The sequence below is a fragment of the Chiroxiphia lanceolata genome, chromosome 3 (assembly GCF_009829145.1).
Source record: "Chiroxiphia lanceolata isolate bChiLan1 chromosome 3, bChiLan1.pri, whole genome shotgun sequence".
Lineage (NCBI taxonomy): Eukaryota > Metazoa > Chordata > Aves > Passeriformes > Pipridae > Chiroxiphia > Chiroxiphia lanceolata.
The window spans coordinates 89,277,129-90,430,561 of record NC_045639.1 but is presented as its reverse complement, the minus strand read 5'-3'; the positions used below and the strand labels follow the sequence as shown (position 1 = coordinate 90,430,561).

At 36.5% G+C, this 1,153,433-nt stretch overlaps 4 protein-coding genes and 2 long non-coding RNA genes across 17 annotated transcripts; 3 read left to right on the top strand and 3 right to left on the bottom strand.

Annotated features, from left to right (window-relative positions):
• Window positions 1–118,554: 118,554 nt before the first annotated feature.
• LGSN (lengsin, lens protein with glutamine synthetase domain) lies at window positions 118,555–180,499 on the bottom strand. Of its 2 annotated transcripts, XM_032682929.1 has the most exons (8): window positions 180,386–180,499; window positions 177,567–177,675; window positions 153,508–153,606; window positions 141,089–141,157; window positions 135,273–135,332; window positions 133,293–134,289; window positions 123,370–123,548; window positions 118,555–121,210 (listed from the first exon to the last, which is right to left on the bottom strand). In XM_032682929.1, exons 4-8 carry the CDS (start codon window positions 141,116–141,118, stop codon window positions 120,011–120,013), a joined length of 2,466 nt encoding a protein of 821 aa, XP_032538820.1. In that variant the 5' UTR covers window positions 141,119–141,157; window positions 153,508–153,606; window positions 177,567–177,675; window positions 180,386–180,499; the 3' UTR covers window positions 118,555–120,010. The 2 variants fall into 2 exon arrangements, with proteins under 2 accessions (XP_032538820.1, XP_032538821.1); XM_032682930.1 differs by lacking the exons at window positions 153,508–153,606; window positions 177,567–177,675; window positions 180,386–180,499 and adding an exon at window positions 149,476–149,497.
• A 31,701-nt stretch (window positions 180,500–212,200) lies between these two features.
• On the top strand, window positions 212,201–225,915 carry PTP4A1 (protein tyrosine phosphatase 4A1). Of its 3 annotated transcripts, none has more exons than XM_032681964.1 (6): window positions 212,201–212,476; window positions 219,165–219,714; window positions 221,213–221,305; window positions 221,687–221,817; window positions 223,403–223,477; window positions 224,292–225,915. In XM_032681964.1, the coding sequence occupies exons 2-6, from the start codon at window positions 219,610–219,612 to the stop codon at window positions 224,407–224,409; spliced, it is 522 nt and encodes a 173-aa protein (XP_032537855.1). In that variant the 5' UTR covers window positions 212,201–212,476; window positions 219,165–219,609; the 3' UTR covers window positions 224,410–225,915. The 3 variants fall into 3 exon arrangements, with proteins under 3 accessions (XP_032537855.1, XP_032537857.1, XP_032537856.1); XM_032681966.1 differs by having other exon boundaries at window positions 212,228–212,476; window positions 219,168–219,714; XM_032681965.1 differs by lacking the exon at window positions 212,201–212,476 and adding an exon at window positions 213,766–213,893.
• Window positions 225,916–233,204: 7,289 nt separating this feature from the next.
• LOC116784510 lies at window positions 233,205–235,495 on the bottom strand. Its single transcript, XR_004356102.1, has 2 exons — window positions 235,410–235,495; window positions 233,205–235,280 (listed from the first exon to the last, which is right to left on the bottom strand). It is a non-coding gene; the product is annotated as an uncharacterized LOC116784510 (long non-coding RNA).
• PHF3 (PHD finger protein 3) lies at window positions 235,100–287,051 on the top strand. 9 transcript variants are annotated; one of them, XM_032683203.1, is made up of 16 exons: window positions 235,100–235,235; window positions 245,017–245,285; window positions 254,777–254,938; window positions 256,096–257,917; window positions 268,163–268,487; window positions 269,538–269,715; window positions 271,991–272,141; window positions 272,263–272,419; window positions 273,452–273,568; window positions 275,744–275,875; window positions 276,341–276,473; window positions 276,966–277,158; window positions 278,743–278,890; window positions 279,984–280,073; window positions 281,381–281,576; window positions 282,728–287,051. In XM_032683203.1, the coding sequence occupies exons 2-16, from the start codon at window positions 245,042–245,044 to the stop codon at window positions 284,896–284,898; spliced, it is 6,219 nt and encodes a 2,072-aa protein (XP_032539094.1). In that variant the 5' UTR covers window positions 235,100–235,235; window positions 245,017–245,041; the 3' UTR covers window positions 284,899–287,051. The 9 variants fall into 9 exon arrangements, with proteins under 9 accessions (XP_032539094.1, XP_032539097.1, XP_032539100.1 ...); XM_032683206.1 differs by lacking the exon at window positions 245,017–245,285 and adding an exon at window positions 254,461–254,536 and having other exon boundaries at window positions 235,102–235,235; XM_032683202.1 differs by lacking the exon at window positions 235,100–235,235 and adding an exon at window positions 235,830–235,901.
• Window positions 287,052–287,807: 756 nt separating this feature from the next.
• On the bottom strand, window positions 287,808–1,140,205 carry EYS (eyes shut homolog). Its single transcript, XM_032683211.1, has 49 exons — window positions 1,140,162–1,140,205; window positions 1,050,373–1,051,230; window positions 1,048,105–1,048,218; window positions 1,005,868–1,006,061; window positions 1,004,014–1,004,141; window positions 999,781–999,895; window positions 985,845–986,004; window positions 970,237–970,341; window positions 969,833–969,972; window positions 963,585–963,751; window positions 955,838–956,091; window positions 945,554–945,658; window positions 858,198–858,320; window positions 847,184–847,288; window positions 831,056–831,178; window positions 829,225–829,338; window positions 827,972–828,085; window positions 827,409–827,522; window positions 819,249–819,260; window positions 811,023–811,220; window positions 808,925–809,046; window positions 772,342–772,463; window positions 748,962–749,221; window positions 739,691–739,787; window positions 737,740–737,847; window positions 736,948–737,093; window positions 712,291–712,462; window positions 711,690–711,768; window positions 699,839–700,038; window positions 636,533–636,657; window positions 633,038–633,162; window positions 626,385–626,637; window positions 563,270–563,460; window positions 561,475–561,566; window positions 542,587–542,737; window positions 517,903–518,015; window positions 491,187–491,416; window positions 442,843–443,007; window positions 435,898–436,051; window positions 407,162–407,270; window positions 404,122–404,342; window positions 343,008–343,180; window positions 329,950–330,132; window positions 324,659–324,825; window positions 324,338–324,482; window positions 318,764–318,938; window positions 311,703–311,875; window positions 299,618–299,779; window positions 287,808–290,147 (listed from the first exon to the last, which is right to left on the bottom strand). Exons 2-49 carry the CDS (start codon window positions 1,051,127–1,051,129, stop codon window positions 288,949–288,951), a joined length of 8,754 nt encoding a protein of 2,917 aa, XP_032539102.1. The 5' UTR covers window positions 1,051,130–1,051,230; window positions 1,140,162–1,140,205; the 3' UTR covers window positions 287,808–288,948.
• On the top strand, window positions 371,129–372,266 carry LOC116784511. The gene is made up of 2 exons (XR_004356103.1): window positions 371,129–371,171; window positions 372,050–372,266. It is a non-coding gene; the product is annotated as an uncharacterized LOC116784511 (long non-coding RNA).
• Window positions 1,140,206–1,153,433: the final 13,228 nt, after the last annotated feature.

The following is a 1,153,433-nucleotide window of genomic DNA, read 5'->3' as shown; positions in this document are numbered from 1 at the left end:
TTGTGTAAATAAATGTATATACTTCCCCCTTCCCCTACAGAAGCCTCTGGTCTGAAAGTTTCTCTCTGGTGTTAGGATAAATTGTGGGAAGGGGTGGGGGGAAGCCTGAAAATTGGATTTTGGATTTCTAATGTGGCTCAAACTGCCACAGGTACACAACATATCCATGTTCATACCTGGATTTTGCAGATAATGTGACTCCGTGAGCTTGTCAGAAAAACAGGGTCTCACTAGTATCACTGGTCCCTTAACAAGGGCAAATCCCTCCTTATATAAGAAACCAACAATTTGTATGCCTTCAAAAACTATTATCTACACGCAGCTTTTCAGATTCAAACATGAATGTTCACCTTTCCATTTCAATTTTTCCTTTGTATACTTTTTCCTTAGGGTGAAATAATGGGAATTGCTGTCTTGAAATATATTACCAAGAGCACAAAGCCATAAATAGTATAGTGTAGCAATTTTATATTATCTAAAATCCAAGTAGACTCTATAACCCAGATTTTTTTTCACTTAATAGATTTGTGAATTCTAGACTGTATCAGTTCTGCACATGGTAAAAATCTGCTAGCTGCTTTACTAACATTGGCATGTAGGATGCTGCCTACTAAGAGACGAGGGTGCCGAGGGACTTCTGATCTCTTCTTATGCTCCGCAAAATGGCATAAATCATTCACAGGACTGAGAAAGAACAATAGAATAGCTCACATGACAAATTGAAAAAACTTTTGAGTGCACCTTTAGAATACTTCAGGTATTTGTGCTCATGATTCACTGATTTAATCTATACAACTCCAGCAATTATTTTTTTGCACTAACATAGTCACCTTCTGTTGGGAAGAGTGGACATGGCTTCTTTGCAGCACATAAGTGAAAAAGCCTGTGGGTCAAAATAAAGACAGGGAGATCACCTAACAATTATTGTCAAGGGTGAAACATACTCAACTTGGGGAAAATTAGTGTAATTTATTGCCACTTACAAATAGAGTAGGATGGTGAGAAACACCTCCACCCCACTGTTCTCTTCTTCCTCGGCTCAACTTCACTCCTTCATTCCTGACTTTCCAGCTTTCAACCTGCCCTGTGAATGAGGAAGGGCAGGTAGGGAATGGGACTTTGTGGTCAGTTTATAACAGCTTCTGTTATTTATTCAGCATATTGAACTTGATAATGTCAGTAAGACTCTTACCTGTGAAATGACCACAGGGCAGGGGTGAAATGACCACTGAGGACTAGAACACTGAGAGTAAGTTGAAGAAGGAAGAAAAAGAAAAAAAAGTATTACTCCCTGGTAAATGACAGTTGTTTTTATTCTTATGGTTTTGTTTTCAGAGAGATTGAAAAATGAATATTCTAAAAATCCGTTTCTGGAATATGGAAGAAATCATGCTGTTCTATTTCTTTTCTGTGTTTTCATTAATGTTCTTGAGAGTGTTGCTTTTGTCCTTGCAGCTAAAATGAAAATTAATAAATGACAGTTTTCCTATATTTTCATATTTTATATTTTAGATTCCTTATATTCAGTTTTATGTGTATTCATAGTAAATCAAATGTCTGTCCTACAAGTCTAAAACAGTCCAGAGGAAACTGCCTTTGTGCACTACAGAATGAGTTATAATTGTCAGCAATCAGTGAATGAACTGCATGATTAACCAGCAGACAGCATGACTACATATTCTGGTTAATTTATGATCTTGAATCCAGGAGAAATAGTTCAAGAAATGGTTTTACTTTCCAAGTAAGAAGTTTTTGCAGCATACTGTTTTATAGTTTAAATGCTGTTACTTTGTATTTCACAATGATTTATATATTGGTAGATTAGACTTGGAGAAAGCCACAAAACCCAGTTTTCTTTCTGTTACTGGAATTTGAGAAAAACCTAAAACCTCCAAACAGTAGAAATCTACTTACAGCCTTTCTAGACTGATTAACTTCAGTTTGTCTGATTTCTGCTTGTTCCAGAAGATTCATAAAACATAATTTCATTACTTGTCTTAGAGTCTTCTATTTATTTATGTGAGAATCTGGCCAAATATTCTATTGAACAGCTTTTTTATGAGTTCTATTTCGCAAGAAACTAAATATCTTCTTTCCAATAGCAAGCAAAAATTGGGTTTGATATTATATTTACAACTGAAATAGCCATAGCTAATTTAGTTATTTTTAATGAAGTTTGTCATGGTTTGAGATCTCCAAAATCCAATTCTCTAGTCCAAACCCCCCCTCCCACATCTCAACCTAATGTGGGATGATTTTTTTCCAAACACCAGACTCAAAATGGGAGGAAGGGTTATATTACAAAACTGTACACATAAATAAATATTATAATACATTATACACACGATCACAACTATCTCTACCATGACATAAGTATTTACAATGGATCAAATCTCTTCTCCCTTCCAAATAAAAGTCCAGGAGGGAAGAAGGACAGATCCCTTCTTCAAAGCAGCAATGTCTCTAAGGCAGCAGGTTCTCTTCTTCTACGAAGCAGCTGATAGCTGGATCTCTGCCAGCACCCACGAGGGAGAAATTCAAGCCCCTTGGCCCCGTCGTCTCCAAGCGAGGGGTCTTCCGTTGGCTGCGTTCACCCCAGACAAAGGTCGCTCTCACCACGTCATATCACGAAGCACAGGAGTCTCCGTGATGGTCTGGTATCTTCAGGGGATTTCAAGCTCCTTGCAGAGCTTCTGTGCCCTGCCTCGAGATGACTGTGAGCTCCTTTGTAGCTTGCAGCAAGGGAGGGCCCCCAAGGTCAACCTCCCACACACTGTCCTGGCTGAGCTCTCAGGACAACCGAGCTTCTTAGCTCCTCCCCTGCAGTGCATGTCGCACTTCACCCCTCCCGTCTAGGACGTGAGGGGTCTCCAAGGAGTCTGGGGGATCTGGTTCAGTTCTTACTCCCAAAACTCTGTCTCTCAGCTGCTGGCTCTCATTCTCATCCTCTCTCTCTCCTTCCAGGAGTTCTTTCTGTGTTGCTGCCTACCTGTTGTTGCTGCTGGTCTTATCTCTCTTGGCTCTCTGCCACCATTTCTTCGGTTAGCGCAGTTCTGTCGCTGCTATTCACAGTGAAGAAACATCTCCCAGCTCAACTACAGACACTTAGCCCAACCTAACACTGTTCCCCGTTTCTCTGATCAGTGCTGTTCTGTCGCTACTCCTGCCGCTGCCCACGGTGGAGAAAACATCTCCCGGCTTAACTACAGACACTTAGCCCAGCCTAACACTGTTCCAAGTCTCTGCAGCCCCCAACTGGGGCTGGGGGGCCCCAGAGGCCCCAAGGGGCTCTGAGCCCCCTTCCTCGTGGTCTTACAACATGTCTACCTCTTCTTCTACCACCAAACTACAACTTTTCTCTTCCGGTCTGCTTGTGATATGTTTATATTTTGCAGAAGCACTCATTGGCTAAAACTTCAAAACTTCAAGGCTTACCACCCCCTGGGGTGCAGGGGGAAGACCTGGTTCAAACCACTACAAGCTCATTAATCCTGAAAAATTCTTTCACTTCATAAGTGTACTGCACTAAATAGTGTGCACTTCAAAATATTTAGTTTACAAACTTCAATAAAATTGAGTATTTACACTTCAGGCTAGTTTATATAAACTGTAGTTTATGGTCTGAGCCTAAGGTTTGAGTATGAAGAATATGTGTGTGTGTATATATATATATATATATATATATATATATATAAAGAATAAATAATAAAAAAGCAAATGGAAAAGAGTGACATTATTTATATGTTTCATAAAATAAGCCATACACTTATTGGTTTCTATTTCTGTTTGTCTGGAATATCCTTTTACATCACTTCTCTCATTCTTTCATAAATTCCTCTCAAATATCAAGATGCAAAATATATTTTGAAATAAACTTAATCTGATAAACCATTTGCTGAGAAAGACAGGTAGATAGCTGTTCTCTTCAAACAATCAAGACAGGGAGGGTTTTAAATGTTTCATGCAATGTGCAAAGTTCAGCCTTTAAAACCACCCCCATGCAAATCACTTGTATTAATACCTCCTTCTTACAGAACCTATCCTGGAAGAAAAAACAAAGCACAGACTGTATTTGTTGGAAAGATTCATCTCACATAAAGTTTGGTCTGTGCAATCCATATATCTTCACAGTCTATACAGCAGTGCCTTTTTCACTGAAGAATTATCTGTCATACTCCATAATGAGGTACACTTTCACAAGTATTTTGTATAGATTTTTGTAACAGCACTTCATTGGTTTTGTAATCCTTTTTCCTAAAGAGCGTCATACTTTTATGAAATGTTCAATACTTTGGAAAACAGAAAGGTTATATGGCATTCAAGTTTCTTTTGTGGTCCTTCAGATTGCAGAACCTGAAAAGTTTCTACAGCTTACTGCTTATGGTCTACCTCTCTGCTTATGTTTTCCTATTATATGCTGACAGGTACAATAAAAAACACTTCTGCTGTGGGTCTCATACCTAAAAATAAATCAGTGACTGAATGTCATTTTTTATGGGGTCCATTTTTTTTCCCAGGCTGAATATCCGTGGTTTCAGTTTGCCCATTAGAAGAGGTAAGGTACTCGTGTCGTCTTGGTCAATGATAAACAAAAGCTTAGCTTTTGGAGGAGTTTGAGGGAGTTCTGCTATACCAACTCTACAGACAGGAGAAAAGATTGTTTTATAGCAACAATAAGTCCTGACATCAGACTAATTCCCACTTTTGATGCTTATGTCCACAAAAGAAATCTTTAAAACTCTTTTTTCTGCAGCTGTTTAATTTGGCAGGTTCTTAGTCCACAGAAGCAGTGGTGTTTTGATATTGCTAAAGTTCTGCTTCCATCCGCACTAGAAATTACTTCCATCTTGGCATCACTGCACAGAGCTAGGTATATCCCACATTAAGTGCTCTTTATCCATGCTTGCCATTGAACATGATCCGTGCTCCCCATAGAAGACATATTGTGAACCCATCATGAGTTTCAAACTCGATGATTTCACACATGCACTTGCTTCCAGGGTCTTAATCAGACAGCCAATTGAGAATACATGTCCCTATACCATTGTCTTTTTAAGATTTTTCAGAAGATATTAAGACCACATGGGAGCGAGTAAAATCATAACAGAAAATGAACATCGGCTGAACAAAACCTGACATTTTGGGTAATTTTTCTTCTTTCTAGGTTTAGACTACTGTATTGAATCAACACCAACTCGTGTACTTCGAAGTTGTCCTGGTTTAGCAACTGTGTAATGTGGCATAAAATTTGTGTGATGATGATTCTGTCTTCTTAAAGCCAGATGGGGAACATCAGGCTGTTTTTTTTCTCAAAAGACTTTGAGATCTTTCCAAAACCGCTGAGGAGAAAACTATGTGAAGGGAACCTAAAATCTTCAGCTGAGATGAGAAGTTGGAATGAAAAGCTTTTTGTTAGCCTTGTGCTCACTGTTTCTCCTCAGCTTTAGCAACAGGTACCACCCTAGATAAATTTATTTATTTTTTTAATTTAAAGGCTCAGTTGTCGAGCTTCTTCTGGGATCTGTCAGATATGGTTTGCATTTCATTGTAGGTGTTCCAAGGCTATGTGTTTCAAGCTCTGGAATATTCTGATGGTCATAAAGGAAGAAGCATTCTTCATTCCCTTCTATGCAACATGTTTCACTTTGTCTAATGAGTTAAAGAATCACTGTGCCAGAAGAGCAACACAGGTATCATGATATAAATTAGGAAATTCATACAGGAAGAAACATCAAATAAATGTGGACTAAATATTACAATAATCTTTGCAGCAGGAACTAAAACCTATGTCTTCTCCACTCTATCAAAATAGTTTAATTTCAAATTACAGCAATAGTACATTTATTTGATTTGATTTAGAGACTTCTGCAAAATGTGAATGAAACAGTTCTAGTTGTTATTTTCTTACAAAACTGCGGTAAGTGAAATTTGAGTATTAACTTCTTGTATGTACCAAGAAATGTGTCTGTTCCACAGAGCCAGAGGAGCCAAGTCTGATTCATCTGGCCAGGTGAATCACTCGTGAAGGTTCAAGATTCTTGGGAAATAATTTATACCTCTGATCCTTATGGTGCTAAAAATAATCTGTATTATATAAACTAAGCATAGAATGATTCAATTTTTTCACCACAGCCTAGCAAAGACCTTGAAAGAAATGATTCCTTGAGTCATCTTAATGTGAAGCAAATTTGAATCCTAATTAAAATGTGAACACCATCATGGCTAGCTATTCAAATAATGATTAAACAGCATAAAATGAAAAGGAAAGATCACATTGTGATAATGTGATTTTGTCATTTGTGCATTTTGGCATCATATGTGGCTGGCCTTGGGTTATGAGTGGTTTGAGAAACCACAATAACTTATTTTTCAAGCTTCCTGGGGCATAAATTTTACCTCCAGAATGATCTATTTCTAGTCCTAGTTGTGTGAATTTAGGAGTAAAGGAAGAAAAAATATCTTTGGAAGCATCACTCTTATAGAGTGCTTTAATTTACAGACAATTTGTCCAATAATTTTCACTGTCTGTAAGAACCCATGTAGTATTTATACTACCAGAAATTTGCATTTCACACCGTTAATGTACCTTCCTTCCAAGGTAACTTGTTTGTTATGTTAAGCGTATAAAAATAAACATTTTGTTATACAGAAAAAGATTTGAAGGATTTATCTATGCTATGGTATTTTTATAACGACTTTATCTGTACATAATGTGCATGCACATATGCTTCAATTATGTATTTTCACTATATGTATTCTATTTCTGATGCAGTACAGTGTGTGAGGTGACATAACTGAGTCATCTACCCAGCTATCTATAATCATCATCATCATGGTTAGGCTTTGCAAACAAAGATTTAGAAAGGTTTTATCCACGTTTTATACAAGCATGCTGGTGGCTAATGAGGTCAATACGAGATAGACATGTCCGATTGCAAAAGGCACAGAGAAAGACTCCTTAGGTGGTAAATTCTGTAAGACACGAGTCTTTCTGCATTGCCTTTTCTCCTCGAGAGTGATCCTGTGTGCGTTCTCAAAGGAAACAGCAGCATTATAGATGGTGTGTCTCCAGGCCTCCCGATTGGAGGCCAGAGTAGACCAGCTATGGTGATCAATATGGCCAAGGCTGAGATGTTGTTTCAGAGAGTCCTTGTATCTTTTCTTCAGGGCAACCAGTGGCAAGTTCACCATAGAGCAAGATCTTAGGGAGGTGGTGATCTTCCATCCTGGAGACGTGCCCTGCCCAGCGCAGCTGTGCTCTCAGCAACATGGCCTCAATACTTGTGACAGCTGCTTGCTCTAGTACAGATGTATTGGTCACATAATCTGACCAGCGGATGTTTAGGATTGTACGGAGGCAGCATTGATGGAAGTGTTCTAGGAGACGCAGGTGGTGGTGGTAGATGACCCATGATTTGGAACCATACAAGAGAGTAGACAGTACAATGGCTCTGTAAACACTGATCTTGGTACTTTTCTTCAAGTGTTTATTATACTGTTACTACATATTACACTGCCGCGGTCCAAACGGGGGAGGGGAATGGGGCCGCGACATGGCACGGATCCCAGACACAAAGGTGGGGTGCAGGTAGAATCTTTAATCCAGCGTGCACATGGGGTTTTTATCTGGAGGGAAAGGGCCAGAACATAGGGTGCAGCAGGAGACAGACAGGCCGGGGGACAAACCGGGATCGAGCCATGGGCAAAAAAGGGGGGGGTGAAAAGCGCAGGAGGGACCAGGGGAGGAGAGGGCGAATGGGGGCTGTCTCCTGCCGCAGCTTCTCCAGCCAGTCGGCAGAGAGGACAGAGGTGCAGGGAGGTAACACACAATGTGTAAAGTCCATTCAATCGCTGTACATGTTTTTCCATCTCTGGAATCGTTCCCATTCGGATTCCTGGTCCTTGACATTACACAGTTTGCTCTTTGGTCTATTATTGTCAACAAACTGGCTTTTCTGGAATCTTCCCCTTAACAACTTGATTTGATGAGAAAATCTCATGAGATCAGAACAAAATGTATGCACAATTGTAACACACACTTGTCTGGGGTCAGGACAGAATGCAAACCTATTCTGGATGTCCCCAACATTTGCGGTGAGCAGGATACCTGGCAGACTACTGTTTACGAGAACGGACACAGAAGAAGAAACAGCAATAACATTATTTCAGGAAAGCTGTTTTTACTATAAATACTTCTAAGGATTCTTGGTTACCCCTCAGACCCAGACCCAAATACTGATATTTAATTAGCTACTATGAGGCAGATACACTGACAACAGCAATTTTAGAGGAGAAATTAAAGTTTAGGCAGATCATCCTTTTGTTTGGTCAAAATTCAGCCTCTCTGCCTATCATTTTCTCTCTGCAATAACTCAGAAAAACACCTCTGAGGAAGTTAAATCCCAATTATTTTTCTAAATGGCAGAGCATTGTAATGTAAGCTATATTATCACTAATACAACTTTTGGCAATGTTTAATAATTTCAAAAGTTTTTGCATCACAAATGTTTTGAACACTCTAATGCAATGGCCTAGAAATGTAAAGACCGGTTCTATGAGACAGTTTGCAGGAAATTTCTTGATGAAAAATATTGCTTATACTAATCATAAATACCTTATAGACCATGAACATCTAGGAAAAATCTTTATAATCTGCAGCATAAATTGAAGTTATGCGTATTGCCTTAATGACAAGAAAACAGTTGACCTGTGATAACAGTTCAATCAAAATGGCATAAAATCTAATGGTGCTCTTAAAATACAGCATGGTTCTTCTAATAGATGTTCCACCCCAGCTGCGAATTTTGGTTAAATTACCTTTCTGACTGGAAACAACTGAATTCTTGAAACCAAATGTCAGTATTTCAGTTTTTACTCAGTAAACAATCCACCATCAGCTACAAGGCAATGGAACACCTGTCTTCAGAACCCATGAGTTCACTCTAGCTATCATTTACTGTCTCAGAAATTCAGGTGACAAAGTACTTACTCTCATTTCAGTTGACACTCTCAGAGGCTTTGAGGCTTCTTAATCCTTAGAAAGCTCCTTCTGCTTATGTGAGATAAAGTAGTGATCCCTCAAGACTAAAAACTTTGTTTCTTTGTCCATCTTTATAAGAGGATGGACAGTCATTTCATACATTTCCCTCATTAAAATTTCTTGGCACTTACCTCAAGGTCCATATTTAACAGTCTTAGCCATAAACCAAGGTTTTTTGCATGGCAGCAAATTTTATTTCAGAGAATGAAGTTCACAACAAGCTTAATCTTTTTTAGCTAACACATTGAAAAAGAATATAGAGAGGTCTCTCCACATTTGTTGACCTGACAGTAATATTTGGCACCGCTGGCAGGATTTTTACTTTAGGGTTGACTGCTTAGACAATTTCATTCTGAGGTTTAGACAATGTCATGGCAGAATGAAGACAGGATTGGAGCAAGTCAGAATGGTTTCAATTCACTTCCTCCAGTAACACGAGTTTGTGTCATCTCACCAACACTTCTTAGTGTATATTTTGTCACGCTGCTCTAAGTTGATTTCTACGTGCTTCAGGTGTCCAGATTAGATTCAGAGCTTGATGGAGGGCTGTTAATTGCCACTGTTGTGAGCAACAAGACTGTCTGATGTCTGCTGACAAGTATACCATAGGTGTTCATTCCCAGAAATCTATGCAATTAACAGTGAATTGACTTTCCTCTGCATGTTCACCTTTTAGAATGATTAATGACCTTAAAATATCACTTTTCCTGGTAAGCCACCAGCCATTAGCTATAACAAAGAGGGCACATGCTTCCAGTTGCAGGGGAATCCCAGAATACCACAGTAGTGGGAACAGACAAAATTTTAAGCAAACCACATATGCCCAGAGCAGCCCTCAGAAAATAACAAAGATATCTTTTTGACAAGAAGAGAGCTATTTTTCAGATAAATTAAAATCTGAAAGGGGTGTGTCAGGGAGCAACAAGAGCAGATTACTCCCCTGGGAAGATGAGCTGGGAGCCAGCGTGACAGCAAGGTGACAGGGCACTGTCCTCACCAGCAAGGGGATGGTCCCACAGGGTCAGAACAAGGAGAGCAGGGCAGGTCTGGTGATGCTAATAGGGTCAGACACAGCCCAGAGATCCCCAGGCAAATTCCCGGTGATGAGGTAGGTCTGAGGTGCAAATTGGGAAGTGAATCATTGAATCAGGCTCTATATATCTGAGTATACTACACCCAGTACATTTTACAAATCTTTTATGCTTTCCTTTTGTTCTCCTTGCTGCCCCCAAAACTGATTTTTTCCAGATCTAGGTTTGTTTTCCTCTAAATTTTCTTTAAATAGTTAGACTCTGGTACCAGCCTGTTTCCCCTTCTCAAGGCCATCATTGTCATAGGAAGCCTCTGTTTCTCTACACTGTTTTGTCATGTTAGAGCCATAAATGTATTAGAGCCACAAATGTATTCCTACATAGAATAATTACTTGTAACTACCTTCTGTATAAAACTATGGCCATACCATATGAAGATAAGGAAAAGTGAAACAAATTAAGCATAGCTACCTATCATCAGCAAAACTGCTGTTGCAGCTAAACCAAGTAAAAATAGAGCTCTACACAGGTCAAAATAAGTTCAGATCAAGCAAGCTGGAGAAGCCTCATCCTGAGGTCTTGCAAACACAGTGCAAAGACTGTATATTGTTTCTATCAATGACAAAAAAATATTTGTTGACCAAAGGTCACAATACAGCAGCCTTGTTGCAGAAAAAAAATAAAAAGGAAAAAAGAGATATTTCTGCATTAGAAACTATTGCACATTCTTGCTGAAGAATCAATTGTTATCTTGATTTTGGAAGAAATTTCATTAATATATGGAGTTAAATAAAATATATGCTTTGCAAAGACTAGGGTCATGCAACTGCATAAAAATAGAGACTTGGGAGTGCTACTGAGAAATATATCTGCTGTAGTAACATTCAGGTTAAGGATCATGGCATCTATGAAGTAACTTAGTTCTAAAATTCATTAATGGATTCAGGAAGTTACACTTATAGGGCTGCAAATTGAAGAAGAGGTTTCTTATTTGGAAAAATCTTTGTTTAGTGTGCCACATCTAATGTCAATATTGGCACGCTGTTGTTGTGGTTTAGCCCCAGCCAGCAATTAAATACTGTGTAGCCACTTGGTTACACCCTCCCCTACCCTAGTGGGATGAGGAGGAGAATGGGAAATAATAAGTTTAAATCTGTGGGCTGAGATAAGAACAGCTTAACAAGTGAAATAAAAGCTAAAAATATTATAATAAGAGTTCTAAGGAAAATGGAGATAACAAAAAGCAAGACAGAAATAAAACCCAAGAGGAAGAAGTTGTGCACAATGTAATTGCTCATCATCTGCTAACTGAGCCCAGCTCATTCCTGAGCTGCGATTGGTGACTCATGGCCAAATTCCCTGGATTTATGTACTAAGTATGATGTTCTGTGGTATGGAATATTTCTTTGGCCTCTTTGGGTCAGCTATTCCAGCTATGCTACCTCCAACCTTTTTATGCAGCTTCTTACTAGCAGAGCATGAGACACTGAGAAGTCCTTGATTTAGAGTAAGCACTAATTAGCAATAACCAAAACCTCAGTGTGATCTGAACATTATTGTCATGCTAAATCCAAAACATGACACTCTACCAGCTACTAGGAAGAAAAGTAACTGTCCAAGCTGAAACCAGGACAGCTGTTTTTGTAATTTGTTAAGTGGCTGAAGATAAGAATGTAGAATTTAGCACACCTGCCCCTGCATGGTTCTCACAAGAATTTAATAATAGCTTCTAAAAGAGTTGATGGATTTGGGCTGGGAATAAAGCATCAATCATTTCTGTAAATGGTAGTAAATAAAGACACAAATATGCTTATGAACAGTTAGTGCATAGTGCTAAGACACTATGTTCCTCTCTGATCTTCCATAAGGTTAAAGAGAGAGCTGTACAGCAACTTCATCAAATTTACAGCTTAATATTTGTTAAGCCACAATGAGCCTGAGTTCAGCTAAGTTATAGAAAACAAGTTCAAAGTGGACGTTTTTAGAGGAAATGAACTATTGATGGACACATTTGAAAGTGCTTGGAGGCTTCTGTTCTGTGAAGAAAAAATCCATGAGTCTGGATATATACCCAAAACATCCAAGCTTTCTTACTTCGAGAGAAACAGACCAGAGATCTTAGTCTTTTTTTGAATATTTTAGCATTCTTATTCCGAAGCAGAAGTTGAGTTAGAGACACTCCAATGGAAATTCACAAATATTCTAAAGTTAAATAAAATGTTGCAAAACTCAGAAGTTTCACCTCTGTCTTGAGCTAACACTTCATAAATTTAGGACCTTACCCTAAATCAGAAGAGTTGTCTCATCTCTATTTTAATATTGAGTAAAGGATTTTTATCTCACCTGCTTAGAAGTAGTTGGAGTTGGAAACCCTGATTTCTTAGACCTTCCTGAAATAAGATACTATATTGCTTTTAGCTAAACCAAGGCTTACTTTTCCTAGAAATATACACAGATCATACAACTTTGACTGTCTTGATGGCAGAAAACTGTTTTTGCTCTATATACCCTGCATTAGATACACAAATAACAGATTTTATTTTCCTGAGAGGTGTCTGGGCGGGGCATGGTGACCCAAAAATGACTTATCAAAAAACATTTTCGTGAGCATAACAAACCAAACTCACTGCAGATTTCTACCTAGGAAGAATATTAATGGAAAACACAAATAATGAATTTCAAAAGAAACATAATAAACACAAATATATTAAGATGGAAAGGACTTAGGATATGTGGGACTCTATGTTAAACGTTGCTGAAAGGTACATACAAAATCCAGAAAAGTTACATGTATATAACTCTGTCGTGACTACAACTTTAATGATTCAACCACTTCTGAGTGTAACGTTACCTAAAATATTGTGTGAGTGAGACATCTATATAAGTAAAAACAATAAGGACAACAAATTAGTTAAGAGAACAAATAACAGCCTTAAAAATGCAAATATGTTTTAAGAGTATGCATTTTGCATACCTCATTGTAATCATTGACCACCATGGTTAACTGTCCTGCTCACACGGTTCAGTATTCAGCCTTATCATGTGTGCTTTGTTGGACTGGCCATAAATGAAACAGCTGTGTATTTTCCTAACAGAAAGCTAAAGAAAAGAAATTTAAAACCATACAGAATATTATTCTTATATGGCAATAATTATCTTTAAGAGGCACAAAATTATGTTACTAAAATCAATACAATGAAATTTGTAGAACAAAAATAGTGGTTATACTTTAGATAAAAATATTTTCACTCTGAGATCTACCAGTCTCTGGAATCATGTATTAACTGTGGTCCTACTTCAAGGAAGAAGAGAGAATTCTCATCTCTTTCACTGCTTCCTGTGGCTGATAAAATCAGACTGAAAAAGCCTTTAGAGAAAGTGCACTTGAGTTTTCAGCTCATTTTCCTTGTTATAATCTCTTCCACACCCTTTTTTCTGCTGTTAAGAGTGACTTACTGAAGTAAAAAAATATTCTTACTGTAGTAAAAATGCTTCCTAGGAAAAGAGGTAAACGCAGATAAATGCAACTGGAAAGGCACTCAGCAAATGTGTTTCTGTTTCTAATATTAACCTGACATTAAAAGGATAATGGAATATGTCCAAAGTGTCACGGAACCTCTCTTCTTGATAATGTAACTCTGAACAAGTTTGTAGATAATGGGCCCTCCAAAATAGCTTCTTACATGAATGCCTCTAAACACCTTTCGCATATCCCTAAAAATGTGTCAGGGAGATCTAACTGGTTCAAAGATAGATATCTATGCCTATCTAATATTGAAGACATTCAGCCAGACACATTTGGGAATTATATTAAATTTTTCTACATGCTAACTAAAAAAATTTTTCTTTTAGAACAGAAGAAAGTAACAAAAACTTAAATGGATATTTAATTAAAGTTAATTTTCATGTATAAAAAAAAGAAAAACATTGAAAATGGTCTTAATTAAGGAGCTGTGAGTTTTATTTGGAATGTAAATATGGAATATTTGTTTTCTAAACCAACCAATGGTTGAGGATTTTGTTCATTTGATCTTTCACTAAGAGTATTTGCATTTAATTATTTCTCACAAGTATTAGTGGCAATATGGGTTTCAATGTGATGTTGAAATTAAAATATTTCTTACTAAATACTAGATATGATACTGTACTTAGAAGAGGTAAATTAAATATTGCATAGAAGTCAAATTAAATCCTATGCTATGAAAAAATCAGTAACAATTTAATCATTAATTTCAATAATGCTAGTATTTCTCTATTGAACATAAATTCATATGCAATAGAAATCTAAGAACTAATGTTACATTTGAAATCATGTCTTGAAAAGTGTATACTATAGCTTATGTAGAATATACTTGATCAATTAACAGTACATTGTATAGACAAAGCTCTTCATATTAATTTAATTCAGTAGTATAAATGTGAAACACAACTTGGATTTATCTACTAAGAAAAACCAACATATATAATTGCAAAACAAGGTTGATGGTACCAATTAAAATAAAAGTAAAAATTCTTTTTAGTTAGTAATTTATGATGTAGTTGATGGGCATTGATAAAAATATTTATACTGTCCATAAATTCCTATGATGAAAACACACTGATTTTAAAATTCTTCAGCAATTCTTTGGTTTTATAGCCCATTTCACAGCCATTCTCATTGATACCAGTGATAATGGTTTAAAATAGTAGTCTCAAAAGTTTTAGAGGCAGGCCCACCAGACCATTTATTCTGTCAGAGTTCACAGCTCTAAAAAGAAAATGTGATATCTCTTCAGACCATTTTTCTGTGTAGTCCTGGGAAGAGAATTTTCAGTTCAGTTTTGCAGAATGTCATGTTCTCTCTACTGACTTTCAAAGTCATTTTTGGATTAGATATAAATAAAAGGCACAAAACATTTAGCTGCCATGGTCTGCGTGGAAAAGGGGGATGGGACTGGGCACTGCAAAAAGGGTTCTTGGCACAGTTGAAGGATAGTGCAGCAATGCCGTTTATTCAGGGAGAACAAGGGTTTAAATAAACGAGGTTTGAGGGGCGGATTCTAAACTGGGGAGGCGCAAGAGATTGACAGCTCAGGGAAAAATGTTATAGGGAGACAGGGGAAAGGTGGGTGGAACTCCCGGGTCTCTGAGGGAATGAGCCAATGGTAGCTCTCCCTGCACTGTGGTAACTGCAACCAGTCAGTGGCAGAGGAGCAGGAAAGCAGGGAGGACAGGGTGACAAACAACTTTTGGAGGAAAAGTCTGAGGGAGAAATGGGGACAATATGGAGGTATAGCAGAATTCATAAAATTTAACAATAAACTGGGGTGCATAAGAATTCATAAACACGCAGCAATAAACTGGGGAAAAACTGTCAGTCCGGTGGGTGAATTGTCCAGTAAGTAACAAGTCCATTTAGATCCCATTTATGCTTCTCCAGGCAACATATCTCTCCCATTCTGTCTTCTCATCCACTACATTTAGCTGTGCAAAGAGATCAAAAGATTAGATTGGACAGGATGACTATGAAGAACCTGAGGTGAAAAGAACTGAAAGTGGTCGGTCATTGAATGACAACTCAGAGCAAGCAGCTAATATCATTAATGTTAGACCTCTACATGGACCAGTCATCATAGTGCTGTACCCTCATGCTCCACTTTTTGGGAGGAATGATATGCATCATTAATGGAAGACAGTAAGTATAGGGATGGGATTCCTCTACCTCTTTGCCCTTCAGAGTCATCAAGACTATCTCCCTGTATCAAGCACACCTAAGTATCCTCTCACTTGAAATTCAGGCTGAGAAAAATTCGAAACAGTCCAAACCCATTCAAGCCACTTTTTCAGTGGAAGTACAAGCATCATTGATCTCCACACTCTGGACTTCCTTGGAAAAAACAAAGTCTCCTTCAAACTTCCACAGGTCCAGTTTATATAAAAGGCATGCTAGTATGTTGTATCCAGTCCAGGACCAAGGCACCATTGTAGGCACTCAGTGAACACAGAAGGGAAAACTAATTAAATCATAAACATACCCATAAACCAAGGGGGTATGTGCTCTAATGTACAATGATAGGCCCACTGATGGAATATTACAGGTAAGACACCAGATCAGTATCACATTCCCCTATCACATCAGTAGGGGAATCCTCAGTTTCCCAGTGCACAGCCAATTTCCTTATCTTTCCCAAATGGAGATGAAAAGAAAGAAGAGAAAACTTACATTGTTTTCTGATCCAGTAGAGAAGTCAGTTTTGCCTAGATCTTTAGATGTCTATGGGAATAAAGCTGAGTTCTTGATTTACTTTGAGGACTTAAATATACTCCTATTGCTTCCAAATGTTTTATTTTATTTTCTCTGCCTTGAGACTCCCTCCTATTATTCTTATCTTGCTTTAAGTATCTGTTATGGTCTAAACTCACTGCTTATATTTCACAACACCCTTTACAATACTATCTGCAAATGCAATTATGTTCCACGTTACATTTATCTGGGAGAAAGGGATCCTGTAGGTTACTCCTGAAGCTTCATCTTTTTCTCCTAATTTACAGACAAGGAAATTACCACCCATAAGATACTGCCTTGTTTGTTATGAAGGCTAGAAATGGAAGGAAGAATACTTTTCTTAGGTCTACAAGCCACTATCCTCCAAGCTAAGAAGTTTGATATTCTTATACTGTGCAATCTTGCTATCATATGTTGATTAAGTACTCTGAGCTACAAAGACTCTTAACTGTTCAAAACTAAACCAATAGAAATGTCTCTGTATGAACTTATGAAACTGGAATTTTCCCTCAAACTCAGGCACAACATTTGCTATGAAACTCCATTTATTATGGAATACCTGCGTATTGTTGATATTCTTGTCTTTAAAAACTATGATTACCCAGGGCTTCAAATTTATTTGCAGAAATTGTAATGGCAAACTGGATTTTCTCCTTCTCTTAGAAGACTTTTATCTGAGCTTGAGCTGGCATAGAAGGCTGATATTTTATAATTTATAGTAGATAAATTCTCTAGAATGTCACAGAGAAAATGCAATTGAAGATATCTCCTAGCTATACTGCTTTACTTCTTGTTATTGACGTGTTTTCAGCCTATTCATTGTTCTTTGAATACATCTTAGCAGCGTTAATTTTAAAAGCAAATTGAATATTTTTAAAATTCTGTTTGAATAACCAATTAGATGCAGAAATTTTGCTTATGAATTCATCAAGAATCTCCATAAGGTGTCCCTATGTTAATACCTTCCCACATTGATTGTGTAATGCAATATGACACTGTGTTAATAGGCTTTTCTTAAGCTGGATTCAGAGGTTGCATCCCTTGGAGATTAAAGAAGTTGTATAACGTAGTTTTCTCAATTCACTGATGTTAGAAAGAATATGGTGATCTAGTTGGGAAAAGTAATAACTGTCACCCATGTCTCAGCAGGCACCTATTTTTCATAATTTTTCACTCTTGTCAGACCCAAAGCACAAGATGTGCTTTGTTTCAATAAAATCAGCAGCCATATATTTAGTTGTTGTTTCAATAGTCAGTGTTTTCTTTCCATTTCATTCTATTCATTAAAAGCCGACTATAAAATTAACTCATTCAAACATATCAACTACAGTATTTAACATGATATACGTTAGGATATTCATTGAACACTGCTCAAATCAACTTTCTAGTTCACATTTCCTGTGTATAACTGTTCTAATCTATATCCAGTGGATTACTTTGGGCTTCAGCATAATGATCTTAGCTGTGGTACAGAGAAAAAAGGCTTCATTTCCCAGGGCAGCAACGGGAACTCTGCATTGGGCATCTAAGGTCAAAGTGTTACCTGTAGAGTAGAAAGAAAAGGTTAACAAACCAGACAGTCAATTATCACTGAAGTACAATTCATTGACCCAGTACAGTGCCTGGGAAGAGTTGGGTCCTTCCAAAAACTGAGCTACCTGATACTCTGAATTGATTGACATCACATAAGGAGCTCTGCATAGCTAGCCAATAAAGTAAGACAGTCTTCCAACTTACTTACTCTTCAAGGACTTAGAACTACACGGAGGTGATTTTGGTTATATGGGATACACAGCCTGGAAGCTCCTCCTGAGGATAGTTGTTATTTTATGGATACCAAACAATTATTTACCAGCTAGCACACGTTAGCTGACATGTTTCACACCTTGTCAAATCACACATTCAATGACTGACTGTATCTGACACAAAGAAACTTTACTTTCAAAGTTTTAATTAGGAACCTTAAGGCAATTGAAGGAAATAGGAAAATGTTATATGTACCTTTTCTACCTGTTGTCTTCTGACTTTTCTCTGGGATAATAAGGTACAATTGATGATTTATTAGAAAACTTGGTTTCTTCTCTCAGTGAAATTTATATCTAAAGGAATTAATTTTTTATGGAGGACATGTCATTAGTAGAACAACCTGAAGATTTGGGAAATACATTCTGTGGGATGCTAAAGGGGAGGGTCCTTCAAAACCAGACTACTTTAGTTTCTTTATAGTCATAGGGATGTGTCAATAGAAAAAGGATTTAATTTTGAGACTTTGATTTCTAGAAGTCTGGTGCCAAGGTCTCTGCCTTCCTACCCCACCTAGTTTATTTAACACTTTTTAAGCTGATGGGAGTTTAACTGTGTCAACATGAGGCACTTCTGCTCTTTCCTTTGAAGTCAGGCAAGATCTGTGGGGAGGAATAATACCTGTTATTAGACAGTCTGATATTGCTGGGAAAAAAGCAGAAAAGTTTGCTGAAGCACAAACTCTTATTCAGACCTGACAAAAACAAGCATCTTTCCAAACTAAATACACACTGAAAACATTGAGTCCAAACTGCCTGAAAGAAAAGCTGGCTGTTATCTGAGAGAATGTTAGCTGAGGGATAGTTGATAGGTGATCATTTGTGAGAAACAGAAAACAGGATGGCAATTTGTTGCCTGTGGAACAAGAAGGGGCAAACCTGGAAGGCAGAGAAAATTACGGAATGTCATAAAGCCATATCTCTGTTGAGTCCATTGGTTTTTGCATCCAATATTATGTAGCTAAATTTAGGCACCAAACTGGCACTGTTCCTGCTCCCTGAATTACTTCACTCCTTTGCCTAAGGAACTTCAGTCTTTCATTTCCCAAGAAATTGAATTCCTTAGACTTTCATGTCTTCCACTGCCTTGTTTAGGCTGGATGCAATCACTTTTATTCTGTTCTACTAGTTAAAGCTATATTACTGCACAAAACAGAATGAAACATTCACCTACACAGACAGATGCCATGGTAGGGTTGTCCTAAACTAGTGGGAACTTTTTTCATAGTTTATCAGTACTGTATGTAGTACCTATAATGCAAAATATAAATTCAATTCTTAAATCTGCAGATAGTTTACAGTGGTGATTTCTGTCTTTCAAGTGGTAATTACCATGTGGTGTTCTGTATCAGCAAGGATGTTCTCAGAAAGTTTCCAATTTACATGGTTAAAGCTGTTTAGGTATCAGCCTGGGAGGGATGAAGGTATTCTTTCCTGTCAAGAACAACCCAGAAGAGCTCAGGAAAAAAAATGTTATGCCCATATGCTGAGATAAGTGGGGATAGATTTTGACTTAATAAACATAGTCATATGCATACTTAGCCCATTCACTTGAATCCACTAAGCACACAGGTCCAAACTTCCTTCTTTAACAATCCCCAATCAGCCACAGTGAGAGACAGATTCCAGGCAAATCTTCAAACTAGACTCAAATACCAATCCCTAAATTCCACAGATACCTCTTCTGAAACACTTTGGTACCATATTAAAAACAGCATCCAGCAGTCCTTTGCAGAATCCTTAGGGTTCTCCTTCAAGAACAACAAGGACTGGTTTGATGAAAACAATCAAGAGATCCAGGAATTGTTGAGGAAGAAGAGAACCGCTCACCAAGCACACCTTGTACTGCCATCCTGTCCCATAAGAAAAAAACCCTTTTGTCTTGCATGCAGTAAGCTCCAACAGAAACTCCATGACATCCAGAACAAGTGGTGGATCGATCTAGCTGAAAAAACTCAATTATGCGCACATACGGGTGATCACAGAGGATTCTATGAGGCCCTGAAAACAGCATACGGGCCTACATACCAGACCCAAAGCCCTCTACTCAGCGCTGATGGTCGAACACTTCTGACAGATAAAACCTCCATTCTGAATCAATGGTCTGAACACTTTCAAAACTCTTTTCAGTACCAACCGTGTAGTCCAAGACTCAGCAATTCAGTCCATCACACAACAACCGGTGAAATATGACTTGGATATTGCCCCCACTTTGGGAGAAACCCTTAAGGCCGTACAGCAGGTGAAAATTGGCAAGGCAGCTGGGGTTGATGGAATTCCACCTGAAGTCTGGAAACATGGGGGCCTTGCACTCCAGGCTAAATTTCACAAGTTTGTGGTGCACTGTTGGGAACTAGGTGAACTACCATCAGACCTTCGTGATGCTGTCATCATCACTTTGTATAAGAAGAAAGGAACTAAATCAGACTGATCAAATTACCATGGTATTACTCTGCTCTCCATTGCTGGCAAAATCCTGGCAAGAATACTCTTGAACAGACTAATACCCACTATAGCAGAAGGAATTCTACCTGAAAACCAATGTGATTTCAGAGCCAACAGACATGGTGTTTGTTCTCAGACAACTGCAAGAGAAGTGTAGGGAACAGAGCAAAGGTCTCTATGTAACCTTTGTTGACCTCACCAAGGCTTTTGATACTGTGAGTAGAAAAGGTCTATGGCAGATTGGGAACGTTTAGGATGTCCCCCCAAGTTCCTTAAAATGATCATCTCACTCCATGAGGATCAGCACGGCCAAGTCAGATATGGTGATGCACTTTCTGAGCCCTTTCTAATAAAGAATGGTGTGAAACAAGGCTGCGTTCTCGCACCAACCCTATTCACAGTCTTTTTCAGCATGATACTCCAAAGGGCCACAGCAGACCTCGATGATCAGGACGGTATCTACATTCTGGTCATGTCTGGCCCCTCACCAGGCTGGATTCATGAATGGGCTGACATCCCAGCTGGGCCTTGGTGCCACTCTGACCCAAAGTAAAATGCTAACAAACACCCCCCCCACACCCACTGCTCCTCTGGGTTAGGGTAAATGAAGATCTGCAATGAGAGTGTTGGACTGTAGTCACAACAATCCCAGTGGTATTCCGAAGAGCTGCTCTGCACTGAGTGTACATTCCTCAGCTTATTTAGTGTCTCAGAGAAAAAGATGGTAATTGTGTTGCTCAAGCAATTTCAGAACTGCACTGGACAAATCCAAACTAATGAATTTTACACTAGAGAATGAGTCCAATAAAAAAATACTACATTTTGTGAGTAACTGAGAGAATAAGGAGCTATAAAAAGCATAATAGGTCTTTCTCATGTATAATTTCTGCAATTATATTTACCTAAAAGTCTTTTAATTAAAAAAAAGGAGGAAAACCAACCATGCTAAATATTAAATTTTTAAAAAATTCATATTGTACAAATAATACACATTGAGAAAATTATCATCAAAGGCTGATAACAACTGCCTGTGGATTGCTAGAAACCAAAGAGAAATACATTGTTATGACCCAAGGATCCAAGACTATTTAAGTTTTGTTTATGTTGACAGTTTCATTAATTTTTTGAGCTGAATGTACACATTTTGACTGAAATTTCTATTGAGCAGGAATTTTAATTTACCCATATTGACTTTTCTGATTAATAAAAAGTCCTTAAGAAAGAACTCGTGTTCTTTCATTTCACATCTTTGTCTGGTTTTGCTGAGTTCTGATAACTGCATTATAAGCAAACAAATAGAAAAACTTCAAGCAAATCAATACCACCATGCATATCTTTCCTCTTTTTATTTCTTTAGAACAGAAAATTTGCTGTTTTGCCTTGAAAAAATGTTGCAATTATATTGTCATTAAATACTCTGAAGCAACTATACATGAAATTAAAATTATATTCACACAAGGAACTGAATATGTACTTTCATTGCTACTTTTCACATAAAATTGACTGAAAAAAAAAACAATTTTCACACAATGGAGGTACAAGGCTGAATAAAATAGGAAGCATAAAATCAGTCAGATTCAATTTTTATGTTCACTGACCTTTGTTCATATTGTCAGATATATGACATTGCCAAGCTTAAAATTATATATTTTAAGAAGAAGAGAAATAGAGAGAAAAGAAGCTGTCTAAATTATTTATCATGCAGCATTATCTTACAAGATTCATAATTTAGGGATACCAGGGATTTCTTTTAGCAGGGAGAGGGGGCTAATTTAAAATATTAGTGAGTAAATGACATTTCTTTAATTTCAAGATTGAAAGAAAGCATTCAATATTTTTATTATCTATAGGTTTTAGGTTAAATCAGCTTTGAAGTTTTCTGAGTCTTACTATTTTCTAATGGAACTTGAAAATTCAATGACACTTGAATTTTGTCAGTCCTACTCTGTCTGCAACTGGGAAACAAAACTCGATATCGATGAGATGGTGGCTCCACTTGGAAAGAGACCATTTCTTGTACTAAAATCCTATTCCAGGACCAACAATGCTAACATTCATTTTAAAACTTCATTTTGATTTAGTATCCACCAAGTTTTATTCTCTGCATAATTGATTGAATGTCTGCTCAAGTCAATGGTTAACTTAAGCTTGAAGCAAGACAGGACCTGGGTCTTCAGCCTATGGATCTGATGTTCCTCTTCCTTACCCTTGGGCAAATCAAGAATTATTCCTGCCAATAGAAGCAACTTACTGTGAGCAAGCAGTGGATCAAATTCCAGACTACTAAACCCCAGAAATAAGCAAACCAATTGTGTTGTAAAATATCTACTTGACCTTGAAACTTGAAAAAAAAAATCAAATCTGAATGCCAATCTATTATATGTTAACATTTTGAAGGACTGTTTTCCTGTCAGGGTGGCTGGAATAAATTGTTCAAATATAGTACAAGGAAAAACTTTTTTAAACTTTGCACTGAAAAGAAGTATGCTCTTATATGCTAATCTATCAAGTGGGATTAAGAGATCAAGAGATATTAAAGGGCACTGAAGTTCTCTTTAGATGCTCCTGCACAGTTAATGGCATTGCCCTGAGAATTTTTTATTACCAGAACTGTCACGTATAATGTGTGACGGACCTAAGCTCTGCAGATATTCACCCTTTCCAAATTTGAGCTTGAACAGGAAGGCTGAACTGAGCTTTTCCATACACATAGTCCTTTCTTTTTCACTCTACTGATCCTACAGAGGTGCAGTATCTGTGTTTTTATTTATTATGTACTGTTTATATTATGACAGTGACAGCTTGACAGGTTTTTCATTGATGATTTTCCTCCCCCCTGAGAGATACCATGCAGGAGCGAGGTGCCTTTCCAGCAACTGTTTTGGGCTTAGATGTGGTACAGTGCTGGGCCACTTGTATGCACACTGTCCGCCTGCAACATGGGACAGAGGTAAGACTGTAAAAAGGCTGGAAATTTTTAAAGCTCTGATGGGGATAGACCCCAGTATCTCCAGTGCAGGAACTGTCTCTGCATTGAGCCAGCCCTTGGGGATCTCACACAGAGCTGTGTCCTCATTGGTCACAGGGTAATTCTGGTCCAGTCTGCTTGTGGGCAAAACGGAAACAAGGGCAGGAGAATTTCGATAGTGAAAAATCCCATGGAACAAAAAGTGCAACTGCACTGGTAAGATATGCTTTTACCAACGGGTATTGGAAAACTCAGTCTGAGGAAAGGAAAGAAGTATTTTTGTACTCTGTAGTGTGTCAGGAACTGAAGTAGGTGAATAGACCACTCAGTTCCCAGCTCTTTGTTCCTTCTATCTCAAATACAGGGCATAGGGGTTAACAATTCTGTGGAAGAAACCATGACTAATCCTCTGTGAGTGTCCTGAGATCCAAGGGAAAGGAGCAGAGATAAAGTCCAGTGAAGAACATATTAACTGGAATGTCAAAGGTGAGTGTAGTTTTAATATTACCATGTTCCTGTGTTTTATAATAAGAATCTTGTATTTTTATGACACCTTCTCTGACAAGGGAAAAATAACAAGCCAGTTATCTAACTGTTTAATAACAGAAATTTGGTCTACTTTTCAGCTATATCCATCTGCAAGGACTGTTTTGACTAATGAAATATATTTTAGGTTGTGTCACAAAATTTTAATTTATACTGTGTCCTTTTTCCTAGTCTCATCAGATCATCTCTCATTACCTTCTGGAACAATAAAGCTTTAACTTATTTTTTAAGTGGAATCTGTTTTAGGAAGGCAATTAAATGTGCATTTTGGTAACTGGTCTGCTGGACAATGATGTAAGTCTTAGAATTGAACAGATAATGCACAAGTTTGGGGCAATTTGTTTGTTTATTTTTTTTAAATATGTAGTTTATTTCTTACCATAGAGGAACCATGAAGAAAACCTAACAGGGAGCTACACAACCATCCTCGTTTGATGTTGAATACTCTGTGTCTCTTTTGACTGAATTAAACAGTTGTTGTGTTTTAGCACTTAAATTCACAATATTTTGTTGCTGATAGTATAAGACCATTTTTCAGTTACTTTTCTTACTCTGCTAACGAGTAAATCTGTTTTTTTACTGACTCAGAATCTTTTAGTTTTTAATTAAAATTATAACAAAGCATATATAAGTAACTAAACAATTTTAAACAAGTTCAAAATATTTAAGCATTCGAAAATAGCCAAATGGATAATGGAGAAAGAATCAAAGCTCTAAAATCAGCAAAAGAAGAAATTAAAATTACTTATAATTTATTCAGATTAATTTTAATTCCATTTGACCTTGCAAGTTATTTCTTAGTTATACACCTGTAAGTAGTTTTGCTGATATCAGAAACAATGTCAGCTAACTAGAGGACTGTGCAAAGAAAGTGGGTTAATACCATGCAAAGATCTGGAAATTCCACACAATCATGTAAGTAATTGTTTCTACAGGGTTAGTTATTCTAAAATATATGGTGAATGCTAATACAAAGCAGATTGTCCGTTACCTAAAAAATATCTTCTAAACTATTTTTAATTTGTGCCTCTCAAGTGAAATACAAAGGACAAGGATTTGTTCATATAATATTTCATAAAAATTTATTTTATTGTGTCTGTTTTTTCAGTTTAAAGTGATTGAGAAAATTTCTACCTGAAAGTGACTTTTGATGTTAAATATTTTTCATCTACTGTAGATATTTCGGCTACAAAGAGGTCACTCAAAACAGTCAACTACCTTGGAAAGGAACAGTGTTCTTAAGAGGAATAATGTTCTTTTGATGCAAATTCATCATAATAAAAAGTCAGCCATAATACTAGTACACTCAGGTTTCTGGATACCAAAATCAGCTATTACAGAGAGTTAGAACGGAAATAGGGTACTGAAGTGTTTGGCTGTGTGTTGTTCTTTTCCCTATAACATAGAATGAATTTTGTCTCCTTTAAAGGGTGATCAGCAGTGTTTGTGAGAATCCCCTTGCAGTTCTCAGAGGTCATTAGATCAATGCTAGTTTGTCCTTTTCCTATTGTTATTTGTCTCCATTGGTAACACAATGCATAGCTGATCATTCTAATAACTCTTTTGCCTGGTTTTTTCCAGCAGTTGTTTATAGTGTTGATAATTAGGGAATACATATTTCACTGATTTTCTTTTATGAAGTATTGTTCCCATTAGTTTCTTTCATCTTTCCAAGTGTTTTATAAGTAACATTATCCATCACACCTGTTTAAAGCCATGTTTATGCAGCTCAGAATGTTGACTGGTAATTAGCATTGCCAGAAAAAATTTCTGATAGAGTGTTTTTTCCACAGAATATGTCAGTTTGTCAACATCAAAGTGTACTGTGAGAAAGGGACAGTGCCATCAGTGGTCTGAGGAGCCTTCTCTGCCAAGAGGGATTTTGGATAGTTCACTGTCCAGCTGCTGACTAATGTGCTGCTGAGAAGCCCTACTCCAGTGGCGATTAGGTCCTCAGTCTCCTGACTGATGTGCCAGCCAGAATCCTGGAATCCCAAGGAGCCTGATCTCAGATTCTGGTTATATTTGGAAAATAAACCATTATGGAGCTGGGACTTGAAAACTAGGAAAGTCAAAAATCTTCCTTAGGTGAGATGGGCACAAGGATTGGGAAAGTTGCATTTGCAGTAATTCAACTTCTTGAGAAACTTGGCAGGTATTTTGCTGTATGCTGAATGATACTGTTCATGGAAAAAGCCCCAAATCTCTAAAGCTTCCCATTACAATCTAATTTTGATAATATTTTTTTTTTTTTTTTTAGATTTTGTATTCTCTGGATATTTAAAAATTTCTATAGCACATCAAATAAGTTCATTGCTAAAAATACAGTCACACAACTTTTGATATTTTTTGAGAAATATGTTTCTGTCATTTTTTCATCCTTTCAAATTGCTTATGCACTTTCTTCTCTTGCCCTCTCATTAGAAGAAGCCAGCTTCTTAATCTCAAAGTAGCACTGTCACATTTTCCTTCTTTCATACTCTCATTTTTTTAAATTGTGTCTTGTGTCTAATGATATACTTATTTTACAATTCTGAGAATTGATTTTGTCCTTTCTGGGCTCTCTGCATGTTTCACAGCAGTCTCCAAATTCTAGTGTCAGCTGATGAATTCGCAATGGTGTTTTCATATTAGCAGAATTTCTCTTTGTCTGGTGATTGAAGGGTGATCTTCAGCTTATGCATCACTTTTTTTTTGTGTGTGTGTAACAGTTTGCATTTTTTTTTTCTCTGGACAGCTCTGTGCTTGTGTTCCAAGGTTTCTTATCTCAAGCATTTCACTGCTCCGTGATCAAAGGATTAGCTACATAAAACATAAATATCTCATTTTCAGGCTGTTATCGGTAATGCATTATGTAAAATGGAGATTAGACTACTGCCTTCAGTATTAGACTACTGTCTTCAGTATTTGTGCTTTGTAGTATAAGGTAGAAGTCTAAAAGATGAAACTAACCTTAGGGACAGCTGTGTGTGTATAAAACAATCTCACCTTATGACACTCTGAAGCTTGAATCTTTTGATGCCACAGATCAGACTAGTGGCAGAGAAAGAAAGGAAGCTAAAAAGGCATTGAAGAAATTTAGAGATGAATTAAAGATATGTCTTTGAACTGAAAACCTAGTGTTTGCATCTCTTTCATAATATTTAAAATAGACTTTGTTAGATATTACTTACAAGCTTTACAGAATTAATGAATTGTTGTCGCTGCTCTTTTAGAGTGAAAAAAAATGTATCAATGTACATGTTTACAAATCCAGGAGAACAGAGTAAGTGTAGTCTTAAGCTTGTTTTCAGTATTTTAGAGAGTGGGGAAAACTCATATAGCATGAGCAAATGAAGCTCCGAAAAATCTTTTGTTTACTTTCCTCAGTGGAAATGCTTTTCATTTTTACTTTTTTCTATGGAACAGGCTGTGAAACAAACTTTTGATAGGAACCTTCTCTCCCTATAAAAAAGAACTTCTCTGCTGCTGTTTCTTGTAATTTTCCAGAAGGGAACAGAGTGTGTTAGGAGGAAGGGGTTAAAAGACTGTCAAGGTGGAATGTAAAACATTGAAGTGACTTTGCAGCTGGGAATAACTCTTGATAAGCCTGTGTGAATAGCAGGCCAGTGATCTTCTAACAGGGACTGAATGTAATGGGGCCTGCATCTCTATTGTGTACCTCTTCTTGGGTGTTGCTTCAGGGATCCCTTGGTTAGAGACCTAATGGAAATAAATTTACTCTTTGCATTCTAGCCATGAGTTGGTAGATGTTCCAGCCTGTGTTGACTCACACATTTGAAGTAGTCACCAGGATATAGGAACAACCATCCCACAGTTAGTGAAAAAGTTTGGGGCTGGGGAGGCTGTGACAGAGAACACTTGGTTCTCTTGGGGTTCCTCCTCACCCACTTTCTATTTTTGAGAAATACGATAAGAAACAACAAACAAACAATTGTCAGATATATGGCTTTGCTCTTGCAGTGGTCAAATTAGTTCCTCTGGTTTCTTCCAGCTGTTACTGCCAGAGCAAATAAGCATAACTCTTTTAAAGTCTTGAACTTATATTCATAGCAACTAAACATCTGCCTTCCATGTCCTACTTGATTTCTGAGGTAAGAACAGTCTCATGTTTTGTAAGAACATGTCCTGTCTTTAAAACTATGTCCTTTCTTTATGTCGGGATGAGAATTCACCTCTTCATTCTCTTCATCCTCAAGATCTGACCACCCACAAGTCCTGGACAAAATATATGTACAATCAAATGCACATCCCTGCAGTATGGACTCAGCCTCTATGTGGTCTGTTGCCTTGATCCCATGCTGAAGTACCCTAGTAAGCCCCAGTATGGTTACCCATTTGGAATTACATAAGCGTTTTCATGAAGTGCAAGTTTGTCTTCCAGAAGGCATATGGTTATGTATAGCTATATATATATATATGTATATCTCTATATATGGTTTCAGAAGAATTCTGCCTGGTTTTCTCCCTCTCTACCTCACTTTTCCCCTTCTATCTCATTAGATTGTATGGTTTTTGTTACCTTGCATATTTGCTGGCAACTGCATTTAGAATAACAGATTAATTTTTTTAAAAACAGATAAAACCATATTGATGCTAACACATAAATTTTCTTCCAGATAAGTCATTTCAATTACTATTACCACCAAAAATTACAGGTTTTTTCTCTTATTTGATACAATGACATACATGTCTTCTGCCCTGTCTGTAGTCTTAAATACTGGGTTCGAGCGCTGAAGGGCTGAAAGGAGCTGTCTGTGTCAGAGTGGTGGCTGGGGGTAATGCTCTGGTGTGGTGAACAAGGCCTCCTACATAAGTAAAAGACAGAAATGAGAAGATGTTACTGGGATCAAGTCACACACTGTAACATGGTAGCTTCAACCAAGGTCCGAGGCGTACCTGGAAGCCTGCAACAGACACCATGGCTTTTTCACTGCAGAGCATGATGAAACACTCCTGGATTAAAGGGGTACAAAGACATTTCCCAGACAGATATACATTGCACTTCTCAAACGTGTAGCACAGAGTACCAGAACAGTAGCTAAATTCTGTGTCCAGTAATGTGATTATAACTGATTGAAGAATTTACACTAGATTTACAGCCCTTAAGACCTTACAGGCAAGTCTCTATCGGCCTATAAATCTACCTGTGGCAGGAGGACTATAAGTTCCCAAATAGGACATCTACAGTGTGCTCGTGTTGCCTCCCAAAGTAATTATTCTGCAGGGATGAGAAAGAACAGGTTCCCTGAGGCTGCAGCTTCCCTGCAATGGAAAGGATAGGGCTGGCACAGGTGAACCAGCACTGCAAGAGAGGTGATTTGTATTTATTACAAGGTTTGTACAGACTCATCTCCCTAGAACAAGAAATAGACTGAGAAAGTCTTTGCTTTTTTTTCTAGCTTGTCTTTAATGGAGAAGATCTATCATTCTTTGCTCATGCTGAAATTCAAGTCAGCTTTCTGCTACACTGCTAGATACTGAAGATAATGATAACAAATGATCATCAGTGAATTTGTTTTATTCTTGAAAACAGAGGGGCAACTTATATGTCTGTTATTGTCCATCATAGCCTTTAAAGTTTCAGGAAAAAAACAAAATAAAGCTGTTATTACTAATAGTAATGACCCTAAACAAAACGGAAAGCTTTATTACTTTAACAACTCTACGTTCACATTAACTATGGGATGATTTAATTTTACAGTATTTAGAATTTAGAACAATCAAGTTACCTGTAATAATAAGCCTCTATAAGCCTTTCAATTTTAAACATAAATGTATAAAAATATAATACTTTCTGCTTTACCAAGCTAGGCATTCCACAATAGGTTTTATATGTTTTAGGATAGCACATCTTCCAGGTCCCAGATAAGAAGTTGTATTCAAGTATGCCAAGGTCTTGCCCTCAACTGCATGTCCTTTATGCAGTGTCCCAAAAAATATCTCAGAAAGCATGAGGTGGAGAGACTATTACAAAAATCATTTGTCCATGACAAGCGGGAAATGAAACAACCTCTGTCTTAACATATGTCAAGTCATTTAGTCTTGCTCCTGACACAACTACATCCAAGGTGGCTCTACAGTGTGTCAAGTGAAAAGGGATAAAGGGAAATATTATCTGCCACCAGAGTTCAAGAGAAGTGTTAGCTTGTATTAGATTTTATTTTGTGACTCTCTTTTTTAAATTATTAATCTTATTTGCAAAGATTCTTGCTTTATAAAACCAAGAATTAAAATAGAGTTTTGCAAAATATTGTGTTGCAAGAAAGGTTAATAAACAATTATTTCACTGGAGGTATAAAACTATAGCAAGAACACATCCTAGAAAAAACACCATTGCACAGAATTATTCCTTTGCTTACTAAAATCTAGCACGCAGTGTTGAGAATAAAAGGAAATAACTTTTAAAAGTTAGTAGCCATTCTGATAACTGTGATATCAAAGACTAAAGCAGTATGTTGAAAAGTATATAACAGCTTCAGTGACTCTGATAAAATTTCAGACTTTTCAACAAATTTACACTTAGCACATTGATCTCAACATTTATATTACTATGCTATGTGATTATATGGAGTGCTTCAAATGGGACTCCAACAATACCATTACGGACAGTCTGAACCCTTCTTGCTTTCAGACCTCCTCTTTCCATTTGCTGTATCTCACACTTTAAGTTCCAGGAGGTAATACCAACATATACTAGTCCTATTTCACCTCTGTTCATAGTTTTCTCTTCTAAGCCTAGGAATTTACTTCTGCACTACAAAATGCTGGGAGGTAAGGTTCTGCCTGGCAAACTCTGCAGCAGTGTGTTGAGATTATCAGAGTATTAAATCTAGACCTGCATGTTTTGCTCTACCGCTAAGCAGATCTAGAAGTACCTCAGCCTAGGTGAGTGTTTTGTTGCTGGATTTAATGAAGACAGGATTTCAACCCCAACCCAAATGTTCTCCCAGTTTATAATGGTCCCAAGGCGAAAGGGTTATCTTACTCCTGGCTGTCAGCAGAATAAGGTAGTGTCAACTGTAACACTAGATTGAGATAGAAAGGACCAATTAAATTCCAATTACTTCTCCTCGATCTGTCTGTGACCATCCACACCAAGATTCCTTCAAAAGTTCAAGTCATTATTAAGTAGAAATAAAAAGTTAAAAGTCAGGAACAAACATGCATCTTAAATATATAATTCTACTAGACACCATCAACTGATTTATCACCTTGCTATAAGAAAAACTAAGTGATCCTACTCCTAACTCTTCTTCCTCCCTTAGGGGAAGAATGGGAGAGATGAGATGTAAAAAGGAAGGAAGGATGAGAATATCCTTCAGCAGAGGAAACAATCTGATCAAGTCAGCTGCTCAGGCAACTGCAGCCCTAGAAATCACATAATTGAAGGAAATCGTCTTTAAATATGTCCTTCAATAATCCAACCTATTTTATCCACCTATTTATTTAAGGTTATCAACATATATACATATATATATAAACATAAGCCTCTAATAAATCATTTCCTTTACATTACTTCTCATAAAAAGCATTATTGGTGTTGTCATGACCTTAGAAACACTTTACAAAAATCTTTGATTTCAAAAAAGGTAAACCTTATACATCTGGTAAATATTAAAATATGCTGATTGTCACTAATCAACAGCTGATCCTCAGCTGTTCTAAACACCTTCTAGCCCAACAAATTACTTCATCACCTAGTTCCCTTGCCCTACTACTCTCTTAAAAAACAAATGTATTCTTCTCTACTAAATAAATTTCTAGTTATAATATCTGTTAAGCCAAAGATTCAAAGACTGAAGAGGTTCTGGCTTTTTTTTTTAGAAAAAGATGAAATGTGGGAATAACATTATTAACGTTATTGATCATTGGAAAAATTATGATAAGTACATTCTAGTTTTAGCTGTGATCTGTAAATACTCAGTTTCATCATAGACCAGTTTGTTAACTATTGTAAATTTTTACAGATCCATTTAAACCATTTTGTGTTCCCTAAGGATCTGTCCCAAAAAATGTATCTGAGAACTAATGCAATTCTAATACATAGCCTGTCTTCAGTGAAAAGACTTATGGAAAGTATTTTGTCATGACAATTTTTTGAGTTTCCCTTTTATCCTGAAAAAGAAAACCTATAACTTAAAATCTTCAAGCAAAACAGCTATTCTCCTTTAAATGAATCTAATAACAACAGCAAAAAAGTGCGATTTGCAAATTCAAGTCAATGAACAAAATCGAAGAAATATCTGGTAATTGGTTTTTTTGAATTAAAAGACTGTGTTCTTTGTATTTGAATGAGAAGCAGAAAATTGCAAACATTGTTTTCAGAACAGAAGCTATTCCCTTTATTGTTGGGAGAGTGCCCATCAGAGAACAATAAATTTCACTCACAGGGATCTCTTAGTACTCATGTAAGAAAAAAGAAAACCAAAAACCAAACCAAACAAAGAATCAAACCAAAACCTAGAAAATAGAAAACCAAGAAAATAGACTTCTTTTCTATAGCTAAATTATCACCAGTTTTGAGGCTTCGTGTATGTTTGCTGCATTCTGAAAACAAAATTAAAAGCAAATAATAAAAAAAGCTCTGTAAATAACATTAAAACACCCACAATTAAATGTATACACTGCTGAAAGTCTAGAGATTACAAAAACTGTTCTGTAAAACTGTCAAAGTATTCTGTGGAAAGTAATCAATCATGAAGTTAATTAGTTTTACCTTTACAATCATTATATTTAGGTAAAGAAATCTGGAACTTAATGAGCTCTTGAAACTAGACTTTTGTCCCCAGTTAATTTCTGTTAACTTCAATAGAGCTGCCTGATAGTGGTGATTGGCCTGTGTGCATTTGATTATCTGTTTAGGGCTGCATAATGTTGGCAAAAGTCAAAATCATCACATTTTTATTAGTCAGAGAATTGGGGGCTGAGATATTCTGTATAGTAGAATAATCTAAAACAGAAACAGTGCCTCTATGTTTGAGGTTCTCTGACTTAAAATGGCATAGTCTTGTCTATCCAGGGCTGTGACCACTTAGCAAGTTGTCTCAGACCAGAAAATATTGAAAGTACATATTAAAAACTTATTACCTGGTCATTTACACCCAGAAACTCATGGAACCCAAGAATATTTTAGGTTGGAAAGAAGCTCTGGCACTGAATCCATTGATCAAAACAAACTTCAAAGGTACATCAGGTTGTTCAGGGCTCTGTTCAGTCAAATACTGAATATACTCAAGGATAAAGGTTTCGCAGACTCTCTAGGCAACCTGGTTCAGTGTGAAAATGTCTTTTCTGAAATTTAGTCAGAATTTCCCTTGCTGCACTTTGTAACTACTTCCTCTTATCCTTTCTCTGACCCTTACCAGGAAGAGTCTGTCATCTCTAAAATTATGTACTTGAAGACAGCAATTGGATTTCCTGTCAGCGTGTTCTTCTTTAAGTTGCACAAACCCAACTCTTCCAGTCTCTTCTCTCATTGCGCACACCAGTCCTACAGTCACTGAGGTTGACTCTGTCCGGTTTATCTAAGCCTTTCTTGCACAAGGGAGCCTCAAACTGGCCACAGTTCTCCTGCTGTCTTTCACAAGTACTCAGCAGAGGCAAATAATTGTTTTTCTCAGCCTGATGACTACACTTCCACTAACACAGCTCAGAATGTGGGCAACCTATATAACCACAAGGACACATGGTTGACTCATATTCAACCTTTTCTGAAGAGCAGCTTGCCAGGCACTTGATCCCACAGCCTGTACAGCTGCATAGGGTTATACAATCACAGGTGCAGGATTTCATTTTTCACAGAATCACTGAATATGTCAAGATGGAAGGGACCCACAATTATCATTGAGTCCAACTCCTGGCCCTGCACAGGACCATTCCCAAGAGTCACACCCAGTGCCCTGAGAGTATCACCCAAACACTTCCTGAACTCTGGCGGGATTGGTGCTGTGGCCACTTCCCTGGGGAGACTGTTCCAGTGCCCAACCACCCTTTAGGTAAGAACTTTTTTTTCCAATATCCAGTCTGAACCTCCCTGGCACAACTTCAGGCCATGCCCTCAGGTCCTGTCACTGGTCACCACAGAGAAGAGATCAATGCCTACCCTTCTTCTTCCCCTCACAAGGAAGCCGTAGACTGCAATGAAATCTCCCCTCAGTCTCCTCCAGGCTGAACAGATCAAGTGACCTCAGCTGCTTCTCATACGTCTTCCCCTCAAGGCCCTTCACCATCTTTGTTACCCTCCTTTGGACACTCTCTAATAGCTTAATATCTTTCTGATATTGCAGTGACCAAAACTGCACATGATATTCAAGGTGAGGCCACACCAGTGCAGAGCAGAGTGGGTCAATCACTTCCCTCAACTGGCTGCCATTGCTTTGTCTTCATAGATGTTCATGAGGTTTCCTTCTCTCCCTTCCTTAAACCTAGTTCCAACTGCCTGGAAACCATGTTATGCAGCATGTCAGCTGCTTATTCTTATTTTGTGCATTCTTCCAACTCACCAAAGGAGTGATCCATGCCATTGTCCAAGTCCTTGCAAAAATAACACCATCAGGACCCAGCTATTCAAGCCACCCCTGCCTGGGGATAATCTGCCTATACCGTGTAGCTAGGTTAAAGATCTACTACCACTGAACTCATGTCTTCTTGGAGATATCACTCATGTTATTTCACTCCTGGAAGAGTTTATCTGTGAACCAAAAGATCCAGCCAGAGTCTGTGGGGAAGGTGCCTGCATTGTACCAGGATAAAAAAGTTAAACTTTCATATATTTAATTTGATTTTCCTAGAGTAATTTATTTTTTAGGTCAAAAGATTTTTGTGTGCGTTTACAATAAAATGAGATTATCTAGCACCTTGTCCAGTCACATCTGCTAACCCTTGAAAATGAAACTAAACCAAAACAAAACTGGCCTTTCACTCTTAGGAGCAAGTGTCAGTTTTCACGTCAGTTCACAAACAAGGCTGTGATTTATTCACTCTCAGGCTTTTTCTTACATTTCCAGCATTGAAACTCTATGGACAGTAAAGTAGGAAATCACAATCTTTTAAATAAAACCTTGAAGATTCATAGACAAAAGGGGAACACTTCATCTGACAACTTTACCAGACAAAAGGTAATGTTGTCTCACTTGAACTTTCTTTTGGATGTGTTCTCAAGTACATATGAAACGCAGGGAAGTGAAGTGTAGGAAATTATTTTAAATATATCGTTAGTAGGTAGTTTTAAGTTATCATCATTTCAAAGGGAAAATATTAATTGAAAAATCATCAGCTTTTTGCTTTTAACTTCCAAAAGGAGTTTCATAATCATCCTGTTTCCATTTCACATCCATGGATAACTACAATGCTTTAATTTTAACCTGAGCAGACAACTTGCAGAAATGTGATTTGATTGAACTCTGTTGTGACTGAAGATTTCTTTTGAAGATCCAGATTACTGAGAATATTGAACTCAAGTGAATAAATAATACACGAACATCAATAAGGATGAGGAAACTCAAAGTTAAATAAAATAAGATGTTATAAGACGACCACAGGGTATTTAAATGTGCAACACAGATTTTATAATGGAAAAAAAAAAAAGGATTATGATTAATTTAAAACTGCAGAAGCTGCAGATTTTTGCAGGAGGTAGAAGGAAAATTAGTTGCCTGTTTTAAAAAAGTTTTGTGACCATGACCACAGATAGGATAAAATGGTGCTGTGATACAACTCTCATCCTGATTTGCATGACAGGAGGATCTGCTGTAATGTTTTGTAATGTTTACAATTTATATCCCACATAATTACATTTGACTGTACGTCAAGAGGCCAACTGAGAGGTAACATTATTTTTTAGACCACACAGTGTAGCTGGAAAAAAATGGACTTGCCTTCAAGTCCATGAAATCATCCTCAGACTTTCTAAGAAAATTGTTTCCCACCGAACTTGCATATCAAAATGCAAGGGATTCAGCATTTTAGTTATACTTCTGGATTAGAAAAAGATCATATTTTGATTAGGTCTGCTGCCCTTGTCCATGTGGAGCACAGAACTTTCTTTCCTCCCTATTTCATTTGTTTTTGTCATATGTAACGTGCGAGTTCCTGTTGTTCTCTACAGGATAAATCTGTGCAACCGACACAAATTTTTACAGCTGGATCTTGCTGTCTTACAGGCACTTCAGAAATCACTTCTGTTTCATTTTCCATTGTACAAATTGTTATTTGCAGTGTATTGATAACAACCAGAAAATATGAACATAACTAGGAATAACTAAGAACCTTTCACACACCCATAAATTATGGCCCTCATCCCTTTGGATGAACAACAAAAACTGTTTTCTATGCTTCACAGGGAATGAGCTTCTACATGGAGAAAGAACTAAATTACTAACCACAATTGGCTAACAATTTTTTTCTTTTACTAATCTAATTTATTCTAAATTATGGAGCAATGACTATCACCGATATTTTACCATTGTAATTGTGATTGAGAACTTTAAAAAAATATATACCAAATATCTGGTCAGTCTAATAAATGCAAAAATATTTATGGCTGCCTGCTCCATTCTAGCAACGTACAATGCCTGATGGAGCTGACATTTTGATGTAAAATTTTGGAGATCCTCACTGAGAATTACTCACAGTGAAACTGCCACTGGAAGTCCCAAAAAGATTTAGTAGATACAAAGGCTACAATCAAAATAATAAAACAATGACCTGCAAAGGATACCCAACACCATATTTACGTTAGAAGCACCTTTAAGTACCAGAGAATGGATTTAGGACCATAACACAGCTGCTGGATAGGATTTTTGAGCACATCGGGTGTTCCGAGAGAAAAAAAAAACTGAAATTGAGTGCACTTCTAATTGTCCATATAAAATATTTTAACACTTTATCATAATACAGCCGCAAATATTATCTGAAATGTCAAGTTTCATCTGCCTACAAGACACATACTCATCCATGAGCTATGGAGACCTTTTGGCTGCATTTCACACAGCACTTGTTTTAACATACATAAAGTTTTTGAAAATTGCCTTGAGACAGTTGACCTGACTTAGGGAATTGTTTTGACAGAGAAGTGTTGCTAAAACATGATGACATGCCAGGGATATGTCAGAAACTGGAAGCATATCTGAATTGCATAGCACAGGACTTGGCTAAGGATCAGCTTGGGGGTAAACCTTTGTAGGTTGGCTGAAGTGCAGTCAGTGTAGGCAACCCTCAATGTGCTCTGAACTTAAACCAAGGACTAGGCAAGCCTGCAGTGCAACGAGAGAGATGAGGGAAGATTTTCATGTTAATAATTTTAGCACCAAATTAAATGTTCCAAAGTGGGATTCTCCAGTCGTCTAACACTTAAACATCAACAGCATGAGTCTCCAGAGAGTGTTTAGAAATCCTAAGCAACACATTCACTATACCCCGAACACAGAACTTCCTGTGGATGCACCCAACTCGGATTTAATAGTACGATAAGTCTAAGGATCCAAATCATGTCTAAAGTCAGATAGGATGAATGTTCCCTAAAGTTGTTTTCTTTTTAATTTCTGTTCAGACTCAGAAAGGAAAAGGAATACTGCTGGGGATGGGGAGGAGGTTTATAAAGCAAACTGATTTTTTTTACAACTTCCCCACTGTTTAGATTCCCCCCCCCTTAATTCCCAAGTTTTATTTATCTATACTCATCCCTGATTAAAAAAAAAAAAAAAGTATGTTGATTGTCCTTTTTGCCTTTGTAGTGAAAACTAGGTCTGTAGATTTTTACACTAGGGTAAAACCCTTGGGCAAGCAAAAGTGAACCTGACGTTGTCAACCTCAGGTAGTAGTAAAATCAGCTTTACGAAAGACGTTGCAGAAGCTTTTTACTTTCACAGTTTTTTGCAAACAACCCTAACAACCCTCTTGAGAGCAAGAACTGTCTCATACTGATCTTTTTAATCTGTTCATCCAGTAACAACAAATGAACATTATCTTGACATTCTAGGCATTGTTCTAGTTATTTTCAGTTGTTGTTATTGTCACCTGCTTTAAGGCATTGCTGAACACAATTTCAATTTTTAAAGCACCTGAAGCTACTGCCGTTATTGAGGAATCATGCCAAACTTACCATCAAGTACACTGCGAAGAAAGATGATGCAAAGCTGAGCTGCAAAATTAGGTATCTTCCGAAATGTTTGACACAAAGTAATGCAGCTGTAGGGGTTTAACCAAAGTAAACCTACTGTAGCAGTCACAGTGAAAATAGAAAAGTACATTCTGATTGTGTTCAGAGACTAGATTTTTTTTTATACAATTCCTTCCTGGAAAATATTTACGATTTGCTTGTATGAAGGCTGACACTAAAGACAGTGGCAAACCTAGAGGCTGCTTAAAGTATGTTTTGCATCAAAAAATTCATTGAAATATATACATCCCCCACCCCAGGGATATCAGTGTCTCCCTTCATAATGTTTGCTATCTAAGAGAAAGGATGTGATATTTAGCAAAATTTGCACTGAAAATAATAAACTCTTGCTAGTCAAATTTTCATATATTAACAAGACCCTAAAAAAACATCACTTAAGATTTTCAATTAAATTTGGTGCTAATGTAGATCTCCAGTAGAACTTCTTTACATTCTTGGGCTTGCATGGATTTAGTATCAAAAATAAAACCACTTAAGGTACAACATATACATAGACTTATTTTTATCTTGTCAAGGCTTACATGATGAGGACTTGTCAAGAAACAAGTACAGAGGTCTGTTACCCTCACTTCCATCATTGTTTTTATTAAGGAATCTGAGACACACAAGGAGGACAAACGGGTCTTCATGACTTCTTGTATTCTTTTATTTTCTTTAGTTGAAAATATAATTTTTTCTAGAATTTAGAAAGGGGTTGTTTTATGGTGTTGATTGCCAAGTAGTTACATTTTAAAAACAATTAAGCATCTGCAGTCTCTAGAAATCAATAATTGTATCTGCCAAGGCCATTGTAATTTTTTTTCTTAATGGAAGCCCAATAACCTGGTAATTGCTATAAAGTGTCACAGGACACTTTAACTATTAGTTAGGCTACTCACTTTCTAACAGTAAATAATCATCAATAAAGAAGAAACAAAAGGAAAGGAAAAAAATCCTAGTGTATAAACAAGCAATAAAAATTGTTGCTTCAGAGATAGTCTTCACATGTTTGTCAATGAAGTCCTTTTTATAGACATCACCATTTTCAGAGTAGGTTTTCCTCCCTTTGGGCCAAAATAAATACCACTAAAGTATTATTCCTTTCTTTTTTTTCTATGAAGTGAAGAAGAGAAATATGAAGCATACTGAAGTAGGACAGCAATGTGGTGAAGCAATATAACCAAACTATACTTGGGAATATTCTTTCCATATGTCCAGACAAAGGATTGCAGTAGAGTGTCAACAAACAACTCACAGCATCTATAGTTCAGCCGGAGCTACTGCATTCAACAGAGTTTAAAAGAAATATGAGACATTATTTTCTTATTTAGTGTCCCCAATGGACTGAATCTTTCTTTCTTGGAGTCACCCACAGTTCCATCAGAAAAAAGTGTGTATTAGTGCTGGGAATACCTGACAGACCAAAACCCAGGCTGCCTCCTGACTTACATATTTACAGTAAGCTGAAATACCACGGGAAAGTCAAAATCAAAAGCAGATAAACTTGGAAATTACCTTCTTGCAGAATAAAATTTACCTGAGCAGAAAAATAGGTCTAACTGCTGGTATTCCCCATGCTTTTGTGGAAGAGTTGCCTATGAATCACTGAAGTTTTGTTTAAAATCTATTTTGAAAATTTCTCGTAAAACCCCAGAAAACAGAATGTCAACCAAAACAATTAATTGACTTCTAGAAATAGAACTAGAGAAATTATATTACTTTTACCATACAAAATAATAATAATAATAATAATAATAATAATAATAATAATAATAATATCTTCTGTTAAAGTCCCAGCTGAACAAGCCCCTCCAGGGCCACAGAAACAATGATGGCTTCACTCAGAATTTACCTCTGTAGATAAACTCTCAGATCTGAAGCAGCATCCAGAAACCAAAGGAGACTCTCTGTTCTGGAGCTAATATTCAGGTCGAATGAAGGAGTAAGCAGTGTGCTGGTTTAAGCGTAAACCAGCAGGAGAAATGAACTCAACTCAAAAGAGATTGTAAATCAGAGTTACAATTTATTAACAATAATACAATAAATACAATTTTATGGACAAACAATTGGTTTTAACCCACAAAACCCAGATGTATAACTATATCAGGGAGAGTTCAGAAGGATGCTGAAACTGAAACCATACACTGTTGAAAACTCAACAAAAACCAATACTTATTACTAAGAGGTTGCCAAAAAGCGAAAACCTGAGAGAGAGGAAGGAGGAGGAAAATAAGCCCTCAGTACGACTCCCCCAGTCACCCAGGTGTTGCTTATGAAGTTATCTTACTGATCCAGAATGCCTAGAATTACCCATAGCAGAAGCCGCATCCTCGGAGAGCTGGCAGGCTCCCAAGATGGTAGGTGTCCCAGCAAAAGGCAATGTTGTCCTTTGATGTGAAGTTTGCATCATCCAAGCATGAGTTATCTGCTTTTTATACAATTAATTGACAACGTCTACCTAGGCAGATGTGGTCAGCATTGCCCAGCTAGAGGCCTTCAGTCTCACCCCTTGTTATGCAAGTGACATCTCTTCTGTGTGCGCATGGGTACCTTAGAATTCCCCCTGCACTTGCACACTAAACCTTAGGGGTCTTTTCTAAGTGAGTCTGGGGGCTTACTTCATCCTCCTCCTCTTCACTTCTTCGAACGCCCTTGGAAGGAAGTCAGCAATAATAAGACACCAATTAATTAGAGTTTGTACCAACTCTCCTTCAAGGATGATGTTCCTGTTTATCAGTGCTTGTTTTCTCATAACTCGGCAAGAAAAAGATGAACTCTCACAGGTGGCTAGGCCAAACACAGACGAAAAGTATCAACAACTAATTAAGCCCTGATACAGTAACCCAGCACCCTGGGGCACAAACAGAATGGTGTTTGTTGGCCCCTGTGCTGAGCCCCACATGGTCCCCCTGAGTCCAGAGTAAAAGGGGAGGAAAACTTGTTGGTGAGTGTGCTGGTTGTAGTCTGGTCGAGAGTACTGGTCGCAGTCTGGTCGAGAGTGGTAGTTGCAGTCCAATCGAAGTTCTGGTCCTCCTCTGGATCCAACTAGTGGGGCCCAGAAGTCCCAAGACCCCAGGATCATATACACTCAGGTTCGAGTGGGAATGCCCAGTACCTCCCCCAGGGCGGGAAGTTCCACAATGGGTGATTGTGAGTCGTGAAATATTTTTGGAATCCTTGATGGCCCACTAGCAAACATGACCCCTCAGGTTGGGTGTGGAGGTGCTAATGACTCCCTGGAGGGGAGTCATCACACCTGCATCATTGGTGTGAGGACAGGAACATCCTCCATCCTCCTGTCTCACAGGCTTTTTAACACCCAGCTTATAGCCTGAGGGATCAGGTGTGCTCTGGGCAGCTTCTGCAAAAGGTATATTGTCAACAGTTCCTGGGAAATGACATAGAGGATGTAGAACACACAGTTTGGATTACACCCACACAGTGATGAACTGGTCCCGGTTGCTCTAACTAGGACAGGCAGGTAGGTAATGACAGTAATAGGTAATGAAAAGCCAAAACTAAATGAGAAAAGAGCATAATGGAAGGAAGAAAAAGCCAGGAGAGGAGATGGGACTGTCTACCTAAGAAGATTGGAGGGAGCAAATGGGAAAAGAAAATGCTGGGATCTGAAGCTGGTCAAAAGTTGTAAAGGATGAGCTTCAGGTTAGATATTAGAAAATAATTTTTTCACTGTTGGGGTAGTCAGGTATTGGAATAGGTTGCCCAGTCGTCATCCCTGAAGGTGTTTAAGAGACATCTGGATCTGGTGCTGGGTGATATGGTTAGTGTTTAAGGCCTACCATGGTAGTGTTGGGTTGACAGTTGGACCTGATGATCTTAAAGGTCTCTTCCAACTTGGATGATTCTATGATTCTATCCTATGATTAATCAGCAGGTCCTGAAGGAGCAGGCAGACGAAGTTGTTAAACCACTATCCACCCTTTTTGAAAAATCATGGCAGTCAGGCGAAATCCTTAATGATAGGAAAAAGGAAATATAACCCCCATTTTTGAAAAGGGGGAAAGTGGAAGACCTGGAGAACTACAGACCTGTCAGTCTCATCTCTGATGCCAAGTGCCAGGTAAGATCATGGAGCAGATTCCCCAGAAATTTTGCTAAGGCACATGGAAAAAAAAGAAGTGATGGTAACAGCCAACATAGTTTTAAAAGGGGGAAATCATGCCTGAAAAATTTGGTGATCTTCTACGACAGGGCTACAGCATTAATGGATAGTGGCAGAGCAGCTGACATGGTCTACCTGGACTTGCGCAAAATGTTTGATACTGTCCTGCATGATATCCTTGTCTCCAAATTGTAGAGACATGGATATGATGGATGGACTACTCAGTGTATAAAGAACTGTCAGGATGATGGCACACAAGAGTTGTGGTCAATGGCTCATTGTCCCTGTGGAGACCAGTGACAAGTGATGTACTTCAGGGACTGGGGTCCAATGCTGGTCAGCATCTTGTCAGTGACATGGACAGAGGGATCAAGGGCACCCTCAGCAAGTTCAACACACTGTAGGAACGGATGGGCCATCTACAAGGATATTGACAGGCCTGGAGGTGGGCTGATGCAAACTTCATGAAGTTCAACAAAGCAAAGTGCAAGGTCCTACACCTGGGTCATGGCAGTCCCACGCACAGGTATAGGTTGGGCAGAGAGGTGACTGAGAGCAAGCCCTGCAGAGAAAGACTTGGGAGTGATGCTTGATGAAAAACTAAACATGAGCCATCAGTGAGCTTCCTGCCCATAAAGCCAACTGTGTCCTGGGCTGCATCAAAAGGAGCGTGGTCAACAGGTCAAAGAGATGATTCTGCCTCTCTATTCTGTTCTTGTGGGACCCCACCTGGAGTACTGCATACAGTTCTGATGCTCCCAACAAAAATAGGACGTGGACCTGTTGAAGCAAGTCCAGAGGAGGCCAGGAAGATATAAGTGGACTGGAGCTCCTACCCTATAAAAGACAGGCTGAGAAAGTCTTTGTTTCATATGTTTCATATTTTAAGTGCAGTAAGAAGACAGATGTTGGAAAATACATTGATCTTACAAACTGTGAAAGTGTAGAGACAATAATTCAGGAATCCTTTTTGTGTCAACATGGTTCTTCCGACACTTCAACAAATCTATTCTACCTTCTGCCTATCCCTGTGTTTTGCTCTGATTTGCTAAATAAAAGCCTTTCCCTTAGTGACCAAAATAAACACTTTGTATGCTACATGAGTAATGCTTTTTAATTTCTCTCTGCTATTTGACATGTATTAGAAAACAAATGGTCATAACTGTGCACTTATGGAAGCATAAATAAGAGTGCCACTTACTTACACCAGGAATATCCACAGTGAATAGCATTTAGTAAATACAGGAGGGGCTTTTGACCTGGAAGCAACTACTGTACTATGTAAGATAACACATGGGAAACAATTGTAAAAGCAAACTATTTAAAAGCTGCTCTCTTTGGTTTTGGGGTTTTTTTTTGCTTATGCCAGCAGAAATGCAGGTACAATAAAGAAAGGTGTAAGATTTAATGGCTTTATTGTCTTATCTTGACTCCAACAAAAATCGACATGCTGTCTTTATTAAAGACTATTGTTACACATATTGAACTACAAACATAAAATATATTGTTGTTTTATTTTTTATATCTTTATTAAGGTTACAATTTTTTTTAGGGCAGATGGAATATGCAAGTGTCTCGAGCACTCCAACACATTTCCTTGGGAATGGTCAAAAGTAGCCAAATCATGTACCAGAAAGCAAGAGCCAAAGTACTTTTTCAGTCGTACGTGTAGCTCCAGTATGAAACACTTTGCTTCTGTTTCTTAAGTCTTCCTAGCTGCCTTGATGAATGTGGAAGAATGTGGTCTGAAAAATGAAGTTTTATTTAATATATTTTAACTAAATTCTACATCAATAGTATCATCAGAGAGTTATGTCTTGCTGTTAGGTTTGATGAAGACAGATTTGGATTATTGTACTATCATCGGTTTTGATATCCCACTTGCAGCCCTGACAGGTAAGTAAAAAACACTAGGACCCAAAATTTCAAAGCTGTTTAGGATCTGCAGCCAATTGAAGTTGGTGGAACAGAACTGATGTCTGGAGGAATTCACAAATAAGTCATATTTTGTATTTCAGGTATTAATATACTGTTCAGTTACAATATACTGCTAATGATTAGTAGATAGTTCCATTTTTCTAGTATATAATTCTCAGTTCATTTCCCCTCTTTTATTTTAATGAAAAGGGTTGGTAACCCACCATGTTCCAGTGCATCAAGTACACACATAATTTAGTGGAGCTGTCAACACACATTAGTGGGAAACTACACCATGTTTTTCTTCATTTTCTAGTCATGTACCCAAAGTGGAAAGAACTAATACTGGCACAATAGAAACAGAGGAAACCAGCAGAACTGTTTTATAAATTTTTATCACCAGAAGGCAGCTCAACAGTGACTATGTAGTACTTCTGCCTTTAAATTGCTTTAACAAATCTTTTTGTGTGGTGGGATATTTAATGTACCCAGAATGGATATCACCATGCAATGAATGTTTTGGCACATCAAATGTCACTGAAATGTATATATGTGTAGAAAATACAACAAAGATTTTCAAAGATGCTTGAAGATAAACACTTACCTTGTAATTATTATATTTTCCTATTTTCCAGCTTATCTTCTGCTTTCTAATTCCTTATTTCTTTTTTCTTTGACTAATATACTTAAGATATCAGATTCAACAAACAAAGTAATGAGTAAGAGTCCTTTTCTGGGACTCTTTTGTTCTTTTTTTTTTCCTCTTGTATTACCTCTATATGTTTTAATACGCCACGTCCTATTCATTATGCATATAAGTAATTTGAAAGATTTCTGAGAAAGGTTTTTTTCAAGTTGGTTAACTGGACTGACTTCTGACATATACCTATCCATGAACTAGGAACTACAATATGAGAATTTCACCAATATCTTCCATGAAAAAGCAGAATGTCTATTGCTCCTCACCCTAGTTCTAAGCTATGCTCTGTTGGATCTAGTTGATACACCATGTTACAGTTTCCAATTGTGATTGCAAACAGGAGAAACAACTATGAAAAATTTTCACACAGTAAGGATTTTAGACCTGAAAATAGTCAATTATTTGACATGCTTTCAAACAGTGTTATAGAAAAATGAGGAAAGCTAATCATGAATTTCAATTGTTGTGCCACAAAATCACAAATTTCCATTTTATGGAAACACATATAGTCTAATTCAATTTGTTTTGATATTATTTTTCAGTGTGATTGAAAAAATAGCTCCATAAATGTTTATAATCTGATTTGTGTTAAGCAGTGTGATTTACTAACAGATTACATTTCATTTTTAAAAGTGAATACTACAGCATATCATTAGAGCATGCTTTCAGTGCTTTGTGGAAACCAGTGACCAACCAGATCTCAAAACACATTAGTTAATGTGAAATTATCAAAGAATTTCGTGATAGAAAAAAAATACAGTCTTGCAAAGGAATCCTCTTAGCTCCAGCATTATTCAACACCTTCCACCTGATAGAGCAGTGTCTCTTCATCAAAAGGCTGACTGCTGTTCAGATCTGAGCCCATTGATGTAAGGGAGAACCTTGCAATAATTGGCTTTTTCCATGAGTGTGCAGCCCCATGTAAGAGTACCAGTACCAGCACTCACCTCCTGCTACTCCCTGCACCAAGAATATGAAACTTTAGCTGCATAATTGTCTCTTCTCCTGTCTTCTTCCTCTTTTCCCTCCATCATCCCTTCTTCCTTGAATTGTGTTTTTCTTTGGATCTCCATACTAGGCAGCAACACGCTAATGGAGAAGTCATTCCAAATTTTGGACAAAGCTCTTTGAGAAGTCTTCTGTCATTGTGACTTAGTATTTTAAAGAATATTTCACTGAGTTAATTCTGAAGTCTCTGTCCATAGAAAGAAAGAGGTGCCTCAGTTTCTCATCCAAACTTCTTTAAAAATAACCTTACTCAAAGGAGAAGTTTTAGCTTGTTAAATAGTATTATATTGTCTGAGTTTCTCTCTCTCTAGCCGGTAAATCCTTCCAGAGGTCCTTTGGTTAGGCTTCTGAAACTTAGGGTGACTCTGAGGAGAGATTTACTAACAGTCTTCTGGGGCTCTGGGACTACAGCCTGGTAGTGCAAAAGAAGCACTTTGCTGCATTTTAATGCACTGTACAGTGACTACCCTCTCTTCTTAGTATTGCTGCCAATAAAGTGCATCTGCCAGTTTTCAAGGCTGAATGACAAAGGTATAAAATGGACTTCAGCACTTTTCTATCTTGTCCAGTATGCGTTGTTAGTTTGTCCATAAAGTGAGGATTTATTTGAGCATAAGCACGTACAGATAAGTATCATCTTTCTCATAACAAATAAATGTAGAAGAGAAGCTTTGAAGACTTTAACTACTTTCAAATGCTAAAGTAGATATAATATATACATTATTGAACTGAAACACATTCCATTTCCTAAGAAGAAAAATGTGATGGCAAACCCATCCACAACATAACAAAATTTATGTCATCAATAAAAGAGAAAAATTATTTTAAATAAAACATATGAAAAAAAAATCAGTTTTATACTGTACCATTTATAATAGAAATCTAAAAATATTTTTTTTAAAAAATCATGTGATTTGAAAAGAAATTACTCTCTTTGTGTTCAGGAGCATCAATTTGTTGTAAAATATGATCCAAAATCAATGTTCACTTCTTTACATTTATTGCCAGCATACAATACTGAAAAGACATCCATTCCTTCCAGTGAACCCTTAGGATATTATCTATTACTGACAAGGTAAGTACCAGTATTTTTCAACAAAATATATCCAACAGATATAGTAAGGAGAACAAAGACAGCCATATAAACCATAATCTGCATGTTCAGACTACCAATGTGGTTTTAGTTTAAATCATACATATCTGCAATTAAGGTACACAAAATGTATCTATGATCAAATCTGACTAGGCTGAATTTTTGCATGTAGGAACAGCTTTGTTCAAAACAGCTAATTACTCCATGAATAAAAGTATCCAATCAAACTGTCATTACTGTCCCTAATTCTAGAGTTAAGTCCTACTTAGATAGAAAAGAAGGTTGAAAGGCAGACCACAGTCAGAAAAGAAATACATGTTCTTCAGAGACATGTCAAAAGAAACCAACAACTTTCAATGATAAAAGTAAGAGTTCTAAAAAGCAAGATGGGAAAACCAGCTAACAGAAGTTTGAGTAATGCCACATGACACAATGATGATGGAAAACATTTCTTATGCTATTCAACGATGTAATTTTACAATATAAAAAATTTAAAACAATTAAAAATCTGTAATCTTACTTTCCTTGTAAAAAAAATTAAAATTAAATTCTCCCCCACAGATGTCTTCCAGATCTATTTCCTCTTCTTTAGAAACTTTTTTCTGCATTTTGTGCAATTAACATTTCTTATTTTCAATTCCTTATTAATTAATTCCATATTAGTGTTCAGCAATGTCAATCATTATTGTTCAGTTTTTTATGTTCTCCGGAAAAATCTAACTACTCAACCAGACAAAAAAAGTTGTAAGGATTCGGAAGTATTTTCTTTGTTTTCTTTAGTAATAATTCCATGGGATTCTTTAGATTGTTACAGGGATTGTTACGAGGAAAGGCTAAGGAAATTGAGATTATTCAGCCTGGAAGACAGAAGGTTCTGGGATGACCTAATTGAATCCTTCCAATAACTGAAGGGGGCCTGCAAGATGGAGAGAATGCATTTACAAATGCATGTAGTGATAGGACAAGGCAGAATGGCTTCAAATTGAAAGAGAATGGGTTTAGATTAGATATTATGAAAAAATTCTTTACTGTGAGGATGGCGAGGCACTGGAACACATTGCCCTAAGAAGTTGTGGATGCCCCATCCCTGGAAGTGCTCAGGGTCAGGTTGAATGGGGCCTTGAGCAAACTGTTCTAGTGGAAGGTGTCCCTTCCCATGGCAGGGTGGGGGGAACAAGATGGTCTCTGAGTTCCTCTTCACCCAAGCATTGTAAACCTTTGTAAGAGATATTTTCTGACATACAATTAATTGTATTCTAATGCAGTAAAGCTGATAACGACACCTGTTAAAAACAAAAATAAAAAAGCTCTGTAGCTCATAACCAATGACAACATTGTGATTTCCTCATGGAGGCTAAAACTTTGCTGGGATTCTGATCTGGGCTTTACTTACTGCTGTTACTATTGCCAATAAAAATCTTACTAATCATACATCAATAGATTCTGTAGCAGACAAGGATAAGAACAAAAAAATGTAAAATTTACTTTTGTCATTAACAATACTGTTGCATAATTATTTCCTACAATAAAAAAATCAAAGAAAAAGTATTTTAGGGGTCATTTGGGAAATATTTTAGCACTTTAATAGAATTTCATTGATTTTATTACTTCATAATATTTTACGTATTATTGGATTCTGTTACAGGCCATGATCATCTAGTCTGTCTGCTAACAAAACATAGGCTACAGAAACCCTTGTATTAATTCCTGTTTGATCTCAAACATATTGTTTAATAAAATATCCAATATAGATTTATAAATATTCTCTTGAGATGAAGAATCCATTAGCTGAATGCTTACTATAGGCAATTACTTTCCCTCTTTGGTAGTTCTCCACTAATAGATTTCTATTCACAGGAAATTATTTATCGATTATGCTGGGGTCACCCCCACAGACTTGTCTTTTATTAGACAAATTGTTTGAGCTATATATTTCAGTGAGTGTCATGTTTTTCCACCCCTTCATCATTCTCAAGGTTCTTCTCTGAATTTGCTCCAATTTCTCAACATCCTTCCTGCACTATAGATGCTGTACTCTGTCTCTCTTCCAGCACAAAATCACTCCACTCTCAGTATAAAATACATTCACTTGACATTTCTTTAGAATGTCTCTTCCTTTATATCCAAAAGGGGGTTTGTCTCAAGCTTATTAAGTAGTTCAAATCTGTACTTCCAGTCCACTGATCAAAAAAAAAAGGGTGAACGATCCATGGCCAAGAGCCCATTCTTCTGGGATTCTGTATAAAGCACATCTCAATGTAGACCTTGCTACCTGCCTTGCAGAAGTATAAGACATATTTAGCAAATAAATTACATTTTTTCAGTCACCTTGTGAATAGTTGGAAGCTTGTTTTTCAGTATAACAATTCTATTTCCTTATACTCCTGTTGATCAGTGTTTATTTCTTTATCCTACTTTGAATGTTAATTAATCCAACCCCATCTCAGCTCAGACTCAGTGTCATGTCAATATAGTTTACAATTAGCACAGTAATATTTTCCTTCCTTTTTGAATATTGTCACAATGTTGCCTTTCTTTTACTTTTGTGGTACTTCTAAAATCTTTTGAAAGCCAATCACGAAGTTCCAAGGAGTTCCTTCTAGGAGGCATACTTCCAGTAGTTGTATCTTATAATTTTTTATTTCTTCTATTAATTAAAATTTGGAGATCACTCTCAAAATCACATCTACTCACTCCCAAGAGGGCTAAACCAACATCACCTGCTGGGTGGATGGGTAGAGATCATTTAAACAGATGAATCAGATAGTGTTGGTCTCAGTCACAAGAGACAGAAAACTTACAGCATGGATAGTGTCTTAAACCAGACTGAGCTCCTTCTTCAAGTTTTCCTACTTTTGGATCAGACTGCTGAAAAAGGGTACAAGGAATGAGTAGCAAATGAGTGAGTTTGCAACCTTTTTAATGTACGTTCTACTTTTTGCTAATAGAAATGGATTCCCATCATTTGAAGCATTGGCTAAATAAGGCAGTCGTCTATAGTATTGACTTCCCATCTTTCCTGTGTCAGTCATTTTATAACACTTTTTATTATCAAGATGGCTTACGCACAGTTCAATTTAAACACCTTAAGATTACATCCACTCCAAAGTCAAGTGAGTTCATTGAAAAAGGTTCAGAATTTGGCCTTGGTATAAATTCTGCTAACAGAGCCTGAAAGAGCTCACCTTAATTCCGAGGAATCATATGTCCTAACAAAGCTGTGAAACATTAAGGCTCACATCAAAAACCCAGCCTCTGTCACTGTCATAGGCTCATCCATCCTATTCAGTGTTTCACATGAAAGCCTGAAGAACGTTTTGGCCGGAAAGAGACGAAGAGAAGTAAATGCGGCATTTTGTGTACTTTCTTGAAAAGGTCAGTCTTCAGTCTCAAATGATCTGCCTAATAGCATTAAATATAAATCATATAGACTATAATATTAGACAGAAATGTTTACTGAGGCAGGAATGGAGCTCAGCCTGCTTTCCTTATGCATGTCTTGGCCAGTGATGAACCCCTGTATCAGAAATACATGTGGCTCTTTTACCCTGAGGGGACCCTTTGCAATACGTGCCTCGAGTCAGGAGCCTGGAGCTTTATTTCTCCTCAAAAATAAAAGGAGTTCTTTACCTCCTGGGTGACTGCTTTATCCAATGAACTATTGTGTAGTAGAAAGTGAATGGGACCACTTGACCTCCAATAAAAATGATTCCCTGGGACTGAATTGTGTTATTTGCACGTAACAAAACCTTACTAGATCTCTTTTTAGACCAAGTAGTAAAAAACCAAAAGGAAATTTGAGACTCCTCCACCAATGTCGGTTGAAGTGCTCTGCAAAAAATTGTACTTGTAAAAATGTTCCTAATTCATTTGATTAAGTTTCTTGTGTGAAAACAGTTTTGTGATTTCTCTTGGAAGAAATTGTTACAAAAAGAATTTAATATTAGCAGTAAAAGAGAATTTTTAATTAAACATTCTAACCTGCTCAGCTAGCAATATAATCTTTTTGTGTTCAGACATTTCTGGACATTGAAAAAACATAACCTTTCCTAAATCTAATTATATCTACAAAGCCGGTAACAAAACCTGTCTTGGCTGCATTTTTCATTAGTATGGATATTAAAAATCATCTTAAACTTTCAAATATTTTTTTTAAGACCACTAAAATCAGCTCAGACTTTTCTATATCTGCTCTTAATACTCTTAGGGATTTTTATTGCTATTCTATTTCCTGTATAACTTCTCCAGACTCACTTAGCTCCAATTGGCAGTTGTGGAAGAATTTGTTTCTGCTCAGGATAACTTCTAGCTGTACATAATAATTACATGTATCCATCAAATTATCTTTTATAACATATTATGCATACGGCAGATCAAAGCTGAACCGAAGCCAATAGCTGGTAATGGTTGCCATACATATTCTTTTGTAAGAGCCAAATGCAGGATAGCTGTTTTGTATTAAACAGTTGAAGTTTTTGATGTTTCACTTCACTTCCAAAACTGGGAAGTGTAGGATGCATAATGAGGGAAAACAAGACAAGAAAAACCCCAGTCAGATAAGTTTCAAAAGCCTGACTGGACCTCAAAAATTGTTGTTTACAGTTGTTGCTGTTCACTCCATCACCAAGAAGTTTTGTGAATCCAGTGCAGAAAGTGTGCTTCCTCCCTTTCCAGTGAGTTGTCCATGTGACACACAGAGTCAGTACAGTCTCTACTCATGCCATGGGATCATCTAGTTGAAATTCTTACCATTGGGTCAAACACATAGCCTGCTGCTGAAATGTGCATGGGCTTGTATTGTTCATATGAAGAAATATCCAGCCTACTCCAATGGACCCCGTCACAGGGCATGGCTGAGCCCCTTGGACAAGGTAAGGCCCCCTCAGACCTCTGGGAAATCATATGTAAGTGTAGTGGGTTGACCCTGGCTGAATGCCAGGTACCCACTTAAGCCACTCTCTCACTCCTTTCTGTAACTGGACAGAGGAGAGAAAAAAAACCAGCAAAGGATTCATGAGTTGAGATAAAACTGGGAGAGGTCAGTTACTGATCACAATCACAGGCAGAACAGACTCAAAGTGGGGAAATTAATTGAATTTATTACTAACATGGTCAGAGCAAAAGAGTGAGAATAAAATAATCTTAAAAACACCTTCCCCCCACCCCTTTTTCCTTCCATGTTCTCCCTCCTCCCTCCAGCGGTGCAGGGGGACGGGAATGGGGGTTACAGTCAATTGTTGTTTCTGCCACTGTTCAGGGAGAGGAGTCCTTCCCCTGCTCCCGTGGGGTCCCTCCCATGGGAGACAGTCTATGACAGACCTCTCCAACGTGAGTCCATCCCTCGGAAAATAGTTCTTCCCAAACTGCTGTCCCGTGGGTCACTCCTCCATGGGCTGCAGTCCTCCACGGATGAGCTGTACCAATGTGAGTCCTCCACAGGGATCACAAGTCCTACCCGGGAAAAACCTGTTCCAGTGTGGGCTCTGCTCTCCACGGGCTGCAGGTCTCTGGTTAGAACCCTGCTCCATCTTGGGCTTCCCATGGGGTCACAGCCTCCTTCATGCATCCACCTGCTCCAGCGTGGGCTCCTCCATGGGCTGCAGGTGGGTCTCTGCACCCCGATGGTCCTCCATGGGCTGCAGGGGCACAGCTGCTCCACCATGGTCTGCACCACAGGCTGCAGGGTCTCAGCTCCAGCACCTGGAGCATCTCCTCCTCCTCCTACACTGACCTTGGTGTCTGTCTTGTTCCCATGTTCTCACTCCACTCTTCCCTGGCTGGAATTCTTTCTGCACAATACCTTTCTGTTCTTAAGTATGTTATCACATATATCTGTTTGTAATTCTGTTATTCTTAAATATTTATATATTATTCATATTCTTAATTTGCTACTGTGCCAGAACAAATGTATTAGAGGATTTTTGCAGTAAATTCTCCACTTCTGTAGTAGAACAAATGCTCCTTTGACAGTATAATTATTGAAAGAGAACTCTAGCTGTTTACAAAATTTCAGATATTTGGAATGTAAATGCATGTCCTGCAGACAGATAATGAGATTGTCAAATGTAGTTTAACATGTCTGATTCTTAGAGATAGCTTCACCGTGCTATCGCTATGTCTGTATTTATCTGTTTGAAAGTGATCAACTAAGTGTGACCCTGAGCCATCAAAAAATACTTGCAGTAAGAACGTGTTAGAAATTCAGGTCTAACACTTCAGAGGTTATTCTGTTTAATCCTATTGATGCCTTAGAATTTTTAGGATTTTTAGCTTTTTGTAGATGTAATGTAACTGGAGCTTTCTTTCAGTTTAGACCATTACTTTCTCACAGTTTCTATGTCAGATTCCTGAAGCTTCGGTTTAAATGTCTTTTAACCGTCCTTTCAAAGCGATAGATTTTTAGCAAGAACATTCCGTTGGGATGTGCACCTGGACAGGAATAACAAGAGATAAGGTAGACAAAATAAGATAGGAGGCTCAAGACGCTTGGAGGGACTCCAGTGGGGCAGTTCCGAGGGTAGTACTAGGGTAAAAGGGCTCTGAGGATTGGATGTCCCCATTAGATATGATAATTAGTAAAAGATATAAAAGTGTAAGAATTCTATATGTAGGTGCATGCCTTTGTACTCCTTTCCCCAGAAGACCTTCATTAAAGACCTGCTCTATATCTTATCTATACTAAATTTGCCTGGTGAGTTTTTTTCTCCCAGTCTTTAGGTAACACTATCTTTTGGCAAAAGGAGCCTTTCTGCTGTAATTAATTTTAACACTGCCACCAATCTAAAGTGACTAAAGTGATTGTCACTCCAGACTCTTCTTGTCTCAGCCTCACTGGTTATCTTGGAGCTAGTCATCATTAGCTTTTGCACCAAACTGTAATTTAGCTCCAAGTTCCTTTTTTTCCCCCACATTCTGAGTCTGGGGGTTTTGGAGGTTTTTTTGGATGAGACTAGAATAAAATTTCTTCTTAAGACAACAGACCTAATTTCCCTCATTTCCATTAATACATCAGCATTACAACAGGATAGACAATGCTTTCCTTTAGTTGTAAAATTGGTAAAAAACCCAGAAGAATCAAGGGTGCTATCAGTAAAAGTCACCATTTCTCAAAATCAAGATGTAATTACCAGTTTGTTTGTACAGCAGATTCAGAGTCACCTATTTGCAGCAGGATCCTGTGTAGTGTCAGGATTTAAATGGATGCACTTTATGAGTATGCATAGACTGAGATGGTTGTCAGATGTAAAAACATTTTTGAAACTTTCAAAATATCCTTTCCAGATATGTCAAGACAAGTCTTTTAGTCAGTCTGGGGGTTCACACACAAGACTCTCAATTCTTTAGTAATCCATGCAACAGCATATGAGTACTAAATTCAGTTATTCTATTTTAAAACCTAAGTCTTTCTGATATTGCACATTTTAGTCTGCTGGATCTCAGTCTATGAAAGGTTAGCCACCCCTGCCATTAGAAGCATCTTCTCACACCAGAACGACAGGAGAAAAACAATAGAACCTACTCAGAAAAATGGTCACTTTTATTTCTTTGTTTCTGTTAAGTGAAGGTTTGAGAATTATTATTTATTCTCCTCTTATTATTTATTCTCCTCTTGGAATAACATTAATATCTTGAATAATGATATATCCTAAATATGTAGAACAGTACAATAGATTTTTATGAACAATATACATATAAATCAAAGGAGTGATAAGAACTGACTACCATAATTGTAAAGTGAGAAGGAACTTGAAGCTGGGATGCAGTTCACGAACAATAACTTCTTCCAACCTATCATTCAGTATTTGTCATTTATGATTCATTCCCCTAATAGAAAGCTTAATTTTCCCAATGAGAGTTGACAGTTTTCTTGAACTAGTTTCACAGATGATATATCTGCCATGAGTATAGATTGATGTGTCTCAGGTGGCATTACAGATACCATTTTCTGTTGATCTGAGAAGGAAGATAGTAGAAAAATCACAACTTTATGAAAAGTGCATGGATTTTTTTTTTTTTTGCAGAAAATGAAAGAAATTTCAAACTGACCTTTGAGGAGAAAAGAGACAACACTTCAGAGCATTTAGCCCAGTAAACAAACTGACACTTTTGCAATAAGCATATACTGTGTAGATTGAAAGATTGCTTGATGTTTAAATTGTTCATCTAACAATAGTATGTCAAGATGTTATTCATAAACATGCAGTTCATTCTGTCCAAGAATTTTCTTAAGAATATCTAAGAATTTTAACTCAAACCTGTAATGAGTAGATGCTTACTGGTGCTTGAATATTAACCTTTGGACTGTCACAAATATCTGATCACCATTTAGAGATCAGATGTAAGTTGCTCAAAAAAAAAAAACCAACAAGGAAAAGCATAATCATATTATTAAAGTTAATATCAAGAAAAAAATGTTTATTTTGTGTTGAATACGCTTGCTTCATAATGTTAATAGGGCTTTTTCCCTGAAAAAAAAAAAGGCAAGTACATATTAAAATGTAAGAAATTAAAGATATAGATGAAGAAACTTTCCTAACATTTAATATCTAATACCTAAATCTCCCCTGACACTAGTTCAAGCCTTGGGTTCTGTCACTGGTCACCATAGAGAAGAGATCAATGCCTACCTGTCATCTTCCCCTCACAGGGAAGTTACAGACTGCAATGAGGTCTCCCTTCAGTCTCCTCTTCTCCAGGCTGAACAGTCCAAGTGATCTCAGCCTCCCCTCATATGGCTTCCCCTCAAGGTCCTTCACTATCTTTGTTGCCCTCCTTTGGACACTCTCTAACAGCTTAATATCTTTCCTATATTGCAGTGCCCAAACTTGCACACAATATTCAAGGTGAGGCAGCCCCAGGGCAGAGGAGAGTGGGACAATCCACTCCCTGGACGGGCTGGCGATGCTTTACCTGCTGCCCCCCAGGACATGGTTGGCCCTCCTGGCTGCCAGGGCACTGCTGACTCAGATTCAATTTGCCATTGACCATTTGTAATGCTGGGCACCTAACTAAGCCTGTGCTAAAACATTTATCTTAAAGATTCCTTTGAGTGAGATACTTTAAAATTTCTTTCTTTACAAGGAGGGAGAATTATTGCAAATCTATATGAAAAATAATATAGATACTATGCAGATATATAAATAATCAGACTTTCATATGCAAAATTTAACTGAAATTTTCCAGTTCTATGCAGTACGTTCCTTCAGCTGAATCAGTTCCATTGTATTGCTGAGGCTGAATGTATTCAAGATGTTTTAATTTCAGATGATGAATTGATTACAAATACAGAAAAATGTGCTCATTCTAAAAAAGAAACATGCTTGTCTTCTCAGTAAAGCAAGCAGTTCTGGCTGTTATCACTCATGAAAACCAGAAGGATAAACTCACCAGGAAATAATATGTAATGATTACCTTGTCTGTGCATGGCCTGTGAGCTGAAATGGGAGCTTACCTCAATGAATAGATTAGCTGCTAAGTTTTTATCTAGAGTCTTAAGTAAGAACTTGCTAACATATTTCTTTTCTTTTGAAGCACTGCATTCAGCATGAAAGCCACATTTTAAATCAGACATTTTCAAACAGCAGAAGGGTTAGATGAGAACACTAAAAAAGCTCACAAACTGGGACCTGTAGACCAGGACTGTTTATTCTGTTAAAAAACGCATAGAGACAGAACTGCTTAGAATTGTATGAGGTGATGTAATGATATGAACTGGGATCAATTATCTCCCTAGCCAACACGGAAAGAAAAGAATAATAGTAAATTTAGTTTATAGAAAGGACAATAAGATTAAATAGAACTTTTGATCAAGTACGGCAATTGCAAAGCATTCCAGGTGTGGTTTCACCATCTCTAGAGTTATGGGGTCTAGGAAAGATGTTATTCTTTTCAGATTTATTTAGAGATAGCTAAACTAATCCTATCATGGTTTGCTCCCTGTCAGGAGTGAAATAGTACTTCTGCAACCCAAACCAATTTGTGGTTGTTGAATTGTAACTACATTATTGCTGAAACAATTCTTGTATGTTAATAACATATCTGCATTATGACATCAGATAGCTTTGCCACTGAATGCTTGAAGGTACTACTTAATTTTACTGGTATTAGAATAAAATACAATGTTTTTTTCTGGAACAGATGCACTTCATTTGGTTTTTATAGCTTAAAAAATACTTACATGTAACTGTGATTTCCCAAGTTTTTATAGCCGTGAGGAGGACATTAAAATGTATAAATCTGACTAGCCTTTCAAATAGATTTGACCTCTTTACCTTACTATTCATGCATTTCTAAAGTGTGCTCAGGATACATTAATTATCTCACCCATCTGAGATTTATGTACTTTAGATAAAGCCTTTAATTTCCTATGAGAAAACAGTAGCAAAATCAATAACTATTTCTAGTTCCTGTGCTTACATGGAAAGAACCATTACTTAATAAAAAGAAAAGATACCCCAGCATTTTGGTCTGTAATAAAATGATAAATCTCTGTCATATATCTTTCGGAGACTGTTCACATCTTCAAATGAAACTAATACAAATTCACAGCAAAAACAAAGTTTCTGACAATACAGATGTACACAAGATTTGTTGTTTTCTTTTCATTTAGCTCCATAACACTGTAAGCTAATTGCCAAGAAGTTCTAGGAATTTAAATTTGCATCCTTGTGTGTGGTCTTTTTGTTTTCTGGATGTCAGCAAGATATTCTGATTTGCTCTGCTTTGTCTAAGCACAAGTTAAGTAGCAATTGAGAATCAAAAAATATATAATAAATATTGAAGTGTATTAAACTTCCTGAGATTATGTCACAAAAACCTGTAACAGTTTTTTTCTTTAATTTTTGATATTTTTTCCAATGATTAATTTTCTATTAATGCCAAATTTAAGATGATTCATTTTAAGCATGATTGTCCGTAGTTATCCTTTTGAATATTTTCCACTAGATAATAAAAAAAATAAACCTTCTGAATATAATCTCTATTTTCCTATCTGGAAAATTTGTTAGAATTTGGTAGAAATTAGGGTTTACTCAAATTATTGATTTTTGGTGGTTTGGTTTGGTTTTGGGTTTTTTTGCTGCAAAATTAGAGCCTAACTTTGGATTCTTTAAATCTGTGGAAATCAGAGACGCAGAATTTCAGTGGTCCAAAAAAACAGAAATGTCCATTTGAGCCTATGATATGTGAAATACAACCACAAGGTTAGGAAAGGTTCGGCCACAAAGTCATGATTTCACTTGAAAACTGATTTTAATGTTTGAGGTTTTCTTTCATTTTGTGTGGAGAAGTTTGAAATATTAATATTATCCCACCGCTGATATTTACTAGTTTGGTACTTGTATATTCTGTATTATCCAAGCCATGTTCCAGATATATATGTTTTTTGTCACTTTATTGTATAGTAGGCTCTGAGACTATACAAGAGTCAGACTATATTAATCAGTATGTGTCCTGGTTAGAACAGTTGGGACCGATTCATCACTGAATGGGTATAGCCCAAACTGTGTATTCTATAGCCCTCCATGCCATTTCCCAGAAACTGTTGTCAGTAGAGGCCTGCGAGGGGGGGGGGGAATGTTCCTGAGCACCCTCATACCCTTTTATGGAACGAGCACCCTCATACCCTTTTATGGAATTCCCTGCTCTGAGGGAAGGACTAAACACCCTTTTATGGAATTCCCCGCTCGGAGGGGAGGACTGAACATTCCTACCTAAACTGGAGAGTATATAAACCTGGAGTTTCGGAACCTTTTTACCACTCGTGGGATCCAGAGGAGGACTGCAGCTCATCGCTCTCAACCAGACTACAGCTCATCGCTCTCAACCAGACTGCAGCTCACCACCACCCTCGGCTGGACTACAATCACCACTTTTGGCTGAACTGCAGCAGTTCTCCCACCAGCAGGTTTTTCCCCTCTCCCTTTGCTTTGGACTCAAGGGGGGGGGGCAGGTAGCACCGCTTTGTTTGTGCCCCGGGGTGCTGGGTTGTACAGTTGGGCTTTGTGGGTTAGTGCCTGTTGCTTGTCTGTGTGGTCGTACTTATTGTATTATTTTATTAAATTGTTATTCTGACTTGTAATCTCTCTTTGAGTTGGCTTGGTTTCCTCTGCTGGTTAACTTTCAAACCAGCACAGTATGATAAAGCCACAATGTTTTTGTGTTTCAGTGATGTGTGTATTATAATTTTTGTGGCCTAGTAAAAAGAGGGAAAAATGTGAGGGTACATGAGCTGTAAAAAAGAAAGAACAAATATAAGCATACATTAAAGGAAATCTTTAGAAGCCTTTGGAAAGATTATTTGTACTAATGACACTTGAAATATATGCTTTAATATATGAAACTAAAAGAATGAACATGATTGGAATCCACTGCTTATGAGAATATGTACTACCTGACATGGTATCAGCTTGGTTTTGATTAAATAAAAAATCTGCTTGAAGTCAGGACTTACCTTAATGAGGACTTCCAAAACTAAATGGTGAAATACTAAACTAATAGCTCTGAGACATTTCTAAGTGTCAGAAATAAAGAAGAAAAAGACAGTAAATGAGTACATGAAAGCAATGTGCTACTTCCGTCTAGCGTCACTGATATAGTGAAAGCTTGACATATTCTTAAAATTATTTGTCATGAGGTATTACACTTCTGAGAACGCTTTTTTGAAAAAATGTATATTAAAAGATTTTTTGAATATTTATTGAATTCACTGTATACAGCTCTGTAAAGATTCAGATAATGCAACACTCATTTTCTGTATACTTTTTAGCTGTCATTATAATGAGTTTTTACTGTAAGGCAACAGAGTACCCCACACAGCTGTTTCTACTTCTGAAGTTTGTTAAGTTTGGCTTTGTAAGTGATAGCCTTATTAAGGATAGGACCAGCTTAAGACTTTACCACTTATAATATTGCTTAAGAGAGAAAAACAGTGTTAAATAATAACACTTCAGTTCACAAGTGCTATTAATTTGGGATGTGTTTAACTTGCTGAAACCTCTAATTTTGAGTTTAATCAGACTTTGCAGCAAAAACTGGCTGGACACATAGGATTCCTAGAGCGCTCTTGGAAAAGATACAGTAATACTTTACAGTATTTGTGCGATAAGTTGTAAATTAATGAAACAGTGAAGATTTTTCCTGGTCATTCTAAGAAGATATTTAGTGAAGCCTGAAGATAAACCCATCCAGTGGTGTCCCCATGCAAGACACAAATGTAATTATAGAGACTAGTCTCCTCAAGCATTCAGGTAGATTGAGTGCTTGTTACTCCACCTATGCAAAATGATGAACAACACAGAACTCAGCAAACATGCACATGGTATAATGGGACATACCTGTATTGAAATAACCAGAAGTCATGTCCCTTCATTCATAGTGAATTCACCTACAATTGTAAATGCAGTCCCTTCTTCATTGGCTATTATTTGTGAATTCAGTTGATAAACTCTCCATTTAAAAGTAATCTTCTCATTTAACTTAGTCCCACCAACTTGTATGTTTTTGCATTTTTCTTAGTGAGATCATGTGTTCAACCAGGGATGGCTATTCAAATATTGAAAAGCATGTGAGGTCAGTGTACTGTATTTGTGGAATATTTTGTTAATGTTCGTCCTAAAAGATGTGAAAAAGTGGCTTTTCAAACATGAATTTTTTTTAATATTTATTAGCTGGAAAAGTATGTGATCCATTGTCCCTGCAACATAAAAACCAAGAGAAAAGTGGTAAACTGACATGCAATTCAAATGTAAAACTTTCAACCATTCAGTTTCTGAAATAGAAGGAATTGCTGGGCAGCTGGGTAGGAATATAAAGTCTGTATTTTTAGCTGAAAATCTTTAACACTGTCTGTAAAAAGAAAAACTACTCTAGTTAAGACTATTGAACCATACTGACAATCCTTCCTCAGACAAGAATTTTAGTCGCACCTGTGAATTTTAAAATATCTATTCATATAAACTCCTCTACCTGCTGGACAGTGTGGTGTGTTTACTTATTTCTTTTGTATGTCAGTTTTTCTGCATACGGTTTAACATTGTAGTTTTTGTGGAACTACAGGAATTCAGTAGAAGTGCAAATAGGGTCAAGCTTAATGATAAAGCTGAAAATCTTATTTGTTCAAGAAATAGAGATCTGTACAGGTGGAAAAGAGGCATGCTAAAGTCCTCTCTGTAGAAACAAACTGACAGAGAAATAGAGCTGGAAGTTAATTTGTGTGCTTAAGCTTCTATTAACAATAAACAACATTTGTGTTGGGAAGTAATGTGGTATTACAGCTGTGTTTCAGTATGGGGCTTAGGAAGAACTGAAACATTCTATTTGTCTGTTGCATGAAAATTCAGCCTTCATTCTCAGGGAAATGTAGCTTGTTACCTGTGTTCTCTTTCCTGCCTTTAATATGAAACATAGTTACTCCTTTTGCTTTATGAAAGAAGTTGATTCACATTCACAGAATGCAAACAGTTTCCATGGTATGGCACTGTGATAGATTGAATCATAGAATCACAGAATCAGCTGGGTTGGAAGGACCTCTGAGATCATCAAGTCCAACCCTTGATCCACTACCACCGTGGTTACTAGACCATGGCACTAAGGCCACATCCAGTCTTATCTTAAAAAAATTTCCGCAGACAGAGAATCCACACTTCCCTGGGCAGCCCATTCCAATGCCTGCTTACCCCTTTCTGTAAAGAATTTCTTCCTAATATCTAACCTAAAACCTCTCCTGGCACAGCTTAAGACCATGCCCTCTTGTCTTACTGATAGTTGCCTGGGAGAAGAGACCAACCCCTACCTGGCTAGAACCTCCTTTCTAAGGGAGGTGAGGTCTCCCTTAGCATCTTCTCTCCAGCTTGAACAACCCCAGCTCCTCAGCCTCTCCTCATAGGACTTTGCTCAGGTCCCTTCCCCAGCCTTATTGCTCTTCTCTGGACCTGCTCCAGCACCTCAATATCCTTCCTGAACTGAGGGGCCCAGAACTGGACACAGGACTCCAGGTGTGGCCTCACTAGTGCTGAGTATAGGGGAATAATCACTTCCCTGAACCTGTTGGTCACACTGTTCCTGATCCAGGCCAGGATGCCATTGACCTTCTTGGCCACCTGGGCACACTGCTGGCTCACGTTCAGCTTCTTGTCAATCCAAACTCCCAGCTCCCTTTCTACCTGGCTGTTCTTCAGCCACTCTGTGCCCAGCCTGTAGCGCTGCATGGTGTTGTTGTGGCCAAAGTGGAGGACTTGGCACTTGACCTTGTTGAATCTCAAGCCATTGTAATCAGCCCAACTCTCCAGCCTGTCCAGGTCCCTCTGCAGAACCCTCCTGCCTTCCAGCTGATCGACACTCCCCCTCAGCTTGGTGTCATCTGCAAATGAGGGATAAAAATATCAAGAATTCTAAGTTTTTTCAAACCTGCCATTCCCACCATATTTCACACAACAGAAAGTTTCCCTGAAAACTCAAAAGGTTTATTGGTTTCAAGGACAACATTTTACCATTAGATTAACACTGAATCTAATTAACATCAACTAAATTTGCTGTAGCTGTATAGAGATTGCCTTCTAATATGCTGAGTAGCTCCTCAGTAATGTTGCGAAATAACTTTACTCCTGACCTACCCCAAAGCAGTCAATATCTAGCAAGGCATAATCTTGGGGGGGACAGGGGGCTAGGGAGGGGGGTAGGAGGGAGGAGGTGGTGTGCCATAACACTTTTAAAAGGTGTTATGGCCAAATAATCAAGTGCAAACTGGAATAAATTCTCCTGTCACCTGAGATACATTCAAATCAATGTGTAAATAATATGGCTATTTGATGTATTTGGGGTTTAGCAGTACGTATGCTGCCCAGAGTAACCACCTTGCAACACCTCAGCTGAACCACATTTCAGGACAGATTATACATCCTGATGTGGTATTTTTTAAGCTAAATAGACATATAAAAGTTTTAGAGAAAATTTGAAGATTCATAAAATAAGAGCAGTTTAAAAACATTTTGGAATTCAAAATTCTGTTCTCCATTGCATCACTACTACTTCCATTCACCTTAGTAAGAATCCTGAACCAAGTTGCCACAGTCTCTCCCTCGGCTTCTTATCATCCATGCTTATATATATACATATGCAGGATAACTACTCATCCCGAAAAGGTACTCCGCATGCAACAGCAAAAAGCAAAAATCTATTCCCTGGCTTTTAATTTCCACTTATGGAAACAAATGGTTCACCTTGCAGTTCTCTTTGGGCACCTGCACTGCTGTTTTGGCTAACAATTGCTGATCTTGTAGTTTTGCACTCAGTAAACCATGTCTCATACATTAATGTTTGGTCCACATAGACCTTCAAAGGCCAGTGTACTTTCTCAGGTCTCTGGATGATTGCAGACACACCGTATCTGGGAAAGATGAGAGATGATTAATAAAATCTAAGATAAAGGCATGGGATGTACAAAAGATAAAATCCCCACACTTAGTCTTTTTTTGAGAAAAACTTAGACAGTAATGTTTAAGAAAACAGATAAAAAACGAGAACTTGTGCATTACAAACTGGTCCATAGACTGTCTGGAAGAGAGAGAAGGACAAATCCCTTCACCTAACACAGGTTTTGAAGGGAAGTGGGGAATTTCTAGCAAGGGCTTGGATTGTTACAATACTACAGGCTTCTCTAGAGAGCATCCTGGGCACAGCCGGGGTGCAAGAGGTAGCCTGGCATTTGATGACAACTGAATCACAGAATCATGAAATCACAGAATGGAAGGGACCACCAGTAGGGTCATTTGGTCCAATCTCCCTGCTCAAGGGTCTTCCTAGAGCACATTGCATGTTCTATCATAGAACCATAGAATTATTAAGGTTGGAAAAGACCTCCAAGATCATCAAGTCCAACCTTTGCCTGAATGCCACCATGCCCACTAAACCATATAATGAAGTACCATGGCTATACTTTTTTTAACATTTTTTGAACACCTATGTCCACTACATAGAGATTTGAATTTCTTACAAACTATTTGTAGGAGGAGCAGATGTCACAAAAGAACAATTACCTCGGAGCTTAATGATGAAAGAAGTGAATGCAAAATGTGAACCAAGAGGGTTGCCATATAATAAAGTCATGGATGGAAAAGCAAATCCATTAGCAAAAACATAAGAGATACTTGAAGTAAGGGCTTGGATAATACCAGAAAGAATAGAATAGAATAGAATAGAATAGAATAGAATATAGAATAGAATAGAATAGAATAGAATAGAATAGAATAGAATAGAATAGAATAGAATAGAATAGAATAGAATAGAATAGAATAGAATAATGAAGTGGAAAGGACCTACAATGACTGCCAAGGCAACTGCCTGTCCATTCCAGGGATGACCAAAACTTAAAACACATTATTATGGGCATTTTCGACATGACTCTTAAACATTGGCAGGCTTGAGGCATTGATCACCTCTGTAGGACTACCCTCGATATAGAAATGATTCCTAATATCTAGTCTAAACCTCCCGTGATGCAACTTTGAACCATTCCTGTGCATCCTGATGCTGATTACCAGAGAGAAGAGATCAGCACCTCCCTCTCCACATCTCCTCCTAAGGAAGCTGTCGAGAGCAATGAGGTCACTCCTCAGCCTACTTTTTCTCCAAATTAGACAAACCCTAGACAAAATGGCCTAGGGCTTTTCAGCTTGGAAACAGACAAACAATGGGCAATATTATAAAAGAATACAAAATCATGAAGTTCATAGATAAATTAGTAGGGAAATATTTTCACTTATCATAACCCAAGATTAAATGGGGAGAGATAGATTTACAATGTGAAAAAAATTACTGTTTTATACAATGTGTCTTTAAATTATGAAACTCAAAGCTACTAGATGTTACTGATGTCAAAGGGATAAGATGAATCTGTCAATTGCTATTAAACACAAATGTGTAGATGCAACGCCTGACTTGGGAATCTCTAGGCTGGAGATCAGAAGACAGAAATCAGAGGTTGGGCCTGCATTTTATTTCACCCCCTTGAAATATCAAATGTCTGTTGCAGAAGATGAGATATTTGAATGATTGGCTTGTGACCTGAGATGAATTTTCAAGATCCTGAAAAAAGAGTCTCAAATGTGTTAAAACTGAGGAAGTATTTGATGTTAGTTTGAATTGAAGGAGTCTTAAAGCAAAACTATAATCATTATTGGGAAAGCCAGGCAGGAAATACAGGTAGAACATTCAAACCCTTATCTCAAAAAAGGAAAATTAATTATGTGTACCATTCAAATGAAAGGAATACAAAACAGAGAACTTCCATCATGCTGTATGTCCCATTATATTTCTATTCAGTTCCAAGTACAATACATTCTGTCCTTTTGCTACATCTTTATCTATAATTGTTTTTCTATTTCAAGGGATTTGTAGGGGTTTTTTTTCTCTGTCTGATGATTCCCTTACTTCACACTCAGCTTCTTTTACATTGCTTTATGCTTCTTTTACTCTGTTTCTTTTCTCTCCTCATTTAAATAATCCATCATACACTGGTATTACATGTGACAGCATTTTAAAGCATGATCTGAAATGTTTTTGTCTGATTTTAGCTCATGTAGATGCAGTTACTTTTACACAGTTATTTGACCCACTTACTTTCTTACAAATACTGTAAGAGATCCATTTTTCTTATCTTGCTGTGTTTAGGTTTTTTTCTCAAATCCGCCATTTAGTCTTCTAAATAATCAGGGGAAAAAATGAATAAATATGTGGATTATTATGCATAAAAAAATCTTTATACTGAAACTTAGAAGAGCTTTTTCAAAAACATAATTTTGTACCTACATATTCCTATTAAGCTGGATTAATTTCCCTAGGTTTATCTACCCTGTCAATGTATTCAAGGGACATAAAGCTAGACTGGTTTTTTTCAGTAGAAGTGATTTTTGACAGTTCCTTTTGGGGAGCAGTAGGAAAGAAAACAACATGAGGTAGTGCAAGGTGTGAACTGTTTTGCTCAAACTATTCCCCAAGATACAATAGAAACAAGTTAGCTTGCATGACAAAGCTCAGGACAAGCCCCTGAAACTCAAAATAATTGATATATCATTCATCTTAAGAAAGGAAGGAGAATTTGTGAGTTACTGCTAAAAGGTTCATTTTACTGATGTTTTTGTCCCAAAGGCTCTGAAGTATGCATAGTGCATGTTGACTATCTGCTGAAATCTAGTTAAAGAGTAAGATTAGACCAATGAGTCCTTTTATGCCTCAATTATATGGAGACACAAGTTTCATCCATCAATTTCATAATAGATAGCAATAACAAAGAAAGCGCCTTGGAGCCTGTAAGCTATGAGATAATCATCAAAGTGTATGATTGCACAAATCAGAAAATCAAAGAAGAATTTAACATGAGAACGAGCCCCAAAATCAGCAGGGTGACTCCAGATTTACAAACAAACGCACAAACTTTCCATGGAATAGATTTAGCCTGGTCTAATTATTGCACATTCCTTAGGCAGGGAAAAGAATGATAAATAATAGTGATTACAAAGTTGGTATCTACTATGATTAAAGTAGCCTTTGATTTTGTACAACTCAATGCTTGCTTCTGCAGTTGTAACACCTGGAGGCCCTAAGGAGGTGATATTGTGCTCGATTTTTATATGCTGTGGATGACCCGGAGTGTCGGGGTTGACAGAGAACCTGTCAGCAGCCTGGCAATTCGTGATGAGGAATTTAAACAACTTTTAGGAAATATTTACTGTAATGGTGGACGGAACAAACGTAATGCAGCCCAGACCAAAGGTCACCAATCAAAATGTGTATAGTGTCACCAATAGCATGTCACAGCATGCACAGTGTCTTCAGTGTCACCAATAAGAGTGTGTGCAGTGTCTTATGCTTGAGACTTTGACCAATTGTGTTGTGACACGATAGTGTACAAAGAATATAAAAGAAACACTTGAGAGTAATAAACAGCTTCCTGATCACCTTACACCTGGACTATGTCTGACTCTGATATCTGTGTCGCATTGGCCGTTCCGACATTATCAGCGACATATGGTGACCCCGACGTGATTACAGCGTTGAAGAAGGATTTCTCTCCAACTCCGAGAAAGAGTTTGGAGGGATTCCTCTCCGAGAGAGAGGGACTGCCGTGACTTCCCTCCTAGAGGGGGAAAGAGCAGAGGATTTTCTCTCCTAGAGAGAGATTGGACCTGTGGGGCGAGGCACAGGGGGAACGGAGCCCGGTGAAGCTTGAGAGCGGGTGGCTTCCCGCCAAACGGTCCGGACCTGAACTTTTTGAACCCTCATTAGGTAAGCTAACGGGGGTGCCACCGGGGACTATATTTTAACGACGGGTCAGCATATAACGAAGGAGGAAAGTGTAGTTCTATCTACGTGGAAATCCCTCCTTAATTGAAAGAATGTCAAGGTTGCTGAATTTAATTTACGACGTGTGCTGTTATAGTACTGAAAATAAGGCTTTGAAGCTACTACGTTAAGTTGCATTTCGTGTGTTTGCACACGAAAAGAAGTAAGGACCCCCCCCCTCCATTGCCACCGCTGCAGAAAAAGCAGGTTTTTTTCCACCAGATAACTCCACTGAGAAAACAACTAAGAAAAGAAATTCAAGTCAAGATATTTAAGCGAATGGAGAGGGACAGAGATAAATTAGAACAGTGGGAGCTGGGCAGAAAACAAGACAGCAAGGCCCATCCCTGTATAAGCCTTTGAACTTCTTCGCAGCCTGAGTTACTTATTTTTTGTTCATGTACTAATTGGCTGTTTCAGTCTCACAATGTGTGTAAGATAAAACACAGAAAAATATGCAACAAATCAAGTTTGGTGTCATGGAAGCCTGAAGACGACGATCCCTACCGGGGGGGGGGGGGAGAAAAGGGGGGCAAAAAACTGCCTTCTGATATTTCTGTTAATTCTTGTGTTAACTGTAGTGTCTGTTGAATGTTTTTGTGAGCTCACAATATTATTGTTACTGTGTGTGTGTATGTGAAGAAACAAAGTTCTTTGCCAGGACAAAAAAGGAAAAAAGAAAAGTAAAAAGCCCTCCCTTGAAAAGATTCAGCCTTGCCAGGGAGAAAAAACAGTGTGTCTTTCTCATGATAGAGAAGGTCTGTTGCTTGGTAACTAAGCAGGAGTGAAACTCTCCTACTTTGTAAAAATTGCAACTTTGTAACCTTCTGATTGGAGAAAGAAATTGTCTTACAATTTCATAACATAGTCTTACTAACTGTTTTCTGAAGTTGTTCATTAAAATAACCAAAATTGTTTTAAAATACATACATAAATGTAATGGAGAAATAGACTTTTTAAAGTAACTGTTGACAACTGCCTGTGATAAGAAAATTCCAAAGCGTGTGGGGGGAACGATTCTCAGGCAGAGCTGCTGGGCACAGCTGCTCTACCTTCCCTCTCCCCCCCCTGCTCAAACAGCTCTGTAAACATTCTTTTGTTGCTTCTGTATTTTACAGATAGGTTTTTTGAGATTGTTGTGGAAGCTTTAAGGTAGACTTATTTGGTGGAACACCTAGCTCAAAAATATCTTATTGGACAGGGGTAGTTTTTGCCGGAGAAAAAAGAGAAAAATAAATAAACTGTTTCTAGCTGGAAGTTTCCACCTTTGTGGAAGGAGAGATGAAATCTAAAGACATAATACAGGAAACTGCCTAACAACAGACAGCGTTTCAAGTTTAAACTGCATCTGTCCTAGTCTCTGTGCTAAGCAGCAGAGGTGTGTCTCTGTTATCAGGTGACAAACCAGAACTGTTGCTGCTTTGCAGGTGTGCATTCTGGATCCCCTGGTATACTCTTATGAGCAAAACCCTACTTTAAAGCAGCCTGAGTGAGTTTTACTATGGCTTTATGTGAATTGCTAAAGTTGAAAGCTACTTTACAAGTGTTAACTTCTTAAATACATCGATGTAAGTTAAACTGTTACATCTATTTTGTTTAAATAAGATGTTTAAAGTTTTCGTGCATATCCCAGAAAAATGTATAAATATCAGCAAAAATTCAGATTTAGCTGCTTATAAATCCTAGCTGATCATATAGTTTCAGAGGCTGGGTGAGACTCCTTAAGTTGTAAAAGGACGTGACTGTTCTCCAGTTTCATTTTTTACATTCGGAGAGGCAGGAATCTGCCCTATGAATTTGTGAATCCTGTTAAAATCCCAAGCCATGTGTGGCTTGATAAAAGAAAAGTAAAAGATGCAAAACTATATTTAATCCAATTATGCAACTAAACCCCTTATCAAAATCAGTAATTCCATCCTCTGAAAGATTTCCATATACTGGGATTTTGAACAGCCAATTGTTTCTTCATAATGAAAGCTGGTATTTGCTTTTATTGAAGTTACAGTGACCTTCCTGAAATTTGGTGTGTTTTACTTTACAATAGGAGAGAATTTTTCTGCAGTACAACATGATAAAATGCTGCTCAAAATGATAAAAGCAAAGTAAAAGGAAATACAGAAGTTAGATGAGTTAAAATTAAATGTGATTGTTCTAACCAATGTTATTTGAGAAGCAGGATTGAAGAATGCTCCAGGAAAAATTCAAAGAACCAAGCCATGGAACCTATCTCCAACGGAGAGAATTACACTGCAAAGAATCATCACTAGGCCTTCAACTTCAAAGAAAAACTGCGAAATTACCCACGATACCCACTTAAAACTGACTGAACTATTAATAACAAATTTGCGAGTTTTTTATTAAAGGTGAAGAACAACTAAAAGAAGCAGATGAACAAGAGCCGAGAGTTAATTACGTCCCAGATATCGGAGACAACTTGGACTGACTTCTCACAGAAGACACTGAATTTCAAGCTGTATTAGCAGACTGTAATAGTGATTTATCTATTCATTTTTCTAGGTACTGACTATAGACAGAAATCATGTGTTGCTGCCAATCACACATTACTCATTTAACTCAGACATTGATTTAACTTCTCCACAATTTAGGAAGTTTTGAAAAACTGTAAGGACAAGTAATGTTGTAATTTGCTGGTTTTTCAGAGCTAAAACAATTCTTGCAGGTTGGGGTGCATGTCACGCTGCAGACATCCAGCATAAATCTCTAAAAGTTACATTGTACTCAGTGTGAGGGGGCATGAACCTCTTTAACAGAATTATTTGCAATGTACTGCATGAATTCTAATACCTGTTTTGTTTTCCTTTAGTGACTACTGCTGTGAAGCTTCTCTTAGTATACCTAATGTAAACATTCAGAAATTCTTTTTCAGTATTAACACTGTTGAGTAGATAATCCCATGATAACGTATTGTACGGGCTAATTTAATCCATATTTGATACAATATTCCTTCAGTTCAATCAAGATGCGAATTATGAGTAACTAAATTCAAGAAGTGAAATACCATTTGTATTAATTTACAGTTCTTACAGCATGTTGCTAAAGGATGAACAAAAATATAGAATTAAATGATGTGCTAATAGAATAACAAAACCCTGAATTTTACCCATCAAATGAACATTCTAAAATATAAAAAGGGGGGAAAGAGACTATGCAGGCGCACAAACAGATGCTAAATCAGAATAGATCTCATTTAAATTTTTTAGGCCTTATATTCCTTGTATGTATTCCTTTTCAAGCCAGGTACAGTTGTTAGACATGAATGCCAAAGATGACAAACTGAGAAGTACACAGCCAATAACTACTTAAAAAGTAAACTGTGTAATTAAAATGTAAAAGTATAATAGAAATTCCAGCTATGTGTGAATGAAGAGCGACTGAGGTGGCCACCAATGAATGACTGAAGAGAGATTGTGTGAGAGAGAGAGACTGTGTAGATATATATGTGTGACAATATCTGTGTGTGCAAACTTAACAATGCTTTTGTATTGGAGTGTTGAGACTTTGGGGTAATGTATTACACAGATCTCTCGGACTGTAGTGGATCCTTGTTTTGAATAGTGGATGAGCTCTCTGGATTCTTTCTTGGTGAGATGTTGCTGTGTTTCTTTTTAGCTTTGGATCAGGGGTTGCCAATGCTGATGCCTTGCTTGATCAGCCTGTTGCAAAGGGCCCTGCAACAGACTGTCAAAGCCATCTTTGCGGCATAAAATAAAAAAAAGAGGGGGAATTGTCGGGGTTGACAGAGAACCTGTCAGCAGCCTGGCAATTCGTGATGAGGAATTTAAACAACTTTTAGGAAATATTTACTGTAATGGTGGACGGAACAAACGTAATGCAGCCCAGACCAAAGGTCACCAATCAAAATGTGTATAGTGTCACCAATAGCATGTCACAGCATGCACAGTGTCTTCAGTGTCACCAATAAGAGTGTGTGCAGTGTCTTATGCTTGAGACTTTTGACCAATTGTGTTGTGACACGATAGTGTACAAAGAATATAAAAGAAACACTTGAGAGTAATAAACAGCTTCCTGATCACCTTACACCTGGACTATGTCTGACTCTGATATCTGTGTCGCATTGGCCGTTCCGACATTATCAGCGACACCGGAGAATTAATAATCTATGCATTTTTTTAATTTGGAAGAAAAATGATGCTGTAAAGTGATAAATTCCTACCAAGAGGTATTTTTTAATGTGCTATCCCAACATTTAAGTAGCAAAACCCATAAACAGCTACTCACATAAAAGTGGTCCTGGATCTTAGTATCTCAGCAGAGAGTAAAAGTTTCAATGATAAAATGAAAAAGGTAGGCTTGGGTTGTGTAAACTATCAGAAAGAGGAATATTTAGATGGTTGGGATCTGTAATATCAGTTGTTAACGTACTCAGGATTGATACATAACTGAGAGTTTCCAGATTCAGGAGAATTCGAAGCGAATTATTCCCATACTGCATTTCTGAGAAGCATGTGGGAAATCTAAGGTATTACTTTCAAATACTTTCCATATGTTGATTTATCAAACAATTTTATCTTATCATGTAGCGTAAGGCTAGCTAGAATATGCTAAGTAAAGACTACTTAGGTCTATTGTAAATTGATCTATCTTCATTCTTATTTTTATTCTTTGTCATGAATAACCAAACTTCAATCCTTAACAGACAGAAATCAAGCCAGGTCTATCACAGTATTTTGGATGATCTTATATCCAAAGAGAGTTATAACAGAGAAGTCAATCAGAAGTGAAACCATAGCAAAGAAAGAGGATTGACAGATATTTCAATATCTTAATGACAGAGAAGGAAGAACTTCTAATAAGGAATACTCAAAGATACAGCTGATAAAGATTATTCTATGAAGGAGGTTCAACAGTAAAGCTGACTAAAGACAGAGAGGCTGAATCTGTGGAAGTCCTTGGAAGGAAGCAGAATTCTCCAAGCACTCTATCTTTTCCAGCCAAAGACAGAATCTGATGGTTTAAAGTAATCTGTCAAAATTTATCAGTAAAGGATTAAGAGAAAATATCCATACATAGATACGTGCATATCCTATAAACTTTGAGCTAAACAAAACTGTTTTCTTCTCAAGAGTGTAATCCAGCCATTGGCAATACTTGGAAGGAAAAAGATGCATGTTAATCATGTAAACTTAGGTCTGAGAGTATCATTACACCTTTGAGAAAGGAGCTACTTGGCCATGGGCTGTTGTGTTTGAACTGAATCTGAGTGATGCAAAGGTTTCAGGAGAACCTTACAGCTCATGCTCACCCTATATCCATAACATTGTTTCCTGATCCTTTCTGGACCAGGATAGATCTTTTAAATTTTTTTTTTCTAGATGCAATACTTGGATTCATTTTGGGATCCTTGAACTATTTGGTTTGCATATGAGGTCTAGTTATTTTGGGGGCCTTGCTGTAAAAGTACATGCAGTATGAAATAGAAATACTGGATGAAAATGTGGAATGTAAGAACAAACTTTATTCTAAATTGCCAGAAAAGTTCAAAAAGTGATGCCTTAGAGTAACAACTATGAAATCCTTTCTGTCATTTATAAAACTGGTCCAGCTCTCTGAAAATCCCTTGAGTTTAAGGATAACTTTTTGTACTGAATTAGTTTGCATATTGCTAGTTATAAAACTGGAAACCATATTATCAACCGTGAAACTATATAATTAGTTTCTTTATGGACCTGCAGTTTTTGCTAGATAAAATAAAAATTGTCTCCAAATGCAGATGCCATTATGAATATGACAGGTCATTTATGGAAAAAAGGTTATGTAAAATAACATCTGATAATTTGTTGGAAACATTAGCATATAGATGGCTATGGGATGTGTGAAATATTATCAGAAGAATTCTAATCTAAATTGTTGCAATGTCCAAATAGGATTTAATGTTTTGTTACTCTAATGCTCATAGCAATTCAGACTTAAACAATTTATAGACCTAGCACTGAGCTGTGAACAGAACCATGCATTCTTTCTCCCTGTTAAATATTGAGAGCTGTCGAGTTGAGAGCAGATTATTGTTATTATACAAGATATGTAATCAAATGTTCAAAAGTGACTAATAACCCTGAGGAAAAATTATGATTTTTTTGCTCCAGATATTTATATAGCAGAGGAAACTTTTTTGTAGTCATATTTTACTAAAACTAGTGAGAGTGCTTTTATAGTTCCTGCATGCAGAAGATTAGGTAAATACTTTCTGAAAAGGAAGAGTTTTCCTGTAACTGTGCTCCACTAGGATTTATGTTAGAAAGAAACAAAATCCCCTACGTATCCGCAGAGCCACTGTCTGTGAGGGCAACAAAAAACCAACAGATTATACCATTTCATGCGTAAATGAAGTGATTTTAGGCAGGCCACCCTGACCTATGGACTATGGTGGTTCACTGAAATGGGATCAGAAATTTCCTAAGCCTGAAATCTAAGATTGCCACCACCCCAAGAAAGTAATGAGATATCCAAAGCTGGAATTCTTTTCCTGGCTGCTCAGAGAACACACTACTGAACACACTTCATGTCCTCCACTGCCTGCATGGGCTGTGTAGTTCTCAACTTTGAACTCATTGCTAGGAGTCATGTCAGATCAGAGATTACAACTATTTTTCATAAAGATGCTTGACATTCTCCCTAAGAACTCCACAAGAGCATTTGTAGTAAAACCAATATTATAACAAGCTGCACATGTATATACTACTTCAATATCTTTGCTCTAAAACTCAATATGGGAAGATAAATTCTTTTGTCAAAATGTAAATGTCTCTTGCCAAATAGTAAACTTGAAAAATCCGTGGAAGCTATCAAAATATGGAAGCTATTAAAAATTATCAGCTTCACTTCTGCTGCTGAACAGGTTGCTCTATCTCCTCCAAATTTATGCCTTCTAGTTGAAATTTTTCTCCATGTGTTTCTTCGGGTTCTATGGGCCCTGTATTCAATACTAAGTAGTTTGCATTCCTTGATTTTTAAGTAAACACACATTCTTTCCAATGTCTGCAAAGATATAGGGAATACAATTTTCAGTAGTTAAGCATATCTTAAAAGAGTTGCACACTAAATCTAAAGAAACCAGATTTCTTCCAGCTTTTTTAAATCATGTCTTTCAGTAATGGGAAATAAGGATTAGTTTTTCAACAAATGAAGTAATTTTGCATATCTCTATGTGGGTCAGAAAAAAATTTAATTTTATCATGGGCAGGACCTAGTTCTTAGCTGACTGGGGGAAAAAAATAAGTTTTTTTATTATGAATGTAATTTACAGTGACAAAATATAAGTTCTGATTTTTTTCTAGATTAAAAATAATTGAAACCTTCTAAACTTTTTTCCTGTTACTTCCCTTATTTAGGATAGGAAAATTATTTTTGTGAAAGAGTGATGAAGGATATGTGCTGATTAGATTTTTTGTCTTGTTTTTAAGAAGCTGGCTAATTACTGAACTAGGTCTTACATAAGAAAGAAATACTATAATCAACTCCTTGTCATGCATCTCAATTATAGTCCATGTTTGTGTTCCTTGAAAAACACACACCTACACTACAGCTGGAAGAGCTTTCAGATCATTAAAATACAAAACGATTTAAAGACACTTCCATGATTACTTAGGGCTCAAAGACGGACCATTCTGAAATTACTGGGCTCCACTACCTGGATCTATCTGTTTGACTGCACATTATCAATATCTCAAACAAAGCAACACCATGCAGACTTGGAAAAGCAAGAATCTTCTCTAGAAGCACTGTTGTCTTCCCTGCAGCAGCTGTAATGTCAAACTGTGTGTCCTTCTCTACCAGGTAACCTAAGGGAACAGAAGATAAAAAAGCCATGTAAAACTGCTACTATTTTGAACGATATTGCATGCTTTCCTAATTCCAGACGTCTAGTGAAGAACCTGTATTATATTGGGAATAGGGGGGAAAAGTAGCCAGATACATGGAATTGCAAAGCTGAGGCCATAAAGGGAACTATTCAATTGGGTGCTCTTTCCTAACATGAAACAAGACACTGTTGCATGTTCTGTCCACAAAGCAAGCATACAAATAAAACAGGAACTTTTTCTTTCCTCTCTGACTTGGTTGACTAATCAGACCAGTTAATTACTTGGTTGACAGCAAGCTGAATATGAGTCAGCAGTGCCCTGGCAGCCAGGAGGGCCAACTGTGTCCTGAGGGACATCACAAAACAGTCAAGAGAGGGGATTGTCCTGCTCTGCTCTGCACTGGTGTGGCCTCACTTTGAATATTGTGTGCAGTTTTGGGCACTGAGGAGCAGCTGAGGTCACTTGGTCTGTTCAGCCTGGAGAAGAGGAGACCTCATTACGGTCTACAACTTCCTCATGAGGGGAAGAGGAGGGGTTGGCAATGATCTCTTCTCTGTCGTGACCAGTGACAGGACCTGAGGGAATGGCCTGAAGTTGTGTCAGGGGAGGTTTAAGTTCAATATTAGAAAAAGGTTCTTCACCCAGAGGGTGGTTGGGCACCGGAACAGGTTCCCCAGGGATTCAGTCACAGCACCAAGCCTGGTAGAGTTCAACAAATATTTGGATGATACTATGAGGCACATGGTATGACTCTTGCGGATGGTCCTGTGGAGGGCTAAGGGTTGGACTCGATGATCCTTATAGGTCCCTTCCAACTCAGCATATTCTGTGATTTTGTAATTCCGTGAATTGTTAAAATGAGTGACTTCTCTTTCGAATTTTCTAATGCAAGAGTAACACACAGTAATTTGACTTGATTACCTGCTGTATTAATTGGTGGTTTGAATGTGCTGATTTATTGATTCAATTTAAATTGTGATTTTGATTGTCATGGTTATGAGCATTACCCTGTGCCATTTTTAATTAGTTCACTGAAACTGTAGTGTATCAGATTGAGAATGTGTTTGTTTAGTTTTATTAGAAGGATGAGCAAGCAAATATAAAACCCATAAAAAGCACGAGTTTGTATTTCTTCCACCAAATTGCCACATGGGTCATGTACTCAAGGGCAAAAACAGCATTAATGTACTTGGAAACTACTTGCCTCACCTTCTAAATAAATATAAAGTCACTCATATTTGACTTGGTCAATAGAAATGGCAGTGGAATACATTTCTTTAAAGATTAGATCGTGCAGATGAAATATCAGGTATGCAGATTATTAGGTATGCAGATGTGTTCTTTAGACTATTTTAAAGGTACCTGGGTTTGGATCAAAATATTTTTTTAAATAAAATTAACTTTTTTATATTTTTGTCTTTTTTTCTGATCAAGTGGAAACTAAACTTAAGTTACCTTTGGGCAAAAACTCTGAAATCTCCCCAAAACTTGGAGCTTGCAACTATGAAATTGTTTTATTAGCTCCTGTTTTGAAAATCATCATTTTGACAATGAGTTTCTCTCAGAAAGTAATTCACTCACTGATCTAATGAATCTCAGGGAACAGAACCTAGAATTTCAGGCCCATCCAAAACAGCATTTTAATCCATTATTATTGCTCTTCTACTTCGGCCTCATCGTTACTAAGAAAGATGTTACATCTTCACAGAGCATGGCCATGATCCTCAGGGAAGAGTCCAAGTTCACTCTAATTATTACTATCAAGAAAAGAATCTTTCTAAGTAGGAAATTTCACAAATGTGAATAATCTCCTGGGTTTGGGTGCCAGAGGTGATGCTGGGAGGGAGCACCTACTCTGTTTCCTTCCCCTGTTGCTTTTTTGAGACATGAGGGTCATGTGAGGAACAGGAAACCAAGACCTCCCAGTGCCTTTTGTGTTTGCATCCTGATCTCATGCAAGAGCACACTAAGTACAACCTTAGCAGACTTCTTCATTCATTCTTTTACTTGCTTAAATATTTGTTTAAAACTACACAGCTTCAACAGATAAAATAGTAGATCTTATTTCAAAATGTCCTGTATTCTTGCAGCTTGAACACTCTCATGGAAATGGGAGACCTGCCTTTAAAATCTAGCCGGGGTGAGAAGTCCTAAATCCTGGTCTCCAGACAATAAAACCTGACTTTTTTTGGCAGAAATTAATGCTTTATTACCATTTTTTACCTCACTGACAAACTGACTTTGACACATTCATAGTACAAGTGTTAGAGCAGGCAACACAAACATTAAAACAAGCAGGACTAGGAGAATACTTACCTTATGTTTCTCATGAAGCTCAAATCTGAAACTGGCACCAGGTAGCTTAACCATCAAAGCCCCCATGCTTTTGCAAAGCTCAACAAATAGGTACCAGTATCTAATGAATTTCAATGATTGAAATTTTGTTATACAGAAAGTGTCCTAGATAGATGAGGGGTTCATGACATTTGCATGGGGTAGCCCAGCAGCACAGTGGGCTGACACCAGTACTTTTCTGTGAGGCAAATACAAGACCAATAAGACACTGACTTGTTTGCAACCTCACAGAGACCTGACTGTGTAGGGAACTGGGAACGGGGCACCTTGTCCTCTTCTTGTGCTCTCCCCTCAACAGCTGAAATGTGCAAGAACTGGGAACAGGCTGAGAACCCCTCACATGCTACCAAAGAGCAGTTTGTGGTGACCACCTCCACTACTCCTCCACCCTGCAAGGTGGTGTGAGGAGACATCTGAGGATGTGTTTCCGCCTCTTCATCCCATCATTGAAATATGTGTCAGCTGCAAATGATGATGTGCCGAGGTCAATTTCTAACAGGCGCCTCAAGATTTATCACTTGTCAAGGTACAACAGCACTGCTATTTATTCAAAGAACCCTGATATTTTGCCTACTTGTTAAATAAGACACTGCATCATTGCAGCATTATTACAGCTTTTGGCTGGATTTCAGGCTCAAGACAAAAGGAAAACATTGTTTCTGAAGACGTTAGCGAGGCTATTGATCTATTTCTCCTTTTTTCCCATTCATTTATATTATTACATTATGCAGTGTTAAAGCACCAATTAACTCACAGAAAACTGCCAGGTCCTCATGATTATTAATCTCTGGTTTTCAAAGAGCTAACTGAGTTACTGCTGTGAAAACCCAGAGCATTATTCATGAGGTTCTGGCTGTAGCAGCATTTCTTTCAGTCTTCAACAAGATCAACCATATCCTTAATGAATAAGAGCAAATGGGAAACAAATTCAATAGAGGATTTTGATATTGAATTTGAAAAGACTACAGTCTATCAATCTTGGTAAAAGAATTGCATAAAAAAGGGAGAAATATCATTTGAATTATGCATGCTGAAAAGAAAGACGGAATTGTGTTCTGGTTGCACGAAAATATTAGGAATGTTGTGATCAACTTTTGTATAAGCCTCAAAAATATCATTAGATACACCATTTATGCTTCAAAGTATATCATATCAGAAAAGTATAACTGATTATTGTGACTTCAAAAATCTTTAAATTTCCAGGAAACCTTGTTTTGTATCCTCAAATAAAATCTGACTGATTTTTTTTTTGTTTTCCCTTGGATCTTGTAGTATGCAACAAATCTGAGATGGAAGACTAAAATAAAAAAATTATTTCTCTACTGTTAAAGAGAAAAAATTAGGTATATTTTTCATCACATGCTTTCTGTTAAGCCAGTGTCTGCTGGGAGATGGTGTAATTCATGATTTAATAGGAAAATCTGCTTTTTCTCAAATTCCTTTTTGTTGTAAAAGTTAATTTGTCTCCATGATGACCATTTCTGCAGCATATGCACCATATCATAACACTAGACTAACTCACTGTTGTTAGTACCCACCAGTAAAAAGACAGCAGGCTTTTGCTTCAAGTAGCAGACAGGTCATGAGGGTCAGTGGCATTCAGTGCTACACTTCCACCCAATATGCAGTCAGAGGTAAGTGCTTGCCACTGATGCCAGGCTTTCATATGAAAGCTGGGGAGGGATGAGGTACTCCTGCAGGGCTACAGGAGAGGGTTCTGTTCCCCTCACTCTGATAGATAAGTTCTTCTTCTGGAGACCTACAGCCTCATATTGTGTCTGCACTGACTCTATGGGATTTTTCCGTACTTCCATGAGGACTTTACCACTGATAACCTGATCTTAAGGCAGAAATTATTCCCCACATAAAGAAAACTTGACTATATCCTTCAGTTCCTTAAGTACCTTTTTTTACCACACTATTAATCAACAGCAGCTAGCTATTCTACACTCCACTCAAAAGATATTTTTATTCACCTGAATTAACACCCCAATCACTTCTGTTAATCAGGTTTTCTCTGTACTGCTGCAATCAGAAAGCACTGTTGGGAAAGCACTTCAATCAGTGTTGCTGAGTCTGCACTTTTCACAGGAAAATAAATTTTTGGGCAAAATTTTCTATTTTTTCTATTTTCTCTTTTTTCTATTGGTGAAGAGTTAGGCTGGCGATAGACATGAAAACACAAGACATTCTTGTATGTCACTCAGATTTGTCACCTAGAGCACAATAATCATTCATAGCTGCTTTGGCAAACTGCCAGTGAAGGCTTATCCTCTGACAGGGGCAGTGATTTTATGTAAAGAAAATAATTAAATAGGTGTGAACTAAAACCAGGAAACAACATAAATGCAGAGCTGTCACCTACTGGATTCACCCTGTGTCTTTCCCAGCTTCCTAAGAGGTTTGGTTTTTAATGGTCTTTGCCTTTATGCCTAGGTAGGGTATACTACTAGGACACTCTACTAAGAAGAGAAAGAAAGAGAAAAATCCTGTACTGGGGGATTTAGTTCCAGCTAATTTGTATTATATTGCTACATCATTTGTACCCAATTCAGTGACAAGCTCGTAAGGGGACTTTATTACACCCTGTGCCTTCAACCAGTTAAAGGAAAAACAGCCTTTGTTCAGCTGATCATCTGAGTGTTATCAAAATGATCCTTCTGGGTCCTATTTAGAACTCTAAATACCTCTGGCAGTTAAACTGTAGTGCATGTAAATAATTGAAATTATAAATATCTCTAAACAAATGAAATTGCTAGTGATCTGATAGCTTGCCAATAAACTTTTGCTCAATGAATTCTTGGAGTTGAGAACAACAAAGAAGATGCTGTAATTGGACAGCATATGGCAAAGTTTTTTTAAAGTTATCGAGTAGTGTTTTTTTACTGACTCACTTTCAGATGGTGTGCTGTGGAAACAGAGGGTATACAACTCAGCTTATGGTAAAAGACAGATGTTCCAGGCAACAAGAAATTAAAGTATACTTCAGGAATCTGACTTTATATCTTTCTTTGTATTTTTATACCCCAAACTTAATACCACAGATACTAAATGTAGGACTTTCAATAATTTACTGATAGAAGTCATTTTACACTCTCTAGTAGAACACACCACTTGTTTAAAATAATTTAAGGAACTTAATGAATTAAACATTTTGCAACTGCAAGCTCTCAATTTTTGTTTACTCATACTATAAGTAGTAATAATATCTTTATATGCAGTAATATATGATGTACAAATATATCTGTTTATTGGAATAGCCAGAGCTGAATTAAAATCAGACAGGCATGGAAAGCACTTTGCACAATATTTATGAGATTGTCATTTAGTCTGGAGTGATGGTTTACAGGTCCAAAAATTTATTTCCATGTACAGTTTGGAAACATCTGTAGATTTTGGTATTCAAAGATGGGAAAATTCACTTCCACTTGAAATGCTTTACTTTTCAGGTGCTTGAGCAGCACCTTAAATAATTCATTTCTTTTTATATTTAAATAGATTTTTTTTCAAAGAGTCATCTGCCTGTGAAATGTAAATATACACACTACTAGTCTCAGAGAAAAAAGAAAACTTTACTATGTTCACATATCATTTCCATTTTGAGAAATTGTGATTACAAATAATGTTTCCAGAAATAAGATTTACAGCATTACATCAAATCCTGGTCACCTACAAACGACTATACTGGATGAGATAAATGACCCCTCATTGACCTATCCCCAGCTGTAGCCATGAGCACAAGTCAAGGGAAAAACAAAAACAGAACAAGCAAACACTTTTGATATCTCCCCCTCAGCCTTTGCCAGTTTTATGCTCAGGGGGATTAGTGAAACTGATGTGGATTTTATTTAGTTCTCCTCACCTGACCTCTCTTCCAAGAACTTTTTCAGTAACCTATGAATCCATATAAATTTTTAACTTCCACAAAGTCCTTTGCAAAGGACTTCCACGGGAGCAATACCCTTTGCACTGCCCTTGATCTTCTACTGAAAGAGGTAATGAACAGATTCTAACCATACTTTCTGTGTCTCCCACCATTCTACTGATCTGTCTCATATCCCCTTTACATCAGCTCTGTCTAGGCTACATCAGACTCATCAAGTGAGTCCTGCCTCACATAGAAACTGTTTCCTACTTCTGATCATTCCCATCACCTTTCCCTGAATCTTTTAATGTGTCTTTCCTTGGAATGAAGGGATCAAAACCGCACACCATGGGCCAGAGGAGAGTGGAGAAGTAAATAAATTAATTCCAGCGGCATAAATGAGCTTGTTATTTTCCAGGAACTAGAGGATGGAACCTCAGATATCCCTCCCGAGTGCTAACAGCCATCTCAAACACATTTTGACTAAATACATTATTTTGCATAAAACTAGGTTCCATTTCTTATTTGACTACCTAATCATAATATTTCATAAAGTCCTTTGTAATTCTTCACAACCTGTCCTTTACCCTGAATAATTACAAAGTACCAATAAACTTTCTTTTCTCACTTTACACTCTGCTCTATAGATCACTAAAATGCAACATCATTTCCTAGACCCGTCCAGGCTTCCTCTACCCAAGGTGGTATGACACGTTAGGATGGAGTAGGTTCCTAAGCCAGTGCTTTTCCAAGTCACTTCCTAGCAACACACTCTCCCATCACCATTTGCTGTTTTTTCTTATAGTTATCTTTGTTTGTTTCTGGATAAAGTCAGCACATGAGAAGCAAATATATTTAGCAGACTGCTTGAGAGGAACCTTCATCCCAGCTTCTGGTGATGAATGACCTTACAATTGCGAGTTCTTGCAAATGTATTTGATACATTATAGCCACACTTACAAGTCTGAGAATGTTAGAAACAAATTAACAAAATTAAGGAAAAGTTTGCCTTTATAATTGAATTCGAACAGTTGTGACTTCTATTATTGTGGAGAGGGTAGTTAGTTACATTAAATCTTTTAAGTCTTGGACAAATTTTGGTGCCATTGGTTGAGACAAAGTGGTATTTCTTGAAAACCTCTAAACAAATGTGTGCTGGAAGAGCTGTTATTCACCACCATTAACTGTCTGTCCCATATTATTCTGGTCAACATTCATATACATTTCTTTACTTCACAGGATTCTTCAGGCAGCTGATTAGATTGCTTCTCTTGTCTCTTTGCATGCCAGTGTGACCAGCCAATGTTATTCTTTTTGCTGCTTCTGTGCTACTTCTATAAATGAGTTGTTTTCTCTCTCATCTGTTGTTCTTGACAAATTTCCCCATAAGGGCCAAATTCAGTATTTTTTGTTTCTTTTTAAATAGAGACTATCATAGTTGTTTCCATCTCTTTTTATTATAGAATTAGATATAAAATTTTCATCAAACTGCAATTAAAATAGATACTGGAAAAAAATAAGGTAAAGAGCTTTACAGATTTAGCCTTTCAGAAGAACTTTGCAGAGCTGCTGACATTGGTTCTGCTACAGTTCTTGCTGTTGTTGCAATGTTATGATACATTTTTAGTTACTGATTTTTTTCACCCTGTGAAAATACAATATGCAAATGGTCAGGAATATGATAAAGAAAGAGCACAATATTTAAAAAAAAAACTTAAAAAATCTTGGTGAAATACTACCCTTTTGACATTTTGGCACAGGAGGACGACACTGATTTTATCTGTCATGAAATAATAACTCCAGAGGTCACATCAGATGTGACTGAATATAAAAGAGTTCAGTGTGACTTATTCCCTCAGAAGCTGAACAAATCCACAGGTCAAGGTTTTCAAAGAAGAGTTAAAGAGTTACAGAGGTCATGTTCTGAGATTTTATATATATATATATATATATATATATATATATATATATATGCATGCTGAATAAATGTCTTAGACCTTGTGTCCTAACTCCTACAATCCCATGAAGTCACTGAGCTGAGGTAGAGTTCCCAAGCAGTCCATACACAAAAGTGGAGTCTCACTGAGCTGCTTTTCAGAAGACTGACTATTCAGAAGTTCCCACTGAAACCAACAGAGCTTGCTGAAAACTTGGCACTTCTGGCAGTACTACTTTTTATAAGTCCAGCTACAAGTCAGGAGTTGAGTGAAAGATCTGATAACACATTCTCAATATGCTAGGAGAGGGTGTGGAAATTGATGATTGCGTTTTAAACATCTTTACAGATGTTTCAGAATTATTCATCCAACTTTCATTTAGTATGCTAACTCTTAAAACTAGATTACTCTCTTCATTTCCGCAAAACACTGTTTTCATTCTCCTAATCTAAATTGAACTGTGTGATGCAGCAAAGTACATTTCCTCAGTCATGACTGTGGACTTACATAATTTCCTCACATCCCAAAATTTAATGTGAGGGATATAGCATGAAACTCATAGATGGGAAAGTAAAATTAAGATTAAAATGTCATTACTTTACTTCTGGAAAAAATGTAATTGCAAGGCTTAAAAATGATTTGAATATTATTTGAGAAACTCGATGACTGTGTGCAGAGCTCCGCAGGACTAGGAAAATATACTTGTAACTCTCTCCCCTCTGAAAGACCAAAGGTAAAAGATGCCTGAAAGTGGAAGGCATCTGGGGTTCATTTACATTATTTTTATTTCATTGTCCACCTGAGTGTGAAGACAACAAATGTTTTTTCCCTGGAAAAATTCCTACTTTAAGTTTTATATGAAAAGGAAGATTTAATAAAGATGTTCGAGCCATAAATTAACAGGAATTTAAGTAGTCAAGGGATAGAAAACTTCAAGAGCCACAGTTCAGTTGCCGACCTACCTGTTTAGACAATAAGTCCTTATTAAGCTGTCATAACTATAATCTCAAAAAAAAATCAAAACTGTAATATACTGATCTTATATGCATGTGTCAGTGAAAAATGAAAGTAATTCTCCATATTAAGCAAGTAAGGAGCTGAATTATGGAGAGGTTAAAGTGACCTTCCTAAGGTCATACAGGAGTAGGGACTTTCTCATGGCCCTTCTGTTTTTTACTGTTTAGGCTACAGCCTCAAATGAGTAGGCAATTAACTAGAAAAAAAGAAGACTCAGTCCCTGATTTAGGAATATCCTAAGGAGATGACATATAGGTAAGAAAAAGAAGAAATAAAGCTGACTAACTAGTCAAGTCAAACATAACTTTCATGCTGGTGATTCAGGCTTTTCTGAGATGAAATTAACTTGACATGTTTAAATATTGAGAGTTTGGAGTCTTTATATCTGACATGCAGGCCATTACCCCAATTAAGCACCCTGTCCCTGTACTGCTACAGGAAGTAGTTACTGCATTTCACCCTATAATTTCTGTACTGTTATAACTTCTGTTAGGAAGTGAACATAACTACCCAGCTTTCTATGATTTTACGCTCAGTCATCTTCCACAACATAAGACCATCATAATGTTAGACATGGTATGGAGACATGGAAATACAGTTCTTCCTCTCAGAACATGATTCTAACATTCTTTTTCTTCTTAGCCTAGCAAGCAAACTGAATACTTGCCTTCCAAGATGTATTTGAATACAGAAAATAATTCATCTGTAAAAGCAAACAAATTATTCTGCCAACGTGATCTGCGGAAAGGAGAGCCAGAAAAAAGTCAAAAGAAGTGGTCCCAGATTTCAAACACCTTTGAATTCCAGAATATTTCAATGAACATAATGTAAAAGCACACACCAGCTGCAAAATTCACATTTCCCATAGACAGCAAAAGTTAATAGTTCATTCTAGATCAGGTGTGAATGGGTGGCAGATTTTGTTCTTTACAATATATTTAACAAAATCCACACTGACATTTTATAGTATTATCATGCCAGCACATGGCATTATGAGTAGAAGATTAAAAAACATTTAAGGCATTTAACTGACCTAATTGCAGCAAATGCCCTTTGCTGACATTACTTAAATTCTGTTTTGCAAAGAAAAAAAAAAAGTAACTTCTATCGTTCGCACCCTGTCAGCTTCTCAAATTACTTCAGGAACAAATTTGATTTTTCAGAAACCTGGCACATTTCCCACTGCCCTGCATAGGGGACTCTTGAACAATCTCATGCACTGAAGTAGTTAATATGGTGGTGTGGGAACACATTTAGCAAAAAGGTTTTCTCCACAGGCTGAATGCACTACTGTCCTCTAGGTAAGCTGAAACTTCAACACATTGCTAAATTTTTTCATCAGAAACCAAACTACTCAGTCTTTCCTTCAATTATTTTTGGTCTAATAATGCTGCTTGACATTTCCAGGTGTTTGTCCCAAATTATGCAACAACACTACAGCAGGCTCAAACTTCTGAACTCCTTCTCCTCGAATATTCTACTGAGAAAAAACGTAAGTGTAATTTATTCTAGCATTGCAAATGCAAACAGAATAAATAAGCACAATTTTAATGGTTGGTGGTGAGGTAATATACAGTTATTTAGACTAAAAATCAAAAGAATCCTCCCTCTTTTCTTTTTTTTAATTCAGAATATCAAATTTTTAAATAAATTCTTAAAAATGGAAAATGGTGGAATGGGTACTATATAAACTAACTTTATGTGAAGATTTAAAAGGCTGAGTTTCCTATTGTATCTTTAGTATGAAAAAATTGTGTTTATTCAGTTTGTTATAAAATTATTCTTACATTTATTTCCACATTTATATGGGGATTCTTTTCTTTCCTCCTACTTACTGTAACTACTTCCATTTCCTTACTTTCATATGCTTTCAGCAAAAAAGCATCATGAATAAATATCAATCCAGTTTCTCCTGGCATCCTTCTGCTCCTCTCATTTGTGGTAAAAAAAAACTTAAAGGAACCCTTTTTACAGTTCATACATCTGCGTTTTCTTCCGACAAATACATAAAATACATTTTTAAGCTTTAATTCTAGTCTATGTAGATTAACCTTTCAAACTTTCATTAGAATTTTTGTGTCTCAAATCTTACTGAAAATTAATATTTTTCTAAACTTGAACATTTGTGCCTGCAAGGATCAACCAAGTCGAGATGCACAGCATCAACTAGCATTTGTAATACCTGCACAGGTCATTAGACATCCTGTTTAACCCCTAACAACAATGATTTATGTGTATGATCTTCTTTTTCATTATCCTTGTCCATCTCCATAAGCTGTTCTGTCTTGCTAGAGAACTGCAAGCTTCAGTAAAATTTTCTTGAATAAAACTAAAGAGATTTCAGTGTATCATACTACTTAAAAAAAAGGATTTGCGCATATAGAAAGATGTGACTCTTCCAAGGAAAATTAAAGACAATCAAAGGCATAATGATGGGCTGTCTCCCTGCTAGTCTTTCGCTAGGATCTTCAGCTAAAGCAACACCAGTAACATGGAAGGTCTAACATTTCATTGTGACTTTAGAAGGGTTTATTTGGGCTTGCTTCTCATTTTTCTTTAAAATTTAAGTGAGAAATTAGAGTTTGTTAATTTAAAAAGATAATTTAAATGAGACACCTCATTTTTAATTTAAATGAGAGGCCTGGTCTGGTGGATGTGTATTGGCAAAATGGAAGTTCCTTTGTATTGGCAACAACCAGATGAAAATGTAGTGATTACTGATGTCTGTGTGTTTTAGGTTTGTTAAATGCTGCATAGCAGCTCAGCATTAATAGCTGTTCTGCCTGGTAGCTTTGTCTGTGTTAAGCTACAGTTAATGTTAAAAATAGTGATTTTTCAACCTTATGGCAACTTAAAGTGTGTGTTAGTACCAGGACATGCATCCTCTTTTAAAATCTTTGTGGGATCTCTCTACCTGCTGTACCTAATTTCAAAGTCCAATGCTATTATTAGCACAAGAGAGCTGTTCCCTCTTTTGCCTGTGTGCTTTACTTCACATCAATTTCATCAAAAACTTTCAAAAATTCTTGCTATAAATTGTTCCTGTGTAGCCCTGCCCGACCTTCTATTGACCTAACTCTGCGTATTTGATTAGACAAGATTTCAGTTGGAGTCCTCCTTTAATTATAATACTGTAGTCATGCCCACTTTCTCTGCAAAGTCAAAATGACATCATGGATTACTAAGCAAGCCCACTCCCATATCAGTGGATCCATGCAATATTTGCTCTTATATTTGCTTTGAGAATGTCACAGTAAGACAGATTGTGCAACAAGGTGGTTGGCTTTGATAAGTTACACCTTCTTTTACGACCTTAGAACATAAGGTCTCTGGCTATTTATTTCTTTTAATACATTTTCAACTGGTGAAAAAGTACTTCTTGTTGCTTGCATTGGAGCCCTTCTATGGCAGCAAAGTGTCTTTACAGGAGTATAGAACCACTTTGTTTATTTACTTGCGCTAATGGGACCGTATGACTTTTACTGTCAACTGGAAAATGATGCCACACTCCAGTGTGTTAAACAATATTGCATTTTGCACTCAACTGCTTTTTCTCAGTGAACTCAAGGAAAACTTGCAATGACAAATGTTCTGGCTAGTAATGACAACCTACCTTTTTAAATTAAAATAGAACATGTTTTATAAAGGAGTTAAGGGAAATAAATGATAAAATGTTCTAAGTGCTTCAGCTAAATTAAAGCTCTTGTTTCCAGGTGAAGCACCTTGATTTATTTCCGTAGACTACAAGGACTTTTTGACTACCTTCTGCCATCAGCTAAGAAAAAGGAGCTTTTAATTTTCACGGTAACACTCTAAGCTTTCCCAGACCTCTGCAGTGAGTGATCCAGATGCTGAAGGACACAGCAGGTCTCAAAGGGTTTTGAAAAAGACTGGCAAGTAGGTAAGGTCATGGCTCAAACTAAAGAGAAATGATAAGTCTGTCCAAGATTGAGAAGACTTAGCAGTACCCATAACTAGCAGAAACGTTGTCAGCCCTGAATAACCTGAGAATGAGCCTTTGATCCAAGGAAAACTCTCACATTTGGTGCAACTACTGAAAGTAAATGTCTCATGGAGATCCTACTAAAATTTCCTTCCATTTAGATAGTTAATAAGTAATCAGAAGCATTTCCTTAGTGCTGGGTCTTTTGCCCAAAGCAGAAAATTTTACTCTGTCAGTCAAAAGACTTTTCTAATCACATCTGAGCCTTCCACAGAATTCTGGGAAATATTCATTAGAGTCTATTAAAATCTAAAATATAAATTAGAGTTAATAACAGTTGGAAGAATTGCATATGTGATTTTTTAACATAGTTAGCATGAAACACATTTCATTCTAATAATTAGTTAAATTTAGCTGACTTTTCTAAAACTGAATTAGTAAAAAAGATCACTTTTTCAACTATTCATTTGTCAATACATTAAAAAATTAGGAGGGAGACTCTCAATGAAATTATATAGCCTTTTGTCTTTCCAGTCTTTTCCTCCAGTTCTTCAAATGCAAAAATCTTTCAAAAATTTTTGTATTGCTTGAAAATTATGCAGAACAGAACACCCAGAGTCACCTAATTTCCATTTTGCAGTATGTGTTCAGATTTCTACCCAAGTGCTTCACAGATGTGTCTCACCTCCAACACATCCAACATTGATAGTTGTGGCAGGGGATAATAGGGAAATGTAATTTGTTTAAAATCCAGAGAAAAAGAAGTGTCTCATGTCCAGCTGGCAGCAAAGATGGACATGCAGAACATGAAAACCTCTGTTCTTCCTTTTTCTTTTACACCTGCCTCCACAAACACACACACAGATCAACAACTTATTTCTCAGCTTGTTCTCAGACCAGCTGAGTGGTCATTCAAGACGAATTGTATGCTTTCTTTTAGTTTACCTTACTTCTTAATATCTTTTCATAGGAGAATCATACCTATTCACTGTTTCTCAGAATCAGCATCCACAAAACACACTGCACAAGGAAGTCCAAATCCACAGAAAATTAAATATATATCAAGTTACAGACTCAAAAGTAAAGGCACAAGGGAAGTATGTTCAGGCCTCACCTCTTAATACAAAACTTTGTAAACCAACAGTTTAAAAATACGTTCTCTATGTGTGTGTGATATACATGTATGATTCCTTTATATATAATTTCTACAGTCTTTATAAATGACGAGCTAAGTAACATGTTCAGGGAAGTGGACACCAGTAATTTTCCCCACATTGTGAACTGCAGATGTATCTGTTTTTCCAAAATTTTTTAAAATATCCAAGAAACTCAGAGAAGGTATAAATGGCCATGCATGTCAGAAATAAATGTGTCTAACAGTTATTGGACAAACATGTGACCAAAACACTTGCTCTCCTCGACAGGACGGGGTGAGGAAGTAAGATGAAAAAGCTCCTGGGGGAGGTAAAGATAGGGAGGTCACTAAGCAGTCCCCCTGCTACCAACACCTTGACCCTTACACTCAACACAGTATGTGAGTGTGGATCCATGTGCGTGATGGGACAGCCAAACCTCGCTGGGAGAGCCTTTGCCTCAAACTTATAACACTAAGGAGGAACTCCAGGACAACCATTGATTAGATTGAACAGTAACCATGAAACTAGGAAGAGATTATTTAAACTGCCCGAAAAGCAGTGTAAAAGAAATGGCGATTTCTATAATGTGTTGGGAGAGGTCTTGGAGCTGGAAAACCCTGCTGGCAATGCCATCACCCCACAGTATCCCCATCCCTGGGCCAGGCTCAGTAGGTCTCAATGGGGTGCAGGAGCAGCCTGCACCTGCCAGGGACCCACAGCACAGGGGGTATGGGGGTACTCCTGCTCAGCACGTAGGACCATGTGGGGCTCCTGTCCCGGGGCCCAAGCAGGGCACCTGTAACCACCCAGAGGGGAGGGAAGTTACCTGAAATGCCAGAGGGTGCAAGGGTGCATGTAAGAGCACCTACAGAAGGGGGTTTGGAAATCTGTAGGGTTATATTAACATATTTCAAGGATCTGGGACAGTAATTTATCTGTTCTGTCACCAATATCGATCCTGAATGTATAGTTCACTGATTGTCAGTTTACTGTGTCATTAATTAATCAATAGACCACTTTGATCCCTACTTGATTTAAACCATGTGACTTGAGCAGTTTTTCCCCATGACATACATGATCTATGCCTACTGATTCAGAGGCTGAATCCCACAGAGCAGGATACAGGACCCTCTTTACATCCATAAATAAATAAAGACTTGTCGCTCAAACGGTCCAGCAGTGGTAAGGTTAAAAATAGTGGAATACGTACAGTATTAAGTTCTAAGAAACAGAGCCTCTCGTTAAAACACTATTGATGGGGAGAGCAATTTGAGAAAATTATACCATATCTTTTTCGAACAAGAAGACTCCATATGTTAAGTAGTTGCCATTTTTTCAATTTATTGAAATACCACAATTTCCAGCTGATATTTGCTGTTAATTTATAAAGAATCTTAAATGTTTGTGACTGTTATGGCTTCTGCAAGGGCAGAATGGGTTTCAGATACTAGTTTTGAATGTCAGTGCTTTGTTGCTGAGTGTGATTTCAAACTGGCAAGTTTGATTATCCAATGCAACATGAATATGCAGTGGTAATCACCATGTAGAACAAACAGGTTCCACCAAAGAGAGGGTATTACAGTGAAATCTTCAGCATATCCTAGGGACAAACCAGTCCTACAACAGGGCAGAGAGTCAGCCCAACAGAGACATTAGTTAGAAGGAAAATATGAAACATGCTTCTCACTTGGAAATTGAATGTTTATGAAAAATTGTCAGAATATTTATTAGGGCAAAGAATCAAAAAGACAAGTAAGATAACTAAATTTTTGAAAATTAAATACTTAAGAAGGATTGAAATCTATACAGAAAATGTCTGCCTTGAATCATCCCTAATAGCACAAACTTTCATGTGAACAGAATTTCCCAGTGCTTTCAAAACACAGAAACAAAGAGATTCCTATTGACATCCCAGATCCTAAATAAGGTTTGCAGGGAATTTTGGTAGTTAATAGATAATTAGATCTTGTCTCCTACAGTAGGCTTTACGAGAAATGCTTGGATGAAAAACAAATATTTCCTGTAATTCCCTTGTCATACAAAAAAAGTGAAGCCAGAATTTAGGCTGTCTCTGCAAGGTTATTAATACTTATACTGTACCTATTGTACATATGTACATCTTGCACATATTCCACTATTTTTAACCTTGCCACTGCTGGACTGTTTGAGCGACAAGTCTTTATTTGGTAATACTTTAAACCTAGAGAGACCAAACCCAACCATGCATTAGGTTTACTTCTTATGTATATATCTCCTAGTAATTGCAACCCAGAGTATCCTACATGAATATAAGAATATAAGGCATTTAAATCTAGAAATTATTTAATTTCAAAAATTTGATCCTTAATAAATGCAAAATAAACATTCAAACTTGAGATTTTTTTTAAGCAATAGCACCTAAGATTTCTATTAAATAATTTATAAGAATATTTGCTTTTATTTTGGACACAGTCTGGTTTTGATAGTCAGTCATATGGCAGAAATGTATCTGTAATTAAGATTTTCTTTCTTACCAGTTTAATTCTGCTGCACTTCAACCCTAGATAAAGGACCTATTCATTGCCTGATGTGCTGAAAACCTCAGTTATAAATGCTATCCTCCCCTACAATCTAAAATTTTATAATTAATTAACTAATAATAGAACAAGATAAAAAGTTTTTGTGTTCTGATTACATTCAGATGAGAAAAGAGCTGAGTGTTTATTTGTGTTTTGACTTATAAATTCAAACAACTGGAAAATGCACAAGATGACAAAATTCTTCTGTAAAGGGGCTTCTGCATGTAATTATAATACTTATGGCTAGTGGTTGAGGTAAATAACCAGTTCTGTTGGACTTTGACATCTGAATTCTACAATAATACTTTCTACAGAATGAGAATTGTAGAATTACTGGCATTAATACTTATAAGAGATATTCATAGTTTCACGCCTCCACCTGAAATTTGTATTCAGATTACAGCAGGAAAAAAAAGTAAAAAAATAAAATGACATTTCAATGCCAAATTTATTATTGTTCTTTAAACACATAAGAACTGCTGATGAATTTTAATATAGCTCCCACTCAAAGAAAGAAAGCTGAGTAACTGCCAGTGCTATTGGAACTATGATCAGTATCCTCTGTGGCATATCAGGTATATTCAGTATAATATACCCAGTATATTCAGTACTAAAAATGCTACAAACTAATTCAGCACATTGTAGCAAAAGAAAGGTGAAAATAAAGTGTTAGAATAATAATTAAGTACTATGTCTAAAAAATTTGTCCCTTTAAGATCAGTTGGTTGTTTTGCAGAAGTCTTAGACTAGTTTAAGCCAACTTATTCTCACCTTATTCTTGGCTGTGAGTTCCCAATCTTTTTCTTGTGTACAAGCCCTTATGCAACCAGGCCCACAGCTACATCCTACTGGTCCTGCTAAAAAAATTATTTTCTGCATTAGTTTTTAGCAGAATTAATGGTCTGAGTTGGCTGGCTGGAAAGCTGTGCAAGTCGTGATGGCAGAAGTGCACGACAAAAACGCACCATGGAGAGTATGCTGAGGAAAGTCCATTGTGAAATCCCAGCCAACTAGACCAACTGGAACCAACTCTGTTTTTTAAATCAGCTTTTTTCTGAACTATATAGACTGTTATATCATCCATAACACATAAGTCCTGTGATAGTGTGATAAATAATATGGACAAGTAGAATAAATGTATTATGCCCTTTCATGCTCTGCATAAGAACTGAACAGTGTGTACAATATAAAATTAGGTCTGGAAAGGCAGAGGTTTATTTTCTGTTGTAAAAAGAGTTGCTTTCAAAAATATTCCAATACAACTTAGATTAGCACTAACCTTGTTAAGAAAGGAACTTTGCAACAGGATGAAATTTTGTTTTTTTTCATTTTTCTAGTGTCACTGATACATGCATCTACTTTTAAGGATCATAGGATGGAACGAGCTCTCCTTAATTCTTTCATTCAGTTCCTCAACACCGCAGACACCTATGTTACATAATTACTTTCAGAGTTTATCAGGCTCAAATTTTTCAATAAATTTTTTAGGTTTTTTGTCCCCAGTGCTCCTATAAGGAGAGTTTTAACCCAGATTTCAGCACTAGCTAGTAGTAGACAAAACAACTGAATACCTCCACAGAGTTCTCAAGTATTATTTTTAAATGTCAGAAAAAGAATCCTCATTTCCTTTTCCAAATCATGGTAAGATCTCTCATGCTGCCATTCTCATTCTTCCCTACAGGTTCTGTAGGTAAAAATAGCTCTTCGGTGTTTCTGTTTCTTGAACAAGCTATGTTTCTCTCATAATTTATTCAAACTCTTTCAGAATCTCAACTTCAGTGTTTTTTCATAAAATCAAACTGGAATTCATTAAGTATGTAATGTTCATAACACATACTGACTTTACTCTCCCATCAAATAAGAATATGGCGTCAGGTTATGTTCAACAATGGCTTTGCAAATTATAGTTTTAGAAGCAGATTTAGAAGATTTTCAAAGAAATCTTCTCTTAACTTTCTCAGACCCTGATATGCATTTCAATATGAGAAAAATAAAGAATTGTGCAAGTGCCTTTTCTTGAAGTCAGCAGGAAGTATGGTTTAATCAAAATTTATTATCATTTTGATTATCCTTTCACTGATTGTATTTCAATATCAACAGAAATAATAGTACATAATATTAAATAATTTGATCTATTTTTTAATTTAATCAATCATATAATCAATTATTTAAATAAAACATAACAATTTGTTCTCTGAAACCTTTAAACTGCTTGGAAGTCTGGCACAGATGTGTTTACAAAAGAGGGGAAAGGAAAATAATGAAATTCATGTATGCTATCCATCACTATATGTATGCAAAATGTTTCAAGTTGTCTGTTATTATACTGAAAATTCCTTAATTATCAGCAAATAGAAAAAATTTTAAAACAGCCCTGAACTATACAAAAGTCAACAAAACCCACCCCTCACTAGAATTATCACTGTAGCAAATAAAAGACACATACACCAAAAAAAATTCTTAAAATTTTCAAAAATATAACTAGTAATCTCATTTTAATAGAACAGAAATTATTTATAAAGTAAATTCTACTTTAATATAATATTGTGTAATAGTGGCATTGCTGCTACATAGTGCAATAGCCTCTGCTACTCTGTAAAATGTATATTTGGAAACCAATGTCCCAGAATTACTCAGGAATAGAAGGTAAAAGCTGTACACATTAAACGAGAAATAGTCTTTGTCAGAAGAAAAAATGGATGCTAATCTTCCGGGATCCTACACCTCTCTCTTCTATTTGCAATCAAGTGAGCCACTAAAGTGAGTTCTTCTAAGGCTTTTGATTCATTATTCATAGTACTAGCTGTTGTTGGCTCACCCAAAACACAGTACAGCTCATGTCTCACTTTGCAGCTTCTTGGAACAAAAAACATAGGGAAAGTGAAAAGAGAAAATATTTTCATGGCATTTTAAAAGAATGAGTTTTATGTACTTTCTTCTGAGGCCACAGAACAATTTACAGATGAGTTTCACAGTTCTGAGCTACTCTGTATTTCCATATTTGGAAGCAGAGCATTGCACCTTTGCAAGACATCATTTTCAAAGCACTTTCTCATTATCTTAATAAATGTGGACAGTTAATTTACTGTCCATTTTATGACAATGATGTTTGAACACTTGGAAGCACAAATCCTAGTTCGCATTGGCCTCAGCCTATCCTTTGAACCATCTACCTTTCTCATTCTTGCTTCACCCAAGCACAACAGAATGCCAGCTTCTGAAAGTTTCACTTGTTTGAATTTAGAAATTGCAAAGAATCCTGAGAGAACAAATAAAACAGGTCATCTCTATGAAGTGTACATTTCAGTCATCTTAAAAAAAAAACCTTCAAAACCTGTAATACACCTTTCATATCTGTGAGAGAAACATTATACTCATGCTTCATGGGTGAAATATTGAATATTTATAATGATTCATTAAGCCATACTCAAGAATTCTGGAGTGACAGGAGTAACTGGATTACTTTTTTCCCCAGCAATTAAGAAAAACAGAGCTGAAACATGATGAACACATATTGTGGTAGTTTTAACAGGAAATTCAAAACAGCAACTTGCATATTGCATGGTTATTTGGATACCTCTGTCAAGTTTTGTTTTAAAGAAAGAAAGGTTGAATTCCACATTAGATTTTGGCAGTTTGCTTCATGTTCTAGACATTTAAAAGTAAATACATACCTTTAAATCTGTGTTTATCAGTGTAGGAAATATTTGCCAGAGGCTGAAATGGTTAATGGCTTAAACATTGTTAAGATCACCAAAACACTTTTGTCCACTGTAGCAAATTGCAAAGAAACAGCTGCTCACCTACTGATGCCCACCCCTCCCTGAATATGCCTACTAATTTGGACTGCAAAAGGACCTTGAGATAAGATAGTACCATTGTCCAACTACCCCAGGTCAAAGGAGAAGGATGTATCCACCAAGTAAGAGATTGAACTGCTAACATTTGACCACCTGCCGTAACTGTCAGGTGCTGTAAGAGACTGGTGCTGATGGCTCACACATTCGGATGGCTACTTTGCTGGTGATGCACAGAGTAGCCTCACAGGTGCAGAAGGGTGTGCATAAACTGCAGCTACAAACTGGACTTCTGTTGGATTCCAAATTTTAGATATGAGAAAAGAAACTGCTAGGTTTAAATAGAAAACCTTGAGTCACAGAAGCTGGGGAAAAATGTCTGTTTGAGGGACAGACCAGATGTCACTTGTTTGGAATGCTCTGCCAAGGAACAGGGAGACGGTGCTCTGATGTTATCAGACCTCTGCCTAAACCCATTGTGTTCTCCCCTTCTGCATGTGTATACTCCGTAATACGTACGTATATCCAATACCTAATCTCCCTGTAAAATCCCCCAAGATAAAATAGGGTTTTTCGTATGAGGTAAGTGCTAAGCCCCAAAGTTTGTAATTTAGGATTTCCCCTTTACCTCATCCCTGGAAAGTCCTCAATTGTAATAGAATGAATATACAAGTCCCCTGTTAAATATGTAAATCCCAAACCCTTTAAATATGAAGTTGTGAACCCAATAAACCATTCCAGTTCCTGCCTCCAAACTGGGATTGTGATAGTTTATTGACCTTCCCAGACTTCAAGATAAGAGAAGAGGCTGATAAGAGGTAAATCCTGCAAGGTGGGATAGTCCTTCTTGTCATGCCAATGTCCTCCTTTCCATGATGATTTAACTGCGAAAATCTCTGGTGAGCACTGAAGACATTCACATGTAGCCTGAGCTGTACATCTGGGATGATGGACCATAAGAGGCCTTGTCTGATTCAACTACATCGACCTAAGTGACAGCTGAAACATCTTAGAAGGTGCCAAAGGCTTGTGAAATGTCCCATGATCCACTATTACATCATCCAGGGGAGGTACAGGGGCTGTTTCCATGTAGCCTCCACACTATAAAAACCCCATGAAATGGGAGTTTTGTGGACTCTTTCCCCCCACCACTTGGCAGCTACACCCTGCAACCACTGAGAATACCAGAAGAAGAGGATCAATCAAACGTCATTGGAATCTAGAGTGGTGACATCTTTTTTCTACTTAATCTGTTTCTCTGTCACTCTCTTTCTCTCCCTGCCCAAACCCCCTTTCCCCTATCTGTCTCTCCTTCCTTGAACCCCTGTTAAATAAAATCTGTACTATTGCCTTTAGGACATGGTCTTGTTTACACCTTAATTTGGGCAAAGGCATTTCTCTAATAATTTTAATAGAAACATAACAGTATTAACAAAAATTAAAAGATGTGGAAGACAAAAATACTTCTTTCACATTTTTTCTACACAGTAACTTTTTCACTTTCTGCAAAAACCTAGATTAACTACCACAGAAAAGACACACATAAGCAAAACAAAGCACTCTTTGCTGAAGATCAATCAATTGTATGATGTTGCAAATCATTATAAATATTAAGAATAAGGAGAAAAGTGCCATGGAATGCCTTTTGTAGTTGAAAATCTGAGTATTTGGAAAACAGGGTGATTTTGAGCCTTATTGTTTTGTTAATGTCTTGTCTGACATTTTTCCAGCAATGTGCAGTAGAGGATAATTTAACAGGACATGTATAATCTAAAAAGAAACACACTTTTTATTTGAATTGCCATTATTGATCACAATATCAGGTCTCCAGTCTGAATATATTTGGCTTCATAAGGAAAGTTGTCGTATCTTACATGTGTACTGGATAATTCAGTAATGAACAAGTGCTAAATAGAATTCTCTGGAGCTAAAATAGTACTGGCTGAGTTTTTACATATTGGTTTCAGCAATTGACTGTAATGGCATTATTCTTTTCATGCCCACATAAAATATACAGGTAGATTAGATGAGCAGAATTAATCTGTCCAAATGAAGATGCCTACAGTGTGAACATCTGAATGTCAGCTAGACCTTGTGGGATCTCTTTATGTTGAAAGGAGAGAAAATAGGTGTACTAGAGTACAATTAATTTAATGCTGAACTTGAAATCAGAAGGTTCAAAGCAGGTCAGGTGTATGAAAATCAAGGACTAGGAACCAGGACAACTAGGTTAGAGGTAAACATGCACACTGTGTACATCTAAGATGAGGTGACTGATATCCACTTCATACTGGAAGGACCAAGATTGATATAGTCCAGCCACATGTCTCAACTTCAGTGAAGTTGATGCCCAACAGAACTAGTTCAATGGAGAAAAGAAATTACTCAAACTAGCTCAGTCTGAATTCTGGGAGTTATTGATTCCCATAATACTCTTTTCATTGTTGCTTTCTTCCACAGATACACAAGAATATCCTCTGAGTTACAGAGTTTAATCAACTGGGATTATACTGATCTGCGGATTAGAAAATTGGAAAAACATGGAAAAATGTCTGAAAGCATCTTGGAACGTTTATGAAAAAAAAATAGAAGAAAGTAAAATTGCCAATGTGTCTATATAATGGTAAGCCTGACAGGATATAGAAACCCCTTTTCTCATTTAGATCTAATGAGCAAAGTCTTTTATGTCTGGCTAGACAAGGAGAAATTGCGACAGCGGAAAGAGTTCACATGTTCAGCAGAGTCACTGCTTACTAGGATAGGTAGCATCAAGTTCTGGGCTAAGTCTATGAAAAAGCTGGATGGAAACGATACAAGTAAGTACTGAACTCATTCACTGAAAAGGGCATCTCTATCTCAACCACTGAGGAGGGTTATGAATGTCTGATCTTGGCAGCAGCGATTCAGTTTGCAGTTAGCACATTCATGAAATATTGAGGATCAAAATACAGGTAAATACACTTTGGCTCCTAGGAGGGTAGGTTATGTCAGTAAATTGACACAGGAAACCATTCCCAATCTCACATGAGAAAGATATGTGTTAGCAGAAGATTTGATGTAAATTTCCTTAAGCAGAAATCCTACATCACTGTTCTACTTGCCAATCTAAAGGTTAGTGACTGAAATTCTTAACACTGTGTTAAATACTATGCTTTTTGGTTCAAGCAATTTCTGTTATGTGTCAGAAGTTAATGTGTGTGTGTGTGTGTGTGTGTGTGTGTGTGTGTGTGTATGTTTGTACACATGGTTATTTCAAGAGAACTATTTTGCTAAGAAAGCTGTAAAGGAAATTTTTGCTGGCAAACCCTCTGGAGGAATGTGAGGGGGTAAGCGTTTATACAACACTAATTAGTTCCACTCCTGTGCTGGGGTTTGTGGGTGTACTTCAGTGAATGAAGTCATTGATAAAGTGCTCCATAAAGCACTTTATGTTGTGCTGGGTTGAAAGCATAATGTGATATCACCAGGAACAGAAGTATACATGAGATTCAACTTTTCTGACGCACTCATTAGTGTGATTATTGCAAAAACTTGAATATGATAGACGCTGACCTGAGAATAAAAACTTTAGCAGCCATTTGTTGTTATCTTGCTCAATATCACAGTTAACCACATGCAAGCAGTGAGACTGTAAAATAAACACTTTAAAAACATACTCTTTTCATGAAACAACACAATTAAGCTCTCTTCTTTTATCAGCAAGAGACCATACTTCTACTACATGGCAGCCACATATAGATTTTCTTTTATGATAATCGAAAATAGTGTACAATGTGCAGAACCTACATAAGAAACATGAAATGTTCATTCCCCTTTTTCACTGAAGAGATGGGAAAGAGATGGAAATCCATCCTAATTTAGAATCTGCTTTTGTCTTCCTCAACATTTTGCACTCTGTGTGCTGTAACTCTTGCTTTAAAGCTTGTCAAGCTTGTTTACAGAAGCATCTCCCCAGAGTAAACAAGATAGCCAAAGCCAACCAGTTCAAAAGACAAGGAAGAAAAAACTCTCAAATGTACGATGATGCTGTTCTGTGGAGAGAACTTGGATTCCTTAATCACTCAGTATTGTTTCTCAGGGGAAAGTTTCTCATCTGTACCTTTTTTTCCCCCCTCTTCTTACCCACAGATAAAGGGTTCAGCCCCCTTGCCTTCTCACGCCTACCCTTTCCATCCTCCCCCAAGCAGGCAGTTCTGTAAAACACAAGAAATAAACTCAAAGGAGTGGGGGAAAAAAGAAACATAGTTACATAGGGACATTCCATTTTTCCCAAGCATTCCACTAATCATTTTTTTGGAAATGCCTACGTTTTGTTCCTTGTCCCTAGTTGCTTTCGTGGCCCTGTTGCAAGCTTTATAAGTTGGAGCCAAAGAGCAGGCCAGCTGACCAGGCAGAGCCTCATCTCCATCTGCCTCCTGCAGCCTCAGTCCTCCCTAAGAGAGATGGATTACTTAATCACAATTATATTGTGCCAGCTTTTTCCTTTGCAAGTGTAGTATCTTTTGGGAAAGAGACAATTACAATTTTAAAATAGAGCTGTTTGAAGCATTCTATTTAATTCAATAAAATGTAATGGCAAATGGTATTTTAAAATAACCTTCTTAAGATGGTATAAAAAAATCAATGAAAATCTATTTCCCTAGCTCAGTTGCATCATTAGAGAAGTTACACTTTTTGCATTCATATCTATGGGGCTTTATTGGTTTGATCCTAATTCAATCTTATACTATTCTTTCTTAAGGCAAGTAAGAAGGCTGACAAGGGAAGAAAAAAGACAAACCATTGCTATAAGGTCCCATAATCACATTTTACAAAAATATAGAGTCTCAGAACATAATGTTTAGTTTCAAATTTTTGTAAAATATTAGCTTACTGCCAAAGCAATAAGCTCTAATAATGAGAGAGGTCAAATTTCAAAAGTTATATTTTTCAGTGGTTAAATTACTTTTTTCTTAGTTGTTTTGTCAGGTAAGGCAAGAAGGTATATCAGACGTAAGATTTGAGCTGGAAATACCCTTATTTATATGAAGAAAGCTAACACATATAAGCTGTATCCTACAAAAAAAAAATAAAATTAAAAGGATAAAAAAACCTACCACTTTTTGTTTCCCTGTCCCCAGCATGGTATTCAACATATGACACAAAATGAACTTTCCAGCAGCATAACCCTCCCAGGTCTGAATTTGTGTTTGTTTACATTTTCGCACTAGTGCAGAGGAGCACCAAGTCTCCTGGCAGATATGACAGGTGTGTCATGCCAAGAGCTTTGCCGATACCCAAAGTCCCCTAGCTCTATCTAGTGGATGGAAAGGAGCATCTTGCTTTCCACATAAGAGCTGCTTAGTACTTTTTTTTACATATTTGACTGTAATATAAATACCTTCCCTTTTCATTTTGAATGCAGTTACACCTTCTATGAATTGATTCAGGAAACAGCAAAACTAGCTGTATTATTTTAGAATGCTTCTGTTTTGCTCCCCATGTAAAAATAATAATGAGATGAGTGTATAGAGAGAAATAGTATTTTTGTAAGTAACTGATATTATTGGACAAAAACAGGACTTTTTTTAGTCACATAAGTTCTTCTGTGGAGTTATAGAAGAATTTTTTATGTTTTGGATGAAACTAAATCTTCACCCAAAAATATTTTTTTCTTCATTTTCCCCCTCTTTTTTCCTTGCATTGCTAGTTATGGTTACGACTCTTTTGTTGTCAAAGATACTGTTTGCCTTCTCTTTACTCAGTCTTGCATAACTATCATAATGACAATAACACCAATATAATAAATAATATTTTTAAAATTTTCTTATGACAACTTAATATGGTTTTTTTCATAATTTTTATATATTATATCTATTAAAACAAAATTAAATGCAGTGGGAGAGGAAAATGTTTGCAGATGTCTATTAAGTAATAATAGTGTTTCCTCTTGAAACTTTCCTGTAAATCCAGCCCAGGCTTCCACCTACTCCTGCAAAGCCTTGTACAAGGAAGAAGACCTGTGTGTGGATTGCCAAGTTGGGAGCACGGCAAAGTTGGGCAGCACAGTGTAGCCCTCACTCTGGGCTCAACAGATGGCCAAAGGCCTGGCCTTTGGTAAGGGGGAAAGGTAAGGGGGAAAGACTTTGGTAAAGGTAAGGAATTCCTTCAAACCCCAAGGGAAAAAATCGCCTTTTTCATTAAATTTAAGAAAGTGGTTAAAATCATGTCCCCTCACAAAAGCAAGAGGAGTTCAATGAGATTTCAGGTGAGGTCCCTCTATACCTCCCTGAGCAATATACTCACTCATTTCTTAAGATACCTGTCAGAGTGAAGGATGTGAAAGGGTATTGTTGAGGTTTCTTTACCATTTCTTTGTTGTTGTCACACATTGCACAAGTTTAATGTATATTTAGGGTCTCCAGAATTAACTGATATTTGCCACATAAGCTATTTTTTAAGGTCTACAGGAAATCTATACTTGTGTTGAATGTAGCTGGAAACTTGTTTACTGAAGTGAGAAATAAGTCTTTGTCTTCCAAGAACTCTCGTTTAACTCTGCACAAAGTTTGGCCTTTACTTTTGATCAGTAAATCCCTCTATAGTTCAAACTTTCTCCACTACCAGAGCATTGATCTGCTGAAACATTTTAAATAACTTCCTTTAACTTCTCCACAGGAAGTCTTCCAATCTAGAAAAGGTTTGTTTGAGAAACCATCAACTTCTTGATGTATTGTCATGTCAGCAAAGGACCAGGGCTATAAAATCTTGGAAGCAGAACTACTCAAATCTAAATAAATTGGGATGATCTCAGGAAAGGAAAAAAGAAGTGAAAGGAAATGAAAGATCATTGCTCTAAACGCATCAGAAAAAGATATATTTTACAGCTGTAAGAAGAGGCATTCGTAAGTTACATACATTTTTAGTTGTGTAACATATCCATCTTCACTCCAACAAACTAAAATGCACCAGTGAAAATCTTTTTTCCCATTATAATTGTGTTTACACTAATATTTACAACAACAAATATTATAGAAAATGGTACTGCTAAGTATTGTGATTTTTTTAGTTAATATAGTAATTTTTGAGGTGAACTGGCATAGCTTTACAAAAATAGGCAAGCTTTACGTATTAAAAATATATATCATCTTTTTTAACATAAAAGTTTTTCTAACAAAGATACTCCTTCTTCTCCCAGGCTTCATACTCTCCAACCTGCAACTAGTATCACCATAACACAAAAAAGATTCTAGTATGGACCTAGCTTAAATCAGTACCTTTTAAATCTTCTTTTCCTAACATTTTTCAAAGTATAGACACCTTGAAAGGTCTTCTGGTAGAGATAGTGGTTCCACTAAAGCAAATTTTACCTTAATATCCTTAATCAGCTTTAGCAGATCTTGGTTTAGATCAAAGATCTTGATAGTCCCATGGAACAGCACATTTTGATTAATTTATTTTGAAACAGTAGACATATGCATCACAGTTTTCATAACATGTAATTCTACCCACAATCAATCTGAATAATTGCTGAAGATCAGAGATGAAACAACTCTCAAAGACGAGAAGAGGCAGTTTGGTTTAGTGTTTAGCTCTACACCACCCGAGTCTTATCATTAATTACTGTTTTTGCCTGAAGCTGAAGAGAATGTTAGAGGAAGTCTACTGAGAGCACAGTACTGTCTTGAGAGAGAATGCTTAGAAAAAATGTACTATAATGAAGATGTTATTATGCTGGGGGTAGGAACATCTCTGTTTTCTTTGGTGCAAGACAGTGATCCATCAGAATCATATCAATTCCAATATATAGTAATATTTTAATAAATTCTAATATTGATCTCTCCTATTAATATCGTACATGTATTCAGATGTTGTTGATTTAGCTTGTTGCCTAAATCAAAAAAATATACCCATTTACACAGTTGATATTATATAAGCAACAAGTTAATTTTAAAAGCCAGAATGAAAATAGGAATATTATCAGCATTTTGCAATTAAATATTTTCACAGTCAAAACTCTACAAAATGAGGAAGGACTGTGAAACTGGACACCTTAGAAACCTACTTTGATGAAAATTTTCAAAATTTCCAAGACTTTTTGTCCTTTGGTGAAATTCTGCAGAAAATCTAAAAACTCATAAATAGATAACAGTAATTTATTTTGCATAAAATGCCACTTAATTGAATCGTAACTTACATAGTTGCAACTCCACCATTGAAAATGATGAATGAACCCATCAGATTATTTCTTCTTCATTAGGAAAGAAAAAGAGTCTAAAAGCCTCTACAAATTCTGAGTCTTTTTGTTGACAACATGAAGTAGCTGTGCATAATGCGTAGATAGTGATTAGGCATTTATTTGATATACTGAAACACTGCTACCTAACAGTTTGCAGTGCATCAGCCTCCTGAATAGAGGCTCAAATATGATGTGTCCTTATAGACAAATTTTATTTGCACATTGTGAAAATACTGACTGAAAAACTCCCAGGGAAGTGAAATGCTTCCAGTCTTTAGCCAAAGTGTTTTCAGCATTTATTTCTTGGACCTTTATGTGACTATTCTTTATATTGCTGAAGGGCTATCATTTCACTCTCACCATGTTAAATTATATAAATAGCTACATAGATTGTAAACCATATATTTCTGCCTCTAAGTGCTATGTCTATTGCGCCTTGCCTATTAGGATTTAGTCATTACTAGAGATCATGAGCTTCATTTCCAAATTGTTTGTGACTGCAGTTTCTCTTGCTTGCCTCCAGACACACAACTGCAGACACAGTAAAAAAAACAACTGCATTTCTATACAACACTCCCTTATATCTCTTACTATCACTCTACTTCCAGTTGTAATTCCTGATTTGTAGACTGCTGCTACCGGCAGTCCGTCAATGCAAGTAATGAGTCATGCAGAGCAGTACAAAGTGCCAAGGCAAACAGGGGAAATCAGTTACACGCTCAAGAGTGCTGCAGCCAGGAAGGCAATATGTAGACTTTAGACAGTGGCCATATATCTGAGGCATAGCTGAAGACATAAGCCTTTTCTCTCTCATCTAGTCATAGCACAGCTGGCAAAGATAGAATTCGTGATGGGAACCCAGGTCATCCCAAGAGGGCTGTAACAACAAATCAACAAGAACAGACTGCCAAAGGGAGATCAGGCAAGAGGTCCCTGTTTAAAATATGCTAAATGAAAGGAGCAAGTGCATGGTAGGGACTAAATCCCTTGCATTCAAAAAGAAACAATTCCAAAGCAAGAAGGGAAAAGAAAGAAAGAAACTCTCTTTTTAAGGCTCAGTATACCACATGGAAGTTGATATATTGTATTGGCACACTTTTGAGTTGCAATTTATATGGAAAAACTAGTATGTTTGATTCCTCCCTCTCCTTAAGGCAGATGAATGTGACAGTGAAGGAACGGCTACCAGTGTGCCTCAGACATAGACATGGTCTCCAGGAATATGTCTAAACTGATAATTGCAAGAGGTCTTCTAGCCACCAGTACCTAGGCCACACCCTGTGTTGTCCTTTACTGGGATGAATACTGATCATAGATTAGTTTGGGTTGGAAGGGACCTTTAAAGGTCACCTAGTCAAACCCCCTTGCAATGAACAGCAACATCTGCAACTAGATCAGGTTGCTCAGAACCCTGTCCAACCTGATCTTGAATGTCTGTAGGGATGGGGCATCTACAGCCACTCTTGGCAACCTGTTCCAATGTTTCTCCACCCTCATTGTAACAAACTTCTTCCTTATATCTAATCTAAATCAACCCTTCTTCAGTTTTAAACCATTACTGTTACATTGATGTACACCAGCTTCCCCTCATCCTGCTTCGCCTTAGTTTCCGTGAGATGGAAACCTGGGCATCCTCTGCCAGAAATGAGCCAAAGCACATAATAATCTTTTCCCATTCTGGATGATCAAGGAACAAGACTCTTTTCCTCTTAATTCTTGTAAACACAAACATACAGATGAGTCATGGCTCATATTTACTTACCTTTCAACAGGAAAAATATAACCTACTCTACCAGTAAGCAGAAAAATCACTCCTCATCACACCTCTGACAGCATTACTGTGTCAATAATGCAAAGATTACAGATGGTATTTGTTCCCCGCTATTTTTGGAGACATCGGCTTCCCCTCAGTGGTGAACAGCATAAAAGACAAGAGTCTATACCACAAAGGGTGAGTATGACAAAGTCTGTCCTTCCTGAGAGCCATCAGTTTCAGTAGACTCATCTGATTGTGTATCCTGTTTGCTGTGCAGAGGAGAACAACTAAGTAGATCATATATGAAGATCAAATTAGGGGCTGAACTGTTGGGTTAAATTTTGTTATCACCTGTACTCACAGAGCAGCTCTACTTGTTGGTGGATTTAAGCTGACATAAAACGAGGGTAAGTACAACAAGGGGCAAGTCTCCAAACACTAAGGAGTCTTCCCACTCTTTAGGATAGTATTATGTAAAATGAAGGCATTCAGGAGAGGATTTTGAAATGGAAGGGTCTGAAAAATAGTGCCTCTAGATTTTCACAGTATAAGGTCCAATATGGAAAAGCTGACATTGTAGCCTACTATGTCAGGAATCATGTTTAAAGCATCAGATGAGCTAAAATAAATCTTATTAAAGCTAATAATTTCTTTCATTGTTATTATTTACTCAGCAAAATAATGTATCGATTTTGAAAAAGCAGAATGAGAGGGGTTTTTTCCACTTCTGTCTTTAAAAATGTAAAATCTTACAGGGCAACAGTTTAAAGAGGTTAAAAGGTATCTGGTAACCGAATGCTGTGATTATTTGGGGTCATTGCACTAATATAAATAAGATTACAGATATCTCACTGAATGTAAGATTTGGTTTCTGTAAGAATCTTATTTTTTTTTCTTTTCTCCATGTTTAAATTCTTAACCTTAGTGTCTATTCAAATTGGGTTTAGAATTAAATACACATAGATTGTGTCTACACTATAACAGGTGAAAGAAATGGTGGGGTTTTTTTAACAAAACTGCATTTGTGTCAGAGAGAACTAAAAGATATCTTTGTCTGCATGATGTAGAGAGAAACGGCTACGTAGTAACTCATCCAAAATCCCAAATAAAGATAGAAAATGTAGTCAATTATTATGCCCTTAGTTGGCAGAACAGCTCTTAGCAGAAGAAATGATACACAAGAGTAATGAAAAAAGGATATTTCAAAACTTTTTAATTTTACATAACCCATAACAGAATAATTAATTATAAATGTGGTAATTAATAGCTCTGATTTTGACTGGTATAAGAGAACACGTAAATATGAAAAAGTTCTTTTCTTGCATGGGAGAAATAAAGTATGTTTACAACACAGTGATTCACAGACAGAAGGCTAAGAAAATACTAATTTTATTTTTCTTCTTTCCAAGACAAGGATACAGCAAAACAGAAGGAAATTAATGAGAATAAAAATAATCTTGAAGTTTTTTTCTGTCTTAGTAAGTGGCAATTAAATTTTATGATTTTTTTAGGCTTGGTGCTATGCTGTTTAATTATCCATTTCTTCATGTTCCCATTTCCACTCATAACATTGCTGTAGGAAAAATATTTTCATGGCTCTGTTCCAAACAGTCTCACTTGAATAATTTGGTCTTACTAAAAAAAAGTACATAGATATTAGATAGTATTTTAAATTTTGCAAGTCAGCAAGAAACACTGCAAAGTTAAACCTCAGACTAATTTTTTCTATTAACCAAGAATATTTAAAATAAAAGTCTTGTCTGTGTTCAAGACTCTTGGAAGTATACTCATAGCCACCAGAAAAACCAAGCTGGATACAAATGTGAATGCCATCAAATATGTGAGTCTTCTCTCTTAACCTCTGAAATATGGCCAGTAAAACCAGCAAAATACCCAACTATATTGTCTCTCAACTAGATCTCTCAAATAAGAAATAAATTTCATGGGAGCTTTTGGGAAACAGTTGCTTCAGAAATTGTATGCTGTATTCTGAAATTTGGTAGATGAGCATCTTACCACAATGTCAGGTTGCACAGAACTGCTGGGATAGTCATCTACTTAATGAGACAAAATTAAGATGATGCCAGTGTTTTACTGTCAACTTGGATGTGTGTGTTTTGGAGTTTCCTAGTCGAATTTAAATTTGATTATCTAAATATTTTTTGCCCTGTAAATAAGATGTGATGTGGTAGAAGCAAACTATGTGAACTTTACTCCCATTTATTTTGCTCTGAGTTGTCCCCGCGCCGCGCGGAGCGGAAGCCCCTGCTGGGAGAGGGCTCCCGAGCCTCTAACCTCCTGGCCGGGACCCTCTGCGGCCGGGGGCCGTTCCTGCGGCGGCTTGGGCATGTCCCCGCGCCGCGCGGAGCGGAAGCCCCTGCTGATGATTTTGCTCTGAGTTTATGGGCATTTATCCTGTGTATGGCTCTGTCCAAACTCATTTTTAGTATAAATTATGATGTATGGGGAATCTACACTGTTCTGGATCCAGCAACCCAAGAGAGGTGAGGCTGTCACAGCTTCATTGCGTAAGTCCAACATGCACACAGAACACACATATACACCTCATAGGTACTCCTGAAACAGTCCTGAGAGGGGCCCAGTCAGAGTGTTCCTTCCTCTGAATACTTAATTTGTGTTCCCACATGCTGAGGGGCTCTATTCTTCTCTGGGGTTGTAGAGACAGGCTCATGGTAAACTGATGGATCCTGAGATTACCCAGAACAGGGTATTATTTGGGGTTCCCTCTAGGTACCATTACTTCTCTGTGTTTCTGTGTGTACAGACAAGCTTTTGTGACATAACATACTGATGCTGGTGCTCACACAAACTAATTTTGTGTCTAGTAGTTGATCAGCTTCAGGAAATGCCACACTGAGAATGTGCAGAAAGACAGAAGAGTTTGCCTTTGGGATTATCTTTGACAAAGCTGATGTTTCAATACCTCTTTCCATTTTGTTTCCATAAGGTCATGATTTTATGAAGCAACCAGTTTCCAGCTCACACAGTGCACCCAGAGAGACACAGCACCCTCTGCTATCACAGAAGAGCAAAAGTTGACCTCTGTCTTATCCCAAGATTTGTGGTTTCAAAGAGCAGGTAAAATGTAAGGCAGATATTGTGTGAATAATCAACTGGTTTCAACAAGACAAAAGAGATTTTGCTTTGCGTGCTGCCATTTTTGAAGGTGCCCAATGCAGTGCATAAATGGAGAATATATCTCATACAAGCGGTATGAGCTGCATGGTCAGTGCTGACAGGATCAATGTTACCCTGCTATCAGGATAAGCAGGGTAAGCAGCCAGTAATAACATCCACTTCTCTTCATTAAAGCACCAAGGTGGATAGTGCAGACCTTTCAACCATATGCTTCCCTCTGAGCAAGTAACCCAGACCCACAAAAGCAACCCACTAATACTTTGTGACATCTCAAGACTTAACAAAAATGATACCAGATGACATTGGTATTTCCTTTGTCATTCCACACAACTCCTTCTGAAATCAGCACTGAGCGTTTGGTTTAAATGGTACAACAGGAAAAATGACAGAGATGTTGCCGGCATCCAAAATTCTGGGCATACCGAAGACTACCCATAGGCTCCAAGAAACAGCCTGTATGGTTTCTAGGTTTTAACAATATATTAATCCCTTTTATTCCTACATGAGAATGAACTAAACTAAACAACCTATAGATCCATTGATGCTGCAAGTGACTTTTGCTGAGTCCTGATCCAAATGACAGGCTACACTGTCTTTTCTGGAGTCAAGCACATAGGCAGGGGGATTACAGCAGCATTTCAACTGCAAGGTCACACCCATGGGACAGAGCAAGGATCTTTGGACTTCTCAGATCCATCAGAACTCAGTTGAAGCAGCAGCTGAGCAGATGGAAAACTGCCATCTGCCAGATGCCATTGTAATACCAGCCTTTTTTCTTTTTGATGAGTTAAGATAGATTATACATTGGTCCTATAGCACGCAGTGACTCTTCCAGATCTTAGAGTCAGACCTTTATTAAAATGACAGGTTAATTCATCACTTAAGCCTACAGTAACTCCAGAGAAGCCAACAATTAGGCTGAGTGACCACTGGTCTATATGTGGCTTCTATAATTAGTATTCTATGTCTCAGTGCAATGATATCATTTGACACTGCTGGTCATGTGTACTTCAAGGTCAAAAACATTCTCTGAGTGGGGAAGCTCCATCAACATGCTGACCTTCCCAAAGCTTCGTAAGTCATCTCTAAAATAACTTCTACTTGGAAACTGCCTCTAGAGACATCCTTCATAACCATTTCTTCATGGTGGTTCATGTGCCAGGTATTCAGTTGGATGAAGGATGAAGCCCTTTGCCTGAAGCAGCCATATGATCTCTTTGTTTACATTTTCCCATGATGAACAACAGCTTTTCTTTCTTCTGGGTTTATTGATGACTGTACATCTGCATGAATGTTCCCTTTTCCCTTCTAACCCTCAGCACACCATATGCAGAGTGCAAACAGTTCTGTATGCATACATCCTTAAGAGCACTTGCCACAGTTTTCAGCGAAAATATTAGGAAAAGAAAATGCCACAGTGATCTGAAGCTACTCATCAAAACAAAACTAAAGTAAGTTTTAAATGGATGGTTTTGCTGAGTTTCCTCTGAATGCTGTTTTGTTTAGTGTCTACTGAAGACTACACTGAATGGGAAAGTATCCCCAAAAGAGAAGTGAAAGTTACTTTCAGCTATTTACTTAATAAATGCATATGCTGCTAAGGCAACATACAGAGTCTCGGGATTAGTTCATCCTCACTGTCAAGCAAGGTCAGTAGGTCAGCAGTGATGAAGCAATGTGCAGAATACCTACACTAAACAGACCACCTCACTGCCTTTTGATATTTAAAATTCTTTTGTTAATATGTCCCTGCGTGTTGCAAAGCTATCAGGTTTCCAAGCAGAATTGTGAGCATCCCAAAGGAAGCACAAATTTGAATCAGCAAAACGTGCCCACATTCCTTGTACACCCTCAAAGTCAAATTGATTTACCATTTTCCTTAACTTTACCAGTCAATGACAGATACCCCCATATCACTACAGCAATAATAATGATAGCCCAAATAAAGCAAGGTGCTTGATGGGCCTTGCTATAACTTAGTGATTTATTGTATATTACATGGGAACTTAAAGGTGAACCCTATTATGAATCTCCATGATTTAGCACATATTACAGAGAAGCTTAGCATGTAATTCAGTTGTAAATTTATATTGATCTGCTGTACAATATACAGAACCTTATGGTGTAGCTTCATTGTGAGATTTTTCTTTCTCATTTCCGATATCGTGCAGCTGTGACTGTAGCTCCAGTGTGAAATGCTCTGATTTACAGGGGGCACAGGCGACCTCACTGTGAGACTCTGCTGTGAACCTTTCATGATGAGCTCACTGAGTCTTGCTGGAGCATAGGCTGGACTTTAACAACCCACTGATGTTGCCACGTGCCAAAGTATGTTCAGCCAATGAAATATCTAGATATAAAAAACAGTCTCCAGAGCACAGATTCTGGATTAAAGCACATTTGCTTCTAATCCAGCCACTATGACACCCTATAGGTGTCGTACAGAAAAGATAATTTTCTCCAAGACATTTAATGCCCAGGCTTACTCAGTATGCTATGTGTGCCTCACATCCTCCAGTTCCCAAAACCCTCAGACTTGTCTACCTTTTCCACAAAACTCCTAGTATTATCAAGACTACACATCATTAGTTCCCCCTCCAAAAACTCCAAGATTTTTAGCTTATGCACTGTCTTTCACCTAGGTTTGTCTTGGGCCAGGAACATAAGTATTCAAATAGCAGTTTGTGGTGGGTTGACTGTGATCAGCAACCAAGCACCCCACAGCCACTCACTCACCAACCCTTCCATCAGGATGGTGGAGAGAATTGAAAGAGCAAACACAAGAAAAACCCATGAGTAGAGATAAAGACAGTTTAACAAGTGAAGGAAAGAGGAAATAAACCTCCAAGTGATGTAAAGACAACCACTCATCAACTCCCACAAGCAGATCCATGTACAGCCAATCTCCAAGCAATCTCTACTTCGAAAGACTACTTCCCAGTTTTTTTGCTGAGCACAGTATCATATTGTATTGTACATGATATTGCTTTGGTCAATTTAGGCCAACTGTTGCAGCTCTGTCCGCTCCCAATTTCTTGCTCACCTCAGCCTACTTGGTGGAGACACAGAGTGAGAAACGGAGAAAACTTTGATGCTGTCTAAGTCCTGCTTAGCAATAGCTAAAACACTGGTGAGTTACCAACACCGTTTTACTCACAGATCCAAAACACAGCACTGTATGGGCTTCTGTGAAGAAAATCAACTCCATCCCAACTGTTGAATAGTGTCTAAGAAAGCAGATTTCAGTAAGGTTGTCCTTAGCCTTAACTTCGGGAACTTAAACAATACAGTATAGAAAAGAATGTAATCTTTTATTTACTCTTTGGAGACTTTTATCTCTTGCCACTGAGTAACCAGTGGTGCTGTAGGAGCTAAGATCCTAATTGGGGTGTGCCACTTAATGCCTAAAATTCAGTGGGGTGAGTCTGTGCCCAACAGCTTTGGATTCAATTTAATATTTTACAGAAAAATCTACACACTCTACACCCTGTAGAGTGTGCATGGAAAAGACACAAAAAAAGCGTAATGTATTAACTGCAATTCTGTAAGTGGTGGCAGGTTACATCTCAGGTATACTGTAAGCCACACAAAACCCCAAACCAAAACAAAACAAAAAAAAGAGGGAAAAACTAAGGACATAACTTTTACCATGAGGGAATATCATAGCCAGTGTGAGAGGGTATAAGGCTCTATTTGTGGATGTTGTTATGATGAGAGCTTAGTGTCAGCAAAGAAATCAAAAAGCACTCTGAAATTACAGATTAAATTGAGCAATTGTTATTGTATACCTTCAATCAAAAAAAATTGCTTTGTAGTTGCAAACTCATCCAAGTGATTTCTCACTTTCAACCAGTCATTCTTCATCCAGGATCTGGTCTGTTTTTCTCAGGTGATGAATTAGAGCTTGCACAAAGCGCTCTCACTTGGTCAGCCCTCTTCACATCTTTCTACCATTACTCAGTATTAATGCACATGTTTAGTGGAATTCCTTGCAAATAGTTCCTGTCCTCTACTTCATTTACTGCCATGCCCTGAGACCACATTTGTATGTTTTCCACAGATGGTGTTATTAAAATCTGTCAAAACAGCAGAGTTTCAGAGCAGCTAAATTAATGCTCTTTAACAACCTTGCATGAACAACTTTATTTCAAGCATTTGAAGAATTGGGACATATTTAAGCCTTTCAGTTAAAAAAACAACCAAACAAACAATAACAACAAAAAAAGCCCTCCATGAGGATGTTGCAAAGAAAGGTTTGGAGGACAAGGATTGTTAAGACTCGAATATTGCAACTTTGGGAAGAAATTCGGTGTGAGAAAAATGTGAGTTGTGATAGAAGACTTGCAGGGCAAAGCCATATAGATATATGTAATCAGAATCACTGAAAAATGGCTATCCCATGTGCTGACTGATATTTAGAAGGTTTGTCTAAATTCCATTAATTCAAAGTCTGGGTAAAGTTATGTTTCTGCTCAGAAATAAAAAGGTGGTTGGAATAGATGTGTCTAGGGTGTGTTTATTCACTATGTATTTATGATTTTCTTGCAGCAGATATGAAAAAAATGACACAGCAGTATAGGTGAAATAGGAATCCCTATAAGCAAGCAGACTTCCCAAAGTACTTAAATAAGACGGAAATATGAAAAATATTTCAGTAATGGTCTACATTAAATTACAAAAACTGAAGACTTCCATTAAATGATTTGTGCTTTTGTTGAAATGTTATTTAAGAATACATAAAGATGATACACATACACATTAATATAGATACAAGCCTTTTACATTAAGATTTAGATGGTGTTAGCAAGAATGAAAACAATATTTTGAGTCTCACACTGCATCCTTTACCTGAAAAGGCCATGCAAATGTAATAGTTAATTAAGCTTAACTAAGCAAATGACAAAGATGTGCATTAAATTTCAGCTGCCACACTATCTTTTTTTAAAAATGTTGTAAGTACATATATAAAATGCGTGGGTATATTTTAATGGAGTGTCATTCAGTACATAGAGAGCTTGAGATCCCAGAGGAGCATTGCACAGTGCACTGCTGCCCTCTGGCTGGAGCCTGGAAGAAGAGAATCTGAATATTCACTTGGGTGTGTGGTATCAGCAGCTTGACATGCTAGAGAAATGTTGATTAATAAATCAAATTCTCTTTTCATATCTCTCAAAACCTGAAGCCTGATTAGGGGCATGATGTTTCCAAACTGAAAATAAGCTATTATATGGAGGGCTCTGTAGCCTTTGTGTTATTTTTATCATCCCATATCACTAAATAGATCAAGACATGTTGTGAACAAGGAGTGTGAGGTACTGTTCACTGCATACATTCAACATCAAATTTACCTGAGCAATGATAGTAAAGTGTTTCAATACGTTTTCACTTTTTCATTACATGATGTGACTAACTGCAGCTGTAAGCCAGCTTTTCTGATGGTTTTGCTAGTCTATATCTTCTGGTCTGTCTTCTTCCTGCATACAGTCATTATTGATGATTTCTCCTGTTAAAAATAATGCGATTTGGCTATTGTTTTATCTTCCAAAATAGAAAAAGTATTTTCTTTTCCTACAAACTCATGAGCAAAGTCTAACACTGTTTCATGATCACACAGAAACATGAGACCTCAACAAACAAGGAAAATTAGCCACCCTATTATACCTGTTAACATCATGCAGGTACCAATCAGGATGTACAGTCTTGGTATATCATAAAATACACTTTGGAGTCTCCTACCAAAATGCTACCACTTTCCTAAGACATCTACCAAATGTAGGTACTGGTTTCATTCTCCTTAACACTATGAAGTAGTTCAGACTGTCTTATCTCACCTTCCTTAATAAAAACCTGCTGTTCTGTTCTAACTGCAATGGATAGGAAGAAAAGATAATATTCTGCTCCTTAGCTACATCTTTTACACACCTGAAAACCATTTACTGATCTGCCTCTTCTTAGAAATTGCTGAGCTAGTGAAATGTACTCAACCCAGATGCCGCTCTGAACAAGCATGTACTGAGTTATTCACATCCTTATCTTAGTGTATTATGTTGCATTTACTCTTGTTCAAGTACATATTTTTTCCAGAACATTTCTGAAAGTTGTTAACACCATTTTTTTCTTTGTATCTTGTTCTCTGACATAAGTAGTGAAAACAACAACCACCATCACCACCCAAGTCAGGTGTTTTCAAGGACAGTATTCTTTTCTAGAAAAAAAAAGGTATTTCACTATTTTGAGGGAATGTTTTAGGAATGTATTAGGACAAGAGGGCATGGCCTTAAGCTGCACCAGGGGAGGTTTAGGTTAGACATTAGAAAGAAATTCTTTACAGAGAGGGTAGTCAACCATTGGAATGGGCTACCCAGGGAAGTGGTGGATTCTCCGTCCCTGGAGGTTTTTAAGATGAGGCTGGACGTGACACTTAGTGCCATGGTCTAGCAACTGTGGTGGTAGTGGAACAAGGGTTGGACTTGATGATCTCAGAGGTCCTTTCCAACCCATCTGATTCTATGATTCTATGATTTAATGATTATTAATGGTATTGATCAAAAACCTTAGCTAGCCTAGCAACTGTTTATTTACCTGCATATATTGAATTGCAAACTTCCATGATACCTTTAACATGCTGGCATTGCAAAAGGTTCCTTCCAGAATGTTAAATGGCTTACGAGTTTATAGAAATGCTCCTTGTAATTCTTCTGTGCTATGGAACCAAAGTCTAGCACTGAAAAACATGTAGAAAAAGCAGTCCTGGTGTAGTTCAGTGTCAAAAGTAGTACCTGTTTGTCAACAAAGATATAAATATCACAGGATCACAAGATCTTTTAGGTTGGAAAAGACCTCTGAGATCATCAAGTCCAACCTTTGACTAGTCACTAGATCAGAGAACTGAGGGCCACTTCCAGTTGTTATATATATATATATATATATATATATATATATATATATATGCTTAAAGCTGAAAAGATTAAAGGATGCTATATTAATATCAGAAAGTTCTTATACAAAGCTTTTCAACATCTGACTGTAATATACAACCAGTAAGTCTGCTTCATAGGGGACCTTACTTAAATGCCTCTGTGCAAATGTACACAGCCTGGGCAATAAACAAGAGGAGTTAGGGCTGTGCATATGCCTGTAGGGCTATGACTTTACTGGTATCACAGAGATATGGTAGGATGGTTCCTATGACTTTTGTAACAGAAATACTATGATTGGTATGGGCTTAATTACATACAAAAACCTTTGTGTGCAAAAGCATCACAAGAAGGACTTGGAGCTGTTTGCTGAAGAGAAGCTCAACATGACCCTACACTTGCAGTGCAGAAAGCCAACTGCATCCTGGACTGCATCAAAAGAAGCGTGGCCAGTGGTCAAGGGAGGTGATTCTCTCCCTTTATTTAGCTTTCATGAGACCCCACCTGGAGCGTTGTGTCCAGCTCTGGGGCCTCCAACGTAAGAAAGGCATGTGTGGGAACAAGCTGAGTCAGCCCCACACTTGCATTTAGCTGATGAGAACCAACAAAGGAGGATCGACTGGTGTTTTGACAGAGTGCTGTGTTCTCAGAGCTGAATACTGCTTAACAGTCTGCATGATCTGCATGGTTTTCTCATGGCTGAAAACAGTCACAACATGATATGAGCGTGAATGTGTGGGATCAAACACCAGTTTAGAAAGATCCTCGGAATTCTGGTTAACTAAAAGACACCACCAGGTGCTGTTTAAAAAGAATATGAATAAAACAGAAAGGCAGAAAGAGATCTGGGGAGAATATCGAAAACAGAATCATGGTGTGTGCAGCCTCATTTTTTCACTGCCTATAGGCATGGATCTCTTAGAGTAAGTCCAGAAGAGGCCATGAAGATGATCAGAGGGATGGATTGCCTCTCCTATGCAGACAGGCTGAGAGAGTTGGGACTGTTCAGCCTGGAGAAGAGAAGGCTCTGGGCTGACCTTATAGCCCCTTCTAGTACCTGAACCGGGCTTACAAGAAGGCTGGGGAGGGACCTTTTACAAGGACATGGTGGAATGGCATCACACTGAGAGGGGTTAGAATAGATATTATGAAGAAATTCTTTTCTGTGAGGGTGGTGAGGCACTGGAATAGGTTGCTCAGAGAAATGTGAATGCTCCATCCCTGGAAGCGTTCAAAATCAGGTTGGATAGGGCTCCAAGTAAACCCAGTCTAGTGGAAGGTACCTCTCCCATAACAAGAGGTTTGGAATTAGATGATGGTTAAGATTCCTTTCAACTCAAACCATTCTACGGTTCTATGATTCTATGATCCCGGAAAATCATCAGGATCTTATGCAAAAGTACAGATCTGAAATGTCTTTTTTTTTAAAATTTATGACACTGCACATGTTTACATTATCTAATTAGCAATGCTCTAGACACGGATCTCAGACCTGCAGAACAGTGAAGAGTATTTTCAGACAGCACTTGAGGACGAAATGTTAGTGATACGACAGTCAACAGCAATTAACTTCAGTAGAGCAGTACCAAGTAGTTATCTTTTTCTTATTGCCTTTCTAAGGAATATGTATAAAAATTTGGTTGGAGATGCACGCAACTTTAAAATTTCATAACTGCTTATATTGAAAGTAATGGGTTTTTGTTTATCCACAGAGTTGGAGTTATTTTATTTTTATTATATAGAATATATTTGGGAAACAGTATTGAACAACATATTGACCAAAATTTGGGATACACCAGCTTCAAACTGCATTTGTGAACTTTCTAGTTAAAAAAAAAAAGTATCTTTTTTCCAGAAACATTTAATCCATTTAATCATATAGTCACTGTCTTTTTAGAGTCTATGTCATTGAGTACTACATGTAGACTTATTGATTTACCTTATCTTGCTATAAAATAACATGTAAAAATCTGGTCTAGAGAGTTGGATTTTTTTTGTTTACAAATAATGGCTTTCTATGAATCTAATCAGGTAGTTGGACATATACAGCAAGAGGTTTAGGTCTGATGTTATTTCTTCAATGCTATGATAAGAAAACAATATGGATAATACATGTAGTGTATGTAATAAACTTTGTGTTAATTATATTCAGTTATAGGAGTTCATTATATATTATCTCTTTAAAAGTGACTATACACACTGACAGATAAATATAAATCCATGACAAGTGACAAAATGTCTTATAAACCCAAAACTAGGAATAGGTATTAATCTGTGTGACTGCTGGGACTAAATAATGAATATGGTAAGCAGGCTGTCTGAGCAAGGAAATAATTTTTATGTTTGTCTTCTGCCAAAAGTTTGTGAAAATGAAAGTGGGAAATAAACAGAATGAGAAGACAGAAGACAGATTTCCAAAGCCCCTGAAGAAGTGCCAATGCTGCAAAAGAGAAGCATTTTTTTCAGAATGGGAAGTTCTGTTTGACTAGACCTGGCCAATGCAAATCAGCATGTATCAAACAAAAACAGCCCCAATCTGGGGCATGCAAAAAAGGGGCAGGTAAGAGGGAGAAGCAAATCCACACACCAATCACAGATTGAGACAAGGGAATTTATTCATCGTGTTTCCTTAAATTATTTATTTCCTCTTGCCACCTGAGTATAAAATGAGTTCTTCTTTGGAATCACACAAAAAGCTTTAGCACACCACGTGTTACATTTCAAGTACAATACTATGTAGGGGAAAAGTGGAAGATCCATCAGTAGGCAACTATCACATTTCTGTTCAGACTTTCCTAGTTCTGCAAATTGACAGAGGCATTGACTGAATCTTTTTTTCATTCCGTTGATGACCAAACCTTTTTGCTCACAAAGTCCTACACATAGATCAAAATACTGTGACAAGATAAAGAACATCAGAAATCACTGTTAATGTGGAAGTGGGGTATGAAACAAGGTTTATCTTTAATAATAAAGGAAGACAGCAGCAACAGTAACAAAAACAAAGATTAAATTTAAATCCCACCTCTTGCCATTCCAAATAAATTATTTTTCTCTACACCAGCTGTCATTTTTAATTTTAGGGTGGGTCTTCTCTTCCTCTGTTTTAACCACAGTTTGTCAGTCTCTGAATGTGCATCTTCACTCTTTCTTTCTGGTTTTAACCTCTTTCTGTCCCGTTCTTCACAGTCATCTTCTTTATGCCTGATAAAATCAAGTTTTCCAATAAAGCACAGTTTAAGCTCTAAATTCTCTACCTTCTCTACCCTTTTTTTCCTCATTTGCCATTCAGCTCTGAATTAACCCATTAACTATCAAAACAAACAAAATACTAGTTCATTTTTTATTGCACAGTGGCGTGACACTGCTGCCTTTCTATGAATTATTCCCTCTTCAAGCCACCATTTGATTTCTTTTGGTATCTTTATTAACTGTAATTCTTGTGAATTTCATTCAGCAGTAGAATTCATGATGTATAGATTATTTTATAATCCTTTGTGCCTTTTTTATTTATGCCCACTAAGATACTGATTAATGGCTCTCAGGTTCTGCAGTTTAAGTTCTTTGCCCTTCTCTCTACTATGTTCATTGTTCTAGCCTATGTTTTAAATGAAACTCAGATTCTTCTGATTTAGCAACCTATCAGCTACTGAACAAGCTGGGATAAATCCCACAACCATGCTGAACAAGAAATTCCCCTCCTTCCTCAGTTATAAACCTCACTTCCTTCACTATCTCCGTTACTTCCACTTTTCTGCACATTATGGAGTGTTGCAGTTGTATAGTTGCTATTCTCCATTTCACCTTCTCTTTTTTTCTTTCCAACAGCAGGTCTGTTCAAAAAAACCCACCTGTTTTTTAAAAGCCTGTTAATGTTATTTCATTAATATATCAGCTTTGCACTACCATGAATTTACAAGGACAATAAGGTGTAATCACCATGTAATATACAAAGGAGGGGGAAAAAAATACCAAATCATTAAACCCCCCATTTTTAAATATATTTACTAATTTCAGGAATCTTAGCCATTCACTGTATGCATTTACACAGCACCACTACAAAAGAATGCTCCTTCTAAATAAAATACCCCAGGCATTTATTCCTTTCACTATCCATTTCTTCAGTTTCTAACTCATAATGTTTCATGGCAACAAAGTATCGGATAAAAGTTTCACCTAATGCTTCCTTAATGCAGGAGTCTTTCTCTAGTGCAACAAGAGCGTCTTCTAGTTTCAGAGGGACTGAGGAATGTTTCAGATCACCAGTGTGATTTTCTTCTTCGAGCATATCATCATACCTAAGTCCCCTCTTTACTCCATCTAGACCTGCAGCAATAGTAGCAGCAAGGACTAGGTATGGGTTTGCTGCAGCAGAACTTAATTTATTCTCTATGTGAGTGCCTTTTCCACCATGACATTTGACATTAAAGGCACAACTGTTATCATTATATGCCCATTTTGCATTTACAGTCTCTTTTGATTCTTTACTGTATTTGGAATAAGGCTTACGGCAACTGGTGGTAGGAGCCATCAAGCAGCTGATAGCTGCTGTGTGTGCCAAGAGACCTGATAACCAATTTTTTCCAAGCTCTGTTAGCTCCTCAACTCCATAACCAGCAGAAAACAAATTCTTCTGGCCATTCAAATCCCATAGGCTATGTGACAGAGCCCCTGAATTGTAGAATCCTGATTCTGAGAAAAAGCTAGCTACATAGTTATACTTCTTAGCCACCTCTTTAATGCCTGTTCTAAATGTGAAGGCACTGTCAGCAGCATCTATGCCAAATGCTGGATGAAAAGTGATCTCCATTTGCCCAGGCCCACTGGAAGAAGAAAAGCTTTCAATGTTGGCACCAGCATAATACATTCCTTCAATGAGCTCCTGAATGAAAGTCTGGTCATGGTTATTTAGTATTGTAGCTGCAGGAAAGGATATTGTCTTTGAATTTACAACCTCAGTAATACCATAAATACAAAATTCATAAGTGAATGCAGACTGCAGAGAAAAACCATTGTCCTGAAGCTGGCTCAGCTGTTTCTTGGCAATGTGCCTCGGTGAGGTCATTAGCGGGTTGCCCAGCACAGTGAAGGAATCACATATCACTCTTGCAGTCTGCTCAGTCCAGGGTAGTATTCGAAACGTTGATAAATCAGGATTCAGAATTATGTCACAATTAAAATTGGTTGCATTTATGTAATCTAATTCATTATCTTTAGGATTCAGCGTCAGCTCAAGATAACTTCTGGGCATGGCAACACCATGAATTGCTTTTTCCTAAACACAGAGCAGAATGACATATTACCAAAAGAGCTCAGTGGTATTTTTATATATGTAAAATATGTAAAACTCAGACTCTCAGCAAGAACAACAGTATTTTTCTTAAAAGAACACTAAAATGCAGCGATCACTAAAGTGGAAGGTAAGAGCCAGTTACTACATCATTATAAAGCAGAACAAGTTTCTGCAAGATTGGTATGAAAACTGTGGCATCAATTACCCTAACGATAATTTTTTAAATTTCCATAAAGTACTAAAACATTAGTTTTAGTTAAACTAAAGTTAAACACCTATCTTGCATAGTCTTTATGTAATTATGGGTTTCACCACTTAGGTGCAAATTTTGCAAGTCAAACTTCTATCTATAGTTAGTCTATTTTGCTTCTACCTCCTCTGAGCATTTTCTTCGCGTAGACCTAAGTCATTACACAAGATTCATGGAGATATGAATTCAGACCGTAACTTCTCTTTAAATGCCACAACACGTACCTCAGCATTTTCCAGCTGCAACATTTAACAGGAAAATCTTACTTTCTGGACTTTAAAAGTTTGGGATAAAATGCAAAGAAAGCACTTCCAAGTGAGAAAAACTCATAATGATATTTTCTTCTCCATTTGAACAGAAAGCTTCAACTGATGCAAATGAAATGCAGATAGAATCCCAACAAAGGTTTGTCTATTTTCAAACAAACACCTTTACAACTTACCTTACATTCAAATATTTAGCTGATGAAAAAGTTATGTCAAGTTCCATCAAGCGAAATTTGGCTCATGTTTACATCCTATCTTTATTCCTCTAAGTGAAAGGATTGCCATTTGAGTGAGCAGATGAGAATAAACATAGAAAGGGGCAAGCTCAGAACTGAAAAAAATCACATTTTGCCTATCCAGACGGAAAATTGTTGAAATAGTTCTAGCTGCATATGGTAGCTTCTTTTAGTATTACTGAATGATTGAATGAAGTCTGTCATCTCTTAAGTAGGTGGTAGTCAACAGTACCAATTCTCCCTGTGGGACAACCATAACCAAAACTGCACACTGTGGTGAATTCTGCTCCAAGATGTCTAAGCTGTCCATTTGGCAGTGAAAATGTGTTTTCACTGTTTCCTCCAAACACCTAACTGATACCCCAAAAATTGCTCTTTACATATGCGTATGTGTGCATGTGTGTACACATACACACTGTTTTAGTGTAAAAAAATTTACATAGTCACAGCTCCAATTTGTTCAGACCATAAGAAAGGTCAACACAAAAGCTGTCTTTGAACAAGCTGATCTAGACATTTGCATTTTGACATAGCAACTGAAAGAGAAGCAGCAATTAATGTACAACCCTTCACAAGAACTAAAATGGCTGAGAAAAAGTTTATTTTGATAAAATCCAAATTGCATCAGAGAGAGCAAATGATATGTAGATGACACAATTGCAGTTTGGTAATATCTAAAAGGGAAATAATGAAAACACAGCTTAGGCTTCAGAAGGAACTTGAAACAAGAGTGTTCTTCATCTCTTCTTGTTCATATTTTTTTTGCAATCACTCAGTAAAGTTTAAAATATTCATAGTAATATGTGAGTGAAAGTATAATGCAGTTATGCACATGAAGTACCACAGAAGCAATATACTGAAAAGCCTGATCGATCAAGGATACACATGGTGAGGATTGCTTCCTAATTTGATTCTTATTTCCTGAATCATTACTATGGCAAATATTGCTGCTAAGTCATCATGCAACTCAATGCTATTTTCCTATGCTCATGACAGCTATAAAATTTCTCATACATGAGAATGATTTTCATTCAGTCATTTTCTTTCTTTCAGTGTTTACTTCTTTCTTTTTGCAATTTACTGCCGTTCAGTAAACCAAACCTTTTATAATGCATTGAACCTGAGATGATAATTCTGAGGGAAGAGATTATGAGAACTCCAAAGAACTGAAATTACCAGTCTCATTTAATTAGATTACTATTTGGTGGAACAGAGGAATAGATTACTGTAATGATGAAAGAAGCCTAGATAATTTGGGAACATGGGCAAGTGGAGGGAACAGATAATTTGTTCTAAGTTTGAGCTGCTGCCTGCACTATGGAAAAAATATAATTAAAGCATGAGGGCATGAAAACACAAAAAGGTACAGCAAGAAACCAAAAAACTTACATGAAAAAATCGAGAAGGAACATTCTTTGATCTTGACACACCATGGAGGTCTATTGATTCAAATCTGACAAACTGCACGTTGTCCCTGGCCATCTGCTGCTTAATAAATTCAATATGAGAGAACAGGTGAAGGAGAGTTGAACTTCCAAGGCCGTTTACATCAGGGTCTCTGTTGAATGCTATAAGTGAAGAGAAATGTTCACATCAAACAAAATAATGAACACTGGAAATACAGGTTGTTCTCCTAAAAATAGTGGGAAATAGTGGCATGGAGTGTAAAATCAAAAACTAGAAAAAACTGTGGATGATGAAACAGTTTTGTAAATAAACACATACATTTTTCCCGGACAACCTGTATAAAATCCCTTATTTTTTGGAATGGCCTGTAACTTGAATTTTTTTTCAAGTTGAGAAGAGAACATGTGGTAAACCCAGGAATTTCTGAGGGATACCTCAACTGGTTTGTTGAGTGTTTTTAGGAGCACTAATAGCAACTGGATACCTATTTCCTGCTGAAAACTGACAGAATACAGATGCTATGTTTCTTCAATGACTTTGTAAACTGTATGGTTACAAAAGCATGGCAAAAAGGGCACCTGTCTTCTACTAAACCCTTCTTGCGACCTCCTGAGGAGGACCGTAGTCTCCTTCACTGCAGGCAGCAATTTTTAAGGGAAGTTTATGCATTTATGAATTTTCTAGTATGGAGTTGTCTTCTTAACTGCTTTACAGCAGTTGTAGGACCATATAAACTTCTTGACATGAAAGTCTGAGTATAACTTCCATAATGGAACAGAGAACTGGGCACTGTAACTTCCTTTCACCAACCTCTCTATTTCTCAGTCTACTTCTCTTTTGAGTATCTATGTATTGTTATTACTCAAGTTAAACTCCATAAGGTATTAATTTTCACTCTATACAATAAATGAAACAGACCAAGTGTAAAATTTTACATGAGACATAAAAAAATGTAAAAAAAAATATTTCTTTCTACATTTCTGGTAGAAAAGTCCTCCATTCTTCCTGAGGATTTGATCAGAAGAATTTTTGCAGATCTTTCAAATCCACAGTGGAAGATCACCATCAGCAGTCATTCATCACCACCCTTCAAGCAGAATTTTAAAGCTTGATGCTGAGGCACTCTGAAGGTTGGTGGGAGCAATCCTAATCTCTCCAGTAGAAAATTACCTGAACTAGAGAAAATCTCCTTTAGCGCTGGCCAGCAGGCACAATCACATCTTTTTGACCTCTCCTTTGGGGCAAGTGGGACTGACAGCTGTGAGGCTGTAAGAAGGCTCCCTAGCTGGCCCAAAACAAGGCTGTCAGATTATTCCCTGAGAAGGCAGTAAACTCATCCACAGTCATAGACTTCTCAGACTTTGAACATTACTGGAGCATCCTCCAGTTTCAGATGGCAAGGAGGATACTTTAGGCCAATAAAGTAAGAAGAGGTTAAGTAAGAACAGTGCTCCCTGACAAATGGCAGGTGAAAGCACAGAACAAAATTTTAAGTAAATAGGAAAACAGAGTAAAAATTGAATAGGTAAAAGCAAGGAAAGAATTTTGTCACGTCCATTTCTCTTTGTGACATCTTTCACTTTGGAAAGACTTACTAGATTTGACCTCTTTATGAACATGATCATTATCTCGAAGTTTATTAACAGCTAATAAACTGTGGCTGTTTAATAGATTAACAGAATTTTTAAAGATTCTGAAAATCTTTCCACAGTTTATATCAAGAGGAGTTTTCTAGAACTCCAGGGACAGAAATCTGAGGGTCTTGCCTTTGGAAAAGCAGTGCTCAATCCCTTATTCTATACATGTTTAATTTCCTCTGCAAAGATGGTAGACATTTTCTGCCTACCACCTGTCACACTGAGATTTTTATGTCTTTGTATTATTCAAGATAAAGTTTGGCTGGTAACATTTGAAATCAGTCAATTTTTGATGTAAATTTTGCAAGTATTTCCTAAAATTTCTTTAAATGTGGCCTGTTAAATTTCCATCTACTGAACAAATATTTTTCAAGTAAAAACACATAAATCATGAAAAACAGCAACTTAAATTTTTATCCAATTAATTATTTAAATCAATATTCCTAAGACATATAAATTATATAAATCAGTACTCAAGAAAAACATAAATGTGATGTGAGTTCATATTAATGATGCATACATTTATTTAAAAAATAAAGCTACAAATGTACTTAATTTAAACATCTACCAATTGTAGGTGATTTTCCAAATTTTATATATATATATGTTGTCCTCAGACTAAAGTTATTTGACTAAATACATAAATACATAATTACATTATATGAACTAACAGAAATTAACAGAAAATTCCTATAAAGTAATGTTTTTAAAGAATGTGAACAAAGCAAAATTATTAACTGAAGAAGTAAGAATTTGTCTTCTTCAGTTGGACTCGTTATGATTACAGATGTATCTTTTTAAATGATGAGTCTAAATTGTATATATTGGTCTAGTATTATTCTAAAATAAGTCTGTACACAAGTCTAGACCCCCCACTAGTCAAAAGAGAGATGCTTATTCATTTACAAGAGCCTTTATCCAAAATCTTTTAGAATCAATGGAAACAGCCATGCAGGCTTCACGTAATTTTTAGAGCTCATCTTTTATATTATTTGCAGATTACCTTTCCCATTGAAACAATAAGTTTCTGTAAATTGTAAGATAGCTAAAAATATCATCATGACTTAATATCTCTGATTGATTTTGGAAATATGAAAGGGGATTTGTTTCTTAAGTAATAATTAGTGAATAATTACTGACTATTTACTTTTATCCAGCACAGGACCCAAAATTTTTTGGTAGCCACTAAATATATCGCTGTCAAACTACATCCATGAAGCCAATTATTATTAAAGTTTGGAAAGGTATAGTGGGGAACTGAGTACTCTGTCTTTATCCAGTTCATATAATTATTATCCAGTAGTTACTGGTAGATAAGGTAGCAAATAAGCAAGTATTTGGCAGGCCTAGTTGATTTAGAATCACAGTCTTGAAGTCTTATATTGTTATGAGTGAGAATTTTCTTCATAAGTAGAACTGTTTCCCTAGCTTTCTGAACCTTTAGAAATAATGGTACTTTCCTTTTAATTTCAGAAAATCTACTTATGGAAACATTTAATTCAACAAGATGCTCAGATTTTTGTTCAAATTTTCATTTTAAAAATCAAATAAAAATCCAGACAGACCATCTTTCTTTAAGCAGATCCTTAGATATCTACACCAAATCATCAGGACACAGAAAAGAACTTGATGTTTTTTTGCCTATGGTTCTATCTGTATTTCCATTTAGGTTACCACTGTGAAATAATTAGTATTATTCCTGCTGCTATTGTAATTAGTACAAAATATCTACAAATGCAAACAACATATCTCCACTTATTTAAAACATATTAATAACACAAAACTAAAAATATTACCAAAAATTCTAAAAATATAAAAATTATTATTATTATTATTATTTCTAGCAGAGAAATGGTGCCATTCTTATATTATTAAAGTTGAAATCACTCAGATTGCTGACAGCAGTTGACATGGGAGTAGGGCAAATAGTTGACACAGCATTCCCTTCTCAGCAACATAAAAATGCCACAACAGAAGAAAGTGCGCATCCCAGATCAATCCCTCATTTTCTCTTTGTACAAAGGAATCCTTTCCCATGGTCCCTTATTAAATCACACCACAACAAAATCAAACAATTTCTCAGCTCTAGAAGAGGTGACTGTGTCAAATTGAAAATGAAATAAAAAGAACATGATGCACGTTGCCAGGGGACTGGACAACCACAGGCACAGGCTGTCTTAACAAATGTAGTGATACTGTAAACTCTTCACTGAGAAACAAGACCACCAAAGGAACATAAGGCAATAACAGCAGATACCAGCAAGTAGACTCCAGATACAAATCATGTGTTGGTGAAGGAGACGTTTCTATCAGTTCTCCCCCAGTCTCTTCCTCCTGCTGCCTCTCTAGCAGCACCAGCTGTGCCAGATCTGCTTCCTCCTGATAAGATGCTTTGCAGCCTTCTCCTGCCCCATGACACAGCTTGGGCAGGCCAGAGTCCTACACAGTGTCAGAGTGTCCTCCCTGTGCTCTGTGGCACTTTGTGGTACCTGTTACTGTCTCGGAGAGGCAGGGAAACAGAAACATTTGCAAGTGTTGAAATTGCTATGCCAGTCAAGGCAGGGTTTCATCATTCTAGAGCTGACTTTGGCACCAGCTAAAGGCACCAGTTAACAGGAAAGGCACAGTATTCTTTGCAAAATAATCTGTCTAAAGAAAATGAGGTTTGCAGTTCCTGACTAAAAAAATGGTCTTGTGGTTAGAAGTAGGAGGGTTAATACCTAAATTTGTTTTAATTTCTTCTCCATTCTCAGAAATCTAACACAGGGTGCTCTGATGATCTGTATCGAATCCCTTTATAAAAATAGACATGATGATATTCATTCATGATATAATAGTGCATGATATTCACTAGCAATGAGTCCCACAGGGTAATCACATATCTACACTCTTCTAAATTCTATGGAAATTCCTGTCAGAACTAATTTAAATACATCTGCTCTTCCTTATAGAACTCTGGTTTGTATTTTTAAGAATAGCCAATTTTCTTGGTTTGTACACCATGTTACTTACTGTTCTCACCTTCGCCTTCAAACATTAACCACTTCTATATCTCAAACCTTATATGACAGCTTTTCCTATATTAGGTATCTTTCTTACTGCTACTTTTCTATTCCCATCTGGTTTTTGACATGGCAAGTAGACATGAGTACTGGGTTGCATTTGAATGCACTATTGACGTGAACAGTGATCAGAAGCATTCTCAGCTGAAAACAAGCAATTTATATTTCTTTTTCACCTAAAAAAAGTTTCACTGAAAATATTTACTGATTTGATTTCTGTAGTAAAGTACATAAAAGATTGTTTCCTACCTTGTATTTTACTCCCCTAGAAGACCCTTAACAGGGAAATAAATACATAAGCATACCAGAAATTCCCAAAGCATGGGAGACACTAAAAATGTTTCCCAGATCTCTTTTAAGTGATACTTTCAATGGTTTTTTCCATCTGTTTCTTTGTCTCATGAGTCTGCTTTCTTTTTTGAACTTAACTGCAAAGTAGAGTTTTTACTCATTTGACCATGGAGAAGCTTACATTTGTCCTGAGTTTTATAGCTAATTTAGAGACCAACATACAGCTTCAATCATCCATGAATTATTCTTTCCAGTCTGAATGACAACAAAATGACTTAGCTTCTCAGAGGGGATACACTGTCAAGAATCAAATGCAAAGTCAGTTTTTACTTCTCAATAGATGAAAGATAAAATAAATAACCTACATTTTTTTACATTCCAGGGTCTTTTGTAGAAACGGTTCTTCTGTACTGAATAAGGAAATCATCATAGTTTTATAGAAAAGTTAGAAAATATTTTACTTAGGCAGGATTAGTTGAAAGCAAAATGTGCAGGTGAAAGAAAATTAAGGTAATATCCAATGGAACTACTTAACTAATAATCCTGAATATGATGAATCTACACTGGCATATCTGTCTTCAAACTCAAACAGAAATTTTGGATTTGAGGAAGGAATCATTGAGCAAAATTGCATGAACTGAGGTATAAAATAATACAAACTAGGAAACCCCCTTTGGCCTAAGAATAATTGACCTAATTTAAACAAATCAAGTGAGAAATATAGAATCACAGAATAGTTTGGGTTGAAAGGAACCTTAAAGATCATTTAGTTCCAGTTTCCCTTCCATGGGCAGGAACACATTCCACTAGAGCAGGACACTCAAAGCCCCATCTCACCTGGCTTTAAACACTTCCAGAATGAAAGAGAAAAATTTGCTGAATGTGAAGTAAGGTTATCTAGGGGAGATATTTTGCAGAGTATTAAAGGTAAGAACTAAACTCTTTTTGAATATGTTGTAGAAGGAGAGGCAGCTGGCAGAGAAATGAAGCAGAAAATGCATTTCACTTACATTAGGTCTAAGCTAACTCTTTTTGTAACCTTTCACTATTACTATAAAGAAAGTAAGCATCTCCAAAGGGTGGGAAGAATTACTGTCTGAATAAACTTTTCTCGCAAAGAATCATGGGATGATGAGCTTACTCCAGATACCAGAGATAGATGAGTTGAATCTCACCTGAAAGGCGACAAAATAGATCTGAAAGTTTGGATGGAAGTCCTATTTGAGCATTTTTGCTTTGCATACGTTAAGAGGACAAATGGAAAATCATACGGAGTCAGAGAACAGGAAGATTTCAGCTGTTGGTATGGAAGATAAAGGACTTAAGAGTTTTGGTTTGCTTTAAAGAAAAAGAGCTGCTCTAAGAGCTTGTAGGACTAATGAAATCCACTCTTAAGTATGAAATACAGCCTGTGTCTTCTTGATATGCTTTCCTTTAAAAAGACAAGTTAGAAAAGAAACTTAGTGTTTGGGGTCAGCAATCACATAACACTTCATGTGATTCTTGAAGCATTCAAACCTTCCTTTACTGTTCACTTGAAATTTCAACAGTCACTAGGTAGCTACTGGTGCCTGCAGCCATAGCTAAGACGTATCTTCTTTCTTCAGAAATTTCCCTCTCTCTCAAGCAGTTTCTGATCCCATGTTTGTCATATTTTCTCCTCAGCCTGTGTGATGACACCAGGCTCTGTAGGTCACTCTGACCATACCCAGTGCATGTGGTTGCCAAAACCATCTGCAGTCTCTGGTATATAACACTGTGACAGAGGGGAATGACACACCAAGTGTATGGTGTATCATGATCCTTGGATACTTCACATTGCTCGAATAGAGTTATGTCCTTTTGCCTCCTCTCTGGCTGCCATGGTATTAATATTCTAATTTAGTAGCATGCAGAGCAACATGCAATAAGATCTGAGTTCAGAGAGGTCAATATACAGTTACCTTATGTGCTATATATGCTATACATATAGCACATGCATACATTCATGTCCATGTGCATGTAATTACTATGAAGTGTTATATTATATTAATGAAATTTCATATTATTCTATACTGTTTGGAATCCTTCCTCTTTGTCTCCCAAGAATGCAAACACAGAACAGCTTAAGAAGCACCTGGTCATTAATTACTATGTACCAATTTGCAGAAGTGCATATCATTATCAGATATAGGCACTTAGGCAAATAAAATTCCTAAATCCATGTTAGGGCAGTTAGTATATTCACCTAATTAGCTACATGTGTTACCTTCTATGTTTCCACAGAAAACATCTTTAGATTAAAAGAATTTTATCTTTAGCTTCAGTTCCAATTTCTCTGACACTGCCCAAGTAACATTTTTCATACTGACCCAAATATCTGACCTATCTACCTCTTTTCTAATATTTTTCACACATCCATGCACTTATTTTACAAAAGAGCTGACAAGAAATGAACAAAATGCACATGCAGCAATATTTCCACATCTTTCAATTAGAATTTTGGGAAAAATGTAGGGATTTATTATTTTAGAGAGATGTTAACTCTGTAACTAGCATGGCTGTATATCAATTCTCTGAAGTACTCTCAATCATTGACGCTCAGCTAGGTTTCAACCACTCTGCTGCTGATCTCTAGAGATTGTCCTGAGCTGTGTACTTTTACAACCATAGTATATTCCTGTTTTGGCCATATCTCAACACTGAGTGGATCTCAAATACAACCTCTTGTAATTTTTCCCAACATTTTGGATTAAGTCTTCTGATTTGAGCAAGTTCAAATGTTTGAGAACTTGAAAATTGTAAGAGGTTGTATTTCGGATCTACTCAGTGTTAAGATATCTTTAGATTCAAGACTTCAGGCACTTTGTTAACTGAAATATTTAACATAATGTTTTAGTTATAAAAATAAAATATTTAGGACTTGATCTTATCAATCTTAATAAATTATCGCTGGCAGCAATGAAATACTGTTTATGCAAAGGCTCATTAAAGAGTGCAAAATTTCATCTAAAACTTTCTTCTCTTCAATTAAGTTACTGAATCTATTCAATGAAAATTAAATTTTGAACACATTCATTTCTTATTAAGAAACTATTTCTGTGCATTCCATTTATGAGTGAAAAAGGCATAGTAAGCCCTACAACTTGTTGGTCAAAGTCAAATGGAACCCAAGCCTCATGAGAATCCAAACTTTTTTATTTTTAATGCGTTTTTGATGAGAAAAATAGTTTTCTCCCATTTCCCTTCATATTTAGTTCTCATCTGTAGTTCCCTTACAGTCATTGCTGCCACCAGTGATACAGAGTAGGATTAACCCCAGGTAGCTTTAGGCATCTCAGAGTTAGACAAACAATTTTAATTAATCATCACAGGACTTCTTTCCCTGAGTGGAAAGATACCCCCACCTCCAGAGGTCAATTTCTCATCAACTTCCAGTATATCTTTGAAGACGTACTTTACTGACTAGGTGATAAATTTGGATTAGCTACTTCATGTTAGTGGCTAAAGCTGGGTTGAAATCTCCCAGTGGAATCTACAATTAATCTCATCAGCTCCCTGTATCTTGTAAATGATGCTATGACAAAGAATTCCTATGTATTGAAATATTTTGCTGGTTTTGTAGACAATGAGAAAACAGTCATAACCTAAATGTGACAATGCATTTTGCTAACCTTTCAGCAATGTGAAAACCAGTGTAGTGTGGAAAGGGAACAGCATCAAGTGTAGGCTGAACAATAATCCTCAAACCTCTTTATTCTAATAGATACGAATAAAGAGTGGTTCGAGTGTGAAATATTTTTTCAAAGCTTTATATTTCTCATGCAGTGCCCTGAGTTACAACTAATATTGTTCACGTGTATCGTATTTAGACTTGTTCAAACTGGGTAACACAGAATGTCTACTGAGAAATCCTACTGTAGCAAGAACAATTGATATGTTCAAATTGTCTGTTTTCAGAATATGTACAGCAATGGTTCTGCCCATCTGACAGGGGACTTGAGAAAAATCAGAATAAATTAATATAATTGGAAACATTTAATTTCTAATATTTTCTTTTATTACGTAGTTAATGATGGATGAAGCATTTTATCAATGAAGAGATTAGTATTTCTTGTATTAGTGAGATAAGTCAGAAGGTAAGATATCCGTTCTGGAAAGATAATAGTATGACCTCAGATTGATGCTTATGGAAATGTATTCATCTGATATCTATTCAACTAGCAAACTGGTTTTTGTGGGCTTCCTGGAAACAGAACAACAAACTGCTCAAGCCCATTGCATCATCACAGTTAATAATAGCTTTCAGTTTGCTGATCCAGCTAGCCCAGAAGTATAGCTTTTACACTTTCAAAGAAATCACAGCTTATTAGTAGCAATTGTCTCTATAAACACTTCCAAAATGAACTTATTGAACCGCATGAAAATAAGGGGGAGTTCTCTGCTTCATTTGCTTTTCTTCCCCTATAATTTATATGAGATGTTTTTGCACTCCAGTTCTCTAACAGGACAAATAATTGAAAACATCATCCCTATTAGGGAGCAATTTCTGCTGCTGGAAATGTTAACAAAAAAAGAAATTTTAAGAAACCCAGATGCCATCAGAGTTTTGCAGTGTCTAGCAGACTTTTGGGAAATTCTGCCTGCACTCAGTTTAAATGAGGAAATATTTCACTTTTAGTGAAAAAAATACACGACCACTTCTGCATGGCAGTTTTTGGCAGGCAGTTGGGCTTTATAAATACTTTGCTTTAAAAAAAAAAAAGCATCACAGATGTAGAACACAACTTCCAATCCATCCTGATCACACAGAAACCACAGGTGTCAGTTCTCTCATGCACTAGCTCTGACTCAAGTTTGCAGATTAACAAAACACCACAAAACAACAGGAGGATTTTCTTTAGCAGGAGAGTAGGTGATGTTTAAATATCCTTACCAGCGTTGCCTGTGGAGGAGTCAAACTGAATCTCAGGTGTTGAGTTTTCTGCAGGTGTAGAAGCTGCCGGTAGTCCCAGAATAAGTTGATCCACGTTGCTTCCCACTGGTTGCTGCTGATCAGAGCCGGCAGAGCTGAGGATCAGGAGACTTTTGCTCTGCTGCCCCACTCCCTGCTTGTGGAAGCTGTAATACTTTTGCTTGTCCTCTCCAAAATGGGGACTAAAAGTCTCAAAGGGTTGGCCCTGTTTGTCAGCTGCTTTCTCCCAGGGTTTCAAATTTTTCTGAGTAAAAGTGCCACCTGCCTTGCCACAGAAATAGGGTCCATGAGAAGGCAGAGGACCTTCACTCAGCAGGTTTTTCAACTCTTGTAGACTTTGTTTAGAAATGCCAGGTGCCCCTGTGAAGGACTCAGCAATATTGTTTCCTTGTGTGGATACAGCACCACCCAGGGAGCCCATCTTTGTCACATGAAACTTTACAACTTTTTCTTCCATACCACCCTGTTCTTCTGGCTTAGCCCCCACCTGCTCACTGCCCCTTTCCCTCTGCACTGCCTCTGTGCAGCCACCTTTCCCTGCACTCCTTGCAGGCTGTATGCCCGTGGGCTGCTTCATCTGAGCTGCTGTATCTATTTCCTCCTGCATTTTTCCCACTATTTTTTTCCCAGTGTCAGCATTTTCTTGGGTTTCTTGTGTTTCTCCAGATGTGTCTTCTTTCACAGCACTGCCAGAATTGGAACTGTCATCACCCCCTCTGTCCTTTTGTACTGGAGGAAAGGTAGTGGGGTTTTGGAGAGGCTGGTCTGATGGTGGTTCTGAGCAACCAGTGGTTCCTTTAAGGGGACAAGGATCTGGGATTTTTGAGGTGCGGGACAGCTCCATCTTCTCATTTTCTAAAGGAGGAACATACTTTGTAGGACCTTTGATTCCCTTTTTCTTTCTGAAACCACATATATTGTTGCCATCAACTTCATCACTGTCACTTTCAGATGTGTTCTGTAACCAGCAATAAAATATACAACCAAATAATATGCATGAATGAAACATGGCAATGGAGCACTACCACCAGCTGTATTAACCTTGTAGCACTTCCATTAGTACTTGCTGGTGCAGGTCTCTGTGGGCTCTTATTTTGATTCTTAAAAGTTCTCACAGAATTCTTTTTCTTACATTTTAGAAAAAAATCTGTGAAAATGCTTTCATAATATAGTTTTTAGGCAGATTTAGTAGATTGTAATATAAGACAGAGTACACTGTGTGACATCATTTGCCAAACATATGCCCTTTAAAGGTGAAAAAAAATGTATTTTAGTAGTTACATTTAAGTATATTCCTGTTCATATTAAAAGTGTTTGTATTTATAAAGGAAATGTATTACCCTGAAACACAGAATACAGACAATCCTTATAATTGTGAAGATTGAAACCTGAAAATAAATGGCATTTAAATTAATTTCAGAATCTAATTTGGGCAAATAACTGAACTTGCAGAGCAGTGGCCAAGAAGAAAATCTTATATTTGGATGTATAAACAGGAAAGAACCTGAAGATGATGTTTACCTTTATATATGACATAGATATAGTTTCTATTGTAGTGGTGAGAGCAGATTTTAAAATGGGTCAAAAAAATCAAAACCAAAAAAATCAAACCCAGACACATTTGAATTAAAAAAAATACCACACATTTTAATATTGAGGGTGTCTAATTATTTCACACACTGTCAAATTAGAGATTGAATTCTCCACCTCATATCTTAAAAAAAGACTCCCTAACAGTTTAACCAAAATATAAATCACTCCATAGCCAATCACAAACCGTTATATTGTTTATGAATCTACTCAACTGTAGACTCATTGTCTATGCATCTACTCAAGCATGCATTTAAGACATATTAACAGTCCTTGGTTTGCTTGGATTGGGTTGGAATTAACACCTGTAAGGAAATCAAGGGATATCCTCTGAATGAGATCATTCTTTACCTTTTCCACAAAGGAATAATCTGTACTCTCTCCAATTTCTGAATTTCCAGAAGAAGGGATCTGCACAAAAGCAAAGTGAATGCCAGTCTGGGTAAAGCAAAAGAGATTCCTGTTGGCAGACAAAAGCACGTAGAAGAAATGGCAGCAGCAGCTAATATGCATATGGAAGGAAACAGTTACATGACCCCCATTGAGGTAATTAACAATTCCCTTTCTCTACATTATTTTTCCCTATTTTCACTATTTTCCCATTATACTGTTTTCCATCATTATCTATTCAAAAAGGCTTATGACTTCTCTCCTCACACAGAACTCACAGAAATATTTCCTTCCTCTCCCCCCTTACCCCAATTTTCCATGACACGCTGTATGTGCACCTTCTCTGGGAGCTTGCCAGGACATTGCTGTTAGTGTGGAAGGCAGCTGGCCACCAGCTCTGATGGGAAGATGAGCCACTCTGTGCCTGTAACTCCCATGCACATATCTTGGCAGTGATGTGCTCATGATGCCCACTTGCAATCAAAAACAGCTATTGACACATTCACAACAGAAATCCATGTTTACCCCAGTTTTAGCACTCAGTTTTTAATGAACCCATTTCTTCATCCAAGAGCTTTTGTTTATTTCCATAACAAACCCCATGACAACCCATAAAATTATTCTGGGTGTTTGCCGATACCCCTACACATTCACTCATGCAGAATAGATCTAATTCCTACAGCTCTGCATCATTATGGAATAGAAATATAATAAAAGAACTCTTCTGAACAGCAAATCAGACAAAAACTGATTATTATTCTGAATTATAATGAAGAATTTTAATACCTCTCTTAGTAATACAAGAAAGGGGATGAAGCTCGGGAAGAAAAAGTAGGAATGGAGGATCAGTCTCTGCTAAATAGAAAAACACAAATAATCTTAAAATACTCATCATATTAAATTTCTAGATATATACTTTTTTTGAGATAACAGATAAGAGTTCCAACTATAAAAGCTATAGTCATAAAAATATTTTATCTTGCAATTAATTTATGAAAAATATTTATTTAAATATATTTTGTGGTAGAGGCTGCCATCACTAATATATATTGATTTACAACTTATGAAGTTTTCAGAATTCTTTTGTTTTCTTTGAATAACTTGAAACTAATAAGATAACCACAAGACTATATGCATTTCTGCTTTATAATGTATTTCTGCTCTCTGTCCTGATAACCACAAAAAATTTTAAAGTTAGATGAAGTTTTTACCTGTTGTCCCTATGGTATATCTTCGAAAAACGCTCAGTACAATGACTGAAGGAAAGTTAAGCACACCTTTTTTTTTTCACACCTCTGTACTGGTCAGATAAAAGGTCATGTATCTAAAGCAAAATGTCAGAAACCTGTCTATTCACATAATTAGCCATTCTAAAGGATTTAGTGAACACAAGGTAGCATTCCCACATTATAATCCTTACCAAAATAAATTCCTTCCAAATAGAGATGAGCAGGATAAGGACTGATCACTGGTAAGTTTGTTAATTCGTTCAAAACAGATCTCTAATAACTGATGTATCTGTAGTAGTTTGCAAAGAGTTTCTTTTTCATGAAGAGATAAACCATGGTACTTCATTTTGATTATAGACCCAAAGATATACTGTGCCCATTGCTCTTAAACGAAAACAGTGATAATTTTTACCTTCAAATAAACAAAACTCTTGCAATTATACAGAGAACAACCTATGCATTACTTTAGGTCCTCAGCACAAGACACACTGTAACTTTGTGCAGGAAAATGACTCTTTGTTTCTAAACAAACTCAGACATTTACGGACTTTCATTTAGAAATCATTCTCCATGTTTTCTGCAGTGAAATAAACAGGCCTGTTTATTTCAGTTTGTTGCAAGGTACCAATACAGCATCTCTTCATACTAAAGACAGTCATATGCACAAGCTATGACACAGCCTTACTTGTCTAGTAGGTTATGCAGTGTCTACCATTAGAAAAGGTTTACTACCTGGGCACAGAGGGGAGACCACCCAGGAACAAGACTTATGAATTATCTGTTTAATTTTTTATTTCTTGAAAAGTTTTTTTTTATACAGAAGACAGGGGTGGTTAAGTGAAATAGCACCTTGAGAGAGATACAGTGCAAGAGAGCTGGATACAAATTATTACTTAATTTCATTGAACCCTGTGTCCTGCTAAGCTGAAAGGAAAGCAAAACAGTCATGGCTTTAATACGAGAAAAGTTCTGACTACTTTCAATTTCCTGCCTGAATGTTCCTACATTTTTGTTACTCTTTGGCAACAGTACCAGGAGATATCCAGGCTACTTGAAAGTTATTTTACCCACATTTGTTTCATCAGCATTCAATTTTTGTGTGCTTATTTTCAAATATTTACTGGCACCTTAAGTCAGAGGTCTTAAGTTTTGCAATTTGCTTCTCTGTCTTAGCAAGTGAACGTTTGGGCAGTGACTCAAATATTCCCGCCAGAAGAATTAGGTCCAAAATATAAACAGTTTGGGCCACATTATGCAACAAATCTGAGATTTAGATTTTTCTTTCTAAAGTTTTATCTGACGTTATTTGCCATTGATAGGGTTTGTTACTCCCCCAAGGTCTGATTTCTGTTAGGACTACTTGTTCCAGTGTCGCTACTTGTGTTGGCACATCGATCCCCTCTGCACTGGAATTTGCGCCTGGCAGGACCTTAGGTAGAGGTGGACCAGCTCAAGTCCTGCAAGAGGCAGGAAAAGTGGTGGTGGATCAGACTACATTTCCCTTTATGGATAATCTCAACTCACACAAATAACAGCTTTGCTAGTCTTCACTGTGTACCTGCTGTGTCACTTTAAATACACAAGAGTCTGGACATCTCTGACTATCAACAGAGCATAAGGGCTACACTTATGCATTACAGCAACATATTAAGGCATCATGCAGGTAGGAAGAAGAGAGAATAGAGGACAACAGCAGCAAGCAAATATTTTTGCACTGTGCAGATGGAATTGCTTGTTCTACTTAATTACGTGCCACTTCTGACATGCGATCAGGATTCTACATTTGAGGGATATTTTATACCTTGTGGTAACAGAGAAAACAAAAATCTAAAGTAATTTTTCTTAAATAATTTGTGTTCACTTTTAGGCTTTGTACAGCTCTGGAGTGGAACATTAACTATACCATGAAATACGGTACTGCCAAAAGGCAGTTCATCTGTAAACCTGCCAATCCACAAGCTGAGAGTATTGTAAATGTAAAGTGTTGCCTTTGGGAGGAGTAACAAATGCTAAGGTTTTTGGTGTGTGAAGCAGAGGTGAAAATCCAGGGCAATTCTTGAACTTTTGCCTTAAAAAGATTTTACAGGTGACTGAAAATGTATCTATGGTGTTCTACGAGGCAAATTCAGAGGCTGCAGATGAGACTATCTATTTTCCTACTTTTTGTTTGTGTCATGACTTCAGGCAACAATGCAAACACTATTGTGGTTTATAAACCTCTCTCAAAAACATACTGACAAAAAGAGACAGGGAAATGAGAAAAAGAAACCCACAGTAAAGCTTTTGAAAGGGGAAAAAAGAGAGGAAGGGAGTTAGTTTAAATGCTGTGAGTAACTGTAGACAAATAGCTGCAGGATGATTTCTGTCACAGGAAAAGGTGAGAGAAAAGGTGCAACTCTATCAGGAGCTTTAGTATATCTAATCAACAAAATAACCCAATGTTCCTGCTACTGGTTACCCAATAAAATGAAGCAAGCATTCAATAAAATGCACTGGGGTCTCAGTCACATTCTTGTTTTTTTGTTTCAGATCATTAACTGATTTTAGCCATTATTTTAACTGACCGATAAGAGGTCAAATTCTGATGATCCTGAGCTGGTGCTATAGATTTTTCAAGAACATTTTGCAAAGAACATCAAAATGTCAAAATTTGGTATAACTAAGAAGTAAGAAAGCATGGGAAACTAAAACACAAAAAAAATGTCGAAATATATAAGGTTTGGTTGGCTAAATTTTTGTTTATGAAAAGTTAACTGTTTCACTTCGGTTTGATTTTTTTTTCTATCATATAAAACACTTGAGAAACTGAAATTAAATGTTTCCAGTCTAAAAAAATCTAAAACTATTGTTCAAGTAATGCTGACATGATATTATTCACATTGTTTGAACTTTTTTCCACTCCTAATTCAAAAGTCACAGTTTTCCAAAGTATTGCAAATGCTGTGAAACTCTAAATGATGAGGAACATTTTCTGTCCCACTCTAGTTGTTACTGGATTACCCTTTACAGCTCCCCCAGGTTGGTACATCAAATTTATTTAAACTTTATATGTAGTAATGAATTTCAAAAACTTGAAGCCAAGTCAGCAGGAGATGCTGTTTAAGACTTCACGCAACAGAACCCATAAAGCAAGTAGCCCCATGTCCAAGTGCTTTCCCTGCCCCTTCCCCTGGCATGTGGAAAGCATTGCTCAGCTGCTCCCCCAGCAACCATGGAGCAAAGGAGAAAACGATGCAGAAACAAATTACGTACTTGTGAGAATTAATGCAGCTCCACTGGAGTCACTGGAGCCACAAAGATTTAAAGCAGGAGAAAATTTGGCCATGGAGTTGTACCAAGGACAATACAGATATTTACACAAGGAGTATCTCCAGGCACAGAGAGGGATTTTGGCTCTTGGACACAATGTTAAAAGAATGCATGTGATGATAAACAGACACTGGTGGCTTGTAAGCTAGAAACATGAGGATCACAGCACATTGTCAAGATATTGCTGTGACTAATTTCTCCCTCAGTGACCTTGTTTGATGAAGTGGCTCTTTGAGAGTGATTTACTGCTACGAAAACCTCCTAGTGAAGGACCTGAAAGTTGTATAAATATTAGATACATCTGATTATTTTGCAGTTGGAGAAGCTGAAGCACAAATTTTCCATAGGTCAAGGGAGATGTGTGGCAAGGTGAGGAGCAGAAGAAAAGTCTCCTTCCTTCTTTAAAACTTTTAAATATAGTCAAGAGTATTAACATCCTTCATATAAAAATGGATGAAGTGAGGTTAGTTCACAATATTGTGCTACTTATTTGCAAATCCAACATCGGCCTTTATCCACTACACCCATTCAAAGCCTTCACACTACATATGCCATTTTCAGACAAGCTTCTCAAGGTCATTGATTCTCTTGCTGCCTCAAAGCAGTAGAGTTGTCCTTGTGACAAGATTATTTGCGATTACTTTCCCTTGGACTATGCCACCTGCACTGTGTTTAAAAAAAAATCCCTCAAGTAAGGCAGAGCCTTAAAATGCATAAGCTTATCCTGCCTTCACAGTGATTTGGGACCACAGAAGTACAAATTCAGGACTAGAATCTGTTTTAAAATAAAGTCATAGAAACTGAGCATCTCCACTTAAGAAAGTAGCCTAACTCAGGAGTGTCACTTTCTAATCCATGTAAGATCCTGGTCCACAAATTGTAGTGCTTTCATTTACACTAATGAAGTCAAAGCCAATCTGTTTTCCCAGTAATATTAATAGGATCAGATTTTGGACATCTATTTCTGTTAGTTTTGATAAACTTAGAAATTAAATCAATAGGAACTAAAAATGTGTTAGAGTTGCTTCCTAAAGAAAATGGGTTTTTTTCAGCTTAAACAAGAAGCATTTCTTTGACCTGCATTTCCTTCAGAATTAAACCATGCTCAACATACATGCATGAAGAACCTCCCAAATAATTCACAATTAAGTATGCACTCACTTGGAATCTTGAGATGCATGGTAGAAGTATTTTATATCAGTATATCTGCTCAGAAATCATTCATGATCAGCCTCTTACCTGCTGAGTAAGGTCTTTCTTTTTGTTCATGCCCACTTCATTCTAGTTCAGGTCACCATTAGAAATGGCCTAGTAAAAATATAGTAGAAAGACATCCCATATTTATAGGCACAGATACAATAAAGGTTAGTTCAAACAGAATTGCTGTAAAGTTCTTTTCCCAGAAGGCCATGCAGATAACGAGCTATGAAGAGCAACCCCAACACGTCATAATCAAGAGCACTGCTTTCTGGAACAGAGTTAAAGTAGTACACTGACAAACACACATTATTAGCTGCCTGCCTGCCTGGAAACAAAGACAACTGAGTATAAAACGGTTTTGCTCAACTCTTCTCCTCACAAAAGGCTTTTGTCCTGTAACAAGCCATTTCTGTTCTGGAATAGAAGCTATTGTTAGGCTCCTTAGAGGTAAAACCTATACTGGGCATTATAACAGCAGTATGTTTTTGAGGCACATGAACAGGGATTTGAAAGGCAAACCATACTGCAAGAACAGCATGCACCACCAGCCTGTTATTCTAGATGCTTGCATATTGCTAATTAATATCTGGTTGTATTATAACAGGGGAGGGGTCTTTTTTGAATTAGATCTCTAAAAATATTTCAAAGATTAGATAATGAAGCTTGTCTTTCTTAAGTTTTTTTATATATCAGGTTTAATATGAATTCAAACAACTGTGTTTAACTATCATTTCATTCATTCAAGTTCCTTTAGCTGACATAACATTACAGGATGGCCATATTGTGTGTCCTTACAGCAACCCTTCTTGACAACCCATCACTCAATACATTCAAGTAAATATGAAATTCAGATTGGCTTTTATCTATGTGAAAACTTGGGTTTGGCATTTTTTAATAATTTCAAAACAATAAAATTAAAAAATAAAAATAAAAAAAGTTTGTTAAAATATCAAAATAAAAATAATGACTATGCATTAGGAACTATAATTCACAAAAATCTAAGGCATCGACAGTCAAATGCATAAATATAATTGCTCCAGCCCCAAACTGGGATTCTGAAAATCCTTCCTTTTCCTGGAGACACTGAAAGGCCAGAAATCTGACATTTGTGACTCTATCTGTGCAATTTCTGTAACTACCCCATTCTGAACTGCTCCACTTGTCACAGAGAAGAGCGGGTAACAACTGAAAGTTTATTAGCACTCAAGAAACAGGCTACCTCATAAGACTTGATATTTTGTCAACCAGACATTAAAAAAATCAACACTCATCACTCAATAAGACCAGGCTCCTGCAAGATAGATGGGATGGAAGTCAGCATTTTGCTTTCAGAATACTTTTTCCAAAAATGTTGGCCTCAGGCTGTCATCATACAACAGTTAGCACAATTGCACAGTTCCTTTCAATCCTAACATTAGCATAAATGTGCTAAAAAATGTGGGTTTTTTCCAGTTTATGCTGGCTAAAAAGCTGGATTTAAGATCACTATTAGTAAACACAGTTCCTCAAGCGTGTATCATGTAGACTAATATTTTCATAGCAATATGTTCTTTGTGGCATCACAGGAAAGGGAGCCTCAGCAAAACAGCCCAGAACAGTGTTTTCTAGAGAAGAAACACGAAATGATCCCCTTATTTTAGAGTGTGCCTAATTATTTAATTTAAATATGCTGGGCTTCAACTACGATTTATCAAACACTGATCTAAAAATATAGACACTTGAAAAATATCACACAGAACAAACATCACAAAAGCGATTACTTAATGCTTAAACTACAGATACTTTGTATGCACTATGATGAATAAGTGGTAATGAGAAAGTGAAAACTGCTCGTTATCCCATTTGCGGCTCTTCATCAGCTACAGTAGAGACAGCTTGTCTGAGGACAGTAACTGTGGCAAACAACCGCCAGCTTAGGGAAGTGCCTGGCTGGTGAGTTGAGGGCAACCTTCAGGCACACAACTTCACCATTATCGTGGCTAAGAACTACTTCTGATTCCAGCTACTGGTGTTAAGGTGGGTTTTTTCACTGCTTGTACTCTCCTCCCATGCAGTCTGGTTCTTCCAAGGGGGAAATTTCTATATACTCTGAATTAACATCATTTTAAGCAGGAAAGAATCAGGCTTCAAGGTATCCACTAGGAATTTTTTTTTCCTAACTAGTTACCTTTAGCTGTGAAATCAAAAAATGTTTCTTCCACATACAGAAAGCTTCAAAATTAGAGGCCTTTAAAAGTCTTATAGTATTCTTATAACATGTGGAGATTTCCAAACTGGTGCCAGCTGGCTGGTGACAACTAACATCCACACCATACAGTACTGTATGTATATACAAAAAGGGTTTTGCCCAGACCTATCTCAAGAGAACAAAGACTTTTGAGCTCCCCAGTTCCAAGACTGGTAATTACATGGCCAAAAAAAGGAGATGTTCACTAAGTCTTCCCCACACCATCATAAACCTATAAAATTCTGTACTAACACCTAAAGGTATCTTTTTCAGGTAACATCTGGAATCCAAAAACAAGTCTGGAGGATATTATCTTTATTTTTGGAACAATTTTCAGCATTCTGCAGCTGAAAAGGAATTCTGTACTGGGCGTTCATGCTTACTTTAAACTTTAGTACTTCTGAGGATTAAAATTTGACCCAAGATTTATTAGCCTAATTACCTAGATCTTTTGATGTATTTGTGCGACTGCACCGTAACTCCAGTATCCTTTATTTTTATCTCTTCAGTAAATCTGTCCACTCTGAAAGTAAATTCTTCATGTTATCTGCATGCAGAGAACACTCTGTTTTACTTGTATTCATATGCGTTTATTCCTTTTCCTTTGGCAGATTATTTGCCTTGTTCTTTTACTCTTTTTTCATTCAATAAAGTATACTTATCTAGGGTACAGTAGATATATGGTTTAAAATCTACTTGTGTCTGAATGGATTTAAATATATAATTCTGCCCTCTATACTGACTCCCTTAATGATTCAAAGCTGCATTAGGAGAGGTTCAAACTCAAAAGTAGGAAACGTTTCTTTACAGAGAGGGGATCAAACACTGGACAGGCTTCCTAGAGAGGTGCCAATGCCCCAAGCCTGAAAGCGTTTGAGAGGCATGTGGGCAATGCCCTTAACAATATGCTTTAACTCTTAGTCAGTCCTGAAGGGGTCAGGCAGTCGGACTGGTTGGACCGTACATCCCTTCCAGCTAGAACTATCCTATCCTATCCCATCCTATCCCATCCTATCCTATCCCATCCTATCCTATCCCATCCCATCCTATCCTATCCTATCCTATCCTATCCTATCCTATCCTATCCTATCCTATCCTATCCTATCCTATCCTATCCTATCCTATCCCATCCTATCCTATCCTATCCCATCCTATCCTATCCTATCCTATCCTCTCCTATCCCATCCCATCCTATCCCATCCTATCCTATCCCATCCCATCCTATCCTATCCCATCCCATCCCATCCTATCCCATCCCATCCCATCCCATCCCATCCCATCCCATCCTATCCTATCCCATCCTATCCTATCCCATCCCATCCCACCCCATCCCATCCCATCCCATCCCATCCCATCCTATCCTATCCTATCCTATCCTATCCTATCCTATCCTATCCTATCCTATCCTATCCTATCCTATCCCATCCTATCCTATCCTATCCTATCCTATCCTATCCTATCCTATCCCATCCTATCCCATCTTAAATCATTCTATTCTAAATCTAACATTTAGCTGTTGCTAAATGAATAGGTTAAAAAACTGCTTAATCTTCCTTGTTAAAATTGTTCTGCTTGATGTAAATTGACTAAAAAATTATTGTGTCAGTTAAAGAGAAGAAATAAAAGCTTAAATCCATATCACTAGAGAGATTCTTCTAGATGGAGCAACAGGTTTAATCTCTGCCTTGATAAAAATCATATATTTTATGTAGAGGTTTTTCTCTATCTAGTTTTTCTGCCAGTTAGGTTTTGGATTCTATTAGCATAGAATAGATGTGGTGGGGTCCTTTCCATTTGGATGATACTCTTTCAATCCAAGGGGTTTACATCATGATCTCATTCACACCCAGGGGAACCCAACAACAGCTACAGGATTTCACCAAAATTATTGGGATGATATTAGTAACTCTATCCCAAATGCAACATTTCACTATCTTAAACACTTATGCAAAAGAGGTGCATCAAGGGCCTTTCTCTTCTAGTCCCCATAAGCTCTGGCCTGTGAGAAGTAAAGGAAAAGCAAAAAGTCATCCTATGCTTAGTTTTACTTTGACTGAAATTGTCTTCAAATGCTTTCTTAATTACTAGCAAGAAATGTAAACCAATCATAAGAACACAGAGGCAAACTGATCACAGCTGTAAAAAGGTAAGCCTAATTATATGAGTTTAACCAAAATTAACCTCAAAAATCCATTTGTTTTTCCTAGGGATCACTGGAATCAGAATACAGTTCTGATTCAATTATAGAGAATCAATAGTATGAAGAAATGTTTTCCTGAATTCCCATAGGGAACAGCATAAAGACACATTATGAACAGCACTCAAGAATATTGTGACAGCTGTCATAGAAGCTTTTGCATTTTCTTGGAGCCCCAGTGTGCCTGGAAAAGACAACTTAAGAATCTCTGCTTTCATTCAAAATATATATTTCTACCATATTTTCAAGGAAACCTTGAAAGCTAGCCAGTGCCAGAGGAAACAGAAGGGATAAAAGAGTACTAAATTCCTAAGCTTTCATTTCAGTCCCAGCTGGTAATTTAACAACGTCAAACAGAAAATAGTTGCCATGTTCTCTAGTTACTTTAGGTGGCACCATCCTCACAGATTTATTGCTTAGGTAAAAAAGCTGCAAAAGATTCACTCTGAGATCGAGTATGAAATACCTTGATAAAAGTAAGTACTTGAGCTGCAACTAATAGGAACATCCTACATTATTTAGACAAGAGACCCTGCTCAGTTTCAGTGTAAAAGATCTCCATTGCTGAAGAAAACTGAAAGGAGTAGCTAGCAGGAAAGTAGAAATGCCAAGGGATTTACTAGTAAACCTTGCTCTGTAATAGGTTTATTATGAAACCTGCAATGCACTCTTCATCTCTAAACAAGTTCTGTTCTCAGAAAAATAATAGCTAAAACCCACTTATAATTCAATTTATTTATCTGAGTTATGATAGTTTGCCATGACCCTTTCATTCTTCTCTTATTAATGGAGGAATTTCTCAAAAAAACAGACTGAGATTGCCAATTCCATTTTGCAGTATTTATCACTATTTCACAGAGTGGTTCTTGTGTTAAAATAAGTTAGAACTTTTTTAACACTTTTAGAAATGGAATGAAGGCGGGTGGGAGGTGAGTGGTGACAGCAACCAACATCAAATTCAATTCAGATCAGCCTCTTCTCAAATCATCTACATGTCAGGTATGGACTTAGGCATGGATGTTCAGTGTCTCTAGGTGGTGCCCAAAACCCAGTGGAAATACGTAAGAAGATTCCCTGTCTCTGAAGCGAAAAAAAAAACCCCTTCATATATCTTAAGCGCATTTCTGCTAAATGTTTTCACTCTGATGTACTTCAGTCCTTTGTAATGGTGTTCCAGCTGGCTGTAGTCCTGTTTCCATGCGGTTAATTTGCCATCACCGTTGAAAATCTCATTAGAAAGAAATTCTAATGTCATGAGAAAGACTCATGACACTAGTACTTCTGGTCTTGATGAGAACTCTTGGAAGAGCTAATCTTGAAAGCTCAGTGTTTAGTTTTACTAGATTTGGAAAATTACATACAGTCAAACAGACGGGAATAGATGAATGGGAACTATCTAAATATTTCAGGACCCCCAAAAAGATGTGTATTTCTTTTTCACTGCTCCATCTCTAGTTTAAAACACTAGTTTAGCTCACTAAATCAGTTTCAGTAACCTCTTTGTCATGGCCTGTGTAGTTAGGTCAAATTTATAAAAACAAGTAGATGTGATTTGAAATTTTCATCATGATGTCTTACAGCTCTTTTTGCTGGTGATCCTCCAATACCAAATTTCACCTCAGTGTGAACTCATACCCTTTGCCAATGCTCACAGAGACATGAGACCCAAACAGCCTGTGACTCAAATGGGAGTTAGATAAAAAAGTTGAGGTTTTTTAAATCTTCTGTGAACCAAACATGCAATTTCAGATACCAGATAAAAAAAGCCTCTGAATCCTATTACAACTGGTGCTGGTTGGTGATAGAGAGCTTTTCATAAACTTAAGATTAGACCCAGTAATGATAATTATCCTTCCACTCTGTTTACATCAATATAAAAAATCTATGACAATTCAAAGTTATGACTCAGGGTAGGTGGTTTAGGTAAAAAGTATGTTAAAGTATGGAAGGCCCTAAATACCTAGCCCTAAGTGTGTCTTTGGATGACATTATGCAATAGCCAGGCATGTAGTATTAAACACAGCATAGTATTTCAGTACCAAGCAAGACTGGACTGATTACAGGACGTGCACACTGTTTTATTGTTCTTATTGCTGCTTCAGAGTTGAATTAAGGATGACTGATCTAGTTATTAAGAAAAAAAAAAACAAAAAAAAAACCCAAAAAAAAACCAAACCGAAAACTTGTCTCAAATAACAGCAACAAAAGTTAGAAAACATTGCAAAGGAACTGAATATGCTTTTTCTATTGCTCTCAAGGAAACTATATTGGTTAAAGTGTTTTCAAAGATGTGTAGCAAAATCTCGCTCAAAATACTTTTAGACAGCAAGGGTTATCAGGTCACTCTTAAAGTGCCTTTCTGAGTTCCTTCCCACTGTCTGTAAGAGCCTTTATAGAGCAGATATATTGAGATTTTCAGTCAATTGGAGAATGAAAACACATAGCTGTCTAATGCATAGTATTTATAAAAGTTACAAGTAGTCTGGGTATGTTTTCAATAGAGCAAACCACAGTAGTCTTGGAAAACAGATTTACCCCTACACACTTGTGTATATCTTAAATACTTATGCAGGTAATAGTACTGTCCATATCTAGAATGCAAAGGAAAGAATCAGAGGCTTGTTCTGTAGTGTATGTTACTGGGACTATTGTTGATGGAAGGGAACGGACAGATGCTCTTACATCAATGTGATCAGGTAAAATGTCAGCTTTATTAGAAGAAAGACAAAATATATAGTGGTAATGACGCTTGGTTCTTGTTCACACTACATTGGTTACATAAGGAAAACATACTGTGGTGTCCGCTGTTAATTGGACCACAATAGGTGGTCATAGGAGATGAGAAAACTTTATTCACCTGCCAAAACTCCTCCTTGGCATCTGGCATGAATCCACCTTTGTTCTAACTTCAGGTCCTGTAGCTATCTTAATGGCGCAGTATTTTTACTGTCTGCACCCAGCCATGCCAAGGCAAAAATCTCAGAAATGCAATAGAAATTGTTCACACAATTTCTGCCTTATGACAGACTATATCTGCAACTGGGAAAAAAAGGTTTGGCTATAAAAAGACAATCATATCAGTTAAAAGTAGTTAATATGTACAGCAGCACATATTGCAGCTCAGAATATAGTGAATATTTCTTTTGCTGCAATTTTGCACATTTACTTGAGCCAGGTAATAACAGTGGATTTCACAAATGTCATTTATCATTTGTCACAGTGCTTCAAGCAAACATCCTCAAGGTTGAGTCACTTAATTAAATACTCATTATCTATAGGAGGAAAGGAACTGGACAAAGTGAAGCTAAGTGTGCTGCCTCTGATGCCTTCTAATACACATAATTAGTGTTTCTACCCTAACCACTGAAAGACCACTGGGTCAAGGCTATACAGATAGATTTATATATTGTCATTACTATTTCTTTAATCCATGAGGACAATTTAAACCATGACAGATGTCCTGACAACAGTATGGAAACTTCCATGTGCACAACAGATCAATGGATTGAAGCACATAGGAGGCTATCAAATGTGTGGCTCCTTTGATCTCTGCCATGACCCTTTGAAAGAATTCAGTTGCCAGATCATTTCCTGCAACTCTGATAAGAGCAGTGAGGGACTCACTGCTCTGTGCCATAGTCCAGAGGTCATCAGTTAGCACACTTTCAATCCCTGAAAGCTTTTTTTTAATAAGCTGAACAACATTGACATAAACTGGTAAATAAAGGCACTGTGGAGATTTAATTTCTGACTGACGTTCCTCACTGCCTTATCAGGCCGGTTCACACCTAACACGCTTCTCTCTTCTCCAAGCTGATTATAGTGTCATAGGCAAGCTCTTCTTTCCCATATCCAGTCCAGAGGTCCAAACTTCCACTCACAATACCTACCCTGTAGCTATTTTTAATGATGAATGAATACTTTTTGTAGACACATCTTCAACAAGTACCTGACCATCCTTCCGAATATAATGCAGAAAGGGTATGAGGAAAGACTCCCTACCTGCTTAGATGAAGAGGTACCAAATCCCCACTTCTTTGCTACTGATTCGGTGTAATTCAGAAGAAAAGGGTTTTTTTGCATTGATCTAGTCAAGCATAAGAACTCTAGATGTAGGAGCCCAAGGTGAAAGTCATTACAAAAAGAGCAGAGAGGAACCTGACCTGCATTTCAGCGAAGACTAAGGCAGACTGCATGAATAGAAGTGCTCGGCAATTGTTTCTGTTGTCAGCCAAGTACTATTCTATGTTGCTTCCCCTTCTAGGTAGAGAAAGCCAATATAGGGTTAGAAGTGTTACGGGACATGAAAAAATTTTCTGAGTTCCCCCAAAGTCAGTGACAGAAGCATATTTACTCTGTGAGAAAAGTACACATAATACACATGGCCAGCTAAGAGAAAAGCAACAGCTTAAAGTCACAATGAAGTTTGCAATGATCTGTAGTTTCTGTAGAAGTCTAAAAAGTCTAAAGCCACAGCTTTCTCACAAGTTCTGTATGAATTGCAGTTGGCATAATTATTAAAATTGGGATAATTTTCATGGGCATAAAGGAAGCCTTATTTTTTACGTGAGAGCTATACCTCTAACAAACTTAAAACACTTGCAGGCTTGTGCTGGGGAATTTTACAGAATAGACCTCCAAGTATTAATGTGAGCAAAGTGGCACTTTGTTCCTAGGTTCATTTACTGAAGGAGCTGAATTATTTGGCTGAAATATTATGGAATTCAGCCAGGGGCACAGGAAAGATATGAAACAGTTTGGCTTAAACTTGGTGCTTCAAAAATGTATAAACAATTAAAATCAGTATTGTATAATTGGAAGAGAGGCTGTTTTCCCTGGTGTCTTCAGTGGTGCATAATAAATGGTGCTTGTTGCACCATATGTAACAGACACACAGAGTTCTTACCCTACAACTTCTCATTCCATTATTGCAGCAGGGAAAATGATCTTTTAATAGAAATACCAAAACAGTTTAAAAGGTCATTAATGACTCATTCTATACAATATACATTTATTCTCCACCTAGCATTCCATTTTAATTAGGAGCTCAAGAAGCAACCAAGAAATAAACATCATCTGAGGGTATTCCTATCATTATTCTCTAGACATCTAGAACATCTCCAAAGTAGAACACAGTCCTCCCAGCCCCTGAGAGACAAGAAAAGATTTGAGGAGGAAGAGATGCCTATCAGGCCTTCCTGTATGCTAGCTGATGCTAAGATGTACATACCACTATGATTCAGCAACAACAAACCTGCAATTTCCTGCAGGCTTTGGGCATTTGACATTAGAATGACTCATTGTCCATATGGAGAGTCAAGTAGTCATTTGAACAACTGCACCAGAGCATCTTTAAAAGAATTTAGGATAAATAACTGTAGTTTCCAAGGTATCCTTTTTCTTATAACTTTTTTAGTTATTGCAGTAACCTCTCTGTGATTGTTTCAACAATGAGATGCAGCTGCAGTTATGACTCCACAACTCTTACAAAACAGCATTTCATCTCATCTTAGAAGTTCTTATGGGACCATTTTTCCACTAAATCTTCGATATTTGGCAACACTAAAATAACTAATACACAAATATTGCAATGGAGAGGTCATCACTTCTGGATCTCTTTCCCCCCATGGCGTGGGGCGGCCCAGTTCTAGTTCCATTTCCATCTGAGGAACCATTTCCGACGGCTTAAGTGGATGGGGGGGTACTCCAGGGGTTTCTTCAGGTCCTGAGCCTGGAGGGAAGAGGTGCTCTCCCCTCCCCACGTGGTCTCATGGCAGGCACAGAGACAGCACACAGGGCGCAGAGAGGAGGCAAGAGAGAGTTTATTGTTGGGGGGGTTACATTTATAGGGTTAGAAGGACTTACAGAGTAACCAATTAGAAGTCTCAAGGGGCTTACAGGAACACCCAATCACAGGAAGGGGTTAACAAGGTCCAATGAGAACACCTTAGGACATCTTCCCAGGACATTCCTGCATGGGATAACACTTGTCGTGGGGGGTCTTGGGAAGAAGAAAGCATGAGTTAGCAAAGAGACTACAAAAAGCCATTTTGAAACATGTTTAAACCACAGTTTTCTCATATACTGCAGATTTACTACCACAATCACTGAATTGTGGTGAAAGCAAGCTGAGCCATATCCTACAGGCCTGGGCATTTTACATGCCTGCAAATCAAGAAGCAAATCACACTTCACCCAGTGAACAGCCTGCCTTCAGCACTTGAGCAACCCCACACTTCCTAGCCCAATTACACAGCGGGTTCAAGGACCTCCTTGCTCTGAGTGAGGAGTTGAAATTAAAAACACATGCTAAAATGCACAAGATCTCTTCACCCCTGCTTTGAAAGGAGGCCACAGCTACCCATCCTCAGCCAAGAAGTCCCACACAGAGCACAAATTCATTCCATAGAGGAATCACTGTTAGTTATTCTTTCTCCTTCATAAGGGCATCTAAGAATTAGCACATGGACTAATAACACAAAAAATAACAGACCCTTATTGTCCAAAGGCTGCTTGCATTAAGCTTTGACATCAGTGATGTGAAAAACAAATGCAGGTTCAAATCTGATGATGGAAGTTCCTAAGCTGTTACATAACAAAAGGTTTCAGTCACCTTTTCAAACCAACAGATAAGGAACTAACTTCAAAACTAATGTTTGAAAATAATATTACTTAAGTTGCAAGTTCTTTTGCTGTCATTTACTATTTCAGACATACATGGGACTGCAGCTGGTATGTGACTATCCATTGGGAAATGCAGGCTGAAGAACTGAGGTCTGACACTGGAAGTTAGGAAATATCAGATAAATTATTTCCTGGTGACCTTTACTCTGTTCCTTGCACAACTGCATTTCAGTACAGTCTTTAATTATGTAATCATATCCTATTCTTCCCTTTTTTTTTTTGCCTCTAACATATATGTAGAAAATTAATTCCCATGGTAGTTAAATTAAAGTCTGAGGCAACTATTGTTTGTGGTGATCCCCAACTTCTGTGCAGCCTGATCTTTCATTTTAAACTATATTTTTGGCATAGATTTTTTTTAATATGTGATTTTATATAAGAAGATGACATCAAAGTTATCTGGGTTTGGGTGTCTTTTTTGAGTTCCTATTTCGAGTGTCTTCTACCACAGCTTTGCAGGTGGCTGGTAGAGGCACTCTGCTTTTTGTGCATCACAGGCTGGAACAACAATATGCAATGCCATGTGAAAAGTTTCAGTGCTTGATTGATTTGTTTCCAGAAGAAATTTTTTTCTACTAAACACTAACATGCAATAATTTTTTATGTGGGATGTTGCATTTTTACAGAAAATCATGAAAAAAAATGAGATATGAGCAGCTCAGCTGCAGTTCCCACGAGGCACGAGAGTAGCATTCCACATAAACCCCCCAGAGTTTTAAACACAAAAGTTTGAGGTTGAAAATTGGTGAGGTCAAGGTCACACCTGCAGCATTCGGTTTTTCACTGAAAAGCCAATACTTTCTTCAAGGGAAGAAAATCAATCCTCCTACTAATTCTGCTTCCAAGTGGTAGCCTACTTTATTTGCAAATGGTATTAGGCAATGGCAGAACAGCAGAGAATAAATGAAACAAAAATCTCTTTTCATTGTACTTTAACTTACATATGAATTCTAAGAGAAGAAACTGTTTCTAGTTTTGCTTACTTAGCCTGTATCAGCTCCTTTCTTTATAGTTATAATGAACTTTCAGAGGCGGAATGACCTCCCTGAAGAACACTGTGTTTCTGTCCCTACCAGTCAATGGCTCCAACTACTGAAAATACATCTTTCTTTTTTCTCTTGGCGATGCAAGAAACTTTGATATTTGCTGTTTATGTTTAATACCTATTCAAAAGCATCTTTTCCAGCATGTCACTGATCATACCTGAGAGCTTTTTTGCATTGTCCTGAGGAAGTTCATTCATTCTGGTTTAATCTACAGATAACTAATACAATCCAGATCTCAGTTTTGCACTTTATTGAACTGTGTGGCTCAGCTGCCATGGCTACTTCTATTCTGGTCTGTCCATACCTTCAGCCTGTGTTTCTGGGTTTGTCTACAGTGTGTGGTTGGCTGCATTCAGGAGGATGTTCTTCATTTTGGCTTCTCTTTTCAGTCTCATAACTAAGCCTAAAGCAGAAACATAAAAGAAACAAAATACTTGAGGATTGTGATGAAAAACAAAGCTTTCTTAGAGGTCATTAACCTGTGAACCTCTTTAATCAGTCAAGAAAGTTGATGCTACCATGGAACATGGGAAATATTTTAGACTTATAAAATTTTATTATGATATAAACTTTTGGCTGATGGCCTTTTTTATGAAATTCTTTTATGAATATTTAGGAGAACAGATTTTTCACTGTACAGCTCTGAGACTTTGTTATGGCTTGCACTAGACATCCTGTGCCTGGAGCTAATAAATAGCTGCAACAGCAAAATTTGAAAAGCAATACTGTAGATTCCTATGGGAGTCTTCCTTTCCAAAACCCCTTCATGCTACTGAAATGCCTTTTACTCCACTAAAATCATAAGTTTTACCAGAAGTGGCTTGTTATCTATACTATCTCAGTGCTGTATTAGTTTATGGGATAGGGAACCCACAGCACACAAGAGGCACCTCTAACTAAGCTGTTCAAGAAATGGCAATTAATAGTTGTTTTGCTCATCTGAATCAAATCCGCTACTGGGCACTGAAATTACTCTTTCAGACAATCTCTGTTGCTTTGTGGAAAAATTTCTTGAGAAAAACATTCTTTTTTTTATGGTGTAGTTACAGGATTATTTTGTTTTTATTATGGCTCTCATTTTTATTTTTATGAAAATAAACATATGCACAAAACCAGGATTTTTATTCTTTGAGAATTATTCATAACACTACCACGTTTTTGCATTAATTTAATGATTTTTATATTTGAAGGGCAATCTGTTATTTACTACTAACTAGTTACTATCTACCATAATACTACAGAACAAATGACTTGTTTCTCCATGAACATCATAGAGATATATGTGATGCTGCAGTAGACTGTCATGAAAAATACTATTATCACACTAATGTTTATGATAATTTTATATGGGAGATAAATGAGTGTTAGCAGTTGAACTTCACACAACTGTTTCTAATAAAACTGAGGAAAAACCAGCACACCACAAAAACTTACTGACCTTTGCTGCTTTTAGACTATTGTTGTTTCCTACAGTCCTGCTTTGGAGTTTAATGTCTTGTGTAAGTGAATTTAGGGTGCAGAAATATGGTTACTGCTCATAGAAGAAACCAAAGGAAAAAAAATATTTTACTAACTTGTTTTCATTTTGTTGCACAAGTCAGTGCAGCCATTGCAAAACTGCCATAAAGAAAGAAGCATTTTTAGAAATTAATTTTCTATGAGAATAAATCATATTGTTGGTTTTTAGTAAGCAAAATAACATAATGAAAATGCCTCTATCTTTGACATTTTTGTGCCTAATGAAGCTTCAAACACTTAATATTAATTTACAGAGGCATAATATTATAATCAAAGCTACCACTCCTTTAATCTTCATTTTCTCATAATCAAGGTCTTGAACTCAGTATTTAATTTTCAAGTACAGTCTTTTCTTTTTATTAATACAGACTAACTGTTGTTAAGGATATAAGAGGAAGTAGGGCCATATCATGTCCTCAGTATGATGTTTACTATCTCTCAGCACAGGCATAACTTAATCACCTTAAAAAGAACCCCAATTATAGATGCTTGAAATCCACAGGAAAAATGGATCATATGTTACAAAATAATATTTTCTTTACATTTATCAGTACATCCCCTTACATATAAAGCAAATATTTCAACATTTATCATCTTTCCTTTTTCTTTACTAAGGTAGGATTTCCATTTGAAGAATTTCCACATGACTTAAAATATCTTTCAGACTTTTCAAACAATTCCTCAAAAGCTTACCAAACTCCACATCCACAAGTCTAGTTTCAGAGATATCAAAAGGATCGTCCAGTTAGTTCTTCCTTCCCCAAAATGCTTCTATGGGCTTGAAAAACTAAAATCCGTTTTCTAAAAAGCTACAACTTCTTTTTGTACTAACCTTCTGAAATTCATCTGCCTAACAATTCTGCCTGTCAGTTCTGAAGACAGAGGATAAAATTACTGCAGAAAAGCAGTTCTTTTTCATAGAAAAAAAAAAAAAAGGAAAAAAGAAGAAAAAGAAAAAGAAAAAAAAAACAAAACCAAACCCATATTTAGTCCTATGGGAATGTAAAAATTTTGGAGCACTGAAGTGTCTGCTCCTGAATGTTTTTATTGTCATGTAAATTAAATCTTCTTGGCCTGCCTCTGATCAATGCACCTTCTCTAGAAAGTCTCCTGCTGCTGGTGTTTTGTAAAGGTAATTTGCCTACCAAATTTGAAGGTTGTAGGCAAGTCACCAAATTGTGTTTTCTGGCTGTTTAAGCTGTGGGATAGTTTCCAGTGGGCAGGTCTGAAAGCACCCTATCTAAATCTTTATCCAGTTGAAACCTGGGAATACCTCAGCTCCCACCAGCCTCCACCTGAAGGTAACCTGGACACCTGGTCCAGAACATGGTTCCTCTGGACACCTGCAGCACCCCAACTTGTGCTGTGGGTCCTCCCAGGGAATGCTTCTACCCCCTTTATCAGACATAGCTGAATCCTATGCATACATATGAAGAAGGAATTTTGTTAAAATAGCTTTTCATGGCAAACACAATTTCTGCAAAATCTGTGTGTTCCATGAAAAATTATCTTTTAATGAAAAACACTGAAACATGATATTTCCTTCATAGTGAACATAAAGTTGTTCTTTTCTTCATAATGAACCCTAACAATGTCTTCAGGAGCCTTGTGATCTAGAAGCTGTTATTTCCCCTTGTCTCCTACAAAGCTTCCTGGATAGACTCCATTTCCTATGACTACTGGAGACATCCTTTACTAGAATGAAGAATGGCAGTTCTTTATCAGAACATAGATTTCATCCGATGAGTTTTTAATTCTTTTCCTCTTTTCTCTCCTTATTAGACCATATTTCTGACGTGGAGGACTGAGACATCCAGGGCTGAAATTCATACAGACTTTGTGAAGTCTTCAGGCATTGTTGGGACTTGAAAGCCATGAGTTGCAGATCCATGTACCTTTCCTAGAGTGAATTCACAGCATCAACTGAGCACCCTGTCAGCTTTAAAGATTCAAGTCCTGCCTTAACCCTAAAGCCTGGATATAAATTAGAAAGCATACAACACATTTTCTGTGCCTTCAGGTTTCAGCACACCATCCATTGGGAAGTCCTGGATCTGCTTACAGATGTGGTGGTCGGAGGACATCTGGGGCACAGTGACCATGAAATAATAGAGTTTTCCATAGTCAAGAATGCAAAGAGGGCCATCAACAAAACTTCTACCCTGGACTTCTGCAGGGCAGATTTCAGCCTACTCAGAAGACTGGTTCAGAAGGTACCTTGGGAAACAGCCCTTGAAAACAAAGGGATCCAGGAGTACGGACATGCTTCAAGAAGCAAGTCTTGAATGCACAGGAGCAGGAGCAGGCTGTCCCAGTGAGTGGAAAGGTGAGCTGGTGGGGAAGACATCCAGTCTGGCTAAACAGGGAGATTTTGAAGGAAATTAGGGGGAAAAAAGAGAGCTTACCGACTATGGAAAAAAGGACTGGCTACTCATGAAGAGTTTAGGAATATAGTTAGGTCATGTAGAAAGAAAATTAGAGAGACAAGGTATAATTTAAACTCAATCTAGCCACTTCTGTAAGGGATAACAAGAAATTCTTCTACAAATACATCAAAAGCAAAAGGAAGGGCAAGGAAAACCTCCATTCTTTGTTGGACATAGGGGGGAACATAGTCACGAAAGACAAGGAAAAGGCTGAGGTACTGAACACCTCCTTTGCCTCAGTTTTCAATAGTAAGACAGGTTGTCCTCAGGACAACTGACCTCCAGAGCAGAGAGAGACAGGAAGCTGAATATTCCCCCTGTAATCCAGGAGGAAACAGTTAACGACCTGCTGAGACACTGGGATCCTTACAAGTCTATGGGACCAGATGGGATCCATCCTAGCGGGATGAGGGAGTTGGTGGAAGAGTTTGCCGAGCCGCTCTCCATCATCTACCAACAGTCCTGCCTCACTGGGGAGGTCCCAGATGATTGGAAGTTGGTGAATGTCACACCCATCCACAAAAAGGACTGCAAGGAGGACCCAGGAAACTACAGGCCCGTCAGCCCGACCTCAGTGCCTGGTAAGGTTATGGAGCAGATCATCCTAAGTGCAATCACACAACAGCTACAGGATGGACAAGGGATCAGACCCAGCCAGCATGGGTTTAGGAAGGGCAGGTCCTGTCTGACCAACCTGATCTCCTTTTATGACCAGATGACCCGACTGGTGAATGAGGGGAAGGCTGTGGATGTGATCTATCTGGACTTCAGCAAAGCCTTTGATACTGTCTCCCACAGCATACTCCTGAAAAAGCTGGCAGTCCACGGCTTGGACAGGGGCACTCTGTGCTGGGTTAGGAACTGGCTGGAGGGCCGGGCCCAGAGAGTGGTGGTGAACGGTGCTGCATCCAGTTGGCAGCCGGTCACTAGTGGTGTCCCCCAGGGATCAGTGTTGGGCCCAGTTCTATTTAATATCTTTCTTGATGATCTGGATGAGGGGATTGAGTGTACCATCAGCATATTTGCAGATGACACCAAGTTGTGTGAGAGTGTTGGTCAGCTGGAAGGCAGGAGGGCTCTGCAGAGAGTCCTGGACAAGCTGGAGAGATGGTCTAATTCCAACGAGATGAGGTTCAATAAGGCCAAGTGCTGGGTCCTGCCACAACAACCCCATGCAGCGCTACAGGCTGGGCACAGAGTGGCTGGAGAGCAGCCAGGCAGAAAGGGAGGTAGGAGTCTGGATTGACAGGAAGCTGAACATGAGCCAGCAGTGTGCCCAGGTGGCCAAGAAGGCCAATGGCATCCTGGCCTGGATCAGGAACAGTGTGGTCAGCAGGAGTAGGGAAGTGATTCTTCCCCTGTACTCAGCACTGGTGAGGCTACACCTGGAGTATTATGTCCAGTTCTGGGCCCCTCAGTTCAGGAAGGATATTGAGGGGCTGAAGCAGATCCAGAGAAGACCAATGAGGCTGGTGAAGGGACTTGAGCACAAGTCCTATGAGGAGAGGCTGAGGGAGCTGGGATTGTTCAGCCTGGAGAAGAGGATGCTCAGGGGAGACCTCATCACTCTCTACAACTCCATGAAAGGAGGTTGTAGCCAGGTGGGGGTTGGTCTCTTCTCCCAGGCAACTATTAATAAGACAAGAGGGTACGGTCTTAAGCCATGACAGGGGAAGTTTAGGTTGGATAGTAGGAGGAAATTTTTTACAGAGAGAGTAATCAGACATTGGAATGGGCTGCCCAGGGGAGTGGTGGATTCACTGTCCCTGGAGGTTTTTAAGATGAGACTGGATGTGGCACTTAGTGCCATGGTCTAGTTACCATGGCGGTGTTGGATCAAGGGTTGAACTTGATGATCTCAGTTGATTCTATGATTCTATGATAGCAGCCACACAATTCCCCCCACTTTAAAGAATTCAGGACCCAGCAGCCACGGAAAGCCAGCAGAATATTTTGACCTGCAGTTGAGGTAAAAAAAGATTAAGAATATCTCTGATGGGAGGAGCCCACCTACCATTTTTACTGCTTAGGAGGATTAATGCAGAGAATGGTATCAAATTTGGATGGGCTAGATAGATGGGGCAAGACCAACAAAATGAGATTCAACAAGGCCAAGTGCCAGGTCCTGCTCTTTGGCCTCAGTAATCACGGGCAGCACTACAGGACTGGAGAAGAGTGGCTGGAAAGCTGCCCAGAGCAAAAGGACCTGGAGGTACTGGTCCCTCTGAGATTAGTGCAGTTGGTTAGAGCATAGTGCTAATAACACCATGGTTGTGGGTTTGATGCCTGTATGGGTCATCCACTTAAGAGTTGGACTCTGTGATCCTTTTGGGCCCTTCCAGCTCAGAATATTCTGTGATTCTGGCCAAGAGCTGGCTGAATATGAACCAGCAGGGTGCCCAAGTGGCTAAGAAGGCCAAAGTCATCCTGGCCTGTATCAGCAATAATGTGGCCAGCAGGACTAGGGAAGTGATTCTTCCCCTGTACTTGGCTCTGATGAGGCCACGCTTGAACAGTGAACATCTGTTCAGTTTTGGGCCCCTCAATTCAGGAAGGAGAATGACGTTCTGGAGCGTGTCCAAAGAAGGGCAATGAAGCTGGAGAAGGGTCTGGACCACAAGTCTGATGGGGCATGTCTGAGGGAGCTGGGATTGTTTAGCCTGGAGGAAAGGAGGCTTGGGGGAGACCTTGTCACTCTCTACAGCTACCTGAAAGGAGGTTGTAGCCAGGTGGGGATTGGCCTCTTCTTCCAGGAAACTAGCAACAGGACAAAATAACCTAGTCTCAAGCTCTGCCAGAGGAGGCCCAGGTTGGACATCAGGAGGAATTTCTTCAGAAATTCAGAAAAAACAGAAAGGGTTGTTAAACAATCGAATGGGCTGCCAAGGGAGGTGGTGGAGTCACCATCCTTGGAGGTGTTTAAGGAATGACTAGACGTGGCACTTAGTGCCATATTGTAGTTGACGTGGTGATGTTTGGTCAAGGGTTGGACTCGATGATCTTGGAGGTCTTTTCAACCTTATTGATTCTGTGAAATGCAACTCTTTTCACTCTTTAGTCAAACTAATCATTAGTTCAGTAATATCCACTTATCTTCTTAATGGGTGATTCGTATCCACGGCTGAAGTGCCAAGTATTTCAGTCTGACTCATCACTGTTTAAGTTCTGAATTGTTCTGTCTCACAGTTTTTGCAGCAAAGCTACTAGTCTTTGCTTACTCACATTAATAGCTTTGCCATGGCCTCATGTCTCCCTCCTCAGTACCTTCCGAGCAACTGTGGGCAGAAGCCAATGTTTTCTGTCTGAAGAAGGCTGGAAGACTTACTGCCTCTTCCATGAAAGAGGAATTCTTGCTCCTCTGGAAAAGCCAGTCACAGCTTTATCACTCCTTGCTGCTGAGCATACACTCAACTGATCTAAAAAAGCATTGGAAGGTTCTTGAGAATTGGAGCTGCTGGCAAGGCAAAGAAGTGGCAGTCGCTCCCCGCTGCCTCCAAGAATTCACATTCTGCAATGGGGATTTTCCTCTCATTTAAGCCTTAAAACATTCCTGAGAGGAACAGTTTGTCCTCAAGTTGGCACAGTGTTGCATTAAACGTTTGCCACTTACTGTTCTGCAAGCTGTTAAGCTTCCTGTGAAAGCAATAAGATACCACAGAAGCACTCTTTTGTAAACAGAGTCCTACATCATTTTATTTAAGTACTGTGGCAATACTTTTTGGAACTAAACAAGGGGAAGTTGCATCACTATGTGGTCTGCAAATGAGGCAAGAGGAACTATTAGCCTAAATTAACACTGAAAAACAAATTATATTCAACCAGGAAGTCTTTTACAAGGAAGAGCATGTAGTAAGGAAAAAAAACACAACTTTAATTCTAAGCATAGGAGACACAGATAAAAAGAGAGGAAGGGTGTGATTTGAGAGTAGTCCTGACACACAATTACAATGGAAAATAAGGAGAAGAAGAAAACCAATGAAAATTGCAATACACTCTGAAAAAAGGCATAGAAAGAAAGGAGAAATGTACTTATTACGAAGATTCTGGACAACATTCCAAGTGAGCAAGACGACTCTTCTTTTCTAACTCTACAAGGACACCAGCATCATACTTGGTAACAAGGGTCCCTTGCTTTGCTAAGGCCATTGCTATAGCCTTACTCACTGAACTGTAGAGCTCATTTGAAGTCTTGAATCATAACCCTATTTTCTATTTGCTTTACGAGCCCCTACTGCTAACAATCCAGTTACAACACAAGAATTAACAGATAAACACAGATGAACATCATTCAGTGAATCTAGGTGGTCTTTTCTAGGCTAGCATCTCCATAAAAATGGGAAAACACACTGAAACTTTCTTGTTTGCCATGATAGACACTGTTCGAAAAACACCTGCATCCTAACTACCACCATCTGCACCCTAAATGCAGTTTTTGCCAGTTTCTGTTTTTCTGAGTGGATCTCAGTAAATGTAGCAGAATGAGAGTCCTGTACTTATTTGTATCTCTGCAAAAAGTGATCAGGCTGAACCTGCTCTAGAGGTCCCAAGTAAACAACTTGCTAGAATAAACCAGTTAAAGTACTACACTACTTTACAGAAGATTAAAGATTCCCAGAACTTCTCTGATACTGAAACTGGCTAGACCAGAGTGTCCTAGAATTGACCAGAATGTCCAGAATGTCAGCACTAGTGATCACTCTTCCTCTCCAAAGCGTGGTAGACTGCTTTCAAACCACCTAGAGGGAACAACGTCTATTCTGTACTAACTCCCAAGTAGCGTCCAAGAACTGCTGGGAGGAGTCTGAGCTTATCCAGCCCAAATCCGGGACAAAGTTAATGATTTAGCACTGTAGATGACTGAGTTTATTGCTTTGGAAGATCTAGTGTAAGAGACACCTTCTGTGGCACTAACCACAGGGAAGTCATGAGCAAGAATTAATCAGAGAACAATAGTGCTTTCAAGGATTTACTGCAAAAGCACATTAATTGGACTGCATCCTTGTAGGTACCCAAGGCAGGAAACAGATCAATACTTCAGAAAGCAAACTCCTGAAGGAACTCTTGTTCAGCAGAACACTGCTTGGACAGGCCGACTCAGGACTGTAAGCACAGAAATTATCTTCTTTTGTCTGTTTCTACTCAGGACTGTAAGCACAGAAATTATCTTCTTTTGTCTGTTTCTACAGCAAGGTGGTTGAGTGCTGCAGGGGGGAAGGCTGAGGAGGAAGACAAGGGCATCCCTATTTACACACAAGATTGCACCAAAAGTGTCTGACTTACATAAAAAATTTGTTCTCTTGTTCCTGTAAGCAATCTAGCTAGACCACAAATACCATCCTGAGTGCTCATATGAAAAGTACTTGCAAGTCATCATTCTGAGAATATGCTCTAAAAAGCAGAGCCCAAGGCTGTGACATCAACCACAGATCTCAGTATACCAGGACTGGATGCTGGTGAGTCACGGCATGCATAAAGCAGCAGCATTTGAGAAGCCCTTCATAACCAATCCAGTAAAATTTATTGTTCTTAATTTGCAATTAACTCAGCCTAAATTGACATAATAGGGAGAATCTGACTCTTAGCCTATTTATAATTGTATTTTTAAATCTTATTTATCGAATAAATGCATCTTCTGTTTCTGAAATGACATAAATGAGTATTACTTTTTTCTTAAATGAAGCAATGCTTCATTTCACCCAGTAAAGGAACCAAACCCTAGTTTGTTAGTACTTGGTCTGTGTCTGAGAGAGAAACAAATTGACACCCTTAAATCTTGCCCCAAATGAACTTTTGTGTGAAGTTGTGTCTTACAGTACAACTGAGGATTTACATCAACACACTGACTCAGATCCTGCCTGGAACCACAACTGGGTTTATGTTTCTGTACGAGAGATCAGAGTTTGGCCCCCTCCCTCTTTCTTTTTTTCTTATAAAATCATCAGCTCTAATTTTAATCTGATCTGTGGGATAACCGCAAAACAACTTCTCCTATGTCAAGGTAGCTGGCCCGGGGTGGCATCTGTATGGGGCTGCACTGTGTAGATCGGCAGGCAGGAGCAGGAGCACTCAGCAGCGTAAGGAGGTGTCGCTAGGCAACGAAGGTAACCATGGATACCTGCATCCTCAGCGGCCCTTGGGTTTCTGAGATTAGTCATTCATCTGGAAAAACACTTTAAAAAAATAAATAAAAATTAATGTGTTACAATACAACACTGTCTCTGCATAAATGTTGTTGTAATGACGAGATGCAATTTAATAGACCTTACTTTACTAGAACCTGTTTGCTCCACCTCAAGACTCCGAGAACTCTAGGTGATAGAATCATAGAATCACAGAATATTTTGGATTAGAAGAGACCTTAAGGATCATCTATTTCCATGACTCCTGCCATGGGAACCTTCCACTGGACCTGGTTACTCAAAGACCCATCCAACCTGGCCTTAAGCACTTCCAGAGATGGGGTGTGGTCGCTCATTTTCAAATATTTCAAGCTGCAGCATTAGTGACACAACCAGACCTTTGGTCAAGGGTCACATGTTTTAAAGCCCTTCATTAGGGAAATACCATGGAGTTTTAAATGCTGCAAAAAAAGCAGTAGAGTTCCTTTACATATAAAGTGCCCAGTGAGATTGACTCTCCCTTCCCCAGAAAGGTGACATTGGTGTTCAGTTGGTATGTATAATTGCTTGCTGATTAATACCAAAGTTGCCAGTAATCATATACCCACAACTAATGCTCTCCCACGTCATCTTTCATGCGCTGGAGATTTCCAGTTAGCAAAGGCAGCTCAGAGAAAACAGCATCCTGGAGGCTACAGTAGGAGGGTCAAAGAGAAACCAAGGTAACCAGCTCTTGCAGGAATGTGACTGTGTAAATACACATGCATGATTTTAACAAAGCCAGAAAACCTCCAAAATCGTTGGCAGTCCATGGCCACTACGCCCTGAGCAAAATTTCCTCCTAATTCCAAGCCTGGGAACCCATTACACCCTACACTTACATGTCTCACTGTACACATCACCTGAGATACTAGTATTACCAGTCTCTTTCCTACCACTTTTTTCACCTAATACTAAATAGTTGAGTCAATAAAATCAATTTGTAGTTAGTATAGGCATTCACAGGACCATGGATTTGCCCTCGCACAAATGGTATAATCAAAGTGATTAGCTCAGTTATTCCCTGTAGGGTCTTGTAAACAAATTATTGATTCTTGGGTGTTTGAGGGATGTTGATTAGAATTAGAGTTTACAGCAACAGCTCTACTTACTTCACCAGAAGAAATTGTAGAAACATATCAAGGAGCTCAGCTGGTAATTAAAAAGTAATCTTTCTTATCATCTGTGATATGTTGGCTACTTTAAATATGAATATAAAGAAATAAGTAAATGAAGTAATGATAATACACAAGCTGTATATATTACCTATCTTGCCTTAATTAAAGTAGTTCACTTTGTTTACCATTGGAATGAGGCAGGCCCTGTGACTTTAATCTGCTTATTCAAATTCTTTATTAAAATCATGCTTTTCAGCTGTGATCGCTAAGCCAAATAATACACAGTGTGAGCAAAAAGCTTATGAAAATCTGTATAAACTATTTTGATCAGTCTTAACCAAAAGCTGAATTTGCCTTCAAACAAGGAGCCTTTTTTTCCACGAAGCCCTTTAGGAAATCTCACTGCAAATATTCTTAAGCTTAAAAGGTAGCTGCTGAGGATACCATTTGCTTGCTAGAAACATTAAATTTGATTTTCTGTGCGTTTTAGAAAAACCGAGAATGGAGAAAAAAATTGTTTCACTCAGTCGTACATTTGCAATACTGGCACAATCATAAACTACACTTTGATCAATCTTGTGGCTGGGCTTCAGTGATGTTGACTTCCTTGGACTAAAGAATTTGGAAATAACTCAATAATTTAATAGATTCTGTTTCATGAAGTCTAAATGTATATGCACATCTATACAGTGTCCTTGTACCTTCACACATAGTTGCACAGTTAGCAGAGATTCTGATTTAGCAATCAGGAAAAGGTTTTTCCTCAGTCGGAGATGTAAAGAAGGAACAAAGTGGTTGAAGCCCCAGCCATGGGAGCTTTCATTGTAAATGATGAATCATAGAAAGAGAAAAGTCTTAGACTAGATAATTAGAATCAATAGATCTTATGCTAAAGTGACAGCCACCTGAAAACAACCCGAAGAAAGACTGGAACAAGACACACTATAATGGATGCATATTATCAAAACCCATTTGATTTAGTAGCTAGCCTGTAAATCTCATCACAAATTTATTTACACATGACTGCCCAGACTTTCTGCTTTAGACTGGCTCAGAAATGCCTTGGCCTTTCTCACAGTATTGCTACATTTCTGCTCAAAAACCCAGCCAAAGGCAGAAGTACCTCAGACTAAAAAAATGAAGGAATAAATTATTTATTAAGTAAAACAATTATATTCTGAACATTAGAGCTGATAAAGCTTAGTTTCCTTATAAATCTGTGCCTTGTACTTGTTTGACTTTGGTCAGACATGGGCACATGCAACTGCTTTTCACAAACTGTGTTGCCCAAGTGAAGTTTTTCATTCCAGGCTCCAGGCTTCTTTTTCATGCACATTCTAATAGACTATATATTTCTAGTGTAGGCTTTAATTAACAGACTTCCTCTCATCTAACTGTTCATTTATTTGCACAAATCTTGGAGTTTAATTATTTTTGAAATCTCTACCATTTTGCTAAACATAGTAGAAATCAGACAGAACTTTCCAGTTATTAGCGAGGATTCAGAAAATCACCATACGTGCAGAATTACCTCAGCACATGTAGTTGTATAAACCTCATTTCCGTTTGACAAACAAACAAACAAAAAGGCCCAAACCAAAAAGAAATAATTTAAAATGTTGATTCCAAGAGGGTTTTGACTGCATTAACCTGAAGGTTGCTAAATTAGACTGTGTCTGCACTGTAAAAGATGCAGAACTGCACCTTAGGACCTGGAGATGCTCATAGGAATCTACAAAATTTTTATTTAAATCTGGCTTTGACTTCTTTATGTCATTATCACCCGGAAAGTTTTTAAAGACTGATTCTTGGTTCAGATTCCCCAGTGACTGCTATTAATCTCTTCATATATAAACTATCTCCCATTTTCTCTTCATTATTATCTATTCACTGAAGTGTTGGAGTTGGTTCTGAATGCTAAGGAGGAGCACCTCTTAGCTTGCTAATGAGGACAAACACAACATTAATACAACTGTGACTAACTTTAGAAGAATTTTCTGAGGTGATAATATCAGTTCTTTAAACAAAGGGGTGGTGAATTTTCCCAGAGGATAAAAGGTTGTGTATGTGTTTCTTGTACAGCTCTGCTATATTTATTTTTGAACACAATGTTGGAGCGTACTGTTCATACAATGTGATTAAGTATGAGTGCTTTTACATTTCGAACTGCATTAAATGGATCATATTTCACCGTTGCTGAGCTTGTGGCTGAGCATAAAACAGATTTCTCCCCAAGACAATGCCTGCAATTGTCTGCTTTTCTTAATAATTTATTTCACCACTTAATATCCTCCAATTTAATAGGCCCCTATCTGTAATAAACTACTTTATTAACATCTGTTTTCACAACATTTTCCCCATGGGCTTCAGTGAAGTCCAACACTATTACACATAGCTTGTGAAATGCAACATTTCATGGACAAATTCAAGCAGACTAGAGTCATAGTGGCCAAACTGATCCCACCTACCTACAGTCTGGATTTGGAGGCTGAATGTGACTAGACCAGAAGCGATCTCTCATGCTGCTGAGATTCCCTCACCAGAAAGCAATTATGTTGCTGCTGGACTTGAACAGGCCTTATCTATACCAAGTTTGCCCACATTTGGTGCCTTACAGTGTGCACTAGCCAGAGAGGGCAAACAAGAGGGCACATCTGTCTACAACCTTTTTGAGACAGTGTTATCCTGTTTCCTGATCTGAGCTCTGCAATATCCATTTAAGAGACATGGGATTAAAAGTACAAACAGTATTGGGAATACATATTTCCTCACTTCACATGAGTTTTTCTCTTCTTGGTTCCAAGACTTTGCAGTCTTTTTGGCACAGTGGCCCAGCTTCATCCGCACTGTCGATTATGGAGCAGCCTGATGCTTCCCCAGACTCTGAGACAAGGAAGATGTGGTTTCAGCACCTCCCAGAACAAGGGTGATGGCCAAGGTCTTGCATTTCTTGGGCAAGTACACTAATTCCCAGGCTGTTGAACAAAGGCAGGTATTCCTTCAAAGGGAACTCAGGGCTGGGAAACTGCCAGGAGATGTACCTGCCTGCATTGAGTCCCTCTATGTCAGAGTTTCAGCCATGAACAACCAGTGTCCATCTTCCTGAAAATACTTTTTTGAATCTTAGGAAACCTCTGCCTTTCCTACAGAGGTCAAAAGCAGCTCTGGCTCATATAACAAACACAATGGAAAATTGCCAGAACTTCGCTCCTCAGTGACAGGCCTGCTACAGCGGCAAAGTAAAAACCTCCCACCTAAGATATTTAGAAATAGTAAGATGTGGCAACAAATCAAGCGTGGTCTTTTCTGACCATTGCAAAATACTCTAGAACACCAAACAATTCTAAATCAGATAATAGGGAAAAAAATTGGTCTTTTTTGTTGATTGGTTGGAGTTTTGTAGCTAATTTTTTGAGGCTTAATCTGTGTAGGTTGCTGACTGGCAGGAATGTGAATGGCATCTTTTAGGATGTGCCATCTGACTTACTTAGCTCTAAAAAGAACTTTTCTTTCTATGTGAAATACCAAACAAACCCAATAAATAAGTCCAAATAGACCCTTATGAGAATTCACTGCATTTAGCTAAATTTCTGAAATTCTTTTTCTCTGTGTAATTCATTTTGAACTCCTATAGTCACTAAAAATAATACTATTGCATCATCACAAATGTTATCTACTCATGGTAGCATATGCCATCTTTGATATCTGTAAGACTGCACACTAATTTTTTGTATGATAGTTTCTGTCAACATAAAGTGTTAATCTAACTTAACTGAAAAATTTTTAAGAGATCATAGAATCTTAAAATCATAGAATCAAAGACCTCCAAGATCATTAATACAACCTTTGATCAAACACCACCACATCCACTAAGCCATAGTCCTAATTGCCATGTCCAGTCATTTCTTGAACACACCCAGGGATGGTGCCCACCTCTCATTCCAATGACTAAACACCCCCAGCAAAGACATTCTTCCTGATGTCCTACTTGAACTTCTCCTGGCATACCTTGAGGCCATTTCCTCTTGTCCTGTCACTAGTTGCCTGGGAGAAGAGGTTGACCCCCAAACAGCTACAACCTCCTTTCAGGTAGTTGTAGGGAGTGATAAGGTCTCCCCTGAGCTTTCTTTTCTCCAGGCTAAACAACCTCGGCTTCCTCAGAGGCTCCTCAGAAGATTTGTGCTCCAAGTCCTTCACCAGCTACATTGCCTTTCTCTGGACACACCCCAGCACCTCAATGTCTTCCTTGAAGTGAGGGGCCCAGAACCAGGCAGAGGATTTGAGGTGTAGCCTCACCAATGCTGAGTACAGAGGGACGGTCACTTCCCTGCTCCTGCTGGTCACACTATTTCTGATACAGCCCAGGATGCCATTGGCCTTCTTGGCCACCCACACACACTGCTGGCTTGTGTTCAGCTGCTGCTGACCAGCACACCCAGGTCCTTTTCTGCTGGGCAGTTTTCTGGCCACTCTGCCCCCAGCTTGCAGCACTGTCTGGGGTTGTTGTGACCAAAAGTGCAGGACCCAGCACTTGGCCTTAATGAACCTCATACTGTTGACCTCAGTTCATCGATGCAGCCTATGCAGATCCCTCTGTAGAGCCTTCCTACCCTCCAGCAGGTGATAAATCAGATTAAATTTTCACTGGTATTTCAGAGAAATGTATAGAAGATTTGATATCTGTCCTGATATTTTATTCTTTATAGACATGAGTGACACACAACAGAGACAAGCAAATAGTCCACTTTTGTACATAAAAGCATCTGATATGTATTTATACATATCTAGTATTCATATAAACATAAGGAAAAAAGAGATTAAAAAATGCCTGTTCTCTCAATCTAGCCATCCTAAATTAGGAGACAGCCTCATACATTTTAACGCAGATGTGATATTGAGAAATCTGGAGGATGAGCAATTGACAGTTGAAATTTATTTAAATCAAATTGCAAGATAATTATTGTTTAATATTCCACTTTGATGTAGCTTATTTTCTGCTTGACACACCTGTTAAGCTGTAAATTCAGAACTATTCTCAGTTCTGAGAATCTGAAAGCAGAGATTACTCATCACCACCTAATTTGTTAGTGCCCACTAACACTGAAAAGCTAAAACAGGGAAAGTACATTTGATTTCCACTATATTTGTACTATAACTGAAACAAACATATTGCAGCTTAGGTCATAAAGTACACAAAAATGAAAAGGTAACATTACAAGTCTAAAAAATTAGGCAGTGGTAAACTTTTGTTAGATGAGTGAAAATATTGGCAGTCCCAAGTTGGTCATCTGTCTGTAGGAGGCCACTGGTGAAACCTGTGAGCAATCCCCAACTGATTTCAGGTAAAGGTGTTTGGGCCGGTTCACCTCTGTAACTGATTATCTTGTCAATCTTGCCTGAAAATAAGTTAGAAATTGAGAGCACAAGCATTCTGGCAGCCAAGTCACATTTAAGGCCATTAATGGCTTCAGCTGAGACAGGTAGATTCAGAAGGAATGTCTTCCCATAGCCTGATTGATTCCTTTCATGTAGTTTATGTTCCTCATCCAAAGAGTCTGTCTTCCACAGACAAAAGATTTGTATTGGAATATGTTTTGAGTACCTTTCTGAGGTCAGTAAAAAAACCCAGTTTTTTTGCTAAACAACCATCTCCCTTTCCTGTAAGCTTTCCAAATATTTTTTCTCGTTTTATTAAAGCAAATAGGAGCACACGTGGTCATATTCATATGACAGTACGTGATACAATGAGCTTCCTTTCCAGGAAATAAATGGTGCAAAGTTGGGGTATCATTTTCGAAGTCTCCTGCACACGCATAGATGACAACATTAGGCACAGTGCATTCCAGGATTTATGGCAGAACAAAGTAGCCAGCATTACTGAGGCAGAAACAGATTGCAAAAAGCAAAACAATGTGCTAAAGAAACACCACTCGTTCTGGTGGTCAAAGAAACTACTTTAGAGCAGCTTTCCTCATTGTTCAGACCCGAATATTGAATTGTTCATAAATGCTTCTGCCATAGCCACATCCCCGGACAGCCTATACTGAACTCTGCAGGAAACACTACTTGACACATTTTATTACTATTTCCTTTCAGATAGAAATATCTCCTTTTTTCATCTAATGTTTCAACATGACAGTATTAGGTTATGCAAAGTGAACAGTTAGTCAATAAAAAGTGGCACTTAAGCTTTCTGTGAATAAAATATGCTTCTTTTTTTAACTACCAGAAAACTATCATGTCTTCAAGGCTGCAGTTTTATTTTGCAATTCTGGCAAATATTTGCCCTTGAAATTACCAGTTCTAACTACAAACAGAGACAAAATCTATGCTCAGGTTTATTGAGAGGCAGCCAACACAGAAAGGTGAACTGGGAGCCAAGGGTGATCCCAATGTAGGTAGCATCCCATCAGTAGGACGCAGCCCCATGGGAGCTGGTAGCAGGGTTCCCCAACACAGACACAGCAAGAGATGTACCAGGTTCAGGGTCCATCCAGGGTATTCAGTTGGGAGTGAAGGAGACAGGCTCAGACACACATCTGAGGGATCCATCCAGAAGACCAGCCATCTGCAGCAGAGGTCTAAGGTCCATCCAAGAGACAGGCACACCAACACCACAGCTCAGGCTTCAGCAGAGAAATGAAGGACAAGAAGCCCTGGGGCAAAAGGTGAGGCTGGTCAGAGCCATTAAGGTCAGTTGGTGCTCTCAGGGTCCTGACACATCTCACCATGAAGGAGTAGCAATATTTATTACAAGTCTTTCTTTGTTATAGCTTTCCTACATGAAAAAAAAACATTTCAGTTCAAGGGTTATACCAGTATCAGTGGTATCAAAAACATTTCTTACAGGTCTGACAGCAGAAAGTTTTAACCGGTTATATTTCTTTTATCTATCTTGAAAATCTTCTAAAGGACTATTAGTCTTAGTACCAGATATATGGATCAACACTGGGCATAATTTCTTATCTTGCCATGTATTAAACCATTACTATTTATTTCTTATAGGTGTGTCAGTTAAGTTTTACTTTGCAGATGCTGAACAAGTATAAAATAGAACACCAGATTTTCCCCCAGCTGAAGTCGAAACGCTTTATTTCCAAAAAGAGCGTGAACAGAATGACTTGTTGCTTATCCCCACTGGGCTGAAAGCAGGCTGCAACGGAACAGGTAGGAATTATGCTTTTCTGCGATTTGCACATCTTTTAGACATAGCATCTGCCCTACAATAACTGGAAAGGAAATAATAACAATAAATACCATTTATTACCATGAAATCTGAAATAAAGCCATTCTGACTATTTTTGTTGGGACCTCTACTTACTTTATGTTTTTATGCTCCTGTATGTGTTTGCCTTATGCCCCACATCATCCACACGCTTAGTTGGTCTGATCCATCCATAGCAGCTGTACCCAGCTGAAGGGCAGGGAGCTCACTGCACTGCCTCTCACAGCAGGGGGAAAATCCCAGGCAAAAGCAAGGTTTTTTTGACCCTTAATACCTCAGGCTCTACTATATTTACTTTTGGCAGGAGGAAGATAAAGCACAGTTTAAATCTTGGGACTGAATACCAGTCTCAGAAATAAATATAAGTAGGTCAAAGAAGTAGTACTACAGAGTCCAGGCTAGCACAATCATGGATGCCAGATGACATTGCAGAAACCAGGTATCCCTAAAGTCAGTTTATATTCTCCAGAACACCAATAACAAGAACAAGGACAAAAGTGACTCAGTTTTAGATTCAAATTATTGCAGACTGAACTGCTGAGCTGTTTGAGCATGTAATTGTGTTACAAAACATTCCACTGTATAAACCTCTGGAACTGTGTATGCTTTTCTGAGGGAAAAATATATGTGATTACTTACAGGTCTCCAAAGTTGTTTCCTGGTATGAATCAAGCATATATTTTTTCCTTAGTTGGTTCTGAATGCAATATACACACCTATTTGCTGCCTCTCCAAAAATTGTGCAAGGCAGCCTGTGGTAAATGAGAAGCAAACAAGCCATGGTGCACGGCTAGTGACTTAAGCCTTTCTTAAATGAACATGGCTTATTTCAGTCGTGGCTGAGTTCTTTTATATCAGCTAACTCTTTCAGAAACTGTATTGAAAGTCAAGAAATAAAACTGAGTTAATTATACCTTGGTTTAGCTTTTCTCAAATAAATAGCCCTTCTTCATAATGCTCATGCAAGTAATAATACAAGGCACAGCTGCAAGGTAGAACAATAATTGCTTCTAATAGGAGGTTCAGCTGGTTTTCTAAATGTGGGATTCTACATATGAGCTCAAGAATCTGTGCCTGACATACCAGGAAGCTTTCAGCAAATCATGTAATTTCCTAGTGTTTCTTTATTATCTTACTTACTTTTTCCTTCTTCTTTCTTTACTCTCATTTCAGGAAGAGCCAGATGTACCCGCAGCGTTTAATAACATGGAATCTATATTTTTCCTCTGTTTGTATTGCTCTTCACACAAATGCAAAGGACTACAGATTGCTAAATCAAAAAACTTGTGAATTCTGAAAGTTTAATAAAATTTAGATGGAATTATGATTAAAGTTTTACTGAGAGTATATAATTTAGTCTTTCCCTTTCACTATACTCTTTATGTCTTCCAACCAGACAGCTGAAACAATATCTCATGACTGCAACCTCTACACATTCTCATCTATACTGATAGAAAAAGTAGGATTCTGTGTTTATTGGCCAGGGCTGTTAAGGGAATAAGGCAAAATTGGGAATTGCTCCAAATACTGGTTGAATAACAAACTGGTAGGATTTCCAAGTGGTAGTTTTCTGGTTGCCAAACACAGTGCCTAGAAAAATACTGGATGCAGCATCAAAGAGAGCAGTTTAGCTTACATATTATTTTTTGGCATTATTTGCAAAATATAGGAACCTTAAATATGTTTGGATAAATTAGTATTACTCTAGCAACAGGAACAGACTACATTTTGTCAGAGACCTTATTTAACAAGGGTATTACTCTGTCAGCAAGTCCTTATCTGAGGAAAAAGCCAATGAATGTGCCTCATGAATTTTTTATTTTTCTAATCTCGAAATTCAGTGTTGAAGCCAACAATTCCACTCTATTCCTGTAATGAATTTCTACCTTGTGTAGTGTCTTTGAATCGTATATGTCCAAGTTTAGGTGCATAACTGAAGTCCAAGAGGTGAAACATCACCATAGTGAGGCTCCAGAGGTTCGATAGAGTCAATGAAGAATAAATATCTAGACTTGTTAATGTTTCTTTTGTGTTGAATGGTAGCTTAAGAAGCAGTACGGCTTTACCACATATTGTCTTCTATAAATCATATTGAATTTCAGCCCCTTGAAATTCTTTTTTATTTATGTACATATATTATATATATTTGTGTATATTTTAGCAGACTTTAAGAAAATGCCAGTTATGGATATTTAAAACTGCTTTGTACTTCTAAGATGTAATTTCTTATGGATCAATCTCCAATTCCCATTACCTATCTAAACCTTCCTTGAGTTTGGTATTTTTCACCCAAGCATAAAAATTTCTTCTCATAACCAGTTGATATTTGACAGACATCATGTGCAATATTCTAGCATCTTTTCCTAGACAAAGATAATTCAGTTTCCACAACAGAGATGGGTCATAGCAAATTTTGTCTACTGCTCAGAGATTAAATTCTGTCTTATTTCCAATTAGGAATGGCTATCAGCCAGTAAAATGGCAAAGAAAAATATTGGAAGGTTTGGCAAAATTGCATCTGCCTCTCTGATTAAATTTAGAATTTCCTTGACTTCACACAGAGTGAAGCCAAGATAAAATTGGTAACTATTTCCTGCAGTTAAGACCAAATACATTCACATTTTGTGACATCTCTGCTTCTCTGTTATCCCACAATCCCAAATGGATCACTGTTATCAATGTATACTAGTATGTCTAGCCTATAAGGTTAAAGAGAAATAAAAGAAACCAAAAGAGGTCTACAGGAGAAGAAATATCTCTGTTGGGTAAACACAACATCTTGTGGAGACAAGAATATAAAATATAAAAACTGTAATTTTGATGTCCAAGAAAATGGGAAGAGATTCATCAGAATCTCATTCAGCCCAGCTTCCCATAAGTTTGCTGGGACCATTATAGGGCTATTGAATCTTCCATGAAGCTACTCAATTCTTGGAAACTACTTCTGTCTTCATAATCAAGACACATTACTGAAGATTTGCAGTGAAATTCACACTGAGATTTATCTCTGGTTACAGTGATATGCAAGTCCTCTAAATTGGTAGTTACTATCAATCTCTAGACACTAGCCATCTGGATCATGACTTTACAAAACATAGCTCCCATTTTTCATCCTCCTATGTCAATCACCTACATAGTTGCTTAGCCCACTGAACCACAGAAAGGTGACCAACTGAAAACATTGCTTGGAGTTATTAAAAAACCAGCTTTCTAGTACTTCCTTGAGCTTTTCCTCATGATAGATCAGAGACTGGCAGGTGTCAAGTCTGGACTTTTCAGCAGTGTAAGCATGGCTGAATGCTACTCCCTGACCTAGAACTATAAATTATTTCTATTATCATGAATGATAATTATCTTAAGGAATTATTATTTAATCTCCTCAATGAATTTAGATTTTCAAGAAGCTTTTGAAAAGATTCTGTCACAAAGGCTCTTTTAAAAGAGTTCAGTGTCAAGAGAGGAAGAAGGAAATTCCTCTCGTGGATTAGCAACTGATCAAAGAACAACCAAGTAATGCTAGAAACAAATGGTAGATTTTTCTCACAGAAGGAAGGTACCAGCAGAATCCCTCAGATATCTGCATCTAGACATATGATACTAAACATATTCTTAAATTATCTGATTAAGAGGTAAATAGCGAGGAAAAAAAATCTCCAAATGGTACAAGATGAATTACAAGAGTCAGCACTGGAAATGATAAGGACAAGCTGCAGAATGGTCTTATGATATAGAATATCTGAATGATAGAGGGGCAAATTAAATTTGTCATTCATGAAAGAAAATTCATATCTATCATTTTGAAGGAGAACAAACCACAAGGTGACAAACTTACAAACTTTTAAATATTAAATTTCAAATGACCATGAGGAAGGTAGGTCTTATGGAAAGTTCTCTGAAAAAATATTTTCAATGTTAAGAAGTGATCAAAGCAGAAAATAGATTAGCAAGAACTATTATGAAAACAGTAAAGAATGAAATGGAAATCAGGTACTGTGATTCTACCGCAAAGAGACACAGTAAAATCAGAAAATAGCTATAATTGGAGATTTGGAATTAAATAAACTAAGATTCTTCAGTATGGGAAAAAAAAATATGGGGAAATTGGAGAGAGTATACAGAAACTATGAAAACCATAGAGAGGGTGAACACTGTTTCCCATAACACAAGGATAAGGTGCAACACAGTGAAATTACAAGGCAGCTGGTTTAGAACAAACAAAAGCAAATATCTTTTCATGTGACACACAATAAAACTGTAGCACTCTGCTGTAGGACATTGTAGATGCCAAAAGTATAAATGGGCTCAGAAAGCAATTAGACAAAATTAATGGAAGAATAAATGCAAGATCTCCATTCTGAAAGTCCCAAAGCATCAGATTGCTAAAATTTATAATGTTATAACCATGGGGAGAAATAATTCTGTGCTTGTCTTTCCCAAAATATCTACTAGTAGCCATTGTCAGAGACAGATCAGCGAGCTAGACAGATCCATCAAAGTTGTTCTTACACTTTGACACAAGAATTCAACTGTTTTTTGGTTTTGGTTTTTTGGAGTCTTTTTGGAAGTATGAACTTTACTCCTATTCTAAAATGAGCATATTTTAAAACAAAAGTCATGGTTGGACTTTTTATTAGTAGTTGAATAGTGGTTGCAAGCTAGTGATGAAATTAGTGGTTTGATGCTGCCCCAACTCTGGCAATGAGTAGAAGCTTTTGTTATTTGATGGCTGATTTGTATGATGGGGTCAGTCTGATTCCCAGAGATTAGATGATTGCATCCTAAAACCATACTCACAAATGAAACTCCAAATGAAAAGCCCCTTAGTTCAGCCCTCTTCATTAGAAAGGCACATTGTTTGGGATACATCACAATGCTTGCACTGACAACCAATCATTGTGTGCAAGATCTTATGATGTGCTTCTGTAAACTCTTTGTAATGTAATTGGAGAGTAATTTTCCAAACATTATTGATACTATTCAGGATTACTCCCTGCTCCTAAGAGTTTTCAGGACCAGGGTCCTTGTCTAATTTTAAGTAGTCTAGGGAATGAAAATTTCTACTTTCAGAATCCCTGGAAGAGCTCCAATTTAGAACATAGCAAGCGACAAGACAGGTATTAGTGTAGAGAGTATCAATGGAACCCATGTTACGCGACTTCACTACTTTCGGTGGTGAAGCTGGAGTTTTGCCTTTTCATTTAACATGTGTTTTCCTAATGGATAAGGAGGCATTGTGCTGCTGAATAGCCAAGGGAAAGCGGTGGTGTAGGCAGCAAAAGGAAAAAAAAACCCAGAAGCAGAGATTCTTTCATATCTTTATTACTAATGCTTCAGTTTATACAGTGCCTCCTTAACATAGAGGAGGATTTATTGAAAACTCATAATTAGTTCAAAGACAAACACCACTCAGGTTCTTCTTCCTTGACTACTATGAGGAATTTAAACACTGTAATAATTATTTTGTGGAATAAACTTGGTTTTCATCAGTGTTAAATAGTATTCCTTAGAAGCCAGGCAGAATGCAAGACATGGACTCTGAGGAGTATTGTGCTCTACAGAAACAATCACTGCAGGATCAGATACCACAGATGATAAACCAGATACAGACATGCATGGGACTTTAGATCCCTGACATAAAAAGACATAGATCAAGCTTAAATGATTAGAATACTGACAAATCCATAACTACGAGGTTCCATGAGAACAGAACAAACAAGGTTGCTTACTCATAGTTTAATAAGTTTTGGTTGCTAAATATATGAGGAAGAGACAATCTTAGGTAGCTGCTAAATTGCAGATGGTCTGAGATATGATTATGCTTTCTGCCAGTTTGGTTTAGTCAGATTACCATACAGCATCATTTTAATTCAGGCACCAGACAGTTGTAAACTTGCCAACAATGTCAAATCTTTACTTACTGCTGAAATGAGGCTATGAAATCTGAGGTCAAGAAGAATAGGCAGCAGTGGGAGGATGGCAGGAATTGCTTGCACAGACATGCACAGGGATCATCATGGTGATCAGCACCTAAAAGATATCAGCAAGCAGCTAATTGTCTATAAATTACTGTATTTACCAATTCAGCAGGGCAAATTCTAACCTAATGATATTTAAATTTAATATGCCTGCTACACAGTCAGACAGATTGTAAATTAATTCTTTTTCAATTACAGTTTTCTCACAACAAAAGCAAACAAATAAATGAGAGAAAATAGTGTTTTCATTTCTTCTTTCAGTGTGAAGTTCATCATTTGTAGTGTTTGCACATTGATGGATTTCTGAGGTGTAGATTCAGTCAAATGCCACCGAACAATACTGCACTTGAACAGAAGAGAACAGATTTAGCTGAAATCTAGTAAGCGGTTTTCACTCCAGCTACCCATTTCTGCCCCCTCAGGAGATAACTGCTGACTTTGCACAAAATTGCAAGACCAGCATACCTCTAAACATTTTGATCATATTTTCCTAATGCACTTATTTTTCTGGTTTTAATTTTACTTGTGACTTGAAACTGAAGCACATCTGCAAAAGGGGTCAATTCTGTTCTGCAAATTTTTGCGACGCAGATACATCTATAAAATATGAAATAATATGTTTATATTCTATTTCTCATTCTCTGTCTAAGGGTATGAACATGTCACATTCCATCATGCTGCTGCCTTGAACCTTCCCCATTGGTCTGAAACAAGCTTGTTCTCCGGTTTTGTATTTCTATCCTACTGTGTCTTCTGTACCTTCAGAGGCACAAAAATAAACCATTTAATCCTGTAAATACAATAGAAGTATTTCTGATTATTCTTTGGTTACGCTTTATTGTCTCTGCCACATGATAATTGCTGATTTAAACTCTTTTCAACCCTGTTTCCAAGCCCCTAAGCAAAGAAGTAAGGCAACCACCTTTCCTCCCATTTTTTTCCTGTTAGATTATTAACACTGAGTTGTTTGCAATCACAACCTGTTGGCAACACATCTTGTTAGAATTTATGAGACATGAAATACTTCACTGACAAGGCAGGTCTACACTATACACTCAAACTGCTAATAAATGCATTCTGACAAATGTAACAATACATTCTGAGAAGATGGTAAATACAGTAAGATATAGCTGCATGTTGGTGTCTTTCAGATGCTGGTACCTCATTCAGAACACCTTCCTCTAAACAATTTCTTAGCTGATGCACAACTGGATTAGGGAAATTGCAGCTGTTCCCTGATAACTGAATAGCATAAGCTCTGAGATACAGTGTTGGTCTAATAGAAGTTTACACGTCTGCTGATGCCTTTTATCTCCATCCCCTGTGAGATATTAAAGACATATTCAGAATAGTAACCCAGTGCTCTTAAGTCTGATACCTGAGTGCAGAGGAGGATTAAATGAATGTTTGAAGCTATTACTGACTTTAGCTGTTTGCCTCACTCCTCTGAAGGATCACTATGGATACCTGAGGAGCTTCAGGAAAGAAAATGCATTTTAAAGGTCTGCAGGAAACCCTATGAAATCTTTCAGATTATGGTTTCATCCTTTCTGGGGACAATGACCTTGTTTCTGGATCCGTTAATGGCTTTTCTGAAGGGTGCACAAGCATCCCCTATTGTGTAAGGCTATTTGCTACAGCAGAGACCAAGGAAAATTAGCTACAGTGTCCATAGGGAACTCTACAGCTAGCCCAGCTGGGAAGTACTATTGTTCCTCCTCCAAGAGGAGTTGCATTCTAACTGTTATCCATTTTATGGGTACACAACCAGGCTCTGGGTGTTCTGCAAAGAGGGACGTCTTATAGGTTGGACTTCAATCCCATTCTGTTTCTAGAAGTATAGTTCTGAAGTTGTAGCAATGAAGTCCAGACCAGAACCCTACCCCCGGCTCCATTTCATCTCTGAAGCTGTGGTCTGTTTGTGCAAAGCTCATATATATCCCATATATCTATGCCCCTTTCACATTACAGCCACTCAAGGACTGATTTCACAAACTGAATGCTGTCTTTCCTTCATGTGGAGGGACCAAGCTTTTTCAAACAAATCACCACTCTCTTCCACTTGACCTCTCCCCAAGCAGAATCAGTTAATCTCCAGGGAAAAATAACCCCCTCCTTGCAAAAGGATATCAAACAGACGAAAACATATTACAAATGGTATGCACATTTTGCAAAACTTTGCTTTTCCAGTGACACACACAAGATAATATTTCTTGCCTGGCTGCTTGTCTGTCCCTGCAGAACCACATTTTGATACACTACTAGACATATTAATCCACTCTTCTCTTGGATTAAGAAAATAGGTGTTTTCATGTCCTTGCCTGAAACAGACCATTTGCCTCCCTTGCTGTGCTAGGGTTGACCATGGTCTTAAGTACTACAGAATATCAAGGAGAAAGACTCTTCTCAGCTCACAGCAGAGCACAGCAGGAAATAAAACCAATTCTCCAGGACCTAGGCTCAAGTAAAGAACTGCTAGCAGTCACTCATTTCTCCTTAGCATGTGATACATGGAAATGTCACTATCCCCATTTTAAACTTCTGCATCCATTCACAGCCATTACAGCATAACTGTCTGCTAACATCCATATTTCTCTTTAAAAACTCAGAAATTGAGTGGAATGAGGATGGAACCAACAGAGATGGTGAGGAAGTTAACAGGTCCCAACCAACCAGTCAGCCTGGACTGCACAATTTCCATGCTGTAAGTTTGCCACTGAACTCAGAAGTGATTCAGAGGCTGGGGACACATCAGTACTCACCTGCAAAAGTCCTTCCAGTGCAGTGTTTATGTTCTCACTCCAGCCCAGGTGGGAAGCCAAATAGAAACAGTGGCTACATCTGGCAGACTCAGCTTCCAGTGCTGCTGCCTCCTGGGGTAGAGAGAAGTGCTGGATATGGCAGATTTGTGGAAAGTAAAGGGAAGATTAATGTGTTGGTTTTGACTGGGATAGACCTAGACACAAGACAACAAAGATCACATGAAGTATACAAGGTAAACTAGCACAAAATCATAATAATTGATTTTTTCAATGCAGGCAGTCACCATTCATGACCTGACCTTGCAAGTACATGTTGAATAGGTCCTAATCTGCTCTACCAGATAATCTGGCTCTGCACAATATAGCATAACTGCTTTATCATTAGACTTCATAACTACGTCTAAAATCAAAGAAACCCTATGTTCTCAAACCAGGAAGTTTTATAAATTCATATTTAAATTTCACCAGACAGAAAATAAAGACTGTTGTGTTGACTGAAATCAGGGGTTTTAAAATAATTTTCTTTAAGTTCTCACAGTAAGTTTTTCTCCATAAATTTCCCACAAAGCTGAGGAGAAAAAGGATGTGATTGCACTATGACATTAAACACCTAATTTAAGTGTTATAGGTATCTAAGTTGTGAAGCTGTTATATTTGCTAATAAGATCATAGCTTTAATGTCTTCTCTAAGGTGAACTAAATTGCTCTTTTGACTCCAACTGTGTTGATTAGACTTCCATCAACTATAATGCGGCCATAGGCATGTCTGTATGCATCTACATATCAAAAAAACCTAAATTGAAGGGTCTTAATGTCTAGCCCAGTATCACTGTCCTGCATACATCTTGCTCTAGATGCCATCTGTCTTTCTTTGTATGTGCTTCTAAATCATATTTCTGCAATGGTTTTTTATTTAAGTCCCTCTATTTTTCATTATAGACATGTTTAATGTGACCAATTTGTATTTTTTCTGACTTTGTTCGAATAACAGCATTAAATATTCTTAATTCATGCTTAAATTACATATTTCTTGAATTCATGTTTCATTTCGTGTAGTAGAACTGCTAAAAATTGGCATATTCATAACTGCTCTAGTTGTTTGGTGTTATTTATACTTAGTGCAAGACGGTTAATGCATTCTGGGTTAATGCTTCCTGAAAGTTTAACAATGGACAGATTATGTAATGTGAAATTCAGTATACCTGGAGCAATTATTTACTGTTTAGGTCACATAAATTTTCCATTTTTCAGAGATAATGGGGCATGGAAAAATGTTTAGATATTTCCATTGAAACAGATCAGATTGCATTTTACTTTTTATAGTGAGAGTAAACTCTTGTTCTTGAAAGTCCTGACAACAATGATATCTGAAATCTCTTGTTTAGTCACATAGCAACATTCATATCTAATGATAAAGTAAATTTTCTCTGCATTTGGCTGATGATAGTTTCAGTGCTGAACTAAATACTCTCAGTTTCCAAAGAACGAGATTAAATCTCTCCTTTTTTCATGCTATTCTTGCTTGTAAGCTCATTATGACTATACAGTCGCAGGAGTACAAGTAGAAATCAAGGCTTTGGGGCTTCATTAGGTATTTTTTGCTGACTGTTTAGACTTGTGTGATACCTTAACTTTCATTTCTGTGTTTCTTTGTGCATAGTGTTCATCATATAGTCCAGAACGTCATAGAATTCAATATGCAAACAAATTTTAACAAGTCTTGTAATTTGTAAAATGTTGCTTTTTAAAATCTATTTTACTCATCTTAATCGCCAGTTGATTTTTGAATGAAGTCAAAATCACAGAATCACAGAATGGATAAGGTTGGAAGGGACCACAGTGAATCATCTGGTCCATCCTCCCTGCTCAAGCAGATCATGTCAGAGCAAATCGCACAAGGTTCTGTCCAGATGGTTCTTGAATATCTCCAGTGAGTCTCCACAACCTCTCTGGCCAATCTGTCCCAGTGTTCAGTCACCCACACAGAGAAGAAGTTGTTCCTCATATTCAGCTGGAACTTCCTGTGCATCAGTTTCTACCCATCTCCTCTTGTCCTATTGCTTGGCACCACTGAGAAGAGCCTGGCTCCATCCTCTTGACACCCTCCCTTCAGATAGTCATAGACACTGATGAGGTCCCCTTTCAGTCATCTTTTCTTGAAGCTGGACAGGCTCTACTCCTTCAGCCTATCCTTGTAAGAAGATGCTCCAGTCCCTGATTTTTTAAATATGTGATTTTTTTTTAAAATTGTAGATTTTATCCTCCGTAAATTGATTTTAGTGTCTTGCTCCATTTTGCCAAGCTCACAGGCTTACTTTTCAAAAGTTATAAGATATACTCATATTTTCCAATATAAGATATACTAAACCTGAAACCTAAGCCTGACTCTTTTATATCCCAGTTTAAAACTGCTATGTTGTCTTTTCTCTCTGTACAATTAAATAATTACTTCATAAAACTGAAACTGTTTCAGTGTGTATTTTTCTCTCCTTACCCTAACCCATATTTTATTGATTAAGGTGTTCTCACTCTGGAAGAGTGCTCCAGATTCTTATATATTAGAATGAAAACCTGAATATACATTTTTTTGCCTCTCACGAGTGAAAAAAAAAAAAAAAGGTAACATTGCTTTTTTGGAAAGAACAAATATATCCACTACCACATAGATTGTAAAAGTCTTCATATCATTAACTGGAAATGGTATGAGAGCATCTTCTAAATTGGTCCCCTAAGGAAAGATAACTGACAAGATGTCTGGTTTGGCAATCCTGCGGGAGATTTTAGTTTTTAGTGTAGGTCCCCAAGAAATGCAGTGACATCCAGTGTAAGGTGGTAGAAGCAGGGCAGTGGCAGAAGTTCACACAGTACATGAATTGCAGGATTATGTCTCTGCAAAGCTGAAGAAGCTGGCACTACCTGAGTGAAGACTTTTGCATTAAGCATCTTTTGGTCTTAGACATTAGTGACTCAGATAATGGAGAGAACTGTTATCTCCCCACCTTGCAGGGATTTTGGGGAAAATGTATGCCTGAAAAATTTCAAGGCTCTGAGACCAACAGATAAATAGTTGTTCATGTAGCTTTCTAGGGTAACACACTGTGTTCAGGACCTATGAGAAAATGCTGTATAAACAGATGAACAACGAAAAATAGGGGTGGAAAACTTACAGATGGCACAGAAATATTCTGAGGAATTAAGCCAATATTTTCAAGTGTAAATTCTCAGAAACCATGCACACAGTGAAAGAAGTGCCTTGTTTGAAAGAAGTTGCTCAGAAGTGTTGGCTCCACCAACATGGACTGCCCCTGATTATTTATTTCAGGATTAATTTTAGTTTTAGGAGTTAAGTGAGCATTCAAGCTTGAAAATGTCTGTCTGTTTCTCACTCTAATGCTCCAAACTAGGAGTAAGGTAGGTCAAGCAAGTCATATCATGAAATATTCGCATACAGCTACTCATAGAGCCTGACTCCCAGGTATCATAATCACTTTTCGTTATCTAAAGAAGCATTAGAGTATCCAGCACTTGTTATCCATGGGCATAAACTGATAACTTTGGACAAAGATTTGTTCCAGGAAAACAGCAAACATGACAGTCTGTGTTAAAATAGGAAAGACTTTACAGTAAGATTCTCTTTTGCTTCCTTTTGTTCTCTTATTTTACTCTACTTAGTTTATCTTCTCCATTTTGCTCATTTATTTTTTATCTCATTTAACTCCCTCCTGAAATTCCAAGCAAGCCTCCTATTTCTCTAAACTTCACTCAGTAACTCCTATAGTGGTGCAAATAAGGCTTTGGAATCAGTGTACTGAAATCCTCCTGTGACTGACAAGTCATTGGATCAACAGTACTCAGATTTCTGAAGGTGGTATTTCCTGTCTCTGACTGACATAACAAGTTCAGGATAGATGATATTAACTTCCTCTCATTTTTTTCTTCTTGCAACCTAGCCTAGATTTTTATTTTTACTCAATGCCTTATAAGACTAAAATTTCTCATTACTCTCCCTTTCTTCTTCCTGTCCTCTTTCCCCAGTCATGTCTTCACAATGTCTTCTTAGCTCTGCTTTTTCTTTTTTTCTATAAAAAAAGATAAAATTAACTTACACTATTTTTTCACTCTTTGTAGTCATATTTAAGAAATAAAGCACTCTGAAGATACAAGGAAGAGCTTTTTAAAAATTGAACACATTCATACATTTTTAGAAATTGATGACAAAAAATCATACAGTATTTCACTACCTTAGTTTAAGTAGTTCACAAAAAAACATTATACAGTTCAGAATATGTATCAAAACGTGGTTATATGTACACTATACATAAACATACACACATGTGGAAGGATGGGTAGGTTGAAACAACTCTTTAAATTTCAAGAAATCAAGTATGATTACTAGTAGTAATTAGAGAACCCTGCCAGAGATCCATCATAATATTAAAATCTGCAGAAGATTCATGAAAATGGACACACCTGAGAAATATTCCACCCACGGCAAACGTGGTTATTTCAACATATTTCTATTTTAATGAAAGCAGTTCTTGTAATTATGTAGAAAAGTAAGTCCTGTCCTGCAACAGTGTAACTAACTTATTAGTGTCACTAATCTTTTTGAGCCTAATCAGGCTGAACACCTAGGTCAAGACCTTGTTCCCTACGCAACAGGAAAAGATAAGCACGTCAAGGATGTCAGGTCACCCATCTAAAGAGAATTTCACAACAGCTCGTCCCACAATAGTTGAATTTAAACAACCCATTTCTCTCCCTCTCAGCTGTTCACTTCTGTTTGTGTGTTACCTGCATTGTTCTGTTCCTTCATTATTTTGTGTGGCCAAGAATAAAGCAGATTGAGAAGCTGACATAAATTAAAAATAAACCAAGGAAAAACAGATGAGTATTTTAACACAGTTATTTGTTTGATCCACTTCATCAGCTCCAGAAATTAAAGAAAATTTGCTTTTTTTAAAATTTCTGTCAGGATATGTCTGCATTGTGGGACACTCAAAGTGAACCCAGGATAGACAGCATAGTGGTTTAACGTCAGCCAACAACTTAGCCCTACACAGATGCTTGCTCACTCCCCCACTAGTGGGATGGGAGAGAGAATCAGAAGACTAAACCTTAGGAAATCCATGGGTTGAGATAAAGACAATTCAATAAGTAAAGCAAAAGCCACACAAGCGAACAAAGCAAAACAAGGAATTCACTCACCACTTCCCATGGGCAGGTGTTCAGCAATCCCCAGGAAAGCAGGGCTTCATCAAATGTAATGGTGACTCGGGAAGACAAACACTCTCACTCCGAATGTCCTCCCTTTTCTCCTCCTTCCCTCCACTTTATATACGTGATGTCGTATGGTCTGAAACACCCCTTGGGTCAGTTGGGATCAACTGTCCCAGCCGCGTCCCCTCCCAACTCCTTGTGCATCCCCAGCCTTCTCGCTGGTGGGGTGGGGTGAAGAGTAGAAAAGGCCTTGATGTTGTGGAATCCCTGCTCAGCAGTAAAGTAAAACACTGACATTTTATCAGCATTGGTTTCAGCACAAATCCCAAACACAGTCCCATGTTAGCTACTGTGGAGAAACTTAGCCCTATCCCAGCCAAAACCAGCACAGCCATACAGTAGCATGTATCACTTCTCAATATTCTACCAACATTATTTCATGAAGTGACTATGCCATTTCAAAACATTAACTGTTTTTAGATGAATATATATGGGTGAGGCAGAAAGGGAGCTAAGGCTTCTTATATTTATATACTCCTTCATAAAAAGAAACAAGCTCCACCAAAGTCTCAGAGTTCGCAGTTCACAGAAGCCTTGACAAATTACTTGACAGTAATACCTGCAAAGCCAAGCATTTCACCATATGCCTAAGATTTTTACCAGTTCCTGAAATAACTAATTTCACAGGAATAGAATATCATATATTTCCTGTGCACTTTTCCTATTATTAAAGTAACAGGATTTTAAAATAATACGTATAATTATTCCATGAGACTTGAAGTGGACTAATAAGGTTATTAGCAAAGAAAATAGACTGGATTTTTCTGTGAGAAACTAATAAGTCACAATTAAAAGAAAGATTATAGGAAAAGTAAGACACCTGTGCTCTGATGAAAAACCGCCTCAGTGTATGGTGTGACTCTTGGGGGCTAAGGGTTGGACTTGATGATCCTTATGGGTCCCTTCCAACTCAGCATATTCTATTATTCTGTGATTCTATGAAAGATGCAACTTAGTTCCAGATTCATACAAAGTCCAACATGCCATCCGAGACTTTTACTTTCCAGATTAGTGAAAAAATAAAGGCAACAAAACAATGAGTTATCTTAGTCTTGGTAAGACATTGTCGTGCTTGCTACAGTAGAAGTAAAGCAAAAGTCGGATTTCTGACTATAATTTTTCATCAAAATAGATTTTTCTGGAAAATGGAATTTTCATTACAGAGAGAAGACACAAATAGATAGTTAGCTTCTTTAGTATGCAAAAGGCAAAAAGAAAGAGGAAAGATATGCTTAGTTTATCATAATTCATATATTTTTTTGAGTTCAAACTCATGACTGTTCTTTTTTTTGACATACACTTAAGTATTATCTTCTTATCTGACATACAGTTGAAAATACAAATAGAAACTGTCTAACAGTGTTCACTCCATGTAAATTCATTAAAATTATTTCACTTCTCTGATTTGCTCCAGTTTTAAAACTAGGTATTTTCTTCTATGTCAGTGAAATAACTCGTGATCTACACAAAAAAGTGCAAGAGATCTCTCATCCTTTGGCATAGGATTTCATTCTAGAAGATATACAGGCACTTCTCCATGTGCTTTAGCTGAGGAATTGATTTCGTTTTGGAAAATAAAAATGACGATGTAAATTAAATTGCTTATCTGAGACTTCTGTTTGTCAGGATGCAGATAACTGAAAACAAGTTGGAAAACAAACTCGGCTTTCTCCTAGAAAAACTGCCAGAGTGTGTCTGGAAAAGCAATAGGACTTAGAAATATTTGTTAAATACTTAATGAGGCAAAAAAGCTATAATTTATTACCTCATTTTTAGCTGTTCAGCATTCATTACATTTATATTACGCATGTGTTTCTTATCTAAGTAAATGACATAAACTTTTTCTTATATGATATTATTTTTATTATTTTATATAACTTTTACACTGATGTTACTTCTTTTACAAAAAATGAAAATATTTTGGTCTTGTACTGGTGTAATTTAGAGCAAAATGAGGCCCTTAGAATTACTGGAAAGGTAGGTGGCTGAGATAACCATAGCCAATTCTTTCCAATAAAAGTTGGATCAGTTATTTTAAATATGCCCAACAACAGTTGTTTAAGATGGCAGTTTCCATACTGGAAATCTGGCTGAGCCTGGAAACTTTTAGAAAACATTAGCAATAACACTTTGGTTATTTATGAGAATAGAATAAGGAAAACTAGGTTGTTTTTCTACATATTAAAAAAAATCCGAGATTTTTTTTTTCAGCAATATTTTATATCCCTCACTCTTCCCCTGTCTTCCACTTCTTACTTTGGGCCTCAGTTTTGAACTTGAGCAAGATATAGATGTTTTAAGGATGAACCTGCCATTGTCCCTGTGAAATATCATCTTATATGGCCACATTTTAAAGCTTTAAAGTGCCACTTACACATACCCTGAGAGGCCCACGGAAGACAATCAAAATCCTTAGAAATTCTGTACTCACTCAACACATTAAAACTTTACAGGACTTATAGTGATGAGTAACCTGTTTCTGCACCATTTCCATAAAGTGACTTATAGATGAGTTTAGGAATTTTTTTCCCTTTCCTGGCTGTCCTAGCTGCTCTGCCTGGGACAGGAAGTGAAAACTGCAACGACATAATCTGTTTTTTGAAGTATTAAGCTCTCAGACTGTAACTGTTGTCAGAGGAACCTCTGCTCCAGACATACAGCTTACTAAAAATACCACCTTATTTGAAAAATGAGGCCTCAGTCTTCTCAGTTAGATATATGAAATTAATGGATCCCTTTGACCTTAAACTCTCCATACTTCAGCTTCCTACAAATCAGATAGGGATAAAATATTCCATTGTTTCACATGGCATAGAGTAATAAATCAATGAATTTTTGTGGTGATTCCAGATACAGGTGATAAGTTTCATAGCAAAATCTGTGAGAAAGGCAATGATTCAGAAAAGACTTTCAATAGTGTGCACTGTCAGCTGTAATGAATTATACATATTTTATATATGTGCTTCTATGTCATATGTTCATTCTGGCACTTACAAACTTTTTAGTGCTTGGTTCCTCAACCTTACATTTTTATGTCTGTGCATATGTCTGCAGTCTTTAAAGCAGTGAATTTGCTGCAGAAGTACTTTAAGTCTGTAGTTAATGTCAAATTCTACAGATTGAGAAGGACTTATTTCTGACTACCACAATTGTCTCTCCTTGTAATTGTTATTAATCGCTACTGACAGTAGTTTGCATTTACACTTTTCTCACTGTATGACCTGCCTTGCATGTTTGCAACCCTTGAGTGAGCTGAAGAATCACTGAAGAGACAATGTCCCTCACTGTTTTGCAACTTGCTCACTGCTGTGTAGTTGTGCTACCTGAGCACAAGGTTCTTAACCTTTCAGTTGCTGACCATAAGGAAAAATAAATTATCAATACACTAATGGAGAAAGGATTCACTCCCAGATTTTTGCCTACAGGTTACAAAATCACAAAAATGAACAGCAGAACAGATAACAATTTATCATTTCTTGCCCTGTTTCACCTCTAAGGGACATTTTTCTGCCCAGTTTGTTTTAGCATCACTTCATGTCCATACAATTTATAAGATTTTTAACTGTTGCCAGCTAAAAATGGCCATATAAAAATGTCCTTGAGGTTAAATCTAGGATATTAATGGGTTTATCAGGAATGTATTTTCAACTTTGTTTTGTCAATGTCTTACTTTTACAGGGGGGCTCTCAATTAATAAAGGAATAGATTTACTTCGTAATAAAGTGCCATATGTACATAAATAATGTCCAAGGAAAGTCACACCTTGATGTTTTAATTAGAATTTGAATAAACTGGAAATTGTAGTATTCAATAGCTTAAAGTTGATAGAAAAGAAAACCATACATTCATTTCAATACCATAGCTAAAGCCAACATAGAAAGACACCAAAATAACAGATGCTGTGGCAAATTCTGCATATCGCCAGAAAGGTGACCTGAACTGTTGTTTTATTTGTATGCTGTTCAAGCAAGCAGATTTCTAGAAACAGCCTATTAAAAAGAGCATAGCCAAAAAGACTGTCTGGACAATGTTACAGCCAAGTAGGTCACCAAGAAAACAGCAACACAACTAATGTAAACCAGAAATAATCCTGAGGATGAAAACTACGCACAAAAAAAACCCTCAGGGTTATAGCTGAAACAATCATTTAAATCCTAATGAAAAAAAAACAAAAACAGGTTATACAAAATAATTTCTCTAAGAGAGGTCACTATAAATCCAGATCAACAAAGATTAAAACAGCAGCAGGAGAAGTTCATAGCAAATCAATTTTACAAAGCAAAAGTCCTTTATCTCAGCGTTAAATTAGAGACAAACTAAAAACATTCAGGAGAAAATGATACAAAAAATAACTGCAACTTTTTGTGCAATATATCAAAGTTAAGCCTGGAATATCATTATATTTTAGTAACTTTACAGATCACAAACATAAAGAGAACATAAAACTTCTGATGAATCCTGTATGTTAGAAATGTTCCCAAATGCCAGATAGAAACAGCGTTCCATGCACAAAAAAAATTGTTTTAAGTAATGTAGTATGAACAAGATACAGAATGAACTTGTTTTATTTACTGGAACTTTTCCAAGACAAAAATTATGGGGTTTTTTTCAACAGATTTGTTTTCCTGTTGCAAATTTATCCATAATGAAAGTCATATAAATTATGAGTGTTACGATACCATTCAAATATATGCATAAGCATCAATTAGACATACCAAGCTGCTAGGGACAGAATACAACATCACAATAAAAGAACACCTTTTAAACATTACAGCCTAAACTTAAGAGATGTTAAAATTCAGTTAACTGTGTGCTGTATTGTGGTTCCCATGTTATATCAATAATGGCAATGTTGTAAGCTTTCCTGAAAAATACATAGAGATCAATCTGTATTACAGTTAGAAGAGAGTTTGAATTCAACATTACCAGCATCATAAAAAAAGTGTTCTATCTTGTCTCCTTCTAAGTGCTTCATCAGAACTTCCAAAAGATAAAAGGAGCTTTAAAAATATATTAAAAAATAGCAGAACCATGCCATCAGCATCATTATCTATAAATTCCCTGTAAAGATCAGCCAGCTAGATGTGCTGTTGCAGACCTGACTTGATCTTATTTCTAATCTGTCTATACAAACCTTCCTACAGAGACACAAACTATTTCATTTTGTCAGAATATTATCCAAAACCCGTTCCTCCTGTACGTTTTTCTATTTGATATCTGAATCAGATAATGATTGTGATTCCATCAAGTAATAATGTTTGCAACTCCAAATAGCTGCCATCTTATGACTTTAATTAATGAGAAGGTAACTAAATGTAGTACAGAACTAATAGTAAGGTAAAGTGAAAATTATTGTAAAGATGGACCAACTCAGCTCATGGACTAACAAATACTTGTAGGATCTGGTTCTAACGCAAACTTCAGAAACAGATTTCCTAAGAGGTTCCTGCCCCATTCTTCTCTTTTTTTTATAATAATTTTCTATTTACATCTTACTAACTGAAATACCAAGGTCCTGTCTCAGTAAGCTCTGACCACAACAGAAAACCTTCACTGAACGAAGTCTCCTTTGAGTCTTCAAAATTAGTTCAGGGACATAACATTGGTAGTCTACTCTTTCAGTTACTCAACAATTTATTAAAATTATGCTGGTCTTAAAATATGTCAATATTTTCTTCTCTCTCAAAATAGAAATGATTCAGCCTTGTCCAGAAGTATAGAGACCTTACTTAGGAGTAAGGAAGAGAAATACAACACATGTACAAGCACTGGTACATGAAAGCAATGCTTAAGCTAATTTGGGTAAGAAGTTCATAAGCTGTCAGCACTTCACTTCAGTGCCCCAGAAGGCCAGTAGTAAGACTTGCATTTGATTATGGATATAGCATTAAAAGAGCAGCTATAGGCGAATTCTAGGCTTTTCCAGCCACTAAAAAAGGTTTAGGAAGCCTTTGTTACAGATTGCTGATCTACATTAGCATTTAAGCAGGTAAAGAGCTACATGTAAAAAAATTGCTCAGCTTTTAGAATACTTTTTGTATTTGTAGCTTCAGAATGTTAAATAAGGGACTTGATTTCCTTTTATCAAAGAAGAAAGATAGTCAGTTTCAACAAGGCATTTTTACACACACACAGTTGTTTCTTCTCGTACAACCACAGTGACTTAAAAAAATCTTGATATGAAACTTTGCTAACTTTCTAATTAATCTAGCACTTTGCACTATTAATGAAATATTAAAATACTAACAAATAAAAATATTTCTTTAAATACTTACTGGAACAAAACCAGCTCTCTGTGAATATCAACATTTGTAAATTTGTATAACTTACTTGCAATTATCAGATAGTAACACCATTGATTTTTGTTTTGTAATTTTATGAGTACAAGTTTACTTAAATCCTCACATATATCAAAAAGGAAATTTACTCACTTTTCCTTTGTCTTCAGGTCTTTGTTCTACATTTCTTTTCTAATTATTTTTTTTGACAATCTGGACAGCTAAATTGAGTATCTCCCTTTGCCTTTCGCATCTCAGATCTCCAACTCACTAGACAGTGACAAAAGGCAATGGGCAATTATTAACTGGGAGTTGTCTGTACTTGATTCATATTTTACAAGTGCTGTATAAGTTACATTATTCTTAAATGGCATTTTGTAGAAATTGAGAAGCTATCCTTTTCTGAGCTATGCTTTCCTAGTCATAATCATGAAGAGTTAAAACCAGTAATTACTCTGGTGCTGACTCACTCATCATTGCCTCTGAAGACAATTGTGTTGAATGAGTACAAATAGTAGGTTTAAAATGTATTTTCACCATGAACTGAGCATAATGCATTGATTTTAATTCCAGTTCAAGAAGATTGCAAATCAAACCTGCAAACTCCTTTTCCATAACTTTAAGAAGAGAATCAGACATGTACTGTTATTTTGTTGCTATGTTGAAAGGAGAAGCAAGTATCTTGCCAAATTTGAATAAGAGTTTTGACAGATTCAAACTATTTCTTTAGAAAACTTAAAAGTATGTCTTTTAGTATATGGTTCCGTAACATCTATTTAGCAAATGCAGTTTTGGAATGATATCTCCCTTTAAAAAGAGCAAGACAGACTGGAAATTTTAGGTTCACCACTCCCTTGTGCACCGTCTTCTTTTAATCTAGAACAAAACAAAGGAGAAACAGAAAAATAATGTCCAAGATGCTCATTTGCAGGCACAGACAGACTTGCTAGAACTATTCTGAATTTTCTACCATTGTATGGTTTTTGGAAGACATGTTTTTTCCCTTAATGCATCTACCTGTCTTACCCACACCCCTAACTGTATTTTCTGGCCTGATTAATTTAATATAGCTAAAATTAGAGGTCAAAAAGCTTTACTCATCTTTGCTTTACTCAAAAAAAAAAAAAACAAAAAAAGTGGCAGCTTTCTAACATAACTTTTTTTATTTTTATATATAAGAAGAGATAAATTACATGAAGCTAAGCCCATATCTGTGAGATTTCAGTCCCCAGAATACCAGTAGTATTACAATCATAAAAATAGGACTCTGTAAAGGCCATCCCAATTTAGCTATAGTATTGCTCTCCTGACACTGTCATCCCATGAACACAAAGCTCTTCCTATTCTCAGCTCCCACTTACAGTTTATAAATAGCTGTGGTGCTCTGTGCAAAAACAGGTTGCAAACAAGTTGAAAGGAACCAGTAGGGGGAAACAATCTGTCTTTTTGCTGGAGTCTAATTACTGTTTGTACTGCTGCAATGACCAGAGTCAAAGCACTTGAGTGTCCTGTGTGCTTTATAAATGAACCATGCCCTTTTCCTCTTCTTCAGGATTTTGTGCAAATGATTCATAAAACAACATCAAATTGGCATCCAGTAATGGTAGGTTGATCAAAAGAGCAGTTGAGATTAAAAATAATTTTTCTTATTTTTTTTCTGCACTATCATTCATATTTCTTCAGGCAACATTTCTGCCTGGTACAAAGGTGGGAAGTGAAAGTTTGGTGGGATGAGGGCAAAGGAGTACCTAATGTCACTATAACAATTAGGAGGTACCCAATGCCCCCAATGGCAGCAGTAGTACAAAGAAGACCAACCAGCTACAGGTGCTGGCCCACAGCCCATGTCATCTGGCCTGCCTGAGGAAAGGCACTATCAAACTAGACTTTGTCTGGACAAGATCCGTGGGACAAAGAGCAATTTGTACAGGGAGCAATAATCTTAAAAATCCCAATAGAAAATTGCTGAACTTCTGCCAAACAGCATATTGGGAGTGTTGGGAGCTTCTAAAGACATAAGTTTCTCCTTGCATGGAAATTGACCTACGCATGTACTCCTTGACTTTTATGTTTTACAAAGATGCTATTAACCCTGCAAAAATCCAGTAAGCCCATAGTCAGACAGTTCTTCCCTCACAAAGCTCAACATAGTGTCTATCAGTTGTGCTCCCAAGACTGAATAGCACCTGTTTTTCCAATAGTTTGCTCTTGTGCCCTCCCTGCCTCTCGTATTTTCAGCTGGAAACCCTTAGCCTAAAATCATATTGCATCCTCTATTCCAAGAATATCTGACAAGAGAACAAACAGAAATATTCAAACAGTTGGCCCCAGAAGTATCTTTCCAAACCGAGGATTTGGCATCCATGTGACATATATAGCACACAGCAGAATGTAAGTGACTTAGAATGACAACACAGAAATGTGATACCCTGCTGCCCAGGCAATAAAAAGTCCTAGGATAGTGACATGTCTGAAAGCCATCCTCTCCAGAAATGTTACATATCATGCCAGACAACATGCCAGACAGGCATTCCTGTCTCCCTGTGGTCCAGAGTCATGAATTCTTTCTTGAGAGGAGGCTGGATCTAGATTTATTCCTTTCCTTCAAGATGCAATAAAATGGTTTCTGCATAACTGTCTTGAGGTTAACACACTGCTAAGGGAGGGAATTTCTTAGGTTTAAAATTTGTCTTAAGTCTCAAATCCAAGTTTTCTGTTTTCTAATTCTCATGCTAATTGTAGGTGGTAAATAAGGTTCCAGAAAGAATTCTAACACCTTTTAAAAGGAGGTATAGAGGGAATTAGGAACTTACAAACCAGTCAGCCAACTGTAATTCTCAGAAAAGTACTGCAATAAACAAGTAGATCATTTGAAGGTCTTTAAAGGGTAGCCTAAAAGTTTTGTAAGGAATACCTGGCATTAAACCAATTTCGTCTCTTTCTAAACCAGGCAATAGGCCTTGTGGATAGAAGTGGAAAAGATCATTGGTATTAATTTACAAAAAGTTTTCGATACTTGTATGAGACTTTATTACAAGCAATCAAATAAAAATATCTTGACGAAACTAAAGGAAGATGGGTGCAAAAGCACTTGGGAAAACATTTTAACTATTAAGTATCTTCTTAAAAAATTAAAATTACTAGTTCATTGTCCAAAAGGAGGGATGATTGAGTACAGAACCATGGACATTTTCTTTATACCTGGTACTACTCAATAATGTGAATCAGTAAATTAGATTATCAAATAAAAGAGCCATTTTTTACAATTGCACTTAATATCAGGCTTTGGAGGGTAAACAAGAAGATTAAATGGCAGAATTAGAACAAATTGGAGAATAGATCAATGCAATAAAAGAATTTAAAAAAGAAGTGCAAAGTATTATTCTGTTTAGGGTTTACCAAAAGTACAACTTCAAGAGGACTTTGCAAAATTTCTTCAAAATGAAACCTGCCAGTCACTGTGGTTTACAAGCCAAAGTGAAGCAGTGGCTGTCTTACCATGGCGAAAAAATAAGTCATAATGAGATGCATAAACAACAGTACTGCAGATGCTAAATATAAAGTAGAATTTCTACTCCTACAGACATGGATGGGTGCCTGAATTGGCTACTGGGCTTCAAGAAAGGAGCCAGGGTAAGAGGCAAAATACAATCTCTGGAGCAAAAGACTGAAGGAACTGGGTTTGCTTAATTCAGAAGAAACATACACCTATAGCACTCCAGCAATTATTTATGCAGATGGTCCATTAGTTGCTCCATAAAATGCCCAAAGATGTGTCTGAAGTGCTGTGAAGTATTTGGTTCCTTCCATTGTGCTTCTTCTGAGTGAGAAAACCCAAATTAAAAAGATTTGTTTTGGGGGGACCATGTCATCCATACCTAGGACTGAAAGAAAATTATTGCTATTGGGTTCTTTTTCCCATCTACAATATCTGGCTTACTTTCATAAATAGCCCCATTATTAGTAATGCAAAGTCTCACAAAATACACAGAAGAACACAGGGCTGAAGCAGACATCCCAGACCTCAAAACAGTAAATGCAAAAATGAAAACAGACCTGGAAAAAAAATGCAGTACATTTAAAATGAAATGCAAACTGGGGGAAAAAATACCAAGAGTCACACCATGTGCCTGAGAGCATTGTCTAAACACTTATTGAACTCATATTTAAAATATTTAACTATATTGATAAATATATTTTAAAAGTCATTAAAATCAATTATTTAACTATTAATCCTCAATTTAAACTTTTTAAAAATTATATTTCAAATTTAGAAAGGGATCAATACAGAGAATAGAAATTACCACATATTTTGTCTAGTGAGCAGCAGAAGTGTTTACTTAAATAAAGCAAACTTTATTTTGGATTATTGGACTTCCCTCCCAAATTACAGGGAGATGTCAAGACATTACTAATCAACAAACATAATCTATAACAGGCATCAAAATGTGTGGGAAATGGTGCTTCCTAAGGTCTGTATTTAGTGTCAAAAGGCATGACAAATATAAACTTATTGTTCAAAGTCATACCTGAAATCTTTTATTTCAATACCATGTATGGTTGAAACCATATTTTTAAAGGCATTTTTAAAGACTGAGCTATTGAACATTTTAGATAAACAGTGGAAGAGAAGTATTTGGTTTAGCTGATTGCCTCCACCAGAATCCAAATTTCTCTTTTTGTATCATACTAACTAAAGTTATGTCCATAGCTCAGGTCAAATACATTCACAGCACAGAGCTTCATTAACCCTACAGTCTAGGGATTTCTCCCTTCTAAATTGACATTAATCTCATTTCCAGTCTTTTAGTGTTCAGTCTTGTATTTGAAACATATTTTATGGAATCCAGCATAACATATTAGACCTCCTTGTCCTTTCAAATCCTGCAATACAAAATAAATTACTAGTTGTTAGTGCACTTTCCTGGAATGTTTGAGACCTCTACTTAAATCCTTATCCACAAACAAATAGACCTAACTTAAAATCCTGTTTCTTTAATCACTATTCTATCCTGGACCACACTGGACCACCAATGATACTGTTTCATTATGAATATAAACCACAAATAATCAATGAGTCAGAGACCAAAAAATAAGAAGGTAGACACTTTAATAGGTACAGTACATGTGTTTCAGCTAAGGTTTTTATATTTTGTTAGAGAGGCAATAGTCACTCATTATATCCTGAAGACGTGGTACAGTCTGAAGATTAAGAAAATCTTCTGAGAGATGCAGACTCAAATCCCAGAAGACAGAAGGTCTTAATTCTAAATAAAATTAAATTTAAGGTCTGGCAGTCCTAACAAGTGCCCTGACCCTGCAGTATTCGGCCAACACGGTGACATGGTTGTATTTGAAAACCATGTGAGGCCCTTATTTTCAAATGCAACTTTTAATTCTGTAAAAATGAAATTATGATGGATTCTGTTCTTTATAGTTTCTAAGAGTTTTCAAGGTAAGGATAACAAAGAACTACACCAGATCTCTAAGAGATTGTAGCATCCCAAATGTTGGAGCACAGGGCAGATTAGAAAAGCAACTGTGAGCAGTGGCATGTACTGATTTGTAACTCTTTGGGACAGGAAAACAAGCTAGGTGACTTCCTGAGCTTCTTAGCTAGGATCAGTTTTTGTGTGATCTTCTGTCCTTCAGAAGGGATCAGACTGGGTTTAACCTTAGAAAAAGCAGAAATTTCTTCCACAACTTGAAGATTACAAGTTCATTTAACATACAAGAAATTTAGATTCCACTGCATAATTTGACATATGAACATATGTTCTTAGGGCTTGTAAGCACTTCACCTGTGATTTTAACTTGACATCCTAAATACAGCATCGCTGTTCAACTTCAGGGTGAAGAGTCAAGAGAATGTATTGAAATCTTGCAGAAGAAAGGTAGAAAATCATGTCTTGTGGAATAGTAGATGCCTTGTTTCAACTGGTTGAATATATTGATCAATAGTAATATTTGATTTTGCTGCAATTCTATTGGTTTTCACAACCCAGGGGATTAAGGTCTACTTGGTATGTAGGACAACTTAAAACATCAGGTAGAGTATAGGAACAGATACTGTTCAGACCTAAGCTGGACACCTAGCATGGTTTTAGATACTGATGGGGTAATTTTTTCAGATGAGTGATATACTAGAGCCACTGGTAAGGAGAGTCCATGTCACTCTAGATTGGTAAGGTTCATGTTACCTCATGTGGCCAGTTTGAAATACAGGTGCTTACTCTAATTGTTCATTCTTTCTCTGCAGTCATAAGAAATACTGCTGAAAAGCCGTTTATCCCATCTTTAACACTTATTTCAAAACTGGATTTATCACCTTCTGGAAGGACTTTCTCTCTCTCTCTTTCTCTCTTTCTGAATTATAAAGGAAGCCTAGACCACTGTCTCACATTGGACACTTAACTCATGGTGGTAAAAGCTAAGTGTGATATATCCTATTACAGTACGTTTCTATATGGTGTGAAGCCATGTTAGAACTAAATAACCATGTTAGTTAGGTGTCTCTTCTTCCACTTGAATGGAAATGTTTCTGATTTAGCTTGAGTTAAATGTCTGATTTTGTGTGAATACCAATTCATAAATTCACCTTTGATTGGGGTGTTTTGTGTTTATCATTTTGTCTCCTGTTTTACATTATATCTTATATAATTTTCTCAGTTCGAAGAGACTGGAATGTTTGCTAAAGAGAATGAGTTATGAAATAGACCAAACTTCTCTCTCTCAGCAATTGTAAATTCAAAATTAAGGGGCTTTAATCGAGGAAGTGTGGAAAAACAGAAGAAATAACCACCCTTTATTAAAAGATATATGTATGTTGGCAAAAACAGTAACAGAACACAAAAAACCCCTAGACAATAGTCCTGTACCCAAAAGTTCCCTTCAAACAAAAGAAAAGGTCTGAATATTCCTCTGTCTTTTAATGCAGTTCTAATCACGGTCGGCAGGGGGCGCTGTTGGGTCGCTGGAGGTGCAGAGCCTGCAGTGCTCTGTGTTGACCTGCAGGGGGCGCTGTTGGGCTCTGGTGGTCACCACGCAGGGAGGGGTCTGGGGGTGGTCTTGGGTCTCGGGAGAAGCCGAAAAGAGAATGGGGACCCCTCCCCCAATGGAAGAAGGGGGAAAGGAAAGCAGTCCACCCCCATGTAACTCACTGTTGTCCTCACATGACGGTGTTTCAAGGCTCCTCCTTTCTTCTCCCAGTAAGCACAAAAACTCTCCAATGAAAACGCAGCAGGTCCGGGCCGGAGACAAAGACAACCTGCCCGCAAGTTGAGGCCAGCAGTCAGGGCTGACCAGGGTAAGAAGTCAGAAAGACCGGCCTCCAGCCTTCTCTCCAAAAGCACGCACACAAGACCCCCATCTCCGTCCCAGAGCGAGAGCTCAGCAAAAAACTGCTCTCTCCCTTCTGAGAAGAGCCAGCAAACCCCTCCCCCAAAACTCCTCCCCTCTCCCCCCATCCTCTGATGGGCCATCGTTTAGGAATGCGGTTCGGCCAGCTAGGTTCTTTTTCAAAACTAATCGCCCCCCCTTTCCATTCAAACTCCGTCTTTCCTACAGTGGGGGCAGGGGTAAGAAAAATTCCCCCCTCAGATTTCTAACCTATAATAATAATGCAACTTTAGATTAACGAGTTTCCTTGTAATTCAGTCTCTTAAAGCAATAACGGTTATTTTGAAGACAACATTTTACACCATTTTTTGCCATATAATAACATGGCAGAAGACAAAACATAAGGAACTGACAGCTCAGGTCAGGGAAACTTGATAAAGACAAAATAAGGGAAATATAGAGTATAAGGGAGAGGAAAGCCAACTGATCCCCAAGACTGAAAGTAAAACTGCATTCCTGAACATTCAGCAGGTGAAAATAGAGTAATAAATTTTCATCTTTGCTTCTGAGGTTGAAAACTGCAATCCTCAAAGAATGTTCTAAAAGAAGACTAAGGTAGCTTCATGCACAAGATGCAGGATTGAGATCACAGGAATAAATAAAAAATAAATATGCAGCCTTATGGCAAGTAAGATGAAGAAAACTATATTCTTGGTCTCTATAATGCCAGCAGAGAAAAAGCAGAAGGAAGGGTTGTCAAACAAGGGAAGTGAAAATCTTAAAAATAAATAACTTGTGCTGCAAGTAGAGAAAACAGTACACAAAAGTAGTTGACTCATAATTGTAATAATGAAGAATGCATGCTGATTTAGTTTCTGGAGAATTGATGGATTTGAGTGAAGCAGTGTGTGAACAAGAAAATTGTAAGTAGGAATCTTTAGTGTGGGTGAACGGCAGGATTACGAGACGTGGAAAGAACAGCTTTAGAAACAGGCCCATCACAGTGGCAGCTTCCAGGGACTGAGCAAAGCAGAAAAACAACTACTTGCGTTTTTATTGTACGGGTTTTCCCTGAGTTATGTACTTCCCCCGGTCCACGCGGTCCCCCCACTTGGAACCACGTTGTCTCCCCTCCCTGATTGCTGACTTCTGTTGCGCCCGCCTCTCCCCAAATCCCTGTCTCGGTTACTGGAATGCGGTCCTTCTGTATCTCCCATTGGTCAGTGGGCTCTCAAGCCACTCCCTTCCCCCCGTACCTCGACCCAATCACAGCCCTCTTTCTTGCTCTCCCCCCAAACCCATATAAACCACGCGAGTTTAAGATTAAAGGTATTTTCACCACGGAACACCCGGGAAAGCTTGGTCTCTCTCTCCTCCTGCCAAAGGAGGACAGCGCGGCCGAGCTCCTCCAGGAAAACCAGCGGAGAGTCCGCACTCAGATCCATTACTTTAGAAACATTCTTTTTTCTTTTCATGACTATGATGGATAAGGAGATAATTTAAAATATTAATTTGTTTCAAGCAGTATTATCCTGACGATGTTGCACATGCTGAAATGTATTTATGAATTGACTGGAGGAATTATTTACTTGGCTGACAATTTTCTTCACCTGCAGGTTATGATGATACCTCTTCCTTTTTTGTAATTATTCATCATTTTAATGATTTTTTTCTTAGAAACCATAGTATGTTTTTAAATGTTTCTCTTTTTAAAAAATATTAATGTCATGGTTATGTTCAATAACCCCCATGTTTGCCTATTTTCTTCCTTCCTTTTGATTGCATCCTGACTAAAGAAAGTCAGCTTAATTCCCCAAGAGTTGTCTGAGTTAATTTAAGTTTATTCCTCTACGGTTTTTGTCTGCTATGTGAGCCGTGCTGACTCCTACTGATTCTGTTTTTAGTCTCCTAGTCTTTCTCATGTTTTGAACAGGAATCTGTAACATCTAATTAAGGGTGTGAATTCCCTCATGATGGAACTGTCTAAAGCTGGGCATCCCCAAGTGACTATTGCCTTGACTTATGCTCTGAGATAATCTAGATGCTTTTGAAAAGTAATCTTTTAAACTAGAGGGCAACTTCCAAAGGCAAAATTTACCTTTTGTTCAGCTCTTTGATCACAGATGAAGTCATATTTATTTGTTTCCGAAATTGATTTCATATGTGAGAATGTGCCTGAATAAAGCACAGTAAAATCTAACTAAAGACCTTAGGTTATTTTCTGAAAGAAGACTAAAATAGCATTTTTTCTTCCCTAAATAAGGATAGTTACAAATTGGAAAATAGTATAGTAAAAAGCCCCAAAATATGAGTAGTGGAAAAATATTTATGGCCAGTTGTATTCACAATGGTACCCTTGAAAAAAACTAAGGATTCCTGCATTACCTTACAATGTATTTTATTCAAATTGGAGAGAGGTTAGTAGCCTTTATCTTGTACAAGCAGTGCTTGGTTACGAAAGCTTCTGTTCAAGTCCAGGCTTACTAAGTCACTAACAAGATTAGAGGCTTCAGAAAATGTATGGATCAGAGCTGTTTTATGAGCCTGACATTAAAGACAGCAGAGCATCCACTGAGCAGCATATTGTGCTTGTTTCCAGAGGTTGTCTCTAAAGTTTGTAGTCTTAATCCTTAGGAACGGTGTCTGCAGAGTTCATTGCCTAGACATTTGAAAATGTCTCCAGACTGTTTCTTGCTTGCTTGCAAATGATTAAATTAGATCTTGAAATGTACCTCAGAATTTTATTAGGTTTTCTACAATGGAGCTTATTTAAATACTGGGATTTCTAATAAAATTACAAGCTACAAAAAAGACATCAGTAAATTTTGGAATCTGATTTCTTTAAAAATTATACTTTATGTAAAGAAAATATGAGAGTCTGCTTCTAAGCTTCCTCAGTAATCCTAAATTCCTGCAGAAAAAAATTATTATCAGTTTTTCAATTATCTTGTCTGTATCCTAAGAATTTTCTTCTAATAAATAGGAGGTCTTTGCATCAAGTTTCTTTTGTTATACTGAAATCTTTCTGTATCTGACAGATAGTCTGCAGGAAATAATGGCTCTACGGACATCTTGGAGAGCTACTTTACTTTTTTCTGTCATTCCAAATATTGTTAGACTGAAATACTTGTTGTGACGTATTCAGTAAGACTAAGCACTTAGCTCCATATCTTTCTCCTCCTTTTCCCTCCCTTCCAAAGGTTTAGCTTCAAGGACATGAGTTTCACTATGCACAATTATCTGCCGTGGGTGCGTCACAAGACAGTATTTTCATATCTACTCAGGTAACCTTAAACCAAACTATCACCGATTATCTACAATTCCATAAACCAAGTACATACTGAATACACACAGGTGCACTTGCTTACTCCAGTGGTTCTGATGGTATTTCCCAGTTTACATATTGCCCTTCTGAGTGGTGTGTCTCTAGGAAGAAAGCAGTGAGATTACTTTTCCTTTATGACTGTAAGGGCAGTAGTTATTTTAGCTTGCTACCACATGCACCTGGGGTACTTCTGGCCCTTATAGCTTCACTTGCATCACAGACACATTAAACATGCTGCCCCAATTCTAAATGTTTATGTTATGATGGAGACACCCATGTGATGTTTCATGCCTTTTGGACAATACTGGAATGTGAGAAGATGCTGAAAATCAAAGAAATTAGTACCATAATATTTTCACTACAAACTGGACAGCCATGGAAACTGCTGGAATTGCTACTCTACCCCCAAGTACACAGTAGTGTTTCAGGCAGGAATTGTGCATTCTACAATGGGAACATTTAGACACAGAGAGGCAACAGTTGCAGAGGCTCCAGAATTTTGCATCTAAACAGATGTAGAAACAAATCTGTCCCATGCTTCTTGGTGAGGAGATGCTAACTCTCATTATTAAAAAAAGTTAGCCATGCAGTATCAGAAATATGTTGAAATAATAGTTTCAGAGAACAAGATTATTGCTGAAATGCATATGCCTACAGTTTGCAGTGCTGACAGTACATCTCACTCATATCTAGGCTTCGTGAACAAAGATTTGGGGAGGGTACTACCCATGTTTGTTGCAAGAGCGTTGGTGGCTAAAAAGGCCAATACGAGATAGGTATGTCCAGTTGTGAAAGGCACAGCAGAAAGACTCCTTAGGTGGTATATTCTGCAAGGCACGATTCTTTCTGAGTTGTCTTTTCTCCTCAAGAGTGATCCTACATGCTTTCTCAAAGGCATCAGCAGCGTTATAGATAGTGTCTCCAGACCTCCCGATTGGAGGCCAGAGTAGACCAGTTATGTAGATCAATATGGCCATGGCTGAGATGTTTCAGGGAGTCCTTGTATCTTCTCTTTGGGGCTCCTCTCATGCGGCAACCGATGGCAAGTTCACCATAAAGCAAGATCTTAGGGAGGCGGTGGTCCTTCATCCTTGAGATGTGCCCTGCCCAACACAGCTGAGTTCTCAGCAACATGGCCTCAATACTTGTGACTGCTGCTTGTTCTAGAACAGATGTATTGGTCACATAATCTGACCAGTGGGTGTTTAGGATTGTGAGGAGACAGCGTTGATGGAAGCGTAGGAGTCGCAGGTGGTGGTGGTAGATGACCCATGACACATACATGTATGTGAAGTGCAGGAATATTACACCCTCTGGTTTTGGGGTTGATGGTAGGTTCAGCAATATTAGTTTGAAGAATTTAAAAAGGTACATGGCTCTAGTGGTACAAAGGAGGCTGTTCTGCATAAAGAAATTTGAGCAAGCATATGGCAATGTATTCAGTCACATTCCCAGTGGGATACAGGGCCATACCATTAATTTGGTACGTATTATTTTGGACAACATTCTGACCGCTGACCAAAGTAATACTCTGGGAAAAGACAACTTAATTACACACATAACAAAGGCTAGTGCAGAGTTCATGTGGCAGACTGAAAGCAAAATAGCTGAAGACCTAGAATACCATTTGAATGTCACTTATATTGCAAAAAGTACATGTTTATTGATAGCCTGATACAGTCTATGCTTTAAGACCAACAACAGTCCTTTTTTATAACAAAGACTTAGCTTATTATTGTTTTGCTGGACCAGTTTACTCAAGTAAAAGGCAAAAGAAATTAGGGATCCAAAAGAATATCAGTACCAGGTCATGGAGGCCAACAGTTCTCAGATGCTTTCTTGTTGAAGTCCAAATAGAAAAGACACTACATTTTCTTTAGGACATGTACAGAATTACTAATCTTTTCCTTGTATTAGCTTAGAACTTCCATCCTGATTTTTAAATATATGTGATTTTCTCCATTTAGACTAATCCTAGTTAAACTCCCTGTGTTTGTGAGATTACACATATTTTGGCTTCCAAGTGATTTGTTTCTCCTGTTAAACTGAATACAGGTATCTCTTTCCTAACATACTGACAATTATAGCACTATGTAGGGGGCATGTTTTAGGGATGCTGGAAGGGGCATCCTGGGAGACGAAGTCCCAAATGTACTACTGCACACATGGGCATTGGGGTACCACATGGTGATTGGTTAAGAGACTCATGTGTTGTTTTTAAGTCCATATAAAAGGTGCTGTTTGCTTCCAATAAGCAGATTTGGTTGTTTGAACCCTCAACCAACTGGGTCGTGTGGGTTGGTTTCCTTGGCCATGCATATTTATTAAAAAATACTCTGAATTCATTATGAGGATTTAGCACAGGCCTTTTCACCCATTAATATAAACAGGCACTTCACATACAAGGTGTGGTGTGCTAAAGGTTTCTGGTATAGCATCATGATCTTGGGCTAGATCTTGTCTATATTCTTTCAAAATAAATATAATATTATTTATTATATTAATAAAGGCCACTGAACGATACAAAAGAGAAATGTTCACTAATCAAAGAAACAAAAAAAGGACAAAAGTTGTATGCCTTCCAGGAAAATATAATAATTTATACTTTCTATGTTATGTTCTAAATTTCCTTCTTGTATAATAATTTTGTCATTTAATTTAAGGTCATATTTGAGCATGGAATAGAACTGCAGCAGAGCTTCTATTACCAACTTTAGTGTCTATTTTTCAATTTTTAATTCAAATCTCATAAATAAGATGAAAGGCAATGATTTTTAACAAGAATGGAATTCCACTAGTAAATGACAAGATAAACTTTGAGTCTAGTGACAGTACAGCATATCAGCTGACAAAAAAAATATAGTGAGTTATACAAGTGGACATGCAAAGTTTTCCTATCTGAATAAATTGTTATTTTGCTGCACAAAAAAAAAAACAACAACAAAAAAACCCACAGAAAAATCAATGAACATTCCTGCCTAGCAACAGAGGGAAAAAACCCAGGAGCAGTGTGAAGAGGATGCTGAACAGGCAGTAAGTGAGTGATAGCTGCAGTAATCTGAACAGACTGAGCAAAGAGATCACTATTTAGTTTCAGCTGCAGCACTAATAGTACAAGGCAATAAAATCTGTGATTTTCATTTTAGAAAAAAAAAAATTCACGCTCATCCAAAAAAACTTTTCAAAAAGGAAAAGCTATGAGTCCTTGCAATTGCTGTATGTTCTTGTAATTGCCATTAAAGTGTCTGATATTACTATTAAGTAAAGTGTCTGATATTACTATTAAGTAAAGTGTCTGATATTACTATTATCAGTCTTCATGGGTAGCATTGTTGAAAAACAGTAACACAAAAAAATATTGCAGTATTTTAACAGCAGCTGTATAGGATCTTTATGCAAAAATTTCCTAAAAAATCATAGCAAATATGGAAAGCACTATCAGCACCAAAGACCCTGTTTGTTGTCCCTATGGCCTCTAGCACATCTTGAGAAAATACTACCAGGCTGTCAGCTCGAACAGCTTGCTCAGATAAACACTGTGATACATCCAGAATGTCAGAGCATTGGACTGTTCCAAAAAGTGTTCAGAGAAAATCCAACTTAAATGAAATCAAAAAGGTCCATCTTCCCTAATGTACAGGCTTAACTTACTTCAATAGGAATAAATTAGCAGATGTTGTAAAAGAGCCTAACAACAGAAAACTTACTTGTGAGTAATATCGTGCAAATATTTTCTAAAGCTACTGGGTTTTATAATTACTCCTGTAATATTTAAATACCATCAACTTGGATTATATGTTGCCTAAGGGCCAATTATGAATGTTAAACCTGCCAAGTGACAATTCCAGCATGTGCCTGTAAAAGATCACCACTTCTTCAGTCATGAAAAATCCTTCTTCAGCATATCTTTGAAGTTTTAACACCAACTGGGCATAAAGTCCATTATATGGACAATTCTTTTATTGAACAGACAAAAGCAACATGGGAAATGCACTGAGTTTTCCCAATAAACAACTGAAAAAGGGCTTCACAATGGTTGTATTTGTCGATTATCAGTAGCAGTTTTCTACTCCCTCTAATCAGTCCATGGTACTATCAGGGTTCCAGAAAGAAACTAAAATGACCTCTTCAAAAACCAGAAGCCGCTTTTGGAGCTGAAAATGGAAAATATCTCTCATTATCATGAAAGAATATGGACAAGATCTAGCCCAAGATCATGATGCTATACCAGAAACCTTTAGCACACCACACCTTGTATGTGAAGTGTCTGTTTATATTAATGGGTGAAAAGGCCTGTGCTAAATCCTCATAATGAATTTAGAGTATTTTTTTATAAATATGCATGGCCAAGGAAACCAAACAAATATGAAGAACCCACTGCAAACTCTTTCAGTTTTGATAACGTGCTAGAGCACAACTTGTAGATTTCCTACAATAAGCTTAATTCTGTATCCCTCTTCAACCACTTCATTCTACTCAAACTCACAAATACATCAAATGCATCTCCAGCAAATCAGCACAGAAATTTCCATAGCAGAAAGGTGCCCCTGTAGCACAGGTCTGTCCCATCAATCTCTGTTCCTCAGACTCTATAGACCAGCAGCTGAGGGCTGGAACGTGTGCTGTGACTATGCAGACCAGGCCATGGAAACAGAACCAGCTTCCTGATTGCACTATTGAGTGAGACTAGGACATAAGAGAGAAATGAACTGATGTTTAACAATTGTGAGACTTTTTAAAGAATTGAAGAAAAGGAAGAAGCTTGAAAACAGATTTTGACTGAAGACATCCATCAAAGAATAAAGAGGAAAATATGCTAGAGGGGAGAATAAATGAAACCAAGACACAGAAATGAAGCTGACATAGTGAAAACTGACAAGAATAAAAAACTAAGTAATTTAGAGGGTTTTCATAAACACAATGAAATTCTCATCAGTGAAAAAATAAAAAGAAGCACTCAGTTAAATTGTTAATATGAATGAACTTTAGAAATATTAAAAACAGAATTCCCAGGTAAGACACAATTTAAGAAATCTTACAGCTCCATTGAGACAAAAATACCATAAGGAGTTTGAACTAACTTAAAAATCTCAAATAAAGGATCTTCTAAAAGCCTTCTTTTCTGGCTAAATTCTCAAGATATGAAATATGATACCGTATTTTACAGTATATGGCCTCCTACACGTCACAGCACATGACATTTTACCCAGCAATTCCTGTACCAAAGCCAGTAACTTGTATTTGTCAGAGCAAGTGAATTTGTCACGTATTTATGAACCAACCTACCTTACTCTTCAAATTAAAAAACCTTTAGAGGCCTATATTTTCACCGTGTGAGATATTGCTGCATCTACTTTTTGAGTTAAATATGAAGAGTCCTTTATATGTCTCACTATTTCCAGTCTTTGAACATATGCTGCATCTTTGCATTCCCATCAGTACATCACTCTTCTATGACACAGCTGTGGACCTACCACTCTCAAACACAAATTTTACAGAAACAATTGACGCTGTCCTGTAGTCCTTTCCACTCCACTATTCTGTTCACCAGAAGATCACGGAATCTGAGAGATACCATGGCACTGAGCCTGAGAGAGAAAAAAAGGGCTAAGAAGTGGGGCAGTAAGTGTAGATGAAGTAGAAGGTAATAAGGCACATGAAAAATGCCACATACAGGCTCCCTACACCTTGACTGGGTTTCCTTATGTATCAGAAAATCAGGTAATTTGGAAAGTCTGTGGTCAACAGAGCTGCACATGGTAATTCAATAGTTAGCACTGATGCTATTTAAAAAAAAAAATCCCTCTACTCACAATTTCACATCAGACACCTAAGGATGACATAAGGATAATTTTTACTGTAACCACAGCACTGGCCTGGGAGCTCCTACTGTCTTACTTGCCTGCTAAAATCTCTTTTTAAACAGCACTTTAAAAACTCTCTTTAAAGTAACAAAAGCATTCTTGAAAACTTATAAATCTTGCTTGTATTCCTGGTTCTAGCTGTATGACTTTGCAAGTGCCTGTACACATTTTTGAGTGAATACAAGTTACTAAATAATCTAGATTACTCCGCAGAACTATGTTGGCATCATTGTTGCTTGTTACTCATCAGTTTTGCATCAGTCACACTTGTTTTTTAGAGTGATTTTTAATTACACTCCTTTGATAAAACTTTGAAAACATGAACATTTAGCATTACAACAATGCAATTACTTTTATGTCAATCTTGTAATCTTATCAAAGCATTAAATCAGCTTTCTTTGCAACAGCTGTTTTCCCTAGAACTACATTGATTTGCATTAATTATATTCCTATCCGTTAATTATTTTTTGTTTTAATCACCTTAGTCATGTATGAGTTTCCTATTAGATGACAGTCTAACCCAGTCATAGCCAACTCACTTTGCGTTTTTACATATTGGCATGACATGGGCATTAACACAGCCTTCAGGTTACATTTAATACCAGCAGATGAAAGATTCAACCAGCAAAGCCTTAAGTGTGTATGGTAATTCCATCCATACAGACTAGTAACAGCATGACATTGATAGCTATACAAAATCCCCAATTTCATTCAAATTTAAAACAGGACTAGTCCAGATAGACACTACATCCAAGTGATACTTTAACCAATTTAGATTCTGACATTTCTTTCCAGTATATGATACTTTGGGGTTTTTTGCCCTTATGTTATGATACATAAGACCCTCCACAAATGTCAGGGACAACTGACTGATTTCTGTCTAGTGGAACTAAGGAAGTTAAGTGTCTGCAAAAGACAAGCATATTGGTAACAACTACTTTTATTTAGTCTTTGAGTAATATTTATATTAGTTGCTACAAAAGGTACATATTTCAAACACAAAAGTAATATTTTAAAGTTTAATTTTCTTGAATCTCATAGAAGTAGCATTCTCAAACCAGAACCCATGTACTTGCAAGAAATTAATATAAACCACTTCAAAGTGATACATGGAACTGTGTGACTGCATGTTGAAAACTAGTCCCTGTTCAGGTCCCTGTGGCTAAAAAATAATATAATGGTATTTTTATACATACAGGAAGGTTGACAAAGATGATCAGAGGTGAAAAACTGCTTCCTCATCGTATTACGATTCTCCGTCTTGACAAAAATGGCTAACAAAGCATATCAAGTATTTACACTTTTACATAAATAAAGTTAATCAGGATTTTTTTTTTCACTATTGTACTTGGGGCAAAAAAAGTACTTATAAGGTAGAACTCACCGTTTTGATTTTTGAAACTTCAGTACCTTGAAATTGCCTGGTTTAATGCATAAGTGCCTATTAAAACTATTGATAATAGTCAACTAGGTAAGAACTGGACATTCAGGCCATGCCCACATTTTATTTTTTACTCCCACTTCTTCAAAAATATATTCAAACTTTGTCCTATTATAGCCTCTTATCATAAAAGTTGTATTAATCTTCCTAATACTGCAACAATGGTGATACTAGTAGTATCAGTCTCTTCTGAATATACCCCCCAGATTCCTCTTTTCAAACATTTACTTTTTTTGTTATTTTTTAAGTTCTTTAGGAGTCTCATCTCCTTCTGTTTCCTCAATCCACTTTGTTTCATAAGTTCCCTAGTTGGCACCCTGTAACTATGCACTTTTCTCTCTCTCCCCGATAAATATCTCTTACTCTGCTCTATGTTATATGAAATAAGAGATCTTTGGAGTCTACCTGTCTCTAATACTCCCAAGTATTTCTTGTTATCTCAGACCATGAAATACAGGAACTGCATCTTAAGTGACAACTAGTACCACATAATTAATCACTAAGGGGGCCAGATAGGAACTATCATAACAAAAATTAATATTAAACAGTTAAAATTACACTAAGAGTCTTTCCTCAAAAAGAAAAAAAATCCTTTTAGATTAAGTTTCCTGAGCTAAATTATTTTTTCTTATATCATTTCAAAGAAACTGCCCTGACTTATTTTCAGTGTAAACTACTGTGCTACAACACTGCAAGGATGTTTCAGCACAAAGTAACTGATCTTAAAATCCTGATCAGTTTAATGTGCAATGAAACAGTAAACAGATGCATGTATTGTTGGAGGGAAAAAAACCAAACAACACAAACACAAAAACAAAACAGCGTGGCTTAAAGCACATAAAGAGCTGTTTAATCTCAGAACTCTATCCAGAGCAAATTCCTCAAGCTTTATTAAGAGAGAAGATGTGTTGACTTTATTTCTTTTTTCCTCAAAACCTTCCTAACATTGCAACAAATAAACAATATTCCAAGCGGCCATTAACCTTGGGATCATATTCTTGTTTTATAGCATTCTGAGCACATTTTCAAGAAGTTTTATATGGAGAAGTAGAAACAGCTGCAAGTTCACCCCAGACACGTGTCCTCAGTCAGTAAACACAAAACGCAATGTAAATAAATATAGCCCAGATCTATTTATAGCCCAGAAAAGCTGAGTACATCATGCGAGCACAGACATGGTCTTATAGCCACGTGAAGCCAGATGGAGTGAAAGGTAATATAGTCATGTTCTGAGTAACAGACCTCACGAGTCAGTGACCATGAACACCTCTGGTTTATAGAGACTACATAAAACCAGGCCATTTGGGCAAAACCACAAACCAGCATACCTTTGTACAAGCCAATACTCACTGATGAGACTCACAATTGTTTATTTTTTAGATTAAAAAACAACTTCTGCAGGCTCTTGTAATTTGTAACAATACAATAACATGCAGTCGAAAGACTTAACTAGTTAAATACAACTAGAACAGTTTCAGACAAACTGAATCTAAAAATAGGCTGCTATTTCACAAAGCTGGCGCTGACCCACATCGAGGTGTTTCCCAGGTTGCCCGTGTCCAGCCGGCTGACGTGCCCGTATCCCTTGGGCATAGCAGTGACACTGTCGGTCGGTGCTTCCCAACGCTGGGCTCCAACTCCTGATCACGCTTTTCAGAAACCCCTGTGCTGTTCCCTAGGAGGGAGAGGGAAGGCTGAGAGAGCCCCTGTTGTTTCCCACACCACTTCTGGCCTACTGGGCTGATCTCCTATGTGTAACACCAGAAATCACCGTTTTTATCCCGACTTAAAGAACACAGGGTAATCCGCGGGCAAAACGCGCTAAGAGCTTCCTGCCAGCATTAAACTCGCCAAAGCGGTTTTGCGGCCCGCGGGCGAAGGGCCCGAGGGATTAAACCCGCCCGGGGGCCGCGCTGCGCCATCCTGCGTCCTACGGCCCCCGCGGGAGCGGCTGTCCCGCCTCGCCCCGCCGCGGCGGGAAGCAGGGGCTGCGCGGCAGAACCCAGGACTCGCTGCCTAAGGGGCTCCCGAGCTCGCCGCAGGCGCTCCCGGCGCAGCCGCCGGCATCGGCCCCGACGGGTGGGGCCACGCGGGGCGTCCCGGCCCGGCCCCCGGGGGCGCCCCCGCCCCGGCCCCATTCACGAACCGGTTCCCGCCGGCCGCCTCCGCCGCTCGCGCCGCCCGCACCCGGCGCCACCCCGCCCCCCGAGGCCTCGCGCCAGCCCCGGACGCGCCGACGGCGGCTCTGATTGGGTGGGAGCGACGCCCGTCAGTGACGCGAACGGGCGAGGGGCGGGGCTGGGGCGCTCGTGGGGGAGGCGGCGCCGAGTGTCGCTCCTGGTGCAGCCGCGTCCGCCCGGCGCTGCCCGCAGAGCCGTCCGCCCGCCGCAGCCGCTGTATGGTCCTGCCCCGCGCCGCCGCCGCCGAACCCCCGCCGGCAGCTCCGCGGCCTCCAGCGCCTCCGCCTCCTCCCCCTCCTGGTTCTGCTCCTCTTGCCCCCGGCTGTGGCGCCCGCACCCCGGCTGTATGATCAGGCTACAGTCTTCAATGAGTAACCATATTCCTGTGAGTGCCGCCCGCCCGCGCCCCCGGCCCCCTGCCCCGCGGGCCGCCCGACCGTGCCCGGCTCCCCGCGCTTCTCCCCCTGCTCCTCCATGTTATCCCTTTGTTCTCTCGCCCGGCTGCAGACGGCTTCTCGAAGCGCTGGGCTGCGGCTCCTCTCGGGCGGGCCGCTGGAGCGCCGAGCCCGCCGGGCTGCGGCAGGACTCGGCCTCTCTGCCGCCCCCGGCGCCCCTCTCCCCTCCTCAGCCGGGAAAGGAGGAGACGGCGACCTCTCCGCGGCTCCCGGGCGGCCCAACCCGGGCACAAAGCCGCTTTGTGAACCTAGCTGCCGCCTGCCCCGCCCGCCGGCCCGGCCTTCCCACCGCCAGGGTCTGTGTCTGCCGGGCCGGGTCTCCCGCCGGGAAGGGCAGCGCCCTCGGGGCCGGGGCTCCTCACCCACGGCCGTGCCAGGAGCCCCCTGCCGGGGGGAGGCCGAGCCGGGCGGCGGCTCCGGGGGACAAGATGGCTCCGCGTCGGGAGCCTGATCGAGGCGTGATGCGAACCCGTGACCGCCGCACCGGGACACGGCCCGGCCCGCGCGGCGCTGCCGCGGCCCGGACACCGTCACCTCGCCGGGGACAGAGGGACGGGCGGAGCGGGAGCCCGGCACCCCCCGGCTGGGGGCGGCCGGGGCCCGGCGCTGTCCGGGCAAGCCGGGGCTTGCCCGCGGGCGGTTGGCGGCCCGGCCCGGTGCCAGGCTCGGCTGCCGCGGCTGGCGCTCACCCCCCTCCGCGGCCCCACGTGCGCGGTCGCGGCGAAGGCGGCCCGGCGGCGGCTTTGTCTCCGCCGTGCTCGGGCGGGGAGGCAGCGCCGGCTGCGAGCGAGGACGTGAGTCCTTTCCAAAATGAGCTCTATGCAGTAGAGGTGGGGTATGCCCGAACTCGGGTGTGCAGCCTGTCTTGTTCGGCAGGAAAAGTCCACAGAGAAGTATTAAGTACACGTTGAAGCAGATATTTCTCTAACAATGTGCCTCGAACCTCGGAAGCTGACGATTGTAGTCAAATACCTTAATTTTGACCGAACCTGCTTTTAAGACCTTGCCATCTGGCTTTTCAAGGAAGGCATTTCCTTCTGGAGGTGGATCACAGTTCACCATTGGAAGATTTTGCTTTCCTCATATGCTTCCCGGTTTTTTTTTGTTTGTTTGTTTGTTTGTTTTTTTTGTTGTTGTTTTTTTTTTTTAACCCCCTCTAGTATCTCGGTACCTGTGCTGCCTAACATCTGTGACCACAGAGCGCTGTGTGTATTTAAGCACAATCAATCAAATAACACATGGCTTGCTGGTGGTAGCATGCCTTCCAGAAGCAGGGAAACAAGAAAGACAAAAAACTAACAAAATCAAGGAACCTACAGTAACAGAAGCAGGATTGTTTGCTCTCTGGTGGGCAGCTATGCGCATGGCAAGTATTATGAGCTGACAGTTGTACAGTTTTTGTGGCATGAGGTTCCTGTGATTCTGGTGTTTCCTATTTCTGCTGGAAACAACTTTCCAATATGTCTACCTGCATCTGCTGAGTCTTTCAAAAGCAGTGACTCAGAAGTATGAACCCTGTCTCTTTGTAATCTCATAAAACTGCCAAACCAAGAAAACTGAAAATTACACTTAAATGTCAGCTCATATTATTCTAGTGATGGAACAGAGAAGGGTTTTGAGATTGTCTTGCCAGGAACAGAGTCGTTTTGGGGAAAAATGTGGAAGAAGCAATATAGAAATTGCACAGCCATGAGAAGAAATAAAAGAGAGAAAGGAAAATGAGTGACAGATACAGCAGGAGCCAAGGGAGAAGGATGTCATTGTCTTACTGAAACTAAATGTGTCAGTAAGGCAGTAAATAAATAGAATTTAGCCTTATCTAATAACTTCCGTCAAGTGCAACTTCCCTTTTCTGGCAGAATATGTGGCACATAAGAATGCCGGATCTATCCCAGTGTGTAGGCTGACTGTAAGTGATGACTTTTAAACATTAACCTGAGTGCCCAGATAAGAGTATTACTGAATTGTAAACTAGCAGCAGATATTCACCTTCTTTAAAAAATTAAAACTTGCTCTATCGGATCAATAGAAGAGATATTTCTATATTAAATTCAAGTCCATAACTCCTTACCACATTCTTCTCAGTAGCAACTTCCTGTTAGGTGTTAATGGCTTTATTAAACTTGATGAAATACAGCAATAACTCTCTTTGTGTGTACGTACTAAATTTCTCATGTTATTGCTTAAAACATAATGGAATAATATTTTAGTAGAATGGTGGGATTTAAATAGTTGGCTATTGAAGTGGCATTGTTAAGTCATTTAAACAAGGGAATGAAATGGGTTTTGTGATGTCTTATTTTCCGCAATATCTGCTAAGGCTTCTTTGCATGTTGTTTCTGTGGTCCACACAGAAGAACTTTGAACGCAGTCACATGGCCTCAGTTTCATCATCTCTGGAAGTTGCATTGACTTGTTATACAGGAAGTTTTGTGATAATTTTTTCTTCCCCCTTCACTGCATATTTGAACCACGAGAACATCCTTCCGGCAGAGAGCATGTCGCAACAAATTTATGATAAACCTTTCCCTTCCTGTCAGTGAGATCTGAGTGTATCTTCTTAGGCAATGGGTTGCTGTCTGTGGCTAAAATGGACAATGCTGTCACTGTGGATGTTACAGTACAGGCATTCATCTGCCCAGTAGATAGGAGATACATCTTGTCAACAGCACCTTACAAAGGTGTGCCTCTGTCTTGCCTTATGGCTTCACAGTTTGTATCCCTTACCCTCCCACTCTTCCCTGACTGCTCTGGCAGTTGCTATTTAAACCTTGAGTAGTAAGAGGAAGTCAGGGCTATCTGTCATTCAGTAACTTTTTGTCAGGTAGTAAGTTAGAACAATGAACTTTCTTGCAGGTGTTCTCAAATTGTCATGAAATGTAGCTTATTTTAGTTCTCTAGTTCTGATCCTGTGGTTTTAGTAGGTGAGTGCATGTCAGGTCTTGACTTCAGAGGATGGAAGACCACACAGTTGGTTCTGTATGTAAATGTTTTTGGTCTGTGAGCTGGTGGATTGAGCAACTGTGAATCATCTTGCTCATCTTCTGAAGGTAAAGTGTCATGTAACTGCATAAGCAAGTGCTTTTGTTTGCATGTTTTTCAAGATGTCACTGAGTTGTGAATAAGGACGTCAACAGCACGGGATAACCTTACACCTCTTTGCTTTCCCCATATCAGTAACGATATAACAGATTACTTTCATAAGCCGTTTTTGTCAGACACAAGTGATTGTTTCAAACCATGAATTAACATACATGTGAATCTGTTGGTCAGTGAAGACGGATACTTTAGCATTCTGTCTCAAAGAAGGGCATGAATTAAAGCCTTTCTTTTCAAGATGTCTTCCTTCTACTTGAATAGACTGTTCTCTAACTTTTGCTAGCATGAATTATAGTAGGTGGTGCAATCATAACACAGCTGTAACCTATAATGGACAGGTTGCCTTCTCTTAATATGTGGCCCTGGCATATTAACCTTAGTTTTGTTTTCTAAGTTTATTTTGATGGCTCTAACAGTCTAAATGTTGTCTGGCTTTCTGTCATGATGGAAGCTGCTACTTTTTCCAAAATCCTTCAGTGTTAATTTTCCTCAAGGAAAACTTATATGTAAATTGAAAAGAATATGCTGGAGTACCCACCTTAATGGTAAAAACAATGAGTTGGTGTTGCTCTGTTAAAGAACCTTCTGCATACAACACTATGCATTTGAGTTTCACTTAGGCAACTTCATGCTTACCTGCCAAAACTGTATGAGACAATGTAGTAATTCTAAAGCCCTGTTTCCAAGCCTCTTGGAAGTTCCTGACATCATTTGAGTTCCCTCAAAGCCTGAGATTGTCTTAATTACTGCAACTGTATTTTTATAGCTGATTTCTCATCTTCCAGGTCTTTTTACGGAAGGTGGATGAAGCCTTGTACTGTAACTTAATGCCATAACACAAACAGCATGCCCATGTACTACTTGTCTTTAATTTTCATTTGACTCCCAGAACAGAACTAAACTAGACTGGCAGAGCTCTCTTAGTGTTGTACAGTGTGTTGCTGTCTAAAGGAGTTGGTGTGCATGTGAAGCTTTCCTGCTAGCATTGGTAAGAAGTGATGGCATTCACATCAAAGGAAAATATGAGCTTTGCTCCTTTATAATACGGCAGCAGCAGTTGCCAAGGCAAACAGTGAGGCTTAAATACATTCTTGGTTAGGTCCTTAGCTGTGTGAATTATTAAGGTGCTGATGTGTGTAATACTAAGTCAGTAATTAACAAAATGAATTGCTTTGTAAGGGTTAATAACACATAGAACTCAAATGTAACATTGCATAATCTACTTGCTTCAACTTTGTATAAGAATTTGAACTGTGCACCCAGTTTCTAGATGTGATTAGCAATTTGCATTAAAATGAATGGTTTTTTACTTAACTAATACTTTGCTGCCTGCCCTTTTCCTTATCCCCACGATGAGTTTGTCTGGTATCTCGAGTACTCCTAGTTGCATGCTAAGGGCAGCCTACCTAGCAGGCTGGATGAATTCTGATTATTTCTTTCTCCCTACCTGTCCTAGTATGGAGACATGTTAACTGCTTCCAATTACACTGTGTTCTTTTTTCCCCCATTCTGCGTCCTCAAGCTCACTTTCATGCATTTCTGTTTCTGACAGCCTCCACTCCCTCATCCTCTACCAGGGAAAAGGACTGTCTGTGATTCTTCTTAGGAAGAGATAAACATGAGATCTGCCAGTGCATGCAAAAAGTAGCACAAGACCTTGTGCAGCTGTATCTGCTTAAAGCTGTCCTGTCCCTTTTTGCTGTTCTGCTTCTTAAACTAATTGAAAGCGACTTTAAATAAGTTATCTTCAGTTCTTTTTTTTTTTAGTTGCTATTTTAGCTGTTTCCTAGGTCTGGTCCTAGGAGGCTTTTAAAAGTACACCTGCCACCTTCTGCTAGGACATGGCTGGTGAGTCAGATGATGATTCTTGGAGTTCTTCCGAGTCTGAATTCTCCTGGTTCCTGTTACTCTGTTGGCCTTTGACTTCAGAGGACCCTTCTTACTCCTTTTTCATGCCTATTATATTTAGAGTTCGTACTGTCTCTCAAGTTGTCAAAAATAAAAACTGAAATAGGTTTTTTGCAACTGACAAACTTAATCCTACAGTCTTTACTACCAGCTGATGGTAGTATCTGTGGAGTGGCAGCAAAATGCATGTGAAATTGTTATCTTAGTTTCTTCTGTTAACTTAATTCTCATATCTGTTAGCAAGTTGGGGGTTTTTTGTGGGGGTTTTTTGGTTTTTTTGTTTGTTTGTTTTTTACAAGTCATACCTGTGTTTAACACCTTAAAACTCTTACCAGGAAGCTGTCTGAAAATGAAAAGGGGTTGCCTGACTAACATAAATAACTTTTTTCTGCTAAACATTTGTGGGATCAATTATGTTTCTCTCTGGTACCTAAGTATATTTGGTGGGCATGTGGTTCAACTTGTACCTCTCTTTTGGGAAACAGAACTCCTCTCGTCTTCCCTTCTGTTCCCTACGCAGGTGTCCTCAGCAGGACTGGTGTTGTGTGGCTGGGTACAAAACTAACTCCTCTGCTGGAAGGGTTCCACAGTGCATAAAAGCATATCTTAGTGGTTCCTTTACAACATCTGCAAATGAATACCCAAGTTGAAGCAGTTCATTTGCTATCTTAATTCCTAGTTGCGTCTTGTAGTAATTATATATATAAATTTAACCATAGCTAAACAGCATACCACTGGACAGGAATAACCTGTTCAATAAACTTGCTTATGTATGGTTTTAGCTAGACTATTACTGCTATCTTGGTATAAATAAAGTCCTGGTGTGAAAAGACAGTTAAAAGCATATGAAGGTTGCCATGGGTCCTCAGCCTTTAGTATGTGAAATGTTCCTTAGTTAGAAATCTGTGTGCCTTGAAAGTCTCAAAGTGTTTGAAAGCTCACATTTTGTTGTTAGGCCACAAAGACTGCATTTGTTTTCATGGCCTCCTATTTAAGTCAGGTGGATTTATGTGCATTTTTTTCCTACTGGCTGTTCTGGATGTGAATTAGTGATACTTACAAGCAAAGTAAGTTTTTAGCCATTAAGACAAGTGATTCTACTTTTAAGTAGAGACTGATAGTTTTGTTCAGACACTAAAAATTGTCCACTGCTGAGCTTGAATATTCAAGGAATCTCATCCTTGCTTTCATGGGACTACGTAAAGTCACTGTAACTTTAGTAGATGTTGTGATGTCTCTTAATTCAGAATGGAAAAGGAAGTTGTATGGGTATCCTGGAAAAACTATGCTTTATATAAATTCTGGGGTTCTTAAAACTCGTTGCTATGTTTAGCACATCTGAATTGGTGTTTTAAAACATTTCAGCATTTGGTGTTGAAATAACCCTATATGGAAACTTTGTATTAAGTAAATGTATTTATTTTCAAATAATCCTTGCTAAGAAAGGTGACAGGATTCTTACAGAAACTTAGTTCTTGGAATAAAAAATAAACTTCCTGAAACTGCTTAGTTGCTGTGTTTTTATTTTTTCATTTTATAATGCATGATATCTTAAAAATAACCTTGTTTCACCTGTCCTCATTATGCTTTTTTTTCCCCCTCTCTTTACAGCAGTTCTGTGGTGTTCTTGGTCACACATTTATGGAGTTTCTGAAGGGCAGTGGAGACTACTGCCAGGCACAGCACGACCTCTATGCAGACAAGTGAACTGTAGAAATTCATTACTACTCCACCAAGAAGCCCCCCTAAGAGTGGTTGACCAGGATAAGAAGTTTTGAATTGAAATTGGCAGAGCATTTAACAACAGAATTCAGACCTGGATGGGGTAAACCTCAGTGCACTGCCTTTCTTTTGCCTCAGTATTACTGGATTGAAGAATTGCTGCTTCTTGTTAGGAGGTTCATTTCATTTCCCATTGCTCCCAACTTCATACTTCCAAGCACTGAGAATTTCACGTGGAGTATAGTGAAGTAGACTTCAGTTTCTCTACATCACTTCTGTATTAGAATTTTTTTTAATCCTTTCATAATCTTGTTGCATGTTTAACTAAATCAATATGGCCCGAATGAACCGCCCTGCTCCTGTGGAAATCACCTACAAGAACATGAGATTCCTGATCACACACAATCCAACCAATGCAACCTTAAACAAATTTATAGAGGTAAGGCCAGGACACAATTTTTACTGATGTGGTTTTTTAATGCCTGTGCAACATGCTGTATTTACAATTTCCTTCTTTGCTAGTTGCTAATGGCTGTGAAAGCCATATGAGGAAGTACTGAAATTGTTTGTATATTGACTTTTTTCAAATACTGATGCTGTGCTTCAAAGAGCTACAGACAAATCTATTCAGATATACTTTGGCCTTCACAAATGTAATTCTGAGAGTGAAGCCAAGTAATAGTTATACCGTAATGGTACATTAAGTACATTGTTTAGGTCTGAAATCAGGAATTATTTGGCAGAGTTATGTGTAGAACAAAACAAATATCTGCTAGTGATAGGAACTTGATTCAGATTGGACTAAAGTGGTGTAACATTTCCTTGCACTTACTGCATAGTGATTAAAAAGATAATAATTCACTATATGTCGTGGATCAGAACCTTAGGAACAAATAACAGGCTTGCAATATGCTTTCATTGCCTAGCTTCCTCCAGTGTTAGCAGATTATGGTTTTAATGTAGCTTAAGAGAATCGTCTGTGTCATAGTGTCGACTTGAGTGAAATTTGTGGCAGTAGGCTTACTCTGCATCCAGACCTGCTGAAGTTACTTAAAGTGTTTTGGTACGTGCTGAAGTTGTTTACTGCTAGGTAGCTTGGCATATATTGCTAATACTGCTGGTATCGAATTTATCATCTAAAACTTGTATCCAGCGTGTTGGAACTATAAAGTGTGCTGGTGTATAAAGTGTATGCTAGTTCCTGCAAAGTTACTTCCTGGTAAGGTTTGCAAAGTCCCTCATTAGCAAGATTTTAGGTGTATTATAGCTCAATTCTGCATTTGGAGTGGTATAACTTATGGGAAGCACAGTAGGATTACATTTGCTTGACTTTATACCGCCACACGTAGATAAAGTATGCTTAGGCTATGCTTCAGTCAGTCCAGTTCAGACAATGTGAAGGATGGGTTGTTGCAGGAATAATACAGAGTGAGTGCTTTTTTGGAAAGCTAAATTTTGTTGTTCTCTAGTTATGACAACTCATAGTTCTTAACAGTAAGTGGTCTTACAGACCTATTTTAAGCAGAGAGAGAGAAGGGGAAGATTTAAACGTCGCTCAGAGTGCTTTACTGAAGTATGTAGCTTTGCAAACCAGGAAACTTCCTGTTCCTTTAAAAGGAATGATCTTTTGGAGATGGACTGCTTGATTAATTAATATTTAGCTAGATGTGATTTTAGATTAAAAAAAGTCTGATCCAACATAACAAAACTCAATCTGCACATAAAACTATGTTTGCAGCAGAACTTAATGATATCTGGCATTAGCACATAGATTTTTAGTTATTTCAGCTTTCTCTGTTCTTCACAGGGTGGCAAGCATTTGTATGAGGTTACTTACTGAAAATTTTTGAATTACTTACTGAGTAAACTTACTGAGAAAATTAAGTGGTCAAGTGCAACTAGTTTGCTCTCACAGCAACTTTTTTTTCACTCCCTAGGAACTTAAGAAATATGGTGTTACCACAGTGGTAAGAGTGTGTGAAGCTACTTATGACACTGCTCCGGTGGAAAAAGAAGGCATTCAGGTTTTGGTAAGTAGTGTAAAAGCAGAGTTTAAAACCAACCCATTCCCCTCCACACCCCACCCCTTCCCAGAAAAATAATTCTTTCGATACCACCTTATTAACTCTATGAGTGTGTTCAAGCAGCTGATGGAGGAAAAAGCTGTGCAGTCATTCTTTCTTGTCAGGAAAAAATTTCAGTTTTGATCAAAATCATGTGCTCAATGAAAACTGATTGAAAGGAATGTATTCCTAATATTGCTATAGTTATACTGCTAGAAAATCATAGGTTTAAATGGTTTCCTTAGCTGTCAGCACTTTGTCCATTGTATCGCCTTCTTTTTTTGCCTATGCACCATCTTACAAGCAAAAAGAGTTCCATCTTTGTGTGTTTATCATCCTGTATTCTAGGATTGGCCCTTTGATGACGGTGCTCCACCATCCAACCAGATTGTTGATGATTGGCTAAACCTCCTTAAAGTTAAATTTCGTGAAGAACCTGGTTGTTGTATTGCTGTACACTGCGTTGCTGGTCTTGGAAGGTGAGTGAAGCTTTATAAAGATCTGTTGAATTCCTGGTCAGACTTGTTAAGATCTAGTACAGAAGTTTGAGGTAAATGTAGAATAGTCACATATCCCATATTGGAATGACCTCACACTTAAAAATAGTGAAGATGGCAGGAAACTGTTGTATGCATCTGTTAAGGCCTTTTGGTCAACACATGATACTACAATCACAGCTCTCACAAAATCTACTGCATTAAGTAAATAAGTATATTCTTGTACCAAGCATATTGATAAGTGTCCCACTAGTATTTCTGTTTTGCTATGTCTTCTTTTTTTTCTAATGCTTTTATTTTTATTGACTTACCTGCTTCATCTCCATTTCAGTATTATTGTCAGTCTCCTTGTACCATGGGTATTGTTACCATTATCCACAAACAAGTGGCTGGTTCTGGCACATCAAGACCAGCTTTTATCCACCACCTATCTGAGGGATGAAAAGTGTTCTCCAAAGTCTCAAACATCTGTTTGTCTCACATCTAAGTGACCTCAAAATTATTAGTGATAATGCTAAATATTCTCCTCTTAGCCTGGCTCCCTCTGTCTGCTGCCACTGTCTTACAGTTCCATCAGTTGGGACAACATAATGGTGTTTCTGTTATTGTTCTAGACTACCTAGGAACTAGATCTGTTCTAAAAGCAGTTGCTATATTATAGCCATGGATTTCAGTATGTCCAGTCTAAAATGGAAGTTTCTGATCTTGCTGTCCGTAAGCCTGGCTCATCCACTGCGTTATGGCTTCACATGTAACAAAGTTGACTGTAATGATGAATGTTTCCAAAACCGAAGTCTTTTTCTGCTGCTTAGAGTGCTACCTGTTGGGTTTTCTTCAAAATTGGGCAGCTAATTAGTTGAAAAGAATATTCTAGCTTTCTATCCTGTATGTTTTCTCTTAAATCCCTGAACTTACAAAATCACTTAAGCTTGCTACTAGATGCACAAGTCTGTTGCTCAGGTGTGGCATGATTTTTTTTTTTGAGCCATAAATTGCTAATGTATTTGGCCTTGATTTCTGTCAAGCTTTTCTAACTGAAAACTGTATTCTGTCAGATGAAGAATACTGTGGCAAGCAAGGAAATCCTCAGGGGAGTGCAGCAGCCTGTGGATTTCATCTGTTCCTAAAACTTGTTATGCTACTTCTACATTTTGTCAGCTTTTATTGAACCTGACACTCCTCTTCTTTCTGCTTTAATGATCCAGGCTGTTTCTAGGGATGCTTCATTGTGGGGGATAGAAACCCATATGCAACTCTTGCCCAGAATCAATTGCTTTGAAACAAATGGTTGAAGATTACTTTCATTTTATTCCAGTTGTACTCTCCTATACCTAAAGCCAAAAGCTAAGGTTGACCAGGGTTAATTTAAACCCCTATCTTAATGAGAATGGGTAACTTAAAAACAAGTGGTATAGTATCTCAGTTAATATAGAAATGCCTTCTGCTTTTTTTGCCTTCCCAGAGAGGAAGCATAATCTACACAGGACAAAAGAGAGAGCTGGGTAAAGGTTTTTCTGAGTATGCATTGACAAAAGCTAAACTGAATATAATTTCTTTTTTGAACCAGAGCTCCAGTCTTAGTTGCTCTTGCACTGATAGAATGTGGAATGAAGTATGAAGATGCAGTGCAGTTCATAAGACAGTAAGTATGAAGCTAATATGTAGCTGTTTCCAAGATTTAACGTGTTGGTACATCCTTGGGCACTAAAGGAAATTTTACATATGAGAGGCAGAATACCTTTAGAATTTAAGTTCTGTCTCCTAGCTAGAAGTAACACTCACATTGGTGGATCCTTTAGCACACCAAAGTGTGCTAAAATGTTCTTCCTAGTCTTTCCTGGTGGTCTACTGAAAACAAATATTTCCTTGGATTTTTTAAATAAGTGTAAGTTGGATGAGAAGAATTTTAGTCGCAATGTCTTAATTTTCAGGTTTCAATTCAACTATGTTTAAAAGAAGCTGCAGCTATTATAAACAATACCATAATACTTCTTGCATATTTGCCAAGTCTTTGAAGAGTTAAATTCAGCTTGTACTGGTTGTATATAAAATGAGGAACAGGAAGACTGGTATTCCAAACAGTCAATCAACATGTACCTTTTTTTCACGTACTTAACGGTTTGAGAAAACAAAGTTCAATTTCTGTTCAACTTCTTATTATGGGGACTTAAAATATTTATGTTCTTTCTTAATTTCTGGATTTTGTACATCAGAGGTAGAACACTGTCTTAAATGCTATGGACTCTTTTGAGCATGTGGTCCAATGAGGTATTTGTGAAAGGAAGCTACCACCCTCTTTCCTGGCACCAAACTTTCAATTATCCCTATTTTGGTTATAGCCTTGACTTAAAGGTGGCTTTTTTAAGTGACCTAAAAATATTTTTCTCTGGTTGGTGATATTATTTCACTGGGCAGGAGATTGATGTTCTGTTTAAAATATGTTTTCCTCCATCTAGGAAGCGGCGTGGAGCTTTCAACAGCAAGCAACTTCTGTACTTGGAGAAATACCGCCCCAAGATGCGTCTGCGCTTTAAAGACTCCAATGGTCACCGAAATAATTGTTGTATTCAGTAAAGCTTAACAGCCTATAGTACTTCCTTGGGAATAAAGGATGGAAACTAGAATTAAGCAGACTGCATGCCAAAGACATCAGTCTGGTATTTTTTAGTAGTAAAGGAAGCTTCCTTAGGGGTATTTAATAGGCTAAAGGCTAAGTAGAAATGCAACTTCTATGTTTAAGTAAATATCCATCTGTTTGGAGACCCAGTAAATGTTTTTGCTGTACCCTGTTTCTGAGCTGTCTCCTTGTTCATTGATTACCAGATCAAATATCCTTGAATCATGCTGTTGAGTCTTACCCACCTAGTTTCAACTACTAAAAATTGGGGTACTAAAATAAATCAATCTGTAGAGAGATTAGGTGCCAAAACACCCAGCATATCAGCTATATGTTTTTCCTTAAAATGAGCATAGTTCTGATGATGTGAGAACTACCAGCTTACCTGGACCTTACTATCTTTTTTTCTACAGTCATTTCAATATTGAAGAATACGGCCTCTAAAGTAGTCTTGCCTGCTCACTGTATGTTTTGTCTCCCACAATCGCACTAGAATTATCAGGATTTGCACAGTCTGTTTTTTTAATACTATTAATTACAGCAACTTTTTACCCTTGCATCTGTACTTTTCTGTTACCTGCAGACCTCTCCATTTTACAAGTCATTACTCTCTGGTTATTCATGTAGAAGATCTTTTAAATTGTACAGAAGCACACAAGTCTTTAATGTCTCCAGACAAAAAGCCTTACAGTAAAATTATTGTTGGCACTTCATGTGCAACTTAACAGAGGGCCTGAAAAGGTTGGGAGGGGCTATTTAATATTTCTAGTAAAATGTTGCCTTTGTCTTGTGCAGGAAGTATAGAATATGCCCTTTACTTTAGTAAATATTTTTTTAAAACTTAGAAATGCTTTGTTATTGTAGCTAAAAATTCTTAATCAGAAAATTTCTGAAAAATCTTGTAGTTTTCTTTTACTGTACCTATTGACAGTTGTTTACCAACTATCGCTTTGTTGAAAGTGTGATTATTTTTTTTTTCTTCTTCTTTTCATTTTTCCTCCTTGAGTTTCTGCTATGACTTGGGCAGATCTCTGTAATATTTTGTATGCCTTTCAAGCTGCGTAACTTAATATTTGGATACTTGATAATTTGTTTTATTATGTAATTGATAAAATGGTGATGTGTATTAATGTTAGTTCAACCATATATTTATACTGTCTTGGGAATGTGTGGTTATAGTTCTGTGGGAGAAATACTTTTGCCAGTGTTCACCAGCTTGTAAAATCTAGTGCGAGAGCTTAAAACATCTAAATAAATACTGAAATGCACTTAAAAGTTTGCTGAAATGCTCATCACTTTCACTTATTTTTGTGTACTTTGTCAGCAGTTTTGAGGTGCCTAAATTCAGAATCTAATCAGGCATCTGTTTTCTTTTTTTTTTTTTTTAATCTGGGTCTGAATGTCCCCTTTGTTGTAATGTTTGCTGTTTCTTTTACTCATAAATAAATGTGGACAAAAATTAATGATAGAAAGTACAGTATTTCTTTATGTAGCTTACTTGTGACTTGCCATACTAAAATAGGTTACTTCCTTAGTGTTCTTGAAGCTGTTTTTGCAGTAAAGGCAGAAGAGTATATGCATCAGTAAAGCTTTGTTTAAAGGGTATTTTGTTTAATGGAATACAGCTTCATTTGACTGAGGAAATAATCTCTTTTCTTTTGGAATGATGTCCAAAGACATCAATGTTTCTATTGTCAAGACGGACTAGATAATAGGAACAAGGGCAAAGACAAAATCTACAAAAATTCTGTAACTCAGTAGTACAGCAGGCTGATGTAAATACTGGTTTAACACAGATTAGTATCCAAATCAAGTTAAAAATAATGATTTGGTCAGTCATGAAACTAGGATGAATCTGTAAAACAGCTACCAGTAAAATGCCTGGAATTTTTTTACTTGCTTAAAATTATTAATGCAATTTCTATGCATAGATCAGATTTTGCTCTGTCTCTACAGAATTCATGTGGATAGGAAGGGTTGTGCTTAGGTGAAGAGCTCTTAACCAAGCTCCCATCACTAACATGTTCTTTAGAACTTTAGACTAGGCTTGAGTTCAGTTGATTTCAGTAAACAGGTTTCTGAAGAGGAAAAATCTGCATAACAAATGTCTGTTTAAAGCAAAGATCAAGTCAACTTTTGAACTGTTTCCATGTTTGGTCATGACTCTCTAAGGAACAGAAAATGTCTCTTCCTCTTTTGTCTAACAATTCCAGTACGCTTTAGGGACTAAAATGGTAATAACACTCAAAATGTGAAGATAAGATAGCAGATGGAAATACATAAAGCACGTTGAATAAAATCTATGTAATATATATGAATTTACAAATTCAAGGAAGAAAATAATTACTGTATCCTTAGGCAAAAGCCTGGCATGGAAAACAGGCTTTAATGTCACATCTAATTTTCGATGTTTAGAATGACTATATAAATGCTTTGTCTCTTCAAGGGTTATGTTGTAGCAGTATCTAATCATATGGTAGCACATTCTTGTCATCTGCTAGACTGTTTTGTGCTGTGGACTTAATGGCTTGTGTAATCTGGTTTGTAAATGGTGGTTGTATTTACAGAATTCCTTAGCATGTAGGAGAAATATATATGGAAAATGGGGTAAGAGGGGGAGAGTATGATCTTGCAATTACTGCAGAAGACTGCATATTGTTCTGTCATGTAGTCCCTAAATAATGCTGAGGAAAGATAGTCAAATGAGGTACTGTTAACTGGTTACCCAAAATCAAGGATAAAATTAAATTTGATTTTCTTGAATCTGATTCTCAAATGCTGAACATTTGAGACTTCAACTTAAGTCTATAAATACTTAAATATATATGAAATTATGTAGAACTACATGTTTCTGAACAGTCCTGAAAAATTTCAGATTGAGTACTCAAAACTATTTAATAGTTCTGATTGTTAATCTCCCTGGTCTTCAGTTCTCCTTGCGTAAAAATCCATTCCAGTCCTCACAAGTGGGGCTGTTGTGAAGATAAGCAATAATTTCTGAAGTAATCAGACCCATCTGCATTATTGCAGAAGGAACAGTGAGAACACGTGTAATTCTGTATTAAGGATGAATTCTGGGTTAGACTTAAGATCTTTGGCCATAAGAAAAGTAGTAAAGCACTGCTCATTCATGTGAGCATTGTTTATCCTTACAAGTGAGATGGGATAAAAAATCTTGTGTAATTAAATAAATGTATTTGAGAGAACAGACTGAGGGTTCATAGATGACCTTACCTTTATTGTTTTAAAACTTCTGAGTACTTGACTGCAGCACTAATTATGCTGCTTTTTTTTTTTTTTTATTAAATATGTGCAACATGATTTAAAGTTACTGAGAGATAGTATTCACAACAGTATTTTAGATTTGTGGGGATTTTGCTGTATCATTAAGCAAGTATTTTCTGTCAGCATAGGGAAAGTTGTCAAACCAGAGATAATAGTGATCTGTTTGGAACAACATTATTTTTTTGCATGTGTTTGTGTAATCCCACTGTAACAAAAAAAAGTTGAATTCGCAAGTTGAATTCAGATCTCAAAATCAGGCTACGTTGGGTTTTATTAATAGCTGGGATGGACTTATCTAAACAAATACAGATTTTTGCATGTGAGTAGAGGCTTCCCTTACACTTAGTGAAAGGAGTTTTGGACTTCTCAGGTGTATGTCTCATATCGCACATGCTAAGGGAGATCCCTAAATTGGTTAGATGAAGACCTCTTTAAGTGTGATAGTGTAGTCTGTAAAGCATGGGACAGCAAATTCAGTTCACAGTGTTGGTATCTACAGGTAGATTAAATGTCTCAGGTTCTTCGTGCAATAGTTCAAAATATCAGGTAAAGTATTTCTCTTAATGTACCCTGCTCTTAATGTATAATAAACATTGACAACTGTAACCTGATTTTTTTTATATGGATTTATGCTACAGGTAGCCACAGCAAGTCTTATTAGGCATTATTTTCCTCTTGATGATCACCTGCATGAATGCTGTTAATTTTGATGCATATTGTTCTAATGCATTGATAATTATCTCAATAACAACACAAGTTCCTTATCGGTGGAAAGGCTGTTTGCGAAGTAATAGTGGTTAAACAGTGGTCTGACAAGAAACGATAAGGACAGTGCCAGGAGATCAAGTTGCCTGCTTCAATTCCTGATTCAAATGAGAATTCTTAAAGTGTAGCTGAAGAAAACCAGATACCACAGTGTTTAGATACATAAGAATCCTCAAGGCAGAAATACTTAAATAGTAGAAGACATACAGTCTCAAACACTACATGTAACCTGTGTCAGTGTAACAAAACCTAAATGTATGAAAAGGGTATTTTTAGTGGACTGGAGCTTAATTCCACTTTATCAGTGGAGTAACATCAGTAACAGATCCTTGCCCTTCATATAAAATTGTACATGACAATACTATATCATCAAGTTTCACTGATGCTTGTTCTGAAGAAGAACTTGAATTACATTTGGGCTTTGGAGGAGAAAGAACTGAAGGTGGTAAACTCTTCTTCCCAATCCACAGGACCATAGTTATGATATTGATCTGAATAGGACAGTGCCACTTCAGCATTGTCATGCACTTCATTGGTACTAGTAGGAAGCTAAATGCATCTTAGTTTGTCTTCCATTCCCCAGTAAATCTGTGTGTCATTAGGTAGGGCGTGCAAATCCTGAACTTGCCTTTAAAATTTCAACTCTATAGCAACTTTCAGTTCATCATAATAAAAGCACATAAAGACAGTGGGGACATAGCAGATGTGCAAAACCATGAAGGAGTTCCCTCAAACTGCAAGTACAGTCATCCCTTTATGCTTGATAGATAAGGTTTTCCACAGTAACACACCCCCTGCCTATCTCAGGGATGGGCTACCCTTCTCTCCACAACTTTGTATGGCAGAATTCTTAATTCTCCCTTCCTTCTAACTTGAGTTCCTTGTAGGATGCTATGGAGAATGGGTACCAAGAGTTATGTAGCCTTGATGCTCTGTCCAGAAATTCTTGGTCATTTCTGTTTCACTTGTCTACTTCTCAAAACTCCCTTCTGGACTTCCTTAATTGGTACCTGGTTTTTTTCACTGGAAAAAAAGTAGTAATATTCAATGGCCCTTGATGTTTACATTCCTGTCTCAGTTGCCTTCCACCACCACCAAGTAGTTATGCTACTATGAACTTGGGTCTCAATAAGTTCTATTAAATGGCAAGCCCTTTCCCTTGGAAGTGGTTCTGAGCCAGGTCCAGGAAGGGAATTAGAATTATATATTACTGGGTTGAGGCATTAGGATGTTTTTGAAGGAAACCCCCTAATTGTGCCGTTTAGAACACAGAGTAATTTAGATAAAATCATTAAGAGGTGATCTAGTCCAACCCCATGCTCAACGCAGGGATAACTTCACAATTATATCAGATTATTAAGGAGTCTATATTGTCAAGTTTTGAATATCTTCAAGGATGGAGATAACAGATTCTTCCAAATCTCTGCCCTGCAGGTGACTATTCTTCCCCTGGGAGCTAGTGAGAATTTTCCTGGATGCAATTTCCTTGTTTCTCACATTTTTCACTGTGACCTCCAAGAGAGTCTGTCTCTTCCTCTCTACATCCACCTGCTAGGTAGCTGAAACAGCAGGAAATTTACTGCCTCAGCCTCATCAGGGTGAAGAAGCACAGTTTGGTATAAGCTCCAAGCCTCTAACAATCTTGGTGACCCTCCACCAGGGTCCATTCCAGTTTGTCAATATTTTCATGTACTAGGGAATTTAAAATTAGACACAGTACTCCAGATGTGGTCTGCAATCACTTCCCTTGACTTGTTTGCTTGCTCTCTTTCTCACGCAATCTTTGTGTTCAATTTGTCCATCGGGTCCTTTCTGCAAAGCCTCTTTCTTGCCAATTGAGCCCCAGCCTGTACCAGTGCATGGGCTATTACATCCCAAATGCAAGATTTAACAACATAAATGACATCTGTTGCTCTCCCTTCATTCCCTGAAGCCATCATCTCCTCTTGTGCTATCAGATTGGTCAGATATAGCTTGACCTTGGGAAATCCAAGTTGGCTTATACACAGTCCCTTCTTTTTCACGTGCTTCTAGGCTTCCAGAAGGATTTGCTGCATAACCTTCCCAGGAAAGGAAGTGAGGCTGACAGGTCTGTATTTCCCTGGATACTCTTCCTTGCATTTCTTGAAGGTGTGCAGGTCTCTCCTGTGCTCTCCTCTTTTCTGTTCTACTTGTGTACCGTGGCAACATCAGAGGCACACACCCAGCGACATAGTTTTTGTGTCTAGCTAAGGCTGGGATTGAGCCATGCGACTGCAGTTGTCTCTCTGCGTACCCATCCTCTCTGCCTGAGGAGACGTGGGAGCAGAGCGCTGCCCGTGTCAGCAGGACACTAAGGCTGAGAACGGATATACTGCAGAGCTGAGTGGTGCACAGCTGGGTCACTACGAGTGCTCCCACATCATATAATGTTAGTGATGCATAGCTGTGGACGTTCCCCCTCATTCAGCCTGCGAACACAGTACTGTATAGCTGGAGGTTTGCCAGTTCAGTACCTCTGCACAAGAACAGGGAAAAAAGGAGAAGGGCAGCTTTGGGCCTGTGACAATAACAAATTCTTAGGGGGAAAAAATAGGTGGAATAAAATGCAGAATGGATTTCCCAGAGGTTATTGTGCCACACTAAGATCACTAGTTAAACTGGAGGAGGAGACTTAGTAAAATAGTTTTAAGGTAGAAAAAATGGGAGACAATCACACATAATAGCAGAAGGCTGAAGACAGAGTGAGTGAAATTTCTCAACAATTGATTTGGAAACTGCACTTTTGTGTATGTGTATATATGATTGCAATAAATATATAATAATATATCACACATAAAACCACATCATAGAGATAACTATTTAATTGCACTTTAATAAAACCTAGAATATGATAAAGAATTATGCTGAGGAAGATCAGAATGGCATGCATAGTCCTTGTTATATTTCTCCAAGGTAGATGAATTCAAACTAAAACATGTGGTGCTTAATAAGATTTCTTCTCCAGCAGCCTGGAGGGCCATTCGCAATATCAAATTCAAACTTTTAATCTTCTAAGGTCTGTAATTTGATTTTTGCTTTTCAGAATGACATATTGTATGTACTTCATTCATAAATTATTTTATTGCATTTTCCCTTAGTCTTTATTTACATTTTTCTTTATTTAGAATCGTGATTAATTAGCAATTTGCATATTTCTGCACAGCGGTCACCTGAAGGTCTCTTGGTTCTGTGCTCTGCCATATTCAACACAACAGTCCCACAATCCAGCAATCCCATCAGAAAGGCACACTGCCAGTCTCTATGTCTCTGCCTGCTACTTGATGCAGTATCACACTTGTGGGCAGAAAGAACATGTAACTGGTAATTGTGGAGGAATGAATGGAGAACATGTGTGCAAAGGAAATACAGTGCTCAACCTTACTGGAAAAGCAGAGAGGAAATCTCACAAGTCAGAAGCCAGCCTCACAAAAAACTTGCACAGATTTTTAACGCAAGATATATCGTGTACATGTTACAATGTATATGAATAACGGTATAGTCTTTAACTGAAGGAGAGTAGGTTTCAATCACACATTAGGAAGACATTCTTTACTGTGAGGGTGGTGAGACACTGGAAAAGGTTGCCCAGAGAAGCTGTGGATGCCCCATCCCTGGCAGTGTTAAAGGCCAAGTTGGATGAAGCTGTGAGCAACCTGGTCTGGTGGAAGGTGTCCCCGTCCACTGCAGGGGGGGTGGAACTCAATGATCTTTAAGGTCCCTTCCAACCCAAACCATTCTACGATTCTATGACTTATATGAATAATGTTGTCTTAAAATAATAATTGATGGTCTCTCAGAATCTCTCCTTACAAATATAGAAGAAAAAAAAAAAAAGCCCTGGTGAATAAGCATTCATTAATTATAAAATTAAGTTTTTACTAATTTACTAAAATTAAGTTTTACTAATTTACCACCATATAATTGCCTCCACAGAAGATAAAAATTAAGGTGAATAGGACTGGAGTGAAATCTCAAGTATTCAGAGAATTAGTAACTCTAGCAGCAGTTCCATAAGCAAGTGTCCAAGCTAGTTTGATGGGTAAGTCTCAAAGGCCTGTTTTGTGCTGGCTATCGAAGTTTGTTTTCCTCCAGTGCTCCAAAACTTCATTCAAGGATTTTTTTTTCCCTGTTTTACACCAATCTCTGCAAATAACTGCAACTCCTCTTGTTTCTGGGATAAAATGTCTTTTTTTTCAGTCTTGAATCTGTGTATTCCATTGGATAATTTTTAGTAGCTTGTAGCTTCTGCACATTTCATCTCTCTACTAAAATCTACCCTTAGTCATAAAATCAGTGGCTAAACACCCTTCAGAACCTTGCCTTTGTTCAGCAAGCTGCATTGTTAATTTTAAAAGCCACAGTCCCTTTCACCTGTGGAACTGAATGTTTTTCTGCTGCTTTCTAGGTTAGGACATGCAACTGCTGTTTGATCCAACAGCTGACAGCTGATAACGAGTCTTTACATAGGGAAAGAGAATGGTCTTAAACTTGGTGGAAACTGGGTAAAGGGGAACATGTTCCAGTTCCTATACTAACTAATGCAAAGAAGGTTGACAATGAAAGGAAAAATAGCATCAAGACCAGATATTCTTAATCAAAAGATGTGGATTTGCACTATGGGACTCAAAAATTTCAGATTATTGGCTGTTACTGTTCTGCATTTGCAAAAGTCAAAGAATTCTTATTACAACAAGTAATTTATTTCAGAAGTCTAACTTTGTATGACATTCTAGGAAGTTATGCAATTTACAAAATCAATGAAGCACCTGGGTTTTAAAATAATTTAAATCAACTCTCTTGAGAAAATACATACAGACATACCCAGACAATAGAATGATGTTCCTGTGAGATGTTGTTTGAACAGTTATTGACCTACTGCTATAACATATCTCAGCTTTTGACAGTAGCAAATACTGCCCTGCAGCAGGGGAGAAAACCTGTTTGTCCACCACCAAACCCAATACATTCTTTATTCAGTTAAGCGTATTTCTAACTCCTTTCCACACTTTGACAACTGGAGAACTAGTAATTAACATTCAAAAGTGACCATGTTTAAGACCAGTATGATACCTGTGTATAGTGTATTTTCAAAAACTCCATTTAGAACAAAAAACATAGAAAGGTGGGGAAAGGCTGTAAGGAAAATAATTCAGGAACATCTTGGAAAGAGGCTAAGTAGAGACTTGGAACTATAAGCAAAGGAACTGCCTTCTACTGCTTTTTCTTGTGTTTGGGGCACTAGCAGACTGTTTCCTGAAAATAAATAGGTTGCTTTCCTCTGGAAAGTAAGATCTGGACTATTACCAAGGAGCTCATGTATAAAGGGACATGATAAAAATATTGCAAGGAAAGCTAGCAGATGGTGCAGTTGAAATTGTGTACACCTGGTCTGTCACTGTATACAAAGATCTCTGTAATACCTATGAAATTGGCCATTGGGGTCCATTTTTTTAAAATGTGAAATCAAACTGTTACATAGGTGCCACAGGTGGGCAAGTTCACTATATAAATGACACACAGTTGCGACTATAAAGGGACTGGCCCAGTGTGGTCACATCGAAAGTGCACACTGTTAAACTGAGATGGGTCACTGGAGTTATGTGACTTTTGACAGTGTAAAGAAAGAACTGAATAGGGCAATTAACAATGATCAGATTACCAACAGTGCTTTGCCTGCTGCTTGTGTCAAAAGCAATGAAATCAAAAGGGCTGAATGCTGGAAAATTTGTGCAATGCAAATGTGTTTAACCGAATTTTGCTCCAGATAGTAAAGACCTTCTGAAGCTGGGAGAAAACTGTAAAAAAACCCCTTGTGGTGATTTGCATAATGGTGATTTAAGAATCATATCACAAGGGAGAAAAAAAAATATGAGTGGGTTAAAAACTGTGCTCTGCTTCAAAGGTGCTACCGTTTTGTTGCAACTACCCTGTGTGGTGCCTGAAAATATTGCTGTGTTACCATGCCTTCAGTTTAATGCTTCCTTTTTACTGCGATGGTAGCAAGAGAAATATTTAATGTATTCCAGCCTTCATAGCACTACAGAAAGCCCTAGAGAACACACAACTCAAAGACTCAAAACAGAACTGAAAAAAAGAAACGAAAGGAAAACCAATGCATTTTAACTTCATCCTTCTTTGTCTTGAAATGATGTTTGCATTTCAATACAAAATATGAGGAATATGTAAAGGCAACATTAATATAGCCATCCATAAGATAATTCTAAATTTGATTTTTAGAAAGACCATTGTGTGTCTCTTTTGGGGGTGTTGAAACTTGATACATGCAGTAACCAGCCTGTACTGCACCTCATGCCAGCCATCAGAACTGAGAACAGCATAACCAGTGTTGCACTTAGCTAACGCTATAATGCAAACTAGAAAGACAGTCCTGCTCTTGGATAACATTACGTAACGATCAAACTACTCCAAGTTCGGATGCCCTGACAAACACACGTTAGCGGCCCCTCTGGTGTGGATTTATGTAAATGTGCGCCACGGGTCCCGCAGTGCACGTGGAGCAGCTGTTCCCGGGGAGAGGCGGCCGAGGCGAGAACGCGCGCCCACCAACAGGCAGCACGAGCCGTGTCCGCCCGGGGCCGACGGGCTCCGGAGGCTGTTCCTGTTCCACACGTAGGAAAGGACGAGCCCAGCATATCCAGCCCTGAAGGAATCCGCCCGGGACCGCCGGCGCACAGGATGGAATAACAAGCAGGTTGTGTAACGCGGGCCGCGCCGAGCAGGGGGTGGCAGCTACTCCCTGCAGACAAAAGGCCACATCATTGCGCACCCTCCGCTCAGAGCGTGTATATCGCCCACCGGGGCCGCGGCTTACGGCTCCCGCGCCGGGGCCTTACGAGGAAAACCCTCCCGGCCGCCCTCCACCCACCGTCCCGCAGGCTCAGCCAGGCCTCTGAGGCCACGGCCGGGCCCGCGGCTGCCACCGAGCGCCTCTCGCCGTTGCAGCCCGCAGCCCGCAGCCCGCAGCCCGCAGCCCCCAACCCCAGCAGGGCCGCCCGGGTCCGCGGGCGCTGCCGGCTCTCACGGCGCCTCCCGGGGCCGCCGGGCCGGGGCAGTGACGTCACTGAGCGGGGGGTCCCGGCCGCTCCCGCAGGGCGCCTGCGCGGCGCGCCCCCGCCTCCAACTGCCTCGCTCCAACGGCGCTGTCACGTGAGCGGCCTGGCCCCGTGCGCCGGACGCCGCGGGGGCGCGCACCGGCGGGGCAGCGGGCACGCGGCCGCCACCGGGCCGGGCGCGACCACGCGCGCGCGGGCCCCCGCAGAGCTGCGCGCGCCGCCCGCCCGCCCGCCCTCCCTCCGTTCGGCGCGGCCGCCGCGTCCCTTCCCCCGCGGCCGCGAGGCAGCACCGGGCGGCGGAGCGGGTGAGTGACCGCGGGCGGCGGCGGCGACCGGGGCGGGCAGGCAGGGAGGGAGCGGGCGAGGGTGGAGGCGGAGGGCCCCGCCGCGCTGCGCGGCCTCGCCCAGCCCTCGCCGGGCCGGACAGCGGTGGGCCGGGCCTGCCGCGGCGACGGCGGGGCCGCGGCCTGTGCTGGCCGGGCCTGTACAGGCGGAGGGGCCTACAGCACGGGCTGGGCAGGGAGGCGGTGCCGCCGCCCCCACTCGTGCGAAGGCGACCCACGGTCCGGCTGCGGGCCGCCAGCCGAGCCCCAGCCGCTCCGCTCCGTCGGCCCGGGCGCGGCCTGGCGGTGCTGGCGCGGCTGTTAAGGAGGCTGCGGCCCGCGGGCCCCGGTCCGGCCGTGCCCGGCTCCTCTCCCGGCCCGTGACATGGCGCTCCGGCCTCGGCCTCGTTACCTCGCCCATGTCCGTGCGGGACCTGCCGCAGGTTCCCTGCCCGGAGCTGTGTCGCTTCTGCTGCGGGCTCCCCCCACACACCGCCTGCCCTGCCCCGCAGGTGCCACGTTTTGACCCTTCTTAGCAACGCTTGTCCCTTGCCACCCTCTGAGCCGCCGATATCTTCTTGCCCCATACAAACCCGAGGAAGAAATACCAATTTAGATTCTGCTGTTCTTCCTACTCGTTCTGACCTGTTCCGGGCTCCTCCTCCTGTCTCCCAAACTTAGCATCACCAAAAATTTCTGCATTTAACTGTTGCATATAGTAACCCACAGTAGGAAGTGCAGGAGAAAATGTGGTCGACAGCAGTACCTGGGGGATTCAGTGGCCTGGTGGTATTTCCAGATCCTATTCTGAGATTAAGTGCTCTTTCTGAGGCAATGTGTCTGCACTTATTGCTTGCTATTGCAATGCAAATAATTGATAACTCTCAGGCTTTAGTAGAACCATGACTCCCGGGATTGTGAGTGTGCATTCTCTATGGTCTGCGCAATGGAGACCTGTTAGAGCCGTGTGAGGAGTGTTTGGAAGAAGAGCACTTTGTGCAGCATAGGTTGAGTTAGTAGAAATAGCCTGTAGAGTGAAGCATAAAAACGACAGGAGCCATACCATACAAATTGTAGTTGTGATATTGTCTTTTATGTAGCTGTTAATCCATTACACAGTTTTTATACGTTTGCTTTTATAAAATCATATGCTAGTGTTGCTAAACAGTGGAAATATTTTAGGATTTAATGTAAGGATGGTAAACATATGGCATCTCTGTAATACCACTGATTCATAGTTTGTTTTGCTTAATTAATCTGTTGCGGTTTGGGACACAATGTAAGGACGACCTGGAAAACATAGATATTTATATTTCTTCAAATAATTGGAGTGGTCCTTACGCTTAGTGTATATCCCACAATGAAGCTCTCCCTTTTTGCTGTACCAAGTAGCTTCTGCTTTTAATTTCTATAGTTGGCTTGAAAGACTATACATATAAATATGGAGTTCTGAACACCTGGTTTTTTTCAGCTATTATTACCTGTTACTCAGTCATTCAGTTTTTATGTGCATTTTACATTTGCAAACCCTCAGAAATTTCAAGCAGCTGAAAGGGCACCTTTTGGTGGTATGGCACAAACCATGTTGTCTAGATCTAATTCAACACAGTTAGCTGAAGTAATGCAATATAGTGGTAAGATGTTTCAAAGAGAACAGAAGCTCTAACACATCTTATCTGACATACCTCTTTAAAGAGGGGATTAGCTTTACTGCTGTTATTGTGCTAAGAGTTGAGCTGATGTATGCCATATGAATTTTTTATCTGTTATTTTAATGAGAGTTTGTATTTTCCTTGGTCAACCTAAATATTGTTAAACCCAAGCTTTAAAAATACTAGGGGGATAGGTACATTATATTAGAAGCTCTTTTTTTATGATAAGGGAATATTTTTGAAAGGTAATATTATGAAGTAGCAATGATGAAGTTCCCTAAATAGACATAGGAGTGCTCATTATATAGAAGCAAAAAGTGAGAAATGCAGACATTGTGTCACATCCACCTGAGTGGTGTCAGTATATAGCTATGTGATGGATAGTATATTTCCATTAGAAAACTTCATAAGGCTTAGCCATTAAGCTTTTAACAATTTCTAAAAGAATTAAACAAACCCTAATTCTAATGTGTGTTTCCAACGAACCATTATGGGAGAGACTGAGAAATTCAAAAGACATTACAAATTAAATTCTTCTCTGGGGTGACTGACAAATAATCAGTGTAACCTGTTACACAGTTTAACGCTTATACTATGTTGCAGGTGAAAATACTTGAAACAATTATTAAGGAACTCCAGGGTGGAAAGAGTTCAAGAGCATGACAGTAGTGATGGAAATATAATCTGCTTTTGTCTTTTTCTTTTTGGGAAATGTCTCTTGGTAGTGAGTTAAAAAATTCTAGAGGTATATGTAGTGATGAAGAGATTCATAAAATTATGTATAATCTTTAATTATGCTTAATTTTTTTGGGATTCAGGAGTACTTGCTGGTGGGACAGTCCAGCAAAGAAAAATGGTGTACTTAACATTTCACAGTTTAAAGACTTTACATTTCACATTTTATATTTACATATTCTACATTTCACAATGTTAAGACATTTTTAAGACGTAACACAATTTCTAGTGCAGCACTATGTACCTCTTCTAGCTATAAAGTGAGGGTGAGGAATATATTTTTTGGGGGAAGTTACACTGTTCAAAACATAACCGTTAAGATGATTTTCAGTGATCTGATAATTTGATATTGTATGATTAAGAAAAGGTTTCTTTGTACTCTTTCTGCATTTCTTTGTCTTCTAATTAAGTCCTTTTGTTTGAAATTTACTTTCACTTCCTGTTCACTGAAATGAGGTACAGTTATGAGTGGTGAATGTAAGTATTTCATATAGGGAAGGTTTAATAAAGCAAATATCTTGAGCTCTCTGTCCTTCTCTTACTCCTTGCTGTCATGATATTTCAAAGATCTGCTCTGTCAGTGAGGGGAGCAGCATATAACTTTAGGTTCTAGATAGATTTTTGGATGTGGTTGTTATTTGGTATGTCTCTTGAGATTTTAGTAGCAAGGTGTGAAGTTTGAGTCAGTTGGTGTCTGAAGACTTTAGGGTGGGGGGAACACAAAAATAGTATAGAAGAGCTGATTAAGAATGAAAGAAATGTTTAGATTTGCTTTCTTTGGTCTTTAGCGGGGCTTTGGTTTTGGTGCCACTGAAAGCTAGATCATAAATTTTAAAAGAGGGATTAAGTTAATAAATACTAAATAGGGGATTTACAGCATATGGATATTTATGGGTTGATGTTTCTAAGTTTGTCAGTGTACCTGGTCTTCCTTTACGGCAATGCTGATGTTTCAAATAAACCTGTTGCATACATGTTGCTGTTAGGCAGGTCTTTGCCAGTGTCCTGTTTAAGGAGAGATAGATGAATGAGGAAGATCAAATTTGATGATGCTTAAAGACTAAAGGTCAGTAAACCACAGAACATTTGTATGGAATATCAGTTTTTTGAGTAGGGACACTGAAATTTTCTTTTAACAGCTCCAGACATGTTTTTGTGGCTAGGTTGTAGTTCATGTGCTCATAAATTGTATTGTTTATTTCATCAAAAATGTTTTGTCAGTTAATTTAATTCTTGAAGACCATCTCAGATGATGGGTTTTGAGCCAGCGTGAACCAGAGTAGAAAGCAGATTGGTGTTCGAGTTCAAACTCGCCAGAAAGTTGTCAAGTTTGTCTTCTTCCACTGAAGCACTGTCTGGTATTGATTTGCTTTTTTGTCCAGTGATGTATTTAGACTGTGAACTCTGTAAAATCTGTTACTGCAGAAGACCTGGGTCTCAGTTGTGGCTTTTGGTGCTGTAATATCCATAAATGTTGTCACCAGGTGTGCGGCTTCTTAGTACTTAAAGCATAGATACACGGCAACTTAGCATTAATTTTCAATTAGGCGCTTGTGACCTTTCAAGTTTCGTGTACGAGGGACGAGGAGGATTGTATGAGAACCTGTTGTGCATCAGGGCTTTGAAGCAACCTTCATTGGTAGGTGGGTTGTAAGTGTCAAGGTATCAGTGAGCCCATTGGGTGGTCTGACATCACAGCTCCAGTGAATAAAGAGAAGCATTTGAAACTTTAGTGCTGTTTTTGGGTACAGTAGTTACCAAAAGACATGGGCAAGGTTTTTTTTTTTAAGATGCCTGTGTTATTAACTAATTTCATGTCAATGAAAGTGCAGTTTCCCTCTTTTGATGAAAAGTTTTTGTTGGTTATTGTTACTTACTGATTCTTTTGTAACAGTGCTGGGTCAGCTTTTCCCATTTGTTTTGACATTAAGGTGCTATTCATGCAAGTAGCTGCATTCCTTTTGTTTGCTTTTCTGACCGGAGTTTGCTACTACTACATGAAGAAATAAACATAATAAGGATTGTTTATTGAGTCTGTTACTGTTGTTATGACTAGTCCTTGCTCCCCAGTCACTTGGTGTGTGTAAGCACAAGAGACCAGGTCTTGTATTTTGAATGTTGTGATATTTCCTACATAATCCAGTCAATAACTAGATTTACAAAAGCTTTTAAAAGCACCAGGCAGATTCAGTGAATTGGAAATGACAGACACTATTCAGAAAGATACATCAATGAAATGGAAGGAATTCTAGTATTGCTATGGTATCTTCAGCAGTTTCAGGCTCACTGATGCAGGTGGGTCAGTAAAGTAGATGGGATCTTCAACATCTAGGATTTTGAGTTGCCCAAATAAGCAGTGTGAGCTTTTTTTATTTTTTTTGTTAGGTTCCTTCAGATTTTTGCCCCTCCTCATTCCCAGTTCTTGGTTGTATATACAATTTGTGATCATCCTTGCTTGAGGTGGATTTTAGATAAGAAACATGCTGAGGCAGTTGGATATCTCCACTAAACTATTTTTCTCTGTTGCAATAAGAAAATAATACAACAGGAACTGACGTAATTCTTTCCCTCTTTTGCAGACAAACTAAGAATGAAAAACCTTAAAGATGTACAGTATCTCGTGTCCAGATGCTAGTCTTCCTCCCCTTCTAAGATTAGTTTGAAAGGATATGCTTGTTTGAGATATCTGTTTCTTTCCTTAGCAAGTGACCATTCTGGCTATTTGCCTCTTAATTTTGGAAAGTCATGTAGAGCTGTTAGAGATATAATGAAAAAGTAGTAAATGGGGAGAAGATAAACGTGCATAGCGATCCTACTGCATGTTTATTTTGTACCAGTATTGGTTATGACATATCTAGCTTAATTAATTAAAAAAACTGAAGAAATTACTTCCTTAAGTTGGAAGACTTAGACTGTAAAAGAAAACGATGTTGAGAGTGTGAAATTTTATGGTAAACATAATGTGGGGAAAATTCCATGTTTAACTGTTGTGCTTTAACACATAGTTTATAATGTTGGATCAATCACTTAGTGATGAAAGATGTTGGTTGGTGGGTTATTTCTTTGTAATTGCTGCAGTGTTACTTCTGTAATTGTTGCTCTTATTTTTGCAGCGGAGGGGCTTATTGAATCAAATCAGTAGCAAAAGTGTAAGAGAAATGTACTTTATTTAAGGAACTGAGGAGAATGCTCTCTATACTTTTAGCTTTTCTTTATGGTGAGCTTTTATTGTACCCACCCTCTTTGTTGCTGTGCTGTGGCAGTCTCAGTACATGCCCTGATGCTCCAGGAGCCAGCAGGTGGGTTTCACTGAGCCTGGCTGGGCCTTGCTCCTTTGCCTCATTTGTGAACATTCCTCACTGGTTCTGCATGCAAATCACTTTTCATATTCTGTTGTTTCTGATTAACTACCCAGTGGGAAAGCACTTCTGAATTACTGTGCGATGGGAGTACACTTGGTATGCGTGTGTCTGCTGTGAGTGATGCTGAGGCACTGGCCATTAGGGTTCAAGTGGAGGACACAGCTGTGTTCCAGGGCAGTAATACATTATTCCTTTGAGGGGTTAGACTTATTTTTGGAAATAAGTGATCATGAAAAACTTTACTGTGCTTTTACTGGTACCTCTGGCTATTTTTCCTGTTATTCAAGGTGTTTCAAATGCAAAATAAACCATTCAAAATTCATACACTTGAGGCATTGTGTAAGGGAAGATTTTTTTTTTTTGCAGCAACTGTTTCTAACAGTCATCTGTATAGCTAAAGAACTCTGTCTTTAATCATCAATCCCACAAATTCTACACTTCATGTGGTAGTTAATCTAGTAATGTTAGAAATAATTTTCTAAAATAGCTTGGTACCGTACAAATTATGCAAAGAATTGCACAGTGGTTTCTTGAACCAGGTAAAGCAAAATATTGATTTCATGTGGTTTACTGAGACAGCCTCTCTATTTTAAAAATTGTAGAACAAATCCTTTAATCTTAGATTGTGGTGGTAGGACTTATGTGCAACCTCCCTTCTTTTATATCTGTACGATGACTTCTCATTGCAAAATTTGGATAGAACTTATACTTGATCATAGACTCATGCTTGAGAAATAAAGCTTTCAATAAGATTCCTCTTGAATTTTCTCTGCTAGCTGCTTGCGCGTCACTGGAGGTGGCTGTGGCCACTGCACGTATAGTTGCTTTGACAGTTACTTTGCAGTGCTTTTAGTGTTCTGAATGGCTGCGTGGTAGTCTTGCAAAACTGTAGGTAATCTTTTTTTTCATCGCATTACTGAAGACAGAAGTTAATTTCTGTCAGCAGCAATTTTTGTAGCAAGAGTTAACATTCTGCTCGAGGTTTGCTACTTAACAGCGCTCTTAAGTTCAGTGGTCAGCGCTGCTTTGGTAACAGTGATATTTGAGTAACAATCATGTAAATGTTCTCCTATCCAGAAGAAATCTTGAGATATTTAACTGTAAATGTGTTCAAAGCCTCTGTCACTTTTTAATTTTGGATACCAAAGGTTTCTTACATTCTCACAATACACAGGGGTTCTATTGCAGTGTCACTTATGCTTGTTAGTGTCAGGGTTCACCATCATGTGGCTGTTACTGTTGTGCTCATGTAATATTAATATGAAAAAAAACTGTAATTGCAGGAAAGTGCTTTAAAGCACTGTATTGGGGCATTTGTAATTATTTTCTTACTTGGAGCCACTGCACTTCTTGTAGTTTATGCTGTGTAGTATCAAATTGTTGTAACTGCCTGGCATAATAATAAAAACAGATTGTACAGTGCAGCACAGTACCTATTCTATCAGTTTACTGCTTCGTTTGTTGCCAGATTTGGAAATAATTTTTATAACTTCAAAAACAGTGTTGAATGCTATAGGTGCTAGTGGGTGTGGTGTATATATGTAGATGCATTGCATTGATTGATAAAAGCAGTCCATTTTTTGGTGAGGGAGCTTTCAAAGTATGATGTACCTGGTGCTTAAGTCTATTACCTGCTTGCTAAATGCACCTGATTTGACCAGACTTTCCTTCATGCTACCTGTTTGGTCAGTAGGACCTTGTGTATTAGAGTGTTCTGTTGTGGTTACTGTGTAGAAATTGTAAAGATGCCATGCTCTGCAAAGACACAGTACCATACCTGACCATTGTTTTCTTCTGAGCTGCCCTATGGGAGAAGGAAGAAAGACTGTCACGTTTAAGAAAAAACCCACCCAAAAAACAAAATCCCACAAGCGAAAAAAAAAACCCCACCCTAACGAAACCCACTCAAAATAAAACAACATGCTAAACCTGTAGTTTTTGTAAACTTGGAAATAAAATAAATTGCATAACTATTTATGTTATACAGGTTGAAATTGTAGCAGAGCTCTCATATGTATCTGGCTGAGATATTCCTGGTTGATTGCTAAAATAAAAATGTCCCATTGATGCATACAAGGAAGTATACTTACTGTTCTATTAAGCATGAGTAAGTACTGGATTTATTTAGTTGCAGGTTGCTGGAATAGTGATCTATAAAGTAATTCAAGCACTGCAAACTTTAATTCTCACTTGTCATTTTCCTTTAATTAGTGTGCTCATTCTAGGAAAAAAATCCTTTTTGGTCTGTGGGAGGAGGATGATAAAGGAATGAGTAGGAGAGTATGTGTCCTTTTTCTGTTTCCAAAACAGAACAGCTTTGTGTGCCAAAACCAGTCTCCCAGACTATTCTGTATGCCTAATTAAGCCAGGCACTATTGCACAACTCCATTTTCCTTGCGTGTCTCACCATGTTTATCATAATTATCTCTCACCACTCTAAGTATATGCTGAGGAAAAACTTCTGAAGAAATGTTTTGTTGACTTTTTTCCCTTCTGTTGTGTAGTTATACATTCTTATTAGTTGAATCTCTGCTGCAATAGTTGCATTTCTGCTGCATTGCAAAGAAGGTCTAGAAAACAGGGAATCCTTTGTAAAATGTAGATACCATCTTTGAATATAGTTCCTTAGGTAAACTTCCAGAAATGTAACTAAATTTCTTCAAAATTGAGGTTTTTAAGAGGCTACTGGCCCTTTTGAAGCCAGCTCAGAATTGTCAGATTTTCATATAAAATTTCTGTAATTTTATTGAATGTATTGATAGGTGAAAACTAAGAGAGAGAAAACCTTGCTGTATAAAAGTAGTAACTTCCTGTAAGTACTTGGTAGTTGCTCTTTGAACAGAAATACAGTGTTTCTTAGTAGTATGTAGTAGTAGTGTGGCAGGCTCCAGAACCTTGTCAGCTCCATTGATGTTAGTGGAAGCTGACCTCATGTTTTTACATTTAAAGGTGAGGAAAGACGGGTGCTCACAGTGCTACTGAGCACGTTCACTTGTTGATTTCCTACTGCTCTGATGTCCCACCCCCTTGGGTTGGTTAAGGTTTAAACAAATTTTAGAAAGGAGTTATGCACACTCTGTAGAAGTGACAGCACTCTGATGCTGATAGCAGAGATTGTATTTCTTAGCATGGAATTTCTTTTAAAAATAATCAGGGAGTTGATTTTTAGTTATGCAGTGGGCCATCCTAAGCCATAAGCAGATTTTTTTTCTAAATTTTTTTTTTACAATTCTGAAATACCTTAAGCATTTTTTATAAGACACAAAAACCAAAACAGTTTGCTGGTTTCTTAGGTGTTTTACAATTTGTAGCTTATTTTCTTATGGTATTTTTCTTGTCTTTCTATAGGGCTGAAAGACACACAGGAGTCTTCATGGATATAGTTGATACATTTAGCCATTTAATTCCTACTGAACAATTAGATGATGCCCTATTTCTAGGATCCAACCTGGAGAATGAAGTCTGTGAGGATTTTAGTGCAAGTCAAAATGTCTTAGAGGATTCGCTGAAGAACATGCTCAGCGATAAGGATCCTATGCTAGGATCTGCAAGTGCCCAGTTCTGTTTGCCTGTTTTGGATAGCAATGGTCCCAATTTCCAGATGCCTTGTTCTACAGGTAAATCTTACAATTTTTTAAGATTACAATTTAAACAATTTAAAATACAGCTGTACTCTACTTCTGACCCTTTTTTGTAATGTAGAAATAATAAGTTGGGATCTCTGTCTCCTTCCTGCCCTTTTTGATGCGCTGCTTACATGCTTGGCATGTAAACTGAGCAGTTCTTTTTAATTTTGTAGTGTAACAATAGAGGAGGGCTTCTTATGTGGATCACAAGTAACCTAGGCTTTGAGTGTGTGTAAGTTATTCCCAGTGAAAGCTGTGATTTGTTTAGTGTAAGTATTGTGCCTGATCACTGAAGTTACTAGTTGTCTTGAAAAATACCATATTTCTGGATTAGCAGTAGGAACATGAGAGTTGTACAAATTACTGCTCTAACCTCAGGATTATTCTGTTGGTGCTAGGCTGCCTGGTACTCAGCTGATTCAGGTGTTTTGCTTTGGTTGGCTTCAAAACCCTGGAAAGATAATACAATTTTGTTTGGAATACCTGATTTAGAACTAAAATAGAGTGAAGTTTTAAATAAAAATAATCTTAGGAGTTGTGGAGTAGTTTTGGAAGCTCACAATACCAAAAAGGGATGATAAAAGGGATGATCCAATCACTAAAATTATTTATATTTATGAATAGTTGGAATAATTATACTGAATTTGGTGTAAGAGACAAAAATATAGTCTATTCTTGGTAATGTTCTTTATTTGATTGGAAGTTTAAAAAATTTATTCATTAGGTTCATTACTGAGAAGTGTTATAGATTAATGCAGTTAAGTGATTATATCAACATTTAACTTTTTATCTAGCTAGTAATAGGTAATTTCTGACCTTCACTAAATTAAGTTGTATTACAGCATGGAAAAGTGTAAATCAAAGATTATACTGATTAAGTAATGAAAAAGTTAACTACAAAGCTAAAACAAGGTACTTGATTCTTTTACTACTTCAGTAGAACATTCTTGAGGCCATTCTTAATGCTTTTGTTTACCCTTGCTGTACACTTTCTTGTCTGTAACCCACCAAACAAAATTGTATCCCTTTTAATTTGCATAGGACTGTACAATGTACACGACCAAATCAAATTCCACCAAAGCCAATGATGCACATTCTTGTGTTGTACTGCATCCTGTGCATCCTCCAGTAAACCTGTAGTCCATTTAAAATGCTGGATTAATTAATAGGGTGTAGCTGGATATTTTGGAAGTTACGGAGAAACTTTTGGGGGCTTTTTGGCATATATTTCTCCTGAAAGTGATCAGTAGTCAATAATTAATACTATTACTATTTAAATCATCACAATTAATTTTTAAGGTCCATAAAAAGTAAGTGAGCTAATGCATTTACTTGGGGGATACTATTCCAGGGTGTCTGCAGACTAAGGGAATCAAAACTGATTTGATTTATGCTGAGTTTGTGAATTCAATGTTTTGTTTTTAAATCTGAAAGCAGCAAGAACAGAGCCACATTTCAGGAAATAAACTAAACCAAGCAATTTGGAATTAATATAGGTGTCCAAAAAGACATGAACTGTTCTTGCTGTTGTTCTTTGTAGGTCTCAATAACAACTGTCCTTATTCTGATATGATAGGACTGCAGTACATATAATTTTTCAGTTAAGAATAACAGTTATGACTTTGACATAAACTTTCTTTACTTGTCTTTCTTCAGAGTTCATATAGTTTGTGATTGATTTGATTTGTCTGATACTGTTGGTGATCTAACATGGCTGATGTAGTCTGCTGGTAAGAATGCTATCATGCAAGATGATGGTACCATTAAGAATTAACCCACACAAAACCTGTTTTTTCCAGACAGGTTAGATGGAAGCTCACCAATTTATTTAAAACTCTCACTCTCAATTTATTTATAACTCTCACCACAAAACTTGCCTTACTGTATTTTTAGAACTACAACACTGATGGCATTTCTTACACTCTTGATTTCATTCCTGAAGAAAAGAGTTAATTTTTCCTAGAGGCACAGATTTATTTACCACAATTTATTCTAGGCCTTCAAACAATACTTTGCACAACTCATGCCTAGACTATTAAACAGTTTAAGAATAGGAGTAAACTACTCATGAAAATTAATTCACAGGGCCAGCAGAGGACAGATTTATCATGCTTGCTGCTTCTTGAATAACTGGAATGTACTCTGCTTTGTAGAGTTGTTAAAGTGGTGAAGATTTCGTGCTCCAGCGTATTTGATTGCTGTGAGCAAGCTGAAGAGATAAAGGTAATAATAGTTGGACTGAAGAGGTGTTTTAGCTAAAATGGTATTAGGTCTTCTTGATAAAGTGGAGGAGCAGAAGGCATGGCTCACTAATACTTCTTTGAAAGCAGATTTGAGCAGAGTTCAAGAGTATTTGGAAACCTATGCACAAACAAGATACTATCTTTGTATACCTTCAACCCAGGCTGTTAACTGTGAAATTTCTTAAGTGAACATGAGTATGTGTGAGTAGCAGAAGCTCTGAGAAAGGATTGTTTCAGGCCTACTTCTTACCCACATACCTGATTTCTCAGGGTTGTGACAACATTTTCTCTGCTTTATTTCTGAGATCAGGTATTTTTGTCTAAGAACTCCTTCGCTCTTGGTCTTAAGTTGGTTTTGAGTGTGGGTTTGTTTTTTGCTCTGTTTGTTACTGTTGCACTGACATTAGTTTTTGTTGGGAGTTTTTACAGGCCTAATCCAAAGTTATTCATCAACATGTCTTGCTCAGCTCTAGGGTTTATATTGCATCATGGACTAAGCTTTTTGTTAATACTAAGATCTTTTTACAGTTATCTGACTGTATGTGATGGACACTTGTAGCAATTGGTTGTATATCTTTTAAACAGTTCAAGTGCATGTCTATAAGACAGAAACACAGATTTTTGTGAGCTGAAGTTCGATTTCCAGTCAATGCTTATTAGAGGCATCTATCTAAAAAATGCAGGTTTTGTAATTTGAATTATAAATGTGTCTCTTGGGGAGAACAGTAACAAAATCATAGAATGGTTTGGATTGGAAGAGAAATAGAATGTTTTGGGTTGGAAGAGAAAGGTTGTCTAGTCCAGCCCCCCTGCAATGAGCAGGGACATATTCAACTAGATCAAGTTGCTCAGAACTGTGTCCAGCCTGACCTTGAAGGTTTCCAGGGATGAGGCATCTACCACCTGTCTGGGGAACCTGTTCCAGTGTTTCACCACCCTCATAATAAAAAAAGTTCTTCCTTATATCCAGTCTGAATCTACCCTCTTTTAGTTTAAAACCACTACCCCTTGTCCTGTCACTACAGACCATGCTAAAAAGCCTGTCCCCATTTTTCTTAATAAGCCCCTTTTAAGTATTGAAAGGCCACAATAAGGTGTCCCCCTGTTCTCCATGCTGAATAACCCCAACTCTTTCAGCCTTTTTTCAAAGGACAGATGCTCCAGCCTTGCATTCATTTTTGCTGCCTCCTCTGGACTCACTTCAACGGGTCCATGTTTGTCTTCTACCGAGCATCTCAGTCAGCAGTACTGGTATATGACAAATAGCAAGGAATATGACAATGGATGTTTGTTGCCTGTCTATTTGTAGGAAGAACTATATCACTACCAGTAAAAATAATCTCATGTTTGTCTTGGCCTGAATCCAGATTGTTCTGGATCTCAGTAGTTTCTTCAGTTAGGTGATATTATTGGTCAAAGACCAACAAAAGCCAAAGACAGAGTTGACCAGACTTGCTGAGCTTGCTCTGTAATTGCCACTGAGTAATAGAATGGGATTGTCTTTTTCAGATCTGATTGAATAATTACATATTTAGAGAAGACAGGATTCTTTGCAGGTGATCCTGGTAATGGCTTTGAGCAGAGGTAGAAGTAACTTTTTATGACCCTCTCAGAAGCTGGATAGAATGGGGGTCAAATTAACAGAGGTTACGCTGAAATCCTTTTAGAATGTGTTTGCAAAGAGTGACTGCTAAACTGCAAAGATGAAGTTAAGCTGCTGCTATATGGAGTTAGACTGAGCAGATTGCTGCTCTTATGGCACAGTTAGGAAGTTCTCTGTTATTTTTGTGAATCAAGGTACAATCCACAGGTTTTACTCACTGCAGCTCATAGGAGCTTAGCAGTAATGGAGGCCATTTCCTGTCCTGAAGTAGGTATTAGCAGAAAGACCTCTTGTTGATACTAGAAATGGATATAATTGTTCTCCTTGACAGTTAAAGGACAGAATTTGGCAAAATGAGACTTTTGAGAAACAAATGAAATCCAAGTTCTTGAAGCAATCAGAAGGGTCTCAAATCGTATTTTAGATGCCTCTCTGCTTCTTTTTATCAGTTTAATCAGGTGTCTGTTCCTCCAAGCTCTGAATGACCAACATAGGAAAGCAGACAACATAGAACAGCTCTTGACCATCTTAAATGTTTTGATGGTGTGAGTGGATATGGAAGTGTGGGTTTGGGGTTGCTTTGTTGTTTGTTTTTTTTTTTTTTTTTCACTCTTTCTGAGCAATTCCTTGATGAGAAGTAGAAAATCTGAAGTTTAGATATGACATAACTCTTGAGAGCAACACATTTTTTTCATCTTTGTATGGTACCCTAGTGATGGGTTTTCTGTTTTGTTCTGTTCTTGCTGGAAGCTTAGCCACCTGTGAGCATAGCAGGTCAAAGTGGTCACATGCCAGTGAGCTAAATAATCAGCATTCTTACAAAATTGGTACTTCTCAGCTATCACAAGTTCTGCAGCTTTTCAGGATGTCATTTACTGGGGCAGTTTGATTTATTATACACATAATACAGGGACTGGAATTTTAATTGCCTGTCATCTGGAGACATTTCTGGATTTCGTATTAAAATAAAGCTTTTAACCAATTCAGTTTATGGATATGTTTATAAAATCGGGTATTTATCATAAGTGGTGAAGACTGAACCTGTAAGAATGTACAAAGTGTGTTAGGGACATCTTTTTATTTGCCCTTTTTTTCCTGTCCCTCTGGATTGCTGCTGGGAAAGCGTTTCTCCCAAGTGCAGTCTGCTCTTTCTAGTTTTAGCCTGTGTTTTCATGAGTACAGTTGAAAGCAGTGTTACCTCTGCTAAAATCATGATCACCTGCTGAATCTTTGGGGCCAAACCAGTTGTTCTGACTAGAAATACTTCTTTAGCTAGTGTGCTGTCTGACTGTTAGGCATTTCAGGCTCTTTTCAGTAAAACCAAAGGTACTTGTATTTTTCCTCCTGCATATGAAGTAATTTTAAACATAATCTTCAGATTCCAGCCCAAAATTGGGTATACAGTTGTTTCTCTCAGTTTTCTTACCTCCTTATGCCTTCCTTCCTTCAAGCTGTCCGTGTGAATAATTCCACAGTGTCTTGTGGCAAAGGTAGTAACTTTTCTGTATAAAATTTAAATTTACTGTATTGGTATTGAGAACTTTGAGAATGTTTATTTTGCATGCTTTTCTATTTGTAGGTGGAAAACCACCTGTTTCCCTCATTTTAGGTCCTTCTTTAGATAAGTTCTCTCATTTGTAAATGCATGAAGACTCCCTTCTTAATAAAATGATTTAAAGTGCTTGATTTGGTGCTTTTACTTGGTGTTTTTACTTTATTGTTGAAATTTGTACTTCACTGCTCTTTATTTCCAAAGTAATAGGCTTATGTGGCTAAAGAACTACAAATCAGTAGGCTTGTGATGTAGCTCCATCTTTTTATTAAAATGGATATGCAGTCTTCTGTCAAGATACATGCTGTATTAAGTTTATTAATCCTAGTTGATTTTCATATGTCTTTTTTATAAAGACAGGAAAAATACCTCTTTACAATGTAGAGATTAATGGAGAATGGGAGCAAATATTTAGTTAGTAATTTATACGATACTTTGATTCTTTCCTTGCACTGGGCAGTCAGTACAAGGTCTGTACAGGCAAATTCTCAGTTCAACAGGTTACAGGCAAACTCTTGTAAAAGAGTTAGGATTTCATGTTTCTTTCTTTAAGTTATGTCATTAGTCAACTAATTTTTCTTGATAATAAACTTTTTCTTAGAAAAGAGTATTTTTAATTCTGTTTCTTGAACATATGCATCACAAGTGTCAGTAGGAAAAAGGTTTTTATATAAAATATACCATCTTCATTTGCAGTCTTGTGACGTAGTGATATTTTCAGTATCTACATATGTTTCATTTCTTTACTGGAGTTTATTAGCTCTTCTGAAGACTTGCCTGGACAACTGTTAGTTGCTGTTTTAGATTGTAACTGGTTTTTTTTTTTCATTGAAGCATAATGTTAGATTATTATGTTGGTGTTCACATATAAAACAGTAGAAATTTTAAAATGTTCAACCATTTGTGATGCCTGTATGGAATCTACTGTGAACTTGCACATCCCTTCTGTTAGTGTGATTCATCTGGATATAGCATTTTACAACAATGCAAAGCAGAAACAGTGATATTCTGTTCCGTGTGGTTACCTAAGGAAAAGAAGTCCAGTGCTAACATCTACAAAAAAGAAATTTATTTCTACAGTTGAGATTTACCTTGATCAGTGTGTCAAAACTTTGAATATTTTTGTCTTAGTTGTGGCTGAGAATAATTAAGGGAATATTTATGTTAATAAAAATAAAGATTTATAAACATCAGAATTTTTGAGGATGTTTTGAGGGGTGTTTTCTTCTCCTTACCTCCTCTTTCTCCCGAAAGTAAGGCTTGTTTTTCCTCAGTTTTACATTACTAAAGAATTAAAAAATGGTTATGCTTTTGTTTTAGTACATGGAAAGTATTACTTTTAATTTGCAAGTAAACTATTTTTATTGTATGTTATTCTGTTATTGTATAACATATATAAAAATGAGTGAATAGTACAGTACAGTAGTTTGGAAATTTAGAACCTTCACATAGAGAGACTCAAAATAGTAAGTCAAAGGTCAATGGTGCCTTTTCCACTGTGTGGGAAATTCCACTAAATGTGATTCGTATTTTTCTTATTTTCAGTCCATTCAGTTGTACATTGGTGTACAACTTTCCCTATTCAGATATGTTTTTTCTTTATTTTTTCTTTTATCTTTTATTCTTCTGATTTCTATATTTATTACTGAGATAATCTTTAGATATTTGTTACTAAGATCATCTCTATCTTTTTTTAAGTTCTTTCCAGTTTTGCTTTTGTTGGTTTACTTTTCCCAGTGCTGTTTCTCTACCTCCACTTCTCTTTCATAATTTACTTTCCTAGTCTCCTCTGTGTCTATTGCTGTTTTCTGTCACTTCTCTTCCCAGCAGGGTCTGTGTCGAATGTTCCTCATCCGGGGGCCTCATGAGGCTGTCTGTACTAGCTGAGTTGTAGCTCAGGTGGTTTGAAATTAGCAGGATTCTGTGTTTCAAATTCCTCTGTAAAATTAAAACTACTGCACAGAGTCTTGTAAGTATGAAATTGCTTTAATTCTAATATTTCAGACTGTCTGTCAATGGTGGACTGAATTGTCCCTTCTGTTATTAATAAAGGAGGGTGTATAAATTCAGTAACTTGCACAAGAGCATTGTAAAACCTGAGGCTCTAATGTCAGCCTTGAAATATGCTGCAAAGCTGTTTTAGAAGCTGTCTGAATAGTTTTTATTTTTCATGTTGTCTTCAGTAACTTAGTAGTTTGTTTCTACACAGAAGAAACAAAATTGAATCTGAGTCTCGTTTGTCACAATCTGTTCCTGAAAACCAGTTTCGTGTTTTGTAGGAACATTATGAGAAAACTAATACCAAAGTGAGGACCTGTTGGGAGGACATAGTCTTTGGAAACATAAGAATGGGCAGCTGGAGTTAGGGTGAGGGTCCGTCTCGTTCAGTTTGCCATCTTGGACAATAGCCAGTATTAGATATGTAGGGGAAAATAAAGTCTAATGGGGCAGTAAAAATGCCATCTTTTTGCCAGTGTGTCCTTCCCAGTATGTAGCTTATAGCAAATAAGCGATTAAGGAACACTGCTGAGTGGAGTAAGCCCAACATTATCAGTCCCCTGCAGCTTGTGTGTTATATCTGTGTATGTCTGTACACACGCACAGACGTAAAGGTGGCTCTGGATTGGAAAGCGGAAGCTCCCAGTAGTTTCTGCAAACACACTTTTCCTTGTAACTGGTGTGTACCGTTCAGTGCCTAAAAATGATGGTTAAAATAAAATGAATGACGATGAGTTGTCAGCTTAAGAACCTTCTGGCTTTCAGCTCCTGGCAGCCATCTAATTACGGAGATCGAGAGTGCTGATTGCTGGGTGCCAAGGTCAACCTTCCTTAAGAGGCTGTTAAAAAACTTCCTAATATTTGAACTTCTGACAGGTTGCTTGGTTGCTTTATTTTTTTATTTCTTCATGGCAAGTGATTGTAGACTGAATTACAGTCTTGATCAACTTGGTTATTCATCACTCTTTGGCTTTAGCAGTGTTTTGCAGCTTCCAATTTTGTTATTTTCAAAGTATGTAAAGCCTTCACTAGAGCATTGTTTTTTTAAATTGCAGTAACATTAGACTTGAAAAGGAGAAGGAATTGACAGATTTTGTGAGATAAATTAAACCTTTGAATTTTTAGGCTAACTTCTTGCTTATTTTGACTTCTGTGGCAGGGGTATTAATTTATATCAGTTTTAAGTAAGCAATTGTTAGAATTTTTTAGATATCTTATATCTCTCCTATGAGTTTACCTTAAAAATGCTTCTAGGTAGGTGTCTGAATGGTAAAAAAAGGCATATTTGGTTGACTGGAGTCTGTGTTGTACTTGTCAGACCATCCTACATGTTTTGTAGAATCACTTGGGTGTTTGGCTTGATCTCACAAACTTTGCATCCCACGAGGACCAGGATTCATTAATCACACATAGGATCTTGGGACAGGAGAGGTTACCATTGCAGAACCAAACTTTAAGCAAGTGAGGAGAATGGCTCCTACAGTGGCCTGACTGCTTCTTAAGAAACCTGTTTTCAGGAGCAACTTCTGGGATCCTTCTCAGGTTAGTGGAAGATAGGAATTCACTGAAGACAATGTTCTCTGTCTCTCTTGGGAGACTAGGTGCTTACTGCACTTAATGCTCTTCCAAAAAGGCATTGCAGATCCAGATATGTGATGTGGTTGGGACTTAAAACTTTTAAAATTGTATCCTGTGAGAAAACTGTGATTTTAAACTATGCGCTCCTGGATCAGCTCTTTCTGCTGTTTACCTTTCTTCACTTTTTCTTAGGTGGGAAGGGACAGTGAGGGACAGCTGATCCTCTAAGACTGGGGACCTTCCTGTGGCAAAAAAAACCCCCAAAAATGTGAGTCCACAAAAAAGCTATAAGGACTACCTACAGAAATTTTAAGCTTTGGGTGATAGCTTCTTCTGCACTGAATCTGCCTCACATGGGAATTTTCTGTCCAGCATTTCTTCATTTTCCCCCCCTTTTGTTTGTTTTTCGGTGGCCACTTTATTTATTTCCCTGTTTTGCTCAGCATTACAGCAGCAACATTTTTTGATCATTTTAAGTTTTAGGCTCTTTCTTGTTTGTTTTTTCCAGTGATTAGCCTGGATGATACTATGGATGAAGAAGGAGTTAAAGAGAGTGGTAATGACACCCTTGATGATGATGAGCTTGTTTTACCTCATAGGAATTTGAGGAGTCGTGCTGAAGAAACATCAGTCACATCACCGAGGAAATCACCACGCTTAATGGCACAAGGTGATCACGGATTATATGTTTGCATGTTTGAAGTAAATTAAATCTTTACAATCCCACCCCCCAACATTTATAAATGTAAAGTAAAACTTTACTATTTGGTTGTGTGAACTCAAATACAGATACTTCCCTTTTCATGCATTGCAGCTAAAAGTTGGCATCCATAGGGTATGACTCAGTTAGAATTCTTCTTTAAAAAATACTTAATGTCTTTCTTATGCCTTGTGTCCTTAAACTAATTTTTGAGACTTTGATGCTTTTACCTGCATCAAATTAGCACTGTGGTTCCTCACCAACAAAAACATGATAGAGTAGCAGATCAGCATTGGAATATTATGCTAGCATGTCTCTATTTTCAATTAAAATTTTAATTCTATTTATTTTTATTTGGGTATTTTCTCTTTGCTTTGAATTCGATTATGGTAATTGCAGTTATAAACTCTTTCATCAAAATATCTCAATATACTTAATGAATATTTTAATAAAATATTTAAATTCTTTGTGGTAGCTAATTGGTTATAGTTAGGGCTTTTCTACCTTGTTGAACTACTGGAGTTATTTACCACTCTACTTTTATCCCCGATAGAGCAGGTTGAGTTAAAAAGATAAAATTACTCAATATGGAGATCAAAATTTAAATAAGAACCTGTGGTGCAAAGCTGGTGAATATACATTTTAAAAAGGCACTAAAATGGTTTCTTGTTTAGGAAATGTAAGAGATGTCGTCAAGTGAGAGTGTGACTGGATCTTGGATTCATAGACTGTGTTCTCTAAAAGCTTTTTAAACTTCATAGTTATACTTCTAATCACAGTAGAACTTGTGCAAATTTTGTTTGAGGCAGAAAAGATTGAGTGGTAGAAAAGTACAGTTGGTTTTGATTGTTTTTTTAATCATATATTCTGTTTTATATATACTACTAGGAACTTTCATAGCCTTTGGAATAACGAGATTTTACTTCCAAACTATGGCAGTGCAAAATTGAAATGCAAGTATTTTGGGTTAGTGGGGTTTTTTTAAGTTTAGTAAACAACTAAGTTTTAAGTTCTCTTTGTGTCCAGTAACCTAAATCGGGGTAAATCAGTTCTATTCTAGGTAAATCTTGTGTTTGCAAAGAGAAGAAAGATGAATAGCTAAGGCACTTTCCTTTTTCCCTTCCTAGAATCAGTACGGAGTCTCCGACAGAGCACCCTGGCCAAGCGTTCGAATGTTGCTCCTCCTGTTAGTACCAAGAAATCGTCTGTAAAAGGTGGATCTGCTCCAAAAAGTGGACAGAAACGAGAGAGAAGTCCAGTTAAAGAGACAGATGTTGCTGCACCCTCGAAAGTAGAGCAACCTAAAGAGGTTAGGCGTAGTACAAGACGATTAGGACAGGTAGAAGGAACAGCAGCAGTAACAGCATCCCAAAGTAATACAAAATGTCTGCCTGGTCCTGAAGATGTGAACGAAGTAAAGTCCGAAACCCTTCATCAGGCAAAAGTCCAGGAAACATCCCAAGAGTTAAGTTGTGCTAATTTTACAGGAGCCTGTTCTCCTTCTGGAGAAACAAAGGAAATAGCAGAGGTTGCAGCAAAGACTGAATCTGGGAATGATGAGCCAGTTTGTTCAGTATCTGCAGATACTGAAATGACTCCAGTTAAAAATGAGTCAAATGATGTGATTGATTCAATGGACTTGGGAAATTCTTCAGAAGAAAAAGCTGCTGATAATAAAGCAGAGGAATCAGAGAAGAAAACAGAAGAGCATGATGAAATTGGAGCTACTGGAAAAGCTAATGATCCATCTAGTACTTGCTTGAATCCAAGTGAAATTTGTGACACCTTTTCAGATTTGTCTAGCTCTATAAAAGAGGGGGTTGATTGTAGTTTAGGTTCCCACAATGTGGAAGTTCTTGATGAAAATACACTGTCAGTAAAGAAATGTGTAACAGAAACTGGAGATGATGACAAGGGAGTGGAGAAAACTGTAACTCCATCTGAGAAGCTATTGGACAGTACAGAGTTTGATAATAAAGACTTAAAAAGCAAAGAGTTGACTTCTGCCGACCCAGGAAATAGCATTTTAGAAAGCACTGTTCTTGACCAAACAAACCAAAACGTACAGCATCAGATCAGCAGTATTAAAGTAGAAGACCCAGAGGCATTAAAATTTCAGGATGATGAGAAACAAATTAGCATTTCAACAAAATGTGAAAAGAACATTAGGCCCCGGCACAGTAAATCTGTAATACAGAATAAACAAAATCTGACTGCAGATACTCGGCAGAAATCGGGTACAGTGCAACAAGAAGTGATGCGTTCAAGAACGAGAGCTGGTGTTACTGCTTCGGGTCTTCACAGTCCATCTTCAGCAGGTCTGAAGCGGAATGCAGATGAGCAAGAGAGTCATCAGCATCCAAATAACCCAGTTAAAATTAGGAAGAAACAATCTGATCTGAGTTTGAAAGCGAAGAGCTGTGTTTCAGGAATGACCATAAAAAAGCAGAGTAATACGTTGCTGAAGAAAATACCCCGAGTCCAGGCTTCTGGGCAAGCACAGAAGTCATCAGTTCAAAGAGCAAGTGAGAAATCTCCTACTCTTCAAAGCTGTTCTAAAGATACCCACCACTCTGGGCATTCGTTGTCAGGGCATGTTTCGAGTCTTGGTCAGAAGCAAGCCCACGGGCAGAAACACCAGCTTGCAACTGGGCTAAAAACAAATAGCTCCACAAAGGAAGAGACAGAGACAAAAGATCACCCTGTTGTAGAACATCTGAAAGAGGATGATAAAGAAAAAAACAAATCAAAAAGAAATGATAAGACTCTCCAACCTCGCCAGAGAAGAAGTAGCAAAAGTCTTTCACTTGATGAACCTCCATTGTTCATTCCAGATAACATTTCAACTGTTAGAAGGGAAGGCTTGGAACATACCTCTGCTAGTGAAAGTAAACATGTTTGGGTGCCCAGCAAGCAGTGTGGCTTTTGCAAAAAGCCACATGGCAACAGGTGTGTGTGGCTTTGTGTCTTAGGAATTTATTATTGGTCTCGAAAGATAATTTTTTTCCTCTCTTACCAAATGTTTCATGCTGCTGGTGCCAAAACAAAAAATCATAGCCTTGTAATGGAAACCTGTGTATCATACTGTCAGTTAATTTCCTTTGCACTCATACACTTTTTTTTAGTGTTTTAGATAGAGCGTTAGAAACTGGTTTAGCAAGAAGTTTGAATATAAAAGTTTTATTATATGAATACATTTTTTGATGAATGTATAATTCTGCTAGCTGTTAAATTATGCACTTTAAACTTGACATTTTTTCATAGAAAGGAAATGAGACTAAGATATCTATGTTCCAGATTGTAATTTCCTTCTTTCCAGAGACTTCTTAAGTTGAAGGATCACCATCAACCAAAAAAAAATCAAATAGTTGTTTACATGTGATTTTTGTCTGGTACAAGTACAGTTCTAATACCTAGAGATTCAGAGGGGTTTTTTTTCAATGTATGTAATCCTTGCTGTGAGACTTTCATGTAATAGTAATTAAGTAGTTGGCAGGGGGTGGGGAGAGGAGAAGGAAGAACATCAGTCTCAAAAAAACCCCCATAAAACATCCATGTGGGCATATCTGAAATTGCCTTTAAACCTAACGATGAGGGAGTTTTCATAGTTGCAGTTGTACCTGCTAGCTTATGTTTGTTTTTTTAATATCAAATTGAAGATGATTCTGATTAGTCCTTTGCTTATGTGAAAGTTTTAATAGTAATTTTCAGTGATTGTGCTTTAGAACTCCCTACATCACACTGAAATATGGAACAATTACCTTTGGTACCTGAGGGTTTTTCTTAGCATTCATAGTATTTAAGAAGAGCCCTTGTTAGCTTTGAGTTACTGTATCATATTTGATAAACAAACACCTTAAAATTCATTTACTGTGCAGCTATAATGACCACATCAATGTGGCCTATGAAAAGAATTAGCAGTAGGTTTGCTGGATATTTTTAAAGCAAAATATACATATTTAAGATTTAAACTTCTTGATAGCTGTTAAAAATTCAGCTTTGAGTTGAACTTGTCCTGCATTCTTTCTATATTTGCTAATATTTTAAGCATTCTATGGGTTTTCTTTTTTGCATGTCGGAGTTCAGAAAGTCTTATTTTTATTACTAAATGGATCTAACTGGTATGGGAAGATGCGGCGGTAACTCCGGACTAAATCTGCTTATTTTAGTTTATGAAGTCAAAGTAATGGTACAGAAGATACACATATATGCATTGATACAGTATTAAATGCAATTAACCCAATTTTGCATTGCCAGCTCTTAGTGCTGCCAGAATTGTGTAGTGGATGAATCACCAGCTGAGGTTGGATTGAGAAAGCCCATGAGTTGCCACAGGTGGTGGTTATGGGTATCCTCATTTTTGTGATGTCAGTCTTAAGTGTTTTAGGTTTTTTGTATTGTAATTGTGTTATTTTATGTGCTTTCGTTGCAAAACGACACAACTGGCCCTTTCAGCAGAAGATCAGATTTGCTAAATCTGTAGAAAGATATTTAGTACATAAACACAGAATTTTTGTGTATAGAATGTGACTGAGACAACGTGAGGAAACTTGTGATATTGAGCCCTGTACCTAATAACAGAAGATTTAAGACTGTCAGTGCAGCACTTTTTATCATCACTGGTCTTAAGTACTGAAGTTTTAATTTACTCAAATTACTTTTTTTTTGTAGTTGTATGCTACAAATAACTGAAACCTTTCAGATTCACTTGCTATGATTAAGATACAAGAGGAAGCAAAACTTTTATCTCAAGTGCCTTGTCATTTTGTCCTTGTTTAATTACTGATGGAAGAATAAGAAAACACTTCCAGTGCAGTGCAAAAGAGAAGAAGTGTAAGATGATAAGTTTCAGTTCCCTCTCTTGAAAAACCATCAAAACGATCAAAGTTTACTCTAGGGAAAGGTTTTTTTCATTTACTTTTTGGATTACTTTTCAAGCAGTTTTTGTTTCCCTTTTGAAACATCTTACCTAGCCTCTTTCCCTTTTTTCTCTGTTCATTGTGTAAGGGAAGATGAGAAAGTGTGAGACACAAATACTGTCAAACGACTGTAGGTTCAACAAATATCAAGGGCAGAGCGAAGGTCTGAAAAAACATATGTAGTTTTATCCTGATCTAATGTTATTTCACCTTTAAAAATTTTTACCAATGTGGCAGTACAAATTGCTTGTAGAAAAAGAAGTTGAACTGAAGTTGCAGCCCCAAGTTGAGAAATAATGTGCAAGGAGCTTTGCAGTATGTCATGTTAATGGAGCATGTTAAAAAATTCAGTGTGGAATAGTAGTCACTTGAATCTTTTTGTATTGCCTGTAATAAATGCAAAACCACTAACTTGTTGTTACTGTATTACCAAGCTTGGAAAATTGATTCAGGTTGAAGGTAATGTCTGGAGATCATGCTACCATGTGTACAGATTTTTTTCTTTGTGTACAGATTTCCAAAAGGGCCACGCTTACGTAGGCCTTATATGGCCCCAGAGTAATCTTACTGTGCCTGCTGGAAGCACAGTAGAAGGATGGTACTTGTATGTTGTTTTACTTCAGGTCAGCACCTGAAAGTTGGAGTCAATTTATATTTTTAGGAATACATGCAATAATTTGTTGGCCACATGCAAAGTGCAAATGCGCTTCCCCTGCCCTGCAGATACAATGGATTTGGCTGGGACAGGAGGAATCCCATTTTACAGACATTCAAATTGCATAATCAGAAAAGTGCACAAGTTATAACGTGTCTTGCTTTGTAAGAGACAATGCCTGTTTTCTTTCTGTTAATAGATCATCATTCTTTGGCATTTGGACTTTGAACAATGACTATTCATACTCTGTTTTCCACTTATCTTTGAGTTGGTAGCTGTAACCAGCATAGCTGTGTTGTATCTATGTTTTCATTACACAGAGAGTGGGTTGTCAATGTTTGGCTTTAGGACTAATTCTTTCAGTCTGTTTGCTTGATGTGTTTTGACAATTTCCATTCAGAGATATACGTTTTCTACATAACTAAAAGGAATTGTTTTTTTGTATGAAAACTAAACCTTGTGTTTCTGGGCAAGTCAAATAATGATGATTTAACTTTTTGTAATCTTCAGCACATCTGAAAGGTGTTTTTTTCGGTGAAAGGTTTGAATTGTTGTTACTCACAGTATTGTTTTCAGCATGTTTGACATTACCAGTGTGTTCCCATATTGCTGTCAGATGTTTTCTCATCAGCTAATAACAAATCATATGCGTAAATTTTAATTAATCTGTCTATATATGAAATGTGTATGGGTATATATACCACATAAAAAATGTTACAGACTGAAGTTACTACTCAGATTCTTAATGAATCCAAATGATGTTGAAAATATTAAGCTTTGTCACAGATAGTTACTTTTCCTGAACACAGATTAAAGATCTTTAAAGATAGTTGAATTTTAAAAATAATATTTAATTTCTTGGCAAAGTGCTAGATGAAGATTGTAGCTCTACAGACACTGAGAAATCTGCTAATGTAAGATTTTTTGTATGCATCCGTCTGGTATAAGGGCTCATGTTATAAATTTCTCTGGTTTTCAGTGAAGATGTTTGCGTTGTCTGCAAACTGGGGGGCTGAATAATTCCTTCCTTGTACAAAACCTTACTAATGTTTTTCAGATTATCTGAAAAATCTGTTAACTGTTTTTCAGTTTTGGATTAATAATTCATAGTACATAACTTGAGATGCTGTTTCTAAGCAAATGTTCTAGAAAGCATTATCTCAAGGAAAATGTGTAATTGTAGTTTGTTGCTAGTGACTTCCTCTTTTGATTACTACAATTCCAAGTGAAATTTTTTTTTTAATAGACTGTGGGAGTTTGAGGATTCTCTGTTACTGTTGTTTTGTGGGTTTTTTTTCTCTTTTTGTTTTGTTGTTTGAGATTTGATCATGCAGTTTGTGTGGTCAGACACAAACCGACCTTCTCAGACCTTGCAGAAAAACTAAGTGATGTAGGACTAGAGTTTTGCTTAGGGTCTTCCTTTTCCCCACATTTCAATTCTGCTTTAATATAGAGGAAAAGTTAGTAATGTTGTAAAAGGTGATTAATTGGGAAGTGCAGAGGTTGATTTAGCAAAGATATAGTATTTCTCATCTCTTGCTTTGCATGTCATCATTAAAAATTTTCTTCACAAATGTAATGCAGAAAAGTACTTTGACTGATGGTTGGAGTTAAAAAAAATCTGCAAACTGTTTTTTCCTGTACTAAGGATTATTGTTAGGACATTTGTATTTTGAAAATAGTACTAATTATCAGTAAACTATATTGGAATCAGGTTATCATACACTTTGCACAGCCAGTACAAAAGAGAAGGAGACTCCTTTGTAAAAAAGAAGGCTGAGGAAGGAGTTTAAGGCTCCAAACTTATTATGATCCTTAAATTACATGTGCACTTTTTTTTTAGGGTGGATCATATATAGTAAATGATCTGTTGTGAGAACATTATTCAAGAGGAACAATAATTATAATAATGATGGTGCCTTAATTCTAGTTAATGTTCATTGAATAGTATGAGTATGCTAAACTGCAGATTATGCAAGATGTCATCAGTTTACAGTTATGGATGATGCTTTTAAGTTATCTGCCTCTGTTACTACTTTCTTCCACTGTGAAAAGTCTTGCAATATTAAAAACTATCTTGCTTGTCCATCCACAGCTGAATGGCAGTATAAACAGAATAGCATTGTAATGTATAATTAACAAATGGAAGGACTCCACTGTGATTTATATTTAGTTATACAGATTATATTACTATGCTGTAGTATTGGTAGGATTATTATTAATACCTGTAGCATTAGGAAGTCAGGCAAATGGATACCATAAGTTGTCTAAAACAGGGTTTTATAGAAGATGTGCATAAATAGAAACTACTTACAAATGCAGTTCATAGAGTGTATGACACTGATCCTGCAAGATGCAACATGTGGATAGAATCCACTGGTAATGAAGCTTCCCTTAGTGATTTTTTTTTTGGTATAGATTTGTAACTAATTTTAAGAAATGTACTCATTTTTTCAATGTTTTTGGGAAATTCAGTGGTTTTGGTTTTGCTGTTTGGCATGTTTCATGAATTTACCTTTAGTTTAAAAAGCATAAGGTTGCTTGTCTTCTTCCTGCTTCCTTTTCGGAGAGGTTCCTGTAAAATGAAAAGCAAAGAAAATTATGCCTTTAAGAAAGAAAGGGAACTTATATTACATAAAAGTTGGATTATTGAAATTTAATACTTAGGAAATAAGTTTGCAGTGTCTTCTTCTGTGCTGCAAATTCTGTGCCAAAGATCTGCTGATAGTGTTTGCTTGAGATTGGTTGTTCTTTCTAGAAGATCTGAACCTGAAAAATCATGTCTTCTGTGTTAGAATTTGTCAAAAAGCAAATAGGTGGAACTACTCCGACAAGAGTGTTTTTTGACAGAACTTGAGCTTTTATTTGAGCTATACTGGTGTGGAGCATATGCTCTGCTAAAGCTGCCATGCCATGAATTTCTTCTCAACTAACCTATTTATTAAATAAACTGAAGGAAAACCAGTTGCTGCCATGCAATGTCTCTGCTTTAACATGGACTGGACTGTAACATCAGTGCAGCTGAGACACAGTTGTAATGTTAATACAAATTTACAACAGATTTTGTAGAAATTTGGTGAGCATTTAGGGAGGGAGATGCAGGTGGGATGTGCTTTAGATACTCAAGTCTTTAAAAAGTGTGTGAACAGTGGTTTTACTCCTGCATGAGTTTGGGGTTAAAGTGATGTTTTGAATTGTTGGGTTTCCCTTTTTTTTTGTTTGTTGGGGGTGGGGAGTTGGGTTAAGATATGAGTCCTATTGTATTTTTCCCCTATGCTGTGTGCCACAAACGTGAAGGACTACAGGGAAGCAATAAATTATTTTCTGTGACAGTGCAACTTACATTATTAATTATAAAAATGCTGATTACTAGCTCACACTGAACTACTTTGACAGCTCCCAATTTTTTGTCTTTTATTTTACTCTTTAAGTTTAGCTTTACAATGAAAAATTGTTTTATGAATAAGATGGTTTCTGCCCATTTCATGGTAATGAATTTCTCTGGAAACTTACTCTTGTTACATAAATAGAATTTGCATAAGTTAATTTTAAAATATGGCCTGTATATTTAGAAAATAAATCAAACCTGAGTTCTTCATCTAATGAATGAATTTAATATACTGCAGATAACACACCAAAGAAAGGCTTCCAATCATAAGAGATGTTTCATCTATTGCTTTCTGATTTTAAGGTGCCTCTTTTCATACTGGTATGTGGACTCCGAAGGGGATTCTTTAAAGGAATGAAACAATAACATGCTCTGTGCAAAGGTTCCAATGAGCTATAGTACTGTCTGCTGTCACCTATCAGTTCTTTTTAAATTTTTCTTTAAAAAAATTGTTTTTATGTTAAAGTCCAGTGAAAGCAATTCTGTTATTGAATGTGGCGTGATTTAATATTTTAAAACACATTTTTCTTTCTCTTTCAGCTTTACATCTTCCAATCCAGCCTTACAACATGGGTAAAAGTCCTGCACTTCAAATTTGAAGCAATCTGCAGTCAGAAACTTTGATGTTTTGCTAGTCCAAGATATCAGAACCTCTTCACTCAAAACTGACAACTGTGCAAGAGGACATCCTTGATCCTTCAAGCCAGGCTTCAGTTTCTCTTGACTCCCTTTTTTAGTCTTTGAACATTACCCATGACACAATTATATAATTGTTGTTACAAATCATAGTTTTGTTTTGTGTGCAAACGAGTGAAAAGACAAAGATGTCAAAGTAGCCTTATGGTAAAAAGGATTATTTACATTACTGGTATCAAAATCAGTATGTTCTCAACCTCAAAAGTTGCAGTCTTGCAGTTCACTAGTGTGGAAAAAAACCAACTAGTAAAAATAGTGAATTTTTTTAGGCAGGGAGCACCGGTATTTTTATTACCATTTTGTGTAACTAGGTTTAAACAAAACAATTGTAAGCATTACATTCTGTTTTATGGTACAGGCTTCATGGACATTTCCTGATTCTCTTTGTAGTCTTGATTTCTGAATCCTGAATTCTCGAGTTTTATTGTGTGTGTTAAAATATCGTGTAATTGAACCCTTGTTGTGAAGACTGGAATGAAGCCAAATGAATATTTGATCTTCAGTAGTTTGCTTAAGATGGCTTGAATGACATCTGTCAGTCTTGGTGTATAGTCTTAGAGAAGACTGATCTTTTCTGAGCTGAATTAATTGTAGGGTTTTTTAACTTTTAAAAATTTTATTATTTATTTGATAGATCTTAAAATAAAGATGTAAGACTGGATGCCTATCCTGGTGCCTTACTTATATCATACATCATCTCTATTGCCCCCTTAATTATGTGTGAACTAAGCTGAAAAAATCCATGTGCTGTCAGTTTAAAGTTGAAGTTGTGCAGCATCTTGTGTACTTCAGTCTCATCTCTTCTGCAAATGTAGTCCATTTTCTAAATATTAAATCAAAAGTTTGTTTTGGTTGCTAAAGGCTGCAATCTGTCTTCCTTATTTAACAAATTAGTCTCCAATGCCTGAATTTACAAACTGGTGAAAAAAACCCATATATTTTAATAAAAATTCAATTAGTAGCAATTGTGGCTTCATGATGGTGTATTCTTGTTTTCCTTCTATTTTTGAACAAAAAGCATTAATTCCTTATTACACCAAAATATCCTTTAAGCATGAAGCACCCGACTGTATGCTTTGATCTTATTTCAGCTTTGCAGGAAATTTAAAGTGGAATTTTTGCAACTGGTTTCAGTGTTCCCAGAGCTTTACTAGTATTTTCTTGCAATGGTACAAGATGTGTCCTGTGTAAAGCATCTGCTTGTGGTCCCTTGCAGTTGTGAAGTAGGCGCTCATGCTGTGTATCCTGCCCTTGCATGTTTGGCTCTAGGCTCTCAGAAAGGAGCAATCAGTTTTGTGTAGAAGTCCCATTGCTTCTGTCTTGGTTTTCTGTTGTGCTTTTGAATTCTATGGTCTTACTCTGGTAAGACCATCAGAAGTAATTGTGCCCTACTGTTACCTCTCTTGTATTTGAACTTTGCTGGAATGTGGATCTGAAAAGACTGAGATATTGACAAAATGTGAAGGAACGTCTGCCTTCCTAATTGAAATTATGAAGTAGATGGACAGGTATCATTTACTAGTGACCAGTAATACTATAAATGTACTTACAACTCAGAAAAAGAAATAAATTAAAAATGAGAAAATAGTTTTCTTTACAAACATTAAAAACCGGTTTCTTCAAATCTAGCAAACAGCATCATAGGCTTTTTTTCAATCTGCTGGAAATTTAAAACTTCTCAGACTCATTTTGCATCTAAATACTATTTTCTTCAACAGAATTTAATCCTGATGTAATTTGAGTAGGGAAGGACAGAACATAAAGATACAGTTTTTCCTTCTGTTCTCTTGTTTCAAACGTCTCCTGTTATTAAGAATTCTCATCTCTTGAGATACCAGTATTGTATTCTTGAATACAATACCTGCATCAAGCCACCTGGAACATTTATTTGCAGTTCTGGAGAATAAAAGTTGCTCTAAATATTACCCTCTGTAATATTTATATGATTCTGCAGAGTTGGTAAGTCAGCAGATCCTAGGCTGAATAGGGACATACAGAAGTTAGGAATCATATTCCTTAGAATTGTCTTACAGAAGAGATTTTAAAGGTATTAGATTAAAGAAATGGAGTTTGCAGGCCAGTGTATTTAGCTTGTTAAATATATTGCTGAAACAAGCAGGTTTTCATTAATTACTTTTTAAATCAGGTCTCTTATATGGAATTCAAAACCTAGGAATTCAGTAAATAATTTTTCAGTATTAAAAAAGAACTTGCACTTTTCATAATACACTTGCACTCTTTCTTGGTTTTCTTCAATCAGACTGTATAATAGTACATATCTTTAATATAGTATTCCTACATCATTTGAAAGCATGTAAATAAAAAACAAAATGAAAACAAGAAAACAAATAAAATGGAAAAAAAAAAACCAAAAAATATAAAAGGGGAAAGAAAATATAAGTGGATTATGCAAGAGATATTCCTACATCATTTGAAAGCATTTGGTAATGATGCAAGGTTCGTTATTATAAGGAGGAATTGTAAGAAAATGTAGTATGGAAGTCTGAATTAGGTTTTTTGGGGTGTTTAACCTGTGTAACTTCCTTCACAAATTCCACATCCTTTGCAAATAGTTGCACTGGAAATTGTACTTAAGAGTGCAGTGAGTTACTGGTAATATGTGATGAAGTTTTCAAAATACTTCCACAAAAGTCAGAAATTATGCTTTTATTTTAGACCAAGTGATCTTTACAGCACTTTGAAAATACTATCCGTATCTAGAGTTGATTCTGCTTTTAAAATAATGAAGCAGTTGACTTGTGAATTGAGAGATGTCCTTTAAATGGACACCTGTATAAAATAACTGAGCAGCACTAAAGTGCTGTACCTTTTTTAGAAGAAAACAAAATAACAGTCACTGCAAGCTGGACCGATGGTATTGGAAGCTGAATTCCTGGCCCTATATTCACCAGTAGAGACAATAAAAAGTAACTTCCTAGAAATAATTCAGTAATAATGGTCTAAGGAATGAGATGTAAAATACCAACTAATTTAGAATAGGTTGCTGTGCCTGTGCTCATTGTATTTGTCATAACACTTAAAGACCTTGTACTATTGTGTAAGTTGGCAGTTGATACATTTGTGATGTTAGGATGATGACCATATTTGAAGGAAGGCAGGGATAATATGATCTTGCAAGAAAATTTTCAAGTATTTTCAAACAAGTTTGCTAGTTCTAAGAGTTGAGTTTTTTCTTTTTTTTCTTTTTTTAACTTTCATATGAGCTTTAATAGTAGTTTGAAAAAAAACTTGGTAGGATTTGGGGGGCAAATTACATAAATGTAATGAGGTTTTGATAGTCTCTTGGACTACTGTAAAAGGCAAAAAGGCCAAAACCAATATTTCTCAGGAAGATCATACCATGTCGTAAGGCTGGAGATGGATGTAAAGCTACAAAGAAAATCACTTGCCAGGTAAGAACAAATTGTTGAGATGCACAAATCAGAACAAGTGTGGTATGTTCTGCTGAAGTTGCTGTATCTTCCTTTATAGTCTTCTTTCACAGTTTTCACTGACGTGTCTTATTCTGTTTTCAGGTTTATGGTAGGTTGTGGTAGATGTGATGATTGGTTTCATGGTGATTGTGTTGGACTGAGCCTTTCTCAAGCACAGCAGATGGGTGAAGAAGATAAAGAGTATGTGTGTGTGAAATGCTGTGCTGAAGAAGACAAAAAAATGGAGTGTTTTGATCAAAGTGTACCAGATACTCCAGTGAAACTTGAGCATAGAGAAGAAAAAGCAATTGAGTGTGAAAAACTGGGGATGTCGAAGCAAACACCTGCTTGTAATCTAAATACGACAACTGAAAAAACAAAGCAAATGGAGGACACTGGGAAGCACAAAGTCAAAATCTTCAGACGGGTGAGTCTTATTTAGTGCTTTAAGTTCTCTTAATTACTGGGGTTAGAAGGTTTTTTCCTGTCCTAGTGCCAGTTAATGGATCATGTTTCAAACATCTTTGTGAATCTAATTTAAAACTTCTCTTTTATTATTGACAGAGTTACTTCATTTTCTAAGTGACATGACTTCTTCAAGATGATATTGCTAAACTCTTCTTATATTTGAACAGGTTTATGTGCATTTCGTATGCATATAGAATATCCTGAGTTGGAAGGGGCCCATAAGGATCATCAAAGTTCAGCTCCTCAATGTGTATATTAAACTATACATGCAGGGGCATATAGAAGTGGTGAATAACTTAGTGCATTTTTCTTTCAGATTTCTAAATTTATTCTAGGACATCTGGCAATTTTCTATATGTTATAAACTGCAGATATATTAAATATCTGTAAGACAATATGCCAACAGCGTTTGACTTTTGATTGTTTTTACTTCAGATTGTGTGTGGAGGAAAATGCCTAATGCTTTAATTGGGGCCTTTTTACTTTTTGTGTCTGATTTTACTAACCAAAGAATAATTTGCAAAGAGTATTGAGACAATTCTTCAGTCTTTTAGTGTATCGTATTCATGATAACATCATCATCAATAATTCTGTCTTATTTCTGAATAGTAATATAGAAATTCTGACCTATAAACTATTCTTTTTAATTTTGGTTTACATAGCTTTTTAAACATCAGTGATGTCTGTGGATATGTGGCTAAAACTGGTTAAGGGATGTTCATTCATCCCTGACATATTAAAATAAAACGTAGTGGTTTTCAGTACAGAGCTTAAATGCAAATTGTCTGTGTTGTGTCTTCAGCCAGTATTTAAAAGAGACTGCAGTGCTTGACAGTAATTTGGAATTTTGTTCAGTAACTCTTTAGAAAATATTATATGATGGTGCATACATCCAGGGTATATGTTATACATATAAAAAGAAAAAAAAAAAAGAAAAATATGTGGTAATTAGGTGGTGGTTGATTGTAGCATTCAGTAGTGTGCTAACACGTGTTAATGTTTATTTCAGGAATCTGGTGATGGGAAGAACTTGTCAGAGTCCAGAGACTTGGATACTAAAAAAGGGCAGCATGTTACTGCTCGGAAAGGACCACAGACTGGTGTAATTCCTCGGCGATCTCCTGAAGATAAAAATGAAAAAATAAGTAAAGAATCCCTTAGTATGACAGAAAGGTCCACAAAATCAGGTACTGAGGTTTGGTGGAGTACTGCACACTGTAATTCACATATATGTACAGTGAAGGACGATAACTTTCTTTATAGCATCAGTTTTTCAAACCACATTCCATAGTGGAAGAGACGGTGATCTGAAGAACTGTTTGTTCCCATGATGTTTATGATCTTTATTTCTCTTTTTTTTTTTTTTAATTATTTTTTTTGTAGATAAATGCTTCCTATGTAGGTGTGTGTTTCCTGTTTCAATAGTAGAGGATGCTCGTGTAACCGAGTGGGAGAAAAGTACGCAGACATCTCTGTGTTAAACTTTATTTCACATTGCATGAGACTTTGAAATACTCTTCCATGAAATACTATGAAATATTTAGTGTATATAAAAGTGTTTTAAATTCTGTATGAATTATATTTTGACTTACTGATGTGTTTTTCACAAATTGTCAATTTTATCAACTCATTTCAAAGGGGGACACTATATTGCACACTGAGTCATCAGATTTTTATCTACATTTTTTTTGAAGGTTGAAGGAATGTATTTCCCCTCCCAGCAACCTCTGTGCTCTCCCCAGCTCCCTTCCAGGAAGCATTATTCTTCTAAGATCGTGATAATGTGAAATTGTTGTCATTTCGAACTGAAATCTCAGCAGCAAAGCTAGTGAGATTTTGTGTGAGAACCATCTTTAACTCCTAAACTCAAGCTTTGAATTTTTGTCTAAAAAATACATAATTCTGCTCTTCTGGTTTTTTGCCAATGCCGATACATTCCAGAAACTCTTATTAGAGTTGAAAATATCAGCATTAAATGTAAATCTAAATGTAAGTATTTTATACTGACAATACAGTGACCATTTCAGAATAGAAGTTAATCTCAAAATCATTTTTAAAAAGAGAAGACACTTGGCAGTCTCATTTAGGACAATTAGCATTAAAATTAAAGCAGTGCATTTGTCTTATTCTGTTACCTGCTTTGAATTATGCTTATAATGGCATTGTTTATTGCTAATCTTGCCCATCACTTGCCTGCTGTGGGACTTTTTTATCAGATAGTTGAAATGTTACCAAAGTGTTACTGGCATGTGAAGGTTTTCCATTTCCTGACCCTGTCAGGCTACCGTTTTTGAAAGGTTTTAGTCCAGTTCTTCATCCTTCTGAGGACGAGGAGATGAGCAAAATATGTATTGAGGAAATAAAAGCATTATTAAAGCTGCTGTACTAAACAAGACCAGCATAGGAACACTGTAGAGCACAGCACAGAATGGCAAAGAGCTCTTAGGTCTGCACCACCTTGCTGGCAAGGAAAGGGAAGTTGGTAATTTTGATTGGAATCAGTTGAATTAATGAGAGTTGATCCACCCACGCTGTCTGCCCAACAGAAAAGAAAATGTACCTTTTTATAGCCACTTGAAAATATAGTTAAGTTTGCTTCTGGTGTTAATGCATTCTAAGTTGCACTCAATAGGGGAAAGTAATAATAAAGAAAGACTTCTTTTTATAATCAAACTCTCCAGTTAGATCTTAGTCGGTCTTCAATTTGTTTCTTTTTCCAGAGTAGAAAGTGAAAAAAATTAGTATTATTTGTTTCCCATTGCTTGCCTAAATAGGAGGCTACTGCTCAAAATTAGTGATGTGTTCACGTGCTGAGACAGATGACCTTTCAGTTGACACTCTGAAAATTAATAATTTTGCTTTAATGATTTTAATTTGGTTAACTTGTCCATTATTTGTATTATTTATGACACAGTCCTTATAATGACTTTGTTTTGAGAGTGTTCTGAAACAGAAGCTAAGATTATTATAATTGAAATAATTTTGATGGCTAACAGATACAGAAATGCTAAGTTTAATGACAAATGGGATTTTAAAGTTAAACTTACTATGCTTATGATACATGCTTCATGGTATATTATTTCTCAGTTCATTCATTGAAAAATTCATCTATGCTGTTAAAAAATTCAGAGTCAAAAATCTTAAGTGAGATTAAACTAATAAGCACTGGTCATCTTGGTTTAGTGTAGAAGAAAATACCTTAAATCAAAGGGCAGTAACCCTGTTTGTTTCTGCTAAGGAAGCTTTTTTTTCTGGATTAATCTAAGTAACACAAAATCCAAACCAAAGAAATAAAAAAACCTCAACCTATCAAAAACCATCCACCCTGTGGGTCCATTCCTTCTTTTTGAAGTTCAGTTCTTAGCAGTTTAAAAGTAAAACTTCATGACAGTAACTCCAGCAACAGTAAAAATTTATAAAACTGGTGTGAGAATTTTACAGTTTTTAACTGTGTTTTGACAGGTGTTCATGAGAAACAAGAAATTAAGAAAAGGAAAAATGAGAAAGGATCCATTAGTGCAACACACCTGCCGGCCGTGCCAGCTTCTAAACCTTCTGCTGATCAGATAAGACAAAGTGTCAAGCAGTCTCTTAAAGAAATTCTGATGAAAAGGTAAAAATATAGTAATAAGTTATTAATATGTGTTTGGAAATATTTTCATTTGAAAAACAGAGGAAAAAATATTAATTATTTGGAAGCATTTGGTAATTTTTGCCATTGTGTTTTCTCACAGATTGACAGACTCCAGTTTAAAGATTCCTGAGGAGAGAGCAGCAAAAGTTGCCACAAGGATTGAAAGAGAGCTGTTTTCTTTTTTTCGAGACACTGATGCAAAGTATAAGAACAAATACAGAAGCTTAATGTTCAATCTAAAAGATCCTAAAAATAATGTATGTGAAATTTGTCTGTTGTGCTTTACAGAAATCCTTTATTTGTTGTAGATTAAAGGAACAGTCTTCTATGTAGATACTTTATAAATCCTGCTGCAATTTACCTGTTTGGGGTTTTTTTTAATAGGTTTTTTTGTTTCTTTCATGTTGTTTGTTCTTTGGGCACTCAGTGTTCTCTGTCTTCTTTTTCCTCATTATTAATTCTTCCTCTCTTCGCTTTCATTGTATGTTTTATTGCTGGGTTTCAAAGTGTAGTGTATATCAGCCTACCACTGATTTCTTATTTGGATGTTCCTGTTTTCCCCCATAGCTCTTTGGTGTTTACTACACTAAGGATTTTGCCATCCAGGATCTTGTCTCACCATGCTTTTTCATACCCAGGTTTCTCAAGCTTTATCTTCACTCTCTTTTCTGCTTTCTATGAGCTCATTAGTCAACATCATACCTCCTCAGCTTCTGTCTTTTGTCCTTTTATCAGTTACTCTGATGAAGTTGCTTTATTGTAGCATTTTGCCATTACAATTAGCCAACTGTAAATTATATGAACAAGCTAATTTCTGTCTAACTTCTGTCTAACAGCTAACTTCTGCCTTGTCTTTGCTCATACCCCTAAATTAGTTGGTTCTGTTTCTTTTACCCTAGGATTTCATTCAGTCAAGAAGCGTAGACATCCTCTTTGATACTGTCTTCTCTTTGTTGTATAATACAGAGGATTTGCACCCTTTTAGAAAACCAGAATGTCTGAGTTACTACTGCAGTGGGCATAAACTCATTTTCTCCTTTGAAACAACTGTTGATTATACATCTGATCAGTAAGGGTATATGTAGATACATTGTTATGTAGAATAAATGGAACTCTGGAATTAAGATTTTTATGTTATAAAATATGGTACCACTTCTGCAGTGGAAGAAACAAACCCACATGATCCCTATAGCTGTACAAAGCATGTGGTATGTTGCTTCTGTGATGTATTTCCTGCTGCAAGCTGTTTTTGTCTTGACAACAATAGTTACTTTTCTTTTTTCTTCTAGATATTATTTAAGAAAGTACTGAAAGGAGAGGTTACTCCAGACCATCTAATAAAAATGAGTCCAGAAGAACTGGCTTCCAAAGAACTGGCTGCCTGGAGACAGAGAGAAAACAGACATGTGAGATTTGTGAACTTCTGTTGTTTGGTTGACAACCTAAGCATGTGTAACTTCTGTTTGCAGGTTAAGTGTATGCAAAAAGAACAGAATGCATGTTGTACAAAGCAATTGTGACTAAGCAGGAGGATCTCTATAATTTCTTTAGTATTTAAAACCCAAAGAGGTTTTTAGGACAGAAGTGAAAGAAGTGTAGTCAGTTCCTGAAAGGGGGAAACCAAGCATTTTCCTTTGCCATGCAACTGTATTGCTGCTTGCTCTTTGTTCTTCTGTCTCAAGAGTGAAGGCTTCTTTGTCCTTATTTTCTGTAAGATTTTAAAGCTCTTGCTAGAGCTTTAGAAATACCCATTTTTTAAAGAGGGACAGAGATCTACTTGGACAAACCAAACCAAACTGGTGTTGTTTTTAACCAACTGATGGAACATGACAAATCACCCACCAAGAAGTAAACTCGGAGCTGAAAACCTGATCTGCCGGTCTGAAAAGCAGCCTAAAGGGAAAACAGAAAAAAAACTCCAAACAGTAAAAAAAACCCAGGAGAGTATAGGAAGACTATTAGCTTACTTTGAGCATGACTTTTCTTGAAACAGACAGTTACACTATATTTATAGCTGTGTTGACAGTTTAGGAGAAGCAGCAATATGAGAAACTGTATTATTTTTATAGAAAATGCCCTTTTTTAAATAATACCCTGTTTATTGGCCATTTAGTCCAATGATAACTGCAGCTGCTTGGAAATGACCATTAAAAGTCTTCTAGTTTACAAAATCTGGATTTATATTGACAGAATCTTTGGTATTTATATACCACATCATAGAACCTAAAAACATGATATTCGGATAGTGTTAACTGGTATGCATTTTGTGTTTGGGTTTTATCATACCAGGAATTGTGGGTTTTATCAGATGATTTCTGATAAAAAATTAATGAGTAGGTAATGTAACATAGAATAGATGGAAATTCATCCTCTTGAATTCTGTGTACTGAGAATGAATGTTCCATGATAACTGATTTAGTATGGTGTGATACTGTTTTAGAGACTGCAATCTGCATTACAGTAGTAATTATTCCTGTGTTGTTTTCTTTCCATTGCATATTGTGACTAGATCTGTTTATGAATCATGACAACTTTTTGTTAGTTTCTATGCAAAAACAGTTGTTGGATTATTCTGTTATTTCGAAGTTGTTTCAAAAGCCTATAAAGGCATGAAAAGTTTGATTATTCTGTAGCTATTACATTTGTTTTTGTAAGCAGTATTGAAATACTGAAAACAGACCACGCCATGATAGTATTCCACTACTGTGAGAAAGAGTTTCAAAACAAGTTATTATGCTGCTCAAAAGATTACTAAAGGGTCCCTATTATTTTGGAGAAATACTTCAAAATTTCTAGAATTTGAAATGGAATACAGCATGTAAAATAAATATGTATCATTTTACTATATTTTTCATTTTACTGTTTAAGCAAGACATCAAGTCTGCTACTTAATTTTTTTTTTTAATTTCCCAGAGTGTTCAAAAGTAACTGTAGGTATTTGGCAGGCAGGTAAAGCAATTGTAGTATCCTTGTTTCCTTAATAAACCAGGCTTAAAATATTTGCAACAGCCAACACTTCTTGGTTTAAGAAGTGTAAATGTGCCTTAAGAAGCAATATTAGAAATAGTAGTTTATATTTTATTTTATTGCAACAGAGCAAATCAGCAGTCCTGATAAGAATTAGCATGTCCATTACTTTTAAGAATACCTTTAAATGGTTTTTCTTTGAGGTGAAACATTAGGTTTATGTATTAATAAACAAGCCCTTGAAGAAATAATACAATTCTGCACGTGTGTTATATCATACATTGTCCCTACTATTATGAAGTTGATGCTTTTTTTTTTTTTTTTAAGTTTAGCTCTTAGAAAATCAGAATTGCCAATATTTTCATTTAGAGTTGAAGGTTTGCTTTATAAGTTGTTTAAATACATACCTGGTAAGTACTTGCTGCACTGTAGGAGAAGTTAGATGGGCTGCTTGCATGTTTGCGTTATGAAACTACTTGACACTTGCAAAATAAAAATGTATTATTTTTTTCTCCAGAGAGTTTTCTAATGGCAATCCTATTTATCTCTTATATTTGTGGATTTCCGAATTTTATGGTTTGGGAATAAGTGCACATAACTTCCTGTTTTCACAGACAATTGAAATGATTGAGAAAGAACAGAGAGAAGTTGAAAGAAGACCTATCACAAAAATTACTCACAAAGGAGAAATAGAAATTGAAAGTGAAACACCGATGAAAGAACAAGAAGAAGTAATGGAAATTCAGGTAGAAAAGAAAGTGTGACACCACAGTGTATTTAGTTCATAGACAACGTGGTTGTGAAGTGTTTTGTTTATGATATTGTTGTTCAGATCTGTAATTGCATGTTAGGTCTGAGTTCAGTTTTTCTTTGATCCTTACTGGCTTTTACTTCTGGGCCTGGTGGATTAGTTGGTTTTTTTCCTTCCATATTGTGACTGTATGATGAATTCTGGCAATTGTAGAAAATAGAAAAGTAGAAATCAGAAAATGTTCTAAATGTTACCTAAAGATATTTGAGAATACCAATTAATTCTTTTAATGCATCTGTGATTTTGTGACAGCATTTTAGGCTATACATCTGAAGCAGAACCTTTATGTCTGAAGGGGAGAAAACACTATAAAGCATTTAAGTAATATGAATGGCAATATTAACTCTGGATATTAACGGGGGGGGAAAAGGCTAACTAAAATGTATTTGACTTTTCTTAGGAACCTAATATGAAGTTGTTTGAGAAGTCAGACGAAGCTGAAAAAGATAAAGAAATAAATGAATCTGCATCTCCGGACACCACAAGTCAACATAAAAATCATCTCTTCGATCTTAACTGCAAAATCTGCATAGGTATTTGGAAAAGCACATGAAAATAAATGTATCATGCCTCTATAATTTCAGTCATAAATCTCAGTATACCTCAAGAATGTAAATAAATCTAGTTATTAACATAGTTTGAAAGTTGTGGAAGCAGTGTTCTACTTAATAATTTACAAAAGAGACTACTAAAATGATAGGTTATTGGCTTAAACTTGTCATCTTTTTTATAAAAAAGACTGCAGAAAAAGAAATCCGTATAATGGATGTGCATACTAGTGTTGGTTCCTCATTTCTTTATCCTGTGCCATTATAGTGTCAATATTTATGTATAGTACTGTATAAATATATACAATGGATAAATTTATGCAATGTAAAATAGGTATAAAATGTATGAATTCCTTATCCTATCGCACTTCAATGACAATAGGTGGTGGTTTTGGTGTGTCTTCCATGTGTTCAGAGGAACTCCTCTTTTTATTTCTTTAATAAAAAATAAAGCCCACTGCAATTCCTTCTCTGCAGGACGAATGGCACCACCTACTGATGATCTTTCTGCGAAAAAAGTGAAAGTGTCTGTTGGAGTTGCACGGAAACAGTCAGACAATGAAGCTGAGAGCATTGCGGATGCACTTTCCTCAACATCAAGTATTTTAGCTTCAGAATTACTGGAAGATGATAAGCAAGACTCATCGAAATCATTCACCCCTCTCCCAAAGTAATATAAACTGTAGAAATAGTATTTTTAAATGGAAGACATTATTAATCTTGTTAAGCTATTATGTCTAAAGCTAATTTTTAAATTGCATTTCATTAATCCATTTGTGTACTTGAAGTTGCACACATCTTAAGAATGGAGTTCTCTGCTGGAGTAATTGTGCATTTATATAAATAATAGTACATATATTGTTGTGATTGCAAACTTCTAATTACCACATTTTTCTTTTAGGGAAAAATAAACTATGTTTTCTGATGCAACAAGGTCTAAAAAGAATTCACGTTAAAAGAAATCAGGATATAGATTTCATGTTGTATTTTGCTATTAAGGAATGTAGTTTGAACAGTGCTGCATTTGAATGAGTGTGTGTCTTTGTGTATGTGTATATATATAAAGCCAGGGAATTTGAGATTGCTCTAAACAGAGCATTTGCAGTGAGAAATCAGACTAGTTTTAAATCTCAGAGCAGTGATTTTCTAGACATGACAGGTAACAGCAACTTGATTGATGTTTTACTGTACTTGCTGTCAGCTCCCTCTTCATTTTCTTCCACACTCTGCTATTCATTAAAGAGGAAATTGCAGTTTATGAGACTGCTTGTTTCTGGTTTGAGGAAGGATTTTCTAGAAAAAACAACTCCTGGTTATTTAGAATTGACCACAGTTCATGCTGAAATTTTACCTTTATTTGGACAGTGTGATCCTTTACCAAGGACAGTGGACTTAACTTGGAATCTGCAGTGTCTAGTATAGACAGACATAAACGTAGGGTTCCGTGTTACTGTAACAGCACAACATCTGATACTACTGGGCATCCAGCTTAAAACTGCTAATAGCATGCCTAGAATATTTTGATAGCAACATTTTGGGAAATGTTGAAATGTGTAATCTTTTCGGTAAGGAAACCCTCAGGTTGAGAAGCACTCTCCTGTGAAATTGTCTTCCCATTTAGTTTTTGCAACTGCTTTGTTGACAAAACTGAGGCTTTTTTTTGAAGGGAGGAAAGACAGTTTTGTACAGGTGAAATTGGGTACTCACCTGTACTGGTGAATTGGGTACTTCTGTGGTACTCACAGAAGCTGTGGAAGTGATGCATGGGTGAGAAGAGATTAGGAGCCAGTCTGTGGGGCAAGGAGAAGGACGTGGAACGTAGGCATTCGGATGGTGGACAGACAGTGTTGCAACAAAATGTAGGAGTTAGGAAAGTAGGATAGGCCAGCAGGCAGTTTGTCTTCATTCCTCCCTGTGGCAGGGGAAAGTCTCGCTGTCTGAGCAGCCCCTATATATGTTTGTGTCCCCTTCAGTAGTGTTTAATAACTGTTGGACTAAATGACTTCTCCGTTTTTAAAAGATACAGTAGTAAACTAATGTACTGCTTATCTACCTGTCCTTCCTGAACCATATATCTGCTCCACTGGAAGATGAGAAACTTGATTGTCTGCCTATCTCTTGGCAGGATGCTTAATTGAAAAAGAAAATTCTTCATAATACTTCATTTTTTTAATAAAGAAAAATTATTATTTACATTACCTTGTGTGATATATCATGTTATAAACAAAGTGGGGTTTTGTTTGTCCTTTTTTAGGTCAGAAACGCCCGGTACCGTGGAATGTGAAAGTCTGTTTCTGGCGCGCCTGAATTTCATCTGGAAGGGTTTTATCAATATGCCTTCAGTGGCAAAGTTTGTTATTAAGGCTTATCCAGTTTCTGGTTCTTTTGAGTATTTAACAGAGGTACGTATATTTACTACAAAGAACGAACAGTTCATTTATTAACTTTAGCAACTTGTGTACCGTATATGATAGTATAATGATGAAACACAGTGAAGCATGATCAGTGTGCTGAGTAAAGTATTTGTGGGAGGGTGTAGGTTAAGGTCTGTATTTTTAAGTAAAGTATTACTCAATAATGTACTGTGGTTCATCTTATTTACAACAGAAACCTGCTTAATGGGGTTTATTTTTTTTTGCCTGGTACCAATTCTTGTCCTAACCTTCCATTGTAAGACTAAATTGTCCCTAAAAAAAAAAAGTTTCTGGAACGTTCTCTTCAGTATCTGAGAGGCTGGAAAAGCATGCAACTGCCTTTAATAGTTGTCTTCATTCTTCTGTAAAATTAAGATCAGAGAGCCCATAAGGTTCAATGTTACTTCTTGCCAGTTACACAGGAAGCATCAGTTTTCTTATCAAAAGGACTTAGGCCTTCAGTTAATTAGATTGTCTTTAGTTTGCTGTCAAATCTTCAGGGGAGTGCAGGGGATGCAGTAATCCTTAGTACTAAAGGATTGGTTCATGAGTAGGATGTTCTTTTCAAAACTCAACTGCTTTATTTCAAAAAACTTTTTTCTTAGGTGTTCGTGAACGATCTGAAAGTCTCTTCATGTTGCTTAGTATCCAAGAACAAATTTACGTCTGTTTATACATGCATGTGTAGGTTATGTTTTCCCCTCGAGATGAAAATTTTAGAAAGTTTGTTACATACTGCTGTGGAACTCTCATTGCAGTTTGATCTTACAGATCGGTTGAATGTTTCTAGAACGCAGTACAGTTCTGTTGGTAGTTAATGTTACTGAATAGTTTTGGAGAGGTATAAATGAACAGTATCGAATGATAGCTTATTTATTGCATATCATTAACTTTACACTGAGAGTATTAATTTAAATATCCAGAGTTTGTTTCTACTGTTGTAACTTCTGCCGATATTTTTGAATTATAATTTAAGAACTAAAAGAACAAAGTATGTTTTGAATATAGGAAACAGATACTGGATGAAGGACTTATCACACTATTTATGTTGGATTCAGATTTCTGTTGTCTTTTCTCATAGGATTTACCTGATAGTATTCAAGTAGGTGGAAGGATATCTCCTCACACTGTCTGGGATTATGTAGAAAAAATCAAAGCTTCAGGGACCAAGGTAAAAATTTTACATATTAAAGACTTGCTGTTTAATGTACATCTGAGTCATCCTAAAGATACTTGTTTTGTTTCTCTTTGAAACATTTGTGAAATACATGACACTTTTAAGGATATCTGATGGTTATATTGAATGGGATGAATGGCAAATGCTGGCGTTTATTTTCTTCCTATCTAACCACAACCAGTCATTTGCTGTTTGACAGTACCTGTATTCCTTTGACACAGTAACTTGTTCTTAGTATCACTTCTTATGTCTCAAGTGTTACCCTTGCATTTCAGTATTGTTACGGTGTGCAAAACCAAGTCTCAAGTGTTACCTTTCATTTTGGTACTGTTACAGTGTGCAAAACCATCTAGATGGCACTCTGCTGGACTTGTCCTGCTGTGTTTCAGTTGTCCTTGTGCTTCCCAAAACCAGATAGTCTTTTCCAGATGCTGTCTCACAAGTGCTGTATAGAAAAGAATAACCATTTCCCTTGGCCTGCTGACTGCTTCGTTTCTGACACCCAGAATGCAGTTGGCCTTCTTGGCTGGCATGGGCATGTTGCTGGTTCGTATTCGACTTGTCCATCAGGACCCCCATGTTATTTTAGGGCAAACTGTTTTCCAGGCAATCAGCTCCTCAACCTGTCTCGGTGCATGAGGCTACTCCAACTCAGAGTGCAAGATTTTAAATTTCAACTTTTCTTACATTGACAAAGGTCAGCCTGTTTTTTCAGCCTGCTGAAGTCCCCCTGCATGGCTGCCAGCCCTTCAGAATATTGACCACTGCCCCTGCTTAGGTGCCATCTCAGTTTTACCGGGAATCTCCTGTCCAGTGTTCTAGATCACTCATTAAGCCATTAAACAGCATCAGCTTCAGCATCAATTCCTGAGCTGGGCTTTGGGCATAATTCTGGGGTCTGAATACTGGTCTTCCCCATTATTAATGGATCTCTTGGACACAATGGACTACAAAATATGGGTTTGTAGTAATGTTAAGGGTTGGAAGTAGAATAATTAATTGGAAACTGGCATAAATAAACTTGTTATTTAGCTGACTGATAAAATATTGTCTCTTTTGTCATGCACTTCAATTAATTTTTTTAGTACTAAATGCTTTGTATTTGTTTTATCTAGTTCTCCTGAATTTTTTTTTTTGGCCATGTTTCTGTTCTTTCTGTCTTCTCTGTTGTTCTCTGCCTTCCTGAGGAGGCTTTTTCTCCTCTGAACTGTGCTTTTAAATAAAGAGCAGTCAGTAAAACAATTAACATTTCACAGAAAAATGTACTTGACCAACTTCTTCTCTCTCTTCCTTGTAAACAGGAGATCTGTGTAGTTCGCTTTACCCCAGTAACTGAAGAGGATCAGATCTCCTATGCGTTGTTGTTTGCCTATTTCAGCAGCAGAAAACGTTATGGTGTAGCGGCCAATAATATGAAGCAAGTGAAAGATTTGTACCTCATCCCTCTGGGTTCCTCAGATAAAGTCCCTCATCACCTTGTGCCTTTTGATGGGCCTGGTAAGTACTGCTTGGAATTTGGAACTTAATCATCATAATGCTACTAAAAGAAGTTTGCAACAAATTTAAGAGGAAATTAAATTAAAAAATGCCTGCCATTTTATTCCAAAATGTAATGAGTTTGCCATAGTATTATTATATTAGTTTCCTTGAAAATACATTAATTTCCCATTGTTGGATTATCCTGATACTTTAAAGTATTGATGTTGAAAAAATTACTATGTATAACTTTGTTTCGTGTTATAACTTTGTTCATTCCTTTTCTAACCCACGTGGCTTTGTAGATTTCAGTGTCAGTAAACTCAGTTACGCAAGTGGACTGTCGTAGTTCTACTGGGTTCCGAATTGATACTCTCACTTTAAAATAGTATTTTTCATTATTTGAAGTGTACTAATTCTTTTTTTCTCAAGTATTCCAAAGCTCCTTAAGAAAAATACGTGAGAAGTTTAAAACGTAGGCCAAGGAAGAAAAGGTCCTAAAATAGCTTTCAGCTGTTCTGCTTACACCTGAGTTATTTTATATCGATTTATCTTGGTTATAAAAATTTGTGGATGATCTCTCTTTTTGAGATAGGCAGGACCGAAATCAAGAGAGTGAGCTACAGCTCATAATTTTTTTGCAAGAACCTAGATTATACAGAACAAAATACATAATGAAGGGATAGGTAATAGTATAACTTAAAACACAGTGCCTTTGCTGGAATGGTTATGGAAATTCACTCTCGGTAAATCTTTGAAGAAGCATGTCTAATGCAAATTGATGAGGAGACTTTGTGTTTATTTTTTTTTCCCTCTTGTGCTATGCTACCACTTTTACTAGACTGTAGCTGTGTTAGACAAACACGATGTTTAACTTCTATGCATCTCTGATGAGACTAAATATCCTATACAACTGTCTTGTGTTCTCTCTTTGGAAGTTATAGGGGGCAGTATAGTACTTAAAACAATTTGCAATATTTGAACTATAATGTTGGAAATACATTTATATTATTTTAAGTATTGTTTGTTATGTTTAACAATGGAAATTTCAAATTTCAAAAAATTATTACTTTCTGTAATATATTGTGAGAGTATGGGGGTTATTTTTGTCGAAATGATTACCTTTAACAAAATATAAAGAGATAATAAATTACTGTTACAATTTTGTACAGGGATTGAAATACATCGACCAAATTTATTACTGGGATTGATAATTCGCCAGAAAATGAAGAGGCAGATTACTGCTGTTTCAAGTGTTACTAGTAGTTTTGCGGATGAAGCTGCTGAAAGTACCTTGAGTAGCATACCACCAGAGAAGAAAAGCAAGCCAAGCAAACCTGAAGTCTCTCATCACGAATTGGCACTAGAAGAAGAGGAAAATAATTTTTTCAATTCCTTCACAACTGTGCTGCACAAGCAGAGAAATAAACTTCAACAGTCTAATACAGAAGATGTTCCAGCAGTTGTTGAACCACTGGTGGAAAGCACCAAACATGAACCACCGAAGCCTCTCAGGTTTCTTCCTGGAGTCCTGGTTGGATGGGAAAATCAGCCTTCTGCTCTGGAACTAGCAAATAAACCATTGCCAGTGGATGATATTCTTCAAAGTCTGTTGGGTACGACAGGGCAGGTATATGAACACAGCAAGTCAGAAGCAGGTCCTAGTGAAGAGATACCATTATTAAATGAACAGGCAACCTTGAAAGAAGAAAACATGGATGTTGCTGATATAACTACAGAAGTTAGTGAAGCAAAGACTGGTTTGGATGATCTTCAAGAATCCACTAACACTGCTGTAACTGTGGATACAGCAGCTGCAGGGACCTCAAGTTCTGCAAAAAGTGCTGGTTCTTTGATAGGGTTGAGTCTTAAGGGAAAACCTCCAGATGTCTCCACAGAAGCATTTTTAGCAAATTTATCTGCTCAGTCACAGAATAAAGAAACAGAAGAAGGTAAAGAAAATGACCCAAAGTTGCAGGTACCAGACAAGGATAATGTTTCACAGGAAGTTAAAAGGAGCACAAATTCCAACTTTTCTTCCTCATCAAATGCAGGGAAAAAACCCAATGAGAACAATGTTAGTGTAGGTTCTGCTGAAGGTACCACTGCTAGTACCTCTAAATCACCGCCATTTATTAATCTTAAAAGAGACCCACGACAGGCAGCTGGACGAAGCCAGCAGACTAATACTTCAGAAAACAAGGATGGAGACGTTAGCAGAAGTGAAGACCGACAGAATCCTTCAGGAAATGATCAGATAGAACCAGAGAATAAACAGTCTTCTGGAGAAGTGAGCTTAAACCTGTATCAAAGTGATCTGCAAACCAATGAGTCGCAGTTCAGTTCAGCTGCAGCTAAAGCAGATAGCACAGTTGCATCACAAGCAGAAGATAACAAACACTCACAGGAAGATGCACTGATGCAAAACATTGAAACAGTGAATTCGTTTAGAAGAGGACCAGCAGCAACTTCATCTCATTTTGAAACCGAAAATTCTTCTCGTTCTGAATTTATTTCCAAAGTCCCAAGCCCTGTTACAAGCGGCAGCTTCTCATCTGTTGGACCTCCGCAGCAGAATTTTCAGCATCCTAAAGCTAATCCACCTGGATTTCAGTTTCAGGCTCCTGCACCTCATAACTTCCCTCAGCAAAACAACCCTATGTTTGGATTTCCTCCTCATTTACCACCTCCGCTTCTTCCTCCTCCTGGCTTTGGTTTTCCTCAAAATCCAATGATGCCATGGCCACCAGTAGCTCATTTATCAGGTCAGCCACCACATTATGCTGGACCCATTGCACAAGGGCTACCAGTGGCTCACAAACAATCAAGATTTTTGGGACCAGAAAATTTTTTTCAGTCTAAAGACAGTAGGAGACCAGAAAGACGCCACAGCAATCCTTGGGGCAGAGAAGAACAGCATTTGGAGAGAGGGTTCAGTAGAGGAAAAAACGATCGACAAAGGCTTTACAGTGAAACCCATCACCAAAAAAAAGAGAGACATGAAAAAGAGTGGAGCAACGAAAAGTACTGGGAGCAAGATTCTGAGAGAAACAGACGCAGAGACAGAAACCAGGAAAAAGAGAGAGAGAGGAAGAGTAGAGAGGAAGGACAGAGAGACAAAGAAAGAGTGCGGTCTCCACACAGTGATAGGGCTGCTGATGGAAAAAGCCCCAGAGAGACTAGAAATCCAGAAAAAAAGACAGAGAAGCCTAAAAGTGAAGAACAGGCTCATGAAAAAGATAAGGAGAGGGAGAAAAGCAAAGAGAAGCATAGAGAACGAGACAGTGAAAAGAACAGAGAGAGACATAGGGACCACAGTGACAGAACTAAAAGTAAAAGGTAAAAAGATGCAGGCAGTCTTTTAAAATCCTATTTAAATAAACTGTTAGAGTAATGTCGTAAAACTTTGTATAAAAAAAAGAGCCTGCTAGGATTGTGCCATCTTTTTTATTCCATGTTGGTGTTTTGCAGAAACAAGTCTGTGTTTTGGTACCACTCGATGTACCAATACTCATCCTTTTTTTTCATTATACCAACTATCGCTAGAAGTAGGAGTTTAATATTTTTAAAAATTTTACATTGCTGTATATTCAAAATTTTAAAGATTTCTTTTATTAATATGCAATAAAGGCTTAGGAATTTTGTTAGTTGAGGAAGTTGGCTTTAGTCAAGTCTGCAATATAGTTGCTGCCTTTGGTAATTTGTGCTCTCTTCTGTTTTAAGATGCTCTGATAATTTTAAAGGTGATTTTCATACAATAACCTTCTTTTTAAATTGCACTGTTTTTAAAGACTGTAGCAAAGCCTCAGAATCCACACATTACAACAAAACAATATGCTTGGTGGTGTGAAGAGTTTGGGTTTTTTTAAATTATTCAGTAGTACAATAAAAAAATTCAAGTGTATTCATTAGTTTTCAGGTATTTCCTAAGCATCTGAAGCAGTTTGTGACCAGAAATTGGAAGGCTGAGCTGCTCGAATGTTAATGCTTTAAACTGCACTTGTTTTAAAAAGAAAACATTTTTAACCTAAATTCTTGAAAATATGATTTGTAGTAGTAAATTCATTTCTCCCACCATTTTCCATGCTTCAAAAACTTGAATACCTAAGCTTGTACATTACTTTGTGTTTTGCTATCCTTTTTACTGTAAAATGTAAATATTTTAAGGGATATTTTGATTCTAAAATGATAAAACTTTCTCACATACTGTGTGTGTTTGATTTCATAGGTGTGAAACTGTAGGCTAAATGAATATGGAAAGCTGAATCACATAATGCCACATTTGTTGTATGCTTCATGGCTTGGTTTGTTTTGAGTTTTGGAGAACAAACAGGTGGGAGGGGGCAGAAGAGTGTTTATACCCTTGGGACTTGGGGTAAATTGATATTTTGTAGTGATTACCATCCACTGATGCCAAATAATGCGAACGTGAAAACCAACTCAAGTCACCTACTCTTACACTTCTTAAAATACACTGGGCATCTTGTTGAATCTGTCAGAAATAACAAAAATATTCCACCATATAAAGAAAAATTGAGATTTATTGTTCTGTTTTTCAGTGTTTTATTTTTAACTTTGAGTACACAACCTTACTATGCTGCTGACATAACATTTTGCACGTAGCTGTAGAAAAGCCTCTTCTCTCCAGAAAGGTCTCCCCGGTTTAACAACACCCTAATTGTTAGTTTTAATTATGAATATATTTTAAAGTAAAATTTTACTCGAATACCTTGCAGGTAGCTTCGTGATCAAATTGATCAAAATTAAAAATCTTGCACAGGATAAATGGGGTGGTAGACTTTTATTAAGTGATGTTTCTTACGCTCATAGTTGAGAAGACTAATTTAAAAAAAAAATCTTCAGTTTGTTAGTAACTAAAAGCAATATTTAAACATTTTTATAGAATGATAAATTAAATTAGTATTTTCCAAATTAATTCCATCTTCTGTATAGCAGTAGTGCCATTGGATATGTCTGGTAGTATTATGCATGTGTTATATTGTTTAAATATTTCCATTAGAGTTCTGTAGGCACATGAGTTTATCTAAGCATTGTTCTCATTTTGGAAGTAATTTTTAAATTGGCAGCCCTCCATGTGAAGATTTTCTTTTGACCTGTTCAAAAGCACTCTACTCCCAGTCCACTGGTGATCTGCCTCTCACACGCACATCCATCTGTGCTTTGAAAATAAACTGGGAGCAGTAAAAATTGCAACTGCCTGGACAGAAGGGATGGGAATGCTTTCTGCCAGAACTATCAGAAATAATTTGTTTGGAAAGAATATGTAAACATTTTGCAAGTTTGCTGAGTGCTTTGCTACCTGCCTCATGTATGTAGAACCTAAAGAGAACTGTAGTAAAACAGCTCTTGAGGGAGAGTTTTGTTAAGTGTTTAAATTAACAAAAAGCAACAGTCTGCAGGACATGTTCCTAGGAACTGAGTTAGTGTAATGGGAATAAATCCTGTTACTACAGGAATAAAGGATTTTATCTTCTCTGTTGCCTTCAGTCAGTCTCCTTCCAACACTTGTGTTAGCTGGAACTGCTTTGATTACTTGTTCCTTGTTTTACCTTGACTCACTGCTCAGATCACAAAGGGCAGTGCGCACTGCTGAGGAACTGGCAGTACACCAGAAGCCCTGGAGGGAACAGGACAAACGCTAAATATGCTCCCCTCTCCAGCATCACATGGTGATAAAAGGCCCTACTTAGAGAAACTGGAAGAGAAGAATCTGGGGACGACTCAAATGCTAATTGGGCTTTGTGAGCTGTCTGTTGGGAAGAGGCGAAGAAGCTCTGCTGCATCAAGCTGATCACTTGGGGCCTCAGAGCAGCAGCAGAAGATAGAAAGAACCTCACAAATATGTTTGCAGATGCTTAAGAAAACGTCTCGTGGTAGTTCCATAGCCAAAGTGTGCAGCAGTAATCTTCAGGTCACCTGTTAACTGACTTGGCAGTGCATTCATTGCCACATACAAAGTACAGTTATATGGAGACAAGTGTGTGTCACCTAGTTTTGGGTGCTTATTGTCTCTGCTCCATATCTGCCTTATGGAAAGATAAACACACACGCTGCCTTCCCCTCCCCCCCGCCCCAGAATAGTTACTTGTTTCTGACCTGTTTTTACATTTTGAAAACTCGTATTCAGAGAATTCCCATGCAAGGAGGTGATGTTTTATTATGTGCTTTTGAGCAATAGAAAAGTAAAAAAGGAAAAGATAGGAATCAATCTCTATTATTTTTATTGAAGCATTTTATTTATGTAGTATGCCAGCAGTCAAATGAGAAATGTAGATGTAGATAAATCATTTGAACACATTAAAATAAACTGGATTTTTTTTTTGTTGCTTCCTGAAGCAGAATATAACTGAACTTTTTCAGAGGGAATATAATTTTTGCATTTATAGATGAAGAGCTCTATTTACTTTTGATATTATGAATTAATGAAAGATATGGTCAGGGAAATTCAGTTTGTTATGACCAAAACCTTTGTCTAGTAAAATTTTGATATCTTATGTAGGGACATATAAGCCAGAAAGGTGTAGCTAAAGCAAAGCAGTTCTTGGACTTTCTGATTTTTAAGCTCTTAGGAATAGAAGTTACTTGTAGACAGAATGCCACATTCCCACATTCCAGTTGTGAATCGTTAAAGCAAAAAGTTTTCATGTAGTCAAATAGGGGGAGACCTCTGCTGGAGAAAACCAGCAGACCTTTTTTATCTCTCTTAAGTGAAATACCTTTTCTGCTCTTAAAATCATTCTTTAAGTGTAATATTTTAAACCTGTGTTCATGCTAAGCTCTACTGTTTTACATAAATGCATACAGGATGGACAGAGACTCAGAAGGGAGGGAGAACTTCATTACCTAATTAGGATCTTTGTGGGCTTAACAAGTAATTACAGCTGTTATGATTTAAAAAATTCTGATTACAATAGACATGTGCTTTTTGCCCCAAATACACCTTCCCTTCCCCAATTTCAGTTTTTTACACTTGACCTTAGTATTATAAAATTATAAGAGAAACACTAATCAAATTTGAGAGTTGGAGAAACAAGTTAACAGTTGTCTGTTCTCATAAAGCAACAAACAACACTTGAATGATGGTTGGCTTTATAAGCTAATTACTATCTATTTGTTGACAAAACTATTTCCAGCACAATAAAGAAAAAAATCCTGCAGACTTTCCCATTATTTTAAAGTAAATACTAAAGACTATAAGTAATTTTAGGAGTATATCTATTAATACTCAACATAAAATTGTCCCTAATTACTTTTTTTTTCTTAATGAAAAGCTTTCTTGTGTTGGTTTCTGAGTATTACGCTGCCAACTAACACAAGAAACAGGAGGAAAAGGAAGTTTACCACTTTTACAGAGTCTTGAACATTTTTTCAATTAATTTCCAGAATTTCCATCATAAACATTGTACCCTTCTGCATTCATTAGCTGAATCTTCTTGGAATCTTGGAAGAGCACAACATCTTTAATTTTACCAATGAATTCCTTCTGAAAAAGCCCTGTAGTGGCTACACTGACCTTCCTGCCAATTTCAAACCCACCAAAATAACAAATGCCTCCATAGTTTAAAGCAGTGTATTTTCTTTGTGGATCAATGTCTTCAAAAAGAATTAGCTCCTCATCAAGATATACCTTAATACAGGTTTGGTTTTGAACTACAGTAACAAAATGCCATCTTCCGTCACAGCAGGTGGAGTATTTTCTGTGCATAAGAGGAACAGAGATTCTTTCTCCAAGATTAACCACAACTTTTAATGTTGCATTGGCAATACCAATGGCAAGGAAGTCATTATCTTCATCCTCACTTTTGCCTATCCATGCTATTAAGCCTTCAGTTTGATTGGTAGTAAAATTTAAAGAAATGCGGCTATACTGGAGGTCTCTTTTTCTGTAATAAGAATCTGTGTATTTAATATAGGAGTTGCCAACAAACTTTGCTATGTAAAATTTGATTTTGCTGTCGCAGTACTTGCCTGACCAGCCTAGTGCACATACACAGGTGTATGAAAATGAAGAAGGTTGAGGAATACAGAGCGCTTGAGACCCACACATATTTTGTGAACAGTGAACAGATTGTTCGCATGTGGTCCCTGTCCACTCGTGTGGGCAAGAACAAGAAAAGCCTGAGTTTTCAACTTGACATGTTCCGTTATTTTTGCACACTGAGTACCCACAAACTGTTCCGTCACAGTCACCAACATTGGCTCCACCTTTGGGATCAGTCGCAGTAAGCTTCAGTTCCCTGTTGTTTATAACAATTTCTCGAATGCAACCAGTGAAACCTATGGGTTCATTTTCTACTGCCATTGAATTAACAAGGTTTAAGGAAGACACCCCTCCAACAAAAAAATCTGTGTGTGTGTCTAGTACATTCATTCCAGGACTAGCTTTTTGAGTAACGTTGATACCATCCAGGTCCAGGTAGCCTTCATTGCCAACTCTTCCTGCTTTGAGTAAGTGCCATGTATTTCCATTTGCACGGACCTTCTGAAGGGCCTGTAGGATGACTGTCTTGTCTCCGAGATTGTAGCGTAACTGTGTAAATCCATTTACTAATGATATACATAGAAAGTCACCTGTAAAAAAAGGTATAAAAGAGTTTTAATTTCTAGAGGTGGGGCACTGAAGAACAGCATATTGGTAATCTTGATACTTTCTTGCTTGCACTTCCTTGTACCATCATCATCATATCTAAATTACATAAAGAGAAGTGTTCCCTGATAAGCTGCTCTTGGCCCTTTTTTTTTTTTTTTTTTTTAATTCTTGTAAACTGAGCTTGTGTTTGCTTCAAGGTAAAAAGCCCAACCTTCTGCAAAGCTCTGCTTTTGTGCGGAAACTAGGTGACTGTGAGGTAGGAGGAAACAGGATCACTTTGGCATCCAGGAAATGTGAGTTGGTGGTTTTCCCATTGAAAAGAATCAAGTTTTGGCCAAGTTACAAAAGCAAAAATACTCTCAATTTCCATATACTTGATGGATTTGTTAGTTTAGTGCACTGAAGTTGAGTCTGCAGCAGACATACATACTCTGCTTTACCTGAAGCTCCTTTTCACAACAGGGATTTTTTGGGTTTAATATTGTGACAGCTGTAGGAACAGGTAAGCTTTTTATTGAATTGTTCTGGGCTCCATGACAGGAAGTATTAGGAAGGAGTTTTCTTGTTCTATCAGTGTTTCTGGCCTTACAGGCAGTGTAAAAGGAGAGAGAGTACCACTTTGGACTGTACTTACAAATGTGAAGAAGAAAAGCTGGGAAGGGTTAGGAAATGGAAGCTGGAAGGAAAGTTTGTAAGAGCAGCAGTAGAGTCTGATGGGGTAAATGGCAGTGAGGCAGAAGAGGACAGCAGAATATTGTGCTATTGAAAGCTATATTTTCAACCTTTTTGATATTTGCCTATGCAATTTAATTTTTTTTATATTACTTTTGGAAATAATAGGCATCAGGTTGTTGTAATCAGTTAAATTGGTAAACAAGTTTGTTAAACTTGAATGTAAACTTTCTCTCCTAATAGTTACCGATCCAATTTCCTTAAAGATTCAGCATTTTTAAGGGTGAACCTGTTAGTAGAATGATGAAGTTTGCTTTCATGGGTGTTCAATTTTTGAGTATTTCTGATCCTTGAATTACATTGCTTTTAGTAAAGTTAAAAATGAATGGCATAATTTACTCAAGGGTTGTGAAAGTTGCTAAAACCATTACCTCCAGGAATTATTCAGGTTCCCATTCAGGCAGAGTGGAGATGGTTCAGTTGTATTAGTGGCTGTAGAGGACCTGCTTTGTGCCTCACCTTCCCTGCCCCAGCCACCCATGGGAAGAAGAAAGCTCTTCATTCTTTCAACTCCAGTAGTGGCAGAGCACTTCCTTGCTAGTTCTGGTTGTGATGACCTCTTTTACTTCCCTATGTTCAGTGTTCTTTTCGAGTACTTTGTCTTGTTACAGGTTTTTTTCAGAAAATTAATATAATTCTTTTCACTTGTGGTTTCTCCTACTCAGTGATGTGGTTTTAAGCTTGCTTAAATTTTTCAGTGCATAGCTTGAAAGCACTCATCTGTCTTCAGCAATGTAAATAACCTGCTTGTCTATTTCTTCTGTCAGGATCTCAGTCCTAGGGTAAGAAAGGAGCATCAGGAAAAGTTTCTGAACTACCTCTTTGGCAACATTCAGTCTCCTTTCCTACCCAGACATACAGACTTGCACAAGGACACAACTACTCATTTTTTGCTGTCTAGGAAGAAGGAAAACATTGACCAGCATTGCTTTTTCATCTGACCTGTAATCAAGAGCTGGAGAAGCTGGAAGTTCTCCAAGATTTCCAGGGAAGATTTTTGGTAGCTTTGCACATTTCACAATGATCTGTCTGGTTTGGAATCTTATTTAGTCTTATTACAGAGCAAATCTGTGATTCTGCTATCTACAATGTGAGGAGGTTATGGCTGAGTTATGGGTTATGGGACAAATTTGAAGCCTCACTTCAAATTGGAGTAACTTCTTTTTTTACTACTTGTGAAGAAAAAAATTACACTTTCCAATTTCAACTCTCCTGAGGCACTCAAGGCACTTTCTAACACCTCTGGTTAGACCCTCTCTTTTTACAAAGGCCTTGCCATTTTAGTCTTTGGTAAGAACAGCAGAAGGTTGAGATGAGTTTTAGGATCTTGACATTGATCCCAGGGTTCAACTCAGTATTTCTCCATGAAGTTTATAATGTCATAGGTACTACTGAAGGACAGCTGCCTGAAAACATTTTAGGACTCAATGTAAAGTGCTGTGTGTTCAGTGTCTAAGAAACTTCTGAAAGTGAAGGCAAATTATGAGCTTGTCTTTGTTCCTTTCACTTTAGCAATGAGTAACATTTTCAACAAGGGACTTCTATCTGCCCTGTCTCTGAGGGATGACTTGCACGCAGCTGAAGCCTCTGCAGGCCTATGTCATCATAGGAATTGCATAACCATTTTAAACAAACAGCATTCTTGCCACTGGTTTTTTCCTCTCAGCTGTCTCAGCATAGGAGACCATGGAGCAAAGTGCTTTTTCACTATTTCAGTTTGATAATTTCTCAAACCTGTCTCACATGACCTTAATTAATACCAAAGCTGTTTCTGAGGAAGTTTTCTTATTGTTAAGTGTGAAGGCAATGACATCCTTAGTTTATCCAGGACTAGACTATATAGCCTGTCCCTACTTCTGTGAAAATACGATCCACATGCAGGACATAAAACTTTGCTTCCAGCTTTTCAGGTTAGTGTCTTGTCTAATATGGGTTATTTATCTCCATCAGTAGCGTCACAGAGAAAGCAGAAACTCCTGAGGTAGGCAGTCACAGTCGGTTTTTTGTTGTGCATGCAAGTCTTTGCCCAACCTGTTTATCGTGTGCAAGGAACTGTAAGCCAATCTGTGTCAACAAGTTTGAATCTTCTTTAGAAATAGGCTGTTGTGTCTTAGCTGTACCTTGAAACTGCAGGTCATCAAGGCACTGTGTTTTGAACAAAATAGTTATGGGTTACAGCATTTAGTTCTGATGTACCTTCATGCCCCTGTTTCAGTGAAATAAGAAGTGGGCTTTTTATAGCCCAAATGCTGAAAGATTGTTTCCTTGTCTTCTTAAGGGAAGGGAATTTTGCAGCAGGTATTGCCTTAAGGAAGGACCTGTTCTGGAGTTAAAATAGCGCTTTTACTTGCATATTCTAGTTCAAGATTTTCACCAAATGACAGAGAGTCAAATTTGCTCTCCTCAGGATGGATAATCTCTATTCCGTAGGAGAAGCCAGCACTCCAGCAGGTGTGAATTTTTCTTCATCACTTTAATTTTCATGTTTTCATTATGTGCACAAGTCTCACCTCCTCCCATATCAGATGTCAGAATTCCCAGAAGCCTAGTCATCCCTATGTCCAGAGCAGTCAGTTCCTAAAAGTGGGAGCTAATGAAAAGACTCTTCTAAGTGCATCTGACTGCTGCTGTAAGATCTGGACTTCTGTAACAGTATCTTCTTATATGGCTTCTTACGATGAATTCTGAATGCATCACAAAACTTTTCATCTTGCTACTCCTATGAATAAGTATGTAAGTCTCTAAGCAAGTTGGTTACAGTCACACAGTCAATTTTTAAATTGTTCCAAATGGTGACATGCCCTTTCATGTTCAACCTTTATCTAGACATGCAGGTGTGTCTGTATATCCCCATTCTGAGAGGGGATCATGCTCAAGCAGTATGAACTCTCCATGTTTTTATATTACCATAGGAAACTCATCTACATCATAATTTGTCAAACCTTTGTACACTTGGAAATTCATGAACTGATTAATTCCTGGAATACTGAAGGTCTGAGATTCCTTTAAGATGTGTTGCTTGTCCTTTGTCTCATCTCGTGTTACTGAGCAGAAGCCTGTATGCCATGCTGACGACAGAGGCTGTGATGAGTTCAATGCTTCAGCAGCTGCAACAGGGTAGGTATCTCAAGAGCCCTAGGCTGTGGTTTCTTGGTTAAAGAACATGTGTAGTCTTGATCCCTTTAGCCATTTCATAGCCCTGAGATGGCATCTCTGGATGTATGTTTACTGGCTTCAGTTTGTGCCTTCTGTTGGTTTTACCTCACATTTCTGTCCTCTAGCTCAAAGCCAGAATGTCAGTTCCTATCCCTATGGTATCGGGTAGCATTTCCCCTGCTCTTCTTCACCATCTTTTTCAGAAATTTTTACTGATCATTGACACTGTGTCATAGCAAACAGAGCCTTATCTTCTCATAAACAATGACGTTCACAGGAATCATTCCCAGTTAATGAAACCTCTTACTGTATGTTCCACTGTGCTCATCTTCACTCTAAACTGACCTTGTTAAGCCACTATAATAAAGCATTTGTGTCTCCAGCAGTATTATTGCCTCTTGTTAGTATAATGCATCCTGTAACCATCATAGGTCCAAAATATATCTTTGCTCACTGCTCTTTCCTGCCTTGCTGAGCTGAGTTCACATTGGTTTCATTCTTTTTTTTGATCATTCTGTTCTTCACAGTCTTCCTCTCATCCTGCTCTGGTGTATGATTTTCCATGAACCTGAACCATGTCCTTTTACACTGTGACCACTTATATATTCTTCCAGGGGGAGAATTTTTCTTGTCTAGAAGGGTTTGAAATAGCCATGTCAACCTCCAGCTGAATGGCTACACTGTGGCCGAGGAAAGTGATGCACTGTGGTGTCCACATGAGAGGAAACCTAACTGACCAGTAGCTGTCCTTCAGAGCTAGTCTCCTGAGCATTTCCAGTAGCCAGAATAAGGTGCAGGGCCAAGGAGAGAAAGCAAGGAAGAAGCAGCAGGGCTATAAATGGATAGAACAAGGGAATGAAGGACAGAGAAGAGATGAGCTTTATTCCCACCCTTCTGCAGCCTCTGCTGCTAGTTCCCAGCCTGTAATATGTCAACATGGTTGAAGTGTGTTGTCGTCAGTTTAATATCTTTTCCTGCCTTCCTTTAGGTTTATTAACCTTAACCTTGTCTTTGCGCTGATCTAAGTGCACACATACAGTTAGATATCAGTCAGCTGACGGGTTATATCAGCCTGTTTTAACTTGATCTTTTATCTAGTGATGACCATAGCCAGTGCCCCTAATACACACTTATAGGAGGTACCCATGGATATGCCTTCATGGGTTGTTACAAATTATTCTACTCCATGTATGGAACCCCATCTCACAGCTAATGCAAGACTGAGAACAGGTGTCAAGTCAAGCCTGTAAATTTCTCAAACTATGTAAAAAATCACTTTGGCAATAGGTAGATTCCAGCTTCAACTTGGAGCACCATCCCAGAGCTAGGATCCAGAGCAACCCTGTAGACAGTGATGCTCATGCATCTACAAGGGATGGGTAGTTCCCTATTTGTAGGTTAGACAATTCAGTCTCACCTTTCAAAAACACATCTCTCCTTGGTGGAGAAGCTTTTCCTGCTTCCTTTAGTCACCACTGTTGCCCTGGCACATTTCGGCAGCTAGAAGGAGCCATCTTCCTTGAGCAACCTCAGTTTGCCAACCTGTTTTGGTTTGCTTGCCAGTGGCAAATGGGGAACAACAACCTTTCCTATGGAACAGATTTCAGGACAGTGGGGATGTCTGTTCTGCCTGGCAGTTTGGCTTCCAGTGCCGCTAATTTAATCCACACAAATGATCCCAGAATTAGTACCAAAGCAGAAATGATGTCCCTGTCAGCTAAGGAGACATGACTACCAAGAGCGAAGACTTAACCACTCTTCAGGTCCTGTTTTAAAAGTAGGTGGATAATCAGTTTGTTTCTGGTTAGGAAAGCAACACTCCTGCCCCGTGGGTATCCTAGCAATTTTGAATATTTCCAAAAGATTTTAGTCCAGTTCCATAATTCAGTTTTCACCATAAACAATGTTTTATGAAACCACGCAGGCATCACATACCCCTACTGGCTTTCTCTTACTTTCGTGTTACAGGTTTATAAACTTAAATGCATTAAATATCAGGAATTAAAGTTTTGAGGTTTTTCAAACCAGGTTTGTAACATAATCTGGTTAAAGAGAGACGGAGAACTGCTGTTGCAAATGTTGAGTGTTAAATTTAGCATGAGTCATCCCGTTCTTTTTATTAACCTGACTTCATTCTTAGTCACCCAGCATAACTGTTCTTTCTCATCTCATTGGGGAGAGATCACCCTTTCCATCACCCTGGCCTGAACTCTGAAATAATGCAGGCAATCTACAGCATATTCCACCTCCGCAAACAAATGTAAAGCTTCAATAATTCTGTGACTCAACAAAAAAGCAAGTATGTACAGTGTTTGCTATGTAAATGGACTGAATATACGTTGTTCCAACACTTGATAGGAATCAAGCAAGCCCTGTCTGAATTAAAGGCTGTTAATCATTAAGAGTCCCATGCTTTCACTGGTAGAAATAGGATACACTGTCCTTGAGAAAATGTGAAGTGGATGGCTGTCTACTGTCACTGTGCTGGACTCCACATGAATGCTGTAATATTTGCAGAGACCTTGCCCAGAAGCAGTGCATAGGAGAAGTAATCAAAGAGGAGAAAAAAGTCCCCTTGTCATTCTATCTGCAAGTTTCTGAACTAAAATACACATACACAACTCATTTGTTGGGTTGGGCTTTTTTCTGAGCTTATTCTATTTTAGATATCCACATAAATTTTGCCAAACTTTGGCAATTATTTTCTTAGGGTTGCAGAAATCAATACTACCAGACTTAAAGTCATGATACACATTCAGAAAGAGCTGACAAAGAAACAAAATGGGCGACTGACAGAACAATAGGAAATTCTGCTGACAGATTCACAGGATGTTTTCCATTTTATGCCCATTTACCAGGTGTTTCAGTGTGTGTACTGAAGTAATGATTTAGTTAGAGGAATAGAGGCTGGGACCGGCAGATCAACTTTCCAATAAGGAGGCAGCCACCTGCCCACCCCTTCTAAAAAGTTCTGTAATGTTCTTTGAAAAGAGCAAAGCCAGAAGGAAATGTTTCAACAGAAGTCTCATGTTTATTTCTTCACCTTCTAAAGATCTGATTTTATTTTTAATGATGGGAGGATTGTTTGGCAGGGCCTACCCCTGAAGGGAAGGTCCTAGTGTAATGTTTACATGGGTGACAAGCCAAGCCGATGTATAACATGCAATTCAGTATCTTTGCTAAATTAGCTGTGTCAGAGATGATTTCTTTAGGAAAAAAAAAAAACCAACAAAACATTGCTTAGTGAGGAAAAAAATGTTCTAATTATTTCCTATTAAAAAGGACTTTTAGAAAAGAAATCCTGGGATTTTGGCAATCAATTTATTAAATCTTACATAACTGTGAAGAAAAAAAGGGTTTTTTTAAAGTGCTTTCTAAACCAATCCCCATGAGAAAGCTCACTCTTATCTGCTGGCTGCTAAGAATACTTCTGAGTCTTTCATCAATCTAATTCTGTCTGGATTTGATAGGATTATACGAAGGCAAATATAAAGAGCAAGCTGATTAGCTTTTCCTAAATCTTTCAAAACATCAGGACAGTGAAAATGGAAGTAGGAAATTTGTAAAAAAAAATACTCTATATAAGATGTTTTTTATTTTTAAATGGAATTAATATAATTCTAGAAAGTGATTGAAAGAAAATTTTCCTTCCTGTGCAAACTAAACATTCATGAATGGCAATAGAATGAGGGCATGCTTGTGATAAACCACTCCTGGCCCAAGTTAAACAGACTTAACACTCTCTTTGATGCTTCCAAAGAGGTATTTAATTTCATTATATGCTAGCTACTTTCATGACCTCTGACTATTCTTTTTGAGAGAGATCCTTTTTTTCTATTCTATTTTTCATGGCTCATGTAATGCCTTAGTTTATGCAGGAGAGAACTGTTCACTGTAAGTGATGGAATTATAAAAGATTCATTGTAGAAGACAGAGCTCATTGCTAATACATGTATTTGTATTACAGAAGCTCTCTCTCTCTCTATATATATATATATACTTTTTTTTTTAAGCTGCTTTTCTGTATATGATTGCAATTAGAACAAGGAAAACAGGAGGTGCCAGCAATGTATGATACATTATCAGCCTGCTAAAACACCTGTGTACAGAATAAGATGGTGGTACAGTGGGCATATGTGGGTTTATATGCGTTTGTGGCTGAGTATGTTTACTGAAGTATCTTGAGAGTTTTTAGGCTTTAAGCAAAGGAATGTAAAAATACATGATAAACAGTTAAGTAATTTTTTCATACAAAGCCCTATTTTTGCATAACTTACTGCTTAATACAAGCAGAAAATTTGCCCTAAGATGATGTTATGAATGATATGTAGTGCTTCTTTTTAAAAAGATGCAAGGCACCATGTAAATGCAATATAAAGATTAATTATGTGATGATGATGATGTTAATAAAGTAATTACAAAAAATGTACACTTTAAAGACTAAATTTTAAAATGTATTTATATTGGCAAATTATGTTTTCTTGCCATGAAGTTTTAGGAATGTTAACTTAGTAAAGTTGAAAATACTTCTATAAATAGTAGAACTATTTTATTTCGGTTTTTTTTTTCTCTGCCTATCTGGGAAATTAAGAACTTGCATGTTTTGCATGCTTCACCAACAAGCTTTTCAACAAAGTTACAGTTCTGAGAAGCCTCATTAACTCTCTCATAGTCTGTTCACTTTCACTTATCTTATCTGATCAGTTTTTATATTGCTTTATTTTTGATCATTTTAAAACACTGGGACAATGCCCCGAATTGAGAATCTTAGTGTAGCTTCTGAAAAGATGGTTACTTTTCAGGGAGAAGTGATTTCCTGAACCATTAAATAACTTAATTAAATACTTGCTGGCTTTAGACTGATCCAAAACTGTGTCATGCATGTTTTTTCTTATGAACTTGATTATTCACAGTTCAAAACAACTGTACAGTACAGTTCTGCTGTCCTCAACAAAGGAAGGACATGGAAGTGTTGGAGCAAGTCCAGAGGAGGGCCACAAAGTTGATAAGAGGACTGGAACACCTCCCCTATGCATAAAGGCTGAGAAAGTTGGGCCTGTTCAACCTGGAGAAGAGAAGGTTGCATGGAGAACTCATTGCAACCTTCCAGTATGTGAAGGGGACCTACAGGGAAGCCGGAGAGGGACTTTTCATCGGGAACTGTAGTGATAGCACAAGAAGTAACGGGTACAAATTGAAAGAGGGAAAATTTAGGTAAGATATTAGGAAGACATTCTTTACTTTGAGGGTGGTAAGACACTGGAACAGGTTGCCCAGGGAAGTTATGGATGCCCCAGCCCTGGCAGTGTTCAAAGCTAGGTTGGATAAGGCCTTGAGCAACCTCGTCTAGTGGGAGGTGTCCCTGCACATGGCAGCAGGGTTGGCACTAGGTGATCTTTAAGGTCCATTCCAACCCCTTAACATTCTGTGATTGTATGATAAAACCCAGTCACCAAGGACAATGAGTTACAGAGACTGAATGCCTGAATCACTTCGATGTACTGCTTTTCTTTTTCAAAAAAGTAACTGGGTGTATGATACCAGCAAGCTGGAATACCCTTACCTGACTGCGTACCCAACTGCTGTGCGGTGTAAAACAGGATACCATCTGGAGATAGAGCCTGAAACTGTAGTTTGATATGGGTCTTATGCCGAATATAAAAGGGTGCAAATGACATCCATGATGATTCATTACTTCTGAAAGATGGATCACTAATGGAAATACCTGAAAAATACAAGAGAAAATGTCTTCTGAAAGATATTTTGAGAGGGCTGCATTATTACGTTCCTAGTTCATAAATGCTGTACATAAGGCTTCCAATTCTTCCCTTTCCAAAGAATAAAAATAACTTAGATACAGAATAAAACTTAGATAATAGCAAATCAATCCCATTGTCTTCTGTGTGCCTTATTTTCATTAACAATCAAGGCTTTAGTTGTAATGCAAAATAAATGTGATCTTCCTAGCATTCATTTTCCAATAAATGTAACTGTAAATTTTACGCGTTTTAAAAATTCAAATGCAAGTACTTTTGTAGGAGTCAGAATAAACATTTCTTTCCTCAAAATACAGATTAAAATCTAAGTGAAGGATTTTTAATGAGCTTCTTTGTGTGTCATAAGAATGTACCTTTTAAGTGGAAAGTGCTCATTAATTGCTGCTGAAATGTTTGGTAATTCATTATCTTATACTGAAATGGAGCACTCACAATTACTGTTAAGACACAATGTACACTTTTGAACTGCACACAACTTCATCATCCTGTCTCAGTGCTAATTCTTCATATGTCCCACAAAATCAGGCCGGCTAAACTTTCTTAAGCCAACTGATAAATAATTATGCTTTTCTATACTGTTAATGTAACTGTTTACAGTTTTTCTCAGTAAATTGGCATTACGTATTTGAGTTATCATAGAATCATAAAATGGTTTGGCTTGGAAGAGACCTTAAAGATCATTGTTTCCAACCCCTCTGCCATGGGGAGGCACATCTTCCACTAGACCAGGTTGCCCAGGTTGCCCCATCCAACACTCCCAGGGAACACAACTTCTCTGAGCAACATGTCCCAGTGCCTCACCACCATCACAGTAAAGAATTTTTTCCTAATATCCAATCTAAAATTACTCTTTCAGTTTGAAGCCATTCCCCCTTGTCCTGTCACTACATGCTGTTGTAAATAGTCTCTCAAATTATGTTAGTTATTCGCTAATTCATTATCACGTGGTTGTTAGTTTATTTGTGATTCACTGCAATAAATCAAGCTATTTAAATGTGCAGGGTGTATTTAGACCTGTGTTATAAGCTCTTTTTACTATTTAGTTAAACAGCAGTACTAAATGCCTGAGCTGTAAGTGTTGGCTCCCTCACTTCTCAGTTTTCCTGCTGAAGCTATGCTGCTTCTCTCCTAGGAGGCCAACATCTTTCTTCATTTTGGTGCTCCCAATTTCATAGTTTTATAGTAACTTACTTTCACTGAAATATACCTTCAGTATGTCCTTGTAGTGCATTCTTAGGTAACCTTGTGCTATCTTTCCACACTCAGGTTTTCTGCATAGCGTCTGCTGGTGAATCCACTCACCATCCAGTTGCAACCTTATACTGCTTATTACAGATGGGCCTTAGTTATTAAGCTGGAATACAGCCAGCATGCTGCAAGATTTGTGATTTGTCTATTTGTCACACCCCCTCTCTCTGAGTAGGATTCAAGGTGAACCTGGTGGACTGTATCCAGCAGCCAGATGCACCATTATACAGGATCCAGATCTCCTACCTGTTACCAGCATAACCCGACTTGAGGATGCCTTTTGAATGGGTAGTAACAGCACAGCTGACCTTTTCATTAATTTCCCCTAGTAGACTACAGTTAATATGTCTGAGGAAGGCACATGGATTTGATGACACAAATTCTCAGTAAGTCTGAAAGTAAGTTTTAATCACTGGAATATCAATTGTAATGGACTTATGAAATGCTTGAATGGTCAGAATGAGGCTTTTGATGAGCTGTTGTTCAATGTATGTATATATTTTCAAATCACTCCCATCCTAAGTATCATAATAGCTGTCATGCATTCTATCAAGGCTAGGCAGTGTCTGTAGTAATACATTACATAATGTCAAAAATGTGAAGTTCCTGGCATCTATACTCAAAAATTGCCAGAAATAAAAGTAGTTTTAAGAATAGCAATTACCCTGGAAGATAAATAGTAATAAAAGTTGCTAAACAGATTTGGTGATGTAATTTATATCACTAAAACTTATAAACACTATCAGGTACAAAAGACAAAGGAATACTTAATATTTCATATGGATTTTTAGGTGCTTGCATTTTTTTTCAGTAGGTAAGAAACAATTCTCTCCATTGGTAGTTGAAGATATAATCCCCATACCTATGTCTTTGTATTTCAAAATCAATCAGCAATAATAATTCATTTTGTACGTAGACATTGTTGCTTCATGCGTCATTTGGAAGTCAGTCTTCTCTTAGCAAATTTTTGCACAGCGAGACTTATATAGGGAGGAACTGTGCCACAGTGGTCAATCTTATATTAAAATATGCTGCTGCTTAAAAGGTCATCCTGGGCAAAGTGTACAGTGAAGCATCTGAGAATCTTTATGGCAGATTCAGTTTCACTTTGCCAGTGTAGTTAATTCTTTACTGCTTATGTAGGAAGCAGGACAATGACTAGTGTGAGAGCAAAATCAGCAGGATTGAAATGCTACATTGTTTTTCATTGGGAAGTATATAAAAGGAAGATTGCTATCATAAAAAGCCTTGGAGCAGAGAAAGAGAACAATAATAAAAAAGTGATTTTATAGTATCACTCAGAGAAAGAATTAAATCCATGGTTTTACATTACAAATAGAGTATTCAAAAATAACACCTACATCTTCAGCAGCAGATGTCAGAATGCTTTATTAAGGAGGTATTAATCTGATTTATAGATATCAAATACAATATTTAATATACTTCATTCTGAAACTTCTAAGATACAAATATTTCCATTATGCTAAAAGGTGGGGGGGTTATTCCCAATAAATGTATCTTACAAGTGTCAGAAAGCAACATATTTTGCCACAATGCAGCAGGGCTAACTATAGGAAGTACTAGAATGACTTCAAATTTGCTTGTAAATTATCTGTAGATCCTGCAAGTGCCAATTGTGTGCATAGAAAAAATCTGACTTGACAGGTACATGGAAATATGCATCCATATCTCAGAACAGAATGCATTCACTCTACCACAGTGCACATAGGTGAGCAGTATGAAATTTCGTTTTTGCAAAATTGCTTCTATAGAGGGACAAAGTTTTAAGGTGAAGAATAAGACAATTTAAGCTTTTCAATTTGCTTTTATGGCAGGCATATGCAAAAATAGCATGTCATGTCAAAGGCTGAGGTACCTCACTGTTTTTCTTCCTGGCAGCAAACTTTTTTTCTCACCTAAGATAAGAAAATAAGAAGCTCAGCTCAACCTGCACAAGGCAGCCCCTGTTTTACATATGCTTTCTCCACAGAAACTCTTTGCTAAAGCAAATGAGGTGAATGGATGCCTTTGCCAATCCTATAAGCTGAATTGTAGGACTTGTGCTGTTGTAACTACTGCAGTACTCACTGCAACACTCACCACCATGAGGTGCATTTTAAGCACAACAGGCATTTAAGCAAATACTTCTGTATCTGATTGATGACCCACTTTTCTAAGCTGAAAATGAGTATCTGATGAAGCTGCACAGAATCACAGAAGCACAGAATGGGTAAGGTTGGAAGGAACCATGATGGGTCATCTGGTCCAACCTCCCTGCTTAAGCAGGGGCATGCTAGAGCACATGGCACAGGATTGAGTCCAGACAGTTCTTGAATAACTCCAGTGAAGGAGACTCCACAACCTCTCTGGGCAATATATTCCAGCTTCCAACAAGAAGGTGAAGGAAAATGTGAGTCACCCCTCAAAGGAGTGTGGACCTAATAACAAAGGACAGAGAAAAAAACCATGTTGGCTCATTTTTCACTTGGTAAAGCATGATTAAGCCTCTCAAGTCCCTGAATCTGATAGCTGGGCTTGGAGAAGTGAACCATCAGTTCCACAGTGATGAGGCAGGTGCTAAGGTCAAGCCTGCAAATAAATCAGTCTGTGAGTCAAGGTCCAGGTCCGGATCAAGTGGATCTTGACACTGCTGCAGTGTAGTTCGGATGGGATCAAGGGACATTTAAAAGCGGCTCCTGAAGCAATACAGGAGGAAGCTCCTGTTGGGGCTCCTCAGCAAAGCTGTCTTTGAGACCAGAGACCAGCCCCATCTCTGTGGGCTAGCAAACACTGAAAGCTTTAAACTCCACAGTCAGAAATTTTTAATGCTTTAATTTGATTGGAGATAGAGAGTGAGTAGCTTCACCAGTTGTTTTTTTCAGTTTGGAAAACAATGACAAGTCTGTCTGTATGAAAATCTTTATCTTAATGCAATACAATTTGATTAAGGTTAGTTCAAAGATTACTAATATTGCATGGGCATTGTTTTTTGCTGTATAAATATTTAGAAAAACTGAAAAATATTAATTTTGTCTTGTCTAAATGGAAATGTATTTTTCTGTTGAATTATCACTTATTTAATCTTTGAAGTACTAACTTGTCATAACTTATAAACTAATTCATGTATAGTGAAAAAAGATTATAGTTCAACTTTTAGTGCAGTAATAAGCACATGTTAACATGCATGATAACAAAAATATCAATTATTAACACAATTAAAATATAACTATTAGAACAATGTACTCATGAAATCTGATTTTGGCAGACCAGCAGCCATTAGTGATCTTTGCTGTCCCTGAAGAGGAGAGACTGAGGCAATCATTATTCTGAGCAATACTGGAACAAAACCCTGCAATTTTATAAATGAAGTTCTGTTTGGTTTTGTTGCAGTGGAGTTGTAGTCTCTACTGTAAGCTAATTAGAGACCTAATTAGCTAAGAACTAATATCTATGAGCATATGGCTAAATCCCTAAAGAGATCTCTGGTTTTCCAAAGCCTAAAATAGCTATTACTAGCCAAAGTCAAAACAGTAGACCTCAGTCTTTCAGTACAACACATATTAAGACATTAATGCCCATCAGTAAGTCATCCAAGCCAAAAAATTGTAGTGGGAGCAGCCATGAAACCTCAGTACTAGGAAATTGTTTGGACCAGAAATCTAAACCTGATTCTCCTGCATCTGAGGATATGGATATTGTACACAGGATATAGATAATTTCTGTTTCTTCTGTCCAATAAATATTTCAGTAAACAAAGATTTCCTGGAAGAGATTAGGTGATAGAGGGGAAAAAAGAAAACATTACCTACCCAATCACTCAGTGATTATAAGATTCTTTGAGGATATGGCAGTGTTCAGGTATTTGCATCATGATAGTGAAAGTGAATGCTTAGTCACTAGGCAATTAGAAAATGTGACACAAAAAAAATCTACAAATATTTAATCCATACCTAGCTTTGCTAATAAGCTTATTCCAGCTACTGAAATGCTCCTAAGGTGCTTTCAAAATGAAACCTGCAAGAAGAAACACCCAATTTGAAATTCCCTCTTTGGGACAATTTTGGCACTGGAAGCCCCTGATTGTCTAAAGACTGGGGGATTGGGCAGGAATGTGAGTATCTCAGTGCAGCCTGATACAGCAATTTGTAAAGAGTCAAGTGTCTAACACTTAATTACTCTAGTTTCTATCTTGGACTCGATTTGGTTTGACAACAGTGTAAATGTGCTTTGAGGAGGACTGGAGTATTAGAAAGCTGATATTCTGCGTGCTGTTTATGAGAATAGTTAAGTCAGGGAAATAGATTACTATAAAACTGGAGGGATTAGTTTTGGTATTAAGACACTTTCATTTAGCTGTCTATACATATCATTTATAGGCAGGAAAATACCCATTGCGGTGAACTATGATGTAAGACAGGATTTAGTTGCTTAACCATGTTTGTCACTTGCCACTGAGAAGCTGTAGTGCATCCAGGCCATCCACATGGGCCTGACTGGTATAGCAGCAAACACAGGACCTGCAGCAGTTGGCAGCTTCAAGCTGAAAGAGATGTATTGCCATGTAACCAAGTCCTGTTCTCCGGCAAATGAGTATCATCGCTGTGCAACACAGGTAACAGATCTATAAAGAAATTAACATTTTCCTGAAGTAGTCTCCTGTAAGGCTCCATTCAATTTCCTAAATGTAGGTACCTACTTTTCACAACCTCTATTGCCTTGTATTTGCCATTTCAGAAAAGCCCAAGCATCCAGCAGGTCCTGTGCCATATCTATGAATCCTGTCTTGATGCTTTTTTGATATAAGTTTGCCAGGGCATCTCAAACAGCCTTAAGCATCTACATTTAGAAAAGTTTCTTATTAACTAAATATCTTCACTGACTCTATTGACTAGACATTTATAATGGAAACTTATGTGTTGAACTCACATATGGACACTTAAATCTACATGCTTTGCCTTTAAAACCAGTTCCCACCATTAATTAACTAACTAACTAACTAACTAACTAACTATGAACATCTTCACAAAGTAAGGCGAGAAGCATATTTACAGCAAATCAGTCATGGTCATAGAGGAAGTCTAAATAGTTCCAGAGTCATCTTGCTAAGTGCTAGTTAGCTGGCTGTATCTTTTTCTTATTCAATTGGATGATTGGAGGGAATGGTAAGTAAATGATGCAATTTTTATTGGGACATCACATCCCATGATGACGTGGCTGACCTGGTGTGGAGGGTATTATCAACTCCTTCACTGTGTCATACATGACTTCTCTTGAGTTTATATATGATGTATTTAAGTAGATAATTCATTTTATTCTACTTGGCCTTTTAAATTATACAGATAAATATTACAAATGTGTGTTTCCTTGTGCCTATCATGAATATTACGTTTACTGGACTATTACTAACAAACTTGAAAGCTTATATTGCTTTTTAGGTAAAACAAACAGCACATTTTATCCTTATAGGATAGGACTGCTGTAGCTACTATTTAAAGCTTTGCTCATGTTGCCTCAAAGTTTGAAGAAATAACAGTGGAAATAATCACTGTCACTCAAAACAGCAAGTTAATAAGTGTCTGCAGTAGACCTTTAAATAAAATAAAGGTTTTCAAATAGTAACTATGAAATAGTTTGTGCAAATCTAACTGCACTGTAAGATAAATCCAACATATGCGTACATGTATATGTGCTTCAGTGTGTGTATATAAGGTATATTGTCAAGTCTTGAGCTAAATCATACTGTGAATTAATCTGTCTTACAATAGCAGTTAAAATATGTCAAGTAACATTCTGGACTACGTAGAAAGAAAAAGATATTTGTAGCTAAAATTATTTCAAAAGTCAGTTTTCCATTTTTCATTCATTCATCATGACTGTGAAGATGGATTAAATAGTTACAGATTTGTTATTACTTTTTTTTCCCTTTCTGTCAGTTTTTCAGGTACTATCAAAAATTTAGCTGTATTTTTGTATCGGAATAATGGAATTTGATGTCAGAATAATATCTAGAGAGTTGACTTGAGCTGATAAATGTGACCCAAGGAAGTTGCTTGCCATTTTTTCATCAAGGAAATGGCTTTACTGCTTGACAAGTATGTCACTAAACCAAGGACAGAACAATGAAAAGCTCTTTACATTTGCTTTCAGTTCTTCAAGAGCTGTATGTTGACAGGCAGTATTTGTAGCTATGGAATTCAGAGACTAATATATAGTTGAAGAAATCTATTTATTAACTTATTGTGAAAAAGGCAGTGGCATTCTATTATCATGCCTTGAAGTCAAGAAAAATTATTTTAATAGCTTTTATGAATGTATGTGTCACAAAACTAATCCTGCTGAAGAAAACTATTGAATAATTTAAAATGTATAGAAATATTGTCATGAAAACCATGTTTATTTTCACCACTGACAAGTCTTCTCCAATAGTGCCATCTATAGAATCTTTCAAATATTACATTGCTGTCCCCTTAATTGAGAACATTATGAGGTCTATGAAAACTTCAGTTAACTAATATGATATTGCAGGTTTTCTTAATTTCTCTACAAAATTATCTAGGAAATAAAGATGCTTAGTACCTAGAGAAATTCTATCTTATGTGTAAATACATGTCAATGCTTAATGTCAGAGAAACTTCATTGACTTCATTGACTTCAAATTTATTTTTGTTCAAGTTTTTCACCACCTTTAGTGATACTGTTTATACCAAGATGAGTTGATTTAATCCATCAAAATAAGTGTCAAGAAAAATAAATTAAAAAAAAAAAAAAGATAACCCACAAATATTTGGATGCTAGAAGAGTATTTCAGGGAGATGTTGTACATAGTTGCTGTGTTTTTTTTTTCTTTAAAACTTCATTATTTTCTACTGCTGGAGACAGGATTACCAGCCTCATACAGGGACGCTGTTCTTATAGGAATAAGCTGCTAAAATAGAATTTAGTAGAGATTAAAATATAATTGCAGACAGGCACTATGAATAATGTCTGTATTTTTGAAGTTTGCATTTCTTAGTAATTTCTAAACATAAGAAAAATATTGTATTCATATATATAATAGCAATGTCCAGCAAATCAAACTATCTGCAGCAAAAGGGTTTTAGACTGTTTCTTCTCCCTCAGGAAGAATCATCCTTGACATTTATCTTGGCCACTGTTTCTAAGCATAGTAGTCACACTGATGTCAATAGGTCTACTACATACTTTCAGGAGAATTAAACAACTGGGTCCTTAGAGACTTCTTCCCCTTCAGAAGCCCTTTGAGAGATCTAAGTACAAAGATATTCATTAATACAAGAATAAACTGGAATGTGGTGTGCAAAGTCATGCAGGAGACTCCTCAGACAAAGTACTGGGAGCTGGAACCTCTTATTGCTTTTGAACACTGTGTATTAATGAAATACTTGAATTATGTGCTGCTCCTGGCTGAGGCTTCACTTCTTAACCAGAAGACAGTTTATACAGGTACTTCAGTTGCAAACTTCAAATAAAATGAACAAAATATTTTATTAACATCATATTTTGGTGTTGTGGAAAACATAACTACTTTTAAAAAAAACTCAGAATAAACTACTTCCCCCATACATCTAATCTTTGTGGTTATGGGAGTGCTAACTAAGAAATAACACTGTGCCAGATCCTGCCAATGTTTGGTTGTCATTTATGTCAGGAACTGGGCTGTCTTTGCTGTGTTACTGTCATAGCTGTGACCTTTTCAAGCCAGTGGAACAGCATTCTTTGCTGTTTCATGTGCCACCAACGTGAAAGTGGTTTGAGTCCAAATGGCAATGTTAACACTAAAGAATCCTGCATTAATCTTCCATTTCCTTCCCATTTCATTACAACCACTTTTATTTCTGAAAGTATAAATTAATAATTTTTTTTGTTTCTTTACACCAATGTTAACTCTAGAAACCCAACACTCTTAAAGAAGCATCTTGTCTTACGGGTGTTAGTGGGTTTGGTCAACATAGTACACCCAAGAAGTAGAGCTTTATATTATTCTTGAGTAAGTGTATTATCCTGCCTTGCCTGACAAGGCTTTGTTTCTTGAACCCATTCAGATCTAATTTACAACCCTCTCCATTTTTCCTAATGCTCCTTATGGATGCTTGCTTTTCCAAAGCTGGTCTTAAATTTCACAGGCATCTTCCTACCTGCTAAACCTCTTGATCTTTCTTCTGGAAGAGCAAGTCCTGGCACCTGCTTTGGCAAGTTGAACTATACTATGAAATATTTGCTCTCAGCATTTTAGACTACAAAATACCTGTGCACTACTTGCTGAATAGTAATAATTAGTTGATTGTGCAGAGCCTATAGGAAATGCAGAGTAATTGAAACTGCTACCTTCTCTTCATCAACTGGATTGATTCTTCTAATTCCTCTAAAATACATGATTTAACAAATATCTTACTGCAACCTCCTGAGAATATTGCTCAGTATTTACATTTTGACAATGATCATTGTGAGATGATCAAGCAAGCACTGTGAATTTCAGGCCATACGTGTCATGACAACTGTGTTAACTGACCTTGCTCTCCCTGGGTTTAGTGTTGTCCTAACTTAGTTTTCTAACTACTGAACACTTGTTAGGGCAGCTCAGACATCTAAAGTTTAAGCATAATGTGCTGTATCTCTGTGCTGACAGTCTTTGCATCCTTGGTGGTTTGAGTTGATGCTCTAAGCAGGACACATCACAGTTAAGAGCAGTTTCATCTTCATCTGTACATATGCTTTCATCTCTCATTTCTCATGTACATAGTTCATAAAGAAACTAGAACATTTCTAGTGTTTTCTAAGCACATAACTGTTTGATTATTGCCAGTTTGTGCCTAAGTGCCCTTAATATTTGTGTTCAGAGTACTCTTCTGTGTTATTGTGGTTCTACCCCTACAGCCCCATTTACTCACTTCACCTGACTTGTTCCTGTGCAATCCATACTGTTGTATTGTATTTACCAGTTGCTATTATTTGGTGAAGCCCTCTTTGTTATTCTACTCTGCTTCTTTTTTTGCCTCATAAATCTCTTCTCTCTTTTTTTCATACTTTTTTCCTTCCTTCTTGCACATTCATTAGTCTCCATCATTTAATTGCCCTTTGTTTTCTCCTGGACCCTTTGGCTGTTCATTGCTCTCTGTCTCTTTTTCTTTTGGCTCCAATAACCACCATTAATCTAGAGATAAGATATTCAATCTTGATAAGAAGCTGTTTTTTTAGCAATTCGCCACCCACTAAAAGAGCAAACTGCTCTTTGAAAAATCTCATGATAATTCATTATTCTACCAGAGTAAGGTGAAATACAGGGCAAAGAGTTTGGTCAGGATCCATAGTCCCTATTCATAAAAACAAACAGTCCTTTAAATAAAACAGAGGAACCCTCTAATGTGTTTACCAGGTGCAGGAATTACTAAAAGGAAGACAATTTACAAGAAATACAATTTTCTGTTGCTCAGATATAAGCTATTTGTACTGATAATAGTGCCCATCATAAGAAGATCGAAATCTATTCTGAAACCAGAGCACAGGAGAGTTTACCTGATTAATTACCTGCTTTATGTATAGCACATGTCCTGGTGATCAGTATCCTGAATCTCGATGGCATTACTTTTGAAAACCTCACTTGAAATGAGAATTCAAAGTTGAAAAGTTCATAGGAAGAGCCTTGAACAGCTTTTGCAGCAGAGGCAATAAAGCAAGCATGTTCTTACAAGGAATAAGGAATTTAACAATGACTTTCCAGAAGCTATATTCTTTTTATTTCAAAATGTAATGAGATTTAAAAACTATCCATCTATAGTGTGAGGACTGCAAATCAGGTCAGATGCAGTTCAGCTTCTCAGTTTTGTGCTTGCAACTGGCACAACAAGGGAGGCTGGACCTTGACAAGCAGTTTGGAAAGGGGGCTATTTAATAGTAACTGGAGTTCTCCAAAAGTTCTGCAGAGAGCTTCTCAAAGGAAAAACATAAGCTTGTACAATATTAACATGAATCTAAGAGCTGTGAAATAGAGGGTGTGGACTGTACTGCATTTCCTTACACTCAAAGCACACTTTGAGCACTCACAGGAAAAGTCCCTGAGCTTGTAGCACATGTGTTTCCACATTGTTGAATATTTATTTGTGTAATCTCTCAGAGAAGAAGACAGACAAAGGATTCCTAGACATAAGGGTAAGAAATACAAAACCAGGAACCTCTCCATTAGCATCAGTAGAAATTAGATAAGGTCCCAGATGCTTCCCCCTTCTGCAGTAGTACTGAGCTGTCAAGTGTATTTCTCATCATACTTCATTATGGTGAGCTTGGCAATTGAGCTAAGCACTATAATATTTCTCTGTAATGCTTCCTGTCCCCTTGGAATCTAACAAATCATGTCCATGCTGCCTGTGAATGTGGTTGAATGATTTGAAAAAAATGGAAGGAACAAATGGTGTTAAAAATGAGCAGAGTAAGAAAACAATATCTAACAATTCATAGCTTTAAATTACTTCTAAATTCACTTTCTATAAATAAAATCTATTTTGTACTTTATATCTCTATGTCACATTTAATTGATATATTGCAAAATACTGTGATTTTACATCTATGCATTATCCCATAACTGTACAATGCACTATCCTTTTGACATACCTTGTTCACAGTAGGTACCAGTTGTTCCAAGAGGACAGTGACATGTGTAGCCATTAGGCAGTGGCACACAGGTACCACCTTGCCTACACAGATGTGGAGGATCATGCTCAGGTTCACATACTGACACTATTTCTGTGCAAAATGCACCTTTCCATCCAGTGAGGCAGTCACAGCTATGGAGGGTAAGTGAAAGGGAAGAATTCAATGTTTTTATCAAAAGAAATCAACATGCCAGTAGCAATCTAATCAAGATTTTCAAGTTTGGATAACTGTATTTCATAATCTGATCCAAACTGGTTAACAGAAAAGTTCCTCATTTAACTTCTTTGTATGTTCATTTTATTATAAAAGAAAAATGTTCTTAATAGGAAACATTTTATTTTGAATCTTAAGGTTACAATATTAGCATCTGTTTAAAAAAAGGGGGTTGTACCTTTTTTTTTTGTTGTGTGTTTTGCTCTACAAATAACTGAAAAAGGCCTTGGCTTCATAAATTAGGAGGAGTTAAAGTGGACATTCAAAGGGGCAAGGTAAGCAGCAAAGAGCAACCACAAAAATAAAACCAGATATTAGCATAAGTGAAAATGCTACCAGTTTGAAATTTTAACTACTAACAGGAATCTGTCAGCAACTGCCTTTCACTTATTAATTTGCTAAATTCTTATAACTGGCACAATAGAGGTAGGTTTGTTGAAGCACTTGATGGAAAAAGGATAGTGGATCTGGCCATGAAAGATGTGGCAATCTGAATTTCATGTATCTATGATTGTAAATCTACACCATAAGCAAATTTTCTAAACAGACTGAATCATTTTAATTGTTATTGTCTGCTGTTCTTTATGCCTTTCTTTCATCCAGGCCAGGGAAACAAACAAACAAACAAAAAAAATCACACATCTAAATTTAAAATCAGTATGAATTTTATAGGAATTTTTAAATACAGAATACACTTAGCACTTAAAATGCCCTCCTTACAAAAAAGTTAAAATGAAATATGTATTTTAGAATTTAGTAACACTTTATGATAAAAACATTGTTTTCCTGAATAAAAGCACTTATGGATTTTTTCTGGAAGGTTTCTCTCTCAAGGCTAAGAATGAAAACTCATATATTTTGATTGATTCTTAGCCAGTGTTTGGGGTTTTTTTCTATGTGCAAAGTCTTGACTTTTTCTTTGAACTCACTGAGCTACATTTCCTCCATTAATCACCTCACTGCTTCTGGATAAAAGATAATGAGGAGCCTGTGAAAATTCTGTTTCACCAAACCTTCAGATCAGACAACAACATGTAAACAAAACCCAGCTAACAAACTTTTCAGAGTGATAAACAGCTATTTGGAATGAAGGGGAAAAGAGGACAGGACCCTGCAAAAGCAAAAGCACCTCAATTCATCAAAATCAGCATCAGAACGCTTTCTGTCTCAGCTGTAAATGTTATGCTTTGAGGCATGAAAGCTACCGAGAAGGGGAAGTAATTTAACTCCTGAGTGCAAACAGCCCCTTCCTTGGGCTGTGAGACGGTGCTTGGAGCTGAAGCTACTGCTGTTGGGCAGCGTACATGAGGGTTCTTCCCCTATCTCTTGCTCGAGTATGCATATGTCTGTTTAAATTTCTTTTAATTCTTGTGTTTCATGACCTAGCAAAAGTTTTTATATGAGTTGAAAATTATTTGCACAGAGCTGAACATGTTTGCTGGCCTACAGTGGCAATGGTCTGTGAACAAACGAAACCCATGTAACAGTCCTAAGCAAGTTTGACTGGTGTTGAGAAGTTTAGATCCAAAATTTCCTAATCCTCAGAGGGATAGGAGAAGAGGCAGCATGTCAAATCCTTTCCATAATGTGGCCTGCCATGCTGGTCTAGTTTATATCTTGGTTATGGTTGCTTATTCTTTTTCGAGACCAGGAGAACCTAATAAGCTTGCAACATCACTAATGCCTTGACTCTCAGGGATTTAAAGACTAATTTTGAATCACAGAATACCTCGAGTTGGAAGGGACTTATAAGGATTTTTGAGTCCAACTCCCTACTCCTTGCAGAACTACCTAAAAGTAGAGCATCATCCAGACACTCCTGGTATTTCTTTGGCATAAGAGGCAAGATTCATTCTGAGATCAACAGCTAATTTTACATTACATTAGGTGCCCCCAGTTGCCTTCCTATGGGTATATGAGAGAAGCAGTTTGACATCAGGGAGACAAGTTTCTGATGGACATCACTGAATGCTCAAGTTTAGGAAATGGGATCTTCAAGTAGCTGCCTGAGCTCATTTGCTAATCAGTGGGTTTCCAGCTGAAACAGTCACAGGAACTGGAGCACAATCCATCCTACAAAACAACACATGCATGACTAATGATAAGGTCCTACATTCATTTAATGCCATGGGACTAATTGTATCTGCCATCTGATACGCAGTGTATCTGAGAGATGTGTCAAGCTAGCAGATAAAACAGAAGAACTGCAGAAGATTTGTGCTTTTCTGGACATGTTGTGAAGACCAGAAAAGGTGTCCCAGGACCTGTGCCATTAGAATGCCAACATTTAGACAACTGTAAAGGTTTGGACCCCCATTGATTGTGATGGGATCTTATATGCTTAGCTCAGCTGGAGATACTCTGAGTTTATATGTCTTAGGAGCTAAATGTTGCTGCAAATACTTCCATATTTTCAGCTTTTTGAAGAACATGGATTAAATTAATTCTTCTATCCTCCAGTTTCACTAGAACAACTGCCAAAATATCTCTTATTTTTTAATAAAGCATGGTTTTAGGTGGAAAAGTGTAGAAAGTCTTTCATATACAACTTTAATAGTGTGTCCGAGAACAAACTGGATAACCTTGAATCCTCAAAGGACTCTTATGAAGTACACACTTAATAGGGTGTACTTCACAGCATGAACATGGCAGTCAGCCAGTTCAGGAAGCAAGAACTCTCAAATTCACATATCCCAGAGAAATATAACAGAAGTTCTCTTTCAATTCTGGAAATTTCAGGTACCATTTCAAGTTCTGAAATATTTGTATTTAGGAAGTTCAAGGATAGTTTAATTTAATGTCTTCTTCTTGTTGTTGTCTTGCCAGATTCTTAACAGTGTCATGCACTATTCATAGAATGGTTTTCTGAGTTCAAAGTCCCTTACAAAAGCCAAAATCAGATCTCAAACAAGTAACACACTTTCTACATAAGGAAGGTACATAATAAGTGTATGTCACTGTTGGTTATGGAACAAAACATAATTTTTTTTTAATATAAAAATTCAGGCAACATTTAAAAAATTATTGAAAAGTAATCTTATGTTACAAACTATGTAAGAAATATTGTATATTACTACACAAAATCCTAGTCAAACCAGAAGCATTTCTCAAACCTTATAGGGAAATAACTAAAGATTCTAAAAGATTTGTGAAGAATTGGAAAGTTTGCTTAATCCAGTGTGCTTTCCTAAATTAAACAAAAATTATTTTTTTATTAAATATAGAAAATATCATGTTTAAAATATCATTCTCAATGCTAACAAATACAGAACTTCCTATAGTTATGCAAATGTGGTGTCAAATCAAACAAATGAGGAGAAGTTCAACTCTGCATATTCTGGTACCTGAATTTAGGAGTCTATACGTAAAATGGGCATGTAGTCGATGGAGATCAGAGGCTTCCTTAATTTATCTAATTAGTTAAAACAGCTTAGATCAGATAGATATTTAGTGCCATCTGAAACTCCCTAGGGTACCCTCTAATCACTGTTCCAGGAAGAAATGACACATTTCTTAACATGATGTGGTTATCTCAGATATTGCAGGACATCTCGAATTTGTATCAGCATATACTGGCCACCACATCAGACTACCAAAACTACTGCAGGTTTCTGGACACAGTTCTTAAATTTGTATTGTATTGGAAGTGAAAAATACTGAGCAAGGGAGTAGATCTCTAAGTAAGAGCATTAACAAAAAGCAGTCCATCTTTAGATTAGAAGGTAAAACTGGAGTCTGAAGAAACTGAGATTGGAAGGGGATTAACCGTATTTAAACAAAGAGAACCATGGAATGGAATTTTTAGATAGCAAATTCACTCCCCAAAATAGACACTTGTATTGTTCTAAACCACAACAATTAAATAGCTAAACGTCTTTTCCCTTACAAACTATAAAAGTATGTCCTTGTGTTAAATATTGATTCTGTCCTTGCGCTGAAAATTTGTTCTAATTGAATCTAGCCTAATAATGAGACTGCAGCAGCTCATTTTATGGGATGCACCTCTGCCATAGAGAGGTATGATTTAACTTCCTAAACCTGAGTGGCTGATGCTCTTTTAAAGCTATAGAGTACTGAGAAACCCACATGAGGCTTGGAGATACAACAGAAGACTTATGCAAGTCCTAAGCTCTTCTGAAGCAGTAGCTGATCTCTGAACAGTCTACCCAGGGGTATCTAAAGTGACACTACGTGCTTACATTTAGCAAACTCAATCCTCTCCATTATGTCTGATGTTCTGCTCAAAGTGTACACAAGGGACACTTTTTCTCTTACTTCATGAACAAACCATTGCTGATAATGCAGTTGATATGATAACACATCACAGACAATCTTTTTGTGTATAGTTTTCTATCTTATATGATTCTGTGCCATAAACAAAATAATGGGGAATACTATTGTCCCTTGAACAACAGATTCTTCATTTTATTATTCTAATATTTTCCCTTTATTTTATTAAAACATAGCAATTGTGCTCTGTTGCTGACCAGAGTGTAAAATTTAATGCTGTGTATTTCTAGTTTTATTTAGATCAAAGCATTATCCCTATAGTAACTGAATCTACAGCTTAGCAGCACTGCACAATTTCTGGCAGGGTAGTGAAAGCAGGACATAAAAATAGCTCAAAACAGCAACAAAACACTCTGGAGAGATCTCATTTCAAGAGAAAAAAAATATTTGAATGCAAATCCAGTTCCCTCAAGGACTCTGCTCTTCAAAGGAACACTGATGATTTTAAAAGAGAAGGAAATTCCCTCTGAGAAAATATGAGATGGTATTGACAGCTACTATGCATTGATAGAAATTATATGTAAGCTACATCCACACCTCTTTAGAAAAGTTTCACTTTTTTTTTTGTGAGAGGAAAAGGTGATCATTACTGATATGTGCGTGCACATACACATAGTATGTGAAGACCTAGATGTCTGAAATATGAAGACAGAAATATAATTCAGTAGTAGGTCACCACAAGTTAAATACAAACAAAAAAACCTAGAAAAGACAAATTACAACCCCCCAATGCCCACAAATTTTAGAACAATCCCTAAACTGATCTGTAATGCAAATTATTAAACTGCAATGATGAAAGAGAACTCTGCCTATAATATCAAACTTACAATATTTTCATGTCACCAGCTGCCACTCTAACCTGCCACCTGCTTCCCAAATGTGCTCTAGATGCTGATGCTGGTGGTTCTGTGTCCCTTATAGACATTAAGGTGTCTGAGCATGGCTGGGTAAATTGCTGCAGCAAGGATTTAGGTGGGTGAATGGAAGTGTCATATTTCAGCTGATATTTATGATACTTATTTTTCTCTTGAAATTTTAGTTTCGTATCTCCTCTAATATGCTCATAAGTGTAAAGAGGACCATTATTCTTTCTTATTCTTTAGAAAAATCAAAGACTGTAAATGTAAGGGTTTAACTGTGGAAGGATCGTGCAAAATGCAACAGTTGGGACATACTGCAGTGCAGCAATTGGAAAGCAATCCCAAATTATATCTTTCAAAGCATTTCCTTCATTACTGTATTTAAGAGAATATAAATATGCTCATAAGGGGAATGGGGAGGGAACTGCATGCTGAATTTCAGGGTCAGTTTTCCAAATTTCAGTACAGCCTTACTAGCTTTAGAAGCACTAGTTTTGTACTGGTTCTCTTACAGGTGAAGATTTTTGTCACGACAGGAAAACCAATTACCATATAATTCTCTCTCCAATACAGAGTCAAGTAGATTATTTTTAGCTTGACAGGTATGCAAACTTTTTTTCGTAGCACACAGAAGGACAGGTCTTTGTTGTTTTAAGAAGCATCATGCACAGAGGCTCCACAGTGTGAAGCCTGTTTTTTCATCCTCGTCTATCTTGTTGTCTACAGCGTTTTCAGTCAGTGCCTTCAGAAGTTTTAAATCAGCACTTTTCTCTTTCTAAAAAGATGTTGCAAATGTGTGTAAATAAATGAACACATGTGAAAGCACAGGAAGGGAAGCAAGTATAATTAATCTTGGCAGATACTTTTAAAATAAAAAATTGCTCGTCAGCAAAGGTTTTACACCTGCGTTACAAAGTGTTTGAAAACAAGATTTATTACAATGGAACAATTTATTACAATTGTTGTGTTGACACACAACAATTTGGAACTGCAAATGTACTTCGTTCTTTACCATGCCTTACACCTTGGGCACTTAGATCCGTCTACATTTAGTGACAAGGCAGGAAAGACCACAGACTTGTCTTCTGGGCAAGCTGTCATTGCTATCACGTATTATTCCATAGATCAACCATGTGAACAGCTTGTCTGATGAACTGATGTAGTTCAAACAATGTTTGAAGCTCCTACAGGTTTAAATTGTCTCAGAAATTTCTGATGTCAGGCAGTCAGTGGTCTACTCCAGAAAAGGGGTTCTTATGTGAAAATACTGATTTCCAGGGAACAGAAGTCACCTATTTTTGCCTCATCAACCACATTCAAACATTAGGACAGTCAAGCTCTCCTCTTCACTATTTCTTCTCTGCTACCTTGACTGCTCATTTGTTTTAAAAAACTGTCACACCTAGTTCTACCCATGCATTTCATAGTAAGTCTGGATACCGGTCACTTCAGTAGAGCAGAACCAGTCCATCTCTTTTTCTCTCTTTCTCTTTGTTTCTCTCTTTCTCTTTCTCTTTCTTTTTTTCTCTCTCTCTTTCTCTTTCTTTCTCTCCCTTTCTATTAGTGTCCTTCTATTATCAACACACTAAATTACCATAGTTATTAGTCTAGAGATCAGTCTATGCTGTACTCTAATATATATATATATGTACTTACTAAACAGTAGAGCCCTTTTCTATGCACTTCCCACCATTTCTGCATTTTATTAAACTGCATGGGGAATCTTTACATTGTCCAACATTGCGACCAGAATTGGGGTGTCCTTCTGGAGTGCCTGGTGATTTAAACCCTTGATTGATGCTTGTACGAATTTGAACATCAAAAATGCAACCTTAAAAAAAGAAAGAAATCAATGAAGTTTAAAACAGACATAGGAAGTTAAACCAAACAAAACAACAGGACAGTGGAGAGTCTGCTCTCCTAGTGGTGTCACAGAATAGTTAGCCTAACTTAATTCATCAGTATTTCTGAATCATATTTATGGATCCATGTGCTAATTTATATCCTGCAAAACTGAAGCTGATGCCATATAGTATATCTTTTTGGATCAAATCCTAAGTAACTTTTCAAAATATACACAAGCATCCAAGTGATGTAAAGTCACATTTAAAGGTAGCCCTAAGCACTTTAGAGATGCTACCCAGATATATACGTAAATATATATACAAAAACTAAAAATCAGGTTTTAAACCACTTTAGTTAAACTAGTACAGTAATGTATTTGGAAATGTTCATACCTTTCTAAATCTGATTTATACAATTTAGCTGAGATATAATGAATTCCCACAGTGTCTGAAATCTTGAGAATAGTAGCTATTCAGCAGTGCATGCTGGAGGCTCTCTGCTTAATATTAAAATCAGGGACAGGACATGATATGGAGATTGCAAGTAACTGTTACACTGTTTTTTAAAACATCACTTAATGTGAGTTTTTGTATGATTCACTGAAATCACATAAAAAAAGACTTGCACCTGAAAGACCCAATGAATATCCAATAGGATTTTTTATAGTCATATACTTTGTATAAGTAATATCTATAGCAAGATCACTAATTTAACCACAGTTAGAACAATGTTATTAAAAATAACTTTCTTATACAGGCTTTTCCATATTACACAGATTTTGTAGTTCTGTCTTTATTGACATATAACTGGTTATTCAGAAACTCATAATAAACAATATAAAAATAGCTTAATTTGATGATTATTTTCAATCTTTGTATTATTGTTCTTTCCTGTTTACAGGGTTGATTTTTAGGCCACCTTATGCTTGGTAAATCCTAACTAATGTTTCATCTGTTTATGAGCAGTAGATAAAGCATGTTCTGTTCTCCTGAGTCTTACTGAAGTGCTAAGAAAAAGCAGCCCAGAGCTCTGTGTAAACAATGGAAAGCACAGTGAGTCCCCAAGGACTGCTAAGATCATCATGGAAAATAAACTGGCATTTGTGTTGATGACTAATTTAACTGTACCAACCACAGTTTAACTGTGCCATCTAGGTTGGAAACAGTTCTTGAGCACTGGAACAAAGCAAGTAGTAGGTACAAGAGTATTTTGGCCCAGCTTTGTAAGTTCAACAGAAACTTTTATTTAATTTCCCTATTTTTTTCTGATTCTTAGTCATGGGGATGCATATGAAGGAGTCAGAGCAGAAATTTGAGCCTGTTGTAGCACACACTATACAACCTTCTGCAGAGGGATCAGCTGACCTTGTCTCTGACCTGAATTCCCTTTACTCTGCTAGTTCTGGGCCCCTTTTAATGAGAGGCTGCCAACTATTCTGAATAATGGAGAGGTTTTCTGACAGAGCCAAGTTTGTGAGAGGAACTCAAAAGAAGCTTCTGAGTTTGTGAGATAAACTTAGTGAGATTCTGAAGATCAGAGTTTTATGCAATTAAACTGAAAACAGACATCAAGACAGTGCACTCAGAGATTATACACTACCTTTTTGTTTGTAATCTTTTGTCTTCGGACTCCTTAGACCACACTTGGAGCTTCCTGTCAATGACTTTTTTTATTTTCAATTTATTTTATAGCTTTCAGCCCAGTCAAGCAGAGCTCACAAACCACTAAAGAGCCACCAGGAATGGATTAAGGAAACTTCAGAGATTATCATAAGAAATATGAATTCATTACTCAACTTTACTTTTTTTTTTTTCTGATATATCTTTATAGTTCAAAGAATTTTTTCTAAAATTTCTCACTAGTTTCCCTTACTGCTTGTAAACACTTGACACTAACTTGACAAAAAAATGCACAAAGCAAGCATTTTCAAGAATATGTACTAAAAATGCAGTAAGAGAACTGACAGAAATAGATACATGGATAAAATCTTTTCTATCTGAACACCATACTGAATTTACAGATGTCTAAAATTGTACCTATCCTAAAATGCTTTGTTTTCCCCCCGTTTTTCTTGATTGGTTGTGAGTGGGGTGTTTGTCTAAAAGAGAAGATGGCCCCCACAGTGACTCTCAGGACTGCTCTGAGCTGTGACTGAAACACCCAAAGGGCCTCTGTGCATCATACCAAACTGTGATGGAAGACATAAGACTGACTAAAAGCTAGTTCAGAACTCACTTTCCTTCTATGACATCTGCAATGCAGGAACAAAAAGATAAGTAGTCTTTACTCTGGCAGGTTTGCAATATATTCTAGTTTATCATGAACTTAAACTTTGACTAAAAGGCTACATTTGTATCTATATGGAACTCAACTGTGCTTTGGGTTTACTTTCTCTTAAATAAAAGTACTGCAGCACCTGGAATTTTATTTACTTCTTTTGCAAAATATGAAGAAGTGGCTCAGTCAGCATGAAAGAGGTTCTTCAACAGTTCAGCTTTATGGTAACAGCTTCTTTTGCCTATTTACTCCTCCATTTAACAGTATTTGCTGTCAAAGAACAGATTACTTCCATAGCTATACTTCATCCTACTTACGAACAGGACCACGGGAACAACCAGTTGCTCCTCTCTTTGCTCCTCACTTATTTCTATATGCAAGCCTTGGCTCTCCATCAGTTACATCCATGGCTGGAGACTACATCCTGTTGTCATGGTAGCACAGAGCATGAAACATCAGAACTCTTCCTGACACCAGATTTCTTTATACCTCTCTCAGAGATGGGAGGTTTGGAAATTCAGCTGTAACTTCCAGCTTTTTTCAAATACTTATCTGTCTCACTTTGTGTGAGTCATTGGGTTGAGTTGTGCAGACCTTTGAACACAATGTGGTTGGTTTTATACTCCCACTTCAGATTGTTCATAATCAGCAGGCTGAGTCTCTTTGGCCGCAAGATTTGCAACTACCTAAAACCCACATTTGACTTTTTAGAGCAGCTGCAGTGTGCTCTGCTACACAGCTCAGAAAACTCTCCAAGGTCCCTTAATTACACTGTTATAGGAAACGAAAAAGAGCCAAGCATTTAAGTAAACCATCCTACCATCCCATTTACAGGCTCTTATAAACCCATGAGGAGCCTCAAATTCAGATGAAGCACAGAGAGCCTCAAACTCCACACGAACTTGGCTCCTTCATCTGAGCTCTACCTTTACTAGTTTCTTCAGCTTCTCTCAGGGGCTGAAAGAAGTTTTGTAAATTGCTTATGGTACCATCAAATGTTAATAAGCCGTTCAAAAGAGTCTATAGGTGCTGATCTCCAAATTTTCTAAATTTAAAATTCCCCAGCTTTTGATTATTAAATTACAGCTTATTACAGACATTTTCAGTTTCCTCCTACTCCATGGAAATTACTTGAAAAACTACTAAAGGCATACAAGTAAGGGAGGAAATGGTCTGAAACAGTATCTGTACAGAGTAAAAATTCTGAATTATTGCACTGGGGACATTTAGTCTGCAGCAGTAAGGCTGGCCTCAATGTTTCTTCATCCAATAGTGATTGCTTACAAAAGGAGAGGTACACTCTGGTATTAGAAGCAAAATGGTTTTAATAAATCATGTCTTTAAAAGCAGCCAACAGCAGTTTCCAAAAGTCTGAGTGGTTTAATCAACTGTGTGCTAGATAAATTTATCTTGACTGTCACTTCCAGAGTTCTTCTGTGAGTTCCCTACAGCTGCAAATTGACTGAAGTAAAATAGTTCAGAATTTTCTTTTATGTTGTTGGTATTGCAGTTCCCACTCTGGAGAAGAGCTAAGGAGGTTTATTTCTGATCCTGAGGATCCTGAGAGGTGAAACTGGGGAGATTCTGAGCTAGAAGAATGAATGAGATACTGACTGCATAAGAAAATATCATAGGATATTGGTCATAGAGAAGTGCAGATTCCTTGAAAATCAGTATGCCCTGGAGAACAGAGACAAGCTGCTGCTGGGAACTGGAGAATGGAATGAATTAGAAAGTATAATGGACTTACTATTCTGAATGTCAGGGTCAAAGAGTAAATTGTTTATGTGCTACACGATTGACAAAATTTTGTACTAAATGCTTCTTTTTAAAGAGTAAGAAAAATCAATAACTAGTACGGTAACAGTACATGAACTTTGATTTTTTTTTTGTTTTGAAAGATTATTCATACTGCATTTGTAGAAATTCAGCCATTAAAATACAGTTGCAAGTTTCAAAAGGTTTATGGCTAAAGTGAAGAACCAGAGATCCCTGTTGGTCACCCCTAACATTAACATGTCCATAAGTAAAGCCAGAAGCGCTTCACAAATATTGACCCAACTAAAATACTTGCACAAACATTAGGTTTTATGAAATGCCAATTTGCAAGCTGTTAAGAGGCTAGGATAAGTATAACTATACAATCCATACCTCCTGAAAAGACAGAGACAGCTGAGATATTAGTTAATATGACTTTCTGAGTGAACACTTGACCATAGGATATGAAATTGATTTTGAGGAAATTTCTATGTAAGAAAAAGAAGTAAGGTGATGGCTGGAAAACAGGTAATTACATGGTCTTAGTGCAGATAGGGTGTAGTAGCATATGAAAGTGAATTTTATTGCTATGCTTGTCTTTGATAATGTGCCCCCAGTTTTATAACTGAGAACTCAGACTTTGTTTTACTATTGCAAAATGTTTTCTTTTCGTTTGAAAGGCTTTCTAGTCCTTAAAATAAATCCAAGTTTACCTCACAAATATCAAGCACATTGTTTCTAAGGGAATAAGAAATGCAAATAAAGTGTCACAAACAAATCCTTTGCTTCATTGCTGATCTGGTAGGAGTTGAATTCAGATTTATACAAAGCTTCAAATATTAGTTTTGAGGCAGAAATTAGCATCTGCTAGATAAATATTCCCAAGAGGAATTACTTAGGTCCTGTCTGGAGACCTAGACCATAATGTTTGGAAAAAAAATCAGATTTCATGATGTCCTATCAGAAAGAAGGTTACAGCATGAAAGCTATTACCCAAACTAGCACTGCTAGTCACAGTGGGAGAAGAATCTAAACTACCTCAGGGAAACAAAGTCCTTTTGAAGAGATGTTGTAGAATGGGGACACATAAGAAGAGTTTATATAATGGAGAACTTCCATTTTTAGCAGAAACAGAAAGTATTAAAAATATTTAGTAAAGTCTGTTTTTGCATCATATTTCTTAGGCTATCATGATGAAATAATGAAAAAGCCACAGGAATTTCAGCCAAGGAAATTCAACAAACCCAATTTGTTTCCTGATAAGACAGAGATTTTATACCTTTCTTTCATTGGCAACTGAAACAAGCTAATGCATATTTTGAAAGAAATTGAAAATGGTGTAATCTTTACCTTGAAAGCCATTCTTAAATCTGGGTCCCTTTGGTAGGAGTTCTGGAGTATACTCACGGTAACCTCCTAAATAAAACTGACTGAAGACATTGAGTCCAACCAGCCTTCCAGGAGAAGTGACAGTTTTATTCTTCTGATCATCCACCTTTCAATGAGATATTTATATTTGTTACAACAAAGGAATTTGCCTTATTTAGGAACTCCTAATGAAGACAGTCCTCCCAGCTTTACAGAGACACGCATAAATAATTTTTAATCTTTCCATATGAAATGTGAAAAAATACAGAAAACACTTTCCTTCTAAAGGAATTACTTTTTTACCTTCAGCCAGCCTTTTTGGAGATTTCTGCCAAGATGAATGACATGAATATGGAGTGTCAGATCAAGTGCCTTGCTGATGATTGTTGCTGTGCCAGAACCTAGATTGTAGCTATATACCACTCTCCCATTACGGAGGCCTAATTCCAAGAAATCATCTCCATTCAGACCTGAAAGCACAAAAAAATAATAACTACTTATTCCAGGATTTAGTGAATACCAGTACATAAAATATTCTCCAAATCCACTGAAAAGGTAGCAGTTTAGAAAATTTTAACCAGGAAGGTTTTAAGCTTCTTAAGTATTTCTAATAATCTCTGCCTAACTTGTAATACTATTTCCAGTATTTTTGTGGATTTAAAATAGAAACTGCAGAGATTTTAAATATCTATAGGCTTTTTAAAGGAAGATCTTTTTCACACTGCAGTTAAGTTAGTGACATTCACAAAACCTGTTGACCGTGGTGGGTTTAGAAGTCATTGCTGTTCCCTCCCCATGGAACATGAATAAATTTTCAACTTTTTCCAAAACATAAAAAAAAATAAATTGAAATTTCAAGTTGCATGTGAGAACAGGCCTTGACTTAATCCTATTCCAGTATGCTTCCAGCTTTCACGTTAGGTACTTTAACAGCTTAAAAACTTGCGGACACCTGCTGCTGTGAGGCAAGGGGAGTAGCAGAGACATGTGCCTGAAGAAGCTCTAGCAACTTCTATCAAGCTCCATCTGTTGCCCTTGACTCAATAGCACCTGGAGACTTTGTTGTACCTGCCCCAGATTAGGGTGGCTCTAGGTTGTTCATTACTGGTATTTCTCTGGTCAGAACAGCCATATGCTTTAATTCTCTAAAGCCTTTCTAACTTTCGGATTAGAACCCATTAATTCCCAAATTTGAAATAAATAATTTAATTTCTTTGTATTTATATGATATATAAATATAATTGCAGTTTGTGTTTTTCAGTCACCATACTATAAAATCTCATTTGAAGGATTTTAAGTCTGACTTAAAGCCTATGAGTAAGAATTCAAGTCTTGGACCTCTTCCTTTTTGTCCAAGTAAACACGTTTTTACACTGGCATCTTTGAAGAGAATTCAATTTCTCATGCAGGCAAGAATGGAATCATCATTGTTTAGATGATCAACTTGTTTCTTCTTAGTAATCCCACCCTTTTACATATACACTTTGTACAGTAAAAGAACTGGGATAAAAAAAATGGTGAAGGCGAAGAATGTTCTCACTCTTGCATTAGAATGTCCTGAATTGAAATTCAAAGCCATCCATTTGTTTTTAGAAGTCTCATGTGAATTTGAGCAATTCAGTGCTCAATTTCATGCCTGCACACTGTACTTTATTTGATATTTTCTTCTGTTTTCATAAGGCTATCTCATTTTGTATTTGTTTCTGGGAAGGTCTCTTCCTATTTGTTCTTCCAGAATCATATGGTGACCCTCATTTCAAATGTGTCTTGATGCCTCTGCCTCAAATGCATGGGAAATTTGCTTCGTTTGCAAAAGATAAAACAGGCTTTTCCTCAAGAAACAATGATACCTATATTGTCCTCCCACTGAAGTTCTGCATACTGCTGTTTCACAGCCAGAACTGCCATATTCCCTTTATCTCATATTCTATAAATGAACATGCTGCATTAGCAATGTGGGGGGCAGGGAGTGCTTTTTCTATACAGAAGTTTGTTTTTTCTATACAGCATTTTGATGCAACAGGAATATATTGAAAAAGAAAATCTTATCTCAAGGACTGTGAATACACTGCCTCTGTAGAAAGTGGGCAGTTACACTCAGTTATATAGAACACAAACGATTCGTTTTTTATTACAATGGTTTGTTCATGACTGAATGAAATTCCATTACTTTCAGTTCCACTGGTGTGTTACCAGTGAAGGATTTCCAAACTGAAAATAACAATTCTTTTAAAAAAAATCATTACTAAAGTTTCTATTTTCAGCAATGTCTACAAGTACTTACATGATTTGACCTGCAAAACTAGAGGAAGCACAGTAAAGACAAATCATTATTTAAAATGCTCTCTGAATTTTTAAAATGCTTTTTTGGAAATCAAAGAAATGCAACAGTGTCAGGACTCTACAAAAATGATGTGGTGAAGATAGTCATAGAATCATACCCTGCTAAGTTGTCAGAAGGAACCTAGAAGATCATCTAGTCCCATTCCCCCCTGTCATGGGCAGTGACACCTTCCACTAGATCAAGTTGTTCAAGGCCTTATCCAACCTGGCCTTGAATACTGCCAGAGTTGGGACAGAACAATATAATGCTAAGAGTCTGCATAAATTAAACAGTTTTTAACTCTAACTATGTATTGGAACAGAATTTGATAGTAACTCACAGGAGGTTAGCCATGACATCGATGCCCGTGGTTTGGGCAGAGACAACAGTGGAGGGGAATCAGGTAGGGTGCAGCAAGAGAATGCTAACTACAAGAAATGGGATGAAATGGAGAAAGGGGAAAATGTAAATGAAATATTAAAAATATCTCCTTATAGCAAGATCATAGGCTACAAAACCCCTCACATTCCTCCTGGTGAGAGTGTTATTGCTTGGTACTCAGGAAATTGTTAGAACAACTACATCTGCTCTTGGTGAAGTAAGTGAAGTTCACTTGGTAAGAAACTGCTTTCCCGTAATTAAAATGTAGGGTGCTCAGTCTCCCCAGCCATTTAAACTAAGGAGAAAACAGCAATTTACCAACAGCATTTTACCAGGTACCTCACTGTTTTCTCTTTGCTAAGTGTTGCCCTCGGCAGGTGGGCTGCTGCCCATCCATCATTTGACAAGGGGATGCAGAAATGCATTATTACCATACTACAATGTTCACACACTCACACAAACTATATACAAGGCAACAAAAAGCCAGATTTCTGCCTGACAACTGCATAATAAGCCTGGAATGCTAGTAATTCTCATTAATAAAAATGACGCTGGTAAGATTCTTTTTTAAAACTCAGGTCAGCTAAATACTATTGCAAGACCTACACTCCACAATCACTCCCAAGGTTGCTGAAACATATCTGAATGTGATAGTTCATTCTTGTTGTTGAAAAGAATGTTCTAAAGATTCCTTTGTGTTTGCATTACATCAGAGCTGTGTACTATTCTTATAAAAATTTAGTGATGGGGACACTGGCTTCTGAACACTGTTTTCTGAAAGACTAGATGGAAATATTTTAGGTAACTTCAACTCTACACACCATTTCTACTCTGCTACTCAAAAAAGAAAGACAATATTTCCTCTGTCCACACCGATAAGTGAAAGGAAAAGCTGCCTGGGAGTGAGTGGTGACTCTCTCAGGGATAAAATGTGGCATATGGAGCGTTCGACCTAGATGTAGTTAAAATAGCATGAATATAGTACAGTTTTATAGTACAGGATTACATGTCTGACCATGTTTTGCTGAAGTTTGGAAGAAAACTTAGCAAAATCTGATTCACACAGACAGAGGCAGAGCTAAGTTTTGAGTTTAAATACACTCACAGTGGTTTAGTACGTATTTAAGTTAGGCTAATTTGGGTAATCAACCTGATAAATTAAGTAAATGTTCTGTACCAGGGTGTCATGGCACACTGAAGTACGGTTGATTGGCTGAGCTGCACTAGCTAAATTTGACAGAATATTTGCAAATGAAAAGTAGCAGACTGAATTATATCACAGATGAGTAAACTGCTGAGCTGTTCTAAGCTAACGAGTTTTAGTTTGCATAGCAATAAACTAACAGTCTGATTCTTGGAAGCCTACCACAGGGAAAAAGGGGAAGAAGCCCCAGAGGGTGCAGGAACTTAAGCAATGAAATTTAACAGAAAGCAAGATCTGAGAAAATGTAAAATGTACTAACATAGCAATGGAGAATACTCTGTATCCTTCTGATGTGATGTACTGCAGTTGTTTTTTTTAGACATATGTGTTACTGCATCATGCCTCCCACAAATTGATTTTTAATGATGCATTTGGGGAGCTCGGTATCTTAAGATTGCTAATAATAATAAATTCTCCCCTCTTTCATCCTCCTGAAGTATTAATTTTCTGATACTCTTCAGCATAAGCATTGGGTTTCTGTAACTCGTGGACCATATCTGCCAAACTCATGTGATGTTTTAGATATGGTAAAGCATCTACTATTGTAGTAGAGACTTATATTTATGTACCTAAATCACTTTCCATCACTGTGTTGGGTTTAGACGTAAAGACACACCACCAAAACTCCCTCCTAGACTTCAACAATCCAACAGACAATTCCAAACCCAAATGTTAGGTCACATTCCAATTGCAGAAACAAGATAAAAATAAATTACTTGCTTCTTATGATCTATGAAGAATAAAGTAGTCTCTACTCTACTTTACATCTGCATTAAATTTTCATTAGATATTTTTCAACTTTCATCCATATTATAGCTTCTTTGCGGAGTAATGCTAAGATGGACAGAACACAAGTAGTATTTCTATTTTAGCCCATTGCAATTCTAATGCCATGCAGCCTGCCACAGAGTGGTGCTGTGAAGAGATACCTTAAGTATTGCTAAAATCTTAGTACAAATGCTGTAAGTAGATTTATATAACCTGCTTCTCAGCTGTGTTAATCAGATCAAGTTGAATGCTTTGCTATACAGACTCTAGCACGACTTAGTCATAGCTATCTTGGGTTACCTTGCATTGAGTCATCTCAGGGGTTAGAATCTCTTGTTTGACATAAGTAACACAGAGTCCAAAGCTAGCTGCCACAAGGTTGGGTTTCAGTGTTGAGTCCTGTGTGTCTTGGAAGTTGAACCACTATGACAACAGCAGCAATTCATGGCTGCCCCTGTGGCAGGTCGTTTGAGACACACGGCAGGATGACTGTGGCATGTTGGATGGGCAGATTGATTTTCCAATCAAGTAAGTATCAGTGGAAGAACATTTGAGGCAGCATCTCAAAATTGCTTACCAAATATATGTGACCAATAATGAAATTTATGTGTACAACTGACAAGAGAGAACTTTGTTTTTCATTTCTTCTGTTCAGAAATATGCTACCTCAAGTGTCAAATTAACTGTTAACTTTAATTACTGGAAGCAGTTATATTTCTTCATAATGAAAAGAAACATTTATACAACATGATTGAATTACTGTGTCTTTACAAAACAATAAAGTATTGAAGAGATTATTATCCCCCAATGAAATTATATTCTAAAAAGAATCAAGAAAAAACCTGTATATATTTTTATCCTACTTGTTTAATGAGTATTTGAAAATGTATAAGGATAGGTAATACAAATAAAGCTTACCTTGGCCCTTCTGTCCAGTGAAAAAAATCAGGTTATCTTGTAAAGCTGAGTCATGGTTTGCCAACTGAAATTTCAAGCGAAATTCATAGTAGAAGGTAATATTTGGGATCGTAGAATAAGCTAGGAATGAGGTATAGCCAAAGACATCTGTGCCACTGAAACTTGGTTGAGTAATATTAATAGCTGAATTTAAAAAAAAATAAATTCTGTGTTAGGGCAAATTCTTTAACATATGTATTTGCAAGCTCTATTTCCTAGCCTGGTTTAGAACATAAGAACTCATAAATAAAATTAATTATTCATTATGTTGCAATGTTTTACACGCATGAAGATACAGTTTGGCTTTCCTGTGAGGGTAAATGTCTTTATTTTTCAGCTTTTGTAAATAGGCTTATTTTTCAAATGAATTATTGGCAACTGCTGCCATCTCCTGGATTCTAGGTAACATTGTTACTCTATTTGTAACAGTTTGTACACTGTAATATTGACTCAAAACTCGGAGAGAGAAAACACACAAAGAAATTCTCTTCTTAAAATAAATGCCATCTCTGACAGGCATCTGACAGAAAGTGTGTACAACGATGTGCTGAAGAGGTTACGGAGTAATAATTCTTCACAGGTAGAGGAAATAATGAAAAGAAACCATAAAAGGATGAATTGCAGCACAGTGAATTGGACCTACGTGAATTACAAATAAAATCAAGTCCGTACATGTCTGTATTGGTGAAAGGCAATAGAGCACTGCTACTAAGCACCTCCACTGCTTCAAGGATTTCTTGCTGGAATCCAGCCAATTCCTGTAGTTGATGCTGAAAGCAGAGATCATGTAATGCTCGTATTGACTACATGGTTTAGTTAAAACAGGAGAGAGAGGAAGAAAACTGAGTAAAACTTAATCTTAAAAGACTGGGTATTGGAGTAGGTTTAAGATTTGAGCAGTTACGTCTAACCAAATGTCATGGTTTGAGACATGAGCACCAAATGTGACTGGATACAGCTTTACTAATGAAAGCAATAAGAGAGATTGGGGGAGGAAGGCATACAGAGCTATACCACGTACAAACCAGATTGGTAAGTACTAGTAAAGTATTATAATGATGATCATCATCAATACTCCCCAAGTAAATCTACATTAACCTTTAAGCATCTGGCTTTGAATACAGTGTGGGGGAAACAATAACACATAATTGTGAAAATTTTATCACCGTCTCTAGTTTGTGGAATCTGTCTCTAAATTTGCAACTTAGTGTAAGACGCCAGGCCCTGAGCTACAAGCTCACCGAAGGGGTTTTACTTTAAAAATATAAAAGCTCCAACAATATCCACCCTCTGGACATATTAGAAGAGCCTTCGGCTCTTTTAAACACCTTAAGAGAGAGTGCATACGAGAAAAGCTGAACACATTTTCTCAGAGGGCACTTTTGCTGTTAAACTTTAGAAAATAAGAGTACTTGACACAAGTTTAAAGGGTAACATTCAACCAAAATAAAGCATTTCACAAAGCATTGACTTAGCATATGCTAACATATACAACTTAGTAAAATCCAGCCCATCCAGTCCCAAGATACCCAAAATATTAAGAAAGGAAATCAGGAGAAGAAGCAAAGAAAGAGAGAGTAAAAGAGAAATATAGCTCCTATCCCTACATCCTGCATAGATCCAGCTATAGGAGGCTAGAAGATGAAGTGTTCAAACATGTGGAGACCACGCGTCTTCGGTTTTATCTGCTCTGACCCCCTGTGGTCACCTTTCCCAGGTGGGACTTTCATCCCACTGGCCATTCTGGGGCTCTGGGGTGTAGTGTGGGCAGTGCTCCTGGGCTGCCTCCGACTGACAGCTGCCCAGGGGTTGCCTCACAGGGGCTGAGGTATGGGATAGGGCATTGCCTCACCTTTGTCAAATTTGACCCGCCCCGCCCCTGCCACACACACTTGAGTTGGTCCAAGCCAATAATTAATATAATAATCTAGTGTCTCACACATGGAAAACCTGCCATATTGGTACTGAAGTTGCAGACATTACCTTAGTACCTGGTACTTGCATTGGATAAAAGGTGCAGACATAGGCATGACAAACCTTTTCTAGCACAGACTTGGAGTCTGCAGCAATACAGAGTGTACTGTCCCATTTACTAAGCGCTACTTCACACTTGTGACACATTATGTCTTGCTCTGTGATCTTAAATGGGAGCCAGGAAATTTCGATATGAAACAATGATTTTGTCCTAATTAGAAGAAAACTGGCAATGAGTTTGTTCTCAACCAAGTCTGACTGAACATAATCTCAAGTCTCAGACCTTTGTGCTGGAAAAACACAACTCCTCATATTTAAATTTGGTGATAGTTTCAGTCCACCCATATTCCCTCAGCTTACTTGAACATGACTAAAGTAGGCTCAAGTTCTGCATTTTTTGTTTCTCAGGAAGTTATGACACAAAGGCAGCTCCTTTAATGCAAAGTATTCTTCCTTTTTCCTTTCCTTTTTTCCCTTTTGTTCCTTTCTTTCCGTTTATGTAATAAACCACAAAATACTTAAGAGACAAGAAGATTTTAAAATAAAGCAGACCCTTGGATTTATGGTCTTTTCCTGCTTTGCTTTATAACGGAAAAGGTAAATTCTATCACGTACCTCCACAGAGCCAGGTAATTTGGTTCTCTGATAGAGATCACTGAAGAGTCTATTCCTGATGAGTTATTCCCAACATAAACACTTTATTCCCAGCATGAAGTATGTCATTGTTTCAGCAGTTTCCTTGGAGCTTTCTAACTGGGGAGTTATTTTTTACCTTTCTACTTGCTCCTTTTCGTATTCCCTCTAAAGATGGATTGAACACTGATGAAGAGTCTCCAATGTAAGAAAGCCATGGACCTGTTGGAACAAGTCCAGAGGAGGGCCACTAAGTTGGTCACAAGGCTTGAACATCTCTCCTATGAAGACAGGCTGAGAGAGTTGGGGCTGTTCAGTCTAGAAAGGAAAAGGCTCCATGGGTATCTTATACCACCTTCCAGTACCTGAAGGGGGCCTACGATAAGGCTGGAGAGGGACTGTTCTGTGAACAGGGCCTGTTGGGGTAGGACAAGAACAAGAGTGAATGGCCTTAAGCTGAAGGAGGGAAGGTTTCGATTAGATATTAGGAAGAAATTCTTTACTGTAAGGGTGATGAGGCACTGGAACAGGTTGCCCAGAGGTATTGTGGACTCCCCATCCCTGGAGGTGTTTAAGGCTGGATGGGGCTCCGAGTAACCTGGTCTAGTGGAAGGTGTTCCTACCCATGACAGGGATTTGGAACAAGATGATCTTTAAGGTTTCTTCCAAGCCAAACCATTTTATGATTCTATGATTATATGAGCTGTGACATAGATGTCTACGTAACAGCTGACCACCTGATGTTGCATTTATGTCAGTAGAAAAATTAGGCACATTTAGGACACAGTGTCTTTCACATAAAACAACTACCTTACACAGGTCAGGTGAACAGTATTCTAAAATCTTTATTTCACCACACCAAATAAAAAGGCATCATTGGGTTGTAGGTAAGAGTAATGTATTTCAGACTTCTAAAGATGTGTAGGATGAAACCTACCTGCTCTGTATCCTGAAAACCGCTTTCCACTCTGCATGTTCTTTCTCTCTGGTCTTCATTGCCATAAAAACTAAATGATTGTGAAATTCTGAACTCGTTCTTTGTAAAATGAAGGAAACAAATTTTTTTTTCCTGATTTTAAAGAATGTGAACCCTAGGGATCTTGGAAACCTAATTATTTGCACAAAATTGTGTGCAAAGCCTGGTACGTGTTGAAGAACTGAGCGTAGATCTCTGAACTCCAAATTAGAGGATAGTCACGAATCATTCTTTGCTCCTGGGTACCAGAGCACAGCTATTTTCAAACCATCTAACAAGAAGTAATTTTCCTGAGTGATGTCCATCTTTGACTACTTGAGCATGTCCTCTCAGTTCTTTATGGTCTTTTCCTCCAGCTTTAACTGTGCATTTTGTTGGGGTCATGAAGTACATTCCATAATATATTCATCATTGTAGGGGCTTAAGGCATCCCTGCCATGCTCTAGGTTCCATACCTGGTAGTGGACACCACCAGTCAATAGTTTTTGGGATCAACAACTTATTTGAGGATAACAAAATGGTGAGTAATGCAAATCAGGGGTACAATTACCCAAGCAAAACCAATAGTAAATCCAGTATATCACTAGTAGTGGGCTAAACTTAATATCTGGGCACACAAAGATTTACATAACAGTGGTTATCAGGAGACTGGCAGGAAGAAGGGCATGCTTCTCCAGAGGAGCAACTCACACACGCCAACAAGTTTAGGGAATTTAAAAAATTCCCTAGTTGGATTGTCCTTATTTAGTGTTGACTACCTGAACTTGTTAATCAGCTGTCATACCCCAGCCTTGCTTCCTTCTGCTCTGTTCCTTCCCTGTGCATGCACCATGCCTGGATGCTACCTGAAATCGTGGATGAGCACCATATGGAGCTATACCTTCATTAGGCATGTGGTCACCACAGGAAGAAACACTGTTTAGGGCAATAGGAGTCCCACAGGCATTTTTTATGAAAACCATTATTTTGGTTTACTTCATGGTTTTCTCCACCATGTTGAAGAAGTTTCTCATACCTAGTAGAAGTCAGATGCAGTATCTAATTAACTACCCTATCCTTAGCAGGTAGGCAGATGCAGTAAGTGTTTGCAAATAGTCCTCCCTATCCTCATCTCTGGAGAGTAAAATGTATTTAGAAATGTTAATTAATACTGAGTAAAAAGCTTAAATTTCTACCTAATTCAATCTATCTAGTTTGACAGATATTCCATAGTTTATCTGTTTCTGGACTGTTGTATATAGATTTTATACCACATTTTTAATCACGTTTCTTCTCTACACTGAGTTATTTATGAATAGATCTTTATTCAATTACATAAAAAAGTGAAAGGTCATCAGTAAATGTTCATCAGTGTAAAATATTCAGTCTTTGAGATTCCTTTCATGCAATGATCATACTCTTGCATATTTTTAACTTGGAAATTGAAAAAAACATAATAATAACCCTGTTTGAAAAACACAGTGACTGGTAACATTGTGTGAAGTAAGACAGCTCCATATTTTCCTTTTATTTTCTATCTTTTCATTATAAAGCTATGGAGCCAAGACTGTGCAGAAAATTGCATAATCTTTTTCTTGAAACACAGTCCTTTTAAACATTATTTGTAAAATGTTTGCCACTGGCTGAAACAGCAGAGGGCACAACTAACCCCATTGGATTATTTTTTTTTTCCTGTCTAGACACCATTCAAGCTGATTTCTGCCCTTGCTCTTAGAGTGCACAGTCTGAAGTGGTAAAGAACAAAGATGTTTCTCAATGTCTCTGATGATGAGCCTTGTAAAAACAGAGTCCAGATTAACACTGTGCCTAAAACACACACTGCTCTGACAGAGTAGTGAAGTCTTTTATCAACTTTTTGTCCTTGCTCTTGTCCTATGTCTCTCCGTCAGTTCTATGTCATTCATCATTGTGCTTTTCTGCATTCCCAGTACTGAACAAGTAATAACACGATATGATATGTTCCATTGCCTCACAAACAAATAATGACAAATTATCCCATTATATAAATATATTAATATAGCCAACAACTTGCTTCCTTAACATTTTACATCTTATCAGAGGTGAGCATAAAAAATGGGAGTTAAAAAAAAAACAGCTTCAGTTTGAAAAAAATCTTAGCAAAGAGAAGAGAGTAAAGTGACAAAGCTGAAAAAGAATAATGGTTTCATTTTCTTTGAATTTTCTGTTATGAGTTAATGTTCCTTCAGCATTCACTGCCAGTACATCTTGAACCACAGCTTTACAATACATTGCAAAAAACAAGACAGATTAAAGGAATAGAAAGAGATGAAGACTTCAGGCTAGAGAATTGCAATCCGATAAAACACTTCTTTTATATTAACATTGACTAACTGTGAACAGTTACCAGCTCAGTGTCTGGCTCCAGGATCAGCAGCCATATACACTGTGGGATGAGTAGTTCTCCTAAAGACCTGCTCACATGCTTCATAGACTCACAGAATTACAGAATCATGAGTGTTGGAGAAGACCTTCACGATCATCCAGTCCAGCTGATCATCCAGCACCACCGTAATCACCATATCCCCAAGTGCCACATCCAAATGCCTCTTGAACACTGCCAGAGACAGTGACTCCACTATCTCCCTGGGCAATTTATTTCAATACCTGACCATTGTCTGAGTGAAAATTTTTTTTCTAATATCTAATCTGAACCCCCCATGGTGGTCATTTCCTCTTGTCCTTTCACTTGAGATACGGCAGAAGAGACCAACCCTCACCTCACTGCAATCTTGTTTCAAATCGGTGTAGAGGGCAATGATGTTTCACTTCAGTCTTCTCCAGACTAAACAACTGCAGTTCCCTCAGATGCTCCTCACAGGACATGTTTTTCAGACCCTTCCCCAGCTTCTATGCCTTTCTTTGGACACATTCCAGCACCTCAATGTCATTTTCGAAGCGCGGGGTCCAAAATTGAACACAGTACTTCAAGTATGGCCTCCCAGTGCTAAGTAGAGTGGGACAATCACTGGCCTGCTGGCCACACTACTATTGATACAGGCCAGGATGTTATTGTCCTTCTTGGCCACCTGGACACACTGATGGATCATATTCAGCTGACTGTAGAGCAGCACCCCTGGATTCCTTTTGGTTGAGTAGGTCTCAAGCCAATTTTCCCCAAGCCATGCACAGGCTTGTTGCAAAGACAACATATTTGCAAAGACAATATCAAAAAGGAATGAGATTTATCACCAGACTCTGTGTTTTACAGTCTTCCAAGCTATGGTGGATTGACTCTAGGTGGATGCCAAAGTAGCTGTATCATTCCCCTCCTCAGATGGACAGAAAAAATATAATGAAAAGCCCGTGGATTGGGATAAGGACAGGTAGAGACCACTCACCAGTTACTGTCATTGGCAAAACAAGCTTGACTTGGGGAAAAGTTATCAATCAAATGAGAGTAGGGTGATGAGAAATAAAACAAGTTCTTAAAACATTTGTCTCCTCCTTTCCCTTCTTCCTGGACTTAAATTCCCTTCTGCATTCTCTAACTCCTCCCCCGCCACTGGGAACAGGATGATGGGGAATGGGGGTTACGATGAGGTCTCTGCTACTCCTTCTTCCTCAGTGAAAGGACTCTTCGCTCTCTTCCCCTGCTCCAGCGCAGGGACCCTCTCATGGGAGACAGTCCTTCATGAATTTCTCCAGTGTGAGTCCTTCCCATGGGCCACAGTTCTTCACAGACTACTCTAGCGTGGGACCCCCATGGGGTCACAAGTCCTGCCAGCAAATCTGCTCCAGCATGGGCTTCTCTCTTCATAGGTCCACAGGTCCTGTCAGGACCCTGCTACAGTGCAGGTTTCCCATGGGGTCACAGCTTACTTTGGACATCCACCTGCTCCAGTGTGGGGTCCTCCTTGGGTTGCAGGTGGATATCTTCTCCACTGTGGACCTTGATGGGCTGCAGAGGGACAGACTGTCTGACCATGGTCTTAACAATAGGCTGCAGGGGAACCTTGCCATGCAAACCCACTTTTCTCACTGGAAACTCTGGGAAGTCCAAGGAAGGAAAGCTAAGGGTTGCTGGAGCTGAAGGGTGTTGCAGTGCCAGCTGAGAGTTCAAGGTAGTCGTAAAAGTCTCTTGATGTCTGGAAGACTGTTGTATGAGGAGTTAGTGATGCACAAAATGGGTAATTGAAGTGTACACCTTCCCCTTCCCACCCTCAATAAATACTTATGGTTTCCTTTTATTTGTCCAGTGGCATCAATAATCATGGAGTCATCAGTTATACTTTGATTGCGAGTTGAAATTTGAAATAATAGAAGTGACTTCACAGTACAAAGATGAAAATATGAATCTGAAAAACTGATAATACAGCAATGACATAATAGTGTGTGAGTGTGCTTATGTGTGTGTTTTACAATTTTTATGACATTCCTCACATTGAAGAGGTGGGGGACATTAAGGCCCACTGAAAACCAAATGACCCAGAAAACAAATTGTCTTGAAGAGGAAGAAGAGCAACGCTGATCAGCATTCCCAAAGGTCTATTATCACTGACCAGAAACCCTGCAATGCAGATTTTTTTAGCTGAGGAAATACCCTTTGGGCATCTGCTGTCACTGAACTGCATGATTTAGTCTTAGACTCAAACAGCTCTGAAGGTGACATTTTGTGCCAAACATAGCTGCACAGAAACAATTCTCATGCAGGCTGATTTTTGCTCTACAGAACCTGAAGCAAGTGGCTATTTCCACTTCAACACTTTGAAATGAATTTTATGCATGAGGGAATACATCCTACAGAAAACCTGCTGGAATCCTTTGGACTACAGAGCATTACCATAAATGTTGCTGAGAAATGTTTCAAGGAAGATCCTTAGAGATTGCTGTGAATGAGTGCTGTGAATGGTTCTTTTCAGGATGTGTTTGCTAAATGCAGTGTCACAGTTAGGTCTGCTTCATATATGTTGTCATATATATGAAACTAAAACACTGAAGTTTGGTCTAAAACGCTGTAACTTACACAATTACTCATCTTAGCAACGCACATTCCTTTGAAATCCTTCTCCCTTTAAATTTGCATTTGTGCTTAGAAAGTGCTTGCTCTTGGTTCCTGGCTTAACAAAATGCCACATGTTATGACAAACAGCTTCCCAAGGGGTCTAGTTTCTTGTGTAACATACAATTAACAACAATATAACATAAAGAGTTTAGAAGTTCAGGTCTTCATTTCCAGTCCTGGTGAATGAACCATTTCTGCTTCACTTGCAGAAGGATGTTTCACTTAGGAAGCCATCACAACTTCACAGTACAATGATGCCCTGATATTTCCTATTTAAAATTTCTGTGTCTTATATATCAAAATTCCTTATAATCAGACATTTCAGACATACAAGCCTTTTTTTTTTTCACACACTGTATCAATTTCCTGTACTAACTAGAGAATGCCTCCAGCCCGTGTTTAGATGGAAGTGTTAAAACGATAGAAAAAAAAAAGAAATAAAGGCTGATTACTGAGATGGTAGCAATCCAACAACTCTAATCAAATCTGTGATACTAAACACTGGAGGAGATTTACAGTCTGCAAAAAACACAATGCAAGCAACTTTTTACTAATTTAAATATGAAAGGAAATTTAGCAGACTAAGGGCTTGAATGCTGGCTGCTTTCACATCAATCTACTGAAAAGACAGAGCTCAATAACTGGACTCAGTTTAAATGACATAGATCCCTTTATGTATATCTTAAAAAGCCAAAATCACTTGGGAGATAGAGTCAAGCTGCCCATGTAGACATAATCTCTGTTCCAAAGTGTTGCGTACTGATGGTGCGTTCCACCTCATCTTCCACCTCACCCCTGTAAGCTGGAAATTGTGGAGTCATTTAACTCCTCAAACCAATAGTCAAGTCCCAGTCCTATCCCAGGAACCATCAGCCCACCACAGGTCCATCTCCACAATTTCAGAGGAACACAGAGCCCAGAGGCAGGCAGGAGCCCAACTTAGGGATTCAGAGGAAGGAACACCTTGTCCAGACCCCTTCCAGACCTGTCTCAGGAGAATCCTAGCCCTAGTATCAAGGTATGACACAACCACAATGAATCAACGTTGGATCAATCACCATTTGAACAGAGGGGTGTAACTACCATGGGGTATGGGACCCGTTACAGGATGCAGGTGAATAGCACAGGATGCATTTTGGAATAGCACAGGACTTAAGGAGGTTTTTTAGAGAGAATTAGGTGATTTCAGGAGGAATAAGTGTGGAAAAATAGAGGGATACAGATACAAAAAGGGTCAGTCACATGTGAATGGTTGGCTGGTCAGTATGCTTGTCTGGCCATGTCCTCTGCCTGGTCAACATGGCCTGTCCTCTTCTATTTTATATTGTCATCCTTTATTCTCTTGGCCCATTAAGCCTTAGCTATGTAGCTTCTTGAGAGAGATTTCAATGCATAATGGTCAACTTCCAGTCAAAATAACATGGTCATCTAGTGATAAAAGGAAAAAATGTAGTGAGAGAGAATGCACTTTGCTACACATATTGGGAAAAATAGACATGCTTTTAGGAAGCTTTACTGATGTCTGAAACAAGTATAAAATAACTAAGATAAACTCAGAACCATTGTTACCAGCCTGCTTACACTGTAGTGTGCTCCATCAGCCTCAGATATGTAAGAAAATTCCTTGTCAATCCTGGATCTTATCTATTTTTCCATATTTATATTGGTTTCTCTAAGTGAAATTACTCTCTCTCCTTACGTTTTTGCCTCATTTGTCATATTTAGGGTAGCCCTATAACTTTCTTCACTTTTTGAATTTTGTACATTTCCCATAAAATGATGTATTTTTAACTGGTCATAACAAATAAAACCCCCAAATTTTTTGACATTTGTATGTTTGTTTTCTCTATTTTGTTTTGTTTTGATTTAATAGTGACAATAGTTTTATTATCACTTCTTACATACTTGTAGAGATTGATGTCTTTCTTAGTTTGACTTCTAGCTCTTAATGGATGGCAATTGGAGCTCTAATATGGGGAAGACCTGTAGCAGCAGGCCCATTTCTGGCTCTGTCTACCTCTTTATTTATCCTTACTTTGTCTTTTTAAAATAATCTCTATTGGTAGGAACAGCAAAGCTGGCAGAAAATTACAATTCTGTTTGATATATTAGCTATATTCAATTTATCAAATAATCACTGTGACATCTTGTTCGTTTCTTGTTGATGAAGATCAACTATTATTTGATAAACATTTAGGAGAAACCAGCTTTTCTTCAGTGTTTCAGACACAAAGTAGCATGTACTAGGTTACTAATCAGAATAGTGGAGACAATATTATTGTGTATCTTAGAAGCTGATTTGTTTAAAATGTGCACGTCTATGCTTTAATTTTAATGGACCATTTAGTTCTATTAAATTTATTATCTGGGACACTCATTTTGTTATAGTAAACAATTAAATTTTCTTTCTGTTTCTAAAATAATTTAAGTTGTTCTACCATTTTAATTAGGCAATCTATCATTATCTTCAAATACCTCCCCAAAAGTATGACTTTGATGCTACTAGGACTATCCCCAAGGATGTATCCAGACTTCACTGCATTGTGTCTCTGTTTCTCCCTTCTTTGTTTTAGAATATGTAACAATGAGGCCTTTTGCAACTCATTTTCAGACCTCTGTCAGTGCTCAGTTTATTTCTATTCCTTCTAAACTATTAAGTCATGGTTCAATACAATAATTTTTCATATTTCAATAATAATTTCTTATGTTGTGGCCTTATTGGCCTACATTTATACTCTGTCCTACAACGCTGACTGTTCTTTCTCATTTTGCTTACTTACAGTGGTGATTCAGACAGTGTTTTCCCTTTCCATTCAATAAAATTAATTTTTTCTGTGGTTTCAAAGACTTCAGCTTTGTAGTATAATCAAACTAATGAATTTGTGTAATTTCTCTCAATTTATGCTCTCAATTTTTATTCAGTCTCTCAATTTAGAAACAGCTAGATATGAAGAGTTGCAGAAGAGCGTCATTAAACAATGACAGAGAAAAAGCATTAGATGATATTCAGCATTGAGAGATGCAAATTGGGGTAGATTTCAGAAACGGTCCTATCCTTAAAAATAAAATGGTGAGCTCTGAACTCACCACCAGCATTCAAAGAGAGAGGTGTTAGGAGTTTTAATGAACATTTTCCTGAATACAGCAGTGTCCTCATAAAAGGAAATAGAATGGAGGAAGTGTTTAAGTAAAGGGCAGAGAGTAAAAGAGAAAAATGTCAAACACTACTGTACAAAGCAGTAGCATTATCACACCTTGAATATTGCACCTCGAGTCAGCTCTGGAGTGTCATTTTAAAGAGAATGCAGTGGAATGGAGGAGAAACAAAGAAAGGTAGGCTGTATGATTAGAGATACAGCATATGAAGTCCCAATGTATTGTGCTCCTGCAAGCTAAGAAAGATTACCAAGAAAGTATCATACACACTTTATATATTTGCCTCTATTTGCTATTTACTATTAATTATCAGGGTTAGATGAAAACATGGATAAAACATAAATGTTCATCTAATGAAAATTTGGGGAATAAAAATTTTAAATAAGCCTTAAATATGTATGTGATATGACAAAATCAAACTGATAATGCTTAATATTTATTTGAAAAGGAATTTCATATGCATCATTAAATCAGCTCAGGACCAGTGATTATTTTCTCTATGCAGATTTTTCAATCATTACTTCTTGCTACATTGATTGTTAGGGGACCAGAATACTTTGAATGTTCACTTTGAATGTCAGAGGAATTTCTGACCTGGAACAATCATTATAATCAATGCTCAAGGAATAAAAGTCCTTCATTTGATAATATAAGGAATAAAAGCCCTTCATTTGATAATATAAGTCAAAATGACCTATTTACTTTGCTTTATTAATTTCCCTTCATACTGTCTCCTGCTTCATGGCAAAGCACTTGGTAAATTTTAATTTGTTCCTTTTTTGACCGGAAAAATTAATCAAATTTTGGTACCTGGTAGTATTCTTAGAATCCAGAAACTATTCTTTATAAACTGATTTTATATGCAAAATGTATTAAGTAATGCTTCCCTAAGTAGAGGAAAAATCAAACTACAGGGTAAATCAATTTCTCCAAATGATCTCTCAGTCAAATCTCTCTCTCAGCTCTTCTCCAGGTAATTTACTAAAACATCAGACACTACCTTGTATTTCCTAGCTTGTAAACTCTCAGTTTCTTTGATCTATCTGCCTCCCTTTCTCTGACCTGCACTTTTATGAAAAAACACTTGGGGAAGGTGATCAGCTCAGCCATTCTTTGTGACTGGATTTTGGGCTGTGTTTGTAGGTGGGGAGATGGTCACTTTCAGTGTTTTCCCTTCAAAACATTTGACTTGTTTCTTTCCCCAGCTTCTATGAATGATAGAAACTACAACCAATGCATGATGAAAATGGTTTTTACCTTCACTGCAGAGGATGCCAGATCTTCCATATGGACACAAGCAAACAGCATCTCGATTGGACTTTGGAAAACACGTAGCACCATTTCCACATGGATTTTCATCACAAGTCACAAACTGGCAAAGTTTTCCAGTGTAGAGTTTAGGGCATTCACAATACCAATTTTCTGCATCACTGAAAAATTTAAATTAAAACAAAAAAAATAGGTATAAGTACCAAAATGCACTTAAAACAAACAGAACAGGTTTTACACTCATTGAAAATCGGTGGTATTTGACTTATAGTTGTAATAGATCTCTTTGTTTTTAGTAGTGCACCTGACATTAGACATGCCAGAATCTTTAGTGGTGACTTGATAGGTTCTTTGGTGTTTAATTTTATATTTTAATTTATCTTTCCTTTCATGGTGAGATATGTGAATTTTCTAATGTCTCAGTAGTTGCTTGTGCTCCATCTTTCATAAAACAGTCAAAACAACTGCTACAGAAAAACAGGTCTTCTATTATGTCTGAAAAAATGAAATAATGAGAACAAAAAAAATGAAAGTTACTACTTTACTTTGCAAATGGAAACATCATGTATTACAAATAGCTTGTGCCAACACAGTAGGATGTAAAAAAGCCCTGAATTATGCTTACAGTAGTGACTATATTGAAATTGAAACAGAATAAACAGGTAATAGCTCTGCTATCATATAACTTATGTTTTTAGTCATAAAAACAATATTAGAATAGGCAACAGAATAATATAAGTTCTGATCAATCTTGAGGGGTGAAAAAACAAAAGGCTTAGAAATATGCATATTCTCTCTGTACAAATGATTTTTTTTTACAGTATTCAAAGATAACACAATGGTAGGAAAACCAAAATCAGAGAGGAAAAACAGAAGTGTAAGACATTCTCATCTATCACTTATTATAAATATAATTTCATTAAAGGTCTTATTTGGTCTTCTCCTTTTTTTTTTATGGCCAAAATCAGATAACAGCTAGATAGGTCAGCAATCATGTGATTGCTATATATTGTCAGTATTGAACAGAAAGATGTCTGCTTTGTACTTGATAAGGTCACATGTGCCTGTGGGTATGAATGCAGAAGACATAATGTGTGTTGTATCAAATCACAATCACTGTGGTTTTCCAATAATAACACAATCATTAGGATGAGCACTAATGAAATATCAAATATATGTGATTCAAAAGTTCTATTATCTGCTTATAATATCCATGCAATCAGATTAAAGGAAATAATTCTGAAGCTGAAAGACCTGTATTTTTTAAAAGAGGGAAATAAGTAAGTCTTGTGACAGCCTTTGTTCATAGCAGTTGATTAGTGTGTTCCTAAACTGACCACCCGCAGATCTGGGGAGTGAGGATCTCAGCTGGAGAGTCTACCAGAATGAATCTCATGAATAATGCCCCCAGACACCTTTGCAAAGAAATTGCTATCAGCTGCAATAATAAATTTCTGTGTGTAGCCTGTTCTATTTATAGATCTGCTGCAGACACTGGGAGAAGAGTGTAAATGAGATACTGGATTGCTTTCATTTGTGCAGCATCAAGAGTCCTACTTTCAGTAGTTTTAATATCAACATTAGAGAGTTCAGCTAATTAAAAAAGCAATAATAAACTGAATTCTTCCTGTAAATCTACAGTTGATGGTGATGTTCTTTAACACTAGTTATTAAATGTGTTTCAGTTTGTTTATAGACAAAAAGACAGATCATCACTGCTGACTGCCATAACACACAGACTTTAGTCTTCATCTTTAAAGAAATAATTTTCATACATTGTTGTATTGAGCTCTATATGTAACGCCAGCCATTTCTTTTTATAGGCTTATTTTTTTCTATTATGGAGAAGATTGAAAATAACAGGTCTCATAACAAATTGTGAGGAGTTTACTGTTAACAAAATGAGCAATATTATAACATTTCACTGTTGATGTTATAACATCCTAAAAACAAAGAAGAGTGACTCCTCATGAAGCAAAGAAAACACTTTTTAAAAAGTTCTTCAAAGTAATACAAAGCTTGAAAATATAAGAGCTAACCACACTGAAGAAAATATCACAGCCAATTCACAAGAAATAGTATCTGAAATACAAAGTCCCAAATTAGTTATTATTCTCTCTCAAAGCTGTCATTGTACTTTGTTAAGGAAAGGACAAGATTACCCATATTCTCCTGAATTAACCTCGGCTGCAAGACACACATAATGCTTGAATGACCAGGAACTTCTCCCAAGCGGATTTCACAATTTTATGCAAACCTGCTATCCTTTATAAGTGCAAGAAGCAAAGGAAAGGGAGCAGCAAATCAGAACATTGATATCTTTTGCCTTTGCTGTACGTCTGTGAATGATTCCAAAAAAAGTCAGTGAATAATTACATACGTGAGCTGTAAAAAGTGAATAGTTCATGAAAAAAACAAGGAAATGATCAAAATTTTGAGGCTGGGAAATAAGAAACAATTTTGGAGTGTTTTGCTGAAATATGACTATATTTGTGTTTGAGTTTAGATCCAGAGCATGGTTTTTAAGAAAACCTTCTGGTTGTTCCCAGTTGAAATTACTTGTTTCACTTGTGTCTGAAGGGTACATGAACTCAATTTCTTTCAGGTGAACCTGCACCAGAACATTGTCTCACACCTCAGATACTTGAGCTGCTTGGACTGGGCATTCAGTCCCAAATGAGGTCTAGTGTGAGTCAAAGCTCCCTGAAACATTAATAATGGTGATGTTGGGTCCTAAGCACTAATTGATTTACATTGTAAATCCATGTCTATTGAACTACATTACCTACTAATATGGGTGCAGATTTATAAGCCATCAAAAGAAAATCATGCAGCCATGGTATGTATTAAATATCAAAAATGGCTCCAGATTTTAAACTGGAGCACTGACAAACTCCAGAAGTAAATAGAAAAAAAATCCCCTTAACTCTCCAGAATCATATGGAGGAAGAATGACACGAATAGTGAGAGAAAATGGGAGGAGACAAAAATAGTGTAGAAAAGGAGTGGAGAAGAAAAGAACAGTACTTCTAGAGCACCATCACCTCATGTCTCCAGGTTGATGATATGGGAAAAAAAAAGTGTAGGAAAAATGAATTGTTCTCTGACATTCTTATAATCCTCTGAATTGGTAAGGGACACACTTTTCATCACTATTTCCCATGTCAAAATAATCTTTTGTTCTTTGATTTAGACATTAGATTGGAAAGAAATCAACAAGAAATATTTGAATGATATAATATAATATTGGTAATTCAATAATATAAATTCTTCTCCTTGAATCAATACTACCTCAGTGACCCGATTTAATAAAATCAAAGTTTTGTATAAGATTGAGAGCTTTGGGACGTCACCACAGGTTTTGATAACTTATTTATTTTAAATATTACACAATGCATAAGAGATGGTATCGTAGCACATTAATAATCCAGTTCCAGCTGTATTTAACCACAGTTTTTAACTTTTAAACCAATTCTGTTTTTAAAAGAAAAGATTATAATCCCTGTGTACAATGTGTCACAGACATTATTTGTACTCTAGTGACAACTGCAACAGTGTTATGGTTGTTCAAAGCAGAGTATAATTTTCTACATGCCTATGTTTTTTCCATCTCTAAAGTGGGAACACACTGAAAGCACTGTACATGCCATTTGTGTAGTTGTATGCAAGAGAGCTTCCCTGAAAGGAAGCACACTCAACACCCTTTAATCATGATCTTTAAGGTCCCTTGCAACCCAAAGTATTCTCTGATTCTGTGATTCCATGATAGTACTAAGCTGAGAACGTCAAAAACTATGTGTCGCAGTGTGTTCAATCTTTAATGACATAGGTTCTTTTAATGCTCTCACTATATTATCTATAATGAAGCTGTGGAAGTTGGAGGGAACAGCTCGTACAGTCAATACATAGTAGATGTAATTGAGTTTATTTTAAAGTTGTTACTATTATTTGTTCCTAGTGCTATTTTGTTTAAAATTACTGGAAAATGAAAGGAGCAACATAGTTTAAATTATCAGTTTAAGTTGAATTACACTTCATTCAAAGATCCATTAAATTGCTCCCCAGAAAACACCAGCATAATGTAAAGGCAATTAAGATCTTCCTTTGAAAGCTTTGTGTAATAAACAAATCCACAGAAACTCATTGCAGCTGGAAGTGGAACTTTATGTCATGAATAATCTTAAAAATATCAAAGGACAATATATAAAGGAGGTGTTTCTTCCTTGTGCACAGCAGGTGTTTTTTAGTATATAATATAACTGCCAATCTTTCCTTATATTATACAGCTCCCAAAAATCAATTTAGCTTTCATGCTGCTTTAGTACTTTCACTCAGGTTTCCTCAATTATAGTATCATCTCTAGACCTGAATGCTTTTGTTGTCTTTACTGTTTTGAATCCTTTTTCCCCTTCTCTGGAATGATTATTCTGCAAGTTCAGTGATTCACTTTAATAATTTATTTGTTTCAGTGAAAGCACTTTTGTATTGGTTTTGTGTGATCAAATTTTGCTGTTGGGGAGCGTGGGCTACAGGGATGGCTTCTCTGAGAAGCTTCCTCCATGTCTGACAGTCAATGCCAGCCAGCTCCAGGACGGACCTGCTGCTTGTCAAGGTCAAACCCATCAGCAAGAATGGTAGCACTTCTGGGATAACATTGTTAAGAAGTGGAAAAAAAAGCCCTGGCAGCTGCCCATGAAAGAGCAGGATCCTGGCAGGACCTGTGGCCCCATGGAGAGAGGAGCCCACACTGATGCAGGTTTGTTGACAGGACTTGTGGCTCTGTGCTTTGGGATCCACACTGCTCCTGAAGAACTGCAGCCCATGGGAAGGACTCACATAGAGAAGTTCATGGAGGAAACTCTTGCTTACTGATTATCTATTTCAGACCTTTGAAGATGTCATAATTTTCAAGAATTCAGGATGGTTATAATTTATTTAGCAATGTACTGATTCAAATTACTAAGACGGTACTAACTTTTTAGGATCATGAAGCCTATTCTGTGGACTTTCATAAACTCTCTTTAGACTCCATTTTCTACTCACTTGGTGAATATGCAGGTGATTCCCCACCACATGAAGGATACATATTCATTAAAATGTATGATGCATAAGAGCTTCTTCCCTGTAATATGACAATTATAGCCATTTCTGTCACAAAAGGATACACAGTTGTGATACGAAGCACTTCTGGATGCATAACACTTAATGGTGGAGTGTTAAGGATCCCTCAGGAAAAAGTACAGCAAGCAATGGTTGGTGAAAACAATCTACCTGGACAGCAATCCATTCCCTCGCCACATCTAGGAGGAGAAATAATGGTCTGTCAAGCTGAGTCCATCCCAGTGACTGTAATTAGCTCTGACATCACTCCTTTCCCCAATCTCTTCGGTCTTTTCAGTTAAATCTACATTTTCTCCTTCCTTGAGTTGTATGTGAAAAATAATGGCAAACAAATGTTGACATCTGCTAAAATGTATTTGTAAAAAGAAGTATTTTTTCTAAAGTTGAAAGTCTATGATTTTGATCCAGGAAAGCATATAAATGTTTTCAACAGTACAAGGTTGAAGGCAGATCTCCACTTCTTACTGAAATCATATGTATCCTAAATTCAGTTTGTCCTTCAAAAATCTCTTATAATTCCTTATGACAGAAGTCTTCCAATTACTCCCAGCATTCCCTAGGGCTCGAAACATCCTTTGATTCAACGTATCTGCAGCAGGACTCATGAACAAAGCAGTGACAGTGAACACTGGTGTGCAGCATGTTGCTTATTGTGCTGTTTTATTTAAACATACATTGTATGCTATTACTCATTTCTCTTAGAAATTTAAATCAATCTTTAAGTACAGAAGCATTCATGGCTTCAATGTTAGATGAATTTATAATTTGCAGAACTATGTGACAATAATTTCCAAGATTTCAGTCTCATCACAGAGCAACTGCAGTTTATTATGCTGGTCATGAGGAGACAGTTAACAACAAAATTGTAGGACAAAATCTGTAATAGTTTGTAAAATAACAGCATTTATCTTAAATATATAACAGAATAATGTTGAACTATAATGGCTATAATCTAAATACAGAACTCTCTACCTTGGACAGAGAAAAAAAATTCGTGCAAATCTAGGTGGTCATTATACTTAAAATAAAATGAACTCTAAGCTATGAATGAAAATAGCAATTTCTAAAAGCTCTATGAAAATCTGACAGCATTGTAAGTAATGAGGTAAACCACAGTTGCTTTGAACTGACACAATCTTTACCATTCACTTTGGGTGCTCCTTTTTCTAACAATCCTACAAACACCACAAGAGATTAATTCTGAATGAATAAATGAACTTCATGGAGGAAGATCTGAATGGAACCTTTCTTAGAGAGTCCATCTTTTCATATTATGTCTTCAACTTATTTGGCAATTGCCAAAATAAAATTTTTACCTTGCTTCATTTCTTAGTGAAAACATAAAACTGGATGCACAGGAATGGACTCTGCTTTTTCTCTGGACAGTTAATACAGCCACAAGGTGGGTCGAGAGCCACAACTGGGACAGAGTAGATCCCATGGATAACACTTTTCCATGGAAAGGAATTACTATGAGCCATACAACAATATTTTAACATTAATGAGAAAGACATATCTCTCCACTTTGCCTGTAAATCTTGTACATAGTTTATAATTTTTTAATTCTATTTTTTCTCTATCCATGGGCCTTGGGAGCTTTCTGGTTTTTGTTTTTGTTTGGTTTTTTTTTTTTTTTTGGGAGGGGGAAGATAATATTACTCCTCACTAATTCCTGCCTTGAAGCATTTGTAGATAGATATTCTCTGTGTTTGTGAAATGTAGTCCATTGTTTCTTCAGTTTATGCATCACAGCAAATATGATTCTATAACATCAACTAACGTATACTAAAAAATGTCATGATATAAGTAATATATGCACCCCGATCTAATCAGTAAAAATGGCAGTTCAGGACACTGCTTGGACTTTTACATATTTTCTTGAGAGAGTATTTGAGCTATAACTGAAAGTCATTTGTCTCCAGAAAATATTTTTTTCAAGTTCCTGGTCAAATGATGTTGATGATTATATATATATACAGCATAGCAGACTGTAGCCTCTCAAACATCAAATCCGAGGAATGTTGTAGGCTGAGTTAATTTCTATTAACACCTGTATCTAAACCTATTATGAAGCTTGAGGTGATATATGAATGACACAAGCAATTGCACTTGCTATATATTCTATAGATTTATTGCTGCACAAGGTGGTAGATTGGATGGCACAAACTAAGTAATGTAAGTTTCCTTACCAATGACCAAGATGATTCCTCTGCCACAGAAGGTAATTCACACCACTGTGCCTTTTCAATCTGTAGTTTCTTTGACTGTTAAGAGCTTTAACTCTAATATAGATAACTCCTAGAGAATTAAATAAAACTCAGGGAAGTTCCCAAATAGCTTTGTACAGTGCTCAGATAAGCACATCATCAGTCACATGATGTGACTGAATTGGTAGGTCATGTTTGAAGAACACCAGCTTTCAGGAATCACCCCGTATATACTGGTACATGAAGTCTAGAGCTAAATCTTAGCCCAACAGTGGTGTTTCATCACTATCCTCTATTGGTTGTTAAGCTAATAGCAACGAAATAACAAAAAGTCCAAGGGCAATCAAGAGAGACTTCAGAGCCCTGGGATGATTGGTAGGCAGATCAGGAGCACAGGTAGCGATTTCCTTGATTCTTCTGGTAACAAGGAATAATATTGATAGGAATAGGTAGATCTATCAGGTCAATAAGTGGCTCCAAGGTTAGTGTAATAGGAAAAAATGTGGGTTTTTTTGACCTGGTCTACTGACACCTGACAGGATGCACCTACCTCAGAGGGAAAGAGTTCTAGTGGAGGAGCTAGCAGGGCTTCTCGACAGAGACTTAAAGTTGCTCAGAAGGTGGAAAATGGCCAAAACCAGTCTGGTCAGCAATGAACAATGGGATGGTGTACCAAAATGTGATGAAAGGAGCACTAATGGGATCCCTCAATCTGCCTCACCAGGTGTTGGCTACAATGTGCCACACATAAAATGTTTCTACACCTATGCACACAGCATGAGGAACAAACAAAAGGAACTCGAAGCTTGGGCCCAGTCCAGAGATTTGACATCACTGGCATAAGTGAAACCTGGTGGGATGAGTCCTGTCACTGGAGTGCCCTGTTGGATGGTTACAGGGTCTTCAGGAGGGATAGGCAGGGCAGAAGAGGCTGAGGGGTGGTACTGTATGTAATAGAAGGGTTAGAATGTATGGAGCTCACAGCTGGCAATGGCACAGTTGGGAACCTCTGGGTAAGAATCAAGGGGCAAACAAATAATGTAGATGTCATCATGGGAGTCTGCTGTAGACTTTCTAGCCAGGACAATGACACTGAAAAATTATTCTTTGAGGAACTAAGGGACACTTTCAAGTCAAATGCCCTTGTCCTTATGGGGGACTTCAACTTGCCAGAAATTAACTGGGACCATTACACAGCTGGTACAATCTAGGCCAGAAGATTCCTAAAAATCTTGGATGACAACATTATGGAACAGGTCCTAAGGGAGCCAACTCAGAAAGATGCCCTCGTTGACCTGCTGCTTGTCAACAGAGCAGATCTTGTAAACAAAATGGAGATTATTGGCTGTCTTGGCCACAACAATCATGAAGAGATTGAGTTTAAAATCTCTGTTGATAGGAAGAAAAATGCCAGCAAAACCTCAACTCTGGACATGAGTAGAGCAGACTCCAGGCCTCCCATGGCTTCCCAGGCTGCTCAGGCAATTAGCAAGGTCCCCTGGGAAAATTTTCTTGCAGGTGCTGGAGCATCACCACCATGTGCAGGAGCAAGCAATTCCCAAAAGTCAGAAGTCAAGCAGGCAAGGAAGATGGCTGGCTTGGCTGAGCAGGGTTCTTCTCTTGCAAATAAGGCAAAAAAAGAAAGGTGTATGTCCAGTGGAAGCAAGGTCAAGGGACATGGGAAGAATATAGAGATGCTGTTTGCAACTGAAGGGAGAAAATTTGTGTCGCCAAAGCTCAGCTGGAGTTGAAGCTGGCCAGAAATGTGGGGGACAATAAAAAGAGCTTTTTCAATTATGTTAATGGCAATAGGCAGTATAGAAATATCATTGGCCAGTTACACGATGAGGATGGTCACCTCCCAAACAGAGACAGAGACAAGGCAGAGGGGTTTAATGCTTTCTTTGCCTTTGTCTTCAACAAAGATGACAGACCAAGGGGGTGTCAGTGCCCTGAAGGACCATGACTGTGAGAATGATCAACTCCCAGTTGACCCTGAACTTGTGCAGGATCTGGTGCCCCAGCTGGATCCTGACAAATCTATGGAGCCTGATGGGATTCATCCCAGAATCCTCAAAGATCTGACTGAGGTCGTCGCAAAACCTCTCTCGATGATTTTTGAGTGGTCTTGGGAATCTGGAGAGGTCCCAGCTGACTGAATCTCTTCTCTATGGTGACCAGTGACATGACCTGAGGGAAAAGCTTGAAGTTGTGTCAGGGGACATTTAGGTTGGATATTAGAAAAAGGTTCTTCTCCCAGAGTGTGGTTGGGCACTGGAACAGGTTCCTCAGGGAAGTGGTCACAGCACCAGGCCTGACAGAGAGTTCAGGAAGCATTTGAATGATACTCTCAGGCATATGGTGTGACACTTGGGCATGGTCCTGTGCAGGGCTAAGAGTTGGATTTGATGATCCTTGTGGTTCCCTTCCAACTCAGCATATATCGTGATTCTGTGATTCTGTGACGTATTTAGTTACACTGTAAGCATGGAATGTGTGGTGCTGGAATGCAGAGAAGAAAAAAAAACAAACCTAAGCATCTCAGATTTTTGTGGTTCTTAGAACAAGAATAGTAAAAACTGGACTCCATCGGGAATTGCAGTCTTCTGCTGAATGTAGTATGAATAATTCCCACAGAAACAAAATAGCATCTTTTTTTAATTCAAAACCGAAACATCTCTTAAAGCTTCTGGGTGTATATCTTCTGTCTCTTTTCCCATCTCTTTGAGATTCACTTACTTCCCCATGTAGGTCAGTTATTTTCTTCTACTGTCAGGAAAAAGAGAGCAAAAGAAAGCCACGACACTGTTTTCTTGTGCATCCTTATTGTGGGGTACCACTAGCTCTCCGAAGGAGTAAGAAACTCCTGCACCAGAGGACTTCTGTTTAAACATTAACTGAAGTGTAGGAGGTTAAGGAAAACTTCATAGATTCCTTTAGTCCATGGCTCTATCTGAACATCTGCATTTAATTCAGACTAAGTTATTTCTTTAAATGACATCAAAGGTAGATCACAAAAGCTAAAACCAAAAAGAAGCTAGAAATTTAACTGTATTTGAAGGACCAAACCTTGACCTCTCTGCCCCAGTTTCCTCCTACTACAAAATAAAGGTAGTGTGTAGGAGACTGCACAAAGCTTTTACGAAGACTAATTGCTTAAGCTTTCACAACTAATAGAACATGAGAAGGGCAAAAGAAATGCTGAGTACTAGAACTACTGACAACATTGACTGAAGTCAAAAGCCAGCAATCACTATGTGCTTTCAATTTTTTTACAATATGCTCTTTATCAACAGATTGAGTTGTTCTGTCTTGTATGTTGACCTTTTACTTTGATTGCTACCTCAACTCTGAATTTCACATGTTCCTGGATGATGGCTATGATTTATGGAGGATATAAAATGCCCTAAAACCTGTAAAATCAAATACTATAAAACTGAGTGTTGGCAATTTTCACATGTGCGAGAAATGTAACTGTTAGAGTTGTCCCATTGCTGAGAATTAGTGTAGTTGGGTGACACACTGGAATAAACTGATCCAATAGAAAAAGCCTGATTCACAGCTGATCTTTGTAATTGGTACAAAAGGCCATTTGTGTACCATTTTCTCAAACAGACCTAACTTTAAATGCTAAGAGATTAGTATCTCTCTAGTTTGTAATCAAGATGTCAGATAAGTCAAGTTATCAGATTCATTTGCAGCAAAAGGTAAATGACTATCTTGAAAAAGTAAATTGTAGGAGAATATATGTTAGAGAGAAACCATTGCATCATGGCATCCTTAGCAGCACTGTTATTTGCTTCCAGACTTCCTTCCGAGAAAAAAGTCAGTTTCTCTTCTCTGATACCATGATGTTAGTCCATTTTTTTTACGTTTATGCAGAGGAATAACAGGGAGTTATTCTGTCAGTCCAGCTCTATAGGCTATCTTATCTTGCAAACTTTTGGGGACTGGAAATAAGCAGTTCTTTTAAACTTCTCTGAATTTACAGATAAATGACTAAAATATTCCAAATGAAGATTAGAGAAACATGTGATAATTTGCATTTAATCATAGAGGATTTTAGAGCAGTTTTTGGAAAAAGCAGACATGAGATTCGGCACTGTCTGTAATAAAATTAACTTTTGAATGTAAATGAGCTTCTTCACATCTTCTGAAAATTTTTTACTTTCTGATGTGCATCAGTATGATGTCTGTCCATGTAAAATGAAAATATTAGAGCATTTGCTAGTAACAATCTGATATTATACTGTGTCATTCTAATGTCTGAATATTTTATAGATACATCTGTTCACTGCTGGGTGGAATAAGTGGTACTTCAGTCTCCAACACACGCTGTACTCTTCTGACAAAAAGGCTTCAACCAAGGATGGTGATTTGGAAGGTCTATCCACATTTTTGCCATAAAGTTTCAAGTCTGTGTCTACGTAGCAGAATGAAGAGATCACGGAAGTGGAATTAGAAATATGTGACTTTAATCTAATTAGCGCTGCTACCACCTGCAGTGAAAGCATGATGGGATGTTTCAACCTGATTGCTAATCCTTCAAGGAGAGCAGTACTTTTATTCAGTTTACTAACATATATTCATATTACCGCTCATTCTATCTTCATGAAGACTACCTTAGTTGTGCCTTTTCTGCAACTGTTATCTCTTTATTTTGCTTTATAGGCATGTCCTCTATGTATCCATAGAAACAAGCTCAGAATGAACCGTGATGCCTTGTGGTCATGTTTGTTTTGAATTTACTAGATAATGGAAGTGAGAGTGTCTTAAAAAAAAAAAAAAAGCCAGAGCTCTAATGCAGCCAGAGGTAAGAATATATTTTAACCCTTCCTGCTTACTTCCTTCAGTCAACTTCTAGCATACATAGTTACCAAAGCCATATTGGCTGCAATATTAATGAACGAATTTCTTCCTTTGATATCAAACCTCCTATAAGTGAAATACACATTAGAGCTAGTGAGTGCAATTCACTATTACAACAGCTCAGTTGTTGGGCTGTGGAAGACTGTTTGTGGGTACTCAGGGGTATAGAAATGGTAGTACTTGGAGTTTCCCCAGGCTTCGAGGTTCAGTACTACTGAAAACCAGTGCTCTTGAAAAGTCACAGCTTTTCATACACTGTAACACAAAAAGGCATAAATAGAATCAGAAATTTAATTCTTAGGTGAAAAAGGTGAACTGGAATTCCATTCTCTACTTCTGGACTGCTTATGCTTTCATATTAAAGATTTATTGACATAAAGTAATCCTGGACTACTAGCTAAACTTTAGTTGTCTCAATTTCTCTGTATGCCTGATCAAAGGCAGAGGCAGGTCCCCTACTGATTATTCCTCTTTCACTCTTGCGTTGATGGCTTCATTTCTGAAGGGAAGGTAAAAAATGCTCCCAGAAAACTTCCAAGACACTTGGACAATTTAAGGCTAACCTAGAATAGGGCCTGCAGTCTAGAAGTTATTTCAGACCTGTACCATAAATTGTCCTAGAATCATGAGAACTTGATAGAATCTAAGGTTATGTAGCATTTTTATTTTATATATGTAAAATTTAAAAATAAAAATGTCATCTGTGCCAGCCAAGTGAATTATACAACTATTAGTCAAAGGAAAATAGTTTCTTTGTTAACTGATTCTATTTTCTAATGTGCTTTCTACAGCCTTTTTAAGAGATTCAGAACTGGAACGTAGTTCCCTGGAGTTGAGGTCCCTCTACAACTGAATAACTTTCATATCAAAGAATATGTTTCTCTTGAAACACCTACCTGTAACTGAATTTCCAACATAATAGCATTTAACGTGTTGAAGGGTCAGACCACAGCATCAATGTTCAGCTTGTGTCTGAACAAGATCACTGGTTTCATGAGGATCATAAACTTCGGCACAGTGGCAGATACTTTAATGCAGACAATGGTCTCTATGAAACTGCTTAGGAACTACAGAAGCTGGTAAAACAGTTGAATTCTTTGATGCATATGCTTTTCCTCATTGTAAAAAAAAAAAAAAAAAAAAAAAGGTTTTGCTTTGCTCAAGGTCATGTAATCCTGAAAAGCTGATACTTAAAAATATGCTGTTGTGTGACAAATCAGGATGTGATACAAATCAAATGTCTTCAAAAGTAAAATAAAAAAAATACTGGATTTGTGTGCAGAGTTGGTAATCAAATTTTTTCTGTGTTGGATATTAAAGAAGAGGGTGCAAGAAGGTGGGAAATCCTACTGATACAGAGCTGTGATTGAATGGTATGCTCTGACATATATAGTTTCTGTACTAAATTGCTGTGCATTTAGGGGTAGAAAAGTAGTAAATGATACGTCGTCATCAAAAACAAGGACAGTTTTTCATTTGCTTTCTTTAATTTTTTTTTAAGTTTAATTAGTAAAATATTTACTTTGTTAATATTCACTTAGAACATTTTATATGTGATCAATGGAAACATGGAATATCATATTCACTGACATAAATAGGTCAGTTTGACATTGTATCATCTATGAGATAAAGTCTTTAAGAGACCTTTAACTGGGACCGATGTTAAACCATAGTTGATTATAAACACTTATTAACCGTTTTTTGTACTGAACTATTTCAAACGTAGAATCAACACTAGAGTTAACCAGTATTCTTCTATTGTATGATGGGCAAATTCCTTTAAAATCTCACTTTCTTTTTGTACCTATGCTACCATTTGTTTTTAAATGTGTCAAAGAGATAAGTAACTGAACTGTTTTAAAATATGTTAATATTCATAATATCTTTTTGTCAAACAACAATAAAATTTTTGTCACAGTGGTATTTGTGAAAAGGGGATCTCTGGCAGAGATTTCTGCTGGTGCAACCGAACATTGAATATCTTCATTAGGATTGGGTCTGCATTGTGATTGTGAAGAAAGCAGAATGAAAGCAATTTGTGTGGCAGTTGCTGGCTTGAGTCTTCCAAGATTTTGCAGTGCACAAAATCTTTTCTGGTAGAAATTTCTGTAGCTCAGGTGGCTACTCTTAACTATATTTTCTCTGTCTAATACAATGCTATATCTTCTAGTATTATCTAAAGCAATGTTTATGCCACGGTATCATTAATGTATTTCCTGTGTTCCAGCAATTTGGTTTATGCTAGACTGGAAATTGCAGTCCTGGAAGAATGGAGTGATTCATTGCTCGTGTGTTTCTATGGTAAGCTTTTCCTCTGTAGTAATTATTCAGCTCCACAGGTGGTAGCTATGGCAGCATCACTTGTGCAGAGAGAAAACCATGCAGCTTCAAACATTTAGGGAAGGTTAAATTTTTTATTGTTAAAAGCAGTACCATACAGCACAATAATTATATATGACATTAATTACACTGTAACTATGAAAGATTAACTCATGCACAGTGAGCAAATCTGTAATAAATGCTAAAAATAGAAAAAAAAAAGATATTAAGGAGTGATTCAGTAAACAAAGAATATTTGAAGCTGTACAAGTAAAAGTTATAAGTGGAAGATAGATAGAAAATGGTTGCCATGGCTTAAAAAAGATATAATATATGCAACTGTAAGTAAGATGTTGGTATATTTGCCCATTTTATCTAAGGGTCACCCTTTATCTCCAAAGTGGTGCAGTTATGCCCCAAACAGGCAAGCTAATCTATTTTACACAGGACTCCATAAATCTCAAATTTTAGGGAAGACAAGAAAAACAGATTTTATGAAGCCCCTTTAGCACTATATTTGTTATTTATCAAATATCTTTTTGTATACATAGCTAAGCTGATGTGATACAGGAAGATGCACTAGAACTATGAATTCATCTATGAATCACCAGCATAAATCACACAAAGCATACATTAATCACTCCTTCCTCATACGTCACCACCTGCCAGGGGATGGCCAGTAATGTGTCCTCTTTCATTCTTAAACTGTTGCAGGCAGTGTCTGAAATAGTATTATGTCCTATTTTATGAAGGTTAAGTATCCTGGGGAAAAGGTATCGTCCTCTCACTACCCAAGCTATTAAAAAGCCTCATCCCTCATTCATCATCATTTCAACAAATACATCATTCCTTAGTCACTGTGCACTCCTGCCTGATGGGAAATGCAACCCTCTGAAGAGCACAACCTCAGCACACTCCTATCACCTGTCTTATTGCAACAGCAGAGCTTTCCAGCCACACAACAGAGACCCCGTGAGAAAGCCCCCAATCACAATTTATTGCAGCCAATCTGATGACAAGAAAAAAAAATCCCCACTGTCCCAGAAGAAATTAACTCAATGCTCACAGAGGCTCACAGGATGCACAGTTGTACTCTGACCTATGAGTGAAAACCAGTGATCTCCCAGCAAAAGAGTTGTGGCTGACAAGGCAATATCATACAGCCTTTTCTTTATGAGATAGGAAAAAGAACAGGTGATCTATCTGACTCATTTTTGACATGTTTTATCAACTTAGAGGAGAAACTCAGAACCTTTCCTCTCCTTTTTAGCTTATGTGACATGCATTTTTGAAATGGAATAATTTTGCTTCTAAGAACTGTCCTGTGGCCAAGTACACTTCTCACCAGAAACAGTACAGGCTAGCAGAGACACATGCTATTTGTTTCTTTTGCTACTCTGGTAATGTTTCCAAAATTAAGAATTTTGAAATATTGTGAGGGGTAAAAATAAAAGAGGTAAAAAGAGGTGGAAAGCCTAGTTATTACACTCCATCCTATTCAGCAACAAAATAAAAGATATTTTTTTCCCTAGAAAAATGCTTTCAATTAAATGCTGATATTTTTAAAGCTAACTTTTACTATTTTTATCCTATTATTGTCATCATGACACTGCATACTTTTCATGCTGCCAAGATGATCTGCCTTATGACAGATATTCAAAAAAAGACAATAGTTTAATTTTCTTCTGAGTTGATTTTAAGCAGGATTTGAAATACGTGAGATTTTTCCTGGGAAATAGCATTTGCTAGAGACTAGCTAAGTCTCACTTGCATTACGTCAAAATTTGTACTTCATTGATTCATAGTCTTTAGCTCACACCAAAGAAGCCAATTTCTGCTGAAGGAACAGTCAGGATGTTCCTGCAAAACTTAAACAAGACATAAGGCAGGTAGACGTGGACATTATTTATGATTTTATACATTGACCCATTACTGAATCTTAATCTACTGGGTATTTTGTAGTTCATTGCTGTTACAACAGATCACAGAGTCAGGCTTTCAACATTTATTCCAGGTAGCTGGAAGAGGGTTAATTTTCTTCAAAGCAGAAGGTGTTGCTGTGTTGTGGTTTTGTGATGGAAACAGTGTCAATGTTTCAGCTACTTGAAACAGTGCTTGCACAGCATCTGGGTTTTATCTCTTCTCATTCTGAGCAGACTGGGAGAGGGCAAGAAGTTGGGAAGGGGTTCAGTGAGGATAGCTGACCTGAACTGGCCAAGGGATATCTTATAACCTATGGGACTGTGCTCAGCAGTGAAAACTGGGAGCTCATCTTTCCAAAGTAGCTGTTACTTGGATACTGGCTGGTCATTGGTCTGCAGGGAGTAAATGGTTGCTTTTGCATAATTTTTTTTTTCCTTTGTTTTCCTTCTTTTATTAAAATGTCTTTATTTCAAGACACCAGTTTTCTCGCTTTTATCCTTCCAATTGCTCCCCATTCTGCTGGAGGCAAGCAAGCAAATGACTAGGGGGAGCATAATCGGCTGGTCAGGGTAAACTCAACCCACTAAATGACAACTTCCAAATGGGTCTTGGAACTACTCTGGCAGGAACTGCTATACAGGGACTCTGGAGAAGTTTCCATTTAGTGTGTTACTCAAGGACAAACGGTCTGGCCCAAGGACTGGAAAATCTGGACTTTGCAAGGGACATTAACTTCCAGCAATTCTTCTACATTTTGATAACAACAAACATTTGTCAGAGTGAGTTCACTAGCAGTTCAGGATTTGTGTGACAACCAGGCTGCACCATATTTAATCAAGAAATAGAGAGCAGAAATGCTGCATATCCCCAAAGGCTTTCATTCTTTAGCTTAGACTCTCTTCCTGCTGGTCCACAGCAGATTTCTTGCCCAGGTTCTGTGATGACAAATGCAGACAACCCACTTCCCTGAAATCAGTAAGAATCCTAGGAACATATCCAGAAAGCTATGAATATGTCCTTGAAAGTGACACTGAGGGGCACCGAGCAGGACAGTGAAATATGTGGAGACTTTTTGTTTGTCCTAGTGCAGTCCTTGAAATTCAGGAACAAAAAGGACTGCAGGGGAGTTGGGTTGCATGCTATCGAGGGAATCACATAAAATAGGAAAAACAGATCATTATCAACCCATTTAGCAACTCTCACCTTTGCTTAATATCAGTGAACTTCTCAGAAGTACAAAGAAATACAGGATGATGAAATGCAAGAGAATGGACCAAATCACACCAGGTACTTGGTTTTGTGGGGCATTTTGTGATACTTAGAGATGCTAGTTTTGAGAAGGAGGCAATGTTCCTTCACATATCATTTATAAGAGTTTTTCAGAGCATTCAGAACTAGAAAATTGCTTCCACTATTGGCAAAAGATGGTCATACAATGTTCTAGACTTGCTGATCTGCACTGGATGCTAGGTGTGTCTCGTGTCTAGGACCAGAAGTATCTAAAAGCAATTCAGCATTGTCTCAAGATATTTAAGAAGGCCAATCAGTAAATTACAGTGACTTGTAGAGTGAAACATAGAGGAACGCTATACCTGGTGCAATTATATAAGAATTATATAGGAATTTAAGAACAGTTACACTGGGTCAGACTAAGGTACAAGCGTACCATTATCCTGTCTCAATGGATCTCTTTGATCATGGACAAAACTGGCATCTCACAGGAGACGGTAGTTTTCATGCAACATTAAGTGACATTTATCTTCTCCTGACCTGTAGTAAATAATGTCTTGAATAAGGTGTGTTTTACAATCCTTAACAGATATTTGTTTCTACATGAATCTGTCTGATCCCTTTCTAAACCTATGTCAGCTTTGAACATCTTGATTGTGTGGCACTGTTTCACTGCTTATATAGTAAGTATTTCTTAAGCATCTACTTTTGCTCTCTTTGAATTTTTGTCTCTTTTATTTTCACTTGAAACACACTAATTTTTCCATCAGAAGGCAAAAAATTAAAGTGTGTTTGCTTTTCTTGTGTCTGTCCTGATGTTGTAGACATATTTCATAACACTCTTCAAACATCTCTTTTCCACACTAGAAAATCTCAAACTAATCTGGAGACATTCAACTTCTTCAGTCTCCTTCCTTCTTTTTTTCCTTTAATTTCATCACTATTGTTTTTGAGAACAAAATGACAAAAATAATGAGGAGAAATGGAGCCTCATCAATTCATATTTATGAATCATGATTTTTTTTTGCTCCCTCCCTTCCTAAGGTTTTATTCTTTGCTTTCTGAAATGACATGTCTGTTATAATGTTACACTGTTGTAATTTTATCTTTTAATTTCAGGACATCTTTTATGTCTATATTTCAGTTTATATTTAAAGATGGTTCCGCAATCATTAAAATGCATGCCCAGTTAAAAATAATGAATAAAATCAGGTTAAAAAAGTCCACTTTCTTTATAGCAAAATCAGTGAAAATTATGTCTTCCTTATTATGTCACACCCCGACAGCTTGAAACCATTAAAATGCCTGTTTCACAAAGCTGTTGATTATAATCTAAGACGCTCTGAAGTAAAATAATATTGTCTGTTTCTTAATGTGCTTCTATTCAATGTAGATTGAAGCAATTTATCTCAAAGAGCTGTTGTGCAGAGATGATGAGGTTACAACACACACTAATTGTTATGGGCCATTGACCATGTCTGGAATATAAAGAAAAACATTACCAGTTAAGGTTGAAAATAGTGATAAGAAAACATGACATTCACCTGGAATTTTTTAAATATACATTTTCATCCATCATGTCAATTGCTCTAGAAATCAGCTAATAGAGCTGCTAAGGCAGACAAAATTGATAGCATCTAACACAGACTTTCAGTCTAGTCTCCAAGTGTCGGTAGCAATACATACAGTGTTACAAATTTCCTGAAGGCACAAGTGTCTCCTGCTCTGATGACTGTGATATGTCTCATTTCTCAGGAAGGGCAGTTGACATTGAAAACTACATTTTAAAACTGGTAAGAAAGCAAAGAATGAAAACCACCAAAAACTAGATAATGGCCGGTCATCTACATTTTTTAATAAATGCTTCTGTGGCTCATTACTGTTCAGTCTCTGATGACTCCTGCTGTATTAATGCAGACATTAGAACGTGCAAAGAACTGTGGTATGGGGAAAAAAATCCTTGCTCTTTCCCAGATTTTCTGACCTTGAGCAAATCTCTTAGAAGTTTTCACCAAAGAACATACTTAAGAGAGCAATAGCTTCACTACAGCATACCACCTGCAAAGCAGCCTGATGAGATCTCTCTGTTATTGCTGTCAACTTAAGTTAAGAAGACCCCATACAAAAATTTTTGGTAGTAAAAGAATTCAGGTTAGAGGTAAGATGAAACTTTGAATCTGAATAATTTTTCACCTAAGGGAAGACAAGGGTTTTTTCAATGATAAGGTTCTTCATCTGTAAAATTAGTATAATTTTGCTTTTCTGTGAAGGCTAAGAAGATCAGCATGAAACACTGTGGAACTATGATCCAGATGAGTCCTTCATCATCATCATCATGGTTAGGCTTTGAGAATGAAGATTTGGGAAGGGCTCTACCCACGTTTGTTACAAGCGCGTTGGTGGCTAAAAAGGCCAATACGAGATAGGCAAGTCCAGTTGCAAAAGGCACAGCAGAAAGACTCCTTAGGTGGTATATTCTGCAAGGCATGATTCTTTCTGTGTTGTCTTTTCTCCTCGAGAGTGATCCTGCGTGCGTTCTCAAAAGCATCAGCAGCGTTATAGATGGTGTGTCTCCAGACCTCCCGATTGGAGGCCAGAGTAGACCAGTTATGTTGATCAATATGACCAAGGCTGAGATGTTGTTTCAGGGAGTCCTTGTATCTTCTCTTTGGGGCTCCTCTCATGTGGCAGCCAGTGGCAAGTTCGCCATAAAGCAAGATCTTAGGGAGGCGGTGGTCCTTCATCCTTGAGACGTGCCCTGCCCAACACAGCTGTGTTCTCAGCAACATGGCCTCAATACTTGTGACTGGTGCTTGTTCTAGAACAGATGTATTGGTCACATAATCTGACCAGTGGATGTTTAGGATTGTACAGAGGCAGTGTTGATGGAAGGGTTCTAAGAGTTGCAGGTGGTGGCGGTAGATGACCCATGATTTAGATCCATATAAGAGAGTAGACAGCACTATGGCTCTCTAAACACTGATCTCTGTACTTTTCTTCAAGTGTTTATTTCACCAAACTCTTTTATGGAAGCTTTCAGAAGGCACTGTATGCCTTTGCTAACCTGTTGTCTATCTCTCCATCAATCTTACCATCTGAGGAGATGAGGCTACCTAGGTAATTAAACTGCTGGACTGATTTGAGCTCTGATTGGCCAATGGTGATATGGGGATGATGGAAGACTTCCTGAGGTGCAGGTTGATAGAGAACTTCTGTCTTCTTTAAGCTGACTTCCAGCCCAAAGAGCTCAGCAGCATCTGCAAAGCAGGATGTTAAACGCTGCAGAGCTGCTTCTGTGTGGGCAACAAGGGCGGCGTCATCAGCATAAAGCAGCTCCCGGACAAGATGGTTTAAGGTCTTAGTGTGGGCCTTCAGTCGCCTTTGGTTGAAGAGGCTTCCATCAGTATGGTATCGAATGTAGATACCGTCCTGATCATCGAGGTTTGCAGTGGCCCTTTGGAGCATCATGCTGAAAAAGACTGTGAATAGGGTTGGTGCAAGAACGCAGCCTTGTTTCACACCATTAGTTATTAGAAAGGGCTCAGAAAGTGCATTGCCATATTTGACTTGGCCGTGCTGATCCTCATAGAGTGAGATGATCACTTTAAGGAACTTGGGGAGATGAATCCTTAATACCTATTTAAAACAAATTCTATTACAACTTATGTTGTCTGCTCACAGACCCATACAACACTAGTGATTTAATGGAATGAACAAACATTTCTCCTTCCATTTAGCAGTGTTTACTTCTTGGCCTTAGTTTCAGCATGGTGATGCACTGGCTGGAAATGAACACTATTTTATTGTCTTTCAACAGTGAAAGATTTTTTTTTGGAATGAAAAGCTGAAAATTGCTGAATGTAAAATTACCTTTTTATTGTGAATTAAGAAAATTACTATGACTATTTTTGTATTTGTGTTTGAAGTCAGGCTTATAAATGCAAGCTTTCAGAAGCAAAACCAGTACTATCATAGCAGACCTAAAGTTTCTTAAGGTAAACTTACTAATGGTATTTACATGCAAATGGTTGCATGACTTCCTTTCATTAGCATGCTAAAAATGGCTTTAATGCTCACCAAACTAGGCAAACACCACCAGTGTAAAAAGGGCTTCAGAACATTATCTACAGGCATGCCCGAGCCCTTAGTATGTTCCCAGAAAAATTTTCTGTAAAACTGTATTCCCTTCATTGAAGCTCATACACAAGCTTTCCCAGCCTTGATGTGTCTAGGTCTGTTTCACCACTTTTAACTATTGTGTCAGAAGGAAGACATCTTTCTTTCTATAAGAATAGGAACTTGAGTTATCATGAACATATTTTTTTTAACAAGCTTATCTAGAACTAGATAATTCTGCTTACAAGAAATCAAATGCAACCTCCAATGGTCTGAGACTTTTAACTTCAAGCCACTGCTGATATCTAGTTCAGACAAGAATGGACAAAAGGGATGATAATTAGTCGACAATGTCACTATTACCAGCAGACATGCAAGTTTATCACTATACATTGTGATACAGTGGATGTAACACCATGGGAAAAGTTTCCCTTCCCCTGTTTTTTGAATAGCTGTCAGTCATTTAAAAAAAACCCACATGGGCAGTTGTTTGAAAAATGCCATAAATCCTGAATACAGATAATAGAGAAACCTCCATAAAAATAACTTGCATATTAAGATTGACAGCAAGTGGAAAAAAAACGCTCACCCTCTGAGAGGATGCCAGAGTTCATCTTTCAAAAGTCTGGGAAAATTAAAAGTAAAAATGTTGCTGGAAGCAATCAGTTTAACAAGTCTGTTTTCAGATTCTCAAAACAGGAACTAAATAGGATGTAAAAGACTGCAAAGTCACCTAAAATCATTGGCGATTTTATATATATACATGGAAATGTCAGACTTCTATTTACTTTACTCCAGCTTTTCTGTTGAGTCTACATGAAGACTATCGGTATCATACAAACTTAGTTCCTTCTGAGAAAAGCGTGAGATAGTGTGCACCATAATAGCAAAATCCCCTTGTAACAGCCACTTAACATTGTCAAATATTATTCTTTGTGCCTTCCTTTTCTTTCTCCTTTTTCATATTTAAAACAAAACACAGTCCTCTCCCACTCAATCTGAAGTGACGTGTCAATGAAAGTGTATTAACATCATAGGTTAACAATCACTCAGGCAGGGCCTTGTGGAAACATTGAGGATTGGATCCTGTTATAACAGGTATTTAACACACAGAAAGAGTCAGATCAGGTAATATAATGCTTGAGCACCAAGGACGTGGATCAGCTTGTGCAGTTGCTCAGGTATTATGGAGATGACAGCAGCATGAATAGAAAGCCTGAAGATGTCAATAGCTTGGTAGCTTTTACTGTTCATATGCTCCTTTCTCTGTAGGCTGGAAAGATGCAGAAGCTCATCTCTCACTGCTGTCCCACTCCTCAAATCTGTATGTTAGCAGAAGTGACAAACCTCACCCACGCATTCCTTAATATGGTTTATACCATTGAGCATTTTTTTGCATATCCTCCAAGTTTTCCACATCCCAAAAGGATATGTAACACTAGACTGTGATTTGTGAGATTGTTTTATTATTCTTAAATGCTTGATAAGTTAAACAATAGTCTGGTAATTTCATTGTACGTACAAATGGGGAATGAACTATTTTAGCAAATGAAAGTCTACCCAGCATGTTACAAATGCTTTGTGCATTTGCAATTTGTTATCAGGGTGTAACTGGCTTCTTTTGACTTTGCTATCCACAGCAGTAGGCCAAAGTACCAGGCAGCACAATCGAGAGCCTTCATCAGTCAGGTTTCAGAATAGCTTTGTGACAATTTACAATGTTTATGATTCTGGCAACTGTCTGTAATGCAAACTCTGTGGTCATCAGAATAAAATAATGCTCTTATACTAATATGATAAATCAAAACTACTATACAGAATTTATTATAAATATTGTGATGCCCTTGGTTTAGCATTATCTTAATGTACTCCACTGCAATAAGGCTCTGTACATTTGCAGTAATATACTGCAATTTTATACAGTTACATAAAAGCTTTATTGAAATAATACTGCACACCATTTTATGCATTTCTTAAAATAGCAGAGGCATAATGTAACCCAAAAATCATAGGCTATTTAATAATGCATGAGATGTTAAAATTATTCCACTTTTGTATTTTAAATTGTCTTTTTTTTTCTTCATCTTAGTGTCTCAGATGTTCTCTTCTGCACTGTGCTACTTCACCCTTCTTCACTGATCTTAATGCAAAGAAGGATCATTTTTCAACACTATTATGTTGTGTTTTTCCTACCAATCTGTAATGCATTATAAAAAGCAGTTAAAGAATAAAGGACTTCCTTTTGCCCCTGTTTCCCAATTTTCTTTGCTTCATTTGCAAACATTCAGAAAAAGCTGAGGGACCAATATGTTTATCTTTTTGAATGCCATTTCAGACCTTATAAAATCAAGGGAAAGATTAGGAATGGTGCTAATCTCATACATAATTTTATTGTCCTTTGGACACCCTTAGATGTCAAAAGCTATGATCACAAAAATTAAGGACTTTATCTGCCAGTCTAGGAATCTGTTTTTCAGTCAGAATAAAGATATTGCTGAAGTCAGTGTTCATGCAGTTTATCAGGAATGAATACCTCTGCTGCTTCAACTCCTGAAGTAGGAAGGTGCTGTCTTAAGTGCACAACACATTTCTGTTACGAGGGGGCCTTAAAGCAGTGCAATCTTGTTGCTAAGCAATATCAAGCAAACAAGATTAAAACAATTCTCTTTATCCTGTTTAGTTCTGTCCCACACTTGTTCCTTTTCCGAAATATCCACAGGCATTTGTGACTAAGCCATACTAAGTTTATATGCAGTATGATAATCTATTTTTTTTTTAATATGAAAAAGGCACTTTTATGAAATCCTTTCGTAGAAGTACCAGCCAATGCAGAATATTTAAAATTATTAGACTGTTATTAAACCATAACAATAGGCTTTAAAAAAGCTGTCAGGTTCAGACACCTTAAAAAATAGAGGAAACACTATTGTGTCAGAAGCAGATTTTATTTTCCAAATATCAGAGAATCAGAGAATGGCCGAGGTTGGAAGGGATCTCCAGAGGTCAGCTGGTCCAACCTCTCTGCTTAGTGTCACCTACAGCCAGCTGCCCAGGACTGTGTCCAGGGAGTTTTTGAGTATCTCCAGGAATGGAGATTCCACAAGCTCCCTGGGCAACGTGTACCAGCATATATTTAGCTAATAATGTGGTACAAAGCAAATTATATCTTCAGAATATATTTTATTGTTCCTTGCACTCCTTATCAAAATAACTATAAGGAAAAATCAAGAAATGCAGACACTGGTAAGCTGACAATCACTTTAATTTCAAGAGGTGTAGCTATTAATAATTACAGTAGTAGTTGAATAGAAGTTGCTTACGTAGGTGAAATAACATTAGAACAGTCCAAATGAACAGTGAAGGATATTCTCTGCATTTTGAGCATTTTCCATGCTGGAAATGCTTACTTGTCAGCTGGCTAACTGGCATTCATAACAAAAATTTTCAGACTTGCTGTGCCTTGCAAACAAATGCCAAGTAAGATATACTTTTCAGAAACCATAATACCACCCAGTAATTGAACTGCATGCTTGTAATTTCAGAATGTTCCATTATTCCATCATTTTATGTTTATAAACCAGTTCAAATTATAATATTTCATATTCTATTAGAAGATTTAAAGAATATTCATAAATGTATACCTAACACTTGAAAGATTGCACGGATCACAGATGACTCTAATGACTGCAAAGAATTAAAAGAAATTCTTTAGATAAGACAAATGCTGCTGAATAAAGATACAGGATCAAAAGAACTGGACATTGCCCAGGAGAATATACAGCACATAGATTTACACAGGGAGAAAGTCTTTAAGGTCAGGAAAATATAGTCTATTTATTCTCCCTTTTTAATTATAAATATAAATCTAAACACTTTTAATGGTGTGTTCCCTTTTACAAGCATTTCCAGTTTAGCTCAGCTATAGGCTATAAAAGGCACTAGATGGCAGCAAAAAGTAAGCAAACAAATCCATAACGTCAAGGTGCACAGCGCGATGTGGTACAGACAGCCTGCATAATTTCAGCAGGGAATGAAGGTGAAAGGAAAGAAATTCCTTCCTTCTTTTGTTTAGATGCTTTCCATTAAGTAGTGCAGTGCCTCAGTCAGTTGTCCATTGTGCTATTTATTGATGCATGGCAAAGCTGAGATATTCACAATGGCCTTTAAAGGAGAATGAAATGCAGAGTCACTTCATGGTTCAGTGCAAAGAAAGCAGGTAACAAACCCAGTGGTGATCACAGGTGCACAAAAGACTATGCCATCACAACACTTTAGGTCAAAACAATATTCCGTACTTATACACAGGAAAATGCTGAGAACATATGCCAAAAAAAGGGCTCTATTTTTCAAATTAGTTGTACTGCTGCCTCCTCTTCAATATATTTGTGTTTCTATATTTAGGATTTGAAAATGCAGTCATGCAGAAGATTCTCAGATTATTTATGGATTGACCAGTATAATCTGATTAAAAGTGGATCTCTTCCCTTAAAAAAAAAACCACCAAAACGCCCAAAACTACATAAAACTGTACTACTTAAATCTTATCTAAAATGGTTGCCAGAATATTAGGTACAATACAGAGGGAGAGCTGTAATGACATTATACTCTGAAAAACATTTGGAAGCTGTTGTATAGTACTTTTAAAGCTAATTACATACATCTAACTCTTTGCTTGTCCATGCAAGAGACACAAAAAGTTACAAGTAACTAAGAAAAGATTAATATAATTCCTGCTATTTCACGAGAAGGAATCTCTAACAAATGTTGCTCTATTAAAGGAAGCAGGGAACCTGCAAATAGAGCAAAGGATAAGAGGGAAGCAATACAAATGCAAACATGTAAAGCAAAGAACTGGCTATTTATAAAGCTTTTTGTATTTTTCTCTCTTCATATCTTCCCTTCTATGGTGGTACTACAGACAGTGAACCATTTTCAGTAGCTCACAGTTTATATCCCAACATGATCTATATACCCTTCTCCCACAGGGATTGCTTTCTTTAGGAGTAGAGGAATAGGGAAAAGGAAAATAAAACAGAAGGCTCTGTATAAAGATATGAGAGTGATTTATTGAATTTGAGTTGTTAAAGTATATACCGTGGCAGGTATTAAATAATCTATTGAATAATTCAGGATCAGACATGATAGAGCTTTGTTGCAAATTTGTATTATTTGACAAATTCATCAGGTGTAAAAACACAACTGTGTCAAAATGTTCTCTCTTGATCATCATATAAAATCTCAAACAATCTATAGAATGTAAATTAAAACTACAGAGATTGATGATTATTGTGCCAAAAAGTAACAACACTTTAAGAAAGAAATTTCAATCCAAGTGTATGTGTAAATTGATAACTGATCTTAAACATAATCTTTAATTTTAAGAACATCAATTTGAAACTCCCATTGGGCTAATGAAGGTAGTCTTTCATATCCAAAGAGGAATTTAACCTGTATTTATTTTATTGCAGCCAAAAGCATTTTTTTGTCAAAATATTCCTACCTATAATACTGTGGTTATCCATTTTTGTTCTCAGAAAGGCTGATAAAACTTTCCTGTGATATGGTAAATGTCCTTATCTGAACAAAATCCGATGGCTTTTGTGTCGTGGGTTGAGGTGGCTGGGTTTTTGCGGGGGAGGGGCTACATATGGTGGTTTCAGTTAGAAACTGCTAAAATTCTCCCCACCCAATGAAGCCAATGACAGCTGGCTACAGGAGGGACTTCCTGCTCCTGGCCAAGGGAGCCTCTGTGTTAACATATTTAAGAACAAGCTGTTGCGCAGAATTTCTGCAGCCAGGGTAGAGCTGACCGAAGCTCCCGGGTGGCCCCGCTACCTCCCTGCCGCAGGGCGGAGTGGGAAGGTAATGACAGCCCGGCCCGGGCCTCTTGGCACCTAGCCTGGAGCAGGCACTGGCGGCCCCTGCGAAGGGGTGGCCAGAGCCAGGGCTGGGGCCGGGGCCGAGGTGTGTGGACCCACGGCGAGTGGCCCTGCAGCCCCTTGGCCCGCCCCGTGAGCAGCCCACGCTGGAGCCTGTCCTGTCCGAGGAGCTGAACAGCACTGACAGCGCCAGAGACCCCAAGGTGAACTGCAAGGGGTGAGGGGAAGTGCCCCGTGGGCTAGGCCAGGGTGGCAGAGTGGCCCCTGCTGGTGGGCACTGCCCTCCCTTCCACCCCCACTCCCCAGCCAAGTCGAGCTGGGCAGGGGCCGGGGCGGCCTGCCGCAGTGCAGCCAAACCCATGCTGGAGCAGATGGATGCATGGAAGAAGGCCATTACGCCCCGTGGAAGCCCCAGGATGGAGCGGAGTCCTTCAAGACACTTGCGGCCCATGGAGAGGAAAATTCATGCTGGAGCAGGTTATTCCCGGGTAGCACTCATGGCCCTGTGAGGGATCTACATCGGTACAGCTCACCCTATGAAGGACTGCATCCTGTGAAGGATGGAGAAGTGACTCTCGGGACAGTAGACATGGAAGAACTACTGCCTGAGGGGTGGAACCACGTTGGAGAGGTCTGTCAAGGTCGGAGGGACCCCAGGGAGCAGGGGAAGGACTCAGAGTTATGTCCCTCCCTGTAACCCATGGTGAGGACCATGGTGAAACAGACTGTCCCCCCTGTAGCCCATGGAAGAGTGACCTACGGGGCAGCAGATTTGGAAGACCTGTTGCCCGAAGGGGTGGGCTTTTCTCCCTGCCCCACTGCAGGAGGAAGAACATGGAAGGAAGGAGGGTTGTGTGGGAAATGTGTTTAAGACTGTTTTATTTCTCACTCTTTAGATCTTATCCTGTTAGTAATAAATTTTGGTATTAACGCCCCGTTGAGTTTGTTTTGCCTGTGTGACCTCTCCCAGCTTAGAGTGACTTTAGTAGGTGCCTAGAATCTGGCCAAGGTCTACTGACAACATTCCTGTTTCCATCCATGTGGATATAGACCCATATTTTCTGTTCCTACTCTGAAGTTTGAATACCTCGTGCCATGTACAGAGTTTGCCCTTCTCTATTTCCCTTTCCCTCTATTTTCCCAGCAAGAGTTTCTTGATAATGTAATTTTTACTGAATTCACCTAGTTGAAAGGATATTTCTACTGAAATAAGTACACACACAAACACACATTCATGTTATTGCTAAATGGCTTTTAATTAAGGTTAATTTTCATTAATTTTGTGCAGTACAATCTAGCATTATTTATTTTTTCATTCTGGAAATCTAGTTTTTCAGTGAAGGTTGAAACATGAAATTTTTTACAGGGAGATCTATGTGCAGTTCTCCTATTTCGAAATGGTTGTTATGTCTATTTGGATGAAGATGACCTTTTCTGCCAAAGGCTGCCATGAATTCAGAATCACTAAACACAGCAGATGATGGTAAAGAAATTATTTGTGGACTTTTGCAAAAAAAATATTTTCTACAGTTGCTGCTAAAATGAAGAGAATCACATCCAGTCAGAAAAAGAAAAAAACAAAACACCAACCTTTACTATCACCTCTAAAGGGAAATAACTCTTCAAATATAGTCAAGAGAGAAAAGATTTCAGCAAGTTTTATCTATTTAAGAGTTTTTGCCATAGTTGGAAAAAGTGTTCTGATACAAAACATGTCACTTCTTGAAGGATCCATTTTAAAATTACTTTAATTAGTTAATATATTTTAACAAAAAAAAGAAAGAAATCTACTTTTAAAAAATCAAGGTAGGGCTATAACTTTGGTCATACATTGTTTTCTGTATAATAAAGAGATTAAATGCCTTACTAATGTGTGAATGGTTTAAGCTGTGGAACACCAAACCACAGTTTCTGAAGTTAATAAATCAAACTGAAAAACATGCTTAAAGGGTCCCTTTCTGTACCTCTGAAGGACAAGTTTCTTTAGGAAGGGAAACAATAGTAGCTTAACAAGAACATTTTATTAGGAAACGATAATTTTTTTGAGTGTGCAAGCAGAACTTCAGAAATCCATCTTGTATTCCAGTTACTCCTGTGTAAATATGCCATATGAATTTTTGGATTTAGCAAATTTCTAAAAATTTAGTGACTGAAGGAAAGTAAGACTCATGTCTAAGGTCTCACCTGAAAGAGAATTGTTGTGTTCCTTAACATCAGACTAAGATATTTAACCAGAAGTGATTTGAGGGGATAAGTCACAGAATCATGGAATCACAGAATATGCTGAGCTGGAAGGGACTCACAAGGATCACTGAGTCCACCCCTTAGCCCTACACAGGACCATCCCCAAGAGTCACAACATGTGCCTGAGAGTATAATCCAAACACTTCTTGAATTCTGTCAGGCTTGGTGCTGTGACCACTTCCCTGAGGAGCCTGTTCCAGTGTCAAACCACCCCCTGGGTGAAGAACCTTTCCCTAATATCCAACCTAAACCTCTTCTGACACAACTTCAGGCCATTGCCTCAGGTTCTGTCACTGGTCACCACAAAGAGATCAGTACCTGCCCCTCCACTTTCCCTCACGGGGAAGTTGTAGACTGCAAAGAGGTCTCCCTTCAGTCTCCTCCAGAATGAACAGACCAAGTGACCTCAGCCACTCCTCATATGGCTTCCCCTCAAGGCCTTTCACCATCTTCATTGCCCTCCTGTGGACACTCTCTAACAGCTTTCTTATATTGCAGCGCCCAAAACTGCACACAATATTCAAGGTGAGGCCACACCAGTGCAGAGCACAGTGGGACAATGCCCTCCCTCGACTGGCTGGTGATGCTGTTCCTTGCTGAATCGATAACAATGATTCTTTGCCACGTGGGTCTTCTGCAGAGGTTTCATGTTTGAGGACTGAACCAGCATCACATAGCTTAAGAATTTTAACAGTTTCACTGCAAAATACAATATGCCTGCAGAATACCCACATCTCTCATACTATCCTACAACTTTTCTTTCTGAAAAGCAATTATTTATCTGTTCCTCTGCTTCCCCTTTCGGGACATGTGGAGTTTGTGGAGATCCTTTACTGATATAGTACCACAAATCACAAGGTCTGCTCAGGCAAGCACATTTATATATGCAGCTTAAAAATGTTATGTCAGATTTTTGCCCATATTTCAGAGGCTTCCTTGGAAGGGAAGTATATAAACCTGAATTGAAGAAAATTTATCTTTCTAATATAAAAAATAAATTGAAAGGATGTTGTTAGGAATGATTTTATAATCATCCTTGAGGCAGAAAACATTTAGAGCAAAACTAGTAGCATGTAGGCTTCATACAAACTCAAGAAAACCTTAAAAACATTTATGATTGTTATAGCAGAAGTCCAATTTACATTGAGCTAAAGCATGACTTGGAATTACCAAGTGAGTGCATAACTTGAGTAGGTCAGAACAGGATCAGTGTCATACTTTTGAGTATGTCAGATGTAATGTGTACTAATGTATTATTTAAAGGATTTTAATGAAAACTGAATCAGATGAAGTGAACTGTTTCTAATCTGATTTTCACTGTATCAGGCTAAGCTGTACCCTGTGATAATAAAGTCCAAGAAATCTAAAGAAAAATAAATAAGCTATGATCAGTGGAATGTAAAAACTTCAGTCACCAGGGCCAAGACTCAAGCGCTAACTTTCCATTATTAGTTGAATCCCATCTTGTCAAAAGACTTATACTTTCAAGACAAATTAGCCATTGATAAAAAAATGCCGCTTTTCTCCACCAAGAACTGTCAGGAATTACAGCCCTTAGTTAGAATTTCTCAAGTGATATACACATTATTAGTTTCTTCTCACCATCGAATACTCCCTCAAAACTGGCACTTCTCATCTGTAATTAACAAGCAGAATGCAAGGTAAAGTGCCACAAGTCTCAGTGGTGCAAGTAATGATGTGAAATTTTTTCCACAGGCTCCAAGTCCTTCGAGAGGAATAAAAAAGCTCTACTATATAACCCTCTCCAGAGCCTCTCAGACCTTAATCCTGCTTCTCCCCTACAACACAGTCCTCTAGGGCTCTGGAAGATCATGAATTAATAACATTGATTTATTTTTGTAGTAGCCAGTTGATTCAGAAAACTGCATCAATCAAAATCTTTTTTTTTTTCTTATGGTCTATTAGTGGTTCCACAGACATTTCAAACAAACTGCTATGAAGAAAAAATAGCTTCAAGAATGCAAATACAGCATGCAGGGACTAGTAAACATCTACATAATAAAAAAAATCTATGTTTGCAAGCTTGGGTTAATATTTGGTCAATTTCAGCCAAAATAGAGATTTTGACTTTACTTGACCTAGTGACTTCACAGTATGAGCAACTCAGAAAGATTTTGCTTTAACTGATGGCTGACCTTGACCTTTCTTGCTAATGTAGTAAAGACGAGGTAAGAGTGAATACCATAGGTACCTCCCACTCTTAATGCCTTGTCTAGTATTAGGAACTGTATTCAGACTGTTTCTAAATTATGAAGGAAACAAAATCTTCTCTCAGTTTCTCAAGGGCTTCAATCTATATTTTACACTAATTAATCATAACTTGTCTCCAAACTTTGCTTCTTATCTATTATGTTGGCTTGTCATATTTCAGCATCTTCTCCCATCAGCCTCAGAGAGGCTGATTCAGACCTTCATGTTTTAGCACTATGCTCTTTTAAATGCTGTAGCTTGTAATACTCTGTTCCAATTATTTTTATGCAAATACATATGACAACAACCACATCTATCTTACTGCTCACTAATTAGATTCTAAGTTTTTAAAGGTATTTTCAACCTTTTTAACTTTACGCCATTCTTGAAAAAAGTATTATTTCTCTAACATTGCTCTTTTTTGAGCATTGCAGCTTGGTCTTTCTAATAGTTTCCAGGTAATTCCTCCTTGACACATTTCTGCTATATAATATGTCTTTCCCTCCGGGCTTCTTTAAGGAAAAAATATTCTCCACATGAAGCTCAGGAAGACATTTACTGCATAGCTACAACTGCCAAAAAATTACTATTCTTATCATATTGTTGCTTCTACAGAAAGTGTATGGTACTTTTTTCTATAAACTCAGACATGCCAGTTAAAACTTGAATGTCCAACTTCATTTTTATTTTATTATTTCTTTTTTATTTTATTCTCCTTGGGTCCCAAGCTAAAGTTTGACCTTGTTCTACATATTTATAGATGCATATCAAAGGCAGTGCCATGAATCCTTGATGACTATGTTAAAAAAAATAATCTTATTAACATTTCACAACAATGGCAGCAATTATTTAACCTTATCTCTATTGTATCTATAGCTTCAGGAATACTTAGTGAGATTTAAGAATAGTATTTGGCATATAAAGTCAAGGAGGTGACCAAGGCAGCCAGCACAGCTTTACTAAGGGCAAATAATGCCTGACCAGTTGGGTGGCTTTATATGACAGAGTGACGGCAATGGTCGACAAGGTAGAACTGACAGATATTATTTATCTAGACTTCTGTAAGGTCTTTGATACAGTCCTTATCTCTAAATTGGAGACAAATGGAGATGATGGACTACTCAGTGGATAAGGAATTGGCTGGACAGGTGCAGCCAGAGAGTTGTGGTCAATTGCTCTACATCTTGGTGGGGAGCAGTGAAGAGTTGTGTCCTTGAAGGCTCTGTCTTGGGACCAATGCCCTTCCAACCTTAGCCATTGGATGATCCTGTGATTTCTAAACTATAAATTTCCATTTGCATGTAGAACTTCAAGTTAAGAGTCCAGCTTCAGAAAACTAATTTCTGAAATATGCCAACATATTTGTGTGCCTTGGAGAGGCACTACATGTGTACTTCGACAAAAACTATCTGAAAACAAGTCAGACATTCTGTGTGACAATTAGCTTGGGTTTTGATAGAGAAAGGGAACAAACCACTGAAGAAATGTCAGTATGTACTAGTGAAAATAATTAGCCAAAACCAATAATCACCCAAAGTTTTATTGATTTCATAAACTTAATCTATTCCATTAAGATACAAATATTAAATAACAGTCAGCAATGCAGCAATAAATTCTTCCAACTCATGAGAAGTTATATGGAAATGTCAAGTTATTTCACCATTATCAGTTGTGAAAACTTAAGTGCAAAATGAAAAATCCATGAAGGTAAAATTAGGTTTTGCTCAACAAAACCGTAAGGTTTAGCAATGAAGATAGAGCAATGACTCTGCGATATGTTAAGAAATGTAATTGAGAGCACTTTGTCGGGCCACAAATTTACCCAACTTTCAGCACTATTAACTCAACATGACCACTTAGCACTTTTAAGGAGAAGAACAGACATTTGTCAGAACGTTTTAAAATATACAAAGATGACGAAAGAAAGGACTTCAGAAAAAATTAAGAAAAATTATTTATAGTCAGTAACTATCAAACACAACATTATTAGTGTGGTTCTGACACTCATTCTTCAGCACAAAATGAGAAACTTTCTTCAGAACATACTTTGAAATGGGCAAGAAAGAAGAAATTGTGGCTGGAGAGGGGAGCCATATGGAGGTAGGGCAGCACTTTTCTGGGACAAACGTCCTTGTTTTGGCTACTGGAGATACGCACAGCACAGTATAGCACAAGCATAGGAATGAGGTCAAATAGTGGACAAGACGAGTAGAGGGGGGATGATACCACCAAAGACCCCTGAAGTCCTCTGACCCATTTCCAGAAAGGTCTGGGGACTGTGCATGCTAACTCAATTGCATGGAAAGCAAGAAACTTAGAAGCAGCGTGGGTAAAATTTATCTATAAAAAGGTACCCCACAAAGCTCAGGTGGCACCCCCCAGGACCCTGGATACCCTGGTGAACAAACTGACGCTGGAACCGGGACTGGTGATCTCCTTTACTCTCTTTCTCTCTATCTTCCTTCTTTTCTTTTATTCTTTTATTTCTCTTACTACTAGAAGATAAGGGACTAACTTATACCAATTTCCATGCCAAATGTATAATTTACTAATAAAATTTGCAAGTTTATTTTTTTGCAGCCTTTGATATTTGTCGTTCCTTTTCAACAGTGAGCATCTATGAATCTTGAGTGCTCCCTTCCTCTTAGGAGTGGAACACCGCAGATATGTAGATTAGAAGAGTACTTAATTTCAAATCAGCTATTATCCCTATTTCACACTATATGAAACAATACCTGACCACACACACTTGATAGCTTTCTTCACATTCTACATGGAAGATAATTAAAAGTGATTGTCAGAAAGAAGGAAAAACAACAAGGTAGATACATTCTTTCTCAGCAGACACAAACCCTCAGCTTTCAAATGCAATGCTGAATTGCAATGCAAATGCAATTACTGAAGAAAGTCTGAAAGAGGAATTAAGTGTAATGTGTTGATATAAGGTTAAACTGTGGCCTATGCCAACTACCTTTCCTGCTCCATCTCAGGAAAGACAGAGGTACATTAATGAGTTCCATTGACTGCAAATATTACCAGTCAATACTTTTTTTGCTGCTATAGTGGCAGAAAGCACAAATTGTGTTGGAACAGTTAAAAGGACTGGAGGTATTTTAAGGGATATGCTACAGCTAAAGCAATAATAATAATAATAATAATAATAATAATAAACTAACAAAAGCCTCCACCAAATCTAGCAAAAAAGCCCCTAACAACAAGGGAAGGTAAATTGCTGTCCTATTTTTCTAGTCTCTGACTTTCATATACTTTGTTATCAGTCAAATTGGCTGAGAGTCTCAACCCCTCTGTGTCAGTACCATCCCTGTTGGAGGCAACACCACCGCAGGACAATCAGTACTACAGAATGTGTAAGCATGATTCAGTTGTTTCTCTTCACAGCTCAGTACCTTAATACAAATCCACCTGGCTCACATTAAAACACCAAATTGGGTGATGAGATGCAGGCATACATTCCTTCATCCAACAGTGAAGTGGAGCAGACAACTTGTACAGGTACTGCCAGCATTATCTGTCAGAGCTCTGAATGTGTTCATCTAGAACTGGAAATTTATACTGGACAAGGGCAAGTTTATGTGAAACCTTTCTTTTTTAGCTCTATGTACGTATCCAATTCAGAAAACAAAACGACAGGTACCTGAAATAGCCAAATAATATTCATGCAAGTGTATTTGCCTAGAGTTTGGCTTTCAAATGTTAAATTATCATTTTCTACAGGCCTTCTGATGCTATATATACATTATTTGATATGTCAGACTGTGTTCCTCTGGTCCTTCTTGTTGTAACTTATTGGATTGTTAAGCTATATGTGATAATACAGAATTCCTTTTTGAAAATCTCCTTTAAAATTATTTTTAAACAATGGACTCTAATCATTAGACTTGTGTATAAAAATCAACCCTGTACATACTCATTTATATACACTATAAACAATTTTGCATATCCTCTATTGATTTTAAAATGTAACTATTTTTTTCAAGACTGAATCAAATGTTATCAAGATGCCTTGTTTCCAGTGTTTTGTATGGTGCATATGACCTGCTAAAACACTGATTCAGTACATCATTGGAAGCATTGGCAATTCTCACTTACTTCAGTGATCTGAAAGTTACACATCTAGACCAAGCCCATTATCCACACATGCTGGACAGTTAAACAGGCAGAAAAGCACTTCCAGAGAAGGATTTAGAATCATAGAATAGCCTAGGTTGGAGGGAACCTTAAAGTTCATTGAGTTCCAGCCCCCCACCATGGCCAGGGACACCTTTCACTAGTTCAGGTTTCTCAGACATCCATCCATCCTGTCCTTGAACACTTCCAGTGATGGGACATCCGCAACTTCTCTGGGCAACCTGTTCCAGTGCCTCACCACTCTCATAGTAAAGATTTTTTTACCAATATCTAATCTAAACTGACTCTCCTTCAGATTAAGGCCATTTCTCCTTTTCCTATCACTACATACTCCTGTAATAAGTCTGTCTCCATCTTTATTTAGGCTCCCTCCAAACTTATCAAGTACTAAACCACATGGGTAGCAAAGGTGATATGTTCTGCCAAAAGTGCCACCAAGCCCGCACTGACTAGGGAGGGAGCATATACACAGCTTAGATCAGACAACTCACTTGCTGGGGGTCTATATTAGTATGGTAAATCCCATCCTATTGTCTCACCTGAAGGTTTAAGAAAACAACCATTATCTGAAATTCAAAATTTGACATCCTGGATAGGCTAGTAATGCTAACTAGTCTTGTACTGATTTTGAATTTTTTTTTTATTTTATTTATTCTTTATAATTTTTAAACTAAGAGATTTTAAAACTTATTGCAAAAGTTTAAAGTACAAATTCTAGTGATTAAGTAGACCAACTAAGAAAGTGTGCATGTGTCGATTTACTAAATCAGCTGCTACTTAATTCTGGTAAATATAGCGAATTAAATGAAGGTACAGCTACAGACCAAAAACTTGACATTTTAATAGCTTCAAATATTTTTAATAATATGACATTCAATATTGGTCAAGTCTGTGTTTGATAAATTATGACATAAAATACATTATAGGAGCTGTTTCATGTCTCTGTCAGAATTATAAATTCAAAGGAAAACACTTGAAATTTCTCACATCTGTCCCGTTTTGGTTGACATCAATAAATTCCCAATAAGAAAGGATTCTTTATATTTTAGCAATGTTCTATTCCAGACCATTAAAAATAAAAGTTTTATTGACCATCCCTTAATGTTTTAGAAGAATATAGCCTAGATCCAACTGGAATGCAAGAGAATTCTTACAGGGAGCTTCCTTTCCTTGACCTTACAAGAAACCAAACCATATATTCTGCATTGGTACTGATTGTTTCCATAGTCTGAACCAACTCATTGCTGATGTGAGCAGGTACCACTCCACTGAAGTGAATGCTATTCTATCAACAGTGACTGCGACTCTAGGTGTCATAATAGCCAAAATACTTCATTTAAATCCAATGGCAGAGAACAGCTATGAAATGCAATGAAAACTTTCTAACTTCAAGACAAGGAAGTTAAGGTGTGATGTAGTCACAAGGATTGCGTGGTTCCAGCACAGGTTTGGGAAAGTGGAAAATACATATCTTACCAAGAACAAAACCTGAGCAATTTAGTTGGGAAAATGACTGCATTTAGGCTAGGAGAGTGGATATTGGCAGTGGGGAAAATAATAGTCCCTTGATATTTTAGTATTAAAATGTGAAGTATTAAACACTAAAGAGGAAAAAACCAAACAGCATAAGCAAAGCATAAAACCTGATGTAATTTAAGTAATTAAAAATATGGTAGAAGTTCCATTTAACTAATTTGGTAACCTTTATGATAAGGTCGCCTGCCCAGTGTATGAAAGGAAGGTGGTGGATGTAGTTTAACTGGATTTCAGTAAGGCTTTCGATACTGTCCCTGACAGCATCCTGGCTGGTGACCAGTCACCAACAGTGTTTCTCAGAATTCAATTATAGGACCAATCCTGTTAGATGTATTTTTTAATAATTTGGATGTAGTAGTTGAATAATGATACCAAACTGGAAGGTGCTGTTGACTTTTTTTGAGGGACAAGAGGCCTTGTAGAGAGATCTAGGTAGATCAGAGCATTTGGCTGTGATTAATGCCAGATTGAAATGCACTGGTTGAAATACCAGATTCTGCACTTGGAACACAGTAATGCTGGGCACAAGTATAGAGTGGGAGAAAGAGATCTGTGGGTGCTGGTCAGCAGCAGGCTCAGCATGAGTCAGCAGTGTGTGCTTGGGCAGCCAGGAGGGCAAACCTGGTGTGCATCGAACATGAGATAACCAACCAGTCAGGAGAGGTGACTATCCTGCTATATTCAGTATTGATGGAGCCTCAATTGAAGAACTGTGTGCAGTTCTTGGCCCCCTTTTTTAGGAAGGATGTGAAGATCCTTGAACATGTTCAGAGGAGGGCAACAAAGCTGATGAAAAGGCTGGAAGGAATGTCCTGTGAGAAGAGGCTGAGAACTTTGGGCTTGTCTAGTTTGGAGGAAAGGAGATAACACAGAATGATAACATAGGGACATGAATCCCTATGTTATCACAGTGTGTGTGATGAGATACCTCAAACCATCTCAGTAGTTGTCCAAAACTCATAATATTAGGGAGAAATTCTACAACGCCATCAGCCAGACAAAGCAGTAACTAGGGAATTACAAAGAGACTTTTGAAATAGTCAGCTTGAAATGCAGTGCAGAAGCACAGAAATTTGTAAAAGGTGCTGTGACAGGTGGGGTCAGGAGTAGTGACCATGGCTGGGCACCGTGACACATGACTAGGTGGTATCAGCAACCCTGCCTAGCTAAGGTCCAGCAATTGCCTATGGGACACAAGAGAAGCCTGCACCCAGGCAAGGACCAACAGTGGAGAACCCATGCTCAGGATGGACTTGGGGCTATGTGGGGTGTTTGCCTAGGCTGATGTCTCAGTAGGCTGCCAGCAGCAGGGGTGGACACTTAGCGTTCACATCGCCACAGAAAGGTCTGCATGTGGGGGACCCACAGAATGTTTGCAAAATCCACACTACCTGTGAAGGGCTGGATACGCACACTCTGCATGTGTGTGTGTGTGTGCATGTGTGTGTTTGTGTGTGTAGATAAGTTACAGAAAGTTGCTTGGAAATTTGTAGATGTTTATTAACATTCTGCAGTGTCTGATATTGTGATTTGTCTGTGGCGTAGCTGATATGGATCCTGAATGCTTAGTTTACCTCATTGTCGCGTCATTAATAAATCAATAATTACACATCATTTAGAAAACAATAAATACTTTGACCTCGATTTAAACCATATCAACTAAGCAGCTTTCCCCTGTGACAAGTATCTGTAAAAAATTCAAGATAGGAAAAGAACTGCTAGCTAGGGTTGCATTTAGTTTCTTATACTACATAATTCTGAACATGCACAAACTGTTATGCTTATGCATCTAGGAAAATCTGTAAGTCAAAATGAAAGTAGCACATAATTTTACACATCACTTGGAGTAAGGAAGTACTTGAAAAAAAGCAATCTGAATTACTGTCTGAGGCAAGCTAAAGTTTGTCTAAATTGAGAAAATGGGTGCAGACAGAAAAAAGTTGCAAATGTGGACATCCAAACAATTATTCATATTGCACTATGGCAAATTTGTTTCCAGCTGTATCAAACATAGATGAAAGCCCTTAATGGGAGAAAATCTTTGAAGCATTCAGGTGTCTAAAACCAGATTCAAAGGTTCACAGTAATGTTCTCTGTAGAATAAAGGAGAGCCCTGAATTAGACTCCCACTATTCAGACAGAACTAGCTGGTTATTACTTAAGACTTTTGTTCTCTGAAAACAATCAAGCCACATTCCTTTTTTTTTTTTCTTGAAAAAGAATTGTAGTCAAACCAGAAACATCAGGTAAACATAATACTGTTTACCAGTAGCTATGGTGACTGCTTGTAGGAAAAGGTAAAACGTTTACAGAGAAAAGAAAAAGCCCTCACCATCTCTTCTGTAGAATAAAACAAAGCCAAACAAACTCAGTTAATTCGTTAATATATGTTTCTTTACGCAAGCAAGCAGAGTGGGAAGGGAACTAACTTCCTACAGTTCAATGCATTAATTGGAAAATTGTTCTAGGAAGAGTGTTGTAACAGTTCAGGAATGTTATGTGATTTCATTATATCATCTTTCTGTGCTAAAGATCACTGTAATAGCTGAAAGCTTTATAATAATTAACTCCTTCCAGAAAGATGGAAGATAGTGAGGAGGGAAAATGTTAATAATTCATGCAATAGTCAGGATTATTGACACACTATCATTATAAATAATTGAATCAAGTCTCCTCTCTGTAACATATCCTTGAGATGCTGGATTCTTGTACATATTGATGTGGTTCTGGGACATAATACTGATTTAATCATCATTGCTACATTATTAAGTCAGATTGGGAAAGCATGCTGGATTTATGCTCCTCTGCATGTTCATTCTGAAATAGGGAGATCTGAGAGTGTTTATTTTCAACCTTTCTCTTTATTTGAACTGCATTTATTCAGAAGCCATTTTTAAGCTGGAGTATAAAAATGCTGGACTGCTTAGTCATGAGCTCGTATGTATTCAGGTAACAGTGGGCTTTAAGGAACACATCAAAGCATTGTATTTCGGCAACATTAAATACATATTAATGCCTAAAATACTGAAAGACAAAAGTGATAGGATGACTTTATATTAGTTTACAGCTCACAGTTTATCCCTGCTGTTATTCATCAGCCTGCGTGGATCCCTTAGTCACTCTCTGGTAAGGGTTGCAATGTCATCTCATGATGAAAGGATTTTTTTTCAAAGGATGAATTCTCAGAATTCTCAGCAACGTATACATTTATCTATGACTGCTATCTTTTGAGGTAAACAGGTTTTACCCTTTTTTTTTGTTCCAGAAGTGGGAGGCAGGTGGGTTTCTCTTTTCCCCAGTTTTACTTTATGTTGAAATCCACTGGTGTGACATACATACTGCTAGCAGCAAGACACTGACACCATGGCAATTTCTGTCCTACAGAGCCATTCACCTAGCAGTCTGAAATTACTCAAATAGTGCTTTATTGCTCAGTTTTCTGTCTCTTTTTGTACTGCCTTGTCTTTCCCCTTCTATCTGGCTACATTTCTCTGAAAAGAATAATTAAAGCAAAGCTGGACAGATTTCTAATCAACAGGACTGCAGTGGATTTTTTGTTATACCATTCTACCCCCAGTCTTCTACCATAGAAACCACTTAAAAAGTTCAAGACATTTTTATGCATGTTTCTGCCTGCAGGTCCTTCATTGATTTCTAAGGATGATCAAGCCAAGTATGACAATGAAACAAGCACCTTAAGAACTTTTATTAGGTTCCAAAATAAGACACTGTTTCTCAAATTTCCCTCCTGTTGTTTTTTGTTCAGTTCTGTAATGCAGATCAATACAATCCAAAGTTATTCAGGGTGAACAAAAGTTGTTGAATGTATCCAGCTGTGGGCTTGATTAGATTTTCAATTCACTATTATAAATCAGAGTAACTTCACATAAGGCAAGAAAATATCAGCACTCTAAAATGGTGTCATCTGAGATGTATCCACTGGCAGTGTTAAATCTGAATCCTGCATCAGAGAATGAAACTCCTTTACACCTAAACACTGAATTGTACAATTACTAATTATTAATGATTACAGTATTCAGGCAGAGAGGAATATGCCCCTAACATCTGCTGTCAAGAAAGATAATTGGAGATGCTGCCTGAAAAAATGTGTAATTCAGCCTCTGTGACTCAGACTTCAGTGCATAATTCCAGTCTGAAGAAAGGTAAGTTTTTTTAAGAAATGTTGGTTACAGGCATAAGTTAGCTCAAACAAAAGGCAGTTCTGATGTATGGTTGAAAAATGTTGATTTTATTTCTTTAATACAATAATGTGTTCCTGTGGTTTTTTCCTTATGCTCATTTTGTTTTTGAAAATGGAAAAAAACCCAAAACTTCCCAAGCTTAATTTCTGTATTATAAATGCAAGAAAAAAAAGTCTGTTTTCTGTACTGTGAATGAAAATAAGGTAGCAAAGTGATGCAAGCTCTTGCCTACATGCTTACACGTTTCACTGTGCAAGGATACTTTCATGAACACAGCATTTCTCCTAAAATATATAATTTACTAGATCTCAGTGGAACTACTTAGATAAGAAATCCTTTTGGGAGTGAAGCAGCTTTATAGGCCCACATAGAGCACTCTTCATTGTAGCATAGACAGTGAAATGAAATCAGGAGAGCATAGGAAAAAAACATCTGATGCCACAGTAGTAGTGAAAAAAGAAGATACACTTGAATGGAAACAAACAACAACAATTTTCCATCCTTCTCATGCACACAGAGTTTGTCATGCCAATATTTACTAGGTTAAGCAGCACAGAAGCAAGCAACTCTATATTTTCCTTATTGAAAAAGATACTGCAATAAAGCACAGAACAAAAAAGGTGGGAGCAGTCCCACAAAATGGCACACCACTGCTGGGCATTATTATTCCTGCTCTCCTGAGGTCTTTAATTTACAGTGTGCTTTTTTGTTTTTCTTTTTAACAACTGGAGAGATAAAAATGCACTGGAGAGGAGGGACTGAAGATACAGGCAACATTCTAAGCATCTTAAAATAGTTGCAATACATAAAACCACAATGACTCAATACACACCAACAGAATACAATCTTCCTCCTTCTCTTTTTTTTTCTTCTTTTTTTTTCTTTCTGGTAAATCTCAGAGCGTTTCAAATGTTAGCTGACATAAGGATTGTCAGAAGCTGAGTTTTTTTCTCCTCTCTATGAAATTTATTTCTGCCAAGCTACTGCCAATAGGAAGATGCTTTTACAAGAAGCAAATTACCTGAATATACTACTTGGGGATTTACTTTCTCTGTACCTCTAGTTTTATTTAAATCTCATAAAAAGCTGGAAAAACCCAATTACTACCAGCTCTGCAAAGACCTCCTTTAGCTCATTTCTATGATCTACTGCATTTTGTCCAGAGGGGCTTTAGTGCAAGGTCCATTTCTACAGTTGCGCTCCAGCTGTAGGTGGCAGCAGCCCACAGCTCTTTTGTCTCACAACCTGGTAGAAGCTTAAAACCAGCCCTGACACACAGAACAGTGTTTCATTCAGAGGGAGCAGCAGAAGAAAATACAGATAATAATGATTTTTCCGAGACAAGGATAGCGGAGTTTTCCAGGCAAAGAGAAGGTGTTATGTTTTGTTTTGGTTTTTTTAATGTGTTTTTTGGTGTGTTTGTTTGTTTTTTGTGGAAAAGACTATTTTACATACACAGGTTCTTGGACAGTGTATAATTGCATAATTGAATGTCTCCAGAACAGAAATATGAGATTTGACATAAAAACAATGTTTCTCACTTTGTATTCAATTTTATTTTTGTAAATTGGGGCAATCTGTGGTGAGTGGCCTTGGGATGTTCTGAGTTTTTGAGTTTGAGGCTAAGGTTGCAATGTTGTTGTCTAAGGAAAGCTAATTACACATGTAGCTGACCTCATAGCGTAAGATGATAGAATACAGTGTCAAGGATTTCAAAAATACATGTATATTGCCAAAGTTACTAAAATGTATATTATCAAGGCTAAGTTACAGAAAATGGTTGCCAATTTAAACATCCAGGAATTAGGAACTTCACAATTCATACTGAAAAAAATCCACCTCAAAATATGGGCAAAACTATGCTCACTAAAAAAAAAAATCATATATTCATGTATACCAATTTGTCTATGAATACACCATATATATATATATATATAATTTTATATATGTATATATTACCACGTATATATATATAATTTTATATATATATATATTACCACGTATATATATATATAAAAAAGATATAATAATGAACCACTGATTTTGCTGCTACTCAGGTATTTATCCATAGTTTTAACCACCTTAGTAGGTAGACAAAAAAAAAAAAAGATATGTTCATTTCAATTATCATTTTTTATACATTCTGCAGCTGGCAAGATTGGTTCATAACCACAAATGTCATCTTATTCATATTAAATCACAGTATTTTACCATCAAAGTACAGGACAAACATCCTCTCAATTTAAAACTAAGTATTTTAGCTCCACACCTGCTCCTAAATCATCAAGCTAGCTTTAAAACTGGCTTTAAAATAAACAAGCAACTGTCCATAAATAAAAAGTGTCCTGATACTGAATTCTGCTCCATTGCAATATTACCTTGCAGTAGCTCCTATGCAAAACGTGCTCTCCTACAGATGGAATCCACTCGTCCTTGCTATTAAGTGAAACACAGCAGGACACAGAGAGCATTTGCGGAAGCTGAAAACTGAATTTAGAATTTAGCCTTGAATGTTGAGCTGGCATAACTATTGCCTTATAAATCTGGATCCTGAGCCTCAACACTTGTAAAGCAAATAAACTAAACTCCTCAATGCTTTGTTTTTTTCATTGCAGTTTAAGCATACATACTAAAGGTAGATTTCAGTGTTAAAAACATTTGTTCACTCAAAGAATTTTAATGCCTAGCAGTTAAGTAGGTATCTGCAAAACTAATACAATTTGTCTACCTCACTGTTCTTCAAAGCAGGGAAATAGTAACGCTACTCAAAGACTGCACCAGTTTTTAAAATATTAGTGGCTACATTTAACTTACTGTGAAACCACATGCACGTTTATATATTGCATTCTCACTCTATCATTCCTGGAACAGTGACAAAACAAGGAACTGTTTACTTAAAGGCAGAGCAAAGTCTGTGTCTAGCTTCAGCTCTTCTTACACGGCTTAAGTGAATGTTAAGTAGGCAAATTTCACCCTGGGGAAGATGAGAGTATTAGAATCCTACTGACTGAATCAGAAACCAAGAGAAAGCACCAGGAAAAGGAAATGGATTGTAACTCCTTTTCTGTGCAGTCTCCAAGCTGGGGGGTGGCATTTAGACCTGCCTAGTTGACAGGTTTGGTATTAGTCACCAGGAAGACTTTTTTTTTTTTTCTTTTCAATACTGTCTTTTGGACAGAAGGAGAATAAGGCTGTATCAGGCATGATCTGAGGACAATAAAATTTCTTCAAAATTATCAGTTCAAGTGTATCATATCATTTGAAGTAAACATCTGAAGTAAACCCTATGGACTGTGTGTCCAGAGGAGTAGAAAGGGAGATTCCAACCCTTTGGCAAACTTTCACCTTAATTTCTCCATGAAATCTTTCTGGGGAAAAGCTAAAAAGAGTTTTAAAAAGGAGCCACCTTTACAATACACAATTTATTTGTTAACGGTTCTTAACTCCAAATGGTTTTCAGTCCAATTTCCCCTAGATTTTTCTAAACAGTTTATTCTATCCTTTATGTTACTGTTTTTATCCAGGTAGTGACTCTGATCTATGTAACAGTATCATGAATACTAATGAATGCAAAGAAAAAAATCTGGCTTGCACAAAATGATAACATGATGAAAATAAGCTTAGCTTGAATTTTGGGATTTAAATCAATCTCTGAATACTGTGGTAAGATGTGAAGTCCATAATTAATCTCTGAAAGTATCCAGGAAAGAGCTTAAATCTGCGTTAATGAACTACTGTTCTTGGTTTCCAGCCTAGAAATATACTGCACTATTTCTGAAAATGGTTTACAGAATGAAAAAATGAGTGAATAATTGGGCAAATCTGACAACTGAAATATAATGATGCTATACTAATATATTATATCCTACAAAAAATAATAATTCTTGGATATTCTTCAGGCTACAGATAGCAGTCTTCATGTTTTGCTTCATGTGTTCAAAATGCTAACCATTTATAACTCAACCCCCCATGTTGTTAATAATTTGTTTAGGATGAACATGTCTGCTATTGGTGATATATCATTTTTCTAGCATATTTCTCTGTATTTTATGGTGACTTTTCTTTGTCTTTTCTACACCCCCTGATATGAATAATTCAGAAGAAAAAAATCAACTAAAGCTGTGAACGTGAGACATCAGTGTGTCCAGGTGACCAAGAAGACCAAAGGCATCCTGGCCTGTATCAAAAATAGTGTGGCCAGCAGGTCCGAGGAAGTGACTGTCGCCTTGTACTCAACACTGGTGAGGCCACACCTGAAATCCTGTGTCAAATTCTGGGTCCCTCACTACAAGAAAGACATTGAGGTGCTGGAGTGTGGCCAGGGAAGGGCAGCGAAGCTGATGAAGGGTCTGGAGAGTAAGTCAGGAAGAGGAGCTGAGGGAGCTGGGATTGTTTAACCTAGAGAAAAGGAGGCTCAGAGAGAACTTATTGCTCTCTACAACTACTTAAAAGGAGTTTGTAGCCAAGTGGGCTCTTCTCCCAGGCAATTAGAGACAGGACAAGAGGAAATGGCCTTAAGCTGTGTCAGGGGAGCTTCAGGTTGCACATCAGGAAGAATTTCTTTGCTGAAAGTATGGTCAGGCATTGGAACAGGGAGGTGGTGGAATTACCATCTCCAGAGGTGTTCGAGAAATGACTGGATATGGAATATAGTGTTATGCTCTAATTGACAAAGTGAAGATCAGTCAAAGATTTGACTTGTTGATCTTGGAGGTCTTTTCCAGCCCTAATGATTCTGTTATTCTATGATTCTAGTTGCTAAGATTGTCATCAAGAAAAATAGAAAAAAGATATTTTTTACGGGACTGCGTTCACATATCTTGAACAAATGCTGTTCGTTTGTATTTCATTAGTAACATTCACTCCCAATGTACTCCAGTTCACATGTCTTTTCGGGATTTTACCAGTTTTCTCAGGTGTTCATCTTTATAACTGGAGTGAGATACAAAATAAAAATATTGCCCTTAGCACCCTCACTAAGAATATACTGTAAAACTCCATAGTGTAACAAAGATAAGATAATTATGAAGAAAGGAACAATACATACAGTACAGCCATAGCCACCATATAATTAAAATGACTGAGTGTATATATGTACAAATGTATTTGTATCTGTGTTTTTGCACAGATATTTAATTCACACTTCACTAATTCCTCATGATTTCAGTGAAGATCTTGATGTGATGATTAAATTAAGAAACTTCACATCCTATTAGTAGCCTCATGGGCTGTTTGGAAACAGAAAAGAGATGTCATGACCAGAGATTCTGAAACTGAAGGCTTGCATATCCATTTGTAATATTGAGAAAATATGCTGGGGAATGTAGAAAGACATCTCTAATGTAAATAACAGTGCTGAACAGAGGAGCCTGTATAACTGGCAGTTTCAATAACTGTTTAAAAGAAAACTTCTGATGCTGAGTAACTGGATTTTGCCTGGGATTTTCACCTTGGGGGATTCCTGAGGTGCTCACTCACATTAGAGTTTTTCAGAACTTGATCTCATTTCTATCATGACCTATTCAGACATGAGAGTGAAAACCTGCTAGCATTTATGTATTCTTTTATGTACACAGCAAAGTATCCATTAAAGTACTTTAAAATTAATATATATTAAAGTGATCCAGGTACAGACATGAGTGGGATGTACAAAAACTTATATGACTATTTCATTTGGCCCACATCAAATATCACAACCACATTAGAGACGATGAGAAGAACCATCAGCGCCAGTTATCTATGTAGCCTCTCTTCAGAGCTATGAAATGTTTTCTTAGCCATCTGCAAAACTCTTTACTGAGGCAATGGCAAGAAATCTAGTGCACGTGCTGACCTCCAAGGCAGATGAATTTTCCAAAGTATGCAATAAATTGATGGTCATACTGAAAAGGTGACCTGAATATGGGAGAACATGGCACCCATTACTGAACTCTCATGCCTTGTGAAGTAATAAAAATCATGCCTTGACTCCCCTCATCCTCTAACTCGTAACTCCTAAGCACTATCAGATTTTGAAGCAGAGAAGAAGCAATACCAGAGGTACTCTTACAAAGCACTCAAAGAGTATACTTTAGCTGGGAATGATTAATAAAGCTGGTAATAATGAAAAGAACTATTTAAAAAGAGTATGACTCTAAAGGAAATATTAAGCCTTTTAATCTCATGCAGGAATTTTTATTTAGTAATATAGTATTCAGATAAGTAATTGAACAATATTGATACTGAATAACAATTGAATGAGATAGGCAATACATAATTATTACTGAAAGTAATGACATCATCTTCAAGGTGCTGCTGTGAAACAATTTGTATTGTTTCACAACTGGTCTACAACAATGCTAGATGTCTCCGTTAATTATGGAAGATGCCAATGGACACAGGCCTTGTGCTGACCTCTTGTACTGTGAGGTAGCTGAGGGACATACTGGTGAAGGACAAATGCATTTTTATGGTTCTAGGGTCCCTTTACCTTCATATTTCTGAAGACATTACAGATGCCAGAGAATGAGTCTTCAAAAGCAGTTGTTTCATACATATTTTTTGTCCAAGGCAGTCTTTTCTGAAAAGGGATGTACTAATTTTCTAGCAGGGCACCAGGTAATTCTTAAATCTCTGGATGCTTTAAGAATAAAATAACATATTGATCTTCTATGGTCCCCTTCACTTAGGAGTAATCATCATGGCTAGGCTTCGCGAACGAAGATTTCGGGACTTAGGAGTAATACACAACTTCAATAGGTCTAGTAAAAGAAAAACAACAACAAAAAACGGCCTCTTCTTTGCAACATGCAAGACTGATATATAATCTGAAATAACTGGAGCCAGTTGTGGAGAAGACTGTACAAGTGCCTCAGGTGTTGGCCCATGACAATGTACAGTGAGAAAACAGCAAGGTACTAGAGAGGTTACCTTTGTCTTTGAATATTCAGCTGGGCACTTATGGATATTCTGGATACAGGTAGAATGTCTCCTCTATTTCTGTCTTTCTGATCCCTAAAAACTGTCTTTCAGCTAGGTTTGGCTACCTAAAAGAAGCCTAATCTAAATTCATTATATGCATGCACTCACAGCGTGAAATTCCCATGATTATCTGCGTACTACTATTTGTATTTATCTGTACACATCATCACAAAGTTGGTTGATTTTATTAAATCCAAAACCCAAGAATCTCATTTCCTATTTTTCTAAAAGTCAAACTTAAATAAATGCTTTCTGGGAAAGAAATAAAGGAACAAAACCAAATCCAGTGGCATGATGACCTTCTATATCAAGATGATAACACATATCCAGACTTCTCAGATTCTGTTTGAATATTAAGCATGTTCCTTGAAGTCAACAAGGTACCAAAGGTGAAGAAGGTTTCTCTAAAGCACAATCAAAATCCATCCTATTGCATGACCTTTAATAAGCTCCACTGTTCCTTTCAATGATAAGTTCTCAAAATAGGGATTCGGAACAATGAAGCTCTAACCCATTCAATCTTCATCAACCACAGTAATTGTTCTCCCTCATGTAATTTTTATTGCTTGAGGTGTAGAAATCTATGGTTAGTAAGTAGATGTGTATGTTAGGTTAGCAGCAAAGCAATAAGTGTTCCAACATATACTACAGATAGTGCAGATTATTCATTTCTGCACTACCAGTCTTGTAATTTTATCATAGTAATAGAGTAAACAATTGGAGCATAGAATCATAAAAGTGTTTAGACAGGAAAAAAACTTCAGAGTTTGAGGAAAAAACATTAAGTCAACCACAAACTTAACACTACCAAGTCCACTAATAAACTGTATCCTTAAAAACCACATCTACACATCTTTTAAATACCTCCAGAGATGGTGACTTAATCACTTCCCTGGGTAGTCTGTTCCAATGCTTTATAATCTCTTTGGTAAAACTTTTCCCCCTTATATCCATTCTAAATTTCCCCTGCCTCAAACTGAGGCCATTTACTCTAGTTCTGTCACTTGCTATTTGGGAGGAGAGACCAACACTCACCTTGCTACAACCTTTTTTCCGATAGTTGCCGAGAGTGATAGGTGCCTCACTGTGCCTAATTTTCTGCAGACTGGGCAACCTCAGCTCTGTTGCCCTTCTCTGGATTCACTCCAGCACCTTAATGTCTTTCTTGTAGAGAGGGGCCCAGAACTGAACACAGGATTCAAGGTGTGGCCTTACCAGTGCTGAGCACAGAGAGACAATCACTGCCCTGGTCCTGCTGGCCATGCTGTTTCTGATACAGACCAGGATGCCTTTGGCCTTCTTGGCCACCTCCACACACTAATGGCTCATGTTCAGCCTGTCGTCAACCAACACCTACAGGTCCTTTTCTGTCATGCAGCTTTCCAGCCTGTAGTGCTGCCTTGGGTTTTGAGACCCAAGTGCAGGACTGTCATAGGTCTACTTGTTCTAAAAAAACAAGCAGGGAATTTTTCCTTCCCCTGCATTGGTGTAAAAGAAAGATGTTGAATGAGGGAAGCAGAAGGTGTTTGCCTAGAGTAATTGACACACACAAAGGAACTAGCTAGCAGATCCACATTCCAAGCTGATGACCCTCTGAAGACTGTGGGGAGGGGTGATGAGTTTTGTTTTCTCTCCTCCAAAACAGGAGGCACTTCACTTCTGCCCTAAATCTGGCAAGGTGCGTGTTGGAGGGCTCCGAAGTTCACTTTATTTTTTGGTCTGGTCATCTGGTTTTTTTCTGTCCCAGGTTTGCCTCCATTTTTCCTGAGCCCTGTTCTGCCCCCAGCCCAGATCTGCTCGGATTTCATTGGAGAGGCTTGACCTATCTGCAGAGGAACTTTTGGGAGAGGAGGTCGCCCTTTCTTTCCCTCCTCCACTCCTGTGTTTGGCAGTGGTTTGTGCCTGTCGATGAAGGGGGGGAAATCCTGGCCACAGCTAGCCACAGACATCATGAGTTTCGTGGGAAGAGCCCCCCTTTTCCTCTTCACCTTCTCAGTGTGGAGGAGAAATCTCCATTTTCGGCTTCTCCCGTGCACTGGGGCCCCCATGTGGCGACTTCTAGTGTGCAACAGTGCCCCCTGTCAGCCAAAACAGAGTAACTGCAGGCTCTGCTCCTCCAGTGATCCAACAGCACCCCATGCTGATCGTGGTTGTGCCAAAAAGCAGAAATTATCAAACTGTTTTCTTTTGGAAGGAGACTTTTGGGTTGTTCTTTTGTTGTTCTGCCAATACACATATATCCTTTAATAAAGGGCTGTTATTTTTTCTTTCTCCATACTTCCTCAATTGGAGTCTCCCAATTTCGGATTTACAACTGCTTAGAGGAGGAGTTTGGTCTTCCTCATAACTGATCTTCCTTAGCAAAACACTTCAGTCTCATTAAACTGAGACAAAGACCCAGCACTTGGCCTTACTGAACCTCATACAATTGGTTTTGGCCCACTGATCCAGCCAATTCAGATCCTTCTGCAGAGCCTTCCTACTCTCCAGCAGATCAACATTCCAGCCTCACTTGGTGTGGTCTGCAAACAGACTGAGGGTGCCCTTGATCCCCTCATCCAGACCATTGACAAAGATACTAAAGAGGACTGGCCCCAACACTGAGCCCTGGGGAACCCATTAGTGACTGGTCACCACCTGGATGTAACTCCATTCACCACCACTCTCTGGGCTTGTGTCCTCAGAAAAACTTATAGATTTCACTGAAAACATTATCTCTGGAATTTTAGAAAAACATTAGTACAAAGACTGTGGAACATTCATAATTTTTCATACATATGTTATATGATACAACTTATAGCAAATTGCATCAGCTATACTATTTGTAAGGATTCATAGTGAAGTGAAATTCTTATTAAGAATCTGTAACCACTACCTCAGTTGGAGAAATATGTGTGAATATTGTTTTGAGTGTTTCTATTTATGCTTAAACATCCACTTGCCTTGGAACAAGTTTGCACATATGTTGTATTTTAAAGCTTCAAACAAGATACTTCTTCCGGAATCAAAGCTATCAGAAATGCAGATTTGGTTGTCCTATAATTCTCAAAAATAATGTTACATAATATTTCTAGGCATTCAGTCAAAACGTTCTAAAATGACTGGTATAACAATGGCATTTACTGGTATTTCAATACCCACACTAAAATTTTAGCAGTGGTAGCTTTTCTGATTTAAGTAAAATTGAATAAAAATTATATATAACATGATGTGTAACAAATTTTTTGCACAACTTGCACATTATCTAAAGAGTCAGGAGTTTTAAGTCCTGTTTATGTTTGGATTCTTGATTTTCCTGCATGCTCTGTTTTCAGTGTGTCACTTTTCACACTAAGAGAATACTAAATCTTTGAATCTGAGGACACAAAAATTGATTTTCTCACAGATGTTTTTAATACAACCAACACTATACAGCCTAAAATAAAATAAGAACGGTTTACACTTTGAACATCACTTTTTCTAACTTGTTTGTTTGGATTATTTTGCAATTGCCAGAACTTTTAATTACAACAATACTTTTAGGAGAAAATGATGTTCTGAAGGAAAAATTTTGGAGAGTGTACTGCCACGGTCCGAAGAGGGGATGGGGCCGTGGCACAGCACAGATTCAGGAGACAAGGTAGAGTGCAGGTAGAATGTTTTATTGAAGTGTGCATGCGATTTTTTATCAGCTCAGGAGGGGAAAGGGTCAGAACATGGGGTGGAGCATGATACAGACAAACGAGGGAACAAATCAGGGTAGGGACACAGGTAAAAGGGGGAGGAAAAGGGTAAATGATAACTGTCTCCTCTCTGCAGCTTCTTCAGCCTATAAGAGAAGGGAGCGGGGGAAGCAGGGAGCAGGCAAACTCCTGGCGAGCCTAAGCATGCCCAGGTTATGCACTTTGTAGTGTGGATACAATGAAACCACATAAAAACAGTAAAGTCCATATAATAACTGTAAGGTCCATACAACAAAATCCTGTCAATTGCTGTATGCCTTTCTCCACACCTGAAACTGTTCCCATCCTGAATCTTGCTCCTTCACAGTGTACCTCATTTTAATCCCTAGTAAAGAAGTTACAGATTTAAAATCCTTATTTAAAAAGAGCAACAGTTGAATGCTACTATATCCAATAATATTTATGAGCTTGCATTTTGTCATTTCACCATACATTATCATCATCCAATTTCCTGAGGGCTTACAGATGTTTAGTTTAAAGTCTATAGCATAAGCTCTTGATGCTACCAGCCGAATGGAACACAGCTTTGATTTCTTTGCCAAATCTCGCCTCCATACGACCATAATCTGAGGAATATAATACCTAAGAAATACAGTATCATAAAATGGGAATCTGTTTCTAATGCCAAAAGCAAGACACATCTAGTTCAGTTAATTCAGTCTTGAAACAGATATCCTAACAAAACTGTAGATTAGAACAATTTACTGTCTAAACTTCAAGGGCTAAAAGCCAGGATTAAAGTTTTAGGTTTCTGTTTTGATTTAAGGAAAATTAAGGTTAGAGAAATGTAGATTTAGTTAAAAAAAATTGTGTGGAGTTTTTATACGGCTCTTAAGCTGAATGCAATTCTTTCTACCAGAAAGGTCAGTCAAGGTAAATGAATTCTCTGTCTGTTAATACCTAGTGTTAGGAACATTGGAGATGAAATTTTCTCTTTTGCTTACTTGACTTTCCTGTGAGAACATGATGTAACAAACATATATCCAACAGGATTTTTGGTCATTATGAGAAACTCAATGTTTCAGTCTTTCAAACTCCTCAAATATAAAAGATTTTTCTTAATAAGAATAACATTATTTTTTCCAAACATAATGAGGAACCTGAAAAGATGAGCATTCTCTTTTCCAGAAAAAGAAAAGAGTTTGGATATAAATTTAAATTAATTCTTTTCTTCACCAAGGCCAAATTTGAAGTAAGCATTAGAAAAACCAATATATTTCCAAATGTGAATCTCTTTCATAAGTACTAAACTCCTGCTATATAATCTCATTAAAAGAACAGGATCCAAAAAATTCAAGTCCTCAGACTAGTTCCAAAACTTTTCCCTGAATAAGTCCATACGTTATAAATTCTGAAAAGGTGTGAGAACGTACAATTCTCATTTGGAAATCTTCATTTGAAAATCAACTAAAATGGAATTTAATCCCTTTGTTTGGTTTATCTTTCTGCAAGTCAAATACAGTGGAACTTAAAATATTAGTTATGAACTCAATATGGATCTTAGTGACATTAACTAGGATTTAGATTCGTGAAAAACTCAACAAACAGATCTATATAATATGTTGACCTGAGTGTCTCAGTTCATAAAACAGATCTATTAAAAGTTTCTTGATATATGATCAATTCTGTTATTTCTGACTAACTGGTACCTTTCTTACCCAGAAACACTTACATCTAAAGCAGTGATAGAAAATCCATGAGCAAAAAATTCTAAAAATTTGGTCTGCAATACTGTTATTAGTTTTCGGAGATGCTTCAGTGTTCCTAGGTTTGAAAATGGACACTTACTTGTTCTTGGGTAACAATTCTATCTTTATGTCAACAAGCACACAAACCAGATTTTGCAAGCTGGAAACAAATTGTAGCTCTGTTTTAGAAATGTGAGAAAAGAATTAATAAAGGCATACAAGCCCATCCTTAGATTAATACCTTAAGCTGAAAGCTGCCAGGACACGCAATTTTGGCTTATGGGCACAAGGAAGCACAAGAAGCATTTTTGGCATATGTCTGGGAAAGGGTCACCGTGACCATTCTTTGAAATGGAAAACGAGATGTAAAAAAATATTGAAAAGAACATTTCAGTATCTCCAAAATCTACAGTTTAATCTCTTTACTTTTTTCTCTCCTAAAAAGTCATATTCATAATTACTTTTTCTGCTGTTTATTTTAATTGATATTTAGGATACATACTAAAAACGGATCACCAAATTTATGAAATAACTTCACCTGGTCTCCTCAGCATCTGCATCATATGATATTCTATCACTTAATCAAGTTCAATCATAAAATTACTTTTTACTTTCAAGAAAGCTAACCCAGAACTCATTCTATAACTTTTTTTTTTTTTTTTGAGAGACATTCAAAATGTTATCACATGAACTCGAAGAAACAGTTTGGATGGAATTTTTCATTTGATGATCTACTCCTAAAGGCCCAAGAGGATTCCCCAGCATGCAGAAAATAGTTTATGAAATATGATTTAAAATATGTATTTTCCTATTTGTAGCTGAAAAGGTGCCATCCAAATGAGATCTATATCTAGGAAGGTGTCATGGTTTGAGAGGGCCCCCCCCCCCGGGGGGACTGAAAATGGTTTGCTTGAGAATGGCTCTTCCGATGCAGAGCCGATCAAAAGCCACAATAATGCCTCTGTGAAATGACATATTTGATAGAACCGGAAGAGAAGGTGATTGCACAGTTAAAATTAGAACTGTGAGGTAGCTGAGGGGCGTAGGGCCCCGTGGGGCTCGGGGGCCCTTTCTCTACACCCCCCAGGCCCTGTCCAGCCAAGCTGGGCCCCTGGCCAAAAGCATGCATCATCCAGAGACAGAGAGACTCCCCAGGAGTTCTCCGGCCGGCCTCACCAACTTCCCTCACTGCAGAGGGGTGGTGATAGGCTGGCTAGACCCTACCAGCCCTGGCCCAGGAGGACTCAAGGCCATGACTCTGAGTTGGCAGCAGCTCGGAGCAGAGAAGCCCCTGCGAAGAAGTGGCGGCAGCTATGGCCGGGGCCAAGACTGGGCTCCTGGCCAAAGATATGCAGCCAAGATCAGAAGAATTCCAGAGAGCGAGAGAAAAGCTGCCCAGAGAAGCAGAGCATGGCACAGAGCCAGGCAGAGGAACACGGGAGTGTCCCGCTGGGAGAGCTTTCAACGGAGCAGAGAGAGAGAAACTTTAAGCAGTCTCACTGCCCCTTCCCTGCCATGGAGGCGGGAGGGGGTGACTGGAGCTGAAACGGGAGCAGCAGAGAAGGGTCGAAGGGCCCAGAGATGTCCTGCAAGCTAGACCAGGATGGCCAGACTCTGAGTTTGCAGCAGCCAAAGCAGTAGAAGCAGCAGCAACAGCAACGAACTGGACGAGCAGAGAGTGTGCCTGCATCTGGGAGCTGAGCAGGGCAGAGAGAGAGAGGCCAAGCTCGGAACATTCTAGGGTAGGACTGAGCCAAAACCTCAGAACCTTTTGACCCTGTGATATGGTTTGAAGCTGGCTCCCTGCCAAGTCTCCAAACCTTACCACAAGAAGTTTCCCCCCCCACCAAACCTCAGGGAGAAGAGGGAAAAAAACAACCAAGAAAAAACCAAAACGATAGAGAGACAGCTAAAGCAATATATATATAAATATATTTTCACTTATATTACAGTTATATACAATTGAAATATATATACAATTTCACAAGAGAAAGGGAAGGGGGAAGGGAAAAGGAACAAAACCAAAATAAAATATATATATCTCCCTATCAGTAGCCCAGTCTCTAGCAACTAAAAAGAATTAGCGAAAAACTATTTTACTACTCTCCTTGGGACAACGGAGAATCGCGCTGGAATGATTGCCGGCAACCTCTGTCTCCCAAGGTCAACAAGGCCTTACCAGGCCTCACTCCCCAACACAACAGACTCAACAGTGGGGAACCTGCACCTCCAAGCTGCCAGAAGGAAAGAGAGTAAAGGCCTTTCCTCCTTTCTTCTTATAGCCTGGTTTACATAAAAATCGTAGGGAATACTGGGTAAATCTGACCAAACTACCACACCCTGGGAGGATGGGTGGTCCCCTTGGAGAGGGGTCCCCATAGAGCAAACTCCCTGTGGAAGGAAACCTCCATGGAGCAGGGAATAAAGACTTAAAGCTTTAACTCCCTGTACTCCGTGGTAAAGACATGGTGATAACAAGTGTTTCCCTCAAAGCCCATGGATGAACCCTCAGTGGGAACTGAACAGTTAGAGGCAGGGTTCTGAGGCCTAACGCTCTATAGGAGAGAGAGAGAGAGAGAAATTTTTCCAGCTACGGCAAATTGAAGCTGTAATCCTGAGAGTGAAGGGCAGACTTCTTCTTCTCCTGGACTGGTATGGGGGGAGAAGGGGTGATTTTGTAAATACATAATTTGTCATCATAGGAAGCACTATTTAGAATTGGTGTATATATTATTCTATAGTTTCTATTCTGTTAGTAATAAATTTTGATATTATTTCCCCATGCTGAGTCTGTTCTGCCTGTGTGAAACTTCTCTCACTCTTTTAGCAGATTTGTGAGGGTTTGAAAAATTGGGCCTGGGTCAAACCACGAGAGAAGATATCTCTTACATTATCAGAGGATGAAAATTGAAAAGTTACATTCCCTGTATATTTTTGGTGATTACAGCATTCATAGCAGTTGAAATGTGAATATAAGTGTCTCTCTATTGAAATTTATTGTTAATTGAGTTTGATTTTTCAGTCTTGGCTAATTGATTAACATTAATGGACTCATCTGCTGCATCAATACATGAGGAATAACAACAGTAAGAATAATCACTGTAAGAATAGTTTGAGACACTGGAAACATGATTGTTTGTGGGAGCAATTAACTTCGAGATTGTACTCTACATTGTAAAAGCTAAGCTTGTAGGTGTTTACATTTTTTGAGTCTTTATACAATTTAAAACAAACATTAATCAAATACTACTGGTGTAGTGGCTGACATAATTGTCAAATCATTGGTGAGGTACTTTTGAGAGTTTCTTTCCCACACACAGATGTGTCTTCTTAATTAACTCTAAGCTTGGTTTGCAACATCTGTCTCATATGATCAGGATGCCACGTAGAATATTAAGAGCCTCCTAGGTTAATATTTCCATGCCCTTTTCAAACACTTCCAAATCTAATGAGTTTTGAATTCTGTAGAACATATGTATATGACAATCAAACCCTAAATTTACTGAACAGTTGTCATTTTTTCCCCCTTTAAAATTAACCAGTCTCTGAAATTTTACATTAGCATAGATTTAAAGCGCAATAAAAGAGCTAGTGAACTTGAAAAAGTGCTTCTTAAAGGAGTAGAGCACTTACATAGGAGACTACCTTGTTTTTAAATCTAATACAATAGTATCTGTGTAAAGAATTAAAAATTTGGACTTGTACTGAGCTTCTCATCTGATACAGCGTATGTTTAGCTGCTCTTGAAACTGAATGGCTTTTATTCTACTGTGATGGCTTTGGTTGGGATAGAGTTAATTTTGTTCACAATAGCTGGTATGGGGCTGTGTTTTGGATTTGTGCTGAACACAGTGTTCATAACACAGGCATGTTTTTGTTGTTGCTGAGCAGCATTTGTGCAGAGTCAAGGCCTTTCTGCTCCTCACCCCACCCCACCAGCGAGGAGGCTGGGGGTGCATGAGGAGCTGGAAGGAGACACAGCCAGGACAGCTCATCCCCAACCAACCAAAGGCATATGCCAGACCATGTGACATCATACTTAGCATATCAAGCTAGAGTACGAAGGAGGAAGCAGGGGACATTCGGAGTGACAGTGTTTGTCTTTCCAAGTCACCATCACACATGATAAAGCTCTGCTTTCCCATCACCAGTGTCCTGTCTGGACAATCAGGGCTGGATCTGGCCCTGGTTCCCCTCTCTGGGCTAGATTCTGATCCCTCACCAGTGGACTGATATCCCAGCCCAGCCTCAGCCTGTTGCTATACCCAGGGATGTGCCCAATACCAAAGGGCTGGGTCTGCCCTGGTGCCCCACTTGGTGCAGGGCCCTGCCCTGATATGACCCTGGGGAGTACCTGATGTAGCCAATGACCAGAACACAGGGAGTTGCTGGCCTCAGCTGCATTTGAAATTTTGTATCTGAACACCAGCTACATACTAGGCCCTGTCTCTTTCTGCCAAAAAATACAAAGAAAACATTTTTTTCTTGCAAATACCTTTCTCATGCATAATTATAGTAATTATTAGGATGAACACTACATAGCATTTTTGTACTCAGTTGATGAGAAACAGCAAGTAACTTTCTTTTAAGAACAGCAGTAAACAAGCGTTTCTTTTGAAAAAGACCTGCCTATTCTCAGAAGTATATGTTGATAAGCTCCAATTTTCATTATAGAACATGGCTGAGATACTTCCCATGTAATAATTCATAGTCTTTCAGAAGCAAACCCACTAATTAGTTGCCAAACACCTGAAGAATAACATGTACTGGAAAAAAATTTTTTTTCTTTTTTTTTCCACTAAGCAGTGTAACTGAAACAACGGACAAAAATCTTGCTATAGCATCATATAGTTCCCTCAGCGTTGATGAGTGAATCCTATCAGGTCCCATGGACTTATGTATATCCATTTGGTTTAAAAGTTCCCAAATCTGATTCTCGTCCCCTAGGTGTAAGTCTTCCTTTTCCAGACTTTCTCCTGCAGGAGAGGAATAGGATTCCTGAAGGCCAATTATCAGTAAAGACTGAGGCAAAGAAAGCACTGAGTATTTCAGGCTTTTCTGAAACCTTTGTCACCAGAACTCCTGCACCATTCAGCAGCAAGCCTACATTTTGCCGAGTCTTCCTTTGGCAGCTGATATCCTTGTAGAAGCATTTGGTTTTGCTCTGCATGTCCCCCTGCCAGATCAGTCTCTAGATGGACTTTGGCTTTTCCCATATCTGTGTAGCTGGATATTTTCTCTGTGTTCTTCCCAAGTCACCTGGCCATGCTTCTACCCCCTGTATGCTTCCTTTTGATATTTGAGTTTTGTCAGGAGCATCTTATTCACTGATGCAGGCTTCCTGACACTTGATTTCCTGCTCATTAGAATGAGTAGTTCTTGGGCATGGAGGAGGTAATCCCAGAAAATCAGTTGTCTGTCATAGAAAATAGTGAAAATCGTGATACTACAGAGCTGCTTATCCCTGTTTTGCACATGCCCAGTCTTCCATGACTCCTCTGGACAGAAGAGAAGTGAATAATTTCAAAACAAAAACATTTCTGAAAAGGGCCTAGTCCAACAGTTGGAAAGCAGAAAGGTAGTAAAAAAACCAATGGTCATGAATTATTCAGGACCCAAATTTAAATGAAAAAGTATTCTATAATTGTAGTTGACAGGCCAAGCAGTCCCATCAATTGCTTGCTTGCTGAGATATAGTATAGATATGAATATAGTAAGGACCAACAGAGGAAAAAGGACTCATTTTCACCAGACTGGCAGGCAAATTGTGTATGCTTTCACAAAGTTGCTTTGCTTTCATTTGTGCTTTGATCAAACAAGACCTAGAGATCAAAATCTGTTTGGTGTTCTTCGTGTGCTCACATCAGTCAAGGGAGGCAGAGAAGCCCCTCAAAACTTTGTTCAAGGCCTCCTGAATCTAAGAAACACACAATAGTCATCAAAAGAACTTTAAGCTATGTTCTGTTTAGCATTGGCCTTGAAGCTGAAGTGCGATTTTTAAAAGAATTGGCAGCTACTTCACAAATTCTATCAATTCTAAACAAAAATGTGTTTCTAAATGCTGACTTCCTTAGACAATGATCAAGTTACTATGTCTTAAGAAGTTACTGTTCTACAACTGAACCATCATTCAACTGAACCATCATCCTCTGTTCTTTTAACTCATGTCTCTTTCAGACTCAGACTCCATTTCCTCTTTCAGAACGATGCACCTTAACTGTCAAAAGTTCTTTAACAATACTTTTTCACATGTGCTGGAGATGAACAAGCAGGTCATTTGTTAGTGTTTTCATAGCATGATGACAAATATTTTGTACCCAGGAGCACATCAAGAAGATGAGTGAGGGTACAAGGCCTAGTAAAACACAGAGTTGTTAGGCTGAAGAATGAGATCTCATGTGCTTTCTGTCCAAGCTGTCTATACAAATGTTCTGATTTAGTCTTGTAGTGGAACTGATTTAATTGGTTGCAAAGGAATTCTGGCATCAACCAAATATGTATGCTGCATTGACAATGTAATTACATTTTATATTGCTTTTCATGTAAGAAAATAAAGTATAAAATCTCTCTGGCTGGCATGAGGATGTCATATTTTCTGTTTAAAATTATCAGGACAAAAGGTTGGTGATTATTTCATTATAGAGAAAATTATAATAATTTTTCATTAAGGACGAAACTACCTACCACAGAATGTAAATGGATGATGAGTAAAGAAATGACTCTTACCTAGTGCAGGTTCCACCATTGTGACATGGATGATAATCACATATTGGAACATTGCAGTTCTCAACATTCCTCCCTCCAATAGCCTCATCTATGATGAACAACTCTTTGTGGTTAACTTGAAAATCCCTAATGCATCCTTTATAGCCCTGTATCTGCCCAGCACATCGATGAACCTCTTCATGAACAGGAACATTTCCAAGGAAGATTGATCCAAAGGTGATCTGCAGAAACAAAAAGAGAATCATCAGAAAAGAATGTGATTTGTGAAGTTACTGTAAACAATGAATGAATAATAATTGCTGATAAAGGAGATAGTAATTACTCGAAGATGGACAAAAACTATGATACTTGCTGAAAAGATTCTTTCTAAAAATGTGATTCTCTTTTTAAAAAATGTAATCCCTACAGAGAGAGTGGTTTAATGCATTTTCATATTTTCAAATATATGTTTCCCATGAAACACAAATTAGAATTCCCAGCCTTAATCACAACGAACATGGTAAGTTTTTCACATGGCTTCCCTCATCCTGTATGATGTGTTGTACATTCATGGTTGAGATTTGGTGCAGAAACACCAAAGCTGCAGACTTGAAGATATTTTCTTTAGTTCCTGGGACCTATGGGACCCCTATAAGACGAATACAGAAATAAGATTTTGGGTGTTTTTTTGATGAATGACAGAAAATAGACTGCTATACTGAAGCCCAGGGGGAAAAAGGGAAATTTTTAAATTTCCAAATGCCTAGAAAATCCTTATAAAGGCACAAGAGAAGCAACCACAACTTTTTTCAGGCTGAGACTGACCAAATCACATCAGTGCTCACTATGGCAATTCCTGTTTTGCCTGACTTAAGATTCAAACCCTTGACCATCACATATAAAGCACGTATGGCTCATTTAGCACTGTGTATTCCACTCCTCAAGCTGATACCTGACTTTCTGGAATTCTGACATGGGGCTTCATCGTTCCTAAGTTTCTTTGCTAAATTCTTAGGCATTGAAAAAAATAATTACTTTTTCATAGGTGTGTCATTATGATGTATTTATTTGTACAATCCCATCAAACCAGAAAGAGGGTGAAACCTAGCCAATTCATGTCAAGCAGGAGTAAACAAATGGAATAAGAAATATATCACAGCATGTGTGAAATGTGAGGAGATAATTTATAGTGAAGGGGCTCTTCACTACCATATTCAGACATCAACTGTAAAGAACTAGGAGCAGGAGGAAAACATCACATTGATTTAACTGGAATTCACACATCTGTATGATTTTTGTTTTGCTGTTTCCCGTATTGCCTTTGTCAGTCCCGAAGCTATGTTGCTGACAATTCCAAGTGAAATTTGGGGTTACGGTGAATGTGAATACTGCCAGATATTCCTCTACTTAGTGTCTTTCATTTTGAAGAGAAAGAGAAAAACACCTGCTTCTTTTAGAGCATGGATAAAATTAAATCAGATTTTTCATGTCAGAGGAATTCAAAGACATTGGGTCAGCACTTGTTGAATTAAATTCATATCACTTGACTTTATCCCCTTTCAAACAAAGCTATAAACCAGTGCAGTGAAAGACAAGATTTATAAGTAGTGTTTGCAGACATTTTCTCTCTGCTTGTGAATCTATTTCAAGAATTAATCAAAGTGTTGAACTGCATTATAAAGCGTCTTAAGTGATAAAGAGAAATGTTTTTAACAGTCCTCATGCAACACAATTTTTTTTACTATTGGACCTCTTTTACAAAAGCACTTACCTTGGGGGTAGATTCAGTGTACCCTAGAACAACTTCAGTAGGCTCTGCTCAGTTTTTTGCATCAATGGATTTTATCATAATATATTAGATGTTCTAACTCATGCTAGTACAGCATAATACACATTCTTTCTGTAAAGGTTGCATTCTGAATTTAACTGACTTAACCAGAATATATTTTAAAGAGGCACACAGAAAGTGTGTAAGTCTTGTGTGTAAGTGCCTGTAAGTCTTGTTAATAACATAACAGCTTAATATAGCATTAAATCAAAATTTTATTTAATATTCATGATTAACTTTTCAAATACTAATTTGAAAATATGCTACTTTCCTTGGAGCCTGAGTGCTAAAAACGATTAGCTCAACCAGTAATGGGAAGATATCTGCTAGTCGTCTTAGAGATAAGAAATTTCTTTTTTTTCTTTCTTTCTTTGATTGTGTACTTTGTAAAGAAAACAGGGACTCTGGGAGATTAGGAGCAGATCTGTAAAGTGTAATAGTCATGAGGATGCGACATTCATAATAGATACCATGCAAGGGAAGAAATTCTTTTACAAACCAGCGGTGCATACTGTGAGTTGCACAACATGATTAGCATCTCTACAGGTAACTGACCTGCCTTCTGGTGAACAAACTTATAAAGCAAGCTGCCAATCATAGTTTAAATTCTCAAGTCTAAAAGCATTTTAAATGTATCATGCAGAAATAATCTTGTGATGAAAAAATGCATAACAAAGAGAGGCAACAACATGGAGACAAAGAATAACAGAAAAAAATCAAGATTTGGGAAATCTACCAATTGACCATTTAGAATGAGTCTTCTGATACCAGTTTCAAAATGGAGACTGTTATTTTTGCAATACTATTCAGAAGTGAAGTCCTAGCAAGAATTCTGAAATCAGGTTAAATCATTGATGATCATAACTGTGTGGCTTGCAACTAGAAAGTAACTAGAATTACTGCTTAGCAATATCTTAATTGTTTCTAACACCATGGCCTTAGGTAAACGACATCGCTTATATATTTTTTTCCTTTCATACCATCAGTGACCTTCCCATGGACTTTGGGTAGCTGAAATAGAAGTTTCAGAGTTAGGTAAACTTAAGAAATAAGTTGAAATAGTATGGATGCTTGCTGTGAAAAGACCTATTAAAGAGAAACTGAGTACATTTAATGATAACTGAAGAGGAGTTTTTTAGTTAGAATACCTCCTCTCCTTTGAAAATAACGAAGTACATATGTTGATAAAATGTTCAAAGCATATAGCTATTTTTTGATGTCTTTCAGACTGACCTGAGATGCTTGATGTGCAAAAGAGAGTCTGTGCTGTACAGGAGGATTTCCATCTGCAGCCATTTCAATCAGACAGTAACCTTCAGGACTGCTCACAGGCAACACGTAGCTGGAAGGAAACAGATCTTATTACTGTTTGTGCTGTTGAACACAGAGTATTCAAACTTCTCACAGCAAAGGCAAAGTGAAAAAGATGCTTATGCCTCCGTAAAGGATGACAATCTTTGGACAATATAATTCCAGTTTCAAGGCTACTTGAACTACCCAGGAGACAAAAGATGTAAGTTTCTTCTACTAATGTCTCTCTTCTATTTGCTTTCTTACTGTTCTTGAGTCTAGTGTTTTAAATGTATACAGAGACAAAGAAGAAAGAGATCTTTAAATACATAGGTGGGTATTGATAAATTTTAAGTGCTAACTGCAGCTGACATATGGTCTCCCTAGTACAGAGAGTTGCTGGACAAGTAACATCAGTGTTGAATGATGTTGAACAGCCTAGGCTGAAATTTGCTTTTCCTACCCTAGAGGGGAAACAGAAATGGAATAAAAAATGAAAGGCTGCATATCTCTGAGCAGAAAAATTACACTGTGATCTAGTTATCACTACTTGGAAAGCGTGTTGTTAAGGTAAACTCTGGTACTGAGCTTCATAGATAAAGAAGAATATAAGGTTAAGGGAATTTGTGAAGTAAATACTGGTGAATATTCAATAAAACACTGAAAATTCTTCAGCTTCTTTTCATGATGAGCTCTGATAAAATGTTATTAATATTATCACCAATAAAAATTCAATGCCAAAAGGATGATTTTAAAAAATACTGATCTTTTACTTAGAAAGGAAATTTGCATAAACATTATCACAGCAAATACAGAATAGGACAATAGCAGTCCATAGATTCTTTAAAACTGACCTCTGCTATTTCTGTAGAAATGCTTTTGAATTCCACTTGGCTTCTGTTTCAACTTTTATGTACTTTCAAAGAGAATGTGTTGGGGCCCTTTTTGGGAAGAATGTTAAGGTTTGCTGACCACATGTACTCTGCACAGGAAACTGCTCTGTCAAATCCATATAACAAGGTTTCCAGAGTAAGGCTTTTAACAAGAACAATGTTATATCTTTGTGTAATATTTCACAAATGTTACACAACAAACTTTACAAAATATTCTGAAAAAAAAATTAAACACTTATATCACCTGCCAAATTTTCTATTTTTTTGTTAGTTAAATAAATGGTAAAGGACAATGACAAGAGTCTCATAAATTAGTTCATGTTGAAATAGATGAATTTTTATTTTAGGTATATGAAAGAATTAAAATATTTTAAAGCCCATTATGTTCCACACACTAGAAGCATATATTGCTAATCATAAGAATGACCTCAGAATTGACAAGGACAAATTTACTCCTAGAGAAATCACGTAAAGACATACCATACTCTCAAATGCCTGGTTGGTTGTGTGCAGTTGCTGTAGCATGGTTTATCCCTGGTTTTGCCTCGAGCTTTGTTTTTCTGCTCCTGTGTCTAAAGTCTTACTGTTTTATCCTCTTGTCTGTAGATTCATTATGAAATTTGGAGTTTCAGTTTTCACTTCTGAAGTTACTGGGAACATTGTGTTGACATAAATGGATATAGTATTAGGTCCCTAATTAATATTCATAAATTCACTGCAGTGCAGTTATTTCTGAGTGAGCAGCACAAAAGCGGTATGTCTACTAACACAAGTCTCACAGCCAGTACACATCTACATCAGCTGCTGATGCACCTGTATTAATAAATCCTACCTTTGCAATGGTTATAGCACTCCTGGTTTCAGAGATAAATTAGTCAATACCAACTCATTGACTTTTTACTGTGTTCTGCTGTGTGGGGTTGAAATGTGCTAAATTATTTCATCTTGGTAAGTATGCAAAACTTTTCTTATTTTTGATTCTTTCTTTTGAAGCTCTGAGATATTTGAATGGCATCTTCTATTATCCCCTTTTGAAATGTGATCTAGACTCAGAGACTATTAAAATAAGTTTGAAATATATTCGTTTCTATTTCTTATTTTAGGTTGAAACAGGAGCCAGGCCTAAAAGAGTTAACTGAGATATCTTGGCCTGCTAAGAAACTCCAATATCTGTTTTGCTAGAAGAACATTTTAGGAGCACTAGTTAATATCATGTTCTGTTCTGCTCACTGGACCAAAGGCCACCTTATAGAAAGAATAGGAGTAGTACACACACAGTAATAAATTAGGTAAACTAGATGTTTGAATAAGATATAGAAGGCACAGAGCCAGGATTTTGCAAGCTTGAAGAATTCAGGTCACCTAATTGAATAGGTCAAATTGAGGAATACGTCCATGGAGACCACCAGAGGGATGAAGGCCTGAGGAGAAGACCCTCACAGTAGAAGACTGCGCATGTCCGGAATGGCTCCGCCCAGGGACTAGCCTACTTATTAACATGTATGTTAAATGATGTAACAATGTATCTAAAGTGTATAAAATGGCTTGCTTTTGCACTTTCAAGCCGAGTAAGTTTGTCCAGCGCGAGCTGGCTTGCTCCCAACATTGAATAAACAAATACCTTGTTGCTTAAAGATACAAAAGTCTCTGAGCAGTTCTTCATACCAGATTTTTCGGTATCAGGTTAAAATTATTTCTTTTTCTAAACAACCGCTTACATCACATACTGTAATAGTACAGCCCACAAAGAAAAAAAGCTTAAGTAATGTGGCAAAGTTAATAAAGAAGAATGTTCACCTAACGAAAAAGAAAAGAACCATATGGTCTATGTCAGTTTGACAATCTTCAAGCAATTAGCCATCCAAGTCAAATTCAGCATCGTAAATTTTTGTTGCAAATATCTGGTATTTACACATTCTCACTGTTTTGCACACATAATTTCCCTTGTTTTGATCTTTTACTAGAGAAAAAAAATGGAAAATTAAAAACCTAATTTAGGTGCCACTAAAATAAGCCTTAAAGATTGCTTGATGTTGACGTGGTCTTCACCGATGTATCTTTATGTAGACAAGCCCAAGTATCATAAATCCATATAGATAATAACACAGTCATCCCTAATCAGGCAGAAGTTTAAAGAAATATTTGAGAAAAAAAGAGAATCCACTTAAAAAACCCCCAGTATCTATAAACAGCAGCTATCACACAGTGATTTTGGTCATTAGGTCTTGACTTCACAAGGGACACAGAGTTGCCTTTTTTTTTTTTAATATGCAGCAATGAACTCTCAAAAAGCAGCACTGATTTATTTGATGTCAGTCAGTAGATTAGCGACTGAGTTCTGAGAATAAAACCACAGACCACAAACAGCAGCCTACTGCCCTGTATTCTAGAGTGCATGTTTAGGAATGCTACCACTGCTTTCTTCAGCATCTGACCCTTTCTCTGTAAGGATTTCCAAAGAAGTCATACTTGAAATTTCTCTCTGTCTTATGTCATAGAAAGGAAAAACTCATTTGACATATGAACAAAATGGATATTTTTCATGCTTACATTACCACAAAATTAGGACTGTTTGAATTTGCCAGATTACTTAAATATGCTTAGAATAGCTTTAAGAAAGCAACAGAGCACGGAAAATTACTGTCCAAAAGACAGTTTTCTTAGAAAATTATGAAAATAATGAAAAATAGCAATTAAACCATAAATCCTGTCTCTGTCTTTATTATACCTTTTAAATCCACAAAGTGCTACAATACAGACATATGCAAAACATAATCATATTAGTTTTTTAAAACAATGATGGAAAAAAGAATGCACTTGAAATATTTTGTGGCAGAAATTGCCTGAATTAAAATGCCACTTATCTTTCTCTAACCTGATAATATTTTTCTTATAATCTATGTTTAAATCTGTCTTACTCGTGCAACTGAATAAATGCAGTTATATTATTTCATGCATCTCGTAAAAGATTGAAACCCATTATCCACATTAGAAAAGAAAAAATGGAACTGATGATTTATTCTCTTGACATTTTTTCTTTATTTTTCTAATTAACCTTATATTATGAGATACTGACCTCACATTAAGAACACCTGAGATGAAAGTGGCTAATCACTGACGTCTTTTAATTTTGAAGTATTTTTAGTTCAATTGTGATTTTTCACTCGTTTAGATGCTGAAGGCATTTCAGTCCATCTGCCTCACATCTCAGTGGCATATTCTGGTTATATTCAAAGGCAGCATATTTTTTCCTCCACACACAGTGACAGGAGAGAATGCAATACGATTCCTATGGCAGGATAATTTTGTCAGGCACCAAAATTGTAATTCATGCACATCACATTAACAGAGGAGTAAAGAATTGGGTGTGTGGGGAGTAGTTATGGGAAATGTGTGTGTGTGTAGGTTGCATGGCAATGTTATGCACAATAATCTAAGTATGTCTGGAGCCATGTGGAGCCCAACCTGTTCCTGTAGATGCTAAGGTATAGGCCTGATGTAGTCGAATATATATTTCCAAAAATTTGAAATAAGATGTTCAACCTTCTTATTTGTATTTATCTAAGAATAACATGATCTTTTTCATAGCTGCTGTGCCTTTTATATAAACTCGTTAAGAACAAGAATTACAAAGGTTTTACAATTTACAAAAGACTCATGGACCTCAATAGGTGCAAACCAGAAATTACATACAGTGATTAATGTCATCACTAGTTACCTCTCGATTAATTCTGTGCATGAACCCCAAATTCAAGTGCAATGTTTACCTCACACACTCATGACACAATTTTGGATATTAAGTATTGGATCAATTTAGGTCTGGAAATTATATTCAAAGAAATCCTCTTATGCTAGCTAAGATAGGGGCACTTCTAAATCAAATGTCACCTGATATGATCTTGCTCAAGTAAATGTTTTAGCTCAAATTATCACAGCTACTTCTCCAGGTGGAAATGCAATCCTACTTTTTTTTTTCTTTCAAGGTAGTCACCAGGTGGCACTAAAGGAGCACAGTAGAAAGCACGAATGCAAAATTCATACTAATGTCTCTTTTAATAATAGGAAAGACTGACTTAAGCCCTAATTGGTAGCATGATTGCTTCAGCTTCCAGTTTATATCAAGGGAAACACAGTAAAGTATCTTAAACTGATTACATATTTGACAATATGGATGAGAATAGGTCAGGAGACTGGAACTTCTGGAAGACTTTTAACTGCTTTCATGCATTATAATTACCTAATGTAATAATGTAAAAATTGTACATTCATGGTTATGTAAACATGCTTAAGAAAATGTAGTTTATAGCAATTATATTTTCTCTGCAGTGCTGTAGGTGCAGCTGTATTTCTAACAGATTAAGGAGAGGTATAGCAGAATTAAAATGTCAGATTAGCAGGTATAAAACCCCCCAAGCTAAAGAGAACCTTTGTTTTTATCCAAGTTAAATTATCACAGTAAGACTGATTCTGAACAAAGATAGCTAGCAGACCAGGGTTTCTGGTCTTCTGAAAATTTATTAGAAAGTAGTTACACTACTGTCCATTTTATAATGTCACAAATGGAGGATTACACTTGGAACTATTTGCTATTTTTCACCTTACAAGCTGACAAACACTAGCCTGTCTTAACAGGTCAACAAAGAAAAAATCCCCACAAAATTCCCTTTGTAAGTACTGATATTAAAGACACAATATAAAATGACTGCTGCAAAACACCTAAACAGTGGCTTCATTTACACCCTTGATTAACCAGAGCAGTTGTCAAGGGAACATCTAACCAACTGTCAAGTAATACAAGAGATTTTTGAAGAACAGCGATTTTACTTTTGGTTGAGCACATTCAATTCACAAGTGTGAAAATCTGTACAGTGCCTTACAGTTTTAATAATCTCTTGGTACTTTTTTCTGAAATTTTTACACTTACTAGTTTTTTTCCCCTTAAAAATATATTTTTTAGAATTCCATTATTATAAAAAACATACCTTATCTTCCCAAAATTAACTTCAGCATACTGCTTCCATGGCAATGTCTCTTTACCCTTTTCTAGTTCAGTAAGGTGAAATTTTGTTATTTCTTACCAATTTCAAGTGCAATATCAAGAAGTGACAATTACAAAAATGAATGCTCTATTTTATGTCTGACATTTTATTTGAAATCAATGAAACATCTGTCATAACCTCCAGCCATTCAACATCAAATGTCAGGTTTTCTAATTGCTGTAAACTGACCAAACACTAAAAGCATACTAGTAGAGCAGAAAGGGAGAGAGAAATGAAGACAAAGGAGGGAAGTAGATAAAAACAAGAAATATGAAAAATCCAAAATTATTTTGACCTCTAAAGTGTCTTGCAGCAATCCCTTGATGCCTCTGTCTTTAAGAAAAATTAAAAAAAAAACACACACAAAAAGAGGTGTGTAAACTTTGGGAACACATTTGTGGATGATAAACTCCCAGCTGACCCTGAACTTGTTCAAACCTTGCTGCTGATGTGCATAAATCTCTAGGTCCTGATGGGACTCATCCCAGAGTACGGAAATGTCTGGCCAGTGTCATCACAGGACCTCTCTTAATCATTTGTCAATGATCTTGGGAGTCTAGAGAAGTCCCAGTTGACTGGAAGCTGGCAAATGTCCCAGTTTTCAAGAAGGGAAAGAAGGAAGACCTTGTTAATTACAGGTCTGTCAATCTCACTTCAGTGCCTAGTAAAATTATAGGGGAGGCAGTTCTGGGAGTTATTGAAAGACACCCAAAAGACAACACAGTCATTGGTCACAGCCAGCATGGGTTCATGAGGGTCAAGTCTGGTATCACCAACTTAATTCCCTTTTATCATAGAATCATAGAATCAATCGGGTTGGAAAAGACCTTCGAGATCATCGAGTTCAACTCTTGATCCAACACTGCCGTGGTTCCAGACCATGGCACTAAGTGCCACATCCAGTCTCATCTTGAAAACCTCTAAGGACGGTGAATCCACCACCTCCCTCGGCAGCCCATTCTAATGTCTGATTACTCTCTCTGTAAAAAATTTCTTCCTAATATCCAACTTAAACCCCTCCTGGCAAAGCTTAAGATCGTGCCCTCTTATCCTATTGCTGGTTGCCTGGGAGAAGACACCGATGCCCACCTGTCTACAACCTTCTTTCAGGGAGTTCTAGAGAGTGATGATTCTATGATTCTATTAGAGTGTGTCCAGGGTAAACTGACCAAGATAGTGAAAGGCCTTGAGGGCAAGACTTACAAGGAGTGTCTGAGGTCACTTGCCTTGTTCATCTTGAAGGAGAGAAAGCTGAGGAGTGACCTCATTGCAATCTACAATATCCTCAAGGGGAGCTGTGAAAGGGGAGGTGCTGATCTCCTCTCTTTTGTGACCAGCAATAGGACACAAGGAAATTGAACAAAGCTGCATCAGGGGAAGTTCAGATTGGACATTAGAAAAGGTTCTTCACAGAGAGAATGGTCAGTCACTGGAACAGGCTCCTGAGGGAAGTGGTCATGACAGCAATATGTCAGAGTTCAAGGAGTGGATGATGGTCTTAAGTGTATGGTTTAGTTTTAGGTAGTTTTGCAAGGAACTGGGAATTGGACTCAATGATCCTTAGGGATCCCTTCCAACTTGAGATAGTCTATGATTAGTTGTCAGAGGTCTGTGGTAGGAGAAGAAAAGAAACTGTAGCTATTATATACTTTTCTGATGGGACAGAAATCTGCAGGAAATCTGGTAGTTTTGCTGATGGTTAATTTTCAGTGTTTTCTTAATTGCGCCTTAGAGCATCTGGTATTTGTATGAGATTCAAGAACCTTACCTCACTTTGTGAAGAAAACCAGTTAGCAGCCTTTGGCAGCACTACATTGAACATTACATTCTGTTATCGTTGACACTTTCTTCGTATCCATACATTGAAGGCTGTTCCTCCTATTGACACTAAAATATTGATGCTATTTGTAATTAAATTCCTCCCTTATTCTTCAATCATTTTGATGAGAATACGTAGGAAAAAGAACTTGGAAAAATATGCAAATGTAAACAAATTTGAGTGAGCCCTCAAAGACAGCCAATTAGCATATGTAAGAGTATGCACAGTAAAGCTTTTGAATAATTTTAGGGGTCTAGCCTGACTTAGGAATATAAGCAGTTGCTCTGATATATTTGTACCAAATAATAAGGGTCTTATAGCTAGGATACAAATTATATTGCTTGTCTACCTCTATGCCTTGTATTGCTTGGTCTGTTTGTATGGCAAAGAGGGTCCTGCAGTACTGCACTGATCCTGATTCAAAAAGACATCAGAGTTTTCTGTTACTGGCTATTGCAGAAAAGGAATAATATTTTAAACTGAACTGGAGCTTTTCTCTATTATATGTAACACTCTGTCTTCAGCTCAGTTTGTTCCTCAGTGCTCCAGACTGCAATTTCAAAATACTGCTTAATGCTTCAAATGAAAAGAGTTACGTAAAGGACCACCTAAAAACCCCTGAAACCTGACCATTTAGAGCATCAACCCAGTTACATTATGGTTGACTTTGAAAATATTCTAAAACATTGCATTTTCTCTTTCTTCTTTGTGGTTCCAACCAAGGAAACATAAAAAAAGGATCTATCTAGCTGTTCCTTGAACACAGTTACACAGTTTTATGGGAATACCAATCTTAGGCACCCCTTTCAACATCAATTTCCTTTTAAATCAAATGTTTCTTATTTGCATTTAATAATAGATTTATTGATAGGCTGTTTTATACACTGAACATACTTGATTTTCTGTTGAGTTTTGGATTTATCTATGGGAAATAAACATTTCAGACAACACTTCAAAATGTGTGAGGAAATTGGAAGTGAACTGCACATATGATATTTACACTAGAAATCTTATGTAATGCACAGAGTAATTTGCACAGCAATATCACAATTCTCTTACAAAATGCCTCCTTTTCCCCCATTTTTCCACAAAAATCTTTAAAAAAATCTTCAAAAAAATCTTCAACTAGTTTAATTTGCTGTACATTTGGAGAGCACCATTCATCAAAATTCTGACTTTGAAAATACCATCACAGTTTTTCCCAGACCTTCTGAAAACAGGCCAACTTCTACCAAACTGTAACAAGTGACAATGGACTCATGTTAATGCAAATGAGAAAAAATATGTCTTCCTATTATCCAGGAAGAATAATAGCAACCTTACTTGACTGTCATACTGAAAGTACTGAGCCTTCTCCAGTCACACAGGTATCAAGCTATAAGAAATAAAGAGAAAACTCTCATTGTCTTTCCCTTATTAACATGCTGTGAGAAAATATATCAAAACAAACCCACAAAATTTCAAACCTGTTTACCACATTTACTTCCATATTACCCAGTTTTAAATTGAAAACATCTGTCAGTCTGACACTGACTTTTTTGTCATTATTTTGTGGGACAGAACCTTTTTTATGTTGAAAGGTATTAAAAAAAAGTATTTATTCTACTTCTCAATTCCCATGGCATTTTCTTTGATTTAGAGATAATGTAATAAAGATTTACCAGAAATTGGCTTGATGGAAATCATCATCTTTCTCCCAGCTGGCTAATAGAAATCTACCCTGTTTCATTTTGAAGCCATTCCCCCCTTGTCCCCTACATACCCATATAAAAAAGTCCGTCTTTTCTCTTTTTGATATGAGGATGCTAGTAGAATTGAATAGCATAAGAAGAAGAAATACACTTTCTCTTGACAAATATTCCTTCGTTTGCTCAGAAGATGCACTTTCTTTACTTAATATTGGTGTACAGTCTTTCATACATTATACAGAATCTAGAAAACTCCTAGAGACTTATGTTTTTGTATAAGCACATTAGTAGCTAAAATGTTAATACCTACCTTAGGTGAAACAGATACTGTTTATGCTAGGTTCAACTTAGCTTGGTTTATGCCTCACTTACTTGGACTCTGCTGGTCCAACAGTCAAGTTTACGATCCTTCAGTAGATTGGTTAATGGGACTCTTTCTGTTGCATATATTGCCAAGCATACTACAGGCAGCATGCTCCCAAGGGTCATTTACTTCAATGTAATGCTTTTCTACAACATATATATTTTATGAATCATGACTTTAAAGATATGTGTTCTCAGACTGGATCCTTAAAGGAAAGTGTAAATTCTGCTCTTAATCATATCTCTGCAGTTCCACTGACTTCACAGGGACTTCACTGGTGTAAACACAATACATCAATGCACTGTGACAACCAACTGACAGACTGTGACATCTCCATTTCACACAGGCAAAAATGGGAATAACTTAAAGATACTGGAAGAGTTAGTACTAACACTTATGCAGAGTTTTAAAGTTTCAACAAAATTTAACAGTTACCATAATCATTACCATAATAATTCTTATCATTATTCATTACCATGACAGTATTGGAAGAACAGATTGTTACAAAATTAATCCTGGCAGTAGGCACCCTACAAAAATCTTATGTTCTAATCTAAGTTTCAGGACAACACGCTTGTATGTAGAAGAATGGAGAATATGTACTGTGACTGTGTTTATGTACTGACTATCCTCTGCTGGATCATAGTAGTCTCCTTAGTGTATTTTGTGGGCTTTTCTTTCTGTTTAATGAACTCATGGAACCACTAGTTTTCACTGTGGATAAAAAACCCTGTGTTTTTAAACCCAGTAATCCACCTTCGAGGCTGAATACAGTTGCTCTCTCCTGTTTCTAACTGCATTGCCTCAGGTTCATGTACCAACTGGGTATTTGCTGCACTTGAACAAGGCTGTTTTAATTTTCATTATGGCTACCTTTAACTTTTCTTTGAGTCTACATTATATCAAAGGGAAATACTTCTACTCTTCTATGCTTTGGTGCTCCAGAGATGAGCATTCCTCAGGGAAGGTGCTTGCAGTCTTTTGCACAACCCTTTCTTACCCTCTCATTCCTTCTCTAATTAACTGATTTTTAATATAGTTTCATTCAAGAAATTTTATTAAAAATTATATAACAACAGAAAGGAAAGTTTTCTTCCTCTTTCAGTAAAAAGCCTCCAGTTAAAGCCTATGCAACAACTAATACAAAATATGGAAGACAAGGAAATTCAACCATAATCTCCACTGAAACAATATTCTGCTGTTAAAAGAGTAAAACCCTTTCTAGGAAGAGTCATTATGTAATAGGCTTTGACCTGTTCTTCCCTTAAATGGAGATTAAATCATTTTAATAAAAAGAAAAGGTAAACAAGCTCCCTAACACTGATCTATTATGTCAAAAGTCATATGCTTTCCTCTACGAGAAATGGAAAAAAAAATTCTAGGGACAAATAGGTGATACTAGGGAATTAATTTAGAAAAAGCCAGAATAGCAATCAAATGCAACCATCCAATGTTATACTGATGACGATAAGTTGGAAGACTTCTGCCGAATGGTTAATAAAATTTGATTGCATGGAACAGCTGAACACTAAAAGAATACCCTAAAAAGATACCAACTCAGAGATCTTCTACTCTCAAGAGAAACATGACTGCCTGACCATTAGCAATCATATAATTCTCTTTAAGTAAAAAACCACTTGTAGGTAGAGCGATTTTGAACACACTGAAAAAGAGTCTTGGATCATGTTTCTGTTTAAGAAAACATTATTATCAGTACGAGTAGAGTATAGCTCCATATAAGAAATGTTCAGTATTACCTCCAGGTGAGCAAATTAACACTGTTGTAATCCTGGCAAAATATGAAAAAGACCACTTGGCGAATTCCAAATTCCAAAAACTGTCTGCATTGTTGCTTTGCAGACCGTGATGTCATGCCCCAAACCACTTTTTAAACCATTTATCTACCTACCAGGTAACTGAATCTCAAGCCTATGAATAGATGGGTGAAAATAAACAAAAATAAGAGGTCAGTGTACGTAGATATAGGAGTAATGGTCTCATGTGAAGTGGCTATGAGATATGAAGTTTGAAGAAAATAACATATACATATATTTCTGACAACAACCAAAGTTTACTTATAATGGTTATAATAACAATATGCCTATATTGGTAAAAATTTTTCTGTGTATGCATAACTTGTGCTTTTTAGGATGGTTAAAATAGAACAAAGAAAAGAATAAAGGAAAAGAATAACATATCCAAAATACTATATTTTGAGGAGCCTAAATTTCACTCAAGACAATAAGGAAAAAAGGTAAATTCAAACAAATGTTCAGGGTTCAATTATCCTAACAGCTCATCAATAAAACACCACAAAAAACCTCCCATTGTAAATGTGCTTGCAGAGAGATATAGTGGACAGGGTCTTAAAATATGTGTCCCCTCCCCTGAGGGGGGCTATCACTCCCAGCAGCATAAAGACTCTTCTGAAGTTAGCAGCAGCTTAGTATATAGCATTAGAGCATAAGAATGAATTATTATGTTTAGCCATCTTCAGATATAGTCTTCCATTTAGTGTCTCACATAAATCTGATCCCATGAATGAAAATTAGGAAGCCACTTGACACTTGAATAAAGCTGTACTGATGCAGTGTTGTACAGATAATGCAGTACTGGAATGATCTCCAATTGAGAATCTTTTCTTACCTATTACAGACAGAAGAAATACAATAATGGGTAACATATATTACTTCTACCAGACAGCACTAATTAATTTTCCTTTGCATATTCTGATGTTCTAAAATGAATTTCTTCCTCCCCTATACATGGGAAAACTAAGAGAAAAATAGGTTAAGCAATGTGGTTAATGAGAAAGTGACTCTTCAATTTGAATGCCAAGAGAAAGAACAATTTATGTATTAGTACAGGAAATTCTGGATAGACTCTGAAGAATAAAATCCTTCTATTGCCAACAGTGCAAACCCTGAGGTTCAGGCTGACATATTTGCTAATACTTATGACAAAGAGACATCCTGCTGGTATTTCAGTTTTACTTATAAGTATCAACTAAAGAAAAAAAGGTTATTTTGGTTTCAGACTTTTCAAGGGTCATATGTTCTAATCCTTTGTAACCTTAAACCTTTGAACCTTGGAGCTCACCTCACATTTCTGTAATTGAGACTTAGGGAAAATTTATATGCTTGCTTCTCATACTGATATTCAGTAGTTTGTTGCAATCTGCTTATGATAACACATATGCTGTGGTTTTCCCTATCATTATAAAAGTATGAGCTTTAAAACTGCTCTGTCAAAGAAATTAAGATTCTTGTAATAGTTTTATATATACTTTGTACTTGAAACTGTCTAAATGACAGTATCCAACGTGAAGAGCTAAGAATATTTTTGCTAAGCTATAACCAAATATTTTAAAAGAAAAGAAAGACTGCTTTATGGTGATACATTTATACACATTTTAGCTGCAATATTCTTTAAAGCTAGTCTTAAACATACAGGATTATAGTGCTTATTCCCTATTTGAATATAGAAAGGTACAATGCAGATTATAATGTCATTTGGATGTTCTTCAAGAGAAACTACCTGAAAAGCCAGATGTGTTTCATAATGTATTGTAAATGTCTGTCCTATTTTTTTCAGTCACTTTGTTTAGTGATGTATATTTGAGCTGGAGTGTATTATTTGGAAAATAAATACTGTGCAAGATTCATGAATATTAACTTCAGAAAAAAAGAAAAACAAGGTAAATATAATACATTTAGCTTTTATCTGTAAATATGCGTTGACAGGCCACCTTTTAGTAAGTTTCTTTGGTTTTTTAAACAAGCTAGATTACTTTAATCAGATTTAAAAACAGAAAGTATGAGATATTCATCAAAAAAGACAATCTTATATGATGTGAAATATGTTACATTTCTTCATGGGTAGACAAAATCTTACATAGGCTTTTTAGCAAGATTATAATTTATTAATACAAGTAATTAATGGAATTGTGGAAGTGTGTAAACAAGCATCACAATGCCTGTTGCTGTGCATGTGCAATCTGGTTTTGCTTACAGATGAGGTACTTTATTTCTTCATTCTGATGTCTGCCTTTCTACTTATAAATGCAAATACACACATATTGAATTTGGAAATATTAGAAAATATTTCACAACCAAAAAAACCCCTTTGATTAGCTATTTTATTTCAAAGAGATGCTTGGTGCTATCAACTATGTAGATACTTTAAGTCAAGGTTCAGGGACTGAATATTGTATCAATTTATCAGAATGAACATTTCTAACTGACAAAAATTAACTTCAGATTAAACTGTCTCTAATTTGCTGTCATGCACAACCAGGGTTTCTGAAGGGGGGTAAGATGCCTGTACAACCCTCTTCTTTATAGTGTTAGCCCTAATGAATAGCATTTTTAATTATACTTTGCAGAGGGGGAGTCCCTGCAAACTGGGACAGCTAATGTTCATTATCCCAAAAGGTAGGGAACTCCATAATGTGTGTTTCAGACCTGTCCCATACACTGTCCTGATACCAAACGCTACAACTCACCACCGGGGAGTGACACATTGTCACAGAGGTGTCTGACAGCCTCTGCAGTCACCAGTAAAAATAAACTTGCTGACACGGTCTGAATGAGCCGGAAGGACAGACAAGTTTTAGGCACTCTAACACCTAAGTGTCCTAACTGCCTCCTAAGAGCAGACAGTCTTTTAATATGACCCACCGTAAAGTCAAAGTATATAATGACTTTTACATTTCACACAGAATCACAAAATGGGTAAGGTTGGAAGAGGTCATTGGATGTCAGCTGGTCCAATCTCCCTGCTCAAGTAGGGTCCTCTAGAACATATTTCTCATGTTTGCATCAATATAGGTTTTAAATACCCCCAGAGAAGGAGATTCCACAATCTTTCCGGGAAATCTGTTTCAGTGCTCAGCCATCCTCACAGTAAAGAAGTTCCTCACGTCAGGTGGAAATTCCTGCCTTCCAGTTTCTGGACGTTGCCTCTTGGCTGTCTTCTAATATATTTGTATTCATGATTCTAGCTGGTCCCCTTGCAACATTCTTTTTCTTTTCTTTTTTTCTTTTTTTCTTTTTCTTTTTCTTTTTCTTTTTCTTTTTCTTTTTCTTTTTCTTTTTCTTTTTCTTTTTCTTTTTCTTTTTCTTTTTCTTTTTCTTTTTCTTTTTCTTTTTCTTTTTCTTTTTCTTTTTCTTTTTCTTTTTCTTTTTCTTTTTCTTTTTCTTTTCTTTTTCTTTTTCTTTTTCTTTTTCTTTTTCTTTTTCTTTTTTTTTCTTTTTCTTTTTCTTTTTCTCTTTTTATTTTGCTTTTTATTTTGCTTTTTATTTTTCTTTTTTTCTCTTTTTATTTCTCCTTTTATTTTTCTTTTTCTTTTTCTTTTTTTTTATTACTGCAATAGATAAAAGGATATTGGACTGTATAGAGAAATGGATGATAACATGATCACATCATAGATGTCATTTGGCTCAGAGGATTCAATGATGGTCAGTAGCTGATTTTCATCAAATGGGTTGTAAAACAAGAAATCTTGCCTTAGAATGAAAAAAAAGCTATCTTTAATTTCAAGTTGCTCTCTCAAGCTCCAAACACCAAAATATCAAGATATTTATTTCATTGGGTCACAATACTGATCTCGGATGCCATGAGTAATTGACTGTCAGCTAGACAATGAAATGCTAACCAAAAAATTTTCTACCCACTTAGTCAATCTGGTTATAAGGGTATAACAAAAGCTTTGGCAGGACAGACAGGACGGTTGTAGGTTTTTAAATGTTGCATCTGAATAGCAATGTATGTTAGGAAACATCTTTACCTTTCAGATATAAGGTATTTTTTTAGATGATTTTAGTCTTTAGCTATGGACCTCTGCACTTTGAGATTATTAATGCATTTTATAATAACAAGATCTCTGTAAATCGTGAATCACAGGGAAAGAGCTGAAGCAGATGAATAGACTTGCCCATGATCTTATCCCAAGAGTGCCAAATATGTTAGTAGTGAGTGCAGGTTCTGAGACTGTAATTTTTATTCACTAAGCAACATTCCTTTATGAAGTTACTAGAAATTAGGAAGAATCAATCTAAACAAAACTTGCTTTTAAAAACATACCCATTACACTGATTAAATTGCAGCAGTTAAATATTTAACTGTTTTCAGTCAATATTAAGTGCTTTGTTTAATGATGAACCTGGAAAACTTCCCCTGCTATGCATCTGCCTCTCACTTGCATGCCAGAGGAAGAGACTAGGCAGGAAGATAGGCTGACCAAGATTACATCAGCAAATTCTATCACTGCTTTCATTAAAAAACTATTGGATTGTTTTGTCAAATTAAAAAACTAAACAAAAACCAAACAAAACCCCCACAAAAACCAACCAACCAACCAGAAAAAATCAACCAACACCCTCCCCAAAAAAACCAAAAAAAAAACACCACCAAAAATAGGTTACTATCTGGTCAGGAAGGAAAAAAAACCCATACGCCTGTGACCTGTGCCTGATATATGAATGACTAGGTGCAGCCCATGCTGCACATAATTAGATAAGGAGAATAAGTTGTGGGGGAATCAGTTATGGAAAATCTCCTTCATGATTAATTAGCTTTATTTTTTTTCATGTCTTTCTTTTCTCATCCTTTTCTCATTCAGGAAGGCTGGGGGAGCAAAGGAAGTTCTGTGTTTGTCCTGTGTTCTCACTGCTGAATGTTGATGTAATAGTTTGGGTAGGCAGGGAAAAAACAGACCTTATTTGTCTTGAATCCGATAAAAGCTCTACACTGACATAAATAGAAAGCATGATTATTTTTAGAGGGAAAACCACAGAGGAGAGAGAAAAAACCTTATTAGGTAAAGTTTTTAGTTCTCATCTTTGATCAACTGAATATTTTGGAATCTACTATCCATGATAATGAATTAAGGTACATTATTTTATGGAGGAAGTTCTTTGGAGCCCATAGAAAACTGTCCTCAACTATCTTGGATTTAAATGAGCAGGGATAGTCTCAGCTATTGACAAGTAAAAGATTTCAATGATCGAATGGGTAGTTTGGAGGAATAAAATATCTGAATTTTTTTCTACCTTTTGTTTAAAGTATACAATGAGATTTGAAAAGTACAGAATATGTACCTAAACTTTTCTCCATTGTTAAGCAATTTAATTTATTTCCTCATCTGAAGGTGCAGCAACACTATGCTGTGAAAGTTGCAGGTTGCAAAATGTTGGTTCATGTTTAGTTCAAGAACTTGTGTAAGGTGAGATGAGGTATACTAGCTTCTTGCAGCTCATTTTGAATTTAAACTGAACAATTCTGTGCTGCTTCATTTCCTACTTAATGTAGCTGTAAATGTTTTGGCCCTTTGGTTTTCTGTATTCAGTATGCAACCTTTGGTGTACTTAACTGTCTTCCTGCTCATAACTGAGAAAAATGACAGCAGATTTTCAGTAGTTTAAAAAGAAAAAAAAGGTATAAAAGAAAAAAAGAAAAAATATCATAGAAAGAATTCTAAGTGAGAGCAAAAATACGTGTTCAGCATTTAACCACTACTGTAGTACTACATGACCGAGTATATAAAAGCTACAAGAAAGATCCCACAACCTTGCTGCCAACCTGTCAGAAAACATGATCAGATGTAATTAAAACTGTATGAACAAATCACTTAATCACTTTGAATCACAAAGCAGTGATATGAAATGAACTAGTTCTGACAGTGTTGGGTACACAGCATGTGGATATTTGTCTTCTACACATTAAGACTTCAGAACAAGAACCACTGAATCTCACTATGAAAAATAATGAGAGGACTTTCCAAGACCTGGGGCTGTTTTTGAGTCCAACTGCCATACTTGCTTGAGTGTTAAAATTTTTCATATTTAATCTATTGTTAATGAGGGACAGTTTTAGTCAATATGAGAGTCTGTTGCTATCAAAATGAATGCTGCCCAATTGATGATTTGTTCAGGGAGTGTGACTAGAGATCTGGTCTAACTAAAACCAAAATTACTAAATCCCCCAAAAGATGACTTTTTTAGTCAGATCAGCAAAAATTCTACCTTAATTCACAGCTAATCAAACCAAGTTAATCACTCCTCTCTTCAATTGCCTACCCAGTAAGGCTGACATTATCTTCCTGAACAAAGAGAACTTTAATAAGAGATATTAATTCCAAAAGCTGTAAGATGCTGATCATTCTAAAACTCATGAGAAAATAAAACCTCACAGATGTTAGATTGGCTGAAAATATTTTATGCTGAAATGTAGTATATTCAATAATATACAGCCATTTTCCATTCAATACAAACGAATGTTCTTGTGTTGGAATGTGTGAACACCCAAATACCATGGGATTACTCTGAGATTTTTTACAATTTTTATTAGAGTCAAAGGAAATGGTTGTGCTGACCATATTTCTCTATTATTACATAGAGAATTTTCCAATTATTGATTATGTTCTATGTTCTCTGGAAAAACAAAAAAGAAAGAAACAAACAAAAAACCTCAAAACAATCCCCAAAACTTTATGGCTTAAATTTGAAGGTTAAATAGGTTATAAGGAAACAGATGAAATTATATAGGCTTTAGAAAGCATTCATAGCCCTTGGAGCAGCAACTGGGTATTTAGCAAGACCAGCAATACTGAATCAACCTCAGCACATCAATACACTGAGTTCTAAAATTGAAAAACACGGATACAAATTTGGCATAGGCTGCTGATGCAATTATTGTCTGCATCAAGAAACCAGCAAACTCCATGCACTGTGTCACCACGAGCCTGTTTTTTCTTACATATCTCACCTTATGTTTTCAGTAAAACTGCTTTTGTACCTGCGTTTCTACATGGGAATTGGAGAAACATTATTTACAAACTGGTAAAACAGAAGTGCCAGATTCACTACCTCCATGAAATACAATAAGAAACCTGGGGTAAAGGAGAGTCGGCAGAAAGAGAACAGGGTTAAGTATCTGATTCAAATAAATTCACTAAAACAAAGTGATATGCACTTCTCATCTGTTAAAGGTGAAGGAAAGACTCACAGTCTTAATAATCAACATCTTCCTCTTTCTCTGGTTCAGGAAGGGTACTCTTCAGCCAAGGAAAGAAATGGTCAGAATATTCCTTGGCTTATGCCCGCTACAGGCTGGTGTTTAGTTTTGTATTTTTCACAACATTTGTTGTTGAGCAAAACTTATACCCTCCCCCAGAAGGCAGGCAAGTATAATCCTGTTATTTTCCAGATGGGTGAACAAAAGAGGTTGCAGAAGATTGTTTCTGACAGTGCTGGGAACAAAACCCAGGGGCCAAACCACATGTCAGATTTACATAAAATGTATTCAAATGCAAGAGAAAATGTATTTTTGAAGGTGTTTTGAACGGCTGCTGAGTAATTTAGTAGCAACACAGCATGCTACACTGTAGCTCCCACATTCACATCTTTCATTACTACTAGTCTGCTAGGTGCTGGCAGCTCTGACAAAACAAAGCAAACAGTAGGAGGGATAAAACAATTTCTGTGACAACATATAGATCCTTAGTTCCTGGTGTTCTCACTAAAACCCATCAGTGCAGTAGGAAGTCATATCCACTGTCACTGCAAACGGCAGACCAGTACCTCAAACTTCATAGAAGCTGTAGAGGAAAACCATAGGGACATATATCCCAAGGCACAGGTTTGAATTGATGCCATATAAACACCATTTCCCCAAACAGGGAAATGCACAGCAAACATGTGACACTGAAGTTGAGTAAAGCCTCCAGAAAAGGCAGTTCACAACCCAAAGAATAATTTTATTTTAATGTACCCCAAACGTCCATGTTACATGTCTATTTAACACAGGTTACTTGGAGTATGAGCTCAGATGCAGATTTGGCATTTTATAAAGATTTTCTATTTTATAGCAAAGCACAGGGTTTCCATAGACTCAGAGAGCCAGTTTACAAACTATTAAAACAGTTACTATATCCTGAAATACCTTGTAGTGCAGCAGATATTTTTCACACCTCCAAAAAGACAATGGCACCAGTAGTGAGGCATTAATTACTTTTCTATGTTCACTATATGCTGACACTTATCATGTCACTTCAAGAATTCTACAATATATTCAAATTTACATTATCACATTATCAGTGTTTGCAAACCTTATCCAGTACAAGACAGCACTAGTTGCAATTTAAATAAATTAAAGAGGTAGCATATAGCTTACAAAATCTTGCCCACAGAACTATATATAGCCCCCAATGGAGGAAAATCACATTCTGTATCACTTCACTGTTCCTTCTGTGATATGACCTTGGTCAGCTACCAGCTGACCACCCAGCCACTTTCTCACCCCTCCCTCTCAACATGACAGGCTGGGGGAATAAGATGACAAAGCTCCTGGGCCAAGATAAAGACAGGGAGATCACTTATCAATTACCATCACAGGACTGACTTGGGGAACTTTTTTTTAATTTATTGGAAATTAAAGAGTTCTGGGTGGTAAGAAACAAAGTGAAAAAATAACCTCCTTCTCCCTAACCCTGTTTTTTTCCCAGGCTCAGCTTTGCTCCATTCCCAATTTCTACATTTCTTCAATCGAAGCAGTGCAGGAGGAGGGTGGGGAACAACGATCAGTCCATAAATGCTTTTCTCTGCTGCTCCTTCCCTCTCACACTTTCCCCCTCCTCCAGTGTGGGATCTCCATGGGTCACAGTTCTTTCATGAAATACCCACCCACCTTCTGCAGTCCCCACTGCCAGTGCCTAGCTACCTGCACCCCATATATCTTCTTTCTTTAAGCTTAGCCTGCACTTTGTTAAAAGATTAAGTTATTGATGTGTGGACATAAATTTATCAGCTGAAAAAACGAAGTTTTTTATTGCACAGCTTGGCTACTGTCAGTATGATAACAATGTCTTTGAAAACTAGCCCTAGGTCTTTTAAAATATCTGTATTTTTTCTAACTGCATGGTGTAATACCAGCACAAATCTACACACCTAACTTAGTTCTGGTGAAGGTGTCTGCCCTCTATTTTCTTCTACATTTACCCACAGCTAAAATTTCCATCCACAATCCACCTCTAGTGAAATGCATTTTCATTTAATCCTGTGTTTCTGACCACATCAAGGACAAGATCAAGTTATGGCCACAGAATGACAAAGCACCTTTGGATGAAGGTGATCACAGATGTAACAACAGCTTCAGTAACTCCACAGAAATTAGATCAGCAAATCTAAAGAGCATGGGAGAAAAGGCAATTTTGAGCAAGCAGAGAAGAAAGTTTCATGGACGGTTTACAGTCTAATAAAAAGCCAGGTCAATGTGTGCTTTAAAGAACAAGCTAATGATAACGACAAAGTGGTGGAGAGATTAATAAAATAGCTTCTCCCACCTGAATTAACTACATAACAAAATATAAATTCACCACAGAATCAATGTACTTCTGTCAAAGGAAGAGCAATACCCTCACTTCTATGCTGTGTCCCCTATACGAGTTTCTTTCTGACACTCAGAAAGATGCAGTTGGCATTTCTTTCTCTCTCCCTCTCTGCCCCGTGACTATTAAGGAGGACTATTTAACAAATAGTGTGAATTTTACTCAATACTCTCTTTAATCAAGGGACTCAATTTGCAGCGTCAAATTTTCTTCTGGTATGCAAAACCAGACCTAAACTGACTAGTCTTGAAACAGTCAGCTGTCTGATGTCCTGTTCTGTTCTTTCTTCTCTGTATATATGAACACTATATATTAATTATCTACCTGAAATTTATTTAGAAAGTAAGGAGTTAGAAAAATAATGTTATAGCAATTAAAATTAAATAATAACCATCACTCTTTCTTTGTTCCTTCATCGCCCATGGAAAAAGGACATCCAATGAACCATAAGAAAGAAAGAACCTGAGGTTCTCTGATGATTTTTGGTCTCAAAGATGGACTGAGTATATATATATATATACAGATCAAGCACAAGGACCTCAATGCCACATTTTTAAAAGGTTGGCCTTAGTCTTTTGAACATTCTTCTGAGATAGGTAACTACGACTCCCACTTTAGAGCTGTGGAAACTAAGTAACAAGATGAGATTAGTCAAACTCTAAAACCATGTTGAAAGTTTGCTGCTGAGCTGGAGCTGGTCAGCTAGACCAAGAAGAACTGCTCCCTTCTCCTCAGCACACAGGAGAAAATTCAGCTTAACCCCACATTAGTCTGGGCTGCATGACTTCACTGCCTGTTTAGTTGTTTATGGACACCTGCCTTCTGACCCCTTTATGATTGCTGGTGCTTATGAGGTGAATCAAAAAGACCCACACTGGTTTGTTGGGAGATACATTTTCTTCCCCTCCCCTGTAACATTCCTTTTTTTTAACATTCATGCAAAGGCAGGCTAAGTACTAGTTTTTATTTTTTACTGATTTTCAACACCTACAGAGCAAATAGCGCTTCCAATTGCTTTCACCTAAAGCAAACCTGTAGAGAATTGCCAGCTGTTACAGGTACACTGAACCAATTTTATTTCTGTATTGATCTTCCACATACAGAACAACAGACCTGAGGAAGAGAATTAAAAAAATGCTTTTTCTTCAGGTTGGTTTTTTTTTTTTGTTGTTGTTGTTGTTTAGCTCTTCAGTGCTCCCAAGTACAGCAACGTAAACTATTATCTCACTTCTTAGGAAGAAGACAACATGACACTTTCATAAGCTATTTGGCAATATACTCTATTGCTATACTTCCATGTGCTGTGCCAAACTAACAGAAACTAAGGAGTTGTCTGAAAAGTCCTCTTTGTGAATCACTGTGTGACCAGACACTGAGCTGATGATTTTTACAGAATTTTATATACATCAGAAATAAATAAATACTGAAACTGTCAAAATATTGAACAATATTCTTTTTTTCAATATATCAGATTATCTTCAATTTTATTAGTTGATTATTACTTCTGTAATTCAGTGATTTTTTTTTTTTTCAAGTCACAGATATCTACATTGTTTCATGCAGAATACCTAGTATATCTCCAGTAGTACTGAAATTCTTTTGTACTAGCATGTATGTGAAAGAACTGTTCTTCCTTCCAAGCAGATCAGAAGGGCTATGCATCCTGCTTCTTCTCTGGAACAGAGGGAGAAGCCACATATTTTGGAAGCTTTACTATCTATTTCACATATTCTCACAAAAAGATAAGAAGATGGAAAAGTGAATCACACGAGATCACTATCTATACAGAGAAACTGTAGTTTCTCTGTATAGATATGCATAAGTATATATGCATATAGATATGCATACTTGAAAGGATCTGTATGCACCATTAAAGCAGGGTCTCCTTTAGTACAGGAAGGGAGAGTTCTAAAGAGCTTAGCAAAATTCTAGAAATTAAATGCAGTTCAGAATGCAGTTTAGAAGTTAAATGTAGTTTAGAATTTCCATGATATAATAAAGTGCTTTATCTGTAACATTGCTGAAAGGCAAATAATACAATTTTCAAAGCAGATATATCCAGAAAATGGAAATTGGGTTATATAGACTATTAGAACTTTAATCTTCCTATGTTCTTTGTAGAAATACCCAGATTCTTGGAATCCTGGAATTTTAAAATTATAACACATAGCCAAATCTAAAAATAAAAGACAATGAAATGTACATTCATTATACTTTATAATATATACATTAATTCTGGTGAATCCATGGCTCAATGTCTTTAGAAGACCTAAGGAACTGTGACATAGAGATTCGGTAAAGAATCATGAAGAAATAACTACTTTCAGCAGAATTACTGCAATTAGCAACAGTACATTGAAACTGTTTCTTTAATGTGATTATTAATCCTAATACTTTGGAAAATGAAATTTTCTCATTATTATATATTGTTTCTGAAAACTACACTAGCTATTCTTTTTGCCACATTTGATGAATGGCTGCCAGATAAGAAGGTGTTAGAATGTTCTGAGTTATACAGTACTTTTGTCATGCTTTGTGAAGGTTACAGCATGAAAACCTAGCAATTTATTCACATATCTAATTACCAACATGTTTGTAATATGCTTAACAATGAAATGCTGAGCATACATTAGGGATTATCATGACCATTAAGCATCTGATCCTGTTTAAAGATGTGAAAATTGATATGACAATTTTTGTAAGCATTCCTCATTAGTCCTATTACTCCTATTTATTTTACCACTTCAATTCTAGTAGGAAAAAATACAAAGAAAATATACTGTCGTGAACCACTTGGTTCAAGTGGATTTCTTTAAAATCAGTAACTAGAACCAGTGAAATTCAGGTTATGAGGGGTATTACTGAAGTGCTTGACTTAGTAAAAAAGGACCTAATGAAAACATTGTTCCAAACTGACAACATCAATTACATTCATTATTATTTTCAAGTATGATCCTCTACTTTGGAGATGTAGAATGGCAGAAATACAACAAAATTACTGGCCAGGAATGCACCTTGATGATCAGAAAGATTGAAAAAACCCTTCCATTCTACCACTAGACTATACAGGCACTCTCACTGGGACAGTCAGTATATGAAATATGAGGCTGGACTCATGTCAAAATGACCACTGACAAGACAGAAGTATTTATTTTTCAGAAGTATTTGTTTTTTTTGCTCACCATCATAAAATATTTTTTGTGTGTCTTGCAAATTAATGAAAAGTTAAATTTTCAAGTCTTTGTGGTGAATGATTAATTATTTTGCATAGCTATGAGACAGTTATGCCTGTAAACATCTTTTAGGGTGAGTTAGTTCATCCTACAAAGATAAATACAGTACAAAATAACCTACTGTGAAAGTTACTGTGATTTTTATGTGTTATTTGATTTTGTTTTATTATGCTAAGTTGAATTTGCTTATAAATGCAAATACCCTCCAGCAACATTGGTAATTCTAATGAAATATGTTACATTCTTAAAACAATTAATATAGGTTAAAATAACAGCTATCCTTTTTTTGAATAGGAAATACGGTCATCTGTCTCTTATTCTATCAAATAAAAAGCTTAAAGCTTAAATTCTGGTAGATATCTTCAGGAAGAGAGGTTAATGATGCTCTCTTTTCTTTTTTTTTTCATGACACTGAAGGACAGAGAAGAATTTACTATGTCAATTTCAAGCTCGAGGTCAGATCACCTTTTCGAGCTAAAAGTCAGTATTTACCCTCAGACAGAATTTGATTTAACAGAATACCAGATTTGACATAAAATTTGTTTACATAAGATTACTAAAAAAATCTAATTTTTCGAACTCCATGTTCAACAGGAGATTGGAAGATGTGTCATGCTAAAAGGACTTGAGAAATCTTGTTTAAAATTCAAATAACTTTATCATTCTTTCTACTATTTTTTTCATGATACTAGAGACACTTATAAAATGTATTCTTTTCATCATCAAGGCTTACAACATCAGAATGTTGAATTTTAAGTAGATTTGAAGTTACAGTAATTGCAACAGATAGAAGGGGTTACTGATGGGATGACAGATTGTGAAAAAGAAGTAAAGAGTATTTTGGAAACCCATTCTTCCATCTTTTCAGAAATGTTCACCTTTTAACACTGACCTCTATTTCAGTGGCAGGAGGTAACTTTAAGACAAACTGTCAGCTTTTAGTTGAATGTCCAAAAGGCCAAGTGAGCAATAAGTGTCTGAGTACTGCATGAATTTTTAATTTTTACCATAATTCCACATACCTATACAGAAAAACTCCTTTAGATTGAATACCCAATTTAAAAGTAAGTAAGGTTAAATAGAGTGAATATGACTAATTAGAATTTTTCTTAAATAATATAAGTAATCAACAGCCCCATATTTTTTCAAAGACTTTTTTCTTTGAAATATGGTAAATATACATTACTTTCTTACGTTGTCTCTGTGGTTTCAGATAGGTCACAGTTCTCCATTTGTGACTCAGAGCCCAGTTCAGTGAGGTCTGGATGCCTGCCACTTCAGGAAAGGCAGCTGACAGTGCTGTACTATTAGTACTATTGTTAATACAGTGCACGTTTTAAAATTTGATATGAAATATCATTCATATCATATTGATATGAATGTATTTGAGAGAGACTGAAGAAAACTAACACCTAGCTTTTAAACTGTTGTTTCAGCCTTTGGAATACAAGTCCTTGTAGGAACTCAAATGACCTTTAATATAACTCCCTAATTCATGAGTAAGAAAACACAGTGGATATCACTTACATAGTGATACAGATTTTTTTATCTGAGCTAAAAGTAGAATGACACACTATGAACGAGAACATGAAAATATTGTGACATCATATACTTTGAATGGGTCTGTGGTGAGCCACGTTGGAATAAACCATCTAAAATCAGTTAATTATGGAAATTCACTTTTATATCAGAATAAATTTAACCAACTATAAATTATAAAAATCAAAATGAATTTATAAGTGCATTTTTAAAATCGTATTAAAAGGAAAAAATAATGGCCAAAACACATGGCTCCTCTGCCCTCCACTTAACACTATTGCCATAAAAAGCTCAGTGAATTACCTATGTTGAGGATAAAGAAAAGAAGGTGAAAGAATCACAGAAACATTTAGGTTGGAAAAGATCTCCAACAGCCACTGAGAACACAAATCAACGGTTTTGTCATAGATTCATATTTTATTGCCTACAATACAAGATCTTGGAGGCCCACAAATGCCTTCTTAAGTTTGCTTTTTCCTTTGGCAGAGGTTAGGGATGCTTGCTGAAGGATCATAATTTCATTGCGGCTTGGTGAAGGATATACTGCTTTCTTCAAATTTTAGAAGAACTTGCAAGAATAATCACTAGTCGTTTCGAAGGCCAAGACCATAAACTCAAATGCATGTAAATCCCTGCCAGTCATAGTCTACAATCATACCTTACAAGTTATTTAGCATGCCACTGTTTCAAAGATAGCAGTATAAAATAGCAATAAACAAAGGTAATGTGTAAATTGAACTGACATTGCTTTTTAGTGTAACAACATGGAGAATGAAGCCATAAATACACAGGTGTTAATTTTCAGGTAGAAAAAGATGGAAGTAAATTTATTTTTCAGTATGAACTTGAACTCTATGACTAGAATCAATCTTTTCATTGCCATTTAGCTGCATTTTTTGCTAAGATATTATTCGGCTTTGAAATCCGCACAACATTTTAATATCTTAATCTTATGAAACAGGGGCAATGCTACCACAGCTGATACAGTGCAGACAATCACCTGACCAATGTCTCACACAAGAGTAGTCTCTGAGATTAAAAAATCCCTTAGAATAGTTTACTAGTGTCAAACTGTATACCTCTATCAAGTACTTTCCCAGGGAAAAAACTTCTATATCTGCCAGATCATAAGGAGAGGAAGGGATAGAATTTCCTTTGTAAATTTTATATACTTTTACAACCTGTACAAAAATCCTAAAATAAATACATTGTCATCTAATAAATAATTCAGTTTGAAAGTATGCTATGTGACTTTGCTTCATTAATACTAGATGTTAACACTAAGACAGCATAAAAGGAAAAAAAAATACTGTTCTAAATGGAGCATAAGAGTAATGTATAGACCTGTGGCTGAGAAGAAATATAAGATGGAAATAAAACAGTTTCTTAAATGGCAGATTCTTGCTTATATTGAAAAGAAGATTTATATTTTAACACAAGTTTTTTCCTAAAAGAAGTGGTAAAGCTTACAGGGTAAGCATACAATCTAACGAACACCCCCCACCCCAAACAGCCTCTTTTCCCAGTGTCAATCTACTCTATATACTGAGATAATAAATTTCCATAATTTTAGAATTTATCAACATTTACATCATAGAGAAACAGCTCAAAAGGCAAACACAAAAAAACTTAAGATTATGCTTTTATTTTCCCGTTTTTATAGTAAGAGGTAATTTTGAGAAGTCTGATGTGCATGTTTCAAGGCAAATTTTGCAGTCTCCTTCACATACTATCCTCTACCAGTAAAAATAGTCCTAGCTAGAACTACCTTTAATTTAATAATTTGTGCAGTAAGTTCCCTCAACTCACAAATATTTCCAGTTTAGGTGCACCAATTATCTCTGATACTTTAACTACGTAAGAAATAAAATATTATCCTAATCACAGTAATTTGAAATTTTATATGGGTGTCAGAATTATTTCTAAAATGATTTTGAAGACTGAATACTTTACCATTCTTTAACATTACTAACGTAAATATAACACAACATTTATATTATTTCTTGTTTACCTTTTACCTGTCTTGCACATATGAAATTCTATGACTAGAAAAGAGTTAATCCATTACCAAGGCATGATACTAATACTTTTTCAAAATGGTACATTAACCATCCTGAGAACTATTGTGTGTACTAGGTGTAAAATGACAGTACTGCTCAGCCACCACTGTATAACACTGACAGTACAGTTGCATATGTAGATACGACAGCTTATAGGATCATAATGTAGTTTGGAAAAGACTTTGCAAATCACCAAGTCCACCCCGCATTGTGAGATGTTGTTAGTATGTCCATTTTTAATTTTTCATCTTAAAGAATAAATCCGTCCTATATTTAGCACTGGAATTCTGACAACAAATTTAATTTATTCAATGTGTAAATTGATAAGCATAAATTATGAACTCCCCATCTGTAACCTCCAATGTTATGTTTAAATTGTTTCAGTTCTCAAAACAACATCTGTATCTGTAAAAGTATTTGGAGGTTGAAAGATTCATAAATTCCCCAAAGGACTGAAATAATCTTAAATTTTAATGTGAACTAAAACATATTTTCAATCAAGATTATCTTATGAAAAAAGTTTCCAAATATGCATATAATTTTGCTTTCCAATATGACTTGTCTTTATTGTGGAAAAAAAAAAAAAGTGGAATCACACTTTACTGCTCAATATATATGACTAAAACTCTTTTAGTGTAACCCCATGGTAAATTCTTACCTTATTGTGATAGGGACAAGTACACCCTTGCTAACAGACTGGTTGATGGATACAGTCAGAATGTTCTGAGAGTTTCCACAGCTGAATCGAACGGTTGGTTTTCCTTCCACAAGATACAAGTGAAGAAACTGTTCTCCAAAATTCCTTTCACTAGCTTTGAAAACAAAAATGGAGATAGTCACACTTCTGAAAGTGTAGGACCTCAGAAAACTATTTCACAGTACTGGCACACCATCACCAACCATAATGCCTATGTGACATTGAGGACTCTTATCCATATACAGGACTCTTCTTGAGTGACTGTGAGGTAAAACCCCAAACTCTGTATCAATTGATAGCAGTTAAAAGAAAATAACCAAAAGACAAAATTTACTTACTACCAATGTAGTTGCATAATTCTTACAGAGATCTTTAATTGAAGATGAACTTTTCTCTATATACAGCATTATCAGTAAGGTGACAGAGGTAACAATAAAAAAATTAAATCAAATTCATTCAGATTTTTAAAATGAATTATAGAAAACAAAATTCATAACAGAACATTTTCTTATAAGAGGTGTTAAGATTATGGAAAATTCACCTTTCCCAATCAATTATACATTTCAGACTTGCTGAGAACAAAAATTATCTACAAAATATCACACATACTATGTTATTTGCACAGTTCAAACTAAGAATAAAATGATGCCTAAGTTCACTTCCCCTAAATAGTATATTATAAACTGTAAATAGGACAGCAAAATATTTATATTTAAATGATCAATGGCGCATGGTTCATCTACAAAAAAAAGAACTGAAACCTATAGTAGCAAATTATATTGGGTGAGTAATTTTTTATGAATTTGTCCTTTGAATTTAACTGTAATTATTTCTCATAGAAGGTAAGACACATTTTCTGTTTACAATTTTTACTCCCCTTTAAGGCAAATTGTTAAAATGTTGATCTCGTTTTTTCACTGTATTTTACTATATTTAACCGAAGTTAAAGACTTGATAGCTGGGTCATGAAGTTGAATTTACTGCATATATTTGTTTCATGTACTACCACCTGTGGGTAGAAGGCCCCAGGTCCTGGCATGGGTATCAGATATGTGGGAGATTTATGCTGGTATTTGGAGAACCCCTGACTGTGGAGTGCCTGGGGAACGGGTGTGTGAATGTTGAGTGAATGTGTCCCTGAGCCAGGTGAGTAGGAGGCCCCTGTGGTGGGTCAGAAGGCCTGGGATCTGGGCTGACTTTCAGCAGCTGTGCAGGCCAGGCCTAGAGCTGTTAGAGGAGGTCACAACTTAGAACATCCCTTAACCTTTTTATTCTGAAAGCTAAAAAGAGTGCAAGTGGATTTGGGACTTAGAAATCCTACTGGTTTGTAAAGAGAAAATTATCACCTTTAATTTGGGGAACAAAACAAAAAGAAAACAAAAAGAAAACAAAAATCTCTTAGCAGATAAAGGTAACAGTGTCTGCAACTGCCTAATCATTTCCTTTTGTCTAGTTCGTAGTAGAAACAGTTCACAACATAAACTCCCTCCTCAAGAGCAGCTTTCTAGTCAACATAGCATTTCTTCAGTCTGTTACAAATCCTAATGACCTACTGAAAGTCTTTTATGCTTAGACATATTTCGTATTCTGAATACCTAATTAAATCCAAGCTATTTTAATTTGACTGAATTTTATGCCTTTGACTTTTATGATTTCCTTTTACAATAGTCCAATAATTCTCTTTCAAAAGGTATTACCCTATCGCTGTTAAAAGAGTCACTACTTTTTAACCCTTACATAACTGATTGAATCATTTGTTTCCTTATCTTCTCCCCTTCCTGCTCATGCTGTTCCTGACATTTCCAATTTCTACCAGTAAGTAAATCTCTAAGATATACTGAAGTCAGAGAGAATAAAATGGGAGAGGGATGTGAATGTGTATACTATCAACGTCTTGAAAAAGTGAAGTTACAGATGAACAGCTTTTTTCTCTTCTCCCAGTGAGTAATTCTGTCCATTCACATTGTCCACTAGTGAAGACTTGGAAGAAGGTCCTCATTATTGCCAGTAAATTAAAAATCTCAGACAGATCCCCAAAAAGCAGCATTATTCCTCGAAACCTCAGTGAGCGTTACTGCTTGAAATCCAGGGAGTGCTTTTAAGTCACAATTACAGGTGACTATTAGAGTTCTTAATATTATTTGCTAGGTGGTATGAGGTCCTTTGAAAGGAGAGTCCTTTAAATCTTTCTATAGTGAACATGGGGAGACATGTGAAAGAGCATATACTACCTAGCATATATGGTGGGCAGTTACCTTCAAAGTAAAAGCTTGAGTCCTAAACAAAACATTTGGGTTCTGGGAACTGACAGATCAGGAACCATCTGAGAAAAAAATCTTGTTGAATATCAGGGATAACATATATTGACCTTAGTAGAGACTATGTGAGAGGATCATGTCAAAGAAACCAGATCTCAGTAATCATCCTTTCACAGAAAACTGCAAGGTGGTAGGCTATTTTTGTGTTTCAGTGTGATGACAGGCACGTGGTCACTGGATTCAAATGATTGCCTAGCTAAAAACCAGATTTAAATTTCCATTAAACTGTGGGGTGATGCTTTATTAAGTAAAAACATATTTTGACATGGAGGAGGGATATTGTGAAACATTCTGCTTGAGAATGCCAGCTGAAATAAGAGACAAATAGACTACAGTTGAAATGGTTGTAGTACCCATCTTTAGTTTCAGAAAGGAAAGTAGAATATGGGTAGATCTGGAGAGCAGAGCTTCTGAGCACACAGGAAATAATTTAGAAGCACAACTTATGAAAATGTTGTCCTTAGGGAATGCTATAAACCTGGGCTGTGATATCTGAAATCCAATTGTCAGAAGTTATAGACTACCATATATAGTAGAAGTTAAAGAATCTGTCCTTGAAGGGATTGTGAGCAGCATTGTGCCAACTCTATTAAAAGCGAAAATGATGAAGTAAAACTTTACAGCTTCATCAGGTTTTTATGATCACTTACAATTTATGGTGCTTTGTGGTTAAATACCACAATTTGTTTTGACATGTTGATGAAATTAAATCGTGCAAACAAGTAAAATCATTAAGGAATAGAATAAAGAGTGTATGAATGCATACTGTGTTCAGCAAATAAATAGTTCTCAAATGATGGCTAATCTTTATTGGCACAAATGTTGTGTATATATTAAAACATTTTCTTCTGATACATTTAAACAGAAATCTTCTCACATTCTACCAACAATTTAGACATAAGGTAACCGCAAAACGGCCAGATAGTTTTAGTCTGTTAACTGTTATCATTAATACGTTTCTTAAATACATACTGAAATAATGAAAACATTATAAGTATATTTTTCTTTATATTAAAACAGATGATGGTTTATAATCTACTAAAAATAATGTGCAAAGCCACTCTTCTTGCATTGGCTTCTTTGCCTCTGATATATAAAGTAATTTTTTATAATCTCATTCAAGATTCTATGGTTCTATAGTGTCTTCTCTCTTTCCCTGTGTTTCTAACAGGAAATCTATTTTTGGCTACCTCTACAAACAGCAGTTAGTCCTTGGCATTCGTTACTTTCAACCAAACATTGATAAAATCCTTGCTAATAAAGGCATCATAGAGGAAAAGTATTTTCAACAACAGTATGGTGTGATTTAGTAAAGTGACATGCCTAGTACATTTGCTGATTCTCATACTCTGCCCATTGACTGGCCGGTTAAGTAGGCTTCTTTTCTGTATATAGGTATTTTATTTTTCTTATATATATTGAATATATATATTTGCACTAACTGCTTAATTGTATTTCAACAATGCATTGAAATTTTAGAGCATTCACTAATTTTTTATTTTATGACTCTGACTTTAATAATCTTGTGCATCCTTTCCATTTCAAATCTATTTATATATCAATAGCATCTTGTCTGAGATTTCTCACTGTAATTAAAAGTTTACTAGTTATCTGCCAGAGAAACAGATGTAGCCTCATCACCACCTGGTAATAACAGGTGTGTTTGTAAAATGCATAATCTGAAGGTGGACTAATTTAAAAAAAAGTAATAAAAATCTGTAACTATTTTCTAGTAAAATACATCTGAAAGAAGCAGATTACTGTGATATTCTTCCTATTAAAAAAATTATTTTGACTGAAAGGATTTTTGCTTTATGAATGTCTAAAACTTACTGAAACCTTGATCATGAAGCTATTGTTAACATGCGTATATTAACAGAATATGAAAATTTTGGAAATATTAATGCTTTTAATTCTGCAGTTCTTGTACCTAGTGAGTGCACAAGCCTCAAGTTATTTTCTGCTGACAGTTCATTCCTCAGATGTTTGATGGTAACATAGCTTCAAAAAAGCAGCAGCAGAAGCACGAGTTGTACTACTATTAAAAAGAGAACAGCTGACAACAGCAGCTCCTCTTTTGAAGTTGTTAGAAGGGAAAATGAAAGACAGAGCAAGGAGCAAAAAATGGAGATGAAAGAAGAACAGAGGGAGCATATGAGGGAACATGCAAAGGATATACTTATCTAACAGAAGAGCTTGGGGCCTGTGTTCAGAAATAATTAAAATAATTAAAAAATTCCAGATAATCTGTATAGACACATAGTGTTCATTCATAAAACACTACAGTGATTTTTATTTAAGAATTTTTATAATATTGTATTTTAAATTCATGTAAAACTAAATAAAAATATTGATATGGACAATCATGACAAATATTTTTATTATTTGGAAAGGAATCTAATTACCAGAGAGACATAAAACAAAAAAAGAAAGAGTGAAAAAAAGGAAAAGAAGCTGGGGGACAGAGCCTGATAAAGTCTAAGTAGAACTGTAAAGCTAAATAGCAACTAATGTTAAATACAGTATTAGAGTTCTACAAGATATGCAGTCATCCATTACTTTTTGTGCCTGTGTTCCACAGCCAGCAAGAGATCCAATTTTACTTTTTTTTTTTTTTTTAGCTTTACAGAAATCTAAGCTTGGTAGAAAACCTACTGGTCACCAAAAGAGTGGAGTTTTTCAAGTTAGTTAAAGTCCTGTTTTAGGGATAACAAAGGGAATGGGAATGTAAGTATGGTGTGCTACTGGGAATCAATGAATAAAAAGTGAAACAACTGCTTGAAAACATGTAAAAATTATCCCAAGGTCCTAGAGCTACCTCAGCTCAGCGTTAGGGTGATAACTGAACTCATACCACTCATCCTTCTTACTTCCTTCTCTCTGGGTTCAGGAAAGGACAAGAAGGGAGCTGTGACACTGCCCATGGAGGTCCCAGATGCAGGTAACTGGAAAGTAAAAACCTGCATGGTTCTCCACTAATACCATTCTATCTTTCCAGAAAGTAGAAAGACAAATGTTCTAAACAATGTGAAGTTCTCAAATACTGCTGTAATAAAATCTCTGTGAACACCTCAAAAATACCATATTAATAATTTTCCACAGGCAGTATGATGAAATAGCTGAACCACTATTAGGTTGCATGCAGGATGAGTAAGTGATCTAGAAAAGAAAATGGAGGGGGTTTTTTTCACAGAGATGCTTACTTAGGGCTTACGTGTAGATAGCAAGGTTTACTTTAACTTTGGCTGAAAGCCAGTTACTTTGCATTGATGAGACAAACAAAATCACTAAATGCCAAATATATTCAAAGTACTTCCAGTGACCTTCCTTGAGTTCTTCTTCAAGGGTGAATAACTCCTCTTGAAATTGAAATAACTAACAAGTACAAAACACTTCAACATAAAGAACTGCCACATAACCACTTATCCATGATTCTTAGCAAAGTCTGCAGCACTGTAGCTTAGGCAGCTGCAGCAACAGCCCAGCTATAACACACAAGGACTTGAGATACCATAAATGTTCAGTCGGGGGGAACAGTGTTTTACATCTAAATTAAATGTATTACAAATAATAATAAAAGACATAACTAAATAAGGCCATGAAGCTTATATTACTTTTAACCCTGGCTTACTGATATGTATATATTGCAGGTGAATTCACATATATTACTTCCATATTAATGTAAAACCAACAAAAATTATCAAAATTATTTTTGTTATATCAATAAGATTTCTTTATGTAGATAAACCCTAGGAAGCTGTAGCGAACTGAGAATGTTCCTAATCATTTTGCCTATCTGGAGTAAATTTATCAAGTAAACATATTTTTCTATTTCTTCTTGGGTTCAGGAAGAAATCACCTCTCTTTCCATGTTTTCTATTTAGACAGAAATTGCAAGATAAAATATACAATAATATACTCAACTAGCAGAGAAGGCTGTTTTTTCTTGCTGACTAGTGACAATCATACTTCTGTCTAAGTAAGTTTATGCCATATATTGAGGAATGAAATATGCAGGCAACAAGTAACTTTTTTATGTAGTATTAACAGGCAAATGTCCAGGTCTGGAATTAACTCTCTGGGGACCACAAAAGAATCCTCTGAAGTGCGAAATCACAGTAAATACTGTGAAATATGGCAAAATTGCAGAACTTTAGATAGCTCTGTAAATCAAGAATTCAGAACCAGGATCAAAATTATAATACGTGAGACTCAACCCAACTCTGGAGAAGCTGTTTCTCTGTAATAAGTTGTTCAAAACTTCTTCAACATTAGTATTTTAGAGCTGTAACACTTACAACTGGAGTCATATGCTTACTATGTTCTTCCTTGTCAGGAAGCAGCATTTTCAGTTGTAAGTTATGTTTTGTTCAATGAGTCATAAATTAAAGAACTTTCCGGAGGAACACAAGGAACAATGGTTAGAATTTTATAATGCATCATGCATTAGAATACCAAAAGGCTTCTACTGCATTTTCATGAATCATTTTGCTTTTGAAGAGGAAACACCAGCTGATGTACACTAAAGTTAATAAGGACCTGAAGGAGCTAAAACTGATACTTAGCTTCAAGTATCATTGGTACTCACTGTAAAGGATTGTGCCATTTAGAGAAGTTGTTTTCACTGTCAAGTACAGAGTCGTCAGATTGCTTGTTTCCTGCCCAGATGCAGTCCTGGTCTCAGATACAGATGTCAGAGAAGGTAGCTCCAAATAAGAATTTCCAGTGAAGGATGGAAAAAACAGTGTTGTGTCTGAAATGAATAACAAAAAGATAATTTTATTAATTTATTACAGAATAAAGTAATAAAATGCAATATAATTAGTGAAGCACATTTTAAAATATCCATTCTCCTGCATACCTGTGAATAGTGTAATCAACTATTTTATTCACCGAGCATAAAATATTCAAATGAAATATGCAGAAAATGAAAATATTCTAGCATCTGCGTATTACCAGAAGTGAAAAGACCACTATAGGAGGGACTACAACTAGAAGATGCAATAAATTTCAAAATATCGTCACAAATTTTTATCTTTACAGATGTGGCCATGCAGAACTTCTGTTCTATGATTTCCCTGTGAAGTACTTTTGGTTTATAGTTCTAGATAATAAAAAAGTTTTCTTCATTTTGAAGATACTCATATGTTCTGGTCTTGAAATTGTGATGAGGATACCATCGGGCAACGTGCACATTTTTCCTCTAAACTACTCCTGTCTAGGAAGTGAATATTTACAAGAGAAAATTTTTAACTCTGAGGGTTTAACATTTGCAACATTTATTGCATTAATTACTTTAGTCATTATGGTTTGGGGTTTTTTTACCCTGTAGCCATGATAATAATATCATTAAAGTAAGGAAAAATAGTCTAAAACTAATTGGGCAGAATGTCTTCCTGATGCCTTAAGCATTCTATTTGAGCAAAACACCTTAAAGACTACCCAAATTCATCACTAGGGATGTGAATAAGGAATAACCAACAAGAAAAACAATCTGAGTTCAGGTAATACTTTTTTTTTCAAATACATTTTTATTTTAATGAACTAAAGGTATACAATGGGTTTGTGACTGGTGATTACACATAAGCATGATTAATACATGGATTTTTTTTTTTTCAAAATTTTTTTTTCACTTTATTAATTTTTTGTTTGGTTGTGAATCTGATCATGGTTTATTCTTTGCCATTTTTATTGGACTTCAGAAGAAAGGACAAAATGAAGTGCCCAGATAAACAAGCGCGTACTGAAGGCCAGTCATTAAAAACACCTCACACCCTGACAGAAGAAGAAAGTCAGGATGGAAAGCAAGAAGCAGTTATGCTTTAAAGTCATAGGTTTGGAAAAATTAGGACTGTTGGAGAAAGTGAAAAAAACATGGGTTGAAAAACTGCTTGGAATGTGAGGTAAAAGTCAAAGACATTAAAAATCAGAAGTAGACCTGCACAATTATGAAAGCATTGTTAGTCTAATTGAGGACCCCTGGTGGTCTAGTGGTTAGGATGCAGCACTCTCACCGCCGTGGCCCAGGTTTGATTCCCGGTCAGGGAGCTCCTCCAGGCAGATGGAGCTCGTTCAGCCCTGTAAGGCCATCCATCTAAGAGAAGGTCACTCTAAACAAACCTACGTCCTGAGGACCTCACTGCCACCGTCTAAGCTCGCTCGGCCCAGGCAGATGAACCTCAGGATTAAAGGGTGGGCTCAGCTCAGCGCACACTGTGTCTCACCTAAAAAATCCACTGCGCAGGCTCGAAGGGTAATGACCTTTCCCAAATCTTCGTTCACGAAGACTGGCCATGATGTTAGTCTAATTAAATTCATACTTTCAAGGGATACATTATTAGGAGATCTAGCCACTGTAGTGCAGGGCCACAAATATGATTAAGGGACTGGGGCCTCTTTCATATAAGGAAAGGTTGAGAGACCTAGGACATCTAAGGCTGCAGAAGAGCAGGCTTGGGCAGATCTTATCAATGTCTGTAAACACCTAATTGGAGGGGATGGAGGTGAGGAGCCAAACATTTTTCAGTGGTGCCCTTGACAGGCAATGGACACAAATCAAAACCAGGAACTTACACCTGAACACATGAAAACTCTTTTTCACTGTGAGGGTGGTCCAGCGCTGGCATAGGTTGTCCGGAGAGGTTTGTCAAGTCTCAGTCCTCAAAGATTCTCAGAACCTGAATGGGCATGGTTGTGAGAAACCTGCTCTAGGTGATCCTGCTCTGCTTGAGCAGGTGATTGGACAAGATGGTCTCAAGAGGTCCCTTCCAAAGTCAACAAATTGGTGATTCTGTTATCCTTCTGTGTAAGTTTCGAGCTGGCTCTCTGCCAAATTGCTGAGACCCAGAGAAAAGAACCTACTCCCCAGAGAGGGAAGAAGTAAAAAAAAAACCCAAACAGCCAAAGCTATATATATTTACAATTATATATACAATTTGAATATATTGTACACATGATATTGAGCTCCCGAGGGGGAAAAAGGGAAAAAAGAAGGGGAAACAGGGATAAAAAACCCCTAAAACACTAAAACAAATATCCTCCAAATATACACCGCTACTATAGAGCTAGTGAATAAATACAAAAGAAATGAATTAAATACTTCCCTGAATGAGCAGAACTGTGCGAAGCACCAACCAACTCCCTCACGCCTCCCGAAGAGACTGGAGATAACGGCAGGTCTGAGCAGCAGGCCCTGGCCTATATAAGCAAAGACCATCTGCTGAGAGACCTGTCGTCTTCAGCCACCAGAAGAGAGAAGAGAGTGAGTTCTCTTATCTGTGCCTTTTTATATGTTGTGTTACGGGAAGCAATGATATGGAATACTTCTTTAGATTTCTGACCCCATTGCTAAGGAAGGCCTAAAAAAATCCAAAAGCCAACCCACTATACCTTCACAGAGAGGTTCTATGCAGACAACCTTAATTTTTATTCTTCAGGTCCTGTGCCTTCAGAAACCGCAGTGAAATTCAATACTCATAATGTAGCAGTACATTGTGCAGCTAAAGCTCTTAAAAAGTCTTTTATAAAACAGTTTTCAAAAAAACTTACTCAACTTCAAGATTATTTGTCCACAATTTATTTTCTACATTAAAAATAATATTCTGTGAAGTTTCTTTCATCTAGGTGAAGGGGAGGGGGAGAGGAGAAAGAAAGAGAAGGGATATCTGGTCAGTCTTGAAAGGAAAGACAATCTCATCAGACCTTTGGGAGGGATAGTTTCCTTCAAAGGAGAGGTGACCCATAAAGACTTAAAACTTTCAAGGGAGTCCAGCACCCTGCATCCAGAAGTCTCCGCACTAATGGTTAGTGAAAACTACTAAGAAAAAAATGTTATTGGTGTCTACACGTGCAGTACTGTGCCCAAAGCAGCCTAGGCCCTCATCACCAGAGCCATGAAGTCCTCTCAGAAATCAGTAAAAGAGATACAGCAAATATAGATTTAATCAGAGACAAATGCATACCTGGCCAACAAAACCACCCAGAATTGCCAAGATGCAGAGCACATCTTCCTCCTTACGGAGTGCAAGCTATCAGCCTGCTGATTCTTAACAGTCATTTTCTGCCCTGAAGCTGTACAACATCTGCAATCTGTTGTGAGTCTACAACATCAGTAAAGAGTCACTGAGAGCACAGGGATTAGTCCTGTCCTTGGATGAAGGGCCTAAGTGGGAGAAAACAGATTTACTCTGTGTATTAAGAGCCTAAAATCTAAGTTTGTGATGAAATACACAGATAAAATACTATGGGCAAAGCTGCTAGTCTGGAATAATTTTTCCACTTCCCTCATTCTACTAAACTCTTAATTAGCAGAAATTAAAGTTCCATGCAGCACTGAGCATGACTGTGCACTGGTAGATTCCATGAATCAGAGCCAAAGAGGGCATATACTGAAGTACAGTAAGCTAATAGCAGGAATACTATCGATGCCAGCTACAACTCCATATAAGGCTCTACCACAGTGTTTTTGCATTGTTTTCTAGCAATATTTACAGATCTTCATATTTTAAGATGGTTGCTGGCAATAAGTAATTTTGTATTTAATTTATTTCACAGGACAGGTTAACAGAAGAAATAGTCCTGTCCTGGGTCCACTATCTAACACTGTCCATGACTACAAGGGACTGTTCTCCACTGGGGTGGTGGTCTCCAAAGTGGAGTGCACCCTAAGGGGTTCTCAAGACAATTCACTGGGCTGCAGAAAAAAAAATATTAGAATTGCAGTAGTACATATAAGTAATATATAAATAAATGCTTACACATACATTGGTGGCATGTCCTCAAAAATTTTTCACTGATGGAGTGTGCAATTAAAATGGTTTAAGGCCTTTGAGCAGAACGTAACTTTTTGAGATATTACCTGTTACTACAACAAATAGAGACAAATGTGGCACTATGCTAATAGAAGACAGTGAGAAAGCTGATACAGTACGACTTTTCAAAGTCACACAGTTCTTTTAAACAAAGTGCGTGTCCCTGCTTAATAAGCAAAATGGTTTAATGAATTTTAGTGTCCAAATTGTATTTTTAGATATGTAAGCTTGATAAAACTTGACCCTACCTGCATACAAGCTTCATCTTTAGATAAAAAAATAAGTCAGTGATCAGGAAGTAATATAATACAATAATAAAATAAATATATATGAAAGACTCTGTAAGTACACAGAACAAGCAAATATAAGTAGCAACAGCTTTGCAGATCTCAACTATAGTGGAAGAAATAAAAATTTTCTAACTTATACAAGAGTAAGGGGAAGAAAAGAGTTTTCCACTGCTGGTAAAATAGAATCAACCTGTTTCCACTCCTACCTCTAATTTTCCATTTTCAGTCTTTGATTTTTATGACAAGTATGGCTTAGTACTGAATTCTACTGAATTCTATTAAAAATAGTCTTTTCAGTCTTGAAGATGGCAAGACTTGTCAACTACACCAGCCATCGCTAAATAAATTCAAATGAGAAATAAGAAATAATTTTATCATCACAAAATCTTAGAAACAGAAGTAATGTGTTCATATTCTGGTAGCAGAGATCAGACCAGACATCTGACTAACTTGTCTATAATCTACAGGGTAGATAACTTCATTGAATGTCCTTGTTCCTCCTCAATAATGAAAAGAAATGGGTAATCCTTGAATATGACTCTCCTGACCTAATCGTGACCTAAACCTGCCTATTTCTCTCTACTTGTTATAAAAGGACTTGAGGGTCACTAGTTTAGCTGTAAACACGTACACCAGCAACATCTGAATGTAGATGAACAATTCTTAGTCTTGATGTTTGTGCATCACAACTAAATTGTCTGCTGGAGAATTTTCTTTAGGCAAAACTAAATTAATACAGCAGCTCTGAGTTGAAATGTTAGAGATGTGAACTGAACAGGATGTCAGAATATTTACTCAGGGGATTAAACTCTGAATTTGCTGTTTGCATCTTTTGGTTACAGTGGTAAAAATCCTCTTACAGGTATCTGAAACATGGACAGATTCTCTGCTTGTTCTTCTTTTCCATCACTCAGAGAATATAATAGAAACACAGTTGCAAAAACTTTGTCAACTGGTGCAGCAAACCTTGTCCATATTATCAAGAATGGATGTGTTCCCAGTAGCCAGAAAGTCAGTTAAGCAGCAATATCAAGAGACTGATGAATACATGATTTGCTCTATCCATCTCATGCTCATAGGATATCCCAGGGAACCAAATTTAACCACCTATGAGTAATGTATTCTTTTATCTCATGTTCACAGTGTGAAGAAAATCAAAGTGAAGTAAATATGATTTAGAAAATTCCTAGGGATTATGTCTGGGACATACAAAATCTGACTTGGGTATTTCGTAAAGCGTCACATGCACCTACAATAGTAGAGAAATACAGTAATCATTTCTTACAAAATAATTGATTAACTGAGTTCAGTTGTTTCAAGACAATAAAATATGAAACAAATGTCACCCTCGCTGCTTTCATTCATTTGTTTCAATACACAAAAGCCTTCTGCTAGCTGTAACTGAATTCCTACATCAGGAGGTAAAAAATCCTCATGAAGTAAAATGTATAAGTTTTCTTTTATCAAGTCAGCCTAGTGTCTTGTTGATAATGCTCTCTGTTATCAACTGAGAGTTCTGAATTCAGATTATTGACTTAATCTCTTTGCAGATTGCTAGAGACTTTGAATGGCAGAAAGACTATATTTAATTGAGAAGACTTAGAGGAAGAATGGAGGGGTAATGGGTCACATAAGTAATCCTTAAGAGTAGGACATTTATTCATTTTCATTGAAGGAAGCTGCCATACAAGTAGAACAGTATTAGACGCAAAGAGTTTAAAAAATTCTAGGAAAATAAAGCTGAAGAAGCCTGTCAAACATGTGCCTGCAAGGATACAATGAAACACAGAACATAAGCAGGGATGATCAAAGGGATGGTATGGCTTCCAGAGGGAGAAACAGAACAGACCTATTCAACATGCAGAGGAAAATGTGAGTGAGAAATGACAACTCCATGTTTTGCAAAAATAGAAGCTAAGGGCACACAGTGTTATTATCAGGTCACACGGTTGAAAACCAAAAGGATATCTGGACTTCAGCAAAGCCTTTGACACCGTCTCCCACAGCATACTCCTGAAAAAGCTGGCAGCCCATGGCTTGGACAGGGGCACTCTGTGCTGAGTTAAAAACTGGCTGGAGGGCAGGGCCCAGAGAGTGGTGCATCCAATTGGTGGCAGATCACTAGTCCCCAAGGGATCAGTGTTTGGCCCAGTTCTGTTTAATATTTTTATTGATGATCTGGATGAGGGGATTGAGTGTACCATTAGCAAATTTGCAGATGATACCAAGTTGTGGGAGTGTTGATCTGCTGGAAGGCAGGAGGACTCTTCAGAGGGACCTGGACAAGCTGGAGAGATGGTCTGATCGCAAACGGGACTAGGTTCAACAAGGTCAAGTGCTGGGTCCTGCACTTTGGCCACAACAACCCCATACAGTGCTACAGGCTGGGCACAGAGTGGCTGGAGAGCAGCCAGGCAGAAAGGGACCTGGGAGTTTGGATTGACAGGAAGCTGAACATGAGCCAGCAGTGTGCCCAGGTGACCCAGAAGGCCAAGGGCATCCTGACCTCTCTCAGGAAGAGTGGGGCCAGCAGGACCAGGGAAACGATTCTTCCCCTGTACTCAGTGCTGATGAGGCCACACCTTGACTATTGTGTCCAGTTCTGAGCCCCTCAGTTCAGGAAGGATATTGAGGTGTTGGAGCAGATCCAGAGAAGAGCAATGAGGGTGGCGAAGGGACTCAAACACAAGTCCTATGAGGAGACGCTGCGGGAGTTGGGGTTGTTCAGCCTGGAGAAGAGGAGGCTCAAGGGAGATCTCATCACTCCCTACAACTATGTGAAAGGAGGTTGTAGCCAGGTGATAGTTGGTCTCTTCTCCCAGGCAACCAGCAGTAGGACAAGAGGGCATGGTCTTAAGCTTTACCAGGAGAGGTTGAAGCTGGATATTAGGAAGAAATTCTTTACAGAGAGAGTGATGAGACATTGGAACGGGCTGCCCAGGGAGGTGGTGGGTTCACCGCCCTTGGAGGTTTTTAAGATAAGACTGGATGTGACACTTAATGCCATGGTCTGATAACCACAGCAATGTTGGATCAAGGGTTGGACTTGATGATCTCGAAGGTCTTTTCCAACCTGGTTGATTCTAAGATTCCATGATATTCTTATTAACTTTCTGCAGATTGTTTGGGGTAAGTTATTGCCAAAAGATATTTTGTGGGTCAAAAGTATATTAAAAAATAATGAAAAATTAAGAACAACACAGGGAAACCAATCCACCAGACTAGAAATTAGGACTGAACCACGGTTCAGGAAATTCAAGTCTCATGGACTGCTAGAAGCTGAAGTAATGCAGTTGGGGAAAAAATCACAGTTGTCCTGGTTTACATATCCTTTTCAAAGTGTGATTGATTTTTCTCTGAGAAAGGATATTGAACTAGATGTCCTCCTGGCCTGATCTGACTTGTAATTTCTGTGTGATTTATTCTGCTTTTGGTGTTACTACTAAGATCACACGACAGAAGATAAGAGAGAGGCAGACATTTAACATAAAGGAAATGAATGATTCCATAGATATCTGAAACACAGCGATTGTCATTACCTAGTGGGTAGAGTTACCCTCCTCTTTCGACAGTTGTATTGTAAAAAGTAGATCAAGGCAATGTAAATACGCTATTAGTTTTATTTCAAGGAAAAAAATTATCTGTTGATAGTTCTAGCATTCCTTAGATACTAAGGAGTTCAACAGTTAGCTGCATGTCTGACAAAAAAAGATCATAATAAAGCAGTTTGATGTTCGTATGCTTTGGGAAAAAGAGCCACAAGAAGAAGAAAAAATATATTTTTCATATTTCTATTTTGAAGGCCTCAATATTCCTCTTCCAATCTCACATTTTAGGAGGGAAGAATTTTTTTTTTTGCCTAGACTCTTGGTTGTTGTTCATCAGCAAAGTTATAACTGTATTAGTTTACAGCAGATAAGAATTCAGAAAACTCCCGTGTGTCTGTGAAATGAAAGAAAACTATCTGTTTCACAGAATAAGAAGAAGCTTATTCAGTTAATGGGCATAAAACACACTAAACTGTTCAAATGAGAAGTGCTGTGTAGTTATTAGCTGTTGTTATTTTTTCTGGATATTACATAGACATGTAAAGGAAGACCAGGTCTGTAAGCAAGTAGAACAGACTGTCATGCAAAAAGAAAAAGGAAATTATTCGTTCATATTCAATTCAAGATTTTGTGAAAATAGGAATGACAGTAGTACCTCAACAGAAGGATAAAAAATAGTCAAGATGTTGGGTGTTGAAAAGATCCCAAACAATCTAGTCCAAAACCACAAACAGAATTAGCATCTTACTGCCTGTTTTTGATAGTTTTGAAAACAACACAGTGATTTATCTTTTTCTGTTTGATTAGCTTCATCTCTAAAATTTATTACTTTGCTCCTAAGTGCATTGGATTTTGAAGCGGAAAGAATGTTCCTAATTGATACTTGTACCTAATCAGATGTATTTTACCACCTGCATTCAAAATGATGAATAAGTGCTTAACTCTTTTCCTGAATTTGACATAGAGGAAATTGGGAAGCTATTATCTAATATTTTTTTCAAGCTCAACATATTTGACAGGAAATATGATCTTCCTGCAAAAACACCAGAGTTTTATCTATTTTTAAAAACCGCTCCATCTAGGAGGGAAATGAAGGTGCTTTATATCCTAATTTATATATTTCTATCTTTCCCAATTACAGGAAAAAATTTAAGACAGACTTTTAATATCAGTGGGAGTTGTCATAATGGACTACTGTATGGAGTTGTCATAATGCCCTACTATATTTGATGCTGAAACCTTGGTTTACTTTGAAGGTCGCTGTGACACCTTCACATTTTATGCCAAATTTTAATGCAGCAAGGACTTGTAAAAATCTTTTGAAGTTCCCTCATTAATGTATTTGTTCTGTAAAATATCAGAGAAGGTGCACTCGAACATGAGCTTTCACAGTTTAGGTTCACATTTAATGAACTGGTAAAAGAAGTGAATGAAGTAAAGTATTGGCTTTCAGGAGGGAAAAAAGACATCTGTCATAATGAGTTGGGAAATTTAGACTTTTCATAACAAGTTGATGTGCTAAAGATCATACATTACTCATTGTAATGAGAACTGTTTGTATACACAAATGAATGAGCCCAATAGCTTAATTTTCTGTTGGTTTACAGTGGGTGTCAGCTAAATGTTGACATATTTTATTTGTATGCTTGTAATTCTTATGGTTATCAAAGTTCCAAGACCATCTTTTGCTTTATGGGGTATCAATGCATTTTCAGTCATTTTAATTTTATCTTTGCCATTTAAGTTTAATTTTATTCTCTGCAATGGTGCTTGAACACATAAACTAACATTCCTATTCCAAAGGATCATAGAAATACTTGAAGAGTAATTGGCTATAAAAGTTTAATTTGGACAAATATTCAGACTTTTTCAGTGTGTGTCCTATTTAGTGAGTTGAAGAGGAATCTTCCATCTGGACAACACTACAGAATAATTTGTCATATGGTTGGCACCAGATATTAGATGATCAATATTAAAAGTGAAATGAAATCTGAAGTTTTAAGAACCCTAAATTTATTGTGCTCATATAAACAACACAGTTTATGTATTACTACATTGTGTATGTAACATATTTTTATTAGTTTCCTGGGAAATTTTGATGAGATTTTGATTAGATTTTCTTATTATTATTTACCTATACAGATGCATAATTGACAGAATTGTCTAAATCTAGTCTGATTTCTAGTCTGAACTTGTTTTCATTGGTTCAGGGTGAAAACAAACTAGGAATATGAAAGCAATTTCTTCTCCACCTCTTAATTATATTGACAACTTGCTATGACTTCTTTTGGGAATTGTAGCTAACTCCCGGGTCTGGTAGAAAAAAAAAATCAACAAATAACAGGCAAAGAAGAATATTTAAAGGTTAAAATTATTAACAAATTAAGGTAGATTAATCTTCAGTTAGTATTCTGACACTAATTCAGAGCAGGAATTAGAGAACCAGACATTTCACTGTATTTACCTTTCCTTTGAGGATGCAGAAAACAGTATTTTTCTGACTCCAAACAGTTTTGCTAATGTAATTTATTTTTTTGGAGCCTAAATTTTCTGATAGAAGAATGCAAAAATATAAAATGGACAAATATTTCTATAGACATTTTATCTCTTCCTTTCCCTCATTTTCTAATATTTACCACTGCTATGTTGGTTAGAAATTACAAAATTAGAAACACCACTTACATATAATGGTCATTTTAAATATATACACTAAACCATGTCTAATGTTGGTCTTATAAAAGTATTTTCCCAGTTGATTTTAATATAATATTTAATGTGTTAATATTTAACAATAACAAAAACAATAATAATAAATCTGAATTGCAGTAACTCTGGTTGTTATCTTAACAATTAAAAGGTAGCAACATTCGGGGGAAGCATGTTCAATTGCAAATATTCATGTTTGCTTACTCCCAAAAGCAATAATTTCAAATATTTTAAATTGGCTCAGAGTTGCAGGCACACAACTAGTTCAGTCACATGAAATTGCAAAAGAATATTACAATAAGTAAATATACTTATCTAGATTAAACTAATGAGGTGGCCAATTGAAAAGGCATAATCTCATGCATAATTCTTAATTTTTTAGCAGCCTTATTCAGCCAAGCTGTAAAAGCAATACCGTCTGACATCTTAGGCTTTATCTTAGCTATAAACTGTAATACCTTCATTCTCTCATTCCAAAACATAATTGGTAGAAGCACCGGATGAGATGGATGTTCAGTATTAAAGCTTTTAGTTCATCTGCTTGCTTTTTTCCACTGATTTGATGTTACAGTGTTAGCAAACCCTTACTATGGGTATAGGTGAAACAGAAAGAGTAACTGTTCATTTCACCTCTACATTGCCTTGCTTGTGCAAACGCTAGCATGGATTTTTGGACCGTAGCATTTGACAGGGGCTTTGCGCAACCCGAGCTACTTGACGATGCCCCTGCTTTTTGCAGGGGGAGTTCAACTGGGTGACTGCTAAAGGTCTCCTCCAACCCAAACCACTCTATGATTCTACTACTTTATTAAAGCAGAAGTGACTGAACAGTAGAAAAGACATTTATTTACTGCCTTGCCATACTTGCTGCCTCTTGGGTCTGTGAAAATCCCTTCTGAGAAGGATGAAAGAAAGGTAAGAGTGCTTCTCCAAGGAACAGCTGAGCAAGCTCCATTTTGGAGATGAAAGAAACCTACAGCATGGTTGTAAACACAGCATTCCCAACCCCATTTTTCCTTACCCTCCATTCTGTCTGACCAAAAAGGCATGCCTAAATTGAGTCCCAGAGGTAATAAAAGGTCTATGGAGGAAGCCACCCTTCTTGAATGAATCTGTTTGAAATCCTTTTTTTCTTAACTTTGCAGTGTGAATCTGACTTTTGTCTATACAGAATTATTTTGTTCTAATTTAGTGGTTTATGTTCTACACAGGATAATTTTAGACAAAGATTCCTTTTGTGTTTTGTGGTTCTCTCCAAAGAGCAGAACAGCACTTTAACCGTAGGCTTACTAGACTTTTCCAGACTGAAACTTTTTGTTTCAGAAACACTTGTGGTACTCTTTTACCACCTACTACAAAATATCACATGCCTGTTGATTCAATAACATGCCATAATCTCCCTTTTGTTTAACTGTACAGAAATAAATTTTAGCACTACTATTATCCCCTTTGCATTGCTATAAGCAGATCCACTCAAGCAGATTGTTGAAATTAAATGAATAGCACAGTGGTCAGTGATAGAACAGAAATAATTTTATCCTACAGAAAAGTATGTGCATACAAAATATTTCCTTTTCTCCCTAGCTTACTGCAGATTTCAAACACAAGACAAGCAAAACTTCTGCTTGATAATAATTCAAGTCCAGGCAGCCAAGCTACAACATCAGAATAGTTTGGAAAATACACCAAGTGAAATTACACAAATGGTGGAAAGCAAATGACAAATCATTTTCCAGCATTTGCCAACAGTTAAGAATCACTTGTATTCAGGGATATTTCTACAAAGGATCCCAGGTGAAAAATAATCATCTCTTCCAGACAACAAAACAAATACAGTAACATTTGTCGTAGACTAAAGTAACCCTTGTTCCGCAACACAGTGTAAAAGAGAATTTCTTAAACAGGGTACATAAGAAGCAACAGATCTCAAGCATACCTTGTTTGATTATAAAAAAAAAAAAGACGAACAATTAAAAAATGGCTAGATTTTTTCTAAGGAAAGGAACACAAAGTAGATGTATGAATGTTATGTAGCAATAGAAGCATAAAACATGTCAGTTAGTTTCTCAATGAATTGGGAAAAGAAACACCTAAAAATGTTAATGTTTCAGTATGGAGGTTTTTTTATGCTCAGTTCAGAAGGTAACTGCACTTGGGCTACTGGAAGCTGATCTGTTCTAACAACAAAAGCAGGCCACTAGTGTGGAAGAAACAAGGACTCACAATTTTTAAACCGTGAAACTCCAGTCTGTTCTCACACTATAAGCACCTGTGCTATCTATCCATGCATGGAGGTACAACTCCTTGGAGACTGAACTGTACAAAGCAAAACAAATATGGTTTAGGGCATCAATAAATGGTGAAATACAAATGTTATATTTAACAGAAAAGTTTCAGTTAGACATTTTCCAAATTAGGTTTCTTACTGCTCACCTTTACATCTCTAAGGAAACCGCTCTTCTTTTCATCTTGAGATTTCATACTGCTACAGTCAAGAAATGAAGATTGTGTCAGTTTTTTCAGTGCTATAGGATTCACAGCACTGTACAGTACTGTGCCCAGAGGATGTAGAGTAAAGCCAAAAATCTGTCTTAAAAACCACATCCAGTTCTGCTGAACTGTTTAAAAAACCATCTTTTTCTTTATTTTTGTTATTATTGTTGTTTAAGAGACAAAAGTCTAAGCAAATGTAACGGAAAAAAATCATTAAATTGAAAAGGTATTACTTATCATATGCAGGATACATCTCATTAGTAGTATCAATGTATCTCTAAAAGAAATAAATCTAATTTTATTAATTTTTAGTTTTAATAATTATTGAGCTAAGGAATTCATCTTGTAATATATTTTCAGTGAAATATCTACTTTTAAATAGTGTGTTGCACTCTCTCATAGATCTTCAAGCTGTCTATTTCTTTCATTGATGTCAATGATTTTCTCATGTAGTAAGATGACTTTCACTTTATTTTTATGGGGAAAAAATGATAATTCATGCAGTTTTCCATTATGAGACCTGTTTAACAGTTGGTAGCAAATAATAAAAAAAAAAAATCAGCACTGGGAGGCTGATACTGAGCCCTTTGTGGCACAGACAGTGAATCTAAACTGCTCCATTTAAGGACAGTATTCCTGTCAAGTTGGTGATAAAAAGATGGGAGATAAGCAATCAATTTTTTTGCAAAATGTAGGAAATTTTACATATTTTGGAAGTAATGTCAAAGTAAACAAAGAGGGTGTACGAGAAATTTATGCATTTGAAATATGGATGCCCCTTTCTGCTGCATTGCCAAAATACTCCTTCTTACATTAGTACAAATGTCTGTGGATGGTGTGAGAAAAATATGCATCATAATATACATACACACTTCCCTGTTGGTAAATATTACACCTTAACTCATAGGACAGAACTATGTTGTAGGTAGGAGACACTAGGTATTGATTTACACCATGAGAAGGAATTGTGCTCCCAGCTAGGGTAACTGAACTACCAAAAAAAAAAAAAAAAGAAGAAATAACAATTACAAATAAAATGTGACTTCATAAAAATACAGTATGTCCTGAGACAAACTTCTTAGGCTTTCATCCCTCACACCTGTCCTAAAAAGTGAGCAACACTGGGCTGTCCATCTGTTTCCCCAATAACCCAACACAGAACAGGAACCATTTAGAGTTTGTGCTGTCAACTAGGTCAGAACTCCCACTTCCTTACTTAGGATCCAGGAATCTCCAGCTCTGAGAAAGGAAACCCTACACTTCGGGACACCCATCAGATCATTCAGGGGTTTACAGATTATGGTATATTTGATCTGGAGATTAATGATTTTCTATAAGACTGAAGAACCAGTTGTCTCAAGTTTGGAAAAGCCATGACGAGTTTCTGATGGTAGTAATCACAAAGTACTAGGCACCAACTCCTGATTTTTTTTTTTCCCCACAGCTGAAGAATCCATTTCTCTGACAAAGCTTAAAAACTATTGATGAATCACATGGCACAAGCACTAATTTTTTTGGCTTATAGTTGTCTATGTTATTTATTCTTGTTTATTTATTACTTTGTCACACTGTACAGTTTTTTATGAGCTGCTTCTGACAACCAGAAGATATCTGAAATAGTCTACCTTTTTTTCATTCTTTTCTCAAAAAAGAAAATTTTCGGGCCAAAAGTTTAGATAAGAAATACAGGCGTAAATCCACTCAGTAAATTCCAGTGTTAAAGACAGAATGGAACAGACCATATGAATTTGTGTAAATTATATTCATTTACTTCCCATATTTAGACAGAACCGTTTTAGCAGCTCATAGCTGTAAATTATTTCACTGGGAAATCTTTCTGAATAGCAACTTCTCAAGGATACCCATGAGTTTTTTTTCAACCTAGTGCGTTTGTGTTCTATTGGACACCTTAAAAGACAAATGTAAAATCTAGTATCACAGTCAAGGGGATATGTTAAAAGTATAAATCATGTTGTACAAACTTACTCTTCATTTCATATGACCCTACGGAATTGCAGCTTAAAAGATAAGGATACTGTATCAAGAATCCATACAATTTCAAGGACTCAAAGAATTAATTTCTGGTTACAAGTGAGTGGAGCAATTGCTTGAAGCTGTTGAAAACTACAAAGTCTACTTGTTCTGAGACTTTGTGTTTTGCTGTGTCACAGTATTTTGTGTTTTTCTTCTTTTCTGATTTGGATCAATACTTTGTACAAACAAAATATTGTGGTACATCAAGACACAGAGTCTCAGAATAAGTAACTTTATATTGTGCTTGACATTTGCAAGCCTACCAATTCATACATCTTTCTTAGCAAGCCACAAATAATAATTTTATGCCATTTATTACATCCGAATCAGAGGTTTAATGTTTGTACTTTTCTCCCAGCAAACTCTGAAAGGTCATTTCAAAATGAAGCTGTTGTGACAGTTATGCTATCCCTTTCTACTAGAACCATAGACAACTTGGAAGACAAATTCCATTATAATGTTAGATGTTTGTCTGTTTGAAGCTGAAATAAATCCACCTACATACTCCATGGCACATTACTTCACTGTTACATGTGAAGCCAGGAAATCAGTATGATTTCATAAAGTGAACTGAGATACAGTCTCTCAGACTGTAGAGGTGAACGCATCTGAGGGACAGATATCAACTTTTCATTATATTTTGGGAAACTATTAAAGCTTCGATTTGATTCAATATTAAAATAAGAAAAAAGTGAATTAAGTAATACCTTCCTTTTAAAAGTAAGCATTTCTGATTATCTTCTTTTCCCTCCACCTATCATGATTTAAGGACATATACTCTCACCAATTCCAAGGTTGAGAGATTAATACTTCACCTTGTGTTTGATACAAATTTTAGATTTAGCTTTAGCAGTCTTTCAGTCAGCAGCTACTAAAATCAAATCCATACTAAGGCAGACAGGAATCCATGAGGCAAGATGTTAATCAGGGTTACGTGATACTAGAAATCTCAAAGTATTGGAGCTAGAAAGTCTGCTGCCCTCACCAATGGAAAGCTAAAAGTACTTTCAGCTGTTCAGCTGGTGTATTTCTATTTTGACCTTAGAGCTGCTCACAAAACACTATATCCAAGTTGTCTAGGCAGTATTTTTTTACTCAGAAAACTTGATGTCTACACTGTAACAGCAGTTAATTAGCAGAACAGGTTTGAAACTCAAACAGTTCTAACTCTAACTTATGGTTGATATATATTAAATAACGGATTATCTACCATTTTGCATGAACTTAATTCTATCACCCAAGATATTGGACCATACTCTCAAAATATAAAAAGATTAAATTTGCTTTTTTATAGCTAAAATGAACCAAAAATCTAGAATAGAATTAATTGTTCAAGTCCCAGACTTTTTCCATGTTAATTAAAATGTCAGGAGCTCCTTCATGAAGTTCAGTACTTTTGTCGGTGTTGCTGATTATAAAGTTATTCTTTCTGTTTTAAACCTCAGATGTTCCACAGTAAATTTCAATGGCATGACTATACTTGTTTTAGTTGGGATAGAGGCATAGTTGTGTGATGCTATATTTTTGTCCTGTGATGAAAACTGTTTCTCACTTTTTATGTTTCAGTTCTCTTTCCCATCCCACTGGAGGGAGGAGTGAGCAGCTGTGTGGGATTGAGGTGCCTACTGGGGTTACAACAACACTGTTCTCAGAATAATACTTTCAGGCCATCAAGAAAGCATTGCAGTGCAGTTTGTTGTCATTTTTAAAAACTAACCATAAATAACACTGAAAAGCAGACAAAGCTCCTTGCTCATCCTTGGATACTGGAAATAATAGCTGTAGGAGGCGTGTCCAAAGTACAGGGGACTTACCGGGGCAGAGAAGCCCAAGGGAGCATGTGCCTAGATGGATAACCCTATTGGTTAAGAAGGTCACATGGTATCTGGGTATATAGGGAAGCGTCGAATTCAAATAAAACCTCTTTGATTACCACCTCAGAAGAGTGTGCCTCATTCTTTATCATATAAAGGTCCCCCATGCTATAATAGTTGTGAAGTACACATCTGCCTAAAGTCTTAAGACTGAACAGAGAACTTTCAAAATAAACAGCAAGATCTTCATTGACTTGCAACTGCAAGAATTTCTAAAAAAGATCTGAAATATCTGAAGTAACAGAATTCAGAAAAATAATTGCTAGATTAGAATAAAATGAGGTATCACTCCTTTGACAGTCCTGTTTGCATACCAACTGTTCTTTTCTTTCAGCAAAATCTGAAAGGTCATTTCAGAATAACAGGCTTGGCCAAATGCAATGCAAGGGATTGAAAAGGAGAAATAGAGGAGATAGATCATATTTCCAAGAGTCATTGCAAAAGCAAAATAAATCACACCATTTTAACTGAATCACTGGTGCAACTGAAGAAGAATAGGTAGAGGCTGCACTGTGAATTTACTATATTCACTTTTTAGTTCACAAGCATATCTCGAGTAACACTTTTAATTCTTTGCCTCCAGAAAATGTGGATGTGAACTCTGCAGAGTGGAGCCTCTCCCAAGATCTGTGCTTATATAACAGAACACAGTTACTTAAAATTCCTTTCTATTAGGACATGGTACTTTAGACTGGGAAATTTTATTCAGAGTCATTGACAGAGCTAAGTTTCGTTTTGAGAACTACTTGCACTACTGTAGTATCAATTTTCTATAAATTTTTTCCAGCCTAACAAGCAATTATAAAACAACCTTACAGCCATGTCACAGCGCTGCCACTAACGGCACATGATATTATGGTTCTCTGATACATGAAAAAGAAAACAGCCAAACAGTGAATAAAACAATACTGAAATCAGATTTACTGCTACTTTTAAATACACATTCCCCATCTGCCTTACTTGTATCTGTTGGGCTATAAATAGTCATTACTACTTCTTCTAATCATAGATGAAAAATGAGTGTGAAAGGAAAAAACAAGGCTTAAATGAATTATCATGCAGCCTAGAGCTGTGGCAGTGCTGATTATTCTTTTGAAAAAACACAGTCTCAAGATACTCTGAAAGGGTGATAAAATCAAAATATGTTCACAAGAACAAGTACCAGCATAAGGAACACCTGCCCTTTTAGCTCGTGGTATCTAATTACTACCAAATGAACTTTCTACATTTCAGTGCTGTTTGATTTTTCTTCTTTGAACCATATTTTACTTGAAGTCACACTTCAGATATTTTCTTCCTAACAGTCTCGGCGCTGATGGATTTCAGACTGGAAAATGTAATTGCTTTTCTGGGTTTTTACTACATTCATTTGGTAACAAACCTACTAAAAAGTACCACAATGGATGAACTGCAGGTAAATGATCCAACACAGCTTTAATACAATTCATCTGCTAAATCACTTTAATTGGTTTTGGACTGTCAGCTGTTACTTCCAGATTTTTAAAACAAAAAATGAATGAAATTCCTTATCGGAAAAACAAAAACCAAAAACCTCCTACACACTTTCTTCAAAACAAATAACCTCCCACAAATTAAAAAAAAACAAATAAAGAAAAAAACCTCATGTCATTAGTATATCATTTCAGTTTTATAACTTGGATGTAAGGAACAAGATAACTAACATCTGTCATTTTGCAAAATGCTCTTTACCTTTATTATCTAATGTCTAGCAGAGTCAGAAATTAAGCAGTCTTGTTTAGACTGATTTAAATTCACATTTATTTTAATGCATGCCAATAAAATTTAAAATTTGCCATTTGGTTTGTTTTTCTACTGGGCTTATTTGTGTTAGACACAGTAGTATAAGTCCAAGATATAGAGTCTGTAAAGCAAAGTATGATAGTCACTACTACCACAAAGTGTGTGCAACTGTTATTAACAATATAAAATATCAAAAAATAGACTTAATCATTGTTTGTATCTTGGGCCAACAGAAAGAAAACTTGTTTTCCTTTTCTTTTATGCACAGCGTGTAAATAAAAAATAAGTGTTAAAAACTTGTTTCTGAGCAGCAAATATTTTGAGAGTAGTTGTACGATGATTTTAAAGATAAAATTGTGTGAAATAAGTAAAAATTTTTCAAAATTATATCCTAACATAAAATGAATTTGTAAATCATGTTGACATTGCTAAGACCACACAGTAGTGGTCTCTGTTACTATGTTGGCTTTGTTAGACTTGTAGACTCTGTAGAAAATGAACAAGATGAATAAAAGAGAAGATAATGACATGAACACAGACTAGGACCTTCCCCAACCACCTAAGTCTTACAAGCTGGCATATTTGCTCCTTAATCTATGGGAAGTTTTCATATATATTAAGAACTGTGTGGCCTCCTTATTCTTTGGTAAGAAATGAGTATATCTGCTACTATCACATACAACTCTACCATGGAACAGAAAGAGTGGCAACTAAACTGATACTACTGCTGTAAAAATGTACTGCCTGGCCTTCAATTAGATTCACACATTTTCACGAGGCATCTGGAGCCAAAACATGTTGAGTCTTCTTTGTTTATGTTTATGTATCAAGGAGATCAAAAAACCAAAGTCCTGATGTATCAACAAAATAAGTTAATGATGTTTTCCCATCAATTAGAGAAGCAATCCTTCTGTTTTCCTAGAGGGGCTGGGACTGGACCAGAGCAGCAGCTGCTGCAGGTCATGGATTAAAGGTCTGCTAAGAGAAACATCAGAAATGAAATATCCAAATGGAGAAATATACAGGAGGGATCTGAGATATTGGAACTTCAGATGTGAGAGATCTGGGGCCAGATACATCAAGCTGGTGAATCTGTTCTCAAGTGCTGAGCCCTCCAACTAGGAATTGCATATACATATGAAGAGACTCTTATAAATATCAAATTTATTTTCGTGGTTATAAATAGCCAAGCCATAAAACAGATGAAATTTGCATATGAGCTGAGCTGCTATACAGATAAAATCCTGGTGTCATAAGGACAGGTGATGTAGCCACAGCCTAGCCCAGGATTATTTTTATGGTAGGGGCTAAGAGTGGATGCCACAGAAGAGGTAGGAATATGGCAAGTATATAGCGATGCTTCTGAAAAACATTCTTCCAGCCTTCAATGATTTGCAACTCGTGGACTTTATATGCGATAGACTTTTAAGGAATCTTTATCTCATGAATTTGCTCTGAAACCAATGCAATTTTTAGCATACACAATTTCCTACCAAAAAGAAAATCCCACTACTTAATTGCATTATGTGAAGAACAAAAGCAGAAGAATCCTAAATCATTTCAATTAGGTTGAGGGTTTCTTTTCCCTCAGAACACAGTGTCTTTTAAAAGGTAAAACAACTGAAACCTGTGGGAAAATATGAATTCCATGGAACAGTTCTTTGGACATTCTTCTAGCAGTTTTGCATTACACTTCAAGACACTAGTTCCAGAATTGTTTGGTTTTTTTCCCTGAAGATCTTCATCTTTATCTTCAGAATCTGAAAAACTAAAAAACCTATTATAATTTCCAGCACATTTTCTGAGAGTAATAAGACAAAGCAACTGGTTCTACTATTGCTGATTGTAAGTTAAAAAAAGTCTTGATGACTAAAAGTATATAGACATAACAAAATATAACAAACTACCAATCCTAATGTGAAAAGAAATAAAAGAGAGTATTTTCTGTTAAGAAATTGGTTTCTACTAGCATAAATTTACAGAGAGAGCTCAAGAAGCCCTGAACCTTTAATTATTTCTCCACAGTGTGCTTTCTTATGTCATGGCAGAAATTCCTGATCAACAACTCATGTTCATCCAGATACATCTACTCCTCATCTCTCTATCTGTAAAAGTAATTTAATTCATGCCTCAGTTCATTGGATTTTTGTTCTTCTACCATCTAATGAAAGAGTTGAATTTTAACTAACTCATCTGAAAAAGAACATTAGAGGGTATACAGAGAGAGAGCAAGAAGAACTTGCTAATCTGAAAATGAAAGCAGGAAAATCTTTTTATAAATGAGTTACAACTTTTGAAATAGTGGAAATGCTGACACTATACTCAAGTTCGTTTATGAATTTAATGTAGTAGATTAAAATGTTACTGTTTTTCAGCTGCTCGCTACTGTGCCCTCACATAAGATCTAATCATGTGAACAGTGGGTGATTCCTTTCAATACATCTCAGTGCACAGTCAAACGTGAACTTAAATCATCTTACAAATGAGAGCATTACAAAATCAACTTTCATCAGCTTGGATTACAATGATCTCCTAAATTAGGTGAAACATTAGGCATTAGACTCGCACTCTCTAAAAATATGCCTTTTGCTTCATGCATTCAATTTTGTGCTTCCAAAAGCTAAAGAAGCATTCAGTTTTTCAGAAAACAGAAAACCTTAGAATTTTAAAATTTTGAAATCATGAATCATGAATCATGAAATAAGTACTGTCTTGGGGCAGGCATGTCAAAAACACATCTTTTTAAAGAACAAGAACACCCTTGATAGCTTAATTAGCTCCAAATAAGAATAATGATAGTAATCCCCAACACACACTCAACAGAAGCATCCAAGGTTTTGTTTCCTGTTCTTACTTAATTAATACATTCTGCATTAGATTATACTTTATATTATTATAATACAATGACTATCATTGCTATATTCAGTTTTTAAGAATTCTTATTTTCTGGTGCATATGGTATTTTGGCATGATTCTGTTCAGAATTTTTTATACAAAAATAAATAACTCTCAAATATGATGAAGTTTGTAATGGTTATATTTCAGATAATCAAAATGGTACGTTTATGTGACTAAACTCTCACATAGAATAATAGGAATGAATTACACTTTATTCAGAATCTTGTATTTCACAAAGAAATTTTAGCAGCATCGCCTTGTTTTTGTCATACCTATAGAATAGCTGATGTGGAGCTCCACCCTCTACCGTATGACATTGAATACTGACCAATGAAATTCGGTGTAATAAAGTTTGTAACAGAATATTTCTATTTCTTTACCTCTACTACACATAGAGTTGGGCTGGATATTGTATTGTGGTATTAATGGGACTTTATTTCACATGTACTGAGAACACAGTTTCAGTTGTTCAGCACTTGATTAAATGAAACAAACCGAAATTTTGGCCATGTAAAATCTGACTCATGTCCAAAAGATGTTACTTTAATGTTAGAATTTAACTGTAGAGATTTAAAGGAAAACCAGAAAATTAACATGCACAGATCAAGTGTGGCTAAATTCAATTGGTCTTTATGCCTCAGAAGAAATAACCATCATTCACACTTAGAATCACAGAATGGCCAGTGTTAGAAGGGAATTTTAAAGATTGTCTAGTCCAACATTCATTGCTTGAGAGAGAATTGTTAACAGATGTACAGACAGTTGATATTTCCATGTCATATATGAGGCATCTGGGAGGCAACACCACACATTCATGGTGCAGGAAAGTAGAGCTCTGGTTGCCACACACTTGCAGCACCAAGAGATGCTTTTGCACACCAATTTACCATGTAAAATGTGGCACTGGGGAGGTCACTGTGAGACTGTGAGCTTTCAATAACCTACCTAAAAAGATTTGGTGGTGCTATAAGATTTCTGATTCAGCGTCAGTACCATACCATAACAAGTTGTACTATGAATAATTTTAAACTTATCAGTTAGCTTGGAGACAGATGTGCTAGAGATAAATGCTCCAAGTGTTACTGTAAGTAAATCACTGAGGATGCTAGTACTGATGGTACACCTGTTAAGAGTACTCCGCGTATTTGAATAGAAGAAGTAAGGATCTTATAGTTTTGTTGCACAAAACTCTTGAATCCTGAAAAACATCCTGCCGCTGCAAAGGATAAATAAATTTTAAAGAATTTTCTGTTTCTTAAATATTTTCATAATTTTTCTCTCCATTTTTAAAGAAATCCACTAAATATACCAATTTTATAATTGATAGTGAAGCCTGTTGAAGCCTATTGATAGTAAAGTGAATATTTCTGTCACATAAGTTTATGACTGTGCCAAAGAAGAAGTTGTTAGAATTGGAATTAACTCTTCAGCTTGCAAACAGACACTAAGGGCTAAAGGCTAGTGAAGGCATATTTAAAACTCTGCTACAAAATTTCTAATAGATTTTCTCTTTAATTTTTCTTCTTTTTTTGACCAAGATGTTTGGGTCAACAGTTGTCATTAGGCTGCATTGTATCAGCAAAAAACTTTCATTCCCATCAACAGAATAAGACATGCATTTGTTCCTGAAGAAGTGAATATGTTTTTGTATCAGTAGTCACTTCAAATTATGGACAGATACTCTGAAGTGGAACCTAGCACCTAAGTATGCAAGCAGTAGAATCTGTGTCGACAAATTCTACTTTTCTGAAGCATTTATCACTGTAATAGATAAAATACACTTTATTCCACCGAATAAATAAAACTTACATTATCATGCAGGACTGATGATACGGCACACTGAAAACAAGTGGAAATAGAATAATATGAAAAAGACAGAAACTAACTTTCTCATTTTGTCATTTTTTTAAAGGCCATATTTAATGGATACTTCATACATAGTTACTTTTATCACTTCATAAGTGGTTCATTGGGAAATCATAGACAAAATGCATAAATAATGAAAACAATATGGCAATTTATATATGAAATATATGCAAGTGAAGACAAGCACCTGAGTGCCTTATGACAGCCAGTGGATTTTGAGATACAGTGTGCATGATGGTATTTTTCGCTTGTTCAAGTGAGATTCAAGGAACCAATCCAAAGAGTTCTTCACTTATTACTGCAGTTGGGGAATTTTCTTTTCCGCAAAATATTCATGACTAAGTAATGCTAACAGAAGACACATCACAAAATCGGTTACAACATATTTCACAGTACATCATTTATTGGGAGACAAGAAGCAGTTTCTTCCTTGAGTGGCTCTATGTACATATTTTATGACTGATGATCTACTGCAATACAGTTTTTTAATAGAAACTCTGACAAAAAAAAAATAATCTACATTATGGCCAAAGCAAAAGTGCACCAAGTTTTGCATCATAAAAATGAGAGATTTGGTTACAGGACATTAAAGAAGACGACTGTGTCCGATTCCCCAAATGATCCAAGCTAAACAGTTGCCTATGCCCAATGTTCATTTGATAGGCCTGAGTCTTAAAACAACAAGTTGTAGTTTTTTCAGAATCAACAAGTCTTTCGTCACATGATGATATAACCTGATACAGCCACATGTTCCACTGGAGATCCTTTCGTTAGGAATAGACCTGTACTTTATTCTTCAACCATACATTTCCAACTGTCCAAGACATTTTCTGAAATGTGCCTGTCTAGATAGAGTGAAAATTCTCTGCAAGCATGCAGTATTATAGTCTGTGTTCTCCTCACCTAAAAGTGATTTGGAAATGCTGGTGAGAGGAGTTGTTCCTTTATGAAATGACACACAGTTAACTTTGAGATATATATAAGATGCAATTTGTCAGAAACTGCATGGAAAATGGCGGAAGATTTAATTATTAATGTCTATTATTCACTTTTTTAATGGAGGTATTGCCACTGGTAAGTAGATATAAAATACCTGCAAGTTCATATGAGATCATGATATTTGATATAACCAAACACAAATATAAACTCATTATACTACATGTACTTAATGGACATTTTTATTTAAATCCTTTGGAAGGCCTGTCATTTGCTGACAAATGTTGAAAAGGCCCTGCAATAGACGATACATAGCAGAGGTAGCAGGAAAACATATTTTTACCAAACCCAGTGGCAGGCACAGCTGCTTAAGCAAATGGTTTAGGATATCCAGAATCTGAAGTAATTGAAGTTATTGTGGAGAACATTACATATGCTTTCCTTTTTTTTTTTTCTCTTTGCAGGTATCTAGGTCTGCTAGAATTGCCTCTGTTACATTCAGACCTCTGTGGCACTTCTGAAGCATGTACCTCATCTTGAGCACATCATGCACCAAGTGTTCAGTAAAGTCGTCTACAAGAGGAGTAGGGAGAAGGCTTAGGCCCAGTATGTTACCATTATCTTAAAAAAACTCTGTTCTGAAGTACATGAAGTATGAGTGGCATTAGTAAGCAGCTGCTCACAAGCTGTTTAACCATTATTATTATCTGTCAGAACAAACACAAGATGATTGCACTGCAACTACTGCTGACCATATATAATATTTTGAGCATGAATATGAAAAAAGCTAATAAAACCCCTCTATTGGCTATGAAAAACCAAGAGAAAATATAAGAGTCTCATATGCCCATGGAGGGAAAAATGACACAACCACTGGAAAGAGAACAGTGGTCCACAGGAGTTGAAAGACTTCAGCTTTGTTCAGGCTGTACTACCAAGTGACAATTGGCACTGATAATTAGTCAAAATTTACCAGAAGTGAAAATGCAGAAGCAGTTGCATCACCACGGGATAATCTAAGTCTGCTTTATTTGGCAGCCTGGGCTAGAACACCAACAAAAGAGAGAGAAGAGCAAGTAGGGAAAGAGATTTTAAAAGTAAGGTGATGCTTAAGAATTTCCTTATATAAAGTGGTTATAGGGCACTTATAGGTTCTCCTAATTTTTTTGCTATAAATTAAAAACTTCAATGTTTTCATTTAGAAATGTATGGATTGTCTTTACATGACTCTCAGGCATGTTCATAATCTTCTTTGCCTTTTAATCCTCCTGTACACCTCATGTTTTTAAAGAGCATCTGAAAATAAAACATTTTGGTTTTCTGTATCTTTGCTTCTCTTCAGACTGTTAGACTAAAGTAATAATGAAAAAAATTCTGTTGTTTCCTTAGGCTGAAGTTGCAGCCTCAACAAAATGAGGGCTTATTGTAAAATTTCCTGGTTTATTATTATTAGTGTTGAAGGAATCCAAATACTACCACTGTGAAGTATATGGAGAACCTAGCTATCAAAATCCAATGAAATACAAGAATTAACACTCACATATGAGTTTATCATTTCAGTACCATGAAAGAATAGGTACTTAGCTAATAAAATAATAACCTTCATTACAGAGCGAAAAAGTAGTGTTTCTGCTCAAGTGTTTATAGTCATTAAGAGCAGTCAGTCCTACACACTAAGGCAGTCAGGAAACCTGACCTTCAGCAATGGCCCAATGGTTTCAAACACAACACACTGCTGTCTGGATAACAGTCTAAACTCAGGTTTTGGTTTTAGCTTTGAGTTTAACTCTCCATAGGGCTGGTTAAACCTTCTTGACCTTCAGATGAGTCCCCCGTCACTCAGTCCTAATGGCAACTCTTACCTGGCTGTGGTGAATCCTCCAGAGTAAGAGATGGGGAATACCCATATAGTGGCCAACAGTTGCTAACTGCCATGAGAACTTAACTCTCTCAGAGCCAGGTATTGCCTCTCTGCTCCTGTGCCTGACAGGAGCTGTGGTCACTGAGGGACAGAACGCTTTGGGAATCTGATGGCCTCTGGCCCTGTCAAGCCTGTCTGGCTGAGAGTGCTGCCTCGACCTTCCCCACCTCCTTCCTGTGCTTTATTGCCCCGCCACTACCACCATCACCACCACTGCCACCACTGCCGAGGCTTGTTGTGAGGAACCTTTATCCTGATCTGACTGGATTCTCTCCCAGCTGTCCCATCTCCCCCAGCATGGTCAGGGAGGCTGGTCATTAAAGACAGCTCTGCACTAACAGCGCTTCTGTGTCTGAGTCCATTTAATCTCAATGCATCGGTTCAGTCTCAGACACTTTTACATCCTCATTTACGCATTGGTTGTTTATAGTGCTCCCAAGGAAAGGCTACTAGACAAGGATTTACCAACAGTTATAAAGTGATAGCTTATACGATACTGATCATATAAAATTCTAACAAAATAAAGTTAATTGTAAAGTATGTTTTCAGCAAAGTTCATGAGCAGTGTGGCATCTCTACAGATGTTCTGCTTTGGGGCAAAACCAGATTCACACCCAGCTGCCCCCCATGGTACAAGCTTGACTGAAGTTTTAATGGACTGCACAGACACATCCTGTATGTAATATAACCTGTTGTCAAATGAGTTAATTTTATTCAAGCAATAACAATTAGAATTCATCTCAATATTTCCAGAGTTTGAGCCTAATTTTTAAATTTTTATTTCAACTTGTCTCCTATTCTCTTTCTATGGTTTCCTGTGCAGTTTTCTCACAATTGTCTTCCCTCAGGTGTCTTCCCTCTTCAAAAGAAGAATGATTTCCATCTAGACTCTGCTCTAGATCTTAACAATCGAAGACTAACATCCTTTGGGATAGTGGTCAGTGTACCGCACTTTTACGGTTAAGTTATATTTGAAATTTCTGTGTTTTCAGATTTGAAAAAATTATGTATAGACAGCCAGGTAAATAAATATTTTTGCTCCCACTTTTTTGAAATAGAATGTCTATGAAAAATAACCCTGTGGTGATTTAAGACTGAGCACCTTCATATTTCCCAAATTCATTTAATGTCTTAATACTCTCATAAAAAAATATTTCCTCTTACTTCGTTTGTAGCACCTCTAGGGTACAAGTACAGCAGATGAATCCTTTCTGCCAGTGGTAAGCAATGACAAGGGTATCCAAGCAGGTAAGCAAGTAAGCAAGAGGATACTAGGACAGTCACTTTAACAAAAAAAAATCTTATTTTAATGATTTTAAAATTGCATTTTTTCCTGGAGTTGCAACGCCTACACAATAGAGAATGAGGAAGAGAAAGAAAGAACTGCACTACCTGCTGCCCCTTTTTGGATGGGCACTGATCTGTTCAGAAAACTGGCTCTGTGCAGTGCTGTGTGAATTGAAATCAGAACCACTAAAAGTACAGAGAGGATGTTTACAGAACAAATGAGACCGCAGTTTTGGTGCTGCAGTGAAATAGAAAGGGCATAATCTAGGAGATCAATCACTGAATATTCTTACTAGCAGGTAAGACAGTGATCTGACAGGCATATAATTGACTATAACTGGCTTGGAGTTCAGTATGGTGGATAAAGTACCTATGTAGCTATGTGGAATTAGGTATGACGGATACACAAAACCATAATGTACATTCTTATCAATCAAAACCTGTCTTTTGGCAGTGCATGAGCAATAGGAGTAAAATCTATGCAAGCTATCACTCAGTGAGGAGCATATTTTTCATATATCAGAGGAGCAGAAAACATTGGAAGACTTAAGCCACTGTTATAAAAAGGTGTCTCTTCTCTTGAAAGCTGGTAAAAAGAGCTAACATAAAATGCATCACTAATTATAATTATCATGAAATTAAAATAAAAATAACCACTGCCTACAACTGCAAAAAAAAAAAAAAAAAAGGTACCAAAATTAAGCTGCTTAATCACAAATCAAATTGAAGGTCCCTCCAGAGTTTAGGTTCGGTCTTTTTTTTATTATGGTAACAGGTTTATAGGCTTCTCTTTGCATGACTGAAGACTTACTTTTAGCTTAATATCACAAATACAATCCTAAATATCAGAAAAGCAGAGGATAGTCATAACCTCTGAAACCTCTGAACCTCTGGGAAACTAACTCCATGGGACTTCACTGCTTTTTGGAAACTACAGTGATAAATTTGGCAACATTGGTTTAAACTGCTGGTAAGTTTGAACTAAGAAGAGAATAAAATTACCCAGTCTCTAGAGCTCACTTTCACAGGGCTTTGTACAGAGGGGCTAGTTCAAGTAACAGCATACAGTTAATATTTATATATAGTCATGCCCAGAGTTATCACAGCTTTTATTCTGTGCTACCACAGTTAGCTTTCTACCTCTCTTAAGGAGTCACACATTTTATAGACGAACTAATTAGAACTGAAGTGTTTTAAAATATTGTTGCTATTTTCTAGACTCCTCTGTCGAGACAGCTCAATACAACATTTTACAAGAGCCTATTTCATATGCAAAGCTTTCTGAAGAAAACAAAAGAGCATGCCCCAAGAGTGACACAATTATTTTAATGTGCATTTTGTCATATCAGAAAGTTCATGGATCTAAGCAAAGAAAGTAAGGAAGTATTGTCTGCAACTTAGCACTAGTGTTTGATTAATATTGTCCATCCAGTACTTCAGGCTAAATTACATATTTGATTCAAAAGAAAGAAGTACTTTTTTGTTTTGCACTGTTTGAAGTAAGAAGTGTGTAAAGCTACCAGTGATTAGATGAAAGTATGTTCATGGGAAGAATGTATAGGAATGTATGCCCAAAGATTCATCAATAATTTTTCACATGCTTTAGAATTTCATCACATGGTTTCTGTTACTATTTACTACATCAATACAGCTATTTACAGCTTGTGTCCAAGAAAGATACAACCACTGTAACTATGTTAAAAAAAATTAAAGTTGATGCATACTATAGAAAAGTGACCCAATCCGGTTTTAAATTTGTTTTTTCAACTCTTGTTAATTTCCTGAATCCTTCTCACCCTGAAATACAAAGATTTAAAATATCCTTCTTGCTAAATGAGTCTCATTAGCAATATGATTAGTATAGGAAAGTTGCAGCACACTGCAAGGTTAGTTTGATCAATTGGTTGAGTAAGCACAGTCCTCTAGCCTATTTTATAGGCTAAAAGAGAGATATTTTTCTTTTAAACTTGCAGACTGTAACCTCACTGGATATCAACCACAAGAGATTAGTTATGTGGGCACTCATAAAATGCCTAATCTTAATTAGTAGCAAAGACACCAACACCTGTCACATATCTTTGCTGTATGTTCACTTGGTTCTAACTTAAAAGCAGTGCAAGTCCGAAGCCTGTAAAGACCTTTTATTTCACATGTAAACAATTTGAAAGACAAATACTTGCTTGTAAAAAACTAGGAAAACGTGTTGTCTGATTAAAAACTATTCTTCTCACATTTTGCCTTTTTTTTTTTATTATTTAAAGAAGAAAAGTCTCCTTCCAGTTGAGGGAAAACAGATACATAGCACTGCATATCAAACAAAAATGTAATTAAAAGTGGCAGGAATGACTACTTAGCTACTTACCTGGCTGTCAAGTTTTACTTTACTATCTTCAAACTGTTGTACTTACAAAATTGCTGTAAAAACTGTATTACTTTATCTGGTAGTGAGTAATATTTGCAGTGTTTTAGTTCTCCCATGGTCATGCATCTCTTTTTACCTGGCACTTTGGTTAAAATAAAGCTCTCCTCTGGTTTTCCGATGTAGCTTTCCATTTTTACTAGTCCTTTTAAAGGGCATAGTCTCTCAGGCAATGGATTAAACTGATTTACTCAATGTTAGACCGGGGGGAAGAAATCCTTGTGTCCCCCAAAGCAGCGACACTTTTAATCAAATACAGCTCATAAATCACATTTACAATTTTCAGAGCTCAATCAATAGGACACTTTATAGTCTGTAACAAAATTACCTGGAAAGAAGTAGAAGTACAAGAGAGATGTTACTGAGGGACCACACACATCTAGGCTCTGCACCCTCTCTGTCTTTAGGGATTAAACTGCCAATTTTAACAATGACTGATTTGTCCCAAAACTCTAATGCATTTATAAGCAATGCATAGTTGGCTGATAATGAAGGATTCTATGAGGTCATAATCAATAGTACCAAAGCAGAGTAAGCTTCCTGATCTACTTTACCCTACTTTTGTGACTATTAACAATACTTTTCTCATCAAACTTTAGTTAAAGACTTTTGTTCTCTTGGGTAGAAGTTTTCATGGCTTTCCTAACTTTGCACAATTAAGTTTCTCTGAAGTAATCTCCAAGTAAGTCACAGAATACCAAGGACTTCTCAGTGCTAATTTAGTTACATGTCTTCGTGAAGTTTAATTTACATATTTAATATAGCAAATCCTTCATCAAGTGTTTAATTTGTATATATAATACTGAACAGTCTCCTTCTATAAAATGTAGTAAAAATTACCAGGTTATACCCAACTTCATGTAGGACTGATACATAGGTCAAAATCAAGTTCTATAAATTACTGCTCAAATACCTGCATAACTCCAATTATATATTACATAACTTTCTCATAATTTCTGGAGTATGTAATAGAAAATAAGAACTTAATCACCTCACATTAGATACTTCTTCAAAATGTGTTGCCTATTTGCATATTCCACTAATGACACAAACACACTCTGTATATTTTGTACGAAGATTTATTTGAAGTTTTTTTCCATGCAAAAGGCCCCAGAAAATTCTTATGCTGTGTGCTAAGAGAACAAATAACAAAAAAGAATTATCTCAACCTCTTGAAGATCTAATGACAGCAGTTTTCATGAAATTATAGACAGATGCCTGCAGCTGTTGTATCAATATTCAAAGCAAACACATATTCCAGTGATACCAAGGAGTGCTGGCTAAGTGACTTTTAAGTGGTAGACTATTCAATAGTAAGTTTTCATTCAGATGAAAATGATCTTATCAGACTAAGTTCAGACAGCTTTGCCTTTTCTTCCTCTTTGAGACATCTGCAGAAAGTATTGGCAAATATCTGGATGATTTCAGGTTTTAAAGACAGAAGACTAGAACACACTGAACATACTATATAAGAGCTGTTACCAGGTCTTACAGCATACAAAAGATAAAAATTAGGAAATAGTACTGATACATTAAATCTTTGCATTAAAATATATTTCCATTATTACTTTCAACAGTTTAAATGGAAATTTCTTCTAGAGGTAGAAGAGAAAAAAAGTTAAATCACAGCTCAGAAATCTATTTTCTTGCCAAACTGTAAGTGACTTTTAGTATTATGGTTATAAGGAATCATGTTGCAACTGATTTAAAAGAGTTGCATAGGCTAAAAATGTTAAATTAAGGTTTTAGATGTGACTGTTTAAACACTTATGGATTTAAACACTTACCCTTTTTAAACAAAAGTGCTAATGATTTTACTTTAAAGGAGGATGGGAGGAAGTTGTTTGACACAAATAGAGAAGATGATAGCAGCCAAATAATATTTGACCAAATTTAATGCCAAATTGCTCTATTTCAGTTTTAATAAATTCTCTAGGATGGAAGGTATCATAGTCTCACTGGAATCAGAAGCCTCCTGAGGTATCTCCATAAGTAATGTGAAAAGTATTCCTTATACTGCAGTCCTATTGCTTTCTGATGGAAACAAGTGAACCAGTTTGTACTGTCTGTAAAATTGTTTGTTTATTTATAGAGTTTCTTTGTTTTGTGACCAGAGATTCAGGTGAAGTAGTAGGATGTTGAGGAGGGGAGCTGAAAGGATTTGAAATCTAGAAACCAACTATTTGAATCCTGCTTGACATCCATATTTTAGGAAATAAACAAAGCCTAAATATATACACACCTAAGGCTATATCTTAAAGATCAAAATCTTTAAAAGGTATGTTGTCATATGCAGCCTTTGATTTCCCACTTGTGGTATAGGAAGAGTACATCTGCTAAAGTTTTCTATTATGGTGTTCTGCAGACCTGTGGATGAGTCACGGCAAATGTCATCTGGTGTTGGGTGGTCAGCTTCCAGACGAATCTTTTCTTACAGATGGAGAATATGGCATACAATAAAGTTACTGTATTTATTTATATTTTGTCAGAGTCCTCTGGCATGTAGCCATATATGAAAATGTTGGCAATAAGATATTTCTAGTATTTCAAGAACAGTAATTGGATGGACATGTAGAAGCCTTTCTGCATGATCTTGCGCAGAAAAATACTTGGTAATTTAATTTTTACTCAAAGTTGGCAGGGCATGAATCAGATCTGATCTACAAGGCATGATGCTGCACTAATGCACACAGATGGTAGTAATTTTCCCAAATGTGTGAATTCCTATGCTAAAAAAATCACATTATTTATGATTTCTTCACACACTGCTTCAAGACCAGTGATTTTTCAGATGAAGTTAGAGCATGACCATCTGTCACTGGTCTTAAGGATATGCATAGAGTGGAGCAATCACACAGCGTCTGGTCAAAGTACAATTCAAAAGGCTAATAAAGGATACATAATCAGGTACATGATATGATAAATTTATATCATGAAACAGACATATAGCAAGTTAAGTAACGTTTCACTTAACAAGTCAAATAACACAGGGCCTGGATTTTCTTTCAATTGTAAGAGTCTGAAATCTGAGCCAAACCAGATAAACTCTGAACTGAGAGTTTTCTCAAGAGAAATCACATATCAGAGCTACTATGGGTTTATTAATATGTTGAATATATGCTGTGTATCTGATCTGTAAGTTGATGTTTTCTCTTGTATCAGCCAATCACCAAGGAAATGTGCACCATGATAAAGGTTTTTATAATTATGCGTACAACTGATTCTATGAAAAAAAGTATGTTTATATAATTACTAGACTGACAGGCATATTTTTAATTCATAACAAATAAGATTTTTTGCCAAGTTATAGATATTTGATTTACATTAATAGTGCTGATATAGAAAAATGCATCTATTAACATTGTTTAGTGCAAATGAGTCCTAAAGTTTCTTTTCTACATTAATGTCTTGAGTTTTAAAATCAAAGTAAGCTTTCCCTCGAGGAAAGAAATTTTCTTCTGGGAAAAGAAAGAAGAAAAAAAGTCACTGATAATGCACATGTGCCTGTTTCAGAGAAACAAGGTTTGTGTTCTGTGAAAACTCATAGTGAATTGAATTGTCTGTGGTTGGTCTTAGATACCGGGCTTAGATTTAAGACTCTTGATCAGAATCAACTGCATCTACAGTCTAATGTTTCCATTCACAATCACTCTCATGAGAATGACTTTGTCTATGCTGACGGTCCCATACTGAGTTAAGGACAGTTATTTTGGACTATGGAAACACAGTCTCTCTCTTGGTGATCTGCTGATCCTTTGCAGAAAAATGAGTTTGGAACTAGGCTTTGTGGAACATGATTTCATTTAATGTGTGAGACCTGACAGGTTACAGAACTTGCTACTTCATTGAGCCTCATTCTCCTGATGATACTATATTAGCTTTCAAAGGCAGCTGATATGCATTATCAGACATCCCATGATTAGGAAAGGATGTAAACAAGGACCTCCTTGAGGCAGTCCTACAGATTTTAAAAAAAGATAGAGAATGAACAAGTGAATTATCAATTAGTGAGCAGAATCACATCATTATGATTCCACAAAAAAACAAACAAACAACCACAACCAAACAAAAACTATAGAAGGAAGTGCAGCAAGAACTGTGGTGAAGGAACAGAAGTCCAAGGTCATACAGTGAGTCTGAGGCTAATTCAAGAACATAGGCGAACTTGATTTTTAGTCTCCTATACTATTTAACAGTAACATTTTCTCTATCAAGCACTAAACTTGTCAGAATACAACAGAAAAAAATACGCCCATAACTGGAAAATCAGTTTCTTACAGAGCATTCACTGAGCTGCTTTTAGTGTCCTGATGTGCCCTCCTTAAACTGCTCCCAGGGACAGGCTTTACTTGCAGGTGGAGGCAGGGATGTTCTTTTCATTTCCTTATCTAATTGTTCTTTCTTTCCTCAAATACACACTGTGTTAACTGAGAAACAGACACATTCTTTGATTTGTTACAGTTTATTTTACTTTCAGTGTATTTGGCTTTGTTATTTCTTCCCCTACACTGAACATTGTTAGTGCAAGTAACTCTTCTACTGTTACCATCCAACAATTGAACAGTTTGCTTCAGGAAACTAATTCTGCAAAGCTACATGACATCATGTATCTCCAAAACATATCTCTTTCAAGTCAAACCCCTTTTCTCTATAATCCAACTTGGTGAGGGAATTTTATTTTGATACCTTTAATTCAGCTTTATAATCCACTACATATAGCCAAAGAAAACCATTTCTGTGGTCTCAGTAGAGTGATTCAGGCCATCTCAGAAACTATGTATCATTCTTCCTCCTTAAATCCTTTCCCCCTTTCTTTTATCCTTATTGTAGATCTGATGTGATGTGCAGGGCACTAAGCTAATTTTGGTGGTGGATTCTATTCTCTTCTGTATCATATAGGTGATGGTCCAGTGGTCACAAAAGCGAGGAAAATAAACAACAAGCTACTGCAGATTTCCAGAGAAGGGCTTATAGAACCACCAAAAAAAAAGAAGTACAGGCCATAGGTTTTGTGGTCAAAGATAGGATGAATAAAGAATAGTGATCGTTAATGTTAAATTATAACACAAGTATTTGGATATACTTTCTGATATAATTTGGCTGATAGCAATGAAGGTATTTAGCTTTTTATTCAAATCCTCCAATTATTTCCTAGAATTGTCTGTTAACCTGACCTATACGCTAACAAAATTTCAACATCAAATTTTCATGGATTTTTCCATTTCATCTTCACAACATTCTATTATTTTTGAGTATCACAATGGATGCTTATTCAATTGAGCCTCATGCTCTTTATGATAATATATTAGCTTTTGTAAGCAGTTGATCTGAATGATCCTACATCCCAGGATTAGAAAAGGAACCAAATAGGACCTCACGATGCTACACAGTAAAATATTGATTGGAAAAATTACTGGTTTTATTCTACAGATGCTGTTGTCCAAAATCATTAAAGGAAAAAGTAATAACATTAACATTTACAAACATTATGAAAATATTTGAAGGCTAATCTTTTATCAGTTTTTACTTTCATCATTATTCTTCTGAATTGTTTTTTAATGTTCCCATACCTTCAGTCTGCTACAAAGTTTTCTATTTTCTACCAGAATAAAAAATTTCAATTATAGCATAGAAAATATAAGTGGAAGCAACAAAAGAAAAGTTGGGTTGGGTTTTTTTTTGATTTGTTTGGGGTTTTTTTGTCCAAATGATGAAAGAAACTTCACAATTTATTCAGTGATGATAATAAGGAAATATTAATGTATTTTAAAAACAAAGTCTAAGTAGGACTTGGACTGAATATGCTTGGCTTTCAAATTATACTCAGATTTGCACCACGAGATACTGCCAAGAGATAACTGCATTCAGATTTTGTTTAAGTATTATCTCATCTTCAAAATTATTATCATCATCAGTTATAAATAAACATAGAGAACACTACATGTGTGTAGATAGCCCTTTCCACGGCACTGCTTTCCAGAATCTCATTCCCCAGTCTGTACGTACACCTGGGGTTGCTCCATCCCAGGTGCAGAATCCATCACTTTCCCTCCTTGAACTTCATATGGTTGGTGATTGCCCAGTCCTCTAATTTGTCGAGGTCTCTCTGCAGGGTCTCCCTGCCTTCAAGGGGGTCAACATCTCCTCCCAGTTTGGTATCATCTGCAAACTCACTTAGTATCCCTTCCAGTCCTGTGTCTAAATCATTTATCAAGATGTTGAAGAGCACAGGGTCTAAGATGGAGCCCTGTGGAACCCCAGTAGTGACAGGTCTCCAGTCTGATGTTACCCCATTCACTGTTACCTTCTGTGCTCTACCTGTGGGCCAATTGCTCACCCACCACATGAGGTGTTTATCCAGCTGTGTGCTGTCTGCTTTGTCTGGAAGGATTCTGTGAGAGACAGTATGGAGAGCTTTATGGAAATCCAAGAAGATTGCGTCAACTGGCTTCCCTTGATCAGCTAGGTGGGTTATCTTGTCATCAAAGGAAATCAGGTTTGATAAGCAGGACTTTCCTCTCATGTAGCTGTGCTGGTTGTCTTTCAGATGTTTCTCAATACCTCATAGAATAATCTTCTCCATAACTTTACCAGGCACTGAAGTGAGATTGCCAGGTCTATAGTTTCCGGGGTCCTCCTTCTTACCCTTCTTGAAAATCAGGACAATGTTCTCCAGCTTCCAGTCAGCTGGGACCTCTCTGAATTCCCAAGACGACTCAAAAATCATTGAGAGGTTTTGTGATGACATCAGGTCCCATAGAAGAGAAGACTGAGAGGGGATCTCAGTAATGCACGTTAATATCTCAAAGGCAGGTGCCAAGAGGATGGCACCAGACTCTTTTCAGTGGTGCCCAGTCACAGGACAAGGATCAATGGACATAAACTAAAACACGAGAAGTTTCAGCTCTACATGGGGAAGAAGTTCTTTATGTTGATGGTGGAAGAGCACTGGAACAGAGTGCCCAGAGAGGTCATAGTGTCTCCTCTGGAGGGATTCAAAACCTCTAGGACCTCTAGGTTACCCTGCCCTGGCAGCAGGAGTTGGACTAGATGATCTCCAGAGGTCCCTTCCAACCTTAACTATTCCATGATTCTGTGACAAACAAATTGTCAAATACAAGAAGATGACAAAAATGTTTCTATCTTTATACTGAGGCTCAAAGAAAGGAGATGCAGAATCAGTCTGTTTTGTTCCTGTTCACACTGCACTGGGGGAATTTGTCAAGTCACAGAAGACTGTAACAGGTATAACAAAAACAGGGAGAATAAACGAATGACAAATGGTGGCAGGAAAAGATACAAAACTATTATGAAGTTGAAATATAATACTCCTATGTGATGTTTTTGTTTCATACACATATACATAGTAGCATAAAAATAGTCTATTTTTGTTTGGGAGAACAAGGTCAGAAAATAAATAAGGATATAATCAATATCAATATTTTGTGGTCTGTAATATAACATTAAGAAAGAAAAGAAGCAACAACGTTGATCAGGGTCAGTAAAAAGCATTTCTCTTTATAACAAAGACTCTACTTTTAATGACATTTCCCAGTATTGTAACAGATACCTTCAGCATTTTTATTTTGTTTTTAGAAGGTAGATATTGATTGTATCTTCTCTTAAAGATTAATGAATCAAATGTTAAGAGGGAAGACAATTTTTGTTAGGGGAGCACCTTTTTTAAAGCAGAAAATAAAAATAGCCATGCTAGGAGCAAAAAATTGTGGCAGAGATAAATGAAGGTATTGCCAGAACTTACAAAAATCCTGATGGCATGCACAGTGACTAAACCTTATTGATTATTACGAGTAAGTTTCACTACTACTCACAGAGTCCTTGTTTTTTGCAAGTTGTTCATGTGAAAAATAAGATGCAGCAATATAATAGCATAGTATTAATCTACTGCTTCTGAAACTGTAATAATGAAGCAGGATTTCAATGTGCCACTACTGGAGCCAGAAGAAAGAATGAAGAATGTTGTTGTTCCGGAAATGCTGAAAACATATGATATATTTTCACAGGTAACAGAAAATGTAGACAACTGCAGGGGTTGGTAAGGTCACATTTGAAACTTCATTTTAGCAACAACAAAGTTGTAGGCTTCCCCTGCACTGAGATAAGATGATTAACACCTCAAGCTGAAAGAGTTTGAGCAAATGTCAAGTATAAAACATTAATTTCCTTCCTCAGAGAGTTCTGAGTTTTTATTAGCATTCTCTGTGTCCAGGATTTTTTCTTTATTCTTCTAAGAGACCTTCAGCTGGATTAAGTATAATACTGATGACTACTTTTCTTTATAATTGCTCATTTCATTTTACTTTTCAAAAATATTTTCATTGTTCAGTTGCCCTATCGTACAACCTCACAAATCTGTCCTGCCTGCTATTAAGTGACACTTTATCCTGTTCCACCCTCCATGTCTTAAACGTTATCAAATTTTTGGTGTATCTAACAGGGACCTAAGGTTGCCTTCTTAATGTACCTAAAACCCCATGTGTTTGTTGATTTACAAATAAAACAAATCAGATATAAATCAGACACATATTGAGCCAATATTTTGGAAAAAAATGTTCAGTTCTGACAAAATTTGTTGTTACTGTTCCTTTTAAATCTTTTACCTCCCCAGCATCTCTGGATAAATTTTAGGCCCTGAAGCATCAGTAGCTGGATGATTCATGGGAATGTTCAGGCTTTAAATCTGGGCTGACATTCTTTCCTTTATTCTCAATTGCACCCTGCTTGGTCTCCAGAAATGTCAAAAAATGGGAGACTGATTCTTATCATCTAGAAACGAATATTCTCAATTCCTGTCTTAAGTCTCTCTGAATTAATCTTTAAAGGAAGAAATTTATGCAGCCTGCTGGAATCCAAAGAGCAATGAATGAAAGATCCCTTCATACTCAATTTTTTTAATCCATGGAAGTCCTTGATTTTCAGCACCTTTTCTGCGCATTAATATTTTTATGAGTGATTTAAAATGCTTTTATATCAAGAACAGAATTAATGTAATAGGAGTTCCTGTAAAACTCCTATATAAGAATCTCAAGGAGCAGAGAGGTTGTGCAGTGTTTCCACAATGCTCTTAGCCAGACATTCAATGAAGTACACATGTGTTTAGTAGAAATACTCCTATCTTATGGGGCTTTTTTCTATTAAAATAACGACTCCATAATTTAAACCTCAAACCAACCTGCCGTGATAAACCTTTTTCATTTTGCAACTGTGCTGAAAAAAAACCACAAAAACAACCAACAGAAAACCCAGTAGCATACTTCCTGTTATATGAGAAAATACATGTGAAGAGACAGATGTCCAACAGGGACTGGGCTTCTGCTATTAAACTCTAAAAGAAACTTCAAAAGCTTGTGACTGAACTTCACCACATTGTACGTATTTTACTTATATAATTTTTTGATCGATTTATGTTCTTTATTTTGCTGAAGTTCACCAGTTGCTGAAGCAGATTTTACACATGTATAAAAAGAAACAGTCATTCATCTGTGACTATTTCCATGAAATAGAATTAAGAATAATGCCATGTATTGGGAAACAGCTTTGGAAGTTAGATGAATCTGTAGTTTTCCATTTTGGTAGAAGTTAATAGGATCCTTGCCTTTATTTTCTTGATTTTATTTCCCATATTTGCATATTTTCTATTGCATTCAATATGTAAATGCCTTTTATTAATTATTTATAATACTGTAGTTTTATTTTTGAGTTCTGTAGGGCTAAAGAATCCATGAAGGAAAACTCTTGATAGAGGGAAATACAATTCACATAGGAAAATTGTGTTCATTTGTGTAAGTTCTTGTCTTAAGTATGAATGTAACAGAAAATAGGAATCTGACAGTAATTTTAATATCTATTTGGGCAATGACTCAACTCTTTGCTATGTTTGATGATGTATTCAATATTTTCACTATTTACACTGAAACACAGGGAGACTCTACACGTTCCCAAGCTCTAGAACCTTTACGGATTTTGTACAGAACTGATGTACACCCATGTAGAATGTAAATAGATAAATATATTGTGCTACTTGGGAATTCACCTTCTGAATCCTGAATTTCCTGGGTACCTAAAAATGCTAAATAGCTAAAACATTTTTGCTGTATAACTACTCGCATATATTATCACCACAAACTGTTAATACAAAAATATAAAGAAACTACAATGGTAGGAAGAAAAACTGGCTTTTTATATTACATAAGAGAAGATGACTTCCTCGTGGGGGAGGTTTGAAGCTTGAGAAGCCTCAATACAGTGACTTTCTAACATCTACATGATATATTTTCCTCCTTTTTAAACAAAAATAGTTTGAGATTTTAAGTGACTGCAAAGACCAGCATTCCATGAAGATCCATGAAAAGGAATGTGTCAGGCACTCTTAATTAGAAATAATGTGTGTTTTCATGCTTAAGTCAGAAATTTATGTTTAGGCCAGGAAACAGTAAAGCTGTTTCCACATCATGTAAGTAGCCGGTGTCCTTCCAAAATGACCACTCACTCTGGGACATAACACTTCAATGAAGTCTCTAGAGAATTCTCATGTTCACTCTCAGTTGGCTGAGGATCCTGAGAGTGGTCTGGGAGCAGACCAGCAGCTGCACAACTTGTATCCAGGGATGAAAATCCCCCTCTATTTTTAATCACATCATTCTTGAAAAGAAAATGTCAAGGCAGTAAAATAAACTATTATCCTAACTCAGTAACACAGATGATCGCATTGGTAAGAAGCCCAACTAACTATTGCTTATTTTGTGCTATAAAAGCAAACACAGTCACAGCCTTCTACACCTCTTTCTTACAGACTACACAATAAAGCTCAAAAATCGTATTTAATACTTCACCTGCTTTATTACATGGTATCTCCATGTAATGGAAGAACTCAAATGAGTTAAGCTCGGAAAATAAACATTGCCATACTGCCGGGGGAGACATATCACATTTTCACAGATGACTTGATTAACAGCAAATTAGCACCAACAGAACAAATGACTGCAATTCAGGAGTTATTGAAACAAGGTTTTTCCAGAAAATGCCATAAATGGAGAAGTAAAGTAAGGAAAAAAGTAAGTATTTTTCACCTATGCAACAATTAATACCTTCAAACAAAAAATGACTCGAAGGAATTGGGAGATTAACAGCTTAATAGGTTGCAAGCTTTAGAAACAATCAGCTTTTATCCTGGCATTTTCAAGCAGAAAATGAAGGGAAGAAATCTTGTTTCCTGCAAATTCTAAACTCATCATTATTTCACTTTATGTTACCTGTTCTTTCCCAAAGTAGTATTTGTTATCAAATTTTGCAAAGCTCCTAAAGGTTACTACGACAGGAAAACTTTCATCCACACTAAAGAAATAGTCATTCGAAAACCTAATACTAGAAATGACAAAATTTCACAGGTCTGCTCTACAAGATGAGGAGACAAAGAATTTTCTACAACTTTTATAAATTATTTTTTGCCAGAAATCTCTCAAAGCAACAAATGCCCAACAGACTCCATAATTTTAGAGAACAGACTTGTTAAATATATATTAAATCTCTGTTCAGTAAGAGAATCCTGTAGTGCTACAGTATACCATATAGCTCTATATTATACACTATAGCAGTAGACCTTATAGCTGTTCTGAAGCAAGTTAGTTGTGGCAGTTGCAAACATAAACAACTTTATGGAGACTGGGACACAAGTTTTTAAGAGTTAGTTGGTGCTTTGAAGAGCTATTTCTGCATTTCAACAAGTTCTTTCTTTCTTGTCATCTTCCTCCTAGGTATAACTAAGGTGTGTCTTAAACTCTCATTTAATTACATTTTTTATCTAGTCTTAATAGTCATAGAAAACCGTCACATCCCTTTAAAATTTCATTAAGTCGTCTGGAGGGATTTGAGATGTAAGTTGTTTTTCAGTGATGAGCTACATAAATGTAACAGAATGGATGGATCCAAATTCAGGGTCTGATGTAGCAGAATACCTGCATCTTTAACATCAAGCACAACACACAGACTACTTACACTCTTACATTTAAATACATGTAAAGCTTACATGTTACCCTGAATCTGGGACATAATTTCTAAATTAGATGAAAATGTAATACTAATTCATATGAAAGCTCATACTGACACTTGCTTTTGAAGTGGTAAAATTCTACAAAACTGTTCAAGAGAGTGGAAGAAGGATTAGCCAAAAATTGCTTCACCTCATCCTTGTGAATCCAGTTGCTCTTCTGTCAAAATCCTGTTTTCCTTTGATTTCAAAATACTTCAGCAAATTAATCCACATTAAAATAAAACACTGTTACATAGTAACTGATAGAACAAGATGGTACTGGATTAGAGATATTTTAGACACCTTCAAAAACTTCTCCATAGTTTTGTGAACTATATGCTAAATCCAGGTGATTGTGCAGCTAATACAATTACTTACAGGTACAAGTTACATTTCACAAGGTTTGCCTAGTCTGATATCAAAGTACAAGACTATATCCACAAGCGAAAGTGCAAAGCAGAAAATTAATTTGTATATTCCATTTTTGCATTGCTTACTAAAATAATACTTCTGTTGAATTTTATTGAATGAAGTAAACTGTGTGGGAATGGTTAGCTATTTCCTATAAAATTGCAACTAGTGTGTCAAAGCCAGCATACAAAGTTATTTAACTTCTGGTTAAATCTTTGTTTGGTCTTTACTAACCTACTGTGTTCTTGATTTTAAAAGCCATTTTCTAAAAATAAAATTAAGACTGAAGGGAAAACAATGATTCTTGCAAAGCTAGCCCAAAAACTAGAGAGTTCATGTGGAAGTTTTACACACACAGATGCAATTTGTGGGACATCAATAGATATCTCATGAGTTTAGATATTGGCTGAGGTTAATGACATGAAATTAATTACTAAAGTTTATACATATCTCTAAACACATTGGTTTTTTTCTGTTCACAAAGTCCTAAAAGGTATGAATCATTTCAAAGGAGGACAAAATGAGTGAAAGAAAACTTGAATTCTGGAAAACCAGAGGCTTTGGGGTAACAGCATCCCGTTTTTGAATTCTGGGCACCTCAAACTGAGACTGGAATGTGGAGATGAAAGCGCAATTGTCCTTTCTCACCCACAACTCTCTATATCATTACCATTTACTCACTTTTCTTTTTGGTGGAAAATGTCACAGACTTGTTTTAAATCACACATACACAGCATAAATATTATTAAGGAGATAAATAGATCTACTGGAGATGTGGGGTTGTTCTAAATATGTCTGAAATCATAGGAATTGGACCAACTACATTTCTCTTCAAAGCAAACATAATATCAAACATAAAGACAACCGCCCCCAGATCTGTCTGAGATGAATGATACTAGTTAACGACAAAAGTTAGAAATGTTAAGTTAGGAACAATGTCTAGAAAAGCTGCTATAAAAGAAACATCTAATGTTCAGGGTGATATTATCAAGTATTACTCAACAAATCAGGAATTCAACAAATGTGTTCCAAGGAACAAATGTAGCAAAGCCTCTAGGTGTGACTGTTCCAACATAAATGCCCATAACAGCCTTCCATTTTACTGCTGCTTTTACAGCTTTGTCAAAGGAGTTGACCTTTAAGTAATGTACAGAATATACACAGGCAACATATCAAATTAAACAGATTTCCTGTTTTTACCACATGACATTTAAATACTCTTTTTATTGAACAATTTTTAAACTTTTACAGAATACTAAAAATTTTGGAGACTTTAAAAATGTTAATGTTATAATTAACAGTCAAGGACGTGTCTTGCACATTCAAGACAGTGATATTCCAAATCTATCGTTATGAACTTTACAGTAATAGACAACCATCTGCTTTCAAGCTAAAGCAGAAGCATTGCATTTTTTCCACTTGTAGGAATTTCACAATGAAGCAGATAAAATAGCTTAGCTAATAAAGAAAGAGTGATACATTTCATGTTTAAGTGAAGCAGTTTATTTACACAGAAAGGAAAAAGAGAAAAGGGTAGCACAAAGTATACTATCTACTCTTGATTGTATTCCTTATCTACAAAACACTTCCTTGTTATTGCATAACCCAGCAGTCGCTACTGAGTAATGAAGAGTAATTTTATATGAGAAGCAAGTTTTCTATGCTGCATTTAAATAGAGAGATTTTAAAAGAAACCTTGTACTAACTTCTAAATTCCAAGTAACTTTGATAATTATTAGTAAAAATAAACCAAACAAAAAAAAGAATGTTTTTGATAACACACCAGTGTTTTCAGGCTTCTACTGATCAGGGCTGGCACAGCATCAGCACTGTCTCTCAACATTCCTCCCACCCCATCCGGAGGCTGGGGGTGGGCAAGATCCTGGGAGGGGACACAACTAGACCAGCTGACCCACATTAACCGAAGGGATATTCCATACTATAGGACGTCAGCTCAGAAATAAAAGCCAAGGAAAGGAGGAGGAAGCAGGAGATGTTTGTTATTTACAATGCTTCCTTTCTGAAGAAACTGCTAAGTGTGCTGAAACCCAGTTTTCTGGGAAGTGGCCAGACATCCCTTGTTGATAGGAAGTAGGGAATAAACCTTTCTTTTTTTTCCTTTATTTATGCACCCATAAACTTTCACTTTTTTTTAATAAACTCATAGCTGCAGTTTGAACTTTGCAAATGCACTGATTTATATGCATACTTTTCTATTTCCTTAGAAAAATGGAGACAGACTTCCATTCTTCAAAATTGTCATTTAGAGATATTTCAGGGGTACCTGATTGTTTAGAGTAAGTGCACTGTGAATTTAAATAAACTGGCTTGGCCCTAGTATATCCATAATGACAATTGTGATTTGAACATGTTTCTTGTAAGGGTAGAACAACCTGCTGGAGTTTATTAGTCAAGGAACAACTGAATAGAAAAAAGAAAAATGCAATATTGCATTTATAACACACTATCAAGTTAAAACACTTGAGATAATGACATTCACTTGTTTTCACTCTAGAAGATGGTCTTATACACTGTTAGAAACATACAGTTGCTACTAAGAAACTAAGTGGTGTATTTCACCCTAAAAATGAAACAAGCAAATGCACACATTCTAGTGAAGCCAAGATATCCACGTAGGGTTTGTATGTGTACGCCATGCTGACTGTAAATATGCCAGTTAGGTGTATGACATATTTTCTTGCTGAAATTTAGTTAATGGTAGGTGCAAGGCAGATCACAAAGATGAATAATGAGAATATACTACTGAAATGTACAGGTATACATTACAGCAAAATTACAATGGATCATAGCTAACTTTAAGGAGTTGAGAGACAATTTCCTTGACTGGAACACAGTTTCTGGATTGCTTACATGATAGTTTACTTTCTCCATTGCAAGGTCTATGGTAAATAATTATAAAATTACTACAGATGCCCTTATCTCCTCTAAATATGAGCTCTTTACAAGTTTCTTGAAGAACTTGTCTCTGAATATCAAAGGCTTATAGTGATAGTTCAGTTGGGCAGTTTCTGGTTTCATTACAGTAAATTGTCACTCTCATTGAAACTTTAGGATTAAATAAAATCACAGTATGCTGCTACTTTTCAACTACTAACTACAGGATACATTAAGTCGTATCCTGATCTACATAAACATGTGATGTGACAGTGCACACTCTGGGATGTAACTGTCTCAGTGAGCTGCCAATGAGTATGTCAGAATAGCATTAGCAAAAAGGATGAGGCTGTTCCTCGTGTTGAAGGAATACAGAGGGTAAAAGCAGAGCTTTGTGAAAAGAGGAACTCCTTGTCTTCTCCAAACAAAATGAAATGTTATTCTTCCAGTTCTAGAACTATTACAAGACATCCTATACAGAAATATTAATCGTTGTTAAAATCTCAACATCGGGCATGGCTAAAAGCTTCAGGAAAGCAAATGACATCTCTTCCACTTTTAGTAAAAAAGAATAGATATCGCATGAAAACTGGATGTTCAACTATTAAAAGGATGGCATAATTATAGAGATGAGGTTATATTCTCCACAGGAACTACTTGTTTCAGGGTTTTTTTAAAGCTTGTATTCTGATTTTATTGAATGGAATGGTTATAGATGTATTTAATGTAAGGTGCTCAAGTCCTAAACATCAGAGATTTGGTTACAACTGCGACTTAGTGTAATAGACCCATGCTTTTAATTTACTCTTCAGGTACTCATAATTCTATCATATTTTCACATATGATTTTTGAAATAAGATTACAGAAAGAAAGAGAAGAGTCCCCTTCATTTACACAGGTAAGATAAATCTGTTGAAAAAGTTACTTGGAAATGTAGTTGGAAGTCAACTCATCCCATTGTATGAACTCAGCAGGCCTGCACTGGTTAGTCTTCAAAAGAGAAAATGGCTTAAAATCCTATTTTTGAATAAACAACTCAAAAGTACCTATTTCAGTCAATTTACAAGGAGTTACTTCCTCCAAAGTCTGTGGCACATAGGAGTAAGTACCCAGGCCAGACAATGATTCAAACACAGGTTATGTAAATTTTTGTTAAAAACACCAAACACTGGAGATTGACAGATCAACTAGAAGGTCAGAAGAAAGCAGCAATCAGACACTGGTGGAAGGAACCAGTGGAGTCCGGACAAAGTGTCACTCGACAGAGTGGTTGTGCACACACATTGATATGGCCTATTACCACAGGATGTCTATCAAACTCCTGTTTAATATTGCTTACTTCTGGCATAACCCTTGGAAAAAGCAAAAACCTGCTCACATCCAAAATACCACAGATGATGCTGATACAAAGGGTGCCAAGTGCATTCTTTGGAACACAGAAGAGAATTCTGGTATAAAAGGTATGTAAATAAATAGAACACTTTATTGAAATTTTGAAAATACTTCATCGAATCACACACTGAATGTTAACTAAATCTGTTATGTTTGATGGAAACACACTCTTTTTGGTTCCATTATATTATGTTACAGTTTCCACAGCTGCAGTGTATTGAAAGCAAGTGCAAAGAGTATTCCCAGAGACCAAATATGTAGAAGGTACTCACAGAATTCAATGTAACACTGACAATTAAAAAAAATATGATTAAATTTATTTTAAACTTGGGAAAGGCTGGATGGTAAAATATTCTCTGATATATAAGCAACACATGACAAATTTTTTTTTAGAGCTGACAGTCAGTGATTGGTTTCACATATAGTGAGTGCAATGACCTATTTTTAGACAGTAATACAAGGTGATGTTAGCTCAGATATACTGGCAGTCTGGCAAGGGCATTTTTAACTCTAGTTGCTTTTACTTCACACCATGGCAAGTTCATTAGGAGGATGATACAGTTATATAATCATAATGTAGACAATTTTTTTGTTAATTTCCTGGACACTAGGAATTTAATTCTATGAGAATTATCTACTGCAATTTATAACACATGGTACCGTAAAAGCTAAAACAGGTTTTGAAGCCAGCTATAGAATTTGTTCTAAAAAGAACATTCTGAGAAGCAGTAATGCAAAGCAACTACAATTACAAAACAGAAATATTGATCAGTTTGCCTTATAGCCTTGACTCTTTTTACAAAGAAACCAAAATTGTTTAAAGAATTACTTTTTATTCAAATTCTAATTAAAATATATTCATTTGACTGCTCTGTGCTTTATGAGCAGCAGTAGTAGAATAGAAGCATAAATGAGCTATAGAATAAAAAAAGTCTTTTTCAATGAAGGACCAAGCACAATGATGAATAAAACTCAATCCATAGAAATGGAAAACATATAACCTTTTGAGGAAATCTTCTCCTTGTTTTTATAAGTTAACATTCTTCTGTTCCAGAAATACTACATTGAAAAACTTGCATTAAAACTGTGCACAACAATTTGCACCAATAATACATTATTTTTTTCCTTAAGTCTGCAACTCTTAGAAGTGTGCCTGACATATCTTACATCGTAAATAAATACTATTAGAATTACCTCAATGAATCTTCTCCTCGATTACCAACAGTTACCGGGATGAAAAGCAGAGAAACCTGATTATCATTACCTCTTCCCCTTTTCCACCTCCAAAGAAGCATACAACTTGCATTTCACAACTAATTGAGAAAAAATTAATTACAACTACCTTTTTCACAAAATCGACCAGTGAAGTGTAGTGGGCAGTCACACCGAAACGAGGTGGCCCCAGTAGGCAGAGAGAGAGGATGACAAGTCCCTCCATTACGGCACAGTCCTTCCTGGCATACAGATGGTAATTCAGAGGAAATCTGAGAGGGCACAACAGGTTCAGGCAACTGAGGCACATCAGAAGAAACCACAGGGAATGCTGTTGAGAGATGTGTGGGCACAGGAATTCTGAAAGAAGAGACAACGTATCAAAACAAAGCAAATCATGAGATCTAATTTTGCTACTACACTTAAGCTACAACTAATAACTCTACTGGAGTTTTTTTAGAAATTCAGACTATAGTCAAGAAAATGTGAGTACATGAGGAACTTCCAAATTAAGTCCCCATCCTGAAATCTAGCAAAACCACAGTGAAGGTATTTTTTCCTGTGAGGGAGCAAGAAATAACCTCCATGCATATGGCACTGCTTGTACATGCTCTCCTAATTCATTTTTGGTGGATATCAACAATGGATTGATAAACAAATACAGCCTTCACCTGTTTTTCAACTCTGCTTATTACTGCTTTTTGTCTCTTCCAGAGAGCCAAACTTGTGACTCACTAAAACCAAACAAATGTAAGGCTACCAATTTACCAAGCAGAACAACTTATTGTGCATCACACAAATTACTATGATGAGGGCAAAGCAAAAGTAATCAAAAGTAGCAAGAAGATTCATGACTACTTAGTAAGGGTTTTCAGTTTAGAAAATATTCTCGCTACATTTTATGTAAGAGATAGCTGTTCTTTGATTTTCTGAAGTTCAAGAGGTTCATATTTTTTTTCCAGAAAGCAACTTCTAATTCTGAATTCTAAGTTGGCAACAGTAATCTAGTAAAATATCTTACTATTTATATCTCCTTCATAACTTAAAACTGTATTAATATTTCTCTTATGTCTCAATGTTGTGCCAAAAAAACCAATGATCGGAGGGCTGGAGTATCTCTCCTGTGAAGACAGGTTGAGAGAGTTAGAGTTGTTCAGTCTGGAGAAGAGAAGGCTCTAGTGTCCCTGCCCATGGCAGTAGGGTTGGAACTAGGTAATCTTTAAGATCCCTTCCAACTCAAACCTATGATTCTATAATAGGGAGATGAGGTTGAACTGAAATGTCACTAACATTTTGGGCAAAACAGAGCACAGAAATTAAGTGCCTAATACAATGGTTTATAATCATCTCAGCTAGTGAAAGACAGGACTTTTGGCAATGTGTTAAACATCAGCAGTCAAATTCTTACATATTTTGGTGAAAATGGAGTCATAAATCTGCTTTACAAAAATAAAAATTAAAAAATAAATCATATACTGGCCCCTGCTGTGCCCTACCCTTTCTGCTTGTCACCTGGTCTTGTATCTGCTAAAAATTCTGCTTCACCGTATTTTTGAGTTTGTAGTATCTCTTAAAAAGAAGCATTTGAAAGTGATGAGGCACCAATAGAATGCAACTATAGAAGCAAGGTGGATGGGGACACACGGTGTGATGGGACACCTTCACTGGGACACTGTATTCACCACATCAGGCATCTGTCTTATTAAGTGTAGCTTCCAACTTTTTTACATACTTCATGACCAATGCAAAACTTACTCCTCTGAACCTGGTCACATCTACTTGTCAGGACTAAAATGCTGAACAAGACGTAGAGCTCTCTGACTGGCAGGTCATGCATTCTTGTGTCCACTGGAAGCACTGATTTCCAGTTATGGAAGTTTCACATCCCCTTTCTGATGGGAAACTACTGTTTTTCTCTAAAGTAGAATCACAGTAGTGTGCTTTAAATGAAATTTTATGAGGGCAAGTAATACAGCCTTTTTTCATTTTTTGGTTCATATACTAATCCATAGAAAAGAAAGAAAGGAAAGCTCCTTGGTAGGCTTTCACAGGATGTCAGCCTTTGCAGTGCTGTTCTGGGTGTTTTGCTTGTAGATGGTGCCTGACTGTGTTCGTGCCAGCACTGCTTCCAGGCACCCTGCAGCTTGCTGCCTTACCACAAAAGCGAGACGAGTTTGCTGGGGCTGGTTAGTGGGGCAAACGTCTGCAGCTGCGCTCGCAAGCCATTCAAGCTGCTGCTGTGAATAAGCAATGACCTCAGCTCAATGAATTTTAACTAAAACATTATTTGAATAAAAAGCTGGGAAGTGTCTAAAGTAAAATAGCAATTGAGGTATTAAAAGTTTTGACAAAGTGTAACAAAAATATATCAAGCAAAACTTGATTCACTGTTACTACACAACAAGGCACAATTTTATGATTGTGGTTTTTTTTTCTTTTCAATTTCCTAGCCTGTCACTGCCTCTCAGGTCAATAATGCACAAAAATATATTCTAACTTGCTCCAAGCAACAACGCATTGTTTTTAATGTTAAAATGAACTCAAAAAGTTCAGTTTTAAAGGCCTGCAAGCTTGTGTTTCATAGCTAAGTGCATGTAAGCTTGAAATGCTTGTCTAAACATAGACCTTAGTGTAATTTGAAGTCTTGTTTATTTTATATTATATTGCTTGATGCTCAAGGAGATGTATGATGAACTGAATGGCAGGAATCATCATTTAGAGATCATGCTCTGTGTTGTTAAACCTAAAGCACACATACCCAAACCAACTGTGCTTCTCTCTACCCTACACTCTCGTCTATTCAATAAGAGCCTGAAACTATTAATGTGTGGAGTTAGAGGCACTGCAGCTTAAAAAGTTAACAAACCATCTTGGATGCCTCAACTGTGCACTGGCCTGGCAGTAAGGGACTCAGCCTTGATGAGGACTCAGCTGGGTGTTGCTGGTTTAACCCCTGCAGTGGCACCAGTCACCAGGGCCAAGACAGCTGTTCAGCCTGAAGAAGGGAAGGCTCTAGGGAATCTTGTCAATTTGTATAAATACTCGAGTGGGGAGGGAAGTGGAAAAGATGGAGCTGGTGGCTAGTGAAAGGATGTGCAGCAATGAGGACGTGGCAATGGACACAAACAAAAATGCAAGAAATTCCACCTAAATATAAGAAAACATTTTTTCCCCCCAGAGGGACCTATCAGTATAATGGACTTCAAACTGAGACCTGTAAAGAGAGAAGACTCGTCCCCCAAGTAATTCATTATCAGGCTGATGGCAGCTGTGTCTACAGAAGCACTCTGACATTTCCCAGGAAGCAGGCTGCTGAGACATGCAATGGCATGGGAGTCCCAATGATATGATAACATCTCCACTGCCTATATCTTCTGGTACTTACGCACTTAACATTTTATTACTGGAGTAATGGATTTAGCCTTATCTGATGTGAGTGTAACAAGGAAGTTTGTATTTTTAGCTTGTCAATAAAGTAGTTGGTGCTGGAAATCAACTGCTTTTATTTGCAATTTTCTTCGGTGGAAAAGTGTGCATATGCCATTTTTCTTAGGTTGTGACAGAATATTATTTTAAGTAAATGTTTTAGAATTTGGAGCCTAAGGAAAGATTTTTCAAAAGCATTAGAATGAGTGGTAGAATATAATTTCAAACCTTATGAATCTAAAAACAACTGCACTTCGTGGAAATATTGGTTTAAACAGGAATAAAAACCTAGTACCTTGCACGAATTTTGGCAAGAATAAATAAAGCCTTTTACAGGCTGTTTATTTCCCTGTTCACAAAGATGTCAAGCAGAGTACTTTAAATAGCATCTCACTGATTTCAATGGATCCACAGAGCAGTATATCTGTGCATTTATCCTCCTGGAGAAACCATTTACATCATTTGACATAGTAACTGTGAAAACAATTTAAGAGATTACCAGATATGGATTATTCATATTTAGCAGTTTATATGTGAATCTGATTTCCTCACTAGTCACAGTTTTTGTTTGATTTGGAAGAATCAGGGGTCTGTTTTCCTAATAGAAATGATGTATGCTCAGGCATACCTCTTAAAAAAATTTAGCTCTCAATGTATGTTCCAGACTGTGAGTCCATCTTCTCCCTCCTACTAGACACAACATTTGGTAGCAGAACTCAGTGATACTGTAGTTGCAGCTTTTCATTTAAAAATTCATGATTGGTATAGCATTATCATTTGCAACTGCTTTTGCACACACAATATCTCATTTAATGGTGCAAACTCTTAGCAGTGCAAATAATATATGGGATCTACAATGCAGCTGAGGATGTGAGAATGCAATTAACAGATATAATGAAGTTTATGAAATCTCTGTTTACAAATACAAAGAAAAAATTATAAATTCCAGGATGTATAGCAGTGGGGAGAAATGTCAGTTATGGAAAGACAGGTGAAAGGGGAAAGATGAAAAGGAAATACTTGTACTAAGAGACATATTTTTGTTCTGTTTGCTTTAAAGTACACAGATTCCACAAACTTTGCAATGGATAAATAAATTAATATGACACAGAATTTGCAGCAACAATAATTTGTATTGAAAGTTTAATGGCAAAAACCTTTCTAAACAAGACAATAAAGTGAATGTTCCTTAGACAAAATATCCTTAATCCCTAAGTTTAGGACATGACTAACAACAGTTTTGCTAAAACTGAACAACTGAATTTCTGTAACAAATTCCATCATCTTTTTACTTGACTTGCTTGGAAAAATAAGTAAACATTGAATCTTTCAGTTCTTCACACTGATCTTTACTTAGGCATGGTTTTGCTCTTTCATAGCCTTTCCCATCCTCCTTTTTAAGTCCACCTTGACCTTCTGTCATCCAAACATTAAACTCAAAAAAAAAAAAAGCAGTTAAACAGTTAAACTACTGAACACTGAATAGACTAATGTGCAAATCTTACAATTTTTGAAATTTAAACAAATCTCAAATCTGTCTGATTTTCAGTTTTCTCTTTTACATTTAATCAATAATTACAGTTAGAAAACCTCTTCCCAGTTTCATCTTAGCCGCTGTTTAGAAAAAGAGCACTTGAAAGGCCTGAGTACTGCATCTTTTTGTTGATTTATGAAACTACTTTTGTTTCTTGAAACTAGTGGTTTTGAAAGAGAAAAATACTTTCATTCCCTCCTTGAAGATTCTTTCAGCAGATGAAAAATGGACTTTTTATTTTTATTTTTTTTTTCTACATGACACTGTACTTGTCTTTCTGAAAAGATCAGAATATAACCATTCTGTCCCAGTTCTAAATGGCTGAGTAAATTGTACTGGGTAAATTGAGTTTCTGTAACAGAGATGCTATGATGGTTATCTTAAAAATCACAATTCCAGAATGGAGTCACTACTGTTTATGAAAGATTCTATCTAGCTTTAAGGAGTAAAGAGATTCTTCCACCTCATTGATGCCAACCATAATTTTTACTTCAAAATGCACGGTCTACTTATGCAATATTATTGTGCAACATTTCCATGACAGATAAAGGAGAATTACTTCTATTAATTAGAATTACTACTAATCCTGAATATGCAATTGATTTCCTAAGCAATAATTCATTCAGGTAAGACATCTGCATTGTAGTTTTTGGGATTGTAGTAGCCAAACCTTTGGTCTTTGCCCACAGTGAAGATTTTCCAGACGGCTAGTGCTCTGCTTTGACAAGAAAAAAAACCCTGAAATGGTTTTTGGAAAAGTGCAAGTTTGTAGTCAGGTAAATATTCTAACCTAAGGAATGGGGAACCATATGTGAACACTTTTCATTTCTCCATTCTATCCAACAAATGCTTATTCCGTGCAAGACAGAACAGTTTGGGAATGGTTTGGGGAGTTCTTACAACAGTTCTGGAAGCAGACTGGCATGTTTATAATTCCATTGAGCTGAAGACAGAACTGAAGTCAAGAATCTGATAAACTAGAAAAGTGCTCTTACTGATCTGAAGAATAAAAACAGAAACAAAGTATGTACCACCAGTAGACATATCTTCCACAGTCTCATCTCAATTTCTTCTGTTAATATTTAGGAAATACTGCCCTCTGGGAGATACGCTTATGAAACAGAGGTATTCTTAGACCATAACAAGAGAAAGGGGTCTCTCAAGAAATCAAGGTGTGTCAGGCTGGAATTTCAATGCATCTTGATTACATTACAGATAAAATACAGTTTTGAGAGAATATACTTTGCTTTTAGATGTCTCACATAAGAACAGTTTAGACATTTAAATAATTTTACAGATAGATTGCCTTATTTCTTTTAGCATTAGTTTCCCATGTGCTGAAAATAGTTCTTGCCTACTTAATCAAAGTAGGGGAGGCCTACATTGGTGCTTTTGACTGGGGTAGAATTAATTTTCTTCACAGTAGCAACTACAGAATCACAGAATATGCTGAGCTGGAAGGGACCCACAAGAATCATCCAGTCCAAATCCTGGCCCTGCATAGGACCATCCCCAAGAGTCCTACCAAGTGCCTGAGAGTATAATTCAAACACCTCTTGAACTCTGTCAGGCTTGATGCTGTGACCACTTTCCCGGGGAGCCCATTCCAGTGCCCAACCACCCTTTGGATGAAGAACCTTCTAATATACAACTTAAACCTCCCCTGACACAACTTTATGCCATTCCCTTGGGTTCTGTCACTGATCACCTCAGAGAAGAGATCAGTCCCTGCCCTTCCTCTTCCCCTCGCAAGGAAGTTGTAGACTACAAGGAGATTTCCCCTGAGTCTCCTCTTCTCCGGGCTGAACAGACCAAGTGATCTCAGCCATTCCTCATACGGCTTCCCCTCAAGGCCCTTCACCATCTTCATCGCCATGTTTTGGACCCTCTCTAATAGCTTAATATCTTTCTTATATTGCAGCACCCAAAACTGCACACAGTATTCAAGGTGAGGCTGCACTAGTGCAGAGCAGAGCAGGACAATCCCTCCCTTGACTGGCTGGCGATGCTTTGCCTGATGCCCCCCAAGGACATGGTTGGCCCCCCTGGCTGCCAGGGCACTGCTGACTCATATTCAGCTTGCCATTGATCAGGACCCCCAGGTGCCTTTCCATGGCACTGCTTTCCAGAATCTCATTCCTCAGTCTGTACGTACATCCAGGGTTGCTCTATCCCAGGTGTAAAATCTGGCACTTTCCCTTGTTGAGTTTCATATGGTTGGTGATTGCCCAGTCCTCTAATTTGTTGAGGTCTCTCTGCAGGGCCTCCCTGCCTTCAAGGGGGTCAACATCTCCTCCCAGTTTGGCGTCATCTACAAACTCACTTAGTATCCCTTCCAATTCTGTGTCTAAGTCATTTATCAAGATGTTGAAGAGCACAGGGTCTAAGATGGAGCCTTGAGGGACCCCAGTAGTGACAGGTTTCCAGTCTGATGTTACCCCATTCACTGTTACCTTCTGTGCTCTACCTGTGGGCCAATTGCTCACCCACCACATGAGGTGTTTATCCAGCTGTGTGCTGTCTGCTTTGTCTGGAAGGATTCTGTGAGAGACAGCATGGAGAGCTTTATGGAAATCCAAGAAGATTGCATCAACTGGCTTCCCTTGATCAGCTAGGTGGGTTACCTTGTCATCAAAGGAAATCAGGTTTGATAAGCAGGACTTTCCTCTCATGAAGCCATGCTGACTGTGACCAATGACTGAGTTGTCTTTCAGATGTTTCTCAATACTTCCCAGAATAATCTTCTCCATGACTTCACCAGGCATGGAAGTGAGACTACCAGGCCTATAGTTTCTGGGGTCCTCCTTCTTGCCCTTCTTGAAAATCAAGACAATGTTCTCTGGCTTCCAGTCAGCTGGGACCTCTCTGAATTCCCTAGATGACTCAAAAATCATTGAGAGGTTTTGTGGTGACATCAGCCAGCTCTTTGAGGATTCTTGGATGAACCCCATCAGGTCCCATAGAAGATTTTTAGGGATCCAGCTGGAGCAGCAAATCCTGAACAAAGTCAGGATTGACTGGGACTTGATCATTCTCCCAGTCATGGTCCTTCAGCTCAGGGCACTGAGACCCCTTGGTCCATCATCTCTCTTGAAGACAGAGGCAAAGAATGTGTTAAACATCTCTGCCTTGTCTCTGTTGCTTTTTGTGAGGTGACCATCCTCATCCTGTATTGGGCCAATGATATTTCTGTACTGCCTTTTGCCATTAATATATTTGAAGAAACTCTTTTTATTGTCCCCCACATTTCTAGCAACTCCAGCTTTGTCCACATGAATTTTCTTCCTAGAGCGGCAAGCAGTATCTCTGAATTCCTGCTGTCAGTAGAGATTTTAAACTCTGTGGTCTCTGTGGCTAAGATGGCCACCAATCTCCACTTCTGCAGCTATGGGTCTGTGTTTTGTATTTGTATTGAAAACAGTGTTGGTAATATAGAGATGTTTTAGTTATTGCTGTGCAGTACTTGCTCAGCGTCAAGGCCTTTTCTGCTCCTCGCTCCACCCTACCAGTGAGGAGACTGGGGTTGCACAAGGAGTTGGGAGGGGGCACAGCTTGATCTTAACTAACCAGAGGGACACCCCACACTACATGGCATCATGCTCAGCATATAATGCTGGGGGAAGAAGAAGGTAGAGGGGACATTTAGAGTGATGGCATTTGTCTTCCCAAGTCACCATTGCACATGCTGGAGCCCTACTTTTCTGGAGATGGCTAAACACCCTCCTGCCCATGGGAAGTGGTGAATGAATTCCTTGTTTTGTTTTGCTTGTGTGTGGGGCTTTATCTTTATCTATTCAACTGTCTTTATCTCCGTCCACAATTTTTCTCACTTATACCCTTCTTATTCTCTCCCCCATTCCACAAGGAGGACTGAGCAAGTAGCTGAATGGGGGTTAGTCGCCAGCTGGGGTTAAACCATGACATTTTCTAATTATTAATGAAGACTGCTGCATAGAAAGTTTATTGCTATTCAAAGACTGTGCTACTGGAGAAAAATGGGAATATCAGAAGGCATTCTGTATCTATAGAAATTACCATAAAAGCTGTCCTGCAAGCAGGGTGAGACAGTTATATAGAAATTATTAGTGCAGAAAGAGTTAAAAATGCAGAGAACTGTTATGTATCATCTAGTCTTTCTCCCAGACTTAATTTCTAATTATATCTTAATGCTGGAGAATGGCTGGCATGCATAAACACAAACATCATTTATTCATCAGTAATTTGGCATTTAATTAAAATATTACTTCATTCTCATTGAGAGCATAAGAAAGAACATTGTAAATATGACAGGTCAAAAAAGCCCTATGATAATTAACTTATAGAATAAAAAATGCACTACTGAAATCATCCTAAGTAGAATTTCACAAGGTAAAAAATAAGAAACTAAAATAATAGGCCTCATGTAAATTTTTTTAGGAGGAAAAAATTATTTTGTAGTCAATAAAGTGTGTGACACTGATGAGAGAGTAAGAAAGAAACCCATAGTCAGGGTTTTACTTAAGAACAGAGGAGATTAGAGCTTTCACCCTACTTGTTTATCTCATGCACTCTCACATGTCCTCACTCCACCCATGCCCTATTATGTTCCTTAGGTTTTTATTTTCCTTCCTAGCAGGGAGATTGCTGCTAGTCTGGGAAGCTTGAGTGGAAAGTCATGTTGATTCACACTGAGTTGCTGTTTGTAGGAATTGGTCTTGACTGTTACCAGCCATGATCCCTGTACATCTCCTGGTATTCATCTCCATGCATCTCTCTCTTATTACCAGTACCTTCCCCACTTCTAGGATCTTTCTTCCAGCCATGATGTTTACCTCCTTCTTTCTCAGCTCCCTTCTTTTGTCCAAGACCATATCTTCTTTTCAGACTCTTATATTTCAGCAGTCACTTTTCTCTCCAGAACACCCATTTTTCCCAATGAAAGTAGAATCATGGAATCATAGTCACAGAATAATTATTGTTGGAAAAGACCTCCAAGGTCATTGACTCCAACTTTTGACTGAATACCACCATGTCAACTGCACAATAGCACTAAGTGCCACATCCAGTCGTTTCTCAAACACTTCCAGAGACTTCCCCTTTCTTGGGTAGTCCATTCCACCACTAAACCACCCTTTCAGTGAAGAAATTCTTCCTTATGTCCAACCAGAACCTCCTCAGACAAAGCCTGAGGTCATTTCCTCTTGTCCTGTGGCTAGTTCCCTGGGAGAAGAGGCCAACTGCCAGCTAGCTGCAACGTCCTTTCAGATAATTGTAGACAGTGAAAAGGTCCCCCTTGAGCTTCCTTTTCTCCAGACTAAACAACCCCAGCTCCCTCATCTGCTCCTCATATGATGTACTCTCCAGACCCTTCACCAGCTCTGTTGCCCTTCTCTGGACTTACTCTAGCACCTCAATGTCTTTCTTGCAGTGAGGGGCCCAGAACTGAACACTGGTGACAAGTACAGAGGGATAATCCCTTCCCTGGTCTTGCTGGCCACAGTTTCTGATACAGGTGAGGATTCCATTGGCCTTCTTGGCCACCTGGACACACTGCTGGCTCATGTTCAGCTGCTGTTGACTAGCACCCCCAGGTCCTTTTCCACTGGTCAGCTTTCCAGCTACTCTTCCCCAGTCCTGTAGCACTGTCTGGGGTTGTTATGACCCAAGTGCACTTGGTCTTATTGAACCTCATACCCTTGGCCTCAGCCCATTGATCCAGCCTGTCCAGATTCCTCTGCAGAACCTTCCTAGCTCCAGCAGATCAACACTCTCACTCAACCTGGTGTTGCCTGCAAACTGACTTAGGGTGCACTCAGTCCCCTCATCCAGATCATCAAAAAAGATAGTAAACAGGACTGGCCCTAATACTCACTGGGGGACCCAACTAATGACTGCCCACCAACTGGATGTGGCACCATTCACCACCATGCTCTGGGCCCACCCATCCAACCAGCTTTTAATCCCATGAAGAGTGCACCTGTCCAAGCCATGGGCTGCCATCTTTTCAGGACAATGCCATGGGAGACAGTATCAAAGGCTTTACTGAACTCCAGGTAGACTACATCCACAGCCTTTCCCTCATCCATTCGGCAGGTCACCTCGTCATAAAAGGAGATCAGGTTGGTCAAGCAAGATGTGTCTTTCCTAAACCCTACTGACTGGACCTGATCCCCTGGTTGTCCATCTTGCCCCATAAACTTGTGAGTATTTAAGGGCACAACAGGTCACTAATTACTTCCTCCTGAAAATTACATTCTGCTGGATTACTTCCTCTGGACTACATTATATTCTGCTTTCTGTCCCTGTCTGCCAGCTCAGGGGTCCAGTTGCCCTGGACATAAATGGTCTTTCTGTTAAAGACTGAGGCAAAGAAGTCATTAAGTACTTCAGCCTTTTCCTTATTTTTAATGACGATGTTCTCCTCTGCATCCAGTAAAGGATGGAGATTTTCCTTGGCCCTCCTTTTGCTTTTGGACAAATTGAGTTCTAACTGAATTTTGTCTCTCTAAATTTCTCTCTACATGAGGTAATAATATCCTTGGACTCTTCTCAAGTTTCCTGCATCTTCTTCCAAATGTCTTAAATGCTCTTTTTTCCCCCTGGTGCAAAAGCATCCTGTTCAACCAGGCAGATCTTCCTTGCCATCTCATCTTTTGGCACATAGGGACAGCCTCCTTTTGTAGCTTTAAGATTCCCTTCTTAAAGTATGTCCAGCCTTCCTGGACCTTTGTGTTATAAGGACTGTTTCCCAAGGGGCACTCTGAACCAGTGTCCTGAACAGGCCAAAGTCTACCCTCTGTAAGTTCAAGGTAGAGGTTTTCTTGACCACCTTCCTTAATACAACAAGAATTGAAAACTCTATCATTTCATGGCTGCTATGCTGCAGATGGCCTCCAACCACTGATAGTCTCTCTGTGCAGAAACACAGTGTGAGATCAGCCTCCTAAATGGTGCATTTATCTCATGTCTTTTTATTAACTGGAAGCTTCAGGATGTGCCACTGTTGTTTGGTCCAGACATTACCAAAATTTACAACCACTCATATTGATTGCAACTATCAAGTAAGAGTCTTCTGCTTGGGAATTTAAAAGTTCAATTTTGGGTATCTGTGCGTGCGCCCTGCTATCTGCTGCCTCCTATTGTTTACAATTTAATAATTTTTTTCCCTACAGCAATATCGTATTTTAGAGTGTCCCAGCGTAAGACATAATGCTGGGAGGTGAATTTTCCTTCTTGTAATGTCTGTAAGGGTACACTAAGCAATGTTATAGTATCTTACTAATTGGATTTTCCTAAAGGAAAATTGTTAGATGTGGGAGTAAGGAATATTTATCTTTCATGCAATTGGAAAACTATTTGAATTATGGCCCAAATGTGTTTTTGTAATGAAGACTCTCGCTTGAGAGGGAACAAATACTGTAACAATGGCATTGATAGCAGCAACAAGAACCATTAGCAACAAAGTAATTAAGAAATTCAGTACTTATGACCTGATGTGCTCTCTCTTTTCAATTCCTAATTCTCCAAGGCATTAAAATGCCCTCCTAGGTAGTCTTTTTCCTCCAAAATATTTGAAGAAATTTTATCTGCAAAAAAGCTCTTGGACAGAATTCACTTTGTCAAACATTATCTACCTAAGAACTTCAAAACCTGCCTGAGAACATCATCTTGGTTCTCCCTGTAGATGTTCTATATGCGGAAAGAGGAATCTCTAGTTCATCCCATTCTAAGAAAAGTAACCACCTTTCTCTGTATACTGGAGATGGAACTGAGTAAAATAACTGCGATGAGCCAGGACAAATTCCTGCTTCTACTCACTACGTTACACTTAAAATTATGCATGTTTTGAGTATATAATGGAAAAACATCCCAAAAAATTGTTAGGTATTCAAAACATTTCCTAAAAGCACTTCCTAGGAATCACATACCTTTACAGTAAAGAATGGGGAGGTTTTCTCGACCCTTAGTGATTTATTTGTCTGTCGGCATCCCAGGGAAGCTGAAACCCTTATATCTGACCAGTCTGCCAGTGTCCTGTAAGGGGACTCTGCACTGAACAGATTCACAGGATTGAAAGGAGACTCAACTGCACTTTTTGGGGGGCCGAGACACGAGACAACAGCGAAAGGGAAACCCCTCAGCAGACCTTCCCAGTATGTTGTCTGTCACGGGCAATTGCTAGCACCTGTAGAGGACTCACTCTAACTTCCAGTTCATGGAATAACACTCTTTATTAATACAGATTGTGACAGGTTAATAAAGTTGCGATTGTTGGTGATAGTGTCTGATGCAAAAATGTTTAAAGCAATTGAATAATACTACAAAGCAAGTACAAACACAAGCTCTAATACAAACAATATTCTAATATACTACAGAGCAAGCACAAGCTTGCATTTAGCCTGTGTATGTTTCTTACCCAATAGGTGTCCCTATAGTGGGGGCAAAGACAGATTCAGTCTGTCGACTGATCCAAGCAGTTTTGATGGAGTCTTGCTCCGCTTTCCACCTATTCTCAACCTACATTTATACTATCTCTTTAGCTTTAGGTGAGTAGAGTCATAAGTACTTAATAGGGTGGTCGTCCTTGGCCTCTATCTCCCTTGATTGACAAGTACTGTAGGGTCTTTGAACAACAAAGTGTCACCATGTTCCTCTCCCTGAGGGGATGTCTATGGAGGGAGGCTGCACCATCTTCACTCCACTGCTCCACTCCATCCCTTGTAGCAGGTGCTTATCATTGTTTAGGGAACCTTTGTGGGGCATGTCAGCTGCGTTCCATCCAGGGAGCAGCAGCTGCATTTTACCCTGTAATTCTTAGTCTCCTCTAATTTTTAACCCTATCCATTGTTCCATCTATTGTATCAGTTTGTTTAATAATTTCCATTATAGGACCTAAGACTGATGGCATCTAAGATGCAGAGATTTCCTGACAATAAGAAAAGTTATGACTCAGCAACAGGTGGTAAATATGCAATCATACCTGCATCATGTGTTTTGCATTCAAGGTTGTATGGCCATATTCCCAAATTAGAGAACTTGTCTTACTTTCTTCATATCAGAAGTTTATTCTGAAGGGAAAAAATTATTTATTGTAAATAAAACTAATCTCACTTGCAACCAGAACTATCTTGCCACTTAAGAGTTCTGAATGCTGGTCAATTTATTTCATATTTATTTAATTCAGTCAAAAAGATCTTGTGTCTTCTGTTTTACAAAATTGATTTTATAATTGGTTAGTGCTGGAAGCCAGTTATTGATGTCACACTTGTGTTTACAGTGCCCAGAAAAGAATTAATTACTTCCTGTAATTTCCATCCAATACTTACTCAATTTTAGAACACCAGTGAACTTTGTTAGACAGTTAGTTCTAAGAAATTAGTGGATTTAAAATTGACTAATGTCATTTGTCCTCCAGCCTTGACCCTTACAGATGCAAATATTTCATATTACATCTTGATATTTAAATAAGGAATTTTTTTTTTGACAGTTAAGATATGCCAAGTCACACTTTTATGTCAATTAGGACGTTGCATGGGTACTAGCAGTGCAGCATCTTGTCCTATCTATTTCTTAATTTTAGTATGGTAGAGAGAGCCAGCAAATCTGGTTTCAGAATGCTGGTCTGGAACACATGTATCTCAACAAGTTCATGCACAGCACAGAGATAGTTTTTTGAAATTTAGTTCATTTATGTTCACGTCTTCTTTTTGGCATGGCTGACAAATTTAATAGCTCATGGTTTTGTGATCTGAAAACCTTCCTTTTCCCCATACACAGACAAATTACTTTACATTTCTACTATTGCTAACCATTGTTTCATCGAAACTTTGGAGGTCCAAAAGAAATACATAAAACTATAACTTAGATTGCCTCTAGAAATATACCAAGGACTTTGGAAAGATGTGAGTAGGAACTGAATGAGACAAAACAAAACCCAAACTTATTTTTATATTACATGTGTGATTTTGAGTAGATTGTTGAAAATATACATGAGTACCTACTGCAGTTTTGCACAGATAAAGCAGTATTTTTGTATACTCTGAACATTCTGCACATTACAGAAATTGATCTTCTGAGAGCCAGACTTTCTTTCATTTTGTAACTATTTATTTTAAAGTTTACACTTATATTTTGAATTACTTCTGTTCTGGTTTCTACTTTTCATATGAAAAGAAATTTTGAAGAAAAAAAAAAGACTTTTTATTCTCACAAATATATCAAGATCTATCTTGAATTTTCTGTTACATTTCTGAAGCATTTTCTCTTTACTCAAGAGCTGTGATTTTGTTTTTAAAGAAGGAAGGACAAAAAAGGAAAAGATACAAGAAGATTTAAAGTTGTTCCTTTTCTGAATAGTTACTTCAACAAAGATCAATAGCAGGGTTTTTTTCAACTGTTACACTAGTGTTTCAAGGCTGCAGGGGGCAGTGATGCACTGTTTATCTACAGTACTGTAGAGCAAGAGTCAGACAGGATAAGATTAAACAGTCCTTCAGGTTACAGATTCAGAAAAAACCCCACATAAACTATTTATAATCAATTTAGGTTTTGAGAAATTAGGTAATTGTAAATATTTATATGAATTTTGGACGGAAATTAATGTGTCTTTTACAGGTTAATATATTTATTTTTCTGCTGTAATCTGTTGTAGGGATAAGACTGTTTTCTTAACTTTATAACCAAGGTCCTTTGAAGGATGATATATCTTTCTAGTGTTGCATTACTTAATATTACAACCTTAAACAAACAATCTCTATTCTCTGTGGAAAATAAAACTTTGCTTAGCAGCTCTCCAGAGAAGCCCATATATTCATTGTAAATAATAACTTCCTTATATATTTATCAGCCAATACACATTCTATCTGATTCACAGTCATTTAAGCAAGAATGTATTAAAATAAGAAATAATTATATTTTTTAAAAAATGGTTACATATTATATCAATTTGTTTAATATTTTCTATTACAGGACCTAAGATTGATGGCATCTAAGATGCAGAGATTTCCTGATAATAAGACAATTTATGACTCAGCAACAGATGGTAGATATGCAATCATGCCTGCATCACGTGTTTTGCATTCAGAACTGCTTATTTATTCTTTAATTCCTTTCTACGCATAATTACTTTCTTTTTTTAAAATGCATCTACATCACAGTTCCATTTTTTCTGTTCATCTCAGATCTGCATTTACAACTGTACTAAGTTAAAACTGCCTAAAAAACCCTTTCTAGAAAGACATGCAGTGTAATTTTAACACAGCAACACATGAAGAAGCCACCACTTCAATTGGTAATTTGTACTAATTTTAATCATCGTTATTACTACAGTTTTTTTGGGGGTTATTACCAACTTAGACCTTCTGCTTACAGCTTTCAGCCATTGGTTTTACCATACTGGTCTCTGCTGAGCTAAAGAAACCTCCTCTGCTGTGCTTCTCCTCATTAAACATATGTGCTACCTTTATATACACTATAATCATCTCCGTCATATGTTAGAAAAAAACTTAGACTGAATTACTGAAGTATCTTTCTGCATACCTTTTTATAAAAATATCACCAATTTCTTTGAGCTTTTTTTTTTAATTATACCTTTCATCTTTATATTTTTTAGGTACTGCTCCATTGCACACCAGTACACAATGAAATACAGTACAACCAATATCACAATCAATAGTGTACACAGAAACGAATTAATCTTCCTTCTTTCTTGTTCGGACACACAGAAATCACATTTATCATTTTGCCCCAGAAGCTTACATTGAGTTGCTTGTCTACCTTAGCTAAAAACAACTCCTCAGGATATTACTCTTGCTTTGGGGTTTGGCCAGTAATTTAAAGATGAAGTTTTGTACAAAAATAATTTCAAAAAATTACTAATATCTCCTTTTTTTCAGGCTTTCCTTTTCTGAAATGTTTGAGCAAATTTAGATGATTTCTATTTTAATTTAAATACCTTTTATTATGTTGATTGCATATTAATATATCAGATTTGGATTTATAGGTTCACAATATATATAATTGTAAAGAACATTTTTTTATCTTAAAAATATGAGGTATATCTTAAAAAAACCCCTGTTTTTAAAATGTCAATTCTTGACTAATTTTTAGACCTGAAATGAACAGTTGTTATTAAAAGTGCTCTGCCAAAGAGAAGATCAAATCATCTTTTTAATTTTAAAAAAATGCAAAATACTTTTCAAAAAGTAGAATATTATTTGTGGCGGCTTTTTTTTCTATAAAATCACACAAGGTTTTGCGACACTCATTGTTTCATATTCTAGCTTTGTTAAATGAGATTTTTACAAACCTACAGATATTTTATAAGTCACTCAGTCCTGTGGTCAGTTCACTGACAGTGAAGGACACAGAATGGATGCCAGCAGAAAGCTGCTAGATAGAATAAAACTGAACTTCCAAACTTTTCTCTAGATATTCTGTCTGTTAACAGTTCAAGGCAACTCTGAAGATTCCTTATTACTTCTGTATCAAATTCATATGACAAAAAGTATTATATTGATTCAAGCTTCCAGTAGGCAAATTATTCCTTTCAGTATGACTCTCATTCTTACCTATTTTCTCTAATATGCCTCTCCTCACAATACAGTCTAGTATAATAATAGGAGCAACTACAGCTCCATTACAAGGCACTTTCTGCACATAACGTGGAAGTCATGGAAACCTGTTCCAAAGTTTAATTATTTGTGAGTATATAATAAAATAATTCTTCTCTATTTCTAGATTTCTGTAACTGGAATGGCAGCAAATGCTAGCACTAAATCTAAGTGTGTCTGTAGTTCAATAAAGAAAGCATGCAAGATAATTTCTTTTACCATTCAATTGGTTTTAGATAATTCCTTCTATGATATACTTGGCTTTTCTGAACCACTGTTCATAATAAATGTAAGACTAGATATATAGAGAGATATTCTCAAAGCATAATTTTGTCAAACCATTCCTGCACCCATCTGCAAGTTTTAGATGGACAGAACAAAACTGAAATAATTTTTCTCTATTCTAAGAAAGTAGAAGAGGGTTTTATTATTCACATACCTGTCTGGTTAGAGGCCTAAGTGATTATTTCAGGAAGTTACTGAACCATACCACTTGATGACTTGTGTGACTAAGATAATTTTTCTTAAGAATTAAGGTAAAGTTTGTAAAGAATATTTCAATGGCTATGACAATGCTGTGAAAAATATACTTGGTGAAGTTTTAAGAACTTTGAAAAATGGCTTTAAATTTAGCTTCTAGTTTGTGAATCTGCTCAAGTTTTACAGGAAAGTTGGTATATTTTCAACCCAATCATTTTTTTTTTAATTGTATAAAATAATTTCTATTTTTATGTTGATAATAATACTTTGATTTTAGAGGAACTTGTGCTGAAATCTAAAATGAAAAAGTTACCTTAATTCATAAGCAAATGAGTGTCTCTCATAAATCTTTAAGGCGTCTTTTCTTATACTTTTTTATGCTTTTACATTTCAGAAGCTAATCATGTTTAAGAATGGTTCTTGATTGGATGACTGAATTTCCAGGGAAGTATAAATAGTCAAAGCAACTTGGCAGAAGGTAGTGAATGCTGTTGATAACCTAGAGCAATGCAAATGTTGTGGCAATCTGTAGTGTTCCTGGAACTATGATCTCTGATGTAAAGCAAAAAAGGGGTCCTTCTCATTTGCTGGAGCTAAAAATAAACAGCTGAAATCCTACACCTCTCCAACCATCAAATTACAATTTAAGAATGTGCTACAGAAGGATACAATGACTTTAATCACAGTTCGTGGGGCTTTGAATCTACTACTCAGTGTAAAGAAGCCATAGCAGATAAAGAGTCTTTTGCTGTAACAGAAGCCTTTAACACATATTTCTCCTTCCTAGTTAGAATCACAGCCATAGAATGACTTGGGTTGAAAGGGATCTTAAAGATCAGCTAGTTCCAACCCTGCCCTGCCATTGGCAGGGACACCTTCCACTAGACAGGTTGCTCAGAGCCCCATCCAACACGGCCTTGAACTCTTCCAGGGATGGGGCATCCACATCTTCTGTGAGTAACATTCTCCAATGCCTTACCACCCTTACAGTAAAGAATTTCTTCCTATTATCTAATCTAAACCTACCCTCCTTCAGTTGAAAACCATTCCCTCTTTTCTTATCACTACACGCCCTCACAAAAAGTCCCTCTCCAGCTTTCTTGTAGGCCCCTTTTAGATACGTGAAGGTCTTATAAGGTCTCCCCAGAGCCTTCTTTTCTCCAGACTGAACAGCCCCAACTCTCTCAACCTATCTACACAGGGGAGGTGTTTCCAGCCCAGTGATCAACTTAGAGGCCCTTCTCTGGACTCGGTCCAGTAGGTCCATGTCTTTCTTGTTTGGGGACACCAAAGCTGGATGTAATATAGCTGGATGTGAACAAATTCAGCTCTATAATATGAGTGCTCTGCTCAATGCGATCCACTGTGGTCCCTTCCAAAGTTTCCCATTCTGTGATTCTGTGATGCTGTGATTCTGTGACGTATGAAGGGATCAGTTTATATGCAATGGTTAAGTATTTGGGATGAAAGAAGCTTTATGAATTCCATTAATAAATTTAGTAATCTAGAGTAAGAATCACCTGTAACTGGAGATATTAAATATTACATAAGTGAAAAAAAATAGATCCAAAGGTGTGACAGGAGTGCAAAACAGCATTGCTCCAGCACTGGAACTTTTTCTTTGGCACACAAAGTCAAAACACTATAAAATAATGAAGTACACATGAACAGTAATGGAAAGACAACTTCATAAAAAAATTCTGTTGGTCTTATTTACAAAAATATTTTCTTTTTGCACAACTGTGTCAGAATGTTTTCCAAAATATTTGAGATATTATTTACTTGCAGTAACAAACTGTCTCAGACTTAGACATTGTATGCACACATCGACATATATATTTGCAAATGCCTCCTTGATAAAAATGGAAGGAAAAAATGCATGGTGTCCTTTAAGACCTGTCTTATTAGCTTCCATGCAAGTACCTGGTAATTCCAGCAGAAATTGTGATCTCATTACAATTGTTCATTACAGACGTACTAACAGACAGTGACTGCCACTGAATTCTGTTGACAGAATTAGGAAACAATCTTCTGTTGGTATAATACATATACCTAAAGTTACAGAGGGATAAGTAAGGGAAAGATAAATATTGCCAAATATTATTACTAATCTAGAAACAGAGAGTTGTCCCAAAGAAGATTAATATTAGTTTTGTGGTATCCTGATGAAAGACAATCTTTTCCAGAAACAGGGAGAGAAATGTAATGTTTACAAACATATATTACCTCACCTGCATATATTTGACACATGGATTTGTCTAATATCAATCAGAAACAATTTTAACAGAATACTTCAAAAGATTAAGCTAAAGGGCTTATACAACAATTTACGGTGACTTTGAGGATTTACATCAGCAGGAAAGATTAGATCTATCACTTCTTTCTTTTTTTTTTCTTTTTCTTTTTAAACATTGAAGTCTATCACTGACCAGGAATGCCAGAAGAGGAAGAAAAGGTAACAGCAAAATAGTCAGGATTCCTGTACAGACAGAGAGCAGAAAGAAAATTGCACAGGACAGCAAAAGGAAAAGAAAATATTACAAACAGACATTGTAAAAGATGAGGGAAATCAAGAAGAGCAAATCAAGTAAAGAAGATGAAAGCATATAAAAGCAATGCAGGCCCTGGAAGATGAATAAGAGGCAATTAGAAACACACAGACAAGGTTATCAGCCAGAAAAAGCAATTGATGAGAGAGAAAAAAAAGTAACAAAATAAAGGCACAAAGAGAACAAATTATTGTTATCACTACTTTAGAATTGCACAGAAATGTTATTAACATAATATCAAGCATATATGTGGTGAATATAAACGCATGATATTTCTGAAGCTTTATCTTCAGTTCTGTATTTCAGAAACATTTAGTCTGGTATCCCTGTTAACCACAGAAGACTCATAAAACCTATTAAATAAATAAAACTAAGCAGTGTCAGTATTCTTCATTTAATCATTCTCTTCCACAATGTTGAGGAGCACTGTATATTATTTTTTTGGGTTTTCTTTTCTGTTTCAGAATTAAGCATGTATCTTCAAAATGTTAATGAGAAAATATAAACATAGCAAATGTTATAAGACGTAAGAATTGAGATGTTGAGATGTAAGAATACAACTTAGAGTCTCTCACATACAACAGAAGCTCAATGCTTTTTATAGGATCTTGCATTTATTCATAGACTAAGATGTAAGTAGACAGAAGAGCTTAAGCTCTGAACTCTGTGATTTCCCTTTTGGTTTTGAGCCAGCTTATATGTTTGATTGACTTTAAAATTTTCAGCTCAGGTGGATTCATATGAAGAAACTCTTTAAGCCTACCTGAATCTTGTACAGACTCTTAGGATGAACTCTAACATACAGTATGCATCAATATAATCTTTCCTTTCTAGATATGGAATGGTAGCTGCAGGACTTTCACAATTAGCTGAAAATTAACTTTCAGTAGATTGAACTTTCCTCTTTATTAAAGTGTGCAGTTCATTCCAAAGACAGGAATTAAACACCTTCAGATACCTGGTGTCAGGTGCTCTGAGTTGTGATGTTTTATAATATTCTGAAAAACAGGAAGTTCAACAGATGAAAAAATACTGAGAAATTTCACAGGAGACTGAATTCCCAAATGTGTTGGGGATGTTTGTAAAATATCATAGAAAACTACAGAATGGAAAGTGGAGTACTCACACACAAGGAAGGGGATTTGGAGCTTGTTGGAAAGTGTATAAGTGAAGGGAAAGTGGAACTGAGGGCTTACTGAAAAACTGCGAAACTCTCCAAAATGTATTGCACAGTTCCTGAGAAAATTGCCGTATATTAGGAAACTCATCAGTCCTCATGATGGAATGAAACTTGGGTAATGCACTTTCAAGAGCCTCTTTCCGAAACACAAATAGCAATCAGCGTCTTTGCTGAAACAAAACTCAGTTTCAGCCTGGAGAACACATCTTAAGATAAATTAACAGCAAAGTAAAATCTTTAAAAAACCCAGAAAATCTGTCCAGTTGGCAGTAATGAAGAACTCAGCTTATTAGCTCCTCTCTGAAAGTATAAATCACTCTTGTACATTTGCATCCATCAGTAAGACTTCCCTCAGGAAAACAGAAAGCAGTGTTTATATTTCCTAGCTGGGAATTGTTTTTTCATTTAAGTGAACAAATCATGGCTTGGATAGGTATAAGTACAGATATATATGCATATGTATATATTTTATATGTGTGTGTGTGTGTGTGTTTGGAACCTTTGAATTTAGTAAATGCAGTAACTGTTAGAGTAAGCTCTTACAGTAATATATAGCAGTCATAGCTCCCAGACACTAAAACAGAAGAGAACTGTAGTAAACACCAGCTTTTAATACTGGGACTCAAAGCTTCATTTATATCTGTCATCTGAACATTATCTGGAAGTGATAGTCTTTTATCCTGCAAATCTATTCCAGCAACATTTTCTGAAACACTTCAAGATGCTTTATATTGCATTAACACATCACAAGTATCTCACTTGCTTCAGAAGAAGATAAAAAAAAAAAGCGATTCCATTTATTAAAAATGTCATCAGAGATCTGTTATTTCCAATTGTCTTTCTACTACTACTGTTGGTCATTATATAGTATCTATTATATATTGCCTATATATTCATAACTTTGAGACAGGTATAGTTTAAACAGAATCTTAAAATAAACTTTGACAAGATTTATTTAAGTATATAGTCTACGATAATTTTAGAAAACTATATATTGGAGTCTGACCTTTACTAATTGATACAGTTCCATTACAACCTTTCCTGAAAGTAGAACCTGTGTAGCTCAGAGTATTTTTATGGCTGCAAATCTTCTCTCAGAGAGTCAAACTTTTAACTCATTCTCCAGTCCATACCATTATTCTGCTCTTTCCTGCTTCACCTTGGTTACATCCTATGGTAGGAAGCTCTGATGAGTATTGCTGAGTGCAGTGCATCCCTTCTACCTGTTCTCTCTCCTTGTGGTACCCTGTATTATAGCATATGGGTGAGCTCCAGGCTTAAACAGTGATGCATGTGAATAGCAGAAGGATCTGGGCCATGACCTTAACAGATTAGCTGAGTTAAAGCCTCATGTCTGAAACCTCAGTGCTTCTGAGCATGCACAGAAATCCTGCATTTTTCAGAATGATAAAGACATTGTAAGTTGTCTTTGATCTCTTGTTGGTCTTTGATCTCTTCCAATTGCCTGGTGCTGCCTCTATCAATTATCTTCCTGAATTCCAAGCAGAATTTAGCACCTGTTTCCAAAATCACATAAAATATAATTTCCATGTTACCCCCACCTCCAATTTAGTTCTACCAAGTTAAAATAATTCTCCCTTCTTTGTAGCATATGATATTTGCATTACAAAATAGAATTCTAAAGGAACAAATAGCATTCTTGCCCTCATATATTTAGGGCATTTTAGACACTAGACAGATAGATATGTATGCCAGTGAAATTAATGTTACGATATAATTTTTTACATTTCTTAATTCTGAACATTTTTTAAACTGTAATGTAAATCTCTGAGATAAGCAACGTAAAGTCTGTAATATCTTATGAAAGGTAGTGACTTGTCCTGAAGTAGTGATATCAATAGTTTTGGAAAGGTTAATGAACTGTTTCTAAAACATGTTTTTGAAAGCTCTCTATATTCATTACATACATTAGATCAGCCTTTGGTATTTTAAAATTCGAGTAGATCCAGTGCAAAAAAATCACAGAACACATTTGAGTAAATTTCAAACCTATTAAAAAATCATAAGTTTAAAATTTACTCACAAACCTTTTCATTTTAAGAAGTGTCAGCATGCCCATAATAACAACCCCTGCTGCTGGGGCACTCAGAAGGGCAAAAGTCAGCAGGGTAAATCAGTGCCGCTATAGAATGGCTGAGTACACAAAAGCAGGGGAATTCAAAAAGAGTAGAAGTCTACAAACAGGTGATGATAAGCAGAAGGTCAATTAAAGAAAAACTACCACAGCAAGACCAGAAATAATTAGTGCCACTACCTAGCAATATACAGGTATGTTCTTGCAGGAAGAAATTGGTTTGCTTTGTCTGCCACACTGTAGAGTTCTCTGTTGCTATCAGGTAGCTCCAACCGTAGCAATGTTGCCCCTACAGAACATGATTTTTGCAAATACAATAGGCTTTCTAGTATTCACTAGCTATTTGTATTGGTGTTATTTAAACAACTTTCTTCAACCACTTTCTCCTTCTTTCTCAGAATAAATCTGTTTTCCCTAGAAGCCTGTCTTGCAAAAAGAGAACAAGAGCTGAGCTTCCTAGGTGCTTCCTGGGAAGGAGACTTTATATGTAAGGACTGATGATGTCGGGATGAACGTGGGTTATACCTAAAGTGAAAAGCAAAGAATGATGTTAGCTGCCATGTGTGAACAGATACGGAACAGGCTCCCCAGGAAAGTGGTCACAGCACCAAGCCTGACAGAGTTCAAGAAGTCTTTGGAAGACACTTTCAGACACATGGTGTGACTCTTGGGGATGGTCCTGTGCAGGGCAGGAGTTGGACTTGATGGTCCTTGTGGGTTCCTTCCAATTCAGCATATTCTGTGATTCTGTGAAATTCATGTGTCCACAGGGCAGGAATGAGTAAGGAGAATGTTTACCAGGCTTCTCCACAATCCACTCCCATGCACTTCCCTTCCCACCAAGGGAAATTCAGACTAATTTCAATTTTCTGTTAAAATTACTCTGAATTTCAACAAACTAATTCCAACAATTTCAACTGCTGAAATTTAGCTTTTCAGAGAGGAATAACTCTGGTTTGGACCAGGATGGTGTCAAGTCTCTGTGGACTGCATGGGGCTGGACACTGTCAGGCTCATCTGCAGCATTCTGAGGAAGCCAGGAGGTAAAAGGAACATGTTGCTCAGCATAGAGGATTGAGATGACCCAACATGCTTCCAGTATCCTTTTATGTACAAGACTATTTCCACAGTTCTTCTATACAAATTATTGTGCCATTTTACTCATGTAATAAGTAAAATAAGCATAGTATTTGCAAGAAACAGTCCTAGACTGTAGTCAGTAAGTTCTGATTCAAACACAGTGATCTTTAATGTCTATATTATACCACATAAGCCATATTTGTATGCTAATTGACTATGAAGGGAAGTATATTCAATACAAAATGTAATAAATCTTGTAATATAATTTTATAGATTATAACAGATAATATAGCATTCTATATTAAACAAATTTAAAAAGGAACATGTCAATTTTCTTACAAACTCTCTCTTTCCCACCTATATCCCTCTTTCTGCTATGTACACAGACTGGACAAAGCAGGTCTCATTAGTACTTGTTTCTTGAAGGATATTGGTTCTTAAAGGAATAGTTATATAAACTATTCAATAGGAAAAACTGTAAAAAAAGAATAGTGTCATAAAGCCCAAAGATGTAGACAGTCAGCTCAGAGAAAGTATTATGGAGAATGAAAGAAAGTACAAAAGATGGTAACAGTCCTGATTTTAAAGTTATCTCTCTTTTATCTAGTAGTTTAAAAAACAGAGCTACATCTTGCGTAAGATTTGTGATATCAAAGCTCTACTGCATATGCAAAACAGAGAACAATTTCCTAATCTAGTAATTCGAGATGATACCTGAGATGTTTATGACTTTTTCCCCATGATTATTATATTTCTAATATATAGATAGCCCTTGAAGTCAAGATTTTTGTCCACCTAAGTTAATACCTGAATTAAAGATATGAAGTTGCTTCCTTACTTGCTTTCTACCTTCTGAATTTTTAGTTCTGCACAGAGGCATAGTTTCACAGACAGGAGTATGTGCCCTCATTTTGAAGGAGACCATAGTTCTGACTAGGAAAAAATGTGCAGAAAGACAAGAGTGAAGCCATCACTTCTTTCTTAGGCAGGGTTCTCCATTTTGTGCAGGGTTCTCCATTTTGTGCAGGATCTAGACCCACAACCATTTGTTAAATGCACTTAGAGAACATATTCCAAATAAAACGGAACTTAAAGGGCGCAGAGTTCAGATCTCACGGATCTTTAATTAATGATCTAGCCAGGTACCACTAGCTTTCTAAGACACTGTTTAAACAAGCTCATGAACATTAATCAAAAAATTCTGTAAATTTTAGGAAAAAACGCCACAAGTAAAAAGGCTTATATAATGTTCTCTAGAGTGATATTCTATTCTGAAAGGCCTAATTACCTACAAATGCAATTCACCTCTGTTTTATTTTGCTTTCCACTTTTCCATGTTCAAATCTATTATATTCCAGAACAGAATCATAATGTACCCCATTGCCCCTGTGTAGCCTTTTATTTCAATCAATGCATAACCAGAAGCGATGTGAATATGTAAAAATGAAATCAACTGGGGATTTTAAACTTATTCAAAAACAATGCTTTCCAGCATTTTTCACAATCTCTCGTATAGTAAATGTAGCAGGTCATCCAAATTTGTTACAAGATTAATAGAAATCCTGAAATCATAAGTAAAACACAGCCAGCACATCACCCTACTTCCCGTTCCTGTATTTTTTTGCAGATTATCTTTCTTACTACACTATGTTTCAGCATTCAGTGGGTGACAACTCACTCTAAATGTGCTGTCAAGCTTAATTGAACTACTCTGCAAAAAAAGCATCTTCCATAAAGAAAATGCTTCAAAAGCATAAAAGAAAGCACGATATCTGTCTCTCTAGGGTTTTTTCTATCTTTTTCTCTGTAACTATTGTTGCAATTATCTAAAATGGTCACCCTGTGTAAGGAAGAAAGAAAAATCAGCACAAACGTTTTCTTCCAATTTGAAAAGGCATAGAGGGCAGTTTACCTGCAATCGTCAACATTATTTCTTTCCATAGCATCAGAGAATGTGAAAGGTCCCACATTATTGATTTCTATAACTTGTATACAGCCAGTGAAATTGTAGACAGGTCCGGAAATCTACAAAGGAAAAAATTCACACAGTTCTTTTGCTTGTTGCCATTGTGATCCATTTTAAAAATGAATAAGTTTCTACAGAAAGACTTGTAGCATAATTTCATCTACTCCTGAAAAACTCTCCTGATCCTCATTTTTTCTATAAAGAAATTCTACAAAAAAAAAATTTAAATGTGAAAAGATATCACAGCAAGATAAGCAGTACTGACTTAAAAATAAACCTAATAAATAAACTTAAAAAGGGAGTTTTGGACACATACACAGCACAACAGGTATGGTGAAACACCAGCAGAAAGTGGGTTTCTCTAACTTTAATCAGATATTTTTTATGGAGGAACACAGGTCACGGGGAATGGTAAATAGGGAAGCTTTGAAAATCTACTTGTAAGTTTACTACTTCCCTACTCAGAAGATATCTAGTGCTATTAATCATGTTTCAAAGATGCCTAAGGACCTACTAAAAATGGGAATCACTTTAGGGGCACTGAAAACACACAGAACAGTAAATTGTTGTGTACTGCCAAGGATCCATTTCTAACACTGAAGTCAGGTTTAGATATTTGCAGAAAGAAAAATATAAAGATCTTGAGGAACAATTTGCTAAAAGCATAATGGCAGGCATCAAATGCTTTTTAAAACCCAGTAGGAGCAGTAAGCCTGCCAGAAAGGCTTTAGGACTATAAGACCATCTAAGTATAAAGGGAATGTTCAAAGGGACATGGCTCTAGCAGGAAATGTAAATGAATTCACCAAATCAAAATTTAATGTAGAGTAGCTCTGGGAAGTTCCCATGGCAGAACCCCTTTTTAGTAGGGGTACATCAGAAATCTGTCTCAAATTGAATTATTCCTGGAAAGTATTTTTAAAGAAAACTAAAAAGTTAACAGTAGCAAAAAGTATTTGCCTGGGATTCCTATGGGAAATTACTGTGGTCATCATTTAAAATGGCATCCAAACCATGGGAATGGTAGATGTGGATTTTTTTTTTAGAGTTTTTTGCTTTAATTATTTATGAAAATGGGGGTAAGACCAGGACATGCAAGGGCACACTTCAAACTACATATCAGTAAGTCCCAATTACATTCAAAAGAAACCATTAAGACACTACGAATTACACTGAAGAACAGAATCAACAGATATATAAATGAAAATAATGTATGGGAGAATAGTTGAGAAGGTTTCTGAAAAGGGAAATTGTAACTCACAGGAGGAACACTGAATATGTGAAAAAGGATGTCTTGGTACATGGCTTTTGATTTTCAAAGGATTTTAACAAGCTTCTACACTAATAGATTCTAAAGTAACTTGGTCACCCTGGGATAACAAGGAAGCCCTTCAATAAATTAAGAGAATGGTTAAAACAGAAGAAAAATTGTGAATAAATGGTGAGCTCAGTATGGAGAACCCTTAGAAATTCTCTCTACAAATCTGTAATAGGATCTATTCTCCTCGGTGTATACAAGTGGCTCAATGTTTCCTGCATTACTCAGGATAGCAAACCCAAAATCCTGAGAACAGCATTTCACAATATGCAAAAAAAGTCACAATATGAAAAAACTTTGTTATATAAGGGTGATGAGACATATGAGGGTTTCTGAACAGAGTGACTGTATAGACAAGGGACCTTTAGTCAGGAAAACTCTCCATCAAGGAGAATTAGAACAGAGTAATGCACACATGAATAAAGAGTTTTCACAGTTTCTTACAATACAGGATCAAAAGGATAAGAAATTACATAAATCAGTGAGAAGACAAAAGTAAGGTACAGGAGTTTGTTTTTCATACAACTCAAAATGAAGTTGTGTAACTGTGCTATAGGATTTTGTGGATGGAACAAGTCTAAATGGGGTCAAAACCGGGTCAAATTAATGGGAAAGGAGAGTTCTCCCCCTCCCAGCAGAGATTTAGCCTGCACAAGTACAACATGGCTGAAGCAAGGAAAATTGTTTTTCTTTGCACTGTTCAACCACTCTGAAACATAACATACCATGCCATGCCATACACAACAAACAAAATGCACTGGCCTTCCAACTCATGGGAGAGATCAAAGAATTTCACTAACAGTTCCCTGTTTATTTCTTTAACAGCAAAGGCCTACAGGAAGTTAAGTCTTTAAAACAGATATATTACTACAGTGCAACATTGTGAAAAGTTATGTAACCAGTTTAGGTGACATTTAAAGTCAGCAAAGCTCAAGTGCAGCATAGGTAAGGTGATCTCTGTGTGTAACAAACACAAAAGATTACAATGAGGCTCCCTGGAACTTAAGAAACAAAAATCTTATTCAAGAACTCAATGTGAACACCGTCCTCAAAGTTGCGCTTTGGATATTAAGAGAACATTATTATTTTATATACTACAAGGGCTGACAGAGATTATTGATACAGATTACAGACAACAGAACACTCTTTTTCTTCCTCCTTTGCCAGCCACTTTGGCAGGAAATAAGTGTGATGGACTGCCAAGTGTTACACTCAGCAGTCTGCTTTTGCTGCCATTATCATAACAATTTATACCAGGTAATCTTTGAAAATGTGTTGTCCTACTGTTTCACATTTTTATTTTTATAAGAGATCCTTGTTATTCTTTTTTCCCTGCCTTTTATAAATAGTAAGAAAAACAATTTTCAAATTGACAGGATGCAGAATCTGTTGCAAATTTAATATGAACGCAGACAGAAATGGTTACAGGATTCTGAGCTGGAAATTACATGGTATCTATAACATTGCCCCCCCAAAAATGAACAATTAAACAATGTTTTTATATTGGCTACATAAATCAGCTTGTTAGAGCTCTGCTCCTTCTTTTTTCTCTGAGCCTCTTACAAGGTTTAACTAAAGGTTAGTTATGATTCTCCCAGTCAAACTATGCATGCATTTCAAGAAAAGTCCTCATTCTTGGGATTGTAAAAATGAACAAACAAAAAAAGAAAGAAAGAAAGAAAAAAGAAACCAAAAGAAACCAATAAACACAAAGGTCAGATACAATATGGTTTTATGGATCTCTGGTATGGGGAAAATTTACTGTCAATCTATGATCCATTTTTCACACCGAAGGGCAGACTAGTCACTTGATTTGGAAATCAACATTTATCTGCATATTTTCCCATGCACTATAACAGTGAATATTTTAACAACAATTTTTTTCTCCTCAATACTGTTTGGTCTCCTAAAAATTTTTCTTACATTGATATGTACATATTTTGAATGTAATCCATTCCTCTAAAGTAATTTTTTGTTTAATAACTATAAGTGCATTACAAATATTTTGGTCAAAAAATTACTTGCCTTTGGTCTGCTATGCTGTCTATACAAAAAAATAACATCTTCTGAGATATGTAGGAATAAGAACTATTGGTATACATATTCAAAAATAAGCAGCTTTTATTCTGCTGTTTTTGAGAGCAGATACTTGTTTGTGATTAGCAGATTAAAATGTAGACTTCACTTGTAGTTGGGTTCCCTTCCATTTACAAAAATACATTAATATGCTAACAAACTGTAATACTTAAATTGCCTGAAAATGTCAAGGCCAGAGCAACACCAGAAATTTAGTTTAATAAAATTCAGTATTCAGAATCTATTCAGATATGTTTGACATATAGTAACTATGCTCTTTAAATGCCCTTTATACTTGACAAAAATGAGTACAGATACTTACCTTGTAGGAAAAGTTCACACATATATGCCAAACCATTTATTAATATCCTTTACTGACTAGCCCAAATTAGAGTTGCTGTTAGGGAGAATTAACCTAGAATTGAGTTCCTAATGAAATGAACTTGCATGCTGTCATTTCGCTACAGATTCATAAACAATATAATGAGGTTTTGGCTTATGTCCTGAGCATTTATTTTAAAAAAATACAATTAACTGGAAAGAAAACAAAGTGTAGCACAATCTTTTGTCATTGTCTGCACTCAAGATAAATTTTATGTATCTTAAAAATTCTCACTATATATATTACAGTGTATCATAATACACTATATAGTAGTCTTTCACATCTTTGGGATTCCTGAAATATATCCAATTTTGGAGTCTGATTAGTAGAACTCTCTGCAAAACAATTGAAAACTTCTCAAATTGCAATATTTCAAACTTAAATCCAACAGGACATTATTCTGCCTTAGTATTCCATTTACAGAGCACTGAATCTTACCTGGATTCGAGGTGACATGCTATAGGTAAGATATCTATTGTTTCCAGTCTCTTCAAGCCAAAAAGCTTTCAAGGATTTATTAAAAATCAACATTAGTGACTCAGACATCACCTTGACCAAAAAATGTTAACACTTTTTTTCTTGCTGACTTAAAATTTTTAAACATTAATTAATAAAAGTTAAACCTTATTAATTTTAACTCTGGTAGTTTAAGCAAAATAGACAAAATTACTCTGGTCAATTTGTATAGCTACTAACGAGAGAGAAATGCACCTTCCTTTGAGAAATGTTGCTGAAGTAGACAGTGGCAGGGATGTATGATGACAGTAGACAGTGTGTGTGATGTATTTATGCTGTTCATTACTTCGCTTTCCAATATTTACCTTTTAAAATACTTTTCTCACTCACTTCCAATTTTAATCCACAAGCATTTTTATTGTTTGATAATATAGTATGACTCAAAGAGTTTAATGACATTTCAAAATGTGTAGGAAAATGGAAGTGGTATTAGCTCTGAAACAAAAATAGTGAAAGAAAACACTTAAAATATGTGAGACAGAATATTGTTTCAGCTTCTGTCCTAGCACTAGTATAGAAATGGAAAGTCAAAATGGGAAGATATACTGGTAAAATATACATTTCATCATATATATAAAGTGCATGAAACACAAAGGAACTGAAATCTCTCCTATGTCCTGACTAATACTGGCCATGAAATTAAATACTGTATAAACCTATGCAGAACACCAACAGTTCATTTGATTCATATTTTAATATAATAGATGATTTTAGTCCAAAATTGTGATTCTGAGCCAAATATCTAAATATAATTTTAATTCGGTTATACTAACACAACTAAAAAGGGGTTAAGAGGTAACTTAAATTCAGATTTTTTTCATCTAACCCCCTCTGCTGAAATTTTTAACAATTTATTGTTATTATCTTGAACGTACTTTTATTGTATCTGCTATACATATTGGACCTCATCGCAAGACTTTCATGAAACAAGAATGATAAAGCAAAATCAAATAGACAGAAAAGGGGAGGGAGGAATAAATCCCCAAACTGCCCAGGATGGTAGAGGTTTACATTTATGATCTTCATTTCTCATTTGTTATAGCCATTCAAATCAACAGTTGCAAAACCTGTGACCTTGGTAATTCTCCCACTATGGGAAGTAAGCCAGTCAGGAGTTCTTCCACTCTCCTGTGCTGCAGGGCAGGGAACTGGGACTATCTTCTCCCATTGAATCTGTGAGTGGACCAGTACTGGTAAATCACCTTCTGGACTCCTGTGCTTGACAGTGGATACCAGACTGGTCATCTGCCTGGTCCCAGACCCTGATGGAACCAGATCACCACATAACAAACATTCACATTCCTCTTGCATCTTTTCCTTATCTAAATTAGCTGGCAGTGTAAAACTTGAGCATGTGTTTCACTGTCAGGTTTCCATGATTCTCACAGTTCTAACTTGGAGTGGTTCATTAAGCCACAGTGGATTAATTAAACTCAGGATGTCTGAAAGATTCAAAAGTATTGAGAAATTACCTTATCATTTTTATTAAAGTTTGTTTTCGGTCCGAATCCTTATCTTTTAAACTTGCTCTTGTCAAGCAAGTGCAATTTTGCATATCAGAAGTGATATAAAGACTGAAGTAAGGAAGGATCTCCCTAAACTTTATGGCTAGTAATGTCTACTCTTTTTCTAAACAATTTCAGTGCTTATGTTTATAGTCATAATGTTTGATTCATTTACTTCATTTGCTATTGCGATTCTAAGTTCAATTACCGTAATTTAACTTTTTCAGTTCTTTCTCTTAAATGTGGTACAATACCTTGCCATGAGCAAGATGGAAAATATATTGGCCGGAGATGACTAGAAAATGTAGAGTGAAATTTGGAAAACAGACTTATCTTTCTTATATACTGCAGAGTCTATCAACTAACTGTGGAAATCAGCTCCCCTCCCTCCACTTCACTTTTTCTGAGTGATGTTGTAGTTAGACATATTGAACACCATGTCAACGCATTACAGCACATTAGGGAAAGGTATTTGGAATCCATCACCATGAACTAGTTTTCAGGCCAAGCCAGTCAACCTCTCTATTTCTGCTTCTTGTCCAATCGATAACCAATCACTCAAATCCACAAAGATATAAGCCAAGAGATGTTTGTATCAAGTATATGCATTTATATACTGATGGATTTGATGACCCTCATGGGTCAGTTTCAAGTCAAGATGTTCTATGATATCTAAAGTAAGATTCCGTATGAAACACTTCTTAGTGAATTATGAATGTTGATTTACAAAAAGAGGAGTTAAAACAAGTGGTTTTACACCTGTCTGAACTAGAAGAGACAACTCCTTATCTAAAATAAAGACATCTGCATGTCAAAGAGTGTCTTTAGAATGAAAATATGCCTATAAAAGCAAAAATATTCCAAAAAATAAGCTTTTCTTTAATGAGTGTAACCTGAGGTATATAGTGTTCAATAGGCCTAATTTAATCAGTTTTAAGAAAACTGAATATTCTAAGCTAGAAAAGGGAGAGAGGAGGAAAATTTCTTCATACATTTTTATGATCTGTGTTTTCTTATATCATGGCTGTACATCTTTTAGAAACATATGCAACTGGTTTGTCTGGTTTTGTACACTGTAAACATGTAATTTTTTGTTTGTTTGTTTGTTTGTTTTCTAATCCAGTTTCTCAAGACAAGAGATACAAGGTATTCACACACTGAGTAAGGAATATATCACCTGGTGCACTACACCTTTCAGTAAATGCTTTTACTTCCCCAGAACGCTACAGAGAATCCTAAGTTTAACAATGAGGCATATATAAGTATCAGGACCAGGCAAGAAATAGTGGTTTTCTGTGTTAGGAATGTGGCAACAATGAGAGCTGCCTGACACATAACAAAGTTTTTATTAGCGTGCATTCCATGGTACCAAGATGTTAGCCACATGTATTTATGTGATCAGAGGTGTATCTAGAGTAGGCAGATAATATAAAAATTTTAACCATAGGGTACAAAGAAGGTGATGAATCCATGCACATCCAAAATCCATTTAATTATCTTAAGACAATACAAATTTATTGTCTAAAACCAATAAACTCTACCCATGAGTAAAAATTTAAAACCTTCATTAATTTTTAGTCAGACCACTGACAGGTTACTACTCACTGTTGTCTGCCCTGTGCAACATTTAGGTGTTACTGCCCTTGAGACAAATGTAATAGAACAGGAAAATATATTTATAATTCATCATATTAACATAGATTGAGATTAATGGTAGTTTAAGTTGGCAAGACTGAGAAGTGGACATATGACCTGTTTTTTCATCTCTCCCGAGGAAACAAAATCTTTAGCAAAAGAGTGAGGCAAGCAGTTGGATTTGGTTACCAAATTATTTGTTTTAGCTTGAATTTCCATTTTGAGAACCACAGCCCTGAGAGACTTATGATAATATGTTTTCCCAGAGCTTTGAACTATCTCTGTACTGCCTACTCATTGTCAAAGACTGATGCTGGTTTATTTGGAGCATTTTGTTTTGCTCCATCTCTAATTTTTTTTTCCCGCCTTGACTTGTATACTACTTGTCAAAAGACACACCTAGTCCTGAAATTCTCATACTTGCCCTGAGATTCATGTATTTAGAGTCCTTGCCTAAAGTATTTACAAATTTTATTTGGAATCGATAGTCCCCAGGAAAACCAGAGTAAACAAAAGATCAAATTCACATGAAACAACGTTATGAACTAGATGATCGAGAGGAGAAATCAAACAATGTTATAAAAACTGGAAGCTTGAAGCAAGTTCACTTAAAGGAATTCTTCACCTGAAAAAACCCCACATATTAAAATAATTAAACATACAAGGTAGATTCTAAGCAGCTTCCTTACTTGCTTCCGTCATTCAGATCCTGGAACTGAGTTTCCTCCTCTCCCTCCCTCCCTGATATTGCTTTAAGCCTCAATGCTGACCTGCTCTATTCTTCTCAAGATGAAACCTTACCTGTTTTATTTTTACTCTCAACATACCTCAGACTGTTATGCAGGAAAAACACCACAAGGTCAGCCACTTTCTCCTTCCAGAAATTTAATGTCTATTTATAGGATTATGTGAAAAGTCAGGATATTTCTATTATTTCAGGTTTACATTTCATCTTATAGTTAACTTGTGTTACTTTTAAAATACATTCTATAAATGTACTTGGTTTTATTTTTCCTCTCCTTTTTTTTTTTTTCTTACTGTTTTGCCTGTGCTGTAAAGTAGTCTGTAAAACCATGGTCTGTAACCAGGAATAAGGATCTGTATAATGAGACAGTGACAAAATCACATAATGCTTTTTTCTGTTACTATCATATACAGAGAAAACATCTTTCTGTTGTTGTATATATGGTTTTCAGTAATTTGTAACCACAGGCACAGTAAAGTAAGTAAAAGCTAAGTAAGTAAATGAGGTTTAAACCACAGAAGAGAGTGACAGACACTGACAAAGTTACTTATCTTTAGTCCTTTTTGCTTTCAAAAAGCATACCATTAATACTAACGAAATTGGAAATTAATGATTCTATACTTGTGTCCCCCACAGTTCCATTTCATTAAATGTTTCCTCCTCCTTCTGTGTTCTTTCATTTCCAAATCTCATTTCATTTAGATAAAAGATCACAAAATGATACTTGTATTTCCAATGGTTTCATGTAGAACAGCTGCCAGTTCTTCTGTTCCTTTTTTTTTTTTTGATATGTTGTGTACCAAAAATCACAAATTTACAAACAATATGATCATTATGTTCTTCTCCTAGTAATGACTCTTTCTTTATATTACAGCATCTTAGTCTGCCTCTACCTATAGAGCAGAGTGCATTTCCTGCTGGCTTCTCAAATGTGTTATATGACTATTTTTCAGACTCAGATGTTCACTGCATGCCCAATAGTTACATTTGGATACTTAGTTTAGAGTGAAGTCATTAAGTAAAAAGCACTGAAGGGCTATTTGCCAGGGTTCAGGAACAGCCTCCATTTACTACAATTTTCTATAAAATCTGTCTCTGCTACATTGTTTGCTGTTGGGAAAAGCAATGAAACAACATGGCAAAGCTGTCAAGAAACACAAAGTCAATTTATTGTTACTGAAATAATGGAAATTTGTATGTAGAAGATCAATGAGAATGGGAGATCCTGCGCTGAGAATGAATGCAGAGAAAGATTGTGAACATTATTAGAGAAGTAGGTTCTAGGGGAAATCACACAACTATGAGCCTCACTTAGCACACTTAACAGGAAACCAAATGCTTTTAAATTTGGTAGAGTTTCTATTCCTTGATGAAACATTTGATGCTTTTTTATTCATCAAATACACAGCCTAAAAAAATAATAATACCTTATATTTTAGTTTGACAAATGTCAAAGACACTACAGAAACACTAATCACCCAGATTAACTCTGGAAGGAGCAAACAGGAATCATCATAATTTAAACAGAGCCTAGGCAAACAAAACTACATCTTCAGTGACGGTTTTCTCTTTTGAAAGGAAAAATCACAAAATTAAAGGGATCAGACAAAGAATTGAAAACATCAAAGATAGGAGGTGTGAAATTTCCTTAATTAAAGTGGCAGGAATGTCTGGTAATCACCAGTTGGAAGAAGGTACTGGGAATAATGAACACACAGAAACACACGCACAAAAAACTCAGCAAAGAATATAATGTATGTTGGAAGTAGAAAGCATAAAGATGAAATCAAACTTGCCAAAACTCAGACTGAGTTGGACCTGACACAAAGTATAAACATACAGAGAAAAGAAGAGTGATGGACTACAAGTGAGGAACAGGACCAAGTAACCAATTCTGCATCTGTGTCCAAAACCCTTTCCCTTATTAACACTGGAGAAACAATTCTAGAAGCAATTCTAGAAGCAATTTCCTAGACGGTTGTCTATCACTGTGATGCTGTAATAGGCTGAATATTGCGTTTGCTTCTATTTTAAATTAACATTATATTCCCTTGAGCACAACATTTACATCTGTGGAAACGGAAAATATGATTTATTTCCACAAGGGAAAAAAAAAGGGCTCTGATTTAAAAAAGGGTTTCCAGGTAACAACCCGGATGGAAGGCAACAGGCATAGCAGGGAAGCAGCAGACCAGCTTAAGCAGAGCAACTGAAACTACTGTTAGGAGAACGGAGTAGAACATGGACTCAGAGATAATGAAAAAGAAAATGGGACCAAAGAAGATGCAAATCCACTAAATTTCAGAAAGGCAGTGAGAGACTAAAAATCCACCTGCAAGATCATGATATGTGGGAGAGGGTTGTGTCTAGCCATTTTTCTTCTATTTTTTTCCAGCCTCATCCTAAGATTTTATTAAGAAGAGGATAAATATTCTAGCTTTTATTCTTCTAAAACCTAGGATGTTTCTTATTTTGAAGACTTTTGGCCTTGTTTGGTTAAAGAAAATGGTGCAGAATATCACACCCAGATAACTTCCAGTAATTTGGGTCAGAGCAGGAAACTGTCAACTGGGAGGACATTTATGCAGCCGTGTGTTAGGATTCCATGAGAAACTCCCATATTTCAAAATTCCCTTCACCCAAAGATTAGGAAAATTATATAACCTCATGACTATTTGCTTGCTGGAATACCTTTTAATATAGTTTCCTGCAATTTATAAACCAGATGGTTCCACTACTAGATATTTCAAGATGAGATCTTGATCACACTTCACCCAAAGAATTATTAATGTTCTTTTAATTTCAGAAACACTGATGTTCATTGAGTATTGTCAGGTTGAAACATATCTAGATAGCAAAGAAAACTTCCTACTGACTGTCCTAGTATTTATTTATAAAGACATTGTTAGTTCCTAGTGAAAGCATTATCAGCTAGTCAGGAAGGATTCTCACCACTGGAAAAGTCTACCAAGACCCACAAATTATCAATGACAACAGAGGTATAAGAGAGAATACTGTGCGTGATTCTTCATGAGCACATGACAGAAATTAACCATAGAGGTCCCTCTGAGGTGACAGTTCAGTTGAGGGAATGTGATGGTTATATCCCAGCTGGCAGAAGACCCCTGCAGTCTCTTGCTCCCACTCCCTCATTAGAATGGCAAAGAGAAGAGGGGAAAAAATCAGCAAGCTACTAGGTTGACATTAAGACAGTTTAATAAATGAATAAAAGAAAGTGATGTAAAAGCAACCACCATCAGAAGACTGGTGCCCAGCCAGTTCCTAAGCAACAGCTACTTTGGAAAAACTTCCTTCCACTTTATTGTTGAGCATGATATTATATGATATGGGATATCCTTTTGTTCACCTAGGATCAGCTGTCTCAGCTGTGTTCCCTCACAGTCTCTTGACCACTCCTAGCCTATTTGCTGAGGGGTAAGAGCAAGAAACAAAGAAGGCCTCGATGCCATGTAAACAATGTTCAGTAACAACAAAAACATCCCTGTGTTGCAAAACTGCTTTGGTCACCAGTCTAAAACACAGCACCATACAAACACTAGTGAAAATGATGACAGAAGTAAGAAATAAACCTCCAAAATTACCATACCAGAATACTGTGGAAACACAGCTGTGAGAGCAAAGATTACTTTTATTGTTAATGATTCAGGAGGCACTATACAGTTTTGGAATATTAATACCTTTGTATACTTTCTAACAACATGAGCATTTTTGACTACTGAGTTTGCATTTATCAGAAATGGCAACAATTTGCTCCACTTGCCATCCAGAGCACAGAAGTTTAATCGGTAAAAGTAATTTTCAATGGGATTTTGTGGGATTTAGCAGCAAATTGTCTTCTTTTTTTTTTTTTTTTCCTGAGGAGAAACTCATGGATTTGCATTTTAATAGGCTGAAGTTATACACCCAAAACTTCATGTTTGTGGCATAAATCTCTCTGCTGTTGAAAAAACTTTGAGAAAAATCACACATACATAAAATAGGAACAGATGAATATTCAGTTCAGTTTTATCTACTAAAATGTGATAAGAAGTTTCATAACATGCTTTTTCTCATGTAGATTGAGTTTTGTGGTTAGATTGCCACAGCTGATGTGTCATCACGTACTGTTATCAAAAAACAAGTTAACAGATGAGTAAATTGATAGCTAGAGGAGTTTAGCTCTTGATTTTAACTGTGTGTTGAGGGGAATGCATGAAGAAACACAAGGTAATATTTGTGCATTCTCATCAATTACGTAAAGAATCAGTCTGCAAGAGATGAACCCACAATTCCCAAACACAAAAGGAAAGAGTAAGTGATAAACCTAGGGAACTGCTGATTGATAGGTCATTAGGGTAATCATTGTAGTAGTTGCCTGACTGTCACATATATGCAACTAAATATATTTCTACCTAGACAAATATAGTCTGGTTTCTCCTGAAACTGAAAGGGTCCTACCTAAACTACATGGAAGTAATTGCTAATGCAATTACTTCCCCTTTAGCTTACACTATCAGGTTGTATCACCACAAGAACTGCAAAGGAAGATTAGAGGCCATTAACTGGTATCTGCTGGTACATGGTCAACACATTACCTTTTCCAAGGGATAAACCCTAGCTCTCTGTTCTTCTTTATTGCTTATGGGGAGAGTGTAGTGGGCACCATTCATGACTTAGATATAATTCTGCCTTGAAAAAGAGACTGAAATGGAAGGGTAAGCCAGAGCAAGAAGCCATACAAATTTTCTGTGTGAAACATTTTTTTTGGAAGAAAGTGTGCCCATAGACATTTTCAGCCCAAGTAGATAGTCTGCCAATGAGCTAGTTATATAAGATCCCAGAGTACACTTATTCAATGAATGATTACAGCTTTTTCTCCGAAGCTTTGGGAGGCTGCTTGGAAATAGTGCAATGTTCAGTCAGTGTTTGGAAGGAACTCAAAGCTATTAGATGACAGATGTCTGGAGTGCAAGTACTGGAGAGCATTGCTGCATTAAGTCACTTCACTGTAGTTTAAGCTTTAAGCTTTGCTGGAAGAGCCTGATACCAAACACATCCTCTAAGGGCTCATGAAAGTTATCTGTTAACTGCTCCAGCCATACTTCTCCCTTATCATCGAGACCTGCTGAAATTTTCAAAAATAGAATCTCAAAGAGTCACACAGAGAAATTAGTGATATGTCATCTTCACAGGTGATGCCATCTGTTGAGGTTCATTGCTTCCAGACAATGTGAGCAATTATTTCTTTTTGTTGTTTGCATAACATGAGGTAGTAAACCTATACCTACAACTCTCAAAGGTATATTCGTTATGAATTGCATCAACTTTCAAGATATCAATGTGAAGGCATAGCTCCATCAAAATCTACAGATCCTCTGTAGCAGACTGTTTGAATGTTCTCTTCAACCCATAATACTTCATGTTACCACTTTCAAGGCAACAATAACTTTTTAAAAAGAGCTTTCTGACTGGACCATGAAGAATAGGTAAACAAAGGTGAAGTACACGACAAGGTACCTGAGAAGGTGTTATGCACATATACACTGCCGCATTTCCAGGTAAGCAAGGAAATTGGGGATCATGGGAAGCTATTGGATAAAAAGGACTGAATATACTCAGCATGAGTTGTCACCCCAAATGTCTGTAATTGCCCTGAATTTTGCATGTTGAATAGCAAGAAGAGACAAATGGTTAATAATAAGAGAATCACAGTTGTCAAAGAATGAAAGCATCACACAAACACTGAAAATCTTATCGCAGGACAATTTCTACATCATTCATCAAGATAAGGTATCAAGGAGACATCTAACCAACAAAAATGGGCTGTAGCTGTTGCCAGGATCCTGTGGTAATATGCAGGAGCTCTGGATTAATTAAGTGGCAACATCAGCCACAAACTGAAGAGCTTAACAGCAGGTCAGCCTGGCAGCTATGGGAAAATAAGAGTTCTCACAGAACAAAGACAAAAAGTGATCTTGCAGGCCCACCAATATGTCCAAAGAGAAATGGTCATCTGGATTTGAACTTCTAAATTCATAAAAACAACTTGCATGGAAGTTCAAAACAATGTCATTCCTTTCAAAATGTTCTTTCTTGTTTTTAAGGAAACAATCTCCACAGGAACAGTATCCTATCTGTATACATCATCAAATGATATCTCTGCATATCACCAAACCAGCATTTATCTTATAAAATTAGGTTACTTTTGTATAGGAGGCAGGTTTCAGCTGAAGAGATGACCTTTGTGAGAGTAGACTGGGGTTACCCAGTGCCAGGGACAGCTGGTTCCAGCCAGCTCCAACAGACCCACCACAGGGCACAGCTGAGCCCAGCAGCCAAAATAGTAACCCCATGGAAAAATGCCAAAAAGGCAGACAGGGCATGGAGAAAAAAAAAGGGAGCAGAATGTAAGTGTAAACATCAAAATCAATATCTGCTTTGTGGTGCCAGAGCAGACATTCCCCTGCAGCCCATGAAAAGAACCACGTCAGAGGAGGTGGAGGTTTCCTGAAGGAAATGTGGCCTGTGAAGAGGGTATAGGTAGGAGCAGGGAAAAACCGTGAGGAGGAATGAGCAGCATGGAAGGAGTGTTATGGATTGACCACAACCCTCCTTTCCCCTTGCACCTCCTGTGGTTGGAGTGTAAGGAGTTGGGAATGAATCTGAGCTTGGGAAGAAGTGCGTGTGCTTGGGGAAGGTACTGCTTCATTTTGTCTTTGTTTTTCACTACCCAAATTTATTTTAAATGGCAATAAATGTAATTAATTTCCCCCAAGTCAAGTCTGTTTCCGAACTGGTAAGCAATTTCCCTGCCTTTATCTCAACCCACAAGTCTATTAATCTTATTTTCTCCCACTGTCAAGCTGAGGAGGGAGACTGAGGAAGTGACTGAATGGGCATCTGGCATTTAGCCAGTGCTAAACCCTCATTCCTCAAAAATTGAGATAGGCTTGGAAGGATGGTGAATTTAATCAATTTAATCAAATGACCATTTGTATCTAAAGACAAGCATCAAATAAAAGAGTATACTAGATGATACTGTTGTTGCCTGCAGTAAAACATAGAAAGGAGAAAAGTAGTTTCAAGTCTTCCAACACATACTTAAGGTTGCTGACATGCAGAAACAACCTAGTGGAAATAATGCAGACAATTCATGATGGATAAAGAGCTGTCATCTGTGAGGATGGTTAAATGACTGTTGAGGGTGACCTTAAGGAGCATCTTAACATAGGATGCACCTCAATACAGAATGACAAACTTTAATGACATTCACTGAGGTCTTCAATATCCTCACCAGGAGAAGTGGAGGGGCAGGCACTGATCTCTTTACTCTCATGATGAGTGACAGGACCTGAGGAAACAGCACAAAGCTGAGTCAGGAGAGGTTTGGGTTGGATATCAGGAAAAGGCTTTTCACCCAGAGGGTAGTTGAGAACTGGAACAGGCTCCCCAGGGAAATGTTCACAGTACCAAGACTGTGTGAGTTCAAGAAGCATTTGGACAATGCTCTTAGGCACATGGTGTGATTCTTGAAGTGTCCTGTGCAGGACCAGGAGTTGGATGTGATGATCCTGGTGGATCCTGGGGTTCCTGAAGACTGGTTTTATGGGTAAAGACCAAAGCAAAGAAGTCATCAAGTACCTTGGCCTTCTCTATGCCATTTGTAACCAGTTCCTCCACCCCATTCCTCACTGGACCCACTGTTTCCCTAATAGATGAACAAGTGACTGCCCACAATGGACCTGTCTTGTCAGATGACTTGAATCACTGGTGCCAGCTTTTCATGAAATGCAGGAAAATCCCATGGCTGGCACAAAGCTGGAACGGAGTAAAAACTGAGTTTCTAAACTCCAACAGACAAGATAACTTCAGAGGAAGAAATACCAAGTAGAAGAACACTTCATCTCAGTGCAGTGTGAAATGATTGCAGATATTCTTGCATTTTATATGTTGATTAAGAGGAGAGAAAGAGCTTGAATAGATTCCCTAGAGGCACTACAATAAAAAAAAAATAATTCTAGTATCACACCTCCATACATGATATGCACTTTCTTTCAAACAGATTTACATTTTTACAGTGGTATATGTATCCATCTGAGCATGCCCACCAGTTGCCTTTAGAGATTGAATATCATACCATTTTCCTTTTCCTTTATCTTTTATTTCTCAAAATATTTTCCCTCTATAGGAAATACTAGTCAAAAAGAAAAGAAAATGTTTCTTCGACACTAAACAGAAATCTGAACTCAAATCTCTTATTAAATTCTCCAAATACAGAATTTGTTTACATCACTCTCCCCACATGTGGGTTTTTTTTAATGATCTCAAGAGAACAAGACAGAGACATTTTCAGTGATGTCTTTGTATCAGTCTTTTAATTTGCTGAGGATGCTATTTGGTTACTTCAAGTATTTAGAACACACAAACTTGAGTTCAAGCACTGTAATTATGAAACAACTAAAATGTTTTTGAGAAAAATACTTCCATAAAGTCAAATTCTGAGGGGATTTCAGTGAGACAGTGGCAACCATCATCATTCAAGATCAGCAGGAGACTTTGCAATGTTTTTCTCCTTCTTTTCTCCCTTTAATTTCTGACTCAAAATCTTAAGGAGTTTGATTTCCCTGTGCACAGAGATCTCTTGCTATTTCTAGCTGCATAAAAGAAAGCCATGCTTATCAAGAGTCTCACATAAACAAGAAACAGGAACAACCCATTTGGCTCAGCATCCTGATTCTACTCAGACTTTGAGTACAAACCCATTCTGATTCACTGTGGCAGCTCCTAGCCAAGGCACAGACGGCCTGGGGCCATGAACTTAGTAAAGTTCACTGACTTCTTTTCTGAAGGAATATAATGTAGCTGTAATATCTGCAATTTGGTTGATCTGTAGCTCTGTAATAAGTATATGATCTTGGCATTTTAACATTATCTAATGAGAGTGAATTTCATTTTTAATCTTGCTTACAGTAATCAGTTTATACTGTAGACTGCAGATATGTATGGAATGCAATTTTTTTTTAATTAAAGTTGTTGATAATAATGAGGTTTTTGTACTTCTGTGAAGCACAGCCTTGTCAAAATGCATCACTTTATGTAAACTTAAGTGTCCTCTTTAATTTGATGCAGAAAATAATCAGTGAGAAAAAAATCTTGGTTTCTTACCAGCAATACTTTCTGATCTGTGTACAGTGGAGGATAGTTCTTGATTTCTGGTTTAGGATTATTTTGTTATGGTTTTAGTAAACTTTAATGAAAAGTTTTGTAAACATCCTAATAATACTAATATCAATATTTTATATAATATCAGTATTTGCATTAATAATATTACTATTTGTATAATATAACACTTAATACCTGCATATGTATATATGTTTATATGAAATTCTAACTTCTCTAAACGAACTTTAATGAAATTTAAAATAGAAGCAGTAAAAAATATCACAGAATACAGCTGGAGAAATGTACATTTTCACAATAAAAAAGTCTGATATTATAAATATCAGAAAAACTTCTCTTAATATCTTCCTAACAAAATATGAAGCGCAATCTGTAACTAGTAAGATCACCCAAATTAATATAAATTTTCAATCAGGAAGCATTCAAGAAATAGTAGTAGTAACTGAATTAAGAGAATTGAGGGGTCCTTATACTTACTTATATGTCTTTCATTCTACTTTTTTAATATCATAAATTTAGAATTTATTAGATGTACTAGAAAAATTTATTGTTCATTTTGATTAAGAGTCTAGGTTTAGATTTTACTATAACTAGCAAAATTCAAGACTTTGGTGGTCTGTATGAGCTTTTCTTGTTTGGATTTTTTTTAGCTTTAAGGATCACGCAGTGCTAATATTGATCCTCAGAAAGAATTCAAACTTGTTTCAAGTAGATAAATCAGTAATGAATTTTCCAAGACACTTACATGAACATACTCAGCTGTAAGAAAAAGAAGTAATAAATCAATAATATAACTATAAGCATATAGATTAATCTAACTAAAAAAACCCAAAATGGAATGTGGTACTATTCACTACAATGCTCTCTGTGCATACCTCTTTTCTCTGAGTTGGTATCTCAAATGCTGCAATGTCCAAGATCATCATCTGCAGCCTTTACAACACTAAACCATTATTTATTTTCAAAAGACAAGTAACTGCCTATGGAAAAATATATGAATTCTAAAAAGGAAAAGAAGCGTTCAAATAATAAGAATATGATAAGCAGCTTGATGGTAGAAAAATAAACACTGGGATATTAGGATGCAAGAGTTAAAACCATGTAAGGTGTAGGTAACACTGAAAAAAGGTAATATACCAGTATAAATATATACAAATTGGTACAAATCACTTTACACTGAAATTTCATGCAGAAAGAAAAATATATTATTAGAACCATATTATATATCACCAAAGTGATGATAGCACTTGTTAAATACTAGAGAAGGTTAGAAGGGGCAAGGCAGAAACACAGTAATAAGAGAGTTTAATTACTCATAAGTCTGGTAGGAAATCATGACAAAATATGCTGGAGGGACTACATTTTTAGATGCTGTAAATAATTGTTTCTTGGAACCATTAGAGAAATTACAAGAAATATAACTCTCAGTTTTGCACTAGGCTTATAACCAGTCTACAGTCTCATTGTACACATTGATTAAAAAAAATAAATTAAGAAAACTCAAGCAGGCTTTTTATAAACTTAGAGGACTCTATGAGCAGATATGACAATTTGACTGGCAACAATTATGTCAAAAATCTGCAAAATTTAAATGGTTTTACAAAACATAGAATTCTTAATAATTAAGTATGAAAATTTCAGATGTGTTGTGGATCAACAGGAAATTTGCAGAGGTTCAGGGCCTGGCCCCTCTAAGGCTTCAAACTACCCACTCTTGCTTATACCACTATAGCAAACAGTTGCAGCCATGTAACAGTCTAGTATTCCTTGCAGTCCTATGACAAATTGTATGTCCTTTCCTTTGTTGGCTTCTCCAGGAATCTCAGGACCACTGTAATTTCCTCACATCCAATGACTACTGTGGCAGGGTGCTAAAGCATCATGTGCATATAATATTGTTATAAATTATTATGTGAAAACTGCTGTCAGTGCTCCAGCTTTATCAGATAAGATGAATGCCAGATAATCAAATCTAAAACACTGCACAGATTGCACTAAATTCTCCCAATGCTTTGTGATGTTCTGGCAGGAGAAATGGATCATAAACTATGTCTAACTAGACAGTTACAGGATTACTGTTGCTTTAGCCTATGAAAGCACATCAACTGTAACATGTAGCAAACTCCTTTCAGATTATTCCAAATTAAGGGTGTGATTCTGTATTTTTTAACCCCACTGTCCATTTCTTCACTCAATGCCACTGAATTCTGTGGATGAGTTATTACAAGAGAAACAACGTACTTTTATATGTTTTAGCAGTTGGTTATTAAAATGTATAAAACATTTTTACCTACATATGGATACATCTGAGAATATCTTGAGACTGGGGAGTTCATATGATTGTGATATCATGTTCTCTCTGTTTCATAGGAAAGCTACATGTTTTCTTATATAGGCACAGTCTACTTTATACATTTGTATTTAAAATGCATGCCCTCTAGACTACTGTGGGCTCATAGTCTAACCGGAAGTCTTTAGAGGTATGATGAGTTCCATCTCATCTTAGTTTCAGCATTAACACACTATGATCCTGAGCATATCACTCAATTATCTCTTACCATTTCCCCATCAGTAACCTACTGATGCCCATAGATATATTTGCATAGATTCCACTTAATCTTTCATCTTTATTTAGAAGATTGCTCTCCTAGTACAGAAGCTTCCTTTCCTTCTGAAACTTTCCTGTTTTAATACTTGCAAAGTTTAATTATAGAGAACTGCTTGTGTTGAAAAGGAATATGAAGATATAATGACATTTCAACTTTCTCAATGCTAAAATAGCATTAAGTCTAGAAATATAAATTACTGGAGCAATTATAGCAGCAGAAATAACAGTATTACTGCAATCAACTGCTGCTGTAGGTATTTGAAAACAGTCTTTAATTTCCCTTTGAGTGTACCAATCTTCTCTACAGAGGAAAAAGCTATTGTAAACAATTAATGATACTAAAATTAACATGCAATTAATTATTCTGAAACAAGTCTTGAGGTTTCAGAAATAATTTTTTCTTTAATTTTTGATGGAAAAGTCTTTTTTCTCTGCATAATTTTATTTCTATTCCTCTGTTGTCGATTTTAAGTCTTAAAAACCAGTGATCATAAACCCAATGTTTTAGAAAGATGATGTTATTTAACTGTTTAGCTGATTTAGACATTTACCTGTTTATTAGATGTGACAAGTCTGAAGTATGCCCATCATATTCTTCATCAGAAAATAGGACAAGATTTAAAAATAAGTAATAGACAAATCCGGCACAGACCTGAAGGGGGGTGGTTTCACTATGTAGAGACAGCAGAACAAGATGTCTGCCAGCCAGCTATTTATAGTTTCACTTTCCTCCTACTGTTCAGCTCTACCATCCTACACCGTCAGATGAATCCAATAGACTTTGTAAAGGACAGTTTACAAAGTCATAAAAACAATTTCCTGCTGCACACGAAACCGATTGTAGTGCTTGAATTTGGATGAATTTAACCAAAGTGTTTCAGTGCGTGTATCTGTTACCTTGTTTTCTACCCACACCTTCAGATACTTCAGAATTCATACCCCGGTAAATACTTTTCCCATCTTTGGCCTGTGGGTATCTGAGAAAAAAGAACTGTAGATGTATAGGAGGACGGAGTGGCAGAGACAAACTCTTATGTGCTGATTACAGCTCCCACTCCCCATCCTCCTGCACCGCTCAGAGGAAGGAGATAGATGAGTTGTGAGTGAAGTCGAGTCTGGGAAACAAAGGATTATCTACTGCCCTCTGTTTTTCCACGGAGCCAGTCAGCTCAACAGGGAAGGCAAGTATACTACTCAGGCAAATTTTCCTTTGGTAAATCCATGCTGGTTGTTTCCAAGGATCTGCTTGTCCCTCATTTGCTTCGACATTTATTTCAGGAAAGAGTTGTGCTATTGACCTGACCAGGTCATGGTTACTCATATTCCTCTTTGGTTTTTTGAAGATGAACACAACATCACATTTGTCCTTTTCCTTTCCTCACGGATATCCTCTGATTGCTCTAGGCTTTCAGAGGTAATGGAGAGTGGCCTTGTGACACCACCAGCCAGTGGTGTGTGCTTATAAGCATCCTATCTGGTTCCATAATACTTTATATGTCTGGTCTACTTAAGTAGTTCTTTGGCTTGCTCTACTGTTTCTCCTCATCAGCCACAGCAATTAGGCCTTGTGATTTGGGAGGTCTGAGATTTTCTTTATAGTGAGGAAATCTATTGGGGTATTATGGTATTGCTTTGCCAGATATCACAGGTATTATTTCAAATACATCACTACCTTAAAGGTTAGGGCTCTGCTCTCCTGAACTGCTTTCCCAAGCTGTGGCAGCAACTAGGGAAACCATTAGAATTGTTGCACCTTGCCTTACATTTGGAGGGCACTCTAACTCTGGGGAATACCAAACAATAAATATACAGACAAAAGAGAAATATGAGGAAAAATATGCACAGACACTTGAGAGCTGATTAGGAAAATGTGGTATAGGAAATCCTCAGAGGATGCAATATTTTACCCTGAGAGCTTCACAGATCATATCAAAAGTCACTCAAAATGGAAGGAAAAGGAATCTAGCCTGAAAATTAATAGTGTTGCATGAGCCAACACCAGTAATATGGAACCTCTGTGTCAAAAGTTTTTGGTACTGACAGCTAGAAGTTTCTATCAGTCAGAAACGGAAGGAGTTAGGGTCTGAAGTAACTGTTCTCTCCAACTTCCACAATATTGGAAGGTAGAAGAGCCAACATCAGAGCGAATTACTCCAGTGAGAGAAGGGACTCCAGTAAAACAAGACAATGTAATATTAGGTCGATACTATGGGTATCGTAAGGGTCATTACCGAACTTGACTCCAAGAGTGATCAGAGCACTTGCTAGAAAAAGCTGAGTCTCAGCTGGAGCAGAAATCTCCCTTGAAGCAAACTGCAGGATGAAGGTCAGAAACAGACCTTTTCTGTTTAAGGGATGATGGAGATTTTACTGTAGAAGCCTGACTGTCTGGGTCTAAAATGTTGAGAAAGAAACTTTATGGAGCGGTTTCCTACTGGGATTGAAAAGCTCACAAAAAGTGTACTTGGACAGACAGTTCTCCATTCCCCAACAAAAAGGGAAAAATATAGCCTTTATAGACCTTATGTGGCTTAGAGCCTACAGACTTTGATAGGGAAGTCAAGGAAAATAAAACTTAAAAAAAACTTAAAAAAACTAAAGATACAAAAATGTAAAAAGTAAGCAAAATGAGACATTAAGATCAAAATGAACACAAAAATAATAAGCAAAGAAAATACAGTGAAATAAAAGCCTGAGGTCATCTCAAACAGAAAATAATGACCTGCAAAAAAGCTCAGTGGAAAACTAGAGAGGTAACTGAGAGTAAAGGCTGTATTTTTTCCTTTTGGGAAAGTTATAGGAATGTAAGCTTTCCTCTCTATATGTAATAGAGGTTAAGTATCACCAGCCTGAGCACTTGCACAAGTCCTACATCTGTTACCTAACTTAGATGACAAGCATGGACCACAACATCTCACCTGCATTAAGAATAGAATAATCCTGCATTAAGAATAGAATAATCTACTGAACTGCAACGTCCTTAAAGAAAGAAAGCCCATGTTGATATGACAATCCAACACATATATAGGCAAATTTTTTTAGCAGTAAATTACCCTTAAACCATTGTCTCTTATTGCTATTTGAACTTCCTGAATGTAAATTTATTTTTCTGTATTTTATGTTACCTTTAGCTAGTGAAGAGCTATTTGGCATCTCAAAATTCATTCTCATGTATATATTATTATTATAACTCTCAAACAAATTGCTTCTTTACCTGCTCCTAAATACATAGAATTGAACTTGTACACGGACTGAATTCTCTAAACCTTCACTATAAATTCTTTGTGGTATCCCCAAAAACATTTCTCTTAGCTTCTAGATGATAGGTCATTTAAACATTGAAAATATGATTTTCTTATATCTTATTAGTATAGAATATTTATTGAAGATACATTTCTGTAATAAATAAAATTTTGTATGGAACTCAGGATAAAATATTGCAGATGAATAGATAGTTTGTGTATGATCATTTGAATTAAGGGGAAAGTTGTATAAACAGGAATACTAGCAGATGTGTTCTTTTAATGCCATTTTGTGGTATTCAAAAGTATACTTTTGGCTAAATACTTTACAGTCTTAAAAGCACCTACTCACAAGAACTTCTAAGCTGGATTTCCACAGTCTTGCCACTTCATTGGTTACTGTGCAATTTATTATAGGGTAAAAGCAGTCTAAAAATGCTGCATTATAATAACAGCATCAAAAACCTGCTGGTACTTGAAATTACTCTATTTGCCTTATGATAGAATGACCCTCACTTACTGAAGAACAGAACAGAAATAAAAAGGTTAAATCAATTGTCACAGGGTAAAGCCTACCCAAAATATGGTTTAAAAAATTAAAATTGGACTACATATGTCCATCTCTGATTACATGATTTTCCTGTGCACTGGGAAAACAAAACCCCACAGATTAAATTTACTACAGTTGTGGGGTCACACCTGTCCAAACACCAATGTTTAGATAAATGAGACCCAGACCACAATAACTCAGGGCTAACAGTTTAGTTTATTTCACTATGTGTGGAAAATATACAAACACTGACAAGTAGTCTTTGTTATGTAATGTGAACAGCTTTACTTTCTGGAAATGCATTTGGGACATAAGACAAGAGGGTTAAAGACTCCAGGTAGCAACACAGGTTGTCTTTAGACAAGGGAGTCAGAGACTGACTTGGGTGCACAGTATCATTTTCAAATGAGTTACAGGGCCTGGTTCTTTCATCTGTGCAAGCATGAAGAGTTTGAGTGATTAAAAAAAATTATATTGGAAATCACTGAAGTGATGTGCATCTGTTATTGTGACTGCTGTACCTCAAAATCCTCCATAAGAGTATTTTCACATCTTAATAGAACCAGCACCTGAGGTAACAGGTACTTCCTCTAAATTTGATCATATTTGCTCCTTAACTCTGCCTAATCAAGGCAGGCAGGATTTCAGTTCATAACTTCAGACCAGAATGTTGTTTCTATTCACTTACCAAAGTCCCACACATGAACAATACTCTTCAAGGGACCATAGTCATCACTTACGTGTAATCCTCCAAAAGCTGTAAATAATTTTTATTTTTTGCATGGTTTAAATCTCTTCAGTTATATCCTACTCAACATGCCATTCTTAAAATAAAAAATCTTAAATAAAAATAAACAACAATAATAAAAATACCTGTTTTGTTGTGTAATGATGAGGCAAACCACCAACAAATATGGGTCCTGTTTTAAGCCAATGTGAATCGGACCAGAAATTTCTAGTTATACTAGTGTTGGAAGATAACTTCAGGATTGACAGTTCTGCTTCACATGGTACCATGCTTTGCCTGCGTAAATTTAGAAATAGGCACATTTTACCATCTCACAAATTAATTAGGCTGTTACTAAAGCAACAAGGAAAGAAAATCAAGTACATATCTGGTTTATATTACAGACTATAAACATAAAAGAAGCTGTTAGTTGGCATGTCTTTGGGGTTTGAACTTCCATTAAAATGCAGCCATATTGTAAATCTGAGCAGAGTAATCGCTAAAAAAGCCAAAACACATAATAAGGACATGAATAAAAAAATAAGACAATTATTAACAGCAGCAGGAACGTGTTGTAGTTTGAAAAAAACCCCACCTATTGACCTCAAATATTTTAAATACCCCTCTTTCTCATCACAAACAAGATATAACCTACAGAAGCACTTTAAAACAAGCAGCATTTTAGAAATTGCAAAGGTACTATGATATGTAATACTTATCATCAAAAGCATCATTCCTAAAGCTGAAGGCAGTGATTTTAGGCCCTGATATTAATATATCCATTCCCATTTCCCTCTCACATCCAAACACCCTCTTAAAAGTGTTGCTTTTAAAAACAGGCATAAATTTTCAACAATAAACAGAAGGTACTAAGCAAACAATTTGATTTCCTTCAGTTTTTAATGATGCAAAGGTCATTTACATTACAATAGTCAACTGGCAGTGAGCACTTTATCTTCATGTAAGAAAGCACAGTGAAGAAATATCAGAAGTAAATAAGTCTCTTATGTAGAAATTTCTTTCAGTCTATCCTTCTCTCTTTAAATGAAACAAATCAGAGTTCAATCAGCTATATGTTTAAAAATACTAAAGTGCCTTTGTAAAATAGGTACCATAAAAATAGTGAAAATAGTATATCCAGCAAACCCCTCCAAAACCATAAGGAAAACAACTCCAAAACTATAGCTCAATTACAGCAACAGTCTGTAATTTAAGTAGAATGTTATACACAAAGTATGATTCAGTTTATATTTAACAATGCAAAATTACCTGCTGAAACTTCTTAGTTACAAAAAGAGCATTTCTTCCTTATTAAGTTTTCTTCCTTATTTTCTGTCAGATGATGATATATAAAGGATTTCTCACATACTATTTGATAAGGTCTTCTATAGTTTTTTAACTGAGAGGACTGAGAGCTAACATTAGCAACATTTGCAAACAGTTCTCTATGTTTTCCCTGTAATTCTGTTTTGAGATACTTGTAGAAAATTATGCAAAATAGTTTTATCTCTTTAACAGAAAGGCCTATAAATGTTTTTGTAAGAAAAATGGCCCATCCATACTATGGTAAATAACTTCAGATGAAGAAAAAAAAAATTTGTTTTGCTGCTAAAATAAAAATTAAGTGAAGAAATAAATTAGAGTTTTGATTTTGTGGACTAAAAAATAATTTTTTAATGGATCAGTTTATGGAAATTTTTTTCCTCCTCTCAAGTTTTTTTGAACTTGCTGATTAATGGCTAACATGCATGAGAAAGAGGAGCTAAATATATCTAGAACTGAAACCAAGGAAAGGAATGTTTTCCTAACATATTTTGTAGATATTATATAATGGCTGTATGTCTAAGCATACACACAAGGTTCTGCAGCACACTATTTTCGTTATTGGCTTACAAAGGAAGTTTGCTGATAATGTGTGTAACTGTCACATACATTCTCTTTAGCTCTATTTGTAATGATTTGGCAGGTTTTCCTAAGGCTTGAACCCAGTGTGACATCTTGGATATTTTCATTCTACAGAAGAAAGATGAGGTGAGAGTTCTAAGGAAACAATTATAATTTTGCAAATATTTAAAATTTCTTCCCTTCCTGATAAAATGGTATTGTAATTGTGAATAAAAGCATTATATTAAGATAGCAATATTTCTTAAACACTTTAAATCAAACTTGTTTTAGTGCAACTTAAGATGGAGTGGAAGAGGGTCAGGAATGGAACTGGCAGGAGTTTTTTTTGTAACGAATTTACAGACATGCTAAATGAAGTAAACCTGCTCAAACATCTTTTCTGTATTTTTTTTTAATTACTATTACTTCTACATATTTTGAGATGTTAACACTGTAACTGGTTACATGACCATGTATGTATTTCTATCACACAAACACCCTATTTACAAATGTAGTTCTTTTCACATTAGCTTTAGACAGATTTGTTACCTTGTCTTTAATAGCTTGTGTGATTGATACCCAAAAGGATTTTTGTGTGCCTATATAAAAAAACCGTTTGAAATTAATATCCAGTATTTGTCAGAAAATGAGTTAATGCAATTCAAAGCACCAGCTGCCTTCACCCTAAGCTTGTTAGAATGTCAGCCATGCACCTCTGATTGTGTTTGATTGAATCTAGCAAGGTCTGGCCAAATTAGAATAACAACTTTAAACTTATTGTTTAGCATTTGCTGATGACACAATCACTGGGTTATATACGCACTGTATGAAATTTCCATCAGTCTTTTAGAATACTTTTCCTACAATCAGCACATTGGGGCTTTAAAGGTCAAGTAAGATGATAGAGCTTTTTGCATAATTATAAATGTGGAAATGCATACAGCAACTCTCAAGCACTTTTGCTGGGTAAGCTACCAGTAATTGTGCCTCAGTCTAAGCCAGCAGTAATAGCTCACAGTTTCCTCATTTGTAATCACATAAATGTAATGATTAAATATTGGCCTATTAATTATAACCTGAAGATGAATTCTGTCTAAACAGTACTAAATCTATCGCCCAATGTCTCGCAGGTTAGAAGGATGGAAAGGTCAGACAATAATTTGATAACTGCTGGATAACAGTACCTAAACATGACAGTGTCTGTATGAAATCCAAATCCTTTTACAGAATGTCCTTACTTTCTGACATTTTTCAGTGATGATTAAATGACATTTTTGAGATTATCATAAAATGGCAAAAAGGTAACAAAACAAATGGAGGAAGAGCAGGAGGGAAAGGGGGATGTTCAGATAAAGTATTAAGTGTCAGTCATGCTGTGCAGTCTTGCTGGGAATAAAAATTCTTGACCCTGTTTTTTCTAATAGGAAAGGGAAATCTGTTCTAGAAACAAGGCTGAAACTCACTTGTCTCTAGAAATTTCACTTTGAATGTGATCATGCTAAACAATAAAAACCAATTAACTAATAACCATTGAACTATTTAGGATGTAATATTGGAATTCAGTCAATTAAATAAAAGCAATACGATATTTGAAAACATCTATGTCAAATACGAGTTGTGAATGCCCAGATGTAAAGAATTTTTATTATCACATATTCTAAAAAAATAATAATTCCTAAGTTCCGCTTTTTTATTGAAGACAATTTTTTAATTAAAGCTGAGAACATTTTCATTACATTTGATTATTATTTTGCGTTTTCTTAATGTGCTTTTAAAAGGTGGCATCAATTTTGACTCAGTACTGGTTTTGAAGTCTTTATAGCTTTGCAAGGGTGTTTGAGGCACCTTCAGGAATGGAACATCTAGACCTCTCTAATCAGTGAGGTTGTGCAGGTTTCACCCTTGGAGATTTTCAAAACATGATTGAATAAAGCCCTGAGCAACCCCATCTGAGCTCTTGGCTGTCCCTGCTTTGAGTATAAGGTTGGGCCAGAGACCTCTTGAAGTCTTTCTGCAGTGAATTATCCTACAATTCTACAATCCTGAGACACCTTTCTTCATCAAAGAAATCCCTGCAATCCCATACTAATATTTACAGAGTAAGGCAGAATCTCTTATTATCTGCAGTAGATTTATTTAGATAGAATATATACCAGTTACACTCACAGTCATTAAATTTTCACTCTGCTGCAAGATGCACCATTTTAGGCTGCGCAGATCTGTTGGTGCTGACTCTGCCCTACTGAGACAACAAGTAACACACACTTTTATGTTGCTGATGAACTAATGAGCCAACAACATATTTTTTTTCATTCCCTCTGACAGCAGACTCATATTTACTGGGCCTGAAGCTGATTTCTTGGTCTGGTCTTAGAACATGATTTAACTAAACAAATAAGAAAAATGAAGCTAATGATGTAAATTTCTCTAATAATACAAGGTGAGGAGGAAATAAAATTTGTTTCATATTCTAAGGAATAAATAAATACAGTACCCCATTTTCTTTTCACAGAGGTTACACTTACACTACTACACTAAATAGGTCCACAACATAAGTTCACATCCTGACATGTAATCATCCATATTTTTACAAAGTCATCACTCTTCCTGTTACAGTTGCTACTGAGGTTAGCTATCACCTCCAATTCTGAAACTCAAAAGGTTTGCTGTTAGTGCAATTCAGGAATCATTCCAAACTCATGTTGACAAAATGTTTTACCATAGTTATTTTTTTAGACACGACCTGGGATCTAGTTAGCCTCAGGTCCAGAGAACAGCCTTCAGATTTCAGTTTTATTTACTACTATATAGTTAGCTAGAGAAAAAACAGTGATCTATGCCTCTGGCCCTTTCTGTCTTTGCAGTTTCCTGCTTCAATTTTCTTGCTGCTCTTATCGTACCAACCTTAAATACTACTTACAGAAATTAAACTTAGAAAACAATATGCACTTATTTAAACTGTAGATGTAAATAAAGTGTCATTTAGTGAAAAGCTTGGCTCAAATGAGAGTAGTGTATTCAAGCATTCAGACCCTTGAAAGTTTAGAGCTGGATTTAGACTTGCAACATTAATTTATAGTGCAACTGAAAGACTGTTGAATAAGAAGATAATCATATGATGGAAATTCCTATTTGCATCAACTCTGCAGGTCAACATTATTTCTGATCTCTGTACCTGTCTGTGTGCTCCTTAATTTAATTTCTATACTTGTAACATGGGGCCAAGGCAGCCATAGAATATGGAACCCACTTGTAGTATCCATAAGCATCCTTTGATATTCCTTAGAAAATAATATAGAACAAATTTTTAGGTATGTTGCCTGTTACTAGAATCCTACTTTACTGTTTTTACGTTTTTGTCCCTGCAAGAAGTTGTTTCAGAAGCAGAAAATTTTCATTCTTAGAAGTGACACTAATGATCTCTTTTGAGATCGAAAGCAAAAGAAAGTAGCTATGACAGGAATATTTTTAGTATTTGTTTAGGTAAGTAATCTGAACAAGAATATATTACTATACACCACAGATTTGTCTTTTTCGGGAGCTAAATTTTAATGTCTGAGTGTCTCCTTTGATTACAGAGTTCTGAGGATGTCTAGAATATGATTTGTACTCAAGATGTGGCATGACTAAGTAAGCTTTTATCTTAAAGAGACTATAAAACAACAGTTTGTATCAAACTAATTGGTGGAATTAAATTGCTATTAACTGTTATTATGATCAATTTAGTATAATTAAATCCACTGCATTCAATGATGTTGTTAGGAAAAGGCAGTTGCTTATTCTCTGTTGCCTCATAAGAAGTTTGTGAAAAATAACCACTCTGTGGAGCATGCACATTAAAAAACATGTACAACATATTAAGCTTCAATTTCATTATGGTTTTTTATTTCCATTAAGGTTTTTTTTTTTAACAGTGCATTGATAGAAAATAAAATAATGCTATTTAGCTGCAAAAAAGTGCAGTAAGATTTAAACTTTTGTTTTATTAGAATATTTGATTAGTGCAAGTTCATTTGTATATTGAGACAGATATGTAAGCAGAAAGTCCACTTTCCCTATTCTCAATTTCTGAAAAATAACTGCAAGATATGGAAATATTAATATTAATATCTCTGTGAAATCTTAGTGCTCAAAGAATGAATAAAGTAATTGTTGTAGTGACTTCAGAATTGCAAAAGGTATTCTTCCATGTCTGGCAATGCAGAACTTATATCTTTAATACATAGTGTTCAGAAGGGCTGTGATCATGTATCATCAACAGTAGAACACCATAGTTGTTTACTGAAGAAGTCTTGTTTCTGAAAGAAAAATTAAATTGATCATTTTAAGAAGACTAGTGTCAAGCTAACATTTTAGAGAAATTCTGAAGTTAATGGAGGACTGCGAATATGTACAACAGATATTGTGGAGCCTGGATCATCTCGCTGGCATTTCTTATACATTTATAGGTGTGGTTTAACTAGCAGTTTAGCTAAAGGACTCTGTATAAGCTCTGGCAACATTAGTTAGTAGACAAAAAAAGAAAGAAGGAGAATAAAGCAGTTTAAACATGGTAAAAACAACCATGTCTCCTGAAGCCATGTCTCCCTTTGAAGGTATTCTGAACTGTTCCCCTTTTGTTAAAATGATTTCTCAAAAAAACCCATAAACAAGCCTCTTCTTTAAAGATAGACTCTATTTAGCCCACAAGATAATCAGATTTTTAAAGAGTTACTTTTTAAATAATAAAAATGTAGCAATAAGTGTGATAGATTTAATGAAAGCCTTGAAAGCAAATTTATTCTCTAACTTTACAGTTGGTCCCAAACAAAATCTCCTTCCTTCGATGTCCTTACAAGGCTCCCCTTAGAGTTTGCCACCTACAGAAGGCAGGCTGCTTTTTTTTCCCAGGATTTTCTCAGTCTGTGCTGTTGCTGCAGACTCTTTGCAAGCTCCATCCTGCCCTTCAGGGAGACAAAGCTTATTTGCTTTCAGAAGAGGTACAATCTCTCTGCCTACAGATAACTCAGACTGAAAGGGAATCATGTGGGATAAAGTAGAAAGACAGCTTCCTTCTTACTAAGTAGAAGTAACAGTATTCACACAGCACTGTCTGAATAAACAAGACAGCTATACTTGTCCTGCTCTCTGCATATCCCTCTTTCTTCAGTAGAGAAAAGGATGGTTTGCATCATCTTTCAGATACTCATGGTGCCTCACATTTGCCACAGTATGATGACTTTAATAAAAATTTATGCCTTCAGGCTTCTGGATGCAATGTGTAGAACTGGCTAATTATTTTTATTTCTCCATTCTCTGGGACCTGTCTCAAATTAGAGAGCTTGAGTTTTCTGGTGAAAGTATATATAGGAAGTAAAAAAATCTTTGAGGTGAGAGTGAATTACACCTCTCAGATGTCTGTCATTGCTTGCTCTTACAGTCAGGGTCACATACCTGAGACATAGGGTTAGCAGGGACAGAAGGGAATCTTTATCCACCTTTTATTTTTAGCTTTTCACAGAAGTACTGGCTGGGGTTTGTCAAACAGAATGATCTGTACATATAAATTACCCACCATTCCTATGGGCTTAGGAAGAGGTGACCACAGTAAAGCGTATCTTAGGAAAATATTTTAAAAATAGAAGGGCTTCATTTAATTGAAGTTTGTGTCTTTCTGAAAAAAATATTGGTTATTTATAACATAGAAGAAGTCAAACTAGCGGTCCCTTGGTGGTCTGAAACTCTAAACCCAAGAAATTTTAGAAATTTTATCTTAGAAATGGTACCTTATGTTCCTGTGTTCAAATGATGTAACATGTTCATCCATAGAGGGAAAAAGAAATTCTATAAATTATTTTTTAATTCCTATACTGTTTTTTTTTTCACTTAGCTTCCTTTCTGATACCTAGTATATTTACTCCTTATTAATATGCATCTATTGTATAAAATACATTGTTATCACATGTGAAAACATGAGTTCTTAAAATCACTTTGATTAGGAAATCAAAGCGCTCAGTACATTTAAGTGTATAAAAGAAAGTACTGGATTGTGTGTATTATACATTTTAGATCTGCTTTCCTCAAAACAAAATCCCTACAGAAATAGGATACTGTTACATTCTATTATTTTTTATAAGGAAAAATTATTTAAAACATATTAAAAAAGTCAGCTAATTTTGTTACTACTTTGTTTTAAAATAAGCAATTGGAGTTATTTTGATAAGAAAATTATGAATGTTCTGTGAAATTAATCATGTGAACAACAGAGTTGAGAGATATGGTATAGATCACATGGGATAGAATGGAATTTAAATACTCTCAAACTGAGAACCAGCTAAGGACATGTCCTGAGGAAAAGCCTCCAGCAAATACATAAATTGTTGAGGCAATATCTCTAACAGATATGGCATTTAGTGATATGCAGCAGTCAGTAAAAAAGGGCATGTTGTTTCTTTGTTTTTTCTAATGAAGGCAGACAAAGAAAGGCAATTGCAAGTAAGGAAAAAAATTAACAATTTTTGAATCTAGAAAAACAATATAATTTTGTTTTTCATGATAAAGATAATTCAAAGAATAGTAGAATCCATAATTGTGATAAAGTAGTTCTACCATTGAAGTTTAATATGTTCTCTTTTCAGAAAAAAATAATTCAACCTAACTAGTTTTTTAAAAATATCTAAGATTAATAGAATATTACTGCAGTGATACACTGTACTTGAAACTTATTTCTGCACACAGAAATTAAACTTATTTCTGTAAACAAAAATGATCTTCAGCTACAGAAATCCATGCTTACTTACAAAGCAAACTGGGTAAGTATAAATTCATTGATGGCCTACCACTTTCCTTAATATTTCTTCAAAATCAGATATCAATGCTTTCTCAGTATTCAGTCTATGTATGGATCAGTTTGCTTATCTGTGTTCTTAGGGAGATGCTGCTATTCCTCTCTAGTGTCCACAAAGTCATTATTTCCACAGTGTCCAAACGCATTAAAAAGGGAGGATTATCATAGAATAATAGAATCACTTATGCTGGAAAAGACCTCTAAGATCATCAAGTCAAACCATCACCTAATACTGGAAAGTTCATCATGTCCCTGAGTGCCACCTCTGAATATCTTTTAAATACCTCCAGTGATAGTGACTCAACCACTTCTCTGGACAGCCTCTTCCAATGATTAACAATTATTTCTGTGAAGAAATTTTTCCTAATATCCAAATTAAACCTCCTCTGGTTCAACATGAGGCCATTTCCTCTTGTCCTCAACATTGCTGCTCTCAGTGAAGTTTGTCTCCATGAGGAAGGCAGCCTTAGAGAACACGGTGCCGGTTACACACCATGCCAGTTTACTGGTCAGGTAAACCCAGAACCAAAAAGCATCTCTCAGGAGTTGGCTTCATGATTAAAAACTCTATTGTTCCTAAACTCGAAAATCTGCCAACAGGTCATTCTGACCGCATTATCTCCTTATGCCTTCCACTACAAAACAAGCAACATATTGTCTTCTTTAGTATATATGCCCCAACTCTCCAAGCTGACCCTGCTGAAAAAGATAAATTTTATACCCAAAAGGTTCCCACAGATGATAAGATCATTATCCTTGGTGATTTCAACACCAGAGTAGGAAAGAACTTTGAAGCCTGGAAAGGAGTATTAGGCAAGCATGTTGTTGGAAACTGCAACGATAATGATCACCTTCTGCTAGAATTCTGTGCAGAGCAGCAGCTTACCATCACCAACACTATCTTTCAGCAGAAAAATAGTCTGAAGACAACCTGGATGCATGCTAGATCCAAGCATTGGCACCTCATTGATTATGTCTTAGTGCGACACGTAGGTGTTCACAGTGTTCATCATACCCGCGTGATGCCCAGTGCAGAATGTCAAACGGATCATCGACTTGTGTGCTGTAAACCTAACTTCAATCTTAAGTTCAGTCCTAAAAGGGGCAGTATCCCAAAGAGGGGACTCCGAGTTAACGATCTTCAACCAGCTACAGTAAGAGACAGCTTTCAGGCAAACCTTCAAACTAGGCTTGAAGATCATAGGCCATGTTTATATATTTTTCTCTCTTCCTGAAACACTTTGGCAACATATTAAAACTAGCATCCTGCAGTCCTCTGAAGAGTCCTTAGGGTTCTCCTTCAGAAGAACAGGGACTGGTTTGATGAAAACAATCAAGAGATCCAGGAATTGTTGAGGAAGAAGAGAATTGCTCAGCAAGCACACCTTGCACAACTATCTTGTCATGTAAGAAAAGCAGCATTTCGTCTTGCATGCAGCAAGCTCCAACAGAAACTTCATGAAATCCAGAACAAGTGGTGGATCGATATAGCAGGAAAAATTCAATTATGCGCAGATATAGGTGATCACAGAGGATTCTCTGAGGCCTTGAAAACAGCATATGGGCCTACATACCAGGTCCAAAGCCCTCTACTCAGCGCAGAGGGTCAGGTGCTACACACAGATAAAATCTCCATTCTGAATTGTTGGTCTGAACACTTTCAGACTCTTTTCGGTACTAGCTGTGTAGTTCAAGACTCAGCAATTCAGTGCATTACACAGCAACCAGTGAAGAATGACTTGGATATTGCCCCTACTATGGGAGAAACTCTTAAGGCCATACAGTAGGTGAAAATCGGCAAGGCAGCTGGGGTTGATGGAATTCCACCTGAAGTCTGGAAGCATGGGGGCCTTGCACTCCATGCTAAATTTCATGAGTTTGTGGTGCTCTGTTGGGAGCTAGTTGAACTACCATCAGACCTTCATGACGCAGTCATCATCACAGTGTATGAGAAGAAAGGAGATAAATCAGACTGTTCAAATTACTGTGGTATTACTCTGCTCTCTATTGATGGCAAAATCCTGGCAAGAATACTCTTGAACAGACTAATACCCACTATAGCAGAAGAACTTCTACCTGAAAGCCAATGTGGTTTCAGGGTCAACAGGAGTACCACAGACATGATGTTTGTTCTCAGACAACTGCAAGAGAAATGTAGGGAACAGAACAAAGGTCTCTATGTAACCTTTGTTGACCTCACCAAGGCTTTTGATACTGTGAGCAGAAAAGGTCTATGGCAGATTTTGGAACGTTTAGGATGTCCCCCCAAGTTCCTTAAAATGATCATCTTACTTCATGAGGATCAGTGCGGCCAAGTCAGACATGGTGATGCACTTTCTGAGCCCTTTCTAATAAAGAATGGTGTGAAATAAGGCTGCGTTCTTGCACCAACCCTATTCACAGTCTTCAGCATGATGCTCCAAAGGACCATGGCAGACCTCGATGATCAGGACGGTATCTACATTCGATACCATACTGATGGAAGCCTATTCAACCTAAGGTGACTGAAGACCCACACTAAGACTTTAAATAATCTTGTCCAGGAGCTGATTTATGCTGACACTGCCGCCCTCATCGCTCACACAGAAGCAGCTCTGCAGTGTTTAACATCCTGCTTTGCAGATGCTACTGAGTTCTTTGGGCTGGAAGTCAGCTTAAAAAAGACAGAAGTTCTCTATCAACCGGCACCTCAGGAAGTCTTCCATCATCCTCATATCACCATTGGCCAATCAGAGCTCAAATCAGTCCAGCAGTTTAATTACCTAGGTAGCCTCATCTCCTCAGACAGTAAGATTGACAGAGAGATAGACAACAGGTTAGCAAAGGCATATAGAGCTTTCAGAAAACTTCATAAAAGAATCTGGCATAATAAACACCTGAAGAAAAGTACAAAGATCAGTGTTTACAGAGTCATTGTGCTGTCTACTCTTTTATATGGGTCTGAATCACAGGTCATTTATCGCCACAACCTGTGACTCTTAGAATGCTTCCATCTGTCTCCGTACAATCCTAAACATCCACTGGTCAGATTATGTGACCAATACATCTGTTCTAGAACAAGCAGCAGTCACAAGCATTGAGGCCATGTTGCTGAGAACACAGCTGCGCTGGGCAGGACACGTCTCAAGGATGAAGGACCACTGCCTTCCTAAAATCTTGCTTTATGGTGAACTTGCCACTGGCTGCCACATGAGAGGAGCCCCAAAGAGAAGATACAAGGACTACCTGAAACAATATCTCAGACTTGGCCATATTGATCTTCATCACTGTTCTACTCTGGTCTCCAGTCTGGAGGTCTGGAGACACACTATCTATAACGCTGCTGCTTCTTTTGAGAACGCACGCAGGATCACTCTTAAGGAGAAAAGACAATGCAGAAAGAATCATGTCTCGCTGACATCATCCAAGGAGTCCTTCTGCTGTACCTTTTGCAACTGGACTTGTTTATCTCACATTGGTCTCTTTAGCCCCCAGGGCACTCGTAGCAAATATGGGTAGAGTCCTTCCCAAGTCTTCATTTGCAAAGCCCAGTCATGATTCCTCGTTACTTGGGAGAAGAGGCTGAGCCCCAACTGACTATGAACTCCTTTCAGGTAGTTGTAGAGACTGAGCCTCCTCTTCTACAGGCTAAACAACTCCCGCTCCCTCAGCCACTTCCTGAAAGACTTGTGCTCCAGACCCTTCACCAGCTTCGTTGCCCTTCTCTGGACATGCTCCAGCACCTCAATATCTTTCTTGCAGTGAAGGGCCCAGAACTGAACACAGGATTTGAGGTGAAGCCTCACCAGTGCTGATAAGAGGGGGCTAATTGCTGTTCTGATCCTGCTGGCCACACTATATCTGGTACAAGCCAGGATGCCAGCGGCCTTCTTGCCCACCTGGGTACATTGTTGGCTCATGTTCAGCTGGCTGTTGATCAGCACACCCAGTTCCTTTTCCTTTGGGTAGCCTTCCAGACACCCCAAACCTGTAGCACTGCATGGGGTTGTTGAACAAAAATATAATATGAGCTGAAAACTGTTATTGATTGAACATTTATTCTTAAGAAGTGCCATCATTTATTTTAAACACTTGACTGCCAAATAGGAAGATAAAGTACATTTAAATTATAAAGTATCTATGAGATAAAGTAAGAAATAAAATTAGTCACAAGAGGGAATATTATTGGCTTGGTTCCCCTTCTACTTATCTGTGAAAGGATTAAAATCTACTTAATTCTCTCTAAATATATGGTACATGGTAGCAGAATGAACTAGAGAGCACATATATTTTGACTAGCAAGATTTCAAAATTTTCCTCTATTTAATGTGTTTTGATTCTTATTTGAGTTCAATCTCACAGTTCATAAATCAGAGCCTCCTTTGATTCTGCTGCTTTAATTCAGCATTACTCTTTCTTTGGCACTGTCATGCTCTGCTAGTGAGTAGTAGTAGTGTCACCGTGTAACAGAAATCTTCAGCCCCTAGAAACTAGCTTTCCATTTTTGAACTACTTGTGCCAAAAGTAAATCCTTACTATTGCAAAGTCAACATCTTTTCCCTTTCAGAAATATTCCATAATACCCCTTTCAGGGCATACGCTTCACTTCTTCCTGTTTATCTGTGTGATAGCTACCAAAGTATTTTAAGTTAAATTTCTTTATCTCTGTCCAAAACCTTCTGATAAAAGAATCCTTCTATTTTCTTGGTGCTTCATGATCAACCCATTCTTGTTTTCTACCTTAAATCCAAGTCTTGACAGCAGTATTAATATTTCCAAAATTATCATAATTTCCATTCCATTTTAAATGAAAATACCTCTATATCCAAACTGTATTCTTAAATCAGTTTTTTCATTGACTTAGCATTCTCTGAAACGTATATTGGACATTAAGTAGCAGATATAACATAATTAGGACTCAAGATACAGTGGAATTTAGGAAATATAAATATCATTTTATTGCCAGTGTTAATACACCATAAATAGGTTGGACTAATTGTAATAAACTGGTCTTTTTTCAAGTAAGCCCCACTGAGCTGAGAGAACTTTCAGACCATATAAAAATTAGAAATCATGAGATAATTCAACACTTGTGTTGTATTTCATTCACCCTAATTTTACACTACACATTTTAGGAGAGACTGAAAAAAAGACCAGCATATCCATGGCTAAGAAAGCATGTTTGTGAGGACCCTGTCAATGGCCAGTTTAGAGATCCAACAACTTCCTAAATTTTTTGTATGGGTAATAATATAAAACAGGCTTAACCCTGCTATGTCCCAAGTATTTCAACAAACATCTTGCAGCTGATGCAAATCCATTGACACCTTCCTTGGGAGAGGTCCAGAAAATTAAAAGACCCTGAAGCTATTTTACATCAAGAATACATTTCTTACTGAATTTTTTTTAATATGTAATACACTTTTCTAATTAAGCAGCAGCCATTGCTAATAATATCTTGTGATTTACACTGTTTTTTGAGGATATGGCCCGTTAAGTATATTTTCATTAAGAAGAGTATATGACATTTACACGGTACATGACACAACAGATGAATGATTTCTTCACCTATATGCTGGTATGTTAACAATGAAAGTCAATGTTCTGCACCTTTGCGATAAAATAAAAATAGGAATTTGCAATGAAAGTGAAATAAAAAGAACCAAAGACAAAACAAAAAAACAAACAGGTTTTGCTAACCACTTTATCTATCATCTGCTTATCTTACCTCCCTGAAAGCCCAAGGGAAAATATGAACTTTGTAGCATGTTCTGAAGGATAATAATACAACATATTTTGCACCACATGGATTTTCTCAGACCTTCATAAAAAGCTGTCACAAAGAAGCAATATACAGTCTCTCCAGAGTGAGCATGTGCTGCATTATGGCATGATTGGAAAGATCTTTTTCTTACTAGAGGAATCAGAAAACTTTTACATCTCAAAAGCAAGAAAATCTATCCTCAAAAGTTCTGTAGGTAACTACTGCAAAGCTCAAATTACAAACAACAGGAATTAAAGGAGAGGAATAATGCACTCTTTAAAAAGCAATTGCCAGATTTTGTAGTCAGTTTCTAGATTGATGGAACACCTAGACCAGATTTCTAATCCAAATGGTCTTAGTTGATTAAAAATAAATTTCATAGTGGACAGAGTCACATTGAAGAAAGAAGTTGTGTTCATGACATCTACTGCATAACCTATTTAAAAGTGGATAGATTTGCTAAAGCAATGGGCAATTGTGATTTGAGATTAAAAGTAAAAAAAAAAATTTTATTTAATTGAGGAAACTATTTTTACTAGTATTGAGATAATTGCTGCTGAAATGCAGAAGAGTGGACAAAGAAAAGGCAAATTTCTAATATTGCTGCTGCAGTTTGGGTAGTTTCTGCGATACATGTTATTTTATGAACTGGTTTTTGTGACAAAGATTGAAGAAGATAAATCTTAAAGCAGTTAATAAGGGCAGTTAAGGGCTGGAATGAGAAGATTGTGGCAGAACATCCCCCTCATTGCCAGTCAAATAACTCTGTGTTCAGTACAAAACCAAACATGTAACTTTCCAGTGCGAGTCTACAATTTCCTACCCTTCATAATATCCTGCAGAAATCTAAATCCTCTGGGATATTGCCCATATCCATTTTTCACTGCATTTTTCACTTCCCTGGTAACATTCTAAAGAAAATCAAAATGGTAGTCAGACATATGAGTGAAACAGCTACAATGACTTTCATTAATAGACCTAGTACACAACTACTAGTTTACATCTAAAATGGAACTCTCAGGCACTTCTCTGAGGTAAACCTTGGCAATGTGTTGGTTTTAGCAGCCAATGCCATAAATTAGATTAATCCGATGCAAAGTGTTATATCCTATCCCAAATCATTCAAGATATCCCAGATTTTGATGCCAATCCAGTCCTTGTATTATATCCAAATTTAATAAAGTGTTTAAATTTTTGTAGTCAAAATATTCCATCATAATGACTTTCAGCATGACTATTCTGGTGAACTATGAGAACTGCATAAAGCAGTCTGACAGTAATATGCATGTTTATTTGCAAACATTAGAAAGTGTGACATTTCTTTTATTCACATCCATAATTATTTCTTTTGGATAAAGGAAGCAATAAAATGTTCCCCTGTAAGCAGAAAAGGAAGATACTATCACTATCTAATTTTCACTGTATTTCAACTTGTATTACACAACTCTCACTACTTTTAAGTCTACTTGTTTCATTTAGTATGAAATTGTAGAGGTAGTATATTTGAAGATAGCTTATCTTCAGTAGCTGAAATGCATTTCTTTTAGTGAATTGGAAAGACAAAAATTTTTCCATCATAGGACTACATCAAAAGAGCTCCAAACAATTAGGATTACATTAAGTAGTAGGAATTAGCATTTTCTTTCAAAAAAATTACAAAATCTATTTTTTTATTATTATTATACATGATGTCTGTTCATAATACTTAACATATGCACAACAAAGAAAATTCCACTCTCTGCACATCCACTGTTAGAATATGCAGTATCTCCTACATTTTCATCTTGCCTTCACCAACTTCCCAGATGCCATTGTTCAAAACTTACTTATGTCACTGAAAACCAGTTCCTAAAGGAGTAAATGTTTCAAAGCTCTAGAAAGTTGCTGAATAAGTTACAGTAATTTCCCTTCAAAGTTATTTAAAATCTTACTATGCTGTATTACTTTGCAGTTAATTAAATTAAATGCTAACTTTATACAAATAATGCATATTTCGAGAATGACTCTGTCAAAGCCAATTGTCAACAATATATATGCAACTGTCAATAAAGAAAAAAACGTGAAGTTTTTATGTATACAACACATATATCTTTTTAATTAACTGATGTACATGTGAAAATGCTTGAGATGACAGTAAGAAGCAATTCCAAATATTTCTGACATCTGTGTCACTAAGGTTTTAAATGTTAGAATCATAGAATCACAGAATTGTTTAGGTTGGAAAAGATCTTTAAGACCATCAAGTCTGACTATTGAACCAGCACTACCAAGTCCAATACTAAACCATGCCCCTAACTGTCATGTTTACATGACTTTTAAATCTCTCCAGGAATGGTGACTCAACCACTTCCCTGGGCAGCCTGTTCTAATACTTTGCAACTCTTCCTGTGAATATTTTCTTTTCCTAATATCCAACCTAAACCTTCCCTGGTGCAACTCGAGGCTGTTTCCTCTTGTCCTATTGCTTGTTAGCTGGGGGAAGAGACTGACCTCCACCTCACTACAGTCACCTTTCAGGAAGTTGTAGAGAGCGATAAGGTCTTCTCTCAGCCTCATTTTCTCCTGGCTAAAGAGCTCCAGCTCCCTCAACTGTATGACTTGTACAATTAGCCTTGGCCCATCAATCCACTCTGTCCAGATCCCTCTGCAGAGCCCTCCTACCCTTGAGCTGATAAACACTCTCTCCCAACTTGGTGTCATCTGCAGAATGTCATCTTAAAACAATGTCCAAAACAGTTTCCAGTCTTCTAAAGTGAATAGAATGATTAACTATTAATTGCTCAGTAATTAACCTGAATCACAAAAATGGTATGCATTCCTTCTTTTTCAGTAGCAAAAATCAGTGTGGGCCATTGCCTGAGCTGCCCTGAAAGAGTGTATTTTCTCTGCAAAGGAAAGAAGAGGCTCAAAAGAAAAGGTAAAAAATAGAAATTAGTTTGTTTTTCTTTCCAGCTAACCTGATTTACAGGTTCTACTTCTTTTCTGCTCAATGGAGTGGGGAGAAAATGCATAAAATAAGTGTACTCGCACCATGGAAATTAATGGATCTCTGAGGGATGACCATGACATGACAGTTCTAATGCTCCAGCACCAGAGGAAAGGCTGATTTTAAGTTCTCCCACATTGCTGAGGGTTCAGGTATTCATGCTATTGTTTTCTTCAGGATCTTAAATCTTTCTTAAAATGAACAAAAATAGAATAACAACTGAATTCTAAGGGATTTAAACTAGTTAACTAACTAGCAATTTTATGTCTCCAGTCTTTATCCACTTTCTTTTCCACTTTGGCATTCTCCCTTAGTTGTCTTTAACGGACTTGCAGAGCACTTGAGTATTTAGCTGCTATTCATACAGAAGCTGCTTAATGCCTTATGATATTTATATCTCTTGTCTAAAAATAATTTTAACATCTGTCTTCTCTATTTTGACATGGAAAGGGAGTTATAACCAGGACACATGTTATTAGATTTTAGAGAATCCTACTTTTATCAGTGTCATAGAGATAGTTGTGTTCTATTTCTTCCTGGTAAGAGAGAACCTTACACTTACTTTTAGCTTCCATTAGCATGGCTTGGTTCATGGTATTCCCTTTCTGGGTGACAAACACAAGTGCAGTGAATTACTGGCTTTTGTGCCTTACATTAATTTGTGATGTTACTGTGTGGTCTGGAGCTTAAGTGTGGTTTCCATGCTGGAAAAAAATTATGAAAGAGACAATAGCTGAAATGCAGCAACAAATTGTGTTGTCAGTCTCACTGACTACTCACTGCCATACCTGAGGCATCAAGGTACAATATAATGGATACACTCACCACTAGTTTCCCATTGTTGCCCTGCAAAAGTTTTTCATTTAACTACGTTTGGACAGATACAGCTATAAAAGGTTTATTCCAGTAAAAGGTTTTTGTTCCTCCTGTACTCCTCCACAAACTTTTTAAGAAGTAATTTACTCCTGAGAGATGAGTAGACAGCTAGATTTCTTTCTTCTTACTGGAAAAGAGGACTTGGATCTATTTCAAGCTGCCTAATAGGAACTAGGCACCTGGAGAGCTCACTAGGTGCCTAACTTTCCTATAAATTGAAACTAAGAATTTCTCTTCCGAGGCTGTAGATTCTTTCAGCACAGATATTTGGTCATTAGACACATCTATGTACAAAGAACCTACTACCTATCTCATTTTCTTTTCATTTTATTCTTCTTCAGTTGGAAGTATTCTTCCTTTCACAGGAATAATAAATCCTATTATGAGTTGCAAGTCAGTGACAGCAATGGAAGTCATGGACATACTGTGCAACATCTTCCCTGACTGAATGTTTATGTTTGCTATGGTACCTGATTTCAATGAGAGTAAATTTATTTCCTCTAAGCACATCAGGGATGTGATGAGCACTGTCCAACTGTACTGTAGTTTTAAAATTCTTTCCAAGACTCTGTTGTCATCCACACTGCCATAACATGATTTTATTGCACATGTTCAGGTATCATTCATAGTTAATGAGATTTAATATCTTTACAATTTACTAACTACCAAATCTATATTATCTTTGAAACAATTATGAATATAGACAACAGTAAACTTACCTAATTTGCACTTTATACTGGTGTCCATCATCCACTCTAGCAGTGGTAGTGATGTTTTTGACTTCTGCTGCCTCATCACATAGAAACTGGTACTGCAGAGTGAGAAAAAGTTTTAATTACATTATTTCTAATAATTAAACAATTGCAGGCTTAGAAACTTGAGTTTTAAAATAGCAGGTTTCATAAAAACCTGAAGGATGTCATGCGTATCAAGGAAAACTAATGTTTCATTAAATGTTTTGGATCACGAAGTCTTTTGTGCCAGAAATATGCAAGTACACATACATGCTTCCTAGCCTGCATGAAAATGCTTTAATCTTTGTACATTGTACAACCAGATATTATGGTTCCGAATTGCAAAGAAATTGACCATCTGCAACCCATCTGAAATTAACATTGGCCATGGGTGAATTTTACTTACCGTTTTATGGCTTCCTTACGCTTCCAAACACGTAATGTAGCATGCAGGCTTGGGCATTTTGGAACGTCATTTAATTTCCTATACTAATGTGAACAAGCACTTGATTTCATGGTTTGTCTACTTGTAATTGTAACTTGATTGTGAGCTTAGAACTATTTGTTCACTGGACTTTAAATATACATTTAATTGACCAGCTTTGTGAATGATTAAGTGAATTCAATTAGTTTTAACATGACACACTGGGATCTCTGAATAGATTTGTGTCAATTAAAGTACTTTCATATTTTATGGTGCTTATGATGTGTTAGAAAAATATTTTTCTTCATCATTACATTACCATGAATACAAGTGAGATGGACTTAAAGTTGTCAACATTTTCTAAACCTTTGATAACTTCCTTCCCATGACTAAATCTCATTTGTTTTAGATAAAGATAGTCAAAATATAACAAAAGACAGTAAATCACAACATAAAGCAATAAAGAAAAATGTTATTTTCTTCTTTTTCTGTTTATCTTCACTTTATATATATCTATTTAGTATGGTCATGCTTTTTAAACATAAGGCAAATATAATTCAAATATGCCCTTTCTAACAGTCATTTCACGGTTCTTACAGAAGAAGGGTATATTTACAGGTCAACTTTTGGACATTTTTAGCAGGAAAAAATGTGAGAAAAGTAATTTTTCTTTTAATATCTTTTTATAGCCTCTTTAGTATCTGCCTATCTCTTCATAAAGCTCAAGTTTTAGCTCTTCCTCAGAAAAGAAGGAATTCTTTGCCTAAGACAAAGATATATCACGGTCACGTTTTATTCCTTAAAGTTTATAAACAAATGTATTCCTAGTTAGTCTGTTCCTGAAAGCCATGGACATATCATATGGAACTGTGGTTTAAGTAATAAATGAAGTTAAAGGTTTCTACTCAGACACACAGAGTAAATTTTCCTATGACACTTCACTCAGTTCTACAGCCTCCCTTATGATAATTTTAATGAAGCTGTACATGAGGTTCAGTAAGTTTAAGCTTCATATATTAAATACAATAACTTAATTATCACTTCGAAAGACAAAACCTACATTCTTTATTGTTGTGTTTTAATATGTACTTTTTGTATGAAATTCCAAATATAATCAATATAAGATTTTCCTTAAGTCCCACCTCTTATGAGACATATTAATTGTATTAGTCATGAATTGGCCATAACAGACAGCAAGTTTGATAACTATTTTCCTTAAAATACTAAAGAATGTCAAGATTCTCTGTAGATTTATTTACTATCTTCTACAGTAAGAAAAAGAAAAAAAATATTAAAATTTTTACAAATCCTTACTTTTATTAACTTCTCTTTCAGTGGGATACTTTGAGGCCTTACCTGTAAGGTACCATTATTGATGAAAAGTCGAATTAAAAAATGTTGTATTGTTTCTGGGCTCTGTTCAATATTTAGGAGGAGTCCATAAGGATTACAGGTCTTAAACTGCAGATGGATGAAGTTTTGTATGTTCAAATGCAAGCCTTGAAATTCCAGGTAAGAATTGCCATAATAGCGAGCATAACTAAAATCTGTAAATAGAATTTTGAGAGATATAAGGTTTTAAACACATTTTTCTTCTTCACACACTGTTTTCTTATTCTGATAATGGTAGCAAAGATATAAGGTATTTTTTTACATCTGTCAAGGAGACAGACACGAATCTGAAAATTGATGTTAGTTTTCTTCTGTCAAAGATAACACAAAATGTTTATAAAACTACACATAAAGGTTTGGTCAAATTATATTAAGCAGGTAGGTAGGATCAGTGCATGAAAAAAGAATAGGTTATGAAGATAATAGCACTTGGTACATATCTGGTAGCTTTGGCTCAACATAAGTCAAGAACAGTTTTTTTTCAAAGTTAGGTGTTTTAATTAAAGTTAAATCCAGAAATGAATGGGTTAGAAATCTTTACAGAGACTACATGCTATGGAAAGGGAGCAAGATTTTCTACAGCCTAACTATGAAAGTGACATCTCAAATACGTCAACTATTTTGTTCTAAGACAATGTGGGGCTAGGGTGAAAGCTGGAAATATCCATTGTGACTACATCTAGCTTGTCTGTTTGATTTATCTAGATATCTCTTACCCTTCAGCACCCTGTGCTATACCTTGCAAGGGCACATGCAGCTCTTATTTAAATGGAAAAGGTATGTGGAATCATAGCTTCAAGCCCATCAGAGATAAGAGAGCTACACTTAAAAGGGCTTCCTTTATTTTTTATGTTCTCTCTCTTCCCCCCTCTTTCCTCTTCTCCTTTTCTTTCTTTTCCTTTCCCTTTCCTATCCTCTTCTTTTTCTTCTCTGCTTCCTTCTTTTCTTTCTTCCTTCCTCTCATTCCCTTCCTTCCCTCCCTCCCTTTCTTTTTTCTTTCTATTTATTTTTTCTCCTTTTCTTTTAGTTTCTCTTTGTTTTGTTCTATTTTCTTCATTTTTCTTTGTTTCTCGTTCTCTTTCTTTCTCTCTCCCTCTCTTCTATTTTCTCTTCCCCTTCCTTCCTTTATTTTTTTCTTCCCTTCCCTCTCTTTCTCTTTCCATCCTTTCTTCTCTCTTTCACTGTGTTGTCTTTTTACAAGGGAAGAGTATTCATGAACAGTGGGTACCCATTCATACAGAAATGCAGTCTTGCATTTAGTTTTTTTTACTTTTCAAGTACTCAAACTGAGCCTCACATCACCACCTTTATGTGCTTTTAAGGACTTAAATATGTGGGTCCCCTAACATCCGTGTGACAAGAGGAGTTAAGTATTTTTATTTTTTCAGGAGCAGGTTTATGCTTTAGTCTCATTTGAATGACACAGCATACAATTATTTGTTTGATCAACTTTATGAAACAGATAAAAATTTAAAGAAATACTAAAAATTCACCCATCATGTGAAAAACATCAGTACAACAATATGAACTTAGATACAATATACAAAATATAATAACTGAATAATTCTATTTCAATTTGTTCAAATGTCATAGAATCATCTGAAGAGGGATTTTGAGTATCTTTGAAGGTCACAGATCTGTTTCTATTTTACAAAACAGACAAAATTTTAATCTGTTGTGACACCAACTTCAATAGCAAATACATCATTATATGTGCTAAAATTCTCAATGTCAATGATACTTGGATAAAATAAAAACTATTGATGTTGAACTCCTATATATCACTGTAAGAATATGCTGAATTTTATCCTTTCATGACTTTTCAGAAACCTATTTACAAAGTCAAAGTCACTGTGGTCAAACCCCAAACAAAGCCCTTAAGAAATTCTCAGTACTATAAGAAAATCTGTATTACACACACACATAGAACATGCAGTAAAATAAACCAAAAATTTCAAGCAATACCAATCAATGACCAGTGCTGCAAAAAAACCCAAACCTAAACACAAAAACAACAACAAAAAACCCCTCATAATTTTAAATGTATTTAATCTTTAAAAAGCCTCTTTTGTCTTAAATTTTACAGACAGGACAATTTCTCCAAGGAAAGATTTTAGAGAATTATCTCCAATCCCTAACTCTTGTTTGGTTTCCTCCCTGAGCTAGCCACTGAGCTCTAAATCTTTCTCTCATTCCTTTTGCCCTGAACTGCTCCTGCACATGGTTTTGCTTCTTCCAAGGAACCTCTCAGTTATCCCCACACTCTTTAGATACTGATATCTAACCTCTTGTATATATAGATCAGAGATATACTGATATCTCTTTTTCATGACTCCAGTTAGAAGATCAGCTTGGCTGAAAGACAGCAAAGTTGCACAGAATAGCTCTTTCCTGCAGTCCTAACTCCTTCTGTCACCTTCTCAATTTTTTGTAAGTGGGTTGTTTTTATTGTTTTGTAGTTTTTTCTGCACTGTCCCAATATAATAAAGTTGTCAGCTCCTCAGTGCTTTGCTAACAAAAGGCATCTGAACCCCTAGATCTCACAAAAGAGTAAAATCTGTAATTGTGAGAAGAATAAAAAGGTGGGTAAGGGAAAAAACCAGTTTATTCATGATTCCTGAAGCTATACTCTAAATCTGAGGACAGACTGGATTATCTACTAAATTTCAAGGAAGACCAAACAAGCACAAGCTAGTGGCATCCACATTTACCTTTCTACGTATAATTGCAGCAAGCACTGCAGATAAAAAATGGACTTTATTCTAAATGACACCCATTTCTATTTATCTTTATATGTCCACAAGTGATGATGCCTTGCAAACCAATACAATCCATTATTGCATGTATTTGAGGCTAGTTTGGCTTCTTTTGGGAAATATGTTTGTACTCCTAAACAGAGAACTTCACAAAAGAATTATCTGCAGTAAAATTGCTACAATTGCTCTCTGTCCATAAATATGGAAAGAGTTAATGAGAGAAAGAACTGAAAAATATTTAGCAGGCTCCAGGTTTCTGTGAAATCCACAAAAACATACTACTCCAAAACCACTGGTGTGGTTTTACCTATTAAGATTCTCACATTGTTTGTAATGGTACACAATCTCTTCTTATAGAACATAGGCTTTGCTTATAATCCTTCTACTACACTTATATGCAACTTTTTCACTTGACCTCTAGAGTTGGCTTCCTAGATTACTTTTTGTCCTAGTGGAGACTGCTCATCGCCCAAGCCTTTAGAACAAAAGAGGAAAAATTGAAGCTGTATTTTATCTTTCACTATGAATGTCTAACATTTGCTTTCCTAAGAAACAGGCAAGCCCTTTGACCTATAAAATCCTTTCAGCTGTACCTTGCTCCCCTGTGTACATGACAGCTCTCCGTGATTTTCTGTTTACGAGAATTCATGTTAATGTCAGAAGTTAAAAGGTTTGAGATCCAGCTGTAATGGTAAGAGGATACACAGGCAGATCTGCAACCCAGTTCACTGTCAAGGTTCATTAACTCTTACCACTACCTACTGGGTTTCTCCATTCCAATGAGTTTCAGCTGCACCAGCTTCAGAATGGAGACCTGCAAATTTAAAACTTTTCGAAAGCCACACAATTTTAAGTCTTGGTTTTTAAAGGTAGGTAGGGATAATAAAAACTTTTAATATGTCCATGAGCATGTGTTCCTGGTGATGGAGCTTTTGTCTCCGTATATTTCTATGTCTAACGCACACCCTGCTGTTTGCACGGACTCAGGCACAAAGAGGATTATGATGATGCTTTTCTTCTTTATTCTATTATTCTCTTTTATTATGCAGCACCCTGGAACAAAATACTCTTGTTTAAGCTATGAGTCTTCCCTTTTCATGGACACATTCATCACATCTTTTGCTATTCTTTTAAGTAGAATTATGTTACAAAATTCAAAGAGAGAGCATCGCTACCTGTGGGAAGAAATCTGTCATGAAAAATCTGAACAATTAATTTGCTATTTGAAATCCTTATTTATTTTTATGAAGAAGGGACACATCTCTTAATAGTACAAAACCATGGTAATAAAAAAGTTGTTTAAAACTGGGGAATGCCAAGTGAAAAAAAAGTTTCAGAAAAGCAAAACAAAGAAGTCAGAGCAAGGACTACTTCACAGGTCTGGCTGCAGACCTCTCCAGCCCAACAACTGACTTCAATGGCTGTCTATGGCTCAGGCTTACACAAACAGCATGCAAGGAACAATGCTTCCCCTGGGACAGCTTGTTAATTTCTACCCTAAAAAGTGCCATGGCTTCCTCAGCCAGGGTGTGCTCATGTTTCATCAGACCTGCTACCAGCTTCCATGGGCCTGGCTGTCAGGAAAGGCCCCTCCAATGGCCACACCAATGACAGGAGGCTGAACATGAGCCAGCAGTGTGCCCAGGTGGCCAAGAAGGCCAATGGCATCCTGGCCTGGATCAGGAACAGTGTGGCCAACAGGACCAAGGAAGTGATTCTGCCCCTGTACTCAGCACTGGTGAGGCCTCACCTGGAGTACTGTGTCCAGTTCTGGGCCCCTCAGTTCAGGAAAGATGTTGAGGTGCTGGAGCAGGTGCAGAGAAGGGCAACGAGGCTGGGGAAGGGACTTGAACACAAGTCCTGTGAGGAGAGGCTGAGGGAGCTGGGGCTGTTTAGCCTTGAGAAGAGAAGGCTCAGGGGAGACCTCATCACTCTCTGCAACTACCTGAGAGGAAGTTGTAGGCAGGTGGGGGTTGGTCTCTTCTCCCAAGCAATCAGCAGGAGGACAAGAGGGCATGGCCTTAAGCTGCACCAGGGGAGGTTTAGGTTAGATATTAGAAAGAAATTCTTTACAGAGAGGGTAATCAGCCATTGGAATGGGCTGCCCATGGATGTGGTGGATTCTCCGTCCCTTGAGGTTTTTAAGATGAGGCTGGGCATGACACTCAGTGCCAGGTCTAGCAACTGTGGTGGTAGTGGATCAAGGGTTGGACTTGATGATCTCAGAGGTCCTTTCCAACCCGTCTGATCCTATGATTCTGTGAATGGTCGCGCCATCAGCTGCCCTGCACACCGTGGTCCCCTCTTACCCCTTGCTGAGAAGGCTGGAAGCTTGTGATCTCTGGCAGCAGGAGGACAATTTGTGATTGACCAGCAGACCTGCAGCTGCCCAGGGCATTGCTGAAAGCAAAGAAGATTTTTCGGGAGACCCCTCAGAGCCAGCTCAGCCCAGAGCTGGTATCTGCAGAAGGGGGCAAAGATGAGTAAGATCATTACTAAAGACTCTCTTCCTTGAGGTGTGGAGGTACCAATGAGACAGTCCAACTTGATGTCCTCAGAGGTTTGTCTGGTCAGTTGGCTGTCTGGGAGGGTCAGGATCTGGGATTCTACACAGGGACCAGCAAGGTTTGCACAGCTCACACATGGTTAACCCTTGTTACTCTTCCATGTGGGCACCAACAATGATGCCAGGGTAACCCAGTGCATCAGGAGTGACTGCAGAGCTCTAGATGTCAGGGAGAAAGGCATGGGGGCCCTCAGTCCTGCCATCAAGGCGGAAAGTCTTACAAGGAGGTAGAGCCTACGGTCAGGAATAACAGAAGGATAAATTGAAGTCCTAAATTGAAACAGATATCTTGCCACAGTGGAAACGTGTTTGCTGTCCTAACTACAAAGAATTCATGTCTCCTTGGTTTTTTTTTTAATGTCAGAGAATATCAAAGCAGGGTTAATAGATAATATTAGTAATATGATGTCTTTTATTTTTGGTACCACTTTTAGAAACTTCTGTTTCATATGGCCTATGTATGTAACAGTAGTTTCTTGTTTTCTTTTTACTCTCAATATGCTGAAAGTACCTCAGCTTTCATTTTTCTTATATTTCTGGGGGGTTTCTTTTGAGATGCCATATATAATGAGTCATGTCAATCACTCTCATTTGCATTCTAAAATAAGGTCAATCTTTCCAGCAAGTTGTGAAAAACAGTCACAGAAAAATAATCCATAAGTTTTATTTTTAACTCCCTTAAATACAATAACCTACTTCGTATTTGTAATCAGCATTTTAAAGGTTCCACTTTATTTTCAAATGAGTCTCATTTACTTCTATACATTTTATTTAATCCTTTGAGCTGAAATACCTTAAAGGTAGAGTAGAACAATGATCTCCAACCATCATTTCTATTTCCAGTTGCAATGCTGTTTCACTGTGCTACGTCTCACCGTTGGTTCCACATAACATACCCACAGTTACAGTGAACCTATGTTTAATGCTGTCACACAAGTCTGTGCTGCATGAGTAGCAGGGAATTATAGTTGTTTTTTTCTCTAAAAGTTGAAATATTCTCTAATGTGGCATGTTAGACAACAATAAAATATGGTTAACATCCAGAACTGTTACCAGTGCAGCCCATAAGTCGCTTTCAAGCAAAGAAAAACAGCAGTTACAAATAAATGTTTTTTACCATTCCTTTTTCGTGCTTTCACAGAGCCATAGATTTGAGAAGACTGCAAAACTATTCTAAAGGAAAACTGTGACTGTTTTAGAGTTCCTATAATTCACAATTCTTCACTTCTAGCCTAAACATACATATACACACAAACAGATAGAATTCAGTTGTCTTAAAGGTATGGAACATCAGATCCTAAATCCCTTCTATTTTTCTGCAGTTATTTCACATCTTTCTTTTCCTCATGCGTGCATCAGTTATGTCTGTCGATCCAAGTTTTGATTCTTAACTCCTTCATGTCCAACAGTCATTCTGCAATGCTGTTGGTTATGAGATCTGCACTTCCCTTCCCTACTCACACTATAAAGGGGACAGTTGGCTACATTTTCTATTAATTTTCACTTCTCCCCTCATTCTGCTCAAGAGTTACAGTTGGAAACAACAAAAAAACTATACATATAAAATTTTCTTTTTAATATTTTTCAATTTTTTAAAAAATTAAAATACTGACTGCAGAGAATTTAAAATATGGTAAGTCTTGACCCCTTCTTGAACTCAGGGAAAACAGGGGCAGAGTCTTCTAACAATAACCCATTTAAACTACAGAAGGCATTTGGAATGTAATTAGTGCAGGAAATTGTTTTATTATTGTCAATAAAGTCTTATTAGTTTCTAAAGAAGGATTCTGGTTCATGCACAAGTGTAGATTTTAAATTCAAATCCAACGCCTGATTATGTCCATTAATTGCAATAATAGCTTAGTGAGATTAACTGATACTTGTGTGACTGTCTGCCATGTGGGCTAGCTCATCAACATACAGATAATGGAGAGAGGTGTTAAGTTTATTGCAATCAGCAGGTGAATAGAAGAGATTGTCTCACTGAAGACATTAAAATATATATATATATATATGTAAAAATCAGGAAAAACATCATCAGTGTGCAGTTCTGCTTCACCTAAAGACTGTTATTTTTTTCCTTTTTAAATATGCTACAAGGGACACAGAGAGAATCAAGTATTATTACAGCAGAAATCAGGAGCAGCTCTTACCTTGGGAACAGTTTGACTTGCTCTCAGCAGAACGTCACAAGCTTTGTTAAAGTCTTTTCCTCCTGCTGCACTTTCTACAAAGTACTGGCAGCTGGCACACAGCCAGCACTGAGCCCAGAACCACTGCTTATGTGTTGATAAACCCCATAGTTAGAAAGCATTAGATCCACCACTGGGAGAGAAGCAGTTGTATCCATAAGAAACCAAGCTTTTTGCCCTTTACTCATAAACCAACTTCCTATTTTCAGTCTCCTACAACTAGACCTTGAACAAACAGAACTGAACTAATTTTAACATATTATCAACTATTTTAAAGATTATAACCAATATCAGTGGTCAAAGCGTGACGTGCACATAACATGACTTTAAAATGTCCTTTATGGTACTATAGGCTACTCCAAAGGGCAGTTATCTCCCAGTTATTCAGAATAAAAAACATAGAATATCATGACAATCAAGATCCTGCAGTGTATTGCAAGAATTGCACAGTGAGAGCACAAGTTTTTAAGTCTATAATACAAGAAAAAATACATCAGTAATCATTCTTTACTCTCAATACCAAATCAGTAACTCAAGCAAGACTATTTTCTGACTGGAAAACAAATTAAAAAACCCATTGTGGAATCCAGAACAAGACAATATTTCTATCTGGTCAAATCCACTGGTAGAAGGGATAGATTTTTTGAATTTTTTTTTCATAGCGTTTTGTCTTTCTATTGGAGTCAAAAAAACCCAAAAAACCAAACAATTAGGAAAAGTGCATGGACTATCCAACTATGGAATTTGCTTGAAAATGACGCATGTAATAATATGGTGTATTCTATGAATTTATAGTTGAGGATTCATACATGGTACCTAGCATAGCAGAAGGAGAACGGAACGCTCCATGAATAATTTCTTCTTGTGCCAGATCCAACATTTTGATTTAGTAATTTAGCTTGAATTTGCTTAACATTATGCAGCTATGGGAGAAGTGAAATTCGGGTGATTTGCTGAGAAGTATTTTCAGGCGTGGGTTTCTTCCTATTGAAGGTTACTAGCAAAATTCTTGTGGAGGTCTGAGATGAAAGTCATGCTTATCATGAAAACTGCCTCTACTAGTCACTGATTAAATACAGTGTCAAGATGGCATTGTAAGGTTTGTATAGTAGCTATGCTTGTTCTTCATAATTTATAGTAATGACTTTTACCTATTAGTGGTGCACACCTAACTAAATTGACAGTGAAATTTTATCTGTTCTGTATTTATAACTATGTTGTAATTATCACAGTTGTGACTTTGCTTAAGGGCATATTTGCCCAATGACTTGCAGTTAAATTGGCCAAATGTGTGTTTCTGTCTTCATTATGACTTGTTTTTGTCACAGCTATGTATGACATCTCTCAGGGTGGTGGCAAAACTGTTATTGGGCAGGCACATCAGCTGCAGAATCCGTCTTTATCTTGGATACATGGAACCTGAAAACAGTCTCAACTGAAGCTGCACCTTCAGGTATGGACAGCATTCACAGTAATATCTTATAAAACTGTCTTTTGCAAATAGGAGTGCAAATAATGAACCTAACAGTAAAGCCATGGTGCTCTGAAATAATACTTCATTCACTCCTTCTGGTGAAATTGTGACTCTTTCAACTGATATCTTACATATAGTACTGTGTTCAGTCTGTCTGTATCTCTCTGCTTTCCTTTCCCCCAGAGAGACAGTGCAAATATGCAGTTGTCTTATGAAAGAAATACTAAAGTACTCAGTTTGGAGTGTGGAGACTATTATTTCTGCTTCCTTCATCTTACATCGTGTATTAGAAGCCTGCAGGCTGTCTTGTGGACTGGTATGCAACTTCTTCTTACTTAGGAGCTGTAAGGAAGACCTGCATGCACACAAAGCATCAACAAAAAAACCCTCAGTGAATGTTAAAAACATGCATCATTCACAGTACTATCTACTTCAATGATGTTCAATGCAGGAGGCAGAAGGTAGATGCATATGACATGTCACTTTCTGTTTCACTTTTTGAATCACAGTGGTCTACGATCTGCTCCTGTGAAAAAGTCCTATGGAAACAAATGCTGCCATGTATATTAAAGAATAAAAATAAGGAATGATTCATTAGTAACAGATCACAAACTATAACACATAAAACTCAGTGAGTGTTTTGAGGATCACACAAAAGAAACTCCAATTAAAAACAAGATCAGAAAATTTAGTGGGCATCATTTAACCCAGCATAACCCAATAGAGAAAAACAAAATTAAAAACCTAAAATGGATGATTTATAAATTATAGATATATTATAATATGTACTACCAGCTGCTTCCCCTCCTGTTTTGTATGTAAGCCAGTCCCTTGCAACATATAAATGGAAAATTCTTATTTTGTATCCTTTTAATATGGGAACTGGTAGTTCACAGGATGGGGAAGATTCAGAATGATAGTGTTGCTTAGGTAATTAATTTCAAAATATTCATTTGAAGTAATTTCTATGCTGAAAAAATTAAGTTTACATTTGCAATCCAATGTAAGCACTGTAGAATAACTTCCCCTGTGCAGAAGAACCCACTGTGATAAAGGAAACTTTCAAAAAAATTTTTATAGTACAGATTTTTCATGATACATAAAGAGAAAATTAAAGTGTGCAGACACAGGACATCTTCCCAAATAGGTATGTGTATGAAATTTGTTGGTGGTAATGTAAAATCACAAGCTTCTTGTTGCTTCAGAGCAAATACATGTGTTTGTAGAGTACCTGACTGTAGTGTCAATGGTCAAATGCAGACTGGGCTGTGAACTCAACACCGTGGTTGAGATAGAATTTTTCTAAACAAGAATTCGTGGAAATATTCCCACTTTTGATCATTAGATCAAGTTAAACAGAAAAATAACTCCAAACCTAACTGTGGCTGAAAGCTAAATGGCTTAAAAATGCTACCTAGATAACAATCAGGAAAAAAACCTGATGAAATTTAGAATACATGCAAAGAAAGACATGTATGGAGTAAAGAAGATGGTGGTAGTAGGTTACACGCCCCACTCTTCCTCCGAGATGTATGCTAGTTGAGAAACTAGGAATATAATGAGATTCAAATAAGCAAGAAACAGTGAAGAAAAGATGGTAAAGGATCCCAGGTAGTAAGCGAAAGAGAGCAGAGGGGAAAAAACAGGGATGAATAGTAATGGAATCACAGTCACTAAGCTGAGTGGAATGTGTTAAAAGCTTCAGACTAAAGAGGAACACGGATGACACTTCTGAAACTGTGAAAACTAAAAGGCAGGATTGTGTGTTATCAGAACTCAGGTGGAAGCATATTCAAAGTGTTTATACTATCTGAATATCTGTAACAACAAAAGAACTAATTTAGTATGTAGAAGTCCTTTCCAGCTTTATCCTTATGCTTGCACTGGAGTAAGATGAGGCAAGTAGGGGAGCACTTGGATTTCATATCACACACACAAAACAGCAATACTCTTCTTGGCATGATGGCATGATGTTGGCTCTTCTGCAATGAAGAGGAAACCAAAGTAATTTCTAGAAATTCTAATACACAAATGAAAGGCCTAGTATTTAAAAGTATGTTGGCAAAGGGATCTGAAGTTCTCCAAATAATCTGCCCAGTACTATTGTTCAGATGAACGTCTTCAGATAACTTATTTGGATTTAATTCAGAAAGGTCATAAAGTGATGGCCAGAATAGAAATTGCCATACTAAAATTTATAGTTAATTTCGCTTGGGCTGTAATTACTTACCTTTAAGTGCAACAACTACATCTTAGAATCAAGACAGAATTAAGAAGATTATTAAAAACAATATCTACTATCTCTAAGGCAAAAATGAAAAGAAACCTCAATTCCTATTTTGAGGTGAATATGATTAGTTTTAGGCCTGTAACAAGAAAAAACCCAAACCTTTCACAGAATCACAGAATGGATAAAGTTGAAAGGACCCCAATGTGTTGTTTTGTTCTCCCTGTTCAAGCAGGGTAATCCTAGAGCACGTGGCACAGGACTGTATGCAGAAGGTTCTTGAATATCTTCAGTGAGAGAGACTCCACAACCTCCCTGGGCAACCTTTCACAGCGCTCAGTCACCTGCACAGTAAAGGTGTTCTTCCTTGAATTCAGGTGGAACTTCCCATTCATCAGTGTCTGCCTATTTCTTCCTGTCTGAGTGCTCGGCACTGCCAAGAAGAGCCTGTATCCATCTATCCATCCTCTCGGCAGCCTCCCTTCAGATGCTTATTTACATTGATGAGGTCCCCTCTCAGTTATCTGTTCTCAAGGCTGAATAGATTCAACTTTCCCAGCCTGTCCTCATAAGAGACATGCTCCATCCCCTTAATCATCTTTATAGTCTCTGTTTTGCTACATATTTCATCTGTTATCATATGCAAAATGTCTTCATTGTATCGAGTGAACAGTCTATCTTCACATATTAGAAATCTACAGTCATAGTTACTTTTATGATGTACACCATTAATCAATTTCTCCACTAAGTTTTTTCATACATATTTAATTATAAAACACAAACTAACTTAAAATATGAAAAAAACACTTGTTTCTCCGCTTAGATTTTGCACCCATTTTTGCCAGAGGTGTTGCAACACTGCTGATGTCCTTATTAATCAGAGTCATTCTCTTCCTCTGTTGTAGTATATGGGTCACAGAAATCACTGCACAACATCATGAACTATAACAGAAATCATGCCAGTTTTATATAGTTTTTAGCTATACAAAACATTGCTCTTCCTGTGCCATGGTTTTCCTCTGCTAAGGAGTTACTGAATTGTCAGAGACAATTCTCTGACAACTGCTATTTGACAATTCACTTACAAGGCAAATCAACTGAGTTTGTCCATAGCTTTAACAAAGTAATCTATTTCTTTATTAGTTTTTCAACAATTTTCTTATGGATGTGAAAGTTTATTCCACTCAAAAATATTACTACAGCAACAGAACAATCACTGCTTCAAATTTATACTTAGTAACCTTTACATAATTTTCTGATGATGATTGTTTATATTGCTGAAATTATATTAAGTAGAATTAATATTAATTATACTAAGTAAGAGTAAATATACTGTATTTTCTATATCTTGTGCATAGCACTAAAATCAGTCTGTATCTTTATCCTCTAACAAATAAAAATCTTTGTAAACAGGGTGAACATAAAGTACCACCTAGTCTGCTTTTGATATCTCCAATCTACACAAAATGTAAACAATTAAGACAGAAATATTTAAAGAAGGACTTGAGGTACAAAATTACAATTTGCATAGGAGCTGGAAATAGTCTAATTTTACAGCCAGGCCTTTGCAGAATTCTTAGTTGTTGCTTTTCCGTTATTCAATTTTCTGCATAATCTGGCAATATGCCAAGTACTTCCATCTAAATATACTTGTTAACTCTCACAGAAATCTAAAATTCACTTTCTGGTAAACCTGTTGTTTACCTGTCCTATATAAAATACAATTTAAGAAAAACAACACTGTCCCTAGTGCCTCCAAGTAAAGATTATTCAGGAAAATCAAACTACAAAACTGACTTATGCTTAAATACCGCATAGCAACAGCCACTGAGAAATATTTGGCAAACACTAGGTTCTGTTTTGACCAAAACAGAAAGAAAAATATCTGCAAAAATAGATTATTATTTGGGAGTTAGAGCACACAATATTTCATTTCTTTTGAAAGTTATACAGGAACAGTCAGCAGATATAGATAAGGATGGAAAAAATCCCTTATTTAAACCAAATAAAATCTGGAAAATAATATTAATTGTAGTCTCGGGTACAATGACATTTTATTTACCCAACTGTGTTTGAAATTCCCTCCAAAATCCTAGTTTGATTTATTAGAAATGTTAAGCACATTAGATACAATCTATTTGAAATGAGTTGTTTCAGACATAAAAAATATAAAAAACTAAGAATAGCTGCCTCTTATTTGTATGATAGATATGATTTTCACCAAAAGTATTCATGTGAAAATAACTTGTTTAAAAAGAAGCACTATAATATTTAAGATCTATTATTTTCAATCCTTGATCTGTTAAAAGTAAAAAAATAGCTGCAGTGCATTTCATAACAACAGGATCATGTGCTCTGCACACTTTGGAGAGCAACAGTTGTTAATAAAACCCAGAAAGACCCTGGAATGCAAAGGCAGGCTTTGTCCTGAAAATTGATATTATTGCAGCACACAGAAATTTAGAGAGTAATCTATTGTATGGTACTATACAATGCTTGTATTATCTAGGTGGTCTTTCCAGTATTAGAGAAATATTGATTCTAAATGTTGATGTCACTCACTGTGTCTTCATTAACTGGTTTGCAAAGGTCCTTTATTTCTTTCACTTTACAGGACGGGAAATTTATAATCAATTTTGTTAACTTAAGTAAAATTTAAACTTAGCTAATAATGACTATGCTCAACATCTCCAAGTGATATTCTTTATGTCTAATATTATAAATAAATGTTGGAGAAATACTAAAAAAATCCTGAAAATAAAATCAAATATCTAACTTGTGTCTTTTATAGCCCTCCACCAAATTATTATTTTTCAGTTGAATACATTTAAATTATTGGATGTTACATAAACCAAAACATCAGAAATTCATCTTATGTCTTTGAAATGTTCAAATTCAAGCTTTTACATGAAGGTAAAATCTCAATGTTACCACTTGTTAGTATTAAAAATTACCTTCTCAAGAAGAAAGCTCCATTATGTTTTCATCAGCTTCATTATAAAACTTTTCCTTCGGCATAGTTTCAAGCTTTATCAACTTTCTAAGGACAGAATCAAAAATGGCCTGATGTTTAAAACTTCGTTGTTGTAAAGGTCTAATGGGAATCATACTCCTGCTGTACAGGAAATGAGTTAACACAGCACTAAACTAATCAGCACATTGAGGTTGCAGCTTCAAGTTCTAAGGGTTTAAAATCAGTTCCCTTATTTAAAGTATAAAGCAGGCTTTCCATCCATAAAGAGCACAGTGCTAAGCCCTCTGAAGGAATGAAAAGCATTTTCTTCTCCTGTAGGTAGCAGGCATATTTAATATACGACAACAATTCACACACACACATTACAGTCAAAGAAAAGACATATTGCAAAAGCCCTCTGCCTAAAGAAGTTTAATCTACAGCTGTCATTGTCCTTAGGAGTGTTATGGATCATATTCATGTCTTAATAATGCCATTCTACAGAATTGAATGTAAAATCCTCTGGGATAGAGAAAAAGGGGGATATGTCCAAGATGTTTAGCTACAACCTAGTGAACAAGGCTGTCACCTGGCTAGACACCTCAGAGGACTTATGTACTGTAAGAGGATTTTGACTGTATGACTTTAACTGGACCACCAACACAGAGAAGAATAGAATTTAGGTCATCTCTTAGCACCAAGAAATTCTATGTTGTAAAAAGGGTGCATCATTTTTGGATGGGTGCTGAGAAAACATTTGTAAGAATCAAGGAGAGGAAATACACTTGCAAATGAAGTCTGGAAATGACAATGTAAATATGGTGGTTTATATCAGTTGCATTATGCCCAAAAAAGAAAAATAAAAAAAATCATAGAGCTTTAATGGGTTAAACCTCTTATTTAGTCTGGAAAAAAATCTATAATCTGATCTACTAGGCTTGAAATAATCAAAACCACTGTAAAAATAATTATCTAAAAATTCAAGGTTTGCTAAATAATGAATATTCTGCTTTTGTTTCTTTATATAATTCAGGGAATTACTGATTAAGGACCATCTTCACTAGAGTGATCGCGACCAAATCCCTATACTTTGTCTTTCTGCCCCTCAAAATGGGATCAAGAACTATGCAGGACCTGTGAAATCAAGCATTTTCAAGCAATAATCCAAAATCTGGAAATGAAGCAGGAAACAATCCAATGCTAGATAACAAAAAACAGGGAAGACAGTGGCTGGTACTCTAACCTCTCCTCATCTTCCAGGTGTCTGACTAAAGACCACATGCAGATCTGTCTGCCTGGAAGCTGAAGGCCAGATATTTATGCTGTGCATTGTCATGTACAATTGCACTTTCAAAGAACGAAACAGGGATCATTATTCTCTTTTACAGCAGTGCCACAAAGGTGATGGTAGTGGTTCTGTTCATCTTTTATGCCACAAAGCAATTATTACACTGTTAGCCAGTGGGAGACACAGGTTAACTTCTTTTCTGTGTCTAGGACTCTGCATCTGTACCTCCTATGTATTAGCAAATGTTCTAGCTACTAGATGGAAAGCTAGCCCAGAGGGCATTTTGTCCCTCAGGGTGACAAAATTCATGAAAATACATAAGTGAGGAGAAAAGTATAAATTTTGTAGCCTTAGATGAGGTCACTTATCTGAGAGAAGAGAGATAGAATGATTTTGATTTGTTTTATGGTAGATGAGGATAGAGGAACTTCTATAGCATGATTTACCTGAATAATTTTAGATGCATTCCCTGAGATGAATTATATCCTAAAAACATCTATTTTTCTGCACAGAGACAGTCTAGTGTCAGACTCCAAATGCTGCCATAGGCAAAAGAGAAAACACCATTTACATGGCAACTTGAAATCCATGTTTTTAAGGTTTCGTAACACATATTATGCAATTAGTATGGAAATGCCACATTAATATTAAAATTGTTATACAATAAAGTCTTCCTAGTATTTATCCCTTTTCTTAGCTGTTATGCTCATCTTTCCTGTGTTCTGCTGGGTCCTAAGATTGACTCTTCAGTCTTCCTCAAGAGTAACAGGGGTGGGAGGTTGTAGGAGAGGTCACAGTGAGCTGTCGGCATTCTCAGGTCTTCAGCAGAAAAAGTGTCACATTTATTTCTCCTTAGGCTTGGTCACTGCTTTGGGTTCTTTTTAAATGTTTCCCTGTCACAGCCTCCTTCCTGCTCCTAGACTGCCAGCTACAGCCTGATGGTGGCCTCCAGCCCCACCTCAGCCCTATGCACACAGAGGGCTGTGATTTGTCAGGCAGTCAGAGGTGGGGGATGTCACCTCCTCCCCAGCAGGGTCACCCCAGAGCTGAAGCTGGAGCAGGGGAGGCAGCAGCCACTGACAGCAGCACAGGGGTTAAACCAGCAACACCAGGTGAGGCCAGAGTGAGTCTGAGCCCCTGAACTGCCAGGTCAGTGCTCAGCCAGGGCAGACCCTTGCTGAGGGCAGAAAGCATATTGACTGGGCTGCACTGATGACCTAGATCCCTTATGGAATACATAATTAATCTCCAAGGTAAATCAGGATGATGTCTAAAGTCTTGCTAAGGACTAACTATGGACTCTTAAGGATCAAGTGTAAGTATCTATTGCAACTTAAGTAAGCAAAGCTGACTTTTCTGGTGTTATTAATAGTTACCGTATATGTACTTGCAAGCCACAGGGAGAAAGAAAAGAAGCAGCCTGCGGCAATGTTGGCCCTAAACCTGCTAGTTGGTAAAAACAGTACACTTGTAAAGTTCTGAGAAGTATCTATTCACTCGTGTGCAGAAGCAAGAGAAGCTCAATTAATTAAATGACATCTTGACCTTCATCTTCCCTCACAGTTTCCCCAAATCCCCTAATCTCTCTGAGAAGGAAGCTTCAAACCAAGGAATGTGAGATGACTTCAAATCCGATGAACTTAAAAATGAAGCGGTATAGTTTTCCAGATAAAATAACGAAGTACTACTGCTTTTCTGGACACTGAACATTACTGAATCAGTAATATTCATATTTCATTTTCTATGAAAAATAATCTATTATGGGCAAGTTCCTTGCACCCTTTCTTCTATTGAGCAAGTCCTTTAAATTTTAGAAAATGAAACTAACCCTTTTTAAAAAATCCTGAGAGACTGTTTACTTTTCAGTCATCAGAATCAAATGGAGTGTGTCAAGAACCTTCACTCTATTAAGTAAATAAATGATAAAATTGTTAGTATTGCCAAGGTAACAAAAAAGATCACTCCTGGAAGACATTATAGTACATGTTTAGATTCATCCATAGACTAATAAGGAAAAAAGGCTATTTTAAGATTAATTCCAAGCTAGCAGAAAACGCAAGAAACTACATATCTTATATTTTGACTGCACTGGGTTTAGTGTTGCAAATCGTCTTTTAGCTGGGTCAAATCTATCATAAGAATTACTCAGGGATTTAAGTATAATGAGTTCCAAACTTTTATCTGTGTTTTGATCTTAGGTAAAATTCCTAGTAGAAACCTAATCTAAATAAAAGCACAGTCTGATTAATCAGCAACTCATTAGTTTGTGTAAGTTAACATATCTACTTTTATATTATCAAAAATAGCAGCCTTCTATGATTGTTTAGTATTGACTCTAGATATTTTACATCTTATAAGAGGAAGGGTACATATCATAAGCATTTTATGGAATATTTCTCTATCCTCATCTATTGCTTATTTCCTGACAGAAAGATAGCATCTTAAAAATTTGGTATATATAATACTTCAACAAAATTAAATTTTGCCATAGAAGCCTGTTGTCATTTATGCCTTCTGCTGCTCTTAGGACTTTTTTTACACAGCTTGGTCAGTACAGCTAATCTGTAGTGCTGAATATAACCATAATAAGGAACAACTACATTTAAGCTGATGGATTTTCTCACAGTTAATTTTAAGGCAAGAAAAAAAATGCAGTAGTAGTTCATATCAAATACATGTAATGAAACTGCTGTTGTTGCTTGGCAACCCGGATCAGACTTTTGGGAGAACAATAAATAACTACAGTGATCTGTAGGGGTTTGCCTATAACACAAAGAGGTAGCTGATATTCCTTGACAAGTTGGTTTACTCACTATGAGAGTTCTATCTGTGTGTCTTTTCATGATTAAAAGTTTAAATTTATCTGTTTAGATGGTTGATAATGTTCACTTTATCTTTTCTCAATTTATATTGGCAAACAAGCGACCTTCAGGTGAATCTGTTGAGCAGATCTTCCATCCAGCTTCCAATATGACTTTGAAGGTTTCTTGGAGTACCTTCATTTGCTCATTCAAGAAGTAACTAACTTTAAGCCACTGCTGCTGGGGAGACTTTTTCAGAACAGTGTCTCTTAATGGCAGTGTAAAGAGTTGTGTTTGCTTCTACATTTCAGACATCGATAGGTCAAATGCCCAAATCCAAATCTCTCTGTTTTCTGCCCTGTGAGGACCAAGGGCCATGATGAGGTGCAGATTTGGAGGTCTTCAGGGAGCTATAAATAAGAAGACCTGCATCATTATTAAACTTAAACCAACACACGAGCTCACCTTCAGTATGAATGGCTGGATTACTTTTGCCTGGTCTATGTGGCACACATTTTTGCAGTTTCTGACCTCCCCAGTATGAAAGAGCCTGCAGCTTGTTTGCTGCAAAATTTAATGGGAGTGGTAGACAGTGTAAACCTAGGCTTCTTAGGCAGCATTTATAGCTGTTCCCCAAGAACAGCACATGACCTTAACAGCTGAGTCAAGACTGTGACCTGAACATTTTTCCTGACCTGGCACTCAACCATCAGCATAGATACAACTTTTCTTGTAAGGTGAACTACTTCAGAGTTTTGGAAAAAGAAAAAACCTTGCTTTCAGCCAAAATTATAAAACATTTATTGGAATAACTGCTTTCTACACAGATGCTCCATTGCCTTCTGTTTCCAGTTAATGTGCTGGTAAAGTATCCTCTTCCCTGAAGTGGTAGTAGATCATTTCATTACAGATTAACCTTGTGTCTGCAATTGGTTTTGTCATGTATGATGTAATGGTGTTTACAGTAGAGGTCTGAACTTCACTGAACACATGGAGGAATTTTCTTTAAAAATTTTTCTTTAAAAATTTTATTTAAAAAGAACCTATCTCCCTCTAGACCAAGTTCTCATCATCAGTGCAACAGAAGCTTAGCATACAAAGGGAAAAAAAAGGAATCATGGTGCAAACTTTTTTTTCTGATTGAAGTTCAATTCTGTAATCAAGTGTAGACTACTCAGAGTCAGTGTCTATCATGAAGACTTTCACCTATTTTATCATTGAAAAGAGCCAGCATGAATGGTACTTTTCTACCTCTAGGTACACCCTAACTTTATTTTTCCTTTGTTTATAGATAAGAGTGTTGTTTAGAGAAATATATTAGTTCTCTCAAAACCTTCCCTTTCAATTTCCACCTTTAAGCTACTGTCTAAGGTTCCAACTACTGTGTTTTCAAGAAAGGTCTTTAAAAAGGAGTAAGAATATGACACCACAATCATGAAAAGAGGATAACTCATTTACAACCTCCAGCTATAAAGACTTCCTTTAAAAGAATTTCCTCAGCAGGTTAATGTTCCCATCCTGTGGACAGGTTATCTAACGATAAAGGACAAGAGTTTAAATAACACTTTCTTTTCTCTTAGGCACTAAGACAAAACTCACTTACTTACAAGACTAAATATGCTTCAAAGGGATTAAAACCAGACACAGAAGTGTAAAACACTACAGAATAAGCCAGAGAGTGTTTTATTATCTTTTTCTTCCACCTGCCTATAGTGGATGAATAAATCTAACACCATTTGATTTAACTGTCTGTGCAGAAGAGTATGAAACTAAAGAAGCCATAAAACAGTAAGCAAAAATTCTAAGTGTTTCTAGTTATTCTGACACATACCTAGATGTCCCACATATCATTAGTGCATGAATAAGACACTGATGGATATGCTGCAACAAAAACCTTTCTTTTCCATTTAATACTCTTACTACAAAAGTGTTTTCCATTAATGGGCTCATATAGATTGTGATTTCACAGAAATTTCTTATGGCTGTTTACAAGAACAGAGCTGTTGATGGGACTGCAAGGGAATTTCAAAATTAGTTTGTATGTACTAATTCCAAATAATAAACTTAGATTTTATTATCTTCCTGGAGTTCACTCTACCTTTAGTCCCTCATTTAACATGATATCACTGAGCTGTAATACTGTTTCACATACGAGAGGTTGAGCATTTTAACTGTTTTAGTGGTCTTAAAGTGATGATACCTGTAATGCAGAACTAGAAAAAGCCTTTTGATGCTTAACACCTATAAAGCTGTCAATGTAGATCATGGAAAATCTATTATAACCATGAACACTTTCTGCTTCAAATTGAGATAAGCAGGTAAACCTTTTATGGCAATTTGAGAGTCATTTAATGGTGTGAATTGCTATTCAGAAGCTTTTATACATGTGATAAGTCCAATATAATACTTGAGCTTAAGAAGGTGACAAACATTAGCTAATATATCTGTCACTTCATAGGTTTTACCAAGTGTTAATGAAAATGGCATTGGAGGACTTATCATAAAACAAAAACAACACAAAATATAAAACAGCTACCTTATGCTATCATTTTAAAACATCACATTTAAATGATATATTAGTTAAAACATTACAGTGCATGGAAGAAGAACAAAAAACCAAACAAAACCCCCAAAGAAACTAATTAACAACCCAAAACAAAGAGATAGAAAACCAAGGAAAGTAAAATCTGCAGGTGAATCTTATTTATTATTTATTAATGGTAGTACCTTCCACTAGTTGATATACCTTTTACTTTCTCTAAAGAAGATAAAATACTGCCCACTACTTATTAATTTGTTAATTCAGTCAACACCCGTCCCACTACTAGGAAAGTGTTTTCCATCCAGAAATTTTTATATACTTTATAAAGTTCCTAACAGATTTAAAAATATATACCTAATCAAGTAGTGATCCACCTCTTTACAGGTGTAAAGATTTTCAGAATACCTTTCGGGGTTTTTGTGGTTTTGAGCTTAAATATCAAAATGGACAAAAGTATCAGCAAGGCTAGACTTCTCTAGCTTAGATTTTACAACAGTGACTCTCTAGTGCTTCTAACTTGGGCAAACATAGAGGTAAACTTTTGGTGCTCAATTTTTTGGAAATTAAGTACTCATGTTCTCTTCAGATGGGCTGAAGAAACCCCAGCACATTGAAACAAATGGAAATAACCAAAATGAAATGCTCAGGAAACATCTAAGCAAAGTAGGTATGTACTCAAAAAAGGTGAGGAATTGTCCTAAGGAACACTGGCTAACTTTGGATTCGTGGAGGTTACATCTGGCCAAAACAGAAAGAACAGATTGACTGGATCTGCTGGATCAATTGGACAGGGGAGGCTTACAAGGCCATGACCCTTTTAGTCATTGCCAGTTGGTGCAAGCTCTATTTCATGTGATAAATGAGATCGATACATAGCAAGCTTTAATATAATTATAGATGTAAATTGCATGTCAGTAACTAAAAGCACACCTGTCAGTTTATTTCTACCCACTATCTTCAAAATTCACACTAAAATACACCAAATATATGTATTTTTAAAAAGGTGATAGTTCCCTGCATACAGTTTTCAAATGTGCAGCTAGCATAAAACTAACAGTTCTTAGGTAACAGATCAAAATATCAGATATCTGTTCATAGTTCTGTAAGAGCTCTTGCTTGTCCTATGAACAGAATAACCTAGTGTTTCGTTTGACATCTCCTTAGTCAATGGAATTGAACTCTTGGTCAGCTGAATAGCTTCACTGACAGTAAAAACCACATTTCAGTTACCTGAAACAGTTAGAAACAAATTGAACTCAATCCCAGTCCATGAATCTTGGTCTATGAATTCTTTCATTTTATTTCTAGACATCCCAAGAAAAATTGCAGAGCGCACATAGTTTAGACCTTAAGTGTAATTAAATATTAAACTGAAAATCCTTTGAACAGAAACCTGCTTTTTATTTGGAATGTCTTTTCATTAGATGTTGATGGCACAAAATGTGATCTCTGTTCATATGCATAAAGCTACTCCATAAACAGATTTTTAGAATACAGAAATGAAAACCATAAGCATTTCAGTGAAGAGAGAGCTACAAAAATTGCATTCAAGAGTTGTCAGCCTTCCTAGGTATTCTTTAGTAATTCTCAGAGCTAAAATATCTTTTCATACTGAAATAGAAAACAGATTACATCTCAATATAGCAGGTCTACAAGTCATGCAAATGGATTGGCTCCGTACAGTGCATCATGAGTGTAGTAGCAAGAATGCCACTGATGTTTTAAACCTATACAGGGAACTGAATCATTGTCTCTGCTTATGACTTGTCAGCTAAAATTACATATCCTGCAGGGGTCTTGTAAGAACACTCAAGTCTGGGTAACAGTAGAAAAGTTTCCAAAGTTTCCGTTTCTGACCTGCTATTTCTGAATATTTTAAATCAGAAATGCTCTTGAGATAGAGACATAATACAGAAAGGCTGAATTCTATTTGGAAGCCTTTGTTTAGTTTCTGTACTTAGCTCTTCTCAGTGATGATGTACCATTAAAATTCAGCATTTGTAATAATTGACATCTAAGGCTATCAATGTTAGGCTATCAGTGTTCCCCCCTCAGTGTTTTTCAGTGACATCCACACCAGGTCTATCATATTTCCATACAATTTAACCAATAACATGCTCAGAATTTTCCATTTACATCAGGGATCTCAGCAGCGTCCTAAAATGTCGTAGGCTCAATATCTGTTTTTGCTAGATCTCGTAGTTGACTACTATTTGCTTAAAAATACAGAACTAAATCAAACTTACATACAATTAAAAAAATAGGCTCCATTATACACTTAAGACAAACTCTTTCAGGTAAAAGCCTCATGAATCTAATTGAACTATTCACAATTAAACAGGAATGATATACAAAACTAACATTGAGCCTACCCTCCCAATTTCTGCATGGATCATGTGGAACAGCAGTTCATAGAGTTTTCTCCTTCTTTCATTTGATGGCACAAACTTGTTCTATCTTAGTGAAAAACTGTCAGCCTTAGTAATTATGTGATCAATACTCAGGGGTAAATAAATTTCATGGAAGACTGTGTGCAAAACAACATCACAGAAATGAAACTACAACCCAAGATGAACGTAGGCACAGAAGAAAAATTAATCTCATAAAACTGACATTAGTTCACAGAATCACAGAATATTCTGAGTTGGAAGAGATCCACGGCATCATCAAGTCCAGCTCTTAAGTGAATAACCCATGAATGGATCAACCCCAAAACCTTGGTTTATTAGCACCATGCTTTAACCAACTGAACTAAGTTGAGGAATTTTCTGTTCTCAATGTTAAAAACCACAACTGATAATTACAAAGTAGACCACATCCTATCCTTCTCACTATTGCTAATGTTGTTTCCTGACCTCTTTATTTTGTCCCTGTTTTAGAAGACAAATCCTCTTTTAGTACACTAAATGAACTTGTGGAAAGCATGTAGAGACAAGGCCTCTGAGATAACTAATTAATATCAGTGTTATAGAATATACTGCTTCAAGACATGGACTGAAAGGTTGATTAAAAGAGAGTGTAACAGAAAGCTCTTAGAACTGCATCAGGATACAGTGTTGTAAACAACAATAAAGCACTGCTGTCAGTATACAGTAGTTTACAGACCTCTCAGGTGCCATGAGGAACATGTAGGTGCAGAATTGTCATAGTTATAAAGTGTAGCATTTCCCTACCCAAGCCCTACTGCTGGAGATAAAAAGAAATCCAAATTTTCCTCCATTGCTTAACCCATGATTTGTTTCAATAATCATATTTGTCAGTAAATTTAAATGCTTAGAAGCAACAGGCTGAATTGCTTATAATAGCAGCAACTTTCCTTCACCCATCACAGTTTGCATGTTGAATGCCAATCTTTCTATAGCCACTCATATGTATCAGAAGAACTAGAAAAATAAATCATAATTGACAGTTGAGCAAAGGAATAAAATATCAGCTGGGCTATCTCTCACAATGTTAGTGCCCAGAAAAGAGAATGTATGGCAAAATTATCCTCTCATGTACACATCTCATTTTTATTAGACAAAGATAATTTTCCTGTGGAAGTTAAATATTGCTTTAAACATGGTCATTATGATGATGATGGATTGTGAGGAAAAGCACAGTTTTTGGAGTGACGAAGGAGGAGGAAATCAAAATTTGCCATCGTTATGCACACAATTTTTCTGTTGAGCCTGAAGGATTTCTTTACGGAATGATACCCGAATGCACAAGAGGGGAAAAAAAAATTCATTTGGTTTCAGTATGAATGGTCCAGCTCAGTAGTACCTTTTTCTTGATAACATTGTGCTTTAAAGCCATATCAACAAATGTCAGGTTATTGTCACGACCAGGATACAGAGTGAGGAACCAATAAACCATACCCTTCCTTCTTGGAAATCTCACTTTTCTTTCCCTGTCCTAAGTTGGCTGATCTGTTGTACACTCTGACACATTTACTGTCAGCTCTATGGGGAAATGGACCATGTTTCCATGTCTCTGTAAAATGCCAATCTCACTTAAGAAACTGCATAGGTTATAGAAAAAAAAAGAAAGAAAAAATTCACTTTGTCATTTCAGTTAATGGAGTTGTATCCTCAAAGTTTCACAGTTTAAGATGTTGCAGCTGGAACCTAAAGCAACCAGCAGCACAGTGGGTCTTTTCTCAACTTTCTTACCCTTTGTGAGCCTTACAGTTTTATAGGTAGTGTTAAAGAAACCAAAATATATGGGAAAGGGATTTAGAAAGAGAAGGAATTGTGCTCTCTCCTGCAGTGTATCCTGTTTCAAAGTTTTTTGGTTTTGTGTTTGTTGGTTTTTTAATTTAAAAAAACCCCACAACCAATCAAACAAAACCTAAATACCTAAAAAAATAACAAAACAAGTTTCTGCAGAGAGCAGGGGTATAGTTTGTCTTTTATTAATCACTTCATTATGGTATCTGTACTTCTAGTTTAACTATTTTTTCTTAGCAAATTTTGTGTTCTACTTAAACATTCACCATCTCAACCTATATAAATGCATTCCTCCAGCTACATGCTGGAATTATTGCATCTCCATCTTTCCATGATTTACAGAAATTTGCAAATCACAGCTCTGTCCAGTCTAGCCCCCCTCCCAGCTGTGCCATGATTACAACAAAGTGTAAAAATCACAACGATCAGATTGGGAATGAATCCACAGCAACTCTTTTATCCAGCCCCTGGACTTCTTACCAAGCTTAGAGATTTACACATCATCTGTAAGTCTTGCAAAATGACTGTTTTTCCAAGTTTGAGTTTGCAAAATTTTCCCACAGAAACTTCTATTCTTATTTTTCCCTACTAAATGTTTTTTCTCTTACCTAAGCCCCACTAGTTAAGGAATTTTTTGCGTGACTGTAGCTGGACATCACAGTTACAGGAGAGAATAAGGTAGAAGACTTTACAAACACACATGAATCTCACGATTGCATCCTCAAATGAAGAAAAGATAGAAGCAATCACATGAGAGGCACAATATATTAAGTCTTAAATTCAGCAAACCCAAAGGTAGAGTTAAGCATAGGTGCTTTCAGTCTGCATTCTTGATCTAACTTTCAACTGAAATAACTCTGAAAACAGTAGTCTCATTCAGAGGGAACGCTGTATGGTTATAGAAGTACCAGTAATCACTGTAGCATCAAAAAACTTTGGATCCCCAAAACCATACCTTTTGCACAAACAAGGGGAGTTAGGCATGCCTGTATGTTGAAAGGCTCGGGCCACTGATGACAACAAAGCTGAACTGAACTGATCTTCACCTGATGCATCTCATGCTTTACATATTATTTATAGCACAGGGTCAGATCACTTGTTTCCTTTGCTTTTGCAATGTGACAAAGACTGACTACTGTGAGGATCTATTCTGCCTCACCAGTCATTGTAACCCACTAATTGTTTTTTCAGAAAGCACTGCAAAAAATCAAAAGTACATCAGAGAAATATAAGTAGGATTTATGCTGAGGATATGAAAAATCTGCAATAAGGACACCATTTCCTTTTTTCCTGTGTTGAGAAATCTTAACAAATCACCATGGGTGATGCTTTTGTCAAGACAAATACACAAACAGTTTATAAGAGTTCTTGTGAAAAGTTCTGGATTTTTCTTTTTTTTTAGAGTTTCTAGTTTTAAAAGGAAGATCCTCTGGGTAAGACAAGACATAGTCAAATGCAGCTTACATCCTTACAAATTATTTAACCTTACAAAATATTTAACGGCACTAATGTTAGTAAAATCTATTTACATGGATGCAGAGGATCTGAGGTGCAGCAGTTCTGTGTTTGTGCTGAGCTGCTGGCCAAAGCCCAGTGCTGACACTGGCCAGAGTTGTCTTCTCCTATGCTCAATAATTCCTGCTCATCAGGCATCCCTCAGCAGAGGGATAGGTCTCAGTTAATATTCTTTCTTTGGTCCGCTTACTAGATGAATGTATGAGTGGCATGCTGTGTAGTGTTCCTTTCTTCTCTCCTTGTGGCAAAAGGGTTCCATGTTTTCTATCTTGTAACTTTTTTTCCCTCCAAAAAAGTCGGAGAAAATAACTATTTACATATTAAAAAGTCCAAAGGAATTAAGAACAGGAGCTGATTAACCTCAGTCCTCTTGGGCTTTATCATAAATAAGTTCCCACAGAGGAAGATCCATTAATAATATAATGTTCTGACAACTTCTGGACATCCTGAAAGTTAAAACCAGAAAAATGTCTCTGTTCTCAGCCTGCAGAAAACAAGGCTCTGGGGAGACCTTAATGCGACTTTTCGATACTTAAAGAGGACTTCTAAGAAAGATGGGGACAAACTTTTTAATAGGGGCTGTAGCAATAGGACAAGAAGTAATGGTTTGAAACTAAAAGAGGGCAGATTCAGACTAAACATAAGGAATAATTTTTTTTACAATTATGGTGGTGAAACGCTGGAACACTCAGAGAGGTGGTATATGTCCCACCCCTGGAAACATTTAAGATTGGGTTGGATGGGGCTCTGAGCATCCCGATCTAGTGGAAGATGTCCCTGATCATTAAAGGGGGATTAGAAGACCTTTAAAGGTTTCTTCCAACCCAAACTATTCGAATATTGATTCTATGATTCTATTCTCTTCTGTGACTTCAATAATGGAACTGGGTATGTATCACAGCCATCTGTACAAGAAATACTGATTTCCTATACATTTTCTTTGTAACAGTACTGGCAAGAAGAGTCATAGACTCATCAACTGCGGTGAAGAAAAACAGAAAGGATTTTTGTAGTGTTTTCCTTCTAAGCCCTTTCCTTTGATAAAGAGATATGTAATAACGAGTTACTGTATTGTATATTTCTATTACCAGATCTGAAAGCTTTTTTCTGGCACGATCTAATACAGTAAGCACCCATTCTAGAGATGGAGAAATGGACATATGCTGAAATTACTTTTATGAAGTCAACGCATCAGAAGCAGGGACTGAAAACAGAAACAAGATGGAAACAATTGATGCTTTCACTGAAAAATGATTGATATGATCTTTTCTGAGAACCTTAGTAAGGCAGCTGAATTATTGCCTTGTACGTTTTAGGATTTCACTTGACAGTCCTCAGATATCATAATCTGTATGTGGATCCATTCATCTACTCCTCTTTTTCCTATGAAACATGACACATCTGACACTACCCCAGCCAACAATACAGCCCTTGAGACTACAACCAGAATTTTTTCAAAGGAAACAAATAAAAAAGAAAAAAAATATTGCACTACCAGACACCATGAATTTATACTTATTTCCTGGGCAAGTCTTGTGGAATAGACTGTATTGTGTAGTTTTACTCTGTTTTTTAAACAAATCTTTATGGAATCTAATATCTCTGTGGGTTGTTAAAATCTCTAGGAAAAGACTATCAGCTGTTGAAACATGCAACTCCAAACTTCTTTCCTTTGTAGTTATAAATATTGTACTTTAAAAAAATAAAGAATAAAAAATACCATAGGTGTTATTTTCTGAATTTAAATATTGAATATTCATGAAAAATCAGTAAACGTAGAAATATTCGGATTTATTAGTAGGAAGGCTTTTTTGGCTAAAATTAATTAAATGAATGTAAAGATGAAAAATACATAGCTAATCCATAAATAGTACTTAAAGACAAGCCTAGCAGTAAAGTAATGCACATTAATCAGGATTTCGTGAAAAAGAATTAAGAATTGAGTGAATCATGCAAGGTCTTATTAATGAATGTGTTGATTACAGCTCAGGGATCATAAGAAGTCTTCTGAACTAGTAATGATATACAACCTATGCTCATACTGAACAGCTAAAAACCAGAACTGACCATCAAACATCTTTTAAATTTATTCTCCATATAGACTGCAGCTGAAGAAAGAGTGAAAATTATAGCACCGAACTATAAAATTATCAAGAAGCAATTAACCATTCCTAATGTAGGTCTGCTGTGTCACAAAATTAAAAATAAGGAAAACAGGTAGGATTTTTCCCTGGAAAATATAATGTGCAGTTTACACTCTTGAGAGGTAAAGGTAAATTTGTAAATTCTGGAAGGAAAAAAAATTAGTTAATAGTATTAAATTATTGAACACATCAGCAAAGCAGCTTTCTATATCTTATGAGCAAATATTAGTATCTAAAATGAAAGGGCGTTGGAGAGAATGGAAGCAGCTAAAATACCATTTTACTCAAAATAGTCAAGTGTCCATCATATTAACTTTTTCAATTACTTCAATTTTCACCTGCTCAGAACCTGCTGTTGTGATGGACTCTGCAGATGTATTTACAGTCCCTAGCTCTTGGTATATCATGCCCAGTAAAAAAAATATAGGAAGATCTTCTGAGTACCCAATAATATCAGCCTCAAATCCAACTATTTTGATATTGAGATTCTGTTATTATAAGGAAAAATTGCTATGCATTTCATATTCTCCTTATCAGATATTTTTACCCATGCCTTTTAATAATATGTTCTTTGGATTTTAAATGTCATGAAAGTCATAGGCATTTACAACCTCAAGAGGAAAAAAGAAAAAAGGAAAAAGAAAAAAGAGAGAACATGGATAAAACTTTTAAATATCAAATGTTTTAACTGCCAGGCTCCTATTTTCCTGAAGGTTAGAAGGATGGAGAAATGTTAGCATGGGCTAACACCCATACGGCCTGGCAGCCTTTAAGGACAGTTAAAGCTAAGCATAAGAAATGAAGATTTAAATATGTTGGCAGGATTCTACAGGCATCCTAATGTATCAAAAATTTGTCATCTGTCATCAGATTTATCAGCTGACTACTTTAACATCTTTAGACCAGACACAAAGTATGTCATTAATACCTATTGCTAACATTATTCTTATAGATCTTGGTGTTTCATGGAAGAAGGATTTCTAGTAACTTTTCACATGTATGAAAACACACTCAGCATTATTAATTGGTTCTGACACAAGCAATATATTTGCTGTATATAACTGAGCAAAAAACCTTACTCAGTGCAAAGCTTTCATCAAATTATCTACCAATGAAAGCTGACAAGCTGATTGAAAATGTCAGGGGAAGGTGATATATAACAACACAATTTTCACTGCACGAAGCATTATTTTTAGTCCCTACAATTTGTTCTGAAATTCATTATTCTTCTCCATTATGGGTAAAGGGTAAACTCTGTAAGTGCCCAAGTCTGTGACTTCTCTAATTTTAAATCTAGCTCAAATGACTGCTTTCTGCAGGGAGATGACTAAATGATAAACGGCCACCTACCAGGCATTTGTCCCCTGTTCACATTCAAGGAAAGCTATCAAGAATTAAACTCTGTGCAGCCATTACACTGGTAGGAATATTAAAGTGGGACTGTGCTACATTAGATACAGCATAATGAATACTGTTACATTGCAGTCGGTCTAGAATTGATGTCACGGGACAGATGTCTGGGTCACAAGCACAGAGAGCTTCAGCACTGTAATTCAGTACCTGCTCTTGGTTGAACATTTCTTGACACAACATAATCACTTGCCATCCCTGTGGCCTCCTCATGGGAATCCAAACAGGCTGGTGTTTTTTTATCACAGCAGGAATTTATTGAACTGCCTGGACACACCTGTGCACAAAATGATCTAGCAGTATTCATTATATGTACTCAAATGAGAAAATTATACTAACAGCTGATGGGAATGCGTAAAACCATTTGAAAAAGCTGTTACATGTAAGATTTATTTTTTAAAAGTTAAAGTAGCCAAGTGGTAAATTCAAATTGGTAAAATTGAATAATTCATAGAATTTCAGAATATCCTGAGTTGGAAGGGACTCAAGCATCACCAAAGTTCAGCTCCTGGCCCTGCACGGGGTAGCACCAAGAATCACACCATATACCTAAGAGTATTGTCCAAACACTTGAACTCTGGCAGCCTTGGTGCTGTGAGTACTTACTTCCCCTATTCCAGTGCCCAACCACACTCTGGGTGAAGAACCTTTTTCTAATACCCAGCCTAAACCTCCCCCGACACGACTTCATGTCATTCCCTTGGATCCTGTCACTGTTCACCAGAGAAAAGAGACTAGTACCTGCCCCTCTGCTTTCCCTCAGTCTCCTCTTCTCCAGACTGAACAAGCCAAGTGTGGTAGTTTGGGCCAGGCCTTCCTTGGTGACCAGTTTGTAGCCAAGGAAGGGTCCAGATTTACCCAGTATTCCCTACGATTTTTACGTAAGCCAGACTATAAGAAGAAAGGAGGAGAGGCCTTCGCTCTTTTTCCTTCCGGTGGCTTGGAGGTGCAGGTTCCCTGCTGTTGAGTCTACAGCACTTTTCAGGGGATAATCCACTAAAGCTACGTGGCCACAGAGGATGAAGAAATATCATCCCCAAGGTCACACAGAAAACAAGTCCTGTACCTAACTTTTAGTTCAGTGAACACTTTGGTAGACTGTGTATGAAAAAAGTTCCCAGGCCTCACTTAGAATCAAGAAATTTTAGAGGTCACAGCATACAGTGACAAAGGTCTTCAGTCATGTATACCTCTATGTTTTCCTTTAGCAGAATGTGCATTTTTATTCTCAAGTTCCTCATTTCCAATGCAAAGTGAACTGAGATATGTTTGTTACTCAACTGCAAAAACAAAAATGTTTTTGTGTGAAACATACCAAGGGAAAAAACAAGCTTGTTACTTTCTCTCCTCTAGTCCTTCTATATTTCAGGGTTGAGACAATTCAGGAAAAGCATATACAAGCCAAGATTAGCAGCACACACAAAACACATTCAGTAATTATTAGAAAGAAAATAAACCCACGAAAGTATTACTCACACTAGGAGTAAACTGCAGCAAATTCTTTATAAACCAATAAAATCCCATTAAAAACTAAAAATTGTTTTAGCAAGAAACAGAACCACCTGTCTTCTCTCTCCAGGGTAAGAGAACATCAAGAACCAAAACTGTTATTGAAAACTTGCACTTGGGTCTCCTGGGTTGTAAGTGTGAATTTAAAAGCGTGTTTTCCACTGGATGATCACACAGTCTAGATGGGATCTTTACAGACCCTTTTCTTGACACCTCTTCAATGCTAACAGCTTTGTTTGGTCATTTCATAGGAAGACTGGGACTCAAACTGTTGTATACAGGCTCTGTACCTAAATAGACCATTTATATATATAAAAAAACCTCTGCCCAAAGCACTGAATAGCAGGGCAAAAACTAAGAATGTGTAACTTTTTCTTTTGCAGAGGTAGAACTGAAGAGTCCTGCGTAGGTAGACAGAGGTCATCTAGTGACTGAAATCCACATGACAGGAACCAGCAAATCCATCTCAGGAATAGCAAGACATCACTTTAACTCACCAGATACTCACCATGCTTTTCTTCTATAGAAAAAAAAGTCCCACTGAATCACGAAATGGAAATTTGGTTTAGGTTATTGTGCAGCTTAAATGCAGAGATGAAATATTTAAAGCTCTTTAGAACTTCATGGAAATTTTATACCACATATGAAAATTCTCTAGCAGAAGTTTGTGGTCAGCTAAGACCTGTAAGTGGACTTGAGTACTATGGCATTACATTAAATATTTGGTTGAAAGATTAGCTTGGTCCATTATGATGGATGGATTTGAATGAATCTGAGTAGAAATGAAGACTCCAGAACAGTAAAGTTCAAGATTTTTCCAAAATCTACAACACATTATTATTATTGAGATAGCTCATTTGCTCTTGTTATTATTTAGAAGAATGTATCCTTTTTTCATTTATTTACAAACTTTCTTCTTGAAAATTCTGAGGTGAACAAGTATCCTTATCTTGCTAGAATAATAGTATGAGCAGATGGAGAAACAGTACACCAGATCCACTCATATCTCTTCATTTTGTGTTTTGAAGTGCTTTTACCACTGAAAAGAAAAAAGCTTTGCAGAATGCTGAAAAACACTGGCCACAATTAGTTTTGTTTTTCTTATGTCATAGCATACATTATTGTTCCAGTCCCATCTGAAGTCTAATGAGAGTTGTACTTGCCATTTTGTTAAGGTTGATTAAAAAAGAAAAAGAAAAAAAAGAGGCCAGATAGTATACTCCAAAACCAGATGGCTAAATTGTATTGTAAATTCTGGGCCTGGTGGTGCATGATTATTCAAAAGTTTGTAAGAAAATTACTTCTTTGGTGGAAAGAGGTCAGGATCTGAAAGTCAACTTGATACCTAATTAAGAAAAAGAACAATATCACTAGTAATAAAGATTCTGCAGGTCAAGCATTTCCTTGGGCAACTTCTATGGAAACTGACTATTCCCCAAATAGACTTTAAATTACATCTTGACAATTCTATTATCTTTAGTATGGTAGCATTTGAGGATGCAATTTGATGAGAAATCAGTTTGATAAAAGACACTGCGAATAAAACTGATTTCTGATGACTATATAGAAAATAAAATATAATCTAATTCAATTTTAGATTGGTGTTGATTATAAAACATCAGAGACCAATTTGTTAAAAGTCTACCATTAATTTACATATGAGCATATAGATAAGTAAACATAAAGTAAGTTCAATGACTTTTTCAATTGTAGTCATTTCAGGACTGAACTACATATGGAGGGAAAAGAAGGGCTTCATATTTTCCTTCTCGTTTATCCTTTGGTCCAAGTACTGGGCAAAGATTGCTTAAAGATATTGTTGCTCATCAGTGGTAGACAGTGTTCTGAACAAGAGCTGTAAGGTACAAGCAGGTATTCACACAGGGGGTTACAATCTGTGATAGTTTTTAATCATCAGCATATTTTAATGATAATAGAAGAAGACAAGTCTGGAAAAAGAGGAATGAAAAAACAAAACCACATAATTCTTAATTCCATTTTATGATTCCGTGTACCTGTAGAGATAGATGAACATGAAGGAAGAATTGGTAGACAAGCAAGAAACTGAGTCACAGCTAATTAAGAGAAGAAAAGAATGAGGTGTTCAAAAACTAAAGACTGCTGTCTAAGAACTGTAGACAAAATTTCTCCCCATTAACATAAAAAGAAAATGAGACCAGTGACTAGAAAAAGAAAGTAAGAAAATAAGATAACAAGTAAGAAAAATAATATTATGTGTCTGGAACAAAATGGAAGTCAGTTTAAAAGAATAATAACACAATGGAAGAAAGTGCCAAAGACAAACTCTCTATAGCAAGTGGTAATTCAGCAGCTTCTATTCTCTATCTTGGAATTCTCTGACAGAAACTGCTATGTATCATTTAAGAGACCTTTTTTACTATCTCTGGGTTCACTGGAAAAACAATCAGTATACTGTTTGTGCTATCTCTGTCTCAGCATGATTTTCTGTCAAGACATGAACTTTCAATGAAAATGACAACTTTAAAAATTGTAAAAGATAAATTAATGTTAACTTATGAATTGTCTTTTTCCAGGTTTTGTTTACTATGGGTGTTTTTGGGACTTGATTGACAGTATTATTCTGAAATTCTGAAGTTCCATAATAACTCCAAAGACTATTTTGATGATCTTACTAACTTATTAATTTGCTTATAGAGCTAAAACTATACAGTCAAGTGAAATCACTGTTTCTCAGTAAAAATTTGCTTATTCTATCTAAACTAAAAATCTATTACATATATATATGCGTGTGTATACATATATATATATATACACGTGTCTCAAATCATACTAGTACATGGATAAAATGGATACAGTTACTGCATACATTCAAATTTCTATGTTGAACAAAATAATCACAAGGTAGACCTTGACCATAAATATATAGACTTTCTTGATCTCTCCAAATGTAAAACATAAAAGAGAAACATATAGCAAGCAAATCAACTGAAAAATAATTAAAAAAAAAAAAAGAGAGAGTTTGAGGAGACAATACTTTCAGTATTGTCCTTACTACAAATTGAAATTGGAAACACTAGTTTCTGTGGCAGTTTTACAAGTATCTTTTATAGACCAAGTTTTGTTCCATTACCTATCTCTCACTCCAAGAATTTGGCTGATACAGAGTTTAACAGGAATTGTTCATGAAAAGGATGATACAGCAGTTAGGTTGCTTGTTGCAGCCACCCGAAATGATTTTGGAGCTGTGGTAAAATGGAGAAGCTATTGCCAGTCACAGACCAGTAAACTGCAGGAACCAGCAACTGCAGAGTCTATATTCTGAACATGGTGCTGTTTCTCATATAACCAGCTATTGGGGTCATATAATTAAAAAAGAAAACCTTCAGCAGGTAGGTCACTATATGTTCAGAATTTCCAACTAACAGAAGCCATTACAGAGCGCTTTACAAGGATGTTTGTGGGGTTTTCTCAAAGCAACAGTATGCATTAAGAAGTCTAAAAAGTAATGGCCAACATATTTATTAATAACCATTACATTCTGAAAGCGCTTTCCTCTCCCAAAACAAAGAAGGAAACACATTGTATTGTCACAAGAGGCTATAAAACTGTCTATAAGCCAAGCATCACAAAAAACAGAAGTTATGTACATTGCTTATAGCTCTATCATTACCTTTTACTGTGATTGACTGCTCATCTCTTTTACCAACGCACCTTTTAAAAACATTTCTATTGATCAAAGTTTGTCTTCTCTTTCCCTCTTCTAATGAAATGCCAGACCTTTTTTCTCTTCTTTCAACTTCTCTCTTATCATCATCTCCTGGTTCTATCTTATTTCTCCCATGTGCTTCTTGCATGTTAAATAAATTGATATTTTAAGGTGTTTATATAGTGATGATGCTGCTTTACTGGTATTAAATGCTTTACTGCATCTAGTCCTTGAACAAAAGTCCAAGGACTTTTGCATTTCATTCCACAAAGCCCACGAGAGGTCAGGCATCAAAATCTGTTCTGAAAACTGATACAATGTAATTGTTAGGATAACCAGAGTATACTGGTACTTTTGATTTAGTGCTGCTGAAGGCGGACTCCATCTGCCACATCAGAAGCTTGAAGTTCTTACTGAGAACTAGAAAGAGAGTAGCCAACATTAGTGAGGACTCAAATCTTACTGATTAGTGCTAAACTGTGAACATAAAACTGACTGCACCCAAGAGTGCAGCGTGATAAGGACTAGCCATGCACCACAGAAAAAAAAAGGAACTTTAGGGTTTTGATTGATTTGAAAAAGAGCAGTACTGAGAAGTGGACCAGTCTGAAAAAGCCTACACTGAAACACTTCTAAGGATGATCAGACATCTGATTCATGACTGGAGTACATACTTATATAAAACACAGCACAACTTTGATTTAGTATGTTCCTGCTATCTTCCAGTGTCCAGACATTGTTCAATACTAGCTGTATTTATCTCTTTTTTAAAGAAGCTAGAAATGCTATAATTTCCTTCCCCAGCTTGTGTTCTGGTTTGAACATTTTCTCTTAGAACTTTCATTTGGGGGGTTGCGGAAGGTGGAAAGGAGACACAAACATTCTTTCTAGTTTGTTTTTCAGGGCAAGAAGTCAATTGTCCTAATTGCAGTTTCTCATCCTATATAAAGGCTGCTTTTAATTATAACTATATACCTACATCTGTAATGAGTCTATGCTTCTTTGTATTCTGAGAGCTTAGATTTGTATCCCACTCTTCCTGGGACATTGTCTTGCTCAAAATAAGGAGTCTCATACCTCTTCTGCCTCTAAGGAAGACCTGGAAATGATCAAGAGAGTGACCGAAAATAATGGTCAGAAGTCTTGACAGAGAAGAGCCTGATCCTGACAAGGAGTGTTTGATAAATTGCCTAATGCCTACCTCTGGGAATTATATCCTATCCTTCTGAAAGTAAGAAAAAAAAAATCTACACATGTGTACATATAAAATTTACCTAGATTTACAATAGGAATAATGGTTAAGGAGAAATTTGATCATAAACAGTGAGATACCCAGCATAAAACAGTTACTTCTACAGTGAATTATAATTTATACAGTGCAGTATGACTGCAGTCACTGTGACAAAAAATAGCCATGCACTTCCACTTTATTCTGGTTTTGAGATCAGATGCCCACTGTGACTCTTCAACCTTTCTGCTAAAAGCTGAAGTAACTCCCTCAAACCACAGAGCTACATTCCTCCCTTCAGTTTTAGCAATGGCTTAAGTCATGATGGCTTAAGTTACTGAGCTGATGCTTATTACACCAAATAAACTGGAAATAGTGTAAGAGGCTCTTGCAATATTACATTACAGAACAATGAAATGATAAATGTAAGTTCATGTGGATAAGTGTGAAGTAATGTTAGGCACTGAGAACATAGAGACAAGGAAATAGAAAGGTCTCATTAGGCTCATGTACTGGTGATGTCCCCATACAATGAATACGGAGTGGTCTGGCCTCCCCATCTCATAGGTAGGCAGTGTAGAACTGGAAAAACAAGAGAGAAGGATGATCACCTTCTCACTAAGAAGATTAGGAAGGATGGAAGAATAGTGTGATGCTTAAACTTTACCACAATAGCCATTCAGCTTTCATTGAGACGTGCTCGAACTCTCTATAGGTTATTCATATTTATGATGCTATTAGCATTGACTGGAACATGCTTTGATCATGGACAAGTGGTGTACACTAACTGATTAAGCTCTGTGTGTGCATTTTATTGGGTTTCCTAATGCAAAACAAAAGATAAAACCACTAGGTTGGAAAAAGGGTAAAGAAGAGGTGATGAATGCCACTGGCATTTTCTTCTCAAGAGAACACAACATAACAACACCATCAGGATTTGGAGGAGGATGGACATGAGAGTGACAGCAAAAGGACAAGAGAAACATATCACCACCATGCCTGTGCACACTACTGGCTCATGCTCAGCTTGCAGAGCCCCAGGTTTTTCTCAACAGAGCTGCAACCAAATCTCCCAGTCCACCATATTTTCCTGTTAGGGGTTCTAACAATAATTCAATTCCACTGTTCCTACTTCACATACACCAGCACATTAAATCCATTGGTAGCACTATTTCTTCTTAAGTTTATGTTTGTTTTAACTTCCCCATAACCTTGTACTCCAACTCCATCCTGACTAATCCACCTCTCTCTCAAACACATCCAGCCTATTTTACACATCTCTGTCTCCCTCTGTAATTTCACAGTGTTTATAGCAAAACCTCCTCAAGTTTAAGTCTTAATTTTGCATTACTTTTATGGTTATCAGTTTACTTCTCACAGTTTTATTCTCTTTTCAAAGAATAAGGATTTCCAGAAACCTCTCCTTCTGAAATGTTCCTGGACATGTGAGACTTCTAGAACTCAGATATGATGCAGACTGACCACAACCATCTTTGTTGTCATCCTCTGAACGCTCTCTAATAGAATTAATATCTTAAAAAAACCCTGCACACAAGGTGAGGCTGCCCCAGTGCAGAGCAGAGCGGGACAATCCCCTCCCTCAACTGGCTGGTGATGCTTCACCTGATGCCCCCCAGGACATGGTTGGCCTTCCTGGCTGCGAGGGCACTGCTGACTCAGATTCAACTTGCCAAAGCATTTCTGTGTTGGGCAAAATAACCCATGATCTTAAAGGTCTTTTACAACCAAAATGATTCTATATTTCTATGATTTCAGTCAAAGTGTTATTTCAATGTAACATTAAATTTAAGCCAAATTCAGTTGCTTTTTTACCTTTCTCATAGGTATCAAACTTTAACAGTACCTCAAGAAATATGGCATAGTGTTGAACAAGATGATTAGTGCTTCCTACACTTTTCTTCAACATACACAAAGCCAATATCACAAACTACTGATACCTTCTCCCCATGGGAGATTTAGTAACCGTGCTTTGCTACTGTATGGATCTAGAATTACTGGCATTCTGAGCACTTTCACATTCACACCTACTTAGGGGGTGAAACAAAGTCATTATTTTTGTAGATGTCTAGGCTTCAATTGCTCATACATTCAGCTAATTAGCCATTAGCTGGATTTTAGGCCATTTATTACCTTAAATTACTGAAACCTATGCTTTCTGCTTGTTGATGATTAGATTATAGAGATACTTCCCACTTGTCCTATGAAAGAAGTGAAACTGTTATAACCCAGAATATGCAATTAATGGACTCAGTTACCAAGTTAGAAAACACTGAAAATTTCAAAAAGTAATGCTCTTCAAAAGTTTAGAAAGAAAGATTAAAGAGTAGGCCCTACAGTCTGGTGACTGAGTCTAGAGAAGGGAAGACTGAGATGGGATCTCATTAATGCATATAAACATCTCAAAGGCAGGTACCAAGAGGATGGTTCCAGACTCTTTTTGGTGGTGCCCAGTGACAGGATGAAGACTGATGGCCATAAACTAAAACACAAGAAGTTTCACCTCAACATGAAGAAGAATGTCTTTACATTGAAGGTGTCAGATCCCTGGAAGACGCTGCCCAGGGAGGTTGTGGAGTGTCCCCCTCTGGAGACATTCAAAACCCACCTGGACATGTTTCTGTGTCACCTGCTGTAAGTGACCCTGCCTTGGCAGGGGAGTTGGATGAGGTGATCTCCAGAGGTCCCTTACAACTCTAACAATTCTGTGATTCCATGAGAAGCAGTAACGCATTATGAAAAAAACCACAAAAGACAAACTGGAAGTCAGCAGCTTTTCAATACAAAACATAAAAAATCCAGGAAGAGTAAGAACACAGGAATCTGTCTTCTTAGGTTTGGACATTTTATTGGTTGTTTTTAAGAGGTGCATTTGCTTCTCATTTTCCAGAGTGATTTTGATAGAAATCTCCAAACCTTGAAGAACAGACTCATGTTTGACCTAGTAAGCCCTTTTCATCTCCAGTTCTGTAACCACGCTGAGGGAGTTCAAAGTGCTCATAATGATTTACATAACACGGTTTACTCACCTCAACTGTCAAGTACAATTTCAGAACAAATAATGAAACCACCATACCTACTGTGACTTTCAAACCTGACACTGATGATTATATCTTGTTGCTTATTTTTTAAAAAACTTAACTGGCATATTAAATTTATGACTTTAACTGACCAAACTTGCATTGAAAATTTCCATGTGGTACAGTTGTTTCATTAGCCCTGCCTTAGTTAACTCTATGTATTCCTTTTCCACTAGACAAAACTATTCCACATGATTTTATGTAGGGAAAGACAATATGAGCTTTTTTTGACATTAACGGTACCTCAACAGCTGTTAAGATTTGGGATAAGCACTGCATTCTTGCTGTCACAAGGAAGTAAAAATTTTAAGCTCTATTTCTCTAGTAAGATCAAATTACTAGAAAAGAAAGTTAGAATAAGTCCCAGGTTTCATGACACATTTTCCAGTTTCTTTATCAGGTTGTTGGTTAAGAGTAAGACTCATGGAACACCTGCTCCAAGTTCTGGCAAAATGTTATACTTCTAGCCTGGAAACTTCTGCTCCAGGGGCTGTAAGAGAGAAGAAATCAACATGTGAGGACAATGAAGTTCTATGCCCTTCCCTGTGAAAATCCACTTTTCAGTTATCCCTAGGAATAGAATTCAACTAATTTTATGTCTTCTTTGCACTACATATGGGGGGGAAAAAGAGTAGGGGAGAAGGATAATGTAACCAATTGTTCACAGCAGTGTTGCAAGGATCTTAAAGGAAGTGACTTAGTCTGAAAGTCATCTTTAAAGAAGAACTAAAACTATAAAAAAATTAATGTTACTGTAAAAGGGCCAGACTATATTGGTATTTCAATGCCAAAATTCCAAAATAATTCAACTACTGAATTGCACTAAGATACATAAGCCAAAAATGATTTGTTCCTATTTTTTTATTTAGCATTGGTTTATGACAACCAATCAAGCCTTTTGTCAGAAAGAGGATGAAACTCCAAATTTTGTCACAGTAAATGTGAAAACAGCCTTACTGTTCAATTTCAGAAGTTCTCATTCTCCAGAAGTGCTTTAAATGAATGAATACAAAAAGGCAAGAACAGATCAGACATACAAGTCTCTCTGCTAGTCTTCTGTTGTTCTTCAGCTCTGATATGACTTTGATGGCTTTCACACTAATAGCTTCAATCTCTGATTATCCACATTTCTATTCTTTAAAAAGAGATAGGAAGATTAAAACTGCACACAGCATTCAAGATACAAACATCTATACTGTATCTTTGATGCTGTAGAATCTCCCATTTATTTTCTTAATAATTTCCAATAATTGATTTGGTATTTTTTTATTATTACTCTACACTGAGCTGAAGCACAAATATCAGGCATGAACACAGAAAACTACTCCTTAGTCTGTCACTGTGAGCTGAGTCAGGACTTTTTGATCTTCCTTCTGTGCCTGTACACCTTTTCACACATATGCTCAATTTCATTATGCTATTTCATAATACAGTTCCACACTGTCATAAGACTCTTTATTCTACAGTCTTCAACTGATTAACTTGATTTCCTGAGTGAACTGTTTTTCGTTCTGCTGATTATTCCGTTTTCAAGGTATTAAAGAACTTTTCCGCTTGTAGTTTCACTACTCATCTCCGTCTACAATAAACATTTACTGTTTTACTGTTTCCTGCCCTCTAGCTGCTCACTTTCCATAAAAATCTGTTTTTAGGGACTCAGCAGTAGCCTTTTAGAAATTTAGAAATCTTCCATCAATCTCTTATCCACACAACAGCTAACTCTTCCAAGCCTTCCAATAAGTCTTACGATAGCATTTCTTAAAAAACAAAACAAAACAAAACAAAAGAGACGTTTTGGGATGAATGAGGAGAGGAGTAGGAAAACCTATCTTACCAATGGGTGGCTAAAGGATTGGTGCCACCAGCAGAATTTTGATTTTTTTGACCATTGGGCAAATTCTATGGTACCGAACCTGCTAGAGGCAGATGGGCTTCATCTTTCTAGCAAGGGCGAAAGGACTTTAGCCCATAAGTTGTCAGGGCTGATCAGGAGGGCTTTAAGTTATGTTTGAAGGGGGAAGGGTTGAAAGCAGGCTCTCCAGAAATGAGCCTAAGGGTGGAAACCAGTGTTAGAAGTGATGTCAGCAGCCCAGCTGAAGTGCATATACACCAATACACACAGTATGGGTAACAAACAAGAGGATCTGGAAGCCAATGTGCAGCAGGAAAGCTGTGATGTAGTCACCATCACGGAAACGTGGTGGGATGACTCGCATGACTGGAGTGCTGCCATGGATGGCTACAAGCTCTTCAGAAGGGACAGAGACAAGGTAGGAAAGGTGGAGAGGTGGCTCTGTGTGTTAGAGAGACTCTTGACTCTCTAGAACTTGAAATCAGTAATAATAAGGTTGAGTGTCTGTGGACCAGAATTAGGGGGAAGGCCAACAAGGCTGACATCCTGGTGGGAGTCTGTTATAGACCACCTAATCAGGATGATGAGGGTGATGAATTATTCTACAAGTAGATAGCAAATGTTTCAAAATCGCCAACCCTTCTTCTTGTGGGTGACTTTAACCTGCCAGATGTCTGCTGTGAACTCAACACAGTGGAGAAGAGGTAGTCTAGGAGATTCCTAGAGTGTATAGGGGATAATTTCCTGCTCCAGCTGGTAAATGAGCCTAGCTGGGTGGGGTCCTGTTAGACCTGCTGTTCACAAACAGAGAGGAGCTGGTGGGAGATATGGTGGTCAGAGGCCGTCTGGGGCACAGTGATCATGAAATAATAGAGTTTTCAATACTCAGGGACACAAATAGGGCCATCAATAAAACTCCTACCCTGGACTTCCATGGGGCAGATTTCAGCCTACTCAGAAGACTGATTCGGAGGGTACCTTGGGAAACAGACTTTGAAAACAAAGGAGTCCAGGAGGGATGGACATGCTTCAAGAAGCAAGTCTTGAATGCTCAGGAGCAGGAGCAGGCTGTCCCAGTGTGCCAAAAGGTGAGCTGAGGGGGAAGACGACCAGCCTGACTGAACAGGGAGATTTTGAAGGAAATTAGGGGAAAAAAGAGAGCTTACATATTACGGAAAAAAGGGCTGGATATTCATGAAGAGTTTGGGAATAATGTTAGATCATGTAGAAAGAAAATTAGAGAGACAAAGGCACAATCTGAACTCCATCTAGCCACGTCTGCTAAGGATAACAAGAAATGCTTCTACAAATACATCAACAGCAAAAGAAGGGGCAAGGAAAACCTCCATTCTTTGTTGGACGTGGGGGAGAACATAATCACCAAAGATAAAGAAAAGGCTGAGGTACTCAACACTTTCTTTGTCTCAGTTTTCAACAGTAAGACAGATTGTCCTCAGGACAACTGGCCTCCGGAGTAGAGAGAGACAGGAAGCTGAATAGCCCCTCTACAATCCAGGAGGAAACAGTTAACGACCTGCTGAGCCACTTGGATCCTCACAAGTCTATGGGACCAGACAGGATACATCCTAGTGTGATGAGGGAGCTGGCAGAAGAGCTCGCCAAGCTGCTCTCCATCATCTGCCAACAGTCCTGGCTCACTGGGGAGGTCCTAGATGATTGAAAGTTGGTGAACATCACAGCCATCCATAAAAAGGGCTGCAAAGAGGACCTGGGAAACTACAGGCCTGTCAGTCTAGGTTATAGAGCAGATCATCCTAAGTGCAATCACCTACAGGATGGACAAGGGATCAGACCCAGCCAGCACAAGTTTAGGAGGGGTAGGTCCTGTCTGACCAACCTGGTCTCCTTTTATGATCAGGGGACCCACCTGGTGAATGAGGGGAAGGCTGTGGATGCGGTCTATCTGGACTTCAGCAAAGCCTTTGACACCGTCTCCCACAGCACACTCCTGAAAAAGCTGGCAGCCCACGGTTTGGACAGGGGCACTCTGTGCTGGGTTAGGAACTGGCTGGAGGGCTGGGTCCAGAGAGTGGTAGTGAACGGTGCTGCATCCAGCAACCTGTAATCAGGCATTGGAATGGGCTGCCCAGGGAGGTGGTGGATTCTCCATCCCTGGAGGTTTTTAAGATAAGACTGGATGTGGCACTTAGTGCCATAGTCTAATAACCACAGCGGTAGTGGATCAAGGGTTGGACTTGATGATCTTAGAGGTCTTTTCCAACCTGGTTGATTCTATGATTCTATGATTGTTCATAACTAGGTCATATTTAGCTGTATATTCACCAATTCTATTCTTAAGTATTATTTGTATTACCTTATCTAATACAGCAGGACATTATTCTTATGGCTTGTAGCTTCCTGGAGCTCTCCTAAATCCTTTTCTGGGATCACAGTTAATGTCTTGCCTAAACCTGACTTGGCATTGATGAAACCAAAACTGTATAATGTTCATTTTCTCTTTTATTTAATTATCACCACTGTAGTTTTTTTTCCAAAAAGAACCTTTAGAAAGCTCACACTCAAAGAAGGAATCCAGTCTAAATGCTTACTCAGTTTCTTTTAAGTGAAAACAGAGTAAAGTGAAAAAAGATGTAAAGATTGATTTCAGTTTTTCTGTAATGTTCCTGGCTTCTCCATTACCCTTTTTTACCTTTATCTATCAACCTTATAAACTTGCTCACTGACATCCTGCCCTTGAAATAAAGAAGAAAAATATGTTATTAGATCAGACACATTTTGCTACTTGTTCTTCAAAGACTTTTTGATCTTTCTTATATTTTTATGTTTAGCCTGCCAGAGTTTCAGAATTTATTGTCTTTAATTTTTTTTATTTAGACAATACTTAGCCATACCAGTTTCCTCTAGCACTTTCTGTAGTCCATTTCTAAGTGCTCTAAAATGACAGATAATCTCTATCTTTGCTGCTTTACGTTTGTAGAAAAGAACACTAAATACTCAGAGAGGAGGGCACCCAGTTTTCTAGTCTTGTGATTAGAACAGTCAGAACAGACTACTGCTTTCCATCCCTGCTTCCAGGGTTGTTTTCACAAATCATCAACATATTTTAAATGCAAATGTGAATGAGTTAAAAAACAGGGTGAGACAAGCCATAGCTGATTAGGTTCTATTCTCCTCCCTTTCCTGGCATATTCCAGCATGTTGCACTCCTTAAGAGTTCCTAAATGCTTGTATGCTTTTTAGGTGCTGATTTATAACTCGACAGCCTGTGATGCTTGATATGTGCTGAATAAAGTGACAGGAGATTAAATCAACACTATGAGGCATTAGAAGCATCACGGTTGTTATGCCTTATAAACAATAAAACACCAGGCAGTCTTTAGCTAATTTGGAGACTGGGCTTTGATCACATTGAGGAGAAGAAAGTTGTATGTAATGTGACAAATAAGTCATAGATCCTGGTGGTGAAAAACAGTCTCTCATTAACTCCCTTACTTTGCAAATACCTGAAAGATGTGTGTTTGTCTTTTTTTCGTAATTTCGTATTTAATGGCCTTGCTTATAATATTCAATAAATACACCATATTTTACAATTTTACTGTTTCTTAAACCATTTTTTGTCTGTATTGAAAACCGAAAGTATGCAAAATAGAAAGCTATCCTGATGATAACTTTAACTCTCAAGGAGCTATTACTACCATTGCAGAAGCCCTGGATAGCTTTGCACTTTTCAAGTCAGGTATTGTACACACTTATTTGCAAGCATTTTCAGATTCAGTAATAATTCAGGAACTAAGGAAAGAGGTTTTGTCTTTTATTAATTAGAACTCTCTAATAAATTTATGAGACTATTTTTAAACTCTGTATTTGTACTTAGATCATTATCAGCAATTAACTCTATGTACTGCAATTGTTTGCTCTTTTTCTTCTGTTAAATTTGAGAGTTGGAATATGAAGGAAGCGAAATAAGTTCAGCAGCGAGGGCTGGTATCATGCCTACGAAGAAAAAAGTTACTGATGCTTCTTGTTAAGGAAACTACACCCCCACACTCACACAGTCAGGTTTCCTTAGCAGTTTAGGAGTGGATATTTTGCAATCTCATCAAAGTTAGTGCTTTACTAGTATAACTAAAGTTATTTCACTGAAGTAAGCGTTGGTATTAAAATGTTCTCAATTGAAATTTGTAAAGAACAAGGATTAATCATCCATTACAAATGTAGTGGATTAAGCTTTAATGGCTCTAAAACATACAGAACAAGGTTTATAGTGCTGAAGTTCAGTGAAATGGGTGTTTAAATGGCTTTTACAAATTAAGTCCAAGAACATTTGTATCATTCATGTGACCCACACTTGCTTACCCTGCAAACAGGGCATGATACTTTCAGCAGTTGCTACAGCAATAACAGTAACAATTTTTAAGAAGCAAAAAGGGTGCTTCAGTAAAAATCATTTGAAATATACTTATCTAACTACAACTCACTGAAACATCGACTGTTTCTGTTTTGTGATTTTTTCCTAATTTAAAAAAAATTACACTTGATAAAAACAAATTTTAGTTACCCACTCCAAGGCCTTGGAAAAAAGGTATATAAGATTGATATATAATATACATTAAAAATTATCTACATTTTTAACAGAAAAACTCATAGAGCCTATAAAGATTTTAAAACTGATGTAACAAAACACATGGAGCTAGCTGAAGATATAGTAAAATCAAGTTCATGACAGGAAGCATTTACACCCATTAGCAAATCCTTGTTAGATTATACAAAGAACTTGCTTTCCTATGAAACATATACCTACACAAATATGAGTATTTTTATGTATTTATATGTAGTCTTATCATAACATTGAAGAATAAGTGATGCCCTGCCTTTCAGATGAGTCTTCTGCTAAAGGATTTGAAGTAATATTTTATTGTTAGCATTATGAGCTCAAGGGAACATTGTTTATATCTGGTGTTGCAGATATGTTCCAGACCAAAAGAGGCTCAGAAAACCAAAACAAGAAACCAAAATATAAAATTAAAAAAATAATGAGTACAACAGTAACAATGGATGCAACAATAAACCTTTTATGCTTACTACAAGGGAGACTTCCAGGAAAGAAAACTCACTCTCAGAATATTGTTTATTTGCTAGATGGGAAGTGGCAAATTTAAAAGTATATTATAAATAATCACAACAATTAAAATAACTCCTGATTTTTGCACTTGTACCTTCAAGAAATGTTTTATTTACCTATTAAATGGAAGTCACACTTCTGCACACAGTTGTACCATTTACGTTAAACTCTAAGTCAGTAAATATTTGTTACAAAGAAATATCATTCTAAAACGTAAGAGAGACTTGACTACAAAACTATTTATAAATGGAAAACAGCAGATCATAATGTGTATGCATTTTTCTCTCATTTCTATGCTTTTACTGACTCTCTTATTAGTGCTGATTGAATAGTTACAAGCTAGCAGTTACTGAGAAATGTACATTACAATAATTTTTTTTCAGATAGCTGCAAATATTTTACTTTTATTAGGAAGTGCATCTTAATGTAAAGGTAGTTATCCTTACTACTGCTTTGATAAAGAAGGGAGGTTCTAGCTATCTTCATTTCTGAGAACATGCAAAGGGAAAGAACTGTTGCTGCCTAAAAGCACATCCCCATCTACACTTATCTGCTGTATGTTTCCAGCATTCATTGTTCACAGTTATATATATGCAACGCAAATAAGTGACACTTATTTAAGAACTGAAAAAAGAACGATCTCCAAAATCCAGGAGAAATATAGAAAATACTGTACCTGTAATTATAAAAAAATGCAAAGACAAAAAAAACTACTTTCAGAAGTTGGGAAGCTGGAATTCATAGTGTTTTCCAAGACTTCAAGATCCATAAATGTGTTAGGATAACATAAAGCATCTCAAAAGAATGAAAGCAACAGCATTTCACTTTATGAAAACTCAGTAATTTCTATCAGCCCCAAGATGTCCAAATAACTTATTTTTTCAAGTGCTTCACTGTGGTACTGTGTCAGGCATGTTAGTATATTTTTGAAGAGAATAGGAGATAGAAAGGGCATGAAGTTAAACTGGAAGGGAGTCCATTGCCATTTCTTTCCTGTGGTCTCAAAGATGATAAAGCAGACTTAGAGGACAGTATGTTTCATTCTAAACCAAAATTCAGTGCGTACTGCTTCTATGCCAGTAGTGCCAATTCCTGACCAGCCATACTAATTTGTGAGACAATAACTGAAACAAATGATCTAACTGATTATCTAAGATACACTGTGCCTGTAGGAGCAGCTAAAGTAATACACAGTGACTTTATACTGAAGTGCTCCATACTCAATATAGATACAACTCTCACTGAATACGGTGGTAAAAGTATTCAGATGGTTTTGTTCTTGAATTAGGAGCTGGTAATTCTAATATGTAGAGCACGCTGCTAATGTGACTAAGCTGTCTTAAAACAGCCAAAAATTTGAAGGGTGAATTTATAACAAAACCATTCTTACATTCTTATTTATGTGAGCTACTAAGGTTCATCACCTGGATTATTGACCACATAGGAGTGTAAATTCTGAAATTTTGCCAAGCGCTTGCCATGACATATTGTTTTATGCGATTTCTGAAGCTACTACCTTTAAGTGAAGGTAAAATAAATAATAGAGTTTAATAGTATTTTACTTGATCTTGAGACAGTCTATTCAAGGTGGAAAAAAATTCAGTGAAGTTACAGTGAAAAGCTCACATAACTAAGGGATTTTGGTTGAGTCAGTATTACAGAACTTGGCTCTATTTTTTTCGTCTTCAACAGGAAACTATCTTTCAACATGATGGCTGTCCAGTAGTCTTAAATAAAAACTGTAAGATTTAACAGTTCACGATTTTAGAGGCGGTCAGGAACATAACTCAGCACCAGAGCATCACTGATAGGTGCTCTATTTCCTTTTTACATTTGATGTTAAGAAAAAAGGAGGAATAGAAAAGGTAAATTATTACTAGAAGAAAAAAATTACTCAGATATTTTAAATAGAAGCATTAACTTAAGAAATAAGTACAAAAATAGATCCATCTGCTTCAAAGCTTTACACGGGGGAAAAAAAAAAATCCCTTCACTTCTTTCCCCTTTTAATATACTAGATTTTTAATATAAACCACTTAAAAAATGAGTAAATTGATATTTTCTAATCCTAATAGTGAAATTCTTAATTTTCTTCTTTAGTTTCAAAACTCAAGATTTTAAATTCCAAAATACTAAGATGAATTTAATAAAAATAAATCTTTTATGCCCTAAAATATCCTCTGTTGTAACCACATTCACATAGATCTAGTAATCATGTGAAGCCTGTTTACCAGATGTCTTATAAACACAACTAAAATCTGCAGTCAAGAGTGGCTAAAAAAATACTATTCTCCCTCTTCTAAAAATTATGAGGATTCATGCAGAGATAGGTGGGCTATCAGATGCAACACATGTTGGAATGCCAAATATATGGAAGAGTTCTGTAGTTTCAGAGGCTGACTGTCTTTCAGATTTGGAAGCCATGATATTTCTACAAAGGTCTGAAATATATTCTGCTTATATGACAAGGGTTTGCAGAAGCCACAAGCTCCAGAATAGATGAAACATCTGTTTCCAAGGTGTAGAGATTTCTTCACTCTTGTGACCACTAACAGGACCCGAGGAAACAGCATGAAGCTCTGTCAGGGGAGAATTAGGTTTTTCACTCAAAGAGTGGTTGGGCACTGGAACAGGCTTCTCAGAGAAGTGGCCACAGCACCAAGCCTGATAGAGTTCAAGAAGCACTTGGACAATGCTCTCAGGTACATGGGGTGACTCTTGGGATGACTCTTGGGGTGTCCTGCACAGAGCTAAGACTTGGACTCAAGGATCCTGATGAGTCCCTTCCAACTCGGCATATTCTATGATTGTATGATTCCATGAAAAGTGTTCATTAAGTAAAATTCCATCCTTTACAGAAATAGATGTGATATAAACACAGTATTGAAGGCAAAGATATCATACTTCATGATTATAACTCGAACTACAATGATCTTTAAACTTTTTTCCAGATCCACATTCTTATGTGGCACTAGGTGGCCGTAGACATAGAAAAAAATAATGTTACTGAAGACACTATCTCTAAGGAGATTAGAGAAAAACGAGGATGCAATTGACAGTTTCTGTACACAAAAAAAAGAAAAAAAGTAGGTAAATTCATTATGCAACTGCATATACTGCCATTTTTAAGATGTAATCTTTAAAACCAGAACCACAGAAGATAGTTTAGAGAATTTTTTTAAGCTTTACTTTACTACATTATTTTATCCCAGTTATTTCATACTTTAAATGAGTATTCTTAGTCTACATTAAAAGGACTGTTAAATGTGCTGTTGCACTGTGCACATTTAACTCCCTTTTGTTTAACAATTCTAAAATATCATTAAAAAGATTGAATAAAACTGTGACATCAATATTGGTATTCTCTTAGGAGCACCCAGTAGTCACCAACAATTAAGGTGAATTGTTATATACTAGAATATTTGCCAGTACTTGGTGAATTCTACAAATTTAGATTAAAAACATCAATATTTGAATATCCAGACTGAAAACAAGGAAATCAGGAGAAACTGAGAATACTTGGTTCAAAACCTACATGCTCAAGCATCTAATGACACAATGCTATCTATGATAGAAGCACTACATCAGAACAGAACTGATGTTTTGTGTAAGGAAAAATATTTTCATTCCTGTTTATATCATGAAAGAAGGGATAAGATTTTAACTCACATTTCTAAAGTGACCATCTTCAGTACGTTTCATTGCCTCCAAATTTTCCTGACTCTTTTATTCAGTATGTTTGTTGCCTCCAAACTTTCCTGACTCTTTTATTCAGATGCTAAGTAGATGCTGAACACTGAATAGTTCTAAACAGTTATTCTCAAATTAATTTTTTAGATTTACTAGTACAAAACCTGCTTGCGATACACACAATGACTTGTGATATACACAATGACTGAATTGCCATATAGTTAAATGTTTGTGATACTTTAAAAGGCAGAGTTTCTTTGTTATTTGAATATTTGAAGGTTTGCTACAGTGCAAATCATGATGTAGGGATTAATATGCTTGCACCTGCCCAGCCTGGAAGTAAAAAAGTACCTTTACAATAAATTATGCCAAGAGAGACTAAGCCACATTTTTTTTCCCCACAGCACAGAAGACAGTGACCCAAAAGTTGTAAGTTACAACCTTTAGATGGGGAGCAGCTTTTTACATCCAATAAGAAGGATAAAACATTTTTCACCTGATATATTCTTGACCTATTTAGATGTGGAGAAAAAGCATAACCTTTTTCTTCTGCAAACAGACATTTATCATCAACTGTTTTGTACAACTGTTTAATACTGTACTGTACACACACAGGCAGTGCTAGGAAGGAGGTATATAAAGGTATTTAAGGTACCTCTAATTTCTGAAGCAGGTTTTAGACAGTAAAGATGAGAGAGAAATTGCTCCAACTCCACACTGTGTACTTACTAACAGTGAAAAATATGTTGCACCTTTCTTTTCAAGAAGAAGAAAAAAGAATAGCCATACATGAAAAATTGCTGGGAGGCCAAGCCATGTCACAGGGCAACTTACTGTTAATCAGGAACAATTATCTCAAGAGTATTGAGTAATCAGTTTAGTCTTTATGACAAAAGTGACCCATGTGACATTAAAGGAAAAAATAGGATTGGCTTATGAAGTCATTTTATGTTTCCCATAACTGCACACAAAGATTTACCAGCTACCTGAAACAAGACAAATCCCATGTCAAAGGTCTGAGATGCATAACCCACCATTGATCACAACTCTACAAGCCTGTTAGAATTTGAGATAATAAGAGAGCAAAACAGTGAGCCGACATGATACATAGTAGGAGGACTACTGCTTTGCTCATGAGAAGGTACTTAGCTCTTGCTTCCACTAGGGTAAATATGGAAAATTTTAAGATTGATACATTGCCAGAAATTGAAGGGTATCCAGGAAGAGTACAGGCACTGCAGTCTTCTCCATGGCCAATAACCTGTTGTACCATTTCAGGTCTTGCTTCTAAACATGTTATCCTCAATATCTCGCATTCTTGATCAAGTTCTCTGCATGATTCCTTTCCCCTGTTATCTCACTGTACACACACTTTTGTTTATTCTGTTCTGACCCTGCAATATTCCCCACCCATCCATGTCAAACATTTTTACCTTTTCAGTCTCCCAGTCCTACAGATGCTTCAATGCAAACACATATCACAGCATTTGAGGAGATTTTTTTCCCCTTCTTTTACTTTCAAAACCATGTTAACCTCTTTATATCTGTACAAATATGACTGTTTTGAGAACAAAACTAAGACTTATAGATAATGTTTAGCCTACACTTCCTCTATTTTACTATGATGTCTGTACAAGCGGTGATCCCAATGAAAGGAAAATGATTATTTTTCCTTAAATATTTATTAATTTGTCTTAGCAAGATGTAGTCTGAGAATTCACATTACTTAAAATTCAATATAGATCAAGTTTGCTCAGAATTTGAACAATTTTTTTCAGCTATAGGATTAGAGACTTAGTGCTAGAATCCAATGGTGAAACCCTCATATTGTACTCTTCTCTTTAGTCCAGTTAATATCAGACCTTATCACTGCTGGTGAGGAGTTACTCACTTGAGGGAATCATATGGGAACATCTTTACTTCCTTGACTGGGCTAAAGGAACAGCTGAAGTGACAGTGTTTACACTTTCTGAGTGCTGCTAAATGATCCCTAAAGATAACTCCAGGGCATGTAACAGTATCTTTGAAGAGCAATCTGTGCATTTGGGATGCTTCTCATATTATACCAAATAATAGGTTTTTCAAATAAATAACAAAAGAAAGTCTTAGTAGGAGGTTCTCATGACTCTAAAATTCTTCGTTACCATAGGAGTTGATCATTATGATTTATTTTGAATATATTAAAAATAAGAGTTTAAGAGCAAAGCATAATTAATTCAGTAATTACACTAACTGCTCCAAAATGTAAATGCAAAGTGTGAGCTGCATGGAATACCTCATATCTTTCATTTGCTATTCCTCAAATAAAATTAATTCTACTCTTTTTAGGCTCCTCAGAACCAACCACACAAATGACATTTTAAGAATTTCAAAACTGTACTCTTGGCTATGCAGATGAATGTTAGCTCAAATGCTATATAGTTCAGTTGGTTCAAATATCTTTAAATTAAAACAATATATACACAATCTTAACATAAAATGCATTTTTAACAAAACCAGAAAAATATTTTGAGTTACTGGTAAAATAATAACTTCCCTATCTCAGAAATACTTGTACTATTCAACTTATTTTCTTGGGGGGTGGGGGGTTGTTAGTTAGTTAGTTTGTTTATTTTTCCCAATCATATGTTAACTATGCCTGTAGGAAGTTTCCTAGAGTACTATTTTTTCAAAGACAGAAGATGTTATCAAGAATTTATTAGTCCCAGGAGAAGATGCTGCTCATAGGTCCCACTGGCTTTGAAACTCTAAATGACAGGAGCTATTGGCTGTTATAGATATAGTTGTCAAATGACTTCTCCACCCCTGAAACTCAAAATCTGCTTTCACTGGCAGGTATGCCAAGAATTTTATTTCCAATATCAAAATTCTTTCTGCTTTAGAATAACTGGGAATATCAAGTAAAATGAACTTCTGCACACATGGACATTGCCAAGTCTAGAAAATGTTTAAATATTACTGAAACACTTTTGATGGTTAGAAGGCAGAATAAAGTTTTTGACTCAAAAGGGAATTTTAACTTACTACAGGTGAGTATCTATAACACGTTTTTTCTTAGAACAACGACATCCTACCTAAAACAGTAACATTATTTTTAAAAGCTTAATCTCATTATATGTTTGGCAAATATCTTGGAATCATAGAATGGTTTGAGTTCAAAGAAACCTTAAAGATGATCTAGTTCCAACTCCCTGCCATGGGCAGGTGCACCTTTCACTAAACCAGGTTGCTCAGAGTTCCATCCAACCCGGCCTTGAACACTTCCAGGGATGGGGCATTCACAACTTCTCTGGGCAACCTGTTCCAGTGTCTCATTTCCCCCACAGTAAAGAATTTTTTCTTAATACTGATCTAAATCAACGCTCTTTCAGTTTGAATTTATTCCCTACATGGTCTTGTCAATATTCTCTCTCCTTTCTTTTAGGCTCCCTTCGGGTACTGGAAAGCTGCAATTAGGTCATCCTGAAGCCTTCTCTTTTCCAGGCTGAAAAATCCCAATTCTCTCAGCCATTCCTCAGAGGAGGGATGCTTCATTCCTCTAATCATCTACATGGTCCACCTCTGGACTTGCTCTAATAGGCTGATGTCTTTCCTGTGCTGGGATGTCCTTCTTGTGCTGGGATAATTATCATATATATATCATAAGTATATACATATATATCTCAGAGGGGTATACACATATATATATAATAAGTATATATATTTTTGCGACTAAATAATTTATTTTGCCATTTATACAAAGCATTATTTAGTACTGCAAATCACAATCATCAGAAAAAAGGTTTTCATTATAGATATATCCTTGTATGCAATCTCTTTGAAAAGTCTCCTTGTCAATTTCTATGGAAAGAAACTAGTCAGTATATTCTACAGCCAGATATTACAAAATACAATGAATTAGTTTCTCATAGCAGTTTTTAAAATGGTTAGTAAAAATATTACCTGAAGTCATTATGATTCAGTTATATTTTTTGAGCTTTATATTTTTATGTTTTTTATGTCTGCTGATAACATAGGCAAAAAAAAGTGAAAAATCAAGGTTAAATATTTCTGAAATTAAAATGAGGTGACCTAATTTTAACAGACTGGCTTAATTGCTCTCAATTTCATTTGACTAATAGTGCATAATAAAATAAATGGAAATGTGAAGGAATGTCAGGAACATTAAATTATTCTATGATGGAGTGATTGCAATGGTCAACAGGGGAAGAATGACAGGTGTCATCTATCTAGAATTTTGTAAGGCCCTTGATACAGTCCCACATGACATCCTTATCTCCAAAATGGAGAGACATGGATTTGGTGGATGGACTTCTTAGTGGATAAGGAATTGTCCAAATGGATGCAGCCAGAGAGTTTTGATCAATGGTTCAATGTCCATGTGGAAAGCAGTCACAAGTGGTGTCCCCCACCACCAGGGAAGAGTACTCTCCAGAATCCTCGTCAATGATATTGACAGTGAGATTGAGTGCACTCCCAGCAAGCTTGCAGATGACATACAGGGACCTGGTCAAACTTTAGAAGTGGGTCCATGGGAACCTCATGAAGTTCAACAAGCCCAAGGGCAGGGTGCTGCACCTGGGTTGAGGCAATCCCAGACATGAGTACAGACTGGGAGAAGAACTGACAGAGAGCAGACGGGCAGAGAATGACTTGGAGGTTCTCATGGATAAAAAGCTGGACATGAGCCAGCAGTGTACACTCACAGCCCAGAAGGCCAACTGTGTTCTAGGTTGCACCAAAGAGTGGCCAGCAGGTCGAGTGAGGTGATTTTCCCCCTCTACTCTGTGAGACCCCACTTTGAGTGCTGTATCCAGGTCCAGGGTCCTTAACACAAGAAATATGTAGAACTGCTGCAGTAGATCCAGAGGAGGCCACAAAAATGATCAGAGGGCTGAAACACCTCTTCTACAAAGACAGGCTGAGAGAGCTTGAATTGTTCAGCCTGGAGAAGAAAAGGCTCCTCATTGTGGCCTTCCAGTATCTGAAGGAGGCTTGTAAAATTGAGGGAGAGGGACGTTTTTTTACTGGTAGGACAAGAGGCAATAGTTTTGAATTGAAAGAAGGCAGGTTTAGACTAGATATTAGAAAGAAATTTGCTACTCAGAGGGTGAAGCACTGCAACAGGTTGTCCAGAAAAGCTGTGGATTTCCCATCCCTGGAAGTGTTCAAGGGTAAGTTGGATGCAGCCCTGAGTAACCTGATTTAGTGAGTGGCATCTCTTCCCAAAGCAGTAGGGCTGGAACTAGATGATCTTTAAGGTTTCCTCCAACCCAAACTATTCTATGATTCTATGACTATGATTCTAAATGACAGAAAGTTGCTTGGTGAGCACATCCTTCAGTACCCTTGGTGGATTCTCTCTGGTCCCACAGACTTGTATGGGGTAGCAGATCACTAACCATTTCCCATGAATACATTCATTTTGGTATAGAAACTTAGAAAATATAAAATTATGTATAGTTTTTAAAGGAAAGGTTACTTTTAATTTTTTTCAATCTTTTCCTTGTTATGACACATATTTACTAGAATTCCCATAGATTTACCTATATCTGGCTTGCTTAGAAGTCTGAGCACAAAGCAGTCAGAGTAAGAAATGTACCTAAAAGTTACAGACTATCAAAATGCTTTTGCCTGCAGGGCAACAGGTTGCACTTAAGTAAAAGCAGAAGCAGGCCAGGATGGCATTAACACTTCTACGTCTTCTTTACCAGAGCTCTAGAGAGAATGACTGCTTGTGAAAGAGGTCTGGAAAGTTACCAGGTTCAAGCTTCTAGAAGTTACAAATATATTGCAAATAACAGAGCAGGGTTCAAAGCATTCATTTTGCATGAAATTCCATGTTAACCTACATAGCCAGTAACTTCACTATGCTAAAAGTGTTTCCCTCCTTGATGTAGCAGATATAACAAGATGTGTTTAAAAACAGCATGTGATTAGAGCTACTGAGAACAGGGAAACTAAAATGGGATGAATAATAATATGTCTGGCAGAACTGATAAAAGACAAAGTTTAAAGGAATCATGAGAGTGATGACAAATCTAGTGAATACAACATACACAGTTCAATATGATAAAGCAGAATTAGAAGGCAAAAAGTGTCATGTAATCTCAACGTTCTTCAGAAACCCTGGTATATGCTTTCCTATAATTAAATATAATTTGATAAAGGAGAAAGTTGAAAAAACATTGCATTATGAAGGCAAACAGTGTCAAAACCAAAACTCTGAATCTTGCTTTCTGCTAAGAGTGTTTAACTAACAGCATCTTAACAAAATTTGCAATTTTGCAGAGCAAAATCTTAAACAAAATGATACTGCATATTAAGAGCTCTGCAGCATGTGCCAATTTGAGTATTATTAATAATATTTTCAGAACCTTCTTCATGTGATAGGCAGTCTTAAAGGAAATAATGAAATATTGAAGACATTTTAGGTAGTGGAAGTATGTGACTCAACAGAGGGACGAAAATCCACTTCAGTGAAGTATTTGTTTAATTAATTTTTTTCTCCGTAAGTAATAGAAGTAAATTCAGTTAGCTGCTGTATACTAGCTTCAGTTTCTCTGAGATGTGCTGTTAACACCAATATCTGGTTATACTGGTTTGGTCTTTCAAATGCCTTTGTGAGTTCCATCATCCACATACATTACATGAACAGAAAAGTTGACACAATATTCAATTCCTTTGCCAAAACCAAAAGTACAAAGAGGAAGAATAGTATATATTGAGGAAAGGAGAAAAAATTTACATCCCATCCTAGAATAGATGTCTAAAGCAGATGATACCATTTCTCTTCACTTACTACAGAGTGGTATAACTTACACAGACTAATGGATATCTACAAGTAAGATTAATCCCACTCTTGGTGACTAACTAGATACTTGCACAGAAGTCTTTATAAACAATGTCTGAAAAGCATTTCTCTCCTGACAATTACAGGGTATCACAGAATCACAGAATAACTGAGGTTGGAATGGACTTCTGGAGTTCATCTGATTAACCACATGTGCTCTACAGTAGGGTCAGCTACAACAGCGTGCTCAGGGCATTTTTCAGTTCATTTCTGAATGTCTCCAAGGATGGAAGCTCTGCAATCTCTCTGGGCAACGTTCCAATGTTTGACTGCCCTAACAGTGTAAAAATAATTAAAAAAAAAAAAAAGAAAGAAAAGAAAAAGAACTTAGCAATAACTAAAACATCGATGTGTTATCTACATTATTCTCATACAAAATTCAAAACACAGCACTGTACCAGCTTCCAAACCAAAAATTAACTGTATCCCAACCAAAACTAGGATAGCACTATTTCCCCTTCATAGCCCCATGTGATCTATTCCCAATCATCTCCTTGCTCTTCCTTCCTCTCCAGGAATTGAAGTGAGTCTGGATACAGGAGTAGCATATGCTTCCTTTTAGTCACCAGAAACTTCTCCTGATCACCACGAGCTTTCAAAGACTACCAGGAAACCATCACAATGACTACAGCCAGCACCCTCAGTATTTGTGGGAGTGCCATTGTTTCAGGTCCAAAAGGCACATGTATCCCCAATTTTATTAAATGTTCCCTCACCTCATCCTCATCAAGGACAAGCCTTCCTTGCTCCAAAATTTTTTATTGGTGTCAGAGAGTCCCAAAAGCCAGTCTTACCTGTAAATAATAAGCCAAAAAAGGCACCAAGCACCTTGGCCTTTTCTGAGCCCATTGTCTTTAGGTTCCCTGTCTTGTTCAGCATTTTCCTTAGACTTACTCCTATGGAAGCCACTACTACAGAAGTGGTCTGTAAATGTGCAGACCAAATTTACCCAAATAGCCCTTCATTTTTAAAAATGGGCTTATTTTTTCAAGCTGGTAATAGAATACATTGTAGCATTACAACCTAGTTCAGAAGTACCAAGTGAACCAATCGTTACATGTCTTCACAATCTTTGGATAACTGTGGAAACTACCTCTAAAGATTTGTTTGTTGTTTTTTTTTACTATCTTCTTGTTGAAGAGCTTTCAAAACTCAAAACTCATTATTATAATTGTGATAGGGAGAATATTCACATCAACATGAGCATGGTCATATTACGGATTGGGTTATTAAACAAGCATACAGAATTTTGCAGAGTGCTAACAGACATTTCCATACGATTAAAAACTTAGATCATTCCCTCTGGTCACATGAAAGCATTTCTATAACTCTAAACAAATCTTTTTCTCAGAACAAATGTATTTACAAAATGTTATTTGCCACGAGCAATGGTATGGCAGTGGAAATACATACCTGGAGGCTGGACCAAAGCATATATTTTTCTGCCAAATGTGTCCCATCTTTCATAGGTCCTTTCTAGACTAGAGGTCTTTCTAGAAAAGGGGTCTCTGCTATTTTGAACTCTCTTAGAACTCACTGTAATGTATGTACTCATTGTCAGACGAGAATAAGAATAGTAAAATATGTGAAAAGTATGTTGTATCCAACTTTCAGAGAGTGCAAGTTACCTATGGTGGATCATCAGTATTTTTTTCCCAAGTTTAAGTAATACACTAGGTCTAGTAAGTATAGAAGCTTGACACATTTCTTCTACTGCAGATACACCAATGTATTAAGGACCTTATTCATCCAAGAGCATTTCTCACTTGGCTTTTTAATAGTCCTATTTCCTCCTTTAAATAAGGCATATATGTGCTTATGCATCAAAACAAGGGCAAGTATTACTTTTGGGGATTCATTGTTCTTCCTCATCTATTCTTTCCACTGCAATAAAAAAAAAAAAAAAAAAAAACCAGCCACGGAAAATAAGATATTTCCTTTTAGGTCATATCTTGATCAGTTGGGAATCCACAGTGGTATGCTCAGACAACTTGACCTCATGAGTACAGGCACAGTATTCTTCTGGTAGTAAGAATTTGATCTGTGTACCTGTGCATGCATACCAAGAATGAAACCTATGTAGACAAGCATTCACAGAAAAAAAATCATTATTCTATAATCCAGAAAAATGTTTTATTTGTCTTTTGGCACCTTTATACATATCTCTCATGGTCAAGACTACTTTGGTTTTTTCCAATATGATTTAAATCAATGATATAAAGTGATTTTTTTCCAACACAAACCTCCAAGCAAAAAATGAAAAGTAATTAAAAGTCAAAAACCTCTCCTTTGCTTTATGGGTATTCATTTTGGTTTATAAAAATACAACTTAAAAATGTAGTCCAAACCAATCAATAGTCCTTAATATTTAATTCTAGAATTTGTAAGCTTTTCTGTGTTCTTTTAATTTCCCAGATTTATTTCCAAAATGTTCTAATGTTTTTACAAAAGTTTTAAAAAAAAATCCAGCTATTATCTGTCTCATTTTGGAATGAGAAGGGGCAAGTTAATTATACTATATAGAAAAAAATATTATCTCAGTAGCTGAAAATACATTTTTCTCTGTTCCTATTTTGCATTCAAAAATGCTAATAAATGTACTTATATACTGTAACTATAGAAATACCTCCTGAATTTATATATAAGTATGATGAAAGCTACACCTGAAATCCTGAAAAGATTACTGCAGTGAAGTGAAACTGTTCAGTTACTGATTGCCTTGTCAGCATTATAGCAGCCTCCAACCTGCTTCTATATAGATCTAGTAGCCTATGTGGCAGAACATGAAGAATAGCCACCTGTGTCAGGTACAGCAGCAGGTGCCATATCCATTGAACAGGCTGCTACCTGATTACAATAAATCTCTTTCAAGCTCCTGGCAGCTTTGACAGACACTCCGCAACCTCAAAAAGTTATCTGAATAGAAACGAGAAACTCAACACATAACATCAGCTGAAAAAGGCCAGAAACTGAATCTGATGCAGATGTACTGTGAAGTCAAGGTAAGACAGTGTTTAGACTCACAAGAAGTTCTTTATCATGCACAACAGTCATATGTTTCAGTACAATATTGCTAATACACTTGTAAGGTAGAACTTGAAATAGGATAACATGCATGTAAAGATAAATTCTCTGTCACTATAATTTTACAAAATTTGTTTGTAAAGACGGAACTCGTGTCAATAAAACCAAGTAGGATATCTCATCACTAGGAGATTGGAAAAATGGCAACTTTTCAGGGTACCCATCAGTAGGTCTATACCTGAAGTTTTTGTAGGAAGAAGATATATATCAAGAATACTTGATCAGATTATTTTCAAAAACATTTTAAGAGTCTCACCTACATTTATTAGTACATGTGTTTTGAACTCAGAACTGCTATTTACTTTGTGGGTTAAAAGTAGTTCTTGAGACACACGACTCAGCTGAACATTTTAGACAGTACACCAGCTTCATGCAGTTCTGTCTCCAGTAATTGTTGGATTTCCTGTTGTCAGCTGTTTAATAGTAGCTACTCATTTTGTCAAGTCTATATTTGTCTCTTTAAAGGACGTAGTGATGAAAATGATGATTATAAAAAGACAATCTTTGAAGGCAAAATAGTTTGACATATCAATCAAAAAATGGAAGATGAGTACGTGATTCTTGTGAAGGAAAAGAAAGAACAAGCAGTTCAGTCAATTAGATATGTGTGTGCATTTCCTGTAGTGGCACACAAGGATGACAGTTCTATGAATTTTGCTGATGTTATTTTGATGGATAAGGAAAATAAATACCCAGAAATAACACCAGTAGCTCCCATTATTGTGTACCAGCCGAGTACATCCAAAACATCTCATAAAATGGGGACTGTTTGCTATGCAGATCTCGGTCTGAGAATTCATCAGTTTTAATCATCATAGAACATATTGCACGTATTTATCTTAACTCACTCGAGGAAGCTGTGATTTGATGCTTGTGAATCTTTGGATGATGCAGTAGTAATAGCCAGATATCCACTAGGAAGGGAATGAGAAATTATTAAAGGACTTTGTACAATCTCCACTGCTCTTCTGATGCCAATCAGGACACCTGCCAATTTTACAGGATGCTTTCAAGGCCACCTAGAGAGAATGGAAGCTGCACTTGTAGAATCAGTTTAAACTGATTCACAAAAGAGTAGTGACTGCCTATTTAATTCTGTTTCAGCCCTTGGTATGTTACTAATTACTGAACTTGTGTTTGTGGCAGATAAAGCAACAGTCTGGTGCTGCTCCAGTGATGAGACTTGTGCAGTGAAAACAGAAAACGTCATTAAAGAATGAATGAGAAACATGATTGTATCATAATTATCCTGGGGAAGATGTACTGACCTTAGCACTGTGGAAGTATTGGTAGCCACATATGGTACAGGTGTGATATTAGACTTTTTTCATTGAGACCTGAACAGTGGAACTAAAAAAGCATGAAAAGAGAACACCTGTTGAGGTTGCTATCCTGAACAGTGTTGAAGAGTCTCCAGTGGCAACTAGTCCTCCTAATCCATAGTTTAGTTTAGCCAAAGGAGTGGTCAGAAGTATCCCACAGTTGAAAATATCTGCCTTTTTCAGACCTTTAAGGATAAAAATGAAGAAAAAACTGACAACCAAAACCAAACAAAACAAAAAAACCCTTTTACGTAAGAGAAAAGAAAAAAAATGTAATAACTTTGGCCATGGGCTAAGTCTTCAGAAAATTACATGGGTAGCAATACCAAAGCGTTATACAGAAGATAAACCCAACACTGCAAATCACATTAATAAAAGTGTAGAAGCAATTTTAGTGACATCTAGAGTTGAGTAAATGCAAAATTCTCGTTATTCATTTTCTTTATGAGGGCCAGCATCAGAACAAATAGCACTGTTCAGAACAGAAGTATTAACATTTTTAAATAAAACTGCAACTATGAAACAATATGAAATTAATGAATTACGAATGTTATCCATTGACAACCTCAGCATATTTTGGAAGGTATACAGATTTAACTGTATTTGCTAACTGCATTTCACTCAGTGTCGTTACTTACATAAGAAGGAATATTACCTATTAAGAATGCAACAAAAGTTTAGGTATATTCTGTACCAAAATCACACATTCACTAAAGCTCATTTACCCAATTTAAAAAAAGAAAAAAACAACAAAAGCCAGAAAAAAACCCCATACAAAAACCAAAGAGTACTTTTGGCTTAATTTTTTATACAAGAAATCACTTTTATAGAGTGTATAAACAAAAAAATTGGAAACTGAAAGGATGTCTTATACACATGCTATCTTTATAATGCCATCTTCAGTAAAATGAACAGGTCACACTGAAGGCACAATCTTCATAATAAAATGTTTTGCTTCTATTACTGCTGATTTTTCTGCAAATGTTTCCAAAATAACAGGATACGCAATTTTTTGGCTTCCCAGAAATATCACTACAAGCAATTATAATGACAGAGAAGATGAGAGGTTTGTCCCAGATGTTTTTAGTGAAAAAACATCTCGATGCACAGAAAAAGCACACTCAGTCAAGCACTCAGAAAACATGTGAACTAGAAAAGAAGAACTAAAGTCCCCATGGAGCCTGGTAAATTATCTTTCTGCTGCTGACTAGCCAAGGAAGAAGAGAAGATTGGCATTAGGATCAAATAGTACTGAACACAATATGAGACATATGAAATAGTACACTATAGCAAAGCAAACTAAAAACCGAGCTAAGAGAAAGTGCAATTTTCCTTACTGGATGCATAAGACGCTGGGAAAAATTCTTTTGAGAGAAAATTTTATAATTATGTATAAATGCAATTAAGAACTGATGATGGAACAAATGAAAAAAAATAGAAGGCAGTACAGGAAGTAGAAAAAATCATTTCTAAGAAGAAAATTAATACATTTCCAGTGTTCTTACTATTTTAAAAGCATTAACAAGGAAAGAAGTTTTATATATGCATTGCTCAGAAGCTCTTTTTACTTACCTTCGGACAACTCTCCTGTATGAAAATCAGGAGAAACGTGTTTAGACCAAAGTTCCATGGACACAGCCAGGGCTGATGGAAGGTCATTGTCTAAAATTTCAGAAGGAAACACTCTGGCCACTTCAGTGACAGTTTTCTTGCTTTGGGGCATAGTAGGTAAACAGGTGATATTGTTTATTCCATCAACACAAGTAAATCCAGTGGAGCAGGACTGTATAAGACAATCATTATAATTAAGCTCACAGCTTCGTCCCTGAAAGAGAGTTTAAAAAAAAAAACAAACAATTTTTGAAAGCAATTTGCATTTCATAGTCATGTCATTTAAAATTATTTCTTTCTTTTGATTCTAAAATGTTGTTTCCTTGTATTAAGCTCTTTACACTTTTGAAAGGATATCTCATAATGTGGAAAATATTCCTTAATTAATTTAATAATGTAATTGTATATTTTGAATTTTAACAGAGTTTTATTTTGACTCTGATTCACTATTACAAATTATCAATAAAAATAATTTCCCCACAGATTTGTAATTACCAAGTATCAAGGACAATGTCACCAGTAATAAAAAAATTTGGTTAAAATAATCAAGTTAGCATGTAGTTAAAGAAAACTTTGTACAATGGACTTAGTTGTTTAAAAACCTATGGTTTGCTCTGATTTACAAACTAATATTCTTTCATTTTTGTACATTGTAGCTCTTTTTTTGTTGTCTGCTGTTACCAAATCCTCATACAGCACCTTGCTAATGCATTATGCTCAGAGATAATGCTTAGAAAAGGAAAAATGTAGTGGCAGTCTCAAATTGGACCAGGTATTCATTTTCTATTTTTTTATCAAGACTAACAATTCATGGGAAGCCTGAAATATCCTTCCTAGTAATAAACTAAAAATGTTCGTATTCAGTGGTCTGAAAAAAAGGCAAGAAATAATGTATTTCTTTTGCCGCAATAATTATATTAATTAAATGTATTCTTGAAGTGTGAAATAAATATATGCTGAAGTCAGGCCTGAATTCATTTTATTTTCACTTCTGTTGCAATGAACTAATAGGCTATGTGAAGAGATAGAGCTAAAAGCTGTCCCGGAAGGATCCTGCGTATCTGGATAGCTATTCAAAATACACACACTGCCATCCCTGAAAGACGTTCTGACAACATATCATCATGACATAATTTCCAGCTGAATCTTCTCCTGCAACTGAGGCACATGTAAAAAGATCCAAGCCTTCTCTAGAGCTCAAGAGGCGTGTACTCATTACACACTTTCCATCACACAAGATGTTTAGTCTTGCTTGTCTAGTTGACTAATTATTTACACAGAACTTGAGACAATTTACATTTTCTGAGATCTCTGTCAACTCTATTAAATTCATTTATAATATTAAAAAACAATAGGAGGAGCAAGTGAGAGACAGGCAGAAATGCAGACATAAAATCTGCAATTACTTTTTATACCAGTAGTTTAAATCATTTGTTGTTTAAAATAGAGGAGGATAAATTGAGGGGGTTTGGATGATTTAGATACATCCATGCTTGTTTCAATCAAGTTCTTAATTTGTTTTGGCAAGTAGATGGGTTATCTGGTATATTCAGGGCACCTTACAAATCACTCACTGGATCGGTATTCCGAAGCAGAAAGGAACAGCAGGCCAATTTATATGTCAATTTCCACACATTTCTTCCTTTCTCTCTTCTAATTCCACACATAGAACAAAAGATCAATTTGAGCAAACTCTTACTCTTAATCCTATAAAACTTATGTTTCATTCTTACTTTCCTTGTGACAGATTAGTACATTTTTATGACTACTACAGTTAATGGTGAAGAGCATTTTATTATGATTTTATGATTCATAGAAACAAAGCAGATGTGGATAACCTCCACTGTGCATGAAGGGTATATTAAATAGTCATAGATAAATTTGATAGCATTGAAAGTGCCTGTAAATGCTTTAACAATTTCCATGCAGGCAGATAAAATCATTTAGCTTGTGCAGATTTGTATTTAAAAGTAGTTATATATCTATAGATGTTTTCACTTAAAAAGTAAACATCTATGTCAAATACCACTGACTATGCTTTTCTTCTCAAAATCAATGAGAGATTTCATGATCCATACTATATGATCCATACTTCAAGTAGCAGTACAGACATAGACTACAGAAGACTACAGAAGATTTATCTAACACACTGTAGCTGGAGTTCCTTGAACACTTATTTCTCTGGGACTTTCATTGTTTCTACTCCACACTTACTCATAGTTAGGGGCCTAATCCCATCAGAGCTTAACAAATATATCTCTTGAAATATTTAGAATGTAACTTCTTATCTTTCACATTGAAGACAGGCATGTTAAAATTTTTTCTGGGCAGTTTCCCACCATGTTTTTTTCTCTACTATGGCCTTCCCGAAGCATACTGGAATTTGAGGAACTGAAGATGGAACAATGAATAATGGAATAAAAGCAAAAGATGATACATCTTAAATTCCAGCTACTTCACAGGTTTACTACTCTTCCTTCTGTAAGGGCTTGTTCTGCAACATACTGTACACTAAATGCTCAAGCTATGTATTAATAGAAAAGCTGCCCCCATGGCTCAAATATCTATCTAGCCTCACATCAGTGAGCTATTAATATATTCTTGGGTAAGAAAACAAGTAGAGTTTATATCTGATAACTCAACAAATACACCATTCTAACTTCTGGCAATAAGTAAATCAAAGACTCCCTAAGCCAAGATAATATTTAGAAGAGTAATTTGACTAACAGTGAATCTATCATCCTTCTGGACTCCATCCTTGAACTTATTTGTAATTTGGTCTCTACAGTGTCATGCAACACTGACTTTTACCAATAAATTTTGCACCAGTTAAAAAAATAGTTTCTATAAACAGATTTTAAGCTTCCTCTCTGATGTTTTTATTTGGCATTTAGAAGCCTTTTTGTGAGACAAAAATACTAAAAAAAATGTGTAACTGATCTTCTCAATTACAGTGGTTTATTTAGGATAAGTATGAATATTTAAAGAAAAAAAATTAGATTATTTTAACTTGAGGTCTGACTGTTTTCCACATAAAAAGACCGTGTCCCTCCAATGATATATCCTTCATCATCACTTGACATTGTTTTGAATTCCAATCTGCTTTCGAAGACAAAAAGAGAGCAGTTGCTATGGTCTGTGGGAAGTATCAATGGCACCCATTGTACTCTGTAAGAAGCAGCCTACAAAAATAGTATTCATTCTTATAAGATAGTCTTTTTCTTCTCAGGATAGCTTGTCAGTAAATTTAGTCAGATTATTAAAATCCATTTTTAACCTACCAAGCCTTTATGGTAAAATACAGACTGTACAAAATTGTGGGCAAAGAGTCACTGAAACAGGGAAAAATTCCTGGTGGCTTGAACAAAGGACGTGTCAGTCCTGTGCTCAAGAAAAGCAAGGTAGATCCAGGGAACCAAAGGCCAGTCAGCCTTACTTCAGTTCCTGAGAAGAAAGTCAGTGACACCTGGAAAGCATTTTTAGGTATGGGAAGGACAAGAGGGTGATCAGGAATATTTCACATGCAGCTATGAAGGGGAAAGTGCCTTACTGAGCCGATAACCCTATATGAAGAGATGAATGGCTTAGTGGATGAGAGGAAAGCAGTGAATGTTGTCTATCTTGACTTTACTGAGGCTTTCAACACTATCTGTCCTAACTTCCTCATAGACAAGCTGACAAACCGTGGATGAGTGGACAGTGAGAGAGACTGAAAACACTGAACTGCCACGCTCAAAGGGCTGTGTTTCGTGATCAGCAGCAGGAAGTCATGCTGGATGCCAGTAATTAATGGTGTATCCCAAGATTTCATACTAGGGTCTGCACTACTTAAAGTCTTCAGTACTGGAAGACAGGACAGAGTGCACCCTCAGCAAGTTTTCATGTGTTACAAAACTAGGAGGAACTGTTGAAATACCAAATGAGTTTGCTGACATTTATACTGACCTCAAGAGGCTGAAGAAGTGTGCCAACAGGAACATCAGAAAACTCAGTAAAGAGAAATGTAAAGTCTTGCACCTGGGGTGGAATAATTCCTTGCATCAGTACATGCTCAGGGCTGACACACTAGAAAATGGGTTTAGAGAGAAGCACAGAGGGGTCTTGGTGGATGACAAACTGCACGAGGCAGCAATATGCACTTATAGCAAAGACTGACAAAATCCTGGGCTGCAATAGGAAAATCATTCTCCCCTGGCTGATGGAGTTTATCCCTCACATCTACTCAGTACGGCTGAGGCTACATCTGGAATAGTGGATCCAGTTCTGAATTCCGCAGTTCAAGAGAGATATGAATCCACTGCCATATTCAAATTGACCTTTATCTTCCCTCTGTAATTCTCCAGAGGAATTTGTGTAAAATCTACTTTATTTAGAGAAAATCTCTGCCTCCACAAAATCCTTTCTGTGTCAATTCTACAGGGATACCTTATATAAAGAACTTACTGGTCCCAGAATTATGATTTTCATTATGGGCAAGTAGAGAAACTGATAGTCTCTAACTCTAGAATAAGGGGGTATTCTACTTTTTCTCATTTACATTAACACTGGAAGTGAGTCCTAGCTCAAACAAAAAAAAAATATAGGGGTGCTTTCCCTCTTCTGGGTTCAGACATATTTAGTCCTCTGAAATTTATCATGATATTGAGATTAATGAAGGTTACATTGAATCCTTTCTCCACATTTTGGATTGTGGTTGATGTGGATGCAGACTTGGGGAATGCCTAATCTCTTATTCTGCAAGCAAATGTAAACTTCCTGAACATATGGTGGTTTCATTACCTATAAAGGTTTACATTATTTGGTGCCGTGTTTATACCACACAAAGACAGCCCATTCATTTCTTGCTGATGATGAGCCACTGGGTATGAAGTTTGTTTAGTATTGGAAGTTCCACTCTGAATGTTTAAGAGGGGTGTGTGAAGAAAGTCTTAGAAATGTCCTGTGACAAAAGCATTACCACAAGTGTCTTCTGGTATTTTAGAACTGCACATATCATTGCAAAGACCTTAATCAGCCTCAGTATTTTCTGCAATCCATCTCTAAAACCTCTTCCTTCACTGGTTCCCTGCGCTCAAGGTCTGATTTGGTGCAGCTGTGTAACTTTGGATCAGCCTGCAGTGAAAACAGCTAAGCTGTGAGAAACGTGTGAGATTTCTCATCAGGGCCCTTCATATCTGAGCTCAGAAGCTGCGTTAAACTCAGGTCCTTGCCCTTGGTCCTTCACTGATCTTACAGTGAAACTAAAGTTCACTAAAGTAAGCCCAGTACTTTGCTGATCCTTATCTTACCTTGCTTCTGTGACTTCCTGGCTTAACATTAGACCTGCTTCGTGATCATGAATTTGTCTGGACGTCTCAAATTACATTTTGTCACTGGTCTTGTTTTGCTGTCAGTGTTTGGGTTCTGGGAGACTTCAACCCTTTCCTACAAGATCATTGTCCCTGCCTATCTCGCTGCTATCCCTGGCTCCTGTCCTGTCTTTTCCTGTGGAGCAGCCTGCATGACCCTTGTCCTCCTTGACACGCGCTAGTATGTACTGGGGATTTCCTTGAGACAATGGACATGGGGCAGAGATTAATACGACACCTGAAAAGAGCTGAAGGCAGAAGTATTTTTTACTTTTTAAAAAAACTTTTCCACTTCATTGCATCAGTAATTTTTTCCCCTCTCTGACAGTAAACAAGAATCTTCTACTGTAGAAAGAAGCCTTGAAACTTGTTGGCATCTGAAAAGTTACTAATTTTCTTTTTTGACTTTGTTGCAGAGTCACTCTGAAAGTAAATATGAATCTTACTTGCAATATTCTGTTCCTTCTATTTTACAGATGTAAATACACCACATACGTGGTGCATAGATAATAAACCAAGCATCACTGCCATAATTTATAAAGAAAAGATATTCAAATAAACATTTCAAGCTTGGAGTTGTAGAGATAAGAATTTCTGAAGTAAGAAAAAAAATTAAAAATCATGTACTCCTTTCTCTTCTTGCTACTTATCTCAAACTATTAAATAGTATTATTAAATTAAGCTTGAACTGTGACGAGGCAAAACACAAGTTCTAATTGTAGGAACCAATTGCGTGCCTTCAAGTACAGAAAGAACTGTCATAAGAAAAATGGTGGTAGTATGGAAATTTCAACTTTAGTTAAATACAGTGCTGGCATTTAGCCACTCTCAAAGTACTATAGAAAAACATAGAACTAAGCCACACAAGGTCAAGCATTCAAAGGAATTTTTTGATTTAGTTTCAGGGAACTTGTTTTCAAAATACCTGTCAAGTGTGAGTTACCTCAATATGTAAAAACATTAATTGCTATACGAGATAAAAATATTGTTCGGTATTAAAAATTAATAAGTGTTTAAAATATTAACATGGGTGACTAACAAAGACATTACATATCACATTTTTCCACTTTTTGTTGATATTGGGTAACTACTTCTCCAGAACATCAGAGCTTCTGTAGTAAAACAAATAAAATAAACAACAACCAAAATACTCAGAAGGGTTGAGTTTTATCTGAGTGAGGTTAAAGAGAAAGTGATTACATTATTTTCTGTGCAACAATGAATAATCAGGTTAAGGAAAGAATAAAAAAAATTTCAGCATCTCACCACAAATCCTGGCTTGCAAAAACAGGAATAACCAAAGCTAGCTTCCTTCTGAACACAGATACCATGTATGCAGGGGTTGGATATGCACTCATCAACATCCAACTCACAATGGAGGCCTTCCCATCCTGTCAGAAAAAAAAAAAAAAGAAAACCAAACCCCATTAGTCAGATTACTGGCCATTTTATTAATATGCATTTCTTATTAAGATCTCCTTTACCACTAAGTACACCCCATAAATGAGAGGCCAAATACTCATCCGGAAGCTGTGGTTTAGATCATGTAATTTGAGCCTGCCTTGAACTTGCTCTGTGGAAGCTATGCCAAACTGGAAGTAGTAAATTTGCTACGTAAACACAAATCCAAAATTCTGTAAAATATGGCTAGTTATTGAAGAACACAGACTTTCTGCCACGATACTCCCAGTACAGATTTATTTTTTTTCTCCAATTAAATTTTCCTGTTTCTAAACGAACTAACAAACAAAGAAAACCCAACAGACTCATTACCCCCCTAGCAGTCCTCAGCTAATACAAATCTAGTTGCCCCTGTTCAGCCTTTGCTTCCGAGCAGGCATCAAATGGATCTACCTACCTGCCCAGCTAAAGACTTCATCCATGCACCTGCTATTAGTTCCAACGGCTGCTGGTGTCCATTTGAGCTCCCTGAGACGCTGTTAGAATAGAGTTTACATCTCTCCATGCTGCTTCCTCACCTGAACAGCCTGAAGCTGCAGCCACAGATCCTGAATATGCATCTATTATTCTATGGTACAATAGCTGACAAAATTCATGATCCATTACAGAATGCATTTGTCAGAGCTAAATCAATTCCCTTTCCTGGTATGACATGCTGTCACCACATGCTTTACTTTGTTCTCTGGAGGTTTTCAGGAAGCTGTAATCATCTGCCTTGTTCCTATTTTTGTCTTGGTACCATCCCTGTTCCATTTTGTTAAATTGCAACAGGGAATCTGTTGCAGAGTATATCAGACTATCTATCTTGTGGAAAGTTCTTTCCCATAGTTGCCTTTACAGATCAAAAAATCCTCAATCCCAACCCCATATTTCTATAGGTGAAGCTTAGAAGAGAAATCCGAGACCTATAATATGGGAAAAGTAGTAGCCTGCAAATAGATTTTTTAATAACTATTTCTACTTTCTATCTCCAGATGATAATTTTTCTTCAATCTCTTTCTTCAGTTGTGCAACTTTCCAAAAAGCTATTCCTCCCAAAGGTTCCCCGGCCTCTCCAAATTCACTCCTTTTCTGAGCTGTAACCTTCTCACCTTCTCAGCTGTTTCAGAGACTCAAATAACATTTGCAAATACCATATTAATTAAAAGAAGCAAGATACATAAAAATTATGCATCTTCTTAATGCATGTGGTTCCTTCACTGTGTCTTTTCCTCGTGGAGAAATAATCTAGAGATCTTTCACCCCTACTAATAAATGTTATTATTAAACGGAATATAAAGGAAAGGCAGCTCATGTTCGAGTTGGAAGGTGTTTAAAACATGTTAGCTTCAGGAGTGAGTTCCAAACCCCAGAGAAGCTTCTCCTACTTACATACCAAACATTTTCATGTAGAGTTACATAGAGACAGCAGTGACAGTTCTTGGCTAGCAAGCAATTTTTGAATGCCTATATACAAATATATTTAAAGTATTACTTTAATAAGCTTTAAAAAGGAGAAAAAAATTGAAATTGGCAATGTATTCTGTATGAGGCACTGTAATGACTAAAAAATATATCTTTTAAATTTTTAAGTCATCTGTATTGGTGAAGGGGTATATGACCATATGCAGTACCAGGTAGAGTGAGAGGACATACAGTTTAATCCATGTGGAATTTTCTCCATATGCTGAGAAGATCCAGAATGGGTCTTTATTATCATGAATTTGACCTTCTGTATGGCAAAGTCCAGAAATTTTTCACTCATTGGTTCATAAATCAGGAGTATACAGTTTTTCTGAATCATCGAGTATCTCCTTGACATTAAAAAAGTTGCTATGAATGTATTAAGCTTTAAGTAAGTTAGTCCTAAACATAATCAGGCTCCAGTAAGCCAAAGATGCTTGGATTTAAGTCCTACATATCAGAGTATCATTCCTTAGTACCAATTAAACAAATGAATAAACTGCCAAATTGGCTCTCATTACACACATGTTCTCTTTTGCTTCAAAATCTTCCATACTTTTTTTTAAAAAAAATTCTCTTACATATGTTTTGCAGTTTTACATGCTGCACTAGGGACAATTCAGAATGAAAAAAAAAATAGAATATGTTATTATTCAATTCCCTATGTGTTTTTTTTTTAAATGTAGAACAAGTATGAATAGGAATTATATAAACAGATTGCTAGAAAGACTGCAGAAAAGTGTGATATATATATGGTCACTTGACTTCAGGAGAGTTTTGCAAGACCTTTTCACTTTTAAATTCTAATCAAGAAGGTGACCATACTTCAGTACAAAGGAAGTAAGTAGATCAGGTGCATGAAGATATCAGGAGTTAATAGAATCACTCAGAATAATATCATTCAGAATATTTCTAAATAATCTCTAAAATAATAACTAAGAAATCCTGTGCCAATACTATTAAAGAAATTATTCAGCAGTGTTGGTCTATACAATAGTAAATAATAGACTTAAACTGAAAAACTAAAGTTTCAGAGGTAGGTACTCATAAAATTCTTAATTTAATAGTAACCTGTGGAGCAGAATGCTACTTATGGATATGGACCAGAAATACTACTTATGTTGCCAAAAGGCTTTTTGTTAATAGAAATGACAAGAGATTGTGAGTAGTCCAGAACAAATTAAACTTGTGATTGTGTGACAATGCAGGCTGACTGTGACTTTTGCTTTTTTATAGATGCTAAATCTCTTTTACTTTCCTAAGTCACCGGATCTGTTTTAGTTGACCTATGTCACCGTAAGAAAAAAGCTCCCACTTTTTAAGAAAGTGCCTTTTTTCATTCTATTTGTAATAGTTCAAAAAATTCCTTTTAACCCCTACCGGTGGACATAAGCATGATATGTCTTACAGCAATAATAATAATAGCAATATTATTATTATTATTATTAACAATAACAAAAACAATAATAGTTAAAATGTTCTGAATTTCTTTTCAATTTTCTTTTTTTAGTCTTATGTTACAAGTAGTTAAATTATCTAGCCATTAAACAGTGCCTACTTGGCTGCTTGGTAAGTTACGTTAGAAAAGATCACAAAGAATTAACCTAGCTCTAGGTCATTCTTCTGGTTAATTCAGTGAGCTGGTTTTAGTTTTAAGCCCTTCGAACATTCTTATTGTGATAGTTAATTCTCTTTAGATTTCATTCAAAAATCTTGCCAAATTGTACAAATCTTTTTGTACCTTATAGGTTAAATACACAAAAAGAGCTTGATATAATTTAACGATTTTTTCTCAGTATTAACACTGGTAATTAAAAACTATCATTGTTTAAGACTGCTCTGTCACATAGCAATTACCTTGTGTACATTTACAAGTGTATCCATTGATATGATCTTCACAGGTTGAGCCATGTAGACAAGGTGATGAATTACACTCATTAACTTCTATTTCACAAAACTGTCCAGAAAATCCAGCAAGACACCTGAAGCAAACAACATTCCAAAGTGTTATACTGTGCATAAACATCGTATAAAATATACCTTGTGTGGAAACAATGTGTCTAATGCATGTGCATTAACAAGATGCAATCTCATATTTTGTTTTAAGGAGTATTTTGCTGGAACTCTTCTAAGTTTCATGTTGCAACCTATGGTGGTCTTTTAGGGGATTTATGATGGCAAAACCCATCCATGAATTTCACATCTGGATCATAATCAAACATAACAGTTTCAATTACAGTTTACTGTTTTTAGCAAGCTGAATACAAACCTTTCTTAATGTACTCTTGGGAGACTACCTACTGAAATAGTTTAGCTAAGTAACCACAGTATTTGTTTGTAAAAATTGCTTGTTGACAAATATTGCACTATGTAAACTACAGCATAAAAGATAACCTTCAGGGACAATGGTTTCATTATTGTTCTAGATATCAAATATTAGCCATCTTGAAAAAACTCCTCTGTAGTTTTGTGATTGCAAATTCTATGGGATAATTGATATCAAAATAGTTCTATATAATTTCAACATACAATACTCACAAGACCTTTAATGAAGTTCAGAAATTCTACTAATCTCATTATTGAAACACATCTTTGCACAGTTTTACTGATATATGCAAATATGTTCTGAAAAACAGGGTCCCATAATGGTATTTACATGTACTATTTTGAGATGCATTATACATAGGTATATTTCACGAGACAATGTATTCAAAAACTCCTGTTACTAACTGGGTGGTGCACATCTCTTGTGTTGTCTTCGCTCTAACGAAAAGCATAAAAGTTTATGCCCCACTTAGAGAAAGATGAGTACATAAACAAATTACCTTTGAGTAAATTCAAACATTCATGTCACCTACTCCTTAAGGTGTGAATACAAAACATATCATTAGAATGAGGTACCTGCAGTGTCTGCCTTAAGCTTTCCAGACCCTGAAGCAAAAGAGGAGGAGGATGGACCATGAAACAGGTATGCCTAACACGTCCTGAAGGATCATTACGCTATGTATCAGTAATTATGTTTTGGTTTATTTTTGCTTTTGAGTACATTTTTTTATTTTATATGAAATACACTCTGGATAATTAGAATTTGGGACCCATCCACCCCTCCGGCTTCTCTCTCTCTCTCTTACGCACTCTCACACTCTGCCAACAACTTACAGCTGTTGTTGATATCTAATTTTCACAGGAGCGAAAAAGAACAGCTCCAATTGGTCCCTCAGGGGGAACTCTCCTGGGACCAATCACCTCTAGGCCACCCCTCCTTCTGCACTGACCTTGGTCTACACTGTTGTTCACGTGTTCTCACTGTACTCTTCTCTGGCTGGAATTCTTCACAAAGCAACAACCTTCTGTTCTTAAATATGTCATCACAGAGGCATTACTATCACTCCTAATTGTAGGAGCCAGTTCTTTGCCATTTTTAACCTGCATCTGGCATTATCTGCAAATTGTGATGAAATTATACTTGTAAACTTTCTATTTTGCAATCATTCCTCACTTCCTACTAATCTCATCTGGAATGGAAGCTCTATCTTCTCCTACGAATACAAGAGTTTATTAATGTCCTCCAGGAAGCTAACAGGCACTTGCCCTGGTTGTGAGAAGCACAGTTTTAATAGCACCTATATTAAGTATCACCCTTTGGAACTTCCGTGTGGCCGCGGGGCCTCCCCCACCAGAACCCCTGTGCAGCACGGGGCTGCCCCTGGGCCGCCCCCAGCGGGGGAAAGGAGAGAGGGAACTTCGCCGGCGTGGCTTTGCGGCCTTGTGGGAGAGAAGAGGGGAGGCCTCGGAGCACACAGAGGTTTGCCAGTCTGGTTTGGAGGAGGGGAAGGGTGCTGGGTGGGCCATGGGGGTCCTCAGACTGGCGGGTGGGCGGGGGGGGCAGCCCTGCATGAAGTGTCGCAGGTAAGCGGTGCGTGGGAAGATATGAGGTAACACAGTGGGGGGAGGATAAGGTCAGGGTGGATAACGGTTTCTTCTGGGGCGTTGGGAGTCTCGGCCAGGCTAGGGCCTTGAGAGGTACTCAAACCCTGGGTGGGTATGGGGGCTGGAATGAACAAACGTTCATTTGTTTGGTTTTGGCTCACCTGCGGCTACTGCCCATGTTCAGTATGTTCTCGATATATTTGTTACATCCTGAAAGGGTGGTCAGGACAAAGGGTTGTTCCTGGGTATTTCCTTGGGATTGAATATAGATAGGTGGCAGAAAAGTAGGAAGTGTAAGACTTGCCCTAATTGTTTTAATAGTAGGAATGTAGCCTGTGTACTCCTATGTGGTTGCGAGTTATGCTGGTGATGGTACACGCCTTTGGTAGGGTCGCCCATGCCTGACAGGTCAAAACCGTAGGGTCAGATACAATACATCCTTGGGCAGGATGAGCTCGTTAGCCTTCCGGCAGTCATCCTAGGAGAAGGACAACTCTAATCCCAAACCGGGGCAGATGGAGCTCGCTTACCCCTGTAAGGCCATCCATCCAAGAGAAGATCATGCTAATTAAACCTATGTCCTGAGGACCTCGCTGCCACCGTCCAAACTCTCTCGGCCCCAGCAGATGAACCTTTAGGATTAAAGGGTGGGTTCAGTTCCGCGCATACTGCGTCTCACCTAATCCATTGCACAGCCCCTCCCAAATTTTCGTTCGTGAAGCCTAGCCATGATGATGATGATATTAAGTATCACAATCAAAAACAGAAACTAGAGGAGGACTCATACCTCTAAGTGTCTAAACAACCTTGTATATACACAGGCTTAGAATCGGTGTCCAATTTCCACCTATTTGGTAAGAACTATCTTACACCTAAATTAAACCCTAGTCATCTAAGAAACCTGTGGGTAAAAATGGTCTTGAAGTGTAACTATAACATTTAGGCATTTCCAAAATGTAATTAATTCCTAAATCAGGAATAAGGTTCGCTGATCATTTTAAAGGTGCTTCCTCTTTATGCTTGTGCTTTGGGCTACTGGCTGATATGAACGCAGAATATATAGTAATGTATATATGATACAGATTATTTTTCTTGTCAACAATTATTGTACTGAATATAAATTTTGAGAGAGAACAGATGGAACATTTAAGAGAGAGTAAGAATGGAAACAGAACAAGAGGCTGGGAATGTTTAGAGTAGGAAAATACAAAGATCAAAACAACAGACATCTTTGAACACACAAGAGTCACTGAAGAAAAGGGAAGTAAACTTTTAAAAGTCTGTGTTCTGAAATTTTATTTCTGTGACAAAGGACAAAAAAGTATCAAGAGAAAGAAGAGAAGGGTCAAGCCCTGCCCTTTGAATGACAAAGTTGCCTGGGCACTGGCCATCTGGAGCTAGGAAGAGCTGGTACCCTAGTCATGCTGTATTAGAACTATGACTTTTTTTATGTCCATTTCATCTGAAAGTCTAAAAAGCAAAAACTCTGGGGCATAGACTGAATGTGCTTGTAAATACTAATTTCCTCATCCTCAGTGTCGGTCTCCAGTAACTAGAGCTAATCTACCTTAGACTTTCTCTTCCTTTCCTGTACCCCTGCACTTCTGGAGGGTGTTGGGAGTGATAACGCATATATAATTCCAGCCCTATTCTTCTAAAGAAGCTGTACTTCTTACAGTTGGATCTTCAAATTTTACTTTTAGTGGGATGTTCAGTTTAAGAAGTTCACCAGTTATCACTAGATGATTCCATAACATGATGGTTGCACTCTCACCGTCCCCCAAAGTCCTGAGATAACAAATTGTCATGTTAAACCTTGATGACATGAAGACTGTTTTGCTTATAAAGCTAGTTGGCAAAAAAATTGAAAGGTTTGTACTTTTCTCTCATACTTGATGTCACAAGTGGTTGCAGATACCTGGGAAGATTCAGTCATTGGATAGCAGTAATAAACCACTGCTACCTGGGTCCTGAACAACACCCTATGTTGGTGTGGTGTCTGCATAGTTGTTTCTCTCACATAGTCTCAATCCTCTCTCTCACTACTGTTCTGCCTGCAGCAGACTTTATTCCCCCAACTTAAATACGTTTCCCAGAGGTGCAATCGCTGTCACTGATGATCTCAACCCTGGCCAGCAGTGGATCTGTCTCAGAGCCATCTGGTATTAGCTCCGTCAGACATAAAAATCCTTGCCACACAAACCCAAAACAGTTGCAAAGATTTATTTTGACAGATAAAGAATTCTAGCATTATTAAGATGATTTTCATTATGGGTTCACAGAAGCTGCTCTTTGTTCCTGCCTCACGGGACTTTGTACTTTGATTCAGTAAAATAATTATGCACTGAAGGCCTTTTTTTTTTGCAAAAAACACCCAGGACATTTAAACAGAGTAAGCGAGACAATACACAGAATCAAGGAACTGGCAGGAAAGGGTCTGGAGAACAGGTCTGTAATGGACTAAGTATAAAAGCAATTTGCAAGCTTGACGATGGCCTAGCTAGTTGTTCAAGCTAAAATAAAGGTGACTCATTCAGGACAAGGGCATAGCAGTCTAAGGGGCTGCCTATTAATATAATGAAGTATCGATCTATAACCTATAACCTGTTATATAGATACAGAAAGACAGTGAGTGTTATCTATATGCATTTCACCAACCTGTGTTTAGGAAGGACTAACCAGGTCATAAGAAATATTCACAGATTTAGTAATTTTAAATCATAGTTTAAACATTTGCTACTATGATATTGATAAGCTTACAGAACTACAGGAAATTGTAATGTAATTGATATTTTATCAAACAAAGGTCAGAGAAAATACCACCTGCCTGATTTAAGTATCTCTGTCTCAGTGCTGTAGACATCCTACCCCAAGGCTGGTTATAAAAATGGATCAGACCTCGGCTAATTGTTAGTAATGAGAAACATCCTTGCTTTATATATAATATATATAATTATTTATTTTTTTTAGATTAACACTAAACGAGCAGCAGAGGAATCTATTTATGAATCAGAACATATCTGAGGAAAGGTCTTCCTGAATGTCTGCTGATTTCCAGAGTTCCTCATACTTTAACATAAACTCAACTTAGACTCTTGTATCAAAGATTATTGATCAAAATATTACATTTAGACAAATCTGAAACACCCTTGCAATTGCTTTGCTTCTTAAAATTATGCTAAATAAGATGATAAATTATTTTAGATTCTGGAAGGAGTCATCAGAGAAGGGGGAAGGGAACTTGACAAACTTGTTCAAGAGTTTTATTCCGAAATGGAGTTATTAAAGCCCAATCAGAATTTTGTAATAACAAATTTGGGGTTGCAAAAATATTTGTACTTTTTACATTTCCATATAAAGAGTGAGTAAATCAGTAAGAGACTTCAACTCCTAGATGTCCTACAGAAAATTCCTGTTAAAGAAACAGAAGTGATAACTGTTGTCAAACTTACTTCACGTAATTTTACATTCTAAGGGCTAGTGGCATGCAAACATTTCTACTACACCAAATAGTACATTTAAAACAATTCCAAAGTTAATTAGTAATTTATTAAGAGAATTAAATGAAGAGTTTTGGTCTATGGCAATTATGGCTGCAGTCAAAGTAAAATTTTTTGTATGTTAGTAAACTTTCAAACTCAGAGTAAGTATGTAAGAACTCAAATGTCAGCCAAATTTTCCCCTACAATTCTAATTTAAATCCTATTGTAACTCGTCACTCTTTGAGTCTGTTTTGTAACTCATCTTTTAAGTCTATTTTTTACCTGTACCCTTTTCCTTTTCTTTCCCTCTCTTTCTTCATCTGCCTTGTGACCTTTTAAAGCTTATGAATAATTTGTGTATTAGTGAGCTATGAGGTTCAGAAAAAACATGGTTTCTACAACGTACAAGTTTATTAGGTTTGTCAGGGAGCAAGGATTAACTGCAATTTTACTTAGAAGAAAACATTTATGCTGTAACCTTTACCTGCCTGTGTTACTTATTCAACCTGGTAAAATCAATGTACTTTGTAGACCAGTTCACACAATGAAATTTGTTTGGGACATCAATTTTTCTTTGTAAGTGTGAACCTTGACGACTGTGGTAATGTTTTGTTAATACCTCTCAGTTAGGTAATTAGGACTTTTGGCAGAATAATAGATCAATATGAAAAGTACATGTCCCGAGCAACTGTCTTGCCTAAAATAGTCTTGTAAATGTGCAATCTCTTTTGACATTATTCATGATTATTTTTCATCTTCAAATCTACATTTTCTGTCCAAAATAAATCTAGTTAACTGCTCTACTGTAACAGGCCAGCTCTGTCACTGCAAATTTATGCTAGGATTGCTATACATTATTAACAAGCTATGAAAAGTCACTGGCTAAATGTCATGGAACCTGAGATATAGCAGCACCTTGGGATTCATATAGCAAACAGTTTAGTTTTAATCATCTTGGACCACAAGGTGCCTTGACATTTGCGAAGCAACTTTTTCCTTTTTAACTTCCACTAGTATCAGACCTCTATTATCTCAACCATAATTTTCAACTTCAAGTGTGATAGGAAGTTGTACCTTTTAAATTAAAAAAGTGAAAAATTGATCAAACATAGACCTTATCATTCCTTTAATCAATGCTCATATGCTAGCTTGGAAAAAAAAAACAAACAGGAAGAGCAAGGAAAACCAGACAATTTAAACACCTTCAGGATTATTAGAGACATTTCCTGTGAAATACATGACTCTTGTCTTGGCATTATTGAGGCATGACCTTCATGAAAAATATTAACACTACAAACTTCTGCAAAACCTTTTTAATTTCAAAGAAAACAATTAATAAGAGAACTGCTTAATTTTAAATATATGTATCATTACAACATGATTTCTTAAATCTTTAAATTTTTTTTTTAAATTCTTCTACAGTGACAAATAAATTCTCAATTTTTATCGTACTTCACTCTCTAACAGCTAACCTTTTGGACCATAAGTTTCAATTTACTGGAAACCAATGCATAATTTTTGCCCTTTTAAGTAGAATTGTTCACAGAAAAAAATAAAAAAAGACAAACATTATTTTATTTTACTGAATTTATTTCTCAACATATACAACAGCAAACCAGAATCCTGACCCTATCAACATTGATTTGAATAATGAACTCTGTCTCATTTGGAAGTTACAGTGTGACGTTCATAAGGCTTTTAATGTTTAGATCGTTTAATTTCTTTCAAACTTTGCTGCTCTAATTTCTGTGTGTTCTTTTTTCCTTATCTTACAAATCTGCCTATACATTTTCTGTATTGCCTTAATACACACATGAAAAAAAGTTGCCTCATAAATTAATATATATTGGAAGTACTGTCATCAGGTTATACATTGAACGACCACAACCCCCCATTCCCCATTACCCCTACACCACATGGGGGAAGGAGAAGGATGCAGAAGTGTTGGAAAAAAAGAAGTGAAGTTAAGCAACCCCAACAAAAAAACCCTACCAACCAACTAACCAAAAACCTTTAAGACACAATTACAAAATAGCATCTTCAGGTGACAATGGTTTTGGTCTATTTTTTCCTTCTATTTCTCACAATGCTCTAATTGATGATTATAACATTAAATTGATTAATATAAAGAAACCCCAACCTATTGGCAGTAGAATCTTTTATAGCATTATTGTTTCACTTATCAAGGTACTGAAACTTTTGAAATATTTGTTTCATAAAGGTAAGATTATTAGCTATGGGGATATTACTGTGAAGCTGATAGAGAATTCAGAGAGGAAGCTTTTATAATTATCTAACAATGGCCAAGCTCCTCATTGCTTTAGAAGTAACTTCTATAGCAAATCACTTCGAGCTTTCTTCCAGATACTCCATTATTCTAAGCTTTGCATCAGACATTTAAAACAACTTTCATAGTGAGTTCTACCATGGCCTTCAAGTAACACTAAAAATGTGGATACTGCACATGAGCTTATCTTGGTGGAAACTGTCCCATGTATGTTTTACCATCTACACATTTTGAGCTTTCACCATATTAAGCTCAGATGCAGTAATTCCCTATGGAAAACTGAAAAACGAAGCTACTGCATCAAAGCAAATTATCTCCTGTGTGGTCATCCCTCTGGTCTGAAGATTATGGATGCTGGTCGATGATGCTATTAAAAAAAATAAAATATGTGTTATATTGCTTTTAGAGACCGAAAAATTGATAGAGGAAGAAAAGAACATTGATTTTGTGTGCACATGTGTGTGAACTCTTAGTGATTTCTGGGATCCTATGTTGGAACAGCATAGATCTTTGTTGGTACTGTGGTTTCACTGTGGGTTAAACCCATTGTCTCCACAAGCCAAATGACTCCATGTTCAAAATAATGTGAGTCAGCTGCCTTATCATTAATGCTACTGAAAATTCCTTCTCCTGATGTACTTTGAAGCATGTTTCGAAGGAGAGATTCTGTGAAAGCATCCAGTAAGGAATTTACAGAAATCTCCCAAGAGCTTTTCACAGATTATTTTCTCTAAAACCCTTCCCAAAGGTGATGCTGTGATTGTTAATTTTAGAACACTGACAGTGAAGCTTCCCCTAAGCTACAAGTGAAGCCTATCATGCTTCTTTTTTTTATTTCTCTTCCCTTCTCTGCATTCTCCTTTAATGTACTGTCTAGAATGAACTAAGTTTGTTTACCTCTGAAATAAAAATTTCCATAGACTGAAGTAAAAATAAATTATAGCTCTCCATGGTGGTCAGGAAATGTTAGTTCTATTTTAAAGAATCGTAAATGTGAATAAAAAAGAAAAAAAATAGCAATAATGCACTTGAGTATTGGGATCTGGGGCTTGGCTATCAGCAGAGAAGGAGCTGATGAGGTTATGTAGCAGGCCATGGACAACGGGAGCTGGGAGAAACTCCTTACTCTGAGGACGCTTCCTCACAAGACCTATTAATGTTTGGCTGTGTTGATTGTCCTGTCTTCTCCAGTAAGATATGGAAAGACTTTGTGATGATGTTATCAGACCATGTAGAAACCTCTTTGTTCTCTTCCCCCCATGTGGTCCTAGTTCAAGGGAAAATATTAACCAACTGTGTAACTGTAGCAGATCGTGTAATTCTCTAGTTAGCATAATCCATCCCCTAGTTAGCATAACCCATCCTCCTCATTAACATGTCCTACCCCAGGACCCTTATATTGTGAAGCGTGTGTTCAATAAAGATTCAAGTTTCTACCCCCAAACAGGGATCAGTTAGTTAGTGACCTCTTCACTTGACTGTATATTTGATTTTAGAGGGCTTTCTTCCATTTATTGATCTCAAGTTATGTTGCCATCATGTCAGCATCAGAGTCTCTACTAGAGAACGGTAATCTGAAGTAACAAGAGTCATCTTTTTTCCTTCTGCTTTCTTTATGGGAGAGGTCATTCAAAGATTAACATAATTTAGAGTGGTATGAAAATAGTTATAAGAGAAAAATTAGGTTGAAAAAGAGCAGTCACATACATAGTCCAAGAGTTCAGATCTTGTAAATGTTCTGATTCTGATAGTCAGGAACTTCTCCATATTCATCATTAGTTTCTACAAAATATAGATTTGCAAAGGTAAAATGAATTTGAAAAACGTAATTAATAGTGTCATTCTCTTGGAGAACTGCTATTAGAACAAGACCCACAAATCATAAGGTTCAGACCTTATCCATAGCCCCAGATTTTCACTAACAATCAGAATTTACCACAGACTTAACGAAGTCTCTGACTGGTTTAAAGATATCAGACATTTATAGCTGGGTTTTCTCCCCATCTCTACCACGTATTATTGCCTAAGATTTATAATCACAAGGGTAAATGCAAGAATGAAACTGATACATCAACACTTTTTAAAGACTGAAGGAAACAGAAGTAGCTTATTCTTCATCCTCTTATAAAAGTGACCCTGTCAGCATGATATGCTAGATACTCTAGTCTAGGGAATCCTTTTTCCTGGAGGAGGTATGTTGCATGTAGCAGCCCAAAAAGATTCAGGTTATTTAGACAAAATGGGAGCTGGAATTTCTGCAACTTTTCAGCTTTCTTCTGTGCTTGAAGGATAGTTAACAAAATAGAGAACTTATTACCTCTATACAAAAAAACATCCCCAACACAACCCTCCCAAAAAAACCCCACAAAAAACCCAACAAAAAACCCCAACCATGTAATGATAAGGCAGTAAGGACCATATTTAGAGCTTAATTCCTGATTATTATAATGTAAATGCAATGTAGGCTAAATAAAACTAATTTTTAACTACTCAGGACACACAGTATTACTCTGGACATTGTCCACACCTTTTGAATGTAAGGTAAATAAGGGTCTTTATTCTCAAAGAATGTCTCAGGACAACCACCACACATACTAAATATTTGCTAATAAAAGGTCTCATTCTTTCTAAGGTCATTCTCATTAAAGGAGACCTTAAACTTTCTCAGTCCACTTGGATTCAGTCTTTATTTTTCCTATGAGAAAATCAGATTTTACTGCCAGTAAAAACTCCCACTGTGCTTAACACGGACATTCTTATTAAGTGATAAATTATGTACTTGCTAAATCACAGTTGGTGGGGTGTGACAGTGTTAAAGGAAAGGTTAATCTGTGGAATATCAAGCTAGAATGAATACAGTAAAATAACCAGAATGGCTAAGCCTTGATGAAAATATATGAGAGTTAAAACACTCCTTTCGCTCTTTTATTAACCTGCCCAATTGGAAACTAGATGCTTTTCTTCACACACCAGTAGTGTGGCAGAATTAAAGTAGGAACACTATGTTGTGTGTGTGGATTGTCCTTGCAGAACTGATGAAAAACCACCATTCAACTGTTTGCTAAAATAATCCATATTTGCACTTAGATTTCACAGAGAGCAAAGCTATCATTTGGTCAATGCTTTCTCAAGTAGAAGTCCTCTGAGCTTTTTACTAATAGTTCTTGTAAATGAACAAATAAGTTAAGACAGGTCCTTAGCTGATGTGAATTCTCATAATATCAGTCTTGACATGTCTCTGCTATCCAGGCACTCATTCACAATCCTAGATACAACAAAACAGATTAATATCATACATCATTTATTTATTCTTCATTTACTTGTCCAATTTCCTTGGTTTAAATTAGCTCCTTATTTGACTGTGTTGCAAACCATGCACATGAAAACCTAAGTTTTTAATTGGTAGATTTTATATAGATTCACTCAAAGGCATTGCTCCTGAATCTCATAGTGATCTCTTTGTGCTGAAACAGCCATCAAATGATGATAAAAATAGTCAAAATGGTCTTCAGCCTATTCCAACCAAGACAGAAAATGAAGGAAAGTAATTTTTATTTATACTGCCCCTCATTTCAAGTCATCTAAGGTCTCACAATTTTCAGTAAGGCAAGGCTGATGTCTCCAGAGAGCAATTCATACACTTTATCTATCTGTAAAGGCACTACTGTGTTGGTCAATGTGGTTGGATTCCTAGTGGGGAATATATCTGCATTTTTTGAATTTGGACACATCCCTGCTTCTGACTGGATGTGTAAACATAAACATCTAACAGACTAAGAGGAGAAATCCTCTGGCCTTGCTTTAAGATGCACAAGATTCTGCTCTCCCTTACTATTCTTGCTTCTCAATTTGGAGAATGAAATGAGAGAGCTTTGGGGAGTTGGTATCCTTTCTCACTGTCTCAAAACCTTGCAGAAGTCTGAGCAGCTAAAGAAGCTGAAGTTCTTGGTCACTGTCTGCAAATTCTGCTTATATAAATAGGACTGCAGGCTAGCTTGCTTCCACTGAATGCTCACAGCTTCACACTGTAACTGATCTGTGTCAGGACCAGAAAAGGCTGGTGTTTGATTTGTATTCCAGCTGAGGTGCTTAGTTTTGTTGTGGAGCTTTTTGTTGAGTTTTGTAATTATTTTTTTTGTCAGGCTGTTCCTATATTTTTCTTTTGTGAACTACTACAGAATCTAATGTGATAGAGCATTTGCAGGATTTCAGGCTCCCTCACATCGAGTGTTTGACTTAAACTCCTTTGTTTATATTAACTTTCAAAAGAAGTGAAGAGCTCACGAAATGCTAAAGGAGAAAGGAGAACAGGAGAAAAGAGTTGTTACTCGGAGAGATACCCTTCTGATATAAAATGTTCTGTACTACTGTAATTAGTCTAATTTTTTAAGTATTATTTAAGACTTAAGTACTTCCCAACTCTGTAATATAGTCATAATAGAGAATTGGGAGCACCCTGTTAGCAGGCTGCTATTTACTTTCAAGATCAACCTCCCTATTCCCCTTAGCCGATTGCTAGAATGCCCAGGGGTCATTTCACAGTGGCAGTTTCAGTTGCTTCTCAGTGTTAGTCATTTTGACTGTGAATGGTTCAAAACCAAGTGAATAGCAACAAATTTCATTTGAGAATATATTGTCAGTTTTACAAATAATATCAATAGAGTTTGTCCCATGTCTCACTTTTGTGGTCCTTTAGCTTAGTAAATATGGTATTGCTGAACAAGAAACCACAGGGTTTCTTCTAGCACTGCAAAGCCACTGGACTGGGGCTTATCAAGCATGATTTGTCTGGACTTGTCTTATGCTTGCCTGGAGTTTAGCTTTAGCTTTTTTAGTTGTATCAGACTGTTATCTAATTTGTTTGAGTTTTGTTTTTCTTTGTGGAATTGTGTGATGATATGTGTCTTCTGTAATAATTCTGATATAACTCTGAGTAACAGATAGTGATAACAAGTACTAGTCTAGTGGTACATTCGATCACGCATAGAATAAATTATGTGTTACCATGGAACACAAATACTGCATAACAATTGATACTCTGAAAAATATAAACATGGGATGACAGATTAAGGCTATCAAGAAATCATCACTGACTAACTACTGATCATTGAAGAGATGATGCATCTGGAGTTGAGCGTAAATGGCTTTAAGAGTAACAAAAGACAAGCTTCCAACATAATAAAACACAAGTTATAAAAAAAATGTAGACATAACAGAGAAAACCAAAAGAAACAGGGTATAGAATGCACTAGAAAATGCTTAAAAGTATCCCGATATGATCCGCTTAAGTATGAGATGGAAGAACCCCCCACTGCATTCTGTTGGCAAAGGATTCAGGATGACAATGCACCATAAGCCTTTCCCCTGAATGAAACCGTTGAAGGCGTAAAGTTTGTTTGTCAGTTTTAAGAATTAAACTATTATTACTGTGATTGAACTTCAATAATCAGATAGCTTGCATGGTAAGTTACTTTTGTTATTGGACTAATAATACTTATTTGGCAAGACTGTTATAATTCCAATTAGACCTACAGTAAATTCTTGGCTTTACATAAAAAGTATGTTTCTCATGCAGTTGAGACACCAAAGTTTTAATGTGACATGCTGGGAGAGGCAAACAGACTTAAAATTTCATTGAACCTTTTTTTTTTCCCCTCAGCTTTTTTTCATACCTCTAGTTCACTGTACAACTACAGGCTCTGATGGGTACTTCTAACATTAAGCACTATGAAATTTGGAAGCACTGACAAAAAACAATCCCAGATTGATTCACAAAAGTGAAGCAATAGCATCACCTGGAAAGAATGATACTTTACAAAATACTAGATTGGAAGCAACCTCAAAGATCATCTAGCCCAACCGTTCTGGGCAAAAGCATTATTTAGACAAGATGCCTCAGCACACTGTCCAGTTGAATCTTTAAAATATTCAGTGTTGTCCATTCAATGTTGCCTTTCCTGGCAAGATTTTTCCAATGGCTGATTATTTAAATTTTGAAAAATTTTCCTCAGAATCTCCTCAGGAACACCTTGCACACATTACCCCTCAACTTTTCCATGTGAATCCTTGAAAAAAAAGAGAGTCTCCACCTTCTTTGTAACCACTCTTTGAACACTGGAACATGGTTACCTCCCCTGTAAGCATTCTTTTCTCATTCTCTGTTCAAACTCCATTCAAACAAACGGAGTCAAACTCCATTCTCTTTGCCTTTCCTCACAAGGTAGGCTTTCCAGTTCATGTTCATGACTAATAACTGCTGCTGTTTATTTGGCTGAAGTGAGAAACACTAAAAGTTTTCCCATGGTGGTGGTCAGAGGAGAAAGTGAACTACCATAGCAAGAACAAACTGTGATATACTAAAAATGTCTTTAATGGCTAGGAAAAACTCATTTAAAAAGAAACCTTTTCCTTAGATTCCCCCAAAGCATGATCAGATAATATTGCAATCTGCCCAGATCCCTAGCATTCACAGCAATTTCTGCAGAGCAGACATTTCAGGAGAGCTTATAGCTTCATTTAATAGTAGTAGAGAACACTGTCAAGTCAGTTTATTTATCAAGGGACATATTTGACTGCCCTCAATGTAGTTTAAACCCTTAAAACCAGCATTTTTACACAAAAAGAGCATCTCTCTGAAAGGTTGGACGAAGCTATAATAGTTCTTGGAGACCTGAAAATACAATAAAAGAAATTAGTGGGAAAAGAGAGAAGCTGTTAAGAACCATCCAAGTTCTTAAGAACAAGAACAAATATTCTACTTAATGTGCCATTTGTAACATGCATTTATTCTTTATTCCAGATGACTGTTGAAGAATTATGTAGAAGAATAGTACATACCAGTTCTTGGAAAGATTATGTAGATGTTAATGGGGATGAAACAAGATCTGATTTTTAAATAAGAGGTCCTCACACTAACTAGAACATTAGTTGATTTTCTTCTTATACTGTGTAATTGCAAGGTCCTTCATAGAGACAAATCTTTAGACTTTGTTATAATACATGCCTTTCATAACACATACACAAGGATTGATTAGCTATAGTGTGGGATTCAGTCACCTAGAGATATTAAGTAGCCATTTCAGCAACCTAATGTATTGCATGAGGCTTCCTGCTACTTTTCCAGAAGTGCTTAGCTTTCACAGAGGTCCCATACCATAGTTACCATACTGTGTGTGTCTCAGATTCAAAAGGGAAATTATAGTTGCACTTAACACCTCTTGTTCTTCAGTAAATGCGATTTGTACCACTAACAATAGAATGATATGGGCCCTACATTGGCCTGACACTACAAGATCTCAGAATTTGTCTCAGCTTGTTTGGATCTGAACTGTGCTGAGCTCAGTGACTGCTGCCTCCCCTGTTCCAGCTTCAGCTCTGGGGACGGCCCCTCTGGGAACAGTGTCACATTCACCTTCCAAGTCACTGCCAGACAAACCATAGACTTTTGTGGGTGGGTGGCTACATTATAGAAACCGACGTGGGCTCAAAAAAAAATGAAAAGGAAGAAGTCCCCACCTGCAGCATCAAGCTCCTCCTCACAGAGAAGGCATCAGTATCCTCATGGCTTACCATGGCCTACACCAGGTTTTGTATAAGGAAAACTTTAAATGTCAGCATTTATTGCATGGAGAGATACTGGAAGTGTAAGAATAATGTCAAATAAAAGGCAACTACTAAAAAAAATTTGAAAATTCCTGTAACAACTCTAAACTGTATTTGCTAATGTGTTTTCCTGTATTAACTAGGTAATTCAGAACACCAGGATGATAAAACTAACTCATGGCTCCACTATGTATTTTTGATTCCCCTTTACCCATCCTAACACTGATTGCAACCCTGTATATACAACAAAATGCTGCCCATTGCATCACAGGACAGTTCCTATGCCTTCAGTCACTTCCATTGCATTCCACATCTCAAGTCACAGTATGGAATGCAGTGCTATACCTGACTTTATCTGATGAGGTAAAAAGCTTAAAGCTACTGTGAAATCTTCACTGTAGAAAGTGATATTGGAAGTTAAAATCTTATGATTTAGTACTCAGGAACAACAATTAGCATTTACACCTGAAGATTTGATTTAACTGATTTCCTCTTCGTTTATTTGTTCTTTCCTGGTACTCACAGCACTATCATAAATATCTATTAAGAAAGTTACCCAACACTTAGTAAGCTTCTTTTATTTCTTTTATAACTTCTTCAGAACTTAATCACGTGAGTCAGCCATGTCCCTGGGATGCAGTGCTCCACTCCATGGGTGCTCATGAAGGTGAGCCACTCCTCAGGCATGAGTTCACAGAAGGAAGGAAAACATGGGAGATAACTTAGACTTACTTCCCTGGTGGCACTCAGGAAAATGCACTTGAAAGATATCATGGTCTTGTAATGAAATTTATCTATTCCACGAGTATGAAATGTGACCTGCGTCTTCCCTCCCATAAAATCTGCTTACAGGGGAGTGAAGGGGGAGATGGAGACTTCAAAAAAGGGAAGCCCTCCCCCTGCCTCAACTACTGGCCTATCAGGAAATAGCTAACAAGCAGGCTCCCAGCAATCAGGTAGTGGTTTGCAGAAACCTCTAGCTGTGGAAGCCCCCAGAAGATGCCAGAAGAGGTGGATAGCTGCAGCCTGGATCCAGGGCAGAGCTAACATAGGATGAGGAATAACCTGTTTCAGCTGCTGCTGGGGTGAGGAAAGGCTGCTGGAAAAAATGGAAACCAAAGAAATGGAAACAAAACCTGATGCCCAAACTCTGCTCTGAAAACAAAAAGCACAAAAAGCAGACAAAAAAATAAAATTTATATAAATAACCCCCAAAAACACTTGAGGAGGAACAAATGTTATCCAAATAAAGTATTCACAAACTGCCTGAGAATGGGACCTCCATGACCAAAACTACTGTAACTGGGAGAATTCCAACATAAAAGTGCCAAAACCAGTTTACTTTCTGCCTTTCTTCTACACCTGGATACACCACCCAGACAGTTCATGCCATGTGCTTGCACAAGAAGGGGCTGATGAAGGAGAAAATGTCTTTTCATGGTGGAACTGGAAATGGGGCACATGTGTGGTGAGTCCATGCTCAGGTGATCTCCAGAGGACCTCTCAGACCATCCCAGATGGCAACCAGAAATGTCCTGCTTTTGCCTCACCCTGTACTGAACCTGAACTAAGTCAGTAGAGACTGAGTTCAAACTCCGTAAAGGATCCTTTGTCACCTTTATTGAACTAGAGAAACTACAAACATAACCACTTTTGGGAGATGTTTTTTCAGGATGACATTAGTCTGTTCCTTCCTCCTTATAGATTTTGTCTGTGAACTAAATTACTGAAAATCATGAGTGTACAGCTCTATACCCAAACTATTTTTGCCATATAACCTCCCCCCCAAACTTCAGTCTCCTCGAACGCTCTACAGTACATTTTACAGTAGTGTAAAAGAAGCCACAGACACCCTATGGTATTTTGTTGTTCTTACTGACTCTGAGCACATACAGAAAGGATTAAACTGCTCCAACCCTTACAGTGTTTTTGCCTCCCTTATGCTACTGTTCTCTCACTCCAGCCAATTTGAAATGCTGGGACCTTGCACAATTGAACTAAATGGCTTTCTAAGCCTGATCAGCTCATTCTTTTGAAGTCAATAACTGCTCACTAGGTAGAAGTTATAAGTAATATATATCTCTTTGTGCCTCTTGCTGACAACAAGAAAAACATTAATTTAACTTCTTTGGCTGAATGTGAACTAAAGCCTTAAAAAGAAGATGAGTGACTCAAACTACTTTGCTGCTGCTACCCTGCAACTCTCAAAGAGAAATGAAATACTGCAAGGATTCTAGAATGGTGCCTTTCACAAGAGAGAATAATTTCAGTTATAGTGTACCAAGCCATACAAAAATACTAGTTCAGCTTTATGTACATTATGTCTCCTTGACCCTGTTCAATTCTTAAAAGGATACGTATGTTTACAGGACTTAACAAACAATTTATTTCTAGCTGATTTCTCTCTGGGAAAGAAACCACTACTGAAGTGTTACTTTTTTTCCTATAGACTCCGAATCAAACCACTGATACATTTATTGTTGTCACTGTTATTATCCTTCATATGAATGTAACATTGAAATAGCCAGATCACCATCAGTGAGTCTGTACACATGATAAGAGAAAGTGCTAGCAGTACAAATAGATGAAGGCAGAGGGATGAAGCACAGTCAAAGAGAATAGAGTTACTCAAGGTCATCCAAAGTACCAGTGAGAAAGAGCTGAGGTTTTATGCCCATAAAAGTCCCTGAGGCATTCCATATGGCAGCCATTTAGAAAGTAACATAAACAACTTGCCAACCTAAATTTAGGATATTATTCTACCTAATGTAATACCCTCTAGCTTTCTTTTTTTTTTCAATGAATCTGTAGTGACTTGCTAATCCTGTCTGATATAAATACAGAATAATCAGAAGTAATAATCACTAATTGATTAATTCTGATGTTGGTTATGATGATTGGTATTATATTTCTCAATAATGCCTTGTAGAACATTCAACAGCAATGTAAATGATTAATCAACATTAAGAGACACAGTTGTATAAACAAACTGTGATTTTTCAAATTTTATTTTTTTACGTATATGTGCATAATAATACAATTAACACTGAATTAATTCAGAACTGAGTATGTTTATTAAGATATGTAATCATTTCAGATGTTTGCAACTACTTTTGTCATATTAATTAAAAGGAAAAATTTAGGCCATTCCTTATGTTTTCAGGCTACCTTTCTCAAAAAATTCCACAGATGGCATTTTTGACTACTGCTCTGCAGTAATGATTTATAAAAGTTGCATAGAGGCTTATGAACCCCAGTTAATATTTAAAACCTGCTTTCAGTGGCAGCAGGAAATGATCCATCTATGTCAATAGTAGAAAATAGCAGCAACAAAAGTTTCCTTGGGAGGTATGGCCTTTTGAACACAGGGCAGTTCACATACCTTGTAGAGACCTGTTCAATGGGTACCCTGTGTGCACACAGTGCCTCCTCTTCTGTTTAGGCTCTATTCATCACACTTCAAGCTTTCCATATATCTTCATTCAGTCTTATGTGGTTGACCTGTGTGAAACTTTGCACTCTCAAGAAGAAATACCTCTAACTGCCCCAACTCCTGCTTTCATTTCTATACTTGTACACTAAGAATAGGGTTGAAAGTAGCTCAGGACTTACACAAGTTTAAATATAGAGTATACAGATTACGTTTTTTGATTGAAAAGAAAACAAAAATTGGGGTTTTTGCTCGGCAAATATCTCTGCAATCACTATTTTACATTTTGGCTCTTCCAGGTTCTGAAATGTCTCAGTTGAGAAAAACACAAAATACATTTTTCTAAATACAGGTGTCATTCTATATTGCTATATTGAAACAACAAAAAACTTAAACAATAAAAATTAAAGTATATATAATATGAGGACAAAATCCTTTTCTCACTACAACAGAATCCTATAGCCATTAATAAATGTTGATCTGTTAAAGACAGAAACTAAAACTGAATTTTAAAAGGAGTTTCATACTTTTCTGTGTTCTTTTTTAGAAAATAAAAAGATCTTTTTTATAAGTGTGCATGTCTACACACACACAGATTTTTATGCCAGAATAAGCTTCTGCAGGTGCATACACTTCTTCAGGTAAACATTCTAAAACAGGAATGCGATGAAAATTTTCTTTTAAGGCATATAGAGAAACTATATCTTGTTACAGTCCAAAATTCGGATGCCAACAGAAAAGGAACTGCTAGGATTAAACAGGAAACCTTGGGCCACAGAAGCTGGGGAAAAAAACAACATCTAAAAGACCAGACAAGATCCGTTGACATTTATTTCGTATGGATTGTCCTGATCTCCCCCAGCAGGATGTAGAGATACTTTACATGATGCTATCAGATATCCCATTGTTTTCTCCCTCCCTGTGTAAATTCTCACCCTTCTCCAATGTAACCCTGCTTACTGGAAATATCAGACCTTTTTCCCCAAAATGTAAATACTGTCTCAGAGAAATGTAAAATCATTTTTCCCCTTATGTCACCCCTGTTACTGGAAATGCTAATAGATTGTGGAAACCCCTGTTTGGAATAACCTGCCTCCTCATTAGCATGTAAGCCCCTGAGACCCTTAAATAGCACTCGCATGTTCAATAAATGATTCCAGTTTTTGCCTCTGTATCTGGGATCGTGGTAGCTTCTCTTTCCTTTTGAAACACATATATGCTCTTTTGTCTGTATAAACACCTGCATGCGTATTTAAAATGCCTCTAGAGAAGAAAACTGAATTACTATTTGTGAGAGACTGAAATTGTTATTGGTTTAAACATTGTTAAAGTCACCGAAAGACTTTTGTCTACTGTAGCAAAGTGTGCAAAGAAGCAACTTCTTAGTGAAGCCTGAATATGCCTACTAATTCGGACTGTGAGGGGAACTTGAGAGGTCATACTATTGCCCAGTTATCCCAGAAGAAGCATGTATCCACAAATATGAGTGGTTGGAATGCCAATGGCTCAAACAAACAAGGTGCAAGCTGATGTGCAAAGTAACCACACAGGTGCTGAGGGTGTGCACACCCGACACCTCAGGCTACCGGCTGGGTGTTAATCAAGACACGGGAATCTTGTTAATCAAGAGGAAAATCCTGCAAGGCAGAGTAGGGTATTTGTCCTTACACAAGTAACTCCCCTCCACTCCGGGGCAGTACCAGAACATTCACACGAAGCCTCAAGGTATTTATGTCTGCTGATGGGCCATAATGAGCAATAACTGACTCAACTGCACTGTTGTAAAAGGCAGCTCTAACATCTTAAAAGGTGTCAAAGACTCCTGATATGTCCCGTGATCCATATTACATCATCCAGTGTAACACTCCCTCCCCAGGGGAGCTACCAGGGCATTTCTACCTAGTCGAATCATAACAAAACCGCATAGACTCTATTTTGCAGGCTTTCCTCACCACTCCAGGCTTCCCTTGACAGATTCAGCCTGCAACCATCACCGTGAAAAGACCGGGACTCTCACCGCTGAGAAGACCAGAAGAAGAGGACCAATCGGTGGAATCCACAGAGTGGTGATATTTTTTTCTGCTTAATCTGTCTCTCTGTCACTTTCTTTCTCCACCCCCCTCCCCCCCTTTTCCCTGTTTCTTTTTTATCTCTCTGTACCTCACATGCACTGCTAAATAAAAATCTGTAGTGTTGACTTCGGCATATGGTCTGGTTTGTTCCTTCATTGAGGCAGAGGCATCTCTCTAATAACTTTGATAAGTTGATCTTAACAACAAATGTTAACATTTGCAGATGTCTGTTACAATATTAGCATTATGTGTCAAAAGAAGCGCATTTGAAAGAGTTTTTTTCTCTTCTAAGTGTTGGCTTCTGAATCAATTGCAGACAGTCCAGAAAAGATTAAGAAAGCACCTCAAAAATTTTAATACTCGTACATATTGTACATTAAATCTTGTAAATTCATGAAACCTCTTTCAAGGGCAGGCACTTGAATTATGTTTGCAAATGTCTGCAACTTCAAAAGTGCATGTGCATGTTTAAGTACATGTATTGTTCCTGTGACCAGATGCATTAATGTAAACTGAATGCTGGAGGATCATTTGCTTCTGAATGAAGAAGTTGCAGAGTACCAGACAGAAGTTTTCTAAGAAGGCCATGTAGAATGCAGCTGAGATGTAAATCAGCAGAGATATCAATCTCAAGCACCTTGGTATACACAAAGAAGAGACACTGCTGTGGTTTTATGACAAAAAAAAACATTTTCAATAGGCAGTTGTGTTAAACCTAGCAATTGTCAATTATAAAGCTGCAGATGTTTCAGAATCTGATTAGAGCTGACTGAGTTCTTTTGGTTTTAGGCCATTGATTTCAAGTGTGCTTAGAGATTTACTAGAAAACACAGTGTGCAAATCTATATAAATAAAAGTGCGGGCAAATTGCCAGGGTATTAATTATAATCTCATAATGCAGCAGGTGCTTGCTCTGGGAAAACAAAGTGCTTTCTGTGGCTCTCGAGTTTTCTAAAAGGCAGACCCTAGTAGAAAACATAAATATTCTGTAGTCTTCTTTTTTAGATGGAAAATTAAAACCTTGTATTTATCAGAAATTATTATTCCAGTGTTATAATATGCAAAAGATCTGATTGTATGGCCAGATAGAAAATAACAATGAAAGTGGTATCATAACGTAAATATACATATATTAACCCCCCCCCAATAAAGAACAAAAAAAACCAAAAAAAAACAAAACAAAAAACCAAACAAAAACCAACCAACCAACCAAAAAAAAAAAAAAAGAAAAAGAAGGTATGGTTTAGTTTAGTAACTTACCAACATTTTTTATTTTTCCATTATCAATATCATATTAAATTTTGTAATAAATGACACTAGCAAAATATTAAGGATTACTAGTCATTCTTTGGAGAGAAGCTGTTTCTAGGTATATTTTGTTAAAAGGAAAGAGTGGGCAATGAAGAAAAGTATTATTTGGACCTGAAAAAACAGTGAACTTGTCTGTAAGAAAAGACAAAAAGCCAGTACTGTGATCCAAGCATGAAATATGGATGCCAAAGGAGAAAAGTGAGTTTAGCATTCCTTAATAATACTTTGTCTGCTAAATATTAAAGGAATTATTTTCATACTAGAAGTCAAGAATATCTGGTTCTATATTGTAAAAGATTTTAAAATTAATTTCAACATGGAAAATAATAAAATAATCCCTAATAACATTACAACCGTATTCCTGTCTATCCAACCTTTGTGTAGTCCTGCAAACTAATATATTCTAAAGTCAGGGAAATTGCAACCTCTAGCTATTTAGTTTACTGCGAAAAAACCCCAAAGAAACAAAACCAAACCCAACCGAAAAAAACCCAACAAAACCAAAGCAGATCATAAAACTCCTTCCAGAAATTTGTTTATTAAGCCCATCCTGTTTAAATTAGTTGTGTACACATAGCCTCATTTTTTTCAAATATCATGTGTTGGGTCCACCATGCTGCATTCATCAGAGCTAAGAATGTTTGAAGAACGGTTAAAGACAATTATATCTGTGTCATGGTTTGAGACAGCCCAAAATCCAATTCCCTAGCTCCATCCCCCTCCCACATCTCAACCCTATGTGAGATGGGTTTTTCCAGACAAAACACAACCAGACTCAAAGTGGGGAAAGGGAATATATTACAATGACTATACAAATAAATACTACAATACATTATACACAACCTTAGCTATCTCTACTATGACATAAGTATTTACAATGGATCAGATCTCTTCTCCCCTCCAAATAAAAGTCCAGGAGGGAAAGAAGGACAGATCCCTTCCAGTCTCTCAGGGCAGCAGCTTCTTCAGAGTAGCAGTCACTAAGCAGCAGCATCTTCTAAGGCAGCAGTTTCTCTCTCTCTTCTGTTTCTTGCAGCAGTTGATAGCTGGATCTCTGCCAGCACACACGAGGGGGTATCCAAACTCCCCCTCGTGGCCCCATCGTCAACCAACCGAGGGGTCTTTCGTGGACTTCGTCACCCCAGACAAGGTCGTTTCACCATTTCATATCACGAAGCACAGGGGGGTCTTCGTGACGGTCTGGTATCTCCAGGAGATTCAAGCTCCTTGCAGGGCCTCTGTGCCCTGTCTCAGGCTGCGAGCTTCTTCGTAGCTTTCAGCAAGGGAGGGCTTCAAGGTCAACCTCCCACACTCCGTCCTGGCTGAGCTCTCAGGACGACCGAGCTCCTTAGCTCCTTTACTCCATCTAGGACTTCTAATCAGTAAGAGTCCACCCCCTCCATTTTTGGAGGGATCTCCAACAAGGTTTAGGGGAGTTTTGCAGTCCTTACCCCTAAGCTTTCTCTCTGTAGAAACTTAGTTCTGTTCTCTGCTGCTGGTTCTCTACCTCGGAATCAGGCTTGGCTTGAGCAGCTCTGAGTCTTCCTTGGCTGCATGCTGTTTCTGCTGCGTCCCTGGTTCAGGTCTTATCAGTTGGCTTTTAGCCATAACCTCTGGACGCTGCCGCCGCTTCTGCTCTGTCTCTGCTCACTCACGATGGAAAACATCCTCCAGCTCACAGCTACAGACACATAGTCCAGCTTAACACTGTTCCAAGTCTCTGTAGCCCCCAGCTGGGGCTGGGGGGGGGGGGGGCCCAGAAGCCCCGAGGGGCTCAGAGCCCATTCCTCTCATGGCTCACAACATGGCTACTTCTTCTACCTCAAAACTACAACTCTTCTCTTCCGTTTGGTTGTGGTATGTTTACATTTTTGCAGGAGTGCTCATTGGACAGAATTTCAAAACTTCCAGGGGTTTCCACCCCTTGGGGTCTACCACTTTCTTAGCCTCTGGGGAAAACAAGGTCCAAACCACTACAATCTGTTAGAAATTTCCTTCTCCTTCCAGCTGGTTTTCTTTATCACTTGCAACATAATGTACACTCAAAAATTTTTCTTCCATCTTGAAAAGCAAAAATTATATTTAAATATATATGATATATATATTTAAAAATTATATATATCATAATGCATTTTGTGTTAACTTGATTACTCATAGATTCTGTTCTGATCAGCTACTGATGTATTCTGACCTCCTCAGACTTTTTATTCTGCTAGTAATGAAGAATCCCAAAAGAAGAAAATCATCATTCAAGGCTATATCTTCTCCTGAGCAAGGGTTAAGCCTAATTTAGTTTTTTTGCAGTGCTAATAGAAGTAGTGAGTAAAGAGATTAGTGTTTAAATATTCAATGAGGCTATATCGTTCTATCTTCAATAGTAAACTCTTTGCCACATAACCTAGGTATAGAAAATATTTCCATTTATTTCCTCTTACTTTTCTGGGCCTTCAGTGCTGGAGCATTTAATTGACTCATGACTGTGACTATCAATAGAGTTGGTGATGATGATAGACTGCAGATGAGGAATCAAAACACGCTACTATTTTTTTCTTCTATTTTCATTTTATGTTCAATTCTGTAGTAAGTACCTTATGTCAGTGTTCAGAAGGGGCTCACTCTGATGGCTAGAAAATATTACTACAAAAATCATATATGGCTATACATATAAACATAGGAGTATATCTATACACACACACACATATATATACATACATGCACACATATACTGTATATGCATTTACACATATAAACTCAAAAAGGATAACGTGATAGAGAAATGTTCCAGAAGTAGATTTACATGAAAGAAATATATAAAAATTTAAAAATAATTGATTAGTAGTTAAAATATATTTCATGACCTGAAAAAAAAGTTCGATAAGTGGTGTTTTCCACGTATTTTGTGTTCTTCTATTTACATTTAAAATACAGCTGTAAAATTATGGCATTCATTGTATGAAATAATGAATCACATCTACAACTATGAAAGGAGGGTGTCAGTCTCTTCTCCAGGTGACAAGCAATAGGACAAAAGGGAATGGGTGCAACTTGTACAGGAGAGTTTTAGATGGAATACTAGGAAAAATTTCTTCACTGAAAAGGTGATCAAGCTTCACTGAACAGGCTGCCCGGGGAAGTGGTTGAGTCACTGTCCTCAGAGGCATTTAAAGATGAGTAGATGTGGCACTTAGGGAGATGGTTTAGTGGGGGCCTTGGCAGTGTTGGGTTTGTGGTTGGACTCGATGACCAGGAAATGTCTACTAATTGGCTTAAGTGGGAAGACAATTGTAAAGATTTATCCAGGATGATTTGACTAGCAAGGGCATTGTCCTAATCATTGAAATTAAAAAGCAATGAGTACTGAAAACAGAAGCCCCTTGGGGGAACCTGTCTGCAAACAAATGATGCTGTAGTGAGGGTTGAGTTTGAAATACAGAGCTTCAGGTAAAGGTAAGGCAGACAGCCAGAACTGGGGCCAGCCAGGAGTGACTGTCCTGTTACCCCTGCCAGGTCCATGGCACTAACCACAGCCACACCAGAGGATCTGGGGCCTTGGTCAGTGTGAACATATTGTTATGAATGTGTGTGTGTGTGTACTGTAGAATAGGAATTGCTGTACAGTTACTATACCCATCTCAACAAGTAAATAAATCTAGTATTTTAAGTTACTGAAGAGTGTGGTTCTGTTCTTGCAGCCATACCAGCCTTAATTCCCCGTGTTATAATCTATTTGGTCAATGCTACATCAACAATCAATACTAATTAAGAATGCGGTTTGCCTCTCTGATATAGCTTTAAATCAGTGTTAAATAAGGGTGCCTTGTAACAGACGGTATATGTACACTGGCAATTAACTTTGGTTTTAAAAGCGCAGCCTTATTTTTAAGTTAAGGAAGAAGCAACAAGTTTTTTATGGGGTCCAATACAGGTCAGAGTATCGATTATAAATACAGAGTCTATAACTCTTAAAGCTGCTGTATAACCTTTTTCACAAAACAGATGCTATCAAATTGTTATCTCTAAGATGTCCCCATTGCCTTCACAAATTGAAGTGTGCCTAATCCAGTAGCTAGTGTATACTTGATATTAATATACAAAGTTAGAATCTAAATTTAACAAACAAGTGAATATGCTTGGGTACCTAAGGCTCAAACTACGTTTGCAAGACACGTGATAGGGGAGGAATTGCAGGTTAAACAATTTGATTCTGAGGATCTGACATTCTTACTCTATGCATTTCATGATTTTCTTAATTTTTTTTTTTAACTTAAAAGTACTTATAGTCTAGTCCTGTGACTGGTTTAGTTTAATCAAAATTACTCGTGTACTCTGAGACCACTTCATTATATGAATCAAAGCATTGTAAATCAGGCAACTGTGGAGGAACAATGATCAGAATGGGAACGATTTCAGGAAGGGAAAAAAGATATACAGCGATTGAGAGGTCTTTATTACAGTTATTATGTGTTTTGCATTGCATGATTCCTTGAGATTTGTATTTCCCGGGCTTGCCCACATATGATTGTTCCCTACTTCCCCGCTTCCCCCTCTGATAGGCTGAAGAAGCTGCAGAGAGGAGACAGCTACCATTCACCCTTTCCTTCCCAGTTCCTCCCCTGTTCCTCCCTCTTTGCCTGAGTCCCTATCCCTATTCGTTTCCCTGGTTGTCTGTCTCATGCTCCACCCCATTTTCTGGTACAGTCCAAGCCAGAGCTCATAAAACCATTGTGCACCCCCATTAAACTCGGCATTGCATTACAACCTCAAATCTCGTAGGACCTTTTTGTGCAGTGCTGCAGCCCTTCTCCCCTCCCCCACGGACTGTAGCAGGCAATCGAGTGCACTCCACAAAAACTAAAACATTAATGTATGCCCTACCTTGGATCACATAATGTTTGATAAACACCTAACCAGTACAATTAGTGAGCCAACTCAGAGATACATACAGATGACTGTCCTTAGGGATCTGAATCAGCACCCCACTGTTTTAGAGGCTGTATACTCAGATTGCTACCAGATCCTCCATAGATCTACAAGTCTGTTGTGGAGGTTTTGGATGCCCTAGGGCATTTGTAATGGCATTTATATGAATGCTTAGGCAACAAAGCTTGAAACACATACTTGAGCTTCATGTGTCTGGGGAGGCTTGATTTCAGGCTGCAGTGACAGTACTGAGTGGTTTTCATCGACTACAGTAGCAGCATAGGCAGTCCCTATGTTTGCACCTAAACATAGGGACATGTGGATATTTAAATGTATATATTTTATTCTGGAGGTAATCACACCAGCTGTCTCTATTGCACACAAAAAGAAGTATCCCCTGTAAGGGTGTGTTGCCACTTTCAGTACCAAACCAAGCATTATCATAAATATAGAATGAGCTTTCATTTTGTACCAAAATGGCTGATCTTTACCAAGAGGTAGAATTTTATTGCTGGGGTGATATGCTGGATTTCATAGAATGGTTTGGATTGAAAGGGACCTTAAAGATCATCTTAGTCCAACACCCCAGCTGTGGGCAGGACCACCACCCACTAGATCAGGTAACTCAGGGCCCCATTCTTGAAGAGTTCCAGGGACGAGGCATCCACAGCTTCTCTAGGCAACCTATTCCAGTTCTCACCACCTTCACAGTGAATAATTTCTTCCTAATATCTAGTCTTAACCCACCGTTCTTTAGTTTAAAGACATTACTCCCTGTCCTATCACTGTATGCTGTTTTAAAAAGTCCCTCTCCAGCTTTTTTGTGGGTACTGGAAGAATTCCTTTTATTACTGACTAGTCTATCAAAGCACAAAAAAGGCTTGTTCTCCAGAGAAATCTGCCTGATTAGGAAACACCACATGAATTACAAGAGGTTATACAAAGAGAAGTTTGTGGCAGTATCACTCTTAAGTTAATGCAGTAGTGTTACCAAAGCACAGGGCTTCAAATAAGATATAAGGAGGGGAAGACTGTGTTTAGTACATTATGAAAAACATTTTAAATGGATAGATGACATAATCGGTTCATAGCACCCATGTTTAATCTCTACGGGTCTGGGTTCAAACACAGAACATCAGTAATGGAATGAGATGTGATCCTGAACTAATCTGTAATTGAAATTCACTCACTTTTGAAAGCATTATAGAAGCACTTATACTTATTAAACTTCAGTAGAAGTGGGACTTCACTTAAAAGTGCTGCACCCATTAAATAATTTTGAAATAGAGAGCTATGGAATACTATTGAGAGTCACAAGAAGTCACATAATATTAGTCGCTAGGTTTGTTGATGTAGACCAGGTGTAGAAAAGGATGGATATGATACAAACTCCCTCTTATTCTGGATGCTAATTTCTAATATTGGTCTTAAAAATTGTGAGGAGAATAGAAAAAATAACACAATTTAAACAGAACTAGAAAATATTTTGCACTAGGAGAACAAAGATAAACTTTCCCTTTTATTTCAGCATTGATTATTTTATGAGGTTCTGTTAAAAAAATAACTCGGAAGCTGTCAGTGAATGAAATAGATTTTGAGAATTATTTAGTAGTTTTCCAACTTTCTGATTTTTGCAGTGAATATTACTATTTCCCATGTTCAGAAAATTTTATTTGACTGTGTTCTTAATTAATGCGATCGAATAAAACCACAAAAGTGATCTATTATTGTCTTTACGGAGAAGAATTTTATTTTCATTTCCCACTTAATTCACAAAATGAAAGTGACATCTTTTATAAAGTGCTGTTGTTTCTCCAAGTTATTCTGATTTTAGCATTAAAATGGGGTGAAAATAAAGGAGTTCTCTGATGAATACTGATCACATTTCGTCTGTAGAACAATGATTTGAAGCAATTTATTTGTTCTTTCTGCCCTTCAAAATATAGAAGCTTAGTAATATTCATAGGCATTAGAATTATATGTCTAGCTAGTTATCTGTTAATAAAGACTATACTGCTTTTGTATTCAAGTTTACAAAAAAAGGTAGTCTTTTGTTTTGCAAGTTTCTTTTCACTCTTCATACAATTTTTGGATGGCCTTTTATTGATAGTGTTTCCATTAGTAAGAATATAAGTAATATCCCTAATTTTATTAAAAACACTGTCTCCATTTTAAAACTCAGTTAATGTGTTACAGAGTTTTGTTTTCTTCATCTAAATGATGCCACATCTTTGCCTCAATGTATACAGATGCAAGGGGAGGCAAAGTATTATTAGTAAAGAAACTTCAATTATTCCCAATAATCTTCAATTCATCTGTGCAATTCTGCCTATCAGTGGAACTATTCCAAGGCTATTTAACCTCAAGATTGGCAGAATTTCATTATAATACTATAGGGCTTATTAACATTGTAGTGACAGAGAATTAAAGATACTCATAGTGGTTTGTTATTTTTATGATCATAAAATCTGTGACTAATTTTAATGGCTGATTTTCTATGGTGCTGAAGTGCTCATTGGTTTGTTTGAAACAAGTATCAGTGAATTAGCATGCACTGATAAATCTTCAATAACAAGCACGATCCTCAAATCTCTTCTTCCTACTAGATGTAACATATATGTTCATTATATATTAACTTCTGATAATATAGCCACATCTAAATTTATTTCTTAGCTTGATAGATATATTTAACTATTTATTTAGACATTAGAAAGCCATGTATCCATTCATATAATAAGTGAAAGGGGATTGGAAAAAAAAATAAAAAGAACCAAAAATATTTGGGTCAGAATTGGCACCATATGAAAGGCATCTATCTTTCTCCTTCATCTTGATACAGAAGGAATAAGCCATAGAGAACTTGGTGTTAGGCTGTGATTATCCATCCTGATCACAGTAATTTTCAAAGCATCATAATATGTTGATATGTCTCAAATCTAGCAGCCTTTAAATCTATGGTACCTAGTGGGCTGTTGTAACCCATGAGGTTCCGTGGCCTCATTCCTCCGGTTTGTTGAGGTTTGTCAGCAAATGCTGCCCATCAACTTGTCAGCTGCTCTCCCCATTTTGGTTGTTATCAAGGTCAAATGTACTGAGGATGTGTTCTTTCCCATCTTCCAGGTGCCTTCAATCTGTGTTAAGTAATATCAGCCCTGGTGCCAAATCATAAGTAACTTAATTTACAACAGTTGCCAGAGAGGAGTAAAACTACTGCACACTACTTTCTGAGGTGATGTCAAGACAGTTTTCCAGACATCTTTTAACATACTCATCCATTACACATCACCTTATTTTGGCTACAAAGATGCTGGGGAAAACTCTTTTGAATACCTTTTTAAAGTCGAAATGAAAAATATCCCCTGGTCTCCCACAGGGATGGAACTGGTCACAGATGACAGTCAGCTTGGTTAAAGATGATTTGCCTGGGGAAAGTGCAAACAGCCTGTTCCCAGTTACGTGATTCTTTTGTATCTGGAAATATCTTTCATGAAATCTTAGTGTAGTTGATCAGTTGGTGAGAGGTAATGAGTTATTACCTTTACATCCCTGTTTTTGCTTTCTCTCATACCTCACTTATTAAATTACGTTTATTTTGATTTTTTTTCCTCTTTCAATTATCAGTCCAACACTGAGACTGCACAGAGACTGGTTAGATAATATTTTCCTCAGGCTGGACTGTGCCAACTCTCTGGAGTGGCAATGGAACAAGTTGCAGTTAATTGCAGCAGTGCATGTGTGTGTGTTCTGTTGAGTGTAAACATGGCCCTGACACAGCTTCTCGCTTGGGTTATCAAGAGTAGGTCAGTTTCACCTCATTTATTTGCTTTTACACAGTATTGGATGTCTCTTAATATTTCCTCCACGTCCTAATTATGGTGGCATTTCAGAACCAGATATTGGCATGGGCCACAAATCATCATTCTGTGAATTCTGCTTCTTTAATTCATTATACTTTTCTTCTTGTTCCCAGCAGGAAGATACCTCTTCCATGGAAGAATGACTTGTCTCCCTGACAAATAATAAAATTCTAAGGTCTGATTTTTAATTATTCATCCTGATGTAGCTGTGTTTCTCGGTGTAGATATTTTAATTAATGCTGTAATCTTCTTTCTTAGTCTCCTTTCTAACTTGACCAAAATGTGAGAAGGGAAGTGGGTTTGTGATTGACTGAACAGCACATTAAAGAATTTTTAATTTCTAAATAGTAGAACAGAAGAATTTCAGGTCACATATCTTGTCTCTAGGATTTGGAAACCAACTTGATATTTCACTGTCAAGGCTATAATACCAGATGAATGTTGCTTAACAAAAGACAATAGGATGTTCCATGTAGTTGTCTTGCATCTTCAACGAGCCATTATTTTCTTGAAACTCACCATGCTCTTGAAGAAGCGTGCCTAAACATCTAAATAATTTCCCAGAAGACTGACCCTTAAATATAGATCTGTATTGTCCAAGGAAAAACAGCATGGATTTCAGGTTCTTAAATTAAAGAGTAAATAAGCAACTTATAGAAAAAAAATTAGTACAAATATTTGCAGTCATAATTAAGGATCAGTTCTCTGAGTGCATCAGTAAATAATAAGACTGTAAGAACAGCAATCAGTGACCTAAAATTGCTGAATTATAATGGCTTACATTTAATGGCTGGGCAAAGTAATGGAAGCCTTAGGTGTCTTTCCTAATTTGACAGGGATGTCAAGGGAGAACAAGTACAAAACCAAAACTTGTCAATGTGGTCCTTATGCTCAACTACTTCCCAGACCCCATGTTACATTGTACTACTGTTTGTCTTTCAGTGCCTGATCTGAGAAAGTGTCTGACCGCAAACTGAAATGTAAAGCTTCACAGATGGACTTCCATTTGAACCACCAAATAACACCTTAAATACTCAGTCTTAAAGCTACCTATGTCTACTGTTTGCCACTCTACTTTTGCAAAGTAGATCTATATCCAAAAATTCATCCTATGGAGCTTTTCTCAAACAAGTAGGTAATTGACTGGAGTAACAGCAGCTCTAATGGGCCACCTCCATGATTTTGATGTAAATGTGCTTATAACACAGTAAATCATAGAATTATAGAATCAGCCAGGTTGGAAGGGACCTCTGAGATCATCAAGTCCAACCCTCGATCCACTACTGCCGTGGTTACTAGACCATGGCACTAAGTACCACATCCAGTCTTATCTTAAAAACCTCCAGGGACAGAGAATCCACCACTTCCCTGGGCAGCCCATTCCAATGCCTGATTACCCTTTCTGTAAATAATTTCTTCCTAACATCTAACCTAAACCTCCCCTGGCAGAGCTTAAGACCATGCCCTCTTATCTTACTGATAGTTACCTGGGAGAAGAGACTGATGCCTACCTGGCTACAACCTCCTTTCAGGGAGTTGTAGAGAGTGATGAGGTCTCTCATGAGCCTCCTCTTCTCCAGGCTAAACAATCCCATCTCCCTCAGCCTCTCCTCATAGGACCTGTGCTTGAGTCCCTTCCCCAGCCTCGTTGATCTTCTCTGGACCTGCTCCAGCCCCTCAATATCCTTCCTGAACTGAGGGGCCCAGAACTGGACACAGTACTCCAGGTGTGGCCTCACCAGCGCTGAGTACAGGGGAAGAATCACTTTCCTGGACCTGTTGACCACACTGTTCCTGATCCAGGCCAGGATGCCATTGGCCTTCTTGGCCACCTGGGCACACTGCTGGTTCGTGTTCAGCTTCCTGTCAATCCAAACTCCCAGCTCCCTTTCTGCCTGGCTGCTCTCCAGCCACTCTGTGCCCAGCCTGTAGCACTGCAGGGGGTTGTTGTGGCCAAAGTGCAGGACCCGGCATTTGGCTTTGTTGAACCTCATCCCATTGGAATCAGCCCAAATTTCCAGTCTGTCGAGGACCCTCTGAAGAGCCCTCCTGCCTTCCAGCTGATCAACACTCCCCCCCAACTTGATGGCATCTGCAAATTTGCTAATGGTGGACTCAATCCCTTCATCCAGATCATCAAGAAAGATATTAAATAGAACTGGGCCCTACACTGATCCCTGGGGGACACCACTAGTGACCGGCTGCCAACTGGATGCAGCACCGTTCACCACCACTCTCTGGGCCCGGCCCTCCAGCCAGTTCTTAACCCAGCACAGAGTGCCCCTGTACAAGCCATGGGCTGCCAGCTTTTTCAGGAGTATGCTGTGGGAGATGGTATCAAAGGCTTTGCTGAAATCCAGACAGACCACATCCACAGCCTTCCCCTCATTCACCAGGCGACGGGTCCCCTGATCATAAAAGGAGATCAGGTTGGTCAGACAGGACCTGCCCTTCCTAAAGCTGTGCTGACTGGGTCTGATCTGACAGGTTAAAGTCACCTATGAGAACAAGGCTCTAAGTCTGTCCTGATGACTAACCTACTGTCAGAGAATTAACATCCGAATCTCGGAAGCCCCAAGATATTCATTACAGGCCAATACAGTTTGTTTTTTTTTTTTTTTTTTTGATAGCCTGAAAGTAGAATTTTCTCAATTTCTACCTGATGTTACAATCACTATTTTTTGGTACATTTTTAAGCCCTTTTTTTGGTTTGTGTGTTTTTGTCAACAGCCTCTATATTTTCTATTTTCCTTTTCTTCTGTTTTTTAAAGCATTGATGCCTTTAAAGTCCCTTTGGAAAGAACACGTACCAAGTGGAGGTTTAAATTCCTTTTCCAGTAAGTATTGAGAGGCCAATCCAGTGTTACCAAATCCGGTGCCCTGAACCATCTCTGGGAAGCATATAGTTCACTTTTTTAACAATAGAACTGCGTAGTATGAACAGCTTACCATGTCACTGCTTAAATAGCCATCACTGTTATATAGAAGAAAACTTTTACATGGTATCTACATTTAGTTTTGTTGCATCATCATCAAAACCCCTTCAAGGATAAGTTACAAGGGATTATCTCACCTTTTTAAATACCACAACAAAATATAGAAATAAATCAGTGGAAATATTTAAAAGATTCCTTCACATAACAATTTGACTTCACCAAAGATAATATTTCAAAATAAAATGGGTTGATTTTTCTCTGTTTGACTATCATTTGCACCTGCCTATGCATCATTCTTCCTACCTAACTCAACCAGATTCATGAAATACAGCTAGGACAGACAGAATGCGCAATGCCTAGAGCTGTTTCTCAGCAACTCACCAACATAATACACATTATATGCATTAGTTTCAATTATATTGGTTTTAAACAGGTTGTGCTTCCTTCCTTGGCTGCCTATATGAGTAATAGCAGTAATATAGCACTGTTGAAAATTCTGACAGGAAGAGACAGATAGGAGACCTCATTTGTCAGGTAGCCCATAATCCATGACTGCAACTTTTGCAAAAAAAGACAAAAATAAAACAATAAGTAAGTTAACATTGTGGAAAAATAAATCTGTATTGCTTTGAACAGTGCCTACAAAATATATTTTCTAAAGCAATATATCGTGTCCTGTCAGACAGAATTTTATCAGTCCCAGCCTCACCAGACACCCACAAATAGTTGTATTAAGTGTTTTTACATTTATTCCCTGATTTTAGAAAACATGCTTTTTTTTCCTCCTAAACTAGAGTCTACAAGAAAATAAAAAAAGTAAATATATAACCTCTCATTCTCTTCATACAGTTATATTTTTATATGTAACACGAAAAACAATTTTCTTTCTTTCCCCTGTAATGTCTTTTCAACTTATCAGCTAAATAATTCACTCATTTGTGATAACCACTCTCCCTTTTTTCTGTGTAAAGCTTTTTAATTTTACATTTTGTATACTAAAACCAGTACTTCAGTGTTTTACTTTCAGCATAATATCCTATATGCATTTATATATATGGAAGCTTTCTTCAAGAAGCACAGGTTAGTTGAAGGCAGCAGAACTTTATTACCTTTATATTGAATTTCCTCTTGGTACACCCTCATGACATTGAAATAAGTGCAGCATATTCAGTGGCTCCTCTATACTGCAAAATTTCAAAGCCCAATATGTGTTTGTGAAAAGGTTTCTGCAATCATACAATGAAGTGTATATTTTACAGTTTTAACCCATTTACATGCTGATGAGAGTTTGTAGTAAAAAAACCCCAGCAAATCTATACTGACATTAACCATAAACCTTTAGGAGTTTTCACAATCCTTTTTTAAAAAAAAAAAAGATCACAATCCTTCTAGTGTGATCTGGTATGGTGGCCAAGATGAAAAATTACACCAAAATGGTTGTTCACATCAGCTAACAATCTTCATGAAAACCCTTCTATTTCAAGTTTATTTCAAACTTATTGTAATTTCTCATTAAAATACTTATAAATTATCAGTTTTGGGATAAGATATTTCTCCTGAAAGTTTTTATGTCTTAATCTTCAAGCAACTTACAACTAAGCCGTTTTTTTTAGACTAATCAATTAAAACTATACTGAAGTATTACCATGTTGGACTTTTCTGATATAGTAGTAAAATATAAATCTTTATTAACCTATTCAGGTACCTATAATCAAGGAAAGATAGTATTAGCTAATCTTATTTTATGCCCATAAACAAATATGTGTTTATATAGAGACACAAATGTTTGTGCACACATACATGCACAATGTATTAGCATAACGGATGTTAAAGCCTGCATTTTGGTAATTTTTAAAAAATTATTATATCTTTAAATCCTGCTCTAGTTACAGAAAATGCAAGCAGAACACTGTATATATAAGCTAAATTCTACAATTTTAGTAATTCTATTACACTGAAAAGAAGTGTTCTCTACCTTCTTTAGTGGTATTTTCTATAGAGAATTATTTGCTGTATGTGAGACTAACATCTCACATCTGATTTGAACAGTCGGGCACTCAGATGGCTATTTTAGAAAATGAATTGTATACATGGGGGAAAACCAATACATAAATAATTTCTTATTTTATTTAAACTTTGTGTTTATTGTTGCTTTTTAGTGGGAATTGTCCCCAAGAAAGGGACATGAAATCACTCTAAAAAATCGAGATGTATACAGGTTTATTGTTCTTAACATCTTTACCACAAGAACTGTTTTGTTTGTTTCTTCACTATGATGGTGGTGAGACATTGAAACAGGCTGTCCAGTGTCTCACCCATCCAGTGGATGCCTCATCCCTGAAAGTGTTCAAGGCCAGGTTAGACGGGACCCTGAGCAACCTGATCTAGAGGAAGGTGTCCCTGCCTGTGGCAGCAGGGGTGGAACTGAATGGTCTTCCAACACAAACCATTCTAGGATTCTGTGATTGTTTGATTGAAGGGAGTTGATAGAGATGACTCTCTTCGGGATATTCACCACCTATTCTCCAGATTTGCTCTTTCCTTCTAAATAAAATATTCCAACAGGTCTCAATTGCTAGCAGTGTTGAATCAAGGACCTGCAGAAAAACTTGATGGAGAGCCAGATGAGCATGACGACAACTCTCAGCCAGCTCGGATTTCAGAGTCTGAGAGAAGTAGAAATTAGGCAAAATCTTCTTCTCTATGTACTTCTATAAAATGTTTGCCAGAGCTTAGAAAATACTTTGGTAAAGTGAGATCAGTCAGATATAAACTAAATTTTGCAGAAACAGCTGCACGTAATGGAACTGCAGTTTAGGTTTTATGTATCACTCCATATGTTCCTGGTGTTTGACCAGGTAGACACCTCAGCATGAGCATTGTGAAAGGTTGCTTTCTTGGATGTTCTCCAGGATGCATTGGCATCCATTGGCAGTTGGCTGAGAAGTTAAATTTTACAGTTCATTAGTATGTTATATCTGGAGGTCTTTATGTACATTCTATATGGCTGTATTCTTTGAAGTCTACAGATGGGGCTAGAATACAACAGAAGAGGGAAGATCTTATTATTTTTTTATTTATTTTCACAATGGAAAAACAAGAAGGCCTAACAGTTCACTGTCATCTTTATTTGGAATATAGATACTGGTAAATATTTTGTCATTCTAGAGGCCAGTATGAGATAGCAAACTTTAATTAAAAGAGAGAACAAACAACCCAAACCAAAAGACTAAAATCTACCAATCTAGGCAGTGACTTAAAATGGTGTACAGAACTTAAGTAGTATAGAAAAGTAAGAGGACTCTGCTTTTGATCCAACTGTACTGCAACCAGGTCACTATGTAGTTGCATAGTCTATTTGAATTACCATGGAAAACGAAACCCCCTCCACATCCTTGTTTATGCAGGTTATTCCCACTGTCTTGATTGTGTATCCTCACTATTTGAGACTAGTTTTTTTCCTGTTGACTAGTAGCAAGTGCCCCTGAGCCCAAGGATTGGAAAGCAATTCCCATGTAAAGAACCAAATCCTTTCTAACTTATAGGGTACGTAGATGACAAATCTAGCTCACTTTCTAAAGACACAGTTATTTACCTTAGCCTATTGATAAAAATGTCTTCCTTGAGCAAAAACAACCCCACCTTACTTTTATTCATACTGAGGAATTTTACTGAAATATACCCTCATTTTTTTTTAAAAAAACATAATCTTGAAACCATGAGCCAGCAAAGGTGTCCTTACAGCAAAGAGTATTAAAGTTATCCCTTTATAGGCTGCATTAAGAGGACCTTTGCCAGCATGTCAAGGGAGGTGATCCTTACCCTCTGCTCAGCACTGGTGAGGCCACACCTGGAGTTCTGTTTTGGGCTTCCCAGTACAGGAGAGAAAAGAAACTACTGAAAAGAATGCAATAAAGGGCCTTAAAGATGATTAAGGGACCAGAGCATTTCTCCTATGAGAAAAAGCTAAAAGAGTTGGGGATATTCAGCCTGGAGAAGAGAAGGCTCAGAGGGGGATCTTATCAATATCTATAGATACCTGGAGGGCATATAGAGGACAGAACCACTCCCTTTTCAGCGCTGCCCAGTGACAGCACCAAAGGCATTGGGCACAAACTTTACACAGGTAGTTCTGTCTGACATCAGGAATGCTTTTTCACTGTGAGGGTGACTTAGCATTGGCACAATATGCCCAGAGAGGTTATGGAGTCTCCATCCATGGAGCTATTCCAAACGTATGTGGATATGTTTCTGGCAACCAGTTCTAGTTGACACTGTTTGAGCAGGGCCATTGGACAAGATGAGCTTCATAGGTCCCTTCCAAGCTAAACCATTCTGTGATTCTGTGAAACACTATAGAGAAGAAACTGTGTTCTGTATGAAAGAAATTACAGTCCCAGCCTACAAGAAATAATACAGTTATTTTGGCTATTAGAATTTAAAAAAAAAAACCAAACACAACCCCCCCCAAACAAGTTAGTGTAGCTAATGATGATCAAGTTATAGGTAAAATACAATTGCTACCATTTCAAATTTAACCCAGGAAGGTAAATGCACTGTAAGAAGATGAATTTTACACTTTGAAAGCTCCATGTTTTGAAAGACTATCACTCAGAATCCTCATCAGCGTGAATCCATGAAATCCCCAAACCCAGATAGCAATTTATACATATTAAAGAGTTTTTCTTAGATAATGTAAATGAAAAAGAGATTCAAACCAACAGAGTACTGATGTCATTCATGTTTGCCATGCAGATATGAAAGGCTGAATACCAGTTTAAAGTCTGAAGCTGAAACTGATTCAGCAAGATTAACACTATAGAGTATGAAGCTTCACTTGAAATCTATAATTGTGCCAAATCATTTGTTGAAATTGGTTTTTTTTAATGAAAACTGAGTTATAAATTCAATCATAGATTAGAAGCAGGCAAATAAAGACTGAAAACCAGAAGGTACTTCAGTTGGTTCAATGAACTTCTCTATAAACTGATCATAAAAGGAAGGAAAATATAGAGGCTATCATTCAAATGCTTAGCCTCATCTTTACCAAGAAACATGCAGTTGTGCTATTGAGGGCAATTAACCCAATGATCAGGAGGTTTTCAGTAATTTAATACATGAAAAAAAATCTATACAAGGTGTTTATTTTATATGCAGATTAGAAATTCTGGAAAAAAAATATTGTAAAGCTTCTAGAAAGAACCACCCAAGAAGATCCAGATTTTCCAAAAGACAGCATGTACTCAAAGTTTATTCCTTGTAGGTACAGCACTCACGGCATATTACAAACATGATCAGGAACAAAAATGATCATGGGACAGACTAGCAGAAGTATTACACTTACACTGTCTCTTATGAAGCCAAAAGATTTATAACAAAAATGGTCTGTCTCTTGTGGGTATTATGCCCACAATACCTTGTAGAATTTTTTCTTTGTTTGGTTTTATTTTTACATTTGTTTCTTTTTGTTTCAGTTACAGTGAGGAAAACAGAGACTGTAACAAAATTATTAATATTAAATAGTTTTGCATTGATAGCCATAGAGATTGGTAGCTGTCTGATTATTTTAGGGAAATACCATAAAGTTAAAACAATTTTCATGGGGTTTAATGCAAGATCTGCCCCTCAAGTAGTAATCTGAGAGAATGACTCTTACACCTGCAACTAGATCTAAAGTTTGGCCTTAATCTCATCAGAAAATAATTTAGGAAAGCATCTGAATAAATAACAACTTGAGAATGGCTATTACATACCTAGGGAGAGAATCAACCAATGAGATGCTTATGGAAAGACTGAAAAACATTTAAAAATAATTAAGCTTCAAAAATGAGGCATCTCCGAAAGATGTAGTTGTTATAAGCTATTCATTTCATAAAAGTAAAATATTAGCCGTAAAAATATAATAAATCTGAGTTCTGTCTACAGGAAAGGAAAAAAACTAGGTGAGAATGATAGCAACTGAAAGGACAGGCTAGCAGTGAACCACTGATTTATTTCTGTATGTAAAATAATTCTGATTGTAAAGATTATTTTACTATAAACTTCTTATACGATATATAAATAAATTTATCTCTGAAGATTAGACTGTCAAATAGGAAACTTTTTATAGTCATATTTACAGTGTAAGGCTTGTTGACGATGCCCTGCTATGTGAATGGAAAAGCAGGCACTGACTTAAACAGAAGCAGGATTAAGCTGTAGTACTAAAGGCAATATGTACCATTTCTGTGGGGATAATTCAAGTTGCAGATTATTACAGCAGGGGGAAAACAAATTCTTCACTGAGCTTTGCTGTAGGCCTGCATGGTTCATTTAAATGTAGCACAACTCCAGCTTTTATAATATATGTTCCCCAAGTAAAGTAGGACATTGGTTCAGAGTGAAGCTAAAATGTTTATCATGTGAATTGTAAACAATGAGCAACAAGAAGAAAAATATAATGGAAGCAAAAGGAACACATCTCCACACTCCAGAGCACTCTGGTCCTGCTACAAAAATTTAGTTTAAGCAGAAAAATCACTCACTTTAAACAATGGAGACTATCTAATAGAAACAGCAGATATTAATACTGTCAGTCTGACAGATGGTTCTGCAGTACATAATAAAGTAAAAGACATTTTGACGAGAAAGAAGATGTATCTGATAATTTGCAAATCAGAATCCTGGCAGCACAGCAAGGTGAAGATAACTGAGTGCACTTTATGCTGGTGCATCTTTAATGCTTCACATTTCAAGACAATAAAGGAATGGAGGTGAATACAAGTACTTGAAGAACTGAAAGGAATAGAAAAGAATATGCTTATCTGCTACTAACAATATACACTATAGCAGATTTTGGTTTGAAAAAATAATTCTACACTTCTAAATAGCTCCATATTATCCATATGTGGGGGTATGTACACATTGATAATATTTGAATGAGTAACTTAATTCTGAAAATCATCTTCAAAGTTGATACATTTAAAAAGTCAAAGATTCCAATCAAGTCACAACTAAATCTAAAACGTGCTTAATTACAAGAATTTCTGTTTCTAACACAGTTGTTTTAACTTACAACATATACTGAGATGCCCAAGATTTTTAATCAGTGTTTCCTCCAAAGGAAATCTCTTCCCTGCTAATATCAGACAGACTTAAATTATATTTTTTTCAGATAGCTAGAAAGTGTTACAGTTTCATAGTATATATCCAGCATATATCTTCCTTTTCCAATGCCAAACTTCGGGGTTTATTTCTTCAAAATATACATTAGCCAGAGACCATTTTAAAGAAAAAAAAATGTCATGTACAAAATATTTTGTCTTGACTTTAGGTAGAATTTAGCCTCAAAGAGATAGCTTAGCAGGAAAATGTTCATCCCAAAACTTCGGAATATAATCATCAACTAAAACCAGTTTGTCATGGGACACACCAGCAGTCTTGGTAACTGGGAGTTATGTTTTCTATTAAATACTTCTATTATTTCTTCTTATACATGTCTTATCAGAAATGTGATACTTTTTTTCCTTTTTTTCTTGTTTTGACCTTTACTAATTCATATGTATTACCAAATACATTTATTATATCATTCAAATTTATTTATCTGCTGTTACTAAATATACTCTTTTCTGCATTCCATTCTTCCTCTACTAGCAGATTAAGAGAAAAAAAAAAATGTATTTCTAAGAGAATGTATTTTTGCCTACATCTGTATCATTTTGTCAGTAGAGCTGTACAGGTATGTTGTTATGAATATCTGCTGTAGTACAACAACACAGAGGTAAAAAAATGCATAACCTTCTCAGAAGAAGACAGAAACAGCTGTCTCTTAGTTTCTGAATGTTGTGTACAGCTCTCAGGAAGATTTATGTTGACATCTGAGACTGCAAATTTCCATTAGAGTCGGACATAGGGGCACAACTCTCATTTACTCTCCATAAAAATGTATGAGTCCTGCTAAAGGCATTTCATGTATCATAGGGATATGCGATAACGGTGCTCTGAGAATTACTGCTCACTTGACCATTTTATGATTACAAACTAATGGCGATTGTTAGGCTGTAAACTTGTAGTTACATTTAAGTAACTTATAAGCTGAGCATTATGAAGTGCTGCTCTATCAAGCCTGACACAAAGGTAGAGATGGCGTATCTCTTTCCTTTGCAAAATATTCAAGTCAAGATTTCAAGAGACATATACTTGAAACTAGGTCTCTTAGTTTATTTTTGGTTACTATAAAATGTACACAAATTAATAAGTTGTCTCTAGCATCCAGGTCCCCATGCATATATAAGCATCAAAGGTGACTCATGGATTTTTTGCAGAGACTAATAATTTGGGCTCAACTATCTTGAAAAACACAAAGAAAAATGGATGACACTACAGTATGTAATGTAAATTTAGAAGGTACACACTACCTGAATTCAAGTGACTAAGTTTAGAAGTTAGCCTCCTGAGAAAGGTGACATAAACATACAATGAAAAGGCAATTTAATGAAAGAGCCTGCCAAATCCAGCATGTGGAATCTTGGCGGAACTATATGATTTTAGTTAATTTCTTCAACTAATCTTTTTTCAGGCATATATTTCCAACAATCTTGGCTTCTTATATTCTACCCTTATGATGACCAGCTTGAAATTTTTTTCCTGTCAACTGAAGTGAGTGTTATTACCTAGTCTCACATGACATCAGACTTTTCAGAGCAAGGAATTAATATTCTGGCAAGTCAGAAATGCGGTAAGAAAGGCTACATGCAGTCAGGTTTAAAAGTTGTCTGGAGGTTGTACAGTTGTACTGGTTGTACTAGTTTTGGCTTGGTTAATTTTCTTCCTAATAGCTGGTATGGTGCTATGTTTCAGACTTGTGACCAGAACAATGCTGCTAACACACCAGTGTTTTAATTATTGCTGAGCAGGGTTTGCACAGACTCAGGGCCTGTTCTGCTCCTCATACCACCCCACAAGTGAGCATGCTGGGGATGCACAAGGAGCTGGAAGAGGATGCAGCTGGGACAGCTGGCCCCAACTGATCAAAGTTATGTCCCATACTACATGGTGTCATGCTCAGCAGTAAAAGCTGACAGAGAAAGGAAGGGAAGGACATTTGCAGTGATGGTGTTTGCCTTCCCATGTCACCATTCTGCAGTGATAAAGTCCTACTTTCCTGGAGATGGCTGAATATTTACATGCCCATGGGAAGTTGTGAATAAATTCCTTGTTTTGCTTTGTTTGTGCACATAGTTTTGTTTTCCCTATTAAATACTTTTTTTCTCAACCCACAAGTTTTCTGTTTTACCATTCTGTTTCTCTCTCTATCCCAACCAGGGGCAGTGAGTAAACCACTGCATGAGGTTGAACTTCCTGCCAGGGTTAACAAGCAGTAGTTGAAAAAAAAGTATTCTTCTCCATGAAGTATTGATTAAGTTGCAATGGACTGCTTTTTCATTTAATTTTTCTATGATACGTAAGCTAAGTAAAATAAATAGCAGAAAAGCTACCCTTGAATATGTGTCTATTAGCCTTTAGTAATTTACACCTAGCACGTGATACTAATTTATTTTTTTGCTAATGGGTAAGCAAAAGCCAGTCAGAATCAGTCAGATATAAATCTAACTGGTCAGTTCACTGATTTTTTTGGTCTTCAGATTTCACAGGCTGTACAGTATTAGGTAGTTCTATGACTAAACATCTGCCTATTGCTGATTACTGTTGCTAAAGAAACAGCCTTTATCATTAGTATTTCTTCCCAGTTTTGGAATAGAACTGTCATTTGATTATCATTTTTTATGGTATTTCAAATATAAAATTACCAGGTTACATTGCTTTTTTTCATGATTTAGTACAGCTGATGCCAGCATCCTCTATTATAAAGGATACAATGATCCATAAACAATCTTACAATATATGAAGTAATATTTCAGGACACTGAGGCATGTCAGTCAGCGGGTAACAGCATTAAAACACAAAAATTCACACAAAGAGGTGAATATTTTTGCTGAAGAAAGAAATCAAACATGAAAAATAGGAAGTAAACTGAGAAAATGGAAACATTAGAACCATAAAAATGACACATTTTCAAAGAACCAGTTGGTCTGTGTAGTGAAGCATTTTCTCTCCTAAATGGAAAAGTTAGTTTTGTATAGCCATGTGTGACAAGTTTTAAGCTATAACATCAAACACTGTAATATATGAATTTGAACTCTTTGCATCCTGGACTTCAATAAAGAAATAAAATTAGACTCCATGTCTAGATAAGTCCTAAAATTTTGTATTTGACGTCTTTGACAACTATACCGTACTTGTGTTAAAAGAAAAACATTAAGAAAACATTAGGTACATAAAGAAAGCATGAATAAGTTTTGTCCAGCATTGCAACTCATAAAACTTAAACTCAGAATTGTGTAGGAAAGATACTCTCAACATTAAGCATAGATTTTTAGATTTCTAGATAGTTTGATCTCCACTGCATCTAATTCAATATTTTTATTGTATTTCTAAATATACATTTAAGATAAATTTTCTGTTCTCACTGCAAAAGATCACATGCAAGCACTTACAAGACAACCTCCACTTTCCACCACATAGACACGCATGGTTCTGGGGTAGATTCAGTGATCATAGGATGGAACATAGCTCTATTAAGGATCAGGAAAGGTATTTAGATGGGCAGTTAGCAGCTAATGAACTGAAAAATTCTACAGACAATGGACAGTTCTGAGAGAAAGATACTTCAAAGATATCTAATAATGTGGCCTTAATATTGAAAGTGATGGTACTACATATTTGAAAGACCAAAACCAATTGCTGAGAGAAAATAGAAAAAGGTGAAGAAAAAATAGAAAGGAAGCAGATTAAACTAGTATGGTGATATTTCCAAGTATCCTGAGAAGAGCTTAAGGTGGAGAGGAACTGAGACCGAACTAGCTGGTCTGGTTACTCAGTAAAACATAAGAATTAGAGCTTTCTTAATTTACACAAAAAATCCGTCACTTGGATTTAGGGTAACTAAAAATTAATAGAAATATTTCCTGTTTAGTTGTAAAAAGAGATATTAACACATAGAAATATTTCTTTAGAAACTGAACAAAACATTTCTTCCTGTTTCTCTCTTCTACAAATATATTGTGTTTTCTAGTGTTTGTTTAATACTCCAAGGAGCTGGGAAGAAACTAGAGTACAAACCTGTTCATTTGAGAGGCCATAAATAGACACCAAGTGCTCCTGTTGAAAACCACCCTGTGTCACTATGAAATGAATTACCAGAAAATGAAAAAAAAGCAACCAGTTAAAATAATGATAATGTACCTACTTATCACACCATTTTCAAACTGATCAAGAGCATGTACAGTTAATGACACTGTGATTCATTTTCTGCTCCCATAATAAGCATACTGCTATTTATGAGTAAAGTTTATAGAAGTGCAACAATCTTGACTCCATAGTTGCATAAAATTTATTTATTTATTTCCCTTATTATTTGAAATTTTTTACATAATTACTAATTTTTATGAATCAAAGATAAGCCTTTGGTCAAGTTTCAATTCTTTTAAATAATTCACAAACAAGAAGTTTAGCTCAGGATACAGTTAGCATCAACACAGGAGGTCAGAAGTGAGGTACTATGACAGATGTATGCTCAAAACTGTGGTTCACTTTTTGACTAATATTTGAACAAAGACCTATGATGATTGTTTGACCTCAGAAACTGACATAACTGAATGGTTCTCCAAAGAGTTCTTAGTGAATAGATCAGCTTCCTAAAAATGTGACAGCAAAAAAATTCTGTTGAGTGCTTGGTGATGCTATTCTGTCTTCCAATGTGACTGCTGGGTACAGAATCAATACTTGGTTTTGGGGTTGCAAGTTTACTTGACCACCACGTAAATTAAGAGGGACAACAGCTAAAAAGTCCTAAGAGCAATTCTCGATAGTGGTATCAAAAAGATGGTGATAACAATAAACATCATTGGAACTGCACAATCTTTACAAGTGGAAATAACTTGTGACAAAATAAAATGCAGTTGGATGAAACTCCAGATGAGTTCACATAGATAATGCAAATGATCACAGATGAATTTTAAATAAAATTGATCATACACTTTGAAGAAAATGTGAAAATCAGAAGTGTTAAAATTTCAGCAATATTTCCATATTTTCATATTCCCTTTGCTGTTTCCATTTTCTTGAAAAAAAAATTGTTTTGTACTGTTGCCAGTGGTTATCCATGTCACAGACGATGCCATAGTGGCAGTAACAAGTGTGTACTCTGGCGGCAACATTCTTACTGCATTGATGGCTACTTCACACAGAAGGGAACTACTTAACTGTGAATGAATAAACATAAAAGACTAATAACACAGCAGGACTTATTCTTTGCACCACCTTGTATAGTTAAAATCAGCTATTTCGTTATGCTAATCATTTAATTCCATCTGTTGAAATCCTACTAGCCACGTGTCTAACATAATGACACAATTTGTACTTCAGAGTGTCGTTCACGTCTACCATGCCTATGAATTGCTTCCCATTGATAATGCTATGGTTGTATAAAATAAACTGTAATACATGTCAAAATGGTAGGTGAAATATGCCAAGGGAGAAGATATATCTCCTTAGAAGAAGTGAGACTATATCTCAAAAAAAAAAAAGCCCTTCATTTCTTATCCAGAAAACAAAATTTACAAGATAAATTCTCATTGAAAAAGGTAATACATACTGAAAAAGGAAAATAAAGGCTAATCTATTTTATTCAATTGTATATTGTATTCAATTGCTAGAACAGAGATATACAGTTTCTTGAAGAGTCTTACCTATTCTCATGTACGTCTGAAATATTCACTCAGTGCATGAGAAACACTATTAAAAATATAATGTGGCTGCACAAAGGTGGTATTCTTGTGATTATACATGATGACAGATTAGGCATTTTCTATACTTTAATTACTTGAATTTGTAACATAGAACTGTCATTTAACATGCTTTTTATAAGTTTTCTGAGCATTTACTTCAAAAGGGAAAAAATATTTACAGAGATATACACCACATGCATGTGTGTGACTTGAACCTTCAGTCTTTCATATTATCTGCCTGTATTTCTGCATGTTAAGTTATATATTAGGCTTTTGAAGAATGTTCATTTTGGACACAGAGATGTGCTGCTCAGATTACACCCAAGTGAGTGTTGCAGATGTCTCTTCCTCAGTTCTGAAGAAACTCTTTCATGGCCTGTGCCAGCTCTGCAGACTGCAGATGATTAGAGACAGGTGTCTCCTCCCCACAGCTAGCGAAACCGCTCTATAAACTCCCAAGCACTCCCAATGCAAACTATGCTGCTGCAGGTGTTGCTCTGGCAGGGTGAGCAGTGTGAGCTTAGCTCTTAAAAATATTCATGTTCTTCCTAAGGAGAAACTTTCTTCCTAAGGAGAAAGACAAAATGGCTGAGACTGAACTTCAAACATTTTTCTAGCATAGGTGCAATGAATGTAGGGGAAAAAAAAATCGCATTTGCAACCAACACAATTAGGGGGATAAAGAAATCTGCTGCTTGTGACATTCAAGAAGACAGTTTAATTATGCTGAAGAACGAGTTCCTTTTGCAAATATGTATCTCTCCAGCAGAGGGCTTTACTAGTATAATTGTCCTAACAAACTTCTTGTGATCTCCATAGTCCTGAAATTCAGCCATAATGCACTGGGTTTTTGTAAAACAAGAAAAGACAGCAGAGTTTTGCTCTTGCTCAACTTTGAAGGCTACTTCAAATAAATGTGTTATTAAAGTCAAAATAATCTCTAAACCCAAACCTTTTTGGTTTAAATGAAGATGTTGATTTCCATGATAACACATACATATAATACGAATATATATGCAGAGTACACTCTCCCAGATTATCTGTACAGTAGTTCAGGTACAGGTGGCTGATGTTCTGAAGAGCACGTCACCTGCTGTGTGTCTAAAACAAAGATTTAAAGAGGTTGATGCTGTAAGATCCATTTGGGTTTTTTTATTTTCCTAATTTTATATGCTTTATAAATAGTTAAGTAATAGAAATAGATTTTAAAAGCTGCAGCCCTTATTCCCTCACCCTTTAGCACAATAGTTTATACATTCCTCAACCCTCTTACCCCATTCTATGCACCCCATATCAATATCCCCTGAATTCCAGCAGAAAATGTTTAGTCTTTTGTCAAGGCAGGCCCCTTCTGTTTGAAGACATCTAAAGCTGGCCTGAACTGCAAGAGAACAGTCAAGAACTGGGTGACCGTGTACTCTTTTGCTCTGAAGAAGATAAAGATGATGAAGAAGGGGTCCCGAAAAGCCCCCAGACCCAATTCCCAGGGGGTGGGCTGGGGGTGGACCAGAGCAAAGGCTAAGGAGAGGAAACACTTGGGATTGGACAGATAGTATTATAAATTGTAACATCTCAGGCACGGAATGCACGTGCGTCTTATGATCTTTATGCCTAGGCACGAATTAAACCCTTTTCTTATCTCATCCTCAATTAACTGCTCTGGAGTTTTTTTTCTCAGCACCCTTTAGGCATCAAGGTGATTAAAACACTAGAACATTTTTAACATTTTTTTTTCTTTATTGAAAAAAAGAGGGACTTTTTTACAAGGGCAGATAGTAATAGGGAAGGTTTAGTTTAGGTGTTAGGAAGAAATGCTTTACTCAGAGGGTAGTGAGACACTGAAACAGGTTACCCAGAGAAGATGTGAACGCCCCAGATGTGAACGCCCCACTCTTGAAAGTGTTCAAGGCTAGGTTCAATGGGGATCTTCAATACAGGAGAGATGTGGAGCTGCTGGAGCAGGTCCAGTGGAGGGCAATAAAGGTGATTAAGGGACTAGGGCATCTCTCTTACAAGAACAGGCTGAGGCAGCTTGACCTATTGAGACTTAAGAAGAGATGGCTGTGAAGGGACCTCATCAATGTCTGTAAGTATCTGAAGGGAGGGTGATGAGGATGGAGTCAGGCTCTTCTCAATAAAACAAGAGGCAATGTGCAGAAACTGATGCCCAGGAAGTTCCAGCTAAAAACAAGGAAGAACTTCTTTGCTGTGTGGGTGACCACACACTGAAACAGATTTCCCAGAGGGGTCGTAGAGTCTCCCTCACTGGAGATATCCAAGAACCACCTGGGCACAATCCTGTGCAATGTGCTCTAGAATAACCCTGCTTGAGCAGAGAGGTTGGAACAGATGACCCACTGTGGTCTCTTCCAACCTTACCCATTCTGTGATTCTGTGATTCATGTCCTGGCTTCTATTCTAACTCCTGTGATGATAAAGGGGAAGGGCTAGGCAGGAAAGGGGTGGAAATTTTGACAGTATATCAGCTAGTATTCCTGAGTCAAGAAGGTGAAAAGATGCAGTCCACACCTAGGAAAGGATTGGTTCATCATAGGATTCAGGGTGCTTCCCTCTGTGAGTGGAAAAAAATGGATCTATACTGCATGTCATGATGGCATTCTAGCACCATTCCAGTATATTTCTCCTTATTTGGATTAGCTTCCAACTCAGACCACGGTTGTGAGATGTAGCATTTTCTTAATATCTTTACAAGTTTAGATTAGTTGCAAGCTTTTATTTCTCTCTATTTATCACATGAGTCTCAAAAGACTGATGCTGCTACACTTTAAACAGAGCAGTATATTGTACTTCCCGATTACTGTGCTTCTGCTTTCAGTTTAAGGTGTGTCTGAAAAGTGCAAGGTTCAGAGTGTGGCCTATGCTTAACAACTTCTAAGAGCTACCTCTAGAAAATTCAGGGACTAAAGAATCTAAGCTCATGACATATATAAATAATAAATGATAGTGTAATGCATGAGAAAACTGATCAGTTCAGAATGGGTCTAATCATAGAGATGCTAAATGCTTTCAGAGAAATACCCAATCTTTGCTAATGTTTATCTTGGCTGAAATTCAGTCTTTGATACCCTTTACAATAATATGATCTATCAATGCTTGTAAGCCTTCAAACACTGTATTGAAGAAGCTCTGTCCTCTTGATTGGTGCTTTTTTCCCCTTGATTAGTCAGTATTTTGCATGAAAGATGCAAAGTCAAACTAATAGGAACTTCCGAAAGAAACACATAGATCCACTTTACTTGGGGGAAACATCAGCCTGAACAGGAAACAAAGATGAATGAAAATTACAACAGAAATTGACAAACTTTAAAATTGGCTGAATACTGTTTAAAAACTAAATATTGAATGCATGTCATGTGTCTAATGGTAATATTAAATGATAATGATAAATGTTAAATATTTAACATCCTCTTTTGTACCACATAGATCATAGAATCATAGAATGGTCTCGGTGGGAAGAGACATCAAAGATCATTACTTTCAACCCCCCTGCCATGGGCACCTTTCACTAGACCAGATTGCTCAGAGCTCCATCCAGTCTGACCTGAAACACTTCCAAGTATGTGGTATCCACAGTTTGCCTGGGCAACCTGTTCCAGTGCCTCATCACCCTCACAATAAAGATTTTTTTTCCTAATATCTGATCTAACCTTACACTCAGTTTAAATCTATTCCTCCTTGTCCTCTCACTGCATGCTCTTGTAAAAAGTCCCTCTCTATCTTTCCTGTAGATTCCTTTCAGTTACTGGAAAGCTGCAACTAGGTCAGCCCTAAGCCTTCACTTCTTCCGTCTGAACAACCCCAACTCTCTCAGCCATTCCTCACAGGAGAGGTGCTCCACCCCTCTAATCATTCTTGGTGGCTTCCTCGGGACAGGTCAATGTCCTTCCTGTGCTGGGGACCCCGGAGCTTGACGCAGTACTCCAGATGGGGTGTCACCAGAGCAGAGTAGAGGGGCGGAATCACCATGTCATGCTATTTCAAAGTTATTACACATGTAAATAGTGACACTCAGAAACCATTGACACAAGCACTACCTCCACTTTATTCCCTTATTTTTTAATGTATCAATGCCTACATTTTCAAAAATAAAATTCAGGAGCCCTGAATTGAAGACTAGATATATTTTCTGATCATCAAGGAAATCTATTGTGTCTCAGGTTTTGTGCCCACATATTCATAGCAATGTACAGAAGTCATTATTCACCATTTGTTTCAGAAACTATATTTATTTTTTCCGTGTAAAGGCACATTACTTTTTTACTTCCAGTGAAAAGGATTAATATAACAACTTAAAATATGTATCTTGAACTCAGTTTAAGCAGTATTTAGTACTGGAAATTTGGATTATTCATTTATTTCTCCAGATAAACTTTCATTTCAGAACACAGTAGTATATAAAAATATGCATATATGTATGCATGTATAAATATGTATATACAGTCTTTCTGGGGCCAGTTTCCATCAGAGGATTTTACTGTAGGAATCATGAGAAGAGCAGATGTCTGAAATTATATACCAAAAGCAAATGCAGGATTCTTCCACTCCCTACCAGCTATTGTTGCTCATCTATTTGAAGGATAGATGCAGCTTGGAGAGGATTTTCTTTATTGTTTTGTAGCAGTTGGCTCTGAGTCTAAAGAAAATATCATGCTGAGCTACCAGGAGCTGCATTCAATTCTCATTTGAAAGCAGGTCATGCATTCATCTTTGCTCTCAATTTCTGAATAATCTCAGCAATGTGCACCACACATGCTGCTTCAGGCCTCTGAAAGGACTCATACTGGTAGCATCCCTTTACACTTATCTTATTAGTGGTCTGGGCTTGTCTTTCTTTTACATCAGTTTCTCAGTTTGCACACTTGCCACCATGAGGCAATTGAGAAGTCTGCCTATGTCATTATCATTGATTTTTTATTTTATTTTTTTTTTATTTTTATTTTAGGTAGAAAAACTCAGCATTCCCCTCAAAACAAAGTGAAAAATCATGTAATCACTGCAGATTCTGTCATTGCTTCTCATAAAATATCCAGAGGCTTGAAGCAAAACAAAATGAACTGTCAGAATAATACTCAGAACAACAGATTTTACTGGGTATTGTCATCTTCAACACAAGTTCCATTACAGAGAACACAATCTGAGAAGCTATTTAGATCCTATCCCTAAAGGTGTCTATTGTTCTGTAGCAGTCAGTGACATACTCAATTTACTAACCAAAAAGCCCTCAAAATTAGGAAGCATTGATTTTTACTTTTAGGTCTTTTGTTTCTGCACTGTACATCAACCAAAGAGAAAAAAGAGAATCAGTAGCAGCAAATCGTAATTTATACATACATACATACATATATATATATATATATATATATATATATATATATATACACTTGATATATTGTATTCTATTCACCCAGCTCTAAAGAATAAATTCAGGAAGGAGAATGTAAATTGGGAGACACTAAAACATTACACAGACTATTCCATTTGTCTCAATTTGACTGTATAACAATTACAACAGCAATAATCAACTAAGGTGATATGATGTTTTTATTTGACCTCCTCTACAGATTGGCATTTCACTGTAGGTGTGGCTACACTTGTGACCAAACTACAAGACAAAATTCATGTAAGTGATTTTACTATTCTACCCAGGTAAAGCACTTATACAGATATTTAGTGATGATCCAGCTGGGTTTTATAGTGTGGGAAATTAAACCTTTCTAGGTTCTACAACATCTGTCTTGTTACACATACTAGCTGTTGGAGACAGCCTGGAGAAGACTGAGAAGGTGAATAAGAAGGAGACAGCAAGACTAAATAACTTCTTCTGGAAGAATGCCTTGGAGCAGCCTCATTCTGTACAAATTTGTTTAAATTTGAATGAAATAAGTATCAGTTAAAAGAAAAAAATCCACCAAAAAAACACTAACAAAACCAACCAGCCCAGACAGACAAACAAAATAATAAAACAAAACAGCACCATCCAAAACCTGGGAAAATGAGCAGTGGCTGTAAGACCTCAGAATAACACAATGGATTCATTTATGAGAACTTATAGGGAGTATTATTCATGAATCCAAAGAAAACAGTAACTGACCAAATACACCTTTCCATTAAGAGGCACACTACTATCATCATCAGGATTGCCTTCATTTGCTGTCCACTTAGAATAGGACACAGGTAGATGAACTGTGCAGCTGTTATAAAAAAATTAATTACTTGCTGGCATATAAGGGATGTTGCTACTGCGTTTTACAAAGATTGTTGATATTTGAAAAGTGTGTACCTGAAGTTTCCTAATTGTTTAAATGTAAATGGATCAATGAAAACAGGTACTTCTCTATTGAATGTAACAGGTACTTCTCTATTTTTTGGTATCAGTGGTCAGCCACCCATAGTAAAAATTGCTAATTTGTCAGGAAAGTATAATGGCTGTTGTAGTACTTAAAACAACATAGACATTAAAGATGTCAGTGACCTTGGGTGAGTTAGTAACTAGGAAAAAGATTAATGTTATGTCTAACTTTAAGACAAAACTGTGGGAAGGAAGACTGCGGCACCATAGGGCAATCAGCTTCATCTCTGTCCTTGGAAAGGTCATGGGAATGACCTCTTGGAGATAATTTCCAAAAAAATAAAGGACAGAAAGTTAATTAGGGGCACTTAGCAAGTAATTATGAAGAGTAAACATTGCTTGACCAACTGGTCTGTATTCTGTGATGGAAAGTGTAGATCTACCAATGAGGGGAATGAAGGCAATATATTTTGACTTTAGCAAGATTTTTGACACTATATGCCAAAACATTCTCATTTGGAATATGAGAAAATCTAGGCTAGATGATCAGAATATTAGGTGAGCTTAAAATTAGATGGACTGTTAGGCTCACAGGGCAGTAACCAGCGGCTTGACGTCTAGCTGATGACTGGTAGAGTGGAACACCTCAGATATTGATACTGGTCAAAATGCTTCTCAGCAATCTTGGTAACAGCTCCAAGTGTGTATTCCATGAATCTGCATACAGTACAAAGCTGAGTCTGGGAAGAGAGGTGACACACTGCATAGCACAATTTTAATCCAGAGTTGATACACTTGAGGGCTGAAGGCACAGAAGCATCATGAAACTCAGTAGGGGGGACTGCAAAACTCTGTGGTTGAGGCAGAGTGAGCCCATGCAAAAACATACAACTATGTTACAAAGATAATGGAGATTATTTCTATTTGAACAGTGACAGAAGGGCTAAAAATCACAGACTGTGAGCAGGAAGGTTCAAGCTGAGCATTCAGAAAACAATTTCAGAGACACAATAGAGTTCCTTTTGAACACTTTCAAGGTTTGTATAGACAAAGCTATGACCTGAATCCAATGACAATAGTCCTACTGTAAGTCAGAGGTTGGAATAGATGACTTATAATGGTGTCTTCAAGTCTGAATGTCTATGGTTCTATTATAATTTCCTCTCTTTGTTTCATAAGATTGTTAGACCTTTTATTAGCAGTGTAATGAAAAAGACTTTTCAGATTATCAAGTTCAAACGCAAAGCTAACACCACCAAGTGTGGGCAGGGACACCTTCAACTAGACCAGGTAGACTACATCCTTGTAGTCCTCCCATTTGAGAGAATTTCAGGAAACAAATCTTTAGATTGCTGGGATTACCCACCAAAAATCTATAAATTTAATTGCTCATTTAAAACTGTTTTTGTTTGCCAAACCTGGCAAGACCTAGGGTGAAAAACAGATGCTTCTCATTTTTTTCTCTGGTTGAGTCTGACCTCTCTAGAGAATGTATTTAAAATTATAAATCTAAGGCATTGCACAAGTTTCATAGCATACTGGGTTTTTTTAAAGTTTACCATACTAGGATAAGTTCAGTGCTCGCATTGCCAATGTAATGCCTAGAGTCCTATCTTAATTTCTTAATCTAGCCAGCTGCAGATATTTAAAACTGTCGAGAGATTTACAAAATGTAGTACAAAACAAATTGAAGTTGTTACCAGTTTGCAGGTAAAAGTGAGACAGAAAACTGGTTTACACCTTACAATGTTGTACTATAAAAATCCCCTTTAACCTTCTCTAAGCCTTCGATCAAACATCACTAAATGGAAGGAATAAAAATAGGAAACACCTGTTTGTAGATGAAAAACAAATTAACATAGTCGAAGAATTGCTTTTACTTTTCCAGTAAATGTCATAGAGTATTTACTAAACTGGAAGAAGACATTTTCAGAAGTGGAATGAGTTGTAAACGGACAAACTTTAGTATAGTCTCAGAGACTCTTGCTGATGACTACAGCCTCTTTCCTCTTTTTTGGCTGTTTTTTTTTTTTTTTCAGTTTTTCCTACCCTTTTCAAAGTAGTTTAATATTTGGAATAAAAAAGAAATATTTTCATTCCAACAGACCACTGTCAGAGAAATTAATTATATGAAAGACATAATTTTTCTGTTCCTTAATTTCATAGCTTTGCAATCAACTAAGTTCTGTTGGTCCTCTACATTTAGTTGGAAAGCAAAAGTGGCTAAGTCTCTTTCCTGAGGTCTTTCTCTTCTCTACACAGTAACTTTTTCAATAAATGCCAATAATTTCTCAATCTATCAGTCCACCAAAAAAAACCTGTGGAAATTCTATTGTTTTAAGCAATGGCCTGAAATAGATTGTCCTTCAAATTCTTTATGATAGTAAAGTCTATGGACAAGTGGATGCAGTTTAGAAAGAGCCTTTCTTATACAGACAAGCTGAAACTCTAATACTTCTTTATTGATCTTAAAATAAGAAATAATATTTTCCATTGATTTCTTTGTTTCTTGTAATGATTTTTTATTGTAAAAAACTGACTACATCCATTTAATTATTCAAAAATACCCTCAAGGTTTCTAGTAAACTGTTGTCTTGCAGTCTGAGCTGGCAGTTCTCATATGAAGCACAGCCCTTTTATTTTAACTTGAGAGCTGTCACTCAACACACAAAGGAGTAAATTTCTTATGTTTGCAGAATGTCAGTAGGTTTAAACTCTGCAAAACAGTAAGTAAGGGATTTTAAACAATAACATATTAAACATTTTCAACTGCCACACTCTATGACCTGTTAATTTAATACAACCAAACATAGAAAACTTATTTTTAAATGATGTAAATTCTATGACAGATTTATTGCTGGTTTTGTCAACAATCGCTATAAAATACAAAATAAGTTCACTGTTAGCAATATGTGTCATTTGTGTACATGTACTCAGAACACATATTCTAGAAAGAAAAAAGAATGCCATAAATATCATAAGGTTTTGAAGAGAAAAAAATGAAAAGTGATGCATGTTTGAATCACTTGTGTACTATGCTGTAGTATTCCATATGGTATACTGAATAAATAAGCAGCTCATATCTTAAAGCAATTTTTAATATTTTTCCAGATGTTGGATTTTACTTGGGCATTCATATTTTGTGTAGGATTGAATTAAATATTCGCTGTGTATGACCTGTAAAAAATGAAATGTTCTGTTACAGGTACATTCCCACCTGTTCAGTCACTGCATCTTGTATAATGGGGATGTGAACATGATTCCCGTTAGCTGTTTTTATTTGGCTTCCGTGTCATAAAGTCAGAAAACAGCTAGAAAAACAAACACATAACCCCAAACCCAGAGACATTCTGTGTATTTTCAGCAATGAATTTTTAAGAGGTATGCTTAAAAAATAGAATATAACAATTGACAATAGCTATTCAGATGCAAGATTTAAAATTATTTTATTCTGGGAGTGGGCAGATGGGTGATTTGTATTAGATTTGTGTTTTGCTTTTACGTGTGTTTTTTTCCTACTAGATTTTAGTGCCTCATTTGCAGAGACTGCTGTCTGTATTTTTGGAGACAATGCTAATTCTCTAGCAGATTACACTTTACTGTTGAATTTTAGAACTCTATAATGGTAAGGAGAGTGGGTAATTTTAACCAGATGGAGTTCTGCCATTATAAATATCGCTAGTAAAAAGTGACAAGACAGAAAGTGTATTATTAAAAAAAATAATCATATTTGGGATATTGTCCTGCTTTCTTAGTGCCTTGCCTTTTTTCATGCTTCACTTTTACAGCTTCTAACCATTTTCAATTTTTCCTATTTATCTTTTTTTATTTAATTGACAAAATTGACTGACAGAATGATAATTTTTCTCTATCTTTGCCCAGAAACTCTAGGAGAGAGGTATTCCATCAGGAGTATTGCACACATTAAACATCTTTAGACACATTATTTGTGTGGTTTCCATACTTATTCCAAATCCTGTGATGCTGACCTGCTGGTAAATTTGCTAATACAGGCACAACTTCTCTAAAATGGATATGTTGCCTCTACGGTCATGATAGATTCCTTTACCTTTTGTGCAACATCATACAAAAAGAACAACATATCAATTTGATATTATTCTCAAAAGTATTTCTAAAATTTCAGTTTATAGCTGAAAGTATAGAGATATGTTAGGGCTAACAGTTGGCAAATGCAGTTTATTAAATTAATGTTTTATTTTATATTAGCAGCTAGCAAATAAAGACTATAATGGACTTGTTCCTTTTTCCCTTATAAGCTTGTCACATAAGAGAGATACAGGCCATGATGAGCATTTTTATTATACTATTTCATTTGATAGTGTTACAGTTACTATCTTTCACATCGAGACTCAAATATTTGTCATTATAAAATGGAATAAATCATTAGAAATTGTCATTAACATAAACACCTATTCTTATTGACCTGCCAGTAAGAATGAGATTTTAATTAAATAAAAAAGTGTGATGCAATGTAAAATCACTTAAAAATATTTATATTTATATATATATAAACTAATGATACATGGAGTGGTATAGGCACATGTTAGTATGCTAACTTTATATAACCTTTCTCCATGGAAACTACAGTTTAGTTATCAGGCAGCTTAAGAATAAAACTGAAACACCTGTGTTTCCTTTCCTCACAGCATCAGTGAAATATTAGTTGCTGTTGTTATGGGAGGAGTAGAGAAGGAGAAAGAAAACATGCCACCGTACAAATAACAGAGTGGCCCATAGCCTGGATACTGTGTGTACTTCTTGTCCCATTGTGTTAGCAAAGACAAAATAGAAAATAAAAAGCTTTGAAAAAGGGCTGCAAGGATGACCAAAAGTTTGTAATGGCTTCTGAAGGAAGGAGGACTGAGAAAGCTAGAAACTTTTACCCTAGAAAGGAAAGAGCATGGGGAAATAGTGCAGTTGCCCATGAAAACAAGGAAAGGATGGCTTGGAATAATTTTTTCATTCTTCTTTTCCATACCAGAATTAGGCAACATGAGACAAAGCTGGCAGAAGCAGTGCTTAAAATTTAAAAAAAGAGAGTAAGTTTTTCATGCAACAGGATAGACCTGTGGGTCTGTTTGCTCTACCATATTGTCACAGAACAGTTGATATGGGCAGGGATCTCTGGAGATTGCCTTGAAAAAGCCCCCTTCTCAGAGAAAAAGTTTATACATGTTCAAAGGAAGACCGTGCAAATACTTAGAGACTCACTGACTTCTACTGAATGAAACAAAACATGCTCAGAAAAAAACCCTATTTGAGGGAACATAGGAGAGTACTGGAGAACAAATATGTGTGCACTTTCTGTATTATTTCCTGGCAGTCCCCTTATAGCCACTGCTGGAAGTAGCATACAGGGTTAGATGGTTCATGCACATACAATCTTTTATTTTCATACAACCTAATACATACACACGATGCAAACACCAAAATATTCATGTTTCGCTAAACATAAAGAACTAGGCAGTCAACTATGAAATCAGTAGAAACCATTTTGTTATCTACATATAAATGAAGGAACATCTGTTTTCATAGACAAAACAGAGAAAGAGCGTACCCCATGCATGTTCACAGCACATATGAAAGTGAGAACCTGTTGTTATGACTTGCCAGTTTTAAGAGATCCTGATTTTCAAGTGAAGTTGTTTCTTCCATATGATAAAATTATTTTCCTAAATTTATGTCAGTGCTCTGAGGAACTTAGATGCATAGCTCTCTGTAATGTGTACTCTGCAACATTGGTCAGACCTTGCAAGCTGTCTGTCAACATCTAAGTGAAACGAGGCTTTTCAGTTAGCAATCTTACAGCAGAAGCATGTTTTTTCTGTTACCTGGCATGTAAGATCTGAGTGAGTCTCAAAACGGATACTTTACCATTAAGTCACTTTTTGAGTTGATGGGGGCACACAGCTGTGTAAATGATCCCCATGTTAAGCTTTTTGAAATACAGGAAAGCCTTTGATTGTTGCCTGGAGGTGCAGTTGACATGAACAGCTTTGAAGAATAGTTCTACTCCCTCTGGGATGAAGGGCTGAATGTACAGTATTGATAAATGACATTTCTGTTTAAAGATACTTTAAATATACAATAACATCATGTTCTGTTTTTTCACCTAGTTGACCAAGAAGTGATAGGGAAAATGATAATGCAACATATACTCTTGGCAGTAATAGTCAGTGGCATTCACAGTGTTTTCTCTTGTTGATGCTGGCCAAATTTCTGTCTTAGTTTTTCAAGGTGGACTCCATCATCCCACCAATTGATGCATTTGCCAGCTTCACATTGGATTATTTCAGTTTTCTAAGGACAATTTGTTATGCAAACATGAAAACCGCGATTGTTTCAAAATGTGGCTGTACCCGTGGTTAAGTAGTTTCTTCAGGAGACAACTATATATTTTTTTAAATTTTAATCTGCAATAGCTTGTAATTTAAATATATGGCTATCACTTACCAAACCCTAAACAACTCTGATCCTTAAAAATAATTTTTTGGGTACAGTTGCCTAGGTTGCCCTACAAGACTGCACTTCTATGGTCCCCCACAGTTGTCTGGTTTGTACTAGCAGTATATTGTTTACTTTATACGTGCTCTAAGACAAACCATCAACATTATCCTTTCTTATCCTATGTGTAGTCTGCATACCAGAGCCACAGAGTAATATGTCTTTGAGACTCCAGTTTTGTACTCATATAGATCTCCATACTTGAATTATTTTAATCCCTTTCCTGAATCCCTGCAGAGGCCCTAGCTAGTTATGAGGCCTGCTACTCCAGTGAGACACCTTCCTCAAACAGATCAAGCAAATTAAAATACAAGGGTACTGGAAACAAGATACTCTAAAATCTAAACTTTGCTTCCTTGCCAATAGAATGCAAGAATAGATAGGTAGATATCATAATACATGTTTTAAAATAATTGCACTTTATTTGGAGGAAATGTAGAACAACGTATTCCTATTTTAGAATTTTTTCTTACTAACATCTCTTGAGCTGAAAGAAAAAAAATCCTGGCATTTTTTGATCAGTTATGCTGTTGATCAAATATTCACTCTTACTTGCCTTTAGAATACAAAAATCAAGACCATGGAGTTGTCTTGTGATTATAACCTAATCTCATAAGGATGATGCCAAAACAGCTTCAGTTCTGAAACAAATAATGTAATCAAATAAAATCCAAAAAGTGGATTCAAAAAGCACCAGTCCCACTTTGTGAATCAAAGGATAGGATCAAACATACTTGTGACCCTACACATCTCTAAGGCCCACAACTTATCTTATACCACTAAATACATTTAAATTCTGAAAAAATATTACTCAAAGTAGATTGCAAAAGAAAAAATTACATTAAATTTCCCCCTAATAAAAACATTACAAAACCTAAATGTGCTATGATGTGCTGAAAAGGTACAATGAAGTTATAATATTCAAGAATTTATCTAAGGCAATGTCTATCATAAGACTGTTGACATTATTTTCACCTGATCAGACTGAAAGCACTACACAGATAACCCTTCCAAGACAGTGTGACTTCTGAACCTAGTCAGCAGGAAATATCTGAAATGCACATTTGATAAAGACCAATGCAAGCATGACTGGGGAGGGAGGAATATTTTTAATTATGTTTACTTTTTGAAATCCCAAGCAAACATACTGAATAGTCTGGGACCAAAAGATGCAAAAGTGGGGATGAACCAACTGTGGACTAAATACAATGGAAAAGATCAGAGTATTTTATGTGAACAGTTTCTCTTCCTCAAAATACTTGGAAAATATAAGAAAATGCTTCGCAGTTCCTGTTACATATTTACTATATCAACCATATGTTGATTGGGTTGAATTATCTTCTGAAAGCCCTCCTGAGCTCAATGCTATCTTTATTATTAATTTGATGATTTATATAGTGTTTATTGTTGTGGCAGCCAGTACCTTTAATTAAGAAAACTGAAATACAAAGGAAAGTAGGTGAGCATCCTTTCAGATGGTAATCTGTTTCCTGAAGCCCTGATTCAGTGGCAGTCTGCCCAGGATAGAACTGAATTACAACTCCCAGCACCCCTCTCGTTTCCAATGAGTTGTTTTAATTTTAAACCAAGGGTTTGATGGCAGAAAGATATTTCAGATAACACACAATTCAAGGACTATCCCAAAGGGTATTTTTCATATTCATTTCAGGAAGAAGCCTGTAGGGTTGTTCATGTAATTGATTCACACATAATTCAAGGAAAGTTGAACCATTCATTGTACTACTGGGTAAAATATCACATACATTATAGATGAAGCTGGTAGTGCTGCTCACAGTTAAGGCAGCCTGACACTTGCCCATTACTGGACAATTTTCATTACTTCCTATTTCCTGATTTACCATTCACAATAATAGAAACATCCCAGGCCATATCCCCAAACCAAAGAGACTCTATACAACAGCGGATTAATGTCCTTTTGCTGCCTGTTCCACAGTGTGTAAGAGGCATTAAGGCTCGTTATTCATTTGGATGTTTGTGCTGTTTTCCTAGAGTAGGAGGTATTTCTCTCTTCCTTGTTTTTCAATTCCACTTTTCCATCCTTCGCATCAGTCCTGCTCTGCAGTCCATACATGAGAATGTTCAGACTGCTTAAAGCACATGGAAGGAAGGGTACAAAAGAAGTAGGGTTCATAACGTAACATTCACAGTACTGGAGCAAAGCTGACTTTATGATCTTTTTCTGTTTTTTACTTCCACTTGTACACACATTACTTGGAATGGTAGCAGCTGCTGAAGGATAGGAAAGGGAGTTATGTCTGTCTTTTGAAGCATATCAACACAGAAGAAGAAATCAGCTGGAAAAAGCCCTTTCCCCAGACCCCATCAAAAGAAGAAACTTGTATCAAGTATGGCATTTCTTTTTACAGGATCATAACCATATTGTACATCAACCTACCTTATTATAGTCTTACAACATTCACAACAACCTTTGTGATCTTGGCAACACTCAAAATCCTGATTATAATTGCTTTCAAATTCCCTGTCTCTAGTTCCATGAACTCCTCTTGATGGTCAATGCTGAGCTCAGAAGCAAGTGCAAGGTAAGTCCCTTCACAGTGTTTGGAACAAGCTCCCAAACAGCAGAGAGGAGAAGTATAAACAATCTCACTTGTGAAAGAAAAAGGATTCCACAGCATCTAAAGCTTGAAGAAAGGAGGCTAGAGTGAACATAAGCCAGGAAAGAAGAAATAGGAGAATGCACAGGATTGAATTTTCAGACTGGTGATCCAACAATAAGGGTCTAAAAAATTATCAGAAATTATAGCCACAGAAAAGGTCTTTGTGCAGGTAGCACTGTAAAAGTAAGATAGTGTGAATTACATTAGCATGTATTTAGAGATTTAAGCTAAACCATAATATTTTTGACTTATCATCAGATAAACATTATTTAATATCTTCATCAATTATATAGATAGTGGGATCAAGTGCACTCTCAGTAAGTTTGCAGATGACACCAAGCTGACTGCTGCAGTTGACTCAATAGAGGAAAGGGGTACTATCCAGAGAGACTTTGAGCACATGGTTGGATATAAGAAGATATTTATGCTTCACTATTAAGCATGTTCATAAAATACGTTCTTAGTATTTCATCTTTCTACAAATGTAGCAATTGAACAGGGACTTAGATAATAATTGAGTTGAAATAGGAGAGAATGATGCCCACAGTTTATAGAGTAGCTTAATTTTAAACCTATATGACAAGTATATAAGCTACAACATTATATGTATGTAGTCAAAAGTCTTAGACAGAGAATGATGATGATGGATGATAGGAAGTTGCTTTGGATACATGTATGTGTGCACATAATATAAAAACTATCTGTCATCTAAATTTGATTCGAAATAATTTTCTTTTTGAGTAAAAAACACGAGTACATACATATCCATAAATATAATAATTTTAAATGTTTTAGGGTCAGTTTATGTTAGAAGCTTCCACATATAATTCTGAAAAGCATTAGAAGATAAGTTTTCTGGTAAAAGTGTCTCATGTTAAACAGTGAATGATTTAAGATAACAATATTTTTGAGAACTAGACTGAGCACCAAAGCCATTTGAGTTCATGTACTGCACATAGTATCCGTACTGCCCTGAAATATTAGAAAATCAATCCATTATAATTAAGGCAATTATATGACAGTATTCATACTAACCTGCAATGAAAAGTTCTTCCAGGTCCATCAACACATACACCTCCATTGTAACACAGAACTGAGTTTAATGTAGGCTCATTGCAAACATCAACATCGACTTCACAAAACCTGCCAGTGTACCCACTCAGGCAAGTACAAACAAAGGCATTGACTGCATCTTGACAAGAACCTCCGTTAATGCAGGGAGTAGATTCGCATTCCTGAGGAGAGAAATAATAATACATTGACTATACAGCTTTAAAACACATTACTTACTCATCTCAATAGCAAGTGCGAGACTGAATCTGGAGATTAAAAAAGATGTTGGACTTCTCTTATTGTCTGATGAACCGAAATCTCTGATTTGAGGCATTTTTTTTATAGAGAGATACTTTGATTACAACTCATACTCATTCTTGAAACTATACTTGTTCCTACTCATTAATCTTGCAGAAATGCAAATATACTTTATATAAGGAGTCATTCAGCTGTAAGTATGTTATTCCTGTTTTAAAATTTTAAAGCGTGTTTTTGATACAAAATTTATACAATTATTCTGTTTAATTTTTTACAGTAGGGTCTATTACAGTGAAAAAAATCCCCACATTAGTTAGGTAATTTTAGACAAAATAAAGAATTACTCATATAAACCAATGCACACAATCCTTTTATCAGTATTTCCTGCTAAATGTTTTCTCATTATCAAGTAATACATAATATTGCAAATAGAAACATTTAGAAATGTTTACGTGTTCACATAATAAAATCTTCCTCTGATAAAATTAGTGTAAAAAGCATCACATTCAAACCATGCAAAGTAGCAGCAAGTGAATATTTTTCCAGAATTACGTGAGGGTTTAGTTAGTGCAATTGTCAGTGTAAAAAATGTGGGTTTGCCCTTGAGCACAGAAACCTAGTTTTTACCTCTATCCCAAAGGAGTTGTATTTTGCAAATGCAACCCAAATAGTCTAGCTAAATCCAGTATTTTAAATTTATTCTCACACTACTGTAACTTTAGAAGGTTTAATTCTTTAAGGATATCCAAGGGCACTCAGATTTCCTGCAGGTACTACTGTTGCTTTTGACAGAATGTAAATTCAGATATCAATGGGGAATTGTGAGAAAACAACTTATTTTCCTATAAGCTCTCCAGCTGGATGGATATAGGATGATTTATTAGTGAGCATTACGTAAACTATTTGAATTATACATCCCACAGGAAGATGGAGATAGTCCTACAGACTGCCAAAAACCCTGTTATAGAAGTAGTCTTTTGCTATATTAATTACATTTGTTGTTGACAGGCATAAGTGGTTTTTTTGCTTATAAAAAAAAATCTCAATTCGCAGTTCCAACTCTCTGACTTTTTTTCTATTTCGGTAACTTGTCTAGTCTTCTTAATTTGTATTCACTTGGATCCATGTCTATGACTTTTGTTTTACAGATCTGCTCATTAGCAGAATAAATTATCAATAATTATAAATTATAATTATAAATTATCAACTAAGAGATCAAATTTTTATCTGATTATGATTCAAAAGTTAAAGTTCAAAAAATACCAAAATCATCAAAATAGCTAAGTCGCAGTCATATCAAGTTGCAAACTTAATGCAAAACCTTTTTATTATCTTCCATGAAATCTATTTTCCTTGTAAAATTTTACAAAACTACTTACTATAAGTATTTTTTTGGTAACATAAACCCCAGACATTCTTTAGGAAAGAAAACACACCTATCACTTTCCAGTATATTTTGATGTGCTGCAGTTAAAAGTTAAACATTAGACCTACAAAAAACTAAAGTACACTGTTACCAGAGAAGTGCTGGTCTGCATTGCTCTTAATTCAAGGAAATTGTTTCAGTTCACAGAGACAACTATGTTAAAAATGCCACAAATAAATTTATAACAAAGTTGATGAGCTCCCACACTACCACCAAATGCTGTAGTTTGTAGTCTAAGGAACAAGAACATGAGACGACAAACTAAAGTTGCAACACAGTTGTTACCGAGTCCTGCCTATTTTACATCCTGCCAGAGACTGATTTTACAGCTTGACAGCTGGGAGTAGTTGGCTTTACAGAAAATTCCCAGCTACCCTGACTCTCTGAAGATAAGCTCACCTAAACACCAATGCTATTTCTATTTTGTCTTTCTTTATATAATGGGAGATTGAATCTTAACTATGACCTCTAACCAGACAGTTGCCAAATAAGAGCAACAATTGCAGGAACTCACAGTCCTAGAAATATTGTCTCTCTTCTCCAGTACAGTAGGAGCAAAATATTTTATTGGTTACCTCTGATGCTCAGTTCCCAACCTAATGAGAAATCTTTTAATCTTTTCTCACCTAGAAGTGATCTGATCAGTTATTCAAAGGAAAACTGCCTTCAAATAACTAAGGAAAATGAAAATTACAAAAATAGTATTCACAAAGATGAGTCATTTTAGTTCTTCCAAAATGCAAATTTGTTGATATATAGGAGTATCACAATTGATGATTGGGTGGGCATCTGGCAGCTAGATAAAGCGAACTCACCACACCTGGGTATTCATAGGGCGTAAAACTTTCTCTCTGGCCTATCAGAGCAAGTAACCTGTTCAAACAGAGATGTATTTCCTAGGTTTTCTTGCAGCCATCATTGCCCTCCATCTTTTCCCTTCCTGTTTTCTAGTTTGTTCCACCCAAAAGCAGCTTCAGTCAAACCAGGGCTACTGCCACCCATACACAAGGAAAGAGAAGGACAGAAGAACTGCTTCTAAGGCTTAATCTTGTCAGGTTCTTCCTCTTCTAGAGGGGTTTGTTTGTTCCACTGTCACAAAAAGAAAAAAAAAAGGTGCCCCTTATTAAATTTAATTGGGGTTCTCTGCTTATTGCTTGCCCATCATTACAACTGTAGATGGTGCCCAGTACTCACGCTATACAGTATACCAATGTTCACCTTCGCAGCTCATATTTTATAATGCAGACAGCTTCAATAATCTCCCGTGTAAAGAAATTAAATGATTTAACAAAAAAGAAACGACACAATTGTAATCATTTGTATAGAGTTTTTATCAACTCTTCACCACTCTGACACACTTTGTTCTCAGACAAATATCTTTTGAGTTTTCTCATATCTCATCTCCTAACAGTAAAGCAGCATGGGTCCCTTTCAGTAGGCATTTTTTATTCTGAGTTTGGTTTTCTTTCTGTGAAGCATACACTTTTCTTGATTTGAGCTAACAAGGAATCCTTTGAGTTTATGTATTGTTAACAGGCAATGACCTTGGAAAAGATTTAAAAATTATAATGGACAAGCTATCAACATGAACTCCCATTGCAATGCTATGGAAAAAATTGCTAATGCTACCCTTAAGTCTTCAGGGAGGGGAACTATGACTTACACTTAGACAGGTAATTATTTCTCTTTTTATGGTTAGGGGAAACTGAAACATTGTGCCAAGTTCTAGGATCTGTTTATTGCAAAGGATGTCAAAAAATGTAGCCTATAACATGATTTAGGTACTAGCTAGAATACTTTACAGTAAGTAAAATCTAAGAAAAATAACACTTAACAGAATTTTTATGACAGAATTTTTTTTCAAAAGCATTACATCATGTATTTAATTTTCACATGATACCACTGAAAACATAAATAACATATACAGGTTAAAATTATTAGACAAATTCATAGAGTACAGATCTGTTTCTAACTATTAAAAGAAATAATCAGTGTGAGTTCTTTGCTATAAGAAGTTCCATAACTCTTGATGGCTGTATGAGTGTTCCTAGGTTTAGGTTATCACCAAAAAAAATGGAGAGAGGGAGAGATAATGGCAGTGAACAGATACTTTCACAAGAATATTACATATTGAGTATTTAACTCCTGGAGAAAGTCAGTACAAAAATGACCACTTGATTCCCCAAATCCAGATATATCCAGTAAGAGATAAGTTCCAACTTTACTACAGGGAGTCAGTCACTGTAAAACTGTCAAAAGATTTCCAACCCCTTATGTTTTAAAATAAAGAGTTGATGTGTCTCTAAAAGATATCCTTTAGGCAAATAAATACAAGTATTAACTTCCATGGAGCTGTAAATGAATGCAATATACAGACTTCTGACAGGAGATCAGAATGATCATTTTATGGCTTTATTTTTAGTAAATTATTTTTTACAGTACATATAAGCCCTTATTGATTTTCTTATCATAGCAAATCAATTTAAAAATTGCTTTGGTAAAGGTAAAAAAGCGAAAGAATATTGAGATTTCTAGGTATGCAGCTCTTTTAAGGGTAGATTTCCTTAAGAATCCTTAGTTCAAACAATGCTATACAAGATCCACTACATTTATTAAAGCACAATAATTTATTATTTCTTCTCTGTATGTCCTGTTCTCTGAATGTCATGGTGTAGTAAATCTTGTTAGTACTAGGAAGAAAATGACTGTCTATTAGAGTCCACCTGGCATGGCACAGTTCACTGGTTCTGCTAGCAGGGAATTGTTCTGAAATCTGGACTCTAGCAAGTGACCTAGAAAAGCATAGCACTTTGCTCAAGGCATACTGTTCCCTTCTCCAAATGTGTGGGTCCATACTGACATCTGTCTTTGGAAGTGAGGTTATTCTGCCTAAGAAAGCCCAACTTTCTACATGTCTTATTATATCATCTCCAAAGTCACAATTCATCGCTTGAAACAATTATAAGGGAACACATTTTAGCAAATTAATAACAAAAGTGAAAATCCATTATTTTTCCAAATAATGTGTAAGTTCAACACTGTTTCTTAAAACAAAATCTAGAAGTGTATTTTAGAAGTTAGTGGGGTTTTTTATCTTTTTCTACAGAAAAGACTATTTTTCATTAGTCCTTCTTGGAAATGCTGATTAGAAATTGAAAATGATTTCTAACAATACTTTGAAATTTATTTCTATAGAAGAAATTTAAGGCAAAAAAAATTGTAATGATACAGATATTTTTATTTAAGTGAAGTTTTGTTTTGTATCAAAAAGGTAATTATAAAGTGGACTAATTCTCAACATAAATAACTCATGCTAATCCACTGTGAGGAAATGGCAGGGGGCAAGGAATCTATCAGGAATACACTTAAGCTTTATACAGATTTGTCTTTAAAATACTTGTATATGGTGCATTATTAAGTCTAATTTCCTGTAAATACCGATTGCGTAAAGTCCAAAGTGCCATTTGCTGCTTGATTTCTTTGTACCAAACTATGAAGTGATTAACTGTAGGGGAAGACTTGAAGCAGGAAAAGGTAGTGGCCTTAAACACCACTTAAGGAAGTGAAAGGGAGCATCCTGATATTTGTGAGAAAACTGGATCCTAGGGGAAAGTCACTGCCTTGTAGAAAGTAGAACCAAACAGAGATTTAAAACTTGAATTTGATGGAGTTGAAAAGAAAGAGATAAGAAAAGAATTCAAATATATATATTGCAGCACAAAAGAAAGATGCCTTAAAGAGTCCTGTTTCCATTAATTTCCATTCATTTATCATGAGTGCAACCATCTGATATAATTACAGCTACTATTAAGACACTAAGTGGCCCAGATTTCCCTTGCTAAGTTTACAGTAGCACTTTAAACTCTGTGATTTGCTAGCTTATGGACTTTTCCATTCACATGGGAGTTTGAAGTGCATTCTTACTTTGGGTTAAATCTCAATAGTATTGATGCCATATAAAAGTACGAAATTTATATTAAGAGTTTGAGATGAATGCTCCAGATTATTTCCATTTTATGTTTAACAACACTATAAATAATTTGTATTTTTCTAATGAGTAAAATTATTGGACTATTTTTTCTATTTTTTTTTTTGGTTGATATAATCATGTATCCACATTGTTTAATTTTTAACTTTACAAAGCTTTTTGTTTTGGTAGATTAAATATATATACAATATCTTGAGCAATGAACTGGGAAAACTTGTGTCCGTATTTCAGAACATTGGTTTTATCCAACGTATTTCAATTCAAAAGAAGTTCAAAATGATAATAATATTTTGCATGGAAATTTTATACTATTAACACAAGGACAGGAGAAAAATAATTAAAATAAACCTAATATTTAGACAATCATACAGGGCAGGAACATACTGCATCAGACCAGTGTTCCATCTGGTCCAGTATTCTGCCTATAGTGGTAGTGCAGAGTAAGCCACTTAAACAAAATCATATGAACTTTGCCATTTTCTGCCATCTCTGTACCACACATCCTCCCAGCAAGCAGAACTGTCTAATCAGACATGATAAACTGTACTCCCCTGACAGGTTCATTTATCATTCATTTATGGACCTGTTGTCCTTGACTTGCCTAATTTTTCTGAACCTGCTTGGAGATCAGCTGCCTCCCCAGTCTTTTGGGACATTAAGTTCTAGGGATTCTCTGCTTCCTGTGAAAGAAAATAGTTTGATTTCTTCCAAATGTTCCTCTGCTTATTTTTATCATGTCCCTCCAATTATTTTATTACAGAATTTGGGGAAGAAGTTTTCCATTTAAGTTTATCTACCACTGCAATAGTTTTCTAAACCTTAATTACACTCCCTTCAGTTGACTCCTTTTCAGAGGGAATAGTTTCATCGATTTAAAATATCTCCTTACAAGGTTATTCAATTAATATAATATTTGTTACTCTCTGTAGCTTCTCTAACTCTACTACATGCTCCCTGTGATGCAAGGTCCAGAACTGTGCACAGTACCCAATATGTGAGCCCACCTGGGTTTTACGTAGAAGAGAAATCATTCCCTCTGTCTTGTGTCCTGTACTCTTCATAATCATGCCCAGAGTTAGTTTTTTTCCTATTCTACACTGTGATGTTGAGACAACGACTTCAGAGAACTGTCAGTGGTTGTTCAAAGTGTTCTTTCCTGAGTTGCAATTGACAATTGAATTCAGCTGTATGAGGCTTTTTCCTTCTAGAACTTTTCTTTACACTGAAGCTTATCTGAAACCTCTTCACTCTTCCCTTTTGTGAGGTCCTTCTGGCATTTCTCACTGGAAATGCAAAGGACTCACTGAGCTTCTCTTGCTATGGCCTTACCCCATCTGAGTGCCCATTTTACACTTTGACCATCAAGCAATGCCAACAATTCCCTACCTGACTTCTGGGTTTGATAGGTGTGAAGAGTTTTTTGCAAGTTAGAGTGGTCTTTACAAGGCATTTTCCAGTTTTTGTTTTAGCTTTTTGAATTTCCTGCTAACATTTGAATTAACATGTTTAAAGGACTTCTCTGTTATTTCCACATGGAAAAGCTTTCCATTTCTTAAAATGACAACTTTTTCCTGTGACAGACTTAAGTTTCCTTCTTAATCCAATCAGGAGCTTTGGACCACTTTGTGTTCTTCAGCTGTAGCACACATTTTACCTGGGCTTTTAACATTATTTGTTTAATAACCCTTAATATGCTTGTTAGTTTCTTCTGGTTCTCACTTTTACATAGTTCCTTTTCCTGAAATTGAATATAATAATTTCACAGTCCCAGTTTTTAGGATAGTCTCTGTTGCTAGAACACCCTTGATGCAAGAGCATACTATGATATCAGTTGATAGGATTTTCTAACATAAGGGATCAGAAATATGACTGTCAGCGGAATGTTCTCAGAGAGCTTAGCACTTTGGAAGTGAAATTCCTCTGCAACATTCTTGTAGGTCTTATTCATTTCTCTTCATCTCTAATTTATCTTTTTAACTACTTTCTATTTAAAAGTGTTCAATTCAGTCACTCTTCCTTAAAATAAACTTGAATCTCAAGGCCTGGAGGTCCCTGAAGTGTTACAGACACTGAAATTTTCCCAAGGGTCTGTAATCACAGATGCTGTACTTTGCAGAATAAAGTGGGTATCTCCCTCTCCTCCTGCTGTTAGATTTACCTATCTGCATCTTGAGCATAAGCCACATTAATTTTTTGAAGTTTATATTAGTTTAGCTTCTTTCAAGAAACTACTTACCTTGCTCAACACTCCTTGAACTGGTTAGCAATAGGTAAAAATACTCGAGTGTAGAGAAATCCCACAGAGGTACAAACAAGCATCCAGCTCATCTGAGGCTCTTAATACATACACTGATGTTTGTTATACAAATATATGCTACATCTATACAGAGAGAATTCTGGGGAGGAGATACCACTTTCTGGCTTACTTAAAAATAGTCCATGAAGACCCAGTGAGTGAAGTTTAGACTCACTAAGGAAATGCAGATGTCCAATTCAAAATCAGCTGAACAGCTCTGCAGATTGCTCTGAATATTCACCACGTTTTCATTGACTGTAATAAGTGCACAGACAGCTAGCTTTCACAAAGACATCTCAAGTTAGGTAAGATGAATCCTACTGTTCTTCCGAATCAAATCACAGATAATTATATCGCTGTCACGTCTCATGTCTTCTGTGCAATCTGGCCAGTTCTGATGAATAATTGCTTATTTGCTTAGAGTAGCACCATATTGTTCTCTGCCTTTGTATAAGCTGTGGTGCCTTTGTGTTGAAAATTGGTTGATTTTCCTGATTTCCCCCCTAATCCTATCTTTTATGAAAATAGAGAGAAAAGATCAGTAAAACCAGATAAAACTCTAGGACCGTCTGATTACAGCTTTCTATTAGATACAAGTAGAAGCACCAACAAGTTAAATATCCTCCTGTGTAAAGACTCAAAATGCTTTTTGCTCCCTTTTTGACAGGATGAGATGGCCTTAACTGAGCATGCAAGAAGAACAATTATCAATGATGCTTATCAGTCATAGCAAAGAAAAAATCACCCAAAAAAGTTTCTATTTCTAACCATAATTGCTATTACTGCACATATTGGGAATCCATCTGAGAGAAAAGATCAATTTTCAGTTATGTACATTCATTTTACCCTTTCAAAAATATGGTAATGTCAAAGGAAATCATGTGTATTGAAATTGATTCATATAGAGCATATATTTTTTGTTGCTTTTTCTTGAGTGAATTCTGTAAATGAAAAAGCAATGAAAAATGTAGAAGATAGGAAAGTTTCAATATCCACATTCCATATTAGATATGAAAAAGTTATAGGCTATAATTATAAAGTGCTTATTTTTTTCCTAAAAGTATTAGACAACCTGAGAAAGTTTTGAAGTGTATTTTCTTGCAAACTCTATTGCAGCATAGGTAAAGCTGAAAAAATCCAGGAGAAAAAAGTAGAAAAAAATAAATCCAGGTATGTCTAGGGAAATACATACACACACACAAATATATTTAATTTTTAAATTGGTTCTTTGAATCACCTTAGTTGCTGACCTTGCCTGACTCTGCCATGACCACCCAGCCATTTTCTCCCTCCTCCTATATGACAAGGAAAGAAAATAAGGTGCCAAAGCTCCTAGACTGATAAGGATAGAGAGATCACTTACCATTTACTGTCACAGGCAAAACAGACTTGACTTGGGTTAAATAATAATTTAAGTTATTGTAACTAGAAATAGATTTTGAGACAGTGAGAAGCAGAAACAAAACCTAAAACTACACCTCACTTCTTCCCAGGCTCAACTTCACGTCTCTATTTCAAAGTTTTCTGCCTCCTCATTTTACCCTGAGAAGTGCAGACAGAGCTGGAAAGGGGGGTTGTTGTTTGCACCAGCTCTTCTCAGCTAATCCTTCCTTCTCATAGTATTCCCCTGCTTCAGTGTGGGTCCTCTTCCTGTGATGTAGGGTAAGATTGCTCCTGCATAGGCTCCTCTCCGTGGGTCATGGTTTCTTCCTAGACCCTACTGCTGTGTGGGCACTTAATGGGCTGCAGTTCTTTCAGGGCATGTCCACATGTTGCAGTATGGAGTCTTCCATGGGATTCAGTGCAGATGTCTCCTCTGGCATGGTCATCTCCATGGACTACTGGCAAATACCTGCTCCACCATCATTTTCTCCAGGGGCTACAGCTCCTACAGCTCCTCTCTGTTGCAATGTCCAGAGCATCTCTTAGCTCTCCTACTTCAATGACCTTTGATACCGCTAAGGTCTCCTCTCTCTGCTGGGCAGTTTTCTACTCTTTCTTAAATATGTTTCTACAAATGTACCACCATCTTGAGTGAGTGGCTCATCTGTACCCTGCAGGACGTTGGTTGGAGCTGACTCAAATGGGTTGTTTCCAGCACAGGAAACATGGACCGTTATCACAGAGGCCACTCCTGCAGCCCCCCTTCTAAACAAAACCTTGGCACCTACACACAATGAATTTGCATAGCTGTTGTTACAAAGAAATGTACCTTCAAGTGAAGAATACATATATATATATTTATATGGATTAAGTTATGACTGTATTTCAAAATAAAGGAAGTGGCTGAATTTAATCTAGAATAAAACAATTACAGAGCATAAGCCTGCCATGATTTTCAAGATATACAGACCCTTACATAGTCAACCTAGCTGATCACTGTAAGAGTTGCATAGGCATGATATATGTCTGAGTAGGATGAATGCAGTGTTAGAGTCTTTAAAATATGATATTTGCAGCATAGTCTAATCTGGGAATCACACTGCATGCAAATAGAATGACTGTCAAAAGATGAAGCCATCACTCTGACAGACTTATCTGTCAAAGGTATATGTATATTGTTTCATAATTCCTATGAATTTCTAATCTATGCATTTTCAAACACCTAAGTTTGAAATATGGTTATTTTTTGAATATAATTTTATGAAGTTGTCTACAGGTCATTTAATCTCTCATTCTCTTAAAATGGAGAAAAGTGTAAATCACGGATGTTGCTAGAGAAAATATTACCCAAGAGTATTCTGTATTAGCATTGGCAACAGCTGATAATCATACAGATTTGCAATATCATATCATGATGCACACTCTGTAGAGCTGAATTACTTATTTTCTGACTTTTTCTTTCTGTAAAGGGAGTTGGAAACTAATATTTCAGCTAGATTTATTCCCTGTGTGAGACTTTCATGCATTTTCAATGGAAGAATTATAGACCATACTTTCTTTATATAATATGAGATATTTTTAGTTATCTAGTACTTTAAGCTGTAAATAAAAAATTATGAAAGGTACCTGCATTCATACACAAGCTAAAAAGAAGCTCGTATAACATTTTGGAATGTTTTTTGACGATTCAGAAGCACAATATTAGAAACCAGATAGCCCACATGGGAGGCAGATCTCATGCCAGACTTTCTCATGAGACCAAATACATTTAAAAGGATCATATCCCAAGACTGATCAAACTCTGTTTGACAAAAAAATCTGAAAAAGTCTAAATCAGTTCAATACTTTCTGCAAAGTGTGGTCAATATTGTAAGGACTATTCAGTGTTCTGCCAGATGTAGTCACCTTCTACAAGTTTGCATGACACAGCACAGACTTGGATATATGGATGCCTTCTTGTCCACATGTTAACACAAAATTATTAATGAACTTCAGAGGAGAAAGCGGGCAATATATTTAGTACACCATGGTTTTGTATCATAGAATTCTATAGTTGCCTGGATTTTGAAATTTTAAGACAAGTCATGGCAACTTTCATTGTAGAACGTTGCACTTTGATGTTCATTATTCAAATATACATCTAAGCTACATCAAGTGGGACTCACAGTGCAAACTAGGTAATTACCCTATCTATCCCAAACTCATGGAAAAATGATTTTCAGGTAATGTTGGCTTAGCTTGCTGTGGCTTTTCAGATTTATCATTCACACTGCACATTTAGACTTCTTTAGACATTTTATCAATGATCTTTTCTAATGCAGTGTCATATTAACAACAAATAATGAGCTTTTCAGAATGGATTTTAAAAAATTGAATTTCTGTCATGCATTTTCAATAAACTGACTTCAGAGGACAACTAAATAAGTTTCAAGTGACATATTACCCTTTCTCCTATAATTTAAAAAAAAAAATTAAGACATACATTAATATTTATCTCACATCTTGAGCTGGTCCATCCTGCTTCACAAGAGCATTGGTACCCATCAATGAGATCTATGCATCTGAAATACAAAACAGAATTATTCAGATGAAGCTATGTAATTCCATATTCAGCACTAGTAGTAGCATTTCATAAATTTCAAAATAGTGGTCTGACGTAACTCACTGAAATCCATGGTAATTTAATTAGTTTTAGTAATGGATTTAAAATGTGTGTATTATGGATGCTGAGGCATTTTGTAAGGATACTGATTGTTATATTAAAAGACATCTTCCCATTTCAACCTGTTGGCTTGTAACAGCTAAAGATTTACTTTTAAGTATATTAAACTAATTAATCCACGTATACTGAATACTGTTTTATGCTAATGAACAAAAATGAAAGAGAAACTGAGATAATGTAACAGTATATTACATTAGCTTAAGTAGGCAACATCTGTCATCTTTAAGTGTGCTTGTACTCTTACTTTATGGAAGAACATAATTAAAAGTATGTTTATCAACCTTCCCATATCATTGAATCTTAAATATTGCTAGTTAGGTGCATTACTTGGAGATAATAATAGTTAAATAAAAATAGGCACCTTCCATGAAGACAAGGATCTGGCAAGCATTCATTAACATTTATCTCACAGTTTTGTCCAGTGAAACCTCTCTTACAGTGACATTTATAGGAACTGATGCCATCAATGCAACTTCCATTGTTGAGGCAAGGAGAAGACATACATTCATCTATATTTACTTCACATCTATCACCTGTTTAAAAAAAAAAACAGAAAATGCAACTAAGCTTTAAATTCTAAACTCAAACTAACCAAGTTTATTTATTTAATAATTCCAGAAAAATTGCTTTTATTTACATAGATTGTTCATATAGTTCAATATATTTACCAGTAAAGACTATCCAACTGTAATTACCTATAGGTTTAGATGCCAAAAAATTAGGGTTATATTGAAATATATAATGATAAATTATAAATATAAAATAATGACATCTGTAATTATGGTAGGGCGAGAAGGTTTTTAGGACCAGCTGGCAAGAAATGGAGAAATTGACATTTCAAGATTAACTTTATTACATTGTGATTATAAAGTTGAATAACACAGGTTTCCTCCAAAAGTAATATAGAACTAAAATGAGATGCGTCTTGGTGGTGATCTAACTGTAATATTTATTTTCTCAAAATGAAATTGAAATGCAGGGGCTTTTGATAAATGATGTAAGACATAAAATTCTTTGAAATGTTTTTGAAGACATTCACTATGAGAGATATGATGGTGCACTTTTATGCTTATAAGTGCGTGCCACAACTTCCATCAAAACTTCTCAAAATACTAATTGGCAAACAATGTGCACAGGTCTCTCTGTAAGCAGTTACAGCCCACTGCTTGGCAGACAGCTAAGCACCGCACAGCCAGTTATGCACCCCCACGACAGGATGGAGAAGAGAAACAAAAGGGAAAAGTGAGAAAATTCAGGGGCTGAGATGACAGTTTAATACGCAAAGCAAAAGCCATGAATGTAAGCAAAGTGAAACAAGGAATTTATTGTCTGCTTCCTATGGGCAGGCGGGTGTTCAGCCATCTCCAGGAAAGCTGGGCTCCATCATGTTAAGTAGTTACCTGGAAAATGAATGGTATTGCTGTGAACGTACCCCCACTTCCTCCTTCTTCCCCAGCTTTACATCCTGAGCATGAAGCCATATGGTACGGGCAGATCCAGTCCCTCTACTCAGCCCTAGTAAAGCCATATGGAGTACTGTATTCAGCTCTGGGCTTCTCAGTACAAGAGAGACATGGAGCTTCTGGAGCGGGTCCAGGAGAGGGCTATGAAGATGAAGAAGGGGCTGGAACATCTCTCTTATGAGGGCAGGCTGAGGCAGCTGGACATTTTCAGCCTTGAAAAGAGATGGTTGAGAGGGGACCTCATCAATGTATGTAAGTATCTGAAGGGAGGGTGTCAAGAGGATGGATCCAGGCTCTTCTCAGTGCCAAGCAATAGGACAAAAGGCAATGGGCAGAAACTGATGTACAGGAAGCTCCACCTGAATATGAAGAAGAACTTCTTTTCTGTGAGAGTGAGTGTACACTGGAACAGATTGCCCAGGGAGGTTATGGAGTCTCCCTCACTGGAGATATTCGAGAACCACCTGGGCACAGTCCTGTGTAACATGGTCTAGGATAACCCTGCTTGAGCAGGGAGGTTGGACCAGATGACCCACTGTGGTCCCTTCCAACTTTACCCATTCTGTGATTCTCTGTTTCCTCTTATATCTCTTATATCTTATAACTCTTATGTCAGTTTGGATCAGCTGTCTCGGCTGTATCTCATCCCAACTTCTTGTGCATCCCCAGCCGCCTCGCTGGTGGGGTGGAGTGAGGAGCAATAAAGCTCTTGACTCTGTGTAAGCGCTCTTCAGCAATAACTAAAACACTTATGTTTTATCAGCACTGTTTTCAGCACAAATCCAAGACACAGCTCCTTACTAGATATCATGGAGAAATTTAGCTCTAGCCAGCTCAAATCAGTATACTACTGATAATGCTATCACTATACTACTGATAATTCTACAGATTTTTGAGGTGTGTGGGCCAGCAGAGGCATGGATGAGAAAAAAAAGGAATGCTTAAGGCAAAATCAGCTTTTTACAGGAAGGAGTGAACAGCATTCCAGAGAAATGCTGGAACCTTTGTCTAGTCCATGTATAATTATACAACCAAATATCAAATTCTGGCATTCGCAATAAGTCTATTAGCATGCTACAAAAAGGTACTTTAAGATAATGGGAAATATTTTTATTTAGTGGAGATCAATAGTGTAATATTCACGTTAATATGAATGTTAGGTATATAAAAATATTTTGTACACTTAAGGAAATTGCTTTTTTCACAATATACTTTCAGCTTCCTAACTGAGCCAGAGAAAATAAAACATCCCCATTCCTTTTTGAAGTCTGTGGTGTCAGTCTCAGCAGCCCTAGAGCACTGTTGTCGTGCTCTAGCAGAAAGTGCACACAGGAGATTGGACTTGGCGGGTACTCTAGAAAAATGAACTTAGAAGATCTGCTGTGCAATTCTATGTTTGATCAAATCTTGGTGCAGTGGCACGTGCACCATGCTAAGCTCTATATTGGTACAAATTAGAAGGCAGTTCTGAAACCTGTTTATCCCCTGTGGCATGCAAGGATTCAGTAAAGAGTTCTGCTCTTTCATGCTCCTTGGATCCTCTTTCTTGTTTAGTGTCACACTCTCAGGATCACTGGTGTCTTCTTTGATATCACTAAAAACAAGAACTTAAAAATTTCAGAAAAAGATGTTTTGTGAACATATTTTTTGTGAACAATATCTAAATTCAAGAAGAGAGAAGCCAAGTTCATCTGTTGTGCTATAGCAGATCTAACTATCAAAGAGGCAATTCTCCTTGTAAGTCAGCATTAAGGCAAAAAGTTCTCAATCTTCTCTTATCAAGAAGTGCTTCAAAAACATTGCCAGGATGGTAATACTACAGAATAATGCACTTCAAATTCACTTTACTTTCAACGATGAAAATGATTACTTTTCTTGTATCTGAATGCTGAGGGCAGCTCTATAGCATTGTATTCTACAGCATTATAAAAAAGCAAGGACGTGTAATTAGATTCTCCCAAGTAAGACTGAATCTGTTGGAAAGAACTGGAATGTCTTTTAATGATATCTCCATATTCTACCCTTACTATGAAGGCAATATTAAGAGGAAAAATGGACCTTTAGTAAAAGTTTCAGACATGTAGAGAGTAAAAGTCCATTTTGTCATTCCTACCCTAAAAAGAATTTGTGAGATTTGTGGTGAATACAGATATAATTATTACAGTGATGATGGTACAATAGGTTTAAAGATGAAAATGAATACATATAACACAGAAAAATAGTTAAATTTAAAAAAAAGATTTTAAAAAGTAATTTTTAAGTATCAGTTCTAACAAAGAAAATAACTTCCTCAATATTAGGGTTTCAAACGTTCCTGCCAAAATGCACAAACTCAAAATATTTTTGATAATTTTTATAGAAAATAATCTACATTAGAATGCTAAAATTTCTTCTTTAAATTCAACATCCATATTCTAATATCCACTGAAAAAATCAGGCCAAATACATCCCTAACACTAATACCTAAGGATCACTAGATTATTCCATTCTGATATGAATAAACATTTTCATTTAAATTACTTCCAAGAGCAAAGTGTACTAAATTTGTAATATGATGCATTGTAGACACAAAAAGACTGGCAACTGGTTGTGACTGTAAACTAGACAGTCTGTCATTCTCTGCCAATATAACTGTCATTTAATTTGAAAACTGTCTTTTTTAATCCTTTTCCAAAGTATGAAAACTTTTAATTAAAATAATCTTGCTAAATAAAACTAAACATTCTGTAAAATAGACTATAATACCACAGAGCTTGCACTTTGCTTAAAATGTCACTTGTAAAGTTTTCCATAGTTCAGGTGGTGTGAGATGTGTTACTGGGCTGAAGACACCTCTTGGAGTTTTGCTTTACAGACTGTACTTGCCTTGCTAGAAATAATGCCTCCACGCATCAAAGAAAAGGGAAAAGTATCTCACACATACCACATTTGGGGGGTTAATGTATTAATGGAAACCTGGGGCTCCCCTATGTGCTGTAGGAGGCAAGGAAATGTCATAAATGTAAGAAGAACTAGTATGGAGTAATAACAGCAACACTAAGATGAGAAGAAGACAGCTATTCTCCTGCTTCTTCAGATCATACATTCATGAGAAGGATCAGTCTGTCTCATATCTTAATAAAGAAAACTCAACAGCCTTTTCCAATTCCCATTTTATGTCCAACCCACTTTGCTAATTGGCGGTGTCTCAGCTTTGCTTGGAGCTCATTTGCACAATTCCACACCTGCATCCTAATCTAGAGATTTTCACATTTTCCATCAAGACTTTTAACCACACTTTGAATCAGTGTTCAGTTTTGGGCCCTTCACTCCAGAGAAGAGAAAGGAAGCTGGTGAAGGGTCTGGAGCACAGATCTGATGAGGAGTGGTTGAGGGAGCTGGGCTGTTTAGCCTGGGGAAAAGGAGGCTCAGGTGGGACTTTATTGCTCTCTACAACTACCTGAAAGAACGTCATAGTAAGGTGGGGATTGGCCTCTTCTCCCAGACAATAAGTGACAGGATGAGAGAGATAGCCTCAAATTGTAGCAGAACAGGTTTAGTTTAGATATTAGAAAAAAATTTCTTCACTGAAAGGGTGGTCAATCATTGGAACAGGCTACCCAGGCAAGTTATGAAATCTCCATCCCTGGATTTGATTTTTGAAAATATATTGCTTATTCTGATTTGTTTACTTCCTATTAGACTCATAGGAAGATATAATAGAACTTATAAATACATGTTATGAAATATATAAAAACTCCATATACCAAATAGAAAATTATTTCCTCATGAGGGCTAAAGACTGAGGAATATGATAATTTATAGACCGATTTTTTTTCTCTTTATTTTTTTCCTCTTTTTTTTGTTTTTTGTTTGTAGGAGACAATAAAGAGATTTGAGGAGATTAAAAATTCAAGACATCAATTTATAAGAAGTGACTAGTATGAAAAGAGATTAAAAGGAAGAAACACAGAATTTTGTACTACAATGACGTCAAATATGTACTACCTGGAAAAGAAAAACAAATGTGTGATAACAAACCAGTTGATTGCTGAGAGCATACCCAAAAATGAAAAAGTAAATTATCATAGTGTACTGAGTCTAGCCGAGCTCATTTCTCCATAGTAGCTCTCACAGTGCTGTGCTTTGCATCGGCAGCTAGAAATGTGTTGATAACACACCGGTGTTTTGGCTACTGCTGAGCACAGCATCTGCACTGTAACATTCCTTCCTCAGTCGAGGGCAAGATCCTGGGAGGGGACCCAAGGAGGCCAGCTGACCCAAACTGACCGAAGCTCAGATATAAAAGCTGAGGCAAGGAGCAGGAAGGCAGACATTCATTATCTCCAGCGGCTGCCTGCTAAGGAACCATTATGTGTGCTGAAACCCTGCTTCTTGGAAGTGGCCGACCACCACCGCTGATGGGAAGTAGAGAATAAATCCTGTTATCTTCTGCTTCACTTTGCTTTTGGCGCACACAAGCTTCTGTCTTGCTTTTAATAAACTGCCTTATCCCAACCTACGAGTTGTTTTCCACCCTACTCTCCCCTGTCTGACTGGGAAGGGGAGTGATAGAGCAGCTGGGTGGGCACCTGGCATCCAGCCAAGATCAACCCACCACACATAGTATACTAATTTATACATTATATAGAAACACAAAAAACAGGTCCTTCTGTGATAACTGAAAATTTCATATCCTATTGAAAAAAGACAGAACTGAGAGAGAAGGAGAGATGTCCTTTCAGAATTGCTCAGCAGCACCTAGTTTTCTTGCTGAAGTAAATTTTAGATTCAAATATTAGAAGACTATTGAAAACTACTTGTGACCATTCCATGAGATTTCAAAATATATATATTATAATCAAAAGATCAATTAAAAGATTTATCATATGTATATGATATATATGTATATATCTCATATGTATATGTATAACCAATAATGAAGCCAATTACAAATGCAAAAAAAAATTTTCATGGCATAAATATTAGGAATAAAAATATTTCACAAATTAAACATGAGCAGAAATACTACAAACCAGTTACAGTTATATACACTAAATTAATTATTTGTTAAATAATTCCGGTGTAAGACTGTTAAATCCTAAAATAAGTAGAAAATGAGGGGCAAGAATATTTTCCAACATCCTTATGTATCATAGAAGTTGATAATTAAAATATTAATGCTTGTGAAATATCTCTCAATTTGTAGATTAATTTCAGGTCCTAATACTATATTTATATGAATTTATAGGGGTTTAATTACTGGGGGAGGGGGGGTTAAACTCACTTGCTTTTTTTAAAAATTACCTTTCATCTAAGAGTGGTCTTCACTGTTATAACTTCAAGAAACATCAAACTGTAAGCAATTATAAATCATCAACAGAAGTTATGGAAAGACACTAGAATGATACTTAACCCTTAGTTATTTACAGCTTCAAAATCTAAATTTGGACAGATATATGTATTCAAACATGCCCCATCTTGACTATGACTGAGCATGGTAAAAGATCACTCTCAGCTGACTTTTTGTACAAGAAAAAAACCCAAGAAAATAATACAGAGCAAAAAACATCAGTTGAGCTATATGGGATCAAAAGCAATGTAAAGATAAACTGGTGTATGGGAAAATAATGTGATAGAATCTCATAATTAAAGGAAAACCAAGCTGGGATGACTATTAGGTGAAAAATTCAGGTATTTAACCTCTTACAGGCAGATGCAGAATATACATCTTGAAAAAAAATATGATATGTAATAATTTCTACCAGCTATCATGTTTTGAAATACTTTGGTATAAATAAAAATAAATAAATAAATGAATGAATAATACAAATAGAAATACAAATAAATAAATAAATTATAAATAAATGCTTTAGTCTCCTTAGAAGACATTTTTGAGAAGAATTTGTCTTTCATCTCCAATAAATTAGGTTTTATACAGTATAATTCAATCATCACATTCTAAAACAACCCTCTTACAATTCTAAAAACATGTTGCCTCAAAATTAGCAACTGACTGCAAAGAACAAGTACTTGTTTTGTCACGTTGACATTAATCTTTTGAATAGAATAAGGTCCTTTTAACATCATTTAAGTTTTGTCTCATTCAGCCTGTTATGAGTAAATAAGCTGTTAACAAAAGCTTTGTAAGTATGCTGTATAAAAAACCAGGGTTGATAAGGTCACTGAGCTTGTTTTTTTGATTTCGTCTTAGAAAGATTTATTATAGCATAGTGACTAATTCCAGAGACCTAGATTTCCCATTTCTATTGTACTTTGTGTCAGTAATAGACTTATTTCAGGCAATTATTTCAATTTTCTTATATTAAGTCAAGTTGGATTGGTGCTAATTGGACTGCAGAAAATTTGTAAGGTTGCCACCTATTTTGAAATATTTTTTTCTGTCTTTAGACAAGGTTTGATTCCCACTCTGATTGGGAAAGCAAAGAGAACTTTACAAGATAAGATTAGACCACAAGAAACAAAGTAATTAAACCAATTACAGATTAATTTGCTTTGCCTAAAACTTTGATGACATTTGTTTTCATTAAATATCAATTTGGGATCTAAGATATGCATGCATGACTTTTAAGAACTATATCTGCCCATTTAAAGTGAACATGAGAACCAGAGGGATAAAATACATCACCTGTAGCTTGTGCTGTCTGTTATTTAGATGTTGGAACTTTAGAGAGGAGCATCAGAAGCAGAAATCTACCTAAGTAAATTAATTCTTAGTTTATTGCTGAGCTCAGTTATGAGAGCCTCAGATCAAGCATCAGATCTTACTGTATTTAACACTTTCTACTAAAAAGAATAGAATTTTAAAAATTCATCATCTTGTGACAGGCCAAAGGAAACATACCATACAAAAGGTCTAGAATTTAATGGCACTCCTGTTAAAACAGTCTGATAGTCCCAATTATTAGTACTGAAAAGCATAGATATTAAAATGCTTAAATTGGTTTACCAAAATTCCCTCCAGTTCTTGCCAGTATCTAACCCTTTCACTGGTGGTGTGCTCATACTTCAAATGTGCTTGTGGGTCTAAAGTGTGACACTACAATTTACTCTCAGAAATTGTAAATGGGGGGGTGGAGGGAGGGGCATTCCAAAGGCTTGCCAGCATCATGACATCTTTGATAGAAGGACTGTAATGTGCCTGGTGGAGGATTTCTTTCTTCTCTTTGTTTGAAGCAATATGATACTGATATCACCTTGTCTTGGGTTCTGCTTGGGTGTTCCCTTTACACCTTTCCCTGTCACAGTCCCTTTTTTTCTCCCAGGCTGCCTGCCTGGCACTGCTTCCCTGACACCCCACTCCCAGCCCCCCCTGCACACAAATGGCTGTAGTTTGTCAGGCAGTGACAGGGGGAAGGTGTCACCCCCTCCCCAGCGGGGTCACCCCCAGACCTGAAGTTCGAGCAGGGGAGGCAACAGTCACTGACCCATGTGCAGGGATTTAACCAGCAACACACTGATCAGGCCATGGTAAAGGTTGAGCCCCTGCACTGCTGGGTCAGCACACAGCTGGGGCATAAGCCTGGTGAGGGCAGAAATCATATGTACTGAATTACAAAATGAAAAAATCAAGCTATAAAGATATAACACTTAAGAATTACAATTTATTTCACAGTTGAATAAACTTACAAAAAAGGATACAAAACAAGATAAATGTGAAGACAGTGCAAGTAAAATCTATCAATTCTCTCTGAATGTTGGAAACGTCATGACAAAAATACCATAGTTGTCAATATTGTCAGAAAAGGAGGCAATTTGATATTGTCACATTGTAGCTGGGCAAGCTGCAAATACCTATCAAACACTCTAAAATAATATAAGTATATCTTTATGTAAAAAAACTATATTCATATTTAATTCCTCATCCTTCTATAACATGAATGCTTTCAGAATATTAAGATTATTATTATCATAGGTTTTAATTTTCTCCTCTATTAGGCATGTTTTAGGTTGTCTGTAATAGCCTTATTTAAAACTGAAGCACTTATGCATTTTTACAGTCAAATGACAATAAAAGACAAAGTTTGCTCTATAGCTAAACACTCAACTTGTCTTTCTCTTCTTGGGATACAAAGAATCCCACTATTAGTAAAGCAATGTATTATTCATACTACAGTTTAAATGTCACATAAAAAATGAGAACAATACTGTGCCTGGAGGATTTTCAGACTCAACTGGACAAAGACCTGAGCAGCCTGGTTTGACCCCATAGCTAACACTGATTTCAGCAAAAGATAAAAAATAAACCTGATTTATTTTAATTCAAGAATGAAATTTCCCCTGGATAGCTTGACCTGGTAGCCTGGTTAATGACAAAATGCATGGGATCAGAAGTATGCAGTGGGTCCACGGAAGTGGACAAAAATACAGCAAGAATTCGATGATGATATATGAAAAAATTACTTATGACTAGCATGTGTTTCATTATAGCCTAGTAATTTTCTTATGCTTTTTAGTAACACTCTATTCACACACTGAGACTCTATGCAGGCAAGCAGAAAGTAGATACACTAGGAAATAATCTCAATAACCAAAAATAATCTTAATTAATCTTAATTACTGATGAGAAAATGTATTATTTAGAATATGGATATGACTTGAATATGACAAAAGTAAAGAAGTTCTTCCTCGTATTCTAGTGAAACTTCCTGTACCTCAGTTTCTACCCATTGCTTCATGGCACCACTGAGAAGAGCCTGGCTCCATCCTCTTGGCACCCTCTCAGGTGAGGTCCCCTCTCAGTCATCTCTTCCCGAGGATGAACAGGCCCAACTCCCTCAGCCTGCCCTCCTAAGAGAGACACATCAGTCCCCTAATAGCATATTTATTATAGAATCATAGAATTTACTGAGTTGGAAGGGACCCACTAGCATGATCGAGTCCAAATCCTGGCTCTGCACAGGCCACCCCAAGAGTCACACCAAGTGCCTAAAAGTGTTGTCCAAATGCTTCTTGAACTCAGGAAGGCTTGGTGCTGGGACTGCTTCCCTGGGGAGCCTGTTCCAGTGCTCAGTCAATCTCCGGTTGAAAAACCTTTTTCTGATATCCAACTTGAACCACCCCTGACTCAGCTTCCTGCCATTTCCTCAAGTCCTGTCACTGGTCACAAGGGTGAAGAGATCAGCATCTGCCCCTCTGCTTCTCCTCATGAGGATGTTGAAGACAGAGATGAAGTCTCCCCTCAGTCTTCTCTTCTCCAGGCAGAGCAAACCAACTGACTTCAGTCGCTACTCCTAAGACTTCCCTTCCAGACCCTTTGTAAGGACTTAAAGAGCACAGTTGCCTGTGTCAAACACTGCTAAGGCCACAGAAAGACTTTACCATGAAATAAGCACAGAATGGAGCAAGAGGATGACACCAATTCCAGGCCTGGTGGAGGTAAGAGCTGGTTAGCGCATCCTGGGTAGCATCCAGACAAAAATTCCCACTGTGGCAAACTGCTTGTATACATGTCCCCAGTCAAATAAAGATCATCCCAAGTTATGGAACAGATGGCATCTGTGACCAGCAACAACCATCAAAGCCCCTCCCCAGTATGCCTCTGTGGATACCTGGAACTTGGACTGTAAGTTAAGCCACCACAATGGGAACTTAAGATAAAGGTGGTACTACTCTCTGGGTATTATCTCAGATATAGGAGGAGGTTAACAAAGCCTGGTATTTTCCCTTTCCCCCTTACAAGCCAGTTCAAAGCTCTGTCAACAAGCCCCACTAGCTCCTGTGCTAATATTCTTTTTCCCTTACAAGGTAGGTGCATCCTATCTCAGATGCAGGTGATGCAGATCCTAATTCAGATGCAGATGTCACCTGTCAGTAGGCCAGGTGTTGAGTAGATCATCCCATGGTCAAAAAATCAGACTTTTCCGATTACATCAACCTTGGAGCCCCTCATGACCTGATGGATCTACTTATTCCTATCAATACTATTCCTTGTTCCGGAAGGATTGGGTTAGGTTCAGGGAAATCACTACCTGTGCTCCTGATCTTTCAACCAATTGTCCCAAGGCCCTGCAGTCTCTTTTGATTGCTCTTGGACTTCTCTTTGTTACTTTGTCGCTGTCAGCTTGAATAACCAATAACAGATAATAATCGGAGGCCCTTACTAGACAGGGAGAATTTTCCAGTGATGTCCCTTATCTGAGCCTCTGGGAGGTGCTAATGATTGATTCATTTGATTATCATAGCGCACCACCTTCACTATTTGGTTCAAATGAGAATTTCACAATTTATAATAGTACTTTAGCCTGGCTGTGGGGAAATAAAACAGATCCAAGCCATGCAATCAGTGAGACCCAGAGAGTTGCCCCATAATAGTCTTTTTTCCACTACAAGTTAGGGAAAAAAACAGTAGAATTGTTAAGAAAGCTACTTGATTTTTAACATGAAACATCAACTCATTCTACATTAGTCAGCAAAATAGTCTTCATGAAGTCATCTACTTCTCTGATTCCTATTGAGGATAAAAGACACAGATTCCTGGCAGAGATAGCTCCAGAGAACAAAACATTCCATGACGCTGCCATGGCTATGCTTTTCAGAAGTAAAAAGCACAACTTTACAGTAACTGGTCTAACATATAGCATGTTGTATTCTGCAAAGTGAAAACATCTCTCAGCAGTCATTGTTTTAGATATGTATTGCTGTGACTGATTGAAATATCCACAGGTTTTAAAATGATGAATTACTTGTTTCTATCTAGTTCTCAGTCATGAATTTTTGAATGCATAGTAAAACAAACCAAACCATGACAAATAGTTATTAAAATATTCTTATTTAATTTAAACCATTTTATTTTAGAAATGCTACAATAATTTAATATAAAAGATATTAAGTACATTTACAGCTTACACAAAGCTCAAAGAAATATCTCAGAACCACAGAAGAATAGACTGGCATTATGATGTATAATGTTCTTTTGTGGTGCTCTCGCATCAGAGCTGCTTAAAAGTTCCTTTGTCACAGCATTTGTAGCAGAGCAATTTTTGTGGAAATTGAGATTTCAATCCCCTGGGCCTTAGTAACTCTTACTGAATAGAAACTCCTTTAAAGCATGCACAATGACATACTTCAATATATTCAAAGATCCCTCCAAAGTTACACTTGCTGAAAAGTACAGACTCTCCTAGTTGGCAGTAACAGCTAAGGAACAGATCTTACAGTTGTGTCAGGGCTTTCTCAAGTTTGTTGTTGATATAATTAATATTAACCACTGATTTTAGCTCTAGAAGCCCTAGATAATTTAAATTCTCAACTAGTACCTTCCTATAATAAGATCTAGATATAAACTCTTAGAGCTATAGAATCATTAAAGTTGGAAAAGACCTCTAAGATCAACCTCTAAGTCCAACCATTAACCTGGCACCGTGTTTACAGCTAAATCATATCCCCAAGTGCCACAGCCACATGTCTTTTGAACATTTCCAGGGAGGGTGATTCTACCACTTCCTTGGGCAGCCTGTTCCAGTGAGTGTTCATTCCTTCAGAGGAGAAATTCTTCCCAATATCCAAACTAATCTTCCCCTGGTACAACTTGTGGCCATTTCCTCTCACCTTGTCACTTGTTACCTGGGAGAAAGGAACGACCCCCACCTCACTACAACCTCCTTTCAGGTAGTTTTAGAGAGACATAAAGTCGTTGCTCCCTCAGCCCCTCATCATAGGACTTGTGTTCCAGATCTTCCACCAGCTTCACCACCCTTCTCTGGACACTTTCTAGAATCTCAATATCCTTCTCGGAGTGAGGGGTCCAAAACAGAATATAGTATTCAAGGAGCAACCTCACCAGAAGTGCTCACTTCGTTCCCTAGTACTCACTTAACCATAAGCTCTCAGATGTTCTTAAAGCAGCCTTTAAGTACTGGAAGTATAGTCCTATCCTCTGCATTCTTCATTTCAAGCAGCTCAAAAAATCTTCAGGGAAAGATTCTGCATCTGCTTTACCCTAAACTACTGGTCTGATAGATGATTTGATATTATCTATTTCAGTTACTAGCCATTGTCTCAGTTTGGTTAAATGTTCCTTTTCTGTTAAATAGTTATGTGGGTGTCCTAAGAAAGATATTTATGTAGTACACAGAGCATCATGATAAAAAATTAAGTTAAACCACAAAACTTCACAGAAGCACTTTCATAATTAGGATACAGTGTTTAACCCTGATTCTATTGCCGGTTTCCTGGAGAAAGGAATTATTATTGTTGCTGTTATTATTACTACTACAATTATATTGAAATTTTGTGGCAACAAGACAGAATATACAAGAATGGTGCCAATATTCTTGAATGCCTCAGCAAAGGCCGTTATTTTGAGAAAGACAACCAACCTTTCCATGAAAGTCAGATGATGAAGGACTTTAGAGAACAGAGGAAAGAACTATGAGCACGTCTAGGTAGAATAATGCAATAGAGCGTTAGAGTCCCAAATAAAGATGCTGAGAGCAGAACTACTTCAGCCATATTACTATGGCTTTGTATTTGACTTTAGTGCCACCCTTTAGAGGAAAAACAATTACCCTGGTGCTGCATTATTTTGATGCAGCTGTTTCTTTTTTTCCATTTAATACAGCCTGCAAATTTTGAATTGTGATATACAATATGATTACTGCTGTCAGTTGTATGGGTGTAAGGGAGCACCTTCGTCCATTTTCACTAATAAATTAAATAATTGTTCTCATATGTTTCCAGATCTACTTAACATGGAGCAACATTTCACATAAACTGGCAGAATGCATAGATGGCTCACCTACTGGATATTTTATATTGAAAAACATTTCTTCTGGTTTATTTTGTTTTGAGAGCTTTTGGTTTTGTTTGTTTCTTTTTCCCATTTTGTATTATTATTATTAAACAGACTAGCCAAAGAAAGAGAATGCAAATGTGGGGGAGAATGCATCATCATAATCTTACATTGTATGCAAGAATTAGACTCAAGGCATTGTTCCAGTCAACAGGGAGTGATGTGTGCAAAAAGCAGCAGAAGTCATTTGAAACTATTTATTAATTTAGGAACCACTATGAATGTGCAGGAAACTTGGAGGAAAGTGTGAGAATCAAATTGAGATTTTCTCCCAATCCATGATACAGTGGATACAGTGGATACAGTGGGAAATGTATCTAGTTCCTAGCATGTACATGACTGCATGAACAGTGTCCTTTTTAATAATATAAAGTGGTGTTTTCTACAATGTTGCTATTCATAAATAACACAGCTTCTTTTCAGCAGTCAAAAATAAGGAGCAGCGCTAGTTCTATTCCTCTTTTACTGACGTCTATAAATCCAGAAAAAGAAGCTGGTTCTGTTTGAAGATAAATAGCAATTAACTGTACAACACATTGGTGAAATTACCTTAGAATCACTATACTGAATACATTTAAATTAGACAGTAATGAGCATGAAGAACAAGCACTTCACATTTAGATATTCTTTGCCAAAAGACCGGGATTTTTCTCCCTAAAGACACAGATCTGTAACCCAAAACAATTATATTTCACTAAACAAGGGGAGTATACTGTCATCCAAGTTCCTAATCACCAGATTTAATTTGTATACACATTGAGAGTTGCTGTTGCCAAATACTCATTATGAACGGACCCCTAGCATTGCATATTTTGAGCACAACCTGTACAAAAAATTAGATATTTATTGACTTTGTCTCCTTAAGGACCAGAGACTTAGCATGAGCTATAGACACCTTTCTTTCTCATAAATAGAATTTTCAGCTGTTCAGTAACTTCGTTTCTTTGAAACTGCACATTTGTCTACCTTTCTAGTTGGAGGTCATCGCTATATGGCATGATAACCTTTGCAGACTACATAAAAGAAATGTTTCCTCAAATAAGAAAGTATTTGCTGGACTATGTTCTCCTGTTTCTGAAGCTGTAAATACAATATTTGAAATCAAATTATGAAAAAGTCACATCCAAATGCTGAACTTGGCTAACAAAGATTAGACATGATAATCTAACTTGGTTTCTGTTGTGGCATACAGAACACTGGGCTAAACATAAATTCTGATATTCAATTCTTGTACTGTAATTCAGTACCCTATGGACTGCCCCTGAAGGTGCTGAGAAAGCCAGCTTATATCCTTGAAAGGCTGCTTACTATTACGTCTGAAAAAAATGGAAATTGGGAAGGTCCTCTGTGACTAGGAATGGGAAACATTGCATTTATCACCCCAAAAACCAGAAAGGATGATATGGGGAGCAACAGGTCAGCAAGCCCCAGTTTGGTCCTTGGGAAGACAGTGGAGAGAATCCTCTTGGAAGCCATTTCTGGGCAATAGAAGAAGCAGGTGGATGGGAAAAACCAGCATAGGTTGAGAGCAGCCCTGTAGAGAACTTGTGGATACTCAATTGGACATGAGCTGTCAATTTGCACCTGGAGCCCAGAAAGTCAACTGTATCCTGGGCTGCATCAAAAGCAGGTGGACAGTAGTTTGAGGGAGGGGATTTTGTCCTTCTACTCTGCTGTCGTGAGACCCTACTGTGAGTGCTGCATCCAGCTCTGGAAGTCTCAAGATAGGAAAGGTATAGACCTATTGAAGTGAGTCTAGAGGAGGGTCACAAAAATGATCAGAGGGCTGGAACACCTATGAAGAAAGGCTGAAATGCTGGAGTTGTTCAGCTTGGAGAAGAGAAGGCTCTGAGAAGACTTTTATTACAAGCTTCCAATAGTTAAAGGGGTCTTGTAAGAAAGATGGGGACAGACAGGTCCCATTGCAATAGGATAAGGGGCAATGGTTTTAAACTAAAAGAGGGCAGATTTGGACCATATGTAAGGAAAAAATTTTTTACAATGAGGGTGGTGAGGCACTGGAACAGATTGCCCGGAGGTGGTAAGGGCCCCATCTCTGGAAACATTCAACCCAGGTTGGATGGGGCTCTAAGCAACCTGATTGAGTTGAAAATGTCCCTGCTGACTGCAGAGTGGTTGGAGTAGATGACTTCCAATGTAAACTGTGATTCTATCAGTTTATCAAGGGATAATCATACCTGAGCAATCTGATTGGTGTTTATAATTAAATGACCAGGTTTGTGGAAGAGGAGACAGCAATGGATGTCACTTATCATGACTTTAGCATGGCTTTGACACTGTCTCCCACAAGGTTCCTGTACCTAAGCTAGGACTGTATAGTCTGGAAGGGTGGACAACTGGATTGGCAAAAAGTTGGGCTTAGAAGGTTGTGGTTAACTGATCATACTCTATGAGGAATTTTGTTAAAAGAGGAGTATCCTCAATTCTACCACTGGGCTGAGATGCCTGGAAGGCTTAAGACTGGACTTGAGTAATGAAACCCAAAAAAACCCAACTTTGAGTGCCTCACACTCTTCCATTTCTTATGTCAATAGATCGCCCTTCCCAATGAGAACCAGGTCCACTTTTCTATTGACCTTTCTTTTGCTGTCAGTGTACGTATAAAAAGCTTTCTTGTGGCTTTGCACATTTTCTATATTCTCAGTTCTAGCTGAACTTTTCCTTTTCTGCTTTCAAATCAGTACACCTGGGCAATTACTTAATACTCCTCCTAAGTCACCCATTTCTGCTCCTTTCACCAAATATATGCTTCTTTTCTACAGCTCTTTCCTATTCATCCTTGCCTGCTGTCTGCCATACCTTCTTGAACACTCTCTTCCATGAAAAAAAGTGCAACAATTGAAACAAAGCTGCCATCAGACTAAGATTTAATTATTTAAAGTATGGCTTAAGGCTCTACTTAGTAGATAGTAAGTCATCTTGAGAGAAATAAGAAGGTTTGTGTCCTGATCTTGGCTCTCAGGAGAGACAACTAGCAGTGTAGACTTAGCACTTCAAGGCAAATACTCAGTGAGGTTGCACCTTGCTCTTCTAGGTTTTTTCTGGCTCAGGAAATCTTTGCTGAATAGTGTTGAAGCTCAACAAATCCAGTAAAAGTATCCTCTCCTTTTCCTATGGATCAGGCTAACTCACAGCATGGACATTATAACACTTCTCGGGAAAACGCAAAAATTTGCACCCCCTGATGGTGTTTTCACTAAACCTAAAATTCCCCAAACTTATGTGAATTCTCTAATCCTTAAACTAAAGGCAGACACCACCACCTCCAAATTTAGTACAGAAATACAGATCTGTCAGTCTTCATGTTAGATTTGTTCTTGGTGTGCCAATCTGTTTTGGCCTCTTGATGTATAAGCTGCATCTTGCTTTGACATTTCAGGAAGTGTGCCAAGAGATTCCTCGCCTCTGACTCTGAATAAGTAGTCACTTCAGTTAGTTGTGTAGTTGCTCTTCTTCCTCTGGATATCAATAGCAAGGAGGCAGACAGAGGCTTGAGGAGTGCAGATGTAGTCACTGCCACAGCTGACTGGTAGTATAAAGTTGTAGAAATAGCTGGGAAGGTCAAAAAAGATAAGTAAAGTTCTTTTCATTTTCATTGATTAGATTTTGGGGGACATTTTTATTAGGTCAGCCTGTTGTATGAAAAGCAGAAGAGAGTTTTCATTGTCACACAGACAAGATGAACAGTAGGTCCCTAAGCCCAGGATAAGGAAGGCTAGGCCTCAGAGCTGATATAAAACATAAAATACAAGCTGAGCTATTTAAGCCAACATTTTGACTTGGTTTAACATGCAACTTAAGTGCACAGTCATTTTCAAATATCGGTTTGTACTCAGCTCATAGAGAAAATAGGACTGAAAGAGTAGATCTGTGCTGAACAGAATAGCTATTTAGAATTAAGGAATAATTACTGCTCTGCAGAAAAGATGACTGAAACCAGTGACTTAATGGTACCTACTCATTTTTAGGTATCTTTTGGATGATATCCAATAATTGGGAGTTTGAATGAGAATTTTGAATTTGTATGCCTCAGTTTAATACACTGAAATATTACTTTTAGTATTGGTTGGAGGTGTTAAAGTGTTGGGGGAGTTGCAAGGCACCTTCTGTGAGGAGAGACCAGGGATTGCCTCATGGCAGACACAGTTCCATCTCTCTCCAAAGAATTCACTGTAAGACACAACTGAGCCTCTCAGTCAAGATGATGGTACCTCTGTGAAAACATATCTAAGAAAGGGCAAAACACTGCACAAACAAAGAAGGGGGGAAAACAGAAACAACCCTGTGAGCGCCAAGGTCACAGAAGGAGGGAGAGAAATTGCTTCAAGCACTGAAGTAGAAACTTCCCCACAGTCCATGGAGAAGACCACAGTGGTTCAGGTATTCCCCTGCACCTGTGGAGAGTATTCCCAACACAAGTAAATATCCACAGAGATATTTAATCAAATATCTGTCAAATATCAGATATTTGTCAAATATCTCTATGCAGACCATAGAGAACTCCATCCAGGAGCAGGTGATTGTTTCCTGAAAGAATGGTGGAACCCATACTGAAGTAGATAGGTATTGAAGGACTATAGCCTGGGAAAAGTACCTATGCAGGAGCAGGGGAAAAGTGAGAGAAGAAGGAAGTAGCAGAAAGAGGCTGTTATGAATTGACCACAGTCCCCCATTCCCCATCTCCCTGTGCTGTTCTTGCAGGGAGGTAGAAGATTTGGAAATGTGAAAGGGTGCTAAGGGAAGAGAAGAAAGAGGGGAAACTGTTGTTTTATATTGTGGGTTTTTTTCTTCCCATACAGAAGTCTACTTTAATCAGCAATAAAACATATTATTTTTCCCCAAGTCAAGGCTGTTTTGACTGTGATGATAACCGGTAACTGATCTCGTGGTCAGTTTTGCGTTGGAAGGGACATTAAAGATCAACTAGTTCCAATCCCCCTGCCATGGGCAGGGACGATTGCACTAGAGCAGGTTTCTTAAAGCTCCACCCAAAGTTCCATCTTGCCTTGAACACTTCCAGGGATGGGGCATCCACAGCTTCTCTGGGTAAACTGTTTCAAGTGTCTCACCACCACATAGTGAAGCATTTCTTCCTAATACCTAATCTAAATATACCTTCTTTTAGTTTAAAGCCTTTCCCCCCTTACCCTGCCTGAAGGTACCCAAAGGCTGCTAAAAGGTCTGCTCAGAGCCTTCTCTTCTGGAGGCTGAACAGCCCCAACTCTCTAGTCTATCTTCACAGGGGAGCTGCTCTAACTCTGATCATTTTTGTGACCCTCCGCTGGACTCACTCCAAAAGGTCCATATCCTTCTTGTGCTGGGAAGCCAGAGTTGGACACAGTACTTCAGGTGAGGTCTCACAAGAGCAGAGTAGAGGGGAAGAATCATCTCTCTTGACCTGCTGACCCGACTCCTTTTAGTGCATGCCGGGATAAGGCTGGCTTTCTGGGCTGCAAGTGCACATCACCAGGTCATGTTGACCTTCTCATCAACCAACACCTCCAGCCTGGGATTGCCCCACCCACATGCAAGACCTTGCACTTGGCCTTGTTGAACCTTACGGGCCCACCTCTCAAGCCTATCAAGGTCCCTCTCGATGGCATGCCTTTCCTCCAGCAGGTCAACTGTACCACACAGCTTGGTGTCATCAGCAAACGCACTGAAGGGTGCAATCAATCCTACTTTCCATGTCACTGACCCATGAGTTTTTTCATCTTTAATTTCTTTTCCTATTCTGTTGATAAGGGGGATTGAAAGAACAACTGGATGAGCAGTTGGCAGAGGGACAAGGTCAACCCAACACATTTAAAAAAAAAAGCCCTTTAGTCTTTGAAAGAGATCTTCGATTTACTTAACCTGAAACAAAGAAAGATCAGAAAATAAAGACTTAAGAAGGACCAAATCTGTAAAAAAAGGCAGTAACAACTTGATAATCCTAGAATCCTTTCAAATGAAGCAACTAGGAATGAACAAACAGAATTCTACAGTCAAAAAAATTGTATTCTTATTAAATCCATTTTGCAGCAGACTTAATGACCCAGACACTTATGGTTTATAGTTGAATATAAAATAAATTTTTCATTAACATGAAAATTATTTCACTTGAGGTATTTCTGAATCGTCTCAGTTATATTTTGACATAAGGTTGTTCAGATGGCAAGATTTAGAAGAAGTGACTAACACTTCAATCACGAAAACGACCTTCAGGGTAAGCGATCATAGCACATTATGTTTAATTACTTATCCCATTTAAAATGCTATATTGAGTAGCTGAAGTGAAAGTAATATTAGTGTTTTCATTAATATTTTTTAATATCCAACTCAGTGGAATATGGATACACGCATATTCTTCATATTTTATTGTTTACATAATTGTGTACCAGAGCACATTCAGAATGCAACATCAGACTAATTTGTACCAATGAAGATATAGCTATACTCATTGATTATATTTCCTTATTTTGCTTTTAGTTTTAATTTGCTGTTTACATTCCATTTAATTTATAATTCCACAAACAGTCATGAGGGTTCCACTTGTTTGCAGTTTATTTTCAGATTCTCCAACAAATGTTTGGTTATCAAGCCAAAATTAAATCTGACATAGCCTTTGATGTCCTCAGATTATGAACAAGTTTCCTGTATATATAGTAATGTTTATGAAATAAAAGGATTATGGAATCATGCAGAGCAAAGCAGTCCCTGATTAAGACATGTTTCAAAGGCTATCTTAGTGTAAAAGAAGACTATGGAAACATAGTGTTTTCTTACTCAAAATATCTACCTTCTATGCACATTAAGTCTCATATTTAGCACCTTACAAAGCAAAATGTTTAAGATTGTTTGTTTCTTTACATTTGTAGTACAAATTTAGCAGTTCATGTTATTACCACTAACACTCATTATTCCAGCCAATGAATGGCTGATTGCTTAGAAAAACACGTTTTAGATTCAGTGACTCAGGAGGCATCTTCCATATTATGTTTTTATATCTAACACTCGGGTACCACCAATGTACAACACCAAGCAGTAACAAATGTGATCTTAAGCAAAGAGCTATTCTACTAGGACTTTCAGTCAGTGATTTTTTTCATTTAGTTCTATAAACCAGGCCAGATTTTCCTCATGTAAAAATGGGAGGTATGGAACAACAATGATCAGACTGGAGAATGAGAGTGCAGAGAATTTTGCAGCTACCTGCTTATCTAGAAACTATATCCTGTGCTTCTGTTGTTTCTTTATGTTATGTAAGCATTTTAAAAAAATAGTAGTTTTCCAGGCCCACATCTTTCAATATAAAATTTTAATGCTATCTCAATTCAATAATTTTTACAATGGAGCATAAAACTTGGAAAAAGTAATGGTGTTTTTGTGTACTTGGAAGAGAGTGCTCAAAATATATAAGGAGACAGTTTGCAGCTTTAGTATGTTGAAGTCATAGATCTGAAGGAACAACATATATCTGTTTACAAAGATCATTTTGGGCAACAAGGATGTATACTGTATATATACAGTTGCTAAAGAGCAAATAAATCTAAAATAACAGCAGCAGCTGATAGAAATTGAATAATTAGATCTTGTGTCATGAAGAATACCTAGCAGAACTGAGCAGTATTTTTTCATGGGGCAACACTGGCCAGGCAAAACCAATTACAAAACTGAGAGACACTAAGATGGGGATGGAAAGTTCATGCCACTGGGTCAGCTGCATCTGTGATGTGGCCTTTCTAGCCAGTATGATTGAGGACAACTAAACATACACACTAGGCTACTGCACAAGAGGGGATGCAGTAAGAACTAGAAGGTATTTTAGAAACAAACCACCAAAATAAACCAGAGGAAAGGAACTGTGACTTTTAAAAATGATTAGTTGATTGTTTGGCATTATTGTTTTGTTACTTTTCTTCTCTTTCAAATAGAGCACTCTTTTATTAAGTCACTTCTCATTTTTGCAAAAAAAACCAGTTTCTTGCATGCTCAGATCGCATAAGCTTTATTTTCCAAAGTATCTGTGATGAGGGCTTTAACCATGATGCATTAGTGATGTCTAAGGCTTAAGACCATTGTAGCTGCCAATTAAATCCTGACAGAAAGAATACACCTGTGTGTTTGTCATCTGAACTGTGATCACCTTTTTGAAGGGTCTACATGAGCTGCAAAGCAGCAGATTTTATCTTAGCAGTGTGGAGAAAATGCTATAGTTTAATATTTAATAAATTATTTTAATGTATTTTTTGTTAAACATCTATTTAAAATTAAATAAAAATATGAAAAATGCAAAATAAATCCAAAATAACATAAATTTATGGAGAATTTAAAATATTAAGTGATACATTAGATGCCAAAATTTCAGAGGTAGCAGAGCAGAGATCAGTCCCAAGACAGTAAATTACATGATAACAAAAAAAAAAATCAAAATATTAATAATTTTAAAATAATTTTTATAAATTAATTGAAATATTAAATGAACCTTTGACCTAACCAATTAAATGTATTGTAACTTGCTTCCATTCAACTTCATAAGTCTATAATATCTTAACAGTCAATGATTAAACTTTTCACTGTACATTAAATTTTTTTTTTAAATTCAAATGATCATTGAAAACAATTCACACTGCCACATACCTTTAAAGGTATCTGGTCTGTGAAAGAAAAGTTGCTTGTAAATTGATGAAATTACTGAAGATTAAAGTGGAATTACACCTGTCTTTCAAAGAGTTAAATGAATTCCTCTTACAAATTCAGTACTGTGAATATTAATATTTTGTAGTTATGTAGTATTTTCTTTCACTAGTTATAATTTCACAGCTTGGTACCTTTAAACAGTACAATTACCGTTGTTAAATTGAATATGAAAAATCAGCTATTAGCTATTTAAACTGTAATTTCTATAAAAAGTTCTTAAAACCTCAAATTATCAGAGAACTAATTTAAAATTCTGTATGTTTGCCAGGGAATCATACACTTGACATGTGCTTTTTGCTTCATAATCCAGAAAAGCAATGTCTTGCTCTGAAAAGACCTCACTTTAAAATGAAATTACTTTCACTCCCTTCTAGTCCTGCTAACACTGAAATATAATTTTAGATCTTTAGTTCAACTGCTATACTGTTCATCGCATGAATTATTCTGGACTCCATCTAGCTGGTATGTCACATAGTGGTTGCCCAAACAGTGTCACTTTAAGGAGGGGAAAAAAAGTCACTGATTATAATTAAGTGATGGGTAACCTATCACTAGTTTTTGAGTAATGTTTCAGCACTTGATAGACACCTTGATATTACACTACCCCGTTAGTAAAAAACTAACACTAAATAGTAAAGAAATATTCTTGTAAATATACTAACAGAATTTGTACTAAAAAATAAGTACTTGTAATAGTAAACAACTACTACAGCTAATTTGGAAAAAAAAAAATCACAAAACCCCCTCCCAACATCCTATCCTAGTTGGTTAAATGTGTTAGGGAAAAGAACTAAAGTCAAACTGCTTAGTCAATAATGAACAATCAAAAGGAAAGCACAGCTGCACACTGCTTGTTCCTTTTCAAATTAAAGTCTCCTAAGTGCTTCAAGTGCAGGTGTCTAGTCTTTTATGAATATAACTGAGAATTCTTATAGAAACATGTACATAAAGGTTAAGACAGCTGGTTTAACATCTATTAGTTAGAAATTATATCTGCAGCACCACTGCCGAGTGAACAGAATTTTCTGTGACAGGCAAGAAGTACTATTCAGAACACAGGTCATTTAAAGAAAATATTGCGGGGGCAGGAGGGGGAGGATTTAAAAGTTTTAGGCAAGGAAATTATATAGATTTTTTGATTTTTCTTTGAAATGTCAGTAATAATTTTGAAGAACAGTGGACAAGTGATATGTGGACTAAAGTTTGTGGTGAATGGAAAAAGAATATACAGCTATATATGCATTCCCAAAACTGTACTTGTCCTTTGTTCTGTGGAGAATTATGTTCCTCTCAGTTCAGTGGGTGAAAAATTGCATCCTTTCTTATCTTATAAATTATGTGGTATTCATAGCAGGCTGGAATGGGTAGGAAACAGCATTTTATGCAGAAAGAATGCAGAAATGATACAAATTGAGGCAACAACTGCAAACATTTCTGCAGTTGTATGATTCCATGTGGTTTCAGGTTGCTTAAGCTGGATCTTTCAAAACACTAGGTATGAACTAGTTCTGCAGTACACAAAGCATTTAAATAAAAATAAACATCATTTTAAGGAAATTTTAGTATATCTCTACCCATCAATTATTTTGTCATTATTCTTTAAAAATGCAGAGATTAATACTAAAGATAACAATTTAGGTCCAACAGGTCAGCAAAGTCAAGCTGTTGCCATGGTTCTGTGCAAATTCAAATGACAAGGTAACATTTTGTTGTGTTTGCAAAATTTACTCTGTATCTATGGCAATAGTTCTTTTCTTGTCTGAATTAAAAAAAAAACCACATTGATTTTCTTTGTATTGTACAATTACTCTTTTAATGGGTTTCAGCTGAATGTATGGGGGACTAGAGAAATTATAAATCAAGTCTTGATATAAATAAGCTTGAGATACTTCACAAGAATTCTATCAAAGTTCTATTTGAGTTAATATTGATCTATCCTCCAATAAGGAGATGCTCCTGTTTGCTCTTCCTTGGTTTAGCTGAGGCCTTTGCTATAAAATTAAAACCATGTAAAACCTGTGAAATAAGCTTCTTGACTGCGGTAGAGAGTGGATCATACCTGTGAATCCAGGTAGACAGAAACACAGATAGCCTCCAAGCCTGTTGATGCAGCTTCCTCCATGCAAACAAGGCAAAGTTTCACACTCATTTACATCCATCTCACACAAAGACCCGTAGTATCCAGGTGCACAGTTACAGATGAATCTTCAGAAAAGGGAAAATCAGGTAAGTCAACAGAAGTAACAGTGTGATCTATTCCAATATTTTGAAGCTTTATATATCTCCTGATGTCAAGTTGGTGTCCCTAATCCTCATCCATATTAAAATAATGAACAGACTTTTCTAATTTCCATCTTTCTGAAGCAAGCAGAGTGATTTACTCTTTGCTAAATTAGTAGAAAAAAATGGGCACAGTAATTTTAATCAAAGGTATAAGGAATGACTTAAGAACTAGTAGTCTTCTGGCCCAAGTCTTGTAAAGTGCTGTTGAAAAAACATAGTACAAGTTTTTCTCTTGCTTTCATTTAACTTTTAGTAAACCTTTACATTTGAAAAAGTCACTGTTGGAAGCTGAAAAAAGAGATGCATGTAGCAATCTAACTCAAGATCAATTTTCTTCTATTTCAGTCTTTTTCAAAATAAATAAAATAATAATTAAAAAAGAGACTTTTTCCCTTCTAATTTCCTTCCAGTTTGCATATGGACAGAAAACTGAGTCAGAAGGATTTGCCTGCTTTACTTTAACACCAAATCCTTGTCATATGCTTAAGGTCCCATCCAAATCTCAAGGTGGTAAGCAGAATTAACATAATAAAATCAGGGAATCAGATTTCATTTAGTAGTCACTAGCCTGTTAACAAGATCCAGGCAAGTTCCATTGTTTTTGCAGGGTCTTGATAAGCATTCATTGATCTCCACTTCACACAGGGTCCCAGTAAAGCCATGTTGGCAGGAGCATCTAACAAAAAGGATGTCAGTACATTAATTTTTAGTTCATTCTAAAGAGTGCAGAAAAACACAGCAGATATTGAGGGGTGTGAATTATGTGGTACCAAAATCATGTTTGCTTTTTTCGGGTCATTACAAAGGACTATATTTTAACAAGCTTCACAAGTACAGTGACTGTAGACCAGTAAATAAGACTTTCGTCATTATTAGCTGAAGGCCACAGGCTTTGTGCTCAATCCACTGTGGAAGGGCTTATGTAGGACTTGCCTTGGCCTGAGCTAGTTTTCACTTGTTTTGACACCTGCCCTGGAGCCAAGTAACTGATGCCTCCTGTGCTATAGCTTCAGGTCTGCAAATAGCACCTATGGTGAGAGTGCAAGACACTGGGATGATCATGGTGTTACAAATAATAGCCTTTTGTGTCCCACACTTGAAGGATGGGATGCCATCCTCCAGAATTGGACTCATAGGAATCTTGTGAGGTTTAGAAAAACCAAGTGCAAGGTACTGCACCTGGCTTGGGGCAACCCCTGGTATCAATATAGGCTGGGGGATAAACAGATCAAGAGCAGCCCTGCTGGCAAGGAGTGGGTCCTGGAGCATGAGAGACTGGACACGAGCTGGCAATATGTGCTTGCCGTCCAGAAAGCCAATTGTATCCTGGGCTACATCAAAGGGCCAGCAGGTCAAGGGAGGTGACTCTACCCTTCTACTCCAGTCTGGTGAAACCCTGCGTGGAGTGCTGCATCGAACTCTGGGGTCCCCAGCCCAGAAAGGACATCAGCCTGTTGGAGTAAGTCCAGAGGAGGCCACCAAGAACGGTTGGAAGGATGGAGCACCTCTCCTATGAGGAAACTCTGAGAGTTGTGGTTGTTCAGCCTAGAAAAGAGAAGGCTTAGAGGTGACCTAATGGTGGTCTTCCAGTACCTGAAAGGACCTTATAAGAAAGAAGGAGAGGGATTTTTTACAAGAGCATGTAGCATGATAGGTCAAGGGGGAATGGATTCAAACTAAAAGAGAGTATGTTTAGATTAGATATTAGGAGGAAGTTCTTTGCTGTGAGGGTGACAAGGCACTGGAACATGTTACCTGGAAAAGTTGTGGATGTCCCATCCCTGGCAGTGTTCAAGGCCAGGCTAGGTGGAGCTCTGAGCAACCTGTTTTAGTGAAAGGTGTCCCTTCCAGTGGCAGGGTGTTTGGAACTAGATGATCTTTAAGGCCCCTTCCAACCCAAACCATTCTATGATTCTGTGTGAGCTGGGGAAACTGGTAAACAGTGCAGAGGAAGTAAATTGTGATAAGAAAATATACAGAAAAGGCTCTGAGCAGATCTGAGACTGAAGACGAGAAAATCTTTACTGTAAAAATCACACTTCTCATGAAAAAGACTTCCTGATGCCACTGACTTGCGGTAATACTGCCAGTTCTTCTTGAAGAAGATCAAAATCACTGATCACAAGATCCAGACATTGTGAGAGTAATCATAACAAATGATACGAGAGCTATGTAATTGCAAGATTTCTTACATAACAACTACAACTAAATTGTTCATGAAGATTTTCTATTTATTTCAACTCAGATTATTTGCATTATTTTAACAGGACTAACAACAACTGTTTGCTGGATTTTATTAGATTCTTAAGATTTTAATTAGCCCTACAATTGATTCTTGGGTTCACATGTGTGGTGTACATGTATGACTTTTTGCTCACAAGAAGATTTAGACTGTAATGTAGCTATCAAACACATTGAAGGTCAACAGACATTGGACAGGCAAAGCACCAAAGCAATAGCTAGATGATAAACATCTATCTATCATACTGTATATCTGTCATTCGAATAATTTTCCTCACCTGTAGTGGTTGATCCCATCCACGCAGAGACCTTCATTTTGGCATGGATGGGAGATGCACTCATCACTGTTAACTTCACAGTAAGTACCCTCAAATCCTGAAACATAGATCACATTAACTGTGAATGAATGAACTCTACTACATGATCTAAATATAAGGGTCACAGCTTCTCTTGGAGGTTTGGCTGTCTGAGTCTAGGAGCAACTTAGACAATGCAAGTGGCAGGCCTGAGAAACCTAAGCTGCACTTGGAGCCATTCAAGAAAGAGATGAGGGAAGTATCACCTCTTCTTTTTGGAGCATTCAAGCTGAGGCTCTTTGCCCTGGGTGTCTGACTGACCTGTGTTGCAGCCATGTGCTTGCCTAGCCATGTAGCTGCTTATTTGAATGCTGACTTTGGTCTTCAAAGTAGCTTCCTGGCTTGACCTTGGATCTGTCCCATTCCCCGTAGCTTTGACTGGTGCTCTGGCATACTGTGCTGATCCTAGATACAGCCATTGGGCTCGCCATATTTGTATAATGTCAGAGAGCAAGGTCCCTGCTCTGGCAGCCAAGGATTCCTGGCTTACCTTTGCTCCTGGAGCAGTCACTGCTCGCTGACTCTAAAATCAGGGCAACAAGTGGAAGGAAACAATCCTAAAAGAATTTTCTCCAATTATTTTTGTCCTTAGCTTCAAATAATTTCCAGGTAGTGTATGAAGTCTTAGGATACTTTAATGAACCAGAGAGAACAGATTTGGTAGGAGTATCTGTTTAAATATACTGGGGAAATGTACCCCTTTTTAAAAAACTGAAAAGGTTTTCTTGGGGAGTGCAGAACAAAAGAAATTAAAAGCTAATTCAGTAATTAATATATTACAGAGCATAGTGGAAGTTAGAGAGACCACATTTATTCAAAGCAGTCAGTAGCTGAGAAAAAAAATTAAGTGGTTTTAATATTTAAATGAAGAAAAAATGTGATTAAGATCTTATCTGCACAGTACATTACTTGCATAATACATTACATTTACCTGTGTAAATGTTCTGGAATATACGCTAAAAAGAAATAAGTCATCTTTCAGTGATACATGAACACTATTTCTGCTCTTAGAATACTACATCTTAAAACTTCCACCTAAATAAATGTTCTGCTAAATGCATGGTTGTGTTAAAATTCTATACATACAGTGGCTAAACTATAGCTATTTAGTTGAATTTTGCACAAATTAAATACATATGTTTTCAATTGATGTAATAATGAAACCACTACAATGAGTAAACTATTTGCATTGCAATGAGAATACACGACTCCTGATTGCATATTGACTAAAGAACATTTATGGTGTTCAACAAGCATTTTTGAACATCACTTAGATTAAAAAATTAAATTAAGACAACTATGAAAAATAGATACTGAAATTCAGTATATATTACTATATACTGAATTCAGTATACTGAAATTCAGTATATATTACTATAAACATGATGAAGGTTTTATTGGATGTTTTGTTAAAGCAACAAGCAAAAATTGTTCCCTACACTTTTTTAGATACTCAAATAAGGATAATAATTGCTTTTATTGCTATATAATGTATTTTTAGTTTTCAAAGTACTTAATGAAAGTGGGGAGATCATGAAAGACAACAGTTAGAATAGTATGGCTTATTTTTATCTAGAGAAAACCATTACTGGAAAAACAAATGTCTTGGTCAGAGTTGTAGGGAAAACTGTAGAAAGAAATCTCTGCTGGCACTCTGATATATGTTCTAAACGTGAGCCCACATCAAAGTAGTTGGTATTTTATTCTTAGCAAGATTATTTCTGTTTAACAGCTTTCTGGGCTAGACCAGAAATGAGTTCTTAATATTTGCTGAAGGTTTCACAGCAGTCTCTACTACAAAGGTGAAAAAATAAAGCCTGGAATGTATCTCAAACTAACCCTTCAATTACAGTCACTTATACTGCTATGATGTTATTCTTTTTTTCAGAAATGACATGCTTCAGGAAATGAAGGGATACCCTCATTTATTTACTATTTCTATGATGTTTCACATAAAAACCCCAAAACACAAACACCCAACAGTAAAAGAATTGCCATAATATGCAAAAATTATCTGTCCCAGTGTACTGCTTTGAAGTAGCTCCCTCAGCACAGGCAACCTTGTTGTATTTTGAATGTTTTAGTTTATTATTTGCAAATGGGTCTGAATCAGGGTAAACAATACGAACATTTTTCTTATCTGTAGCATGTGTAATATGCATCTTAATGCTGTGATTTGAACCTTCATCTGTATCTGCCTATAGTTTAAGGAAAAAAGAAAAGAACTCTAAACTAGCACTGCAGAGACTGAGTTCAGTACTAGACCTGGTCACTGACACACACACAAAATAATCAGTAGCTATTCTTTTAAAACATGCCACTCCAGTTCCACTGGGTAAGAGCAGAAAAGATGGTAGTTTCTCTAACTCTGGCTTAATTAAGAAATTGGAGGCCATAATGAGAGACCAGGATCCACAAGACCATTTGTAGTCAACTTCAGCATCTGTGATTTCTCATTTATTTGTAATGTTTGACATTTTTGAAATTAAGTTTCATTACAGAGTAGAAGGCTATGCCAGTGGGCAGGGAAAATGCAGCTTCACTGAAATTGGTACATTTAAAGAGAAAGCAAACCAATGTAATACTATGAATAACTCAGAGATACTCCACAAAGCTCGCACACCCAGTAACCAAACAGAGCAGGTTATATTGCTGAAACGAGTACGTATTCATCACATTTCTATTACATATTTATAATTATTTCTGTGGACTTATGTGGACATGGTTCTGGGTCTTCTGGTGAATCTTTTCTACTAAAGAGTATCTCAAATATGTGGTCAAGTCATAAGGCACTTCTCTTATCATTCTTTGCTCTAACATGCAGGCCTTGTTCTCAAAACTAAGACATCTGCTAGTACGTATTAGTCTCTGATACAGATAAATAAGGAAGCAATAGCTGGCAAAAGACACAAGATCAAAACACTATTGTACTCAAGTTAAAAGAATTTTCCCACATCTTTGCCCACTGCTGCATAGACTCCCTTTTAAAAGATAATATCACTTATTTGGCAACAATCCTGATAACAGGTTTGATGCTGTAAAGTGTTTTTTATTTGTTAAACATATTTTGCTGTATTCTTCCTGTCACATTAGAAAAACTGAAGGTGTAAACAGAATCTCATTGCCTTACTGGTATCTATGTGGTTTTTTTTTAAATCAAAGGGATACAGTACTTAGTTTGAAATACTTATTATTTTGTTGAAAATATATAGGAATTTTGAGGAAGTGAAATGCACCTCAGAAATGTTAACACTTTTTATAGTAACAGAGAACATTTTCCAGACTGTCAGAAATTAACAGAGATGAAAAACAACCGAAAATCATTACAGTACTTTGTGTTAGAAAAATTTACATTTATTTCTCTATATTTCTAATTGTTCAGGTGGTATGAAAGTGACTTTAATGATATGAGGTCTAGAAATGTCTTAAATGCTGTTACTTAAGACGGGACATTCCTTCTGTTTCTCTGAAATATAGGAAATGAATCCTGCATGTCTTAACTCTGTCTATGAGATTTCTGAGAGCTGCAAAGTGAAAGAATATACAGAGTATAGAAGCTAAATATCTGTTGTCATATTTTATTCATCAACACAATATAAAGGATTATATTTATATTTGTCTCCTTACCATGAACCATTTATGAACCAATGTTTGCAAGCAGCAGAGATATCACAGCTACCCCATAATCATTAGTTCAGGTACTTGGGTTATTCAGCATAACAAAGGTAGGTTCATGTATCAAAATCAAAAGTGTGTAAAATATTAGGCTCTGTAAAAAGGCTATTTCCATCTGTGAATTATGTATGTGTGTGTCTGAAAAAGAAACTGGCATAGAAGGGCCCAGGAATCTGACAATGGTAATCTGAATTTGTATAATTTCTGTTCTTCAGCATCCACTTATTATTTCTGCTTGGTATTATAAAGTTTGTGCATTATTGTGACTTTCACTTAGCCTTGTTTTAGACAGGGACTGAAAGATATTTTGCCTCAGTTCAAACTTCTAGCTCTAACATCCTATAGACCAAATAAAAATAGTCACTAGCATGCTAGAACAAAGGATATAAAAAGACAAGGTCTCATGGGACAGAGTTATTGACAGTAGTCTGATAAGAGGTTAAAAAGTCCTGGAAAGAACTGTTTAAGAACAAGGACTTCAGAAATTACCCTGAAGCATCAAGAGAGTATTGCTTTCAGAAGGACTACTTGGAAGATAAAGGAAAAATAAGATAGCTAATGCCAGTACAAACCATAGCTATTGTTTCTCCTTAGACATAATATAGTGCTTTTCCTAGATATCTTTAACAAATTTTCCTGGAACCAGACACATAATTTCCCTACACCCTAAAACTGGTGGTTGTAACCTTGAGACCCCTGCAACTCCTTTTGCATAAACCAGATTTTTTCAAGTTCTCAACTTTTAGCCTTATATCTTTAAAGCTGCAATGAGCTCAAATAAGATGACAAAGCTTTTGAGTACTTATGTGCTGTAATGACATAAGTTGCTGCTCTCTGTTCTTTTTACATCTCTTTAAAACTGCGCTTCCCAGAACTGTGTAGATTAAAAAAAAAAAAAAATCCCTACAGCAATAATAATCCAGCAACAGGTAACTGGTAAAAAACTGTCTACCATTTGATAGAATTGTCCTAAGCTGCCTAAATAGTCAGTAGTGACATAAATATTTCTATAGCATTAGCCATTTGACTCTGTATGTCTCCTTTTGAGTGAAATGCATAACCTCAGAAAATGACAGCACCTTAATGTAATACTGTGGACATCTATATCTGGTCAAATTAATCCAGGTATTTCTAGTATATTTCTTTCAAAAATACATACAGTATTTAATTGATCTAGTTTCCCATCTGATTATCATAACTCATTAAAATGTTACTGAGTTAACACAGAAGCTGATCAAATAATCCATATTTTTAAAAAGAGTACATAAAGCTTTGATATGAACACTCTCTCTATATGTATGCAATGTATAATGTATAGTGTTTCCTGATAATTTTTACATCACAGCCTAACAGATAAGCAGAAATTGCTTCCACTGTAATAAGGAGGCTGCATAAACATAATGAGTTTATCCTATTCATATTACTTGGACTAACGAAGGAAGATCTACGTCTAATTTTAGTGAGAGATTCATTTCTACCTTTTAAGAAACAGAAATTCCAAGAACTGTCTTAACAACCTTACCTTTCGCTTCCTGTTTTTGTGTCAGCAACAACTATATCTGTTGTTGCTACTAATCTTGCCTTGCTTTAGCTCCTAGATATATCTACTCAATTCTCATAGAAGAATAAATCATTGTTATAAAACTCTCTTATTAGAAAACACTAGATATTTTCTGGCCCATAGTTTATGGTTGCAAATTATTTCTTTATCTTGTTATTCTCTATAATATTTATGTACTCGTAATTGCCCACGTTTCACACTTTGTGAAAATTGTTACCTTTTATGTCCCACTTCATCATTAATTAAGCTTGTTTCTCAACAGTCCTAGCCAGAGAGCTGATCTTGCACTGTGTAGTTGTATGTCTTCTTATAGTTTTTCCTCATTTTGAATATATCTTTTTCAGTAATTTTTTTGGTGTGGAGCAAAATTGTTCTCAGAATGCTGAACTATTTTACCAAACTGCCCTGTCTTTCCTTTGTGTTGTCTTTACAAAACTAACATTTTTGTTCTTGACATTATCTAGAACAGCATGGGTTAATGCCCATACTCTGTTTCCAATCTAGTTCACTTATATATATATATTTGGATTTTTTAGTTGCCCAGGCTCAACTACAAATATTTCATTATTTAAATTCTATAGTTTTGCTCACATTTCCTACCTTGTTCTTCTGTTATACTAAATTTCCATTTCTATTATTAAGATTAATTCCACGAATGGAATTCCTTAAGAACAGAAAAGCATGTTGATAAATTAAGCAATAAAATTCCACTATTTGCCCTAAGTTTTCCATTTCTTCTCTGTATTGCTTGCATTTAGTATGTACAGTGCTGGTTACATGCATACAGCTCAAAACCCTATGTCTTTCCAATTGCCTTGATCAAACCCTTGCTTGTCTATTTCTGGCAAAGTACATAAGAAGAGATGTTTTCTGTACACATCTTCAGAAACTTGCTCTATTGCAGTGATTCTTAAACTTTTGCAATAACTACCTCCCCTACAACATTCTTGCAACTATCAATATAACACCATACAATTGTAGAGATCGTAATGTTTTAAACTGTTTAACTTGCTTGTGTGGACAATTTAACTTAAAATTATGGTCTAACACTGTTCCAGAATGTATGATATGAGATCCCAGTTTGTTACACAAATGTTATCATCTATCTCCTTGCAGGAAGAAACCTTCTATATCTAGGGCAGACAGCTCAAGTGGAAGTTTTACACTAATGCTATTTATCGAATTCTAGAAGTCTTTAGAGCAAAAACAGACAACTGTAGTTCCCTAACATACATACAAGAACAAAGATACAGAGTTTTACTTTATACTACAACTAGTGATGGCTTTGTTATCTTCCTACCAATTTTCTGTGGTAATTCTGTCCTAGGCTAACATCCTTCATACTCTTTTTTTTGGCTGATTCCAGCTGGATGAGGTTCAACAAGGCCAAGTGCCGGGTCCTGCACTTTGGCCACAACAACCCCCTGCAGCACTACAGGCTGGGCACAAAGGGGTTGGAGAGTAGCCAGGTAGAAAGGGAGCTGGGAGTTTGGACTGAGAGGAAGCTGAATGTGAGCCAGCAGTGTGCCCAGGTGGCCAAGAAGGCATCCTGACCTGTATCAGGAAGAGTGTGGCCAACAGGACCAGGGAAGTGATTCTTCCCCTGTACTCAGCGCTGGTGAGGCCACACCTGGAGTACTGTGTCCAGTTCTGGGCCCCTCAGTTCAGGAAGGATATTGAGGGGCTGGAGCAGGTCCAGAGAAGATCAACAAGGCTGATGAAGGGACGTGAACACAAGTCCTGTGACGAGAGGCTGAGGGAACTGGGGTTGTTTAGCCTGGAGAAGAGGAAGCTCAGGGGAGACCCCATCACTCTCTACAACACCCTGAAAGGAAGTTGTAGCCAGGTGGGCATCAGTCTCTTCTCCCAGGCAGCTATCAGTAAGATAAGAGGGCATGGTCTTAAGCTCTGCCAGGGGAGGTTTAGGTTAGATATTAGGAAGAAATTCTTTACAGAGAGGGTAATCAGGCATTGGAATGGGCTGCCCAGGGAAGTGGTGGATTCTCCATCCCTGGAGGTTTTTAAGATGAAACGGAATGTGGCACTTAGTGCCATCATCTGGTAACCAAAGTGCTGTTGGATCAAAGGTTGGATTTGATGATCTCAGAGGTCCTTTCCAACCCAGCTGATTCTATGATTCTGCCCAATTTACATTCTATCAGCTTTTGTCTTCTCTGACCTAACCCAGCTCCCTTTAATCAGGAGATAGTCTCTTTTCCTTCTAAATAGGTACCACTGTCAATAGCATGACTTACGGTCCTCTTGTGCCCATCTCAGACATGGTGTTCTATAGATGATTGATAGAATTTAGTAAGCGCGGCTACATTTTGTGAATCCTGCTAAGCCAGATTCATACTTTCTAATGACTGAACTGTTAACTGCTGGCAAATGGTTCAATCCACATACCATTTACTACTAAATCAGGTGTCTTGAAGTAATCTAGTTCTGTCAATGTGATTACCCTCAGATCTATAATCCTAACAAGTTTATCAGGAGAAAAAGGGAGGCACATGGCAGACAAATATAGATTAATAATAGAAAAGAAAACAACTGAAGAATTAGATTTCGTCAAATTCCTTTCAATTAAAATTCTTTATTTTACTATCTCTCTTTTTTTGATAAGAGTCCTGAACAAATGGTTGCATTTTTCCTAGCATGAATGATTAACTCACTTCATGAATTATGCCTTTAGTCCCTTTTCAATGCTGAATTTTCCACTTTCCAAGATTTGTTAGCAATGCATGTTACTGATTCACATAACTTCCCTGCTACTTCCCTGAATATTCCTAGCTGCAAGCTTCAAGATTCTTGAAGATTCCATAAAAACTCTCCAAGAATTCTGACAGCAAGCTTTTTTGATTCTTTCGCAACTGCACAAAAATGTTTGGAAAACATGACTTTTCTGAGGAATGTTAAAAAAAACTTGAACTACATGTCTCTCTACAGATCATTTCTCAAAAAGGTTTCAAAAAATCAATACATTGTGTCAAAAGCTGTTTTTAAAAAGCAACTTTTCTTAAAGCTGCTTCAATAAGCAACTTGCATACCTACCCAGTGACTTCTTTTTTTAACTCAGCAGCTTGTGGTAGCCTGTACCTTAATAGTAAAAAAACCCAAGGTATTACATACTTCTGATTCTTATGTATTACGTCCATATCTTTGTAGCTCAGACATGTAACACTGCAATTAATGTATATGGTATCCTCAGTACCTAAGACACCCCTACCTCTGTAGGCACAATGATGACTTCAAAATCCTTCCTAAACTCTAAATTTCTAAATTTTCACTAGTTAATGTGCTCCACAATTCCTACGCAGAATCACAATGATGTTCTGCACAGTTAAACTGTTGCTCCATTCCATCTCAGCAGTTCTTGCATATCGATGGAGAGATTGTGTCTTTTAAGCAATGGCCCAGGAAAGCTGTCAGCAACTGTTGTGATTTTGCTTGTTATGCATACAGAGAGCAATCCGCTGTATCCATCAGGTAAAGAAAGATTACTTTCCTGATGTGCCAGGCCTTCCTGACAGCTCAGTAGGAAAAGAAGCCATTTCCAACTTGCTCCAATTTTTGTACTTTTAACAATTTGCATATATTTTGTCTACTTTTGCCTGTCTGTTTTGTCAATGTAGTTTGTCAGCTCTGCTGGCCAGGTGTATGTCTATCTCTATGCCATTGTAACAATTGACTCAGAAATAGTAATTCTGAGTCCTGAACCTAAACCACCATAGATTTAATAAGTATTGTAATATAAGAAATTAATAATAGGCAAATTGACAGCTATCTTACCGGTCTTTTAACACAACTGATAGACCTGATGTAATTCTTGGTGGGTTTATGTGCTTTGAAAAGTATACTTTGCTACTTAAACTGAAGATACCAATAAATTCAACAAATATTTGCAACTTTTCTGCAGCACAACAGATAATGGAAGAGATTAACTATACCAGTCCTTACCTGTTTTGCAAATGCACATTGGATTTCCATCCACTTGTGCCAAGCAAGTTGAATTGTTGATACATGGGTTGTAAGGCAGCTCACAAGGACTGAAGCGCTGGTGGCAGAAATCGCCGGTATAAAATGGAGGACAAATGCATACAAACTGCCCCGGCTTCACAGACTCATAGCAGGTGGCTCCATTCAAGCATGGTTCAGATTCACATTCGTTTATATCTTCGCTGCAGTCTGGTCCTGTCCACCCTGCTGTACATGTGCATCTGGATGGAGGGAAAAAAAAAAGTGTTGAGATGGTGGCTGAATGAAAATCAACAACTTAGCCCAATTGGTTCCAACTATTTCTATTTAAAAAAGAAATAAAACTAGAAACAAAATCAATTATATTATTCATCTTTTCATAGCTTTTCTTTTCCTGGCAATTGTATCAGATTGCACTATGAATAAAAGTTATATTCAGCTTCTTCTCCCACCATTTATTTGAACAAAAGCAAAAAGACTTATTCTAGGTCACAGTATGACTCGGAGAATCATCTGGTTTAGCGGATACTGACAGAATCATCTCTGGATTTTCTTTAAGCTGGAGCAACAGCACAAATTATCAAACATGAAATGGAAATTTCCTTAAGATTGAGGATTACAAGGACATCTTTTCACATGTGTGAAACTAGTAGGTACTTCAGTGTTTGGGAGGAAATGCACCAGGCAGCATATTCAGTACACTCTAAGAAAGAGGGTAGGAGGTCAAAAGCATTATGAAGTATCCTATTTTCATCGTGTTCTTTATCTTTTTGGTATTCTCTTGTGAAGATCTGTTAGTGATAAAACAGAAGAGAAAAACTGGACCGAAATCTAAATTACATCTGCTTGTAAAGAAGCTATCTTCATGACTTAGTATCTATTTTTATTCACAACACGAATATGATAATGTTCTATAAATTCAAATATAATAATTGGCTAATAATTTCAAAGTTTGCAGAGCAAATTTTTTTAATTTGCTGCAATAGAAGAAGGTTCATTATACTTCAAAAGTCATGTATTCCTGTTACTTTCACTGAAGATAAAAATGAAATCAACATATATTTGCAACTCGTTTTCAGGACAAGAGACAATATGAAAGCTTTTATCTACTTTGATCAATATTGATTTCTGGTATTAAAACATTCAAATATATCTTCATAGTTCTAATTTGATAAAAGGAATTGTTCTTAAATAATGAACAGGTCATTTAATGGAAAATCAGTAATGTAATTCTGTTCTGTAAGGTACAGGTATTGCTTGCCAAAAAAAGGACAAATTTCACCCTTTAAAACAGCGTATTTACAGTGTTTTCTTTGGAATTTTTAATGTTCTATGTTATTGATTTTTGGGGTATAATTTCCACATCTCATGAAATAAAAAGGATATAATGAAGCAACTTTATCATTTGAAAGGCCTGAGTATTTTATCAATAAGGATTCAAAAATCAGGTTACTAAACGTTTCTCATGGGAAGAGAGCTATCAAAAGGCATTCAGGCAATCTTAAAATAACTCTGACAACAATCACATTTTAGGACTCATTTATCAGTTATAACATCCAAAATATACTTTTGGAAATATGGTTACAAGTAAATATGCTTTGTTACTCTATGCTTGTACACAAAAATCATACCTGCTTTTGTTATACATGACAGAGTCAATCTGGTATCTAGAGGCAACTCCCATTAATACTACACCCACAACTCAACACACTTTGTTTAATTTTCTCCTGAATAGTCAACACATAAAAGTATGAACCTCTTACAAATTAAGTATCTCCAAATGTCTGAAACTGGACATAGTAGAACACTCTGTCCCAACAGATCAGACCATAGATGTTGTTTGGTTTATGGCAGCTCATTTTTTTCTTGACTTCATTTATAGAGTTCTAAATAAATTACTATCAATGAACTATTACAAAGTGTCTATGCTCCATTTTTAACTTGGAGAGCCTTTCACTTCATATTAGGAGTACATGGTTCAATTCTTAACTGGTCCGACTTCAGGGACATAACTGAGGTACAGAGGAGAGCACATTAAATGTTTCACTCCCTTCTTCCTAATGAGTTTCATAACTGCCTTTGAGTTATCAAAACTATTCTGTATGGCCACAAGGAACATTAGGTCACTGAAACACAGCAGTTATTTACACTACACAACTAGCCAGTCCTACCCTGGCTTCATGCCACCTGCCAACTGAGATGCAACAGTCAATACTAATGCAAAGAAGACAATCACAGAGCTTTTGTACTCGTTTTTGTACTATCAAAAAAGTTGCTGGTGACATCATTAAAAGTGAAAAAATATATAGTAGTGTCTATCCTGAGACCCAGTTTTAAGAATAGAGACAAAATCTTGTCTTAATGAGAACTACTATTTAAATAAGGCAAGGAGGTGTTATGATTATTAAAGGCAGATTATTAATTAAGCTACTATAGCTGGTATTCTTGGACACTGTGTGATCAAAAGCCAAAAACCCAAACAGTCTTTTTCAAAATGACTATTTTTTTTCACTGTGTTAGAAAAATCAAGATGATTTCTAGGATTCTCAAGGGAAAGAGAAAAAAAAAAGCTAATATATGCTTTTAAGAGACCATATAAAGATAAGATAGTCAATGCTGGACTTCTTTGTGTTGTTTTACCAACATAAACTTTTTTTTCAATAACCAAATCCAAATATTCCCATTGATATTACAAAACCAAATCATGCATGGCTCTTTTCTGTAAACTATTCTTTTTAACAATATAAGTCACATATAGTGCTTTAACAGTGAAATGCATAGAACTTCTTTAATACATATAGATCAGCTTCCATAAGTACTATCTGTTGACTTTCCATACAGCTCCCCATAAATTTAAGAGCTTTCTGTACAGTTACAAACCAAAAGAGAGGGTAATGAAAATAGACAGTATAAATTATATTCATGGTTTTGTATTTTACTACCTGTTTAAACATTAGAGTCAAAGTTGAAAATTGCAAGTTATAATCATGAACAGCATCCAAAAAACTAATATTAAAGTTCTTCTATCTCTATATGCTTTAAATATTAAATTCTTTGGTTCTTACCTGCTTTAAAACTCCCTTTTTACTTCTCATATTCCAGTGAAATATATAGGTATCAGCTGCTGTATATTTTACCTTAAAAGTTTTAAGGAATTAAATAAGAGGAAAGAATCTTAAGATTTCCTGAATGGTTGATTTTGGATAAAAGTTTCTGAGGTTCATCTAGACCCCCTGCTCAAAAAAGGTTCAATTAGAGTTTTCTCATGTCTCAGTCCAGTCTCATTCTGAGTATCTCCAAAGATGGAGACTCCACAACCACCCTGGGCACACCTGTTCCACCACCTGACCACCCTCACATTAAAAGGGAGCAGTATCTTATCTTGAAATATTTCATATAGTTTAGCTTTTATCCATTACATCTTGTCCTGTTACTGGATACCCCTGAGAAGAGTCTACCTCCACCTTTTTTCACTCCCTATCAATTATTTACACACATTGGGAAGAGCTTCCCTGAGCCAAAACCATTTTTTCAACATGCTAATCAGAAAAGCAGTCTACTTTGAATCTTGAGAGTTCTAAAGTGGCTGTCTATCAATTAGAAAATCATATTGGTGGGATTATTCCAACCTAGCTTAGCTAGAAGCTCCGGAAAAATGCCAAGGCTTGACAAAAGCAGTAATGCACATGAGTACACCAGAGCAGAACAAATTTTAGGAGGAGGCATTCTTTTTGCTTTCGGACATCTTACACCAGAAAAATAGAAGAAACCAATCTTTTCAGTTCTCTGTATTTCATAAAAAAATTTTCGGATAACATACAGATGTTTTTGCAGAAAAAATTGCAATATTTAAGATGCAGTAGAACTGCTTTTTCCTTAGTGGTTCAGTCAAAGAAAGAGGAATCCTACACTGAATTCTCAGGTACAGCATGCACATCATTCACCCACCTCCTTATTTCACAGGCTCTTGATGAGAAACAGTAAGACATTCAATGACGTTTAGGTCAGCCTGTTGGACATACAATACAGGGAACAACGGTCCATTCTACAGTAAGGATTTATGTTGTCTAGTTCATTCAATCAAATCAGCTAACAACCTGAGAAACCACAGTGCTCAGTGACAAGTTTGTTCCTTGTAAGCTACATGCTATTGGACCATTTGAAGTAGTGAAATGAGAGCTTGCTTTCAATATATACACAGATTGGAATTTAGAGCACAAACACACACCACAAAGCTCCAAGGACATACACTTCCAGTTCCCGCAACGGTTTCAAATACTAATTTTTCTCTCTCTTCTTTCCTCCTACAAATATATTTTTTTTCTTTTATACCTGGAAATCTTAATGTGTTTTTTGTTTCACAAACATGTTCTGCCAGACTCTACCTGCAAAAGCAATTATGAGTTTACATCTGATGCTATTAGATCTCTGATGTCATATGTCATTCCTGGATGGTCTCCTTATATTTTTACCTATGTCTCTCTTCCTCTTCCCCTGAATTCCTCTAAGCCTCCCTTTACTATCACTTCAAATATTCCTTTCCTACTTTATTTCTAGAGGTCTCCATTTGCCGCCAATCAAATATGACACAGATTAACTAATTAGAGAGGTCATTATTGGTGGCAGCCTGGGCTGCAATGCTTATGCAATCATGATTATGCAATCAGGTGCTTATACCCTGATGGAATTAACAATCTTGAGGGATATGGGCCACCTGATGAGTAGTCAGGACCTTGAATTTTAGGAGAGAAAACTTTAATCTGATTGGAAGATTAGATTAGACTTTAGACCCAGTAGCAGATGAGATCCCCTAGGAAACTGCCTTCGGGAATAAGGGATCTAAACAAAGCTGGCAGCTCTTTAAGAACATTTGTTTTAGAGTGCAGGAGCTCTTGATTTCCCCATGTAAGAAATCAGGCAAAGAAGGCAGGAGACCAGCATGGTAAGTATCCCCTAGGTAAACTGAAGTGTAAGAAGCAAATGCACAGGCAAAGAACAAGTGACATTTATCCTGGGAATAATATAGGATGCTGTCTGGATATGTAGGGGTGGGATTAGGAAAGCTAAGGCATATTTGGGGCTGAATTTGGCAAGAGATGGAAATAATAATAAGAAGGATTTTACGTGTATGCTGGCTAAAAAAGTAAGAGTAAAGAAAATATACCTCTGAAATAAATAAGACAGCCTACGCAGAGAAGACTGAGGTATTCAACACTTTTTTTGCCTCAATTTTCAATGTTTATGCCTCTTCACACATCTCTGAATCTCATGTCAGGGTCTGGGGGAATGAAGTTCTTCCAATCCTAGGAGAAGGTCAGGTTTGAAATCACCTGAGGAACATAAACATACCTAAGTCCATGGGACTCAGTGGGATGCCTGAGGGAATTGGCTAATGTAGCTTTTTAGCCAGTCTCTATGACAGCTGAAAGATGATAGCAGACAGGCAAAGTCCCCATTGATTGGAAAAAGGAAAGAGTCATGCACATTTTAAAAAAGAATAGAAAGAAGAACTCTGGGAGCTACTGACCAGTCAGCCTCACCTCTCTGCAAGGAAGACCATAGAACAGATCCTCTTGCAAGGTATTTCAAAACATAGGGAAGACAGAGAGGCGATTAGAGACAGACAACATGGCTTTACCACGGGTAAATCATACCTGACTAACCCAGTGACCCTCTACAGTGGAGTGACTGTATCAGTGAACAAGCAAAGAGCTACAAATATCATCTGCCTTGAATTCTGTAAGGCCTTTGACACAGTTCCACACAATAGTCTTGCTTCTAAATTGGAAAGACAAAGGCTTGATGACTATACTCTTAGATAAATAAGGAACTGGCTAGCTGGCTGTGTCCAAAGATTTAGTTTCAAGGGCTCAATGCCCAAATACAGATCTGTAACAAGCAGTGTCCCCCAGGGGTCTATATGGAGACCAATACTATTCAAAATCTTCTACAGTGACATAGACAGTGAGATCAAGTGAGCACTCAACAAATGTGCAGATGATTCCAAGCTAAGTGATTCAATTGATTTACTGAAGGGAAAGGGTGTCATGCAGAGGGACCCCGACATGCTAGAGAAGTGGGCCCATGATAACCTCATGAAATTCAACAAGGTCATCTACAAGGTCTTACTCCTGGGTCAGCACAATCACCAGCATCAATATAAACTGAATGATGAATGGATTGAGGGAAGCCCTATGAAAAAGAACTTGGACATACTGGTGTATAGAAAATTGAGCCAGAAATGTGGGCTTGGAGCCCAGAATGTCAACTGTATCCTGGGCTACGTAAAAAGCAGCAAGATCGAAGGAGGTGATTTTGCCCCTCTACAGTGCTCTTGTGAGACTCTTCCTAGAGTACTCCACTCAGCTCTGGGGTCCCCAGTGTAAGATAGACATGGACCTGTCAGAGCAAGTTCAGAGGATGGTCACAAAAGTACCTGTAGGCTGAGAGAGTGGGGTTGTTCAGCCTAGAGAAGAGAAGGCTCTGAAGATACTTAAATGGGCTTTTCAATAATTAAAGGGAGCTTACACAAAAGATGGAGAGACTTTTTGGCAGAGTCTGTAGTGACAGGACAAGAGAACAGTTTTAAACTGAGAGTGTAGATTGAGGACATAAGAAAATAATTTTTTATAATGAGGGTGGTAAGACTCTGGAACAGGTTGGCCTGAGAAGTTGTAGATGCCCCATTCCTGGAAGTCTTCCAAAGTCAGGTTGAACAGGGTTTTGAGCAACTTGATAAAGTGAAAGATCACCCTGCCTCATGGTAGGTGGGTTGGATTAGGTGATTTTTTTAATGGTCCCTTCCAACGCAAACCATTCTATGATTCTGTGATTCTGTGACTTTTTCCATTGCTTGTATAAGGTCCCCAGCTGTGTCCTGACCTGACAGCTCACCCTGAGCTGTGTGTCACTGGTTAACCCCTGTGCTGAGGTCCAGTGACAGATGCATCCCCTGCTCTAGCTTCAGCTCTTGGAATAACCCCTCTTGGAAGGGGTGACACCTCTGTTCCGTGCCTGCTGTCAAACAATAGCCCTTTCTGTTGGGAGGTCTGGTGGCCACAGCCAGGCTACAGAATGAGAAAAGAAGGCAGTGATAGGGAAGTGCCCAAGACTGAGGATGAAACTAGTTGCTAAATCTGTTCTGCATCACAAAAGTAATGTTAGTTTTTATTCTGTTCTTTTTTCATGCTCTTTAATTGGCACACATATAATAACCTTTATGAACAATAGAAATGGGGTAGAATTTTTAAATTATTGAGGCAAAGTCATAAAGGATAATGGCAAAGACTAAAATTCCTATTTCATTTATTGCTGTAGTTAAGAAGGCAGGAACAATTAACTCCTGAAATAAAAGTGCTGTGTTATAAACTTGCTTACTCATTGCCCTTTTCTAGGTATGCCAGAAAACTTTTGGTTAACATGAATAACAGGAAAATCTTTTCCACACCAGTGCTTTCTACTTCAAGCTCCTGAAATGAATCATACAGTTCAGTGCAGGTGTACAACCAATTCCCAAGGTCTGCCTGACTGTTGTATGGAGTTCTGGGCACTGTGAAAGTACTGTAGTATCCCATTGAAGGGGACCATAATTTTTTTTTTTTAAGAATGGCACATCTTGTTGCCTGAGAAACTCCTAAGTTACTAAGTTATAACTCTTAAGTTAAAATTAAAATCTTAATTAACTCAAATATATATATATTTCACTGTAGTGTAGATAAAGTCCATCAATGATGGCATGTCAGGAGGGTAGGTATAAGCCTTTCAGCTTTGCTTTTGAGGAATACTAGGACATCCTTCATTATTACAGTTCACTGTGGTGAGGTTCTAAATGTCTGGAAGCTGGTGAACATTGTTGATTTTCAAGAAGGGCAAGATGAAGGACGTCAGAAACTACAGGCCTGTCAGTCTCACTGCCTGGTAAAGTTATGGAGAAGGTTATTCTGGAAGTATTGAAAAACATCTCAAAGACAACGCAGTCATTGGTCACAGCCAGCATGGCTTCAGGAGAGGAAAGTCTTGCTTATCAAACCTGAATTCCTTTGATGACAAGGTAACCTCTACTTGATCAAGGGAAGCCAGTTGTAATCTTTTTGGATTTCAGTAAAGCTCTCGATACTGTCTCTCACAGGATCATTCTGGACAAAATGTCCAGCACAAAGTTGGATAAACACATCATGTTGCAGGTGAACAATTGGCTCATGGGCCGAGCACAAAGAGTAATACTAAACGGGGTAGCATCAGACTGGCAACCTGTCACTAGTGGGGTTCCACAGGGCTCCATCTTAGGCCCTGTGCTCTTCAACATCTTCATAAATGACTTGGAAGCAGGACTGGAAGGGATACTAAGCAACTTTGCAGACGATACTAAACTGGGAGGAGCTGTTGACTCCCTTGAAAGCAGGGAGGCCCTGCAGAGAGATCTCAGCAAATTAGAGGACTGGGCAATCACCAACCATATGAAGTTCTAATGCAAAAGTGGTGGATTCTGCACCTGGGATGGAACAACTCTGGATGCTTTTACAGTCTGGGGAATGAGACGCTGGAAAGCAGTGCCAGAGAAAGGGACTTGGGGGTTCTGGTTGATGGTAAGTTGAATCTAAGTCAGCAGTGCCCTGGCAGCCAGGAGGGCCAACCGTGTCCTGGGGGGCATCAGGCAAAGCATTGCCAGCCAGTCATGGGAGGGGATTGTCCTGCTCTGCTCTGCAGTGATGTGGCCTCACCTTTAATATTGTGTGCAGTTTTAGGCACTACAATATAGGAAAGATATTCAGTTGTTAGAGGGTGTCCAAAGGAGGGCAACGAAGATAGTGAAGGGCCTTGAGGGGAAGCTGTATGAGGAGCAGCTGAGGTCACTTGGTCTGTTCAGCCTGGAGAAGAGAAGTCTGAGGGGAGACCTCATTGCAGTCTACAACTTCCTTGTGAGGGGAAGAGGAGGGGCAGGCACTGATTTCTTCTCTCTAGTGACCTGAGGGAATGGCCTGAAATTGTGTCAATGGAGGTTTAAGTTCTTCATCCACAGTGTGGTTGGGCACTGGAACAGGCTCCCCAGGGAAGTGGTCAAAGCGCCAAGCCTGACAGAGTTCAAGAAGTGTTTGGAGAATACTCTCTTCCTCATGGTGTGCTTCTTGGGGGTGGTCCTGTGCAGGGCTAAAGACTGGACTTTTATGATCCTTGTGAGTCCCTTCCAACGCAGCATATTCTGTGATTCTGTGGTTCTGTGGCTTGACAGACTTATAGTTCCTTTCCAACCTAAATGATTTTAGGATTACAATATCATCCTTCATTATTACAATTACTACAAGAGTCATCACCAATTTTTTGTAAATTGAGTTGCGATCTGAACACAGTGACTGAACTATCCTCCCATCTGCTCAATTTGGAGTAAGAAAGAGCTATTAAACTGCTGCAGTTTTGGTTAGTCAACAAGGAAGCTCAGTTCCTTGGGCTGTCGATCTGTCAATAGGAAGTTTCATTCATAATGAAATAAATAACAACTTGGTTTGATTTTGATATCAGGGTTTAGAGATGTAACAGAACTAGTAGTGCTTGCAACAAAATATACCATAGAAAATTAACATATAGCCAAGCCAAGCAATTCAAAGAAACCAGCCAAGCAAAGTAAATAAACAATAAAGAAAGGAACTTGTATTTACAGAAGGAGCCAAGCAAGCAACAGGGAGTTGTTGTATAACCAGTTGCATTGTCCTAGAAGAGTTCATAAAGTGGTCACTTAGAACTTTGAGGGCCTGAATAGAAATGACCACCAGAGATCCTTGATAAAGCCCCTCAGAGACCTTATAAGGATATGTATTTATGCTAATTAGTGCTGGGAAATACCATGAATACGTAACAGGATTGTGAGAAACAAAAATGAATAATCATGTAATGCGAACATATAAGCTTTAGCTAAGATACCTTGGTATGCACTTTGGCAAACTGATTCCCAGCACATTCAACACACCGTAGTAAAAGAATGTCTGCCTCCATAAACTCACAAATTGAGTCTTAGAGGTTTCTTTAGGAGCCGAATTTTAGGCAACAATTTCAGTTATGAAGTTCAGGGCATAAAAAGATTAAACAAAGGAAGAAGTAGCTAAGAAGTTGATCCATTATCCAGTGTTTTGATTCCTCAATACACTAATTTCTGCCATGATCAAATGATAAATAATTTTCCAAACTGTGTACAGCAAGAAAGTGGACACACAGGAAGAAATATCTCCTCTTCCCCTCTCATCTCTTTCCAAAGGATTAATCAGTAAGTGAACAAAGAGCAATTTGTGCATCATAGAGTAAATCAGTAGGTGAACATCAATTTATAAATTAAATTATGAAAGAAAGTCCACCTGCTTTTATTGGCTGTTAGAATAATGATGGGGAGCTGAAATTAGGAAAAACAAAATTATTACCTTTGTCATACATACACCTACCATTTTTTAATTTAACTGAGATGTAGATACTGGCTTATGGGAAGTATATACACCACCTCCAGTCTTCAAGTTAATCCAAAACGGTGGCTAAGAAAACATAGATAAAGTACTTGGGGAATAGTACCAGGTAATGACAGGCATACACAGATGAACTCTTTATTGTGTGCCTAATAATTTTAAGTGTCTGAGAAGTTTGCATCATGGAACACAAAATACATGTAGGAGTATGTTGATTAATAATATATTTCTGAATGAGAAATCAGAAGGATTAACCCTTTTACATAGAAAACATGAAATACAATACAAATAGATAAAATCTGCAAATATAATATGGTGAACTTTCTTGGCTTGTTCTTAAAGATGAAAATGTAAGTGAATATTTACCCCAAACTACAGAAAAATTATTTGGGAGATATAATGCTGGAAAGAGAGAGAAAAAGATTATGTTTCTACTACTATAATAGTATCTAGGTGTGCTTGTTACATGTGTGATGCAAACAGAAGAACTTCAGGGGCTGTTGTAGTTTTCATTCCCTTCCAGTTTAATTGCTTCAGCCTTTTATTAATTGTTCTTTTTCCTCGTTTTTAGGGTATATTTTCTTTATTCTGTATACTTTCCTCCCATAATCCTCTGCTCATATTCTTCCCTTTGGTAACAGTAGCTAAAATTTATTTCTAATATTCTGTGTATTCAGGAACATGACACATCAATGAAAAAAAATTTAGAGCATCAGATAGAGAAAGTTACATTTGTTTGTTTTCCATGTATTTCTTCCTTAATCCTCTCTTTGAAGCAATGAGTTCACACAATCACAAGGTAACATTCAGCTCAATGAGACAACAAGCTGTATTTCAGCTTTTACTTTAAGCTCTACTTCAGCTGCAATGCACACATTTCTCTTTTAGGAAACAGAATTTTACATCCTACGAAGGGTATTTCAACTCTCATCTTCCAATTTTTTTAATGCAGCTGTTTTTTTTTTTTCCATTTTCCTGAGTCAGAATACAAGATACATCTTATGTCAGGCTGCACGCAACTTTCACAGTACTGAGCCACAGAGATGAGGTACACACTCCGTTCGTTTTCAGATCAAGCTATTTTCTTATTTATTTCAAGAAGGATAACACAGCACATTATCTGATCTACGAAGCCAGATGAAATTACACTTTTCTGTTTCAGCTGGTAAACATTCAAATAATTAAAAATCACCAGTAAAACTGTCTTATTAGAAAAAATTTGTGCTTTAAAAGCCTAAATACTGAGTATTTGGAATACTTTTAATTAAGGAAGACAACAAAGTAAGTATAACTGAACATTATTGCCGTCCTATGGCAGGATCATTCAGGCCATATAGCTTGGAACCAGAAAATACAATATGGTTTGATATCAACAGTCTTTTTCATAGACCATGACCACATAGAAAACAAATGTTAAAGTTTCTTGCCATCAGTCTTGTGTACTGAAATTCCTATTTTAGATGCAGCAGAAATTCATTTAAAAATACAAAAAAAGTTACTCCCACGTTTTGGGAGTATTTTTTTGATTTTGCTTTCCTGTTTTGCTTATTATCTAGGGTACTAGGAAAAACTACTTACCATGTTCAAGATTTTTAAAACAAATTATAAAATTATTTAAAAATACTGTCTCCCAAACTGCCAAAGTTATATGGAAAGGCTATCAGTCATGAAAATTTTGGAATGCAGCTTAGCAAGTTAACACACAACACAGAGTGAAGAGTAAGAAAGATATGTCTGCTGTTGTGTTTAGTGTGTAAAACAATTTTCTGAGTAGCACCGTTAATTTCTTGAATTACTGCAGACCCCCGTATAGAATGTTATGAATTTTGGCGTGTGAAGCTGTTTTTTTGAGTAGCATCCTCTACTAACTAAACCCCCTTTAAACTTCCTTTTGGTCCTGACAAAATGTAAAGGGAAAAGGACACACATTCCTTTTTATCTTGCCATCTCTTGTCCCTAACATCAAGAGTTGCATTTCTTGCCTATATGTCCTTCATCCCTCACTGGAACAACAATCAGTATAACAGTACAAGGTAACTCAAGATTTTACCCAGCAATCTGACACTAAATACACAATTTGTATCCTTTCTAACAGGCAACATTTCTACAAGATTTGTGAAAGAGAAAACCCTTAAGTTGTGAAAACAGACCATCAGTAAATGAATTTGACAGTGAACAGTAAGTAATAATCTACCTCCAGTATCTTGGGTGGTAGTGATTCACTTTAGTAAAGAAAAAAGAAGTGTTATTTCATTCTTTCAAGAATCAGAGGGAATCAGTTGTCATGTGGCCTCCAAGAGTTACATAAAGTTAATCTGTTAGTCTCGGTAAATAAGTCAGCTATCTGGATGACTCACCATCTTTCAAGGATTCTGAATAAAAGGCTTCCATCTCCCTGGTTGCCTGTTTGCTGGTTCTTCCCTCTTAATTTAATGTTGGTCTTTGATGACAACTGTGGCAGTACTGGGTTTATTGCTGTACCAACAGAAACTGGTGTCTTCAACACTATTTCCCCTTGGAAATCTCTTCTTCTGTGCTAGATTGCAGTGTAAAGGGTCTAGTTCCTATGGAAATTAGCTCAATGCATTTTCTCAGTTTATATTACTCTGATATTTGCTAAGAGTTACGGTTACTAAAACTCTTACAGTGTTTTAGTACATTGATTTTGAGACAAGACCTCTTTGACCTGAGAAATCTAAAAGGAAGAAGAATGCTACACTGAAACACTAGAAGCTATCACCCGAGTGCAGGCAATAACCCCTCCAGGAGAGACATTTGTTAAATTTGGAAAGTTTAGCAATGCAACAGTAATTCTGTCAATTGACCTCAAAGCCCTTCACCTTGTGTACAGAGATGGCACTGATTACAGAAAAGAAAAAATAAACTCTTTGGTAGAGTGCTAACAGTGGAAGGTACTTTTGCTCTGGGAGAGTAAAGGAGATCTTTCCTGGTCTGTTCCTTCTGCCACAGGCAACAAAAAAAGACTAAGTAAAGGTAATTAAAATTGCTGCCCTTTATTAAAAATAATTAGCACAGCAACATGAAGTGGTAGATAACGTGCTGCAACTTTGAAATTTTATGAAGCATGAACAATACAAATCTAACCCTGAAGATAGATTACCTTGACATTTAAAAAATTTGACATGAAAAAGAATTGAATGTAATGCACACCAATTCAGAAGTCTATACAAATGACCTCTGCATAATGGTTTGAACGGATGAGACAAAGAAGTATAACTCCACAAACACTTTTGTCATTTAAGCGATGTCTTCATTAGCTTTTTTTTTCTCCCCAATGTTCAATGGGTAATTTTTGAGTTACTTCCAGAATTGTCAGTTGATCTCTACCTTGGGTCTACTCAAACAGAAGAAGCACTATCAGATCCAGGAATAGAAGCAGTGGTGTAAAAAAACCATGTATTTGATATTTGAATAAATGGATTACTATCCTTTTTTTTTTTTTCATTCCAAACATAGAACACATTGAATACTTTATGCCTAGAACCAACTAGATAACCATATACTATCAATATTTATATATTTTAAGAGCTCTACTGAAGAATTTTCAACATTCAGAAGTAGTCAATTGCACATAAAAGCTTGTCTGGTTGATCATTTAGCATGAGAACAACTCTCCCAGTGCCAATCTCAACATCATAAACTCAGATTTTCAAAGGAGTCTATATGAAATAAAACATTCGAAAGGATAGAAAGTGTCATAATCAATACTGGCAGTCTAGAAAATACTTTAGAAATAGATTAAGAAGCAGGGATGTCTCTGTTCTCACATTTTTTATTAAAATAACAGCAAGAAAAGAAAAAAATTTACGCAAACTGACCTTTGTCGATATGTCAAATTATAATCTCCTATCACCTATAATATATCTCCTATAATCACCTAATGATGTTAGTGGTTTGTAACTTCAAACAAACAACTGACGCAGTAACATTTCATCCCCCATGACTAAATTTACCCAGGGACCATCTAACACAGGCCTAGCTGAGGTTTGCCTGAGAAGTATTATTTAAGTAAACCCTTGAAAAATTTTATCAAGGAGTGCTACAACTTCCCATATATAAATAAGAAAAGGACAAAATAAACATTTTTAAGTCAGACAGTATTTCTCAATATTAAAAACAAACAAAAAAATATCTACACTGCTCAAATACAGCAGTCACACAGAGGTAGCTATTTCCCTACTAGAGATTCTGTTACAAAACAAAATCTGTCTTGTCATGTCCTGGTAACTAGCATTTCAAAAAATAGCTTTGTCCTTATAAAGATTATTGTTCTGATATAAGCTATAAAAATAAGAAAAAAACTTATTTTCAGTTGGTCTTCAAGAGTCAGTTATGTCTTTATCTACCTTTGATATTTACTGTAATATAAGCAATCCAACTTTCTTCTATGGGTGTCTGACTGAGTTATTTCAATAAGGCAAACCTATGAAAATTTTATGACTGTCCCTTCCAGACAGGGAATGAACAAGCCCAAGAGACATACATAACAATACTTATGGATGCTCATAGAGATGTGTGACTTTTGTATTTGTGGCCCTCTTCTCTACCTGTGACCTTCAAAGATAAAGACTCTCCTTTATAACTCTGATAGACTTTTTTCATACATCCAAACTGGCATTTTGTGGAAGAAAATATGATGATCCTGAATTTGTCTGCTTGCTATTGCTGACGAGTGAGCACTGTTTTATAGAAGGACCTCTATAAACTGCAATTACTATCTGTAATTGCAGTCTAAATAAACTTTCCTTTAATACTTCTATTGATCTAAAAGAGCACAATAGTTTAAATCCCAAACAAACCCCAAAAGACTATTAACTAAAACTCAGTTACTCAGAGAAAGTAGTGGTGGGGAAGCCAATGCTGATTTTCAAATTGTGTTGTGTATAGTTTACTTATACTAGAACCATTTAACGTAGTTTGTACGTGCGTACGTATGTATTTCTTAATGTAATGTCATATAAAATCAATTATTTCAAAGATGCAACTGTTTTAGCTGAATAACTCATACTTTTCCAAACATATTTTCTAAATATACAATAATGTTTTTCTCCAAAACCAATTTTGTACTTGCTAGCCCATTCTGGGTTTTAAAAGGAAATTGCGACTGTTATGCTCTGAAAAAATTTTCTACTTCAAAAAAAAAAAAAAACCTCATAATTGAACATGAAACCTTGATTTTGTTTTTGCTGTGAAACCTTTTCAAGACAAGATAAACACAGATAACAGGTAACTTTGACATTAAAACTGACAATAAATTTACAAAAATTTTGACTCTTGACCACTTTAGAATTGCTATAAGAACATAGATAAAGGAACAATACCTCTGAAACCAATGAAATCTCTTCCAAGAAGTGAAACTAACTTCCAAGAAGTTTTACTAATGAGCTTTCAAATCAGAGGAAAAAATACAGTTTTTATAATAATGAGAATGGGATCTATGTCCTGCCCTTTTATGTGGAACTGTTTATTACTGATTCTCCATGGTTCAAAAGGATATAATGTCAACACCAATGACCATAATCCTTTCTAAATTTTTTTCCTTTGTACATGTATTAGACACTGCTGATGCATGAAATATCTAATCTGTAGCTAACAATGACAGATGGTTTTCCCATTCATTTCTAATGAGTCATTTTTAAAGTGTCAGCACCATTCTTTGTTTGTTTAAAATTCCTGTTTTATGAAGGTTTCACAAATTAAAACAGTGAACATTCTTTTAGAGAACAGTTAAATTAAGGGTAAAAGAAAAAGCAGGAAGGAGTCTATTATGAATTATCTGCAACAGAAACATTATCATATTAAGATTAGAAATAACGAAGTATTGAAATCTGTCTTGAAAAACCTTCTCAAGGTTTTTATCTTTTTTCAAGGAAAAAAATTTTTTTTGCATTGCCTATCTTATTTCTATTCACTTTAGTTAATAGTGAATTAAAACTCTAGTTTTAATTTTCACCATGCCACACACACCCCATACTCAATCACACCCTGCCCAAAAATACTTCCTGGTGGCAACATTTTTATTATTGCCCAGAACTGTAGCTACAAAAGACAAGCCATTGAATTTCAGTTTTAATATCATTGCTACATAACATGATGAGGGGATGAATTATGTCAAAGATTAATTGTGTCCAGTAATTTAGCGAGTTTTGTCTATGAAGAGGTTACGGCAGATAGTGTCTAAAATTTTGCTAAGGTTAAGCGAAGCAGCCTCCATTGTTTTCCCATTATTTGTCAAGCCAGTCATCTCTTTGAATGCTATCATTAGAAATGCTTTCCCCTTTGTGAAATCATGCTCCCAGTCACCTTCTTTTCCATCATGTGTGTGAAAACAGTTTCAAGGGTTATTTGCATCATCACCTTCCCAGGGGCCAGGTGAGGTTGATCAGTCCACAGTCTCACATATCCCCCTTCTGGCCTTTCTTGAAAGTAGCAGTGACATTTTCCATTTCTAGCCTTCTGTTTTTTCTGCCTTTTCCCATTCCATTCTCTGGCATATTTGTGTTTTCTGTCTTTCTGCAATCCTTAGGAACCTCTCCTGGCCACCAAGACCTTTTAGAGACCACACAATGACATGAACCACATCTCTCAGGATTCATGATACCTCCCATCAGGAGCCTGCAGCAGAGAGTCTCCCAGTGTTTGCCATCACTCATCCTTCCTTCTGGTGTTGCCTCATGACTCAGGTTTAGCTGATTCAGATACTTCACTGGACAGACCTTCTAGTTCCTTCTCTGCTACCAGGTCACTGAACCTACTTTTTAGTGGCAGAGTTGCAAATAGGTCAGGAGCCCTCATCCAGTTGTGAATGTTACAGGTTTCTAGCTTTTATCACAACTGGAGTCTCCATTTACAAACTTCCTATGCGCAGACTCTACCTGATCTGCCTTCACTATGACTGGGAGTTCAGGTTCTTGCATCTGTAGGGCCTTGGAGAACATGGTGTTCTTATCTCATCTGCACAGTCTGCTGACTGCCTCCTGTAGCTCGTTTACTTGGCAGCACAGATCCTCCTCCAGCATACACGTACTTCCTCCAGGAAAGGACACTGTGTCCTCAGGTTCCAGCCTCAGCAAGAGGCCCAAACATCTTTGCAGCCCCAGGCCTGCAGAACTGCATTCTCCCTGAGGAGCTCAGTCTGGTTTGAGGTCTCTAATATGTTGTGGATGGTCAGGGATAGCGCCTGCAGCACCTCACTACGTTAAGTAAGCAGTGTTCTCAGTGGAATTTCTGGGCCTCTTCTACTCTGTTGGCTGTGCTCTGGGCTTGAAAGTTACACTGAAAGTTACACACAGTCTTCCTAGCATTTGCTGAAAGGATACTTGACTGTCCTTAATGAGGGGTCAGCTGGAAAGAAAAGGTCTAAATCTCCATCAATCAAGAAAAGTTCGTAACAAAGCTTGTGCGGAACTACTACAGCTGGTTAGCAGTCACAGCCTTCTGTAGCTACACCTTCCTGAGAGCACCAGACACCCTGAAGCTCCCGAAAGAGTTCCCAGCAATCCTCTGATAACCCCAGAAGGAGTTCCCAGAAAACTAAGCATATCTCAAGCAAGAGCCCAGAAAATGCCGTGCAAACTGCTTCATCTGTTAGCTGTGCTCACATATTTGTACATTATTTGCAGTGAAAGTGTTTAACTGCACTGCAGCCATGATGAACTTATATTACATTTCATACGTGCACAAATCTATACATCAGGTACCTTATTATTTTAGAAACTGATTTGCACTCTTATTTAACCTGTGAGTTCATTTCACGTCTCTTTAGGTGTTTGTAACCAAAATACATTACAAAAAATTTATTTAAAGTACATCAGCTAATGATAAAATATACCATGGGGAACAATCCTTCTGTTTGGGAGGAAAAAGTTGATGAACTGATTTTGGGGGGCGGGGAGGTATTTTACAGGTACTTACTGCATGTTGTTTTAAATTTTAATGTTTCATTAGGATTTTGAATAAAAATGACCTTGTCCTTTGAGAAGATTACTGAATTATGGCCAAAAGATGCCCTAAGGGGTGCAAAATATCAGTGACTTTTTAGTAGATGCTGCTGAGATGGCATAGCAATATTTTCTTGTTTGCTTAAGGCAATGGAAACCCTAAAGCTCATTTCACACACTATAGTATAAGCAGCACACTACACGTTTCCAGCTGTAACACTACACATTTCCAGCTGTTAGCAGTATTACCAGAGATGCACTATAAAACACTTACTATCTTTGGAGGAAGCACTTGTTTGTACTTTCACAAATTTCTTTAGATAATTAATTAGTAAATCTCCTGACTGCCTATATAAATCTTTTAAAGATGGTTTTGAGTAAGAGGTGTGTACCTAACTTGGCACTAGGATGAGGAAAAACCCTACAATTCCAAAAGAAAGATAAGTTAGAAGTACAACAGACAAATGTTTTGAGAAAAGTCTCCACAACAAGAGAGGAAGAGTTGGCCAAAGAACCCTGAAGAAATGCCAGATAAGAAGCCAGTTGCTGCTTGCAAGAAAATGTTTCAGCATTTGGCATCTGGGACCATTAAATACCAAGGTGATCCCCATCTGTGGGAAAAGCTGTTTATTGCTTCTGGGGGAAAAAAGTAAGGAAGAGTATAACAGTAGTTAAAAGGAATGCAGTAAAAACAGAAGGCAAACTGAACACAGCATTCAAATTACAATCATATCACGATTTACCTTTGAATTCCATGACAGTTTAAAACTCATTCATTCAGAAATAAGCATATCTTTAAAATACACTGTGTAAATAGGCATGCTTTTACTTATAGATCTTTCACATGTTCACACATCCTTAACTTAGGAACCACCTGCTTCTAAAACTTGGCACAGAAGAATTCTTACATAGTTCTGAGGAAACGGAGAGGCTGATTTTGACTTCCCTTTTCTGAATAAATCCTCTCTGGAAGGGGGTAAAAAAAGTGGTTTTCTGTAACACTAGAAATTAAAGTTCATGGTGTGCATGACACCGAATACATCCTAATGACATAAGACTAGTCTTTTTTTAAGAACTTAGACGACAGTTAAACTAATGAAAAATTATTTTTTTGTTCTGAAAAGAAGGTATGGCTTCAAATGCTATGAAGCACCAGGACAAGATGTTGTATTTGGGAATGTACAGAGAAAGTAACAAGAGGGAGTCAGGGTAAGTCTAGCTCTGGCTGACAATACAGTTATTCAAATTGTCAGCTGACATAAATTATTATCTAAATAAAGACAAAGAAAGGTGATCATGGCATTGTTACTAATTGAAGAAGCATTGCTAAGGAAGACTACTGCAGTGTGAGATGAGTTCCGAAATTACTCAAACTACTCACCTCTATGAACACAATTCATTATTTTAGATGGAGTCAAAAGGGAGGTAGGAAAACTATGGCCCCTTACAGGACAGGATAAAGAACAAAAGAGTTTAAATGAAGAGCATTTAAATACAGAAAACATATTTGCACATTATCAGTAATTTCTCAGAAGTGCTTAATGAACTTGAGACTCAAACTTTAAGGTGACATTGGCATTTACCAACTTTCATCCTTGCAGAACTTAGTGGGAAGATATTTCAGCAGCAGGGTCACCTCTGAAAAGAAAAAAACTAGCTCCAAAATTAGAGGCATGCAAATGACATTACAAAACTATCTATAATTTTTTGACTACCTATGTGTGATCCAGTTATAACTTGAAACAAGACCCAGATCTGTATCACACTTAGCCAAAAGAAGAGGACCACGGTACTCAAAAAAGGGAACCTAGAAGCAGGCTAAAGGAACTCTACTCAATATTTTTTCCAGATATATGCACCCCAAAATAGCATGACTGGAGAATATGAGTAAATATTTTGTAACACCATACCACCACTCACAGCATTTTGTAACACAATTAGGTTTATAACATCCATACTCTGAAGGGGCAATGGACACCTTGATATAGATGCACAAATAGGGTGTAGAAAACATGTGCCAGAACTAAAATCTAAAGGATAAGAATGAGCAGGCAGGAAAAATGTTGGTCTCCAGTGCCAGAATATGGCCACAGGCAAGGAAATTGCATTGTCTATCACTGTTGCATTCTCAGAGCAGTTGCTGGCCTGAATTTGGTCCAGACCAACTAGTGCTTGTCCAAAAAAATGCCTAGGCACAGCTCAAGAATGCCAATGATCTTTTATATTAGGCAGCTAGAATACAGTTATCCTATTTTAAAGACTATGTTTAATTTTAAAGACACAGCTGAATGTCATCAGGATCAGGTTGTAGTTACTGCCACTGCTTAGCTACCATTAGACAAACACTTTGTCTTGTCGATGTATGTTTCAACAGAAAAGTGTTACCAAAGGTAATAGAAACCAACATATTTTTTAAATTATGAGTAATTATAAAAAAAACCAGAATATCTTTTAGCGTCTGTGAGTATAAACTAGGACAGCTATAATGCTGAGGCCTCAAGGACCAGCCCTGAGCCAAAGCTGACCTGTAAGATGAACTCTCCAACCTAATATTATATTTAGTCTAGTATTGTATTTAGCCATATATCTGCTTATTAATGAAGAATCTATATAATCCTTAGTAATGCTTTAAGAATACACATTTATGCTTGTTAGCACAGCATATTGTCAATAATTAGTAAGGTTTGTATGTGTTATAAATATTCCTTTCTTTTCAGCCAAGGTCCTGGGAACAGTAGGCAGCTGGTTCATAATTGAGATATCAAAGTAGTCATAATTCTATATTTAGAGACTAAGCAAGGTCATGGGGCATTTGATAATAGTCAGTCCAAACTGACTCCTCATTTTACCTTGAGCCCTGGCCAGGCCTAAGGGGAAAACCAGGAGGAGAATAAAGCCAGATTGTTTTTACGCAACAATCGAGTGATGTAAGCTAATTTGTTTAATACTATATAAGCTGGACCCTCTCAAAGCAAAGATGAGGCTTCCCCTATGGGTGGACACACTGCATAGGATTTCCCAGTTGCTGGGAAGAGGTTCTCCAGACCTCCGCTGTGATCAGGGCCTTCTCAGCTGAAGTGCGGACTGGATGATGATAATTACTTAGGGCAACTGGTGATGTATCTCTCTTAATCACTATAAGACTTTCTTTGTAGTAATTATTAGCTACATTGTTAAGTGTATCCTTTCATAAACCACTGCATTATAGTAAATTTATACACTTGTTTTTAAAGTTGGTGTCCGTGTTCCTTAAATCCATGCTTGTTACCAGGTCTGAGGGAGGGTGGGAGGTGGGGGCAAAACAGATTGACAAAATGACAGCTCTAACGACTGAAATGAAATTGCTTTAGATTATATGACTAAAACATCAAGCCACACTTGTGGTTGCCAAGACTCAAACTTACAGTTTCAACTACAAGTATCTCTAAAGAATTTCTGTTTGGTGTTATTGTGACCCTTGTATATGGTGATTCAAGAATAAGTCTAATTTTTCTGTTCCATTATGTCAACTAGGACAGATAGCTCTGAGGAAAAATATGTATGGTGCTTACAGTTCAAACAAATTTTCTTGGAAACATTTTCTGTAACAGTTCAGTATTTCTCAAATGCAGAAAAAGTACTTTTGGAGCATTTTATTCTCAATAAGAAATGGGGGGTCCTTGGATTAGTGCATATGTAGCTGACCCAGTTTGAATAAAATCAGGAGAAGCCCTGTTACCTTTTGCAATACATATAATGGTTCAGAGGTTGAAAACGTTCATGAAATGTAAAGGCAGGTAAAGATTCATGGCTACAAAATATTCATACATCTAGAATTGTCCTTGAGGATGATGAAATTGCCTATTCGATCCATTACAACATGTAAGAATTCAAATTGCCATAATGAAAGACCTAAACCTGCATAAGCAATATGCAGTTATAACATAATTTTTGTTAGTAGACTACAAAGAACTACAAGTATCAGAAAAAAAAAGGACCACAAAAATAAAAATAGTTAACAATTTTTTTCATATCCCAACAGACTTTAAAAAGTGAAAAAAAAAAAGTAGTTGAAAAGACTTTAACAGATTTTCTTAACATCACAACACTTGTTTTTCTGTTATCAAACTGAAAATATTTTTCCAAAATAGGATGTTGAATAGCCAGTTCTAGGACATGGCAAAGTATTTCCCTTAAGTTCTGGATTTAAATTAATGCAAAAAATATTATATATATTATTTAAATTAGTTAAATTTATCTTTGGCTATTTGGGGAATCATTTGTCTGTTGTCAACTGTTTTCTTTCTGATTATTGTCTATATTACCCGGAATATAATCACTGCACAACAACTAGACTATGCACCATGCACAGTTATTACACTGTGCTCTTTATGCAGCCATAACAATACCTATTAAGAATTTACAGGACTGTTCTAGTATTGACATCATAACTGAGACAAAACCTGTCTACATAGAGCAGAACCTCATTACTGGATTGTTTGTAAAATTCTTATCCCCATAATACTGAAACAAAATAATGTTTAAACCATAAAAGCATGCATAAAATAAAAATTGAGGTTTAAGGCAAAATTAATATGGTTAGTGTCAAATTCTCATGCTTTGTCTGAGCGGCTATAAATTTTAGTTAAATTACTATTTTGTTGTCATCTTAAGCCACAAGGTGGCAGCAATGATATAATCTCTTCATCCAAGACTCTATAACTGTCCACTCCCACTACTTTTACTCTTAAAGCATCTCCTGTGCTTACAGAGAAAACATGACAGAAAGGGATACTATATTTTCTTTGAAAAGGTACAGTTCCAAACTTTGTTGCTTGCTAAATGTTTTGAATTCACAGGGTTCTTTTGCTTTGGTGGTTTGGTTGGTTGGTTGATTGATTTGGTTTGAGTTGAGTTGCATAAACCTGTCATTCCTGGTACATGATCATTCAGCCACAGAGAAGATGCAGTGCTTACCGATAGCTGTTGAAAAGATCCATGCAAGTGCCATTGTTTTTACAAGGCTCTGATTTACATTCATTTGATTCCTTTTCACAAAATGTTCCTTCCCATCCAGGCAAGCAATCACATTGGTATCTCTGAAATATATTAGGTAAAACAAACAATTTGTTTCATCATTAATATAATTACAACAGGCGTTATTACTGATGGTTGGAATACATTAACAGACAGCAAAAAAAGTTTAGGAGTTTTTTTAAAAGCTGAGTGCAAAAATAGACTGCCACAGTGTGATGATCAAATGTATAACATACTAGCATTGTGACATCTATAGGTGTTTGGAGTCTGCAAATAACTTTGTTACATTTTAGCTGTTTTGTTATTGAAATTTGGAGACAAACAGACAGCGGTATTTCAAACATATATGGGCTATCAACTTCATATAAACAGTAAAGAGAAATTATTTCATTTCCTAATACTGTTTAAAAATATAAAAAGTTAAGAGTCAGAACGCTGAAGAAAATCCAGATTGGGCGGTTGTCCCAGACTTTTCTGTAATTATACTCTTACCCCCTTCTTCCAAATTAAAAGCTTAGAACACTTTATCAGAGCAAAGATAACAAAAAAGAAAGGAAGTCAACTGTTTGAAGTCAAGCTCAGTACGATTGTCCTGGGACGTCACACAGTGTGCAACAGCTCCAGTCATTCCAGGACTTCAAATAAAATTGTTTACTTGTGTATTCTAGCATAGCTGGTCAAATCAACTTTTGCACCAACCAATTTTGTACATAGTGAATTTATGATTCATATTTTTCCTAACTGCATTCTATTTGTTTAGTTCTCATGTTGACAAACACCATTGCTGTGCTTGCTTGGGATACACCTGTGATTTTTGTGACATGGATTTTCTGAATCCACTGAGATAAACTTTGGAAATCAGGAAATAAATTTGAAGGGTATCTTTCAGAGTTAAGATAGGGCATGGAACATAGGGAAATGGAATCAATTTGTGTGGGGAGTCTCTACAGAGGGATCTGGACAGACTGGATCAATGTGCCAAGGCCAATGACAAGAGACTGAACAAGGCAAAGTGCTGGGTCCTTCCCTTCAGCCACAACCCCATGAAGTGCTACAGGCTGTCAGAAGAGTGACTGGAAAGCGGCCCAGTAGAAAAGAACCTGAGGGTGCTGGTCAACAGCTGGCTGACCATGAACCAGCAGTGTGCCCAGGTGGCCAAGAAAGCCCAGGGCATCCTGGCCTGTATGAAATCGTGTAGTTAGCAGGAGTGGGGAAGTGATTGTCTCTCTGTCCCTCGGCACTGGTGAAGCCACACCTTGAGTAGTGTCCAGTTTTGGGCCCCTCAATTCAGGAAGGATATTGAGGTGCTGCAGCATGTCCAGAGAAGGGAAACAGAGCTGGTGAAGAGTCTGGAGAACAAGTCCTAAATGGAGTGGATGAGGGAGCTGGAGTTGTTTGTTCTGCAGAAGAGGACATTCAGGGGTGACCTTATCACTCTCTGCAACTGTCTGAGAGGAGGTTGTAGCAAGGTGGGGGTCAGCCTCTTCTTCCAGACAACCAGTGACAGGACAAGAGGAAATGGCCTCAAGTTGTGCCAGGGGAGGTTCACGTTGGACATCAGGAAGAATTTCTTCACTGAACGGGTGGTTAAGCACTGGAGTGGGCTGCCCAGGGAAGTAGTTGAGTTACCATCCCCATAAGTGTTCAAAAAACACGTGCATGTGGCAGCTGCAGACACAGTTTAATGGTGAACACGGTGGTGCTAACATTAACAATTGGACTTCATGATCTTATAGGTCTTTTCCAATGTTAAAAATTTTATGATTCTATAGGCTACAGAAAAAATTTATTAAAACATTTTTTCTTTTTAAAATATAATACTGAGACATGAACTTGGAAAGAGAAAATAATTTTCTAGGAAGTGTGCCAAGGAAAGAAAAAACAAAATTCATTTGAGACAAATTACACTACTAGCACACATTTGTGATTCCTATTACATAACAGCCACACAGAATTTCCTCATTTCTCTGCATATTTATCAGTGCAAAATGGGCAAAAATGGACACTACTAATCCATACCCACAAGTAAGTATCAGACATCTCCTAAAAACTGTTTTATTAACAGGTTAGGTTTTCACATATACCAGATAAAAACTAGCTTCAAAAAAGCTCTTCCAGAAATGGATTACAAAATTAAAAGTGAAAGGAGGCCTGCCAACAGTTTTGTTTAGAAAGCAGTAGCATTTTTCTAGTCTCACTAAAAGTATTTGTCAATCAATTGCTGAAAGTTTATGATTTATAGGTTTCTCATTACGTGAGGATTGTCACATCAAGCACAAAATATTACTCACATATATGTATATCCTGCATACGTGCACAATAAGCAAACTAAAAAATCTTTCACATTATTTCATCTGTGTAGTTTTACAGTGTCTGAGAGTGACGTTGCAATAAACTATATACAAGTGTAAGCAGATAAAAAAGGTTTTGACAAATACAAATCTTTACAGAAAAGGACCTAGGAGTCCTGCTAGACACCAAGCTGGACATAAGCCAACAATATGCCCCTGTGGCCAGGAAGTCTAACAGCATCCCAGGATGCATAAAGAGGAGTCTGTTAGCATGCCAAGGGAGGTGATCCTTCTCCTCTACTCAGCCCTGGAGAGGCCACAAATGAAGTGCTGTGTCAGTTCTGGTCTGCCTGGTACAAGACAGATATGGAGCTATTGGAAAGAGTCCAGTCAATAACATTATGAAGAGATTGACACATCTCTCAGATGAGGAAAGGCTCAGAGAGGTGGGATTGTCAGTCAGGGCATAGCATACACCGAACAACATAAAATGACAGGAAGCTGTGTAGTAGAAAGTATGCAGTGAATCAAACAAGAGACTGGAGGAAGAGAATTTAACACCTATTTATATATTTCTCCCCTTTATTTACTGTAATTATGTATTACTATCCATTGCAGAAAGTTAAAATAAATGGTACCTTTGAGTTCCTTCAAATTATCTTTTTCTTGTCCTCTAAAGAGCACAATAAATGTGTAAATAACACCATAGTTATTCCCTGTACAACATATTGCACAGTCTGTGTAAGAACAGTAGATTTTATCAGCTAAATACAAGGTCAAACTGTATTTTTTTTTATCTCCTTCATTCATACCCAGAACCACACATGCACATTAGCATGTATTTATCCCACTATCTGTGTGTGTGGTAAGAAACTGCCATTTAAGAGTATTTGCATATTTTCCCTTCTCCAACACTGTAAATGAAGAATTAATCATTTCCTTAAGACATAATCAATGTTACTTAACTGGAAAATGGCAGCTGAACATCTGGCAAACCGAAACTACAATGAAAAAGTTGCATCACACACAACAAGGATCTGAATTATGAACAAGGCAAATCTTCAGGCCTGTCCTTTGCTTGTGTAGGTTGAGCAGAATTTTTACAGCATAAATATATACTCCAGACACTTTTCCCATGTCCACAGAAAAATGAAAGCAATTTAATTTTTAAAGATACTATGGAGTTGGGTCATTTTGGGGGTTGTTACAGTTTTTCATTTGCAGAAAGAACAAAAAATACCTTTCCTAGAAACTGAAACACTCAAAAGAAACACAGAAATGCCCCTTTACTCTGTGTGTTCCAAGTCCTTTTGCCAGACCACGTTTCTTGTGGTGCAACTCTTTTCCATTAAGGCCAAACGGGATGAGCACATCATAAGACCATTTAGCATTGGCACATAATGGGAGATGTACTCCAACCTCTACAGAAAACTTCATCACAAAACTCTTTTTCTGCTGGAAGCAGAGCTTTTTCTCCTTCAGAAAAGCTTCACGGAACTTCATTTTGCTAGTGCCAACAGCAGTTTACTTAACCTTGTGAAATAAATGTGAACATAAAAATGTAAGCATCTGTGAAATCATATTTGCAATTGCTCTAGACCATATTGAGATACTAACATTATTTATGCAGCCTTTTTCGTTATTTTAAGTGTCTTTTCTGAGTTGCTACTTTCAGGTTTACTTCTAACTTATTATTGATTTGATCATTTGCATAATTATACATATTCACTTAGAAAATAAGATTCCCATTTCTCACTATGACATTGTTTTCATTATTCAATTCTGTTTTGATTTATATCCTAAATAAGCAAGCTTATTTAAAAACAAAACAAAGCAAAATAAAACAGCAAAACAAAAACAGGATACCTGTTCATCTTCATTAGGTTTAACACTTATACTAAACAAGACCAAGCTAAAACAAGATCCATGCAGAGTGAAGTCCCATCAACTATAGTGCCTTTCCATCTTATGGTAATTAATTATTTACCTGCTCTTCACAGGATGTAGGAATAGTGAAAGTGAATGGATGAACAGTGCTGCTCCACAAAAGAAAGAAAATTGACTTTGGACGCATGAAGAAAATCTGCAATTAGCTCTGTAGCTCCTACTCTGAAAAACAGACATGGCCTGCTCTAATATTAGTTATCGGCTCTGTAATGGATAGTCGGATTGCCTAAATCATGGCAAAGAAACACCTCTTGGGAGTAATGTCATGAGGTTTTCAATATGATTATTAATACTAATCTTACTTTGAGAAATAATTATAAGAAGTCCCATGACAGAATAAGGAGAAAAAAAAATAGGAAACATATTTTTTCAGAAGTCCTGAACAATTACAATAAAAAGTGCTGCAACAACTGACTGGTTCTGACAAAACTACTATTTAAAAATCACCAATTTAGTTACTAAATCTTATTATTAGAATCATAAACTGATATATTCTTATCTATTCTTTTATTTAAAAAAGGTTTTTTTTTCTATCTTGCTCTTGCTATATAAGTTACACAGCCTATGTGGGTTTTGTCCTATGCATTGCAAAATGTGAAATAATAACTTTATTTAGTAGTAGTTATCTACAGAAGTTGAAGTAGCATTATGGATTTTCAAGTAATTCTATATTCTCTATTTTTATCTATATATCCTTTTCTACAGAGTTAGATCCTAAAAATTCTGACGAGTATATTTATTTGTCCTCCCAAACCTACTTAGGTTCTTTTGCACCTAAGTTATATATATTAACTGATATAAAGGATAAAACAGGAGTTGTTTTATTTAAATTTTAAGCAAAGCTTACAGAAAGAACAATGAACATTTTAAACTTGCTTATGTCTCCAACATTTAAAATAATGATTAGTTATATTAACTAGAAGGAGCACATTTGAAGCACCTGGTATAGGCAAAGTTTGATGAGTTGTAATGAGTTTTGCCTTACACTGTCATATTTCTTTATCTGTATATATTAATTGTTATTAATAAATATATGCAAGAAAGTGCAATTTTCATAATATTTGAATCGCACACCGGTAGTAAAGAGAAGCTTACATTTTCATTCACTGCAAGCTCCAGCTTAAAATATGGCTGGTATCTAGACATGCTGTGTATTTATAGCTCTAAATGAACTGCACTGTAATTTGTAACCACAAAGAAAATTATCTTAAATGGGAATACTAGTTATTTGCACTGCATGTCTCTATACAAAACTGTTTCATAAAATGGTAGCTTTGCTAATAAATCATAATTATTGCTGCTTTTGATATTGATCATTTTAAAGTGACACAATTGTAAAACTATGATATTTTGCTGAAAGTTTAATTCTCTTAAAATTGTATCACAACAATTCTAGCAACAGACTTCTCTTAAAATTATTTTAAATGTTGCATTTAATGTGCAAATAAATTCTGGCCTGTGCCTCTACAATTTAATCAGCTATTTACATCACTGCTCAGATATGATGGTTCTCATAGTCCAACGTAAATTTGTGGGAGATATGTTTCTCTGTGGAAATTTATCCATAACATACTGAGGCATGCAAACATGTAACACGGGTTTTACTCATATTGACACAGGTATTCCATTTGAGCATGGCCAATATTAAATATTATGTATTATGTTTGCAAAAAAGGAAGAAATGTTCATAACAAATCCACATCTCTGTGATTTTATATTTTTTAGTAATTTTAAAATGTTATTCTATGAGATGTTACAGGAAATATGAACATTAGAAAACCATAGCAGGTATTTAAGAATAATCATTAACATAACCAAATTTGACAGTCAAAACATTTTAAAAATTGTTGATACAAATCAGGAAGATTCTTCTTAGGAAAGTTGAAGGATTTCTGGGAAAAAAATAAGATTTGGTACAGGCCTAATCTAGTAGCAATTTTATGACTACAAACCAAAGTCAGTTTGAAACCTCTTACATAATTAATAATTAGTAATAGATTTTTTTTTTGTCTCTATTTCTCCACCTCTGGCATTTATTCTGTTTATACACTCTTTTCTTTCTCTCCTAGAGAGCTTACTAGAAAATATGCCAATCAAATCACCTTCAACATGACAGGTACTGAACAGCACAAGAAAACTAATAAAAAACAACAGCCTTCAGTTATTTGTGCAAAATAAACCAAATAACTAGTCCAGCTAGTGACAGACATTTGAGTATTAACCTTTGATCAGTGTATCTGGTTTGATCAATTGTTCAATGACTAGTTAAAGGTCATGAACACATTCCTGTTAATCCAAAGTACTAACAGGAACTTAACCCACCTAAAACCTTGTCCAGAGCCTTCAGTTTGCCCCTAGATCTCAGGTAACAGGAGAGCTATGGAAGTTAACTGTGATATTCCAAAGGAATAGCCGAGGTACTGACAGACAGAAATAATATTTTACTTTTGAATTTCAAACCTGACAGTGTTGCTGCTAACTTTTTAAATAAAGTAAGAAAAAAGCAGAAGAACAACTACTGGTTTCCATAAAACAAAGCTGTCTCATGCCTTAACATAACAGCTCATTCAAATTTAAATCTTAAGCATACAACCATTATCACATCAATATATTTCAAATACCATGAAGTGCCCTTTTTGCCAACCTCAGGCTCAAAAGTAGGGGAAAGTTAAAACAACAGACTGTTCCAATAATACTTAATATTAAATATCCTTAGAAGTACCCAGAAATTTAAAATATTTGATCTCCAGTTTCCTCTTTTGAACTTTCACTCATCCCTACTTTAAATTCATAGAACATTTCAGTATCATAAAACACATTATAGGAAAGTAATTTGGAAGAAAGAGAACATGGATCCACAATTCACCTGGCCCTAAATTTGCAACTCCTGGGGCTTGACTGTGCTTGTTTTCAGAGCTACATCATCATTCTTTGCTTTTTTAATTAGAACAATATGCACAGAAGTTTAAAATGTAGTTGAAACTCCCCCATGTATTTAGCTCATGCAGCTAGACAGTTACTAATGCCCACGTAGCACTGTGCATGCCTTTGTGAGGAAGTTCAGTTCAGTTGACTTTTTTGTCAAGAGTTTTGTCGTTCTGAGCCCAGTGTCACAGCTCCTGGAAGGACAGTGAGGGCCTGGGGTTCAACAGGTTGCATTCCCCAAAAGGGGAATTCCACTGTCCCCAGATTCTGAGTCACTAAAAGCAACACAATTTTCTAGTATTTACCCCACGAAAGAAAAGCATTTTTTAAAATACAGTGTTTCAGATGGTTGTACTTGATACATGTCCTCTGTATTGGAAACTAAACCTTCATGCTCTTTTCACTGTTTCTTCACTCACAGCCTTGCATTATCAAAATTAAGAGTATGTGACCACCTGATAATGCATAACTGAAGTCAGTTCATACACTAAAAACTTGGAACTATCTGTTTATCAGGGTCACCTAGCGATAGCTGCATCCACAAATGAAAAATTCATAGCAGCTTCTGATTGCAATAGAATTTCTGTAATACTTATGGTCTCAGAATGGCTTGTTATAGGAATCAATACTTTCTGGGAAAAGCACAAATTGTGTCCAACAGTCTAATTCACTTGTTGCATAACACAATTTAGAAATAGGTCACCAAAAGTCAAATACAAACGTTCTTTTGAAATCCAAATTATTTAATTGAAAAATCAATGAGAATTTACTTTTGAGGCTTTTCCTGAAAACTGTATGTCATTTAAAAAATTAATAAAGAGGCTGTAAGACAGGACATAAAATTAATGAACCAAGGGTTGTCACCATTTTAAAGACAAAGTTTATTACAAAGAAGAGAGAGAGACAAAAGGGAACTGCAAAATTGGAGACAGACTAGATAAACTGAGTGATAACAGCATTATCAGTCCTCCTCATTTTTTAGAAAATTGTTCCAGTCTTAGGTTTTTCATCTCAGCTTTTGAATGTGTTATTTCTACTTTGTCTTGAGTATCAGAACATGATTTTAACAGTACCAGCTCCAGATTTTAGTAATACTTTTCTATTTTTTCTTGAAAAATGTAGGTTAATTATAGATTTTTCAGCATACTAAAGGGCTATTAAGAAGGGATTTCTATTATGAAACATTTATACAGATAAGAGAAAAAGGTGGAGTATTCTTACAATAAAATCCTAACTTAATAATTCACATTCAAATGATAAGAATGTGAATTATTTCTCTATTTTCCTAACAGACAGTTAAGATGAATTTTAGTAGTACTTAGGATAAAGCAATGAAAGCATCAATAAGGTAGGCTACACTGTGAGTTTAGGAACGTAACGCTTTAAGAAATTATGTTTAAGGATTTTACGGTTCTCTGTGTATTTGATATGGTAGAGGTTAACAACTCTTTACCTGTTAGCTCATATGTCATATGAGAGAGAGAAAATGCCTTTCTCTCCGATAGAAGGAAATTTAAAGACTTTCATTCTAATCTTGTAAGGCTGTAAAAACATTTAATCTTAGCTATAACTTTTCTGTCTCATTTCCACTCCCTGGGAGAGCTTGATCTTATTAAGGGCAATCTTTTGCAATTTGCATGTTGCAGGCCTTCCTGGAGTTTGCCTCTTATTACCCTAATGAAGTTCTATTTCTGGATATTGAAGGTGCTTGCCTACAGGACTTCAGGAGGTTCCACACCTGTAATGCTATTGCAAACACTGTACTCACTAGCCATATTTATTAAATCAATTAAAATTTATGATGATGGTGCATAGAGCTTTTTTTCATCCTTTGGATTTCAGCAGAGTATTGATGAGACATACCATCTCATCAACAAGCCACAAAAAAGATTATTTGTGACTGAATTTTGTCTACAAATGTGATAAATTATACTTCTTCTTTTCCTGTGTAATTACAATTGTGTCATCATTAGGCCACTGACTCTCTCTTTTTCTTTATTCTGTATTCTCCCTCCTTCTCTCTGCACCACCTAAGGTGTATCCTTTTCTTCTACTCATGGAACCTTACCCAGACCCTGGCAGGAACTGGACGAAGGTTTGAATTTGTGCAGCCACTGCAGCTAATAGGATGATACTGAAGTCAACAAGAAAAAAAAAAAAACCAAACCAAACCCCAAATCTGAAGTCCAAAACTGATAGGACTGTGAGGAAACAGTGTTGGACCCTAGAGGGATGTATTAAATCAGGGACATTTAAATGGGGGGAAGCATTAGAAAAATTGGATAGGAAACTTAGATAGGGAAATGAAGATTCAGAGCAATGAGAGCATGAAAGGACATAATCTCTGACTAAAAAATCTTTATTAGCACTTGTAGGTCTTTAGCAAATCTGATTTTTATAATCTTCTGTTAATGGGTTAAATAAAGAATTGAGGGATTTTGTGGAGAAATTTGTTTCCTGCAGGCTGGAAGAAAAAAGGCTGTAAGATCATTTTGAGAACTGTGGAGATCACCATCATGTATTTCCCACCAGCCATCTCAGGTACATAAATTTATGACCATGGTTTGTCAAGACACACAGACAAGATCCCTACTCTTCCCTTTTCACCTACAGTGTCATCTTTTTTTGTCCCGAGGAACAGCAAAGCTATGTGAAATAACTTTTACATGATAATATCTGGAAAATAGAAACACGTACACATATACAATTCCATTTGGTTAAATAAAGAAAACAATAGTTCTCTCAATGTGGTTTCAAGTAGAAGTTATCCAAAGAAGACATTGCTATTAAATATTATTCTCACAAATTATTTCTTTTTCAGGAACATTTTCTTCATCGTTTACAAATGTTGTAACCAACCTCAGGGTCCCCTTTCTACAAAAGTTTGGTATGAACTGCTTGCTGAAACTCATTCCACTTGTTTGTAACTATACAGTTTCAAAATAATGTTTTAAACCAGAGGAAGAATGGGCCAGAGAGAGTAATTTTGCATGTACATCATGACTTTTCTTAAAATATTTTATTAAGGACATTGATATAAAATAGAGCAAAAACTTCCGTGTCATTTTAAAAAAATGACATTTTTTTTACTTCATATGTCTCATTAAATTATATATTTGCGTATTTCATTTTGATTATATGCCCAGAAGAAAGTAAAGCTGTAAGTTGATGCAAGAGCATATAATTTAATTTTTTATATTAAATCTATATTGTTCAGTGTATATTTGGTTGTTTGCTTTTTTTCTTTCTCCTAGCTTTAATTGAAAACTTTAGTATTTTCTTTTCAGGAGTGTAGTATCAGCGGGGAATCACAGAATCATAGAATGGTTTGGGTTGGAAGGGACCTCAGAGATCATTTCGTTCCAACCCCTCTGCCATGGGCAGGGACACCTTTAGTGCTCAGAGCCCCAGCCAACCAGGCCTTGAACATCTGAAGGGATGGGATGTCAACAACTTCTCTGGACTTCTCTGTGCCAAGGCCTCACCCCCCTCCTAGTAAGAATTTCTTCCTAATATCTCATTTAAATCTGCCCTCCTTCAGTTTAAGGCCATTCCCCCTTGTCCTATCACTCCATGCCCTTGTGAAAAGGGCCTCTCCAGCCTTCTTGAAAGTCACCCTTAGGAACCAGAAGGCTGTTCTTTAGCATGACTGTGACATCATGCTCAAGGTGAAAGATGGGGGAAGAATAATAGAATCATAGAATCAGCTGGGTTGGAAAAGACCTCTGAGATCATCAAGTCCAACCCTTGATCCAACACCACCATGGTTACTAGACCATGGCACTAAGGTCACATCCAGTCTCGTCTTAAAAACCTCTAAGGACTGAGAATCCACCACTTCCCTGGGCAGCCCATTCCAATGCCTGATTACCCTCTTTGTAAAGAATTTCTTCCTAATATCTAACCTAAACCTCCCCTGGCAGAGCTTAAGACCTCTTTTACTGATAGCTGCCTGGGAGAAGAGACCGACCTCCACCTGGTTACACTCTCTTTTCAAGGAACTTAGTGGGAAAAAGTTGGACCAGTTTCTTTGAATCAGTTGTTTTAAAAAATAAGTGTCTAGTAGTATAATTATTAAAATACAAATGTAAATAAATTATTTATCTCCAGTTAAATTCTTTCTGAAAAGTGTATGAAAAGCTAAGAAATATCACTGCTTTAAAAAGCTTAACATTGAAAATAATTTTTAAAATAAAAATTATTTCAAGGATTGCTTCTACTCTTATTTTCACTCACATAATATGTGCATAATGTTTGAAAGATAATACGGTTGAAGAAAACAAAGCAGAGCTCTGTAACATTCTATACATCAAAAAATCATGAGATAATGAAGTATACCAGAGGATCTTGCTGGTTTTGTATTTTATTAAACATGCATACTCTGAACAAGAATAAAGCATATTTGTTTTCTGATATTTATGGATAAAGCCAGCATAAGCATTATTCTGGATTAGTTGTTGTCATTGTACTCAATAATAGATGAGGTGGAGATTTCAATTTTATAAGGCAAACAGGATGGTGCTTATTCAGAATACAAACCCTTAATTCATAATGAATAATCTGTTAATCTAAAACATGAAGATAAGACGCAAAATGGGACCTTTGACTAAAATTAAAAAAGTTCTTTAAAACAAGAAATTGTTCAGAATGGTCATTCTGTTAGTAAGAAATTACAGAATAATAAAAATTACCTGAGTAATGAAGATGGTGAAGGGTCTGAAGCACAAGCCTCATGAGCAGCAGCTGATGGAACTGGGGTTGTTTAGGCTGGAGAAAAGAAGGCTCACGGGGGACCTTCTCACATTCTACATCTACCTGAAGGGAGGTTGTAGCCAAGTGGGGGTCAGTCTCTTCTCCTAACTAACATGTGACAGAACAAGAGGAAATGGCCTCAGGCTGCACCAGAGGAGGTTTAGATGTGATTTTAGGCAAAAAAATTCTTCATGGAAAGGTTTATCATGCCTGTCCAGAGAAGTGGCTGAGTCACCATCCCTGGAGGTATTAAAGCTGTGTAGATGTGGCACTTAGGGACACGGTTTAGTGGTGAGTTAGGAAGTGCTGGGTTAACAATTGGACTTGCTGACCTTGGAAGTGTTTCCTACCATAGCCGATCCTGTGATTCTAACCATGGCCTGGGGACACTGGTAACACACAATTTCTCAGCTATAACCACGTAAGTATTGCTGTGACTTTCATGCTTCTGGAGAATGATGTTTCCACAGTGTTCTGGTTTGGGCTAGATAGAGTTATTTTCTTCCTAGTATCTGCCAAAGTGCTGTGTTTTGGATTTAGCATGAGTATAACATTGATGAGACATTGATGTTTAAGTGGTTGCTGAGCAGGGCTGACATTAAATCGAGAACTTTTCAGCTTCTCATGCTGCCCTGCCAATGAGTAGGCTGGGGGGCACAAGAAGCTGTGAGGGTTCACAGCTGGGAGAGTTGATCCCAATTGACCAAAGAACATTTGTAATGTCATGCTCAGCACATTATCTTCCTTGGATTTCATTTCTCTCTTTCTCTCTCTAATATTTATTTCAATTATTAAACTCCTCTTAGCCCCTTCTCTCCCCCACCCCAATGGGTTGTGGAGTCAGCAAGCAACTGTGTGGTGCTTAGTTGCTGTCTGGGGTTAAACCTTGACACAGAAACTGAACCTGCAGTGCATTTTTCTCTCATGTACAGCTTAGAAATAGAAAAACATAACAAAGACACTCTGATATACCTTGCTAAATAGAGACTATGTTTGATGTGTGTTCTGCTTATCTGACAGTTTAGAAACTGAAGGAAATTTTGGTATTGAAAATCTAGTGCATCATAAGAAAAAGTCATACATCTGACAGTAAGAGGGAAATAATTGGGACAATTCAAAAACATAAAAGAAGATTTAGGCAACTATTGTAAGGAGGAGATATATTCAGTAAAGATAAGGTAGAAAAATCTAGGACCTTGTAGAAGTCTGTGTTTTCTTAGATTAGCATACGTGAGATTCAGTACACTTGAACTGGATCAAAACTAGTATTATATCAAGCAACTCCTGTATATTAATTACCCAGTTTTAAAATAAATTTCTGAATCTTTTTTCCTGGTATGCATTTATCCGTAATTTCTCTTTATCTAAACCCAAATTTAGTCTAAATTTTCTCCTTGTATCATTCAGAACAGCTGGGAATTGAGACTCCAAAAACTTCTCTTAAATGGGTAGTATTAGAACACTTTTTGATTCAGTCTTCATAATGTTGAAAGCTCTGGTTACTCTCTTTTTGACAAAGGGATGTTTTTTGTTGCTAAAAGATCACGCTAAAGAGCTTGTTTGTTTAATACAATTCCTTTCTTTTCCCTCAAAGTCAGTATTCCAGAGAAAAAACTCAAGAATTTTCTAGCTCTCTTAATGAAATGCACGCAGATATTAATATAAATAGTGTAGATTTTTTAATCAACAAAGGTTTAGTGAAGAAAAACTGGCAGTTTGGAAGGTAGGAATGGTAAATAAACTGGGAATATGGCCAAGACCAACAGAAGGTATATAGAGCTAGGAATTTGCAAGCTAAAAGTGTACATAATGAAGGCTGAAGAGAAAGAAGAACTGAGTTTCTACACAGTAGCAGGTACTGTCTGAAGGTGTACTGAGCCTACTGTTTATAATTACTGTTATTAATTAAGTTGACATATTTAAAGCATGTAGAAAACAGCATCTCAATTATTGTTCATTCCTCAAGCATGAAACAACTATTAAAACATGACTAAAAAGCATATGTCCACAGCCAGAGGAGACTGGGAATGTTGCCTAGGTAATAAAATGAAAATGCCAGATTCTTTGATGTGCCTTTTGTGTTGATCCCCTGTGGGCACACATGCAGAATGTGCATTATTGTTCTCTATAGCACTGAGACTTTTCCTTGCAGACGCTTTCCAATTTTAGACTTATTTAGAAATCATTTAGTGACAGTCATCCCAGATGGACAGCTAACCAGCAAGTGGCAACAGAGTAAACCAAAAAGTGTGTTTTGTTTTTCAATGCTGAACAAAAGACAACATTGTTTCTCCTAACAAAAGAAAAAAAACCAACAAAATAAAACAATAAGAAAACAAAGACCAAAAAAACCTCCAATCAAAACCAGTTCAATATTTGAAACTCAGTCTCTCACACTAGATATATGTATTTTAGGACTAAGCTAATTTTCAGATTAAATTTAATATTTCTGATCTTATTTTTAAAAGTGCAACATATATTTTATTAGAGTTTTCAAAAGTTAAAATCAGAAATCATCACATCACATGAATCTTATATGAGAAATTGCTAACAGTTTTGCAGATACTAAAATAGTTCCACAAAGTCTGTAGTGTGGATACTCATTTCAAAAGACATTTCGGATATAGCATAGCAAAAAGATGCATGAGGCAAGGGAATTATATAGTACTAGTAGCTATCAGAGTTATTTCTTTTAGGAAAGTCTCACATATTTGTGCTGCAATTAAGGTGGAACAGCATATGCACCTATAAACCTCAAGAAGGCAGACTAACTAAAAACTTTTACAATCCTTCACCAGTGATCTTTGCTTTCTTTTTTTCTTCATTACTTCTATATCTCAGTGATTGCATTTGAGTGAAACTTGAACAGCAAGGTTTTTGAACACTACTCAACACCTGATGCACCAAGGAACATGTATCAACAAACGAAATATCTTTGTCCTTAGTACTCAGAATCAAGGAACTGGAAATACCTTCTTACTAGGATTTTATTTCATATCACTAACCAAACTACATCTGGACAGATGTTACACTGAGATATAAGTCAAGCTTGTCACACAGTGAAGCTACCTAAAGCATGTAATCATTCACCTTTCAAAGAAAATGTACTGTCTTTGATATCTGCCAGCGTAATGCTAACAACTAGCTTGTTCCTTTATGGTTCAATTCAGTTCAATAGTACACCTCTACCAACAGGCAGATTGTCAGTAAGAACAATCTGAATTTATCCTCTGATGTCTTTTAGGGCTTGGGACAATATGCGGAATTTTTTCGAAGCACAAATGCTGAGTTTCATAAAGTGGAGTGACATGCACTGTAATGGACCAGTAAGAGTTAAACTATTTCAATCACTTGTGCATTTTGTCTAGCTCTGCTAAATGGACCACTGATTTTCTAGCAGGCACAAAACCAGACAAACATATGGACAACATTTATAGGCAATCAGTACATTTAACATAATTTGAGTATCTCAGCTGACTAATGAGGGACAGACAGAGATTTCTAAGCTGTTGTCCATACTGAGATCACAAACTGCTGTTTCAGAAGACTTGTCCTTTATGAATCTATTCTGAATCTTTATGAATTAAGAGTTGTGGTCAATGGCTCATTGTCCACATGGAGACCAGTGATGAGTGGTGTCCCTCAGGGCTCAGTACTGGGGCTAATACTGTTCAACATCTTTGTTGGTGACACAGACAATGGGATCAATTATATCCTCAGCAAGTTCACTGATGACACCAAGTTATGTGGTGCAGTTGATACACTGGAGGAAGGGTACCATCCAGAGAGACCTTGACAGACCTGAGAGGTGGGCCAATGCAAACATCATGAAGTTCAACAAAGTAAAGTGCAAGGTCCTACACCTGGGTCATGGTAATCCCAGGCGCAGCTACAGGTTGGGCAGAGAGGTGACTGGGAGGAGCCCCACAGAGAAAGACTTGGGGGTGATGCTTTGTGAAAACTTAACAGGAGCTGTCAGTGTGAGCCCACTGTCCAGAAAGCCAACTGTGTCCTGGGCTGCATCAAAAGGAGTGTGGTCAACAGGCCAAAGGAGAAGACTGTCCACCTCTACTCTCCTCTCATGAGATCCCACCTGGACTACTGCATACAGTTCTGGTATTTCCAATATAAGAAGGACATGGAACTGTGGAAGCAAGTCCTGAGGAGGGTCACAAAGTTTACAAGAAGACTGGAACGTCTTCCCTACAAAGACAGGTTGAGAAAGTTGGAGCTGTTCGGTCTGGAGAAGGTGGAGACCTCATAGTAACCTTCCAGTATCTGAAGGGAACCCTCAAGGAAGTCAGAAAGGGAATCTTCATTGTGAGCTGTAGTGATAGGACAAGGAGTAATGGATACAAATTGCAAGGGGGGAAATTTAGGTTAGATATTAGGAAGAAATTCTTTACTGTGAGCATGGTGAGACACTGGAACAGGTTGCCCAGGGAGGTTGTCGATGTCCCATCCCTGGAAGTGTTCGAGGCCAGGTTGGATAAGGCCATGAGCAACCTGGTCTAGTGTGAGATGTCCCTGCCCAGGCAGGAAGACTTGGGACTAGATGATCTTTATGGTCCATCTTAACCCCCTAGAATCATTCTATGATTCTGTGGTAATTTATTGGCCCAAGCAACTTAAAACCAATCACATGTTCATATGTTCTTGTGGTCCGTAGTTCTTATAGTTCAGATTCATTAGCGTTTTACTTCAACTGAGGACTATGCTTTTGACATGAATTTCTTAATGGTCCTCACTTAACTGTGCTTGGCCACACTGTGGTCTCAGTGCACACAAGTTCAATTATTTTTGAAAGAAACTGCAACAGAAGATGTGTGCACTTAATGCTCTACAAAAGCCCAAAACCAGTGAGACCCTGCCCCAAAACTAGTATATAGTTGGCAGCCAGGTTTCAGCAACCCTTGTTTCACTCTGTTTAGGTTTATACATATTGCTTGCTAATGTAATATAACCCTTAATTCAGGTGTACTATAAAATAGGAGCGAAAAAGAATTTTTCCTTTCGTAGTTTTGGAATTTGTAGTGTATTTGGATTTCTGAAGTCTTGTACTCTGATTAACACTTATTGTATTTACATGGACTGTACCCACAGTGACTATTACAGACTTTCAGTGAAGTACCCGCATAACTAAATTTACAGATCGATTTGCAGAATATTTTTTGTTTAAGAAATGCATTGAAAAGTGACCTAAAGTCATATGTAATACGTCAGTAGTAAGTAGAAGTCTGATTCTATTCTGGCAAAGTCAATCTTAAATGATTTTACTTTACTCTTACTCAGAAGAACCTGAGCTTCCTATCCTTGTATAATTATTTGCACTCAAGTGAAGGTGTTGCTAAATAAACTATTACTGAATATTTGTATGGACACATTTTAGTGCCAATGTAATTTTCTCCACCTAAGTGATTTCTACAGGTATGAATCACCTTTTGGTCTATTCTCAATGTATAATATTTCTGCAATGCAATTATAGAACTCCCTTATTTTTTTTCCTATGCCTTCTATTCCCATAAAAATTTATATAACTGTAGCGAAAGGTATATATTAAACTGTAGGTGGTTAGATCAGGTACGGGAATCAAGCTTCTGCGTTGCAGAATCATAAATCAGTAGCCACTCAAAGGGAACTTTGGAGATTGCCTAGTTCCCCCCACCCTGTTTACAGCAGGGTCTACTATAACAGGCTGCTCAGAATCTTATCCAGCTGTGTTTTCGGTATATCCAAGGGTGGATACTTCTATCCAGCTAACCTATTCCAGAGTTACCTTTACAGTAAAAAAGATTCACCTTACATTTAAATGGACTTGTCATTATTTCAGTTTGTTCCTTTTGCTTCTTTGACTGGGGACCACTGTGTACTGAGAAGAGTCTGGCTCTGTCTTCTTTACTTGCTGGTGTGCCGCTGAATGGTATAATGTACAGGTTCTTGAGAGGGACACACAGTTGGGCTCATTTCTTGGAAAAGGTGTGATAATTTTCTCATTCTTTTTGTGTACAGACTGAGATGGGCCCTCCGCAGCCCTAGTTTGTTGACCAGGAGATCTCTCTAACCTAAATCACCTGCACCCTTTGCTTGACAGCCAAGTCCATTACTTCTTCACTTGATTTTGGTTGGCCAACCTGGTGTCAAAGATAATTTTACCCCTTTTGCTCAATTCAATATCATATCTTAGCCTCATTCCTGAGAGAGAGTCCCATGGTCCTAAAAGATGAAACCCTCTTTTCAATACCAGCTATGTAACCAGTTGTTGACCAACAGTTGTTGACCAATTTATCCATATCCTCTCAAGCATCTTCTCTCACTGGCAGGATTGTGGAGAAAACCATTGAGATCCCCATGACGTTTTTTATCATCTCCCTGGAGACATGTGGTGTATTCCAGGTCTGCACTGGCCATATCATTGGTACCTATATGGAAGAGGAGCAAGAGACGATAGTCCCAGGGCTGGACATGCCTTTGTAGCCTCACCATAACATCCCAAATCAAAGCCCTTGGAAAGCAGCAATCCTTCTGATGGAAGCCTTCATCCTCAGCATGGAGTCCGCTAGTATTGTCACTTGCTGCTTCTTTGCAGTGCTGCTCTGAGTGCCTCAGGCTCAGCTGGTTTGGACACTTTTTTTGGCATAATTTCCAGTTCCTCATATGCTACCAGGACAGTGAACCTGTTCTGTGTATTCATTAAATAAAAAATATGATAAAATTCATAAGTTCTTTCCAAGTTTTGGTTCTTGGATTCACCTCAGTGGGGTTTCAGGTGAAATTGTCTTACACATTCTTTTTTGGGTTTTCCCACTAGAGGAGGTCTTGTAATTCCTGGCTAAAAAAAGATATTAATTGGCATGTCCTCAACTAGAACAGTCATATGAAAAAATAAGGGAGAAAATATAGGTGGAATGCAAAGAATTACATCATTCCAGTTGTTTTCTCCCCTTTTTTTTCCCGTTTGACTGGAAGAGAGATTCAGCAACAGACATTAAGTAACTTTTCCTGATTTGCTTAAGTTGTCATTGACAGAATATAAACATCTGATTTTTTTTCCTATGGGATTTCTTTCTGTATTGGTGACATCTCATCTTGGCAGGATATTACTCAGCAGATGATGACAAGGAATTTTAAGAGTAAATTATCCAGTTTTATATATGGAACACTAGTGAGATTAAATTTTTATGTTTGCTTTTTGCAAAAATTGTCATAGTTATTTCAGTGAGGTAGTGCTTATCTCAAAGGATAAGGAGGAGATTCATGATACAAAGATAATGTAAGTAATAAGTAACTGGAAAAATTAAAATTCAAGCCATGGACTATAGGCGAAAGAACACAAGCATTCATCAGATCATGAAATGAACAAGGTGATTTTTTATGTTTGAGGACATTGAGTGAAACTGGATGTTTTACAAATTTCTGTGACCAATTGCAGGTACAAGCTCTTTATCCAGGTGCTGACCACATTGGATTAGAGAATCACACTGTTGGTAGAACTTAATCCTGCTGTAAGACTGAAAATAGATTAAACCTATAATAATTAATACTAAAGATTTTAAGAACTGACTGCTTGGTGCTAATTCTTGAATTTTTAAATCCTGCCATGAAAACACTATGTTTGCCTAAAACGGTAAATATTTTAGAGTATTATTTGACTGAATAATAATAGCTTAGCAACTTAGTTGTTCAGATGTATTACTTTTGATGTAAGATACCAATTGTTTTGGGCACTAAAATTGCTTAAATAATAAGATGGCAGTTGATTAGAGCATGGTGCTAAGAACACCAAGGTCGTGGGTTTGCTCCCCATACAGGCCATTCACTTCAGAGTTGGACTTAATGATCCTTGAGGACCCCTTCCAACTCAGAATATTCTGTGACTCTCATGTTCCAGGTCATTGGATTTTAAAGCTAAGAAACAAGATCTGACATTGTTCAGTTTTAGCCTCCATTAATTTGTGGTGAAGTTTTTTGCTTTGAATAATCTATTTTGCTTATAAACAGAAACATATTTCTATACAAATGAACCTGGAAAAGAGCACTAGGTTGAAATATGAAGGATACGATGTCTAACTAGAACAGAATTCATCTGAGTGGAAACACGGTTCATTGAGACATTCAGGGAATTGCTGGCTGGTGTTAAACCTGAACTGAGACAAACATAAGAAGGCATTTATGCAATTTATCAAATCTTTGCCTTAGTGCAAAAAAAATCATAAATTATTTAAAATGTTACTAGAGAACTGTAAATAGGCTTTCTTTTTTATAACAAATTCAGAAGGTGATACCTGTTACTAGCTATTTTAAAGTCTTGGTAGCATGTCTCAAGTAAACAAATGCATATATAATTACTGCTTCAGAAAATTTCTGGTTAACCACAAGTTCTGATTGGGTGTATGTGCAAGTGTATCCCTGCATATGGCTGAATAGGCCTTACATTGAGCTACTAAATGGCAGACGAAACAAGTAGGAAGGCAGAATTTGAAGTAATATGGGAGAGTAATGAGGAAATAATTAAGGGCTATTGTGATAATTTTGAAAGGAAATTTGGTCAAGAGTTTTACTTTTAATCAAACCCAAGTCTGATGTAATCTTGCATTTTCACAATTCCATAAGAGTAGTGCAGAAATTAATTTCTATGATTACTCACGGAATGAATGAAATGTTTTCCCAGTGCTTTCAGAGTCAGTTCTTTTGTAAAAGGATTGGCTACTAGAATTAATCTCAAAAATTACTTTTTTGGGGCAATATTTCAGCATATTTCAGGGTTTTACATTATGCAAATACAATAAATTATATACAGCCAGATTATATCTTCAACATAGTTTTTTAAAAATTTTTTTCTCTGAAAAAGGTTAACTAAGATACAGAAAATAAGAACAACTGACTCTTATGACAGGTAACTCAGTGCCAAGTAGTACAGCACCTGCTAAATTATCATGGGTGTCCTTCAGCTCCCTCTTTTCCATTGTCATAAGAGGAATAGGATAAGAGTCAAATGATAATGAATAAATAAGTGAATAAAAAATACTGCAAGATATGGTCCCTGGGCAAGATCCCCTTCCGCTAGATCAGGTTGCTTCCAGGGATGGTACATTCATAGCTTCTCTGTGTAACTTCTATCAGTGACTCATCATATTCAGAGTAAAGAATTTCTTCCTAATGTTGAATCTAAATCTACTGTCTTTCAGTTAAAGGCCATTCCCTCTTGTCCTATCGCTACATGCCCTTGTAAAAACTCCCTTTCCATCTGTCTTGTAAGTCCCCTTAGGCACTGGAAGGTTGTTTTAAGGTCTCCTCAGAGCCTTCTCTTCTCCAGGCTGAACAGCCCCAAGTCTCTCAGCCTGTCTTCACAGGAGAGGTACTCCAGCCCTCTGGTCATCTTTTTGGCCTACTCTGGAGTCACTACAACAGGTCCATGTCCTTCATATATCAGAAAAATATTATTTAGAGGTTCAAAGGAAATGTGTTCCAGTGTTGGTTTTGAAAGCCTATGGAATCTTTTTGCTCAGCCTAGCTGAGTGAAATAAATTCAGAAAAATAGAAGTAACTTCTATATTATGTGCAAGAAATCATCACTGCTGTTTTCAGGAAAAGCTTTTAGAAGAAACAGACTTCATGAGGTAAATTTCAGATGCATGCAGTTTTTCAGCATTTGCATGGCTTTAAGCACAATTTTCAACATTTGAGGGTACATGCTGTGCGTGTATGGAGTAAAACAATATTGCTAGACTGGCTGGCAGTTTACTTTGTAGCAACATCAGTGGCAAAATAAATGTATTGTATATATACATACATAATGACATACATCTACTAAAACCTCCAGAGTATGCAATTTATGCAATTTGTATACATCTAAAAGCAAATCATATGTAGTACGAGGTAATCAGGCTGGATGAATTGTGCTATATTTTCATGAAACTTCAAATTACTTTGGCTACATCTACACTAGCAATCAGCAATAGCAACAAACCTCTGAAAACTGTTGTCACTGAAGCCCCAATATGCACACTACCTGAGTTCAGAGGGTTTTACTTTAAAATAATTTTATCTAAATACACACAGACTAAAAATCAGTGATAGGAATCCACTACATTCATTATAAGTGGAGACTGTTTCCTAGCTTAGTTTCATCCAAGGGAACTCCCATTTGCATCATCCAAGTCTCTAGAATGCAAAATATTAATCAATAGGTGGGTAAAGTTGGGAGATTTGCTTCTAAAGTGTTCTTGTAATACAAACTAAAACGGTAATGTAAACATACCCTAAAAGACTCTTTAAAAGAATTTAAGCTTTTATTCTTGTTCTTTTTCACCCTTGATTTACAAGATGGAAAGATGTAGAAATAACCAGTTTTAAAGACGAATTCACCTAGCAGGACTGAAGAAGGAAGGAAGGAAGAAAAAAAGAAAGTGAACGTGGAAAAAATTTGTTGCCAGAGGAATGTGGTGCAAGGAAGTTGTTAAGATACCATCCACCACTTATGAATGAAATTCAGAACTATGAGCAAAAACTTTCCCAGTTAGGGAAACAAGCTAGATTTGTATTTGTTCTAAATTAGTGAGCTGAACCAGAAAATTATTAAGCAATTTGCTCAGTGTTAAAAAAGCCATTTCAAAAGCCTGCCAAGGTAATCTGAGCAGCTGCATTTCCAGAATTTCTCTGCTGATTACACCTTTTCAGGAAGAAACATTACCTGCAGCCTGAGACCTTTGAAAATTTATGTCTAATTAAAGCAATTTTCTATGCTAAAAAGTGAGATACAGTTGTGTGACTTAGTGATTAGTGTTCGTGTGGAAAGTATTACTTATGAGAAATATTCCGGAATATTTTATTTTGATACAAACCCTTGTTTTTCATCAATCAGCATACTAGGCACCCTGACATATTTTTATCACAGTGTAGACTTTATAATATTAAAATAATCAACTACCTGACTACATGTGAACCTCTCATAGAACCCTTAAGTTATCCCATGACTTTAGTCTCCCTCCTACTCTTTGAACAGGACACCTATCAAAGCCTGTGTGGTGCATGACCAGCTTTAGACACTTTTCATCAGTTAAGGAGAATTAAGGAGCTTGAAACTGTAAGAAATAAACTTCCAGGTGTAGCTTCTTTGTAACAAAATAGAGCCAGTTCTGAGTGGATAGTCTGAGTAAAACTATAGGTATATGTAACAAGGAGAGATTCTAATCCAGCTGGCTACCAACACTGAACTTCTCACTGTCTTTCTAGTTTATATGTATTAATTTAAGTCTGCACAAACAGGTTGAAAATTCCGGATAACTGGATTCTACAAAGTATATTTCTTAATAAATCAGTTATTGCATTATCCACTGGAGAATCAGGTTAAATATATAAGATTTTTTAAAAAAATATTCTATTTTATTTTTTGAGAAACAGATTTTATCTAATCTGGTAAAAACATCTGTTTATGACATGGTGTGGCAAAACCCTTTTTATATAAATGTTGTGTGGTAAAAGAGTATCTTGATCATAGGTAAATACATAGGCAGACAAAGTGCTTCACACATTTTGATTGAGTACACAGCATATGATATAGCAGAACTGGGTACACAGAGAGAGTGTTTTCAGCACTGAGAAAAAATAATCATTCAATACAATTGTTTAGAAATGTCAGTAAACACTGATGCATACAGTGGAATCTGCATATGACAACAGCTTATTAAGGACTTAATAAAGCTAGATGAATCAGAAAGAGAATAATAGCTATAAGGCAATGCTTATTGTCGATAAATAATGCTTCAAATTATTTAAACCCAACATATATATTAAGAAAGTATGTTTTTTCTTGCTATGAAAATCTGTCCTCACTAGTGAGATTAAAACAGTATAATGGAATTGAGAAAGGTCTTTAAGTGAGATTCCTTAGAACTGGATTTTTATACTAAGAGATTTTAAACTATGTAAAATATATGATTTGTGAAGAAAAAAATATAGTAGCATCCTCCAGGATGTATAGTTCTTCCAGGTGTTCTTTCACTACCTGTTACTCTAGGCATATATTCATGGAAAGTTGCATGTCAAATCTCGTGTACAGCACTATGTGCAGTGCCCTCTCTTGTATGCCTTAACAATCACTTTATGATGGTGAAAGGATGCCAGCAGCTTGGCTTTCCACTCACAGTTTTTCAGTCAGAATCTCTGGAACAGAATTTTAAAAGCTGAAGGAGGACAGATTGCAGAACTTTAAAGTAACTAAAAGAAACAGAATAACAATTCTTTCTCTGGGCTGTTTTCCATTCCAAGTGCCAAGTAGTTTTCCTATGCCTGAAGGTAGTTCTAAGTAGAGGTTAGCAGCTAGAGACACCTATTAAAACTAGCATATGACCTACTAGTCTTTGGATGACAAACATAAGTAGAAAAATTTTCAGATCTACCTATTTAATGTGAGTTATTTCACATTTTGTTATACAAACAGGAAGAAGAGGTTGTTCTTTATTCCTGCAGAACTTACTTTATTATGGAAGACACCATAGTGTAATCTATAATTGATAGAGTGGAAGTGACTTTTACATTTTCTCTAGAAAAGCAAACAGTTTGAGTCAAGTGCAAAACTATTTCATACATTTTAAGTAAAAGAAAAAAAAAAAACCTCCTACTATATGAAGAAAATTATTTGGTTTTACCAATGCAAAATTTCTTTTCAGAGGCTGTAAGTCTTGCAAGACTGTGTGAAGTGAAATGGATGTAGCATAAAAGAATCTTTGACTGAAGCTTCAGGGGGAATTTTTCATATGGCATATATTTGTCCAATACAGCAACACAAAGACTTGGGTATTCTCATGATCTGAGAAATAATATTGCTTCTTGTTTCTAATGGAAACCTTCTGAAGTTAATGGGAGCATTGCTAAAAGCAGGCATTTGCAAATACAACCATCCAGCCCCGTGCTTATAAATACGTTTTCCCTCAAATATACACTCCAAAGTAAATGCTTCCATAAAACTAAAAGGATAGTTACCAAGAACATTTTTTTAATATTTTTAATTTATTTTACTATTGAAATGCTAGCATCTGTCTTAGTTCACTCTGTAAACAAAGTTTCATTTGCCTAGTTTATCTAAGCCAATCCTTTGGAACTAGAAGAATATCTTGCTGTACAGTCATTTTGATATTTTCCCTCTTACTACCACCTCAGTTCTTTCCTTTAGAATATAAAGTTTTCAGTAGAAAAGTTTCTATCTTGAACCAATCTTGCGCTGAAAATGGACAACACCAGGTCTAAATACTATGATTTCTGAAAAAGTCAACAAAAGATTACAATCAAAATATCATTAGATGAATAGGATAAGGGTACTGAGGTTTTGATAAATCTAATAAGGTTCTTAAAACAATAGTCAGCTGCTTTCAGGGTGCTCAGATAGCAAATTCCCTGCTGATCACAGTAGAGCATTTAGCACAGCTGGTAGTAAAGGATCAACTAATTATATTGCCAGGGAAAGATTTTCAAAAGACTTGATTTTGTTTGATGTTTGATTATCAGTTTATTATAACAGCACTCAGCAGTGCCTCTAAAGTTAACATCAGATGATTTTCCCTTTATGAAGTTCTTGGGAAAGAGTTGATAAGGGAATTTGTTTACTTAGTATCCTTGGGTAAGATATCATTTCATAAAAAGAGAACATAGATGGAGTTCATTTTCATAAATGGGAATATTTAGTGGGAAACAGATAAAGAGATAAGCAAACCTGGGATCAGAGGTATTTCAGATCCTAGACTTTTTTTTCTCCTTTAATATCATACTTGTGAAAAAGATAATCCCTGGATACTACTCTGGAATTCTTCCCCCCACCCCCACCCCCAACCTTTTTTTTTTCATGACAAAAGGAAAAATATTTTCTTGGCAAGGAGTAATATACATCAATTGTCTGCCACTACACAAAGAGTTGACTTTGGAATTAGAATATATGTGGCTGATGGAGCTCTGAAGTCAATAAAAATTTTTCTATCTGCTGCAGTAAGAGCAGAGTAAGGCCAGGACTGAGTGCTGCTCTGAAACTACTGCAAATATATATCACATCTGCTTACATTTAAGAGTTAAAGGTATCTGCTATATGGATGACAGAAAATGGTTTCCTTACCAAAACTCATCCATGTAATGATTCAGATTAATTACATGTATTTTATGTAAAAACGTGTGCTAAAAGAAAAATGCAGGAGTTGCAAAATCATACATACTCAAAATTTAGGAAATGCCAGAATTGATGAATCATTCATTAGATTTATCTCTTCTTCAGCTAAATACCATAAGAGAGTCTTTACCTACCATCACTTCATTCAATGCATAAGTGAGCATGAGGAAACTGGTCTGCTCTAGAGGTGCAGTAAAGGGAAATATGTATAAAATAAAGAAGGAAACCAGAAAAGAAGAGTAAGTTTTATGACGTCATTTAAATATCGCGCTCAAGAAATTAAAATAAATCATACTTTAGCTGAAGTTGGATTAGCAGGTATCCTTTTATAGGTAGAAATCAATTCTTCCCTTTCTTTATTTCTGAATCTTTTGTTTTAAGGTGTGATTTTCAAAATTTTTCAACAGTCAGAACTGCAACTGAAACCAATAGGAGTTGTGCTTCAAATTAAAAAGTAAATATTTGAAAGATACATAGCTTCTTTGATGACAAATGTCACAAAAATATGCAATGAGGAAATAAGAAATCCTTTTCTCAGAAAAAGATATAGATGAGGTTTAAAAATTCATACCCAGAATCGTCCGGCTTTACTTTAGAGAGAATTATTGCAATAAAAATTGGGTTGTGAAACTGGTCTGAGAGCTCCTTTTCAGTAATTGTCCTGATGCTTATATTTATCCACCAGTACATGGATTAGATTGTCATCCTTTTACTGAAAAATAAATTTAATCTTAATTCTTGCGTGTTGTGTGGTAAGGACATGTATGTGGGCAATTTTCAAAGAGTGACTGATGACCTATAAATTTCACCATTTAACTTATTTCAGAATAATTTCCTTGTGGACCCATACCTTTCTGAGACCTTCTGCTCTATAAATCTGCTAAATACATACAATTTACTGTATCTACTTCTTTCCAGTTAAATACTCTTTTGTAGAATTCTCTTCCTTATGAGTCAATGAACCTTCTGTAGTCCCAAGTCTCTATAATACTACTGTCAGTCTTTCAGTGCTTTCAAAGGCACAAACTTCCTGTCCCACCTCAAACATAATGTTAGTCTCCATATAATGAAAAATTGAATTTAAGGTTATGCTTTCCGCAAATAGGCCACAGTTCTCCATCCTCTTCCTTATATTGTTAAGTTCTTCACTTCTTTCCCTGCTGTCACTGATTTTCTCTGTCCAGATTCCTCACTGTGGGTAGAACTTATAGCACACCATCTGGGACCACCTTCCTGTATCTTTACTACATTGATTTACCATCTGTTCACAAGTCTCATTGGAAAGCCAATCTTTCACTTCCTCTTAATCTCCATTTCCTCCACTTTGTCACAGTTCTATTCAGTTCTGTAGAGTATTTCAAATTCAGTTCATGAAAAAGACAGCAGAAGGCTTTCACTGCTATGGTATTTCCTGACATTGTTGGTTGAAGCTACAAATTTTCACATATGTCTGCATCTTCTTTAAAAAAGATCAAATTAAAGCATTTTAAAATAATGTCATATATAAAAAAATAATTGGAAATATGATACTTGTTTGACAAATTCAACTTTCAATTGTATAAGTAAGGCATAACACATCATAATCCAAACAATGTATAATACTATGGATCAAAATTAAGGACATTTTCCTAAGCCTGTAAATCAATGTCAATTTTGTACATTCCAATGTTTTTGACTCAACTGGACTTATTAGAGCATAAAGGAGTATATCCAATGACTGTTTTCAGTCTTTGTACTGCTAGCTCTATAGTACAAGGCAGGGGAGAGAAGTATTTTGATAGATCTTCTTAAAAAAACTTCTATTGAAGGACTACGAAGACACTGTCCCTTTTTTTTAAGCTAAATATAAGTGGAAGATGAAATATTTCAAGGATGCAAGTCAAATCTTCAGAGCAGCACGGTGAGTTGTATTAGCAGTAATACTTTGTAGAAGTACTGCTGCAGTTGCTAGTTTTTTAGGTGAAGTCCAGCTGCTGTATAGCTGTTTTCTGGGACGTGTAATTGGCAATCTGAAACTTATTTGTCCAACAACACATTCACAATTTCATCACATGGATTCTCTCAACAAAGTCAATGCACAAGTTTAAGTCACATACAAGTCAATTTGAATTTATGTGACCTGGGAACCATTAACAGCTTATCATTTGTTACGTTCACTGTATGCCATTCCTGGTATGCAGTCTGACCTTCAGTTAAACTGAGTACTGTTTCAGACCAACTTCAGACCTTGTTTGCTTTATTGAGCTTAGAGAATTTCCACTCCCACAGATATCTGAAAACTTTTCATTGCTGCAGGCCTATCAATCTTTTTATCTCATTTCAAGTGTCAGACTACTTGCATCATCAGCTGGGAGGATGATCGTCCTGAAGCTCATTACTTCATATCTTGAGTGTCTCTGGATGTTTTAAAATAAATTATAGTTTTGGAGATCTTTTTTTTTTCTTTTCTCTATTTAGCAGAAAGTACAGAAGATTCTGTTTAACATGGAAATTAAGTGTGGATGACCAATTTAGGAAGTTATTATAGGTTAGTCTAAAGACCTAATTTCTTTTTGGGTAACATAAACTGTTAACAATTAGCTACTACTTTGTACTTTAGTTCTGAATGCCACAGTTCCTTCCAATTAATCCTCTTTTCACAACTTATTCAATGAGCTAACCTACTTGTGGGTTATGTTCTTGAAACATGATCCATGGAATAGATCTCCTGTCTGTGAACTATGAACATTTTGTCTGTTAAAAAAATAGTAATAGCCTCTCTCTATCCTTCACATAAGCTTTCCCTACCACTTAAAATATAAGTTCCTAAAACATCTGAATTACTGAATTTCTATTTCTTATGAGTCCTCTTTTTTCCACCAATTTGAAAACAGAAGCCAAAAAAAAATATTTCTTCTTTAGGTTTGAAGCAACAGTATTGTCTATTATTGTATTTGAGAGCTCATTTCCGTAACATTAAATTTTGTTGAAAGGGAAATAGTTATGTTCTAAATCAAGTAGTGATAGAGAGTTGACCAGAAGGAGGACATGAGATTACAATAAAAGCACTATTATACAACTGTAACTTTACGTACACTTTATATTTTTTATTTTACTATGTGGTAAGTACAGAGAAATAATAACTTCCAGAAACAAAACTCCAAAGGAAACATCTACTGCAATTTTCTGCATAGATATACGCATACACTAAAGTGACAGCATTCGCATTATATTTTCACATACAGAACAGCACAAGGAAAAACTGAAGTTAGTGCTACTGTGAAGCTACTATTACTTTTTTTTTTTAAATGCAAAAATAATGTTTTATATAATACAGACTAAATGTGCAATCTGATCTCATAAAAAATTATTATGGATAACACCTCTTTGTGTGTTGTCTCTCAACAATACTTTGAATTAATAATTTTAATTTTTTTAAGAATTTGAAAATTACTCTATGTAAATTTTACCTTACCATAAGCACAGCCAGAGGATAATACTACTTTTTTTCATTATTCTTTACTAGCTTTTTTTTAGTAAAATATGTTACTGTTTATAACTTTCAGGTTTATTCTATTTTTAGTCATATATTGAATGCAGGAAGGTTTCATCCCTTTTCTTTTCCTCAATTACTGATGACTGCACCTCGTTCTTTTGCAGTGAAAACATTACAACCTTTCAAACAGTCTCATACTTCTATCATTCTGTTATTTCATCTATCTGTTTGATTGAACAATTGCAAGTAATTCTGAGAGTTTGTATTGTTTTACATATTGTTTCTTACTACAGTGAAAATCAAATCACTTAGACAGGTCCTAATCAGAAGGTTTTCATAGCTTACAAAAAAAATTAATTCATGAAGTGAAATATATGAGACTAACCTTCAATCTCCATTTGCAGAATCTTAAGTCTTTTGTAGTCAGGCTAAAAAAAAAATGACAATTCTGGTTGAGCAGACTGATGACTAAGAATATATAGGATAGGTATCTGTGCTAATAGTACTAAAAGTTTTAGCAGCTTTTACTTTTTGCTGGCCAAGGTGACCTAGTGAAGGAAGTATCTGTTCCAATTAGTTCCTTTTATCTCAGATTAGTTACAGGAGGTAAAATTACTTCTTCTTCCATAATGCTTCTATAGAAAAGCACTTTATAGTTTGTTACATATTGTTTAAGTTGATATTTTTGTAAGATGACTTTTCTGGTTTTTAAAAATCTTCTGTTAATTCTGTTTTTGCTTATCACTACTTAACACTATTTCCTTAACACTACATGTGGCTAATATTTGGGAACTGAATAAAGAATAGATGTTTCAAATTTTATCTGAGGAACTCAGACACGGTCTTCTTTGACTACTCAGTTACAAACATTTGCCCTTACCTTCTAGCATATAGTCTTGGAGCACTCTGCTGTTGGAATCTTGAGAATACAATGGATGCAGGCCTGCTTCTCTCTATAGTTGGCTAAGCAAAACAATTTGTGTTTTTATCCTTCCTACTGCTGCTTACTATGTTTTACATTAGAATTGGGAATACTTTTTGAGTGGGAATTTTATAGTATTGAGAACCTTTATCATAGAAAACCTTAAAATTCTGAATAAGGCACATAGAAAGAAAGATTAATCCCTTACTGTATAGTGTTAGAAGCTTTGGTTGTAATAGAATGAAGAGGACCACTTCTCTGGTGGGACTGGTCAATATAAACCTTTTACATAAATATTCCGCAGACAGATTTTACAAAACAGACCTTTTAAAACATCAGGAGCTGTGATTTCCCACTATGAACTTCAACCAACATCCTCTTATAGAATTCTGTTCTGTAGTAGGTCTGTCCGTTACGGAGTTCATTTTTGTCATAGCAGCACATACAGTACTACATTTTGGATTTGTGACCAAAACATTGTGGATAAGACAGCAATATTTTAGTCACTGCTGAACAGGACCTTTTTTTTACCCACTTTGCCCCATAGTAAGTAGGCTGGAGATGCTCAGGAAGCTAAGAGGGAAGCACAGACAGGACACCTTATCCAAACTGACCAAAGAGATATTCCATGATATGTAACATCATGCTCAGAAATTAGAATGGATGGGAGGTGGATTTTGGGAACGTTTACATTATTTGAAAACTGGCTGGGCATCAGTGTACACGTGGAAGGTGGTAAACCATTGCCTTTGAATCATTTGATTTTTTAGTCTTTCTTCCTTTCTTTCTTCCTCCTCTTTCCTTTGTTTATTAAAGTATCTCAACCCACAAGATTTCTCCCTTTTGCTCTTCCTATTCTCTTCACTATTGTATAGTGAGAATAGAGTAAGTCAGCGGCTGTGTGGTGGTTAGCTGGCAGCAGGGGTCAACCCATCATGAGTGTAATTTTTTATGCCTATAGTTTCTGATGCATTGTTAAGACAACATGGTTATCTAATTTTAAGACTTTATATTATGAAACATTAGCAATACCAAAGAGTAAGAATACGTATTGCAAGTGTAATTCTGACAATGCTAATTGTCTCACTTTGACCCAGCAAAATGCATCAAAGATATTTGAGCTGTTGGATTGCAGAATGGAGCTTTTATTAGCATAAGGGTAGCTGGTTAGTTATTCCTGATCAACCAGAGAGTCTAACGTGACTGACAGTGACTTCTGCTGGTGTAAAATAATTCACTGGAATATAACTCTTGGGTGACTGGAACTCTTGGGTGCAGTAGAAAATCAGAGCCTCCTTAAGCTGATGGAGTTGTGTGTACTTCACCTATCCTGATCTCCCATCAGGTAAAGTTTAGATTGGATATTAGGAAAAATATCTTCACCAAAAGAGTTGGCGAGCACTGGAACAGGCTGCCTAGGGAAGTGGTTGAGTCACCATCCCTGGAAGTATTTAAATAACGTAGATGTGGTATTTGGGGACATAGCTGAGTGGTAAGCTTGGCAGAGTCAGGTTTGCAGTTAGAGTTGATGATCTTAAAGGCCTTTTTCAATGTAAACTATTTTGTGATTCATCCCACAGTCCAATTACTTAATGCCACCTACTGTCTGGAGAGTCAAAGTGAAGTCTGTGAAGAATATGTTGTAATTAGAGTGCATAATGAATTTCTTTCTCACATTCAGATCTTTGGTCCTTGACTTGTACAATAAGGTTACTGTAATATGTCTTTGGAAGGAAATGGTATTTGATGGAGAAACTATTAAACTCCTGAGATCTTCATCTGTTTTCAAATCTTCCTTGATTATGTTTCTGTTGCTCCCTAACCTCTAGTTTTTTGCCTTTCAGAGGAGGAGACCCTTTAAATGCTAAAAATTTATTTTCTAGGGAATTATTAATTCAATATCTGTTCTTTTACAGCTGTTCTGGATGAAGAAGAAAAAGAAGAAATGGATCTTCTTCCATTTTTATGAATATATGTTGTGGTGGTTTGAAAAAAGCCTTTCCCCCTGGGGCTTGTGATAGTTTGCTCAGGGGTGGTGTTTTTGATACTGGACCAATTAAAAACTTTGTGTGCCCTTGAGGAAATTACATGCTCACAGAAGCAGAAAAGAAGAGGTTAATTTCCAACTGCATAGCTAGAAGAAGAAGCAGCCACGCTTTGAACGTGCCACATGTGGCGCGGGGGTCGGGGGGCCACTACCCCCTGGCTCCTGGCCAGGGGGGCCGGGAGTAGCACAGCTACTGAGAGAAGCCCCCTGAAGCTAGTGACCGAGAGGGACCCTGGAAGATAGGGGAGACTCCGGGCTTGGAGCGGGCCAGGCTCCATGACCCTTTGAAGAGACAGCTGCAGCATACAGTCATGTAAGTGCCGAGGGGAGTCTCCCCCCATGGGTTTGGGGGAGCCCCAGGGCCCCTGCTGTCCTAGCCCAGCCAAGTCTGAGGGAGTTAAACTCCCCAGGAGTTTTCCAGCTGACCTCATCGCCTTTTTCCCACTGTGAGGGGGAGGAGCGGTGAGAAGTTGTTTGGACCCTGCAGCAGCAGTGAATTGAACCAGTGAATCCGAGAACAGAGCAGACGGAGAGAGAGAGAGAGAGAGAGAGAATCAGTTGGACTCAGTTCTAGGATAAGAACTTGAACTAAACTAAAAGCCTAGAACTCCTTAACCGTGGGAAGGAGGGGTGGAAATTCCCAAGAATTCATTCCCCGGGGGTCAGAATCTCAGTGAAACAAGAATAGGGGATAAAGACTTTAACCCCTTGTATTTTGTGCTGCAGAAGAAAGAAGAACTCTAGCTGCGACAAACCAAAACTGCTGCCTTAAAAATAACAGACACTTACCAGGGCCACAGAAAATTAATTTGGAAGAGCTGTGGCCTGAAAGTGAAAAGAAGGACTTCTTCTCTTTTCTTTCTGAACAGTTTTTGAAGGAAAGGGGAGATGATCTATGTATATATATTGTTTCACCATAAAAGAGATAGTTAAATTGTTACATGTATATATATATATGTATATATGTTAATAATAAATTGTAATATATTCCCCTCCCCTATACTAAGTTGTGTATGTGTGTCTGAAAACTTCTTCTCTCTCACATCAGAACAAATTGTAACAAAAACCTTTTAAAATTAAAAGTTCCTGTTTTTCAAACCACCACATTGTTAATTCATTAATTCTCTTTGCATCCATCACTGTGGAATCTTGGTGTATAAAACAGCATAATTAGAGGTGGGAAAAAATTCAGTACTCTTTGATACTGAATACAATAAAAAGGATACAGAATATGGAATACTGTAGTAGCATATAAACTGAATAATCACTTAGTGAGCAAGTTTTTATGTCCCTTTCTGGATACAACTTAATATATTATACACATGAAAGCTACTTCAGAAATTTATACAATAAATTTTAGTTTAAGTAAATATACCACAAAGAAGAATACAAAAGGAGAAATATAAATATTGAATAGCAACACATTATTATTGCTATAGCAAAACAAGGTTAGCAGTTCCTATTTCTTGTCAATAATATGCTGATACTAACTTTTCAGTTTAGCAGAACCCATTCTATATTTGTTGTCTTTAGCACAAAATTATATTACTCTCGAAAATGCCAAAGAACAGTCTTCTAATGAAAAAAACATACTGAAGATTTTTTGTCTGTGCATTAGCCAACATCAAAATGAACACTTTTGTATAAATTTAGCCAATATCAAAATGAACAGTTTTGTATAAATGGTTACTGTAATGTCGACAATGTTGAAAGAACCATTGTAGTCCAAAAAAGATCAAATACAGAGTCTAAGATGACATCTTGCTATTAAGTTTCTACAGCATTTATTTTCCGTAGATGCTAACTGAATCCACATATGTCAACTTTTTTTTAATGTCACACTTTCTCTGAAACAGTGAGTTTGTATGAATGTCACCGATTTTCTGTGTCACATACAATTTAAAACAAAATAGTAAAGGTCTGTGACAAAGAAGAGAAATATACAGGAACTGCAGGAAAAAAAATAAACACAAATTAATGAAGTAAATAAAAAGGAGGACAGGCATATGAAGAAAAATCTAAAATAGTGTTAAAAGTTGCAGTGAGCTATCATTCTTTGTCAGGTTAAGTTTTGCCCAAATGATTAAATCTTACTGGACTGATTTTGGAATTCATTTGATGAGGCCTAGTGGGTATTCTTGGGGGAACGATATGTTTACTTCATAAAAAATCCATAACTTTGTCGACTTCTGGTATCTTATTTTTTGGGAAGGATGTTGTTTAAACTTTTGCATATACAACTCCATTTTATCAGTCTCAGTTATAGCATCAGCTGCAGTTAGGAATAATACCTGCAATGTTGACATATACAATCTCATGGAGAATAGGAGAGAACATGCCTTGTAAGCATAATATTTATTTCTGGAATGGTCTCTAACCTAAGATGGCAGTATGTGTCTAGCATGAGAACTTGAAATATTAATTGCAGTCTACTGGTAGAAAAATTCTCATTACAATAGCATCCAAAGACAATAACAAAAGCGTCAAGTTCTGTGATCTCCATATCATGCATTTGATTTTGTCCAAGGTGTTTACTAGTTCTTGAAAAAAACCCACTATTATCCAATACATTAAGTGTCCTAACTGTGAAAAGAAGAAAAAACTCTGGAAATCAGAGTAGAGGATTTGAGAAAATTCTTTTGAAGCACATAACTTTGGTTCGAGTTTAGGAAACGATAGTTGCAGGCTACCAACAGGACTTGTCAGAAAGAAGTACAATTTCTTTATGCATGTACCAAAACAAAGAAGCAAGCAAATAAACAAACAAAAAAGGCAAAAAAAACCCCAAACAAAAAAAATCCCAAAAGCCCACACACCCCTCACGCACTTCAGGGCTTCTGGGATGGGATTCAGCTGAAATGCAAACAACTTCATCAATAATGCAGCGGCCAGTGGTACCTCCAGGGTTGTTCCGTTCACCCAAAGAGGAGATTTAAAAGATGGAGAACCGAATTGTGGATTGTACCAGCAAGGATTCTACAATCTTTGGCTGGTGCTTAGATGTTTAGCTTACACCATTTTGTAGTGGGTTGACCCTGGCTGGATACCAGGTACCCACTAAAGCCTCTCTCTCACTCTCCCTCTGCAACTGGACAGAGGAGAGAGAAAAAAAAACAGCTAAGGATTCATGAGTTGAGATAACAGCTGGGAGAGGTCACTTACTGATTACCTTCAAGAGCAAGACAGACTCCAGCTAACAAAACCAGCCACAGAAACCCACTACACACGTACAGAAACCTACATTTAGACATCTTAATATTAATCTGAATTATATATTTATCAGTTTAATATTCCCACAAGCATGCGGGGAGAAACTAGAATAAGAAAGAAAAAGCTGATCTTTCTTCCCTCTTTTTTTTTTTTAACCACACACAATTTCCCCGACAGTCTGAATGTTTCTTAAGGGGAATATTTATACTGTATGGTCTTTTTGTCTCTGTTGAGTCCATTGAAAACAAATTGGTTCCTGACAGACTCCTGGAAGAAGTGGCACAGAACATGGGCCACCTCTGGTGCCGAAGTTTATACAATGTGAATGTCTGTCTTCTTTCCTCTCATAGAGGAATCGGTTGATAGAATACTTTTATTTCTTAGATGAAAGAAGTATTTTGTATTTCAGGAACTAATATAGCTGAAGAATTTTGAAAATAAATGCTGAAGTACTTAAAGTAAAGCCCTTTTTTGGGGTAAGATACTTTTTAAGTCCCTTTGAAGCCAATGTCATTGGTGTAAATGAGTATTCCTGTCACTTATAACGAGGCCCTAAAAAGCGCATAGCTGAAAATTTTCCACTCCTTTTGAAGTCCCCATATAACCACATTGACTCAATAGCTGCTTTTAAATGCTAAAGCACTCCTCTTTCCTACTGCCTATATAATTACAAACAAACAAAAAACAGTGACTGGAAAGCATGATTATAAAGTCCTTGATAAGTTTAGAACTCCCAAAAGTATTACTTTAGATTTCAGAAAGAAAACTTAATAATTTTAATTTAAAAATATTCTCTACTGACCAGATGTAGATCAATACATGTAGAATTATGTTCACAAGCATTGACTATGCAGTCATCAATGTCTTGGTCGCATTTCAGTCCTGCATATCCTGGGTTGCACAAACAATAGAAGCCATTGACAACTGCAATAGAGATAGTATGTTAGTACTAATAGTCTTTTAGCATAACAACTGAATGTAGTAAAATTAGTAAGTTACAGTTATGGCTACTGGCTGGAAAAGAATTGGACTGCCTTTACCTAAAAGATGTGGGCATGTTAAAAAAATTGAAATAATTTAATTGTGGTATATCAAAAAATGTTTTTAATATGAAAGCAGATTAATTAACCGCATTTTACCTTAACAACTGAAATATTTTGACATAAGAGTTATAAATAAATGACCCATTACTAGCTTCTGAAAAAGTTATGGTATCTTATAAGTAATTTTCCATCACCAAACTGTCACAAAGTACATAAGATTCTGTCTTTGATACTATGCCTAAATGAGATGTGGCAATTGAACAATAATTGGCTTGCTGGTAGTTTTTAATTTTTTTGTGTGTGTGTGTGTAAGGAATGCCTCATATTGTACTACTATATTAAAGGAAAACTTGCTTGAGTTGAATTTTTCTATAATATATTTCTTAACAAGTGAATGATAAGAATCCAATCTTTTTTTCATCATTCATGATCCAAATGGAGAGGAATCTTTAGAGTGTTACACCCATACAAGAAGCTCATGGCAACAATAATTGCACTTCTTGCAGGTCTACATTTATTCTAACTTCAAAGACATCCCTGGATTGTTCATTATCACTGTGATTTACCATAGAATCTATTCTACCATTGTGTCTGTACACACAGTTGCTATTATATTCATTAAAAGTTTTAAGTTGTTCAGCACAGGAGCATTATTCATCTGCTAAAAGCTTCCTAGCTTCCTTAGGATTCTGCTTTCTGCAGTCAGTGCACATAGGGTAGAGGAACTCAAATGTCCCCATGATACAACTCAAGCCAGAGGCACCACAAAGACAAGCTGTTCCCAAAAAATTTGACACTTTGTCAGCATGAAGAACTTTAATGGATCTCACCTAAATTCCAGTTCAAAAATATCCCTAAAACAATGTAGAGTACAGAGAAAACATCTGTAATCTAACTAGGAAGTCATCTTTACTAGGTAAAAGATTAAGTCACTCACCTTATTTCCATGTATGGAAAGGCAGACTTCTTAAGATATTTATTGATTTTTATTTTTTTTTTAACTAGGAGAGTTTTAGGCAATGATATATTTAGTAATTTGGAGTCGGTTCTTTAATATCACGTCTGAAACCAGTAAGTTGATTAGACCTTGTATGAATTTTTCTAATAAAAAAATAAACATGCTGTTCTAGCACTGTTAATAGCCCAGATTCATGCAGGGTTGACTACATGACCTCCAGATGTCTTTCTGCTTTCCAGTCAGCATTTCAAGATTCTCTGAAAATTACTACTTCTACCTTTTTTTTTAACAAGCATAGAAATTTTCTGATAGGTTGTAATAGCCCCATAAAACTTTCCAGTAAGTACTCCATACCTAGTGATTGCTACTAAATTTAGCCTGCCAATCTAGATAGAATATAGCAGCGAAATCAGTTACTTCTAAAACCTTTAAGTATATATTTCAATGAAAGAGTGAGTTACACAGTTGCATGATAGAAAGTGCTTTATAGTAAACAGATACTCCATTTTGCATCAGTTTTTAAAATTGAATTTTTTGACTTTTAAAATTATGACATATACTTCCTAACTGCTCCATGAGCTCCTTTTCAGCACCTGAATATTCTCTTATCAAATGCACAATGTAAGATGTGTTTGGCTAATTTAGGTATCAAAGGAGACAGCACAAATCTCATTAAAATTTCTTACTAGCTACAGTTCTGACCCCCTGAACACACAAACCTCAGTGCCAGAAGCTGAGGCATTTTGGCAAAAATAATCCTTCTGGTACAGGCTGTGGAGCTTCAGACAAACTAAATTTCATTAAATTATCCACTGTTCTCCCCAGAGCAGCTCAGCAGCTACAGACACTTCAACAGAAAGACTGTTCCACATTAAAGAGAGTAACCAGACTGAACTCACTGTCATAGCAGTATCCGTGGAGGCAAGGGTTAGAACTGCACTCATTGACATTGATCTCACAACGTGGACCTGCAAAGCCCTTCACACACTGGCAGTGGAATCCAAGGGGAAAAACGTCCAAATTCATTTCTTCTATGCACACAGCTCCATTCTCACAGGGATTGCTGGCCTCACAAGGCCTAAACTCACAGTTCAAACCTGAAAAGGAAAACGGCAAAGCTGTCAGGGTTTAACTAACTAATATGTCCCTGCAGCCGCTGCCTACTACGAGCTGTATTTTGTTTACAACCCTGGTTTAAATCAAGTTGGAGGGTGTCAGAGATGCATATATGTATATTATCATGAAGAAACAGTTATTTGCTTTGTAGAATTGTAGAAAAAAGATATCTGTTTTGTTTATATAATGAAAATGCATTTTAAAATCTTAAGAGCTATCTCATAGCTAGAGATAGATAGGTATATCTTATGGTTTTTCTACTTACCCTTGTGCTCTAAAATGGCTCAAAAACTGTATTTAAAAATAATTAATTAATTTTGATTGAAGTTTCCTGTTATTGACTCCTGATAATCTGTTGTCACAACTACGTGACAACACGTGTCACCACGTGAACTGTTCATACATTAACCCATAATACTGAACATAATTAAATGTGTGTAACCTTCTATAACTTTTTTGCCTGCAGTCCATGACTGACACTAATTATTTTACTGAAATTATGTATTTATTTAATAATGAGTGACTGCCTTCATAATTTATAAAAATTCCATACAATAGAATATTTTACACAGTCCCATTGTACTCTTTCCTCTATTGTACTCTCGTGTATAGCAAATTATGGATGTTTATGTGGGTAATCCATGGAACTGTGTGATCCTGGATCTTACTGTGGAGGGTGTGGATGTCAATTAAATCTTTAATTTAAAACAAATAGACCAAAAGAGATTAAAGGCCCTATAAAATTAGCCTTAGTTTGTTAAGAGATAAACATGACTGACTGATTTTTTCCAGTACTGAAACTGGAAATGAGGAGGGCAGAGACAGCAGAGATCAAATGGGTTTTGGTTTGTAAAGCGGCTTTCCTTTTCACTCAATACTGCTGAAGGCAAGTCAGTTCTTTCAGGCTTAATTTCAAAGAGAGCTCAGTGGCTCTCAGGACTGCAACAAACTGTGCACAAGGCCCTCTGAGCCCCTTTGAAGCCCATCTGCCTTTCTATGACTGCTGAGGCTGGGCTGTCTCCATGCTATGCTTTCTGGTGGATCTTCCCAGGGTTTGTTGTACTCCAGGCCGTCTGCACACTTCACCAGTGCCTGTGTCTCAGCTCTGGTTGCCCAGCCATTCCTTTCTGAAGCAGTTTCTCCCTGTTCCAGCAATGTGTCTCTTCCTTAGACAGGCTGTAGCCTTAAACCAGTGATGGGCAATGTGACACTACAACATAAAACACCTGGGTAGTCATATGAAAAATCAAATCCGTACAGTTATGCTGTGGTTGATCTTGGCTGGCTGACAGATGCCCATCCAGCCGCTCCCTCACTCCCCCTCAACAGGGCAGGTGGAGAAAACAAGATAGAAAACCTTGTGGAACAAGACAAAGTTAGGGACATAATTTACCAATTACTGTCGTGGACAAAATAGACTCAACTTGAGGAAAACTGATTGAATTAATTTCCAATTAAAAATAACATATGATGGTGAAAAACAAACACAAAACTAAAATCCCCTTTCCTCTCTTCTTCCCAGACTCAACTTCACTCCTTCACTCCAGACTGCTTCCTCCACCTCCCCATTTCCATTAGGAAATGGGTGTTGCAGTCAGTCCATAACAGCTCCCCTCTGACCCTTCCTCCTCACAATTTTGCCCTGCTTCAGTGCAGACCCCCCACAGGCAACAGATCCTACCAGGAGCCTTCTTCATAATAATGAAACAAACACTGTCCAAGATGTCAGCAGGATCTTAGGTGAACTTACTGTAAGATAGAGTGACCTAAGAGCTGAATTCTTAAGGCTTTTAATGACAAGAACAACAACTGAGAACAGAATTGAGGTAAAAAAAATTCAGCAACCCTTTGGCCCCAGTAATGATGCTGAGAGAAGAGGAAAAAGACAACACAAGTTGTTGCCTGTTTTTATGCACCAGTGATCGCTCCAATGCAGGATTATCCTGCCAAAGACAGTCAACACTCAGATCTGGAATTCATGAAATTGCATAGAAAGAAGAGCCATATGGCACACTAAGATTTTGCCCTGAAGGTTTCATATTTATATCACAACAGCTTGACATGGGTGAAACCCCTGCTGATTCCTAAAGTGGAGTTCACACGCACACGCACACAAATAACACATGACATAATCCTAAATGGAACGATCAGATGATCCAGTATCTCAGTACCTGATTTTCTTTACCTGGAGAGGTAGCTGCTAGCATTGCATCTACCTTCCGTGCCCTTCCTTTTCTCTTTACACAATGTCAAGAGTGCTCCATTTATCTGTTGTTCTACCACACCTGCTTGAGTTCCTGCACATTGAAAAGAACTGTGCTTTGAGGAAATGTTCCTTCAAAATAAATCAGTGGGCCCAAGAGAAATGTGCTTTCTCTTCAGTGTAATCTCTAGTGGGAGTTTTCTATATAGATCTCTGAGTGAATGAAAAACAGATCACTGAAGTCCAGAATCATTATTCTTCTACTTGATTTTCTCATTTCTCTTAAGACTAAGAACTCCATGATCTCACTGCCATTATTGCCAAAACCGTTTTTCACCTTTACATCCCAAACCTCCTCTTGCTTATTCACAAGCATAGAATACAGACAAATATCTCCCTCAGTTGTCTCACCCCAAAATTGTTTAAAAAAACTTGTCAGCATGGTCAAAAAATCTCCTCAATTCTTTGTGTCTTTCCATGTTTTCTTTCTAGAAAAGTGAGTGTGGTAATATCCCAATGAAAATTAGGGTCTTAGTTCCTAAGTCTTGTCCCAGTTTCCTAAAGATGATTTCATAAACTTTTCTGCATCAAGCTGCCTGTAGCAGACACCCATCACAATATTCCTTTAAATTGTTCTCTTTCCATTCTGCCTGATCAACTTGAGCAGTGCATCAATGAAGTCTTGCCTATAACGCTAATCAGATATTAACCACCAGGATGCTTTTATTCCTAACTAGCAATATTGGGGAAAACTCTGGCTGGGCTCCCACAGCCTTTGTCCCTACTGCCAGGGTCCCTGTTGGCAGGGTCTCTGTTTTTGATATGCTCTGGGTCTCTGTTGGCAGTGCCATTGGTGCCTTCATGGACAAGCAGCAAAAGGTAGTAGTCTGGGCATCAGCCAGGCTCTGGCAACCTCTTTCCCACATCCTGAATCCAGATCTCTGACATGCAAATAAACCTCCTTAGAGATCAGATCTGGTCAACAGGTGGTTACCACTCTCCTTTACAAAGTATGTCTTACCTATTGTCAATGATTGCTTTATTTCAGTGGTACTGATGAGGGTGTGTGTGTCAGACTCAGACAGCTTACACGACCTTCCAATTAAAATGAACTTTTCCCCACCTGTTGTCACAGCCCAGTACTTCCTCTCCAAGTGAATCTCTCATCCAAGTAGTCAGAAGGAATCATCTTCCAGCCTTCACTGTTGTAGAGTCTCCATTTCCACATGCCTGAGTGTATCCTCTACCTAGCCTGACCCTCTCCTCTGATCCTGCTCCTGTAGGTATCAGGCTTTTTTCTCTTCAGGGTCTCTCTTCCCTTCAGAAAAACATCCTCATCTTCCTTTTGTCATCACTGATACTATGTGATACTATGTAGCCTTAGCTTACATAGTTCTTACTTGCCAGGTACTTCCCCTGGCAGCATGTCAACTAAACCAGGATGCACGTCTGACTGGCAAGGAGCTCACACACCTTCCTTCCATTCTGTTCTGCAAGCAGGAGCATGATTCAGCTCGGCAGAATGGTATATATTACAGTGAAGTTTTAGTGATTTGATTTTTTATTGATTTGAAATTACACCAAAATTGTTTCCTGAAAAAAAATAGTTTTCCCCTCATTTTAAGGAATTAGGGAAAACAAATTACTCATTTCATTCATTGCATTCTAACTATAATAAAGTGAAACAGCACAAAACAAAACAAAAAACCCCCAAACCCTCAAATTTAAATTATCTTGATATTTATAAAAAATGGTAAATTAAAATATGGCCATAATGTTGATGACCTGGGTTAATAATTCTCTTTACCCAATGAGGATAAACATGTGGTATAATGTTAATTGCTAACAATATAATATTTTTTCAGCGCCCTCTTTCCAATATTATTCATCAGTCTCTAATTAGATATTCGATGTCTTTTTCTTCCCACCCAGTTTTCATGCATATCATTGCATAAAAAATAATTTTTCTGCTACTGGCGGAAATGGCAAAGGTTTCATTCTTATTCTAATTGGAAGATTGGTAAAACAAAAGATAATAAAATATTAAGACTGTCTCCATCCTACTCAGTCTCATTCCCTGAATCAATTAATTTTTAACTGTCAGTTTAGAGAATTAATAATTTAAAAGACCATTCCCTCACTCAGAGAACCACAATTGTTTATATATATTATTATATATAAGTATTATACTATATTTTATATTATTATTTCTGAAAATGATTCACTATTAAGTAATTGATTATTAATGTCAATCAATACGAGGAGCAAGAAAACAAGAAAAGAAAATTGGACGATTTAAAGTAGTTTTTTTTTAGAAAATTCATATCCACATAAAGATTAAGGTTTGACAGTAGTAGGTGGTGGTTACATATTAGCAAAATGAGTGCACTTGCTGCGGTTGCTTTCTTATCAGCATTTTTTAAAAAAGCTATAAAAGTATGATTAAAGCATACATAAATCAAGCAGTGAACATGTTATAGGTTAAAAATTTCTTTATAAAAGTATCTTAATCAGAAAACAAAATTCACGTCTTCTGCCTTTTCTCTCTCTTCTAAATATTTCTTAGAGAATTTCTGTACAAACATTTTTGTACAAACGTTTTACTGCAGCTGATTGATTCCAACACATCTATTTTTTACCAAACATAGGAAAGTTCTCACTTGATCTGGTAAGTTTCTGAAATAGTAAGTCTCTGATTGTTGACAGAAAGGAATGCTGTGCCAGGAAAATGGTTTATAAACTGTCTTCTCTCACTGACATATCAGAATTTCTAAATTAGACATCACAGAGTAAAAAAATAATGTTCACTAAAGATAGTTAACTGATAAAAGATAGAGAGTAGGCCCAATGATCAAATATGAAAGAATCAAGGACAGAAATTAATTAATTAATTAATTAATAAGTTCAGCACATCTTTCCAACTGTGCTTGTTCCCATTTGACAGATTTAACCTTTTTGCTTGTTTAATTCTTGGCTATATTTTTGTGATTACAATAACAGATTGTCTTTATTAAACCGCTAAAGGCTTCTCTATTAGAATAAACCTGAAAGAAAACCAAAAGTATATGCACAAATGGTTAAATTAAATAGTCATTTGAAGGACAATTTCCTTTTCAGTTGCACAATATATTGGATTGAGTAATATATGTCTTTATATATAAGCATATACCCATAGCATGCACTCATAGCATATAGTATGCTTCTCTATTAGCATGCTACATATCAAATAATGAATAATTTATTTGGAATAACCTTTTTTTTGGTTTTGTTTAGGAAAAAGAAGCATATTGCATATTCAAAAATTTCATTCTGCTGATATTAATGAGTTCTCTTTTCTACTGTGTTTGCTTATAATATTTCTAGAGTAGAATCTTTAAATACCATAAGTGAACACCAAAAATAGATTTTATTTTGCTGACAAAGACTCTCCTGTTAAGGCTATTACTAAAAGTCAAAAGACTAATTTATAAAAATTACATAGTAAATAAATTGCCTGAGATAAATTTTCATTTCTTTATGTGATACTATTGACATTTGTTTGGTTTATTTGCTCAGCATAAATGTGTACGTGAAATGTTTTGATGTGCAGTACTGAATTCTCCTATAATCAGAAGTGGTATCTCTTCAACGTTGTTATTCTTTAGGAAAGTAATCTAATAAATAAAACATTTGCTACTAACATTTCAAAGAATTGAATCTGACAACAGTTTTCAAATTCAGCAGTAGGGACTGCATCAATGACAAAACATATCTCTTTGCAAACTTCTGGCAATATAGTGAAAATATCTATGGCTAGTACCAGAACAGCAAGTGTGTCATTTGGATGGCAACTTAAATTATAACAAGTAGGCTAGTAATGATGTTAAATATGCACTCATGAGAACAAAAAACTCTCAAGACAGAACAAGTGTTATGATTGTCAAATGGTTTATGGGGGGTGCTTGGACAAGAGAGGAAGAACCAAGCAGATAGGAGCACCAACACCTCGGGGCCAAAGGAAGTAGCTGTGAGGTTATGTAGTGAGTGTCACAGTCCCAGTTCTACTGTCTACTCTGACAGAAACTGCTGCTCATCTGATCTTGGTATCTGATCTTTAGACACTAGCTAAGATCTGTATTTATTTATTTTATTTTATAGTACTAGGGTACAGCTCCAGTAACTTTATGACACTGGTCACTGAATTTCAGTAGCCTTTCCTAAAGTCTATTGACCATCGTTATGAAACAGTGTATAACATATAAATGAAGTTAGTAGCATTTTCTTCAAAGAAATGAGAAAATTACAACAGCTTAAAGCATGTCAGGAAGGAAAGAAGAAGGAGAAAATCTACAACACACTAATTTTATATGGCTTGCATGAATACACAAACATTTTAAAAAGTTCACGTTAATCCAGGGGTTTTTTATTTAAACTGTCATTGTTTAGCTTATATACTCAGGTTTAGAACACAGAGATAATTTTTTCAAAATTACCCAGAAATATTCCATATATGATTTAAAAGCCAATGACCAAAGTGAATCTTTCACAATAAGTATATTTTCTTAGATATCTCCTATGTTTTATTTCTTTCCATAATCAAATCCTAGAATTAGCTCAGTTGGTTGGAGCATGGTGCTAATAATGCCAATGATGTAGGTCTGATCCCTGAATGAGCCATTCACTTCAGAGTTGAACTCAATGATCCTTGTGGGCTCCTTTCCAACTCAGAATATTATGTGATTCTATGATCATAATGTCACTACAATAGCACTGTTTCAGACACTATCTTTCCAAGATGAACTAAGTAAACTAATACCATACAATAAAAATAAAAATGTGTTTAGTTATGGGAGATAATCCAGTATATGAAGGCACTATAAGGCTAACTAACAACATCCCCCAACTACCCACACCAAAAAATAAAAATTTAAAAACCAAAAATCCCTGCCCTCAATCTATATGCAACTTACTGTTTTTCCCAAGATTCTTCTTTTGAAATTAGTGTAGACAACAATTTTAATTCAAAAAATGTTTTGATCATTTCAGAGAAATGTGCTTTTGTTTTCATCAACTCAGTACCTCTCACTCCTTTTCACTAAGAAAAGGCTTTCATAGACTTACTATAAAATCCCAGGAACACTAATGAGCAAGAAGTTAGATACCTGAAATTTGAGTTACCTGCAACTCTAAATATTAAATGTCTTAATGCTAAATATAAGATTATTAAGAGTTCAAAACTTTGAGGAGTTTAGATGTACCTCTAAGCTTGCCATTATTTTACAGACTAGCTGCTTAGTTTGATCTGCTTTGTGGCATATGAAAATACCTCCACAACTGAGATGATTAAATGCTAGTAAATGTACATTAAAAAAAACCAGAAGTACCATAGAAGTGGATTGGAAGAAAAAGAAAATAACTGAAGCATGCATATATTGAAATTACTTGAAATTAAGCTGAGTATTATCATAACAGTTTAAAAACATAGCAAATGTTTTCTTATAGTTCAAATTTGTAGCAAATTCATTCTTTTTCTTGGAATGCAAATTCTACTTTCCATTAAAGGAATTGCTTTATGATTCTGTATATAATCAGTGAAAAGGTATTTTTTGTGAAATCCATACTAATTGAAAATCATATGTTTGTTCTGTTTTCTAAAGGAAGGATGTTTGAAAAGCAATACTTAGCACTTTCCAAGTAAAAAACATTTTGTTAATTGTATATGGTAATGCAGAGCATGCAACAATGGTGAAGCAGAATATAAGGAAGACCCACACCACAAACTTTAAAATTAAAATCACACAGAGATGCATATATTATTGCTCCATACCTGTATAAATTTCTGTAAAAACAGAGAAAATCAGAAGTTGAATATATTATTTAAGTACCTTTTTTCTTCAAAATATAAAAGTTTATAATGATTAAACAATAAAGATATGTCTTTGTCCACATCTGTGAATTTCATATTTCAACACAAAAATATGTTTCACTCTTTCTCAGAAAACAAAAGAATTCTACTAAGGAAAACAATTAATGAAAATTTATTTCCTACTGAAATGTATGAGTATGCTTTTCATTCTTTATCTTATCTAAATCAGCATTCAACTGAAATTAACAGTATGTGTGGAAAATTTACGGAAAACTTTTATCAAACTCAGGTTTTCCTTATGGCCTAGGACCTGTGTCATTTTGAGTTATAGTAATGGCTACCTTTAGTTCAGGTAGTCAAACCCTTCTGTGTTTTGAGATCCCATTTTCATTTTCTTAAAATTGGATAGATATTATTTATAGCAGTTGATATCAAGATTATAATTGATTACTTTTATTTGTGTATTGGCTGATGACCCTACACCATAAATAGGCCACTCCATGGAAAAATAAAGCTACAAACATTTGCTTCCAAAGCCCAGAAAAACCTTCTGAAATTTGGTAAACTTTTCTTTGAGCAACAGCAATGTCCTCATAATTTGTAGAGAAACCACGGAAGAGGTAACCACGTTTTAAGTGTTTGAAAAACTGTGATTTGCACATGCTTTCTGGAAAGCTAAGGGACAGATTTTTATTTTTAATGAATATATTTTGTATCATCTACATTACTTAAATCTGCTCTCTGTAACAGAGATCTTATACACCATTCTCACAGAATGATGGATGAAATTCAAACCCCTTATCAGATATAGATGACTGGATTTACACATGCAGTATTCCCAGAGTAATTATGGCTGTAAAGGCTTAGAATTTTTTTCTTGTGGATCAAGATGTGTCCCAAGGTGCAAACTAAAAGCAGAGTTGAAACTACAGCATGTACCTCACTGAATTTATGTGGACAGAGTTAGCAAACAGGGCTTTTAGAGATGCCTTTGTGTTTTCAGTGCTGTTCTGGAAGGCCATGGGTCTCCTACAGATCTTGTCATATCTGCCAGACCCTTGTGGATATCTAACATACCCAAGAGCGTCTTAATTGACACCAGAAATGACTAGGAAAAAGACTTGTCTCTGAATTGTCTATTTTTTGGAGACAGAAGCAGCTGTCAATACAAAAAACAACAGAAATATCAGAGAAAATTATCAAAGTCCTGCAGTGACTTCTTATGTGCATCAACAGCAAGTCCTGGCTCATACTGATTCCTGTTTAGGCATTGCATATCCTTCTTTATTGGTCCGAGGATATGCATTTTCTAGGTAATATGCCACAAACGTGGCCACTCTGCTTCTCTTCCCTCAAAAAGCTCCTACGTGATGCAGAGTGCCCTTCATATATCAATGCACTTGGTTGCATTTTTCCCCTAAATAAAATTTGATTTGACTGTTCATTGTCAAGATAGTGGAAAAAACAGATAAAACCCGATGTTGAACAGGATGTAGTGTTTTATGGTGTAACACAGAGATATGCTACAAAGAGCCACAGGTCTTGTAAACCTGCCTTTTTGCATGGGTCTTGGCACAGGAAAGACTGAGGTTTGGTCTATGAGCACTGGAAAAGTAATAGCTCCATTATCTCTATTCTAGCTTTTTTGCCTTCATGAGCACTTACATTTCTTACTTATTATCTGTTTTGTAATTAGCTGTTCCCTTAATAGAATGTCCTGTGCTGAAAACTCCATTATCACTCTTGTTTTTCAACAGACTTAAGCATTTTTTTTTCTGCTGAGTTGCCTTTCTTACTAGTTTACTTTCTTTTGCAACATGTTTAATGGTCAATTACCATTTTTGCTTTAATCTTAATTGGAACACATTTAGAGACATGTTTCATTAAGGCTGCCACAAATAAGTAGACATTTCCTCAGAACTGAATTTCAATTTTCCTCTACAATTGCATATATTTCATTAAAAAGGTCATACCTATTAGCAACACCTAGACCAAATACATACAGTGCCTTTTTTTAAACAAGTCATGTAATAATTTGGATCAAATTATAAAAGTCTGCTACATTTAGTAAAAACAAGTTACTAAACAGCTGAGGTTTTTTTTCTTTTTTTATTAAGAAAAAAAAATCACGTCAATTCTTACAGAACTATTACATATTAAATACACAGTCTCTAACTGAAATGAGCATTTTAATGCTTTCTTTCTTCCTGAGCATTCTTTAGGAGTAGCAGAATACTGGCTCAGTCAATGGGTCACAGAAATTTTCTTAGTTAGTTTCATCTTTGCCTTAAATACTGGCATAGAAAATGGAGAAAATTTGCAGTTCTGGTGTGGTAGTGCAAGATCTGTTGTTAGCTATCAATAATAACAAAGGAGAATAAAGCAGCCTTATACGTTTTACTTAATCTTCTGTAAAAATGAGCTGGTCTAGAAATTGCAGTGGGATCATTCAACTTTTTGCATGCTAAGAATGCTGAAAAGCAACATGCATGACACAGGGACAAACTCACTTTGCTACACTCTCAGCAAGGACTGATGTCTAATAGTTGTGACTAACTTCATTGATGTGGCTGAGTGATACATAAAAATGTTGGCACTTCAAAGCTGTGAACAGTAAGGTTGCTGCATATTATTACTATGGACCTGACTGTTAGAAGAATATTTGAATGTGCCTCAAAACAACAAAACCACCAATATGAACAGCATGGATATAAATATAGATATTTACTAATTGGAGTGCTCTTGAATACATTTGAATTTTTAATGGGACAAGAAACTATTTCCTGATAGAGCCATTGGAGTTTTCATTCTACCTTCCATGAAGCTTTAGGATCTCTAAATGAGATTTGTCCTGCAGCCAAATCAAGTTTATCTTCCTTCCTTCTCCCAGTTCCAATTGTTACTTTGTCAGTAGGGAATGCAACTGCTGATTCCTTCTCGCTTTCTGAATTTAACTTCAGAATGTCCACCGATAAAAAATGTTCTATATACATGACTATACTTGTACCTTGGTTATGATAGAAAACAGGTGGAGGAGGGAGACATTTCTAAAAAGAGTAGAATATTTGCAGGTACTAATATATTACAACCAAGCAGAGGTAACTATACCAGAAATATACTGAGGTTAAATCCTGTATGTAAAGAACATTACACTGCAGTATACATAAGTAGCAGCAAGCATGACAAGTTGCATTTCTGCTTTTGTGTGAAGTGTAATAATGTTTTGTACTATACAAGTTACTGGCAGAACACTAGTGAAAGCAGACAGAAACAGAGAATTGGACTTTTATAACTGGACTGTCATTTCTGATTAATTAGAACACGTTCACAAACACATACAATACTTCCAGCATAGATAACTATTATAAATGGCAAAAACATATTATACAAATCTGGATGCTATTTTTTTTTTCTCCATTTAACCTTAGTCACAGGCTCAGTGAGGCTCAGTAACTTCTAGGATTTCTGTGTGGGTTTACATAGGAATCTCATTCTGTAACCAGGTTAAAAACATAATCTGGTATAGATTTTCTTTCGTTAATCAAATCTTGAGCTTTTCCAAAACAAGGTCAAAAGAGTTATGGTGTAAAAGTATTTGGACTTTGAAGTTAATTTTTTATATCTTATCAGGACTACAGGTAAAACTCAATGATTTTAGAAAACAGAGAATCAATTTGCTCCTCCACAGGACAAGGACTTTGGAGGAAATAGGATGAAAATACTTCAGTTCTAGTAACTAGAAAATTATTAGAAGTTGATAAGGATGTTATTTCATATCTGAATTATGCCTAGATGGACTATTAGTACACTCAAGGTGTTCATCTAAACATTTGAGAAAAGTCAAAGGAAACAATTTCAGTGGCAAAAATTCCAATGAAATACTAGAATATATAGAAAGACCAGTGATTTACACTAGCTGTGGGGAAATCTTCTCTCAGAGGAACACTAATGGAGAAGAATACATTAATTTTGTCACCATGTTACACCAGCAGCATCAGAAGATATACTTCTCCAGTGCTCTCCATGCATTAACTTTACCATGGAAATTGGATTTTCTAAAAAAAGTTTTGTGCCCATAAGAAAAGTAAATCCTCATTCAGATATCAGGCTTGAAGAGTTAATTTGCACAGCCTGGACTGTGGACATTTGAAGAAAAATGTATAACACTGCCCAAGCATCATTTTTCTTAAAAGCTTTAGATGTCTTCCAGTATTCTGTGGAAGCCAATGGAATGAGTTAAAACATTTTGTCAAAGTAGAAAAATCTACTGGTTTTAAAAAAAAACAACAAAATAAACCCACTGCACCTCCCAAGAAAAATACAAGAAACTATGAGTGCACAGGCATATTTTAATTAAATTTCTATAACTTTTCTTATTCATATAGGATTAATGTAACAGTTTGTTAAGATTTATTAAAAAAAAAGTAAACATTCAGGATATCAAAAAGTTTGTGGCAACTTAAAATAAGTAGTAGCTATATTTGCTCTCAATAGACTTGAAATGTGAAGAAAGTAAAAATTTTCTGTTTCCTTTTTAAAAACAAGAGGAAATCAAGGAGAAGAAAAAACAAAATGGAAAAATCAAAACTTCCTGGTCATAATCATCCACAGTCTCCTTGTCAAAATAAACAAATGAGAATAGTCAAGAAAATAAAGAAGAAAGCAAGATAAACATATAGAAACCAGTTTCTACACATTGAATCAATTTCTAGCTCAGTCTGACAGGCTACCTGTCTTAAGAATGCACCTGAATGTCCAAATCATGCTCTGTATTCCATATTTCTCCATTCAGTATAATAGAGGTCTGTTCTACACTTCCTGATCAACTGGTAAATGTTCCTAATATATTACATGTTCCTAGTAGTAAAGCATGCCCTTCAAGTCAGATTTTGTGATTAGAGAATCAAATCTTTGCAATATATGATGGAAATACAACTTCAGATTGTTTTCCAAGTAAATGACAGCATTCATAATACAGCATTTGTGGTTTTCCACTGAGAATATCGCAAGCAAGAAAAACTGTGAAAATACTTAAAAGTACAACAGGTGTTCCTACATAACTTCTACCATTAACATCATGTATGTAGTTTCTTAACAAAGTAATTCTGTGATCTGTAATTAGTGCACACAAAGCTATTCATTACAGTAACCTGAATGTATTCACACAGTTAAAAAACATAGTTTAACTAACCATTATATTGGCTTACTGTGAATCTCTTAAAGACTACATTTACAGCAGTTTAATACTAAATAAACAGATGGTGTGAGACTGAGGTAGTTTTCATATGACACTAAATCTTCTTTTATTTATACCAACAGAAATCTAGGCAACATCAGTATAAGAATTTGATCTTGGAAGGTGTTGAGTAGAGCTATAAACCAGTGAACAGTCTCAGACATGCTATACCAAGAATATTATCATAGAATAGAATATAATATAGAATAATTTAGGTTGGAAAAGACACCCAAGATCATCGAGTCCAACCTTTGAACAATCACCAGCTTGTCAACTAAACCATAGTACTAAGTACCATGTCCAGTCATTTCTTCAACACCTCCAGGGAGGGCAACTCCACTGCTTCCCTGGACAGCCCATTCCAATGCTTAAACACCTTTTCAATGAAGAAATTCTTCCTGATGTCCAATGTGAACCTCCCCTGGCACAGTTTGAGGCCATTTCCTCTTGTCCTGTCACTAGTTATCTGGGAGAAGAGGCTGACCCCCACCTTGCTACAACCACCTTTCAGGTAGTTGCAGAGAGTGATAAGGTCTTCTCTGAGCCTCCTCTTGTCCAGGCTAAAAAATCCCAATTCCCTCAGTCGCTCTTCATATCACTTACTCTCCGTAACCTTCCCCAGCTCCATTGCCTTTCTCTTGACACGCTTCAGCACCTCAATGTTTTTCTTGTAGTGAGGGGCCTAGAACTGGACACAGTACTCAAGATGTGACCTCATTAGTGCTGAGTACAGTGGGACAGTCCTGCTGATCACACTATTTCATACAGGCCAGGGTGCCATTGGCCTTCTTGGCCACCTGGACACACTACTGGCTCATGTTCAGCTGGCTGTTGACCAGAACCCCCAGGTCCATCTCTACCAGGCAGCTTCCCAGGCACTCTGCCCCCAGACAGTAGCACTGCCTGGGGTTGTTGTGACCGAAGTGCAGGGCCCAGCACTTGGCCTTATTGAACCACATATCATTAGCCTTGGCCCATTGATCCACTGCATCCAGGTCCCTCTGAAGAGCCTTCCTACCTTTCACTCACCTTGGTGTCATCTGCAAATTGACTGAGGGTGCCCTCGATCCCCTCATCCAGATCATCAATAAAGATATTAAACAGGACTGTCCCCAACACTGAGCCCTGGGGAACTGCACTAGTGACCAGCCACCAGCTAGATGCGGCTCCATTCACCACCACTCTCTGGACCTGGCCATCCAGCCAGTTCTTAATCCTCCCAGGCCATGGGCTGAGAGCTTTTCCAGGAGAATGCCATGGGAGATAATATAAAAGGCTTTACTGAAGTCCAGGTAGACAGTTCTGATCCACAGCCTTTCCCTCATCCACTGGGTGGGTCACCTGGTCATAAAAGGAGATCAGGTTGGTCAAGCAGGACTTCACTTTCCTAAATCCATGCTGACTGGGCCTGATCCCCTGGTTGCTCTGTATGTGCCACATGATGGCACTCAAGATGATCTCTTCCAAAACCTCGTCAGGCATCAAAGTCAAGCTGACAGGCCTGTAGTTCCCTGAATCCTCCTTCCAACCCTTCTTGTAGGTGGTTGTCCCACTGGCAAACTTCCAGTTATCTGGCACCTTCCCATTTAGCCAGAACTGATGATAAATGATGGCAAGTGGCTTGGTGAGCTCTTCTGCCAGCTCCTCAGTATCCTCGAGTGGATCCCATCTGGCCCCATAGATTTGTGAGTGTCTAAGTGGCACAGCAGGTTATTAACTACTTTCTCCTGTTATGTTCTCAGAGGATCTGTTACATTTTATGAATCTTGCCAGCAGGGCTTAACTTTTCCATTGAGAGTATGAGACACTGCTAGCTTCTTGAAGGTTGTCTACAGAAATCTTGACTTCTTAAATTTTTAATTATTTACTTAAATATCTAGACAAATAACAAGTCTTCTGGAAATATGGCTTCTTTTGTAACAAGTACTTCAGAGACCAGTATTTCTAACCATGTACTGAAAACGATTTCACATCTTCCTGCACAGAGGCAATTCTGGTCCTGTAGTAGTCATTTACTTGTTATTGTACTAGACTTTATTCAGTAGAACATAAATTAAAACTAATAAAAATGACAAACTAAATTTTGGCCATTAATTAAAATAATAAGAACAAGCACGAGTGTTTGTTCACGAGCTCACAAATAAAAAATTTTATTCAAGCATCTTGCCTAAAAGGGAAAAGTTCTCTTGTCTCAATGCATCAAGAAAATTGCCTTTTAATGATAGTTCTGGAATCCTAAGTATGTTTCATTATATTGAACTGCTAAGGAAAAATGTGTTTATATTTAACTTATAAATCAATAGGTGCTTTAAATTGACATTATCACTTGAACTAGATTTGCTCAAGAACATAATACACTTTATATTATTTTAGCAGTGAGTATTTAAAATTTAATACCAAAATTTCTATGAAATAAACCTTATAATTTAAATGTATTGCCTTTAAAATCATCAAAAGAAATAATCACACAGAGTTTCTGGATTCCAAGGGAGCTATAAATTACTTTCTAATAATGAAAAAGTAATTCAGAAAATGCCATGACCAATAAAATTAGAGAGAAAACTGTAGAGAAGAAACCAATCTTTGTGATGACAGTTTAATGGACATGTAGCTCTCATTTTGTAAGCAATCTTGTTCTGTTAATAAGCTGATTTTAAATTATCAATTTTTATTAATAAATAAACACACCTAGTAGATATATAAACAATGTTTCTTCACCTTACTTGCAACATAAGGCATATTTGGCTGGTTATCTTAAAAGCTTCACTTGAGAAAATAAAGGACTAATAATGCTGTAGGAAGAGTGAAATGAGTTCAGACAATTGATAGAAATGCTTTCTAAAGTTAATTATGTTTGCTTTCCCCTCTCCCTTGGTGTTCATTACCTTTAAACGGAGCCACACATTGGCAGAAATAATTACCAGGTTGGTCAATGCAGGTGGCTCCATTCTTGCAGGGAAATGAAGCACACTCATCTATATCTGTTTCACATCTTGCACCTTTGAAAAGATGAAAGATTTGAACACTTACTAAGACAATCAGGTGCCAATTCCAATTTATTTGTACCACAAAAATCTCAAGCAACTTGTGAAGAGAAGCTAACATACATCAGCCAAATAAAGAGCCACACTGCTAATATCAGCATCCATTTAGCTTTTATCACCACAAATACATAACAACTTATTTCTGAGTTGCTAAATGGTAACTAATCTTCCCTGTTTGTGTAAGCTTTGAAGGGCTTTTTAAATGTGGACTAATTTATCTTGTGCTATGTAGTTTATAGATGCAGTCAGAGTTCCAGTTTGTTGGAATGGAAATGAAACATTACACCAGGGTAGATAAAGAGAAATGAGAATAATACACAAGCAAATTAGTAAATAATGTCTTAATGGATGCTTTATGGACTACCTCACTGTGGAAAACAAGGTTCACCATGAAAACAACTCACCAGTAAAGCCAGGTAGACAGATACATTCATAGCCACCGATAAGGTCTGCACATGATGCATTATGAAAACATGGAGAAGAGTGACATTCATTTATATTTGCTTCACAAGTTGTACCTGTACATATAAATTAGGCAAAGGGGAGAGAAGTTACTCCATAGCACATTTAGTTAAAAAACAAACATTAACTGAATATAGTCACATACTAGAATGTGTTTTACATCCTTTTTATATTCATATTCAGGAATCTATAACAGACGTTCATCTTCTAAATGTTTAAGTTGTTCACTAATTTTTCAAAAATATTAAAAGTACAGTCATCAAATAGATTCCTAAGGCTTAAAGACAATTTTCCTATTATATGAATATAGAAGAGCAGAAAACAAATTACACCGAATATGATATACTGCACTACAGTGACGAGAGGAAATATTTCTTGTGTTCATGATAAGGCAACAGATGTACTCCAAGAAAATTGAAAAAGAAATCTGTTATAGATAAGAAGACAATTTATTCCAATCTAGACTATAGCTAAAACCCTCACATAACTACTCAAGTGTAAAAATACTTTATTACTAATATTTCTCAGTGAACTTAATTTTTTATCATTTGAAGAATAAGTGAAAAATTACATCAATTGCAAGGTTTGGGAGTTAAAGGAATTTTAAGAAACAAAAATGTGATATTTTTTCTGAATATAACTAGCAGTAGAAATGTAATGTTTTGCACTATGACATTTGAATTATGGATGATTAAAAAGCCATGTTTGAAAAATGGTGCTCTAAAATGAAAATGGATACACTTTAAATTCTTGATCTGAGCTTAAAGCAAATAATAGCTGCAGATATTATTGGATCTACTTCTCAAAGTGATTAAATTTTTTATATGAACTGTACAAATATGCCAAAACCAAAACTTTTACCACACATTGTTTTTTTCCTCAATTCTATTGTATTAAAGCTGCCAAATGTTTAAAAATCTTGCAGAAAAGAGTATCTTCTATTTGCAAAATTTAACAGAACCCCACGAATCTGTTTTCAACAGCCAAGCCACCAGTCAGCAGCAAACACTCAGATCCAGGCTATAACAAAAACAAAATAGATAATTTGGTCAAGATGCAGTTTCCCTGACTGACGTGTTTATAACTTCAGATGATAACCATATAAGTATATATGCATCTTGTCCAATATGTTAAAAAATTAGTGTAAAACTCAAAGTAGATTTACTAAGTTACAGTTCTGTGGATTTTTTAATACCTTCAAATCCATCCTGACAGATGCAACTGAAGGCATTCAGATGATCAACACAAGTAGCTCCGTTGTGACAAGGACCACTAAGACACTCATCCACTTCAATCTCACAGTTATGACCTGGAAAAAAGTGAAGGTTTCACTTCAGTAGGAACACACCACTTGTGAGTCACCAGGGCAAGCAGCAACAACAAAATTAAATAACTGAGGTTAGAGAATTTTTACCAATGAGCCATAAAATGTCTTTGGGGAATTCATTTCTTGGTGATTAAAGGCAAAAATAGAGTGTATATTTAGAACATAATGTTCAACAAAGATTGGATGAGAATTCTACAGATTAATTTATAGATGTAGTAAAAAATTCTCATATTTTCATATTTTAAGGGCAATAAAGCCTTGAGTTTTCCTAAAACATCGCAAAAGTGTAAGTATGGTATTGAAGTCAAAATATTAAAATATCAGTGTTTTCTCTAATATTATTTTTTCATTGATTTATTAATTTGTTATGAAGATCTCTATAGGAAATATTGGGAAAGATTTTCATTATGGACACATTTTCATTTTTTTTAAATTAATAATTAGCAAGTTAGGTATTGACACGTATTTCTAAACATATGAAGGAAAAAATATAGATGCTGATTTCTAGTTGTGAATGTTGTATCTAACATTTTTTTCTGGTCTTTGGGGTAGAAAAAAGCTGAGAAAGTATTTACTTTTTGTATATGAATTATCCAAACAGCTAATAATGGCATCAAATTCTTTATTACTTATGCCTAAAAGATAGGTAGAAACCTCCCGATTGCTTCAGAGGGGCTTTCAAGTTTTTGTTTGGCCATAGAAAAAGTATACAATAAAAATACCAATCCACTGTTATTTAGATACAGTATAAGAATTTAAATGAACATTTCAATAAAATAAGACCTCACAAAGAGTTATCACAAGTAACATCATACAATTTTATTTTATGTATAATGATAATAATAAACCAACCCTAGAAACAGGTTGTAGCATTTCATTACATTAAAGACATAAATATTACAGTTATTAAATTACAGATTATTTCACCTAAATGGATACCTACAATAGTATGTGGAGCAAAAAGTTAAGAGGTATGCAGTCTATTCAGGATCTGAATTCCTCTGGTTGTCTGTGTCCTCCTTAACTATTGAGAGAGAGAGTAGTGTCATCTTACTACTGTTTTAGGAGCCCTGTCCAAGTCCCTGGAGATAGACAGGATGGATCTGGGTTGCAGGGCTGATCTACCACTCAGGGAATTCCTCTGCCCTTGATTATTTCGTCATATAGCTGATCAAAGATATATGTCTCTGTATCTAGAGAGATTTTTTTTTTTACACTGTAATCTGGAATTACCATGACAGTATGCTGACATAGCCAAACTAATTTTAATCTAGTCAGATTAATGACAATGACATGCAGTGTATATTTAAACATGAGTAGTTAAACCTGCTCGGGATCTTGGATGTACATTGGGCAGCTGACGCCCTTGTTACTGCAGACTTTTTATTACAGAGAGCACAAAGAAGACAAATTAAGGCCAACTTGCATATGGCTGTGAGTTCAAATCACATCAGTGCAAGACAGACACCATGTCTAAAATAGTATAAGTAATTACTGGAGTGGAAATAGTCCCTTGTAGTCAGTATTTTTTACAGCTGAATACTCTTACACAGCCAAGTACTTTTGTGTGTCAGGAAATAAAAATTTTTTCTGTCAGAGGCACACTGCTAAATCATATCTATTGTTACTTTTGAATATCCTTCTTTTCTCTGGTTTAGGACTAACTTAAACATGTTAAACAACACCACTTTGAACCTACCTATAAAACCAGGTGCACAGAAACAAAGATAGCCATCCAATGTCTCTTTACAGATGCTGGAGGCTCCACATGGCTGTGATAGGCAGGCAGCAACATCTGCTTCACAGAATTGACCAGTAAAACCTGATGAAAAATAGAGTAATAGACAACATAAGAAATTTACTATCACATTTAATCCGGAAAAACAGACAAGTGATAAACCAATTTACTATGTAATTTTCTGCTCTTATGTTTCAAAATCGTATTTAGTATAGGGTAAAATATTCCAGTCTCTTTGAAAGTTTCAGTTTCATATACAAAGCAATTCTAAATGAACACTTAGATAATGATAAAGTCAGTGGTAAAGCAGTACTTGCAATAATAATAAAATACATTCAAGACACGATGACTCTTCATGAGAATTAGATAGAATGTCAAATTCTTCAAGTGGTTTTACACAAAATTCCTATTAGTGAGTACATTGTTAATAAAAGTCTTCCGAGTTTTAGTATGGTGTTCTGTCACCACACTAAGAAAACATCCTATGTTTCTAAACGAACAAAAAAAAAATTGTCCCAATACATTCTCTTATAAAGCAGGTATTACAAGAACAGACATGTTTGGTAGCATATTGGTATTGATTTTTTGAACCAGTTAACTTGTAGTTAATAAGAAACTTAATCTTGTGAAAACTAAGCATCTGTGTTTCCTATTAAGGGGTATGTATGCACAACATTTAAAAAATAAATTTCAAAGATAAAACATTAAACTACATTTTATACTTTAGGTATATTGGCCACTTTAGGTATATTGGCCATGATATAGTTTCTGAAGCCATCATCCAGTAAGAAAAAGCATAATTTTCATTGATAACAGTTCCTTTATTTTTGAACATACACAATAACAAATTGCAAGTATATATTCATTTCATTAAAAAAATTCAAACAAAATAAAAGTAATTAATTGATATAAAGCAATTGAAAAATCAATCCATGTGTGTGGTGCTAGTATCCAAGTTCTGAATATAACTGTGAAGTTTCAAATTTTAGACACTTTTTTTGTTACTTTGGTCATAAACCCTCAGTGACTTAAAGTATAAAAAGTATAATTTCCTGGTCTCCTATTAACTGAGTACTTAAAAATTTTCTAAGTATCTTTTGTATGACAAATATCAAAATAGACTGGACCAATTTATTATAATTTAACAAGTGCAGCGTGGAAAGCCTCTAAAGATTTAAACCAGAGATTTGGTTCAGTGAGCTAAGCACCGTTAATTGCAATGTCTTACAAGCCAAGTCTGGTTGAAGATCTGAACTTCACATTTAATTTTAAAAAATGTTTATAAAGTAATACCATGCTTCAGTAGCATAGGTATTGCCAGAACAGATTTTAGCATGCCATTGTGTTGCCCCATACCTGACTTTGTATTCGTCAATATTTTAGACAAAAAGGAGAAAAAGGAAGAGTCTTTGGTCAAAGATGTTCCAAAAAATCTGTATTCCTACAGCATAATGTGATAGCTTTAAAAACCAAACACAACCTTGTTTTAATAGCATTTATTAAGTGTGGATTCAGAGCAAAAAAATATTACAAAATTTTAAAAGTTCAGTCCTGCTTGGACCTAGCATAGCATAGTCTTCAAACTAAAGGAAATATAAACCGTGCTGTTAGGGCATGACTAAAGAGCTCCTGATCTGGAAGATTTTTTAATTTTTGAACATCTTGTTACAAGTGGTAAGACAGAAACTTCTGACCATCAGGGTAGATTGCCGGAACATGCTGCACTTTAGAAATTCTAGCTTGTAGAACAACCCTTTGAGGCATAAATACAAGACAATGCATATAAAAACTGCCCTACACATACAGTCACTTTGGTTTCTAAATCAGAAGTTGCAGAAAGGTGTCTTCAAGCTATGTTTCAATTCCACCCTGAACACCAGCTGTGCAACATTCTCACACAGCTGAAGTTTTCCTTCCTGTTGACTGCTATTAAAAATTTAAGTCTCTCTCATTTTTGCCTTTGCAAATAGCTGTTAACATCTTCTTACTGAAGTACTACATAAAACTAATATAAAAAATTATGATAAAGTAGTAAAATGGAAACATTGATCAATGATGGTTATAGCTATACACCGATAGATATATGTATAGCTGTTACATGTGATTATGTGACTATCATCTAAGTAGAGATAATGAAAGCTAACACGTTTTTGTCTTTGACAAAATAAAAATGAATATTCATAATAATTTTACAGACCTGAAATAAAGTTCTTAATCTACGTATGTTTTTATTTCTGTGCCTTGAATTAATTATCAAAGTATTGCAACTCGTACAAATATACCTGAAGTTATTATATTAAGTTGAAGAACAAAGGGTGGTGGGTTCATGGCTCAGTTTTGATATTTAACATCTGGTTTTGAGTAAAGTTTCTCATCAAAACAGATTCAGATGCAGAACTTAAGAATACACTATTTCTTATAAAAAGAAATTATTTTTCTGCTACAGATACCCATTTATTTCATAAATTTAGATAATGGAAATTTACCAACAGTTTAATTTTTTAATTTTTTCCAGAAATGCCCCATTTACAGTCTTGAGGCATTTCTTTCTGACAAATCCAAATGACTCCTGACAAAGGTGGTTTTTACTAGTCAGATTATGACACAAACTCTCTAGGGAGATCATTGCATTGTGATCCATTCTGACATAGTCCAGCCACACAGTGATTCATGACAACTTCACTACATGGCTCCTTATATTCTGGATGGCAGGTACATCTGAAGCTATTAACTGAAACTTCACATTAACGGTTATTGTCAGAGGCAGCAGGATTTGATATGCGTTCATTCACTGTTATTGAACAAATACTACTTCTGGGAAAAAAGTTATATAGTTCCTGTTAAAATTACATCTAGGAAAAGCTTAAACAGAGTGAAAGAAAGAAATGACAGAATTTAATTCATTATCATTAAGATTCATGCATACTAACGGGTTACCAATCTCTCCTTATTTATACTGGATGTGACAATAATTACATACAAGCCATTTTATTAATTTATCTTTTGGAATAGACTGATTACTACTGTTTTTGTTATTCAGTACCTAAAAGAATGAAATCCTACTTTTCCTTGGGTCCTCAAGAATTTCAAGCATAAAAATTGTTCTTACTGCAAAAATTTTACGGAATATAAAAATTTTTAAAAATGTGCAATCATTAAGAGCATGAAAAAAAAATCACCTTTGCATGTGTATTGGGTTTGCATGGCCAGGTTTTGGTAGCAGGGGAGCTACAGGGATGGTTTCTATCAGAAGCTGCTTGAAGCTTCCCCCACATCCAACAGAGCCAACGCCAGCCAGCTCCAGGACAGACCCCCTGCTGGGCAATGCCAAGCCAATCAGAGGTGGCTTCTGTGATAATATTTAAGAGGAAGAAAAGTTATTGTGCAGGTGTAATGGTGCTCAGAGGAGTGAGAATATGTGAGGAGAACAGTTTTGCTGACCACAAGGTCAGTGAAGGAGGGGGGAGAGGTGCTCCAGGCGCCACAGCTGAGGTTCCCCTGCAGCCCGTGGTGCAGACCATGGTGAAGCAGCTGTGCCCCTGAAGCCCATGAAGGTCCACATGGGTGCACAGATCCACCTGCAGCCTCTGGGTCTCCTCCACACCAGAGCAGGTGGATGCCCAAGTGAAGGCTGTGAACCCATGTGAGGTCCATGCTGGCGGAGGCTTCTGGCAGGGCCCTTTGGACCCATGGGGAGAGAAGCCCACACTGGAGCGGCTTTTCCAGATAGGACTTCTGATCCTGTGGGGGAGACCCACACTGGAACAGGCTATTCTTGGAGGACTCCACCCTGTAGAAAGGATCTCAAGTTGGAGTAGTTCATGCAGAACTGCAGCCCTGGGATGGACTCACATTGGAGAAGTCTGTGGAGAACTAATTCCCATGGGAGGGACCCCACACTTGAACAGGCGAAGGACACCTCTCCCTGAGCAGCAGCAGAAACAACTTGTGATGAACTGACCGTAACCCTCACTCCCCATGAGAGAGGGATGGGGGGGAGGTGTTTTTAAGATTCTGTTTTTCTTCTCATTATCCTGCTCTAATATTGATTAGTAATAAATTCAATTAATTTCCCCAAGCTGAGTCTGTTTTGACAGTGACAATGAGTGGTAAGTGATCTCTCCCAGTCCTTATGAGTCCTCATGAGCTTTTCCTTATGCTTTCTCTTAGCTGTCCATTTGAGGAGGGGAGTGATAGAGTGGCTTTAATGGGTACCGGGTATCCAGCTAGGGTCAACCCACCACACCATGAAAGGCAGGGAAAACAAATAATGCTCTTGCCTCAAACAATACAACAGGAAAATGTTTTATAGTGACCAGTTCCTCTAATAAATAAATATGATTGCTGTATTGAAGCAACCACTTACAACAAGAGAAGACACAGAGGAAGATGCAATTTTCTCTGCTGTATTCTTCTTGCGTATTGTTTTATTTCTCAGTCCAGCTTGGGGACAACTTAAAACTTGTGTTTATGTACACATAATCTGTAAGAAAGATGTTATAAGAATGTACTATCATGAGTATTTAGGGTGTTTGTACCTCAGTTTCTTTCCTACATATTCCAGTTTTGAAATAAATAAATAATCTAAGGTAAAGTAATTTCAACAGATTTGCAATTCAATTTTCTGTCATTTAGGTTTGAAGTGAAGAATTTCACCAGTTTTAAATCTTTTACGAAGATTCCTCAACTAAGTGGTGAGTGAAAAAAATAAAGCTTCTAGGCCAAAAGTCAGTTTTTATCCCATCATGTCATCATTTGATGAAATAACATTTCATTGGATATTTCTCGAAAAGCTCTACTGGAAGCTGAAAAGTAATCACTGCAACTCACTTTGAATTTTATATTATGATTTTCTTATAGGAGGACTGAAAACATTTTTTCAGCAAAAACTGGTATACATTGTTTAAGCTCAATTGAATCTGGAGAGGAAACCTAAATAGCAATTAGTCCACCTTCTTACCATTTACTCAATTTAGTATCAACAAATACATATACATTTTAAAATATCCTTGATACCACAGAAGTTCTACCTCAAACATATTAAATTGTTTACTGTAAAAACTAATGTGACAATGATGACAAGCTGATGCACCTGACACAGGCAACAAAAAAAGATTTCATCCAGGCTACCGATGAATTTACTCAGAGGTCAGTTCTGATTCATACAATCCCCAGTGGACAGACTTCACAGGCAGACCTTGCAGAACCAAAAGCATGACCTTTATAAGCCTGAATCCACATCCCTTTCTGGCCTTCTTTTAAACTTTTACTAAGCAATTACTATTGGCCAATTCTTCCTAGTCACCTCTATGCTAGAGCAGAAATTCTCGGCACAGACACATTAATTTCCCTTCACTGATACATTTGGAAGAGCTGGTCAACCCTGGAGATTCATTTTTACCTACACATGCTTCAGTTAATGCTCCAACACAGGAGAGTTAAAAGGCATTGTTATTTCCATTACATGAATGCAATCCATCATGGAATCACCCTGTGTACCCAAATGTAAATTATCCGACATATTTACAAAGTAACAAATTGTCAGATTAAATTGAGTTCTTTAATGGTAACAAGCTGTTCTCTAACAGTTTGGTCACTAGTTATTGAACACCAGTGCTTTTCAGACAATAATCTTCATTCACCATTGAACTGTAGTATTATGGATAACAACTTTTTTCAGTGTGTCACCCTCAAAATCTGAATACCTACAGCTCCATACAGAGGCACAAAATCTTTTAAAGCAATAAATATTAATAGTATCTGTGAGACAGCTAGAGGTTAGCAACACACATTCCAGTCATGCCCTGTGTTGACTCTGTATGTAGAGTCTGTCAATACCATATTTTAAAGTACTGTGTTCAGATAGGTTTAATTTAATAAATTTAATCAACTTTTATTATTCATATAGGTAATATGACAGCAAGGCAGAATAGAGCAAAACCTCACTGATAAGCAATACAGTCCCACAGCACACAAACGAGAAAAGCTGAGCAGGTCTATTGCTGCTGACCAGGTCTGCCACAGAACAGTGATGATCAGACATCCTGCAAGATAGGTCTGAGATGAAGCCTGGAAGTCAAAGTCATCAAGGCAAGTCAGATTGGCAGGACCCTGCTGGTACAATCCTGACATACAGCAGGGAACTACATCACTTCTTACACAAGTAGAACTCCTGGACAAATATCTCCACGTAGAGATTTCTTTTTCCACAATACCAGTACATGGTTGAATCCCATTCAGCTTGAATTTTCTGGATATGTTTTTGCAAATTGCTACTTGGCTGCTCCCAGTTTATACGTATTTGTTTATGACTGCCAAAGAGGATTCATCTTTGCTCGACTGAATCTTTTTTTTTTCCAGAACAATTCTAGAGTTTTTCCTATTTCTTTCCCAGGTTGGTGCCATCTGCAAATTCAGCCACAATATTCCTAATTCAGTCATTCAGGTCATTGACAAGGAATATTGATGAAGAGCATTAGTGGACCCAAAACATTTCCAGTGATGTTCTTTTCCACACTGAATGACTATCATCTTTTAGTACTTTTTTTCCAGTGAGTTACATGTTGTTCTGTGGTAGTTTCATTGAGACAGCGTTCCCTATGTTTCCTTATAAAAATGCTGATGAACTCAAGATATACATAACCTACTTCTTCCTTATCCCAAAGGTTTATTACCACCTAACAACAGAAATTACTTTTTGTCCCTGTTTAGAGAGGTCGCAAAATTTGGCAATACTATGATTCTATGATTATTCTTTTATTACGTGGTCAGATCTTTCTTATAGACAGGGAAATACCAACTTTTTTTGCTTCAGTTCATACGGAAAGAATGTTGAAAACTTCTTGGCCTTGTATGTCAACCATTTTCTATCTTTGTTAGGAAGTAGATTGATACTTTCAATTTTTTCTTCTAGAAACTTCTTTTAAAAGAAGTGACTGATCTTTCTGTAATTTTCTTTCTCTTCATTCTTCCCCTGTCCAGAATTTCTTTCTGGCAGTGACAGCTAATACGTGCAGCATTTCTCTTTTAGCTACTTGACTTCAATGACCATTTCTACTGGTTTAGACAAGCTAGACCTTAAACCATACAATTTAATGGGAAGATGTAGGAGGATTATTGGCTCTACAGTGTTTTTCTTTCAAAAAAACCCCCTTAAAGGTAGGCAAAAGGCCACAACAGCCAAATACATCTTCCAATACTGTAAGAACAGTTTTGTCAGTTCCACTAAAAGATGGATTAGAACTAGAAAAAAAGGATTAAGGAAAAACAGAGGCATACTCTATACATCTTAGAGAAACACACCAGAAGACTTACAGCTATTACAGTAGAAGTCTGATTACTGTACCACAGGAGGCAGCTTCAGAATCTCTATTATTTACACTAAGAAGACAGAATAATTTTTTATTCTGTCTGTGCTTGCTGGCTTAGAATGTGTCAGACTATTTTACCATTTTGTGGTATGATGCATTAGAACAGGACCTAACGCTGTTTTACAACCAAATAATAATGTAGATGCAAAAGTAAAAAAAAAAACAAAACCAACAAAAACCTCATGAAATAATAGTGGTTTTCATTTTACCATGAACATGCAAAGTGGTCAATGTTTGTTGCTTCTTTTGGGATGATGTCAAGATCTACTGAGAAGGTGATAGGCATCATAGAACATTACTTCCTGTAACTGATATGCAAAGCCTATGACATTTATAAATTCCCTTATAAATAATGAAAAAGTGAGAGTAAGAAATTGCTTAATATAGTTTTGATTTTTCCATATAATTTTTTGGTTGCATCATCTTGTACATAGATCAGTCTAGTATGACATCATGTAATGAAACATAATTTCAGGATCTAAAAAAAGCAAAATTTCAGCATATAAGTAAAGTTAAGTTCCAGAGACATACTCCTCTTTTCCCTTTATAAACGAGTGACTGCAGATGCTACTTTGATAACTTTTAACAAATAAATATTTGAGATATTTGTTTCCAAAGAAGACAAAACCAGTTAGAATTGGGGTAAAAGCAATGCCGCTAGCAGGTCTGTAGGAAATAACATAGACAAAAACCCGTAACAAAAGCAATGACAAAAATATAAACAGCAACAGCAATAATTAATATGAATTTCCTAACTTCTGAATTACACAAAATTTCAGTTTAACATCTCTGAAAAAAAAAAATCAGTGAAGATCCCAGTAAACTCAGCACAAGCAGAGAGCAGTGCTGCTATTCTTCCTCAGTCATATCTTGGAGATATTGCCTGCCTTTCAGAATTCATGTGACAAGACTAAGGAGATAAGAGGATGAGCTGCCCCCTGTAGTGTGATGTGATACTGGATCAAATAAAGAGCTGTTTAGTTTAATATTCTTATTTTAGAGATGAATTAATTTGTTACAGAAATCAAGTTCAATGACTTTATTTAAAAGAGAAACCATTGTTTCTGAAGTGCATCATGAAGTTGGGCATGCATTTCCTCAGGAGTGTAAAAGTTTTTTTAAGTAGAATTTAGGAAGAAAAATATTAAAATAAAAATAAACATACATTAACTTACTGTTCATGCCATTCATGGTATTAAATTGACAAAATTTTGGGTTTAAACTATTTCTTAGAATTTGCTGATAAGCAACTTATTGGACACAAAGTACACAACCATTCCTTGTTATTCATTGTATATTTTTTAGTCTGTCTTTTGTAAATTTGAAAGATGAGATCCAAGTATGATCCTTTGTTTCTTATTCCATTAGAACACTCTATGCTACCAGAAGAGCTGGGGAAAAAAAAAAAGATTTTTTCTAGTAACGGATAAGTAAAGGAAAAACAAATAAAAAAAGTAGGTGATTAAAACCCATAAAGCAACAGCTATAGACTTTGTTAAAGGTCTGGTAAGGCATTTTTCTTAGCTGACAATGTCAGGAATTTGATACAATGTTTTTACTCCTTACTAATGCAAATAGAGCCACAGAAATTAAAAACTGGACAAATGTTAATTATTTTTCAGTACATTGCAGGACCAGAAGATTAGTTTGAAAGTGAGTTGTCAAACAAGGAAGTTATTTTAGAGAAGAGTGGGATAACATCAAGATGGGACAAATGCATAGATGAAGAATTAAATCAGTGGATGGAAATGTCAAAGGAAAAGAGTAAATGTTATCCAAAATAAAGAATGTTAATATTCCTAAAAAATTGGCAGTAGAATAAAGAGTGCTTCAGTTTTGTTCATATAAATAGACTTCAGAATTTTTTTTTTTTTTTTTTTTAAATCAGAGATTGCCAAAAGCCATTAGATCCCCTATTAGGAATTTGGATACATTTAGACACGTAATGGAAAAATCACTTATTAGTTACCTGCTTTCCAGAAATAGATGTTTTGGACTAAACAATTGTTAAACATATAAACCGATCATATAAAAATTATCTTTAGTAGACACATCACTCTAACATTGGAAAAAGGCCGTAGTTTGACTATCACTTTAACTGCTTTACAAAAAGTGTGATTTTAAGTATATTGACCAAAATTTTATGTGTCTGTAGCTCTTTTCTGGAACATGGTTTCTGAAAACAAATGTCATTTGCATTTCTAATATCATAAAAAGACAGAGAGCCAGAGATTATATCAATGTAAATCTTATTAATTTTTTATTAAATTTGAATAGGCTCATTCTATCAACAAGAGGCACTTAAAAATGACAACATATTCCATTAAGAAAAGTGTAGAGATGCCAAATATAAGAGGCAACAAATTAAAAATTAGTCATAATTTGGGAACTAAATCCTTTATTAAAAGAGTATAACCTTGGTGAATTGTGAAATACAGCTATGATGGTTTTATAACAGGTCTTTAAAAATGTTTAATATTGAGAGAAGAGATTATTCCTTTCCATCCTGTTATTGCCATTACAGTAGTTTTAGAAGTAATAGACTCAAGCTAAAGGCTGTCATAGAGATATTTCCTCATCTGGGGGATTTGTAATGGGTTATTACAGCATTTCTCAAGACATCACTGTTTTGCGTCTGCTTTTGCTAGCAGTAACTCAGTGTCTTATTATCCACTTTGAAATAAATAGTGGTTTTCTATCAGAAAAATGTCAATTTTTTAAGTCATCTGCTAGAGTTGAAGGATTGAATTGACATTACAAATGAGCTATTAATCAAATGGTTTTTCCCCTGTATTTTTAGCCTTATAAATGACAACATATTTTTTGAAAAAAAAAAGAACAGAAGCCACTAATTTTTTCTTGTTCTATTGCAGGAAAGTTTCAGTTACTACTGGTATGAAGTATTACACTGATAAAGATAGAAATACAGGAAGAAAATTAGAATTATAAAAAAGAAAGTAGCTTAGTAAAGCTATTACATCTAATAAGTTTGTATCCTTTCACAAGTGAGAAATTTGCCATGTGCTTTCTTAACCAAGTTTACTTTCTCTTTCTTCATCACAGCCTGCCATGTAGCAGACTTTTTCATGAACTTTGCAAACTATATTTCTCTTTTCATTTGCCCTTTCTTGCTTCCTATTTTCATATGATGCTTTTGGATTTCATCTTTTTTCTTCTCCTACACTTTGTTACATGCTTATTTCCACTGCCTAGTATATGTTGATGTATAATGAATGGCTTTTAGTCTCATCACATGAATTTTCTTCTTCCTTCTCCATTTACTTCTTTTCATTTGTAAAAATTGTAATTAAATGGTATATGTATTTCAATAATTGTTTTTAATCATAGAATTTTGTTTTACTTCCTAATTTAGCAAAATTATATATACTCCAGTCTTTCAGTGCAGAAACTCACTAAATGTTTATTTGTGTAAGAGTAATATAATGAAATCTCACAGAAGTAGAAATTGGGGAGTTTTATTTTCTCTTCATACCTTTATGTCCACTTTTCAACAGATAATGAAGATTAGGTTTAGAAGTATAACTCTTACTGTGTTCTGGGAACATTATGATCAAAAAGGTACAGTTGCCAGTGTATTACAGAATACACAGTTGTGTATTATATCATAGTGCACACTTTGAATATGCAATGTCTGCACAATTACATGATCACTGGAGGAATGACCTAATGTGTACTTTTTTAACAGTACTTTTATTCACATAAATCTCAAAGACTTTCATTTGCATGGAACATGTATATCAAGATTTACATTACAACTTAAAGCATATATGTCAACTTAGTCTAAAAGTATGACAATTACAAGCAAGGAAACTAATAACAAAAGTAAAGGAATGTATATCTTGAAATTTGATTTATATAGAGAATTGGAAAGGCAAAAGTGAGAAAACTGGTCGGACACAGTAAGGACAATTTTGTGAGTTACAAAAAAAAAAATTTAACATACACTAAGTGATGCAAAAGCAGTCACTTTCCACCTCCCACCAGTGCCCACATGGTCTCTGAGCAACAACTGCATTAGAAAAAATATCTCCAGGCTTTTATTGCTGACTATAATGTATATGGGATAACAGGGTATCTTTTTGGTCTGTTGGGGTCAGCGGTGTCCACTCCCAGCTTCTTGTCCACTCCAGCCTACTCACTGGAAGGGCAAAATGAGTAACAGAGATGGCCTCAATAATATAGAAATGCTACACAGTAACATTCCTGTGTTAGTAACACTGCTCCAGTCACAATCTAAAACACAGTAATGTAAGAGCTTTTGTGAAGAAAATTAGTTCCATCTGAACCAGACCCGGTACACAGACCCAATCAATTCTTTGTTTGGGAGGAATACCGATTAAAGACTCAGGTTTTTTAGTATTTTCCAGACTTTGTCTTCTGATACTGCAAAGAGACTCTTTAATCATATTTCTCTCAATTCCAGATAATGAATAATAGTGGGTCATTTTTTCCCTTAATGAAACAGTGACAAAGAAATTAGATACTGATTTTAGAATTGTTGCCTTTTTTTGCTAGGTCTTCTATGACTAAACTCTTACACATAATGCAACAAACAGTTAAAGTGCAACTCATTTTGTAAAGGATTCAATGAAAAAGTGAAGTAAACAATCAGATCCTCAATGGTAGCAAATGATTGGACATGCTCAGGAAGATTGCTATCTGAAAAATATCTAAATATACCAATAATCTCAAAAACACAGAAGAATTACTAGAGTTACTAAAAATATATTTAACATTTCATGAATATCAGAGAAATAATGATGCTATGGATGAGCTATAAGTGTAAGGAGAACTCCTGGGAAGGACCCCTAATGATTTTTCATGTCATTCACTGCTTCCAGATACTGCTTTTTCAGGAGTCAGTTAAGTGGTAGGTCCTGGGGATGCAGCTGTATAACCTCTGCCTCTCCAGCATCTCTGACTTTAAGTGGCCTCAGCCCTCATCCTGGATGAAGAGTCAACACTGATACCTCATGGATATGATTGCCCACAGAAGTTTCAGTATTAAGACTTTGAAAAAGAGCTAACATCACGTGAATATATTGACCTCTATTTCCCTAAAATATTGATTCCACTAAGTACTGCTACAATCAGTTCCGCACTCTTTTGCTATATGAATACTCAAAGTATCTTCTATGTCAGTTTGCTGAACAAACTTTCTACAACTGATTAGATGGACTTGTTTAGAAAGAATACTATTCTAGTACAAGTTAGGATGTCAGGTATAAAAAAAAAAAAGACTTACAAATTGTATAAGTGAATTGTGACTTGGAGCAAGAAATTGATAATTGGAATTTTAAACTAGGCATCAGGCAAGCTTTTTGGCAAGTGGAGCAGCATGTAAAAAATGCTACACTTTCTTACCAAGCAACTTTGAAATCAAACAAAAAAAAATCTATACAATGTTTATATTGAGCATGATTGTGTAGTGGCAGCATGAAGAACTGAATGATTTTGTAAGCATTTCCCATCTGTAATCTTGATTATTCCCTTTAATTTTTGAGTCACAGCATGAACACTTTTTGTAAGGTCTCTTTCTGGATTAAAAACTTTCATGTATAAGTGTCTACTTCATAATAAGTGTTGCCAGAAAGGTTTGAAAGAAAGTACAGTCTTATTTCATGGTACAGTAAACTTTAATAACAACACCACCTTCCAAAAAAGGAAGAATTTGATTTACAATTTTTCTGTGTGTGAGTTTACTCTTAATCAGAAGCACTGCTCCTTTGATTCAGTGTATCAAGTTGAAGGAAAATTGATTTTAGGTTGAATCCATCAATCCAAGCATCTCAACTGATAGGATTTTCTGCTTCAAAATCAGTCTACTTTAGCAATCATGCTAATCATCCACTAATCCCACTGAAAAGAAAAATATTTATGTATTCAGTTAGGTGTAGCAGGGATAATACATCACTGAGGAACAAACAGGGATGGGAAAGAAGCTGTGTACTAGATGTAATGTTTTGTAAAAGACAAAAATTATGCATCCAGCCTAGAACTGTTTAAGAGCAGAAAAAGAGAGGCAGTCCAGTCTCTCACAGGAGGGGGACAGTATGCAAATAAGTTTGTGGGCTATGACCTCCTTCCAGCCTTGTCTACTTCACCTTAAACCTGAGATGACTAGACAATAGTACCACCACCTTTATCTTATCTCAAGTTCCTGTCAGAAGGCTTAACTCACAGTCCAACTCCCTGAAATCCAGGAGGCATGTTCAGCTGGGGACTGGGCTTTGGTGGTCTCCATGTTTAATCTGTAAACCATTTCAGTCTCTTACAACTTCTCATCCATCCACAGACAGAGCTCCTGGCACTCCAACTGGTCATTGACAGAGAGGGTAAACACTGCCTCTTCATCTGCTGTGTATATCCTTCCTAAAGAGCCTGTATCCTTCCATTCCAACACTCCAGTCATAGGATTCATTCCACCACGTCTCTGTGATGTCAATAATACCATAGCCATGCAGGCATGTACACATCTCCAGCTCCTCTTGTATATTCCCCACGCTGCATGTGTTTGCATAGAGGCATCTAAGCTGGGTTCCTAATGAAGCTTGCTTACTGTTTGGAATCCCTTTGTTCTGCCCTTCAGGTGTTCTACTGCCTTCCTGTAATCCCTAAATACTGTCTAAATAATGAATTTTCATCCTTTATTTTGTACATGGGTTAATTCTTCACAAAGACTGTATCTAACAAGTGTTCAAAAATATTAATAGAAAATGTTTGTAGTCTGAGATTTCATATGTGCACTTCTTATAGCCTTTCATGAATAAGATCTCACTTTTTAAGTAAAACAGACAGATGTTTTCATACTCGTTGTGTTTGTGATTTCAGCAGGCAAAATACGTAGACAAAATGAGATGTGACACTTGTGTTATCCACAATGGAAAGACTAATGAAATATAGTCACAGCATTTGTAACTGAAAAAGTAAAACTAACCTATTACAACACGTAAGAATTCGGTCTTAAAATTTAGCCAAGGTAATTAATAATAATAAAAAATCCCTTTCATATTTTGCATCCTGAACATCTATTGTGAGATTCTCAGGTCTTAAAAAAGTTGTATGCATATATACATGTATGTATAATACACACATACACACACTTCCATATATAATAATAAGTATTTATGTATTTTCATGTCCATATACTATTATTTAGTGGTAGTGATGGCTGTGAGTTTCTGTGTTTCACACATCAATAACTGTCAAGTTATTTGTACCTTAGACTTGAAATAGCTTGTATACTTTTAAAATCTCTTGCATAAAAACACATATAGCTCTTATAGGGACATAATAATTATAAAACACTTCTTTTTCTTATCCATTTGAAGTAAATATTTCTGTCTAAATAAAAGTTTGATTACTGTGCTCTTACATTGCTAACTTGACATTATAGAGCAAGGTTTAATGCAATACAATGCCTACATGACCTAAGAGAATTAAAAAACTGCAACTGAAAAAGTACTATCAATTAATGTTTTGCTTGCTGTTTTCCATTCGACTCGTAATCAGTTGATCCACAATAAAGAAAGCAGGAGTGTGGGGGCGAATCAATAATTAATCATACTATACAAGTATCACATATTTAAATTTAAAGCTGCCAGAAGTTTCCCAGATGTCTGATGGAGACAATGTCAGCAAGCTCCATGATGGACCCACTGCTGGCCAAGGCCGAGCTCATCAGGAACAGCGGTAGCACCTCTGGGATAACAAAGTTAAGATGGGGTAAAAAAACCCAACTGAGAAGTTGCAGCCAGGCAACAACATAAGAATATGTGAGAGAAACAGCTCTTTAGACACCAAAGTTAGAGGAGAAGGAGAGAGTGGAGGTGCTGCAGGACAGAGATTCTCCTACAGCCCATGGAGGTCCATGGAGAAGCAGAGATCCCCCTGCAGCCCATGGAGGACCCCATGACAAAGCAGGTGGATGCCCAAAGGAGGCTGTGACCTCGTGGGAAGCCTGGACTAGATGAGGCTTCCAGCAGGATCTGTGGTCCCAAGGAGACAGGAGCCCATGCTGGAGCAGGTTACCTGGCAGGGCTTGTGACCCTGGGGGGGAACCCATGTTGGAGCAATTTGTCAAGAACTGCAGCCCATGTGAAGGACTCACATTGGAGAACTGTCTCATGTGGGAGTGATCCCAAACTGGAGCAGGGGAGGAGTGTGAGGAGTCCTCCCACTGAGGAAGAAGGAGTGGCAGAAACAATGTGTGATAAACTGACTGCACCCAGATTCCAACCAGGGTCAATCCACCATAGCCAACCTTACGACAAATACTGTATAACTTGTCCACAATTTTTTTTTTGAAATTTTAAAAATAACTTTTACTAGTAGAAAATATGGAAACAAAGTCATGATACCTCCATGGTAGGAAGAAAATTAACTTTTGCAAATATTTATAAATTCAGAATTGCTCAAAGGTTATGGGATGAATACAACTGACAGAGTTCTTTGATTTCTAAGACTCTCTGTTCCTCAGTTTGGAAGCCAGGACTTCTGGTACACAGTTTATATTCTGGAAACAAATTCTGCTGACACCATCTGAATAGCAATTGTAGCATATACTTAAAGCATAACTGCTCAGTCCTCTCTTTTCAAGCAAAATAAATTACTACTTAGTTGTATTCTTATGAAAAACTCTATTTCTTTTTTGAATACCACAGAGCATTTCTCAAATAAATATCATGTGACTTCTTACCTGGCAAGCAGCTACAGTAAAATTCACCAATCAAATCATGGCAATGGCCTCCGTTTTTGCAGGGCTTGAGGGAACATTCATCAATATCTGTGGAACAGTTTTTGTCTGACAGAAAAGAAAATTAAACATTAAAACTATAAATCACGCTGAGAAAGCAGAAAAGCTACTTCACAGTGCAAGTGACAACTGCATAATTTAAATTTTCCAAGTTGGAACCATTATTTTATTTCTGCTTGATGGGCCTAAAAGTAGAGATATTCATAGATCATAGCTGATAGTTAACGAATTAAATATTTTAAAGGAATAAGTATGAACAGCATTTGCAAATACATTCCTTGTGTATTCTAGCACTGCCTCTCAACACCATAATTACTAGGGCTACATGCCACATTTAAAAAACTGTTTAAGAGATTTAATAACCTCAGTAACAATAGTAAGAAAAAATATTTCTCAGGGTTGCTTCCATGTTTAGATGAATGAAACCATTTCTCAAATCCAAAATGAAAATCACAATTCACTCAGCTGTTTCTTCATATTTCTGCTTTAAAAGAGATTTAATAAAGCTGTAATTCAAATTAATTCAAATGTGAAACAACAAAAATATAGGAGAACATAAAGAAGACAGAGAAGGATATCTAGAAGACAATGTAATAGGTGGTTTATAAAAACAATTAACTCATTGGATATAACAAAAAAAATCCAGTCCCTCATCTCTCTATTCTGCATTAATTTAGAGCTTGTGGGTTTTTCTATTGTTTCGGTTTGGTTTTGTTTTTAATATTTTAAATAAATAAAAGAAATAGCAGAATCCTTAAGTACACAGGACTTGAACTGAAAGGGTATTTAACTACAAATCCATAATTTTTGAAAGGAATCATTAATCAGAAATTCAAGGATATTTGAATGTGCTACTGTCAATTTTTTTCATGCAATGGTGGAAAAGGTGACTACAAACAGAGATTTTCTGGGATCTGATTCAAAGTAAAAGGGAGAAGTACTCTCTGACTATGAAGAAAGAAATATGAAGAACTTGGATGAGAGCTATCCATGAAAAGGGAGAGGAGAGGAGGGTGATTTTGAAAGAAGTCTACTTCCAATTTAGTTCCACTAATTTTTTTTTCAACAATCTGGATGGTAGACAACAAAATAAGCTTACTGATGGCCAGACAAAAAGATTAGAAGTCTTTATAAATAGATTGTGTTTGAAATAATAAATGTAATCCAATCAGAATAAGTGGAAGATACCATACAGAAAATCACAAGTTAAGTAGGAACAAACCCCAGAATTTTGTTTCAAATTAAATAGTATGCTGACATATATAAAAAGGAACATATCCAGTTAGAATCATAAAGTAATCCTTCCATTCTTATCTAGCGGGAGTAAAACTGCATTTGGAGTGTTTTGCATCGTGCAGTGACTTGCACTCAAGAAAAATGTGGACTAAGTGATGGTCCATGCGAGCATGACAGGCATGACAAAGAGTTTAAAGGCATGACTTCTTAGGATGAACAAAACGAATGAGGCTGTGAAGCCTAAATAAGGAAAATTTAAATAGAAATTTGATGACAATCATAAAATAAGAAAGTACTTTTGCAAAAGTCATCTGTTCTCTGTGTTAGCAGCAGACAGGGTAAGAAGTAATGCATTTAAACTGCAGTGAAAGATTAGATGATAAGGAACTCCTCCTAATGGTAAGTATAATATCACACTGGAAAGGTTACCTGAGGAAAATAAGGAATGTGTTGGACTTCTTTGAGAAGATACATAGGTGGGTAACAACATAGTATATTATATGTTTTCTGCTGCGATAAGCATGGAATAGATTAAAGCTAGTGTTTCGTTCTAGTGTTGTGATTATATCATTTACAAGGCACACACACTGTTTACAATGTTCAGAGAATTATGTTTGTGTAATGATTATCTGGAAACTTGCTTTGCCTTATGGTAAAGATCTAAGTTACTGAGCTCTGACTTTGGAACCTAGCGCTTCTATCCAAACTTGTGTCTCCACTCTACTTCTCCATCAAAACACTTTTCTACATTAGTCATGTGAATAGAATAGTCATAGATGTGAATCCAGGCATGCAGTAGGCAAGAGAAACAGAGGATAAAAGTACTAACTCTAGCAGGCAGAGACAAAAACGTTCTTTGTGCACACCATAAATGCACGTGGTTAAAATTACATAAGGATAAATGGAAAGTCCTGCTCTTACAAAGAAAACAGTACAGCTTTTGGCACATTCAATCTGAATTCACCCCTCAAGTCCCTCTCATGAAAAAAACATAATGAGACAGATGACCCATTTCATACTTCCCGTAGTCTCTTGTCCAGTAGGTAAATGTGAAAACCCCTTACTCTATTAGTTCAACACTGACTTTTAAATAGGCTCTTCATTTCCACTCTCACTTCCTTTCCTTATCTCCCTTCCACAGGAGAAGAAGCCTATGCACCAACTGAAATCTTGTGATAACTTTTGTTTAGCTGAACAGTACGTTTTTTAATGTACTGCAGGTCACTTCTGGTCACTTGCAGTTGCCAGATACAAGCACAGAAAAAAATGTGCAGGTTATAGCTACTGAACTGCAGCTGAACTGCATGTGAGGAAACAAAAAAAGTGATCTGAAAAGAACTGCTGAAGATCTCAGCATATGAGCCTCACTGCAGTACTGTGAGAAAAAAATAATTCTCAGATGTATTTAAATAAAACAAAAAAGGAATATTGATGTGTAAAGTACCTCTGCATAAAACATTGATTACAGTGTTCCATATTTTAAAAAAAAGTGGGAAGCATGCAGGAAAAGTTACACAATTTATTCAACAACTGAAGAAAGCATGCTGTCGGCAAAGGCTTAAAGAGCTCCATCTGTTTCATTTAGAAGAAACAAAAACAAGAAGTGACTTGATTACAGTGTGTAAATATCTCTACAAAGAGAAAATACTTGGGTAGCAAGAGGATTTTTCATTTCATGTAGAAAAGGTAATGAGATGTAATAGCTCGAAGTTGAAGACAAAAATTTAAATAAAATATTTAATATAAACTTCTAAATCTGATGGTGATCAGTACTAGAATAAAATGCCAGTGAAATTCTGGTTGCTTCTCATACATGCAAATAAGGATTGAATGCTTTTGGATTCACTGTGTGCTTTAATCAAAACTAAGTAATTAGGTTCAGTACAAGGTGGTTAATGGCCAACATTAACTGCCTTCTGGTATGCAGACATAATGCAAAACACCCATGGATTGTTAGAAGACTTGCAGAATAAATATGTTCATCCTGTAGCCCTCTATGTGTCTTTCTGGGGAAAACATCAAGAGAATTCTGTGAGCCAGATACGATCCTGTGACAGCCACCCTGAGGCAGCTGGGCTCTGTAGAATCGTCATCATGTGATATGTGTAAGTCCTGTTCTTGGAGGTTCATAAGGTTACCTGTATAACTGGGTGTAAGTTGCTGCTCTCCTGCTACCAGAGCAAATAACCTATTCAATTCCGTTTTTTGCCTGGCTATAAAAGTGACAAGGGAAAAAAAATTCTTCTTATAAAAGTTGTATAAACATCTTCAAAAACATCACTCTGGATTTAACACATTTTCCCTCCTGCCTCAGGACTCCTCAGATCTGGGCAAGCAGATTGATCTGGTCGATTTACTATTTAAGTGAAGAGAGTCAAGCAGTGGTGTAATGTCTCCACTATCACCACTGCAGCCCTGAAGCCCGGATTCTATCATTGCCATTGCCAGAATCGAGCCACTACTTAGGTGTCAAGGTAACAGCAGAGGCCTCAGGACTTGTCTAGTGGCCAGTTGGATCTTAGATCCACAGAATCATAGAATGATTTGGGTTGGAAATGACCTTACCGACCATCTAGTTCCAACCCCCCTGCCATGGGCAGGGAAACCTTCCACTAGACCAGGTTGCTCAAGACCCCATCCAACCCAGTCTGGAACACTGCCACAACTGTGGGGCATTCACAGCTTCTCTGGGCAATGTGTTACAGTGCCTCCAATGCCTCCAGTTATCCTTATAGTAAAGAGTTTCTTTCGTAGTAAAGAATTTCTTCTATATCTTGCTTCATTCGTTTTAGTCTTCCTTAATTTTATGAATTGTGTTGTTATGTTTATTGCTAATAAGACATAGACAGGAAAAAACAGTATTTGTACTGTATAGAATGAACTAATTATGACCCTAGAGTAAGGTCGCTGTATGAAGGAGTATAAGGCAGAGAGCAGAGGCCTTGAAAGTGTGTTTGTAAGAAGGTACAAAGCTATTAATTGTTCACATATAGCCAGTATATGGTAGTGAAGAAAAAGTAGGACCTAGGAAAAACAGTTTTAGGGATAAAAAAATGGGCAAACAACAAATGTCTAACATATGTAAAATGCCCCAAATATAAAGAAAAAACAGTAGTTCTAGGGAGTTGCAGAACTGAGAAAGGTAAATGTATGGAAAAGAAAAAGAAAGAAAAAACAAACATGACAAAGAGGAAGGCCAAAGAGTGAAGAACAAACAAAAGTCAACAGGTTACTAAAGAGGACACCAAATAAGGCTCCTATTTAGTGCGGTTGTACTAAAACTGATAGCATCATACCTTTTATAGTACGGTTCTGTCAAAGCAAAGGATGCCCAAAGATGATTGTTTCACTGGATAAAAACAAAACCCAATATATATTGGGAAATATAACTTAGTATCAAAACCTCAGATATAATGCTAGTTGGTATTGCAAAAGCAGTATTGGACAACAGACTTTCTAGCATCAATGATTCGGTAGGTTTTTTTTCAGAAGAGGAACTGTGTACTATAAAGAAAACCCCCTAAATAAGCCTATTCTTTCAAAAGATACCACTTCCATTTCTCAAATTCGTTAACAGAATATCTGGGAGGGACAGAAAATGTGCGCTGGGGAAGTAACCTGGAGGTATATTTTCTTATGTCAGAGTTTATTCAATGATTGCTCCTGTCATAACAGAAAATTTAGTCCTAAGTTACTTGAGGCAGTTATGATAGAAATCTTGATTAAAATTACGTCCTGATATCCATATGTTACTTTTACAGGTGCACTCATATGTAAAAAAGAAAAAAACTACACTCATTGTGCTAGCATATTACTGTTCATTATTGGATGTCATCCATGACCTTAACATGGAAAAAATATGGAGTTAAGGAAAAATATGGTTGATTTCTCACAGTAACCCAGAAAGACTAAGAATTTCACCCTGTTTTCCAGAGTCTTCTGTGTGTGTTTTAATCACTGTATGAGTTTTTCTAGGCATGATGGTTTTTCTTTTTTTTTATTTGATGAAATCCTCCTAGCAACTGACAAAATTTTTTAAATTGAAAATCAAACCTATTCATATAAGATGATTATATTACAATTTATCTAAAATAAATTAAACACGTAGTCACACCCAGAAAAATATTAATGGATGTTCTACGTACATTATATTATGCATGACAGCTGCTATCGCTACTGAAAAAAACCCCACTATATCTAAAATAAGGGGGATAAACTAAAATACAAAAATAATCTAATAACGTCTTCAGTAGAGAAAAGATAAAGTAAATTCCATGCAAGCTAATTAAAGTTTTGATTAAAGAATTAACTTATCTTTTGTCAGATGGTTCCAACTCTTATTATTCACCTTTGAATTTAAACCAACCACGCTTAGTATTTGAAGGCAGAAAATTGTCGGAGAAACGTGCCATTTAATTTCTCACAGAAAAAAAAAAAGAAACTGCTTATATTTTAAGTGACTGGAAAAAACAATTAATTTGTTTTTCTTTCATGCAATTCAATAACTGTTATGTATTATTTTATCAGTTTCTTTATGCAATGTAATTCACAGCATGACAGTACTTAAACAGACTTTTCTGCACTCTACTGATCTTTTTTTTTCCCTTTCAAGTGTTGAATTCCTTCCAAGGAAAGCAGGTACTCTTACACATGAGATGACAATAAATAGTCTCTAATAACCCAGAAGTGCATAGTGAATACATTTATTTCCATGTATGCATAAATACTGTTTATTTTCCAGCAAGTTAAGTTTGCACACCCAGCTGCAGGAAACCTGCCCTTGGCAGTGTTTGTGGCAACCAGCATCCCATCTGCAGTGTTTCAGATGAGCAGGGGAAAGACAATCAGCCCTTCATTCTTGTGCCACCGTGGTCCACTATCACTCAGAGCTCTGCTGGCCAGGAGCCAGGGAAACATCCCTCTCTCTTCAGTCTTCAGTTTCCAGGTTTTAGTTTGGTTTGAAAAACCTTACTGCCTTGACTGGAGATCAGACACAGGCATGCTGTTTAAATGAATTTCCTCACTAGGTGACATTGGAAAAAAGGAGACCTGGCTTTTGGGTTGCTTCTCTATGAGCCATAAGGGCCAACTGATGTGGAACAGTAATCTGATCCAAGATCATCAAGTCCATCTTTTGACCAATCACCACCATGTCAAGAAGTGCCGTGTCCAGTTGTTTCTTGAACTCCTCCAGGGATGGTGACTCCACCACCTCACCGGTAGCCTGTTCTAATGCTTGACAACCCTTGGCATGAAGAAATTCTTCCTGATGTCCAACCTGAACCTGCCTGGTGCATCTTGAGGCTGTGTACTTTTATCCTGTCACAAGTTGCCCGGGAGAAGAGGCCAACCCTCACCTTGCTACAACCTTCCTTTGGGTAGAGGTAGATTTCTCAGCCTAGTTTTTTCCTTTGATTGTTGAGGACAGGACTAGATATGATTAATACGGAATGGAGAATGGACCAAGCCAATAATTTTAAACTGTGCAGTTGTCCTGATAGTAACTAAAAATGTATGTGTTAAGCAGAAGCTGCCTAAAATAGAATAGCTTTTGCAGGTTTACTGAAAACAAAGATTCTTTTCCATAGGAAAAGAATGGACAGGAAAAGATTTTCAAAAGCACAAAGAAAGGTATCCCTTTTTGTCTTATCATTGAATGAATTGAGCTGGAAGACACTGCACATCCTTTTATAATTTTGGTTTTTTAATGTTCAGTGTTGCACTGAACACTTGTTTAGCCACAATAGCTACACAAAATTCCAAAAGCTCAATAGTATGAGACATCTTAGATGAAACTACATAGATCAGATCTTCAGAAAGCAAATTAAAAGGCTTTCAAATTTATTTAATCTGTTGTATAAAGCCTAAAGACTTATTTAAGTCAACATGTGACTGATGGTAGAATCTGACTGTTGATTCATACTGTTTCATTATAATAATAAACATGATTTTGCATGCAGATAATTCATATGGACAGTGATATAAGTGAAGAAGTCAGATTAAGAATCTCATGCATAAAAACTACAACAAAATTCAGTGCTAAGTGCTAAGGTAAAAATCACTTCGGAAGCACATTTTTTTCTATGCAGTGTGCACTGATGTCACCTTACTAGCATAGGGATCACTCAGACCCATAGGCACACTATTGAAATCTGTTTAATTAATAATCTCTTCTAAAATTTAAAATGGACAAAGGCTTTACAATTAACAAAATATAATCCCATCATTTATTTAAGATTAAAAAAACATGTCTTCTCATCCCAGAACAATGACTTACAAAATTCTTTCAACCCAGTGTCTTTCATTACCAGAGAAAATCCACTCAAATAAAGAAAGCGGTCAGTAACCAACACCTCATAAAATTGCCTTCTCCTTCTGTATCATTGATGAATTCAATACCATCCCACCTGACTGATGCTTTGCTTCAAGGTATCTTACTACTTCATGGACTAAAGGTGTTCTATTGTTTAATATTAAAATTCCTTACTTCACCTGTTTTCAGGTTTGGTTAATGCCCAGACTTAACTACTCTGGATATGCTGAGCAAGTCTTTTTCTAATTTTTGAGGCTAGTCAGGTTTACAGACCTGGACTGTCTTTACCTATCTCAACTGCCAGAGGTTCTCAAAACCCCTCTAATTAGCAAAATTGAACAAAGCATTGTGAGGGAGGAGGTCGCAGTGCTGACATCTCTCCATTTGTCTAGTAGCTCTTTACTGTGAGATAATTACTGTGATCCTGCGTATGCGGATTCCCACGAGAGGGCACTTGAGAGCAAGCTTTGATTGAAGACAGAAAGTATTTTCCTTGTTTTTTCTCAGGAGCTGCTTTTCTCTGTCTGCCTGTCTTGCAAAGAGTAAAGGAAATGCCATGCAGCAGGTTGCAAAGGCTTCCAGTACTCCAGTGCTCACTCTTCTAACAACAAAAAAATGCTCTTGGAAGCAGAAGCTGCAAGAAGACTCCCTGGTCCTCTCAGGACTCTCTCAGCTGTTTTGGGTGTTCCTACTCTGCTGGCTTTCCTTCAGCAGGAGAGTTTCTTGCTCCACCCAGCCCTTCTCCCTGCCACACGCACAGCATTGCCTCTTTCCGGCTCTGTTCCCAGGAAAGGACCAAGTTCTGCTACCTGTGGCGCACCACAGCCAAGGCCATTCAAACAGGCAGCTGTCTCCCTCCTGTCCAAAGCTGCCCTTCCAGCAGAGCTGTAGTGCACAAGGCATGTGACACCAAATAGGATTGATGCCGCTAGGCACAGAGCTAGTAAACAGCAAAAGAAACAACCAACTAGACCAATTTATGCCCAACCAGTTCAGATGCTAAAGGTTAACTTCATTTGGAAATGAGTTTTAACATGCTAGGAAAGTAAAAATGTGTTTAAAAGAAATAAAGAAGTAAAAATCAGTCGTATACATTTACTTGATGTTTTCAAATTTCATTTCCTTGATCAAGTCTCATCAGAAGAATATAAGGTGTGATTGACAGGGCATTAGCAGATCTTTTGGTGAACTTTCTAACTTGTTCCTCCATGTAATCAGAGCTAACTGTTCTAATGAGCTAACTGCGCTGTTAATGGCACTTCTCTACATTGCTTAAATATTAAGAGAATAGACAAACAGTTCCTATATATACACTGTGTTTCCTTTTGCCCTTAACAAGCTGAGTATATCACTGCTACTATGGCAATAGCCTCTTGCACCATTTGTACCATTCTTGGACCACTGTTTGCTTTTCTTAGAAGGTAAGAGCTCAAATATGCAGTATTTTGCATTGAAGAATCTTTCTAGGGACACTGAAGCAGACCCTGGAAGATTTGGAGAGAGCATTGAGATTCACAATGACTGACTGCAAATTAATTATACGAACAGCATGAGCACAGAGGAAAATATTCAGTGTAATCAGGAGGGTCCTTGTTCCTACTTGTAATTCCAGTCAGTAGAGTGTTGGATTTGCTTTCTTGTGGGAGCTGTCCTATCTCACAAACAAAAAAAAAGCTAATATGAAGTGAGATCAACAGCATATTTTTGATGAGAAGTCTCTCACATAGGAAAGGCAGGAGAAAATAGAGCTGTTTCACAATGGCGCATTATGCAGTCATGTGACCTTCTATGACTTCAATATAAGCCTTAAGGCATCCATTAAAGTCTACTTATAACTTACTGGTAACTGGTTTTACCATTGATAGATCCTGAATCCCTTTTGTCTTGGAATTAACAGATATGTCATTGACTAACTGTTTGCATCAGTATGAATTTAGGATTAGAGTTTGTCCTAAGGAAAACATACTCTGTCCTAGGCTGTCTTGGTGACACACACACATTAGTTTATAGTTCTGGCTCTGTAATGTGGATTCTATCATATCCCAAAGTAGTGTAGCTGTATTTTCAAAGGAACAACTTTTCTTGCACATCCTCATTCAAACTGACTGTTAGCAACTTACTACAGAAAAGCTAGACATTTTCCGTTTTGATTCTAGCAGTATAGCACAAAGTTTTCAAAGCTCCTTCTTTTAAAATTATTGCATTAAAACTTCTTCTCTTGTATAAACAAATACTTTGCAATCACCTGTGTTATTTTCAAAATTGATATGAAATAGACATATACTATGCAAACTCGTGACAGCAAAGAGAGTTATCAAAGTAAAAAGGAGAATAAGATCTTGTAGGAAATAGGCCACATCTCAGTTTTGTAATGCTGAATAATATTAGAATATGTTTGCATGAATCAAGAAAACTCACAGATGTCTGCGGAAATTGCAACTATTATTACTTTCACAGATTCTAAATCTCTGTGTGTCATCTTACATTCCTTATGTTCCATCTTCCTATTTTTAACTATCGACAAAATATGTGTGAATTGCTCCTAAACTGTCATTGGTGTTACTATCAACCTGAATGCTCTACTTCTAACCTAATTTTGCCTCCTCATACTTCATTGATTTCTTAACTTTTCTAAATAATAGATCCCTTTCAATTTTTTTTCTTTCTCTCCAAAGATTTTGAACTCTTGTTTAACTTTTTATTAGAACACCTACTAACCATGTATGATTTCTTAGACTGCCACTACTTGTCTTCCTGTTATCACTTATGATTAATGATGCTCCATTTGCCTCCCTGAAATCAGCAGCTTAAAGTCAAGGTGTTCCAGCTTCCAGTTGTTAAAATGGCATATTTTTTGAGACAGTTTTACTGATTTCCCCATGATCCTGTTAGCTGCTTCTGGCAGAAAGTAAGGCCATGAAGACTATTCCTGATGCAAGAGACATTTTCTTAAACCTGTTAGACACACAAATAATTGTGCAATTTACAAGCTATTTATCACGAGGATCTGATGGCATCTTCCTTGAAGAGAAGTGTCCTCCTACTAAAACTGTGTTCATTTTTTCATCTCAGTCAAGTATATCTCAGATAAGATCTTCTGAAGAAAAATAGCACCAGCTATAGCTACCTGCTCACCTATGTTTCACAGATTGGGTGTTTTTTGAACACTTTTTTTTCTAGGCAAAATACAGTTTTGCCTTCCATTAACTAATCAAATAGCAAACATACACTGCTTTCATTTTTTACCATATTGGGAGGGAAATTAAAGCAGATTATCAATCACACAGAAAACTGAGTTGAGTTTTTATTCAGTAATGCTAAAACACTGAACAAAATGCAATTAATTTCAGAAAAGAAAATAAATAGTTTAGCTATTTAATATCTTTCTGAGGTTAAAATAAATCTTACCAGTGAATCCTGGAGGACAAGCACATATGTAGTCTGCAACTAGGTCTAAACAAGTTGAATTGCTTTTACAGAAGCCAAAAGTGCACTCATCAAAGTTGATTTCACAGTTCAGACCTTCAAATCCTTGGTTTGAAAAAAAAAAGCAGAAAAGAACTTTACATTATTCAGATATATTTGTACCTTATTTTTCTAAAGCATGTCTTTGGGTTCCTTATTTTCAGTTTACTCTTGTAAAAAATAATCTTGAATTTTTATGGCAGGATCATTCTAAAAGCTTTTTCTGCTCTGTCATGAATAGAAAAATGCATTTGTCCACCAAATATACTTTAAAAGGAGCTAATAAATGAAAATTATTAAAAAAATTAGGATTTTGAACTTATTTTGAACTTTTATTTTAGCAGAGACTCAAGAATTTATGTATCTGTTGCCATTTTGACAACATTGCGGATTAAGTGATGCTGGGATTTGGACATCTGTTCCCAAAATAAAAGTCAGCTCTTAAAATCTCTCTTAAAATCAGCTCTCAATTACTCCTCTATTTTTTCTTTCTTTATTTCACAGTATCACAGAATTATCAAGATGGAAGAGACCTTCTAGATCATCCAGTCCAACTACCAACCCAGCACCACCATAATCCCCCCTGAACAATATCTCCAAGTGCCACATCCAGATGCCTCTTGAATACTTCCTGAGATGGTGACTTCACCACCTCCCTGTGAAACTTATTCCAATGTCTAAGCACTCTTTCAGTGATATTTTTTTTTCGAATATCTGATCCCAACCTACCCTAGTGCAACTTGAGGCTATTTCCTCTCGTCCTTTCACTTGAGACACGGCAGAAGAGGCCAACCCCCACCTCACTGTAACCTCCTTTCAGGTAGCTGTAATGTAGAGCAATGAGGTCCTCCCTGAACCTCTTTTTCTCTAGACTAAACAACCCCAGTTTCTTGTGTCATAGTGGCTTTTAGCAATCTCAGAAGTCCAACAGTGTTTTTTTGTAGTTGATTGCTAGAGAATCTCCTCTCTAATATCTGACATTTTATGCTTTTGTAAATGTATTCTAATTCATGGTCATGCTACAAAATGACTATCATTAGTGCTGTCAAGGGCCATGGCTGTAGGAAGACCATGACTAATGCTAAGCTAGTGGCACCCTCAGTGCGAGGCATATTCCCATAATTTCTCAAACTGACCATGGAACTAATTTTCACCGTTCCTTAAGTCATAAAACTTTAGAATTACCCTTAATTCATTAATAATGTATAGAATAACAGTTCTTATTTGCATTTGGAGTTTAATCAGACTCATGTCTCACAGACAACAAGTAAGCCACAAAATTATCAGTGTGGATGCCGAGATTTGTTTTTTATAAACTGGCCAGGCAGACTAAACAGCAGAATGATCTTTTCCAAGATTAATTTTCAGTTACCTTCCAATGTCTGTTTTGACTTCTAATTTAAGCCAACTAATTACAGAGGCCGTGCTTATTTGTGGCAATTTCATCTTTCGTGATGAGTTTCTGAAGTTATCACCACTGGAATGCTGATATTAATATACACATACCTGAAATATTGTAAGTTATGAAATCAGCTCCCATGATCATATACTAGAAAATAGTACAATTCGAAGACTAAAATCAAAAAAGTTTAAAACATAGAAACAACATAACAGATTTGCTTTATTTTTAAATAAAAATCCAATTAAAATAAGTCTAAACCTACAAATATTCAGAAAACCCATTTGTGAAAGTATTTCAGAATGACTACTTTTTTCTTGATATCATTCATTTGTTCATAGAGTTCTGATAACACCGAACACTGTGTATTTTTAAAGAAACAGACTACTGGTGCTGAAAATCACATTATTTTTTTTTCTGTGAAAATTTTAATAGATTTTTGTACTGGAAACCTGTTAAAGTAATTACTATGACCATTGTCATTTGCTTGCTAGACTCAGAAAGTAACTCAAGTTGAAATAGTTTTTTTATAAGTTTATTGATTACACTTTCCATGGAATTCAAGTACTTCTCATTTGTCTTTTTTTCACTCCTTTGGACTCTGCTGCAATCACAAAGTTCTGTCTGAAAAAAAGGTACCACTTCCAAGTATATCTGTCTCCACTCTTAATCAGCATAGTTGTTTTGGTGGGCATATTGCCTTAGTAAGGAAAGATGTAAATGAGACTTTGGAAAAGAATTAATAACTTTCACAGAAAGGAAATTTTAGCAATGGCTTTGAAGACTGTCAAAAGATGTTTTGCAAACTGCAGACAGTTTTGAAAATTGTCAAAGATAATAAAAATAAATTATTTTCAACAATTTACCTTCCGGGCAAAAACAATCATAGCTGTTGACATCATTCTGACAGACAGCACCATTCAAGCAGGGAGCAGAATCACACTCATTCATTTCTGTTTCACAGTACCGACCTGAAAAACCTGCAAAGGAATAAGATAAGTTTTGATTTTCTTCATCATTATGTGTGTTATTAGCATAAAACCTGTACTTCAAATGTTGTTCTGTATCTAAAACTGAGAGGTGTTATGATCCATATTCCCCTGAAAAAGGAAACCTGAAGTTAGAGCTTCTGTGTTTTATTTACAAAGAGTTAAATTTTACTAATTTCTTATTCAATATTTTAAATATATGTCTTTATTGATGGAATAAAGCAATAAATGAAACAGGACGAGCTACCAGAAAGCAAGAAGACATTCATAGCAGTTTGCAAACTAGATAGAAATTTTCAAGTGTTTTGCTTGTATTAGAGTCAGTTTAGCACTTTTATGATAGAATCACAAAATGTTTTGAGTCAGATTGACCTTAAAGATTAACTGGTTCCAAGCTCGCTGCCAGGGGCAGGGACACCTTCCACTAGATGAGGTCGCTCAATACCTTTTCAGAATTTTACCATGTCAGTATAAGAGAGAGTACATCAATTCTCTCTCATCCATCTTCTAATCCTTACTACTGTGGAGAGGAACAAAATAAGGAGTACAAATACACTTAGGTGTAGCAAAGATGTGCCGTGTGAGTCAGGTCTTCAGGATGTGTAAAGTGCCTGGCTCAGTTACTGTGGTGTGTGTTGCAGTTGTGCATGCTGCTAAAAGGAGGAAAGTGGGTATCATTAAAACAAAAATCTGAAGACTAATTAGGCTTGCACAAGGAAAGGGAAACTCAGTTTTCTCATTTCTTACGGGCACGTTGACACACTGTAGGGTGCTGGTGCCCCAGTGCCCGCAGCAGTGGGGGCTGCAGGGGGGTCTGTGCGGGGGGCCGGGGCTGACCCGTGCTGGGCACAGCCGGTTCCAGCCGGCTCCGACCCGCCCATGGCAGGGCACGGCTGAGCCCAGAGCCGAGGGGAGGCACCTCGGGGGCAGTGTAAAGAAACAGGGATGGGGAAGGTTGTGGTAATTTGTCTTTGGTTCTCACTACGCAAAACTGCGTTAACTGGCAATAAATTAAATCAATTTTCCTCAATTTGAGCCCCCTTTACCCATGACAGTAACAGGTAAGTGATCTCTCTGTCTTTTTCTCTACCCATAAGCTTTTTAATCTTTTCTTCTCCTCTCATGTTGGTGAGAAGACAGGGTGAGAGAATGGCTGGGTAAGGGTCTGAGAACCAGCTAAGGTCAGCCATCACACATCTATAGCTTTGTTCTGTGTTAATTCCAAATATCACCACTAATCTTTGCACAACCACTGGCACATTCTGTTTGAGCGGAAGAACAAAAACATAATCAAATCATTATAGTTCCTAAAATGTATTTAAAAAATCCATAAATAACATAAAAGCGGTCCTATTGAATATTTTTATTCTCTTCTGTTCCATGTCTTTCCATGTATCCCAGTGTAATTATTTAAATGGAGAAAAAGCATTCTTTTCTGTATGAGGTTTCCAGGAGCTGAATTGTGAAAGATGTATTGTGAAAGCATGACACACTGTTAAATGGAGGTTTATTTATATATTTTTTATTTTCTTAAGAAATTATTTTTAAAAGTGCCAAATACAAATAAATCAATAAATTAGAACAATCATATGTGTTAGAAAAGAAAGATGATTTTCTGTATTTTTTCTTATTTTTATGTCATTTCAACCTTATTTCGTTTAGAAAACAAATTCAAAACCCTTCAGAATCACCATGAATTGACAATCTATGATGCATTTGTGAAGACCAGAATAAATAATTTCTATAGAGTTGATATTTATGTCAGCAAAATGACAACAAATGCAGATAAGAATGTAATGTCCCAGAACAATCAGCATATGAGTCCTTTTTCCTCTTTGTTGTAGAATTTATTTATGAATTCTAATGTAAGGGTAGGTTCTCACCTAAGATACCAAGCACAACCTGCACAGAATACAAGAGGAGTCAGATATCAGACACACCTTCAAAGAATCTCCTTTTCATTCTTGTCTTAGACAACTTATTTGGAAGGCATCACACAACCACCAGTATTTGGAGTATTCTGGATTATTTAATATCATATATTTCCAATGAGTCTACCTAAGTATCAACGAAAATGTAGATAATTTGAAGTAGCTAGTACTTTGATTGCAGAGGGTACAAAAAATGTAGATTATTAGGAGGTAAATTGTAATTTTGTTCCTAATTTAAGAGTTGCTATAATTTATCAGCATTGCTAGTTGTGCTGTTATATTTGGAAATATGATTAGTCACTACTTTTTGATACATTACTAAACATTGATGATAAAAGTATCATTCAGAGATTAGATTTTTGGTTAAGAACACATTATTTTTCAAAAAAACTTTCTTCCTGAAATGAAACACTGTTTCCACTTGCAGATATCATAGAAGGAAAACAAGCAATCATTTTCAGGTGGAAGCATTATTAAGGTCAAACCAGGGAACTCCGTGCTGTCCCTTCCAGGTTATTTTTTGTCAATCTTTGCATTGTGGAACTGACCTCAGTAACCTAGGATTTTCCCCCTTATCCTAAATTCCAATATACTTTATTTTCCTATCATTTGGATATCTGATAACGGTGTTAATTTTCAAAAAAATGGAAGTATTGTAAAATTAGCATATAGAATTCAAGTCCTGAATTAAATTTGTCTAATTTATCTTTCACTACTAATCAAGTTTCTGCATTAATTGGTTATCTCTACTAATTCATATCTTTACTGTTGATTCAACTTTTATTTATTTTAAGTGTAGCCTTTAAGCCTATTTTCAAGATCAAAAGTAAAACAAGATCTGAAATATTTAGATTTAACTGTACTCCCAGGAAGAACACAGCATGGAAACCAGCTAAATATTGCACTAACCCTTCATGCAGGCTGTATCTGGTTAGTTTCAGTTGTGATTAGGTGAGCTTTCTCACACCAAGTCCACCCTACATGCACTGTTTCAATATCAAAATTACCAGCCTGGTTATCTTTCTTGAAGACAATAAACCTACAGCAAGGTATCATGAAATATAGACTGCAAAACTTCAGAGGATAGTAGTGTAGATACTTGTAACATGAATATTTGGACATAAAATACTCAAGGTTCCAGTATGAAAAGTTCTGGTCACTTTTTTAATGCCCTTCTCTGGCCATTGTAAAGGAAAGTAAAGGAAAATAAACCAACCAAATATCACAGTTCATTTCAAGTCACACGTAATTGCATAGAAAAGCACTAATGTTGGTAATTCTTTGACTCCAAATCCTTCTAGTAATGAACAATAGCTGGAAAATAACACAACAGTCAGCAGGTGACCACTGTGTCTAGTTTCTACAAAGATCACTTAATTAAGTTCCCCAGATCTCTTAGTATTACAGGCCATGAACTGGTCATTGCATGAACAGTAACAACTCTGAAATTATCTTTTCTTTCCTGAATATTCTTTAAGGAAAAAAAAAGTTTCAATTTGGATGATTTGGTCAAAGAGCTATAGCCTATTTAAACAGTCTGACTACACTTTGAAGTTATCCTATATGAAGTGTCTAAGCAGAGTGTAGAAAAAAGACTGAGCTCTATGCTTTGATAACACAGTTTGCCATCTACCTGGTTTCAAGATAGCATGTTCACATTTACTTCCCAGGTTAGTCCTACCCAATCTGACCCTCTTCCAACTGGGAATTCAGAATAGGTAATTTGCCTGTTCTTATTTGTGTTCACTGATAACCTGGTGTCAAAAGAAAGTGAAAATAATAAAAGAAGAATGAGTTGAATTGATGTTGAAAAGATATTTGAGAGTCTTACAAACTTACGTTTTACAGCAATGCCCTTTAATATAACAGTTCCAGAGCATATCCAAATTCAGAACTGCATATTTACTTATTCCTTAAGATTTTTTTCATAAGAACAGTATTCCAGGACCAGCTTTATAGGGAGAATGTAAATAAAACCCCTCATGATTTAAAGTAGTAGCTTATAGCAATTTTATCTGCTCAATGATGGGAATGTGTTCGAGTGCTCAACCTGTACATTTTACATGTATAGTTTTTTTCTGTTAAAAAAAAATAATTAAAACCTGTAAAATTAGAATTGATTCAAAAATTACCAGATCGGTGTTTTGGTTTCAGACTTCCAATGACAGAATAAATTAGGTTTAAAAACCACTTTACATGACCTATCTAACTCTGTAATGAGTGAAGACATGTAAAGTAACTATTTACAAAGGTATTATGAGATTAAGCATCATGAAAATGAAAAACTGAGAGGCAAAATTAAGCATTATACATCCTTTATTATAAATTCTAGCTGACTATGTACATGAATTATCGCAAGTTTAATTTTTATTTAATTAATATAGATGTATTTCCTTAATGTATTGTAAACTGGGAGCTTTGAAGAACCTATCAGACTCCCAGAGGAGTTATTATTTTCTTCACAGGACTTATCAAAGTTCCTAATCTAAAAGGTCAGAAAAGTGAGTTTGGAAGCACAGGTAGGGTACAGTTAGTGGGTGCATCCATGATGTGTGTGCATGAATGCATGTGTGTCTGAGCATCTGTCTGTGTATATGTTCAGATCTGAATATCAACTGCTTGTAATCTTATACCCAGATACCAACAACAGGAGAGAGTGGGATCTGCCGACAGCTACTGAACAGAATGACTGACTGAGTCCAGCTGCCAGGGGGATCCACGTTGTATGCATGTACTTATATATATGTGTATTTTCCTCTAACTGACTTTAATCCTGGTTGACCAGAGAAGGGAATAAGATGTGCCTGTTGGTGCCCCTTATTTTGTGCAAATGCAATGTTTCCTGTCTGTGTGGTTGGTTGTGAGTATACACATGTATATAGATCCTGTATTTGTGTGCGTGTGCCTTTTGGGAAAAAAATCCTCCCAGCCTTACCACTGTTTGGGGCAGGGAGCATGGTACTGCAGTAGTATCACCACTGCTGGGCTACTGGCTTCAGAAGCTCATGACAGATCAGACCTGTCACTTTAGGAAATGTCAATTTGTACTAAACTTCAGCACTTCTCAGGAAACCACAGCAGCACAAGTTCTGTGTTCTTGGATGTAGAAATGTAAGCTTTAAAACATGGATATTATTGCATACACTTCAAGCCATTGAAGCTTTAACTTAGCTCATATTCTGCTTTGTGAAAATTTTAAGTGTATGAGTGCATGGCTAAAGTTGGAAAGAGTGGAAAGCATTAAACTCTCTTACAGTTTAGACTACGAAAATTGGGCTAGAAATTCTGTTGGGCAGATCTATAAAACAAAAAAAGTTTAAATTAGCTTTCTGTGGGAAAACAGGGTAGAGTTGTTCACTTGTTCCTAACTTACATGTGCCAGATGAAGAAAAGATAAATTGGTATTTTTGTAAATAGCAACCAAAGGTACAAGATTTAATCTGAAGTATAATGAAAAATTGTTCTAAAGGGCCTATAGTGTGAATCAAGACCTATATATTTTAATATAAATTAATATATTTTAATTTGTTTTGATGATAATACTGAAGAAATTTGAGGAAATAAAAGCAAAAATATTAACACCAAAGAAATTAGCTGATACTTTTTACTTTTTAGATTGAAAATTAAGAGCTGAAGAAAATAAGAATAAAAAGTGTTTCACATGTCAATATATTAAAAAACTACAGGAGAAATTTCTTTTACCTGTGCTTTTAAAGCACAGGCATTTTGATCTTTAGGAAAACAAAGGCAGTTAGGAATAACTACCAAGCTACTTTAATGTAGTTGCAACAGACCACTTTTTAAAATTTTAAAAAGTTAGAATTGTTTTCTAGCAGTTCTGTCTTTTTTGAAAATGTTAGCTTCTGACACTTCCCTGTAAATGAGAACTAGCTAACTAGGAGGAAACTAATTCAGATTGAAAACTTGGCTGTCTCCAATTTGGCCCAAATAAGGTTTGGTTTGTTTGTTTGGTTTTTTTCCCTAAAAGAACAGAAAATTAACAAGGACAGAGAACAGCACCTCATTCTTTAAAATGGAAAAAATACTTTTCAATGCTGTTCTTTTTTTTTTTAGCATTTTCTATTTCATAAATTATTTATTGAAAATACACGTTGTATAGGGCTTTTTAACAGAGCTACAGGCAAGTGTATTAGGTCATTTTTGAAATAAATACTTAACATTCTTATAAGTTTTGCTATTAGTATCAAAATGTTTTAGGAACTACTACTACCCTTCCAGGATCAGAAAAAACCCCCACACATTTTGATCCTGCCATTGGTAACAGTTCTACCATTGGAGACAGTCTGAAATCTGAGAACAGAAGTGACTCGTGAGCTTCCAGCCCTCAACCTGTTGTGGTTGTGATGTTGCAGCAACTCCCTGTGATGAGTTATGACAGGGTCACCCTTTCTCAGCAGTCATGTAAATGCCCAGCATTTTTTCCTGACATTCTGTGTTTTTTTGATACAGAAAGACTAGTAGGCAAAGGCAAATATCATAGGGGCAAATACAGAGTTGCAAAGAGCAGAAGCTGTTTTGTAAAGGTTTTCGCTGTATAGTTCACTTTATGCTGCTGCAGCTCTTCAGAGCTGCCTTTGTTATGTTATCAACTTCTGATGGGAGGGAAGAAATAAAGGTATAAGTAGAATCTCTAACAGAGTTAGTGTTCACAGAATTATACACTCTGAAATATTTGAAAGGAAAACATATTGATAGAATTTTATTTATCTCTTACTTGTAGCATTTTTAAGATAAGTTGTCCTGCAGACAGAAAACAATTTAAATGTAATTTGTAGTTATCTTAAATTGTTTCTGCTGAAGTAGAATTATTAATTTATAATATAATACTATATCATATACTTTGATTATGTTTATTTCTTGCTGATCAGAATGCTGACAAATTACACTTCTTTCACACACATTAATTAACTAAATGCGCTGAAAGAACATGAGGAAGAATAAGCTTCATTTGTATTATTTTTAAATCAAGAACGAGTTGAGTGGTTTTAACTGCATTATAATTCATGTATTACCACTTAATTACATTTAATATAATAAAATTAATTTAGACAAGAAAACAGAGAAGATTTGTCAACTAAAATATATCTGCATGTTTGATATAATACAAGTTTCACCAGTTCTATACCCATGAAAACATGAAAATAAATTTCTCTGTGTGGGTACTCCAAACCTTTGTCCTCTACGCTCTTACTCTATATGATTACTTTGGCAGCCCTGACCCTATGCTCTATGAACCAGGAAAAAATTCTATTCCTTCATGCATCCAGTTCTGCTCTCCATTAGCCAATGATAAGCAGTATCATGAGACACCTACTCCTGAATAAATATTTCCATGCAGTCAAGAGAAAAAGTATATGTTCCATATGTAAATTCTTTTCAAGCAGTTGAGAGCACATTTATGGGAATCTTTTGCGTAAAAATATATTGATGTAATTTGTGGTTTAATCTATTAGTTCTCCCTAAAAGTAATATAATATGATATCATATACATGTAATATACATGTATAACTATAGCATACTATAGTCCTGTATCTTATTGTATCGTATTGTATAGAATGCAATTTGAAGTTTACCATAAAATAGTGGGTTTGTATTAGTATAAAAAGTAGGTAAACAAATTATGTCTCCATAAATATTTTGACACTACCTTCACTGAGTGGCAAATAGCTATCGTCGGAGCATGTAATAAGTGATGCAGCTGCTGCACAACTTTTCTCTACACTGAAAATGCAAGAGTAAAATACATCTGAAAGATACATTAAAAGTATTAAATTAGATTGCAAGGAACAAACTAATAAGTGAGAGTTTCTGGGGTTGCAGATCTGGAAAAATATAGCATAATTATTTACTAAGGATATAGTTTCATAATTTTTTTACCAATACACTTACACTGAAGTAGCTATTTTCAGACTGAAAGCTTTATAGCTCTTTATAGAAACTTGCTCCTCAAGATGAGGCTGAGATCTTTTTTCCCACTGGTATTAGCCATAGTTTTCTCAGCCAATGGAAAGGTAAAATAAAACATAAATACTCAAGAAAAAGAATATGATTCACTGGGAAACAATTTTGTGAGAGAAGCATTGCTTGCAGGAATCTTTTACATATATGAAATTGTTTTAAAAATGGAGTTATTTTTATAGAGTTGTAGATATTCTGCAAAGACATATACAGTCATCTGACTCATAAACATATTTCATATGTCAAAACTTCAATATTATTTCCTTTTTTAGATCCCAGTATTAAGGAAAAGGTCATAAAAGGAAAAATATTTTCAGTGTGTCATAAATAATCCAAGAAACTGTAGGTCAAATCTATAAAAAAACCCAGCTGTTTCAATAGAAAATATAAAGTAAAAATAAGTTTCTGATATTTGATAATTGAGACTTATGATTCCGCATTCTCATTCTTAGCAGGTAGGTCACAGCCAAAGAAAAAGGAATCTGCATTATGAATATGTCAGAAAAGTGAGACACTTCCTAAGCCCTATAGGCGTCTTACCTGGATGCTTAAATCTATTAGCTATCATCCTTGTTCACTAATAGCAAGGAATCTTTGCTATTAAATTTTATTTTTAATAATACATGTATTTTTAAAAAGGAAACAATATATGTCTAACTTTTGAATGATTCCATTAGTTTCTGCTAAATTACATCAACACAAATGTGGCCTGGGATCGTCTTCACAGGAGTTTGAATTCAGACACTACATCAAAGTAATAGTTTTATATAGTGGTAAGACTCCTAGACATTTTTCAAGGATGAAAGCATAAAACTGAAAAATATTTTATGTTACAGTCTTTAAAGTCTCAACTCTTAAAATGTCAAGCTAAGCCAGTTACTAAAGTAGGTTATATGTGAATCTCTTGCACACAGGTTATGTACTGAAAAATAAGGTGCATTCAGAAACTGAACTGTGTACACCTCCAGTGTGTGAACTCTTCTCGTTGAAATCACATTCTTTTTATGTCTTTGTTCCAAAGGAAGACTATTTATTAAAAACCTTCTCTGAAATTAAGCAGCAGTTCAATCCCCCAAACTGACTGGATAGAAAGCCAGATGAATGGCACAGTATTTTCTATTTCAAATACATCTTAGCAAAATAAAGGAAGAGTCTCATTAGAGAAAAGCACTGCTTTTTCAAGATGTAAGGAAGACAATTTTTTATAGTGAGAACATTCACAGGAACAACCTCCCAAGGGACATGGTAGAGTCCCCATCAGTGGAGGTTTCCAAGATGCAATTGGACAAGGTGGTAGATACACTCATATAGGCTCGCTTTTCAGTCAAAGGTTGGACAAAATGATCTCTTGAAATCCCTTTCAACCTGGTTTGTTCTATGATTCTATCACAAAAAAAAAAAAAAAAAAAAAAAAAGCCTGTGAAAAAGGCCAGTAGAATGACCAGGGAAATAGAGATCCTGTCACACAAGAGAGGACTCAGGAATTTTAATTTGTCCAGTGTAGCAAAATGTAGGCTGAAAGGAGATATGAGTGTTTCTCCTAACTTTGTCAGTGAGAAAAATAAAATAAAAAAAAAAGTGAAAAACTATTTAAGTTAAAGAATAAGTATCACAGGTACAAAGTGATTCTTTTTGTCATAAACAAATCTAAATTACATAGTAGAAAAACTTAATCAGCTGAGGAAGTCTACTGGTACACACTTATTCATTAGATGTTTTCATAGAAGTACTCATCATCTCTCATGAGCTTCTTAAATCTGCATAAATAAATTGTGATATCATTTAAAACTAAAGAGAGGATATAAAATTCCTTACAGAACAATTTTAATATGATAACATGCCAGCTTGTATTAAGAACATATATCACTAGCCTGAATATCATAGAAAAAAATATTTTTCAAAAAATCAAGATTACATTTAAAGTTGAACTAGCACAGCACCAAATATTAATAATAAAGAAGTCTCCTCAACTGCTAGAATCCAGAAAAAGCAGAGAAAGTAGTTATTACCTCTTAATATAAAATTCTAAATAATCCTGTCAACAGAACACATCCTCAGTATTCTGGAGTTTGACATAAGAGTATTGGAATACATGTGTAGAAACAGTAAGCAAAAATGTAAGCAAAAAGATGTGCAACTTCAGATCATAGTGGATTTACACAGAGGAACAGAGAGACTACACAAAATCACACTGACAGCATTAATTCTAGCTTTTCAGGTATTGAAATCTTAATCACTCTTTTAATATAGGTTGTGGATATATACATATCAGCTGCATTCAAGTATTAAGAAGGAAAGAATAAAGTCCTCGGTTGTGCAAGGGATACAATATGGGCAAACTATTCTGCTTTAACAAAATTCCACTGACCTTCTAGATTAATCTAGAAGCATTAAAGAAGAAGATATCATCTACTAGATGTTTCAATTTTCTAAATCTGCATCCAGATGATGTGTTTTACATCTGGCCACTCAAAGTTAAGCCATTACTCTCTCCATGTTGTTAAGAGGGGAAGGGAGTTATCCATAGTTTAGCTATCTAGTGTTTGACAAACCACTCTGCATCTGTATAGGGTTTCATGTCATATTTTTATTTTTAGTCTCTCAGTTGTCTGAGCCTAGGATACTAAAATAGCAGAAAACTTTAGAACAAGGAGAAAACAGACACATTAGAATTATCTTGTACAAGTGTTAGAATTATTTGTATAGGAGATAAAGCTTTCTTGACAGCCAGTTGAAGACTGTTGAACAAATTTCAATAGGAATTAAGAACAAACATATAGCAGAGAGTACATGAATTCAATTATTTAAAAAAATCCCTGGATGATTTGCCCTTGCAGAGAAAAATAAAGACAGACTTGCATGTGGGCGATGCTAGTCACACAAACCATACCGTGGGCCTGAATAGCAAACCAGGCCCCCTGACAGCATGATTTTATAAAAACTGTACAAGCTTACAGGCTTACTGATTTTACTTGTGCTACAGCAGGAGATCTTCCTGGCTTTTCTTCCAGCATATTCTAATTTTCCAATGCCCCATGAAATTTTTTTTTGATGATGAAAAGCGTCAGAATGGTTTCTTCCATTCCTGTTAAGAACAACTTTCTTTCCCCCCCTCCCCCCCCATTAGTATCTGTCTTTTTGAAAGGATGTCATTACTGCAGACAAATTTGTAAAGCCACATCAAAACGAAAGACATGTGATCAGCACCTGTATACCTTCTACAGATAAAAAACTGCGGATGACACCACAAAGAGCTCTATTCCAAGCAAGATGCTGAACATACCTGTTACCACAGGTAGCACAGGGACAACTATTGTTTCATTATATCTTTAGGCCTGAGGAACCTCTTTCTGCATTTGTGATTTTCAGAACTTACTGCTCGAGTGAAAAGAATAACAGGATTTACAACTCGAATAAAAGGAATAAATTATGAAGTTTTGGACACAGCTGAAAGAAAATACAACACATTTATGTAGTCAAAATTTTCTCCAGTGAAAATGCACTAGAAGCAATATATTTACAAGGATTTGGGGAGCTGTTTTTACTTGTCATTCTTTCATTTGGGTTTCTGCTTTCTATTCCTATTGATGATGTTCTGGGTTTTTTGTAGTGATGTCTTATTCTATATTTATTTGTCTAACAGATTTTAAACTGACATCAAACTAAAATATTCTTGATTAATTCACTGTAAAAGAAATAGAATGGACAAATGGTATAAGAAATAGTAGTTCTACATATGGACTCTAATAACGAGATGGGTGCTTTTCTATCAAAGATATACTTGTTACTCAGCAGATGCACAACATGGTTGCCCTTTCTTTCCAGATAAGTATCTCAGGGGACATGGAGCATTGTTAATTTCTTTTAAATAATTCAACAGACTATTAACAATTTCATAACTCCTTAGATTCATAAGTCTATTTAAATTAGCAAAATAAACAATGTATTAATAAGCAAAGTATTCAGGACACAATTTTACCCTAGGAAAAATTCAAACATAAGTTTAGAAATAGTCTCAAGACTAACCTTAAATCCAAATGACAAATAGCTCAGAGTATATAGCATTTGAACTAACTTAAATGTTAATTTTTGCTTCTTGCTGGTAAAGTCTGCTCAAATTCTGCAATATAAAAAAATAAAGGAAGCTCTCTAATTTCCCGTAATTTATAGAGGCAAAGATGCTGAGTATGACTCCCAGTGAAAGTAGTTGCATTGACAACCCTGAAATTTGGTAACCACTCATCACAAATAGAAATACTTAATTATGAATGGCAGGAGTTCCGGAACACATGCAGACGATCAATATGATCAGGTGATGTTCAATTTATTATTTAAATGAGTTAACTTTTATACTGTTTAGTTTTTTCCGGGTATGTGATTACAACAAGATGATTGGATACCTCAGTCTGTGCACATGTCTCATGCCTTCAGTTCATTGGTTCTGATGCTCTGTCCACCTGACCTGACATCATTCATGCCACCCAAAGTTCCTCCTATTGACTCGCCTTTAGGGATTTTCCTGAGGCTTTCCAGGTGTCCCTTTATTTCCAGTTTTCCCACAACTTTCAACTATAAACTCACGATTTTCTCATACCTTACAACTATGAAGATACAGTATTCACACAGCTAACAATTATAAACATGCATAGCTTCACACAGTTTGTGAGTATAAACACAGAGTTTTCACACAGTTTGCAACCTCCAGAGGCCTAGTGCTTCTCAAAAATATGGATAGTTCATAATGTGTCCATTTTCCTGCAAATACTCTACACTTATTGTGACTATCAGAGGAGAAAAAATAAAAAGGCAAAAATAGAAACTTATATTGTAACTGTTAGCAGACTGTAGATAATTGTGGACATGGGTGTGCGTAAACATCTCAAGCAAAAGCCTGCAACTTGTTAGCTGCAGTCATCATGTGGCCTTATTGTAAATTTTGATAACACCAGCACCAAATAAAGGTTGCATGTCTTGAATCTTCCAGTTAAGATGACATGGGAGAATCACCCATTTGATCATCTGTTGTACTTCTGCACAGACTGTTTAGACTGAGAGAGAGAACTGAGGGTGGTCAAGCTTTCAGAGAGAAGAGCTGGTACTGAAAAACAGTAGCTCCTGAAAGCAAGAAGTGGTGGTATAGAGAAAGGGGTTGGTAAGGAAGAAGTTAAAGATCTTGACTGGAAGAAAGATCCTGGAAGTGTGGTAAGAGCCTGGAAATCAGAGTGATGTGGGGGAAAAAAAAAGCCAGGGTGTGTGCAGGGCCTGTGATTGGTAATGCTCAAGATTGATAGCTTTGAGCAGAGGCTCAGCATGAGCCAAAGACACCCTTCTGCTTGAGCTTCCCACAAAATCAAACCATGCTAAATGTAGCACTGAAAGGGTGTAAGTGAGTGAGTCTGTGAGATAACCAGTTATGGTAAAAGCTCTAAACTGGTCTGTTCTTAAGTAAACCCCATTATCCAGATTCAATATGGACTCTCATTTACACTGTTTTGCTGGATTGGCACCAAACACGTAATTTTGAAGAGATTCAAAATATGCGACTTTCCTTGACAGAGAATTTTGCTTTACTTACAATGAAAAAGGAGCATACTTGATAGCACACTATATATAGCATTCTGAGCTGGGCTATTCACGTACCAAATATATTTTATCCGCTAAGTACTCAAAATTAATCCATCTCATTATCATACCTTGCTGGTACATACAGATGCTGCTTTTTAGTTGCATGATTAAAATGGGAGCTGTTATTAAATAAAAAAAAAAAATTGACCTTAGAGCCAAACACTTTGAGTCAGTGTAATTTTTCTCTTACAGAACCAGAAAAATAAATTTCTCTTTCATCTAAGATCTCAGTGAATTGGTGTATAGCTATGGTCAGGATAAAAGCAGAAAAAAACACTGAAAAATATGTACCCAGAAATTTAAAAAATCAAGTGTCCTCTGAGGGGAGTAGCTGAGCTGTATTTAGTATTATAAATATATATATTTAATATAAGGAATTAGATAACCATAAGGAAAAAAAAAATCATGTTTGGAGTATATTTAACATGGCTTAAAAATCAGGGCAAGCTAAAGCACAGAAGAAAAGTAAATATTGCTACAAAATTTAGTACTGGGGTGATGAAATGTTGGTATAATCATTTCAAGACAGCTAAACAATAAAAGAAAATGGTTAATCTCTACAATCAATTACTACTGAAAAATGTTGTCCCCTCCCATTCATGAATAAACGAGTAATCTGGTTTTACAGAACCACTGAGTATGGGCAATGAAGTAGGTATTTTTCGCAGCACTCAGGAAGTACCATCACCATTTCCTGTAACAGGGGATTTTAACAATGATGTGACAGTTTAATGCAAGACCATGGAGACCAACTGCTTTCAGTGCTGTTATAAGGTGAGATAACCATGACAAAATGATTTCTGTATGTGTCTATAGGGACCCCGTTATGAGTCTATCATTCTGGCATTACAGTGTGAAATTATGATGGGGAAAAAAAATCATTCAAATTTGCACTGCATGGCAGTGATGCTCCAGTATGAGTTAATGATATGCAGCAACTGAAATGCAAACCTTCTTTTTTCCTGTATGCTGAATAAAAATCTGTCTAACTACAAAGCTTTTATTCACAGGTAGTGCAAGAGAACTTAATATAAAGTAAAATATCAGAATTATCTTCTGGTAATCATGTATTCTTCTTTACTAAGTGTAAAAATTCTGTCTTTAGGCTAAATCAAGATGTTTCTTTGTAAATTTGCCCTCAATAGAAATTCACTTTGTACAGATAAATGCACAAATAAAATCACATCTTAATATTTAATTATAAATTCAATTATCTCTGTCTGCAGAATCTAAAAAATAGAGAACCTGCTCCTCATTTACTCAAATTTCTATTTGCTTTCTCCAATCCAATTATTCTTACACATCTGCCAACTTGGACTTCTTTAGTTAAACTAATTTTGGTCTTGTTCTTCCAGGTGTCCTAACATATGTATTTATGAATCTATTTCCTAATATTTCATTATTAGCCCTCCATGATCAGTGATTTTCTTTAAAGAAGTAGTATGTTCTTACTCACTGATCAAAGGGTATTTTTTTTCCTCATGAAAGCCTCACTTACTTGAAGTATTTTTAGTCACCACTACTGTTAATTTATTAATAGACCTTTCTTTTCTAGTACTTTCAGTTAAAAATGTGTTCTTTCTAAGTTGTGAATTTTTTTGATCATCCGCTGTCCTTTTCCATTTTCCTAGAGTTCATTTTAAATTTCACTTTTGCATAATTTGTATTTAGCCAATTTTTTTTCTGCTCGCTTTTGTTTAGAGAAGCACTCGCCTGAATGTCCTTTTTTCCTGAACAAAGAAGAAAATGGTAAGAAGTCTGTTTGTTCAAGATAAATTTACACAGCATGAAAAACTTATTCAGAATTGTTTCATATCTCTTGTGCCAGGTAACAAAATAACTTTCTGATATTATCTGCAAGAACGCTTGTTTCCACAATAGGTATGGGAATAGTTAAAGAGTGTCTCAAGCATATTATTCCATAGCACAAAGCAATGGAGCTTGAAAAGCCAATGCTTCTATATTTTCTTCGTTATGTAGTTAGAAATTTTTCATTTAAAAAGTGAGCCTAATACTGGCAAAAATATCAGACAAGCATTGTGCTTAAATACGGGCACTTAAAACAAGTACAATGACATCCCACAGGTATCCTAAACAATGTGACTCATTCAGTCTTTGGAGGGACCTCCTTTGAGAGTAAAAATGAATTTCATTTTCCAATTTCTGTTATAATTTATTATTGAAACTACCTACTGGGAAAGGATGACATGGTAAATTAAGAAGGAAATCAAAAGAAATAGCCCTATGGTAATTTGAGTATCAGGGAGAAAAGGTTCATTTGAATGCTAATGTAAGTTTGGGATGTGACAGAGAAAACTTGGCATATTATTGTCCACACACATCCTACAACTAACTTTCACTTTAAGTTTAGCATTCTAGGTGAATGGTCAAAAAAATATATAGCCCATAATGGAAACAAAAACATCTATGGGTTGTAACTCATTTTGGCCTTTCGAAACTGAACATGGCCTCCTATCAGTTGCTTAAAGATTTTTGAGCATATCCTATATGAGTTATTAATCTGATTACACTAATAATATTTTTCAATTTAAAAAATAAAAGGAGGTAAAAGTTAATAACAGATCTTAGAAAGACAGAAGTTTTTTTCTCCACAGAAATGTTGTGTGAGTCAGCTAATTCTAGAAGCAGCATAAGTCACAGAAACATATAACTATCAGGAACTACTGAAGTCATTGAATCAGTCATCGTCTCTTTTCTCACTCCTGAAAGCTGTTGACCATGAAATAAAGAGTTCTTTTGAAAAGTTAACATTTTCTCCACATTTCCTTCAGAAATCTTTTCAGTACACTGTCATAAAATTAGGAACCATGCCAGAAAAATCAGTTGCAGAGGTGGAAGGTGAGGGACAGTGGAATTTGAAGTTCAAGAGGTTCACTTAAGTCTTAGATATGGTAACAGCAGAGAATTTGTTAGATAAAATGTCCTGTGCTACAGATAAAGGCTAAAACCAGTAATATTTATAAAAGAATCTAGATATAATTAATAAACTAAGCTACTTAGAGATGTGACCAGTGTTGTTACTTTCAGTAAAACTAAATTAAAGGTACCTGTGATAGTTATTCCCCACCTACTTTGTGAGAGGAAATCAGCTGTTTAACTGCGATTAACAGTCAGTTATCAGCAATCAGGCACCTATGTCCTTAAGGTGCTTTGGAAACTATCCCCTTGAAGACAGAAAATGAGAAAGAACACTTCTGCGCTTTCTCACATTTGTGATTTCATTAAGTACTTTTGATAAGGTAAATTCACGTGGTTAAATGTAATATTAAGACAATGAGAATCACCAAGGATCACCTGCCCAGAATAGAGCTAATGTCTATTACCCACACACTTATAAAAAAATAATTTTGAGAATGTTCACTATGGTGTATTTTAAAATAAATAAAACATTACTAAATCAAATATATTCTGATGTAATGTCAGGAACTAGAATCCATCCAAATGGAAAGACAAGAAATGCGCAGGCAGGTAATTTATATGTTGCATCTTTCACACAGGGTTTGGTCCATTTTAAATTTCCTTTCCCGTCACTGTTTTTCTCAAAATCTGTTTGAGCAGAGTCAGTCCGTTATGCACACAAAGTAGAAAACCACTCTGAGATACTGAGATCTGCTTCAGTTCCTTCATACTTCTGTAGTCTAATGGGATCTAAGAATTTAGCTGTGTTTTACAAGGACTTAAATCTCTTACAGAGAGCTAATTTCCACGAGAATTTGTTTAGGCATAAAGTTTATATTTCTGATTCTTAATTATTTATTCAAAGATTGTGTACTTCAAACTACTTTTCTCACATACATTTCAATAACTACTTCTTGTGGGGAACGATGTCCTGCCCACCCCCCAACCTGACCTTTATTTCCCATAACTCTGTTCGAGTGAAAACTACCAGTGGTGGTTGTAATGGATGTGTCTGGTTGTGATGGCTGCATTAGACTTGGAGGGTATTTGAGGGAGACAGATAACAACACAATAGCCAAGAGCTAATTTGAGCCCCCTCTTGCTACCCAACAACGGAGATGGTCAAGGTCTGGCTCAAGCCAAGTTTGATAGAAATTAACTTCTGTATTCAGCAGGCAAATAAGGCTATAAATCAATTATCTTCCTTTATAAAACAGTGTACAGCCTGTTAGCTCTCCTGCATGGGAGTGGACCACACACCAGGATCTCCCCTTAAGTAGGGACACCTCTCAACGTTACTCCTTGTGTTGGAGAGACTCCTTTCTGCAACAGATCCTTGTGTAAGTGATTCATAGCGTGCTAAACTTTGAAATCTCAGCTAAGTATAATAAATGGTTGATTGTGTACATATAATCCTTTAGACATAAAACATTGACCGAGTTTGGGATGAGTAGAGGATCCAGTTGCACCTAAACTCCTCTTTGAGAAGAAGTTTAGAAAGCAAGGGGGTCCTTCCTGAACCTCATGACTCAAAGGGGAGGTCTCCCTAATAATTCTATCTGACTTTGTTGTCTGTGCAATAAATAATCAAATGTACTTTGCCATTGGATCTTGTTAAATCACTGTCACGTTTACTATCAAACTTGATTAAATTGCTTTTTTATATCAATAAACATATTGTTACTTCTCTCTTATGAGTCAAGGCACTCCGTCTATGACATTATGATATCAGGTTTATTATAAAGCTTTTTGTGCACCCGCTGAGCTACAAAACAGGAGAAACTATTATTTTTAATAAACTTTTTTTCTCAAAAGCTGTATTTTTTCATTCAAAGACAAAATTTATTTTTAGGGAATCAAATTTAAATGCCCATTTCTAAGTATTCCTACCACAAACTTGACAGCAGTCGTGACTAGAAATTGCTGCTTTGTCCTTCTCAGTAATCCATTCCATCAAAAATTGCTTAGAAAGTAACTGACCAAGAATATAATATTAGCTTAAATTGCTCTTGAGGAGATATTCAAAATTGTGTTTGAATAGGTGATATTTATTTACTTAGAAAAAAACGACACAGATGCTGTAACCCACCATGTGCATCCTTTCTTTTCTACAATGATTTAATGGCTTCTTGTGCAGAAGTTCTCCAAGACAATTAAAAAGCTAATAAATAGTCACAGTGGAGGGTAAATTGCTTTTCCTGCTTTCAAGAAGCATGTGTACAACTATAAGATAAAATGTTGTCAATCTGTTAAAATCTCAGCATAATCCTTCCTCATCAGATGTTTATAGCAAAGCATACCTTAACTTACTATAAGTACTGAAGGTCATTTTTCCATATAATGTCACATCTTGAGAGCATAAGCAGAATAGTATGACTTATGACACTACAAATGAAAGGAATAATGTTAAAAATCTCTCACTTTTGAATTTAATGACATCAGTTTTAGGTCATCTAGAATAAACTACAGAGATGTACAACTAAGATTAACACTAAATTAGTAGTAAGGAAAATACTTGGTGAAAATAATGAAATACTGAAAAGAAAAATGTTTTAGATATGGACACATTACAAAATTTTCATTAATACATGCAAATTTATTTTTTCTTATAATTGTTAAAACATTTGTTAAAAATACTGTGATGCTAAAGAGACATGAGTTTTTACTTTTAAGCTATGAACTATTGTTATTTATACAGTGATCATGAAATAGTTATCATTTTGTTAGTGTTACAAACAACAATAAAAGGCAAGTATTCAATTTACTACCTTTTATAGTCTAGGGAGGCATGGAATTCTCATTCAAGATTATGAAAAGAATTACCTGAGTCATCCCTGATAAATAAATATAAAAAAGTTGGAACAACATAGAACCTTAAGAAGATTGAAGGGGAGGGAGATACAGTTTACTGCTACATTAAAAGTCCTAATAAGAGGGCTCTTAAAAATTGAGATTTGTTAGCTTGACAGTACTTCCAGAAAACAATTAGAGCAAGATTGGGATAAAACTTAGAGACAAATTGAAGGACAACAATCTAATTGACATCAGTGATCATTATTTTAGGAAAATAAACAATATCAAATAAAATTCACACTTATGAGAGTAAAATTAAGAGAAAGCATGTTGACACAAAAAAAAAAAATCATAGAATCATAGAATGATTAGGGTTGGAAGGGATCTTAGTTGCAACCCCCCTGTCATGGACAGAGAACTTTCCAGCAGAAATACACTTCTGTATTTTTGCGGGATTAGTATCATAAAATATTCTGAAAACCACATCAATGCTATGCAAAATAAGAGGTCTCCAGGTTTACTGAAATTAAAATTAGCTAACTGAGACACAGGTAATTATGACTTCAGAACCTCTGCAAAGCAGAAATTTTTTAGTCATATACAGAAGAGTTTTGTTCTTGGTCTAAAGATGTTCTGTATTTTAATAATAATAATAAAAAAATAAAAATAGTTATTAGCAAAATTTGTACTTGGAAGTAAGGCTGGAAAAGTAATAATATTGATGTAGACATGCAAGTCATAAAATTACATGGCTTTGTAAGATGAGTATTTGAACAAACTGTTCCAAAATCAAATGTTCAAACTAAAAAAGTGGGCCACACTTGTGGGTAAGGATTAAAATACATTTCAGAGATACCTACAAAGAACTTATGTATAAAAAAATGTGATGCTGTAAGATGTTAATGTATGATTTGAGAGAGGTTAAATGTTAGTAGTGAGAAAATTATGGTAATCCTCCACCCAGTCCTTGGGTTGGCATTTTTAAAATTATTTGGGAAGGCTTCAAGTCTTCAGAATTTTCTCTTGCAAAGGCAATTTTAAGATCCTTAGTCCGTGTAATTTGAACAAATATGAAATATTGGATGCAATACAAAGATGAAAAAGACAACCTCATATCATGTATACTTTTTTCAAGTAGTTGTAATAGCTTTTGCTTATTATTCTGTTTATTTTTAGACATTTACTTCTAAGATGTAAATTTATAATGCTTCCTTTCAGCCAAGCAGCAGTTCTTGCTTAGGCTCACAAAAATAGCGGTAACACTAAACTGTGTCGTTCTCTTCAGGATTAAATTAAACCTGCATAAAATTCCATTATAGTTAATCTTAATTCATACAGGACTATGCAGAAAAATATTAATTAAACATGTCCACATCTGTAATGAAAACAGGCTTTGAAAATTATTTAAAAGGAATCAATAGACATATTAAATTATACATTGTTTGTTTATAATTTTTATTAATGTGATCCACTGACTCAACCTGACCTTTTAAAATGAGCATGCATCTGAGATGTGAAAGTTTTCCAGAAATATACATTTATTGTTACATTTCTCTGAAATACAAAGAAACTTGTTTTCTAATGACAGTGTTTTGGGCCTGAATCCAAGAAAGCACTTAGGTAGGGATACAATTTAAACGTAAGGAATGGTATTGATTTCAGTGGAGGCACTTATATAATTAGAGTTACTAGGGTGATTAAATATTCTACTGGGCTTGGAGCCCATTGACATGGCATAAAATTCACCTTTATACAGAAATGCAAAGTCAACAGAATGAAAAAAACCTCATAAAACTTTCAAAATAGGGACTCCAGTGTGGGCTTACACTGAAACTTTTCATTTCTGGAAACAGAACACCAGCCCAGCTATAAATAAATCATGTGGTCAAAGATGGATGTGGTTGAGTAGTATCTCTTTTTTAAAAAAAAATCCCACAGTTATTTTTCAAGCAGACCACTCCCAGTGTAAACCCAGGAATAATTTCAGCCACTGAACTTGCAGAAGACACCGAATGAATGCAGGAAACTGATATATTATATTTCAAAGTGGGAGATTTTGTGTGTGGTGTTCTGTCAGTGGGTAAGTAGGTAGGTTGCAGACTAGAAATACAGGTCTCCACAGATGTGTGCCCTTGGGTGCACACACACATTTCTAAGAGGGTGCTTGCAAGGTTTCTCTGAGATTCAGTGAGGCAGCAGCACAGTGCCTCAGATTCCTACCAAAGAGACACACAGCATGCCACTCAGAAATGGAGCCAGAAATCTCTATGTGTTGCCCAAGTCTGGAAGGGAGGATGTCCTGTAAGACTGTACATAAGAGCAAGACACAGGACTAGCAGCAGGGCGGGCTGGGGCAGGAGCTGGTTACACAACCTTTGCTCACACTATGTGGGATTGGCTCCATCTTAGCGTCGGTCACCATAAGCAGTTCACCATTTCTCCTCATCTAATATTCAATTCTAGTTCAAAGTGAGAGATGAAGCTATAGAGTAGCCATTATTGCTGTCATTTGACATTATTGAAAACAGGTGAGAGACCAGCTGGGTCCTAGCTCTCTATAGCTTTGTGTTAAAAGTCTGTGCTTAAAACAGATCAAATATTTACACAAACACTATTAGTGGCATTAACTTAAGAATGCTATAGCATTTTAGCACATCCCTGCTTATAGGGATTATAAGTAAATTACTTCAGCATATATGTGTGGAATTTACCCAACAACCTTCTTTTTAAGATTACCAGAAAATCTAAAGCACTGGGTTTTTATCCAGTCTGATTCAACCTCAAATACCTCCACCTTTTTTTTCCTGTCTGTAGAAACACTTGCTGAGTGCTTTATGAACTCAAACAATTGCTGAAGCAGTTTGTTGAGGCAGACTCATTTAAAGACAACATATGCTTTACAATTTAGTAATTAAATTGTTCTGATATTTTTTATTCCTGTTATTATAACTAATTTACATAACTACATAATTCATTATATGAGAAAATTATTCAGCACTAATTCTTTAAACTGGTATTTAACACATCTATAGCTTTGGAATGCAGATATAGCTACACCAGCACTAAACTGTAATTACTCTCATCTAGTCCATAGATATTTTTTCTTGTGTGTCTAGAACTGTTCAGTTACTACAGAATTTAAATATCTATACTTACTTTTGGAGTTTAGCTATTTTATGGTTTAATTTTTAGATCTTTGTATTGACTATTTTGGTGTTAGAATATTTGTCTGCAATACTTTTCAGGAAGTTCTATTCAAAGTAGCAGTTATGACTCTAGGATTGACTACAATACATTCGCTCTTACTTCTTCTTTTTTTTCAGTTTTGTACCGTGATTTGTATTTCCATTGTTTTTGTTTTATAACTGCCAAAACTGAAGAAGTATTTGGAAAATTCTTCTAGGCAGTTTTCAAATCCAATGACACTGTCTTGTTGATAAGAGATTTTCAAGTTGTGTCCATATTTCTCTTTCTTTCTCTTACGATATTGCTTTTTAATTATTAGTTAATCATGCTGCCCATTCCAGTTTGTTCAGATATTTCAATTCATTTGCCTAAATGCTACTGATATATACAGAAGACATTCTTTACTGTGAGAGTGGTGAGGCATTGCAAGAAGCTGCCCAGAGAAGTTGTAGATGCCTCATCGCTGGCAGCGTTCAAGGCCAGGTTGGATGGGGCTTCGAGCAACCTGCTCTAGTGGAAGGTTCTCTGCCCGTGGCAGGGGGTTTGGAATGAGATGATCTCTAAAGTGCCTTCCAACACAAACCTTTCTATTATTCTATATGTACAGATGGCTTATGCAAATATAGCAGTTCTAGTAGCTTAGAACCCCACAGAGACAAGACAGGCAAAGGAGGGAAATGGAAACAGGCACACAAAAAGAAAATTAATTTCTCATATCTTGAGCAGATTTGAAAAGAAAATTCAAGTTTCACCTACATCATTCATAGTTCCAACTGTGTTAGTTCTTGTGTTTACAGATGAGAAATGAAAATAAGAAATGCAGGACAATGTCTTTGGAGAGAAAAGAGGAATCTGAAAGCTAGTAGGCTGCACTGCAGCTCATTAACCACTGATGAAAATGTTGCAGTTGAATATCTCTGCAAGATGCATAAACAGAGATGAAACAGAAACAGTTTGCAATTGCTGTAACTCGAAGATAAATGAGAAATAGTTCAAATAGCATTTTCCATGTCTGAGAATTTTAGACAGGCAGCATCTAATGCCTAACCATTTGCGTCTGGATCCTGGGCTCGCTGGATTGTGCCTCACAGCTTTATGTAAGTGCTGATACAAACAGTTGGTGTCCAACATTAATCAATAGACAAAATACCTATATATATAATGTGCCACAACTGTTTTTTATTTGAGGAAAGAACAAAGGTAGGACATATATTGCATGTGAACTCTGACTATATGCTATTAAACAAGAAATACATTCTGTACAGGGCCAAGTTTTTTAAAGATTTTACAGCACATGTGCATTACAGCAGCTGTAACACAGCTGAACCAAATGTATAAAACCATTGCACAGCAACACAAAACCTAAAAATGTAAATATTGTGGAAGTAAACACTGAAGACAGCTTTATTCAGTTCATTGACCTGTATGTAATTTTCCTCATTCCAGGATTTTCACAGCTTTATTTTACAGTCTATTTCTCTTCCAGCTACATCTGCCTACATCCTTGCTTAATGCTGGTTAACTACAATACAGTTATCTTTCTTCATTTTTATTTTTTATGTTGCAAATCAGTGGCATATTTGGGGTTTCTGAAAATTTATAAGGACTTCTATGGCATATATTTTCTGTACATTGCTTTATAATGGAGCCTTACTGCTTCTACTAAAATATTTACACTCAACATATTTTAAATTAACAATCCTGAATATAGCTACTGCTCTTGTCAGATCTCTCACTATGTTTACTCCTTTTCCATTTGTAAAGTAGCTTTTAACGTTCCTTCTAACATTTTGGCAAAAAATAGAGTATAGACAGAAGGAGATGCAGGCTATAGCAAAGTAGAACTTTAAGTTCTAAACGCTTAAAAAACCTTAAAGTCTTTATAGGAAGAAGATTTATACTTTTATCTTGCTATGACACTGTACAGTTTGAGATAATTATTTATACAGGATAGTTTTCAGTATCTTACAGAGCAACTCATCCTCTGTACTTTGTACTGATCACACACCAATAACCCTCTAATGTTCCATTTAGGGAACTTTTCCTCAGACTCATAAATTAAGATCATTGCTATTTGATAACATGCTTTATAAAGGCAGAAATATTAATCTTGTCCTGATAACAGGAACATTCACAAACATTCACAAAACATATGTGTTACCACACATTTGTACTGTGACTAGCATACCTTTTTCTAGGTATGCTGATAAGTCATTTTAGTCTATTATTATGTCTATGCATAAAGCAGTTTGAGATGACCAGAGCAAGGCTCTTAAACAAGGACAAAAACTATCTAAAGGGTTTAGATACCTGAAAAGAGCTTCTAACCTGAGGCATAAAAAGACAGCAAGCAATTCAGCAGGCTTTGATATATTTGTTTTTATTCTATATGCAGGAAAACTGACAAAATTACCCTGTCTGGCAGTGCCAGTGCCAACTGGCTTGTGAGTGCCAGCTAGATGGTTCTGCAGGAAAACAACAGCTCCAGCCTGGAGAGAAGTGGAGCTGTGGGTAAGCTGGCTGACACTGGAGTGCTTTAGGCTGCTCTCCAAAGGCTTGATCCCACTGAAGTCAATAGGATTCTCTCTATTGGTTTAAATAGGTTTTGGCTCAGATCCTAACTTCTCTAAGCCAAGGCCTCTGTAGTGAGGATTTCACTTGCTGGTCTGACACAGCCAAAGCCCAGAAAGATGATACAGTTCTTCATTGAGAGGTATTTGTTAAACTTTGCATAATAAGGACTGTTTTCAGTTTGAGTTTCTCCACAGTATAATCAGAATAGTGATAACTGTGCATAAAATCCTCTGTCAGACAATCAGATATTTCCTTAATTAAATGTTAGAAGATGACTTATCTAACCACATCTGCTAGGCTTTTAAGATTTTCCACACATTCTCATATTTAAGACACTTTCTGTGATAACTTCTCCTAACTCAGTAGGCAGAACGTAGTGAAGACTCTATATGGAAGATATAGGGAAGTTAGCAATTAAATTAAAAATGACATCAAAATAAAAGGATTTGTAATAGAAAGAACCGGTCTCTTCTTTATTAATAAAACTTTTGGGGAAGGTTATTTTCTGTTTCATACAGTTTTGATTCTATTAGAACAAGATATCCTAAAGAATACTTACACAGTTATAAATTCCCTGGTGTTTTTTAGAATATTAGTTATGTGAAGAAAATGATACTTCCAACACTCTTTTAATGATTATTTTTGTAAGATACATGCCTTAAAATTAAAACAGAAACAATGTAAGGTTTTGTATCTTATCTGATGTTTTATGTCTAAGCCAATAATTTTTTCAGTTGAAGTAGTTCAAGTATTTTAGTTTCTTCTCTACTGGTATCAACAGAAATTCATCTTAATTCCTCCTGACAGCTCAGTAGCAGGTAAGTATCTAGAATAATCACAGCTTTTGTGTTTTAGGGCATTGTTCTGCCTTCCCTATTCACATTCAAGTCTGTTTAGTCCCCATTGTATAATGAGAGTAAAAACAGTTAATTAAATACTTTGCCAGGAATTCTTTTTCCTCATTTCATTTTATTTCTACACTGAATGTGCTTAATCAAGGGTGAAAAACATTTCATGAAGAGTTTTATATTAGAAAATCAAAAATATCCAGCAAATTGACTACAAAGTGGTCTGCATCAGGTGCAAGTGAGAGTATAAACCTGATAGTTAAAGTATGTACAGGTTAAGATAAAAAAAATTAAAACAATGAAAAGAAAAACCTATGACTATTCTCCTTCAATAGGTTCTAGAAGCATGTATCTTAATTTAATTGTTTGTATGAGGAAAGAGAAGACGTGACTGCAATATGGATATGCAGGGTGTCAGATTTGCCTCAAGCAAAATGCATATAATCATAAATGTTCTGAAGCATTATTTATGAATTTTGTTGATCTAACAGTAAGTCAGGTGTTACAATACACTAACTGTTTCTAGTATGCTGCACTTTAAAATTTGTGTGAATAATTATGTAAACCATATGACTAATGACTTCTCTACTGAAATTATTTAGCACATAAGATACAAAATTTTCAAGCTTGTGATGTTTAGGGCTGGGAATCTTTATCTAGTAGGCAATCAAAGCAAATATTATTATCAATACATGAAAGACAAGTATTCTAAAAAAATCCCCACTGCTGAAAGCCAATGGATATACTTTTTTGATAATGTTCTTCTGCATGTTTCACAAAGGATACCTTTTGATTTGTTTTTAATTCTAATAACATTTAAATTTTCAACTCATATTAATAAAATATTTAGTATTATGTGAATTACCAACATATATTTTATCTTGACACTGTTATTATAACTGAAAACTATAAAAATAGTTCACCAATAGTTTCACTAATTTGAAAAAGAAAATCTGCATTTGATTAACAGACCTGATGTGAATTTAAAGTTGTCTGGGGGCTCTTGTATAATGTCAAATGTCTTTGTACATCTGAGTAGGCTGTGCAACAGAACAGAATTTAACAACAGAGATCAGCCATGAACAAATCCCAAGAGCATGTGTGTGGAACATTACTAATTTCAAAGGGCTGCTCTGGGGCAAAGGGCTGTCAAAGGTCTTCATGGTGTAAACAGGAACTAATCTACTGCTATCAGGAAGCAATATAACTGTAACTTTGCCAAAATCATCATAAGTAGGTACTGTAGCATAAATTAATTTGACAAATTACAAATTATGCAAGTTAGATTTATTAGGCGGGCATAGCAATTCACAGTGGTACAGTGTCCCTCTGTCCCTGCCCTGCTGACATCAATTTGTACCTAGGTCACAGGATGGGAATGTGTCTGTGTTTCTGTTGGATACACTTTCCCCACACAAACAGCTCTTGATGAGTCAAAATGGCCATTAATTTGTGACCATCTAATTGGAAGAAATGGCTCCAAACATGATAGGCTGAAGAAAGATGTCTGTGCTCACTAATACTGGGATAAATGATACGGAATTTTATTGATGTCCAGATCTGTTTGTTGCTAAATAAAGAAAATATGCATAAGGTAGAAATCAGTTCTACCTTATTGATCAGAACATAGGGTTAGTAGAAAACATACAGTATTGTCACCAACAGCTGTCAAGGTAGGGGCAGATAAGGCAGACCCTCCACTTTCCTCGCCCCTCCTTTTGCTGTAATTGTGAGAAATATGCAAAAAAATAATGGAAAACATTGAGGAACTATCAAAAAATGTCATTCAGTCCTCTTCTCAACTGTTCTATTTTTCTCAGTCCTGTTGCAGTCATTGAGGTCAGACCACACTAAAAACGATGGCTTGGGCTAAGACCATCAAGCATCATTGTGTTCAGCAATCCAAGCTGATTAAAAATGGCCATCTGAACTTCCTCCCCTGTTTTTCACCTTCATACTGGCAGGTGAATTGAGCCAGGTGAGGAAAAACTTGCACAAAGGTAATAATATTGGACAGGCTCTAGTCCACCTACATCCTACTGATTAAGGTAGCAAGTATTCTTCCTTGTGAATATGAGAAGATTTTTTTTAAGGATTGTTGAAGATATGACGGGTAAGGCCTGGCATTGGGGAGGATGATACTTACAAGATAAGCCTCTTGAAAGGTTCAAATTAGAGACACAAGATGCTACACAGGCACTGAGACAGCATAGGGAATGTGTGCTGGAAGTATGGGAGGAAGAAAAGATGTTTGGGCTGGACACCGTTAATGTCAGACCACCACAGTCTTGAGAAATTGGAACATATGAAGGAAAGTAATACTTGTTGTTAACATACAGCTTGTTTGATTTTGGCCAAATTATTATAATAAAGAAGTAAGGAAATCTAAAAACCACAGTATTGTGATATCATCACAGACAGTAGGGGATACATCAAATCTCTTACATAAGTTTATTCAATTGAGCCTGAATTTTCATTTTTACCTAAATTGTAGTCTTCTGTTTACTATGAAATTATTAGAGCATATTTATATAATTTCTAAATTAGACTTTTTTATTTTCCCTGGGATTTTTTCATGCCTCAAAACTGCAGAGAATGATACTGTCTACAGAGCTGAGCAGAAAGTCCTCCATGTCATCCAAAAAAGACCCATAACACTGTTGAACAAACTGAGCTTCAGGCATCTTGAACAGAAACCTAAGGGAGAACAGCTGATGCCTTGAAGCCAACATCTGGTTGTTTATGCGGAGTGCTTCAAAGCAGGGAGAGGCTGAATATAATCAGAAGCAAGGATACAGAGGAATCTTGGGATTTTTTTCTTTATAGAGGCATGATTCTTCTTACTGGTTTAAAATACATTAAGGAAAAATATTATACTGAAATTGTAAGCCAAGTCAGTTAAAACTGTCCTGGTGAGGACAGTATTTGTGAAACAATTTTCTCTTGAAGCATATTCCGGCAGACAAACAAGATTTATAGAAATATTTCAACAGAGTTAGATTATTTTCAAGAGAGAGAAAATATTTACAGTCTGTTACTCCATAAATTTACCGAATTTTCCATAAATCCATGTGTAATGTGTTCAAGGCAATTTAAGTCATCTTTGCTTACCTTACATAGAATTGCAAGAGAAATCCACTTCATAAAATTTTTAAAATATTAAAGAAAAAAACCTTTCTGAAAATAAGGTCCAGGTTGCTATGGGCTAACCATGCCAAACTTCTTGAAACCATGCACCAAGAGATATGTCTATATAATTTTTCCACATAAATGATCACTTACAGACATAATTCTTAAGGTATGAAATCTCAGCCATAATTAAAGACAGTCTGACTTCCTTCCTAACATTTTACTTTCTAGCTAAGAGACACTCGTTCCAACAAATCAGCTATTCTTTAGTCAGATTCACTTAGATTAAATATAAACTGGGTGAGGAAACTATAAAAAGAATAAACAGAATAAGTTGTTAAAAGGATTGACTAGCATCAGATTCTCTTTATATGCTCAGAATTTTTGTCTATGCCTCGAATAAGCGTGGGCTCATAGAATCATAGAATATGCTGAGTTGCAAGGGACCTGTTGGGATTATCGAGTTCAACTCCTGGCCCTGTGAAGGACACCCCAAGAATCACAGCAGGTACTGTCTCCTAGAAGTTTCTGGATTGAGTTCTTCTCTTGTGTTGCTCACAGAACTAAGAAATAGCAGACACTTTCTTGAAATCATAGTCTTTTCTTTATTGCCGGGGAAATCAAAACTGAGAGTAACTGATCCAGGCCTCCAGGAAGACACAGTGACAGAACTAAGGTGCAAACTTACTGCCATATAATCTTAACTCCATGTAGCCATCCAAGTGGTATTTTAACAGTGAAACTGCCATGGTCTAGTAATCACGGCGGTGGTGGATCAAGGGTTGGACTTGATGATCTCAGAGGTCCTTTCCAACCTGGCTGATTCTATGATTCTGTGATTTGCCAAGCTCCTCCAAAGTCTTTTCACTCTGTTTTCTGAAGAAGCTTCATATCTGACTACTCTGTAGATTACTGAATTGATAATTCTGTTTTCCATAGACATTGTTTTGGGAAGCAGTACTCGCCATCTTGATACAGATTACTCTGCAAGCTGGTGGGAACACTCATCCAGCCAAATCCACTAATTTCCTGATCACCTGCAAAAGGACTCATTCATGCTCTTCTATTCCTGAGCTATCATCAAAACATTGACAGAAATTTATGTTAACTGAAACTGGATACATTATAGGCTGGACAGCATATGGAACAAAGAGCACCAAAATCCTGTGTTGCTGTACTCACCAATGATATTCTATATACATACTACTGGATGAGTTGATCATTGTATTTCTTTTTGAGAAGAAATTTTCCTCTATGATAGATTGCCAGGGTTCTCAAATTTTGTAAACTGTCTTTTGTATTACCTTTTTTTTTTTTAAATACATCAAATTAATATAGTCCTTTTAACCTGTTTACATCATTTCAGGAGCCTAAGACTTTTTTTTTTTATCTTTAAATTTCCTATTTTTAAGCTGTCCTCTACAAATGTACCAGAGGACTAACATGATAAATCTTACTGATTAATATAAAGAAGTGGGAGGAAGATAAGTACCTGTAATATAAAAGTGGAAACAGATGTTTCGATGATACCTTCTGGCTTAGAACTCTATATAGCCTTTCTTGTTCACCACTTCCTCACACAATTAGAGTAAAATAGAAAGTAGTTTATATATGATGAAGAATTTCTAGGGATTATAGACAGCAAGGCAGCATCAGGAACATTTGGCAGAAAAAAATCTCTTTTTAGATCCTCACTCCCACTTGACTTAGGCCTATCTGCTGTTCTCGGTAAGCTCATTTAAATTATTCTCATTTAAATAGCATTCATGTAAGTGGTTTTGTGCACACCTTCCAGGCTCCTTCTCGAACCTAATTTGCTAACACTTTTTTAGTTGCTCTGGCCATATCTTTTTCTACTCCAGTAACATTTATTTTACTTTTATTCTTTTTTTTTTTTAAATCTGTCTGATATAAATATTTTGTGCTTCAACTGTCTACTACCAATGTTTTTGAGAGGAAGATAATGTTTGTTTTGTAACTGTAAAGGTTATCTAAAGTACAGATGCCATAACTTAATATTGATAATCTAGCTATCATAGAATTGCTAAAGTTGGAAAAGACCTCAAAGATCACTGAGACCAACCATTAACCTAACACTACCATCTTCACCACTAAACCATATTCTCAAGTGTCACATTTAGACATTTTTTGAACATTTCCAGGGATGGTAATTCCATCACTTTCCTGGGCAGTCTGTCTCTATGCTTGACCAGTCTTTCAGTTAAGAATTTTTTCCTAATATACAATCTATCCAAGCCTGATCCCCTGTTTGTCCTGCATGTGCTTTTTGATGTCCCTCAAGATGATCTGCTTCATAAACTTCCCCAGCACCAAGATCAGTCTGACAGGTCCGTAGTTCTCTGGATCCTCCTTCTGGTCATTCTTGTAGATTGGCTTCACATTTGCCCATGCCCAGTCACCTGGGATCTCCCTGCTTAGCCACAGCTGTTGGTAAATCATTGAAAGTAGCTTGGCAAGCTCTCCCTCCAACTCCCTTAGTACCCTTGAATGGAACCAATTCATCCCCAACAACCACCTAAATATGTATCTAAGTGGTCTAGTGGGTCACTGACTGTTTCCACTTGGATTATGGGTGCTTCATGCTGCTCCCCATCCCTGTAATAATTATCTTGAAAGGAATAATGGAGTTAATTTCATTCAGTTCAGCTATAATTGCAGATAATTTGTCTGCATAAATACTCTTTAGAAACAGTTAAATTTGTCTTTATCAGTATTTATTTAATTCAATGAGGATTAATCTTCATTCCATGCCTCTTTCTCCTGAATTCAGAATCCTTCAAACTTGTTTGCTCCCACAGATACCAGGATATGTAGCAATTAATATTACGAACAATCTTGCTTTTTCCTCTCACAAAGCTTGAGTGCTCCTTGTCAAGGTCTCTGCATGCAAAATGTTGCTCAGCACAAAGTGGACTTGCTTATTGATTACTTAAAAGCCTGTACAGTAATTTCTACCTCTGAAAAGTGTGTATGATGTCCTGAATTATTTTACATAGTTTTACAGGGACTATACTCACACGGGAAAGAAGAGATTGTATCACAGATAAAATATGTTTAGCACATGCAGTAGAAAATTTGTGTTTAAACTCTAAGTATTAAGAATTCAAATGTAATTGCTAGAAAAAGAAAAAAAAGGTGAATGGAAGAAAACAAATAATAATATAGTATTAGCACATTACTTAGCTACTGATAGTATCATAGAATGATCATGGAAATCATGGAATTATTTGGTTTGGAAGGTACCTTAAAAGGTCCTCTAGTCCGACCCCTCTGCAGTGAGCAGGGACATCTTTCACTGGATTGGGTTGCTCAAAGTCCCATCCAACCTGGTCTTGAACAATTCCAGGGATGGGCATCCACAACTTCTCTGGGCAACTTTTTCTAGTGTCTCACTACCTTTGTCATAAAAGATTTATTTCTTATATGTAATCTAAACCCACCTTTTTCAGTTTAAAAATGTTATCCCTTATCATATCCCTCCAAGCCCATGAAAAAAGTCTGTCTCTACCTTTCTTTATAAGCCCTCTTTAAGTATTGAAAGACCACAGTCAGGTCTCCCCAAAGCCTTCCCTTCCCCAGGCTAAACAACCCCAACTCTCAGCCTTTCTTCATGGGAGAGGTATTTCAGCCCCATGATCATGCTCATGACAAATTCCCAACCTGTTTTAGCAGGTCCATGTCTGTCTTGTGCTGGGGTCCCCAGAACTGGGAGTACTCCAGGGGAGTACTCTGTCTGGGGTCTCACAAGAGTAGAGGGACAGAATCAGCTTCTTTTGCCTGCTGACCACACTTCTTGTTATGCAGTCCAGGATCATAGAATCACAGAATAGTTTGAATTGGAAAGAACCTTTAAAGTCCAACTTCTCTGCAACGAGCAGGGACACCTGCAACTAGACAGGTTCCTCAGGGCCCTGTCCAACCTGACCATGAATATTTCCACAGATGGGGCATCTACCAGCTCTCTGGACTACTAGTTCCAGCCTTTCCTCAAGGATAAAGTTGTCTTTCTGGGATGCAAGTTTCTGGGTAATGCCGATTTATTCATCCACCAACATCCTCAATTCCTTCTGTGCAAAGCTGGCATTAATTACTCAGACTGTACTGATATAGATTGAAGACAACCTATGTCTCTAAAGAAATCTAAATATTTGAAAAATATTTTTACTGGCACATACTTGACCTTGAACAAGCTATATTTCAGTACTCACTAGTTTGTTTCTACCCCTTCTAATGAAAATAATTTAATCTTACTTAGAATCAAAAGCATTTTAACCTTGCTCTTCTGCAGCATAAAAATCAAAGTTATGCACTTTTACCCTTTAGATAAGTCTGGAATTGAAAGGTTACAGTGTAAATTGAAACCATGCAAAACCTATCTTAAATCACTTAGAGATATTATCTGTCCAGTTCTTAAAAAGAAAACTAGTTTATCCAGCGGTTTTATGCTGCAATGACTCCAAGATTGATAAAACCAGAATCCTTGATTTTTATTAACAATTAATACAGAAAAAACAGTTTAGAAATTGGAAAATTTGAAGATCTCATTCTTGATATGTTGAATACTTAATCAGAATAAAGGTTTGGTCGTAGCTCATTGTTCCTTATATGGACAATCAAGAGTACATTTTCATCTAGATATGTCAATATAAGTATCTTTTTGTCAACTGCCCAGATTAGTTAGTGTCTCCTGAATTAATTCAAAATCCACACTCTACACTGTTACATATGCTATGAAGAATACAATACTGCATAGCTTCAAAATATCTTTACAACCAGCAAACAATTAATTAACCTTCCACATCTTAATGAGCTAGTCAAATTATGCACCAAACAGTAACAATTATAAAAATGCATACTCTTATGAAAAAATTCTACGTAATTTAATAGAAAAAATAGAAAAACCAGTGAAATTTATTAATTCCAAGCAGGTTTTTAATATAACAAAACAACTTTCTTTGCAAAGAACAGAGGAGAACCAACTTCTTACAAGTTTAATGGAATTACTGATGTTGAGCTGTAACTCGTAACAAATCCATTTTCTGATCTTCCATGTGTGACAGTATGAAGGATGCACATATACATATATATGTATATAATTTGTATGCATGCATACTTGCTCAAACATATATACACACACGCACATGCACAAACACACACTGCACAAAGGCCAATGGAGAGATTTCTAGGAAGACTAAATTAAGCTGTAAGGAAAATCATGCTTATGGTATCCATATCTCAAACTCCTCAATATATTCATTTGAGGTTCACTGTTGTATGTTGCTATATCCAAAGACCATTTCTGTCTTTGTGCATAAAAGCTGAAACTTTTTCCTTATGATAGTATTGTCTTGTTGAAAGATTAAAAAATAGATTTTGAAGCAATTTTGTAGATATGCAATTTAAACCTGATTTGCTTATTCTGTCTTTATTTAGGCAAAAGACCACTGATCTTTATCTTAACAATTCTTTCTTTCTTTCTGTGATGTATATTGCTCCTTTTCATTGTCAAGAAGGTACATTAAATTTTCCCTTTCATTACTTAATGTCACTTTATTTTCCTTAAGTTTTATCGGAGGTTGCATCAAATCTTTGTATCAAATATTATCTTAAAATTAGTTATTCCATGCAAAATAATTTTTAATTTCAACAGATTTTAATAAAATTATTCAGTCTATAGCTGAGAATAGAATATAGGCCAAAACACAGGGAGGTAGTTTTTGTATCAGACAGGAAGATGAAAGAGAAAGCAAGAAGGAATATCAGAATGGATATAAATACTGATATTCATTAACATCAACTTATAATGCAGCTCTTTTGAAAATAACCATCTACAGTAATTGTAAAAATGTAAAAATATCAATACTTTTATAACTATTTCCACAATAAAAAAGCTTGGGTTCTTTAAAAGTAAACACAATACCCTTATTACTTGGTGATATATGTAAACTTATTTATACTTGGCTATAAATATGTAAATAAAATAATATGACCGATTTTTTATAAAATACAGAACATATGCCACAAAGAGATAACATACTTTTTTCTTAAGATAATCCATCTCATTAAACTAGAAAATTTACTGCGTCGCTGCTGTTGCAGGTATGAAGGTTATTTTTTTTTTAATTTAATATGCATTAACTCATTTTGATTTTTCTAGGGGGTACTGAGTTATCTCAATTGCAAGAGCCTTCTAAAAAGACAAAAAGTTCAAGAAGAACAGTTTGCCGATAACATAAAGAAAAATCTGTCATTCATGCTGAGGACAAATGTCAGCTGTCAACTTCAATAGTTACAGCCACAAGACTTGCCAAGTTAGTGTTGTGAAAATCAAGCAGCACTGAAAACTCCAAGCTGGATGCAATATTCTGGTGCATTCCATGACATTAGCTAGTTTAACCTCCAATTTTTAATTCAAAATTAAAAACCTGGAGTTCCACATGAGACAGTGAACTACAGAAAGCACAGTCACACAAGTGTAGGATGGTCTGCAGAACAAGGCTATGTTGAATTTAAGATATTTGTTGAATTCAAGATATTTCTATGAAATGCTTGGCTTCTACAAACCAGAACAGAATTCATAAACAGACTTTAGCTAGGAAATTTCCAAATTATTCTTATGGTAATTAGGTTCACAGCTTGTGAACATTCCAATGTCTTTGACTTAAATTGAAAGAAATGCTAGAAGAAAAGTTCATCTTCATTGGATATAGTTCTATACACATTCCATCTAGTAGAAATAAACAATAATCATTGCTTTATAATAACAACTCTGGTTTTGTGCTAAATGTTTTTATCTTATGAATTGCTCTTGGGTTTACTGCAAGAGTTATAAAAAAAAAAAATCCAGTTTTCAAGATGCATCATTCTGAAAGCTCACACAGTGAGAAGTACTCCTTGCCATCATATGTTCAAAATTTTGTTTGAAATTAACCTTCTCATTTTAAGTATATTATTAAAATTCACAGAGAAGACCATCAAACTGCTGACATTTTTCATCTCAAAATTCAGCTGAATATCCTAAAAACCAAAAAAAAAAAAGATAAACTATAATCTTGACTATTTGCTAACTGAGATGTAAAAAGTTTGAGTCTCTGAAAATTATTTTAAATTCTCAATTTAAAATATTTTAATTATTTTAAATTAATATTTTAAATTATTTTAAAATCTCAATCATATTATTAGTTACATTTTCTTTACTGGGATCTGTTTTAAGTCACAATTTATCCCCAAGTTTATCTTGTGGGAGACAGCACAGACTACAAAGTAGCATAGATCTGGTTTAGTACAATTGTCTTCAAATATTAAAACTACAGCAAAGCAAGAATTGAATTGAAAGCAGAAAAATTAATCAAAATCAATATGAAAATTTTAGAGATTTTATCGCTGACACGAGGAGTAATTTAAATGCCCCCTGCCCAAAAAAAACAAAACAAAACAAATTATTTTCTCTTGTAAAATAGTACAAGTAGCTAAATATATATCAGCTTAGCTCACGATAATACTAAATCAGTCAAGGCGTATTTCTCTTAGTGAGATTTCATTTTTTTTCCCCTAAGATTAATGTGAAAGTAATTTCTTCACGAGAGAAAAACATGTATTCTGAAGCTCTGACTGCTTACCAAAGAATGTTGAATCTCAGCCACTTTTCAGGGTCAGAGGATAGTACTGAGTTACCACAGAGAAATAAGTAGCTGATATTAGTTAATATCTTCACAAAATCTACGGCTTTACTTTGAAAGACATTGGTGTTTGTTCCCCCAGTGAAATATTAGAAACTTTATCGGGTGAGATGTGTCATTTGGAAAAGAGTTTACAAAGTAGCCCTCCAAACTTTTTAAGAAAAATTATTTAAAAAAAAAAAAGAAAAAAAAAAGCAAAACAGTGCTACGTTTTCACTGACATTTTGTAAGCTTCATTACACCCTAAAATGAATGTTTCAAATATCACATGAAACTCAAGTGATTCTGCAGAAAATACATACATATATGTACAAGAGCAGCAGAATTTAGCCCACTGTGTCTACAATTCCAGGTGAAATAGAAGTTGCCTCTGATTCTTATCAGGTCAGTTAGCCCTTATCCTACATTTTTGTGCAATGCATTACACTGAAATTTGTTTCACTGCATGTTCCTGTTGTAGTTTTAAGTAGATAATTAGATAGATATGGAAAGCCAAGAGAGCTGCAAACAGTCCAGAAAGACCAGAAATCACCTTCAAACAGTTTCATCTCTGTAGAAGAGGCTGAGGCTCATAACTGAGACATGTTTTCCTAATATATATCCAAGAGAATGAGAAAAAGGCTACTTGGAAACTATGAACAATTTAATTTTATTCTCAGCTCTACCCTCCACATTCCACTGTAAATATAACCAGAAGCTTAGAGAAGCAGTAGCTAGCTTTGTTTCCAAGTTAGTTTCCCTGTGTGTCTTCCAGCTGCTACTTGGATTTTATATCCACTTCAGAAAAGCTCCAGGGCAACAGGCATTTTAATAGCCCAAAGAATACTTAGTGTACTAGTGGGGTGCAGTTACAAAGTCAATTCAGTTGAGATTCATTGAATCTGAATGAAGAAAAAACAATAGGAAACCTTATTGGCAGCTAAAAACAGCTACACAAGAATTAAGTGCAAAACCAACAAGTCCATTTGCTCATCCTGACTTATCATTGTTTTTCTCATAAAAAATAAAGGAAAAAAAAATAAGTTTCTATGTGATTAGGGTATGACAAAGATAGAGAACAGTCCTCTCTCTCCTTATGCAAAATCAGTTTATTTCCTATAGTGCTGACCTGTAAGCCTTTTAGTTTAGCTGTAGGTAGGGCCAAGGTACAAATTAAAGAGCTTCTTCTATTAGAGTGATGTTTATTTCACTTCAGGAGAGTCCATTTTGTCTGGCTCACTTGCCTGTATAAAGTATTGGTGAGATGCGTATCCCTGTACCCAGAAATAAAGGCAGCATCTTACTGAAGAAGTGCATAATTCCAAGCTGCGTGGCAACATGTGCAATTAATCAGGCTGTTCTAAAGTGCTTAGAGTGACAAATATGAGTAGGTGGAGAGGTTTGATTTTTTTAAATTTTTTTATTTGGTGAATACAAAGATTTAGAAAATTGGGATAGAGAGAAAGCATAAATTCTTGTGTAGAGTTTTACAAAAATAGACCTGTAAGGGTTTGGAAATTTAGCATTTTAGTACAAAATATATGCAACAATATTTTTAAAAATACATTTTTATGAAATTTGTATACTTGATAATGGCTAGTGCATTTCTTGTATTCTGATTATAATGTTGACAGGCAGTTCAGACTAACAGCTCAAAAGTTTGTTTTAAAAATGTATTTATGCTATAGATTCTGAGAAAAAGGGAAGGATCATTAACTGCCTTCGTTATCATGACTTGTTCATGCTGTGAATATGTGAATGAGTCTTCAAATGTGCTATTGCTTATACTGTGCAATTTGTTTTTTGGTCCGTATAATATTCTTGTGATTTTCTTCGCTTCAGAAGATCCATTTTCTAAATGTCTCTTGTTTTGCTTTGAAGATACGAAAGATAATGAAAATAATGGAAATACTTTCCACTGTTTAATTACAAAAAACCCCCCGAACCTTTGGACAACTACTAAAACAAAGAAAGAGTGAACAAAAATCCCACAAAAATAGTGCTGTATTCTACAAGCCCTGCTTATAAAAATTATGCATTGCTGCACACTGTTATATATTCTTTAGCAGCTAGAATTAGTTTTGCTTATATTGAATACATTGAATATGATTTAATATAAAAATATTTTATAAGCAACTTCACCAGAAACAAAGTACTGGGGATTGATAATAGACAACTTTCCTAATGGAACAAATAATATTTTAAAAGAAGGAATTCTTTTAAGTATCAATTCCTCAGTTGTATTTGAAACAGCTCTTTGTATGTCATACAGGATAATTAAAACATTGGCTGGCAAGGGTAGGGAGGGGGCTGGAGAGACAGACAAAACAATCAAGTATTCTTAATAGCTACAACGTGTAACAATAATAAGGACATTTTGAAAGCAAAGTGTTTCTTTTTAAATGCCTTTACATTTAGTTTCCAGTATTTAATTCATTCTGCAACAGGTAGCAATGAGTTTGGTACTGTTTTCAAAACAAAATTCTATAATAATTTCGAAAATAAAAGATAAAGGGAAGAGATGAAGCCAAGAGAAAACAAAATTTAGAAAAAAAAATATATAATTTAAACAACACTGTTCCCATTTTTATAACTGACTTTCTATAACCTGAGTCTCAACAAAGTGAATAAGGGTGCCTTTCTTGCTGCCCTGCCTATCTAGGCACGTCTTGAGATCAGGATATGATCTGACATTGCTGACTCTTCTACATGAACTTCAACACGAAACTGCTGTTGTTTTCTGAGCCCCTTCCCGAATTTCTCCTAGTCTTCTTCCAGAATTAAATTGTACAAAGTTTTTGGAGACTCTGTCATCCTTCGCCTACAAAAAGAATAGAAACTGAAAAGCCACTGTGCCTTCAGACACAACAGCTTTTAGCAGCCTTTGAAGTCAATACACCTTTTAGTGTTGTTCTGATGAGCTTCATTCTTATTACTGATATGACTTTTTAATTATTCTGTCTTTTGCTTCTATTCATCTAATAAACACTCCATGAGAAACAGTGGCACAAGACCCCAAATATCTATTAAATGTCAATCTTCATACTAGCAGTCATATTCCCATCAATCTCATTTTACTCTCTTCCCTTAAACTCTTCTTCCCAGTGTCAGTTGAGGTAGAGGAGGTTCCTTTTCCAGTTCCTCTGGAAGCTAGGACAAGTTCTTGGAAGAAAAAAGGAGAGTACAGGATGTCTAGAGTTCCGAATCTATAGGTCTTTGTTTTGTTGCCTAGCTGTGTCTAGCAAGGACTCTCCAAATCAAGGCTCAGATTGAATTGTTGGGGCAATTTATTCCAGGAACTTCTTACAAAAATCAAAACTTTACACTGAACCTGATTTGGCTCTTTTAGCCCTACATAGTCACCAGCTGGGGTTAAACCAGTGCGATTCATCTCACGCCACGGCGAGGCTGAGCCTCTGTACTACATCCCTCTGATTGGGGCAGAAATCATATTTACAGGGCTACAACCTGTGTCCTGGCACTGACTGATAGGTGAAATCTTATGCAATATTCCTGTATAGTAGGAATTCTGAATACTAAAAGATGGGGTTTTTTTTGTTAACATTACATATGCTGCATACAAGGTTAGGAACCTAGTTCTGGTCTTTTATTGTGGTAGTAAAAAATCAGATTAATAAAGATAGATTAGTTTTCATAGATCCTTTCTCTGAATAAATTCCTACACATTTAAAGTAGGAAGAAATGATTTTTCAATTTTTATTGAATAGAAACTCTCCTACCTCCTAAATGAGTTATTTTGTGTATATGTGGTAAATTTATAATGAGAATTTCAGCCCTTTTTTTTTTTCTGATTTATTATAAGGCATGGATCTCAGAAGGATGAAAGAAAACTAGAAAACTAAATAAATATATGTGAGATATATGAGACCCATAGTACACTGCTAAGCAAAAGTAATACAAAACCAAAGTTGGTAAAAAATAATCTAAACAACCTGATGTAGACAGATTTTGAATTTAAAATATGCTCTAAGGGACAGGAATAATAATAATTAATGCTTTGCACTTACGCATGATCTATTATCTGAAGATCTTGAGTTCTGCACATCATTATCTCATTAAACCTTACAACACCCTTGTGGGGGAAGAAAGTGCTTTATTATAGATGTTTTACAGATGAGCAAACTGAGGTATTCAATTAGGAAAAAACATGGAAACTCAACAGTAATATTAACCCATATTGCCACATCAGTTAGAAAGCAAATGCCATGATTTTGCCCATTAAGAAAGAGCAGAAACAAATAAAGTGATTAAAACTATTCTCCTAAAAAGAGGACAGGCCTTCATTTAAAGCACCCATTAGAGTTTAGTAGTTAAAAATAGCAGTTTGGAAGGACTGTTTAAGAAGGTAAAGACAGAGAAAGCATTGCCCAGAGAAGTTAGAGATGTTCTACTTTTAGAGATTTTAAAAAATTTACTGCACAAGATTCTGAACAACTTGAATATATCTGTTTTCAGCAGAAGTTAGAAAAATGAACTCCTTTCAGACCAAATTTTATGTGATTTGTTTATAATCAATATTAGACTTCAGATACTGAAATCTCAACTACATAACAATTTTTAATAAAAAGTCATCTATCATAGACATTTACAAACTATTCAAGAATAAAGAAATAACCTATCATAATTTTCACTCTAAGAAAAGAAAAAGTCACAGATTTCCTATGGGGTCATAGCCTCCTTTGGGCACATCTACCTGCTCCAGGACTGGGTCCTCTCTCCCTCTATGGGCTGTAGGTGGATCTCTGTGCCCCAGTTAACCTGCACGGGCTGCAAAGGGAGAGCTGTCTCACCAGTGTCTTCACCACAGGCTGCAGGGGTATCTCTGCTCCAGCTCCTGGGGCACCTCCTCCCCCTCCTTTTCCACTGACCTTGGTATTTGGATATTCTCACTGCTCTCTCTTGCTGCAATTGACCCTGCACAATAACTTTCTCCCCTTCTCAAACATGTTGTCCCAGAGGCGCTACAACTGTCACTGATGGGTTGGGCCTTGGCCAGTGGCAGGTCTGTCTTGGAGTCAGCTGGCACTGGTCCTGATGGACATAAAGGCACTGGTCCTGATGGACAAAAACCTTGCCACACAAACCCAATATATGTCTTTTAATTTAAAACATTTAATTTAGGCTTAGATTTTTTTTCATCCTTTTGACTTTTTTAGCGTTATAGTACACATGTTTTTGTTAGACCTTTCATTTATCTGCTTTTTAAATAGCCATATTGAGATCTTCCTTTTGTTTACTACTGATATAAAACTACATATGTGCAGTGAACAGTTTGATTATTGTTTGTTTAGAACATTTACAAGGATAGTGATGAATAAAGTGTGTCATGTAGAGTTTAATGACAGAAGGGACTGTCTCTCTGTAGACAAAAGGGTATTACAGTTCACTTAGTCCTTCTAGAAAGACATATAGCCCTGTTTAGATCTACAGAGATAGAGAATACAGAGGTTCAGGAAGGACTGACATATATCTTTATCACTAAAGAGATTGTTGCTGCCTGTTTTCTACATCAGAGAAGTTTACTTATGAGCTATGACATAACCCTCCATTATTTCTTCCTAATAAACTGAAGTCTTACATCTTTTACTATAAACTGTTTAATAAATTTTAGACATTCAGCATTGTCCACTCTAATTTTTCATCAGACTTTTTAAAAGGAGCATATAGTGTGCTGTCCTGCCAGTGTCTCAGGAAACTGAATGTCCACACTAAACAGGCTTGTCTAGACTAATAGACATATTTCTAGTAGACTGTATAATTTCATTACAGTATGGTTATGCAATGGAGACACAATGCAAATAACTTCTTTTAACCATGCTAAATCCATCTCCAGCATTGGCTACTGGCATTATTTAAGCTTTGATATGACATACACTTCTAGCATGCCCCCTTTCATTATAGAGAATAAATTAGGGAAAAGAAGTTGCCATTGTTTAAAACTTAACATTTTGAAGCAGATGAATCAATATTTTTAACAAAAACATGAGTTGTTGCTTCTTTAAAATAGTGAGACAAAATAGATCACACAAATTAAATCACACATTAAAAAAGAATATCCTAAAGTTAGATTTCTAAAATATAACTTCCTGGATAAAACTTGAGCTTCTAAATTACATAGGTACTTTTGATAATTGCCTTTTTTAAACACCTTGGGATTAATCTGTTTATGAATTATTCATGGTAAAAAGAAGTTTGCCTATGATAGACTGCTGTCTTAAAATTGCTATTAGCCCAAATGTTAAGGCCATAATTCCACAAATGCCTCTCTCCTCACCCTAGAAAAGAATTCAGATAGGAACAGAGGAAATAAGAAAGATTATTAGTTCTGAAGAACTTTGAAGCATCTACAAGAGCAAATGGATATATTGAGTTTAGATTATGGGGGGGGGGCTTCAGTACTGCTTTTAAGAGTGTCAAAGTTTAATGCTAATGTTTCTCCCAAAGTATTAAGAGTAACTGAAACCAAGTAATGAAGGGAAATATAGGGTAGTGCAATGAATGCAAAATTAGAATTCAGAGACTTCATAAATAAGCCAAAATCTCTCCTAAAGACATGAAGAAAAGTATTTTCAGGTATCAAATTTTAAAATGACCACTCAAATGAAATTATTTTCTTCTCCTTCTTCCTTCAGCATGTGTTTATTTTTCTTACAATCTTCCTCAGGTGCAGGTCAAATTTAGTTGTGCAGGTAAAGAGCCAGAACATTTGGCAGACAGAAAAACTTCTATTTCAGGTATCTAATATCTAAAAGTTTTTATTTTTAAGAATTTTATTTTTAAAAGTGTCACTGATAGGGAACCATACTCCAATGACAAAATTACTGTGTAGTCCCATATGAAATTCTAGACACAATCTCTTCTGTTTCAAACTAGACTTACAGATTTTTAATATGATGAAGTGATTTCTTTTTTCATCCTTTCCATGTAACAACAGAAACAGAAAGGAGAAAAATTTCTTTTCCTGAGGCCCCAAAATGGAGATAAAAAGGACATCTTATTTCTCAACTAAATTAAAATTCTTAAAATAAAAAGAGAGTATTGAAAATATAAATGTACAGCCTTCTATAGTTTAGATTATCTTGACTAATAATTATAATAAATAATTTACATTGTATATAGATATTTTTAGCTGATTATGTGTTCTTATAGGTAAGCCCAGACTTCGAGATCTAACCATCACTTCTACAAGTTATGAGATCACTGGTGGATGAGATTAAGATTCTTTGATAATTCTCTTTGTTCCCATTTTTGTTATTGTTCTTTCTAGGATAACACTGTTAAACTGTATAAGAGGAAAGCTACAGTACTTCTACAATAGAACAAACAAATAAACAACAAACCATATCCAGTCAACTTTCTTTTAAATGAGTTTTGACACTGCAGGAAACAATAGAGGAAAAGGCTGATGTGACAGGAAGGTCAGCCTCATGTGTCAGTACATATTACTTCAGATAAAGTCATTCTCTGTTTTCAATTACAAATGTTGTATAGTGAAACTAGGGAATCTTTGCATTACTTTTAAAATAGAATTCTATTGAGGGCTAGGAGTTCAGCCTAGCTTGCTTCTGACTTTGAACAATCTGCTTTTCAGTAAAATAAGTTTTTGTTTAATGATCACATGAATAGAATAAGAAGTAAAAGGTAATTTGATTTACCATTCTTCTATTTCATTGTTTGCTGCACAGTAGAATTTTCTTTTCTTCTTATTTTAAAATGAGTTATGGTTTGATCTAAACCCTTCCGAAAACATAACCCTTGCTTTAGAAAGAAAAAGAAGGCAAATTAAATTCCGTTTCATTTAGTAACAATCAGAATAATAGAGGTCATTGTACTCAATTTCAGCTCCCTCTCATGATTGAACAGAGGCTTAGAGGCTTAAGGTACTTTTCAGGAAATTATACAGCAAGACCAAATCTGGTATATAGATTTGACACTGCAAGAGATGAAAAAGCTTATAGATAGGTAATGTAGTCTCTTACAAATCTTGGAAGAATCTCCCTCATTTCTATATAAGGCTGACATAGCCCTTTAGGTATTTACTGCTGTTTGGCACAACAACAGTAATTTTTCATTTTTAGCCAGAGGTATTTGACCTTGTTCTAAACATCTAGATCTTAATATATAAAGATGCAGTGAGATAATGCACACAAACAAAATTAGCCTTATCTCAAGGGGTGTTATTAATGACTCTTTACTCATATTCAAAAAATTCTTGACTATATAAAACATTCTGCCAAAACAAAATAGTCTAATTGTGGAGGTAGCTCATAACCAAGATTTATAATGACAACCACATAATGGGTTCATACTAAAAAGAAAAAATTAAACTACTGAGCAGTGAGAGCAAAAGAAACAAAGCAGTACTGCAAACAGAGATTACATTGAAAAGAGCATTTGACATTTATAAAAACTTGATAGTTTTTAATTCCAAGCAGACGTCAGTCCTTTTCACATAATACTATGACATTTTATCTGACCATAGTATTTTCTTTACTAGATATCTTTTATTGACTTCATAGGCATAAAATAGAGCTAAATGCGATATCTATTTAATAAATTTCTGTTTGGCATAGAATTTGAAAAAACATAATCTAAATTCCTAATTTTGCAGTAGTAGCAATTAAAAAACATTTTATGATCTGTCATTTTAGCTCATAATTCTTCCACAATCCATATTAAATCAGAATGAGCTTACTAGTTGAAAAGAAAATAACTCTGAATTCTGGCACAAATACAACTTTAACTTTTGCTGGTTGCTACAAATATATTTAAAAAACATGTTTCATAAGCTTAACTTTACAAAACTCTTCCAATATTTACAATTCAAACTAATTGTTAAGTATGCAGAATTAAATGAAAAGTTTACTTTTGTCACTATTATTACACACTTAACTTGTCAATTAAAGTAATACTGAATGGAAGTTAAAGTGAATGGAAACCTTAGTTTTACTTCTTTTCTTTTTATCATTTCAAATTCGAAAAATGCTTTACACATTTTACAACTGAGTAAATGGTAGGGAAGGACAATGGTCACAAATCCAAACTTTGCAAGACACTACATTCCCCTCGAACTGATGATATCTCAATGCAAAAGAAGTTTATTAATATCTAGAGATTACACTGATTTATAGGAAGTTAAAAAGTCAAACCAAATCCAAAGACTGGTATATTTCATCCCAAATCAAATTAGAATATTTCACTCTTGAGTCTGTGCTTTTAAAAGTCATGTTCTCTACTGTAATGAAAGATAACTGTGAAAAAGAGATACTTCAAAATGTTATTGTCTGCCTTTATTCTGTTCTTGATTCAGTGCGACAATTTCTGCGTATCTTCAAAACGTTCATGCTTTCCTCCTAGAATAGATCTTCAGAAAGTCACCCAGTCCAATAAATGGCCTCAGTGTTAAACTCCATAGGTGAAACATGGGGGTTCTCATACCAAGATATGGGGTGACATTGGTACTGCGAAAAGGCAATAATCGTGCCGAATGGGGAATCACCTAGAGCAGGATGATAAACATGGATGACCATACCTTGAATTCATTTCATCTCTAGCTGTCTGCTTCCAGTCTCTTCAAGCATAAAACCTGGAATCATCTACTGAGAATCAATACCTCTACTCATCTTTCAGGGTTTTAAGTGACAAGAGATTGACAGGCATTATGTCAGAGAACTGAGGGCACTAATAGGTTTTTCTGATCCTGTCCAGCCTCTCTGCTGCTGCTTCCTCTCGTCCTTTGCCATGGGTCCAGGAGCCCCATTTCATCCCAATCCCTGTTGTAGTGGTGCCATAGGAGAATCAGTCTCCAGCTGTGTCTCTGTGCCATCTCCTGGATGGACCTCAGCCCTTCAGCCCCAGCCTGCAGCCTTGTCTCCAGTCTTTCCTCTGGCTCCTGGATGGACTTTGTCAATGAATCCCAGACTTGGTTCGTTGCTCAGTCTGTCTGGGTGGTTCTACCAGTCCCTTCTCTGACCACAATTTTCATCCCCTGTTTGTGGAGCAGTGTATGCACTGGAGTCACCTTCGCTGCTCTCTGACAGAGTATTCCTATTACTTTATAGCTTTATAATTTGAATCATAACCAATTACATGAAAGAACTTGATTTAGAGAGTTTCAGATCCTGAAGAAATTTACAGACATCTTCTATTACCAGGACAAAGTCCTAGCCTCAAGGTCATAAGATATCTTCTGAAAGATGCAACCTTCACCTTTTTCTCTTCCTCAGTGAAAAAAGAGTACAGAAAATAAGGTAAGAAAATGTGGAGATTGAGATAAAAAATCAATGGCTTTTTAGCCTAATAATTAAAAAACAAGTTGGAGAGAGAGTTCTAAAGTTTTTGACAAAACCTGTGCCTTTGCAGGAAATCCATGAACAAAGACCTAACTGATGTGAGCCATCTAACTGCAAGGCTACAAAAGCAGTCTTCACTTTGTTTCTCAGGTTGTTTCTTTGAAATCACATGTTAGGGTTGATGTGCTCCTATTTTGACTGAGTCTTGCTTTACACCTGTTACAGAATTTAAACCTTGTATGGGTTCCTTATAGAATCACAGAATGGTTTGAATTGGAAGAGACCTGAAAAATGATCTAGTTCCAACACCCCTGCTATACTTACCACCTATATCCCAGTGATACTATGAAATTTAAGCAATATAAGAATGGAATTATAATAAAAGAAAAAGTTGTTTTGCACACTAACCGAACACTCAAGGTGGAGCAGTTTTTAGACCAAGCCAAAAGATTCTCACTTCTCTAAAGACATTTCGGGTTAGCCTCTTACCAGTTTACACCTACAATGAGCATTCCAAACACTACATACCAGGGTGTACTTCAATGTAAAAGGTTAATAAAAACATATTAGTTTTAACATGCAGTATAAATTACCACCTTTTCTAACAAGTCATCTATTACACGTGATATAACAAGTTCAAAATAGCTTACAGTACCGAGTTATTTTTACATGAAAAATGGAGGTTCTTAATTATGTTGTAATTTTGAATTGTCTTCTGTGCCTTTAGATATGAAGTGTAGTGGTCTGAGAACTCTGTATCAGTAGATTCACAGAAAGTTGGAAAAACATACATTACAAGGCAGAGCAGAAGAGAGAAAGAGACCATGAATTTTATAATGAATTTTTTTCAGAACAGCAAATGTGTATTTACTAATATGCTGATAAGCATGAGGAACTCGAGTTTAGGAACAGAGCAAAATATATATGCATGTAGATGCTATTCATGCATATACAGCCCTGTAGGTGCAATCTTTTCTAATGCATAGGAAAAATTAAGGATTTATGGAGAAAGGTACTCCTTTTCTCAAAAGGCCCCCTGTGAAATTATAAATCGTGCAACATGTATATCTGTAGATACAGAAGTGTGGAATAAAAATTACCAAACAGACAGTAGCTCCAAGCAACATCAGCTAGCAAATCATCCACCTAAGATGCAGTGGTAAGGACATAATTTCAAGCTACATTGAATATTGCATGGTATAATACAAGCTATTTTGAAAGATAATTAGATGCATAATTTCCTATACAGACTGCATGAGAAGTCCAATCAAAGTAAATTTGCTGTTCTAGTGACACATTTTTGCTATCCTTAATGTCAGTTTGCTGTGATTTTTTCCTCCCATTGTGTTATTATTTCTGGTGAGGAAGAGTGCCATGATATCATGTTTCCCCCCACCACACATGAGCCATGAGGTACCTCTTGCACAAATCAAGATATCAGAACAACAGCTTTGAAACTTGTTTACAAAAAAGCTCCATAAAGTTTGAAGAAGAGATGGTAGTGGGCAGACCCATAAATTCATTTGTAAGACTATCTCTCACTTTTCTCATTTGCCTTACATATATTTTAGTTTATAAAAAAGGCAGAAATTTCATAAGTTACAGATGATTGAGACATTTATAATCCCATGTTAGTGATGCCAGAACTGAAAAGGTCAAATATAACAACAAAAAAGATTCTTTTATCAGACTTCCAATATCTTTTTCTGGTAGACTTTATTACAAATTCTGGGATTAAATAATGTAAAAATTATGTCATTCCAATAAATCAACCTATTGTTTTAAACAAAATCTTTAAACCTTTTTTCGCTCTCTCACATGGATGCGTACTCACACACTCATAGAAGTCTTCTCAAATTATGTTCTTCTTGTTTGTGGTGATAAATAACTGTTCTTTAAACTAAGCATAGTTAATTAATTTCAGTATTCATTACCTTCATTAGAGCTTTCAGTAACCTCAGTTATAACTTTCACATAAGTAAACCTGTACATGTGGACTGTATGTCATTTATCTCTATGTCCTGTCTACTTCAGTTGCTGTTCAGTGATTTTTTTCTCAAGTTGTTGTTGGTGGTGGTGGTGGGAAGCTCTTTTGTTTCGTTTCCCCCCCCCACACACAGGTACAACAATAAAAATACATTATTTTTGGGTTTTACTAGACTGGGTCTTCGAATATCTGAGCTGCCTCAGTCACACAACAGAATCCACTGTTCAAAACTGTGTCTCTCCTTGTAAGCAGGAATCAGGCAGTCTGTAGCTTTCAGAGCACCAGGTAGCAAGTTATGAAAACAAGTCAGTAGGAAAGGGAATTGATTACTCCTCAGATTTAAAGCTTCCTCTGTTGAACTGAGATGTCCATACCAGAATGCGCAAGACAAGTACTGAAGTCATCCCCTTTTTTAAAAAGAAGCATATACTAGGTGCATGCATTATACAGTTTTATAAGGGTTAGGGTTAGAGAAAGGGAGAGATACAGCATCATGTCTCTTGTCAACTAAAGATATTTAAGCTTGACTGTTGCAGTAGCAAGCCCTGTACAGAGTGTACTCTGAGATTCCTGTACTCTGCTTCCTTCTGGGAATGAGCAGCAACAAACGCAATATTTGAGAAAGAAAAATGGAAAATACAAGCTCGTGGCTGACAGTTCACACAGGGTTTTGACTATACCTGTTCTAGCTAAGACCTATTTCAAGTAGAGTACAGAAACATTCTTCTGAACAAGGGCTGAAGGCAAGTTCATCCTCTCAGTGGGAGCACATCAGTGTTAGGCTGCTGAGGAGCACAAACTCTCTTGCAAGCTTTTTCTCACATCTGTGAACCCTGAATCCCTCATTGTTCAGTTTTATGGTTTCTACAGAAAGGATTTATACATCTTGCTCAGGTCATATGCTAGTCCAATGAATAAAGCGTGGCATTGTTCTTAGTAGTGGGAGATGTAAGCTGATCAGGGAACAAAAACTTTGCACCCTTCTTCTTGCATGATTGTTCTAGTAAATAGTGCTGTTACAGAAAAAAAATACTACTGCTCTATTTTTTATTAAACAACAGTGGAACAGCCAGTTTTCTTTCTTTGATGTAAGTTTTCAGTCCTCATCCATCAAATTTATATCACAGAATCACAGAATACGCTGAGTTTGAAAGGACCTACAAGGATCACTAAGTCCAACTCTTCACTCTGCACAGGACCATCTGCAAGAGTCACACTATGTGCCTGAGAGTATCATCCCAATGTTTCTTGAACTCTGTCGGGCCTGGTGCTTTGACCACTTCCTTGGGAAGCCTGTTCCAATGCCCAACTACCCTCTGGGTGAAGAACCTTTTTCTAATATCCAATCTAAACCTCCTCTCAGAGACTAGATTTGTATCTCACCAGCTTGTTTGATCGATGGGTAGAACAAACCATGTGGTCTGTGTGTGTGAGGGTAAAAGGGCTAGGCCCAGGCGGGCAGCCAATACGGCCGTGTCCATGCAGAGCACATGGCAGGAAAGCCATGAGGCTGTCAATAAGGTCTGCCTGGTGGCCCACCCACACCACTCCCCCAGAGCCTCTGGTTGGCTGTGACACCCTTCACTTTGGCTACCGGGACAGTGAGTGGCAGTGAGCCAAAGGTCCCACCTAGAGGGAGTGACCACAATAGACAGAGTCTACAAACACACACGAGGTCTCCATCCTTCCCTTTGGCCTCTGCCGCCTTGACCCATCAAGATGTGACCTTCACAGTGGTAACTATATTTTCTTCTCCTCTCTTTCTCTCTTTAGTCTTTCTTCTTTTAATCTCCCTTTTCTTCTTCTTGTGGGCAACTTAAACACCTCTTTCTGTGTGTTTCCTGTATTTCACTTAAGTTGTGGGTGTTTCACTTAAGTTGTATGGAGTTTGTCTTTGCTAGGTGTGAAAAAGGTTATTTTACTATAACAATGCTTGCTAGTTTCAGTAATATGTTGTAATGCTTTTGGGAAGTTGCATGTTATTTCTGTTTAACCCATTTGGTCAAACACCCTATTTTCTCAACAAATTAAAAAAAAATCTCTTAGAGAAAAATGTGTAGTTTTTCTCTGCACATGAACTCAAGGTATCAAAGAATCAAAGACTTTGCAAGGGTTAATGTGGGCAAAATGTCTTGAAGACTAAAGTAAAGGGTACAACTGGTAAAAGCATGGAGCTTCTAAACCAGGTTGTAATATCTCCCCTGGAGCTCCTAAACCAGGTTGTAACATCTCCCCCGACACAACTTCCTTGGGTCCTGTCACTGGTCACCATAGAGAAAGGATTAGTCTCTACCCCTCCTCTTCCCTTCACAAGGAAGTTGTAGACTGTGAACACAGAGTTACTATCATTATACGGTCACAACTTCTGGGATTTAAACCCAGGATCTCCTGTTTACTAGGCAGGCACTTTAACCAACTAAGCCACTGTGCCATGCACATTCCCAATGCTACTGTTTAATTAACAAATGAACATTAAAGCAGCTGAAATGTTAATCGGGGACTTGGCCTAGAAATCTGTGGCTTAGTCTTTCTGACAAGAACAAGAAAGTTTGGTGGTTCATATGTCTGTCTAATGTCAAAATTTGTACAAGAATATTTTTGCCAATAAGAAGACTACACAACTGAATTTTTTTTAAATTAATTTATTTCTTGCTATAGACTACACAACTGAATTTTTTTTAAATTAATTTATTTCTTGCTATTAATTTCTGCATCAATTTGCAACCAATGCCAAATACACAAACACGTAAATATCATGAAAGGTGAAAATTTACACCACCAAAGGCCACGGTTTTATACAGAAAATACTGAGAAATACAGTGCAGTAATTCACTCCATAAATCACTAGACGTATCCTATCCCAAAACTGGTAGTAGTTGTTCTTTCTTTATTCTTTTTGCCTTTGTTTATAGACTTTGCTTCTATGTGTGTGACATTCCTGTCAGAGATACTTTGTACTAGAGGGAAACTACTTCTACTTCATCTGATGTACTATACTAGTTTTCTGCTACAGAATGTGTTAAATTGCAATCATTCATCTAGTACTGCATTTTCAGTTTCTGATACCTAACTACATCTTAATTATATCCAGCAAATGACCAGCTATAGAGTATGGTTCCTCATCATCAGACACACAGAAGCAGGATATCTTTGTACAAACATTGTTCTGTTCTAACACCCCACACAGGTCTGATTTGAAATGGCTCTCTGCAGGGAGCCTAGAGAGATACTAATATAATTGTTTGCAATTTGAATGTAAAGAAAATTACTAATAGTTTCATGCAGGCTGCTCATAAAATGACTTCACTTCTCATTACAGGATTCAGCATTTATGAATGTGTTCTGACCTAGTTTGATATACTGAGTTTTCAAAGCAAGGATTTTTATGTAACAATACCCTCAGTTAAGACGTACTAGCTGAAATACTTGAGAATGTATAAAGCAATGTATAGAACTCCTACTAGGAAAAACCTGGAATACTGTGGCTAGCTTTCTGTAAGCTCAAGAAATTAACTGGGTATCATATGGTTGAATAAAGCATAGGCTGAACAGAGTGTGAGATGACAGAGCCACTTGCCCCATTCTATGTCTGGAAATGAATGCCTTTTGAAGAGTCAACACAGGGGAGATGCATTCTTTAAATATGCATGGGTGTAGCTCTAAGAAATAATCTGTAGTTTGATTTTCTTCTGTGCAGAATAGACACTATGAAGTTGAACATTTCTTAATCTTACTGCTCTTCTGTTAAATGGCAATTGAAATAAAGACTCTATTAACTAGTTTCTACTGAAAGGAGCAGTATGTGAGGTAGCATCTGCATGTTTTCTTAATGCATCTTGTCTATTTACATTTACGTGGGTGCATAAGTGGATGCACAGGTATGCTGTAGCATAGACAAGACCCTCTTGGTAAAATCCAAATCCAAACACCAATATCCAGTTTCTGAAAATTTGCTGTGTACAGCAAGATTAAAGCACACACAATGTTTTCTTTCTGCAGCACACTAAAATAAAAAACAATGCAAGTATTCTTAAGGAAGAATATATGTGCATGTTGAATAATTCAAGGATATATCTGTAATACGTGCTGGAACACAACGAAGAAATGAAGAAATCTATGAGCTAGGTATGGTCTGAAATGCTAGAATCCAACAAGTCACAGACTGCAATCTCATGTATTTGCACAGGAGCACTACTAGATTTTGTTATAACACTTCAGGGGATCTGGCAAGCTGTGCCTGGCCCAGGCACATGCATCAGCTACAGCTGTGTCTGATCCGGATGTAGGGAGAGTATCCATGAGATGAATCCAAGCCTACATGACACAGCACTTCTTTCTTTTTCCTAATTTCATGCATATGCTTGTCGCACTTTCTATTTTCCTGTTTTGGGATTATTCTTTACAGAGATGCTTTCTGGGTTCAGTCATGCATGGACATAATGAAAATGTATTAAGACCACTGGGGTTCACTACTGATTGAAACAACAGCTATGCAGAGCTCTGAGTGCTACTAAAAACCTGATTTGATTGTGTAATGCTAGCTGAGCAACTCATTATATTATAATGACAAATCTGTGCACCCCCTTCACCAGACTTCTGGATATGGAACATCACAAAACGTGTGATGACAATGGAAAGATACTTCTCCAGTCCTTGGATGTCAGTGAAAGAAAACTGGGCAGATATAGTGACTAGTACACTATTGATAAAGATCATGATGATAATATTAGAACAACTTCAAATGAAAGAAAAGCCTAGCATTTAATTTTGTTTACAATTCCATCTGATAGGCATCTGGTGAGAATACAAGCCACCACTCATCTTGAGAAATAGGCTCAAAAATGAAAACTCTATGAAACCATACTGGGCTTTGTTCAATGTTTATGTCATAAGACTGATATCCTTGTGAATTTGGTAAGAAACAAGGTTTGGGGAACTTTTAAGCGGGCTATCCATTCACTGCAGAGCATAAATATTGGAATTTTATGCCTATTTTTACTAAGCCTTCTATCTGAGTGTTTATTAGAATAACTTTAGTGAAAGAAAATAGAATTTCAGCAAACTAATCCATATCAATATTATAATAGCAATCTACCTTGGACAGGTATTATAGACAGATATACAGCATTTCCTATGAGGAACGTTTTCCACTAACCCTTGTTCCTCTGCACAGACTTTTTCCCCCAGGCTGTACAATCCCCTGACCTCCCCTTCCTTTCCCCTTGCCTCGCCCTTGCCCCTCCCTTTCTCCTTCCCTTCAGTTACTCTACTTAAAGGTCTAGCCTTAAGCTTTACTATATATGGGCATATACACAATGTTGAAAATTAAACTATTGAACTATAATATTAAAACTATCAGAATTCTTAACCACACAGAACTAAATAGACAGATCCTTTAATGCATGTATTCTGAATGCACTAAAAAGATGAATCAAAGACGGATATATTTGTGACTCCCTCCTGTGTGGATTTTTTTCTCCTATATAGTTATACACTTATTATGAGTGATGGCAACAATTTATTATCACTCTCTAAATTCTGTGAATGGAAGAAGCATGTGTTTCCTGAATTTAATTTAGCACTGTCAAATTGAAAATGTATGTCAGATTATAATAGATGCATCAGAGACTCCCTATTATGTGAATAAAACCCCAGCAAATTAATATTGGTGAGATGAATTCATGAATATTTACATTGTCCTTGAAATTGATTATGAGAAATAATAATAATTTGTGCAAAATTTATCAAAGCAGACAGACAGAAAAAGATGATAAAATGTATTTTTATGAATACAGGTATATATTTCAATGCAATATAGTTTACAAGATATCACTTTCTTATTTTGTCTCGGAAACCAGATTTTCATTTCTGAATATGCTGATAAACCTGGCAACAGTAAATGTCATGCTGAAATGCAAAGTCAATGGAAACAGTAAAAGAAATTTTGGAGCACCAAACATGCAATTATTTTGACATACAGCAAAATAAATATATTTTGAATGCTTCAAAGTACAACTCAGTTAGTGGTGTTTATCAGATGTAAAATAACACATTTAAAAAGTATATAAGTGGTAGCACTGTATGGAAAAAATTAGTTGCAGGGTGCGTTTAACTTTTTTTTAAAATCTGTTTTTCTTGTAAAAGTCTGAAGTTGAGTATTTGATGACAAATAAATAAAACAGAAGCTTCATGAATTAAGACACTTATTTGCTCCCAAGAATTTGGTAAGCTATAGAATTATGCAATGCATAATGCAAGTAATTAACATATTAAACATATGAAAAGAATATATCGTTGATGCTTAGATTCAAATTCACTTACAGGGGTTAGATTACAGAAAGAATAAAAGTTGCCTAGTAAAATCATGAATGTATTAATCTGGTATTGGCACGTGAAACTGGTCGTGTTCTACAGACCTGACAAGCCCAGGGCTGAGTCTGTACATTAGCAGAACAATTGGATAGGGTTTGGTCAGGATGCATAGCTCTTGCTGTGGTGAGGATAGTTGTCTTTTAAAAAAAATGTTACATGTTGGACATTTTCTTAAGAGGCCTAAATCAGCACACGTCTTATTGCTTAGTCACCTATGAATTGTTATATCCTTATTTGCATCCGTTTCAAAAACAATTCTCCTCTTCATATGATGCCTTGTGAGTCACACAAATTTTGTATATATAAGTATATGCTTTTTCCTGTTGTACTGAAAGAAATAATCTTTTCATATATATGAATTATATATATGAATCTTTTAATATATATATTAAATATGTCTATCAGTACAACAGGACATAAAAAGTATTAATTTTTATTTTTAAACATGAGGTAGAAGCATCTAACTATGCATTTGTATCAGAAAACATATTTGCATGAAAAGGATAGTATTGGTAGAGAAATAAAGTGGTATAAACTGGTTGTCATTGAAAAGAAATAAGATTGGAAGCTAACAAAGTGATTGAGTTTCCAGAATAATTTTACAAAAGTCATAGAAAAAAACTTTACTACTTTTAAATGCAATTTCATTGGTGTATTGGGGCATGGCAAAGTTTTCGTAGAAAGGAGGCTGCAGGGGTGGCATCTGTGAGAATCTGCCAATGCCAGCTGGCTCCAAGATGAACCTGCTACTGGGCAACGCTGAGCCCCTCCGCGACAGTGGTAGCACCTCTGGGATAATGCAGTTAAGAAGACTGGAAAAAAACTGCTTTGCAATGGCAACAGGAGAGAGGAGTGAAAATATGAGAGCAAAACTCTACAGGCACCAGTGTCAGTGAAGGAGAGAAAGTGCTCCAGGTGTCAGAGCAGATATTCCCCATGCAGCCCATGGTGAAGACCATGATGGGGCAGACTGTCCCCCTGCAGCACATGGAGGCCCATGGTAGAGCAGAGATCCACCTGTGACCCCACGCTGGAGAAGCTGCATGCCTGAAAAAGGCTGTTACCCCATGGGAAGCCCATCCTGGAGCAGGTTTGCTGGCAGGAGTTGTGTGACCCTTGGGGGGACCCAAGCTGGAGAGGCATGTTCTTGACAGACTATACTCCATGGAACAGACCAATGCTGGAGTAGTGCATGAAGAACTGCATCCCGTGGGGAAGGCTTACATTAGAGAAGTCATGGGAGGGACCCCATGCTGGAGCAGGGGAAGAGTGTGAGGAACCCTTCTGCTGAGGAGAAGGGAGCAGCAGAGACAACATGTGATGAACTGACCCCAACCCCGATTCTCTGTCTCCCTGCACTGCTGTGAGGGAAGGAGGTGGAGAATTCAGGAGTGAAGCTGAGCCCAGAAAAAGGGACAAGTGAGAAGTAGTCCAGTTTTAACTTAATCAGTGACCTGAATTACTCAGCATAATTTTAAGTGAAGTTATAATTTTAAGTGAAGTTATAATTTACTTCAGTCTCTGAGATACTTGCAGAGCTCATAGCTACTTTTCTCTGCCTTTTCATGCCTCGACATTTTACTTTTTCTCAGAGGTTTCTTCTCATTGTTTCTTCTGTCTATGTTGTCTTTTTGAACTACTGGTTATTTCACAGACTGAATTGGCTGACAGGTGAGTCCAACCCTTTATTTTAAACTACGCTTTGTTCAAATTTGACCTTAACATCACCACTTCAGCATGTGATCTTTGAAGAACAGCATCTTGTCAGGCTGCTACTACGGTTTGACCCTCTGTCAATATATTTAGACTAAGTATATTCAAATTTTTAAAACAAAATTAGCATGCATGCATTTAGACAGATAAGGTGCATTTGTAATATGATTTAAAATGGCTACATTATAAAGTTTTTGAAAATTAAGGTTAATAATGAAACCGTGGAAAGACAGTTGAACACAGCAATAGTGCACAATGACTTATTAATATACAAAAGAAAATTCATGTTCTCTGTTCAAGTTACTGCTGGGATCCAGTTTTTGAGAAAATGTGTTTTAGGATTTTTGTTATGCTATTGTACTATGTTATTGTATTATTCCCTTTCATTGTACCCCATTTTCCCTCATTTTCCCTTATTTTCCCTATGCCTTCAAACGCTGCGTCTCTATTGGCCATTTAGTGCTGCATTGCAGTGCCAACCTTATATGGTCGTTTCTTCCCTACATGGTCCTAGTTTGCATACTCCGCCCTTGCTCCTCCCCAGTTACTCCCCTTGTTCCAGCATGTTCCAGCATGTTAATAAAGTGTTCCATTTTACACCCTCCATCGGAGTGTCTGAACCCTCATTCCTATCAAGCAGTCGAGGACGCCGAGAGAGCCTGTTTCCCACAGTTACTAATTCTTTATCATTACTTTTTTGCAGTATCCCTGAAGTACAGCTTCATACTGTATGAAGTGGTAGGCTTCATTGTATCACTATTTGTCATCATTTTAAAGGTCTGTCAGGAAAGCACATATTAAAACATCTTCACTTCTCACTTTACAGAAGCTCGATTTTAGAGAAATTGTAATTAAAAAAAAATATATATGCAGTATTACAGCATGCAAGTACTTTAGTTCAGCAGGCAGCAAATCCAAATGACTCATATTTACCTACATAAAGGTTTCACTTCAAAGATAAAATGACAAGGATTGTTCTTTTATTCTTCTAGCTCCCTTTCAAGGAGCTTAAAAAACCCCTTTTCCCCCCATTTTAAAAAATAGTATCTTTAAATGTAACAGCAGAAAACTACTAACAAAAACATGTTCCCTGAAGAGATACCAGTGCAGGTTAATTAATTCTATATTAGATAGATAGAAAACAACTGCTTCTTAACTCTGTCTGGAAAACTGCATGAAACTGCTGAGCTTTGCAGTAATTTTAAGAAGCAGATTACATTTCCATTATGGAAATAGCATCAGAAAGAGTTCAGAAAGCTTTGTGAGAGACTCTGAGTTCATGTATTTACATTCATATTCTAAATAATTCAGCAAAGAGACTCTTTAAAATAAAGACAAAAACCTGATCACAGATAGAAATAAATCACGTAATTTCTTCCAAACTGGTTTAGTGGGTAATAGGGAGATGAAATAGCCAATCTGTCGAATTGTGGAGTAATTTAGGTTGGAAGGAGAGGAGTCATCTACTTCGGCCTCCTGCTCAAAGTAGGTTTACCTTCAAAGGTAGATAAAGTTGTATAGGACTGTGTCAAGTTGCATTTTGAAAAACTCCAAGCATGAAGATTCCACAATCTGTCTGGAAGCTATGCTAAAACTTTGGACTAGCATCCCCTGCACTTTTGTTGTACATGTCAGAGAAAAGTCTGCTCCGTCTTCTCCATTGCCTGGAATTAAAGCCTCTCCTGCTTGACTTCTCTTCTCTGAGCTAAACAAAGCCCCTTTACATCAAAGCCCCACATTACATATTCCACCTGTTTTAACTGCTTTAGTGATCCTCTGATGGATTTGCTTTCCTTTATGAACATATTTCTTATACTGGGACCCAGAAGGAGACATATTACTTCAGATGTGGCCTCCCCTGCGCAATAACAGCTTCCCTCAGCCAGATGGGAATGACCTTATTAATGCAGTTGTGCTGGGTCTGGATGGCATGGACATGATTTTCTTCATAGCATCCAGTATGGTGCTGTTTTGATTCTCTGACCAAAACAGTGTTGATAACACACCACCACTGCTGACCAGTGCTTTCAGTGTCGAGACCTTTTCTTCTTCCCACTCTGCCTCCTCAGAGAAGAGGCTGGAGTGTCAGGAAAGGTTGGGAGAAGACACAGCCAGTACAGTTGACCCCAACTGACCAAAGGGATATTTCATACCATATGACGTACTCAATACTAAAAACTCAGAAAAAGAAGGTAGGAGTGGGGGTGGAGCATTTGTGGTCATGGTATTTGTCTTCCCAAGTAACCATTTTGTGTGCTGAGGCCCTGATTTCCTGAAAGTGACTAAACATCTGCCTGTGAATTAATTTCTTATTTTGTTTTACCTGCACAAAACAAGTTCTTCTCACTGTTTCCCTTCTGATTCTCTCTCCCCATTCCCTTGCAGGCAAGTCAGCCAGTACACGTGAGGGGACTTACTGCCACCACTGCAACCTTCTGCGCCTTTAGCCTTTATCACCACAAGGGTGCAGTCCTGGCTCATGTTAATTGGTTCATTGAGACACACATCGAGGACCTTTTCTACAGCACTCTTCCCCAGCACATCAATCCAGCCCTGATGCAAGCGGTTGTTCTTTCTCAGGGGCTGAACTTCCTGTTTGTCTTCACTGGAGTTCATGAGGCTCCATTTGCTCATTTCTACATCTTTGTTAGCTCACCCTGGCTGGCAACATTTCCCTCTATATATCCCTCCATATATCATCCCCCAGTTTGTGGTCATCCAGGAACCTATTGAGGAGTCAGATGCAGTGCTGATCCCTGAATTACTGGAACAGGTCACTCAGAGAGACTGTGACAAGTCTGCCAGTGGAGATTTTCAGCTCTTGACTGGACAAGAACCTCAGCAATCTGATCTAATTTTCAAGTTAAATGTGCTTTGAGCAGAAGTCTGACATTGATGACCTCTTGAGGTCCTTCCACAGCCTTAAATATCAGTACAAACAGAAAATAGGGGAGAAAGCCTACCTTTTCTCAATTTTTAAAAGTCATGTCAGATCACCAGTTACAGACGGAATAATTAACTATTTCCAAAAAGAATCATCAACTTTTTCCAATTTTGACAATGCTTTGATTACACATCTGATAGGTTGTATTGTTGTATTCATATATGAGTGATTTAAAAGAGGTAAGACTTGGGAAATCCCTGTTTTTCTGAAAGAAAAAGTGCGTTTTCTAACAGAAAGGTAGAAGTGAGACTCCCTAATCATTTGAGAAAGGCCAGATATTTCAAACGCTACTGGAATTCCATTAGATGGTGATGATGAACATCACACTGTAAAAGAAATCGTTATTTACACAGTGCTGTCAGCAGGCTTTCATTCCTTCAATTACTTCCTAAGTTGACCCTAAAGATTAACATGTTCTGCGTATAACTGTCACAGGTATACCAGAAATTTTTAAGCCTCTCTGTGTCTTCTCATCATGAAACAAGCTTTTCAAGTTAAACTTTCCTTTACAGGATAGTTTAAAATCATACCCAAAGCCATGTGTATAAATTTTTCTTCCTCTTCCACTACTCAGAGATGCTAGAGTGATGGTTTTATTCATGAAGGAAGGGTACTTATAGCTCAAAGGATATTCTTTGAAATTCTTTGAATGGCTCAGAGATTGAGCCATTCTCGATCTCTGAATTAATTGCCTAAATTGCACACTCTCTTATCTTTGCAGTCCTGTTCCAGTGCAATAGAAACCCAGGGCAGCCTAAGTTGAATTATAATTTCATATCTATGCACACCCATACAAACACACATGAAGCCTTAGGAGAGAGTTCATATATAAGAAGATAAAATTAGTTGCTTGCAGACAACTACATTTTCTGAGACGAAGCTGTTCCAGAAATTTTCAAATGTGATTGATTTAATACAAAGTAGACATTAAAAATTACTAAATGAATCATTCACTAAAAATACCTCTTTTCCCCTGCTTACTATGCAGCTATTGCATTTATCCATGACTATTTCAGAGAAAGGTAGTTCAAGCTGAATTATATTAATATCATCTCTAGTTAAGGACCTCATATTAGGCACTGACAAGATTGCTATAAGGGACTCTCCACATGCTTCCAGTTTCTGATCTTATCTATAAGGGTGAAAGCTTTAGTGTGGGATTCATCTCATCTTCCTGAAGATGTCTGTATTATCATTACCATGTCAGGGAATTTCAGTGGCAGTTAAAACATTTGTTTCTTCTTGAGTCAGTCTGGAATACAAACAATTTTGTTTCCAATACACTGTAAGACAGAAAAGATGCCATGGAGCTTGATACTTGCAGTTCTCACTGTGGCTTAAAAAAATGTTTGCCCATAATCTGATTAAAGAAAATGAAAGGTTTTTAACTCTTGATGTGAAAAGACCTGCTCTATTTTATATAATGTAAAAAGTCTGAAACTGTTCATGGTTCAAGCATTTAAGTCAATACACTGATGTTAACATGACAAGTCTTTGATAACCTTCTTTTACTTCACCATAATACTTGAAAGACCCAAGTGTCTTTCTCCAGATCAAAACAAAAATTATTTTACAGTCAAGTTGCCTGAGAATGAAATTTGTAGGAATGAGTTCAAATATTGTGAGTTACGCCTTAATGGCCTTGGCATAATTTATTGCCAATAAAATTAGGAACAAGAGCTTAAGGATTCACAGATTTATGCACATAACTTTTATTTGTCTTGGCAAGATTAGGAAAGCCATATACACTAATATTACCATAATATCCTGTACTTTTGTTGATAGAGTGTGAGTTTGAATGCATTGTTTTCTATTTTTCTTTGCTTACAACTCCCAAGACTAGAGTCTATGGAGAGAGAAGCTTAGAAGTACAAGATTCAGTGCAAAACCCCAAACACAGAAATACAAAACACACACCCCTGATCTCGAAAAAACCCACCCTTCTATGCTACGCACATTTTTTGCACATCCATGAATAAGGGCAGGGATTTGTTTTGATTTGTGGTCTTCAGCTGATCTTCTATTTCACTATGAGGGCTGAAAAGCCCCTGCTCTTGGTCAGAAGAGGCAATGGTAAGAGTTGAGATATTGGAATGAGAAAGACTATGCAGAGAAAACTGGGAGCGGATACTGGCCTGGCTGTACCAGAACTGTTACTTGCACAGAAAATTCCTGGCAAGTGCATGATGGTTTCTCGCTGAGCGACAGCCCTGGGGCAAATGTTGCAATATAAATAGTGATAACAGATGTGACCTATCTGGTAGACTACTATAAAAACCAATCTTGTATGTGAAACAAATACTCACTGTTCCTGCTTTTTTTCAGATCAGTTGTAGCATTCCCTTCCATTTTCCTTTGTTTACCATTAAGAGAAACAAATAATCAACTTCAATATAACTATTGCACCTATTCTGTTTTGTCTTTTCAATTTAGGAGTTATGTTGGGTCCTTCTTTTATTAACACTTTGGAAAAAGAAGGCTGGGGCACAGGGAAGGGGGAATCTTCTCCTGCTGGAAGATTTAAAAAGAAAAAATGTGCAACTCAGTAATTTCTTTTTATATAGAATGTATTTTCCAGATAATGCAGTGGAAAATATTTCTATTCTATTGGCCTATTAACTGTGTATATTTTTTCATGGAATTTGTGTACTAACATACTTTATATAATGTGCAGTCAAATTATCAGATCCTCACTAGGAAACATTTTGGTGTAGAATGCACCAAATGATTAATTCACATCAGTGATGCTTATCCTTTATGCCTAGTACTCCTCCTCCATCTTTTATCTGTATTATCGAATTATTGTGTAATATTTTGTACTGTCTTTAACATGCTCACTATTAAAAATCAATTAAATAAAATTAATTTTTCAAGTGAGAAATTACACCTTGTCTTCAGATGATTCTTTGCACTGCCTGGCTAGGCAAAATGTTTGGAATTTTGTTTTCAATAAATGCATGTTTTAGTTAATAGATTAAATTTTAATAAATGACTTCTGAAAACATGTTTTTAATTTTTTATCTTCTCCAAACAAAGAAATACTTATTTCAAACAGGGAATGAAACTAAAGAGCTGGGTTGAGCGTTTCATTATCTTATGAGATATGAAGTCTTATGCTTTCAACTTTTTTATTTTTGCATAGAGCATGCACCTATATTATAACTCATTATAAATATGTTTGTTTTGTTTATTAGATATGTTTATTAAAAGAAACTATATGTAATTGATGTATATTGATATAGATATAAGGAATAATCACTTGAATGGCAACAAAGCTTTTATATTCAGACTCTTCTGCCAAAAGAACCAACCTCCAGTATATTTACCAGTAAAACTGGATGGCAAGACAGATCGTTCAGAGGAAATCAGAAAGGGTGTTCTAGGGCAACAAGACCACAGTAATAGAAACAATTCTGTCTGCAAGCTGCAAAATATATAGGATTTAACTGATTTCAAATGTTATAAGGAGACTTATCTTTCCTATTAATACACAGAAGCTTTTGACCTGTATCTAGTTGTGGTACTCACCCACTGGCAGGCGAGAATTCTACCACTGAACCACCAATGCAAGCGGGCCATGGTGGTCCGCCGACCAGCAGGTGGGAGAGTGGCACAATCCCGTATGAAATGTCGCAGGTGAGTAGTGTGCCTTAGATATGTGGTAACACAGTGGGGGAAGGATAAGGTCAGGGTGGATAGTGGGTTCTTTTAGAATAATGGGGGGCCCCGCCAAGCTGGGGCCAATAAAAGGCACCCCTGCCTGGATGGGTACTGGGGTCAGAATGTTTGCTTTGTTTGTTCTGTCTGTCTGGTTTTGGTTCTCCTGTGGCTACTGCCCAGGCTCGGCATGTTCTGGATATACTTGCTTTGCTCTGTTACATCCTGAAACGGTGGACAGGACAAAGGGTTGTCCCTGGGTACCTCCTCCAGTTTATTTATAGGTAGGTGATAATAAAGCAGGAAATGAAAGACTTGCCCAAGGCATTCTAATAGGAACATAGTCTCCGTTCCCCTGTGTGGTTGCAAGCTATATGGTACATGCCTCCAGTAGGGTCGCCCATGCCAGACAGATCAAAACCGTAGGACCAGATTTAATACATTCTTGGGCAGGATGAGCTCGTTAGCCTCCTGGCAGTCATCCTAGGAGAAGGACAACTCCAATCCCAAACCCGGGCAGATGGAGCTCGCTTAGCCCTGTAAGGCCATCCATCTAAGAGAAGGACACTCTAATCAAACCTACGTCCTGAGGACCTCACTGCCACCGTCCAAGCTCGGCCCTGGCAGATGAACCTCAGGATTAAAGGGTGGGTTCAGTTCCGCGCACACTGTGTCTCACCTAAAAAAACCATTACGCAGTCTTGAAGGCTTTACCCACATGCAAAAAGTCCTGTAGCGACGGGCGAGGGTCGAAACGGCAGGTGAAAGGTGCACTGGGAGCCGCAGACCCAACCCTGCATGCAGGCGGTTCAGGATATTGGTCATTTGAGACTGACCGGAGATGACAGTCTCTTGGGGCAGCACCCTGAACGACCAAGCAGCCTTCTCAAGGACAGCACTGCTTGCTCCACTCGGAGAGGGGCCTAGAAAAGGTGGCCTAAACAAAGCTCATCTCCACTTTCACCCGGTTGGTTAACTGCAGGCCAATGGGCAGCTTCTTCCAATGCGGTCGCACAAAGAGCAAAAGACAAAGGCATGCACCTGCCTCCAAAGGTGTACCTAAATTAACTATAGCATGTTGGAATATCAGAACCATGTTCGATTCTGTGGGTAGCGGACATCCTGAGCGTCGGTCTGCCCTAATTGCCCATGAGCTGGCTCGTCTCAACATCGACATTGCCGCTCTCAGTGAAGTTCGCCTTCATGAAGAAGGCAGCCTCAGAGAACATGGTGCCGGTTACACACTCTTTTGGTCAGGCAAGCCCAGAACCGAAAAACACCTCTCAGGAGTCGGCTTCATGATCAAAAACTCCATTGTTCCTAAACTCGAAAATCTGCCGACAGGTCACTCTGACCGCATTATCTCCCTACGCCTTCCGCTAAACAACAAGCAACATGTTGTCATCTTTAGTATATATGCCCCAACTCTCCAAGCTGACCCTGCTGAAAAAGATAAATTTTACGCTGACCTGCGCCTCCTTACCCAAAAGGTTCCTGCAGACGATAAGATCATTATCCTTGGTGATTTCAACGCCAGAGTAGGCAAGAATTTTGAAGCCTGGAAAGGAGTATTAGGCAAGCATGGTGTTGGAAACTGCAACGATAATGGTCGACTTCTGCTGGAATTCTGTGTAGAGCAACAACTCACCGTCACTAATACTATCTTTCAGCAGAAAGATAGTCTGAAGACAACCTGGATGCACCCCCGTTCTAAGCATTGGCACCTCATTGATTATGTCTTGGTGCGACAGAGAGATGCCTGCGATGTCCTCCATACCCGCATGATGCCCAGCGCAGAATGCCAAACAGACCATCGGTTTGTGCGCTGTAAACTCAATTTTAAGCTCAAATTCAAACCAAAGAGGGGCAGCATCCCAAGGAGAAGACTCCAAGTTAACAATCTCCAATCAGCCACAGTAAGAGACAGTTTCCAGGCAAACCTTCAAACCAGGCTCGAAAACATTCCCACAGATTACTCTCCTGAAAAAATCTGGCTTCATATTAAAAACAGCATCCTGCATTCCTCTGAAGAATCCTTAGGGTTCTCCCTCAAGAAGAACAAGGACTGGTTTGACGAAAACAACCAAGAAATCCAAGACTTGTTGAGGAAGAAGAGAACCGCCCAGCAAGCACACCTTGCACTGCCATCCTGTCACGCAAGAAAAACAGCCTTTCGTCTCGCATGCAGCAGGCTCCAACAGAAACTCCGTGACATCCAGAACAAGTGGTGGATCGATCTAGCTGAAAAAACTCAATTATGCACAGATACAGGTGATCACAAAGGTTTCTATGAGGCCTTGAAAACAGCATACAGGCCTACATACCAGGTCCAAAGCCCTCTACTCAGTGCTGATGGTCAAACCCTTCTAACAGATAAAACCTCCATTCTGAATCGATGGTCTGAACACTTTCAGACTCTTTTCAGTACCAACCGTGTAGTCCAGGATTCAGCAATTCAGTCCATCACACAACAACCAGTAAAGTATGAATTGGATACTGCCCCCACTTTAGGAGAAACTTTCAAGGCCATACAGCAGGTAAAAATTGGCAAGGTAGCTGGGGTTGATGGAATTCCACCTGAAGTCTGGAAACATGGGGGCCTTGCACTCCACACCAAATTTCACGAGTTTGTGGTGCGCTGTTGGGAGCTCAGTGAACTACCATCAGACCTTCGTGATGCTGTCATCATCACTTTGTATAAGAAGAAAGGTACTAAATCAGATTGGTCAAACTATCGTGGTATTACTCTGCTCTCCATTGCTGGCAAAATCCTGGCAAGAATACTCTTGAACAGACTAATACCCACTATAGCAGAAGGAATTCTACCTGAAAGTCAGTGTGGTTTCAGAGCCAACAGGAGCACCACAGACATGGTATTTGTCCTCAGACAACTGCAAGAGAAGTGTAGGGAACAGAATAAAGGTCTCTATGTAACCTTTGTCGACCTCACCAAGGCTTTTGATACTGTGAGCAGAAAAGGTCTCTGACAGATTTTGGAACTTTTAGGTTGTCCCCCCAAGTTCCTTAAAATGATCATCTCACTCCATGAGGATCAGCACGGCCAAGTCAGATATGGCAACACACTTTCTGAGCCCTTTTTAATTAAGAATGGTGTGAAACAAGGTTGCGTTCTCGCTCCTACCCTATTCACCATCTTCTTTAGCATGATGCTCCAAAGGGCCACAGCAGACCTCGATGATCAGGACGGCATCTACATTCGATACCGTACTGATGGAAGCCTATTCAATCTAAGGCGACTGAAGGCCCACACCAAGACCTTAAACCATCTTGTCCGGGAGCTGCTTTATGCTGATGACGCCGCCCTTGTTGCCCACACAGAAGCAGCCCTGCAGCGTTTAACATCCTGCTTTGCAGATGCTGCCGAGCTCTTTGGGCTGGAAGTCAGCTTAAAGAACACAGAGGTCCTCCATCAACCTGCACCTCAGGAAGTCCCCCATCATCCCCACATCACCATTGGCCAATCAGAGCTCAAATCAGTCCAACAGTTTAATTACCTTGGTAGCCTCATCTCCTCAGATGGTAAGATCGACGGAGAGATAGACAACAGGTTAGCTAAGGCATATAATGCTTTTGGAAAACTCCACAAAAGAGTATGACATAATAAACACTTAAAGAAAAGCACCAAGATCAGTGTTTACAAAGCCATAGTGTTGTCCACTCTCCTATACGGCTCCAAATCATGGGTCATCTACCGCCACCACCTGCGTCTCCTAGAACGCTTCCATCAGCGCTGCCTCCGTACAATCCTTAACATCCGCTGGTCAGATTATGTGACCAATACATCTGTACTAGAGCAAGCAGCTGTCACTAGTATTGAGGCCATGTTACTGAGAATGCAGCTGCGATGGGCAGGGCACGTCTCAAGGATGAAGGACCACCGCCTTCCTAAGATCCTGCTCTATGGTGAACTTACCACTGGCTGCCACATGAGAGGAGCCCCAAAGAAAAGATTCAAGGACTCCCTGAAACAACATCTCAGCCTTGGCCATATTGATCACCATAACTGGTCTACTCTGGCCTCCAATCGGGAGGCCTGGAGACACACCATCTATAACGCAGCTGTCTCCTTCGAGAACACACACAGGATCACTCTCGAGGAAAAAAGGCAATGCAGAAAGAACCGTATCTTGCAAAATACACCATCTAAAGAGTCTTTCTGCTGCGCCTTTTGCAATCGGATATGTCTGTCACGTATTGGCCTCATAAGCCACCAGCGTGCCTGTAGCAAATGTGGATAGTGCCTTCCCAAATCTTCGTTCGCGAAGCCTAGCCATGATGACGATGACTCACCCACTGAGCCTGCTACATTCCCCTGAATGCAGAGCAACGCTAGTACTATAACATTATCTGGTTCATAGTCTTATATTTTTTATAAAAAATATTTTGCACTCAATTTTTATTATTACTTTGCATTAAAAAATAAAGAATAAAAGTTTTAAAAATAATTATGAAGAAAATAGAATGGTAGAAACTTGAGTGATGTATAGAGCTAGTTAAGGAACACAAAATATTGCATGTGTCTAGAGACATTCTAAAAAAGGATTTTTGGATGTTTTTAAATGGCATTAATTTCCTACTTGAAAAAAAAAAAAGCTTAAACTTTTAAATTAATGAGGAGATTACTGGCAGAGAAAGGGGAAAAGGACTTCAGGAAAAGAAATCCAATTAGATGTGTTAGACTGATTGACATAAAAACTCTCACCTAACTGTCACATCTGTAAGTGCCTATAAAGACAATGCATTTGACAAATTGCTATTTTCTGTAGTTTCAGAACTCTGTGCACCTGAATTTTTGGCAGAGATTGTCAGAACATGATATTTCTTCTCATGTTTTTTCCTTCTCTTGAGGAGGAAAGTTATTTTATTGTTTTCCTGGGTCTAGCACCTTTTCTAGTTGAATGTGTTTTCAGTGTTAGCATGCTTTAGCTACACCATATCTATGTGCTGATGGCTGTGCACTGTCCTATCCATTCTCTGATTCAGCTCTCTGCTGTCTTCAGAGCTGGCTTAACACCACTTCAGTCAGATCCATACCCCAGTTTTTACAGGTATCATTTATACATTCTCTTCACTTTTCCCAGTTGTTGTTCTGTACTGTTTGTCCAGCCAATTGCTCACTCATCTTTTGACAATACATGGTTACCACTTACTTCTGTCATCATTTTGTCATCATTTAAATTTTAACATTCAATCATTATTGCAAAACAGCCTAAACTGCTGAGACAAGTTGACTTCAGATTCCAAGATGAAGCTATGAGACTCAGAAGACACAAAATGTATGTCCCAAAACATGAAGACTTCAATTTATCATAGAAATACAATCAGAGATTATAGGTTATGAAAGAAAGAAAGTGAAGCACCATGGCAACACCACTTGTTTGTTTGTTTGTTTTAGTTTTGGCTAAAAAGTATTTTTCTTCCAAAACAATTTTTTTTATTAAGACGTTTTTTCTTTTTCCTCCCAGAAAATTATGGATGAACTGAATGCAGTTTGACAGCCAAGGCAACATTTAAGCATTCTGAAATTTTTCCAGTGATTGCAAAGCTAGAAGTTCATAAAGTATGCTCTTTTTCAAAGCCATATTCACCTTGAAAAATGCATGATTCACTGTAAATAATCAGAAAAGTCCATATTGTTTCATCAGAGTCAAGATTTTACCTTGTTTCTCCGAGACCTTTCTAATAAGATCCCACTTCTGTAGCTGCACACAATTGTTGAACTCTGTTATTGTATTTTTTCGCATATAAATGCTACAATAAAACCTGTTACCTACAATACAAAAAAAAAAATTCCCAACACTTAGGAGCACTACTGTGTTACTTGGTAGTCAGCAAGAAATCTCCCTTTAATATTACTAGGAATTGTGGCATTTTTGGGAGGGGAGGAGCAGGAAGGAGAAGAGAAGCAGGTATTGCAGAGTAATGATAATCTTCATTGTTTTCCATGGACTATTCTTTTGGAGCAATACTTTGAGAAAAGTAGACTTTTAAATAGGTTTCAGGTATCTCAGAGTACAGCAGTGAAAAGCTGTTGGGCCTTTCTGACATTTGTCATATTAATTTGAAATCAGTTAAACCATATAGTATTTTAGATGTAAAGAATAAAACTTCTAAATACCAGTTTCAACTTGACAACAGATACTTCCTCACACAACCTGATTAACTCAGTCTAATTCCTTCCACTGCTTTTAAGATTGTTCTTATGGAGGCATCTCACGTGCATTTCACTGACTAATCAAGTTTGGTTGGTAATGACTGTTCTTTTGATGATTTGAAATACATTAATTCTTTTGTAGAAAATGAATAATTAGAAGACATTTAGTGTAACTAATTATTTCTGTAGATTTCATTAAGGAGGATAAATAATTATTTAATTAATCACATGCACAGCTAGTAAGTGCAATTATCTAATCAATACACTTTCATAAATGACAGCAACATTACAGATATTTGCACTATTTGCTGATATTCCTTCAGATGTTCTCAAAACCCTTTGCCTTTATGAAAGGCAACAAGATAACTAGTGTATTCAAGTCATGATAGCTATCTTTTGCAATAGGTATAAATCTTCCTGAAATGTAAGATTATTCTATTTTTTTCCTCTAACTTCTAATAAAGCTTGTTATGAAATATCAAGTTTCATTATTTCTTGAAAGTCTTGACTATTAATTTCTCCTTCTAAAGCCAGATAATATTTCATATGCAGGAATGCATACAAAAATCTATTTTTTTAACTTGTTAAAAAGTTCTGTCTTAGTTATAAATTTATCAGATAATTAAAATTAGAAAATAGAGACTAAGAAATAGTATCTTAAGCATTTAAAGTTTATTGTATTTATCTTGATACCTTTATCAAATAAACTTTGTGACAATTTTCTTTATGAAGTAAACTTCTACGTAGTGAAGCTTTTTGCGTGTAAAAGCCCATTAAATTCACTAATTTAAAATTCAAAAAAAGTCACAAGTCTAAAAGTGCTAGTTCTATTTATTTCATTACAGTTTAAATTGAGTTCTGATGCTTCTACTGATTGAAAAGCTTTACCATTAACTCTCCTTTCCTATCACAGTGGAGAATTCCACAGGTAACAGTTGCGTTGGTGGTGCTACTGCCTGGACTACACTGAGAGACCTTGCCAGCAATAGGCCCATAAAGTTCCAGATGCTGCCTTTTTTTTTTGCAATTTTTGCCGAAGTCGCAGTGTTTGCCGCTCAAGCTGGGCTGAGCCTGCGAGTGACAACTATTGCTACTGACCTTACTGGGAGACCCCACCACCACCGCTGCCCCTGCGGGTTACTGTTGCTGATTGCTGTTCTTCACGGAAGACAGAGAGAGAGCTGCTGCTGCCTACCATCTTACCATGAAGAACTATTTGCTATATTGTGTTTTTCTTCATATTTTTTTTTCTTGACTGGGTGTTCTATGGGGGCAAGGCGGGAGAAAGCCTCTCAGCTACTTTGTCTTTGCCTGAGGAAACCATGTGGCAGCTGCCATTTTGTCTTTTTTTGTCCTGTGGGTGAGGGGACTAGAAAAAGATTTCTACCTTTGTTGGCTTAAGCTGTTTTCCTTTGTATTTTTGTACTTACTGATATTTCCTTTAGCTAATTGTAATTTTTTACTTATATCTCTTTGTATTATTGCTTCATTACTGGAGGGGGCGGTGAGAGGTGAAAACAAAAGGGAAGGGACTTATTTGGAGTCTTGTGTCTCTGGCTGATTTGTCCAAAACCAACACAATCATATTATCTTTCCCAAACAAAAAGAGTGGCAAGTGAAAGCTATTTAAAAAAATACATTTCCAACATATGTTCTTAAAAAAAAAAAAAAAAGCACAGCTAACTCAGAGATATCAGAGAGAAGAACAAAATTTGGATACTTAACAGCTAAGAATAGAATTTGTGTTACTAGCCGTTAATATTTACAGCACAGCTTTACATCATACAGTTGATCTAGTTTTCCTGGTTTTTATATCAGAGGTGGGGAAAAAAAAAGGCATTTCTGGATTGTGTATCCTCACCTGGTAGACCCTTCCAACTCAGCGTATTCTGTGATTCTGTGATGTAAGTCCTAAAAGTTTCAATTTACTTTCATTGAATAAGATAAGATTTTAAACTGTATTTCCAATATAGAGAATCTAAATACTATCCCAGGTAAACAAGTCAAATCAGCAGCTGGCAAGTGTCTTTTCATGCTTAACCTGGACCTAGAAATTGCAGAACTAGCTTAAAAGAGCTGGATGACTAAATTTTTGGTGAAAGTTCCAGCATGAAGGAATAAACTTCTGTCTCAGTTCTTGAGTCACATCCATAATCCTTTGACTACAGTAGTCAAATTGTAAAAGTTTTGATCCAGTGTAGAAAGGAGGGAGGTAGGAATAAGAAAATATTGGTTTAGATTTATTTTTGATTGAGCTATATGTAAACCAAAGAAAATTTATTATGAAAACTAAGCATGCCTTTTTCCAGAAACAAGAATTTCTAACATACAAGAACTGCTTTTGCTAACAGCTGACAAATGAAAGTGGCAGACTAAGATAACTAAGTATGCAATGCAAATAATTAGGATGTTTTTAAAAAGGGATTTAAAATCTCTTGGAATAAAATAAAATATAACTTAAACCTAAGAATGAGAAAAACTTATGTATTTTGAAGACATAGATTTTAGATTATAGACCTAACACTCTTGCAGATTCACAGTTGTGGTCAATGGCTCTATGTCAAGGTGGAGGCTGTTGACAACTGGTGTCCCTGAAGGTTCTGTTGCCTTGTCTTCACCAGGTTGGGACTGGTGCTCTTCAGTACCTTCATCAGTGACATTGACAAAGAGATCGAGTGCACCCTCAGCAAGTTTGCAGATGACATGAAGCTGAGCAGTGCAGATGACACACTTGAGGGATGGGATGCCCTCTGGAGGGACCTGGACAAACTTGAGAATTGGGCCCACAAAACCTTATGAAGTTCAACAAGTCCAAGTACAGGGTGGTCCACCTAGTTAGAGGCAACCCCAGATATGAGTGCAGACTGAGAGAAGAACTCAATGAGAGAAGACTTGTGGAGAGGGACCTGTGGGTTCTTGTGGATAAAAATTATATGTGAGCCACAGTGTGCACTCACAGCCCAGAAAGCCAAATGTAAAAAAAGCAAAAAAAAAAACTGCTGTAAAAAAAGCAAAAAACCCACCCTAAATACCCAAAAGCTGAATCAAAACAGAAGTGGTCAGTAGGTCAAGGGAGGTGATTCTGCCCTTCTATTGTGCCCTCATGACACCCCGCCTGCAGTACTGTGTCCAGTTCTGGGGTCCTCAATACAAGAAAGACTCGGACGTGCTGGAGTGGGTCCAGAGGAAGGCCACCAAAATAACTAGAGGGATGGAACACCTTTCCTATGAAGACAGGTTGAGAGAGCTGGGGTTGTTCAGCCTGGAGAAGAGAAGGCTTTAGGGAGACCTCATTGCAGCCTTCTAGTACCTAAAGCGGGCTTATAAAAAGGAGGGAGAGGGATTTTTTATATAAGGGTAGATAGTGAAAGGACAAGGGGAGATGGTTTTAAACTGAAAGAGTCAAGTTTAGATTAGATGTTAGGAAACAATTCTTTACGGTGAGATAGTGAGGCACTGGAACAGGTAGCCCAGAGAGATTGTGGATTCCCCCCACCCCTGGAAGTGTAGAATGGATGGGGTCTTGAGCAACCTAGTCTAGTGGAAGTCATCCCTGCCTATGGCAGGGGGGTTGGAACTGGGCGATCTTTGAGATCCCTTCCAACTCAAACCATTCTATGATTCTGATTCCAGTACAGCATTTAAACAATGCAAAAAAAGTTTAGGATACTGTGTTCGGGTTTCTCAGTTAAATTAGAATAAGGGGGTAAAAAGTTTTTAAAAAAAGTAACTGTAGCTAGTGATGCTAAACTCCCAGTGTTCAGTTCATAGCTATGGCTATATATCTTTACCACAGAAGAGGATAAAGCTAATCCCCTTTCACTCTGAAGAGAACTTAGAATTCTTTTATTACAGCAATGGCTGAAAGACTGTATATTTGAATAAAAAAAATAACTAGAAAGACATAGGTGGGTGGAAAAAAGGATTCTTCGCTGATAACTTCCTACATATATTATTTGTTGTGCTACTGGAACTAACAGTGCTACTGGAATGCTACTGCAGGTCTGCATCAGCAGAGCTAAATTTATCTCAAAGCATACAGGAATATGTAAGAAATCTGTTTTACTAAAATGATAATATAATGCTTTAAGTAATCTTAATATATAATTGCATCTCATTTTAAGGAGCAAAAACAAGGAGGAAAATATATGGTAATGTGATTTGTTAATGCCAGTGGGCAGCTGAGCCCAACACAGCTGCTTACTCACTACTCCACCATGGGATAAGAGAGAGAAATGAAAGAGCAAAAGTGAGAAATACTCGTGGGTTTAGAAAAAGAGAGTTTAATGTGGGAAGGAAAATCGCATGCAAGTAAAGAAAACTAAGAAATTAATTAACTGGTTCTTATTACCAGTCAGATATTTAGCCATCTCCAGAGAAGCAGAGCTCCATCATGCCTAACAGTGACTTGAGAAGACAAATGTTGCCTACTTCCTTCTTCCCTCAGTTTTGTATGCTAAGCATGACACCATATAGTATGGGCTGTCCCTTTGGTCAGTTGGGCTCAGCTGTCTCAGGGGAGGCTGTGGCCTCTCCCAATTCCCTGTGCAGCCCCAGCCTACCTGCCACCAGGGCAGTGTGAGAAATAAAAAGGCCTTGTTGATGTGCAAGCACCACTTAGCAAGAAACACTGGTATGATATCAACACTGATTTGGTCACAAATCCAAAGCACTGCACCATATGAGGTGTTATGATGAACAGTAACTCTATCCCAGCCAAAACCAATACAGATTTAAAAAAAAAAAAAAAAGTAAAGGTTTGTTTCAGATTACAAGGAAGTTAATTCAATAACAAGGAACTTAAATGAACTTGATTGAAAAAAAAAAAAAAACCACCACTTGAATTTGTCCAAGAAGTTCAAAGAACAGCACATTTTAACTAAGTCCCAGTTAGCAAAGCTGAATAATTCTCCTGGAATTATGTGCAATCTGTACTATGCTCTGTTTCTCTCCTGGCTGATGTACAGGCTCCCCATCCAGCTGTCAAAGCATGCTTTTTATTTTCTGAAAGTCCAGCTGACACAGCTGACACAGTCTGAGTTACAAGCTTAGGGAAGAAAGCTGGTGAATCCTCTCAGGGACTACTTGCAGATGGGTTATGCTCTGGATTCCTGCCTGGTAAGTAGAAAGAATAACCAGATAGCCAATTTCCTGTCTAACCACAGCTTTTGCAAAATAGACTGAAGAGTATAACTGTGCCTAGTTATGATGGTAGACTAGAAGTTCAAACAGTTCTTGCACTGCTAACTGCAATGGACTAATTTTTCATTGTGTAAATGATGAAAATCATATGCCTGTCAATGATAGATTTGTCACTCAAAGTTGGTCTGCAAAGCTATCTTTTATCTGCAAGGATAAGTATCTTTTCCAGCCCTGTTACCAATTTCAATTCATAAACAGTAAAGAAATAAGAAATGTGGCAGAGCTGCACTGTCATAGAGGAGTATAAGCAAATTAATAAAAGAAGGCATAGAAATGATACAGAGTGATGACATATTCCCATGAAGTACAGTAGCTTTCATCATCCACATTCAAGAAAAATAAAATATATTTTTCATTAAGAAAATACAATACTAAGGAAGATAGAAAAAAACTATGTGTAGGGTAAGTAAATAAGTTTATGTGGAATTTACTGAAAGAAACATGAAATTTTTTGATGATAAAGATTCATCACCTGTAGAAAAGATAAAAGTTGGTGTACTTTCTATTTAAATGTTTCCTTGAGAAAGTACATACGGATCCTTTTTCATCAACTTATGGCTTTGTTTGTTAAATCAAATAAATTTTCATAAGCAATTTTGATTACTAACATGAACAATCATAAATATATATGAGGTTATACATATACTTAAAAATGAGTTTTATGTTTGTACAAATATGGTTTTATCATTGATATGTAATTTGAATGTCTAGGTATAAAAAAATCTACAAAGCCCAAACTGAAACTGTACATGGGCCCAAGGATGTTTATATTGAACTTATTCAAGAAAAATTTCGGTAAGATGCAGTCAATGGCTCAATGTCCAAGTTGAGACTGGTGACAAATGGCATTTCTCAGGTGTCGGTATTGGGACCAGCATTGGGACATCTTTGTTGGCAGTAAGACAATGGGATTGCATGCACCCTCAGCAACTTTGCTGACAGCATCAATCCATGTGGTGCAGTTGATGCGCTGCAGGGAAGGTATGCCATCCGGGGGACCTTGACGAGTTTGAGAGGTAGGTCTGTGTGAACCTCATGAAGTTCCAAATGTCAAATGTAAGATCCTTCCCCTGGGTCAGGGCAGTCCCAAGCACAAATACAAGCTGAGTGGAGAACGATTTGTAAGAAGCCTTACAGGGGTTGTTGGTTGAAGAGAAGTTTAACATGACCCAGTAATGAGTACTTACACCCCAAAAAGCCAACCGTTACATGGACTGCATCATAAGAAATGTGGCCAGCAGGTCAAGGGAGGTGATTCTCTCACTCCACTCTGCTTTCATGAGACCCCATCTGAGGCCCTCAATGTGAGAAGGACATGGGCCTGTTGGAAGAAGTCCAGAGGAAAGCCACTGAGTTGGACAGAGCGCTGGAGCACCTGTCCTATGAAGACAGGACGAGTACATGGGGGCTGTTCAGCCTGGAAAAGAGGAGGCTTTGAGGAGACATTGGAGCAGCCTTTTGGTGCCTGAAGGTTGTCTACAAGAAAGTTGGAGAAGGACTTTTTACAAGTATATACAGTGATAGGACAAGGGGAAATGGATTCAAACTGAAAGAGGGTAGGTTAATTTAGATATTAAGAAGAAATTCTTTACTATAAGGGGGGGTGAGGTACTTGAACGGGTTGTCCAGAGAAGTTATGAATACCCCATCCCTGGAAGTGTTCAAGGTCAGGTTGGATAGAAAAACCTGGTCCAGTGGAAGGTGACTCTGCAGGAGTGCTGGAAGTAGATGATGTTTTTGATTCATTCCAATCCAAACCATTCTATGATTCTGTGAAGATACTGTGTTTTTAAAAATGTCTTCGCCAAAGAAAAACATACCCAGGTACACAGTGCAGAGATGAACAGGTTGTCTAAAGTGTACAGGCTATTTAAGAGATGACAAAAAGAAGAGTAGTTGATATAGCATTCTAAAATTAAAGAAAATGAAAATATTTTGTTGAAGAATCAATTAACCTTGTGAAGGGATCTCAGTTTAATCACGTAGATCATCATTAAATTTGACTGTAACTAGGATCATGAGTAAAGCTGCCCTTAGCTTTTGTATGCTCTAGTAAATCCCAGTGACGTGCACAGGTGCTATTTTCTTAAGAAACAGATTTGCCAAATTGATCACTGATGGCCTTTATAGTATCACTAATTGCATCAGCATTGATTTATTGTCATTAAAGTGAACTGTGTGAATATGGTCTCAGGACTTTCTGGTTCTGTTTGGGCTGAATACCTGACTTGAGGGCTGCCTATTGAGGTTGGATGCAACAATTGACAAATAATGTGGGCAGCCTAGACTGTAATTTGGCTGCAGCAAAACCATGCTATTAATTAGTGTAAATTTTTATTTTCAATTGTGAGAGGCATAACATATGCAGGTAGTGTGCAGTTTTCCTCAAACACTGTCACTGTACTTCCACAATTCAGGCAGTAGCTTCACTATTTTGGTCCTGAGTTATTTTTTAAAAAGGACTGCCAATTATGTTGAACTTCATAAAATTGTGTGGTAGCTTTTGTGAGGTTTCATTTTATTGAACCTTTTAATGGTGCCATATTAAAGCTTATTTTCACTGTTTATACAGACTGCAATTCTGCCTTTATCATCCTGCTACATATAACATCCTTCATGTTATTTCTCTGATGATTCACATTTAGTTGTATATGCACATGTTCTGCTTGTCCTTTTCAGTTCCAGACAATGGATTAAAACAAATAATTGTGCTTTATTAAAGTAGATGAAGCCTTTTTGGAACCTTAAAGGTATAACGCGAATATCAGAAAACTATATGAATTAAAAAAAAATCTCCAAAATTCAGTTGTAAAGACGGACAAATAGCATCAGAATAACACTAAGGAGACCTCTGTCTACTTTTACTGCAATGTTTCTAGTCATGGAGAAAATCACTTCAGCTGGGATTCATCTAATCTATCTTCAGCTATCTAAAACTTCATTTTCTGAATGTAAACTCTCTCAGTTAAAGATCTGGTAAGCGAGACTGGTACCTCATTCCAGCAAAATGTTCATCTCACTTGTAGCAATTTTGTCTCTACAACTACAAAATAGGGAAACCAATCCTTAATATATCAAACCATTTCCAATTTTCTTTACAACAATGATAATTGCCCTTAAAACAAACAAACAAAAATTGTTTGTTTGAACTCTCTCATATTGCTGCTGATGCTAGCATAAAATGAAAACATGTACATAATGAATGTTACGTAACTGTTTCTAATATAAATCAGGCATCATGGACACTACTATAATACAAATAGAAAAATACTTTCTGTCGTGTTTCATCTGACCTTTTTATATGGATGAAATAGAAATATATATCAATTGAAATAACATACAATGAAAGTGATGAGTAGCTCAGGAGTAATGCAGAAATGGGGTTTTTAAATCCAAAAAGGGAGGTTGTCATGGAAACAGCTGGGTTAGATATCTTTTTGTTGCTACAATTTTATTCAGCTGCTGCTCATCTTTTATGTTATTTTAAAAAATTAATCTTTCTGAAGTCACTCATGATTTTATTTTTCTCAAAACAAGGTGCTATGTTTAGAACTTTTCAGATGTAAAGCAAAGTCTAATGGCATATTCATCTACACTGAAACATACAAAAATGAAATCTTCCATTTTACTCCTACTCTCATCTAGCTGAAAGACTAAAAGAAAAAGGTGAGTAAAACAGTGAGTCACTCCTTCAATAAAAGGCTACCATGGCACTCCACACAGTGTTTTACCTAGAGTGAACTAAATGAAAAAGAAAACCTGTAAAAACAGTCTCTCCGAATTTGAAATGCTTAATTCTATGTTAATAAACCAGGGGATCTGAAAAGATCAGTTAACAGAGCTCATCTATAAAAGTAATTAAAAACAAAGCTGAAAATTAAAACAAATAAATAAGTACCAGGTTAATCATAAAAGGAACACAAGTACTCAGTGACAAAGTAAAGAGAAATTCTTGCTAACTAGCCTGCCTGCAAGAAACATAAATTTAATTAGTCCATATAAACATACCTGCAACAAATAAGCGTTTCTAAACATTAGTTATCTTAGAGAAAAAAAAGTGAAATACCAAAGGGAGAAGAATGGAAAGGGCAAAAAGTGGCATTTCTTCACAAAATAACCTGAAGCAAGCATTGTAAAACAAACTTTGAAAGAAAAAAAAAAAGAAATTAATAATGTTTCAATGAGCAATATAAATAGCCAAAATGAAAAAAATAAACACGAGGGACTAATAAAAATGATCTGAAGACTGAGCCACAAAAAAGAAGAAGAATGTACAAAGAAACTTCAAAGCAGTAAAATATATAGGCAATGAATCCATGGGTTTTGAAAATGTACATGTTATTTCTTGAAACAAGAGCAGATCTAACACTGTCCATGGATACTTTTTTCTCTACTAAAAATGCTGATTCACTGATAGGTAGAATGTTTTGTGGACACATTAATCTTAACAAATCTTGGAGCACAACAAAGGTTCAAATAATGTCCTCCAGGCCTTCCTCATCAGTTATCTGCCCTTCAGTTTTCTTGATAGACTCTGTGAAGAATTACATTCATTTTGTATTGAGCCAAAACCATGTTAGCTCCAATATCACATATTAAATCTAATATCATATAGTAGCTGCATATGTATCACCACTGAAATTTTCTCTGCCATTGGTTCCATTGATGAAGATGGATTTATGTTGCCCATTTATTAGACTGAATTCAGAATACAAATTAATCAATACTGATCAGTCCCTATGTTTCTAATGAAAAAGATCACATGGGGATGGTGAGTGATGGCAAAAAACTGTGCCTATCATGTTTTCCTTAGTATTTTTCATTCTGACTGGAGGTTTTCTCTGCTCCAAGTAAAGAGGCTGCAGTTTCTTCTGATCAAATTGATGAAAAACATCTTACCAGATGGTAGTATTTAACACTGAAAGACTTCTTGCTATGTTGGAACACAGATTTCAGACTCTTTGGAATTCCTTGGTTTTCTAGTGCCGTCTTCCAGGTATAGCTGCTATAGGTGCAACATTTTTCTCTATCACAGTTCTGAGCAGAAGGTTTGTTTAGGACTTTTACACCCTGTTTATAGGGCTTATGGTGCTTTCCCCACATTTTAAGAATCTCATTAAAAATTCCTTATGTTAATTTTATCAATGAATAACCTGAATTTATAGAACTTTCTTGCTACAAAAGTAATCCTTTGGTGCAAGACAGACTTGAGGACATTAAAATAATGAAAGTTCCTATTTTCTTTTTCTTAAATCTGCTGATTCACAACACTGGTGCTTGTGGGTGTGTGGTGGGTTCAGCTTGGATGGCTTCCAGACCCCCACCTAGCTAGTTGCTTTCTTATTCCCTCTCCTCAGCAGGATGGGGGAAGAAAAAAAGATTAAAAATCTCATTGCTTAAGACAAAGACAGTGAGATCACTTACTAGAAAGAATCATGGGATAAACAAACTCAACTTGGAGAAAATAAATTTAAATTACTGTCAATTAAAATAGAGTAGGATAGTGTGAAACAAAGCAAAAACTGAAACGTTTTCTACCTGACCTCCCCTGTGCCTCTTTTTCTCAGTCTCTATTTCACTCTTTTATTACTTATTTACATCCTCCCACCAAATGGCACAGGACAAAGGAGAATGAGGGTTGAAGTCAGTCCACAACAGCTCTCTTCTGCTGCTCCTTCCCTCTCACATTTCCACTAATCCAATGTGGGTCTTTCCCTCATTCTGCAGTCCTTCAGGATAAAACTGTTCCAGCATGGGGCATCTCTAGGGATGCTGTCCTTCATGGAAAGACTACTCCTGCTTGGGATTCCTCTCCACAAGCTACAGCCTGCTCCAGTGTGGGTTTCTATAGGCTACAATTTCCTCCAGCCCTGTCCTCCAGGACACATACACCTGCTCTGGCTGCAGCTGGAAATCTGCTCCACCATGGACCCTTGTGGGCTGCAGGTCTCACCATGGTCTTCTTCACAAGCCTGTCTCACCATGATCTTCTTCACAAACTTCAGGGGCATCTCTGCTCTGGTGCTGGAAGCACCTTATCCGCCTTTTTCTTCACTGACTTTGCTGACTGTAGAGCTGTTTCTCACATTCTTTCTCCACTGCTCTCTCTCACACATTTCTGTGTAGTGTTTTACCTTTCCTTAAATATATTTTCTCCAAGATGCCCCTCCTCGGCTGTGGCCTCCGATATGCCCTGTGCTGAGTGGGTTGGAGCTGGCTGGAACCATCTTTGTCCGGCACAGGGCAGCCCTGGCCTGTCCTCACAGACCCTCCTGTGGCCCCCATTGTCAGCAGCTTGCTATGAACACCTAACACAACCAAATCCTTTAAACCATGCTGTTCTAGATATCTGAAACACAACTTGGGGCTCAATTATTTCATTTAACTCTTTCAGTTTAGGTCTAATGATAAGTTCCAATGTCATGACCCTTTCTCCATGAAGACTGGAAATTTGCCTGTGCACAAGAAACTTCTGTGTCTGGAGGTGCTGGTCATGTAGTGTCAATGTTGAGTCTGTCCACAATGGTCCATATATTGAGTGGGAAGTAGAGATCACTCTTCCAGAAGCTACTCTTTTAGGAAGGTATAGGTATAGAAATATCCACCTTTTACATATGTATACATTCAGATATATATACATATATATACAGATAAAGGTATATAGATAAACAAATGGTGTTGAGGTGGTATGTTCTATGTCCCAGAAAAGAAAGACCTATAAAAGGACGCAGTCTTAACATTATTTAAAAAAAATCCCTTAAACAAATTCACTGTTGATAATCATACACCATAATCAACCAACACTGTTCATCAGGTAAATGGAAATACTATTATCTAAAATGCTAAAGTTCAAAAGTAATGCTTGTAAAATCTCCTGTATAAGGTCATCAGAATATGTCAGTAAGCTATATCATTATAAAATTACTTTCCTGTTAAACACTTTCAAAAGATAGTTACGATGTTCCCCTGAAAGACAGAAAAAAAAGGAGCTACATAATTATTTCATACAATTTCTAAAGACATTGTCTGATTCTATTTGGTCCATTTGTATATTACTCTTTCTTAGCTTGAGATGCAAAAGATGATTGTGCTCTGCCACAAAAATCCACAAAAGTGGACCCAGAAGAGTCTATATACCTTTTTATACTTTTTGATGGATGGGCTTCTTATGGTGTGATAACAAAATTAGTGTATAGTACAGAGACATTAAAAAGAACAAAACCAAACATGCAAAACCAAACAAACAAAAAAACACAAAACAAACAAAAAACCCCCAAACAACAACAACAACCAACAACAACAAAACACAACACCAAATTGCTTAAAAGGAAAGAATTTACTCTAGTCATCTATTTTTATGTGAGGTTTCCAGCAATGCCAGGATACATTTATGGGAATTAATGATCTGTATGATTAAATGACCTCATTTCATCCTATTTAGTTACAATATCTTATCAACAGTAGGATGGAATACTGAAATAATTTCTAAGAAATATCTTGGCTTTACTATAGAGAATTTAATGAATTATTTTTAAAGCTGCAAAAAGGAGATTTGTCATATAAAAATAACAGTTTAAGAATTAAAATTGACCACATGTTAAGACACTGGACTACTTGAAAGTGACTAAGGAAACACAAGGTGTACTTTCATAAAGTTAGCACATGCAATTAAATGTATATAGTTTACATTTGCTAAATAGATATAGTTCTAATTTCTTAACAGGAAAAGAAATCATACTACTCAAGGATGAAGGAACTCTAGGTTTGAAAACTGAAACAACTTAAGTTAACTGTGTTATCTTTTGCAGTGATACTTTTGTTAGAACTGAGCTAGTAGTAAAATTATCCAACATTATAATGTAGCAACTTGTGTTTTCAGGCAATTTACAGACATTACTTAATCATTACAATGTATTTCTGACATGGTTACATTTGTTTATCTACACCTTCACCCAGAGAATATGAACTGGGATATTAATTAATTTACCTAAGGGCACAAATGGAATCCATATCACATTTAGATTAAAATTCTCCTCTTTTCAGCTCATTGTTAGATATGCACATCACTACACAATTTTCTCCCTCTTTAATTCAGTTTGCTATTATATTAATAATGGAACTGCAAATTGTAATACGGCAAGTGTTAACCCTTTTGAAAAATAACTGATCATTTCTACAGATAACTCTTGATTCACTGTGAATTTTTTTGATCATTTGACTGATGATGTAAAAGAACCACTGCTATTCACAGCATTTTATTAGAGTCAATAGAATGAAACTCATAATTTCTACTGTATGTGTCCATTACATAAACTTCATTGTTCTAGATGATATGCACACACTGAGAATTATAAAAAAAATTCATTGGATAAGAAAAAGTTTACAACCTGACTTTTCTTTAAAGAAAGAGGCACAAACAATCTACTAAGACGATGTCACAACAATTTTCTTTTCTATCACTGACAGGCAGTGCATGAAAGAGGTCTCCTCTCACATCTGTGAAAGGAGGTGCAGAGTGCTTCTGTTTAAAAATCTACTATGGGTAAAAGTTTTAGCAACAAGAGTTAAAGACGTGAGAATCTCAGAAGAACAAAGGAGATAATGTCTGTGTTAATGTTTTCCTACAGCCCTCATGCAGTGAAACGCTTGACATGATTACATTTGCCCCAATGAAGCAACAAACTTGAAAGCATCACCTTACCTTTGAAGGTATCACTCAGTATTGTCTTCAGTTCCCAACTCACTGGAATACCACCCTTAAAGAATTTAAGGATCTCTTGATATTAACTATATTAAAGTCCTCTTTAAATCAGTTGTTCCAGTTGAGAGGGATGGTTGGAGACCTGTATTTCAGTACTCTGACATTTCCAGGTTTTACTGATCACCATCAGTATCTTTGAAACACCACAGTACAGTATAAAATTAATTTTTCTGATCTTATTTTCCATATTAACAATGAGCTTATAAATGCATGTCAAAACAAAAACCTTTTCAGAATTTATCAGTATTTTCTCATCTATATTTATGAATGAACTTAGCAGTTGCAAAATCTCTACCCCAGGCTTTTTTTGCCACAATGTTTAATAAAAATGGAGAAAGCTGCTGATCCAAGTCAAAGGATTTCTATGGTCAGGAATTCTTAGCCCAGCCTCTTCTATATTTTCTTAGTCAATACACAATAATATGCAAAATCCCATATTAAACAGGGTATATACAATTAGCAAACCAAAATCTTCAACGTTATATATCTTTCTCCCTTAATTTTGATTGGTCTTTTTACTCTGTTCTTATTTCACTGGCCACCTGGCCTGATCCATCTTGGATGCCCCTTATATCCTTTACCATGTCTTCCACCCTTATACAATACTTTGAATACTTAAAATGCCACAAAGTGCACATGCTCAGGCTACCAGATTGAGGTCATACAAACATTAAAGCAGTGTTCAGTTCTTTTAGGTATAAGTAATTTGACTAGCAGAATAGGATTTCAAAGACCAAGATTTTGTATGTTTGCTCAATTTCTGCATTTTGCTGCCTAAAACCTACGTTTTTTGAAAGAACGTGTTGCTATAAAGTGTCTATACAAATAGATATTAAATAATTGAAATCTCCAGTTCTGTCATATTTCTTTAGCAGGCTGTTTGAGTACTACAAGTACTTTTTAATCTATGTGGCTTATTATTTATAAGAATTCATTATGATGAATTTAAAAAATAAGAGAAAAAAATTATTTTTATTAGTCTGGATAACTAGCTCTATACCTTTCAAAATGTAAGCAGAATGCTATCACTGTATAAGGCTTTATAGCACTGGAGCAGCAGATGTGGAAGTCACACAACCACACTATTCCAAACTAGCAATTGAATAAAAAATATAAATACTTACCAAATGGGCAATTGCATTTGAATCCCCTTATGTCCTCTTCACAGATTCCTCCATTCCAACAGGGTCTGTCTAGACATTCATTCACACGAACAGAACACGTTTCTCCTGAAAGTTTAAATTAAAAAAAAAAAGAAAAAAGGCTGTGGGTTGTCATAGTCTATGTGCTGACCCCACTGGCCAAGGTACAGTTACTGAGTACACAGGACTACTCATAGACATCCTTATGTCAAGAATTTTTCTCCTTCATTGATTACAAACAGTCCATTTTGACAGGCGAACTTGGAAGTGTGACAATCAGGAAAATAGAAGGCTTTCTTACTGAGGTTATGCATACTTCTGGAGTTTTTTTCATTATGCAAAATTACTGTATTCAAGCAATTTTTGTCCAGTTTTGTGAATAATTTTCTTTCATGTCTTTAAAAAAGAATTGTGAAGTATCACTGCATATGAAAATGTGGCCAACACTAATTTACACAGTGATGTGTAATAGTACAGTTCAGCCTATGTTCTAAAGCAAGTTGTCAGTCCTGTAATATTAGACATTTCTCTTTCTTTGTTTAATACAAAGAAGGAAGGTGATCAAATCACTAAAGAATACTTAATGAGGAAAAATGCAAATGAGAGATGATGAAATAACTAAGAGCAAAGATGGTATAGTGAAATGTAGATTTGTAATATACAAAAGGGGTTGCTTTGATTTGTAACAGAAGAAGCTATTTCCAGCCACAGGAATATGGAGGCAAATCATGTTCAGTAGCTATGACAGGTCAGCAGTGTACAAAGTGTGCTGAGCTTTCTGTGAACCACAAAGCAGAAGATAAAAGCAAAAAAAAAGCTGAAATTCCTCTGAATTCTTTACACTGTGGAAACTATTTGGTCTCCTATCTGCAGCACACATACATGCCCTCTCATAGAATCATATAAATGAAGACAGTCAGCTATTAAAATCTGTATTTTCAAATCTACTAGATACAAAAGGCCACCGTTGGAGAAGCCCATAGTAACACCAAGATTCTCTTGCACACTTAAGTTTATGACAGGGTGGTTCCTATTAGGGTTTTTTCCTACTTCTAAACATCTCTTCATTTTCTGTAAGACTTCAAGATACATGGATGAAAACAGTGAGACAAAAGCATAATCCAGGGAGAGTTCAGGTAACTCAGTAAAGTAAAAAGCTATCTGCTAGGAGCAGCTGCTGAGTGCTGCTTAATGTATGCCATGGCACCAGTGAGGATTACAGATGGCAAGGACTGACCAAAATATAAATTCATTTCTCAGTTCTTAAATTTTTTAAAGAATTTTCTCTGAAGTGCTGATAAGGTAGTAGCACTATGTGCAGTCTTTATGATCTCGTTCTGAAAATTTGCATTCCTTATGCTTTCTAATTCAGGTCCCTGATTATGGTGGGTGTCTTTTGAGGAAGATAAATAAAAATGCATTGGCATCTGTTTTCTTCTGGGTAGACAGGTGGAGAGTTTCCTCTAAAATTAATTATCTGATCACAAGCCATGGGTAAGTTGAAGCATGTGCTAGAAAAACTCCTTGAAACACACTTTTTCACCTCCCTTGAATTGTTAAAGGTGTAAAGCAAATGCAATTTTAGGGGAAATGTTGGAATGAGATCATCCTCATTTACTGACGAGATCCAAGGTTTGTTAGTGTCTTATTGCCTTTTTGTGAAGTTATCTCTGCTTTCTTTCTGAATCTGAGGCAGCAAAGGTATCTTATGAAACTGAACAGTACCATAATTTTAATACATGACTGCAGAAGGTCTAGCTACAATTCCTTGTGAACTGTTCTCATCTATCTTCTTTGATTTTCATTTCTTTTGGGCATAGGAAATAGGGTATGGCTTTCAGCAGGAAAATGAGTCAACTACACGCACAATTCTGACTGTGGATCTATACTTTAAAACTGAGTTTTTAGGGTGAAATTCAGTTCCCTAAGTGTCAATACCTAACACAATATAGGATGTCCTGTATTCAGTCTTAAGAAAATAGTCCTTAGGGGATGAAATGGACAATAAGCAGAGACAGTTGCAAAAGTTTTATAGAAGTGCAATAGAGTGGTCATTCAGGCTGTGAATCTTGACGAGATGGTAGGAAATAAGATAAAGGAACAAAGACACAGAGAGTAGTTGAATACTCTGGAGTATTCTCAATAAAGAACAAAAAATTAGTCTGTAGTGGGCAAGGTGAACCCTTTGAGAAAATCAAAATGGCACCTGATCGAAAGGTTAATTCTGTGGCTATGTTTTGACTGAACTATATGAAATGTTACAAGACCTGGGGAGTCCTGAGAGGATGATGAAATAATGAATGTTAGAGGTAAACTTGGGACATGAGATGAGTGTTGGAGCTTTAGCTGTGTGAAGGAATAGTGGCAAAACCTAATTGTATGTAGAAAAGGTAAGAAAGGAGACAAAGCCATTTCCCAGTTTCAAGTTTGACAGGAATCATAATGATTCTGTCAAAATGAGAAAAGATGCAGAAAAAGATAATTTATTTTCCATCTTCATTTGGAAAAACATAAATTTCTTCTATAATGTATAGCTAAGAAATTATCACCAGTAGCATCAGAATCTGAATCTAATTTCTGATACGTTGCCACTAATCCCCATTATGTTAAGAGTTCAGTGAGTACAGTGTATTAGTCTGTATTATACCACATCATAGATTAACAGTTTTAGTTCCAATTTAGACAATTAGTCCCAAATATCCAAAACAATGTTGTACAGTAGAGATAAATATGCTATACTTGTTTAACAGACAATGATCTGGTTTCAGGTATTTTGTTTTTATTACCTATGGCCATGCTAAATGTGTATGAATTCCATTCTCCATTTAAGAGAAGAAGAAAATGAGGGTGCAAATCCTTACTCTGACTAAAAAGGCGCTGATTTTATGTTAGAGGCTGTTACTTCATCGAAATTACTTCAGTTGACAAAGAAGCAACTACAAGCCACCTCATCTGAGTTATCAAGCACTGAGAATACCTTTCTTATAACTAATGAATATATTTGTGAAAACCACTGCCTGATTTACAAGTTGTGCTAGCTAACAGTACTCACAGTACTCACAGGTTATTTAGAAAGATGACCAAACTTTCTGAAATATTTCAGCTGTTAACACAATAAACACATAGTTCACTGTTTTTCTTCCTGACAAACCTGCAGTATTTTTGACACAAACAGCTAAGACTTTAGTCTCTATGTATCTCTACTACCATTCCTTCAACAACTCTTCTGTTTCATGTCTAATTTAGCTATCTAGCCACTGGAAAATGTACTATTTACAGATATGGAAAAATGATATTATTTTTCATCTAAAAGTTAACAGTGCAGTTTTGGTAATTCTGTACATCTCAGAAGAGGCTAGGAGAATAACATATTTTTCCTGTGAACCATGTTAAAACTTGGAGAAGCCTTCATGTTTTAGTGCAATTTCTGCCAATCAAATACACATGTAGTGAAAATAAAGGTAATTGCTTTTTGTGTACTGTAGACAGTACACAGTACACAGTCTTCTGATTATGTGTTATAACTTGGAGTACCATTAAATTGATAGTTGCACCTGACAAAAGGCATATTTCAAAACTTCTTACAAACAGTTGCTATGGGAATTTAAGAATTCATGTCCTCAGAGTACAAAGGTAATATATGGGCAGTATTTAAAAGTATTTCAGAGAGAATCAAACAATCTATGAAGCTACTGTGAGATAATATTTTCTGAGTATTCAAGACATGAAAAAAGCTGGACAGATACAAAGAAGCCTTTTTTGTTTTCAGTATGCAGCTCATCTCAGCTACACATTTGAAATGTATGATGAGAATCTCCTTTTAACATCAGATAAAAATCATTAACTGGTTACAAATTACTTTCAACACAAAAATATGTTAATATAAATATTTTTTGGACTTACACTTTTAAGGTTAATATTAATACAATACATCTGAACATAATTACTAGTAAAATGTTATTTAATAAATCATAGCTTAAGGTCTGAGTTCTTAAACACTTTACAGGGATCATGTCACCAGATTCTGAAATACAAAGAGAATGTAAAAAATTACCACAAGCCAAGTCTTGTACTATTAACTCTATAGCATATTTTATGCTGCGTAAAATTGCAGTGTTCTTAAAATATGTAACAGGAAATTATAGGAAAGTCTGTCACTCTTGCAAATTGCATTACCTGATCTTTAGAAGCAACATTTTCTGCCAACACACTGATGATACACAAGACATTTTTCTACAGGAATATAAAAGCCTTGAGAAGAGCCTAAGGACTGAGTAAGTGCACGCTGAAAAAATTAGCAGAGATGTTTTGTCCTCCACCAATGTTACTGATATCACTTACTTTCTTTAAAATAATCATGCTATTTTAGCAAATGGAGAGATTCCAAAGTTCTCAGGTAAATATAACCCCATTGCTTTTCATAAGTCTAATGGATGAAGTCTCATTGAATTGACTTCAAAAGTGCAACTTTGTAAGATCATCATATTGAAAGTTTGCACCTTTCAGTGGTTCACGCTTTATTTCTGCTTAACTTAAAGACATTAACTTCATACTTTATCCGGACTTGTGGAACTACTGTTTGATTTTGTATAATATTCAAAAAACTGAATTTTGTTTTGATATCAGAATAAGTTTAATTTCATATCATTCTCAAATATAATATTCAGACATTAGAATAAAAATTAAATAATTTGAGAAGTTATTTTCATAATGTAATAAGCATTATATTTAAAGTATTTATTATAAAGTGCCACCACTACTATAACATCTCTGTCTGAATCACAAAACATATGCAAGAATATAAAAATACAAAGTTTCTTTTAAATACTTTTTATACCAACTTTTGTTTTATAGGTAAAATGGAATATAAAGTTTGATGATGCAAAGGCAGACAGAATGACCACAATTAAGAAAAGGATGTTAAAGAATATATTTTTTAAATAAAACTCCTCACTTGAGGTTATATTCAAGACATAAAATAAATCTTTCTATTCCGAGATCAGATGAAAAGCAGGTGATTTAAAATTCTACTTAATGTAAACTTAATGAAGTACTGCGGAAAAAAACCAAACCACCAAAAAACTGAACCACGAGGTTTTGTAAAGTTCAGCTAATATCCAAAGCATTAACCATTTATTTGAGGATTGTCTTTGCAACATTCCTGCCTTACTGTCCACATTTTGTAAAATGTGTATAAATATAAAGCATTCCAGTCATGTGCCTGATAACAAAGTGTAATTTTGTTGCTTGCTAAGCAACATAAGTTATTCTGTTAGATAAGACAGGTATCACCCTGAGTAATGTTTCTGCTTACTTTGCAGAAAATGCAATTGTGAAAAAGCAAGACGGGTGTTCCAGGTGTGGCTTTTGTGAACTTGACAGATATTTCCCTTTCTCAACTTTGTTGTTCTACACACTTGATTGTTTTTTTTTCTTTTCTTCAAGATCTTTTCTGTGTAACATATTGTAGTAGTTAAAAATCCAAAACAAATTTAATCTTTATTTACCTCATGCAGTGCAATCCCTTCTGTGAACACTTATTAGAGATTGAAAGCGATTTATATGAGGTGTTAAACCACTCCACTGTCTTAGCATCTATGAAGGACTTTTAACTCAGAGAAAGCATGTGACTCTTCAAATCTAAACTGCCAAGAGTCCAGCTCATCTCTCTCCATGGGATTACATTGTACATTTGACAGGCAGGCTGCACTGGCACAATGTGCCAGCAATAATCACTCTTCCCCAGAAGAAACTGGCCAGAACCCCTTCAGAAGCTGCACTACCTAATGCCCTGAGCCACTCACCCAGCCCAGCCTTGTTGTAAAACCAATTAATAACGTACTGAAAGTACCAACACTCAAATATTTCCATAGATGGACTTCAAATTTTACATGGACATCTCCTATGTATTTGTGGAATAAAAAAATAAAAACAAAGCACAGAAATTTATTTTTCCTCTTTTGGACAAAGAGAGGAATACTGAAGAGCATCACATATAGCATATATTAATGTCAAACCCCAAAAGGTTGACTGGAAGGCAACATTAGTGATGAGCTTCAATACTGTTGTTACTTGTACATGGCTAAAGCAAAGATAGATCAATATCTTGCTATGTGGGATACAGTATATATTTAGAATAAAAATATTTCCCAAATTTAACTGTATGTTATATAGATACAAACCCTCAAGAGAAACCAATGAGGTAATATTGTCTATCTGCTTTGAGTTCTCAGTAGCTGCCTTCACATTTTTGTGGGCATCTAAACAGAAGAGAGTTTTAATGTAGGATGTGTTAGGATAAATACAGCTTTTCTTTTCCCCCTGAAAAATTTCAAGATCTTCCTTTAAACTAGAAATAAGCACAGTGGTATTTGTTTAGAAATACCAGTCATCACAAAAGCTGGAATTATTTGGTGCTGAACATTGATGTATTGAGATAGTTAACACAAAGATACAGAAGAAAGGATAGACTGGGAATTTTTCTGAAGGTGAGCAGCACTATGTTATGCTTGAAAAACTGAGCCAGAAGTAGGTGATATACACTCATGACTTAATCAAAAGTTAAAGAAGTTATTTACTCAATTTTTATAATTGTATTGCAAACTTCCAAGTTTGAACATGGCTGAAATTCTCTTATAGGCAGTGGAGAGGGCACCAGGCATATACCAAATGTCTTCATATTAAAGTTTCCGTCACAAGTATCATTTACAGTTCAAAAGGAAAGACTGTGGTATATGATGTTACAAAACATTTGTTTTTATTATGAAAATACCCAAGCCTTGCATTTTTTTATGAACTTGTTTTTTAAAAAAATCAAATCCATTACACTGCCTAAGGGGTCCCTAGTTAATAGAATGCAAAGTTTCTGAGGAATGTTGATAGACATCAGATTGATCAATCAACTAGACAAAGTAGACAGATATGAGTTGTCTGTTTAACATTTTGCTTCTGAAATAAAAACTGATTCTAATGTTATATCAAAGAGAACACGGGGATTCATTTAATAGCAGGAGAGACGTCAAGTCATCTCCCACCTAATAAGTGGGAAGTTATTTACAATATCTATGAGTCCTAGTACACAGAGTATGATAGTTCCACAAATACATACAGAGTACTGAGCAACAATAATTTCTATTTTACTCTTTAGCTTATTCAGTATTGCCTTTGCTATTTCATCTGAAAGTTAATTTACTATTTATGAAGAAAAATTAAGTACATCTGGATATGTTAGAATGCTGAATTACAGAGAAACAATATAACAAACACACACATACAAATGAGATAGGAATAAATATAAGGTTTTTAGTATTACGCTGGGATACTAATCACTGATTCATAACATGAAGTTATGACCAAACTTTAAATCTGTTTTTTGCTGGAAAATATCCTAGGATCATAAACCATAGGGCATTGAACCATAGACACTATGAAAATAGAATTTCTAGGGTACTGATAATATTTTTGTAAGTTTAAACAGCCTTTTATTAATTGTTTACAGCTTAAAATCAGAATTTAATATATTCAGTACATGTGGTAATTAGAGTTACACTTAATGAGCAATATTGTGACATTTCTCTTTAAATTTACTTTGGTGGAAATGCTATTATATAATACCTCATTCTGTGAGAAAATAAAGGGTTTATTTTTTAAAAAAGATTTTTTCAGTAATATGCAATTCATCATGGCTAAGCCTCACAAATGAAGATTTGGGAAGGGCTCTACCCACATTTGCTACAAGTGCGCTGGTGGCTAAAAAGGCCAATATGAGATAGACAAGTTCTGTTGCAAAAAGCACAGTAGAAAGACTCCTTAGGTGGTATCGACAAGACACAATTCTTTCTACCTTGTCTTTTCTCCTCGAGAGTGACCCTGCATGCGTTCTCAAAAGAAGCAGCAGTGTTATAGATAGTGTGTCTCCAGACCTCCCGATTGGGGGCCAGAGTAATATGTAATTATATCATTTACGTAAGCAAGTTGTGCCAGGGGAGCTTTAGAGTGGATATTTGGAAAAAATTCTTCAGTAGAAGGGTGTTCAGGTGCTGCAATAGGCTGCCCAGGAAAGTGGTTGAATCGCCACCCCTGGAAATTGTTCAAAAGGTATGTGGATGTGGCACTTGGGGATAATGTTTAGCTGTGAACATGGTGGTGGTATCTTAATATTTGGACCCAGTGATCTTAGATATCTTTTTCAACTTCAATGATTATAAAATTCTATGATGCTATGATTTTTGGGTGTATCCCATCAGGGTTCATGGACAAACGTATTCAGTTTGCCTAAGTATTTCCTCTCCTGAGTCTCGTCCATCAAGGGTGTGTCTTCCTTGCTTCAGACTTTTTCTCTGGTTTCAGGTTGTTGGATTATTGAAGGACAGCCTGAAACCAGCACAGACTGAAGCAAAGGTGGCATTCAGTACCCACACTTCTCCATGTCCAGTCTCATCAAGGTTCTATCTCATTGAGCAATGGGACTACTTTCTCTCTTCCCTTTGTCACATACATGCTTACAGAAGCCCTTCTTGGTGTATTTCACAAACTTGTCATACTGAACAGCATTTGGGCTTTGACTTTCCTAAACTTATTGCTGCATTCTCAGTGTCTCTATTTCCTGCCAGGTTACCTGTCCTTGCTCCTGTCCTCTGTATGTTTCCTTGTTTGAATTTGGCCATGAGTTCCTTGATCATTCCTACAGGCCTCCTGGTATTTTTGCCTGCTCGTTGAGATGAACTGGTCGTGATCTTAGTAGTCATAGACTTTCTTGGACCCTTCTTCTCTCTGGGGTTTTATCCTACGGGCTCTTCCAAGCAGATCTTGTACCCCACTCTATTGTAGATATGTGGGTAGTTGAAGTTCCCCACGAAGTCCAGCAAAGTACAAAATAAGGGTTGAAGTTTCAGCAGCAAAATGGAAATATATGATGTTAGATTTTGCACAGGTGAGCCAAGCATGTTTTCTTCACTTGTAGTCAGATGCAGTTGTGCTATCTTGCTGGAATTTAAGCCACTTCTGGGACATTCCTTTGTTTTGTTGCACACTTATTAATAAATAAGTATCAGGAAATAACAGCTTTTAATAAATGTCATTCAAATTACATAGAAATTATATACTCCAATTGAGGGCAACAAACCTGCCAGTGTATACTTCCATAAATGTATACATATATATATATATATATATATATATATATGTAAAGGAACATAAACATACTCAAAATTAAAAATGTTAATGATAAAATGCTAAAAACTAGCCAGAATGTATAATGAAAAAATATCAGTAAAGTTATAATTACTTAATAGTTCAGCACTTTGGCAGTGACTCAGAAAGATCCAAATACATGTTGAACATCTCAGGGGTTCAACTGGGACAGAATAAATCTAGTACTACACATACTGTCTGCATTGGAGCAAAAGCCCTCAGCAGTTTCAAAGAGTAAGCTGTAAATTAATGATTAGTTAGTACAAATGACATTATACATAATATACTATTTATTTTTGTCTTCGTTAGTGATAGCATATCATAGATTATCAACAGAGAAGCATTCAGCGCATTAATGACTGTGCTCAATGATATAGATGAAGGCTGGAAATGCAATTCAGTATTGCTGGATACAAAATTATTTTCTGCCTCTCACACATAGTCTGAATATCAGTATTATTAACACAAAGCCAAAAATTAGTACAAAAAGGAATCATGTTATGAGTTTTCTAGGATTCGTCTAATGCAATACAGAAAGTTACAGCCCATCTCTCCCTAGAAAAGATGTCTAAGACAGGCAGATGCCCTATCTCCAGCATATAGAAGGGGAGTCACTCAAATATAGCTGTTTATATCCTACACATGCAGACAGATGATGCTGCTGATCTCATTCCTCCTCATGCTTAGATTTTCCTGTTCTGTACCAAAGCATTTGTTCTTATTAGCCTATATATTACTAAAGCCATGACAGCTAAGACTGCATAACTGTGAAAATAAAATAATACAATTTAAATTTTGTTTTGGAACTTGATCAATTTTTTTTGCCAACAGCAGCAAAGCTAAAGCTCAGAACTGTACGTTTAGTGAAGGGAAAGTCAGTTGAGGAACAATTAGGAGACACAATCTAAGAATTTCAATGCTACTTCAGTTAAAACTCCTGTAAATCATACAACCATGCAAATATATGCATATTCATATATATATATCTGTTATTAAACAATTATATAAACATTGCTTATGCAGAATGGGACATTCACATCTGTAATACAAGGCACTTCAAAAGATAAAACTTACCTTTGAACCCAGCAGTACAACGACAAGAAAAGTGGCCACTTAAATCCATACAAGTAGCTCCATTTTTGCAAGGTGAACTTAAGCATTCATTAATTTCAACTTCACAGAAGGGACCTTCATATCCGGGCACACAATTACAGCTGTAATTATGCAAGTGGTCCTGGCAGAATCCATATTCAGAGCACTGATTTCCAATGCAATTGTCTATATCAAGTTCACAATATGTGCCAGTGTAGCCAAGGGGACATATGCACCTGTTATTGAAATGAGAAAACAGGAGAGGAGTGGCAAGGTGAGGAGAGATGAGGACAGGGGAAAAGCACCCCCAGAATCACCAGCCTGGAATATAATGGTCCGTAATGGCTATAATGTTAACAATATTCTCACTTTGAATCACTCACAAATGAATCACTTTTTGTTTCTATCTTTTTTCTTTACCTTTAGTTAGTCACTAAGTAAATTCATTACACGTGGACTGCTAGCAATAATTAAATGAAGTCAAACAATATGGAAAATCTTATCTATTTACATAGGACGAACTAGTAGCTCTGTAACTTTTAATATTAAGCTTCAAATGAAAATATTAGAATAAAAAACTCTTCTAAATATGTATATTATGAATTTTATTTTTTTTTCTGAAAAAATAATTAGTTACTTCCTACAATATCAGTATGAAGAAACAATATTAGATTCTGTTTGCTCTGGACACAAAATCAGCATAAAACTGCTGTATCATTAGCAACAAAAGTTGCAATTGCTATCTAACTGAAAAAAAAAAGCATCTATAGAATTTTATAGAAATTGTTCAGGATTTTTTTCCCCAAATGTTGGATGAGATATAAATTATTCAAGACTGGAGATGACTTTCTCATGTTTCTCTTTCTGCCTTTTATTCATTGTAATGTGTGAATGAAAACAAATCTGGACTATTTCATAGCTAACCCATATCTCGTAAAATTAGAAAATCCCTTGTACTTGGCAATATATTCTTTGATTGATCCTTTCCTTATCATGTACAGAGGTCTCCTCACACAGGAGGAGATAATTTTACAGTAATCTTACATCTTCTTAGTCCACAGAGATGCTATCTAGATGATGGAAAGAACTAACATGTTAAGGAAGCCTTGATTATGGTAATTTTGTCTATTGATTCATCTGGCAGAAAGAGTATTTTTTCCTTTATTTTTAACAGAAGGGATTGTTCATGTGGCTGTTTGCGTCTGTCTTGGTTTATTATCTCTGCATTTTTTATAGTAGACATGTGGAAACTAAATCACTAGCTGTGAGCCCTGGAGTATAGCTAACGGACATCAACTGCTAATGGGCTTTTAGTCCATGGACCAAAAGAGAGCTTGCTTGAAGTAATCCCTCCATATCTCATCTAGAGTGGTCATGACTCTGAGAGACTGAAAAAATGTTATTAAAATTATCAATGACTCAAAACAATTTGAGGGAGGGGGGTGGAGGGGGCAAATCAGGTTCTGTCAAGGTGGGATGGGGCTCTACCCTCACACCCCACCTCCTTGAGAGCCTTTAGTGCAGCTGGCAGCCACTGACACACCTGAAACCACATACCACACCCCCTGGAGCCCCTAACCCAGATCCCAAATGGCTGGCAGACCAAAAGCCCCACCTGGGGGGTTGGCCACAGGAGTCCATAGTAAGTAAAACCCACACCACAAGACCTCCTCATGGTCATGGTCCTATTGCCCTTGGATTTGTAGTAGCTGGTTCTACACTGGGTCTAAGGCGGTAACTATAATTCTCTCTCTTGCTCACTCTCTCTTTTTCTTCACTTCTTCTTCTCCTAATTCCCTTTTCCTTGATTTGGTTAACTTAAACTTGGATGGGTTGGAATTTGCTAAGTCAATGTTTTGTGAAATATTTGCTTTAAACTTTTGCCAAGTTCCCTTATTTTCCAAGATTTGGCGGTAAAAGTGTGTTATTTTGACCTCCTGGAAACATTGTTGTGTTTTTCCCATGCATGACCCCAAGGTCTAAAAGAACTGAAGTCCACTTTAATAAATCCGTTGGGTGGGTTTTGAGACCTTGTATCTTTTTGACATAAAACTCTTTTGATGAGCTTGTGAGATAAGCCTGGGGTCTTCAGCACCGTTGTTTTTGCTTTGCAGATCTATTGCTACTGCAGTACCTACTCAAGTTGGTATAGCTGCTGTATTCTCTCTTCCAGCCTAAACTTCTTAGCAAAGTAGAAATCTTCCCCTTCTCTTGAGAGCTTCATTTTTTAAAGGAGTGCAGTTCAAAAAAATCTTTTCATACATTTACTTTACTGTGCACAGGAAGTTGGGAGAAGACACAACTGGGACAGGTGACCCAAATGGACGAAAGGGATATTCCATATCATACATCATCCTGCTCGGCATGTAAAGCCGAGAGGAAGAAGGAAGAAGTGGGGGACATTTGGAAGGATGGAGTTTGTCTTCCCAAGTAACCATTATGTGTGACAGGGCCCTGCTTTCCTGGAGAATGCCAAACACCTGCCTGCCCATGGGAAGCAGTGAAGTAATTCCTTGTTTTGCTTTGCTTGCATGTGTGGCTTTTGCTTTGCCTATTAAACTGTCTTAACTCATGATTTTTCTAGCTTTTACCCTTCTGATTCTCTCCTTCAACCTGCTGGTGGGGGAGTGAGTGAGCAGCTGTGTGGTGCTTGGTTGCTGGTGGGGGTTAAATCATGACATTTACAGCTAAATGTAAATTTCAACTTATATAAAGTTTCATTATGCATAAACATTAAAAGTACATGCACTTTAACACTTTTGCCCTTATCAGAGGGCTGACCTGGCTGTGCACTGACCTCAGTGCAGTGGCTCAGCCCTGTAATGGCCTGGGCTGGGTGTCACTGGTTTAACTCCTGTGCTGGAGCCAATGGCTACTGCCTCTCCTGCTCCAGCTTCAGCTCTGGGTGTGGCCTCTCTGGTGTGTGTGTAGGACACTTCCCAGCAAAGACCAGGAGATGCTAATGACACCCCCCTATCCTCTTTCTTAAAGAGGACTAAAATGTCAACCTTACAAACTGGGAGAACGCTGAAAGGATGAGCATGGTCCCAGAGAAAAGCAAGATATGAAAAATTTTGTATTAACATTAATAGGAATAACAGTACTTTCTTAGCTTCACATATGTACTCTTTCACCCATAGCAAAATTTTGAGTGTAACAGATCTTAGGAGGGAAAACAAATACCTCAATGCTTTTGCTACAAACATGGATTTTTGTAGTGGGTAGCAAACACTAGCCACAGTTACCTTATTGTGGATTACTGTGCTCCCACACATCATGCAGACAATTGTATGTTTCTACTCCACTGCCTAAATCTAGATAATGTTGCGCAATAATTTGATATGCCTGTAAAATAAATGTTAAATGGAGATGTAGATATGTCAGGTATGGAATTTAGTCTAAGAAGGAACGTTTTACTGAAGTGCTTATGTTTATGCCATAGCTACAATGTGTTCCTACCAACATGCAGTAGGATATAGCTTTTTATCACCAAAGGTCTGGAACAGTAGGTGTGCGGGTAACCAAATTGGTACTAGTTAACCCAACCAGCGCAGTTGTCACAGTGTCACCATAGACCTTCTGCACTAAAGATATAGTGTGATTTGTGTGCTATTGAATAAATGACTGTGTACATCAGGTGGATCTTTAAAATGACTGAAAAAAGCCAAAGACCAGACTGAAGATCCGGCTTTGCAAAACTGTTCTAGGAGATGATCCAGATATTTTCTCTATCTATATAGGAGGCATATAGGAGCACTGAAGCCTGACATTAGCAAAGATTTCCCAGAGTCCCTCTACTTAGTTTTGTAAATATTTATTATTTAATATTTATTGTTATTATCTAAATATATTTATTATTATTAGTCCAAGCAGATTAACTGCATTTACTCAGTATTAATTATTTTGCTTTCCAATTGAAATGTGAACTGCACACACATTCATAAATAGACAAAAAGGTTATTTAGTTTCACTTTTAATTTTTATATGTATCTGTATTCTCTGCAGAAAAGCTGTTGTATAACTTATTGCAGAGATATTCCCTAAGAAATTGCGACATATATTCACCTACCTTCTGGAGCTTCTGTAGCAAAGGGAAGAAGAGTATTTCTTCTCTTTTTTTAGTGGAAGAAGCTTATTATTGCTACAGAAAACAGTGTATATCACAGTACTAAGTTTATATGACACTGCCAACTAGGTCCTGCAGTCAAATTGCATATATCATATATGATGAATAAAGTTGAAAAGAGAAAATTGGATACAAAAAGTAATCTAATCAAACAGCTCATTCATTCAGCTGGAAGAAACTGGAAAAAATCAAAGACGAATAAAATAATAAAAGCTTTAAATTTTGTGATATTCAGAAGTTATCTAAATTATGTTTACTTTCACAATCTTACTGGCATCATACAAAGAAATGTTTCATATTCTAAAGCATTTTACTCTATAATGTGCCACTTTACTCTTTCCTACTGAGATAATTCAACTTTGAATTGTATGCGCTGATATTTATATACTGAATACTGAAGAATGAGTTGGCAATTCAGGTTTTACCAAATCTAATTCCTTAATGGTAAGTTTTCCAGTATAAAAAGTCATGAAATGCTGATCTCAGAGTTGTAGCTATTGACTAAAATACATTTTTAAAATATATTAGTTCATCATGACCTTTTAGACAGTGGTAAATCCTCCAATACAGTTGTTAGATTAATACAAGTCTTAATCTAACAGTCCTCAGTCCTTCTTTCTGGGCTTTCCTGGGGTTATAAGTGTAGGACTTCATCTGAACAGACTGGACTGAAGAAACAAGAAACAGGACATGTAATGGAAACTACCCAGAGTTTTAAATTCTGTGTTTTCCCTTTGTTACTCCTTTTCACTACATAAACTACAGTAAAATATCTATTATTATTATCTTATTTCAGTTAGCATCTTATTTGTCCAAAATGTAATGTTGACAAGGGATAAATGTACAGGGGTGAAGAAAACGGAGTAATAAATCCCCCCTTGGATTTCAAAACAGGAGGATATGCTCCCTGAAGATTTCTTTCACTTTAAGTATTCATTAAATGCTCGTCATTAGGGTTCTCTCTTTCTTCTCCTACACAGAAAGTAAGGAAACATACAGTTTTTTTCAAAAGTAAAATCTAAATGTTTTCATTTTAATGTAGCAACACTGTCTATTTACTGAAGTAATGAATCTTTTTCATCTTTTTTTTTTTTTTTCAGGTATATATGACCGAAGGTCAAGCGATTCCTTTGCCATGTGGATCCAATTAGCCTATTTCATGGTATGTGCCAGCTACATCATCAAACCAGTGGCAGGACCAGTAATTCTTTGGAGAAGTTATCATTTTAAATACATGTTGATTAACTTGCTTTGTGATATCTTAAACAGCACAGACTCAGCAGGAAGTGCAACAATTCATTAGAATTAATTAGAGGTTTTGTGCTTCTGTGATTGAGGCCACTTTATTTGTAAGAGAAGTCTCACTAAACCAAAGGAGTAAAATTCCTAAGACTTCTTACTGTGATTATATGGCTCTTAATATATAGCCTTACTGAGAATTACAGCCTATCACAGTTTTAAAGTCCCCCTCCTTCACTCAGAGCAATTCCTCCTCCTGAACTCTAAGGAATTTCTCTGCAAATATATGTATAGAAATGCAAATATATATATATTTATATATATATATATATAAATATACATGTGTATGACACTACTGTCTGGGAGAGTAATTTCAAAATGGCATGAGAGAAAGAATATACCAAGATAAGGACACAGAAAGTTAGAAAAATTACTTTCAAATGCAAAATCTGACCACCTGCAAAATGTGAGACCTTAAAAGAAGGGAATATTCTTGAAGCTAAGCTGGATATTTTCCATGCTTTCCTCATGTTAGCATTACTATATCAAGGTACCACTCGAACAATACATTATGACTGAAGTTTAATAATTACTTTTGAATTTAACATTTCTTAACTATGAGAAAGATCTAGTCCTACACTAATTTTATGTTAATAAAAAACTAATACATAACATTTTGGCATACCTTTATCTTCTGCACTTATTAAGTAAGTTAGGTTTTGAATGACTGTAATAATTTTAAAAATTAATCTCTCTTGGTTTCTTAATGGCACTTACAATCTAATTCTCCATATATTCTATTGACAGTTTTCTTATGTCTTTCTGAAAATACTTTGCATCAAATACAGCTCTTATTTATGAAAAATGATACCATTTTAGGATAGAAATGCAAATTTCAAGTCTTTAAAACAGGATAAGTGACTATAGTAGTTATGTTCAGCATTTCCTCTTGTATTCTTTTGGTTTTAATGGTGTATTGCAAAGGTGAAATTATTGTTGTTTCACTTGCTAACAATAACTTGGGAAATACCATTTTTTTTAAGGCAAGCATAGTTTAGTCCTCTAAAAACATGGTTCACTGCAATTAGGAAATGACTATGCTCTTTCATCAAAGCAGGTATTATACATGCTTTATCTTGACAAAATAACCAATTGTGTTCTTGTGGGGTCAGGTACTCCACTAACAAAACTGGCCATTTAGGATTCGGATCTTAATGGTATATGTTCTTATTCCTTAGATAAAATGACTGAACTGTCAAATGATTTGTCTTTCAAAGACTAAAAAAGTAAGAGCAGCTGTTTTCTGTCAGTAAACTGAGTCTGAGTTAACAAGCTAAAATCAAAATTTCTTTTTTGCCAAAATCTTCAGACGTACTAATGTCTCAGTAAATGATGGTGGATTTTGTAAGGTAAACATGGTTTTGTACTTCTGTCGGAATTATTTTCCTGATATAGAATGGAAAAACACAGATTTATCAGCCAAATAAAGAATATGGTCCAGTTATTTGATACAAGAGTTGATTGCAAGCTGGGAAAAAGGAAGGATTCTGTGACAAAAATTCCTTTTCACTGCTATACTGAGAATCATATACTAATCTGTGTTTTTGTGCTTATTTGGTGATTTCAGTTATTTTTACAGGAGGTACTATAAAAATAGCGGTGGAGTGGAAGAAATTTTTAATTGTTTTTATTTTAATGTTATGCACTATTGCAATCTTTCCTAGATAGAAACTCTAAAGCATATTGATTACAGTGCTTCTAAGTCTAGGACACAGCATAGAATTAAAGCCTTTCAAAATACATTCGCACATATTATGGAGTGATTTTCATGATTCTAAATTTTTTAGAGGAAATATAAATAATTCAAGTCTGACAAGAACAACTGAACTCTGCTTATCGAAGAAAACCTTTTCCATTTATTTTTTCACCATACTTTGTAAAATCTCATTTTCAAATATCTACAGCATATTACAGCTCACTAAGGAAAACACATACTTTATGGTTTTGTCAATACCTAAAATGATAATAAATTATAATTCAAATTTTAATAAGAAAAGTCACTGTATGTCCCAGTCCAGGCTCATAAAGTGTTTGCCATTTACTAAAATAGATTATTTGTTTATCTGAGATTTTGCATAGTTGATTTAACTGTTACCAGCAAAGAGAATATCTGTGAGTCCTTCCTGTGCAACACTTCGTGCTACACAGTGTTACTGAAGGTACATCCTTATCAAAAGCTAGTATTATGGTATTTTATAATATGAAAATAATATTACTGCATTAGCAACTCCTTTTGTAATTCTTTTGAAAGAAAAAATATTTTTATATGGCATAAACTTCTTTATGAAGGTATCACATTATTACCTGTATTTATTAATTCCATCTTCACATGTGGCTCCATGTTGGCACTGGTTTACCTCACACTCATTAATATTCTCTAGGCATGTTTTTCCTGTCCATCCAAGAACACAGACACAGTGAGGTCTCTGGTTTTCTTCATCGTAGAAGCAACTACCTCCATTTGCACATACCTGAAGATGAAAATTACAAACACATTGCATGGCCAGGTTTTGAGTGAGAGGGTTGTAGAGGTGGTTTCTCTGAGAAGCTGCCAGAAGCTTTCCCCATGTGTGACAGAGACAATGCCAGCTGGCTCCAGGATGGACCTGCTGCTGGCCAAGGTTGAGCCCATCAGTGACAGTGGTAGTGCCTCTGTGATAACATACTTAAGAAGGAAAAAAAGTTATTGCACAGGTGTAATTGCAGCCAAAGAGAGCAGTGAGAATAGGTGAGAAATACAACTATGCAGACATCATATTCAGGGAAGAAGGAGGGGGAAGAGGTGCTTCAGGTGCCAGAGCTGACTTTACCCTTCAGCCCATAGTGAAGGCCATAGTGGATCAGCCTGTCCCCCTGGAGACTACGGAGGTCCACGGTGGAGCAGAGATCCATCTGCAGCCTGTGGAAGAGACCCATGCCTGATCAAGTAGATGCCCAAAAGAAGGCTGTAAGCCTGTGGGACATAGTAGATTGAGTAGCTGGAATAGGTTTGCTGGCAGCACTTTTAACCTCATGGGAGAGCCACACTGGAGCATTCTGTTCCTGAAGGATTGCATGCTGTGGAAGGGACCCACACTGGAGCAGTTCAGGAGGAACTGCAGCCCGTGGGAAGGACTCACATTGGAGAAGTTTGTGGAAGACTTCCACGGGAAGGACCCCACCTTGGACCAGGGGAAGGACTTCTCTCCCGGAGGAGAGCGGTAGAAACAACATGTGATGAAGTGACTGTAACCTCTATTCCAAATATCCCTGCACTGCTGTGGGGGAGAGGTGGTAGAAACTTAAACCCAGACTATTGGATCTGACTGAGATGGAGTTCATTTCCCCCATAACAACCCTCAAAGCTGTGTTTTGCATTGGTATCTAGAAAGATGTTGATAACACACCAGTGTTTTGGCTACTGCTGAGCAGGGCTGACACAGCATCATCACTATCTCTCAACATTCCCCACCACCCCATCCAGGGACTGGGGGTGGGTAAGGTCCTGGGAGGGGACCCAACTAGGACAGCTGACCCAAATTAACCAAGGGGATATTCCATACTATTTGATGTCAGCTCAGATATAAAAGCTAAGAAACAGAGGGAGAAGTGGGAATATTTGTTATTTACAATGTTTGCCTTCTGGAGCAACTGCTATGTGTGCTGAAGCCCTGCTTCCTGGGAAGTGGTAGAACATTGCTTGCTGATGAGAAGTAGAAAATAAGCCTATTTTTTTTCCCTTTGCTTGTATGAGCACAGACTTCCACTTTTGCTTTGGTAAACTGCCTTATCTCAGCCTACAATGATGTGGAGTTGTTCTACATCTTATTTTCTCTCCCATGTCCTGTTGGGAAGGAAAGTGATAGAGTGGCTCTTTTCCAAAGAGTTTAATTGAATAAGCAGTTGGTAATAAATATGGTTATTTAATCTTTTTATGTTGCAATATTGAAAAAACACATCTCCAAGAAACTAAAACACTAAATGTTATTAAATCAATGTATCAATTTATCATTTAGTAGGAAAGATGTATTTATTATTTAATTTTAACAGTATCACTTTCATAACTGCCTTTAAAATCTGCCTGTTTCAGGACGGATGATAGTGAACTAGCCTGTTATTTTTCCATTGAAAAAGTAGAGCAATTGTTCCTGTGCTTAAAATCTGTATAAAACTTCACTAAATTTGTGGCTATTAGGAAAAAAAAGACTGATCTTTTTTTTTCATGTTAATTATACTGCTGATTCATAATCTATCTTTCTTTTCAATCTGCAGATTGAGAGATTGGTAAACTTAAGACTGGAACAGCCTTTTTCCTTTTTGTTTTTAATTGCTAATATTACTTACTAAACCAGTAAGTAACCTGTATTCTTCAAAAACTACAGAAAGTTTTAAGTCTGAATGAATGCTCCTTTCCTCATTTTAGTTTTAGGTTCCCTTTTTATTTCCATTAAAATTTTGTCAATGTGAAGATGGATAACAACATTTTCATTTCAAAGCACTTAAGATCCCTCCTTATAACCAATTGGTTTCTAAAGAAAATTGTATCTAGAAGATGAGCTAATCCAGTAGTACTTCAGTTTGATTGAATCTGAATCTCTTTATAATGTCATTAAGATTTGTAATAATAACAGTTCTTGACAGAAATATTATAATATTAATTTGCCTTTTATTAAGTTTTAAATTGTCCTTAAAATGAAAAGATTTTTGTTATGCTCTCAGTACTGAATTTTACACTTACCTTGGGATTATTATTCAATATGGCAACTTCTTGAAGAAAAGCACAGCTCGACATAAATACAAAAACTACTTTTATGTGTATGGTTTGGGAAACGTTTTCTTCCTTTTTGTTTCATTTTTATGTGTTTTCTAATTTTTTTATTTAAACATTTTTGTTGGATTTTGTCCTAAGGCTTACTATTTTCTCAAAGCTCAAATAGGTCAAAAGGTCAAATAAGCTTATATTCAAGAAAACCATCTAGAAAAAACTTAGACAATTAAGACAAATATTTCAATATCACCACATTATATTTGTTATATTCTTATGTTGTTTTTATACTCTGAAGAAAGGTGTTACCCTTTAAGATGCTACTACAATCTAAAACACTTTTAAATTGCAACGAAAGCTATGGAATATATTTTTAGCATCAAATCTAGTTAGCAGTTTTTTCTATCAGATAGAGAATTAATTTTAGAGCAGAGATAAATATCAATTCAAATTTTGAAAACTCTGAGTTAGTATCTTTAAGGATTTAATAAGAAATCAAGGCTAAATATATTTATTAATCTATTACTGAAGTCAAACTGAGCTTCTAAGCTTCAAACTTGCATTGTGTTTTCTAAAGTGACTACAAAGATTTTTTTTTGTTTCTTCTTTGTACAAGAAGTGGAAATAAATATTTTGAGTGGAAATAAAAGACACGGAGTTTTGGAAAGAGCAGTATCTTCCCATCAATTGACTTTTCCTTTTTCCCCAAGTAAATCTTCCCAATAGTTATGATTAATACAAATCTTATGATTCAACAGACCATAAACAAGTCTGTTCTGGTCAGTCTACTCCGGTCAGTCTGACTATCATTCTTCTGTCTATGTTAAGTACTTTAAAACAAATCTTCCTCATTATATAGTCTTGATAAACTGTAAGAATCACTTCCTTCTAACATCAATCAGGAGATGTTGTTAGAGACAGGAAAGATAATTAGTCCCTACATGGTTATTTTATTCTTCTCCTATCTCCATTTTGCAGGAAGTGAATGATATGTCTGTTTCTCCTCTAAATATCATCTGTTGTCCACTGACTGAGGTAAGACTGTCGTTTCTTGAACACCTCCAGGGATGATGACTCTACCACTTCCCTGGACAGTCTATTCCAGTGTTTAACAACCCTTTCCAGAAAGAAATTCCTTCTGATGTTCAACCTGAACTTCCCCTGGCACAGCTTGACATATCTAAGGGTATGTCCTCTTGTCCTATCACTTGCTGCCTGGGAGAAGAAGCTGACCCCCACCTGGCTACAGCCTCCTTTCAGAGAGCTGCATATAGTGATAAGGTCTCCCCTGAAACTCTTTTTCTCCAGGCTAAACAAACACAGCTCTGTCAGCTGATCCCTATAGGGCTTACTCTCTAGACCCTTCATCAGCTCCGTTGCCTTTCTCTGGACACACTCCAGCACCTCAATGTCTTTCTTGAAGAGTGGTCCAGAACATCTTAGAATGCTTCCATATCTGTGATTGTTTGAATCACAGGTGGACTTTTTAAGTGTATAGTCTATCTGTGGTGAAGTTCCTCTCACTGGAGGTTTTCAAGATATGACTGATAATCTCACTCATTTTTCCATGAAAGGTTGGACTTTTAGATCCCTTCCAACCTGGGCTGTTCTGTCATTCTATAATTCTATTAGCTAGGCCTAGCATGTTGCACTCCAACTGTTTGTTATTACGAGTGCTCTTATCAGTTCTCTATGAGCTCCTGTTAAAAAAAATTACTGGAACCTGTAGCATACATCTTATATTCAAATAGGACAAGGATATTTTCTTTATTCCTTTTCATGGCTACCTGAGCACATTACAGAAGAAAAGGTATTATAATACCAAGTGGCTAAATTTCGTCTTGCGGGACGTAATTAATTTAAAGAGAACAACGTTTTTATTTATTTAGAAATTCTTCACAGTTCTCAGTGCAGGGCAGGCAGGCTGTATCCTGATTACGAAGTTAAGATCAGATTTTGAAATTTAATAGAAGATATCCCCTGTCTTAAGGTATTTATGTTTTTTTTTTATTTTTTAAAATAAATTATAATTAAAATAATATAAAAAACAACTGTAATGTATTAAATGTTGTGCTGGGAAAGAAAAAGCCAAACTCCAATGCATTAATACCATTACATATTTATACAGAGATAAAAGAGACCCAATTAATGAAATTTATTTTTTGTTCATTATGAAAATATTAAAAACAGTGGCATTCTTTTAAGTCTGTTGTGCTGAATACACAGAGGTTAAGCAGTTCAGCATATCTAAGATATCACTGGAAATGGAAAAGAAATGAAAGCATGCAAAATATATACTTACTTTCCAGCCACAAAAAATAAATTAAGAATTAAAGGCTGGATAATTCAATTTATTGAATAATAGAAATGTTTAATTTCAAATGATTGCTTCAAAAATGCTTGAAAAAAGTATAAAAATATTTGTTTGTTTGAATATGGCCTTTATTTTTTCCAATAAAGAAATGATACTACTTTAATGATCTGTAAGCTATGAAAACAAGTAAAACTCAAGTATATAATTCCATAATTTTAGTTTCTATTCCCTTTTGTATTAGAAAATCTACTAATTATTCACATTATGCCCAAATTAAACATCTCATACAGTGAGCGGATATTGTTATATATAAAAAGTTACTTTTTTTCCCACATGACATTTATGATAGTCTATGAAATGTGTGTATGAATAAATTAACTATGTCTGAGGGCTTTTAAGCAAATACTACAGTAAAATGTTTTACTAGCTCCCATCAGCATCCTTGGCACACCATCACTTTCCATACTAACTACCCATAATGATTATTGTATCATTATGATGCTGTGCCATGTACAATATATTTGCACTCAGTATGACACTCTAAATCATAAAAATGTTTAAATTTACCAGATGCTGAACAATTAAAGTATAAACCTTTGAGCCAATGGGTATTTCAGTGTTTTATTTCATATTCAGTTATAAGTGTGTACCTACGGACTTCAAGGTGACATAAATATTGATTGTTCTTTGTAAATACATTGCCTACTCTGCATAGTATGTTTTTATGGTGCATATACTTCAATAAAATAATTGATAAAGCCTTTAAAACACTCATTATCATGTTTGTGTAGCTGTTTGAAAAGGCTGTATATCATTGTGTACATAGCTTTTAAAACAACTGTATATGTATGGCCAGTCTTTAAAACAACTATCATAATAAAAAATGCAGCAGTATTTCAGTTTAACCCATATCAAAGTCTCATAAACTCAAGGATCTGGGCCTGTACTGTAAGTGTTGAAGAGTAACTGAAAAGGAGAATTTTGATTTTTTTTTTTCTAATTGCATTTCATCTCTCATTGAAGTGCAATTAGTCTAGCTTTTCTGTTTTCAATTATGGTCTTTATTTTTGGTTTTAATGGAAATAAAACTTTTGTTGCTCTTTCTGTGCATTGCTGTACCATCAGCCTTCTCTCTAGTAACTTTTAAATGCATCAAACATTGCAAAGAAATTTTGCCTAAAGTTCCTGCCAGTTTCATATCATAACAGCAGCAAGTAGGGGACAGAAGAGGCATCAGTGAGTAAACCTATAAAGAACAAGAAAGGCAGAGCTCAGACATCAAATGTTTTGTTGGACAGTGACCAGACTAGTCACAACCTGCACTTTTAGATGCACAGTTTACACAGGAAAAAGGAATATTAGCATGACAATATATCAAGAATGAGTACTGTGTTTAGAAAACCATGGGAAGTGAGGCTTCGTCAGCTCACTGCTCTTAGAATAACTTGTTTGATTTCCCAAAAACTCGGAGGGGAATATATCACTTTATCCTACCTCTGTGTTTCCAATACATGGTGATAAACATGTGTAATTAAATCCATGAGATTTATCCATACACAGTGCTCCTGGGGCACAGCTTATATTGTTGAAAAGGCAGGCATCAATATCGAGTTCACATCTTTCACCTTCAAAACCTGCACCACAAAGAGAATGTTTAATCACACTTCGTTCAGAATATTGACATTATGTCTGTTCAGGGTGTTAGCAGTTAACACCACTCTACTAGAGTAATTTGGCAGTTTTATTTCCTAAACAAAAAGTGTAATTCTTCACAAAAATGTTCACTGTATTCATTGAGATACATTGCCACTTTTATGTTGGTATTTCTTAAATATAAATATTTGGATGACATTTTATTTGTTCTGTTTAGAACATACAATAAATTTTCAATGACTCACCTACAGGGCAAGTGCACTGAAAATGATCTTCGTAGGCAATACATGTTCCTCCATTTTCACATGAATTGGAATCACATTTATCAATTTGCACCTCGCAGAATTCTCCTGAGATTGAAAAAAAAAGTCCTAAAAAAGTTAATAATTAATATCACACTCTTAAAGAAATATCATAAGTCATATTAGTCCTATCAATAGAATAACTTGTTTTAAATAAGTTCACTGGAATATTGCTTAGAATTTAAAGATCTTCTGTAAGGTTTCAGACTCTTTTCTCTCCACTTATATATATATATGTAAAGAAATCTCAATGTCTTAAAAAGCAGATCAAAAAATACTTTTCAGCATTTAAAACAATTTTAGAATGCATCCAAATGGGGATACAGAGCTGAAGAGGGAGGATTTTCACTGGAAATAATTAACTGAAATGGAGGTAATACCTTTGTATTTTTCTGCTTTTTCCTGCTGCATGAGTCAAACCTGATCTCTACTCAAGACTTTTGAATCTACCATGTACATATTTTATATTTCATTATGTCTTTTCTGAGCTCTGTTTTGGCTAGTCCACATTTATCTGAGGTAACTTTTAGTGTCATTCCACTGAGCAATTATTTGCTTACTTAGCTGAAAACTGCTTTTAGATCAGCAGGTAGAAATAACTGAGCTTGTAACTGGACAGTTCTAAAAAAAATGTACTGAAGAGAAATATATCTCTGGAAGTGTGATACCAATCAATAAAGAAGACCATCAGCTTTACCATTACTTTTAGAGAACAAGTAGATTTGACAAAACCAAAACACCTTAACTTTCTCTTGTTTTTGGTACTGAAAACAATTTAATGAATTCTCTCTATGGGTTCTTGAGGAGGTTTTTGTTTGTTTGTTTTATTTTATTTTATTTTTTTGTTATTGGTGTGCTATTGTTTATTTCTCCCTGATTTTAATTTTATTTTTAATTTATTATTTCTACAGAAGGAGTTCAGCATTTTACTTTTTTTTTTTTTTTCAATTTTAGAAAATATAAAGAATAGAGAAATGAAAAGTGAAACAATCTTCACTTCTGAGAAAACTAGAAGGAGGTGCAGGAGTTTTGAGATGTTTCAAGGAGGAAAACTTCAGAAAATACAGTAAGTGTAGATTACTGACTTCTTACCGCCAACTTCACTCCATGGTTTAATCAGAAAACATGGAAGAGCTGCACAGAAAAACATTCAGGAGGAATGTACAAGAAATTTGGATAATTTCTTAAATCAGACAATGTGTTTTATAAAATATTGAGTCAGAAGTTAGCATTTTATTTGAAATTCTTCATATGTCAAAAGAAAAAGGAAATAATTTTACTTCCCATAATGAAATTGTTTTAAAATTTTTAATCAGCTCTCCTTTTGATCTAAAGCTAGGAACATCAGGAGAACATACATTGATAGTATAAAATTTGGTAAGAAAACGTCTCTTCTTCAGCAAAGTATTTTATTCATTTTAGTCCATTCCTGATATAAACCACTTAAGCTTTGAGTAACACATACTCTATCATTTAATATGACAAACTAAGACCTAAGGACTGCTTTTTATGGACTTCTATAAATGTAAACAGGAATATACTGTGATTTGTTTGACAGAAATCTCTATTTTGGGCCAACAGGTGCTGAACCACACGAGCAATCTCATGTATTTACAGAGAGGTTGACCAGCATGCTATAGAGATTTCCAGTGTTTAATTCGTCCTTTTACCCCTCAGTCAAAAATATCCCACTAATAAAATATCTCAAATTTTCAAGAACCAAAAGTATACTTTACTGTAATTTATACAGTTTACTCAGTTAAAATTTGTTAAAGTATATTACTATAGTAAAATGTAAATAATAGAGAAAATAGGAAAAAAGAAAACTATATACTTTTTGCTGTTTATTATTATTATAATATGTAATAATACACAGGAAACTATAGGCAACTTGCCTTTACATTTATAAGACTCTCATTTGCTCTGTTTGTATTGACACTAATGGTAGCTTAAAGTATGTGTATCTCAGGGGAGATTCCATCATGATTAATACTTTTAGAGAGCCACTTTCTGTAATACCGGTTGGCAAAAAGGTATGCTAAAACATAAATAGGTATTTTGGTTACAAAATCAACTGAATGTATTGGGGAAGTTTCTGTCTCCTAGGAAATTGCTAAGTTTGTGTTTTCTTTTTTTTTTTCTTTCTTAATGAGGTCTGGAGGGTAAAATTGGGAGGAAAAAAAGACTGGGAATAAACTTTGACTCAATACGTATTTTGGATCCATTTTACCATGTTTATGCATGAGGATGGAACTGCCTTGTCCAAGAAAGCCTTATGAATAAATATTAGTGCAATCAAACGAGCTTTAAGAATTACCTTGTTATAAATCTGAAATTCTTACAAAGGCCGTATCCTTTAAGCAAACTTTATGACTTTTGCCTGCCACAGTGAGGTCAAAAAAATCTAGTAACTCCAAACTGTTATAAAATTTATTGGAATCTGAATGCTGCTTAGAAATGCATCATTTATGGTATTAAAATCTGATTAAGTGATAAATGGATATCAGGAGAGATCTCCACAGTTATCCACTTAGCTTTTAATGCCTAATTATCACTTCATAGTGAGTAAGGGCTGAGTAATTGAGAAATGCAGTACTTAGAGAACTCAAACAAGATTTTTGTGCACAATTAAACTTGTTATTCTTCTATCAGGAATAAGGTCAGCAAGCACAAGGAACAAAGATAAAAATAAATTATGTAACATTAAAGGGAGGGGAAATTATAGGATTTTACTATTGTACTGTTTATTTTTATAAATGACCCTATGCATTTTATACCTAAGCATGTGTTCTTAGAAGTCAAATTGCTTAATTGTTTTCCTTGTCTTTCCTTTTACTATCAATATACTTAGAGGAAACTTTCTTGTCTTCCCTGATTATTGCTATTTTAATTTCAGCTTAGCTTTGGTTTTTCTAACTTCATACATGCACACACAAGTAGTGTCTCTATGTTTCTCTCAGGTAGCTTCTAACTTCCACTTTCTATGTACCATGGGATGAGACATTTAACTACATTAGCACACTAAACTTGAAAGAATATACCCAGCTTCTTATCTGTGTTTGTGAGCTTGGAATCCATGATGCACTAAAGCAACTACATAGCTATGAAGTTGGTACCAGACAGCTAAAAACCAGATAAATTAGAATACTGTCCCAGTTGAAACAGACTGGAGTGTTTTGCTAGGGAGGATGAGTTAGGAGTTAGACCAAACTCTTCTCTCTCAGCAACTGTAAGTCCGACATTAAGAGGCTCCAATCGAGGAAGTATGGGAAAAGGAAGAAATAACAACCCTTTATTAAAGTATATATGTATATTGGCAAAACCAGTAACCGCACACAAAAACAGCTAAGCAATAATCCTGTACCCAAAAGTCTCCTTCAAAAAGGAAACAGTTTGATACCTCTCTGTCCTCTAGCACGATTCTAATCACAGAGCACTGTTGGATCATTGGAAGAGCAGAGCCTGCAGTGCTTGCTGTTGGTCGGCAGGGGGCGCTGTTGGGCTCCAGCTGTCGCTGCGTGGGGGCCCCGGATCACGGGAGAAGCCGAAATGGAGATCTCCCCCTCCACCAAGGAGGGGAAGGGCAAGAAAGGGGAAAGAAAGGCAGTTTCTCTCCCACTAAACTCACACTGTCTGCGACTGGCTGTAGACAGGACTCCCCCTTTGTTTGTCGGTGAGCACAAACTCTATGATGAAATCTGAGCTCATTCAGCTGGTTACAGAGCAGACCTTAGACAAACTGAAGCCAGAGAACAGACAGATGACCAGGTCGAGAGCAAAACAGCCTCCGAGCTTTTTCAACACACCTGGCCCCCATTAAGGCACAAAGTGAAGTGTTCCCTGTTTGTAAGGAGAGGAGGAGAAAAACTCCTCCCCCATCCCTGCAGTTTTTCAGATGGGCTATTAGCCGGGAATGCAGGTCTGGCAGCTAGTTCTTTTGTATAGTTAATTACCCCTTCTCCCTCCTCGTTCAACCTCCTTCTCTTACAGTGGGACAGGGGAAAGGAAAATTTCTGCTTGGATTTTTAGGACAAGTAAACCTATGGCACATACTTATGTTTGTACCTGGTTATAAACTTACCATTTTGTTTAAATAAATAACCATAAATGACCCAATCCAGGTAAAATTCACCTAAGAATTCTAAAGAGGCTAAAATAAGGCATTGCTGAAGTAGCGTTAGTTGAGTGAGCAATCTTTTAAATGGATTTTGGGATCAGAAAAAGGAAAGGTGGCAAATGCAATACAAATTCTGAAGGGAAATATGAGAGTTTTGTTCCCTGTAGCCCTGCAAAACAATATTGACATTTCTTACAATAGACCACAAGCTTTGCATTAACTTTGCAAGAACTGAGGCTCATCAGACTTGACCTGTATTTCCTGCAGTGGTTTTACTTGATTTAACTGTGACAGCAGCTTTTTCTTCTGATTTGCTTTGCTTTTTTTACCTTTGCATGGAATAACCATAGTTTTATATAGTCTGCAGTAACAAGTAGTCATTCTATGTAGAATGATGTTTATGCAATGTTCTAATGCAATGCTGTATAGAAATACAGGGCTGGAAAGAGACCTTGAGAGGTGGAGACATAGGATGTGATGTGAGGAACACTGCATGGAATGATCAGAGGTGGGGCATAGGTCTGGCATGGGAGACTCCATGACTACAAACAACTTACCAGTGCTCAGTTAAAGAAAGCAGATTTGGAGCTGGACAAAACTGGTCTTAGAGGTAATGAAAAAAACCAAAGAAATGGTATTTAAGATACTTTAGAACCTCCATAAAAAGTAAATTCAGATATAAAATAGAGCTGCAGTCCAATGAAGAAAAAGTGTAAGTGGACATATAGAAATGGCCTCAAGTGGATCCTAGAGAGATGAAGAAGAAACCACTAGTCACATTCCCTCCTTTGAAGGACTATAGATTCTTCTAACACTGCCCTCAACAGCACCACTGTGAAACCACTGACCTTAAGATCTGGAGGAGTAGAGAAAAGGGTGAGTATAATGTCAGAAAAGGGACGGAAATTATAAATTTAAACTGTATTTTTACTCATTTTCTCATTTCTAATCTAGTGATTAGATTTGATCCAATAATGATTATAATTTTAATATTTCAGTAACATTATCAATACATTTTTGGCTTACATTTTTGGCTTAACAAGTATATAAGGTGTACTTCTCCCTTTTACATAACCAAGATTTTGAGCGTAACAGAATCATCTAGAATTGTATGTACCAGTAAGTCTGACTTTATCAAATAACTTCCTGAAGGTTCTTATAAAGAACGTAACTTGCTCTTGCCTTCCATATTGCACAGTGTAGAAAAGCCAGCACTTCTAATGAGTGTTTCATTTATAACTGACCCAAACATTTTAAGCTCTAAATCAGAATTTTCATTCCTTAGGACTTTAGATAGTCCAACTTCAGCACTCGTCATTGCTAGAGATATTTTTAGTTTTATGTGATCTGCTTTAGTCTATTTTGCTCTTCTATTCTCAATTTAACATTATCACTTTTTTTTTCAGAAGCTATTTAAGTGTGCTAATAAAGAGTATATGAAGGTGATCTACACTGAGCACTTCTTATTCACTATTTCACATGGCAACAAGCTTATTAAAGTATATTACATGATCTTACACTTCTGTTCAGTACTGGATCATATCATAATTATTTTTTTTTAATTATTTGTCTCTAAAATTAAAGCAATTTTAGCAAGCTACAACTTAAGACTTTTTTTTTTTACTTTTTTTTCCTTGTCTTTGAATGAAGTTATGTTAAAACACCCAATTAGACTCACAGACCCATTAGTTTTCAACCATTTAAACCAAGAAGCTATTGATTCTTTGGCAGAGCATGGGTGGTTAAGGTTCCCTTTCTGAAATGTGGGCCTTCACATCCACGCTATTGCATTTAAGGTCATGAAAAACTCCACTTTTATAGTATGATTTTTCTCATCCTGAACTATATGTTTAAAAATGTCCCATGATTGGAGCCCTCTAAAATGCTCTCTAAAGTTCTTTCCACACATCCTAAAGAAAGTACAGAGTGACAAGTCTGGTTCAGACATTGAAAGTACTTAAAAATTACAAATGTTTTACTTTGCTTCCTGGAACTTTACATTTATTTATTTTGAAAGACATTGAATCCACTTATCGAAACCACTAGAGGCTGGAAGACAGGTTTTAATGAATTCTGAATATTTCCTCATTTTCCTTTGGAGTTGTGTAGAACTGCACAGTAGATGTATTCTTAGAGAAGTCTAGGTATAGTAATAAAACTCGGTGTTTTTCAAAACAAGGTAATTTCAGTGAATGAGAAAAGAATAAAAAATAGCAGAAATAAAGAACTGGTCTGACAATTCACACAGGTGGATGTTAAAAGCTCTGCCTAAGTCAGACAGTTGAGCAATCAAGTTTAAATTACTTGGTTTTGGACATTAGAAAAAACTGCCTTTTATAAACTAATTATCATAAATATTTAAATGAAGATTTATTAAAGATCAAAATGTGTGGCTTTTCAGTCTTCTTAGAACAAAATATATATTTATGCTGATAAAAATGTTCTTGAATCTATCTACAGCTAAATATTAAAAAAATGAACATGTAATTCGTCTCATTGGTGAAGACATTTTTGCTATAGATGGGTTGAAGAAGCTTAAAAGTGGACAACCTTCACTGAATATAGATGAAATCTAGACAACTTGTTTAGATTAAATTATAAAATTTTAGATTTCTAAATACATCATACTGAAATAGCTCATTCATTGACTATCACTACCCTATCCCAATATTTAATTTAAAAAAAAGAAAGATACAGTCTTCTGAAATGACAGCTGGCATCAGAATATACGTGTTTATCCACAGTGGTATTTGAAAAATAATCTAAAAATATTATTTTTGTCTGAATTTTCAGATTTAATTATAATTTTTCAGCTATTTTACTTCCAAAATTCCTTGTATCTTCATTTTAGGATGGTGTTTTACAAATCCCTGTGAAGGAGAGTTAATCTTCTGAGAGGAAGGTAAACCCAAGAAAAAAATGCAATACTAATAATTTTCTAATGACACAGTTTTTCTAATTAACATCTAAGTGGGGATAGTTTCCATTAGCTCATGAAAAACAAGAGTTTGCTTGGGTTGGAGAGAATAGTTCCAAGACTGGAACTCATTATTTATTAAATCAGATTGACTTTTTATTAGGTGTAAGCTATTAGGTACATTTACACCATATAGTGGACCGATGTTCTAGAAAGCTATTCCTCTTCTTAAAAAAGCAACATAACCTTTTCAGTGTAGAGACACACATGTCCCAGTAGGTGAAAGCAGCCAAAATCAAACGCATATATTCACTAACTGCTGTCCCAGCTTCATATACTAAGGGTATTCAAACTTCAATATGATCATTTTCCAGTTCAAGTGAACATTAGTATTTTTATTCTCAAATTTTGCCAGCTAGCATAATTTATTTACATGGACCTGAATTTAAAGCTTTTTGAAAAGATTAAAAAAACTTGCACTGGCCACAGTCAGTTTATCGCTTAGCCCTGTTATCTACTACTGCATGAATTGCAAACACGGGCAGATATTCTTAAATGTTAAATACGCAGTTAAAATTTTACCTTCTCCTGGTTTAGAAAGAAATTAATCATTGAAGGGCACTTGGGAATAGTCCTTCCTGAAAGTTCTTCTGCAACTGGTTTTTAAGCACAGTCTTTTAGGCGAGTTACTTTTTACAGAATGTCTTTAAATTTGTTTGAGGTGTATTTTAATAACCTTGGCTCTTAAGTGAACTCATTATTCTGGAACATAAAATATGACTTTCGACCACAGATTATCTGTCTTTTCCCTTAGCCACTTTAGGGATTTAGGGGAAATCTGTCCTTAAAGATTCATCTCTTTGCAAAGTCTTTTGTAGACCTCCTTTTAAAAAAGTCTCTTATCCTCTGGTGAGGGTTCTGTTTGTTAGTTTTGTTATCATCGAAGTACCTCTCATTTCTCACTAAAAAAGTCTGGTTCATATAGAAAACCACAACAGAATACTAGAAGAATATACAAAAACAATTTTCATGCCCGGAACTGAGAAATTTCCTCTAGCTTGATTCCTTTTCACTCTTTTAAACTCTTCCTTGTGTGAAGGGAGTCAATCATCATATGTGAAATATGAAGAAGTACCAGGCAACCACTCAAGACACTCATAGAGAGAGGGAAAATTCCAGAAAGAGCATCTTACCTGACCTGGATAAACAGCACCCTACTTGCAGGTTCCTCTGCTGTCTGGAAGAGTCTTGAACATTGCACATGTGTTTTAGAGAGGTGGTGGGGTTTTTTAGGTTTTATAAAAATTCCTTGGCAAATTGACTCTAATTATTTAGGCACAAGAATTCTGGATTGAGAATGAGATGTGTTATAAGCCTGGAGTAAAGGTAAATGTCAGTGTACTGAGGCATCAGCCCAAATTTGGGTGAGTGACACAAAGACTGATCATGGGATAATACAACAGATTGGGTTGGAAGAGACTTTTAAAGATTATTTAGTTCAACCCTCCTCCAATGAGCAGGGACATCTTTAGCTCAGATTGCTCAGAGCCCAGTCCAATTTGTCCTTGAATGTTTCTAGGGACGGAGCATATACCACATCTCTTGGCAACCTGGTCCAGTGTTTCATAACTCCAATTATGAGATATTTTTTCCCTCTATATAGTATAAATCTATCCTCTTTTAGTTTAAAGCCACTACCCCTTCTTTTATTGCTACAGACTCTAGTAAAAAGTTCCTCTCCAGTTTTCTCCTCTGCATCTGCTTCAACAGGTCTTTCCTGTACTGAGGGCTATAGGGCTGGATGCAGTACTCTAAATGATGTAAGTTCTAATATTTAATGTTCTTATCTGTAATGTTCTGATCTGAAAAGTAAACTAAATCTCACATGCTGAGTTTATACTAAAGTGGTGGCAAATACTGAGGAGAAAGGTATAAAACAAACAGATCCAAAGAAGTCAAGTATTTTGAAGGAGTGTGTTTAAAATGAGATATGTCTCAGTAAATAGAAAGTGAAGCAAGTATATTTCAGAAAAAGTAAATTTGAGCTACTCAGAGTCCCAGAGTGAAAATAGAAAGTGAAGCAAGTATATTTCAGAAAAAGTAAATTTGAGCTACTCAGAGTCCCAGAGTGAAAACCAAAGTATAGAAATTGCTACTGAATGTAAGTTTCCAATGTAACACAGGTTAAAAAAAAATAAAATATTGGTCTTAAAATGCCTAAGAATACTGATTATGTGACAAGAAAATATACGTCAATAAGAGACATCATTTACACAGATGAAACCATGCTTTAAGTCTGCAACATTGTGGTATTTTATATCATATTTCAACAAAAGGTTTTGGAGACTTTTTTTAAAAGAAGGAACAACTACTGAACACAAAGGTTGAGAAATAGCATAAGAAAGCCTAGAATATTTAGTTCAATATTTATGTATAATAACATAATTAAGTTAATAACATAATTTAGTTCATGTATATAACATAATTCCAGATTCAGTGGATATACAGTAGACTATGTCAGCTAATGATGTTGTACATTGTGTCTGAAAAAAAAGTAAGCAATATATGGCTAAGCCTGATTATCCATACTTAAGAGATGAAAGTGGATGTTCAGAGCTAAAAGATGTCAGACTAAGGTCTTTTAAAGAAGTAAAGCAGAGCTTCAAAAATCAGCTGTGTCATGAAAGCAGTCACTAGATCTACACAATAGTCTTATCTCTCCAATGCATTTTATATTTTTAAACATGCTATATTTACATCTACACTACACATCTTAATCATGTTTTAAACCCATTAGTGTGATAGATGATTTATAGCACTGTTGACAATTTTTGTACCTTGGTAAGATCTGAAATGCTGAGCTAATCAACACAGGCTCAGCTGAGAAGCAGAAAATAATATCTCTGTGGTTATAGATAATCAACTTTTTAACAACTTCAACTTGTTCAAAAGACTTTTTGAATGAATTTACATAAAAGGAATACATCTCTCATGTTTCTTATTGATGATTTGATGATTTTTTTGGGGGTGATTTACAGCTATTTGGATGTCCAGTACTGTGCAGCTACCTCTCTAAATGCTAAGAGAAAGCTGCAAATTCTTAGTCTCCCTTGTCACTAACAGCAGATTTACATGTTGGGTAATGAGAATGAATAATTCTGGTGTTCTCAATAAGACACTTATAAACTATATACAGAGAAAAAACTTTAGATTCCTTTTAAGTTTTACTCTGAATATGTAAAAAAGTAAAGGATAGACATTAATAGATGTAAAGCCAGAAGAGTCAGATAAGCTAAAGCAAATCAGCAGAGTTCTGAAAACTCCCTGAGAGGTAAATCTGGGAGCTGTATGCCTTAATAAAATGAGGCATGGTAGGCTGGTAGGAAGTGGAAAGCAGGAGAAGAAAGTGGTAGTTTGGTTCGTATGTACTTGGATTTGAGGTCAGACTTTCACGGAAAAACACTGCAAATAGGAAACACTCCCACTATGTCTCTGAGACTTTGCTACTTTTTAAATGTACAGTCAGTGATGTAAAATATCTCTGGTTTGAGCACTGGGCTAATAGTCCCAGAAAGTCAAGGAGTTTGTACTTCACTTAAAAAATTAAAAGTTTTATACAGGTGGGTGAAAGTAATTTTTGGAGTTCATGAGCAGATAGAGCTATCTGGAGTATTTTATAAGCCAAGTTTAAGGGCATATTTTAAAACATGTCTTTCAGTTGAGAATTTTACTAATTATTTACTTAGAAATCCGTACACATTGATACATCTATGCTTCTTAATAAAAACGAGCATCTTTAAGTTAACCATGTAATATATAACTATTCTTGATGAAACTCCATCAAAATTCTTCCTTATTTATATGGACAAAATATATTCTGTACTGCAAATTAAACTAGAAACTGAAATACTAAGAAATATGAACATACTCATAAATATCACCCTGCACTGAGAACATTTTTTTCCATTTTAAAAGCAGCCAGAACTTCAATACTGATATTACATTTCTCTTTGAAATACCGGGTAGAATGTTTTAATAGTCTTTTGGCTTTTCATGCAATTGCTGCATGCCAAAATAATAGAAGAATTTCCAGCATAAGAATTTCAATAGTATTATTATTTCTTGTAGAAATCAAGACCTGAGAAAAAATTGTTGACTTGAACTACTGTAGATGACAGTTTGCTTGGAGTTACTACAAGTGTGGTACGACATCAGACATTAGCCGTTGCTTATTCTAGCGTTTATTTGCTTCAAATTAAATATTATGCCAGTATAGTTTAAAATGTGTTCTTTTTGGGTTTTTTTTGTTGCTTATTTCTCTATCCTTTCATTACAATTACTACAGCTGAATGTTCCAAGTGGAGTGAAACTGGTGTTCCCATGTAATTCAGCTTGCTAACTTAGGTGACAGATCCTTGTAGTCCTTACAACACACCTTCTGCTGGTGCGGCCTCACCTTGAGAACTGTGTGCAATTTCGGGAACCACAATATGAGATGGATATAAAGCTATATATCCAAAGAAGGGCCACAAAGAGGTGAAAGGGTCTAGAGGAGAAGCCGTATGAGGAGCAGCTGAGGTTGTTTGGCTTGTTCACCCTGTAGGAGACTGAGGTCTTATCACAGTCTACAGCTCCTTTGTGAGTGGAAGAGGAGGGGCAAGCATTGAGCTCTTCTCACAGGTGACCAGTAGTAGGATCCAAGGGAATGGCATGAAGTTTTGTCAGAGGAGGTTTAGGTTGGATTTTAGGAAAAGGTTCTTCACCCAGAGGGTGGTTGGGCACTGGAACACTCTCCCAGGGAAGTGGTACAGCACCACAGCACCAAGACTGACAGAGTTAAAAAAGCTTTGGGACAATGTGCTTATGAGGGTGGTCCTGTGCAGAGTCTGGACTTGAACTCAATGATCCTTGTGGGTCCCTCCCAACTCAGAACATTCTCTGATTCTAATTGAGTCAGTGTAATTCATGTTTTTTCTAAGAATTTTACTGGCATTGGGAGAGACCTGTATTGGGAGCAAAGTTAAAGAAACAGACTACATAAACCCATTTGCCTTTCACCCTAACTAACGTTATTTGGACAAACCTCCTAAAAGGCATTTTATACAGCAGGTAATGTTTCTGGGCAACTGCTGAAGAGGATTAGAAAGAGAATTACTTTGGTTGTTATTTTTGCTTTCTGTCAGTTATCACTGAAAATTCTTCTTCAGTAGAAAATTGAATCCTCTGAAAAGTAGCAAGTTGTTCCTTTCTTCTTCATTTGATGAAGGTAAGTATTCTGAGTGAAATCCTGTAGCAATACTTAGCAAGTGACTTCTTTTATTCCATTATTTCAGTCCACAGTCATTGATATTGTGCACTAACAATTTCTCTTTCAGAGGTGACAACTGTAATAACACATAAAGTGCAATGAATAAAGCTTAAAATGGCAGAATCCGTTGCTGAGAAATACACTGCTGTGTAATTCCAATGACACTCCTGTGACACAGGAACCTCCCATGATGATACAAAAATTGCTTTACCTGCTCACTTTTAGTACAAGGATTAGAGCTGTGAAAAAAATAATTCTTTTTATCTATTTGAGTTTTGAAACTTATGAGATTATCACTGTAGTTCAACATGAAATGCCAACAGGAAGTACTGAATGAATTCCTTATTTTACTTCACTTGTGTGCACAGCTTTTGCTTGACCTAATGATTTGTCTTTATCTCAAGTTTTCTTACTTTTGCCCTTCTGAGTCTTTTCACCATCCCACTGGGGAAGAGTGGACAAAAAGGTGTGTGGTATTTAGCTGCCCACCAGGGTTGAAACACATCAACACTGTATTCTAGAGAACAAAAGAATTTAAAAATGTGGATTTGACCAGATAGAAGGATTTAAATTAGGCCGTATTAATTGTTTTGTTCACTAGTATAAACATTGTCTTTACTAGGTTGTGAAAGATATTGGAACTTTTATATCCTGTATCTTCTTCTCTGGAACATTAGCTATTGTGGAATCAGAGATTCTTTCTACAGAATACTGATACAAATAACCTATGCAGTTCAACGAAAGTATTTTTATATTCATTTCCCATATACCTGTAGATGCTAGCTGATCTGTCTCAACTCAATAAAGCAACGAAAGAGAAAAAATAAACTGTGGATAAATTGGGAATAATCCTAATGAGTCTTATAAAAGGAAAGTTTGAAGATGAGGAAAAAGTATGTAATTAAGTAGTACTTAAAATTCTAGCTGGTGAGTTTTCTTGGGATTCAGTACATTTTAGCAGCAGTAAGATTATTTTAATTAAAGGACTTTTCTACCAACTAAATGAAGTGTCTAACATGAACAATCAATCCCTGCTAATATGATTGCTCTACACACAAGGAAAGATAGTAATAAATTAGAGGAAGCTTATTCAAGAACAATTGGCCTACTGTGCAAAACTTGAGAAATTGCTGATATGGATTGTTTCAGTGTCATAAGCCATGTTACTTACTTGCACTGCTGTAGATACAAAGGTTTTTATCTACTGTTAGAGAAGGGAAAAAGGAAAATAAGGAGCTAACCATAGAAGGAAATTGAAAGCACAAAAATAATGACATCTATTCAACAAAAAGAAATATATTTATTCATATTTATTATATTTATTACTTTTATGAGTAAATTACTCAAAATGTATTTTACATATAAACAGAAACAAAAAATGTAGTTTAAAATTGCGTTTGTGTGTATATGGTAAGTTTCTACAAGGTTTTTTTAAAGAGTATGGTATCAAAATGAAATGGTTATATAACTTTCTTAATCAAAGTTCTGTTTTTCACAGCTGAGAACACTACATCATGCCATATTTTGTGTTCCCTAAGATGTCTATTCCAAACATGATTTAAATGTTAATGCAAAAGCTACAGATGCAGTGTTTATAATTTATAAACACAATTAAGAACAATTAGATGTGAAACTACAATAGTTTTTCTGGTTGCAGATGCTATTTCATTCAGAGTCAAGTAAACATGCCAAAATTGCTACTGCATTGTCCTTCCCTTCTCAAACACATAAATGAAACAATAAACAAGTATAAATGGAAGGTTTTATGGATCAAGACTGAAGAACTAACTGATTATTTAAAAATAGAAAAAGTGGAAAAAAAATCAATTGCAATATAAAGAACCTCTTACAATGAGATGCCACAAAAGAAAGAATCTTGAATTCGGTCATAACTCAGTGTTTAGTAAGGTTTAATTGTATTAATTGCATACATTTATTGCCATATATTGTAGCCTGTTAAACTTTTGTTTTATGATCATATTGTACAGTAGAGACCTTAAATTACCTCAAAAGCCTTGAGTTATTGTAGTGAAACATCACTTTTATTAACAAATCCATAATTTTAGGTGTTACATCAATAAAAAAACTCAAGTTTAGATTGAAAAAATAAAATCCTAAAGATGATAAGGCAGAAGTGAAAAGAAAGGTTGATAGTTACAACTCTGGAGTATTATTCTATTTCTTTTTCAATGGCAGTATATTAAAAGTCTGTTTTTTCTGTGTATTACTGTAATTTCTTTAGATTAAATTAATTTTCAATCTTTGAGTAATAAATATTAAGGATCTATATTTCAGTTGGTTATTTTTTAAATTCTCTTAATATTTTTGGTACTTATCTTTAAATTGATGTACATATGATTAATTTCTGTTTCCTTAATGTTACCTAAAACTGCAGTGAATCACATTCAGTGCTTCTCTTTCAGTTCCCTCTCTAACCAAAGATCGGTGAAGGATTTTAGAATCCAACTCAAATGAGCTTCTATTTAAAGAGTAAGGATGGAGCAAAACTCAGAAATTGTTTTCTTTGCCAGCTAAAAAACAATGTGGTTAATATAAGCTATTTTTTTAGTCTTCTTTTCTGTCTAAGTAAAAGAGAAACATTCCTGAAGAACTTGTGTCAATGACTAACAAGTATCTGATAAAAGTGGTCTTAGTCCCTCTCTGAAAAACTTACTGATGATTCATAGAGCCTTGAAGATTTGTTTGCTGGTCTCACATTCTTTTAGTCAAGTAAAGTGAATCAGCTAGTCCCCCACCAAATGAAATTGCATAAATCATTGGTGGTCCAGCAAGGAATTAAAATAGGAAGTGGAGTTCATCTCCCAGAAAATAAATAAAGTTATCTGAGCAAATACGGGCTGACACGAACTAACAAACTTCCTGGACTACAGTACTTTGATTAACTAGATCTCCAGGAACTACAATGAGAAGGCAGACATCTAGCTCACATGCAGAACTTTTATGTGTAGACATACACTTAGTCTCTTAAATTGAAGCTGAAGCTTATTCTAGGTATATTCTTTCTGTAACCTTAATTTAAAGATTCAAAACTAATTTGCAAATTTTGTTTAGATTTTGTAGGCATCACAGCAGAGGGCAGAAAATGCAAACACTTCTATATCCCTTACTTTTTAAAATCTATCATTCTTATACTTTCATTTAAAAGGAAATGAAACTACAAACTTCTACATGATTTGTATATGCCTTACCTGTGAAATCACGAGGACACAAACACTGAAACAAAGGTTGTTCTCTCTGTTGGCTCATATCCATGCAAGTTGCTCCATCAGAACAACTATTTGGGTAAACTAAACATGCATTTTCAGCAAATTGGCAAAATTCTCCTGTCCATCCAGGTGCACAGAGGCACTAGATATAACAAACACACAAACACAGAGAAAACACAAAATGAAAATGCAATCTGAAAGTTTGTTGAATTTTCTTTGGGTCTTGTATATTACTACCACATAAAGGTGTGGTAGTAAAACAATGCAGAGTTATTCTTTATATCTGTATTTGCAGATGATAAAATGGTTGACAGAGGCAAAACTCGGCTACCATGTCTGTTGAAAAAGTGTGGGAAGAGAGGACATGTGAGTTGGAGGAAATGGCAAGATAATTACTCGCTGTAATGGATAGAGCTGCCTGCAAGAATAGAAGAACTGAATGTGCAGAAAGGATTTTAAAGGCCCGGAGATGAGGGAGAAATCAGTCAGTGGTGCTAACAAAGCCTACAAGACAAACATAGTGGCCAACCAGTAATCAGAAAATGTAGTACAAGGTTTCTGTTGGTCATTCTGACCCTATTTATTAAGTAAAATAAATAAAAATAATTTCTGCAGAGGAAAGGGAAAGAATTGAAGCTTATATTAGCTTCTCAAAAGAGTCCTATGATACCTATACATTACAAGTGCCCTGATCAAATATAACTAGTAGTTTGTCCTGAATCCAATTACAAGGGCAATATAGCCAACAGTAGCATAAAAGTATTTTAGAACACCATGGTAGTGCAACCAGTCACAATGAATATGCATTTTAGATGAGTATGTGTACAATGTGACCATCAAGGGGAGAGAGATGCATTGTAGTGACTCATACAAATAACAAAAAAGTTGCGAAAGAACAAGATTACCATAAGGCATAGAAAATCAGCAGAACATATTGCTGACTACAGAAGAAGAATTACTACCAGGATACAAAAAGCCCCAAGGCAAGTAATACCAGGAGACCATCCTTTTTTTTAAGGGCAGGGTAGGGTGGTGGGAGGTAAAATAGCATAAAGCATCAAGTACAAAGTGACAGAATGGAGACAAAGGAAGATAAGCTCATGTCAGTAATGACTTCTTGCATCAAAGAGCTCATGAGACAGATTACCTTGACTTTGGGAGCTAAGAACCACTAGGGACCACAGCTGTCAGCACTAACTAGAAGGCATCATCTCCATGGTATTGTGTGATCACATATAATTTAAATATGTTACAGAATAGTAGTATGTAGGTGTACTGAGAATGTCTAATAATCTGTAAAAACTATTAACATTAAGTATGCTGTTTATCGATTAACCCACTGAAGTTTGTTTTAAAGTTTAAAATTCACCTAACCTATCATTCTTCTAAACATTTGCATTCAAGTGATCTCTTCCCTATCTGATATATATGTTTTATAAAAATGAATAGTATTTAGGTGACCAAGTGAAGGCTTTAAGAGAACTGCAGTGATGGGAATCCCATACTGCGAATCTCTGCATTCAGCTGTTGAAACAACAGATAACTAAAGTGGACTGTCATTTCCCGAGTGACCGAGGTATAAAGAGGAGCATGATAGCCAACATAATGTTCTCCAGCAGTTGCATATTCCTTAGTACTTATTTTCCAAATTCCTATCCCTGCGTTGCTCTGTTGTGACAACATCCGTTATTTTATTAGAAGCTACTCTACTCTTTATCATGTTCTGGTTACATTAATCCACTCCCTCATTTCCCCTAGATGCATCCTGTCAAGTCCTTTGGATATATATATAAGTACTGTTTTTTTGCCTAAGTAGTTCCTGGTTTGGCATTCCTCTATCATTGACGATATTTCTTTCCTCCAAATTTTACCATTAGGGTATAGGGACCTGGGAAACTTGAAAACAGATATTGCAAGTAAAAACCAGAGCAAAAACACTGAATATCAGCCACCTCAGTAGGGCTTACATTACCCTTGGTCTCATATTTTTCTGCTGCTGTACCTACAAAAATGGGATTTATAGGATAGTTTCTCCTTTATGATTGCTGTTCATGAGGACATATTTGTAAAATTCTCATTGACTAGACTCAAACTTTTATCTATCTAGTCACTAAGCATTACTATTTATTGGTTAAAACTGTTCAACCAGTATTTTCTTTCTTTACATATTTTAAATCCATTCTGCAAGAAACAACTTCTTCAAATAAGTTCACTGAAGTTTAACCCTATTCCTAGTGAATATATATTAACTTAAAAAATTACGTTCTCAGAGATGGAATTGGTGTTAAAACTACATTTACTTTTCATCTAGCAAAGTGATATTTTTTTGCACCTGGGGTGAAACATATTGCTGGCAAGACAGCATTCAGGAATTGAATCACTATTTCCAGACTATACCAGAGTTGTTTTGAGGATAATTGAAGGACAAGTCTTAGGGATGCTTAAGCCAGCACTTTCCACAAACGCTAAGCAATTTTTTAAAAATTAATTGTAATCATCTCAACAGCATACTGGTACAATAACCTGGATTTTTTTCCTTCTCAGTTTTCAACTGCCTGGTAAGATGAGTTTCAAAATTAAGACATACATGTGTTTAGGCTACTCGGTCACTTTTAAAGTACGTGGAGAAAATCCCAATTCAACCCAAAATTTAAGCATCAAACTGGGTATGAATGCTTTCAATTTTTGTTTTGCCTTCCATATTCTCTTATATTGTTTTTTCGTTGCTCAGTTTCTTCTTTTCCCACTCCCTTCCCCCTGCCACTCCATTCCCCAAATACAGTCTGACTGTTGTGCATATCCTTGTAGTTGTTTATTTTTTCAATTTTTCCTGTAGGTATTTTCAAAATTATGAACTGGAGTGACTGGTTTATGACAAAAAAGTTTAAAGAATCCAGAACATACTGTTTGGCAAAATGACAAAAAAAAATAGTGTTTTAATTTTTCTGCATTGATGGAGCTATGAGAATTGTTAAAGAAAATAAAATCCTTAGCTTAATACCAGAAAAAAATTCTGCTTATATTTTTTTAGTATGTAAAGTACATTCCTAAGTAAAGTTCTGGAAGTCACTCACACTGGGAAGATAATAACTGCAAGAAACACATGGAAGTTTAGTTCATAGCTAGAAAACCTGTTCCTTCTTAGTGAACTGGAATAAAGGACTTATTTGGGGAGAACTTTTTAATCACTTCCTTCTTCAAATTGAAATATATGTCTTTCTATGAAAGGGAAAGTGATGATATTTTTTCTTCAAACTGTGTAAAAAAAGGAAAATTAGGAAATTCTATAGCTGTCAATAAATTATGATATGCCTGTAATTGCTAAAGTGTTAAAAATTTATAATATTAAATCATTAGCCTACAATACACCAGGGTACATGAGTGACTTTTAACTTAAAAAGGGAAAATTACTTGGTCCTAACTTACTGTATCTGTGAAATTTGCAGATGACACGAAGCTAAGTAGTGCAGTTGACACACCTGAAGGATGGGATGGCATCATGAGGTAACTGAACAGGCTCAAGAAGTGAGCCCATGGGAACCCAGACTAAGGGTTCAACAAGGCCAAATGCAAGGTCCTGCACCCCAGTTGGGTGAACCCCTGGTATTAACATAGGCTGGGGGTAAAGAAATTAAGAACACTCCTCTAGAGAGAGTTGGAGGTAGTGGTGGATGAAAAGCTGGACATGAGCCAGCAATGTGCACCTGCAGCCCAGAAGATTAACTATATCCTGGGCTGCATGAAAAGCAGTGTGGCCAGCAGGCCAAGGGGGGGATTCTGCCTCTCTACTCCACTCTGGTGAGACCCCACCTGGAGTATTACATCCAGCTCTGGGGTCCTCATTACAAGAAATACATGGACCTATTGGAGTGGATCCAGAGGAGGGCCACAGAAGGATGGAGCAGCTTTCCTATGAAGACAGGCTGAGAGAGTTGGCATTGTTTGGCCTGGAGAGGAAAAGATTCTGGGGAGATCTTACTGTGGCCCTTCATTACTTAAAGGGGGCTTATAAGAAGGATGGGGACAAACCTTTTAGCAGGGTCTCTAGCAATAGGAGAAGGGGTAATGTTTTTAAACTAAAAGAGGGTAGATTCAGATTAGATAGAAGGAATAAATTTTTCACAATGAGAATGGTGAAACACTGGGATAAGTTACCCAGAGAGGTGGTAGATTCCCCATCCCTGGCAACACTGAAGGTCAGGTTGGATATGGCTCTGAGCAAGCTGATATGGAAGATGACTGCAACAGAGTAGAACTAAATGACCTTTAAAGGTCCCTTCAAACCCAATACATTCTATGATACTATGATCTCTAATATGATATGTTGATTCATATGAAACCTTGATTTCAGGTAAAACAATTAGGGGTCTGGGCAGAAAAATGGCATAGCTTGAATTAATTTTTTTTTTACTAGATTTAGTAAATTTACTAATTTTATATTCTTTCATTTCTCAGGTGGACATATGGGGTAAAACAGAAACTACAATTCTATCTGTGCACATGTCATATAGGGATAAGGAAGTTAAATTTTGTGTACTTTGGGCAGGTGCCACCTCTCTTTACATATGACTTTATAAAATAATGAAACTTTATTAATATTTAATTATAACTTAGAAAGGCAAATTAAGAATATGCATTTTTGAGGTTTTGGTAGTAAATGAAGAAACGGCAGATACCAAACGATGAAAAATATCAGCAAGAAGCTGCAGCATGTACTAGAAACTTACTCTACAGTACAGGAAACAGAGGCTGAAGACATCATAAAATTTATGCAGTACATGGAAAATGTGTGTTTGATCTTACTGACATTAATAAATGGGCTAAAAAATTATTATAAGTCATGTCCCTCAGAAAAACACAGTGCTGAGTTGGCTAACTGAAATTTTATGGAATCTTTCTACAGACATTCTCCATATCTCAAGGAGCCAGCTCCTTATTAGATAGGAAAGTCAGTAAAGAAGAGATTTGGGGAATTTCTGTATTTTTGAAAAAGTGGTTTAAACTTGACACGACTTGATTTTAGCTTCTTCTCAGAAGTTTCATTTAAAAATTAAACAGAACATGTTTATTGGTTTTATCTGGTGTGTTTTACTGTCTATTTATATTTAATTATATGCTATTCTAGTGTATCAATTAAGATGCATTGTATAAAGATACATGTATATTATGTGATCAGAGTTTTAATTAAATATTTTTCATTTGAATTAATTCTTAAAAAGCAGTACATTGCAGGATATTTATTTTATTACATGAAGATTTCTACTGTTTTTTAACTTCTGTACAGCTCAGGGATAATTAACAGCACATATGAAATGTGCCTAGAGTGCTTTGATACTGTTTGTTTCAATAGCATAAGAAAAGCAGGACAAGGTGGTTTTGATAAAGTTCAAATTAAACACTGAAGAAGCAAAAACTCTATGGGACATTTCAAAATTTATGTGAACTCATCTGTAGAATTACCGCTACTTTGTGAAAGAAAATTGACTAATTAACTACTGTAAAACTAGCCCCTAATGGAGGTATCTGACTTTGAACTTCTGCTGTTTTGAACGCTCAGCTGGAAGGACAAACATGAGAGAGACGTCAATAGAATTAATGATAGTGGTAAAGTGGCTTCACAGAGATGAGACTGTAATGCTCATATAGTCCATGGGGAGAAACAGTAGGAGAGACTGTAGCTTTTTTAAAAAGGAAAATGACAATATGTTGTACATAAGTATAAAAGTTGCATCTGAGAATAGTAGATTTTGCAGTGCCAATTTCCATCACTTCTAGAATTGCTAGTAGAGCCGTTATAAATATTCATAACAATTTTATCACTCAAACCAACTGCTTTAATATATAGTATGCCAAATATATTAAATGTTTGTTTCCTTATGCCTTTTTCTATACTCAGAAAAAAAATGATGACTGATACAGTGTAGAAGACTTTAAAAAAGCCCTACTGGCTTTTTTTTACTAAAAAACTGAATTTGTTAAAAAAGTTGATTTTTTCTCTCAGCTGTTTTTTCTCAGTTATACTTCCTTTGAGTTCTGGATATGTCATCTAGAATTTATTTCTCCTTTCATACAATAAACACAGATGGCTTTTCTAAGAATAAGTTGGAGGCCTTCTTAGGGCTATCAGATCTAAGCAGTATGATGTAGCCCCATTTTGGAGGTTATTGTTAATTCTGCATAGAGATGCTTTATTTCTGGGTTATAAATTCAGATAGGCTTCTAGGGATCAAGTATCATCAAAAAGCATTAGGACTGAGAGTGACTCCTCAGTAAAGAACTTACAAAGGGGAGCAGGGACAGCAGACTTTCCACAAAGGCTGGCATAAGCTGTACTGCAGGCCTGTGGGGCTTGGCACTGCTCAGCACTCTTCTGAAAAGAAGCAGATTGATTCCCAGCCTGACAGCTGGCTGATGAGTCTGGTTGTGCACCCACAAGGGCAAACCTCATCTGGTAGGGATGAAACTTGGGGCTCTGTCTGCCTGATTGTAATTTCTGCACAAGTTCTGTTGAATGAGGGCCACATACCAGCTTGACATGGGGAAAAAACACAGGAGAAGTTCCCTCCTCTCTCCTCCTTCCTTCATCCCTCCAGAAGAAACATATTAGCTTTGGTGAAGACAATTTTTTATGCTAGTATACAAGTCTCCTCTGCTTTGCTAGAGAACACAGTAATCTTGGGGCAGAACATATTTGCTTGTTTTTTAAACAAAGTGTGACCCATAGTGTTACTGATTATTCATTTATATTCATAATTTTATTTTATCAACCATATATCCTCCTGATACACACTTTGTTATTGAAATATCTTAGATCATCATAAAACTCTAAATATAAAATCTATGACTTTAATATATGGATGTGAGGAAAAAGATCAAAAGAGTACAATATGAACAGCCACAGAGCCATCTGCAGGGCAAGATTTTAGATACCAATCTTTTCTGTTATATTATTTTTTTTATCCTGTTACAGTCAATCATACTATTTGATAAACACTATCAAATGTATGTCCATATAAGAAAGTAAAAATTTGGTGACCAGAGAACAATTTTCTGAAAGGAATGAATCTCGGTACCTGTTCTCATTAATCAGTGTTCCCCAGGTAAATTACTTGTAGAATTTAAAACTTTTACTTCCTTTTGGTTAGCTTCGCTCTCCCTTAACAGCACAATCTACTTCCATTGTACTGTTATGAACACTAGCCATAAATCAGCAGTAATTCCCGTTCCTCTTTTGGAAGGCACCAGGACATCCATTGACAATGATTCCAACATAAAATTTCACATTCAAGCGTCAGTACAGCTTCTAAAATAAATTTCAAATACTTGCTTTGGATGACCAACAGTTAGTGTAATGGTAAAATCCAGAATGATAATACCAATTATTTTCTCTTTCTTTAATGCTGCTCTAGTGTGTATTTGCTTGCCAGCACAGCTCTGCTTTTCAGGGAATATGTATAATCTGTTTAGATCTCATGTCAAGTGTAGTGCTGGCAAATGGACCTTACAAATGACACTGCTTTCACTTCATCTTTCAGCTTCAGTTTTTGTGTCTATATAATTCAATTCCTTTGTTAGCTGTAAGCACATACCCTTGCACAAATCAGTCGTTTTGTTTTTCAGGAGGATGGGAGAAAAACATACCAACAAAATAGACTTGGGTACACTATGCAGACCATGTAAGCTGGAAGATAGCTGCTCTAACATAGTAAGGAGCTGATAGGCCGAAAAAAAAAGTCCATGAATGAGCATTTTTACCCCCTGCAAGAAGTGGAAGGTGTTTTTAATCTGCATGCCCTTCCATAAGAAGTGCATGGCAGAGCAGAAATAGGGGAGTGTGTAGGGCTGCACCTTCTTCTCCCTCAATTAAACTTCTGTAGGTAATCATAACTGGCTGGTGAATTATGTAAATTTCTGCAATTCAGTGGTTTCTCTCTAGAAAAGAAGGACACCTAGTATGCCAGAAAGATGACAGTCTTCATACCCGCAACTTTAACACCATTGTGTTTTAGAAACTGTATTCCTTCCTAGGCTTCCAAAATCCAGTAAATTACAGCTCTTTTATACTCAGAATTTACACTAACTTAGTTTAATATATTTTTTAAGTATCTTTGTTTTGGCTGGTTGATTTTGGTTTTGATTTTTGGTTCTTTTTTTACTTTAATACTAATGATTCAGGAAAAAATAGGGAATCTTAAGCAGGGATAATTTTTTTTAACATGATCTAAGCTACTTGCTATGGATAAATGGATAGAGATAGTTAGATACTTGATCCACCTTTGGGACCCAGAGGAAAGCTTTAGATCCCCAAGAGATTTCTTGTTTGTATGCCCTCTTTATCAGCTTTTACTGCCCAGTCTTGTGCTAGAGGCTCTGCTGGAGCCATTTTAAATCACTGGGAGAATTCTAATCAAATCATTCCCCCAGGTGGTTAGCACCACATGGCAGCAGTATGATTAGCATGAAACAAAAAAAACCTCTTTCTTCTCTGTCACTTGTCCTTTGGGAATTGCTCATCTTTTCTCTGTCTTCAGGTAAAGATAAGGATAACAGATACGTATAGCCATAAATTGCTTTAGACAATCAGATGGAAAGCACTGAGAAAATACTATCAACTGTAAAACAAAAGTACTGATTTTTCACGTATAAAATCTATTTAAGAAAAATAAGTCTCCATGAGAATAGAAAAGTCTATTGAAAAGTGTATGTGCAGATTTTTAAAAAATATTTTTAAGAAGAAAGTTATCATCCTGTCAGAATAATGTAGAGTAATATTTTTATTGAATAGACTGCTAAAACCTGAAATTGGTTCACACTTAAGTGTATTTGTATAAGTATGGTTTATGTTAAACCTGTTTTAATTTAATTTTTTTCTTAAAACAGTGACCTCTGTCTTCTAATACTGAGTAGGTGGAGTTGTTTATTATGAGGTTGACAAACTAGCATAGCATTCATTAAAAGCTTTCCTATGGTATGAATATAAAAAAAGGAAAGCACTATATTTTCTTCAGAACTTTAGTAGTGATTATATAGATTTTTAAAAGTGACTCCAACATTGTAGCTGCAAAACAGGTGAAATTCAATAGCAGAGTTCTTGCAATAATTGATAAATCAATAGTAAAAAGCAGAATTTTATATAGCAGCATTTTTTGACAGCAGAAGATCCATTATGTTCAAATATTGTGTTTATTACCTGTTAAAATCATATGTCCAAATGATATCCATATCCAGATTTCTTAAACTGAGTTAAGGCTGCAATCTTATCTTTCTGTGCTTTAGAAACTATCTAACAAAGTAAATGTCATATCTTTGACCTTCTACAGTGCCCAAATAAAGTGGAGGATTTTTTATGTTTTCACTATTCATGGCAACTCTGGGAAATATAATCCCTTTCCTAACCTTTTAATATTAGTGGAATGAGTCTGCTGCATTGACTACTAGAAGCAATCCACAAAAAGGCCTTCAGCCCTCTGTGGGAATTATGGGGTTTGGATTCCACAGTAGCAGATCCTCATGAAATTTAATGTTTGATGAAGTTATTCACTAGGACAGGACAGATGTGACCTGGCACTGATCTGATGGGAAACTGCTGATACACAGTATTACACCACATTACCTAAAAATTTTTTGAAAATGCCCCGGTATAATCAATAGTGCATGGAAGAAGCAGCTGCTCAGAACCATGCACAATATAGCTACCTATGATAACCCTTCACTGACAGTCACAGAAGTATGACTACTTACAAATGCTTCTATATATACAAGTGGTTCATTTTTTTAACTACAGGGATTGTCTTTCTGTCTTTATCAATGTTGTGGTGTTAAGTTCTAATATCCACTTCAAGCTGAAAGTTGTCTTCTTTGTCATTGATTATCAGGAACAGTCACTACTCTGTAACTCATATTCTTTTTTTCTGTGCAGATAGCATTGCATTTGCCTCTCCTAGAACACTTTTTTTTTCCTAAGTAGTGCAGCCTACAAAGAAATACTGATCACATTTGTGCATTATCAATTACACTACCATTTTCTGAGGTCATCTGCACACACAGAAGAAGAAGGGGGCCCCTGGAAACTACAGGCCTGTCAGTCTCACTTCAAAGCCCAGTAAAATCATGGAAAAGATTAGTCTGGGAAGTATTGAAAAACACCTGGAGGACAATGTAGTAATTGGTCACAGCCAGCACGGCTTCATGAGGGGGAAGTCCTGCTTGTCAAACCTGATTTCCTTCTACGACAGAGTATCCACCCACCTAGGAAAGACAGTAGATGTAATCTTTTTGGATTTTAGCAAAGCTTTTGATACTATCTCTCAAAGTATCCTTCTGGACAAAATGTCCAGTGTACAGCTGAATTACCGTGTTATGTGATAGGTGAGCACTGGCTCACAGGTTGGGTACAAACAGTTACAGTGAATGGGTTACATCAGACTGGTGACCTGTCACTAGTCTGATGTTCCAGAGGGCTCCATCCTCAGGCCAGTTTTCTTCAACATCTTCATAAATGACTTGGGTGTGGGACTGGAAGGAATACTAAGTTTGCTGACGACACAAAACTTGGAGGAGCTGTTGACTCCCTTGAGGGCAGGAAGGCCCTGCAGAGAGACGTCGACAAATTAGAGAGGTGGACAATCACCAACCACGTGAAGTTTAACAAGGAAAAGTGCCAGATTCTGCACCTGGGATGGGACAACCTTGTTTGTGTTCATAGACTGCAGAATAAGAGGCTGGAAAGCAGTGCCACGGAAAGGGACCTGGGGGTTCTAGTTGATGGCAAGTTGATATGAGTCAGCAGTGCCCTGGCAGTCAGGAGGGCAAACTGTGTCCTGGGGGGTTGCCATCAGACAAAGCATCACCAGCTGGTCGAGGGAGGTGATTGTCCCTCTCTGCTCTGCACTGGGTCGGTCTCACCTTGAATATTGTGGCAGTTTTTGGAACCACAAACACAAAAAAGATGTTAAGGCATTAGAGAGCATCCATCCAAAGGAGGGCCCTACGGAAAGTGAAGGGTCTGGAGGAGAAGCCATATGAAGAGTGGCTGAGGTAACTTGGTTTGTTCAGCCCAGCGAAGAGGAGACTGAAGGGAGACCTCATTAGGGTCTTCAACATCCTAGTGAGGGGAAGAGGAGGGGCAAGTACCTATCTCTTTACTCTCATGACCAGTAGGAGAACTCAAAGAAATGTCAGGAAGCTGAGTTGGGGGAGGTTCAGGTTGGACATGAGGAAAAATTTTTTCACCCAGAGAGTGACTGAGTGCTTGAACAAGCTCCCCAGGAAAGCGGTCACAGAACCAAGCCTTTCTGAGTTCAAGAAGCATTTGGACAACACTCTCAGGTACATGGTGTGACTCTTGGGGTGTCCTGCACAAGACCAGGAGCTGGACTCAATAGGTACTTTCCAACTCTGCATGTTCTATGATTCTATGATTTATCTGGGTCATGGCAATCCAAGACACAGCTACAGTCTGGGTGGAGAAGTGATTGAGAGCAGCCCTGCAGAGAAAGACTCCGGGGTGGTGGTTGATGAAAAACTAGACATGAGCTATCAGTGTGAGCTCACAGCCCATAAAGTCAACTGTGTCCTGGGCTGCAGCAAAAGAAATGTGGCCAGTAGGTCAAAGGAGGTGATTCTCTCCCTCTACTCTGCTCTCATGAGACCCCACCTGGACTACTGTGTACACTTCTGGTGCCCCCAACTTAAGAAGGACATGAAACTCTTGGAGCAAGTCCAGAGGAGGCCACAAAGTTGATAAGAGGATGGAGCACCTCCTCTGCAAACACAGGCTGATAAAGTTGGGACTGTTCAGCCTGGAGAAGAGAAGGTTGCATGGAGACCTCATTAGCAACTTCCCAGTATGTGAAGAGGTCCTTTAGGGAAGGCATAGAGGGACTTTTCATCAGGAACTGTAGTGATAAGACAAAGAATAATGGATATAAATTGAAAGAGAGGAAATTTAGGTTAGATATTAGGAAGAACGCTTTTACTGTGAGGATAGTGAGACGTTGGAACAGGTTACTCAGGAAAGTTGTGGATTCTCCAACCCTGGTAATGTTCAAAGCCAGGCTGGATATGGCCTTGAACAACCTGGTCTAGTGGGAGGTGTCCCTGTCCGTGGCGGGGGGTGTTGGGGTTAGATGATCTTTAAGGTCCCCCGCAACCCTTAACGTTCTATGATTCTGTGATTTCAACAGAGTTTCATATTTCCTACTATGGCAAAGTACTTTAAATAATTAGTACAAAACCGAATTGCCATGAGGTTCATTAAAATATAGGGGATAATAATTCTTAATTTATAATTATTTTCCTCTTTGAGTATTCAGTCATATTTTAGTTAATTTGATATGGTTTATGAAAAAAATCTAAGGAAAATATTTAAATTAAAATAGCAACTACATCACAGATCTTCAAGCCTACAAGTCCAATAATATAGTAATATTTTAATCAGCTTGTATTTTTTCTAATTTTGGAAAAAAAATGCAAATTTTATCTTTGACAGAATTCTAAGGTCTTTTGCAACTGTCATCCAGGCAGTTGGCCATAACAGACACATCTAAATACACAAACTGTGATATCTTCTCTTTCATACAAGAAATATTTAGAGAAACTGCCAGGACCTTGAATGCATCAATAGACTCTAATCGACTTGACCACCCTATAATTATCTTTGTCTGCAATGCTTCCGTGGTGACCTCTTTCTCTCCTCTCGCATGTTTAAATGCTGGTGTTCAAGTTGAGCTCTGATGGGGCCCAGCACTATCATCTTGGATCATCCTACTGTGAAAACAGAACTCACCTCTGAGATGTCCACAATTTCATTCATGAGCTGCATTTAAGCTCAGGCCTTTGAACTAGTTCTTTTCCAGGGCTGATTTTTTCAGTATGCATGGAACCAGCTTTGTATCTTGATGATTTTGATCTGCTGAACAAGCTACTCAGCTTGACCACAAACCTGCTTCATCACTACATACTTGTCTGGTGATCTGAAGTCTGATGGACTTCTGGGATTGCACCCTTAGTTGATGAGGTCACCATCACCACTAGCTTTGCTGTTGCCTTTGATTCCAGTTCTCTTTCCCTTAAAAATAGGACTACTCTTCCTATTCCATGATGTAAGGAATAACTGCAGTCTTAATACATTTTGTCTGAACACCCAAACAGATAAGTGGATAGGACTAGATAAATGGCCCTAAGTGACCCTGCTTATGCAGGGTGGTGGACAAGGTGACCTCCAGAGGTCCTTTCAGACCTCAGTCATTCTGTGATCATCAACTGTTATTCGCAGAACAAGTAGTGGTTGAGCAACCTTTAAGTTGTTCCCTAATACTGCTGCTGGAGAAACTATTATTTCCTCTCTTTTTACAAGCTATGGCCAGAAGAATCTTGCTACACGATGGATCTTGCTTAACATTTTCAGGAGCTATTCTGAGAGTTAAAACTAGCAGATTTTTTTTCAAATTGTCAGTTTGAATGAACCTCCTACACTACAGTTTCATCATAAAACTTTTAAGATTGTATTAAGTTTAAATGTGTTTATGTAAGTAAGTTGATTCTAGCTAAAAAAATGGCAACAGATGTTCTTAATTCAAACAACGTATTTTTAAAGGCTGAAACACAGCTGTGATTATCATCTTTGTGGGTAATGGCACTGGACCACAATTAGTTATATATTCTTTTTATTATAAAAATATCCTTCAGTTATCTTACTTAATACAGTACTAAACACTGTCTCAGTAGAAAAGTAATAAAAAAAAAAATCTATATTGCCCAAGTGAATTGTCCTCGTGTCATCGATTTAAATAAAAAAAACCTACAAAAGTATGCCCCTCTTGTCTTTTAGAGTAATGAATGCTTTTCAAGTTCTGCTTGTTGGAAGCTTTTACACTTTGGAACACTGAATAAGTTTAACATGTATTAAATTACTTACAGTGAATCCTCCAATTATATTAAGACACAATCCTTCATTCAGACAGTTGATGCTGAGCAGACTGCAGTAGTCAATTACTTCCTCACAGTTCTTTCCAGTGAATCCTGGCATGCAGCTGCAAATACACAAGTGTATTTTAGAGGACTTGCATTTTAAAAGTTAATTGTATTTAATTATGTTTCATAATTCTATTAAATAATGTTCTTGCAGTAACAAAACAGATCTCATATGTTATTTAAAATACACGGAATATGTTTTCAAGGAATTAAAAATCAGTTGCATAATTCTGAATAATTTTGCTTTCCCATAAAATAATTATTTCATAGACTAAAGCATTTTCATATCAATATAATCTTCCAGAAAAAAAACAACCAGAATGAGGTATTATTAATAAACAGCTATAAACAAAGTAACAAGGTTTTGGGAAACTGTTAGAAAGAATAGGTCGATTAAAGCACCAAAGAGGAAAAATTAGAAATATGGTGACAAGTGAGTTTTAAAGTAAATAACATCAATCATTGCTAATGATTAAATGGTAATAAATAATGACATGCTTAATTAAGTATGGAACAATGTAGAGAGAGCAATGCATAGTTGGTTTTGTGTTTATTATAATTCAGTATTTTCTTTAAAGAAGAAAACTAACATTTTATTTTTGTGATGATTTGTTAGTTCCATGTGATGCCAATGGAGCTGTGGGTAACTCTTCTATGGTAAAAGGAGCTACAGAAATTTATTCTGCTTCATGTCAACGCTTATTAGTAGTAGGAGAATATCCTTTTCTTATGTAGCCCTCCAGTGTTTAGAAAAAATCCAGTATACACAAATAAAAAAGATGATATTTAAATGGATAGTAAACAAGTTTTATTCAAAAGTAATAATAGAACAATGTAGAAAAATATTTGGATATTTATATCCTGATAGATACAAATCCCTGTCAAACTCTACATGTTCTCACCGACATGCATAGCATGTTCCTCGGTCTAAAGACTCTTTCTGGTATCGTGTAAAGAAAAGATTTAAGAAGAGAAAGGAAGTGGCCAGCAATATGAAAATCTGTGTTTGTGAAGGAATCCAAAAGTGATAGATGGGATGTTTTCTCTTAACTTTTTCCAAGGGGTACTTTGTCAAATGACTCAGTCTAGAAGCTGGAAATCATGAACATGAAAGAGATTTGCTTTTGTTTCTCCTGTGCTCTTGTTCCTAATAAATATGAGTTTCAGTCATGTTGCTCATGTTTTCCCATTAAAAAAAAACAATTCCATCCCTGTTTTCAAAATGTATCAAGTGTCTCAGAGTTATGTAGTATACAAAAGTAAAGAATATATTTTCAATAGCAATTAGTTAGGCAACAACATTCGATAGAAAGTGCCTGAGTTGACCATACTGTCAAAATCAGCTAAAGAGATCTATCAGCGGGTATGGCTCTGCCTCTGAGGAATGCACAGACACATCTAGCTTGTCCAGAGGCTGCAGTCACTAATTAACCTTAGTTAAATATTAAACAGATTGGATTTAATAAGAAATCGCTGGAGACCATCCACATAATTCACACAAAGGACCATTTGGACAGAGGTAGATAAATATGGGAAAAACTTCTTTAAATAGTTGTATGTTTTGAGGCTGGTCACAACCACAGAAGGACACTCTATGTAAGTAGCAATGGACTACATAATCCTCACCCTCCTCTTGAAAAAGGTGTTGTGTGCAATTATATTGCTGCTATTTCAAGTACTTGGCTTCAAAGTTCTTGCAAATCTGTTCTTAACAGATTTCCAGTTCATATACTGTAGCTAAAAGGAGTTTTTCATAATACTTTTATGAAATTTATGCTTTTAGTTCTGCATGTTCAGGGATATCAGATAGATACATTCTGATTTTTCCCTCTAAACAAAAGTACTCATATCAACAGATAGCATATCTATTGTCCTTTATACTATAGCATAATTTACTCATACATTAAATTTACATATAAAAGGAACATAAAACAATAATAACAAAGTTTTTTAATATTTTGTTATAATTTAATTTTTAAATAACATCTAAACCAAAATCAGAGCAATTATTACATTTGTTTTACTGATTTGTTTTTACTTATGATCTGGAGAGGTGAAAGAGTTCCTATCTTTTTTTGCTTTAATCTATTTAACTAGTCTATGTCTGTTTCATTAAAGAGATAATCTAGTAAGGAAATGTTAGAAGCTGGATTTTCTAATTTTTATACTTGTTCATTTTTCCTATTTATGATTTTGTTTTTTTTTTTTTGCAATAAATATAGCAATGTTAGGGAAGGTAAGAGTAAACTAAGAGCAAAAAAGTTGACAGTGAAATTACAGAGACAACATTAACAAAATAAATTTTCTCAGAACACCCTTTCACATTTTTGTGACTTTTAATTGTTCTAAAGAACATGAAAAATAGAAGAAGTCACAAAGAAACCAATCACAGTTTATTGTGATGGATATCCTTGTTCACTGGCTATATGAATTCAGCTTAATTTTTGACATTTAAGAAAAAATGTTACCATTAGATCCTTAGCATAAAGCTGCGTATGATATCAAGACTGAAAGGGTGGAATTATGATACATGATAGTCATACATCACAACTGAAGGGGAGAAAATTAAACTGAGTCAGTCTCGTTATATGTTTGGAGTGGAAAACAACTGGTTTTCCAAAGAAGGAAGGATGTATAGATAAAAGCTGAGATTGTGATGGATATAAGAAGAATGTAGCTTGGGCATGAGGAAAAACACATAAGATAGGGGGAAGCAGAAAAAACACCATAATGAAGCAAAAAGGTCAAAACAGCTATTATTTGAACTTGTATCTTCATGTGAGATAAATGCCATTACGTTTATTTATAATGTTAAAATGCTATAAAAGTGGATCACGTAGCAATATTGCATGTAGTATTACACTGAATGTGGTAGCAGTATTGTTGTAGTAGTATTACACTGAATGAAACATGTAGTTTATTGTGAGGTAATTGGACAGAGACACAACATACAGTATTTGACAATGATTACCAAAAGTGAAACAAATCTTCACTTAAGACTTTGAATGAGCAATGCTAATTATTCAATCTGCATCGTACACAGGGCCAGGATATTTTTTTAATATTTTTATTTTGTTTTGTTTTTGTTAATAAAGGCAATTAATTATTCATGATATGCATATTTTAAATGTAAATGTCAAAACATAATTTCCTACTTATTCATGCACCAGCGTACTGTGTGAAAGACTCACTATATAATAACAAATTATTAGCTTATATCTTGGTTTAAAGAATTGGAAAATGAATGACAACACTGTTGTTCTGGGCTATACATATCTATACGGGAAGATCTAACTTGTATGTGTGCTTGTATGTGTGTGTTTATATGTATTTCTGTATTTAGGAATAAGTATGAATAAAATTTAAATATTTTCTTCTTTGGGAGAATTGTAAACATAGTTCTACTTATATTTTTATTTCCAGACTTCTGAATTTAATTTCTGCTGATGGACTGTAAGTTTGTGCTCTGTACATCTTTTTTTGCAGTTTCTAAGTTCATTTATAATGTGATGCCAGGCTTTTGTGTATTGCAGCTTTCAATTCTCTGCTTTCATGAATATCTTAAAATGTGAATGTTGTTTACTGCACTTCAGTAATGTTTAGCAGAACCTACTCAGGCAGCCAGATAAAAGCCAAAGAAGAGGGAAGAGGACAAATTGTACTCCTTGGTGACATAAAAAAAAAATCTAAAAACTTATTTAAAGTGAAATTAAATTATACACTGGGTCTCTTCTGTTACTTTCAAATGGATATTTTTTAGCATGGTCTTTCTGAATAAGAGAGTTTTTTCATATGCTGCTTGAAGGACCAACCTAAGGTCTACTAATGTATGTCTATGAACTAGAAATTAAATAGGTTGTCTTATCTTTTCAGAAAAAACAGTGACACCTGTAGTATAACTCTCTCACTTATCAATTTGTCAGGATTTATATGTTTCATCTTACAGTATTAATAATGGAATGATTTTTAGCCCCTTAAATACTTTAAATCTTTCTGTATCCCTTCAAGAGTTTTCAAGAAGACTAATACAAAAAAGTACCAAAAATAAATATTTTAAAAGAGAAGTTTATAGTTTTCTGTGCTCTCTGTGAATGACAATGTCTTTTCTTTCTGCAATCTATGGGATATCATCAGGTGAAACAACAAAGTACTGAGATAAATTAATTTCCAATCTTACCGGCAGTTGTAGTTCTGCTGTTGAGCTATGCAAGTTGCATTATTTAAACAAGGCAATAATTCACACGGGTTCAGTATTCTCTCACAGAACTTGCCAGTAAATATTGGCAGACAGATACATGCCACATCCTATAGGACAGAAGGAAATTAGAAATAATTGTGATACCCAAGGCAATACAAAAATTAGTGTTTACTTCCATTTCTATACAGACCCTAACAAGGCCAGGATTTCAGACAGGTTACAAACTTGACTTAGGATAAGTGTAATAAGCCTTCCAGCACAGATTATACCAGACTTGGGTTTGCTAGCTGGAAATACACCAGCTCTAAAAATGGCTGGCTCTGTGATTTCATAAGTGAATCAAGGAGTTTTATAATACATTTAGGCTTTTCCTCATTTCTGAATTTTTTCCAGTATAATATTTACATCTATCAAACAGTAACAGTACACAAGGTACATCAGATACCAAATAGTATCCAGCAACTAGAGGAGAAAAGAAAATTGTGTGTATCCTTTTTCCCCTTCATTATGAGGCACAGAAACTATTCTTCTCTATAATGGTGAAAGACATCTGTCAGTTACTGCAATTCCTAATTTGCACAGTAAGAAACGTAAGTTATTTTACAAAACAAAATATTTCTTAGATCTTATACTCTCACTCTTATTTTTCTATATAAAGTTATGCTCTTTATAGGCCTTTTGAAGTCAGAAAGTGAAGGCAAAAAATAAAGGGGTTTGTTCACCTAGGGAAATTAGAAGTGCTCAGGTGTTTCTTTAGAATTGGTCCTAAAGGTATAATCAGGAAACTTCAGTATCTATTGAGAGATGTCTATATGTGTGAAACAAATTACTATATATGTTTCTTTATTGTACAAAATAGTATGTGCTAGTATATCTAATAGACAAAATATATAAACAGGTTGCATGACAGGAATCTATCAATTTTTTCAGCAATTTACATGTCCCTTTTTTTTATCTGTGCATGAATATGTATCACTGGTATGCAATAACTAAGCTTTTGAATTCTTTCACTATTTTGGTTCTGTACAATCACTGCTATTTGCAATAATCATGCTAATGAAAGAATGATACCTTTTGACATATATCCAGGTATGATTTTATTATCAAAACTTTGTGACTGCATGAATTTATTCTATTTTAGAAAAGGAAAAATGAAAGAAAGAGGGGAATTAAAAACATACCACATGAAAAGCAAGAAAAAGAGAAAAACACTAGTTAATAAAGACCACTGATGCATCATGTTTTATGTCACAAGATTTTATCAGAGAGAGGAATAAAGAAATGAAACAATATTAGTAGCTCCTTAAGTGATCACCAAGCAACTGAACTGAAACATGGAATTTGGGCTTTTTATCATAGAATTATACATTAGAATCAAATGTTTTGACACTTTCATGGAACAGATCCTCCTGAAAACTATGTCAAGGCATATGGGGGACAGGGAGGTGATTAGGAACAACCAACATGTCTTCACAATGATGTCTGACTAATGGTGGCTTTCTATGATGAAGTGACTGCAATGACTGGTAAGGGAAGAGGAACTGATGCTATTTACCCTGACTTCTGTAGGGCCTTTAACATCATCCCACACATCATCATTGTTGCTAAACTAGTAAGACAGGGGAAGAGCTGTAAATGTCCCATCCCTGGAAGTGTTCGAGGTCAGGTTCTATGGGACTTTCAGCAACCTAATCTAGTGTAAAGGGTCTCTACCCACAGCATAAATGTTGGAAATAGATAATATTTAAAGGCCCCTTCCAACCCAAATAATTTTATGATTCTATGATTCTATGATTCTATGTTCAAATAGGGATCTCTAAAGTTTATACTTACATTTGGCAAATCAATACATGTGCCTCCGTTCTGACATGGTCTTGAAGAGCATTCATTGATATCAATTTCACAGTTGTGGCCAAGAAATCCAGGAGGGCAAACACAAACATATCCAGACCGATTATACTGGCATACGCCTTCATTTAGGCATGGCTGAGATTCACAAAGATCACCAGGTTTCTCACAAAATGAACCTAAAAGAAATAAATATAAAAAATTACTGTGTTTGAGTGAATGGGTCCTCTTGACATACTGCCCATAAACATAACTTTTTTACTTCCTTACTATGATGTGTTGTTGTGTTTCCCTATTATTTCTTTTTTTTCTAAAAAAAAATTTTGTGAGATTGAGAGGCTTTTATTTATTGTGGTTTTTAAAATAGTTTACTCTGCAAAGCTCCAATTACTGACTGGGGCATCTGTATGCTATCACCATTTAAAAAGCAAAGAATTTAATATATTCCTGTATGTTTTGTTTGTTATGCTGAATAAATGTGGTAGAAATCTATGGGAACGACTAACCTCATCTGTAACAAAGGAGGGAGGTGAACTAGAATCATAGTCTCAGAAGACACTGAACAGTCACTCAATATTTCTCTCATGGTGGTTATTACTAGGGGAAGCTGAATCCATTATACTCTCTGACACGTAAGGTTGTTCTCATTTCTATTTATAGATCCAGCCAGTAGCAAAACTGAATGTGCTCTCAGTAAGCAAACACACAATCACATACACACGCACAAATCCACCCATGCACACCACCACCTCCCCCCCATACACAAAATACAGACACATCGGCCATATGGATCAACAGCAAGAACAATGTCTTTTCTCTTGCATAAACACAAACAGCAGTCACATCAATGAAACAGCAGTGATGGTTCAAACTTTTTCCTCCTCTCTGGCTAGTCAGTGTTGAAGTTCAACAGCAAACATACGCACTCCCTCATTTTCTATATGCAAAAATAAACCCTCATTAATGGATCTCTCAAGAATCAGCATAGATTTTGTCTGAGATCCATACCAGGATCCTGAACCTCTTGACAACTTGCTGGCTCAGAGCTTGAGTCATTCCAGATCTGGGTATCATTCTGGTTGCTGGCTAGTCCAGTTTAAAGGTCCGTTGCTCCCCACTAGGAAAGTTGATAACACAGAAGTAGCAAAGAGACTGCAGTGATCAGACACAGTCTCAGCCAGAGAAGAATAATAGGCACCAGTCTGCTTACATTCAGCTAGCAGCTAAAAATTTACTTCCATTTACTTCAGAAAAATTATGTAGCTTTTCACATATTTTGTGCTTTAGTGCTCTGATTCAAAGCAACTCCCTATCACATACTTACAGATTACATCAGAAGAATTTTTCAGCAATTTGCTGTAGCAATAACATTTACTTCATAACAAATCCCCTCTGAAGAAGTAATATGTATTGATTACACATTTTGTTAGTCTCTTGAGTCCACTGAATTAAAAATAGACATTCATAAAAGAATAAATTATACTTTACAAAAATATGTATAATTTTGAAATGGTAAACAGAATACTTTTAACTCAAATTATAAACTACAAGGTAAACATAACTAATTAGTTATAAATCAATTAATAGATAAGTATGTGAACCTCTAATAATTTCATTACCAGTAGCTATATAAAGGAACTGTAAGTATTTGTAACAACATTTACTAGGAGATTGAAATTTCACACTCTGTCTCTATTATATAACAGAACAGCTGATGCAACAAACACTATACAAGAAAATCCCATTAGTAGAAAAAGGGTCAAAACACGTTTTCCATCCCTCAGTTCAGTAGAAATAGTTATTCCAATAAGGCAAAAGAAATTGGATCTATCTTTTATTACAGAATGTTCACTTCTCTTTAACATCAGAGGACAGTCAAAAAATCTTTCACGAATTTTTTGCTATCCCTCATCACCATAGTAACCAAATTACAGTATATTGCAACTTGGAGATGTTAGGGCTTGCTAACAGGAAAAGCTAAGAAGGTCATTTGTCAGAAAAAGGTCATTGATTGGTATTAGTGCATATATAAGAGAACATCTGCAACATGAAGTGAGGGGGATTGGTCAATTCTTTCATAATTCTATTTACTATTTAGCTGTCGTGTTCTACTTCAGTACAACATTGTACTCCAGCAGTACTCATAGATGAGGTTATATATCAATGCTCACCCTATTTTTTCCTTTTTTTAGGCACATTTGACAAGAATAGGTGCTCGTATCCCATCCACAATACTAAATAGGAGAAGGTAAATGAGCAAAACAGGTACTCCCTTTGCTCTACCCAGAGGAAAGCCAGAAAGAGTAGTCTCACTAGCTGAATGGATTAATGAGTTTTTCCTGCCATTGTTTCTACAACCGAATCCATTAAATCCTCCCCATTTTTTCAGCCACCATTATCAAGCATTTCTCATCCTTTTGTTAAACCATGGCTCTCAATGGGATTATTAGAACAAGGAAAGACTAAATGAACAAAATAGCACAGAAAACTTTAGGCCAGTTGGGAAAACCAGATGAAAGAGGTCCCTTTTCAGTAATGTTACGTTCATTTGCAGCAAAACTAGAAAAAGGTAATTGTTCTATCAAAAAAAAAATTAAAAAAAATTGTGCAACATTCTTTTAAGCGAAGACTTGAAGTAGCTAGAAGAGGAATAGAGAAAATCCTGAGAAGAGATAAGGAAATATTGTCAACCATGCCATGAGACATATATCAAGGAAAAATGCATGGTTCAAGGATGGCAAAAAAAAGATATAACCTTTTTTTCTCCTTGGCATCTCCTTACAAAGAAAGAAAAAAATTCTTTTTTTTTTTTTAATTTGGGAAAAAACCAGTTCATTTAGTGGAAACTGGTAGCCAATAACCTAACCAGGTCAAAGGGATCAATTTAAATGAAGATACTGAGGCAACAACTTCACTCATAGTCTAAAACACAAGTCACATCTATCAATGTCTTTTAGGAAGAATTCAGTACTTTTTCCTTAATCATTGATGCTAATTATTTCTTTGACAATCCTGTACTCTGCAATTCACTGTATTTAGCATATTATGTACAAAGCAAGAGCAGTGCTCTTTCACCTGAACATCCATGCCTGACGAGTTTGACAAATCAAGTCAATAAACAGAATTCTGAAGAATTTGTCTTTTAAGATTTTTTTTCTACCATTCTCAAACCTCATGCACACTCAATCTATTTACTAAATAAGACTGAAAGATGACTTGATTACAGCTCTTGGATGGGGAAAGTATCAAGCATTAAAAGGATCATTAATTCAGTGAAGAAGTGTGTAAGAAAAGCAAACAACCAAAGAGAGAAGCAAAATCATATAAAGTGAGAAACACCTTTGTGGGACCCCAAACCCAGCTTTCAGCAAAGGAAAACAAGGGCTGACAAAAACCTCGAGATCTGAAGGAGCTGGACCCTTCTCACAAGACCTGTTAAAGTTCTACCTTATGGATCAAGCCTGGCTCCAGCAGAAATCAGAAAGGACTTTTGAGATGATTGTATCAAACCATGTCTAAACCCCTTAATCCTTTCCCCCTATGTAATCTTAGTTGAAGGAAATGTTTAACCCATTGGGCAACGGTAGTAAAAACTTGTGTAATTCCCTAATTAACATAGCTCGTCCCCTTCATTAACATGTCCAGCCCCAGATGCCTTTAAAATAGTGTTCTCTTGTTCAATAAACTATTCCAGTTTCCCCATACTGGGATCGTGTTTAGCTTTTATTTTTCAGACCGCCACTCACCTTATACATTTTTACTAGTGATATTTCTGTACCAGACTATCATGAAAGAATTGAATTCAACAGTTGTCAATGTCTTCACATCAATGCTTTTTAAAAGCTAGTTCTTTAACCATATACAAGAAGACTGAAGTCTTCATATAGATAAGCAATATAACAAGTTTTGGTTGGAAGAGATGAACAACTGGTTCCCAAAATTTGAAAATCTATTTATCTACTTTGACTCAAACTGTATACAAACCCTTTTAAAAATTGTGTAAAAATATGAATTAATTATAAATTCTCATTTTAAAATGTATATGTTTTTGTCATCATCAAGCTTCTTGTTTAGACATGTTTAAATAAATACTTAAATTCATAACCATGCTAAGATTTATTGACCTCTTGAATGTTGTTTTTAGAAACAAGGTAAAGAGGGAACAGGACAAAAATAGATCTTTATAATCTGATATCAGATTCAAGCCTCTGAACAGGGGCAGTATTTAAGCAATGAGCACTGCATCAAGGATCAACACAGCAGTCCAACTTGCACTAGCTAGTAAATGCATATTTAAAAGGGTTTTACATGTTCTGGAGACCTAAGACTTAAATTTAAAAAAAAAAAAAAAAAAAAAAAAAGTGCAAGGCAAATTCTCTTAACTGCATAGATTTTAAACATAACTTTCTATTTTACTTTGATATCAATAAAAACAGTACAGGCATAATTTATGTGCCATAAATGCTGTATATTTCTGTTGCCAGCAATTTCAACAAAAGTAATTCTTCCCTCAGTCAAACCCAAAAAGAGACATTTGCTGAAAATACTGAAGTCCCTTTAATGCTCACTAATGAATGATCAGCTACTCAATGCTATGATATATTGTTCAAATTCCCAGGAAGATAAATGCAGAAACCATGTTCTAATGGGAGACAGTTGATTCAGAAAACTTCATTTTGAAAAAAAAATAGTTATCACATTGATTGAATATCTTGATAAAAGAGGAAAATTAAAAACATCATCAGTAGGATCAGTTCACCTTAGTCCTTCAATATAATGAATTCTAATTTGGTTTACTTCAATAAAATAAAAATTGTGGAAGATTAAAAAGCAGGAATGAGTGAGTAAAGATTATCTGACAGATCAATATGAAAGGCAATTAATTTTAGTTTAAGGAACTGAACCTTATTTTCAGAATTTTCTGATTTTTTTACACATGAAGAAAATAAAACCCTTCACCAAACTAAATGAATGACAGAAAACTCCCAGCCCTTCTTTGTTTAACTATATACCTGCTAGTCTTCCTTAGTTTCACTGTGATGGTAAAATGATAAAGCATTTAAAAGACAAAGGACATTTCTGACACCATTGACAAACATCACTCAGTTTCTTAAGATAGCACATAATGACATTTACATAAATATCTGAGGTTACTGATTAAAATAAGTAGTTTCTATTTTTAATTGAAGTATTTCTGAACTTCATATTTATGCAAACACTTCTCTTCCCAAGGAGTAAAATATGCTAAAGATCATATTAGCATATAACATTTTAATATGATTTCAGTGTTTTGTTTTGTTGTTCCTCTAATGAAAACTCAATATTTTCTAGAGCAGTTATACAAAAGGCACAGTAGACCGTTTCAGGAAACAGCATGTGTTATACCCTTATATAATCCATTATTTGTACTTGTGTCAGAACTGAGCAATAATATTTCAGGGCTGGGATAAAAAAGGAAGCATTTAGTAGGAGAGAGATTTATTCTCAGTGTAAATGAAAACATGACTGCCAGTTGCTACAATCAAGGACCAAGATACACAGTAGGTAGTAAACAAAGTAAAGCCTGAGATTGAAGACAAGTATAAAAATTCAATTGTTAAAAATATTGTTAATATTTTAAAATGTTCAGTTTAACATATAGAATTATAGAAACCCACATAATGCCCTTTTTATGCATGCCGTTGTTATGTGTTATGCAACAGAACACTCTTGTTATCTTTAAAATTAATTCCTAAACAAGGCTCTTTTAATCTCAGGACTATCAGGTTTCAATTGATTACACAAAAGAATTTCTACAATAAACTAATCCCTACGTGTTTAGCTCAGTTAAGAGCCAGTCCAATGCGTTTCACTTCTTCTTTTTACCTTCATGAGTTTTGTCAGATGCCCTTCCTTTTAAATGTATATATTGGGTTTGTGTGGCTGAGTTTTGGTAGTGGGGAGCTACAGGAGTGGCTTCTGTGAGAAGCTGTCAGAAGCTTCCTTTATGTCTGGTAGAGCCAATGCCATCCAGCTCCAAGACAGAAGTATTGCTGGCCAAGGCTGAGCCAATCAGCAATGATACTAACACCCCTGTGATAAGACATTTAAGAAGAAAAAAGAAAGTTATTGGGCAGATGTAATTGCAGCCAAAGAAAAGCAGAGTGAGAATATGTGAGAGGAACAACTATGCAGACACCAAGGTCAGTGAAGGAGGGGGAGGGAGGTGCTCCAGGCACCAGAGCTGAGATTCCCCTGCAGCCCGTGGTACAAACCACAGTGAAGAAGGTTGTCCCTCTGTAGCCTATGGAGGACCATTAGGGGTGCAGAGATCCAACTGCAGCCCATGCAGGAGACCCACACCGGAGCAGGTGGATGCCTAAAGGAGGGCTGTGACCCCCTGGGAAACCTGTGCTGGAGTAGGGCCCTGACAGAGACCTGCACTACCATGGAGAGAGGAGCCCGCATTGGAGCAGGTTTGCTGGTAGGACTTGTGGGCCTGTGGGGGACCCACACTGCAGCAGTCTGTGCCTGAAGGACTGCACCCTGTGGAAAAGCGAGCTATGTTGCAGCAGTTTGTTGAAGCAGTTTGTTGCCCATGGAATTGGCTCACATTGGAGAAGTTGGAGGAGGACTGTCTCCCTTGGGAGGGACCCCAAGCTGGATCAGGTGAAAGACTCTTCTCCCTGAGTAGTGGCAGAAACAACCTGCGATGAACTGACAGTAACCCCCATTCCTCCTCTCCCTGCACTGCTGGCAGGGAGGAGGTAGGGCTGGGAAGGAGGGAGGGGTTGGGTGGATGGTGTTTTTAAGATTTGTTTTACTTCTCATTATCCTGCTCTGATTTTTTTAGTTATGAATTAATTTAATATCCCCAATTCAAGTCTGTTCTCCCTGTGACAGTATTTGGTGAGTGATCTCTCCCAGCCCTTATCTCAACCTATGAATTCTTCGTTATATTTTCTTTCCCCGTTCAGTTGTGGAGGGGAGTGATAGAGTGGGTGCCTGGCATCCAGCCATGTCGACCCGCTACAACATAAAACTGAAAAGTGTTTTTAAAGGTTGTCTTTGTAGAATGAATTTTTTTCTGTTTAAACACATCGCTGAATCACAAGTTCTTGTCTTGTATATGTAGACCCTGAAATACACCAATATTTCTATAAAATCATTAGTCTTTTAAGTACTAGTACAGTATTTGCATACTCATCTACACTTCTAATCCAAACCAATGAATGATACCTTTTTTTTCTGCATATGAAATTTCAATAAAGTGTGAATCAAAATCAAATTTACTTAAGGCACTGTAAATCTAGGTCTCAGAGAAAGTGAGTGCAAATCTCCATGAAAGATTAAATGGGTTATAATCTTAAATTTAGACAAATTAAGTAGCATTAAAGTTCACTGATGTGCTTTATACAAAAGCTCCAATCAGCATTCTTGAAAACAGGCATTTTGGAAGTAAATGAATGAGAAGAACAAACATTAGCTTCCATCAGAGGAAAGCCTTTTAGATGAAGGGGTTAATAGCGGGTCTATTAGCTCCCTGGATGAAGATATGGACTGGGCAAACTGTCGGGTGTATCCTTAATGATAAGGAAGTCAGTACGAAGCCCTGATGGAGAAACAAAGGCAGACTGTAAAGTTGGTAGGCCTAGGATTTGCGAACCGCAATAAAAATAAAAATAAAAATTCTATTATGTTTTCTCCATCTATGGTAATTAATAACTAGCCCAGAGAGAACGATCAGTATACTGAATAGTGGTGTTATCTGTCCAGTGACCTTGCGTCTGGAAATACTACCCAGAGAACAAACTTCTGGTGGCATGTCATTATACAAGTGTAGTGGTTTGGACTTTGTTTTCCCCCAGAGGATAAGAAAAGTGGTAGACCCCAAGGGGTGGAAACCCCTGGAAGTTTTGAATTTCTGTCCAATGAGCGCTCCTGCAAAAAATGTAAACATATCACAACCAGACCGGAAGAGAAGAGTTGTAGTTGGAGGTTAGAAGAAGGTGGCCATGTTGTGAGCCACGAGGAAGGGGCTCTGAGCCCCACAGGGGGGGCTTTGGCCCCCCAGCCCCAGCTGGGGCCTGTGGGGACCTGGAACAGCATAATGCTGGGCTAGGTGCCTATAGTTATGCTGGGAGATGTTTTCTCCATCGTGGGCAGTGGCCGTGGCAGTGGCCGGAGAAAACAGCAGCCAGAACTGAACCGAAGAAGCAACAAAGACATGCAGCACCAGAGAAGGGACTCCTGGAAGGAGACCTGAGGGAAGGCGAGTCAGCAGCTGAGTTCTACAGAGTTCTTGGGGGTAAGAACTGATACCAGACCCCCCAAAACTCCTTTGAGACCTCCTGGAAGGAGGAAGTTGATAGACTCTTACTTGAAAGAGCCTTGAAGTGCGACATGCACTGTAGAGAGGAGCTGAGAAGCTCGGTCGTCCTGAGAACTCAGCCAGGACGGAGTGTGGGAGGTTGGCCTTGAGGCCCTCCCTTGCTGCAAGCTACAAAGAGGCTCGCAGCCTGAGACAGGGCACAGAGGCCCTGCAAGGAGCTTGAATCTCCTGAAGATACCAGACCGTCACGAAGACCCCCCTGTGCTTCGTGATATGACGTGGTGAAACGACCTTTGTCTGGGGTTACGAAGTCCACGGAAGACCCCTCATTGGAGAGATGAGTGGCGGAGGGGGATACCCCCTCGTGTGTGCTGGCAGAGATCCAGCTATCAGCTGCTACAAGAAACAGAAGAGAGAGAGAGAGCCTGCTGCCTTAGAAGATGCTGCTGCTTAGTGACTGCTACTCTGAAGAAGCTGCTGCTCTGAGGGACTGGAAGGGATCTGTCCTTCTTTCCCTCCTGGACTTTTATTTGGAGGGGAGAAGAGATCTGATCCATTGTAAATACTTATGTCATGGTAGAGATAGTTGTAGTCGTGTGTATAATGTATTGTAGTATTTATTTGTACAGTCATTGTAATATATTCCCTTTCCCCATTCTGAGTCTGGTTGTGTTTTGTCTGGAAAAAAACCCATCTCACATTGGGTTGAGATGTGGGAGGGGGGATGGAGCTAGGGAATTGGAATTTGGGCTATCTCAAACCATGACATAAAATGGTAGCAGAGGATGGTTACGAACCATCGAGATAAATTGAGATAAGAGCCATGATGCTTGTGGCAACAGAAAGAGTTTTCCAGACAAAACACAGACTGTACCATTGTAGTGAGAGTAAGACTATAGTAAGTTAAGTACTAAGAGTAAAGTTTGTGATAATGCTTTAATGATGTTTAGTAGAGAGATTTTAGTTATATTTTAGTTTATTGAAGATTGAATATTGATTAGAGTTTTTTTTTCAGTTGTTGTGATATGTTGACATTTTCGCAGGAGCGAGGGGTGGAGTGTTGTAGTGGTTTGGACTTTGTTTTCCCCCAGAGGATAAGAAAAGTGGTAGACCCCAAGGGGTGGAAACCCCTGGAAGTTTTGAATTTCTGTCCAATGAGCGCTCCTGCAAAAAATGTAAACATATCACAACCAGACCGGAAGAGAAGAGTTGTAGTTGGTGGTTAGAAGAAGGTGGCCATGTTGTGAGCCACGAGGAAGGGGCTCTGAGCCCCACAGGGGGGGCTTTGGCCCCCCAGCCCCAGCTGGGGCCTGTGGGGACCTGGAACAGCATAATGCTGGGCTAGGTGCCTATAGTTATGCTGGGAGATGTTTTCTCCATCGTGGGCAGTGGCCGTGGCAGTGGCCGGAGAAAACAGCAGCCAGAACTGAACCGAAGAAGCAACAAAGACATGCAGCACCAGAGAAGGGACTCCTGGAAGGAGACCTGAGGGAAGGCGAGTCAGCAGCTGAGTTCTACAGAGTTCTTGGGGGTAAGAACTGATACCAGACCCCCCAAAACTCCTTTGAGACCTCCTGGAAGGAGGAAGTTGATAGACTCTTACTTGAAAGAGCCTTGAAGTGCGACATGCACTGTAGAGAGGAGCTGAGAAGCTCGGTCGTCCTGAGAACTCAGCCAGGACGGAGTGTGGGAGGTTGGCCTTGAGGCCCTCCCTTGCTGCAAGCTACAAAGAGGCTCGCAGCCTGAGACAGGGCACAGAGGCCCTGCAAGGAGCTTGAATCTCCTGAAGATACCAGACCGTCACGAAGACCCCCCTGTGCTTCGTGATATGACGTGGTGAAACGACCTTTGTCTGGGGTTACGAAGTCCACGGAAGACCCCTCATTGGAGAGATGAGTGGCGGAGGGGGATACCCCCTCGTGTGTGCTGGCAGAGATCCAGCTATCAGCTGCTACAAGAAACAGAAGAGAGAGAGAGAGCCTGCTGCCTTAGAAGATGCTGCTGCTTAGTGACTGCTACTCTGAAGAAGCTGCTGCTCTGAGGGACTGGAAGGGATCTGTCCTTCTTTCCCTCCTGGACTTTTATTTGGAGGGGAGAAGAGATCTGATCCATTGTAAATACTTATGTCATGGTAGAGATAGTTGTAGTCGTGTGTATAATGTATTGTAGTATTTATTTGTACAGTCATTGTAATATATTCCCTTTCCCCATTCTGAGTCTGGTTGTGTTTTGTCTGGAAAAAAACCCACCTCACATTGGGTTGAGATGTGGGAGGGGGGATGGAGCTAGGGAATTGGAATTTGGGCTATCTCAAACCATGACAACAAGAAACTTGTAGTGTTCTGCATAAGCTGCTGTCTCTTTTCTCACTACCTTTTTCTCCTTTTTGCCATGCTGCTATGTGAAGGCTTCTCCCCTAAGTCTGCTCAGTTGTTGACTACCTTCTTTGCCTTTCTTTTTTTAAAAGGGATGTATTAAGTGAGTTTGACAAACAAGAGTGATTTTTTCTGTTACCAACATTTTTTTATGTGCTCTGATGGATGGATGCTATCATTCTATAGTACTCACTTTTGTTATTTTAAAATGCTGCTAGTGCTATCAGTAACACTGATTCATTTATAGTCCCACATCTCTTCTACCTGGCCTGTCAGTGTACAGCCTTACCTACTTATTTTACTGCCTTATTGCATAGTATCATTAAAACTTTGAATATTTGAATACTTTGAATGCTACAAAAATTAAGAGAGTACTGCTGATCTTGCATCATGACTTATGTTTACTATTACTATTAATAAGCACATGAAAGATCATTTTAAAAGGATATTCTCTTAATCTCTCTAAATTGTTTACACCCATAAGAGATGTGCATCTGCACTTATGTACAGAGGCTGGTTTTAGAAGACTCTCTTAAGCAAAGCTATAAAAGGGCTGTAGTTATTGATGCAGTCCCACAACCAAGGATATAAACTGTTACAATGTATTTATGCACTTGTGTATATATAATTGTGGTTGGAGGCTTATACATATGAATATTTAATGAATTGTGATTTTTTTGACTGTTTTTGACTAAGTAGATAAAATATTGAAACATTTCTAATGTGAATATACTTGATACATTTTGGTTATTTGACTCTAAGTTCAGTGCACATAAGTTATATTTGTTTTTCTGTGATCATGATCAGTGTACTGGAAGGTTTTCAAGACATTTACATTCTCAGAACACTGTTCTATTATGTTTATAAATAATTGTGAGTCAAAATTAAAACAAGAACTGAACTCTTTGAAATGCATCAAAATTCCCACGGTCTCTTTCTTCCTGAAGAGTGCTAAAAGATCTCCTGTGTTAATGGCTTGTTCAGAAATAGGAGAATTATTCTGAAAAGTAAACTAAATAATCAATCAACAATCACTATCTACCCTGCATTGAACTTTCTGCCTGTTGTGCAGGTAAGACCATCAATGTCTGGGATGGATTCCAAATGAACCATGGGTTAAAAGCAATTTGTAAACTATTTAAACTTCTTTATTTGTAGCTCCTGTTCTGAACTGCTGCACATAAATGAAATGTATAATCATGAATGTATAGAGCAATAATTTTTCCACATAGTAATGGACAAGGCAATTCTAAATTGAAATGATGTGGTAAAAGACTGGAACATATTACAGTCTTTAATTATATAATGATTCTTTAATATCATACATTTCTAAAAATAATACATTTTATTCCTTTCATTCAAATTTACTTGTGGGAAGGCTGGTCTCTCTAGTTGTATATGCAATGAGCTTTTTCAACATATAAAGTTTAATCAGCCTTTTGTTCTTTTGAAAGAATGTGAAAAGATTTTTTTCAAATGATAGACTGACTGATATAAAAAGAAAATAGACTTTGCTTTCAAATGGCACAATCCTGTATTTTCATGACCTTGATTCATTACTATGTGGACGAAGTTAAAGACAGGATAGTGCTGAAAGGTGCACTATCTGTTAACTTCAGAGTGATTAATGACAAGACAAGTTATCAGGTATCTCAGAGTTGAGAACCCATTAACTTGGGAGAAATCTGAGAAGCCAGAGGGAAGAAATAAGTCATAGTAACAAAAGGAGATGAAGAAGAAATGCAGTTGTCTTGACTACAGATTGATATGCTCCTGTAGCCACGCTTAGTGTCAAAAGGAATTTCAAATTACTACTCATGTGCACTCTGGTTTTACATTCAAACAAACTACCCCAAGTTAACAGTAAGCAGTTGACCTAAGTGCTTAAGTAAGAGAAAAAAAACAGATGCCAGTAGCAAACTCAAGAAATTGTTCTCTAGAGTGAGTTCATAAAACCAACAAGAACAATTCAAATACAGAAATATTTTAATATATATAGTAATTTTCCCCCATTAACATAATTAAAAAAGAAATCTAGACTGTATTGAATGGAATTGCATGTGCACAATACATTTTAAATCAATAAAACATATGCATAATTTCTTTTCTACAGACTCTATAGAGTGTTCAGTCTACTCGATTCAATGTCTTAAAACTATTACAAGTTTACCTTCTACAAGGATACCCCTTGAATAAAATAAAAATATTTGGAATTAATTAATCTCAGCAGGAAATATATGAAATTTGCTTTTCACTTTTAACTTCTCTATGTTTGCACTGATTTCCATAATTAAAAAAAAAAAACACTTTATTCCTCACAAAGCACAGCATTTCTCTACAGTGTTGAACTGTAGAATGAACTCCATGTATGATTTCTTGCATTAATAGGCATCCACACAAGTTTCTGTAATGTACAAAAGTTTAACACAATATATAAAGGCTTTCTGTGTTTCGAATAAAAACGGTTTCAGGAACACTTCTGGTTATGGTTTCTTTTAATAAAGCAATAGCAACAAAAAACCACTGATATAAGCAAAGCATTCTTTAGTTGTCAAGTGTTGATAAAATGGTGCCTACTAAGTGATCTTTTACAAAATTAATTGAGTAGAGAATACCCGCTGGCTTTAAAGGACAATACTAACAGTAAGACGCTGTGAAACTGTAGCTTTTTGTACTGAACACTTATTAAGCTCTTTATTCCTGCAGCCAAATAGATTTCTTTTGGACAAATCAAGTGATGAGTGTATGCCTACCTTCTATATCAACATACAGTCATGGAACAGCACAGGGTAGAGTGATCAGCACAGGGTAGAGTGATCAGGTCTTTCATGGACAAATCACGGTAGTGACAAATCTAAGCATGGAAGACTGTGGGTATGGAGGGGAAGCAGAGACTGTAGCCTAGAGCTTATGGAAACTTTTATGTTGGTGGTAGAACTTTGGGAAATAAGTCTCTACACAAATTGTGATAAAATACCCTCTGAACAGTCACCACCTAATCATCAAGGCGTCCACACTCTATAGGCATAATGATTTAGGCATATTTTCATCTAATATGCAGTTGCCGTATTTGGGCTCAAGCCTCCCCAGTTTGGTGTGTTCACTGCCTGTTTTCAGTGTTGTAATTGAGCAGAGCTAAATGACTTCTATTCACTTCTGATTGAAGTAACATACAGCAAGGACATCAGCTTATCTATTTTTTCACACTCTAAAGCTACATACCAATGCTCAGTGAAGATACAAGAAATAGAAGCTTCTTTAAATTCCCCCAAAAGTTTGACAAGCTATAAATGAGTAGAGAAATTCTTGTATATGATTCAGAAAGAATTCACTCCATGAGAAGCAACAGTTATGGAAAATCCCAGTTAATTTTAATAAAACTGAGCTATACCCACTTACTGTGGAGAAAGCTATATTAAATCTTTCACAAAAACTTACTGCACGATGCTTGTCAGTTTAGTTCACAGAATTTTGTCTTGTGGTTAAAACATATATATCCAGAAACTATCTTTATATAGAAACACAATTCCAATCATTTAATACTATTGATGAACTTGAGAGATGAGTGAGGAACTTAATTGTTTAAAAAGACTTAATAATTACTAAATGGATATAATTATATCAATAATTATAAATGTTGTAAATGATGCAATCACAAACTAAAAATTGCATTCAAAATTTAAGTAGAGAAGTAAATATGGTTTGTCTAGTTTGTTGTTGGTTGTGGTTTTTTCGTGAAACTAAACAAAAGCTTAAGCCTTTTGTTCCTGTTTTCCAATAAAGCCATGGTTATCTTGCAACTGCAATTCAGTCCATTCAAAACATATTTCTTGCATTTCTAAATGTGTATTCATTTACAGAATGCTGTTTGACTTGGGGTTTTCAATTTTTTTGTAAATGATCACTGAAATAAATTCCTAAAATTATGTTGGCCACACTGAAACATTTGTTTGACACAAATGAGAGTCTATAATTAGAAATTATTGAAATTTGTTTAGAACAGCTTTTTGTTATGGATGAATTTCAAAATACTGCAGAAAAGTAGGATGCAATCCAGTGAAAGTACAGAGTGTACAATTGGATAAGAATACTCATCTATGCAATAACCAATTAAATAACAGTATTTAGAAATTAGTTTCAAGCATTTAGAGCATCAATATAAAATATGAATCAGTAATTTTTTGCAGTTGCAAAATGTACTTGTCTGAATGGAAATATTTTCTATATAAATAAAAAAAGTATTTTCTGTAACCTGTGAAATGTTTTCTTCTCTACTTTTTTTCATTTAGTCATAGATTCTAATTTTGTGTCATCAAATCATAGAATGGTTTAGTTTGGAAGGGACCTTTAAAGGGCTTCTAGTCCTCTCTTCTAGTCCAACTCCCCTGCAACAAGAAGGGATATCTTTAATAAGATCAGGTTTCTTAAAGCCCTGTCCAACCTGGCCTTGAATATTTCTAAGATCTGCCACCTCTCTGGGCAATATGTTCCAGTGTTTCAGTAACCTAATCGTAAAAATTTTTTTCCTTGTATCTAGTCTGTTGTATGTACCCTGCTTTAGCTTAAAATCACTACTTATCACTACAGGCCCTACTAAAGAGTCTGTCCCCATCTTTCTTATATGCCCCCTTTAGGTACTGGAAGGCTGCTATAAGGTCTCCCTAGACCTTTCTCTTCTCCAGCTAAACAACCTCAAGTCTCTCAGACTTTCCTCATAGTAGAGGTGCTCCATCTCCCTGAACGTTTTTTGTGGCTCTCCTCTGGAGTCACTCCAACAGGTCTGTGTCTGCCTGCTGAATACTGGTTAGAAATTAAGGCAGCAGTGATACTTTGTGAAGTCCTACAAGCTCAGAAACTGGCCTTATCCCTATGTTGCACTGTTGCAGTTCTGAACAATGGACACATATGACAGGTTTTAAATGACTCAAATTTGTAGAGGTTTCTGCAATTTCTATCAAACATGAGAAAATTATACTAATTCACCATATCCAGACAAGCAATTTGCACTTTACCACCCACTTTTTTTCAAGTGGCTATATGAATAGATAATAAAAAGCCATAGATAGGAAAATTGGAATGGGAATATGCAATTTTTTCTTACTATGATCATATAATTTCAATATATTTTCTAATGCAGTACTGCACTATTCCTTTTATTCTTGACTATACTAACTCCAGCAGTGCAGAAAAGTAAAAAAATTACATGCCAGTGCCATAGTTAGAGTTTAGAAATGCTTGGCCAGCAAGTCTTACCTGGAAGACTTTGGCTTGCCAAGCTGGAGGAAGAAAAAGAGCAATATGTGATTGCTGTGATATGATAAATCAGTTCAGGAACTGAATGAGAACTTAAGGAACAGCTGTTGATGTTACAAAGAGCCAGCTGGTTATTTTACTACTATTGAGGCAATGTACTCACTATTAATGAAAGAACAAAGGAGGTCAGAAAACTGTATCTTTACAGTGTCACAAAGTTGATGGCATGAAATGGCAAATCCTTGAGTTCTTGTTTAGAGAAAGGACATAGATAAGCCTAGCTCTAGGGAAGAAAATAAAAATAATATCCTACTGAGTTTCAGGACTCTGCTCATCATTAATATAATACTTCAACCAGCTGAGAAGCAAAAATTATGTCTTCATACATAGTCTAGGCATAGCAATTTGCTAGTTAGATCACTGTGAGGCAATTTAGAATTTGCAGATGTCAAAATTACCTATGTATCATGCAGTTTGCTTGCCAGATATCTACCTGTAGGGTGCTATATGTCACATGATGCCTGACAATTGTAATTTAAATACCAATTGTAACACATTAAAGAGTTCAGATCCAGTTACTCAGAAGAACAGAGAAGACAAAATTAATGAAAGCCATTCTTAATGCTGTTCAGTTTTTTAAAAGATCAAATTGAAAAGGTCAAGTAATCAAGCTATGTGCAAGCACCTGAAAGACAATAAAGATACCACTTCATAACAAATATAAAAGATAACACAGAGCTGTAAGCTACAAATCTTGTCAAACCAGCCTACATTTATGAAGGAAAAACAAGTCTTTTAATGACACTTATATTAAATTTATTAGTGCATTTGACATTGCTTTTCATGAATAGTTGAAGTAAACATATTCTGTTTCTATCTCAGTTAGATTACTTGTTCTATTTAAAAAAACACGGGAAAAAGAAAACCAATCATTACAGAAACTCCTGCTTACAGAACAAGAAGAATCAAACTTTTAATTAACACTATTTACAAAGACAATTTGAATGAATCTGTGTTCAGTTTAAGAAAAAAAAGTACAAGACTTTCTTTCAAGTACAAGAAAGATTTCAAGATTTTCCTTCTAAGAAAATCCAGTAATAGTGTGAATGATCAAAACAGAATAACCCTTTCCATAGACTGGGTCAGCATGGACTTCTGCATTCTGTTTGGAGGACTATTCAATACTGTACAAGTTGGGGTTACCAGAATTTATAGGTTTATAAGATTATCTATACTATTCTATCTTTTTGCATTTTGTTAGTCCCAATAGACATAATTTTAAATTATCATGTAACATGAGACTTTACAGAGTCTGAGTGCCTTTCTTTCTGGGGTCTTAACAGACTAGCACCTACTGGTAAAAAGTACTGCTAGGAAGCACTACAAAAAGTAGTGAGGGACACTGACTAGAAATCACATAGCACTTATCTTCTTGTAGCTTAACAAATGAAAATATTTTTTTCTTATTAGGAATGTTACAGGTATGAATGATCCAGCACTGGAGAAGAGGGAGCAAGTATGTGATACCAGGATGAATTTAATATTAGATTTATTTTTTTTTCTTTTAGTCAGGGTGCAAGTCAGGAGGAATGCACTACCTCAGACAATGTTCTTTGTTTTGTCGAAGGGAAATGTGAGATATGTTGGGGTTCTTTTTAAAATAATTTCATGAGAACCCTGTTTAAGTATAAACGTAGCACAGAGCTGGAGTAAAATGTAAAAACTGGCAAACAAGCAGCTGCTTACCATAAAAGAAAGTTTTAAAATGCTAATGAAGGAAAGTATAAATGTCAACAAAGTGCAAAATGGTATCACAACAAACATCTTTTCAGTGGTTTTAAATTATATATGCCCCTATGATGGTGCTATTGTACAGCATTTCAATGGATATGATCAAATTCTGTCAACTGATGGAAGAGAAATCCTGAATCCCTGGTGCAAAGCGAACAATTCAGTACCATTAAATCACTCATCTATCATTTCTGACAAAATGCTAAATGAAACTTAAGCCACCCATCAAGAAGCAGATAGTAGCAGTACCACCTTTGTGATACAGTTAAAGCTACTGAACAGCTGCAATGGAGTTATTCAACAGAAACTTGCAGCATTCCCACCAAAATAGAGAAATATAGGAGATGTTAGTGACTCAGAAAGACTGCTATTGACAAAGTTCATATAAGGAAAATATTTTTACATGAAAAATAATGTTTATATCTTCAAATAGAAAAATTACTTCTTAGGCATTAAAATGATCATATTGATTCTCTCGGTGATAAAAACATTACAAGGAGAATTATGCTTGACAGTGCTGATCCTAATAAACTTCTCGCTAATCTGTTCAGTTTCTGATTTTACTGGTTTGGTCTGGAATCAAGTTAATTTTAATCAAGTTAATTTTATTCATAGTAGTTAGTATGGTGTTGTGTTTTGGATCTGTGATGAAAAGAGTTCTGATAATTCAGGCATGATTTTGCTTACACACAGCATCAAAAGCTTTTCTGCTGCTCATCCCATCCCACCAATGAGGAGGCTGGGTGTGCAAAAGGAGTTGGGAGGGGACACGGCAAGAACAGCTGAGTTGAATTGACCAAAGTGATATTCCATACCATATGGCATCACGCTCAGCAACAAAAAACTGAGAAGGAGGAAGATGAGGATGTTTGGAGTGATGGTGTTTGTCTTAACAAGTAAACATTATGTGTGATGGAGCCTTGCTTTCCTGGGGATGGCTGAACACCTGCCTACCCATGAGAAGTGGTGAATGAATTCCTTGTTTTGCTTTGCTTGTGTGCACAGCTTTACCTTTACCTATTAAACTGTCTATCTCAGCCCATGAGGTTTCTCACTTTTACCCTTTTGATTCTCTTCCCCATCCTGCTGGTGGGGAGTGAGTGCTTTCCTGCCTACTGGGGTTAAACCACAGCACTGATCAAGTTGATATGATTTGTACAACAAGAGAAATTTAACAGAAATGTTATGCAATCGATCCAAACCCTTCAGTACTATCAGCTGTCAGATTCTCTGAAGGTTTTAGGAAAAAATTCATTATATAGGCAAGTTTTCAAATATATTTCTTTTATTTCATAAGAGTGAGGCACAGGTCCTTGTTTAAAGTAGACTATTTAGGTCTTTCAGTGATAAAAAAGTTACACTGCAATAACTTGTTTGATAGTATAACCTGTAGGTTGTACTTAGTTTGCATAAGGGAATCTGTATTTGTCAGCACTTATATGAGATTTTGTGCTAAATCAAAGTTTGTATAATTGCTGTGCTGTAGCCTGTTCTTTGCCAATCATTATGTATATATTAGGATGTGTGCCATATATCATCAACTCTTTTGATCAAAAGAACAAGCGATTAAGCCTGCACATCAACATCAAGGAAATTAAGGTCCTCATCCATCTTCACAGCGCTGAAGAGCTAGAAGATGCTGAAAAGTCAGATCTGTGCATTGCCACTGAATAAGTGAAAAATCTGGGTGAGAGTTTAGCTAGGTTGACAACATAACCGATAAAATTTACATGGATGACAAACAGAATAATTCAAGTTCTGTTTTGGGACATTAAAAACTCATTTGTATATTAAAGAGAAAAGAAAAACTATTTTGAATGCAAGTGTGCTCTTTTCATTTTGAAACCGGTTTTATGTTATATGCAGTCATCAGAATAAGCATCTCAATGCTTTCTATATGAGTCTGTATGAATTATTTTACTAATATAAAGTGACAGAATATAGTTTTCACTACTGAGATCAGCAGCACAGCTGTCCATGTAATGTTTCATCAGCCTTCTTTTCAGCCATTTATATATGTATTATCTGGCCAGTGAAATAGGTTGGAGCAATCTATTATGTGACATAGAGACACCCTAATATGTAAAGCTAAAGGCTAAGGGTAACTTGTGTGTCAAAGAACGTGTGTTCATGTTGCCAAGACCTTCAAGCAAAAAACTGATTCAAACTGTGTGGATAAAAGACACTGTTCAAAGGGGCAACAGTGAAAGTACAAAATATTTGTGTGGCATTTATCTTACTAAATGACTACAAAATAGCACCATAACTTGTAGTGACTACAAATTACAAATGGTTTCAAAAAATGAGATTAATTTTTCATGAAGAAGCCATAAAACTGAATCTTTCTGTATTGACTTAGTAATGGCTCTGTAAAAACATTTCTGGAAACACAGGAAACAGTTTGATATTTAGGCTATTCTGACGGAAATCTGACACTGCAGAGGTGTGGAGCGGGAGGGTGGAGGGGAATTGAGAAAGAAAAAGGTTTATTTGGTCAAAATGAGTAAAATGTATAGATTTACAGGAGTGATGGTGACATGTAGACCAAACAAGCCAATTTTTGTGGAACAAAGAGTTTGTGGACTCATCCTGTTTTTATTTTAGAGATACATTTTTTTAATTCTTCTGGAAAGGCCTAATAAGCTATATGCTGTAATTAAATTAGCTAAGCAAATATAATTACTACCATTTCCACCCAGATGATGATGATGTGATTTAAAGCTGGCTTTTTAAGACTGATCTACTATGTGAAGAAAAACAGCACAGAACTAATTTGTGGAGTTGAAACCAAATGAAATAACACGTTCATATTAGGAAAATATTTACCTCGTTATTCTCTGTGTGACCACTATTTTCTATTGCACAGAAAACACATAGTTTGGTGTAAAGGCTTTTAAAGAGACAACTTACCTCATGGTAAGTTTTGCCCAAAAAACTGATGATGTACCGGCATCATCATCAGATATGTATATCACATTGTGCTCACACTACACAGGGCACAGCCTGGGCATGCCCGGGCTTGCCATGAGCTTTGCCTGCTCCCTGCTTCCCCGCTCCCCTCTCTGATAGGCTGCAGGAACTGCAGAGAGGAGACAGTCACCATTAACCCTTTCCTTCCTGGGTTCCTCCCAAGTTCCTCCCCCTTTTGCTTGTGTCCCTACCCCGATTTGTTCCCTCGTTTGTCTGTCTCATGCTCCACCCCATGTTCTAGCCCTTTCCCCACCTGAACTCATAAAACCCCAGGCACACCTCAATAAAATATTCCATTTGCACCTCTATCTCGACTCCGGACCCGTCCATCCATGCCTCATCCCCCCTCGGACCGTGGCAGTTCTGACTGAATATCAGGGAAAACTTTTACACTGTGAGGATAATAGCACTGATACAAGTTGCCTAGAGAAGTCTCCATCCTTGGAAATATTCAAAAGCAATTTGGACATGGTCCTGGAAAGCTGACACTAGGTGTCCCTGCTAGAGCAGGGGCTTTTGACCTCATAACTTCCAGAGGTCACTTTCTACCTAAACCATTTTGCAATTAATTTTACAATTAGTCAGGTTGTTTGTTTCACAAGCTAAATTCTTCGTTCTACAGGACATTCACAGTAGCCCTATTACAGGAGTCTTTCAAACTCCACTTTGAAAATATCGTATTTCTTCTCACATTGCATTTTGCTAGACTACCAAATAAGTTCATGTAGTCTGCACTCCTTTGTGCCTAACTTCATTTTTCCTGCATGAGAATAGGCAGAATTTTACAGAATATATTGCAACTGAGTTTCTTACTTCACTAATGTATTTTGTAAAGTTGTGAATACCTGCATAAGTTAGTATATATATAACTTGAGTGAAATGTCACAAAATTACAAATGTCACTTTCATGATAGTACTATATTGGTAGCTCTCCAGGAATTTCTTTGGGGTCAGACAAAATGCATAGGTTTTCCACTCCATCTATTTATTTATGGTTTTAAGAGATTTTTTACCAGTACAACATTTAACACTTTTATTACTCCAGTCTTCCAGGTCACCCAGTTCTTCCTGTAAAACTTTTCTAATTCTCCATTTAATTGACAGATAGTCCTAACTGGTATATTTAGAAGTCTGTAATATTAAGCAAGGTGAAAATTATACATTTCCTATGAGAAGATGCAGTAAAATCATTGTGAATATAGAATAGGTCAATATTGTAACACTCATTTTTATGAACAATAGGCAGTCAGGTACTTTGATTTCTATTGTTGTGCCTTTTTTTTTTGTTGTTGTTGCTATTGTAGTCCTATCAAAAAACTTTCTGGGTTTGATTATTTTTTGTTGCTATATTCTGCATGTTATTCTAGGATGCATCAATGTGATATACATCATCCAAGTCATTTATGCACACAAAATTCCACTGTGGTTACAGTTGTCTGGTACATAAGCAGGGATTTGTGTAAACCGCCTGAGCTGTATTCTTGTCTCCTACAGTGTCCCAATGTGTGACTTTGGAGATTCAGACATGGTTTTCTAGAATTCAGCTGACGTATTATTTCAGTCATAAGATCTTTGGAGAAGATATATTTTTGCTTGCACAATCCTTAGTACAATAATGACTGGAATTACAGTTAGAATTAATGTAAGGCTGATATCTTCTACTTTTTTTTGATTTCATGGTATTCTGTCATATTCTTTTTGGGTTTTTTCCTTCTCTGTAAGGATTTCATAAGTCAGTGTTATCACATCACTGTGAACCAGTAACAGTTGCCTTTTATTTTTGCTCATAAACTGGGTATATGATTTCAAACTATTTTTCTTTTAAAAATTTGTTACTTGTTTAATATTGAGAATTTTAAACAGTCTGGTGTTCAGAGTGGCAGTGACTTTATTGACTGTGTCACTTTCATTATTTCCGAGAGTATTTGTTTTCTTTCTAGAATTACTATTATTTTTAATATTTGTTTTGTCAGAGTTTGTAAGACTTCAGTATGCAGTCTAAGTTTTCATATCACCTTGTGGTTTTTCTTATCTCTCAGTAAGTGTAATTTATAACTCTGTAAGTGAAATGGCTTCACAGGCAGAACCAAAAAGAAATATTACATCTCTATGTTTTCATCAGTATTAACCCAATATATTGCAACGTATGATTCGTCTTCACCAATACAATTGTGGTTGCTAAATATGAATAATGACAGTCAAACCATGAGCAATCTCTATTTGTTATATTATCTACCTGTCTGTCTATTCATCCATCACCCCACTATCCAATCACTTCCATAAAAATGAATAGTGATATATTTTATGGACATAATGGAGCCTTTGGCATGTCTCCCATTTCAGGCCCAGCACTGTGCTGGGGTAGAGCTCTTGTGTTCTTGGTATTTGCCATGGTTTATGGTTAACAAAGAATGTCACATTTCAGCAACCTCTCATTCATAAGCCTCGTTGACTACCCTAGATTTCCAAACATAACTGGTATTCCTCAAACTCATTTTTGGCTTTTTACAAAGATTGGCTTTGTTTTTATGTCAACCACTGCCATTCTTCTTATTTTTCATTATTTTATATCTTCTTTTGTTTTAATTTTTTTCTTTGAATACTTATTATGAAATTTAAAATGTCTTTCTCTGATTCCTCATTTTTACTCAGTTTCTTAGCTGATAGCACTTTCTGAGCCTATCCTCCATGAAGTCTCATAAATGTTCTACTCAGTTTTATAGAAACATATCTCACATATCTCTTTTTCTTGTTTTTTTTTTTCTTTTTCTGACTTTCCTCCACTATGTCCTCTTTTCAGTAAAAAGATCTCTGGAGAAGATATATTTTTTGTGGTCTGACCATCTCTTCTTAAGTTATACAAAAAGTTACTGTTAAATCTTGGCTCTAAATCCTTCAAGTTCTTCACTGATTATAGTTATGTGAAACTGAATCTGGTTAATCTGTCAGTACAGGTTTATAAAGATAAGACAATACATGCTCTCCTCTGGTTCTATGGAAGGAAGTGGGAATGCTCTTGCTGCTTCCTGCTGCTTGTCATACTTCATATATATATTTTATTAAATAAAGATTATACAGTAGTGTGCTTTGCAGCTGTAAGAGAATCAGCATCATCAGTAACTTTCCCTCAAAAAATCTTTTACAGTACTAGCTACTTCATAAATATATACTATTGATGATATTTCCTTCCATGAAGCATCTAGCAGATGTTGAAACTGTGAACTTTGGCCCAGTCCCAGAGATTTGGCATAAGTGAAACCTGGTGGGATGAGACCTGTGACGGGAGTGCCCTGTTGGACAGTTACAGGCTCTTCAGGAGGGATAGGCAGGGCAGAAGAGGTGGAGGAAGGGCACTGTATGTAACAGAAGGTTTGGAATGCATGGAGCATCACACCACTGGTACAACCCAGGCAGGAAGATTCCTAAAAAACCTGGATGATGACTTTAGGGAATAGGTCCTATAGGAGTCAACTTTGAAAGGTACCCTCCTTGATCTACTGCTTGTAAACAGAAGGGATCTTATGAGTGAAGTGGAGGTTGGTGGCTATCTTGGCCACAGCAACACAAACTGATTGAGTTTAAAATTTCAGTTGATAGGAGGAAAAGTGTGAGCACAAACTCAACTCTAGACATGAGGAATGCAGACTTCAGGCTGTTCAGGGAATTAGTAACTAAGGACCCCCAGGAAAACTCCGGTACTGGAGTCCATCGGTGCTGGTCATTTTCAAACATCACCTCCTAAGGGCGCAGGAGCAGACAATTCCCAGATGTTGGAAGTCAAGCAGGAGAGGCAGAAGGCTAATTTGGCTGAGTAGGATTCTCAATAGGATTTGAAGCTGGCTAGAAATGTCGGGGACAATAAAAGAGTTTCTTTCAAATATATTAATGGCATAGTCAGTATAGAAATGTCATCAGTCCATTACAGGATGAGGATGGGCACCTCACAATCAGGGACAGAGACAAGGCAGAGGTGTTTAATGCTTTCTTTGCCTCTGTCTTCAACATGGATGATGGACCAAGGGGGTCTCAGTACCCTGAGCTGGAGGACCATGACTGGGAGAATGATGAACTCCCAGTCAATCCTGAAATTGTGCAGGATCTGCTGCTCCAGCTGGATCCTGACAAATCTATGGGACCTGATGGGATTCAACCCAGAATCCTCAAAGAGCTGTCTGATTTCATTGCAAAACCCCTCTCAATGACTTTTAAGTGGCCTTGGGAATCTGGAGATGTCCCAGCTGACTGGAAGCTGGTGAATACTGTCCCAGTTTTCAAGAAGGGCAAGAAGGACTCTGGAAACTACAGGCCTCTCAGTCTCACTTTAGTGCCTGATAGAACTGTGGAGAAGATTATCCTGGAAGTATTGAAAACCACCTGAAAGACAACGCAGTCACTGGTCGCAGCCAGCACTGCTTCAGGAGCAGAAAGTCCTGCTTATCAAACCTGGTTTCCTTTGATGACAAGGTAACCCACCTAACTGATCAAGGAAAGCCAGTTGATGTAATCTTTTTGGATTTCAGTAAAGCTCTTGATACTGTCTCTCACAGGATCCTTCTGGACAAAATGTCCAGCACACAGCTGGATAAGCATCATGTGGTGGGTGGGTGAGCAATTGGCTCATGGGTAGAACACAAAGAGTTATAGTGAAAGGGGTAACACTAGACTGGTGACCTGTCACTACTGGGGTTCCTGAAAGCTCCATCTTAGACTCTGTGCTCTTCAACATTTTCACAAATGACTTGGAAACAGGACTGGAAGGGATATTAAGAAAGTTGGCAGATGATACTAAACTTGCAGGAGGTGTTGACTCCCTCGAAGGCAGGAAGGGCCTGCAGAGAGACCTCAACAAATTATAGGACTAGGCAATCAACAACCATATGAAGTTCCACAAGGGAAAGTGCAGGATTCTCCACCTGGGATGGGGCAGATGTACATACAGACTGGGGAATGAGATGCTGGAAAGGAGTGCCATGGAAAGGGACCTGGGGGTCCTGGTTAATAGCAGGTTGAATCTGAGTCATCAGTACCCTGGCAGCCAGGAGGGCCAACCGTGCCCTGGGAGGCATCAGGTAAAGCATTTCCCACTGATTGAGCGAAGTGATTCTCCTGTTCTGCTTTGCATTGGGGCGGCCTCACCTTGAATATTGTGTGCAATTTTGGTCACTGCAACATAGGAAAGATATTAAGTCATTAGAGGGTGTCCAGAGAAGGGCAGTGAAGATGTTGAAGGGCCTTGAGGGGATACCGTACGAGGAGTGGCTGAGGTCACTTGGGCTGTTCAGCCTGGAAAAGAGGAGACTGAGGGCAGACCTCATTGCAGTTACAACTTCCTCATGAGGGGAAGAGGAGGGGCAGGCACTGATCTCTTCTCTGAGGTGACCAGTGACAGGACCTGAGGGAATAGCCTGAAGTTGTGTCAGGGGAGGTTTAGGTTGGATATTAGAAAAAGGTTCTTCACCCAGAGGGTGATTGAGCACTGGAACAGGCTCCCCAGGGAAGTGTTCACAGCACCAAGCCTGACAGAGTTCAAGAAGCATTTGGACAATTCTCTCTGGCACATGGTGTGACTGTTGGGGGCCTGCACATGTTTCTGTGCAGGGCCAGGAGTTGGACTCGATGATCCTTATGGGTCCCTTCCAACTCAGCATATCCTGTGATATTTTGTGAACTAAAGCTAACAACTAGAATTTATGTCCAAACATTTTCTCATTCCCTATTTCCCCATTTGTTTATACTCTTTGAATAATCCCCTTTTCCTTGCTGATATAATGAAATCCTTAGAATTTCTCCATCAGATTTTAAGCATTAACATGCAAGTTAGTAGCTTGCTTTCCGTGATATCTGTTGTCGTCAGTGGAGACAGATAATTCTACAGCAAACCAAGTAAGATCAAAATGTATGTCTCCACTGACTTCATGTTATGATTTTGCTACAATTTGAAAAGAATCATATTTAAAACCATAACAAAAATTGCAGTAGTTACTCAGATATTAATAGTAAATAGTCGGGAAAATTATATATATACAGTGATATGCTTTTAAACACCGTTGTTTTTTATTGTGAGCTATTGCAGACTAGACAGGTATATAAAAGTGCATAATCACAAGACTGGGGCAGGGGTTCCTAACAGTTCAAAGCAGAAACATGTCAGACATGCACACCAATGACCAATGATTGATATAAAATTGTTTAACAAGATCAGGAAAATGTCCATAACCCATAGCATGTCTGGAAGTGTCTTTATAGTGCTTATAAAACTGCATGAAAAGAACTGATTCTTCAGATGCCGTGCTTCAGAAGTGGGTGTGCAGAGCTGATCACTCTGGTATCCTACAATGTATTACTACATATCTAATTATTGTTCTATTATCATTTAAAAAAATTATTTAGTATTTGGTCTGAATCTTTTTTGACGCATTGATCTTGTTACACATTTTTAATGCTGTCTGCTTAAACTAGACAGAACATTTGAGTGAAGTAGACTCAAAACCATGCAGCTAATTTTATCTTCTTCAAATGAAGTACAAACATCTGGGGATTTTTTCATCTGTCATTGTCTTCTCTCAGTATACCAAAAATATTAATACACTTGTACTCAGTGCCCTTCTGACTACTGTTAAAAATACAGATAACTCCTTGGATTATTAGAAGGAAACTATATTTTATTCAGAGGTTGTCTTTATATTTATGTTTTGTGCCTTCATTCCTGACAGAAAAAGGAAACATAGAAATTTTTTATATAATTGATCTTGGTTTTTAATTTGAAATAATATTTAAGTGATTTCTGTTATACTGTAGCAAACACAGACTTTTACAAAAAGCATGTAACTGTATTCAGGTCCCTACTTAGCATAGGAGCTCATTTCCCTGAAATAATAGATTTAAGTACAATGCCTAACTTCAGAAAGGAAAGAAAACAAAAGAGAAAACAAAGAATTATAGATGAGTCAGTTTACTGTAAGGCTCCCAAGAAAGTCTGGAACAAAGCACCTAGAAAATAGTAAACAGATTAACATATTTGGGATAGTCTAGGCTAAAAAGATGACTGAATAGAGCTATAACCCTCTTTAGGTGCATCAAAGATTTGCAAATAGGAATGGAAGTTCTCTTTGCTATGCTCAAGTTGTAGCACTAAACATAACTTTGCAAAAAAGGTTGAAGTTATTAAGAAAACTCTTAATGATGTGGATACAACAGAATGATGTGGGAGATTATGACATCTTGATCTTTGATGATCTTTAAACTATGTAAGAAAAATAGTGGTATGAATGATTGTGGTGATTTAAACTTAGCCAAGGGCAAATACCCAAACTGTTGCTTTCTCACTGACCTTCCTCCATAGCAGAGGGACAGAAAATAGGAAGAACAACAGGAATGAGAACCCGTAGGTTGAGATAAGGACAGATAAGCTGCTTATCAGCTACTGATGTGGACAAACGAGACTCAACTTGGGATAAATTCATAGAATCATACAATCATTTAGGTTGAAGACTTCTAAGAGCAAAATTAGTTGAATTTATTTTTAATTAAAATAGATTTAGGTGGTGAGAAACAAAGACGAATGTTAAAGTAAACCTTTCTTCTCTGCTTTCCCAAGACTCACTCCACTCCAGGCTGTTATACACCGTGCAGGGAAATACCTGCTCCACCAGAGTCTTCACTACCAGCTGCAGGGGAATTTCTGCTCTGTCCTTCATTACTTTGGCATTCATTGGGCTTTTTCTCACATATATTTGTCCTTCATTCCACTATGCCTGTGCAGCCTTGACTGTGGGCTCCGCCCTGCCCTGCAGTGGGTGAGTTGGAGCTGGCTGGAACCGACTGTGCCCCGCACAGGGCAACTCGCCCTGCCAGCAGCTTGCAACAGATACCCCATATGATGATAAATATTGCTAAACCCCCTGAAAAAGGAAGTGGAGTCTAGATTACTTTTGCGTATCTCAGCCTTTTTTGGTTTTATATAATTTTACATCCTTTTAAATAATGATGGTATCAAGTAACAGCCCCTTCTTTTGCATGTATGAAAGTTCTTTGTAAAGAAGGTGTTTTCTCCTAATTAAATGAGATTTGAAGAATGATAGAATATGCTGAATTAGAAGGGACCATAAAGATCGTTGAGTCCAACTCCTGGCCCTGTGCAGGACATCCCAACAATCACACCATGTGCTTGAGAGAATTGTCCAAATGCTTCTTGAACTCAGGCTTGATGCTGTGAACACTTCCCTGGGAAGCTTGTTCCAGTGCTCAGCCACCCTCTGGGTGAAGAACCTTTTTCTAATATTCAATCTAAACCACCCCTGACACAACTTCATGCTCTTCCCTTGAGTCCTGTCACTGGTCACCTCAGAGAAGAGATCAGTGCCTGCCCCTCCTCTTCCCCTCATGAGGAAGTTGTAACTGCAATGAGGTCTGCCCTCAGTCTCCTCTTCTCCAGGCTGAACAGCCCAAGTGACCTCAGCCACTCCTCATATGGCTTTCCCTGCAGATTCTTCACCATCCTCCTGGCCCTCCTTTGGATGGTCTCTAATAGCCTAATGTCTTTGTATTTGTCTCTATTAAAAGCCGTAGTTGCATCACCTGCACTTCTAGCTTTAAAAGGTTTACAAATGTTATTTCCTGGATCCTGTTCCTGTTAGGAACAATAATAAAAAAAGTTAATTAATTATGCCTACACCAGAAATATCAATCAGTTTCATTTGCACCTTTTACATCCTGCTATGAATTTTAGCACGTTACAGATCCTGTTAATTTTCTGAAGTCCAGATTTAGTACATAAACATAAGATAAGGTTTCTTTAAGGAGGTCAATTTTCTAGAAGACTGTTTTTATAAGTGTTACTTGTATAGTCATCAAGAATATTAAGATATTAACCATGTACTTCCACTTCTTGCTTTTGAGGACTCATGGTAATATTATATATATAGTAAGGTCTTTATCAACAAGGACATCTTTTAATTACCAAGCATAAAAGTATTTGCAATAATTTGTGGAAAAATATAATTTAAATATTTTGTTTAGTCCAAAGAAATCAATGTCAAATGAAATAGTTCTTTTAGTATAGCTGATTTATTTTCTAAGTTGGAAAAGACAAAGATATTGGAACTATCAGGATGCAAAAAATGACCAAAGAAAAACGACATGATATTTTTAGACTATTTAAAGCACAAAACAGCAAATGCGCCTGACCCTATTAAGTATATTAAATCTATTTTATCTTTTCTATAAAAAAGAGAACTTTTGCACACTTGAATGCACTTTCTACAGCATAATTCACAAGTGAAATATAAAGATAGGAAATTAAGTAATAAGATGTATAATTCTATGAAGTCATAATTAATGAAACTACGATACTGTAGTCATCGCCAGTTGATACTTGCACTGAGATTCTTCAGCCACTTTTGTGACTAGAACAGTGGGTTATTTAGGAACAGAACTTCTTCCCAGCAGTATGGAAGATGGTAAAAGGTACCTCATTATACAAATCTTGAGATGTTACAGCATGACAAAGTGAACAATATAATGATCTGGCGAGCAGGTGGGTACCATCAGCTTGCAGTCCGATTTGTAGTTATAGTGAGGTCTCTGAGAAATTGCCTGATCTTCCCAACCTTCCTTCCTTTCTCCCTCCCTCCATCTCTGTCTTCCTTTCTATCATATCTCCTTCCTTTTCCTTCCTCCTTCATTTTCCATATTTCTTTCCTTTCTCTTCCTTCTCCCCTCCTTTCTCTCCCTCCTTTCCTTCTTTCCTTCCTTTCCCACTTTTCCTTCATCTTATAGAGCTCAAGACATATCTACTGAACTTTATTTCACAGATCTATGGAGTATAAAAAAAGTTTCTATATGGCATGTTCATAAACACTAGTTCCTTTTATAACATCTGTGTCGTGTGTCATTCATAGTAGATTACTCATCCCATGACTGTATAAAACCATGTCTATTCTTGATACAGGGGGTTAGGCCCAAAAGAGTTAACTAAGAAATTTGGGCCTGCAAACAAGTTACCAACAACTAAAACGATCTGCACCCGTCCTGTTCTACTTAGTGGACCAAAAGCTTAAGAGAATAGTACAAGAACATGTAATAGGCCTAGAGGCAATAAATTAGAAATACAGCAGGATCAAGTAGACATTTGAATAGGAGAAATAGGCCTGGAGCCAGGGCCTTTTTCCGAGCTTCAGTGAGCGGGTCAAGAACAATGGAAAGGAAGAAAGGTCAAGCTGAGGAAGATGAGTTAAAGCCCCCTGCCCCATGGAGGAAGATAGGAACTACCCCTCGAAATGGGGTACCAAGAGAAGCACCGCCCCAAGCTCCACCTATTCTCCACCTATTTTTAATTTGTATTGATAGATGTTGTAATCGTTTGAATATGTATTTAATCACATCTAAAAATTGTATAAAAGTGCTGATTTTCTGAAGAGCCAGTGAGCAAGTTTGTCCAGCACGAGCTGGCTTGCTCCCAACGTTGAATAAACAAATACCTTACTGCTTAAAGATAAAAAAAGTCTCTGAGCAGTTTCTGGGACCGACTTTTCGGATTCATTCTCAAGGCATATGCTTTGACTGCTTTGAAAGTATGGACACTACTTGTCTATCTCATAATTATTTTGGGCAAAAGTGGCTCTTGCTCTTACTGACTGTAGAATAGTGTGCCCTTGTAATATCTCCTGCTGATAACAAGCGGGCTTGGCTTGTCCAGGCATTATTATGTCTTCTGAAATATCAAAAGGCTGTTGAGCTGTAATAGCTTCTGTACTGTGGGGTCACGGTCATTTCATCAAGACGTGCATCAGTGCAATTTAAGTGCTAGGACCTGTGGGCCAGCAAATATTACGTTAATGAGCCCATTTACTCTTTTGGACTTAATTTCAGGAAAAGGTAGAAATCTTGTCAAATGTACTTAGCTATCAGTATAAGACTATCAGTTGCCTTATGATACTTACTAAGTCATAAGCATTTTCAACCTGTTATTCCATCAAGCACAGACAAGAGTCAGTGTGTCTTGCTTTTCAATCCTGACACCCATCTATGTTTTTCAAATGCCAAATTCCACTTGGTTCATCCTTCCTTGCTGTGTAAGACTGAAGTATTATGGCCCTTGGATATGACTTGCATCTGTGTTCTCCTAGGGTTTTTCTAGGTTTAGGCACACTGACTTTACCTTAGAGCTTCTGTCACAGTGTTATGTTTATATTACTTAAATAAACACTACTGTAGACCCTAGACTATACAATATTGGGTTCATTTTTCTTTCTATTCAGAACAGTTATGTGAAATACTTAAAGAAATTGCATGCAGAAAATCTACCTCCATCCTAAAGAACCCAACTCTGTACTGATCTCCAAGCTTCTTTCAACAGAAACTTATATTCTTAATGCCTTCTTAATAGTTGTATCCTACAATTATTGTTTTAAATGTATAGTGAACTACAGTTGCATTCAGATTAAAATGAGCAGACAGATTTGTAAAGAGAAAATTGCTATGGACAGCTGTGTTAAGGATCTGAAAGCAACAAGGAGGCTGAGTTGCAGCCACTATACTCTTTAATATCTTCTATAGATTATTTCTAATTCCATGTTTACTTTTATCAGTATGTATTTGCTGATGACATCTATAAATATAATACACCTTTTCTCACTGCCTTTTGCAAGACCTTGTGCAGGTATTATTTTCTTTTCCTTGAAAAACCGTAAAAGAAAAAAATAAAACCAGAAATTAAAGTAATAGTAATTTAAGAATTACTAGTGAACATCTAAGGAAAAACAGGCATCCAAAAAGTGAAGAGACATTCTGTTTGTATGGAGATGGGAAAGGATTAGTCTGATTTGTTATACCATGCTATATTCTATCATCTCATTTCTGCATAGGATGGCAATGTAGTAAGGAAACAAAGGGAGTTCATGCATTAGAATAAAGAATTGTATTACCTAATATAGTGTAATGTCTATAACCTCAAAACAAATTCATTCATTTAATGTGTATAGTGTGATTGCTTAAGTTATTTAATATGGTTAAGATTTGGTGAGAATTACATTGCTTCTCCAACTACCAAGATCACACAATAACTTATGAAAAAAAAGATTTAATTTAATAGAAATAATAAAAAAAATTCAGTTATAAATTAATTGAAAAATATGATACTAATAATCTTGTAAGGAAAAAATTCATTTCCCTGAAGAAGAATATGTTGGAAACTGATTCATTTGCAGAAAAGAAAAAACCCAACATTATATATATATATATATGTATTTATATAACAGAATTCACTTTTTCCTGAACTAAACAGTCAAATCAGTTATCATAAAATAGTATGGGCGATCTTATATCTGCCTTTATAAAATGTATCTGATACAGTCTGATATGTTCTACACACACTAACATATAGGCTGCATATGGTTGGATCTCAGCTTGAAATGAATTTTGAGACAGTAATAAAATGATGACTTTATAACTTTATTTTTCTTTAAAATAAAGAATCTATTAATTTTTTTTGTTCGATTGGTTTGGGTTTTTTCTTTTTGGGTATTTTTTTGGCTTGGGTTTGATTTTGGTTTTTTTAAAGGAGCACATAGAAAATAGTTTCAAATCATGTCATGTTAAAAATGTTTTTACAAGCCCAGGTAATTAAATACAAACTGAAAGTGATAAATCAGCTTTTTTTCATCCAAATTTTTAAGATGACACTCGAGTCTATATTGACAAACAAGATCCTTTTGTAAATCTGAAGAGACAAGGAAGAAAACCATTTCCTGAATTGAGTAATCTTTTAGTATTCTGCCCTGCATTTCATCAGCCAAACTGTTCACTTCATCACAGCTCAAGTATATATCCTCAAAACATGTTATAAGCAATATACTAAAGTCTGTATAGCACCCACAAATGTTTGCACATTCCTGTGTATTTCCAATTTATTTTAGATCTGACAGTAGTGCAGTTTCCAGTTTTTACTCTAGAAATAAGTATTGTTATTTATCTCGTAGTAATCTTCTGTAATATTTTTAATAATTTGTTAAAATTAACTTTTTAAAAGACTTACTAGTTGGCATATTGGATTAAAGTGTCAGTGAAATGTACAATGTACTCTCCTAGGTCTTGATTTACATTTAACCTTAGGAAAGGTCATTGGAATTTGCCTTGGCCTGATGTTAATAACAGGGAAACTCAAGTGTAAGTTATCTAACTCCTTTAAAGGATCACTGAAGTGCTCAGCATTTCAAGCTACTCTATTTGAAGTTACACCACGGGAGGTTTAGGTTAGATAAAACATTAGAGCAGATGGCCCAGGGAAACTGGAGTCACCATCCCTGAAAGTGTTCAAAAATTGTGTGGATATTGCGCTCGAGGACACAGCTTAATGATGAACATGGTTATGGTTCTGGGTTGATGGTTGGACTTGATGATCTTAAAGATATTTTCCAACATTAACAATTATATGATTCTATGATTCAGTAATTAACAGTAAACTACAAGAAGCATTCATGCCTGGTCTTTTCCCAGAGTAATTACACTTGTCTATTGTAAAGTGCTATGAGAGAGATATTCACTAATTATACTGATTGAGTATAGTTAACACTGAGTTGATATACTCAACAAATATAACAATTATTTATATTCAATTATAAATCTTTTAAAAAAGGGAAAAAAGATTGTGCAATGCAGGAAGGTTATCAAAACTCACAGGAAGGTTATCAAATTCTTAGGGAGTTTTGAAAAATAGACTACTGAAATGTGTAATGAAATCATGCTAGGAGAGTACATTTGAGAATACTTGAATCTGCTAGGTCAGACAACCTAATTCATGTCATTTATTGTAGTTCTGACAAGACTTTTTGGTGTATATATCTTTGTTACTAGCTAAGATGAATTGATCTGTATTGTGTTTGGAAGAATAATTACTAGTACTAGAATTATATAGTACTCGAGTGACAACTGCCTAAAATGCTTTAGCCTCAAAAGACTTATGAAAAGTCCTGTCTCATATTCTCACCACCTAACTTAAGGACATTTACCTTTCCTCTCTGACTAGAATATTCCTTCATTGTTGAATTAGTGTCTTCAGGATATTGGTTCCCTGAATCAGTCTCTGGAAACACAAGCTCTACAAAACACAGTCTTAATGAAGGTACCCTACCCAAACATAGTGTGAATTCTCTGACTCGAAATTTAAAACAATTACCAAAGAAGCGAGTATAGTAGCTGTATCGGAGAACAGGGAGATGGGTTGTGAATTTTATTTTCACATCTGGGTCCTGTGTGACTGATAGATATTATGGTCTCTAACATAGAACAGGCATGTAGTCTCAAGAAGGGCTGAGTTTCTTGGTCAACAGATCAATTTCATCTGACATTAAATTGCTTTACATGAACACACAGAAAGTGAGGACAAGAACTGCCTGAGGACCATGTTGAAAGTACACTGGAACAAGGTGTCTACCAAATGGCAGTTTACAACAGAAGTCAGATGTAACAAAGAATGCTGAGGAAGACTAAAACTCTAACCCTGTGTGGTGGGTTGACCTTGGCTAGATGCCAGGTGCCCACCCAGCTGCTCTATCACTCCCCTTCCCAGAAGGACAGGGGAGAGAGTAAGATAGGAAAAAAAAAAGACAACTCATGGGTTGAGATAAGGCAGTTTATTTAAAGTAAAAATTAAAACAAAGCTTGCATGCACAGAATCGAAGGACAGTAGGTTTTATTCTCTACTTCCCATGAGCCACTCCCAAGAAGCAGGGCTTCAGTAGACATGATGGTTTCTCAGCAGGCAGTCTCCAGACAATGAATGTCCCCCCTCCTGCTCTGTGCCTTAGCTTTTATATCTGAGCTGACGTCATATGGTCTGGAATATCCCTTTGGTCAGTTTGGGTCAGCTGGCCTACTTGAGTCCCCTCCCAGGATCTTACCCTCAACTAAGTAAGGAATGTCCCAGTGTTGGTGCTGTGCTCAGCAGCAGCCAAAACACTGGTGTGTTGTCAACACCCTTCTAGCTGCCAATGCAAAACACATCACTGTGAGGGCTACGGTGGGGAAATGAACTCCAGCTCAGCCAGACCCAATGCTCCCTGAAATTTCTGCTTTAATTTTTCAAAAAGTAGGCAAAAAGTGAGCTGTAAAAAAGGCAAAGAAAAAAAATCAGCTGGGATACTTTCACAGAAAGTATTTTATAATAAAAATTAAATACTTTTGCAATACTTGAATAGTTGGAGAGAGGCAAACTCTTATTGTGGACATGTTACCACAGATTTTACAGTACTTTTGAAACTTTTACTCAGTGCCTGGGAAAGTTATGGACAGATTATCTGGAGTGCAATCACACAGCATGTACAGGACAAGAGGTCAGGCCCAGTCAACAGGGTTTAGAAAAGGCAAGTCCTGCTTGACCAACATGATCTCCTTTTACGACCAGGTGACATGCATAGTGGATGAAGGGAAGGCTGTGGATATAGTCTACCTGGACTGCAGTAAAACCTTTCATACTGTCTCCCACAGCATTCTCCTGGAGAAGCTGGCAGATCACAGCTTGGGCAGGTATACTCTCTGCTGGGTTAAGAAGTGGCTGGAGGGCCAGGCCCAAAGAGGGAGTCACATCCAGTTGACAGTTGGTCACTGGTGGAGTTCCAGGGGCTCAGCATTGGGGCCAGTCCTGCTTAATATCTTTATTGATGATCTGGATGAGGAAATTGAGGGCACCTTCAGTAAGTTCACTAAGATGACACAGTAAGATGACACTAGGTGGATGGGTGTGTTGATCTGCTGGAGGTTAGGAAGGGATCTGGGCACTGTATCTATCTCTCAGGGCTGAGATTGATGGTATGAGGCCAAGTGCTGGGTCCTGCACTTTGACCAGAACAACCCCATGCAGAGCTACAGGCTGGGTAAGAGTGGCTGGAAAGCTACCTGACAGCAAAGGACCTGGGGATGTTGGTTGACAGCCTGCTGAGCATGAGCCAGCAGTGTGCCCAGATGGCCCAGAAAATCGATGGCATCCTGGCTTGTATCAGAAATAGTGTGGGCAGTATGACTGGGCCAGTGATCATCCACCTGCATACACAGCACTGGTGAGGCCTCACATCAAGTCCTGTGTTAATTTCTGTGCCATTCACTGCAAGACATTGACGTACTGGAGCATGTCCAGCACAAAATGTCCAGAGAAAGCCAATGAGGCTGGTGAAGAGTCTACAGGATAAATCAGTTGATGACTGGCTGAGGGAGTTGGGATTGTTTAGCCTGGAGAAAATGAAGCTCAATGGAGAACTTATCACTCTCTAAAACTCCCTGAAAGGAGGCTGTAGCAAGGTGGGGGTCAGCCTCTTCTCCCAGGTGACCAGCGACAGGACAAGAGGAAATGGCCTCAAGCAGTGCCAGGGGAGGTTCATGTTGGACATCAGGAAGAATTTCTTCCTGGAAAGAGTTGTTAAACATTGGAACAGGCTGCTCAGGGAGGTGGTGGAGTCAACATCCCTGGGCATGTTAAAGAAATGACTGGACTTGTCACTTAGTGCTGTGGTTTAATTGACGTAGTGGTGTTCATTTAAAGGTTGGACTTGATGGTCTTGAAGGCCTTTTCCAATCTTAATGGTTCTATGATATTTGACTCTATGAAACAAGTATGAAATATACATGAATTGATATGATTTAAAAAATCATCATGTCTTCATTAAAATCCCAAATGCAATATGTATTTTCTTTCTTAACACTAAAAGAACTATGGCCATTTCAGTATCACTCATAAAAATGGGAAAAAAGGTTGACCATACTTTCTTCATTTAAGTGACAATGATTAGTGATAAAGGAATATTTCACAGAATACTTTTACAACTAGGGATCACAATCCCATAATCCACAACTTTCTCTGAGGAAACTGACATACTTAACAAATGGTTTTATTAAAACATAGTCAGTCCCCATTTGCACATCCTTGTTGCTATCAGCCCTGCCCCCTAGAGAAACACCAAAAACAGATTCTGTAGCAGGAATATCTTTTCAGACTAACCTTTGTAATGACCTAACAGTGCAAGAGGTCAGGATTTTTTTGGTTTGTATTAATACCTATACTTGGGCCCAGTGACTGCTGTCTCCCCTCTTTCAGTTTCGTCTCTGGAGAAACACTTAAAAGAGGACTGAGATGGTGCCTTGACTGACAGGTGTGAAACTTCCAGCATCAATGTCACACTCTTCTCAATGAAGACCTCAGAATGCTGATGACTTGCTGAGATTGTTGACCCGTCTTCTTGAGGGACATTTATGTGTTGTTTTTGGAACCATAGGTACACTGGCAAGCTGAGCATAATACCAAAGCAAAAAGTAGATAGTAGGAAAGCTTTTTCTCTAATAGTTTTAGAGGTCTTATTAGTAAGCCTTTGGGTATTAATTTGGTCTATGAGTATTACTACTATCCAAATTGAACTATTAGGCTGTTAAAACACTAATTGTACAAACAGTAAATTCTTCTCTCCAGATATATATATGGAGAAGTCTCTTTACAATTATGACCTTTTTCAAAGTACTCTGGGTGTAATTTACTGGTTAAGTGAACAGACAACTTTAAACTAAAGCACCTGGATGATGGAAGCTTCTAGCAAAGTGGCTCCAAGCAAAACCACCTCATTCTTATAGTATCTCCTGTCACAGAAGTGAGCAGAGAACTCATTATGGTCTGTAAAGAGGCCAATTGGACCATTGGGAAAGGCAGGAAATATGTCTCCCTTATAGGAATATATGAAAAAAACCCTCACTAATCTCAAGCGCTCTACAGAGGCTTGGTTTTTAATCAGTCCCATCTTCCCACCTAAGGAGCAGATTCAACAAAACATGCTCAAATGGAAAACTACTGCTCTTAATCTATTAAATGTTGTCTACAGTACGTACACTGAGCAGTACCGGTACAGATATAGTTAAGATATTGCTATTTCCTGTTGATTGTGAATGAGTCACATTAATTTTCTGTGCATCTTCAGAGAACAGGATCACAACATCCATCAAAATTTCTGAGACATCCTTCTTGCTAGGAGAGGCATAAAAGACACCACCTCTGGTGGAGGAGCCCAGCCCAGTGCACCCAAAGACCTGGGAGTCCCTCTCTCCTAGACCAATGGATGCAGCTGTTGCATTCCTGTTTGCAGGCTCAACAGCAGCTAAGAGCATGTATGCCAGAGACACACACATGCAGAGGACACTAGTGCAGCCAGCTAATAGACTACCCACAGATACAGCATTGCCTTTAACGGCACACACAAATAACGATACCATATTGCACATAAAACATGTGTACAAACAGCTAAATCCCACTCCTCAGATTGATCAGGATTGAAGCTTACTAGTAAAAGTACACATCTCCTTACTCTCTCTTTCAAAAGCACAGACACATTTGTGAACCCCTTGAATAGCAGTGTGGGACCTCAGCTCATTTAATATTGATATCCAGAGCTTGGGTCTCCTACTCATTAGACAGTCCAACTTAAAGGTTGCTAATGAAGTGCACGTGCACATTTATGCATGGGCACACACACACACAAGCTTAGGGGAAAATATAAACATTCTGATCTTCCTAGTGGCTCATGCCCAGGCACACAGGCCCTGTCACTTTTGCTCCCCCTCCCACTGCTGATGCTGGGACTCTCACCCACTTCAGCTGGCACAGACACCACATCACCCAAGGTCTCATGCCAGTCACTGGCACTAAATTGACTCACTCTAGACACACATTCCTATGATCTGTGGTCTTCCTTCAGTTGCTGATGCTGAGACTTTCATTCACCTCAGCTACTGGCACCAAAGACATTAAGACAGTGGCCTATCTCCAGTTGCAGCCTCCAAATTCAGTCACTTTTGTATCTCCAGTTCTTTCATCTAGACCTTACAACACTCACAGATGGGGAGAGAGTAAGATTGTATGGAAAGAGGGTTAAGAAATATTTAACAGAAAGAATAGAGAAATGGATAGACTACAGCGATTCATGGCAGGTCTCAGTCAGACAAGAGTACTGAACGGTGAACTATTCACACACACTACCAGCCTTTTTTATACCTCCTTCCTCTTTGTACCCACCTCATCCTTGTTTCACCCAGATTCCCTTCCGTTAAACATTTCTTAGTAAGTCTAAGGGTGCAAATTCTGGTATGAATTGGAGTATTCAATCATAGGAATAATGGCAAGCCTAATGTTAGCTGTTTGCTAATAAGTTTTGTTAAAAATGTGCTTTCAGGAAAGAGTAAAAAGAGTTTTGAGATCTCAGTGAATGAACAAAGCAATTAGTATATAATAAAAACCACATAATTGACATAAACAATTTACACTGCTTCTCCCATAGATCCATTCTATCATTATGAACACAGCTTAAACCCAGAAACCTTTACTTATTTTGAATAAAACCTTGCAAATAATAATTGTAAATATAAATGTAAAATAATTCTATTATAATTTTATTTGCTTCTCATCAATTTACAGTAACAAGAAAAATTCATATTTTCATTCAGATCAGGTGAAATAGTTGCTGCCAGCACCTTACCTCATTTTAGAAAAAAAATATGACAAAGTTTGCAAAGTCTTAATCATAATGAGCACAATCTTTATATTATGTTTGTGTTTTCTGTGTAAAAGTTTAATATCAAAACAGAAGAGTGTTTTGAATTTGCTGTTAATTTCAGACAAAATAACAAGTCAAGTTACAAGATTCATAATTACACAACTCACCTTTTCTGAGAACATCATACAACCACCATGGAACAACAACAGAAAAATGTCTGTTTTCATGCAGGCTGGTTTTTTTAGGTAACTATTATTGAAATTTCCTTTTTGATAGCAAACACCTTAACACGGTATCATAGGAAGAAATGCAAACTTAAAACAACTACATTTGGTTAGAAAATAATTGTAAAATTATACTGTATGTTAGTCAACCAGTCCTGTTGCAAAGTGTGCTGATATACTACACACTTTTCTCTTACAGCAGGACCGGGGGCAATTTATATCAGAGCAAGAAAAAATGAGTTAAATTCCTCTAAGTCTGTCTTCTCCTTCTATGATACTTATGCTTAGGAACAAGGAAGGATTCCCTATTTTCTTTTAGCTAGGTGGAGAATAAAAAGGCAGCTAGTGCACATTCAGTAGTCTCTTTTTCTCCTTCTCAGTCCTTTACAGCTACTCGAGGGGAGGTTGCAATGATTGCTGCCATCCACTAATTCAGAGTATTGAACTGTTTTTGTGTCATGATAGGTTTTGGTTTACTGTATCTGGAAGGGTGCTTCTCCTGTCTCCTCCTCTCTTCTCCTTCAGCGGGTCAAAATTGCAAGAATAAAAAAGATTTTTGTAGGGAAAATTTCAGAAGCACTGTGCCCACACAATTTGCATGAAAGGACAAGAGTAACCCTTCTACAAAGATATGGACAATGAGTAGGGGAAAAACTAGCTCTAGAAAACTCTACTAACGGACTTTTCTCCTAAGGAAAAAAGTGGGTTTTTTTTCAGTTTTCTCAGAATTATGCTGACTGTGGTGCTTCTACAGTGAAGGAGAGGGAAAAAAGGGAGAGTAATATCAAACACATTTACTAGGAATTTAAAATTCAGCATACCTATCCCATTTTTATAAAATATAATTCTATACAGACTTAAATATCAACAAGAATTTTCAGTCTTTCACTATGAAAATAAAGATTGGCTTGTTTGGCTCTTGGATCCCTTTAACTCCGTTATGCCTTTCTTTTCTTCTTTTAACTCTTCATCTCAATGTAATAATTTGTTTATATTCTATGATTGTCAGGGATAATTGATGCTTCCAAGAAAGAGACATTTTGAAAAGTTTTGCTGTTTTTGAATATTCAAGAGCTAGCTTTATACTGAACTCATTCTTAAAGAATGTTCTTCTGAGGATTGCTATTTTTCTTATATCAACAGTCAATTTCTGCTGTGAAGCCCAGAATTAATAGTGTTTTTAAATTTGACTGCTCTTCTAACTCCCCAAAAATTGTTTACAATAGGATGGCTTTAGGTACATTTTGATTAAACTTTTCTCGTGAAAACATCTTATTTGTCCAATATATCAAAAATAAACCAAATAACTTCCTTCTTTTTAATCATGACACACTCTTAAATCATGACATTGTTGACTTTGAATTATTTCCATCTTATATTTCTAGCACATCTACTAAGAGTATACTGAAATTGTGAATACAAATGTCATGATCGTTCCAAATCATTGAATCAGAAAGAGCTCTGATTTTTGTAAACTCTGCTTTTAAGAGACAGTGAGAAAGTGCTTATGAATCTTCCTTTGTTATACCACCAATAGGTGAAAGGTACCAAATATGAAAAGCTTCTATCATTTGTATGATTTCACTTTAATACATGAGTGCTTTGGAATAGTCACATGGAAGTCTGATTTCTTTATTTTATAAAACTTATTCTTAAAAAAACCTGGCAAACTGTGCAAAAATAATTTAAAATAACTATTTTAATAAAGCAAAAGTTCATACCATTATTATAACACAGAAAATCATTTTTGTTCCACAGGCAACAGAGGTGCTTCTTACCTGTATAGCCCTTGTCACAGTTACAAAGAAAAGTATTTGGAGTAACATTGACGCAGTTGCCATTGAAACACGTAGATGGCTGGCACTGTCCAACTATTTCTGTACAATTTTTACCTATTTGAAAGGAATAATATGAACATTGAATTTTACAAAGTATTTAGAGGTTTTGGTGAAGTGTTTTTAAATGTCAAATGTGTAGCTACAATATAGATAGGTAGATGGATAGTTGGGTATTTGTGTTAATGTTGTTCATTAGTTTTCACCAAAATTACTGAAATTCTAAAGCAAGACAGAAAGATATTAATCTGCTTTTATAGGAGCTACTGTGCTCAACCTCATCTGCCATTTAGTCACGAATTCACATATACCTTAAAATGCAGAAATGCTGCTGAAACAGTAGTATTTTTTCCTTTTTAACATGAATCTAGCTTAATGCTTCCTCCAACACTGAGAACAAGAGATGTTCTCATGTGGAATGGAATTTGACAGAATTTTTCTTAATATGCAGCTTTCTGGAAATTACAGTTCCAGTTATAAGTTTTTAATGTTGTTTCAGCACACAGGTCTAAATACCATATAATTATGCTTGCCACTTGAATTACTGCTATGACATTATTGACGGTTCAACAACTTTTCAAATTTCTAATTGACTTTATATTATGAGAGGCATTTTTCTCCCTTATTCTTGTGTAGCCATGTCCATAATATATGGTGGTTTATCTTCCTAATTCTTCTTGTTTACATACAACTTATTTATGGGACCAGTACTGTTAGTACAAAATTATGGCACTACCCAAAACTTTCCTATATAGGTTCACAGAATACTTCAAGCATTGCTTGTTAATAACATTAAGCATGATGGTTGCTTTTAACAGAATTGCTTGTGAATTTCTCCATTAATTTCAGTTAAATTAGTACCAGACACTTTTTGATATTATTATTTTCAAAGCGTTTTATGCAGCCCCAGAAATCATAACAGAAATATTAAACATACTGCATACCATCAATTTTTTCCACCATATTACTACATTTTGAGTAATTATAAAAATATTGTACTCATAACATTGACTCATTCATACTTGCATAATCTTCTATTAACAAATGCATTAATAACTAAATTATTACACGCTTTGTAAAGCAATTAAAAATAAATTACAGCAAACTTTATGCAACTTTCATTTCTGTGTTCTATGAACCTCACTTGTTCATGATTCATCAGCTACGTTTCATAGCATAGCATCACTATTGCAAGAGCACAGAAATCCGGTCCAACAAAGGAACATTGCAAGAATTCTGTTCCACAAGCACAAAAAGAGATACAACAATCCATTTTGTGATGTGAATTAATAGTTCTGGAACTTTCTAAAGCATGCCCAAATTCCATTGGTTTGAATCCAGGAATAATATACTATTTCCTTAATCCTCTTTCTTAACCCCCTGAAAGGAAGAAAATGGTTGAGTAAGAATTTATCTAATCATGCTGTACTCTCTGGTATTGCAATCCCAACACTAAATTCAGTTTCTTCAATGAGTTTTGAGTAAGTACTGCAATATTTCCTAGATAGAATCAGATGATTTTTTTTTCCTTTTGTGAAATATTTAATTTGATGCTAACAGTGTGCTTAATGAATTCCCTTTGAAAGGAACTTTACGGTACAGAACAATCTGGAAGAAAAGATTAAGTATTTTGCTTTGCTTGTTCTTCTAATTAAATGTTTGACCTTTCAATTAAAAACAAATTTTGATTTTAAAAATTTCCCTATTGTAACTTAAAGGTCCTTAAAACTGAAAACGGAGGGTTTTTTTCAGCAGATTGAATGAAATGCTCAATAAAACCATTTACTTTTTTTTAGCAGTTTGGTTAAGTAACTATTTTTTGGGAGTTTACTCCAAACCATTTATGTTATTTGGTATAAGAATTTAAATTACTGAACAACAACAAAAAAAATCAGTTACTTCTGTAAGTTCTCAAGTGCTTATTAACATCTCATGCTTAAGTAGGAAAGAAATATGAAAATATGATAAGAACTTATTCTGTTTTTCTGTACAATGCACTTATGCATATCAGCAAGTACAAATTGTCTTCAAATTCTTGCACAATCTCCCATAAGTGACTATTTGTAAAAGTGACTCAGCGCAGGTGTGGTAGTGGCAGTGGAAAATCAAATTATACAAAAGCCTTGCTAATTATGTTCTCACTGTTTTATCATCCATTAAGAAAAGTATATGATCCATGTAACATTTATTCCTAGAAGATAAAAGAAATACCTGAAAATTTTGGAGAACATGTGCACTCGTAAGAATCTCCAGAAAATTCTGATTTCTCAGTGCAGGAGGCGTTGTTGTGGCAAGGTTTGGTGGAGCATATATCAAACTTCTGGCAGAATGTTCCAGAATAGTGTGAGAAACAATGGCAGTTATACGTTTTTTCCCAAACATGGCTTAGACATTTTCCATGCCCAGAGCAGAATGGTGCATTTGGAGACTGTTGGCAAAACTGCTGCTTCACAGTTACGTTCAGACGAAGGCCCATATTGCATAATAGGGGGCCTCTCTTATGAAGTTCTGCAAAGTAATGAGTTCCAACACCAAGCCAGTTAGGGTCAACTTGGTGCAGTCCTCTTATCTGGCAAACAAAAATCAACTGTTCTTGCAGAAAAGCAGCTTTAGGGCAGCTAATAAATTCTTCTTTGGAGACATTTACCAAATTCATTCCGTAGGACTGAAAGGATGGCTCAGAAGCAATGAAGAGACTATCACCTAATTGAAGCTGTAAGGGGCATATCTGAGGGATACTGATGTTTTGTCCTCCCAAGATTTCCCCAGTAATACTTTTATTCATATTCCAGCATTCGGTGTAAAAGTCTGAGCAGATATTTGCCCTTGGTGTCCATTTGATTACAGTAGGTTTTGGTTCCACTCTCCATTCAGCTGTCATTTGCCTCTCACATATTACATGCCCATTTACAACGCAGAGTTGAAGAAAGCACACTAACATGGGAACTGCTGATTTTGTAGTCATCATTTTACCTGGCAAAGGGAAGTTATCTTTCACACCTGCTTCATTACTGAGGATAGTTTCAGAACACTTGTTCCTTAAAGTTCTCGAGTGTTTTTCATGCCAGCCTAGGAATTCAAAGAGAGGAAAATATTTGTTTTCGCACCAAATACATTTGAATATTAAATCCTCATTACAAGTACATAAAATGTACAACAAAGCAAGGGCAACATCTAATTACTCTAATGGAAAACTAAAATAAGTCCAATTAACTGATCAGATTTTTCCTATTTTTATTCCTGCTAAAGATTTGATTTTTATTTAGTACATTTCTTTGTGCTTGTGTGCAGAAGAGAAAGAGCTTAAAAACCTACTTTCCATATTCCCTCCCTGTGTTCCCAAAAAATGTTATTCAAGTTAAGATAGGACATCTGTGGCAAAACTAGGAACATCTAAGCTCTAGTCATGAGTTTTAACCATAATTATTTTCCTAATAATGATTTATTAGTTTATGATAAAAGTAGATATTCTGAAGATGTAGGCCTGAGAATTCTGGCTTTATGAAGAAAACATGCAAGCAATCCTCAACACTTTTCTGTTCATGCACACTCCGCAAAACGCTTCATTAAATCCTTACTTTTCAAAGTACATCTTAATCATATGCTTGATGTTTTTATGTATCACAGTTAAAGACAACAGACTACAGTCCTCCATAACTGTTTAATTTATAGATTAGCCTTTTTTGTCTCTTGAATATATCTAGCAATTTTTTATTGCATGGAGATGAGTGATTAGAGAAAGAAAACCAAAATAAGATTATATATAAGTAAACTTTTTCTTGGAGTCATATTAAAAATGATGAAAATGTATTATGTTTAATACCTTAGAAATTTTCTGTAGCTTTACGTTAGTAAAAGTTTAATTTGTCTTAAATATAATGTTTTTTCTCACTTTTACTCTTTTTCCTCTCACTGTACTTATCTGGCACTTTAAGATAGTGGTTTCTATACTGACATTTACAAATGAGAAAATTTTTTGAAAGAATAAAATCTATCTTACAAGGGAAGACATTTAATAAAAATAAAAAATAGTATTTATAGTTTGAAATTTTTTCACATTTTTCTCGTTTTTGCACAACACGTGGAAACACATGTGGATGCATATTTTTCTGTGCCTACATGTACCTGGTCTACCACTAAAGTGCATGTGGATTATGATACTGATTGAAGTACATGATTTCCTTAAATGTCCTCCTCTTCTCCCATGTACTTCAAGAGTATTTTGGACCGTACTTTGGACTATTCTGAAAGATCAAAGCCAGACAGAAACAATACTGTTTGAGGAAAACTTTAGTTGAAGAATATTAAAAGACTCAAGAAGCTGCTGCAAATTATAGGATACTATCGAAGAGTAGCATTCGGTCTCTCCCATTGTCACCTAAATTGGGATGAAAACATCTAAAATTTAGCTACATCCTATTAGTAAATTGCTGAGCATGTGAACCTATCCCAATGACCTTTGTGTAGCAGAATGATCAGCACCATTTAAGCATTTGAAGATACCAGAAAAGTGTGGACTATGACTAACTAGTAGTAATAATAGCAGACTCAAGCTTTAGAATATTAAACTCAGAAGGGGTAGGGACCAGGGTTTGATCCTTCTCCCAGAATAGCTTCTGTTTTGATTTAATTACTGAATCCCAATTCTGCCTTCAAAGAGTTTCAGTACTCTAACCACATAGCTCCAGAGCCAGGCAAGTATGTTAATTTCTAATTTTCTCTCTCTATCTCTACATTTCCACCCCTGGGAGTTAACTCGCCATAGAAAGAAAGAAAGGACATGGATCTGCAAGAAAACTACTACCCTTGTTGCTGAATACTCATTGTCTTTCTATTTTGAGACCATTCTATTATCTTCAGAATCTCATGATGTTCAATGATACCATTAGATAATGGTCTATCAAATGTGTAGTTTGGATCATTTAGTATTTTTTTCTTTTCAGGTAGCAGTCTTGAACTATTAGATTCATTATAGCTGCTATTACATCTGTCACTATTATCAGGTATAAAAGTCTATGCTCTATATTATTGCATAGTTAGAAATCCTACATTCAGCAACCCATCTTTTCATACCTATTTCATAATGAGATTTTCTCAGTTGGTACTAAAATAGGCCTTTATAAAAGGTTATTTTTCTTTTTAGATACTTCAAAAAGAAAGCTATTGCATGCTTAATGCAGAAGAGTTCTTGCCCACTTACATTTTGCCCTTCATTCATGTAATTATGCATCATTATGGTATCACCTATAGGTTTAAATTTTACTGGTAAAGAAAATGTGCTTCCTCACAATATTTGTATGGGGTAAATCAGGACTATTTTAAAATAAATTATTGGTAGCATTTTAACAGTTCATACTCTTCACAAAAATCATTATTAGTCTTCATGCTGCCAAAAAATTATTATGGGAGCACTATAATTAATAATATTAAATAAACAAAATCAGCCTGTAAAAGCAATGGAAAAAACCACAGGGGAAGATAGAAAAGAAATACCAAGAGATTGTTTATTCAGCAATGAAATCATAGAATAGAATCATAGAATCATAGAATCGATTGGGTTGGAAAAGACCTCCAAGATCATTGAGTCCAACCCTTGGTCCAAATCCAGTCCATTTACTAGATCATGGCACTCAGTCCCACGTCCAATCTGCATTTAAAAATCTCCGGGGATGGTGAATCCACCACCTCTCTGGGCAGCCCATTCCAATGCCTGATTACTCTCTCTGTAAAGAAGGAAAAAGTTATAGAGTGAAGAGCATAAAAACTAAAAAGCCATATATGAAATACAGTTAAAATATTAGCATACCTTGCATAGAAAATTAACCAAGAAATTAAATAACTGCAAAGTGCTGATGCCATATCATGAGATAAAAAATGTGATAAGATGAATTTGAAGTGATTTTGACAACTTTCATACCTTAGGTCTGCTTTAGGTAAGGAGAAAATCTTCCTATCTATAACCTCAACTGGTTCCATGTAATTGATGAAGACTAAGAAAAGTTCAAGAGTGGTATTTGTATGGACACACAGATACTTGAAGAAAATCTAACTCTTAAAGTTACATTAGGTTGGGTGAAAAGCAAAACAATGCTCTATTTTGTACTATGGTGGAACTAAAACAGTTAGGTTTATACAGAATTTCAGGAAAGTAATTTAAAAGCAAAACTGAATCCCAGGTTATTTGTTTTCAAGTCCAGCATCTTAAAGATTATGTGTTCTTTCTATTAATAACAAGTATGACATACTAATGACAAAAATACAGTATATTATAAGTGAGAGTGGAGAAATACCCCCTGAAGATATATAACTCCAATGACCTTCCAGGGGAAAAAAAATCTGTCAAAGAAGAGGATAAAACAGAAAATGTTTAGGAACATCATGTTACCATGTTTTGGTTAGGAATGGACCATCTCTTTCCACCTTCTCACATGTCACATGCAAACTTTTTTGAATTACTGCCTGTGTTTGACAAACTCTGGTAGGACACCATTAAAACCTTGGATCAAAGTGATTTAAAAAGAACTGAGAGGGTGTTGTTGGGGGGGCTTGCAAAGTGTCCCTCACCTTCCTCAGGAGCTGCATTTAAGCTCAGGTTCTCACTCTTGGTCCTCACTTGGGTTATGCTGCATGTACAGCTGGTACTTGAACTTATACCATGATTACCCAAATGTCAGGAGGGGCAGAAGGCTGTCTTCACTGAACAGGAATCTTCTCTTGGAGATAAGGCAAAAAATGAAGGTGGATGCCCAGTGGAAGTAATGTCAAGTGACATGGGAAGAATTCAGAGAGGCTGCTTGTAGCTGTAGGGAGAAAATTTGTGCAGCTAAAGCTCTGAAGCTGGCCAGAAATGTAAGGGACAACAAAAAGAGTTTCTTTCAAATATATTAATGGCATAGTCAGTATAGAAATGTCATCAGTCCATTACAGGATGAGGATGGGCATCTCACAATCAGGGGCAGAGACAAGGCAGAGGTGTTTAATGCTTTCTTTGCCTCTGTCTTCAACATGGATGATGGACCAAGGGGGTTTCAGTACCCTGAGCTGGAGGACCATGACTGGGAGAATGATCAACTCCCAGTCAATCCTGAAATTGTGCAGGATCTGCTGCTCCAGCTGGATCCTGACAAATCTGTGGGACCTGATGGGATTCATCCCAGAATCCTCAAAGAGCTGGCTGATTTCATGGCAAAACCCCTCTCAATGACTTTTAAGTGGCCTTGGGAATCTGGAGATGTCCCAGCTGACTGGAAGCTGGTGAATACTGTCCCAGTTTTCAAGAAGGGCAAGAAGGACTCTGGAAACTACAGGCCTCTCAGTCTCACTTTAGTGCCTGATAGAACTGTGGAGAAGATTATCCTGGAAGTATTGAAAACCACCTGAAAGACAACGCAGTCACTGGTCACAGCCAGCACGGCTTCAGGAGCAGAAAGTCCTGCTTATCAAACCTGGTTTCCTTTGATGACAAGGTAACCCACCTAACTGATCAAGGAAAGCCAGTTGATGTAATCCTTTTGGATTTCAGTAAAGCTCTTGATACTGTCTCTCACAGGATCCTTCTGGACAAAATGTCCAGCACACAGCTGGATAAGCATCATGTGGTGGGTGGGTGAGCAATTGGCTCATGGGTAGAACACAAAGAGTTATAGTGAAAGGGGTAACACCAGATTGGTGACCTGTCACTACTGGGGTTCCTGAAAGCTCCATCTTAGACTCTGTGCTCTTCAACATTTTCACAAATGACTTGGAAGCAGGACTGGAAGGGATACTAAGAAAGTTGGCAGATGATACTAAACTTGCAGGAGGTGTTGACTCCCTCGAAGGCAGGAAGGGCCTGCAGAGAGACCTCAACAAATTATAGGACTAGGCAAGTAACAACCATATGAAGTTCCACAAGGGAAAGTGCAGGATTCTCCACCTGGGATGGGGCAGATGTACATACAGACTGGGGAATGAGATGCTGGAAAGGAGTGCCATGGAAAGGGACCTGGGGATCGTGGTTAATGGCAAGTTGATATGAGTCATCAGTACCCTGGCAGCCAGGAGGGCCAACTGTTTCCTGGGGGGCATCAGGCAAAGCATCACCAGCCGGTCATGGGAGGCGGTTGTGCTGCTCTGCTCTGCACTGATGTGGCCTCACCTTGAATATTGTGTGCAGTTTTGGGCACCGCAATAAAAAAAAAGATATTAAGCTCTTAGTGAGCATTCAAAGGAGGGCAATGAAGATGGTAAAGGGCTTAGAGAGGAAACCATACGAGGAGCGACTGAGGTCACTTGGTTTGTTCAGCCTGGAGAAGTCAGGAGACTGAGGGCAGACTTCATTGCAGTCCACAACTTCCTCATGAGGGGAAGAGAAGGAGCAGGCACTGATCTCTTCTCTGAGGTGGCCAGAAACAGGACCTGAGGGAATGACCTAAGTTGTGTCAGGGGAGGTTTAGGTTGGTAATTAGAAAAAGGTTCTTCACCCAGAGCACTGGGCACTGGAATAGACTCTCCAAGGAAGTGGTCACAGCACCAAGCCTGACAGAGTTCAAGAAGCATTTGGACAGTTCTCTCAGGCACATGGTGTGACTCTTGTGCCTGCTCCGGTGCAGACTTAAGAGTTGGACTCAATGATCCTTATGGGTCCCTTCCAGATTATAGTAAATATTTCAAGTGGCATGGTTTCACCTAAATAAATAAATAAATAAATAAACATTCTTTTCACGTCTTGTCTTTATTGTAATTTTCTTTCTGTAAGTTCATGATGAAGCCCCTGACTATGACTGTGACCATGACTGCGACCTTCTGAGGTGAAAGAGTCTGTGAGTACAGAATACTAACAGGTAATGGGAGATTGTAGCTACGATGTACCTTAGGCAAATAGCACAACACAGTTTAAATAAAGATGAACTTTCTGTGTAGGATCTGTGACTGTTTCATGGAGCAGTAGGTTGGAAAACACAAATGACAAATCAACCTTTGATGTGATTATAGTTATTTACATGTCCTGATTCAGAATTGAAAAGTGTCTGTCTAGCAGGGACCATCATGTACCCAGATTCAAAATGCCTGCAGAAAGAACAAAAGTAAAAGGAAAAAGTCAAGTTGTCCTCAGTTTCTAAAAAAGAAAATACTAATGCAATTAATTTGTTAAAAGAATGCTTAAAAGAGGGCAGTGGTGTTAAGCACTCATAGAAAAAGCAGAGATTTTATAAGGATAATGTATTAGACATAGATTAAAAAACGTGTATCATTAATCAGGGCTTGAAAATAGATAAAAAGAAACTGATGTCTAAATTTAAGGGTGTGAGAAGGAAAGCAAGAAGCAGACCTTAGAATCAGCAATTTCCCATAAATCACTCAAATAAAAACATGACAGACTCTGGTAGGTTGAATGTGAAAACATATATTCATATGAAAACTAGAGGAAAGAAAAGAATTCAAAGAGCAAGTAACAGTATCAAAACCGATAATCTTGAAAAAGACAGCAGTAATCGAAATCCTAACAGAGAGCCTTCATAAACAACAGACATTCTAATAATGAACTTATTGTTCAGTTGTGATGCAGTGTCAGAGTGGATCATATTCACATTTTCAGTGAAAACTCTGGTTGCAATAGAAACTACAGAAGAAAAGGATAATTTCATGAGCTACTGAGAATGGCATTCTGTCTAGTCCCACTGACTTCACTTTGCTGAATTTCACGAGTTTGCTGTATTCACTAGTGATGCTTATGGTGCCTGGGGGAAAGAACATTGCTAGAAATATTAGCAATGGAAATTGTTAAAGAACACACTGTGCTCTTGTGATAAACTTCCTCGCTAATATTTCTTAATCTACATACTAATTTATGTGCCATAATTAGTTAATTGCACTACAGCTGTATTAAAAGACATAAGGCAGAAGTGGTTTTAAATGTATTTTTTCCTCTAACACTGCCGTACTTGACAAGACAAGGTCCACAAAAATGGACAAGAAACATTGTTATAGCCCTTATTAGTTATAGCACAATCATAGAACAAGGTCCTGAAAATGACCATCGGGGATGATGATAAAAGGCATTGACATTCATTGAAACTTGTGGAGTGTGTACTTCAGTTATATTCCCTCAAATGACTTCTCTGATTAGTGGTATATGAAGAATGAAATGAAGAGAGGTGGACCTAGAACAGGATACACATTTCTCTTGTCCATCACCACACTACCTTTACTTTTGGTGTTTAACCTTTGAAAATATTTAGTCATGCCAGTAAAGGACGTATAAACTTTTTAAAAATGGAAACATGATTTTCAAGGAGAATGCATGAGAATTATGCTGGGCAACATAAAACTGTAAGAGGATTCTAAATACAAAAGAAATTTTACTCTATTTTCTTATTGTATATAAAATTAATATCACAGGATCACAGAATATGCTGAGTTGGAAGTGAAACTCAAGGATCATTGAGTCCAACCCTTAGCCCTGCACAGGAGCATCCCCAAAAGTCACACAATGTGCCTGAGAGTATCATCCAGAGGTTTCTTGAATTCTGTCAGGCTTGGTGCTGTGACCACTTCCCTGGGGAGCCTGTTGCAGTGCCCAACCACCATCTGGGTTGTTATGATCTGGTTATTAAAATTATTAGAAAAACCTCTGCCCGAATTAAGGTTCAAATGAGACCATGTGCCAAAGTCAATAGTATTTAACAGTAAACTGAGGCAGAAAGAGAAAGATAGAAAGAAATTGGAAAAAGAAGTGGGTAGGAGGAAGAAAGAGAGTGACAGAGAGATTAGATAGAAAATTTATCACCACTTTGTGGAGTCCGCTGGTGTCCCATGGATCAGGGTCTTCTGGTCTTTTGGGTGGTGAGAGTCCCACAAAGCATAGAGTCCAATGGATAAATATATGTTCAGGAGATGCCAGGAACCTCCCCTGGCAGGGGGAAGCTTTGCAGTGTCTTGCAACAGACTCTGGATTTGTTGCCTCAGTTGGATCACATGCAGTCCCCTGATGGTGGAAGACCTAAGGAATCAGTCTGGGGGCACTTTGGGATCTTTGATGATTTATGACACTTTCTCAGCTGCCTCTCACATGAATATGCTGTGTGTATGTGGTCTTCCCAGAGTGAGGGCATTTACTCCTGTTTTGTGTGGAGAGATTTTACTATCACACACCTGAAACCCGTCTCATCCTTCACCCGCTGAGGCTTGTTTACTTCTCCCTAAACATGATATAATTGGACAGTAGTCTTATGTCGAGTTCCCATCACAGTCCAAATTCCAGTTAGGATGCATATGCTGGAGGGGGGTGCTTCAGTGGTCCCAGACAGGCAGTTGGTTTTTTGCAGTTTAACAAAAAGTCTTTCTATGATTTTGGCAATGTTTAAGACATGAACAGTATTTCAGTCTATTATATGGGTGAAGAATCTTTTTCTGATATCCAACATAAACCTCTCTTGACATAACTTCAGACCATTCCCTTGGGTCCTGTCACTGGTCACCTCAGAGAAGAGATCAGTGCCTGCCTCTCTTCTTCGCCTCACAAGGAAGTTGTAACTGCAATGAGGTCTCCCCTCAGTCTCCTCCAAGTTGAACAGAGTGACCTCAGCCACTCCTCATGCAGCTTCCCCTCAAGGCCCTTCACTGTCTTTGTTACTCTCCTTTGAATGCTCACTAATAGAATTAATATCTTTCTTACATTGCAGTGCCCAAAAACACACACAATATTCAAGGTGAGGCCGCGTCAACGCAGAGCAGAGAGGGACAATCATCTCTCTTGACAGGTGATGCTTTGCCTGATGCCCCCCAGGACACAGTTGGCCCTCCTGGCTGCCAGGGCACTGCTGACTCAGATTCAACTTGTCATCAACCAGTACCCCCAGGTCCCTTTCCATGGCACTGTTTTCCAGCATCTCATTCCCCAGTCTGTATGAAAATTCAGGGTTGCAGAATCCTGCACTTTTCCTTGTTGAACTTCATATGATTGCTGATTGCTCAGTCCTCTAATTTGTCAATTAAAATTGATTATCACTTTGTTTCCATTTCTTTGAGGTTTTTGAGTTCCTATATCATGTATTTCATGAGGGCATTTTAAATAAACTTTTCATTAAAATCAAAAATATACTTCTGAAGCTAACTCAAAGTCATGCCCTCTTAGCGTGCTTTAGTTCACGTAATGCAGCAATCTCAAAACAAGTGAATCCTCTGATGAAACAAACCTGAAAGAAACACTTTAGGAATGTACCTAGTGCACTTGAGTGACTAATGGATGATTGATCCATATGCATAAAGCTAGTGTGCAGTAAAACTCCCAAATGAAGAATAACATAAATATCAGGTAGTGATATCAGGTAGCTTCACTGCTTCACTTTAAAAATCTTCTCTTATCTCTCCACACTACTTGAAAATAAAGACAAATCTGTGAATTAAATGTGAACTATACCAGAACTAATTTTCAAACATATTCAAAGAGTTAAACTCTACTGTATTCAACAGAATTGATCCCTAATTAGAGCAAAAGAATTTAGAACATTCTGTGTGAAAACTAGCATAAATCTTGGAAAGAAAATTCATTTTTGCCAACTCCAGATAATTTAAGTTCATTGAATTGGCTTCGATACTGAACAAGAGAAAGTATTAGCCTGATTTGTTAAGTCTTAAGAAGCCATATTAGTCAAGGATTTCTTGACTGTTACAGTCCATCATGATTTTAGTTCAGGATAGAAAGAAAGAGTAAGATAATTGGACACTCCTAGATGTCATAGAATCACAGAATGGTTTTCATTGGAAGGTATCGTAAATATCATTTACTTTCAACCCCCTCTCCCATGGGCAGGGACACCTTCCATTAGACCAGGTTGCTCAAAGCCCTGTCCAACCTGGCCTTGAACGCTACCAGGGTTGGGGCATTCACAACTTCTCTGGGCAACCTGTTCCAGTGTCTCATCACCCTCACAGTAAAGAATTTCTTCCTAACATCTAATCCAAACCTACTCTCTTTCATTTTGAACCTATTACTCTTGTTCTATCACTGCAGTTCCTGATGAAGATTCCCTCTCTGTCTTCCTTGTAGGACTCCAGATACTGGAAGGTTATTATGAGGTCCTATACACAACCTTTGCTTCTCTAGGCTGAACAGCCCCAACTTTCTCAGCCTGTCTCGATAGAGCCCAGAAGGTAAGGGGCTAATGTGTATGTCTCAAACACCAATAGCCAAACATCTATGGAGTCAACCAAGGACTGTTGGTAAGAACATTCTGTGAGAACGAACAGGCTGTGGCTGCAGAAGGAGGCCATACAGAGGTAGGGCAGCACTTTTCTGGGACAAATGTCCTCGTTCTGGCTCCTGAAGAAGAACACAACACAGCACAGAATAAGCTGTGGGTTGAGAAGCAGGCATGGAGTGTCAACCAAAGACAGACCCAGTAGGGGGGGAAGAAGACCACCAAAGACCCCTAAACCCTCTGATCCATTTCCAGAAAAGTCTAGAAGAACAAACTGTGCATGATAACAAATTTTAATAGAAAGCGAGAAACTTAGTCCCAGGGCAGGGGAAACTTATGTATAAGAAGGCATCCCCATGAAGCCCAGGAAGTGTATCTATGTAAGATACAATGTCCATATCTACAGTAAGAATCAAGTATCAATTTATGTTATCAATTCTGGAAGTGGGAAAAAGACACTGATCTTCTATACTGTTAAACTGTTAGGTTTGTTTTTGGAACCATTACCAAGCTGTAGTTTAACTGTTAGTTCTTTAGGACAATTTGTGAGAGGTCAGGCCAAGAATCATTCCCAATAGGGAGTCAGAGTGCAAATACATTTTCTGGAGTCTAAGAAAAAGTGATAGGTCAATGTATTGGGTTTCTGTGGCCAGGTTTCGGTAGTGAGGGGGGCTACAGGGGTGGCTTCTGTGAGAAGCTGCCAGAAGCTTCCCCCAAGTCTGGTGGAGCCAATGCCCATCCACTCCAGGACAAACCCACTGCTAGCCAAGGCCAAGCAAATCAGGAATAATAGTAAAGCCTCTGTGATAACATATTTAAGAAGGAAAAATAAAGTTATTGTGCATATAAAAATTGCAGCCAGAGAAGAGCAGAGCGAGAACATGTGAACAACAGTGTAGATACCAAGGTCAGTGGAGAAGGAGAGGGAGGACCAGAGCTGAGGTTCCTCTGCAGCCCATGGTGCAGACCATAGTGGAGCAGGTTGTCCCCCTATAGCCCCTGGAGGACCACGGAGTGCAGAGCTCTACCTGCAGCCCATGGAGGAGACCCACACAGGAACAAGTGGATGCCCAAAGGAGGCTGTGACCCCATGAGAGGTCCGTGCTGGAGGGACGGGCAGGGACCTCGTGACCTGTGGAATGAGGAGCCCACACTGAAGCTGGTTTCCTGGTAGGCCTTGTGACCCTGTGAGGGACCCACATTGGCACGATCTGTGCCTGAAGGACTGCACCTGGTGGAAAAATGACCCATGTTGCAACAGTTTGTGAAGAACAGTTGCCTGTGAGATGGACTCACACTGGAGAAGTCTGTGAAGAACTATCTCCCATGGGAGGAACCCCACAGGAGCAGGGGAAGGACTCGTCTCTCTGAGCAGCAGTGGAAACAACAACTGATCGTAACCCCCATTATTCATCTCCCTGCACCATTAGGTAGGAGGAGGCAGAGCTTGGAAGGAGGGATGATGGGGGGCAGGTGTTTTAAGATTTATTTTACTTCTCATTCTCCTGCTCTGATTCTGTCAGTAATAAATTTAATCAATATCCCTGCTTTGCATCTGTTTTGCCTGTAACAGTGATCGGTGAATGATCTCTCCTGGTCCTTATCTCAACTCATGGACTTTTCGTTATATTTTCTCTCCTCTGTCTAGAGAGGAGTGAGAGAGTGGCTTTAGTGAGTATCTGGCATCCAACCAGGGTCAGCTCACTACAGTCAGGCATCCCATTAAGCTTCAAGACTAGATAACAACCTCTGGAAATATTCAGTTATTAGAAAAATGTCTTCAGGCCTTTAATACAGGATATGATTATACTCTTTTAGGGAGCTGGGAAGCACAAGAAAAAATGTCTATCTGAAAAACTAATCGCCCAGAATATGAAACCCAGAATACATGTCCAGATATATGAGTGCTCTTTTACTAGTTTTTTGAAATATATTATATATAATAGCAAAATAATTGGACCTGTGAATAGTGACAATAAATTAACTTGTATGACTCACAATATCAAAGAGTCTGAATGTAATTATCTGTTCAGTAGCGTGGCATTTTACTTAATCCTAGATCTTATGAATTCAAATTCAATAAATAAATTTTTCTTGTAAATATTCCATAGATGTCAAACATGCACTATCAGCACATGAAATATTTAACACAGAAAAACGTTTAGGTTTACGTAGGGATGAAATCTCATTCTTAACACAATGTGTAAACAGAATCATAGAATCATTTAGGCTGGGAAAGACCTTTAAGATCATCAGATCCATCCGTAAACCTAACAAGGTCAAGTCCAACACTAAGTGCACACACACAGGGAATGCATACTCATTATAAATAACAATGTTTATAAGGTATGTTCCTAATGGGTCTCTTGAAAATTACTAATGGAGGTGGCAGAAGCTTCTTTTAATGAGAGAATTAACGAAGTCATTCCACAACTTAAGATATTTGATATTAAGCATAAAACAGTATATCTAGGCAACAAGAGAAATTGAAAAACTGGTTTATCTTTGCTAGGATTTCGCAAGAATTAAATTGTCACTGCTCCTCCAACTACATTCTCACCTACGCTGACTTGAAGGGCTTGTTTCTAATGATAGAGAATTTCGCTAAGACTTTTTACTGAACTTGTTAGCCATGTTCTTAAAAGAACTACAAAGAAAAGGTAATTAATGCTGTTATGATGGTTATATGCAAGTTTTTTGTAGTTTTAGTTTCCTCCATCATAATTTTTGTATGAATGTGCAAAATAAAGAATATGGGACATCTATATTTCAGAGATAAGAACGGAAAATCAGAAAGCTCAAAATTTTCACCAAATATATTTTGAAAAACATGAGTAAATAGGCAGATGATTAACCCTCCTAGGTCTTTAGAAATCATTGTTAACACTGAATATCAGATGAGCCTTCACAAGTTGCTGTTAATAACTTTAGTTCTATCTGTCTGAGTTAAGCTGCAGCAGGTACATGTGGGAAATCTTTTTCACCAAAGCCAACCCTTCCACTTGTCAAGATGAGATGAACAGAATTTTAATATAAATTTTGAAGAAAGTTTTGTGTGGTTTGTATAAGAGAATTTCAGTCTTGATGTCAAAATGAAACAGCTAATAAGTATAGTGTAGAAATGAACTTGCAGTTCTCCTATAACCTCAACTAAAATGGACACTCAGGAAGTAACTAAGATTCTACAAATAATCCTCAGAAGATTTCAGTTGATGATGGGGAAAGAAAAAACTGTGTATAGGGGGAAAAATCAAATCAACATTGTTCTCCAGCTTCTAGTCACAAATAGAGATCACAATGAGTTATATTTTACTGACACAAATGTCTTAGTGTTCCTGGAACAGTATTCAAATTCTGCTTGTAAGAAAGTAGGCATCTTGTCACCTGTCTCAGTTGCAGAAACACACTATAGTACAGAGAGTTTTATAAAACTCTGATGAGATCATGCTTGAATTTAATTACCTGAAAAGATCTGGTTTGGATCTCACGCTGCTTTTATTCAAGTGATGATTTTATTCAACTATACTTGTGTTAGTAGTCAAAGCAGAAATGCTTCCTGGCTCAGAGGAAATAGGTTACTGATGCAACAAAAGTAATTTGCAGTAGTATCTGAAATTTGGGGTTTGTTTTTTTTTCTTCCTAAAGCAACATTGCTCCAACAGCAGACTTTGGATGGATAAAAACCATAAATTTTACTCAGAATCTCATAATAATCTCAGAAAATTGATTTCTCCAACAACTGTAAGAAATTCCTTGCTGTTCTCCTGAGAATTCATGAAAGAGGTGGAAAGCTTTTAGCTCTGAGGGAAGCATGCAGACTGCAATTGTCAGAGCAAAACAGAAACTAGTTCAATGCTTCCTGCTGAGAGCACTTCATTTTCCCAGCAGGTGTTGGTAAAACTCAGCAGAGCTCAGGGAAAATAAAAAAAAATAAAAAAAGCTAAACAAAACTCTTAGAACACCTGACAAAGGTGAAAAAAGAGTCTTTCCATAAATTGTAAAACTAAAAGCTAATAGATGGCTGATGACCCCAAAAAAATTAGAGCTTTGAAATAGATACACGCTCTTTTCATTTTTTTCAGGAGACAAATGATTTTTAATTTCTAGGATTGTTAGACCAAGATATTTAGCGTTGATCAGATAAGAAGAGAAGGATTTTTTTAAGCAACGTTACTAATATCCACTGTGGAACTGAATAGTATATCTTTTCCTGTGATCCAGCAATTTTTCAGAGGTTTTTTGGATTGAACAACTACACTATTATTTCTAGGTAAGTAAAAAAGTCGGTCTGTATTTCCTGTAGTCTCTCAAGCCTCCTCCCTATTCTGCCCAAGGTTTCCCTGGCTCTGCTTATTCTTGACAGTCCTTGCTCACTGAAGTTCTTTCTCACCACCTGCATTGTAAGAGCTTCTTCAAAGCTCAAACTGAGCTGCAATTAGACAAAGCACCATCTTTCCTTTTTTTTATAGAGATATCCATATGCATCAGTTAGCACAGGGAATGTGTATAACTTTCTTCTTTACTGCCCAGTCACACGTATTTTCATATATTATGTAAAATACAGAAAAACACAGGGAAACAAAATTTACATCATCTTTCAGAAGCTGATGAAGACAGAATTAGAGAAACTTATAAAATATATTGTTCAAGGTGAAAACTATGTGAGTTTTAAAGGTAAACCAGATGATATATTGTCTGCCTCTTGATAAGAGTGATTGAAAGAAAATGTTTTATCTAAACTTGGAAATTTAAGAAGTAGGAAAAATGTTTCTGGGTTTCCAAGTTTTGTTATTCTTATTTTGGCATTGAAAATGTTATGCAACATTTGAAATGAAGGCACTGGAAATTTTTTCCTAAATTCTACAATTTTTTCAGCCTGAGTTACTAATAGCATAAGTCACGGGGGTGTCTTTAACATAGAAAAAATCTTCAACATTAAGAAGACTTAAAAATAATGTTTACCATATAGTAAATTTAGAATATTGTATTAACTCTTATGTAAAAAATATCTAAAAATTAATTCAACTTATAGTAGGTAAAATGTCTTCCAAAGCTTTTCAGAATGGTGTATCAACATTATACAAACTGTAAAATATTTGTGATTCATAGCAATTTCTTTTCTTTTCCACAAATATTAAATGAAAAAGTTATTAGTACAAGCTATATTGAATAACTTATCAGGGAATTCACCTCACATATTTGAGATTTGCAATCTAATTTTGTTTTATTCTCACTTTTGGATCTTGTAAGGTTTCTGGTATTTTGCCAGCTTGTTTTGTGCATAAGCATTTTTATTCAAAAGGCAGTATCTGTTTAAAATATTTTGTCTGTTGAATTCCATGACACATTGCAATACATGAGTTACACTTGGAGATTTCAATATCCATTTGAAACATTTGCAATTACTTTTGTTTTATGTATGATGTAATTTGTGATCTTGCATTTTGCAATAATATTACTTTACTTTTCCATTTGTGAAATACAGTTGTCACAAATTGTTTTCATTTCTTATGGTCCTTTATCAGAATTAAGCATCACTGGCTCTTAAAATTTGCACATCTGAACAATATTTTTTATCTACTTTCAAGAAAAACTTTGATTTTGAAAGTTATTTTGTATAAAATAAAGCTGCGTTTCTTCATTGTACAAATAATGCAAACATATATGTTTCTCAAGTCTAGAAAATGTGACATTTCAGTATGCGTAATCTAGAAGTTGCCAATTATTTTTATTAATCCTTCTTTGCATGTTCTATTGTGTCATGTATAAATATAGACAGAAAAATTCTGAAGTAAACTTAGATTTTTAATTGTTACATAATTTCTAAGAATACATAATTTTATTTTGTGGAATGATAGCTAAATTTTTATTTGCTTTTAGGTCATCTGGAAGATTAGAATGCTAGAACAGATAAATTATTTAATTACAAATCAAGATCTGTAGTACCTGGGCTTGTGTCCTCTGGAAAAGACCTGCTATAAAATTGATTCCTGAGATAGTATTATAGTCAAAGATGTGATACCAGTGTCAACCTACAGTTGCAGGCTGTTTCCAATAGAATACCCAGTTCTACATATAGACCCGTCATTTGAATTTAGAGTTCCATATCTGACTTTCACAGAATTTCAGAATGGTTACAATGAGCCTCTGGAGATCATCTTGTTCAAAACTCCTGCTCATGCAGAGCAGGTTGCCCAGGACTGTGTCCAGTCAGAAGTTCTGTGTCTAGTTCTGGGCTCCTCAGTACAAGAAGGCTATGGAAATACTGGACTGTGTCCAGAGAAGGGCCATTTGGATGTTTAAGGGACTGGAGCATGTTTCATGTGAGGATAAGCTGAAAGCTGGGGCTCTTCAGCCTGGAGGAAAGAAGGCTCATGGGGGGTCTTATCTATATGTATAAATAACTGATGGGAGAGAATGAAGAAGTGGGAAAAAGACTCTTCTTACTAGTCCCCACTGACAGGACAAGAGGATTACACACGAACAGAAACACATTAAAACAAGTCTCACTGTTAATATTACATGAGCCTACATTGGGGAAAGCAATTTATAAATATAGTATTCCTTAAATAAACATCCAATATTCCACAGGTGAGTTTTCTGTAGATAAGACCTCTTTTAATTTTGGGTTTACATGTCAAGGCTTTGATAAAGAGGGGCTGCAGCGATCACTTCTGTGAGAAGCTGCCAGAAGCTTTTCCCATGTCCAACAGAGCCAAAACTAGCCAGGTCCAAGATAGACCTGCTACTGGCCTTGGCCAAGCTCATCAGTGACAGTAATAGTGCCTCCCCCCATCAAGAAGGAGGAAAAAAATTGCTGTGCAACACCACCCGCAAAAGAAAGGAGCAAGAATATGTGAGAGAAACAACTCTGCAGACACCAAGGTCAGTGAAGGAGTGGAGGAGGTACCCCAGGTGCAGGAACAGAGATACCCTTGCAGCCTGTGGTGAACATCATGGTGAGGCTGGCTGTCCCCCTGCAACACATGCTGGAGAAGTTAATGAAGGATTATATCCTCTGGGTGGAACCCCATGCTGGAACAAGGGAAGAATGTGAGGAAGAAGTAGCATCAGACACAACTTGTGATGAACTGGTTGGAATCCCTATTTCCCAGCCCACTATGTTGCTCAGGGGGAGGAGATAGGGAAAATCATCTTTCCCTCCCCCTTCCAACTGAATGCTTGGTGAGTGTCCAGTCAGTATCAATACATCTCAGTCATCAAGGCCTCTGAAGGAGTTAGGAAGGCAAAGAAGAAAGGAGATGTTTAGCTGTATGGCTATGATATTTCTGAATTCATACTGTGCTTTCACTAAGAATTGTTGCTTGACAAAATCTTCTTTTAATCCAATTGGAACAATGCAAAAGAGGAGATCTATTTCTCATAATGATCCTCTGGATCTCTGTTATCTGTTTTTAATTTGATTCTTCAAGGGCTTAGAAGCATAAGATACCTCAAGTTGGAAGGGACCCATAAGGATCATCAAGTCCAACACCATGTTTCTCACAGGCTTACTTAAAAATAAACTATATGTCTAAGAGCATCATCTATCTGCTCCTCGAACTTTGAGAGGCTTGGTCATGACCAGTTTCCTGGGAAGTCTGTTACAGGTGAGTGACCACCCTCTCAGGGAGGAACCTGTCCCTAACATCCAATCTGAATTTCCTCTGACACTTCTTTCCATTTCGACAAGAATCATGAACAGACATGTTGAGACAATGTTTACATTTAAAGGCCCAGTCTTTAAGGACCACAGTCTGCTGGTACCTCATGTTTATTTCAGTTTCTAAAAAATGTCCAACTATACTTAATAAATCATAAGCTAGTCTTGTTACTGCTCTCATGATACTGTTGTTAAGATTGGAAGATGAAGCTCCTTATGGCTAGGGTTACAGCATTTAAAATATTCAAAAGCAGTGCACACAAACCTTGAGATAACTGTCATGGGTTCATTCACTCATCTGAAAATATGATGATCTTTTTTCTCTGAACAATTGAACACTTTTGACTCCACTGCACCCAGTATCGCTACAAGCTTTATTACGGTCAAGATTTGGGCAAGATCTGACAAGGTTCTAACAGAATATGAACCAGAAGTTGTATATTTAATTTATCATGATCTGCGATAAAGCTCGTGGATCTGTAAAACTTGTTTGTTCAGCTTTCAGGGAAGAGATGGTTTATAAATAGCCAGCCTAGGCCATAAACAGGGAAAGTTCAATTTGTCAAACCTAATTTCTGAAGTCTAGATAGAAGGCTAAGAGAATGCAGGATTGCAAATATTTGCCCAGAAAAGTTATAAACAAATCTTCCCAGTTTATAAATATCCAATGTAAGTTAGAGAGAAATTTTTGGGTTTCTCTGACTGTTAACTAATGTTAAAAAAACACCTATACAAAGGATCACAGATAATTATTGGCTGTGGATATAAGCAAGCTTAACAAGTTCAAGAAAAAGTAACAGTATGTAAATATTTATAATTTTTTTTAGTATTTCTGTAAAACAGTAATTTGTTCATAATATTTTCTCTTAAACACTGTGCATTGGTGATGATTATTATCGGAGAGAGGAGATCTCATAGCAGTCTACAGCTTCCTCATGAGGGGAAATAGAAGGACAGGCACTGATGTCTTCTCTCTGGTGACCAGTGACAGGGCCCAAGGGAATGGTAGGAAGCTGTGTCAGGGGAGGTTTAGGCTGGATATCAGGAAAAAGTTTTTCACCCAGAAAGTGGGTGGCCACTGGAACAGGCTCCCTAGAGAAGTGGTCACAGAATCACAGAATGGGTCAGGCTGGAATAGACAACCGTGGGTCACATGGTACAACCTCCTTTCTCAAGCAGGGTTATCCTAGAGTCACAGCACCAACCCTGTCAGAGTTCAAGAAGCATTTGCTCAATGCTCTCAGGCACAGGGTATGATTCATGGGGCTGTCCCGTGCAGGGACAGAGTTGGACTTAAGTGATCCTTGCGGGTCCCCTCCAGCTCAAGATAATCTATGAGTCTATGAGTCTATGATTTAACAACCCCCGTAAAAATCTAAAAAAAGCAGACAGTGATAATCATAGGAAAAGTTTTCACGTGAGCGGGGCTGTACATGAGCAATAGACCTCTAAAATGGAAGAAGGCTCAGAGGAGCTGAGCAAGGGCAATGTGTCCATGAATCTGCAGGGTGTGACTGACCACAGCTGTTTCAAAGTTGAGTTTAGCTGAACACAAAGAGGACCAGAGGTTGGTCTTTGTTTTAGATAAGCAGCTATGTCAGTTGAGCGGATCAACTGGTGATCTAAATGTTTCTCCTTGAGCTCATTAAAAGTATGAATATCTCCCTAAACTAGCCAGACCAGCATGTGGGATGTGCATACATGGCTAATCCCAATGGAGAGTATAAGAAACCAGGTAGCTATCAAAAGAATTTTGAAGAAAGCAAGGAGTTTGATTTGGTTTCAATTAATGTTTTCCTTGACGATGATTTGGGCCACCCAGAGTTGTGACAGTGAGTATATTCTAGATACTGGTAATGGGGATCATACTGGTATTGTGAATGAATGTCATATTGCAATTTTTGCTATATTTTGCTAAGTAAATTTTATAGCAAACTTTACACTTTCCTTATGTGGGCTATCTAAAAGAGCTTGTGCAGAGAGTATTGGACTCTGGCAGTGGCTTACCTAAAGAAATACTCAGTAATATTGTTCAGTATGATTTAAATACAGACTTCTGATTTTACTTTGTCTTATTAAAAGCATGTTATGGATTTTACTGAAATGCTTGAAAACAAATTAAGGTTTTAATTTTGGTCAGCAAAACACATGTGATGTAAGTATCATGCATTTTTTTCTTTTAATTCTTACATTTTTATTGGTTTTTTTCTAACTTAATGTGTGTCTTCTCTGAGTCACTACATCTGTTAATCACTACCCATTAATTGTGAGACATATCATCCCTATAGCTGATCATATAACAAGATGTTAGCACACTGGCTTGTGCAAGTGTAGAAGAAGAAAAATACCTACTGCTATGTATCTTCTCAGACTCAGTCTGCAAATTAAAAAATGTTAAAGAAAAAATTTATAGCAGGGCCAGAAGGGTACTGACTTTACTAGAAAGACATAAGAACTGCATTTATCTGCAGAACTTTAGTGTCTTTCCCCTCCCCTCCTTCCCCCCCTCCAGTATTATTTATTTATATTTTTTCATTTGGTACGTCTTATTCTCAGAAAAGTTTTGTATTCTTACCATATAGTGGTGGTAATTCTCCCTAATTTCCTTACTATATCTTAAACTGATTTCCTCATTTAAACCTGTAATAGCCTTTCAGAAAGTGGGATTTTTTTGAGTGTACATTTACTATTAATCTGTTCCTAGGCCTTGCCTACGGATGCATCTTTCAACTTTCTGGATATACTATGTCATTACAAAAGGATACATTTAAAACTCTTGAAGGTTTGACTTCTAAAGCCATGAAACCAAGACCTGACAGAATTAAGGCTGAAACTCTGGTCTGACATTGGCTTCTTAGTATAAATCTAGTCACACAAATAATCCTCTTAAATAATTCCTTTTTTCATGATCATACTTGTAGGTCAAATAGAAAATTATTTTAATCCTTTAAGCAGTAGAAGTACATTAAATTCAATTCTTTCAAATTTATAGTGAAATTATGCAGACAGTGACAGTATGAGAGAAGCAAGAGAAACCACCTGGTCATGTACTACAGAGCCATCTCAATTTTTTGGTCACAGTTTGACTGCAGCATAGAATATTTAGAGCAGGCTGACACACTCTAGAATGAAATGGAAATACATAGACTTAGAGAAAACAGTCCAATTATTTTTGACTCATGGTTAGTAACATACATTCCCCTGATTTAAAAGCAACATTGATAAAACAATAATATTATTTATTTTAAGACATTAGGAGGAGAATCTTTTTTAATTAATTTTAATAATGTGTTTGCTTTTTGCTAAAAAAAAAACCTTTGAAAAAAGTATAAAAAAAATTTAAAATAATCCTTTTCATATTTTTTTTCTTTTTCAAATAAATTTCATTTTGTTGGGGGTTTTTTTCATTCCTTTGCCCCTTTCTCCTCTTGCCCCTTTAAAACGGCAGAGAACAGAAAAGTATCTGAAAAGAGTAAAATTTTGTGTTTTTCTTAAATATATTTTATTTTCAACTATTTATGAAATGACAGCAAACCCCAAAACAATTCCATTTTTGTTAATTTCAAATCATTAAATACTTCTGTCTGTACAACACATGCATTAATTTTTTAGTAGTGCATCCAAAATTTGACATTGGGTTCTAATCATCATGTCACCTTCATACAACAAGTGTGAAGCTGAATTAATTGAGAAATTATGTATTTCTATGTTTTTCTTTGTGTCACAATGTACTTATATTTATCAATTTTTTGTATTGGATGTTTCATTATTTTTTTATTATATGTCAAAATTTCCTATTAGTTTTTTGCTTTCTGAATATTCGAGTATAGAAAGAATTCATATAGCTTCCAATTTCCTTTTTGCCAGAGTTTATTGTACCTTGCCTCGGCACAATATGCTATCTTGATACACTAGAAAACAGCTATTTCAGAAGCAAATGAGCTATCCTTGCTTTGAAAGGGTTGTAAGATAATTTAATATTCTAATGAAGAAAAACAAACCAAAACCTCAAAGCCTCTTCCCCCAAAAACTTCCCTAGAATCTTTCAATTTACTAGTATAGTAAATACAGTCTAAATCTCCTAGATCTCCTGTATCATAAATATCTTGCTAACATCTGTAGTACTTACTGCATTCTCCCTTACCCTGTTGTCTTTTTTTTCCCTTCCTCCATTTCAACAGTAAACACATACTTGTGAAAAGTCTTGTGAGGGATTATAAAAAGTTTTTGAAATGGATATTTTTTAAAAGTCATGCTATTCTTCTTATATTCAGTTTTTGCCATTTTTCTTTGTAGTATTGTTCCAAGATATGACATGGTATCTATGGAGCACATTAGCTAAGCTAGGCAGCTACTCTAAAATAAACCTTTGTTGTGAATTATATGTAGGCATATGTCGCATTTGGAAATAATCTTAACTGATGCTAATTATTTCAGACTGAATAGTTAATGCACTCAAATAACACTGTAACCTTTTCATTTGAGCTTACTGAACAGATGTTATACTGCATTGTCATACCAGACAGAAGGTTTAACTTGATTAATAACAGTATAGAACTCTTTGTGGTAGTTCATATTTTGACAATACAAACATGTACAATTTACATTTTTCCTATTATTAAAACTGTACAGATTTTTTTTAAAATAATGTTTTTTAAGTAATATAGGTAACATTCTTCAGTGATACTGGGGGAAAAAAGCAGAAATTTCTATTTGTCTCTAAGAAATGCATAAATACTTTTACAATTGTAATTGACAAACATTGGAAGATTAAAATATATAATAAAAAAAGGAAGACAACTATATACAAATGTGTTGCTAGCTAACCATCAGACTAAAATAATTAAAAAAAAATTCTTCATAAGGTAGTTAGACTTAACATCTATTCAACTACTTGACAATAATTGCTGTTACTGAACAGGCCTTTTTGACTGAAACACTCAAACATAAAATTATAACCTATTTTAAAATTCTTATTTATTTTGTAGTTGCAAGCATCAAACATTGCATAAGGACAATCACAATAGCTACTTAGAAGTATTTGTTACCATTCAAAATCTCTATTACTCCTGTACTTGAAATGCCAAGGGTTAGGAACTTGTATGCCTAGTAACTTTCAGCAGGAATATATCAGTGATATGCTAGGTTTTTCTACATTTGCTAACGGCAGCATCAAATGAACCCCATGTGAATGGGACTGTCCCAAAGCAAACATAAGGATTTGCACCAGAAAAGATTTTTATTTCAAGAAGAGAAAGATGTAAACTTAAATGTTGAATATATAGAAAATTAACAGAAAAAAAAATGTTCTTTCAGAAAAATCATGCTCAAGTGAGTGCATTTTTTTTTTATGTGCAGTATTTAGGAATATCTGTTTACTGGTTAGGTGTTCAATTTGCAAATCTAGTAGCACCACTGTATGGATGTCTGTCATCATCTTAACATATAACTAGAAGAAGAATTATGCTCTGTTTTAAAACTGTCTATTCCAACCTTTAACTGAGTAAACTTCTGGAGTAGCAAGCATAATCACAGAATCACAAAATGTTCTGAGTTGCAAGGGACCCACAAGGATCATCAAGTCCAACTCCTGGCCCTGCACAGGACCATCCCCAAGAGTCACACCATGTGCCTGAGAGCATTGTCCAAATGCTTTTTGAACTCCGTCAAACTTGGTGCTGTGACCACTTCCCTGGGCAACCTGTTTCCAGTGCTCAACCATCCTCCACGTGTAGTGTGTGAAGAACTTTTTTCTGATATCCAACCTAAACCTCCCCTTACACAACTTCAGGTCATTCCCTCAGGTCCTGTCTCTGGTCAGCTCAGGGAGGAGATCAGTGCCTGTCCCTCCTCTTCCCCTCACGAGGAAGTTGTAGACTGCAATGAGGTCTGCCCTCAGTCTCCTCTTCTCCAGGCTGAACAAACCAAGTGACCTCAGACACTCCTCATACGGCTTCACCATATTCGTTACCCTGCCTTGGACTCTCTTTAGTAGCTTAATATCTTTCTTACATTACAGTACCCAAAATTGCACACAATATTCAAGGTGAGGCCTCATCAGTGCAGAGCAAAGAGGGACAATCACCTCCCTTCACAGACGATGCTTTGCCTGATGCCCCCAAGGACATGGTTGGCCCTCCTGGCTGCCAGGGCACTGCTGACTCAGATTCAACTTGCCATCAACCAGTACCCCCAGGTCCCTTTCCATGGCACTGTTTTCCAGTATCTCATTCCTCAGTCTGTACAAACATCCAAGGTTGCCCCATCCCAGGTGTAGAATCTGGCACTTTCCCTTACTGAACTTCCTATGGTTGGTGATTGCCCAGTCCATTAATTTGTTGAGGTCTCTGTGCAGGGCCTCCCTGCCTTCGAGGGAGTCAACAGCTCCTGCAAGTTTAGTATCATCTGCGAACTTGTTTAGTATCCCTTCCAGTCCTGCTTCCAAGTCATTAATGGAGATGTTGAAGAGCAGAGGGCCTAAGATAGTGCCATGTGAAACCCCACTAGTGACAGGTCACCATTCTGATGTTACCCCATTCACTATCATCCTCCATGCTCAACCCGTGAGCCAATTGCTCACCCACCACGCGATGTGTTTATCCAGCTGTGTGTTGGACATTTTGTCCAGAAGTATCCTGTGAGAGACAGTATTGAAAGCTTTACAGAACAAGTTATTTTCTAATGAATTTCTGAAGGAGTGCTAATGATACCTCATACATAGAGGGGATGACTGTGGAAGATGAGTTTACAGAGGTAAGTTATATGCTTAAGGAAAATGAGATTTGATCATTCAAGCATTTCAAGTGATGATCAAGTGATGATCATGAGAAAGTTAATTAACCTGAAAAAAGGTCTTAAGTCTCCTGACACAAGCTTTTGGTGGCTGGGAGGTAATGATACCTATTTGTAGAAGCAAAAGGAGAGTCAGTTAAACTAGTTATCAGAAGTGTTTTATATGTTGCCGTATTGAAAATATAAAAATCTATTAGTAAAATTTTAAAAAGAAAAAAAACCAAGAGAAATAAAAACCAAAACCAAAATGGAGTTTTTATATTTTCTCATCTAAAAAATAATACATATCTACTAATTGTGCCGGTCACAGGTTTGATCCCCATAGGGGCCACTCACTTAAGAGTTAGACTCGATGATCCTTGTGGGTTTCTTCCAATTCAGAAGATTCTGTGATTCTGCCATTCTGTAATGCTTTCCTATCCAAGCAAACAATCACTGCTGGAGGTTAATTATTTCTGTTAATAGAACAGAGTTCAACGTACTGTGAATATCAGGAAAAATACGAAATTCTTGGATAATCCAGACTCATTGTTTAGGCTTTTGCGACTGTTCAAAAATGTTCACGGATTTTATCAGGAATTCAAAATAGCTCTTATTGCTTGATTAGCCCAAGCAGCATGGCAACTGGCAATTGTATCCAAGGCTTGATTAATATACAAAGAAGCTCAAAGGAAGTTGAGAGATGTAGTGTCTTTTTTTTCCCCATGTTATCAAGAATCCAGAAGCATTGATTTTCTTTTTTTAATATATAAAATAGACATTTCTTCATAGAAGTATTTGTCTGAAATTCCTATCCATGTTTACATACAATTGCAGCACCTCAGTGTAGCTTAGTCACTAAATTTTTTGTAATATTGTTATCTTAATTTGCCTGTACTGAATTCTAATAATGTATAACAGCAAGAAGTCATTATTGGGTAATGGTGCATGAACAAATTTTAGGTGGTTCTTGTATACCATACCAAAAGCACCTCCTGAGGCCTTCTCAGGTAGGATGTGCTTCCTCATGTTTTTATAGTTCCTTGCAAGAGGATGAACAGTTTAAAGGTATAAGGTAATAAATTCATTTATAAGGAAACTATCTTATTTTCCTAGTATTTAAGCTTTGTATTTCTGTCTTCAGAAATAAATCAGAAAGCACCTGATTTACAGAGGGCTGTGATTTTCACACAAGATACTGGGTTAAACTTCTTACAGTGTCGTACAAAAAACCATGAATGTAAGTGCTAATTGGCATAAATGGCAAGTTTTGGTAGCAGAAGCAGATGAGGGGTCTTCAGGGCTACCATCCACAGGCAGATGTCAAGCCTAGCCCCACACTGGACACAGCCAGTTCCAGTAGCTGCCACAACAGGCATGTTGACCCACAGGACATAACTGAGCCCTTCAGTCAGGCTAGTGGTTCCTCAGTGAAAACACATCTAAGGAAGATGAGGAAACATAGAGAAGGAAGGAAATATGGTACAGAGGGAGAATGTGAGAACAAAGTGAATAAGGTCAGGGTAGTAGAATGTGCTCCATGGCAGAGCTGGTAACATCCCTGAAGGGGCTCAGGGCACAGGGACATCCTGAAGGGACTGTAGGACCTATGCTGGAGGAGAAGATACAAGTGAGAAAGAAAAAGCACTAGATAGAAACTTTTGTGCTGTGATCCTGCTCCTGTGCCACCCTCCTCAAAGGGACTGCATGTAACCTGTGGCAATAACAAGGGAAGTGACCACCAGGAAGTGGCGAGGAGAGGTGACTGAAGTGATACAGAGTTTGGAAAAGGGAAAGTAAATGGTTTTTCCTGAGTGTTTAGAGTACTTTTTGAGTGCTGTTTCTGTTCATTTCAATCAGTAATTAAATGTTTAGGTTATGTTAAGTGACAATAAACTAAGTTAAATTACCAAAGTAAAGCCTATTTTGCTTGTGACAGTACCTGGTGAATAATTTCTCTGTCTTTATTTCAACTGATAAGTTTCTCCATTTGTTTTCCTTCAAAGATTTCCTCTATGCCATTGAGGCATTCCCCTCATTAGCAGTGAGGACGCTTAGTGGCTAGCCAGGGCAAACCCACAACAACTGTCAAAGAAAAACAAAGACTTTCACCTCTGTCTCTTGTTTTTACCCTAGATATGAATACTTATATAGAGTAGAACTTGTTTTCTTTTCAAAGTGGAAGATAATTGAGTACTCACTGAAATAAGATACCAGTAGTCTTTGCAGCAATGAAGTACTTTTATATATAGCAAATGCGGAAAAAAATTAGGAGAATATTCTTACAGAATCTTCTGCAATCCTAATGAATCTTAAAAAAGTTTCAAACTCCTATTCTGAATCTCTTTTGAGGTGAGACTGACTGAGGTTGATTTTTGTAATATAAATACTCTTCAGTCATAGGTTATGCAACTCAACTTCACTGTGGCTTGGAAAGCAGGGGTGTATGAAGAAGATCAGAAAATATGTCCTGTATAGAATAGAGGGTTTCTAATTATGACATTTTCATATCAGTTAATTTACGTTGATTACACTGTCACTCAGTCTCTTTTCCAAAGTAAAATATGATACAACAAGAGGAAGTGGCCTCAAGTTGGATCAGGGGAAGGTTTAGATTGGATATTAGGAAAAACGTCTTCATTGGAATGGTTATAAAGCATTGGAAGAGGCTGTCCATGGAAGTGGTTAAGTCACCATCCCTGGAGGTGTATAAAAGACATGTAGACATGGCACTTAGGGGCATGGTTTAATGGTGGACACAATGATCTGAAAGGTATTTTCCAACTTAACTAACACCATGATACTATTTTAAAATTGACAATTTCTTTTGTTTTTCATTTTTTGTTTTGAATTGTTAATTATGTATTTATATCTGTCAGATAGAAATGGAAAAATATATGAAATAAATTCAACAACAAAGATGAATAATAAAAATATGTGCATTCTAATGTTATGACAATTTTCCTTGCTACTGCCTTGCAGGTAAGGATATTGGGTTTGTATTGAATTTGCTTTGTAGCTTTTTTTTCCCTTCCTCTTTTTTTTTTTTTTAGAGAAAGTGTGCTGATCTAATTTTTTTTGTAGATAAATAAACATGAAAACAAAAGTTTTTTTTAGAACACTACTCAAAGCCAGCAGTGAAAATTACTGTCTCACTTTTTTTCACACAGAGAGGTAAAACAGATGAAATATTTGAAATTTAAGTGTTAATAGTACTCATTTTGACAAATACTATAACTGAAAAAGGAATTGTTTGAATAGGAGTGACTCAAGGGACCAGAACTTGGTGAAAACTCATTAGGCACTGACTGAAATTCACTTTAACACCTACTAAGGAAACCCAGCTGCTTAGGCACCTCAAAATAGACATTTTCTCTGCTTAGTGTGACAGGTAGAGCAGCTGCTCAAGGACAGCAGTTTCCCTAGGAGAAATTTGATTACAGGAAAAACATATGATCCTAAATAGTCCATGACATAACCAAAAGAGTTACTAAAGTGTGATCAACAAAGTCTGCAAAAAATGAACATGAAAATCTGAGCATTGTTATGTAACTTTATAGGGTATATTACTCAATTATAGCAGGGAGGGGTTGGGACTAGGTGAGATCCCTTCCAACCCTTAAAATTCTCTGATTCTATGATTCAGTGTGTTTTGTTAAGACTATTAATCTCCCTACAAACAATGGCAACTCAAAAGTAAAGCTGCACTAATAAGAGTTTAAATATGTATGTTTTTAATCAGAAAAAAATAAAATCAAATATACTTTATGGCCTTAACATGACACTTACACAATAGAAGTGAAATGTATTTAACTATATCTGCTTTGAGGCATACGGTATGTTTGAAGCTGAATTTTATTTGCTTACCTTCATGAAGCACATCTGTTGATTTGAACTTTTTCCCTGAAAATACTCCGTTTTCTCTATTCTATGCTAATTCATAAAAGTGATCCAGCATGCAACTTCAGTGTTTGTTAACCATGATTATTCTGCATTAGCAATTGTTGGGGTGCAGGAGATAATGCCATAACAGCCAGATGTATTTACTCCATACTACTAAATGTGGTGGATGGGAAAGTCCCCTAAATTTGTAGGTAGTTCTCCTTTTTCCACAGTGTACATAAAATAATTGATAAGATGCAATATGACCATTACTCTAAGGTATCTGTTATCAGTTTTTGTACTGACAAAATAAAATTTACTGAGTTGATAATCAGGCTAAGACTATCATACTTTTCACATCAACTATAAACTGACTCTTGCTAAAGATATCATGGACATGGGAGCTTTGGTTTATGCCACCTTAAATATTTCTTGTCATCTTGTCAGCAAGGTGTTCTGCCTTTTGTGTGGGTAGTGGACTGGATATGATGATGAATAATTAAGTATATGCTAAAGATGCCAACTTAATTTAATTCTTGGGGTAAGCAAAGATGAACCAAGATTATAGCAATCACAAGCCAATTGTGATAATCAAAGAAAAACACTGGTGGATCATGAATAATAACTTCATTTTTACCACATCTCATTAGCTACATGATTATTTGCTTTAGAGTATAGCAATACTCAGTAGCCCTTGAATAGAACAAGACCTGTATTACTTGTTTCTTGACTCCTGTAGAGGCCAATTGCAAATACTTGGGAAAGTGCCCATAAATGGGGCTCTTTTGTCATCCCACCTTTCAGAGTCATGCAGCCATGGAACAGCATGAACCAGTAGTGATAAACTTTACATCTCACAGCTTTCAATGAATTCCATGATTCATGAAAGTAATTTTTATCCTCTTCAATACCTTCCTAAAAAAATAGATACATTTGGATATACATTAATCCATAATTTTATAATACTCCTCTGTTCTTTCTTTCCAGTTTCAAATGGAATTATTTATGTACTAAACCTATCAGGAAAACATCAGAAAGAAGAGCAACAGTGTGTAAATCAAATAGTGTTTTTTGGGGTTCAAAACATTTGCATCCCAATATAAAGAGCTGTGAAAATAAAGCTCTTTATTTACCAAGGCACTAACACACTCAGAAACTCCACATCTTTCAGATACCCAGTTACAGTTATGAAATTGGTATGCCTGAACTAAAGATAGAACATTTCCTGAAGAAATAACAAGACATAAATGGTTAATTTTACTTCTATATCATCTACAGGCTTCATATACTGAATTTTAAACACTTCATTCTAAATAACTGAGCATGTAAGTTTCTGTACTGCATAAGAAATGAATTCTACAGAGTCCAAAGCAAACAGCTAAGTTTCTCCCCTATGTGTAAGTTCGCAAGTTCAGTTAGACTGTCTCAGTACAAAATCAAATACATAACATCTTCTTCATTTTATACTTGACTGATTCCACATCAAAAATAACTTGGAGCTGTTGACAGTGGCTTAACTAGTTATTTTTATCAACGTCATTTGCCATTACTGGGTATAGTCTTCAGGTAAAGAAAGTGTGATTGAAGAGAGGCAAGAAGGCTGTCTTGTAATCTCCTTTCAAAATCTCACATTTACTCAGGGAATGCTCCTATCCACTTGAATTTGACTCCATTTGGTCCTTGAAAAGAGTGAAACTGAACATGCATACACACAAAAAAAAGGACAAGAAATGTAAGACATGTAAACATGCCATTGAGAAGGAGTAGATTTGTTTTCTGAAAGCAAATAAAATCAGATGTATGTGCACTGTAGAAATGTCAGACATGCATAGGAAAAAAGTCCCAGTGCTGCTAACCCAAAAACATCTCTGAGGGGATTAGTTATGTTTCTATACCACAAATCTATGTGATAAAAGTTAGTACTTTTAACCTCAAAAGTGAAGTCTGTGGTCTGTGCACAATTGCAAATGTACTACTAAGCAATGTCAAAATGTCTACAGACCTACTTTGCCAATTATTGTCCAGGATATTCTGAAAGAGGATGTTAGGAACTTCAAAAAATATATCTGACATTGACTATTACCAAGAGGATAACAAATACATTCTCAAATCTTCAGAAATCTTATCTTCAAATCTTTAAAACACTTTGTTTCTCCCCTCTTGCTTTGTCATTGGGATTCATATCATTCCCTTAATGTTTGCAGGAAAGCAACATTCTAGCTAGTGGTTAAATATTCTACTCTCCCTTTCCAAGAAAAATATATGCATCTACTGAAAAAAAAAAAAATAGAAAAAGGGTCTCCGTGGAATAGAGTATGTAAAATCTGCTCTCAGAGATAGTTTTACTACCCTTGCTAAATTACTTCACGTTGTTAGATGTCGTGCCAAAAGTATACTTGCTATATGTTTATGAATAAAATAGCCTAGATTTCCTGAAAATGTAGTGGGGGTTGGGGATGGGATTTTGGGGGTTAAAAATTAAAAACAATGTTTAAAATTATTCAAATTTTAATATATCTTAAAATAATAATTTTTGCTATTATAAAAGATATAAATAAAAATAAAACATATTCAAACTAAAAATATAAAATTAAGCTATTACAGAACAATTTATTAAAGGAGTCAGAAACAACAGAAAAGAACAGAACATGTTTTTCTTTTTTTTTCTTTTTGGAAAGTAATTCAATCTACAGTTCTTGAAGAACTGTCACTTACAGATTGTTCCAGTTAACAGACTGTCACATTGAACACTGTACGCAGCTCAGAGAAATTGGCACTGCTCCATAATTGAGAGGTTGTTTTTTTAAACCTCTTTGAATTATATAATATCCTAAGAGTCAGTAATATAAAAACAGCAGCTTTTCTCAAATGGAGGAGAACTTTTATCATGTCCTAAATTAAGTAATAAGTAAAAAGCTCTTGCATTTTAAAATCCTCAAAAGGCAAGTAACTGGATTAACTGTTCTCGCAGTGAGATTAATGTGGATCAGGTCTTAAAAGTAACAAATGGGTTCTAGTGTAATATTTCTATGAAAATTTTCATGGATTATGTATCTCAGATGTAAAAAGCTTACCTAGCGTAATGTGGTTACTCTATGTTTGGGAGATATTCTGTATTGAACTCCGACGAATTTTTTGTCTGCGCTCATATCTCAACAAATTGCATTTAATCAAGAATTACATTTAACTAATTCTATTTATAGGAAATTGAGATTAAGAAATAAAGTATTATATGGGACATGATGATTCATGTTCAAAAAGGAAAAAAAAAACAATGAAAAAAGCCCAATTCAAAGAATAAACTTGCATATACATACCAGATGACATTTTTGGGGCTAATTCACATATACGACCTATACTTTTCTCAACAATTAAGTGCTCACCCTGTAGTATTGCTCATTTCTCTAATGTTGTTTTTCTTAGAAAAGTTATAATGCGCTGGGTATTTTTTCTTAAAACACAGAGATGTGACGCAAAGTATTTAATGAAGAGCCACACATAGAGTTATTCTAAAGTTGGAGAGCGAGGGCTATAGTGTGTTTTGTTTGATTGAGAATAATAGTATTCAAAGGGAAACCGCCAGGCTGAAAAGTAAATTCTTATTCTAGGGATCTCATTAATAAGGACAAAATGGTAGCAAAATGTTAATAACATTTGCCTAACCCAAAGATATGGAAAGCATCACTCATAAGGAGAATCAGACTAGGAAGAACTAAGTCTGTGGGAACAGAAATTGAAATGGAAAATGAACTATATTGGTACAAAGTGCATGATGGCTTATAATAAAAGTCTTTATGCATGGAGATTCTGAGTGTGAAAGGGTAAAGGAGGACAAAATCCTGCCTGTATAATTCATCACCTAGCAGTATTATGGAGACATGAAAAAGTCATTGAGTTTTGTATTTCTGATCAGGTCATGCACTTGGAATAGGTAAGGAGTTAGGCCAAAACACAGGGGAGACTTCATCTAGAATATTAGGGAGAATTGCTATGACCTAATTTTAGTTTTCTAGTTAGGAGATTGTCGTTATAAGAAAAGTCTGTCTATACAATTAAGAGAAGCATATAAGCTGCAGACTATGTGAACAGTATTCTGAAATCTCATTCTGAATGGCCTGCTTTACAGTTTTATCACAGGAAGAAACCATTTTATATTCCTTAAAAAAATAATTTGTGCATTACTTTGCTGTATACAGTGTGGGTAATTTTTTTTAAACAGATTTATTCAGATGCAGAAAAGGAGTTATCATGAAATTAGCTTAATTTGGACAAAAATGCTATACCAGACTGATTTACTTATACTGGTGAAATAAAGGCTATATAGGTTTAAAATGTCACATAAATACATTACAGAGCTAAAGTGCAAAGCTGACACAAAAACAAATAAGTGCACCAGAAATAAATTTAGGAGAAACCCCAGATATTTCTAATAGTCAATCTTCTAGTGTTGGAAAGTATTAACTAGTAGATTAAGTGGAATAAAAATATATTGCTAATTTTATTAGAAAGGTGAACCAATTTACAATATGGTTGCTTACATTACCAAGGGATTGTGTTCAGTGATATGCAGAAATGTTCAAGTCCTTCCAGAATAAGAGACTTTACCTGTAAGACACTGAAGGATTTTCACATTTATTTTGTTAAGAATCATGAAGAATTCTCTTTCTTAAGTTCATGACATTGTTTTAGCTAATATGATTCTTACCATTTCCCATTTCTAAAATTTCAAGATAAATGAATTTGCACAAGGTTGATTTTTCTTTCCTATGTAAGCTTCCATTATACCCTTTGTTATTCCAAGGAGGTGAAATGCAAATACTTCTTCTCAGCTAATAAATGATTCCTGTTTTAAACTAGTTTTAGGTATTTGGATCCCCTGTTCCTCTTACTTACAACCGTAATCAGAAGAATATTCATGTCAAAACACAGTTACTAAACACTTTTAATTTACCTTTACAGCTATTGGGAGTTAATCACTACTGACCTGTTGAAACAGCCTCGTTCTTTCAGTCAAAACACAGATCTATATGAAAAAAAACCCCAGGGCCGAACAACTTAACACGCCATCTCAATGTTTTACAAACATCATACATCTTGAATTTTCTCATTCTGAGAATACCTTCTTCTATTCTTTCAAGGTGTTATGAGAAATACAGTTTGTACCTGATAATCATGATGTTGTTTGATAGTTTGAACTGCCAGAAAGGCTGCAAACTTCAGCTACTCAGAAGAAAGCACTGAAGAAAGTACTGAAGGTATACTTTAAAAAAAATAGATTTCTTTTACATACACTACTCTAGGAAATGTGTGCTTAGGAAAGTCTTGAAGAAATCAAAATGAAATGAAATATTGACAAGGTACAGATCTTATGTTATAATGGTGTAAATATGCATAATTTTAAAATAATGAAATATATAAAATAAAAATATAAAACAGCATTGTGACTGTGCTTCCCCATATTAGCAACTTTTATCAAAGTCATGTGTTACTATTAACAAGGCATTACAGTATTAGTATTATTGTAGTCATGATAGTTGAAGTATGTGGCATAAGAAAAATTTCTAGGAAAGGAGAAGATAGTTTTCGATGTGATTTGACATGCCTAAGCTTTCACTGTAAGCCAGGTATGAAATCTTTACATAGCTGAAAACAATGCATCTTGGAGAATTAGGAAAAAAAGAGAAGCAAGAATAGTTTTCAGACACTAAAAACAGGCAGAGTGGGTATACTGTGCAGTCCTACTGCAATAAAGATATGTCAACCTCAGCAGTCCCTGTTAATTTGCTGTTTTCCACTACTACATTCTCATACAGTCTAACAACTCCCTGCCAAAACAAGCTGCACTGCTGATTACATGTTGCCCCAGCACAGGAGTTGTGCTTGAACTGCTTGAGAACTGTGTGCAGCTCAGTCATTTAATATTATTTCACTATTAAGCTTATATATAGCTTGTAAGCTATTTAACTTATAGTTTGTGTGGGTGTGTGTTCATGTGTTCATTGGAGATGATGATCTTGAGCTGTTGATCTGTTATACAGGAAATTCTCAGATAACTATTGAACTAAAAAATGAAGGCGGGGTTTTGAATGAGTCTCTATTTCATCTGGTCCAGTAAATGTTTGAAGGTTTACATGCAATTATACCCACCAGGTTTTATCTCCCAGGTAATCCAAAATGGGTATACAACATACTCTTGGAAAGGAAGGTGATTTTAAAATCTCAAATTAAAAAATAACTATAATGAAAAAAATAGTACTCCTGCTTTCTGGGCGAGTATCTAACCAAATATATTTGAATGGCAGAGCAACCATTAACAGATTTCTGAATTTAGTGTCAATTTTTCTTTGCTTTTCTTGAGTAAGATAAAATTTCTTAGCCGACTGAGTCCTTTAAAACAAAAGGTGTTTTTGTGTTTTCATTTCCATTAAAAAACAAAAACCAAATACTGTTTCTGCTCAAAGGGATTTGGTACAAAAGGATCAATTGCATCTTCAGCTTTGAGTTTTACTTGGCTTCCATTCCTTCTTTATCTGTAGTTCCTTCAGGAAAGTATCGGATTGGTTGTGCCTGAGATTGTATATGTAAGAAGCAAGATGTTCCTATTCTGCATTTGTAAGTAAACCATTCAGGCCTGTCTCATTACCATTTGTCAAAGTCTTGACTTTCAAGTAATATGTACAATTTTTCAAGTCATAAGATTCTGTTAAGAAGGATGAGTACTATTCATTAGATTTATGACACTGTTACTGAGTGTTGTCATTCGTCAGTAACTCACTGTTAATGATCCTAGGCCAAAGATTACCAACCCGTACACAAACTACAGAGTAGTGTAACCTACTTTTCTAATGTTTATATTGGAAAAAATTTTGCATTTAGCAGTGTTTTGGAATTAGTGTTTCATGGGTCAATTCACCTAGCTTTTAATTGACTACCTTTTCTTTCCTGAGCTCCAGTTTAAGTCCTATCTCCATCTCTCTTATGGACTGAGACTTTGTTAATTTGCATCCTCTTCAGTCACCTTGATTTCAATTTAATTTAGCTTGTTGACTTCAGTAAGAAGGAATTTAGGAAAATGCTTGTGGACAAGGAGATTACTCTTTAATCTCCTGCTCTGTTGTAAATGACCAAGAGAATCACTTCACTGTTCTTCTGCAAAATAACCTCAGGCTCTTAATGGCCTCTGTGTGAACAACTCCATTATAGCCAGCAAAGTACCTGCATACTATGATAAGGCAGAGGTTAGTCAAAGAACAATTGTGAAGCCATTTCATAAATATATGAAAAAAACATAGGCTAATCTTTTGTATTAAATTTTCTTTCAATTAAATTTTCTTTTCCTTGACAATTTAGTTTTCAATTTCCTTACATGGTCTTTGTCAGATGTCTACTTTCTCAGAAAGCTTTGAATTTATTTTCCATTTTTTTATTTTTCTATAATCAAATATTTACACTACTTTTATCCACTACAACTTTATAAATTTCCTATTTTCCTCCACAGTTCATATAGATATTATTTCATTTCAGCCCATTTTCACATTTCTGATATGTTTTGTTTTGTTTTGAAGACTATTTGTCCAAAACCTACTAAATTTATGACAATTCCTTTCTTCATATCTTCAGAAGACAATGAAGGACCACTCAGGTTGATAATATCTGGAATGGATGAAATGTTGCTCATTTCCTTAGTTACTATTGAAATTAGTAATCAAACTCCACGTGGTTGCTCAGTATGTAAATAATATGTAAATGTAAAAAAATTCAGAAATAGATAATGGCTAAGATATGCTAATTTCTTTCAAATTAAATTACATTAAAGTTAGGAAGATAAACAATAATAATGCAATTGTATACAAAACCACTTTAACTGTGATTCAACCAGCAGATGGCAAGTGATGTTCAGTGAAGAAAGACAATAAGTCTGAAGATCTTACTTGTACTATGCAAATATTCTACGAATTGAAGATGCAGACAAACCTTTCTTCTCACCAATCTAATTATAATCTGCTTTTGTTACTACGAGAAGGAAAAAGACAATATCTTATGCATCCCAGCATTCTCAAAGGTAAGAGGTTGAAGTTGTAAAATTATTCCTTTGTAGTGAACCTGAAGGGGATTTTTGGTTTTTCATTTTTACTGAATGTTCCAATCTGGAATGGATTCATTTGCCTATGCTTTGGAGCATTAGTCTCTATTATTTGCCTGAGCACGCTGAGGGAGATGTGATGCGAAAAGGGAAAAGCACCAATAATTACTGAAAACAAATGCAAAATATTACCTACAAAAACATTACTGCTTCAACAAGGAATTGTCAAAGACAGAAAGCATAGCTGGAGCATGAAGTAAATTCTGCAATAAAAATGACAAGTAGTCAGAAGCATGGTCAAAAATAATGTGGAAAAAACAAAGATCAAAGACTTTTTTACTTTTTTTAATCCAGCAAATTCTGTTGAATTTGATGTTGGTATTAGGGAATAGGTTTTGACCTTAACATCGCAAATTGCTCTAAAAATACAAAATGTTTTTTAACTGTAGTTTTATCTGTTTCAGCGCATTTATTATGTCATAAAATCACTTTTCAGGAAAGGATAATGTCTTAGGTAAAAGTCAAAATTTCTTCCAAAAAGTACCAGCAGTTTCTACTCTGTATGTGACTAAGCACATTGTGATGTATTGGTGGACCACCCAGAGAACTTAAGAGAAAGATTTTCACAGAAAACCTTCCCAACAGTGTCAGCCAAACATCTGAAGGAGGCATTTAGCTAAAAGCATTTGCATTAGTTCAGGTGAACATGAATGTTTTCAGCTGACTTCCTTTCAGATTTGTCAACAATACTAATTAATGTTTTCTTAGCATTCTTTGAAGGATGCTGATAGTCCTCACTCTTTTTTAAAATATGCAGTTAGTCTTGGCTTTCTAAACATACTTCTTAATAGTATTCATATTAAAACTGCATAAATAATTCCCATTAAATTATATGATTAATTAGCTGAATGGAATCAAGGCAGGAGAAACATTGAAAGAAGAAAATATGTAACTTCGATTCTTCTTCATCTTTAAAATAATTTACAAATTTTTCCTTTGGTAACAGTAAAATACAAATTCTGATGTAGATATAACAGTAAACTGCACAGAGTAGAGGCAGAAGACTGAAAGTTTGTAGAGACTTCATGTTAATTGGCTTAACAAACCTGCCAAAGCAATTAAAGCATCAGTTGGTGGTTTGAGGCTGATGCAGATCTTTGATGCCCCATCAAAATTAGCACAGTCGCAGATATATTTTGCCTGAGCGGCTCCTGAATGAACCACCCACACAGGACAGAGATTTCAAAAAGCCTCTGTTCGAAAGATTACAGTGATAAGTGAGTCACAGGAGGATAAAATGTTGTACACTTTTTGGCTTCTAGCATTGGTTATAGGATAAAAACTTGAAAACTTTCACTTTTAAATATAATTTTAGAAAGAGGAAATGAGGAAGAAAGAATGAATGTCTTTTTTTTTTATGACCAATAATTTAAAAAAAAAGGTTATATTTTATGGATTATATATATGGTGCTCTTAGATAAACAATAAAGCAAAAGTAAGATTTTATTATTTATGTTTTATGGCACTCTAGGAGTAGCTGTAGCAGATTTCAGAATCTATATCAACTACTTAAAGAATTTGCCGACAGCTGCCATTGTTTCAGTTTCTTTATTCCCACTTTGTTTCAATAATTTGAATGAAAATGTCTTTACTTCAGACACTGAAATGTAAATATTCCATTAAAATGTTTCAAAATGAAAATCAGTATCTAACTTTGTACATTGTATTTTTATTCTTTAGTATCTTGTTTTAACACCAAAATTTATGGCCTTTAAAATCATAAGTAGAGAAAAAAGAATTTAGAACTTGGCTCTTGGGCCATATTTTTTCTTTATCTCTTCCATTAGTCATCCTGTCTGAGGGTCAGATTCTTATCTACTGGAAATCAGAAGAGATTTCAAATAACTGATTTCCCGACTCCAAGATTTTGAGAGAAGTATTAGCTGGAAGTTATCTGCTCTCTCTTTTTTATGTCCCCACTGCATGCTGCATAGTAGTACTGTAAAAATTGCTCTGGACTTAGACTCAACCTAGTTTTATAATGAAAATTTTTAATCTTAATTAAATTGTAGAGTTTTTGATTTTGTTTCATTAAAATTAAAACCTCAGTCCCTTGCTTCAGAAACATAAATTCTAACAATGAAATTATCCACGAAAACTTGTGGATATTCTTCTTGTCTGGATATATTCCCTATGCAAAGTGTAAAGCTTAGATCATTCAGTAATAAAACCTAATTTTCCACAATAAAATTAGGACTTTGTGACTTGCCTTTTTTGTCTATTTGAATAGAATGAAAGCAGAACTATAAGGTTAATATGTACGGGGATCTTTATCACACTGAAACTAATACAAGACTCTCACATAAGTAATTTCTTCTGTTGCTTTGTTGTTACTTTTAACTTTTTTGACAGAATTTTGCTTTTTATTGTTTTTTAAATGGAATTCATACATGAAATGCATTTTTTTTATAGCATTGCATGCCTACATACGTCGTATATAACTGATCCTTATTTCTTTTCCTTGGAGTATGAATTATGGAAATGCAGAGTTATAGTGAGAAAAAAATTACACTACCAAAAAATCCATAAAAGGAGAAAACATAGTTATTCTTTGAGAAATAGTGGTAGTAGATAAAGCTGATATATGTTGCTTAATTATAAGATCTATCTATAGAGAATGTATTGAAAATCCTTTGATCTGGATATTTTCTCAAGCACTTTCTTTTTGAGGAAGACTGCTGCTTTCTTCTATCAAGTGCATTTGTTTGCTAGCTGCTTTTATAGTTGCACGTGATTATTTTTTTCTAAATAAGCTTGCAGGCCTATGAAAAACTTGTAATTCACTTTGCTGAAGCACAGTAGTTCTAAAAGTACATGGCATTGAACCAGGATTTTTTGAGAAGAGCTGAAGAGTTCAGTTATGTCCACCATTAATAAAACTTTTGCTGTATTCATATCTAAAGATTTTACCTTTTGCTGTCAGAGCAATTTAGCTACAGTTCTATTTCATGAGGCCAGGAATCCTGAAGCAATCTCTAACCAGCAATCTCTAAAATGCAGTAACAAATAAATAAAATAAAGTCCTACCATTTAACCTATTTAGCAGTATAAATAATGAAGTTAAATCAGACATTTGTTGATGTCATGACAAATGAAGTCTCTTTTCATTTTTTCATTAACTATTGCATACATGTGGAAGCTTAAATTTTCCTCTTTCTGCATCTCCAGACATTCTAACTCCTTTAGTTATGAAATATGTATTGTGATAGAAACAAAAATGAGCAAAAGAAGTATCTCTTTTCATGTTGTCTGATATTTTGGAGCAAATGATAAAATGTACTGAAAGTCATTAAGGTTACATATATTTAACTGATCAGTTAAACTATTAAGTTTAGAAAAGTTAAATAGTATGTATGTTGCTAAGGTCTTAGAGACCTTTTCTGTCTTCTAGAGGCTTTTCTTTCTTATGTTTGGGTGTTTTTTTCTTAAACAGATGAAACAAAACCCCCTAGACCTTTGATGCAAATGTCCTTTAAACCTTACTACTTTCTACTTTGAATCTCTTTCTGGATGTGAATGACCACCTACTTAGCCCAATAGATTTTCTTTCTTTTACAAATGATGTGTTGGTTAAAGCTAAAGAAGTGGGTAGTATTTTCATGTATTTACTGTTAACCTGTGCTGTTTAGTCTAACTCCTAAAGACTAGGAGTGTAGTGGTTATACAAACTGGAGTCTGACAAACTAATGAATTTCCTTTAACTTTTCTTTGAAAAGTGTATCCCTCTGTGATTCTAAAAGTGAATCCATTTTGTTAGAGTTTGGATTGAGTGATCAAAACGAAAGCAAAGGAACACAGTGAAAAACTCAGTTCCAAGTAACTAAGTTGCAGTGATGAACATTCCATCTAGTTACCTGAAAAAGGAGGATTACATCATGATTTCATGGCATCTATCTAAATAGTGTGGGAAGATGACCAGGGGGTAAAATTAGAGAATACCAGGAAGTTATATTCACATTCTAACAGAAGTTAGTACAGAAATTATGGGGTGAAATTCAGTTGCTACTTCCTAGAGGGAATGCAGTTGGCATGTCCAAAGTCTGTTTCACAATGATTCTCCATACACACAGTCTTCAACCTGAAGAACACACTGAGGGATATGAAATGGGGGGTAGAAAGGAGTAGAGACACTGTGAACAGGCTCTGTTTTAATCCTTCTGGGGAGGGGAACTCAATGGTACTGCATAGCAAATAAACCGCATAGCAGCTGTCAGCCAAGGGAGATAGAAGAAGATGTCTTGCTGATGAATCAGCAAGTGCAATTTCTCTTTTTGGATGAACTTGGTTCATGATAATCTAATTGTGTAGTGAAACACACCTCTAACACAAAGTTGTGCACCTCCAAGGTGCTACCACCCCTCAGCTGGGCATGCCTTCATTACTTTGTTGACTGTATCTTTAAGAGCAAAGCACGACAATTTTACATTAATCAGTAACAAAAGTATGTATGATTAGAGTCACTCAAGGTTCACCTAAATGTAAAGAAATAGTATAAAAATAAGCTAAGAATGCCAGAAGGTAGGAAAGGCTCCATTGTAACTTCTGGGATCAGTTGACATGTTGAACCTGTCTTGTCCCCTGTAAGGATACCTATTTGGTAAGCTTTATACATCCTAAATTATTATCTTGAGATAATTTTCATTGGTGATTACAGCTTGTCTCTATTGCTTTATATTAGTTTTTGCAATCAGTCACTATCAACTGCAATCTTTGAACCTTAATCTGTCATCATTTTTTATTATTAATAAAGTTTGTGATTCTGTAAACTGTTTAGAGTGAGTCCTTCAAGGGCACTGGCAGTTTACACCAGTAGAAAACATACTTGATACATTTGGGGATATCCAGGAGGGGCACCTCTTTCCACTGAGACATACTCTCTTGGTACATGTCCCTGACCAAGTTAGTCAAATTACTCTCCAATACAGTGGGCTGTTCAGTGGAGTCTCCATAATGGGATGCTGGCTGACTGGTTGGGCACCAGGGTCTCAGCTTTTCTGGGACACTGGCAGATTGATCAAATACAAAGGATTCTAGGAAGCACCCCCCTTCCACATGACAAGGAATCTTTCCCAAAGTCACTTAGTGCTGCATTTGCAGATACTTTTCAAACTATTATTGAGTTGTTCTGTGTGCCTTTTTGTTGCACCCACCATATACCTTTTCTGAAACTGAATAACATTATAAATCCTGCCACTGGATGGAGAATGTTGGAGAAGTTATCCATGTTTTACTCTTAGAACCCAGTCCTACACTATGTAATGCATGGTATAGTCATATCATTCTACCAAAAAGCCAGGTCTTGCTTCAGTGATGCAATCTGTATGCCACAGTTTGAATACCAGATTACAAAATCTTCATTGAATCTTGCATCTTCAAATGCTCTAAGTTAGAAAAGAAAAGAAAGTGCTTCTGCTATATTAGAAGTGCACTGCAGTGGGCTTACTTGTCTATTCTTCCTTGTTTTCAACAGTTAAAGGAATTTTTTAATTGACTATTAAAGCCTTGTTTCAGTCCAGGTGAGCTAAATCACTTGTTTGAAGTGTCTGCATTACAATTCTCAATTTCCAAATTAGACTCTATAGTCAGTGAAACAAAACTGTCCTTTCCAAAAAGTGACTTTTGAAGACTGACTGACAGACTAGTGAGGCTTGTGTAGAAGTTATGTAAATTTACAATTACTGTTGTCTAGTGCTATATACAAGTAGTTCCATGGCAACAGAGAGGTAATTCTTTTCCTAACATAAAGAACAGTGACAGATTCTGCTCCAAATGAACGTTACATCCTTTAACAATTGTCATTGTCCCAACTTCAGTTTTGAATGTTATCTCTTCTACAGAGACAAAAGTAACAGTCAAATTGTTGTACAGGAGTAACCATTCAAGAATATTTAAACTTCATGAATCCTTCTTTCATTCCAAGACATAAAGCTCATTTTATTGTGATAATTTTACCTGAATTTAACGAACTTTGGAATCCAAGAAAGACACAAGCCATTTATTTAGGTTAGTTTGGAGATTTTCACTTTGTATAACACCCCAGTTTAAAGCCCTGTGGACATCTAAAAATTCTCCAAAGGAAGTCTAATTCTTATTAGCCACAGATTGTCTACAAAAGAACAGACTAACAATTAGAAATATTATAGAAAAGATGTGACAGGTTCTAATTTCCACTCACTTTCCAAGATCATGTCATTCCCCTTATTGCATTTTTTAAAAAGATGCATACACAGAAATATCTTGATTTTTTGTGCATAAGAGAACTTAATATGATGAATAATTTCATCACTTTTCTAAAAATAGCTGTTATTTTTCCTTTAAGAATTTTTGCAGTCTCCTTCAGATTAATGCTGTGACTTACTATTTCTACCAAAACTATTCCTACATCAAAAAGAATCATTTCCAGAGCTATCTTACCTTACTTTTCCTCTTGTTATCTTATGATGTCTATTAGTCTTGTCTTCTCTTTTATTTGAATCATATACAATAGCTGTCTTCCCTGAAGACTTTTTATAGGTGTTAAATCTTTTTACCATGGTAGAAGATACAGCATTTTATTAGCTACTATTATTTTATTAAAATGCCCTAAAAGTTTCTCTATTATTTCAGTCCACTTAGTTTATGTAGGTAACTACGAAAGAGGTTAAATTTCACAATATAAACATATGTTTCTTAGCATTTGTTTCTAATTGGTTCATCTCATTGGAAACAGGCAAATTAGAACAAGCTTCAGTTAAACCAAAAGAGATGCTTTACAAAGTTTTTGGCCATGGTTGAATGTTTTGAATCAATAAATTGCTGTCAGCACTCCAAATTTTTATAGTTGCTAGCTAACCTTTCAACACCAATTAGTTGCTACATTTTAGATTTTATATGGTTTTATTGGAAAGGTGGGAAATAACATGGTTCCTTATTGCTGACTACAGTTTGAGAATTGATAATTAGACTCTTGTGAGTCTTTTATTCAGAGTCTGACATCAATACCTTCTTCAGCAAGAAGGCTGACATGAACCTCCTAGCTAGCATCTATGTACACAGTGATTCATATCTTTAGAAGGAGTATCATTCCGAGGCCCAACTGTGAAGCAGTTTAAAAGAGTTGTAACATAATCTCCACCTCAATCAGTATTTAAATATGTAAAATTTAAGTTTTGATTTTTAAGAGTACTTGAAAAAATTAAAAAAAAAATGATTTCAATAAGATTGTCTGTTCGTTTTTTTTTCTCCTGGACACAAAATGTGGAGTGGCTGGGATTTTTTCTTTTTCAATGACTTTTTTAAAATTACAGTGTTATAAAATATTAGTATGTCTGCAACCTTACCAAAATTCAGACTTTTAGCTTCACAACATGTCCCGTCCCTTCCCTTCCCTTCCCTTCCCTTCCCTTCCCTTCCCTTCCAGAACCTTCCCTTCCCTTCCAGAACCTTCCCTTCCCTTCCAGAACCTTCCAGAACCTTCCCTTCCAGAACCTTCCCTTCCCTTCCAGAACCTTCCCTTCCCTTCCAGAACCTTCCCTTCCCTTCCAGAACCTTCCCTTCCCTATCTGTTCTACAACAGCTAAGTTACCTAGTTCTTGGTGCAAAAGAGGCAAAACATCACTGCAAAGAGAATTATTTATGAAATTTCAAAAGGTATTTCCTTTGAAATGTGTATTTGAATGCACAATGCAAAAAATAGCTAAGTGGTAAAGGCAGTGCTGTTATTTAGAGATGACAATAGTTAAGTAAAATCTTGGAAACTCAGAACACTGACAAATTTCTTGTTCTGCATTCGGCTGATGTTTCCACCAAATGGTATTAGTCATTCCAGCATCACTGCTAGTAGAAGACATCTTGTGATTATTTTTGGCTCTTTTTTTTTTAAACGCACCCAGATTATGAGCTTGATGAGTAAAAACAACCCAGGCTTTTTGGATGATGGTGGAAGGTTATAGCTCCAAAAGTAAGAAAATCTATTTTGACATAGGTATCTTCGCATTCCCAGAGGATTCTTACTTCTGACATGCTTCCAGCTTCTACTAAAATTTTCTATGAAATGTTCTGTATCTAATTGAAGGGCTCACCATCTCCCACTCTGTAAAATGTTACGTGCATTTGTACATCATTAAGATGTTAATATTTTTTACTTTTTTTAACATTGCATTGCACCATGGCAATCATGCAGTCATGCACTATTAACTTAATAGATGCAATATTTTAAGATACTGGGCATTATTTTTAGCACTCATCCACCATTTGCTTCACTACTTCTTTTACTGTCCTGGAGGTGAATTTAGAAAGGTAACTGAGTATGTAGAAACAGCTTCCTTAGCTTTAGTTGTAGCAGCTTCTTTGATAAGTCTTGACAAGCTACAGCTAAACCATTATATTTCCCAGATGAAAATCAGAGGGAATTATAGGTAGGAGAAAAAGAGAGGTAGAAGACAATGGGAGCCTTCAATGAAGCAGATGTTGGATAGATTTCTGTAGAGTACAAATCTTTGAACACATCTCTTTGCAACTCCTGCTCAATTATTTTAAGGTGATTGCATACTGTATGATGGTACTGAGGAGAATAAGATTTGTTACTTCAGGCAGCAGTGAATTGTAAGGAATGTATAGTAACTCATGTGTCTGATGTCAGCAAAGCCTAAAATTCCTACTTCCCAAAAGAAACTGCATTAACTACGTAGGCACTTAACTACAGTAACAATTTTTTAAATGGAAATACAAAGCTACATCTTTTCCAACATCCTCACAGCTTAGTCTTCTGAGCTTCATAAAATTTCTTCTTTCTCTCTACATCAGTCAGTAGGAAAGTGTTCTGATTCTGCATTTTTTATTTATGCTTATACAATGAACTTTTTACTAACCTCTACTTAAAATGTGGACAAGAAGCAAAAAATAAGAACAGATAGGAGCTTGTGGAATAAATCGAAGAGAAGAAACTCACAGAACAAATGAGTTGCACAAGTCATCACTAACAGTGATCCTAATGCTGATGCTAAGGCAAATATAATGGCAATGAAATTAAGCAAGAATGTCATTCAGATCAGTTAGTGAGACTTTTGAATAGAAAGTTAAAATACCCCCCCCCCCCCCAGGAACAAGATTAGGTTTTCTTATGTCAGAATAAGTCAGGTCTCAAAGTCAAGTTAATTTTTCCATATGTTTACACAGGCTGAACTAGAGGATAATAGGCTTCCAATAGCAGTGCTAACTCTATTTCTAGTTTCTCTGAAGTGCAAAGGGTTCCCTGACCCAACACTTACCATTAATCCTTAATGTAGCCAGGTCAATACATTAATTATTTTCCCTTGGGTGAAAAATTTGCTTTATCCTACAGATTACATTTAGAAACCGTTACAAATTGTAGCAATAGAGACAAAAAAAAAAGAACCAATATCTCAGAAAAAGCTCTTTAAGGTATGGGCAAATAGGATAATCCACTATCTGAAATATTTGTTGAAAAATTCATAATCCTAAAGACTATTGGTGTCTTCTGATTGTGGAGATTCAGGCTTTTGGGATGATGAACTGTGTGTTGTTCAATATTACTTAGGCTTGTGGCTTAATGACTTCAGCTTTTAGTTTCACATTCCATATCTTCACACTTTTAAGCCCTGTTTCTATATTTAAAGGGATTAAATTTCTGTAAACCATAATTCTGCTTCCAACATTTTATCAAGATTAAAAAATGGATTGGAATCAAGACATTCCTGAGTTCCCTCCTTTACATTCTCCTTTTCCCAGAGTAGCTTCTGTATTCCAACCAATGATACATTAAGATTTTTTTAAGAAATTCTATGATGATGATTCACCTTTTGCCACTAGGGCTCCCAGTGGTTAAATTACAGAGGTAACCTATTTTCTTTAATACTAAAGAATTTCAAAACCTTTGAATGATGAAAGGAGAATAAAGTGAAATCTCTATCTATCTATCTGTCTATCTATCTTCCTATTCAGAAGCAAATGACAGAAGATAGAAAACATCAGCAATTAATATTTTAAAGTCTTATTTTTTCCTGTAAGTTAATTGTAGATGTTCTGTTCTCAGTTCTATCATGTGTATCTTATGTTTGATAAATCCTTTTGTGCTAAGCAACTTAGTGGTTAACTAAGATTTTTATTGCTATGAATTTCTGTTATAAACCAAGGTTGCTTAAAAATTAAATGTCTGAGGAGGAAGATGAAATAGCTAGATTAGTATCTCATTGGATGTTTAAGAACCAACTACGCAATATGACTGCGAAAAAAAAAAGAATCTAATTTTTGGATGTGCAGAGTGTCATCTCCAGAAGCAATGGATAAGTAATAATGTCATTGTGCAAGACCTCAGCTAGCATATATCCTCAATAATGATGAAATAAGTCAGGAAAAGTTAACATAGAATTCATAGCTGTGATCAAGGACACAGAAAATTGAACGATGGTTGGAAAACAGAGGTTGCTTGTTTAACTTAGGAAAATAAAAGCTGAAAGGGATATGGTTGATGTTTATAAGCATGAAGGTAAATATTAGGCTAGATAAAGCTAATGTTGGAAGTGGGTCTACACATACCATGAAAATATTAGAGCTTTTCAGTACAGTAGAAGAAAACTCAATGGGTATATGGTGGAGCTGATATCTTCATTAGATTAGAAGACACATGCAGCAGCATGGAGCTGGATCAGGTTTCTCCTAGTTTTATAGTTCTCAGTATTGATATCCCATTTTCCAGTTGTATTAGGAATATGGTATTACATGTTTTATACAAACACATTGTGATGAGTATGTAAGATGCAGTCAAAACTTGTATCAATGTGAAAAGAAATAGGTAACAAATATCAAATTTACAAACAAGTAAATGCAACTATTAAAAGTCTTTCAGAACTTGTATATCTAATAAACCAAACTTGAAAAAAAAAGTAATTCTATATATTCAGTTATAATACTCAAACACTAACAACAAAATTTTTAATTTGGAGATGTACTGGATCTGGCTGAGATGGAGTTCATTTTTCCCCCAGCAGCCCTCACAGTGCTGTGCTCTGCATTGGCATCTAGAAAGAGGTTGATAACACACCAGTGTTTTGGCTACTGCTGAGCAGTGTTGGCACAGCATCAGCACTGTCTCCACAGCATTCCAACCCCTCCATCAGTAGGCTGGGGGTAGGCAAGATCTTGGGAGGGGACACAACTAGGGCAGTTGACTCAAATTCACCAAAGGTATATTCCACACCATGTAATGTCTGCTTAGACATAAAAGTTAAGGAAAGGAGAAGGATGGGAGGGAATTCATTATTTATAAGTTTTACCTTCCAGACCAAAATCTACAGCTGCTGAAGCTCTGCTCTCTGGAAAGTGGCTGGACACGGTTTGCTGATGGAAAGTAGAGAATAAAATCTGGATTTTTTTTCTTTGCATGTGTGCATTAAACCTCTTGCTTCTGCTTTGGTAAACTGCCTTATCTCAAACCATGAGTTGCTTTCCATTTTGCTTTCTATACTCTGTCCAACTGAGAAGGGGAAGTGATAGAGCAGCTTGGTGAGTACCTGGCATCCAGCCAAGGTCAACCTACTGCAGGAGATTAATTTTATTTGAACCTTTTTTAATTATATAATGTGTATTCAGAATTTATGGGAATAAGTATTGTTTCATTTCATTATAAACCAGAAAATAAAAAAAAAGTGGGTCATTGTCAAAAATATTTCAGGGAACATTGTTTTTATGAAAACTTTAATTTTGCTGTAATCAGAAACATTTTGGAGAACCTCAAGCTTCTATCTTGTCTTTGAAAGTGATATATTAATATTTTTTGTACTGGCTTGACAAGATGGAATTACCTCTGTAAATTTTTTATGTTACTAGTATGTTTTCAGTGTCTTAACATTGATTAATCTATGTTTAGAATTAACTGAAAATGCAAAAAGTCTATAATATATCAACTGAAAAAAATAATTACTAGCACAAACTGTTTGCAATGCAATAAGACACTGTATCCTTAATTGTCCAAAAGCATATCAATTCAATTATTGAATAAATCAAATGTAGATATGTTAGATTAGATAGTTTTTAATTGATCTTCAAGTCTCAGATAATTCCTCGGGTATTTACCTTCTTAGTTTTGTTGCAATTTATTTCCCACTACAAAATGACAGTCCCAATGTTTGAAGTGCCACAACCTTCAGTATTTACAAAGAGAACACAGCAGTTTAAAAGAAAACACTAACAAACTCACATAAACACAAACATCAACCGCACAACACTATACAAGAATAACAACATCAGCCTCTGCTCACATCAGTGACCTATACATGTCTTCTTAAACATCTGAGAAAATAGATAGAATTTGTACAATACAAAATCAATACACTATTAGTTCCCTATCCTGACCTACTGTCGCACCATCAGGACTGATATACCTTGGCCATAAAGAGAAAATCCAAGCCTCTGGACTCTATTTCCAACACAAAATAGCTTTTTTGTACTTTTCTGAAAACCCATTAGCATTGGATACAACAATCATTTAAACTAACATGCCATCAGTGCAGTAGCATACATTATTTTCTGCCTCAAATAAAACCTTCTTTCCACTCTGACAATGTCTTACTTTTTAAACAAAAGGGAAAAGCTGTTTTCTGCTCCTGTCTACCCGCTCAACTTTGTTGATGAATTATTGCAGTGACACCCAATTTTTCTGCCTTCCAGATGAGATTAAGCCTGCTTTATACAGTACAGTGGGGAAGCTTCCACTTCTGCTGATGTTTGCATGTTTCAGGATAAAACAAGTTTTTAGTCTCTGTGGAATATATTTAGTATACTCTCTATTTTAAATGTTAATGTTTCAATAAATCGACTGCAAATGCAATGGAAAATTCTGCTAATGTACATTAAATGGTGACACAACAGTGTGGAAGATGCAGCTTCTGCTAAACTAGATAACAGCATGCAGCAATCAGGATATTGATCTTTAGGAAATTTTTAATAGCATATTACTGTGCTTTATACACTGTATTCTACATTGCTCAAAAAAACCTGCAACAATAAATTTCTGCCTACAGAGACTGAAGGTTGTTCTGCTTTTTCCCTTTGTTTTTCTCCAAGATGGATGTCGGTTACATTTGGAACTAAGAAAAAACGATTCAGAATGATTTTATACAAAACTGTGTGGACAGAGAGAGAAGTGATTTTCCATTTGTAAGTTTTCATTGACTTTTTGTTACTACAACTTTTAGATAACAAAATGCAGGAAAGAATGCAAATAAAAGCCCAAAACATATAAAAACAATGAAGAAAACATATATCAAAAGACTTAAATGAATTAAACTATTTCACTGAGAATAACTTCCAAATTAATCATAGCTTTTAATTCCTTTCCAGAAAAAAACAAAATAAAACAAATCCTAAAGGACTTCCTAGTTTAGAGAAAGGCACAATAAGAATCAATTACTAGGACTAAATTCAGATATATGTACTGAAGGAAATATATATTTAATGGCTAACTGGTTCTTTATTAAGAAGGATATGAATTCCATACATTTTATGTCTTAATCAAAATGATAAACATGACCAGAACCATATTTGTCCTAGTAAGAAAACAAAAGTAGTGAATCTTATACAAATGTAATATTACATAGTTAGACAGCTTTTAATTACTATTCTAATAAAAATCTATCGCATGATATCTGTACTGATATACTACAGAAATATATAAAAACTAAAGGAATAAACTGTGCTTCAAGGATAAAATTATTTTTTAAAAAATATTCCTGGAATTATTCTTTAATTGCTTCTGGTCTGTATCTACCAAAGAGTTCAAATTTCATCATAACTGTGATGTTTCATAATAAAGATAACAGCACTATTTGCCATGTTAAATAAACCAGTCAAGCATATAATGTTGAGAGATGTTTTACAACTACTGTAAATTTTGGGTAAAGTCAGAAGAAAATCAATTATTACACTCATTTTATAATGTGTAGCAGATGCAAAGACCATTATGACCTTGAAAAAATTACGAGTATATTGTTTCAGTTTAACTGTCTATCATTCCATATGCTTATACCAGGTTTTTTTATAGTTAAATGGGGATGACAAGAGAAAGAAGGTTAAACATTTTTGCCAGATCTGAAAGCATAATATTAAAATATGTGTAATATTGAAAGAAAGTAAAGCATTTTAGACAACTTTACCTCAAAGTATCAGAAGATAATTTTCATTGACAATATGTAAACATGCAGTATAGGATAGCTAAATGTGAAAAGAACCTAACCAATAACCAGTGATCCTAAATTTTACATATGTGTTTTTGAAAAAGTTCCAATGAATGGGCCAGTGTTGCCTTGAATTTGAACAAGTAATTTTAGTCACCCACAACCCTCACCTCCCTCAGCTAGCAGATCAAGGGAGGTGATTATGCCCCTCTACTCCGTTCTCGTGAGACCCTGTGTGGAGGCCATCCAGCTCTCGGGCCCCCAACATAAGAACAACATGGACCTGTTAGAGGCAGTGCAGAGGAGGCCACACAGATAATCAGAGGGCTGGAGCACCTACCCTATGTGAATAGGCTGAGAGAGAGTTAGGGCTGTTCAACCTGGAGAAGAGAAGATTCCATGGAGATCTTAGAGTAGGTTTCTAGTACCTAAACAGGGGCCTACAAGAGAGTTGGATTGAGTCTTTTTGTATGGACATGTAGAGATAAGACAAGGGGAATGGTCTTAAACTGAAAGAGGGTAGATTTAGATAAGGAAGAAATTTTTTACTGTAAGGGCAGTGAGGTACTAGAACAGGTTGCCCAGGGACATTGTGCGCTACCCATCCCAGGAGATGTTCAAGTCCTGGTGGATGAGGCTCTGAGAAACCTGGTCTAATGCAATGTTCCCTTCCCAAGGCAGGAGGATTGGAATTAGATCGCTTCCAACTCAAACCTTTCTATGATTATGTGAGTATATGACATAAGATTTTGCAGTGTTCTGATAATATTAGACAATGGTTAAAGCCAAGAAATAAAGAATTCGGTGTTTGGTTGAAACTCTGAGTTTTAAACAATCATCTTGTAATGGGTAATAAACTTAATTTGCAGTCATTCATTCTACAATCAAAGTGTGCTATTTACATAAAAGTGGTATTTAATGAGTTAACAAATTTCCCGATATATTTGAATTCAATATATTGTCAGAAAGCAATAAAGTCAAAATAGATGACACTGGATTACAGAACAGACAAAATGTGAAATACCTATGACTAGAAACAGACTTTTAATCTAGTGTCTCTTTCTTCTTGCAACACATATCTGTTTTTTCAGGTATTACCTGACCAAGAATTTTACAGTATTTAAATAAGCAAGGCTTCATACCTAAGAGAAAAAAATAATCTGAAGAAATATGGCTTTTAATTCTTGAAAATTAAGATTTTCTTCCCACGAACTAGAAGGTAATTTAAAATAGTTTTCAGTAAGGATAAACTTTATTTGAAGAGATCTATTAACTTAGTTTGTTATTTAAAAATAGGATGCCTTAAGTGTTTGGTGTCACTCACAGAATCATACAATATCCTGAGAGAAGTGACCCAAAGTCCAGCTTCAGGCCCTGGATAAGACAGCCCCAAAAATCAAAACATGTACCTGGAAAATTACTACAGTCTCCTGGCTTGAATCATTTGCATCTGTTAATGACAGTGTTATCCTACTATGCTGTTGATGTCATTGTCAAGAGATATTGAAGAAAAAAAAATAAAATGGAATGGTAGATCTAGTAGGTCAGAGGATGGTATAGTTAATGATAGTGATAATGTCAAAAATATATAATTGATTCATAGTAGAAATCATATTTTAATTGAATCATATTTTAAGTTAATCCATCTACCACATTAATAATTTTCCAGAAACTTGAAACTTAAACTCCCATATTTTCAGGTTTTATGTATATATTATGGTTAGCACTTCAAATACCACATGGATGATAATGTCACACGTTACTTATGGGATACTGCTATCCAAAATAAAAATAAATATGGGGTGCCGGAAATACTCACTTTTTTCACTGGAGGCTTAAATTCAAATCCTCATCAGTTCACAAATTAAATTTTATTTCTTGAGTTTGTCTTAGTCCCTGTATGTCCATGTCATTAAAACAATATATCTCCCTGAATAATTGGCTTTGGAGAAAGGAATTTGAAATAATGAAAGTGACAGTGTACCTGTCAAGCTACCTTTTCTTTATCAAATACGACAAAATAGAATAAAACAGAACAAAACAGAAATGTTTCAGGTAATGTTTTGCATAGAATGAGAGGTGGGAACTTTGATCTATATTGTTGTGTCAATCCAGACATTACATCTTTACTTTGGCATTACTTCTAAAAAGTTGTAAGCAAAGTCTTGTGGTTTTTTCCCTTTATATATGTACAGTCCTTTTTAATATGAAAACGTGAATTCACATTTTTACCTAAAATGATGATGCCAATTCGTACTGTAGAAAGTATCCACCTGTCACAGAACACAAAATTAAGCTTAATATGACAGGTGTTTGAAAAGCAGTAGTTTAGTGTAGACTAGAAAATAGACATGGGAGTGAGCAATAAGACTTAGAATTCTAGTGGTAATGATCTATTGATAATGTAAAAATTAAATTAATAGGAGAAGATAAATAGTGGTTATATATCTGATCGTTTGTAATATCTATTCAACGATGATCACAGAATCATAGAATGAATTACATTGGAAAAGACCACTGAGATCATCGAGTCCAACCTATGACCTAACACCACTGTGTCACTGAGACCATGGCACTAAGTGCCATGTCTAGTCTTTCATTAAACATCTCCAGGGATGGTGACTCTTCCCTGGGCAGCCCATTCCAATGCCCAATCACCCTTTATATGAAGAAATTCTTCCTAATATCCAAACTGAATCTCCCCTGGTGCAACTTAAGACTGTGCCCTCTTGTCCTATCGCTGGTTGCCTGGGAGAAGATGCTGCCCCCCCACCTGGCTACAACAATCTTTCAGGTAGTTGTAGAGGGTGATAAGGTCCCCCCTGAGCCTCCTTTTCTCCAGGCTGAACAACCCCAGCTCCCTCAGGTACTCCTCATAGAATTTACCCTCTAAACCCTTCCCCAGGTTCATTGACCTTCTCTAGACAGACTCCAGCACCTCAATGTGGTTCTTGAAGTGAGGGACCCAGACCTGGACACACAAATCGAGGTGTGGCCTCCCCAGGGCTGAGTACAGAAAGAGAATCACTTCCCTTGTCCTGCTGGCCACACTGTTTCTGATACCACCAGGATATTTTAGGAGGAAATCTGCAAAGTCAAGACATCCACATCACAGACTGCAAGGTAAGTACTGGCAGAAAACTTAATATTAAAATTACAAGATAAAGATAAATAGATTACATTCTACAGGGAAAACATTAATGTCTGACTCCTGAAGATCCTGAAAGAAGACTCTGGGACTGGATATATCATGAATTTGAATGGGGTTTAATTTTCAAACTCTTAATTAAGAGATGACAATTCTCTGTCCTCCTATTTGTGTTGCAAGAACACTCTTGACGTTTGTGTTTTCTTTCAGAGACCCTGGATATGGAACTGCTGTGTCTCTTTTTAAACAGACAGAAGCAAGTAATAAAACTCCAAGTAATGTGTGGAAATTTTATAGGAAGCCTGTCTCAGATATAAAAGGGTATAAGATATAAATGGTTCCTCTGAAACATGACTGAACAAGTTTTAATCATTAGATTACCCTGTGTCAGAGTTCGGCTTTAAAATTTTTAGGAATACCTTCAGGTATTGTCAAACTCATAAGGATTCTAGCTGTTTCTTTGTAATACGCTAATAATCAACAAACTGTTTACCATGCTCAAAATAAATGCTCACACATTAGACCTCAACACTTCCTTTCAGCATTGTATCAATGAAGATCTATCAGAAAAATGCTTGAATATTTATATAATTTATTTTAAAATGTTGATTAGCTTTTTAGAGGAGCTTTAATGTACTGTTCATAATGTCCTACACACTGATGAGAAATTTTTTTTTTTCTGACCAATGCACCAAACAACTAAAATGAAAACTAATTTTACACATGATTTAGTGATTTGATGTCATTTAGCTTTATCAATTTTACTACTATTAATTCTTAAAATAAATAAAATTCTTAAAAGTGCAAACCTAAGTAAAATAATAATTTTTCAATTTTTTTTATTCCAAGATGTTCTTGGAAATAAGAAATATTTTTTATATACACAGGTACATTGGGAAACTACACTTTTTTTAATTTGGAAAATACAAATTTTATTTACAAAATTATTAGTGTCCGAAATGGACATAAAATCTAGTTAGGCATTAACATCACTGATCTAAAAACATATCTCTAATTGAAACATAAAAATAACTCATTTAACAATTATTTTATGTACATGTTTAAATTAAGGAAAATATAAGATCAAGGTTTCTCACAGCATTTCACTTCATTTATCTGAAAATTAGCTTTCTAGGTGAAGCTAGTCTTGCTGGATCTCCATCATTAATATGAATAGATAAATAAATATCCACCTCAAGAAGTTGCCTAACTTTTATCATGGACATTTACATTAGAATGAATTGCTCACTAGAGGTGCCTCCTAGCTAGACAACTTTTCACACACTTACTGACTGAAAGCAGCTGAAGACAAGAAAAGCCTGAGTATACAAACTGATCATGGAATGATAATGAAGCATCAGTAAGGATCAGTGGAAACAAAATAAATTCCAATGTATTTCAATTTAAAGTTTCCCCATAAAAAAAACAGGGAGTCAGCTTTAATTTTATTCTGAAATGCTGAATACGATTTTCTTTCTTCATGTTCAAGACTGATAGCATCAGATTACAAAAGATTCTGACAAGAGCAGTGACAATGATATAGTGAGTAGGGAGTTGAACTTAGAAGAGGAAATGGAAAAAAACGTGGCTTGTTCAGTCTAGCATAGTATTTCTAATATACTGTCGGGAGTTAGAATTTCAATCTTAGAAGCAGCTTGTGACAGATATGAACTGTATGGGCTTCCCATAAATGTTTACATTAACCAAGGAACTACTATTTTGCTAGAAGATAGGCAGTAAAATTGTTTGTCAATTGTTTGTATCAGAAGCAATCTAGCAAAAAGACAGAGAAGGAGTATGATACCTCTTTAAAAACACATCAAAGTTAGAAGCATAAGCAAAGAGAAAATTACTGTTTAAGTAAGAAGTCAATACTACCACAGTGGTAGATATTGGCCGTGGTTGGCTATGGAAACGTTCAAATCACAAATTGGAAAAACGTCTAATAGTCACTAAATGTTTCCTAAGCAGTGCTTTCATAGAAATAGGGTTGGCAATGACAAGACAGAAGCAAAATAATTATATCAATGTACAAGAAAAACAACCATTTTAGATCTGGGAGGTTTTGAGGTGTGAACACCGTAATCACACAGGTCTTAGTTTTGAAGCCCAAAACTCCCTTGGAGAGCTGTGTTTCAAAATGCTTGCTGAAAATATTGTCTTGCTGTATAAGGGCTTCTATTTTCTTGAAAGTTTGTTTATTTTAGCTTTAAAATACGAAAGAATAAACTATAAACCCCTTAATCTTTGGAAGCAATAGAAATAAGGCTATAACATAGCATATAACAGTAGTTTCAATATAATCTATTTTGCAAAGGAAACCATTAGTATTTTTCATGTTTAGATAATAAACAATTGCATTATTATATGAGCTTGTAATTCAGGTAGAATAAGTTCCTCACCAGAAGAAAGCCTCTTGGGAAAAACTTCTCCGTAATTAAGTAGTATGATCTATCGGTAAGGAATTAAGGAAGCCAAAGTAAACAATAACACTAGTTCCTGTCATAGCTTTGGTAGATCATATCTATTTACTTCAGTGATTCTATTCTTTTCACAGGTTATTTATCCAGGTGTGCAGTATAATCCACAACACTACTTCTGTTGGTTAACAAGTGGAAGCTTCTGAAGAAAAATAGCTTGACCAACTCCTCAAAAAAAGGAACCAAAATGCTAAAACGTATTACATTCTATATTGTTATCTTCTTTCTTTTTCCAAAGAAGAGACATTTTTTCTGGGTCACCTAAAAATACTTGACAAGCTGCTGTATTATGAGTGCTGCAAGCTATGCTAATTAAAACTGTCTCATTTTTTTGTATCTCTTGGTTGGCAACAGTGGTCTTTTCCTGTATTCTTGGAATTTGGGGCAACCAGAGTTCTGCTGTTATGAAAAACAAGTGTACTAAACCATCTACCATGAACTCTGCACAGAAACTTGAGGTCTTTTATACTCCAGAATGTGGCTTGACACACTGTGCACAACGTAAATTGCTCAAAATGTTTTATTTTACTAACTGTATTTAAAAAGACTTAGTTTCATTCTTTTCTTGTCTGTTAACAATATCAGAGAATAATAATGTATGACAATGACTGCTCATCTACTTATTCTCAATGAAAACAAAACTTTGATTTGGAATATATTAAAACATTATGCAAATAAGAAATAATTTTCCAATTTACATATTTTACATGTAGTCATACAGTGGACATTTTCACTTTGGACACATTGACAGATGTTCAGATAATCTTCCTGTTGCATAGTAAACTATTTTAAATTTATGGTACTTTTCTCAAACAAGATTACAGGATTATTTAAGTTATCTATCTAGTTTTGTTCACCAATCATTTAAAAGTGTTTATGTTTTGTTTGAAAACATCATGCAGTATGGCACAGACTTTGAACAACTCAACCTCCAGAAGTGGGATCTCTGCTTTTAAATGTTTTGAAGTTTTACTTCTGCTTCCAAATGAATTTCCTCATGAGAACAGTGTTGAATAGCATAAAGTGGTAGATAAAACCATGACACTTGACATCTCATCTATAAAAAGATATTAAATGCCTGCTGGCAGGCAAAACATAATTTTAGACAAAAATGAATAAAATAACTCAGTTGCTACCCTTTTTTAATAAAAAATAAGTTGTTTCCTGAAAATTGTTTTTCACTGGTAGAGCTCACAAGAGGAAAATACATGTAAAACAGCTGTCCCTTAAGACGTGTGGTGCTGCTGGGAATCATTGCATAATATGAGACAAATTTTCTGAACTTCTTGTTTCTCTTTTCTAATTGGATTTTCTTGCTTATCAAATTACCATTTCCATAAAAAACATTTATCAAATTATCACAGTAGCAAAGAGAAGGTAAGAAATACCATTGTTCTTCTTCCTAGAATATCTCCAGATTCTTTTCTTATGTACTTTACCAGTGATTTCTGAAATTATTGTTCCTACTTTGTTGCAATTGGAGTCAGTAGCTATATTATCCAAAGGAAAGAAAAAAACCAAACCAAACCAAACCAAAACCCAAAACCAATCAACCAACCAACCCTCTCCCCCCCAAAAAAACAGCCAAAAAAACCAAACAAGGCCAAAATGCACGGTCTTCTTGCCCTGCATAAAATGGTGATTGTTAAGTGCTTGATCATCTAAATATACAATGTAGAATTTTCTTTTAGGTTTTTGGTATCTGTATGATAGCAGAGGAAACCACATTTACCCCTCCTGATACAAAAACATATAAGGCCTTGTCTGATTTTCCTCCAAATACTCGGATACACTTAATTTCTTACACCATCACATTATTTTACTTTATGTGAATTTATAACATGCTAGTGAATCATTATCTTCATAATCAACTTGACTAGCAAACTAAGGATTTAGTAATGTTTTGTTGTTTTCAATAATGAACTTTTAGTTTAAAACACGTCACAAAAATAGTGGTGTATGATTTTAAGACCTGAGTAAGGAAAATGGGATTAAAGGTAAAGTTTTAGGCTATACTCTTCATAACAGTTCACATGAACTTCTGTTTTAAATTGGCTCACTTCTGTCACTGAGTGTTTTTTACTTCCTCATAACATGATACTGTTATTAATCCTTATAAATTCAATGGGATTCTGATTGGCATATGATAATTTTATATCTGCACAACAGTAAAATTAAAGCAACAAAAAAAAGGATTGTTCCCTTCTACAGTACAATCAAGCATGATGTACCTGACTACTTCTGGTCACCTTGTCATGGATGTGGATAGAGATGGCCTCCAGAGTTAGGTGCTCCATCACCTTTCCAGGGATTGAGGTAAAGCTGACTGTCTGGTAGTTCCCTGGGTCCTCCTTCTTGCTCTTTTTGAAGACATTTGCTTTCTTCCAGTCCTCAGGCACCTCCCCTGATCTCCATGACCTTTCAAAGATGATTGCGATCTGCCTCAGTATGGTGTCCACAAGTTCTTTCAGTACTCGTGGGTGCCCATGGACTGGTCAGGGCCCATGGACTTGGAGATATCAAATTTGTCTAGGTGTTCTCTAACCCAATCCTTCTTAATGAAGGGCAAGTCTCCCTTCTAACATTCCTTTATCCTGTTCTTCTGAGTCAGAGATTACTGAGGGCTGGTCTCATCAGTGAAGACTGATGCAAAGAAGGCGTTCAGTAACTCGGCCTTCTCTGCATCTTCTGTTACCAGGATTGCCCCTCCGTTTAATAATGAGAGTTTCCTTATGGGTGCATCTTTTGTTTGGAAAAAAAAAAACAACCAAAAAACAACACTGTCTATGATTTGAGAGAGCTTGCCCTTCTCCTTTCTGTGTTCTGCTACTGAAAGGCAAGTAAAGCCTGTTTAGTGGAAAAAACAAACCATATAAAATAAATTGTAGTACTATTTAAAGGTATAGATGGATAGTTATTTCCAGTCATGGTAGTTTCAGTTCATTAAAAGAGTTAAGCAATGACTTGCCTTAAAGTGTAATCCAACAGAATCTTGCCTCTGTTTTAAGCTGGCTGCAGATTTAGAGTCATGTTTAATTATATATCTACAAAGTCAAATACTAAATATGACTTTTTATAGACAAGATAAATTCATGTGTTAAATTCCAAAATAGAATGAATACATTTTATCTGTTCTTGTATTTCTTTGTGCCGATAACAACATAGAACTATTCTGTAGTTTAGGAAGCTAAAAATGCTGTGAAAATAAAATAAGAACAGTGAAAAGTAGAGATTGAGTTTAAGAAGAAAAAACTAAGTAAGTATGAATAACTTACTTCTTAAGTTATGTGGGCTTTCATTTGACAGCCTTAAAAATGTTGATAATAAGGGTTAAGTCCCATTTTGCAAGTCAGCTCCCAATTATGGCCTCAGAGCAATTGGAGAAAATTTCAGAAGACAAGAAGAAAGCAATATAAATCCTCTAACATTTATATTTATTTATGATATTTTTTCTATATTCACTGCCTAAGATTGGGTGTTCAGTGCATAAACAAAAAATTTATTTTGCAGATAGTACAATATAATGAGACCTTCCCTATAAACTTCCCAGAACTATCTCTAGTGGCAGGGGTTTTCAGCTAATTAGGCCATGCTAATAGAATGCATACGCACATTTGCAATAGCTCAGCTGGTGGGCAACAGCTTGTTAAACCATCAGCACAGTTACTTTTGTCCATGTCAGAGACCTAGATATAAAAGTATCATTTCTGAATTTGAGGCGCAGGATTCTAGCATCTGACTCGCACAGAATCACAGAGTGGTTAGGGTTGGAAGGGACATTAAAGATCATCTATTTCCAATCTGGCCCTGCCATGGGTTGCTCAAAGCTCCTCCATCCAAAGTGGCCCTGAATAGTTCCAGAGATGGAGCATCAGCACCAGTATGGCTCCAAAATTAGGATTACATGAGACTCATAAAAAGATGAAAGCAATTTTGAAGCAAAAGTATTTATATTATGAAACACATAATGTTGTATAATTTGCAGGAATAAAGAAAACTGCAACCTCAAAAATTCCAGGAGGACAAGTTTCTCAGTCTTCACAGAAAGAGGTTGTAAGTTCTTTGTTTTGTTTGTTGTTGTTTTTCTTGTAAATTTATGACTTTAAAATATAAAGACAGTCTGAGATTTGAGCTAAATTCTCTCTTGCTGAAATAAAAAAAATGAGCAGTAGGTACCATCATCACTGACTCTTTAGATAAGCTTAGTGCTCAGTGAGGATTACAGTCAGCCATTGCAGTCAGGATATCAGCAATACTGGAGGCAAAGTTTTTCCCTTAACTATGACCATTTGGTCTACAGGAATTGTTTCAAAATCAGGTGCCATGGCCCTTACACAGACATGCCTTCACAGTCCCTGGGATTTGCAAAGTGGCTTTCTACAGGATAATGAAAATGGTAAGGTACTTATGATGGAGATAAGAAGGAGCCAGGCTTACTACAAAGACCCTCTGGCATAATTAACCCAGTGTAAATGGAAGTCTCTTAAAATAGGTCTGCTCTTCCCTGTTTCAAACATGAAGAAGAAATGAAAACATTACTCATGGAAGATTGAATCTGTATTTAGAAAAACACTACCATAGGAAAAAAAAGTAAAGCAAAAACAACGAAAACAAAAGAAGAAGATATGAAGATGCCACATAATCAGAACGGATCGGACCTTTCCCTTTCCTCTTCTTAACATGTGAATGAAAAGGTTGATATCCAAATTGAGCACGTTAATTATAATATAAAGCAAGTCTCTTACCCCAATAATCTAATGGAAGAGAAATAGGACAAGGAAAAATGTGACATTTTGATGAGCTGTGAAGCATACATAGAAAACAAACATACAGACTTGAAGAAAAAGCAACATTTGGCGACGGAAAAGTCCCCAAATCTGATTATGTCATAACAACTTTCTGCAGCTAAACAGCTTTACAAATACCTTATCTAGATTAAAAGTGTGAGGGTTTCAGTTTGTACATTTGCTCTACAGGCTGTCTCCTCATATAATCCAGCAATCCATCATACAACAGTCTGATGAACACACATATCTCAGCAAAAACTGGTGGAACAACAGCCTGTGAAAAAGCAGTAGTTTTCAAAAATTAGTGACAAAAGTTAGCCAGTCGTGTTCCAGAAGTCACACTTCATTGCCTCGAAAATGTCAAAGATTTCTTGAAAGAAATATTTACTATAATGTTAAATACATGGGAAATAAATGTAATTCTACCTATTTCCTTTGTGCAACACAACCTCCCCCGAAAATTAATATTCAAAATACGCTACTGCTGAATTTAAAGATCTATACAGCGTTAATCTGTTCTTATTTAATGTTTCCTTGTCATGGTAAATATACTTTCTTTCTTTGCTACTACAGAGGTTATTCTTTGTTCTAATAAAAGTTTCCCACCTATTCAGTATTATCTCTTCTTTTTTTAAAAAAACAAACCTCTTAGGCAAATCTCCATAAATCTACTTTTTATTTATGACCATTTTAACTGAAGAGCTCCTCTGGAGACTGATGAATTCATTTTGAGTGCACCATAGAAAAGAGCTGTTGCTTCCTTTAGTTATGAAGTCTGATAATTTTAACCTCAGTCTATATGATTCTTTCATTATTAAAAATTAAAATACCTCTACTTAAGTTATAGGAATTATGAACAATCATTTAAATATTTATATAAAAAATAGTTTTAGCATTAAAAAAAATCCTCCTCTGACAGCAAATATCTTAGCAACAATAAAACGAACTTGATATACAGTTAAAAAAGACATCTGTAATATGCAACACTCTTTTTAAAATATTTAGAAACACTAGTTTATTTATCACTGTAAGAATATAAACATTTTGTAACATCTCCAGCAGTGGGCAGAATTAGACATCTAGGAAAGATAATTTAAAAAAAAAAAAAAAAAAAAAGAGTAGACACATAGCAACACATCTTCATATTATTCCCCTAATTTTCACTTCTTTGCAGTCAGGAACTTGGAAAACAGGGGTCAGTCTAAGCAAGTGCCAGGTAGAAATTAGCCTGAAACTTCTGTGATTTATTGTTTTGGGGAAAAGAAAATCCTGTTCTGAGTAAATTTTCTTAAACTCAGTTATTTTACCTACCATATCTCAGTTCAATCTTTAAGAGTTTTTTACTCCTGTAGAGATAACTTTCTGTTAAAACCGAACCTACATAAAAGAATAAATCTTTCTGTTATATCTCAGGTGTTATAGGTTGTGAACTCATACAGAAAAAACATGAAGATCTAACCTAAAGTCTTGGGAGGTAAGTGAAGATGGAATTGATCTAAATGTCCTTTTAAATAATAGAGAAAGAAAATTAAACCCACCATCTATCTCCTTCAGCTTGCTTACGTGGGAAAATAAAATGTGTGCATGTGTAAACACTCAAAAAAGTTATTCCACTATTACATTAATTCATTAAAATTTACGTATATATACATATATATATATATATATATATATATATATATATATATATATATATATATATGAATCTAAAAGTCCATTTCTTATTTTGTATTAGTGTAAGTTATGCAAGCCCTGAATACTTAGTGGGCACTCCAGTAACAATTTCTGAAAAAGAAGTTTCTGTTGACAAGTTACATCTTCACTGCTACTATAGAAAAACCTTCAGCAATGGATTTCAGAAACCAAGGGTGTTTCACTGTGGGTGTTAAAAGACTTTTGTGACAGAATTATTTAAAAATAGTCCCTTTAGGTTTTCCTGTATAATTGGAGGATTTTTATTCTGTTTGTCAGGCTAGTTTTAAGTTCAAGTGGTCAAGTCAGGAAAAGCTATGGGCTCGTAACTAGTGTAATTTCCTGGCTTTCTTACCTTTCCTCTTCAGAATTAAGATGAACTGTGCTACAGAAAATTAGTGACTAAAGCAAAAGTAGAATATAAACTACACAGTAATGCAATTGTCCCCTGAAATGGGCTGCTGTCCCTTAGGCAGCTTTTCACACCCTTTCAAGCTTTGTTTGGTTTTCAGTTATAGATGAAAAATACTAATTTGCTTAACTTATATAGAGGTCTGGCCCTACTATTTCTTATATTCCAATTAATTTGTGGCAGTATTGTATGTGAGGGAATATTTTTGAGGAACAAAATAGTTGTAGATCAAAACCAGAAAGCTTCACTTTCTCTTCCCCCTCAAACTTGAAAGACTACAAGTGGTTGGACAGAGTTGAGTTGAGAAGAATTTCACTTGATATAGTAATTATTGAACCTATCTATTCTTATGTATGTACACTGATATGATTATAGTTAAGTTTTCAGGCTGAATATGAGGTTGCAAAAGGAATTTTTTGAGCATTATTTGATGATGATGGAGAATTTGGCATGTTCTTAAATATAAAGACTTTAATTGCAACTTCAGTTCTATTTTCTTTTTCTGTTTTTCAGACAGTTGTTGCTTGACAATTGTTTGGGCTGCTAAATCACTAATGTCCTGTGAGTATAATACTTTATATACTGTATTAGATTATATGGGCACAAGTAACACTAGATTAAAAATAAGCCTTATAACTGAAAGCCTTGGTCTGCTAACTACTAAGGAATCTAATGCCTCAGTCAATTGGTGTTGTCTCTATTAAACTCCTTATTGATTTTTTTAGATCAGAGAGCTTTCTGAACAACCTTGGGAATGGTTTAAAAAATTCTTGAAGTGAATGGGTAGCCTTTGTAATTGCAAAAGCAAACCTAGTTAAACCTCTTGCTGCAACTTACAAACTATCGTAAAATCTTTATTTACAAAATCAATCATTACACACTAAGAATTTGGTATGACTTATAGACTTACTTGAGTACATTTAACTTATGAAACCTCTGAGATTCACATATAAAATGTGTATTAATCTCTCTTATTACCAACAGTAATAGCCGTGGAGTTAATGCAGAAATCGTTAAAACAGAAATTGCTTTCTTCTAGCTTGTTTTTCATCATCTGGTTTTAGTTTTAACTCTTAAAGGAAACAAAATACACTTGAGTAAGAATAAACAGTAGAAACTACTTGATACTCACAGTTCTTGTACTAATTATCAACACAAAACCAAGAACCGTGTTGCAGAATCTTTAAAGATTATTCTATCAACAAACAATTGCTGTTATTTGCAAGAAACAGTTTTATTTTCTATTTCGGAATAAGTTATCTGACACCTTTCTCATGAAGATTATTTTCTCTACCATTTGAATGTCTTTTTGTGGCAGGTGACTGGCATCTTTAGAACATTACAGGAATCTTACTCTTTAAAATGGAAAGTTACTTTAAACTTTGCTAATATTTATACTGATTTTAAAGACAAGACTACTGAACAAAACTGATATTAGTGAATGGACTTTGGAGAACAATAGAGCTTTTGCATTTAGAAAAGTCTTTTTCTGTCTCTGCTTGGAGGCATGGTACAGAAGTGTTCAATACATGTATTTAACTTCTGTTAAATCCACAAGGGAATAATGGGAAAATTGTTGACATTGACCCCATGGTACATTTCTTGTGCATAAAGAAACTTTTTTAGGAAATTTGGGCAAAAATCACAGCCAAAAATCAAGTAAGACTTTCGTGAAAGCACAGATTTATATAGTAATCTCTTACTTGAATAAGTAAGTAAGAAAAAAACTAAATGTTTTAGTCATTAACGATACCCAGGAATAGAGGTTAAAGCTCAACCAAATTTAATGTTTGCAAGAAAGGAACATACTGTATCTCTGTTTTATATTCTATATTTTGTAATGACCAGTAAAAAGTAAAGAATCAAAATATTCAGACTGTCACTGGTCTTCTCCCCAGTGTGTACTAAAGAAACTTAATTTTCACTATCCAGTCAGAAAAAGTAATATAACATTGATTTTGAGAATGAAGAGTTCATGATAGGACACTGAACAGGCACTCAATAAAATAATGAAAAATCTATTAAGATTGTATTAAGATGTATTATTATAAATTAGGTTATATCCAGTTTCTAGTAGAATCAGCACAACTTATTAAGAATTAATGGAAATTGTCTAGTCATTGTAGATATAATACCTAATTTATAAATAAATAAGTTAAATAATCAGAGTTTTAAACCATAATGTACTTTTGAACTATGCTCAAAGCCATTTAATACTTAGCTTCTGTTAAGAAGCATGAAATATATTTTAACATTATAAAAAAAAGAAATCCAGTTTATTTGAATCACAGCTAGACTGGAAAAAAATTAGTTTCCTCGTGCTTCCTCAGGAACAGGTTGGTCATTTATGCCATATAGTAATTTTTCTCTATGCAAATCTAATAAGCCTAAAAGATGATGTGATGTTATGCTTTTCCTATAATACTTACAAAAATAAAAGTCAGTCAAGCAAACTCTTCTTTTTTACAAACACACACATTTAAAAAATTACAAATACAGTCACATTTGGAATTTCATCTAGAAGTTGGGTAAATTTTTTTTCCATGTTGTCTAAGTCACTGTTTAATTCTTACATACCGAAAAAAGTCGAGTGATATGTTACTGTGGTGGTAGGTATGGGATCAAAAAAATGGTTTATTGTTCAATATCTTTTTTACAATAGTTCTTTGGTCTCCATTGAAGATGCTTAACTTCCTTCTCTTTGTAGAAGTAAAGTGGCGTTTTCAGCTAGTGAGAGAAATAATCATACGGAAAGTACATCTAAACTACTTTGAACACAAAAATCTCTAAGAACAAAAGCAATATATTATATACAAATCAAGAAGGCCTATTACAACAAACTACTCAGTACTTTTACCAAGTTCAGATAAAGGGTGGAAGGATCTATATGGCAGGTAGCGGAAATCTTGAGCTTAAAGACATTGAAGGAGAGCCAACTGTGTCTAGAACTATAGAATTAAGAGTTCTTCAGAAGGAAAAAAAAGGTGACTGAAGCAGACTCAGATGACATAAACTGGAGGAGAAGCACAGGTCCTCTAGTTCCTCTCACAAAACCTGGTTGAGATAACTAAGTAGATTATTGAAGGGCCCAGCTCCTCTTCCATTGTAATTTCTCCACTTAGTATGTACCTCTCTAGACTGTAAAATATGTTTGGTTATTAAGAATCCTATCAATGCTCTCAAAACTGAAGGAAGTTATTAACAAGAAAGGAGAATATTGAGACTTTTAGTTCATTGTGGGGATACAAATGGTTTTCAGTTGTTGGGTTTTTTTCCACATTATTTTTCCACATACCTTAAACTGTTTTAAACGAAGCTAGCAATTACACTGGAAGCCCACAAAGAGGTCTCATCCTCCAGCATAAAAAGGGTTTGAATAAGATCTTTGTCCCATTTATGAGTACAGATAATCTCAACTAGGCCACAGACCTCCTTAGAAATGTTACGCTTGCGAATGGAACATTAAGAAATTGAAAATGCAAGAAGTTCCACTATTTAAAGATATTCAAGTATTACAACTTTTTATGCTTAAATGAACACTTCTTCATTTATTCAATCTTTTCTGATAATATTATTTTATAATTTACATTAGCACAGGAAGATTCAAATTTATCACAGGGGTGGAAAGTTTATGCCTACAGTAGATGTAAAGAAAATAAACACAAACAAGTATAATTTCAGAGTACACTTCACTTATGTCAAAAGTTCTTTGCTTATAATGAGACCTTAATGAGATATTTATTATGTTGCCATGATTTCAGTGTATGTTCCATAATTTTTAGCAGTTTTATTAGATTAAAGATTTAATGAGTAATACATTTGCAATAAAAATGAGTATAATCATTCATGCACTTATATAATTACTTTCAATATTCCAAAGTAAATTCTGTAATCATGATTAATACTGATTAGGCACAGTTATTGGTAGGTTTGATTATATAGAAAGTTGAAACAAATGGGTATGATTTTGCAAAACACAGTCCTCCATGATTCTAAGATGTTTTAATATCATTTTCTGGTCTATATACATTACATTATTAATGAAATGACATATTGTTCTTTGCTTATTTAACAAAAATACTGAAAATTTTTGAACACTAAATTCATACCAGGTAATACAAATGTACAAAAATATTAAAAGTGGTTGGGAATTTCACGTGCAATATTCCCGATATTGGTTAAGAAATGTAAGAAATTAGAATTTTTCTGTAACTTTTAAAGCTTTGATCACTTTTTTTCAGAGTACTTTAGGTAAATGCAAATGCTTCTGGTAATATACAGATCTGTTTACCGATGTAAAACTAGTAGAAAATGTCATTTTATGTGTTAAACTTTTCTAACAGGTCCCTAGATTATTTGCAATGAGTGACTGTTTATTTCTCTGTCACTTCTAATAAGCTGAAGGCGTTGGATTTATTTTGTCTGTTGTCTACTTTCATCTTGTTTTTTCTGCTTTTAAGTCCTTGAATCATATTTCACCATTATAAAAATGAACAGTTTCCAAATTTCATCATTATTTGTAGAAAGAAAATAGTGATGATGATCTTCTTTGCAAAAGCTCTTTGAAATCTCAGTTCTCAAAATAACACCAAGTGTTTTGTGTTAGTAGCATAAATAAACTTGTGTATATTGTATTTTTAATAGCAAAATAATCTGTTGGAAACACAATTGTTTGGACAATTCCTACTTTATTTCTTCGGAATTAGTAAAATTCTACTTTTGCAGATGATCAGAAACTATTATAATTTCCATTCTCTTATCTGATATGGAAAGCTTGAGAATGTAAATGAAGGCTATTAAAGTGGAAAACCCTGCCTCATGTTTATTTTGGAGTTTTTCATGGTGTAGTATCCAAATATGCATAATATAGAACACTTTCTTCAAGCACTGCCTCAGACAGTGAAGCAATTGCTAAATTTTTTTATACAGACACCTACACTAAAGAACCACATTGTCCCTTATATTATGGTCTGAATAGGCATATATGTCAGATTGAATAGTCATATGTGTAATGTCAACAACCTCGCTTGATAGCTGTGAGTTTAATATCACAGAACTACAGAATCACAGAATCAATTAGGATGGTAAAGACGCCTGAGATCGTTGAGTCCAACCTACAACTGGACACCACCTTGTCAACTAGACCACAACATTAAATGCCATATCTAGTCTTTCCTTAAACACCTACAAACAACATTGACTTTAGTAGTATCAATATGCTATTAATTACCGCAACATGCTTATGATTCTAGACTTCAGTGAATTTAAATTTAGGAAGATGAGAGATTACTGACTATTCTAAGAGTTGAGGCTAATTTCAAAGCAAGTCATCAAAAATTTTTGGACATTATTATTTGCAGTGAAATCATACACTTTTACATGTAACATCGGAGTTATTCTTACTTGCTTAGAAGTTAAATTTTTTGTGAAAACGAAAGCCATTATAGTCAAAAAATGTACCAGTCACTATATAAATAAAAATCTCTGAAAAGAAACTAATAAAGGCAGAGTTGCCATCAGTTTTGTTCTGCACTATGCCAATTAACAATTAAACAGAATACCTGAAAGTATTTGTGTGATGAAGATACTAGCTATTTTGTATTAAGAATCCAGGGGTCTAAAAAAATGGAAAAAACCAAAATTAGGCAAATGACTACAGAAAATCATACTCCAATATCCAAGAGAAAAAGAAGAAAAAATTTGTATGAACCTGTCTTTTACCCTAAATCAAGTCATTAGGCTTCTTTCCCATTTCTATTTTTATGTGTATGGAATGTTTTTTAATTAACAGACATTAGAATACAGTATATTTAACAAATGTAGTTTCTAGGGAATCAATTTTTCTCATATTAAAAGTAAATTCTACCACCTGAGATAGAAATAGAATCATTCTGTTCCATACAGCAATTTGTCTTGAGAGCAGCTGCACCTCTATAGTCCTTGGTAGAACATCCTCAATGTCACAGAAGCAATCATTGAACTTTCTTTTCAAATCAACCTGATCCCAGATAGGTTAAACCAGAATGAGGTAGTCACTCCATGCATAAGTAAACATGAAGTGCCTGTGTTCTTGTTGTAGTTTATGGACATGGCACCAGCAATAATTATTGTCTTCCATGTTAATAGTTCGATTTGTAAGCAACAGTAGTCACACAGTAAATATTTGGGGTTTATATGTTGCCTGGGATGTTACAGCGATCCAGTCTGATGGAGGAAGATCATAATTCCCAGGAAAAGTAATGCTTGTGTTTTGTATCACAATAGTACCTCGAAGCTTCTAGTCATTAACCCAGGTCCCATCAGACCAGACAAAATGACAAAAGTAGGCAACCAGATAAACCTTTCCACAAAGAGCTTGTGACCGAGGTATCATTTGAACAAGTCACAAGTTCATTGAAAAATGATCAAAGGTCTAGCTTGACAGCTACTATTTTCAGCTTTATGAATACTCACTTAAAAGGAAGACAGAAAACAATTAGGGAGATGCCTTTTAGGTCCACATCAACTAATGACAAAGAAGGGGATATCATTGTGTCCTATTGCACTTCTTATACAAATATAGCTGGTGTTAACAATGCAGGCATGGGAAAGTACCTCTCCATCATTCCTAATTCTACATTGAATGACACTTATCACACACTTTCAGATACTTTATGAGGAATTATATGTATTCTCAATCTCAAAATATAAAAAATAATAAATTTGAGTTTCACTACGCAAGTTTTGATACAAATAAATCACACTGATATGGTCTTTAATCTGAGTTGGGAATTTTTGTCATATTTCAGTTTATAATGCATGCAAGATTAATGATGTCCCTGTGCTTCTTCAACACACTTCTTCCTGGCATTTAAAAAAAGTAGGAATCACACATTTCATTTAACTACATTCTGCTTTCCCACTTCCTATTGAAATTATTTGAAGTATTAATGTGATTTGTGAAAGAAACAACAAAATGTAACACATTGGTCAATCTTTAACTAATTTCACTAATTATACTTAGAATTTGTAAATGTTACTCCTTATGCAAATAATTATCACAAACTCTAATTTTCAAGAGTTTTTCCCTGATATTCACAATGACATTAATATCCATGCTGATTGCTGAAAAATCACTCTAATCAATCACAAAGACTACTGTAATTCAAAGTAGCTCATGTGTGCTGGCATTAGTACTCATCCAAATTACTTTTCCTTTCCACCTCTGCTACCTTTGAGTTTTTTCTCTGACTGAAGTCCAGAAATGCTTCCTCAGTTCTCTTCATCCCCTGACACAGTCTGTTTCCATCAAGTGAGATTACAACGCAAAAGGAAAATCTGAGCCGGCTATAGAGAGGAATTTTTTGCAGTGGGTTCTGAGGTCACATCCCTTATGCAAAATTGTGCTTCACAAATTCTAGAAAAGTAGAAATTTCTCTCACTTTTACAAATGTGACTTGTGTTGGTCCTTAGTGTTTTGGGGCATGAAGTCAAGATGGAAGAGCTGGGGAAGAGGATAAGAATATTAAGAAGGTTGCAATTATGCAAGACCTTCAGGAAAGAGAAGTTGAAAGATGAATATTTAGAAACATAGAGTGCTAAAATCTATGGTAGATTTTCTGATTTTATTTATTAAACCCAACTTTGACAAGTGGGTTATATAACTCATTGGGGTGTATTTGAGACACTGAATGTTTGAATTTTTCTGTTTTCTTTTAAAATATGATATATTAACATACTGTGGCAATAGCTTAAGTATAAGAACACATGTTCACCCTTAAAGAAATCTAAAACAATTGACTGTTATTCAGTAGTTCTAATGTTAGTTCTACAAATGTTAGCTAATTAAAACCCATTTACACCTAGGTGTAATCTTCTTGACAGTGTATCTAATGTGCAAATACATGTTCTGTACATAAACTCTCCCATTCACATATAACTCTTCTAAATGAAGATTTTACACTGCATTTTCTATACAATGTTTTAAATAAGAACACCACACAACTAACTAGAAGAAATAGATAAATTTATGTCTATTAAAACATTGAGATCACTCTCAAATATACAGTGATTCCTGTATTTGTAGCTTATTTGCCTATGTGACAACACCCTCTGTCATTAGGAGCTCTGGAAGCTTTTTAGGTCTTTCCCAGAATCTTTATGCAACACATCAGATATCCTAATATTGCTGGGATTTTCACTGAAGTAATAATTCAATACTAATAAAAAGTCATAAGTAGACCTGTAATGTAATATTATATAAAATAAATTAAATATCTCTAATATCATCTAATAAAATAAATTATTATGTTCATACATATATTTGGTTGTTTGTCTTTTAAAAAGAATGTCCTTTTAGTTCCAAAAGAAAAGCCCTACACAATATTTTACCAGATTTATCTATATCTGAAGTACACTGCTTTAAATTAAGAGTGTGTTCCACACATTTCAGAAGAGAAGTTATCTCTTGATCTTATTGACAATGATAATCCTACATGGATTTACTTCTACATTTTATTGGGGAAAGAGAGTGAAGTAGTCTTATTTCTGAAGTTGCTATATTAATGGCTTATGGTTAGTCTAGTGACTTCAGATGATTTTCATTATTTATGCAAAATAAGAGGTCTAAGGAGTCTTCTACATGATTTTCTATATATTCAGTAAAATGATCTAGCATCTAAATATCTAATAGCCAAGAAGAAATTAAGAACCTGAAAAAGTGACTTAGTATTGATATATTAGTATTTGGGATAATAGATTACTCTGATTCCATGATGCCAGTAACTTCATAGCCCTGCAGAGGTGTGAACGTCTCTGATTCCTCATTTATTCCTCATGTTTGGGAGTCAGGTAGAATGTATGCCCTTGATCTGTGCAGATGGTCACAGGACATGCCCTGTTGGTGGGTTATGTGAACTTCAAGCCTTTCCACTCGGCCAACAGAATGTTCCTTCTTTGGAGAGGTGCCCTCCACATGAACTGCTCTGCAAACTGCTGTGGTCAGACCTGGTGAACACACCATGCCCCATTTCACTGGTCTGGTGTCAGTGCTGCCAGTGCTCCTGCTCTCTGGGGTTGGTCTTGTGTGAGTGAGAAGCAGCTGGCATTCCCCTGGCCCCACCCACACTTCCTCATGCAAGCTGCTGGCTCCCCTAGGATTTCTAACTCAGGAAACCACATCTGTACACTGTGATACCCCAGGCTGCTATGGAAGGCGACTGCACCAGAGCTGATTGCCTCAGCAAGGTCATAGGAAACAGGAAATATTGAGGGTAGTGGTGACTTCAAAATCCATGTCTCACACAAGTCACACAATGTTCAGGAATGATGCTTTCTCCCACTCAAGTTTTAATAGTCTTCTTCTTAAAGCATTAATGTAAAAATTGCAAGAACAAAGTTCAGTATCTTATTTTCTAAAAGAATATTCAAATATATATGTTTCTAGAGATTACTTTGCCTGAGGAGATGATGGCTACTATGAGCCTGAGAAATTCACTTTCCTTTTTTGTGAAAATAAGGCCCTATAGAGTCAGCAAATTAGCTCCAATACTGGTTCTTACTCCCAAATAGGAATTTTGTATCTGTAATCAACAGTCCTTTGAGCAAGGACTCTTGTTTCATTTGCAAATCTGGTTTATTTCCAGGTAAGTATTTAAAAAAAATGAAAACAGAAAGCACAAGTGGACAAGGAGTTTCCAATATGTTAATTTAAATAATGTATTTGTTCATCTTCTTTTAAAAATTCTTTATATGCAAAATAAGTAGCTAAAATCTATATAATGTAATAAAGGGAAATTCTTGTATGAACTGGAACCACAGTAATATCCAACTGAAAGCTATCAAGTTCCTTGGGAAATATGTAATATGATACTCAGGAAGAAGAACACAAAATTAATGTATACATGCCACCTTTTTGCGAGCATCTTTGTGGCTTCTTAATCTTGAAAGGCACTTTGAAGAGGATTACACAGTAAGAATTTTGAAATCTTATAAATTTTCCTTTTTAAAAGCTTACAGATGCTTTCATCGCAAAATAAGAACTTCCCTTTAGAATTTTTATTAGAATTCTTTTCACTCAAATTAATAACAAAAACCCAAACCAAACCGAACTCCCTAAAAAACAAAACTAAACCAGATCAAAACAAAGAGGTTTTGTTTCTTTTTGTTAGGAAAAATAAGACACTTCTGGAAATAAGAGACCGTTTTAGTCCACATTAGAGTCAATGAGAAATTACTGAGTTCCTACTCAGATCACATGCTGGTTCACTTCAGGCAATAGTAAAAAAATCATCTCTCTCTATTTATCTTTCATTTAACGATTTGATGCAAAGAGTTAAGATACTATGAAGTGGAAAGAACTATATCAAGTAGAAAAGGCTCAAAGTTGTTCTTACAGCTAATTATCATTAAATAAATGATACTGCTACTGTTTCAATTTTCATTTAAAATTTTCTATTGAATTATATAAAATATGTCTTTATTATGCTCTGTCTTATACTGGTTAGAACTTCCTTAGTTCATCAGCTGATCAGCCTTGATTTGAGAAAAGTTCCCAATAAAGATAGAATTCCCTTTTCTGTTTGTATTACCATTAACTTTTAATTGCAGCCAAAACAAAAGTGTCTGAAATAGGGATAAAGGTACAGACAAAAGTAAAGTGTTCAGTAGACTCTTAAGGGTATTTATGTTTCTAAAAATGCTTACTATGTTCCTCAAAATAATTTGGCTGCTAAACTTCTGAAGAATTCAACAGATTTTTGTCCATATTCAGGTTTTGATATAAACATTTCAGCTATGGTGACTTCACGAACTTACTATGGACACCCAGTACATCATCTTATTTACCAATCACATTCAGTCTTAATACAAGAATAAGGACACTTCCTTACATGGGTAAAGAGAGTTTCATACAATTCCACTTATTTTTCTTCTCCTTTCAGCATGTAATTTTCAAAACAAAAATACACTCTGGTTGTAAGACATGTAATGTCTAGGATCGTGTAATGTTAGTATGTAGTTATTTTAGTTCAAAATTATTACTAAATATTCCATCTATGTATCTAATATGGACGGACCGTAGCTACATTATGAAGAGAAAAATAAAGGCAAAAATTAAACTCATTCAAATGTACCAGTTCAAACTTATAGTTGAATAGTACAATGATTTATCACATGAAGGCATAAATATATATACATACAGATATGATTGTATGTTTCTTGAAGTATTGTCTCTGCCAGTTTTTTTAAAATATCACCCTATATATTTCACTAAAATGAAAAACTACTGGATTTTAATTTTGGTTATAAACAATGCTTTATGACTTATTTTCATTATTTCAGTGTTTACCACAATTATCTATGTTATACATATGTTTTTTTGTTATATATCTCTACATTTACCTGTATAGGTAAAACTAGATATTTACCTAAATGACTTTTAACCTGTTCACTAATGTCCATTGATATTATATTTTTGTACTTTCTACTGTTCTTGCTACAAATGATATTAAGAAAAAAAATTATCCTAATGTTTTGTTATCTTTCTTGTGCTTTCTGTTCTTTACTGATGTTGCATTAATAAACATCACATAGGGTCAAACTATTCAAAGAACCAAAAAAAGTTTGAAGCCCACAGGGCTGTGAAAGTTTTACATATTTCTGTGAGCTCAATAAGACATGAAAAATTTGGTGCCCTGCCTTCTTGATGAAGATTAACAGGAACAGAAGATGGCTTGGCATGAATCCATTTTGTGACAAAAATTGCCATGAGAATACAAAATAGCACAATATTAATTCATTTTCATGAAAATGATGGTAATGAAAATGAGAAATGGCATCAGCTAAATCCATTTTCATTACTCTGTTATGATTGCAATCTTGTAGCTCTCAGCTAGTGGGCTGAACGAAATCTATATTTTAACCACATTTTTAATGTCCCTGATAAGCATCTCCTTACCATTGCACACCATTTCATTCTAAACTTTGAATTCTGGTTTTAAAAAGCTTTTAAATCAGTTTCAGGTATCTAAACTTGACAACATATTTATTAATGATCCTTAAAAATGGTTCACAGAATGCAAAGTCATGGAACTCTGAAGAAACTGGCATTACATGACCAGATTTGTGAAAATGCAGAAACTCTTGCATTTGTAAAAATACAAAAGCATAGTATAAAACTGTACGGGCTCAGATCAAACTAATTTTCCTTTAAAAAAGAAAAAAGTCTTAAAAATATTCTACTGAAATTAAATGTATCTTTTGGATTCCAAGTACTTTAGGAAATCCAAATTTTTGACATTTTTAGGAACTCTAGTACTATCAATTTTAAAAGAATTGTGTTATAAATTAATTTTAAAAGAATTTTGTAATAAATTAAAAGATTATTTCTCACTGTCAAATTTTCAAGTTTATTCACATGGAATTGTTTCTGTTGCGTTTTTTCCTGAGTAAGCATAGAAATATTTTCTCATTACAGTAATATTTATCTTTCTTGGTGTGAATTAGGAACGAGTCAATATACACCATTCCTAACAAGAAAACCTATTGTTAATTTTTTTGTGTGTTAACAGAGAAATTAAAATATATGTGACATAATATCTCAAAAGATTTCTTAAAAGAAATTTCCAAAGAAACATATCCTAATTTTAACTACACTTCTAATTAACCAAGTTTCTACAGTGAGATGTATGGTGGTTGTATGTGGTTGTATGAATAGTTTTAGCTAAGTTTATGTCGACATTTGATTTTAGAATATAATTACAATAATCATGTAATTATTATTTATAAAAGAAAAATTATAGTAAAAAGTAATTATCAATTTGTATGTATGCCCAACTGTTTAATGTACTGACATTTAACATATTTTTAGCTTTACACTTACAGCTTACATTTTTGCAAAGCTTAAACAACTCCCTTTGCTTTGAATTTCCAAACGCCGCAGAATCTGATGCTCTGAGAACAGGATTAACTATACTTCATAAATACAGCTCGCTGTTTTAACAGAAAAAATTGAGTAGCCTAGCAGATGCACAGCTAATTTGAACATTCCACCAAGAACTTTGACATTCCTGTTCTCTGGCTTTTTGCATGAGCTTCCTTTATGTCCACAATCTCTAAGATTTCCCCTTCTGCCACCGCAGTCTATAAATGAGACTTTCAGGATTTTCAAATTCTTTGTCTGATCTTTTTTAAATAGAGGGGACAAAGTGTCTTGCTATCAAATTACCTCAGCAAATAAAAGTTTTGTTATGGCTCACAAATGACATCAAAACATGATGTAGAGACCTATGTACTCTTTTTCACAGTTTCCCCCATGACATCAAGAAATTTGGTGACCAAAAGCTCTTGAAAAAATTATAACAAAAACTTCTTGTCATACTAGTGTATCACAAGCCTTCCAGACACCAGATGACACAAAGATGAGGCAGGTCTATTACAACCTGGCCATTTCCAGCAGCTTCCCTCTGTATGACCTCTTGAATGCAAACTGATCAACATGAAAATCAGCTTAACAGGTCAGCCAAAGACCTGTGTGGAAGGTTTTCCATCATATGTTAAGCTCATGAAAACATGCACAACACCTTAAACATTTAGAATAAGTTTTTTCTTTCCAGGAAAAAGATATATATACTGCAGTTGAAGTTTGGATCCATAATCTCTTCTAACATCTGCTTCCCTCTTTATAAAAATAATGTATACAAGTTATATTCTTAAAGGCAACAATATTATAATTCATTGCATTATATATTCATGTCTTTTCTTGTGTCTGAATTTAACTTTTTCTTCTTTAAGATAGTTTCTGTGAGTTATGGAACATTATTTCAGTAAGATTTTTTATTAGTCTGAGTGGTGTTTGCTTTCTCTGCAGTTGGAAGCAGTGGTGCGTTTGCATCAAAACTATATATTGAAAAACAGGAAAACCAGAGAACTCCACCTGATTTCACATGATTTATTGGCTATGCAATTGTTTAAAGTTCTCATGACAAATAATTTAATAGAATAAAATGTGACATTAATTTACTTGTTTCTGAAATACGCAGTAAAAGTAAAAAAAAAATCTGAGAATAATTAACATAGTGCAATTTTGAATTACTCTTAGTCTTGCCTTGTCCCATACAGCTTTTCCTACAACATTAAATCTGATTTTTGATCTTGGAATTCTAAAAACATTCAGCACTTACCTGTTAGCTTCAAAACATAGTCATCGTTACTCTTCTTTTTTCTACATTACAGTTTTGAAGTTTTAAAGTAAAAGAAAGCAGGTAAAGTATACTGATTCAGAATAGTATTAAGCAGCAGCTCTGCTCAGTTCTTTGCATTATCTGAGTAATTATCTATTTTTTAAAATAGTTTACACATTCAGTTGCAGTGACTGGATCAGGCAAGACTAAAATTCTACATACATTGTATAATGCCTATTTCAAACTTATACTCAAAAAGACCCTTGAAATATTAGCTAAGTTGGCCTTTGTCTCTCTTTTCTTACTCATGGAGTCTTTGTGCCATGTCTAGCTATCTATCTGCTTAATGATGTCAGGATGCTGCCTCATAGGAGCTGGTTAATACAGTTCTAATGAACAAAATGATCTCCCCAGGCAGTGACATCAGACAGTGTCTTCAAGGTGATCCAGGCTCTTATGAAGAGTTACTGTTATAAAATTACATATATCGTTTCTTGAAAGTCATATCTAGGGCATTTTTTGAAGAGAGCTGTGCCAGTGTAGACAGCAGGGAATCACAGTACTCAAATCTCAACGTAGTTAAAATAGAACTACTTGAACCGAGCAAAAACTGAGTGGTCTGGACAATCTGAAAATTGGTCCTGAACACCCAGATTCTCTGACTGAACTTCTTTGCGTAGGTTCAATGATTTTTCTGAGGACAGATGTTATATTAAGTTGTAATGCCCTTCATGTGGTTGCTGTGTCAAATACTTGACAAAATACCATTCCTCTGTGTCCTCTGTGCATTTTAACACTCAGCTGGTAACCAGGAGACGTGATGGCTCCTGGCTAAAGAATTCATAAGGAACATAGAGTCCTGCAAGTGTGATGATATGATTGAAAGAGAAAATTTGAAATAGTTCAGTTACTAAACACAAGTAAGAAAACTGGATTAACAAACTTTAATTTTGGAACACAAACTCTCTTAATCCTGTATAGTATTCTGTATTGAATATCAAAGGCAGAGTGCTATGTTTCACTGAAACAGTATTACAGAGTATACTAATAACCACTCACAGCAATGTTTCTTCTTTAACAGGTATTACAAAAATAATTTCTATATCAGATATTTTTTCTGAAAATTTGGGTATATATAAGTGTGATAAATGCTTTCTGATGTAGTAGGTTCTTTGTGTTGTTTTCCTGTTCTCTGGTCATCCATGGTTTCTTAGATCACCAGTTTTTCTATTAGAAAGAGAGGAACTGCTGGTTTTGTACCAGACTGTCTCAAACTGAATAAGCTCTGCCTCAATGGAACAATGAAACAGGTATAACATAGGCAAAGCTACAGGTCTGTAGGAAAGAGAAAGGAGAGACTGTGTGTTTACATTAAACACCTGTAAAAGCACATGTCAAAAATATAAGAACAGAGGAAAAAGGACTTGCTGCTTTTGATCAAAACCAATACTTTTCATTGTTACTCCAGGTAAAAGTGATGGAAATTGGTCACAGGTGGGAAAAAAAGAGATTGCTCAAGGGGAAGAGAAAGAGTTAGATTTATGTTCATCTGGTATTCTGAAGCGATATTAACACTTCTGGATGCAAAGGGAAATAAGGTGATAGGGATCTACACATATACTTGACCATTTTGGTAGATCTGTAAGTTTCTTGGATTGGCTATGAGTTTCTATACATCTATGTCTATAACCATCTTTTTATATGTATGTATATGTTTGTGTCTACATAATTCTGTTGCAATACATCTTTCCTGAAAGCTTAAAGCAATATTCCAAGGTAACAAGAAGAATGGCAATGTATATTTGCTACAACACAATTTCAGTAATTCTTTTAACTCGGGGATATCATAGATCACTGTTTCAGAGTCTGACACACGTAAAAATTATGCTTTATTCCTATTTAATAACTACTGAAATGACTGTTCTTAAAAAGGGTAAGCAAATGATGTCCTGTTTCACTGTGACAAGATCAAAGAGAATGTTAGTTGCTCTCTGCCCTGGTTTTCCTTACTGAATCTCACAATTGCTTTACCCTTAGCTGAAATACTGTTAGAAATAAAACAGACCATCTGATGATGAGAAACCTCGTTTTGCAGCTTGTAGTACAATACAGTGTCTAAAGTAGTCTCTATAAGAATGCGGTTTGCACAAGTGGACAATCGCCATCCTGCTGATGAGACAAGTATAAACAGTTTACACCTTGAGCCCAAGTACTACCGTTCTCAGAGGTCCAAAAGAACACATATCCTCTTTGAATAGTCTCATAAAAAGATGTACACAGTAACAAAAAGCAGATTTCATATAAACAAGGAAACATAAAAAGAAGACTGCACCAAGTGGCACGATGTGAGGGCAGCACTAACACCACTAATTCACTGTGTTGTATTTGCACCTGATATAGAAATGGATTGACATTGGCATGTGTTTTCAACTTCTCTGTCAGTGTGAGATACTACCAGTTACATAGCATGTAAAGAATGCCATTAAAACACAATGTGAAAAGGAATTTCTGTACAAAAGAAAATCCTATAGAAGAAAGGAATGCAATTCAGTGTCCTGCCTTAATTACAGACCTTCCTTGTGCCTATATTTTAAATAACTTTTATGCGCAATCCTTGTATTACACAGTTTCTGACTTAATGTGTGAGGCACTTTAGTATGGCATGATTGTTTTCAGGCAGCCCTCCAGTTTTGGGCCAGCACTGTGGGTCACACTGATTTGTTCTTGGCAGGAAGCTAAGAACACATAACACTTTCAGTTGTACATTATGACTTTGCCGGGTTGTTGTGGGAAATAGCCAAAAGTGTTATCTTAATCCTTTCAATAGCGTACAGTTTGATCTGCTAATCACTCACAACCTCAGCTCTTAAAAAGGGGTGGATTAATGGCAGTTTTCAGAAAATGCTGCTAAGTTTAGAGTGGTTTGGTAGTCTCTTACACTGTATAACCACTCTGATCAATCACATACTAATTCTTATTCTTATGACAATGATTGTAATGAGAAAAGGAAACTGTAGGACATGAATCTTCTTATGTGATAAAGATTACTGCAAGGATTTGACAGGGTAAAAAATTAAACCCACCCTCTTAATAATCTTGAAATTGTCATCTACTGTCTGCTTCAAATACCATAGGGGAGATGACTGCTTGGACATTATCAGTCACAAAAATAGAGTAGATCTATTCTTTCTTCAACCCAGTGAATCATCATTCAGAGATTGTGTTGTAAGTGATAAAGGCTGCCACGTATGGAAATTAAGAAACCGAGTCTTTTAGTATAGCTAAACAAGAAAGGGAGTAGGGATGAAAAGCAGAACTTGGCCAAATTGACTTTGGCAAAAATTCCTCTTTTTTCATGTTGAGATGAAAATTGTATAGTAGCTCAAAAGGACAAATGTTCAGTCCAACATGCCAGTCTTATTTTTGAAAAAGATTTAATTTTTCTAACCTGTTGCTGTTTTTCACCCTCTTCTCTCACTTGCTAATAAGGCTACTAACAGTACTACGTTACAAAGGAAGTCTGAAAATAGTTTTTGTTTGTTTGTTTAAATCTTTTGGCAATTAGCCAATAACATTTCTTCAAAATAAAAATAAAAAATAAATAAAAATAAATAAAATTTAGAAAATAAGGAATAGATTGAATTACCCCAGTGACTAATATGCGAATGACATACCATAATTTTTTAACAACCTGAAAGATAAAAATTCTACAATTTAGAGAAATTTGTTGGCATATAAAGCATCCTTTATGGTGTAGTAATGTGCTTTCAGGCTGTGTTATATTCATCAAAGAGTATAACTGTCAACTCAGTCATATTGCTGTACTGACTGATTAGGAAGCAGTAACACCAACAGGCTGGATTTACAAAAGTTGCTAGTGGTGGTTTACACTTGGGTTAGCCTGACATCAGCTTGAAATGAAGGAACTGAAAATGTAGAACTAAAGGAGAACATGACAAAATATACCATTTTTTATATTATCATCTAAGTATTGCTTCAAAAATGGAAACTGGATATCCTTTTAAACTTTAGAGAAAAATACATTCCACAGGACTATGGAAAGCTAGACTACTTCTCCATTACATCACAACCTTTGTCTAAGTAACATGTAGGTTCTTCATCTTTACATACAGCTAATATTTTTTAAATACAGTTCATAATACTTCAGCTAAATTAATTTGAAAATCAATATGCTCAGGACTGTGAAATGCTGTTATATTAGCTTGTGGTTATAGAAAGAGAGAGAAGTTAACATTTTAGAGCAAAGGAAAAAGGTAGAGTTTTATGTTTTTGTTTTTGTTTTTGTTTTTTTAATAATATATTTTAAGGCTATTCAGCCCAAATGAAGTCCCGTAAGCACCTCAGTGTTTCAGGGTCCAATTCCAGAAATATCAATTTTCTCCTAGGATAAATAGGATAGATTATCATCTCTTTTAAAAAACAGGAGAACAATTCAAGACTGTGACTAGGTCATAATGTCCTAACACTTTTCTCATTTAGGTTATAAACCATCATTTAATTTTCACTACATAGATCCAGCCTGTAAAGATGCAAAATCTGACAGTGAATGAAAATAAATTATTTCCTAGGTGACAAGTGGGGAAAATACGGACACACTGTAACAGACAGTGATTCATCCATGTAGCTGTACAATGGTAAAGACACACATTTTTAATGATGAGTTAGTCTAAAGGTGTCTTCCTTCCATGTACGTAACTACTGTGCTTCCCACCAATGCATTGTTTGTCTGTAAAGGAACAAAGATATGCTGTAAAGCAGCAGGGACAGAAAAGGATTTCTGGGCAATGATATTGCATAAGAGCTACTGTATGATTTACAATATATCAGGAGTGTCCAGATAGATTTTCCCTCAAGTGAATGTAGGGTAACACTTCTCACCACAGAGAAAGAGATGATGACAAGAGCAGTGTCTCTCATTAATATCTGCCTATACACCAAGTTTAAACCTAACAAGTTTTGGTTTAAATCTCTTATAAATCTAAATAGTATTATAGAAGGAAAAGCTGAAGTTCTTATGCAATGAGGGGGGTGTTGTTTTTAGAATTAATATTTTTCTAGGAAAATTTATAGGAAATTTTGTCCTCAAAATTTGCAGAGATTTGCAGGCACCTGACTACTCCAGGTTTCATAACCTTTCCCATGGAGGCTGCATTGCGTAAGCACAACTGAACAGCAGTGGATGACATGATAAAAGAAGGAAACTAAAAACGTATGGTAATACATTTACTCTTCCTAATTTTCATTTCTTACTCTTTTTTTTTTTTTTTTTTTTTTTATGTTCCCCAAAACTTTATCCCTATGGACAAAGCTGCAACAAATACAGGGTGAGAGTGATGTGGTAAAAACAAGGTCAAATATGTGACTTCTGCTGTCCATAGCTGTTAACTAGTTACAAGTTCATGGCAGTGTGGTGAACAGACTCAAGAAGAGGGGAGGAATAGGCTGCAGAATGTCTCCCTGCAGCTCTGCAAATGAACTTTTACAAAAAAAATGAATATAGATTAAACAGGAGGATGAACTACTGTTTTTCATTTTGATTTTTAAATATTTTATTTCAAACACAAAGTAGTGCATAAAGGAGTGGGAATGTACAGGCCTAAATCTATAGCTGAAGCAGGAGCTGTGCTGCACAGTGTTCTCATTTGCATGAGGAACCTGTTTTTTAAGTGAACATGCTGATATTGCCTTCTCACAGGGTTTCAGATCACGTCACATAGCACATGAATAGGATTCCTTTCAAATAAGATTAAATCAAAACATGCAATCCCAGTGTGTAACCAATAAATCCAACTGCTAACCAGCATTCAAGTCCCCAGGTAGAAACCAGAACTAATCCAAAATAAAGATTCTGAAATGCGTAATGTGGATAGCAAGCCTTCCACATGAATTGTTTTCTTGTCAAGATCCACTTCTATTGGGCCACATGCTTGGTATGTTGGACTGAAAATTGCTGGCCAATGCTACCAAAGACAACAAAAGGCAGAATGTCTGAGATTTTGCACACAATGTCCAGTACTCTTCCAAATTACCTTTGAACAACTGCTGTGTCACAATCTGAAAAACAAATATTCTCTTAATATTGTTTTGAGGAGGACCAGACAGAATCTGAGCTGAGATAGTCAGAGTTCAACTCCAATTCTACTTCTATATGACAAACTTTGTTTGTGGCACTTCTCCCATGAATACTAATTTTAAAGTCATTTTAAAGGATGAAAAAGATTTTCTATTTTAATTTTCAATTGTCATCAGTTTCTACTGAAAACTACCCTACTTAGGGGATACATAGTGAGCTAAAATAATACTTTTATATTAAAAACATATATAAAATGCATAAAATATATGTCAAATATATAAAAATTGTGAAGATATTAAAAAAATAATATTCTTTCCTTTCCCACCCAGACAAACAATTCTTCTTCTTTGTGTAAAAATGTTTTCAGGGAAGTAGATATTCTTGTCTGATCTCCTGTTACATTATATTCCCTTACATTTTAACCGTATACATAGAATTGCCAAAGTCATGCTTTGCAAAAAAAAAAATAAATCAGGTCCTGTGATGGGCATCAGGTACTGAAAACTTCATTGCTTCCATTGATTTTTTCCCATTTTCCATAATAAGTTTTAGATTCTGTAATATCAACTTCTATGTTATGCATTTACAGTAATGTTCTAAATTATCTAAAAAACTTCACAAATATAAAAAGTTTCTGTTAAAATACTTTAAGGCAACATTTCAGCCTTTCATTTGAAAAGTTACATTTATGAATTCTGTCACATGTAGTTATGTTCAACAACTCCTCAAAGATTTTTGCAATTCTTATCAACTTCCTTTCCGAGGTTCAGCATAAATGAAATTATACTATTGGTCTCACCAGTGAGAATAATCATCCCTCTAACCTATTTTCTTTATTTTATTGTTAATTATGGAATTATCCACTTCGTTTTAAATTCCATATTGGAAAAAATTATTTTGAATAAGAAATTTTGGGTTTTGAAGTTTCCTAATTTTTCTACGACATTTATATGATGATCACATCTATTAATTTTGATGTATTATAAAACAATCACAAGCACTTTCAAAGACAAGACCGTGAAAATATTATCTAAATGATAAATAATGAAAATAATTAATGAAAATTTTAAATTCCCTAGTAAAATATGTAGGGTTTTTTCCCGTAAGATTGTTTTGTCCATTTTAAGACTGAATTTATAATTTCTACCTCAACGTTTTCAAGGTAGATGCTATTTCATTTAGGAAGAAAAGTAACCTTTTAGCCTAAGTAGCTCAGATATTTTCTAAATGCTCTGCATCTTCATAAAGTTCTTTAAGTACCAGGGTTTGAGATTGAAACTAAGACAAGTTGTATAAAATGCATAATTCAGTGAGCAAGAAGAAAACATACAACTATATAAATTGCAGGCTAAGACGCTCCCTAAGAAAGCTTAAACCTCGTAAGAAGAAGGAGAGTCCTGCCATGTTAATTTCTTGACTGTGGAAGAAAACCAGCTCCATAGTTTCAAAATTACTACCTATCCTGGAAGAAACTAACATCCTTCCTTTCTTCTGTCACCTTAAATTCCCTCTTCAAGAAGTCAAGAAGTATCACTTCAAAATCTGTGAATTAACCAGTGTTGAATGAATGAAAAAAGAGGCCATAGAGTACCTACCTTGCAGCCACTTACTTGTCTGAGCAGCTTTCTCTAGCCAATGCTTCAGGCTGCATGGCATATTTACCCTATTTAAGTTTTGCAGTTTTGATGCATAAAGGAAAATTTTCAAATGAACACACTGTCTGGGAGTCATACAAAAGTAGAAAAGCTAGTGTAAGATTGGGGGATCAGAAGGGTCCTAAAAACACAGAAGCAACTTGACTATGCCAAGTTATTTTACAACCTTCATCAATGAATATTTTTGCAAATTAATTTAGTCTCTTTTGATTTAATAAATAATTATTATGATTTATAATTGTTGCAATGATTGGACTGATAGAGAAAGTCAATGTTCAAGATATATTTATAGCTACTAACTGCTTCTTCGTCATGCACTTTGGAAATCTTTATTAACCTTAAATATCTTTCACACTTTAGTATGAAATTTACGCTAAATTCATTTTAGGATGAAGGTGACTTTTACTACAACTCTTATCCGAGGCATGCTTAGCAATATACACACGGTCATCAGCAGTTTGAGTGACAGATTATTATCTAATCTTGCATTCCACTCGCACAGGCAGTTTTCCAGTAGATTTGACATTGATCATCTGTCCATTTGATTTGTTAATTTTATAAAAAATGTGCTTTTTTACAAAATGACTAAAAGCTTGTAACTTAGTATAGAAATGCTGTTATTTTATATTTTACTACATCATGAATTTATTTTCCAGAGAAATGGCTTTGACTGGTGAAACCAACGACATTATTTTTCCTTCTCTATCATCTCTCCATAGCTAAATGAGCCTCAGGAATTTGCGGTTCAAATGTAATTCATCTGACTGTCACAAGAGAATCGATGCTGGACTGACAGAATGGGGAGACAGTAAGACAATGCATCACTATGGACATGAAACTCTCATGTTACTGTCAGCATGTTCACTCTATAATAAATCTAATTTTCCTATAAATTTTCTATTTACCAAGTGTTTATGACCAAAAAAAAAGTAGGAAACCACAAAACAAGATAATGTGTGACACTAGAAAGGAAATCAATTTTCCCAAATGGTTTTGGGAACACAAAATGTCAAGGTTCACATTTGTAGAATATTGTATTATCTAATTTTTAATATTCATTACATAACATTTTCATAGTGAGGATGCCTTTTAAAAAAAGGTAAATATTACAGACTACATATTTGTTCCCTATTCACGCAAAAGCTCAGTGATACTATCTAGGAATGTTCATAAAGAATGGATGAACCTGTGTGCAAACAGCCAAACACTTTCTACAGTATAAGTGCATACAATAAATAAATAAAAATTATCCAAAATTTGGCAAATATGTTCATGATTTCTTAAAATTTGCTCACAATTTTTTTTAAGCTGGATGACTTGCCTATAACCTAAAGAAAATAGGTACTAAATAGTCAACATTATTATGAATATTAATGAGAGGTATGGAAAATAAAGATCCAGGCCAAGCAGTTTACTAATGACTAAAAGAATAAATTCTGCCTCCATTTAGCCTTAAATACCTAATTGTGTTCCTATGAGTAAAATTGTTTCTCCAAAAATACTTTTTTTTACAGGATTGATTGCTTTATATTTATAGTAAAATAATCCAAGGTCTGATTAGGCACCTATACAGCTCTAGAAATTATATTATAAAAATATCTCAAAATGTTATTATCAAAACTGTTTATTTTATTGAAACACCACTGGTGAACTGCCAGCTCTACTTTGAAGAAAGAAAAATTTATTTTTAAAAAGCAAGTATTTCTTCTGAAAATTAGGAAAAGCGTAGCCTGAGTTCTACAGCTGGTACTCCTGAGAATCTTGGGTCCAGAGTGTTGCCCTACACTGTGAAGACATACAAGGATCCTTACTAGTCTGGGTTACTTAGCACTGTGTTCCATCTTTATATGTTTCACCTATGTGAGCTCAAGATGTGTGGGATTTTTGCCACTCTTCCATTACTATCTTCATATCATTGCAAAAGAGAGATCTAAGGCAAAGATCTGTCAAGTGTGGATTTTTCCTATTCCCTGTTCATTGTCAAATCAGTTCAATGCTGCTGTTAGCATAATACTGTGTAGTCAAGGGTCTGCTGATTTCCTACTCTCTTGCTGGAAAATGTACTAAGTGGTACACTCACACAAGCGTAAACTCCTCTGGTAGGTTTATATAACTCGTCTTCACAGAGCCAAGTGATATTTTGGTTCTACACTGATATGAACCTAAAATACCACCATAAAGAAGACATATGTGTCTTCCTATGATTAAAACGTTTCAAATATATCTTATTAAAGTGATTTGCTATCTTTATAACATATTTCTGTAAATATTTACATGTCTTTTGTATGATTATCCTCTCTCTCATATCACACTGTTCTTTAGCAAAGAACAGCTACCACTGATGTTACTTGGAAAAGGCCCTTAGAAAATGACCATGATTGTCCCGGTTACTTCACAAAAGAGGTTTAACCCTGAACAAGGTGAACACTGCATTTTAATGAAATTTCTTAAATATTTCTTACTAATCAGCAGAATTACTTAACAAAATAGTTAAAACTGAAACATGAAATTACAGATAAAATTTAAATTACTTTCACAGTTATATGAAGATTAATATAACACATAATGTTATTATTTTAGTACAAAACTAATATATCAAGAAGTCATCTCTGGAGATACCTCAAAAAAAAGGTAAAAATACTGATTCTGTGAGAGTTCTTGATACTTGCTACAGTATCTCTTCATCTTAGAGATGTCCCATTTCACTAAAATATGAAAAAAATATTCTCATATGTGTATAAATAAAAATATTTTTTTATTCCTGTGTTGCCTTTTTTTCTTTGAATCTTCAAAAGTATAAAAACACAATGTCTTGGTTTAATTTAAACAGTAAAGGCAACAGTCACACTAGTTTAATTCAACCTATATCACAGCTTTCATGATGAACATAGAAAAGTTTTGTACACCATGAAATGACAGTAATTCAGGCTTATTTACAGAGTGCTTTTAAAAATGTATCATCTACATTTTGGATAAATATTGTTTTCAAAAAATGGATAGTGTATGTAAGTAAAATTCCTTAAAATAATCATCCATGTTTATAACTTCCACAACAAGATTATAAAAACATAATGAGAAATAATAGATAATTACTAAAATGAAACTCAAAACTCCTTTGATCTGGGAACTCCCCATTCTAGTTGGGTGGGCTTTCTAATGGTTTTAGGAAAAATTTTCTGTCTTAGAAATGAAAAAAGCTAATTTCAGAAGACAATTTCTTTGGTTTTAGTGCATAGAGAAAAGTTTGTATTTAGAATATGCTAGTAAGTGCAAACGTTAAGTTTCTAAATCACATTTTGAAGTTTTTCTTTAAGAAAATCATGTGTGAGTTCTGGTCACACTTTTTAATTATTATCATATATTTTAAATCAAATACAATTGTCTGTTCTGTGAACAATAGCTCCTAAACCAGGTAAACTCTAAGTAACCTTGCTGTAGTCAACCAGGAGAGGGATAGCAGTGCGAAAACAGTAACATCAAAACTAACTTTGAACACTTTGGGAATATGTTCATCCTGTCAAATCTATAATCAAATCAAAGTAAAAGCTTTTCAAGATATCTTAAATAAGCACTAGAAGTCCTGTAACCTATTATGCATGACAAAGTAAACCCTTAAGTGGGTGTGTAGGCCTACATATAGCCCAGACTTTATCTTTCTAATCTGGTGATGAATACAGCAGGCCACCATCTGGTGTGCGTGTACATCAACAACTACAATACAGCCCTACAATTTAATAATCACAAATTTTAACTGCTACTTACCACTTATTTCCAGCTACAGGTCTCAGATTAAATCTGTCAAATAAACGTAGAAAATCAGCATAAGATTAACTGGTTTTGTTCCGGATTTCAGATGCAGACAGTGAAGCTGGGAGAGCTCTGCTGTTGCTACGGAAACCTGACGCTGAGGATTTAATGACAGCATCAGACGGTATTGTACTAGAGATTGTCTGCTTGAGGGACTAGACAGCATGCTGCTGATAAGAAATAAGAATGGATTCTAAATGTTTTCAATTTACTTTACCAGACGAATCCTCTCGTCGTCTGAAAATTTGATAGTAGTTACAAAGAATTTATATTAATGTTAGAAAAATACATAACATGAAACATAATCTGCCTGGAAACTCTCTAGGCAGGTAACTAATCTTCCTAAACCTTTACTCAATATGTAAAGTTAATAAAGTTAATACTGTATTTAGTCTGAAGAAAGTATACTTTGCATCTTCAAAAAAACTGTCTTTAAACTGATAGCTTATAAAATTAAAGACCTTTTAAGTTCTTGTATTTTAAGTTCTTTAACAATAATTTGTTAATAAAGGATTTAAAGAGGAAAAATTTTCAACAAGTTCCAGATTTACAGAGGCTTGAAACTATTAAAATCCAGGGATTTATTTTCTATTCAGTCATTCATTTAAGTTTGTAAATATTTTTATTTTGTGATGTGAAGTTTAAAATACTATTATAATTCAAAACCAGTATTTCTGAACAGTCTGCATAAACTGCAAAGTATCATTTGTCAAAATACAGACTGATACATGTCTTTGGCAGCTCAAAATTTTCTTTTAAAAAGTCTTTTTCTACTTCACATATCTTTCTGAATTTAATTTACCTCTGATGATTAGTTGATTGTTATCAAAAGAAAAAACATCGTAAAAATATTTTCTGAAAAAAAACCCCATGATTCTTCTATCAGATATGTATATTTAGTAGTACATCTGAGCTCCAGGATATTAGTTCAGTGGGAAGTTTACATAAATACACAGAAATTATATTTTATAATCAATTGAGGGTCTTTTGTACTAAGGTATTTTACAAAGATATTATGTTTCCCACTACACAACACTGGGAAGCCTCTTGACTGTAGTCACAAAAACAACTCCTTCTTCAAGGATAAGGCCACTTCAACTTTACTCTTCAAACAGAGCAGAAAGGACTGCCATACCAAAGGTCTAAACTACACATCACATAGGACCATTTGATCAATATGCCTTTGAAGGTTAAAGATTGATGCAGTCCTACTGGGATTTAAGACTGTATCTCCAGGAGTCTTAGGTATTTCAAACATGAAGATAACCCCATCAACAGACCTCACCATTGATGTCAAAGGGAATTTCTGATTATGCTAATGGTAGGACCATGCAATACCTCTACCTACTACCCCTCAAGAAGAAAAAAAAAGAAAAAATAAAAGAAAGAAAGAAACAAACAAGCAAAACAAAAAGACACCAAACCAAATAAAAAAATAGAGGAAGGAAAAACCTATGAATTTCCTTATTATTAATTTCCCTATAATGTTTTTGCTTTGAATCCTAAATAACACTGGAGGAAAAGTATTAATTATCGATCCATGGTCAAATTAAAACTTCAGGAAAAACAGTTCAGGTTGAACTAATATTTCTTTCTATTGATTTTTGAGTAAGAGTTAGGAGATTCAAGATAAAGAGTAGGGTTGTCTTCGACAAGACAAACTGCAAAACAAAGAAAATAATATTAAGTTGCAGTCGATGCAGGTAATCTTAGGTTAAATACACTCATCTCTTTTGAATTAAACATTTAAAAAAACTACATAAAAATTTGGGTTTACTTTCAAATGAGCAATGTTTTGAATGTAAAAGAACTTTTCCTTGAATAGTCAAAATAAAATGAGTTAGCATTTCACAAATGAACTACTTTCTACCTTTTTGGAAAACTCCCCATATTCTAGTCCAAGCTGCTCACCAATTTCAAACTGAATTTCTTGTTTTAGACAACTTCTGCCCAATTCTTTTTTGAACTGTAATACTTGTCAAAGCCAATAAAATACCCCACACAGTATATGTTGTGCAATAGCTTTGAAAACCCCTTAGAAGGAGCATTTCCAGAATATACCATTACAAAATATAGTAAGTAAAAGAGTATGTGGTATTTGAACATAACGTATTGCATGTACATCCACCTTTTTTATCTTAGGAAGTTGAAGAGTTTTGAAGAGGTTTCAAGAGAGGCTTTTGGGAAAACATAAGGGAAAATTATTCTGAATATTTTTGAAATAGGGGAAATTATTAATGGAGGGTACCCAGCAAAACGAATGAAAAAAATTTACGACAGCACTTAAAACTAGGTTAAAATGTAAAGAAAATAATCTTAGAGTAATTTCATCAAAAATATACATCTGAATTTTGAAAAATATGTACATCATGTACAAAACAAATCACAAAGAGGCTGAAATTGTTTTAGATTTATTTGTGCTTTGAATCTTTTGAACTCTGATATCTTTTTTTTTGTTTGTTTCTTCCTCTGATTTTTAGAGTGTATGTGTTATTGAAAATATTAGAATGGCTCTAGCATCTCTCTAAAGACAGAGGGAACTCACTCCTTAAAAGCAATCTTAGAGAACATCCCAGAGTCTACATGTTCAGCAAAAAAGAACAGTCAAAGAGCACAGGTCTGAATTTTATGCAGAGACTGACAAACTGCTGAGAAGAATGAGAAGCACAAAGGCCTCATAGACCACAAATTGGCTAAAGGACAATCATGTAGATGCTGCCATAACTCAAAAAGTCACTGAGCAGTTGAAGCTAAGCTTAGGAAAGAGGAATTTGTAGTGGTGACATGCACAAGAAGGGGCCAGAGCTGCTTACAAATACTTTCCATTTCTTTTTTCTTTGTCTCTCTGAGTTTGTTTCTTAATTAAAAATATTCCCTATATCAGAGGTTTTTTAGCTCATAAACATTTTTTGTTGTTCTTGTTCTTTTATGGAATTCCTAAAGGAAAGATAAACACATATTATGCTGTAAGTGAAACAAAAACTTTTTCAGTTTTGAGTTGCAAAGCTGGAATGATCCTGAAGTGGCCATTAGATGAAATTAAGATCCTTGTACTCAGAATTCTAACCAGTAATGAATTCCATAATGTTTTTTTCTGAATCTAAGACACTTGTTGCGCCCTTGCTTCCATGCAGTGAAGGAATCTACCACTGATGACCACACAGAACTCTAAGCAATGAAAAACTGTTCTTGCAGCTTCCCATTGGAATGTTGCATATTTCAACAAGTTTACAAAACGTTGGATAATATACTATAATTGTCTTCCATCCTGGTTAATTCACACCTCTGAATAAATTAGATTAGCTACTCTGTAAATCACATTAAAAAAACTCATTCTTTTGATTCAGGGCTTAGCTTTAATAGTACATCAATGAGAAGAGGCATATCTTCATATATCATATGAAGAAAAGCTCAAAAATGCTCCCTGCCCATTCATATTGCGGTCCATGTTGTCGGTCCTGTGGTTTGCAACAGACTGATTCCATTTTCCCCTCTCCCTTTAAGCTCCATTACTTCTCAAAAAACCCACACCTGGACTACACAGGAAATTACCTACAAGTAATTCTATTCTCACTTTATCTGTGTGCACTATTTCTTTCTGTTTCTCTGTAGGATTTGGTCTCTTTTGGCCAAGGACCATATATTTTGTCACTCCACTGTTGCATGCATATTTTTGAAGCTACATAAAAATGTTAAATAATGAACAATAGAAAGCAATTCAGAACTCTCTCTTTCCAAAACTTAAATCTGGCAAGATTTCAAGGAAACATTATTGGAAGCAAAGTGGGAACAGCCATCAGTGAACCATTTATAGATTTATGGTTGGTAGTAACTTAGAGCAGTCAGCTCTTTAGCTATATAGATATTACTTCACCTTATCTCATCTCTGTCCTTCAGTATATATACATATATATGAAACCTAGTAAATAAAATAAGCACTTCAAGGCATCTTGGTTCATGTTGTCGTATTCCATATTCTCAGACCTATAACTCAGACATTGTGCAATATTTATACATCATAGTGACATGAAATTTTATATGTGGCAAAGTGATTAGAATTTTTGTACTCTGTTTGGTAAAAAGTTGAAGATCTAATAATTAGCTATCAGTTTAGTCATCTTACAGTAAATAGAGTTGTACCTTTTTATGTAAAATCTATTGGAAAAGACTAAAAGAAAAAAATTATTTTGTCACTGAACATGCTTTTTCATCACTGGAATACAGGGTTTTGGTGTGGGTTTTTTTGTTTGTTTTGGGGGTTTTTGTTGTTGTTGTTGTTGTTTTGTTGAGTTTTTTGTTTGTTTTTCAAACAAATCTATTTCTATCATTTAAATTTTACCCTTGTTTTCCATGGCCTGCAGAGAGACTTCAACAAATTAGAGAAATGGGCAATTGCCATCCATAGGAAGCTTAGCAAGTACAAGTGCCATATCCTGCACCTAGGCAGGGCAATCCTTGTTGTCTGCATAGATTAGGGAATGAGAGGCTGGGGAGAAACAATGCAGAAAGGGACTGGCAAGTTGAATATGAGTCAGCAGTGCCCTGGCAGCCAGAACGGTCAACTGTGTCCTGGGGTGCATCAGACAAAGAAGGGGATTGTCCCGCTCTGCTCTGCGTTGGTGCAGCCTCACCTTCAATATCGTGTGCAGTTTTGGACACCACAATATAAGAAAGGTATAAAACTATTGGAGAGTTTCCAAAGGAGGGCAATGAAGATGATGAAGGCCCTGGAGAGGAAGCCATGTGAGGAGTGGTTGAGTTCACTTGCTCTGTTCAGCCTGGAGAAGAGGAGGCTGAGGGGAGACCGCATTGCAGTTTACAACTTCCTTGTGAGGGGAAGTGAAGGAAGAGGAACCAATGTCTTCACTCTCATGACCAGTGACAGGACTTGAGGAAATGGCAGGAAGCTGAGTCAGGGGAGATTTAGGTTGGTTATCAGGAAAAGATTCTTCATCCAGGTGATGGTTGAGTACTGGAACAGGCTCCCCAGGGAAGTGGTCACAGCACCAAGCCTGTTCATGAAGCATTTGGACAATTCTCTCAGGCACAGGGTGTGATTCTTGGGGTGTCCTGTGCAGAACCAGGAGTTGGACTTTGATGATCCTGATGGGTATCTTCCAACTCAGCATATTCTGTCATTCTATTACCTAAGTATCTCAACTCCAACAGTTATTATTTGAATGAAACTACGTAAATATATGTCTTAAACATCACACTATTCAAACAGTTAGAGACGTTGTGCAGATCAGTGGCAAATACTGGCTTATGGAGAAGCAGGTCCAGATTTTCTGATTTACATTCCCAGAATGTCCTGCAGAAACCTGATCAGCTCCCTCAATTGCACCCTGGCCCTGAATCCAATGGGAAAATGTCAAGCCTGAATGAAGTATAAGACAAAATGTCATAAGAGCAGACTGGGATCCTGACTAAAGCAGGAGAATGAGAAAGAAAGGAGTAAACTGTGACAAGGGATGTCAAATAAAATGGGGAACATATTAATGGGTTCTAGGTATAGAGTGGAAAAAAAATGGAAGCATAAGGCTTTTTGTTGTGATCTCAGTTTGTAGGACCAGTGTAAGCATAAAAGAAAAAAGAATTATTCTTATCAAGACATGCAAAATGGCACAGAGATGTGTTTATTGTGCTATTGCTTACACCTCTACTTGGTTACATCATCAACGGCTAAAGAAATTGAGTCTGAAATCTCATCTCAAAAATGGTGGGGTTAAGAGATTTTCACTAAAGCAAGTGTTCTCTCTATGTTTAACTCCTCACATCATAGTCATGTTTATATTTTCCAATATACAGTCTGGATTCTGGTTTTATAAGCCAAGATAATTTAATTTTGCAGATGTGGCCACTTCAAATCTGGATGTGTTATCTCAGGAATAGAGAACAGGATCTGCTAATGATTAGTTTATTAATATAGAAAAAAACTTTTGTGTCACTTACTCAAAAAAATAAATAGATGATGTCCCTGAAGTCATCTTGTGGCTTTCTGGGAAGTGGAGTACTAAAACTATTAATTAATAATATTTTTCAGATTGTTATTAAAATGTGTATGTAGTTGGTTTTTTTATTTGGTTTGATTTACTTTTGGGTTTGCTTTTGTGTGTGTGTGTGTGTGTGTGTGTGTGTAGAATATGTGAACCATTTATCCACACGTTGGATAAGTTTATTCATTTTGGCTTATTTCTTCTGAATAATAAGCAGTTAAGTCTTTGATATTAAGGGATCAAGAATGCTATGTCAAGGTATTAAAAGATATACCAGTGTGACTTTCTAAATCTCCTTGCATGATGTTGGAAAAATAAATGAATACTGTTTGTATTCCTGTAGTGAGTTTGTCAGGTTGGGGTTTTTTTTCAGCTACAAATGCTTTTTAGCAAATATGTTCTTACCTAAATGTTGGCAGAAATTTATATTTTTTCTTTAGTGTGTTTCAATATTAAAAAAAATTAAAATCTGTTGTTCTAATGAAAGGAACTCTGTTTAATCTCTTCCTTTATTCCACCTACAAGAGCTCAAGATAGTTTGTCTTCCCCTGTGGGATACCAGAGAACATTTTTCAAATAAAATCACAGGAAAAAAAAAATAAAAAGAGCCTAGGCCTAGGTTTCTGAGTGTGTTATGTGCCAGATTTGAACTGCAGGATACTGAATCTCGGGCACTCTCATTCTCCAGAACATGGGATCATTTGAACCACACTATGATTTCGTCCATTCCAAGGAAACAAGGTTGCACAGAGGGATGATGTATATCTAGCTTTTATCCTGACAGAATGTTTTTATGGTGTAGCACTGAGCATAAAAGGCACACCTAAAAGTGTGAATGTAACCCTGAAGACTCATGTTTTTGTTCTCTATGCCTCTTCTATTTCTCCAGTTAGAAGTCAAAACTATCTATATCAGAAACACCAGTCACCAGTTTGTGCCCTTATTACACCCAAGGTCCAACACAGTTTACAAAATGAAAGTTTGCCTGGTTATCCTACCTACAAGATCCTGTCTGATGACTATACTTAGAATGTATCTTGTACAAAATGCAACAAGTAGACAATCATGTCTCCTCTCATTCAGTAGCCAGGAATTCAGTTCCACAATATGGAACGGCTCTCTCAAAGTTGATTTCTGCTATTCCAGTTCCCAGAATTTTTACTGAAATTTGGACTAGTTTCAGACAAAAACTCTGGCTGAAAACTTGTACTTAGTATGAAATACTCACATAATCATTATCATTTGTTCTGTTGCTTAGTGATAACTTAACAATTTTATATTATGGTGTGATACCAAAAGAAAAAATAATGTTTCCTTTTACACTTTTCCATCACAGTTACCTAGCACTGTAGAATGTGCTGTACCTAGAGTACTTATCTGTAAAGGACAGCTGTAGTTTTCAAATATTTACTTTAACAACACGTTCAAGAGACCTGAGAAAGGTGTCTTCAAATCTCTTTTAATTTAGGAGAATTCCCTTGTCATGGAGCAATTTTAGGAACTGCTCCTCTTTCTTTTTGAGAAAGAAAAGGTGTTGATATGTTCCAGGTGATGAATAAATCCATCTTATTCTGAATGACATCTCTACACTCTTAGCACAGAGAAAAGATGAGAAGTCTTCTCTGGAGTTGGGTAGTGTTATTCAGATGTGATTTTGCACCTTATCCAATGCCAGTGGGCAAGTGGTTCACAACAGAATGAATGCAGCTTTCTGACTGCTCAGCTGAACTTGGCTGAACTTAAAATTTACATTCATTTGTCACCATCTTTCATCTAAGCTCAGTTTCACTTGGGATGAATTCAGATGATTATGCGTTCAGGCACAGTCATTTCAAAACAGAAGAGTAAATGCTATTTTCTAACTGGCTTCTTTATTGCTTTGCACTTTCTCTAGTTCTACAGTGTAAAACACAGCCATGTAATAGAACTTCCTCTGGTTAGAGCTATATTTTGTCTGTTAAGGTTTTCATATTAAGAAAAAAAAATTTTGGTAGTTAACTTATGAGTTTGCATCTAGTTAATTTGTGACATTAAACAGAGAAAAAGGAATATTGCAAATGTTATATTTACATTGGATGGAAGACAGATGTAAAATAGAATAAATTGTGAAATGTGACCATTAACATTCATCAAGTAATATATTAGTAATACAATTTCAAGCAATATATGTTTGAACAACAGCTTGAAAATGTGAGGGTAAAAATATAATAAAATACTTTATATATATAGCACTAAAAAAGAGTGACCCTGTAATCTAGGAGATTATTCTCTCTTTTCAAATCAAGCCTCTGGATCCTGTTCTAACTGTGAGGAGACTTGAGTGACTACCATTAATGATTCACTCTTAAAGAGCAGCCCACTGTTTTGGAAGGACATGTATATTTCTGCCTCATTTTCTCTTTTTCAGTTTTGTCATTCGGAACCATTATTCCAGCCAAAGGTATTAGGCTACATGCAAGGAATGATGAAATATAATAAAGTGTCAGAAAATTTCGGCTTATTTAATGCTCAAAAAAGAAAATATGTAGCTTGTGCACTGACATAAATAGTTACAGTTTTTAATTCAGCTTTTAATCCAGAAGAGAGAGTATTTGATCTTAAGGATATTTATTTATAAAGAGATATTTGGTCATTGTAGACTGCAATATCAGACTCAGACTCTGGTTTTTGGGGTTTTTTTTTGGTTTAGTTTGGGTTTTTTGGGGGGGTTTGTTTGTTTTTAATTAATTTACCTTCAAATACGCTAGTACAACATTAAAAAAAATAAACTAATAAGAACTTTTATGTGTGCTTTCTCATGTAACCAGTTGTACAAAATATATTATTTAAAATTTTTCCTGGCATATTACTTCTGTCTATACTTTAATTTCTGCTATAAAAAAAGCACTTATAAAACCTTGGTCTGTAATTTTGAAAGTTCAGATTCATGAGAAGTTCTCTCATGTTGCTGTTTTAATTCTTGTCTGATTAGTCTTAATATTTTTAAATGCAATGGGAACAATATGAGGCTAATATATCTTTTAATTTGACTTCAATCCCTCTTCCAATACTTCATATTTTTTCTGCTTTCATATCGGATGCTGTAAATGAAGAGTCTCTTTATATAGCCACATTTCCCCCATTAATATTAATAGTAAATGCATCTATGCAACAAGCAGAGAATATAAGCTAAATCTTTTATTTCTCTCTCTAGAATACATCTTTGCAAATTCAGAGCATACAAAGGTCTGGTTGATGATCCTTTCATCTGAATTTTAAGTGAACTAGTACTATAGCATGGATTTGAGATATCCATATAGCTAAATGTTAAGAGACTGGAAGTATTTTCCAAAGTCTCTTGTAGCTAGTGGAAGCTACTCCCTCTCTCTTCTGATATTAGAAAGAGATTCTTCACCCAGGGAGTGGTTGAGCACTGGAACAGGCTCCCCAGGGAAGTGGTCAGAGCACCAAGCCTGACAGAGTTCAAGAAGTGTTTGTACCATACTCTCAGGCACATGGTGTGACATTTGCAGATGGTCCTGTGCAGGGCCAGGGGTTGGACTCAATGATCCTTGTGGGTCCCTTCCTACTCATCATATTCTGTGATTCAGTAATTCTGTGATTCTGCCTGTTTTTTCTTACATATGCACATACAACTCCTGAAAAAGGGAGCTCTGATTTCAGCTGAACTTACAAAGTCTAGCAGAAAAAACCAAAAACCAAACCAAGCCAAAACAAAAAAACCCAAACTCCTGAAGTTTGTTGTGGTTTATTAATATTCAGTAGGGAACAGGAATACATAACTAAACATAACTTTAAAAGTTGTTGTGGATTTAGTGACAGATGAAGCCAAAAATGACTATGACAGAAAAATCTAAATATGCAAGCTTAGTCACACCATGATTCTTGTGCATATTTTCTGGAGCCATTTCTTCATCATCCTCATGTCTGGATTTAACCATCGTGAAAGGACTGAGTATAAATGACCTGGTTGAAATGATTGCTTTCTCTCTCTGTTTTTTTTTTTTTTTTTTGAAGAATCAGCTGCGTATTTGATGGTAAGAAAAGTTGTTGGCATTTTTCCTGTGGATGTATGTGAAAAAATAAGGAACAACTCACAGGGGTATTCCTCTATAAATGCTATTAAACCTCAAGACCTCAGAACCTCAGGAAGTTCTATGCATTTTACCAGAGAAAAAATTTTGTCTAAAAAAAAGAACTGGATGTTTTGAAAATGTTTCCTCATAACTGTGGTGGAGTTTTTTTATAGAAATTTGAGTTCTTGATTAAATATTTCATAAAAGAAGAAAAAACTTTCATCTCAGGAACAAGAGAAATGAAACACGAGAAAAGAAGTATTTTGGTCTGCAGTCCCTAAACATTTATTTGATAGTGCTGCTGTCAAACCTCAGGAGAATTCTAAATTCAGTGCCTCAGATTGTCATTCTCCTCCATGGATGATGTTCTCCAGATTATGTGTTAGTCTATTATCAACTGGATTTAAGAGAGGGAAGTTTTATTTTTTGGAAAGAAAGTTGTTTTATTTTAGTGGAGAAGTATATTTAAGTTTGTAATTCCTTCCAACTATCAGAAACTCATTTGAACCCTATTTGTGTATATGTTTTGTTGATGAAAGTGTTTTCAGAGCTGCTATTTAAAATGATTGATTCACTGCCCATGTAAATTAAAGGAAATAACCTTTTTATGGAGTGAAGAAAGGTGTAATGTCTTCAGCCAAATATTATTATTATTATTATTTAAAAAAATAGATGTTAAAGGTGAGGTTATCATTAGTTGTCATCTCGGTTTTTTCTCATTTCAAGAAGCATTATTATCTGTAAAGAAGGAATGTGAAATTATTGGAGAGTTCAATAATCTACCCATTTAATATGACCAGTAACAAACAAGGATCAAGATGGAGCTAGTAAGCTCCAAGGCCAGATTGGATGGGGCATTGACCAACATGGTGTAGTGTGAGGTGTCTCTGCCCATGGCAGTGGGGCTGGAACTAGATGATATTTAAAGTCCCTTCCAACCCTGGCCATTCTCTGATTCAATAAAACTATATTTGCTTAACATAAAGGATGTCTTGGCTTCTCCATCCCTCATTCCTTTTTCACCATAGAGGTAATCTAGTGTGAGGCAAAATATCTCTGACCAATATCGCTAACAATTTAGGGTTTGTTATTCTTATACAGCTTCCCAGAAATGAACCCTTACTTGATACTCTTGCACTTTTGTTGTGAGGGAAGGGAATACATTAAACCAATCTTTGAAAGCTTTAGTCAACACAAAAACATATTTAAACCAAAAGCCTTTTCTGAGCTCCATGTACATGTCTGCCTTTATCTTAAAGGAAAAGATGATAGTAGGTGCAAGGGGGTTTTAGCACAAAGATATGGAATTTTGTACCCAAGCTCTTATCCTGTATCTCAGGACCTGGCCATCTCTCAGTTTGACAATCTAATCCACTTTCAGGTGGGGAAAGGAAATTTGGTGAAACTAGTCAGCTTGCAAGCAACCTGAAAAAATTCAAAGGCAAAGACTTATTTCTAACAATAAAAAGGCAAATATACTCCATAGGAATCTCACCTGCCACAATCAAATGTTTAAAATCATATTAACCTTCAAAAAATTTACCTTTCCAGGTATATTTTAAAATCATAATCCCAAAATGTAGAGTGTATCATGGGTGTGATTAATACATGCATTGGATATGCTGCAAACATTTGTTCACACACTCATAGTCTGTTATCAGTCAGTACAACTCCACAGTTATCATGCTTTGTTGCTTGTTTATTTGACCATGTTCTTCCTCCACTTTCTATATGTACATCTACATTGAGAAGCCACACACAGGCTATTTTTCTTCTTTTTATGCATTCCAACATAGTTAGGAAGTGGAAGAAGAGAAAGAGACTGACATCAGAGATATCATTTACTGTCCAAAGTGTAGACTCCACTGAATACCACTGAAGACATAAATTAGATGTCTTTGGATGGACAGAAGAAAAAATTATAAATATAAGGTATGTATGTATCAGATGAAGGCTTCTATGGATTTGAAAAGAGATTGTATTCATTTTGTTGTCCAGAAATTATTATGGTCCTCTGGATCCCTTTCCCCACCCATGGCGTGGGGCTGCCCAGTTCTAGTTCCATTTCCATCTGAGGAACCATTCCGACGTCTTGAAGGATGGGGAAAGGGAACTCCAGGGGTTTTCTCAGGGTTTTCTTCTGGCCCTGAGCCTGGAGGGGAGAGGTGCCCTCCCCTCCCCCCATGCACATGGTCCCATGGCCGGCACAGAGACATCACACCGGCCGTAGAGAGGAGGCAAGAGAGAGTTTATTGTTGGGAGGGGTTACATTTGTAGGGTTTAGGAGGATTCACAGAGTAACCAATTAGAAGACTCAAGGGGCTTACAGGAACACCCAATCACAGGAAGGGGTTAACAAAGGCCAATGGGAAACACCTCAGGACACCTTCCCAGGACATTCCTACATGGATAACACTTGTCGTGGGGGGTGCTGGGAAGAAGAAGCATGTGTTTGCAAAGAGACCACCAAAAGCCATTTTAAGACATGTTTAAACAGTAGTTTTCCCATATAATGCAGGTTTAGTGCTACATGGTCCTACATTACCTGAAAATTTAGTTAATCTGACTCTAATTTTACAGTGCTTTATAATTTGGCTTCTCCTTTCTTTCTTCGCTTCTATGCCATTGTCAGTCTCACTTTGACTATGGTAATTTTAGAAAGATAGATCTGGAGTGGGAAAGGTTGGTACAATGAGGGTTCTTTACCTAAGGTATTGAAAACCTCAAGAAACATTACTTTATATGTTTCTGTTTATATCTTCAGAGATAAGGACTCTGCTTCAGTTGCTGGGTTGTTTACAGTGCTATGAATTGTAAGAACAAAAACACCCAAATGAGAACTTCTTTGGAGATAGTGAGAACAGGTTCTAATCTGAAGCTGATCAACCAATATAGAAATGCAGAAGTCTGGACTATTTTATAACTGCCTGTAATTCATTTTACCACATTATTTGAGATGGAGATAAATTTGTAACTTATTTTTCCAACAACCAGCAACCTGGTACTCTGCAGTTTCTCACAGGCTGACTCTGAATGCAATTCAGCCTGTGCAGATGGCCTGCACAGGGATGACACATTACTTAAGTCTCAATTAGCTCTTTACTGCAGAATTTAAATGGGATTATGCGTTACATAAAACCTTGCCGGCACTGTCT

Excerpts from the sequence above, each read along its gene's own strand:
- LGSN (XM_032682929.1), bottom strand. The coding sequence starts at position 141,118 with ATGAACAAAAAGAAAGACCTTACTCAGCAG. Across the intron at positions 135,333-141,088 it reads AGAAAGACCTTACTCAGCAG|ATCCCTTCTTCTGGAAATTC; the intron begins GTAAGAGGCTGA and ends GCTTTTGTGCAG. Across the intron at positions 123,549-133,292 it reads CTCCTCCACAGGCAACGCTG|CATTCAACAGAGACCCTGAT; the intron begins GTAAGGATATTT and ends CTTCACTTATAG.
- PTP4A1 (XM_032681964.1), top strand. The coding sequence starts at position 219,610 with ATGGCCCGAATGAACCGCCCTGCTCCTGTGGAAATCACCTACAAGAAC. Across the intron at positions 219,715-221,212 it reads CCTTAAACAAATTTATAGAG|GAACTTAAGAAATATGGTGT; the intron begins GTAAGGCCAGGA and ends TTCACTCCCTAG. Across the intron at positions 223,478-224,291 it reads GCAGTGCAGTTCATAAGACA|GAAGCGGCGTGGAGCTTTCA; the intron begins GTAAGTATGAAG and ends TCCTCCATCTAG.
- PHF3 (XM_032683203.1), top strand. The coding sequence starts at position 245,042 with ATGGATATAGTTGATACATTTAGCCATTTAATTCCTACTGAACAATTA. Across the intron at positions 245,286-254,776 it reads CCAGATGCCTTGTTCTACAG|TGATTAGCCTGGATGATACT; the intron begins GTAAATCTTACA and ends TGTTTTTTCCAG. Across the intron at positions 273,569-275,743 it reads GACAGAGAGAAAACAGACAT|ACAATTGAAATGATTGAGAA; the intron begins GTGAGATTTGTG and ends CTGTTTTCACAG.
- EYS (XM_032683211.1), bottom strand. The coding sequence starts at position 1,051,129 with ATGATGACTACAAAATCAGCAGTTCCCATGTTAGTGTGCTTTCTTCAA. Across the intron at positions 829,339-831,055 it reads CTGTGCACCTGGTTTTATAG|GTCATAACTGTGAGATTGAA; the intron begins GTAGGTTCAAAG and ends ACTTTTTTCCAG. Across the intron at positions 636,658-699,838 it reads GGAAGAACTTTTCATTGCAG|GTGTCTTGCTGGATTTTCTG; the intron begins GTTAGTATGAAT and ends TGTTTGCTTCAG.